General features: G+C 46.8%; 17 protein-coding genes, 6 long non-coding RNA genes and 1 pseudogene across 41 annotated transcripts; 10 read left to right on the top strand and 14 right to left on the bottom strand.

The window, feature by feature from the left end:
• Nucleotides 1–7,887: 7,887 nt before the first annotated feature.
• C21H1orf174 (chromosome 21 C1orf174 homolog) lies at nucleotides 7,888–11,082 on the top strand. Its single transcript, XM_054849646.1, has 3 exons — nucleotides 7,888–8,160; nucleotides 8,757–9,233; nucleotides 9,953–11,082. Exons 1-3 carry the CDS (start codon nucleotides 7,927–7,929, stop codon nucleotides 10,070–10,072), a joined length of 831 nt encoding a protein of 276 aa, XP_054705621.1. The 5' UTR covers nucleotides 7,888–7,926; the 3' UTR covers nucleotides 10,073–11,082.
• Nucleotides 11,083–11,235: 153 nt separating this feature from the next.
• On the bottom strand, nucleotides 11,236–14,959 carry DFFB (DNA fragmentation factor subunit beta). Of its 3 annotated transcripts, XM_054849645.1 has the most exons (7): nucleotides 14,754–14,949; nucleotides 14,556–14,682; nucleotides 14,254–14,442; nucleotides 13,473–13,552; nucleotides 13,136–13,306; nucleotides 12,818–12,918; nucleotides 11,236–12,365 (listed from the first exon to the last, which is right to left on the bottom strand). In XM_054849645.1, exons 1-7 carry the CDS (start codon nucleotides 14,865–14,867, stop codon nucleotides 12,149–12,151), a joined length of 999 nt encoding a protein of 332 aa, XP_054705620.1. In that variant the 5' UTR covers nucleotides 14,868–14,949; the 3' UTR covers nucleotides 11,236–12,148. The 3 variants fall into 3 exon arrangements, 2 of the variants coding, with proteins under 2 accessions (XP_054705620.1, XP_054705619.1); XM_054849644.1 differs by having other exon boundaries at nucleotides 14,556–14,950; XR_008580099.1 differs by having other exon boundaries at nucleotides 12,328–12,365; nucleotides 13,007–13,306; nucleotides 14,556–14,959.
• Nucleotides 14,960–15,604: 645 nt separating this feature from the next.
• Nucleotides 15,605–32,887, top strand: CEP104 (centrosomal protein 104). 4 transcript variants are annotated; one of them, XM_054849628.1, is made up of 22 exons: nucleotides 15,605–15,856; nucleotides 16,379–16,552; nucleotides 16,869–17,007; nucleotides 17,678–17,743; nucleotides 18,139–18,215; nucleotides 18,384–18,552; nucleotides 18,768–18,926; nucleotides 19,552–19,800; nucleotides 20,652–20,855; nucleotides 21,409–21,576; nucleotides 22,268–22,441; nucleotides 24,001–24,177; nucleotides 24,468–24,674; nucleotides 25,090–25,206; nucleotides 25,823–25,859; nucleotides 26,336–26,417; nucleotides 26,989–27,097; nucleotides 27,409–27,547; nucleotides 27,983–28,050; nucleotides 28,911–29,001; nucleotides 30,225–30,369; nucleotides 31,905–32,887. In XM_054849628.1, the coding sequence occupies exons 1-21, from the start codon at nucleotides 15,744–15,746 to the stop codon at nucleotides 30,359–30,361; spliced, it is 2,856 nt and encodes a 951-aa protein (XP_054705603.1). In that variant the 5' UTR covers nucleotides 15,605–15,743; the 3' UTR covers nucleotides 30,362–30,369; nucleotides 31,905–32,887. The 4 variants fall into 4 exon arrangements, 3 of the variants coding, with proteins under 3 accessions (XP_054705603.1, XP_054705604.1, XP_054705605.1); XR_008580097.1 differs by having other exon boundaries at nucleotides 15,606–15,856; nucleotides 30,225–32,593; nucleotides 32,703–32,887; XM_054849629.1 differs by having other exon boundaries at nucleotides 15,606–15,856; nucleotides 32,432–32,887.
• A 235-nt stretch (nucleotides 32,888–33,122) lies between these two features.
• LRRC47 (leucine rich repeat containing 47) lies at nucleotides 33,123–38,883 on the top strand. Its single transcript, XM_054849635.1, has 7 exons — nucleotides 33,123–33,900; nucleotides 33,976–34,422; nucleotides 35,148–35,264; nucleotides 36,150–36,265; nucleotides 36,658–36,760; nucleotides 37,167–37,256; nucleotides 37,561–38,883. The coding sequence occupies exons 1-7, from the start codon at nucleotides 33,262–33,264 to the stop codon at nucleotides 37,798–37,800; spliced, it is 1,752 nt and encodes a 583-aa protein (XP_054705610.1). The 5' UTR covers nucleotides 33,123–33,261; the 3' UTR covers nucleotides 37,801–38,883.
• CCDC27 (coiled-coil domain containing 27) lies at nucleotides 36,751–41,697 on the bottom strand. Of its 3 annotated transcripts, none has more exons than XM_054849639.1 (6): nucleotides 41,410–41,697; nucleotides 40,797–40,927; nucleotides 40,578–40,655; nucleotides 40,234–40,446; nucleotides 39,501–39,605; nucleotides 36,751–37,032 (listed from the first exon to the last, which is right to left on the bottom strand). In XM_054849639.1, exons 1-6 carry the CDS (start codon nucleotides 41,582–41,584, stop codon nucleotides 36,883–36,885), a joined length of 852 nt encoding a protein of 283 aa, XP_054705614.1. In that variant the 5' UTR covers nucleotides 41,585–41,697; the 3' UTR covers nucleotides 36,751–36,882. The 3 variants fall into 3 exon arrangements, with proteins under 3 accessions (XP_054705614.1, XP_054705616.1, XP_054705617.1); XM_054849641.1 differs by lacking the exon at nucleotides 36,751–37,032 and adding an exon at nucleotides 39,115–39,378; XM_054849642.1 differs by lacking the exon at nucleotides 36,751–37,032 and adding an exon at nucleotides 39,115–39,274.
• LOC129215801 (myo-inositol 2-dehydrogenase-like) lies at nucleotides 41,645–50,664 on the top strand. Of its 3 annotated transcripts, XM_054849636.1 has the most exons (9): nucleotides 41,646–41,999; nucleotides 42,170–42,703; nucleotides 43,614–43,684; nucleotides 44,171–44,279; nucleotides 45,830–45,960; nucleotides 46,239–46,346; nucleotides 47,356–47,474; nucleotides 48,190–48,346; nucleotides 49,132–50,664. In XM_054849636.1, exons 1-9 carry the CDS (start codon nucleotides 41,755–41,757, stop codon nucleotides 49,278–49,280), a joined length of 1,623 nt encoding a protein of 540 aa, XP_054705611.1. In that variant the 5' UTR covers nucleotides 41,646–41,754; the 3' UTR covers nucleotides 49,281–50,664. The 3 variants fall into 3 exon arrangements, 2 of the variants coding, with proteins under 2 accessions (XP_054705611.1, XP_054705612.1); XR_008580098.1 differs by lacking the exon at nucleotides 47,356–47,474 and having other exon boundaries at nucleotides 41,645–41,999; nucleotides 49,132–49,270; XM_054849637.1 differs by lacking the exon at nucleotides 46,239–46,346 and having other exon boundaries at nucleotides 41,647–41,999.
• Nucleotides 50,665–51,720: 1,056 nt separating this feature from the next.
• TP73 (tumor protein p73) lies at nucleotides 51,721–85,114 on the bottom strand. 2 transcript variants are annotated; one of them, XM_054849634.1, is made up of 14 exons: nucleotides 85,065–85,114; nucleotides 79,792–79,887; nucleotides 78,344–78,467; nucleotides 71,905–72,150; nucleotides 59,033–59,219; nucleotides 58,786–58,901; nucleotides 58,170–58,279; nucleotides 57,601–57,743; nucleotides 57,115–57,203; nucleotides 56,666–56,790; nucleotides 56,228–56,382; nucleotides 55,951–56,083; nucleotides 54,867–54,960; nucleotides 51,721–53,216 (listed from the first exon to the last, which is right to left on the bottom strand). In XM_054849634.1, the coding sequence occupies exons 2-14, from the start codon at nucleotides 79,848–79,850 to the stop codon at nucleotides 52,896–52,898; spliced, it is 1,902 nt and encodes a 633-aa protein (XP_054705609.1). In that variant the 5' UTR covers nucleotides 79,851–79,887; nucleotides 85,065–85,114; the 3' UTR covers nucleotides 51,721–52,895. The 2 variants fall into 2 exon arrangements, with proteins under 2 accessions (XP_054705609.1, XP_054705608.1); XM_054849633.1 differs by lacking the exon at nucleotides 85,065–85,114 and adding an exon at nucleotides 82,128–82,222.
• Nucleotides 85,115–87,014: 1,900 nt separating this feature from the next.
• On the top strand, nucleotides 87,015–103,235 carry WRAP73 (WD repeat containing, antisense to TP73). The gene is made up of 12 exons (XM_054849638.1): nucleotides 87,015–87,167; nucleotides 87,672–87,824; nucleotides 88,415–88,531; nucleotides 95,551–95,623; nucleotides 96,487–96,590; nucleotides 97,454–97,540; nucleotides 98,377–98,511; nucleotides 98,601–98,678; nucleotides 100,050–100,155; nucleotides 101,160–101,285; nucleotides 102,040–102,231; nucleotides 102,774–103,235. The coding sequence occupies exons 1-12, from the start codon at nucleotides 87,099–87,101 to the stop codon at nucleotides 102,881–102,883; spliced, it is 1,350 nt and encodes a 449-aa protein (XP_054705613.1). The 5' UTR covers nucleotides 87,015–87,098; the 3' UTR covers nucleotides 102,884–103,235.
• On the bottom strand, nucleotides 102,438–108,673 carry TPRG1L (tumor protein p63 regulated 1 like). Its single transcript, XM_054849643.1, has 5 exons — nucleotides 108,423–108,673; nucleotides 108,249–108,340; nucleotides 106,436–106,612; nucleotides 105,677–105,830; nucleotides 102,438–105,225 (listed from the first exon to the last, which is right to left on the bottom strand). The coding sequence occupies exons 1-5, from the start codon at nucleotides 108,636–108,638 to the stop codon at nucleotides 105,031–105,033; spliced, it is 834 nt and encodes a 277-aa protein (XP_054705618.1). The 5' UTR covers nucleotides 108,639–108,673; the 3' UTR covers nucleotides 102,438–105,030.
• Nucleotides 108,674–108,759: 86 nt separating this feature from the next.
• On the top strand, nucleotides 108,760–211,025 carry MEGF6 (multiple EGF like domains 6). 3 transcript variants are annotated; one of them, XM_054849625.1, is made up of 40 exons: nucleotides 108,760–109,316; nucleotides 109,409–111,994; nucleotides 114,571–114,705; nucleotides 118,499–118,608; nucleotides 126,616–126,720; nucleotides 152,690–152,812; nucleotides 172,244–172,366; nucleotides 182,002–182,127; nucleotides 183,022–183,144; nucleotides 183,549–183,671; nucleotides 185,525–185,662; nucleotides 187,271–187,393; nucleotides 187,888–188,010; nucleotides 189,148–189,315; nucleotides 189,583–189,714; nucleotides 189,844–189,972; nucleotides 191,731–191,859; nucleotides 192,026–192,160; nucleotides 192,362–192,496; nucleotides 195,010–195,135; nucleotides 196,112–196,243; nucleotides 196,664–196,792; nucleotides 197,220–197,351; nucleotides 197,766–197,894; nucleotides 198,490–198,618; nucleotides 199,035–199,163; nucleotides 199,907–200,035; nucleotides 200,217–200,345; nucleotides 202,539–202,667; nucleotides 202,798–202,926; nucleotides 203,576–203,707; nucleotides 204,732–204,860; nucleotides 205,765–205,893; nucleotides 206,072–206,200; nucleotides 206,403–206,531; nucleotides 207,062–207,190; nucleotides 207,284–207,412; nucleotides 207,932–208,063; nucleotides 208,570–208,617; nucleotides 208,840–211,025. In XM_054849625.1, the coding sequence occupies exons 2-40, from the start codon at nucleotides 111,909–111,911 to the stop codon at nucleotides 208,905–208,907; spliced, it is 4,842 nt and encodes a 1,613-aa protein (XP_054705600.1). In that variant the 5' UTR covers nucleotides 108,760–109,316; nucleotides 109,409–111,908; the 3' UTR covers nucleotides 208,908–211,025. The 3 variants fall into 3 exon arrangements, with proteins under 3 accessions (XP_054705600.1, XP_054705601.1, XP_054705602.1); XM_054849626.1 differs by lacking the exons at nucleotides 126,616–126,720; nucleotides 152,690–152,812 and having other exon boundaries at nucleotides 108,796–111,994; XM_054849627.1 differs by lacking the exons at nucleotides 108,760–109,316; nucleotides 109,409–111,994; nucleotides 114,571–114,705; ... (1 more) ...; nucleotides 126,616–126,720; nucleotides 152,690–152,812 and adding an exon at nucleotides 163,024–163,328 and having other exon boundaries at nucleotides 208,840–211,024.
• Nucleotides 211,026–211,045: 20 nt separating this feature from the next.
• Nucleotides 211,046–224,422, bottom strand: ARHGEF16 (Rho guanine nucleotide exchange factor 16). Its single transcript, XM_054849631.1, has 15 exons — nucleotides 224,194–224,422; nucleotides 222,162–222,741; nucleotides 221,419–221,470; nucleotides 220,758–220,927; nucleotides 220,199–220,255; nucleotides 219,560–219,720; nucleotides 218,310–218,462; nucleotides 217,553–217,682; nucleotides 216,782–216,856; nucleotides 215,573–215,665; nucleotides 214,689–214,843; nucleotides 214,144–214,353; nucleotides 213,682–213,755; nucleotides 213,167–213,268; nucleotides 211,046–212,735 (listed from the first exon to the last, which is right to left on the bottom strand). The coding sequence occupies exons 2-15, from the start codon at nucleotides 222,714–222,716 to the stop codon at nucleotides 212,596–212,598; spliced, it is 2,127 nt and encodes a 708-aa protein (XP_054705606.1). The 5' UTR covers nucleotides 222,717–222,741; nucleotides 224,194–224,422; the 3' UTR covers nucleotides 211,046–212,595.
• Nucleotides 224,423–226,127: 1,705 nt separating this feature from the next.
• PRDM16 (PR/SET domain 16) lies at nucleotides 226,128–572,919 on the bottom strand. Of its 3 annotated transcripts, none has more exons than XM_054801016.1 (17): nucleotides 571,092–572,919; nucleotides 443,746–444,095; nucleotides 394,768–394,818; nucleotides 282,285–282,419; nucleotides 273,364–273,466; nucleotides 266,192–266,390; nucleotides 261,337–261,484; nucleotides 260,693–260,846; nucleotides 255,066–256,467; nucleotides 251,211–251,298; nucleotides 247,101–247,270; nucleotides 245,088–245,165; nucleotides 238,944–239,113; nucleotides 237,973–238,147; nucleotides 236,571–236,801; nucleotides 235,414–235,588; nucleotides 226,128–232,838 (listed from the first exon to the last, which is right to left on the bottom strand). In XM_054801016.1, exons 1-17 carry the CDS (start codon nucleotides 571,126–571,128, stop codon nucleotides 232,704–232,706), a joined length of 3,801 nt encoding a protein of 1,266 aa, XP_054656991.1. In that variant the 5' UTR covers nucleotides 571,129–572,919; the 3' UTR covers nucleotides 226,128–232,703. The 3 variants fall into 3 exon arrangements, with proteins under 3 accessions (XP_054656991.1, XP_054656992.1, XP_054656993.1); XM_054801017.1 differs by having other exon boundaries at nucleotides 251,211–251,295; XM_054801018.1 differs by lacking the exon at nucleotides 235,414–235,588.
• Nucleotides 572,920–598,569: 25,650 nt separating this feature from the next.
• LOC129195191 (actin, aortic smooth muscle-like) lies at nucleotides 598,570–599,262 on the bottom strand (annotated as a pseudogene).
• Nucleotides 599,263–599,768: 506 nt separating this feature from the next.
• ACTRT2 (actin related protein T2) lies at nucleotides 599,769–601,054 on the bottom strand. The gene has a single exon (XM_054801019.1). The coding sequence runs from the start codon at nucleotides 601,052–601,054 to the stop codon at nucleotides 599,921–599,923; it is 1,134 nt and encodes a 377-aa protein (XP_054656994.1). The 3' UTR covers nucleotides 599,769–599,920.
• A 16,491-nt stretch (nucleotides 601,055–617,545) lies between these two features.
• Nucleotides 617,546–621,021, bottom strand: LOC129195182 (uncharacterized). The gene is made up of 3 exons (XR_008573886.1): nucleotides 620,777–621,021; nucleotides 620,496–620,560; nucleotides 617,546–618,691 (listed from the first exon to the last, which is right to left on the bottom strand). It is a non-coding gene; the product is annotated as an uncharacterized LOC129195182 (long non-coding RNA).
• Nucleotides 621,022–621,379: 358 nt separating this feature from the next.
• On the top strand, nucleotides 621,380–624,470 carry LOC129195181 (uncharacterized). Of its 3 annotated transcripts, none has more exons than XR_008573885.1 (4): nucleotides 621,380–621,702; nucleotides 622,165–622,435; nucleotides 623,493–623,630; nucleotides 623,938–624,470. It is a non-coding gene; the product is annotated as an uncharacterized LOC129195181 (long non-coding RNA). The 3 variants fall into 3 exon arrangements; XR_008573884.1 differs by having other exon boundaries at nucleotides 621,380–622,042; XR_008573883.1 differs by having other exon boundaries at nucleotides 621,385–622,435.
• A 46,272-nt stretch (nucleotides 624,471–670,742) lies between these two features.
• LOC129215977 (uncharacterized) lies at nucleotides 670,743–674,493 on the bottom strand. Of its 2 annotated transcripts, none has more exons than XR_008580152.1 (4): nucleotides 674,427–674,493; nucleotides 673,388–673,589; nucleotides 673,057–673,212; nucleotides 670,743–670,969 (listed from the first exon to the last, which is right to left on the bottom strand). It is a non-coding gene; the product is annotated as an uncharacterized LOC129215977 (long non-coding RNA). The 2 variants fall into 2 exon arrangements; XR_008580151.1 differs by having other exon boundaries at nucleotides 673,388–673,634; nucleotides 674,427–674,490.
• Nucleotides 674,494–675,524: 1,031 nt separating this feature from the next.
• Nucleotides 675,525–685,046, bottom strand: LOC129215976 (uncharacterized). Its single transcript, XR_008580150.1, has 3 exons — nucleotides 682,884–685,046; nucleotides 677,435–677,578; nucleotides 675,525–677,024 (listed from the first exon to the last, which is right to left on the bottom strand). It is a non-coding gene; the product is annotated as an uncharacterized LOC129215976 (long non-coding RNA).
• A 3,574-nt stretch (nucleotides 685,047–688,620) lies between these two features.
• Nucleotides 688,621–693,693, bottom strand: LOC129215978 (uncharacterized). The gene is made up of 3 exons (XR_008580153.1): nucleotides 693,570–693,693; nucleotides 690,151–690,351; nucleotides 688,621–688,643 (listed from the first exon to the last, which is right to left on the bottom strand). It is a non-coding gene; the product is annotated as an uncharacterized LOC129215978 (long non-coding RNA).
• A 49,519-nt stretch (nucleotides 693,694–743,212) lies between these two features.
• On the top strand, nucleotides 743,213–760,360 carry TTC34 (tetratricopeptide repeat domain 34). The gene is made up of 7 exons (XM_054801029.1): nucleotides 743,213–744,744; nucleotides 745,829–746,054; nucleotides 747,914–748,106; nucleotides 752,797–752,963; nucleotides 753,817–754,084; nucleotides 754,350–754,564; nucleotides 759,842–760,360. Exons 1-7 carry the CDS (start codon nucleotides 743,213–743,215, stop codon nucleotides 760,358–760,360), a joined length of 3,120 nt encoding a protein of 1,039 aa, XP_054657004.1.
• Nucleotides 760,361–778,103: 17,743 nt separating this feature from the next.
• MMEL1 (membrane metalloendopeptidase like 1) lies at nucleotides 778,104–807,528 on the top strand. Of its 2 annotated transcripts, none has more exons than XM_054850099.1 (23): nucleotides 778,104–778,712; nucleotides 778,887–779,050; nucleotides 787,092–787,151; nucleotides 788,056–788,217; nucleotides 788,634–788,714; nucleotides 789,186–789,281; nucleotides 789,894–790,012; nucleotides 790,695–790,760; nucleotides 793,057–793,191; nucleotides 793,800–793,889; nucleotides 794,156–794,292; nucleotides 794,779–794,872; nucleotides 795,101–795,229; nucleotides 795,512–795,610; nucleotides 796,244–796,327; nucleotides 796,596–796,699; nucleotides 799,618–799,676; nucleotides 801,826–801,945; nucleotides 802,293–802,426; nucleotides 802,983–803,048; nucleotides 805,321–805,416; nucleotides 806,108–806,184; nucleotides 806,599–807,528. In XM_054850099.1, the coding sequence occupies exons 1-23, from the start codon at nucleotides 778,708–778,710 to the stop codon at nucleotides 806,696–806,698; spliced, it is 2,277 nt and encodes a 758-aa protein (XP_054706074.1). In that variant the 5' UTR covers nucleotides 778,104–778,707; the 3' UTR covers nucleotides 806,699–807,528. The 2 variants fall into 2 exon arrangements, with proteins under 2 accessions (XP_054706074.1, XP_054706073.1); XM_054850098.1 differs by having other exon boundaries at nucleotides 778,104–778,750.
• A 4,642-nt stretch (nucleotides 807,529–812,170) lies between these two features.
• Nucleotides 812,171–814,763, bottom strand: LOC129215980 (uncharacterized). Its single transcript, XR_008580154.1, has 5 exons — nucleotides 814,504–814,763; nucleotides 814,288–814,378; nucleotides 813,667–813,774; nucleotides 813,257–813,354; nucleotides 812,171–812,724 (listed from the first exon to the last, which is right to left on the bottom strand). It is a non-coding gene; the product is annotated as an uncharacterized LOC129215980 (long non-coding RNA).
• A 2,016-nt stretch (nucleotides 814,764–816,779) lies between these two features.
• Nucleotides 816,780–824,268, top strand: LOC129195189 (uncharacterized). The gene is made up of 3 exons (XM_054801028.1): nucleotides 816,780–816,785; nucleotides 818,484–818,901; nucleotides 821,944–824,268. Exons 1-3 carry the CDS (start codon nucleotides 816,780–816,782, stop codon nucleotides 822,393–822,395), a joined length of 876 nt encoding a protein of 291 aa, XP_054657003.1. The 3' UTR covers nucleotides 822,396–824,268.
• On the bottom strand, nucleotides 819,015–821,820 carry LOC129215979 (transcription factor HES-5-like). The gene is made up of 3 exons (XM_054850101.1): nucleotides 820,785–821,820; nucleotides 820,427–820,607; nucleotides 819,015–820,298 (listed from the first exon to the last, which is right to left on the bottom strand). The coding sequence occupies exons 1-3, from the start codon at nucleotides 820,845–820,847 to the stop codon at nucleotides 820,057–820,059; spliced, it is 486 nt and encodes a 161-aa protein (XP_054706076.1). The 5' UTR covers nucleotides 820,848–821,820; the 3' UTR covers nucleotides 819,015–820,056.
• Nucleotides 824,269–831,500: the final 7,232 nt, after the last annotated feature.

Here is an 831,500-nt window from a genome sequence, read left to right as displayed (position 1 = left end):
GGGATAACGGATGTTAGATAACTTGCCTGTTTCACAGACTGAGCTTCAATATTGAAAGAGCAGCATCCCTGCATCAGAGGGGCTTAAAACTATCTCACATCTAGGGAATGTTTTCCCCTCTGCGCGCTGGGATTTGCCTGGGGACCTCACTTCAGCGGTAATGGGATTTGTGAGTTTGGAACATGTCTTAATGCACCGCGTCCCTCATATCTCTTGTTGAAGTAAAATGAGTTTTAATTTTTCATCTCAATTGCAGACTTGTGATCTGGAATAGACGTTCTTGTACTGAAAAGCATCCACTTTTAGATCCATTCCTTGGGGTATACAACAACAAAGGCGTGCGCCCGGCCTCTGCTGCCCGTACGCTGGATGCGGCAAGCACAGCTGTATCCCAGCGGTGGTTTGCATTTCAGGAGGCACTCCAGGCAGCCAGCAAACCTCAGAAATGCCTTGTGGCTCCTGAAAGACTCCCCTTCTATGGGCAGGTGAAGCCAAGCAAGCCATTTTGTGCTGCTATTCACTACGTAGCTTGGAACAGTGTTTTCAGTCTGTGGCGTGGGTATGTAAAGAGGTCCCTGCTCCGAGCAACCCTGGTTGGGAGCGGGTTTCCCTAGCCTTAACGTCAAGCTAACGGGTTTGGCTATTGCTGCTACCCTGCAACTGCAGGAGCACTCTTGAAAGTTCCTGCTGTAGAGGAATAAAAAGTTATCTCTAACCCTCTAGGGATTTGGCAAAGACACTAGCACGAAAATAGTTTGTAATGAGCTTTAAGACATATTAATGAAGAGAAGTATAATTATTATTCCTGAGTTCAATTACAGCCCTCGGATTACAAATAGTCTCCCACAATCCCTCAAGAAAGAAATGCATCTTGTCCCTGCAATTCGATAAACTGCATATCAAGGGGAGGGAAGAGGATTAAACTAGGAAAGAATTGCTTCGACTTGACTGTGGTGGCCCCTCTCCTCCTCCTGACTGGCTACCTGTGCTTCGAGGAGCAGGATCCCTGCTCAGCACAGTGCAGTGGCAATAAAAATAGTCCTTGGGAAACCAGTGGTTGGCTTCCTTCCAAAGTCTTAGGCATCTGTAATGCAGCAGTTGCCATGTTAGTAGAATCTAATAAACTCCTTTCTGAAATATTTATGGAGGTGCACACCTGTACATTTCTCTTTCCCGAAGATGCAACCTAGGCACTTCTTCAGGGTTTTTTCCTTCCCTGGTTACTGAGCGTAGAGACAAAATTGAGGAATTCTCATGTTTCCCGCAAAGGAGCGTGACCGAAACTGCAAAGTGGTAAGAAATGTGTAGCTGCAAATGCAGAGCGCTGCCATGGGTTGAGTGCTGGGGAAGCTGCACGCCGAGGGCAGAGAGCTTGACCTTGACTATGCAGCAAGATGTCGGACAGTGGTGAAAACAACACACTCCCTGGAGAACAGTGAGATCCAGAGGCTGGAGGAGCTACTGATGTTCCTTTGGGCTTCCTGGCCAGAGAAGCTTGCCTCTGGAGAGCTTTGAGGGAAGGAGAAGCCAGTGCTGAGCAATGAGGGGCACTGCATTCCTTTCCCTTGCAGTAAGGAAATCCTTTACCGAGAGGATCACCCTGACATGGATGCTGAGTGGCGAAGGACCAGGCTCCCACCCAGGGTCAGAGCAGCTCCGCTGGCTTGGGCGCTAGCAGAGAAGGTCTGCCTGTGTCCAGGAGATGGTACAGGCGATCCCCAGAACAGCGCTGCTACCTTGGAAGGTGGCATTGCTCCCTCCTGCATCCCAGCACGGGATGCTCCAGAGCGGGGGGTTCAGCATAGCTCTAAAACCCTAAAATCTACCCTGAAACACTTCTGACATCAGAGTGCACTGAGTTAAGCAGGAGAGCAGAAGTCCTTGGTGACGTTGTGGCTGTCCTTCTGCAGGACATGAAGAAGGAATGGCCAGACTTGGTGAGTGTATGAACATGCACGGAGATTGATGGCAGCAGTATGGGGAGGGTACCAGCTGCCTTTGAGCACTGCCGAGGAACTTGGCTTCTGTTCCTATGAAGCAGGATGACAAAATCAGCACCACGCGTATTGTAGAAGCTTCTCCTTAAACATCGCTATTGTCTGCAGACAGAGTGGTTTGTCTGCCTGCGCTACTCGTCTCTGGAAATGACAGAGCTGACGCTCGTTTAAATTCTCTCAGAACCTGCTATCTGAATAAATTTCTTGTGCAGCCTGATCGCTGTTATATCTTTCCTACCTAGCCTGGTTTACACACTGTTTCAGGGCTCGCTTTTGATCACGCTGGCTGTAGGACGCCTGTTCGTACTGTGAACCCTACTTCTTTGTTCCTGCAAGTGTGCTACCCATGGGGAAACCTTTGTCCAAATAATTTCAGATTCCCCAAAGAGAAAGAGCTGCCGGCTTTGCTTTCTAGTTGAAGTGACAGCAAGGAATATATAGATTTATTGTTCTATTCAATAGTGGTTTTCTATTCGTGTATCCTCACAGCAAATCAAAGTGTCAAAATAACATCTGTGGTATGCCAGCCACAGCTTCCGGTCACTGGACGGACATCTGAAGAACAGGTATTTTTAGTTGAAAAGGATAACCAGCAAGGGTTATTTAGTGAAGACGACTCAGGACACATAGTAAGAAGAAACTGTAACGCAGAAACTTTTCCTAGAATCCAAGAGGACTGGAATTAGAACTGCTGCACCTCTGCCATGTGCCGGGCAGCCCCGGGCCTTGCTGGCATCCCCAAAGCAGAGCCACGGTGAGCACTAAACGCCTGGCCGTAGATGCTCCTTCCAGCGATGGCTCGGGGCTCCTGGCCGGGCAGTTGGCGCAGCGCGCTCAGACAGCCCATGTCTGAGTGGAGAGAGCGGTCTGCACGGCCACGCACCCGGCTGCAGAAAGAGGCAAGGAGAGGGACAGAAGGATGCGGCAGTCGGGCTTCTAGCTATAGGACAGCGTTCGTGTTACTAGAGTGCTTTTAAGCTCTAAGCCTTCTTCCAAGGTTTATTTAATTCTGACTCTGTTTGAGTATTAAGCACCATCGGTGCACGCAGAAACTATCAGAGCCCTAGAAACTCACTGCCTGTGAAGGAGTTCTCAGCTGAAGTCTTTGTCCACTTAGCTGATTAATCTGTCTCTGTCTGAAGTGCAGCCATCGCGCACCAGACAGTCACACTGCATTTTCTTCACAGCATGCACGCGGTGTGGGTGGCAAGGCCCACGGCCAACCCCGCAAAGAGGCGGGAGATGGCTCCAATGCTGCTAACTTCTGGAAAAAAACCTGCTTCAAAAGAGTCAGTACGCAGGAGATCCACCAGTGATTTCTTGATGGAGGCAGGCTTGCATGTAGAAAATACTTAAACAGATTGTAATGAAGATCTGGCTTCATTACTGGAGCCTCGTAGGGCTGATAACTGAATTGCTCCTGTTGCACTGAAGTCCCCAGTTGGAATGAATGTGCAAACGCACGGCACTCTAGGACGCTGGAGCAGTTGTCTTAGCATGAATCCTGCCAATGGTACAATATTGCTTGCTGTTGCATGAACAGAACATGTCTCCTCTGATTGTTTTTTCCTGCTCTTTTGAGATAGATGCTGTCTGAGGATCCCCACTGGTAGAAGGTCCTCTCTGAGGTACAGTTACAGCTCTTCACATGTAACCTCTGGCATCGGTAATGGAGGGTAAAAAAAAATAAATCAAAGTGCTTTTCGGATGAAGCTTGCTGCTTTTCTGGAAGGAGTTTGTGAGACTTGACAAAGACTGACCTCAGTGGCCTGTTCCACAGTCCTGCTCTAGGGCCTTCCAACTGTAATTATCCTTTTTGAATTTGTGGAGCTATTGATCTGTGACAACATTCCTGGAGCGGCTTAACCTCCCGCTCCTGTACGATACCAGGGAAAAAGCTGCCTCTTGGGGAAGACGCTGATGGCTTTTTGGTCTCCTAGGAAGGTGCTACCTGGCCAGCCACCTTCTCCATCTCAGACTGGTGATCACCAGTGGGTCCGCACTCTGTGTGGGCCGGCCCTGCCCTCGGAGGTGTCATTCGTCTGCCCAGCAACTGGGGAGTCTCAGGAGCCAAGAATTAAACTGTAGAGGCTTTATAAACTTCATATAATGAATTTTCACAAGATAAGTGACAGAAAGTGAGCAAGAGTTAATTATGTGACAGAGTGCCACTGCGTAGCGATCATTTCAAAGGCAAACAGAAATATTTATAGACTCAGGACTGTAAAACTGGCCATTGTGCTCTGACAGGAGATGTGCTAGGGATTCACAGAGCAACACTTCAGGATGGGGCTTTGACGGTCATGTGGGCCACAGCTCCGCTAAAAGGCAAGTCTCCTCTCAAGCCAGGTTCAAAGGCATGTGATAAACCCAGGTAAAATTTTGTAATACATTTAAAATATCCTCGCCATCTTCTATTTTCAGTCCCTCTGTAGAATCCTCTATCTGTGTCACTCGGGGAAGACCGGCACAACCAGAATGGGTGCGAGCGGGGGCCTATGTGGGTGCGAGGGCTCACAGAGCCGCCCCCCTCCTGAGGCACCCCGCTGCTGCGGGTGTCCCTTGGCGGGAGGGCTGCGCACAGCTCCACGTGTCGGGCTCGGTCACCCTCAGGCAGCACTCGCTGCTGCCTTCTGAGCCCGGATTTCGGGTGCGTGCACAGTTTGTGCAGGCGTTCGCTTCTCGGGTCTTCCCATTGTGCGGCATCCCGTGACGTTTCCGCTCCGTTCTGCGGTCAGAGCAAAGCGCTGCAAAGGGAAGAAGCTGGGGAGAGGAGACGAACACAATCCTGAGAGGCAGAGAGACCTCAAGAGCAGTAAGCATCTGAGAGCGGCTACCCTGAAGTCACCCTCCCGCAGGCTGCTCCCCTACTTCCCCACTGCTCCCTAGGATTAGTCTGGGCTTGGGAGCAGTCGTGAAGCAGAACAGATCCTTGGTGGGGATAACTCAGCGACGGAGCGGCATGCTTTCCCAACGGCTGCAGACTTGGCCCATGCTACTTTTGCAGTGTTAGCGGGCACTGACTAATTCTGATGGGAGCAGAAAGAATTTGCTGTTACCTGCAGACAACAGAGGGAAGAAGATAATTTGTTCCCATCCCCAGAACAATCTCTGCAGGCGGGTTTTAAGACAGGTTTCTGACCATCTCCCTTTGGAGACCACCAAGCAGGCTTTAAAGAATCCTTTATATTTTTAGCAGCAACATAATAGTGGTAGAAATTTAATAAACTTCACCATCAAATATTTATCCTGTTACACTGGCTCAAGTAATTTAAGCTGCTGAAATCAACATTGTGGTTTTATTTTTAATGAGCCTTGTGTAAAACAGCCTCCTCTATCATTGTCAGGTGTGTATGGAAGAGACTTGCGTTTACTCAAAGCGGTTTTAATCTCCCCGAAGGAACAGTGTTATGTACGCCGTTCACCACAACGTTCCCTGTCGCCAGCAGAAACCCTGGCCGTGGCTCGGCAAGCCGGGAGCCGTGTGGCCAGCAGCCGCTTCGCCCACGGGTGGCTCTGGGTGCCGCGTTGCCGGTGGAACACTGACCCCCAGTGTCAAGCGAGCTGCCACCCCAGCTTGGCTCCTGGAAGCAGCCGAACAGGGAACACGTTAAAGCGACTCTTGGGTTGGATGGGAATTGAACCAGAACCCTGAAGCAAAAGGATACGAAAAAGAAGAAGGTGGTGCGATGAGGCTCCCTGTACTGGGAGAGATCTACTCGCGTTCATGAAACGCTTTCAAAATCAACCCTGCTCAAAGCAATGAAGGTCTTTGGGAGGGCAGGAAACCTTGGGCAGACCAGGTGCCCTGAATTCAGTGGCGGGTGTTTGCAGGGCACTTTGGAAAGGATTTGCCTTATAAATGCAGTGGTGAGGAGGATGCGACTGCCAGTGGTGAGGCTCCCTATGCCACTGGTCTGGCAGTGGATCCTCCTCCTGTGTCCTCCCCAGGGGCTGCCCCTGCAGGAAAATTCAGCCACCTTCTCTAAAAATAACATTCCCATAGCAGGAAAAGACCAGTCCATGCTCCTGCTGGGTGACTCTGTAGTTTGACAGACCTCTCACTCAACAGTTAGCAGCCAGCATGTTTACAGGCAGCGTGTTTTTTTTTGGCTGCTGTCCCTAGCATGTCACTACTGTTTAGCCAAATGAACTGGGAGGATTATAACAGACAGGGACGCTGCTGCAAGTGACAGGCACAGAGACGAGCGCTGCAAGAAGCTGATTTACACATCGCGTTTCGCAGCCCAAACCTCCCTTCCTGCTCAAGCAGCTCATCGGCTGCCGCTCTGTACCCGCCGGCCAGCTTTCCTAAAAGGAAATGCGGTTACGGGGCAGAACGCGATGACCGTAGTACCAAAGCTCTGCAGGGGAGCCCTGGCAGCCCGGCTCTGTCCCTTGGAAGCATCCGAGGCTGCCCCGCAAGGTCCGAGGAGGTTGCGGTTGTGGATGTGCCCATGTCCGTGCCAGGTCACCGGAACACGTGAGGCTGCTTAGGGCTTAGCCACCCCTGCCCTCATCACTCCAATACACACGTCAATTTTACAAAGCGGCATAAAGAATGAGAAACATACAGTGTTGGGAAAAGGATTTATTAAAATTCTCAAAATTTTCTTACTATTTTCTGTTCGTTGGGGACATTAAAACAACCACCAAGCTTTCCAGCTGCAGAAATGCTGTTCTTCAGCCAGTTCTAGTCCTCGTCTGTTTACGAGACAGTGTAAGTTTTCCCCGCAATCATCTGGATTCCCTGGCTGTGAGCAACAGCACTGTGAGAGAGCAGAGCAAGTCGTGAAGCTTTTGGAGGAGAATATGAATTATCTCAGCCAGGGAACAAAGTGCAGAAAGACCCCTGAGCACCGAGAGAAATTGCAGAATGTGTCGGGCACGTCCCTGAACCTCTGCTGTTTAACTGGGGGACTTTGTGCTTTTGAGAAAAAATGTCTCACTTGAATATCCCCACAGGAACATTCTTGCCACTTACTTCTGCGATTTAAATTGTTGCTTGTGTTTTTTAAGGCCGGGATGAACGGACAAGCATTTTATCAGCTAACTTGGATTGAGGAGTGCTCGGTGAAACCACTGAGACTTGCAGTACATTAAAGGCTGCTGTAACGAAACACGGTCCTCTGGCCTCAGCCGGACAGAATTATAAAAATCCCCACAGCGTCCCCCAAGCCCCGAATTAAGTGAAGAGCGAGCTGTGGTTTAGTGTAATGGATGGAGCCCCTGGGCTCCATTGCGGCGGACGCTGCCGTCCCTCCTCTGGCAGGGACCGGCAGGGCACATTGTACCCACAATTTCTTGCAATGGGCACACGTGCTACTTCACCTCCCCCAATAAAACAAGTGAAGATAATTACATACTTAAATCTAGGTGTCGGGCTGCTTTGCTAGCCAGAAATTCATCTGCTATCGTCAGAGGCCTTGAAGTTAAAGAGGGATTTGAGTTACTGACATAATTTGCTCCCCGAGGGCTGTGGCGATGAACTGAGAGGCATAACTGAATAATAACTCCCCGACCGCCCATCTTCTAACAGGAGCAAGCACTGCTCCAGAAGGAAGACACAACGGGAAGCAAAAGATCTGCAACATTTATAACCGATGCAGCCACCAGGCAGAATTTGTTAGTTTTTTTCCCCAGACAGCAGCCTACCGGGGAGATCTGGAGGCAAGTTCCCCTTTGCTAAAGCTCATTTTAACGTAATGCAACGCTGCCTGTGGGCCAAGTCCGGGGTCTGGGCCTGCGTGATGGGCCCGGGCTGGCCGCCCTGCTTGCAGCAGGCCCTGAGGTGGGCTCTCCGCCCAGGCCCCGTCTCGCCCCACCACCGCTCCCGCCGTTTCGGCCGGAGGAGCCACCTGCCCGCCCGGTACCCCGGCAGAGAGGCGAGGGCGCGGCCCGGTGCCACTAAGGCGAGCGGCTCCACAAGATGGCGAGCGCGGGCTCTTGGGCCCTCCCCAAGATGGCGGCGGGCGGAGCGCGGGGCCGGAGCCGCACGGAGCCCCGCGGCCCGGCTCTCCCGGGGCGGCGGCGGCGGCGGCCTCCCGGGCGCTGTGCGAAGGGCTCCCCGGAGGGCGGGCGCCCGGCATCCGCCTCCGCTCAGCCCGCGGGGGGAACGCCGGCCCGCCGCCAGCAGCGGGGCGGCCCCCGGACGCCGAGCCTGGTAGGAGGGACGGGGCCCGGGGCGGCCGTGGGGCCGGCAGGACGGCATTGGGGTGCAGATAGTGACAGCCACAAACTGAGCTTCACCCTGAGGGAATCACCCGGAGAGCTTAGGGAAATTCGCCGCCTTTGCTATCTCCCCGCCACTTCGCTAGAGGCCTGGGTGGAGGTGTGCGGCGCAGGGTTGTATTCGGGTGCAGGGGGCCAGATTTGGGTTCCTGCCGGTTCAAGGGGGTGGCTGGCTGTTAGCGCTGTGCGGTGCTGCTAGCAAGGGGCGGTAGTCCCTTTGGCTGTGGTAATTGCCATCTACAGCTTCCCTAGGGAAATTCGGAAGCGGTGATTAGCCCTGCACGGTGCTAGTTCATGCTTTGAGGAGTAGCTTTCTGCTGGTGCTGGACTGCACGTTATGGGTAGTGTAAGTTATGTGCTGCCCTTTTCTTCTTTTCACATATGCTTTCTACTAATTGTTTTTCTTAGTGATGCAGCTTTGGATCAAGGTGCTGCTCGCCTCGTTCCATATCCAGCCTTGCAACTAAAGAGATCTGGTGATTTCATTTCTTTCAAGTGAGCTTTAGGATCTTATCTTTTTTCTTACAGCCTTCTTCACACAAAGCAGCTGAGAGACGACCTTCAAAGAGATTAAAATGTGAAAAACCCAGTCTAGGAAAATCAGAACGAGGACTTATCTGTGGAAGTGGAAACCTTGCTGCACTGGGGGAAACGCCTAAAACAGCTGATGGGGATCCACGTTCAGAGGATCCAGGAGACTGCAATATCATTAAACAGAAAAAAGGTGAAAGCATTCCAGAGACTAATGAAGACAACCAGGAAAAGGAGCTTAATGTCACCAAGCCAGGTACAGCGAAATCAAGCAGTGCTTCATCAGAAATGGACAGTGATGACAATCTGCACAATCATGTCTGCAGTGAAGAGGAGAGCAGCTGTGAGAGCGTACTGTCAGACAGAGATCTCCCAAAGAGGCCGATACAACCGGACAATAGTGCTTTCTTGGATGAAGACAGCAACCAGCCAATGCCAGTGGACCGGTTCTTTGGAGATGGCGAGTTTATCCAGGTGAGATGGTGACAGTCTGTTCACGCTGCAGAGCCTCAGCTCTCTTCCACTTCACTCTCACATCTTCAAACAAAATCATAGGCAGACTTGACCAGTATTGGGAGACATCTGGAGTCATATCCCTGTTCCCTAGATAGAATTGTCTCAATCAGAGATTAAATTAATTGCCCAGCTAAGTTAATCTCAGATATAAAATCTTATTTCGGTTGTTTAATCCAGTACCATAAGGTAGCTATTTTTACTCATCAGTAGCTGGATTATGGAGATGCAGTCTTATTCTGTCAAAACAGTTTTTCCTTGGTCATTGGTTCTTTATTGTAATTCTTTGGAATGGAAACTGGTTTCTGGCCAGTTCTGCTTTTGGGCTGATTGGGGGCCAGAACTTTAAATTCACATTCCAGGTCTGCCGTTAACATTGTATAACTTTGGGCAAACAACACCGCCTTCTTTGGGGCGTTTCATGAGGAATAGCAAGGATTTGTTTGTGGAGCACTTCACCCTGTCTGAATCCTTCTCAAGCCTGCAGAAGGAACGCCGTGAGCTGGGCCTGGTTCAGGCAAGCTCCCACAAAGCTGCTCTGCTTTAGCTATGGGTTTGTGCCACTGCTTCTTAGTGAAGAGGTGTGCGTTGGTGCCGCACGTCGGATGTGGAAGCGTGTGAACTGATGGCAAGGTTTGCCACAACAGACTTCCCATAATGATTTTATCTTTTTCTTAAAGGATCTTCCAGCAGTGGTACTCCCAAGCACGACGATGAGCAGGCGAGAATTCAGGAGGCTCCATTTCATTGCAAAGGAAGAGGAGGAGGAGGATGAAGAGGATGCTAACAACAAACTGTAAACAAACGAAATCTTTATTCTTTTCCTTTGCAGCCACATAATGATGGCTGGCTGCATTGCTAACATAAGGTGTCTGTTTGCCTTTTCTCAGACAGAGAACTGGTAGAGTTTGTTTTTCTGGAATTGGCAGATGCAGTATGCTCCCACAGTTATCTGGGGCAAAGATTGAATGTCCAGTGATTTGGAAATAAAAGTGTAAGTTATCACTTTATCACTAATATTTAGGAAAAAACCCAGGGAAAACAGAAGTTCTTACTGCTTTTTCAGAAATTTGAGCCCTTATCTAGGGTGAAGATTTGGTCTTGCCCATTTTTTAAAAATAGCCAAGAAAACCATGTTAGAGGAAGGTCCTTTTTCTTTTCATTCTGCGCCGTCTGCCATTGCAGCAGCCGGCTGACTGCCAGCACAGAGGGACACCGGCCTCTGTGCATGTTGTGTTGCATCGCTTGCATCGAAACCAGAACCAACTCACCCTCCCAAATGTGGCCTGCATTTTTAGAAAATAATGAGCCACCTCAGGTGATTTTAGGAACTGTTAGCTCACCTGATGTTTATGATAAGACTTCTTTGAAAGTTGGATTATGCAATAAGTTTCCAGATCTTTACGGTTATAAATAGTTTCTTCTACGTTTCTAAAACTATACAGAAAATGTTATCAGCAGATGGTTTAAATAAATATTAATTTCTACAGCTATAGCCTGTTAAACATTCAAAAGTTGTAAGCCAAACAAATTGTATATGCATGACATGATAATTTATTCACATTTCCACTCCAGCTGATGCATTGTTTCCATCAACGACATTTCTGGGCTCCTTTTAACTCTAATTCTGTAACAGAAAAATCTAATTTTTTAATGGCATTATTCACAGCTTTCAGCACAACTCCATCTTGAAGTAGCTCTCCCAGCTTCCCTTCAATGCTGTATTTGCTATTGTCTCTCTCTAGCAAAGGTGTCTTCACACACAGATACTTGGTTTAGTTTCAGCACTGTGCACAATGGCGATTTTTGGTTTGTGGGAAGCGTACTATGCAAATGACATCATGTCTGTCATCAGAATCTTAGCTGTGATGTCAAAACAGTGTAGTGTGTTTTTCTAGCCTGGCCATGTTACACCTGATTAACTGCTTGTGCACCTCTGCCTCCACATACACACAGAGACAGATGGTGGTAGGTTTTTTATTTAGAAAAAATTCACATTGTTTACACTGACAGTCCCTGAAAGTTCAGTTGCTATCAGCTGATACTTAAAAAAAATCAAGTAAGAATTGATCTTATTTGTATTTGTTACCTGAGGTAGGAAGTGTTCTACAAAAGCAATAATCTCTAAAGCAGCAGGTAAACATGATTATCATACAGTAACGTTGCTTGTCTTGCCTGAAGCAAACACAAGCTGGAAAGGCAGAAATTGTTTGAAAGGGGAGGGAAATCTCTGGCAAAGATGACAAAGAACAGAGGTGGGAAGAGCAAAGATTTGCCACAGCCTTGCTCTTCCTTCTAGGAGACACACGTCTAAAACCTCAGCAAACAGAGCAGCCGTGGATGAGTTCAGGTCTTTTGGTATGAAGAGCTGGCAGCTCTCTCACTGCTTGCCCTTTGGCGTACCTGAAATACCGCAGTTGTCTGCCTGGAAAAGGCACAGAGCAAACTCATTCTTCTCAGGTATCCTTTGTTTGGCTTAACAGTCAGAGAAAAGGGAATCCACAGGTCTTCTCAGGTCAGTTTTTAAGAAAGGTTTTGCCCAAGTTTCACTTCTGAGCTGTGGGCCTATGTTTGTCGTGGCAAGAGATCGTGGGGCCGGCATCGGCCTCTGGCCCCATTGCCGTACGCTGACTCGGCTGTATTAAGTGCACTTACACAGCGTGATCGAAGGCAGGCGTGCAGTGAGAGAGAAAGCGGGAGAGCAGAATTAGGCACAATACGAATGGCTGTGTGGTGAGACTGTGGTTGAATTACTTAGCAAGTCCCTTTTGCCAGGGACTCCTGAATAAGTTTTTGTGTAAGAAACCAGAGCTATTTAAGAATGATACCGCGTGACATGATTTTGAAAAGAGCAGAAGTCACTTCCAGAGACAGCACTATGAAATCTTGTGGTTTTGCTTCCTTTTTCTGTAAATTTTAGCTTTGTCGCAGCTGAGATTATGATTGGTTTTCTTATGGCAAGCAATATGTACGAGCTTTAAATTATCCACAGTAAACAGCAGCTGATAGAAGTATTCCCAGTTCACTTCTCTTCCATCTCGTGTTTTGACAGCTTCTGCCAGTTCTGGGACAACGGCACGTTTCTTCTCTATTCTGCAGTACACAAAAGAGAAAACAATATTGCCATCAAAACTTTTGTCATAATAATCAAGTCTCCAGCTTCCTTTCAGAGCGAGGCAGAACTTAAAATTGTAAACCTAGTGATGGTGAAAGAATTCATTTTTTTTCATAGGAAATGAGCTTAGCAAATCCTGTTTGCTTCCCGAGCGCACAATGCCTGAAATGGGTCTGAGGGTTTCTGCCAGAGGAGCCTTCACAAAGGGTAACGTGGTGAGAAGGGGTACATTTCCATACAAAGGGAATCAGACCGGAAGCCAAGCAGCTAACGAGACAGCGTTATAATCCATCTTTAGGATTTTACGTTACAGAAACAGAATCCAAGCATCTTGTATCACAACACACTATTCACAGCGGAGCCAACTGCGCAGTGGGGGGGTAACTTGGGGCATGAAACAGGTAAGTTGGGGTTAGTGCGTTGTACGTACATGTGATCGAGATTCCAGGTACTGAAGAGGATTCTGCTTTCCCTGTTACTGTAGGGGTTGATAGAATGCTTGCATGGGCACTCATCTCTGTCGAAAGGTCCCTGTAAAACAGGAGGGCTGCCATGAGAGGTGCTGCTCACCACCCAGTGCTGTAAGGAACCACAGATAGATCACGCACGCTGTGCTGACCTCACACCGCCAAACCAGACACTGCACTACACGAGGCTCTGCGTAGCAGCTGCTTTCCTCCGGTGTCGCTGTGAGTCGGGCCGCTGCTGGCTAGAACTGAGACTCCACTTCAGGAAGGGCTGAACTCACCTGGCAAGAGAACCAGCCCTCCGCAGTGCACAGGCGGGCTGCCGCCTCCTCTCTTCTGTCAAAGTAGCAGCCGTTGTATTTCACAGATCTCAGTTTGTCGGACATCAGGTCGATTATCCCTTTATATGCATCTCTTGCCGTAGGATGAACGTTTGAAATAAAACTACTAACCTAGAAGGGGGGGGGAACCCAACAGTCATTCCGTGGTGCCTGTAGCAGCCCAAGGCTTTTTTCTACCATCAGTATGTCACACTGTAAAAGCATTTTAAATATAGGTGGTGACAGAATTACGTTTACTAGCAGCTTAAAAATAAGTTACTTCAACAGAAACTTTTACCTCTTTCATGTAGCTTCGTATTCTGCTTTCACAACTGTATCGCATGTAGCTTGACTTGTTCTTAAAACGAGACTCTACACCTAAAGGGAGTTAGATGGTGGTGTAACTTTGTACTTCCAGGGCTGCGCTTCTGCCGAGCTGGGAACGTATCCCTTCTTTTCACAAACTCACTATGCATGTATGTGTTTTCTTTCCCTTTTTCATTTTACTGGTTCAAGACTACCCTGCTCTTAGCACTAAAAAGGACCAAGCAGAGCATCTCCTAGGAGAGCAGTAGCTGATATTATAGTTGCTAAGCATTTCTCGTTAATGTGCATATACAGAAGACTAAGAGATTGTGAAAAGAAAATGGAATTGTTTAGGAAGAACTGCAACAATGACTTGGGAACAGGAGGGGGAACTTGCAAAAAAAGCATAAAGAAAACATCAAGAATGGTTAGCTGGCCGATACGCGCGCATTACCAATGTACTGTTAGCAAATTGTTAAAAGAGTGTAAATGCAGACCTACGTTAACGGAGAAAAACGTATTCCAGAGCGATCTTGGATAGAATAGGGAACCTTGCTTTTTTACCATTTTCTGATTGGAAATATGCCTATATTTGAATGAAACTTAAAACTGCACGTTGACATCAGCAGTAACAACTGCCCTGACCAGGTACCTGGTGACAGCAGCCAGGACTCCCCGCGTGTTACACTACTTGCACAACAGCGAGAGCGGCAGCGGAGCGGGGCCTGGTGCCCCTGTGCAGCTCCCTGCGAGCGACAGACAGACAGACGGACCTTCAAACCATTTCTCGTCGTCCTTCTTGTCCTCGGCCGGGATGTTTCCGTGCAGGTTGTGGATGAGATCCGCCAGCAGCTTCTGCCTCCGCGGGGCCCGCTCGTCCGAGAGCAGCTTCCGAGCAGCCTCCACCACGGCGTCTCCCTGGTCGCAGAAGGCAGCCAGGAACCGCCCGATGTCGCTGGCACCTGCGACGGGCGAGGGGCGCCGGCTTGAAGGGCCGCGTCCGGGCCCGGCCGCTGCTCCACCGCCGGTTGTTCCCCCCGCTCCCGCTCCCCCCGCCCGGCCCCGGCGCACTCACAGCCCCGCCAGGTCTCTCCGGGGCCCAGCAGCACCAGCTCCGTCTGCGGCGGCAGGGCGCGGAAGTAGCTCTCGGTCAGCTCCGTCCCGTCCTCGTAGAGGCAGAGGCGGCTGCCTGGCAAGGGAACCTGCCCCCCGGGCGGGTGAGACGGGCGGACGGGCGAGCCCGCGGCCCCGCGCCGCAGCCCCCGGCCCGCACCTGCAGCAGCCGGCAGCCCTTCCGCAGCAGCCCGCGCAGGCTCCCGGCCGCCACGCCGAACTTCTGCGGGCTGCCGCACCCGCGCAGCCGGAAAGCCCGCAGCGCCTCCGACATGCTGCCGCCCCGCTCCCGCCGCCACTGCGCGCATGCGCCGCGAGGGTCAGCTCGGGCGGGCGCGCATGCGCGAAGGCCGGCGCGGCGTTGCCATGAGACCCGGCAATGGGGCCGCAGCCAGGCAAGTGGGGCCCGGTCGCTTCCCCTCTCCTCCCTTCCTCCCGTCTCCCCTCCGGCCCGGCGAGCCTCTCCCGAGGTACCCGCCAGGCCGCCGCCGTGTAGGGCAGCTTTGTCCGCCGCCCCGCCGTTCCCCCAGCAGCGCCGTGACCCCTCCGGGGCCTGCGGGGCCCGCCTCGACCTGCCGCCCCTCCTACGGCGAAGCGGCTGGGGCTGGGGAAAGGAGGGAGGAGGGCGAAACGAGTACCTTAATATCACTACGGGCCGGGGGGTAGCGGTGGCCTTTGGCGCTTGTCCTGCCTGTCGTTGCTTCCCTGCCGCCGTCCCTGTCAGCGGCCTCGGGGTGTGCGTCGCTGTGAAACGGCGCTAGCGGGTTTTGGGAAACTTCACCCTGTTCTTGGTTGTTTGGTTTTTTTGCCTTCGGCTCAAGCATACAGGATGGTACGGGTCGCACGTTTGGAACTCGAGTTTTAAGCTCCATCTTGGATTAGCAGATTTAATTGAGTTAATTGGCAAAGTGCTATGCACGTTAGCTAATCTGTCATTTCACTAAGTACCAATAAAACACTCAGCATAAGAATATGGTGCAGTTTATGGTTTATTAATGAAAGGAAATTTAGATTGCAGTCATCGTCTCCTGACTTGATGGGCCACAGGATTTAATTCTTTGTCTGTAGTGTTTCAGTGTTCTTTTATTGTCCTTCCAGGGATTAGCTTAAGCCTGAAACATCATTGCTTTGACTAGCTCGCTCCTGCAGGATGCCACACAAGATCGGGTTTATAGTTGTTAGTTCATCGGGACACGAAGATGGCTTCAGCGCGAAAGAGCTGATGGTGCATGCACCGACAGTGAACGGCTGGCGATCGCCCAGGTACTGCGAGCGGGGGGCGGGCATAGTTCTGCAACGCTGAGTTTAAAGTGAGTGGGAGATCTACCATGTGTGGTCAGAGTAGTTTACAGCATCCCAGACTAAACTGATTATAAATCCCAAAAAGTTATGGTAGTCCCATGGAATGCTTATCCTGGGGAAAAGAAGCACCTTGTTGCCACCTAAAGGCATAGCGTTGCATTTAAATAAAGTCCTTTAAAAGAAAAAAGGGAACTATTTTTGTTCTTGTCAGTTATCTTGGAGTTTGCAACTACTTTGGCTTAGTGTTAAAAATTCTCAGCACACCTTCTGGATAGGTGTGGGGCACTTTAACATCCACATGCATGCGGTAAAGCGAAGAGTGTTTCTACTCTACTCCTCGGTTTCTTTTTACAATATTTGCAATGCTAATTAAGCTGTATGAATTAAGCTATAACAGCTTTGGAAAGTTTCATAATTAAATGTTACTCAAGTTGGAAGTGCTTCACTTTAAAAAGTCGATTCCAAAATCGTTTGTGTTTTCAGACTCTGTCAGTATCCCCAGGAAATTGTTCTGCAGTTGGTGGAGAGATGTCGAATACGAAAGCTGCAGTTGCTTGCTCACCAGTACATGATTTCAAGCAAAATTGAGTTCTACATCAGCGAAAGCTTGCCTGAATACTTTGCTCCTTATCAGTCAGAGAGGTTTCACCGACTAGGGTAAGTAAAAAATGGTTTTATTACCTGAATCAGAAAGGCCTCAGGAGGAAATAATATTCATTATGCTTTGCATGCAGCATCGCTACGCTGTGCTGCAGGCAGTAAAGAGGTTCCACGCTTGCTTAGATCTGTAACAAAAGCTGAAGACGTAGGCGTGAGAGGCGTGATGCAGATGAACACTCTTGTCAGATGACAGCACACGTTGTTTCGGTTATGAAGGAGTTTTAAACCTTATTCAAGTTCTAACCCGAGGAGCAAAAATACAGCTGCGTAGTTGTAAATTTCTCCTGCTTACTTGTTACATTTTCCTTCTCAGTTATGTCCCTCTCTCGGACAATGAAAAGACGGATTTCAAAGCGCGAGAGTTAAAATCTGTGTATATGGATGCAGTTGGCCAGTATCTGAAGCTGATTTTCCATAAAAATTATGTCAATAAATACAACTTATACAGTCAGGTAAGTTGGGAGTCCGTACTCAATAAGCTAGGTGAAGTTTCAGTAGTGCAGAAGAGGCATAGAAATCTGCTCCCTTGATTTGTAGAAGCTAAAAATGTTGCTTGAAAGCTCCTGGATTTATTTTTGGTTTCTTTTAAAACTGAAAATACAAATAAGAGGTTTTAAGTGACTTGGAGTCATGACCAAGCGCACACAACGTATCCAGAACAAATGAGTCAAGCGCACATTCCATCACTGCCTTCCATTCTGAGTTTTAGACTACGCAGCAGGCTCTGTGCCAAAGACCAAGTACTTCCTCTGGGAACAGTGTTGCGGTTGCTCCAAAGCCGCTCTTAGTCTCTAGGATCTGATGCAGCATGAAGTGGAGGGCTCGTATAGCCATCCTGACAGAGAAAACGATGATACCTGCCTCAGTTCTGCAGCGGCTCTTTTCACTTCCATCCCAGAAAAGGGAACAACTGATGACTCTAAATGTGGTCTGTAGATACGGTAACACATTTTTAAGGAAGCGTGAAGTACATTTAGCACTTAGTACTTTGCTTTGCTTCCATGCCACCCTGGAGACCACAGGTCTTTTTTTTCTGTTGTTCATTTATTTTGTTTCAGCTTTCATAAGATACAGAAAAAGTAATGACCTTACACATTTATGTTTTCTTTAAATCTATCCCAGGTTGCCCTAGTAGCTATAAACATTATTGGAGACCCAGCAGACTACAGTAATGACAGCAGTAACACTGTAAGTGCGAAGCATCCCTGTCTTTTTACTGTTGCTATGCGTGTTCAGTTACAGGGTTCTTAGGGTAATGGAATGCATCTTTCTTCTGCTACAGTTTTGTGCTGTAGCAAAGCTGCCACAAATTGATTTGTTATTTTTTAATGTTATCTCAAAGCAAGGAAGCTCTCAAAAGTTGACCGTAATTTGTGGGTACAAAAATAAGACATTATCAATTGGAACGTTTGCATTTTCAGCCTCTCCAAGTCCTCTTGTTTCAATATGCTCCAAAACATAAGGACTATAAGTTGCATAGCTTCTGTTGATTGTGGCCAGACAGGATTTCTGTCCCGAATGCATGCTTGATGTTGATGAATGTGCATTAAGATACCTTTTTTCTTTCCCCCCCCCCTACAAAGCCTTCGAGAGAGAAGCTGATAGACCACTACTTAGGAATTAAATCAGATGATCCTGCCTTAGATGGAACTTACCATGGGTAAGGATGTTCTTTTGCACATACCTTGGCAAAATGTCTACTCAGTCTAAAGTAGTTCTCAGCTTCTAGATTTTGCTAGCTCCCTGCTAGTGAAAAGAGAAGAGGTATGCTCAGCCTCATCCATTTTGGGTTACCTGAAAGTTTGTTTTATTCATTTTGTATCTTCAGGAAACCTGACTCCATTTCACCTCTGGATGATTTGGCTTTTGACATGTACCAGGATCCAGAAGTTGCTCAGATAATACGTAGGCTGGATGAGATGAAGCGTGAAGCTGTCCGTCATGAACGCTACGATTACGCCAAGAAACTCAAACAAGCTATTGCAGACTTGCAAAAGGTATCATTGAAAGACTGTTTCTTAAGCCGAACAATGTTCCAGTGGTCCACCAGGGACCTTCGTGTTCATATGGAATCATGATGATTTCCAGTGTATTTTCAAAATAGTAATTTTAAAATCTGAGAGCTCGATTTAACAACTTGGCTGGAAAGACTGAAACATAGGCATGTGCACAGTAATGTGATTCCAAGCTAGCTTGTTATACTGTCTTCTAGGTAGGAGAGCGGCTTGGACGGTATGAGGTGGAGAAGCGCTATGCTGTAGAGAGAGAGGATTATGATCTTGCTAAGAAGAAGAAACAGCAAATGGAAGCATACCGCCTGAAGGTATATCAGCAGCTGGAGCTCCACGACCTTCTGGATGCAGAGCTGATGGTGGGTGCTCTTATTCCCATTCAGGAGGCTTTATCGTGTCATAAGTAGAACTGGCAGAGCAGCCACAGTAAGTTCAGGGAGTAGGAGTTGTCACACAGGTATTTTGTGACAATTACATAAGGATTTGAAGTTTTCTGTTTGGATTGTGGATTTCCCTAACTGAAGGCTTGCATGTGGCATGTTACGAACATGCTTAGTTTTCCATAAATTACATGAAAGTGCTGTGGTCTCAAGCAAGTGACATTAGAATCCTGAATGTTTTGCATAATTTCAGGGCTACCCAATGTAGATTCATAGGGTACTTTCTCATATTTTGAAGGGGTATAAGAAGCTTTTGCTGTTAAACCTCATGGCTAAACATACAGAATTCACATGAGAAAATACAGTTTTATGTTGTTCTCAGAACAGGAAGCTATAATCTCTCCACACACACACACATCCACGTAGAATTATTATCCAGTTGTTTCATAAAGCTGCACCCAGTGGAAATGGTTACATGTCTGTGAGCGAGGTCCGGTATTTACTTGAAGGCAGCAGAATCTTGACTGTCAGGGTTGCAGCTGTATTAACTGTGATTTTAGTACATTGTTGGCCTTGCTTTACAAACTCTCTTTCCCTTGCTCAGATTCGAAAACCACCTGAATTGCCTGTGGAGTCTCTGATTTATACTGACAATCCTCAGCACACAAAAGCTGCAAATTCACCTCCTTGTGAGCACAGAGAACGGCAAAAAAGAGCGCCGTGGAGAGCACAGCCTTCACTGGAAGAGAAGTCCGTGGATCTCACTTGTGCTGAGCCTATTGTTCCCCATCGATCCCCTCCTCCTTCCGTGACTCATCCCACAACCTCTGGGGAAGTGTTTCTCAGAGGAAACGTGAGTACAGTACCTCTGCTACTGCAGAAATCTGTGGGAGAAAATGATCTTGTATTCAGCCTTCCAAAACAAAAAGGTCTCTTGTGGTTATTCTCATGGCTTGTATGCTATCTGAAATCAGCTGTGTTACTGAGCAGTGCCTATTGTATCATTGGCATTGGTCTTTCTCTTTCCTGAATTTCTTTGGAAGCTTTCACAAATGTTTATTGCAATTGAGGCAGAAAGGGATTATACCTGCTTTACAAACAGGTGAACAGAAGGAAATAGATACTCAATGACTAATCAGGGGGCACGCAGCCAGTAGAATGGAAGCTGAATTCTGCTTGCTCCACTGATGGCCACAGCAGCAAGCAAATTTGCTGGAATGTGGTTGTAGGGTAAGAGTCTCACTGTCACCCTACAGTGAGAGCGGAAGAAAACCATGGTTTCTAGTTAGCCTGATCTTTAGGTTTTGCTGCTCCAGCTTTTGGCAATGTTAGGGAAGACTTGCATCGCCTCTAGTAGCAGTAGTGTTCTCTCTTAACAGGATGTTGACTTAAACTAATTTAACAAATAAGGCTTTATGACTTGCTGGCTTCCTATCAACAAGTGACTTCTTCTGTGGATGCATGTGCTTCCACAAAAGGCGTTTTGTGTGTGTCTTATTCTATAGTCAAGAATAAGTTTTATTCAGAGGCACTGATTCCATTTCTTCATGCTGTTGTTAGGGGAACTGCAACACCTGTACTTAATTGTCAGGCGATACTGCTTTGACAGGGGGGAAAAAAATGCATTGAGAGGAATCCAGTTAGTGGTGAAACAACTTCCCATTGAAGTCATTTCTAGAATGGCAAATTTGTCTTCTCTGTTAGGTTGAATTTTTACCTTATGATGAGAGACCTCTTCCAGCTGCCTGTAAACAGTCTGATGAAGCAATTCCGTACCTTGAGCCGGAGAGGACTGAAGAGGAGATCAACGATACTCCAAGCGGTGGCATTACTGGGGAACCAGAGCCGTTGACTGAGAAGGCACTGAGGGAGGCCAGCCCTGCTATTGAAGTTTTTGGAGAAGCTTTGGTAAAGAGCAGCGAAATAAATGCATAGATTATTGTGATCTGTGTTGAGTTGATTTGATATGCGCTCTGTCAGCAAAGACCTACTGATACGGCTTTTATGTGTTCAGAGCTGTTACTTCAAAATCTGAGATGGAAATTTGGCCTTGGATACATGGGTGCCTGTTTTCAACATTGAGGTGATGCTGTAGCTGTTATGATTGATTACTTGACGAGCTGTTAAGCAGATAGTGTCCATTAGACTGCTTTAGGCTACGGACCTGAGCAGAATACCTGTAACTTGCCACTGTGAGTGGTCTTTTGTAGGGAGGGAAACCATTACTGTGTCTGAAATGGTTCTGTGAGTCTGACCATTGATGATTGATCCATTTTACTCATTGTTTTTCCAAAATATGTGCAGAAGCACCTCTTAGTAAAGGCCACATTCCTGTAGCAATCATCTGGGGATTTCACGCTTAAGTTCATATGTGCTTTTGAGGCTGTTTCTGTATGTACATGTTGAATAAATGTTGAATTCAGCATTGACCTTTTAAGAGAGAAACTTGTTCTGCGTTCAGGTTTCAGGAGCATATTCCAAAACGTGGTCGTATCGCGAAGATGCATTACTGGCTGTATATAAGAAGCTGATGGAGACATCAGTAAACACTCCGAAGGACGATTTAAAGAACATGCTGAGGGCTGCCATTTTTCTTGTAAGGAGAGCCATCAAAGACATAGTGTCTTCAGTAAGTTGTGATATGTTTGATAAGAAATGCTCAGTGAAGAACAAATAGCAAAAATTGTAGAACCACGTGGTTGACACGCTTTAAATAATTTAAACAAATAGTTTGTAAAACTACTTTTGACTAAGTTTTAAAAAAACCCCACAAAACCAAATGCAAACCGCAAACCCAGTGAAATGTCAGCTCTTAGTCAGGTTGAAGGGCTGGGCGCTATCAGGCATTCAGCAGCATGGGAAATCCTGCCCTGGGCTGAGTGATGTGCTTGAGAAACAACTACTGACGCAGTATCTGCGTAGTGTGGTTCAGCCTTTTTTTTTTTGCCTTTTTTTTTTTTTTTGCCTTTTTTTTAAGTTGAAATACAGCAATGAAGTTACTTTTGGTTTCCATCTTGAGAGATTACAGTTAGCCTAAGGAGACATAGGCTTTAAATAAGCCTTAAACAACAAGAAAAGAAAAAAATCAAGAGCTGTGTTACTCTTTATAAAACAAATCCTGAAGCCTCTCACCTAAGCCCTAGCGATACGCTTTCTGGAAGAGGGCTACCCGAAGTGGCTCCCCTTAAGAGTGTTACTGTATTTTGAGTTTCCTGTTGCTGTTGTTCTTTCAAACTACAGACAAGATTTTACCATCTTGTCTGACAACAAGGATCTGTGTGGTAGTTTTGTTAAGTATTTCCTTTTTCTTTTTGACCTAGGTTTTTCAAGCTTCCCTGAAACTTTTAAAAATGATCATTAGCCAATATATACCAAAGCATAAACTAGGAAAACTAGAAACTTCTCATTGTGTGGAAAAAACACTTCCAAATCTGCTTTCTAGAACAGGAGACTCTTCATCCCGTCTTCGCCTTGTGGCTTCTAACTTTATTCAGGTAGGTGCTTTTCCTCAAATTACAGTTTGATTTGCATTAAGAGTGGAGATTTGCATTTGCAAGTGGAGAACATCTAGTCAGACTTGACTTCATGTCCAGAGTTTGCTGCCATAAAGGGTTCCGCCTTATAGGGAAGGCAAAGTAGCACCAACTTAGTATCTTTGCAGTGTGTTTTCTAGCAGGGTATCGTCACCTTTGTTGGGGGGACAGTGTAGGGAGATGCCTGCTGCTGCAGATGCAAGAATGGTGTCACTCTTGTGTTTTTCTTGGTTGGAAGTGGTCTACAGGGATGCGAGCAAGAAAGCGCAGCGTAATGCTCAGACTGTTGCAATTTGATTGCATTTTTGACAGTCATCTTTTGACAGTCAGCTACGCCAAAGCATAAAAAAGATGCCCCTTTAAAAGGACACACTCCATTCCTTGGTCAGCATTGACAAAGAGCAGCTGTGAACTGCTGCTAGAGGATTACAGGCTCTATTTTCCAGTAGAATTTGGAGGAAAGAATGGTGATTCTGTGTGAAAATGTGTTAATTCAGTCCCAGGAGTGGAGTGGAGTGAGTCACTGGCTCTGAGTTACTTATTCTTGCTTACATCCACACGTGGAGGGAAAAGACTTTTCTTTCACTGTAGTCGTACTTAGAATGTTAACTGGGTTATTGTGTGAAGCGTTCTGGTGTGTCGCTACAACCCCAAAGGTGACGGATTACTTTACTACTACTGCTTGGCATGTTTATAATAGATTTTGTGATTGAATGAGAAAGGAAATGAGACATGGTTACAAATGTATTTTCATAGACAGGACATGGCCTGGAGAGAAGGAAAACATGTTTATTTTGTATCGCTGCTAATAGATGATACCCTGTCTGAAAAAGCAGTTCTCTAGGGAAGGTGCCACGTGTTTCTAGAAAGCAGCACGTCCAAAACGGACAGGCTGACCCAGCGACAACTGCATCTAGCCCTCAGGACGAGGGGCTGCAGGCCCCCATCCTCTGCTGGAGTGTCCACCAGTGGACAGCAACTGGGCAGAGGGCTGCTTTGGGCTAGTAAATGTTCTGCTGCCCATCAAGAAATAAGCAGTGAGCTTTGAATAACAGCAGAATTCAGCCCTTAAAGTTATTTGTGAGATAGAATGAGAAATAAGATGGCGTACGTCTTCTGAACCACTCTTGAAATCCATCTTGATGCAACGTCAAGACTTTGCAGCCTTTGTGGCACTTCTTATCTAGCTTCTCCTCAGGTAGTTCAGTGTAGGATGGAATTCTTGAAATCCTCCTTACAAGCCAGTTCTGTAAGGCTTGCTCATCTGAGACTGTCTAAGATTTTATCAATTTCTCTCTGATGCCAAAAGCAAGACCAAACATCTGTATAATCTTCTTTTTAAAACCTTGCAAGTAACTTCTGGCTGCTGAAGGAAGAAATATGCAGCTACTTCTTGTGGGAGGCCTATTTCATTTTACTGAACTTGTTCTAAGTAACTTAGCATAACCCTACTTTGCAAAGATGTTAATTTTCCTCATGTAGCATTCCTACGCACACACGGACTCTCTGTATGTTTACAGGAAATGGCACTGTGTAGTGAAGTTAAACCTCTTCAGATTGTTCCAGTTCATTTGGTTCAACCATTAAAACCAAACTCCCCAACACATCTGGCAATGAGTCAAGTGGAATTAGTGGAAAGCCTCTTGAAAGAGATGGGAACCGAAAACTCTGGGTTTACCATCGGCAACATCATGAAGGTAGGAGTCTGAGTTCACAGCACCTGAAGCTTTTTCTGTTGTTGTTTTAATAGGGCTTGTCTGTCTGTTTTGGAGTGCTTGAGCATCTTGGAGGTGACAGCACACCTTATGAGGGAGCAAGATGCCAATAGGGGGGAAAAAGAATCACTAGGTCAAAAAGTGTTTGCAAAAACCTGTCTACGTGAAGATTTCTCCCACTGCAGTGAAAGGATTGTCTTAGACTAATGAACAAGTCTTTAGAACCCATGTGGGAAAAGAGGCATAGGGTTTTTTATTATTATTATTTCCAGTTTGCAGTGGGCGCTTTGGAACACAGAGTTTGTGAAGTTCGTGATGTAGCGCTGCGGATTATCTTCAATATGTACAGGAAGCACAAGGCTGCTATACTGGAATATCTTCCTCCAGATGATGCAAGCATTCGCAAGACTGTTCTCTATAAAACACTCTTTGATGGATTTACTAAAATAGATGGTAAACTTTCTGAAGCTGAAATTAGGGTACGTAATAAGATTGTAGAACATACTTTAAACATTGCATTCAACCGAGCAATGTCCTGATTTCATACCTAGATTAGATGCTGAATGACACACGTCGCAGAGCATCTTAAGGTGTGATGTTAACATGAGGTGTAAAAAGCTGATGTTCAGTTTATTACGTAGACTCACAAATACTGCCTACAATGAATACAGAGATAATCCACAATTCTGAAATAATACACAATCCTTTTGGAAAAGACACGTGTACTATTTCATGCTGCCTGGCCCTGGAAACAGCGTGCCCAGAGGAAATGCTCTGTGTGTCTCCCAGGTTCGTACAGAGGAATCTGTACGCATCAGCTGATGTGTTTTGCAGTCTCTTCTATATGACAGATGGTTCAAAAACTTTTGTGATTGAAAGAGTCTTTCTTGACAGGCACAGAGAAAGGCAGCAACAGAAGAAGCAGAGAAACAGAAGAAGGAGGAAATAAAAGTTCTGCAAGGTCAGCTGGCAGCTCTAAAGGAGATGCAAGCAGAAGTTCAAGCAGGAAAGGTTAGGGTGGTTTGGGTTTGACTTTTTTTTTTTAATACTTTTTTCCTCAGGTATTGCACGCCTAGATAATGAACATTGCTGTTGTCTTGTTATAAACTAAAAAAAAAAAAAAAAAAAAAAGAGAGACTCCATGACATATACTACCTGACTTTCACTCTCAGCAGTCCAGCTTAAAATTTGGGGGTTTATTTTTCCTAACATAGTATAAAATTTGGATTCTTTTCTATAGCAGCTTTGTCTGTTGTATGGTAATTTTGAGTGTTTCCACAGTCTAAGTGTTTCTGTACCGTCTAGTGTATGGGAACTGCACTGAGTGCGTCAGGGCCCTCTGGAAGCATGCTGTGCTGTGCTCCCAGTCAGTCTTAGATGCGAAAGGTAGTGAGCTAACCCAAAGCCAGGGAGTTCTCCATCCAGGCTGTTCTCCATCTGCAGAAGGTTGCTGCCTCAAGGCCTGAGAGATTGCTGTAGGACCAGAGGCAGGAACGTTGTAATGCATCAGCTCTGCTTCTAAGCTTTTAATTCCAGAGACAAATCAGGATATAATCTGCTCACTTTCTCCCTGGCAAGCATCGCAGTCCTTAAGGACATTTCTGACTTCAATTTCTTTATTCGATAGGAGAAAGAATCTGGTTTTCAGAAGCCAAAGAATCAAGGTAGGTAGTTTCAAATAGTATTAAGAAGCGTAGAGGTATTTCAGGATGTCTTTGAAACACTGTAGATGCTTAACAGATTATTGAATTATCTCAGTGAAAAACATGCCAGAGCGCTTCGGATTGGCTGAGTCTCAGCCTGCTGTAAGTTCATGAAAGGGATCATCAGCTAACTGGTTAATTTCTCACAAGAAATTAGTAAGCCTTGGCTTGGAACTGCTTTAGATTTCTCCCCAGCCTGAGGCAGATCCTCTACTACATGTAAAAATAATCACTAAAATATGTTGGTTGTGGATCACTAAAGCACTAGTTTCCTAACTGCCTTCGGGTCTGTTGTCTTTCAGTCCTTGGTTACCGATATGGCAGCAGTGTTCTCCTGTTAGGTTCTTTGCCGTTAAGGTCTGGAGAAGCAGTATTTCTAGGCCTGCACAAAAACTAATTAAAATGTGATCTTGGATTTAATTGTTCTCTTTTTTCAGGTTACCAGATAAAAGAAAGCCCCCAGCCTGCAGCAGCAGAGATTCCAGATGACCATTCTTCTGTTGCAGATTACTTGGATAAGTAAGTTAGATGAGCAGCTTGATATAACCTGCAGGCTGATAATGATAATATTTCTCCAGTGGATCGCAGCTAATACCTTCAGCATTTAAACAATGAAAAAGAAAATCTAACAGATTTGGAAATCTCAGCAGGCAATCCTAGATGTTGAAGTTTTAAGTTCTCAGCGTGACCTTGAACTTGTTTTCTGAGTAGTTGCTCGTGGGGTATGAAATTGCCACAGTTTCATGTTCAACTGCCAGTATAAAATAAGGCAAAGCTTTCATGCGTACTGCAGGATAAGAGCATAGAGAAACGCATTTGAAAATTCTGGGGCCATGAAAGTCGTTTTCAGTGAGCTGTTCTCAGAGCTTTGTGGAATTATCTCGTTCTAGGTGAACAAGTGCTTTCTAGGTGCATTTACCATGAATTACATCATAGCGTCTGTTTGTGCCCTATCCTAAGGTCAGTGCTATATAGGGAAAATCAGCTGCGCCAAAATGTTAGCTATTTTTCAGAACAGTTTCTAACAGGAGAAACGAGGATCATCCATTTCATTCTGCAATGTTACTGATGCTTGTATTTTTTTCCCTAGCTTATGTATTTTTTGTGGTGAACGGGACAAATCCTTCACAGAGGAAGGATTGGATCTCCATTACTGGAAACACTGTCCTATGTTAACCAGATGTCAGCACTGCAAACAGGTGAGACGTAAACTTTCTAGAGCTACTACAAGACATTAACTGCTGTTACTCTGGTTTTAGGGCGCTATAAGATATTCAGCGTGAAGGTAGATGAATTCTGAACGCAACCGTGTGATCTCGGGTAGTGCCTCTTGAAAAGAGCAGCATTATATTATAGCAGCAGTATTAATAACTGGACTAGAATTTCATTTGCCTTTTGTCACTTTGGAAAGTGAGATTTCACTTCCATAACCCACAGAAGCGTGTTTTTCAGTACTGTCCTTACTCAGTTACAGTGCAGATCTTCAGGGCTGCCTCTTGCTGTGTTGCAGGTGGTGGAAATAGCGAGCCTGACAGAGCACTTGTTGACTGACTGTGATAAGAAGGACAGCTTTGGGAAATGTCAACGATGCAGCGAGGCCATTCCAAAAGAAGACTTGCCCACACATATTAAGAGCAAGACTTGCAATCGTGAGTAGTTTTGAACAGGAAGGTTGAACTTCAAAAGTCAAGTCAGTCAGACTTGCAGATCCTGTGTCTTTTGGGCAAGTCAGACCACTGCTGTTTAGGTACTGCGCTGTGGAGTAAGTAAACTCTCAGGAAGGAACACTTCTGGAATAAGTGCCTGAGTCTCCCAGTGCTTGAAGTGCTTCGCTTCTATGAATGCCTGCAGGGAGGACAAGTGAGGAGAACAGACAGGCTCTAACGCATCCTTGTGGATTAAACCCTGTCGTTCCTTTTGATCCTGTCTCTATGTAGATGATTAAACGCGGGACTTCTTTGAGAGCAGTTAGTGATAATAGGGTGGGAGCTGGTTTAGCCACAGGGTTGTTGTGCAACTTCTCGTCTTGGATTTGAACTCAGCCTTTCTTTGCCATTCTTACATTCTTTTTCTAATCATTTCAGCTGCCAAACCAGAAAACGTGGCAAACCATTGTCCATTGTGCCATGACAACTTTTCCCCGGGAGAGGAGGTAAGACTGCCTGCTAGGCTGGTCTGATTTTGTTATGTCACTGGACCGAATTTGTGTCCTCTTCCAATGCTGGCTTACACCCAGTGACTTAAGAAATTACCTGGATTCTTGCCAGGGTCTGTAACCGCTGTCCCACACTCCAGGGACCATGCTGAAACCTGGGTCGTTTATCCTCAAAGGTGTATATGGGAACCACAGGGCTGCGGGCTATTGGGTGTCAGTCTTTCTCCTCCTGCATATTGTAACCGAGTCTGAAACGCTTGCTGAGAAATGTATGTGGTGTCTGGATTTGGGGATCTTTAGGTTTTTTTCTTGCTTCTGCCCAGATGATTCTTACGAGTGAGAGACTTCACATAGCGTCTAGTTTGAAGAGGCTCTCATGTTTTCTTGTAATGGCAGCTCCTGCTCCTTCAGGTTGCTCAGCACTTTTAACTATTATCATAGCCTTGTAGTGATGCCCATGCTTTTTCAGTTTAAAATACGTATAGATAAAAAGATTTTTCCATGTTATTTCTATATTGTTTTTTTCCTGATTTGAACTCAGTTGTTAATGAAGAAAGTTTAAAAAACAAATGGAACGTCACTCATTTTTAATTTCTAGCATCTGACTGGGATTGTTTTTCTTGCGATCTACCTTGTAAGTTACATTTAAGAAATGGATATATTAATTTCTATTCCACTTACTAAGTCATAAGATGTTTGTGCTTTTACGAGCAAGCAGATTAAAATGGTATGCCATGAAGCATATACAGCTGTCATTTTCCCCATCTTTTAAAAAGTGTGTGCATACTTAGTGACGAGATAAAAACTGGGCTAATTTTGCCACTTTTGTAATATCGCTTCTTTTTAATTGACTGTAGGCCTGGAAGTCTCACCTAATAGGCAACGATGGCTGTAAAATGAACCAACGGAGGTTATCCACCATAAATAAAACTCTTCTGGTGCAGCCTGGTAAGATGCTATTTTACAATAACGATGATTATGGGTTTTACTATGTTGCCTTTACTTAAGTATTTCATCCTGGAGAGCAAGCTGGCTCTTCCTTATGTGTTCATCAGGTCTTTTGCATTTGTGTAACCACAGTGATATTTCTGGTGCTGCCGTAGACTGCAGTCTAGTATACTGAGGGAGCAAATTCTCAAACCTGTTCAATAACAGCAATTTGGAAATGAGGGCATTAGCGCGGTTCATCAGGGAAACTGCCATCTTTGATCGGTTCAGAGGTTTTGCTGCATTATGGTATGACCGTGACTGGCACAGTCAGCGCTGATACTAAACAGTTAACTTTCTGGAAAGGTCCTGAACGCTGATGCAGAGAACCGAGAGCCTGATTTAGCTTTTGATGTCCAATCAGAGGATGCTAATCTAATCCTAATTAGAAGATGAATTGAATAGTTAGTGCTGTGTAGTGCTTTTCCTTTTCAATTCCGACCAGGAGCTAGGCAGAATTTATGATTCTGCAGCTTCTTTACCAGCAAAGAGAAATTGATGCTGATGTCAGGTGGTTTTTTTAACAGTTGTCTTTTTTTATGAAGCACATGCAAAATCCTTCTCTTTCCTGAACACAGAAGTTAAACAAACAAGCTCTTTTCACCACCTGCAGCACCAGAACTGTTTTGGCCGGTAACATCCAAAACCTTTCCTCCTTCAGACTGTTTTCAGAGTTCTTTAGTCTGTGGCACGTTCAGGTCGCTGCCAGAGTTGACCTCCTCTGCCTGATACCTGCATTTCACATCTACTTCTGGAAAGTTCTGTTCAGTTGTCTCTTTCAGCTGTCGTAAGGGAAGGCCGTTACACTCCACACTTTCCAGTCTTGAACTGGACCTACAATCACATCTGTCTGTATGTCTGTCTTCAGCTTTGCTGCTTCTGCTTGCTAAGGAGAATGCTAGTTAGTTTGCTGCTGCTTAGACTTTGGAAACATAGAAGGAACTTAAATCCTGCCTGGATACAGCTAAAGCTCCAGAGCAATTTCCTAGGGATGGGGAAGGAACCCTGACCACGTAGTCCTACCACTCCTGGTGAGAGACGCGCCTCAGACTGGTGCCTGCCAACTTTGAGTTGCTCGTATCAGTCATTCAGACTTAATATATCTTGAGAATCAAAATGGGAGAAAAAATACAAGAGTGGGACTAGAGGTGCTTGCAATAATGATCTGTATTTTCTCTTCACAGGCAAAATAGGTGGCCAGCGTTTAAGGAAGCCAGGTCCTTCAGGAGCAAAAGCCCGACCTCCCTCTATAGGAAGCAAGATCCCAACCCCAAGAGGGGGCCCAAATAAAAGCCCTGGCAAAACATACTCAAAGCAATGACAGGACAAGTATTCTTTCCTTTGCCTTAATAACTGGGCATAGAGTTGATAATAGCTACTTAAAAATCTTGGGCAACTCATATCATCTTTCTCGTTTGACTGCTTGGGGCTGTTTATCAGCCTTGAGCAGTACTCGCCTGGCCTGATAACTTGTGCTAGCTGTCTGTGCGGCGCTGTGGCTTTCTCCTAGAAATGTGCATGTTAGAGGTACGCGTGTGTTCTGGGGCCGATCCAGCCTGCTGTGTTCCCTGCATGGCACCAGGATGGCCGGGCACTGGGCTTTGGCCAGTGCCTCATATTAAAAAAACTCCTCCATGAGTGTGGAGCTGACGTGGCCACACAGCGTAGCTGCTCTCGCAGTCGGCGCAAAGGCTCTGCCCTGTTAGGGGATTACTCCGGGGCTGTGGTTCCAACACTCTGGGTTTGAGATCCAGATCCAAAAGCCACGGTCAGTTGTGTTTTGCCTTTCTTTTTGGGAAGAGCAAGAAACCTGCCAAGCAGAAGTTGTACTGCACTTTCTGGACGGACAGAGCAGACAGGCATTTGTTCTTGTGTGACGCTTGTTTGCAATGAGACGTTCTGAAAGCTTGGGAAGTCATACCTGTGTTTGCTGATGTCATCACCTGACCAATGTAATAATCGCAGAATATATTGCTGATAGTTTTCTGCCAAAATTGACTTTAGAACTTGCTGAAAGTAATAGCGGATGTACAGTGAGCAAAAGAGGCATGTTGTAGTCGCGCAGGTTCATGTGATGTGACGATGATGTTGGTATGTTGGCAATAAGTGCCTTATCAGTCCACCTGACAGGAGGGTTAAGCAAAACTGCAAGTGTTTGGTACGTAATAAGAGTGTGTATCGATGGAGCTACTGTAAAAATTCAAGTTTTGCTTTAAAATCTCAGAGGAAATTCTGAAATACATCCCCAAGAAATGCCCCCTTAAAGAAAATGAGAACAGCTTAGCGGGGCTCTGAAAAGCTCAAATTCATAAATTTAGACCTTTTTTTACTGCTTCAGCGTACTTTCAGCTTGCTTCTAAATCCAGCTCTGATACTGAGTTTCTCTAGTTAGATCTTGATTAAAATAAACATCCATAGACTACAGCATGGGAGCATTTCATAGCTTCAAAGAGAACAAATTCTGTGAGGACCCAATGGATGAAGCTTTGTACCTAAAGCAATAATCCTGACACTTCCACTTGTACCACGGGGGCCGTTGTTTCCCAGGATAGAATTAACTGGTCCCTCGTTGACGTACCCACGGGTACAAGAATGTTTGTGGTAACAGAAGTTTTAGTTTTTTGCTCCCACGGAGCCAATTTGCAGTCCAGTTTTGCATATACAGCACTGGTTTTCTCATAGGTGGGTTTTATAGTTTTTGTGCAGCCTGTCTACAAGCTCGTGAATTTTGCAGGTAGATTGGCATGCTTGTATTTTGAAAGTTTTTATATAAATGGTTTCTTTACCTCTTCCAAATATATATATCAATAAATATACATACATTAGGAATATATATATTAACATATATATTTTTTTTTTTCTAGTTTAGCGACACATGTTCCTATTCGAGAACGGGAACTGTACCGTAACCCTCTGCAGCTTTTTCACTGCAGAATCTCGGGCTGGAGATTCCTGCCTCTTCCCTGCCCTTCCCACCCACCGTCCCTACCTAAGGAGCAGGAGAAGCACATCATGGAGCCTTTGTCCAGTGGCTTTTAGAAGACAAACGCATAGGCAAGGGCACCCCACTTTGCATCTCAGGGCTTTGTAATTTTTGTTCAAATCCAGAACAGCTCTTTAGCGACATTTTAAAGAAATCATTTAAATATTGTAGAGTGCAAAATGTTCACTGAGATTGCTGGATATCCTTAGACTTCTCGAGTGAGGTATAAAGGTAATATTAATTACTCGATGGTATGGATTGCAAATACCTTAGAAGTGAGAAAATGGGAATTTTTTTGAATGTGAAAGGACCGTCTTTGAGCATAGTAGTACCACCAATGTAATTTTTAAAGAGTGATTTCACTGGGCTGCTTCATTTCACTTAATAAACAACCTGTGTTTTCTGCAGTGGCAAAACAAACACTGGTGTGAAAAACAGCCAAGTTTGTTCCTGTGCGATGAAGTCTCGAGCGAAATGTTCCAGAGCAAACATGTCATGCCGGTGCAGTTCTGGCTAACGGAAAGGAGTTCTCCAAAGCGTTGGCCTGGAAAACCTCAATCGGCAACAGTGGTACACCATTATTAAAGAAAGAGCAGACTGTGTGGTGCCCAGCTCATGGGCTTTTATCCATCCCATCTCTGTACCCGAATGTCAACCATGTTGTTTTCATCCATCCTAGCTGCAGAGACGACTTGAGCAGCTGGTGTCCCTGCGAGCAGGAGTTCACCGAACCTCCAGCGACTGCTTGGATCCCGCTGCCCTGCGAGAGCTTTTATATAGATTTTGGAGAGGCAGATAAGGTGTTTAAATCCTAGAGATTTTATCGCTGTCATTTAAAGAGAAAAAGGCACTATGTTAAACACTTAAGTTACTTTTGTTGCGCTTATTTAATAAATTTGTTGAGCGAGTGCGGACGGTAGCTCTGCCTTTTCCAGCCGCTAGAACAGAGCTGAGCAGCGGGGGGGGCGGCAGCGTGGCTGCAGAGCGATGCCGCGGCTGCACCTCGGAGTACCCGTACGGCTGCTCTGCACCGCTGCCAGCCCGTGCATCAACGGGCCGCGGCGGCTCCTTCCCCGGGCCTCGCCCGAGCGCCGCGCTCCCGCAGGGCGTTGCGGGGGGGGGGGGGGCCGGGGCGCTGCGCGGCTCTCCGCGGGGCAGGCGGGGGGTTTGTTGCGCGGGCGTTCCCGGGCAGCGCGGCGGCGGGGCGGGCCTTCCCGCGGAGGAGGGAGCGCGGCGCCATGGCGGCGGCCTGGCCGGAGCTGGAGGCGGCGGCGCGGGGGCGGCGGCGGGAGCTGGCGCTGCCCGGCGCGGCGGTGGCGGAGCGGGTGGCGGCGGGCGGCGGGCGGCTGCCGGCGGCGTTGCTGGCGCTGCCGCTGCTGCAGTCGCTGGAGCTGAGCGGCTGCGCGGCGCTGCGGGAGCTGGGCCCGGGGCTGGCAGCCGCCTTGCCCGCCCTGCACACGCTGGTGCTGCGCGGTAACGCGCTGGGCCCCGCCGGGCTGGGCGCGGGGCTGGGCGGGCCGCTGCCGGCCCTCCGCCTCCTCGACCTCTCCGGCAACGGCCTGGAGGCGCTGCCCGCCGCGCTGGGCGGGGCGGCGGAGCCGGCGGGAGCCCCGGAGGGAGCCCCGGCCTTCCCGCAGCTGCGCAGCCTCAACCTGAGCGGCAACCGGCTGCGGGAGCTGGGCCCGGGGCTGGCCCGCTCCGCGCCGCAGCTCCAGGCGCTGCTGCTCTCCGGTAACCGCCTGCGGGCGCTGCCCGGCGGGCTCCTGCCCCCCGCCGCCGGCCCCGGCGGGCCCTTCCCGCTCCTCAGCCGCCTGGAGGCGGCCGACAACGAGCTGGCGGAGCTGGGCGCCGACATCGCCGCGCTGCCGGCCCTCAAGGTGGGAGCAGCAGCCGCCCCGGGTTCCCACACCGCCGCCCAGCCCGTCTCAGTCTCTTGTCTCTGTCTCCTCTAGAGCCTGGATGTGGCCAACAACCGGCTGCAGGAGCTGCCCGCCGCGCTGGCTGACTGCCCCCGGCTGAAGGAGGCCAACTTCAGGGGCAACCAGCTGAAGGACAAGCGGCTGGAGAAGATGGTCAATGGTTGCCAGACGAAGGCCATTCTGGAGTACCTGCGGGCCGGGGGCCGCGGGAAGGGCAAGGCCGAGGGCGCCCGAGAGGAGGCCAGGAAGAAGAAGAGGGAGAAGCAGCAGCAGAAGGATGGTGGGGACAGGGAGCAGGATGAGCTGGAGGAGGCAAGCAAACTGCTGGTGAAGGTCCTGCATGTCTCCGAAAATGCGGCGCCCTTGGTGGTCAAAGCAAGCCCAGGCGTCAAAGATGTTCGACCCTTCATTGTGTGTTGCGTGCTGAAGGGAGTGAACTTACAGCCGGGAAACGCTCTGAAGAGGTTCCTGTCCACACAGGTAAATGCCGTGGCCTCGCATTACTCGTTTGCATTGGGAACGTTGCTAGCGGTGTTGGGAATGGACCATTCCAGACTTCTTCCAGCAGAGAAATTTCTCAAACTCGGTGCAAACCCTTCAGCTAGCAGGTGGGGGGTACGGCAGGACGGCGTGCTGCCTACTCAGTCCGCAGTGGGCAAAGCTGCTGTTCACGAAGAGCCTGAGAGGAGCTCAGGTATTGCCATGAGAGGGCGATGAACGCACGCCTGTTTGCCTTGCCTCTGTAACAGGCTTGTTAGCGTTGAGAACTGGTACTGAACCCACGTTCGCGTTAGAAGTACCTGGGTTTGGCTCCAAGTCCCCTAATCTCTGCTAAAACTCTTGCGCACCTAACCTTCTGGCAGAGGTATCATAAGCACAGGCTTTTGCTGGGTGTGCTGCTCGCCTGTCTGTCTAGACGGCAGGTGTTAGCTTCTTTCAGATTACCAGACTCACGTCTTGATGATTGTGTTCTGAGTTAAAAGTGTTTACCTCCCGGTCAAGAAATATGTCACGTGCTGTGCTTCAGTATCTTTACATTTGGGTTCTAATTCAGATAATGTTATTTTGCAGGTGAAGAGCTGAGTTCCGTTTAAATGCAAAAGGGTTAATGCCTCAAACATTCAATATAGAAGAATCTGAACCCTCAGAGGGATAAATCACTTTGATATTTTTGGTATATTTTGATGGCTTTCATTATGTTTTAGACTAAACTGCATGAGGACATCTGTGAAAAGCGGACAGCAGCCACAATTGCCACCCACGACTTGCAGTCGATCAAGGGTCCCCTGACATACGACGTTCAGCCTCCTGACGAACTGAAGGTAGGGCCAGTGGCACGGTGCGCCTTTCCGCTTCTCCTGTGTTGTGGTGTTACCACCGTAACGTTCCTGGAGGTCTGTGTACATCAGGATGTGCCCGGAGCACCGTAGGGCAGAGCAGGTGCTCATTGCTCTGAGAGTGCCGGGGCTGGCAGCAGCCTTCAGGGTAACCTAACCAAAGTCGCTGCAGGGGCTGTGGGCTTCTGTGGCTGCTGTCAAAGAAGGGAAAGAAAATCAGAAGCTTGCAGTACATCTGTACGACGAGCGCTTAGGCTGTACTTCAACCCAGAATACAAAAATCTATTTCAGATTCAGCATCCGTACTTACATAGGCCTGTTTCAGTGTGCCTGTCGCTGTCCTGCCTCCAGGACCCATCGCGCTGAAGGGCTGAACAGTTGGGGCACTCTGACCCTTTGGGGCTGACCCAAAGTTTTTGTTGCGTTCTGCTCTCCAGGTGCCTTGTGTCTGTGTTTGTTCTGTGCACGTGGCCTGAGCCTCAGGAATGAATTCTTCAGTTTCCTGATGGCTTGCAGAGCCTTTCATACATGGCTTCTGTTACGAGATAGCAGGTTTCCCATTATGCAGCAAGCAATGACAGTGACCAACCTGGTCAGAGGACCGGATGGAGGGAAACTGTCCACGCCTGGTTTAGGACTAGCCAACAAGCCTGGCTTTCAAGTGGGCATTGTAGCTCACGCGAAGGTTTAAACTCAATGTGATCATAGCACTCCACGTGAAATAGAAAACGTATTTTCACAATGAACTAGGACTTGGGAATGACGGCATGCACAAGTAGGGTTTTAATTACTGACTCACAGGAGAGTTTTAATAATCCCAGTGTTTGAGGCGCTCTAAAACTGAAATGTTTCTTTTCTGGTATGGCATAGATAGTGCCCCTGGGTCGAAAGGAGATCAAGGCAAAGGATCTTCTCCGCCAGCTGCAACTGGAAGCTGAGGAGCAGAGGAAACAGAAGAAGCGTCAGAATGTTTCTGGATTGCACAAGTCAGTATACCGATCTCTTCTGGGTTTCTTTGTGTGAATTTTGGTAACTTGTTGTATGGAGAAACAGCGCTGAGGAAAATGTGCTCGATGGTGTTCTGCAGCATGTTCTGTAGCGGTGGCGGGGCTAACAAAGGCAGTGCGAGTGTTCAGGAGTCAAGATGAAAAACGCCAAGCTGAATTTATGCATAGAGAGTAATCTGGAGTGAAAGAAGGATGATGAGTGCCTTCTGTTATTTCTAGCTGCGTCAAGAGTTGCTGAATTTTAGTGCTCCAACTCCAGTTTTTGTTCCGTGGTAGATCAGGAATGTGCTAATTACCTTTTGTTGCTATTTTCTGCCATTGTGTGCAGCTGCCGTTTCAGTTACTTTTTGCTCCTTGTTTTTTCTTGGCAGGTATCTCCAGCTGCTGGATGGCAAAGATAACTACCCATGTCTTGTGGATGCCGAAGGCATCGTGATTTCTTTCCCGCCAATAACCAACAGTGAGAAAACAAAGGTACTCTCTGTTAGTGGAAATACATTAATCAGAATTCAACAGTGTTTCTTTCTGCTGAGAGGTATTTAACTCCCAATTCAAAGATAGGCGCAGTTCTGTGAAACTTGTCATTGCGTTCCAAATTAAATATTCAAAGCCTGACTCTTCTCTGCCAGACTGTCAGATAGAGGAGTTCGGTTTTTACCCTTGTAAATCTGGCAAGCTGTTCCAGAGGCACAGGTCTGCCTTCGCAGAGGTGGCTTTGTTGGAGGGCGAGAATAGAGGGGCCTGACCTGCGAAGAAAGGCAGTGCTTTGCCTCTGGCTGAATTGAGTGCGAGTTTTGCGGTCAGTTTGTGTATTGAACTGTCACCAGGTGCCTGTGGGTGCTCCGATTCCTTACTTGCCTTACCTGTGTTATTCTGACAGATTAGAAAAGACACCCGTGACCTGTTTCTGGAAGTGACAAGCGATACCAGTTTACAGATCTGCAAAGATGTCATGGACACACTAATTCTGGTAAGAAGTTCAGTAAAATACCCTATCTGTTCTCGGTGTGCTTCTCGGTCAAATGTGTAATTGCTCCCATGTATTGAGAAGAATACAGAAGTTGATTGTTATTTTAGTAGTAGTAGTATTCTCTCTCCTTTGCTTACTTTTCCATTCTTGCTGTACTGCAAAAGGTTGTTACCTTTTTGTATCCTGACTAACTGGCTAACGTCAAAGCTCAGCAGGATAACTAATGTTGTGTTACCACAATTGGAAATTTGTGGTTTGACTTTCAACAGAATACGTCTTGTTTTCTCTATTTTGCTTGTAACAGAAAATTGCGGAACTGAACAGATTTACCATGGAAAGTAAGGAAGACTTGGGCTCAGATAACGAATCTGATGCTCTTTGTGGGCCAGTGAATTTGAACCCCGGCCAAAGCATACAGCCAACGAATTTTCCGTTGGTAGTGGAGCAGGTTCGAGTGGTGGACACAGACGGAAACTTGAAAGTACTTTATCCCTCAAAAACCGACCTAACCACAGTTTCCTCTCTTCTGACTGTAATACGTTAGCAGCTATCGAAGCTAAGAAAATTATTCCGTTTTCTTTTTTTTTCCCCCCATTTTCAACCATGCAGCTTGTACCCAGCAAGGTGGTTTGATTTTTTTTAAAGAATGGAAGCAGAGCATCCTGCCTGGGTATGTGAAAACTAGAAAGTGTGATCAGGCTACAACAAGGAGTGTTGCATTCTTTCAGCCTTATAGAAAGCCATCGCGTTGTGACTAGGTAGATAACTTAAATGTGAACTTAAGGGCAGAGCAGGTATTGGAAGTTAGGATGCGTTACCTTGTAGAGAAAAGCACTGCGACACCTTGGCATTTACAAAATGAGTGCAGTCATATGTTTCTGCAGGATCACTGCTTCTTCCTGGTGTGTTTCAGCTGGATTATTACATTGGTAGCTCAACTGAGAAATGCAGTAGGTGACAGCAGTGGAACCCAGTCACGTGCGACAGCCTGGTACTGAGGGCAGACGGCAAAGTCGCCTCACTGGCATCTCATTCTGCATGGTTTTATTTGTATGTCTGGAGCCATTGTGAAAATGTAATTGCTGTCAGAACTCCAGAGTGAGTTTTAAAGTGACGGTTGCTGTGTTCTGACATTAACGCAGCTTCCCTTTTTAAGTGACGTCAGTTGAACTGACTGCAGGGCTTTGCCTGTCCCAGTATGTTTTAGAGCCCTCACCCACCCTTGCGGAAACAGCAGCTGTGACCTCGTTGTGCACCCGTTGAGTTACTGGTGCTCAAGCACTGAATCTGTTCTGGCTCAGGAGGGCTAATGCTGCCTTACGTCGACACTCCTGAAGCTCCCCTCTCCCCAGAACAGAAGCGCTGTTGCCCAGCGTGACCCCCCGAAATACACCTTCCAAAATACAGGTAGTTTGAGCAGTTCTAATTTTTGCGGTCTGTGGGTGACTTTTACATGTGGGCTGCTACCTTTATGAATGCAAACCTCTCCATGGGCTAGGGTGACCCACAGCTTGCCTTTTTTCGGTTAAAAATGATAGCTCTAACTGAACTTCCAGATACCGTGTCAAATACGTTCATGTGTTGGGAGTTGCATATTGAATGGAAAAATAATAAACCAGTTCTTGCAGTCATGTGTCCCTGTGACTTGTTTTGGCGTTGGTGAATTCTCCAATCACGTAACTATACAAACTCGCCAAAGCAGCTATTGTGTACTGCAAAAATGGTGACATAATCTTTCCTAGCTACTTGTAGTGCTTCAAGCTGCCCTGCAAAGTCAAAGGTTTCTACTGACCAGTGATTTACAGTGAATTGTGCTCCGAGTCAGTTGAAACAACTGAATTAGATATTCCTGCAGAACTTGATTTTAGTACAAGGAGTTTAATTTGTTAGTAAGTCACCATCTGAAAACCAAGGAAGAGGAGCCTGAAGTGGGGGCCACGTTCTGGTGCAGCCGTTCGGGCTGTTTTTCAGCTGCTGAAAGGTGCTACCTCGCGGGACTCTTCCTCCTTCCCTTAGCGCTGGTGGGTGACAAAGTTGCTGTGTCAGTGCTGTGGAGCAATGGGACCTTGATGCCTTTCTGTTTCAGCATCTGATGGAACTCCATCCGTTCGTTAATTATTTTCTGGAAGTTAAGGATGTGTAAAAGGGGCAGGAAAGCATTAGGCGGAGAGCGGTACCACAGTGTTCCCTATCTCCTTGGTTCTTTGCCTACTGCTGGAAGCAGAGCTCAAAAGAGCCACATACCTGCATTGCCTCCAGCAGCTCCTCGTCGGTGACCTCTGCCTGGGGAGGCTTGCTGCCCGCCGTACTGAACGTTGCCTGAATTATTTTGCTTCGATATCTTTCAAACTGGTGATAAAAGAGGAAAGAAGTATGGGTGTTTAGTCTGTATACAATTCTTTGGCATTTGCATGGATTTACAGAGACTATGCGGTCAGGCTCGGGCAAAGTACCAGTGAGGGATGAAGTGGCAAGTGTGCATATGTGAGATTACAGGCAGTTTGACCAGGCTTCACTGCAAGCAGCATGATAAAGATGTGTTTCTGGGTGGACCGAGTCCCTTACCCAGGTGTTGGACTCTGTGCTCACTACGGCAACCTTCAGCCAGGGCCCAGCTGTGCAAACAGGGTTTTAAGGTGATATCTGGTACTTTGGTCAGGAAGGATATTAGAGACCCAGTGATGTAACTGTTCTGAACTCTCATTTCTCAAGGGCTTCTGCTATTTGAGGTCTGTTTTCTTTGTAAGTGATGTAACAGCCACATGCTAACAAGCTGGGAAGCAAAAGGACCAAGCTTCCTGCTGCTCTGGCCCCGTGCCTGCAAAGGGAAGCCAGGCTCTGAGAGCCAAGGACTGCGAAGCCCTTGGTGCATCTCCCGCTGTGCTTCTGCCCAAGAATGTCTCTCAGCTTTTAGACTCTGGTTGAGGCACCTCCCGAGAGGGGGGCAGGAGTCTGAGGCGATGGCAGCTACGCTTACCCTGCTGGTGATGCACTCCAGGGCCACTCTAGTCTGCAGCTCCCTGTGCTCCAGTGTCTCGGCTTGGCTCTGGATCGCCGCTTGCGCCCGCTGCTGCTTACGGATGTGGTGTTGGCTACTCAGGACCTCTGCCTGTAGCTTGCTGACCGTCCCCTGTAACTCACTGATCAGCTTGTTCTGCTCAGCCAGTCTGCATTCCTGTTCTGTAACAGCCTGAGGACATCAATAAATCCAGACGTTATTGTGAGGAAGAAAGCGAGCAGGCAAACTCCCCCAAGACTAAACCAAGCACAACTAAGCAGCTAGTACAAGAATTTTCTATAGCGGCTTTGCACTGAATTTACCTGTCGAAGGCTGCAGTTCTCCTTCTCTATTGTCACCATCATTTCTTCATGTTTCCGTTCTTCTCTCAGACTGCAAAACTTAAGAAAAAACATTTTATGCCTCAGTTTTGTGGTTCAGAGGGGCACCTCCTGTCTCTGAGAAAGGGAGGTGTTGCGGAAAGCCCGGATTCCCCGCTGCAGGCTCTCCTAACGACAGCCGCTGCGCTCTCGGGGCGGTACCTTGGTAGACATGGCTTGTAGCTGATTTTCTCGCTCTCTCAGCTTCTTTTGGAGCATTTCCTTTTCAGATTTGATTCTCCGGAGCTGGGATTCTTGGATCTCCAGTTGTCTTTGCAAGGAAGAGATGGCACCTGTAAAATTGGAGTGCTGCTGTTAAGCAAAGCGAATCCCTGCCAAAAGCTTCGCAGCCCCTTTTTTCAGGTAAGCACGGGCAGAACTGCTGCTATGACCGGGGGTGAAGTTAATGCTGCAGTGACAGCGGTGGGTAAGGCGTTCCGTTGTACGGTGCCGTGATACACGTTGGAACCGCCTGCACTGGCGAGGCCGGAGCTGCTCGGAGCCCCGGCAGGGTGGGTAACACCAGCACAGGTTGCCAGAGCGCTGAAACGCTGGCGGCTGCCCCGGGATACTGCTGGGGCTCCAGTCTAAGGGGGCAGAGAAAGTGGTTGGAAGAGAAGCGGCGGTTCAGCTCGCTGTAGGCGACGGCGGAAAGCAGGGGCTGCGCTCCCGACACCCTGCCCTGCGGTTTGTTCTGGGCAGGAGCGGCGGGACGGGCCGCAGATGAACCTGGCGGCTGGGATAACGGCGTGTTTGCTGGGGCCCTCCCAGGTACCCGTGGCCATGCTGTAGTCGTCCTTTGCCTTCTGCAGTTGCTCCCGGAGCTCTTGGTCGCCTGTCTGGGTTCCGGTGAGCTCTGCCACCCGCGCCTGCTCCCGCAAGGCCCCGCCAGCATCGGCGTCGCCGACGGCTTCACGGCGGGCTGCTTCGCCCGAGCTCCTTCCCTCCATCTCCTGCGGGGTGAGAACCGGGGCCGAGCTCAGGGCTCCGAGCGGCTCCGGCCTGCCGGAGGAGGGGACGGGCCCAGCCTCCGCCGGGGCGCCGCGCCCGGCTGCCAGGCAACGGCGGCGGGACCGCGCCTTCCGCTTCCGGGGCGGCCGGGCCGGGCCGCGCCGCCGCCATGGGGCGGAAGAAGAAGACGCTGCACGACTACGCGGCCGAGTTCTCGGAGCTGGCGGTGAAGCGGCACCTCCTGGAGCGCGGCGCCGCCGGGGAGGCGGCGGTGGTGGAGACGCTGTACTGCACCTCCTGCCAGCTGCCCATGCGGGTGCGCCGCGACCGCATCCTGGAGCACCTCTCCTCCGGCCGCCACTACCGCAACCGCCGCCTCCTCCGCCAGCACGGCCTGCGCGCCCCGCTGCTCCTGTGAGTGCAGCCCCCCCGGCCCGGCCGAGGCCGCCGGGCAGCAGAGCGGGGGCTGGGAGCCGGTCGGGGCGCGGGGCCGCTGCCCCTCGCTCGGGGAGGGAGAGCAGAGGTTCGCCCCAGCCCTCCCCGTCCCGTCTCGCCCCCAGCCCTCCCCTGTCTGTCTCGCCCAGCTCTGCAGGTCCAGACGTCGGCACCGGCCTGCCCCTGCAGCTCGACGCGCCCTCCCTGCTCTCCCAGCCGTCCTTCATCCTCGCCGCTGGCACCGGCACTGGCTACGGCATGGTCCCCTCTCCGCCCTCCTGCCACAAGCCGCTGGTTCCCCTCCACCCTGCCAGCGCGGCCGCCCCCCGGGAAGACCCGACGCCCTCCACCTCCGCCAGCCGCCCCTCGGCGCTTGCCGCCTTCCACGTGAGGATCGCGCCTGCCCCCTCGAAGCAGGCCGGCCAGCGGGAACCCGTGCCCGAGGCCCACGACAGCCCGGTGCCCACCACACGGCACAGCAGCGGCATCGGCCTCGCCCTCTTCGGTGTAGGGCTCCTCAATAAAGCCTTGTTTCAAAGCCTGCTGGAGGAAACGGGCTGCTGCTTGCTTTATGTTGTGGAGGATCAGCTGGAGGAGGTGGAGCGTGCCTTCAACGCCGAGTTCCTGGCCGGCACCAGGGTGCTGCGGCAGCAGGACGCCGACATCGCGCTCAACGATCAGCGGTACTGCCCGCCGCTAGCTCCCGTGCGTGCTGCTTCCCCGCCACGAGGCTTGGGGCGAGTGTCTCTGTGTGACACTTGCTTCCCCTCTCTGGAAAAGGCCCTGTGCTGTAGCGGACCCAGACCTGAGCAGCTTAGCTTGACTCATGCCCAGAAGCGATGGAAACTCCAAGGAGTTTAGTTGCAGGCAGTTTTGTTAAGAGAAAACCCCCCTTATTTTCCTTCGTTCCCATAGAGCAATAAACAACACGCTTCCCTGCTGCCTGCCAGTTTTTCAGCCTTGGAGCGGCTGGCTGTCTTTGGAGGCTCTTTTGAAACAGTTTGAGATCAGCAAGGATTGCTGCAAACGGGAAAGGTTGTGGAGTTTTGCTTTACAGTTCAGCTGAATGAGTAACATTTAGTGATGTGGCTACGGGCAATTCTCAAATTGGTGTTTTAAACATCCTTGCAAACGGGAAAGGCAGAGCTTTTAAGAAGGAGGGATCTGATACTAGAAACTAGGGAATGGTAATCTCAGATGTACCGATGGCTTGTCAGCAGCCCTACTGCACAAATACTTCCAATTTCAGTGCATGTGTTAGCTAACAGGATTGAAGCTGTTGTCAAAGGACGCCTTTAAAAGACTTTCTTAAGATGCAGGTGAAGCAGTGCAGTTTCATTGTGCCACCTGTAATTTTAACCTGTATAGGTGATCCCATGTTTCATCCTTGCAAGCAGGCACTGAGTTCCTTTTATAACGTAATTGATGCTTCCAGAGTTCTATGCCTTGGGGTTTTATGTCTTTTTTTTAACTCTTCCACAAAGTTTGAGGCGGCTGTCATAAAAATAACTGTAACTGAAAGGAGCTCTTGAGCGCTGTTCATTCTAGTAAGAACCTTGTCTTCACTGAGGATCTTTCTTTTGACTTCTGCAGAGTCTCCGGAGCCATTATTTGTTCACCACCTGAAGAAGCCTCCGAGATCGTAATCGACGCTTTACGAGCAGGTAAGAGGAGCGGCTGCAAATTCAGCTTTTATCTGTAGTCGGTAGCACGCGCTGAGGCAGACCCTGTACGCTTGCAGAACGCTTGAAGTGTGAATGCTTTCTTGTTTCGGCAGTGTGCCTTGAGTTGTGCAGACTCTGATCGCTTCATTACAGAGAAATTAGTCTACTGATGACACTGAGGTTAATGGCTTAACACCAGTGGAGTTGGTACCATGCTGGTCCCAGTATGGAGTGTCTGGTCCTGGAATTGCCAGTGGGACTGAAGGGAAAGCCGTCTTTCAGAACAGTCGCGCTTCTTGGGACCAGTAAAACCAGAGGTGGGGGCCCAAAGGGAGTTGGTAGCATCAATACATAAAAAGCCGTGCTTGGGTTTCATCAGATGTACTTTCTCAAATGTAATGATGCGTGTACGTTATTGCCAGATAAAAACGTCTTGTGCAGACTGCATCTTGCCTTCAGTCCCGTGTTCTGTACCTTTTTGCACAGGAAAAGGTGTATTTTGCGAGAGGCTGCCCAGTTTTGACAGGCAGACAGCAGAAGCTTGTTTTGATGAAGCTGACAGATGTGGAAGGCCATTGGTGTGTGGATTCTACAAGTAAGACCAACATTTTTCTTCCGAATTATACTTGATAAGAAGCGCGTGTCTGAACGTAGCATTGATTCCTCGGGCTTTCCCAAATTTGTCCTCAAATAAACTTAGTTTCACTGCTGCTTGTTAACATTGTTCATCTGGGAGTTAATTAGATTGGCTTAATTTTTCATGCGTAACGGAGATAAAAATCTAGCTGTCATGAGGTTAAAATAAATGTTCGCTTGAACGGATGCTAGTGGAACTCAATCGGGCTTTTTAGATCGGTTGGGGTCCACATCTCCGCAGTCCTTTGGAGGTTTTGTGATGCTGCAGCTAGTTGGAGCTTCAGAGGAGGAAATATTCCGACGGCGCCGAGCCATCCGCCGAGGCAGTTTCTCCTTAGTTTGCAACCCTGCTCAGTCTGGTAGTGCCCTCTGGCATTGACCTTGGCTCGTGCACTGGGCTTCCCGATGAACCTTCTGTCTCTGCATATTGTACTTTTTCTGGGTCTCAGGGTAGCTGTCCTTCTTGCCCTGTTTGACACCTTTGTGGCAGTAACTAGAAATTGGAAGAAGGCAGTGAATTGTCTCTTTAAAACAGCGGAGAAAAAGGCTGCTCTTTGAATAGATTTTCATAATATTGAAATCTCTTCCTGTCTTGTAACTTTTTTGTATTTTCACTGATTTGCTAATTAAGCCTGTAGAGGGGACGGTGCTTGAGGATTATTAACCTCGAGGACTGCAAAGTACGTGGCCGTGGAAATTCCACCTGTTGTTAGAATTACTGGTCTGTGTGATGGGAATAGGTTTATTAATCTTTATAAAGTGATATTTCCACTTGTGACCTTATATCTGGACCCTTAAGATTAAATCACTGAAACGGAAGGAAAGTAGATTAATTTTCATTTGCTTCTGCTCTGTTAAACGTGCGGGGGTTCAGGGAGCTCTGCCAAAAGCCCAGAATGCCACTTTAAGCTTGCGCTCAGCTTTTAACAGCGTTCGCTGAGTGGATGTGGTTGTCCGTAAAGACACGCGGTTGCTTTGTGCTCCTCTGTGGGGAAGAGTTAATTTCATTGCAAATAACAGTTATTTGGACAAACATATACATGTTTTGCACACAGCGATAGGTAACGACACAAAACACCCACCCTAACATTGGTCTTTTCCGTTGGAGAGCTCGCGGCGCGGGTCTGATGCCAGCCGTGGGGCTGAACCCCAGCTGGGGTTTTGGTTGACGCTCCACTGAACAGAATCTTGTAGGCAGGGCTCTGAGACGAGCTGTAGGCGATTTACTGGGCCTTCGCGTGCTCCTAGCCCCCATAGTTTAATGTCTTCATTGAGGTTGTTAAAGTCTTCACAAAGGCAGCTCTTAGGCTTGTCTGCCAGACAGAAAATTCATGCATAATAAGCGGCTGAACTTAGAAAGCTGTGTCAAACCCCATCCGCCCGGTGAGGTTCGCGTCGTGTCACGCGCTTGCTGCCACCGAGCTGGCCTCGTGCACCGCGGCAGTAACGGCGGCCCAGGTGACCTCCTCCAAACGCTGGACTGCATTCGTTCCTTGTCTCTCTTTGAAGGCGCTTTGACCCAGCGCTGCAGTTCTTGTACAAGAAAGTCCGCGACAGCCAGGCGCTGGGGAGGATCCACCGGATTTCCACGATTAGCAGCATATATCCTGCGGCATCTCTGAGCTTCCTAAAAACATCAGGTACTGAGCGGCGTGCTTCGGAAGGGTTCCTTCTCACAGGGCTGGACATGTATCTTGCCTGTGTTCTGGTGGAGAGTCCCCTCTGTTTGCGTAGCCATAAGGTTTGAGGAGTGTTTTCTTTCCCGATCTTTATTTTTGTTGCATTTCTCTGTTTGCTTTTAGTATTAGTTTCTTCGATGATGGGGGCTTTTTATATCTGCCTTGGGGCAGTTCAGAAATGTACGCTGGCTGTGCGTTTTAAACGTGGAGACCTTAATGCCCAGTTTTGCTTCTTCCAGGTGGAATTTTTTATAATGCTGCTGTGCACGATATAGATATTATCAGTTTGTTGTTGGGAGAGAGTGCACCAGATACAGTATTTTCACTGGGGCATGCATTCTGTGCAGGTAAGACTAAATTTCTTGATAGTTTATCGTGTACTTCTGGACTTCAGTATTAAATTTGGGAAGGAAGAGCGTATGGGAGCACGGTTGCCATGACGTAACGCTTCCATCACGGAACAGTTGAGAAAACAGTCTAGTGGCGTAGAAGGCGAGTCTCTCAGGCGTTGTTGTAGGCAGGGTGTTTAGCGATGGTTTCTGAGCTGTGTCGGTTCCCCGCTGATGCCAGGCGGTTGCTGTAGAGCTGTCGCTGAACTCCGCTCTGTACGGCATTGAGGGATATCGAGTTTGCCGTGCGAAAACCAGAGTGCAGGAAGTAACAAGCAGAGCTCTGTGCTTCCAAGAATGTCAGCCCAGTCTGTTCCAGTTCTTTGCCTGCTCCGATTTCTCCGGCGCTTTCCCGTTGATCTCAGCACAAAGATGGGAATTTACTCTGGATTGCGTCAAGCTGATGGGCACGCTCTGGGTTACCAGTCTAATTCCAACTAACCATAAAACTGGAAGCTGCCATTTTTTAAACAGTTTTAATTAAGGTAATTGCAGCTGCCGCCGACCTTGCCTGGCTGCTGTTGGAAGGTGTAGTACGCAATGTTACAATCTATGGTAAAGCGTTGAAATGCAACAAACAAAACGCCCCAGGGTGGACTTTGTACCATCCACCTCGTTCTAGCTACGAGCTGGAAGTTGCCCCGTCTCGGCTGTAATAAGCTGCGAAGGGAAATGTGCTTGGAAGAAGAAGTGGAAGCCTTCTTTAGGGCGAGCCACGGGCTGGGAAGGTGGAGGTCAGACCTGGGGGCTGTGCGCTTCTGCAGAGCTGCTTGTTCTCTGTCGGAAGCGCCGCTCAAGGTAAACCAGCTGGTGCACGTTGCAGAAAGCGCTTTGCTGTCGCCCTCGCTTCCTCTTGAAGGTATTGTGGAGCCGGCGTCACCTCTTAAAGGAAGAGCAGCACTTTGTAGTCGTAGTACTTGCGGGTTTGCTGTTCCTGGTGTGAGCGAGTGCCTTTTTTGTCACTCAGATATGGCCTGCTTGAAGGATGCAGACACTGTAGCGGTCAGCATGAAATTTCCTAGTGGAGCAATTGTTACTTTGGACGTCAGTCAGCACTGCACTAAAAGCTGTGATCAGAGACTAGAGGTGCGTTCTTACTTTTCAGTCCATCCTGTGGCCACGCTGCAGGCTAGCACAGGTTTTACCCTCTGTGTGTGCCCCGTGCGTGTGCCCGCAAGCGCGTCTCGCAAAACACCTCGGCAGCAGCGGGTTGCCTGTGTGCGTTAACCTACAATCCGCTCCCTCTCTCGCTACCCAAACTTTGCCTCTGTTTACGTGTCTTCTGGTGGGGTTGTGAGCTGCGTGCAATCGAACTAGAGCAGGAACTGGTGTCAGCTCTCCCGAGGCTGAAATGGTGGCGTACAGTTCCTTCGCTGCCTGTCTGGGTGTTTCTAGGTGCGCAGCAAGCCAAGAGCTCAGGATATTAAAGGGGAAGAAAGGCGGAAACTCGGAGGCAAATTGTCCGTAGATTCCTAAAGTCACGAATTATAAACAGGCGCATGGGCTGGATTTGGGGAGTGATATCTGTTAAATACTTACGAAGGAGCTTGGCTCAGGTGGAAGGAAAAAAAAAAAGGAGGTATCACATAAGCAGAAGCTGCTGCGCTACAACACCTACCTGGTATTTTCTGTCATGTCCGATCCGTGCGAGGGGGTGTGTCAGTTGTAACTCCTAATTGTAGAAGCTACTTCTTTTGTGGTCGTACAAGCCAGGGCTTCTGTAGACTAGCCGGCTGTTTCAGATCGAAAGCGTGATAACTGGAAAACTTTGTTCTTTTTCCTGTTTGCTGCCTCCCTGCAGGTTCACGGTTCTCAAGGAACGTTACGGGTAGATAATCAGAATCCCCTGGGGATTACGGAGCATGGGACTTCGGTATCCATATATTCACAGACCCAAGCTGATCGCTACAGAGATGCACACAGGGAGCTCTTTCGACACTTTCTGAGAACCCTGAAAGGTGAGGCTGAAGCCTGCATTAATGGCCAGCGTTGCTTTGGATTCACTTTCAGCAAAAACTTCCCTTGGAAGCTGTTCCAACAGCAGTTGCAATTTGGTGTTTGTGTCTGAAAAGGAGGAGTGAGTAGGTGTGAAAACTAGGAATGACGTTTGTCACGGTTAAGTTGAAGCCAGGGTTGTGCAGGTGAGGAGTGAGCTCCCCGTAACCGAATGTGGGGTTTCACGGGCTGAGCTGCGGCCCCAACAAGCGCCGGGGTTCTCGGCAGATGGTAAAAACACGCGTGGAGCGGTCAGCCTCCGAAGGAGCCGATGGCTCGACAGAGGTGCAAACAGCTGACCTTGTTTCAGTAAATGAAAACGAATCACTTGGCTTTGTTGGGGGGTGCGCTGCTTTTCTCATTTCAAAGTCAGTGAGACGAGTGAGGGACGGAGTGTTGATCTGAAACTCTGTGTTCTGGGAAGAAATGGAAATCGGGAGGGAAAATTCCGACAGACCTTACTGTCATTTGTGGAGGAAGCAGCCATTTGGAACAGCAAGGAGAGCCTCCTCTAGAGTCCTGGCTGCCCAGAAGGAATAAAATATTTCTGTTCTGCTGGCCGCATTGACAAAACTCCAGGATTTTAGTTGCAGGGCAGGAAGGAAAGGGAAAAGAAAGTTTCTTTTTGAAATCTGAGGCCCCAGCTCTGGTAGCTGAGGAGGGATACCACGGTGGGCAGCGATGTGCCGAAAGGCAGAGCGGGTCGATAACGTGGGTTTCATCCAGCGCTTCGTTCCTGTCCCTGCAGGCAAGGAACCCCCTGCGATAACCAAAGAGCAGTTTCTCTGGACGATTCAGGTCGCTGCAGCTGCTGAACAGTCCTGGAGAAACGGATCCGCTGTTGACTTGCGTAGTGCGGCAATAGATTCGTCTGTAATCAAGACTGAGATAATGTGATAGGTGCCGAAGGATAACCGTCAAGCTGCGCTGCAGCGAGGCCGTGCCGCGCAGTGAGGTCTCCACTGGAACCTTCAAATAAGACTTGCAGTTTTGACATTTCCGCCGGGAATGCCTGGAAGACAAAGGCACTTTTGAAGCAGAAGCACTCGGCACTGACATTGCGGATGTTTCTTAGCGCATCAGCCAGAGCCCCCGAGAAATCCGGGCAGTTCCGTGCAGGCAGCTTTTCCTTCTGCAGAGCTCTGCTGGCCAAGGAGCTCTGTTTTCCTGGGAGAGGACCGATGCTCCTGGGGCCGTGGCAAGGTGGCGTGGAGCACCAGCAGCCACGATGGGACCGGCGCACGTGGACAGCTCTCCTGGCAGCTTCGCAAGCAAAATGGCACAATGCTCCGAAACGACACGGGAGCATCCGTCTGGTCTCTGCTCCTTCCCCTTCAGCATATGCGGGAACACGACTTCTGTGCTGAACTCACCTCTGGGCCTCCTATTTATTGTTTGGTTTGCTGGTCTTACAGGGTTTTCTAAATCTTTTTGGAAAGAAGAAGTTAGAATCTGATCTTCTTGGGTGGTGGGGAGAAGAACTGAAGAAGCAGGGAGGGAGACCGCTGACCGACCCGACGTTAGGGATGGGAGACTTCCTAGTAAGACCAGGAATTGAGGCTGTTCCTTAGAGGAGCTCAGGCATTTCAGTGATAAACGCTGCGTTATTACAGGGTTTTTCCGGAACGTGACCTGTGAATTTGCACAGGGGCCCTGCACAAGATCCATTGCTGAGCCCGCGGCTGCTGGGCGCTGTCTGGATTCCAGACACGGCAGCTGTCTGCAGACCGTTGTTCTTCCTTAAAAGCAAATGTTGTATCTTAACATTTTGGTAGCAAAATTGAACTAATAATCATGTCCTTTGAGTCTAGGAAAGGCATCTGATTACCTATTTTGAAGGTGGTTTTTTTTACAGTCCAGCAGGTTTGGAATATACGCCAGAGAGGAAGATAGTGCCTTCAGCAACAGGCCAGTCTGCTTTTAAACCAGGTTCTTTGTACCTTTTTCTTCTTGCGTTGAGCTTATCGCAGCTGTAGAGATTTTACTAATCTTGTCTACTTCTCACATGCCGGTTTTCAAGATCTTTTGAAAGCTTTTTTTATTGTATCAAAATAATGTTCTTGCTTTGAGTGTTATTTTATGAACGACACTTCTCGCAAGATTCCTTAGTTCAATCAATTTCCCATTCCTACGTATGGAATATATATTACTAAAACTAGGAATAGCAGTGACGTTTATAATGAAAGAGAATTCTCTCATGGAAATACTGTTTTTAACGGTGTAATCTTTCAAACTGAGAAAAGGTACGTCTTAATGATAAAGATTGCTATTGATTTAATTGTCTATCTTCTAGTCATTTATTGGGGGGGGGGGGGGGAGTTTTACCTATGAAGCAGTAGACATTTGCCTCTCTGTAAGCAATTCCTTACTAGCAAGCGAGTTTCCTTTCATTTTGGGGGGCCTGGCTCTGTGCCAGCGTGACTTCTGCGGGGTCTGGGGCGTCGGGAGCGGACGGAGGGAGCACCAAGAGCTTTTGGTGTCTCACACTTTAGAGCTTGCGCTGGTATAGGAGGATGCTTCCCGTACAATAGAAGCAAGACTTTAGTTGCCAGATGTTGTAATTCCCACGTGTGCTTTTATTGTGTTACAAAAAAAAAAAAAAAAAGAGAAACCACAGCTATAAAAATAACACATTTTCCAAAGATAACATTACAAAAAATACCATTCATACCATGGTTGGAGTGGATCAGTTAATACTGCTGGAAGAAGCCTTAGTTAACATTGAAAACGTGAATGATTGTTTCAAACCCTTTAAAGCATTAAAGTGCTTTAATTAGCCACGATCTTAGGACACAGGTTCACATTTCAGCAATGCCAATGGCGGTGGGTTCCTAATCGGTGTGGCGGGCGCGATGGCCTCGGACGGTGCCTCGCCCCAGGAGGCAGAGCAGAGCCCGTCGCCGAGGGAGAGGAGGCGACCTCCTGCGTGCCGAAGGCTCGGAGCTGCCCTCGGACACCAAGATGAAGGCAACGGAGGGAGGACCTGGGGCACGTGCCGAGTTCACGCTTGTTTTTCGTGTGATCCTCCTGTCGACCCTGGCCTGCAAGGAGGTAAGGCGCATCTCGGGCGAACCCCAAGCATCGCGGGTGGGACTCCAGCTCTTCTTGCGCTCCACCGGTGAGAAGCTCCAGGGCTTTGCCAAGGGTCCCCCAGCTCCTTCCCCAGCCCAGGGAGACGGGAAATCACTGTAGGTCTGGGGGGCTCCATTGCAGAGGCGACGCGGGGAGGAGATGCAGCGGTGGGAGCGTGCCGGGCAGCATCGCTTCTGCGTGGGTTCCCTCTGGCTGCCCGGAATCGTGAGTGACCCACGGTGAGGGGGCGGATGAAGCAGCTCCCTCCCTCCCTCCCGTGCCGAGCCTTTCAGTGGGGGATGTCGCCTTTCAAACCCGCGGTCGCTAGTAGGGGAGGGAGGGAACCGACCCGCTTGTGTCCTTGCCGCTCCTTTTTTTTCCCAGCCTGAATCAACAGACAAATTGCGCCCAGAAAAAATGACCAGCAACAGAAAACAGAAGTGGAGAGATGGCGCACGCTCACCTAGTCCGTCTCCGCGCTCCAAAGCGGGATCAAATTTACAGCTCCCGCGCTGCCGCTCGCCAGGTCTCGCCTGTCTGCAAAGCTCCCCGATGCAGCAGGGAGGGATTGTCCAGACCCCGGGCTGCCCGGGAGCATTCACACCCCCCAAGAGCGTGAAAGGTGTTCCGAGGAGGAAAACAAAAGCATTTTGAATAGATAAGGCTGGAGCCATGACTTTCCGCGTGTTTACATGCTGGAACATGAAATTAATTTCCTTGACACTACAGTGTCTCAGGAGTAAGTATCAATTTTTATAGCTTACATGAAAATAAATCTTTGTTCTCCTTACAGCACAATGAGTAGCATACCGTATGTACATTTGCTTCTGTTTATATACACAAATATTTAAGTACATGAACACACCGGGAACTGACAAACAGGTTCTCTTCTGCTCTACAAAGAACGGAGGGGAAGGGAAGGGGGACTTTGTGGCAGTCCGTCGGGAAAGCGGGTTGTGGCGCTGCGCGTCTCGCTGGCAGATACCCGTACGGATGGAACGGGGAAGGGCAAAGTCCCTTTCAGAGGGCTGGGACACCACGGCGAGCGCGGAGCAGGGGTCAGTAGCCGTCAGGAAGGCCGGTCTCGTGAAGAGAAAAACGTGCCGCCGTTTTACGCCGCGTCTGTCGGATGCATCTGTCGAGCCTCCGTTAAAACGCGGCACAGCGTAAAGCACCAGCGGGTGCCTTCGCTGCCGCGGGCAGGCAGAACATCCGTGCCCCGTTCGGTGAGCCGGCTCAGCCGCCCTCCCCGTCCCCTCGGTGCTGCCGAAACCGCCGCGGTTTCCTCTCCGGGGAAGCTCGGGGCCGTGCTTTCTCACGCGGCTTGCAGTTCCCCTCCAGACAACAAAATTACGCTTTTCCAGACACCCAAGGCTGAAAATATTTTTCATGGGGGTTTCGCTTCCCCCCCGGTCTCTTGCTGCCGCCTTCTGCAGAGCCTCAGTTGATCTCTCCCTCCGTGAATTCTTCCTTTATGGACTGTTTGCGAGATTTGCAGTCCGGGAGGTCGAACCCAAAGTCTGCCCACTCGTCGGCCCCGCCGCGGTTGGGGATGGTGATGGTGTGGCGCACGCGGAAGTGCACGGCCTCCATCACGCGCTGCCGCTGCAGCTCGCCCGAGCTGCCGATGGAGATGGTGGAGGCGTTGCTGCTGGAGCGGATGAGCTGCTGGGCCCCGTAGTCGTGGCTCTGTTTGAGCTCCTGCAGACCCCTCCAGATGATCATCCTGTACTGCTCCGGGATCTTCAGTGCTCCGAGATCCTGGAAGAACAACACCGCTGAGGCATGGCTGGCAGAGGCGCGGAGCGAGCCCCGGACCCCCCAGCTCGTGTTTCGGGGAGCACGTGGGCGCGATGCCCGAGCACCCAGCGGTGGCGGGGCTGGACCTCCCCTGGGTCACGACACCAAGCCCACGGGTGCATCGTCCCCGGGGGGTTTCTCATTTGTAACCAACGGCCAGGTGACCGGTCGCTTGAACACAGCTCTGCAGGTTAAAAAACCTTTTTTTTTCTTTTTTTTTTTTTTTGGGGGTGGGCTCACATCAAGGTGATGTGAAGGTGGGAGAGAGGGGACCTTTCCCCTTTGGACGCAGGATGCAGAGCAGCAGTGAAGCGTCCTCGTGCCCGTTTGCCCGGGCGAGGAGCCACCAGCCAGGCTGGCCTCTCCCGCGGTCCTGGGCCAGGAGCCCGGAGCAGCACCTGCCCCGAGGCGGGCGATAGCAGGCTGCTGCGATGCTGAGGGCTCTGGTCGGGAAGGCAAACGAGGTCCAAAGCCTCAGGGCTGGGGGTCCCTGCACCAGAGCAAACACCGTCGTAGCGGAGAGCTGCCAGAGATCCATGTTAATGCCAAACACAGAGACTCACGTGAGCGTTAACTAGAGAAGACAGCGAGTATGCAATTAGTAATTACAAATGCCGACTCGGACACACAGCTCAGCGATCTGGTACAAGTTTGGGCTGTACCAAACGTTGCCTTTGACAGCTCACAGACGGTCACGGAGTTAGTTCAGAAAACGGTCCAAAACCAGGCTAAGGTTACGCAACTGGCCCCAGCTACCACTGAAAAATCATCGTGTCTCCAACGGTGGCATCGCCAAAGCGTGGCCACGCGTTTCGTTGTAGCTGCCGGGTGGACGACAGCTACTGCAAACTGCCTGGGGGCGAAACGGGATGGGGGCAGGAGCTTTGCCTCGGCCAGAACACCAACTCCGGGATTTACAGGGCTTGCTAGGGGTCAAAGGGTTTACGATGATTTTTTTCCCCCTTCTTCTCCTTACCCCCATGGGCCGGGGAAGCCCCTGCTCGGTGCCGTCCCCAAGAGACTGCGCTCCAAGCGAGACCGGCAGCGGCCGAGGGCTGACGCTCCCTGCAAGCTCGGGCACTTGGAGCGTCCCCTCCACCGCTTTTTGTGCCAGCTTTTGCCTGACCTGGGCTATTTCATTCCTGAATCCAAGTGCCCCGGGCTTGGCTCCCTTATTTCAGCCTCTTTTGTCTTAAAGATTAACAGGGGAAGAGGAAAGATCAGATTTAAAACTCGCTGCAGGGCAGGGGAGGTGTTCCCGCTGGCTCAGTGGGCTCTGGGTTATTTCACTGAGCACCTCAGCCGGTTTTTCGGCATTAGGTGGAAAATCTCCCCACGGTCTGGTCTGGGGATCTTTTAGCGCTTTTGTTTCCGGCAGCCTGGAAGCGCCAGTTGAGACTATCGTGGCTGCTACCGATGGCTGAGCTACCGCTAAATCCGAAGGACCAGGAAGGATGCAGAAAGGGACGGCATAAACCCTGGGGAGCACATGTTCGGTGTGACGGGTCGGTGCCCGCTTTTCCCTTCCCTTTACAACACTTTTGTCCTTGCTTTTCAGATCAACAGCTGACAGAAACAAGTGGTAAGAACAGATCTTCCCAAAGCATTTACCTCTATGGATAGGTTCTGCAGGTGGTAAATATTCTGTAACCCTTGTGAGGTGAAATAGTCGATGCAGTTTGGACACCCCAATCCTGTTAAAAAACTGCAGAAAAAATTTGGAAAATAAAGCGGCGTTAACTTCTCACGAATAAAAGCTGCGCTCGCAACCATCGCTGTAGCGGCAAAGTGTGTTTGGGGTCACCGAGGAGGCGGGGGGCTGCCACGGGCTCCTGCTACCTCGGCCGCACTCCCGCACCCCGGCACCGCAGAAGGGCTGGGGGCGGCCCGAGGGTGGGAGGGAGCTCTGGGGTGCTCCCGCTGCTCCCCAGGCTTCTGTCTGTGCCTGCTGCCATCCCCAGTGTGCCCCCAGTTGCCACAACCTCAAAGTGAAGCGTGGGATTACGCTTGCTCCTAAAACTTCTTTTTTTTTTTTTTCTTTTTTAATCCTGATCGTCAGGGGTTTCAGCTCAGTAAATTACTCGGGAGGGAGCCGGAGCCACGGGGAGCGGGGGGGAGCCGGGGGCACGGCTCGGTCTGGGCAGCGGGGCCGGTCTCTGCGACGTGCGGAGCGGTGGCTCAGCGCGCTGGGCTGCAGCTACGCGCCTCTAGTTCAACCGCACGTCCAGCCTCCCTGACTTCGGTAGGGTGTCTGTCGGAACGTCTGCGGTCTGTTTAAAGACTGAAATGTTAAAATGTGGCTGCAGACCTTTAACGCATTCCTGATGGAAATAAGCCACGCGGACCGATTTCCAGACGTTGCTGGTAAGGAAGGGGAAGGGGGAAGCTCGCCAAGCTACGTGCCGGTTTGACGTGCAGGAAAAGACTCGTTTGGATGCTGCACTTCATTTTTAATCACTCGGGGATGGATTACCCAGATGGAGGTATATGAGGGCAATAGAGGTTCTATCTGGTGGGTAGCTGGGCTTTGCTTTCTGAGGTGAGAACGATCTATGTGATTTCGTGAGCAGTGATTTCTCAGTTGGGACCAGTGGCCAGTTGACCAGTTGCTAGACAGATCTGAAGGTTAGAGTGAGGGACGACAGCAAGAAACATCAGAGGACGAGACAGACAGGGCATCGGACGCCTTCCCTACCTGACGAGGCTGGGATCGGGGTTGTAGGGCGGAGGGGGGGTGCAGTGTGATCCGGAGACCATGGACTGGGACGAGTGGCCCCCGTTCATCTCTCCGTTGGGTTGCATGGGGTGACTGTTCAGCATTCCGGGTCCTGGGCAGCGGCCGCGTCAATGCAACAAACAGATCAATTAGCCACCACCCCGACCGCGACAACCAGCCGCTCCCTCGGCGGGAAGAGCCCCCGCGAGCACGGACTGCCGCCCGCCCGCGGTCGCCGGCGAGGTGGGCACCTTACCCATCGGCCCCAGGCTGGGCGCGGAGCTGGAGCTGTGCTGCGCTGGCTGCCCCACCAGCTGGTTGACAGAGGGCAGCTTGTTGATTCCTCCGCCGTGAACTTTATTCATGGGTGAAAGGACGGGGCCGTAGGAGGAAGGCGTCTGCAGCTGGCTCCTGCTCGGGGATAGCCGAGCGGCCGGTCAGCCTCAGCGGGGGCGATGGAGCTGCCCGGCCCCGGCCCAGAGCTGCCCCCGGCCCATCGGACTGCCCCGCTGATGCTTCAGGCAGCCACGCCGACGCGGACCGCGGCACAGCAAAGGTGCTTTGTGCCGATAGCGGCTCTATGGCCGTTGTCAGCCCTTGCTAAGTACCAGGCGTTCGGCAGACGTGCTGCGAGCCAGTGGACCAGCCCTGGCCGCTCCCCGCCGCAGGCTCTCGGGGTCTCGGTGGTACTTACTGTCTCTGCAGGAGCTGCTGCTGCTGCTGCCGGTAGGAGTCGACCAGCTGCTGCGGGACCAGCTCCACCAGCTCCAGGCTCTCCTTTATCTTCATCAGGATCTCAAAGTTCTCCCGGCCTCGAACCTGGAGGAGGGAACAAGCCCAGGGCTTCGCTTTGCTCCCGTCCCACCTGGCCACCTTCCTCGTGGCCCCATTTTTCCACCCAGCCACGCAAGGTGCAGCGTCACTGTGGCCAGGGGTCCAGGACTCCCTCGGACACGTGCGCTCCCAGGTGCTTTTGCCTCTGTTCTCTAGGCGTCTGCTCAGCCCCCACGCCTGCCACGCTGCAGGAGACCATGCAACCCCGTCCTGCCCAACATCGCATCCCCAAGGCGTTTCTCGCAGAGGGGACGATGCCGCCGCCATCCCGAGCTGTGCTCTCAACCAGTGCAGCTGGCCAACACTTACAGGCACGTAGTACATCTCCTCCTCCCCGTGCCTCCGCTTCTTAATGCCGGCCCCCAGCGCTGGGATGCCCTGGGGACTCTGCTTGAACGCTGGAAAGGAGAGGAAAGCGTCAGCATGCTGTCCGCCGAGGGCAGGGCACAGCCCGCAGCACCGCGGCTCCCCGCAGGATTCAAGCTCAAGCCCTGCAGGATGCCAGCTGCTCACCCGGGCTCTGGCACTGACGATGTCCCCTTATTAGTAATAACAATGAAGAACGAACGTATCTGGACGGGAAAGCCCTGCACAAACAGCTTTGCACTCGGGAGGGAAAAGGGAGTGGGTCCTATTTATGGGACTTTACATTTAGTTGAGAAAGGTCAAAGCATCGTGCCTGGATGCAGATTTGAGCCCGAACTTTGGAAGCGCAGTGATTTTGGGTGCGATGGGAAAGGAGCTGAGGCTTTGAGCGGCAAGGGGGTGCGGGTGCAGGCCAGCAAGGGGACTCACTGCGTTTGTTGGCGTTGCCGTTTTTAGCTGCGCTCTCATTCAGGGCTTGTTGCTCTCGGTAATGGTCTTCATCAGCTTTCCGGTCTCTGCCGGGACAGGCACAGATCCGTCCCTCGAACGATCTCCTTCCTAGGACTTGCCCGCTGGGAGGAGAGAGAAATCGGTGACCCTATTTCTGCTTGGGAAGCGTGTCATGGCTCAGTCCAGCTCAGAACCCAGACCAGGAAAGCGTCCTCCCGTCCCTCCCTACGAATGGATCGCCCAGGAAGCAGTCGAGCCCCCAAGGCACCGAGCGCAGCAGTCTCCTGGGGGAAGAGGAGCTCCTGGGCAGAGGAAGGCTCCAGCTGTGCAGGGAGAAGCGGGTGCTGGGCTGGGTCCCTGGTCCCTCCGTGGCAGCCCTTCTCCCAGGCGGCAAAGAGCCTTTCCCCTGCCACGGGCTGGGGCTGCGGGGGGGCTGCCACGTCCCCTTCCCCTGGGGGTGCTCCCTGCAGGGGACTACTCCTTCCCGAAGGCCCCCAGCCCTCCCGCAGCGGGGAAGGACGCCCGTCCCTGCTCCCACAGCCACTCACTCTCTCGTCTCCAGGGTGATGATGATGAGGATGGGCCTCCTGTTCATTCCTCCCACGCAGCTGCTGTTGCACATGAAGTTGTACAGGATGGTGGTGAACTCGGTCCCCACCTGCCCGGGAGGGGAGAGCAGGCGCTGAGCGGGGCGTGAAGAGGGGGGGAGGCAGGCTGGGCCCCCCCTGGGGCGTGAAGAGGGGGGGAGGCAGGCTGGGCCCCCCCGGCCCCCAGTGCGGGGCTGGCACCTTGGCAGGGCAAGCAGGGGAGCACCAGGGAAGGGTGGTGAGGGGGTGGTCCCAGCTGGGAAGAGGGGACTGTACAGGGACTGGGGGGGCCCTGGGGTCCCTCAGGGCAGGACTGGGGGGGGGATCTCCCTTTGCACCGTGCTTCCCAGGAATGGGATGCTCCGGGATGCTTCACAGGGCTGGGAGCTGCAGATGCTCCCACGAGGGATGGAGCAGGCGGGGGGTGGCCTGAGCTGTGCCAGGGCAAGCGGGACGCTCCTGCCCTTCGTCTCCTACCAAGCAGCCCTGTCAGCAGCGGGTTCGCCCTCAGCGCAGGCAGAAGCCCGGCCAGAGGCAGGGGCTGGTCCTGCCCCCCACGCCGGGAGCAGCCGGGTACCTGCGGGGGCTCATAGGGCACCATCACGCTCTGCCTTCCCGTCACGGGGTCGTCCACGTACTGGGAGAGGTTGTTGCCTTCCACCCGGATGAGGTGGCTGGCCGGGGCCGACTGGCCTGCAAGGCAAACCTCCGCGTTAGAGGACGGGGCCGTCCAGGACGCTCGTCCCGTGCACGCGAGGGCTGCGGTGCGGGGCGGGACGCACGGCCCCCCCAGCCGACAGCGGCGAGGGGAGAGCGGCACTCACCGTCATTGAAGTCGCGGCCGAGCTCGTGGTTGGGGCAGCGTTTCACCACCTCGGTGACGTGCTCTGCCTTCTTGTAGACAGGCATGGCCCGGATGATGGTGCCTGGGGGCGGCGGGGTGGACACCTTGATCTGGATGGGACATGTTTTTGCGATCTGACAGTAGAGTTTCTTCAGCAGGGGGGAGTACTGGAAAAGAAGAGACGCCCATGGGGTGAATGTCCCTGGGCCTGACGGGATGGCGGATGCTCCCCTGCTTGTCCTCGGCTTCCTCCGCTGCTGCGGTGCAAGCGCGGGGCTCCCTTCCCTGCACGGGGGCTGGCGCTGGGCTCGGGCTGATGCTCCCGCGCGCGCCAAGACGGGCGCTCCTGCTCCCTCGGCTCCTCTCGCCCGCCCGCCTGCTGCTTTCGCACCACTCCAAGCGAAACGGGAAGACGGCAGTACGGCGGCAAATTAAAATAATGACTTGTTATAAAACCAATTACTGCCTACGGTCTCGCAGCCGCGCTGGAGAGACTGTGCCAGTGCAGAGCTGACCCGTGCACCGGCTCTGTGGGAGCTCCGTAACGGGTGGCGGCGTCGCAAAGTGCTATTGCACAGACCCAGGGCATCGTAGGGGAAAGCGACCAAAGGAAATTCAGCCTGTCTTTGCGGTAACGGTTTATTCTCTAGTCTCAATATTTGTTTTTCCCTGGAAGTATTTAAGTATGACCAAATTCGCCCACACTACATTGTATCCGCTTCCCACATAAACCAGGTACAACCACCTCCTGGGTCCAGGGCGCTGTAGGAAGGGTTTCCCGGCTAGCCTAAGTGCTGCAGCAAAGCGGGAGCACCCGCCGTACTCTGACTTAGAGGAAATCTTGCTGAAAATCAGCGTAAGCCCTCGTTCGTACATGGCTCAGCCCGTTTGGGAAACATCACCCTGCGTCTGCTGTCACACGCGGCTCCTGCCTGGGCCGAGGGCTGGGAGCACCGAGGGTGCTGATGAGCACAGCCTACGGAAATCGTGCTTAACGTCATTGACAGAATCACAGCTAATTATGCAAGACCTCAGAGTTTAATTCTGACCAGCGTGTGTGACACAGACAGGGTTGGTCCCGACCTCGACGTGGCGGGGACCAGGCTGGCCATGGGAGGAGGATGCTCTGCAGGCAGCTGGAGGCAGCGCCCCGAGTCGCTCGTTAAGAGAAAAGGGTTCACAGCCACCAAAACGCTCTGTGTGAGGGCACAACGGGATTTGCTCCGTCACGAGCAAAAGGCAAACTGCTCTTGCAAGGACCATGGACCTGCTCGGCACAGGGACAAGTCCTGCCAGTCCAGAGGGACCCTCCCAGCGGCCACCGAAAAATGGGAAGGGAGGGTCCCTCTGGAAAACGGAGCGTGGCACAGCCCCTCAGCCCCGGTGCCCGGGCAGCTCTGCTCGGGGCAGGGGGCAGCGCCGGTCCCGGGTCCGGTGCGACCACAAGCGGCCGTCTGCAGCGAGGCCGGGGCTGGCAGCGTGTGCCCGGGCGGGAGGAGGCTGCGTGGTGGGGGGACAGAGCCTGTCCTTCACCTTCCCGTGAACGCGCGTCTCGGCTCCCAGGTGCGGGGACGTGCGATTCCCTCCCACCTCTCCCGTGCCATGCTGTTTTCCATCTCACAAAGAATGTGTTTGCTATACAGGAGCCCACCCCTGCCACACAGAGAGAAGCCAGTCCCTGCATGGCAGGGCATGTTCCTGCTCAAAGTATTTTATCTCATCCCCACAACACCACGCCCGATGCCAAGAAAATACCACCATGCGGAGTATTCGTCAGGATGTTAAAGCTTGTCCCGAGCCGTCCAAATACAGGTGTGCAGAGGCCAGCGAGGCTCCCGCCGCCGTGCTGGAGCAGCCCGCTCCGCTCGCCCGACGGCCGGGGTGTTCCTGAGCCGGGGGGCAGCGGGGCTCGGCAGCAAGGCAGCCGCTGGCACGGGACTGCGGGCAGCGCATCGGGGGGCTGCAGGGAGGCTCAGCCCTCCTCTTCCCTCCCCATCCCACTTTCTGTAGGAGCGGATCCACCCGTGGGTTGAGCGAGCCTGCCCTGCCCGTGGAGGCTCCCGCTGAGCCTCGGACCAGCCTGGGAACTGCTAAAGAGGCAAACTAGATTAACCATCCTCAGGTGGTACCTCTAGGGAAGCTCAGAGAAGATGTAAAGGGGAGAGGCTTCTGCCAAGGCAAACTGCAGCAGCTCTCGCACTGGGAGGCTGTGGCGGACCGATGGCTGGCTGGCAGCAGGTACCAGCTCGCAGGGAGGCACGGAGCGGGCTGCAGGGGACGTGGCCGGGGGGTCAGAGCCTGCTCGGTGCTACAGACAGCAGGAGGGTGCTGTGGCTGTTGGGGGGGTGATCGGGAACACAAAGCTGAGTCTGGCAGCAAGAGTTAATCCTCAGTGTTGGCGGCATGTGGACTTACCCAGAGAGAGGAGGATGCTTAGAAACACCACCTTTCACTGAGGTCCCCAAATTTTGTGATGATGCCTGCCGCTGCAGTGACTCTATGGCCAGGTTCGCTTCCCAGGTGTGATGCTGTGTCTCCAGCAGGGATCGTGCCCGAGCTGGAAGCCGGGTCCTGCTCGGAAGGCAGTTACTTCCCTCTGCCCGGCTCTCGCGCTGCCGTGGCCCATGTAACCCGCTCGCCCGCAGCTTGACAGGGGTTTAACACCCTCGTTTTGAGGAGACAACATGGCAAAACAAGGGTTATTTGGAGGGGGGCTCTTCCTTGCCAGGTGTTAAAATACTGACAACTCCTGTCAAAGGAGCCTTTCATGTAGGCATTCCCGGGCAGTCCTCAACACGCCTGGGAAATAAAACTGCTCTGAAAGAGTAGAGGTACATTATGGCAAGCTCTTTGGTAACAAATTCTCTCATTATACCATGTTATGACATGGATAAATCTCTGTTAAATAGCAGAGCGATTGCCCCGCAGGGAGAAAGGCTGCTGCTCAACACAGGCATGCCTCCACTGATAACCTTATCATGTCTTAACAGCTCCAGGATTGCCTTCAAAGATCCTTCCGCAATAACAAACTGTTCTTTTAAGAAACTCCGTGCTGATAACTCTGGGCCAGAAAAGCCAAGGCTGTGCCCTGTGTGGCCACGGCCATGCTCCCCGCGGCGTGCGGCCGCCTCTCCAGCCGCACAGCGCTGCGGGGGCAAAGCGCTCCCGGCCTCGCAGACCCACCTTGCTCCCAGCCGCCGGGCGAATGAGCGCTGTGGGTTTGGGATCTCGGGAGACTCTGCGTCCCCAGCCGTGCTTTCAGCCAGGAAGAGCCCTTGGCAATGTACTCTCCACGGGGGACAGCAAAATGCACGTCTTGCTCCGACCGCAAGCAGCGTGCCAAGCAGAGTAGGTGCCCCAGCTCCTCCGCGGTTATCTGTATTCGCTAATCAGCTGCCACACGTGCGTCTCTGCAGGGCTGTGCTACGCGATCTGCTTGACCGGTACTTTACAAGCGGCAGCTGAAGTGCAGGCACCCAGCTTGCAGAGCACAAAGGCACCGTGCAAAGTGCAAGGCAAGACGGTTGCACAGTGGAACCTGGGAGATCGAAACGCCGGTATTTAATCAGATAGACTAGCGCGGCTGCCTGGTACTCTTTTTGCCACCTGTACGAGGGGCAGACCTCGGGCTGTTCACTTGTATCCTTTCTGTTCTGCAGCCTTCGGACACGCTGACCTCCAGAAACCAGCCACACGTGGCAGCTGGGTCACAGCCAACACTCGTGTCGCTCGTGCCGCCGCTCCTGGGCGCAGACAGGAGCATCTCGGGCATCTCAGGACACCTGAACGCTTTCCCAGTGCTGGTGCATCAGCACATCCAGACCTCGGCCCCAAGATTTCTTTCACACCTACAGAAGAGCTTGGTACGTTCTGCCCCCGGGCACCTCCTGCCTTCGTTTTCTGTGCCTGCTCTGCCCTTTGGACTGCTCGTGGCTGCCTCCCCAGTGATGTTATTCCAGGGCCATCGCTGCTCACAGAAAAAGTCAGAGTGTCTGTTACTGCTCGTTTGCAGAGCACAACAGGTTCACGTGTTGGCGTGGCTTGTGGGTGCTGGTAGGTATAAACAGCAAACAGCAGTAATGGCACTGAGCAATCTACGTGAAGCTTACATAAACTTGCAGAACGTATATTGCCCTGGGTTGTACCTGTGGCTGTCCGGCTTTCCATGTCAGCCCTCATCTGCTGGGCTGAAAGTATAAGGCCGGGTCTGTCGCTGTCCCTTCCCCGCTGCCATGATCCGTCCTGCAGTGCAAGTCCGGAGCACCAGGAATAACTGGAAAAGCCAAATTACTTAAGCACTAGCAGTATATCAGCGCTAACCTCTGTTTCTCCAGGGACTTGGTACCCCAAAGAATCTTTAGAGGGGATTTCTTTCACCTCCGCATTGAAATGCGGCTACTTTGGGCGAGACGGAGACCACGCTGCACCGGTGCTGAACGCAAGGGAAATAGGCACAGCGGAGCGGCAGAGCCCCGTGGTGCAATCGGCCCCTGCAGGCGTTTGCCAAGGTTCTCTGGGTACCGCTGCGTCCAAGGAGATGGTTTGCACATCCCAAGATCCAGCCGAGCTAACACCCGGCAGCGACTCACGGCGACTGATACAGCTGCAGCTGTGGAGCAGCGTTGAAATTTGGTCTCAGCATCCGCCGCTGCCCACCCTGAGCGAACGCCCAGGACCCGCTCTGGAAGAGGCCACCGCTCTGCTCAGACCCGTCGCTGCTACTTCTGCGCGGGAAGCAAGAGAGGGAGAGGGGTTTTTTTCCCCGTGGATGCGGACAGCCTCGCGCAAGAAATAACCCGAGTCTTCTGCGTGGAAAGACCTGCCGGCGAAGTCCATCGCCCCCCAGCCCTCCCTGGGCAGCAGAACCGCTAGGAGGATGTGTCCCAACAGATTCGGAGCTGATAAAATCTTATTTATCTTCAACTGTTGACACCGAAGCGTCTAGACTTGCCTGCTACGGGAGGGCTGCAGCCAAGTCCTCCTTTCTCTCTTGAAGGAAATGATTTGCTCAACAATTACTTTTTCCACAAATCCTCCCCCCCTCCTCCCTACCAGCCGCCTCCTCCTCCTCCTCTTCTACATTCCACTCTCCTCATTAGCTCTACTCAAGACGTGTCCAGGACTGCAGTCAATGGATCCCAATAAAGCCACTAGCCTGGCAAGGGAGAGAGAAGAAAAGTGCTGCCTCCGGCTGCTAATTTCCTTGCGCTCCCCAGCAAGCAGCTGCGGAGCTGCATCCTGGGACAGGTTCGGACAGATCGCAGCGGAGAGGTGATAATAATGTGTCTGTCATCTTACTCAGACATGTAGCATCTTGCAAACCGCAAATACCGTTAACCGGCTCGGACGAATCTGTTACGACAGATCCTGGAAGACATGCCGACTGCAGAGCTAATTTTTTCTTTCTAATTTTTTTAATAACCATTTTTTAATTACCGGCCTCTATAACTCCTCACTGAGCTGGAAATTCCTCCCAAAGCTACTTGCTTGCTCATTTACTATGAGCTGGGTTCGAATATGTCCAGGGCATCACTGATGCCCGAGAGGAGAGCATCCGCCGGTGCCCGAGCCAGACGGGCGAGCTGGGCGGCAGAGGCCGTAAGGGACCCCCCGACACCTCCGTCCCCGTGGCTGCAGTCCCTGCACCGTGGTGGTGATGCTCCGGGGCGATGGCCAGCCCTGCCCAGGGCAGGGGGGTCTCGGTGCCTGGCAGAGCCCCCCCCCCTGCACAGAGCCCCTCTGCTCCCCCCGGCCATCAGCATCTGCAGGGGACCCCCGTCACCCGCAGGTCCCCCAGCCCCGCTCCCACGAGCGCTGGACCACCGGCGACGTCTCGGGGCTGGGGCTGCCCCCACAGCAGACGCAGCACAGAGAGGCTGCGTGCTTCTACCTTTATTATCATGCCATTACTGTTAATTAAAATCCCTTGGTTCACCCCCAAAGGAGTCCTCTCCCTTCCTTCCCCGGTGTGCATGTCCTTAAAATAACTGCCAACCAGGATCACGGCCGGTCTTAGTCACAGCTCAACCAGCCAGCGCTGGCACGCTCGGGGGTTGTTTTAGTCTCTCCTAGTAAGTCTGACTCCTCCTGCGCGTCTGGACACTCGGTCCTCTGACCAAGCCGGCGCTGGGGTTCCCTCTCATCCAAGAAGGAAGCCGAAAACCCAGCAGAGCAGTTATTTCATGCTGCCTTATCAAGGCTGGATACGGGGAGCAAGCTGGGAGGGGAGGGAAGAAGCAGCTGAGCTGGACTTGGGAATCACTGCTGGAAACAAAATGCAAAGACCAGAGCAGCAAGACCTGGACGGGGGGAGATCACCGCAGCATCCCCGGCAGGCTGTGCCAAGCAGGGGGGAGCTGCTTCTCCTGCTTTCTTACGGCGCAGGCAGATAACGTGGTTTACCAGGGGCGCGCCCAGCCTCTGCCTCCCCCCCCTTCCTTTACGCGCCGGAGGTCAGGGCTCCCAGGACCGCTTCCAGCCGTGTTTCTCGTGGTGCAGGATGCAGCCCCGCGTGGTAGAACCCTCTGCTCCCAACAGTGCAGCAGCAGGCTCCGTGTCCGCTCTCGAAGGATCTGGCCGAGGCAGGGAGCGATGGTCATGCTCCCCCGAGGGCTCTGCCAAAGCCATCACCAGATCGCTGCCGGGCCAGAGCAGGGAGACGCGTTTCCTCCTGCAGCCTGTTTCCTGCCTGGGTTCCTCCAGCGGGTCCCTCAGGTCCCACCTCCCCTGCGTGTTGCAGACCCCGATGTAGAGGAGCTGGCCAGAGCGGCCTCAGGTCCCTGGCGCGTCCTGTCCCCCCTCCGCAGCGGTCCCTGCGGGGGAGCGTTGCCTTCCCGGGGGAGCGGCGGCTGCCAGTAAGTCGTTCCCTTGACCTGTGCATACCATACACGTTCGAGATAGTGGAGCTGATAGCGGGATCGTGTTGGAACATCGCACACCGAATTCCTTTGCCTTTTTTCTTAATTCCATTGTGTCTGGAGCTCCTGGAGCCTCATCCACGCCCTGCGAAAGCTGGTGGAAAGCCTCCAGTGGGCTGGCTTCAATGGGCTTTGGAGCAGGCTGGTGCTGAGGTTGCTTTCCTGCTTCTGGCACGCCAAAAGATCCACGCTCTTCTGCCCAGCTACTCAGATGAAAACAAAGGTGTTCATGGCTCAGGGGCAGAGTGTACCGAGCCGTGCCTGCCCCCTGCTCGTCTCCAGGCGGCTGCTGTTGGACAGGTGCCTCCCTGAAACGTGGTGAGGTGCCAGAGGGACTCTGAAGCGGGGGCTCGTTTTCTCTAGGTTCCCCCCAGAAGTTTTTCCCTTCTCTTTACAACCGCCTCTACCTCAACAACCTTCAGACAGCAAGGGAGAACCTGTCTCCGGCCACACCAATTATTTCCATCCTCCTCATTCAGTTAGCACCAGACAAACCACTCCAGCTCCCTGCTCCCCCAGTGCCCACAGTCCACCTGCAACATCTACGGAGCGACTGGAACCAGTTCCACGCGGCAGTCTCCCACCAGCTGAGCGCTGGGACGCAGACCGGTTTGCTGTGGGTAACTGCTGGACGGCCGTCCATCGTAGCAGGAGCATCTCGCCTCGGTTTTGAACCTCTCCAGCCCTTGCACTGCAGGCTGTTTGCTCCCCGCAGCAGCAGGCAAGACCCTGGATGTGGCCCGGACCCCCCCTGCACCCCTGCCCGGGTGAGGGGAGCCCCTGGCTGCTTAGCTCGGAGGTTTGTCCGTCTGCCCCAGCCGCAGGGGCTCTGTGCAAGCCCGGGCAGCCTCGAGCCCCTGCGTCCTTTTGCAGCCAGGCCACGGGAGGCCAAAGACCCTATTAACACTTCCGCTGGCTCTGGCGCACGCGATAGCGCTTTAGAGGGGAGGGAGCACCGATCCGCCGCAAACCCGACTTGAGAAAAGTACTAATTATCTATCAGTTACCAGCTGGCCGGCGTGGCGAGGGGCTGCCTGCGAGCAAACAGCCGAGATCGGCTCGCGGCTCTAGCGTGTACGGGCAGCTCCGGGGAACCGAGAGTCCTGATAGCTTCCAACAAACAGGCAGGCTGCCGGCATGCCCCGTCTTGCAGCGCCGCAGCTCCCGGTCCTCCTCCCAGCCCTGCTGAAGCAGCCTACCAGAGGGGGGCTTCGAACCTGCAGGGAAAACCTTATTTTCAGCATCTGGCCATTGCTCTCTGCTGATAAGAAGGCCATTAAAAATGAAAAGGGAGGCGGCGGCAGCCCAGAGGGCTTACCCGCAGCACAGACCGGCATGGCCGCTTCGGTTCAGAGCTTGTGGCAACGTGCGGTGCTCAGAGCCCAGACCGGGAGTCGGGACGTCCAGCGTCACCCACCCGCCGCCCAGCATCCCTCTGCAAGGACAGACCTGGTGCTGGTAACGAGGGCCCCAAACCCACGTCCCAAGTCTTCGCCCCTTCTCCATTCGCCCGTTTCCTAAATTTAGAAATTCAGCATTTTAAGGCAGAGAGGACAGGTGATGATGCTCTGGTTGGATTCCCTACACTGCTGGCCCAAGACCCCTGCCTACTCGTTCTGCGTTGTGCCAACAGTGTCTGCTTGAAGTACAGCTTATCTCTCGGGAGATATGCAGACTCTTCATTTGAATACTTCAGGAGTTGGAGAATCCACCGCATTCCTTGGTAAATTGTTCCTATGGTTAATTACCCTCACTGTTAAAAAATTTCCACCTTGTTTCTAGTCTGAATTTGCCTGCCTTCAGCTTCCAAGCACTGGATCTCATTATGTCTTCTTCTGTTAAAGAGCTGTCTGATAGCAGAAACCATCTCCTATGCAGGTTGCGATCAAGCCACCCTTGCTCTTCTCATGGAGACCTTTCATGCAGTACGTTTCTCTGGTATCGCCCTACAAGGCATCCGTTCCAAATCGTTCATCTTCTTTGGATCTCCCTCCCAAACCTTTTCTGTTTTGTCAACAGAGGGTGTGACGTGCGGACACCAGAACTGCCCGGGAGGGCAGTGGGCTCGGCGATCCCTCACTCCCCCTGCCCAGCCCCTGCAGAGCAAGCCAGCCCCCTGTGCAGGCAGCTCATCTCCAAACGGTCCTTGGCCATGAGCCCTGGGCTCCTTGGGAGTCTCCTTCCCTAAGCACGGGAGAACGGATAACGCCAAGGCGCCCAGAGGAATAGCCAGAGGGATTCAGTCGAAACCCTTCAAACCCAGGAATCTCTGGGGCTACATGCTTCTGTCAGCCAAAGCTTACGACTGTACCAAAAAACTACGTCAAATCGTTTGACAAGACGATTCGCATCGAACTACTTGGTTTGGCACTGCCTGTGCAGCCACTGTCCGTCCCTCCTTGGCCGGATTCTCCATGATCTGGCCCCAGATTGCAGGAGCCCTTCGGAGCTGCGGGTCTGGCAGAGCCTTCCTCCGGGCAGAGGGCTCCCCGCTGCTCCCAAACGCTGCCTGGCAAGGCGGCTCCGCCGAATCCGTGGTCCACGCTTGCAGCGGTCTCAGCATAAATTATTCGGTGCAGTTACAGTATTCACAAGCCATGAGGCTGCCCTAGCTAGGGATGAAACAGGCAGCGTTGTTTCTGTCAAAGTGCTGAATCAAACCACGCGTGTTGTTTTGCGCTGCGACGTGGTTAGTGCAGCTGCCCCCGGCCGGACCGTCACCGAGCTGCCGGGTGTCGCTGTCCCCGGTCGACTGACTGTACGTTTACCTTTCCTTCCCAAGGGCCGGCATTTCCTAACAGCTTTCCTAGTCTTACTTCTACGCTGCCACGTACGCGTTCACAGCTTATGTCGAGAATCGCGCTGTGCACACACATCATTATTTGTACGTTGACTGTCTGGCAACATATAAGGTACAGTTTTTTGCTGAATTGCTGTCCCCGTTTAACCAGGACAGACTTTCAAGCAGGGCAGTGGCAATGCAGAGCTCAAGGCGAGTGGGAGGAAGGCGGCAGCCCCATCTTCCAGCACCAAACATGCAGCTGCATGGCTGTGACAGCCACCAGCCGGGAGGACACGGAGCGAATCTGGCTGTCACTGCGGCAGGACCGTTCTTCATGTGGCAGCCTCAGCAAATCGGACAGTCTGCACCCACGGCGGCCGTCCTGCAGAAATGACTATTTCAAATGAAACATCCCCCGTGCTCTCCAGGGTGCAAGACGCTGCTGACCCACTTCTGTTCTCCACGAGGCTCAGCTCCGGAGCGGTGAAATGCGGGGCGGTTGGTGCCGGTCCTGACGCCAGCCTGCTTTTGGGGGACGCACAATCACCCCAGCATCACAGTTCAGAGGTCCGCACATCTCCCTGGCTGCCTCGCCAGGTACGAAAAGGCAGTTTAGGCATTTAACTCCTCCGCTCTGGACCACTTCCCAGGAGCCCCCCCTTGCAGCCGCACGCCCGGCAGCCTCAGGTCCCAGCCCTGGCTGGCGGGCGCATCCTCCGCAGGTGCTTACGGCTGCCCGCGGCGCGTTCGCCGGGCATCTCCCGAGTCCAGCTGCTCCCCCGAGGCCGGGAGGGCTCTCACGGCACTGAGGTGGCACCGCCTGCCCCGACGTACAAAGGAGACCTTAACGCAAAGGCTTGAGGGAAAAAAGCAATCCTGCCCTGATTAGCACGGCTCCCGGTAGGACACAACAGCGGCACGGTCAGCACGGGGTGATGCTGAGACGGTCTGGGCTCAGTTTTGTTAGTTGTGGGGAGATCCCAGGCGGCCGGGATGGCTCCAGCGAGGGAAGGGGGCCATCACGGGCTCCCTCCCCACGTGGGACTGCCCCGGGGAGCCTCCTGCCGCTGCCTCTGCTTTCTGGGGACAACAGCCCCAAAAGGCTTTAGTGGCTTTTTCAACTTACTCCCTGCAGCTGCAACATGCATCGTCTGGGATGAGGGGAGGGTATTTCCTGACTGCTAATTAAACAGCGTATCTTTAGTAGGTGCTCGCTCTGTCTTTTGACACACACGAGCGCTCCCTGCCCGCGTTGCTGTCCGAGGGTGTCCTGCAGCACCCAGCCTGGCCGTGCCCGCGGCTGCGTGCACCCCATCCCAAAGCCATCTCCCCGGCACTGCTAGCTGGGGACAGTGGCGAGCAAGCATCGGACATGTTCTGGTCCTCCTCCCTCCATGCTGAGACAGCTGGGACAAGACACCCTGCATCGCTGTGTGCTCGGTTTCCGTTTGGATGCTTTTGTGGCACAGAATGCTTCCTTTGCCTGTGCAGGTCCCATGCAGCTTTCCTTTTAACTGATGCGTGTTACCCCGCAATAGGGATAACGATTGGGCTGGAGCCACCTCCTACCCTGAGGACCTTCAGTTCACTCAATACCTAATGAAAAGCATCCTTAGCAACATCTTGCAAGGAAAGACAGTGGAAAAGAGCAAAGACTTAACCGCTCCTCTGAGAGCAAGTCGTATTTAATCACGGTGCTGGTCCCAAGCCCCCGTCACCGCGACTCAGCAGCAAAGCCATGCAGCTCCGGTGACCGGACACAGGGGAGCTGCTCCGCTGCCCCAGCCGTGAATTTGGCTGCATTCAGACACCACTTCGCTGCCGGCTTGCTGCTGGTTTGCCAGCTCCGCCTGCCCGTTGGTTTGCACAGGAGACGGCCCCAGCGCTGCGGCAGCAACCGTAGCCCGTCCCCTCCCGCGCCCTCTCACCACGGCACACCGGGAGCAGCCCGCCGTGCCGCGCCGGCAGCAGTGAGGGCAGCAGCACCCGCCGGGGTCTGCCTGCACTTAAGTGTCCGAAGATGCTTTCTGCCTACTGTGGGAAGGACCGTCTTGGCAATTAAACACATCAGCTGCCACAAATACAAGTCATTATCGCACCTCGGCTGATGTATTGCGCCTGGTCTGCTCTGCCCGTTTCATGACAATGTCAAACCGCGGCCCCGGAGGAAACCCCGCTGCTCCCTCGTTGTGTCAGTGGTCCCGTCCCAGCCTCTCTGCTCTGCTAACATTTCCTGGAGGAGAAAACCCGCCTGCCTCGAGCGTGCCGGTGTGCGGCTCTCCCAGGCGCTCAGGGAGGCATCCGCTGCAGAAATGCCTGCGACACCGGCCGCAAGTGCTGTTTTTCCTTAAAAATAGCGACAGCGCGACGCTAAGCCAGAAGCCAGGATGTGAATGTAGGACCTTTTCCCACGAAAAGCAAAGCAGCCCTCGTACGCTTTGCCCAGTTCCTGGCTCCCTGATCTGCAGAGGGCTCTTCTGCCGGGCTGCAGACATGTGGTCAGACCGGCAGCGGACCAAACCTGCATCTCTGCTCCCGAGGACCAGGCTGCTGCACCCGCATCGCAGACGGCACGATGCTGCGCAGCGATCCCTCTGGGATTAAAAACCTACTCTTATTTTGCCGTGACTTCTAGAGATTAAGTTACTCTTCTGATAGGAGGTGAAAAAAGATTGTAAGTGACAAGCAAGAATCTATGGCAAAGCTGAGAACGGCCCCAGTAGATGCGAGCAAAGGTCCATCTCGCCCACTGCCTTGCCTCTGACAGCGGTCGCTGGCAAATGTGTAGGGAAGCACCACGAGAACAAGGCAGGTACTTCCCCAGGACATTTCTCCAGCTTTATAATTTGCGGAGACGTTTACCCACAGTTTGGGAACTGCTGCGAGAGAACTTACACCCGAACCGCTGTGCTTAGCAGCCCTTTTGGAGAAAACCCCCGAAAAGCAAGCACTGACGTTTCCTGCACGTTTTGCTCTCCGGGGCCACCTGTGCAGGCGAAGTCCCCGTCGAGTGGTGGCCGCGTCCTGCAGCCGCCCCACGCGAGCGTGTCCTCTGCATCCTGCTGCAAAGCACCGTCCGCGGCCGGCCGGCCGAAAACACCGCCTGCAGCAGCAAGCACCTCTCTAGCGAAGGCAAGAAGACATGCAACTTACTGTCCAGGTGGCTGACTTGGCGGTGCTGGATTGCTGGAAGGTCACCTCAAAGTGGTGGGGACCGGGGTAGTCAGTGTTGGAGGGGATGACAGGAGCGGGGGACATGGCGTCGAAGGTAGAGCTGGGCTGCGAGTAGGGCGAGTGCGTTGGGACATTGGAGGTGTGCTCGGAGCTGTAGGGGCTGGTGGAGGCTGCTCTGCTGCCGATGCTCTGATCCATGCTGTTGTTCAGCAAATTGAACTGGGACTGGAGGAAGGGAAAAGGGGAGGAGGGAAAAAAGAAAACACCAGCCAGTTTAGAGACATGGAAACCTCAGGCACACTTCTGCAGGGCTCCAGGTGTCCTGTTACAGCCCCCTTAAAGGGCCAGCGTGCGGGAAAGCCAGCCAGAGGAGCCGCGCCGGGTCCCTCGGCTTTCCGAACAGGTCACCACTTGTGCAAGGGATAAACTCAATACGCTTAAATCGGCCCCTTCTCCCCGCTCCGTCCTCACTGGAGGCGGCGAGGTGCGAGATCCCGGGACTTGCAGAGCACCTGGCAGTGCAAAGCCACCCCGTCGCCAACCGGGCAGGGATTTTTCCGGGGTTTGCTCGGGTGCGGAGCGACGGCCCGTCCCGCGTACAGGGCTCTGCTCCACGGCAGCCCTTCTAGCAGGCAGAGCGTCCAGCCTGGGGGAGCTGCCCCGGCACCCAGCGCCAGCGCGAGGCCACCGCCAGCCCTCCGACGAAGGCATCGCTCCCGTTGCGACGGCGTCGCTGAACGGCCGACCTGTTTTCCAGACGTCTCCCGCGTGCATCCACTCGTGGCGAATGTACGCAGGCACAGCACCTCTGGAAGTGTTTCTCGGTGAAGAGCCAGCTCTGATGGTGGTTTGTGCAATTCGTTTCCTAGCCGGGATGTTTGCTTTCGGTGGCTTTCACTGATGCGGGTCTAATTTGGGAAAACCTCAAACCTACAAGGCGCGTAGCTGTGATGCAGCACGCTGCAGTAAGGTCACAGAGCAAACCTACCTATTTATGCATCTACTGGCTCTTATTCCAGACATGCTGGACCAAATCCTGGCTCTTTACAATTTTTTTTCTTATTCGGCTTTTGAACAATTACTGTCAGATATTTCCAGTAAGAGCCGGCAGCTCTTTTACCTGCAGGCACAGCCCAGGCAAAGCCACGTTCTCAAAAGCCACATGGCTAAAGCGGCCTTAATCTTTCATCTGAAAATCAGACAAAATAAATTGTTTTTTCAGTGGTAGAGAAATAAACTGATAATTAAAAAAAAAAACATATCCCAAAGGTAACTGTTTCTCAAAGCAAACGGGACGGTTTTTTCCCCAGCAATCTGCAGTCCCCCAATTCCTCAAGGGTTGCTCTCCCAGCCTTCGCAAGCCAGCAGCACGCTGGCAGTCCCAGCAGTGGGTGCTGCCGGCGGCCACCCGGCTCCGCCGATGATCACGCACAGCGGCCGTTGCGTCGGTGCTCATCGCCCCGGCTCCCCGCAGCACCCTGCGCCGGAGCAGGAACGGGGCCGCCTGCCTGTGCCCCCCCCCCTCCTTCGCCCAGCGTCAGCCCCCTCCCGCTCCCCATTCGCCCCGGCGGGGACTGTCCCTCCGGCCACCAGCACCAGCTGGGGCAGCTCGGGGAAACTGGGAGCTGCTGGAAGGCGGCCGTGGGGACTCCGGAGGGCTGCAATGCTCACGGCTTAGGAATCAAGAGACGTGTTTTAACTTGGGATCCCAACCTCACCCAAACGTCTATGATGTATAATGGTTTAAAGGCAATCATCCTTCTCCGGGAAAGTTCTCCTGTTGTCTGCATCTCTCGCAAGGTCGTTGGAGCCTGTGACTAACTGGAGGAATGCTGAACAAGATCCGGCTTGCTTTTACGCATACAGCCATTTTCTCCCCTAAAATATGTGCGGAAACCCCTCTATTCCTTCTGGCCGCTCTATAAACAGCCCTGCCAAAGACAAGCCACCCCCATCCAAGCTTTCCACAATCCCAGGCTTCACCTGGAGGAAAAGTTATGAGAAACTTCAGCAAAACGGGCGCGCAAACTGCACGTGGAAAGCCCTTGCTGTCCAGCCAGGAAACCGCCCGGCTGCAGGCAGCTGCAGGCAGCTGCAGGCAGGGACCGCAGGGCCAGGGCAGCCTGGGTGGCGGGTGCCAGCGGCTGGAAGGCGTGCAGCACAACTCACCCTGGAAAAGCAAAGCTCAGGCGTCGGGCAGGAGGAGAGCAGCAAGGGGAGAAGGGATCGCTGCCTGTCAGGGCTGGTCCGCAGCCCAAATAATCCGCGAGTGTCAGGGCTGAGCTGTTTTGTCCTCCTGGGACAACGAAGGGCCCCAGGGCAGAGGCTGCACGCACGCCCGGGGCTCAGCCACCGGCCTTTTTTAGGAAGGAACAAGAGCAAATGCTCTGCACTTGGTGAGCAAACACGGGAATCTCCAGCGCTGCCCTTGCACACGTACGTGCGTACTCAGGAAAAGCAGGCTACCTCCGGGCCGCCCGGCAGAGCAGGGCACGTGTGCTGCCGCCGTTGCTCATCTCCTGCCAGAATGGGAAATTACCGGGAAGCCTTTCGCCTCCCGGCAGTGTCTGCTGCTCCGGAGCCACGAGCTCGGGAGCTGCAGGGCAGGCTAGGGGTGAGGTGGCCCTTGGAAGCGGCCGGAAAATAACTCTGCAAAAGTCATGCCCGCCTGATTTTGTGCATTTGCGGTGCTTAGAGCCGGGGCTGCGAGCAGCTGAAGCCTGTGGCTGTAAAGCGTCACGGGTGGGTACAGCACGACCGGTCCCTGCAAAGAGCATCCCGACCTCCGCACAGGAGAGAGCCTTCCCCCAGGAACCACGGTCACCTCTTCGCACACGGAGGAGATACGAGCCCCAAAGCAAGCGGCAGCGCCCCGAGTCCCGGCGCTTTGCGGGTCCGCTGGCAGAGACGCCCAAAGTCAGGCGCAGGGGGAGGTGACCCACTTGGGCTTTAAAACTGAGTGAAGTTTGGAAACGTCCCCTGAACAGACACATCCCAGGCTGGAGTGTTTGTGTGTGTATGTGCCTCAACAAACCCAACCAGCGCTTGTGTGTGTGTATTTACGTATACATACACATATATGTTTATACGCACACATACATAAATATTCGCGTGACTGCAGCAACGACCTCCCACGGTACAGCACCAGGGTACAAAACGAAGCCGGTACCTATCTGCTTTCTACCAACCAACCCACCTAAGACAAAAAAGAGGAATGAAGTAATTTCTGGTCGGGAAGTGCAGCACCGCACCTTTCTGTCTGTGCTGCCTCCGTACCTAACTTTTCTGAACGCCAGCGAGCGGATGCGGAACCCTTGTGACTAAGAAAGCAACCTCAGCGCTCGAGGACAGGGCGGAAAACGGCTCGCCTGCAGCGCAGGTTCCATTTCATCCGCTCTGCCCTCCCAGAGACCGTGAACTGGGGAAGGAAAGCCTGCCTGGGGCGGTGGGTGCACGCCGTCAGCTCGGCCAAGGAGGTCCCCAGCGGACGATGAACTGGTGCTGGTGGTGCCCAGCACCACAGGGCATTCCTTGGAGGGATGCTCTGGCTAGCACCCCTCCCGTCTGCCCGTACGGGGGTGAGGGAGCCTGCTCCCCTTTGCACCAAGGGTTTAAATCGCACCTCGGCTCTGCGAGCACCGATCAGGCAAGGCAAGAGAGGAATGCCGACCGAGCCGCCAAGGCTGCAGCATCCCCGACACAGCTTATTGTTTGTGACCGGGGCTGGAGCAGCCGCAGTTCCTCCGTGCAGGCGCGGGATGGGGAAAGGCTTGCACCGTGGCAAGCCGCTGGCGCATCCCAGGCAGCGGCGGGTGCGACGGCTCAGCAGCGGAGCCGGAACAGGCACCCAGCTCCTGCCGTGGCGGTGGAGGATCACTGCAAATACAAGCAGCAAGGCAAGCTCCGTTAATAACGAGTAGCACCTACCGTGGTATAATGCTGCATCGGGTCGCTAATGTACAGCATTTTAGTCGTCTCGGGATTCACGGAGCACTGGGAAGCGTCCTGCCACGGGAGTCATGGGGTCGGGGCGGCGGCGGGGACGGCCGGGGTAGGAAGGCAGGTGGGATGCGGGAGCGCGGGAGCAGGGGCCGGCAGCGCCAGGGATGCTGCTCTGGCCACCCGTGTGCTGCCGTGCGTTGGCTTTTTTGCCTTTTTCATCTCCCTTAGTTCTGTCAACTAGCTGCATCCAACAACAAAACGGGGCCCACCCCTTTCTGTCCCTCATGACTATTCATCAAAGCACAGGGCAGGCCCCAGCTTGCCCAGTGATGGACTGGGCGATACCAACCATTCCCACCGCAGGGAGAGCGGGGGTCCAGCTCCATCATCCAACCCGGCCAGATTCCGCTCCGGAAAGCTGCTCGCAGCCGCTCTGGGCTGGAAACCCATTTGGCCGGCAGCCTTTACCAGCACACCGAGGCGGCTGCACCTGCATCGAGCAGACGATGCAGCGAGTCTGAGATAGCACCATAGCTCAGAGATACGCAGCTATCCCTTCCCAGGTGGGTAGATACGGATAGATGTGGATAGATGGATATCTAGATGGATCGACGCGGATAGATAGGGATAGATAGGGACAGATGGCTAGGCAGAGATCTCGATGGACAGATAGGGATAGATATCTAGATGGATTGATAGGGATAGATGGATCGATAGGGATAGATGGATCGATAGGGATAGATATCTGGAGCGACCAGGCAGATTTCCTTCTGGCTTGAGGCAGCTGGGTGAACGGTGTTTCCTACAGCCAGACCCCACCGTGGAAGGCTGCGTACTGAAGCACATAAGCGGTGCAAAGAGTGGCACGGCGTATTTTGGAAGGTGGAACCAGCGTGCATCGCCCACCTCCCAACACCGCTGTGCACGCACGGACCCACGCACAAGTAGGTCAGCAGCAGTGTCGTAGGTAAAGCCTAAAGCACTGCACAAACCACCAGTCCTGAAGTTGTCGTCTCCAAACAAAAAGGGCGACTGAGGAATTGTCCACATCTTTAACTACAGCAACTCCTCCCACGCGACCCTGAAACAGGTTTCTAGGAGCAATGCAGTGCCCGTGCAATGCCTAGAGGGAGCATCATGCCTGGCTGGAGGGCAGGTCACAGAGCGTTTGGGTGGCTTGCTCGCGGCCACCGAGCATCAGCACCGGTGCTGGGTGCCGCAGCACCCGCTGCTTCCCACACGTCCGCTCCAGCTCTGCTGAGCACCACGAGCAGCAGGCATCACGGCGCGCACTGAGCGGCCCCTCCGCCGCAGATCCCGTGTCTTGCCTTTCTTTCAGGCCGGTGGCATCCCGTTATCTGTGCATTTACTTTCATGCACGTCAGCCCGCCACGCGTTTCGGTGACGCCAGCCGGCGAGACCTGGCCGCGGCTCACTGGGAACTCAGCCGGGCAGCGCTGGGTTGCACAATCGGGCCAATGTCAATATTTACTACCGGCTCATTATCCCGCGCGAGGGCCGGCAGCCGGCTCTGCCTTCCTGTGCGCAGCCGCCGTGCTCAGAGCCCTGCAAGGCCAGTGCTCGCCTGGCCCTGGCAGCACCCACTCCCGCTGGGCTCGCCTTCGGTTACAGCGGGAAGAAGAAGAAAGGCGACGGCGAGCCCAGCGAGGGGCAGCTCCCCAATTAGCACCGCCGCCCCCGCCTGATCCCTCTGCCAGGCTCCTGCCCGCTGCAGACAAAGGCCGGGGAAGGGAGGGAAAGCAAGCGAAAAGCGAGGGAAAAAGGGGGTTGGGGGAGGGGATGCAAGCTGGCGAGGAGGGAAACGGCGGCTTTCTGGAGGGAGATGCTGCCAGCGCCGGCACTGCTTCAGGGATGCTCCCGGGAGGCCGCCCTGCTCGGGGCACTGAACGTGCACAAGTGACCCAGACGTCTCGCACGCCCAGTGCGCTTTGCAAACCCTTTGCCTTAGACGGAGATGCACCAGCTTCTTGGAAGGAAGCACCCGCAGCAATGCCGTGGACCGGGCCCCTGGGGACCACAGCAGGAGCAGAGCTGGGCGTTGGGAGCGCGACGTGCCCCTCCAGCAGCTCTGCCTTGCCGGCAGCTTACAAACAGCTTTGCACGGCGTGCTTATACCGGCACGAATTGTGCTCTCCTCCTGTCGAGGGACTCGAGCTCTGCCGCCGTTACAGCACAGACCCCTGCTGCCGCATGCAGCAATGTTATCTGTCAATAAGTAGCCACTGTTTTACGGAACACTGTACCGTCCGGCCGCAATCCTGCAGCGCACTCATCGGTTACAGGGTATCGGTTATCAGACCCTGCACAAACGGCAGCAGCGCCGCACCTGTAGCGGCTCGCTCGGGTTTAGGAATCACAAGCAGCCCACCGCCTACCCCAGAGCCCCCGACCCACTGCAGGGATGACGGGCTCGCACTTGATGCAGCTCCCGTTTGGGCAGCCTGAGCACACTCACCATGACCGAGTCGTTCATGCTTCTCATCTGGAAGACGTCCATCGTGACCTCCGTGCGGTTGGAGACCTCATTGCTGCCTGGATGGTTGGACGGAGGGAGGTCGAAGTAGGTGCTGTCGGGCTCCCTGTGGAAAAGGTGACGGCAGACAGTCAGCCTTCCATCTCCGCAGCGCAGCCTGCGCCACCACCACCCAGCAACTCGCGATTCCCTTGAACCTTGCTCCCTTCTCAACTTCTGCCTCCATCCTCTGCTTTTATTTTCACACGGCAGAGCAGGCTTTGCTCAGGCAAACTGTTGCCTGGTGGGTAAAGCAAGCAGAGTTTTTCTTTCACCCAGCTGCTCTGGTGTATATCTGTCACCTCAGGACGTCTTCAAGTGAGAGGATACCAAGGAAGAAAGAGGATGAAATGAAGCACAGTCCTTCTTCCTTGCTTGATTAGTGTGAGGCTCAAAGGCCAGGAGGCTTGCACAAGTCTTGGTGTGACTGGAAGATGTTTACTTTTAGAAAATACCCATTTTAATTAGGCGGCCACCAAGCCTCACGACCTCATGAGTGACAGCTCATCCTCCCAGGCTTGGTCCCAGCGTCCCCCGCCGCACCCCAGGCAAGGGTCCCAGCCGAAAGGGTACCTTTGCTCCGGCCATCTCCATGTGGCCCTGGAGCACCGCGTCGGCAAAAGGACCTGTGCACGAGACAGAGCGTGTCACGCACCAACGCCAGCTCTAAGGACCACGGCTCAGGAGAAGCGGCCGGCCGTGCGGGTACTCAGCCATGGCTGGCCGGGGCTGGCTCTGTGAGCAGCCCTGCTGTGCCCACGGGGACGTGGGCAGGGGCCCCAGCGCTGCCGCGGCCGGTGGGGTTCCTCAGCAGGCAGGGTGCGGGGGACGTGGCCCGGCTGCTCTCCTCTGCGTGAGGATGAGTCAGTGTCTCCCCTCCTGAGCTGCTGCTGCGGCATTTCTGCTCCCCGAACACCTTTGCTTCCTCGAGCGAGAGGAAGCGTGCCCCCACGCTGACCTCCGACGTGCACGAGGGCAGCCGTGCTGTGGGAACGCTGCGCCGCGCTTTGCAGCTCTCCTGCCTTTGCATGTACGGTGCACAGCGAAAACGCTGGCACCTGCACGACCCTTTTCAGAAACAGCGTCCAACACCTGGAAACAAGGTTTGCGGGGCTCTGCTTTCAGCACACACAAACTCCCCGGTCTTTGAAGCGCCTAGCATCACCGGGGCAAAGGGCTTTGGCAAATGGAATGGTCCGAGCAGAGAGATCGGAGTCTGGGAGCAAAATGCTGAATGTGGAAAAGGAATACGGGAAAGCTGGAGCATGCGAAAGACACTCGTCTCCCTTCGGGCCGCAGTAACGACGTGTGCTAACCCAGTTAGCTAACGGAGCAAAGGGCCGCTTCTGCCTCAGAATACACCTCACGGCAAACGATCGACCGCCACTTACAGCGTGCTCCAGAGGTGCTCAAACGTTGTGCCTTCATCAGCTGGAGATGACTGGGACATCTTCGCAGAGGGGGAGTCTGGCGAAGGATAAATCGCTCTAGGGACAAAGAGAATCAGCAAGGTTAGCATTGCTGCCGCGCCACCTCACGTCAGCAGCGCGCCCGGCCGGGGGCAGGAGTTTCCCACCCCGCTCCCAGCGGCACGGCAGGGACCGGAGCCCCGAAGGACCCATCACGGGGAGATGGTGCCCGCACCCCCGCAGCGGGCTGCAGGCAAGGGGCAGCGTGCCGGAGCGCGACCCGAGCTTATCCTGCCCTGGATGGAGCCTGCTGCGCCAGAAGACGGCTTGCACGGGGCAGGAGGCGACTGGAAACACCTCCACTGCAGACCCGGGCTACTGATAACAAAATAAACTGCCAGGTGGTGTTTGTGGTGAAGATGTCGCAGGCCAGCTTTCTTACAAATAGGTGGGTATTTTGGAAAGGGCCAAAGCGGCAGGGTGTTTGGGTGCCAGCCCATTTCTGCGAAGCACCGACCCTGTGACCGAGGCTCCCATCGAAGGCATTTAGGTGTGCTGCAGCACGGCGACGAGCGGCTCCCCCAGCCCCGGGGAGGCTTCGCACATCTGCTCTGAGTAATCGCTTTGGACCTGGTTCATTCAGCAAAGGGCTGAGGCTCGGGTTAGACACAGCGATATCAAACTCTTGAGTATCGGCTCTCTGAATCAAACCGAAACCCCAAGCTGGGTGGCAGAAAAAAAAGTCTTGCAGCAAGTGCCAGAGCCCAAGGCACCCTTGTTGCGGCCCCGAGCCGGGGCTGCTGGGCTGCACGGTGTGATCCCTGCTCTGCTCTGGGGTGGGGAAACCCTCTTCTGCGAGTCTGGGGAATACAGGAGAGACGTTCCTGTCTCTGGATCGCGGCAGTGCCGCAAACTCAGGCCGCGGGCTGTACCCCGTCAGCTGGTATATGCAATATCCTTGGCTGCCACCGGCTCCGAGCGAGGGGTGCCGGGAAAGTGGGACGGCAGAGCTCTGTGCTCTGCAGAGCTCAGCATCCCCCGTAGCCAGCGGCCGCTTAACTTCAAAAGAAGTCCGCCCGTGCTCTGTCTTGATCTAGCCTTTCCATCCTGGTTTGTCCGTTTGAGGCACGGGGCAGCTTTTATCCCAGGAACGTTGTTTGCCAACAGGCTACCGCATTTTTCTCAGGCAGCTCTAGCTGCAAATGCCCACAGATCTGTGCAGGCGTAAAGACAGGTAGGACACCCAGACGCATAGCGCAAGTTTATGGTGAAGCCATGATGCAGATATCCTAAATCTTGCTTGTCCCGACATTACAATGACCTTCCCACTTCTAAGCAGCTTGCAAATGTTATCGAATGGAATATTATGCCCCCCCGAGTAACGCGAGGCGGGAACGTGGCCTCTGCTCTGCGACAGGGAAGCGTTACTGGGAGAAAGCACACCGTCTACGCGGGAGCGCGTACGGGAAGTCTGTGAGAAAGCCGATTCTTCAGCCAAAGCCTTCTGAACCCGACTGCACAGGCATAACCACAGTCATCCTCAGCCCGGTCTGCTCCTCCTGCCCCTGGACAAGGTTTCCTGGCCTCTTCCAAGTGCCGAAGGAAGCACACAGCGTACCTCGGCTCTCCCTCTGCCCGGCACCTCTCTGAGCCCAGCAGCAGGAGCGGCAGATTTGGCGGAGCCATCTTGAGCTCCTCGCTGCCTTCCTCTGCTGGCAGCCCCGCCATGCGATCCTCCTCCTCCTCCTCTCTTACCCGCTCCCTGGAAGCAGCGGGACCGCTTCCCTGCCCTGGCTGACACGGTCGTTCCCCAGGCACCATCTGGCTATTCCTTTTACCCACGCCGGTGTCAGCATCTCGTTTCAACTCGGTACCGACACCTAATAGTGAAAGCCTGAAAACTTCCTGCTTTTGGGGCTCGAGCCGCCGAGCGCGAGGGCAGCCGCTCTCTGCGTGAGTGATGCTCTAGCTCGCCCGGGCCCCTCTGAGTCAGCTGGGGACCCGTGGCTGCAGGGGTCGGGAGTTAAAACGAAAGCAGGGCGGTGTCCCCCACGGCCGATCCCGCGGGCTTTCTGCTGCATCTGCGACTCATCTGCGAGGCACGGTACCCACAGATGCTCTGCCAGGAGCGCTGGCCACAGCAGAGGAGGGGTCCTTCCCACGGGTCTGATGGCAGAACGGCTAGCAGTGAGAATCTGGTGTCCTCCCATCCCTCCTCGTCCCACGTGTGACACAGAGAAACGAAAGGACCTACGCGGCAGCTTTGAGAAAAGGAAAAAAAACCTCGAGCTGATGCAAGTGACTGCTGATGGCCTTACCCTGCTTCCATGCTGCTTTCCCTGGCCCGGGGCAGTGGCAGGTTCAGGAAGGAGCCAGGCCTTTCCCTTCAGTGGAGAAAGCAGCTCCGCACCGCCCCGGCTGCGTGGTCATGATGGGTGACACCAGCTCTAACCACGTGGCTGCACTCGTTTTCGAAAGGAAAAAAATCTGAATATTTTAAGGGCGTTTTGGAAGTTCCCTTTCTCTTTCAAAGCACAATTGGCGCTTGCAAAGCCAGGCCAGCATCTTCTCCCATTTGAGCTCTAAACGCGGTGGTAGGAAGAGAAGCTCGGGCCGTCGGCGTTGTTCATGCACGTCCCTGCTGCAGGGATCACTGCGCGTCCTGGGAGAGCATCTCTGCAGCAAGAATGACAGCCTGACAGCTGGGCAGCTGAGGTGACAAGGAACCACAAAAGACTTTGCAAGGAGAGTTCCTCGGGGCTGGCAGGGTAATTTACTCTGAAAGGGGGTGCCACTGCCAGGCCCGGCACGCAATGAACGGAGGAGGCATTTGCAGTCAGGGAAGTCGGGGAAGTGCTCTGATGCTGAGGTCCAGCAGAAGGACCCCCCCCGTCCCCCAGAGCCGTGGAGGCCCTGTGGCACAGCAGCGTTACAGGTGAGCTGGGAAGAGCTTGTTCTGCATTGCTGGAGAAGCATCACCAGGTTTGGATGTAGTTACCTTCCCAGCGCCCACAGGCTACGTAAATGGCACGGGTGGGTGTGTGTGGGGGGTGTGTGTGTGTGTGTGTGTAACCTGGGGCTAAACACAGCAGCGGTGGCAGAGCTCCCACCAGCCACAGCCCAGGCTCCGCTTCTCCGCCACCTCCAGCCCCCCCCGCTCTGTTTGGAGGCTATTTCACCTCTGCCATACCTGTGTCAGCACCCTGAGGTCACCCGCGTCCCAGCCCCTGAGGTATCACCCCAACTTCTGCCAGAAACAGTTCCCTAGCCAGCCCCCCCATGCCCCCCCCGGGGGATTTAGCACCTCCAGAGACCCAAACCCGCTAATTAAACTGACGATCTCTGCCTAGGGAGCAGTGCAGCAAGGGATCCTCCGTCCCTCTGCCCCGACGCCGCAGGGAGGTGATGGGGGATGCTCGGCATGGCCGGCACAGGGGCTGCCGCCCGCGGGCACACGCTCGCAGCTGGGGCGGCCCGCGGCAGGATGTACGCCGGGTTTATGGCAGGCTTCCAGGGGAAGAAAGAGCGAAAGAGGCAGAGCAGAGGGGTTGGCGCTGGGTGCCAAGGCTGCCGGCGTGATTTCCCTGTTTTCGCTTGGGAGAGCTGCTCTCCGCTTGCTTCCCCATCCCACCCTTCGCTGGATTGCTGCTTCCCTCTGTTGCTAGTCAGGGCATTGCAGGGAGAGCGCACATGGGAAAAAAAGGCCAGGAATACGGAGACAAAGCCTGCGAAGAGGCAATGCCCCACCTGCACTTGCCGTGGGACTTAGTGCCGAGATGGGGGCTGCCACCCCCCCCCGGGCTGTGGGAGCGGGCTGGGTCACTCCCGGGCCGGTTCCTTCTATCCAGGTACCTTTCCCGCAGATTGTCACGGAGTGATTTCCAAAGGGTTCGTGGGGAAATGCTCAGTGTCCTCTGTCTTTTCCCCACTGCTGTGATTCTGGGTCCAAAATGCCAAGTCAGCCCCAGCTCAGCTGAACCAGCCGTTTCTCCCCCCGACCCAGGGGCACAAGGAGAACGAAAAGCACACGCCAAGTCCCCTACAGCCATCCCACGACAGGAGAACAACTCTGGAGAAGCAGAGCAGATGACCTTGCATATATTCAACCATGCTTTGTTCAGTCCCTGGTTTGTGTTTTGACCACAGAATCTGAATATATTCTAGGAATTATAAATTCAGCTTCCTTCTTTCATCAGTACATGGAAGGTAAAGGGTACCGCGGGCGTAACGAGGGGCTGAAGCCTTGCTGAGAGGGATGCCTGGCAGCTGACTTTCTGCAGTCTCTAGACGGAGCATCTTTGACCTCACCATAACTTTAAGCTTCAGTTTTAGGCACCTGGAAACGTCCATCGCTATTTCACTGAGTAATAACATATTCCCCCTTCTCCTGCTGCTCTAACAGCCCAGAATGAAATGGAGATAAATGCACAAAACCTGTATAACAGGGCTATTCCTAGTTCCTAAAGACTCTTGGCCCATCCTGAGAGGGGAAGATTTTTGAGAGCCATTTCCAACCCTCACACCAAGCTGCTGAGTATTGCTTGATGGCTTGTGAACCGGCCCCTGGACCTTCTCTCCTCCTCTGCACAATGAGAACCATCAGGCTCATCCAGCCTGCCGCAAATAACGTTTGCAAAATGTTGACATGTCCCAAGGTGCCACCACTGCCCCGTGCTATTGCTCATTTTTCCCAGATTATTAAATTCACACCTGCAAAATGAGGCTTGTAAAAGCGACCAAGAGCAAGTGAGCTTTCCTGCAGCACACTCAAATCTCAGGAGCCCTCCTCAGGGTCCAGCAGCTTATCAACAATTTTCTTTCCAAGGAGCGGGCAGGTTCGACAGCAATCCTGTCCGATGGATAGAGTCGTCGACAGGCAGCTGGTGCTGGGGCGGGAGGCTAACCCAGCCAAGCCTCCCTCCCTCCCTGGCAGCCGAGCGCCAGCCCTGCCTGGGGACCCGGCGGCAGGCAGCCAGCCTCAGCATCCTGCCGGTACCCAGCCCCACCGCTGCTTTTCCCATCCCGGGCTTGGCTGGCTTTCCCTCCGCAAGCGCATTAACTCCAGATCTAAGGCGCTTGGGAGCAAACTTTCCGAGACGCTTTAATATCGTGTAACCAGCCTACAAAGCAAAGCGGCCGCAAATCATCTTCCAGCGGCGTTATCGAGCACTCGAGAGAGGGTCGTGCTGAGTAACTCTCACACACAAACAGCAAGGGGTTTCCTTTTGTCGGGGTTTTTTTTTTTTTCCTCCTACCTGCTCTGGCTCCCCAAGCGTTTCGAGTTCCCCCGGAGGTCTCCCGCGGACAGGAGCGGCCTGGGATTGAGGATCTATGTTATTTACTGCACTACAATCAAGTAGCGTCCCGGTCGCCTAGGCAATGACATTGGAGCTGTTGAAAGCTATGTGAAAAGTGAGGCAAAGGCTTGTGCGCTCCTTCCTGGAATAGGAGGCAGTTGCAAGGGGGTGGGGAATGCTCAGCCAAGCGTGCCGGGGAATTAAGCTGGTCACCAGCGCCAAAGTGACTCCGGGGCGAGCTGGCTCCCGGGGCTCCGGCAGCGGCAGCCACCCAGCAGCATCGCACCCGAGGCGGCTGCTGGCGGTGAATGGCGATGGAGCGGGGAAGGAGGCTCGACGCAGACCGCCGCACCGAAGGAGGCTCTTCCCCTCACCAGATTGATGGACCGAGTGGGTTTTGTGCTCGCGTTGGTCAGGGTGACCAGCTCGTCTCCCCTAGGGCATCAGGACCGGGGCAGCCTGCCTGGGGGAGCAGCAAGGGCCCCGCGTTTCACCACGCTGCTTCCCCCCGCCCCCGGGGCAAAAATGGTTTGCCACGGCGCACGTACAGTGGCGGTGGATGAAGATTGAGTATTCCTGATTAAAACTCATCAGCCGTGAGACTCCAGTTCTCTGTGTTGTATGGACTCGCTGATACGCCTTCTCGCTGCCACCCCTTTGCAAAAGCTACCGTTTTGGGGGGCACCTGCCCTTGAGCCCGCGCTCGGTCACTTGAGGAATCGTTACTCCGAAAACATCGACCGTGCGTTAAGTCACCCACCTCCGTGCAGAGATCTACGAGCCAGCTCTGCCTGCGGGCACTCGCACTTCGCTTTCGGGGCAGATGGTGACTGCGGAGCAGCTGCCACGCTCTGCCCCTCCGTCACGGGCAGGGCCAGAACGCAGACGCGTTTACCAGCCCCTAAACACGTCGGGGTCGCTGTAACAAGGTTTGGGGGTCTAAATGCTTAATCCGTAATGAAAACAAGACTCCAATGTTTGCTCTGATCCCGAGGTTTATTTTCTAAAAGACGAACAAGGAGGTGGGGTCCCACCCAGACCGCCGCTCTCGCTGGGCACGGGAGCCGGGCAGCTGCCTGCGAGGGGCTGGCTGCCCACCCTCACACGCAGGGGGTGCGGGCTGGCAGGACCGAACGAGGAAGACCTGCGTACCCCCCACCCCGGGGAGAAGGGACGCAGAGGCCTCCTCAGCACTTGTGCTCGTGGCCCGAAGCACCAGCCCACTTGCAGGACACAGGCGTCCCGGTCCCCGTCCTCGGTTCCTGCCGTTGGCTCCGAAAAACCGTGTGCCCAGGCTGGCTGCACCGGGGGGGGGGGGGGCCGTTCCCAAGGGAATATGTACCCTGGGAGGGATTATCCGGGCTTCTCCCCCTCAGCTGGCCATCCTGGGCTCATTGTCCCCCCCCAGCTCTATTTATTGCTCTATTTATTCTAATCCATTAGCATCCTGTTTACTGGTGTATTTCTACTGCAATTTGCAGATCCTCTGTCCTAGCTGGGGAACCTTGCAGGACATCCGGGCTGTTCTCCCGTTGCTGTCAGTAATTAGCCAGGAGGAGTAATTAGCCGGCAGGTGTAATTAGCCGGAGCACCCGGGCGCGGGATGCTGCCCGCGGAAAAGCGCTGAATTAGGCGGAGCTCTCTAAGGACGGGGAGGCTTGGCCGACCCCGGCGGGCGGCAGGGGAGGCAGACTGCGAGAGGAGGAAGGGGCGGACGGGGCTCTGCCCGCACCGCGTCTCATTAAACGGCTCATTTGCATAATAATTCCTTCCCGCCCGCTTCCCGCCGCCGCCGCCGCTCGGCACAGCCCCGCCCCGGGACTACAGCTCCCGGCGTGCCGCGGGGCGGCGTCCCCCGCTCCGATTGGCCGTCCGGCCAACGCGCTCCCGCCCCTTCCGCCCGCTTCCGCCCCGGGGCGAGGGCCGGGGCGGTGGCGGCGGGCGGAGCGGGCGGGTTTGAATCGCGGCGCGGCCGCTCGCCTCCTCCCCGCCATGAACTTCTCGGAGCCGTTCAAGCTCTCCGGCCTGCTCGGCAGGTTCTCCCCTGACGGCAAGTGCCTGGTGAGTAGAGGCCGCCGCCTGCGGGGGGGGTGTGTCGCGGGTAACCGGGCCCGCTCCCGCCCGCCCGCGGTGGCGCCGCAGCCTGAGGAGACCGTTGGGTCCGGGCCGGGCGGCCGCCAGGCAGCGGCTTCTCCCCGCCGTGCGTGCGGGACAGCGGCTCCTGGCCGCCTCCGTGCCGGGCCCCGGGGCAGGCCCCGTCCGCGGCGGGCAGCAGCCCGGCCTCAGGCCTCCGGAGCGGGGCACTGGCACGTAGCGATCGTGTTGGTGACCCCGCCAAAGTGCTTAAACCGGCAGTGACAGAACGAGTGGGCTTCTTTTCATTAAGCTAACCCCCTTCCCTCCCGCCTTAACCGTTGTTGCCGTAGTTCGCACGGCGAGCCTTTCTGAGATTAAAGATCCGAATTGTGCCTGAGCGTGCCGAGGCGGAGCGGCACCGCAGCCGTCCGGCGGTTCTCCAGCCCGGCCTTGCTGCGCCAGCTCGGCTTTGGTTTTGTTCTCGTTCAGGCTTCGTGCGTGCAGTACCGTTTGGTGGTCCGGGATGTGAATACCCTCCAGATCCTCCAGCTCTACACTTGCCTGGATCAGATCCAGTACATAGAGTGGTCGTCTGATTCCCTGTTCATACTGTGCGCCATGTACAAGCGCGGCGTTGTTCAGGTAAGGACGAAAGCGGCACGGAAGCGGCAGGGAATATGTTTCCTGTTGGGGCTTGGCGCGTGCCGTGAGTGAGGGCTTTGTAACGGCGGGTGCCAGTTCGTTGCCTTTGCTGCAGTAACCGATGTTGTTATTGATCGTGCGTGGTTTGAGGATAACCTGGCATGCCGTTATTTTTAAAATCATGACAAACATCTTAGTTTGAAAAAAAGCCGCGAATTTAGAATAAAAATATTTCTCAAAACAAATGAAAGTTGGAGATTATCTGGCCAGTTTCTTAGTTCAGTACAAAATAAATACATGCAAACTTGTTAAATGGACTAAACCTCTTTTTTTTTTTAAAGTGTTGGATGTTCAGAACATTTATCACAGGAGAAAAAAAAAAGCTACCTTGCTTTGTAATTTGTATTAACACGCGGAGGTGTGGGGCTTACTTTTGTAGTGGGATCCAGCGCCAGTCCTTCATGGCCACGGGCTTGCAGAAGTTTCCTGACCTCTCTGGCATGCAATGCAGGAACCTTTTTTCAGCTGTAGTGTGTTATGGTAAGCAGAGGGTTTGTCGCGCTGCCTGTTTGGTTTCCTCTCCGACCTAGGTCTGGTCCTTGGAGCAGCCAGACTGGCACTGTAAGATAGACGAGGGGTCAGCGGGATTGGTGGCTTCATGCTGGAGTCCGGATGGTCGTCACATTCTCAATACAACTGAGTTCCATGTAAGTGTGAAGTCATGATTACTTTCTGCAGTATCAGATGTTGCTGTCTGCCCTTTGCCTCTTAAAATAACCCAAAGCTCTTAAAGCTGTAGTGGTGGTAAAGAACGCGGATATAGTTCTCCTATATTCGTCTATGTAATCTAGGCTAATTCCAGTTTCGATGTTAGCTACTCAGTTAACGTTTGTCCTCTTGCTTCTGCTAAGATGGAAAATGGACACTCAGCTTTGGGGGTAAAATTATGTGTTTGAGAAAAGTGTAGGGATAACTGGTGCAATTGAAGGAATTTTAGAAATCACATGTGTTGCTTGTAGCTCAGGGTTTCTAGCAAAAAAAAAAAAAAAACCCCAAACCATAAACATTTGAGTGGCTATGGAATTAAAAAAATATGGTCTTAGGTTTAATGACCTGTGAGATTTAGATGCAAGTCCTGGAAATACTTTCGTAGTTGTTTGATTTGACACGTAGGAGTCAGGCTGCTGTTGATAGAACCACTTGCAAAATTAAAATGAAGACACCTGTAAGTGCTTATCGACTAAGAGCCATATTCTGGAATCCACACTGAGGTAGAATCCAAATCGGTTTGTGGATGTTGGACATGGGGCTTGTTGGAAGGCATGTGGAAGTCTGACTCCACCTTTGTAGTCTTGGGGTCAGAGCTGATGATTCATGTTATTCAGTGCGGTGATGAATGGTCAGAAAATGGCTGAGAACTACACGCAAGACACTTCTCTCTTTGCTGTATTTGCTCTTACCAAAACCGTAGATGGATTTTGAGATGAGGGGTTATTGTGTCATAACCCTCGCTACCACTGAGTTCAAATGTTACACTGCCAGATTTTTCCTTTTTTCATGCAAATCCCGATGTCAGTGGAATATAGATGGGGGACTTGGTCATCTGTGGGCGCAGACTGGGCTCAGTGCAAACGCTGATGCTCTCAAGGGAACCTGTGAGAAACTTGCATACAGCCACGGTGTAGTTCCTCGTGCACGCATGGTGGAATTCCCTGGCAAGGATGTCTGGTCCTGGCAAGGCTTTTTAGTGCTGACTGGGGTAGAGACTTTCTGGCTGTAAAGCAGTCTCTTTCCACCCCCCACCCCTTTAGATAGCAGGTCATGAGGAGTGATGAATGTAGGCCTTAGTTTTCCCAGGAATGAATCACCCTGATGGTGATTAAAATAAAAAATGTCTCCAGAATTTCAACCTAAAGTCAGAAAAGATGTGCCCACTAGTCAGGCAGAAGTGGTGCAGTTGGTAACCCAAACTGAAGGCTGGTGCTATGTGCTACAAGTGAGGATCTCGTGGCACGTGTGTGTGGGGGTGGACTAGCAAGTATTTATTGCCTCCCAACAGAACTTGGTTTGACCTCAGAGGATTTCATTAAGCCTTTGCCAAGTTGGCATCTGTGTTGGGATAGGTTTTCTTTCCAGCTGTAAACAGGTTGCTAAATTAGCTTTTGTCAGACAGCTGCCTGGGTTATGCCGATGTCTGAGTTGTGTTTACTCTCTCTCTGCGAAATCCATAGTCTGGTGGGACAGACGTGAGTAGTGCTTGAGACAGAAGCTGTGAGGATACTTAATATGGCATATTATGGACGTTATCAAATTCAGCGGTTGCTTGGAGGGCTTAGGGGTTCCCTGTTGACCAGTGCAGCGTGGCTTTTGTAGCCTGACGCTTTCAAACAGCACCAGCTAATTACTCATACTTGTAATTCTTCAGGTCAACATGTGAGCTCCACTCTAAGCTCACAAATAACTTTCTTACTCCTAGAAATTTTTTTAAGGATATGGTTGTGCTAATTTATTTCCAGCAATCCATACTTACTAGTGCCTCAGAAAAATTATTCCTCGGTAACTTGCAGTCAAGTTCTTTTTGTGGTCAGCATTATAGTGAGTAATGTTGTGGGTTTTCTGACGTGACTCGAGATGAGCGCAGCAGAACTCTGACACACGTTTCCAAAATCCATTTTGACTCTGTTCAGTCTTTTGAGACGGGCAGCAATAAGCAGCATGGTATACAAGGTACAGTCTTATTGGAGGAAGTATATGGAGACTCTGTCCTTTCTCTTCATAGTGGATTGTTTTTCACAGTAAAGGATTTCTGGCAGATGCAGAGGAATTTGCTGTGCTTAATTACAAAAGCATGTGTAGTACCTAGTTATTTCCCCAAAACTTTTGAAAGTATCTTTGTGCTGTATGTTAGTTTGTGTTATGTGTGGAGGGGGCATTCTGTCAGCATCTAGGATGGAAGTCCTGCTGCGATGTAGAAAAGACGTAGGCTTGGTTCTTCAACTCTTGCTCTGGAGGATTTCCTTCTGTGGGGACTGTCAGCACTGCCATCCAGACTGGCAAACTGCAAGGTGAGATACGGACTTGCTAGGTTTTGCCAGACAAAAACTAGTTTTACTGGGCAGCTGGATATATTCAACGGTACTTCCAAACTTGGAAGGCTTTTTTTTTAATTGTCTGCTTATATCTTACAGGCATACGTGAGAAGTGGTCAGAATAGTTGTGACCTGATTTTTTCACCACCTTGTTGTTTATACCAGGCTAGAGTACAGTTCTGTTAGGAAAAGCATTTTATTTGGGGGGAAAAAAAATTGAGATACTTTTTTCTTGTTTAACTAATCAAAAGCAAATGTGAATTAGTTGGAAAAACATGTTCTGAAAGCCTGCTATGCAAATTCTATCTGGAATCTGAAAAAGTTGGGACACCATGTTAATTATATTGAGCCATGCAGCGCACTGGAAAGCGACTTGTTGTCCCATAGCTATCGTTTGCAACTTATTTTGTAGTGGGTGCTTCCTCCTGCTGAAATCCACTGTCTGCGAGGCAGTTCTGCGTGCCTGCAGTGTGTAACACAGCAAGCTGATCACTGGAAGATGCCACGCTATCACTTTGTCCTGTGGAAGTTGTGGTACCAAGTATCTCCCCGCTCATGGTGCTGCTGTTCCACCTGAATTCATAGGCTGACGTAGAGCTTAAACAAGAACTGCAGATAAAAGACAATGGAGACGGCAAACGGATCCTCTGCTCCCTGGTGACTCTCGTGCTTTGTGACAAACAGCGTGAAGATCAGCAGCATTGGTTTTGAGTGTTACTTTTACTTATAAACTACATACATTGTACTTTCCTAGTTCCACGTTAGGTCCTGAAGCACTGAGGAGCTTCTTTCGAACTACCGCAGCAGGGGACAAAAGCGTGTGTTTCTGTGTATATTGGAGCTAATCCTTAGTAACTGTAAATGGCTAACATTGGTTGAAAAATGCTTTCTGGCGAGGAATGTGCTCTGAATAATCTTCTGAAATCCGGTGTTGACAGACACTGCTATGTAAGGAGGCCTTGTGACCCAGTCAAGTCTGGGACAAAAGTTGACAGTCATTTGAGATGCAAGGTTGTTTAAAAGTGTGTTTTTATCTGTTGAAAATCACTAGTCTTACACCTGCCTGTAGCTGTCAACATTGGGATGTAGTCCTGAACCCAGTGCTGGAGACTGTTTATCACGTTACCATCTAAATACTTTTTATTTCTCAGCTGTTTTTAGGCTATTTTAAAAATGCTTCTGCTTTTGGTTTGTTTTTCCACTGCAAAACAACAGCTGAAAACTTCTCAGACACCATTATCATTAGGATTTGAGTTTGACACCTCCACTAAATTGAGTCAGCTACTCTAAGGAGTAAGTACCCCTCCGAACGATCAGTGAAGCAGTGCTTGCTGCAGGCATAACTGAATTTTTGAAGTGTTTGACTTTCTTTTTTCACCCTCTGTGCATTTTACGTTTGTCTCTCCTAATCATATCCGCTAATAATCTTTCTCGGGCTAGTTTACGTTGGCAGCTTGGGCAAGATCGTGGAATAATGTTTCGGTTCCAGTTGGGAATATGAAGGTTCTCCCTTTTTGTCACAATTTAATTGTAAACACCTTGTTCATCCACGTAGGATAGATGTGAAGTCTATGCCTTAAGCACATAATGTAACTTTCTTGGTTTATAAACACATTTGAGTGTATACAAATAGAACAAGGAAAAAGAATCCTGATTTCAGGAATCGCAATGCTTTGCTTTTCTGTGTTTCTAACCCCAGGCCAAAGCCTTCAGATTATGTCCTGTGTGACTTGGGCAAGAGGTTGCAATGAAGTTACGGCAGAGTGTGTGCATGGTCTGTGGGCAGTTGTGTGCTTCCCTTATGAACTTGCAGCCTTCTCGGGAGAGATCCTGAAGTCAAACAGGGGGTCGTCTTAGCTGTTGGGGATGTGTTGTGACTGATTAGATCAAGTCTGAAGATGAAGCGCTTTGGTTACCAAAGGCTTGTAGGCACCCAGTGTAATAATAGGCCTTTGTTTTCAAAGGTGTATTTTTGTGGGTTTTTTGTAGACTGGGTGTAACTATCCCAGGAGTGTGTGTTGGTTGTGCCCTGTAGTTTCTCCCCAGCATTGCAAGGGCAGTATTGCAATTCATGCTGTACACGCTAGAAATGGTGTAGGGGGAGGTACACGGGGCAATACAGTGCTGCTCCACCAATATCGGTGTTAACGTTACCAAAACCTCCGGTGTCGGTGAAGTGCTTGCTCAGCAGTTAAGTGCAATGTGACAAGAACAAACAGGGAAACTGTGATTAGTGTCTGCTCCGGGGAGTTACAAAAGGTGACCCTTTTGGAGAAGGCTCTGTCTGAAGAGCAGAGGACTGCTCCCACAGATGGAGCGGAGATGGATGCAGAGACACCTTCAAAACGAAGGTGTCCTTGCCTTTTCTCTTCTGTGGCAGAGTCTTGGGCAAGGCAGAGCTGACAGTAGGAGCTCTGCACGTGATGTGCTGTTTCTCACCTCCAGAGATTTTTCTTCTTCCCGTGTCCTCGAGCTTGATGGGAGCAGTAAGGTTTTGCCTTGCTCAGAGCCAGCCTGCGTGGTCCAGGAGAGAGGAGCGTCTGATGCGTGGCAGGCCAGGTGAGTCACTTGTGAGGCCAAGTAGCAGCACAATGTAAACTTGGATGCCTTTGTCAGGAAAAATGACGATCCAGGCCTCAGCATTCGAAGCTTGCAGCTGCTAAGCTTGTATTAAGTGGCTGTAGAATGTGTGTTGTGTATGCTGCGTGTTTTGGTCAAGGGAGGAATGGCAACGAGTACATTTAACGCTGCAATTAATAGGAGCAAGCAGTATATATCACTATTGCAGTTGCTATAGAAGAATGTGGGTAGGCATTGTGTTGGTATTTTTAAAGTAAATCTTGCATGAAGAGCAGACTAACAATGCTGTATTTTTGTGTGTCCGGAAGTGAGCGGTTGCGGTGATAAAACTTGATTAATGTTGTTCATCTAGTGGATTCCTCTAGGACCTGCTAAACTTGAAGCTGGTACTTCAGATGTCTAGCTGTAACTTCATACCTGCAAAACAGAGGAAGGGGAATAATAAAGGCTGCATTAAATAGTGGTCCAGTATCTTTTTTAATTTAGGATAGAAACAGACTGAAATACGATCTGGTTGTGCTCTTTCCTGTAATAAATTTAAAAAAAATAAATTATTTCTGTGTTGTTTCTTCCAATCTCACAAGTTTCTTTTGTATATAAAAAGCAGTAGGGAGAACAGCTAATGCCACTCTTCTCCTTTGGGGCTCTGCGTATCTCTGGAGGGAGCATTTCTCAGGATTCTGTAACCTGGTTTGAACACCATGCTAACTACCTGAATCGTGCTCTCTAGCAAAAATGTGTCAGCAATGAAAAAAAACCTCTGTCGCAATGCACAGGCTGTAGCGTTACCAGGTAGAACAGACATGGGATGCTACCTTGGAGTCTGTCACTGTTGACTAGGACCCGTTACTTCAGAGAAGGAAAATGTGCCTTGAGGACAAACACAAAAAGAGCATGGCAGCAACTTCCTCCAAAGGCTGCTGGTGACTGGCCTGCATCTCAGGCAGGAGCATGGTGAAATGGTAGACAGTGCCGAAGTTTTACTTGTATAATGAATCAGGACTCATTTTGTTGCTCAGTAGTTCTGGGGAAGCTTTCTGAGCGTGGTGCTTTATTGCAAAAATAGTATTACCTGCATCTCTCCTAAATTCTCTTCCCTTGGTGCAATAAAATGTAGGAAAATGCAAGAAAAAAATGACACTGGAAACATTCCTTGCTCTAGATACAAATGTGAAGGTTCACATGACATACTGATTAATGCACATGTCTGGTGTGGCTGCCGTTGCTAAGGGAGAGTAAGTATTTGTTTTTAATTGAATAATCTGCAGATGGCAACGCAGAGCTTCCAGAATGCGGGCTGTGACCTTGAAGAGCTGCGGAGAGGTTTGTTTTGCAGCTGACTGCCTTCTCTGCAGCTCTTGTGGTTTATGGATGCAGAAGCTTCCAGAAATACCCAAAACGTGATATTAATGCCTTACTTGGCATAGCATATCTTGGTTCTCTTCAAATTCCTTCGGTAATGAAGATATGTTGTCTTCTTGTGGGTGCCTGAGGAGGGAAGTGCAAAATGCAGATTAGCTGTCAAAGCTGCATGTGTCTAAAAGTTGAAAAATACAGCTGAATTTTCTTACTTAGTAGCCTTGTCCCTAGAGATACGATGTTCTTAAGCTGCTGTGAGGTCTCATCCATTCATAAATGCAAGAAACTTCTCAGCTCTGGTCAGGATTCTGTGATGAACCTGTTTTTCCAACTGAAAAGTGTGTACCTTGGCAATCGTGTAGCTAGATCCCTGCTAATATCAGTAACTTTAATGGTAAGGAAGAGCTTTTCTGCCTGTTAGTGTTCTGAATCTCATAGATCCCTGTAGAGTATTCGATGTACTGTAATGTTAATTTGGAATGAGTAATCTTGTGAACTGAAGGGAGTTGGGAGAGAATTCCTCGCCATTACTTCTTAGGGCTTTATGTTTGAGCCACACAGAATAGCCACAGAGTTTAATCAGCCACGGAAGGTATGTTGATCTACTTTGTGCTGCTGAATTAGGTTTATGGGTTTCTATGTACTTAATTTTTTTATCTACAAAAATAAATACTTCCTTGTCTCTTTCTCTTTGACAGCTGCGGATAACTGTCTGGTCCTTGTGTACAAAATCTGTATCTTACATCAAGTATCCCAAAGCTTGTCAGCAGGGTAAGTGTTTCAGATCTAATGCAAGAATGGTGTTTCTTCATATGGCGGAAAGGGGAAAATGAATGCGATGGGTAATGAGGAAACACGTGTCTTGGAACAGGCTCTGGCACCCTCCCTGCTGAGAGGTTACTGGCCCTCAGGGGTGCAGGGCTCTGGGGTGGGTGCTGTGCAGGTGCACCAAGATGTGGTCTCTCTAATGAAGGATTGCATTTCATCTATGGGACTCTTCTTCAAGTGTGCAGCTCTTCGTGTTTGCCCCAGAAGGATCCTTCAAGATGTTTAATTAAGCTGGATGCACTGGTGATGAAAGACACTAATCCAAAGTGGCTTTTGTCATCTTTTACATGGGAAAAGATTTAAAGGGAAGCTTGTGGCAAGACTGTCTGGCCACGTGGCTGTGGTTAGCAGTTTCCTGCTCAGGGCCTGTATATAGTAATATCCCATATATGACAAAGGCAGTTCTGCATTACATATGAGTGGATGGGGACCAATGCCTGAAGTTGGTGGAGTACCAGGGGTTGCATAACTAATTCACTTGGCTAGGCTAAATGAGGGGTTTTTTTTAGTTTGAAGTCTGTGTTTTTTAATATAACTGTCAGTAATAAAACGTGGGTTTTGAAGCATGCTGAAGTTCTGCTGTGAAGCTACAGCCTTAGAAATGGTAATTCAAAGTTTAAGAATTGCCAACATAAGTAAATTAGTAAAACTATGCATTGCCTTGATTAACGTGATCTTCTGTGAAGATTGTTCCTTCTCTTTTTACTTTTCCTTTGAATTGGGAGTAACTTCTCGTCACTGAAGACTCGTCAGCTATTCTGTCTTGTTCTGTCTCTTTTTTTTAATTAACTTTGTCTCATTGGCAGGAGTAGCTTTCACTAAGGATGGCCGCTACATGGCAGTAGCAGAAAGACGTGACTGCAAGGACTTCATTAGCATCTTTGTATGCAGTGACTGGCAGCTACTGAGAGTAAGATGTGTCCTTGCCTTCCATTGCTTCTGCATAGACTCCAAGCATGTGTTACACGCTGCTTCAGACTCGGTCGCTTTGATAGTCTGGTTTTTTTGACTTGCCAGTGCAGCATCTGGCTCCTTTGTCGCCCTGCAGGCATACTTCCATAGCAGTATTCTGTTTGGGAGGCCAATATATTCCATATGTGCATAAAGAATTTCTGATGGAATGTGAAAGTTTGCCTTTAAATTCCTGCATGAGCTTATTTACAATAAACTATGCTACTTTAATAATAATGAAAGTATCAAATGCTTGATAAAGTGATCATTTGGAATGTATAATAGAAATTGTCATATTTTCTGTTGAACAATGAGACTAGTCTTTGAAGGATGCCCACTAGCATGTCTGAGAGGACCAGATGGATCTGAGAAGTTAAAACCTGTTGAGGACTAGTCCGTACGTAATGTCACCTCCGGTTCAGGAATTCCGAGTCTCATTACAAGCTGACAGCAAGAGTTGGGAAATACCACCAAATGCTTCCCATGTTCCCAAGCTCTTCCTAACGATCCTGTACTGGTCCTTCTGAAGCAAAGAATTAGGCAGCTGAGCTTCTTGACTGATTCAGTGTAACTATTATTTTCTTATGAAATGCTGTTCATTTTAAGGTATGGCAACTCTTTGCCGTTTCTGTAACAGCAAACCAAAGAAACGGTGAATGCAGCGTTCTGCTAAAACAGAAAATGTTTTTGTTTCTGCGCTAGCATACAAAAGGCTCTTTTGGTAACACTTGAAAGGGTAAAACTGAGTACTGTGGGTCAGATGCAGCAGTATTTGTTAGTACAATATTTGAAATGGGTTTGTTTTTTCTCTTTTGGGGGCAGCATTTTGACACTGAAACACAAGATCTGTTTGGGATTGAATGGGCTCCTAACGGCTGTGTTCTGGCGGTGTGGGATACGTGTCTGGAGGTATGAGGAAGAAGCAGATGATGTTTTTGGGGAGTTCAAGTTGGTTTGTAGCTGTCATGCATGAAGCAGTAATTAAAATAACTATTGTCACAATTTTTTTCTTTTAAACATAACAAAAGCTGTACTCAAACCACTTTAAATATTCTACCTGTATTGGTAATGTCTTTACAAGTGTATGTCAAACTGTTATGTAAATCTTTAATGACAGCAAATTATCTTATTGGCTTGCTTTCTAATTTATCTTGGGGGAAAAAAAAAAGTGATTGTAGACATTGCAGAAGCCACTATTGAAATAATGAAAGAATTCTTCTGTAAGACTTCTCCCATTGTACTTTACACTTCATTGCCCAGTAATTCTACAGCTCAGTAGAAGTACTCATCCAGAAAGTTAGCAAGGAATATGTAAATTGCTGTCCTTTCTGCTCTGAGTAGGCAAACTTTTAGGTGTAGAAAAGCATCCTCCTGTGGCCATGAAGTTATGGGCAGCAAGACCGAAGCAAATACCCCTGGGAGTGGGCAGGGTTGTCACATCTCTGGTCAGATGCACAAGAGTCTGCCATGATGGCACCTGCTGCTGCTGAAGAGCGTTGGGCTGGCCGGGCCGTGGTTCAGGCCCCGTGGGGTGCTTGTGCTCTTGGGGACGGGGTGGGCACGCTTGGTGAGTGCCAGGAGAGCCAAACTGGGAGCCCAGAGCCTCTCGTCTCAAGTCGCAGATAAGAGACCAGGCCCTTTGTGCCTAACTTGTTGTGTTTTAAGCAGGGAGAGTTTGGAAGGAATGGTTTTGCCAGTCTATGGCTTTTAACAATATCATTAGAATTCATCTATTTCCGTTTCAGTATAAGATATTGCTGTACTCCCTTGATGGCAGACTGCTATCCACGTATCGGGCTTATGAATGGTCGCTAGGCATAAAATCAATCGCCTGGAGTCCCAGCAGCCAATTTTTGGCAATTGGCAGTTATGATGAAAAGGTAAGAAATGGGTTTATTTTCTCTCTTACCTAAACCCTGTGTAGAACTTTGTCATAACAGTTTTGTCTTGCAATGCTTTCTTGAATTAGGTGCGTATCTTGAACCATGTAACTTGGAAGAAGATCACAGAGTTTGAGCATCCAGCAACCATCGCTAACACCAAGACGGTAAGTATGGATCCAAAATCCACTGAATCATTAGCAGTGCTTTGATGCTGCTATTTGCATCTGAGAGATGCCTGTAAATACATTTCATTCTGGAGACCTTGCTGCTTCCCACCTAATGTGTAAATAGGGCTTGGGAAATTGCGTGAAACTTTGGCGATGAAAGAAAAAGAGACATCCTTTCAAGTTCACTGGAATACACACATATGATGCTCTCAGCTTTAGCACTAATAGATTCTCAGATAACTTCTGTCACATGCCCGTGTATTTTGACATATATGGCAGAGCTGGGCATGCAGATGATGGCAAACTGGGAAACTCACCAGGCGAGATTTGTCTCAGCTTTATACAACTTGTGACTTTAAACAGCGTTGGAACTGGATTATGATCGGATTTACACCTTGTATGTACACGCTCACCCAGCCCACCTAATGAGCGTTTCCTGTAAACATCTGTCGGCATTTATTTTTATCCTTGCCTACATGTATGTGCAAGGCCTAACAGATTCTGGGTGGCTGGCAGCAGGCGGAGAGCTGTAGCTTTTGTTCCTGAAATCACAAGCCGTTCTAGCCGTCCTCATCCGTCAGGGTGAAAAGAACACACAGTGCAGTAGTGCTGCATGCCACTGCAGGGGGAGAACTGCTGTTGTGTCTGGACAGACACCCTATAAGAATTTACATGTGTAGACTGTAAGTTTGCAATATTGGCATGACTGTGGTGATGCCTCTTAACCGGAAGCAAGGCATGAGCCATTAAATCCACCTCAGCAAAACTTCTCACGACTGAAAAATGCCCTTGCTCCCAGTTAGGCGTAAAATATGTAACAGGAAACAAGTGGAAATAGCTCCATCAATCTCTACTACACAGACAGGAATTGCAGTTGGTGCATTTTATCCTGGTGTTTGGGTTTGGGAATACTATGTTGCAGGCACACTATTAAAATATTTTTGCTACTTCCTTCTGCAGTGTTGCACTTTGTTTGCATTTATTTGTGCTAGTATCTGATTACAGATTCTTTGTTGCAAAAATTAAATCTATGTTCCCATTGTAATGGAGATGATTTATTGTACTACCTGATTTAGCTCTCGGGAATAATGAATGAGGTGTACTCTGGCACTCTCGTTCTTCCTAGACTTCGGGGTTGGTTTATTTGTCACAGGAGCGTTTTCCTAGTCACGGTTCCAAATAGCAACTGATTCACTGAGAATGCTGGATTCGGTACGTGCCTGCGAAGCCCTTTCCCCCATTGATGAACCAGGGGAAGCAGAGATGATACAGACTCAAAAAAGTTAGTGGGATGTGGATGGATTGGTAATAGCCCGTGTTCAAAATCTCCAAGGCCCTTCTGTAGAACTCTCACTTGTTTCTTTGTAGATTGTGTATAAAGAAGTGGAGAAATCCCCATCTGTTGAAACAGAGAGACTTTCTTTCCCTCCACCAAGAGCATTGGCTAGTTCTCTCTTCAGCACGCAAAGTAAATGTAAGCCAAAGTTTACTCAAATGAGACGCCTGAGTTGGCCACGTGAAGTCTTTCTATAAATAACGGTTATAGGCGAACCCTGCCTCTCTGGTGTGGGAATGCATCCTCTGGATGCCCTGCTGCCAGCTGAGGAGCTCTGAGGGCAGCGCGCGCCCTGCTAGAGGGGATATTCTCTGCGCGGTGGTTTGAGGGCAGGTTAAAGACTAGTGGGATCTTGTAGGAAAGAACTGTAATTGCTTGGGTGTAGAAATAGCGGCTTGATCTCAGTCTTGGAGCTGCCTGTGAAAGTGCTTAACGTTGTGTGCATTTGTTCTGATGTGTTCAATCTATGCAATGTAATTTCATGACATAGTTTAACTGTTGCAGGTAATTGCAATAGTTCATCTGATTCTAGCAATTAAGAATCTTATCATAGTGTGTGGCAGTTCCAATTATTTAAAAAAATAAAATCAGAAGGTCTGACAGTCCTGCTGTCTGTTTTAGGATAGTAATTAATCCCTTAATGTTTATGTAAAAAAGCAGATCATGAAAAAGGCCTCTTGTCTAAGGACCTGTAGTCATAGCAAGGCTTTACACTTGCCTCCAGACAACAGGCTTTGAAATATTAAAGAGATGGCAGACAATGTATGGTTAGTATGTTTTCTTTTTTTACTGTCTCGTTGTTTGTGGTACTGCAAATCACCTTTGTCTGGCACTGGCGTGCGTTTGAAGTACTAATTAAAAGGTAGTGGAAAACTTGATCTTGCCTTTTTTTTTTTTTTCATAATGTTATCTCAGCCTTGCCTGGATTTCCAGCCCTCCTTTTTTGTAGAAGGGCAAGAATAGTAAGCTGTTTATATGAAGATGCAATATCTTAAAACAATTTAAGTTTTTGATTGGAACTTCTTTGAGAAGAGTAAAATACAGTCCTATTGCTTCAGAGATGAGGGGTTTTTAACAGTTGGAAGTTAAATCTCTTGTCTGTTCAGGCTTACTTAGTAAAGTACTTTTATTTCAAATTCCAGATGATGTCTCCCAGGTGCCAGTTTCTCTACAGTATATCAAACCAGCTGCTGACAGGGCAAATCCCAAAATGGGAATCGGGATGTTGGCATTCAGTCCAGATAACTGTTTCCTGGCAACCAAAAACGGTAAGTTCCTATGGCCCTAAATTCAAGGGGAAACCTACTTGGTGTATGCAGTGTGTTGTCATAAAAGAAACGAGAACAGTAATTGGTCAGTTGTTCTGCACTATGAGAAGACTCACAGCACTGTTTAAAATCAGCTCTCCGTTGTGTGTAACTACGGAGGAAATTCAGCCTGTGTCTTCTAGCGTACGTTCAGTATTGTGAGCTGCCAGAAGTGCTTATCGGTGCTTTTGCTCGGTCTTGGCTTTGTGTTTAATGCTAACAGTATGCTTTTTACATTTCGTCAAATGTATATGAGCTCACTCTATTAGAAAATTAAATACACAAGTCTTCCCTCCTCCGTTGGCAGCACGTGAAAGGCAGAATTCTGCACAACCTGTGGCGGGGGCTTTGGATTCCCTCAAATAGTGAAAGTTGTGGAATTGCCATTTAATCTTTCCCCAGAAGGGCTGATGGTCCTGAAGGGCTGCTGAGTTCTGGATGCAGCAGCTGTGCTTCATTTGCAAACCACATCAACAGCAGCATAATTGTGAATAATCTGATAAAAGCCAGTGAAGGACCGGAGGACAAACTGAGTCACTTCTTTTATCCTTTTTGCAATAGCGCCAAGGCAAAACTCTATCAGTGTTACACCTGTGGTGCACCTCCATGGTTTGGGTTGCGTTAGACCTCAACTAATGCCTGTTTCTTTAAAAACCCAAGTGGGATCTTTTTATCCTTCAGCTATTTATATGATTGCCTCTTCCTCTTCTGACAGATAACATTCCTAATGCTGTCTGGATCTGGGACATTCAAAAGCTGAAACTGTTTGTAGTCTTGGAGCAGCTGTGTGCCATCCAGTCTTTCCAGTGGGATCCACGACAACCTCGACTTGCTGTCTGCACAGGAAATAGCAAAGTCTACTTCTGGTCCCCAGCGGGCTGTGTGTCAGTGCAGGTTCCCGGAGAAGGTAAGGCTGCCTGCAGGAACTTCTACAAGCCATCAGCAGCTTCTTTCTTACAAAATAATTACCAATCAGTCTGAGCGTTATCATGTAAATGGCTCAGATGTATTGGCGCTTTTTAAAAGCAGGTATTTCTATCAAGAAAGAGGAGTTCATAATGAGACATAGCAAACATGACGAAATATATCAAGGACAGAGCACAGGGGCTAACAGCAGTTTAATTGCTGCTTTAATCGTATGGTACGTTGAATCCTTTCTCAAGATTTCCATCCATATCACTTCTTTTACATAGAAACTGTAGTTGTGCAGAATGCCAAGTGTCGAAATAAAGACTGAGACGCCTATGGTGGTTTTGGGTGTTCTGAAAACAACTGCCACAACGCTCTATCAGGGAAAAGTGTGCGTGTTAAGTCTGATGTGGAAAGGTAGAACATATGCGATCCTGAACTCTAGGTCACCGATGGTGGGACTTACTCCAGCTACCTTTTCCCAGAGTAAGAGGATGGACCATCAGCTTCTTGCTGAGAAACTCTGATCTGTTTCTGCAGGTGACTTCCAGATCGTGTCTCTCTCCTGGCATGCTAGTGGGGACTCCATGGTGCTTCTGAGCAAGGAGAACTTTTGTGTGTGCTACTTAGAAAGAGAAGAGGTAAAATAACTATTGTTTGCATTAAACATGCCAACAAGTTTGAGGAAGCACGAGGAAAGGGGTCAAACCCTGTTGCCCAGTCAGAAGTGTCTGTATTTATAAATAATAATTTATTTGAAGGAGCGTAACCAAACTGCAATGTGTGAAGTGCTGCAACTGTATCTGAATGAAGTGATGTAGCAACTGCAGTGTAGAGAACAAAGTCTGGATTTCAAGAAAACTTAGTATCGATGTAGTTGAACTTTCTCTTGAACTTTGTCAACTATGAACCTTATTTTCTAAAACATGTAGCTGTGTGTATATAATGTATAGCTATTATTTAAGTTTTATAATTTCCAATAAATATTTTGATAGTTACAAACTTGGTATGACTCTAAGCCTGCTTTTCTTACTCTGTCAGCAGAAGGGAACAGTTGTTTGTACACAACAAGGTACAGCTTGTGTCTAGCCTTGTAAGATAACAGAGTTTTCTGGTGCATTAGCATTAAATACGGTAGCAGAGGCAGATAACATCAGTAAGAGACTTTCTAGCAACCCCATTGCTGCTAAAGCAGAACGCAAATTAAGTTGTCTGCAGTAATAATTTTGCTTTTCCAGACTAAGATGCTACCAGGTGACAGTAGTTGTGCCTGGTCTACCATGGATTTATTACATTGAATCTTCCCAAGAAGGATCATAACTGGTATGGTAGAATGATTTATTATAGGAAACTGAAATGGGAGCTTTTGACCCAATGACCGAGAGCCAAACTGGAGTGGGTGGTTGGACTATCCTTTAACCTGAGGTCACCAGAATCCTTCAAAGGAAGGGAGCCTATCGTCTAGGAATTTATTGGATGTGTTTTCTTTTGCTGCTTAACTTCATAGCCTCGGTCTCCACAAAATGAAGAACGAAGAACAAATAGAGTTGAAATCTGACTTTACTGCAAGATTAATGGAAATTAGATATCTTAGAAGATGCACCAAGAGGGACATGCAACTCACTGCATTCTGTCGTGACTTCAGCTTTACATAAGCTTCATAAACACACATCTACTGAAGTTCGAAAATACACCACCGCAGCACAGCGTTTATTCAGCATTGCAGTTACGCAGATAAATGCTCTGATAAAACGGCATGTCTAGGAGGTTGTACACAATGAAAAGCTTGTTAGAGCAGATGCGTGAGCTCTTATGCTGCTTCTAATTTCATTATTGGACACTTGTACGAGGTTAAGTTTAAAACGTATAAATCATGATTGACGTACAGCGCTTAAAGTTTTATCTGTCTCCGTTAAAGTCCTGCACTGCTGCTGTCCCAGACTAGAGTAGGCTTAAGAAAAATTGCAAAGAATATAAATCTAATCAAAATAGAATTCCTTTTCAGCTTTATAAGTAATTGCTTTGAAGGCAAATGTATTTGTGAATCTTTTGGTAATATTATCTCAAAAGAGTCTTTATTCTGTGGCTGCAGCCAGAAAGCATGCACAAGAAACTAGGAAGTTTGGTTGGGGGGGGGGGGGGGTATTCTTACAAAAAGCTAATCAAGGCATATTCAGCCACGTACTGCGTTCACAACGTAATAGCTGACATACGCTGCTTCCGAGCGGCCGCAGCAGTGCAGCTTTAACAAAAACTGCTGACTCCGTTTCACTTAAGAACGACTGGCACAGCTTTCAGAATTCCTAACAGGCATTAACCCAAAGGCAAAGGCTGCTGCAGTTGTGAACGCTAACACCTCTTAAACAATGCCAGTCCAGCCCAGGAAGGCTCCGTGATTTGACAGCACACGCAGGGATACAACTGTCATATGGCCCCAGCGTTCTGCTGCGTCGGGGGTATTTGTGCAGAGCGGCTGTAGCAGAGCCCGCTCCCCCTTAATTAACAGGGAAGCACATGTAGTTAGAAATGGGAAACACGGCTGCTCACTAGCCCTGTGTAAGACCTGTAAATTAGATACAAAATACAAGAATGACACTACCCTGTGTCTGCTTCAGGTTAATCTGGCCTGTGCATTCTCTGGAGCACCCAGGGCCTCCATGAACCCTTCATTCTATCACACCGCTTTGTTCCCCCAACTTCTTCCCTTTGCTTATCGAGTATTCTGCCACACAGCGAGTTCTCCCCAGGAGAGCGATGCCCAATCGCCTTCCCTTGAAAAGATTAAATGCAATGAATTTTAAAATCCAATTTTGCCTCTTGTCATGGAGTAGCCAAGTTTGGCCTCGTTGTTGATGAAGGACATCAATCCCAGGTAGGTCTCGATCAGAAGAGGACGCTCCAGCACTAGCACCCCATTAGCCCTTCCTGGCAAGGGACACTCCTTATGGGCTTTCTTCACAGCTTGAATTAGCTGAGTTTTAAAGTTTTCCAACTGAAAGAAAAAAAAAATCACCTTGATGTTTTTCCATTCTTTTAAAAACTGTTAGGCAAACAGCCACCCATGCTGAATTGCAAGGATTAACGGTAAAGCTGTAGCTGTCATGGATCCTGTGTGCCATGAGAAACTTTACATTCTGATGGTTAAGCTTAATGATACTGTTAATGTCACGCCAGCACACTATTTCAGCAAAACTTAAACACCGGGGCTAGATGGGCTTCCTTCTCACGTAAACCGCTTGTGGGCAGCTGGCAAAACCCGGCGGTTGTGCTGCCCTGCCAGCCAAAATTTGGAGAGCGGGGAAAGGTAGCTTACAGCTCTATGCTCCATCTCTTGGATTTAACTGCTTCTGTTTGACTAACTGCTCTAGCTTGTCCAAATAATCTCGGTGGTGTCCAGCCTGTGAGGTCACGAGGTCTCACAGAGCAGGAGGTGACGTCCTTACCAGGCAAAGGGACGCAATCTTCTCGTCGGCGCCTGCCATCGGATGTTCGGTGAAGGTGACGTATGGGATGTTGGTGGACCAGGGGTTCCACCTGTTGATGAAGGAGGCGCGGCTTTGCTTGTCCCACTGAATTCGAATACCGATACCTTCTCGCCTGATATTGAAGACAGCAGAATTAATAAGGTAAGACTTGGGGGTCTGAGGCAAGTTTAATTAGAACTCTGCTCTCTGAAAAAGGCCTGCTTAAACCGGAAGCTCAAATCTAAGTTTAAGTTTTCCCTCCAGAAGAATAAAAGAATTCGGCCCCTGAAATACGCAGAGGTGGGCGCTGCTAGCGGCGTGCAAACGGGGTAAGGTCGTCAGACACCTCGGCCTCACCGCCTGAGCTGCACTGCCCGCCGCAGCCTGCCCTTACCACGGACCTGACGCTTAACGCGGCTTTCTAGTGACGCTAAGGTGGTGGTACCACTGCTGCTACTTTACTGCGTTACGAAACGGCGATCAACAACGGCTCCCAAAGCCGTTCATCTTATCTCGAAAGTCCCTGAGCAACTCCCTTTTCACGTAACTACTAAGTGTCCCAGCACAGCAGCGGCTACTCTGAGGTGGTCTGATGAGGCTCCGGTAATCGTTTACAAAGTCACGCAAGCAAAGGGAAGAAATCTCAGACTTGCCCAACGGTGCCTGACAAACAGCTCACGCTATTTCCGTAACAACCCAACAATTAAAATACCACCCTCGTTTGCCGGGTCAGCTTACTTGTTCAGAGATTTCGGTGGGAACTCAAACTCTCCCACAGAGACGGTGTCAACTGCCCCGAGCGCGATCCTCGTCACGTGCTGGCACTGCAGGCTGATGAAGTTGTATTTGCAGATCAGGAGGGACCGATCCGTGATAAGAACGAGACGCTCCTTCTCGTTGTTCCAGTGATCAATTCTGGTAAGATAACAGGACTGAGCTTTGGCAGTTTTGATTAATGCCTAGAAACACTTCACAGCTTGACAGACAGAAAAGTCGCTAAGGAGAACAAATCCAAAGTCTTTGTCGTGCTGTGTTTTCCATTTCGGCCTTTGCCTTCAATCGGCAAGCCTGATAAGAGGTTAAACGCCCCAACACAGAGATGTTAAAACATAGGAAAATATTAAGAAAATCAGAATGAGTCTGAGGATCTTGAGAGCTCCAGTGCTCTCCCCTGTTATTTGAGACTAAATGCTACTTAACGGGGTAGAGAAGCCTCCAAAACCTCTGCCCATCAGTGTTTAGTACCGTGCTGTAGCCTGTTGTACATTTACTAAATTCTTAACTGTATTTGTGCGTGTTCAGGGGAGAGAAATGGTTTTCTTTACCTGTGTGGTCTGAGTGAGTATTTTCCTCCCTAAGAACGGTCTGTTCCTTCAAAAACTTGTCGGCTGCTTCAAATGTCACAAATGAAAGGTCCCACCTTTCCCCGAGTGTTTTGTCACACTACGTTGTTGAACCATCACAGCTACAATACTACTTCATCCTCAGGGCAACCTAAGAGTAGGTCGTATTTTCATTCTAAGGGTAATGAGCTCAGCTTTTAAACCACCACCTTTGAAATGTGCTACGGCTTATTTTTAGTGTAACTGACTTAGTTGTCTTTCCTTACAAAATTAAGACTCGTCTATTGTTCTAACAGGAGCACCGACGTAAAGCTGACGAGACCAAAGCCATCTGCGTTGCGTAAAGGTAAGTGCAAATAGCGGGGCCGGGCGGCATTTCCTCCTGCGTGACCCCTTCTCTCTGCCTCTCCCTGCCGCTTCCACTTGTGCCACGGTGAAAGGGCGGAAGCGGCCGCTGCCCTCTGCTTGCCCCGACAAGCGCTCGGAGCTGCAAATCCGGCCAGGCGTCATTCCAAAGGAGGAGGCATATTCCCGGCTTGTGTTTTGCTCCTGTCCCCTACTCCGGACATGTTGCAAATGGTCAGCTTCCCTTTTGTTCAGCGGTGAACTGTAGGGCTAGCGGTCTGTAACTTGGTGCGCGGGCATGGATTTGATGAAGTGCTTTACTACAGGACGTTAGTGGGGTTAGTGTATGAGCGGATTCTGTACTGTAAGGCATCTGGTAATGAGTTAACTTACAGTCTTTCGTCCGAGTCATAGAATCCCAGGATCCCAGCCTGGTTTGGGTGGGCAGGGACCCCACAGCCCACCCAGTGCCACCCCTGCCATGGGCAGGGACACCCTCCACTAGCCCAGCTTGCCCAAAGCCCCATCCAACCTGGCCTTGAACCCTGCCAGGGAGCCAGGGGCAGCCACAGCTTCTCTGGGCACCCTGTGCCAGGGCCTCAGCACCCTCACGGGGAAGGATTTCCTCCTCAGATCCCAACCTGCCCTCCTGCGGCTTCAGGCCGCTCAGGGGCTGGCTGACACAGCGCTACCCCCGCCAAACAGCGCCCGAGGCCCCTTCGCGGCGCCTGCGTCCATTTTGCAAACCTCGAGTGCAAGACGGGACCGCGAACGCGTGGCCGGGGGGCGATGCGCGGCCCAACGTGGCCCCGCGTGTCTCGATCCGCCCGTGGCCGCGGCCGGGCCCCCGCAGCCGTACTCACTCGGTGAGCAGCCAGACGCTCTGCACGTCCCCGTCCTCGCCGGGCGTCACGACCACGCGGATCTCGCTGACCGCTTGCTCTATCGTGCCGGGCTAAGGGGGAAAAGGAAGAGGTTACGGGGGCGGGGGGGGGGGGGGGGGAGCCGCCCGTCCCGGTGCGGCGGCGGGGCCGTACCCGGAACACGAAGTACTCCCGGAGGCGGCCGGCGCGGGGGGCGGTGCGCACGCTGAGCGGCCGCAGCGTCTGCCGGGGGGGCGCCGGGGCGGCGGGGGAGCCGCAGGCGGCCGGCTGGAAGGGCGGCCCGGCCTCCCCCGGCACCAGCGTTGCCGCCCCGGGGCTGCCGGGGCTGCCGGCCGGGCCTCCCTCCGCCGCGTCCCGGAGCTGCAGCATCGCGGCCGGGCCGGGCTCTGGCCGCCTTCCGGGGCGGGACGGGGCGGGCGGTAACCGCGGCCGCCGAGCCCGCCTTCTCCTCGCTCTGCTCCGCTCGGCGCCGGGAGGCGGCACTGCAGCTCAGCGCCCGGGCTCCCGCCTGCCGCGGGGACACGCGTGGCGAACCCACACGGCGCGGAGACGGTAGCTGTGCAAAACGCGGGGGGGGGGGGGGTCAGGCCACGCGTGACCTCGGCAAGGGCCGGCTGCGCCCCGGCAAGGAGCCGCGGGGGTGGCGGAGCTGCGGAGCGCCGGCCGCGGTCGTATCGCCCTCCCGGGGCCCCTCGTGTTCCCCCCCCGGGGCCGGGGAAGGCGTGTGCGCCCGTGTGTCGCACAGCGGGTGTGCGGGAAGCCTGGGCTCGGCCAAACCCGTGCTCAGGGCTCTGGAGTCTGAAGTAGCCGTGAAGCAATGAGACCGGCGCACCGCCATCCGCTGCGAAGCAAACCTCGGTCAGATTGTGCCAATCCCTAAGTACCATCTGGGCAAAATTTCCGGGCGCGATGTGGCAGATGAAGCACGGGAAGGTGACGGAGCGATGCAGAACTGGGGACAGAACTGGGATTTCAGAGCCCGAAGCCCGTGCCACATTCAGTGTGCTTGATAGCAAAGATTAACTAACGCTAGGCAACGAATGGCAAGTTAGTATTTATGTTTCTGCGGTCTCTGGCATTGTTGCAGATATTATCATCGCTATTTATGGCACCGTGTTGTATCTTTGACCACTTTCCAGGGCTGTTTCACCCCGAGCCAGAGGATGACATCTTCAATAGGCAGTTGTGCTGGGAAGTGGTACAAAACTGAAAACACATTGAATTGACTTCGCAGACAGCGTTGGGTCTCGGATCTCCTTCCTTCACGTGCGTTTCACGAATCCTCTGCTGTAGTCTGCAGCCCTTGCCCTCACGGGCCTGGTTCAAGGGGCAGCCTCGTTGCTGGCCGTAAAGTGACCAAGACAAGTCCATGTCCCTGCGCCGAGCCGTGTCCTGGAGAGGGAGCCCCACTCCAGGCTCTGCCCGCTCCCTGCCTGCCGGCCGGCTCCCCTTCCCCTGCCCACTCAGGCCTGGGAGCGACGGGGCCCTGGGACTGCGCAGCCGGCGCTGCGCCTGCCAAAGCTGGACCCAAACAGGGGACCGGCTAAGCCTGAGGAAAGCTTTTGGGTAGCAGGAGTAAGTTAGCACTGGAAGACAACTGAGAGCAGTCTTACGGTTTCCTGCTGTAGGAAAAGTCCCAACTTTTACAGTCCTGACAAGAAAACAGAGGCCTGAATGTATCCCTCCATCATTACAAAACATCTTTGTGTAGTTGCCTTTCTTCTCTAGGAACAAGGAAAGGTGTCCTCTTCCCTGGTGATCTGTCAAGCTTGGCAGTTACTTTACTCCAAAGTGGAAACATTAGCCCCTCTTACCGGCTCTTTTCTCTGACCTAAACGATTTATGCAACTGCTGTGACTTGGGAAGGGTCAAGGTGTAAAAACCAGCTGCCTCTGTTTCTTCCAGGAGCTGCCAGCTTTTGGGCATGGCTCCTTGGGGACTTCGGTCTTTCAGTGGCACAATATGTGCATGGCACAGGCACTGAAACTCCCCAGACCTTCTCACCCTACTTCTCTGGCAGAAATCAGTTGTTGTGAAGGTCAGGTCTGCCCAGGGCCGCCCCGGGTGGGGAGCAGTGCCTCGCTGCTGCTTTGGTTCCTCCTCGCCCTTGGTGAGAGAGTTTGCCAGCAGGTTCTTGAGGCGGGAGAGTTTTAGTGCAGCATCCCTGCTCCGTTCTCTCCATCCCCATCCTACTGGGACGGCTGCTGTGCGCCCATCCTTCAGGGGAGGAATGCAGGAGACAGCTCCTCGGTCCTCACCGTTGCTGCCGAGATTGGCAATAACAACCGGTGATGCTTGGGGCAGTTTCTTGGGACAGGAGACTCAGCGGTGAACCCTCTCAGAATTGGGCTTGGGCACTTCTCAGTTTTCTGCTTTCACAGGGGCCAGCGGGCTGTCACCCAGCTTCAGCAAAATCCTTATCAGCGCCTCTCTGCGCTGTTTCCCCACGCAGTGGGGAGTTGGGTGGGAAAAGGCAGATAGCAATTTAATCTCGTTCCCCAACTGCCTCTTTGCCCAGGGTGTTCCCCCGCCGCCCCGGGAACTGGCCGTTTAACAGCGCTCCAGCGGCCGAGTGCGGGTCGGATGTGCCCCGTCCGCTTCGCCTGCACCGCAGAATTTCCTCGGGAAGCTCAGTTTTGTTACCTGTTCGAGTGCGCAGGAAAGATTAAATCTCTGTGGGGTATTTTTAGAGCTGCCAGGAAGGGGGGTTTGGGTGGCGTGTACAGCGTCGGCCTTGGGTAGTGCAAAAGAGCTGTCTTTCGAGAAGCAAACCCGAATTGTTTCTGCTACTGTTCTGCTGGGTTTCCCCCCTCCTCTCGCTGGGGTTGGACTCAGCTGGTGGGAGGGATTTCTGCCTGTCAGCAAGAAAAGAAACAAGGGAGCATGTGAGGGAAAGGAGCTAGACCTGGGAAAGGCAGGAGGAAAGTTTTAGTACTCCCTCGAAATGCAGGGAAGCTGCTCTTAGCGTGCGTGCGCAGGAGTTACTCGATCCCGACTCCGGAGGAAGGTGGGGAGCTGGAGCAGGACTGCGCGGATGGGGTAAGCCGGCGCTCTGCGGGCTTTGGAAAAGCCCTCCGGGAGGTGGACTGCTCGGTGCGCGGGAGAGCACCCCTCCTTTTGCCTTTCCCTTGCCGAGCGCTGGTTTTTATATTGCCCTGCGAAGTGGGTTGCGACTCCAAATCGCCTAAACCCACATGGGGCTTCGCTGCTGGACAGAACCCAGGTCTTGTGAGCTCCCGGGCCGCTGGGCTTTGTCAAGAAGCAAATGCCAGAAGGAAAAGTCACTTCAGTACGTTGCGCTGCAAGCAGATGAGCGTAAGAAGCCAGGTTTGGCTTGGGGAAGACCCAGCGGCGATCTGCACTATAATAATTTCCCACGGACTGAGGGAACCCGCTGAACTGCACCCCCACGGGAGGAAGCACCCAGGAGCGATAACTCTGCTCTCCCTGTGCCAGAATTCCCATCTGCTCCCGTAGCAGTGTCCTTTGCAAGAAAGAGAGACACCGGCAAGTCGGGAAGAGGCGGTAGCCAGGAGTGTTCTCCTTGAGGGACAGCACCCGCAAGCCGTGCGGGAGAAGGCTGGGAGGTTTTCTAGGCGCCTGCTGGAAGCACCTCGCCGGGGGAGAGGAGCTGTTGCAATGGAGGTTCGTGCGGTGGCACTGTCAGTCATCCTTGCCCTGTGGATATCTTCTCTTGCCTCTGGGAGCAAACTTCAGCCCCATATGTAAGTAGCCAGAAGAGAGAACCGGAGTGGTTTCATAGGGCAGGGACCTGTAAAGCAGAAGCTAAATGCGGCATTTTAAAATCGAGGGTGAAGGGAGGAGCGGAGGGAGTGAAGGGGAGGGAGGGCTGCTCTGTGTTCCTTTATCTGGGACCAGGTGTACGTAAAGGTGAGGAGAAATTTGAAAATCCGGATGGTCTTTGCTTGCAGGAGGTAATTCGCTGTTTTTAGCTGAAATGTCACTATTGTGTGAGCGCGGGAGGTGGTCGGTGTGTAAATAGTTTGACCTTTCTTCCCAGATGGCTATTTTTATTGCACTTCATGTCTGTCTCTCTTATTGCATGTTTCTTCCCCCTTCTGCTGTTACTCCAGCAGCACGTAGTCCGTTCTCTTTAATAAAATTTTACAGTTACAGTTCGGTGTTAATCATTTGGCTTCTTTGGAAAACTTCCTTGCAGATTTGGTCTCCTGCCAGAAGATGATCTCTCCAGGCAGGGGGATTGCTCTAATTCTTTTTGTAAAGGAACCCAGCGTTGCATGGTGCGCTCACTCTGAGCTGCCCCTGATGTTCTTGACTTTTGGATGGAAAAGGGGCCCTTTTCAGCAGATAAAGGTTTTGCAAGAAGATGCCTTTTCTCCCCGTGTCAGAGATTTTGTGCTCCTGCCTTGGCAAGTGCTTGTAGGACTTCTTGGATGAGACACTAGCAAAGAGATGTGTGCCAAAGTGTCAGAGAAAAGAAAATGCCAGCGCCGGGGAAGCGCTGTCACTTCCCACAGGGCATCGCTGGCGATGCGCGTTACACCCCCCCGCTCTTCAGGGCACACAAGGACCTTTCTTCGCTGTGATAAATGCCACCAAAACCGTGCTGCTGCCAACCTTGCTCCTGCGGCTCCGTTCAGTTCCTTTCGTCGGAGGCGCAGGCAGCGCGGAGGTGAGGCAGGCGAAGCGCGGAGGAGGTCCGGGGGTAGGCACGTACCGCTCCTCGCGTCAGCTCGCAGCGCTGCGGGTGGAGATGCTCAGGAAATAAAACGGCTTCTGTGCAGCCCCCGTTAGCGCTGGGGACCGTTGCACCGGGGCAGCGATGCGCGCGGAGCTTTGCAAGCCAAACGGCTCGGCAGTGGCCGCGTCCGGGGTGGCGAGAGGAGAGTTTTGAGCAAAGCGAGAGGGGGAAGGAGACGTGCCGCTAATCCCAAAGGCGTTGCCAGGCTTGCTGAAACGGCGGCGTAATCGACCATCCCGGAGCAGCCTGGTGCCAGCTGCAGTCTCTGTGCTTCGCCACGTCCAAATTGTTCAGTGTAACTTCTTTTATAGACGGCGTTTTTGTGAAAACTCTCGGTCCCTTCTGAAGAATTGGAAGCAACAGGAGCGCTCCCAAATAACGAACAGCTCGTAACTTCTCGAGTCAGGGACAAATGTTTCCCTCTTCATTCTTAGTTAAAACTACTGACTCGTGTTTGGTGAAGAGAGTTGGGATTAGAAAAGTACAAATGGTATTTTCCTTATTTTCTGATGCACCGAATTGGTTATATTCACTTTATTGACTGGAATTAGTCTTGCAGCCCTTAGCTCTGAATGAGTGAGAAAGCATCTAAGACAGCAAACTGAATTTCTGATTTAAAGCGGTATTAATAAGATGATGTATCATTTCTAGGGGCAGAATACTTTTTATTTCCCCCCCACGCTGTCAGGAGATGCAGATATCATTGGTGTTTGCAATGACAATAGTCAGGAAAATAATCCCTGAGGTGCAAAGAAAGCATACACGTTCTTCGTTAACCGAGAGCGGACAGAAGGGACAGACGTAGAAATCACTGTGCTACCACACGGCGTAGGCTGCTGCCCCTTCTGAGCCATCCTCTCTGTTTTAAGGCTAGAAATTAGCCTGAAGGTATTGGTGGAAAAGTAATCGCTGCATTTTTGAAGCGGGCTGTGGAGCATCCCGGGACCCGGAGGTACGAAATGTCAGCAGCTTCCCGATCGCGCTGCAGTTTGCTAGGCTGCGATGCTCTAGAGCCGTATCGCTTGGGATTCCTGTCGCTGTGTCTGAGCCTCAGCGCGGGCTGCAGGTCCGGAGGCTCGAGGAGGGAGTTCGGGACGGAGCAGACTTCCCGTGCCTGCCACCGGCTCGCAGCGCGGGATTGCCCAACGCGTGGGGCGATTTTCCATCCGTAAATACGGGTTTGCCATGTTCACCGTGCGGCTCTCCAATGTTTAACTGATTCACGCAGGCCTGACGGTGCGCTTCTGAGAAATGCAGGTGATGTTATTGTACCGTTTGGTTTGTCGGTGCCGGTGCCAGGCAGTTAACGCGGAGCGTTAAATCCAAGAGTTTTGGGGGAGGTGGATAGGCTGCTCTTGACAACCGCTTGTGGCCGGCCAGCCGACCTGGCAGATTTCTTTTCCCTGCACTGATTTAATTAACTGCGGAGGCAAATACCGTACGTCGCATAAGATCTTCCTGCTCTTTCAGCAAGGAAATGAAGTTGCCCGTAGCTGGCGGGTGTTTAAGCGGCGGAAGCACCGCGCTCTTCTCTCAGCAGCGTGCAGACCCCCGCACACCTCTGTTTCTCTGTGCCAGGCCAAACGTCTGCGCGGAGCAGGAGCTGGCGATCGTGGGGCACCGGCAGCCGTGCGTCCAGGCCTTTACCCGCACCGTCCAAGTGTGGAAGCAGGACTGTGGAGGACGGCGGTGGTGCACGGGCTACGAGCGGAGGTACGTGTTCTTCCTTCGAGCCCGGTTTGCTCCTCGCGTGGTGAGAATTGGTTCCTTTCGCCAGCGGGGGAGCGGGCTTATCGCTCGTTTTGCATCTGCAAAGGGGAGAGCCCATCGCGCCAGCAGCGGCTGCTCTGACCCTGGGAACAGCCTCCACAACCGGTCTTAGCGAGCAGACGGCGTGGCCGGGGCTCTCCCCCGTCCCCTGCAGCTCTCCCGGCACTTGGTACCTGGCCCGCAGCGGGTCTGGCGGTGGGGTAACAAAGGGGTTCGTTTAGGGGCCGATGTAGCCGCAGAGCCTCGTGCAGAGATGTGGCTCTGAACCCACAAATTCGCTGAGAAGAGTAGAGCTATCTTATTAGATACTTTTCTTGGCCAAACCCAGGAGACTAAGGGAGATTTGTGAACCCACAGTGCGTCTGGCTGGAGGGGGTTCTGGCCCCACCTGCCATCTTTGTGACCGCTAAGAGTTTTTAAGCTCTTAAGGAATTCCCAAAGAGAAGATCCATCGCTTTTGTGCTAAAGATGCTTTGTTGTTGTGGTTCGCTGTTTCCAGTCCTCTGACGATGTACTACATCTGTTTCCTACGATCACGCCGTGTTAATGAAATGACTCGATCGCATCACGTGCATTATTCCTGTTTCTTTAGAAGTCTCGGCTTCAAGGCAGGGGCATCTCAATGCCGCTGCAGTTTTACAGAGCTGGAGGCAGTAGCTGGGTCCAGGTGAGGTTTATCCTGCCATCGTGCAGGTGCTGCTCCGTGAGGACGGGGGACTGCCGTGGTGGTGCTCAGCAGGCTTTGCTGCAGGGTCCCCGGCTTCCTTTCGCACCGTCAGCAGGACCGCGCTCCGGCCCACGACAGAAGAGTGAACGGCCCAGCTGAGTTAGGCTTGCACGGGCAAGGAAAGAGTTCGAATGTACTGAGCGGAAAAGCGACGCGGCCGTTCAGCTAATCGTAGCGTCCCTTGAGTCTCCCGCTGGCCGGTACTGGGAGCTGGGAAGCCAAGCAAGGAGGAGTTGTCGAGGGAGAGCTGTGAACACAGGCACCGGTGCAAATAATGCACTTTTCTTACCGGCACGGCAGCCACGCTGCAATGGGGGGGGTTGGAACTAGATGATCCTTACGGCCCCTTCCAACCCAAACCATTCCGGGATTCTGTGATTCTTCTGTGCTCCGCCTGCTTTTCCGGCCTCGGCAGGCAGTTACAATAATGATAGTGCTAGTTTCAAAGGGGCATCTGGGACTGGAGACAGCTTTTAAGTCTTGACTTTAGGAATTCCTCCTAAGCTGTAATTGCCAATAATTATCTCGGTGATGATATCTGTGTAGTGGTGATACAGGAGCAAACAGAGTCCGTCTTTTGACCGTGTTCTAAGAGGGGACTTTGAAATGGTAGGTGCCCTGTCTGCTTCTACTTCAAAGGCTGGGAACTCTTCAGACCCAGCTGGCCCTTTAGTTCTCCCATGGATGTTTCTGACACTGTAAATCAAGGAACTGAACTGAAAAACCTCTCTGTCATGCTTCATTACAAATATCAGAACAGCTTAGTGCTACAGCTCTGTTCCTGAAGTAAATACAGAGGTGAAGCCTAGAGGTGCTGGGAGGGATTTGCCCCAGGGAATTTGAAAAGCAAGCACAGCAAGAGGACTATCGGCAAAACTTTCCTCAGGCAAGGTTTTGTCCCCACATCCCCTCGCTCTAAACTTCTTTTGGGAGTTCCCATCGCAGCAAGCTTATTCCGAGAGCCGGCAGATCTCCTGCCAAGCTCCCTTGTGCCGAGCAATCGAGGGCAGCGGAGCGCGCGGTTTCGGCGTTCGCAGGGATGCTGCGCAGCCTCTGTCTCACCCGCTGGAGCTGCTCCAGTTGGACCCGGCTCCGGCAGCGCGGGGCTGGGGAAGCGTATGAACGGCCTCAGGATCTGACACGCACGGGGCTGGCCTGAAATTGGCCTCGGTGCCTTTGAGTTGATAGGAAAATCCAGCAGCTGCTCTTCGTCTGCCCGGTGCACCGCTCTGCCTTGCCCCCCTGCCTGGCGAGGAGCAGCGGTCTGCAGGGGCAGACAAAAAAATGTGGGCATTCCAAACCCAGCAGCATTTGGTTTTAGAATACCTAGAGTACCAGATCGCAACATTTCCTAAAAAATCAGAACAACCCTTGCTCCGCACCGCCAGGACGCGGGCCCTGCCCGCTCGGAGCCGATGTCTGCTCTTCATCCTCGGGGCTGCGCTTCTCGTTGCTCCTGCTAAAGTGAGGGTTTTGCTGCTGGCTGTGTGACTTGCCCGCGTTAGGTAACACCAGAAGGTAGCTTTGCTCAGCCCTCAGTAATGAAACTTGAAGGAATGACGGCGCTGTCCCGGAGGGGCTGGAAGTGGATTTTCCAGCAGCAGGACGCAGCAGGATTTTTAAGCCTGGGTTCCATTAGTTCTGGCTCATTCAACGTTTTCTGTGCCAGGGACTCCTTAAAACACAAAAGAAAACAGAAACATTGAAGATAAAGTATCTCTGCGCAGTTCTTTCCAGTCTGCGGCATCCAGATAGCCGCAGGCAACTGAGGCCGTCAAAATATTTGCATCTCCTTGAGAACCTGCTTGGGCTGACGTCGGGACGTGAAGAGTCCGACAGAGCCCACCAAGGCTCGTGGCGACGAGGTGGTTCAGGGTGCTGTTGGGGGCAGAAAGGGGCCCGGGATTAGTCCTGAGCTCTCCTACATCGCTATTTCTTGGAATGCCTTTTCCTCCTCGTTTCTGAGCTTACGCATGGCAGACGGCGGAGGCTGCGTGCGGCCAGGCAGTCCTTCTCCCTCTGGATGAGGAGGTCAGTGTTTCCCGGCCCGTGCACCCAGCGCTTGTTGCGTTTGCACCACCCCACCTCCGCCGTGTCCTCCGGGGCTTCCTGGGGTGCGTTGGAGCCTGGGCTGGGCTGGCAGGCAGCTCGGATCCTGAGGGCATCCCGGTGGATCTGCGCCCGATTGCTGGCGCTTCTGCTGCCTGAGTGACTGCAAATTGCTTTCTCAGCTGCCTCTGGAACACGAGGATTTCCTTCGTAATTTGTTAACAGCTCGTACAGAAAAACTGGTCTCTGCTTTTATTTTTCTCAGCTGCGCTTCCACGTGCAGGTTGGCACGGGAGAGCAGCCCAAGGTTTCCTTCGCGGGAATTCGTGGTTCACCGTTGTTTGGGGGCTTTTGTGGAAACATTCAGACGGAATCAAACAACTAGACTGAGTTAGAATAAATATTTTCAGTGGCCACGTACAACACACGTGCTGTGCCAAATATTTGTTGTTTGTCTGATTTGCTGGTGGAGTAGTTTCAAGTTCTGCCAAAGGAGCTTTTAAAAAATCGCCTTCAAAAGTTTTATCTGCGTTTCAATTTTCGCATGTACACAACATCAAATTTCCAGGAAAGAAGTGTCGCTTTTATTTATTTATGCTTCAGATCAGTCCCTGCTTTACTGCCCCAACTCCCACCCGGGAGCAGGAGTCGTTACAGGGACCTTCAGCTCGTACCTGAGCACAGCTGTGAAATGCTTTGGGAAGGGAGAAAAGAGCCCGGGCATGATGAGGACCCGGACGCTCCAGTCTCTCGTGGTCCCGATTAAAGTAAATTCAGAAGTATTCTCTGTGCATCAGCGATCGTTGCTAGGCCAGGTGGAAAAAAATGTCAGCACGTTTGAAACCAAATTCCTCATTGTATTTACGCCCACAGTTAGGGCTGCAGCTTCTGTTCGCTCCAGTCGCCTCGTTCTGCAGGAATTAACGCTGTCGGGGTGGCACCTTGTTTCTTGCCTTTCAGAACCGCGTATTACACGGGCTACAGACCGGTGTACAAGGTGAAGTACCAGACCGTGTACAGGTGCTGCCCAGGATGGTCCCAGCTCGGAGGGGATGCCGGCTGCCTCTACCGTAAGTGTCGCGCTGTCGGAATGCGATTCTTCATTTGCTCCTGCCAGTACTGGATTTTGGCTGTGGGTGCTCATTTCGAGTCCCGTGCCTGCAGTAAACGCTATAAAAATGTCTTCAAAAAGAACTGGGGGGCGTCGTTGTTTGCTTCTGGGTTTTTATTTTTATTTATTTTAAGTGTGTGTCAGAAGGATTTATCTCTGGCTTCCCAGGAAGCGCTGTGTGTTGCTTTCCGTTTTTGGAGAATTTCCTCGTCGCAGCGTGGAAGGCTTTTCAGAGGCACGTTCATTTACCCCGTTGCCAAGTGCTACTAAACATTGAAAATCGAGCCCAAACTGGTGTTTCAAATGGTGCCATTGGCAGAAGCTCTGGAAAGCTGTAATCCAAGCCCTGAGCGGACTTTTCGTTACAAAAGCCAGTAATTGCTGTCTGTGCGATGGAAGGTGCTGGTGATGGCTAATTTGCCGGCTAGTTGGTCAGTCCGGAGAGCCGCTTCCTTGGAGGAGGCGACCTTTGACGGATTGCGCACAGGCTGAGCAACTGGGCTCCAGTGCTGTGCCCCGGAAGGCACGGAATTTTGCCGGGCGCTGAAATTTGCCGGGCACTGAATTATTTTGGCTGGCAGCGCACGGTCACTCGGCCGTGTTCCTGGCCGTTCCCCGCTCCTCACCCCGAGCTGCGGCTCGGAGCGGGATTCATTCATCAACGTGCTTGTAAAGGGATGCGACTCCTCGACTGCTGTGGAAAGGTGTGTGTGCCAGGCACTAGAGCTGCTGGTTTTAAGCCTCGCTGAGCCTGAGATACCCCTGCCAGAGGTTGGAGATCTCTGCAGCCCTCCCCTTCGGCTGCTCCCCCGTTAGCCGAAGGGTGAGCGTTCTTGTTCGGGGCTGGTGGGCTCCAGCAAGGGATGTGGCAGCGTCAGCCTCAGAGGAGAAAGCGAACTGCAGCATGGGTGAAGTGACGGCACGCATAAGGTTTGAAGCGGAGACCCAGAACGCGAGACTTTGGGATTCTGTGGTCTGCTTTCCTCCGCTTTTGTGTTTGCTCTGGTGTAATCCTCTGCAAAACAGGCACGGAAGGCTCTGCTCCCCGGCCGTGCGGGGAAGCTGCAATATCTATTCAGATTTGCACGTGAGTCAGGCCAGGGATGTGCAAATATTAGTATAGAAGATGATTTTATGCCATTATTGCGGAAGACGGAGGCAGTGTTATCCTCGTGGGGCCCATGTTCTGCCTCCCCCTCCAGGCTGCACCGCTTGACGTGGGAGGCAGATGCTGCGTAGCTCCCGACTCCTTCCCCTAAACGCTGCGGCCGCATCCAGCTGGGGAAATATTTAACTTTAAACTTTGCTTTTGAGACATTGAGAGCAAAGTAAAATCTTCGCTCGAATCAAACAAAGGTTTATCTGAGCGTATGTGTAGAAATAAATGTCACCATCAGGGCAGAATCACGCGCGCTCCCTGTGATACGTTATTAATTCTCTGCCTCGTCGCGTAATGGAGCTCTGATCTTTTCCGAACTGGACTTTGGAGGTGCGCTCCTGCCCTCGCCGTAGAGAAACCGCTTGTCTTTTAAGTCACAGGCAGGCAAACCAACAAAGCACTTGGGATCTGACCTGCCTGGCCATGGAGGGAATGAAAGCTAGCCGTGTCCAGCTCCATTGTAAAGGCGATTTTGATTGCGATTGACCTACAATAGAGGAAAATGTCTCCCACAGCTGGTCATCTTTTGTTCGGCGAAGAGGCTGCGTATACCTTCCGTGCGCTTTGGTGCCTGAAGGAAAGGTTTAAAAAAAAAAAAAAGGAAAAGAAAAAAAGGTGTGTCTAGCAAGCAATCTTTTTATCTCCTTATTCCAAAGCCTGCAACACCAGTGAGCAACCCCGCTGTGCCAGAGGAAACTCCCTGGGTGCCTAATAACCCACTGCCAGCGAGCGGATAATAACCGCGGATGAACTCGGAAGAGTGCGTTCTGTAATGATTTTTCCTGCCGAGGAAGTGAGTAATTCCATCCAGGAAGGAAGCAGAGAAAAGGAAAGCAAGCCGCTCAGGGCACGCTCTTATCTCCCCATCCCGGTCGTCGGGGCCAGCTCTGGAGCGGGTGGGCAGTGGTCTTCACTGGGCTGCTCACCGCAGAGGCGCTCGGGCAGGAAAAAGAGAGGGAGGCCTGGCTTTTTTGGAGACAAAATGCTTTGACTCTCTCTAGTACTTTCAAACATGCTGCCGATGTGACAGCGAGCCGTTGGTGGTTATTGCCTTGTCACACATCCACCCTCTGTCTTGGAGCATTCACCCACTCCGTCCCATTCGGGAAGGAGAAAGGTCAGAAGTCACCCTTTGCATTTTTAGCGTGGCACCGGGTTCCTTCCCTGCCTGATTACGGGTGGATTGACTTTCAGACTAAGCTTCTCGGCTTCAAGTGGCCTCTGAGATGCTACTTAAATTCCACATGGGCTCAATAACAGAGTTAAAGCCCTTGCTGATTAGGATGAGGGGCCTGCATGTCTGGTGATCCCCGTGATCTCTACTTTCAGCTCGAGATGTTGAAAAGCCGACTCCCACCAAGTCTATAGCTCTTGGTCTGCGTGGAGGAGCGGGGCTTCAGCCGCAGGCGTCGTGTCTGTGTTCTCGGGCCAGCCCCTGCCACCTTCAGAAACGACGGGGTGAGGCAGGAAGGCACCGAGGAGAGCAATGAGCACGGAAGAGGCTGAAGAGGAGACCATTACTAGGAGATTTCGCGCCGGTGACCTTGTCGCGGTTGCAATGTCGCCTGTGAGCTGTGCAGGAGGTGCCGGCTCTGCCCTGACGGCACGCTCCTGCAGAAAAGCTGGGCTCTCTGCGCCAGCTGGGACCCGACTGCGGCTGGGGACAGAGCCCGGCTCTGCTGTGCGCTGGGATGGAAACACCCCGGTCCGTTCCTAATGAGCTGGCTCCAGGAGATGGAACAGCCTCGGTGAGCAGAGCCTGGCCAGGACAGCTGCCCGGCACCCTGCACCGCAGCGCGATTTGCTGTCCGGGCACCTCCGCGGAGCTCTGGAGCTGCCGGTCTAAAGCTGCCGTCAGCGGCCCTACTCGTAACTTGAGTTTTTATCCAGCCCTCGTTCGGATCATGCTTTGTTCTGATTTTTAGCTCTGGTAGAGGTTGAGCCTGGCCCTAGGTGAAGAGGGAGAGTTAACGTTCCTTTGGTGAGGAGGTGGGAGGAAATGTCGGAGTCAGAGATGCGATGAAAATCCCTCCGAGCATCCCCAAAGGCCGAGTAGAAAGCAGTTGAATTTTAATCGCCTCATTAAAAGAGAAACTTTTATTAGTCACAAATGGCCTATTAAAAGGCTCCAGGGTGAGTTACCCCGCGCTGAACCGCGGGTCTTACTGCCAACTCTGCTTAGCTTTAGCACATCATCCGTCGAGCCGGGAAGGAGCGCTCGGCAGGGCTCGCCGCAGTAGCCGCATTCGCTCCGCAGGCACGGCCGAGCCCGGCTCGCTGCACAGCCCCGGGAGCTGGGGCACGCAGGGGCAGCTCCGTTATTTGTGATACAGGTCGGGAGGCTCGGCAGGAAATGTGTTCGGTTAACAATTTAATTTCGCTATTAGGCTGACTTTCCTTGGTACGTCCCCTCTTGGCTCCCGGAGGCTCATTGTTTTGTCAGCTGAAGGGCTTTGAACTTTTCGCCCAGGATCAAGCCTAGCACTGGTTAAACTTCTAACATACGCTCCCCTGGGAGACCGTCCTCGTCCCCGCAGGGGACACCGTGTTGTACTGCGGTGAGCCCGTACGTTGGAGGAGAAACGCTGTTCTCCATCGCTCTTCCTTTTAAATCAGTCTCTTGTCTCCGACTTCCCAAGAATCCTGCCTCGCTAAATCCTCGCAAGAGCTGTCGTCCAGCCTTTCAAACAGAAGACGACGATGCTTTCTGCAACTTATCCTTTCTTCCCCGTTCCCCAGAACAGTGCCGCTACCCTTTTCCCAAATTTCCATTGCATGAAGTTATGTCGCTCTGCATTAGGAGGTAGTTTGCAGAAGGCTTGGCAAGCGCAGGGGAGGGAGACCCGCAGGCCCCTCTGGGCTGGGAAGTAGGTTATTCCGGTTTCCACTCGCTATGTGCCAGCCCGAAGCACAGAGCAGGGAATTGTCCGGGTCATTCAGGAAATCTGGGGCGCAGCCAAGAATAACACCCGTATCGTCTAATCCCTGATTCGTGTCGCTGCGATTGCTTCTAATATTTTCCATTGTTGTGCCTTGGATCTTAACTGAACCGAGGGCAAACAGGGCATCGTGCAGCCAGGCTCAGCCTTACTGGGACCCTGTCTAAAGTCCGGACTTTAGGTGAGTAAGGAGAAGGATTCGGGGAGAACCAAAGCACCTTATTAGGCAATTTGCCCACTCGGTCAATTCTGTCTAATAGGGTTGAGGCCTGAAGGAAAGGGAGGAAGCAGAATACAGCCCTTCTCGCGAGACTGGAGCTGGCAATAGCTTAAGGCTGCAGCCCGAGAAAATCTTGTCGCGTACCCGGAGATGGGAATGGCAATGAATCGCTCGCTGCCAGGAGCTCCTGTGGCCTTGCCAGCCGGGAGGATGCGCACGGGGAAGTGTTACGATGGCAGGCGACGCACGGCTTGGCTGAGCGGGGTGCTGGGCAAAGAGTTTCCCAGCTTCCAGCGTTCTGCACCAGCCGGCCGGCACAGGATTGATACGGGATCGCTATGGTCCCCAAGGATACGCGGCTCTGAAAAGTGACTAAAACATTGGATGAGAAGATAACTGGCTTTCTGAAACAACATTTCATCACTGTTTCATTAGTGTGGGTAGATGAGTGTTTGGGCTTCAATGCTGCCTTTGTATTACTAAATCTTTTTTTTTTGTTTTTGGGGAAGGGGGATTTGAAAAATCATTGGGTCCTTAGAAGAGCCAACACTGAGGCTTAAGCATTTCGGCTCCAGCGCATGTAAGGCGCACGGTTTGGGGAGTTCGGATGTCAGCGAGGACAAGACTTGGAACGAGCTGAAATTATCGCTCCGGCCGGCCGGGTCAGCAGCGAGTACCACCGAAACGCGAGTGCCATTTGTGCGACTGCCAGCAGAGCTGTCATCGGGAGGGAAGGGCTTTTTCAGGCGTGGCAAGCTGAGACCCGCAGGCTTTGGGTTTCTTTTGTGCAGGTGGTACCTGCTCTTTCCCACCTCGGATTGTGTGGGTATGTCTTAACGTTTCAAGTTATCTTTGAAAAAGCCTTGGTAGCGTTGCAAACGTATCTTCTTGCGTGCGCAAAACGTCCTGTCAGTGTGCCCAACAATGCGAACGCTTCCTCGCGCTGTTTCCGTCCGTGATTCCTTTTTCTTCTGAACGCACAGTTGGTGTTTTGGAGTCGGCACAGAATATTTTCTGCCAAGCGTGTTGGAGCCATTTTTGAAGCCTGTGCGGGATGCCTTTCCCCCCAGTTATAAGGACACAAAATGAAATGTGTAATCACAGAGCTGCTCTTTCTGTTACTAATTAGTTACAGCTTTGGCTGGAATGGGAAGAGAAACCAGGGGGGCTCCCAGCTGGCAGGTGGGAGGGAGAAGTTACGGACAGAGTGCGTGTGGAGCCCTTAGTCCGGTGAGCGCCGATACAGTCGTTTTCTGGTGGTCCTGTATCGCACGGAGCTTTCCGAGTTAACCACAGGCTTCGTGCCTTCGGTCGGCAGCTGCAAAGGTGCCATTTCGTCCCTGGCCTGGGGCAGGGTCCAGAGCTTTCTGGCCAGGGACTTGCCCACCGGCCGGTGCCCAGGACCACGCGTGCCCTCCTCGCCGGGCAGCGTCACCGCTGTCTCGTGGGGCCTCGCCGAACGCAGGTGACGGTCGGTTCCCAGGCTGAACCTGCTGGAGATGTGCTTCATTCTCCAGCTTTTTCCTTAAGGCAGTCAGGACGTGGCAGCCTTGCAGCGTTAGAGAAGAAAAAAACGGCTTTTCCAGGAGTTTTCATTGATTCGTTTGGTCAGTCAGTCTGCCTGCACTCCTGCGCCCAGGCAGCGTTAGGGCAGGAGATACTGGCGTGAATTTAGCGTGAGGAGTTGCAGACACGTCGTGAGAGCGGCCAGGAGCACGTGGGACTCTGCGGTCGGTCTGAAACGTCTCGGGCTTTTTCTTTGCAAAGTGAAATCCTCGAAAACGTTCTTCACCCTGACTTTTACACAGCCCGATTGTTTAAAAGAAAGCGTGCCTGCTGAAGTCTGGAGGAGAGGCCAGTCCCGATGTTCTGCAAGGTGCTTTTCTCGAGCACGAGGAGTTGCTGCGTGGACGTGTGCTGCATGGCAAAGCCAGCCGCACGTCTGACCGTGGCTCTGGAGTGGGGTCACAACTGCTTGTGCTCGACTGGCACTAACCAGCACCTCCACCACCCCCGGGTGTGCCTTGGGATTGGGATAACCCCTCCCTCTCCTAGCAGGAGAAAAACATTGCACTCTTTTTTTTTTTTCTCCCCCCCCCCCCCTCCTTGCTTCCGCTAAAGCCAAAGACAGATCTCATCTTTGCTTCAGCAGAGGAGGCTTTCCTCCGGACGCGGTCTCTGTTTGCAGGTTGATGGTTCGCTTGGCGTGTTGGCGAGTCGCTTGAGCCGGCACCCGTGCGGGGCAGCAGCCTGTTTCAGCCGGCACCCGATCCGCGGTGAATCGCAGCGTGAGCTGCACTTGGCTCCGCCGGCCTTTGCTCGCCTGCGTTCTGTGCTCTTTCTAGCAAACCTGCGTTTCTGAGCCAACGGGTTTGGGGTTGCCAGGTCTGTCTTTTGTCACTGCAGCTACTCGGAATAATGACGTTCTCTGGAGCCGTCAGCTGGACCGGTGGGACAGGAGGGTCCCTAACGCAGGTGACCGTGACGCAGTTGGCAGTTGCAGCCCGTTCCTTCCCGGGATGCCCAACGTTAATGGCTCGGTCCCCGTTGCTGCTCTTGGCCCAGGGCTGTCCGCAGTCCAGCCCCGGCTGAGCAGGGCTCTCGGGGCAGTTTTCCTCCCCAGCCCCCTTGGCCTTGGATTTGGTTACGGTTTGTCCAATGGAAGTGAAACGGGAAAGAAAAAGAGGGCGTGCAGGAGAAGGAAAGAAAAGAGAAGTTGGCCGGCAACACAGCTACGTCCAGATCAGTGAATAGAGAGAAGATTTCATTGTCCGAATCTTTAAATGGCCTTAAAAAGGAAGATAGGCACTTGTTCTGCGTCCTTACGCTTTGACAAAGCACGGCACACGTGACGGCACCACTCGTTAACAACATTTCTCCTTTTGAGATGAGCATCTTCTAGCGGGCAATATAAAATATTGGCTGCTTTTCGCGAGTTACGAGAAATGGACGTTTCACTGGAAAAACGTATCCTTGTTCGTGGTTTTATTTAGACGATTTGAAAAGGTGGATTTCAGAAGCCTAATTGAGCATTCTCTGTCTCCGTGTACATTTTACACTTCACTTGGTGAGGACAGAGAAATGGGGCTGCTCAGGCTTACTTACAGCTTAGCTCGATTTCACCCTCCCGCCCGTCCCGAAGGCGACGCCGCGTTTGGGTAGCCGCTCTCCAGGAAAGCTCGGCAGAGGGGCGGGAAGCAGCCGCTAGCGGCGTGCTCCTGAAAGATGCCTCCGATTTCAAAATCGGTACGTCGTCTGCGCTGCCACGAGGTCCGGCGTGATTCCGCGTGAGGCGTTTTCTGAGCGCGTTACCCGCTTGTCGGCAGGAGCAGCACGATTTCGCCCACGGCCCCGCAGCTCTGCCGAGGTTTTCCTGCGAATTCGCGCTTAGCCGCACTTTAAGAGAAGCGCTTAGACGTTGCCTGAGGTATTTTAGTTCCTGTCCCCAATTCCGAGAGGCTTTGCGTACTGCTTGAGTGTCGCATTGCCGCCCAAGAAAGAGTCGCCTTGCAAAAACGGCTCAACGGTATTTTTGTAACTGTTTTGAGTTTGCCAGAGGGCTGCAGGACCTCAGTGAACGGGTGTTTCTTAGTGCAGGAACACTTCTGCTCGTGATCTCAGGAATTCTTCTCTCCCTTCTCCTTGCAGCCGTCTGCAGTTACGGGGTTTGTTTCAACGGTGGGAATTGCGTAGAGGGATCTTCGCAGCTCTGCCACTGCCCCTCTGGGTTCCAAGGACCTCGCTGTCAGCACGGTAAGCAGTCGTGTCAAATTCTTCCCTGGCCTTTGAGTCGGAAGTGGAGAGGATAAAGAGCGAGGGATGCCCCGGTATTTTTATTTTATCCGAGCCATTGTTTTATCTGCCAAACTCCAGTAATCTGCTCTCTGCTTTTCTTGGCCACTGTTTGTAACGTTTGGGGAACTTGGATGTTTGGAAAGGAAACGCTTATCATGACTTGCTGTGAAACACAGCTCCGTACTGTACAATAGCCTTTATTCCCGGCTGCCATCGGCGGAGGGATTTGCTGGAATCGGAGAAGGAACCTGATTAAAGTTGGGTCAAAGAAGCCCTGGGGTCATGGCCTGCGGAGTGAAGCTCAGCCCGGGGAAGCGTGGCGATGGGCTGCCACATCAGAAGGGAAAACAGTTACGCTCTGACCAGCCGGATCAGTTATGTCTTTGGCCAGGCTTTATTCTGGGGCTGCTGAGCTGTATTCAATTCACCTCCGTGCCATATACAAACTCTCTCTTGAAGGTTATTGAGTTTCCTAAGTTTGCTGATTGGGAGATGTTCTGCTTTGGTAACGTGACGGTCTATAGCAAACAACTGCGAAAGGCTGGAAGGGTTCTCGGTGCCGCGTATACGGCGAGAGACAATGTGCCTCGTGCTGTCGTGGAGAGGATCGGTGTCCTGTCTTCCCTCCAGCTGCTAAGTCTGCAAGGGCAGTAACAATTACTCAAATTCTCTTCAGACGATACTGATTTTTAACAGCAAATGAACTAATAAGACTTTTTTTTTTTTTTTTTAACCGTCCGTAAGCGTGTATCTCTCCCTTCAGAAGCGCGTGGTTCCGTGGTCTTCCAGAAACAGAGGCAGGCGCGGGGAGGGAGGGGAGCTGGCACCGGGATGCTCCTCGGCAGGAGCTGGTCTCTTCCCACCGAGAAGGGCTGGAGAGGAGCGTGTTCTGCAGCGCCCCGAACCCTCCAACCCCAGAGCAGCGGGAGCAGAGGGCAGAAGGGTGACGCCGTGGTTAATCAGTCCAGGGACAGCGTGTGTCTTAACGCTGCGTTTTAGGAGGGCAGGCAGCAGCTCTTGCCGCTCCGGCTTGCGAGGAGACACGAGCACCGGCTCCGCGGCGGACGGGGCTGCGGCGGCTGAGCCAGCCTGCTCTGGCGCGTTTTTATGGTGCGTCTGTTTTAAGGAACTTTAATTGTTGTTACGACGTCAGTTTAGAAGTGCTTAAAAGGCCCTTAAGTCACGTTTAGATAATACCCTTAAAGAAAGAGGATTCTCTCTGTCAGACACAAGCTGTAGCTCAGCCAAACCCTCGCCCTGGACTTCAGGCTCGGTTCGTTCCTCGCGCCTTTGCTGTCTGTTGTTACCTGGGTCAGAGCTGTGTTTGTTACAGTCGGAGGCTTTCCCCGGCCTCAGCCGCGGCAGGGCTTCGTGCGTGGTGGTCGTGAGTGCCCTGCCCCGCGTTCCAGTGGCGGCACAACTTCCCAATTAGGCGACGAAGCCATTTCCTTGGTAATAATAAGAGAAACGAGTCGCCCCGAGCCCAGGCGTTCAGCCCACAAGCCTGGCTGCTGCTCTCTTGCTGCAGCGCATCCCAGCCCGAGCTCCCTCCAGAAACGCAGGCTCCGCTTGGCAACCAGCAGCCCCTCGGCCAGGCCGGTGGGATTTCGGTGGAGCCTGGGCATTGTTAACAGGGAGGTGGCACGGACCCGTCCGACGCGAGGCAGAAACCCCTCCTGGAGCACGCCTGAGATGGTTCTGTCGGGGCCACGGGTCTGCATCTCTGCCCGAGCCTCCCGTTACCAGCACGCTGGCAGCTCCGAAACAGAAACACGGGGTGCTCTGTCCCGTGCGCGCGAAAGGGACCGGTGTCGGGGCACGGCACGACCTGCTGCGTGGCAGAAGCAGAGGCAGCTGGCAGCCCTCCGTGGGGGACTGCGGTGCCCCACGGGGACGCCGGGGCGGGGGTGCGGGTTTCCCCGGGCTGAGCTTTGTGCGGCTGCGCTCGGGTCTAGCGCTGCAGGAAACAGGGCGATGCCCGGGAAATGGAGCGAGCCGGCTTTAACCCGCTGGTCACTCGGAGCTCTGTGGCTGGTTTAATGCTAACAGTTCAAATTCTGCCTTTTAAGTAGGAAGAAGAGGATGCTGCTTAGTATGAAAACAATTTGCAGTTTGTTTTGCTTTTTTTGCTTTATGTTTCTAAAATAGTCACGCTGCAGACACAATAGTAACCCGAGCCCAAAATATTTACTCCCCAGCAGCAGTTTAAACACACTAAAAATACCGCTTCCCTCGCATCCTTTGAGCCCCGAAGGATCAGAGCGTGGCTCCTTCTCGGAGATGTACACACCGCTGCTTAGGTTCGCGTTTGCACATGTTACAGGGGTGCCAGGAAATAAACAGTCCTTTAATTGTCCCTGCAATTCTTTTTACCATAGCTTCTCTCATACAAATTAATAAAATAAACATTGGGTGTTTTCCTGTACAGAACCTGAGAGGTAAAAAACATTTTCACATTTGGCAATGTTTAGCAATTCCCGCAGTTATAATTGGTTGCAGCTTTGAAAATAAAGCACGTGTTTCTGAGACCCCCAAATACTTTTTTAAAAGGGAAATGACTGGCTTATGTTGGAGAGGAAGAGAATACAGAATACATCTGTAGTTCCACTGACGTTACCCCCCTTGGACGAGGGACCTGAAGTTGCTGCTTTGGGTCTCAGAAGGTCAGCCTGGGGACGGCTGAAGATTCGCTTTTATTTTCCCGTCCTGCAGACCCCGCTGCAGGATAGCGGCTGGAGGCAGCAGCGTGCGTGCCCTCGGGGTGGTGTGCCCGCTTCGCCTGCCTACGGCGGGAGGGGAACGCTCTGACGCTGCTGCGGGTCACAGCCCGCTCCCCCCGATTAACGGGTCCTTGGTGCAAGAAGCCTTTGCCCTTGTCTGGGGAAGAGGATGCTCTGATCAGAAATCTCTGGGCCTGATCTTAATGGTATCACTTTTTCTCCTCTGGAAAGAAATACAGACACGTTTGTTTTAAAGGCAGGCCGTTCTCTATCCTGGCCAGACTCTTATCATACCTTTCAGCATGGGATATTTTTACTGGCCAGCCTAGAGCAGCCGCAATCCTGTGTTTGCCCTGGCAGGAAAACAGGCGGTACCCAATCAGCCTGGCTTCCAGGGGTGAGATGCTGTCCTTCCTGCTCTCCTGAGCTGTTGAAAGCGATAATATTTGGGCACTCTCCGTCTGCGTTAAATCATCTCGCTTTGAAGGCAGAGCTCTCGGTAGGGCTGCACGAGCTCTTTCAGGAAGGTCTGCAGTACGTCTTGTTTACCCCTCTGGGTTTCAACACCTTTTCTGTTGCCTCTTGCATCTCGGTGGCTTTTTGATGCTGGTAAGTGCTGTCAGCGTAGAGATTTGTCTTCTTTTTTTCCCCTGTGCAACGTGGCATCTCCTACCTGGGGTAAGCGGGGCTTTGCTAGGGCAGCAAACCAGAGGAGGAGGTTGAGCCGAGGAACGTTACGGCGCCTGCGGAGGCTGTTTCTGACTGGGGAAGCAGCTGGCTTGTCCTGAGCTCCTTCGTTCTCTTCCACGACTGGTAGATGAAAGGGTTGTGAATGGAGTGTTTGAGGTTTGGTTCGGGCTGAGACTCTCTTTAGGAGCTCCCTTCTTTGAGCTTGGGCGTAAATGACCTTTCTGTGCAGGGCCCGTTGCTGGGAGGGAGGGGGTGTCAGAAAACCTGGGCTCTGCTCCAAGCCTGCCCTGCCTTCCCAGGGATCCTCGGACCATCCGACGCTTCGGGGTCCGGTTTTGGTGAACTCGGTGTAGCCGCGTGAATGCAGTGGAGCGGCTCCCCGCACAGCTCCGGCAGCGCCCGACACCTCTGCACGCCGAGGGGTTGCGCGTTCGTGGCGGGGACCGTCCGTCCACGGGACGGGGAGCATAAAGGCTGTTGTTGTTTGCGTCTCGTACTGTAAATCAGCCGCTCGGCTCCAGCGTTTGCCGACTGAAAACTTCACGTCGGAGTGGATCGTTTCAGCAACACTCAGGCTCTGGGGCTCTGGTGTGGGAACTTTGCTGTGCTGGAGGGACGGGACCCTTCCTAATTAGCCCGGCCGCGTTTTGAAGGATCGGCCAAACCAAATCTTCTTTAGCTTTGCACAAAGGAGAGGTCAACTGTAAGCAAGCAGGGCCCATGATTAGTGTCTGCTTTTGCAAGGCCAGCTGAAACGGCTTTGTCGCGGCTTCAGGAGACCATTATTGCCTCTTTCTTCTACAGCACTGCCCTCATTTACACAAGCATTTGACATGCCCTCGGTGTTGTTTGATTGACTAATGACCCTATTTCTCCTGCTAATCTCTTCGGGCTGTTCAGTTGGAAGCCTTTGCGCTGTGTTAGGGCACGGGAGGGGTGGGAGAGAGGGGTTTGGTGCAGCAGCGGGGCTGGAGGGGCGTTGCAGAGAAACCCAGGACCGCAAAGCCCGTGAAGGTGCTGAAGGCAAAACAGGAAGGGTTTTGTCTTTGGAAGCAAAGGAAAACACCTCGTAGGCTCTTCTTGGATCCAGGGGCCAGGTGCTTCTTTCCGAGACGGAAGCACACCACCGGCGAGTGTGCACGTGCGATAACGCTTGTTTGGGCGCGGGTGACTTCCCTGGTCCAGGGGACCCCGGTGCTGATTTCAGAAGCACAGCAGACAGATATTGTGTTCGACGTTTCATGGCTTTACAGTTCACAAGGCCGATTTAAAGTCCGTTTGTGGGACTAAATAGCGGCAATTGTTCTTCGGCTGTCAGTTTATTGGAGAGAATCCACTGGTAATAATACCAGGGCTAAATTAAGCAGAGCACTTCTCCAACAGCCAAGAAGTCCGAATACTTTTATTTATAAACAGCCTCCTGATTCCAAGGGTGAGCCTTCTGCTGGGGAGGGGGGAAGAGCCCCAGCCCAGAGGAGGTTGCTGCCAGCCCGCAGCGCCGCCGTGCAGCTCTGCCTGCCGGGATTTTCTCTCTTTTTGGCTCAGGAAGGCAGCGGAACAAGGGCGGCTTGTGCAGAGCTCTGCTCCGTCCCGCGCTATCGGCTTGTCCATCAGCCAACCGTTAGGTATTTAATAGCTGGCAAACAGGTAGCGCTGAACTCTTTGAAAAAGTTCGGGAGAGGAAACAAGCCAAGGCTATGTAGGGGTTTGTTCAGTTAAAAAAAATAAAAAAAAATCTTTTGTGAAGTGAGTTTGGAAGAAAAGGGAAAATGTGCTGAGGCTGGGGAGCAGCTGGGGTTGTACCTGTGGAACAAGTTTCCTCACACTTCCAGCTGTAGGGCATTCTGGCGTCCAGCGTCCTTGGCCGAGACGCACGGCACGCTGTTCATCACGGGCTCCCCGGCGCGACCTTGGTCTTGCAAATCTGGATGTAAGCGCAGGGCAGTTACTCTGTGAATAACTTCAGAGTTCATATGATTTGAGTTTCTAAAGGTTAACTGGAGTACAGCAAACAGCCTTTTGCACGTACGCTATCGCCTTTAAAGTCGTCCAGCTTCATCGATGAGTGATGGAGCATAGGCGTGGGCGAAAATCTTACTGACACGTTTGTTTAAAGGACCGTGGTAGTGGGTGAAAAAGAGCTGCTAGTTTAAGAGAATAAAATCTTTAAAGGCCTTAGTGAATTCGAAATATGGCTTGCTTTGTTCTTTTCAAGCTTTCCTTGGGTTGAACTCAAGAATTAAGGATTTCATTATCATTTATAGAAGCGATTGTATTGGGTGACAGAAAACGCGTGTCTCAGACCTTTAGATGAGTTGCAGCCCTCTGCTTGGATTTTGGCAGATAAATGAGAGAGGAATCCTATCGCCGACATTGCACTGGTTTGAAATTTTCATATCGATCTTTACTGCTCCTCGCATTAAGGTCTGTCAGGGGTAAGAAAAGCTTGGAAGGAAACTGCTTATCGTGCCGTCTGGAGAGGACCAAATCTACCCTTTGTTTCGAGGGATTTGTACCTTGGGCCAAGTCGCGTGAAGTACTTGATGCCGTCTTCCAAGCCACGCATGTTTTCCCTTTGGGGAGGATCGGAACTCCTCAGCACCTCCCGTGATCGCCTCCTCGGTTGCTACAGCACCAGCACCATGGTGAAACGTCCGGCCCCGCTCCAATCTCCCTTCACGGATTTCTGCACGCGTTCGCAGCCGGCCGTGACCAATTACAAAGGGGGTTGTGTTCGCAAAACCTCGGCGACTTGCAAAGTTGAGCTGGGGGTCCCAAGAGCTTTACATTTCTGAGAGCTATGTAGCCTACCCTAAGTATTTTCTTCTCGTAAACCATCTGTTGAAAGTCAGACTGTAAGCACGGCGGTGAGTCGAGGGATATTTATGTAGGAGAACAGAATATTTTCCAAGCCATGAAAAATACTCCAGCCTAAAAACAGACCGCTGGCATCCCATCGTGTAATTGGTAAAAAGAAGAATTTGATAGACGAGTGCCACGTAGACTGAATTAATGCCGAATCCTTGGACTGTTACTGGAGAGGACGAGAACCAGGTCAGGTAGCCAAGGGCCAGCCCAAGCCTGCAGTTGCTCGCCCAGCTGGCGGCTTTCTTGAAACGAGAGAGACCCATAACGACCTTCTGCGTTTGCCTGGTCTGACGTAGGGAAAAGACACGGCACGGGGCGGCTCAGCCCTGGGGACCTGGGGTCTTCCCTTTTTCCTGGGCATCTTGTGGAAGGTGGTGGTGCGGGGATCCACGCTGGCCGTAGGCTCGAGGGGACGGGTTCCAGCTAAAATAGGTTTGGTGAGTGAAATGAGGAGTGAAGGCCAAAGTAGAAAAGATAAGCATTGCTGCAAACCTTCCTGGCATTTTTAGAATTCATTTATGCTTAGATGCATAGTACGGGCTGTAATAAATCGCCAGTATGTTACGCTTTCAATTTCTGGGTTTGGAAAGGTTGGAGAAAACATGTTTTTATTCAGTCTGTGCTGCCTTCCCCAAGGCATCTTTTTAAAGCGGTGTTCTCTAGCAGGCGATAACATCTTTTAACAGCCTCTGAAACTCCTTATCTCCACCTCAGCCACGGGTTTTCCTTTAATTTTTGCTTTGTTTGTTGTGTTTCAGTCCATTTCCTCTCCTTTGCCGTATGGTCTCAGTGCTGCAGTATAATTTGCGTAACCATTCAAGAAACAAACTTCTGTTGAGGTTCCGGTCAGTACAAATACTCTTTTTTTTTTTCTGGGAAGATGCTCGGAGGATTCCCACTCCCAAGATTTAATTTATGAGAGTTATGTGGGAAAGGGAGGACACTTTCCATATATCCTCGATCCAAGTTCAAGTGCTTGTGCATTCCTGTTGTGCAATGCAGTTTTTTCACTTGGGCTGAAGCTTGCCGTTCCGCGCAGCCTTAACCCAAACGAAGCTGTTTGATAGCGGAGGAGGAGGAGGAGGAAAATGTCCCACTGAGAACCCCCACAAAGGAACCAAGGGTGGCACCAGCCAGCGAGGGAGTTTGTTGCAGTCACTTTCTGCTGCTAGCTACGTTGCGAAAGTTCAAACGAGAAATGGTGTCTGTGGAAGTGGGAATCCTCCACCAGGTTCAGAGAGCAAGCTGAGGGGCTTGGCGCCTCGTTTTATCCTCAGGTTTCCCGTGTGCTTAGCTTGTGCTCACCGATTACAGCTATGCTAGGGTTTTAAATTAATACTGTAGTGCATATATATGCGTATGCATGTGTATGAACAGTAGGCTATCGTAGTTCATACATGGTTTATGGTACATTAATACCACCTATAGCTAGTATTTAAAAATACGTATTGCATTTTAGCGGTCCCCTCACTGGAAACATGGAAATGATTTGCAGTGGAGTGACTATTCCCTGCCTGGGGAGCCTCTGTCTTTCTAGCCCTAGATAAGCACACGGACCCTTCAGGCACAGCCCGTGCCCCACGCGCCGTAGGAAGCCAAGTCCGGACCCTGCAGCTCTCCGAGTTGCCGCTGTGCCGGCCCGGCAGACGCCCTCTGCGTGCGGTGCTCTTACGGCGGCAATGGCGTTGGCACCAGGTTGGGGTTCGTAGGGCAGTGGTTGGGGAACAAGCTGTGCCGTGCAGGGGCTGGAGCCCTGCCGTCATCTTCAGGCTCCGTGGCCGGTCCCCGGCTGCCCGGGCGTGGGGCAGGAGTGCCAGCGGCTGGAAGCAGTCGCACGGCAAGCGTTCGGCAGCAGAAGCAGCTCTGGACGGAAAGGAGGATCCAGGCAACCCTTGCTATTCTGGCTGAGATCTCCCAGTCCCAGCGTGGTCGGTTTGCTCCCAGACATGCTTAATTTTACGGGACTTCAGTTTCTCGGGGTTTGTGTTACACACACGGACACATGTGCTGCGTATTTCTGTGCAGACGGGGTTTCTTTGCATAATTCAGTGTTCGTGGGGCCTCTGTACCCCCCTGAGGTTCCCGTTGGCTGCAGGGACACCTGTTAGACCCTCAGTCTCTATGTGCCAGCCAAGAAACTGGTTTGAAGGCCAACGGGTGTTTCTGGTTTGCCGTACAAGAATGCATATTGACTGTCTGTCTTCCCGCCTCCCCAAGCAAGGAAAACCACAGTTGAATCTGGAAATTCTCTGCTCAACACCAGAACAGCAGGCGGCCCTGCACGGAGGTGCCAAGAAGTCCAAACGGGCTCCCTTCTCCCCGGCGGGCCGTCTAGCACGCTCACGGGGTAGACGCCGGGGCTGCTGGCCTTCAGCTGCTCTCTGCAGTCAGGCGTTTGTGTTTTACTTTGCATTTTTCCTCCGCAACGTTAGCCGAAGAGCCTGGCATGCTGCGGCCTGTAGGACACCGTGGTCGCTGGTGGCTTTTGCCTTGCGTCCAGCCGCGCAGACGGCGGGGCGGGCCGGTCCAGCTCCGATCGCTCGCGGCCAGCGGCCGTCAGTGGTTTTGCAGCGGAAGCAGTTTGTGATGTTTTTCACCCTGCTGGGTGCATCTGCCTCTCTCGGATGCTTTCAGTCCACACTTCTCGAACAGGTCTTGCAGGCGGCAGAGACTTAACACTGACGTCGTGGATTTGAGGTGGGACTCTGCTGCGGATGGGCTAAGCCGACACAAATGAACGGTGACAGCAAAGCAGGAGAACAGCCCCCGTTTGCAGATTAAAATATTTTTTGGAGAGAGATTTAAGCAGCCTGCTTAAAGACTGGATAGACCATTACGGAGGTCCGCACCAGCTCTTGGCTCTTGCGGGCGGGAGCTGGTTTGAATCGTCGATAATGGAAGCCAGTTATGCCGGTTCACGGTCCTAATCTGATTGTCAGAGATCAAAGGGCCCAATAACGCAGTCCTGTGCAATAAATGCGAGCGGTCGTAGGGTGCTGGGTTCCTTTCACTGGTCTAACGGCGTAGCGTGCAGTGGAGAAAGGGGACGGGGGGGTCTTAAGCTGTTAAAGAGAATCCGGGGGATATTGTGCCTTTCCTCGGCATGCCATTGCGTTTTGTGAGGCGTGTTGGGTTTCAGCACAGCAGATGCTGAGCTAACGGCTGCCAGATGTATGTCATTAGAGGATACCTCTTTTACCAGCTGCAAATTGTCCATCACTTCCTCTACTGTACATTTTCATCAGCGGCAGCTCGAGTTCCCACAATTTACTGCTATCTCAGACGTTACCCAGCTTCTCTCTAACTGATAATAACGGGCTTGTGCAGCCCAAACCAATCACGTGTGGAAAAGTCAAATAATGTATTTCGGTTTGTGTCTGTTCAGGAGCTCAGTTCTGATTTGCCTTGATAAACTTGCCCGGAAAATTATATTCTGCATTTAACTTGTAAAATGAATTGCTAGAAAACTCCAAGCATTTAAGTGCAAGAGTGCCAGAGATGGTTTTGTACTTATGTGAGAGTAAGGCATGGCTTTTCACTTTATGGGCTCTGGCGTAACAGGATACGCTCCTTGAAAATGCACATGTTTAAACTGAAGAAATGGTTAAAATAGAGCATTAATCCACGCAGATGGTGCGAATACAGAGTGCATCATGGCACACTTGGGGGTAGATGCGTTATGAAAACATTTGCACTTTACACAGGCTTTTAATCAGAAGGAGTCTGAGGTTTCTGTGAGATTTCAGATGTGGTGATACGTCTCCACGGCACACTTCCTTAGTTCTGTGAAGGTGCCCTTTTCTACGTCTTTGGAAGTTCGTTCCTTCCTGCATGTATTTCCCAGGCAGAATGCTTCAGCAAATGATTTTCTTGAAATGGTTTGTAAGGTCTTTTTTATTTTATTTTTTTTCCCCCCAAACCTTGAAAAAAGGCTCATTGTAAGGAAAACAATGCCGCCGCCTTCCTTTCCCGAGAACTTTCTGCTACTGTTGACACCGTTCTCCTTTGCAGAGCGTCCGTTTGGGCTGTGTCTGGTGCAGGAGGAGGAAGGGGAGAGCTCAGCGCCGCGCAGCAAGATGCCTGGATGGGTGCACGGTGCTCCTACAGCCAGGCTGCAGGACATCAGGGAAAAAGGACTCTGGTCTCTGAAAAGGAAGGTGTTTGGAGGTGTTTGTGCCTCCGTTTTCCATTCTGCGGTACCGAAACCTTCCGTGGTTGGAAATGCAGCACCTTTCTCGTGCAGCGTATTGGCTTTGACCTTCTGGATGTAAGAGCAGAGAGCGGTGATACTTGAAATGCGTAGGAGAAACAGGTGTAGAGAATGGCTTTTGGGAAACAGCACATCGGGTAATTTTTCTGGTTTAAAACGATTTAGGCGTTATCCCCTTCCATTGCAGTCTGGGAAACTGCCCTGCGTTGCACAGCAGAGTACTTACTCCTAGCAAATAAATACATTATTTCTGCCTTTGTTTTTCCGGTTGCTCAGGATCTCACCTCATTAATAGGGAAGATTTTGGAATGTCAAATATTTGGAGTATCTGGGTATCAGAGCTATACAATAGATCTCTGTGGCAGGCGGTCACTGAACTCCATCTGTCTGCATGGAGGTGTTTGCTTTGCCTCTAATTCAGGTAGCCTGCGCGGTGCTCTGACTCTCTGTCGAGCAAACGCCTTTGAACTCAGACAACTGCTTCTTCAGGAAGGTGAATGTCGAGTTTAAAACTTTACATTTGCGCTTTTTTTTTTTTTTTTAAACTTGTGAATTTAACAAGAAGCAAGTAGCAATGACCCTTTCATTAGAGACAAAAGGAAGTGTGTATAAATGTCTTTTGTGGCTTGGCAGTAAACTTGCTGAGGACAACATAAAACGTGCTCATTAAATGTTCTTTAAACAGTATTGCTTTTTGTTTTCAGAAGCAATGTGATGTTTCGTCCCACCATTAATTGCCTAATACCAATTATGGCATAAACAAGCCATTTGCTATTGTAACTTTTTCAATTTATTTTTCAAGGTTCCTACTCTTAACACCTATTATGCATCTGGGAACACGAGTGGCTTTTGTAGTGAAAGATAAATAATGAGATCAGTAACCAATAGTTTTATATAGACCATCCTGTACTATAAACGTTACTGCAGCTCTTGAGAACCTTACAAAATGCTTCCCCCCTTGGATGCTTTGTAGTACTGACCTTAATTATATGGAGACAAAGAGACTGGGAGAAGATTATTTTTTTCCCAGGGACTTTCCAGTTCTTTAGAGTAAGACGTGTACTGCCCAGTGTGCGTCGGCAGCTGAGCGAGCAAGCCTCAGGAAAGAGGTACCCTGCGTTGGCGCTGCCTGCAATCACAGCTCTGCAAAGTGCCGAGGAAGACGGGGCAAAGACAGACTGTCACAGCTGGCCCTCTGGTTGTAACCTCCTACCTGAGATCGTCACCTTCCTGTTGGTACTGCAGCACTTCCGACTCTGTTCCAGCCCAGTCGGGGAGGTTTTCCTGAAATTCACTTGACAGCACTCCTTTTGCCACGCTGTGTTACACAACGCGGCCGTATTTCCCTGGTATCCAGCGGGGGGATGGAACTGTCACTGGTGGATGCAGTGGTAGATCAGGAATGGTTGGGTTAAAGTCAACGCTTTGTTCCTTTTTTAAATGAGAGGAGAACTTTGAATTCTTTATCCTGGTTAGTCTTCTGCTTAACTGCAGGTATCTTAACTGCAGGAGAAACAAGGGTTGGTGCTGATTTCGTGCTCCGCAGATGAGCGGTACTCTGCACCATGCGCGTAGCAACCGACAGTCACTGACAGACTCAGACGTGTTACGCGTCGGAGCTGGAGGGGCTCGTGAAGTAGGTATGTCTTCTGATGGTTTAGCTGGAGAAATCGGAGGGGCAGGTGATGCAGCTCGGCGATGCAGCTCGGCTGGGCTGTGTCTGGGGCCCGGCGCTCCTGCCTCCCGGTGCACGTGCGTCTGGCGCTCAGACCAGTTCACGCATCTTCAGTCCCGATCTGAGCCCTTTGCAGCTTTAGCCCGTTCAACAGCAGGTCCTTTGAACCCTCCACCTAGATTTTGGCGAGTTTTTCCTTGACTCCACGTGGCTCTCGCTGGCTTTGGATCAGGGCGATGTAACCGGTGAGAGCGAAGCTCCAGGCTTTCTCATGGCCCCGTCTCCTCCGATGCGTGGCAGTAAGTCCGGCTTAGCCTTGGCTTTGAGGGCAGGAGGGGTAACCCGCGTCCGTTCAGAGGCCACGGGCCGAGTGCCCTGGGGACACACAGCTGCAGATCACCAGAGCTTCACCCTGGCACGTGCTGTTCCGCAAGAAGCAATTAATATTGGGACAGAAGTGCCGCTGGCGTTCACACCTTCATACGCTCAGCCTTGGCAAACGCATCCGTGATCTCATGGAGCTGAGGTCGCTTCAAAGATTTGGAAACTTTGAAGGAAATCTCTTCAGCTTCTCCGTAAGAGGAATACAGGTTCTTTCCCAGGAGGGCCATCTTCCCATCCTTCTGTGAAATGCAGTTTTGGCCATACAGTGGAAAAAAAAATCATCAACTACCAGCCCCTCCGTTGAGCTCCCGCAGGGAAGCCTTGGAAAGCCTGCCAGGCGCAGTATATTTTTATATTGCATCCATTATATAATGTGTCAAAAACGAGTTTTCTCCACTATGGCGAGATATTTATAGTCCATAAGGTTTTATGGCAGAACTTGAGAGTCTAAGGTAACCTCTGTAAAGAAAGAGCCCGGCTGAATGGCGTTACCTGCCCCCCCACCCGTGTCCTGAGGACCCTCGGGAACACAAAGTGGAAACTTGCCGAAACTGGGAGTGAATCGGGCACAGCAGTAGGAACCGGCGCCAGATGGGAGTGGGCAGGAGGAAGCGAACGTCTCTGGTGATGTGGGCTGAAGGCTGGCTGAGGCTCGCAACGGGCAAGAAGCTAAGGAAACAGGGATCGTACGGCACCGATAGGAATAAATGTGTCCTGGGCGGAGTGAGGACATCGGATCAAAGTCCTTGTCTCGCCGCTTAACGGACGCCGCGCAGAAGATACCTGGCACAGCTGGTTATGTCTATGGAAGTGCTTTCAGATCCATGCAGCTCTTATCTCTTGTTCCTCCCTCCGGAACATCTGCACAGCCTGGAGAAGCGGCTGGTGCTGATCAGGCGGGTATTCGCACACGTTCCAGCGGGGAAGGAGCGGTCCCCACAAGCCCTTCGCTTCTGCGTTTCGATGCAGATGAAGAGGTGGCAGACATTGTTTTGAGCCTCTGTGAGGTCAGGGAGACTTCTGGGAAGCCCCGGGTCACGGTTTCACGGAAAAGATCATTACCTTCTCTCGGAGGAGGCCGTGCAGCTGGGAAAGGCGATGAGCAGAAATGCATCTCTGTCACGTGTTGACCCGAACTGAACCACTGAAATATTTGAGCTTAATTTTCCTCTTCTTTAAAAAAATAAATACCTCAGAGAGTAGATAAAATCCTTCGGAACTTTTCACGGCATATCCCGTCACGTCCAGGAGTCAAGTTAAAAAAAAAAACCTGCAAAGTTTATGGTCAGCGCAGGTCAACTCCCTGTCTTATGCAACTTTAAGTTCATAAGAATGTAAAGCCCTAACTATGATATTGAGTAAATGTAATTTGGCCATCTTACATATTTATATTTGTGAGAAGTTTAACAGAGCCAAAAATGATATCGCAATCACTCCGGAAAGGTCGGATAATACTAAAGAGGGGATTTAAGAGGCATGTACGCGGTTGGTACGTGTGGGAAGGGTACCGCTGGGACAGAGGGAACCTGTGGTCTCTAGCCCGTCTGTCCTGGAACGCTCCAAACCTCTGCTTAAAGCAGACAGCACACGTATATACACGTGTATGTGTATACGTGTGAATCTTTATACGCATGCTGGTGCATTTTCTACATCGACATGTCTTAACAAGCGTGGCAGCACGGACTCGCACGCTGCCCTCGCTATCAGCAGATACAGCCCGGTGCTGTGTAGCGTATGAGAAAAAGATTACGATAAGCAAAAAATTAGGAATGACCACATACATCAAAAGTGTTGGAAAAATTACGCTAAGTCAGCAGCAAAGTTAAGATGATGTCAGTTTGGATAGAAAATTATGGAAGAAATTTGGTGAACAAAGCCGCCAGTGAAAAGCTATGGGCATTGCACCGAGTAAGTTTTATCTGAGCTCTGCGGGAAGCAGCAGAGTTGTGAAAGATAATCGGCTCCCTGCAGCCACGGCACAGCGCATCAGGCATACGCTCTTGAAAGGCTGTGCTCTTTTTTTTTTTTTTTTTTTTTTTAAAAAAAGGCTGAGGTTGTCTGAGCATTTGATAGAGTCCTTGGCAAGACGTTGACTTTGTAGAGGGGAAAACACGTAACATGTCCTTACAATTTCTCTTTTTTACAAGCCTGGTTATACCTCTATATTTCACAACTTGTCTTTTCCACCGTCAGCACCCTTCTGCACCAGAAGCAGGGGCTCCGTTGCTGTTTTTTCTGCGGCAAGAGGTGAGCAGCGGGGGAAGAGCCCGGTCCCTGAGGTTCCCCGTCCCGGGGCCGAACAGCTCTCCGCTCGGTTTCAGCCTGGCGTTGCCCGGGTCTGCGTCCCCAACGTGCACGCTCTCTAGGCAGCAGCGTGGTCGCTGGCTGATCTCCTGGATACGCCGCAGGACAAAGGGGTTTTAAATGCTCGGATGCCAAATCCCAGAGTGTGTTGAGTTGTAAAAAAAGGGAAACAAAACAAAAATGAAAAAAAAAAATAATCCCAACAACAAAGAAACAGAAAAATCCCCACCAAGCATGGGTTTTGTATGTAATTTCTGGTTTGCTGACAAACTTTTCCAATGAGTTCGGGGGGGAAGCAGCAAAGCTGCAACACTGATGTGATTGTGCAGCAGCCTGCTCTTGGCTCATCGCTTTGGCAGGTTTTCAGAGAAACAATTGAAAATGTTTTCTTTCAACCCAAATTCAGCCACGCAGAAGCGTCTGTAGGACCCATGCGGTTCTGCTATTTCTACGCTTAACTGCTTACGTTTTAGTACTCGAGAAGGCATGTTCTCTTCTTTCCTTTAGGTTATTGGCGGTGCCTGTTACTGGGAGGCTACGATGTAAACTTTATTAACCGTCTGTGATATAACGGCTATAAAACAGAGTAGCTCAAACTCTCAGGCCACCCCGGCTTTTCTCCCACTACAGCTGTTTTAATGAAGGTACGCTACAGCAACTTGATTTTTAGCAAGCAATTATCCCAAGTTTCATCTCTGAAGTGAACGAGTTCAGTTCCGTGGTGCCAGTGGCCCTTCCCAGGGGCTATGAGTCTGTTAAATTTCTTTATGGCCAGAGGGAGGGGATAGAGCCTCTCTGCTTGCTCGGAGGTGATCCTTCGGAGCTGGGGCTCCCCTTCCAGCGCCTGCCTCGCCTTTGACTGTGCTGAGAATTCTCCCCGTTGAAGAGCTGCAGGGCTGTCCCTTTGGAATTAGACAAAAGGTATTTTATCCCAATATTAACCACTTTTAATCTACATAAACTCTAGCAGTTTGCTTTTTAAATTTTTTTGGTTAAACAAAATGCAGAAACTTTTGTCTATTTTTTTGTCTTATTAAAGGTCACTTCCCTACCAAAAAAAAAAAAAAAGGAGAAAAAGTTGCTTTTTTTTAAAGCTTATAGAGGTGGGGGTTTTGAAAAAAAAAACCAAACCAAAAACCAAAAAACCCAAACATTACAGATAGAAGTTATGTGTATGTGTTTGTATGCAATGCCATACATGTAAGTGCGGCTTCTGTTGGGAAACCAGATTTCACAGGTTTTATTTACTTTGGGAGAATCCTTTCTAGGAAATTAATCTGGAATTTGGAAAGGCAGCCACAAGCCTTCGTTGGCCTCCAGGTTGGATCTCGTGAGCTCTGGGGCCTGGACCATCCCATTCAGAAGGTATTTAAGAAACCCAAGTGTCCCGTCCGGGCAGGGATGCTGCCCTACCAGCAGTATATGACAAAAAGCTTCTAGTCTCAGAAATACTAAGCGTGAAGGTTCAGGCTTACACTCGTCTGACCTGGAGTTCACAACAAAGTTCTCTGCGCGGCCAGCTCGTGCTTGTTTGCAGTCGTACGTGCAGGTCTCAGGGTCCGAAATGCTCAGGAAATGGAAATTCTCCCTCTGCAATAATAAATAACTAGGCGGTTAAAAATTCTTTCAGTAAAAAGAGGAAAAAGGTGATGACGGGAAAAGGCAACGATGCTGTTTCTCACCAGATAGCAGCAGACGCCGGTGCAAGCGGCACAGCGAGTTCTGCAGCCCGGGCGCTCCTCGCGCTGATGGTCGCTCTCCCAGGCGTGGTCGCAGAGGTGTCGAGCAGGACAGATGGTTTCTGAAACGAGGAATCAAAATCATTCTTCTACCGACCTATTCAGTGCAATAAGCATCAGTATGAACGCTTGGTGTCGGACACCCGTTCTGTGTTTCTGAGGCCAAGGCCAGTGTTGGATCTCCCTTGTAGCCAGAGAGACTGTGCTGGCACGGGGTGCCAGGCAGCGAGAGCGTTCCCTGCACCATCATGGAGCAGAAATGTCCAGCAACCATTTACACAGCATCCTGCCAGATGATTTTCTGCATAGGCATCAGGTCAGTATCGCTGAGAGGTATTTGGGGCTGAGCCAGCTGAGGATGTGAGTTTTGCATCTTACTGATAAGAATTTCTGTTTTCCTGGGGGTGACGGTTCACCAGCGAGGAGCGTGGAAGCCGTACAGCTGCCTTGCTTGGAGCGCAGAGCTGATCTCAGAAATGTACTCCCCTGTATTTATAATAACGAATGTGTTTAAGGGAGGAGAGAGCTGCCAGTAATTAGCTGTTGGGGTGCAAGCAGCTGCGAGGTTCGTGAGTTGCTGAGAAATCCACCGCGGATGTCTCGGCTGAGCCACGGGAGGAGAGACGCCGCAGCAGCCTTTAGAGGATGTGCAAAAGGAAGAGTCCCGGCAGCAAGGGGGTTTTTGCCTGAATATTGGGAACAAACCCAATCTGCTTGCTCTATCCGAGGTGAGGAAATGGGCTGCCAAAAGCAGAAGGAATGAGAACGAAGACAGCAGCACGGAGCGGGCTGCTGGTACTTGAGGTTTTGCTTCTCGCTTGCTCCCTCTCGGGCAGCGCTGCAGCATCCCGGCCGCAGAGCACCGGCAGCGTCTGGGTCCCTCTCGCGGCTCGTGGGGAGAATCCCGGCAGCGCCAGGACCTCCTCAGACACCGAAATGGGGAAAGGCGAATGGAAGGGCCTGGAGAGAGCAAAGAGAGTCAAACCCACCCGCACGGCGGGAGCTTTTGGCTCCACAAACAGTGCCAGTGAGAACCGCAGAGGTCTGTCTGCTCGCGGCCAGGAACCCGGCAGCTCGCCTGCTCTCGGAGGGGAACGGGCCCTCGCGAGGTGCAGCCAAGCCGGGTGCTGCGGCTTGTTACCTGCAGCCTCACGCGATGTTCCCACCCGCGCTGTCCGGGCTGGCAGCCTCACGCGCCCAGTCCTCGCCTTCGAGACACATCGAGCAAGGTCATCCCTCCCCGAGTCCTGCTTCATCCCCTCTTTCCGCAGCCTAAACCGTCATCATTATTTTCTAATTCGGAGAGGGAATTTGGTGCCGGCAACGTCCCTGTTCGCAGCCCGAGTCCTGCTGTCCCGCTTTCGGCAAACGCTGGCACTCCGCTTGCCGACGTAGCCCGGCGGGGCGGGCTGCGGTGAGCGGTGCCCTCCCTGCCCTCGGCTCCTGGGAGAGCAGGTGATGCCGGTCAGGATTTGCCCTCCCGCAGCAGCAAGTCCCTCAGCACCCGGGCAGTGGTGTCCTGGGGACCCGGCCGCTGACGCCTGTGGGTTATCGCTCATTTGTAATGCACTAGCACATCGCCACCGCAGCACTTTCCAGGACTGCCGGCCTCGGCCGGGAAGAGCTGGCGGCGGAACACGAGAAAAATCTCCTGCCAGCTCCTCTTACCTGCCGCGCTGGGTGATTTTACTCAATTAAGGGAAATTAAGCCACGTAAAAATGTAACCTGCTGGGAAGGAGAAGAGGTTGGCGCGGTGGCACCAGCGTTTGGACCCTGGTCCTCCTTTCTAGGGCAGCGCGAACGTGCAAACAGCCGAGATGATTTCCGTGCTCTGGAGTGCACTTACCTCGTGTGGGTCATCAGAACAACGTGCGAGGACGTTCCCTTTTCTATCGAGGGTCACGTTCTCTGCCCTGGGTCCCCCAAACTTGGCTGACGCGTGTGCTTTCGAGCTGGGAAATGACCCTGTCACCTCCTGGTGTGTTTTCTGGGTACGCTGGAAAGGGGCAGCCGTTGTTCAAGGGAAAGCCAGATGCTGCAAAGCCGGGGCCTCTCCACATTTCAGCTTCCTCCAGGCCTTTTTACAAGAGGTTGTAAAGTCGCTTGACAATAGGCTGTGAATGTTAATGGTCTCTTAGCCCAAAGGCAGATGGAATAGTGGGGGTTTTTGTTATCAAAGTTGATGGTTTCTTTCATGTGGGAGTGTGTGACCTCCATAAATAAAATACCAGATGTGCTTGAATTCCATTTCCCTTAGAATGACTTGGGGATTCTCATAAAAAGTAGGAATACCTACTGTTATCAGTATTTTATTTCAAGCCTTTCCAAGCAAAAGGTGTCAAAGTGAGTTTGTGAATGCCGGCGCATAGTAGCCAGGTTGATGCAGAATGGGTACCACCACCATCGCGTTCCACCTCGGTCCTGAGGTGCTGAGCTCTTCAGCTCAAGCCAGGCTTACCTGTAATCCCAAATCCAGCCGAGCCTTTGGTCTGTCCTGTCCGTGCAACAGAACAGCACGTTGATGCATTTGAAAGGACATTTCTGAGCCACCACAGAGGGAAACTCCAGACGGATGATAAATACGGGCGAGCGGAGCTGTACGGCGCAGCGCAGAAGGAAAGGCACGCCGCAGAGACCGGAGTTAGTCGCTGCCCTTCCTGGGCGGGATTTGGACTCAGCTGGGGACTGAGAATGGATTTGAACCAACCCTTGCACAGGTGCAGAGCTAAAGTAGCGGTAGGAAATTCTTCCAGAGCAGAGGAATTCAGTTTTATGGGAAACGTGGTCATTAGTTGAGTGTGGCTGAGATCTGTAAAAAGTCTAAGGATTCCTCTGCAAAGCTGCTTAAAAATATGGATGGATTTTTTTTTTTTTTTTAAATTTAACTAAAACAGTCTCTTCCTTTTGGCATCGCAGCCCTGCCTCTTCAAATGCCCTGGGTTTCTTTGCATGTTTGAAGGTCAGGCTGTATCTTGGAAGGATTATACAATTCAGCGGTGCTTTTGTCACGGGACCCTTCCCCTTACGCTGGAGCAGCCGGGGCACTGCCTAGGCGGGCAGACAATCGCTAAAGATAATGAGCATGAATATAAACTGTTGCAATGCTTTAACACCCCTGGTGATCGCTGCCTAGAGGGAGCTCGGAGCTAGAAAAGCGAGGCGATAGCTGAAGTCTAAACTGAAGCGCATTGGAGCGCTGCGCGTGTTCTGGTCAGGACTGAGATGCACTAGCAGAGCTGCTGGGGAACTGGGGTGTGCTGCTTCACGCCGCACAAAGAGCGCTCGTTTCCGTGCGAGTCATTTGGGAAACGAGCAGAAACCAGAGCAGGTATTTCCCAGTCACATACGATATACGTCTTTCCTCTAAGCAACCTCTGATTCCTGCCTACCTTTCATTCAGCGGGTATGTGAATTCTCTGCAGATCGGTGTTTTAAAATGAGCACAGATCGTCTGAAAGAACTGAAGTCTTGTAAGAACTTTCATATTGAATTTCTTTGCAGTTACATGGCACTTCCGTAGTGTTCAAACACAACTAAGGACAGGAAGAAGCCTTTCGCAGGGAACAGGTTTCCGGGAGCTCCTTGACGTCGGCTGTGCGTGACCTTGGAAATCAAGTGTCGGTGGAGCCTGTGGGTGCGATTCGAGGCGACCCATACTTGGTTTCAGGGGTCTGCAGGGAATCTGCGGAGGGGACCGAGCAGAGCGCCGCGCACGCTCCAGCTGCTGTGCGTGTCCTCTGCCGTGAAAACGTGAGTGCACGAAAACCCGGCTGTCACTGCCGAGCTTCAGATTGACTCAGTAGTATTCTTGGACACTGACTTTTTTCCATTTGAAAAGTCTTGCGATGCAGGTGAAAAGTTACATTTCCCAGGTAATATGAACTATATTACCATGAGTAATCTGGACTCAGAAACTGCATCCGAACAACCCGCAGTCCCGCTCCGTTCACCTCTCCCCTCCACGGCTGAGTCGCTGAGCAAGCCGCAGCAGACTTGTGTCCGTAACCCCAAACGTTTACGGGTGATTGTGCACCTGCGATTGCCTTTCCAAGCCCTGCCAAGGCTCTTTGCGCTCACTTGGTATCTGGCTGTTGAGCCACGTGCAACCTTGCGCTCTTTTCTTCCCCAGGATTGTCCTGTGAGCAAAGGTTCAACGTTCAGGTCCAAGTGAGGATCACGGTCTCCCGGGTTGGATTTGAATTACGGAATTTGGACAGGCCTAAGGCTTTAGCCAAAAAAGTGATGTACTTTGACTGGATTCCCTGTGACACGTATGAAGGGTCTGCGAGTTTTGGGTGGCTTCAGTGGGAAATGGTAACTTGGCCCTTTTCGTGCTCAAACGTAGTCGTGATTGCCATGAAAGAATTTCAGACCTTTCAGTGAACTCAAACTGAGGTCGTCAGGAAATACAAGTCCAAGAAAGCTCTAGGCAGGATTGATGTTGTAGCAAAAAAAAGGTTGACGCGAGGCGGTGATTTCAGGAAAACGTGGTCCGTGGCCAGGTTTGGGTCTCGGCTGCACCAGCCGAGAGCGATGGCAGCGCAGGCGGCGAAGCAGCTCTGGGTCTAGGCTGGAGCATCAGCGGGGATGCCGTTCGTATCCCAGAGCCGCTTCTCTGTGGCAGGCGGCAGCGAACGCCCTTGGAGTGCAGCGGCACTTTCACCGGCTGAGGTGCTAGCCGGGGGGGGGGGGGGGCAGGAGCGTGCTCTGGCGTTCGGGCGATTCGGGTTTAGGAGAAGCCATGGGGAGGGAACACTGAGCCCCCCAGCCCCCAGCCCGGCCAGCCTAGGGCTTTCCTCTGTTGTGAGCTCTCTCGCTCTGCTCGATCGCCCTGCTGGGATTCCCTCCTTCGGAAGGTCGGGGCGTCTCGCTGGCAGCAGGGAATCAGCCCGGAGTTGGGGCAGATGTCAGCTCTGAGCTGCAGCGGCGCCGGGGCAGGAGCGAGAGGTCGGGATCAAAGCGTATGAGGTAGGCAGACAGCGGTGATGCTGGAGCGTGTGCTGAGCTGGGGGTGAGGAATGCTCTTCGTTTTATTTATGAATCGTGTGTTTCAGTGGCGGGGGAAGGAAGTTTCATAATGCTTTGATAAATACGAGCTCTAAGAAACTGCAAGTAGTGTTTGCAGTGGCTAACCACAGTGCTTATTTTTACAAAATGTGGAGGCAAGAATAACTCCTGCTCTCGCTGTATCCTTCTGGGGAAACTTACGGCTTACGGAAAAGCTGCTGAGACTGTGGCCATTTAAAAGATTAAAGGGAACTTTATACAAAAGCTGCTGTTAAAAAAAAAAAATAATAATAAAACAACCTTCAAATATGCTGGACTTCAGCTGTATCCAGCAGATACATGGCAAAGCTACAGAGCCCTTCAAGCTCGGTGGCAAACTCCTCTCCGTGACTTTGCGGAACCTGACGGCAAAGCCTTTCGAAAAGCCGGCGGCTGTTTTGCGGCTTTGCTCCGAGTTGGATGACATTGAGTCCTGGCGTGGGCCCAGGAAAAGGTCAGGCTTTCAGCTGCAGGCACCTTTGGGATTTCTGGCTGTCGTTGCTTGGGCATTGCATTCATTTGCCTCTGAAACGTAAGGCGCGAGACCCAACGTGCAAAGCACACCCTGAACAAAGAGCTGCTCGAATCCTTTCCAAGTGCAGCTGCTGTTTTCTGTAGACATTCATTCGAGGTAACCACGCTGCGTATCGCCCAAACGGGCTTTGTTCCTTGGTGTTCAAGGTGTCTTTCCCTCTCCCCTTACGGTTTCTGCCTAATCCTTCATAAGGTCATAACCTGGGTTTACGGCCTCAGAAAGCTCTCCTCCCTGGCAGCAGGCATGGCTTGAAGGCGTTGCTGCGTGAGCAGCTAAGAGCCTTATTGAACCATGAAACATTATGAGGACGAGCAGGTCTGAGACAAATTTTGGATCACAACCTTCTCCCTGAATGCTCCTAGCAGGCTACTTGTGTTGTGGAGCGACCTTCAAGCCGCTAAGCCTTTCTTACTCCTCTTTCCTTGCCTAACTCAGCACGACAGATGCTTCATGGCCTCCAGCTGCCCTTTTAACTTCTAAAACATCAGGTTTTCAAATTCTTAAGCCTTCTCTCAGTTTTACAAAATCCCACAGGGTCGCATTTCCTAATTCCCCCTCTGCTCTCCATAGCAAGTCAGTAAGTATTTCTTTGAAATGCTGCATTGCCCAGTCAACGTGTCTCACCACTGACACCGTCTGTGGAAACAGGAACCGTGGGACAGTGGCTGTAGGAGCCACAGACAGAGCAGGAACGAGACTTTTCTATTTGTGAGCGTCACTCACAGCGCTTGGAATTGCTTTTGTTATAACACGTAGAACAGGGTCCGTCGTGTCACCGGCCGGTGTAGCTGCTGGCGCTGGCGTCTCTCTTCAAAGCGGTTCACGGCAGGACAATACGTGTAGGTCCTGCCAGATCTTTGGTGAAAATAGGAAAGCCTTTAACTGATGAACAGTTACTTTCCGGACCTGGTTTAAAAACCTCTTCTTCTTACAGTTGTGACAGTAACATACCTTTCTTCAAACAGGTAGTGCATTTAGGCAGTCCCTGAAAATATACCTAAAATTTATGGAGTTCCTGAATTCATGCTTTTAACACGTGCTGTGTGAAAATCCAGTGTCCGTGAGAAGGCGAGGGACGCGCCGGGTAGCCCTCCTGCTCACCCAGGTAGCCCTCCTGCTCACCCAGGTACCCCTCCTGCTCACCCCGGTAGCCCTCCTGCTCACCCCGGTACCCCTCCTGCTCACCCCGGGTACCCCTCCTGCTCACCCCGAGTAGCCCTCCTGCTCACCCCGGGTAGCCTGTCCCTCTCGCACAAAGCGTCTGCAATGAGCTGGGGTCTCCTACCACTGGCACGTTGCAGCACTGGGAGGATTAAGCAGCTATAAACCCTGGGGGATTTCGTTAAGCTCTAGCAGGCCTTGGGATTTCTGAAAAGTCAAACAAAACTTGCACGGTCTGGTGTGTCAGAAGTAGTTAGGGAACTCCAAGCCCGGACAGGACTGAATTAGAAGAGGCTGAGGGAATTCAACGGTGAGTCTCTTTGATCACATCAGCCTTGTTTTGATCACTGTCCTTCTCTAACTCTGTCCTTGGCTGGTAATACATTTAATTCTTTATGGCTTGACAGGTTTGTGTGCTACCCGCAGACACCTTTTATTTATTATCGTTAGGCAAGGAGTGATCCAGGGCCTGTTTCATACTGAACAGAGCATCACTGCACGGATGCCTCTGCAAAGAGATTTTTCTGTGGGCAGGGGAAGCACTGCCGGCAGAGCGCGGTGGATGCCCGGGGCACGGCGGTGGCTCTGCCTGTCCCCGTCCCCATCCCTGCCCCGTCCTCATCCCCATCCCCGTGCCTGCCCCGTCCAGCGGGCGAGAGCAGCCTGAGCAGCACCGTTTTCACGTGGCCGTCGGGACGGTACCCAGGCAGTCTGCACCTCTTTGCAGTCCCCGGGTTGTGAACCACCAATTTAAAATGTAATGCAACAGCTCACCTCCACACCATTTATTTTTTCCTTTCAGTGGGACCTGCTAATAACGCGTGCAAAGGTCCGGGGTTGTCCAGCTGCCTTCAGGCTACCTCTCCGTAGCATCCGGACATAAACCCGGGGGGCTGTGTGCGCTCTCCCGCTGTCTGCCTGCCCGAGCCTGGTTGCCCACGGCTTGTCGAAGGATTCTGCCTGCGCCTGGCCTCGGAGGCAGCAGGGCTCGAGTCGGGCTCAGCGCTAGGGGCAGATGGAAGTGGGGCTGGGTCCCGACAGACAGCGAGCTCCATCGGCTCTGGGCGAGCAAAAGAAAACCCAAGATTTATCTGCAGTAGCAGGAGGAAACGTCCAGAGTACAGTATGGCTGGAGCATGCGTTTTTTGGCAAAGCTACAGCTCATTATTCTTCCATCCAGAACAAATGCCTTAAAACAGTATTTGTCTCCTTTTTTCTACTTTCTTTTAATAAGGAAACACTTCTTTGCAGAGCAAAAAAAGTAGCTCCTTAAGCACAAATACATTTTTAGAATGCCTCGCTTAGCGCCAAATGTCAAGAATTTGCCAACAACTGATAAATCTTTTTGCAACCTCCCCATATATTTCACATGTCTAACTGAAACTTGGCATTTCCTAATCTGGGGTTGATTTTGATCTAAAACGACCTAACGTTGATGCGGCACAAGGTCTCCTCTCTGTTCCCTCTGCCGTTCTGTAGGCAGAAGGTGTTTCAGGGGCTGTGGCAGGGACCGATGTTCCTCGCTCATTATTTCTCCCGGGATTTGCTGCCCGGCAGTGGGAGATGCTCCCTGTCCCAGCCAGGTCCCGCTGCCCGTACCTACCCGAAAATCCCGGGCAGCTGGTGCTTGTGGGCTGTTGTCTGCACGTTTTGGAGATTTCACTCTGTTTGGAGTCACGTAGGCAGGCGATACGCTGTACACTGGGAACCTTGGCAATGTCCGCAGCCTATTTTTTCAGGCTAATTAAAGTAGCTATCATGTATTTCGGTGAGGTGTGAAGATACTTGAATGGAAAGCGTCTCCAGCGCTTATCGATAGTTTCCAGATGGACTTCTGGGAGGATGCTGCTTCCCGGCTAGGGGGGGAAGTGCAGGTTTCAGCTCGTTGGGGTCCCCAGTTGTTAAATCCCTTGGAGGGAGCCTGTGTTTAGGTAAGAAGGAAAACAAGGGGGTTTTCACCTGGTGGTTACTCATTTGCTCTATTTAAAAGGTAATTTGAGAAAGCTGCTCCCTGTTCCTTAAAGGTCTGGCCCGTGCCCCCCTGAGGGCAAGGGAAATCTCTGGTTTCGGTAGGGTAATGTGATTTATTCTGGGCTTGAGTTACAAAAAAAATCTGTAGAAAACGTGTACCATGTGGATGTTTTAATGTTTTCAACCTTTTAGTTTAGTGTTCTCTGGATTAATACTCTTCAGGCAACTTGTGCAGGTTTCTTTGAAGGCATTTTAGTGGAAAGGTATACTAGTCCTACCACTCTGATTGAAGACAAGAAAGTAAAACTCCTGAAACAGGTTTTTAATGTAAAACCCCCTTGTCATCTCATTTTCATGAGCAAGATGGCCATTGCAGAACAAGAATACGCTCTTACCTGTGTGAGTGCCAGCGTTCGTCCAGGACAGGGATCTTTTGGGTAGTGACATCTTCAGCTGTTTGAGCAGGTGACGAGGGGATCGTTGTGTAGTGGTTAGCATTCCTTCTTCTTACCGGGACTGGGAAGTCAATAACAGGGAAAGCAGCTGTACTAAAAGCAGTTGGGTTTGCCCTCACGCGGCAGCAGCAGCAGCTCACCCACGCTGCCCCTTCTCCTCTCTTCCAGACGTGAACGAGTGCGAGGTGGGGAACGGTGGCTGCAAGTCCCGGTGCTGCAACACCATCGGCAGCTTCTACTGCAAGTGCCCGGCGGGGCTGAGGCTGGAGCAGGACGGGAAGGCGTGCGCAGGTAGGGCCGGGGGCCGCAGCCGCCTCGCACAGCCGAGCCCCGGCGGCTGCACCGGGGACCCGCGCGGTGGTCGTGGCCGCGTTGCTGAAGGAGAGGCTTTCAAAGGAGAGGCTTTCGGGTTTTCCCTCTCCTCTGGCGTACCGTGCGTGCTTCTGACGTCGTTTAGCCATCCGGAGGAAGCGCGCTCTTTCTGCTGCACGCGTAGAGGTATCAACGACAGTCGTAGAAGGAAAGCCTGACCTGGATAGGAGTGAAGTTTTTCAGGGTGCGATCTTGGCCCTGTTGAAGTTGATGGTGTGCATTTTATTGCTTCAAAGGAGATGAGATTTCTCCTTCGGGGTGTGCATCATCACATTGTTCCCTGTGTTCCGCTTTAAATCGCCTGCTTTCGAACCAAAGTGGAAAAGTAGACTCAATTTTGTGTTTGTCAGATAAAAATACTAGATGGAATTAGTAATAGCATAGTACCCAGAGCAAGTCCCGCATCGTGCGGCCGTTTCAGCTCCTACAGCTTGATTCCGTACTGTTGTGCACCGAGTAGATTCCCCATCCCTTTCTCCCCGGGCATTATCGTCTGTGCAAGTGCTGCGTGTTCGAGTCGGCTGGAGCTGAGAGTCAGAAAAATGCAAAAAGCTATTTGCTTATCAGAGCCAAGAACAAGATACATTTTTCTGGAGAATATTGCAGTTCCAGGATGCACTGGCAGTATCAGAGAAAACCACCTTTACCGGGCTCCTGCAGAGCAGAAGCGTGGAGCTCCCGTATTCTCTAGGGCAATGCCCGCTGCAGGGTACTCTATTGCTTAGGACGGTCGTGGGTTTGTGGTGGAGTTCTCGCGTATTTTCGGCACTGGTTTGCTTAGCAGAAGTCCAAAAGTATTCAAAATAATTAACAAAGATTGCTGACAAACTGGGAAAGAGTCATTTCTGTGGATATCGTTTTGGACATTAAAGAATTCTGCAGAAAAATGTCACTTTCTTGCCAATTTGGTACATTTGTCTTGTTTTGTTGAAAATAACTGAAAAGTATTTCCTGGCTCTGTACCACTGTAGAGATGTGTGAAATAAACAGCTCTGCCCTTATCTTAGCCAAGCAAAAATATTTTCAGTTTCCCCAGAATTCCCCTGATGAGGATTAGCTTCTCAGATGATTAAGAGGTTTGGGATTTTGGTGGAAACAAACAATCCTTTTTTTTGGTTTTGGTTTTTGTTTTGTTTGGGGTTTTTTTTCAGGGAGACAATGTGAATCCCTTTGCATATATTCTCGGAATTATTTGTAACCGGTTGTGGCCACGGAGCCCACACGTGCCCCCTCTCCCCCCCTCGTTGCAGCGGAGATGGCAACCCGCCCCGGTCCCTCGCCTTTGCCCGACTCGTGTCGAGGGGCTGTGGGGGACAGTAAGTGCCATCGTCCTCCTGGAGCTCCCCGTTCCCTCTGCGTGTGTTTGCTCTGTCTGCAGGTTTCATCATGCAAAAAAAAAAAAAAAAAGAGCACAGGAAAGATTAAGCCCTAAATTAACTGAGACCAGAACTTGCATTGGGCCACATCGCTCACATACTCCCGTTTTGCTAAATCCCTGCACAGCGGGTGTTAGTTATCCTCCCCGTGGCTTGCACATCTCCATCAGTCTTACTACTGTGATAGCGGGTGGACCCTGCTGTGCACACCACTTTTTACATTAATTTTTATTTTTACATCGGATAAGGAACTCTTTCCAAGTACCCTGAATGCTAATGCACCTCTGAAGAAGAGCGGATGGGATTAGATCCGTGTGTGTACAGACAGGGGAGTTTAGAAAAGACGAAGGGCGCTGATTAACGTTTACAGTTTGCAAAATATTCAGCTTTTCTTGATTGAAGTCGTGATGGAGCCTGAATAAAGCAGCCTGGGCTTCAAAACACGAGGTTAGATATTTGGAGCCCTTTCTCGGCTCCGTGATGGACAGAAGGGTTTCGCTTCTAAGTCTTTGCTTCTAAGGTAGGAAATTTTTTCAGGGAGAAAATCTAATCTCAGGTCTGTGAGGACTTCCCAACTGTGTTGGGTTTTGTGTGGCAAGGTTTTGGTAGCGGGAGGGGCTACAGGGGTGGCTTCTGTGAGAAGTTGCTAGAAGCTTCCCCTGTGTCTGATAGAGCCAATGCCAGCCGGCTCCAAGATGGATCCGCCCCTGGCCAAGGCCAAGCCAATCAGCGCCTCTGTGATAACATATTTAAGAAGGAAAACAAAAGAGTTAAAGGAAGTTTTTGCAACCAGAGAGAGGAGCGAGAAGATGTAAGAAACTCTGCAGACACTAAGGTCAGTGAGGAAGGAGGGGGAGGAGGTGCTCCAGACACCAGAGCAAAGATCCCCCTGCAGCCCGTGGTGAAAACCATGGTGAGGCAGGCTGTCCCCTGCAGCCCATGGAGGAAGGATGAGGGGGTGTAGAGATTCCACCTGCAGCCCGTGGAGGACCCCACGCTGGAGCAGGTGGAGGCACCTGAAGGAGGCTGTGGCCCGTGGGAAGCCCACGCTGGAGCAAGTCCGGGCCGGACCGGTAGACCCGCGAAGAGGGGAGCCCACGCCAGGGCAGGTTTGCTGGCAGGACTTGTGACCCTGTGGGAGGGACCCCACGCTGGAGCAGTCTGCTCCTGAAGGTCTGCACCCTGTGGGAGAGACCCCACGCTGGAGCAGTCTGCTCCTGAAGGTCTGCACCCTGTGGGAGAGACTACGCTGGAGCAGTTCGTGAAGGACTGTAGCCCGTGGGAGAGACTCCATGTTGGAGCAGGGGAACGTTGAGAGGAGTCCTCCCCCTGAGGACAAAGAAGCGGCAGAGACAATGTGTGCTGAACTGACCGCAACCCCCATTCCCTGCCCCCTTGTGCCGCTGAGGGGGGAGGAGGTTGAAGCCGGGAGTGAAGTTGAGCCCGAGAAGATGGGAGGGGTGGGGGGAGGTGTTTTAAGACTTGATTGTATTTTCTCATTGCTCTACTCTGTTTTGCCTAGTAATAAATTAGATGAATCTCCTCTCTACATTCAGTCTGTTTTGCTCCTGACGGTAATTAGTGAGTGATCTCCCCCTGTCCTTATCTCGACCCAAGCCTTTTGTTACACTTCTCCTCTCCCATCCCGCTGGGGGAGGGGTGAGTGAGCGGCCGCGTGGCACCCAGCTACCGGCTGGGCCTAAACCACGACAGTCCTTTTTGGCGCCCAACGTGGGGCTCGAGATAAGGATAGTAATTGGAAGAGGTAAGGAGCAAAACATGAACTGAATGTAGTTTGAGAATGAAATAGTGGTGAAGGGACGAGAGGTGGATTCCATGTTTTGATTTTGGTGTGGGGAATTTTTTTTTTTTTCTTTGTAATGTGATTAGTGTTTGTGAATTTTTTGTGTTGAATGTATATTTTAATGATAATTCTTAAATATGTGATTCACAGAGGCGAGGGGTGGAATGTGTTGGGTTTTGTGTGGCAAGGTTTTGGTAGCGGGAGGGGCTACAGGGGTGGCTTCTGTGAGAAGTTGCTAGAAGCTTCCCCTGTGTCTGATAGAGCCAATGCCAGCCGGCTCCAAGATGGATCCGCCCCTGGCCAAGGCCAAGCCAATCAGCGCCTCTGTGATAACATATTTAAGAAGGAAAACAAAAGAGTTAAAGGAAGTTTTTGCAACCAGAGAGAGGAGCGAGAAGATGTAAGAAACTCTGCAGACACTAAGGTCAGTGAGGAAGGAGGGGGAGGAGGTGCTCCAGACACCAGAGCAAAGATCCCCCTGCAGCCCGTGGTGAAAACCATGGTGAGGCAGGCTGTCCCCTGCAGCCCATGGAGGAAGGATGAGGGGGTGTAGAGATTCCACCTGCAGCCCGTGGAGGACCCCACGCTGGAGCAGGTGGAGGCACCTGAAGGAGGCTGTGGCCCGTGGGAAGCCCACGCTGGAGCAAGTCCGGGCCGGACCGGTAGACCCGCGAAGAGGGGAGCCCACGCCAGGGCAGGTTTGCTGGCAGGACTTGTGACCCTGTGGGAGGGACCCCACGCTGGAGCAGTCTGCTCCTGAAGGTCTGCACCCTGTGGGAGAGACCCCACGCTGGAGCAGTCTGCTCCTGAAGGTCTGCACCCTGTGGGAGAGACTACGCTGGAGCAGTTCGTGAAGGACTGTAGCCCGTGGGAGAGACTCCATGTTGGAGCAGGGGAACGTTGAGAGGAGTCCTCCCCCTGAGGACAAAGAAGCGGCAGAGACAATGTGTGCTGAACTGACCGCAACCCCCATTCCCTGCCCCCTTGTGCCGCTGAGGGGGGAGGAGGTTGAAGCCGGGAGTGAAGTTGAGCCCGAGAAGATGGGAGGGGTGGGGGGAGGTGTTTTAAGACTTGATTGTATTTTCTCATTGCTCTACTCTGTTTTGCCTAGTAATAAATTAGATGAATCTCCTCTCTACATTCAGTCTGTTTTGCTCCTGACGGTAATTAGTGAGTGATCTCCCCCTGTCCTTATCTCGACCCAAGCCTTTTGTTACACTTCTCCTCTCCCATCCCGCTGGGGGAGGGGTGAGTGAGCGGCCGCGTGGCACCCAGCTACCGGCTGGGCCTAAACCACGACACCAACCTAACCTCTGTTCAGAGCCAGAGGGGTGTTACAGCTCAGGGAGAGCTTGGCGCTTCTCCTGCCCAGAACTGGTTCACGTTGGTGCGTTCTCTCTCAGTAGAGGTGCGGGAGGTGGGGGATGCCAGTGCAGGAGCACGGGGCAGACCAGGCATTTCTTTCGTGCCGGGGCGTTGATGGGTTGGCTGGTGACTGGGAGCTTAAAACAAGCGTAAAGGTTCTCCCGCAGCACTGCAGAGAAATATAAGAAAATCTTGAAATGTTTGGCCCTCCAGAGCTTGGCACGCTTGTCAGACGCAATGACGAGTTGAGACGGTCGCGTGCGACATCATCTGAGCTACGGGACCCTCCAGTTACTTCCCGCTGTCTGTCGTTTCGCGCTGCCAGCAAGGCACACGGCGGGACGGGGTTGGGGTACGTGTGTGCGTATGTGCACGCGTGTGTGTGCACACTGCCGGCTCGGACCTTGCCTGGTACCTTCCAGAACGGCTCCTGGCTTGGTCTCGTCCGTGAAACGGGCAGACGGGCAGTAGCAGCAGTGGTGTTTGGCTCTCCAGTCTGTTTTCACTTCTGAGCTAAAGGGATTATAGTTAGAAAGAAAATCCCCCCTTGGATTTATTCAGTCCCGGGCTGCTTTGCTAACCAGGAAAGAAGCCAATTAGCTCTTGTACCCATCTGGGATCTGTCTGACAAGCTCACTTAATGGTGGTACCAGCTCTCATCTTTATTTACGTGGTTTGAATTTGAGCTAGTGGTCCAGAGTTGCAAGGAAATATATTTTATACGCTACTAATTCTCATATGATTTACCCTTATCGGTAATATACAGCTGACTTAGGTGCTTGTAGAGTGTTTCTGTTTTGTTGAATACAGGATGGCTATCCTTGTAACCGTGAGCCTCTCCAGTGTTTCTGTATTTCTAAATTTACCGTTAGTGGAAGAGCTGTCTGTAGTAGACTGGTTTGGGGACATTAGGTGGTTCGGGGGTTTGTGGGGTTTTTTTGTTTTGTTTTGTTTTTTAATGGGAAACAAACCAGTTTTCTTTTTACAACAATTTTTGAGATAGGGCAAATTCTAGGGAGGTCAGGTTGTGTTTGAACAACATCTCCTTGAGGTACCACTATGCAATTTTACATGACGATGTTAGGGACTTAAGGGATATGGCAGCCCCTTTTCTAGCTCCATCGGCCACCGTCAGTGCAGGTTAAGTTACATCCCGGGGAAAGGAGCCCATTTTTGCAGTGGAATTAAGTCAATTCTCATTGACGTGCTGCTCATCCTGGCCCGCGAGATTACTCCTGGCCTGAAATTTCACCTTCAGCTTCCTTGCTTTGTTGTAGGAGGTTTTGCAGAAAACCAGGACCCTTGCACGCACTTTTGGAAGCGTCGGCATGCGCGGGGTTCTGCACTAGCAATAGGCGTGATGGAGAGAGCCCAGCCAAGTATGCAGTGGAGAGAGCTCTTGGAAAGCATCAGAAACCAAGCCTCGAAAATATGATTCTCACAAACTGTTGTTTATTTTATCCTTATAAATGCCACTTCGCATAGAGAAGCATATTTGAACTTTTCATAGCTGTCTTAGGACAAGGGCATTAGCTCCAAAATTAAACGAAATTTTGTGTTTTAGGCGGATTGTGTGTAATAAACCTAATTCAGCACACGGGGGTCTCCGTTCATTTAATTACCAGCTAACGTTTTCCTTCCGCACACGTAGAGGGGTTCAAAAATCTGCCTGGAATACATTTCAGCGTGCAGCCCGTGACTGGTATGTGTTAGATTTCCTGCGCTGTTTGTTTATCTCGCTCTTCATCGGCCAACGTTACAGCACGGCACAGCGACAGAGCGCCCGAGCTGCCAGTGCACGGAGTCGAGATGTCCTGGCCGAAGGGATTGGAATCTGGAGCTCCTCTCCATGTAGACAGGTAGACCCAGGTGGCTGGTGCCAAACTTCAGCCGAAAGGCTATCGGGAGACAAAAGCGGGGAGGGAGCTCCCTAAGCCACAGCCTGTGTTCTGGGCTAGCCCTGAACTGCAGGTGGTGAGCCTTCCTCTCCCAGTTCCTGAAGCCGTTCGAGGAGATGATGACCTTGGAAGTCATGCCAGACAAGCCTTAGCTTGAGGAGGCGTTCAGGGACCTGGTGTGTACCGGTGCCACGGGCAGTTAATTACAGAATACCGTACTATGGGAATTTTCCCCTCTTTAAATTCCCTTTGAAGTGGATCAAGGAGGGCTCGATGGCTCCTTTGAAAGAAGCCAGCTCCTGACTGGAAGAGGGAGTTCAGACTCTGCAGCTGGACAAACTAAAAGCGTTTCCAGTTCATACTCATTCCCGTTCCTTCCTCTGAGCTAATCCTGTGGTATCTTCTTTGGTTAAAATTGAAGAGTTAGATGAAAACCTTGCTGCAGTACCCCAGGTAGCTGCGGGTGGAAAGCCAACCCTAAACAGGTAAGACGTCCCCCGTGGAAGGGTGAAGCAGGGAAAAGATGCTGAAACGGGAATCGTTTAGCACGCATCCACTGCTCGTCCCTCCGTTGTGCAGAGGTGTGCGTGCCAGCAGCTGTAAATCTTTTTGCACCGCTCCTGTTCCCAGCAGCCGTGCACCACGTGCTTTTTACACGCCGTGCGAGGTGATGGCTCACGCTGTGCTGGCCCACAAGGTCACGCGCCCCGTCCCACAGGCTGTTCCTCTCAGTTCCCCTTCTGGGGTTCACCTCTTGCCTTTTTCTGGACTGCTTTCATATTCTCTGTTTGGCCATTTCCTTTTAACAATAAAATCCTCTTTAAAATGTCAGAAGAAACTTGGTTCAGGGCCTGGGTAGTTTTTGGATGAAGACTCAAGCACTCATGTTTACCTAAGCTGGTTGACCTGTGTCTGTGCAGGGACGAATTGACTCCAGGACTTAACACGCCATTGAACTGCGAAGTACCACGTCGTCAGCTGTAATTTGTTTGGGTTCCTGGGAGAATTTATTAATGCTAGGTCTGAATCTGAATGAAGTTCCATGAGAGTTACGGTTCGGTCCAGCTCGGTCCGTGTGTAAAGAACCCCTCTGGATGTTAACGCTCTCCTAGCTAATTCCACAGGAAGCAGTAACGATTTGCTGCTGATTGTCGTGTGTTACCATACTCAAACCGACTCTTAGTACTTAATCAGCCGAAGCAGATTAGGTGACAAGGAAGCCCGAGCTGGCTCAAACCTGGCCAAGCATAACTTATTACATAAGCAGGATTCAGTCTATGTTCGAGCCCGATATGCTTTTGATACGTCTGCTAAACCACAGAGCCGTTTGGAAAAGTCCGAGCCTCTCATCTTTTCGTTTGGTTGGTTGGTTTTAGCAGTCTAAGAAAATGTGAGATTGAACGAGTTTGTCACGTAATCTGTTGAGCATCGGCGGCTGCGCTAGCATCCGTTTCTGCAGGGCAAGGAGCGAGCGCTCTGTATCGGGAGCTGCCTGTGCCTGGGTAGGAGGAGTTGTGGAGCCAGGGGAAAGGTCCCTTTGGTTGGTGCTTGCAGAGTCAAGGAGTCACTTGGAGAGCTGCGCTCGCTGTGATTCATCTGCATTCCAGGCAAGGATAATTTAATATAGACAATGTCTTAATAACATTACTGAACTGAGGAAGTCGGTCTAAACCATTATTCATAGCTCTGTGGCAACATTCATTTTTGCTTGTCAACACTACTGGAAATATTTACAGGAAAAGTGTCAACGCTAGCCATTGTAAAGGCTGAAATGTCGCTGCTCCGAGGGAGTATTCCCAAGGAACTGAGCCGGGCCAGCAATGACAGTTCATAATGTCTGGCAATGCGTTATTTTCAACTGGGTGAGGTATTTGGTAGATCTAGAAGTGGCTGCTAGCAGGATGGCAGCGTATGACTGCACCACGGAGGCGGGTTGCCAAGCAATGGAACGGGGCAGTGGGTTCGTCGCAGGACTTGGGGAGTGCCGGTGGAATTTCTGGTGCCTCTCTGGTGCCTGCAGCATTTCCCTCCTCCCGTCCCCCTCTGCCCCGCATCCTCTCTCCCCCCTGGTGCCGAGCATCTCTTTGGGGGACCCTGAAGAGGCAGCGAGAGGAAGGTGCGTGTTAAACAGCTGGCGGGCTGCGGCATGTCAGCAGCATGCATTGATTTTACTTCTGCAGACCGTGTCTAAAAATTTGCAGCGCCTTTTAGAAAGGTTACATTTTTTCCGCAAAGTAACCGACAAATTTTTGGGTCGGATATTTTTGTTAAACTCAAAATATTAATGAGAAGCATGTGGACTGTTGCCACGGGGGAATATTAAGATGAGCTGAAGCGGTCCATGAAATGTCAGGAAGCTGCTCTTGCTCGTGACTAGAGTCCACCTTCCTTTGGAAACCGCTGCGGCAATAGCCTTAGATTGTTATTTTCTTCCTGGATCCAGCTTCTCTCTGTGTTTCAGAATTTTTCATGGAATGCTATTCATTGCAGTCTAAACCACAACTTTTAATTTGGAATTTTACTACAGCCAAATAATACTGCTAAAATGTCTCAATGTAGCAGGCCCTGCTCTCCCCGGCTCAACCCTGCAAGCACATTGTTTCAAAACATTCCAGAAAAGTTAAATGAGGCTTTTGAGCTTGCCTCTGGAAAATCCAATAAGCTATTCTTGCTTCTTGTTTAATGAAAAAGGTAAAATAAAATTCTAGGCTCCGTCTTACAGGAAATGGTAATATGATGGTTTTCTTTGGAGTAGTCACAGTGGCTGCTCCTCATTTGAGCTTAAATTTGTTGATGAGGATTTCTTTTATTCATTATTTTCAGAACAGCCTGGTGAAGGTTTTCCGTTTGTTGCAGTTTCATCAGTTGTGTGCGTGGTTTGGTTGTTTCGGGGAGGTGCGATGGTAACGGGGCACTTGCCTAGCATCGGGCACCTGGGAGAAAAAACTTCTTCCTTTGATGTAAAACAGGGGAAAAGGTGGCTCGTTATGGGCTGCCGTGGGAGAGCCCGGCCACCGATGACCGCTTTCGGTCACTCGTCAGGTGTATTCTGGGCAAATGCGCGGCTTTATTTTACGGTGAAGGTTCTGCTCGAGTTTCGGCTGCGTCCCCAGGGGCTGAGCAGGTCGATGCCGCAGCAGGTCCCTCGCCTCTCGAGGGTCACGGCGTTCCACGCGTGTGTCCCGGGGACAGCACCAGGCTCACGCTGCCCGGCTGCACCGGCGTTGTGCTGCCTCCGAAGCCGGCCGGGCGTCTCGCTCCGCGGTGCCCGGGCCCGGGAGAGCCCCCCCCACCCCCGCCATAGCCCGGCTCTGCCGCTCCCTCCCCTCCCCGAGGGCGGCGGTCGCCAAAGCCGAGCCCCGGCCCCGCGGCGCTGCCCCGGGCTGCCCGCCAGCAGCCCCCCCCCCCCCGCCCCGGCTTCGCTCCGGCCCCGCGGCTTCTCCCGAGGGATGCGCCGCGGCGGGCGGTTCTGGCCCGGCCGGGGGGGGGGGCAGGAGGAGCCCGAGCGGAGCCAGGGGCGCTCCCGGGCCGGGCTCTACCTGCGGGGGCGGCGCGGAGCGGGGGCGGTGCGGAGCGGAGCGGGACGGGACGGAACCGCCCGCCCGCAGGCAGAGCCGCTCGTCCGCGCCGCTCCGCGCATCACTGCTGCGCTCGCCGGGCTTCGCTTCGCTTTTGGGGTAGTTTGTCTTTTTTTTTTTTTTTTTTTTTGGTTTAATTTCTTGCAGCTCGGCACCGTGTCGTCGCCAACTTGCTGCGGGACTCCGCGTTTTGTGGGGTCGTGGGTTTTTTGTTTGCCTTCTGTCTGAATGCCTGTTAGCTTGCCATCATGGGACGGGAGCAGAGGCAGTTCTGGATGCTGCTGTGGTGCCTCGGCTTTTTGGGTGGCATCCCAGGCACCGCTGGCAATCACTACCACTACCTCTGGAGAAACTGCTACCCCTGTTACTTGGGGCGTGCGGGATACGGAGTTGGCCACGCCGAGCTGAGGCCAGGTACGTAGCCGGGCTGGGTGTCTTTGCAGGGGCTCTCATCCTGCGCTGCCAGCCGCACGGTGAGCCCCAGAGGTTTTGCTGCTGCCGTGGAGGCAGATAACTGAGCTGCCGGGTGGGAGTCCCGGGCTGGTGGCAACTGAAGTCACAAACCGGTGGCCTCGCTGTACATCTGCCTGCATTTGTATCGTTGCTTTGCATTATTATAGGCACGGCTTGCCTTTGGCAGATTTGTTACTCTGAAAAGTCCCTTCTGGCAGAGGGGGAAAGAAACTCTTTCTTTCCATCAGTTGCTGTGCAGCTGCGTGGCTTGGTTAAAGATAGCTACTGTGTGATATGCCTTCAAAAAACAAACGTATGCCTTTTGTTAGGGTATGCTGATTAGTTTTTTCCTCCGTTCCAAAGGATCTCACCCCAGGGCAGGGCAATAAATGAAACCCGATACTGTTTTTTCATGAAGAAAATCTGGCTTTCTCTCTGCGAGACTATCTGAATTTATCTGGGTTGCATGAGTACTGGACAGTGGAGTCTCGCAAAGGATAGAGCTCAGCATTACTCAGTGTCGTTGTATGCGTAAGGGGAATCCTCTGGCAGCAGTGACCAGAGCTGGGAGCTGGGGACTATATGGGCTACAGCTGGTAGATGCAGTCCAACAAGCTGCGTCTCACAGATCACCTCTCTGCACTGGAGCATTCGCGCTTACCAGTGCCTGTTAGACGGACGTTCCCAACAGAGGCGTCCCAAGCCTCTCGCTGTGTGGATGGTGCTTGGCCAGCCCGAGCTTCCCGCCGAGCAGGTGGAGGGGATGGAGTTGCTCTGCACTCCCGTTGCACACGTGCAGTGCCTTCTGTCGATGGTACCCCAGGATTTTATCGTCCCTTCAGAAAGTCAGAAGCATGAACAGACGGTGGCTGCTAATAGTAGATGGGGATTCCAGCGTACCGGAAGGTAAACTTGCATGTTTCCATTTCCCAGTCAATAATGAGCAAAATACGCAGTTCTTCCCTGACACCGATAGGTTTACTGTTTTGGGGTTTTTTCTGTTGCACTGGGTCAGGCACTGCAACAAGACAATAAATGCCTTTTTGGTCACTTTTGTTGAACATTCACCTGCACTGGCTTATGTGTGATGGTAGGTGGGGACGTTGAGCGAGGTGTCAGTTCTGCGAGTATACGCACACACACCTGCTTCTTCCTCTTTGCGTCTGCAGCTGACTTAGCAGCAGATAAAGTTTGAGGTTGCCTGAAGATTTAGGAAATAATGGAGAATATGTGAAGTCCACTAAAAACTTTGGATGTTTGTGAATAGTGTAGACATCAAGGAATGCATTATCTCATCATGAGATAATCCTAACAAATAAATGCCCCAAGCAGTGGATTGTAAAAGTGATATCAGTATATTTGTGAGATGTGCCAGACCTTTGGAAATGGGGTGAGTTGCTGTTTTGTTATTTATAGATCAGATGTTTGTCTCAAACTCAGATCGCTTTTGCTGTCTCCATCCAACTACGTTAGCTCATACGACTTCTCCAGGACAAGCTCGTGAGATCCAGCTCTGTGTCTGGAACAGAAACCTCCAGCCTTCCCTTCCCCACCGCACAGTTCCCCCGATCCCGATTCTCCTTATCTCAGCTCCGTGGACAGGTAGCTCCATGCACGCTCGTGGCTTTATCCTGACTTCCGTGTGAAGTACCTTTTGGTCTGCAAGGCTGAGGTATTCTTCTCAAGTTCAGGAAGAAGGTAGTTTGAAGCTTCAACTGGAAAAGCAAAGCGCCTTCACCCAGGCCTTTTGGCTGCTCTTCCCCATGCTCTGACCCTGGGGAAAAAGCAACGCATCTCCCGAAACGTGTGTGTGGCCTCGGTGGCCCCTTTTCCAGGAGCCTGCGTTTTTCCATCTTCAAAAAAGGATGAATATCCAGACACTTGCAAGCCAAAATCTGTCACATAAGCTAAATGTGTCTTTTTCTTCCAAGAAGTTATGTCTAATATTCCTACCTGGTTTATAAAGAAGTAGGTGCAGATTACAAAATAAACCAAACCCAATCCAACCCACCACAGCCTTCAGGCCCACCCAACTGAGAATGACAAAAAAAACCCAAGAAAAAATATCCTTCTTTCTTTCCCTCTCTGAGAACGACTTTATTTTTGACATGTTGCAGCATGAAATACCTTTCCTCTGAACGGTACCTTTGACAGAAGCAGCAGACGGAGGGGCGAGGGCTGACTCGGGTAAACACCCTGGTTCTCTCCTCCGGCAGGACGAGCCTTCTCCGGGCAAGGTGCTGCCATGCTGTAGCAGCGTGCTGGGGTTCTGGCCTCCAGTCTTGCAGGAGCGCTCGGGGCTGCACTGCCACAGGTGCTGGTGCTGTCTGGACCTTGTTCTGTGGGTGTCCATACAAGAAACAAGGTAATTTTTCAGGGAACTGAATTTTTGGCTTTCAGTGCAGTTAGGTGCTCAGGAGACATGACCTGAGATGAGGCGTGGGGGGGAAGTTCCCTGGAGACGTGGTCCTTGTCCTGCAGCCCCTCACCCACCATGCAGGTAGATGCCCCAAGGTACGCGGCAGCGGCGGGACGGCAGGAGTGGGATGCCGGGAAGCTGGTGTCCTGCCTGCTGGTGGCAAGGCAGAGGAGACAATCGCAGACACGTTGCTCATCCTAAACTTGATATTACTGTGGGTTTGGTTAGATGATTTTTTTCCTTTGCTGCTTGAGCTTCTCTTTGACAGGTAGTAGCAGACGCTCTCTTGATCGTATGATTTTTTCGGTACTGTGCACATGTTTACTTGAATCGCATTCCCATTTGCCGGTCCAGGCAGCGCACGCTTCTGCACACACGTGTTTCTTCCGTCAGCGAGCTGCAACAGCAAAGCAGGCAGAACGAACGGCAGCGTATGCGTTTCATCGGCAGTCGCCTTGTATTAATGGAGAACGAAGAGTTGTTTTGTGTAATAGCAGTGTACGTTTCATCGAGGTCTCGAATGCCTTAAAATGCCTTCTGTGTACAAACAGTGCTCTGCTGGATCCTTGTGTTAGTGTAGAGCGACTAATTGCAAGGCTCTGGCTTATGTCCTTACACAGCTAACCGTTGTGCTCTGCTGGGGACGTGCATTAAATCATCACAGGGAAGCAGACCTGCTACCTTGATACTCTCTGTGATTCTCCAAAGTATGTCAGAAAACAGCGCAGAGCATAGCTGGTTGCTTTTGTTTGATTACGCGGTTTCCATTAGCCTGTGAGCTCCTTCAACAGCGACCTGCATTTCCGTCAGTCGGTGCTGTTGCCAGGTACGCGTCTGTGTTTGCCTCTGTGCGGTTAGCTTCCAGAGCACGGCGCAGGGGCCAAGCCGGCGTGCCTCCGCACAGGTACGTCTTCTGTCCCGAATGACATCCTGCACCGAGAAGTGGGGTGAAACAAACCTACGAACGAAGGCGTGAGAGGGCGAGCGTAGCAGCAAGTCCAGAGCAGGCTGCCTGCTTGTTGTTACGTGCACCTCTGCTCCACTCTGAGTAACACCTAATTATCAGCACCATCCAGAGACAGAAGCGTGAGCACAAACGAGAGCTGGGCGACTCTCCCAGCTGCTGCGCTCGAAGGCAAAAAAAGGTGAGCTGAGGACAAAGCAAGTGACTGTGGCAAAGCAGGCCCCTGATGCAATCATCTGATGAAGTGAAAATGTAAACCCAGCGCATCGGTTCCTGAAGCGCCTTTGGAAACTGCTGCAGTTGAGGATGGCACAGGTAGCGTGGGAAAGCTACGGGCATCTCCCGTCTGTCTAGGAGAGTTGGCAGCGGAAGGAATGCCAGCCCAGATAACTCTGTGGAGCTCTTTAAGAGCCCTCAAGGCTTTCCCAAATGTCTGCTTTACAACCAGATGAAAATCGAGGGTGTGGAGGCATTTTGACTGCCCAAAATGACCTTTCTTCTTTCCTCTCGTGAGCCACTCGGATTCCAAGCCAGGACCAGCCTGAGGCAGGGACCGGTCGTCCTCGTCCTGGAGGAGGGGAGGGCTTCCGAGTTAGCAGAGAGGGGGAACAAGGCACCGTCCTCTCCCGTCTCTTCCTTGCCCTGTTGGACCTTGCTGTTGCTGAGTCCTGTCTGCACGGGCTACGAGGGGAGCGTGGAATAACGGGGCCTCCGACGTCTCCAGGTTATTCGTGCCAGGGGCTGTGCAATACAGGCAAGAGAGGAAGCAATGCATTGGGGTTTTCCTTCTAACACGTCCCGGCCCCGTTCTGCGCCCCGAGTTTCTAATCCGTGTCTGTAGAGCGGGGCAGCAGCGGTAACGCTGTGCTGCTCTACCCGGGAGCGGTCGGCTTTGGCCATCCAGCGTGCCTCTCTGTTGGTTCATCTCCTTCCAGTCTCTTAATTTCTTAAAATTGCTGAATTAGCTTCAACAAACTGGTACTGGAAAGATAAAGTCACTAAATCCCACACATGCTCATCTTGATGGATTTTAATTAACCTTTTCCCTGCAGCCCTGCTCTGTAATCCAGGCTAATTGCCGCAGGGATTAAAGCCTGGCACTGCTGTTTAGCCAGATAGAGCGAACCTTAGCAGCGTAGCTAGTGCCTGTGCTTCCAGCTGGGATCCATCTTCTCCTCCTCAGCCCTTCAGCGGAGATAAACTGCCTCTGTACCAAATATTTAGTAATTTGCAGAGCTGCCGTTGCCACTTTTTTTTCCTCTGACATGGAGCTCTTGTTTGAGATAAATCATAGTATTTCTTCACGAAGGACCTGTGCACGGTCAGGGAGCGCATTTAACCGCAGCCATCTCCTCGCACCCTTCTCTTTTTTTGGGTCTCGTGTTCGTCTTCCCTACGGCCGATTACAGCATTTCCCCTGTTGGTCCACGTGGCCAGTACGTGAGGTGCGATGGATGTTTCTGTTCGGGGAAGAGGCTGACGAGAGCATCAGCTGTTTCTCGGGTGAGCCCCGTGTCCTTGCTGATGAGGACCTGAGCTCCGGTTTCCTTACACAGCAGAGGAGTTTCTCTACCCAACAAGCCAAGTCGCGCTCCCAGGCTCTCGCTGCGTTTGGTTTTCGTGTCTGCCTCGGTGGGCTTCGGCCGGTATCCACTGCCCTCTCCGTGCCGGCACAGCAGAGCCCCCAGGCACGTGGGCTCAGAGCGTTCCGTCCTGGCGTGGCTCTGGACTGCTTGGTGTCAGCTACCCTCCTCGGAAAAGAAGCCTGTATGCTGCTAATTTTTTTCTTTGGCATGTTAATTTTAACCAGATTTTGTCAACTCTCCAATAGGAAAATAACCTCGGCGTGCCACAAACCGCATCTCGCAAAGCATCACGTAGATTTTCAGGTCTTTGTACTGCCAAGACGCGCACCGAGGGCAACGTGACCCTTCGCGGGGCTGTTCTGTCCTGGCCCCGCCGCCGCACGGTTTATATTCCTGGGCGAATCACTCGCTGGCAAGCCCTGCGCACGCCTGGGCAGGTCAGAGCTGCTGCCACCGCTGCTGGTGCCCGCCAGAAAAATGCAAACTCTCCATCGGAGAGCCAGGCAGCGGGTCGAGCGTCCGCCCGGGAGGTGCCTCCTCTCTCTGTGCGCACGTGCCAGGGTTTGAATTTGTTTGGGCAAATTGCACAGTTGCGTTATTTCCAAAGACACAAACCTAAGATTTCTTGGGGGGGGCAGCACCGCTGCTGCCCTCCCGTCAGGGGTGCAAAGGATGGGAGGTTTTATTTTGGTCGCATGGTTGTGTAGTACACATCCAAAAAGCTCTCTGTTACTGCAGGAGGAGATAAATGAGGCTCCAGAAGGAAAAACGGGACGTGGCGGGTTCCGTGGGAAGCGTGCACGGTGAAGGTGACGGGCTCCTCTACAGCCGGGGCGCGAGGAAAGCCTGGCCGCTGTCCCAGGCCACGGTGGGACGGGGCGGGGGGGGCTCTGGGCTGGGGACAGCCCTCTGCAATCGCAGGGATTTAGAGGGTGAAAAATACCAAGAGAGAAGAGGAGACATTTAGAGAGGAGATGGATAATTACTGAGTATGAGTAATGGGGTGAAAGAAAGAAGTTTATTCCACACATCGCTAACTTTTGTGGACAGAAAATTCTCTATGGTTTCAGATTAGAGTTGAAGGCAGCAGTGGAATAGTCATTTAAATTCAGACCAAAAAACTTTATTATTCTATGTAAAATCTTCCCCAGCCCCAGTTTTCCTGTTCTTGAGCAAATTCAAAATAGAAAATGCCGGTCCTGATCAAAATGAAAGCTTAATATTTCCTGCAGAATAGAAATTCCAGTGTTGCTTTTAGAAAAAAGAACAGTGATTGTTTTTCACCAGCATTTTCCAGTGGAAAAATTGGTCTGCCAGAAAATTACAGCGCAGCTTTAGTCAAGGCACGCTTTTGTGATTTCTGGGAGTAATAATAATAATTCATGATAACTGTTTATTCATTCGTCAAACAGTCTTTTCTTTAGTTTTGTACTATTTTCCTTGTTCTCCTTTACTGTTCAGCGCTTCCTAGAGACACGGTACATCAGAGTCTCACCGAAACGCATTTCTACGTGCTTATGCTTTTGCAGAAACCGAGCAATTTATTGTGTGCTGTGCCCACACTCGCGGGCTCAGGAGGGCGGACAGATTTCACGGCGTGTTTAAGTCTGGTAGACCTTTGGCTGGATCAAGCCAATTCTGTGCATTAATAGCTAATTCTGCCCAGAGCTGTTGCACGGCCGCTGCAGAAGTCACGACTGCGGGTTCACTGGACATCGCTAGGACAGAAAGGGCAGAGGGCCGTTGTCGTGTGCTCTGATCCTTAGGTTTGAACTTTTAAGCAGTGAGAAGCCTTCTAATGAAAAGTATTCTGAGAAAACAGACATTTTTTATTAATAATGTGTAGCTCAGAAACGCTGAGTCAAACGAGCATCACCTTTGGCTTCCCATTTCTTCCCTGACCCGGTCCATTTGCTTGCTGCTAGCCGATTTTGTTGGCAATTAATCCAATTAATGTAAAATTAATTCATGTAAAATTTTAGCACCGGTCAAGGCTGCGTTTCTCCTTTTCCTGTGGTTTTTCGATGCACTTTGCCTCCCCAGTGAGAGCTGTAGCTGCAGCCGGGTGAGAGCAAGCGGAGCAAAGGGGGAGCTGGGCGATGCTTCGGGCAGGGGAGCGGGTTGCAGGCGCTGAGCAAGGGTGAGGCTTGAGCAGGTTTTTGCACCGCCGGCTTGCAAAGACACAGTCCGGGGTGACGCCCTGCCGTGATTCATTGAGGAAATGTTTCTTTGTCTTATTAGTAACAGTCATCGACGAAACGGTGCTGGTTCACTGCTCGGCTTGGCTCCGTGTCGTCCTGCTGCTTGCGTGACCCGCTTCGCTGTGCCAGCGGGAAATAGTTGCGCGTGCTGAAGACATCTTCACAAAATGCAGAAAGTGCGCAGAAACGCTAATAGACTCAAAGCTAGCGATGTTTTCTCTCCGTGGAAAAAGGAATTGCTGGTTGGCTTTTCTGCTGTTAGTGGGAACGTGATCTGGTTCCTCCGTCTGCCTCGAGATCTTTGGTCCTTCCCGGTGTGAAAGGCGGTGTACGGGTGCAGGTGAACACACACACGAATGGCAGGAATTAAGGAACTGTGCACCTATATCCACAAACATCTCCGTTATTCCTAATTATAGAAAACGAATGAGTCTTATGTCTCAGAAAGTTGAAATTGCCTTTGACAAGCTTCTGATGTGCATCTTGGTTTGCACCGTGTAGCTAGGCGCTCCAAATGTTTTTACTGGAAGTTATTCCCAGCACTCAAAGGCAGTTTAAGGTCTGTGGAAAGGGATTACTCTCCCTTTCTGTAACACACTGCTGTCTACCTCCCTGGTTTTGAACCTTTGATAATAATATGTACCAGGATTTTTCTACCAAGAACTCATGGGCTAGTTCCCATTTTAGGTCTTGAAAGATTGCTCAGCACTTGGCAGAAGATTTTTCTGGCTCAGCGACTGCCTTTTGTTCGAGGGCCTGTAGTTTTACCGGTAGACACGGACACGCACAGCGTTATTGGCCAAGTGGATTTCTTGTTGCAGGAACGGCTGCCTCGGTTCTCCCGGGCTTGCTGTGCTCGGGGAGCTGGGAAGAGAGGGCTGGGGACCTGCGATCGGTTGTGGTCTGCCTTTTGTATTTTGGGGTCAAGCTGGACTTCATCCTGTTCCTAAGTATGGCGTAATGATGAACAAATCCTTGCTAATCATACAGCTGATCCGCTGCGATAACTTTCTCCAGGTGTTAACGCGTTTTTCTCTCTCGTCTCCAGCGCTGCGTGGCAATGCTGAGCATCGCTTATCAGCAGGTACCCCAGATCTTGCTGCGTTTCCGCAGCAGGTCAAGCGTGAAACGTGTCAAATGCTGTGCACGGTGCTGAGATGAGACGCGTGACGGTAAAGCGCCTTTGGCACGTGGCTGAGCTCGGTGGAAGCCAGCTTCTGTGCCGCAAGAGGACGAGGTTGACTCGGCAGGATGAGAACATCCGCCGCTGCGGCACCGAGGCCTTGAACTTCGCTGCTTCGTATCGCTCCCCTCGCTTGGGTCTGTGACGTTAGGTGTTTGCTCCCACCATCCACGGAAGTAACAAATGGGCTAGCCCAGCCTGTTTTCCACACGTAAAGAGTAAGGAAGTGTAAAATTTTAATGAATCCATAATCTTAGAGCAAATGGGAAAAGTGACCGTTGCGAGGTGAACAAGATGAAGGATGGTTTATGCCGATTGACAAATAAGATGCCTTTTTTTTTTTTGTCCTTGAAATTTCTTAAATAGCTTGAGTGATTAAACATAATGAAATGGCAGTCTCGTTCCTTCTGCATTCGTTCCTCAACTCTGGAGCTAGGCAGCAGAGGATAAATAATCCTGGCTTCAGATACCATCATGCCCACTTCTCTGAACCTTTTTTCCCCTCTTCCCTTTTCTTTTGCAGATGTCGACGAGTGCCAGGTCCTCAACGGGGGCTGCCAGCACAGATGTGTGAACACCCTTGGATCTTATTATTGTGAATGCAAGCCAGGCTTTCGCCTGCACACAGATGGCAGGACCTGCATTGGTAAGTCATAGTTTTAAATTTCTTGAGAATGTCTTAATTCTTCATAGCTCTTTTCCCACCTGTAAATGCGTGGCTTTGTACACAAAATGCGTACATCGGCTTACCCGCTCACATCCGTGCTCTGTGCAGGGAATTGGAGATGACGGTGATGGGTGGCCTGTTCCTTTGTTTCTCAGGATCCTGGTAGTCTTCCCTAACGGTTTCTATTGCTGGGTTCGTAACGTTTGCCTTTCCTCAGCGTGGACACGTACAATTGTGACTTCTTCTGCAGTTCCTTAGTTTATTCTGGTTCAGAAGTTACTCACAGTACTTTGGTGTTTCTGCTTTTGATACAGGGCGTATCAGATACGGCGTTTTCGGAACTGATACGTGAACTAGGTTATGAAAAGGTTCAAGTCAGTCTCTGGTTTTAGCTCAGTTATTTCCCTAGTCCTGCGGTAGGCACTCAGTGTGACAAACAAGTGGAAATAGGCACGGCCTCGTGTGGAACCGTGGCCATAATAATCTCGAAACCCTCTTCCCTGGGATGCTGGTCATGCGTCCACTTGGATGGTGCGTGCCCAGACGTTACAATTCAGATGCCAGGTCTGGCTTGCAGTTGATTTCTGGGCCAATTTCTTGAAAAATTGTTGTTTGCCTGCCCCAAACTAGCGGATCGGAGCCCCCGGGGTGGAGCTTGGAGTCTGCCTTCCAGCATCTGCTGCTGCTGCTGTTTTTATTAAACCACTTCTCCCTCACAGCTTTATTTGACACATTTTTCCATTTTTTGAGGGATAGTTTCATACAAGTGGAAAGAATTCCTGGGTGATGGTATTACAAAGGCCATTTGCTGGTTTTTCTCAGAACACAGTCACGTTCCAAAGTTTCCTAAAAATGACTGTGGGAGCCTGTGTGTTCTAGCTGGGAATGGTGATGTGAGCAGAACAAAAGCCATCTAAGGAGGTGGTACCCACCATGCCCAGAGCAGCACAGACCGCACATCTTCCCACAACTGCCCCCGCTATGTAACGGTACTCTGACAAGAGCAGGGAGACATACGCTTGAGGTGCAAGTTCCCTGAGCGCCCTGTATTTTGCTGGAAAAATCCAGAAGCAAAAGGATTGCAAGTTAAGAAAAAAGCCAGCCGTTCCCAGCCCGCTGCGCTAGCACTGAACACGCGAACTTGTGTCCGTGGGTATGCATCGCTGCTGTTGGCATGTAAGTGCGCGTGTGGTCGTCATCTAATAACTGTCTTTGTAATATGCAGTTCTCTTTTTTTGTGGTATAGAGTGGTTGTGCCGCCTCTGCCTTGTAGAACAAAACATGAGCCAGCCATTGGGGAGCTCTGCTGTTCTCGGCAGGGTCAGCCCCAGAAGGTGAAACAATTTCCAGGAAAAGTATAAAAGGGCTCACTGCAGGGAGGAATTGCGTGTGTCAAAGCACTTCCCACCCTTTGCTTTCGTTCTTCAGGCTTACCTGCTGGCGCGGCTGTGACGTGCGGGGAGCGCGTTGCTGCGGGGATGCGGGCAGGCAGGGCTCCCCCACTCTGTGCTGCTTGCGCCGAGCGCTGCAAACCTGCTTTGCATTAAACTTCCGAGCAAGTATTTGCCGTAGTGCGCGCAGCGTTGGAATTCATCTGCCGGAATTAAGGGGACTCTATTCCTGAAACCTGATCTACTCCGGGAGCAGCTCGGGCAGTTTCTGGGCGCTCTGGGGAGGGGAGCTGACGGGATCCGCTGTTAGTTCAGCGGTGCCTGTACCCCCGTGACCCACAAAGTACACGGGAAAGTAGGCGCAGAGCAGGCAGGGCGAGTAAAAACTCTCGCTACATGATTGCCCAGTGCTGTTTCTAAACTCACAGCAGAGCAGACCTAAAAAATCTGCCTTTCTCACCTCAGGACTGGTGGCTTTTGTTCTTTACACTTTTGTGACAGAAGTGCGCATATATGTGTATATACATCACACCTTCCGAACAGCTCCTTACTAACCTACTAAGCCAGTTGTGCGGAGGGGTGGAAGTAAACTTATTTTTCTTGTAAAAGCTCAGAACAGAGCACAGCCTCAGAGGTCACTCCTCTGCGGGGTTTATGGCTGCCCTCCGTGCACCCGCAGACGTAAGGTTGCCTCACGCCGCGGCTGCCCCCTCCGATGCTTGTTCCCTGGTGAACAGCTTTCTGCCCCTATGGATTCTGTAGGGTGGTTCTCGGTGCCGGAGCCCAGCAGCTGTCCCGCCTGCATCTGCTGGCTGCACGGCAGCAGTCACGCACAGCAGCCCAGCGTGACGCGGCTGGAGTTCGCACAACTCCGATTTGTGGAAATACAAGCTAGTTGTGCCCTCGGCACAAGCCCACCCCACAGCAGAGCCCAGGCAAGTGACAACGGGGAGGCCACCGAGGGGATGCTCTCGCCCCGGGTTTGCTCGTTGCAGCGGGATGCGCTCTCCCGTTCGTTGTCTTCGGCGATGCTCGGACGGCGAGCCCGTGGGCCTGGCAGGGGCGTGCGGTCCGGCCGGGCGGCTCTCCGTGGGTCACTTCGTAGTAATCCCGGGCCCTTGAGCGTGCGCTCGCTTTCTGTGCTGTTTTCGCAAGTACATGCAAGTGGTTCTTTCCTTTAGTGCTCGGTCTACGTAAATATTTACACTGCAAAGTCAGAGGCTTTGCTCCGACTTGATCTTGGAAATCGCACGGTTTTTATTAAGCCAGCATTCTGGACGAGAGTTACCAGGCAGCGATCGCGGGGCAGGCAGCGTGCAGGCAGCAGCAGCAAAGGCAGGAGGCCTCACTCAACACGCCCTCCCTTCACACTTCAATTTTCGCGTTTCAGGAGTGCTTTCCCAGCACCGCTGCGGAAGAAGAAAGGATTTTTTCCTCTCTAAGTACCGAGCTTGAGGCCAGCTGTACCAGGAGGGGAGAGCAACACGACCGCGTGGTGGAACGCGGTACGAGCATCCGTCAAACCGTGGGCGTGTCGGGGTACCCCTAGCAGGGTCTCCCCAGGAGCGGAGCAGCTCTTTGGTCCTCGGAGGCCGAGTGCTGCATAGAAAGGGGGCACGGCAGCCTCTCTTTGTGGGTACAATTAGACGGTTGAGTTTCTACCCGGTGATGAACTCCTGTATAGCTGTTGCGTTGGTCGGTGCCTGCGAAGAGATCGGTTGTGGCGTTACGGCAAAGCTAGAGCCGTAGCACGGTGCCGAGCAGGTCGGAGGAGGTGTGTTTGGGCAAGTGACCTCCGTGGCAAGGGAGCCGAGGCGTTGCAGTGCCTGGCAGCTGCTCTCTCGGGCTGAAGGTGGCAAGAGGCGGTGGGGTTTGCTGGGGAAGACCGCAGCCACGTTTCTTCACTCCTGGGAAGTTTCAGGCTCTGACTTGACTGCAACCAAGATTTTTTTTCCCTGCGCGGTTCTGAGGGATTAGGTACACTGACAAAGGCTGTGTTTCTCTTCAAGTTGGGATATTGCTCTAATATTGCTGGACAGGTAAGATTCAGCGCTGCTGAAACAGAAAAAAATTGCCACGAAATAACAGGAATCGGATAGGAATAAAGAGAACTGGAGACAGCGAGACTCTCCCATCCGTTCCGCGCTGCTCCAGAGCTGCCCAGCCCTTGGAGGCAGGGAAGTGACTGCCGGAGAGCTGAGCCAGGGCTGCGGGGGGGGTTGCAGCTTCGAACTGGGCCAGGCGTGGAGATCGGCTTCAGGATGCTGCTGGCAGCCCCAGAGAGCAGCAGTGCAGGCCAGAAGGCATTCTGCAGACAGAATTGCTGTGAAGTTTCTAGTTAAGGTCTGTAAAACCACAGATCTAATTCCTTAGATGTTTTCCGATCACCACAAAACCCACAAAGGCTTCAGTTCATCAGCAGCACTGCCTGAAGCGGGGAGCTCCAGAATTCCCCTGCGGAGGCTGGTGGCTGTTAACCCCGGGAGTGCAGGCCGGGGGTCAGGGTGGACGCAGGGGGGATCCTCCTTTTCCACCCTCTGGCTGAGCCGTTGTCGCAGGCTTGTGATGGAAAGTCAAAGACTTTGTTTCTGAAGGTGTCAAAGAACTGGAAAGCTGATAAAATCTTTTGCTACTTTCTTTCGATGGCTTCGCACCCTTGGTAGCTGTTCGCACCTTTGTACTTAATATTGCAGGTGCTAAAGCGAGGGGCAATGCAGAGATAAATCAGCAAAAGTTTTCAGAAGTTACTTAGCACCTTTAAAAGCAACTCTTCATGAAGCGTACTGCAGTTCCATATAAATAGCTGGTTAGACGAGCACTTGCGTGTTGTAGGATTGGAAGAAACATTTTGCCTTTAAAAGCATTTTTCCTTCAAGGGCGTTGATACCTTTTACAGCGTAACCAGAGCCTGGCTATGTGCACAGTCCAACGGGGGATTCTTAAATCCCATCTTTGACGTTGCCTGGAGAATTGAGGGCAGTCAGTGACAGCAGACCCGGTGTCCCCTCGCACTCGCCCCTTGGGATCCCTTCCTTGGCTAGCGCTATGTTTGCCCCCATCAATTGTCACGGGAGCAAGGGGCTCCCAAAGCCTCGCGGTGGTGCAGGAGTGGAATAAAAGCTTACGGCCGAGGCCAAGCGCTTGCCTTGAGGCTGTGAGAAAGCCGGGCTGGCAGGAACCTGCCGTGGGGCTGCATCCCAGGGACGCTCCTGGGCGACCCAAGAGGCCGAGGCAGCTCTCCAGGGTTAACTTGTACCTGGAACCGCTCTGGTGGCTGCGGCTCGGAAGAGCACAAAAAATGGCTGAAAGCCACCTTCCTGCGTCCCGCTCCGTGTCTCTGAACCACCGTTGATGCTTTGGGTAACCTGCAGCTCAGAGGTGCGAGATTCTTTTATTGCGCCTTCGTTGTTCAAATATAGCAAGTCCCCGAGGATTTTCATACGGAAGGGAGGGGGAAGAGAGCAGACATTTCTACTGAAAGTGAAACAGAACAAAAAGCGCCATTGGGCGTCCTGAAATTACCTCTTTCTTTATCAGAACCACATGGGCAGGAGGCAGGAAGCTGACATCTTCAGGTCCTTCTCCGCTGCTTCAGCCGAGGGATGAACTCCAGTCCAAGGCGAGGAATTTAATCTGAGCCAATTGCTTTTGTTGGCCTGCAGAGGAGAGAGATGGTCTGTATTAACACACAACATGTTTCTGGAAATTGTCTGAGGTTGGAATAAATCAGTTTGGGATTACATGATGTATCCCTATTTATATTAAGAGTACTTCAAATGAAGAAATCTCAAATGTAGCAGCTATTTATATAGAGAACAGAACCGTAAAGGTTTGTGTGGGCTTGAACTACGTGCACAGGGGGCAATCGCCCATCTGTTCTTCGTAGAGGTTTTTTTAATTTGCCTGCATTGCACAGACGACTCGCACATTTTAGAAAATTTGCCCTTTTCTTGAGGCAAATGCTGGGGCATTTCTCGGCTATTTCTTAGACTCAGGGGTTTTGTGTGATGCTGGAAAAGGGAATATCGTGCTCAATTCTCATCGCAGCTGCTTACGGTTACTTTTAAAGTATTAGCTCGCTGCCTCTGATGGCACGTTACTTGGATCTGAAGGAAAGGTGACATCTTCATAGACCCTCTTCCCACGTACAACCAGTAGTAACAATATCCTTCTCATCCCTTTTTATCCTTTTCCTGGGCCCAAGAGGGTCAGATTGTAGGAGCTGGCATCTTTTAGCAGCACTGCACTCCCTTCAGACAGAGGGGATGGAAGTCAAGTCCCTCTTGCAGACGATGAAATATCATCTGTGGAAAATCTGTCTGAGCTTTAATTACAAAAATCTGTGTGATGTACAAGACAACACTGGATTTGGCAACGTTGTCACAGAAATGTTAAGCTAGGAAAAGCATCTGGGAATGGAAATATTTTTAGAGTGGTTCTGTAAACAGAAAAAAAAAGAGCAGTAATTAAAACAAGGCCAGCAGTGAGCTCCACTGGCTGTTACTCTGCGAGAAGCCAGCTAAGGAGACCTGGAATTAGAAGGCCCTCGCTTTGATGAAAAGACACCCAAAACAATTGTAACATGTTTCATTTGCTTTGTCTTATTATTCCTGAATCTTACGTTGAATTAGCTCGTATCTTAGCAAAACCGCGGTCCTGCACGAGCACCCCAGCCAGTCAGCGCACCGCGGGGGGCTCTGCGGGACGCCATCGCGTTGCTCTTTTCGTTGTGCCACGAGTGCCGTGCGGCTCACGAACGCCGCGTAGCCCGTGATGCCAGCTACTTCTTCCCCGTGCTTCAGTCTCTTGGCAGCGAAGGGCTTCTGGTTCCCATTACCCGTAGTGGGCTGGAACGTACCCGCGGTGGCTGAGACAACAGTGTGCGCCGGCCCCTTCGTCATCATCGCGGACCGGGGAGGCTCGGATGGGGTTATTAGGCTGGAAGAGTACAGTAGAGCAAGTAAGCTACACTAAAAGAAACACAGGAGGAAAGAAAAACGCTCTGCGTTCTCGCTGCTTCACCTTTACGTTCTCGTAGCGGTCTGCAAACGGCGTCGGTTAAGGTCCGGGGTGAGCGGTGCTGGCACTCGGCTGCACCAAGGAGGACTCGCTGGAGCAGAACGTGTGGCCGTACCCTGCCCAAGCTGCTCGCGGTGCCCGGGCGTTGCCGTGCGTGTAGAGTGCCTGGAGGTTCCTCAGCCTTTCGAGGAACAGGTTTGCCGTTGCAAAACTCCATCCTTACACGCCTGCCGCGGGGTATCGGGGGGGTATCGTGCCTCAGCGCAACCCAGGGAGAGACACCTCGATCTTCTTCTAGGTAGAAATACTCTTTTTGGAAAGTCTGCTGTATCCAACCTTACGGGATTTCTGCCTGCTTGAATTCTGTAGGATAAAAAAAGAACCTGGACTTCCGTTTTTTTCCACTCTGAAAAATTGTCTTTTAGAGATATGCAAGGAGGGCAGTTATTTAGACTGCAAATTCGTACGAATAACTGCATCCTGGGAGGTTATTGTAGACGTAAGATGCATTGGCTTGTTACACATTGGCCCAGTACTTTTCCCATATGAAGGAATGTTTTGGCAGGCAGTAGCATGGTTTGACTTTTTTTTTTTTTTTTTAAAAAACCCACTCCAAGAAGAACAAGCACATTATTTATGGGTACTTTTGAATGTATGTTATTAAACACTTTAATATAGCAGAATATTTTAAAATGACCACCCATCTCTGCTAAAGCTTGAGTACTGTAACTCTGACCCGTAACTTTTCAGGAACGTTGAGTATTTCTGTTGTTTCCTTCCAAATGGATTAAAGGAAACAATGTCAGCACAACTAACATAAACTGATAGTTCTTGCTCCAGCCATATGTTGCATATGGCAATGCTTCGACCCTATTAAGTCACTTTTATTCCCCCAAGTGTTGTTTAGTTAATTAGAGGCATACAACGGGAAGTTAGTTTTTAAGTTTGAAATCAGAGCGCTCCTCAGCTGAGTCACAGCATATTTTTTGCAGAGAAACTGTTTGCAGGAAAAAAAAAAAAAGAATATACAGTTTTGCCTTTTATTTTCCTCCTGTGCCAAATATTTGTTTTTCACTAATGTACACGAGAGGCTTAACGAAACGACTTTCAGTACTTCGTCTATAGAAAATGCCCTTTTGAACACTGGGATGCGGTGCTGCACGCCCACCTATTGCAAACGTGTTCGGAGCGGGCAGGAGCGAGCTGCCTGCAGCCTGCCCGCTCCTCCGCACCCTGGGCACGCGTCTTGGACGGACCCAACTTCCCTGGGATTCAGAGGCCTCGTTAAAAGCGGGGACTTTTACTAGCATATGCTTTCCAGGCTCGCCTGCTTAGCAAAACCGTCGAGGTTGTTGAAGGCGTTGTGATTACCTGAAGCGTTAGTTTGTGGAGAGATGGTTTTCATTAGAGATATTTTTAGCTTTCTTACAAGATTCCTCAGCGTCAGCACGTCAGTTTGTTCTGCAGTTTGAAAAATAGGTCAGAAACGCGTGAGACCGCAACTCACGGTACCATTCTGCTTATGGAAACCAGGTCTGGCTTTCCATCCCAGACCACGGCCGGGCTTTAGCCGTGTCGCACCCACACAGCTTTGATGTGCAGCGCGTTGTGCGTGCCACGCGCACTCGTGTCTCGTAAGAGGAAGAACGGACTCAAAAGGGCCGTGTTCCCGTAAGGGATGCTGCTCCTTGAGCAGTCTCTGTTTGAGATGCTCACCAGTTAAGGAGTAGGTAGGCTAACTCAGGAGACATGCAATGCTCTAAGAGGAGACCTCCATCGCCTTGGAGGCACGCGATTACCCCAGGATGGCTTATCTCCCAGAGTCTGTGAATCCCTCTCCAGAAAGTCCTTCCCCGCTTTGTTTCTCAGCTCAGATTTCTCCTGGATAGAACAAGGTCAGTGGTCCCGGGTAGCTGCAGCCCAGTGACGATAAGCAGGCAAACCCTGCCCGCTTGCTGGTGTCAAGGTGACAGGTCCCCAGTTAAACATCGCGCTTCTGCTGCTCACCCTGCAGAGAAGTCCCAGATCCTAAGACCAGAGAGGGGGGAGGAAAAAACCAGTGACTGTTTTGAGGCTGGTTAATGATAGTAAGCTTGCAAAGAGAAAATAGTCCACATGTTCGGTCATAAGATCTGTTTGCTGCCGTAGCCTAGGCAAAAAAACCTTCTGTTTTTCTGACTGTTTGACATCCTTTGGGCAGGAAAGCGCCTTGCGCAAGGCCACACAGAAACTCTGTGGCACGGCCAGGAACACCAGTCAGGGATCTCAATTCCCGGTCCCGCCTGCACGGCGGATGAAATCCCAGTTCCCGCCAGCACATCTCCGCGCGCACAACTCTGCCGGTTACAGCGTCGCTTACTCGCAGTGCGGACGAGCGCACGCGTCCCGACTTTCACGCAGAAATCTCCCAGTCAGAGCACTGAACTGGGGGTCGTTACGCCCGATCGGAGCGTGGACATCCAGGATGCATCCTAAAGCACTTTTCGTGTTCCCAGAGCTGATGGTACCTGCGGGACCTTGCCCGGTGATAATTGCTGTCCTTTGCGTGGCATGGAGCCAGAAACTTAGCTTTCCGTATCGTTTTGTTACAAGAAAACCTGAATGCACCCGAGCGGTAATTAAGCTGAACTAGCTGCGGCACTGCACTTGCGGTGACCGTCTTGGAACAAGGTTACGAGAATTTCAGCCGTAACGCAGCACAAGAAGCCGGCCGGCTGAGCCGGGCACCCCCGGGCAGGACCGACGCGTGCTGGGAAGCGTGCTGGCTGTCGCCTTCCCTCCCGGGATGTTCTGCGGGACCTCGCCCAGACCCCCGCGTCCTGCTCTCGCCGCCCAAGAGAGCTGCTGGGAGCTCTTATTGTAGGAAAGAGCGATTTTAAGCTGCTCCCTGACACCGTTGAGCCAATCTCACCCTTAAAGAAAGGGTCCCCATCTCGAGGGGGGCTGCCCAAGGTCCCTCTCTGGCACCGCGGTGGGTGGGCGGGCGGCCCCCCCTCGTGTGCTGCATACAGAACAGAGTTTTGTAGCAACGGCTCCCGCTTAGCACACTTCAAAAACCTGCCGTGAACTCCTCGCTTCGGCACAGGTCGAACGTGCCCCAGTTTTAAATTCTGTAAGCGTGCGTGATCTGCCCTGGTCCCGTGCAAGAGACTCGTCCGGGTGCCGTTATTTTTGTGGTGAACGTTCCGTCCCTTTGCCTCGTAGCTGTGAACACGTGTGCCCTGAACAACGGCGGCTGTGAACACGACTGCGTGCAGGTGACGCTGACGCAGCACCAGTGCCAGTGCCGGCGCAATTACCAGCTGCGGGAGGACGGCAAACGCTGCGTCTGTGAGTCCCCTCGAGCGTGCACGGGAAGCTGGGGAGCAGAGCTTCGCTTCGGCCTTTTATTCAGGGGCAGCTGGGAGTTGGGGGGAAGAGGGAGCGTGCGCTTGCACGCTCAGGTGTCACATAGATCAGACTGGGGAATTCCTCTCCAGTAAAAACTCCGCACGCTATGTTGTCGTGGACGTATTCTGCAGCTTATTCTGAAAGGCAAGGAAGAGCTGAAGGAGCGTGGCCAACACAAATGAAATCGTATGAAGGCACACGCTTCTGAGAAAGCGAAGGAACAGCAGCGTGTCGCAGCGGGACAGGATCTTCTCCCTCTGCTTGCAGACAGCTTTCTGGCTGACCTGCTCCGGGCTGCAGGAGGGAGAGAAGCTGAAGGGGATATAGAGCAGAAGTAGTTTAATCTTCTCATTTGTAGCAGCTGGCATTCAAGAAATAGGAGGAGGGAAGTCTTTAGCTGTGAAGTTGCCAAGGGAAAAGGAACCGGGGTATTACAAATGCAGCAGTCCGTAGGGTTTTGTAGCATCTGTCCAGGTCCTGGAGCAGGTCAGGGACTGGCAGGCCTCTGGACAGGAGCACTTGAAACAAATTTGCCTAGTACGTACTTGCTCTGTCATCGCTGTGGAGGGACATGCCCATGCCAGGCTTCTGCTGGAAAGCTTTTCCTCAGCTTAGTGCCTGCCGTTTGCGGGATCTCGCGCCGTGTCAGTCCTCCTGCCTGGATGGAGCAGTAAACAGTAGCAGAGATTTTCTGTCTGGTGAAGAGTGGTCTTTCAGATTGCAAACTTTTTCACTGGGCATGACTGCTCGATGGTCTGGTTTCCCCAAAGTGTAACGCCAATAAGAGCTGGGACTGGTATGAAATAAGCCTGCCTCCTCTGCTCTGACCTGCAGTGAGGAACCCCTGCACCGACAGGAACGGGGGCTGCATGCACCGGTGCCACAACCACCGTGGGACAGCCCGCTGCGAGTGCCACCCCGGCTACCGGCTGGCGCCTGACAGTAAGACCTGCGAAGGTAAGCTCCCTGCAACAAACGGCTTTCACGGAGCAAACACAGCTGCGTCTCACAGGGTGAGGTAGTGCTCCATCCTGGTAAGTGCCAGCGTCTGGGAATTTAACGGAGTGATGCACAAGCCTTCCAGAGGGGTGGCATGAAAGTGCTCAGTTGAGCAGTTGACATCTGTCCAAGAGCCCTGCTCGAGCCGTCTGGAACACCACTCGAGTTTCATGTGATCCTATTTCCTAGGAAGCTTTACAGTAATTCTGAACGCTTAGCCCCGTTTCTTGGTTAGTCTGGACCCCAGCGAAGAATCTAGGGTGCAAGAAAACGTGAAAAACTTGAAGATAGTAACGATTGGCCCTTTGCAGGAATGTTTATGGCACAACCTGCTTTGCTTATTGCTCGCTCATCTCTTGCAGATGTGGATGAATGTCTGACTGGGCAAGCCATGTGTGCGCACCAGTGCCTGAACACCCGCGGCTCCTTTAAGTGTACCTGTAACCCGGGCTACGAGCTGGGGGCAGATGGCAAGCAATGCTATCGTGAGTACCGCGTGCGGCCCTCACGCTCAGGCGGGCACGGTGGGCAGGTTTGTGTCTGCAGGTTAGCAAAGGGCAGCGGAGATCCCTGCAGCTGGGCGGTGTTTGTGCACTGTCCGCTGGGAGTTGGTGGGGCCGAGTTATAGCAATCTTTTTTGAAGCATTTCACAAGCAGATTTGGGGCTGTTTACTCTCCCACCAAGATAAGAACTTTGATCTTTAAAGTTACCATGAAGCTACTTTTGCTCATTTAGGCAATTTATTTGGAGCCATTTGGCTCCGAAATAGTCCAAGTTCTGCTCTTGGGGACTTGGTTGGATGAGTTCAGTCAGCTGCAGATGTGTAACTGAAGCAGGAATTGAGCTAGTGTAGTGATCACATCTGCTCCCATCGAGAAAAGAAATAAACACTATTGTGCAAGAATGAGCCAGACTGTCCGTACATCTTTGGTCAGCTGATAGACATCAGCAGGAATAGTCCAGAGCACGTACACACCTTTCTTCCTAGGAACGTGGTTTATCTCACACTGCACATTCTGTAAAAAAGCAGCCCATAGCCCAGTTTTGTGTGCAACTGCACATTTACCTTCAGCTGCTGGCGTGAAGATGCACAACAACCTGCACGGCTTACAGAGGATTGGATTAGAAAGCCAGGACTATGGCTAATTCACCTTGGCTACCTTCTCACCTAGCACTGTGCTGATGCAGCAGGGAAGGTTCCCCTTTGTGGTTTCAGCTAGGTGGCCCACAGGTGACCAAAAGCTTAGTTTTATTGCTGCTCAAGTCTTGGTTTTCCGGGTAAGCCCCTGGAAAGAGATGCCAGCCCTGGAGGGTCACTTTTGACCGCAGAAGCACAAGCCCCACTCATGTCCCGACACGGCTCCTCCAGTTGTGACTCATTGCCGTAACCGCTGGCAATACCTCTACTTCAGTGCCAGCTATAGGATGAAGTAGCCTTCCTGTATGAAAAGTGTTCCTCCCTGCCCCTTCTAGCACTTTTGTGCAAAGCCCTGGTTGTTCTTGCATTCATAAGAAAAGGGAAGACAGAGGGACTATATTCATGTTGTGAAATCTGGAAGACAGTCTTCCACCATGGCACAGCTTTTGGTTTTGACCCACACAGATCCATTGGGAAGCATCCAGCTCCCCTTTTTCATCCTTCTCCACTAAAAACTCAAAAATGTTCTCGAAGGCAGAAATTGTTTTCCTGCAGTTCAGGACTGAGTCAAAGCTCCATGGTACAAGTTCCTTTCAGTTTAAGAAAGCTTAATTAACTAGACTTCAGTTTACATAAAGTTTGCCAAGCTAAGAAGATATATGGCTGCTATTGATGTTTGCGCCTACCATTTCTGACATGTCAGTAACTAACGTTTCTAGCTGTAGGCATCTGGATGTTTCCGGAGTTAGCTGTATTCTGCTGCTCCCATTTCTAGCTGGCATCAGAACAGCCCTGCACTTAGGAGGACTGAGCCAACTTTTGGTTGGCAGCACATACTGCAGCTTGTCAGGAATGGGAGCAGTTTTGTCTGCAGTCTGGTTCATCTCGGAGATTGTCCAGAGCCTGCTCCACAAGTCTGTCCCAAAGAGGCTACACGGGGCGTTGCCTAGGATCCATTGGTTTATTTTTGTACATCACTTCCCGGCCCAGCAGTGGCCTCCGCGCAAAACTATTTTCATCCTTTCCCCAGCCCTGTTTGTACAAGGCTGTGTGCACAAACGCGCACGTGCGAGGAGCTCGGCTGGAAACTGCCTGCACGGGCGCCCGCTCGAGCGCGGCACCGAGGGGAGGCACGGGCCAGCCGCTGTGCACAGATGTGCAGCCCGCACTGCAGGACCCTAACAGTCTGCCTTTTCCAGGGATAGAGATGGAGATCGTGAACAGCTGTGAAGCCAACAATGGAGGCTGCTCCCATACGTGCCACCACACCAGCTCTGGCCCAGCCTGTGCCTGTAACTTTGGCTATCGGCTTGAAGAGGACCAGAAGACGTGCACTGGTAAGGCAGGGGGAAAGGCACGTTTCCTGGGTTTACAAACACACCTCAAGTAATGATGAGGATCTCCGTACGCTAGCTACGGCGTGTATACACACTGCAAACAGGTTAACAGGGCTAGAAACAGATGCAAAGTAGGAGATGAGGGATTGCGCTACCTGAAGAGATCCTCAAACCTCTGCTCAAGACCTACCTGGACAGTGAACGCTGACTTCAGAACTAGTTAGTTTTTCCCTGCTGGAACTGGTCTAAGGCAGCATTGGCGAATACAGAGCCTCACACCTCAGATACCTATGAGCCTACGTCTAGAAGGGATGATACTCGAAGTGTACCATCTTGCCTGTTATCTCAAAGGAAGCAGCAGTGTAATTGGAATAGATGAGTGATGTGGGTGAGTCACTAGCTGCAAGCCAAGTGTAGTTCAGCCCCATCCGGCTCCATAAAGTATGTATTAACGGGGAGATAAGGGTGAAATGCCCCTTGAGCTCTGTAAATGCTAGGAAGTCGAGGCATGCACTTTATATCGCGTTGCTCTGAGCCCCTTGCAGTAAATAACCTGTCGGAAACTCGCTGCAGCGCTCACTAGCCAGACGTTTCCTGCGCCAGGGTCGGGCTGCGGTTTACTCCCGTGCTCACGCTGGGAGCTGTGGCTCAGACTTGCAGAGCAAGGCTGGGTGGGTGTTTCCATCCCTCAGGCAGTCCAAAGCTGCAAGAAATCCTGGTGCCCTTCCTGCAGGTCAGTTGGAGGTCTGTGCCTCCGAGTGCAGTGAGGCACTTACACCTAGAGACTTCTCTTCCTATAAAACCAGCAAACAGGAGGGTGCCAGCACAGAGTAACGGTGTTTAGTGATTCAAAACAGTACTTAAGTATTTCTGTGCAGCTTAGAGTTGCAGTTCAGATTGCTCAGGAAATAATTCCTGAATGCGTTGTTTCTTTGTTCAGTACCACCTTCTTCCCGCAGCTCCCCAGGAGCGTGTCTGTCCAGGACAGCCGTCAGGAGCAGACACCCTCCTGAGCAGGCTGCCACGGGCACCCACCCTTGCTAGTGCAAAGGGGGGTGATTCCTCTGCCAGAGGAGAACAACCCAAAAGCCCCAGGACGTTTGCTTTCCTCTGTGCCGCTGAGGAAGCAGTAGGAGATGTCTGCATGCATCACAACATGGGAGCAAAAAAGCCAGGACCTGAAGTCTACTCTGAAAGAACATTATTCCCTCGCATGCTACAAAGCCCAGTGCACTTCCTGTAGCCCAGCAGCGTTATTTGTTTTCCTACCAGATACCTCCTTGTTCCAGCCTCCTCTGGAGGTAGGGAATGCTTCACAAACCCCACTGCTACATGGGACCACGGTAATTCCACTGCAGAGTGGACAAATGGAGTCCCATAAGTACAAGGGGCTTGAAGTTCAAAGCCCTAGGAGCTTTGCTTTCTCCAGGCTATCTGTAAACATAAAGCTCACTTATTTCAAGAGGAAAGCAAGAATAGTAGCTCGACACGTGGCGGGCAGATCAGTGAAAGCTTACCACAACTAGTCACAGAGCAATTTTAATGAGTACTGTCCCCACTGCAAAGCTACATGTGTATTAACATCCAGTGCCCTTGGGTTTTATTTAGATATCAATGAATGTGACGATGGTTCTCACTGTTGTCAGCAAGACTGTTACAATTATCCTGGAGGCTACGAGTGTGCCTGCTACGCGGGATACAGGCTCAGCACAGACGGCTGCGGGTGTGATGGTAAGCAGAAACATCTAGCTGGACGCCCAAAGCGAGCCAGCAACGCCGCAGTCCTCAGCCTTGCAGCGCGGCAAGAGACACACACGGCACGGGTTCCCCTAATTCTGGTTTTCTGTATTTTGCCAGCCCCCTCAGTTTCTTACTGTTAAGGCGACTCGGCTATTCTAACCCATGCACCAGTCCAGCACAACTGAAAGAAGCGCTGGGGCTTTTGAACACACCGACTTCAGTCAGGATCTCTCACATTGAGTCAGTCCAGGTCTGACTCCACTAATTCACAGAAACCATTTTGTATTCAACCCCAGAGGCCAACATTGCCCATCATTTTCACCCAAGAGATAGAGGCAAATAAAGTGTCTGTATAAAATACAGCTCAGACAGTGACTAACACGAGCCCTTAATAAAGGGAACAAGACATTGTCCTGCCTGGTTGCCAGCAGCCAGGCATTCCTTCCCGTTTCTCCCAGCTCCAAGCAGGTGTTTTGGTTTTTCAGATGTGGATGAGTGCTCTTCGGATAACAGCGGATGTGAACACACGTGCCAGAACCAGCTAGGGTCTTTCCAGTGTGGCTGCGAGATTGGATACAAACTGGATGACGACCGAAGGAGCTGCATCTGTAAGTGCAACGTCTGTGCACCGCTCGGGTGAGCGGCATAGCCCGGCGTAGCCTCTCCCGCACAGAACCCGGCCGAGCCGGGGCCGGCGCAGCCTGCAGCTCATTAGCCCTGCACAACACTTTTTCCAGCTTTTTCACGGCACTTACTGCTGTTAGCAGCGGCAGGGACTCACACCACCAGAGGCAAGCTTTCAGTCCTATCTCAGCCACGTTACACAGCGCTTGCCAAAGAAGCGTAGGGGATTTTGGCACAGCCACACGTGTGACAGTCTGCAGCAATGACTCCGTATTCGCCAAAGAACCAGAGCCCTTTCCACAGTCACCAGCCCCTACAGTTTTTCCGTGCAACAAATAACGCATTTATCTTTTTTAAGTGGCAGTGCCTTTATCCCACCACCAAAGACACCATTACCCAACTTACTCGCTTAGTAGGGCGGCCAACACCCCACTCTTCATCCTGTGACCCCCAGCAGCATCACCCAGGTCCCTGGAAAGGCTTTGTGAGGTCCGGACCCCAAAGAGCAGCACTTGGCTCCACTCTGGCAAAATGCCTGAGCCTCTTCTGGCCCCTGGCTTTTATAGGCTCTGCAGCCCCGGCCCCCACGGGTGCCCCTGCTTAGCTTGATTGCCTCGCGTGTAACCCTGCCCTGCCAGGCAAGGACACCTGTGGCTGGTAAATACTCTTTCCAAAAGAACCACCAAGCTGAAACGCATTGCTTAATTTTGTTAGATGGGCAATCTTGTTTAATTTTCCAGAAAAAAAATTAGCTGAAAGCTGGAGGAAGCCGAGTGGCTCAGGGCAAAGGCGATGGCGTGAGCGCGAGCTCAGCAACCGGAGGAGCCAGAGCTGCCCGTCAGGGTTAACATCAAAGCTTCTCCCATACGTTTGGCAGTCACTTAGCTGGCCAGTGCCCATTCTAGCCAAAACAAACAAGCAAACAAGTTGCAAAAATTGTAGAGGTTTCAATATAGCGAGAGATCAGTGGTGCAAACCATGCCAAGTCAGATGCACCAACCCTGTACAGATATTTCTGGTTTCCCTTTCCAATTACAGAGGTTCTGCCCTACTAGTCACCTCTTAGAGACCTTGTCTGTCTTCCCACACTGACGTTGTCATCTCCATGACTGCTTCCCTAGCTATAGAGGACCCTGTGGAAGCTCTGGATGGTCGGCACCCCGTTATCCGCCCAATCCCTCATGTCGCAATCCTGCGAGATGAATTTACCCAGCTCTTTAATGACGATTATGAAGAAGAGGAGGAAGAGATGGAAGCAAGAGGAGAGCACACGCTTTCAGAAAAATTTGGTGGGCATTTTTCAGCAGTGGTAAATGGCATACTTTGCTTGGAAGTCTTCAGAATAAATCGTGTGTGCTGGCTTTATTTGTGTTTGGTGAGTGCCCCACCAGACTTGTGCAGCGCCTTTTCTACGCACACAGAACCTGTGTCACAGCGCGGATGCGTTTAGCTTTGCCGCAGCCTGCACGGGGCGGGGGGGGGGGGTTGCCCAAACTCTCCGAGATGCTGAGGCAGCCTTGGGGCAGGCTTTTCACGCGCGGTGCCTCTCGTTGCAGTCTGCCTGGAGCACACGTTCGGCCCCGACTGCAGCCTGACCTGTGAGGACTGCCAAAACGGAGCCATGTGCAACGCCGAGGAGTCCGGCTGCGACTGCCCGGCAGGCTGGACCGGTGTCCTCTGTAACCAGAGTGAGTGATGCTGGAGGGCAGCGGGCGAGAAAGCTCCTCTCGTCCCGGCCCCGGGATGCGCGGGGGCAGCGGCCGCGCACGGGCCTGCGGCAGCCGGCTCAGCCTCGGCTCTCTCTCTCTCTCCCCCAGCCTGCCCGGCCGGCACCTTCGGGAGGAACTGCAGCCTGGCCTGCCGCTGCCAGAACGGCGGCACCTGCGACCCCGCCACGGGCGCCTGCCACTGCCCGCCCGGGGTGGCCGGCGAGCTCTGCCAAGATGGTAAGCCCACGGCTCTCCGGCATTGCCCGCTCCGCGCGGCAGCGAGGGCCGTCCCCTTCCTTCTCGCCGCAGCCCTCGGCAAGGCGCGGGGACCGGGCGTGCAGGATGTCTCGCCTCACGGGGCCTCTGCAGGGCCCTGAAACCGAGCACACTGCACCGGGGCCTCCCTCGCGGTTTCCTTTTCTCCCTAAAACGTTCTCCTGTGAGGAAATAGCAATGGTGATTTGCGAGGGACGCTCCCCAGCCTGCGGAGGTAGCTCCTTTCTGTTTCTCTTCACGTGTTAGTAGAGCATTTGCCCTAATTTGATAAATGGCAATTAATTACAGCCATCTCTGATGCCACTCTGATGTTCCACTTGTGCTCCTCTGAAGCCTTAAAGTGTTTTGCACAGCACACCTTACGCTGCTCCCTTTGTAGCTGGCCACACAAACCATCTTGCAACTCTTTTATCGAACCGTGCCAGAGTGATGGCTCTGACACATCCCTGCACCTCTGACTCAGTCTCGCGTGGAAAAATGTCGTTTTAATAAAGAAGAGGTGGTAAAGGGGATTCCTCACCCACAAAACAGTGCTCCAGGTAGCACGTCTTGCCTTTGCACGGAAGGGCTTTGCAGTCCCTGCCTGCTACTCGGCAATGTCATGGGCAGCCATCTGTATTTCCCTGGACGCTCAGTGACGGACACAGAAAAGCATGTCAAAAACGGATGTTCAACGGTAAATTTACAGAACTGCGGAGGTATTTTCCGCTGAAGGAAAACTAAAGCGCTGAAAAGTTGTGACAAGAGGACCCACAGTGGTGCAAAAGGAGGGGTCACTTGCTGTTGGTAGGTATTTGTTCTCCCAAAGAGTTAAGATCTGAGGGACATAGGTCTGAAGCACAGAAAGAGTGAGACAATAAGAGATTGAGACAAAATGACTTCAGACAAATGGTTAGGAGCATCTGGGAACTATTATGGAAGGAGGAGACCGAAGCAGAATGTAAATGAATGCAAGAGATACCCCGACCTCTTCTTTCTGTAGGAAGGAGGTGATTGAGGGTTACAGAGAAAAAACAGGAAGGTAAGATTAAAATAAACAATGAAGAACTGATCTGTTGTCCCAGGGTGGCATTTCCTCTGCTTCAGCCGTCTGCTGGCCTTATCACAGGGGAGAAGGCATGTGCCGCCCGGGCAGACGCTGGCCGGAGCGCTCTGCTGACACAGTCTGTCTGCCATGTGCTTCTAATATTAACATCTTTAGCATAACAGAGAAAGAACAATAATTTTATTCCCTTAATAGTGCAAATATCGCTGTTGTTTATCAATCGGAACGGCCTCATGGATTACTTTCTCACATATGGAAAAACCTGCCTTCTCGCAGCCCTGCAGGGTAGATTTCTAGCTCACCCGGCGTTACCATCTCAGGCGAGGTGCAGAGCTGATGGATCCCCTCGAGGCAGCTCGTGTGGCTGGCGAGTGGCAGGGAGTGACATGCTGGGTGACACTGTGCACAGACAGCAGTGCCGAAGCAACCTGGGTGCGAGCTGACGCACGGCGTCGGATCGCTCTCATCATTACCTTATTGCATTGAGACACGAGCACGTTCCTGGTCGGAAAAGAAGCCAGCCTTCTTTTCAGCACTCACTGCACCCTTTGCCGAGGTTCATTTCTGATGCTATGCAGCTTTGATTTTGGTACATTTTTCCTGTGGTCTGCTGGAAATAAAATGACAGGCCAAAACTGGCTCATCTGCCCAGAAAAATCTCTCTCTATTACTAGGATGCCCTAAAGGATTTTTTGGGAAACAATGCAGGAAGAAGTGCAACTGTGCCAACCGGGGTCGTTGCCATCGGATTTACGGAGCCTGTCTGTGTGATCCTGGCTTATATGGCCGGTACTGCCATTTAGGTATGCTCGTCCTCATCTATTTTACGCGATGTGTATTATTCTCAGATTACAGCCTTTCTAGATAGCGTCCCTGGGAAGGGCGAGCGCCGGGTGGCAAAGTTTCTGTCCCTTGCCCTGTGTCTTTGGCCTCACAGGTCACTGACCAGCTCTCTCCCTCTGCACCCAGTGTGCCCAAAGTGGGCGTTCGGCCCCGGGTGCTCCGAGGAGTGCCGCTGTGTGCAGCAGAACACGCAGGACTGCGACAAGAGGGATGGCTCCTGCCGATGCAAACCCGGCTACCGCGGCAAGCGCTGCGAGACGAGTGAGTTGCCAAGAAGTAGTCACTAAGCATCCCCTTTTCTCCTCCCGCAGCCTTTTTTCACCTAGCTAATTTTCGGTGCCCAGCTACCGGCCTGGGAGGGTGCTGGTCAGTGCCCGTCGCTGCGAGCTGGGGCTGCCCACTCTTCCAGGGTCAACCGAGTAATGCCAGATGTTCTTCCTTTTTAATGATGATTGTTAACAGACTGTGACCCTGGCTCTTACGGGGATGGCTGCAGGAAGAAATGTAACTGCCCTCCAGAAGTGTCTTGTGACCATGTCACCGGCGAGTGCTGGAAGGAGTGTCCCCAAGGCTTCCACGGGGACAACTGCGACCGAGGTAAGGCAGGGCCGCTGCGAGGCGACTCCAGGTGTGCTGTAAGCTCACGGTTCCTCATGCACGCGAACTTTCTGTTCCCAAAACGAAGGGGAAAGGACTTGCGGAATTCCTCCTGTGCTCTCGCAGACCCCCTGGCCCGCCCCAGTTGATCGGATGAGTGAAAAGTCGAATGGCTTTAGAGGAGACAAGAGCTGCCATTTGCAGGTCTTTGTAAAGCGAGGAAGCAGGATTTCTCATGCATAACGAGTCTTATTCAGACAAGAACAAGCTCTCACTTTATCCTGCCACTTGGGCACCTCTGCTGGGTAGATAAGGTGACATCGCTGGTTAGCCCCCCCCCACGTCTTTCTGCTTCCAGGCAATCGGTGCCCAGCAGAACGGTATCATATTTTCTGCTCCATTCTCTATTCCATATTGAAACTCTGTTTGATCTGCAAGTGGAAAAGAAAATTTTATATTTCATTTACAGTAGGATTTAAACTTCTGCCTCTGTATGAACCTCCTGGAGCAGTTTTCTGCTCTTCACATAAAGGGCCAGCTGACAGCATGGTAACGAAACTGCACAGCTCTGTGCCTGCAGTGTCGCGCTCAAGCTCTGAGGGCGCAGCTTTCCAAGATCCTGGGAGATAGCTGGGGTTTCAGAGAGCTTGACTTTCTTCGAATAAAGGTGTTTTGAGTGAATCTAAAGGCAGTGAGTCGTTGGCACAAGGTGACGATTACAAAACATGAACACAGTTCTTGGAAAATAATACCTTGTGCCAGCCTCAGAGCTGATCAACGATTGACCAGCCAACCTCCCGCTCTTGTGAGGTTGTCTCCTTCTGAATCACACTTCAACCGGCAGGATCCAACAGAAAATGCAAAAAAATTGGACTCTCGAAGTCCACATCTGAAGACACGCTGCGTTAAGAGGCTTGCGGTGGTCAGCATCTGAGTTTTGATTCAAGCATCCTGGGAATTTCTGCACTAACTTATGTATAACCCAGCATTCCTTCCGCACCCAACCAAAGGTTATGGCTATTAAGCTAATTAAGCTGCTAGCACATGAGTGTCTTGCATAATGCCACAACTGGTAGAACATAGCTGGTCTGTTGGTCAGAACAAAAGCTGCAGATGGTCACAGAAAGTTCCAATGCAAGCAAGCACTAACAGAGCTAAACGGCGTTGGGAGGAGAGATGCGAGCAGCTTTTGCAGGGCTTGCGTCCCCTCGCAGGGGTCCCGGCAGCCCCGGAGCCCCCCCGACGCGGCGGGACGCTGCTGCCTCCAGAGCCACGCGGCGCCTCGGCGGGCTGGGCGCTTTCGGTCGGGGTATTTTTAAAAAGAATCAGAAAGGAGCTAAAGCCTGTAGGGGGGAGTCACAGGAAATAACACAAATATTTGTATAGAAATAGTAGGCTCTTGGCTGTTGTTCGGATCTGGAAATTATTAAAGGGTGAAGACAAACATCTGCCATCAATTAGCAAAGAGGAGGAATAACAAAAACTCCACTGTGTCACTTGAAATCTACACGCTGGTGTGCTTTTCCTCCGTGATTTGTGAATGCTGGTGTGTTTGCATCTGCCGAAGCCTTACGAAACATTGGCTTCAGTGAACAAAAAGGTCTGCGAGCACGGAGCTCTTCTGGGAGACTCAAAGAGGATTTAAGGATCTTTGGGTCTGAGGCCCTCAGCCTGCACGTAATTAGCTGGCTGGTAAATTGTGCAACGGGGTACAAAGAGCAAACCGAGCTTTCTGGTGTCCGCAGTACCACTGGCATTTGGAGCAGAGGGAAGGAAAAGCACTCACTGCTCCTGTGGCTGAGGATGCTCCTTCTTTGTTGCTTTACATCAGCATACTGGCTGCAAACCTTGCTGCTTCTTAAAAGCCTGGCTTCCAGATTCCAGAGGCATGCAGCCAGGGCAGTAAAAGGCCCTCCCAGCATCTTATAAAAGTCAAGGGATAGTACAGGTTTGGGGGCTGTGAACGCGGAGTTCTGCACCCCAGCACAGAGCGAGCAGGGTGGCTGGGTCAGCGCCCCTGGGGTGAGCGCCCGTGGCTCGGAGGCAGAGCGAAAGCGCATCTTTCCTGACCCATTTGCCACGCTGTCGGTGCCTGCAGCGGTACGGCAGTACGGCCGGCCGCGGCTGCTGCCCAGGGCACGGCCTCGCAGGGCTGCAAGCGGCCAGCGAGCTGGTTATTTTGCAGAATCGTGTCCACAGGTTGGAGACCCGTTTGGCCTCAGCCGTTGGGCACGCGAGCGGTCGCTCTTGTATGAAGAAATACTTGTCAAAAGGACAAGCAACAGCAGAGGAGCGATCCTCAGCCAGACAAATGGAGGTTGCAGCGTGGATAGCAGAGCGGCCACATCCAGGCTCATGAGCACGGTCTTCCTCTGCAGCACGGGAACCTTTCCCAGCTGGGCTGTTCCTCACGGAGCCTGAGGCTCCTGTGGTGCGCGGGGTCCGATGGGCAGCGTGCTCCTGGGAAAGGCACCTCCGGAGCGGCAGTTTTCTCACTGCTGTTTTCCCCGCAGAGTGTCCGGAGGGGAAGTTCGGGGCGGGCTGCCGGCAGTCCTGCTCCTGCGGCGGAGCACCCTGCGACCGGACCACAGGGCAGTGCCTCTGCCTGCCGGGCTGGACTGGACACGACTGCGGCCAAGGTGAGGAGGCAACAGCAGCAAATGCGCGGAGGTAGGGATTTAGGCCTTTAGCTGTTACTTTTCTTTTGCTAAAATGAGTTTTCAAAGCACCTAGTGCAATTAGAATCAGCTTCATGGAAAATTAGAAAAAATGCAGCTTTCGATGGTAAGTCTTAAACAATAACCTCAGCTCCATGGCTCTGCGGTGGAAGCTGAGTGAAGTCCAAGGAAGTAAACAACATAAACAATAAGGCGATGAAGATATTTTTGGCTGTTGCAGTCCTTAACATAGGAAAGGAGTCTGTCTTTACTGATGTGTACTTTTAATTACCTTCACCATATTACTCTTCGACTGCTGGAAAACTAGAGAATCCTAAATTGAAAGCTTTTACATGATTATAGAGCATTACAGCAGCTGGAAGATATTAGTCATGTATAGATGTCCTGCTCCTAACAGTTGGACTGAGCAATAAACCCACACATGCACAGTGCTTACCGTACATTTTGAACTGACTTTTTTCCAGGCCCTGGAGCAGCTTAGCAGCAGTTAAACAAGGATTCCTGCCCCAGTTTTATCAGTTCGTAGCCTTTTGCTTCTCCTTCGCAACTAAAAGCAGCTCTGGGCGCTGCCGAGTAACGTGCTGCCCAGCGGTGGGACCGCAGCTGCCAAGACCCTTTGCCAGCACCACCATTGCCTAGCGAGGAGCCCTTGTAGGTCCCCGCAAGTCGATGCGAATCCAAAACCGACATGAAAGCACTGGAGCGAGATCAGAATAGCACTTACCCAGGGCTCACGCGCTGTTTATAAAACAAACAAAGCAACGTTGTCCCTGTTAGTAGCCATGTATTGCCAAACAAAAGTCTATGCTTTGCACGAAGCACGGACACGAACGAGGAAGGGGACCCGTTGCCCTGCACCAGAAAATAGACATTTCCCCCTAACGCCTGGGCTGTGATCCCGATGCTTGTGTGTCCTCTCTCTCTGCCTGTGCTCCAGCTTGCCCTGACGGTCGCTGGGGACTGGGCTGCCAGGAGATATGTCCTGAGTGTGCGAACAACGCCAGCTGCGATCCCGCCACGGGAACCTGCCTCTGTCCCCCCGGCTACACCGGCCGGCGCTGCCAGGACGGTGAGTGCTGTCTGCCGCCGGGTCCCTGACCGGCTGTCTCCAGCTGGCACGGGCGTTAGTTAGGTTGACCTGGAGTACCTGCTCCAGTGAGCAGAGCATCCCGCTATCGACCAGGCGCCGCTGCGCTCGTCAGAGCCGGGCTTAGCACCGTGCACGCCTCCGTTGCCTCTCGCTCTGGGGCACGGGCTGGGTTCTTCCCTTGAACTCCCTCTAGTCCTGTCTTCACACTGGTGACATTTGCATCAGGAGGAAGGGAGGTAAAACCCTAAGCCCCTCATCCCGCTCAGCCCGGAGCTCGGCCAAGGGGCGTCCATGCTCACGGCGGCTCTGCAGAAGCCCCACGCCGGGTCTGTCCGGAGGGAAGCCCTTGCCGCGGTGTTACAGCAGCCGTTTGCAGGGAGTTCCTGTCTGTGTTGGCAGCGTGTCCGCCCGGCTGGTTCGGCCCAGACTGCCAGCTGAGCTGCAGCTGTGGGAACGATGGACATTGCCATCCTGTGACGGGGACGTGCAGCTGCGCACCTGGCTGGACGGGCTATAACTGCCAGAGAGGTACTGTACCCGCTGTTTGGTATCCATCGCTCCTAGAAGACACTGACCTGTGCAAAGCTACGCTGTCATTTGCTTCTCGGCCATCTTCGTGCTGTGCCTCTGCCAGAAAATTCTCTCTCTGACATCCTTTAGGTTTCTCCGCTCTGTCCTGCCGGTGCCGCCAGGTGCCACTTGCCTTTCCGTAGCGGGCTTGCTTGCAGAATGAATTCACATCAAATACGTGCTAATGTAGCACCTGCTCTCACTGTCCCACTGGGTTTTCTGAGGACCTACAGCCGTGTTTGTCCTTGTGCCCAAGTGAGCGGTTGTAATCGATGGAAACAACACCCCAAGGAGAAGGCAGTGCTGTGCCCACCCCTTTGCTCGCCAGAGAAGCAGAGCAAGTGGAGCGCACGCCGTTAAGGACCGGTTCCCTCCTGTGTTTCAGCCTGCGATGCAGGTCGCTGGGGCCCCGACTGTGTTCACACCTGCAACTGCAGCAACAGCGATGGGAGCTGCAGCGCGGAGACAGGGCAGTGCGTCTGCGAAGCTGGCTACACGGGCGGCCGCTGCGAGAAGAGTGAGTGCTGCCAGCGGGCTGCCCTGCTCGCCTTCGAGCCGAGCCAAACGACACAGATCCGTTTTCCAGGGAAGGGCACCAGACAGGCAGTGCAGGAGGCTTCTGCCTTCCCCCTGGAAAGGCAGCGGGGGAAGCCGCAGAGCAGATTTCTCCAGCAGCGCTTCTCGGTTCAGTCACAGAAGTTCAGTCCCCGCACCCTGTCCGTGATCTGGCCAGTCCGGTCCTGTCCTGGGGGTGGTTGGTGACGTGGGTACACGTCTGCAGGGGGTAGGGCAGAGCCCACTAGCCGCGATAAAAAAGCAGCTGCCGGATACTGCGATTTCCACTGAGGGCCTGAGCTCCTGCCTTAGCGTGGCTTCCCGGGGACGCCAGGAAAGGACAGACCCCTCAGTCTCGTTTGCTTCTGCTTGCTAGAGTGCCCGGAAGGGTGGTTCGGGCTGAGCTGTCGGCACCAATGTCAGTGTGAGAACGGGGCTGCCTGTGACCACGTCAGCGGAGCCTGTACCTGCAGCCCGGGCTGGCGAGGAACCTTCTGTGAGCACGGTAGGTACCTTTGCTGGGGACCCAGCGCTGTCAGCGGCTCCCACGGACCACGGTCCCCTTGCCGGCAGGGTCTGCAAATGGGACTTTGCTACCCCGTTACAGCAAAGAGAATCCCTCGGGATGGTGGTGGGGAAAAACCGCATGTCTGCAAGCTGCTAAGACTCTGGTTCTAATTCTGAAGGGAAAAAAAACCAAAAGACTAACAAAATGTAAACAAGGAGTAAATGCACAGCCACCTTGGTCGCCGTGTGTGTACACACCTTGCACATGAGGTCTTGGAGCAGCCTCTCCAAGGGGTCCCTGGGTGCAGGGTTCTGGCTCCCGCACCAACCTGCTCGGTCGCTCGGTGGACAGAAACCCAGTGCCGCTGCTCTCCTGCTGCACCACAGCTTGGTCCTGTACCTCGAGTGTCCATAACGGACAGGCATCCAATATTCTGCTGCCCTGCCGGGGGAAGAGCCGTTACCAGGTGGCTGCCACACTGCTGCGGCATTATATCGGCAAACAGGCCACCAAGGGACATCTCTTCTCTGCTGGGAGATTTCCAGCTCTCTGTATAGGCGTTTTGTGGGGATTTATCTTTGGTTTTCTGCAGCCTGTCCTGATGGATTTTACGGACTGGAGTGCCGGGAAGCCTGCGACTGCCTGAACGGTGCCCACTGCGACCATGCAACGGGCCAGTGCCACTGCCCCCCCGGCTGGGACGGTCCCCGCTGCGGCCAGGGTAGGTGTCCTGCGGCCTCTGCGGCTGGCGATGGGATGGAGCGAGGCCAGAGCAGCCCTCCTTAATCCTGTGCGGCAGAGAAGTATTTGGTTTCGGAGAGGGACCGGGGCGGGGGGGGCTCTGGCTGAGCACGTTGTTGTTGAATGTCATGAGGGCTTGGGCATCCAGCAAAACAGTTTCCAAATAGATAAATGATGTACGTTAATGATAACAACAGTGCCCGTGTTTGGATGTCAGCCGCCTGTAGAATGCAGCTGTCATTTCCCCCAGCACCATAAAACCCAACTCACGCAGCCGTCCGAGCAGCCACGCAGCAGTGCTGGTTCCTCTCCCAGCCGAGGGTGGTTAGTGGGAGCCTGGCTGATGCGATCCATACCTCCTGCCTAACGGTTATGCCTGCTTCTGCTCCCACGAAGCGTGCCAGGAGAACAGGTACGGCGAGAACTGCAGCCAGACGTGCAACTGTTTCAACAACGCTACCTGCAACCACGTCAGTGGCCGATGTGTCTGTGCCGCCGGGTGGACGGGACCCACGTGCCAGCAAGGTAACGCACCGTACGGTCGCTTCCTAACCCAGGCTGTCTGCTTCCTCTGCCAGGCATGAAAAATGCCATTTCTCAGGGCGGGGGGGGGGGAGTTTGCAATGGAGTAGCAACTACACAAGGCTGAGACAGTACGATAGCAAGGGCGGACTGCAACTAAGATCGTAATTAGCTGTGCAGCACGTCCTGATTCATTCACAAAGAGAGAAGCCAGGAGTTTGCCTTCCCCACGAGCACCAGGAACTGCACTGACTCGGGGTTCCGTGGCAGCACAGAGTGAGAGCTTGATCGTCCACCGCGCTGAGCATTCAGACACCAAGGCAGCGATGCCTTTAGGCACAGCTCTAGGCACAGGGCGAAACTCTGCGCATGAGGACAATTATCCCTGTGGTTAAATGGCTTTTTTTCTCTGCCAAACACTGGCACTATCTGGGTCTAGGAGAGGAGGATGCTCTGCAGCTCAGGACCGAAGGTGCTGACTACCAACTGAGCGTCTCTCCTGGCTGCTGAACTCGCCCAATCTTTTTTCTTTTGTGTATTTGCCACCACCGGAGCTAAGAAGGCTCTAGAGAGATCAGGCACCCAGCCCCCGTGTCATCACTGCCTTACCTGAGCAGGTTAAAACACCAAATGTGGGCAGCTCAGCAGCCTCAGGGCTGCCTGTCGCTCCGGCAGGATACCAGAGGCGTGGTGTTTGCCTTCGGGCCTGCGTCCTGACTTGGATGGTTGCTCTGGTTTTCCCTCAGCGTGCCCGGTGGGTTTCTACGGGAGGAACTGCCACCAGCGCTGCCTCTGCCAGAACGGTGGCACGTGTGACCCCGGCACAGGGCTCTGCGCTTGCCCCGAGGGGTGGACGGGGCTGGCCTGCGAGCTGGGTGAGTAACGCCGCGTCGGCAGCGCCGAGACACGGGCTCCGGCACAAACTTGTCCCGTTTTGGACTTGTTTTCCTCTGAAGGCTGGGGGTGATGTGCACGGTGCTGGGGGTGCGGTCCTTCCCCGCGCGCGTTCGGGGCGGTGGGTGCCGGCGCGGCATCTCACCGTGTGCCTCCTCCCAGAGTGCGCGCAGGGACAGCACGGGGCGGGCTGCCGGCAGCGCTGCGAGTGCCGTCACGGGGGGCTCTGCGACCGCCAGAAGGGCCACTGCGTCTGCCAGCCCGGGTGGATGGGCGAGAAGTGCGAGAGCCGTAAGTGGGGCACGGGGGGTTCTAACCACGGGTACCACGTGCTGCATCAGTGCCCTGGTGCTGCACACGGGGAGTGCAGGGGCTCAGGGGATTCTCAAGCAAAGACATAAAATTGGGATTTCAGCACGGCAGAAAGAGCTCACGGGTGCCGTGATTCCGGCTGGGTGCCCTGGTTTTGCCCACCGCTGTGCTTTCTGCTCTCCTTTGAGGGCTGTCCGAAAGCGATGGTGCCACCGAGGCCACATGGCAGCCTGCGACCGTGCCAGTGGGAGAGGGATGGGGTCCCCGAAGGGACGGGCCCCCAGGCATCAGGGCAGGGATGCAACGCAGGGCAGCAGTTCCCCCTGCCCACACCCCACACAGGGGAAGCAAAATGCCAAGTGAAGATCTTCTCCTGTTCCATTTATTTGAAGAGTAACAGACGATCATCTCCTTTCCATTCGTTCTTCTCCTCTTCCCTGTATCCGGCCCAATTACACTGACCCTAAACGCCTGGCTCCAGCCCTGCGCCCCAGCCAGTAATGACATCTGTCATGGGGCGGGCTCCTGCGTCACCCTGTCGGTAAATTAACGCCCACCCCAGCAAGCCCTTGACTATGCGGGAGCATTGAAAAGGCAATTGGCCGGACTAAGAGCAGCAACAGGGATTGCACGGAGCGTCAGCACACCAGAAAGACATCCACAAGCTCCTTCCCCTTTCAGGGGTCATGACTCCTCAGCCTGGCATATTCCTTATGTTACGGTGTAAAAGGCACGTCTCGGGCCAGTGACATTACTTGTCAGCGGAACTCTGGCGTAAGGGAGCTGCCCGCGGCGGCTGTGTCTGCCATCAGCCACACCAAAGTGCTCTCGGGGTCCCTGCCCGGCACGTCTCCGGTCACAGAGGCTGTGAACAGTTTGGCCCAGAACCTACAGCTCGCCTCGCCGGCCAAGGGCAGGCAGCGGGATGCTGCCGCATCCTCAGGCACGTCATCCCCTCGCAGCGTTGTGGCACGCGCTTCCGAAGCCCCACACCCTGGCAGCCCCGGCAGCAAAGTCCCCCATCCCGAGGCAGCGTTAGGCTGCCGGGGTGGAGGTTACAAAGGAGGGGCGTTCGGGGGGCTTGGGCTTCCCGGTGCCCCTCTGGCTGTGGCCATCGGAGCAGTTTGCCGTGACGCTGCGCTGCACGGGGACTTCTCCTGCCTCACCCTGCCTGCAGTTGCTTGCGCTGAGCTCACTCCCAGATTCGCTTTTATAATTTGATAGAAGTTAATTAAAACCCCCACCTGTAAATGCAGAAATGGTATGATTTTTTTTTTTTTTTAAAGAAAAGCTAGACTCCTCTCCTTGCCTTCCCACAGAGCTGCATTTCAAACTGCATGTACGTGCAAATACCTGCCTAGCTGCGTGCACACTGCAGCCACGCTCTCACCACAGCTGCGTGCACAAACTTGGCCCTTGTGTGGCCCAGCAACCTGTTTGGACAGTTGTACGGGGACTTACTGATTTTTTTGCATCGTTCACAAGGCAGAAGTGAAAATTAGTTTCATAGATTTTTTGCACCTGCAGCGCTAAAGTCTGCATAATCCTGGTACCGCACGCATTTTGTTTCGCAGCGGCTTTAGAAACCAGGTGCTTCTGTGACAACAGAGGAAGCAGCAAAACTAAACGATCGCTGCCGTGACTAAAATATACTGTGCTGGCACCCAGCTCTCATTAAACAGTGCCAGGAATAACACTTCCGAAAACACGTGGCACAGCTAAAAGAGACTTTCATGCTGAATGAGGTGACTGCCAGCGGTACGCTTCACGCTCTTGTACCCTGAGCAGATTTGACCGGTGATGCTGCTGAGACACTGGTGTTCCTGCGAGCAGAGGGCACGTGGTCAGGTCTGGGCCGTGCAGCGATGTCCCACGCCACATGTGCCGTGAGGACGTGGGTGCAGTCCCCATGCTGCCGGGCTGGTGCTGCCCATCGCCGCCGGAGCAAAGGCAAGAGGGGGCTGGTTGCTCCAGCCGCGCTGCGTGCCGGAGCGATAACGCCTTCGCGGGCTGGCAGATGGCACTGGGCTTGTCACAGCACCGCTCTGACCCGGCAGGAATGAAAGGGACGTAAATAAAGTGGTGTGCCTACAGAACCTGCAGTGAAAAAGACCCACATCACCTTTTTTTTTTGTGTAACTTGTCGTCTCTCCTGTGGTTGCATCTCGGAAGCTTGTCCAGAGGGGCTGTTCGGAGCACGCTGTGAAGAGCCCTGCGACTGTGGGGACAACGCGTCGTGCCACCACGTTACTGGCGCTTGCGATTGCCCCCGTGGCTGGCGGGGCTGGCGCTGTGAGAAGGGTGAGCCAGCACCCCGGCAGCCGGGCGCTGAGGGCGGGAGCTGGCCCCCGCTCTCTCATGCCTTTCAGGCATTCGCAATAGCTGGAAAGCCAGAGAGGAGCCTTACATCTCCTTCCTTGTCTTCCCACAGCCTGCCTGCCGGGTTCGTTCGGGAAGAACTGCGCCGGCCGCTGCGCCTGTCCCCTGGGAGTGCCTTGCGATCACGTCACCGGCCGGTGCGGCTGCCCGCCGGGCTTTGCAGGCTCTGGATGTGAAAAACGTACGAGGAGGGCAGCGATCCTCTGACAGTTCTGCTGACAGGCTCTGGGAACATGACGGGTCAAGCAATTGCTACATAAAATGGGGGGGGGGGGGGGGGGGGAAAACAAGAAAAAAAAAGCCCCAGCAGCGAGCTGTGCCAAGGAGCAACTCACGTTTTGGCAGCTGGGTGCGTGCCCGCAGAATGTTAGCGAAGCACAGGGAGCCAAGTGGGAAATCAGAGCTATGTATTTATCCAGAGGATTAGCAATAAATCAGTATTAAAATGAGCTCCTGTGGGTATGAGCAAGTCTGGAAGAGACAGAGGCATGTGAGCACATTCCTCACCCAGGGGACGGGTGTATTAGTGATGTCTGTGTGTGGGGATGGACGCTTGCGGGAATGTGAGGGGAGGTAGGGCTAGCATTGCGAAAGGCATCTAATGCCTTTAAGTACTCAGTTCTCGTTTCAATCCAAGTCTTTCCTGGAGTCAAGGAAACATTTGTGTGCGGCTCCCTTTGCTTTTTGGGTGGCAGAGAACTTTCACTGTCATAAAAGGCTTCCTTAATCCTGGCTTAAAATAAAAAGATTGAAAAAAAGTCTTGCACAGAGGGCTGGGATAGTTCCCGCTAAGTGAATCTGAGTGTCCTTGGTGCCCTCTCTCCTGACAGCCTGCCTGCCAGGGACCTTCGGCGAGGGCTGCGGTCAGATCTGCCAGTGTGCCGGAGCCACCCAGGAGTGCCACCCGGTCACCGGGGTGTGCGTCTGCGCCCCCGGCTTCCATGGCCCCACCTGCCAGCTGGGTGAGTCCACGCTCGGTTCCTCTTCTCCTTCACGGCCTGTGCAGGTTGCTGCCCGAGGCTGCGCTTCGCCCTGAAAGCACCGTGCCAGCGCCGGCGGTGCCGGTGCAGAGCCATCGTCCCCGGCGCTGGGCTGACTGCAGGGCAAGCCTCCGCTCGGGGGGCAGCCAGCTCGCTGGAGTGGCTTCAAAGCACAGGTTCCGACGGGTTGTCTCGCCTGGTTTCGTGCCCTGGTCGCCTTTGTCCTCGCTGGCCTGGCCAAGGTCTGGGTCGGTCTGTCCTTAGCCCAGCTCTTGCGGCCCAGCACCTGAGGCTGTCCAGGCAAGTGTGTTCCTGCTCCCTTGGCCAAGCCTGGCCCTGCACACACACAGGCGGCTCTGACCTCTGCGGTGTCTCTCGCTGACTAATTTGCAAGTAGGAGTTCATGTAAACAAAACATCATTCTCCTGTGCTCTCAGACGGGTTCTTTTGCCGTTTTTCTTTTGAATTGTGGGATATTTACCAGCTGTATCTTCAGCAGAGAGGTTCTGAGCAGTCCGAAGCTCCCTGGCATTGTTGCTTGTTTGCCATGAGATGATTGCTAAAAAAGTGCTTTCTGGGTTTTTCTTTGGCTCCTGCTGAGCAGTCGGCACCTCGGAGCAGCTGCTGCGTTCCTGCGCTTCAGCGTGCGCTGCAGGGAGGGCAGAGGCACCCGAGCACGGCTTGCAAGAGCTTGGGTCGTCTGTGATATTTGGGTGACAGCTGACACGACCGGCTCGTGCCAAGGGATGTGTGTAGGTGACTTGCACGCCCTTGGCGCGTTGCTGTAGCTGGCTGACCCGCGAGCGCTTTGGAGCAGCTCCGTGCTGCAAAGCGGATCAGAAGCCCATGGACTGTGCCAGCCTGGCACAAACCCGCTTCCAGCAGAGCCGTCGGCTTCCTCGCTGATGAAACGGCTGTCTGAATCCTCGTGGTTGGTTTTTCCAGAGAATTTGGTCCTTGTTCTCGTCTTTTTAGGCACTGAGGCCATTGTCTCTTCTTCCTGCAGAGTGCTCTCCTGGGTGGTACGGCCGTAACTGCGAAAGGCCGTGCAGGTGCAAGAACGGGGGCACGTGTGACATTGCCACAGGGATGTGCCACTGCCCGGCTGGCTACATCGGCGCTGACTGCAGTATCGGTGAGTGCCCAGGTCAGCCGGGGCGGACATGAGCTCGCAGGACTTTCCTCAGCAGGAGGTGAATGGTGGTAGGTGCAAATCCTGCACCTGATGAGAAGAGTTACAGTGACTGACCCCTGCATTGGCCCGTCAGCACAAAAAAAAAAACCCCAAAACGCTCCTTGTGTCGCTTTGCAGCCCCACACAGGCAGCAGTGCGCTCCCCGCTGCAGCGCAGACGGAGTGCCTGCCTTGCTGTGGCAGCGCAGTCGCAGCTGATCGCGTTTGCTGTCTGTGTTAACCACAGAAACATTTTCACACTTCCATTTGTTTTATGCCAAAACAATTTCTCCACTGTGAAGGGCCTGACACATCAGCCTTTGCATCACGCCATCACTGTATTGCTGTCTCTCTGCTAAAAATGCTCCGCTCCTCCAGCAGAAGGAAACCCAGAAGCTCTTTTCCTGCTCTGCCAGTCACCAGGGCTGCAGACTCCCCTGCCTCCCCTCGTGCCCCGTTGCTTTGCTCACGTGCCGTTGCCCAGCCTTTCCTCCCCAGCCTTTCTCCTCCCCAGCCTTTCTCCTCCGCAGCCTTTCTCCTCCCCAGCCTTTCTCCTCCCCAGCCTTTCTCCTCCGCAGCCTTTCTCCTCCGCAGCCTTTCTCCTCCCCAGCCTTTCTCCTCCGCAGCCTTTCTCCTCCGCAGCCTTTCTCCTCCCCAGCCTTTCTCCTCCCCAGCCTTTCTCCTCCGCAGCCTTTCTCCTCCGCAGCCTTTCTCCTCCCCAGCCTTTCTCCTCCCCAGCCTTTCTCCTCCGCAGCCTTTCTCCTCCGCAGCCTTTCTCCTCCCCAGCCTTTTTCCTCCCCAGCCGTCAGACGTAGCCAGCTGTGCTTTGGCACGACCAAGGCAGCTCAAGGTTTTCCTCCCACCAGGATGTCCCGCTGGTCACTACGGCAAGGACTGCGCACGGGTGTGCTCCTGCGGGGACGGCGCTACCTGTCACCACGTCACCGGAGACTGCGTTTGCCCACCAGGAAGAGCTGGTCCCACCTGTGAGCAAGGTAAATACTAGCTGCGGGGCGGTGTGTCAGGACGAGCAGGCGTTTCAGGCAATGGGTAGGAAAAGGTCCTGAGCAAGAACCGATTTCCTTGCCCTGAGTCCTCTGCCTGCCTTTGGGTGCTCCTGCCCGAACCGTGCCACGGTCCATGTGCCCACTGCCACCACCTCTTGTCCCGCAGGCTGCGAGAAGCACCGCTACGGGGTGGGCTGCCAGCAGACCTGCTCCTGCCGCAACGGGGGGCTGTGTGATGCAGCCAACGGCTCCTGTTCGTGTGCACTTGGGTGGATGGGGAAATCCTGCGAATTAGGTAAACCTGACTTGGTTGCATTGTCTTGCACCAGCCCAGTAACGGTGCAGCTCACTCAGTTTGGTTCATACTGGGTCCAGTTTCTGTTACCCCACCTGTGCCTGTTATACCTTATCATGTCACGGCCCTCTAAGAGCGCAGAACAGGGCCAGGGCCGGCTCTCCGGCTGCTGAGCAGCTCCACCGCCGCGTCTCCCCTGCAGAATGCCCGCCGGGAAGGTACGGAGCCAACTGCCAGCTCCGCTGCGCCTGCCTGCACAACGCCGCCTGCGACCCGGGAACGGGAGCCTGCCGCTGCTCCGCGGGCTACTACGGGCCCCTGTGCGAACACAGTGAGTTGTGGCAGCGGAAGAACCTTTGGCTTTGCAAGGGGGGGATGTTTTCTAAAGCTCATCCAAAGAGCAGGACCATAGGACAAAGGTGTGACCCGCTGCAGTCGCACACATGGCTGTGTGCACCGACGGGCTCTTCCTCTCTGGTGTTCACAGCGAACCCTTCCCAGGTGGCAGAAGTAGTCGCAGAGAAGGTCATTTCTAGTCTCTGCATGAGAGCACCGGATACAGAGGTGCCGGTCCGAGGCAGCTGGACACGCATGTCACTGCCGCGCGGCTTGGCGTTGGGTAGCTGAGCAAACGCTTCGGAGTGGCTACTCTGTGCTCTGCACCCGAGGCTCGCTGCAGGCTGCTGGTAGCCCTGCGTGGGCCACTGAGAGCAGCTGCCTTCATTTGGGCACTTCTGCGAGAGCAAGGCTCGCTGCTTCTCTCTGCTGGGCTGGCGGAGGCTTTGCTGCAGAGGCCGTCTACAGCTGAGCCTGCGCTCGGCCCAGCCACGCTCTGATGAGCTCTCCTCGGCACCGTCCCAGGTTGTCCCCCGGGCTTCCATGGAGCTGGCTGCCGGGAGCGCTGCGACTGTGAGCACGGAGCGGGCTGTGACCCGGCCACCGGTCGCTGTCAGTGTCCCGCTGGGCTCCGCGGCGAGCGCTGTCAGACAGGTACCCCGTCCTCCTCCTGCTTCCCTACAAAACAGGCAGGACCCCGAGGCGCGATCTCGTGGCGCGTGTGCTGTATCTCACCTCTCGAAACAGGCTGCGAGGAAGGAACGTACGGCGAGGGATGCCAGCAGCTCTGCGACTGCGTCGGCAATGCGCCCTGCGACCCAGCCACGGGGCGCTGCCTGTGTCCCCCGGGGAAAACCGGCCTCAAGTGCGGCGCAGGTGAGTTGAGCCACAGCTTGGGAAGGTGAGAAAGGGGCCCGTGCAAGTGGGCATTGACAGTAGGCGAGAAGCCCAGTCCTAAAATGGATGCAAACCCCTCTTGTTGGAGCTGGATTCTCATGGAAGAGGGCTCTGTGTGTGTGTGTGTGTGTGTGTGTCCCCTCAAAGAGTGAGAACACCTGAACAGAGGTACTCACCTCTCCAGCCTTGACTTGTAGTCAGATCTGAGCGCAAATGCTCCCCCAGCCTCCAGTGCCCTTGTACTCAGATCCCCGGAGCCAACAGGCTGAGGCCCGGATGCAGAAGGAAGACCCTGATGGCCCTGGGATGCTCTGATGCCCTGGACCACCCGCGCTCAGGAGCAGGCTGGGGAGGGGGGAGGCAAAAAGCTCTCTGCCTGGCACTCAGCCTGCACTGCAAGCTCTGCCTGGTGCACAGCGGGAAACGCCTGCGCATCTCTGCTCTGCCGCAGCAGCGGGCTGACCTGCAGAGACTAAGCGCCTCTCTGCCCCTCCCCAGACTGCCGGCCGACCAGGTACGGCCCCGACTGCAGCCTGGCCTGCCAGTGTGCCCCCAGCAACTCCTACTGTGACGCTCAGAACGGCCAGTGCCTCTGTCTGAACGGGTACATGGGACCGACGTGTCGGGAAGGTAACGTATAGGCGCAGCGCCACAGTGAGTACCACTGGATGCACAGGGCGGGGGAAGCCTCACGCAAAAGCGACTGCTGCGGGGGGATGCTGTGGTACCCGCGCTCGGGTCGTGGCTTATGCCCTGGTGGGTCGGTTTTGGTAGCGACGCTATCAACTCAACCCAGTATCATAGTGTGGCTCCTGCCCCTTCCCAAGGCCCTCCACTGTCACCCCAGCCATGGTTTTGTGAGAACGCAGGCTGCGTGCTGCCAGCGCAGTGAAAACAAAGCTGTTCAGCACTCTAACCCCAAACGCGCCCGTGGTAAAGCCAGGACGCAAAGCCCACTCTTTTCTGGGCACACTGGAGCAAACTGATCCCACGCACCGACCATGGTGGAAGAAGCACGCGCACCTTATTGCTGCCCAAACCGTGATTGTCCCTGTTGGCTCAGAGCGACTCCCCCGTGGGTGCTGCGCAGCATCGCTGCGGGGATGGGCGGCAGGACGATCTGCCTTGCTTTGCAGGTGGTGCACCTCGTCTGCCGTGGGCTGAGCACCCCTCCGTGGTCCCAGGTCAGTAACAGACCCCAACAAGTGGCTCTTGCCCACCACGGCCACAGGCAGCCCCCGAACACGGTGCTCCAGTGTGAAGCGCAGAGCCAGGCTGCGGGTGCAGCACGGGGGGGGGCAGCGGGGCCAGTCCTGTGGCATCTCCCCCCCGCCCCGAGCCGCGGACTGGGCACGGCCACCATGGTGCACGCAGCGAGGACTGACCTGTCCCGGCTTCCCTTCCAGCTGTGCAGCCCCCGGCGCCCACCCAGTCACCTCCACCCCAGGGGGGGCTCCGGCCGGCCGGGCACTAGGTCCTACTGCTGCCCCGAGCGCTCCCTCGGTGCGAGCCAGCAGCCACCTGAAGAAGCCAACGACCTGGTTAACGAACTCGTTTACAAGCCACATGAGCGGTTATCGTTTGCTGACAGACTAAGCTGCTGCTTTTGGAGTTGTCTGAGCGAGGCTGATGTGCTGAGCGTGACCAGTTCTGGCACGGGCTGGCCTCCGGGCACACCGCGAGGGCACGCACACCCACACCAGTGCACGCCTGCGGCCAGACACCAGAAGGAACAGTTCAGAAGCGATCGGTGGACTTTGATGGCTTGTGACAAATTGCTGGCCTTCATCTTTTGGGTGCTGGGCTTGGGGAGGGAGCTGAAATTATGGTCAAAACCAGGTATTTATGGAACAATATTTATGGGAAGCCGTACACCAGTGTTGTCAGAACTGACGGCTGAACGTGGCCAGCTCTCCTGAGATCATGCCTCCTGTAGAAGTACCGCCTCACTTGAATTAATTTTTTTTAATCAGAATTTACAATGGACTTTTACTGTAAATTATCATGTGCCGTGGGGCCAAGACGTCGGGCTGTAGCGGTCACCACGCCACCTCCGCAGAGCCGGTGCCCGCAGCCTGACCCTCTTCTGTCAGCACGACCAAGCGCCCCGGTTGACATTCCCAGCGCTGGGCGATGCCTTCCTTGCTGGCAGCGCAGCCTGCGCTCGATGAGCTTTACAGGGGGTCAGGAGGTGGATTTTTCACACCAGGAGTATGTCAGCCCGCTTGAGCCGCCCACGGTGCTTGCTCCACCAAAAAAGCAAGCCTAAATTAGGTGTAATAATCAGAGATACTGTATGGATAGACACGAAGCTCTCGCATGGGCCAGTAAGTGCAAATCCCTGGTTCAGTGGTCTCGCCCCACCCCGGGACCCTGCATGATTTTTCCCTCCCCGTTGAACGCGGGAGCTGGGACGGAGGCAGGAGGAACAGCCGGGAGGCTGCACAGCCGCAGTCAGCTCCCGGCTCGGCAGCGAGGGCGCAGTCACGGCAAAGCCTCGGCTGCCACCTGCAGCAACGGGGAACGCCATCGGCCCAGCAAGGGCCACCGGCCAGGCCCCGACATCTCTTTGCACAAAGCTCTTGGGTAAACGGAGCCCAGGAACTGACGCCGTCAAAAGAAACCAGGCTCTGCGAAGGAGATGGGACGGTCCCGTCCCAGCACATCTGCCTCTGCTGCTGCTGCAGTACAGCCCTGCCCAGGCGCTTGGCCTTTAAATTATTCCCACAGGGGCCAACTGAAAATAATAAAAGAATTGTTTCTTTTCCTGATGGAATTTATTTTAATCTGTATATAACTTGTAATTTTTTGCTAATTCTTTTCTTATTTTATTTCTTCCTTAACAGTATTTTTTGCATTAGATATCATTATTGTGAAGAAATAATGTTAATATAAGTATGTAGTGAAGGACCAAAATTGTGTAATTAAGGTTGTATGTTGTACGATTGATAACCAGGGAGTAGGAAGATTTTGTCCATGTGCCAAACGACCCTGATCAATCCTGCTAGTCTCGCTGCCGATTCTCCAGACAATCATAGGTTTTGTTCCATTTGCCTTGAAGCGACCGTTGCAGTAGACGAGGGTTTCTATTTATTTCCTTGGAAATGCCGCTCGGAAAGCAAACGCCGCCTCCACCAGAAGCGCGCAGCCCTTCCCACGCGCCCTTCCGCCCAGCACGGCGAGCCGGGCTCTGCAGGGCCAGCAAGGTGCCGGCTAAAGACCCGGGAGCCCTCGGGTGCAGCCGGGGGGGCCGGCAAGCGATGCCACCGCGCCGGCAAGCGATGCCACCATGCTGTGTGACCGGTGCGAAGAAATGCTCTGCCGCAGTGACCCTGTCCCGTTACGGCACGACAGCCTGAGCTGCAGCTCCGTAGCTCCTGGCAGCTGCCTGGAGTAAATCATACATCTGAGCGTGGGACCACAGCAACTCTGTACTTAGATTTTTTTTTTTAATGTAATGATTTTTTTTTAACCTGTTCATATTTCCTAATACAGTTTGTTTGCTTCCTGTTGTCATGTAGCTACTGTCTCTCTTTTTGGATCCCATCTCTTTCGTTTAGCACTGATAAAAAAGTTTATAATTCTCCCACATTTAAGAGAAATAAACAGACAGCCTCGCTGTATTTCTGTTTATCTGGTCTCTCTCAGTCCCTGACGCTCGGAATGTGCTGCAACTGGCAGCAGTTTGTCAGCTCCTCTGAAGGGGTGTTCCCGAGATGCGCGTGTGTCGAGAAGGAGCAGAGGCCAGAATGATGGTGTAAGCAGAAGGACGCTTGCTTTCTGGAGCTCGTAATGGGGAAATTTGGCTCCTTGGTGTCGGCACGGCGCTGTCGTGTTCAGGGACACCCGTCACCTCTGACAGGGGAAACACAGGAACCCATGGGTGCTGCTGACGTTGCATGGGGTTCCACTTTGGGCAAGGAGAACATGTGTTTCATCGGGATCCATTAATTTATTGTTAATCCAATTAATCCTTTAACAGTTGGATCAGAACAGACACATTACAACACGCTGCCCCTGTGAATCCAACACCAGGGAGCGTTCCTCACCCAGAAATCACAGCTGCCGGTTCCCCCCAGCAAGGTGCAGCCGGCTGAGCATCACAGCCCAGCGGGCAGAGCCGCCCGGCCCCCGCTCCTGCCCCTGCCCCAAGGGCCCTACGGCGTTCAACATCGGGCTCCTGCAAACCCCAGACGCAAAGCGCTCAGCTACGGCGAGAGAACTACCCTGCCGCGGCCCTCCTGGGTCATCGCTTCTCGGTGCCAGTTCTGGGGGAGAGGGGAGCGCCCTGCCTCGGGGAGGCTGAGGTTCCGACCTCGGTGCCTCTGTCCCCCTCCAGCTGTGCCTGGGCACGTCCAGCTGCCCACCTCAGCGCTCGGGAAAGGCAGCCCGGAGCTGCGGCACTGCTGCTCTTCTTCCTGCTCCTGGCTTGCTTGTCTGGTGGGCCTTGCAAATCACTTCCCCTGGCTGGAGCGTCCCCTTTCTGGCCCTAAGCTGACTCCGTGAGAATCACCTCCGGCATCTGCTGGTTTAGCAAGTGACCGAAAGTCAGTGGGCACCACCTCACCCTGCCGAGGTCACAGTTGTGTTCAAGAGAGCCAAGAATAATGGGGGGTGGGAGGGTGGAGGGGGAGAAGAAAGAAAAAAAAAGAAAAAAAAGAAAAAAGAAGAGGGAAAAATTGGGTCAAGGAATAAGCCTAGCATATAGATTTCAGTTCCTAAAAATTCTCGATTCAGGTATGCTCTCCCCCAGCCCCGGGACTTCCCACGCAAGGCGTGCAGCCGCCGCCACCAGGCAACAGCCCAGACCTCAGCAGGGAGAGAGCTGGCAGCACGAGCCGCTTCACAGAGCCCAGAACAGCAGCCGCAGCCTTTTCACCTTACGCCAGCACCGTGGCTGCCTCTTGAAGCCTGTTCCAGGTCATTAATATCAGCGCTGGCCAGAAGCGCTCGGATGCCAGGTCTCACATTAATTAGCTGCTGTCATGGCCGCTACAAAGACCGGTCCCAAACAATACGATCTGCCACCTGTGACTGCTCAAGACAAGTGAAATGCAAGAAGAAAAGGTCTCCCACTCCCTTCTTGCCATGGGCTCAGTCTGCAGAGGTTTGAAGACCCCCGAAATAAGTCACGACAGAGGCGTCGTTCCTTGGCTGTAAGCCTACACGTCGGTCTCTATCCGCAGCCGCTCCATCCGGCGGACGTTGCACTCCACTGCTGCGCGGCTGGTGATCTGCCGAGTGCAGGACTGGGGAAACCAGCCCCGTTCACCGTCCCTCAGCCTCTCACCCCAGTACCAGCCTAGGGGCAGAACAGAGCTGGTCACACACGGCTGCACTGCTCCCCTTCCCACAGAGGTGCCAGCTAGAGGCGTCCAGGGAAAGAAAGCGTCGCAGGGGAGGAGGTTTCTGATTTCCTGCCTGTTCTGGGGTTGCTGCTCTCACTCTGAGGTCTCTGCTGCTGGCTGCCAGCCGCAGCATCACTGGTGAGTAATGCAGCAGCCGCCCACGGCGGTGCCACCTCCATCAGCCCCTGGGGACCCGCTGTCATCTGCTGGGTCACTGCACCAGCCAGGGACATGCACCCCACCCACCCGCCCCGGTGCCTAGGGCTTCCCAGAAGCTTCTGAAAATTGCTAAAATCCCAGTTCAGTGGGATCACTGAAGCTTCCCCCCCCAGCTCCGCCTAAGGGAAGCCTTCCCCGGCCGCAGCTCCCACTCGCTGGCACTTACCGTCCTCTCCGTCCAGCACCAGCACGACGTCAGCCTGCTGCAGGGAAATCTCATCCGCCTCTTTAGCCAGGTAGGCATGGGTTATCTCCACTTGGCTCAGATCTGCAGAGGACAGCAGACAGCAGGGACCGAGTGAGAAGGCACGGCCGGGAGCCGCAGCCCGGCACGCACGGCTGGCACCCCCAGGGCTCCTCAGCAGGTCATGCTCCATTCCCCTCCTGCTGCCCCCCCAAGCCAAGTCTCTTCTTACGCCCAGCCTGAGGCATTCCTGGAATTCCACTGTGCCTCCTAAGCAAGGTATTTAAGGTTTAATGTGACTGATAACTTAATGGGAGGCAAATCCTAACGAGCAAGGCATGGTACCCCAAGTTCTCCTCTCCATCCACACACATCCTCAGCCCCTTCTCCAGCACGGGCAGACAAGAACAGGGTAAAACCCCGTGCCTGCTAACGCTCAGGCTCCGGCACAACCGGTAACCCCGCACAGCCAGGCCTGACCTCCCGCATGCCGGTACCTCCTTTAGGAGTGGTGTCAGGCTTTTCCCTCTCTCTGTGCATCAGCGCGGTGATCCACCGGGCCCGGTCGCTCCTGGCAGAGGGAAAGCCCGCGTTACAAAGCAACCCTTAGCGACAGCATCCCTGCTGCCGGCAGTAGCTGGGAAATTCCCAGCAGGAGAGATGAAGGCTTTCCAGGGAAGTCAGACTGAACAAACATCACACTGAGAGCATTCAACGTAAAGATGCTTCACAGGGGTACACATCGCCCAGCTGCTTTGCTTCATTTGCACAGGGGAAGGATTATATGGGAATTAAAAGGGAAATCTAAGAGAGAGAGAGAGAGACAGTGCAAAGGGACAAGCCCGCACAGATCCCCCTTTCTGGGAGGGGGCGTGGGGGTGCTTCACAGAAGCCTCAGGGCACCAGTTTATCCCACCAGCAAGAACGTGCACCCTGTGAAACCCCACCGGGCTACTCACAGCGTCTCTGCCGACAGCACGATCTCCTCCCGCCTGCCCTCGCTGTCCTTCTCCATCACCACCCGGAGCAGGTGCCCCCCAGCCGCGCCGCGAGCCGTGCCGCTGCTCCCGGTCTTGCTGGGAGGAGGGGAAGGTGGGTCCCCGCTCTCGATCTTCTCCACCGTGATCTGGTCCAGCGTGGCATAGTTCATGACGGCGTAGCTCTCCTCACTGCGGCAAAGACAGGATGGACACCTCAGCCGCGTGCGGCCGCAGAGCGGATGCCGCCGGCGGGACCGAGCTGCCTCCCGGCGCCGGCTCAGAGCCTCAGCGGGTGAAGGTCAGTGGGCATCACCGAGGTGAGCGTCACAGCGAGGACATGAGCTGATGCAAGGGCAAGGGCTGTGGAGCTGGGCACTGCCCTTCTGCCTCACAAGGGACACTCCAATAAAGGTGAAAACAGGGAAATCTCGAGAATTTCTTAGGCTACGTGCTGCTTGGGAAATTGAGATTTTTAATCCCCGTAGCTGTTATGTAGGGAAAGGGAGGGCCCCCCCCAGCCTTACCTCTTCTTCTTGGTTACGATCAGGACGTCGTTGAACAAGAAGACATAGCAGAGCCTGCCGGTGCCTCGGCGGAAGATGCCCGCCTCCTCCGACAGCAGCAGGTACAGCTCCCCCCGCTTCAGCAGCCACCGGGAAGCAGAAATCAGGGGTAAAGGCTGAAATGGAAAGTCTGACTTAGTGCCTGTCTCACAAGCAACAGGCAAAATCACATCAAGACGCTGCACCTGGACTCGCAGCAGACCCTAGGGTCAGTCGGGATGGACACATCACACGCTTTGAAACACCTTCTCTGGGAGAGTTTCCAGGAGGCAGGCGGGAAGCGGAGCAGCCGTACGCCCCGCTCCAGCACGCCCGGAGACGCAGCCCCCCCAAACCGCAGCAGTGGGGCACGGTGTCAAGGCTTCACTGCTACAGCCCTGCAGAGAGCTGCCCACATCCGACAGCGCGTACAGCCAGACGAAGCCCCGTGTCCGTCCGTCTGGAACACGACAGCAAGGGCAGACAGTGCTGTCAACTGATCCACCCATGTAAAACCTCCTCTCGTCAGGGGCAAGGCCAGCTTTCACCACCCACGTGCAGGAGACGAAAGCACAGAGGAAGGCAGAGGAGAAAGCGGAGGGTCAAGAGGGAGAGTGGATTATCCAGGACTACTCAGCTGAACTCTCCAAGCTGGCAGGGCAAGTGCCCAGAAACTTGTATTTAAGTCAGAACAGCAGGAAAAATGGTCACCCTGGGCATGAAGTGGCGATGCTCGTGGCAGCAGCGATACTCCGGCTGGTCAGGGATTCCTGGAAGGATTCCCAGGACAGGTCTGACACACCTGGGATGGGCGACTAACAGCACAGCCCAGAAGATTTCCCTCCCCCACTTTCACAAGTCCTCACCTTCTTCTTTCCAAATTCCAGCTGCTGCTGCAGGGTGTACATCTGCTCCATCCTCTCCATAGTACGAGCTCCCTCATTGCAGTTCTTAACCAGCTAAAGAAAAAAAACCCACAAGGGAAGTGGAGAACGGCAGGATGCCGAGACCATCCGCCCTCCGCCCCAACACGAGTGCTGCTGGCGAAGGCTCAGGCGGCTGCTCCGCTTCCCTCAACAGGGGAAACAGCCGAGTCCCAGCACAGGTTTCCAGCCAGGTTTGGGCAGAGGCAGCTGCAGGTTCTCCTGCCACGAGAGCGCTCCAGGAGAGAGACGGCACGTTTGCTCTGCCTGCAGAAGGACCAAAGCGAAACCGCACCAAACCCAAGCTTCACCGAAGAGGAAGAATTCATCATCTGAAGAGAGGAGGTTAAGACAGGAGGACGAACGATCGAACAGTTAGAGGGGAGGACAGAAGCTTTCTGCTTTCCGCAGGCAGGTGAAGCAGCGCCACGTTTCGCACTGCCGGGAGGGGTGCTGCGTGGCACCCCGGTCCCTCGCGTTGTCCCTCCAGAGCAGATGCGCCCCTGCCAGCCACCCCTCCAACCCGGGGGGGAGGGTGGTCCGGCGTGGCCAGGCCGGGGGTCGTGCATTTTGTTCCCCCACTGGGTGAACAAGCGGGACAGACCACGAGCAGCAGGAGCATCTTGCCAAGAGCCGGTCTTTAGGGGAATAAAAGGAAGAGCCACCACCACCCATTTGGTGGCTGTAATCTCCGTGGTGCACCGCCTTGCGTGCATGACCACCAGATGGGAAAGCAGATGGAGATGAGACACGGGAGCACGAACAGCGCACAGCTCACGAGTGCCACCGCTCCCGCTGCTCCTTCGCTCCCCTACACTTTGCTCTTTGCCTAACTCTCCAAAAACCAAGGCAAGTAAGTGTCACAGTTTGCCATCACCAGGTTCTGAGAAGGGAGAGCGCTACTGGAGAAGACCGAAGGGAAGGACAAAAGATGGGCCGAAGAGGAAAGAAGAAAAGATGACAAGAAAAATGAAAAAGAAGATCAAGGTGAGCAAGGGAGAAGACGTGTACATCCAACAGCTATTTGGAGCAGAGCAATCTCAAGTGAATTGGGGAAGAAAAATGAGAGGCCAGAACGGCAGGCTCGGGGCCAGAGCGACGGACCGGTGTGCTGGAAGGAGGAAAGGTGGAGAGCTGGCAGCCGGGCCTCACCTTGCTGATGGCTTTCAGAGCTCTGGTGGCAGCTCCGTACGCTGCAGTGCATGCTTTTGTTTTTTGACAGACAGTCTAGAATTTCAAGATAAGACACTTTAGTGATATTGCAAGACAGAGAACTGCACATCAACCGCTTCCCTGGGGTTTCGGGATGCGACACACGCTCGAGCCGTTCCCAACAGTCAGGCTGCAGCGGCACAGCACTCAAAGCAAAGTTTACCAGTGCTGGTAGCTGTGAATCTGGAGTCTCTGGGGCTTTCACATCGGGTGTGTGCTGAGCATCACTGTCACCCCGCGCACCGGGCATCCCCCTGGCCCTCTCTGCTGCAGCCCGTTACGGACTGGGAGCAGTTACTAGAAATCCCACGTCCAGCAGCTTTGCTGTTTAGAGCTGCTGGGTCCAGAAGCCACCGATTTCAGTGAAGCTTGTGCAAGACCTGCTTTCTCTTCCTGGGCCACTTGACCATCAATGAAACAGGACGCTCATGCCACCCCACCCTTGGGTGTCCAGATGGGGCACGGAAGAGCCTCATGTCACTCAGGTGGATGGTGCCGAGACGTGAAGCGTTATTCACACAGCTTTAAGCTGCACGCCTGACACCCACAAGAAGCAGATCGCTCTGGATCTAAATCCTGAATAAGGCTTGGGCATCCCAGCCTCGGCTCCCGGAGGGATGGAAGTCCAAGCAGAAGGCTGTCCCAGGCTCAGGGTATAATGCAGTCACCTCTTCAGAGGTGCCAAGCAATGCCACCGTGTGACTTACTTACATCTAAGAGCAGAGGAAGCCGTGTTACTCTCTGCATAGGGAGAATGAGAAATGATATCACTGGCAGGCCTCCACATTCTGGTTTTCTTTCAATTTGTTTCAAGGTCTCTTTAAATAAGGGGTTTGTGGCTCTGGAACAGGACAAGAAAGCTCCATTAACTCTGTTCTTCACTTATCAAGTTTTTCCAGCAGCTTTCCATGCACGAGAAACTCAGTGCAGCGATGGCACTGCCTCTGGTGCTCAACGGCAGCCAGCTGGCGCAGAAAAAGGACTGATCCGTTAGGAGGTGATGGAAAAGCACTGAGAGATGTTGAGTCCCCCAAAAGGTGGGTGAAGCCACAGATGCACCACCAGCAGACACAAACGTACCTGTACCACCAGAACGATCTGGAGATGAACAGCCTCCGTACGTGTCCCTAACACACCCCATACGTGTTAATGACCTTGGCATGACCCACCTGACTCCAGTCCGTGGTAGCATTACCCCCACTTCTCCCTGTCCCTCACCCTTCTCACAGTACGACACAACTCACGTCCTCATCACCCGACACAGACACGCTGAGGTCTAGAAGTTGAGCTCTACTCAGAAAGGAGACAGCCTTCCTTTGGGAAAAGGGTGCAACCACCGGCTGAGAGAGCTGCCTGCAAGTCGTGGTCCTGCCTGCCCTGCCCGCAGCCAGCTAGCATCCCTGGAGCCCGCACCCCTCGAAGGTAACTCCTTTGCAAGCCCAAGGCCTGAGCGCACAGCAGTACTCACAGCAGCTTCTGAAGTGTCCTCTGCTGGTAGACTTCATTGGAGCAGTAGCTGATATAAGGGCTGAAGTGGTTCGAGGCGTGTTCTTCCACTATGTCGCTGATGTCAGGAATTAGGAGGTTTTCCTGGTGCCGCTTCTCTAAGTCTTCAAAGAAGCTAAGGAGAGAATTTCAAATAACTTCACTATGTGACTTGTTAGGGCCAGACAAACCGAACAGATAATGTTCCCACTGCAACTCTTCCCAGTTTTCCCAGAGGGGAAAAGGCCCCGGATCCCTTCTGCACGGGGTCAGCTCTGCGCAGCCGAGACACCGACGTGTCCAGCGCGGCTCCCAGCAGCTCCGCTGCAGAGATGGGGAACGCAGCTCTCGAGCTCCCCCGCCCCAGGTGCACAGGCTTCCTCCACTCCCGCACCAGGTCCCTCCTCCAGCTCTCCGGGAAGACTCCTTTCTGCCCCATCAGGGCCGCTCCTGCCCCGCTGCGGGAAGCCACAAGCCCTCAACGCCCCCGCAGCAGTTCCCAGGCCTGCCGCAGCCCTGCCTGCGCTCTCCTCCTGCTGCTTTCCCACACGGACAGGGCTGGCCGGCCGCCCCGAGCACCAGCTCCCAAGGCGTTTGCTCCCCACCTCCCAGGGAGCAAAGGCCACGCTTAGGCTGGCTCTTTGAAGGCGCAGTTTCAGTTTTGGCACCTGAGCGATCCCCGCCCACGGTTAGGAACCGGCAGCCGCTCGCTGCGGTGGCTTGGCCGCCCCTGTGTCCCGCTTTCGGCCGCGCCGCAGCCAGGCTGGAGCCGGGTGGCCGAGCCGCAGCGCTACCGGCTCCACCTGCCCGTCTCAGCAGCCCAGAGGCAAAGGCAAAGGGAGGCACCGCCTTCGCGGCAGCGCCAGGACACCCGCGGAGGAGTTCCCAGGCAAAGAGGAGTGTCCCAGGTGTGGGGACGGCGGCTCAGCCAGCTTTTGGTGCCCGACACCAGCCGCACGACTGAGCGCAACCGTTATAACCCATTAAAAACCTGGGTGTCACGGTAACAGACCCTTCCACTAGACATTCGGGTCCCGAGCACATAACAGCGGGGAGCTGGTGCCGCATGCTGCGGGGGGTAAGTGCCGCAACACGAGGCACGAGAGGTGGGATGACTCGGTACCTTCGACAAATCTAAGGAAGGGTTCTTTTTACACGGCAAATAAACGGAGCTCCAGAGTCACTCCTCTGGGCCTGCCTGGTCCCAACCCCACGCCGACGGCCCCCACTTGCCTCGTGCTGACCGTCAGGATGTCGTTGATGTTGGAGAAGAGGTGGTGGTGCTCTGTCTGAGTCATGGTCTCCTTCAGCTCCTCCGACCTCATGAAGCGGTGTACCAGGATGCTCAGGCTGTGCATGTAGGAGTACTCAGACGTGATGATCTCAAACATCGCCTGAAAAAGCGGGGCAGTGAGGATGTAACAACACGCACTGGATTACTGCTGACCAAACGAGGCCGGGAATCAAAGCTTGCTCTATCTTATCTACATGTGGCTGGCCACTGGAAATGACTTTGCCCCTACAGTAAGGCACTCCCTCACCCGCCGCACTGCCTGGCCCATGCCATACCTTCAGCAAGTTTCAGGACTTTCACCCATTAAGAAGCTGCAGCCCCGCGGTGTTTTCCCTTCCAGCGGCTACTTCCCACCAGCGTCCACAGGAGCTGCCCGCTTCCCCGCCACGACGCGCGGGCGAGCCCTCCCGCCGCCGCCCGGTCCCAGAAACAACCGGCAGCACCCCGAGCCCCGCACACGGGACCCCAACCCGAGGCTGCACCCAGCCCCGCTCCGAGCCGACCCCGGCCCCAGAGGGCTCGGACGCAGCCACGCGTGTCCCCGCCGCAGTCCCGGGCGCACCGAAGGCTCCTCTCACCTCCTGCCGCTTGCGCTCCTCGGGGCTGATCTTCTGCAGCAGCCCGGCCTCCAGCACCTGCGGACGAGCCGCCGCCATCAGCCGCCGCCCGACGGCCCTCGCACGCCCTCTAGTGCGGGCTGCGGCCCGGCCCCGCAGAACCCGCCCGCCGCCCCGCAGAACCCGCCCGCCGCCCCACGCACCCAGCACATTCCGCAGGAGGAGAGAGTTCTCCCAAGGGCCAGCAGGGAAAGGCCAGGTACCCCGCAGGGAAAGGCCAGGTACCCCGCAGGAACTCCTGCCTGCCCCCCCGTCTGCGGGCGAACCTCTCGCAAGCGCAACCGCAGCAGCTCCGCCGGCGTCCCGACGAGCCCGGACAGGAACCCGCGTGTCCCGGCCCAGGGCTGGACAGCCCCAGAACATCCCATTGCAAAGACCAATGCTAGGGAATTAGCCGCTCAGAGTTTGTTCTGCAGCTCAGAGAGCTTTTAAAATACACGCAGCTGTGGCTGCAACGCATCAGGAGCGCAGGAGCAGCCCGCAGCGAGGGCAAGCGCCGGGGCTGGGCTGCTGCCCCTACCTCTGGGAGCTGGCTCCAGGTCACCTGCGCCGGGCGATACCTCTGCACCACGATAGTGGCACCCAGAGGGGACGGCTCTTCTGGGATGGATTCATCCAGCAAATCCTCATCTGACTCATGGCTGACAGAGTTCAGACCTCTCTCACGGATTTCCTGATACAGCCGGGGCTCTGCAGAGGAAAAGGCAAGAGGTCAGCGAAGCCTTTCCCAGCTGCGGCCCATGGCTTCTCTTCCCATCACCGCCGCCTCATCCCGTCAGCCAAGAGCCCTGCCCCAAGTGCCGACAAGCCGGGGCCAGCACCTCCCTGCCAAGGTCGGACTTTGCACAGCACCAATTAAGCAGCAGCTCCTGCTCCCGACGGCTTCGTGCAGCTCTCCCGTGTTTGCCCAGAGCAAGCAAAGCTGGGAGCACTCCAACTGCGAGCACGGCAGCAGCCTGAGCTTCAGCACGCCCCAGGGAGTGGGAAAACAGGGCTGCAACACCCCTCTTGCAGGTGGGGAAACAGAGGCAAAAGCAATTGCCCCAGGCCAGGGACAAGCAGCAGCACACTTGGCAAAGGGGCATCTAGGGATTCGCTTTGCTGAGAAGTGCCCCGGTGCCCAGCAAGGCAGAGGGGAAGCTGGAGCTGGCGCTCTCAGCAAGACGGGAGGCAGCACTCACGGTCCTTGAAGGAGCCACCACGCTTCTGCACCCGCTTCCGCCCAAAGGTTCTCTGCAAGAGGAAGAAGAGGAGAACATGCTGCAGTTAATTTCTGTGGCCCTGGGAAGCATTTAGCTCCTCCAGGAAAGGGGTGAAGTTACCTGCACGGCCAGTCAGCAAATACCACCCTGTTCTTTCAGCCTTCAGTTCTTCAGCTCAGTCTGAGCTTTTGTTTGCCTTACCAAAGTGACTCAGCTTTCACCTTGTGTTATCGGGGTCACGATCTAAACCATTTTGTAGTTCCTTGCTTCCTTCCATATCTCTGTCTCACACCTGGACTTTGCCCGCACTGGAGTCTCCTTTTCCCCAGACCTGCTTCACCCATGTTTGTGTACAACCAACCGCCACCTCGGAGCCACACACCCGGCCAGCCCCACCCTGCAAACATGTCCACAGCTGCCTGCCAACAAGCGGGAGGCCCGGAGCAGCCAGTTACACTCCCCACGAAAGCCATGTCAGCTATTTCCGGGCTCTCCGGGGACCTACAGCATCTGCTGGTGACATGCAGGCTTCCCAAAGCACAAATCACGTCACCGGACTCAGCAAGCCCTGCCAGCTCCATGCTGGGCTCACGCAGCTCTGCAACCGACAGGAGTTGCAGGAAAAAGGCTCTGCAGATGCCCCACGGCAGTTCATCACCAGGGAAAGCGGGGGCTCCATCCCTGCCCGAGAGCGACCGGGTGACAGCAGATGCAAAACCCACCTTGTTCCTGACAGGGCTGCGAGTAGGCAGGGCGCTGCCCTCCTCCGACGCGGGTTTCAGCAAGGGGACGGTGTTCACTGGCTCCGGCTCCGCATCCAGGCCCTTCATGGCCGCGCGGTAGGACGAGTTCCTCAGGTTGCGCTTGATGGCCCCCACATCGTCATCCTCCTCCTCCACCTCCAGGGAGAAGCTGGGGATGGACGCCCGCTTCGGGTTGGGACTCAGGGGCTCCCGGCTCGAGCCAGCTGCCCCAAAGCTCTGGGGCCGGGAGGGGCTGTTCTTGGTCTTGGTGGAAACAGCCAAGCTTTTGGGGATCAACTGCTGGGTTCCCATCTTCAGGGCAGCCGGGCTGTCCGTGCTGAGGATGATGCGGCGGGGCTCGGCCGAGGTGGGAGAGCCCAGTGCCGACAGCGAGGCAGCATCGGGCACTGTGGCGGAGCTGCGCTTCCCAGGGAGGTCGGTCGGGCTGAGGGGCTCTGGCCGCACTGGGTGGCATCGGTACTCCAGGAGAAAGGTCTTGTCATCCACAGAGCTGCCAGGGGGGCTCCGAGACATGATGGTGCCACAGCGAACCAGGAAGCTGTGCAAGACAGACGGGCAGACGGCTGAACACCTTCTCCCAGTAAGGCAGAGGACGTTTATGCTTAGCTGTGCCAGTGTACCGTCTCGCACAGGGAACCTCGGGACGGCGCAGGACCCAGCTTCCCCTTCCCCCGGGCGCTGTACGCAGGCAGAGCCCACGCAGACATGCTTGGGATGCTCTCGCTGCCCGCACACCTCTCTCGGGGCTGCCTGGTGCCCAGGGGCCGGGCTGGCGGCTCCAGAAGCCAACACCCAGCTCTAGGCAGAGCCATGCAGGATGTGGCCAGGCACCGGGGAGCAGCCAGGCACCAGGCGGCCTCACACCTGAGCGAGCAGCGTGGGCCTGGAGCACCACCGAGCCTCGCTTCTCCTCTGCCGCACCTCCGCGTCCCCTCTTAATCCCCTTTGGGGACACGGGGTGCCGCCAGCCTGAGCCACCAGGGCCAGCCTTTACCTTCCTGGCTTCCGCTCTCTCCACACCGCCTCCCGCGGGCTGACGTGCTGCGAAAACCCCGGCACATGCCTCACCGCAAGCCCTGTGCTTCTCAAAGCTTGTACCTGTCCCCAAACCCTCTGAGGAGCGGCTTCACACTGCGTGCAAAAACGCCTGCCCGAGTCCCTAAAGCTCCTCGTTTGGGTCTGAGCTTACTCATCTCCTCCTGTGCCAGCCCACGTCCTGGGCACCTACAGAACAAACACCTCACAGAGCTTTTTACACCCACCACCTACCCCATTACATATTTTGAGGAAAAAACTATGGTTTCATTTCTCTCAACTGAGATCTCATTATACACCATCTCCAAGCTGTCTCTTTTTCCAAAGGCCACGGACCAGGAAACAGAAACCAAGACTTGAACTTATTTCCTTGCATCAATCACTGGCAGAGGGACAAAACAGACCCATCAACAAAAGCTCATTTGATCGAGATGCTGCTTATTTTCCTGTGCTTGGATGAGGGACATGTGCCTCTTGGCCAGAGGTCTGCCAAACGTCCTGAGGATGAGCGAAGCAGTACATTCTACTCTTAACCCCATCTCGGCTGAGGATGAAGCCTATCCTAAGCACTAGCCCCAGTACCAAGAAACGCACGTGCCCGATTTCAGAGGCACCAGGTGCTACAACATCCCCCGGGTCTCCGGTGCCACTGAAGGGGGGCTGGACCACCACACAGGGCTCCGAACCCGCATCTCTGGCGCTTCGCGGTCCCAGATGCACGGGGGACACACGATGCTGAGACCCACGGTAACTCCACCGCTTCCACCCCGCGTCCTCAGAGTTTGCGTGCAGGGAGGGACCGCGCGCCCGGCGGGCTCATCCCTGGGGACACGCACCCGAACCCACCGCCGGCACCTCCGCCGCTGCCCCGAGCGCGCCCGGCCCCTGCACAAAGACCCCCGGGGTCACCGCCGCAGCCGGGACAGCGAGAGCACCGACGCCTCCGGCTACTCACCAGCGCGGCCCGCTCCCCGCCGCGGAAGAGGCGCTCAGCGGCGCCGGGACCCGCCTCCTCCCGGGGCAGCCGGGCAGGGCAGGGCTCGGGGAGGAGCCGGAGGAGCCGGGCCCTGCTCGGGGCTCTGCCGGGGCTGTGCCGCCCCCTCCTCCGGAGGACGCCCGGCAGCCGCTCGCCCTGGTGCGGCCGGTCCCGCCCGGCCCGGCCCGGCCCCGCACCTACCCGCGCCCCTCGGAGCTCAGCGCGGCGGCGGGGGCGGGCGCGGAGCCGCCCCGGGGAGGGACTGGACCGGGCCGGCCCCCCTCGCCCGGGCGCCGGGGTGTGGGTTTAGGGCCGGGCCGGGCGGGTGTCCCGGGGGCCTCGGCTCCCGTCGTGTTCGTGGGTGACAAACCGCCGTTCTCAGGGGCCGACCGGCAGCGTCGCTCATTTCCAGCAGAGCGGGGACCGTTTCTTGCTACAGGCCCGCGTACGGCCCGTGTGCCGTGGCAGCTCAACGCCTTCAGCGGTTAAAAGCAAACCCAGGCTGCCCCCCGGGTGCATCAAACACGGGGGTCGGATGCTCCGGTCCCACGCGGGGAAAGAGGCTCCGAGGGTCGGGCTGCCGACAGCCGCCCTGTAACCCCGCTGCCCAGCGAGGCCAGCGCAGCAGTGCTCTGTGTATTTACTGGGAACAGATTTTTCCTTGACCTTCTCTTGCCCCCCCCCCCCGCTCTAATTCCCCCCCCCCCCCCAAATGGAGCCTTTTTCTCGCTGGTTTATGGTGAAGCTCAAGTGCTTTCTGGATGACAAAGTCCACTTGTCAGCAATATTCTTTTAAAAGACTGTTCTCTTCTCTCCAAGGCCTGCCTGACAATCGCTCTATTATCAGAGCTTTCTTATCCGATAGATTTTTTCCTTTCCCTCCGGGGCTAATAAGGAGAAAGGCTGCCAGCCGTCACAGAGAGGCAGAGGGTTTCTACTCAAGAGTTCAGCGGAGACTGAAACCCTCACACGGCAAACTCCAGGGAAGGGCTATTATGCTGTATGTAGGATACCATCATTTGATCACCATGAATGACTTTTTGAAGCGGAGACCATTCATCAGTTTTGTAATGCGTGTTGTTAGTTCAAAGACCCTGCTTTCAAGGCATTTTTGCTCCCAGGGCCCCCGCTGAAACATCTGACCGCTATCACTAGATAGTTCGCTGACTCTCAGCTCGGAGTCGTGAAAGGAAATATTCTTGACATTTTTAGATAGCTCGCTCGTTCTTTGTCCTAACCCGTTCCCTCACCCCAGAACGTTCTCGCTCTTCCCCACGGAAACTTCCCAGCGAGAACGACGCGTCCCTCCAGCAGGATGCAGGCCTGGCTCAGTAGCGCTGCCCGGTCCTCCGGGACCTCGGCAGCAAGGAGAGATGTCCATCGTCAAATTTTTCGAAGCCCTCAGACGAGACCGTGATGGTGCTGCCACACCAACCAGGGCTGCTGGCTCCCCCCCCGCACCTGCCCTGGAAATCAGCAGCCGAGAAAATCAAAGAACTCGCTGGGCAGCAGGAGGGTGGGACGAGCCGCGGGGCCCCTCCTGGCTCTCCGGGAGGACGCGCTGCGTCGCGAGCGGCACGGATGGCGCAGGACCAGCTGCCTGCTGTACCTGAACGGGCCGTTTGGGACGGGGAGGAATAAAAGCCGTTATTTTTGCAGACTATAACAATCCTGAAATGCAGTTTCTCATCAGACTGTTTTTTCCTGTCAAACACCCTCAAACCGCTCCTGTACGAGTTCCTATTCTATTGCGTGCCCCCCAATTCCTGGGCTTGCTCGTCCGAACTACGCCTTGACAACTTACCTTCCAGCAAAGACAGAAACCCGTCCCAACACCCCGGTACTGCGCGTGATGTTGTGTCTCTACTGTTCTTCCAGTAAAAAAGCTCACAGGACCATTGCTTATAAAAGCACACAGGTTTATTGCATATCAATCTCATGTATAAATTCATTGTAGCATTGGAAAGATTACATTTGGTATACATTCCTATTCTACAGCATTAACCTCAAAATCAGCTTTTTCTATTCATTATTTTAAAGGAATTTCTCTACACAAGTACATTTGTCTTTTATCACAAGCATCAAAATGAAATTTGTAAAATCGCTTTTTAATTATTTTCTACACTTCATATCTTTTATTTCATTATGCTCCCAACAAAGCGATTTCATATTAATTAATAACTGCCAACACTTTTTTTTTTTTTCCTCTTCCTTGGCAGTTCAAGGCTTCTAGCCTCAGACGCAAAATCTAATCACATATACAATAAGTGCATCTACGGAATTTTTTTCTTTTTAATAAAAATTTCACAAACAGACACAATAATGACTGCTAAACACAAGTCATGCACAGTTTACTTATAAACATAACAGAAGCAATATACAATCAAGAATGATATGGAACAAGCACCATCCTCTTTCTCAATGTTTTTTAAACATTATATGAAAACCAGACATTTACAATTGATTTAAAAAAACACTATACAGTTCTAAAGAAAAAAAACCCAAACTAAATCATATCTGTATTGTAACAATGGGAAAAGGAATGACATAGGATGCACAGATTTATGATTCTTGCAAGCACAATATATATATGTTTTAAATTACATCTTCTGCAGGCTGGAAATGACATCAGGGCAAAACATCTCTTGCTTTGAAGAGAGCAACGAGAATGTAAAATACATTGAGAATTACTTTCAGAATTACTTTGTTCACATGTGAATTGCACATTTGGAAATCAAAGCTGCCTTTTTTTTCTTTTTCATTCTTTTTCCAAAGTGGTAATAAGAATTAACGACAGAAGAAAGAGAAAAAATAATCTTGGAATCATTCAATAACATTTTAATCACAGTATCACTCAACACTACAAAGGAAAAGTTTCATGGCTTTGTGAACACACTACTGACCATCGTCTAGGAGCAGAGGTTTTTGCCCTTATGTTACCAGCGCTGATGCGAGCGGACCGCGTCGCTCCCTGCCCGTCTGCCAGCGGGCAGGAACGGGCAGGTTCCTACACCGTGATGCTCCCCCCTTCCCCCGCCACACACACACACACAAAATACAGCACGTAAAAATCGAATGTCAGTCAGTAGATTGAAATCGGCTGAGGGGAGGGGGGCTCACAATCCAGTGCTTTGATGCTTAGAGTCTAAACACGTTCACGTCATTGTGCAAGTGCTTTTCGAAATGCTTCGTATGAAGTGAAACAGAAGCCGTTTTCAAGAACGCCTATTGAAAGTCTAAGTGCTGATTAGGGAGAGATCGAAAGCTTCCACTAGTCTGTTTTAAGCAAGGCAGAAGCCGAGCTTTGCGTTCTGGCCTGGAACGCAGGTGAGCGACCGCGGCTCGCGTTTAGCTGTCGAGCCCTGCTCGGTTTGGCTTTGCTGCCGGCACTCGGCTGCTCCCGCGCAGCCCCGCGCATCTCCTCGCTCCCGCGGCGACCCGCGAAGCACAGGACCCGGCCGGCACGGGCTCCGTTTCCAAGGCCCGCGCCCGGAGCAGCCAGCTGCCCAGCACAACACCCCCGCGCACCGAACAGCAAACCAGGCGCTGCCGACCCGCGGGACAACCCGGCGCACCCCGCGCTCAGCACCTTCAGCTTCCTGCACGGGAGATTCGCAGCGGGACCGCCTGCCGGTCTCTGAGCAGGCGAGAGAGAGGGAAAGCACACGCATCAGACCTACGTTCTCCTCCGTAACCAGCTCGCTCTGTGGTCAAAGTCGCATTCGGGAGAAGCAAGGGCCCTTCTCGGTGCAGCTTCGCGTCAGCAGCGCCGAACAGGCGGGAACGGCCGGGGCTGCCAACCGGCTGCTGCCAACGTTATCCCGTTATACCGAACACCCACAGGGCTTCTCCCCTTCTCTCCTCCTTGCTGTTGTGGCAATATGGCTACGAGATGTGAAAACACTTTTAATAAATAGATCCTACACAAATATTCTCGGTTTAAATCCCACCTCGAGCGGTGCCCTGGCTTTCGAACACACAGCAGGCCACGTTCCCATCCCTCGCCGCACCCGGGGCACGGCTCCCGAGCACATCGCGTGGCATCGCACGCCCTCGAGCACGGCAGCTCCGCGGCCCACAGAAGCCCAGGGGCCCCCGACGTTTCCCACCGCCAACGCTGGGGAGCAAGCTGCGCCCTGACGGCAGCACCTTCCCCGCCACGCGCGCCTCTCGGGACAGAAACAGCCTTCAAAATACGGGATTGCTTTTGCCAACAACCGCAAATCCAAACCTCGGCATCTGCTAGGAGTTGCAACACATTTCAAGTGCAATTGAATGAAAGCTACGGGATAAATATTCAGCGAGGCTTTCTGTTTATTTAACGGTGGAAAAATTAAAACTTGTCATCAGTGCTAAATTAGAGGAGTCGGGAGATCCTACAACAAACAGAGACACTAGCTAGAGAAAACGGGGAGAAAAGTGAATTAGAAAAGAAAAAAAGAAAATCATTTCATGATTTCAAAAACTCTATTTTTAACGTCCTTAATCCCTGGCTGGATTGTACCTCCCCGTCCCCGCCAGCACCACGCCGCGCGAGGAGCCCTCGCTCCCGCAGAGCCAGGGGAGCACGAACAGCCCCGCGAGGGAGACAGCGGCCGCGCAGGCTCAGAGTCAGGAGCTGTGGACAAACTGCTCCTGAAGAAACAACGCAACGGACAGGAGGGCTGAGATACCGAAGGGAAGACCATATATACCCCAAATAAATCCCCACAGGAACATCTGCATTTCTCAGTACTCGGCCCACATTTTGGAGACCAGCTCACTGCTGCGCCCTCGGCTGCCGTCACCTCCTCGCGCCGAGGAGCGTGATGTCGACCTCGTCAAAGATTGCTTCAACGGTGAACAAAGCATCGGGTCAGAGCACGCCAACACTTACTGTTACCCACAGACCTTGTTCCGACAAGGCAGACGGTGCTGCAGTCCCTATCGGAAAGATGCTCAGACGGTTTCCCCCAAGCAGACACCGGGAGCCACGGAGCTGCCGCTCAGGCTTCCGTGCTGTAACGGGACAGGACCGATCTGTGCCCGTGCTTCAGGCCAGGTTACGTCTCCGTGCTCTCCTGGAGCAGGACCAGGGAACCTGCAGGACTGGACAGTCCCACGGGGGCCAAGTGCTTCCCCGGGCCGTGCTGACGGGGACAGGCCACCGGCCCCCGAGCGCTCGCTGGACGAGTCTCTCTGCGTGCGCCGAGGAGCGAGGCCGGCAGCCGGTTGCAGGTCAGGGCTGCTGAGCCGGAGGCTTTCCCGGGGCAGGGCACGGACGCGCATCCCTGCTGCGGCAAAGAGCGAGTCTGCCAAGGACCAGCACTGCCGCCAGCTCGGCCGCGCCGCATCCCCTCGGCAGAGTCGCCCGCTGGCCCCCGGCTCTGTCGGCTGCTCCCTCCCAGGGCTGCGGTGCCCGGAGGAGGCACCGTGTCCCTCAGCTCCCGGGTCTGCACCTCAGGGCCGGCGGGGGCTGCCGGTGGGACATGCGGCATGGTGGCATCGCTTGCCGGTGTGGTGGCATCGCTTGCCGGCCCCCCCGGCTGCACCCGAGGGCTCCCGGGTCTTTAGCCGGCACCTTGCTGGCCCTGCAGAGCCCGGCTCGCCGTGCTGGGCGGAAGGGCGCGTGGGAAGGGCTGCGCGCTTCTGGTGGAGGCGGCGTTTGCTTTCCGAGCGGCATTTCCAAGGAAATAAATAGAAACCCTCGTCTACTGCAACGGTCGCTTCAAGGCAAATGGAACAAAACCTATGATTGTCTGGAGAATCGGCAGCGAGACTAGCAGGATTGATCAGGGTCGTTTGGCACATGGACAAAATCTTCCTACTCCCTGGTTATCAATCGTACAACATACAACCTTAATTACACAATTTTGGTCCTTCACTACATACTTATATTAACATTATTTCTTCACAATAATGATATCTAATGCAAAAAATACTGTTAAGGAAGAAATAAAATAAGAAAAGAATTAGCAAAAAATTACAAGTTATATACAGATTAAAATAAATTCCATCAGGAAAAGAAACAATTCTTTTATTATTTTCAGTTGGCCCCTGTGGGAATAATTTAAAGGCCAAGCGCCTGGGCAGGGCTGTACTGCAGCAGCAGCAGAGGCAGATGTGCTGGGACGGGACCGTCCCATCTCCTTCGCAGAGCCTGGTTTCTTTTGACGGCGTCAGTTCCTGGGCTCCGTTTACCCAAGAGCTTTGTGCAAATATATGAAGCAGTTCGGGTTACACTGACTGTTGGTCTCAGAGCCTTGGGCACTTTCACAGGGTGTTGCGGAAAACCAAAAAGAAGGGTAAATTTTCTGGGAAAATATGCTAATGCTGCTGATTTACGTTGAGTTCCTTCCATACCAAAGCTACCCTAGATGCTTTCCTCCTTGGACAGTCTGAGGCTCCTGGCTAGCTGAAAACAGCCTCGCGCGTGCTCTTGGGTGCAAAGAGTGAATTGCAAAGGTATCATTCCTACCACAACCTCCGCTTTATTTGAGTAGCTGTTTCCTTGTTTTAGCATGCTGGAACGAGGCTTTGCCGATGTTTCTCCACACTGGACTGGCACAGAAGCCTCCGTCTGTCCTTTCCCACGCCACGCGGGCGGAGGGGCTACGCGTGTCAAGTATTTACAGGCAGATACACTGACCACTGTGTGCTGTTTCTCTGAAATCGGCCATTAACCCAGTTCTGCACGCAGTCATTACCCGACACAACACTTACTAGAAGCACACCCGGCACTAAAATATGCTGGAATTAATGGGAAAAGTTCCTCTCGACTTCGCGGGCTTTGGGTGCAATCTTTACGCAGCCAGCCTGCCGGGGCACCTCGGGAACCCCAGCAGGTTGCCGATGCAGAACGGCAATGGGCGAGATGCAGAGGCACGTCTTCTCACTCAGTGGCAGGAGTCCAGTCCTCGGCATGGCTAATTTTTAGATGCTGTAATTCGAAAATTCACAGGACACACATTCTAAACTTTATCTGTGTAGCCAATGTCATCCTTTGCAAGGTCTAACTATTGTCCTGACTATTCTGTAATTCAGCTTTGCCTGCAAAATCACTGCTACAGATTGTAATTGCAATGTAGAACAGCGTAAACGTCACGGTATTTCTGGAGGCCGATTTGCATCAGTAAAAGAAGATGAGACTTTGAAGCGATTTAAAATCACTGATAAAATATCTGCGAGCAATTTTAGAGTCAGAGAGACAATTTGATTCTTAGCTATGTGCTTGAATAGAGGCTGTACCCCTGAGGTCGCTGCAGCAAGGAAATTCTAATCTTTCTACTTAAATTCTAGGCCAAATAGCAGTGTGCGATGCATCAGCAACCATCCAGCATACCAAAACAACTGCACGAGTCAGAAAGTTCTGCCACAGTTCCCAGACACTATCACCACTGACAGGATGTCACTCTAACAAAACCCCGGGAGACAGATCACAAGATGTGGCTGAATTGCCCCTGTAAAGGCGAGGCTCGCCCGCCATGCCCGCTTTCGCACACAGCTACGCCCCTCCAGGTAAGGGCTGACCCCGGACCTCTCTGCCTGGGAAGTCCGAGCACTTTCAGCAGCTCGGCGGCAGGGCACGCAGGCCAGCGTGGGTCCGTGCCACCGGTCCTCCCCGGCAGACTTGCTGAGCGTGGCTTTTTCTGGAACGCTCCGCGTGCTTCAAGCTCAAGCAGCAGCTTGGGCTCGCGGGCAGCGGCAGAGATGGAAAGCCCTCTTAACCTTGCAGCGTAGGCACAGACAGAAGGGCAGTCAGGTCACAGCCGAGGACCGTGAATCACGTACTTGCAAGATACAACCGTAGCCCCGACCTCAGCAAAGCTCCAGGCTGAAGGTCTCTCCACCGGGACGCTGCACATGGTGTACCATGGCTGCAGGCAACGTGGCCTCGCGTTCGAGAGGCTTTGCCCTCTGCCACTACGTTTTGTTGGGAACGAAGGATAGGACGGTATTTCTGTGGGAGCACATAATTTCAAATTCTTTTGGGGGTCAGTTAAACGGGCTGAATTTACCCTTCCCTGGTATAACTCCAGTGACCGTGTCAGAATTGCACCAGGGATAGGTCACGCCTGGCTCTTTCCTTATTACTTCACTACTCAGCGGAATTGAAAGGATATGCTACCGAACGGTTTCAAGCTTTCATTTATACGCAGGCTGTACTGGCTCAGTGATACTGTTTTGTACTGTGAGAGGGGCCAATATTTGATTGCACTGTTGCAATTCGTGTCTTGCTCATGCTATTCCTATAGACTGTGAAATCCTAGGGCTGCGTCAGGGTTATCCAGTTTTGGAGAGGCTCATTCTGATAAATTAGAAATGCGAACTCTGGATAGATAGAAATGCAGGACTTGTAGGTCGGATGCAACAGGTTTCCTTCTCAGCCAAAAGTCCAGACGACTCCCTGAGGCCCTCTCATCCATCTTCTGCTTGCTAGGATTTTTGCTAGGATAATTGCAGCACCACCGCCTCCTCGCTTGGACTCTGGCCAGTGCCTTGTTGACCTCTCAGAGGTGGTTGATGGGGTTAAAGGTCCCCGACTCTGAAGCTGCTCCTGCCATGTCCAACCAAGCACCCAGAGAGTTCTGGGAGGACGTGTGGAGGGGAGCGTTCTCAGACAGGGACAGCATCATTGCATAAGCCTGGAGGAGAAAAGAGTAATGCAGAGGACACGTGTGAATACACACGCAGGACAGGCTGTAATAAACCGTGTGAAGCACAGCACCACCTAACCATAGAGGACACGTAGCACAGCCAGCATCCTTTGGCCTGGGCTAAGAACCTTGCCAGCAGGTCTAAATTTACATCCACACACTAGGACAACACCCATCACTCCAACCACTCCAACCTGCCGCAGTTTATAGGCAGCTGTCGGTCAATCAGGAGAGGCCACCGTTCCCGTTGGCTTTTACAGGGCCAAATCCAGTCCATGCCAGCCCTGCACTTGGTCACAAAGCCACACGCCTGATCCTAGGCTCTGCTCTCAGGGGAAAGCAGCTCCATGCACAATGCCAATTACTTTGTTTTGCTCTTAAAAACAGTACGCCCAGAGACAAGCAAGTGGCTGAGCGAGACTAGGGCCCGGTCACACGCCGCAGAAATGGCGCGGCAGCACCCACGCTAGCTGTAACGCGACAGGCAGTGATGGGCAGCAGGCGAACCGTCTTGCCCCACTGCTTGGCATGAGCTCGCCGGTGCCTGTAGAAACCCACACGTAGGTATTTGGGAACGTAGGCACGAAAGGCTCATTGGCATTACCAGCGTGTTCACGTGTTCTTGTCGGGGTAGATTTACTGCTGCGGTGAAATGGTTGAAAGTGTCTGCTGAGAAAAACGCATCGAGACTTCTATTTTCTCCGTAACCATCAGCTTGCCTCTTTGTAACCTACACGCTCTCCCTGTTCCAAGACTACTCGTCTCATACACTTTTGTGTCCTTTCACAGCCCACACAGGTGAGGTGAAGACTTAGGTAGATGATGACCTCACACACTGGAGGTGAAAGCCAATGTAATTGCCACCCATGATCTGAAACAGAGGAGAACGTGGTCCCCACCCTCCCCGGTCTACGTTAGCTGGTGGAATGGATGCTCCTACTCTGCAACGCAGTTGTGGCCATCAAGCCCTCTCCTTCACCCTGAGGGTGCACCCGCCCACACACAATCCTTTGCAGGGCAGCAAAGACCCCACATTATCCGGGACATCAGTGCCATGCTCAGTACAGTAGCACCCTTAGTAATGCAACTGTAACGGTGGCAATACGAACCAGTTATCCAGCTTCAGCCTCTCCTCTTAAAAGCTGAGAGTCAGATCTACTTGTCAAGCCAACACACTCATGTACTGTGGGTGCGTGCTGGAAGAGGTACAGCTCTGTAGTGTTACGGAGTGCACGCTTCTGAATTTGCTTAAGAGGAGGACAGCCACAAAGGAGTGCTGTGCTGCTCACACAAATGCTCTTTTACTATTACATTTCCTGCACAAGCGTTGGTTCAAATTATTTCAGTTACTTACTGTAATTCAAGCGTAACCAGTCCTGCATCTCGTACGCTACAAAATTGCTTCATAATGCAAAAATATCCCCCCATCCAAGCATAGGCTAGACCAAACGATGTAGTACAAACTTTAAAAGAGCAAGCTGCTCCTAAATAGTTAGTACATTGGGCATATTAGTAACAGGACACATGTAAGCATCAGGCAAGCGGCTTGTGTTTGAAGTAGTTTCACCCAGAGAAAAGCTGTGTCCTATCTTCAAGCAGACCCTCCCCAGCTTCAGTACTACCATCTACTACGAAGGAGGACAATAATTTCACAAGTTTTGGGTGATGACAAATCAAAAATCATGTTCTGCTTGGCAACGGCATTAAGCTACTGCTTTGCTGGACACTTAAAATACATTTAATGACAAATTCTGTTGCTTGAAGGGCAACAAGCTGTACTCATCCCCCGTGAAGGGTCGAGTATGCTGTCTCCTGTCCAGTCCGGTGATGTCACTTCATTCAACAGTTCTTTTGTGAGAATCCTTTTGCAGGGATCAAGATATGAACTTCATAAAACCAGACTGAGTATTTTGGTTTAACGAAAAAGCAGCAAGCACAAAGGGATCTGCCCCATACCTCCAGATTTTCCTCAAAGCTCCAATACGTGCCGAGATGCCGTTCTGAGGTTTCTTGGCGGGTCTGAACGGGTCTTGCTCAGAAGGCAGAGTTCCATTTTATGGTTTGCTTTTAGAAATCAGGGAGGTAAATGAGGAAGTCCTCCAGACTTGCTGGACTGCAAGTCCTGGAAATACTATTGTCTACTACACCTTTTATAATCAAACCCAAGGATATTTTATTAGTGTTTCTGCAGACCAAACCTTGAGTTTCTTAGTATATGCCAACTGCAGACCCATCCCAAAGTATAAATAAATAATAGTTATAAAAACATTTATACAGACAGATAAAAACAGACAGATGCCTCTACCTTTCTATATAAGCATGTTCTCAGCACAGGCTAAACGATAAATTGAGCTGGTGGCCTAAAACTGATGCCCGCTCCGTTTCCCCTCTATTTCAGTATAGTTGCAACAAGACACGGTTTACGTATGATTCATGTGCTACAGTTAGAATTCCTGCTCACTGGAAGGGGAAAAGAAACCTTAGCTAAAGGAGGCCAGCTGCTTGCTAATCCTATTGTACGTGCTGGCGCCAAGCTAGATGAAATGTTCTGTCATATACCTACCTGGTTTTTAGCCTGCCTGTACAGAGTCTGTTTTATTGTCTCAGAGTCTAAGGTGGAATTAAACACATCTTTAACTTCAAATGCTTCCTCGGCTGCTTTGCGAAGATCCAGCCCCTTCCCAAAATTCGGCATCTGCTCCAAATCTAACAAGCCGGCTTCGTCCTCCTCAATACACCTGTACCAATGACCAGGGGAAGGGGTTGACCTGTTGTTAGCTCATCTCACCGTTCACATCTAGCCAAAGTGAGTGTTGCTAACCCAGTGCCTGCATGCACATACCATGGGGGTCTCACAAGCCACATGCGTGAACTGGCAGACGACAAACACGAAAATGACACAAAATGCAAGGAGCAAAGAAAAAGTGGAGAGCATGACTATGCACAAATGAGCATTAGTGCTATAGATATTCGTGATTCAGCGTGGGTACGATTCACTTTGGTCTTCTGTGTGCAGATGTCCAATTGCTGTCCGCTCCTTGACATGCTGGACACTGGACCAATGTCTGAAGAACACTGCTGCATTTTCTTTGAGTTGCAGTGAAAATAGTGATGCACTGAAATCAAGTCAGATACTACTTTGCATCAGGGGACATTTGTTACGAATACCGGTAACTGGGAATCTGAGGTAAACTGAGGCAAAAAGAAAGCTAAGCCTATACTGTGTGCAACAAACTTTAATTTTAAAGGTGTCTAGACATGGCCTGACCTGGGAAAAAAAAAACTTCACTTTTTCCCAGAGCTCCAAGAACTCTACTTGAAGCCAACAACATTTTGCTACCACTAAAATGGGTCGAGCAGCACAAACCAGATTGTATTACATATGGCTTCTTCCTTTGCCCTGACCAGTGTTTTAGAGAAAGACATTATCCACTGAACCGCGTGTACCCTGAAAATGCTGCTGTCTGTGTTGGACTAACTGTTCTGATAGGAACTTCTCAAATCTTGGCTATACACCTTGTCACAGATTCTCCTTGCAGTCCACTTGTTTCGTGTCCCCCACCGTGGTGAAAATGGAATCTCTCAAGTGAATGCTTAAATCAAACTGGAGGTATGACACATGGCTTGAAAAATAAAACAAGAGCACTCACAATCTACCACCGACACGGGGTCAGAAGTCTGAGCCCCGTTGGACTTCTCAAAGGGCATGGCCCACCTCACCTTCGGGTGTGGTCAAAGCTCATGGTGAGAGATGTGGGCTCTTCATCTTCTTCATCTTCAAATGCTCCTCGGGGCTCTGCGGTGGGTGATACCGTTTCATCCTGTGACTTCCCTGTCAGGCTGTCATCATCCTCCTCTTCCAGTTCTTCATCTTCGTCATCCACATCTTCTGTTTTCTCATTTGCTAATCCATGACACTGGGAATTGCCATCAATATCCTGGAGTTCTGGCCTGAAATATTTGGTCAAAGTGGGGAAGAAGAAAGAAAAGAAAAAAAGAAAAAAAGCCAAATGCGTAAGTCATGCATTTTCACTGTAATGCAAGACTTTGAGAATTTTATACATATGTATGAATGCAGAGACATATTTACATACATATACCTATCATTAAAACTTCAAGGAAAAGGAAAACCAATACATTTTGGGCATTTGAAAATCAGCCTTCACAGAGTCTTAAGGGCTAATAAGCGTGTCGAGTATATACCAACCCCAGTGCTTTTTAAACTAGAATTTTGTCTAGTCTGGATTTAAACGATGGTTTTCCATTTCTTAAAGTATAACATCCATGGGACAAGCAGCCTTCCTCTTTCTCTGTGCTACTGTATTCTAACAATGTCCCTTTGAGCAACCAGAAGGAAGACGCCTCCTCACGGTGTAATCTAACAGCCAGCCTGAACTCTCTCTCGTGTTACTTTTGCTATCCATGCCCATATGGACCTAGTGACTCCACAGAACTGGCAGCTTTAAATTACGTTGAGAGAATGAGAGCGGGATCACCAGTGCTATGGACTTGGAACCCAACAGGATGCCACCAAGTGACATAAAAGAAGATTAGCATCTTCACCAGAAATTTTACATCAGCACTTTCCACACTTCTTGCTGTCCTTGACGTGGATCACATCATCATGTGGATTTCTTGTACTTACGTTTTGGACCTAAACCTTAGTATTGGCATTAAATGGCTATTTGTGAAAACAGACAGCAGCAGGTGAAATCAGGCTTGTGATGTGGGTAGATCGGAAACAAATAGACTAGAAAAGAGGTGCCTCCGGTTTCCTTAATCAGAACTCTCTGACTGGCGACGGAACAGGCACTGGAGCCAACTGCAGCAGTCAGCGTGCCCGCCTTCTCTTAGCACAACTTCTCTTGAGATGTGCTCCACCGCCTGCTCCCACCGGCCTCCAACCGTTAGCGGTTCTCTCTGTCAGCCCTCCTGACTTAAGTCAATCTCTGAAAAGACTTAACGCTGGGCTTAGAGCTTGAAGTCGAACACATGTTCCTTCCAAACTCTGACATTTCTCTCTTTTGAGCGTTTTAAATCAAGTGCTGCAGGACAGAGGCTGACTGGTCTTTCAAGCATGTTAACAATACATGTCATCACGTAATTTTATTTGCTTGTCTACCTTTTATCTGCTAAAGTTGATGCTTGATTCATCTCACTATTTGCAATAAAATTTCTGATTTCAGAGAAATACGAATCCTCTTTTTCATCTAAAAGTGCATGGTTGTCTGATTCTGAGTTTGGGGAAGAGGCACTGGTCCCAAGGTGGTTTGTAATGACTCCAGAGTGCTGGCTCACTGGGAGAGAGAAACAAGGAAAGAGAACAGGAGAAACAATCAGATATTGGCAAAGCTATTATTAAGAGGAAACATAAAGGAGGAACGTCGCGCAACAATCCTCTCACTAGGTATTAATGATTTAACGTTTAAGAGACATCTCATGGACCAAAGCTGCCAAAGGAAGCTCATGTTTTCCAGACTTAACTACAGAGAAACGTAGGTGAAATTTAGCGTTTACGGATGGTATATGCAATTTAAGAAGCACTATACGTCGCATAGCTGTTTGCCTGTAACTTTTCCACACATTTTTGTTCCTAGGCTGGGAAATCACTTAGTTGGCTCCAGCACAGGAATTTCTTCCTTCAGTTTTTATCTTAAGGCAAAGTCTATTTATCTTCTGGAACTTCACACACACCTACAAATGCACTGCAGGTTGAAAACCCTCGGTAGAGCTTGCCCTGGCCACATCAGCGCTGGACCAGGAGGTCTCGCAAGGTGAGGCTACGCTCCCTGGACAGAGGCCTCAGGAAGTCAGCATCACGATCGCTGTTTTATGGATGGGAGCAGGGCATGTAGAAGTAACACCTGGCCAAGTACTGTGCCTGAGCGCGTGTGTGTGTTATAATTATGCACAGTGCGTAAAAGCGTCTCTGGCCGTGTGAGGAGCTGACGTTTGTTTTTTGCTACCTGATGATATTCAGCCTTAAGAACCAGTGCTTTCCATAAGGGCTTCCCCAGGTGACCAGAGAGACCAGACCACGGTGTCTTCTCCCGCCCGTGCCCCACGGAACCGCACAGCTGTGCCCGTTCCTACCTGGAACATTCTCGTGTTCGTGTTTCTTCAGATGTCGGTCCAAGTTGGTCTGCTGCCCAAAGCATCGGTTACACAGGTGACATTTGAATGGCTTCTCCTTGTTATGGATGTTTCGAACGTGCCGCTGGAGGTTGGAGGAAATGCTGAATGACCTGTCACAGTATTTACACCTGAAAAATAGAAGCAAATGCCAAAGAGTGCAACGTGAGGGGGAAAAAAAAGAAAAAGAAAAATCTGACTATCAGAAAACCAGAAAATGTTGGTCTATAAATCTTTACACAGCTGAGGACCTGGGAAGCACAAGGCATTAATCATTCCAGACAAATCTGATATTATTGTTATTCAAGGAGCACAAAGAAAGGATTACGATTAATTAAGAAGTGAGCCGTCCAAACAAATAAGAATGTTAAACAAAATAATTACTTTTCCACACACGAATGTAAAAATAAGAAAGGTGAATTTATTTCTTCCGCCCTTCTCATTTTGTAGGGGAAGTAGGTGAAATATGGCTGTAGAGGGAGGAAAAAGAAGACAGAAGGAAAAGAAAGAAGGGAGCTTCAATGTACAAAATAGGCACTAGCTAGCATATCCCTATGTGACACAGTTATCTGGACATACAGAAAACTCCAGATTTAGTTGTGAGATTCCTTGTGGTACTCAAGATGTAGGCAGGACAGCATGCCTTTAAAGGTAATTATGGTGATTATTATAGTACAATAGCTCCCAAGAAATACACCGTAGTTTCCAAACAGGGTAAGATTTATTCCTATGTAGTGAATATCTGGTTTACGATGAAAAAATGTGGAACGGACGGAGCCAAGCCAGAACGCTTAGGGAAACTGCTGAGTGAAGAAATGTTCCCTCTTTGAAACCAGCCTCTGCAGGACCCATGGCAGATGTGCTGGAAGCCTGTTGGAAGCTGCCACCCCCCCGGACTCAGACTCCCTCCAAATACAAACAAGGCTTCGCTAAACCGTGGCGCTTTGTGAACTCCGTCCTCCACTTCTCTCCCAGCGCAGGAGGCGGCAGCCGATGGACTGAAGAGGGCAGCTTTGAGCCACGGTTTCGGTACTAGAGCTACAGAAAATCTAATTCCTCTCGGAATCCGCCTGAATCCCTCATTAGATCTCCCTTTAAATACGTCATTTGTACCTCCACAAAGCTGCTTTCCTCACGGCTCTACTTCCAAAACCCCGGAGAAGTAGAATCCTTTCTCCGCTACAGACCTTTGCAAATCCTGTACACTTACGGGACAAAACCCAAACTGTTCCTAAGCCCTCCTAAGTCCAGAACAAACCCGCTTGCTTTAGCAGAACTGCTCCTCTAACCGACAGCAAAATTTGCCCCGCTGAGCTGAGCTGCAGCCTGGTAAGGCATGAAGACGGTGGTCCGTTTGTGCACATTTTAGGAATGTCGTTAGCTCGGTCTGTGACGAGGGCACACAGAACTTACCTTGTGCCTGTGTCGTTCGCGTATGAAACGGGATTTGCCTTGACGCTAAGGACATAGTATTGTTTTCTACAAATACAACAGGTTCAAACGCGGGAAGGAGGTGCGAGCGTAAAAAATCTATGCTGTGAAACACAGACACAATTTCCAGATGTGCTACAGCTGTGATTTTTATTTGGTCTCTAAAAATAAATTGGTATTATTTTTGGAAATAGCAGAGATGCATTTATGAAACACTCTCTCCCTGAATGTTTATGGATTCCATGTCCGTCTCTGAATTTCCTACTGTTAAATCACCAAAAAGAATAAAGATACTTCAAATAATGAACCTTTATTATGATTAACCTAGGAAGAAAGCAAAGATCTCTTTTTAAAGCCCAGTCTTCTCAGCCTTCAAAACTTTTTCATTTTTTCAAAAAACATGTATTGAACAACTAAAGAAAACAAGACGGTATTTGACCATCAGCAAGCAGCAGCACAGCCTATGTACCGAGAGTTAAACGCACAGATTTCCAGCTCTGATTCTCCTCCTGTCTGCTACCAACCAAGGAATCTGATTTCAGGAGCTGCCAGGCTTCGGCAGCTTCTGCTGTTCGGCACTTCAGAAAACTGAAACGTCCAAAGGAGCCAACGCCCCGACACCCCTGTTGTTCCAGAGGACTTTCAGAAGCAGTTTTGCCTGTATCGTATCACCAGCCCCCTCCTCGTCTCTGCCGATGCCCAGGGGTTTCACTCCCTGCCTGTCCCCACCAGCTCCGTGCCCTTCTAAGCCGAACTCTCCTTTCTCTTTCTCGGTGTTTGCCTGGCACAACTGGGGCATCGGGGCTCGGGGTGCCGCTGCGCTTATGGCTGCTCCGGGCACCCACGCCGGGTCTCGCCTCCATTACTCACACGAGCAGCTCAGGGGAGTTCAAAGGCGGCGCTTGCATGCGTACGGCAAGAACGACCTGGCCTCCTGTATGCCAATTTATTTAGATGTTCAGGAAGTCTTTGAAAAGTTTCCTCTGACAGGTCCTCGCTCTAACCATGAGCTATGGGGATGCAGGTTAGGGTACGGAGAAAGGACAAAGAGCTTGTTAAAAAAATAGAAAACAGAGGGGCATTCGAGAGGAGCAATAGCTGATGTCTGAAAGCAAAGGGATGAGGGAGACGTACTGTATTATTTGTGGTCCCAGAGGGGCCGGTACTTGGATCTCTGCTGGTTTTAATCTAAATAAATGACCCAGACAGAGGAACCAGCTTAAATTCAGGGAAGAGGTGAACGCAGAGGCAGGAGAAGAATAAAACTCAAAAGCAGCGGTATTTGCTTTGTAAACACACTGACAAAACGCTAGTAAAGTTTCTTCCTTATGAGTTTAAAGTAACACACCAATGGGCTAAAAAAATAAAAATCGGGAGTGAAGGATAGCTAAGAACGAGCCCAAGCTGGAACTCGGGAGCTCCGAGGAACGGCAGGCGATCCTCAGAGCTCGAGGGAACTCAGATACCTGGTGTAACACAGCCCGAAAATCGACAGCAAAACCCGGTCAGGTAAGAACGAGTAACTGAGCTAATCGCTGTATGACGACGAGAGTTTGGTGACCCTTCCAATGTGACAGCAAGGGATTTGATAACGAGCTTTGTGAAGTCTCAACAGCATGGCGGCACTTGCAAAATTTTACACTTATTTGATATCAACGTGAGCTGTAAAGAGAGAACTGCAGAAACAAAGTATAAACCACACAGACAGCTGCTCTTCCTCTGAGTAACTCCTTAATCTCAAGTGCATTTATACCAGGGATGAAGGTAGGCTGCATTTTAAAAAAAAGAAAACGAGAAAGGAGAGACTTTTATTGAACTATGTGCACTCTTAAACGACACGGTAGACGTCAGCTTTAGTGGTTAGTTTCAGCTTAATGCAGATAACAGGACACGGGGGCCTAAAAGGAAATTAAAGAAAAACAAATTCAAAACAGACGCCAGGAAGCACATCTTTATAGGAGGAATCACAGCCTAACAGGCAATGCTTCAGGATTGGGTGTAATTCAAGAATCAATTAGATGGCATCCTGGAGGGAATGGACATTTGAAAGAAGAAAATAAAGTCTTGCTGAATCCAATAGCTTTTAGTTGTTCGCAGCCCAGGTTTTACGTAGTTTATGTGATTCTGGGATTCCGGAGAATGAAAACAGAGCTAAGAAGCAAACCCACAACTACAACACAGCCATGTGCTCCATGCACAAGAGCTTCACTAAAAATTGCCTCTTCTGGGTTTTGCTTTGTAATCTCGGAACGACAACAAAGTCCTATTTTTTATGACCTGAGTTCCCAGGTAAGTCCGACACGATTTTACAAGCCCAACTTATTTTGCATTTCTCTGAAAGGAGCAGTTAAGTTTGATGGTCCTTTCTACCACTGGCTTTTGAAATACGCACTACTGAATTTTAGATTTGGTGTGGAAAAGAAGAGGGGAAAGCAGCATGTCGAATTTCACTGTACAGCATGCTGTCTTTGACTCTTTTCAAATCAGTGGATTTTTAGGAAGTGCATTACCAGGTATTTCTTACTCTTCAAAAAAGATGTAGCACTTCCCCTTCACAAAAAGAAATAATTTGCCTCCTTGCTGCTCATGTGCTATTAATTCCTATGTAATTAGATGCCTAGGAAGTTTAAGTGACTTGGTACAAACCACATCACTTATTGATGACAATCAGGAATCAAACCCAAGGCACCTTATTTTCTGGCCGGCCTGTTTTTTGATTCACACTTGGACATTTGGTCAGTTAATGGCAGCTTTAAGAACATCTTAATTCATATCTGGATGAATATATAACACTGACAGACTCAAAAGAAAAAATATTAAACTATCAAAAGAAAAGTTATCGAAAGACAGGCACAGGTAAAACACTGAAAAGGCAGCAACCTCCTTTTACCTGCGTAAAGCTGGCACTTAAAAACAAGCTTTCAAAGCAGTTATTGCTGCAAAAGTTGGAAATCTCAGTTCTCTGAGAGCAAAAGAAAATCAATGATAATTAAGCTCTTCTGTAAACGTAGCACTAACTCTCAGGAGTGCTATTATAATGCAACATTGTCCAGAAGTCAAACCTCTATTACAAAAAAAACACGCAGGCCATTTTCTGGGAGAAGACCAGATCAAATAAATCTTTATTTTCCTAACCTTTGTTAAGTTGCAAGTCTCCTTTTTTGGAAGAAAACTGAACTAACAACCTCTGAATAATCGGGAGCAAGCATTTTAGTCAGACAGGGGTGTATAGTGAATACACAGTATTCATTCAAGGCATATCAAATAACGCAACTGAAAAAATCAGAAGAAGGGGGAATGGTTCCAAAATATATGTCTGCTCTGGAGAGGATTTTTTATTTTTTTTTTATTTTTAATTTACCTAATGTCTACACTCAAAATTCTGCATGACTCTGTATGGAAAAAACAATTTACTCTGTACGTACTAGGGATTACAATGTGGGAGAGAGTAGGTTCTTAAGTTAAACTAAGCATAAAAATGTGATGTATTTGACCACATGGCCTTTCACTGCTCATAGATTTGTTTGCATTTCTCTTTACATAACAACTATTATATTAGCTTTGTTGTGAACTTATGACTGGGTATGGAAATACCATAATATTAGCTACCAAAAATGAAACCGTTTGAATTGTTACTATTGTTTGACAATGCGCAAAACACTTACATTATGGAAAACACAACGCTTGATTGTCAGTGAGCTCTCCGTTCACCATTCCCTCCGTTTTGCTCATGCATGTACCTAGTCTAACAACGAAGCAACCAAAGCGCAGGTTTTGCTGAAGTTTTTGGAAACTGGCCGCAAAACACCGGAAGAAAATACTGGGGGGAAAAATTCCCGCTTGGCCTTCCGTGAGCAATGTTCCTTTATACACCTAAACACCCCCCCCATAGTTACATATATTTCCCTATGAGTTTTATTCACATTTGAAACACTCGCTGAAAGAGGCGTCCCTTTCTGAGCGCCAGCGCACGCCGAAGCCATGCCTGCCTGCAGGCTGCTCTCCGCAGAAGAGACGGGCAGTTTTGCCACGTGCCCTTCTGCACAGACACAACGCGAACCGAAGTACCAAAAGCAGAGCACCTCGTCCCCAGCCAGCAGGAAACGGGGGTTCAGCCTTCTACCTTCGACACCCAACTGGACACGTGAAACAGCGTCTGAATTTTCCCCCTCTGATCACTCTTTTTGAACTTTGCGATTTCCCTAACTTTTAAAGCAGATACGCTACGGGGCTTTTCTTTTCTTTTTTTTTTTTCTTGATCCACTACTCGAGGCACCTCTGATATGCATTAGGAAAAGAAAAAACAAAACCCCGTAGCTAGACCCAGCAGTTAACTCACTGGCAAGCCCTTCAAAACAGCCCGATTTTCAGAGACATTCAGCACCTTCAGCTGTCCTTGAGATGAATGGTTAATGTGAGTGTGAAACAACACTGCAAACCAGACCGCTCATTTGCCAGCATACATCTAAATATAAGTTAAGTGTCTATCTTCAAGCTGCCAAGCCTGATTATTTTTGGCTGGTACACATAATATACAATCCTATGAATCACTGTATGTAATGCTACAGGACTGCGGTATTATGTTGGCACAGCTTTATAGAAAGGAGAAAAAATAACACAGTGGTGAATGAGGAGTGTGTTGGGAAAGGGGTGGTATCTGGGGGACAACATCACCTGTAGGGCTGTTCTCCAGTGTGTGTCCGCAGATGCCTTGTCAGATTTGCTGAGCGAGGGAAGATCTTACCACAGTACCTAGACGGAGAAAGCCAAAGTCACCATCAGTCACGGAAGTCCTGACACACCGGATCGTTTCCAAGCCCTGTATCACCAGCTACCATCGCACTCACTCATCTTGATACCGCTCCCAACATCTGAAAATCCCTTTACGCACTACGAGCTCTCAGCACCTACGGACTGAGGGAGGAAGACGCGGAGCTAAGAACTAACAGAGCGACACCCACCCCGGAGTAACAGGACGCACAGCGGCGAGACACCGCTGGAACCCATTTCCATCAGAGGCGCAGAACGGCAGGCGATTCTGCTGCAGCATCGGGAAGGGCAGGAAAACCAAAACCCCCGTGACAGCACCCAGTTCAGACCCGAACGCTGGCTGCCTTAGTAGCTTATCTCGGAGGCCTGGGCGAGTAGAGAGGAACGCAGTAAGGATGTTGTCGCCCCTCCCCAATATATTCTCCCAGCTTCCACCTGACGTGGAAGGTTCTCCTGCGCCTCCGGTTGAACAGTTGTGTTCAATGCCCTTTTGCTGAGTTTCTTCCATCTATTTTCCAACATTTTTGAATGCACGTAAGCTTTTGACATCCACAGCCTCCTACGGCTGTGAGTTCCTCTGCTGAACTGCGTGGTGTTTAAAAGAACCTCCTCTTGTTCGAACCTGTCGCTCAGTACCTGCATTCGATACCACCTCGTTCCTGCATTAGGATCAAGAGTATTTAATCACTGCCTACTCATATTGTCTGTCGCCTGAGATTTTTACAGATCTCTTTTATAGCCCTCTTTAGTCGCTTATCGTACAGAATCTACTTGACCATCCTTCTCGGAATTCACAGATTTTTTTTCTAGATAAATGCTGCAGCATTGCGTTACTGTTATCGGGATGTACTGCTGTGAGTCTGACAGTCTGCTTAGAATAAGGAAACGCAGCAATGGGAAGTGAAATAAGAGAAGGAACAGTGTTCCACAATAAATCTGATTCACAGTAAACTCAAAAGGAAGGGATGTATAAATAAAAACATTAATTGGGAAATAAAATACTAAGGATGAAAGGTTATGTTCTGTGACTATGAAACCTGATGCTTAACGTTGTGGAAGGAACATCATATGAATAGACTTTCTTAATTTAAGAGACATTCAGCACCTTCAGATGTCCTGAAGATGAATGGTTAATGTACATGTTAATCAGCAATGAAAATCCAAATGTTGACTTGCTGGTGTATATCTAAATGTAAGTTTAGTCCCTATTGTAGGTAGAAACCTCAAATTTCTAAATACTCGACTGAAATTTGAGCCCATAGCTTTTGTGGCAAAGTCAAACGCTAGAGATACATCAAACAAAATATATGCCCGCTTACTGCACCCAAGAAAAATGCAGTGGGACCCACCACAGAACCTCTAGTAGTTGAAAGTAAAACTGCACGAGCAGATACGGGGTTTTATTGTCTGGTGATCTGCTCCGATACGAGCTTTTAGAGCCGCAACGGATACAAAAGTATTTCTGTGGATACAGCTGCGTTTGAAAAAGTCGTTTACTGTATGCCATTTTTTTAAATTGCATTACTTTGCGTAACTGAGATTGGACATAGCTGAGATCGCACTCGGCATTGGAAACTGTGGCATTTGCTAGCACACACGAGAGACTTGGCTTGGAGAATTCTGTTTGCTTGAGAATCTCCAGATCTGCTCTCAAGGTTATTAAAAATTACAAAGAAAATAGAAGATGCTGATTTTCTACCAGACAAAACAAGCTATTTCAGAGCGAATTAGTCATGAGAATGCTCTGTTCTAATTCTGCTGCTTCTTGTTTTCCTTTTCCACCCCTGCCAAGACAGTAAAGATGTCCGTGTGAAGTTGCTCTGTTGCGTGCTGGTGCCTGATGCAGCTTCCCAGCGCGGGTGGCATTCGACAAGCTGGGGGTACCGTCTCGCTTCCGCGGGGTGCCCAGGCCCTTACCTGCAGGTGTAACGCTCCTTGCCCTTGCGCAGGATGGGATCGGATAGCGTGGGTGGTGGCGATCGGAAGTTGAACGGGTGGTGTGGAAGGGGCTGCAGGGAAGTGCCAGTGTCTGCCTTCATGGCTGCAAAACTCTCCAGTTTCTCTGTCATGGTTTCTATGGCTGACATCTACAAGTACAAGGCAAGACCTCATGTCATAAAAAATCCACAGGAAGAACAATATCTGATGCATAAAACATGTCTTTTAGCACTAATACGTTGGTCAAAGCCTGTTGCTGATATTTGCTCTGCTCTCAGAAGCTGGCTGCACAGCGGGAAACGGAGCCACTGAATCCAGGCAGGAGAGAGAGAAATCAGAGAAGATACAATTGGCAAAGCCACGCAGTAAGCACTAGATCTCAGAAATCAGGCACTCGTTTACCTTCCACAATGTGCATGTGCTTACTTTCAGCATTTCAGAATAAAAATTATCTCAGAATATGCTCGGCTTCCCTTTTTCCAGGGATGACACTGAAATCAGACACCGTGGTCAACTGCTGGATGTCGAACTCACCACCCAAACCCTCCTCTCAAAGTCTTGGAAAGCAAGGAGGTGTGATTTCCCATGCAGCACCCGACCCAGGTTAGAGAGGACGGAGAAGTTCTGGGCAGGAGGCAGAAGGACCCCGGCCAAAGCGGAGTGGGAGGGGGCACAGGGGAACGTGTGACCGTGGTCAGGGAGCTCAGACGGGGCAGAGGCTGAGGCTGGGGGGGTGAAGAGGAGGAATTAAGATCACACTCAGGATGGAGTGGGTCCACTGAGAGCTTGCCTAGCAAAAAGGCCAACATTTTAATTGTACGTAAGAAGGGTTCAGAAGCCAGTAAAGGTGATGGAAGGATGGGTGGGAGATGGCTGAGCTTCCTGGAGCGAAAGGGAATTCCAGCCAAAACGCTCTGCGCGAGCTGTGGCTGGATGAGTTACGGCTGGGAGGACCACGACTGAAAGCCCGTTCGGATGGGAGCGGCAGGCGTACAGGTCTAGGGATGGGACGCCGCACGGGAGGCTTCTGGGTGCCTTTGTCAGCTTTCGCTTGCGTGGCTCGGCAATGGCCACGTTCTCACGTACACACTGGATCAAAAACCACACCAGAAAGTGGGAGAAAGGGAAAAACCTGGAGACAGAGGACAAGGGGAAAGCAAAAATGGAAAGAAAGAAGTCGGCCTGTGTGCAAAAAAAAAGGATATGCATAAAAAATCCCACCTGAAGGAAACCACTTTTACTTTCATTAGAGCAAAACAGGAAATCCAAATCCAAGAGAGAAACACGACTCGGAGAACTGCGCTGACATCTCCAACGTTCAATTTTATGCACTCCGGAGAGCACTTTCAAGATAGCGAGCAGAAAACAGGGATAAACCAAACAAGGCAGCAATAAAGCTGCCTCCTCACTGCAGATGACATCACCGGGAAAGAAGGGAGCGCTGGGGGGAGCGGGAGCCTGAATGGAGAGTCAGCCCGAGAGCCGGGGGGACAGCGAGCGAGCGGAAGGCAGTAGGAAGCCATATATCAAAACTAGATGCTCTATTGTACAGGAAGGGCTGACCTTTTGCACGTTTACACTTTATTAAACTGGGCTCAGGGGAGGGAAGAGAGCCAAGATATTGTTTAAAATGTATGACTATAAAAAAAAGTTGTCTTAATCACCAAAGAATACATTGTGGAAGGCTGACAACCATTCATAAGCTGTAAAAAAGAGGAGTAGTAAAACCCATTTCTCGATAATAGATCCACGGCCCCTTAGTTGGAGGCTCCCAGCCCATGATAAATAGTAAGTAATACTTAGCACCAGCCACTTGAAAAGGTTACTTGATCATTTACAGCAAAAGCTCTGCCCCAGCTGCCAGTCATGTAACAAAACCATCATGTTAAAATGCTATCCGGATCTTTCAGAGCTATGCCACTCAGCCCTTTGCTGGAGTACCTGGAGATATCTTTTGTTGTGCCCTGTTCTTTAGGCACTTAGTCAGAGATGTTTGCTGGCTTGATAGCCGTAGGCTTATTTTAAAATTCTAAACACCGGCCATAGCCTCTCCAGTGGTAAAGGCACTTTGCTATTTAGGGAACAACCGCCTGGTTATAATAAAAAAGAAGGGGAGAAGAAAAGAAACTTAACAGGTGAGGAAAGGTTTTCCATTAAGTTATCAAAAAGTTACACCATTTATTTATGTTGTCCAGAGTTTCACTTTAAATAGACAACGTAAGAATAACTCCCATCACAGCAGAGAAACTACTGTCAACAACTGGCTAAGAAATAAAAGTTGCCTGAAATTCATTTTGCGAGAGAAAGCATCTCAGCCTTTATCACATCTTTTGGCTTAATCACATCCCACCCGGGGCCCTCTGTGCGAGCTGGGGAATTATTCGCAGAAGGAAAGGCTAAGACCAGACTTGTGCTTAGAGTGAGAGAAAGGGAACACACAGAGCGTGCCTCTAATTGATCCAGTACAGGAACGCTGGTCCTAACGAAGAAGACAGAAGCAGGAGCCCCTGAAAATAGGATTTCTTAGGAAAAGATCCAGGATCCTATCGGGTGGGGATCCAGTAGTAAAAATCTCACATGTTCAACAACTGACCTGTCTTCTTGCACCGTATCTGAAATACCCGATTGATTACATAGCATGGGAACGGCGACTCTCTAGATCAAGCGATCTTTACACAGCAACCCGCTTTATTACAAACTAGTTATCAGGAAGTTTCGGGCTCGGGCGATTGTAAATTTTAGGCTATTCTATGTGATAAGCTATTAGAGATAACCAGACCTTCCACATCTTTTCATTGCCATGGGAAGAGGACGTGGTCAGGATTTCAGGAACAATGTTAATAACCTTCCACCCAATGCTTGCTCCCACTCAGGGTCTGTACGTTTCTCATCGTCTTGTTGGGTTGCTTTGCCACACTAGCTCCTCCCTGCTATCAGATTCTTTACAGGCAGATATCCCCACTATTCTAACTCACACAAACACAGGATGTTCCTGGCCAGCCTGTCACCATTATCCAGCCTGTATGAAGGAAAAATCGGGGGAAGTTATTAACCAAACTCTGAGGCTGATGCGAAACAATGAGGGAACTAAGTTTAGCTGTGAAAGCAACCAGGATCCAGCTTTCACAAACCTGCAAGTTATTTATCTAAGGTGGGAAACATTATCAGAGGAGAACAATGCATGTGAATATGAAGGAGAGCACAATAACGACCGCAGGGCTCAGCTCCCAGCCCGTGCTCGCAGCAGGGGAGATGGAGGATAGCCGGCGACCGTCACACTGGAGAGGATGTCAGGCAGCGTGCGGCAGAACTCGCTGCATCATCATTCTGGAGCAAGGAATCCTAAGGGCAAGGAGTGACATCACTTTTTGCGGAGTTTAGCTATGGCTTTTAAGATAAGGGGGTTTGTAAGCTGGGGTTGATGCTCGTGAATAGTCTTGGTAGCGCTGGACCTAGCTGTGCCTTTCAAATACTCTGGGGTAAGAGCCCGACGGGCTGGCATTCCCGCTCCCCTGCCAAATGGGAAAGCTGTCCGGCAGCGTTTCCCATCGCTCTGCAGTGACTCAGACCCGAAGGAGATGCAGAGGGAGCAAGTGTCCGCGAGTTGTCAGAAGAGACTCGAGCAGCTGTGCAGGAAGGAGAGAACACAAGTTCTCCACCAAGCGACCCATCACCTTTCGGGGCAGGCAGAACTGAACTGTGACCCTCCGTTGCTCTGCACTTCCACGCTTTCTAGTTGGCATAAGGAAACAGCAGGCAGGTATAAAACGCTGCTGCTTGGATGCTGAACAATCCTTCTCCGCTTTGCACTACTGCCAACGACTGCACCCGGTGTGCCCAAAGGAAGAATGATGTAGGTATTCTGGCCTGCGAAAGGGGAGTTGGTCAGACCACACGAGGTGTCCAGACCTCCTCCCTGCTCTCCTGTTAACGCGAAAGGAACAGCAAGGCAGAACGACCACCGTCCTCCGACCGGGAACGAAATGAGAAGTATTTGAAAGTAACTGGTGGAAAACGGTGGAGTCTCCAGCTCCATCTCAAACTCCTTGGCATTCAATCAACACTGCATTAGAACTTCCCTGCGTTTACCTGGGGGTGAAAAAGCAGCGGGGAGGGTCGCAGGTACTTCTCCTTTAGGGCACCCACAGGGTCTGTCACCTTCCGCTTCTCCACCCTGCTGGACAACAACACAGAGGGTTACATACCTTACAGGGCTACAGGCAGCAAAGAAACAGCCAAACCATTCGCAGAGGCGTTTACATTCTATATGTCAGGCTTTGCTCCTATTGACACAAACGTCTGACTTCCCCTTCTACTGGATACCACAAATTATGACCCACAAGTTACCCTGCAAAAGGCACTGGAAGCGATATGAAAACAGAGCCCCTCCTTTGGGCAATATTTTTTTAGCCATCAGACTGACGACTAAGAAAACATTTTGATCTTTCTATGTGAGAACTAATGCCTCTGCTATAGTGGTTTGTAAATCTCTGCTGTCGTGAAGTGTCACCAAAAAAATTACATTTACAGCAAAAGCAACGTTTAAGTGGGAGAAGCTCTAGAGTCCGCAGCAGGCAGCCACTGCATGGAAAAAACCTGTCTTTATCTTAAGAGTTAACACTGCGCCAGACTTTGCAGCCCCAAGTGTGCTGAAATCCTTAGGTGTTCCATATTTATTTCCTCCCTTGCAGCTGAGGTATAATTTGCATTGAGTTTATATGCGGACAACAATTTACAAAATTAGGAACCGGTGGGAGATTTCTGAAGTGACTTAGGAACACGAATTCTTCTGACGTCACTTTGGTCCCTTCGAATATTCCCCACTTAGGCACTTCACTAGGCAGAAACGATCCTGAAGTTAGGCTCCTGTTTTCTGAAAATATCGGCTTTGCTTTCACACAATATTCTACTAGCAGGGAAACCGTGGCGTGGAATCACCCAAAAAGAGAAACGGAAATGTCCTCTATGGGAAAAAAGTGTTACGAAATTAGCTCCAATAAACGCAGCTGCATCTTTAAATTACCGGAATCGAGTCCATCTCAGCTAAACCAGCAGAAATCCAATAGTAAGAGTAATTTTAACTACATTAGTCCAGCATAAATGAGAGCAAATTATTTTGCTGCATTTCAGCTGATTGGTGTGTGGATCAAATTACCAAAGAGTTTAAAAGAAGAGTCATGCAGAGTGCTATTTAGCGAACTGTATTTAATCTGCATTTAATTTTTCTTAGGTAGGAGAAAAGAGAAGAGCTGGGTTTGAAATGCAGTCGTAATTACTGTGCTTTGGAAGGTACGTGTTTTTACGGGCAAACAGCAATCTGTAAAACAACACGTAAAAAGTTTCGCCCCGACACAGGTAAAGCCGTAAACCGCAGCAAGGAACACGCCGACCAGCGAAGCTTTACCCTCTGTGACGTGCCGAAACCAGGCGCGATGCCCAGGGGGACCCCCCGGACCTCGGCAGCCGGCGTCTCGGGGGACAGCCCCACCTGCATCAGACACCCGAAGCCTTAGCGAAGCGACAGCGTTTCACGCGGCTTTACCATCGCCCAGCGTCGGGCAACGAGAACGCAACGAGCGTGTACAGGCTTCCTCGTCAGAGCTGAACTCCGCGGTGACCAGAGGATTAAGCTGATCTTTTCAGCCCAGTGCCTGAGAACGTTACCTTAACGAGGCTGAGCTAAAAACTGCACTGATTTCAGGCTGTCTGGCTGCATTAAATTATATCACCAGGAGAAAATGTCAAGGATTTAAGTGGCCTTTGGGAGAAAAATGAAGGAGCCAAATGATGTGAGAGAGTCTGATAAAGAGAAGTTTAGAAACAAAATATTTCCATATTTTTTAAGCTGGGACTTGGAAGCTCTGCTGTTTAGCTCATTACATCAGAAGTCTGATTCGCAAGCAACTCCGCCACTGCCTTTCTATTTTAATATATTACTAAAACTATATGCATCCCGTGGAATGCAACAAACGATGCCCCCATCATTCACTTCCATCTGTCTTCTGGACCTTTACGGTTTTCCCGAGGCTGCTATTTTAATTGGCAGCGGCTTTTTCAACCCGTATTATTTTAACATTCCTACTGAGAACGCCCAGAGGTGGCAGGATCCTAAGCTAAGCCGAAGCTTTTGCCTTTCTATCCCATTTATTTATTTTTTTCCAGAAGTGCTTTTTACAAAAATAAATGCCGGACTATTTACATCATTACTTATTTTTCCAGGAGGAGATGACCACGGTGGGTCCCAGACAGAATACATTACACGTCCCGGGTTGTGATGTAGCCGTTTCCATCACAGATGGTAAGCATGTAAGCAAGCAACACGGCATCAACCCTGAGAGTGCTGGCAAAGCGAGAGACGCTTTCTTAACAGCAAGCAACGAGGGCTCACTAATCCTCATCTCAGCTGACAGTTCTTTGGCCGGGCTAGACATTGACATCATTTTTTCCCACAGTTATCAACCGTACAATAGCAGCAAGGCAGTGACATGGGTGCTGTTCTCCTGGCCTGCTTTTCCAGCCGGCAGCGAAGGCCACACCACCCGTTGCTGTTCGCAGTCCTTTGAACCCTCAAGCGAACCATCCCAGCGCTGACATAATCGCTCTGCGGTGACGCTGAGTCTTTCCAGCGCTAAGCAAACACCGGCTTCTGCAGCATATCCGTTAACTTTCCGGCAGGCCGGACCGCAGCCAGGCTCGCTACGCGACCCTGCAGCACAGGACCCGCATCCGGCTCGGGTAACGCAAGAACAAACCACTCGCTTCCAGGAACGGGCCGTTCAATTAGGGACCGAATCCAGGAGCCCTCTGGGCCAAACCCGCGTACCGAAAGGGACGGTGAAGCAGCATCCTGTCCTAAGGGAGAATCAATTGCCTTGTTAATGTCTAAATCAAACCAGTTCGGGATCCCTCTTTTCACCGCACTTCGCTAAAAACAAGCAAATAGTATTTGCTACGGGACAAACGCATCTCATCCGCGGCAGGAAGGGAACGAAGGCAGTGCCAGTGCCCGGATGGGTAATATGCAAACTCACTGGCACCCTCACCTTAAAGCTTAAAATAAGTTTCCTTTAGAAACAGGTTTTATAAAAATCTCTCCCCCAACAAGAGACTCAAGTCTGCCCTTTATATCGTCTTCTGAATTAATTCTTTCTGGAAGTTTAACTGGCATTTGGGTAACTTCATCCAGTCTGCTTCACACACGCCTAACGCGTTCAGCTTGTTCTAGGCATGACATAACAAATCGGGCCTTCCTCAAAACCCATCCATTTCAAGTGAAACCAGAAAACCCTCGTTATCTTCTCAGACAGATCGCTCTGCAAGACGTGTATCTGGCAGCGAAGTCGATAACAGCACGCTACCACGTATTTACACCGTCCTTGCTACCCAGACTTAAAAACGTTTCAAAAGGCTGGGTCCACAACAGCAGTTCCTACAAACTGAAAAACTCTAAGAAAAGGAATTAGAAAGAAAGAGGGGGTAGGAGGAAGAAAGGTGAAGTGGCTCACAAAAGGCCAGCAAGTAAGTCAGTGGGAGAGCTGCATTTCCAGGCTCCCAGGGCTCCTGACTCATTCCCAAGCCATGAGAGCCCGGGCTCCGAGGCATCTGAACTCTGCATTCTTATCGAATCAAACCTCTGGAATTTCCCCAGCAGAAGTGCCATCTTAGTGTTGGCTCGTGGGAGAGTCCTTAAATAGGTCAAGTTGCTTCTTTATCAAAATAAGGGTGTGTTCTTTATACATATTGATTATGAGTACTCCTTTCAAATATTCGCTTTCGATTCGGGAAATTCAGCGTGCTGTGACAAAGGAGAGAGAAGCACAGACGACAGCAGCAGACTTTCACTGCCCTTTCTAAACACCCTACATCCCGATCTGCCTCAAGCTGCGATGTCAGCTACCAAATTAGCTCGTAGGAGGAAACGCTTAAGGCAGGGTATGTTAATACCTGTATATGGGGTCCATGAAAAAGGGTGATGGCTTAGCGTAATGCAGGGATGGCTGCTGAGGCAGTTGAGACTGGGAAATCTTGGGTAAGACTTCACTTGCCATTAGCTTCCTTTCCCCATAAATGTGGTTTTTCCGTGGCTCTCTCCCTCCGTTCTGACTGGCTCGGATGCGGTTGCCAATGCTCAGATCCAGTGGCTGTTCTTCCCCTGAGGATGGGGCTGGCAGGACCTTGGGTGGCGGCAAGATTGGCTTAATCTCTTTTGGCTTTGTGGTGAGATCGAAGGGCGACTCTGAGCTGGTGCTGCCTACTTTGTGGAGGTCCCTGGGTGACTTTGGTTCTGCCTTGACCAGCAAGTTGTGATTGAGGGTCCGCTCCGTAAAAGGGTAGAGTGAATGGGGGAAATTGGGGAGGAACTGAAAAGGGAACATGGAATGATAGGGGAGCGAACCCATCTTTTTCTCCTGCATCCCCATAAAGCCAGGCCCAAAATATTTCTCTGCAATGGAGGCGATGGCTTTAATAGAGTCATTAGCTGCTCCCGTGGCAGGCAGCAGGTGCTCTTCGGGGGGAGGAAAGAAGGAATGCTGAGAATAGAAGAGAGGGATCTCGCTCGTGTTGTTGGTGGAACTTGCAGACACAGAGCTGCTGACGAAATCTGGCTTGCTCTCAATTTGTTTGCTCTTATCTTTTGTTTTGTCCCTGTCGCTCTCTGCATCACTGTCCAGATCAGAACCGGTGCCAGTAGTGGTGTCCAGATCCGTGCCTGTGGTTGTATTGACATCCTCAAAGTCACTGCCATCGGACATGTCACTGTTCCTGGCTTTGAGCTTCTCCAGGTAGGAGTTTTCCAGGCTGCTTTCACATTTCTCCTCTCCTGCCGTGGCCTGGTTGCTGTTGCTCACCGCAGAGATCAGAGGAAGTGCTGGGTTCCCAAGGGGGCTTGGAAGCTTTGCGTCTTGAGTGTGGTTGAGGGGACTTTTGAGCAGTTGCGTGGGTGGTAACAAGGGGGGCCTGGGGTATAGAGAGGGCGGGAAAATCCCTGGGAATCCTGGAGTGAGGGCGGGAAACGCTGGGGGGGCAGGTGAGAACGGAAGACCCCCCGGGTGCGGGCGGGATGGAAAATAATCGTTAAACCCCAGGCTGGCATGATTGAGGTTGGGAGAGGGCTTGGATTTGTCCATCATGGACGTGGGCGTCAGGGGGAGGCCAGGGGCAAAAATGCCCCCCGGGTTGTAATGGTTCTTGCCCTCGCAGAAGCGCCGGTGTTTGTTGAGAGAGGAGGTAGTGCTGAACATCTGGCCGCAGTCCTTGCATTTGATCTGGGTGCGACAGTCCGCGTGCATCCGCTTGTGACGGCAGAGGTTGGAGAACTGCGTGTAGGATTTGTGACAGACCTCACCTAAAGCATCAACAGAAACCAACAACAAAAGCGATATGAAATTAACAGGAAGCGGCAGGGAATTCCTCCGGAGCTTCACCACCGTCCCCACCCCTCCGCCCTGCCCGGCCATCCCCGCTCCCCGGGGACACAGGAGATAAAACGCAGCCATGGCTACGTTCCGGCCTGGATCTCCAGAAACCCGGCCCCGCGTTTCTCCTGCCAAGGCCTCCCCCCATACTTTCGGCACGCCGTGTAGTTCCCCTGTGTGTCAGCTCCCCCCGTATGAAATCAGGCTCCCCCCGTATGAAATCAGGCTAACGAGGCCAGCCGGTCTCCTTGGTTTGCAAGCACGTGGGAACAGCCATCTCCATCCTGAAACGTTTATACAGGACTCGGCCTCGCCGGGCTGCGATCCTGGCTACGTTTCGCAAAGGAAGAGGCAGCCCTGGGAATCCTGGCCGAGGATGCGGGAAGAGCGGCGAGGGGGAGCAGGGGGGCAGCAAGCAACGCTCCGCCTGCATCCCGGCCATCGCACGGGCCGGACTCACAGCGGCCACCAGCCCACCGGTGACACCACCTTTCCCTTTCAATAACCCCCTTCCTCGAGAATCTCTCAACAAGCGACTCTACAGAAATCTGAGGGGATGTGCTACTCCTGCTCAAACTTTTTTCTTTTAATTTTGAATGAAGATAATCATGCGTTGTAATTATTATATCTATTTATATTAGCTGGTCCGCTTCCCCTGTAGTTCTGGCGTGGCAGGGAGCACTGAAAGCTGAAGGGAGAAAGACATTGCCTCATTTAATCAAACCTACCCTTTCTTTAATGCCATTAATAGTAAGTAACCACTCCATAGGGATGTTCTATAAATACTTTGCCAGCCAGGCCTCAGTTCAGCTAGAAGCGGGGAGAGATCTTGTATTCGTTAAATTAGTAAGAGACACCCTAGCAATGCTATAAGTCAATGCTACGTCAGCATTTTCTTTAACGACCTGTAAATACCAAGCTTTCAAAATGTGAATTTTTATGACCTCTTTCACCTACAGACTTTGCTGGTGTGGAAGGAACAGGGCAAAGTAAGAAAAAAATCCCACCCAAACTTTGCTGTATATCAAAACACTGTAACTTTTTATTATCTGATGCCTCTTTCAACATAGGAATAAATCCTAATTCTTAGTGAATTAACACACTTCTTTCACCGGAGGACTGCTGTTATCACCATTTCATAAACATGGGAACTGAGACAAAGAGAGGGAAAGTACATTGTTCGGAGCTGGGCAGGCAAGGACCCGAATCCAAATTCTCCTGACATCCAGTCCTCCACCTCAGCGTCCGTCCTTCCTCCCTCCCTCCCAACTTCAACTGACAGGTACACGCAAGCGTGACTTTCCCTGTATTTTTTTCTAAATCCCTAGGATTTACATCAGTGCTTGAATATCAAATGAGTGCCAGGAGAATATTTGACCGGCAGCTCTGAAAACGTAAGGGGAAGCCCTTTCTACTGAAATTCAAAGCAAAGATGACTGAAGTTTAACAAATTTGACATCGCAGTTCACACAAGCACCCCAAAACTCGGTGGCCTGTCACGGATGGGTCTGCTGTGCCTAGTTTCTGACTGCACTAGATATTTAATATGAACCATCTTTCCTCAGAGTATTTCAGCCTTTCTGCTTTGGACCCAGCTACAGCAAGGAGCTGCAAAGGAAGCGCAAACAGAAGGAGAAGAGTTGCACTGTTTGAGTAACAGCTTTTTGAGTATGCTAGAGCAATCCCTTAAAAACTTGTGTCAGTTCTTCTGAACTACTATTACTGTATACATAGAGTTTTATGGCTGTTGCATGTATTATTTTAGCTACCTTAGACTTTCAAAGAAAGGGTTTATTCTTTTTTTTTTTTTTACTTGAAATGTTTTCTTAAAAAATACCTAAACAGAGTCCTTAAAGGAAACACTACTCGATTCATTTTCCATAAAGCTAACAGACACAACAATCTCCGTTTCTATAGAAATTTAAGCAGAGGGATGTGTCAGCATCCGCACAACACACAAGTCCCACAAACTAGTTCTGCGTCTCCGGGCTGTTCCCTGCTTCGCTGTTGCCAGCGACGTGCCGTCCCCGCCAAGCTGAAGGCAGGACAGCCACCTCGCTGCTGCCTCTCTCGGACGCGATGCTCCGTTAACTGCGCGGCCCTCGGTCTAGAGTGGGAGAGCATTTTTCTTGTCCTGCTTCTCTATGCAAAGCCAGCGTCTTTAGGGTTGCGGGAGCAACTCTGCGTGTCCAAATCAGCAGGCAGGTGCAAATACTTCCATGTGCAAGGATACCATGAGTAAGCTCCCTCTCAAATTACTAACAATATCTGAAGAAATGTCACATTTGGGTGAATTTCTTTAAAAGATGTTTGTATATCTTTCTTTCCAGAACAAAATGACCTCTTTCTGATTTTAAACCACCTCCCTTGCCATGTGCCAAGGGATGCTGTATTGTGGTTTAGAAGATACAAGTTTGTAATAAATGGCTTATCTGCTTAAGCAGATCGTGTCACAACAGAGTGCACCTTCTGTCAGTTTTCACTGGCTCAACACGCGTTCGAGGGTTTGCGTTATTTCCATTGTACGCATTCACAGTATTAGAAAAAAGAAGTTCTAGTGTTCCCATGCGGCAAAACTTTATGAGAAGACTAAGGATAACAAAGGCAAAGTCTTCCAAGGGAATCAGGTTCCTTTCTTCTATTTTCCACCCCAGGAAGAGTTGCTAGATACATACGATGCTGCACGAAATTCCCTAAAGAAAAGCGCGACAGGTATGAGAGCTCACATCATCATTCTAAAATAAGGACAACTGGAAAATTTTTGTTTAAGTCTCCAGTTATGCAATAATTTAGTAACTCTGCCTGTACTGTCCTCTCTTGCTGTTCTGTGTTCTGCAACTATAAAGTTACAGTCTAGGGGTTCTTTTAAAGCCAAGTATAATAATGTAAAAAACAAACCACCCCCCAACACGCACACAAACCCTTTTCTTCCCTTGAACAGGAAAGAAAAACCTCCCGGTGAATCCTGCCTCGCGGCTCCCCCGAAGTTGCTAATGGATTCCACATTCGCGCAGGTGACTCCACCTGGCACATCTGAACCAGGCAGAATCAGTCCCGAGTTGTTTTACACACTGATTTAGACTGACAACTCCCTAATTCTTATGAGGTGAGAGTGAGGAGATTATGAGAAGAAATCATTCATCTCAGTGCAGCAATACTACCAGATTCAAATTATCTCTTTCATGTGCCCGTCATCAAATGAAAGATTGCATCAAAATGAGCAATAAGAGTATTTTTTCTTCCTCCACCAACACCCATCTGATTATCTCAGAACACATTAATGAAACGAGTCTCCCAGGATACTCTTGCATACTGTTCCCATTATACCAATTGGGGAAAAAAAGGCAGAAGTGGGTTCAGTGGCTTCCCTACCGTAACATCAAAGCCTGGAATCAAACACAGATCCCGTTCTGTGCTTGAACTGCGCCGTCTGAGCAGTGTCAGGAAGTAGTCCCTAAAGCTTCTATAGCTTTGTAGTGACACAGTCCACTTTTCCGCACAGTTATCAAAATCCAATAGGTGCCGTGTCAATTAAAAAAATATACAACGCTGAGAATGACAAGGGATGAGATGAATGGCTCTCAAGGGAAAATGCCCTTTTGGAAATACTCCACTAAAGAGAGCGCTAAGGACACGGGTAATCTGCTATTTATTTGGCTTCCAAGCATTGTCTAGATGAAACATGCAGTAAATAAAGAAGGAAAAAACTCTTTTTAAAAATCACCTTTTTCTCCTTTGACTCCTGAGACTATTCCAAATTCTTTACAATGGCTACGGGATGTTAGGCACCCCAAAAACATTTCGATCAGGCTGTGCCAGCTATTTATTTATGTCACCAAAATGAACATTCAAAAATTATTAAGGAAAAAAAGGAGAAAGAAAAGATATGAGAAAATGGCATCGCCAGGACTGCTGAGAGTCTCAGCTTTTAACTTGTCAAGAAAGTCAAAAACTGCCATGAATGTTTACTGAAAAAACAGGGAGCATGCAAAAAAAAAAAAAAAAAAAAAAAATTGCTGCGGAATTTCATCTTGTGCTCTGACCTATAAAATTACAGCGGCGGCTCACAGAGGGACAGCTAGTACTGGGGGGCCCCCGCAGGATACGTGCAATTATAGCAAAAGCCAGAGCTCTGTGATGGCCGTGACAACTTACATATGAAAGGTTTGACAGTGCTGTGAATGTGCTTGTGTTGTTTGAGGCCAGACGAGGTGGCAAAGGTTTTGCCGCAGTCCGGGCAGGCATGGGCCCGCGCGCCAACGTGCTGGGAACGGATGTGCCGCTGGAGGTTGCTGGGGTCGGTAAACACCTGAAAGAGAGAACGCGTTGAGGGAGGGGAAACAAAGCAGTAGGGAGAAGAGCGTATATACGTGACAAGCTTGGCTATTTTTTTTTGGTTTGTTGACACTGCAGCTCCTGGGATGAGGAGTGCAGGACGTTCACCTACCGCTGCAAACGGGTAACGACCCGAGCCGGGCTGAGCCGCTCTCCCACGCGTGCGGTGCTCGCAGTTTACCAGCTGTTTGCTTACCCACATCTGCCCCGCAGAGTGCTCCCCCCACCCCGGCAGGCTCTCCCATACCCGGGGAAAGGCCGAAGGCGAGCTGCTCGGGGCAAGGCTGAGCTCCACACCCAAGCTGACGTGCTGGGGCCAGCTGAGCGCACCACTCTGCTTGTGTTACCACACCACAGCCGGGCCACCGAACCGTGCTGGCGCAGGTCACCCGTCCTCCGGACCCCTTCCCCCGGGTCCCAGCGCCCTCTCCCAGGCAAAGCTGCCACCGTGTCCTGCACCGTACCTTAACACAGTTTTCACATTCAAACCGTTTCCCACTGTCGTGAGACATTTGATGACGAATCAGGTTGGATTTCCAGTTGAAAGCCTTGGGACACTGGTCGCACTTGTACTCCCTCTCCTCGGTGTGGATTACCATGTGCTGCTCCAGGCTGGGGAAGAGAGACAGGCTGACCGGGCATGGCCAGCGGCAGCCCACCGCCCGCGCCGGCAGCCAACGGAGCCCAACTCCGAGCGCCCACCTGAACCGGGCACTGCCTGCCTGGGCGTATACTGTTACAGCACTCCTGCCCCGTGTCAGGGAGGTTTGAAACCGAGAGAGGTGATCGGAGATGGCGATAGAGAGGCTGCGAGTCCGGGGGTCTGGGGGGGTTCCAGAACTAACTGCTGCCGCAGAGCGCGACTGCAAAAGCCTTTGGGAAAAGGAGGTGAGCAGCGCATCGACCGTGAGAGGTGCAGCGACACGCTCGTACCATTTTTTTTCTGGCATTTATTTCACAGATGGAAGCTGCCCTATTCTGCCTCAAAACGTCGCTGCGTTTTATGATACTTCTTATTAAATACCTGAGTCTGTTTATAAGGGGGAAAAGGAAGGTAAAACCAGACCTGGCCCTGCAGGTTCCTGACGGGAAAAATGAGCACTTTGTGATCAAGACTTCTATGGCATCCCCACAGGGAAAGACAAGATATTAGCTGCTGCTGCTGAGACTATCACGTTGCCGTTTTGGTGGGCACAAAGCCCGCAGCTTCCCAGAACACAGCAACTTAACATTGGAAAGAAACACGATAAGGTGCAAACACGTTTCACTTCTAAATGTCAGACATCTTTTATTACTTAACTCGGCAATTTCAACTTCTGCCAACTGGCAGCCTCTCCCAAACCAGGAGGATGATGGCAAACCAAAGTGGCTGCTGGAACGGGGCCACGGCAGGGACGGCTTCTCAGAGGAACGCACGGGGTGCTCTCTTTCCCCTTGCCCAAGTACCATCCCCAAGCATCAACACTGCTGGGCCACCGACCCGGGTGTGACGGCCGGGGAAGGCACTGCCGGCGGCAGCGGGGCAGGCGCGGAGCCTGGGGAACCCTTCTGTTGAAGACCGAGTGCTGTAAAACGTTCTCAGCCAGCTGGAAATCCTGCACCTCTCGGGCCAGTCCTCAGAAACAAAGGGAGAAAATCTGTGTCCTTTGCTGCCTGCAGTGTGGTTTAACAGGAGTTACAAATACTCCTCACTGTGAATTCTGATGAAGGACAAACTTATGTGAAATCTACTACAGCCTGAAATCCCCTACAGATTGACATTAAACCGTTCCTATGGAACTTTAAAGCACGGCTATATTTTTTATAGGAACATTAAAACTAAACACTACTGGAAAATCCTGCCACTCTTCATTAAACGCTACAGGACAACTTCAAGCAGATAACCCCTGGGCAGTTCCACGGAGCCCGAGGGCGTCAGAGACCTAGGAATCGACTCAGCCTCACACACTGTTCTGCTCTCTTCAGATGCCTACGGGGACCCGCATCGCCCGGGGGCTGCATGCCACAGGCACCCTGGCACCAGCAGGCACCCGCCTGCTCAGCGCCACAGCAGGACGGACCCAGCACTGGGGTCCTTTAAATTCCCAGTAGAAGGGCTAATTGCACTGACGATTCACCGGCACTGAAATCTTCGTGCCCTGAGGGCACTTGCTGGCACAGAAGAAGGGCCAGAAGAAGGTGGCTCCATCACAAGCGGGCTTGGTGGGACTGCAACCCGCCTGGCAGCTCCGCACAGGAATCTAAGCTGCCACCAGCCTGCTACTCCCTTGAAGAACCTCCTCTTCCTTCAAGTCGGATAGTTAATATTCATGAACGTGCCCCTTATAAACTGCCAATCCACTGATTTTAAAGAAGCGATATTCATTTTGCTAAAGAAATGGTGTTCTTAACACTACAAAATTTTTTACACGTACAAAGAAATATATACCTTTCATATACATATACAAAAATACGTTCCTGTTAACTGTGATTTATGAGTTTATTTAGAGCAAATATGGACAAACTAATATGCTGTTTAGAGGGAAGTACCTACTGGGATTAGCAAAACATTTATTTATTTAGTCAGCTGCTAAATGCTCAATTTCAGTTCCCCAGTGGCACTCTTGATTTGATCTGTATTAACTTCTGAAAAATTGTAAGACCGTCTAGGTACGCTGACTGGATAATATTCTGTGTTTTGTGGCTTTCGCAGTACACAAAATGCAGCAGATTGGTGGGGGAGGGATAGATGCGGACATTCTCTCCCAGCCCTGCTAAACCCGTCAGTGTGCGGTACACTGAATGGTGATGTTGCTGACTATCTTTCCCCTGTCAAAAAAAATGATTTCCTATTATTTGCTTAAAAAAAACCCCAACCCAAATATTTGGAATCAATGGTCTAAAAGGCAATGCAGCCACTGAGCCCAGGAGCCCCATTACAACTCCGTTTTCTGAGCAGATAGGTCTGTGGCTGGCAACCTGGAGTATCTCCATTGGAGTTCAGTTGGAAATTCCTTGAAAAGCACCGAGGGGTGCTGAAAATTGGAAATCCAGGCTAGCACACACATGGACTTCTGCCTCGAGCTTGAGATGTGAGCACACTGGTAACAGGTAAATGTTCTGCCATGTTTCCTTCTTAATTACAAGGTCTGTAGAGTGACAGTTAGGAGTGATGATTTTGAAGAATCTCCTCTACTGCAGAAAATACATCAGGGCTTGTGAAACTGGTGTTCTGTCCTTGGCCCTTCCAGAGGTTTTTGATCTGACTTTGAACTTGTTCATCCCTTGGACCTGCCCACGCTTTAGAGCAGAGCTTGCGCCAGCAATGCTTGCCATGGAGATGTGCCCCAAAGCGAGTCAAGCCCAGCACGGAGTCAAGGTCCGTCTGACCCACTTCTCCCACGAAGTCACAGGAAACTGGGACCTTAACTCAGCCACATCATTTCAATACCTGGAACTGGCTTCACCAGATGACTCTGAACATCTTACCCACAGGGATAAGTAATCGCTAAAGGGAAAAAGGGACTTAAACTCTTTCTGCTGCTCTTATCCCCTCCAAAACAGACACGGTGCCACCCTGGGTACCCAAGGGGAGCCGGGAAATACGCAGATGTTACCAAGAGGAGACGACATGTGCATTTCAAAAGCGTATTTCCTAAATCAAGACAAAACCTACTGAGTGCTGGCAGCTAAAGAGGAGAAAGTTTCTAACGCAGCTAGAGAGATAAAAGAACTGGAATTTCTACTAAAAATCATAAATATTTAAAACATTTAAAAGAAGTTCTCCTTTTCTTGTCAGGTAAAAAAATAAGAAAATTGCAGCCTCCTAGTATCTAATCAAAAGTAGCCAACGTAGAAACACAAGGTGAGGAATAAAGACATCAAACTGTGCTAAGAGAACCACTATACAGATATCGCTGTATCACAGTATCTATTACCAGCTTCTCAAACGCCCACAGCACAGCCAAGAGCCAAGCTCTTTTCAATACAGATAAACTAGTGGAATGTTCTTTACGTTTCACCTTTCTCTACATTTTTTAAAATAGGTTTTTTTCTTCACTTCCCCACGTAGATAAAAGATCTGAAAGTAACACTATAATTAAGTTCAAAATGACTAATGCTGGTGAACATCATCTTTTTAGATTTTTAACTGAAATGAAACAGACCTTATATTGGCACTAAGCTCAACATTTTTGCTGCACTTACACAGTACATGACAGGATTGCCAGTTCTCATAGTTTTATAACAAATCTTGCTGTGTGTGGTGCTTGTTGATCTAAGAAGTCAACTGAAATGAGTACGTGAAAACCTCAGCCCCCACTAAACAGGTAAGACTCTAGTTCTTATGCTGTGGAGAAAACCTTGAAAATGCAGCCCAGGAGCTAAAGGCTCAGGATGCAAATAAAGACAATCTTAAAATGATTAAAAAAAACCCTCAACTTTTTAAAACTGGCTCCTGATATTTAACCCTTTGAGTTTCATGTTGGAAGTGAATCAGAAATCTCAGAGATCTCTGCTTTAAAGCTGCATTTGATTACTATCACATTCTGGTTGAAAGACAGAAATTTTCAGTTAAAATTTATTGGGAGAAAGAATTTTTCTTTTTAAAACAAAGTTCAATTCTTATTTAGAGTTGCCTTATAATAATCATTGAATAATTACTGCAAATAAAAATATGAGATGGAGAATATTCCATCTTTTTTTCCTTTTCACATTTCTATTACAGAAGTGCTTGGTGAACACAAAATGTTTTCATGAGCATTAAAAAAAATAAAATGTGATTGGAATAGAATTTTTTTAATCGCTTCTGCAAGATCAAATAGGTGCTCAGGACCATGTTAAGAGTTCTTAGTATAACAATGTCTTTTTATACCCACTGATCTCAAATGACCAAGAATGACATGTAAAAGAAGTCTTCGTGCAAATACTGGCAGAACGCAACGCCACTGTTCTCCCTCCGAACCAGATCACCTGGGAGCAGTGACTGCAGAGAGACTACCCAGGTCTATCACAGCCCTGAAAAAGTCCCAGGGTACTCAGAAAACAACAACTTAAACTCTATATTGCCAATAATCTGTGGCTGCTTCTACCAACAGGTAATGAAAAGCATCGCAGTCTATGAAATCAAGGTGAAATAAAATGCTGCCCAATAGCTAACGACATTGAAGGATCCTAAAAACGACCCTCGTGAACCCTATGGAGAAAGGAAAGGTCTATCCCCGGAGCCGTCCTGAGCTGCCCAGCTCCCACCTCGGTCCCACGTTTCCCACCATCGGACAGGGCTGTGCGGGAGGAACGGTGAGGGGCAGACCAGAGGAGGGTCTGGCAGTTCTCCGGTACCTGTATTTATTGGGGAACATCCTCTCACAGTCTTTGCACTCATAGACCTGTCCATCTCCAAGGCCTTCTTGCTTGATCTCGTCATTCAGGGTCTCGTACAGGGAGCTGACAGCGTTGCAGGCGTACTTCTTGTGTCGCCGCAGGTCGAGCTTCGACTGAAAAAGTTCATCACAGTCCTCGCAGCGAAACGTGTGCTCTTCTGCAACAGACAGAAAGGGTGATTTTGGCTTGTGGATCAGGACGCTCAAACAAGTAAATGATTTTACCCAACACTGGGCTGGTAAAGAAAATGTAAAGTTCTGTGAGGATCTATCAGACAAACAAACGAACCAAGAGGAAATTTGCAAGCGAGAGGAGAGAGAAACCAAGGCAGGCTGTGCTGGCAGGCTGCTTTCACTTTAAGCATTAAGAAAAAAAAAATAAATCACACAACCAGGAGAGATCTTGTTTTCTTTGTGTCCTGGCCTCTGCTGAGACGTCAAGACCGACAAGAATTAGCAGATACACAAAATACCAGGGCTACTTCTGGACTATTGTGCTTCTTTGCAATGAGGTTTTTTAAAAATACGAAGGAGCTTTTCCTCAAAAAGGGCTGCCAGGGAAAAAAGGAACAAACCATAGTTGTAAAGACAGACACCAGAAAAAGCAAATTGCCACAGCACAAACCTGGAGAAGCTCCTTTCTAAGAAAGTGTCTCTCTAATGTTATCCTCTTAACTTGTCCCGCACAACTGCAGAAGCACAGTGCGCCATCAAACCCGAGGAGTTCAAAACCAGAGTACCATGGAAGAAAGAAAAGGGAGCCAAATTCTTTGTTGTTGTGCCGGTTTGTTTTTTTCTTTTAAAAGAAAAAAAAAGATCTAATGCACATAATAAATTATTGTAGTCAAGGTCAAACAAATTAAAAAGAGGGCAGCTATTATTAAGTTTACAAGGCAGCATCCTGACCACAGTGCCAAGCCAAACAATCAGCTCAGAGCTGTAAATTTTCCAGGAGAATGACCTCTGCGAGGGAGTCGGGATAGCTCCGGGTTTCTCCACCCAGCAGCCAGCTCGAAACAGAAGCTTTCCAGCCACCACTTAGTCACTGGTGCCGCATTTCCCTGTCCTCCTCTACCCTCTTCCTCTGGACTCCGGGGCTCTGTTTCGGATTAGGTTTTGTTCTCTTTTCCTGATAACTTTACTTGCAAAAGGAAAGCTTGTGGTAAAACGCATTAGCTCAGAGGGAAGAGCGGAAATATCCTTTCTAGGAGATGCAGCCAAAAGCCAGCGTTGTGATGGAGCCAATCCATCCCCCAGCGCTGCTGCTCCAGGGAAGGGGGACCACGGGGTATGGGGCGGGCGGCACGCGCGGCTTCGTGGCGCTTCTCTGCCTGCCGCCGTTTGCAAAACCCTTGGTTTAAAGTACCCCACGGACTTGTCTGCCCAAAGTTTTGCACAATTACAACCACTTAGGCTGTGCTTTCAGGCCTGAAATTGTGTTTTATATAGATGAGGGTTCATTTTGTTAAAAGTGTGACACGAGTACAAACGCAGGCAGTGTCACACCCGGAGACCACCGCTTCCCCGCTTGCACTCGGGCAATAATCTCCTTTCTCCGTTTCTCTCAATACAGCCTATTTAAACTCAGGCTGTGGTTTTCGACCCGTGCCCCTGCACGCCGGGGAGCCTGCGACTTGCTTCTGTGGTGACTATGAAAGACAAGATCCCATAAGCTGCTACGGCAAGCTATGTAGGCAGATGAAACCCAAAGTGGTCCACACCTATACGGAAAGTATCGACATGCCCACAAACTGGAAAAAGTCAAACACAGCTAAAACCAGAAAGTATCACTAAGACACAATCAGCAAAGCCTTGCTGTTCATCCAGGCAGCACGTCTAGTGGTACTGTATACCATTTGCACAAGGAATGAGTAAAACACAGAGATGCTATAGGATTTCCTGAACTGCAGGAGAGAGGGATGTGAAAAGAAATAAAATCCAGCGGGTCAGCATTTTGCTTTGGGGGAAAAAGGGCATTTTGACTAAAAAAGGAGACCTAAGGGAAGAAAATACCCGTTATCTTTCCCATTTCAACAAGTTTTGACAGATCTTATACTCTGAAATTGCTATCAGCAGCCTCACAATGAAGTGGATCAGGCCCTGCTCTACTCCTTAGAGCAATTCTGCTCGCCAGCATTTTGTAGAACAGTGCCAGTACGTATCTCGTGCGTTTTATGTCCCTGGGGAGGGAAACCTGACAATCGGGATATAAAAAACTACCTAGCAGTATCGAGAGACCGTGTACAACCTACCATTACAATATTCCAAACTACTTTTTATGAGGGAAAAAACCCAACAATTGTAGTACCACGGTATGTCTCGTTGCTGTGTTTTACTTGTAACACCAGCACGGAGCATGCAATGTTACCCAGCGAAATTTAAGCTTTCATCTACACGTGCTTATGGACCGAAAACATTCTTAGCGTGGAAGCAGCCAGTAAGGGGGGGCAAGGGCTGCGATTAGGTGTGTTTAGGTGCCTTTTCACTCTCCACACACACATCGGTAACTCGGGTGAGAAGAGACGAGCCTGACAGCATCGAGTGTCCCGAACACACGTGCTGAGGCGATAATCTCATCGTGCATCTCTCCTCATTATTAACGAATTCACGTTAGCTCTCGCGCACTGAAACGAGTGTTTATCTGCTACAGCGGTCAGTTTTCAGAGTCTCAGATGTCAAGCCATCCTCAAAAGTGTCACTGGCACTAATAAACGTGACCTTACGTTTGTTCTCTTTCTGGCTCCTACAGAGGTACGTCGGTTTGAGTCATGCAGCCCCCGGACCCGCGCGGTAAATCCCTCAGTAACTCCAGATAACTGCTCTGGCAAGGTGTTCGCCTACCTCCGAATTCACCCCACAAATCAAATGTTTCCCCTCTTCGCCCTGTTGTAAATAGTGTTGGCTCAACACAAGAGGCTGTTTTGTAGAAGCGAGTGAGCACCTTCCAGACCAGGACCTCCCACTCTTAAGAATCTCCTACGAAACTCCCAGCATCTCTCAAGCTCAAACTGGGAATTCCCCAGACCTGAAAACTTGGAATGGAGGAAACAGATTTTATTTTTTTTTTTTACTTCAGAGAAAATGCATCAAAAGATCTTCTGCAAATCCATACTAAATTCTTCCTACTTCAGTTTCAGATTTACAGATTAACTGCATCTTATTTCACCCAAACTATCCTCTAGAAACCAGAAATCCACTTTGAGATTGGAAAACGAGCCATGCAGAATAATTTATTACACACCTGGCTAAAGGTGGACAACTCGCAAGCAACCTCTCCCACAGTATACAGCCCGATATAGCACTACCTGTTGTTAGCAATGAGAATAACGGTACTTTTGTCCTTTCTATGAGATTACAGAGTAGACAGACGGATGAAATACATTAATAGCCTCAGTAATAACTGCTAAAGAAGAGATTTTGCTTCTTATTCCCCTCGTCCTTTGTCAGCAGAATTACCGATCTCACACAAGTTACACACAATATAACACCATCCTCAGTCGGTAGAAGCTGGCGTAGCCACGTTTACACAAGCTGCGGAGCTGCCCCGTCAGACTTTTATTAAGAAATACGAGAAACACGACAGCTCAGCTGAGACGTGCATGTTTTGCTTTTGCATCTGCATCCTTTCAGAGCTACAGATTTTACAGATCAAGCCCTTGCACATCACTGAATTGGAAAAAACCGTTATCTCTATTTTGTACAGGCTCGCGCTTCAGTAGCAACAACATTTCTCTTCTATCACCAAACACAACAGCTTTTTCATAGGCAGAAAAGACGGATGATAAGAAAAGAAATGCACATGCTTCAGAATAGTTGGGTTTGGAAAAAGATATTTTCATTGAAAAGAAGAATTACAGAACTGACAAAAAACCCGATTAAAAGCCTTGTAGTCACATGTTACAGATGTTGCCACTGGTTGCAAATATTATTTTAATGCTCAGACAGGTTGAACAGAAGAAGAACTGACTGGCTGGTAAAGTAGCTGATTATAGCCCATCAATATCCAACAGCCGTTCCTCCGGCATTCCCGTTTCTGAACCTCAGAAGATTACAGACCCGACTCCTCAAGAAAAACCGCTGCAGGGAGAGGAACCGACCCGCAGACCAAGGGCCAGACCATCACCCCGCAAAAATGAGACCCAAGCAACGAAGGAGGCTCAGGACTGAGCTGAGAAGACCTGGCATCTATTTTCTGTCTTTATATCAGACACCCAGTTTGCAGACTTCAGGTTCATTAAAGGTTTGGGGGGGTTTTGTCCTCCTTTAAGCACCAAAAATAAAAATACTGCCCTACAAAACAAGTTCTCATTGAAGTTTTCTGCTTTCTGTAAGCACCACAAATGAAAATACTGCCCTTCAGGAAAGGTTACTACTTCAGTACCTTACAGGGGAGAAGGGGATAAAAAGAAAAGAAAAATCCAGTTACAAAAAAAATTGCTGCCTGTTCTCCGTGTCTTGTTTGTCAAATCTATGGTTATACGTGTCTATCTTAAGTTCCATCAGTAACACTCAGGACAAAGCAGGAATGTAACAGAAAAATAAATCAGTGCCTAATAGCTTTCAGAGAAACCAAGGGGAACACAATTATGTGGCATCTACATGCTAATCTACCAGACTTGAATCTCAAAGGAGTTCAAGTGCCCTACTCAAAATTCCTGCAGTGATAAGGGGTCTGCTGTGTTTGGCTGGGGTTTGGATAAAAGATTTTTATGATAATTATCTTTGTGTGGAACAATTTTGCATTTTCTTTCTTGTTAATTCAGAAACGAAATGGGGGTGCGAGGCAGCAGGAAGATAGCATTACTGAAAGTAAAAAGTATTAAGAAGTCAAATATTTAATGTTGCCCTATTATAATTTGAAAGCAATTATGTGGCAAAAGCACTAGACATTACCAGGAAGATACAGATAAATGTTACATAATGACAAAGATGGAAAACAAGGAGCACTTTTTGCTTGTTCAAATAAAAGCCTATCAGAAACAGAAATGCAAAACGGGTGAGTGTTCTTTCTGATTTCTTCCTGACATCAAAAAAAAAAAAAAAAAAAAAGTATGTGCTGCTCCTTCATTGCGAATACAGAAATTATTCATCTCTGTGTGTTAGTCTTGAGAAAATTAATAACTTTTTTGGGGGGAGAACACTGAAAAAAATAATCCCAAACCTGACACCTCAGTGAGAGCAGCTACCGCACTGCCTGTTCATTCACTTCACCCGCGGACCTTCAGCAAACAGCTCTCGGCAGCACTAATCCTCAAAGTATCCCTTTTCTCAGAGGTATTTCCAACTAACTGTGCATATGGTATGCACACTCTTCAAGAGTTTCACTGCAAATTTGCATCTGAAAATTATATTCCTATACAGGTAAAAGCAAATAAAAGCATTGTAGGACGTCCAGGTGAGACAACTCAAATTTCAGCCATTAATTACATAGAACAGTATTTCCAACGAATAGTTTAAAAAAGACTGGCGGATGAGAATGTATTTATAGAAATTAGTCATCAAATAACAATGCGAAACCTGCAACAGGCTCTACATTCAATGAATGAACAGAAAAAGACATAAGTAATATGCCCTAATAATGTCTTCACTTGAGAAAATGCATGTACCTTTTACGTTGTTCTCTAAATTTAACTGTCACTGAATGTCAAGGGAACCAAGAACCCCATAAAGCAGAGCAGAACTTTGCAAGCCCAGCCTGATTTTCACTTCATCTTGCTCCGTTCCTGGACGACAGCGTACTTCACGTGTGGCTTCTGCAGTGCTCTGTTACGATCGGGTTTTGTACTCATCTCGGGAAAAGATCTGGACTTGCAAACAACCAGTTAAAAAGAAGAATCTGTTCAATTTTTGATTGCTCTAGGTATGTCTGCACGGTTGCCTTGTTTTTAAAATATTTGTGGGAATGGTGTAGCACCTCTGTCCCAGTTTTCCTAAGAGATGCTTGTACTGACAGGCTCTGTCCCTTGCAGTGGAAGGGGTGGGACACCAAACATCGCTCAGAGTCTCAGATGAACGTTGAGAAAAGTGCTCTAACAAAGGAAAAAAAAAAAAGCCCTGGCGACCCTCTCGCATTGCCAGCGTATTTCAGGCCATGCGTCCTGCTGACCTGCTCTCCTGGCACTGCCAAGAGCCAGCGACAGCCGCTGCAGAGAAGGGTGCAAGGACCCTGCAAAGAGCAGGCGAGCAGCAACCTGTCCCCAGGGCACCAGGAAACAGGAAGGAGGACTCAAAGTCTTCTCTTTTCCCATCCCTCTCCACACGGCCTTTGGAATTTCACATAGCACTGTTCTGGAGTAGGAAGAGAGTCCAAAAATCTCAGCGCGTTGCTCCTTGCCCTGGCTTACTAGAAAACACTCACTTCACCTGGAAAGCATCACGGTCTTTTAGATAGTCTGTGTGATGATTGAACTTCAGTAATTAACAGCGGGCTATTTAGAGGAAAATGGTTATACTAATATAGGAAGAAGTGAGTAAGACACGGGCTGTCAGGCTGCTCCACACGCAATACGCGGTTAAGGAAAGTTCTCCCTCGGGGAGCCTGTTTGAGCGATGCCCCGTGTCCAGCAACACCAACTCGCTGCAAGGCAGGAGAGACATCGCAGTATTAAAAATGTGACCTTTCCTTTAAAAACAATCATTCTTTTGGCCTTCACTGCATCATTTCAGGGTTTCAGAGGCATCTATATACTAGCAATAATAAATCTAGCGAGGACTCTTCCATCCTCTGCCCAGATCCCCCTTTTCCATGTGATCTGAAGCTCTAAAGACCAGTGTTTCGCGAGCATTGGAGTGGTTTGGCCCATTTTTATTGCTCTCAAAGAAACACGGTAACCCTGGGAATTAAAAGGCACCTCCAGTCATATTCAAACCCACAACGTTCCTCAGAGCGAAGCAGCAAATCAACCTGTTGCATGCCTGGAGGTTAATAAAACTTTGCTTGCTATCATTGACTGAGACAGCTACTCTCAGCAGAGAAAAGAGTGAAAACAAGCATAAAATATTAACAGGTACAGAAGGGGCAGGTAACGGGGCAGGTTTTTGTCCCAGTTCAGCGCTAACGGAGGTTCTCAACATTCCTAGTTTGCTGGGGAGAGGTGCAAAAAGGTCCTGTCTAACAAACCGAGGCCTTACCTTCCATGCTGGGCGCCATGTTCCCAAGTGAATAACCACCTTCCTTCAAATACACCAAGAGCTCTTCTCCTGGCTCAATTTCTTTAATAACTTTATAATAGATCTGGGAATCAGAAACAAAAATTGAGAGACACGTTAAATATGCAAAGACTTGCATTTTACATTTTAACCAATAACTCAAATTATTCCAGCTAATAGGGGAGGCTGTCACTTGATTTGTGTGATAATTGCTACTGAGAGCTTTTTTTTCCTGCCTTTATTTTACTCTATGTGTGTCAGCGTTTCATGCAGCTTGGACAATAAAGCAGTATTTACGGTAACAGCCTCTCTCGTTCAAGTTACACAAAATCTTCCCATTGTTTTCCCTACCTCCTATAAGCTCTTATAGCAAAGGGAAGATTAAACTGATGGAATCGATGCATTTCAGTCTCTGCTTCTCTAAGCCAAGATTGGCCTGATAATTAGAGATCCGAATTAGCATATCTTCACAGAATTATTCTGTAGATGACTCTCACCTAGAGCCGGAGGACCTGACCCTGAAGACAAGATCTGAACCGGTCCAGGTGAACAGTTTATCCCCATTTGGAGTCCCCGTGTCCCCACAGAACCTGGACCTTCCGAAATGCACTGAGTACGGTGCTGGTCCCCTACCGCATCTCTGTCAGTGCACTGGGGAACAGACCCAGGAATGGAAACGGCCTTCAGGCCACAGCAGAGACCACATACCAGCTGTATGCCCCGCTCACGTTGCCATTTAATGTGGGTAGAACGTGATTTAAAGGATACCTGGCCTTACACAGCTTTCCTGAACCAAAATTAATTTTCCCACTCCAAGGATGCATTTCTTAGAAAATATTACAACAAGAAAGAAATCCCCTTTATCCGAGGTGCAACGAAGGGTAACGTTGCACGGCCTCGACACAGCGGCTAGCCTGTCACCACACACTCATCTGCACTGTTCTACCCCCAGAGCAAACAGAAACCAGGGCAGTACACCCAGCCACGACTGGGTTACGTGCGAGCGGACCCCAACGGCCTCATTCCCTCTCTGCAAAATGGCAGAGTTCGTGGGGAGGAAGAGTGTGCTGGTAGTGGCTCATTCATACTGGCAGGCAGAGAGCTCACCGCCGGTTCTCTGTAACGATGGGTGACTAAACCTGCCTTCGTATTCGCAGGCTGCTCACGGGTGCTACACAGCACGGTGGGGCAGTTCTGGGCCTGGAGAGCCAGCTCGGTAACGTCACTGGGAGGGCATCTCAGAAAAACCTCCGCAAGGAAACCCGCCAAAAAGAGCGGCAGAAGGAAATCAACAGCGGGATGCAACTTTGCATGCCCAACAAAGAGCATCAGAACTACACAAAATCGAAGAGACTCAGTGTCTTCCATATGTTTTCCAAATTTTTGCAGTATGCTGGACCCTGTCCTCTTCTAACAATAATACTGTGAAAATTCAAGAGGTAGTAGTTATTAACTGCAAAGTTTTATTAGCGCTGCCTTTAATAGCAATGCATGAAATTCTTTTTCAGGGTATCAACTACAATTTACCCAGAATTTATAATTCTCTGAAGCAGCTGCGACTTGGTCTCTGCCAATCTACCGTTTATGGGGAACGAAGACACAAAACTGTTAAATGCCTGCGTGGGCTGCAGTAATAGTGTCACGATGATGCATTTGTCTTCCCAGAGCCTCCTTCCTTCCTTCACACGGAAGCGTGAGGCCTCGGAAGCCGCATGCCTCCCAGCCCCGGCAGCAGGTGCCCGGGCTCCTCCCTGACCTGCCCGCTCCGTCCCAAGAGCCGAAGCTGCCAAGGTTTGCACGGCGAAGCGGCATCGCTCCCCGGAGCAGCCTCGCTCCGTTCGGCGGGTACAGAAGGATCCAGTTACTGCTCAGAACTTTTCCTCCAGACTGAGTTCAACAAAACTCCCAACAGACTAATAACCTGCGTTGCAAGCAAACATAAAAATAGCCATTTACTACCAGCCAGTAAACTGTCCCGGACGCTCTGTTGCTAAAGCGTACGCACCCGCACGTCTATAAGAAGTGCTGCTATGTCCCCCGTGCCCGCAGCGGTCCCGCTCCGGGAGAACGAGCTCCCGACGCCTCACCCGGGGGGCGGGCAGGCGCTGCGCAGCCCCGACCCGAGCGCTGCCCGGTGCCCGCCCCGCTCCGCTCCGGCAGGGAAGGGCGAGGGCTCTTCCGAAGGCGCCCAGCCCCGGCAGCGCCCGCCGGCCGCACGGGCACTCCCGCCTTTCCCCGGCAACGACCGAGCAAAACGTGCCCGCGGCGCGCACTCCCGCAGCTGCCGGCGCGACGCCACTCGCAGGCGGCCCGGGCAGCCGCGGAGAAGGCGGCGGCGGCGGCGGGGGGGTGGGGTGGGGGGGGGTGTCCCGCTGCCCGCGGCGGGAGCGGGGCCGTCGCGGCGGGAGCCCGGCCCGGCCCCGGGAGCGCGGCCCTCTCCGCCCCAGCAGGGGGCAGGCTCCGCCCGCCCACGGCTCCGCGCCCGCCGCCCGCCCGCCCGCGGGGTCCCCGCCGGCCCGGCCCGGCCGCGGCAGCCCGACACCCGCAGCCCGACACCCGCGGGGCCGCCGGGGCCGGGCGGAGCGGGCCGGGCCAGCCAGGGATGCGGGCCGGCACGGAGCGAGCGGGCCGGGCCGGAGCGCGGGTCGCAGCCCGGGGAAGGACGGGGACGCCTGACCTCTTCGCTCCGGGCGAGGCCCTCGCTGCACCTCCGGGGCGCGGCCAGCGCCGTCCCGCGGGCCGCTCCGGCGGCAGAAGCCTTCCCCCGCGGGCGGCCCGGCGGCGCGGACCCCCCCCCGCCCCGATCCGCGGAAAGGGAAGTTGGGGCTGGAGCCGGCGGCCCCGGGCCGGGTGTGCTGCTGCTGCCTGCGCGGCGGTGCCCGGGAGGCGGGAAGGGCTGGCCGGAGCGGTGATCGCCATCGCAAACCCGAGGCACCACAGCCCCCGCTTTTCGCAGGGCGGCCTTTGAAAAATCCTTTTGGCAAAGTAAGATCGGCGCCGTGCGTTTGATTTCGCCAGTTGCCTCCGTTTGTCCTCTCCTAAGCGTGCTCCAAACCTCCCTGCAACTTCATCTGCAAATTAGCTGAAATACTTACTATCTTGTGTGCAAACAGATTAATGTCGCCCAACAGAAAAGGCCGTGAGATCTCTTTCTGAAAGTTTCAAACCGGCAGCAGTGACGTGGTCACGGACCCAAACGTTCAAGAAGAGAAAAGAAATCTAACTGCTTGTGATTTACAAGGTGTCCCAAACTGCACAGAAACCCACCCTTGCACTTGCCGGAATCCTTAGCATAATTTTCATTACAGTTTTCCACTAGTTAGTAACCCACCCTTCCACTGAAGATGCATCCATCCTCATCCCGCATGTCATCCAGCCCACAGACAATCAGAAAAAAGCAACTGGTGCAGCTGGAAGGATCCCAGGATCTCGCTGCGCAGTGCGTTGGGATCCTCTGCTGAAAAATCCTGAGCAGCGCAAAACAGACAGCAAGATACGTGCTTTCCGAAAGACTGCACTTAACTGTTTTACACGAATCGGAGAGTTAATTTCTATGGATTCCACTGCAAACTACAAGTGGTATAAAATTCTGCTTTTTGTCATTATTTTTTCCACTTGCACTTCAACTCTCTTGCCTGCCTGCTTGTTCAACAAGAAAAGCCTTTCCCAGGACCAAACCACACTGAGTTTAATGACAAACCTGCCTGAAAAAAAAAAATAATAAAAAAAAGATAGACTAAGAATAAACCCAGATCTTAGGGCTTGACTCGGTAAAACAGAACTCGGAATATGCAGTCACTTGCAGCTAGCTAAGAGAAAAAAGACAGGAACACAAAATAGCTATTAACAGACATTTCTCTTTCAGCCAGTAACCCAAAACCCAATCAGCACTAAAATACAAACCACGATCTAAAAGGTGCACTTACTTCATAGACAGATTCACAGATTTTACACTGGAAAAATCCTTCAGAATTACACCACTAAATGGCCAGCACTGCCACTCTAGCACAACCTTCAACTCCTGTACTCCTCCTGTTTGTTCTCAGAACAAAGTAGCTTCTTGTATATAAAACCAGGTCTCTTGCAGTCTTTCAAGAAATATCGTACAAGCTTCATTAACGATTAGGGAAAAGCTGGATTCTGCTGGAGTCACATTAATTTCATCAAACATTTCATTATAATAATTACCTTCATCTTGCAATCATGCTACTGATGCTCTGAATTAATTAAAACTACTGCTGTGTTTCCCTTCCTTTTTTATTTGTTGTGCACCGAAAAAGATCAGATTTACTAATCCGTCAGAATGTTTACATTCACAAATCATTTATGTTCATAATTTATATCGAAATTCCACACACTATCACTTCTTATTTCTCACAACACAAATGTGCATCTCCTAATTACCAGCCAGTTCTATTTAACACAAAAGAGTTAACAATACAACCAGGTTTTGGGTAACACTCTCACAGACGATTGAAAATACTGCATTTCTTGATTTTTATCAAAATTATTCTAGGTGTGGGGCACTAAAGGGAGAAGAAAAAAAAGGGAAGTAAAAAAACCCAGAGGAATCCTTTCCCAGTCCGGGCTCGACATACAGATCTGCTCTGTGACTGCTTCTGTGGACGTAAACTCGGCGTAATAGAAAGCTGGCCCTGGCTATAACATTTTGCACCGTATAACCAAGCAATTTGGTCCGATTACTGGAAGTATCGATAATGCAGAACCACGGCGCACAATCACATTCTGAGGCCGATCTCACTCGGAGCGGAGCACAAAGTAATCAAAGCTGTACATCTTTGCTCTGAGAAAAAGTGTTCTCGAGACAGACACAGCTCAGAAACAATGTGGTCATTGTGGGAGTGTTTCCAGTATCAAGGCAATAGATGGAGATGAAACACGTCGAGTGAGAAAAGCACGTCCAAGCGTTACCTCGGTATTTAAGTACCTTTCCTAAGACACAGCACTGTTTACCTGCTGTAGGAGTTCTGCCTACTATTTATCCTCGCTTCGTTGCAGCAACACGTTTGTACGTTAGGGAAAAAGGAGCACTAGAGAACCGAGACAGCTGCAGCGTTTACCTAAAGATCAAAACACACACCCACTAATTGCATCAGTGTGCAGCGGAAGTGATGGACAAAGACAATTCAAAATGAGCTAAAAAGCGGTTGCTTTACGTTCTCGTCTTGCAAATAGTTAACTGTTCTGGAAATCCAATGGAACAACAAGGCAAATATTTCTGCCTACCGTTCGTCTAGGACAACTATCAGACCTATACACACAGCTAGCTGGCTCGAGGAGGGGCGAGCACGGCGAAGTTTGGCCTCCTCTATTTCTGGCCAGAACGGGGCTGCACATTTTGCTTTTGTTCAGATGTTTTCCTCCTCTGGAGTAGCCTTCCCTTTGTTTCAGCTAAGCCACATTGCTTTTTGTTTCCTCTTTTTAAGGCATTGTAAAACATACCTAGGAATCCTGAACAGAGTCGCAGAATATGTATGTAAAATACATATAAAATATCTCTATTATACACACACACATAATACTGGCTTATTAAGCAGAGATCAGATTTTTTTCCTGTTAGTCCTTTTTTCACATATACATACACACACACATATATACCCACACACAAACAAAAGCAGCGAGCCCATGGCTATTATATTTATTACATATACTCTGTTTAACATTACAGCCTCCTGAGTAAGAACAGCTAAACTGCTGAAGTGTTTGCCCCATGAAGGCAGCAGTAGCAACATGAACAAATAAAACAGAAGTCAAGTACCATTTTCCAGATGCATTTAGCAAATCATATCATTTTTCTACCATTCTTTTCCAGTCCTGCTTTAGAAACACAATTATCTCAGTCAATCAAGGATCTTCTATTCTTTTCAAATACCTATCAAGTAAGAATAAATACAAAGAAAACTGGCTAACATTATTTTATATTTGAAAATTGGTTTCACAATTGAAAAATAGTTAATGAAATGTCTCAACTAATCTCTTTCTAAATAGCAGCATTCTAATCTGTAAATTGGAAAAAACCCCAACATGCAGAGGTCCAGATTCTGCTGTCAATTACTTCACTAAACATCCAGGAAAATTCTCTGTACATTCCTGGGAATGTTCCCAAGTTACAGGAGTGTAAAGAAGAACAGAATGTGGCTGGGGGGGAGGCGCACAGGACCATCTCCCCATGTAAACATGTTTCTTTTTTTCCTGAAAATCAAATGGGTTTGGTTAAAAGCTTGTTCTGTCTCTTATCATCACAATGCTGCTTAGTTATTTTGTGGGTAATCTTTTATTGCAAAAGCTTTGCTTTTCATTAGGTACTGACAAACACAACCCAAATTCTGCATGCCTACTGAACAGGAATGACAAAGCCTTTCTCCTATTTTTTGAGTCCCTCTTATGGAAAAAAATATACCCTGCTAGCAACACGAAACTAAATAAAGTTAAAGCCAGCAGCGTTAAGAGATAGCACTACGCAGAAATCAGCAATGCTTAGTCACTCTGAAAATTTATAATGTGTTTCCGGCTTTAGGAGTCACTCGTAAGGGCCTGAGATCTCTCCCTTTCTCACCCGCAGGGTGCTCAGCGCACCAGCACCCGGCAGAATCTCCCCTTGAACGAACCGTGCGTGGGGTTTTGTGCACAAGAAACAAAGTCTGAACTCGACACAAATTTAATTTTCTAAATACATCCCACAGGGAAAATGCGGGGATTCATTTTTAAAGCATACAACGGCCCTGGCCACCACCGCACGCTTCGGTGAGGGATCCAGCCCAATGCCCTTGACTTCAGGGAAGCAATCACATGAACAACACTGCTCACACTCAGACGATCTGTAACACGCACCCCACCCCCTCCCTTTTATTAATATGGAACTCACACTGACATCAGCTAAAAAAAAAAGTAATGAAGTGTAAAAACATTTTGTACCCTCCCACGAGGTCTAACTACAGTATCTTTGAAAATGCACACCGCTTGGGCTTTGGTATTTAGTAGCCCAGTGCTTCCTAGGACCAGGATGAAGAACTTGGATTTTGCAATCTAGTAATTTCATTTTGAGTGCCTAAGAGTTCAAACACAGGGGCTCCTTACTTTGACTTTACTCCTCCCCGCCAAAGCATCCAGTGCCTCTAGTTATCAATCACCATCATCTGCTCCTTTTTCACAGGACTTTTGCCTTCCCACCAGCTGGCCTGGCCTAAGACTCTTCAGTCTTTCAGGAAAGAAGGCTGAGGGGGAGAAAACATTTTGCTTTGCTACTGTTTCATTATATTCAGCACCTTTTTGTTTTCTTCCTCCTGAAGAAGAAGGTGCTACCCACCCCTTTTATGTGACTTTTAGTAACTATATTTATTAAGCAGGTGTTAAAGAGTGGTCATCACAGAGAAAAAATAAAGAAAAGAAGACGACTGTGTATGATAAACAGCTGTTCTTTCCAATCAGATTGCTGCATGTGCTAAAACTACGCAAACCAAAAATCTCCAGATGAGGGACAAGGACAGAAGGACATGCAGTGGACTAGGCTTAGAATAAAAGGTGATACAGCCTTCAGGTTTCCGGCAGATTTTGTGTGTGTGTGTGTGTACATATATATATATATATATATATATGTGGTCCTTAATCTAAGCATTTATAAGAACCTGGGAAAGGCCAGCAGCCTACAAGTAACATTTTAAAAAAAAGAAATGTGTATTCATGTAAAAAAATCCTGTATCTACTCAGTTTCTTTCCCAAGTCTATGATTTTTTAAAGAAACCCAAATTCAAAAGATTTGGTTTTTCTCTTCTTTTAATATTTGTGCTTTTCTACTGCTGCTGGTAAAAACTGTCGGTAAAAGCTTCACCGCCCTTTTGCAAGGATGAATGCTGGGCCAAGAGTCATCTGTGCAGGCCGTTGAGCAGAACTGCACCGGTAAGAAGTGAACATATCTAGCTGGGCAAAGCTGTAGTTACACGCCAAGCGCTGGGAAGTTTTAGATAGCGTATGCAGTCGCATCGGTCCTGTTCCATCTTCCGTGAGTCCCAAAAGGTATCCCTCAGTCTAACGGTTTGTGCTCGGAGCAGCTGCAGGATGCACAGAAGGGAACGGGGTCAGTCGCAGACTCCTGCAAACGAGTATTTTCTGTGCAGAATGGAGGTCGGTAAAGACCTAAGTAACATGTGAGGGAAACCGTAATGGCCCCTAAGATATTTATCCTGTCATTCTGTGAAACTGAGACGCGGGAGCAGCCCTGTGTGTGTCGCAGAAAGCACCGAGCAGCTCGCGGTGTAAGACAAGGAGTTGATGATAAATGTTGGCTCTTGGTTAGAAGGCTCCTTGTTGTAAGAGCACTTGTGAGTAGTGGTGAGTGGGCACTGAAGCAATCAGCAGCTCATTTTAACTGAGCAGGCTGAAATTTAGAGCTTTGTGCCTCAAACTCTTCTAGATTGCTTAAATCATGAACATTTGTGATATTTTTGTATATTTTTTCCTGCATCCAAAGTTAAGTTATTTAACAGCATTTTAAAACAGGAACTAAGTTCACGAAGTGGGCTGACAGTGAGCTACTCTCATCTTACATGAACTGGCTTACTTCAGATTGACTCTAGCCGCCCGTCGGCTACAGATTTCTACATGTTTTTGTTAGAAGTGTCTTCTTCCACCCTCAGCTCATTTTTGTGTGCATCAAAATATGCCTCCTGTTTGCTAACTGGTAATAATAGCGTCCTCCCCACCACACGAGGAGTCAGGGCCTGGCGTAAGTTTTAGATCATTTTAGGGGCACCGCGGCACGGATGAATCCCTCAGTCGCTTCCGTTCAGTGCTGCCGCGATAGAGTGTCCTCTGGCCAGCCCACCCCAGGATCTGTTGAAGCGGTGAGGTGAGCACAGCAACCTAGTAATTGCCGAAGTCATTACCTGGTCGTTAACGTGACACACGGCGAGATTCTGTTCGTCGCAGGAACAGGCCACGCGGATGTACTTCAGCCAGTTCCCAGCTCCGCTCTGGCTAGCATCAATACAGAATTTCTCATTTCCCAGGTCATCGGCAATCTGTAGAAGAACAGAAGAAGAAATACATGGGTCGTCTGATATCAAAGGATAGCTACGGAAAGAGGAAAGAAAGGAGAATTATTTGCAACGCAGGATTCCAAACAAGAAATAGCAAGGACAAAGCTGCACGGTATATACAACTAATAGAGACACGTATGACAAGATTAAATCAGCTCTTGGGCACAATCCGGTTCCCGGTTAGCAGAACCTCTGAGGACATACATCAGCGTTGTCCATGAGTAACAGGCTGAGAATTAGAACCGTTACGGAGACAAACACACGGGTCTAGTACTCGCACCAGCTTAAGCAATCAAAGCAGGTAACTTCTCCAAACTGTCTTGATTTTAATGACAAGGCCCTTAAACTGCTCATCTTCACATTATCTATTTTATCCTTTCATGCAAGATCATTATAAATAAAAAAATACATTATTTTTTTTTGAGTAAACTTGCAAAACAGGTCACTTTCCACAGGGCTGTGAAATCATATTTTTAAAAATGCTATAGCAAATGATGCTTCCGTTTATATAACTACAGCACTAGAAATTCACTGACGCTAGAGGGTCTGCGTGGCTGAAGGTGAGACAAGATTTATCTAGCGTGTAAAAGAGGAATCCTTCCAAATAAAAACCCTCAGAAGTCCGGGTGTGAAAAAAAGGGTTAATTAAAGGGTTGTGGTCTGAAGAAAACTGCTGTTTTACCAGGAAGAGACTTCGCACTTTCTCTTTCTTAAGACACTAAAGTTGATGACATAGAAACAGAAAAGATGCTCAGCATTCCGCACCAACATTGGGGGTGATCCATTTTGCAACCCACTCAAACAAGTATATTTTAAAAATTACACAGGACACCACCAAAATAAGGAAAAGCCCTTTGAGTCCAAAGCACGGCAAGACTATATTCTGCCCATAAGTGGGCCTCCTTATTACAGAAATTCCTTTTTTCCTTAGACTTAGATTTCCCTCTACCCCTACTAGACCCTGTGTCATTGCAAATTACTTCAGTCATCAAAAGCTCTTAACATGCTTTTACTAGCAATTAATTCTCTCAGAATCTCATGGGATACGATAATACTTTCCCATCTATTTCAAGACAGAGAAAGAAGAAAAGGTAGGAACAAAGGAAATGAAAAATTAAACCACAGCAAAGACAGCAACAAATCAAGTGTCAGGTCAGGCTGAGAAAGCCCGGAGCGACGCTGTCGGCCGAGACTCTCGCTCCACAGCTCCAAACACCCGCGGAGCGGCAGGACCATGCAGCATCGGCTCTGTGACCCTCCCGCACCAGCCCAGGCTGGCCATGGCCCTGCAGCATCGCCGGGAAAGCTCCCACCTCCGCACCGGTCCCAGTAGCCATACCCTGGCCCCTCGCTTCCAGCACTAACCCTTTTTTGTCAAGCTGCATGTATTAAAATGGGCGAAGGGAAAATCATGCCGTTAGCATTTGGCTTCTTCCTTCCTAATCAAAAGATAGCACTGAAGCTTCTGTGAAATACTGCATTTTCTCCCAGAACAGGCGGTTGGTTGGGACAGAACTGGTGAGAAACAACCCTCCCTGTGTCCAGTTTCTTAATCCCCTGCTTGGGAATACTCTAGCAGTTGCTTACCCATTAGAGTTCAGTGGATTTAGCTAAACGGATAGGCTCTGCCTCTAATAACAGTAAAGTGCAGAAGATCAACGGGCTGCATTAGAATAACGCACAAAAGTATTTTAAACAAAAATTATGCATGGCATCACCATGCACCCAAACTGTCCTTTAGTTTTATAACACACTTGTGAGGGATTCTTAATAAACTCACTTCAGAGCTCAAGAAATAAGACAGAGATGGACCCTCGACACCTGGAGTATTCTTGCATGTTCCTGCGTTTTCAGGTTGGGGGTCCCATCCGGTTCCCGGAGCAGAGCCCCACCTGACGCGGGCGGTGTTGTCCCAAAAGTGGGCTCGTTTCCCCGGTGTGCAGCACGCCAATACACACCCAGAGCAGAGGTATTTGATTTATTTCATGTCTGCGCAGAGATGGGCGCTAGGTGGTAATTCCACAAAGCTGGCACACCACACGCAGAATCTACCACATATTTATCTCGTTACAGGATTAGAAAAACTGACTAAATTTATGCTAATTGGTTATTAATTACCGCATCATCTACTATTGGTCAAGTGTCTTTAAATGAACACGCGTGCTCCTTGAGGGGGTGTGGGGGTGTGATTTGCATAGTCCTTTAATTGGGTGGGTGGTCGCGAACTCCTCCAGCCGCCTTTCCCTTCCCCAGTTCCTGCCGATTTTTGTGGACTGGGGGCCTCTCTGGCCATCCTCCAGCTCTGGGCCCTTCTGGGGCAGGATGTTTCCTTTTTATCAGTTCTTCAGCTCTTCTTCAAGGATACTCTTTAGCAAAGCATGCTTTTTATCAGTGCTTGGGCTCTTCTTCAAAGGTACAGTCGTTAGCAAAGCAAGTAGTGTGCATTTAACCCTAAATTAAACAGTGTCTAAGCACTAACCCAAACACATTCCTGTCCCTGTAAAGTGGAAAATTCTGCTTTATAGATATCAGCACAGCTCTGCAGATCAGACTCCCAGGTCTCAAGCTGGGCATTCAGACCAAGATAATGAGGAACATGCAATTAGTGGCCACTTCAGGCAAGTTTGGCTTCAATGACTTCCTCACAGGAGAAGCAGTGACAGAGTTTAGTTTTCAATTCAACTGTCTTGGCCAAGAAACATCATCCTTCCTCTTGGATTAAAACCCTGCCTTGTTCATGCCTCGCATTCCAGTGTCCCACGTAAATAAAAGAGGAGCTGCACAGGCAGCGTCCTTTGCCACGCTGCCCCAGGTCATTTCCAGAGGTTCAGTAAACGACAGGGAGCTTCCCCGTCCAAACCAACACGTAATTCACAAGTCAAAAACTGCATTGCAAGACCTTTTCTGCTGGCGATCCTGTTAAAATCACATTAGCAAACTTGGCTTGATGTGAGCTAATTCTCAGTCATTCGTTTCATTTTTGGCCTGTTCGGTTTGTTTTTAAAGCAAACTCTAACAGCAGCAATCTCTCCTCGTGTTTCTACACGTCGTGCACGTGGCTCAGCGCTGCAGCAGGTTTCATGCTGCACCACAGCAAGCCCGGCAGCCGTGCGGGCACGACGGCAGCAGCGAGTCCCCGTCCCCTCAGCAGCTCCCGGGGTCTCTGCCCTCGAGTCTCAGACGCTTGTGGAGGAGAAGGTAAATGACGTACATTCAGGCACTCAAGAGGACTGCAGGGCAGCAAACACAGATCTTTTGCCCATTTCCACAAATTTCACCTCATGCCGCCTAGTTAATCCCAAATTATCCAGCCCAACCTCTGAACTTCAGTCCCAAGCATTTTGCCAGGCAGCCGTTAACTTTCAGGACTCAGATTTTGTCTCCAAATCCCCGGTTCCTTGCCCAGCAACCCAAGAATCTTTTCCCCGTCTTGCCCCAATACACATTCCCGAGCTTGCAAACCTCCGCTCTCACATCCTCAATGCCTGTCCCCTTGCCAGGATAAGCCTCGGTCCCTGCTCCTCCGGCAGTGCGTCTCTCTCCTCCCTGCTTCCCACCTCCGCTGTACCCAGCACCGGGTCTCCCCACCTGCAAAGCCCTGGCCTGCTCCCCACGCACTCCTCCGTCCCCACAGCCCCGCGGAGTCAGTGGTGCTCAATCCCATCACTTCTCATCACTCACCGGTTCAACAATTCCACCCCAGCCCGCGGTGAACGTGGAAAACTGTACGCTTGCAGTTAACCCTCCATCTGCCAGAACACGCCAGGACTGCCACGGTTAGGTCTCGTGCCACGGTTAGGTCTCGTGCCACGGCTAGGTCTCGTGCCACGGCTAGGTCTTGTGCCACGGTTAGGTCTCGTGCCACGGTTAGGTCTCGTGCCACGGTTAGGTTGATGTGAAACCCCAGTCGGGAACCATCAATTTATGTCAAATATTAAATACACATATGAATCAAATCGAAGATGTATCACACGCAAATGATTTTGGGAGCGTGTTTGACCGCGTGTTTTAACTGTAGATACTCCCCTCAAAATTGGTTGCATTTATTCAGGGACCTGAAGTTTTTAAAAGAACCACCTGGAGCTGCTGAATTTACTCTTCAGGCATTGGGAGGGGGAGTGAGACCCCAGCAAAACCCGGCTCTTCCCTAGCTAGACTCTTTCTCAATAGTTGGTACTTTCTAGATGCCCTTGTTCACCTCCCCTTGAGCTCTACTCGTAATAGCAATGGCCTGATACAGGGCAGCAACGTCACACAAAGCCAATTTAAGGTAGTTTGGACTCTGCAAGAAAAAAACCAACCAAAAATGCGTTCTTAATGTGGGTTGAAAAACTCTACTGAGTTTACTCAAGCTAAAATAACAATAACTTCTGGTTTATCTCAGGGAACCTCTCGGAACATGGAGGCTGACTAAAGCTGTTGACTGTTGAGATGAAAGCACTTGTCTTGGCCTCACTGACCACAAATGAGCTAACGAAGAGGACTAGCCAAGCCAGCACCTTGTGGGGCAGGCAGAGGGACACACCTAGACAGAAAGTGATAACAGGTCCCATGGAAATTGTTTGGAAAACAAAACTGAGATGAATTGTCAATGTTTAGCCGTTGACTTCAAGCCACTGAACAGTTTGGGTATACTGCATATAGCTGTATGGTTTGAACAAGAAGCAGCCCACTAATCTCCCACTACCATTAATTTATACAGCAGCAATCAGTGAAATTAAATCACCCTGGGAACACAAGGCAGCAAACACAAATAGTCTATTTTATTTCATAGCTGTATCTTACAGATACCCTCTTTCATATTCTAGAATTGTTTGGTTGAAGACACTCCGATAGCTCTGGGAAAACCCAGAATTCAGCTCAAATTCAACAACTGTTTTGCAGAGCCCCTGCACAAGGCTCGACACCTCTGCTTCAGAACAAGGTCCTGGCTTAGCTAGAAATCACCTGAAACTCTATGGTTTTATCTGAGCGGAGCTTTCAAACCCAAACAGGGGGGTGTGAAATCTCACAGATCAAAATGAGAAAAAAATAGGTTGTATGAAACCCTGAGAACTGAAGCCCCCGTCTTTCACACACATTCATTCTGCTCCATAAATAGAACAAGGCATCACGAAGCAAGGCTCAGCAGCGCCACTGAGCACTATTTTGCATATTACTATCCCTTATCGAACGGTACGATTCTGCTGTTATCAATAAGGAACCTTTGAAATCAGAACAGCTGGAAAACAAATGTTATGGAGGTAGAAGAGAGTGGACCGAGTGTTACCAGCAATACAGCTGTTAAACAGCAATAAGTTATCACTTGCCAGCTGAACCACAGTGAAGCAATTATACCAGTTCTCCTATCCATTACATACATTAGCAAAAGGCATTCCTTTTAACTGGGGAATTTCCTAAGATTTTTGCTAACACATTTTTCCTTTGCAATTGCAGTGGGCTGGAAGCAGGCGGGCAGCACGCTGATGGGAGGCTGCAGTTCAAGCGGCAGCGCTGTCATTGCATGCGAGCAGATGGACAGACCCTAGGACAGTAATTGTGGCAGCGCAGTACCTGCACGTGGAGCTGGCCGGTTCTGGGAAGAACTGCACAACGTGCGAGCAACCGAAACACGCCAGACAAGGAGGAGTACCACTCAGTCGTCACGTCCCTGAACCACGGAAGCATCGCTATCCGGCGGCACATCAAGGCAGGAAACACTGAGCCTGTAATTAAGCCACTGAAGAGGGAGTCAAGACACGCAGGACCGAGTTCTCGACCTCTCTAAGTGTCTTCCTTGAGTGACGTCCCTTCCTTCGCGTGCGGATGGCACCTGCCACCAAGGGCCAGAGAGCTGCCCTTCCGCTGCCGCCCGCGCTGTAGGCACAGAAACAGAAACGCGTTCCAAACTGCACGGTTTAGGTGTGCGACGTTGCACGCACACCAGAGACACCTGACTCTGACTCGCACTTCTGCCACGTGCTGCACTTCACTCGCTCACTGATCCTGAGGAAGGAACATTCATCAGGAATGAGTAAAAAGCAATCACAATAGGACGTAATGATGTGAACAGATTACTAGCAAAGTTGTTTAGAATGGCTGGTCTACAGTTTTAGTTGGTGTAAACCCTTGTAAGTCTAGATTTATCTAGCGCTCTGATTCTCAAGGAACATTAGCTGCCTGATTCATAATAGCTTTTTTTTTTCTGTGTGCCCACGATCCAGGAGTAAACGAAGGTAAGTATTGGTTAAACTATTAGTTATTTAGTCCCTGGCAGTTAGGTATTCATTAGATACTTGCAATTTATCACAGGTACAAAAATAAAAGCAAGACACTATCTACAAGAACACAGGCTAGTCTTATTAATCCCGCCTTTGAATGACAATTTCTCCATAAAAATCTCAGCATTTGCAAACACATAGTATATGCCTTTCCTGTACAGCTGAAATAAGAAATACAGGCAATATCTCCAAGGCTGGCAAACACCTTCAATGTTAATTTACTAGGATGCTTCAATATTTGTCTAACAACGTGTCAAACTGTCTGGAAAGGATGATTTTTCTCAGACTCGGTGAGAAGCCGTACGTGCAATCACCTGATGATACAAAGGGCTGCAGGACCGCTTACAGAGTAGGGGCATTCTTGAGGGAGTCCAGCTCTTTGTGGTTGACACCTCTAAATAAAGATCAGGTTCACACACTCACGCTCTTTTTTGATGTTCTATATGAAAGCTATATCACAAATTTAAAAATACTGAGAAATCCAATAGTAAACACAAATTACTATATGCAGTAGGTATTTTTTCCTCTGTCAAATGTGCACACACAGAATAATAGTCTCTCTTCCCACCACCTTAAAAAACTGTGGAAAAACAAACTGGAAGCTTTTACATCTTCTTCCAGTTTAGATCAGAAGGAAATCAGAAGTTTCTTCTGCTGAAATTCTTCAAACCAACTTACAAGTCATTGTCAGTAAAAAAAAGATTTTCTGTTTGAAGGCTTGCTTTTGGAATGCACATAAATCATTTGGTTTTATATGTTTTTTAGGAGAAGCATGACCAGCACTAAGAGATAACTGATGCTCTGAAGAAGACCAAATAGAGAAAGAAAAGGGAGGCAAACAGTATTATTTACAGGTAAATTAAAGATAGCAAATGGAAGCACAGCGGGATTCATCCCGCAGCGGACTGTTGGAAGGCTCAATTCACCACAGCCACCTGACTTGGGATGTACTCATCAAAACAGTCATATCTAGCTCTATTAAAGCAACTGGTTATTCACAGTTAAGACCAGAACTAAGTTCATCTCTATCAAGGACTAATCAGTAACTTGAATCATAAGACCATTCATCCAGAGATATCCCTGTTTTCCTGGACAGGTGAAGGCTGACATCAGATAAAACGGCAAAAAAAAAGATGCCACAGGAAGAGAAAATCCAACAGAAAATCCCATGTTATTAGCAAGAATATGACTTAGTGGAATTGAAATTTGATAGTTGTACTTCTGCTTGCTCTTCGTGCTCAGGCTAGCTCTGAAATCAGTGAGGTAGCAGAGAGGTCTCTGATGGGTAATTCAGCTTAGACATTAAAAAAAGTTATTAGAGGAAAAGAAGAGGGGGAAAGGAGGAAAAAAGAAAAGAAATTTATAATTAGCACCTGGCAATATTTTTGCAAGTCTAAAACCATTACTGCATCCAGCTCTGGGGGCCCCAGTACAAGAGAGACATCGAGCTGTTGGAGAGAGTCCAGAGGAGGGCCACGAAGCTGATCGGAGGGCTGGAGCACCTCTGCTACAAGGACAGGCTGAGAGAGTTGGGGTTGTTCAGCCTGGAGAAAAGAAGGCTCCAGGGGGACCTAATTGTGGCCTTCAGGTACCTGAAGGGGCCTACAGGAAAGCTGGAGAGGGACTGTTTATCAGGGAGTGTAGTGACAGGACAAGGGGGAATGGGTTCAAGCTGAAGGAGGGTCGATTTAGATTAGACGTTAGAAAGAAATTCTTTGCTGTTAGAGCGGTGAGGCAGTGGAACAGGTTGCCCAGAGAGGTTGCGGAGGCCCCATCCCTGGAAGTGTTTAAGACCAGGTTGGATGAGGCTTTGGGCAACGTGGTCTAGTGGAGGGTGTCCCTGCCCATGGCAGGGGGTTGGAACTAGATGATCTTTGAGGTCCCTTCCAACCCTAACCATGCTATGATTCTATGACATTCCAGTCGTTTCAGGACAACGCACTTTACCTTCTTGATTATCTAAGGTCTGACCTGCGGCATCGCTGCCCCACAAAGCTGCGTTCAGTGCAGGAACGCATTCTCTCTGCCTTAGCTTTTTCCCAAGTTGAACTACAGGCGGTCAGGGACAGCCATGTGCACTTGTAGATCTGTTGGAAAAGTAAGCTTTCATCTGGATTGCAGCCTGTGGGCATTCCCATAAAGTTAATTATTGTGGGAGCACTTCCTTTGCCTCATCTCCCTCTGATCAGTCTTCCATCGTATCCCACCCACCCCATCGTGGATTTCTCACTGCTTTTTTATTCATTGAACATGCCAAAAACTAACTTCACCTTTTTTCCCTCTGCTGCAGATGGTGAGTTCAGCACATACTTTTATTTCTTAACCCAAGGCACCTCCCATCATTTTGTCTTCAAATCCAACAGTTCATCAAGTATTCTCAACTCCACTCCCCTTCCTTGCCCGTAACAGTGCCGTGATTTTGTCTCGCAGAGATGTTTGCTGTCTTTTCCCAGAACACTATCTTTCCCCCACGCCAAAGTCCCCATCCTTCTCCCCTTCAGTCTACCCGGATAAAACAAATGTACCTTCATGTTCACTTGGATTGCAGGGGTTTAAACTGGCCCGTTGCAGAGACACGACTTCTGGATCCAGACCCAGAACGCTGGCTGTGGTTGTGGTTCAGACTCATCTCTATCCAGCCAAAAGGAAATTGTTGTCATGTTCCAGGACTCACTTTGCAGCTTCATCTGCTGTCTGCTGAACAGCATTCAGGATTTGAATCCAAAAGGCTCATTGATCTTGCAAAGGCTCTGTTTCATAATTTATTAACATCAGAAATGCTGAGTTATGAAGCAAAAGTTATGGAAAAATTCTCTTGAACGTTTACAATTTTTTTTGCACATCATTTGAGGTTTCCTGCTTCTCTAATTTGTGGGCTCTCTGTTGGGTTGTTTCTTTCACGTTTTAATGGGCAGCGTCCAACATTTGGCCTCCGCAGAGGTGTGCTGTAGGACTGGAATGCCTGGGGATCTGTCGTCAGTTAGCTTAATGGATTCCTAGTGTGCATGAAGAAACGAAGCAACCATGAGTTTGCCATCAGTGACCCAGCGTCCTGTTGCTATAACATCTCTCCCCAGAAGCCGAAAGTGTAATAAACCTTCTCATCCCATAGTTGCAGGATCTGCCTTTGACAGTTTGGCTGATGTACGCATTTTATTTGGCAGGAGTTAGAGGGAGATTTTTTCCTTTTTTTTCCTTTTTGCTTTAATGACCCACAAGCTGATTTAGAGCAATAAACTGTTGCCATGAAGTTTTGTTGTGTTTCTTTTAAATAAAGGGGAGGGAGGGACTGCTACAATTTACGACTTTCAGAAGTAACTGAAACAGAAAGTCCATTCTTGCCACAAAATGAAGAGAGAAGGACCTCATCCAGAGAAACACCTCTGTCAATGTGCAGACATGAAGCCTAGATGAACTCATAAATTCAGCACTCTGCCTGCAATTAAGCAGGCTTCCTGGTGATTTGACAAAGAGTTAATGAGAAACGTGTCAGACAAGAACAGGTCACAGCACTGAAAACCGATGGGAAGAGCAGCTGAGCCAAACCCAACTTGTTTGCTGCCCCCAGCTCAGGCCACAGGAAAAGCTCTAAGTACCGTCAGCGAGAACAACTTTGCTCTGCGCAAATTCCTCGTCCAAACATAAGGCTGTCCAGCACAGCCTGGAGTCAGCTCCCCATCCCACAAACGTCAGATGATAAGGAGAGAGAATGCCATTCCCTGAAAGCCTCAACCTGTGCTTCAACCTTGGTGGGTGCAGTAGAGCTACTCAGGCCCTCGTCTTCCAAACGCTCGTGCATGCCCACGGGTCGTGTGGACACGTGTGGTCCTGGGGACTCCAGGGTCCAGTTCTAAGTGCTATTAAATGAATGCAGGATCAGAGAAGTTAATTCATCTGCGACTGACTTTCCAGCTCCATGGATTGTCTGTGTGGCTGTCCTCAGGAGCGTCCTCAGCATCCACATTCGCTGCTGTTTGCGAGCAGACTCAGCTTTTCAGCAGGACGGCTGGGCGCACAGAAACCATGGGCTCTGTGACAAAAGCCCAGCGTATCCAAACGTTGGGAAAGCTCAGAGGAGAGGAAAAGAAATCCTTACAGATCTCCTCCTGTCAAACGAGCATGTTGCTGTCTCGCCAGTACTGAGACAGAGCCGGGAGAACCACGGGCGTGAGGCAACCCAGTTGGATTGCACCGGGGCCGGCGGGATCTGCGATGCTGGGCTGGGGCAGGAGCGGCCGGTGCTGAGCCCGGTGCCGAGCCCAGTGCTGCTGCTGGCTCATGGGAGGCGGCTGCACCACTGCAGCCGATGGGAGAGAGACCGATTCGGATTTTTAAAAGAATGAATGTTTTTGAACTTTCACTCCCACTCAAGCCACACGTCTGGAGTGGAAATTTTCCACTGGTGTATGCGTTTCTGAGTCTGCTGTTGTGCTACTGTATTATCTGGTTTCATGAAGGATCTGAAGGAAAAATATCAGCAAGCTCTAGGGAAGGCTGTTACTGAGACATACTTTTGTCACGGAAAAATAACCTTCTCATTCTTTTTTCCACCACATCTAAAGAACACGAGAAATCACATGAAACAAGGCTGTTTTCTACCAAAACGTTCTGTTCACTTTCCAAAGCAGAGGAGTCTGGATAGCTCACACAAGCTTTGTAAGCGAGGCTGAATTTCTTGGGCATATTTGAATCCAACTGAGCCTTTTGAAGGTCTGCCCATTATTAACTGCTATTCTCTTATGTACCAGCAGAAAACAGTCAGTGAATATTTCCTATGTCACTTAGCTTTGCATGAGGATAAAAAGTCTGCAAAACTGCAGTATCATCGATGTGTCTTTCAAGCACAAGATTCATTCCAGCTGAACGTACATCAGACCTGACTGCAAATACAAAGCCTCGCAGGAGAAACCAACAGCAGCAATAATTATATAGCACACCATTTACAGAGCTCCACGAAAGCATCTCCTGCTCTACAGAGCAGCTTGATGCAACAGGCATGGCAGTGTTTCAGACGCCGTACTGATTACACAGCAGAGCAAGTTCTGTGCAAAGAGGAGAAGCTGAGAATTCTTGAGAAAAATCAACACCGGTGCTGCTTTCCCCCTCCTGTACATATCACTCCTTATATTCTTGCTTCGGAGCTGTAGTTTTGCTACCCTAAAGGCAACCCTGAATAACACAGGATGTCAAAGAAGGTGCTGGCAACGCCAACTCCTGTTGATGCATGAAACCAATTCCACCCCCTTGTATTTCTCTCCCACCCTAATTCTCTTTGAGGGCATTCAGCTAAGCTTGCACAGCAACATCTAATCACCACGCAGAAAAACACAGAGTAAAAATGTCAAAACAGAAGACGACTTTCGAGATGATGGCAGGCATTTATCTCAACAAAAGCTCATTTTTCACTAGTAACGTAATTCATACCACACTGATTTAAACAGTAAACCATAAAAAATTATGCTTGAATCAAATCACAGGGTTGCCTCAGATATTGTACACACAAATCAAGAAAGGGATTTCCAGTTCTTTGTAATGTACGCACACACAAACTTTGAAGTCTTCCTCCCCCTGAACGAGTTCAAGCCATCACACTTTTGTATTCTGCTTCATTTTGCCTCATTTTAAAAAAACAGTAATTATTAGACTTCTAAAAGCTTAATAGACGAAAAATAAATGGGAACTGGATATGATAAGCAAAAGACAGAGACTACTTGCGGGCAGATGAGGCTTTAGAGATTCAGGACGTTTCATTTCACTCAGGAAGAGGGAGCAGAAATGAAGTACAGCAGTGCTGAACTTCCAGCGCTGTTCCAAGGGATTAAACCAGACGCGATTCACTAGCGTCTTACAGCTTCTGCGGAGATACAAAATGCTTTAGGGTACGATTAGCCTGGTACTATTTCAAAAGGAAGATGTTGTGCTAAAGTGGCGCTCTCGAATGACAGAGTGCCAATTAGCCAAGGGGAAGGAAGACCAGAGCAGCGCTCCTGGCAAAAGGGAGCAAACGCAGGCACAGAAGTGAACAGAACCTTATTGTAGTGAGAGGGGAACGATTTCTGGTGGTGATTTCTCCAGGAGTCCTCTTACCACTTGAGACACAGCTCCCCAAACAGCTCTCCTCAGCCTGTTTCCTCAGCACTCCGGCTGAATGAGCTTTGCTGTTTTTCAAAAGCGAACAAGTCCCATAATCCAGCCGAAGGCATTGCAGAGCCGGACGCGTAGGGCTTCTTCCTAAATTTCCCTAAATGGTACACCGGTCTGTACAGGGCAAAAATCTGAGCAGCCCCCAGCCCTGGTGCAGTGTGGAGGTTTACGATTCCAGTGTGCTCACTAAGCAAAACATCTGGCTCAACATGACTTTGAATTGATTTGTAAGACTTCAAACCTTGGCCTCACTGCTCTACAAGTTCACTACAGGCATCTCAACGATGCTCAGCCTTGGGGAATTTCGGCACTTTTAGCAGCCATGCATGCCTTTTGGAAATGGTAGATGTTGTCTACAAACCTCTGATTCCTCGTGCAAAAGTGCCAAAGACACAGGAAGGTGCCCAAGGAGGTCCAACCGCTCTCCTCCTGATCGCTTCTCCTCATCGCCTGCCCAGTGTTTGCGGTCCCTCAGCAGGCTGAGTGGCACGGTGGCGATGCCAGTTCCACCCAGGTCTTTGGTTAGAAATACTCACGTACGTGCTGCTGAGGACCAAAAATGAACGATTCTCTGCAGAAGTTACGATGAGCCACTTCTGACTGAGCTAAGTGACCACTACAACGCCCTCAGGTACAGGGCGACGTGTGCTGTACAAAGCAGCTAATTTTTGCAAACTCTGCACATCAGGGCCCCAAAATCACACGGTTGTCTTTAAAATTCGTGAGATGATAAAAACGCTGACAGATTCCTTGTGCTTTCTTTTCGGTTTCTGGGTCTGTTGTCTGTAATTGATTCACCTTGGGGTTCCCCCGTGCCCAGCAATTAAGAAACCTGTGGCCTGTACTAATCGCTTGTTTCCAGAAACTGGGGCTTTACACTGAACATTAAAAGTGGCAATGTTACGATGAAACCCAAGAAATTGGCTCCTTCTCCTTATTCATACTCAAAAGGTGCTACTGCTCTAACAAAAACGCAGCCGACCTTAAAAATAAATTCTGATCAGCTTCTTTAGGTGCGCTTTGGGTGTTTCGCTAGATCAGTACGTACGGACATTACTGCTGCTTGTTTTAAATCATTTCTTATTACTGCAACTTTATTTTAATAACGTTTTGGGAATGGACTTGTGGAACACCACTAACATGTAGACCTCTTCAGAGTGATTTATTGAAAGCACTGAGTGCCAAAACCATTTGCCGCATTTTACACTCTGGCCAAAAAAGTAGCAGAGACTTCAAATGCGCATTCATACTGCTAATATCAATTACAAATACCAGCCTTTTCACAGTGTTAGCAAAGTCCACCAAAGCATCTAGCATGAGAAGATCCACGTGAAATAACATTGTCTTACGGCCTCCGGCGAGCCTCTTCCTCGGGAAGAATTCGGACGGTCATCTGACAGTCCTGGCAGCTCCACTCCTCCTGCGACCCCCTTGCTCTCAGATTATCCTTGATCGTTAATAATATACGAAACAAATTATAACATTAATTATCCAGATACCCCAGGGAAGGGTGAATGAGTTCAGAGAGCTGAGGTTCTTGAAATAGCAGTATTTTCCATTTAATTAATAGATTTGGGGATATACAGCCCAAGTTCAAGTAACGGGAAGATGCAGATAAGTGATGTCCAGATAATTAAGCCCATGTCCTGTGGTATATTTGATGGACACGACCTCTGTGTCTCACTCCCTAAAACTGAGAGAATTATTCTTAAAGCTCAATATCTGGAGTCATTCCACCACTTGGTTTTGGTGGTTGGGCCACATTTTGAACACCTCAGCGTATCATAAATCAAAGTTTTTGTCAGGGAATTAAAATTACCAGGAATCTAAAGTACAGAGAATCAAAATTACTGGCAGGGTAGGCTATAAGCAACGCACCAAGACCGAGCTGTCGAATATCTGGAGAGGTAGGAAAGGACATGAGGTTTTATTCTGTATGCGACTGGAGCCAGTTGCATCCATGCAGCGATAAATACCGTGTTGGCCTCACTTCTATCTTTGCCCATAGCTTCTGTCTCACGAGCAGAAGTATCTGTGCATGAGCTCCCTGCCTTAGGTACCACTTAAACAAGGCTCGGGTTGGTCATGACCAACACGTCCTACCACACGGTAGCTAGATACAGCTGTGGAAAGAGGGGCAGTACATCCCAAGAGCTGCCAAAGGCACGGTTCAGAGTCGCAAAGCAAGCAAGGGAAGGCAAGTCCTAAGTAAGACGGGTATCATGCTCTTCCAGCACAAAATTTATCAGCAATGCTATGCGTAATACTGAGGATTATTATCCCTCCTAACTTTTCATGTCAGCATATAAAATGGCAATCAAGCTGTCTAGGAATATTCATCTGGAAGTGTATACTTTTCCACATATTAGCTTTAAATGCCCTGAATTTACAGGCCCAAAGGGTGCACGTTACCGTAACTTTAACCATGACCTTACACTTTCAGAACAGAGATTTTAGAAAAGGAAAAAAAAAAAAGAAAGAAGAAACCCTCAAGCAAAGCAAGGCACTACCCTCCCCCCGAGCTGACAGCACTGTGAGCCCAGCTGCACCAAGGTTTCATTTACACAGGAAACCCCCCCAAAGGTGCCACAATCGTACAAGGAAGCACGGTCCCTGCAACCTTTCTTATCAGAAATGAGTAAGGCAGCTGCTTTGCAGGCTATTCTCATGCTCTTTAGAAGGTGTGAAATAGATGAGTTTGTGAACCAGGTTGGCACTGAGAAAAAGAATGAAAGGATATTAGAGGTTTCCCTCCTGACCAACGCAGCTGATCAAAACAGGAACAGCAGACCCCTGTTTAAAGAGCTTTGAAAACAAAGAGCCATCTCACACCAAGCCAAAGAGAAATTTTCTCTTGATGTAGTAACAACATACTGCTCACATCTCATAAAGCTGAAATGTGTGATTTCTTTATAGTTGATATTTACCAAAAACATTACCAAAAGGAGGTGCAAAACTGAGATGCTGAAGCCTGTGCACCCGTTCCACAGCAGCACCGGAGGCTCCCACCCTGCTGAGCTACATCCTGCATCAAAGCTGCCTATTGATTTATTTTAAAAATATATACCAACAAAATGGCAAGAGACCTTCCCAGCACAAAGGCAGAACCGATTCCTCCTGTGAGGTCCGGTTCTTGACTTGCTCCCCCGGGATGCTCAGGTAGCGTGGGCAGGACAGGAGCGGCAGGTCCCAGGGGCTCTGACGGCAGAGCCAGCCGGCCACAGCACGACACGCTGCCCGTCGGCACAAACCTCTGGGGGCCCGGGGGGGCTCAGGGACGGGCTGGGAAGGAGAGCCGACAATCGGTTGCTCACCGTGCCTTGGGCTGCTAGAGGGACAAGGAGGACAGCTACCCAGTTCGGGAGACCAGGGGTTAGGGAGGCAGTTCCTCGGTTAAAGCCTCCTTTCTGCTTTGGGCTTAGAGAAGCATCCAGGCGCATTCCGTCCCTTTGCCTTGCAGCACAGGGATATTTGCTGAATAATGAGAGTGAGGTAAGGAAAGCAGGTCCTCAGAGCACTTCCAGCTTCTAGAGAATCTGCTCCTGGGCTAGTTTGCCTCCCGAGGGAGATGAGGAGTGCTCGTATGCTCTACATCTTGAAGGAGAACTTCCTCAATTTGTAATTCTTATGCACGATTCATCTTCAATCCAAGCATCACTAAAATGAGAACTGGGGACACCAGGGGGGACATCTTTGCCTCAAGTGGTTTGTTTCTGCACCAGAAAAAAAGTTTTTGGAGTCGCTTCTTATCTGAAGATATAAATGTTTTTACAGCAGGGGAGCCACCCCCTGACAGCTACCCACAAGTTAGCATCATTCTTACTCAACGGATACACAGAAACAAAATGAGCAAAGTAATTTTCCTTCAAATTTACACAGTGAATATAGTCACTCTGCCCTCTAACACAATTACTCAAACTGCAAAGGAATTCTGGGGTGCTCATTTTGCACCAAAATCTCAGAACCAATAATATTCCTGCTAGTTGAACAATCTGACCTCCAGAGGAGGGTCATAAACCTGTTCAGATATACTGCAGGTGCAGGACATCTGAAGGTGAGAGGTGTCAGGGTCAACACCAGGTGACCCACAAGCTATTTGCCAGCCCAGCGGCAGCAGCACACACGTCCTGCAGGAAGAGTGCCCTAGTAATGAAGGTGTGCAAGGCGGGAGGCTGGGCTGGCACTACCCACACGCTGCCTCTCTCACACGTTTGAGACACCGTGACATCCCCGAGCTGATGGTGTTTCTGTTTCTGAAGTGCTCCGAGTGGTGCTATAGAACCCCGGTACTGCGATACGCTGGATCGTCTGGTCCATGCCCTGCCAGAAGAGGATTATTCCCTGCAATACAGTCGCCAGTCCTTTTTCCAAGAGCCTCTTAAATGGCTCCAGCCCGGGAGGCTCCACCGCTCCAGGGGATGCAAAGGAACCACAGCCCAGCTCCACTGCCCGGTTCTACCCCATTACTACTGCTTGTTAGGTCTTGCACCAGGCACAGGGAACCTTGGTACGAGCCCACGTTTTGTTCCACCATTTGCTAGAAGGAGAAGTGACATGCACAGTTCTTGGCTCAGGGAGCCTCTTATCTACAGACCTTTTACTTCCACACACCATCCTAGAACAATTACCTTCCTTTTCTGGCATTTGTATCCTCCGCAGAAATTTGACTATTACCCTTTCTCACTCAAATATGCGGAAATCTCCTTTTTTTTAAAGCAAGCTCTAGAATTCTTCAAGCCAAAACTTGTTTCTCTTTTCAAAATTATGACCAATGAAGGTCTGATTCAATTATTTCCCTCTAAAGCTTGGTGATTTGACCTCTCTGCAGCTGAAACTAAACAAGTGTCTTGTCAGACATCGCAAACTGAAATCTTAGTTATAAGGAAGTACAAGGGTAAATTGCACAGTCCCAAGTGCCGCCTGGATGAACTTTACCCCAAGCCAATTCACCTACTTATGAAATGATACGTTCCAGGGAATTGATTCTAATGATAAATCTGCCCTTTGAATACGCTGAGAAACAATATTTCAAAATCTCCAACTCAGATCTTATACCATCTCTGGGTCAAAAGCCAGCTCAGCAGAATGCTGCAGTTAAGGTAACGCTCAGATGGAAAGGCACAGCAAAGTGTCGAATGAGAGCTCCGCAGATGCCTCCGCTTGGCTTATTTTACTGAGGCAATTCCAACACATCTGGTTCTCTGACAGCAGGTCTCAAAACAATACATGAGCTGCCATACCGTGTATCTTGCAATGCCTGAGCAAGTCAGGTTTGAGTTAAGGAGATTCTGATCACCTCCACGCAGAATTTATCTTCTGTGGACACCCGCCTCCAGGCTTCAGTATCACAACCATTCTTGCAGCAAGCGAGCATCTACCGCCACGTGCGCACCTTCCCCCAGAGCAGCTGCCAAACCCCACTTGTGTCAAACACGAGACGGGGCATAAAGCAAAGTACCCGGAAAAAGAGGCTTGAGGGGTTTTTAACTTTATGAGCAGCATGGAAAACAATATTACTTTCTCAAGTCAATTCGCAGTCATGCTAAATGTGCGGATGGTCGTATCTATCCAAACTGAACGCTCTTCCACCACTGAAATACTATTCGAAAAAAATTCAAAAGCTTCAGGTATTTAGAAGGTTCCCCTGATAATAATCTGAAAGTCTTCTACACTAACAGATGGAGACGCTTTTTTGGCAACAGCTTTCTTCTTATTTTGAAGTTAAAAACATAGATTATAGAACACAGGACTTCACAAATTCCTTTCAACTGTAATAATAACAGTAATTAATTTAAGGCTAAGTAGGAAGCACCATATCACATTTTTAGCAGCACTTTAGCATGCAAAGTAAGTGAACCATGCAGTGAAAACAACAGTATTGTCTTCATTCCCTTTGCAAATACCCACACAGTAAGTTGAAGCAACCGTACAAGCCTTGAAATGCTGTTGAAACAGTTTATTGAGACCTAATCCTACAGCCTTTAAAAAAATCTAATAGCACAGTATTTCCACGGTATAAATGATTCCTGTCTGTATCTGGCAGCCCCACGAGTTCTCTAAGGATGACCATAAATTCAATTATACCAAATGAAATTTGAACATGCATAAGCCACATAACATTTTAATTGGGGCAATTCTTAACTTTTTTTGGAAGAATGATACAATAGTAGAGTCAACAAAGATGATACGACACATATGCTTTCTCCCTTGAGCTGCCTGCTTTTATTAATTACTCTGGCAGAGATATATTTATATTGATGTTGTCAGTGTGTGAACAAAACCTCATGGACAAAAATGGTTTAATTAAGGCAGAAAAACGTGGTTTATGGGTGGTTAGCAAATCTGTTCTTTAAAGTCAGTAAAACTTTCATAAGCGATTAGATAAAAATAAATCTTAGGAAAACATTTGCACCAAATATGTCTTTTACATTTTACACTGAAGCATATCATAAAAAAAAGACCCATGCAGGCGCATGGACTCAATAATCTGCTGGCTGCACCTCCGTGGGTGATTTCACACGGCTTCAGCTATCTCTCTCTCTTTTTCCCTCTGCTTTGATGAACAAACCTGCCTCTTCTGTCCAAAACCTGCTACCTCCCTGCATCCCGTTCTCTGCTGTGTCATCGTTAACTCCAGAAAATCAGCCAAGAGAGGACGAAGCTGCAGCCTGCCCCGCTCCGCCTCGTGACGGGAACGCAGCTACGGCTGGACGGGGGACAGAGGTAACGGGCAGCAGGGGCTCTGCCAGCTCCGTCTCCCAAGAGCGAAAAGGAAGAGTCTGTCCGTAAACAACCGGGTAAATGTTGGTAAACTGCTCTGGGGATGGAAAGAATGTCTGGAAAACAAAGCTACGCTGACAGGCAGGCGTGTACAGAATGCTCTGTTACATACCTGCGCTATACACCTGAGCCTGGCATGCGCTACCCCGGGCCTCGCTCGAAGGTTTGACGGCGGATACGGTAAATTGTGCCAAACTGAAGCATTTCATGCTGGGGCACTGTCCCTGTCCCTTGGAATCAGGTAGCCAGAAAATAAACAAGCTGGGGAAACCAGAGGCGCATGGAGGGGCGCATGCGGAGGATGGCACGGCAGAGCTGCAGCCCCCCCTTGGCACAACGACTCTTTGTTGACGGACAATATTCCTAAGAGAGACGTTGCTCCAGACCAAAGCTAGGCCAGAGATGTAGATCTCACATTCTAATAAATAAAAACAAATATCTGACCTCAAGTATAAGATCCTTCGTTTGACACTCCTAATCGTTTTTTATACTTCAAGTGCAGTTTTTACTGGACCGGATCCAGTCATCCTATGGTAATGTAACAGTCTTTTTCTTCACATGAACAAAAGTCCTTTTCTAGTCCTGAGGGCCGGCAAGTTTATCCAAATATTCTCAGTTTACTACTAGCCCGTTTTGGAACCGATACGTTCAAGACAAGCGCACTTTGTATCTCCGGCACTGTGCCGGAGTGGAGCGGCACAGCTCGCCGGGGCTCAGGCCGGCGCTGGGGACGAAGCCGCCTGGCTGGAAAGAACCGTGCACGTGCCCGGTCGAGATGCCTGCCCTCCCCGTCCTCCTCCTCGACACAGAGCTGCTCACGTCTGATAGAGCCGCAGAAAGAAAATACATACATAGAGCAGCTCCTCCTCCCCCTCCTGCCATCTCCCCAGGAAGAATGTTTGGAAATGCTAAATAGTCTTTTCCATGTTTCTACATCAGTTCTTATTTTGGCTAAGCTTGTCCAGTCTGTTAGCAGCTGCCAAATGCATGAAGTAATGAGAAAGCATAGGGAGAGAAAGCTGACTTCATTCCAGCAGCGCTGGAGCTAACACACCCAGTATGTTCTGTGGCTGTCAGCACGTCGCTGAAGTGGACCTCATTAGCAAATTTGACTTTAACAACCAGAGGAGATGCATTCCTTGGTGCCACCTTCCTTCTGCTGCGAGCTGGGTCTGACCTGCTCATCCTTCACTCGGCTCATACAGCCAGAAAGCAGCTGTAACGTTCAAATCCAAGCGCCGTTTCCCCCGCTGCCCCCAGACGGGACCTGCAGCCCGTGATGCTGAGATCACATCGGCCTCAGAGTCTGCCAGGGATGCGGAAGACGAGTGAAAAGGCAGGATGCAAACGGCTCACCTGAAGCGCACAACTTTTGCTCGGCAGCTGGGGGACGCAGCTCTGGACACCGGGCGCCTGGTGCAAAAAACGCTGCATCAGGTTAGGTCTATCACCAGCCCCCCTAATGTAAACAAAACGCTTTCTCTGTTGGTTAGATTTAAATTCCCGTGTGGAGTAACATCGTATTGGGGCACACGAAGGGCCCGTAGCCCTCAGGAGACACGAAGCAGACTTTCATCCTGCGCAGCGCTGGCACGGCTGCTGACGGGGCAGCAGTCTCCAAGAAAGAGCAACTGGAGACAGTCCAGGGCAGAGGAGGGGAAGGAGCAGAGGTCTAGAAACAGCACCGTGAGGAAAGCTGGGAAGAACTGGAGTTGTTCAGCCTTCAGGAGACCGAGTGGTGGGACACAATGCCAATCTTTGGTTCAGACACTGGGACGCTGCCTGACAGCCGAGAGAGGGATGCGGGAAAGGACGATCACCTGAGGAGACTGCGGGGCCTCTGTCTGCAAACAACAGGTTGGACCAATACCTGCCCCAAACGCCCTGGAGATCCTGTGCTGGTCAGGGAGCGGGACGAGGTGGCTTCTACAGCCGCTGTATGGTTAAACATGTTGCGGCAGAATAAAACAATCGGACCACCTGCTTTGAATAAACACGAACTGATTAAACTGGGCCTTTCACAGAAACCGAATCATTATCAATGGGGGGAAATCTTCAGCAATTAAGTTTGTTGCACATCTGTTGGTCCTTCTGGGACCCGAGCTGACAGGAGAGGACAGCGGGAGCGAGGTGTCAGTCCGGACCCCCAGCCCAGAGCCAGAAAGGAGAGAGGAGGCGTGAGCCTGCTTCCCCCAGGCTGGATCTGCGCTCCGGAGGCTTGGCTGCCGAACCCAGCACCCCTCCCCTGCACCCCAGGGCCCCCCCAGCAGCAAAGGCGAGTTTGCGGAGAAGCGCACGGCAAAGTGCAGCACTGCCCATCAGAATGACTTGACCTGGAAGCGGAGGTCGTGTGGCGAGCGGTGAGCAGATGCACAACACCACGCTGTCACCTGGCCGTCTCTGGAAAGCGCTGCAGACTACTGCCAAGCACTGTCTCGGCCAGTGCTCCTATTTGAGGGGGAAAGCATTCAACGGGCGTTCCTTCTGTCACTGAATTAGCACGGGAACACAACGCATCCAACCCCTTCGAATAAGCATACTGCCCTGTGATAAATTTTACAAACGCTTGTATTATGAAGGGTCATTTTATTTATACAAGCCTCATGCACGCAACGAAACAAAACTTTCAGCAGATAAAGGTCCATAAATCTCTTCACCTTATTACAATGACTGCTAGCTAACGAAAACGAACCCAGCTTATCCCTGGAACATGTGCCGCGTTTTTGACAAGGGGTTTGTAATAACATGCAAGAGAACATAGCTGAGACCAGCGCTGTAATTTCCATGGGGCCGAGTGCCACAGGTGCACTAATATAGGCATTAGTGAATGATTAGGCCTCGTAAAATATATGAATGCTGTTTCTTTAAGAAGCCATAAAATTTTATTGAGGAAAAAATCCATGTGTAAGGCTTTTGGTTCGTTTCATGCGGTCATTCAGAATTTCACTCATTTCTGACAGGACTATGATAATTAAAACTGTGGCCTGGGTCTGGTTTCTATAAAGTCCATCTGGCCTTCCGCGATGGAGAGTTTTGGAAGTATGTAATTGCCTGGGCAGCAAATAACTATTTTGCCATCCGCAGTAGTTTAATTTTGTCCCTGCAGCAGGGGAGCTAAGTCAGAGGGGCAAAAGATCATTAACGTCTGCAGCTAGAAAGAGGGGCTCCCAGAGCAGTCGGCTGGCCCATATTTGTTGAAATGCTTGACACCAATGGGCCCCATTAATGCACGGGTTAGATACAATCTGTGGAAAAGGGTCTATTATAAAGGGATTATTTGGAAGTGTTCTGTAGTTGGGGGTGGGTGTGATTGAAGGACTTAAAACTGTTACATTAACCCTTAGGGCACTCCAAGCAGTAACAAACCTGGCATTAAAGAGCTGGTGTTTGTCACAATTTCTTCACTTCCCTCTTTCTCTGCCACAAGGTCAAAGAGATTAAAAACATCCATAATGCACTCTTCTGGGTTACAAAGATGAAGCTTGTTTTCTGACCACTTTATGGCTGCAGCCAGCTCCCCCGCCCCTCTGCTCTCACCCCAAACAGAATCATTAAACGAGAAAACAAATCGCAAAAGACGGACAACAGCAATTATTTTTTTTTTATATATATATATATATATATATATATGTGCACCTTTACTTATATATCGACGAAAGCCAACACAGCTGGAGCGGTGACAGAAGAAGCTCTAGAGCTCTGCTTAAACATCCCAAAAATGGCTGTTCATACTCTGCTTGACTAAAAACCGAGCTGGAAGATTCAGGCGTTTGAGCCGGTGCCTTTGCTGGCAAGCTGCAGGATTCTGCCGTTTCGAGAACGACACCCTGCTTTTCCCTTCCTTTCTGGTCGATACCAGGGAAGGCGTAGATGAACAAAACTACTTAGAAACTTGATAGACTTTAAAATATGTCACAGAAGTCCATTTAAATACAGATTGTTTCATTTACATTTTAAACAGCACTTTGTGCAATTTCTTTGTCTTGTCAGTAGGATGCATATGTCTTCCACAGGAGACAAAAAACCGTATCGGGCATATGGGGCTGAAGCTAATGAAGTGTTCAAAATCCACATCACCAAAGGTAGGCATGTTTACCATCATCCAGAATTGCCCACAGGTTCGTATTTTTTTAAAACGTGTGCAGGCATTACCTAGTCTCACTTTCCACCCAGCGTTTAGTCTTCTATTTGTGCCCAGTACGTAGCAGCTCATACTGCTTTTTTTGAGACGAAGGATACCTGTATAGTATTTCTAACGACGCAGATGGTATTTCTGTTATCAAACCACAGTGCACTGACCATCCTGTGAGCAACCTGTCTGCTCTGTGTTTGGAACCCCACCACTCTCATGTCAAATTTTTGGAAAGCTCTTATCTCTGCAAATAGCTCCGCACACACTGTTGAGCTCAGCTATGTGCTATTTACCCAGTGACTTCTTTAATAACGTGGTCTTCTGCTTCATTCTGCTTCTATTAAATAGCAAGTCCAACAAAAATATGTTTCTATTTGGTCTGAGGATGAGGTACTGCTATGCCAACCATCCAAAAAGATGAGGAGATTCAGGATCAGCTGAATTCAGACATTCTGAGTGCTTAGAAACTTGATTTGTGGGATAAAGAGGCAGAAAGCGTCACAAAAAATAATGAAAAGACCAAACGCAGCAATGCACGAGAAAATAAAATACATCTCAAGGTGGAAAACACACTGCTTCTGTGACAGGTTGGATGAAATCCTGAACCACTTGCATATCACCTCGAGATTCACATGTTCTTTGCGTTGCAGTAGTAAGAGATGAAGGAGGAAAAGACCAGAAAGAGGGCACTAGCTCCAGACCCCAGGCAGACCCAGTTTATGAGGAGCCAGAACATGGTCCTCTTCCTTTGGCTGCAACTTGTCAATGTGACAAATGACTTACACAAGCGTGTATCATCATAATCTCAATGACTGTGATCATCAGCTCTTTCAAGTGCAATTTTCTCTAGAATAAAGTGACTTTCGTTTTGCTCTCTTTCCAAGGGTTCATTCATTTAATACAATCTTACATGATCCTCAAATCAATCACTTGATTCACAGTGTGTTTACAATCCTACTGAGAACACGGTAAAAACCCCAACGGTTGTAAGAGCGTCTTGTTTCCCTCAAGATTGTACCATGCTTTGATACAGGAAAGTTAGTTCCCGGCTTTACTTCACCGGGCAGCTCTGGAAACTCTGAGAGAAAACATGTGTGTATTAACTGTTCCCTAGACCCCACTTGAAACAACAACAGCAGATATCAGTGGAAAACACACTTTATAGACAATTATTGAAACTGCAACTCTTCCAACACAGTAGAATGTCTGTTTTCTTTGGCATGCCCATCTTTGCTCACCACAACAATCCAACAGCATAAACTACAGTCGGAAATGATCAACATTCAAAAATAGCTCTGCTTGGAAGACCACTGAGGTTGATTAAAACCCATAAATTAGGAAAAAAAGGGTTTAAAACCCTTCTCTTACAGCACATGAGCCCAATCCACAAAAGTTTGTATATACCGAGCAGCTATGAAAACAGGCCTCCTAATTAACACCATGTTCAAGTTGCTAATGCCAGTTGGTTTGTGTGTGTGAGGTTTGAGTGCTCTGCCCCTTTTGATGTGGCATGCCTGACAAAGCACATCTTCGCCTGCGAGGTGCAGGCAGTGTCTAGCCATAGAGAAGATGGAGCAAAGGAAGTGACGAGCAGCCTCCCTTTTCTCAAGCAAGACACTAAAATCAAAGCACCGGAGCCACTGCTTGCTTTTAAACAACGCATCTTCAGTATTTTCCAGGAAGCCAACACCGGCGAGATTACTGTGCCGTATAGGAAACCCAGCTAGATAAAACCTTCTGTAAGATGGTCTTACCGCAAATTAACCCAAACTCAAACTCAGTCAATAGCATCAATAAAAAGGCAGGACTTCTGAATCACTATGGATACTGACACAGTAATAAAGTGTAAATGCGTTAAAAACAGCCCGTGTCTCAAAGAGGGCACACGAATCGTAGGTCTGTGGTGCCTGCGACTCACTGCAGAGCACGGCCGTGTGCCTTCGGGCTCACAGCCGCATCTCACCGCGGAGAGGCTGCTGGTGCGTCTCCCTGCAGTGCTGTCTAGCAGACACTACGCTGATTGTCAAATAAGCGTCTTTACTAACTCAAACATAGATGGTTTTGCTGGAAAAAACTGAAAGCTTACTGGAATTTCAGACAGGCTACGCAGCCACAGCAGAGCAGCCACCTCTCAGTCACGCCCTTGCCAGTGCGGTGTCACTTCCCCATTCTCTTTTCAAAGTCAAATGACGTGCAAGTTTAAGGAGGTTTTTTTAAAGAACACGAGTCTTTCAGGATGAACAAAGTTAGGCAGCTCCAGCTGTATGTATCTGATGTACAGCGGTGTACGTGTTGTCTGCCCTTGTGCAAGATACAGACTGAAGAGGTCTGAGCAAACAAAGTGCTTTCTAGGAGGTTCAAAACACAAACACCACGTTTAATAAGGCTTTTCCTGTAATAATGTTTCCTAGACAATGCCAAGTAAAGATTTTTTAAATAGTACTCTGAAATACATGCTGCATACTTAATTGATAATGCTCTTAATTAGATTTGCCACTACCTTTTGTTAGACAATACCAAAACCAACTGGCTATAATCTTAATCAGCAAACCAAACAGATCTGAACGAACCCACCTTTGCAATTTGTTAGAATCCCCTTTACACAGCTCTTCAGAGCCTGAGCAGAGTTATTTACCCACATGAAAACAAAAACATGCTTCTGCTGTAACAGTTTGCAGACAACTCCCCTGAAGACTTTATTTTCCTATGCCACAGAAATCACAGGTAGCGACAGTGCTATTTTTTCTTAGAAATCATATAAAAATATTCTATTCTCCTAAAGAGATTATAGATGGATTAAACCCGCACCTTTTCTAAATCAAGGAGAGTGAAATTTTGCTAGGCAAAGTAAGCGCAAGATTGCCAAAAATCCTGAAAAGGTCTCCCAGAAGGGAAAAAAAAAAAGAGACAGAATAAAAGAAGCTGTGAAAGTTTATGAGGATAAACACTGATGACAGGTGGAGTAGAAGCTGAAATTTGAACTCCAAAGTAACTACAAATAAAGATTTGTTACAGATGGTTTTAATATGACCTAACACTGGGATGCCAGCTACAGTATCACTTTTTCCTGTAGGCTGCACAAAACTAATAATACAGTTATGGAAACATGCTACACCAGGACAGACACCTACGGAATAAATGGCCTTTCATACATGTGTGTTATCCTCTTCAGAGAGCACGACAGGGTCAATAAAACGTTGATGAAGAGACACAGAACTGGAACCAGCAACAACGCGTATTTTAAATACATAAAATCAAGCAAGTCCTTCATACACAGGCACGGCTATAAATGTATCTCGCTTCACATAAGCGCATGTACATGCATGTGCACGTGGGTGTGCGCGTGGTGGAAATGTTCAGTCTTGGCACGCGTTTCGTTTGTGCCACTGATCTTTTGATCTCAGAGAATAATAATTCTCTATTTTTCTAAAGATTGCATTTGGCAAATGTGGGTTTTTTCCCTCCTTCACCTTTGCTAAAAGAAAGCATAAGCCGACAATATTAGCGCTAGTGGTTATAATTGTTTCACAACGACTTTTCAGACGGGAACATTTGGCCATTTTTCAGCTATTAACAATTTTCTATTTTATTCAGGGCACTGAGAGTCCATTTCTTTCAAAATGGTTTAGAATTGCGCAATATCCTCGCCACTCTCTTGGTATGAATCATTGCACATATTGTAGAGAGTTTGTAGAGGAAAGAAAGAAGATAAAAATCATATATAAACCCCTTTTGTACAAACCCCTTTTGTTGTCAAATTATCTCCAGTAACTACTCGTACAATTAAGTACGGCAAGGTTTGCTTCGCGTGAACGCAGCCTGGTTCCCTTCGTTAGGAGCATCGTTTGCCCTTCTTAAAACGCTGGCGATGTTTGAAGGGGCAGCGGGGCGGGGGGGAGCAGCCGCCCGGTTCAGGGGGCTGGGGGCATCGGGAGCTGCCTCCCTGCCCCAGCAGCCCGCTCCGCGCAGGCGAGCCGGTGCGAGAGATGGGGCAGAGACAGCCCGTCCTTAACGGATCAGCGCTGATCTGAACCACGGAGGGGGAAAGCGTGGTCCCGACCGCAATCAAACCTTTCCCTTCCTTACCTGCCCCAGCACAGCTGCCGAAGAAAAGCAAGCGGGCCAGGTCTGTCTCTGCTGGAGCCTGGACACGTGCGAAGCCTTTGCCAAGGGCTCTTGAGAGCAGCCCAATCCAATGCGACCGTGCTTCTGCTAGAGAGCAACGCAAACCTTCAGAAAGGTCTGGAGAGGGATGAAAGCAAAGCACAGATGCTGCCTTGGAGGGCAGAAACAGATTCGAGAGTTGGAGAGACGCGTGGCACGGGGAGCGCGGGTTTATTGCGATGCAGCGGGGTTACAGAGAGGCTCCGCTCGGGTGGCTCGGCCGCGCAGCCCAGACACCTCGGAGCAGCGGAGCCCACGTGGCAGCACCTGAGGCCACTGGAGAGGGGCAGAGCACCGACATCAAACCAATGAGCCCCAGTGCTGACGGGTGAAAACAAAACACAGACTGGGAAAAGGTAACGGGGAGTGGAGCCTGACAGACAGTAGCCACGGTGGCAGCGCAGACGGGGGAGAGCACTGTCCATAAAAACGGTGATGCCGGGATCAGGAAAACACACTGGCTGCGAGCGTGGGGTGGAAGTGCTTTGCCCTAGCAATCTTCTTCCTACATGAAGTTTTAATTCCTCCTCAATCAATCTGCAGCCACTGAGACTTATTTGACAGCACTGGTCCCTTCTTCATGCTGTTTTTTTCTCTGGCAAATTTTAGCAAAAAAGCATCCAAGAACGTGCCAGGGAAGAATACACCGATACGTGCTGACATTCAACACTCCTGGCTCCCAGTGCTCTAGAGCCAGTGAACTTGGGCATGCAATCTTTCCTGACCTGCTCCAAAACATCTCTGTGCGCTCCTACATCTCCCTACACTTCAGGTGCTGGGGAAGCATGGTCACACACAGAAATTTAGCTGCGCACTGCTGAGTTTGCTCAGAGTACCTCCTTTTTTGTATCCTGTTGTATTCCAGCACCCACACACGGGGAACTGAAAGATGACTGCCATTACTAGTAGTTATACCTGAATTGTACCAGCGGTCACTTAAATCCCACAGTCCCATGCTGCTGAAACCTGCAGCGACTTCTCTGGAAGCCGCAGCTCTCCAAAGATCTCGTCATCAGAGAGCGGGGACTGCTCGACCTGCCCAAGCACCTCCTGAGTCCTGAGATCTTGGCTGATGTCGCCGTGACAGTATAAATAGCTCCTTCCTTCCTCCAGTGGTATCACTCGGAGACGACGGAGGAAGGGAAAGAAGACTCTTCTCATTTCCACCAAAATTCATTATTTCAGCAGCTGGACCCTCTCAGATAAGGAAACAAACCGGGTCTTCTTAGGGAGAGTTGTGAAGTTCTGGTTTCTGAGCACTGACCTCCACCCCGATTTCTGGAATCTCTACTTAATTTCAAAAACAAAATCCAGCTGAAACATGCTTGGTTGCTACATCTTTGTCTAGACTTCAAGCATGTAACACAGTTGGCAGGTTTAAGCAGTCTTGCCGAGATCAATGACAACTAACCTACTGCACCACAATTCTAGGAGGATTTGGGGTTTTTTTCACAGCATGGTAAATATGAAATGCAAGTCAGGGTAGGAAATGCTGCATTGTTACTGCTCTTTCCAGTATCAGCTGGCTTATTTATTTGTCATTGTTGCTTCAACCGGCTTTTAGAGGAACAAATGCAAAAGCTATTAAAGACAGAAGAACTTAGCAAGATTTTCAGAAGTGCCAAATACCCTGACATTTTAAGCCGTATTTATCAAAGACACAACCTAATGGAAAAAAAGAACATTAAATCAGTATTATATGAACTAAATGCATATAAGAAACCACTAACGATCACATTATCATATTAGCCACTCAAATTAATATAGCTAATGAGAGACATAAAAGGAAGCTAACTTTCTCAGTTTGCACACAGCGACATATACAGACGTTTCATTTTATTTTTACTGGGTTTATATATTCTTCTGATAGGCACAGAGTGAAGCAAGGGAAAGATTAGTGAAGACCTAAGCACGCTGCGTGAGAAGCAAGTAAAACCACCACGCCGAGAAGCAGGAACCTTTTGCCTGTTGCCAAAGTGCTGAAGCAGGACCGGGTACTCTCACCTCATCCCTCTCTCTTAGCTTGTGCAAAGGGCTAGTTGTTTACGTAGGTTGGCTTGGAAGAAGTCTGCGTGGAGGGGGGAGAACCTCCTGACAGTGGTAGCTGCCTACTCAGGCTAGCCTGTAGGGATAACAGCTGGCAGGCTCCTCGCCAGCCGTCTTCCCTCACTGATGCTGTCAGTCGAAACACTCGTGGAGCGCTGGCCTTACCGGAATAAATAGTAGCTCCTCTCAACTGCCAGTAAAAATTCCTGCGTTCACCTAAGAATACTGTAGTTGGTAGTTGGAGAGCTTTCCCTACGAATTCCTAGGGCCATGGCAGGCACATCTGAGAGCTTCCGCGTGGAACAACGAACCCATCGTCCACGTGGACACCGCCGAAGGGCGTCTGCCGGGTGCAGCCTTCCGAACGGACTGGCAGGAAAGTACAGTGGGGTTGGTGGTATGCCATAGCTCATAACACCGAATGGAGTCATCAATAAATCCAACATCAGTAATAATAAAATTTTACCACTCACCTTATGTAACTTTTATTTTACACTCGATTAACTTTTATTACCAACTCCAAAGAATAAAGGCATTCTTACTGTAGAGAATTAGAAACAGCCTTTTGGAGAAAGAAAAAAAAAAAGACGCATTCTAATATTAGGGGCTGCAATCCCTGGCAGCTTAGAAATATCAAGAACAAATACAGTTTAAAACATGCATGTCTAATTCACGGCTAACAGAGAAACAGCCTTACCTTTCTTGAGGCTTGTCAAGTAACCCCATGCCTTGCTAACACGCTGTGCTCTGCACTTCCCGGGATCAAATTCAAGTGATACACTGAAGCAAGAAATCCCCAAGCTCTGTATGTACAATAACTCAGTATGACAGCAACTGATTTAGCAATTATTGTTTTCTAATTGCAGCAAAAGAAGACCCAACTGCACAAAATATTTATTACGATCACCAAGGTAGATGCATCTGAACTACGTACACAAGCAAAGTATTTCCCAGGAATTTGTGTTAGTAAATGGCAGAGGAAGCCACGCCTTTCTGTATTTCCTTTAACTCATTATGCTTATTTTCTGAAACTTTTATGAACGTCAATCACAAACAGACCATTCCGAATAAGCTATTGTTTGCCAAACTGGACAGTGCCCTCGGCCATCATGCCTGGGAAGTCGGGGACTGCCTAATGTCTGTTTTTAATATGGGCCAAGTCCTTTTCCCCCTCCTGTTTAGTATAATTTTATACTGGGTGGACATATTTAGGGCCTGAATGGCTTGACAGTAATGATTAATACCCTGCATTAGGAGATTCCAGTGAAAGTATTCAGGAGCACGCTGTGCAGTTTGGTTCTCATCAGATGGTCAGGTCTACAGGCCTATTAAAAACAGCAGGAGAGCTGCAGACTTAATCACAGAGGCTGGGCCCATGGAGGGAGGAAGAGCGAGATACAAAAAAAGGAGAGAATGAATACAATGATAGAGCAGAGGTACACGAGAGCACAGTTTAACTCACGCTCAAACCAGCAATGAAACCAGGTGAGGTTTTCTTTTTTCAAATCTGAGCCCAAAACCAAGTCAAATGTAAAATCTCTTCTCAAAGCCAAAGCAGGTAAGGTTAGAAAACTGTACGAGATGGTAACAAAGAGCTGAAGGTGAGAATTACATACGGTCTAATAGCAAACATTTTAGAAAGACGAAATAAGACTAAAAGTGGAACAGGTAACACTAGTGCTCGATATGGGAGTCGGCCCTGGAAAAATGTGTCAAAACAGTTTTAGGAGAGAAATCGGAGAAAATAAACCACTGAGAGAAAGGTATCGTAAGTCATTACTGTTGTTTGGTGCCTTGCTATTAGTTCATGGAGTCAGAGTCGTCTCTGGATGGCTGGAAAGCTCATTACAAAACACAGGTCCAACTGAGTCCCCAGTAACTCAGCAGGAACGTTGAGAGCTTCAAGTGTAGCAGAGCCAGACCCTGCGCAGCCTCCTGACCTGTGGCACAGCAGCACAGCATCTTTCTATGTGTGCAAGCAATGACTCATGGTAAAGAACTGTAGATGATCTCCCAGGTGAGGCCACTATCATAATCTGTGTAATTAAATATTCAGCATCTTCCATTCGAACTAATCAGTGGGGGAGACGCACACGAGGATGTTGAGCTTGGAAGTCCTTAGTGCAGGGACAAATTTGTGTCCGAAGAACTCAGGACAACGTGCTTAGCAAAAAGAGTGGGTGGGGTTTTTGCCACTTCTCAGAATAAGAGCGCAGAGGAAACCACAGAGACAGCGAGGTAAGCAGAAGAGCTCACCTGCAAGAAGGTGTGTGCTCCACGAGTGGGCAAGGAGGAGAAACTGCCACAGCATCTGCCTGGCTTAACTCCAGGGAGCAGGGCTAAGACCTAGCTTTGTTCAAACGGCATTCTCCAGAAGGTGAGGAAGCACTAAGGCTGGTCAACAGTTTTTGGAGATGTTCACCCTACTGAAGAGCCTGGAACTTCAGCAAGGGCTAGGTATTTATTCCACTATCCAAAAAATAATCTTAGAGACTATTAAGTAGCAGGTTACATGCCTGTCTCATGAGAAACGTACTGTTTCTGACAAAATAAAGCCATCACCGCCAATTAACATCCCAGGACGGTCCCTACAGCCTAGTCCCGACAGCAAGCCCAGCACTCACTCCCCGCCTCTCAGAACAGGGAGAAGCACCGCAGCCAAAGGTGCCCATGCAGGGCGGACATGGCATTTCAGAGTCGGGCATCTGCCCCGCTTTGAGGAGCACCTCGCCTGTTGCTGCAGCGCTCCGTGTCCTCCAGACGAAGACAAGTCAGACGGACGAGAGGGGCAGTAGCTGGAGGACGGGCAGGAGCCAGCTCCGAGCCCCGGGCTCGCGTTTCAGGCCTGGCTTCATAATTGCCAGAGTGCTGTGGGAAACCTAGCCGGTGTACTGTGAAGAAAAGCTATAAAATATCTGCATGCCAAATATAAAGGTTCGATGCTGTCACTCCTTGAGACCAACTACACCAGGGAAATAGATTAATGGATTGTGACACCTTTTATGGGACCAGTCGGGCCATTAAAACGTTACACGTTACTCACCTGGACTGCTATAAAGTACAAAGGCATGCTAGCAAGAAGGGTGCAATGCCAGCAAAATGCTGTTCGATAGCAAACGGAGTAAAGATTCCTCCCTCTTTGAAGAAAATGGCTAAAATCCAGAAACATGGGCAGGTGAAGTTCTGTTCCTAAAACCATTAAGACTCCGCAATAAATTGGCTTGTTTTCAGCAGTGCTGAGCACTTAGCAGCTCCCACCGAAGGCAAAGGCAGATGTTCTGTACTTAGCGCTTTCGAAAATGAAGCCTTTTAAAAACATGGCTTTTCACAGGTTGTGTAGACTCAGGGCCACACGGTGAACGTCCAGGATGTGAGGTTTTGAGCTACTCTTACAGGCAGGAAAGCTTTATGCTCTCCTAAATCTGCAGAGCCGAAATACCCCTACCAGGAGCAGCAGCAGCTGCAGCGACCCGAGATGAACTGCCCGGCGGAGGGGAGCACCAGCATCCTCTGCCCCCACACCCCAGCGCATCCCCTCTGTCGTGGGACACAGTGCCAGCAACATACTCTGCCTGCTCTTCTATCTCCCATTTGGTAATTTTGGCAGAGAAGTTTCAGGTTTATTTTCTTCCACAGGTACAAACTGAAATAAAAAAAAAAAAGATCAAGACTTCATCCTTTCTAAGTATTCCTGCCACTAAGATGAGCCATGGATTGCAAGAAAGCGGCCAATTAAAAAAAAAAAAAAAGCCTTAACAACATGCTCACTACACAACTAATCTTTCAAAGAATTTAAAGGCAAGAACTGGAGCAAGGCATGTATTTTCTGGAATAAATTGTACATTGACTGAGGTGAGCATGGAGTTAGGACTTTATTATCATTATTTTTACGTTACTTCTATCTTGACCTCAAAGGGAACCATCGTCTCCTCTGCTGAAAAGCGATAAACTGTAACTACTAAATGGGCACCTCCCATGGCACACCGAGCAAAGAGGCCGAGCATTGCACCAGTTCTTGTGAACTTCTTGTGAACTTCCAGAGCCTGGCTATGAACAAGCAGACAAAAGTTCAACTATTTGCCTGAAACCTCTCCAGATTTACCTAACATCTGGATTCTTCCTTCTGTTCTTGGAAGCGTATAAAGATGCACTTGCTATTCAGCGTTCAGGTACGTATATGAAATAAAATAAAAAATTTCAACTTGGTGAACGCTGTAGATATTTTTTCTTTACATTTCCAGTCATTTTTAATGAATTCTTCCAAAGCATTTTTGTACCCCATCCATCTCCAATTTCCACAAATTTTTACAAAGTCAATATTTGTTTGCAAGAACTTTGCACAAAGCTGCATTCAAATGCTGGAAGAAGCACGCTGCGTTCCCATGCGTGATGGGCAACCGGGGCATTTTTTCTACAATCACCTCAGTGTGAAACAAAATAATTCATTTTGTTGTCAAATGAACACAGCTGAGATCACATAGACGTCTTATCAATTACTTCCACGAATCCGTATGGTTTAGAACAGCCACCACAAGTATTATCAGAAGATTTGATCAAAGAAATCGATAGCATGTTGATCAACTGGTAAATACTCTATTTAGGAATGCCAGAGGCATGGAAAAACAGCTTAATGGAATCGCTATCTTTTGTTTATCAAAAAAAGGGGGGGCTTCAGCTACTTTTGTAGTGTTTGGTGAAAGTTAGCTCTTAAACCGAGCTTCTTTCCCCCCCTCAATGGAGAGGGCGTACTCCTCCCACGTTCCGAGCTGGTCGGCATGCACCAGCCCTCGGGCAGATCGCTGGGGCCTCGTGGGGAAGACCGGGCTGCTACGGAGGTTACAATTGTTATGTGGGTAACCGAGGGCTTTATTCGGTAGGGCTGTCACCTTTCAACCGTACTGAATTTACATTAAAAACCACATCATCATTAAAACCCCAACAACATACAAACGGCATATAACAAAGCCCCTGAGGTGTTCAAAGTCTGCAAATCTCCCCTTTTTTGAACGTATGAATAACAACAAACCCAAAACAATAATTAATTCTTCTCCAATGCACAGACCCAGTTCAGTAACAAGCACTAAAAATACATCTGAACCTTAGAAACAAAAGAGCACTTTGAAAGTTTGCTCCAATGATTAAATAAATTAGACCTGAGCTGCTAAGAAGGGAAGGACAGAAAGTTCACTACCAGCACGACACGACGTTGCCAGGTCTTGACTTGTTTACGAAGAGAAATGGGGAAAACCAGCACATTTTAACAGATTTCCAAATCCCGGACATTTTTTATTATTAAGTGACAATACGATTTTCCAATCTGTGAGATCACATGTGATTTTTGAATAAATTGAATACAATGTCCTCTTTCCCTTACTGCGGAGGGAAAAGGGACCAGCCAAGTATCTCCATGCGGAGGAGAGACGAACAACTAAAATCACAACAGAGCTCTTGTTTTGATGTGTGCCAAGAAGCTGCTTTTCTCCCTCCCTCCCAGGCCTGCCGCACGCTCTCCTGCTGACCAGGATGCTGTCAGTACAGCTCCGAGGCCGCAGCTCCCACCCCATCGTTCCCGGCGCAGCAGCGCGTCACCCGTGCTGCACCACGCCAGCTCCGTGCCCGGTCCGTCCCGGCCTCCGCGAGGAGCTGCAGAGAGAGTCCGTCTGCTCCCTACTAAAAATATTGTTATTGAAATCCAACGCTTATTTTGTGAGACACGAGGAATGTTCCCTTCACATATTTAGAATCATCAGTGAAAAAGATCATTGTCTGAGGATAGTAACTCTTTTGATACGCGTTTAGCGGGGAAAAGGATTTCGCTAAGCCTTAGTATATTTAAACCGAACTCACCACCCTCCACAACCTACAGACGAAGCTAACTGAAGCCCCGCTTTTTCAAGTACGTTCAGAACTATTAATCCAGTATAACAATTCTCTTCCTAGACACAAAAAAGCACGCAGGACTCTCTACGACAGCACTCTACCCAGCCTGGGCAGAAATTTCTTGTATCCCACTGCTTTCCCATAGCTCAGACCAGCTCTGGGAGCTGGGAAAAGAATGAGCGTTACCCTTCTGGAAGCATCGTCATTTTTGTTTGATTGGGTGCTTGAATGTGATGGACAGCAAGAGAATACGGGGACAGGACTTCTAAACACCCTACTGCTATCTTCACATTATTTGGATTTGCAGGTTATCAGTGGGGCAGCAACTTCAGCTATGACCTCATTAACTAATGTGGCCACATCAGCACCTCTCCACAGCCTTTATCACTCATCATGTGTCATAAAGCAGCCCGTTGACACCTCATAGTGAATACCGGTTGTATCTTATCTCCTGCAGGGATAGGACCCTCGCTGGGAGACAGAGAGCATGTCTAGGAATGCAGCTAGGAGACAAGTTCACCAGCAGCAGCTGACAGGGGATGATTTCTCAAACAAACACTGAATGGGAAATTAATGGGCTTTGGTTTGCCACTGACAATACTGAGCAGAAATACATTAACTTCTGACTGCTATAATTTAAGAATTATTACTGTAATTTCAGACCAAAGCTACTGGGACACTTCCATCACTCTGCATCCAGAATACAGCTGCTTTACTCTCCTATCATCACCGTTATGTGAGCAAGGTCCAGTGTCTTTCATTTACAGAAATACAGACTTACCCCTAGGGCCTGGGCGGTGGAATTCTCTTCCTGTATCTGAAAATCACAACAGTAATTTCTCCTGATTTCTTCAAATAAAAATCCTTCTTTTGCATCTCACAAATTGGATCCTGGGAGGAAAAGCAGCACGCCCAAAATACAGCAGCTCCCAGGCAGCTGGAGTGGAGATTAAAATGATGCCAGAATGTCTTACCTTGTTTTACTTAGTATTACTCCTTTAAAGGTGGTTTTTAAAAGGTGTATTTTGCCAGGAAAATGGCACATTTAGATGGCAGAAGCTGTGTATTCCTCTTGAGGCACAAGGAGTGCTCAGCACGGCGGGGAGTGAAGCGCAGGGACAGGGGGTTCGAGCCCCCAGCGTACACATTTTCAGAGAGTCACGGGGAACCCCCTGCACACTGTGCTGCTGCTGCTGTTAAAACAAAATACAGTGGGCATGTGTATTTTAAAGTAACTCAGATGGGCCTGTTAAATGGTATTTTGAATAAAAAACCAGCCAACCCAGATGGCATGGAAAAATTCCTCGGACTTAAATCGAAGTAAACATAACATCATACGCACTGGGAGCGTGTTGGTCACTACTGCCTAAATCAGGAGGGCTTAGTAGACCAAAATAGGCAATGGCCACAGAAAAGATCACGCATCCTGTCAAACCTAGATAGGAACAATACCCCGCGTTCTTCGCTATCTGGGCTTGCAGCTGGCAAGCCCGCTCTATTTAGAGCAATGAATAGGAAAGATGATCTGCTGCTCAAGGCATTGGACTGGGATGACAAAAGCTCGGGCACGTGCCCTTGTGTGTCACTGGCGCTCTGTGCAACTTCGGGAAAGTTCTCTGATTTTTTTCTTAATCTATAAAATTGTGTTAATAATATTTTCTCTGACTTGATTTAGACCTCTGGCCATTAGAAGCAGTCATTCTGGAATAATTACAGGAGGCGGGTAAAACCCGAAATTCCCATTCTACAGATTGAAAATTAAACATACAGTTCCAGCGCGTAACAATTGTGTAACCTCTCATCCCATACATCCCTCTTACACCCAGAACAACTATAGTCAATACAAGCCCCAGACCACAAAATCGCTTTGCACCAGACAAACGCCAAGTTTTGCTAAATGAATTTACGGCTTAGAATTAAAAACAAACAAACAAGCGAGCAAAACCACCCCCTGAGATCTGGCATCACTTTGCAAACTGTCCGTCTCACGTTGCCTGTTTTCTGTCCAGCGCTGGAGATGAGCTAAATAGTTCATCAAACCTGGTCGTTGCATTGGGCAGCTGAAATCCCCCTCGGGAGCGTACTCCATCTGTGGCATTCCCGGTAAAATAGTGTTTATCTTAATGACCAGGACTGCTTTTCTTGCCACTTTAAGATCTGCGGAGTATTAAAATGTAGTTTGCATACCAAGAGTGTTCTCTTTTTTCTAATTTTCTTTTATTCTCTGCTTTTTAAAAGAGCATCTTGTTCTCAGTTGCATTTTTTTCTTTTGTAAGTGATCTAACAGCATAACTAGGAAAGACCAACTCGTGGGATCTAATGGCTGGAAAATTCACAAGCCTGACAATTTGATTCCCAACAGCTAAGCTACGAAAAATCACTAGATCTTGCATTATTATTTTCTCATATCCAAAAACTTGTTACTGAGTCTGGAAACTGAAAGATCCCTTACAATCAACACTGGGATAAAGACTCTTCTCTATGCCTTTTCCAGACTCAAAACCAGATCTTTTATTAAACCACATTAACCTAAACATCCTCCCTTTATTTCTCCCCTGCTGGGTAACACCATGTCAGAACATGAGCTGCCAGAAAAACTCAGTGTCCTGCTGAAAGCTGTAAAAGAGGCTGACTAAATGCACAGAACAGAAAACATAAACACATCGGGCTGACATAGTTTGCATGGATTAAACTGACCAGGAACATCATAATGACTTTCCTCAAACGATATAAACAAAAGCAAAACCTGATAAAGATTTTCCATGCCCAACATGCCAGGAAAAGTCATTTTTTGAAAAATTAGGTCAAATCACGCTGCTGTAAGAAGGTTCCACTTCAGCAGAACTAGCTAAGTGCATCACAAAGCCCGGATTGTTTAAAATCCGCACGCAGTCACTGCACCCCTGTGTACTCTAGAGGCAGCATTGTCCAACGGATGGACCGCAGCGGCCAGGACCACTGGCCCAGCGTCCCCAGCACCTCCGGGCGGTTCGCCCAGCCCTCCCGCAGTTCAGCTTTCTGGTTTGTGAAAGTGGCCCCTAATCATCGTCCGTCTCCTTTGGATGGTGCCATCGTTAACTGCTCTTATTCAGGAAGGGCTCTGGAACCTCGAGGTGACGATAGCGACGCACGTGAGGGTCTCGGACAGCTCTCCAACGTGCCCTGGCGTGGCACATCCAGCATATGCTGATGTCACACACTCGTCACGCCGAGCCAGGACAGACTTGTGAATTTATCTGTTGGCAGACCCAGCCCACCTTTGACAGTGACTCTGCCAAGGAGAAATCAGTACGAAAGGCAACATTTTTTTTTGCCACATCTCCATTATGAAAACCCCAAATGACATTTTACTTCCTTGGAAAGACAATTTTTTGTTCCAATTCCTTCTTCTTTAAGCTTTTCTTCCCAGAAAGAAAAACAAAAGACCAAAAAAGAATATCTGATCATCATTTTTGTATGGCCAGAGAATTTAAAGTGTTATGGAAGTACTACCTCAACGTGGAAGCGTTTTTTCTTTTTCTTGTCACCTACATTACTACCGAAGGTACGTGGGCTTTCTGGCATTAGAACAGTTGGGCAATTTTTTTATGTCGTATTTTTCAAATGATGTCAAATGTCTCCAGGGCCTAATATAGCCTTTATTAGAAGTCAAAATACATACTTAATTACCTGATAGCCAAGTCTTATGAGTCAGAGCAACAGGAGAGCTCAGCAGGTCCTCGGCTGGTTGTACCACAAGGCTTTGCTCTCACCCAGAGCTCAGCACGCGGAGCCGCTGCCCACTTTTGCTCCCGGCCCACAAGAACAAGTCCGACGGCGCGCACACCCCTGCCCTTCCAACCCACGCGCGTGTGTGCACGCGCATACGTCAACATACATCATATGACATCACTCTTGAGCATGGAAACGTTTAAACGTGGGAAGTGCAGCGTGGCAAGGAGGCCTGCTGAACTCATCTGCACACAAACAGTGCCATACGCACTCGCAGACTATATACGGTTTTGTCCACATAGTCTCTTCCTTTCCTGTACAATTACCTTAAATTCAAATACATATTCCAATTTGTTTTCATGGTAGGAGTTCTTTTCACTAGCTGATGATATTCTTTTGTCTATTAAACATAAAGGATCATTTTGTTTTTCTAAAGACCATCCAAAAGAACACGTCCCCTGTGAATGATGACGTTTAGTTAATAATTTAGCACCGTGCTGCCTGCTGAATTTTCTGAATCAAAATATGATCAATGGGAAAACAGTTGGTTTATTGAGTTTTCTGTCAGTTTTATTTCCTGAAGACATGGAAGAGAGTGCAAAGGATACCTGCTGTGCAGAGCACACTGCTGGAAAGTTAGACTGGATCGATGCAAGTTTGCCAAAAATAATTATTCTCTCAGGGAATGTTCAAGACACTCTCTGATACACGGCCTCTTAAAGCTGAAGCTTGGGAAGTGCAAAGATTTTTGCCTGCATTGGTGTTTTCTTAGTAACTTAGGAGACTTTGCAAATAAATATCTATGCTGCAGTAGCCTACTTTTAATTTTTCTATTATCTCTATGAAAAGGATGTGGCTGGAAGGTAGAATATGAAAAAAATCAGTTAGCAAACATACTGCTGGTGGAGGCAGATAGCTGCAGAACCTCTCCTTCTCTCTCTGAACTAAATTCAAAGTACTTTGTCTGCCATATCTGCCTGCAAGCACTAAACTTTGCAACAAGAAGATGCCCCCTTTGCACTGAGCGTCTTCCAGCACCAAGCAAGGAACACCGATGTACTCGGCTGTCCAAAGCAGAAGGCATTCCGACAAATACAAAGGGGAGAATGATCTTCAGCACAGAGGTGAGTTCAGCACCGCAGCAACTCGACTGGAAAGCACCGGGGGTGTATTGCTACAAATGGGTGCGCTGCCGATGATGAGCAGGAATTCTAGAACACGAACACCCGAAGATCAGACACCTTTCCCCCTTTCTTTCCTAAGGGCTCCAACATGACAACATGTAGGTCTCACCGTGATGCTGCTTCTGAATCCCGTCACTGCCTTAACGCTGAACTGAACAACCCGGCCATCAGCGTCACCGAAGGGGGTAAGAGTCACCCAAAAGCGCCCTCCAGTAACGACGAGAAAGAGCAGTGCAGGAAATGGATCCGAAAACGTGAATTGGATTGTTTTCTCTCAAATACCCAGAGCCGTGGCTAGAATGTTCAGAAAGCGCCTAGTGTTTGCATAAATGGGATCTTACTTTCTCCGTTCCTTTCAAGTTCCCCGTAACCTTGCAGGTGTGGGTTGATTCATTTTTTCTCTTTTTCTTTTTTTCCATAAAGATTGATTACCTGCTAAGCAGGGTTTCTTTAGCGAGCACTCACATCTCTAATTATTAGCACTGCCAACTTTTCCAACACAATGCTCAGTGTCAGATAAACGAAATCTGTTCCTGTCTGTTCTGTAACTGATATCAGCTCCATAGTGACAGTCCCTGACCTAAGGACCCCAGGCTTTGTTTAGTGCTACATCTTTACTCTGCTGAGAATGGAGTCCGTACACATCAAAAAATCACCAGTATTAATTAAATCACAGATACTGTTATCACTTTACTGAATAATGGCCTTTTTCAAGCCACACTGAGTAGCCTCAGCAACGCTTTGCTACTGACAACATTCAAAAATATTATACTTCCTTTCACTTACCAACAACCTATTGGAATTAGTGATTATTACATTATGACAGTCAGAAACCTGTTAAAAATCTATCTATACACAGCACAACGCTCTGCAGACATATGTTTAGATTCTACACGATTTTTTTCTAATGGAAAAAATAGTTAAGCTAATTATTAAATATGTAAATATCAGCAGTCCACCTGCAAAATGGATGTTCTGGCAACGTGACATATTCGGGCAACATGGATATTCTGGCAATGCCTGGCACACCCGCCTTAGAGTAACAGAATTTGGGGTTTTGAAGTGCATATAATGGGAATAACAGTATTACCTGGGATCAGCATCACGTGGTTTTTTAGGGACACCTCAGCATACCGTAAACTTTCAGTCCTGACACTTAGTAAAGCTCTGTTACAGATGACAAAACAGGGTATCCATCGAGGTAAGCAACTCATACGGGCGCTGCACAGCAGTACAGAATCCAGGAGAGAATCGGGGAATCCTGCTTTATTCCTGAGTGACTTTTTAAGGCATTGGATCAGAATTAGACAGGCACCTGCAAGAGCTGTTTGTGGCACACGTAAGCCACCACAGCTAAGGGAGAACACCTTTACAAAGGAATTTTTTTAAACATGATGTATGAACACCTCTTTTGTTTAGTTCTTCAGTGCTGTCCAAATCTAGAGAGTATATTCAGAATGCAGACATTTTCTTCGAAAACTTCACAGCCAAGTCTAGCTGTCACAACAGCGAGAGCTATCTGGCTTGCTTTCCACTGATGACTGCAATGGGAAATTATGTCATTATTCATAACAGGACTGGCCGATGCCAGCCAACTCCATCCGCTTCTTTCCGACAATGAGAGAGACTTGGAGACAGAAAACAACTGCAAATGGGTAAATAATAACAACAACAACAACAACAACAACAACAAAGAAATGTAGCTTCCTTTCCAACCTCAGCTCTAAAAGCAAAACCAGTGAAAAACAAGTTTTCAATCCTGCAGAATTTCTAAGGTCTAACCAACTTCAGAGAGAATCCGGTCTGAGTTTGCCCTTTCTTAAACATATCCCAAACATGGAAATTACCTGACTTTGAAGAAACTTTAAACATTCCCCTCTGCAGTCATTTGAACATTGCTAGTTATGTAAACCATAATCCCCCTTTAGCAGCGGCTACTCATACGTGCAATCCCACTATTTTCTTCTACGGCAGTAATGCACACAGAACGAATGCTCTGCACAGAGACCAGCACTCTAAGAGCTCTCTACGAACGTTTGCAAGCAGAAGCTGCTACTGTAGTTCAGAGTCGATTTTTAAAAATTTGTAACAAAACCACAACTCCAATCAATATGAAAATATCTATTACAATTTCAATATTTCTCCTGTTAATTATTTCATTAGCTTTATCGGTTTGATAAATCTCTGATTTTTCAGTCCTTCAGATTCCTGTATGGCTCAGAGGCGGGGGCAAAGCTGAGAGAAGTTTGCCATCTGGGGCAGGGAACTGTCTAGGCAGGTGCCTTATTGTGCCCAGGTACGATCTGGAAGAATTGGAGTCCAATAAATTGAGTTATATTGCAAAAGATACAGAGTGAGATTAGACCCTAATTTAAAGGTTGCTGAGGCAGGTGTTTAAGAATATTAACTTTTTTTTTAATCTTTAAAACTGGACTGCATTTCCCTTTTCTAAGAAGCACCTACTGTAAATAAGCACTGAAATAACCTAACACAACACATTCAGCAATGTGCACGGTTTTCCACTGGAATTTCCTTTTAGATTAATACGTCCACAGATTCCTGAAGTCAAAACTTAAAGGATAAATGCCACAGGTCTGCAGAGTTGCCTGGCTCCTGTGAAACAGCATGTATTTGCTTTTGTTGCTGAATAATTTTTAAGTAGTTTGCTCATGAATGGTGGCACGACTAAGAAACCACCTTTCTCACAGACCAGTACTCACTCGGTCATTTTACGTATTCAAAGGACTTGGCACAAACATAAGAATAATTTAAGGTAAGAAAGTTAATACAACCTTTAGACCCACTGTCCCTGCTGAGGGGACCAGGCAGGGCCAGAACCAGTCCTTGGGAGGACACGGAGCCTTTCGAGCTCCAGCTTGGTGCCCCGGAGCAGGGCAGCACAGGGCACGGACACTCGGTTCAAGACCACCCCCAAATGCCACGGAGTCTGCGGGCTGCCATGCCTGTGATGCCACTGAGGCAAACGGATTTCAAACAAAAAGATCACAGAATTTTATGCCAAGCTGATGCCATTTGAAGGAGAAACCCTATTTTCGAATGGCACACCACTGCCTGAGAAGTGTTTTCCCTATTACAAAGGGCCCCACAGACGGCAAAAGTACTGGTAGCAAGTGTTACTGCCTTGTCATTAGGAGAGTTTAGCAAAAATATTTCCTACCCTCTCCAGTTACATCGACGGGCGATGCGAGCCCTCAGACTCGGCGTGCTCAGCAGCAGGAACCCGTTCTCCCGCCGTGAGTCCCGCGGTGGCCACGAACCGTTTCGTTAGAGAAGCTGCACAATAAATCCCGTTTTGCTCATTGCCAGCATCGCCAGGCAGGCCAGCATTAAAATGCCTGTAAAACGAAACCTCGCAGCTTATGGAGTCTCAGGCACACATCAGGCAGCAGCATCCTTCGGAGACCCCCAGCCTGGGACTGCTGCACAAAAGACTAAAGCTTTTGTCCAGTTGTACACAGCGGTGGTGGTTTTGTTCACAGGCTGCAATATTTGCTGTGAAACAGGTATGGAATGAACTGGTTTGTGGTGAGCAGGTGAATTTCTGTGAACGCACTGAACCCATTTACAACAGAAAACTGGAAGGGACAGACCACGCTAAAAGCCGTTGGATAAAAACGTCTTTAGAAACATTATCCATTCAAATAGGTTTGTGCTTTAACTATTTAACTTACTGGAAGGTCTGCAAACCTGGCATTTGCTTATTTTTACATCTCCGATAGATCACTGTGACTCGTATGATAGGCCACAGTACAGGGAAACACAACACTTTCAGACACGTTTGAAACCCCGGCCCCTGTGCTCCTCCTGCAAACCCGAGTTCCTTTATAGAAAATACATATAATCGCCCTTCACGGATGATGAGATAATGTATTGTATGCTAATTACTAGTAAGCCAGTTTGTTTTCCAGCCTTAACCACTTCCATTATTTGTGGAATAACAGGGATGTGGCGGTGCCCTCCCTTAGCCCACGTTCCAAATCCTTTGCCCACTAACGACGTCTGACTCGTACAGTTCGGTGATTTTTCTGTCTCTAGAAATCACTGCAGCTGAACAATAAATCAGGGGAATAGACACTTTTTGACATCCAGAATGTTGCCCTTCCTCCCTAAACTCTTTTTCACAACCTCTTTTCATGACAGTTATTAAAGGCATGTTGATTACTTGTATAATTGAGTAGTACTGCTGGTAACAACACAGCAGACTAATTGAAACGTATGAGAAACAATTACGAGTAATTGGAATCAATTAATTGATGATTTTCTGGGGAACTGCTGCTTGATGCAGGCAAATTCTAATTACATTTACACAGTCCAGGAAAAAAAATGAAATCACATTATAGATTTTGAAGCAACATCGTGTTATTCTCATTGGACCGGTCCCCGTTTAAGCGCAGGTTTGCATCCAGAGGAGGGGAAGGGAAGCTGCCCCGGCACCGTCTCTCCTTACCCACCGGGCAGTGCTGAGCAGACCACAGCCCAGCCCAGAGGGCTCTCCCCGGGGGCTCGTCCTGGCGCAGCCGGCATCCGCAGAGTGAGTTTGGACACGGGGGTGGCTCTGGGCCACCGCCAGCACTGAGCCCTCTGCCACCCTGCAGCCCTGGCACCCATCGCTGCCTTCCCCCAGACAGGATGGTCTTCATGCTTAGAGCAATATGTATTTATATATATGGCTCTTCCTGAGGCACGCTGACATTCACAGCTTGTTCAGCAGGGATAACTTACGGACTGATTTTGGAAACATCCCTCTCAAACTTCTGCTTATGGCACCAGAAGTTTTGTCCTCCTTCAGACACAAAACGTTACTAGAAAGGGAAAAAAGGCCTGAGGTGGAGAGAGGGAGAGTGGGGAACTATCACACCTAGCTGGTGGCCTGTGGTAACGCCTGGGTCCCCCTGACGCAGGGACCCCAGCGTGCTCCGGAGCATCGCCCTGCGGCAAGGCCAGCGGCCAACAGAGAGGGAGTGCGAGAGGAGCGGGGGTCAGCGTTATCCGTGCTGACGAACGCGAAAGGATATTATTGCTTGGACTGCAAATACACAGAACAAACTGCGGCAGGCCGGTGGCTGCCTTTCTCCTTCGCCTCCGAGCAGAGTCGCCCTGTCAGTGTTAAGTTTAGTGTCTCTTTCTTATCAGATGAGAGCGGGCTGGAGTTTCACCATCCTGACTCCTGCCATTCTCCCCGCATTCATTCCCACTTCCTGCTCTCTGAAAGTCAAGCTCCCATTCACAAAAGACCGGCCTTATCTCCTTACCTCTTGACCCTGAATCAGGGCTGCAAATACAGGGTTTTATTTCTGCCGGGCAGCTAACAGGTGACAAAGTCCTTTGGCTCCGTGTCTTCAAAAAATAAAAGAAACACCATCTTCCAATCTATTTTTGTTGCATTGAATATGGTAAATCTAGATCTGCAAAACTCCTTGAAAACAATCTACCCTTTATAAACAGATGCCAGAAATTAGGAGGAGATTTGCATTAAAATCAGAATCACCTCAAATTCTGAGAATTTTCAGCAATACAAATGGTCGGTTTCAGTGAATTTTCTCTTTCACTGAAGCCCAAAATTCAAAGGGCCTGTCAGACAACTAGCTTCTTCGCTGAAGACGCACTACGTAACAGCCCTTATCATAACTTACTTTCATACTTAGCCTGGCTTTGAAAGAGGTTTATCACGTCTCACAGCCATACCACTTGAGCTGAGAAGCTTTGGTGGGGAAAGGACACGAGACAATTAAGGTAACTACAACATGAGTGCCCAGGAAAATTTAAAGTGGTAGAAATAGATGTGTTATGTTAATGATTCGGGAGAAAAACCACTTACTTGTGAGACAACATTTAAACTTCTACCCTTCAAAACTATTAGCCTTCAGAAGCCTAAGGATTATTTTTTTTTTTTTTACAAGCCCATGTTTAAAGAACACATCATCCCTACGGGCATACACTCTGCCCTCAATCCCTGGTTAGCAGCAGTGCACTGTCCTTACGTGTGAACGGACTTTCATAATCCAGCCTGCAACTCTACTTAGTATTTTGCAAATGAAAAACATATAAAACCTCCAAACATAGTAGTAAAATTGCTTTTCACATTTATGGCCACTAAAACTTTTGCTACGGTGTCTCAGTGTTAAAGTGAAACCCTGCCCTAAGTGGGCTCGGTGGAAGAGGCTGGGGACGAGGGAGCTTGCCAACGGCAAGCGGCAAACGCAGCGCAGGAGGGAGAGGTCACAGAGGAGACACCCCAACATTCAGCAAAACCGAGGACTTCCAGCGGGTGAAGACAGGCCGTCTGGGCCACGTGCAGGTAGCCAGCCTGGCAATGAAGGTCCCTGGGAGCTCCCGGGACCGAGTGCCCCTCGCCACCCAAGGTCCCTGCCCGTTGCTGCCGACACGCCGGCTCTGCAGCCAGCAGCAGCCACGGCACCTTCCACCAGCTGTGCTGAGACCTGCCCGCGGGAGGCACAAAGGTTCCCTGAAAAGGGATGCAGCAGCCGAGCGGTGCCACCGCCCGCCGTCGTTCTTTTGCTTTTGCGATGGCTGCGGCCGTCTTTGATTTTGCAGCTTAGATCCCTAAGAGAAGGAACGCCTCGGTGAGGTAACCGTTCCTCCGGCAATTCCAGGAGCGAAAAGCTGACCACCGATACCTCTGCTGCCACAGCAAAGCAGAGAGCATCTGCTGCAGCCAGCGACTAAGGGCGGTACAGCAAGTTCCCCGTCCTGCCTTACCCAGAGTCACCCGGATAACGGGAGGAAACAGTTCCTTGGGGGAATCATCCCTCAGGCTGGATGGTCTTACAGGATGGCGTGGTCCTTGCTCAGATGAGTGACCCGGTGAAACAGGACAGTACATATGCGCCCGAGGAAAGCCGTGCAGGATCCCACCACTGTTTATTAAAAAGAATTCAGTGCTACCTCTGCAAACTTGTCTCAGGCGTCCAGTGTCAGATAAAAGTGACATGAAAGCATTTCTCCTTACTGCATGCAGAGCTGCCCCGTGTCCCATGGCGGGACAGTGATAGCTGACAGTGCACAGTAGTCACCAAATTGTTCAGCAAACTATGTCATGTACAAGATAGCACAAAGAGCCTGCATTTAACAAAGTGTCTGTGGTCCTTTGAACTCGTGATGAGCTTTGTGTGTTTTCTCCTCTTTATTTTTGTAACTGCTCCAGACCCTGAGGCAGGTGGTGCAAAAAGATCAAGACAGGGTTGCAAGGAGCAACAGACGCTTGGGGTCTGAGGGGCAAGAGACACGAACAGACATTTGCTACTGCAACTGATACAAGTATGATCCCATGACACAAGGATTTCAGATCGGTCCTTTCAGATGCACGGCAGAAGAAAGGAACTTCTTTGCCTGCACAGCTATTTCCTTTACTTCGATACGAAGACAGAAAAGCATAAATACTACCTCAAAACCATCTCCCCTTCCCTGAGATTCCTGTAGCAATTTGTACATATCAATAGAGAATAAAGAGAAGTGACTCGCATAAAATCACAGAACAAAAGAGAGAGCAACGCACATGATGCTGAAGTCCTGACTGCCAGCTAGAGGCCCATCTCTTCAGCAGGAAATTGAGTTTCAACTCGTGAAGCATCACTCGTTACACTGACAAAACCTTCCTGCACTCCTTGCAAAACCCAGGCTCCTCTTTTCAAAGGTTCACTGAAGTACACGTAGATGAGTTGTGAGTGGACATCTCTTTCACATTAAATGTTTGGGAAGGATCAGAGCCTTTGAGGGATGAGTTTGGAAGGATGATTAATACAGCAAACATTTTTCAAAATGTTGCTGTAATTAAAGCATCCCTTTACGAATGTTCAACTGCTTCTACAAGTGATTAGCAGAAGCTTTCAGCTTCACTTTTATCCCCTCTGAATTGGTTTATCACCTTTCCAGGCACCCTGAACGAACAGCTAGTATGGTTAAACTGGAATGAATTATTCAGAAGACCTTTCTCCCGAGCCAGGAGAAAGAAAAATGTCCTAATTTCAAGACATTTTTACTAGAGGATGTAAAAGCGTGAGGCTAAGGTGAGCTATTCTTCCTTGATGCTCCTCCTCTGCCTCTAAACACAGCCCAACTGCAGCATCCCAGATGTCAATGCAACAGATTTCACATTATCAGCAGGTAAGTCAGTGAGCTGATATGTTCCGTATCAGAAACATGATCAGCCTGAAGGTCAAATAACTTATTGTCAGCATAAACAGAATTACTATAATAGGCCCATCTAACTTTGTTGGCCCTAATTGTAGATGGCCTCAATGAAAAATGATTCCCAGTGCACAAAAGGGTGTGTGGGTAAGGGCTCAGTGAAACAGGGGCAGCAGCTGATTCCTTTCATACCAGATGCAAAGACACATGGATTAAAGAAAATGCTTGGATGGAGACTAGTGCAAATTCAGGAAAAGCTGGCCTGAAGCTATGCAGGTATTGCTGCATTCGCCATTGATCTTGCAGAGGCCACAGTGAGTTCTGCTTTCTGTGTGTCGGTTTTGGTTTGGTTTTCTTCAGAGTGCCTGGATATTTTGGATGCCTGAGATGAAACATGGAAGGCTGCGGTTATCAGTGGGGCTGCATGCCCCACATCTAAGAAACACGGAGGAGATGCCCCTGTGCAATGCCTCAGCATTAAGATACGTCTGAAAGGGTGTCCTTCCCTTCTCCCTATCTCTGCTTACCCAAGCAGCTATACTTATTTCAGAAGAGCGCTGCAAGGGCTACCTCATTGATTTTTAGAGAACACTGAGTCACTGAGACTCTTGATGTCATAGTCAGAAAAATTTCAAAGTCCAAATATCAGCCTCATACTCCGTACAAGCTCATTCCAACGCAGTGTTGCCTGTTACAATAAACTGAATATGTACATGATCAGCTTTTCTGTCTTAAACACATCCAAATGGCATATTAAAACAAGCAGAGGCACACGCAGGCTCTGACGGTCTGTTCACCCACTGAGGAGCAATGCCTTCCTTCAACTTCCATTTTTTCAACTTTGACAAATTTTCCTCAGGATAATATTTTACCTTTTTTCCCCGAAACCTGCAGAAACAGCAGCGCGAGGCAATTTAACTCCGCATTCAATCTTCTACGATAACAGGTTATCTACATAGCAGCCTGCAGGTCGGGCCTCCCATAATGAGAGATGCCTGGCAGTTGACTGAAAGCTGATTCCTGTCAGAAGCTATTTTCTCTCCGAGACAGAGGAGACATTGTGCCCCTTGGTGCTTGAGTGTGGCCTTGGCTACTGCCAAAAGACCACCTTTTTTTTTTTTTCTTCACTGAGACAAAACAGAATCCCCCTGCTGTCAGCTCTATCTGGAGCTGCTGAAAGGAGATGTATAAGCCCAGTAATGCTGCTGAGGAGATAACTGTCAAACAGCATGAAAAACGCTGCCTATCTACCGAGCGGAGGAACTGAAGCACCATGGAGGCTACAACTCAATGCTCAACAGTTCTTGGCATCTGTGAGGTCTCTTTCTTAGTTGCTTTTTAATACCCTGGTGAAAGAAAATACTGTATGCCCCAGTGGGATTCAGAACCTGCTTCTACTCACCAAACGCTCCGGGAGCTGGTCAACTGGGTGGCTCCTGGAGATGTGGAAACAGGCATTGTTCTTCACGAAAGGGGAGGGAAAACAGGCAGATTCTGCACTGTACAGCCTGAATGTGAACTAGATTTTCAACCTGGTGTACAGCGCTGGCCTCACCGGGACAGAAAAACAGACCCAGAGAGCGCTACAAATGTGCACCAGGGTCACAGGAACAACGCTCTGCATCACTGAGAAGTTGCGCTCGTTACCGAAGGCTTTTGCCACTGTAGTTACACACAACACCGCATGCAAAGCGGTTTGCCCTGACTTCAGAATAGAAGCTGTAAGTGAAGCAGATACAAAAATTATAGAAGTACTTTTAAAAAGATCAAATACGGTATGAATGAACATAAGAAAACAGTATACTGATATTTGCAATTATACACTAGAAACAGGTAAACTGATGCCTTCCTCCCTGGTGTAAGCTGAAAGCCACAGCTGTAAGGAACCAAATCCCACATTCTTCTGCCTAATAGCACCTTCTGGGCAGGGGTTTGTTAGGGTGGGCTCCAGAACAGTCTTCAACCACCATCAGGAGCTAAGTACCCTTACACGATCCATGTCTCTGGTGCAGAGATTGCAGCTGGGCAATCAAGGTGTTTATTCAATACCACATCTAACAAACCCCCTGCATTTCAATTACTTTGGAAGACATAAAACAGTACGCTGCACTAACAAGGAGGTTAGCAACAGTAGGTAATAGAAAACAAGCAAAAAACCACCCCCGTTCCAATAAAAAAAGTTAAACTCCCTTTCACAGCACTGAAAGCATGAAGGTAATTAAGTAACATAAAATATATGGAGAACGCTCCTCCTTTTTTATAAAGTATTTGAGAATGAAGAAAAATCAAATTCCATCAGCATAAGAAAAGGACGGTAATGTCCACTCCCTTAAACTACTGAAATAAAGGAAAGGTGGATTAGTCCAGATTTGATCATGTTACCCTCCTACAAATCTCTATGCAAAATCAATGCCATTAGGGTAATGCAAAGTTAGGTGCAAAATTATTAGTTGGCAGACAGTTTTTGCTCCCAAAAGCCCTTTTTGCTCCCAAAAGCTTTTGGCAGGCTTTCTTATGCAGCTTATGAGAGGGAGCTCACCACTGGTATGGGTGCTCGTCTGTCTTATGAAAGACAGTCTTCTTTTCAGAACGGGGGCATTTGCACAGACTCCAGAGTCTCAAATTACTCCTGGAAGTTTACTCTAACTTTTTACTCTCCGCTGGGAATGTTTCGTTCTCAGCTTCTCATGAAGCTCTCACTACAAGCTCATGAAGCATCTTACCACATCATCGCCACTGTCTCCCGGTTTGGGTGGTACTGCCTTTTGTGTTTCCTGTTCTCAACACAATGCCACTGAACAACTGAGAGAGGTATGTACGCTGAATTCCAGAGCACCAAATTGTAGCAGGCGAGTATTTCCTTAGAAAAGGTTTACAGAAAAATCAGTTTTATATTGTGAATTCTCTGGGGTAAATTGTGGATCCCTTACATCAAAGAGTATTAATTGATTAAACTGGAATGTATTTAAAATGGATGATGTGCAGGTAAAACATGGAAGAAAGACACACAAATCAAGAGTAATATCTGCAGTAATCCCTACCACTCTCTTAGGGCTTGAATCCCTGTATTACAAAATGACTTGGCTATTCACAGTCAGCCCAATGCATCCTTGTGGCTGTTTCCTGAGTGAGAGCTTGGACAAAATATTAATTAAACATTTAAGTGTGACACAGGCATTGCAAGCACAGTTACAGTCATAAGCACAACACAGTCTTCACTATAAAAAATGAAATATTTCTGTGACATTCTACTAAAATACAGTGAGGACTGGAGAAGCAATTAACACCACGTGAAGCCTTAAGATTGCATTGCGGCTGACAATTTTTTACCTCCTGAACTGACCAGTGACCAGCTGCACGGACGAGCCCTAGGCTGGAGCCAAGAGGCAGAACGCTGGACGCAGCGGCACCGGCCCTGACTCCCGCACAGCACATTCCCGGAGGTGACAATGTGCACGACTCCTGGCGCAGGGCTGGCATTTGGATATGGTCCTCTGCGCACGTTTTCCTGCGGCACACGCTTGACTTCCAAATTCAGCTGCAACTCCAAGCTAGGAGAATCTGTTCCGAGGCCAGCGGACTATAGTCCTGTCAGTCCAACAAGCGATGCCAAGTCTTGCAATCGCTGGTATTCGACACCCACACCCAGAACAACACCCTTATGCAACACTGTCACTCTGAGCCCCGCAGTAATTTTCATCTTATTTGAATGCAAGAACCGCCGACCCTTCGTCTGGTGCTGCTCCATCCCGCACCTACACCTCGCTACACGCCCCAAAGTACCTGAAGTAACTTGTCTTCCACATACATATTTTTTAATAACATGGGAAAAGATAAGTGTTTTTCCCCTTTTTATTTCAGTACAAGGTAGAGGCAGCACACTACACAAATGGAAAACTCTGAAGTCTCAAATGTCTTTCACTGCAATGAGGCTCCCTAATGAAGGGAAGCTGAGATTCTTGCTGAGGAGCAATCATCAGTCATGGCCTCATCATCTTCTACCTCGAGAAATGACTGGGTTTCTGGGGTAAGGAATCTTTGAGTAGTATCATGTCCATAATATTGTTAGGAATACAAATGAGATTTTTACTCTGAGATAAAGCATGCTACATACCTTCACATAAATACTTAATAATTGTTCCAGCTCCATGATACAATCTTGATGGAGGCCAGAGTGAAATTACACAGAGACCGCTCGTCTACCAACCCACATTTCCTTGCTCATATTCCTCCTCACACTTTCCACCTGGTTTGGCACATTTTCTATTAGTGGGGGCCCTGTATTGTGTTCTCCAGTGGCAGCAACTTCCACAACCTGTATGTATATATCCCTGTAAATATAAATATATATGTGTGTGTGTGTATATAAACTTTAACTTAAACTCAGGTCTATATAGGCATGTATGTCTCAATGTCTAGAGCCATCCTTTTTCACTACCACAGCTTCATCAAGCTAAAAGGTTTGGGGAGGAAAGCGTCCACCAGATATTTTAACCCAGCCAGTGAGTCCTTTGGAAACTTCTCCAAAAAAAGTGCAAACTGGAATCGGAATGTGGTAGGGACACAGCAGACGATAAACTGCTGCTTAAACCATTGCAATGTAGACCTCAATCCATAAAGTGATTAATCAGATACCTTCTTTTTGTTTTCATAAATGATAAGTAAATCCACTCAGTTTATATGAATTATGCCTGCAGGGATTCCTTCTTCCTCACCCCTGTGCTAACTCTGGGATGGCAGCAAGCCAGAACCTAACAAATACTAGCATTTTCAAATTATGTCAACTTGTATGTTTATTTCTTTTCTCAGGGAAAAAAAAAATCAGTCTAGAAGGAATTGCTGGTTTCATTATTTACTTCTGCTTTTCCTGCACTTAACCACAATATTATTATCAAAGCATCCCCTGATAAGCAAAACACAAACTCTTCCATCTCTAAGTTTAGCCAGTAACAGCACGGCCAAGTGTAGTAACCATTACTCTCCCCTTTACTGAACGAAAAGAACAATCTTTGCTCACGGCGTACGTCTAAGAAAGTATTTTAAATTACAGATTTTTATATGTTTACATACATAAGAGAAGCCACTTTAGAGCTTATCAGCTACAATAAAGACAGCAGAACTTCAGGGCTTTGGTGTTAAGACTTGGATGTTAGCCATTAGAAAGCTTGGATCGGGCTAAGAACTGCCTCCTTTGACATCATTACAGAAGATATCACATTGTTACACACGGTGGCGAAAGGCTGCGAATAGACTGAGAAAAGCCCCTTATGTTTCCTCAAGGTTCCTGGAGACTTCTGAACCAGAGCTTTTACTGCTGCAGATTAAGGAACGAGGACCCACTCAGCTTTACTAACTCCAGTCCTTCATAAACTGCAGGTCCCCCTGTAACAATTACAAAAATTATCATCGAGACTTGGCTTCTATCATCAAGGTAGATGAAATGCCAGCTCTTCTCGGCTACCATCTACCTCACAGGTGAGAAATCACCGCTCACCTGCAGCACCACAACGTCACCATATGCATTGTTCCACTCAGGTCCCTTTTTCACCCTCCAGAACAGCAATAACCATCCAAGAGATTAACCCAGCTGTGGAAAGAGCTGCAGCCCATTGTATCGCATTAGCAATGAAAAAATAATAAACCACAAATCCCTGCTGGATTAAAAAATTTCTTCAGATGTGAGATCGAAGGCAAAACTAATGAGCGCTGCAGCAAGCTCAACCATTGAGCGTGTTTCTTAAAATGCAAACCCTTAGAGCGAAGAGGCCATAAATTGTACAAAAATCAGAAGAATCCGCTTTTTAACAGAGGCACCTCTGCCAGCCTGGGTGTCTTTGATCAGAAATATTCTTGAAGAGAGGAGAAACCTGAACGTGTGAATTAACGACTCTCCGAGCTTCGTGGCCAAGTCGGGAAGCCTGCTATTTAGCTAAAGCCCCGTGATATGTATGGGGAGAGTGTTATCTAAACCACTAGGACGACTATAAAATATCTTAACAGCTTCTGCTGCTTAGCTGGAAGCAGGGCTCCCCTAGTATCTAATATGAAACAAGTGGTCCAGCCTGTGAAAGGCAGCTCTATATTCAGAGGCCACAGCGGCTGGAAGCTATGGGGTCGTCTCAGAAGCTCTCAATTGTTTTTAAATTCTGTTTTTACAAGGAGCGTGAGATTTATAGGCTCTTGAGGGGAAGAAAATGATGTAACTTGAGTAAATCAACAGGCCATTTATTCCTGGCCCTGTTTCCTCTCTGTCACTGAGCTCTGGAACTAGCCCCCAAGCACTCCCTCTTCAAAACAAGAGGCAGCCCAGACTGCAGACATCTTGCAGGGACAGTTAAAGGCACCGCTCCCTTTTCCTTCGCTCCAGGGGCTGGCCGTGGGGGCCAGCCCTCGCCCCGTGGCCCCACACCGGCACCCATTGCAGGCGACCAGCACCCGCTGCGTGCCAGCAGCCCGACGCGGCTGCGCTCCCCCAGCCGTCAGGGAATCGCAGCGACCTGTTGCACTCGCAAGTTTGAGGTTGCCCGCGGAGAGTCAGCGCTGCGGGTTCGCTCCATCCTGGGACAAAGGCACGCGCATTCACAACTGTTAGGGGGTAACCCCCAACGCTTCGAGTTGTCTGATGAGAGCACTTCCCAAAGCAGAGTGCTGCCAACAGGCGTGAGCTCGGGGACAGAGGGGCAGGTCTGGAGAGGGGAGGTGGATTTTTTCACCCCTGGTTTTCCCTCTCACATTCTGGTTCTCTAATGATAACGGATTAGTTCATTTTAAACAATTTCCAAACTGCTCCTAAGCCTCCAGCTTAGTTTAATTGCTGCTCAGTGACCACAGGCTCATGAAGTGATGTCTACTAACAGCAACACAACTTTGGAAGCAGGGCAAAGAGGGACGATTTTCCTTCTGAGCCACTGTCATGTGGAAAACATTGCTTTTTGTCTAGAGTCAGCAAACGACCTTCGACCACAGGGACGAGCTGGGCACGGGCACCAAGTGCCACCACACTGCTCCGTCACGGGAGGGACACCTGAGTCCATCCTCTGCTGCTTAGCTGATGCACCTCTCCCTGTACCTGGCTGCAGACGTGCAGCCTTCCTTCCAGGACACGCTCCCTTCCAAGAAGCGATGGCGCAATTCAAAGAGGCGACTCCCACCCAAGGGCCTGCTGTGATTTCCCTAGGACGCTTCTCAGATGAAAAAAGGCTCTTGACAAGGGAGCAGCGTGGGCACGAGGCAGGTACCCACTGCAAGCAGCTCCCCAGCGAGCGTCAGCCACTGCTGAGCGAAAGCTTGCTGAGCTCGGTTCCTAGGAGGCACGGGGTGTCTAAGCGTGCTCACTACAACAAAGACCCTGGGGGAGGGTGTAGTGCGGACGCATGTGTTTGATAATGACATTTCACAGAACAAAACCTGAATGGCTGAAAAGCCTGCTCTAAACCCAGGTATGCCTACAGGCTCCAAATTAGAAGAACACTTCAACCTTTGCACTCTTCAAATTTCAAGCCTTGTTACCATCCCCTAATCTGCTCCCTTAACCTTGACCAGAGAAGGAAATTTTTTTTATAAGCGCCATTTGATGGATATACACTGTAAATAGAAGACCTTTACTCTCCCATCTCTTCTTTTTCAATGCTCTGCCTATTCAACGGAGCAAAAACTTTTGTTTCCTGACACACAGCTGCCTTCAAGTTGCTGCTACAGCAAGCAGGGCAATTTTACCTCTTAGGTCAGCTAGCCAGGTTGACCCCTCACCTTTGACAGTGATCTTTATCTAGACTCCATCTTAATTATTTATCTCAGGAAGGTCAGGAAGAAAATGCCTCTCTCAGGACCCCTACTGCTTCAGCCTGTGTAACTTGTTAAAATGCAAGTTCTTTGAGGACGGTAATTCAACCAAGCCAGCTAAGAAACTGATGCATCGCTTTTATAGCAATTAGGAAATGCTGATGTTTAGAAAATTGCTTTCAGCTCACAATTGTCACTCTTAAACCTAGCAATTGAGAAACTTTTCTCATAAAATCACAAGACTCAGAAGGGCCAGTAGATCTTTGTTAATAAGAATGTAAAAGATTTTACATCGTTTTGAAAGCCATTAACATATTCTTGGCCCAAAGTTCAAAAGTTTAGCACAGGCAAAAACCTCAGATACAATAAGATTTAAAAACTCTTGGAAAATACAGGTAACATTTATGTAAAGAATTCTTCAGAAACTTTAGGAGTATTACAGCTGAAAGAGTTGTAAGCAAAGTTTTAATAAAGTTATTAAAAATGTAATACTCTGTCTTCCTTGCAATAGTATTTCACAGCATAATTTAAGAAAAGCCACACACACAATAAAAGGAAGAAAAAGGAAAAAAAAAAAGCTTGTAGTAAAAAACTGGGGTATAATTTTCTTCAATCAACTCCAGCTCATGACTGCAATTACCCCAAATCTTTCCGAACCTTGCTGTGATACACCAGGGACAGGTCTTGGAGCCTCTGTGGGTGGCAACCTTTCATCTGCCTCTCAAACTGTTCTTTATTGTAAGGTTTCAAATTAGTGCTAGCAGCAATGAGCAAATTTGATAATTCGATCTCAAATTAGTTAATGTAATGTGCCAGGAACCACTAACTAAGGCATTGCAAAGATGAAAATTTATCTTTCCAGACTCAGGATGCAAGGTTAACCAGCCTGACATTTTATATTTGAAAAGTTGCTTTTTATTTTAATTAAAATGAAATTTTGCTTGAAATGCCCCCCCTTCCTTTCCCCACAGTGTATTTTTCTCATTCTGCATGGAAAAACATACTATAAATACAGGAGGCACACATTCTTTTGTGATACTACATAAATTGTGTCTGCCCCAGATAGCTGTGAATTGGGTGGAAATCATTAGGATCATATGTACTGATTGAGCCTTTGTAGATAGTGAAGTTAACTGGGGATATGTTTCCATGGCAGCTTTCAATGAAATGAGCCAGTGCTTCACATTTCAGATCCTTATCTCCAGTTTACCCAAACTCATTTGTTCTGGAAATCAAGATGAAATATTTAAACAAAAAAACAGAACAGCGTTTTCCAGTGATTCTTGGGTTTGACAGGTTGGTACTGTGAGGGCATTTCATTACACCTTGGTGGTTTTGCTTCTCTTTAAAGACGAAGCCAGAGAGAGCAGGTTTGATCTTTATGTATTTTTGTTCCTCTTGGAAGAACTTCTCTTCCACCTCGACGCTCGCTTTTTCTTTTCAGGGCAATGAAATGAGCTACAAAGCTCAGGCCAGTCCCTGTGCACTCGCCCCAGTCTGCGCACCCACTCATGCACCAGCAGGACAGGTTTCCCAGCCTGAGGCCCACGCAGCAGATGCAGCAGCAGGCCAGTCTGCTGAACGATCAGCTCACCAGGAGCAGCCACCCCGCAGGACCACGGAGCCGAGGTGTCCACCGAACCTCACCTTGAGACATGCCATCCATTGGGGTACAGGCTCAGAGGACTTTTCTTGAGGAAAAGGCGACCTGAACACCAGTCTCCACCGTCCCTACCCCTCAAAGGGGAAGTTAAAAGGTGCGGGAGGTAAAAGGTTCTGGCTTCTCCTCCTTTCCACGTACGCTGCCTACATCCCCTTCTCCTCCACAGACAGGCAGGCATTTCCATTCTACCGTGTAAAAGCTGTTATCCCTCCTTCACCCAAATAAAAATGTCATTATTTAGACAGACAGATACCAAACCAGGGAGTCAGAAAGCCCCAAGTGGGAGTGTCCACCGGGAAGGAAAGTATATGGGGAGCATCGTGTTCAAGACCCTTCTCTGAAGCCATCTGTGGATTTCTGACATTTTAAAATTCATCTTTCTTTCGATTAAGAATATTCATTAAAATTCACCAAATCTGTGATTACTTTCAGCCTCCTGAAACACAACTTGCTGGCAAATAAACAGTTTTTAACATTAAAGAAAAGTTGTCATAGTCTGGAGTACCAGCAGATCTGTCTGGACTAGATAAGCACAAGGGGTGTAATAAAACCTGTAAAACTTTCCAAAAACATATCTCAGACACTCGTAGTTAGGCTAACATAAGAAACTTTGGTTCTTCCCTAGTCATTATTCTACATTAAGAGTACAGGTCACTGTCTACACTGGATTTGTATTAACTGGCAGATTTACTCTAATACATTTATTCCAACAGTACGACTTACATTTGCATCTAGATAAAACTCGAGACAACGCAGACGAGTTGAGGATCCACCCAGGAACACTCACCGCTTCATTTGTTGTGTGGTTTATTTCCTTTTGGTTTTGGCTAGGGTGGAAAGATACTTCCTGGAGGGAAAACAGTGAAGAGACACAAATTCATAGAACAGCAGTTCTGGAAGACACCTGGGAGCAAACGCCTGCCGGGCACAGCCCAGCCTACCCTTTCCCCGGGGAATGCCTGCGGGTGCTGGGATTGCCTGCAGCGTTCGAGTGCTGGGCAGTTTGGTTTAAACTATGAGAAGATGCGAAGCGAATTCTGGAAGTTCCAATGGAATGAAGGACTGGAAAGAGTTTGAAAAGCGTCACTGTTGTGCCGGACTCTGCACCTCAGTCGGAGCTGAAAGGCCTCCAGCCCGGAGCCGAGTGACAGATGATTCTCCCCTGAAATGTTTTAAAACGGAACAGAAGACGCTCTTTATCTGTGTGGTCTGAGCTCATTTACTCCAGGAGAAATCTCCAGCTCCTGCCAGACTGAAAGCCAGGTCTTGTTCTCCCATCTGATGGATGAATGGAATTTAGAAGTTTGATACTGTCCCCTGAGATGTCATTTAAATCCACAGATACATTCAGCAGGCAGGTAAAGTTATAAAGTCATTCCACAGGCTCATCTCTCCAGCTCCCCACCCCCTTTCTCCGCATGTGAGCCTGTCTTCGCTTTTTCTTCTTCTTATAAATCACAGCACCTCTAAAGGAATTGTCACGTTTTCTCTTTGGAGATGTCTGTCTGGTTATGATTTGCTGTGAAACGATCAAACAGAAAAGCAAGCTCACACACACAGAGCTCCGATCACCTGTCTACTAAAACTAGCTTTGAAAATCTGGTTGCTTTGTTATTTTTAAGCTATATAAACAAAGAAGGGAAAGTAAGAGTTACTGCCACTCTCATTGCGAAGCTGTACTGATGCAAGCTGCAGAGTGTCAGCCTTCCCCATTACTTCTGCAAGGTGGGAAAAATGCAACTCAGTCAATACGCAAGATTGGCAGAAACAGCATTTCTTTATGACAAACTTACCCATCTTCTTGAAATTCAAACATAAATGCCAAGCTCTACCCTAATCTTTTCAAAGTATTTATGGCAGTTTGATTTATTTTGCCTGTTCCACTGCTGATGTAGATTCAAAACTTTGAAAGCAAAAGAATGCAGCAAAGCAGCAGCAGAACAGAAGCAAGTCCTTTTTTTTGGAGCCAATGACTCATTTTCTGTATTGACATCCACATAGATTCTTCTCCAGAACAGACTGTGCTCTAGGGTAACTGCTGCTGAACTTACATAAAAGAAATTCTTCCCAGTATAGCAACATATAGAACATGAGGGGCTATTGCATCTGATTACCCACCAAAGATGTGTGCTCATTCAGCCCATCCCAAATCAGATAGCACTAGCCTACACATTTCTCTGCGTCTGTGAGGTTACCTTCGCTTTATCACAAAAAGGGCTCCAAGACAGTTGGAGCTGCTACTGTTGTAATCCATCCAAGATGAATAGTAGAAAAGCCTGAAATAAAACCCCAGCTTCCTGTCCCATGTGTCTGCCAGACTGCTGGTAAAAGGTCAGGGGCATCCTCACTCCAGACTGGTAATTGCAAAAAATGAAGGAGGTGAACCCTAACCAGCAGATCAAAGGGGCAGAGGAAAGGAGAGGATTTTACAGGGAACAGACTGACTACGGGGGCAAAACATTAGGGGAAAAAAAGTATCTTGGAATAGAAAAAAGTCAGTATAATTAGCATTGCCTCCATGAATCAGTCAGATATCAAGTAAAACTTAGCAGATAACTAAATATAACGAATGCTGGCCAACCATTTATTCCTACTAAAGCAGAACATGGTGATGTCTTATTTAAGTCAATTTTCTCTGTAAGTCCTAATAGCCAGTCACATACCAGCGCTGGAAAACTTGTTTTTCATTTACTGGGGAAAAAACAAACTGCAGCAAGATCAGAATCTTCACAATCCTCAGAATATTTAGCGTGCACCGGATTTGAGAGACCAACAATTAGCCTGGGGCACCACATTTGAGAGACCAACGATTTGCCAGGATGCCCCAGGCTACTGTCGCAGCATCGCCCCTAACCCCGCACCGCCTGAGCCCAGCCTCATCAGCCAGATACTCCAGCCGGGGAGTTACTTGGGGCCAGGGAAGGGATGAGATACCCAGTTTCATCCGCAACACGCACAGATCCAAAAACCAGAATCTGAACTGAAGAGACCGCGCTGAACGTGGCCCACTCCTCCCAGTCCCTGCCTGCCTCCCGCCCAGACCCACAGCTCCCGTGGTGCCTGGTCCTTCCCACGCCACTCCGACGGTGCACGCCTACAGCATCCCCACGCAGCACGGCCAGCAGACTCTGCGCCTACCACCTTCAGTCCAAACTCTCTTCTACTTTCGGTCCTTTTAAAAAGCTCAGAAATTTCTTCTAAGCGGAAAAATGAATGCTTTCTCTCTCTCAAAGCAGGTACGGTCTGGCTGTGAATGCTAACAGCGCAGAGACAGTGCAAAGTGCCTCCTGCCCAGGCTGTATGCTGAAAGGAATCCCCTCGCTCTCAGGTCTGGGTATTTAATAAACTAATCCATTTACGACATTTCCTCTTTAAATGAACGAGATCATGCAACTAAACAATATTCTGCAACCAAAATGGATAATAAATCATGCCTTTGGAAGTGCTAATGGTGCTCACATTTATTCCTATTAATACTTCCTGGTTTTGAAAGCTGGGCCTAGTCCAGAGATAATGTATTACAAACTTTCCCGCTGAAGGATTTGGGTTCCTCTAGGCTTGATTCCAGTTATAACTGGCAGCTAATACTTTCACACATTCACAAATCCCTAACTCCTCCCCAAGAGCAGAAGAGAGTGGAGAGGTTTTGGCTTGGGTCAGCAGATTTCAGAGTGTTACAGAAATGAATGGGAAGTGATGCAGTCCTCTTTAAACATTAGGCTCTAACAGTGAGAGTTCTTCATAAACGTATGTTCGTTACGCAACACGTTCAGATATATAGGCATATACACCGGCACACCTATGTAATGCCCTGCAAAAAAACCCCCTAAAATTAACATACAGAAATGCAGCATTACAAATTTTCTTTCAGTCCTATAGAAGTACCACTATATGACTCTAAATAATACGCTTCTGTAAAAAACTAACCAAGCTGTTCACAAAAATCACAACTGCAGAGCATTCAAGAAATGTTTGCAACGGACACAAGTGTGACTTTGAGATGAACATAGACCGGAATTTTGTTTGTCCTGAGCCCAAGGTTCCAGGCAAGCCCAACTAGAGAAACCCCCAGACGCTGGGTGGCTGGGTGGGAAGGCAAGGGGAAAGGAATCCCTTGGGAAGCAAAATCCAAAAAACCAAGTCCAGCTTCTGTTTTTGGAGAACAGAGCCAGAGTCTGGCATTGGGTGAAGTCAGTAGTTTTGCTGTCTTCTAACTGAACCCAGATCACACAAAGAAGGGTCCAGGAGAATGCAAGACACCATGAAGAATCACCTGAATGCTTGAACAGCTTGCTGTGTGTTCACACACAACCATTGCAGTTCATCCCTCACCTTTTACTCAGTAAATGGGAGAAGCAGGATTACCTAACAGGAGACTGCAACCCAGGAGCACCTCGGAACAACACAACTTGGGGGTTTACCACTGACTTCCCACACTGGCCTTCAGCCAGTCACTTAATCTCTCCGAGTTTCAGTTTACTACCTGTAAGAGGCGATGCTAATACTTGGGAGTTTTGATAGGGGTAACATGGGAATTAGCTGACGTCTACACAGTCCCTTGAAAATGGAAAGAGCCAAATATGCCATTAGGTTGAGGACAGAAAAGAATTTGTTGATTCCTATATTGCTAGTCCATTAAGTATCACACAATACCTTCAATCTAAGCCCAAAAGCAAGCTTCACAGATGGCATCCTAATCACGGCATGTACACTACCAAGTATATTGAGAAGAAACTCCAAACTCTGAGCATCAGTCAGTGATCGTCAGATGCACCGAGTAAACTCTGACATAGTCAATTTATGGAACAACAAGCCTGTGGCGCATGGGAAAGGATATTGTTTCATAATGACTCACACGGATTTTCTTGAAAACTCTAATTCAGTTTCCCAAATGTACTCCTTACTTTTCAAAACACATGTTGGTATACATTGTGCGTTGTAAATTTCCTCTCCGCTGTATCTGACAACACCCATATCCAAGACTCTCAAGCACCTTTCAGAAGTTATTTCTGGAAATGTTGAATCTCGTAACAGCAATAAGAGGAAAATATTGTTGTAGCCAAAATAAATGTCTATTTGGAGCATGTTTAAAAAGCACTGGAATATTTGTGTAAGTTTGAAATACTAGCCTTCACAGAAGAACAGATTGACTGTTGAGAGATATCAAGGAGCAGGACAAATTTATAAAGACCTCATAGTTGATTTGTCTGCGTAAAGGAAATGCTCAGTAGGAGAAAAGTCTGAATTCTGATTCTTTTGCAGTCAAATCAGAATCCCTTTTCTATCCTCTACCAAATCAGTTACAAAGCATGAAATCTAAACCAACAGCTAAAAAAAGCCTCAGCACTGCATATTTTGATCAGGTTGCTAAAGACCGAGTTTAGGTTGCTCGCAAGGTCAGTGAGCTGAAAGCACACAAAAGCCTTCACGTGTCATCTAAGAAACACAGGCGCAGTGGATGCGAGATCCCAACAAGGACCTGCAAAAACAGTCACAATTCAAGCAAAAGTGTGTGAGAGAACTGTATTTTCAAGGTTCCGCTAAAAACTAGACTGGGTTTAAACTTGGGTTTTTTCTAAGAAAAAAAAAGAACATCTCTGTCACAGTTGTTGTCACTTTACATCTGCCTAATGAGATCAGAAACAAGTGGTTTGGTCCGTGGAAGGGCCAAGGAGATCCAGTCCAGAAAAACCCTAATCTTTCCTCCTAAATCTGACAGTCCGACTGCGCACTGTGACGTAAATATTTCTTAGGTCAAGCCTCCCTTTTGGTGCGCGGTCTGTGTGTAAGTGAAGCTCATCGGCAGAAGGAACAGGGCAGATAGAGGAGAATAACGTTTGCTTAACAAAGTGAAACACACGCCCTCTGGAAACAGCCCTTATACCTGTTCCTCCCACCAAAAAAAGGGGTTGTGAGACACGTGTTTAAGACTCTACCTAGTGTAATCTCTGTTATTTTGTCTGAAGTAATTACACTAGGGCCTGGACCAACAGCACTGCAGACTCCCTCCCTTTTTCTTTTGCTTTGAGACTCAGCACTCAGACCTGGCAAACCTTTTTACTTTATTTTTCCCTTTTCCAGAAAGAAAACCAGACAATAAAATAGATCAACTCTAGAAATATAATGTATGGGTTCAGGGATATTTTGAACAGAAACAACAATAATGCTTCTCTCGAGCTAGGAGCGGTATCTAGGAACAGGGGAATGATTGTTGTAGGAGTGAATCTGGTTTTCATTAGAGGGAAGTGATGGGTCCAATTTCTGCTGGGGACTGTTTGCTTGCATCTCTTGTTTGTGTTCTGCGTTGGCAGTTAACCCTTTAATTGATGAGAGCAGAGTCTGCCATCCCGGTCCTGCCCACTCCGGGCACTGCACGCGCAGGGATAACGGGCTTACGTCGGGCCCTAAAGTCTACGCAGAACAGTATGAAGTTACTCCAGGTAACGTCTGTAGCCAAGCTCAGCGGATAGAGAAGCTTTTGTCTTTGGCCTCAAGTTGGAAGGAATTCAGAAATTGATTATGGGCTGGAGAGACTGTTTTACACAAAAAAAAAAAAAAAAATCTATGCTTACATATATAGAGAGAGGCACATCTATAAACTGTCTGAAGCTGCGTGCACACAAATTACGACCAGGCTGACTTCTGCACGACTAGGCACCCTCCAGGTGAATGTGGCACGTGGGAAAGCTGCCACGAAGGGATTCACGGCGCAGGTCGAGAACCATCGCAGCCACACACAACCTCCACGCTCTGCCACCCCAGCCAGGCCAGGCCAGAGGGATGTCCTTCTCTGCGCTGCCTCCGTACCCCAAGAAACATTACACAGTAATGAACTAATTATTAGGCAGACGCCAACTCAAAGCCAGCAGCAAAAACTTCTGAATTGCTAACTGCTATTTTAATACACTAATTTAAATTATATATTTACTAATTTCATACCAGCGTATTAGTATATTAGCATATTAGTACACTCATTTCAGCCATAAACTGTTATTCTGTATTCAGTCCAAGTTTCACATTCTCCAGATATAGTAAAATCCCACAGTTACACAATGGTAATGAATTACTGGATTAATTCCACTTTTTTATTCACAAGTTTCTATGAAATAACTGTCAAACTTTGTAATGTATTCATCACTCAGAGTTACTGGCTTTGCGCATGTTTGTGACTACTTCTTGATTTACAGATGCTTTGCAAGCAGTTCATCTCAAATTCAGTTCTTATTCCTTATACTGATAAAATCCCCACAGCAAGCACTGCCCCAACACACACAACCAAAGGGGATGCCAAAGGTAGAAAGACATTTCTAGGCGTGCTCAGGGTGGCTTTGCAAGACGTGGCCTGAAGTATTCTGCTGCTTTTTAATGCGTTAAAAGCGAGTCAGCCTGGGGACCACACACAGCAGGGCCTGGAAAATTCATACTGAATAGGCCAAAGAGGTGTAGTACACATCAGGCCCTGAAGGGAGGTACACAATCTCATTAAAAAATGGTAATTGGCTACTAGCACACTTTCAACCAAAGGATTTTTCAAAATGCATCCATTTTGCAGTAACTGGCCCAAATTAATGTGGTTATGTGTGGCAAAGTTTTTGTATGGTTTTCAGATTTCAGGGTCATGTAAGCAAATCAGATCATCTGCAGCTGGCTACAAAGCCCTAAAACTCTCCTTGTGGTAGTTTTATAAATAATATCCTACCTTCACATAACACTGTTCACACCATACCCTCCCAGGCAGACTGGTGCAAAATTTGTGTTTTGAAACATGAAACTCGTGGTTCGATTTCCTTTACAGACCTGGAATCCAGTGCAAATGGGCTGAAAAGTTTGCACGCTCCAGCCGGGCACTAACGAAGGCTGCGGGGCTGATCTCAGAGTTAATTCTTACGGCTTATCATTTGTCTCATCACTGCTTGGAAAGCTCTGAGCCAGAGAGTTCCATTGTTCTGGGTGCTCTTCACGGCCGCAAGCAAGCACTGTCTCTGCCAAGAGGAATCCATAGTCAAAGCCTCTTATTCTGCAGTAAATTCATCGTACACCCACGCAGCATCCCACTGCAACGCTGAAGGATTTTCAAGATGAGAAAAAACGTGGGTGAGATACATGGAGCAAATAAGGAAAGAGGGCAAGACTGCCAATGACAGACTGGTCTGATACTACAGACTTTATGTTCATAATACGAGAGACCCAAAAGGAAACTGCAGTCAGTGTCTGCCCTAAATATCACAATTAGATGCAACATGTACATAACGTCCAAGCTTTATTGACTAGGTTTGATTCACCTCCAGATTACACGGGACAGAAACTCTAAGCAGAACGCACTTGGATAAAACATTTGCTTGAAATGAGAGTTACCTTCCCTACCAATCCCAACTCTGAAATGGAAAGGCATCATTCACGAAACTACTCACAGGCTAGATTTTAGACACAAAATTACAATCTCACCCATTCAACAACCACCTCCATTAGTCTGTAATCTGAACAGATTTGCCCTGTTGCGTTGCCCTTCGCTCTGTTCCCGCCTGTGAAATACAGAGGAATCTCCCCAATGTCATTGAACCCTCCAATGTCACCACCATCACATCCTCAGAGCACAAATCTTACTAAATAAATAAGGGGAAAAAATTACTCTATCAAAAGGCTTCTTGGATAGATAAATCCAAAGATACTGTTAGCCACTAAACTAATACATGCAGAACGTACCGAAGATGAAAAGAAACTGTCACCACCTATTGCTAAGATTGTTTTCCACCCTCCTGTTTCAGCCAGGCTGCATTTCACTGGTTCTTTGGAGGAAGTTATCTTGGAAGGAAAATCCTGCTCTTCCTTTCATTGCAGGGAAAACCTCTTCAACCCCCCCTTTATATCGAACAGATTCCTGTAGACAAACGCCACAAAAGAGCATCACGACGGTGACAGCAAGAGAGGCTTTCCTTCGTGCTCTTGCCCTTAGCCCAAGCCCCCGGTAATGTTTAGCATAACCACGGTGCGCCAGGTCGTAAAGCACTTCTGGTAGCACGCATAAGGTAGCATTTCCCCCTCTCTGCCCAATGCCAACACATTTCAGACTCTGCAAAGCAATGTATTGTACGCCTTTTCTGTTCAGATAATTCCTTGAATTACTCCAAAGATCTTTTGCTGCACTCCATACATTTATTATAAACTAGGTGTCTTAAGCCAAAACATTAATTGCATCTTCTAGAAAGGAAAAAACCAACTACATTTAGTAATGTATTCATTAAGTGGCTGATTGACACAGCCAGAAACAGGGTTTTAAATTCAAACTGTAGAGGAGGACAGAGCGCTGGGAGTTTCTAGTATTCAGCTTCAGTAATCTCACCTCTCTGTGGTTTATCTCTGCAAGTCGGATAATTTATCCTCCTCATGGCAAGACAAAAAGGGAACTTGGCAGAGGGGGCAAGACAAAAGTAGACATTTTGTAACTGCTAAGTGCTAACATTTCTGAAGATAATTTTTGCAAAAGGTTTCTAAACAGCCCCTGTCAGCCAAGTTGTATTTTGTTATTTCAAAGTGACTGTGGGAGTCTAATCCAGTTCAAACCCTTTGTAAATTTTAATGGAAATGTTCATACACAAAGGACAAAAAAATGCCTAGCTGCTGTTAGATATTCAGGAAATCTAAATCTAATTTGCACTCCTAATCAGTGCTACAATCTCAGCAATGCCTGTTGTTTCTCTGTTTTCTTATTGCGATTTCAACTGCAGTATCTATTTTTTATCAAAATACAGTTCTGTATACAGCCACATATACAATTCTATATACAGATCAAAGTACAGCTTTAATCAATCATGGGGGGAAAAGTGGGATTTTTTTAAAAAACAAGGGTATATTGCTCTAACTTACAAGTGTGTGGAAGCGTGGAGTAAAAAAAAAATAAATAAAAAAATTACATCCATCAAAGATGAAGTGGGCTTTTTTTTAAAACCTGGGAAGAGGAGAAACATCCTCACGCATACAAAGCCAGGGATTCCCTGAAGCAGGTGTGCGCAGTACCTCTTTTCAGTCGAAAAGGAGGACCAATTCTGCCCAGGAAAGAAAAGGACACAGGCCCTGTGGCAGAGCTCCCTGGCACTGAGCCACCCACCCAGAGTGGACAGGACATCGCGTTGCTCTGGCCCACGCTGTCCCACCAATGGAAGGTCACGCTTCCAACAGCGGCTAATAGAGACCAGCAGAAATCCTCGGAGAGAATGTGAATGCTCAGTGCTTAAACGGATTCGAATGCTTAGAGCCACAAATTAAACGTGATTCTGCTGCTGAAAGACGGGCAGAAAGCTCCAGGACCCGGTGTGCAGGTAGCGAGCTGAGGTGCAGAGAAGGACCGCAGCCCATCAGCGTCAGGAAACCCAACAGTCTTGACCTACGATACTTTGCTCTAACTGCCTAATTTGAGTCTTCAGAAATTTTGGGCCTCACTAATTATGGATAATCCTACAAAAAATGAAGTTCATCAGGAACAAACAGAGGACCTCCTTCATCGCCCAGCTAGGAAGGGGAAGCAGACCGCAGTACGTATTAGAAGACCACGTACTAAGGCATTCCTTTCCTATTCAGTGTTGTAATACATTACTAGCTTGACATTACCATAGTTATGGGCTAAAGTTTGCTACATTTTTGCCAGCAACAGAGCAAACTTAAGTAGTAGCTGTAGGATCATTAAAACTGCAATTTATTAAAATAATCCCACAGTAGGAAAGCAATCTCATGAATAAGGCCCGAATGTGGTTGGTCAAATTCAAGCAGCTGTTCAGAGACCCCAAAGTTAGAACTAAACTTGGACAACATCTCTGCTTGATCCATGAAGCCCTCTAATATTTCCTCCCTTCTTCATTTTGTTCTAGGGCTCAGAGCCCTAGAAAACAGTGCTCTGTTATGCACAGTAAGAAATTCCTCCTTATATTGAACAGCTGAAGCATGCTTTATAGATTTCCACTGACTTGAGCTGGAGATGATATAAAGTAAAATTAATCTTTGTATTAAAATGTTGGCTTGCATTTTGGAACAAAAATACGTTTTAAAGCAAATTTATTTTTTCATTATGAACAGGGTAAATGTAAATGTGTCAATTCTGCAACCTTAAAAACACTTGTAAAGTGAGAAATCCATTCACATCATCTCCCCCAGGAATTTATTTTAACAAATTCCTAACAAAACAATGTAAGTTGTTTAAGCGTCCCAGGCTGGTTCCCATCTTAGACACCCTCCTACGGAGAGTTACGAAGCACAATTCGAAAGAGCTTGCTGAGCACTTTGGAGCAAAGGCATATTCTGCAAAACCCCACTCCGCAAAGACATATGTACATAGAGATGCTTAAAATGAAGGTATCATTTGCAGCACTGAGACTGAAGTGTTATGGTATGAAAACGAAGGTATATTTTAAATAAATATTTATATAAAAGCCTATGCACAAAATAGACTTATTCTGCAGAGTCCGTGCAACAGACAGAAACGTTTCAGGACTTTGTCCTGCTGCATTTTGGGAAAAGGGCCACATTTCTTAGGGCTATCTGAAAAATGTAACGCGTAGGGGGAGTTTAAGGTTAAATTATTGTACGTGAATGCTTTAAGAGATATATTAACACCTGCTTGCAAGCTGATGGGACAACCGCTCTGGATGCCGCAGCAGGCAGCCCAGGGCAGGCGGTGACAACCTCCCTGCGGAAAAACGGGAACTTTGCCACGAAGGGATTTATTGAGTCACTGTTGGCTCCTCTCGTACTCTCTTCTGCCTACAGAGCTCGAGAGGAAAAAGAAAGCCTGAAAACCAAACACAGTCCAGACTAAACAAAAGGAAGAGGGGGAAAGTCCCAGTACATTTCTCTAGGAAGCAGGACAATTGTATTTGCTGGAAGGAAAGGCTACACAGTTCCTCCCATTTTAGGGAAACCTTTTCCCCATGAAAATTAAGATCCAAACACTCCAGAAAATAAATATGGAGCATATGTTGCGTTTTGCTCTAATGTACGTATGTACCTAATCTTTCCAGAAACGTTAATCTATTAGCTGCACACCTTGTTTTGGGATCCCACAGGGATGTGGTGAACAGAAAACCTGCTCAAGAGCAGCTCTGCATCCAGCAATGTTAGTTTACAAATACCAGGATCTAACATCCACCAATGTTAGTTTACAAATACCCAAGAGGTGTTAAGAGTAAGTGGGGAACTAAATTTACTGTCAGGTGAAACTAGAAGACAACAGAATCCCTAATGGAAAGGGAAGAGGACCGTATTTTTGTCTTCACAAACTAGAGAGGACAAAATACTAAAAACCAGTCACCTAGGAACATAACAAAATGGAGCAGAGGAGATCAAGTCACTCCTTTCCACCCCTCGGCGCAACGATACTGCCCTAAAATTCCTTAAAGAAAATATAGCTGAGCAAAGTTGATACAGCACCGATACATTTACATGTCTGGAAAAGTTCTCTGCTGATTGAGTGGCAAGCCAGGAAGCTACCTTGGTAGAAAGTGTATCTGCGTGTGCTTTCACAAGTACTTGTGCATATTATGGATATGCATTACACCCATTTGAGTAGAGCAAATAGTGAAGGAGTAAACGTTTGGGAATTCTCTCCACTGTGGGAACAGATTTTATTATTCAAGCAACCACAAGTTAGAAACCACAGCTGAAAATGGGATTGCCTTCGGTTGAGTTTTAGTTTGTGTTAATAGTTACGATTTCACAGTAAAAAAAGGCCCATGAGAAATAATCACGACTCTTATGGAAACAGATGAGGAAGATGGAGAATCTACAGCAATTGGTGCTCTGTGTTGCCAAGCTCCATGCGCACAGAACTGCTCAAAAACCTATTCGCCAAACTCTTGGAAAACAAGTCCATAGTATCACTTGAAACAAAGAGTTCCCCAAACCAAGTACTATTCATGAATCTACCTAAACTGTATTCCCACATAATCACCAGCTCATGGCCTACATACCTTCATCTCTTTATTTATGAAGTAATAATGGAATTATATTTACAGCGCAGAACCAAAGTTCAGCGCCTTTGATAAGTTTGCGCTCTAACTTTGCCCCTGGCAATGCTATGCCTCTTATTAATACCTTGTCCCAGTTCATAGATGGATGAATCGCTACACCCATATCAATAGAGTTTTAGCCAGATACTATTATCAGAACCAGCGGCCATGGCGAGTCTGGAAGGTTTCATTATAATACCACACGTAGGTGTGGGGCTGGGATGCAAATGTTTATGCTGATTATCATCTCCAACATCCCTGAACGTGTTCAGCTGTAACTGTTCTAATATGGACAACAAATTATTTGCAGAGAATCTCGGGGTCCACCTGGTGCTGGGCTGTACCTGCCCCACAGCTGAGCTCCGGCAGTGGGCACCCACGGCACGCACCGCAGTGTGCAGACAGATGGGAAAGGAACCTCAAATTGTCCTCAGGAGCTCCCCTGACCACCTCTGGCCTTCTTCATTAAAAACTCTGTCAAGCGTGTGATGTTATTGGTGTTTTTCTAATGCAGATTTTTGCAATTCTCTAAATATCATCCTTTAAAAAGCCATTTTTAAAAATCCTAAAAAAGCATTTATAAAAATCTTAAAAATTCCCTAAAATGTTCTGCAACAGGAATACATAGAAAGAAAACACCCTAAGCTTACTGGCGGCATAAGTACAACCATATGCTGTGGATTGCTGTCATTTAAACAAAAATGTTTAGAACAGTGAAAAATCTTGAGAAATGCTTTTGAATGCATCTATAAAAGGATTATGAAATTGCTTCTAAGAATATATAACTGATGAATTTAACAACTATCTTCAAACCGTTTGTGTTCATTTAAAACTATTTCGGTATACGAGTGTGTAGTATCTTCCTTAAGGGGGACACTGAAATTCTAGATTATACATTTACCCGCAACAGAACAGGCTTAATTTTAAAAATTACAAACACTTTCTTTGAAAATATGACTCTTCTAAGCTGCCCCATGACAAGAAAACTCCCCTCCGCCCCCCGTGGAGGGCACCAGATGACTACAGCAGATCATTTCAATACGGAGGCTGCGATTTCCAAAGGGCTCGGAGGAACTGGGCACTTCCCACCGGCTCGCCCCTTGACTGGGCACAGATTGGAAACCTCCACCTGAGTGCCACACAGAGGGCAGCCCAAACCAACCTTCCTGGGACTACCGGAATGAAACCCACGGTGGTACCCAGAAATACTTCTGTTGTGCAAACACTTAGGACTTTTTACTACTCAACACCATTGTGCCATCAGATCGCGAATTCCTTTCCTCGGGTGCTTCACTTCTGCTTCAGGAAGGGCTGGGGCTGCCCCCAGCTACGGGTACATTCGCACGTAACACGACTAAACTCAGGAACGAGCCCGATCACACCGCACGCGGCTTTGCTCCACGCTGCAGCACAGAAAGAAAAACCCGCGCAGGCAACTCGCCACGGCGCAGCAAAAGCACCAGACTATAAATCTGATTGTTTGACGAAACAATCTCAGGACAAGTGCGATGGGAATACTCATTCATTTCTCCATCCCCTGTTATCATGAGAAAATGTCATATAAAGTAACTCTTGTTCATGTCCTTTATCCTCAGATTTATAACTGTCTCAGACAGTGCAGTCAAGGGTGAAGGTTATTTGTGTCATACTTGCCAAGAAAGTGCCCCTTTCAACACTTAAGGAACACAGTCAAACCACAGATAAAGAAGCAGACAAAAAAGATTCTGTCTTTTTCAAGTCTTATTTATCTCCTCTACGCTCTTTGTTTCCCTTATGGTAGAGATACTAGCTAGAGTAAGATTCACAGACTTAAATCCTTGAACCCAAGTGTGTAATTTAATTTTCTTTCATTTGAAAGGAACATCAGATGGGAACAGCAAGGGTCAAACTTGAAACTCACCCTTCTGAAACACTAAGGCGTTCTTTTTCCTAAGAAATAGGTCTCAGGTTGATACTCAAAAAGTGGTTTGACAAAACTAAGGGCAAAGCTTAATGCAAAATTCTCTCTGGGAAGCTCAGCTGGGCCAATTATTACCAGTTTTTTCCTAGTTAGGTGAAGTTTGTCAATAAGTAAAGAGACGTTACGATAACTCCCGGGGTATTAAACACAGTATTTACAGACAGGGCCCACAGTTAAGGGCACCTGCCCATCTACAGACACCACTACTCAGAGGAAGCTCCGGCCTGGCAAAGCTACAGGCACCAGGCACTACAAGGGTTTCAGCCAGCCAGTGTGCCTACCAGAGCCCTCTCGAGTTGTCACCCGTTAAGTTAGTCCTGCTCCAGCCCTCTCTGGACGGAAGGACGGACGGACAGAGGCCTCGAGTGCTCACGGAGGAGCAGAAGGAGCTCATCCTCAGGATTAGGTCTCACCTCCTTTGCTCTGTGTCAGATTCTTGGGCACAACAGGGCGTCGCTTAAGTTTATGTGACGATTAGATCGCTTTCCCCTCAAGCCACGGTCATCTACAGAACGATTCCCACTGCGAGCAAGAGGCCGAGATGCAGGAGGGAAGCCGGCGGTGCCGGTTCGGGAGAGGCAGCCTTCTGCCCCGCTGCTCCGCTCGGGGGCCAGGCCCTCTCCTAATAACACTGGTAAGACAGTTAATAAGACTCCCGATGAATGATTAGGATGGATTTCTGCACTGCTAATTTCCGTAACTATCACTCTCTGAAAGACAGCTCCAGGGATTTTGGGTCCGGGGTGCCTCTGTCTCTCCAAACACAGAGCTGCATTATACGGCACAGTTCAAATTGGCGTATCCCGTTTCACTGATCTGATGTGCGCTGCACTTTAAAATAATACAATATTTTGAAACATGCAACTACTTTACTGATACTGTCTGTGCCTAAAAGCCTCAGTGCAGCTCCAATCATGGCTCGTATCTTATTCTTTTGAAAGTAATACAAAGCCTTGGCATGTGCTTGATACTTTTTTATCCGTGGCTTTGAGACTCCATATGGAGATCCGCTTCCAGAAGGGGAGCGGGCCCTTCCTCCGGTCCATCGGTCGTCGCTGCATCGCTATTACGGCAGGTCGTGTTCAACTGTCACGCTGCTGAAAACACCAGTTTCTACCTACTCTTTGCAAAAGGAAATCTGTGGATTCTGAGACAGGCACACAGGAGCACACATGGGTTTTGAGTTGTTCCACGCATATGCCCCAACGAGGAGGAAAACACCTGGAACTTTTTGTTAACGACATCTTTCTCCACGATGCAGAGGGATGTGGGATGACGAACTCCATGAGAGTCGGCAAAGCAGGGAACAGAAACTCTGTGTTAATGCAAAGCAAGAGAGAGAGGCCCCGTGTTCTTTCACATGCACGTACTCGTGCCAGGTCCCCCGCCCCTCCTCATTAAAAAGGCCATATTTAGGCCAAAGTAGACATTTTGACACAATTCAATTTTGCAAACAACTTCCTGGACAGGTTTCTCATTCATTCTGTTGTAGAACAGAGGAAAATTTGAATGAAGTTTTCTCCATCATAGTCATGCGTACAGACACCCTCAGTCAACTTTGATTTCAGAAGAAGCAAAGCTGAACCGGTCCCGTAAGTCTTCCTTTCTGCAGAAGATCTTTCGTATGCTAGTGACCTCTTTGAAGCAGAATTTCCTGTAGTGGTCATCAACCCCAGAATTATTATTAGGAATTTAACCTGGGATTCTGGAGGCAAACATACAAAAAACAAACCCCAAAGCCAATAAATGTATTAATTCTTCAAAACTGCTGCTGCTGGGTTTACTAACCCTCCTCAATCTTAGTAAGAATTCGAGATTAAAGCATGAAGTCAAACTTGAAGGGGTATTTATGCAGATAGATTAGACTACATGCAAATACTTATGTATTATATTAATCAAAGTGTATTTTCATAAATCAGTTATTGCCATTTTGGTACTCAGCCTCAAGACTACTCTGTATTGGACCGTGGCCGTGAAAATACCTGAAAGCTTGAGACAATGTCCAAGTTCCTGTCAGAATGGAATGTAATTAGTGCAAATTAAGCAGCATCCTGAAAAGGAGGAGGTCAGAGAGAACTGGCAGGGTCGAACTGGGTCATTACCAAGCATTTTTATAGCAAGGCAAGCAGGAGGGATACTGAGTTACCTATTGCCACTACAGTCTGAACTCTGGCTCTGCGTCCCAGACCTGCTTTTCCACACAGAACGGGGCTGGGATCCATCAATTGTCTCAGCAGCAGCCAAAGAGCCACCGATTAAAACTGGAAAAAATCAATGCAGTTGTTCTTTTCTTCTCCTTTTAGATTTTGCTTTTAAAATTGGAGAACGCAAAGTGGACTCTTCAAAGCCCTGTGGACTGTTACGTTTTTGTGCTTGGTTTTGTGACATTAGATGGTTTGGGAGGGAAAGACTTAAAGCCTATTTATGCAGAAAGGGGTACGTTCAAGTAAGGTACCGCAAATCCAGACTTAAACACCCACCATTTGCCATGTTGGCAGGCTTGAATAAGATGTTCTTCGTAGGCCATTTTAGTCTCGTGGGTAGTCCTTGATCTGTCTTGAAAGATTTCCAAAACTTTTCTTCACAGATGACATCAGATTAGACTAGAATTAACTGATTTTATAGATATGCATGCATATGCATAGACACATAGACTCAGGTACATGTACATATATACCTAGGGAGATCTGTACATCAGCACTGACTACTGGGGGTTAATCTTGCAGGTACGTATCAGTTGTTGACCATCCCGGTCTTCTGGTTTCGAAATCCTATGAGAAGGGGCTCTGTCCTGCTGTGTTTGTGTAAGGGGGATTCTTCACAACATCCTTTGCAGCCAAGCGCTCGAACTGGAAGGCGTTCTGAACAACGTTTCTGTACAATAACTCAGTCTGTAATGAGTTATAACCACAAAGTGGTAGGTGTTGTAAGATTATCCTCGTGAGCGTTTACTACCAATTTTAAGTCATTTGCTCTGATGAAACTGTTCCAAATTTCTGTTAGCGCAGTAAAACTCAGAGTTTTGTCTGTTCGGGGAACACGGAGCTTCTCACCTGCAGAAAGGTACTTCCTCAGCCTCAGAGCCTGTGGGCGAGACTGTGGTGGACCTTCTACACAACAAATGTCCCAGAAGAAAACCTGTGCTGTGCAGAGATTTCAAAAAGCTACGCGCGGCGTTAGGCACCCACCTCTGACCAAAAGGCAATGGGATACAGAGCACGTCATTCTCCTGAGCCAAGGTGAAATTTCTGTCTAAGTTGCCTCAACTGATAGCTGTACTGGCTGATCTGGTGGCTCTATGTGTTTTGAATGCAACCGAAACAATTTTGACGTGTAATGCTGAAAAGGGACTTCATGGTGGATAATCTCCCTGGCTGTTTTCTGTGTAAGAAGCATGAACACCAGTCTCTTCTCACAGACCAAGGACAGCTTCTGTACATTATTTCTTTCTGGCATACTGGAATTTTTCGTGTCAGAAAAAGCTGCGGGGTGAGAAAGATAACTCCGAGCAGGTCACACACTGGTTTAGGTGAGCTTTTCATGCATTTCTACCCAGTAGCTGCATAGACCAAGATCTCAATGGTATAGACTTTTCCTTGTGTCTGACAAAACACTAAAAAACCCCTCCAGCATGACAACAAAAAATAAATATCAAAAGAACATTTGAAGAGCTCAATAAATTGATCATATTCTGCTGAACCTTCACCCTTGTAACGATAGTACCATTTAAATGCTAATGTCATTTTTAAAAAAGTCAATTACAGGAGTTTTAAAGTAATGGAGTCAGCAGTCTTGATGTAAATCTGCTATATTAATCTGCTCTGTACACTGTATCCATGGGCACTGATGCATTCACCCCCTTTTCCCTGGAGGTAATGTTCCCTTGCAGTGGTACCAGTAATTGAATCAAGTTGATACAGACACCAAAAATATTGTAAGTCTTGTAGGTAATGAAAAGCATATGTTGATAAAGTCAGTTGCTGTATTTTTGGATGGAAGAGCACTGACATTTGGGAAGTTCAAAATTAGAATTAACCCTTTGATGATTGAGTGACCTGAAATTGTCTTTACAAACTCTGCTAATTTCACTGAGAAAAACTGCTTGAAATCTGCCATGGGGCTGCTGAGATCCTTTGCCTCCCATTTTCCCTCCTTATTTCCAATTAATTTACTTTCTCAAAGCATGATTTTTTCAATTGTTTTTCAAGTTGGTTCAGACGAAATGTAAGAGGATCAGAAAATAAACATTGCTCAGGTTCAAATTAATTCCTGCGCCTTTTCTTCAGGTGTGCCCGAAGCTGGAAAGTCACACGAAAAGGGATGTTTGGATTGTGCTTTTCATGTGCAAGTAAAACAGATGCAGCAGAAATCTCCCTGAATACACTCAGATAAATCAGGCGTCTGCAACTGGAGGTTTATCACCTCTCAAACCAACTGTTACAGGTGTATTAAAATAAAAATAGCCTAAGACTGTCTCATAAATTCATGGAAAGCAAGCTGAAAATGCAAGAAAATGAGAACGTATTCCTTGCGTTGTGCTCTATTGCAATACACTGTCTTGTGTTCGCATTGAACTCAATGCGGTCTCTGACGCTGGGAGCCTGTCATCTGTAACTGTCTGCAAAGCATGGTATACACAAATGGTGTTTAGAATAATCAAATAAACCCAAACCAGAACAAACATATATTTAACATTTGAAGAGGGACTTTTAGTTGGGAACAAACTTGGACAAAGCCCAACATTTTGCAATTCCTCAGTCCATGTTGGCCCATAATGAACCATTCAAGTTATTTAGATTAAAAAGAAGTGGCTCTTTTGCACACAATGTACAGTAACTAAGGGGTTTTATAACCAAGGTTTCCCAGACACGTTCAGAATCCCTGCGCTCACAGAAGTGGTTGGTGATGATGCCCACACCCCTGCTGAACTATCCCAGGGTTTACCGACGTTGCCAAGTCACAAATCGCTGTTCTAGGAACATGTACTGGTAACGAATACGAGCCATTAACAACTTTTAAACCAGTCGCATCAATGTGAAGACTAAAGGGTTAACAGTCAGCAGCGGCAGCAGATTGCCACTTTGCGATCTGCCATCTTCCGCTTCAGCAGGAATACGGGGCCCGATTCATCTGGTAAGCCAGCGTGTTGTGCAAACATACCCATTCCTCTGCCAGTTTGGCGAACCGGGGCCAGAAGAGCCAAGTGCAGAAAGTGGGCGGTGCTCAGGCGCCTGCCCAGAAGCTTGCAGCGGGCTTCAAGTGGATGCAGAGACATGTGGCTTTCTCCGCTCCCGCAACTCGCCAAAGCTGACATGTCCCTCACGTGAAAGAAGACCAATTTTGGTTCATGCAAACAGGAGATTTCGAACATTAGGAGAGAGGCTGAACTCCCTGACTTACGTCTTGGAAATATCATAAACACCTACACAGACCTCTGCGTTTGCACAGATACGTGCATTCGTGTATAAAGAAGTATTATCATTTACCAAAAAAGAAAAGAGAATGCCTTCTGAGTATTTCTGGACAGAAAGAGTTATAAAAAATAAAAGACTAAACAGACATATTTTTGTTAGCGGCAATAATAAGCATTCACCATAATAACTGCATTCACCATTACTCTGAAACAGAGAGAGCACTTCCAGATAAAGAAAACTGTCATTGAATACATTCAACTTGTTATATAAACATGTGGCTGGTTTTGCTGTTAAGAAGGGGTTGGTTAACGGTTCATCAAAATTCTCCTGCTTCTGCCCTTTGTGAATTAATTTTCAAGTGTAGGTCTAATAAAATTTTAGCGAATGTCACACACACATGCCATAGAAATATTTCCAGTGCCATTATAAATCTGAACAATTTGGAACAGGGTACTCCTCACAGTTATTTTGTTAGCTGAGGGCCTTACTCTGCCATGGTTCAGGGGTTAAAGGGATCCACGCAGTATTAAAACAAGGTTCAGGCAGCTCCAAGTTAACCACAAATTCAGAACATGTCTAACAACATTTCAACATTCTCAAAACCTGGAACTATTCCCAAAATACTGCAGGCTCTAATATCTCGAGAAATCAATCTAGAATTTCAGAAAACTTTTGTTACTACCAAAGCCACTTGATATCTGTATCACAGCCTTTGCCCTCCGCAGCCCCGGTCCGCCCGGGGCGGAGGAGCAGGGGGCTGGCATCCTCCGGCCTGGCTCCCGCAGCGGGGCAGGCTAACCTCACCGTGCCACCCCTCCTCTCGGGAGACACCCCCAAATACAATAAGGAATACATAATCACACAACAAAGTAAAAAATTCCACGTTAGCGAGGCTGCCAAATTCTTTGCGTTGGTATGCATAAAGTGGTATTTTTTCAACAGTGTTTGGAATAATTTAATAAACTGACTTACAAGGCAACATTTAGCTACTTCCAGAGAAATCTTCTAGTTAAATCTTTTGCTGTTTTGGCAAAATTGAAAATTGCCGCTCTGGCACAAAACAGAAGTATTTTAGTACTAAAAGCATCCCAGGGCTTTTTTGGGTTTTGTTTGCGCGTTTGTTTTAGCGTTTCTTTTTAAACGTGGATAAATGAACTTCTAAGCCGTACCTCATTTCTACCAAATCTTCCCACACAGCTCTACTCTCAATGCCCTGGAAGTCGCGTATCCAGGAACAGTTCATTTTACTGCAATAACATCATCCAGAAAAGCGCTGTCATTTTTGATGTAGCGTTCACAGATCCAATATTAGGAACAGAACCACAATCCTTAAGGACTTGATAGAGCCATAAACTACTACATGGCTCCTTTGAAACCAAACCCTCCTACAAGTTGACACTTTGAAACACAAGAGCGTATTTGTTGAAGCAAATTCTCCTCCCGCTTACACCAATGTGAAAGGGAACGACTCTTCCAATAAAACGAATACTGGCATTATCAAGACCAGAATTTAGTCACATCACCCGTTAATAACGGTGTCTCAGACCAGACCTGCAAAAGTTAAGTAAAACACACGGGACTTTCTCTTTTCCGAAGGACTCTGGAACCCGGCTCCACCGACCAGGACGTTGGGGGCTTTAGCGCGGGCGTTCGTCCAGAGGCCGGGCTACCTCTCAGCAGGCTTTCGCTGAAAGCCAAAGGCTGGCAGTTAAAACAAGAAGTTACCTCCGAGTTCACAGCTGGAACAAAGCGTATTTGGGGTGACCGGAGGCCGGTGCAGCAGTTACGTGAGGCTCGGGGCCTCCCCCCGGCCTGTTCCCCGCCGCTCGGCCCGGCCCGGGGCAGGTCTGTGGGAGCTGCCAGCAGCGCGCGGCCGCAGGGCCCGCCGCCCGCCGACAGGGGGCGCCCGCCCCTCGCTCAGCCCGGCCGGGGCGGGGAGGGGGGGGGGGAGAAGGGGGCGGGGGGGGCCGGGGCTCCTCGTGCCCCGCGCTGAACGGCCGCGAAAGGGACCGGGACGGGACGGGGACGGGACGGGGACGGGACGGGGACGGGACGGGGATGGGGACGGGACGGGGAGCGATCCCGGCAGCGCCCCCCCCGCGGCAGCCCTCTGCGTGACACTCCATGGCGTGCCATTTCCACGGGAGCGCCGGGCGGGAGCGGGGCACCGAGCCGGTGCGGCGCCGTTCGTGCAGCGTACAACTTTAATGAGGCTCGCGCTGATTGCCTCCAGGAACGGTTTAGCCTAATCCGAGCCGGAAGCTACCGCAGCCTGAGGCACGGCTCCGCCACCGCCGAAGCCCGGAGCAGAGCCCACCCAAGCCCGGGCAGCACCCACGCCGCCGGGCCGAGGGCGCTCCGGGCCGCGGAGCTCTGCGGGAGGGAGCGCACGGCCCCGGGCACGGCCCACGGCACTCGCCCACGCTGCCCGGCCCACGCTCCCGCCCTCCCGCTTATTTCCCAGAACCGTTTTTTACCGGGGGTGAAAGGAGCTACATCTTCTAGAAGGAATCCTTCGCACGGGCAGTACAGACCAAACAAAACCATTTTCGAACAGCGTTAAGAGACAATGAAACCTAAACCGTTTCAGAAGAAGAAACGAAGTGAAACGGCCCGGAGGGATTACATCCTCCCCCGGCTCATTGCCCGCGGGCTGACAGCGACGCTTCCCGGGATGCACCCAGACACTAAGCACGACCGATGCACCAGCTGCGGAAAGCGTGAAAATAACTGCCCGAGACCAGAAACACGCAAACAAACTGGAAGCAAAGACTCTCTGTTTGTTTATAAATTTTTTTTCTTCCTTTGAAACTTGTTTGCAAAGCAACAAGTAAAAACAAGCGCAGACCGTGCCCTCTCCGACCTGCCCTTCCCCTCTCCTGCCCCAGGCCTGCGCTGGCACAGAATGGCTTTCCAACCATTGCAAGTGTTTTCCCTGGCAGAGCGACGTTCGTCTGTCGTCAGCAGAAACTACTTTTAAACGGGGGTTTAAGAAATTCTGAAACTGGACCTGGGAAAATGGGGAACGACTTAAATCTTTCCGACTCAAACAAAAACAAAAAGCAGAAAAGGCGGCGTCCTGAATTTCTAGCACGGCCCCAGCCCAAATCAACTTGTTAACATTTAAAAAGAAGTTACCGTCTTGTGTTTTGATTTGATTTTCCCACCTTTTATCTTCCTGTTTTGCTATGAAATCAAGGCCACAAAAATATTCCTGAAATACCTGCGTAGATCAGGGCAGAGAAAAGCCACGAAGCAGGACGGACCGACCCGTGCCAGCACAAGCCCTTCCACACGCAGACACAGCCTTCCTGGCCGAGAGCTCGTACCTGCGCGGCGTTTGACTTACTGATGGTCAGCTTCCTTACGCTGGTACAATGCTTTGCTGATTGCAAACCCAACTGCAATTACTTTGCTGTAAATTAGTATTTCTAGTGTTTTTCAATGGCTCCACAGGCAAACCCAGCCAAAGGAACGCGGTAAGAAAACCCAGTCCTGCGGTATTCTGGTCAGCATCGCACCGTGTACGAGGCTCTCGCGAACGTGCTTCCTCTCGACACGGATGCGCAGCCCTTCCGGACACGTGGCAGTAGCTAACCGTACCGAAACCCCAACCCCACTGGAATCCGTGTGAAAACTCCTCCTTGCAGCTCTTGGGCCACAATTTTGCATCTGAATTTTTGGATCCAAGTACAACTAGCCCTTTAGCCCTTCGTGTCGCTAACGCAGGTGCGGCAACAGGGTGAGGGTGGTTATTTTAAACTGAAATGCTTTGCTAGCCTACTTCCAGTGGACCGATTGCTCCGAGGTTCCTTGCAAACGTGAGGATTTTTTAACTGCTCTCATCAAAAAATAGAGTTCTCTTCCAACTGAAACTTGGACATATTTGCTCATAGGAGCACATTTTACAGTTAGAAAATTTAAGAAACAAATGGTTCAGACATTTTTATAGGCATAAAAATGAAAGCCAAGTTGGTTAGTGGTTTCAGATGCTTTTTATTTGCAAATCAAAACGGGCTTCATTTATAAATTGGAATTGTACTGGCTGCTAATCCTGAAGGCAGACTAAGGCCTTTGGCTCTACTTGAAGAAGTACAAAAATGCATTTTAAAGACAAATTATTTCATTTGGAAAAATGAGTGCTGTGGTTGGACAGTACATTTATTTTTTCACAAAACTCATATAAAGTCTTTCAGATTACAGTTATATAGCTTTAACGACATTGCCTTGCAGGGACACTACCGCTTCACTGCGAATCCGCGGTGCCTCGTGCCGTGCAATCTCTCTACTGAAGCAGGCGTTCTGCGGCACACTCCAACTCCTTTACCACGACCTTGCTCACAAACGTAACTTGGGGACTTCAGGGACAACCCCTACGTTTGGTATTGCAACAGAACTCTGCGAGCGCCAGGGCTCTTCACTCAAGGTGCTGTACCGCCGCGTTGCTGGGGAAGTTTCTGGTCCTCCACCCCCCAAAGACAAAGTCTGCTTTCCCCCGTTTCGCGAACAGGAGCTGATGAACTGAGACGACGAGGCGAGTTGCTGAAGCGGCCACGGCCCGTCTGTGCTAGGGTGAGAAACGGACCCAAATCCCTCAGACTACAGGGTACCTCTCTCTTACGCGCTAACTACCCAAACTTAAGAAGCTCTCCCCTCTCTGAAGCACCGGTAATAACTTTGTTATTAGGCAAAATGATTTTTCATGGAGTAACACGCTAAGGTACCTTGCTTAAGATTGGGTGCTAGCATTATTAACTGTTAGTCTGCCCTGCCATTTAATACTGGAACTTCTCTCTAAGTGGTGCATGTCTTCATACGGTAAGGATTATGTTTCTGGATAAGATGTACAAAATTGTTTTAAAGAGCAAGTTCAGAAGGCAGAGATAAATGGAATAGGACTGAGTTACCTTGCTACACCCAAGGGAAGGCTGGACACTAGTCTCTCCATCTCTTCCTTACTTAATTTCCCTCGTCCTGATGCGCTCACTGCAAGATAACTCTGCTACCTGCTGAGCTCGCTTCACGCATTCATCACCCTGCAGAGTAAGAAAACTAGCCGACGCAACGCAAGCTCTGCACCCAGCTCTGCACACAACTGTAAATGCTTTGCAATAAGCAGTGTAACCACTCCGCAGACCCAGAACATCTTGTTTCTGTCTTCAGCACTTCACGCTTGCCTCACAAAAAATAACTGTATTTCCAGTGAGAAGCTCCTTCAGCATTCCTCAGTATGCTGTCACAGCACCCAGGAAACTCAAGTCCAGGATTGGCACCTTGTAGTAAATGCCAAGTAGTCAAGTGACAAAGCAAATAAGTCCTATTTCAAGGAATTAGTAAGTCAAGAATGAAGCAAGACGTGGCAGGAGATGAACCAGCCCTTCCAGGTCGTCGTGGTTTGCTGTTTCGCTCCTGAGCTCATCGTGGACAGTTCCACGAGAGGCGATCCCTCGCGGGAGATGCCCAGGGATCAAGGCAAACTCACCGACTGAAAAGTTGATCAGAAAAAACGCCAACGGGTGGGTGCAAGGACAAACGTGGTGCAAAACTAACACCAGTTTGAGATGATGGGCGAAACTTAAACCTGGCTCTAGTGAACGGTTCCAGAGACGGATACATGGAACACGCGCAGATACTTCCCACAAAACACAGAATGTATTCGTCCGAGCACCAATTCTATGGTTTTAATTCTCTCAAACAATTACCGGGTCTCTCTCTGGTTTTACGGCTTCTAGTATCCAATCTCATCCTCCTTTGCATTCTGTTGAAATTTTTCTCTCTCTGATGGCAAAGAAAATCCCTGGTGGTGGTGGACTGTCTCCCCCTCAGCTTCCCTCACTGAGATCATGGCTTGTTATCGCACTAGGGCAGCACTCTTAGCTGTCTCCTGGAATTGTTTTTGCTCAAGTCAGACTTTTCTTTTTTTTTGAGGGGGGGAGATGGTGTTTTGTAATTTATAGCAAAATAAGAATGATTTCTTATAACGGAAACCATTCTGTTATTACACAGAATTCTTATCCAGCTGCATTTAAAAAGCTGAGGAAAAGCTGTTTACTTACGGTGGACAGCAGATCGAACCATACAGCTTTCTTTTCCTTAACGCCTTCCATATGCCACATATCAATCCTAACTTCCTATAAATGATAAGTAACGCTCATTTTGATCACTCACCGTTGCTTTGGGAGTTCATACGCGATAGGCTTCTCTCTCAGTCTCTCACCTCCTCCCCCAAACCACGGCTGCCCCGTACCACCCCTGGAGCGGGACCCGGGCGTTTCTCAGTTCGGCGCAGACGGTGCCTTTACACGCCATAGAGCACAAACGTAAAGCCGGCGTGTTCCAAGTGCTCACCACAGCGGTTACCACAATCGGATATTACATTCGGTTCTCTGCCAGGCTCGTTACAGACCAGGTCTAGCGTTTGGAAGCGGCAGCTACGCCAGGCAGGCCACCGGGCAGCTGCGAGCGTCCTGTGCGCCAGCTGAAAGCACTACGGAGGCTGGCTTGGCTTTTCAGTACCAAAAAACCGCGTCCCGTTCGCAAGAGAGTCTCTTCCCTACTCCAGTCCCTCCCGGGAAGAGATGAGATTTCAGCCATGCTCCTTAAGCATCACTGCTCGCTCCCAGCAAAAGGATGATGGTTTTTCCTTCTTTTCTCCTCCCCGCTGGGAAAAATCCCCGTTTGGGCCTGACTCCTCCTGGACAACGCACCCCACGAACACCATCCTCGGAGCAGCGTCCTCCAGGAGAGGATGGAGCTGGGCAGCCCGTGCGCTGAAAGCACAGAGCGTCTCAATGTTTCCCTCTCGCTGTGAGGCCGGCGCGGCTCCCCGCGCTCGCAGGCAGGGCTCGCTCCCCGCTGGTGAGAGCTACCTTCAGAGCTGCCGGCAGCTAACCACAGCTGCGGGCCAAACACTATCGCCCCTTATTCTCCAACGTGTCCATGACCTCCTGTCATCTGAATGTCTTGTTCTTTTGGAACGCTTTGATCTGACCACATTTACCCAAAAAAACAACTGCTTCTCGGGGGCCCTGACCTCAGACTGCGTCAGTATCACAAAACAACGTTTTATTCGCCTCCATCTCCTATAAACGTATGGGAGATCAGCAGCTGTCTCCACCGTTCAAGGAGAAGTGCTTTACACAACGAAGTACAATCACCACCGACCCGGTTCGCTCAGCCACTGTCTGTGCGCCTATGCGGAAAACCCCCCGTTATCCTTGATCTTATAATAAAGGAACCAAGCATAAAATTCCCAGGGTGGCTTATTTGTTTTTAAAGCACTTCAAGAGCCTGCTAGTCCATGAGTAGCCTCACTCAGAACTGTATTTTCAGGAAAAAAACCCTGCATTTTGGTAAGTTTTTAAAAATGGGCCCAGACGAAATTTAGAATATTGATCTGCTGAGATGGCACGGACATAAAGAACTTGCGCTCCATCACCTTCTGCCTCAGGAGCTAGGGGAATGAAACAGAGCTCTAGCACCCAGCTGCACGTTTCCCTGCACAAGGCCAGACCTGAAAAGCGAGCAGAAGCGGACCAGGGTTTAAAGCAGCTGGTCTGAGAATTTGCCAACTTACAGCCATCTCCAAGGATGTCTTAAAAAATTCCAGTAAAGTAAGGGACCAAAGCAAAACTCCTGATTAGACAGAAAAAACCTAACCTTTTAATTCTCAAAGACCTGAATATTTTTTAAATCGTTAAAAGTGCATTAACGTGGGCTTCATGGTTTATTGACGGTTTTGCTGTTACGCTATTTTCTTATAACCATACATACCTTTTGTACAGCTACGGAAGTGCTGAGAAAACCTAAGGAAAGGGCCATAAGGTACTTCTCGTTCACTTCTAACTATGAAGGATTAGTAATCTAAGGAGTTTGGAGCGCTTGCAACCTCTTTGGTGTTTCACAGCCCCCTCAGAGCCCTCAGCACTTCACCGGAGCAGGGGCTGGGGCTAAAAGCTGATGGCACACCAGTTACATCCCCATCTCTGAAGACATTTCAGAGGTAGCCGAGTTGTGAACAGTGCCTTGTTAGAAGCCGCCGCCGCCCCGTCAATTTAACAAGAGAGCCGTATGCATTTCGTGCTAAAATACAAAACCTATCAATTCATCAATATCCGGGCAATGCTTTAGTCTGGGCTCTTTACAATAACTGCAGGGTTTTTTCACTCACAGTCGAGTGTCCGAAGCCACAGAACAAACCATGAATCTCGCAGGATTCTTGTAATGGCTTTTAAACCTCACATTGTGGGCTGTTTATGGCGCAGTTGCATTTGCTTTAGAGATTTGTTTTAATGCTGTTGGTGTTATTTAGAGAGATATTAAATTCAGCTTTATGGTTGCTAATAAACATCTATTACCATTACAGACGTTCTGATATAAAAGCCTCATACAGGTGCTTTCTCTAAACTATGCAGATTTGATTGATTAGGCCACAGTAGTTTATTTTACACTTCAGTGGTCACTAAATCTATCGTTAAGATTAAAAATTGCAGTTTGTGCAGTCTGGGAATAACTTCACACTCAAGCTGTGAAATAAAAGTCACTTTACCAAAATTCTGTGGGGAAAAAAATGCAACACACAGAGCAGGTTAAAAGAGGAAAAGTTTTGTAACACCTTATTCAGTCCTATTCAGACGACAGATTTCTTCCTCTCCCGTGCATCATGCGTACTTCGAGCCAAACATGTTCAGAAAAATCAAGATACGTGGAAAGACCTTCCTAAAGCACTGGGAAACCCCACGTACGGGAGGGCTCTGCGATGCAAGCGTCACCAACGCAAGCATGACATACACCACAACAAAACCTCAGGTTCCGAACCAGCAGAGAACTTACGTGTGTGTTACCTCTAAGGGTGTAAGCGGTTCCTCTGGAGTCAAATTAAGCAGGTGATTAAACACCTTTCTACATCAAGAAAGATCTCATAAAACACGTATTTTAGTGCAAAGTCAGCTTCCCACCATTTTTATTCCTACAATGCAGACATTCTCTTGCCAGACACAGGAATTTCTAGTTAATTAGGAACATCGTTTGGTCTGTGCATTGCAGAGTAAGGCAATAAATGAGGAATCTCTAAGATTTTAATATATCCACATTTTTTTGCAATTAAAAAAAATACTATTCAAGATTGCAGCAAGGCCTGCTGCAAGGAGATTAAGTCAAGTGTGCTTAACAGAATGTACTGAGCAGCTATCAGAAAAACTTTTCCCAAATATTTATGCTGAGGGTGTTACTTTGATATATTTTATTTCTAGTTTATTCTAGCTTTATTTCCATTTAACAGGGAACAAACCAGAACTGGGTAGGATTTGAGAGACCCAGCCACTGAACTTCCACAGTTGCACCGCAGGGAAGAGCTTCCACTCATCCTCTTTGTGCACAACAGTAAATATCGGATGTGCTGGTACGTCATGGTCCCATGGCTAACCTGGGTAACGTGGCATCTGTAGCACGGACATAACGAAACCTCTTCAGGGACGGAGCAGAGAAACTGGATGGGTTTGGCCTTAACAGGGCAGGTGTAGGAGCAGCTGCTAAAGGGAACTGCAGATTTCTCCGGCCATGTTTCATTCTGAAGTTCTAACTAAAGCGATTCTTCAACTCCTGCATCAAATTTAATCAAAGGTCTAATTAAAATATCGGCAATACAGGATCGCAGCTTGGGACCCACATCCTGAAGTCATGGAACTGAATTCTTGTTCTTTTTCCCGCTCCCTCTCTAAGCTTGCTGCTGAGAGTGGGATGGCTGGTTTCCTTCACAATTCTTCATTTACGACAGACCTGCCCAGATCATGGCTCGGTACGAAGCTACTTTGAATTGCACTAACAGAAGAAAGGAAAAAGTCCTGGTGCCAACTGCCTGAAGTTGGGTGAGGCTGGTTCCTGAGGCTCCACAGCACCTGCAGTACCAGCCCACGAGTTCTTACAACCCTCAGGCTCCCTGGGACCCCAGCTGGCACAGCAGAGGTGGCAAGGTGTCAGCCATACGAGCGCAAAGATCCCGCTCTCCCAGCGCCCGGCGATGAAGAGGAGGCCTGCTGCTCTTCCCCAGGCTGGGATCTGCTGCTGCTTTCTAAGCAACAGAGCAAGGATGAGATCCGTGACCGTACTTAGTGCACTGGAGGCCCCGCACCACCTTCTGCCACCCCTGGATTTTAAGCAAATAAAAACCTTAAGTGCAGAGTATCTGCAGAACAGTTTTAAGGCAGTATGTGGCTTCTTTTTTTTTTTTTTCTACGCACACACAGAGTCTATAAAATCCCGAGGCACGCAAAGCTTTAACTAAGATGAGTTTACTCCAGTCGGTGTTCTGGAGAGCGCAGAGTACCGTCACCCCGCGGTACGGGAAAGGCATCTCATCATTCCTCGTGAAGCGGCTCTTTCCTTGCGCTGATGGCTTTGACCCGTTCCCATTTGAAGCAGGACCACTCAGCTGAGGAAACGGCACAATCCGACACGTGCATCTGAAGGAGCCGCTTTTAGAAAAGGAAGTCGGTAGACTTTAAGCATGACATTTGCACTAACAATTTTGATTCAAATACAGTGTCATTTATTACTGTCTCTTGCATTAGCTGCACCGCAGTGCCCACTGGCTCCGATTCTATCCCCCCCGCAGCACCGCCGAAGCCTAGCTCGCCTGCCTGCCTAACAGTGTTCAGACAGTGACCACCAGGGAGAAGGTTGATAAATGGCCAGTTTATAATGCTGTCATGCCAATTTTGTCCTATGGGAAATGTGTGTCTCTCTCAAAACAGCTTATTACCAACCTGTGGCTGGGGCAATGATCAATCAAACTGATCAGATATGGCAAACATGGTAACTGATATAAAGAAGATTTCTTACTACACAGTTTGAGGTTAACATGACAAATGATAGAGTGAGAAAGAATAACTTAGAGGGAAAAAACCAACCCATTAAACGCTGAACTTAAAAGTAGCTTTGGGAAGCAGAGTTAACAACAATTCCTTTTAACACACACTCGTATTCCCTGTTCATTAAGGTGCCCCTGAATGCATTCCCTTGCAAACTCCTTCTATAATCCAGAAGGAATGTTTTTTAAACATACAGTCTGACTGTAAAGAGAAATTTAAACCACCTATGCACATCTTCAGCACTCAGATACGATGGCTCACAACGCAGGCAATGCACCGTTTCACGTCTCATTTTCTGTCGCGCGTGGCAGCCAGTGTATCGGGTGAGACGGCGATTCAGTAGTCTAAAACGTGAAGAGTGGCCCATGTACAGCTTTGCGTCAAAGTTCTGTAGAAACCATTATATACAATGGCAAAATCTGTATTAAGACAGGTGCTCAGGTGCCAGGACAGACAGAAAACTGTTGTGTCCTAGGGGACTGAGTTGTACCATGCCCTGAGGTTTGGAGCCTTACGTGCTTCTCGCCGGCACAGTACTCCACACACGCCTTCGAATTTGTCTTTTCTTAACTTGGCAGGGGGGAAGCAGCACGACGGAGCATTGGGCTGGAACCCAGGAAAAGAAACCCCGCGTTTTACTCCCCGCTCAGCCGTTACCCGATCGGTTCAGTCTCGATCAGTCTTTCCAGACCTTGCACTTGAGTTTCTCCGCTGGCCAGATGGAGATGCAGGACCTCGTCTTGTACCGTGGGGTCTGTCCCTTCCCCTGAGCGCGCCTGGCCCCAGGCCTGCGGGGCACGCCGCACAGCACACTCATCCCAAATGCCACCTCTACCTGACCTTAGGCGACCATCTCCCGCAAATTATCTCGGGTACTTACGTTGTAAGGGGTTTGGACTGTTACTTATGAAGAATACATAGAGCGCCTAACATGATAAGGCCTCGATCCTGGGTGCGTATTGCGCTGCAGCTTAAATAATAAAGGTCAATACGCAAGCAGCTTGTCTAAATTAGCTGCTCTGCCGCCGCTGACAGCAATGAAAAGATTTCAGAGGAAAAGCCTAGAGCAGAGAGACGTCGCATCTTGTCAAAATCCCAAACTATGTTGAGATATTCTACTGTCAATCAGAGCAGAGCTACCTGAGAATGATATTCGTCCCAGAACTTCAACTATTTGCCTTCAAACCGTGGAGAAGGAGTGGTGAAAACTAACCATAACGCAACGGCTTTTCTAAAACGTGCACACAGAAATATACTTTGTACAACCAGACCTAACTAGGGCTCGGTTTGGTCCTTTTTTCGTTAGCAGGCTGTCTCTGAATGGTCAGGTCATTAAATGCCCTTTTAGCTTCACTGGTGTCACGGTTCTGAGATCAAGTCTGGCAGAACTGGGCACAGAATTTGACCCGTTACCTTTTTGGGTCTGGAAGGGGGAGCATCCCTTGCAATACCAGCACACGTATCTAGTTCTGACTCTTGGAGAGTTGTTAGTGGCTGTCGAGCCTCTGGCGAACATCTGATATTATTCACTTGACTGAGTTTGTGAAAACGAAGCCTTATTTGCTAGCAAAATTAATGAGAAAGGAGTCTTCAATGAGACAGTAATTTATGGCTTCCGCAGCAGCTAACACATACAGTGAAATTCATCTGACTGTATTCTTCACAGTAGAGGCGAATATTAGGGAAAACAGGTGTGGATTTATTTTATTTCAAAATCGAGTTCTTAGCTGGGTGTTTTATTTTATGAAACCCTTCCAAATTTGATGAAGGCTGAAATAAATTGGCCTTTGTCCCCCTCCCCGTACCACTGCATTTAATGACAGCGAAATAAAATTCTACTCTGTGGCTACACGCCAGAGATCAGATGATACGAACAACTGACAACATATCTTAAATTTTATGTTATACTGAAGATTGAGAGGCATTCAAATACGTTTCGAAATGTATACGTTCAGCGTTATCTATCGTTACTTCACACAAAAGCGGGGGCTGCAAAAACACAGCCTTTTCCTTGAAACTCAGCTCCCTAATCTGGTCATAAACACCAACTCTTTGCCTTTCAAACGCAGAAAACTGCAAACAGAAAAGCCAGAAATGCATCAGACAATAAAAAGACGTATAATGGCTACCAAACTCAGTTCTTCTCCCCCCCTCTTTTTTTAACAGATAGGTTTTAGACTCTATAATAATCACGCAGCTAAGATACAAGGTCTCTTGTTGGCAATAACCTACATGACATGACTTAGAAGGCAGGTGTTACTGTAATTAGCTATTGTTTGACTATCAAAAGTCAGAGCTGATTAAAGCCACTAAGTACAAGTGCACTATTTTATTTCAAAGAATATTATGAACTGCATGCTGGGACTCTTTCACTGCGGACCTACCTTCCGGAGTCTGCTAAGAGCCCATGCCAGCAGTAATCAAAACTAAAATCTGCATAAACCTTCAGGGTTTTAATTCAAGCAGAGCCCTTTCATTAGAAATATGTTACTTTATGAAATCTGGTCGCCAGCAAGGGGAGAAAAATGTGACTTCTTAAGAAAAGTGAATGGCATCTCTTTAGTGATTAACCCAAGATTAATGGAGGCTCCTACTGCTAGGCCTAAGTCCATTTTATTGCTAATTCATTTAGGTACTATTTCAGATGTACTTGATGAAAGTCACCTGCTAAGAAGTCATGTTTTGGCAAGCAAGGATAGCCATTATGGTCAAATCCCAAATAGAATTTTTATTAAAGAAGCTTTGAAAAGTGTCTCGTATTAGTCTTTCAGAGACATACTATTTAATGTACTCAATTAGTTAAAAATTTGGGGCCCAAGTCACTAATCAAACATTCATAAAGCTTTTCTTTATTATTATTTTTTGTCTACATGCATCTTTAATGTTCCAGGTAGGATGAACACTGTACTGAACAGGGACATTTATACACAGACAAAAGCAGCAATACTAAGACTTACCAAGAAGTGGGTGGGATTTGGGATAAGTGCACGGCTGGATACGTGAAATGTTGGCTTGGCAGAGCATCTCTTTGTTCCCCGTGATACTAAGAGGAGTGGGGACTTATGCAAATCACATGTTCTTCAACTGTACATAATCATTCGGCTTTGGCTCGTGCACGCGTTTGTACCGGGAGGTGTGATCTCCTAACACAAATAATGTTATTTTTAAGGCTCTTCTGCAGTTTGCTCTTTTCATAAATTAGAGTTTAGGAGATTTCATGAGTAGAGAGCACAGAAAACTGCTTTGTCGTGTGTACTATGTATACGAGAGACATTCTACACAGACAAACCACCTCCTTATCCCATCCAAAGTTCAGACCCTGTTTGCGGGCTGGCTGCAGTTTGCGCAAGTTTTACCTCGATTCCTGGCCAATTCTACGTGCTGTCCTCGCAGATTTGTCACGTTTTCGTACTCCTCCCGAGACACTGGCTACCGGTCGCTGTGAAACACAGGATGCTCCATCAGACAGCCCTTAGCTCTGACGGCGCGAGCTCTCCCTCCCCACGCTGCTCAGGTGGGAACATCCTGGCAGCCGGTCCCGACGCGCGCACATTCTCCAGCGGTAGTTCTGATGCCCACGGACACTTTGATCTTTACATGTAACTGTGCCCTTCTTTTTAAAAAAATGGATGTAAGTCCAAAGGAGGGGGGAAATAACAACGGGTGAGAAAGACGCACGCTCGTCTTGCTCAGCTCCCCACTTGCCAGGCACGTCCAGTGGTACAGCGTTTCCTAAAAACTAGTTACTGAATTAGTGATAACCATTACTGATAACCATCACGTATCTAAGCTCTTCCCACCGTTTTGGGTGCAAGTTACTTGCTCACGTGTAAAGACACAGGCCTGAGAAATCCCACTGGACAGCCTGCGCGGACCCCTTTGTAACGGTGAAGAATGAGACCATTTTAGCGGCAGAAAGTGGCAAATCAATCCGACAACGTCTGGTGTGGGCATTTCAGCTTGCTTGGGCTGAGCTAGTTCCACGCTGCGGGTGATGACTTACTTTGTAATCAGGTGCTGGGACCCAACAGCACGCACACGACCCAAACTCTACAAATCACACTTTGCTTTGTCACGAGAAGTTTGCAAATCCCTGAACTTTGGTTGCAATCACCGTGCAAAGCAGGGAAACGCTGCGCTGCTTTCCTCGAGCCACCCGGAGCCGCAAAAGGAAAGCAGATTGTTTATTGCTCGTCTGTCATTCCGAGGGGTCAGCTTTAACCGCCGATGAGTGAGGGATCCCAGCAATCACACGGGATGACAGCTACGGACCAACTCCTGCTCTGTTCGTTACACTCATGGCTTCTCCTGGGGGATGCAAATTAGCGGGTATCTGGCACAGCCAAATCCCCTCTCCGCAGAGGGTCCTGCTTTGGGTAACTGGGGCAGGGACAAGGGTCAATCAGATCCACTAACGCAGTGGTAAAGTGGGACCGTGCTCAGTTTGGGACGTGAGAAAAAGGTGGCTTCCAGTTACTTTCGGCAGAACCCAGTAACGGACTAATTTTACCGAGGGCAGGGAAACAGTCTCTCATTTCCCTTCAGAAGGCGGCTATCATTTTAAGGAAGATCTCCCAAAACCCCTCTCGCAGCAGATTGCTTCTTCACAATCTGTTTTATCGGGTTCGTTAGCAATATGCTAACTTTTATCCTCACCATCTTCCACGCTTTCCTAAGTGCTTACTCCAGCCCAGAACAGCATCATCTGCTTCCTTCCAGTGACCAGCCTGAGGATATTTGGGAGTACCAGAAACGCGTGAAATCCCCACTCTGGCTGAGCGGAGTCCCTCCGTGCCCCAGGGGCGGCATCGGGGAGGTCTGTGGCAGCCTGGGTCCCACGAGCAGCCTTCTCCGGCCGTATACAAACGGTACACACCTACATAGGTGCACAGGAAAAACGCAGACGGATTTTTTTTAAAGTCTATATTTTCTTCAGAAATTTATTGGAAGTTTCAATTTAAATAGATGTCTCAGCATGGAGAAGAAGGGAGAGCAAAATATACGCGTGCCTGTGATGTTACGCAGTTCAAGATCCCTTAAAGCACAGAAAGTTTGAGGCGACGTAAGATTTCTTCTCTCTCCTGCAAATACAGAACACTTCTAAATGCACCAATCTGGTTCCTAAACCTTTTTTTAGTCACTGATACAGTTTCCAAATATTTACTGGAATTGTTAGAATTAGCTCAAGCAACAAAACCAGAGAGAGGTGTGCAAGACGCCGCAACGCAGCCTTGCTCGGTCCTTACTGTGACCCCCCCGGCCCTTCTCACTGTCGTACGTTCTGCACCCCTGATGCCGACGGGTGGCTGCCGACATACCTATCGGGAGAGCGAGGAGGTTTCCAACACTCTCTTAGCAATATTCGGAATTACTGGAAACGGCAACGCACTCTGTGGCAGAATTCTCCTCTGTGGAGACTACGAAAATCAGCACGGACTTTTAAACCACTTCACTGAAGGGAACGGAGTAGTAAAAGAGCCGCCCAGATGTGATAACAAAGTTAACCTAATCTGTTCCCTCTTGTGTGCTGGGGCACTCATACATGCAAATCTTGTCTTGTTCGACTGTGTTTGTTCACCTCCATAGTCCTTGGGTGATTCAAATCTGTGCCTTACTATCCTATAATACCCTTGTCTAACAGTTCTTTTTAAATGCATGTGTTAATTATCTTGCCACTGCTGTAATTTCTCCCTGTAGTCCATTAATTAAGAGGTCACAATCTAAGAGCATGTTTACCCAATAAGCTTTCTTTTTTAATTATCCTAATTGCTTGGATACTGACAAAGACTCTATCCCTCCCCTTTCTCTGAGTGGATTAGAAAACAACATTTCAAAGCCCCACACAATGATGGGTTTGTAAAACACACACACGCACATATATATCTACACACACACACGTGTTTTTATAACTCCGCAATGTTCAAACATCAAAGGTCAACAAGACGAAAGATATTGTATTTGTATAGCTATATAAAACGTAGATACAAATTGCTCTTCATTAATTTATCTATTAGTCTAGAATGTTACATTGGTCAGGAAAAATATAAGCAAAACCTTTTAAACCTTCAGTATTAGAAGCGAGAACAGCTAGGTGTATACAACTCGTTCTGGTCTGGAGACCATCAGAGTCAGAAGTGCATCGCTCGCTGCACCAACGTGGATGCATTTGGATAAAAGCAAGAGAGGAAAAAAGCAAGAAAGGAAAAAAAGGAAAAAAAAAACACGTTAAAAGCAGAAAAGGAAAAATGGGAAGGAAAGAAATGAAAAGAGAAAAGAAAAGGCAATAAGCTTTTACTGCAGCAAAGATCAATTATTATTTCCCCACCCCCAAAATATTGCCTTCCCACAGCTCACATCTTGGGCAAGCTGGTCCAAGTACTTCTTTTACTGACGTAGCAAAATTCAACAAACAAAATCTTCGCCACTTAAAAATCTTAAACTCCTCCTTTTGTCAAGGTTTAAAAGGGAAAAGTAGCTATTCGAATTCCAGATAGGATTTTAACACAACAATTAGTAGAGGTTATGTCCAGAAAAATTACTACTTTGTCAGAATGTGAAAGGACATTTGATATGTCAACTAAAGTAAGTTTTTTTGTTGCAATAAAGCAAATGTCTCATTCAGACTAGTCATCTCAGGCACTATATAACAGAAGTATAATTACTTAGAAATTGCTTAGGTAAGCGTGATTGATGCATGGTAAATAGATGTTTCCAGCACTTATTGTTTCTTCCTGATGGATTAGGAAGAGTTGTTTAACAGTTCATTTGACCAGTCTCTCCTGGTGTTTCTTGAGTCTGGCTGTGCCAGTCAGCACCAGCAGTTCCTGGTAGTTTAAGTCTCTTTAATAAAGATTAAGATGTCAGAGGTCCTGCATTGCACAAAATCCCAATTTTATTAACTTCTCATTATCAGCTGAAATATGAAGTGCATTTCTTTTCATCTAAAGTAAGGCACTTTCTCAAGGGAAAGGACAGATATATAATATACGTTTACGACGACTAAGGGTGGGTTTGCTCCAACCTTGACTGACGTTGCTGAACATTTTCTCACATGATGGGTGCCACATACATTGATATTTCTCCCCCGGAAAGCGTTCAGGTATTTCACAACTGCAGACCGTCACAACGTATTAGTGAGTCGGCAGTGGTGAACCACGGACTCACACTACAGCACTTAAGTCAGTAGAGTTTGCATTAAAGAGCAGCACCACGCCATGTCCTGGGCAGAAATACTGAACCGGGAAAGTCACTCAGCCAGGACAAGTAAAACGTTGCACTGGGCACATTCTGCCGAAGGGCCCCTCTTCATACTCCGCAGATCGAGGAAGACGACAGAGCGATAGCTCAAAGACTACGTGATGCTCACTCAAACAGATCGCAGAAGCATTCAAAGTCCGCTCTCTGACCAGAAACGCAGATAAGTTCTAATACCATCACCCACGTGAGCTTAGGCAGCGACTGATAAAGTTAACCTGCTGGAGGCAGCAGCCCTGCACAGCACCCGAATACCGTCGCTTTTGAGAAACTTCTTTTTAATCCCGGACGTATTATAATGCCACCAAATAGCTACAGGGCAAGGACACACGAACAGACGCTTCAGCAGGTCCCTTCCCTGCGTGATCCTCAGAGCCATGCTTTTGAGGGGTTTCCGAAAGCTGACAACTGTATCTGTTTTGCATGTTTTAAGGAAAGCCTTTGACGTACTTCTTGTTTTCCGCCCCGTCTATTGCAGGAAGGAAGGAGCTGGCACTGCGCGTGCTTTCCCAGAACAGGATGACTCTGGCTGGAAGTTACGCCACAGAAAGGGTTAAGAGGTAAAAACGGTTCCGCCGGTATAATGCGTGTCCTGCGCCGAGGGATCAGAACTACACGCGGCTTTACAGTGCGGCTCTTGTCAGGGTTAAGCTCTATTACTTCTGGTCTCTGACACTGCTAATGGCGCTCTCAAACTAATTGCATTTCTATACCTATACATACGTCTAGACAACAAATAAGCCCTTTAATCAAACAGCTTCATCAACTGCTAATTAATTCCATTTCTATGCCTTTTGAAGAGTACAGGAACATACAAAGATGCAGATGATGGGGCACATTCTGTTGCCAGTTGACAACTTCCACTCCGCTCGAGCCTCCCTCACGACCAAGGCCAGTTCTGCGTGCCGCTGTCTCGTGCCTTCGGTATTTCTGCTGCTCGAGACTCGGCGGATTCATGCCAAAGACCAAAGGTAACGCACGGTGGCCGTGTGGAAGTAGTTACAGTTACCTCAGTGAATTGCTTTTGCACGTGCTTCCAGGCTGAGATCACTTTTTGTTTTCATCAGAAACCGTATTCATCTTGTCTTTGCGTGCGTGCGTCCAACGGCGCAGCGCGAGAAGCCTACGGCATCAGCTGAGCAAACAAGATGGCAGTTGTTTGCACATCCCGCCCGAACGGAACGTCTGCAATTTGAGGGCCGCCAACTTTGAAGAAAATGCTGATTCTTCTTCTACGTTTATTTCTTTGATAAAATAGGTCAGTGTATCAGGAAAAAAAATCACCCCATCAGTAGTTAGGAAAGAGAAATACATATGCCGTAAGCTGCCTTTTCAAAGGTATGTATGTACAAAAGGCACGATAAGTGGGTGCTGAATAGTTAGGAGTGGCAATTATCAGTTACACATATCATTATGGTCTCTCAACTTTTCAATAGCACGGGGTTCCTAATACCATGTTTACTAGATCAGGTAAAAGGGGACTCTTAATGCTGTGCAAATATGACTTACCGAAGGACTTTGCTTTCTCACCTATTCTTGGGCTTTTCAAATCAACATTATTAATTGGCTGGCTTATCGGTAAGTGCTGTCTGGCAGTTAAAGGATGTTTCCACCCATTGCGAGGATACATAGAAACTAAGCAATGTCAGCCGCAAGGACAAATGACTTCCATGTTGAAACAGAAAAATATTTTGACAGCTTAAATCTTCTTTATAAAAGCACAATGCATTTCAGCATTAATTTGCTATCCTTTATTGCATCTGTCATTCCATCTTCTATCATCCTTGGTTTCCTTATTATATTAATTCAGAACTCTGCCTTACAGTGGGGTTTTTTCCTTTTTTTTTCTTCTTTCTTTTCTCCTTCTCTGGGTTTCTATTATTCAGGTGTGTATAAATACATGTTTTAGAATCTGGATCTACTAGTTTCCACACTAGGAAACTCAACTACAAAGGAGTTTAGGAGGTAACTTTCAGCCCTTCGATCAACTTTCTCTTAACCTGCCAGCTCTCCCGAGCACCAAATCCACTTGAAAATGGAAAAAAAAGTTTGGCTGATAAGGAATACTGAAAACAAAGAGCACAAAACTTACCAGGCACCATTAAAAAAAAAGCAAAAGAAGTCTAAAATAAGGAGAAGAGCATTCGGTGCCCGCACTCAGGCTTTTCAGCATGCTTTCAGCCCACAGGTGCAGCCTAGCTAGAGAACGAACGGACAGGTTCGGTCTCCCGGCCTCGTTCCCCCCACGGCTTGCTTTCACGCTGATTAACAAGATAAACTTAGAAGCACCATAAAAAACCGTAAGGCTAGAAAGGATCTGGGGAAGTCATCTAGGCTCTCCCTTATTCTAATGCAGGATTGTGTATATCTAGTCCAGCCTGGCAGTATTTGTCTAAACCTCTTAAGAGCCTACAGCAGCAGATATTTTATCTCCTCCCTAGAGAGTCCGCTCAGGTACTAAACTATGCTAGTATTTTATTTTTCTTAACGTCTAACCCAAATCTTTCTTGCTACAAGGCTGGCTTCTTCTCATCTGATTCTGATGGATGTGTGATAGAGATGATCGCCCTTTAGGTTAATGCAGAATATGAATTTTAGCTTCAGCTGTTTATTTTACAGCATGACATCTGCTTATCTTAAAGAAATTTTCCAGTAGAAGCATGATCAGACCGAATTTATTTATTTAAAGCATTTCTGTTTCTTTTAAAGAGGGTTTCCCTCTGCCACCATATTGGCTTTGCAGTTGTGACGCGTGAATTAAGATGCTCAGCAGCTTTTTTTTTTTTTCTTTTTTAAAAAAGGAAATGGTTATTCATTTCGGTAGATATTTAAAGAAAAATCAAACAAATATTTGATGTGCTGTGCTAGCATGAAAAGGGGGAGCGCTGTGTAAGCACTGGAAATGCAGGTGAACTCTTTTACGTGAGTGAAAACAAACTGGGGGAAGAAGGGCTGCTACCAAAGGTAAATCACGGCTATGCAAACACAAAGAGCGAGGTATGGCCAGTCACAAACGGAAAGATAGTGACCAAACACACGGCCGTTACAGTTCAGTGTTGCTTATTCAAGCATCACAGAAAGAGAGTCCAAAAAGCACAAGAGTGAAAGAACAAGCAGAGCTACGGGATGACACGCCGAATGACAGCAACAGAATTTTTTTTCCTGCTCGAAGAAAGTCCAGCGCATTTTCTGACTGACACTAAATATTAATTTAACCGCATATCTGAAAAATACACTGTCCCTCTTCAAAGCCTAAAAACGTTAGGAGTTTTCCTCTGGCATATATTACCGCAGTAAAAGCAATTGTTTCCAGTCATTCGAATAGACCTGCGCAGGGCTGCAGCCATCTGAAGGCAGCTTGAGGCAGCGGCCAAATCTACCGGAGTTGCAATCGGGCATTCTTTGGTTATCCATCCCGGTTTGGAATAAATCACTGGCATATGAGTTTGTTATTCATAATATTTACCATTCATTTACTATCTAGTCCTCTGCTAAAATCTGCTCGTTATGCCAACCCTATCTACGTTTGTGGTTCTGCTTTGTTAGGGAGCAATCCATTTAGATACACTAAAAGAAAAAGTCCTTGCTCTTTAAGTCTACTAAACCTCTGCAAGAAGGAAAACACAAACTCAAAGCCCTGTCCAGCTCTAAGGCATTTCTGAACTTTCAGAGAAAAGAAAAAAATCCATTAGCTTCTTTTCTCATTATTTATGTACATAAGCTGCTAACACTTTAAGACTTTGGCTGGCATTACGAACAGAACAGAGAAAATACAACAAGGAAACCTATTTCTTGGGTATTTCCAGCCCAGTTAGGGTGAGGAATTAGAAGAAATTAATTTTTTAAAAAGCGTCATGTGCACGGTTTTCACCAATGTTTTTCAGACCAAAGGGGTTCTGATGAATTTCAGAGATGCATCCAAACTTCTGAGCAAGTTTCCAAACCAAACAAGACCGCAAACTCCAACATTCATCAGCGACTTGTTTGCCAACCTTCCTATCATACAGCAAAAAGGGCCATTTAAAATCATCTCAGAATAATCCGCTTTCACGGTCATGGTCATTTTACCAGCCTCCGTCTGTGCAACACTTTTAAGTCACAAGAATGCAAACATTCATATAGCAAATGGCTAAAGCCTTGGTCTAGGTTCAGAAATAACATAGACATATACCAGGATTAAATCATAAACCTTAGTTTTCTGACTTCATTACTCTGAGAAAATCTTGTTATCGGGATAATAATAGTTAAAATGTCTACTTCTTAATAGTACGACTTCTTTTCTTGCACCTAAATAACTTTAAAAAGCAGAATTCATCATACAGCTGTGTGAATAGCAATCTGGGCGCAAAGAAGTGAAGTGCTCTGCCTGAAGTCATCCCAGCCGCGGGACGAGGATGGGATTTTGCTGGATGCCACTCCTGTAGCCATTAGACACCTACCGATACAGCAATGCCTTGGAAAAATGAGGATGCTCTTAAAGCCTAATGTTTCCGTACACCAGGGTTGTCCAGTTTTTACCAAGGGCAGTACAGATCAACTGAGCTTTGCTTAGCAGGAGGTACGATGCTGTCTGCAGTAAGCCCACCAAAGCAAACAACAAATAAGCATATGGTGAGCATCAGAACTGGAATGGAAGACGGGATACCATTCAAATTAGAAGTTTTTATTGGCAAAAGGACCAGCAAATATAAACTGCCAGGAATAAATTTACGTTGGAACTTAGAAGACGCGTTCTAGTCATGAGAAGACAAAAAGCCTGAAAGAAATTATCTTTCTTAATGGGGGGGGCCCACAATCTACTTATGAAATATTGTACCTCCTTACAGCATGCGATTGCAGGAAACGGGGCAAAATAACCCAACAGGATTGCTCCAGACCTCTGTTCCTAACAGGAATTAAGGTGAAAAAGAAACCACCACCCGTATTCAGCATATGAGCTAACAGAAAAGGAATGATGTCAGAATAATGAGCGTTGTAACTCGAGACAGACTGAAGTAGAGCCGAGCATCTCAGAAGATTGACAGTGTTTTTCTTAGTCCACAGATTTACATGGCAACCTTGCCCTCATCATGTCTCAACACCTTCCACAAGTTTTTCAGGATTCACCTTTTTAAGATTCCCGTGGCAAAGAAAACTATTAATCTTAAGGATACCAGCGGTAGCTGGGTATGAGTCTGCTTGAATTTGCCAACATAACTCAGCAGGTAGCCCCAAGCTATTTCTGGGTGTAACTGCAGAAAGATTAAAAAAGTTAACCAGATATCAAGGAAATGAATGAACAATGAAAGTCAATATTTTTCTGGGTTTATATATAAATATATCTAATTGCAGGGGAAATGCAAAACCTGACAATTCCTCTTGATTAATTTTTAAATTTAATTCTTAAGGAAAGCAGCATTATACCTCTTTAGCACTATCACAAAAACTACCTTGATGCAATAGCAGTTTTGTAAAGTTCCAGGGTTTCCACCAGACCGCATATAAGGAAGAACTAGTCGTCTTCTGGGTGACACAAGCTGAAGCTTAAGACTGAATTTCCAGTGGAAATGAGGAGAAACAATTCCTTTAGGACTTGTGATTTATTCTTCTGGAGCAGAAGGAATTATTGCACCAACCAGGGTCTAAAATGTTCTGACAGCAGATATGCATAACTATCTCTACAGTAATTATTAATGATCTGGAAAAACACTCAGTAGCAAGCTAAACTCACTCTTCTCTGAGGCCAGGATTCTTTGCAACAAGCCCCTAAAACCATCAGCTAACTTATGAAGGTTAGGAGATAGGAAGCATGAGGAAAACTACTCTGAAGTTTATGAACTAGTTAATAATCTATTCCACAGCTTTCTGTATTTCTTTTCTATACCTCTGTATTGCATTTTAAAATAAGGAAGAAAAAAAAAAAAGAAGAAAAAAAATCAATCACTTGGGTAGCCAAGTAAGGATTTAAGCACTTAATTTAGGTTCCTCTACTACTATTATTACTGTTACTATTGTTAGGGTAGATTTAGATGAGATGTGAGGCAGAAATCCTTCCCTGTGAGGGTGCTGAGGCCCTGGCACAGGGTGCCCAGAGAAGCTGTGGCTGCCCCTGGCTCCCTGGCAGTGTTCAAGGCCAGGTTGGATGGGGCTTTGGGCAAGCTGGGCTAGTGGAGGGTGTCCCTGCCCATGGCAGGGGTGGCACTGGGTGGGCTGGGAGGTCCCTGCCCGCCCAAACCTATGATTTGGGTGACCAATTCTCAGATTATATTATTTTTTTACATGCAGCCTTTCTGTGGGCATTAACAGCTGCTCAAGTAGTTAATGCAGAAGTGCAAATTTCAGAAAAGGTAACCGGACTTCAAACCCCTACAGCTGCCCAGCTGAACAGAAACTGTCAGAAACCCCCCTCTGCAGTGTTAAGAGAGAGATAATGTTCGTTCTTCTCGGCTCAGGAATTTAATCAGGGGGTTTTCAACACTTAACATCAAGCTACAGCTGGAAATTCAGTGAAAACTACTCAAGCCATAACTGAAGATGGAAGGACAAAGTTCCCGTTTCACGCCACTTTTCCATTATCTTATATTTAGGGTTACGTGTCTGTCAGAAAGAAGTTACTGCCAATTCAGTAAAGGTAAAAGCGAAGGCAACAAGATAGAGAATTATAAACCGCAGAGCACTGCTAACAGTCGAAAGGACAGTCTGCGGGGCTGCGAAGGTCTGAAGCGATGGCGTGCCCCTCGTCTGCGAGCGAGCAAAGCCCTGCGGGACTCGGCGAGGTTCTGGGGTTATCCCCAGCTGGGAGCTGCTCAGCCTCCGCGCAGGGTCTCACGTCGGACGCGCTCCTTTCTAACTCACCACAAATTCTGTAGTGAGCTGCTCAATTCAGAAACTGCTGATCAGCTAGCAGGGAGAAGAAAAATAAAATACTTCGCTGACTTCCAGGTTGCAAGCAAATAAATAACTCATAGGTCATCTTGAACGACTTTAAGGTCATTATAAATAGCATTAGTTCTTTTTCAGACTTTGTACCTCTTCTCACTATTACTCTGAGAAATACCCATGCACGAAAGAATACTGAGATCTGAGTTTTAGCAGGACCAAAGCCATAGGTCCCTTGAATCTTACACTGAACCTGCTGAACAGAAAATCAGAAGTGGATCCATGCAAGGAGAAGCTAAAGCTAAGACTAGAATTGACTGTACATTTCCCAACCCAAAACTACTGTGCTGAAAAGTTACAATTGGATTAAATCAAAGTATTCACAGAAATTAACATTGAGCAGAAGTTAAAGGAAGTAATCTGAAACTATAACTCAATTAGGTTTAAGTGAAGTATTTTTTGGCCCAACTCAACATGAAATCAAGTTTTGAAAACTTGTGATGTTGTGAGAAGAAACATCCCTATTGAGCAAAGAAAAATTTGAGGACAATTATTAAGAAGTGGAGCCAAAATTTTTGCATTACCCTCAAGTAAGTCTGGTTTTATCTCGCTGGTTTTAGCATAGAGCACTCATGCAACTACTGTATCTACTACAAAGAGCAAAGGGAATGAACTTAATTTGCTTACGATGTGCTGCTATTGCATGCTGAAATTTCCAGGGGTAAAGACAGAAGGTTCTACTGAACATCACTGAATATAGTTGACTTCTAGTAATTATTTTTCTCTCAAAACTGCCTTGTGAAAAATAAATTTGGGCTTTTTTTCAGAATACATATTTTATAATCTCATAAAAACCTAATCTATTCTAAACCCCCATGTAACTGGCATCATCAAAATATACTGCACTCCTGGAACGTGCGTAGGACAACAGTCACCTCTACTGCTTTGTAAAGCCTTGATATATTGCTAGAGCAAAATATGGAGGGGGAAAAAAAAAACCAACAAAAGCATTTTTTGGTTTTGCCATGATACATATATTTAATTATAGGTCACTGGCACCCAGTTCCCTGCTTTTGGGCTTTTCTTTTTCTCTTTTTAAAGCAGCACCACAGGTGCTAGGAGCCAACTTCAGGTCACTCTCCCTGCCATCCCCCCCCTTCCTTTTTCTTTCCTCCCCAATTACTGTCCAGGTTTTTCTTTTTAGCTAGCGAGCTCTAATAGGCCTCCTACCTGATATATATTCTCTTTAATAGCTGCGCAACGTGATTAACCGAATACTGCACACACCTCGAGATCACAGATTATATTAATAGAACCATCTGGCTTCTCTAATGTATGTAATGTATACAATAAATCCTGATTCCAACTTTCACTCTGGAACAGAAACCTGTCCCACCCAGCGCAATCTGTTCTTACAACACTGATGTATATTCCCAGTACCGTGTAAATAACTGGTGGCAACACACACGCAGGCATGCTTGCAGCTCCCTCCTCGGCTGCCGTATGGGTTACAGCCTCCTCGCGCTCCCAGCCCGTCCCACGGGCGGTTCTGAATCCAGCCGTAATTCCAGGAATACCTCCTGGCACGCTCGCCCTCTGCATCCAGGGAGGAACTGCAGAGCGCACCGAGGTGGGGGTTACCTTCGAAGCTAACGTACAGTTTTGAAATCCCAGAGGCTACCATTCCAAAATTTGTGATGTTTTGTCTACTCCGGTGATTTAAGGTTTGTCAGAAAATGTCAGAAAGGCCACGAGGCCAAGGGCTTCCTGATGACTGAGGATTTTCTTTCACATGACCTTCCTGCAGTTGATTTTGGGCTCCAGACAGTGCTGCCTTCAGCTCTGACAGGGGCCGGCTGGCAGCAGATTCATGGGGATCTCTGGGGCATTCTGGCATTTTTAAACTGAGTAGAGGCTGTAATACCTCCTAATCATCCAGAATATTATTTCACTAGTAATCGTCTTACAGGCGGTAGGTAAATGCCAGCCTTTCAGTTCGTTTCGTTAGCAGAAAAAAGAGTATGTGCTCAAAGGCATGCGAACAATTAAAAACATATCTTGCCTCAAATGAATAAACACCTATGTATTTTTAATGTCAAATATGACATTGCATGTGTTTTTTCAACAAGGAATCATTAATTATGTACACAGAGAGAAGCAGGATTGTGAGAGAAGTGTGAAAACTGTTAGTGCGTGTTTGTGATCGTTTTCACAAACACAAAGGAAGGAGCTCACTCACTGGGATCTGTGGCTTTCACACTATTCAGGTAGCTCTTAGCTATAAAAAAGTTTATAAATCTTAAATTTGCGTACACCTTTAGCATGACCGATTACTGAGCCACAACGGCTTCACAAGTCTCCTTTATCGGCATCGCTGTGCAGACGCGCCTGACCTCGCCGGCCGCGCAGACACCTTCGGAAAACGCAGTTTGGTCTCCAGGTGAGTGGGCCGACCGCGCAGCACCACCGAGAAGGGGAAAGGACGCCAGGCTGGAAGATAGCTGACCGTGCTATTCCACAAACACTCATCACACAACAGAAGATATTTTGAACCACTTACAAAAAGAGGAACAGAATGAACTACTTGACCTGCTAGCTAATGAATTACCATCTCTGCCCTAATGATGCTGAAATCTGGCTCTGACACTTATTATAAATCACTAGCGGAGTGGTTTGGGCTTTTTTCCCCCCCTCAAGCAGACCACTGGTCGGGCACGGGGGTTCGACAAGACAGCGGTTTGGACCTGACTCTTCTACGCACGCTTCCTATTCAGAGATGCAGCAGACGACCGACTCAAAGCGATGTGAGCGGGTTGGTTTTGTCAAGGGAACAGCCTCCTGCCCTCTCACGTCCAAAAAGCGTGGCTGGTTTTGTTAATAACTTGAGGCCACCATAAAGTCTGTGCGTTTATGTTTGAGATGCATTACAGGAAGACAAGGTGACCTCTCGTAACTGTCTATGCCTGAAGTTAAACGGACACTTTTATCTTGTGAGATATTGTTCAACAGAGATGCATGTCATTTGGAACAACGTGTATAAATAGCGCAGTGATACACTTCGGACACTTTCCTCTCAGCTACAGCAATTCACTTATTCAAGAAAATAAGGCAGCGGGTTATAAATGAGCGCTAAAAGAAGAAACCAACGTCACGGCTCTTTGGTTTACACTGATTTAACTATGAACTTGCCTGGAGTGGAAGGGAGGAAGAGAAGCAACTTAATTTACAAAACAGTCTTATTTCAAATTGAATGAGGGGTCGACACCATATCCATACTTTGCATTACCTTGCAAACAGAGAACACGGTAAATCGCCCTTAACCACCCCAATCCCCCGTACCACTGAAGCTACTGGAAACAGAGCCCTGTGCTGAGGCACGCTGTTTACATCTTGCTGCGATGCATGGGGCTGTGGTTGACTCCAATCTACTGGAGATACGGAGAGAGCAAACTTAACCACTGCTAGTCTTCTTAACTTGGCCTGATTTATGGGTTCAAAACCCCCAGAGACCCCTTGATGGAACCATTTGTCATACACACGCACTATACAATCAAGCCCAAACATACGCATGACAGAAATTAAATGTACAATGTTCTTCCTGCAAAATAATTTAACCATCGCTTTCTTTGCTGACTTTTCTGTGCTAGCCTTACACCTTTTTTTTACTTTACGTGCTTCATTTCAGCAAAATCAAGGATGCAAACTTCTAAGAAGTACTTAGTTTCCATGGAAACCTAAGCTGACCGCAACATTATTGTTCTCAAGAGAGAACTGACTTTACTATATGTTCATTCACTGAATTAATGGACTCCTGGTTCTTTTATTAGCAGCTCTCTAACAATGGAAAGAGAGAAATGTTATAAAAAAGACTCTCAGACAACTGTCCACTCTTTTGTCCAGGGCTTATTGGAATGACGCAAGTCTATTCAAGAAAAGATTATAAAAATCAACTCAAAGCGGCCCCTGTTTGTGGCAGCTAAACATACCTTTATTTCAGAAAGATACAACCTATAAAACAAGCAAATTAGAGCTGTTTCTGAAACAGTAACTGTAAGGCAGTGATCATGTTGAAACTGGACTTTAGCTACGATAACTGGGTACTGTTACACCATCTCGGCGGGTTTTGTGAAGCATCATGAACCTCTGGTTTTGGGCACTGCGCAGCACCGTCCTCCAGCTCCCAGGAGCCTGGTACATTTTATAAGAACAATATGCTCTCCTCTTTTAACCTAAATCTAAGCACACAAAAGCAGGTGATATTATTTAAAAATAATTCCGTCTGGCTAATAGTGTAAATTCTCAGTGAGTATGAAGACTGTTTTAAAACCACTAAAATTGGGGGGTTGATTCTTCAATATACAGAAGTGAAAGATGAAGAAACATCACAGAAATTTGGATTTTTATATCTTTGCTAACAGTTTCAGAACACCTTTCGTTAGCTGTAGATAATAAATGTATTCATAATATATATTAAATGCAGAAAAGCAAACATGTTTTGTGCAAAGCGCTGCAAATCCAGGAACTTTAAAGAGCTCAAGCGAAAACCTCTCGGTCAATCTCTCTGCGTGTCTAATATTGCGACAGACTGTGCCCAGGCCTGAGGGTGTATGGCCCAGCTAGTAATTGCTCCACAAAAGACAGTTAACAGTTCCCTTGCTCTTCTCTAACTACCTTCCTGACTGCTTATTGAAGTCTGATTTCTTACTCCTCTGGGTCATCATTCATCAGTCCTACAGATCCCGCTGGGAGAGACCCACCAGACCTTTCCATATCCCTCGTTGCCAGAGGCCATTTCTGACGGCCCATGATATAGAAAATGTCTTCACAGCAATCCAGTGGGACAAACTATGGTTATAATACCCAAATAATCATTTTGCAAATTATCATAATTATCAATCAATCATCTTGTGTGAACAATGTGTTTCTGAAGTATCAGATGGTTCCTGTGACCTGTAGCATTTTGTGTATAATAACAAACCTAGAGAGATTTATGGCCCTATCCCGCTTTGTATCTGCAGGAACAAAACATTAGTTGGTTTTTACTTTCGTTTCAGGAATAAAAGCTGTCCACCTACCTCGCTTCCTTGTTTACTACTTGATGCTTTCTAAGAGGTCAAGATTTCTAATCTCACCCAGTTTCTAACAGTAACTTTATTTTTTAAAAAGCTACGTGATTTGGGAGCAGAGAATAAATTACTGTGCTGAACGCCTTACTTCTACTTTATAGTGTCATCAGCATTCTATTGCCAGCTTCTAATATTTTGCAACGTGAGGATGAAATCAGCCAAAGTAGGCGAAAAAATCGGTTTTGTCTTCAGTTTTTGTCGTCGTGTTTTGTGCAATACCAGATTGAATCCAACCCTTTTGAAGCTGATAGCATCTCCCGCTCCCTGTGTAGTACATTCTTGTTAATGGATAAATTCAAGCTCTCGAGAAAGTCAAAGAATAAATTTAAAGCCTTTTGCCAAATGCCTATCCTATTGGATTTTGATAAGACGGCTATTGAGCTTTAATAATGTCTTCTATCCTTTTTCAGCTGGCCCTTAACATGTCTCTTTATTTGTCCCTAAAGCCTCTTCAGCGATGCCTTTTTATTACAAGTCTCTCAGCTTGCTCTCAAGGGAGACAGGGTCGACAAGAGTGATAGATAGATAACTCTATAGATTATCTCCCACAGATGTTTTCTCTCCAGTAGCCCCTCAGGCTATTCCCTCTAAGTAAACAGAAACTAAATAGAGAGTCTACTGAAGAGAGAAGTCCCTGAGGTCTCTTGTCACCACAGCCAGAAAAACAGCCCATCCAGAGGAGGCTGGCTAGGAGCTCTGCACACAGGGACTCCTTCAATACGATTCTCAAACCACCGTCCAAAGTGACTTTCAGAGGAGAGAGAAATACACCTAGCGCTGCTCCTTGGGAAAAAAGGTGTCTTGTAATGGACGCTGGCCTTGTTTCCTGCCGGAGGAAGTCTAAATCTTTCCGCTCCCTCTCAAAGTTAAATCAAAATGACAATGAAGATAATGATAACAAGCCTTTTTTTTCCCAATGAATTAAATGCAGCGGGGAAGCTCGGAAAATTCAGGGCAATAGAATATGTGAGCTGCTCTCTAAGCAAAATAAACAGACCGCAGGAAGATGGCTTGGAAAAAAAGGCTTGGAAAAACAGACGTTTGGGAGTACGGGACAATATACCCACAGGTATAGCTTACATATTTGTGCACATCTCTGAATGTACACATTCATTCACTAAAAAAGGGAATCTCCTATTTTAGCATTACTTTCACAATTGATTATTTAAAATTAAACAAACAGGATGAGGAGCTGTGGTATATTCGTGCAAGTTAAACTAAATATCAGCAAGCAAAGCAGGTAAGAGGAAAACTTGGTAGGAGTACATCACGTTTTAGTCTACGGCACAGCACAGTTCCAGATACAGAAAAATGATCCTGGATATAGGTCCTTTAATAATATTGCTAGAAATCTTAATTCTTGTGAGACAACCGCTAACAAACACATCAGCTTTCTGGTGTTAGTGGTCCCAGCAGAAATAACAGTAATACAAACTGAAAAATACTGGACACTGTGGGAAAACACTTCTTTCTTTGCTCCAAGCCAAAAAAGGGCCTGCTTTATTATATAATATAATAGTGTCTGCTGTGCTGCGTCGTCAGACTTTTCACTCCTTTGAGTTTATGAAAAGTTACATAATACAGCATTTCTCTTCTGGCAGCTTAACAGCAGCAATAATACTGGGGTCGATTTTTAAGCAGAGATTGCTTCCTGTGCATCCTTCTGTACCTCTCACTGCTACCACGCTTCCCTTCCCTGCTCTATTTTTTTACTGGTGTTACGGATTTTCTCTTCGTTCTAGAGATTTTCTCCTCTTTCCAGTCCTTGTTGCTACCCAGTTCTGAGCCTGCGATACAGCAGCCAGCCAAACGAGCCACTGGAAATTACGGTACCTCTGTTTGGCTCTGGCTTCTCTTCCCCTAGTTTAAATTAGCCCACCCACGACAGTTACATTTGTCTTCAGTCACCTCCTCACCACCAACTTCTCTCTGAAGGAATAGGAAGAAATTGAAGTCAAATCCCAACTCTTGTGTCTTCGGGGATATGACAGCTGAATGATTTAGACAGAGAGGGGAGAAAAGGAAATCTTCTCCCAAGAGGGTTTTGTACGGCTGGAGCAAAATGCTGGAGTACTACTTACAAACAATTTTCAGATACTGCAAAAAGTGTAGAGAATGATTTTTCATTCTTTATTTTTCATTTTCTTCTGACTGAAAAGCTGTCTAGCAGTAGTCTTTTCACAAGCCATAAAGTTTAGACTTGAACTCTTTACCTTACTGCTTTGACCTTTTTCACCCTAGCTGTAAAACCCTACTGCCCATCCTTCAATAAATTTATCACCTCATAAACTCCCACTAGTGCTTCTCTACAATGCATTTAAAAGACAGAAGTGGAAGGCCAGTCCTTCCCCTCTTGTCAAATATCATAATTGTCCAGTTTTATACCTGCTGTACAGGAAAATACTTAAGTACACAGTATTTTTCAAAGACCTCTAGTTTTTTGCAACATTCTCCTCTGAAATAAAAGTAACGAAGTTTAAATACAAACCCACGTACTGAACATATAAAGCTGCCAGCTTAACATTTCCTTCCACCCTTGCTTCACACAAAGCCTGCTCCCTTTGGGGCACCGCAGATTCCGCGAGGTAGGGAGGTAGAATTTATTTGTGATATTGTAATTAAAGACTGAGAGAGAAATAGCCGAGCAGTCCTGAGCCACGGAGAATTTACTTCATCCTTGTGATAAGTGCGTTGTGATAATAAGAACCTGCCACCTTGTCACCATGTCTGTTCAGACAAAAGGATCCCACAGAGGCAGAGACAAACGCCAAATGAGTTATGGAGACGAACAAGGTAAAAAGTTCAGCAGTATTGCGATAGGTCCCTCGCAAGGTCATTGGATGGTCAAAGGACGGTTCATATTGGTAGCCTGGCTTTCTAAAATAAAAGCTTGTTTTTCTCGACGCGGGAAGAACAGAATGGTCCATACCGAACACGTGTCTAAGTATCTGTTCCCAAACTAACTTCGGAGCCTGACAAGCATTAGATTTCACTTTGTTTGGCAGACTGAAACAAGTGTTTCCCTTTAGCTTTCAGAGTAAAGAAACAGTACTGAAGCTCGCCTAAATGGATGAATAAAAATGGCAGATGTTGCAAGTTCCAATTTAAAATATTTTCCACTTTCAAAAACTCATATTTTCTGAATAGGACTGCGGAGACCCATCGTAAGACAATTGCATATGCAAAGAATTACAGCTAGCTCATTATTTCAGCAGGGACGCGCCACCTCTAGATGTCGAGAGAGGCTATAATCAAACCCGACTTGCAACACTTTACTTTCGTAAAGCCGTTAACCAGAAGAGAGCCATGGAAAGAATGTCACTTCGGTGTTACTGAGATCAACCCCAACCAAAATAGCAGACTGGCTACTGAACTATGTACCGCTGAGCCTGCCTCACAGCTACTACGAAGACATTTATACAGCTGGGCTGTATTTGGAACACTTTTTTCTCTGGTCAGTATTACAGTTTAAGCATCACAATGTGATGAATAGCACCTGTAATACATCACAGGAGTTAAATTTTATCCTTTCATATATCTGTTCCTTTTCCCTTGGACTTCACATAAGCCACATTTACATGGTGAAGTGACCTCTAAAAATTTAGCACTTTTAACGATGGGCCAACATTTTCTTTTACTGGAAAAGAGGTAAATGAGGTTTTTCGATTTGGACTGGTAGCTGTTCATACTGTAGCTGAATCAAGGAACGCTTCAAACTACTATTTTCTTTTTCATAAATATTGGAATCACAAAAAGACAGAAAAATATGCCAATAGATCCACAACACTTAATCCGAAAAAGCAACAGCAAATATTGGAAAACTTTTACGACGCTATTGCGATACGCACTTTTGTTCAGAAGTAAGAAGAGAAAAAAGTGTTTAGGTGTATTTCAAAGCCAGACAGTAAAACAACGTGCGTAAGATTGAGGCGTATCCTACCTTTTTGATATTGCCCTCTTGGGAGGTCACCTCGGGATCAGTCAGTATTTGCTACGAAAAAACAAAATGGAAAAAAAATTAAGTTGAACTGCAACTAAGAATGTTATAAAATGATAAAGATGATGATGATGATTATAATCAAAGGCCAAAACTTTCAACTGCAACAGAGCAATGCAGACGTTCAGGAAGTTAGATGGAAGGCTTACACCAGAACTACTATTATATTCTCCCACACATTTTAAGGTTTACTGTAGCTTCTATAAATAATTTCTTTAGATTTGGCTGATGAGAACACGTTTCTTTTCCAAATGGCAGGTGATGTAGAGTACGGGCACTACGAGGATGGGGACGGGGGCTCTCCATACGCGAGTCCCCCCGGAGCGGGCGACCAAAGCCGTTCGCCCGCGCCACGCTCGCCCTGCCCCATGGGAGGAGCGGTGACAGGGCCAGGCCTGGTGACAACTGCGCTCCAGCATCCCCGTGCCGCGCCGGAGGCATCTGCCGCCTCGCTAACAGGAACGCCCTCGCCTCCCGTCGCGCGGTGCTCAGCCAAGAGCCTCACAGCACCGGCAGCTGCATCCCAGCGGCGGGGACCGACGTGGGGTCGGGGTGTGGGATGCTTCGGTACCTCAGCGCTCCCGGCAGCTGCGCAGGAAGCTCTTTAACTCCTCCTCCACCAGAGGTGTGGGGATCCAAGTCATTAAAACGCTGCTGTGTTCTACCTCAGATTAGATCTAGGTCAGCGGGCATTCAGGGAGGTCAAGTACCTAAACTTCATATCGCACGGGCTAGCCCCATCAGTATAAACATACTCTACAAGGATGTGATCGAGCAGCCGGACTCCAAGTATTTAAGTAGTTTCACTGACCTCAGTGGGGGTCTCAGGTGTCTGGGGTTAAACACACGCTCAAGTGTGGACTCCCAGGCCCAGGCAACGTATTTTGGCTACCAAAGAAGAGCGGAAAAAAGCTCCAACAGAGATCGAAATGCAAGGAAACCCAAGGTAAAATGAGAATGCTTGTAGAGTGCAAAGGAACCTTACTAAAAAAAATAAAAAATAAAAAAGGGCCAAGGAGGCTCAGTTGCGTTTCAGCAGCTGAGGCTTTGGCACAAAGTTCTGGGACCCCTTTGGCCATCCCCAGGTGAGAGTGACCAATTACAAATCTGAAAAATGTTGGCAGGTATCTCCAAGCTCAGCTGTAACAACAACGTGTCATGTTTTCAACAGCAAGAATCCTAAACCGCTCTGGATTTTACAACAGCCCTAATAGATACTGAAACTGCGGTTTGGAAAGTAGCTGAAGGCAAACAGGACCAAGAGGTGAATACCGGAGCAATAAACCCCCGTGTGTTCCTGCACCTACACATGCCGAAACCTCACCCCGAATTACTGGAAGTTAGATATCTATCACGCCCAGCGTGTGTCCCCGAGTCGCTGGGGAACTGCGGGCTTCTCTCAAGCGCAGCGCACTCGCAGCTCCCGCTGCTGTCACTGGGAACCAGCGACCCTCAAAACCTTCTCAGAATTAGGCCATGAAACTTTCAGAGCTGTAATATAAATATGCCTTTGCTAAATGACTTAAAAGCCTTCATGGAACACTGCTGCTTCCAAAGGAAGACACTTAACTATAATTATTATATGCAAAAAAAAATCTTTAAATACAATTGGTTAAGTATGTGCATTCAGAGTGCATAATCCACCCGTTCAACATAACCATAAATGTAGAGGGGAAAAAAAAATCAAAATGAAGTGCAAATTGGGCTGTGGTATAGTCCTATATAAACAGGCTTAAGAGTCAGGAATTCCTGAGTCTGAACCTAAATGCCAACACAAGCTTCCTTTTGTTGGTTTGGATAGATCTGCGCTCAAGGGGCAAGTTCTGTTTCTCAAACCATATTTATTTTTTTTTTCCCTTCAATTCATAGCAGATCCCAAATTTCAAAATTCTGTACAAAGTATTTAATACATATTCAAAAATGGCAGTTCTACAGAAAAGCGTCACTGGCTGTTTATCTGACTGTTCATTCAGAATATTCCAAAATGGCCGATTTTTTACAAGGTCAAAATTGACCATTTTTTGAACAATATTTTCTCAGTTCCCTTCTATTACAGAACTTCTGGGGAAACAAACCCCTATTTCACAAAGAATTTTCGTTTTCATGGAACCATCTCCACACTCAGACTATCGGAACATTTACGTGTGGGAAAAGGCATTTTAGCAGTAGTGGGAGATCAGGAACTCCTGTTAGACGGTATTTTCCATCCTTCCTTTACAGTGGACTTTAAAAAAGAAAGATGATAACGTCCAAAATGCAAGTCTGGGACTAAGCTCCGCCACCGAATTTCTGCAGTAGGTCGGACACGGCCCGAGACCTGGATGTGCCTAAATTTCCTATTTGCCCGCGTCCGTAGAACAGGTTGAGAGTTTGACGTCGCAATGGCTTTGGTATTTGCCGGGGTGTGAGTATCGCAGGCGCGTAGGGGCAGAGGACCGAAACCAAAACCTCCGGCTGCCGAACCAGTGCCAGGGCTCTGGCAGAGCCTGCAGAAACCTTCCCTGGCCGCGGAGGAAATGTCCGAATTCCCTGCAGAATGACAACTGCCCGACACCAGCCCGCGAGCCGGACGGAAGCTCGGCGGCCCCATCGGGTACGCTGGCACGCAGACCGCCCCGCGAGATCGCCCTCTGCGACTGCAGGAGAGCTTGGTGACTGCGCCACCGCGGTGTAAATAGCACCTCCGAATTAAATGAGAAAGGGAGAAAGAGGGGAAAGTAAGTACCAGATGCGGTGTTTATTAATAAGAATAACAAAAGATACTTTGAAAATCTACTCATTGGGTAATTTTAGCTCAGGCTGGACTTCATCTTATGCGAATGCCATAAGACTAAATACAGCGCTTGACGTGTACAGTGGGCTGCACTTTTGCAGTTAACACAGATGTTCTTAAATGTACTCAAAATTTACACCATATGCTTTTTCTATCAACTGATATGTTGATTTTAGCCAAAAGAAAGACAACATGTCAGCAGCAGTCACGTCAGAAAAACTTGTGTTTGGGGATCTGCTCGGAGGTGTATCTCCTCCAACTGCTGATGAACTTCACTGCATTTAATTTCCTGGATTCAGCGAGCTGGTGGCAACACAATCCTGCCTTACTTACACTAGTTAGGGATGTGCTATAATTTTTGCAAAGCCTCCTGAATGTATACTAAACATGTCAAGTAACACCATGTGATTCTTTTTGAAAAACAGTTTACAAGCTGGCATTCTCCAGCTGCAGTTAACCCTAATTTGATTACATTACCGAGACAGATCACAATGAGCTTATGTAAATAGTAACGTTATCCAGTCATTCCGTGAGCTCAGATAAACTGTCATTTTAAAAAAAAAACCACCACACAAAACCAAAACTTAAATAGGCATGGCTTGACGCATTCGGCAAACGCTAACGGCAAAGATGACAGACTAGAACCTGCCCTGCTGTATCACTGTGAATCTTGATTTTTAAGAAGTATTTCCACGTCTGCTCCAAGTTGGAGACAGAAGAGAACGCCCGGGAATTCCACAGTAGTCGATATGCAGATGACAGCACTTTTTTCAATAACTCGTTCTTCATTATCATCTGATTCTTTAGTGAGACCTCAGTACGCCACCGCTGAAGTCAGTCAGACACCGCCCAGCAAGCGCTGCAGCGTTTCAGTCGGTGCCCAGGTATCTGCTCTTGAAGCCCGCGTGCCCCACACTATCCTGCTCCGTGCCCACGCTGCAGAGCCCCCTGCACCCCCATCCCCGGCATCACGGGGACATCCCATCCCTTCCAACTCTGGGACCCAGGCTGTGCTGCCCGCACCATCTTAACCCTGCCTCTTCCACAGGAGACACCATGCAGCCAGATCATTAAAAAAACCTGTCCTGAAAACACTTATTTTGCCTTAAATTAGCCGAGAGCCTCAGATTCTTACGTTAATACTTCAGATGAAATCCCAGGCTATGTCCCTGCCGTGCCTAATTTGCTGCTGTTAATAGGTGGGTTACCCTGCCTGACGGAGACGCGACGACTACGCTGCACGATCACCCGGTGCCCGTGCGAACACTATGACGTGCAGAGCATTTTCTTCCAGCCAGCTCGTTATGGGCTTTAAAAAACATCTCGGCTGTGCCACTGAGAAACGCTGAGACCAGCACAGCAACCAAGCCGATACCGTGCATCCCAGCCCCGGCCGGCATCTGCCACCCCCAGCACAGGGTCTCTCCAAGCAGGTGAAACCGTTTGCCCCGGTAAAGCACAACTCAGCATCTCCGGGGAGCTGCCTCTCCTGTCCGACACACAAACAGCAGCTCAAGTACTCGCACGCTTCCCCTACTTTCTGCACCTTTATTCCAATTCGGCTCAGAAAAGAACACTGTTATTAAGCTACAAACCTTGTTCTTTATAGTTTCTATTAATTATTCCTTTAAAAGTTTTATCCTGCAAAGTCCTGAGAGCGCTGGCCCTGGCCCGACTCCGAAGCGAGCAGTACCAGTGAAATTCGTCGAAACACGACTGTTGGCGTAGAGAAGCGCTGTTCTGGAGGGAGGCCGGGAGCACAAAGCACCGGTGGGCTGCAGCCCTCCAGCGCAGAGTACGGATGCTCCTCTCGGGTATTCCCACACCTTCCCACCTCCAGGCGCTTTGCACCGTGCTGCAGCACCTCGGTGTGCGCAGGAGAGCTGGCCTTGCAGCGCATCAGCAGAGGTTACAGCTGGGATACGAGGGGTTCGGTATGAAAAAATGAATCTTCTTTTCAACTGTCTGCTAGGACGCGTTGGCTACAGATTCTTTACAACTTTATGCCTGTCTCTATCTGGCTTTAGCAAATATCACAATAACATTCGCGCTCCCTGGTGCCCAAGGACAATTTTACACACACACACACAAAAAAAAAGCACGTGAAGTATTTTTCATCGTTGCTACTTGCCCGAGATGTGAAAAGCCATTACTCATTACATTGACAAATGCTGTTGCTGCAGCAGTAAAGAGCTAATCACCTCTGCCATTAACAGCTCTGGAGCCTGCAAACAGCAAACGCACAAGCAGGAAAGGGTCGGTTTCTTTATTAACTATTTGCCAATTTTGACGTGAAAGCAAAAATCTGATTTGTGCAAAATGTAACACTGTCCCAACAGCTGCTGCTCTTCCAGTTCTGCCATGAAGTTTGGCATTATATATAAAAGTCTTCTGTAGTATATAACCAGGTTATCAAAAGCTCACTGCTACTTTGCAGCAACTCCCTCTACCACAGTTTAGATCCATCGGTAACCAAATCCGAACTCTACCCTGGATACCACAGAACTTCAAAACAGCACACAGAACCAATACAACATCTGTTGAACTAATTGGCAAACGATCATTGCATAAATATCAAAAATTAAACAGTGAATTTTGTAAACTCTGCAGTCTCTGTGGAAGAAAAGTATCTACTTGAAAAGCCTATAAATTGAGGTCCAAGGACTGAGTCGCCTGAAGTTATAAGGCAAATCAGTGGCAAAATTCTCAACCTTTTGCCCTCCCTAACAGCCTGTGGAGCCTCCCAGTTGAATAAACTGGAATAATTAATAAACTGATCCATTGTCACCACAGCTATCAAGTCCCGAAATACAAACGGAACTATCCGTTCTCTTCTGTGCATGAATGACATATGGACAGTAAACAGCGCCTCGTGAGCTACGAGAGCTTGTGCAAAAAGCATTGAGGGTGTTAATCCGGTTCGTGATATACTTTGAGTATTGGCAGGGAACGAGTTGGCTTAATATTAATTTTAATCCAGATGCTCTCCATGTAAACGTTTTCACCTATAGTTTGCATAGCTGCTTTACGTTCCAGCACAGAGAGACACTCTTCATCTGAGCTTCCTGAAGTTCCTTAAACACTGGAATGATTAATGCCCATTTTTGATACTAGGTGCTTTTGTCTTTTTATAAAGATAACATCACTCAGCTAGGAAATCTTGCCTAGGATTGCCTTTAAAACACGATCGTCCCAAGACCCCCCAAGGTGGAGCTATGGAAAAGGTCGGAAATTATATACGCTGATGGAGGCCAAGTGAGTTAATTCAGAAGCACTCTGACGCTATTTGTGCGTACCAGATTAACTCTGCTGGTAACAGACCTCGAAGGAATGTGGGTTCACGAGGACGGAAGAACCATATGAGAGCACGGTATTAAAGAAAATACATATAAAATACACATCAGCCTCGTCTGGGATTGCCAGCTTTACATTGTGTTTCTTTACTGTCATTTGGTTTTCCACTGGGAAGCTGTCCCACCACCGCACAAACTGCTGAAGAACAGACCTATTCAAACCCTCCAGCCTCCTCCGCAGCTCGGAGCAAGGAGGACGAGCGAGACAAGCTTTTGCAAACTGCAGACAGCATGGCATGGCTCACCCTGGGGATGGCTGCTGTTAAACTTTGCATTCAGGAGCTGGAACAGCCCTTTAAAAGCCATCAGCGGACAACCCTACAATAGCTAAGTCACAGAGATGATGTTCTTTCATAGTAAAGCCAGAGGGAGAAGGAACCCACAGAAAACCATTTCAGCACTTAAGAATTGATTCTGTTAGCCGTATTTTTAAAAAACAGGGATTTTATAGCGCTTTCTGGCCAACAATTTGCCAAAATTTTACATTTTCTATAGTAAGTAAATGCGTGAAGCCCTATTAACTTGAGGAAATTTTCAATATCCTGCCTTGGGAATTTGAAACGAATGTGCCTGGAATTAAGAGGAAAGGGAGGAAAGCTCTTGTCTGAGAGGAAGAATTTCCTTTCCTGGCTGGTGAGCGAAGGAGGATGAACAGCCCTACTCTGACTGGCGAGGAACAAGCCAAGGGCTGAAAGGAGTATAAAGAATAAACCAACCATTCACTGCTAAGGGCAACCCCAGCACAATTGCGAACACTGTAGAGCAGCCAAACTGTGGTTTGTGGACCAGTAACAGTCTGCAAAGCCATGGTATGCACTCCACAGACCATTTTATAACCATTTATTTTTCAGTTGAAAGTCTGAACAAAAAGGTGGTCCAGCGCTGCGTGAAAGAAGTTCAAAATTAGGAGGGATCTGTGGCCCAGAATGTCTGGGAATCTGCTGCAGGGAACACCTCTGCACTTGCTCATCCCTCCTGTCCTGTATGGCTTGGCAGAGGAATTCTCCCTGTTTGCCACCTTTCAGGAGAACAAAATGCAGTTTACAGAGGTGAAGCATTACAGGTTATTCCAAAGGATGTTCAAAAGAAAGGAACAGCTTAAGCCACCTTTCAGTAAGAAACAGCACCTTCTTATCGCACTCAACAAACTTCTATGCATCCAGAAAGGTGCCGGAAAATGTCAGGGGCAGTCGCTGTTAAGAAGAATGAATGTCAAACATTAAGAATATGTGTAAGAACAAGGACTGCAAGAAAGAAAATAAACAAGCGATTTGCATCCATGGTATCACAACTTCTGTATCACTTTTTAAAGACGTAACTCCTCCATGACATTGTGATCAAGTTCAACTGCAAATACCAGGAAGTTAAACAGAATCTAATGGAGAGCATTTGTAATAACTTCAATAAGCTGAGGACTCGAGACCTTCAGCCAAGACAAATAAGAGAGGGTACTGATTAGTAAATCTCACTGTTTCTCTTGCCAAGCACTCAGGGACTGGTGATAGGAGAGTATTAAATATAATCTCACAGTCTTTAGGGGCTCTTTGATTTTATATTGCGTTCTTATCGGGTTCTTGAAGTCCAGTGTTAATGAGCATGAGAAATGCACTTGATAGTTTGGCAGTTTTGCTAAAAGAAAACGTATTTCATTCATTACACGTGTTCCTTGGATCCAAGTTAGAGATGCATTTCCCTTTCATATGGCGCCACATCTAACCTCCCTCTATTTGTTTTCTCCATTTCAGCAATCCAACATCACCTTTAGCAATTATCTATTTACTATTACTACTCGAAGAAAAGAGGTTTTACCAACTACGGAGAATGAGAAGGACCCTGGAGCAGAGATGAAACATTTACACAGTAAGAGCACACCCACTGCATCCCCCTTTTGCAACACACAGTGATTCCTGAAAGAAGAGTAAGTCCCACTGGAGCCTTCCGTCGAGTATTTTGCCCACTTCTTGAAACACGTCCCAGAAGAGAAATGGGTAACAGTACACATGAGGAAATAAAAGTTCAAATTAATTATGATTTTCTTTTCAAAGTACCCTTACAAATATTATCGTGACCTCCCTTTTTCCTGAAGGGAAATTCCATTATAAAACTGAATTCTGAAAAGATGAAGGGGACATTTCTCTCTCTAGTGCCGAGCAGTGTGTAGAGCCTGAGGATTAAAACAGAAGTTGTAAGTACTGAATTGTATCTGTATTTACACAGTTTGTTCATCTTCAAACCTGGGAACAAGCCTAGCAGACTTTTATGCTAAATAAGATATGAGATCCTCTGACACAATGTGCTTCTGAACTGCAAACCAGTCGCATCTTCACTCTAACCACAGAGAAAACAGTAGTAGAATGGAAGCGTAGGGTCATCAACTCTAAATTCTGTCTGCCACAGAACTACATAACACAATCTCTTAATGTATCTAGAGCTATTTATTATCTGAGCAAAAAATCACCTTGAAGAGTGAAGTGTAATGTTTTGGTTAACAGATAAAGCTCTGCTGTTTGCAGCAATGTAAATGGATTGGACGGTTAGCTTTAGTCATATATGATCCATCTATCTTTTGTTCTCGACCCTTTTTAGTTATAAAAATGACCTCGGTATTGACAGAATAATATACATTAACTTCCTCTGTACTTCATATATTGATAACCTGTTTGTTAAGATGATCAGTAATAATCATAAGTAAATAAAGAGAGATCGTACATCTTCCTGTAATGGCAATGCTGACGTGCACTTGATCTGAGGCATGGGGACCTCTGGGCCTCGGCTGAAGACCTCATACCTCACATTAAATTGCAGCCATTCCACCCAGGACACACGTTGACACAGAAATCTATACAGGGCAATGCACTCAAATCTTAGTATGGGATCATAGCTGTTATGACTAGGGTATCTTAGAAAATACCCTCAAAGGGGAGAAGCGTATTGAAACATTCAACAAATCTACCATCTCGTCCCTAGAATGATTCATTATTCAAATGCCAGTCATTTAGGGCTCCCTTTGGGTGAGGTTCATATGCAGCTGATTTGCCTCATTCTTGGTATCGCTGGGGTGGCATTCATTTCCAATTCCGCTGGCAAGACTTTCAGAAAGTCCCTGCCCTTCTCCCTTCGGTGGCAGAGGTTAAGTACCTGCAAACCTGTACGGCCACATCAACGCTATTTCTTTTTTCTTACAAAATCCTCTTCATCACAAAGTCTTGCCATTGATGCTGAAACTGATTGGCACCAATGTTGTAGGAAACGGGAAAGTCTCAGCACTCCGATCTCTCCATGCATACAGTTGCCAAAGAGAAGGACTAGGACTAGATGTACCAAGGTAAAAGATTTTCTTCTTCTTCGGGCCTCAACATACGGCGCAGGGCCAGCTGGCTTTGGCTTCTCCCATCACCCATGCTGAATGATACAGCCTCCATCCTTATTTGAATGTAATAATTACACAGTTAGGAATTTGAGAAAGAACAGAGAAAAATTACTTCATTTAATTCTCCTCCTCACAGCCTAAAAAGACACTGATAAGAATTACGAACTGTTTTACCACATTGAAAGAGTACTTAACGAATACTTTTTTTCATAGGCATGCTTGCCTGTCTTGGTTCGAAAGCCGAGCCTTTTCTCTGCCCAAGTAACTCAACTTTGCTGAGCTCACTGAAAGCGTTCTAGTTCCCCACATGCAAGCATGTCAAATCACAAGCACAAACATAAAAGCCAACTTGCAATTCACTGCATACAGAATTTGCCAAAAATCCAGCTCAATAAACTGCAGCTATATCTAGAGCTTATCCTCAGTTCCATCAAAATAATGGCCTTCAATGTAACCATAGTAGTGCACCAGAGCTAAATAGCTAAGCTGTGACATGTAGATTTTTGATCATTAATCACACTTGAAGGAAAATAAAGCCAATATGCAACGTTCCCACCAATTTCAAAAGTCTGAAGTGGGAAATGCACTGTCTCGTTTAGCAGCTTAGTTTTGCTGCTCACCCTGTGAAAGGAACGAGTGAAAACAGCAGCGTTCCTAATAGCTGGTACCGTCCAGGGGGAGCGTAGGCTGTCTGGGAACGTATCCCTGCCTGCCTGGCACTCGGACAGAAAGGATGGGATATGTCAATTTGATACCCATCAGCAGGATAACCTCGCTGTCACTTTAACATGACGAGGTCGTCGTCAGGCAGCGTGATGCAGTAAGAAAAATGGCCCATTAAAGCCTGAGAAGAACTGGAAAAGAAACATAAGGCTGATTATGAGATGCTCAAGTCCTATTTTTTTTGTGGAAGACGCAGTTATTCGGCACCCCTGCGTAGGGCCATCTCCCTGAGATAGCTTCTGAAAGGGAAGCAAGAAAACGGTGACTGGCACGGCCAGCACGGGGGCCGGCCGCAGAGAGCTTGAAGGAACTTTTCGTCACTTAACTCCTATTTCATTTAGCAAAATAAGTCTTCGATAAACTGAAGTTATGAGGACCTTGCACAGTCCCTAAACAGGAGGGGCATTTTCTATAGCAGCCTGTTTCTTTCGCGGTATGCTCTGCGTTAACCACAAGGAAGAGTTTCTGCTCTTGCACGTGCCACTCTCCTGCCACTGGTCCTCAAGACGCGCTGCCGCTCGAACACGGAACAGGTACTCAGTCTGCGTTGGTAGGTTACCTTGGCGAGGAATTCCCTGCAGTAATGTTCTGTGCACGGGAAGAGAACAATAGAGGGCCAGAAAAGGGCACTTTGTCTTCCTTTATTTGGAAGTAATATTAAGGAAATGATACTCTCCATAAAGAAAAGTTAACACGGAATTATTCTGTGGACTAACTTCAGACATCGGCACAATCAGTTTCTTATTTAAAAAGCATACAGCGTTGTTTTATCTGAATTGATAGGGGGTGCCAGGTGAGTTCCCTTTTAAGAGCTGCAGAAACAATCTCTGACAGCACTGGATAATATTATGCTTGGAATGATAATATTGTGTTTGGAAAAGGTCAATATTTTATTTAATCAGCCAGACAGAGAGTGGGTGGCAATTTCAATGCATTTTCTAGAGACAGGAATTCAGGGAGTCCAAACGGAAATCAGTTTCTGGTTTTTTCTTGGGCTGCTGATGTCTCCCACAGGTAGGAATTTGTGTCGGGAGCGTTCAAGGGCACGATATAATAGGGCTGGGGATAGCCCCAGTGCTCCTCTGGCGGGAACGCCATCCTGAGTGCCTACAGCTTCACTGGGCGTCCGGAGCGGAAACCGGCCACGCTTCGGGAACTGACAAATCAGAAATTACAACTGCAAGCTAAAAAAAATTAAACTTAAGGTAATCTTTAGAGCATCTGTGCAAACAATAAACACGAATCACTTCTCAAAACAAATCTAAGACGGCGTATCATGTGCTATGCTGTGTATCGTGAGCCTAGCAGGAAGCACGCAGCTTTCGCTTTCTCAAGTATACAAAACGGTTCCTGAGACATAATGCTTCATGGCTACAAGACTGTTTGTTGGGTTGGTCCAAAACTTCCTAAAACAAAGGTAGTAAAAAAAATTCAAGAGCAAGAGAGAGAACTATCTATGCAGATATCTGGCATTTGTCCCACGTAAGCTTCTAGAAAGGAGGGAACCTTAAGAGTAAATCCCTCAAAAGCCGCTCAAAGGCTTTTTAAGTAATTCCTGGGAGAGAAGACTAAAACCTCCTGGTTAGAAGTGGAAGGATGCACTGAGCCTCTCAAGAACTTCAGAGATATAGGAATGTGAAAATTTTAGCTCATTATGATCCCTTACACTACGGATGCCACAAGCACCTCTTCCACCGAGTTCCAGGCAGCGTACTCTGGCCACACAGGCTTCTGCACTCTGCACAAGGTGGGAGACATCCATCTCGGAAGGTCAAATCTGCTGCTTTCCTCTTCCAGTAGAGCATCAGAGAAAGACTAACCCCAGCTGAGAATCCCCCTCACCTGATGCCAGACGTAGCTCAATACCCCTCTGTACCACACACTGTACCGGAGACAAATTCTGGCCCTGGAGGAGCCGTCTTGAGATGTGGCATTACGAGTCAGACACAGAAGCTTTTACTTATGCTTCTGTCCCACGCTGAATCCCATCGGAAAAGCACTGAGGATCTTTTTCGTTCCCTTGCCTTTGTCAGACACGGTACCAGGTACAGCTTGGCCCCAGCTTTGCCTTTTCCAGGCGGTGGAAGAGAAGGAAGGAGGCCTGAAGACTAGAGCCGGCAACTGACTGTCGGCACAAGCGCTGCAGCGAATGAGAGATTCAGCGCCGTGCTGCGCTGAGGGCTTTGTGCTCTAGTCCGACAGTAAATGGCAATCGGGTATCTTTAGTGTCCATCTTCCCCAACATATATTTTGCTTTTCTCCAAAGTGCGCTCTTTGCACAGCGTAACTCATTCTTCTGCTCTGCCCTTGAACCTCCTTCTGCCAAAGCGTAATTTGGGGCACCACTCAGACGGTTTTCCGGGGCAATGGCATCCTCCCATCTGTTTATATAACAATTCCCTTTTCAATGTGTATTTAAAGAATGTGTTCTTTACACATTCTCACATTCTATCTGCTTTTCCAGACAGCTGTTGAACGCACAGCAGAGAGTTTGGGCATTGGCGGGCGGTGAGGGGGTGTCGTTTTGCTTTAAAAGTGCATACGATAATAAAGCAATAGGATATGTGAAAACTGAGGTGGACAGCAATACAACAGAACACAGCTTCAAAGTCTCAAAAAACCACAAAGAACACCATACATTCTGTTCTCTACAGTGCTTCGATGCACCTCTGATTATCAAAAAGCTTCTTCTGAACGTGAGGCTACAATTCTTCCATTTTCTTTGCTGCATTCTTTTTTCCAGCTTTTCCAGTTGAGCTGCCAGAGGTTTCAGGGTAACATAACCTGAATAGCAAGATCACAGTGCGAATGTGACAGAGAATCACGAATCATGACCGATCACTGGTAACACCACCAGTTACAACAGGCTCCATTGCAAGAGAAAGCCTACTACACACCGAGCCTCCGGGAAACGTACAGGCTTTTAAACCCGGACCTCTCCTTTAAGCACCCTGCTATCAGTTCCCACGTGAATTCTGGATTCGGGGCGATTGCAAGCGACAGGATCCAGGCAGTTAAGATCCATCTCTGCAACTGTACCAGGAGATCCTGCTGCACTGCTGCAGAGATATAAGGTCACCTGGCACGCAACTGGGATCCATCTCTCCGGTACAGGCGTACGCGTACTGGAGCAATTCTGCTCATTCTTTGAGGCGGCCAGAAGCGCCCACCCTCTCCACCAGGACCGGCTTCTGGCCTCCAAGACAGAAATGGGGCTTTATTCCCCCAGAGAGAGGCAAGCCCTAATCTAGACAGAACAGTGATTAAAAGAGCCAATGAATAACTAGAGAAATGAGCTTATAAATACAGCAAGCACTTCATTTCTTGAGGTCGGAGAACTTGACCATTATCTGTCTGCTCGTGTTTTCTTGATTAGAGATCTTCTCAGCAGAAAGACCTCGCAGCCAGCCACTTCAAAAAGACACCTGACAAAACACTTCCCCCCACTTTGACCACAAGCTTCGAGCAATGGTCTTAGCTGTCAGACTGTTTGCTCAGAAAATTCTGAAATCTCTGCCGAAGACTCTCCTGAAGTAAACCAAAATGGCTAAGAGATTTTTTTTAAAATTCCATATGTTATCCTTAGTAACTCCAGTTGTTTGCTATTAGAATTAAAACGGACTCTACATTCGGTGCTTCTTTCAGAAAAGTACCAGGAAAAAAAAAAGGCATTTTTTTCACTAAAAGTTTTAAAAAGCACAGACAGCCCTTATTGTTATTGAACACTCCAAGTAAAGTTCTGAAGAAAATCTTGGAAGATCCAGCTCGGAGTATTGATTACAAGGAGTTTTTTAATCTTGTGCCAAAAGGAACATTGAGGTTGAAAGATGGCTCCATACACGATCTTGCCAAATAGCGTTTCTGTTTACGTCTTAAAAACTACCACCAATAGATCATAGACAAAGAAATGTCCATAATGTATCCAGATGCTGGAAATGAAACGTATTTAAGCCGTTGAAGAGGGTTTAATGAAGTAAAGCATGTTTTTAACTGCCAGCCCAAAGTAAATAATGACAGATTTGAGTATGGTTAAGAGATCCTATCTTACTCACCAAATAATCTGAACGTGCCATCAAGGAAACTGTTGCTTTGTGGGAATAACATAACAGCAGTTCAACATTCTCGTAAACTTGGTTCTTGTCTTCCTCAACACCCTAAACCTCTCAGGATTGAGCAAGTGTAAAGCAAGCACTGCAAAGGCAACAAAACTCCCTAGAGCTTGTCAGCCTGTACTGCTGGGTCACCAGGGTCACTTGGGCCTCTTTTGTCTTAAGGATGGGAAGGACGAACTCATTAGTGAAAGGCTGCGGTGATTTCCCCCGTTTGCCCAGGGCACCTGTTCGGCCCAAGTTGGAAACGGACCAAAATCTGGCAAGTCCGACAGCCCCGGCTGCTCTTCCTCCCAGCACAGACAGATGAACAGCTGTAAAACGAATATTGTGGCTTTTACACAGAAAAACATGATCATCCTCAATTGCACGTTCATATGTTTCCTGTTGAAGGCTATTTTACTGCTCTGAATATTTGGCTTTGTCCTGTAGCTTGTGCAAACGTGTAGACAGTTCCATAAGGGACTTTGAGGCTTGGGATGAGTTTGTGGTGTCTTCGATTTCTCAAAAGACGCCTCCTCACCACATCCTTCCATTCCAAGCTTCCTAAATATCACCACTGTATTTGAGATGTGCTTTTTCATAATGCAGAAGCAATTTTCTTTTTTTTTTAAAAAAACAATGAAATGATGATTTCTGTTATTAGGACACGCAATGGAATAAAGCAGAGAAGCAAGAAAAAACCCCATACCACGTTATACAATTACCTATTTTGCTACAGCCAAGGCTGTCGATTTGACTGTAAATTTATAATTCACAATTGTACATCCTCCTTCCCTAATTCAGGCGTTCGGCCTTTTGGTTAGAAGAACATTAAAATTATATCCAAAAGCAATAATCTGGCTGACGTTTAGCTGGGACAGTAGCTCAACTCGATTAACCCCTCACCTTCAAAAGACTTACTTTTGTACTGCCCCTTTTGCCAGGAGTGCAATGACAGTGGCATTATCTGCCAGTCTATACGGCTTCTAAATTGTGTTTTGGTTCAAATAATAGTAAGAACACAACGTAACCAGGCTGTGCTAGGTGGTCAAAGTACTGAGAGTTTAATCCACTCTTCTGAAAGTAAAAGCTACTTAAGCAAGAGTCCTCAAAAACAACAAAAAAAAGGTAAAATATCTATTTCAAGTGATGCATAATAAGCACATGATTCAAACTAATATAGACAATTTAGTTTTTTGGAATAACTCATTCCACTACTCTAAGTTGTAAAAGTTTGGGATTTTCACATTCTTGAAAGCCTTCCAGGCTCTGTCAGGAACAGCTGTACGCAACGCAACCCTGGCAGTCCTGGGGGCTTTCCCAACAAGCTCAGCGATCTACTCCGTTCCTTTATTCAGAGAGTGCTTTGGATGGTGTTCTGCAGGCATTCTACACGGAAACAATTCTTCAGGTGAAGAGGAACATTCCTCCTTTATTGGAAAATAAGCACAAGAGAACATTTCGATCTCTTTTTTGCTCTCAGAGCCTTCTGTCGATACCACTAGTGCAAATTGTAGACTGTTTTTCACCTTTGAGGATGCACAATGAAATGACCGGGTGAGCACAAACAATAAAATGTAGCCAAAGAAGGAACAATCCAGCCTTACTTTTTGTCTTCTCTTATGCATGTATGAAAAAAGATGGTGTTCTGTACAGGGCGATTTTGCCCTGTAGAACTGCTGTCCTAGGTCACTTAAATACACAACGCAGCATTTGCAACATTATCTCACGAGCCGCAACACCAGAATTCAAGTTATATGCATTTGAGTTATATGCATTTATTTATCACAGATTTTGTGCAATCTGGTTCAATTATGAATTTGACTGCTTTTTTTTTTTTTTGCAGAATATACAATCCTTTTCCTTGCACCATATAATTGCGTTCCATGGCAGAACTGGTATTCATCATTGCCCCGCTGTCCCCTAGCCTAAAAGATAAAACATCCACAGGGTAATAAATGTCAAACTATGATTATTGATGCTTTCAATTAAATTGATTATCTATTTGAGGTGCATAGTATGGTGATTTATTGCTGTCTCTTTACGTTGCACTTGGCAAAATGGCTTCCCTGAAAGGTGAGCATTTTGATTGTTTCAATAGATTTTCTATTAAATCTGATTTTTCAAAAGTGGCTCACAACCACCCCAGTGCTTGGTTAACGGAAATGGCACCTGATCAAGTCTGAAATACACTACCCGTTTTCTGCTGTCTTCTGGAGCATGGAGGTTAGGAAGAAATGTGTGAAAATAGACAAGGAAAACTTTTCCTTAAGTGTTCATGGAAGGACAAAATAAATTTTTGACTTACATTCCTCATTCACTTTATTTACAGACCATATTAGACAAAAAGTGTGTGTAATCTTGAGCTTTGTTGAGTACTACCCACCTCAACAGAGAGATGAGATGACCTTCGACTCGTCACTGGCATTGTATGTTTATTAGTTTCAGATAACAGGAGCTATAAAATTCAAAGACATTTGCTCACCAATGGTAATCAGCAGCTGCTTCACAAACAACGCTTTTGTTAGCTGCGTCATGGTTAAGGTGACACACGTTGACCTTTATCTGATAATTTACTTGAATAAATGCTTTATGTGGCCGGACAATCCAGTACCAGCTTCCACTGCTGTTGTTTCTCCAAAGCACAGTACAGTTTGTTTCAGTCTGTTTCAAAAAGCAAATTTGGCTTAAAACCACGTTTAGCCTACTCAGTAAGCTATGCATGTTTTGTGAAATGCGGAAAACTAGCATGAGAAAATCGTAATTCTCTTAATGTGCTGTTCTTGCTAGCTATGAAGAAAAATATGTAAAACTTATCCTCAAGCAGGTAGACTTTGAGAATCTCAGTATCAAACCGAAGCATTTTCATGGGGAAAACATTCAGTGCTGATAAGCCACTGACTTTAAGTTTGAGACAGGGACAATTTTGTCTCCATTATTCACCATACCTGATATTCCCAAGTACTGGGCAAGCACCATGTCAGATAACCTTGGGACTGAACTTCCCGGTGCGACACTATGCCTGACCGAGTTTCCCACCACTTATTGTCAGGAGCACCCAGGAAAAAAGACCGAAGCCCAACTGTGCTAGCTGATACATAAAATACAAAGATGAGTCTGCCTAAAAGACCTCGAGATACAAGTAAACGCAATAGATAAACGGTGAGAACAGAAGAAGAGAAGGATTACTATCCCAATTTACCAGACTGAGACAAGAAATTAGGTGATGTGCCCAAATCATACAGTCTCTGGCATTTAGAAATTGAGTTTCAAGCTCCTTAGACCTAATCTTAACAATAAGGCTGTCATTCCTCCTCAGATGCAAACACCTTTGACCCCAGTAAGCTCAGAATTATACACACATCAATTCAGACTTTGAAGCCTGGCTTATCTCTCAGTAGTGTAACTGTCCCCTCCACTATAACTAACAGAGCTATCTGAGTAAAAAACAAACAATCAAGGAAGAAAAAAGAAAACCAAAATCCCTACAGGTCAGGTCAGAATTAACTGTTTCACATTTGCTGCGTTCTGCCTCCATCCTGGCAAAGCCCAAAGTGCTTTATGGTTCCTGCATGCGTTAGGAATCTATCAAACACCAAGTGAGGAACCACAGCGAGTATCTCGCAACCCAAAGCAAACCCGCAGAAAAGGTAAGGATAAATATTAAAGTAGCATTTCCACTTTATAAGCGTTGGCTGCACTTGAGAATGCAGAATGTAATAATCCAGGCTTAAATCTGGTCATCAAACCAGGGTGAATGCCAGTCACAAGTTTCTGCCCATACCCCTATTTGAAAAGTCAACGCTAATAGCTCGGGTTCATCAGAACATCATCCTGTGGCACCCGCTCAGAAGAACAAGTGACACGATCCCTGCAGCCCCCTGGGTTTTTATTAAACATCCACCTTCAGAGTATTAGACCCACCCCTGGCTGACCTGTTCGAGCAGGTAAAGAAAAGTAGCACCCACATCGGCCTCCGAAAAGTCGCCTGGAGATCCCTGCTGCTGGAACGTGTTTCCAGCACTGGACACGTGGGTCCCCACAGCTACCAGCCCTGCATCAGGGCAGCCAGCGCTGCCTTACCGAACTGTGAGGCTCGCTGAGAAAAAAAAGAGTACGAGAAAGACCACAAGCAACAGGGAATTAGGACAAATTCTTCTTAAAAGTACAGATCAAGGCCAATTTGCTTAGCTGTTTCTGAACATCAAGGCTATTTCCACAAAAAGATAAATATATGTACTGTAAAGTTTATGTGGCCAGCCGCTACGCCTGCAGCAGAGGTTAGAAAATGTGACATCTGGTTTCCAAAGGATCTCTGTGTGGCCACGCACAGTTGTAATTATAGCAACAATTTGTAGAGAACACAAATGTATTTTTTTGGCTTGAAGGATGACACTAACGGCCTGGAAGAAAAAAAAAAAAAAAAAAGACTACAAACAAAAAGCCGGAAACCCCATATGATACAGGCACCGATTCCCGTCCTTAGCACATCACAAGTTCCCAGATGCATGGAAACAAATTCAAAGTAACCCTCTGCGGCGAGGGTTACTGCATGGCTCCAGGGACGCGCACTGATTGACAGAATGCGCCCGTTGTGAAGGGAGCAGCAGCTCGGAGGTGAAGGTGTTTGCATATGTAAAGTCCCTGGACTGCTTCCAGTCCTACGGAACCCAGAAAAAAGCGCGTGCGCTAGGACGCAGGAGGAACACGGCGTTCAGGCTAATTCTGCCGCCGCGTCTGGCTTCTGGCGTGGGGCGTACGTCCACGTCTGCACACGCAGTGAGGAAGCACACCCCGTATCACTCTGGGCTCGTGCTCTGAGCACTCTCTTTTCGCTGGCTGACAAAAACAAAAAATGACTGAGTGGCTCAAGGGGAATTGGTGCTTTTTATTTCATCTGACTTGAGAAATAAGCAAATTCCTTCGCCCTGAAAAATCTCTGAACGATGAGCACCACTCCCTTCAGCACTGATTGTCCACAAATGCTCTCCTCACTGAAGCAACGCAGACACGAGGTCGCGGCAAGCTACCCGAGCAGCCCGAGGAACTCTGTCCACCACTATTCACTCTCTGCATTCTTGGGATAGCACGATAACGATTTAAAAAAAAAAAAAAAAAAAAAAAGGAAGAACTTTTTGAGCATTTATTGCTGCTTCCCATACAAGTTTCTTCTTAAAATTATTTTTCAAATTGTATGGGGCAAAGTTCTGTCCCAGAAAAGGCAAAGAAAATGCAAACCGCAAGAGAGGTAACTGCGGTTACTCACTCGTTCAAGCACAGACTGTGGCTCACAGATCTTTCCACCCAGCCTCAACAAAAACTTCCTAAATCCTCCCAGAAGTTTGAATCGCTCTCTCCTTTCCTTTCCTTCCCGTACGAGATGCTAGAATGTGCCTCTTCAAAGGAAACTAATTCCTGGATGCACTGATGGGCTTGATTTCACACAAAAAGTGCCGGAGCTCCCTGTCCCGGCAGTAAGCGTTGTGAAAGGCCTGTCTCAGAAAGGAAACACGTATTTGGCCTTCCATTTGGTAACGTTCAAACCTGGAACCCAAAATAAACTGCTTTTTCTCTCTCCCTTTCTTCAGATCAACTAAGTAGTTCTGTTTTCATATCAGATCATAAATAACTGCCTGCTGAGATTCACATGAAGGGAGGAGCTGTAAACCGACTCTTAAGAACAGCATCTTCATTCCTGACAAAAAGAAACCATCACATTTGTACTTCACAGTTACCTGACTAAAGGCAAGGTCCTTTTTTTTTTTTTTTTTTTAATAGGGACACATTGAAAATGTTACTGTCTTATCATGGCAGCTGTACACAGCTATCAGGACTAACTGTGACGGCTGGACTGGGCTATGCCACAGAGGAACCGCGTAGGCATCTGCTCTGTTTAACGCACAGGAAGCATGGGGCAGGTTTTAAGAAGTATGCAGAGGATGTAATGGAGCCTCTAATGTGTTTAGGTTTCTCCAGCGGAATCTAGCTTTATCAGAAAACAAAGGTCCTGAAGGGATTATCAGTAGAAAGAAACCCAGAACCTGTCTAGTTGGGAAAGGGGCTGTGGAGATTGTTATGTCAAGGTGCAATAGCTTCCTTCCAGGCTAAACTAAAAGCTCCTTCTGTAAATTAGTCTCCTCCACCAAATTAACTGGAATCTGTGCCCACATGAAAGATTTTTAGCAGAAATAAATTGGCGCTTGCCTCATGCTGACGCCTTGTAGAAAGGACAGAGAAATTAAGCTGTGTCTCTGGCACACCGAAGTTGCTCGACAAGAGGTACCAGTATCTCAGCAAAATAAAATGCTACTTTCAAGCGGCTTATTAAGAAGTGCGCAAAGTCCATCCAGTTACACATCCCAGTGTTGCAACGCACTGCCCATCGTGAGGAATCAAATGACTAAAGCTTACGAGCACTTCACACCTTCAATGCCACTGTTCCATCTGCAGGTAATTAGTCCCCACAATACACAGAATTAGGGCAAAAGGTGGGGTGGGAGCAGCAAGGGGGAAATCGGAACTTTTTCACAAGCAGATAATAAGATTGCCATTTAGAAAGTAGTAATGATTTGTGAACTTGATCCTTGTCTTGGTGTTGGTTTTTTTTGTTACATGATTAATAAAACAATTCTAATAATTATTTAAATTCAAATACCAGCCTGTATAACATAAAAACGAGCCATGTCAATCTGTTAGTCTCAGCTCTGCTCAATGCAGCTGTGTAACAGGAAAATACCAAGGCGAAGCCACAAAAATCAAAGCTGGTGCCTCGGGAAGCTCTCAGAAGAGATTCAGTGATCACTCTTTAGTCAGTCTGGATGATTCAGATCACTGAAGAGTTTCATAAAATCCAGATTTACATCCTGGTTAAGGTATTACAACACACTCAAAATAGCATTTGGACTCAAGGGCTCTTGATGGGTCTGTGAAATAAACACAACAGGTATTTTAAACAGAGAACCACAACGGTGCTGAAAACCCCAGATTTTACTATTTGCCTTGCGTGTCCCTGCAGACCTGCACTGTTCCCTCCCCACTCCTTCCTCTCTCGCCCCTTTGTCACGTCGCTGGCATCCTCCAGCAGTTCTCAAGGATTACGCTCTTCGCATGGTAAGACATATCCTCCAAATCTTGCACAAGCAATACGCAGGAATACTACTACTATCTTTAAAAACCAACTACCGCTGCTGCCGGGTGACACTTTGTTTTGTTAAGGATGAGGAGGGGCTGGTCATCCACAGCCTGAGCCTTTATCTCCGGCACAACACTAACCTTCGTCCATCTAGTGTCGGTGCTGTAACAAAGGGGTGCCTGCTTTTACCGACTGGGTCCCAAAACAGCTCTGGCTGGGCCAGCGCGGAATTTCGCCTCCCCACAGCTGCCTGGGGTCCCTGTCTTCGGGCAGAAGCAGAGGATGAGACCGTACAGTTCGTTGCGCTGAACACAGCCCTCCTCCCTCTTCTCTCCCGTGCCCCCTCCTGCTGCACCCTGCCATCCCCTCACCTCCCCCACAAGCACCAACTAAAAAAGGGAAAGAATGAGAAAGTGAGTACTCTGTAGCTGGCACTGCAGACAATGTATGTCTTGTGTGAGTAATTTAGCACTATGGCCAGTCAATCTGGTTTCTGGGCCCAATGCCCTGACCCTCTTTAGAGCTGCTCTCTCTCTCCAGCACAGTGTGAAACATTTCCTTTCACAGCACTGACACTTTGCAGATTGAGACGTCAGGCCTGTCCAACTGCAGCAAATTAGCAATTTTTCTTTTACTAATTGGAAATAAAAATGTTTGCTAAGGGAATAATTTGTAGGAATGCAGTGTTAGGTTTCCGGCTTTTTATAAGGATGCTTTAAACTTTATACATGTGCACTTTTCTTCTGTTTTGATGCCTCGCACTGTAAATTTTAATAGGTTACTCGACTGTGAACTTTACGGTCTCAGCCTTCCAAAGGATTAAATGAAGTTTTTAATTTATCTTCCTCTCCACGGCAGCAGGGTCTTCTTAAAGTAGCGCCCAGCACAGTTTGCCCACTTCTCAGTACGCAAAGAAAAGGAACGCAGCTTCAAAGGGTTAAAAACATACATGGCTACGTGGCATCTGGATGAACCTTGGGCAGGCGATTTGTTTGCAAAGCCTTCAGTTCACAGCTCTCCAAAGTTCCCTACAAGCATGGTGGAGAGAGATGGGTAGCAGATTCAGGAATGCTTTTCAGCGTTAACCTGCCACAAACAGGCAATTTCATAATTCTGAACCCGCGTATTAGCGCAGCAGTCGCACTCCGAACAAACGCAAAGCGTAACGACTGGCTCACGTCTCTGCTGCTAAGGAAGAGGAGCAAGGAGGCTCTTCTCTTCTCTTCCATCTTTTCAGCTTATTTGCACTAAGGCAGCTTCGCCCATTCAATGAGGAAACATTAATACTTTGGGCAGGGTCTGGTGGTGACCGTGTCTGGATTTTTAAAGTCCTTTCACGTGCAAAAGTAGACTGGGGACAGTTCGATCTGTTCGATCCTAAAAATCACTGCAGTTAAGAAATGGCATGCAAATGGCAGTCAATAAAGACTTCTTCAAATACAAAAAAGTTCTTCAAGAAAGCAGGAGCAGGAGAGTGTCTCCTATAATCTAGAAAAACTGCTAAAAAAACTAGAAACGAAAACAAAACGCCCTTTTGCTGAAATACAATATTTTAGTTTAACATGTCTGTAATTCTTAAGGCATGTAATGTCTTCCTGCAAACCGCGCTCAGGCAGTAGTACATTAGCTCCTATAACAATGCCAGCACATAAAGAGTTACTGTTCTTTTCCCCTACACACCACCCCCCCCCCCAAAGCATTTGACAGCCATGCCTAATAATTCTTTCTGGTGTGGTTTTTCTTTTTCTTGATGTCTTTATGTGAATATGAAGCCAGAGTGAAAGGCTTTGGGTGACCCCCGTGAGAGAGAAAAAGTATGAACTACAGAGAAAAAGAGTGAGATATAGACTCCCTGCCGAGACATAGGCATCTTCTCTGGCAGCTCACAACTTGGCTTCAGAGGGCCTTTGTAAAGGAAAAAGGACTCTTCTTCACTCAGGCTGTGACAATAGGTGTTTTGTCAGAGAGGGACAGGATAAAAAGCAGGGGGTGGGAGGCGAGATCATCATCGGCAAGGGGCTAGCCTTTGGGGCCTGCAGATGTTGGAAGGAGGATGATTTATTGCTCCAGTGTCCTCAGTGGCATTTGGCTACCTTCCCAGACCCCAGTATTGGTGGCTGGGTGGGAGGAGGGAGCGCTGCGGAGCCAGGCATCTCCGTACCTTCTATGGGCAAAGCGTGCGGGGGGCGGCGGGGGGGCAGCCACCGCAGGCTGCCGCGGAGAGGAGCCGGGACCGAGCGGCACTTGCGGCACCGAGCCTTGCCCTCCAACAGCCACGGAGGGAACGGATTAGGCAGGCGATATTTCTAAACCACGCTCACGTGAGGAACTGAAAAACGTATTTTTAATTCCTCAGCCTAGAAAGGCCGAGCAGAAAAAAGAGGTGCAATGGTTACCTATAAATTACAGGCACTGGCGATCAAGTAAGAGGACAACTACGTGCTTAGAATAACCAGACCCAATTAAGCCATCTTCATCCAAAACTAAACACTGAGAAGCTCGGGGGTGTTTCTGTGGGTGTGAATGCACAGGACATTACCCTTCTCACAGCTCCTAATACCAACTCGTACAACTTGGGCTCTTTGCGCATGGCCAGATCTTTGCCGGCTCCTTAACGAAGGCGTGAGCAGAGCCGAGGTGCAAAGCTCTCTACTGCGGGACCAGTGGGCTCTGCATCCGGCCGACTGATCCCAGAGACGGTTGGGTTTGGTGTGCGAATGGGAGGGAGGGATCCGACGCCTGGTTCTCGCTCAGGAACTACGGCAAGGCTTGGAAGCGGCGAAGGAGGATTTATGCAAATCAGCTGAGAAAAGGAACCGAGATTTTGGATGTCGCTCCACACCCTAAAAAAATCTCAGAACCGTTTGAAGCTTGCCCACTGCTCCATATATCCAGTATATTGAAAAGTATCCCAGATCACTGAGCCAGGAAGTTCTGGCTAATTTCCAAGAAAAAGGAATCGCAGCCTAGCAAGAAATACACACCAAGACAGTATATTGCCAGGAGTTTGATTTAGGACTCTTGCTCCAGCTCCTTTCCTCTTTTAATATACAGTTTTCCACCACACTTTCTATACAAATACTGTATCCTATGGCTGACAGCCTCTCCTAGTAGATTTATCCGTTAGTGAATTTACTAAAAATGTTTTCTGTTGAAACAAGGGCACATGCTTCACCTCAGCAAAAGACAAATCCAGAGACAGCATTAAAATACAAACCCAGTAAATCCCAGACAAGATAGATGCAATGAAAAACTTTTAGGGTCATTTCGTACGGAAATTGCTAGGTAGAACAACTAAAAAACTAGCAGACAAAATGCAAAAATGGAAAGTGACTGAAAAAGGCATGAAAGAAAATCTACAAAGTTCCCGAGATGAGTGCCACAATAATAACGCTTAACAAAACCCCACTACTGAAGAGCGCTATTAGTTTCAATTGCCAAGACCCAATAGCACCTATTATGAGGGAAATCTCAAAATGCTTTACTGAGTTCCAGACACACTTTTCTACATGTACTCAAAACTGTTATATCCATTTACAGAAGGAAGTGAAGCATTCAGAGTATAAGTGACATGTCCAAGGTCACACACAGAGTCAACTGCAGAGTCAACAGAAGAGTAACTAGATCTTTGCTTAAAATCCCTTGGCTTTGACTGCTAGACAATGGCTCCCCCTCCCACATAATCAACCAGTTATGGAAAGGCATAAATGCATATTTGCAGGACTAAATATGTTCACTTGAGAATAAAAATGTTTGGATGATTATCTATAAATTATATGACATTATCCAGACCTCTCTGGTTTGGAAGTTGCATAGAAATTTGATGAATTACAAGCAAAACACAAATGCTAGAAGAGAAGCTTTGCTTTGACTATTTCTCTTGGTCTCTGTGAAAAAGTAAGAATTGCAGAGATATACCAAAAGAACGCACCCCCCACCGCCCCCCCAGCTCTGAGTTTTCAAAACCTCCCAAGTTGTTATTGTTATTCCTGATACTAGTTTGTTCATTGCTATTGGCATTTACTATTCTACTACTCACCTTGCCACAAACTGAGGTTTTCTAAAGCAAAGCGGCGACCGCAAAGTCTGAGCAAAAAAGCCTAACTCAAAGCAAAAGAAAAGTCGCCTGGACTTTCACTGACTGTCAGGTCTCAAATGTCTCACATTTTCTGACGCAATTCTTAATGCTACTCTGAGAATAAGTCTTACATAGTTCGCACATCTTAGGAGCTGTGATTCAAATAACTGAGCTGATTTTTTCTTCATTTCCATTTTTTGAGACTGTGTTTGCTCATATATAGATACAGATTCTCCTAATTCAAGCGCAGCAAACCCTGCACACTGCGTGGTGTCAAGCTCTCTGGCTCCTGAAGGACGTCATGGTACTGGAAGTAGAATATATGTCAAACTACGCTGGAAGGGAACACGCTGTTAAAAGGTGGCTTTGTCTATTTTTTTATTTTTTTTTAACAGGCAGCGTTTGCACTGCAGACATGGATAATACTGCATCTTTAATGCTTTGCAACAAATTGCCACATCAGCACTAAATACCTCCACTTAATTTTTCATTTGGATACGATGAAACATTTTTTCCCATGGAAGGAAAAGTCTGGTCTTTGTGATCGTGGCACTGCCAGCCCAAGTTACAGTAAAGGTTAATCACAAACAAGAGACAAGTAAAGTAGACAAAGAGCATCATACACTTCACTTTTCAATGGATGTTTTCATAAATGTATGAATAATTTAAATTATCATTGCCGAGTATTTATTCGAGTGTTTCAGGGGAAAAAAATGCCTCCTCTTTTTTTTTCCCCTCCTTGATTCTTTTCATTTCTGTCTCATCTCTTTTATGTGCTGCATCGGCTGTTTTCTTGCCATCTGAATCAGTTTTTTGGAACAATGGGATGTATGAGGGCTGAGGGGGCAGTTGAAGAATACAGCCCTTGTTGTACACTCTGTGACTTGACATTGATTAATGAGGGTGCGGACATGGGCAGAATTTGATAGAGAGAGAAGGGGAAATTGGAGGACCTGAGGGCACCAGAAGGAGGAGGGCAAGGAGATGACAGAGAGAAGACTAGAAGGATGCCAGTGGCTCCGCGCAGTATGTGGAAAGAGCGAGCGGCGGAAGTCACACCACCCAGGGCCACCTACCCTGAGAGATCCCACAGAGCCCGAGGGACTTCCAGCATCAGGAGGAAGACCCGACACTGAGAGCGGGGCGTTTCAGAGGGGATCGCACCTCTCCCAGGTTTATCCTGCACGTCAAGACTCGCTGTGTCAACCCAACCCTTTCCGTCGTGTGAGCGTTTGCCCCCAAAGACTTCGGTAGAAAAAGCTTTGCTGCTGCTTCTATTCTTTAACGCATACCTCGGTCTCCACCCTGTTGGTTTACTTTCAAAACCTAAATACACTGAGGTTTGTAACCTCTTCCTGCAGGAGTCCAACGCATGTACGACTGCCCTTCAAAGGAACGTTCGGATCAAGGCTTTCTGGAAGTTAGGGGTTAGGGGTTAGGCTGGTACCACTTTGGAGAGAGAAGAGTTTTCCAAATCCTACTATTTCATTAGGATGTCTTTGATTTTCTCATGCGAATAAATCAGAAGTACTGATGCTGGTCAGAAAAGAGTAACGTTCACACACTGAAAAGCCAGAGATGTTTCTGGTTGGCTGAATATTTGGGAGATGTGGTGTGGCTTTTTTTTAATTTTATTTTTTTAAGAAACTCACCTTCCCCCTTCCTTCAGAAGTATAGGCCTACAATGTGCTTAAGCACTTGGTGAAGTTGCGGGAGAACAACATGATGTTCCTTGAGTCTTGCCGAGTGGTTTGGCTTTAATGAAGCCTGAAGCACACAGCCACCAGGTTTTTTTTAGTTGTATTAAATTGGGAAAAAATTAAGTGTATAATAGAAAAATTCAAAAAAGCAGAACACACAATGAAAAATGACTGCAACCCCTTAAGATCCCTTTTTTTTTTTGCATACAGAAATCTTCAGATTTCTTTTGATAACGTAGCAGACAAAAGCCTTAAATATGATTAAACAGAACTTGAAATTTGTTGCTTCAAACTTAGTATCATTCTTAACTGTTTTTTCACTGAGGTGCATGTATACTTGTTCTTATGATGTATGTTCTACACTAACAAAAAGCTTAAGTCTAAGTAACAAAAATCTTACTTCTAAGATACATCGGGTTTAACAGTTCTGTAAGTTATACATAACATTTCTAGAAGGAGGGAGATATGAAAGACCGTGTTGACCACGTGGAAACATTCTCATATAGTCTCAAAATACAAGAATGCAAAATAACTGTTTTCCTTAGGTGGCACAAATGAGCGTACTAGTTGGAGAACAAAGTTTACACGTCTATTTAGCACTTCAGACGGCGGGGAGTGATTCCCCACACAAGGCATAGTATTGCCTAAAGGAATGGGCTGGGTCTCCATTTTGTGGAGCTGCAATTGCAGATGAATTGAAAATAACATCCTAAGTAAAATCAAGGAATTCCTTACAGTGTTAAATAACCTGATACAAATTATAAGGCGGGGAATAACGAATGCCAGGCATGCCATCTGGCCTAGGATTACAGATAGATGGTGAAGACGCGGAAGCGCTGAGGTGGCATTCCAGTTAGCCCATAGTCACTTCTCTGCAAAAGAGCTTGCGGCTGCTCAGACCAGCGTCCCCAAAGAGGCCGGTCAAGGAGCCCGAGGCAGAAGGATCGACAGACACAACCACGGGTCCTCCCTGCTCCCAGCGTGCTGAGCTGCGCACCGCTGACCTGGGAACTGCACATGGTTAGACTCAGGATAAACAGGATGAGTGCATCAACTCAGCACAAGATATAAGCACACAGCTGTCACGAGTCTCATTCTAGTACGTGGAAGATAGATTAAGTGTTTGCTTACTCTGCTGTTTCAAGGTGCAACTGAATAGCATTCGTGGGAAGCTGTAACTCTCACCCTTGTCTTGTTGGATCCTGCCCTCGGCAAAGAAAGATGGAGCCTGCTGGCTCAGACAGAACTGAAACCGTCACCAAAATGCTCAAAAGCCATCTGAAAGCTTTACCCTGATCTGAGTGACGTTCGGTTAGCTTCCTCGAAAGGGCTGTTTTATGAAACAAGGCGATGTATCCAGAGCGCCGTAGCCACCAAGTGAAAACCTGCCGCTTTGGGAGTGAAATAATACAGCACGGTTTGTACAGACAGACAGGACCTACAGTACATCTTGCAATTATTACAATTAAAAACATCAATAGCCATATCTTAATAGTCAAAAATCTTCACAGAAACCACTCCTGATGAAACCTGGAAACAAAGCTGCAGTTTCAGTAATTTCAGTCAGAGAGAGAATCCACCCCAAACCAGCAACAGCCCAGTTCTCAGACTCACATTCAAACTGTTTTGCCTTTCTCCACCGCCCCAGATAAATTCGGTATCTGCCAGACTACTGACTGTTCATGTGCTAATCTGACTCAGACTCTCATTCATGGCTGTTCTCTTTTGCATAAAACATTAAATGTTCATTTAAGGGGACAGTTGTCCCTACACCCTACGCGAGAGCTCTCGCTACGGCCCGCTGGCCACTCTAACTGTGTCCCATTTTCCCTTTGCGTGGGGGAGAGCGAAAGATCCTGGGTTTGCTGGCGTGTATATACAAGGGCCGTAGAAAAGTTTCACAGATGAGTACAGAATTCCCTCCTGTCTCTATGTGCCGTGACCATCACCAGCCAGCCACCAGCTTTAGTGCCTCACCCAAAGAGCAGCACGAAAGCACGACGTGTGGGGATCAGTTGCCTCCTGGTTGTCAGATGCACACAACCTGTTTGAGCACCAGGGATTTCCATGTGCAAAGACAAAAGCAGCCTCCTGTCCCTGAACATCTGGCTGAGCGCGAGGTCTTAGACTTTTTCACTGCGGCAGAGTCTTCCAGCGTTTCTCTCCCTTTCTCTCTCTCCTCTCTGCATCCAAGACAAGCAGTCCAGTGATCACCTGCAATGGCAGCCACAGAGGGTGACCTGAGCCCTAGAGCTACTGCTGGAACAAATGAGAGAGCTTAACTAGAGCAAGACTGGCATAAAAAGGAAAGAGAAAAAAAGAGAGGAACAAAGATTCCGTCCAATTTGCTCTTTTCGGCATTGTAAAAACTGGCCTGTTTCCCAGTATATCACTCTGCCATTGAATAAGGTCAATTGCAGAGCAGTTCTTCAGTCATCCTGATGGGTTTTCATGAGAAAGTGAATGGAGTGCAAATTAGCCAAAGTCGTCACAAGCTTTTTTACTGTCACTCTAAGCCTGACAGTCCAAAGGAAAATGAGGATTAATAAATCTAACGAACTTTCTCTATTATCCGAGCCAGGTTAGGAAACTATTTATTGTCTCTCTTTTTCTATGTTTCATCCATTTTGCCTACTGTGGTGAAGCATTTCAAGAAGAAAGAAACAACAGACGCATGCACACACACGCTTGCACGCACACACAGAGCTTAACCTCTCCAAATCTGCTAGACAGAGCCATAGACATACCAGAAAATAAAGGCACTGGCATCATGCAAGCAAATCAGGATTTAAAATAATTCCACCTTGTACATACTGTAGAGTTGTACATGAATCCTTACAGCTGCTGATTTCCATTAACTAATGTGTCCAATGTGCTAAACATACATATTTTACGAGAGAAAGAATAATGACCGCTAGCAAGTCTCAAAAATTACCTTTTTTTAAGAGCCAAAAACTTGATTCCAAGTTAAGGGGAAATTTTTTTAACAATTATATCCACATGTTTGAAGTAGATGCTGGTGTAGTTTCAAAATTTTTTTTTTTAAATAGAATAAGGCATTTCAGTAGCTACCAGTCGAGAATGAAAATCTTTACTATTTATTAAAATAATTTGTACTTGGGTAGCTTTTGGAAAACTAGCTTAACTAAGAGACAATTGCCTGAAACACTCTCAGAGACCAGGAGGTCACACCAAGCCTATCACAAAAGCGACGCAAAAGACCTCTAGCAACCATTCAGCATTTTTTGTTTGGGAGGTTTAAGTATGTCTGTATGTATATACATATATAGATATAGATACACACATAGGTATTTAAGTCCAGCATAATGCAAATCTGTCCAGCTTCAGAGCTGGACAAAATGTTCTCCCATGTACTTTGTAATACATTGCAATTAGTACAGTAGTTTTCATTCAAGAATCTCACAGTCCTTAAAAACTTCCATGAAGCAGGCCTCGTGCTGTCTGAAAATAGAGGTATATGTTTTCAGAATGCATGTTTTAAGCACCAATTAAGACATTTCACATCTGCAGTAAAACAGGTGGGGAAAGGGAGACAAAGAGGTCAGTCGCTTGCCAATGTCCTTGGAAATAAATGCCTGGAGACCAGCAGGAACTTCAGGTCAACCGGCTCCTACTGTAATCTTAACAAGTGATCAAACTCCAGATTTCTGAGGATTAGAAGTACATTAACGGTGGAAGCACGCAAAATACACTGTAAACAAAAGTTTGGCGCCCGGATCCTAATAAAAACACCCCCCGCATTATGAATAAGGACAAAGATGATAAGGGAACACGAATTAGTCACACACAGAACCAACACTTTTTTTTTTTTTTTTTAGACTAAAATGCCGAACATCAACACTAGCTACAGTCTAAAATGATGCAATTTTTCATCCTTCTTCTGGTAACCATGAAAACTGTTTTTCCAAGTCTTGCTCCTTGCCTTTGTGTTGGTACTGACGATAAGTGTATTCCTCTCCCATCCTTCATTATTAAGAAGGAAAAAAGTCAAAGTAGAAAACACAAGGTTTCATTCTGGAAGCTACTAAAATAAAAATTGCTTTAATTTCTTCCATATTTATTTGAGATAATCAAAATTGTAGCAAAAAAAAATATCTTTATACATAGTTGGACATATTCGTGGCTGCAGTGGATAACAAACCAGTTTAAAGTCAAGTCAGTTTGTTCCAACACTTTGTTTTCACCTTTTATGTGGAGACACTTAACAGAATAAATTCCCCCTGAGGAAGCTCATGCTACAATCTGACTAACCAAAGAAAAATTGTTTAGCATTCAAAGCAATCTGGGCTTTGTTGAGATTTCCCTTCTCCTGCTTTTACAGTCACTTGTCATTCCATTTAATAAGAGAGAAAACTTTCCTGACCATCTAAATTATGCCATTCAAGATATTAAGGAAAACACACATACCCCAAAGTAAAGGTAAAATTATGCTGCAATCATCAAATCAGCCTTCTCTTCTTTATCCCATCTGTATATTCTCCTCGTAAATGCTCAAGTATTGGTTAGAAAGCTACACGAGCAGCATAGTCCTACCTGCTTGCCACTTAAATTGCTGGTATTTTAATCTCATCAAAGAATCGGAGTTTTTCTCCCTGCTGTTTTGACTTTGCTGTCTCTTAGTCTTGTCACATTCACTAGTTTTGAATAAGTGCAGAACTTGCATTTACAGAATTTGCAATCTGCGAGATTGTTTAAGTGATTTATCAAATACTTTGATTGAACACTTATTGCTGTTCCAGTTCTGAATCTCATTTAAATTGACTGGGCTTGACATAAGCCTTTAGAGTGAACGCAGAAATGAGTCCGGGCTGTGTCAGGTACGGTACGGGGGGAAAAAATTTCCACCTCCAGCCACAGCACTTCTGGAACCGCACGCTGATAAAACCAGCCATGTAGTATATTCCTTATTAAGCATTTTATGTCTCGATAAAACCAGAATACCAACAGTCAGACAGGCTTTATCTTATTAATGATCCAGCACCATGTCTTTGCAGGTAGGTTCATAATACATCTAGCATCACCCAAGCTTCTAAACCAGAAACTTAGGATTGTCTGTCCGTGGAGCCCAAGGGTCGGTAACCTCGGCGTGTTCTGCACAGCCACAAAGACCACATCACTTAAATAGGAGCTACCATCACAGACAACATATGCATCAGAGTAACGCTGATCTCTGAGGAGCTTTGGAATATCTGCAAAGCTGACAAATGGTCAATTTTTGTCATCAAACAGCTGATGTACTTCTGGGGGATACTAAGCAAATTGAGGGCAAATGAGTTTGAAGGTCTACACAGAAACCTCATGTCACAACACCAGAAGGGATGCAGCAAAACTCTTCCCATCAAGTTAGAAAGCAATGAGCCACAGACAAATATCATTGAAGGGTATCCTTTTTAACGTGAAAAAGAAAAAACATCTGTAACCAGAAACTTGTACCAAGTGTGCGCCCTGCATAAACTTTTTAGGGTGCTGCTTGTATTTACCCCTACTCCAAAGATATTCACTAGATGAATTAACTGAAGCCATCAGAGGTGACTCAAGTGAGCGTGTACCTGATTATTCCGCACTTCTGGTCCGCAAAAGCGTGGGCCAGCTCTGACAAGGGGAAGAAGGTTCTTTTAGCAGGCTGCCCTGAGAAACCCTCACCCTGGAAATGTTTTTACCACTTTATACGAAATAGTCAGCATTTGTTGATCTCCAAGGATGCTGCAAATCCAGTCCTTCCTTCAGGATTTCGGTGAAGAAAATGGATGCTGAAATGGGTATGTTGAGTGTGAGTGGCTGCAAATGTAGCAACGGCGCTGGCAGCCAACTGCTCGAGTCTGGCAGCTCCCATTCACCACAGCCTTCTCTGGTTGTGGTGAGGCCACAAGGTAGCTCTACAGGTTTGTATCAATAAATCTCACGGAGGCTTTTAGACTTGTCATTTCCTAATAACAAATAAATAGATGTTTATTGCCTTTGTTCCTAATTTTGCTTAAGTTCATGAGATTTTACAGAGCTTTACCAAATCACCTAGCAGTTCCCCTTGCGCGTTCAATGCCTTATGCTTCCCTGAGGTACCATGTGAAATTAGCTGTTAGTATATTAAATTCATGTAAGAGAGGGGCTTCCTTACTGTGTCAAAATTTAAGGTAGAACAAATACACTGTCCAAGAACAAGTGCTGTCTGCCACATCACTTTCAATGGTATCACCATTTAGAAACAAAACTAAGAAATTAATAAAAGTACACAGATATAATAAATGTCTTCAAAAGTAACAAGCAGAGATGGGCCAAAACCAGAGCGGATTTCAAGCACCCGGGATTCAGAGGTGATCAGATACAGAGTTTTCATCTCTAATGGCAAGAAAGCAAAGACAGAGTAAGTGAAGAGAATTTGTTTCCGTTCATAAGAGATTAAAATTACATGCTTCTGCAGCATAACGGTTTTGAGTCTTTCTTACTAAATCTGTTGTCTTTCAGGCTCATGGCATTTTCAATGCTTCCTCCAAACTCATGTGGGATAATGCACTTCCAAAAAGTAGGCTCTAGGTATGCACATTCTTAAAATCAACCACTCAACACGCATCCAAATAAAAGTGAGCTTTCCTACCCATTTTCCCCAAGAAAGGAAGCTCAGAGCCCTTTTATGCATTGTGAATGGCCCACCTAATTTAGACTGAATTATACCCTAACCTTCATTTCCCCTTTACTTCTTTGCTCCATTCAGCAGTTTCTGACTTCAGCTAATTCACTAACAATCCCAGCTGGTCCTTCCCAGCTCCCAGTTCTTTAGCACATTGTCCAAGGAAACTATGTGCTCCCATCTACACTGGTATTCCACTCTCCAATTAACCTACTGCTGAGAGGCTTTACCCCTTTCCACCATCCATTCCTCCACACATACATTTTTTTTTAACCTTTTACTTCTTGAATTAAAGTTTCTAAGATCTCTTCCAGGTGAGAAGGTGTTAAATTTATTCGCTAAATGTGGTGCTGGTTACACAGGAAGACATAACACACGGTCAGGCGATAGCTATGAAAAAATAATCTGGTTGATCTACAATGCATTTCAAAGCCAAGTATTAAGGCGCAAATGTTTAAGATACAAGTAAACAAATAACAAAAGAATTTCAACACTTGCTGTATGACAGGCATATGCTTGTTCTTATTACTGAAACCATGCAGAGTAACTAAGGTCAGCCAGAGGTATGGCTGGTATTTGATCTACGCAGCCCTGCAGTAGCACCGCTTAAGACACGTAGATGGATTTTCTATTCTCACCATTGAAAAACAATCGATCACTTTTTTATCATACAGTTATAACTTTGATGACATTAAAATGAATGCCTGTACCCACACAATCACGAGTTTTTACCGTGAAAGTTTTACCATGTCTGCAAGAGAGAAGACTCTTAAACATCTCCATATTTCAGATCTATTTTACCGACTACGTTAGCGTACTGTTTTGTCGGATCAGGGACATAGATGACCACAGTTATTGGGTGCCTGATCACCACTCATCTACTTGTACAAACAGAATAAACCAGGCTAGAAACAGTTCTGCTATCGTGGGATGAAAGCCAAGACTTCAACATCTTGAAGTCCCCTATCCAACGCCTATGTAATCATATACAGAAAATTCCCACAGCAAATATTAATAAACCTCACTTGATTCAGACTAGAGACTAGTCTCACCTCTCTTATGGGGAGTGTCTGCACATAGCCCGTGCTGATAAAAAAGTGTCCTCCTTTTTACTTAAGCTGTTGCAGTTATTCCAAAAACTCTTTTCTAGTGTAGATTAAGATCACATTTTAAAAGACCTAAACTTCAATGTATGCTTCCTGAGAGCCATTTAACATTTCACTTTCTGACACAATGCCAAGTGTCCTCTCTCTAGGTAAATGGCACAGATCTCATTGTTGACAAGATCCTAGATAAAACAAAGATAGTGCAAATGTGAATGATTGCTATTAAACACCTACCTCCCCCAGTTCCTTCCTTCTTGTACATTTGCTTAGAACCAAGCGAGCGTAATAGCAGCACGGTGCTCAGAAAGTGGTTTTCAGAATCAGGCAGTGAGAAAGTCAATATGGAGCAGTGTGTCCATTTGTTTTGATTTATCTCACTAACTTCAATTGACAGTTAATTCATCAGAGTAGGAAAACGCCAGTCTAGTGAAAACACAACTCATGAAGGAGAGAGAACAGAGTGGAAAACGTAGAGTGTGGATAATACAGGTAATAAATTAAAGGATACAGTATCAGTATTTTGTCATTCACATTCTGAATTTGCTATATTCCTACTCTTGCCAATTACAGTTTATAGTAAGCAGTAAATTTACACATGCATTTACTGACATATATCACACACACACACAAGCCCTTTACAAAACGAAGCAACTTTGAAAAACAAGAAAAGACAGGAAAATTGGCTCAAATTTCTAAATCCGAAAATTCCAGCAGATTCCTACAAACTCTTGTCATAAACTACAGGCAAGATGAGAATTTACTCTGAGAATGTTGGCTTGGATCTAAAATCCACTAAAGTAATAGTGAGCTGCAAATGAGATTCGCAGTAGAAATACAGGTGCACCGCTAACCCAAGCAGGGCACGGAACGGACAACTTACGTCTCCGTAAGATCCTCAGAAATGCCCCGAGCAGATCCATGGTGTGCCCAGCCCAGAAGCCTTGGCGGGGCAGCAGCCCCCCCTCTGATGGGGGCACTATTTGCTGTGCTCCCTGGTTTAGTTCCTTCACCCCACAACTTCTCCCTTTACATTATCACCCAGAAACATTTCATTTCTCCCTGGGGTTGGGGGGGGGGGGGTTTGTTGCCCTTAACGCCCCCTTCTCCCAAAGGATAGCTTCAAGGACGTTTTTAGGGTTGCCTGACCTTATGACAACATCAGTGATGCCAATGAAAGCTGGAGAGGGTATTTAAGGAGCACACGTCAGCCTGGCCAATGTCCACTGCACTCGCCTCGCAGTCCTCCAGTATCCAGAGCTGTTGTGTAAGAGACAGGAGAGAGAATACTCGTGCCTGGCCCTGCTGATACCTCCACTCGTGGACTGGACCCACACCACCCCAGTCCTCTCTGAACCTTCTGACCTACCTGTCTCTGCAGGTAGCGTGTTCTGGAATTCACTTCTCACTGCATAAACTAGTACTTGCTTGTAGTTAATTTAAACACTTTTTCTAGTAGTTTCATCAAAGGCTCCTATGACATTATTTCTTGATAGCAATTCCAAATTCCTTTATCCACTGCTTTCAGGATTTTGTAAACTTCAACAGTACCTACTCTACTCTACATCACCTCCTCTCCAAACTCAGCAAATCCAGATTTTCTAGTTCTTCCTCCTAGAACAGTTGCTCAATCCTCCTGGAAATATTAGTTGCCCTCCCCTGTTCTTTCTCCGACTCTGCTCTACCTCTCCTCACACCAGAGCTGCAAGACCAAGGCACAGCAAGGTCTACATAGCAGCATAACGATGTCCCATCTTATTCTCAACATCCTTTCTGGTAAGCCCACCGTCTTGCCATCTTTTTTTTTGGCTGCCACTGCACGCTGAGCCGATTTCAGAGATGTGTCAGCAGAGACCACAAGCTCTCCTCCCTGCGCTCTGTCTGCCAGCTTGAAGTTCAGTGCTGCACAGACACGGCTCAGATTATTCTTCCCTGGATACACTGCATTATGTGGCCTTGCATTTATCTAAGTGGAAGTTAACCTGCGATCGTTTTTGCCCATTCACTAAGTTTTGCAGGGTTTGTGACATTTCGGTCAGCACCAGCCTTGACGCTTAACTTCTGTCTGTGGAGTACTGCTAGTAAAACCCAATTTCTGCTCCAAAGAACATAGAGAACTTGACAAGAATCTGAACTTCCTGGTGTTTTTGGTTTTTTGTTGTTTTTTTTTTTAATCAAGCTTGTATGCTTATTAAAACCTAAGCACAGCTGCAGTGGACTATAAGAAATTAAGCTTCTTTCTGTCCATTTCCCAGGAAACTGGACAAGAGCCAAAAATAATCGGTCCTGTTTAAAGTAAGTATCTGCATTTTGCCTCAACAACTCTCCAGAAAGGCAGCCTGTTTATCTCCCTTCCACACTGCTGAAATTCATTTTGGAGATGATACAACCACTTATGCACGGCAAAAGCGACCTAACTTCTGAGAGTGGAAGTGTCTGTGAATCAGTACTTAGAACAACAGTTTAGTTAGTATTTAAGAGAGGAGATGCACACACCTTTTGTTTGAACGCAATATAGAACAAGCTGTAACTTTCATAATAGTGCGGTACTTTTGCATTATTAAGCTCTCTCAATAAGAGATTAAACACAACCACTGCTGAGAGCAAAAAGTTTGCATCAGCTCTAAAAATCCTGTGACTTCCGTATCACCAGCTAAAAGACTGCAAAGGCACAACTACGTTATGGGTTAGCAACACAGAAGACAAAGAAATCACAGCCTGAACTTCCCCTCAAATACCTCAATTAAACCAGAAGTCTTCCAAAGGTTTAGAAAAGTCTAGATTTCCTTTGTTATAAAGTCATTGCGTTTTGAGGGCTTTTATTGCTCAGAAAGGAAAATATCAATTATTGCAGTCACAGGAAGATATGAAATTCTTGTAGTCAAAATGCCTGACTTGTGCAGTGCATAGGCTAAACTCCTCATAACCTTAACATAATTTCAAAACATTGCTCTTTTATCTGCATCCAGTTTCTAAACATCTTACAGTTGATGTTCGCCATCACTTGACACTGCAGTACAAATTCCACAAGCTGGTTCTTTCTTCAGTACGTTTTTGCCTGGCTGCTCACTTGACTGCTTCCGCACTCCCCCCGCACCTGCGACTCCATCCCTTGCCTCTTCCTTCTTTTTCACTGGAAGTTCAAATATACCAAAAGTTCAAATAACCTACTGAAGGTGTAAAACCTGCTTGCATTAGATTTTTACACGTGGACATTTCTGCGACTTGGCTGGACCGGCAGCCCCGTTCCACGTGCACATCAGCACTTCTGCACGGCGAGGGCAGACGGAAGCGCGGCGGGGCAGGTTCCCAGCCTGCCTTTGAGCTTCAGCCGTGCTCCTCGACCGATGGTAGATACACATGAGATAATGCAGCACTAGTAATAACCACCACTACCAATATCAAAGGCTAAGTCACTGGAGCTGTATTTAATTCTTCCCTTGCAAAAGCTTTCAAGTCAACTCAATTAAAGTAATCCACCACAACGATTCAAGTTTTACAGACAAGGATTTTCCCCCCCTCAACCGAGCAGCTTGTGATTTAACAGTAATGTTTCAAAGTTGTTCAACAACCCTTTCTTTCATTACATAAAAGATGAAGAAAGCTAAAAGGTATAAGCACTAAAAAGATATCTGATGTCTTACAGTATTAGGGCTGGAATGATCCAATTCCACCAAAGCTAACAACAGCTGCCTATGTGGTGCGGACAGGATATTCACCCAAACTGCAGTCAACAACTCTCCCCTCCTAGAAGAGACAAATATTTGTTCCCCTCCTCACGGCAAGTCATTTGGACTATGGCTGTTGTCAGCTAAAAGTGGATCTTTTACTTCATATCGGGCTTTTTGACACTTGTCGAGTTCACTTTAAAAACATTTCAGCTCTTGCAGCAGTAAAATCATGCTCCCAATAAAATTCTTTTGCTGGACTGCTGTACAAAAATACTTTTAGTACATATATATGTACTCCAGCTTTTAAAATTTGCTTTAAATCAATACATTGCATTTAAGCTTGCAGGAACCCCTCTCGTTAACAGTTCTGAAAAAGCGGGGGCCCGTCTCGCTGTGGGGCAGCTTTCTGCACAGCCTGACCCCCCTCCCCGCACCTCTCGGGGATGGACTGGCCTTCCAACACGGAGCCCTCCGTGCTTCGGCCAGCAGAGCCAGGCAACTCGGTTCCTGCTCAGACCTGCCGCTTTCTGCCTTCAAGACGGGAGGTTTATCCAGTTCCCCGCATCACTCTTCTTTCCCAAACATTTGGCTTTGGTGATTTCCCCCCGCCCCTTCCCTTTCCCTTACTCCAAGTTTAAGGCAGTTCACCACTTACGGTCATTTACAGCTTACATCTCAGTAAATCCAGAAGGTGTCTGATGAAAAAGAGGGACTAGCCAAGCATCTTAATCCCCCTGTTCATTCATGCTCTCTGTAATGTTCTTTCAGGCCTCTGCTGAGAGACTAGGCTGAAATGAAGGCTGATAAATTAGTCTGGAGGGAAACAAGGCAGATTCTGCTTGTAAAAGGTCATTCCAACTTTGTTCTGGGTGAGGGTTTATCTTGACTGCAGCTGCGACAGACAATGGCCGGGGCCTAAACGGCAGAAATCCTAGCTCTGCTCATGAAATTACTGTGCTGATAAGGTAGAATGGACTTCAGCGAGATCTAAATGGGAAAAGGGAGGTGGGGGACAAGGGTGAAATGTAGGTATTTTTGAACGTGGTTGAACAGGGATGACACAATAAGATGTACAATTAAAGCAATGACTTGCCCAGGCATTATCGGAAAGCGAAGAAACATACTGCTCGCTAATCAGATCAAAAGGAAGAAAATAACCCAGGTCTGTGTGCTGAACTGCCTCTGTACGAATGCAGGCACGAGGGGGCTGAATGCTGCGCTTTCTATACCAGGAAGGCTATGAAATACATGAAGGACAAAGGTGATTCTTAAAGATCAGGGCTTCTGAACGACTGCATCATTTTCTAGACCTTGCATTGCTTCCAGGACGCACTGGAGATTTACTGCACTAGCAACACGTTGCCAAGAGCTGCCTAAATAAGCCCCAGTAAAGAGCATGCACGAGCAGGACAGCCAGGTGAGAATTCTCCTCACTGAAAAGCACTTTAATTTTTTTAAACACATTTTGTGCATTTCTGGGACAAAGACAGTAAGTGATGGCAAGTTCTGACGAACCGCTCTCGAGTCTGTGCTTCCTGATGTGTACACAGATTGACTTTCCTCGTGAGAGAGATGCCTCTCCTTTATTTACACATCCCACTTGAATGTGCATGTCTCTGATCAATGCAAACACGTTAAATGGTCACAGCGTCCTGTTACCAGTCTGGAACCCGACTACGCTAACCAGCTTCCACTCAGGGCTGTGCCTCAGATGATCTTGTTATCTGTTTGCTTTCAGAGAGGACAGAGAGAACCAGGAAATAAGAGAGATGCACAAATGAGTCGAGGTGGGTACTTTACAGGGACGCGTCACAAAGCAGCTGGCCTTCCTCACAACTTGAGAAACAAAGCACACGATTAGTAATGAAATTTCCAAAGACACCCAAATGCATGGAAATGCTCCTTCCGCTCCGACCGGCCAATTCACCACCTTGTTTGACCACTGGACCTCCTCCTGCAGACGTGCTTCTTCCATTAGTGTTTCTAAATGTGACTCAAACTTGGCTTCACACCTTCCCATGAAAAACAGCCCTTGTCTTTCAAAACTGTAAACTTTCAGTACAAGGACTGTCTCATTTTGTACAGGTCCCAGTACTTGCTGTGGTGAGACACACAAAGAGAGGAAAGGATGAATAATTAAATGAGATGTTAACAAGCGAAGAACAAAGACCCACCTACATCCCACTACTTCAGAAAGAGCGATAGACCCAACTTTTCATTTTCACCTCTATGTACAACAACATAGCTCCCTTGCATTTCCAGAGCCAAATAAGAAGCAATCAAAGTGCCAAAATGTGTGAAGTGCTAAATCCCACAAAGTAAGAGTTGCTACATCTGCGGTGCTGCTCCATATTTGCTATGGGAAGAGGAGGACGGTGCCAAATTATGCAGAGAATGCGATTTCCCCTTTCTCTAGAAGTAATTAACATAACATTTTACTCTGGAAAATTCACTCTTGTTACTTTTTGCATGGTACAGATTGAGGTAAAGAAATATAACTTAAAACCTTCAGACTTGATGACTAACCAGGAACTCAAATGAGGTTCACTGAAAGGTTTGCTAATGTCACAAACCTTTGCTAATGTCACAAACCTTTGGAGTCTCAACCCAGCTCTGAGTATTTAAGCCTTGACTCAAAGTTGAGTAATGACTTTCTCTAACGTCTTAGCACAAGGTTACTGAACTCAGGGGCTAGGGATAAGCTACACAGAAAAAGGACCCCTGGAAAATAACTGGGTGAACACCTAAAGCATTCAACCGGTCAGGGTCCCTCACACAGCAAGGCACAGTCCAAGCAAGGTGTGGGTAGCCTACCGGTAAGTAGGAAAGGTGCAACAGCTCGGACCTCGGCACACAGTTCCTGAGTTCACTACAGAACCTGCGTACGCTCCTGTGTCGCTAGATGATGCTGGAGTCCTCGATGCCATACTATCACACGTACTTTACCTACTAGTAAGTAGCACAAGGACTGCCCTCTCAAACAGCAAACACATCCCCGATTACCATGTAGAAGTAGCCTAAGAACTGCAAAGCAACTTACTTTGCATTGCTTCCACCTTCTGAAATTGAGACTGAAAGGGTCCGCAGAGTGATGCCTCCTTTAAAGTCCCATGTATATTTATAGTTTAACTTATCGATCATTTCCTTTACAAAAGCCTACTGTGCTCCAGTGCTCCATCAGCCAGGCTTTTCTGAGAATGGACAAAATAAAGGTTGGATTTCTATGAAAGTGAACACTCCAGAGGAAGAAGTACTGCCCTGTGTTCTGCGAGGCTTTTGACAACGAGAAGAGCTATTTTTCAAATCCTGTGGTCACCACTGAGCTATTCGTGGGATTTTCTTTTCCTCCTTTTTTTTCTTTTTCTTTTTTTCTTTTTTAAGTGTGGATGATAAAATACTGTTTCAGAAGCTGGTATTCATGGATGTCTCTTGAAGACGAAAAGAAAATATTTATTTCCTTTTTCTGCTTGTGAATCAGAATGTTCTATTTAAAGAAAGTGCCCTCTGCCGGATTGCTCATGAGTTATTACCCCTTATGGAAATAAAGGAGAAAAATCAGGAGGTATTCTTAGTCATTCCCTTCCCCTGTCTCTTCTTTTTTTTTTTTCTTAATTCCTTATATACCCATGTTTTAGAGAAGTGCCTAAGATAGAGCAAGATATCTTGGCATTCTTGGGCCTAAAAAAGACTTACTCTTTTAACCCTGACATTGAAGCATCTGGTGAAACATCGATAAATGGTACAAATTTCAGTCATTTCACTTGGATGTCACAAGGTGCATTTTTCATTTTTATCCAGGGTTAAAATTAACAAATTAACCCCCTCAGCAGATTTAGTTGTAGAGAATGGGGTTTTGCCTTTGATACAACAAGCAGTTCCCCACACCCCTCCCCGCTTTTTTTTTTTTTAATTGCTTCTTTTTCTTGACTCAAAAGCCAGTAGCATGTGCCTCCTGGCATGTCTGTAACACCAGGCGTAGGAAACAGCCTAACAACTGACAGCACCTGGAAGCTGACTCTTCCCCTTCCTCATGATGCTCTCCTAACACCGGAACAAAGGCCACGTACTGTGGAGAAAATGAAAGTGCTGATGTTCTCACCACAGCTGTTCTCTGGAAAGGGGACGGTATCTAGCACGTACAAAGTTGAGCAACTTTACTGGCCCAAAATCGTACAGTATTTAGAATATTTAGAGTTCAGCAAGTTCTTTTTCCTCCTTGAGATTTTCTTTTTCATTTAAGCACCAGGTTTTACTCCAAAGCACAAGTTTATCTGCAGTTTTATCATGCACTTATATATCCACTCTAATTAGGGATGCCTGTTAGCAACTCCCAGTGGCTAGGGGGATATCTGCGAAGGCCCAGAGTGCTCTTACGTTCTGTTTACCTTATGAACCCACAGATTCTTTCTTTTTCAGAATTATTCTAGCCAAACAAAACTTGAAGAAATGGTGAAGTAACCTTGCATGGGAAACGTTTTCTGCGTAGATAACACGCTCCATCTAGGGAACGCGTGCGCACCGTTCTTCAGCACTTTCCAAGACTGCTCATTCCCTGCAAGGGCATTAGATGTGGTTTTGAAAACAGCAATTCATAAGCTCTTTTTCCCTGAGCAATAGAGGCTGTTATAGTAACATTATTCAGAAGCCAAAGGGAAAGGCAGAGGCCAGAGAACATGAATGAATCAGAAGACACATGAAGAAAAACTACAAGGAAATGTCATCACATCCTTTCAGCCTAAAAGTTGAAAGAACGTTAGCAAGAGATGAGTGCAAACAGGTTTGGGGATTTCTTTGCTCATTTAAAGGACTCGTACTCCTTTTAGCATCTTGCTAAGAAACAAGACAGACAAGAGCATGCTTCTTTAACCAACTGTATCAGCTTTTTAAAGTGAAATGAGGGAATTTGTGCTGTATGTTCTTTTAACTGGGAAGCATGACAAACCCATCACAGTTAAAAGAATGTTTAGAGACTCTTTCCTATTTTAATATTTTTAAGACTGAAGGAAATACAATATAATTCTCCTCTCAGCAATCAAGGCCAGTCACGTGAAGTAAATTTTCCTTGGCGCTTATGAGTATTTCTAAAAAACAAATACACAAAATAAACAAAAAAGACCCCTACACCAAAATTTAAATATTCTATTTTGTGGGAACAAGGAGGTTGAGCTGCTATGAATCACTGACACTATAAAGCCTGTTCAAAAAGCAGCAGAGTTTTCCACTGGCACAGATGTGAAGCCAAGAATGCTTGCTGCATCCTTAGCTGCCGGCTTTTATTTTTTCCATAGTTATTTGTCTTTCATGGGACAGCTTCTATCTTCAACCTAAAGTACTAGAGGAAAGCACTTATGTTTTGATATGTAAAGCCACCGCCTGCCTCTTACACTTCAGCGTAAGAGAAGTCTCTTCTGTTTCAGCAAATAATCTCTCTTCAAATATAAATTAAAACAAAGGAACTAATAACCATATTTTATTAATGGTATTTACCCTGTGAAGCAAACTGATCTAAAAGCATACCTGCTTCCAAATTCCCTAGCATTCAGTTGCTAAATTTCCCTCCAGGATGTGATTCCCATTCTTCTCTCCATTAGCAAAATAAACAGTGCTATGATAAATATCATTATTTACTCAACAAAGTGATCAAAATCATTACGCAATTTTTTATTTTTTTTTTAAGGTCCCAGAGGCAATAAAGTGAAAACACGCTGTGATTTATTTGGGGTACTCTGAATGGTATGTTCTGTGTCAGCAGGCAAGGAAGTAATAGGATCGGGAGAGCAGAGCAGAAATGCAATCACGTCACACTAAATAATCACAAGGCTTTCAGTTTGGGTGGTGTCTTTTAAGGAAAAAAAGGTAGATAAACATGATCAGCACAGTAGTGTCAGGGAATGAGGCACAGAGGGAAAACAGGGCACACCATCCTAAACAAGCACTTACTGAATCATCTCTATGAGGGGGTGGGGGCCGGAAGAGCGACACATCTCATTTATTTTTATGAAATGAGCATGAATCACTCACTGCCATCCATGTTAAAAAAAAAAAAAAAACCAAAAACCAAAACACAAACCTTGAATAATAGGTATGAATTAATTTAAAGAATTTTTTTTTAAAACATATTCCACAAAGGAAATATTGGAGGAAAAACATATAAAGAAACAAGATAGCAAAGACTTGCTGCAGATAAAGCAGGATGTGTATTCACCCAGTGTTAAACTAGTCCCTCCTGTCTGGCTAAAAGGAAAAGCATCTATAATAAAAAAAATTACATCTCTTTTCTTCAAGATATGGCAAGTAAGACATGGTATTCTGTATTCCCTACGATGTTTTAGGCTATTAGGGGAAATAATGAGTAAAGGTGAAAGTTTCAGCAAATAGCATTCTTCTTTTACCTCCTGGAGCTAGATGTTTTACATCAGAGCCAGGTCTGGATCAAACAGTTTAGATGAAAAAAGACCTGGCCTCTACCTCCGAACAGGAGCCTGTGTTTCTCGAGGACTTTGAAGAAATACAGTTAACTGTTTTGTTTCATTTCAATTTTCACAAATCTGGTATGATTGAAGTGTGAAAAGAGAAAGCCATTTCTGCAGTGTTAATGCCTTGGATAAGAGAGATCCATTTTCAAATCAAAACCCTTAATAGCACATTTTCCAGCCCCCCAAAATGTTTTTTTTTTTTTTAATTCCAGAAATCAGATCTTAATTGTGAAGTACAAACTGAAGAATTTTTAAATTTGTATTGTATTTTAATATTCTGAATTAGCATGCTTAAGCTTTACCTAAAAAAAAAAATCCACAGAACAGCAATGAAACCATGCCTTCCTACACACCTACCCTTAAAGAGCCTACTTCAACACGCTCTCTGCAGCGACTGGGGCCCATCACAGATGTGCACAAGTCCCCAGGTACTAAGAAACTTGCCTACTGACTGTGTTCAGAAGCCACATACACATCTGTAAGCACAAAGACGCGCCCTATACAACACCATAAACAACGGTTCCTAGCAAAACTGGGATGTTGCTAATGAACGCTCACTTCAAAGTGTGGCGTAAAGCATTCTTAGGTATTGCCACTTCTAGTGGCACTCTTGGTTCAGTCAAAGTCTGACAACAAATCTCCTGCAATGAAGGGAAAGAACTTTTTGTGCAAAAGGCAAAAACTCAATTAAAATTAAGGAACAGATGCCTACTAAAAAAAAAAAAAACCCAAACACCAGATTTTCAGGATTTGGATGAGGAGGTGGGGTGGGTGTCCACAGAAGTGGCATTATCAAGACTATGAACTATAGGAAATGACCTGAGAAATATGTAATATGAATAAAGAAGATTGGGTGTGAAGAGCAGTTATCTTTCCTGAAGTAAAAATACTAATGTAACTAGTAGAATAGGCAATTCAAGTATCATAGCAGTATCTCAACCAGCCAGCAATAAGGAGTTACCTGTAAGAAGTCTTACAGCAGCCTTCAACCTTCAAGTCACTGCAAGTCAAAACTACAAGTTAGAGAAAAGTACGGTCAAAAATAATGCCAAACGGCATAAGGAACACTTCTCACGGTACATGACAAAAACTGGATCTGTAAGAAACAACACAGAGGCAAAAGTCTAGCGAACAAGTTATAGGGTGACAAAAAACTCCTCCTCTTTTCTTTTTTCCTGTTGCTGCCATTGTCTGCCTACTCAATTCTATCAACAGAGGATGGAAACATATCCCAGGTTATAATTTTCTAGCACAAGTCACATCATGTAAAGCCACCTAGAACATCTCTTTAAGGCTTTTCCAAAGTTACGCTCAAAGGAAACAGCTCAGAAACCAACACACAGGCAGAGATAGTATTTATTACAAGAATTCCCGTTTAGCACATGAAGGTATTTGTGGACACTGTTCCCAAGTGAAACGATGGAGGTACTGAGTGACTAAAACCGGATTTCTGAACTTTCTTTAAACATCCTGGGAAGTGGAAAACTTCAAGAGGTATCTGCAAATATAAGCAAGGTCAAAAGAGATAGTGTCAGGGTGGGTCTCAGACAGTGTTTGAGGACATCTGATGGAGGACAAATAGTCCTTCCTTTCAGGTATGAAGCATACCTGCCAAATCAGAGAACAAAAGAATGCCGCTGAAATGTGAGAAGTATCACAGAGGAAGAAAGTTTGTTCAATTACACTACAAAAATAAACAGTATCGCAAAGTCAACGTAGACTGAAGTTAATAGATACGGCTTATATCAGGCCTGGCATTCAGTGCAGAATGGATATAGGGAAAATTTCTTAAAAACATGAATGTAAACACAAACTTTTATCAGAAATATAAAACACAAGGACAAAGTGTTGCCAAGGTCATAGAAAAAAAAAAATCTCCATTACTCAAATTCGGTCTGACTTCTAGCAGCCGAGGAGGATAGCACTTTGTTCCAAAAAAAATCAGTGCCTTTAAAAAAACCCAAACCAACCAAATGCCACCTATAAATACTAGGTTCAGAAAAAGAGAATTCACCTTTCTGTAGTAGCCACTTCAACACTGCAGCCTACAAATAATCAATATCGCGTATTCCTAGAGGAAAATTGTGCTTTCTTTCAGAGACCTTAATGTGACCAGTACATTAGGTAATCTCAAGCTGCCTCATAGCTACGGCCTCCCTGAAACAGAAAAGGATTTCCAGTATATTAACAGGGATTTTTTTTCCCAAAAAAACCCACGTTTTGAAGCTAATACAGAATACTAATCAAATATTCTGTAATGATATTCACATGGAGAGCAGCTAACACAAAGATGAACTTCTGAGGAATGCCTTTGGCGGGGGGGGGGAATCAAACCTCTCAGCTGAATTTCCCTTCTTTCCCTGCATTAGGAGAGAGAGAAAAGGAAACTCTTGACTCATTCAACTGAACTCCAGTTTTAGCTCTTCAGACATTTCCTACTGCAGAACGACAAAACAAGATTGAGTTTTGTTTTTATAGCAAGTGTTTTTTGCTTTTTCCTGCACTTTCGACACATTAAAAAAGTAAACAAAAACATCTGGACATACTTCTTTGGGCTTCACAGAATCTAACTGCTCACTGATTTTTCAGACTTCACAATCAAGAGTGTAAATATAATCAGACACAATTTAAAATGTTAATGCTTAAGTTTGGCCTTTTTGACCTCGTTTTCTAGGAAAACAAGGCTTCTGTGTTTGCACTGTTGGCTTGCCCACTTGGTAAGTCTTACTGTTGTGTCCCTTAGTTGCTTCCCACCTCTGTACTCCAATAGTTTTTAAACCACAGCTTCACATCAGTAGTGGCTGATGGAGAAAACAGGCCAAGTTCCTGCTTCATCCAGAGGAAAAGGGAGCTAAAATTCAGCTTCCAGATTTTTTTGAGGGTCAGGGCAAGCCTATCAAAGAGCATGTGAGTCCTGGCCAGCCAAAGCCCTCTGAACCAGCTGCCCCAGATACAGCCTGTTCCTCAAGACCAAAGACAGCAGATCCGATCGATGTGCAGCAGGGGTACCGTAGTGTTGGGGTGCACATTAGGGCTACCATAGAGGAGCAATTATATGTCATATAACGGACACTGGATGCACTGGGATAGGACTGTGGACACAGAGTATAAATCCTAGGCTACATTTCACTGTTCACAGAATCTGCTATAATTTATGATAACACTTAGGGGTATGGATATTTTCAAATCAAGACTAGAGGAGCAGAAGAGACTAAGATGATTTCTGGGACAGTCCCAGAAAAGCAGGGAGAAAGATATGAGTTCTGGGATAGCGGTGGTTTTCCTATTGAAGATTGGTTTTTGTTTAGCTCTTAGGGAAAAATGACTTTCACATTTCTTTATCTTTGCTGCAGAACAAGAACTCAAGAACACCTAGGGTGTTAATGGGTACATGCTATTTTTCTATGACCAGTTAATAACACCTGCACAGCTAACATGGACTGGAAGTCAAAGGTAACACACCCAACTACAAAACATGATGCGACTAATCACATTTCTTCCATTGTGACAAGTTCTGAACACAATTTGAAAATGACAAGCACTTTAAGAAGTGACCCAACATCATTTAAAACCAACCTTCTAAAATGGTGCTAGAGCAGTATTCGTAGCCCAAGAAGCTATCTCAAAAAGGATTTCTGCCGCTTTTTAAATACTGTGTGTAATCAGGGACGCAAAATAACGCAGGGAAATACGGCATTAGCAAAGTCACGACTTCTGTCCCCAGGCCGGTCAGGACTCAGTCTAGCTTTATGAACAGTTTGCACAGAAGACAAATGAATGTGATTATCACATTCCACACGCTTACCTCCCATCCAAAGTTTGTTTCCTTTAATGTGCTCCTCTGTACTGTCATATAGGGTCCAAATCTTTCCCCAACTTCAATCTTCTTTTTGGCCCAAATCCCTAGCCCTGCCCCTGGAATCGAAGATTCTCTGAGTTCAAAATCTGGTGGGATTGGAATGTCATCAGGAATGTAGACGGGAGCTTCATAAGGTGAGCCCTCCTTGGGAGTGAAGTCCTCACTGGTGGGAAAGGGTGATGGAGGTCCGACAGGAATGGGGGACATAATACTGTCCTCTGTTTCCTCCTCTGCACTTTCGCCAGCAAGGAGATCAGGGTCGGTCTCGTACATATTATTTACAATCTCGCTGTCACCTAAAAGGGGAAACAGCAGAACAAAACACACTGAAATACTCACGTGAACATTAGTTAATCTCTTCTTGGGTCAAAGTTTCATAAAGCCTAGGTCACATGCTTTAAGGATAGAAGTAGTGGCAGAAAAAAAGGTAATCCTCACCTACAGAACTCAGGTAGAAGTGAGGTAAAGATACTCATACTGCTTGCACAATAGTCAGTGCTATCGAAGGATGAGATGGAAGCTAACTGCAGGCCTGTCATGTTATACTGGGTCAGGGTTACTGTAGCGGTTGTCTTTCAATAACGGAACGAGGGAAGAAAACACAGAAGAGGTGTTCCTGTTCCCTGTAACCATTTATTGTTTTAACTGGCTCAGTATATTTTGTAGAGGAAATGAAAGAGAAATTAAGGTAAAATCCGACTTAAGCTTGGCAAGAACTCTTTGCCTGGTATTTGGGTTTCTTGGGTTCAACGCATCACACAACAGAAGCCGCGGCTGATGTGGCCTTCCAGCTACATCTCAGCAATGTACCTTTTCAGGCATAACAAAAGCATCACCAGTTTGCAATACTACTTTAAGACTAACGTGTCCTACATGCTTACACAGAGAGCATTTTAAGCTATGCTCTCCACCACAGTGTAGATATTGTTTCACTGAACTCCCCAGGACGGGGATCTGGTTTGCAATAGTGTGACAACGGTCAAAGAGAAAGCCAGGGAAAAGCTGGACGCTGTCTTCTAGTCCACGCAACATCTCATAAACTAGACAGAAAGACATTAATGCAAGAAGTATTATAACATCATTCTTTAAAAAGAAACCCAAGCACTTAAAAATGCAGTCCTAAAATGCTTCTTTAATTTCATACTATTCAGGTTGTAAGAAATTCGGAGGGTAGTCACTATTTATTTTTCCTTTTTTTTTTTTTTTTTAAATAATGATTTGTGTGGTTCTTCCACAAAAGCATTAGCAGAACTGCCGCTGGTTTTCCTATGCCTCAACTTCTTCAGTTGTATAAGGTAGGAGAAAAAACCCAAACACACGTATAAGAAGATTTGAACGGTATGTACATAGAATAAAGGCAAAATTTTTAAGTTGAAGGAGTTAACATTACTAGCCAGAATTGATGACTGCATCCAGTTAAAAATATCACATCAAATGTTTCATGCTTAGCACCTTCAGTGTAATTGCAGCACTGTTGAGCTCAGTGCCTACAAAAGACTGGGAATCAAATTAGTCCAGAGGATAGGAAGGGAGCGTTTGTGTTTGGGACAAACAAACAATCCCCCCTCCCCGAAGTAAATATCCTTAATCCTGTAAGGATTTTTAAGCTTCATTTTCCAGCAACAAATTATTACACTTCTGAGGATTACAAGTCAATTCCATTATTAAACCTGTAACAACATGCATCCATTTTCAGGTTTGATATTGGCTTGCACAAGCTAAAAATATTCTTCAAACATCCCTTCCTCTTCCATCACTTGCCAAAACAAAATAATTTGAGACATGTTTACCAGAATGCACTGAAAGAAAACTAAATAAGAAAAAAGTCTGTGAGCACAGGAGTAGCCTAAAAAGTTTTCAGAAAAACACTTTTAACCGGAAAATGATCGTCTGCTGAATCCAAAATGCTTCATTCAGACACGCATTTCAGTGATTTCACGGCAGAATTCTGCTTGCCGGGTGCAGTTCTGCTAAGAAACTGCCACATTTCCTCCAACTTCATTTACGGATCAGCCAGAGAGGCCAATCTTCCAAGGGAGCCTCGCCGTAAGGACTCTTAGGGCTTCCTCCAGCTATTCCCTGCTGTACAGATGGGATTCTACAAGCCCCCCCCTCTAACAGAGCCTCGGCCACGTTTCCACCTCAGGACCAGGTCAGCACAGCTGGAGCTCCACTTTGACTCTTCCCTCTCTGTCACAGGGCCAGTAAATGCGGGGGATCGGAGCTGAGCGGATGTCAGATCTCAGAAACCAAGAATATGTTTCATTTTTCTATTTTCAGAACCAAACACTCCACTCATTTCAATATTAATTGTCCCTTTTCCTCCTTCGCTTTCCTGGCCATAAAAAATTTTGAAATTTAAGTCTTTTGATGACAAAATTAATGGTATTTTTATATTTATTATTATTTTTTACAAAATTCCCCAAAGTCAGAAAACTGGGTTTTGACCAGCTTTCCCTTGGGCTTGTATACAGTGAAATTCCCACAGTCAAACCGCATTCTGATGTACTTGTGTTTGCAACACGCTTATTCTTATGAAATGCAGTTGTTATCATTATTGCGATACTAGTGCTGAAAGCTCCTATTCAATCTGATCAACCAGCTCTGCTTAGAAGAGAGCTCCTTCTTCAAAGAATTTACAAAGAGATCGCAGGGGAAATGGCTTATAGAGCCTTACAGACGAGACACACGGCCATAGAGAGAATAAAGAGGTTGCTAAGAGAGCTGGAAAATGAACCCTGGGTCTTAGCTGATCACCTTCATGAGGAAAGCTGCCTCCTCCTCCTCCTCTTCCTCACTCCAAAGGCAGAACAGAGAGGAAAGAGACTCCCATCTGCAATATTGCCATTACAGTTCCTGTCTGAAGAAAGGACCTTCACCAGAACTTCTAACCTCACAAACACCGATATTAACTATGAATGGGGATTTTTTCCCCCCATTAAATGGACAAACCCAGAGCAGGGTAATTTGTAGAAGCACCGCCATAGTTTGCACTCCAAACACAGGCACTGCTAACCAGGTTCAGTTATGACTGACGTCTTTCCAATCGGTCTCTCCTCGCTTGCTGCAAAGTCAAGAACTTGAGTTCTTTTTGAGACTCAAAAAATATGCTACACAATAGTATATTATTTACATTTACAAAATCTTTAAATTCTTGGTTTTTTTAAGGTTTGATGTTATAGCTTTATAATTGTAGTGATTATTCTGAAACATTCTTTGGGCGGCCAAGAGAAGTAACTCAGGGGTGAACAGAAAAAAATATGCAAGCTGCTCTCTTAAACAAAACCAAAACCCACATACGTCACTAGTTTCTCTTATCCACTGCAGCATCTGCCTTCTGACTGTAAAACCTCGACGACTGATTTCCTGAGCCAAGCTGGTCTGCTGCACTAGGGAGCTCCTACACAGCCACACAGAGATGTATCGTAAACAAAGCAGCAGATTTGCAAATAGATACGTCACTGATAGATTTTAAGGACAGAAAAGAGGATTTGCGCTAATTCCATATGACCTCCTGCCTTACTCAGACCACAGGACTCCTCTGAATTACTTCCATCTTCAAGATCAAAAGGTGGTACATAGCTTATCTTTTAGGCTGAAAAACCCCCTATTTTCAGATTTTCCAGCAGTGGCCAGCAACCCTTGGTACGCGGTTACACTGCACTACTGCGCTTCTGCCCGGCAGCGATTTCTGTTAAGGGAACAGGGCTTGTACAACCCCCCTACTCACACGCACGCACAAAGCCCAGAGTTCCACAGCAAGTGCTAATGGGGGAATTATAAACCCCTTTGTCTCCTCTCTCCCTGGCAAGCCTCTGCCTCCTTTTTACCTTCCGCATTCAACATCTCTCCCTTTTCAATTTTTGAGGATGTCACCTCTTAACCTCTTGAATGAGCTACATAGGATAGAATATCTTTCACTCAAATGTGTGTTTTCAACCCTTTAAAGACTCCTGACTGAACCATCTGTGGGTTTTCAACAACTTTTTTTAACTATCTATATTAGAACTGGCTAGAGGATTCCAGGATCATCCAAGTGAGTGCTAAATCCAGAGAGACATTTTCACACGGAACTCCACTGAAGACAACAGACTCGGTCTTTGGGATGCACTTACCTCTTCAGATTGTTACTGCTAAACGGGGCCCTTCACAGATTTTACAGTCTTTATCATACACAGTATAATACTTTAACATCATACGCTGGACTTCAGTGAACATTATTATTCAGGCATCATAAACCATTTAAACAGAGAGTGATCAGAACTGGGCTCTTAGATCTTGTATTTCCTGTATCTGGAACGTGAAATACGTATATATTTAGTTCCAACTTCCCAGTGCACTAAGACCATTAATGAAATTTCCCTCTAACTAAAAAAGAGCATTTTCACTCTTAGGGTTTGAGATGAAGAGGAAAGTAAGTTTCAGTAAGTTTTCTTCCCTGAAAGCTACTAGGAAACAAACGTATCTTCAAAGTTTTTGCCACATTAATTGGGGTGCTCATTAGCATATTAGAATACCCTATTTGAATTGAATGTGATGAACTGATATTCACATGCTTCACGGCGAACTGAAGCAGAATTGATATTGCTTCCAAATATAGGGGGTTTAGTTGCCAAGAAAACTCTATTTTTAACAGAAAGTTGGGTAAAACGTTAAAGTAATATTCCAAAATACCAGTCAGTAAGAAAATTATGATTCATTATGTAAAGCAAAAATGGTTTGCATGAAATTACATTTAAAGTTAGTTGTAGCCACACCACAATAAATCCATAGTTATTAATCACAAATTAATCCTGAATTAACAAAAATACAAGCATTCCCATCAGCTAGCGCATCAGCTTTGTAGCATACAATTTCAGCCATTAATTGAAACTCAGCATGGATTATTATTTCCTTCCAATTCTGTAGTTCACAGGGAAAAAAAAAAAAAAAGGCATGTTTGTTAGTACCCAACTTTTTCAACACTAAACAAAAGATACCCTATCTGTTGAAAGGGACAGCACCTCAAGGAACTGCAAACAGTGCTTACTTATGCACCAAAATATTATTCTAACAGGGAAGTCTCAGAGTAGCACCTCTAAAAGAGGTGCACTGAAATGCAGAATCAGATTTAATAGAGGGAACGAGGCAAAAGAAGTGGCAAGCAACCGAGATGGGTGAATAAACGGGCTTGGAAAACAGCAAGCTTTGAGCAGGTGACCAGCACTGACCAAAAACTCCGCTGAGCTTTCCAGTTCCAATTCTGGAAATTCTACCTGATAGGAGTAAAACTAGTATAGAGATGGTCTAATTTATTAATTTAATGTTAAAAAATTTCTACCAATCTGAAAATTATGCATGGACTGAACAACTACTCCTGATGAAAAAATGAGCAATACCCAAAGTAATTCTGAAGCACTCCCATCAGACAAGCGGTGATGATCTGGAAGCACCTTTCAGTAGGCTCCAGCATTTCATAACATGAACTCTTACTATGAAGAGCCAACAGAGCTGTGGTAGGTAAAGAAAGATTCCGGGTAAATAAGCTGAGAACCAGGCCTTATATATACAGGATACAGTTATATCCAGACGTATAAAGTATTTGAGGGCAATTCTCCAGTGGTGGCCTGTCTCACCTTCCAGAGGCGTAAAGGCATCCCTGCTGACCAGGTGCTACCAGAACACGCCTATGACGATGCCAAACATCCCCATGAACACGAAATCAGCTTGAGGAGCAACTTGTAACTTACACAACCAGTTCTGAACACGCTAAAGGAAAAAAAAAAAAAGAAAAAAAAAGAAAAAAGAAGCCAGTCCCAGGGAGCCTGAAATACATAAGAGATAGGAAGCTCAAGAGTGAAAAACTGTAGGCTCAGAGGGTAATAACGTGCGGGGATTTTTCCAAAGGAGTCAATTGCTAAGCTGCAACATTCATATGTAAGGAGCACGGAGCTTTTTTTCATCCAAAAAGGAAAAAAGGGAGGAGGGAAACAGATGAAGGGGAAAAGAAAAACACATTTGTCATACAATACAAGTAGTTGAAGTATTTTGGGAACAGATTTGCCATCTCTCAATTAAACATGAGGCAGCATGACTGTGCTTTCATTGCACAGTAGTTTCCACTATGATAACAAGTCCAACAACCGCCTCATTGTGGACCATGCAGAAATGAGAGGGACTCCCACAGTGCATATTAATGACTGACCTCTGATGTAATCGGGGGGGAAACAGCACCCAACAAAAATTACAGTTTTCACTGCAGCATGGAAGACAGTTCTTGCTGCCAAATAGAAACCATCAGGGAAGAATAGCTGAAAAAGCAAGGCTCAACTTAAGGTATACATACTACATCTCTTCTATATCCTCAGAATACACCTTCTGTGTGAAAGACACATCTCCTCCTCTTTTTTTTTTTTTTTTTTTTATGCCTAATAAAGATTTTCCTGAGTTCATGCCTAAGAAACCTGGTGGCAGACTTTACTGAAGAAGAGGATTTTGATTCCTTTGCCAACATTTTTTTGCTCCAGCTTTTGAAAAATACAGAGAACTGCCTGCTACAGCTTACAAATGTTTCCTCTGCTAAAAAGTGCAACCCTCCTTACTCAAACATGTCGCCAGAAACTAGCTTTCATAAGTATGATATACTCCATAATCCTGAAAATACTTGTGGTTGCTGTAAATGTTTTCTCTCCTAGTATTAGCAAGTCAAATTATTTTCTACTCTATGATTAGCCTCTTTTGCACTTAAGAAACAGGAATTCCAACTGAGTTGAAAAGCAAAACTAGGTCTTTTGGAGCACGACCTATGAAAATTTTCAAATGATACAAGTAAAGCGTAAAGACACTTTGCCACTGAACACTGTTAATTTAATTTCTTCTATGGGACAATAAGGCCAGTTCTGGTTAAATTTTAATTTACTTTGAAGTTGAACCCACATCTGACTGACCTCATATTCCAAAAGAAATCATAAAAACACAGGTAATCTTTTCCTTCTGCCTTTTCAGTTGCTAAACTCAGTTACCAGGGACTGGCAACAGGCATGAAACGCCAATGAAACAGAACATTTTCAGGTCGCGATAGTTCTGATACAAGAAATACCATACGGCATCCGTGCGAGCAGAATCACCAACTAGGTACACGTATGCACGTTCCACAGTCTAATATTCCGATCAATAGTTTTTACATGGCATTGATTAACGGCCAGGGCTGTCAGAGAAAATCAGAGCCGTTCCTGTACGCGTCGCTGCCTTTGCGCGCTGCCAAACGGAGCCCTTCGGGCACGGGCGCCGGGCCTCCCTCTGCCCAGGACCACAGGAGGCTGCGGGCGGTGGGACAGCACAGCTCCATCTCTGCCCTGCCTTCAGCTGAACCCGCCTTGGCCAGACATCATCTGGGCAAACCTCCAGGCAGCCTGCCTTCTGAGTCCAGCTCGGAAGGGTAAGTCCTGCTGTGGAAGAGTTTCCAGGGATATTGGCTAGATGTCACTAAAACGCACAGATGTGCTAGATCTTCGCCACAGGCCATGTTTATTCCAGGGATTTTGGGCAAATTCAGCAGCTGGGGTTTAGTTTTGATTAGAGCTGAAGCATCTGCAATGAGGCCATCTACTCACCCTACTTCTTCAGTATTGACTAAGCCTCCTTAATTTCTGGTTATCGCATTGCTGATAGGCAAATAATCGTTGCACTGCAGAATCCTCTAGATTGCCCTAACTGCACACTGCACCGCTTATCAACCTCAGTGCTCCTCTCGGCATTACTCTAGATGTAATGCAACTGGTTAAAAAGAAAAAAGCAGAGACCATCTTATTGTTTAGGAACAACCTTCAGTTCCACTGAGTTTCATCACCAATCAGCTGGCTGTACGGGGGATGTGGCCATTCACTGATGACAACCATGCTGTCCTACATCTGCCCGTCTTCTAACGGTGAGTATTTCAATGCCCTGGAATGTCTGGTGATGTGAAAAGCAGTACAGAAATACAACTTGACCTTACTGTTATTGTCATGAAACTAAAATTAGTCCTTCAAAGCTCACGAGCAAAATTACTCAATAAAAAGACCCACTGAAAGGTTGTTTCTACAGATAATCAGATATGGGTATAGGCTTAAAATCTGTGTGACACCAATGAGGTTCTTGCAACAATGAGAGTGATGCTTCGGTATTGGTGACAGACCTCATGAATAATCTATTTAGCAGCTGTAATGAAAGAAAAAGTCTGATGTCAAAGGAAATGGTGGTAGAAGAAACAATGTGTTAGATTTTGGGTGGGGGTTTTGTAGGTTTTACATTTGGTTTTTAACACATTTATTAATAGTATTATTACACAATATAAAATTCTGCTAAGGAAATACATACTTATCTGAAATGACTAAGCATCTTCTACACTCACAGACATTGCAAAGAACATCTCCGACTCCTTCACTAGGGACGCTTACAGGACACACCAAGACTTAATTAATATCGGGCAACCAATATCCGATCAGTAAGCACAACCTGCCTTGAATTTCACCGACCCTGAAATAAATACAAAACTGGGCCCAATCCTACATTCCTGCCAGCGAGAGCAATGGGAATATTCAGAGCAGAGACCACAGGACTGAGCCCGTAACACTTTTGTCACGCTCCGCGGCATTGTGCTGGGGGCTGACAGGGATGACTTTCCAAGCTCAAATTTGGCAGACAGCTCCAGAATGGGATGTTCGCAGAAAGCGGCTCATTTTCACTAGCGCAGAAACCAACACCAGGCTCAAGTCCACTGTGCTGCCAGGTCACAGGACGCTCTTGTCCAATTGGTCTGTATTAATACAACATACGTGTAAAACCAGGTATTTTTATTTTCTAAACAACAAGGAGAATTACAGGCACCCACTGAACTCAGAAGCCAACCTGGAATCCCAGGCCCAAGAAAAGAATTTGAGCAAAAGAGTAGAAAATACAATTATGCACGCAGAATTGTGACTTCGTACAGAAGACTGAAACAACGCAGCAATAGATTCAGACTCTTTTTCCTTAGGGATTAATTGGCTGTTGAAAGCTGGGGGGGCTTACTTAATTATTCAAACTTTGCAAGTCATTCCTAGCTGTAAGTTTACAAATGCACACAGGCGTTAAACCGTAGTGTTGTCTAGAACTGTCACTGGGCTACTGTAGCATAAAAGGGAACATCAGCAAAATACTCACTAGGCCAGGACTTCCCTGGGATTCATTTCCATTTTTCCGACTCTAGAGGAAGAGCAGTGGGTGACCTCAAACATCTTTTCCAACCTAGAGGGATGTCACCACTGCCTCTACAACTCCACGAGGCTCCTGCACTATGGATTTTCCTTTAGAAACATTCCCCAGGGAAGAAAATAAAACAATCAAAGAAAAAAAAAATCCAGATGTAGCGCTACGTTAGAAAGAAGGCATGATGGAGTATTTCACACCTCCAGCAAACAAGACCGCCTACATTTTTAACTCTGGGGCAACAGAATTCTGTCTCTATTTGCTGTACACTCAGTATGTTTCATCAGCAAAAATAAAGTCATTTTTATGACCAATTTGTAGACCAGCAGAGCTGGAACGAATCATCAACATTACAGTCTAATTCAGCCAAGAGTGCAAATACTTACATCAAGCAAGTATGTGTTTAACTACTGCCAACAACTGACAGGGTTCATTACCTCTGAATATTGTGCTGCCCATCTATAATTTGCTCCAGGTAAATTATAACAAGTCCCTCTCCTGTACCTTGCTTCACTCCATTCGGAATTCTGCATGAGCCCCACCGCCCACTCTCACTTTGTCCCGACCCAGGCGGAAAGCTGACAGCCAGGTGCAACCCAAAACTTAGAAGACACATCTATAAATCACAAAGGACACTCAAAAGCACCAAACAGCACCCACCCAAACAGTGACTTCAGAACAGCGAATGATCTTAGTGATCAGATTGCCACCTGATGGCCACAGCTGAAATACAATAGAAAATCAGAAACCTAGTCCCTCCTTGGACTGAATCTGTCTGGCCTTGGTTACAAAGCCTGACTTCCTCAAATTTCAAGCACTTTGCAGCACCAGGAACTGCCATCCGTCTCACACAGGCTCACGCTTTTTAAGATGCAGGTCCTCTGCAGCATGCTTCGCAAACGGCAGCATCAAAACAAAAATCCAAGGTGTCCAACCCAATCCTCTAGACGACTCCATTATTCAGTTCACCTAGGAATGGTTTCCCAGGCACCCTGCTGGTGAAGGTAACCCCCTCCCAACCGCTGGCAAGAGAGCTCACCTACAACGGCACACCTCCCTCAACACACAAGGAGTCTTCAGACTAAAGAAAAGAACCGCTGGTATTACTAACACTTCAGAGTTTGCATACACGAGCCAAAGAGCTAAAATTCAGTGCAAGGCCATCTCTGGGAGCTAGTCTGAAATATTTAGGTTTCCTTCTGCCAGAGAGGATGCAAATTAGTGCCAAAACTGTGGCAACAAGAATTATTCCTCTTCATTAAGGATGGGACTAAGCATTCAATGCTTCATGGCCATACAAAAATGGCTTTTCCTCCATCCACAGACAATACTCATTTAATTTTAATGGCTGTAAAGAAAGAATAAAGAATAAGTTATTTCAGATTCTTGAGCCTGTCACACAATTTCTTCCTCCCATTCATTGCAAGACCCTTTCTCCTCCATCGAAGTTGTACTGGTATGTAGCTACAGCATTTGCTAGCAGATGCTGGTCAGAAAGCAACACGTTCAGCAACCAGAACAGAAGCTGCCCAAGAGCCACCTCCTGCACGCACGTGGCGACCAGTGGTCTGCGCCAGTCTCAGACTGCGGAGCAATGCTCAGAAAGGTCTTCCATACAACTCTAACTGCCGTCAGAGGAAAAGCAAATTCCGTTTTTAATGAACATTTACAAATGTCTTTTTTCTCTTTCATTCATTCGTGAAAACCCTTCATTTTCACAAGTTTTACACTTGAAAAAAGACTTGGACGATGAAGGTACCGGACGGGAAGCAGTCACAAGTGAGATGTGGTTTTGCCAACACACCAGTGTGCCCAAGGAGTCCCACACGATCCGCTCCCACCTTTGAGAAATTCTATTGCTAACACAATTCTCTATTTAATTTTTTAGTTTAATGGTCCCTTCTGCTACAATTTGCTGTGATTTTGCCTGTTTTATCCTCCATATATCCTGAACATATCTAGAAATATCCGGCTTGAAATTCTATTTTTCCTCCCTTTGGTTATCTCTGATTTTTCTTCCCGCCCCTAAATCCTGGGCCTTGAATAACAGATGACACTAGCACATAAAGCACATTAGATACATTTCTCAGTGAAATAAGCCTGTTTCTCCTTTAGAACAAACCCATAGGTTTTCACAGGCTCTCTGACTTTATTATCTGAAAGCGCCCAAAATGCTACAATTAAAAGGAACTAGGGACAATCAAAATGGTTGTAGGTGAAGATCTGGTATTTCACATTCCCTGCTCAAGATGGAACAGCCGCACGGTTGCGATAGGCCAAGTCACGAGTTACGGGCTTTGTTCCAACTGACAAACCAACCAGCTAAATTCCGCTGAATAGGTGTGCATGTAAGACCCAGATCCTGCTAACCTCAAATCATTTGGGATCGGAGCTGATACCAACCCTTCCTACCCAGCTCCAGCAGACACCCAAACTCCAGCTCTCTTAGCTTGCTGTCTGTATTTTCCCTTCAAACACTGTAATTATATTTTGCTTGCGCACTACGAAGCATAGTATTTCAGGAATGCTCAAGAAGGAGGAAGATGCTGATTTTGTATTAGGGATCCTGGAAATCAGTGGTAGCACAGTCCTGACAGACCCAGCTGTTCAACAATCTGATTGCCAAGCTCCCTGTAACTCAGTCTGACCAACCCTTGCAAATTATGCCACCCCAAAACTCTTGCATTTGCAGGACTATTCATGGAAATTTTTATTTATGCATGTCATTGAAATTAAGTTCAAAGGAGACGCAAGTTTTAACACATCTCCTGTGTAAAACTTCAGAAAAGAGCAAGCTCTGCGCACTTTTCTCAACAGGAAACTTTCACAGTTACTGCTGGATTTGAGCGTCCTAGTCCGTCATTCCAATTACTCCGTCTTTGCAATTGGTGTTTAAGGACATAACACATGAAACTTCCCCGAACCTCTGCCCAATGTAGAACTGCTGCAGAATACATTAAAAACAATTTAGTCCTGGAGAATACTAAGAACTGCAGAGTTATTCAGAGATGGAGACAGTGAGGGATGAGGCAGGAGGAGACAGGACGAACTAAAAGAACTATGATAAAAACTGAACATTTGCAAACATAACACCTTTTCCATGTTTAATTTATATATTCATTTTTCAAGTTTCACATTTATGGTCTGCTTTGTCTTGATTGTAATTCTGCCTTTCAAAGCAGATTCCAATCCTTTCATGAAAAAGGAACAGAAAACACCGTACATCAGAAGTGAGCTGTAAGAACAAATAGTGACTGAGTACAGAGCAGAAGAGTCAATAGGATGTACTTTTCGATAAATGTTCTAAAAAAATAGTTGGCTGTAAGAAGAACAGACAATAAGGATTTAAAGTGCCTTTGGTTTTAAGTAAAAAATTAAGTGTTTTCTCTTATTAAGGGATTTCTGCTGGCAGAAATGAAGAATAAAGCTTGAAACAGTATTTCAGTGTGTTCCTTAATACGCATTTTCCTCCAGTAAAACCAGCAGGGAAAGTGTCCAAATTACTCTCCACTAAATGCCAGTATTATATTTCCAGTAAAAGTCTAGCTCAACCAGGCATCAACAATATTTCCACATACGATCCTTTTAGAATCAAACTCTTAAGAGGATGTTGTTGTCTGTAACTACGCTTCACCTGATCTCTGTGTTCAGTATTCTGTTTTACATTTGAACTCAAGATGACATTTCTACAAATTGTGCTATGTTAAAAAATTAATTCAGTGCATATTTGGATGCAGCAGACGAAGTAGGTTCTTTTAAGGAAAAAAAGCTCTATCATCTTCTTATTAAAGCCACTGGAAAAAATATTAGCCTTTGGGATTTCTGTCTCTCAACTATTTACAACATAATAGCTCCAATGAAGCATCACAAGAAATGTACAGTGCATTACACATACAGTTGTAACAAACAGTCGTGAAGAATCTATAGAAGTAATACAACGGAAAGAAAATCTGGAAAGGAAGAGAAGAAAGCCTGAAGAAAATGCTCCACTTTGTAAAGAAAAATCATCACTGCTTTTCAGTGGTTTGCTTATTTTTGCGACAAAATACCTCCCCTTTAAAAATCCATAAAACTATAGAAATGCTCCAATTCTACAGAAATTTCTTTGCTGGAAATGCAGTAAAGTGGAACTTTAAAAATGACTGCGAGATAAATTCTCCACTAAGAGAAATGTTACCTATTTAGAATAAATAAATAAACGCAGTTAGACTAGCTCTCCAAAAACTAACAAATGATGCTGGATATTTCTCTCAGTCCTGGATGTCAAACCACAGAACAAGAATAAAGCATTTGTAAGTCTCCAAAAGGAGACCTTGCAATTGGAATTCACATCTTTGCCAAGTGAAAGCTTTTCGGCTGTTGTCACCGTCTCATTGTCATTCTACTCACTGTGGGTTCCCCAGGGTCCAGAACAGGAGTCCTGGCATTATTAACATAGCAGATTAATAGCAGTGGGAAAAGACATTTTCACAAACATGCTAAATATTAATATTAATCGATAACAATTTATATTTCCTAACGTGAGCCAGACAAACATACCCCAGGCACGGAGGAGAGGAGGGAGGGCAGAGCAAGGAAAGGGACAGTGTCAACAGACTATACAGAATAAAAGGGAATCAGTGAATCAATGCAGGACAGAGGACTGAGCCGTGAGGTGGGTGTCAAAAGCAGAGCTCTATTTTCAGAGGCACAGAGGCACACATTTTAATGCCACAATATAAGTTGGATTTTCCATCCCCGGCCAAAAAATTCCAGTGAAGCTCACCAATTTTATATCGCATAATAAACAGCAGAGCTCTGCAAAAACAGTGAAAAATTGCTTCATACTATTTTTACCATCCTGAGTAACGCTGTACTCTGCAAACCGTATTTTCCTCAACATTCCTAAGACTATAGATATTTTTTCAATTCAGATATGCACAAATTTAACAAATTTCTAGATTTGTATTTCAAGCCTGCCTTGTACTCATGTTATTTTCTACCACCTACCCCTTTTATTTTAAAGCCAAGAAGTCCGTAAAACTTGTTGCATTTTTTTCCCCATGAATTAGCCCAGTCAAGTTTTTAAAATTCAGTCTTTGAAATTCTTTATAATTATCTCTCATACTTTTTAATTATGAGCAGAAGTCAAATGTACATTCAGTCCTATTGCTAAAGAGGTTCCCAAATTATCCACTGCACAATGCCTGTGTTGGTTAAACCAAATCAAACCGTTCCAGCTCACGACCTCTTAGCAGAACATAAATCCCCCTCGGTCCTCCTAGAGCTGCGTAGGACCAATGGAGTTATTATTTGCAAAATTCAAGGACACATTTTCACAGCAGCCTCAAACTTCAGTTTGACCCAAGAATCATGTTTTTTCCAGATCTGAAAGTCAAGAGAAAATCTGTGCGAAAACTCCTCTTTGTACAGAAGAGGCTGCCCGAGTTCCTCCCCAAACAGGATACACCAAGGGCTGTCAAACCTTCAGCTGAAGCTTTTATCTCGGGAGATTTTATACAACCGCATTAACTGGCACGCTGGAAGAACACGCACTCTCTGTGCGCAGATGACAGCAAACCTTACGGTCACCAGAACGGAGGACAGGCGAGGATACGGCACCGCACCACGTCGGTGCCCGGTTCCTCTCAGCTGGTTCTGCCTCGACGTACGCCGAGAGGCTCTGAGCTGGGCTGCTCCGCGGCGTGCGGGCAGGGCCTGAACCGCGGGTGCGGACCTGGGGCTGCGGCGTTACTCCCCGACGCGCTGCCTGCTTGCCTGGGGCGAGCAGCAGATCCGACTGCTGCTGACTCCAGATGCACACGTCCCACCCAGCTAATTCCTGGGCTTGGGGGGGCACAGGGGCACGGGCTTGCTCTACCTGTTACGGGAAAGTACCCCGGGCCTTGGCTGCTGCTCTGGAGTTTCTCCTCGTAACCCTCAACTTCTCTCCATTAGAAGGAGCGGCTTGGCCACAATCCTGTGTCACTGTCCCAAGCCTACGATTAAGAATAGACAGGGCTCTGTAGAGAGGGATGCCTGGTGAGACCGGGACGAGCTCCCTCCTAGAGAGGCATTAACCACAGAGACGAGTCTCTCAGATTAGACGCGGGCTGGGAACACAGGCTTCTGTTCAAAAATCAATGGGAAATGGCTTTCCCACTTTCTACGGCTTCGCTTCCGAAGCCCAGGGAATGCTGTGGAGTTTTACAGCCAGCCCCTGACTGGTTTGAGTTTTATTTCAGTGCTCCCACACATCCTCAACCTGCCTCTAGAGCCCACCAAGCCACGCGGTGGCCTTGAAACCACAATGAGAGTCACAAGCAACCGTTTTCTCTGTGTCCTGGGCATCTTCTGGACACCTGGAGAGCCTTGTGGCCCTACTGGCAGTCGTTTTTCCATAACCATTAAAAGCAGGAATTACCAACTGATTTTTTTTTTAACAGTAACTGCCCACAAATTGATGATGCAGCTTTATGGAAGGAAAAACATTGCAACAGTCAAGCACTACGACGGCAACTGAACCTCAAATTTGCATCTGACCTTCGTGGCTGAGACGCACCTCTAACTAAACGCATTCAGTCAACTTCCAGCTCACATCTAACCTGTCAGATTTCAAACATGCAAATAAGGAAAATTCAGCAAAGGCTGACTTAGAGGACTACCAACTTTTTCCCACCGTTAGGCTGAGGAGTCACATTACTGGGACAAATGGGAACAAATCTGAGCTGCTTTCCTGGGCCAAGCACCTTTTCTCCAGCCACCAGTGTTCTGATGGATTACAGAAATGTTTAACTACAATGAAAAAATGGAATTTTAATGGGGCAAGTGATGACAGTAAGAAACACAACTGTTTTTTTAAATCCTGTTCTCTGCAGAGATCTCTCTATTTCTCCCAAAAACGTTTCATATCCTAGTTTCGATAAACGTTTGCATTGTGAGCACCTCTGCAGAGACTACTGTTTGGGGAATTTTCTTCCTGATCTCTCAAGTGCTCTTTAAAGACAGGCTTTCCTCTCTATAAGAAAAATAGAAGTACCTGACAAAGAACTAAGCGTATGTTTAATCCTTGGGCTTTTTTCCACTGAAGTCTATTTACAAGTCACTTCTGACTGAGAAAGCGCTCCTAGACTTTCTGCAAAATGTAGGACAGGAATGACGGCAAGTTCAACAAACGATGGAGGGACATATCACAACATGAAATCCTTCTCTAACACTTTGTGAACAAATGCTGATAAACAGGCAGGTCTCCTGAGCGTTTTGCAGGTGGGTTACAAGACTTGCCCAAGGAGCTGTGAATAAATGTCAAGCAACAGCGGATACATCCGTAGGAATCTCATGATCTCCAATGGAAATTCGCCCCGTGTCAGGGAACTCTGCGGTAGTTTCAGACTCGTTCAATTCACAGTCACACCACAGTATTCCTATGGCTTAGCCTGACAGATCCAGTAATATTATTTTTAAGCTGATTCTGTTTTAAGTCAGAATATGGGAAGATGTGGAAGCATGAGGAAGATAGGTGTTCGCAGGGCACATACCGACATCCAGACGGAGGTACGCTACCCTACTTCCCTCCGCTCTTTTCCAAAGCAATCTTGGGTGTTGCACCCACCACCTGGCCCTATTTAAAGCCACCACATTATTCTAAAAAGGATTATTTATACTAAAAACGCTCCCGGGACTACTGTATTGGTATTTCAGGGCTGCTGCATCCCCTATTTCCTCACTGCTTTAATATAGCCTGAGGCAGAGCGGGTGAAATGACTTGCGATGCCACTGTAATTTTTATCAAGGCTTGTTCCTGGTAAAAAGCCTCTTTGTTTCAAAGAAATGTGATTTGGCCTTTTTCCTCCTCTGCTCTATTCCTTGGTTAATATACCACTTCCACTTGCCCTGGGGCTAAGAAAGGTATTCCATGGAATTGGTCAAATCTCACTGTTTTTCTTCTAAATCACAACTGGCTTTTTTTCCTCGACCCTTGCTAAGCACTATCTAAGCTGACAGTCTGAACTTGAGATTTTATTTGTGCCTTAACTCTTCAGCTCCTGGATTTTAACAGTCACATGGCCACGTTAAAGAGATGCATGTCAGGACTGGTCAATCTGCCATGGCAAAGGAGACCGCAGCGATTAAGAGCAGGACAGGAAGGAGAAGCTCTGGCTAATGTTATTTACTATTCGAGGCAAAGTCAGCCATCTCCAGGAGAGGCATATTCGGCCATGTGCTCGTTTACTATAAATTTGAAAATAATTATCTTCTGCCCAGCTGACAACTTTCAATCTCATTCAGGTAGATTAAAAAACATTTTACAAAGATAAGTGCAGAAGAATATATTAGAATACAATATAAATGGGAGAAACACATAATGAAGTGTACAAGAATGGAGATGTGGCATTGTGGAAGCTCCAATTCCACACAGAAAACAATTCTCTGAGATATGTATCACAACAGCTTGATGTAAGTCAAAAACAGCCTGGATGCTTAAAAAAAAACAAAACAAAACAAAACATTGTTCTCTTCAAATAAAAAGTCCTGGTTAACAAAAATATACAAAAGAAAAAAAGGGAAAAAAAAAAAAAAAAAAAGAGTGGTACAGATAGCTAACGGGCTCAAATACATTGGACATGCAGACTTTGGCTGCCAGAGGCTCGTAATCCTAAGTAAAGAGAATAGGGCTCCCTCAAGTAAATGATTAAAATTACAATTAAAACAAAAAAACCACAAGACAACAGAGAAAAGAAACCTGAGTCTTGACACCTTCACCATTCTTTTGCTAGACTGGTTCTTCTAAGGAGATCCACCATAACGGCATTTACTTTAGGAAAGCTTAAACCTCTTCCCAAGTGACGTGACACTTCCAGCCTCCTCTTCTGGAAAGAAGACGATAAGCAAACCCTGCCGTGCGCCCTGCTCGTCAATCCTGGACCTCTCAGGGCTCCAACCGACACAACAAACCGCAGCAATGCGGAACACCGAGTTACACAGCACAAGGTAACTAAAGCAATGAGCCTCCATACCAGGCAAGGCAGCCAAGCTCTGTGAAACAGTTTGGAAACGGGATCCAAAGCTTAACTTACACGACTTAAAGGTTCATACCTAGACGAACCAGTGAAATCTGGCTGTGCAGCTAGGGCTTCTCCCATCTGCATCGCTATCTACAGAACAAGGAACCGGTACGGAAGTGGTTGGAGAAATATTATTCTTTCAAAATTCCTCATGGCAATCCCCTAAAAAATGATACAGCTTTGAAATTTTATTTAATTGGAAGAAAGGTATAAGTTCATATTATTTTTTTTAATAACACGCTCCAAAATATTTCAGTTCAACATTGCCAAATCACTTCAAGATATTTCAGCATAACTTCACAGAACAACCAACATTTCAGCGTTGTTAAAAAAATTCCCTTTCTTGTTGGAAGTTAAATAATACTGATAAACTCCCACACAGCAATTATAATTTATTCAACAAATATTGTCCAGCTCCATCAGAAAACTTTCACAATTGAATACTCATGGTTCTTGGCCTAATTTCCTAGCACCACATATCTGTGTATAAGCTCACACATATGTTATTAAAAATACGAATGCACCTATAGTGTCCTAGACAAGGTCAAAACAACGTGTATGTTATTTAAAACAGTATTGTTTTATGTAAGTACTAGTGGACTTTTACATAAGTTACTAAGTTTAAATTTATATTTTCAAAGTCTTTTCAAAAGACAGGCTCTTTGTTTCTTATGTACTACAAAGAAATTTTTTTTAAACACAGTTAACGCTTAACCCAGATTTGGGATTGCTTAATCAAGTTCTAATTTATTCTGTGTCTCTCACTGACAAATAGGGTGGATTTTTTCCTATGAAATATATGCCAAACCCCGTGTCCAAGCACACCAATAAAATATACTTCGAAAGCAGAAGCTGCAGCAAGATGTTGTTTGCTGTTCTCCTGCATTTATACAATCCCCACGGTCTCTAATACAATGTATAAATTATAAATGAGGTGTTCCAATATTTTTTTAGACCTCTCTAAACTGGTCATGTTTGGAATCAAATTCCTCCTTTACCAGCACTCAGCAGCACTGCACACAGTTGAAAGCAGAAAGGAAGAACACTTCACCTCGAAGAAAAACCTGAAACCTGGACAATACATCATTATCCAATATACTACTGCATTTTCACACAGGAAACGAGTCAAGATCCTAATGGGATCTTTAACAGCCAAAACCAATCAAGACTTTGCTTGGTGCTCAGTCTGAAAGAGAGCATCTCCATCCTGAATTACGTGACAATTAATAATCCCTGGTGCAGGAAGTTTTTGCTACTGTTCAGCGATTTAAACACATTTCTAAACTTTGCCACCCATAAAATTCTATCCACATAAAGTGGATTAAAATCACAAAAACAGCATTCCGCTTTCTTGTGGTTCTTTTTTTGAGATCCTTTTCCCACATGCAGCAAACATGTTTACATTAAAATTAAATTCAGACAGGAAAAAGAGTTCATTAAGGGAAACACAACCCAGAAGTATACAAAGCCTCTACTTCTCCCAAGATAGCATCTACACCTTGTTGTGAAAAGCAATGGATTTTTAAGTAGTATAAATATTTCTCTTGTGTTCACCCAAATAGTCTCTGTCAGAGCACAGAAAAGAGAAGAACTGTAGCATGCCAGATTGCCTTTCCTACAGCACACCCCCACTCCCCCACACCCCCCCCCAAAAGAAAAAAAAGCTGTGGGCTTGCTGCTGTGCCCGGGTCTGTGAAGTGAACCTGGTCACTTAACGTTCATTCCAGCATAACACTGAGGTCTTTTGTTTGTTTGTTTGTTTTGAAGCTTCCCCATGTTTTCCTTCCCTAATCCTTTCATTTTTCTGCTCCCTAAAAAGCCAAATATAGGATAACTTGGAAAATGTTAAAGATCTCTGGCAGGTCAAGTGGTGTTTTTCTTCATACACATGAATTTAGAATGGTGGAATTGCTTGAAGAATATATCCCATACATACTTGATAAAACAACCCTGCTATAAGGCCTGATTTATTTGACACTTGTTTTCTGCCTAATACTAGGATTTTCAAATGGTCCTTCATCGGCCACCTTGGCAAAAGTATAAAAACAGCGGCTAATGCAGGCAAAAAGGAGTTGATGAAAGCTCCCTGATCATTTCCATAAGGGTGCCTCTATCTACAGCGGTTCCGAACACCGACACCGCAAGGACTCCAGCGCTGTTCAAGAGTCCTCATGAAACTAAGTCAAACTCTTTTCTAATGACCTATGAGATGTAGCTCACCAGTTAACACGTAATCAAGTACCGGTTCCTGCTGCAGTGTCAAAAAGTTCTGCTGACTTCTTCAAGGATGCTGCCTTCGCCACGTCGTTTCTTGTGCTCCCAGCCCCCTCTCCAGCCTAGTCTCGAAAGCCACCAGAGACAAGAACAACCTCTCCCAGAGGACCACTCCATCCATGCCTAGGCTTGGGAGCAAGTGTCAACAGTTATTTGAACACTAGTGTAATTGGAGGCTTGATTGGGCAAAGAACCGATAGGAAGAAGGAGCCAGCAGCGCCCAGCAAGCACAGAGGTGGCTTTACCAAAGCTCTGCACCAAGAGTGGCCGGGTCACGCTGGATACATCCTTGAAAGAACAGAAGGATCCACTGCTTACTAATATTAAACATTCATCCCCATTATACCAGATCAAACATCTTTTGTGTTCTCTCTCTCCTCCCTCCCAATGCAAACACAGACACAAACTTTCAAAAAGCCTGCATCTGAACAAACCTCTCTGGAACACAAACAAAATCCCCAACAACACTTGCCACATCCTATCACAACCGTAATAAAGATGTTTATGGTTTTAACCATCAAATAAAGTGCTTAATTCCACCGAGCTTGTCCCCTCCACTCAGTCACTCCACAGCTTCATTTAGCAGGCCAGTGGTAAAAAAAATTCATTAATTTTTATTAACAGGGAGAGCCATTTGTTCCCTGTGACAATATTTGACTTGTCGAAATGATTTTCACCTCTGCCATGAGGTGCGCGCTCCCCACATACATCACCCGATTACTCCAGGAGCGGCCAGAGTTGCAGTCATTAGCCAGTGAATTAACGACAATCCACAGCGCTATTAATCACGCTGACAAAAGCGTTAGCTTGCTGCTGACCCGAGCACGGCTCTGGGACACGAGCAGAGGAAAGGAGAGCACAGCCACAGGGCTAGGAAAGAAAGGATTTTTTTTTTATTTTTTTTTAAGCTGCTGAGGCAGGGAAAAAAGGGATAGAGAAAGAGAAAATAGATAGTAACAGTGGAGCAGAAGCAAGCTACACATGAACACTGAGGAAGGCACAAAGGTGCTAAGAGGAGGAGGAAAGAAGGAGAAACATCGAGTGACCTACTGTAATTCAAAAGCACTTCCATTAAGCACCATGTATTAATTTCTTTTTAATTGTCTAGGTGGTTCAGGGACCCATTCCACTGACTTCCTCTAGGGTATAGCGAGCCCCCAAAGGAGCTGTGGTGACTTGCAGCAGTCCAACTCAAGCTTCCACTTCCAGCTGCCCGCTGTCCGCACCAGTCGTTACTTCTCAGGCAGTCTGCCGCCTCGGGCAGCAGCAGAAACTCAAAGCGGTGGTGGTGAATACGGTAATGCTTTGGATGGGAAGGACGCCCATCACCCATCCTGCCATCCCTCCTGTAACTTCCGAGAGAGAGAGGAGGCAGGAACGGCAACCTCTGAAACCAGCAGCACTTTCAGGGGCCAATTTTGGAAATCCCTGGCAACACAGTTGGTTTGATCAAAGCTTTTTCCCAAAGCCCTCTCTCCTCTCCCCTCAAAGATTTCAGGTACCCACATTTCATAGGGAATTGAATGAATCCTCCTATCCTACTTCCAAATAATGCTCTCTGAAAGCTGTTGGCTTCCAGATCATACAGCACTAGCCACTTGTGCCTGGAAACACTTTGCAAGAGACTGTCAGCGTAACACACGGCGCTTTCTGGCACGTAGCCCCAATTTTTTTGCTTTAACGCAGCTTCTAATTTCAATTTTCTGAACACTGTGCAAAATATTTAGAAAAGATACACAAACCCAGTCACTAAAATTCTTTGAAAATTTGATATTTTTTTAATGGCACAGTCTTTGTGCTCTTTATGACAGTGCTGCAGTAATCAAAAACAATACATGTATTTGACTGCAATTTTTAAATTGAAAAACAGTGTCAGCAGAAAGGGAAATCTGAAGAAATGCAGTTCCCGTACGAATGCATGAGGAAGGAGACTTACACATGCTCTGCGGTAGGGGAAGAACAGGGAAAAGAATGAATCTTTGCAATAGTTTTGAATGTTCCTGCTGTATTGTATGAGCAGTGGCAAAGAAACGGCATTCTTTCAGCCTTGCCCTGTACCATCAGTTCGTAACTCCCACTAAAGCAGTTCCAACAGTAAGACCATTCAAAGTTATGAAGATAATAAAACCATGGTGAGAATTCCAAAAATCTCTTTCGAAAGTTTTTACTGCTTTTTTTCCATTCATGACCTAATAAGGGATTTAACAGAGAATTTTGAGAAGTGCCCCCCCCCCCGTTATGAAAGCATAGACAGCAAAACGCTGTAACGAGGCCTGCTGTAACCCAGACCGCGAGGACCGGTGCTAGAGAGCGGCTGCAGGGGTGTTCGCAGTGTATTACCACCTCTAATAGACATTATGCCTCCATTGCAACCCACCATCTACTAATCAATTCTCCGCACTCTCAATTCCCTCAGTCACAGTTTATCTTTCTCTAAACCCCTTTTTTAAAAGCAGTGGAACTGTTCCTACGCAGGTTGATGATGTTTCACTTTTACCATATAGAATAATTTTCGAACCTGTTTCTTGTTACTCACTTTCACTGGTTTAATTCTCCTTTTGCAGCGAGGAATGTCGTAAGGAAAGCTGGGTTCGGAAATCCATGATTTCCTGTCAGTTAATTCATTTCAGCAAAACAGAAGGCAAGGTGATATTCCCGTTTAATGTTGCAACTCAGATACAGTAATAACCAGGGGCTGTAAGGGATTCCATCTGCTGCCATTTTCTCTGCACCGCTGACAGCACCAAGTACCCACCTTGTGCCAATTTATACTCTTCCACCCTGAAGCCATTTTGTCCCATTTACAACCTCTACGAATTTAAACATCAAAGCAGGAACAAGAACCGGTCTAGGTGCAAACCACTAACCCTGGTTCTACAGCAGAGCGTGCACCCATTTGGATTAGCAGAGGTCCCTACGGCCGTACGCACAGCACGATCGACTACCTTGCCTTTTTTAAGAACTCGGGTTTGGTGCACAAAGAGCATTAATGCTAATAAGCGGCATTCTACTTAAAATTTGTGCTGCATGGAACACCTGTCTGGAGTCATTTATTTCAGGACAATCATCAGGACGTGTGTGTCACCCAATCCAGCTGGGTTTTAAAGATGATCGCAAAATCAGGGCAGCCTCCAGCATCCATCTCCCTCGGGCAGGAGTCCCTCCTCGCTCCCCGTCCGATTCCTCAACTCAGGTAGAGAGCACGACTGCTAGAGGACATGAAGGAAAGAGATGGGGAAAGAAACAGCCTTACTACACCCTTGCCTACACATCTTCCCCGTGAGTCTCTCCAGGTCCCTCGGTGATACTACATTCGGCATTGTATCTCCTCACTCACAGACAGCAGATCGGGGGTCTGAGTAATGAAATTAAGTTAACCATCCCGTTTAACAACTGGTGGTTGGCTCTCTGTTCCACCACGTTTTCAGCCCGTCGGCACCCAGGCTACTTACGTTCTCCACTATTGATTATGAAGATTTTCACTGAGATTTCCAGAGCTAAATCTGGAAGGATTTACTGTGCAACTTGATACAACTCTTTTAGTCCTGGAGAGATCTCTACGCGTAGATCTACACAATGCATTTCTCCCTCCCGTGTTACTCCTGCTAGAAATACTTGTGTTTGGCCATATACCACAGCAAAATGATTCACATTCCAGGCTGCCCAATAACACCACCAAAATTCAAGGTCTTCCCTTCCCTACAGCTTGGACTTCACCAGGCCACAGCATACAACAGTCAACTGCAGTTGAACAAGCCATTTTTCTGCCTTTGAAGCTATTATTAAGAAAAATATTTAAGATAAAAATATTTTTACATTTTGCTTCTGACTGGCCAGCAATAGTCCCACAGTGTTTGAAATACTGTTACCAAAGGGAACTTAAAAGCTTTCTCTTTAAGAGGAAAAAGTCTTATGCTCTGAACCAGGTGTCTAAATGACTGCTATTTTTCACTGTTTATTTTTCAGGAAAAAATGTAGATGCACTTAAAATATACCAATCAAAATTAGCATTTTATTTTTATTTAGAACTAAATACAGCTACTGTCTTCTAAAATTGCTTATTAATAACATCATCTGCCCAGAACAACAAAACCAAAAAAACCTCTTCCCAGATGCACAAGAAAGCTCTATATCCGGTAAAGAATACTTTTTAAAAATAAATAACTAAATAAATTTCAGGTTTCGTATCTTCTGTATGTTTTCGGTCTTTAAACTTAGGTTGTGCAGCACCACGCTTCACCAAACTCCACCTCTGCACCGAGGCTGGTGCTAAGCCTTTCCCTTGATTTTCCTTTCGTGGCCATTCCCATTCTATCTCCCTTTCAAGAGGTCATTTTGCATCTCATCTGAAAGTCTGTTTTCATACCCGTCTTTGCATTCAGCGCCCTCCTGCCTATGTTACCTATTGTTTAATTCTGCAGTCAATTTAGAATACTATATGCATGGAAGGTATTACAGAAGGGTCTCTTTTTGAAACAACATTTTTAAAAATCACTTTCCTTAAATCAGTGATAGGTTCTTTATCTCTGTTTTGATTTTTAAGAGATTTTTCTTCGAGAAAACCGATGTCCAGCTTTGAAAGAGACAAAGACCATCTTTGACTTGCCTGGGGCAAGGCGTAGATCCAGAGTCCCTGGCTTTACTGTTCGTGTTATAACCAGTAAGAAGACAGAAAGCAAAGTTACTTTAAAACAAAACCCCAAACAAACCAAGAAACCCACCACCAAAAGCCCCGTAACCTCTTTCGGCTGACCAAATGCTAGGTATGATGCACGACTGGCAGCCAGTACAGCTCAGCCAGGGAACAATGAAATGAGCTTCTCGGTGTTTATTTTTGTGAGCTCTTAGCCATTCCTGACAGCTCTTCCGACTGAACTCAGCTCACTATTTCCATTGCAGCACCTCCGTGTTTCTGAGGTCTGTGCTCTGGACCCTACTGATCTAAAAAAGGGAGGAATAAAAATTAGGATGTTCATGTACAGTAAACGGTCAGAGCTGTGAAAGCATGCTGCTGCTGGCCGCAGGGTCCGTTAGGGAACCTTTTCTGACCAGTTCCTGGGTATGATCCTCACTACCCCGGATCACAATTTTTTTAGTTCTATCTCAAAGCAAAAACGCATTTCAAGAGCTCAATACAAATTAAGTGACAGCAGATTTTTTCACGGTTTTCAATTAACTGAAAAAATTTTTTAAAAAAATTACTAGATCAACTCCATTCACAGTGGAATCTGTTTTTCTAAATCTTGAACATCTTAGTCCTTTCATGCTTTCTCTTTTCCTTTTTTAAATCTAGGTCATTTCAGGTCAGAGCTAAATTTTTTAGCTTTTCTGAAATAAAAAAATATAAATAATGCACTATAAAAACACACGCTAAAAGGCAAAAAATAAATAAAACACTATAAAAGAATATTCAAGTCTTTGTTTGGACATTTTTGTGATTTTCTATTTTTCTTATTGAAGCTGCTTTCCAAATTCTACCTCCAAGACTTTTTTCTTCTTTTATAAATCAATTCTCTGTTAAAACACTACTTAAATCTGGACAGATACCCTACACAGAGATGGCAATTTATCACTCATGTCATCTTTTCTGGAATTCTAAGATTCATCAGCGCATTTACGTAAATATGGGAAACCTGAGTAAACGAATCTGAACTTGATCATCTCCACAGTTGTCCACGCTAGCATCCGTGTCAAGTTTGCCCTGCTTTTGTAAACACAGATTCAGAGATCCAGAGATCACAAAAAGGAAAATCTGGCGCTTAATGTTTTTTCCGTACCACTTTCTGGCTGCTTTATATCTTCTTCTGAAATGCATGGTGAATGAAAACATTAAATGTTTCACAGACTTTTTAACTTAGGGTCTTCATCCCCACATATTTTTCATATTACTCATATTCCCCTGCTTGAGTTAAACTCAAACAGGCCTGGAACAACTTCATTAACATAAAACCACATGATAATAGGAAACAGAGCCTTTTAATGGTTTATTTTCTTATTATCTTGTGATATATTTCATCTTCTCCCCCTTTTCAGAGTGCTACTACATTCTGTTTTCACTCTGCTGGCTGGTTCTAAGGGAGCCCCGGCTTGGCAGCAGGGAGCAATCACACGTGGAGCAGCAGATCCCATTAAGTCCAGGCACTTTTAACCTCACAAAGCACAATGTCACTACCTCGGTATATATATTAGGCCCAAACTTTTCACGCCCCGAAACATCTTCCACTGCTATACACCACTTGCAGCGTTGCTGCCGTATAATCATCCGATAAAGTCAGTAAAAACACAGACTGGACTTGGCTGAGGCAGACCAGAGCGGCAACAACGCTCCTCGCTATCTGCTGCTGATAGGAAACCCCCTCCTACAAACCCAGCCTATTCTTTCAGTTCCTTTGCTTTCAGTCACTTCCTTTGCAGCTCACCCGTCTGGATGTTCAACGCTGCTGAAGCCGATTTGGGTCCGATCAAACTCTCCAGTTTGGTACCAGGGCAATCATAAAGGCTCCAGGAAAAGGTATAAAATGGCCTGTGTTTAGTTTTAACTTAACGTATAAACATACTCTGCGATATCCTGACATTACCCAGATAACCCCATGTAATGCCACACATCATCCGGGGGGGGGGGGAAGAGTCTTTACCCTCTAAATTTTGTAATAATTCATAGGCTTAGATGGTCAGGGAATAGGACAAGGGAAGCTCTTTCGCAATAACACATTTTCTTTTGTCCCAAGACCACAATTTCAAAATTCTGTAGTTGCAACATTTTTTATGAAGGTTAAAGGAATCTGAACTTCATGAGAAATTGCATCTGTTTCAGGATGGCTCTTCTAACTTATTTCAGTCATTCTTACTTTTAATAATGAATAAAAAAATCTTCACAGGGTTTCTACTTCAACACATCTGCTTTGTTTTTCTTGCCTTTTTAAACTTGTCTTAAAAAGCTTTCACAACAGCTTAAATGCTAGAGAACTGCTACAACTTCCTTACTATTTTGTATACAATAACTTAAACCCTAATTAATCAAAAAACGCAAGGTAAGTGTATTATGTCTGACTATAAAGTACATTAACTTAGTATTCATTGACCATATTTAATCTGTTGCTTGAGAGGCTCAGTAGCAGCCTTAGACTCGTCTTTAAAAAGGAACGGCAATTTCTAGGATTCACATTCTATCATAGCTCAAAGTAGGTTCTCTGAATAAAGGGGAGATGGAAATCAGTGAGATATATTAGCACCGGTACATATTTTTCATTTCCCTCTGTCTCTGCTTCCAAAAGAATATTGGTGATGAATTTGCAAATGGTTCTGGATTATGACAGCGTTTTTTACCCTTCATTATTTATCCCCCCACTGAACACCTCTATTAGAGATTACAGTGACAAATGCATGAATAAAAGGCAAAGACAATATTTTAGCACTGCGGTGTAAATCTCCTTTTACGCATTATTAATTTAAAGAAATCCATTATACCGTACAGCTCTGAGGGGAAGACAAGGTTACATAAGAACTGTTATAGGCAGCTGGGGGTCAGCTGAAGACAGAGCCCGCTGCCATCCCCCTGCGATGCTCAGTCTCCCAGGCGCCTTTCTGGGAAATCTTGCTTTTCTTTCATATTCTTCTCCTCTTCAGTTCTTTCTTCGTTTTTATTTAACACAGGCAAGAGCCGGCTGACAGCCTGGCTATCTCAGACTGGACCCAGCACAGACGACCAGCGTCCCTCAGACATGGACTGTTGCCCAAGTCCCACAGAGGGGCACGGAAGGAACCACGGATCAAGGGTGGGAGAAGAATAAACGCTCCTCCTTTGCCAAGTCTGCACGTTCGGCCATCGGCTGGATTTGCAAAGAGAAGCGTGTGCGGTGATGGGAGAGGAAGGAAGGAGAAACTAGCACTGCTGAAGAAGGTTTTTTCTGCTGTGGACCCTTAATTCACCATGACCTGGATGAGGGCCTGAACTTGTATTGCGTGGGCCACCCACAAGCTATTAGGTACCAAACCTGGTGATTCTACTCTATCTTGGCTCCCTTTTTGTAAAGCCTTCCATAAAGCTTTCTCCAAAAGCCTTTGAAACAAACAAACAGAAATCATTCCTTCTCCCCTCTTTCCCCTCTTCCTTTCCCAAAGACGGGGCTTAAATCTTGGGCAATATCCTACAACAGAGCTAAGCAAGGCTTTGCACAGAATCTCCCTCTCCACCCCTCCAACAGAGTAAGAAGGGGAGGAAATGCTGCTCCTATCAGGAGGAAGGAAATAGGAAAACAGATGGAAAGTACTCAGAATTGGAACAAGTGCGTTTTAAACAATACAACAGGTCCCTTTCACTCCAAAATAACAGAACACTTCTGTGGAAATCTATATACAATCATGCCATCGACAACAAAGATAACAGGGAAATAATTCTGTGAACCTGAACTGAGAGTACTTTTTGTGAGAGATGCTAATCACCAGACACAATCTCCATATAGCTCCCATCATGCAAACCCAAGCCTTTGATTTCACTTGATTTATTTTTTTTAAAATCTTGCAACAAAAGACTTAGGACTAAAATACCCATAGCTTACACCTACCACTGGCTTAAAAAATACCCACCCATTTACCACCAGTTCGTTTCTTATGCTTCAATTGACTGAATTATATGTAGTTCATCTACTCAGCAAATCTAGTCTTGGTTTGCGCTCTTTCACTGACAGTCTTCTAAGAGGTTATATGTTGCTCTGATGAAGCTCAATCCTACAAACACTTACTGATGAAACACAGGATCGCACAGATTTCACTGGGTTCTCTCTCCATGTGCTTACAGGAAAGCATGAGCCCCTCAGCAGACACTAAGGATGAACAGAACTGGAGCTAACACACAACTGGAACATTTAAAAATGAGAGCTTTCTGTTCTATTTTCTGCATCACCGTGGGTTTAGGCACTTGAGACTCTGTGTTTGAAAATGGAGGGTTTAAACATACAGCTATTTAAGCATCACAACAATATAGACTGAGCACCTACTCCTGCTCCCATTAACAAAAAAGTTCATCTCTCAGTTATAGAGGGATTAACAACAAACTCATAAACTCAAAGTTCTCGCACTTGAGGCCTTTGTCCTTCAGAAGAGGAATGCTTTTATCACAGTGTTTGTACCACATGTTGTCACCTGAGCCCCATTTCGATTTCTCTACCCAGTGTTTCTTACAATATGCCAGGGTGTTCCACCGAGGTTCTACATCATAAATTCAGGCTTTCTAATGCCAATAATAAAAGGGACTAAAGAAGGACCAGCATGGCGAAAAGCAGACCCCAGAACAGTGGAAATTCTGTTCTGAAAGGTCAGATGAGGTTTGCATGGTAATTTGTGGAAGTCTTTGATTTTATGCACAGGACATACTGAATATACCCCATCTGAGCATACAATAGTTCTGCTTCTGCTCCTGATGACACAGCTCAGAGTCAAAAGAATCCAAATAAACACAAAGGAGGAGGAAAAAGATCAAATACTAAGCTTCTCAAAAGCTAAATTCTGACTTGACCTACTTGTTCACTCAGCAGTGTTGGTAACTTCTCCCAATCATCAACTCTTAAAATAAATTTTGGGGAAATAGTTAGATTTAGAATTTTTTTAGCTTATACATTATGAAGTACAAAAAATTCCATCCCTTCATTGCTGAAAGGGACATTGGGAAACAAATGCTTATCAAACATATTGTTTTAAGATTTCAAGACTGATTTTAGATGTCCCAGCATTTGCTACCCCATTAGAAACGTCAGAAAGGAAACGTCTGCGTAGAATGCAAGTACGTACAGCTTTCTGAAAAATGGGGTTTCTTTAAGATGTTTAATATTGGAAACTTAAGCTCACTAGTTCTCTTTCAAAATGTAGACTATGGTTCATTGATTTCTTTCCTTCTGAACTGAGGATCTCAGTCAAGGGGGTTGAAAATAAGATACTTAATAGTAATTTTAAACCCCTAATTTGTTTACCCTCCCCCATGCTCCCTATACCTTCACAATAAATCCTTTGAAAAACTGGAAATGCTTTCCTGAAAAGACTGATGGGAAATGTTAAAAAATATCATGCAAGCAACATCAAGTTATCTCTGTTATTTTAGGCAAAACATATTTCCTGCTTTTTTCCCTTCAGACTTACTTAAAGTCTGCTGTAGAGCTCCGGCTTCAGACTATTCTGTCAATCAACGGTTAGAGAGGTCACTCATATTGGGGTTTTACCGGTGTACAAACCTCCTTCTGTGGCAGCACCGCCACCTGTACAAAGCCCTGGTGTCGGCACAGGACCCACAGCAAGCGGCTCCAGCGCAACGTACAGCTTACGCTGGTGCAGCAGGTCTACGCGGGACGAGTTTAACCCAATTCAGCAACACACACAGAACCAGCTGCGAATTCCATTGCTGCTGACAAGGCCACGGCGCTGCAAAGAGGCTCTCACCAGGTTTGTGGCACCAGCGTACGTAGGAGGAAGGGCCGCGGAAGTCGCTTGTGTGATTTTCTTATTTCTGGGACAGGGGATACCTTGTATGAAGACTTGTCCTCTATAGGGACTTCAGCTTTTAAAACATTAACATTTTATAAAATACAACACCTGAAAGCCCACAGCATCACTCTGCATCACAAATGTCTAAAAAGCTGCCATGGGAACTATTGCAATATAGTAAAGTTTATGTAAAAATCACAGAAATACTTCCATAACCCCTCACTGAAGCTGATGAAAAGGGTCATTATTGCACCTCAGTGATCCTGTCCTAATAAAAAAGAAATTAGTCTGTTTAATAACAGTGCATAATGAAGACCGTAGAATAAAGCAGTGGATAATTTGTCAGTGATTAGAAGGTCAATGGGTCAACTTATGAACAACTGAGTTGCTCCACCTGAGGGTAGCCACTTATGTAAGATGAGAAAGCCCCTCCTTTGTCTCGGTTATCTCACCACCGGTCCATTATCAAAATAAAGCTGTAACTTATCAGTCACGAGGGAGACACAGCCAGGTAACTACAGTGTCTATCAACAGAACTTGGAATTCTCACGGTTTGTTTGAAATGCTTTTAAAAACCAAGACTTATTTTTCCAAATGCAAATACTTTCCCCCTTCTTTTTTGAAAAGGAAAATTGCACTTTCATCACAAACTTATTATGGGATTACATCACTACTGCAGAAATATTTTTTTACCGTATTCATCTCAAATGGGAAAGTCTGCAGAAATAACAAAGTTTTTGCTCGATTTGGTTTGTAATCCCTGCACCATTTACCTCTGATCCTATTCTGGATAATTCAACATCTATTAAACACAATGCCACACTGGTCTCATTGCTGAACGATCCACTGCAAAAACTGCTTCTTGAGAAATCTATAAAGGTGAATTATTACCCACTGACCCTCAAATTCTAAATTCTGTATTTTTCCAGAAACAGTTGCTGGTATCACTTGCAGCCAGAACAGAAGAGGAAGCCACGTTCCTCACACTGCGCGACGTTTGGTGACATTGCCAGCTGTAGCCAGGGAGGAAATGCAGAACCACGAACTGCAGGCTCACGAGATTTTCCAGGTATCCTGCACGTATTTGCATACACATTTGCAGGGCCAGGCTTTGTCCTCAAATGCCTGCACCTAGCCCCAATTCAAATTACAGCTTGTCTGTGAAGTAACATCATTTACACAGGCTACAGCTGAGGTTAAGACCATCTTGTGCTAGATGCCATAGAGACAAAAACTACACAAGATCTGTGCCCAAAAAACTTTAGACCTGAACAAACAGAAAACCACAGAATTTTTATCCCAGTGGTATAGATGAGAAACTAAACCCCAGAGATATGAAGTGCCTTGGCCAGGGTGATAGAGTGAGGGCTGGGAAACTATCTTTGCTTTAACTAAATCCCATTTTAATGCCTTTGCCACAAAATCATCTTTCCTTTCACTGTTGGGGCTCGCGCTGGGCTACAAGACAGCTGAACCCTACAGCCAGGGATCTCTGCAGCAGGCACTCGGCTCATCTTTAATATGAGCAGGAACCAGTCCTGTCCTGATTCCTGCAGTGCTCTGCAGCAGAAGAGGAACGATCCTGCAGCGTGCTGAGCGCGTTTCCTGGAAGCATCCCATCCAGCCAGGGAGTTCAGCAAAAGTTCCCCATCTCTAAGCACTGAGCTTCAAAGTTCCTTAAAGATTACGGGTATCATCTTGGCAAAGGTTTTCACTAATAGCGTCCTTAAGTATGTGGCACAGTGTGACCCAACAGTCGTGTGTTCCCTTTGAAAATTTAATTCACGCGTAGACAACAAAGAACATTTCTCATCTTTGAAAAGGCTGAAAGTTCACTCCAAACCTATATAAATGTAAATAGTTTTTATTTTCATGTAAAATAATAAAAAAATGAATGCAGATTATTCCATTTATTTCTAACAAAGATTAAAGAAGGCTAAAAATATTAGCAACAATTTTCAGTGAACATATGTGTGCACACACATACACAGAATCAGGTAAAGCATCTCTGTTTCCTAAGATCAGGTTCCATTCAGAGTCAAGGGACAGAAAAGCTCACTGAATTTGAATTGATAATAACATTGTGACTTGAGCTCCAAGGAATTCACCCTCCCCGCAACTACCTTTTTATTTTTTTTTTCTTTTGCTTAAAATAATTAAATTGGATGAGGCAAGATACCTGATCAGTTAACTTTTCCATTCCTCCATTTCCAATGAAATAAAATCTAGCAACAACTTTTTGCAAAAGATTGTGTTCTACGCCAGTGGGTCAGTGGCCAATTTAACCATAACAAATAATAGTCTAGTCTTTCAAAGTTTCGACTATTTTTTTTTAAGGGGAAAAAAAAAGAATCTGAGTGCTAGAAGACAGTTTGGATTTCCTCTGCATTTTTACACTGCCAAGTCACCAGCACATTTTCCCTCTAGCTGGCTAACGTATCTCCCTGGTGAACACGTGCAAACTGCAGCCTCAGACAATCCCACTGCAGCGCAGTCGCTGACATTAACTACAGGCATATTTGCTCTGAAATTATCTAATTGCTTAACAGCACAAAATTCAGGTAACGTCCAGATTCAGTGCAACTTTCTTGGCTTCGCTGTTTGCATTCTGCAACTTAAATGGCTCTGGTTGCAGAGGAGTTAAAATATTTCAGTTCTGAGTTAAGGAACACTAAAAGTTCTAGTCCAGAGACACTTTTTTCCTGCTTTCCGATGGTGATTGGCTTCCCCTGCACCTCTTTTGTTTTGAGAATTTTGGAGTATGCAGACTTGTGTAATGCAGAGATTGCTTCCAATTTAATTTAGTTGTTTTGTCTTTTATCGTAATGGAAATGAGCACAGGATCCTTCTCAGGCTTTTTGCCATATAAAAGGATGCAGACTTTACTCTTGTTCCTCAGAACGATGGGGGAGGGAGAGCAGGGGGAGAAGGATTAAATAAGATGCTAACTGAGAGTAATTCAGCAACTTCTACACGGCTAGGCAAGACCCAAAAATCTACTCTTGGACTCTATGAATTAACATTTAGCTAAGAATTACGCATAATCTGATAAATGTTGCCCCCCAATAATCTAAGAGCCCTTGCTACAGTTCATGGAGACAAGCACGCCAATGAGTGACCCCGCGAGTAGGTCCCTCTGCTTTTGGATCCGAAATCCACTGTGGATTCAGATGGGTAGAGATTATGTGCATTATAAACTTAGCCCCTAACTATGCTAAGAGATTGCGTTTTCTCAGAATGCGTTTGATTTTTTAAGTATCTGCTAAATGGTGGGAGTAATCACACTCAGTTCATGGGTTTCTCAAGTAGTTCACTTTAGCTTTTTGCTGCTGAGGTTTCTTCCTGCAAGTCAAAGGCAAAAGCGTCGCCAAATACAAGGCTGTGTGAGCGGACCCTCAGAAATTACCTGCACGAACTGGGGGGCCGGTCACTGCAGACACCAGTGCAGAACGGTGCCCCAGCTGGACAGCCAACCTTTTTCAACAAGAGAATAGCAAACAATGACTGTTGTCTTTTCACAGTATAAATATTTGAACTAATAATCATTCACGAGAAATATGCGAAGCTTTCAGGATTTACAAACATTTTTCCAAATCCCTGGCATTCAGCCAAGCACTTACAGAACATTATGCTACAAAGCACAAATCAAACCACAGGTGCAAAAATGTCAACCGTTTCATTTTTTCATTTCAGGTACACTCCAATACTCACACTCTCAACAATTTTTCGGACGGCACTGTTTCCAGGACGGCTGGAAGTGACAAACCTATGTGAAATGGTACGTTAGACAGTAGGGCACCTAATTTAGGTGGCAAAGGGACTTCTGTCTGTGAGAAGAGACTTGGACCTCATCCAATTCACAGAAGACAAGTAGCCATCCTCCCCTTTAGCCAGATGAAAAGTTCCAAGAAATGTCACACTGAAGGGATGAAAGGATGAAGCAAATGCCAAGTAGAGGATGCATGACTACTTGTGACTAGTAAGCCTGCTTCTACTCGAACACACACTGGGCAAATTCATGATCTCTGGCACCAACTGCAAGGGATTATGAACCCAACAAGAAGGTTTTATTCTGCTGGACAAAATGTGTGTCAGGATCAAATCACCTAACCCCATTCTTCATATGTTAATAAAAATCTCTTAGTTAATATTACTGGATTGATTTCCACAGTGGTGCTTTGTCTTGCCTTTAATTCTCTACATTTTACAGTAAACTAACTGGTATTTCTCTTAGAAAAGATGAATCTGTACAGGAACTTTAAGACACACAACATCCTTCCCAGCTCGTGGAAAGAATGCAACTGAATTGTTAATAGCAGCTGTTAGTAGCAATGATGTTCAGAGGAGACTAGGCAGACAACTCATCATCTGGGCCTGCTGGAGCGTTCCCACAATGACTAGGAGATACTGGGCACATCGCATTCAATCTGCAATCACATCACCAGTCACTCCTTCACTGGGCACATTGGGCGTAACAGCAACTAGCATTCTCTGTATTAAAAAAACCACACGGATGGAAACCTGTTTCAGATATGAGGTCAGAAGTAGAAGAGGAAGCTCTGTCCTCTTACTTGACCCTTGGAGACACATCCTAAGCAGAAAAGCACACACACACCCCCAAGGTCTAAGAAATAGCCAAAAATGTTCTAAGTAAGAATCAAGATGTATTTGCAAAACCTATGGATGCACATGCTGCTTGTTCCACAGAAAGCAATATCCTCTTGATTGGCATTTTGAAAAAGGCCATGTTTCAAGAGAGAATTTGCTATTTTTTTTTTTTAAGAGATAACAAAGTAGATCTTAATTTTAAAACTACTTCACATAGTCACGAAACCCTCATTTATTAACTAACCTGACAACAGACTTTTGAGAGAGAAATAGCAAGTAAACATGACACAAATCTATTTTTAGCCATGAACAACTATTTAAAGAAAGCTCAAAATAGTAATTCAAGAAAGAACAGTACTTTCAATCTTACGACCCAGGATTTACACACAAGAGTAAGAAAATAAAGTCACGAACATATTGAATGCAATATAATTCTGCACACTTAACAACTGGCATTAAGCTTTATTAATAGCTTCCAGGAAACCTGAAGCATAGGCTCTGCTGAGCCCCAAATATTAGCGGCACACAGAAGCTGAAATTTGCCACTGTCACCCTTTATGCAGAAGAATATGGAAGATGACCTATTACCATGCAGCATATTTTGACAGGGCCAACAGATGGGACTGGCTTTTTTGGAGCTGACTACGCCTTTGAGAAGAGCTGTTAGCTATCACATCAGTATTGCCCCATGCAGGTGAAACAATGCAGCATCTCCATCTTCATTTTAATCAAGAACTACAAGAATGAACCTTGAAAAGCAGCAAAGGAAATCATATGGTGTATATACAGAGTTTCTGTTAACACTGGCAAGGGGACAATCAGCTATGGACCTGTGCTTCAGTCTCTAAACTTCTATCTAGAAGCCTGGGAGACACAGAAATTGGAGGGACAGATCTTGATATGTATTTAGTAATGGAATCAGTTTCAGGAATCACATCTTTAAAAAAATACATTATTGTCACACTGTCAGGCACTGGAGAGGCAACACACGATGAGATGGCAACAGTACAGGGCTTTAAATACAATCATCTTAATATTTGCATAAACACAGGTCAGACGTAGCTCTCCATGCCAGCATAATGGAAGCACCTAGGTGATTTGCCCTTTATGGATGAAATAGGTTATCAGTGCATTAGAATCATTATTTTAACAATATGCCAAATACGTAAGTATTTGAGAATACAGAACACAGAATCAGCACATTCAGAAACTTTTCAAAAGCTGTTTCCCAACAAGTTGTATAAACCACGTGACCTGATAATCCCTGTTAAACAGAAGATTACATGAAATCATACCATACAATTACGCTGAATTATAACACACTACAAACATGGCACGAGATACTCATTTGTGGAGGTATCAGATAAATTCAAATAGTCCTTTCCTCGATCCTTTGGCTCATTTGTCAGCCACAGTGTTCAATGATTTGCTGGAAACACATGCAGAGTGCCAAGTTTCTGATTACACTGTTAAACTCTTCTCTAAACATGATTCAGCAAGACAAAACACGCACACCTGGAAGTGCAAGAGTGCTTCTGCTACAGGGTTACAGGGGTGGAGAGGCGAGAGGAAGAAACCCACACACAACACAACACAAACAAAGCCAAACCCTCCTTAGGTATTTGTCCACCTGCTTGGACTGCACAGGACTGTAGCAAAGCAAACAAAATCGCCATGCTATCAGCAGATAGCACAGTTCATGGTTAACTTCAAGTAGCACAGAACACACCTCTTCAGAAATAGCAGCAGCTCAAACAACTTCAGAAAAAAACAGAAAACCCACACACCCACAGCCTTAGGAAGGGTGGATGTCCCTGGCTTCCAAAAATCAAAAAACAATGTAAACGAGATCATTGCTGCTATACTTACAGGTCAACATCACAACAGGGAGAACCTGAAATACTCTCCAATCCCCACGAAGCAGAATTTTCACTACGTTAAGCCCAGAAGCCTGTGTTTCTACTACAAATCTCTGAGGCTGTTATTATCTCTGATAAATGTTTGCAGCGTATCTAGCACAACATTTATGGGTGGGCCTTTCAAAGAGGACTGAACCACAAATAGCAACAGGCACAATAGCAACTGCACTGTATCAGACAAGTAGAAGGGCACGGTGTTGTTACGCCTACTGTTGTTATGTCTTTCATACTGCAAACGTGAATTAAGTCACGAAACAAGATGGACCCCCCATTTCGAAAGGTAGCTTTCCCTCGCAGGCTCTCTCCCTCTCCTCTCTAAAGCACTTATTACCATTCAGCAGAGGATACAGATTAGCTGAGCCACCGGTCTGATCCGTAACATCAATTCCCAAGCACCAACACCAGTTTGCCAGGTAGGTAAACCAAGGACATCATTACCACTCGTAGAGGAGTCAGAACACACGTGCCTCTAAAACATTATATCACTTGAATAAGTGCCTAAACATGGAACCCAGTGTCCAAAGCCAGAAAAACAATCACGACTCCGTAAAAATAAAAAAAGGAAACAAAACCCATGAGTCCAGACCTCAGTGTCTTGCACCAACCACATTAAGTTTACTAAACACGCGTCTAGGAACAAGATCCCTGAACCTGTGAATTGAACACTGCAAACGAGAAAGCTCTGGGTAAAACGACAGAGCAACAAGGAATCCAAAAGAACAGACCTTCAAAAGCAGCCTTCTGGCAGTTAGCTGCTAATTCGTACAGCTTCAGAAGACTGAAGGCAACGGCTGTTCATTTGAAATTATTCCTCTGCTTCAGAGCTATCTCCAGAAGTGCATTTGGCAGCAGTGATAACCACAGTAAAGACAGTATTTACAAACCCAACGTTCATTAAAGCATGTTAATAACAGTGATATAGAGGTATTAATAATTTCTCTGTTGGATATTAATTTTGTGGGTTTGACCCTTTGCTGTGGAACATCCACACTGACAAATCTTTCTCCCCACACACGAACCTTTTTTTCAAGCCATCTTTAGTTCTAAATGGAAGACTATAAAATATCTTTATTAAAGTTTGGTCTTAGATTAGCAAGAGGGCAATAGCACTGTGCCTCTCAATCTAGTGCACACATTTCCCCCCTAATGATAAAGTAAGGGAAAGTGATGTGATGGCTCTTTCTACCTTCCTGATTTATAACTGTCTATGACTATAGGTCAAATGAATGAAAAGCACCTGGGGAGCACGCTGCAGGAACAAGTCCTTAGTGCGATAGCAACCCCAGAGAGCAGAGGAGATAGCTAGTCCGACTCGGTCAGACAAATTAGATAATTAAATGGAAACAGGCTAGATAAATTGCACTTTCTTAATTGGGTTATCAAGAAACAATAGTGACTATGAATGACCTCACTGTCTGTGTAGTCTAACACTTCTCTGTAGGAACTAGGAGGGAGTTATTCGTCTAGGCTAGGGTTATTGTTGGCCTAGAAAATGAATGCTTAAGAACAACTTTTTTTTTTTTTCCCTTTCTCTCACCAGAAGCCATTACAGATAAAAATCTAGCTCTGCTGATTTGGAGGTGGGAGTGTGCATGGGATGCAAAGAAAAGGATTGCACGAACTTCACATTAAAAATTAATAGCGCTCTCATCAAAGTTAACTGATGTGCAGCAGATCATTGGTGCTAAAGTCTGGGCTTGCTCACACCCACAAGTCTGTCATCACTTGAATCGTTCCAACAATATGTGGGTGTGTGCTAGAGAGGAAGAAAATGCTGCAAGTGCTTCTAAAGATGCTACAGAGAACACAAAGGTCAGAAGGCAAGAGACTGGGAATTAGTCACCCCCACCCAGTCAGGCCAAAAAAGAACCCACGATAGCAATTTTATAGCTCAAATCTTCACTGCTCCACAAAATCGTAAGTGTACATCTTCATGGAAGTCAGCACTGGGAGAGGGGAGGACAGGAAAGAGAGGGGGAAAAGTTCTTAGCTCCCCAGTCTACAAAGCATCTGTACCCCTCTACCAAGAGTGGTGGGTATGACAGAAACAAACAGGTTCAAAACCATGAGATCTAAATGTCTCTCCTGCTGGCAGATCAGTATATTCTGATACAGAGGACGGCTAAAGACTCCTGACGTATGGCCAGTGTCAGTTTAATAAACTTGCCCTTCTCACTCACTGTTTGCCCTTAAGTATGTATAACAACTTGGTTCCTGGTTGACCTGCACAGCTAAAAAGACTATCAAAAGCCATAATGCCAAATAAAAGCTCTTCTATTCCTTCCTTATGGGACCATGCACCACATTAGCTTGGCACTTACTAACTACTTTTGCGTCACCAAGCGTAAGTGCTGAGCAGTTTAAGGATTCCCAGACTGTGTTCTCAGGTCCACAGCAGTCACCTAACACAGGCTCGCACAGAGGCCTAGAGGCATCACCGTGTTAAACCCCCGACAGACCCCTCTCGGACACCTTGCAGAGCGAGGAGCTCTACTTCTTGTCTGTCTGTCCGGGCACTGCTATGAACATTTGCCTCTTTTCCAGGGCAGGTATGCACTGTCTGCACTGCAATCCCCCGTTGTCTCTCTAGCTCCCCAATAACACAAAGACTCTTCACTTTCACCAACTAGTAAATTTTAACGGGAAAGAATTATACCAAAAAAACCGCTTCACATTTGCCTGCAGTGCCAGACAAGGCAGCCACTTATTTTTCTTCCGCAGCACTGGTCTGAAAACAGACCTAGGGAAATGTAGCTCTAAAAATGAGCATATGTTGCAACTGAGCCAACCAAATATTTAGGTATGTCACCTCTTAAGCAAAAAATGAATTACATCCACTTCTTATGACGTTGCTACAGAATAGAGTCTAAAGCTATCTGAATTCAGTATTTTAAAACATTTTTAATAACATCAAGGTCTTGGTATTATCTATTGAGCTATCACTCCATCATGCCCCCATCCTGTTATAATTAAAAAAAAAAAAAAAAAAAATCATATCCAGAACTACTTTGGAGAAAACCACACTAAACAATTCACATACTCACTGTGCATAACATAGAATGACCAAGTGCAGGGGTGGAAAACTGAACATATACTTTAAAAGAACATTTGGAAGAAAGAACAAGCATATGGCTTATGTTTAGAAACGTCTCTTGACTCAACAACCCCGAGGCTATAGGCTGCACTGAAGCCCAGGCTTAACTTGGTCTTAGTTGTCTGTCTGCCGTATTTTGTTAAAATAGCCCCTTTACCCTTCATTGAGTTAATGAATATTATGATCTTACTTGTGCTCAGTTATTAACATCCTGAAATTGATTCTAATTCCACACACACTTCCATTTACTTCTGTTCCCTATTTACAATGCAGAAAGTAGCTGTACCCGACAAACTAACAGTAAAAATGCATTATAGGATGTTTGCAGCTTGTTAGCTTAAATTTTAAGCACTTCCTCAAGGACGGTGCTACCTAAAGCTACTTTTACTCAAGGTTCCTATTTGAGATACCACATTCTCTATCCCTATTTTTATTCAAAATGACAGGAAACCAAAAACATCAAGTGTAGACCTTCTATTTAAGCTTCCAAGAGATCTAATGAAAAACATAACTAGGCGCTGCATCCAAGAACATGTTTAAGATTCTCTAACTACGAAAAGGCTACTGACATTCTTCAGCTAGTTACCCAGCATGAGACTCTGGCACATTTGGGTATTTTGAGACCCAAAGAATAACTTCAAGAAAAAGAAAGGAAGACTCTTCCATTTCTTCTGCACCTTTTGTTCAAAAATCTCAAGCACTTAGGCAACGTCTGCAATCTCAGTGAAGCAGTGACATTCTCATTTTTAGCGATAAGCAACCTGAGGCACAGAGAAAACAGATCCAAGATAGCATCCTATCGCTTCTCGACAATGGGTACTTGGGGAAAAAAATGAACACAGACAAACAAGTTGTATACTGCTTGACCAGTTGAAGGGAGTCATACGTTCTTTTGTGAGTGGTTCTGTGCACAGCTCTGCAATCTTCCTGTGTCCCTACCCATTAAATATTAACAGGCTGGCTGAAAATTGAATGCTTTCAGAAAGAAAGGATGACAAGACTTTCCACCTTGAGAACTATCAGAAATTTTCTCCATCAGATACAAGTTTCCTCAAAGCCCCTCAGGATACTGGCTGCCTAGTTGGATCTACTGCAATGAACAGGCAACTGGAGAACACCCCCATAACTGTTCCACTTACTCCCACAGGCAGAGAAACACGCACGCGCACACACACGCACGTTTTACTTTTCGGGAAAATCTTAAATGAGAAATTGTTCTCAACATTTTTTTTGTAAAAGGATTTTTCTCTATCAGTGGATGCAATTCACACACACACAAGACCTGAAAAGAGCTATATGAAACATCTCTATAGGATGAAGTTTAACAAAGCAACTCTAGAAGCGTCAGTTTTAGCATGGCAAAGTCTTCTGATTTTATCTTGTTAAAATCAGGCATCCAAATAAATCTTTAATTATTTACAAATTTGGATTTCCTGTGACTGACCATTTGCACTGAATTCAAGCAGAGTAATAATTACATTCAATTTTAGCTAAAGTTAGATCATTGTTCTCCTACATTTTTTTTTAATAATTAAACAATCCCACAGCTGCTGCCAGAGGACTAAAATTTGCTTTTGAATTCACTCAGCCCCTCCTAAAAGGCACGAAGGCATGAATGTTACCTCAAAAGCAGTATCAGTGATGGATAATTTGCCTTTAGGTATTAGACCAATGCGTATAGGTTCAACATAAAAATATCAGTTACCATTTGGGAGATTTACATGAACCTTCCACAGTCCTGCTTTATAGTCAAGTAGGGGAGAGTTAATTATTTCTCCAGAATTTATCTTCTGAATGGATATTCACTCGGTACGTTATTCACCCTACTTTGCAATGAACTCTGCACTTCCCTACTTTTCTCCCAGGAAGTCACAATCGAAGACAAAAGCCTGCAAATGATAGACAAGGGCAGAGGCCACGTCCAACTTTGATATCTTGTTGATAACGTATTGTACAATTAGATCAATTTGACAATTTCCATTATGGCTGATAAAATATTTATTGAGCCTTGGAGATGATGTCTGATCCCTGTGCCATTTGTTTTACTAATGGGGGAGATATTTACCAAATCAGTAAAAAGCATTCAAATTTCAGATCCTCATAGCCTCCCCAACATTAGATTTGCAAATTACTGGCTGAAGCCATAAATTACAGCACAGCACAGCCAGACTGATGCCAAGCTGACAAGGTAGGTAGATGGCTTGCGATGACATTGTTTCATAGAAGCATTAATCATAGCGGGAAAGAAAATACTCTCAAATTGGTCCATAAGTCTAAATATTAAGGAATGAGAAGCAGGTTGCCAGGAGATAGCTTTAGCTGCAGCTGGAAAATTAGGAAATGAAAAACCCTTTCTATTATTTAACAAATCATCTTAATAATGTTTTACACTGTAGTGCCAGCAAGCAAACGAAATTCCTATTCTTTCCCATTTGCTCTTTATCCTCATTGCTCTTTAATAGGAATATTAATAACCTGAGGATTGGTGCAGATGTAGCCCAAGCTGTATTTTTCTTTTGCCATAGGTAAACTAAAAAAAGGATAAATACTGAAAGAAAATAAAATTTTCATTTCCATGTTTAAACTGTTTGCTTTGTCAGCAACACCAACGGGGGCTGTAGCTGCTCTTCTACTATTATGTTCAAGGTCAAGTGTATGTTTACTCACATGCAGGCCAAACTTATTAAAATCCCACAAATCAGATAAACTGCAGAATCCAGCTTATCATGAAACACTGAGACAGAAGTCTGTAATCTTAGGAAAAAATATACATGTATCATTGTTGATTAAATACAAGCCCTGCTGATTAATTTAGAGAAAAACACCACCTTACAGGGATGATTATACAATGAACAGCTTAAAACGATTCCCTGCTAATAGCGTTGTCAAAACCCAGAACCTCACAGTACAGTGGCCAAGGGAGATTCATAGCATGCCATGACTAAAGTAAGTTGAAGGTGACATATTTGTCTAGCAGACATAATTAAAGGTATAATATTGGTGCTAGAGGTCAGAGTTGTAGAGTCCTAAGGCAAAAGCACTTTGAAAGAAAAAGCTCTGAAATGAGGGAATGAAGAATGATGTTGGTCAAGAGTCTGACACCCCTCTAACTAAAATTGCAAAGGTTTGTCTCAGCAGGCCTGATGCTCACATTTTCCTACCTTTCACCAGCAAAAAAGCAGGTCACCCAGGGTTCAGAAGGCCCAACAGGAGCCCGACCACCAAAGCGCTGTGCCTCGGTACTTCCCATTGTGGCACAGCAATGGCGAGACTTCCAACAGAGCTCAGCACCCAATGCATACCCAAATCCTCAGAAAACTTAAGCTGTTACTCAGTGCCTAAATGGAATTTGGGCATCACGACACATCACAACGCCCAGCTTTTAGACACACTACCGGTATTAGGCATCCAGTCTCCCTTTAGAAAATGATGGGGAAGCTAGACGAGGATTTGAAAAGAACCATGATACTGAGCAGGGAAGCGCTTGTATAGCCACTTACAGTTTGTCACAATAAAATGCTAGAGAATGGGTTTGCCTTAAGCTCTGTCAAAAGCTTAAGCACGATCTCTGTCAGCTGGATTTGTGGGTTCCATCAAAATGAGCGGCAGAAGATGACCATAATGGTCTTCTGTTGTGTAACTCCTCCTCCCATTCCCAAGGGAAGACGTAATTTCCTTTTTTCACAGGGGAAAAATGTCTTAATCACTAGGGCCTGCTTACTGTCAACCTTTCCTGCTGAAGCGGTTCCTCCTGCAGAAAGCGAAACAAAAAGAAAATGTCCCAATCAGCTAAACTATTGCCTAAGGGCTTAAAGATGCTCTTCCCATTAATAGACTTTGTGCAAGTAAAATAACTGCATCTTCTCAAGTAATTTTCTGAAATCCAAAGAACCTTTATTCAGCATCGTCAAAACAACCAAGGAAAGCAAGATGCCCCATGTCTTAGGTGAGTACCTAATACGGATAATGTATAGAGGAGTTATGCAAGAAGCGCATCTCAAAACAGTAACTTTTGTTACGACAGACATTCTGGGGAGGCACATCACTAGGTGCACGCCCGAAACACTGAGCTGGATGATACATCTTAATCTCCATAGCTCCCACTTTCTCTTCTTTCCACTACTCCACATACTTCACACCTGAGCAGTTTTCTTTGTTTTATACTTCACTTAGGCTTGTGAACTGTCTTTCTGAGCACAGTACGCATTTCACGTGACCTCTCCTATATGAGTATTCAAACAGCATGCATTTTAGCATTTTGACAAGTGATGACACAGGGAGGGGAGAAAATTAACCTCCGAGCTCTCAGGAAAGCCCTTGTTACCCTTGTAGATTTGTTGCAGGAAGAAAACAATCTGGTGTGTGTAAAACAAGAACTGATGGAACCTTCTCTCAGGATGCTCTGGGGTTCAGAATAAAGTTGAACTCTTTATTGCTTCTGACTTCTTAAAATCTCATGCAGCTTTGCAAAGGCACCTTCATGCTTATGCGGTCCCTTATACATTTTGCCAGACCACCACAGATTCGAAACAGCTATAAATCCCTCTTCATTCCGCTCCCACTCCTCACTTAGTAATTCACAATGGTCGAGGGAGAAGGTTACTACACCTTTAAGAGTGAAATCTCAAAGCAGCGCTGTCTGTTTTGTTTGAGATAGCAAAGTTATTGTCCTTTGCGCTGTCTGGCAACCCCTTATGTCCCTTGGATTTATCTCACACACATGATGCAGCTTTGTGGAAGGGATCGGGAGAGACTTTGCATTCCTCTGGTAGGATGATATGAGTTTGTATCTAAATCTGTTCCATATGACCCACCTCACATGGTTAGTGTCTTGCCGATTCACTTGTAAAGGTCAAGATGTATTTCAGCTGGGGCTTCAAAGTCAAGGGTTTCTTAATTAAAAAAAAAAAAAATCCTACTGATAGAATCAGGACGTCATAAAGATACTGTGAACATTCCTTATTCTTTTGTATAGATATATTTAAGGACCACAAGTGGCACAGGTGCAAGGGTGAGGCTTTACTTGTGGGAATGCGGGTGCAGTGTTAAGGGTCCCACAACCTTTCCACCTTAGATGTCTGAGCCTTAAAACAATCTGGGATAACTAAAATCCTTCCAAGTCCAACAAAATTTGCTAAGTCAATAGAAGAGGGTTTCTCACCAGATTTTTTAACAAGTAACAATACTTTTTGAACTGAGACACTTTCAATTTGCTTCTGGCCCGTCAGAACCTGGAAGTGCAAAGCTGTGCAGAAAAGCTATTTAAACCACTCCAAAGCCTACAAATTGTAAAGATTAAACAAGTTCAAAACCATATCCAAAAGCCTCCCAGATCATCTGTCTCAATAATGAGCTACTGGAAACCAGTCGAAGTGAAAGGGGCCAATACTGATCCCAATTTTGTTAACCATATTGCCCTCACCATGTCATAACCTTGACGGAGGGATTCTGTTCAAATCAACACTTCCAAACAAGCAAAACTTTGCAGTGAGTTTATCTTAGGGAAACCAGTTCTCCTTTCTCAAGACAGCACAGCCTCACAGAACATCGAGTGTCACAACTCCACTCCTTTATATATTTTTTGGGAGACTGTGACAGATGTCATATCCCAGACTATCAGAATCAGTATAGCAGAAAGTAAGCAGTCGATATTTTTGTAAGGAGAGAACATGAGGAACAAGTGTAAAGTATACCTGACATGTTCTATTGTATGCAATGATTTTTAGAATTTTGATCTAACTATTTGAAGTTTTGAGTCATGAAAGTCAGAGCAGGGACTGTTTACAAGGGCATGGAGTGATAGGACAAGGGGTAACGGGTTTAAGCTGCAGGAGGGGAGATGGAGATGAGATGTGAGGCAGAAATTCTTCCCCGTGAGGGTGCTGAGGCCCTGGCACAGGGTGCCCAGAGAAGCTGTGGCTGCCCCTGGCTCCCTGGCAGTGTTCAAGGCCAGGTTGGATGGGGCTTTGGGCAACCTGGGCTAGTGGAGGGTGTCCCTGCCCATGGCAGGGGTGGCACTGGGTGGGCTGTGAGGTCCCTTCCCACCCAAACCAGGCTGGGATTTGAAAGGAATGAACAGAGAGAACTAATTTTTGTAGCCAGGTCTGCTGCACTTTCTGATTCCCGAGAGGCTGGATTTGTGTCAGGGAACAGCCATGTGAATAAGACTCTCCTGGGCCATCAACTGAGTATAAAAATTTACAGTGCATCAGTAACTCCACGGAGGCTGCCAGTGTCCACCATTACTTTGAAACATACGCCATATAACGTACCACTCTGGTTACCTGTCCAACACAGCCTCTCACCAGATCTCATTCACGTAGTCAGCCAGCTGTATCAGCATTCCCTGGCAAAGCTGAAGTCCAAGTCAGCTTGAAAAACTCTATCAAAGTTTTATTTAGTTACTTTAAGAAAAGCATCACAGAACTCCACAGCAACTCAGAAGCACTTTACAAATTCTCATTATGTACCAAGCTCAACCAGACCACAGCCAGCCACATCTGGAATAGGCTGGAGGTAGATAATCAGATCACTAATAAACTACCAAAAAGGCAGATAAAAACATTTTGTTTTCCTGTACTCTTCCACGTGCTTTAGAAAAATTGCAACTAAAATATCTACACGCAACTAACACTAACTGCTTTGTCTGAAAGCGGCACTCCCAGGGTCTTACTATTTTGCTTGTCTCCCATGGAAAGCAGAGCTGGTCCCTCTGTGCTTGAATCTACAATTCCAAGGCTTACAGCCATCCAGAAACCTGTTGTTTTGACTTACACCATTTTACAGAAAGAAATTTCCATAGCATTTACAGCTTGAGCACATCTTTACTGCTAATGTTACTCCATTTAGAATCATTTGGGACAATTCTGCTCCAGAGTTATACAAAACCCCCACCAGTAATCTGTCCATTTAAAATTAAAAAAAAAAAAAAAAAAAAATTAGGGAGAGACAAGTGCAAATTGAGATTAGAATGTCAGGTAGCTAAGCCAAGAAACAGGAGTTTGTACTGCAGTACAAGCAGTGCTGTTGCACGCCCTGGCACTAGCAGAGACAATCTCCTGGATAGGAGACTGGAGCTGCACGCTACAATACCAGGTTTCAGCAGGTCAAGAACTCTGCAATACTGGTCAGGAACTGAAGAAAAGTGCTGTACTTCCCTAGAGTGCATTACAGAGCTGGTGGAGAACTAATCCCATCCACATTTTCATTATCTGTTGCTCCAGAGATTTTTTTTTTTCTAGGTTCAAGTATTAGGAAATTTGGGTGCCCAAAATGATCTATTATCCAGCAAGTAAGCACACTTCGAACAAATAAGCAAGCTCATGAGAAAACAGCAGAGGTATAACAGTCTTTAGACAACCCCAACTATCGTTAGAGAGGTCGGAAGATCCTCAGCAGAGACAGAACAGTGAATGGCACCACAGGAAGGTAAAATGCTTAGAAATATTTCTCTAAGGTTCTGATCTTGGGGGAAAGAAAATCAAGCTTATTTTTAATCAACAGGTAAAAGGAAGATTTAGGTAGCTATTTTCCATCTTAATATTTCTGCTGAATTTTGACAGCAAAACAGCTGTCCTGCAGTTGTGTGCGCCACTGCTTTGAGGGATTTGTAGATAGTATGGAAATACCTGTTTCTCATCAGGCAATATTACCCCTATAATTACCAGTGATTCTCAGGCAGTGATGCTGTTTAATGCCAACTATTAAAAACCAAAACCATACCTTATGCCATACTTAAAAAAAAAAAATCCATATTGGCATTGGCTGAGATGATTTGAGGGTCTAATGGTTTATCACAGGCACGCAATGTAAGAATTTGTTCAGGAACAGTATTAGAAAATCTGATTGTTGCTACCAGTTTAAACGGTAAAATCCACCATCCGCTTTAAATCAGGTTTGACTGCATCCTGCTTCATTCTTGGTCCACAGGACTCGGCTTGCCCTTGGTCAATTTATGACCAAAATACCCCCATGCTCAATCTTACATCATAATTTTGAAGAAGTCCTTTTTAACTCTAGGCATTTGTAGTTTCTCAGAAATCGGGAGTTTACCACTAGACATGAGATGTACACGTACGTATATGCAACAGGCTAGACTGACCCTGATTAAGTACTGCCCTTATCTGAAAGTCCATTAGACTATGAACAGTAGGTCTTGCAATATCCTTACCAAAAGAAAGGCGGAAAATGAAAGGCAAGATCAAATGACAATACAATTTATCCTTCATGGCCAGTGCAATCGCTAGAATACGGAAGCCGATTACCGCACATCAAGTTGATGGGTCTGTAATATACAGTTATGTTTATCAAGAAGTAGTTTAAAGTCACAAACTCATTTCACGTAGACCACCAGCCAAGGACAGGAGAAAAAGTTTTGGGACAATGCCCTGTATATAACCTACATGGACTAAAGAACTACAATTGTCATTTGAAATCCCCACAGTATTGCATATTCATAAGCAGCTTTTATCCCCTTAAATGAAACATTAAAAAATTAACAACTGACCATCTGAGTAAGACCTGATTACATACTAGGCAGCAGACAGCTAGTACCTCATGCAAAATCAGTGCCTTAACTTCCTTCCCGACGTAGCTGCTTAAAACATTTACCATCTGCGTATCACAAAGGTCTCAAACGTACCTAAGGGTAAGATTTAGGAACCTGTATTCATTTTCAGATGTCACATGAACGTGCAGAAGCCTAAGTGTTAAAGTCAGTGGCATCTGTTATCCATACCTTAACACCAGGTCAGTATTAATATAATGAATCCAAGGCTCATTTACATTAGCACCGGGAAGATCATTGCCCCAATTTTTCCTCTCATTTAGAGAAAGCTTTTACAAACTTGTCCCTCCAACAGACCTTGTGGGTGGCCAGTGTTTTCACTGCTGCACTAGCAACTTCGACTTTTAATCCCCCTGCTAATACCCCAGCCTGATTCGCTTTACTGGCGATAGATAAGTCATGTTTCTGGGTCCCGCACACAGTGACCGGACACCACCTCTCAGTGGCTTGCAAGCAAGCTCCATCGCTAAACAAAAGGCAGTCTGTTTGGTCACCCTTCCTTCAGAGAGGCTTAAGAACATTTTTGTCATTTTTGAACAGCTAAAATCTTGCAGAGGGAAAAAAAAAGTTGTCTAATCTCTTCAAATTTAATCTTTACTTTTTGAAAAATCTGAGCACAGATGCTTAGTGCTGGACTATGTTCCATTAGACTAATTAGGTCAAGATTACCTAAAACGGTATGACTCCACCAACTCAATTTAAATTCCCTCCCTCTTGTCCCTGAAGTTGCACTGTTTGGAATTTTATTCCCTTTTTCTCTCTACTCCCCCAGAGAGCACAAAGTGTGGGGGGTGGCTAGTATTAAAAAACAACAAACCAACCCAAACTAAATGTGAATGGATACAGCAGTGAAATCTAAGGGATTCTTCTCTTGGACTTCAGCATCAGTCCAAACCGGACAAAACTGCACTAACATTTCCCAACTTCAGGACAACCATGCTCAATGGCACTGGTAAAAAATACTCTGCTTATATTCTTTATATTTTGCTTCATTTACAACATGGATCCAACTTCAGCAATTTTATTAGTCAACAGTTTCCTGCTGATGAAGAGACAGATGGTATTTTTATTTCTTTTCTCAGTTTTTGAGGCTTTCACAAAGTTTTAAATATTTTATACCCATTAAAACAAATAATAATGAATTAAAAACATCACAAAATGTAAAACAGTTTGTGGATTTAAAAACAAACTTTTCAGAGATTTGCTTGCACTGCTTATCTATCAGAACACCCACCGTTATCTGGCACATCAGTTCCTCCACCTGCCCCTCAGACCAGCCTGTGTGGATGGGTTTCAGTTTCTGTATTTTTCCAATACAGATTTCTCATACTCTTTACAGCCCGGACAACAGTAGGCTGTTTGGTTCATGGGTTCAAGATTAACACAAATACCTAAGAAAACAAAGGATACACACGCACCCCTCTCCCCCCAAAAAAGGGGGTTCCCAACTCACCTCAGAATCTAAATCTCACTGAAAGCAAATACCTCCTGAAAGGCACCTTCAGACAACTATGGAAATAGCCCCTCAAATTTCACGTTACCTGAACCTTCTAACCAATTCCTCAAAGCGATCAAACAAAACAAATATTTTTTGGGGGGATCCTTCAGAACATGAATAAACAATCTAAAGCATCATTATTTTTTTCCATGTGCTTATATAATTCTTCACGGACTGCTGGATTCTGCTTTGAATTCCTTCTATACTTGCTTTACTATTAAAGTCTTAAAGGAAAAGAATCCTGACCAAGGCTGTAAATCTCCTACACAGCAGCTGAAGAGCTACGAGTAGAAACTCGGCTCCTAAACATCTTCACTTGAGCTGACCAACTGAAGCCAGAGCAAAATTGTAAAACCAGTGGGATGTACAACCGGCAAGCTTTTAAAACGTGTACAGTTCCTGGGAGAGGGCAGATAAGTTGCTTAGCACATACAACCTTGCGAGAGAGCAGAACAAGCCAGCGCTTTAGCTGCAGAAGAGGAGTTGTGTGAAAAGAATGTCCACTAAGCAAAAATAGGCTGAGAGCTCTTGCCTAAGCTGTAGAATTTTCCAGTGAGTGTTAACGAGCGCTACTTGAACCTCAAGGTGTTTGAATTGGTCTGCACTTCATGAAAGCATCAGACCAGTCTAGTGCTTGTCTCTAGCAATCCCAGCATCGCAAAGCTGCATAAAGCATACTGGAAATCTCAGGACAGGGCACTCCCATGATATTGCTTGCACGGTCAAGGTTTAGGTCCAGGCAAAACCAACCAATCATGCTGATATGAAACAAGGAGAAAATTAAACGGAAAGCAATGACCCACCTTTAATCTTTGCAAAACTGGTTCAAACCTTGTACGTCTCCCATTAATCCACCCTCCGATAAAGTGAGTGGGGATTTTTAATTTTAGATCAGGAAGAAAGCAATGTGGGTGAAGTACAAGTCTTGCAGGTCCTTTATTTCCAAAGGATGTACAAGTTTTCATCCCTGTTCTTTATGGCAGCTTTCCATTCCTTCCACTGTCATCCAACGAGGTCATTCTTGAGAGGACCTTCTTCCCCTTCCACTTCTAAGCTTACTCATTTTTCACCTAGATACTTCATCTGAATTAGGTTCTAGGAATTTGGAACTGAGATTGGCTTATTATAGAACATTAAAAGCTTTATAAATACAGTCATAATTTTCGAAGTACCTAAATACATTTTGTCTTCCACCTCTGCCCTTGAACATGACTGAGATAATTCTAAACTGTTAAGTTACAGTATTATCTAGGGAGCTCAGATATTAGAACATCTCGATCTCATTTCATCCTTACGAAGAACACAGAAATTTCAGCAGTGTTGCCTTTCGTCTGCAGAACTCCTTCAGGTCACAGCCTGAGACAGGAATATTGCCTGCGGCCGCCATCCAGAAGCCAAGAGATCATCTGTGGATCCTGAGCACAGCTGCACATCAGCATGCTACTTCCATCTCAGCCACTAAATTGCTCTAGCCTCATTCCATACTCATACAAACATCTTGTCACTTTAGATCTGGAAGAGTGCTGCACTTCAGGCTTATGTATAGAACTCTGGAAGGATAGAGACACTCTGGGGTAACCTGAAAGAACATGAAAGAATTGGGGCTCTGATCCTCAGAGGAAACCAGACCGCTAGGCTAGAGATTTCTAAGTTAGGGAAGTGAGGAGCCTGTTGTGCACTTCACCTCAACATATGCAACGTTAAAGAAGCTATTAAACGCAGCTTGGTGGAAATCCGAAGAGGAGTTTTGCTAAAGGTTATGAGTGAAAGTATTTGTATTTTACTAGCATTTGAGGCCTTGAATATGTTTAACTGGCATTCTGTCAAATGTACTGTAATAGATTAAACCAGCTGAACAGCACAGAAACAGGATTTCATAGGGATATCTAAGCAGGGTTTCCCCTTGAGAAGAGGAGTTTGTGTGCATGCACACACACATATTTTCTCACTCTCATCATTTTTCTTGTGACTATCAAGCAGGTTTTAGTCAGATACCACCTTCCTGTCTGCATCATACAGCATCTTTTACGTCCTCAGAATGAGGATACGGACAGTTTCATCACTGAGCCAGATTGTATCAGAGTAATCTGGACATAATAAACAGGAAAACTGATACACACTCATTATTACTACATGTTTAAAGCAGACAAGGCACTAAGAATTATATTGCAAGAGACCATCCCGCACTGTCATAACTGAACTATATAAATCTTTTCCACAATGCTAGCGAAATTAAAAAGCGCTGCAGATTGGGCACACTTTCAGAGAAGCCTGTCTTTTAGCCACACCTTCTATTATCAAATCATCCTTCAACAAGGAGTTGAAATTTTAGTGAATCATATCTATCAAAACAAAGGATCAGAAGCACAGCAGATAATTCTAGCTTCAGTCATATCTCAGCTTCTGAAATTCTCCATACAGTAGACTCAGTCTCTGAAATGGAGTCAAACTACAAACATAATCATACTCACTAAATTCTACTATTTTGGAAAGAACTGGCATCACATTATACTACTAAAACTGGAATTATGAAGTGGTACAAGAAACTAAACAGAATGAAAATGGCATTTGCTGTTGCATGGACTAAGCAAAATGTCACTGACATTAACTGCTAAGCTTAAATCAATGAACTGGTATTACTTAAAAACATGTAAAATTTATTCACGTCAGCAATTCCATCATCGTTACTGGCCATAGAACGAAACAGAAGAAAAAACGTGTTTATGCACACAAGTGACTGAAAGATTTAGTTGCAAATTAAATTGTTTACAAAGATGTGCCATCATCATCAAGATGCGACAAGCAGTTCTCAACAGAATACACTAAAATCAGTTCCTATAAACCTATACTTTCCTATTGGTTTAAGCACTTTGGATTACAAAATATAAATCAATGTTAAAATCAGAGAGATTTCCCCTACACACAGATTCTTATTTTCATTATTTGGATAGTTTTGCCCACTTGCATTTTGCCTGGCTTGGATAAAGAACAAATCTGGTGAGCTTCACATGTAGCTTACGGTCAGCAGATTTTCTAGTTTCTTATAAACTAAGTGCCATCATGGTTTTGTTTCCATCTCTGAAGAAGCTTGGCTATATTTTTTTAAGTATTTATTTTACCCATTGTTCATGCTAACAGTTTAATCTGCATTTGATTCTCCCAAAAGTTACATCTATTTTTATTGATTCAGGGTTCAAATAGTTGAAAAACTGTCCCATTTTCAAGCTGCTGGTTGGGGGTTTGCTTTGCTTTGTTTTTTTTAAATGTACTATAATACAGATCAACTTTAAAAATAAAATATGAGGAAGGAATAATTGAAGGCTGTAAGAACGGGAACATAGTGACAGACCACGAAACAGTTAAGACGCTACGTTAGCGCACAGGAGTTCCCAGCTCTGCCACAGACTTCTCTTGTGACCTTTGTTAATTCACCAGTAAGACCAACTGACCCAAGTGCCGCTGAACCTGATCAAGTGTTAACACCAACTGCTCTCCGTTGCCTCTCCATCGAGCACGCTGCCCCGTTAGCTGTCGCTTTTACTGGTTCTATCAAATTATCTGCATAAAAATAACCTATTCAGTTAAAAGCACTCGCTTGTAATGTTACAGACTCTGATCGCAAAGAGGTAAGATGAACAGTTAAATTGTCAGATACGAAGGGTCAGCCGCATCTGGCAGGGAGCACGGCCGGGCTGGGCGCTGTAGCCAGAGCAGCAGCTGGGTTAGTTCTGCTGACCGGCTGCCCTTACAGTTTTGACGGATGAGCACGGAGGGCTGACAAGGTTACTGCCCCACAACCATCGGCCCTGCCCCTGCAGCACACATGTCTAAGATGTTGTGCATCAGCTCCTGAACTGTCTGCGGCGGTTTAAAGGGAATTAGAAGCTGCAATGGCATACTTCAAAAGTTTCATAATGGAATTCCGTCTCCCCTCTGTAAAATGGGGAAGGCAGCGCAGTGCTACCTCCGAGAGGCAATGCAACACCCATTCAATTACGTATGCTGACGTTTATACTAAGATCAAAAGCATCCGCTCACTGAATGAGCAGTGCAAAATGAAGTAGAATCAGGATGAAGGTGATTTACCCATCCTGCTATTATTTTCAAATTTTCTTTCCTCTAGATACAAATTTTAATATTTTGAACCTTTTTACGTTCTATTAAAATCATTGAGCCAACCCAGAATAACTCCATGACAAACAGTCACGGGAGAAAAAGGTGTGAGTCTCTGCTTTGAGTCAGATATCATGCGCTGGGCGTTTGTTTCTGCCTCTCACAATCAACTCGATCCTGACGACTAGAAACATCCTTTAGGAAGGCTTTAGCAAAATTTCTAGTTAGCCTCAGGGCAAAGGCTTTGAGAAAGTCAAAAGCTCCACAGAATTTTAGCAAAGTAGGCCTAAAGCAATTCATTTTTCATCCTACAAACATTTAAACACAAGCATAAATTTACACACTTACTTACCCAGTGATGCATATCAAATGTGGGTTTGTTGTCATTTCCTTTTTTAAAAAATATGTTTTATCCAACTTAATATGGAATTTAAGACACAGGATCAGTTATTAATATGTTCTTTCAGTTTTTTGGAAGATATGAATATCTTCTTTGGCTGAACAGCACAATAGTCCATTTATCAGTGAGGAAAGCCTCCAGAGGAATGAGATTTTTATTTCAAATAGACTTTCACAGTTATTGGAAAAGATTCAGCATTTTTCTTGGAGAAATATGTCATTAAAGGAGAAAGATGAGGGAAATTCTTGTATGCAACATAGGCTTTTCTCTGATAGCAGACTGGTGCCCGTCTGGACAGATCCCTGAAGACATAAGCAATCCCAATTAAATCATGAGCATAGAGCTCTGCCTACATAGAGCTGATGTCTAGATCAAGACCTTGGAATGTCAGCTTCGAAATTTCCCTGGCAATTGCATCACACAGCCTACTGATATGAAAAGCTATAGTACAGGCAGGCATCTTCCTCCTCTTGCTATTTTAGGGACTTGTACCTCTAAGGGGAAAAAACCCCACAAAAAACCCCCAACTGTATAAACCGTAAACACTGCATTCAGTATAGGAAAGTGTGAAAGGAGTGAATTTGAGATGTACTGTCAATGAGCTAAGGGTTAGCTGATTAAGCTCAGTCTGGTAATATTCTATAATATTTCAGTGAATTCTATAGTATGAAATATAATACACATTTGATCTCTCTCACATGAACTCATAGCAAAGTAATAAATATTTCCCTACAGAATAATTTTCCTGTAAGGAGAGATTTACTGTAACCCAAATTGCAATTTACTCATTCAGAGCATTAAAAACTAATCAGACCCTCACCAGAACTCACATCACTGGAGGAAGATTCCACAGTACAATTACACTCCCAAACAGTATCCACAGTAAGAAAACTGTTATAGATGGTTTTCATTCACTAAGTTGGGGGAGGGGTGTGCTGGTAGTTGTTGCTATTTTCTCTTTTTCTAGCCATCAAGAAGACAGGAAAAAAATAAGATTATTGGAAGGAAAACAATACATAATGGTGGCAATTATGACTGAGTGGTTTTGTTTAGAACTAACATTTCCAAAATAAAACTGACAGGAACTAAACACAATCAAGCCGGGGTCAAACAAAACTTTTACAAGTAAAACAATGAAAACTACACTGGGTACAGCAGATTCCCCTGCTTTATAAAGGTTAATTCTCTTTCCTCATTCTCACAAATCCAGAAAAAAATGATGTGTTTGCTGCACCAAGAAATGTTAAATACTATCTTCCCAATAAGCCAAAATTACATGTAGCAAAGAGGAGAATAATACTCAAGAAAAACTGCGTAAAAAAATTTGTGGAAGGTGGGCTTCTGGCAAGTACAAACACAACCGTTAATGGATTTTTTAATAACTCTGTGCCACACAGTAATAGGGAACCACCTGCCAAAAGCACAGCAAGGTCAAGCGAGTGTCACATGCGTGTTACAGCCAAGGAAATTCTGTGATCCTCGTCTACGCTGACCTTCCGCAGCAACCACTGCTGAAACCATCTCACGAGCAGCACGCTAAGTTTCTAGCTTGCTTTTTTGTCTGGTCTGGTTTTGTTTTCTTTACTTCAACACAGTTATTTTGTTGCAAATCCCACCTAAATAAACACGAGCACTTTAGGATGCCCACACTTCTCCCCTTCCGCAACAGCACTCTCTGCTCCCACCCCAACTGCGATTCCACAATTATTTGATGAGGGAGAGTGTCATAACACACTTGGAGTGAATCAAACCCAAAGCCAGGCAGAACAAACAATGCAGTGTGTGTGCGCGTGTTTGTGTAAAAATCAATCACTCCGGGTTTCTCTGGTTTGCGGCTGCCAGCAGCTGAGTGGAGACGCTGAGAGCGTGTGTCTGCACAGGGGGGTCAGCCAGCACCGCTGGGGCCTCCATCCCCACCCGCGGCTTCTCCGGGCTCAGCTGCTCTAAGGAAACTCGCTTTGGCCGACTGGTTCCCCGTGCGGCCTGCACACCGCCGTGGCCAGAGATCGGGCACGGCATCCTCTCTGGGCCGTGCCCCATGACAGCCCCCTTTGCCCACCAAAAGGCCTTGGGTGCCCCCAGGCAGCCGGCGTGGCCCGCTGGCTGCGCAGACCATGTAGGCCCTGGACCACGGGTCAACGTGAGCGACCAGCAGGCATCGGCCGGCCGGCCACGAATGTGGCTCGGCAACTGCCCGGGCACAAGGCCCAAGGTGGCCCGAGGCCTGGCCTGGCCTGGGGGCCGTGACAATGGCCCCCGGCTGGGCCACGGCCCCCAGGCCAGGCCAGGCCTCGGCCCTGCGGGCACAGCTCCCCTCTGGTTTCTTGGGGCAGGTCAGAATATTTAAACAGTTGTATATTCAAAGACCACAATGGAGGGAAGAGAATTACCTAAGGACAGGGTTAGCCTGTTTGATCAATGCATAATCAGATAACTGCTCCAGCTTTTTTACAAGTCTTTAAGCAAAGATCAGCCACTCAAATTCTAATTCCTTTTGCTAATTAAGCAGCCTGTTAATTGCTCTCGGGGTCTCTAATGCCATGTCATTATGCTTTTTAACAGCCTGCTTGACATCAATAGGGCTGCAAGCTCCACACAAACAAAGCGGGCATCTAGCACTTACTGAATTAGGCTAATGCCGGCATTGGAGCCGGGCACTGGCACGTCGCCTCCAGCGGGCGGCATTTCATTATCATTTCATCATCCCTCACGATTAAAAAAAAAAAAAAAAAGCAAGTTACAAATGTTCAACACTTACCAGAGCGGGCAGCAAAAAGTGCTGAACTGGAGGAGAAAGGCGGCAGCACTCCCCGGTCCCCCGGCCCCCTCGCCTCGTCCTGCCCGCTCACCTGCGCACCCGCCCGGCACGGCCCCGGGCCCGGCTCGGTCCCCCCGCCGCTGCGGGGTCAGCAGGGCCGGCCCACGGCGGGGGCCAGCCCGGGCTCGGCTCCGGCTCCGGGCAGGGCCCCATCCCCCGGCCGGGGGCTAAGCATAACATGTGGCTCCAGCTGAGGGACTCCGGCTTCCGCACTCCATTAGTCCGGGAGAAATTCCACCGGTGAACCGCTGAGTGAGGGGCCTTGTCTGCCTGTCACAGATTAGTCTCCAGGAGGGCAGTGGCAGGGAGCGAGTGCTGCTTGCACCCCAGAGGGGTTTAACCAGGACTTTTATTTCAACAGGCATGCACGCACGCACAAAAAGATACGAAGCTGCATGATTTTTCAAGGCTCCCGGGGAGGAAAAGCTGCATCTAGCAGCGCAAAACACACAGGGCCCCTTCCTAGCAGAGGCCGGAGGAGGAAACGGTGTGCGAGGACTTGTCCCTGGGGTGCCACGGGTGACCGCCAGCCCCCGCCGCGGCCAGGGGGCTGCAGGGCCTGGGGGTGCCCGGGTGCCCCAGCACATGCCGCTGGCGGCCACGCAGGCCGCTGGCTCAGGCAAGGCACGCCATGGCCGGTGGGTCCTGCCCGCTCGGGATGAAGGGCTGAAGGCAGAGGGAGGCCTGGCCCGCAGCGACCGAGCGTTCGTGGTGTGTAAGCACACGAGGGCTCTGAGGTGCGCTGAGCTTTACACCAAGACACGCCTCTGCCGAAACCCCGAAGCGTCACCTTACTCCCAGCCTCAGCCATCAGGCACTGCAGCCCCTGACCCTGGGAGACTTCAACTATACGCCTCTACCTCAGCCTGTCTTCTCATGAGCCGCTTTTATCATTGTTTTCAAAGTAAAGAGACGACTCCGACGGAATGCATGCCTTCTTACCGTTACCGCCGGATCTTTGCAACAAACGGACAGAGCTGCACAGCTCTAGGTGCAGGTACCAGCCCGGGGGATCACTCTGCAAAGCAGCTGCTCTATTTAGCCCTGAGAGCAAAGCACGATCATTAACTATGAGAGGTCAAGTTAAAACTCTGCTTTACAAGAACTTCCAGACCCAGAGATCTGCAGTTAGGAATCTCACTCTTAATGTGAGATCACCTAAAAATGCACCGATCTTCCCTGTTACTGACCAGCCATCATTCACGTCAACAAACAAGACAGGAAGCAAAGCTAGAAAAAATAGCCTTGATTTCTCTGCCTCTCAGGAATAATGTTTACAGACAGCACAGAGACCTTGGCATCCTTAACATGTTAGTATCTGAATGACCCATACTGTAGTTGAAGAGTCACTGTTATAACACATGGAAAATATTTTCAGTTATACTAAGAATACATAAATTGTATTATGCTGCTGAACAGGACAAGTTTGGATAAAGTAAATATCATGAACAAGTTGCAAGACCAGACCCAGCTCTCCACTGAAGCAGAGTCAAAACAAAGTAATGAAACCAAAGTGCGAGTTGTACTGCATATGCCCAAACTCAACTGTTCTTATTTCAGTCTTTATTTTGACATCATTTAAAGAAATTGCCGGTAACTGGAGTGAAGAATTCTGCATACAAAGATGTATCAAAAAAAAAAAAAATCCAGTAGCACAATAAAAATAACTCATATCCTAAAAAGAATGGGTGTAAGTACAAACCATCTCTTGTCGTTCTTAAGAAACCATTGTTTCTTAAGAAAACTGAGGTCCCAATCTGGAAAATGCTTATGCGCATTCCTAATTTTTCACCAGTTTGTAACCCCAGAGATATGATTTATGGGGAACTCCTCCTATGGACAAAGCTAAGCACGTTCTTAAACCACAGGTACAGCAACTCATTCTTAAAGTGCAAAGATTAAAGAACACAACGTAAGAAATTAAAACTCTTGTAAACAAATCATTAAAGCATATTTTTCTATTTTGCAGCAGAAATATAAAACGCTGACATGCTTTAGCAGTTTGCAAAATATTCATTTGTCAGGTATCTTAAATCATGAGATGGAATAGGGAGAGGATTTTACAAAATGCTGAGCATCAATTAACAGAATAAGAAATAATTATTATTAAGAGCTAAATTAGGGATGACTCCTCTTTTCTCTTGAGGACCATATGTTTGTTTTCCACTCTCAGGCCATTTACTGGCTCTTGATGCAGAAATTTGGTGTTTGGACAAAACAAATTCTAAGTCTGGGCTGATAACGGTCCGAGTGCTTCAGCTCCCATCAAAAAGCATCCGCAGCCCTACTTCACCCGTAGTGCTTTTAGCACAGATTCACGCTCCTTCGAGTTGCGTTTTAAAGCAATTGGTCTCCCACACTCTCTTGTATCTTAAGTAACGTTTGAGAGTGTCCAAGAGATGCATCTTTGGTAGAAACACTGAGCTTCATCCCTGACTGCAAAGTTCAGAAACTAGGGAGGCGCGCCCCGCGCTGTCAGGATAACTGCACAAACGCGTCAGGAGCCCGCTCGGGGCGTTGCAGCATCCGCGCTGTTAGTAGGATCTATGGAGCTGAGAGCAGAGCGACAGGACCCATCTTTCTGCACAAAATAACAGCACTTGGGCAACTCTCACAGGCAGTGAGCGGGCAAACGAATTGGACTTTGAGATCTGAATTCAGTCTTGACTAGGAAGTGACCTGAGTCCCTTCGGTTGCTGTCGTCGTCCTCCTCCCTAAGTGAGGATCACTTAACAGAGGAAGCATTGCTGGTTTTGACAAACTGTCTTGGCTTAGTAGGTGCCTGCTCTTCATTTCTGAGCTCCAAGAATAAAGAGAAAGCCTTGGGTACACCTAGCAGGACCTTTTGTCTAAAATTTCTCAGTTTCTCATCCAAACCGCAGCTCCACCTCAAAATAGCTAAAAACGTGATAGGTAGGGAACCTTGCCTGGTAGAGAACGGGAATTTTAACCTACGTCCCTCTCATTGCAGGTAAATGCTGTACTGTCAGGCTGGGAAATAAGTTGCTCTCCCCAGTGCCCTCCCTCCGCCAGGGAACTGGTGTTTGTTGCCCCAGAGGCATTACATCTGCCTACCTGGGGCTGTTTTCGGGCAGGTGCCAGGCTGAGGGAGACCCAGGTTTACATTCCAGCTCCAGAGTAAGCAGATAGCCCAACCTGGAACCTGCCCCTTCGTCCCAAGCAATTGCCCTATTTACTAAGTATTTTGGAGACCAAATCTGTCTGGATTTTAATGCAGATGCTGAAAGATCTCCATTTTGTCCCTGGGTAAATTTAAAACAAATTTTTAAACGCAGTTGGTTTTGCAGTAACAAAATTCTTGTTTGTTAGCGCACTGTGGAGCCAGGCATCTCTAACCCAGATCTATTCCTGCACCACTTCCCCACTTCTTTTTCGTTATCTCCTCTTCTGCTCTTCAGCGTAATCCATCTTTCACTCAGCCTCTTCCCCCTCTCTTTTCCTTCATTCCTTACTCTGTCCATTTTCAAACAGCAGTAGCACTATCCTCACTCTTACTGACAGTTTCCATCTGGTTGCTATCTCCCTATGCTAGCTGTAGTCTGGGAAACTCTCCATGTTGTCCTCTTCCCCTCACCATTTCCTTTGTGGCTCTGGCAGGAATGGCTAGTGCTCTTCAAACGACTGGCGAAATAATGAGACGGGACGAGCGTGGTCTGCCCAGATATCTACACTGATCTGTACCCACAGCCTTAAATATTGCTGTTCCGCTGTCACCAGCAGAACTCAGTTTAGACTGCTTCCCTTTCAGCTTTGCCTTGTTTTATTTGCTCGAATCAATCTCTAGTTCAGCAGACTGCAGCTCGTATCAGAGGTGCCTAGTTAACAGCTAAGTAAAAGACCCATTTCAGCTTCGTTTCCACTTCTTTTTCAAGTAAATTTTGGCACGTCAGAATGATAGACAGAAATATTTAGTATGTGACCTTCTGCGTTGTGGGGTTGTCTAAGGAACTGCTATTGCTGATATCATACCGAATTAACCCTTTGGCTGCTGACTTCATCTTTAATTTAGAAATGAGAAAAGCAATCCAAAGACATTCATCTGTGGTATCCCAAATACACTGTTGTTCCTCGGTGGAATTCATCTGAGGTCTCTATGTATGCTCATTTCGGTACAGATATTTATGTGCAGGCATGTGACAGGTAAAAATGCAGGCGCACACAGAGAATAATTTTATGCATCTCCTATGTCTGCTGCAGGATAGTAACACATTTAAGTCACCATGACTGAGACAATTATCCGTACAGTAAGTAAAATGAGATGTCCACAGTATGCTGCGGAGTTTTTAAACATGTGGGAATAAAGTACAGAAACTCTGTAGAGTCATGCAGCTAATGAGCAATAAATACACACTGGCACACCCTCATCAATTTTAAAGTCCTGGTATGAAAAGAATGTAATTAATTAAGAGATGTTGATTTATAAGAGGTGACATAACAAGATGGATAGAGAAATCTTTTCCCTCCAATCTGTCATGGTTTCTTTCTAGAAGACGGCCCAACATGTGACAATGCCCTCCTTGGACAGCCGTAAAGAAATCAGCTTGAGTTTTATTTTGTTTTTCCCCACTATCGTAAGGCGTATAAACTTCCTTTTCGACCCTTATTTGCATCCGGCACAGCTATATTTAAAGTGTAACAGTTCTAAAGACGTAAAAGGGAAAAAAAAGAGCTGAAAAAAACCTGTATTTAGAAAAATCCTTTCCACTTTTTTACTGTATTATGTTTCTGCACATCGAAACATAAACCCTGTTTCCCTTTCTCCCCCCGCTGAAGTCAGATGACTTTTTTGTAACTTGGCATACAGAGAGTCTGGTATAAGACAGGACTGTAGCATTTGTTGAGTCAAGATGTTTAATTTTTTTTCACTCGCATAATGATCCTTTTTTCCCTCCAGCCACTTGAGTTTTGTTTATGTTGCTTGAGCCCTAAACTAATACATGAATTCGCTTCACTGCCAAGATGACGACTTCGGCACCAGGCTGGATGAGCCAAAGAGGGCTACATTCATTTTAAGGATAGAGGTATTTTAAAAGACTTTTTTCCAGTTGTGACAAATGAAATGCATTAAAGGAAACAACTGCTGTTGCGAGAGCTACTGAACTTCAAGGAGGAACTCGGAGAGTTTTATTTTCTTTGCAAGCACTTGACTTTTGCTAGGGGGCACTTTGCTCCTGTGCCAACTCTGGCTTATATTTTATTATTCTTAGAACAAAAGGTTGCAGTAATTAGAATTGGGGAAGTTGTGCTCAGAGAAACTGAGTCATCAGATAAATTTGATACCATTAAGTGGTTATAAAAGGTGGGATTTTTAAAAAGAACTGCTTCAATATATTGGTTTTATCCTGTCAAGAAAAGATGAATGAGAAGTACAGCTACTTTCACTCAGGCTAGACATGTAAACCTTGTACTTAATGACTGATGAGCAAAATTTTTTCTCTTCCAAGTGCAGATGGGCAAATCCCTTGTAATTACAAAACACCAGAAAATCTAATTTTACCAACAGAAAGCAGCGCACTGTCCAAATGTTTCCCAAGCAAGAGCTTTAGGTGCTTGTCAAAGAAAAAAAAAAACCAAACAACATTTCTTATAATGTGATCCATATTCTACCACATGCACATTTAATATAAAAGTTATGTTTGATATATACCGCCTTAGCGTTTTTCTATTTTAACTGAAAGCCTTTTGTTCTGTCAAGATTATAGTAGGATTTGCTTTCATTTTTCATGATGTTTCACTCAATACATCACTAACATTAGCAGGACTTAATAAGCGCCCACCTTCTCCTTCCCCCCACCCTGCCCGAGGTCTTTTGATGCGTATTCCTCAAGAATCCTCAGATGTTCGACACTGGTGGAAAAGCGACCTCTCTATACCCTAGCGTCAGAGATAATGAAGAGGACGAGTCTGTAAAATACTGCGTGGTGCTAGCAACACAGTAAGCAAAATGTTTTGCAGCTTTAAATTCTGCCCTTGGTATGGTCCCTGTAATGGGCTTCCCTTCCTCCTTTGCTCTGTTGCAGATTCACATCTGTTTCTCTGCATTTTGAAACTGTGTTCATTTTTCACTGCTGCCCTTTGTCCCACACTTACTAGCTCTCGCCAAGGGCTTCATTTCACTTATTCAATAAGCGAGAGGCACTGCAGACTAGAGAGAGCTTTAGGACAAAGCTCAAACTTCCATTAGGCCTCAACAAAAATGTTTTTGTTCCCTATCAAGGAACTTTTTCCTCTTGCTGGTCGTTGGTTTGTTTTGGTTTTAATTAACGTTTGTCGTTTGTAATTGCCCAAACAGCTTGCAATTTCAAACAAATAAAAAAATAGATGCAAAAATCTACGTTATCTGTTACCAGAAAAACTTTGTGCTATTAAATCCCATTCGTCCTTCATCCTTCTACGTCCGCGCTACGTGGCTGCATCGGCAAACCCAGTGCATTTGCACTTCTGACAGCCTGGTTTCTTTCTACGTCCACGCTTGTGTAAGCGCTCCATTAACATACATTTTCACGTCTCGCTGGCTTCGTACACATCACATAGGAAAGCAGGCGGGACTTGTGGCGGTGCCTCGCCAAGTCGGCCCTGGCTACGTCCGCGTTGTTCCTCCAGCCTCCCCTCCGCTCGCAGCACCGACTGCTGCGGTTTGCTGCACAGCAAAACCGAAGAGGAGACCAGCCAACGCAGGTTTTCCCGACGCAAGATTTTTGACACGTTAACGAGTTTATTATATCCTCTTGCTAATCTAAATGCCAAAGAGCTCCTCTTCAGAGAAGAAATAGCAAGGATGAAACTTCTAACGCTTAACTATTGTACTAACAGCTTAGTGTCTGCATGTGAAATTATTTAACTCTTGTGGCTATGTTCATTATGCCACAAGCACGTGAGCCAAATACGGTGTTTTTCTTACTAAATCATCATCCCACTATGGTGCCAGTATGATAAACCCTGTTGTAAAACTAGGAGGTTCAGGAAATATTTCTAAGTGTGTGCTGCTCAGCCCAAGATTATCGCTGGTCTCTATGTGCAACCCACGTTTATCCCTTGCTGTATTTCTTTAAAAGCGCTCAGCCTCCTCCTCTTTGAAGCTCATCTGATGCTGCAGTCTGGAGTGCCCCTGTTGCTTGCATGTGTTTCATTAGTAATTACGTCCTCTTTTACAGCTTGAAGCTTTAAAAGGCACAGAACATAAAAGTCAACAACACGCGATGACACTTTTATAACTACTGCATCTAAGGAGACAGTAAAGAACGACCGCGAGTTGGGGGGGGGTTTAGTGCATCTCCCCAGCACCTAAGTAGATATTCTTTGGCCCAATCGACAACCCCCCGTGAGAAACCAGCGGTGCTGCACCCTCACCCTTGGGTGGGCTCTAACCGTGCTTTCTCTGCTGGGGGAAACAACTTCGGAAAGCGGCGCTGAGGGCTGTCTCTCATCCCTCACCATTCCCATTCGATCCGTGATTTTTTTCTGTCATTAACCCAAACCTCACATCCTAGCTGCCCTGTTAACTTGGGCCACGAATGTGTGTGTAACTGCGAGCAGACACCTGTGTTCCCCGTCAGCAGCAGCAGTCCTTGTGCTGCCAACGCGAGCGAGGAATGAAGAGTCACCGTTACCCATCTACCTTGCTTTCGCTTGGGTATTTAGCGTTGTATTTCTTCTGCATCCAGTACCCGTGCAGCTTCTGGGCTTGCTATGTTATCGCAACTGGCACCGTCGCAGTTTGGTTTAGGTTCTGTCTACTCTCCCGAGGAGATTCTGAGGGAGTTATCTTTATACCCCAACCACATTTGTAGCCTCCTGACTTTCTCAGCTCTGGTTTACTGCAGAATTTTTAAGTGTGGATGGGCTGTTCGAGGGCAGCCCAACTATATTTACGCTTGTTCCAGTCTCTGGTAATTTAAGCTCATAAGTCAAAGCGAACAACTGGTGACATTAATGAGGCTTCAGAAGAATGAAATCGGTGGTAACTTGCATCCCACGGGAGGGGTGCCGATGATGGAAAAGGGAAACTTAATATTTGCGAAATTAACTAATACTGAATAAACAAGAGGTCTAAAACAGACTGTATCCATCTTTTTAATTATTTAGGGTTTGGTGGTTTGGATTTTTTTTTAAACTAGAACCTAACTGTTAAAAGTATTTCTATTTTCCCCAGCCTCTATGGGACTCGGAAAGCACGATATTAAAAGCCTTTAAATTGCTCTTAGAGGGTTGGGAGGGGTTCGATTGCACAAAGCATCTTTCTCTAGAGGGCCAAATTCAAATTAATGCCTTGGTCTTCAGACCAGGCACAAACTCGCCAAGTTACCGTCACAAGGGAGTTTAGCATCTATCAGCAGCATCTGTTGGAGGGAAGGCCACAACGCAGAGTGCCCACAGGGCTACCATAGGTCCGCGCTTGACGAGGACCACCCAGTTTCACGCAGGAGACGGGTAAACGGGGAGAGAGAAGAGAAAGGGTTAAGCAGAATTTAAGAGGCAAAACCTGCAGCCTTGTTCAAGTATCTCCATTCGGTCACCAAAACTAGAATTCCCAAAGCAATTTTGAAGACCTTAGGGACTCACGGATCAGGTTCTTCAACACAGTGTGTAAAATATTCGGATCTACATTGGAAGATGGGAAGGAAAGGGTGTGGGGAGAGGAAAAAAAGGGGAAAAATGGAGCAGCTAATTTTTGTTCACAAGACAGCTTATCATTTGGCTGCCTTCCCCAACAGCACAACAGATCTTTGCAGCCCTTGCACTTGTTGAATTTGGTCAAAGAATAGTTGCACTTCGCCTTATGTTGCTTAAAAATAGTTTGAAGGAAGGAAAGAAAAACAACGACCCTAAAACACATCTTTGAAAGTAGGTGGCTTTCAGTTCTAGTTCTACTCCAAGGTCTTAATGTTTACACTTAAAATTGTCAGATTCTTCCCACTTCTTCCTATCCCCGCTGCCGACCCCCACTCCCCATCTGAACAAATCAGCACATGAATATTTACAAAGACGCGGAAGAAGGTAATTGTCCCCCGAGTTCTTTTCAATTGAAATATCATTTCAAGCTGGAATCACGTTAAAGATAATTAAAAAGGATTCCAAAGGGACAAACCCATCCCCAGCTCACCCGTATGGCAGCACAATGGGCTACCACTGTGCAAGCGAGCAGGCCTGATGGCACTTTATTTAACACGTCTATCTTGCCTTGACGAGCAGCTCGTATTGTGAATCCCAAGGAAGACGTACTACAGGACAAGCAATGCTGCCAGACACAGTCTGTGACTGTTCATAAAAGGGAAACAGCGAGAGCTCGCTGCAGAGCAGGGCACTGTCCCACTCTGTCGCAGCATGGAATCGATATGTTTCTCGATGAATTCACAAGGGAAGTTCGGAGGGGGCGGGGGGAACAGGCAGCATTATGCATTGAGAAAAACTGCGGCAGGAACCAGCGTCGCCGCGCTAGCAAACTTTGCCAGGAGCAAAGATAAACCAGGCTATTAAATCGTACCACAAGTTTCTCCCTCTGCAAAATATTTATGCCAATGTGCAGAGTTTTCTTAAACCGTGTCCTCTATTAGCACTCGCTTTCATTCAAATTAGGGCTACAATAAAGACAAATGACTGTGGCAGATTCAATGCATTTTTACTTGTCAAATACAACGCACATACTTTCCTTCATGTGCAGCTGGCTGTTAAGGTAACTAGCTGCAGCAGCCTGAGACGCCACAGATACCTCATAACGTGCACCCAGGCTCTTTTCAGAGTTCCTGCTTTAGACAAAATGCTTCTGAAAGTGCAAAGCGTCCTTATTTCGGGCAATACACCTACGGGCATGCAAATCCCTTGTGCTGCACAGGTGAGGAGTCCTCTGGCCACCAGCTTTGGTCGCAGACACGTCCAAGCTGTCTGATTTTCTTCAAGGAAACAAAATTAGTAGATTCCTTTGAGATACTTGAGTGGGGAATTAGCTTTAATTTATTATATACATCGACCGATTCCAATTAATGCCTCAGCGCAGCAATGCATTTTTTTATCAAAGCTAAGCAGAAAAGAGGGGTAAGCGTTTCTTGGGATTCTCAAAGCTTGCCCCCACCCCACCACCCATATCACGTGCAATTTCTCTGGCCCAAGCAACTGTGTTACAAGGGAAGACAAGCCAAAATAAATGCAAAACACTCCTTTTTCCTCTAGCTTCTCTGAGCACACGTTATGCATAAATTACAGAAAAAAAAGAGAAAAGATAATAAGAGAGGGGTTTTCTGCTTGTTAGTTGGCTTACATTGCTGGACTTCAAGAAAATCCAGAAAAAGAGGCAACATTGGAAATATATGTAAAATGGCTTCAACGTTCTCATTCTCAGCATATCATTTCTATTATTTTAGTACTGTCTGACAACCAGAAGCAGTGAGATCATGTCAGTAACCAAGCCAGCCAGACAATACTGAGACTAAACTTCTCTCTGCCTGCCCCCCCTCCCCCAGTACACCCTCCCCAATCTGATTTTGAGCCAGGTCAGCTCCCACGGAGCAGAGATCCTTCACTGGCAACTCTCTCTCCTCTAACCTCCTTGCCTCCAGCAATAAAAGCAAGGTACGCGAGCGTTCCCTCTTCCCCAGTAGTCTTGGAAAGAGGAGAAAGGATGTCAGTCAAAAAAAGTATTTAAGAAGCAAATTTCGGCTTCATAGCGGCTCCTACGCCTTAGCAATTCCCTTGCCGCTTCTTTCTTGCCCTCGGAGCGCGTTACCGGTATGAAAACGAGAGGGGCCCCCACCCTCGCAAGGCGAGCAGGCAGGCTGGGCAGCGGGGGCACAGGTTTGCGGCAGGCTCTGCCTTTGCGGCGTGGTTCAGGTAGGAAGAAAACCTCGGCCTTCCCGATCCCCCGTTTCACCCTCACACGTTGCGCAAGACGGAACTCCGGAATTGCACGCGTGGCAAGAACTGCGGCGGGATGCCTCGGAGGTGCAGGCATCGCAGGCAGCGGAGGTGAACGCTGGTATTTAGCCCCTCCTGAAGAATTTAATCAAATCTTTCACATTTAGGAAGGACGCACGTGCACGGCACGTATCTCAGAGGGTTTTTTCTGCGCGGTCCGGCAGTGCCGTGTTTCTGTTTAAGCTTCATCAATTGCATCAAGTCTGAATTTGCATTGCACCGGCGTTTATGGGACAAGGAAGGCAGGGGGAACACGCACAGCCTTCCAGAGGCCAAAATGCATTTCTTTTTGAATTCTCTTATTTTACAAAGCGTCCGTATAGGTTATTGCAACTCACGTGCATTCTAGTACCTCTACGCGAACTGAGCATACTTGATTTTAGTTAAATGCTACACCATTAAAAATGTTTACGTTGTTCATGGCTAAATTTCTCCACAATTCATTTCTATATATTTTGCTTGGAATTTAATTTGCTGTTTTTATCAAATGGCCTTCATATAAACCTCACTTTTCTATAGCATAGTTACATATATAATTTCTAAAATAGCAGCTTGTTAGACTCTAATAAAAAAAATACTTGCTGCCTTCTAAAGAGTTCCTTCAGATGAGATAATGCCTATTTATCTAAAATATCAAATGGGTAGAGAGAAATATCAACAGAGAAACTGATAGGCACACAAGAGGCTTTCTTTCCTTCTCTTTCTGAAGAGACTTTAAAGCTGAATAAACACCTTGGAAAAGCACAAGCAATATACGGATCTCCTGGGTTCTGAACCTGACCTTCCAAAGTTAAAAATACACATTTTCAAGGCCGATCCTACAAACCCTTGCTCACGAGAGCAGTCCTACTGATTTCATTCCTGCGAGCCCTTCAATGCGGTCTCTAGGATGGGATATATAAGGTCATACCAAAGTCTGTTAATTCTTTCTGTTTCTTGATCAAGCCAAAAGCGTTCCTGCAATGCCTCCTTAGCATTAATTTCATGCTCGTGATGATTAGCATATAAATCTAAAAGCATGTGTTGGTCTGTCCAAGGGATTTTTTTTTTTTTCTCCATATTCAATACGACATTAATCTTATTAGCTCAGGTAAACAACTAATAGCTATTAAAGAGGGTGCAATTTATCAGAAAATAGTTAACCCTTTCGAGCATGCCAGATGAAAGGGGAAAACTCTCAGCACAGCAGGAATACACGTGTTTAATAAAACACCCTGGCGCACAGCAGGGTAGGTGTGTTACAGGAAGGTGCCTGGGGCCCGTTTCAGCCCGTAGCTGGGGGGAGCACCGGCCCCTGGGCAGGGTGCAGCTCAGCACCCTCCTTCCTCCCTCCCCTTGCTGCTGGGTACCCCCGTCCAGCCCAGCGCTCCCCGGGCAGTCGCCTCCCTCGCTCTTCCCAAAGCTGTTGGAGGCTTTTGACACGTGAAAAGACGAGGGACGGGACTGAGTCTGAACACTCAAACGCCAAAGAGGCCCATCAGGAAAATTCCAGCTCCGCGAAGCCTTTGGATTAAATCTCCCGGCCGCTGGCGCGATATATAAAATGGCCAGAGTAAGGCTTCAGCATCCCTCTGCCGTGGGGGCTGCCCTGCGCCGCGAGAGCCCCCCCGCGCCGTGGGTCCGGCCGCACGCTCTTTATCAGGCGCAGGGGAAGGGGCTGTCTCGCCGTCCCTGGCAAAGGAAGGGAAGGAAGGGTGCAGCCCGGTGGCGATGGCAGCAGGACTCTGGACTTGCTGATGGGCGGGAGGAGCCGCAAGAGCAAACTGAAAAAAACCAAACTGGCCCTAGAAAAGCTCTGTCAGCTGGGGGTGGTGGCGGGCAGCAAACTGAAAAGCTCGATGGAGTTGCACCAAAGGCGTTTGAGCACCAGCAACTGATACACCCAGGTGCAGGTTGCTCCTCAGAGAGGGAGCCTGAGCTTTCCTGCCTGCTCTGGGAAGAGACGCAGATGTGCATGCCCTGCTCGGAGGCATGGCTGGCTTCCGTGTTCCTCACTTCTCAAGGCATTTTTTAGGCTCTTCCCTTCCTTTTATTACAGTGGCATTTCAGTGTTGCACATAAACACGCACACATTCTTACTTCTCTTCCTCCGCTGCCAAAATAAAAAGTCCTGAAGTGCCTTCCCTGCTCCCAGAGGAGGGAGGGAAGAGACGACCACATCCACCTTTGTCCAGGCCCGCAAGAGCTATCGAGACTCCCGAAGGGTTCCCTTCTGCATCGCCTCATCTCCTGGAAACTCCCCTCTTCGTTTGTGAGGACCGTTCCCTACTGACAGCCCGCAGACCACGTCCCTGCCTCCTGTCACTCCTGGGAGACGAAGAGGAAATCAACGCAACGCTTAACGCCAATTTTAAGTCCTCAGCAGTGGAAAAGAACACGGCTATTGGAAGCAAACCTTTAGCCTCGCACCTCTAGTGGCCCCCGCTAGTGGAAATGTTCCTTTAGGTGAAAATTAGAGCAGGGCCAGGTACTGGAGAAATCCTGCTGGACACGGAGATGGTGCTTGGGGAACAGCAGCAGGGCTCCTGAGACCGGGACACCCCGCTTGCCGGCAGCCTGGCATTACACCCGCTGGCTGGGAGTCACACAGGCAGGATCTGCCTATCCCAAACGACTGCCAGCTCATTTTTTTTCCCATACATATGTAAATGCATATTTATATTAAAGAAGGGGCGTATTTCTGCAGCTAAATACTGTAGAAAAATCACATCCCATCGGTTTTTCTGAGTTCCGTGTAGAGCAAACCCAGTTTATACCAACCAGAGGTTTTGGGAACAGAAGCGGACAAAGACAGGAAAGAGAATGTGTTCTTTTTATGTGCACAGCCTCCCCTAAAGTCCAAGAAATAACCCCCCTTTTTTTCTTTCTCTTCATAAGCGCTCGATTTCACGTCTCTGCCCCCAAGAAAAATCAAACAAACCAACCCCCAACAAACAAATCAAGAGGGGGTTTGAAAGGAAGAGGCGAAGTGAGCCCGAAGCCCAGCAGCCCCAGCGCAGCGTCAGAACTTGGCAGGACGCAGCCTTTGCCACATCTCTCTTTCCAGCGTTGAAGGAAGGGCCCCAGAAGAAAAGGGTCCCCTCAGCCTGCAGAAACCCTGCTGCACAGATTTCCCCTTGCAGGCTTACAGTCAAGTTTTACCGGGCACCCGAGACCGCGCCGTGCGAGCAGCAAACGCGCGCGCTATCAGCAAATATCTTTCCTCTGTCCGTACAAACGCTATTCACAAGGTCTGGAGCTCTCTTGCCTGATAGAGTATTGATCCCCTGGAGTGCAAAGTCCAGCATGCCATTAGTCCAATCTGTTTTCAAGCTGACACAATCCCATCATTTGTCATCTTCTCCTGTCCTGCTGTGTTTGCTTAGGAGCAGGATATTTGCTTTATCTGTCACTTTCCGATCCTCGCTGTATTCTTTACCTGACACGGAGTTTATTGGGTCCACAGTTTTCTCAGAGTCATTAACAAGGGAGATTTTGACACGCTGATGAGATCACTGGAAAACGATGATGTCGATAGCTTGGAAAGCATTCATGGATTAAACTCAAAAGTATGTTTTCAACGAGGATGGGGTTTGTATTTGAAACTAGATTTCAGTGGAGACGCTTCTAAAGAACTTTTCTTTTTCTACAGCAAACATATGAGAAAGGCCCGCAAAGACTGGCGATTTGATTCAGTAAGAAAGCTTGGGAAAAACAGTCGGCTCAATAACTACCTTCAAAATGTCCTTAAAGGAAGAATGGAAACACCTGCGCTGCCATCCGTTAGGAAAAGCGGAGCAGACAGCTCAAGAAAACGTTCAGGTACATAAACCACAGAGGCACGGTGCCTGTCTGTCGCGTTACAGACTCGCAGTTGGGTTTTTTTGGGTTACACGTTTAAGAGATGTTTGCATCTCATAACCCAGTTCGCAAACATCTCCCCAAAATCTGATGAAAGTTCCATTTAATCATTTTCATTTACCTTATCACTCGCCGCTAGCTGTATGGATGGTTGTTAGCATGCACAGAAATTTTCGTTATCGTAACCATTGGTATTTCTACACTTAGAGGCAGGAAAAGCACCACAAACCCAGCACCTGTCTATCATCCGAGAGCCCACATCTGTAGCCATTTTATGATTATTTTTTTTTTAACACAGATAACCCTTTTTGGAGCAGCAGAGTGTCCTGTGGCCCAGGTGACCAGCGACACCCTGATGGCCAGTGGCACCCAGCCAGTTCCCCGAGGCAGGCATTTCTTTTACTGAAACACTAAACGCTAAACTTTGGCTCATACTTGTAAACAGTGGCTACACACGTAGAAATTTGCATTGGTGCACAGGGAGTTTACAAACGGAAAGAAAAGACTTAATTTTTCAGCTCTTGCTCCTACAAAATAATTCAATGTTTTTGTTGAGTGGAATATGCAGTTTTTAAATTTGCAGTTTCCATCGGAACTTCACGAGTTTTGTTATTGCAGGATCTTAAAGTAAATGCAGACAAGACAACTCTCCCCAGGCTAAGAAAGCAGCAACGCAGTCGCACGCTTAAGTAAGTGTTTAATTACAAAGAAAGCTGCAGGCGCCGAGGAGTTGAAGCTGCAGTTAAGGCACCTTCCAGCCGCCGTACCTAGTAACGCCGGGCGGCTCTCGTCAAAGCCTCGCAATGCCGGGGATCCTTCTCCTTTCCCAAGGCCGGGCAGAGCGCTTTCCCCTGCCTTCTGTGCAACGGGACGGGGTCCCCCGTCCCGCTCCCGCAGCTGGGTTTCGCCCGCCGGAGCACGGCACCTCACTGACCTCTGCGCACACAGAGGGATTCATCTGCGTTGAAGACCAGCTTCAACTGAGCTCTGAAAATGTCTTATTTTCTGTGGAAATGTCCCCGTCACACCAAAGCTTCCTTCAGGATGCAGCTGCTGGGCCGAGCGCACAATAACAGCACTTTGCCGCTGCAGGCTCCGCTTTTGTCCTTCACTTCTGTGTAATAATTTACTCAATATCAGAGTCTTTCTGAAAGACGTACCGCTTGTTACGACTCGCTCTTCTTGCCTTTTCCCGTTTGTTTTTGGAACAGCAGGAAGAGTACTTTGAGATACGAGGGGATTAGAGACACGCCAATATCTTTTTCTATCTCCCAAATTCTCCAAACTTGACGTGCTCAAGCCTGGGCAGTAACAGAGCGCCTCTGCTCTTCACATCTCCTGTGTGCCCTTATCTGCTCTTGTTCACAATACTTTTTTTTTTTTTTTTTTTAAAGTGCATTACCCAGCTGCTTCATATTGAAATATGTTCTATATGCTGGGGAAAGTAGTAAAAAGATAGGGAGGAAGTAAATAAGAAGCCTGGGTAGTTTAGGAGGTGGCATTTCAAGGGTTCTGGAAACCTCTAGCAGTTCAATATCCCTTAGAGATTTGGATTAGGTAGGTTATAGATCACAGGATACACTCTTCAATAAAATTTTAAACATTCTCATTAGCTAACAGAAGTCTGTACACAGAAAACAGCTGTACAGCTGTTACGGATTGTCTGTGCTCACTCCGCATTGTAAAGGCGGTGCACGCAGTACTACCAGCCAAGTACCTGGCGGAGAGGAGGGGAGGGCTCCCCGCCTCCGCGGTGACAGGGAATTCACACTGCGCTCTGGATCCCTGTCACTGCGTCTCGCAGATGTTCACCGAGTTTACTGCCGCTTTCTGCTCGTTGCTTGCAGGTTGCTGGAGTAATTGGCTGAACCAAAAAAAAAAAAAAAAGGCAAACTACTGCTAATAATATAATAAAAGCAAATGCTAGCCAGTACAATAAAAATAGGAGGCAGTTTATGCCTTCTGAGTGAACAGTATGTGAATTTATGGACAAACAGGCCTCTGCGTTCTCTCCCTTACACTTATTGGGGATAGGGTTACATTTTATTTGTAGGGAATTTTATGGCAGTAAAGGCCATTCATTAAAGAAAGAAAAAGAGAAGAGAAAAAACAGATGATTGTTACCCAGAAATCCTCATCAGCTCTCCCCCAGTTGTTTATCCTTTAACTTTTTAAAGGAATTTTTAGACAAAGATGCTTTCTTTCTCCTCTGGGAAAGAAAAAGGAGCGGGGGGAAGACGTACAGTTTCACCCAGGCGCTTTTCAAATCGCTTTAGGCAGCACCCTGAAAACAACTTTCCCTTTAATGAAGACCTTTCTGGTGCTCTCTTCAATATTCACTTAAAAAAAATTAAAACTTCACAAGTTCATAAGGACGGATCCCTGGGTAGGACTTTTATTAAGTCTTTTCTATTTACTTCCTACCTAGATAAGATCTTAATCACAGCCCCCAAATTATCCGCAATGACATTTATCAACTCTAGTCATCTTTTCTTTAGCATGCTCCGCCTGACCAGTCGGCTTTTCTTCCACCCCTTCCTTTCAATGGAAGTTAATTTCGAGTACATGATTTATCTTGCTGGGCTAACAGCGCTGAGGCAGCCCACCTTTTCAAAGGGCTGGCCAGGGAGTGAATTATAGCGGAGTTGTCCAGTGATTGCGTTCCATGGGGAAGGAGAATAGGCAGCCAGTATGTTGCCCCGATGTGGCGCTGGGACCTTTTCAGCAACTGAAGAAAAAAAGATTGGGCCTCTGACCGTGGGGCTGACAGGCAAGCGTTATATCAGCAGACAAAGGCTCGAATACCTGAAAGGATCAGAACTCCATGTACTCCGAGATGTGATGTTGTTTACAACACCGTACGCTGACCCTCTCCTGAATTTACATGATATCAGTGCAGTGGTCTTTTAACCTTTCCTCATTCTTCTTCCTGCATCTTCACGCAGCTATTAGCATACAGAGAATTAGTGCCGACCACATTAAATCCACCAACACTTTGAAATCCTTTGCACGCATTCTGCAGCAAGCATTGCTGAAATGTATAATTTCCCTGCATGCCCTGTATATATCCAGGGGCTCTGTTTGGTTTGGCAATGGGTTTCATTCAGTATCTATTAACATTCAACTTCTATTTGTAAAGGGCATGTACAACCCACTCAAGTACATATTTGGCACAAGGCACAGTCATTTAGTATTGGTCCAGGAGTACAGCTGGTGCCATCTGGGGCAGGATAATAAGAATCTTTCAGAGAGATCTCAGAAGCTGTGTTTTCGTATTCCTTGTTCCTTCTCTGCGTTACACAAACGGGGGTGGTTTGTGAATATGCTCCAGTTCAGAGTTAGCGGCTCGTCCAGAACCACAAGCTCCGGCGGTATTAGGAGGGGATAGCTCCGGTGGCTTTGGAGGTGCTGTTCAAACAAGCCCCCCAAATCTGCAGGGTCCTGCCTGCCGACAGCTAAACAACCTGAAACCCCACCAGTTTTCAGGCAGCGAGGGAGATTTCCAGCGCTTTCTGGTTTACTCCTGGAAAACTAGGTACCTCCTTGCTAATGATTCCACTTTCCCTACCAACAGGGTTGGGAAATTCAGAAGGTACGGCTTGTCTGAGGGAGAGGGAGTGAATTTCTCCAGCGTAACGGGAGATTCTGTGGGGTTTAGTGCAAAAGTTTCAGCTGGCTCTTAACACATATCACTGCTCAAGTCAGCGGTGAAAGGAAACTTCTTAGATACAAAAATCACTTGACACTGTTGAAAAACCTGGGGCCAGATGACTTGAAGTCTTCTGCATCCACTTAGCTGTTTATTTTCCTATTCACCAAGTTATTCTAGATGCGTACACCGCACAATTTAACACTTCGCATTGACTTGGAAGAAGTAAAAGCCCTTCACGTTCCAGTCGCTGCATCCACTTTGACCCTCCCCTTCACAAGGAGCCCACGCCAGTGGGTCTGCAGAGCAAAGGACAGCCCGTGCCAGACCTGCCCGCGCCGGGGACCATCGGCTTGGGATGCCAACGCGCGGCGCTGCACAACCCAGGCCAGCCCGCGTGCCATGTGCGTGGAGGTCAATGTCACGTCTAAGGGACAGAGGAGCAACTGTAGCCACAAGAAAGTCACTCGTCAACTAAGGAAACGGAGCTTAGCATCAAATTATGTGCCCCCACGGGGTGGGAAACTGAGAAATCATTATGTTTCTGGTTGCTACCAGAACATGGATCCTTTCTCAGAAGAGATTCTCGTGCCATATCGCTGTACTACACATAATTAAGATGACAATAGATGTAGCCTTCGATATGAGGATAATCAATCTGGTCAAGCCAGGCACTTTGTTTGCTCCTCTCTTTTAACCAGGTAGAACTTGGTTTCTCAGTACGTGCTACCTTTTACTGCTTTTATGGCTCTGAGGAAAGATGCACATTTCTTTTAGGTTTGGTTTTGTTTTTTTTTTTTTTTTTTACTGGGAGGGAAGGGTGATACTGCTTTGAAGAGACCAGTGACATTTTGGATGGTCCACTGCAAATTTGACATGCATGCAACACTCAGAATTACTTCCGTACAAACCTGCTCAGTTTTCCGAAAAGCAAATGCTGTCACCTGCCCTACTTGTTACCAACGCAAAATGCAAGCAGCCTGTCCTGGTTTCGGCTGGGATGGAGTTAATTTTCTTCCTGGCAGGTGGTGTAGTGCTGCGGTTTGGATTTAGGATGAGAATAATGTTGGTAACACACTGATACTTTAGTTGTTGCCAAGCAGTCAAGGACTTCTCAGCTTCTCATCCTGCCCTGCCAACGAGAAGGCGGGGGGCACCCAAGAAGCTGGGAGGGAACACGGCCAGGACAGCTGACCCAAACTGCCCAAAGGGATATTCCATACCTTATGATGTCATGCTCCGTATAGAACCGGGGGGTTGGCCGGGAGGTGGTGCGGCTCAGGAAGTAGCTGAGCATCCGCTCCAGGTGGTGAGCAGTTGAGCTGTGCATCACTTGTTTTGTATATTCTATTATTATCATTATTATCCTCTTCCTTTTCTGTCCCATCAAACTGTCTTTATCTCAACCCCTGAGTTTTACTTTTTTCTTTTCAATTCTCTCCCTCCTCCCACTGGGGGCGGGGGGTTAGCGAACGGCTGCGTTAAACCACGACACAGCCCCCTCCCAAACATTTAAGAAAGCTTATATTTCCCCGCATGATTTTTAAAATACTTTTCTCCACTGACCACATTACTTGAGCTTTTGTTACGTTCCAGCGGAAAGAAGGGAATTCAGCAAGCTGCATTCCACTGACAAGCCACTGTCAAAGTTGTGACTGACCGATGGGGATTCTTTACACAGCGGAAACCTTTGGTTATTTCTCATTCCATTTGCAATGGTTAAAATCATATTCACCGTTCAGCGCAGAACTTGGGTAAAAATATTGTGCTTTATACCCCAATAATCAGGCTTTTCTCCCCTTCGTACCACGGTGCGTAGCTGGAGCTGTTAAAGCTGACCCGCTCACTCATAGCAGTCACTCGCAATAACAATTCTACATGTGAGTTGGCCTGAAAGCAAAGTCTAATTTTCTCGAATCGTTTTACTAGCCTAGCTCTCAACTTGCAGCAATAAGCAGCTTCCGAACAAGAGCTGAAACATGAGCTCCGTTATTCTCTTTTGGTTGGACGCGTCATTCACATGATACCGTTTCTATTCTGCAATTGGTGAATATACAGGAACTCAGACGCGAATTCTTGGGGATTTTTTTTTTTATGTTCAAATCGAAATTTAAGTTCTGTTACCAGAGACACGCTATTCCCAAACACTGCTCCACCTGCAGGGAACGCCAGCTCGTAGGAGAGTCATTAACAATGGAAACCAAAGGGCTAATCGTGGTCAGAATCCAAGCAGACATTTGTGAAAATTATCACTAGTGAACGTTTCTCATCCAGCCAAGATAAAGACACATGTGGCACAATACATATAATTAAGTATTACACTGGAGAAAAATCAGCTGATAACCAAAATAGGTATTCATCCCTCAACCGTTCTTTGTCCAGCCGTCTGGCACCATCCCGGTACTGATATTTTCTGGTTCGTGAATAGCCATTGCTTATGGGAACAGTAAAAACCCTGAGCACCTACAGGCTTATTAAAAGACATCTGACGTCTTGAAACTTTGCAAGTCCTCATCCTTTTAACATCTGCCCAGAGAGCTGTACACACCTCTTCTCCAACCTCATCTTTACAAAGAAGGGCATGAATTCACCATTGAAAAAATCAACACATGTACACATGGGGACAGAAACCATTTCCAGGTTTTACTGACGTTTTATGAAGAGGAAGAGAAAGAACAACATCATTTGTTTTAAGACACGTGCATTTCTGTTCTACTGATAAACACAATTAGACAAAGATGAAGACAGTCACTGTTGTTCATAAGAGAAATAAATATTTTTAGAAGTTAAAACTGCATGTACCTATACTTGAGCATAAAACTGCCTCTCGTTCAACTTCAGACCATCTCGTGACGGTCAAATGCATTACACAAATTGTAAACACAGCTACTTTTTTTACTGGGATTTTGTACGCTGTGGTTCTCTGTAAGCATATACGAGAAGGAAATTGTATTCTGTTGGAGACAGCGTGCTTAGCTTTGTTTCATTATTCATATGGTTAGGTTTCAACAATGTAAGAATAAACTGCAGAGGTGAAGAGGGGAAAAATAATTAGGAGTGCAACAAAATGCAAGAGCACATTAAGGCGTTAAAAGGGTTGGAAGTGTGAAACCCAGAAATAAACATTCTGCTTAATATATTAAGGTAATGTTTTGATGTATGCTAACCAAATCAATATTTGAAATGATGGTAAGAGAGCTTGCATTTCCAGCTGGTGTAAGGACATAAAAAGCGAACAGATTGTATTTAGAGCAAACCTTACCGTTGCAGTGTTCTGCAATATCACAAGTTTGCATTTAGTGGCATATAAATCGTGTTATTCTTTGTTTACATTAGGATTAACTTTGTGGATTGACACTGAAGAACTGTAAAAAGAGTTTTAAAACCCCTCACTTTTGTGATCTTTTCTTAACCACATTAGCTACCGTAAGCTAACCTGACTAGCAATTAAGACGACTGGATTTTGGGTACGTTCTGAAGCGGGAGCCTCCCCAACGCACTCCTGTTGGGAAACTGCCTTTGCGAGGGCTGTTGCAATGGAACCAGGTGGGACCTTCCCCCATCTCAGGTGTTAACATTAAAAAAAAAACCAAACCTCCAAAAACAAACACGTCTCCCAAAGAAGCGATGAAAATACTATTCTCCTTATTCTCCATATGTTGAAAGTATATTACCACAGCGGACCAGCAGGAAATTAAACATTTTGTGAGAAAACAATCAAAGCAAACAAAGCAAACACAGCTGATGAAACACAAGGTGAGCTTCAGATTAGCTTCTTTCTGACTAGAGAGACTATCCCAAGAGCGACAGGAAAGATGCACGATGGCGTGCCTATTTCAGTAGCTGCTGAGCCCATCCCACCCTGCTTAAATCTGGAGGCAGTGGATGATATCAAAACCCATAGGAAATTCTTTCATCCCCAAAGAAGAAAGGCCACAACTACAGAACGGAGGAGCTGGATGGAGTAGGGCTGTCGGGAGCCAACGACAGCATCCAGGGAAAGACCCTGAACAGATCACCCCATGCTAAACTGAACAAAATCAAGCCAGGCCTGGATTAATCTGAAGTAGCAATGTCCATGAAATACTTCAGTTTAAGTGGCTCCTCAGAAAAAACCACTTTGATTAGACCGCTCAGTACGAAACGAACCCCGAGAAAATGGTTTCTCTACACGTTAGTATCAGAAATGCACTCAATCAGATAACATCCTTCAGGCAGCAAGACGATCTCCAGAGATCCCCTCCAACCAACACTTTTACCATCCAGCGAGCACAGCCTTAGTCTGCGCCACAGATCTGGATGATGAAGTTTGCCTCGGTCCTGTTTGAGACAGCTTTGCTTCGTTGAACCCCGCAGGGCGCTGGGTTCCAGCCTCAGAGAAAGGTGGGCATTTTCCAGGGGTAAGTACTAAGGAACTGGCACGCACAAACGCCCGCGTTCACCAGTTATCGCACAACTCGCCTGCATTTCCTAGGTGCGGAGGTGGAGAGCGCCCAGCTAAGGCAGCAAGGGCCAGCTACGTTTGGGGTGCAAGCATCAAGCCAGCTCTGGAGCAAGATAATTGCTCGTTCACAAGCGTGTCTAGCAAACTTGGGACAGTCCCTGATGACCCTCTCGTAGCTGACCGCGAAGACCCGCAGATGCCAACCTAAAGCGCACGCAGCCCAGGAAGCGTTCAGCGGGAGCTGAAGCACGCTGCTGAGGGGATGCTGGTTTGCCAAAAGGCCAACCCACACACAAAGAGAGTCCTGCCATTGTGGAGGAGGTCCATCTTCATGGCAAATCTGACAAATGTCTTATTATTACTATTATTTTTTTTAAGTGGGCTTGTTCTCTCTGGGTCACTTTACTCAAGCCTGCCCAACCTTGGTAATAATGAGCTGAGGCTGGTTAAGCAGCTAATTAGCATGCCGTTTGTTAGACGAGTTAAGAATGTAATTATTGTGAGTAGGCAGAGCCTGCCGATGGAATGCATTTTGAAGGTTACCATAGGAATCTTTCCTCGGTCTATTCATTCTGAGTGTAATACTAATCACTATCATAAGGAAAGGATTGCTTGGATATAGACTGTAGGTTAACATCTGATTAGATTTCCAGTGAACAAAGCAATTCAGGCAGTTTGTTTGTTAACCCTTCTGGGTCCCGCCAAAGTGTCCTGACCTGCGCGGAGAACTCCGCGCTGTTGGGTCCCCCTCCCCTGCCCTGGGTTTGAAGTCACAGCATCCTGCTGCAGAGCTCAGGGCTCTAATTGCGGAGGGCAGGCTGAATGCTGTCCTCCAAACGTGCTGAAATTACTGAGGTATTCACCAAAACTGGCATGGCAAGCCATCTATTACCGCTTTTTTCACTTGTAGATCGCTTGTGTTCAAATTGCGCTGGATAATTCAAAGATTTGATTAAAACGGTAACTGGGAAAAACCGCAGAGCAGAACCACAGCAGTATTCTTTCACTCATTTAACGTACGCGGCTCCTCAAGCGTTCCCTGTGGAATCCTGCAAACAAACATCCTGGGCGCAAGTCCATCCAAGCGTTAGGACAACTCCACCCCAGGGCACTTACAGGAGGTCAGCTTGCTCTTCAAGTGAGAAGCTAAGTACCGGCCTTCGTTACATCATCTCCGAAAACAGGGCTACGGTACCCCACCACGGGGAGCACCAGGACAAACGCTCCCCCTAGCCTGTGCCGGTGCCAATGCCACCGTTTGCGAACTCTCTGGTGCCTGGGGGAACAGGAGCTGCCAGCTCTGGGGTCCGGGTCTCTCGGGGCGTCCCTTTTCCCTTAATCCTATCGGCAGAAGAGCCGCAAAGTGCCTGAAAACCAACCCCGGCTCCCTCCTCCCGAAGCGGGTGCTCTGGTGGAGCAGCCCTAAGCAGTGCCGAATCCTGCTGCGGGTGAAGAGCAGCTCTCTGTTTAAAGAGCACAAATGTGCTACCTTTTGTCAGAAAGGAAATTCATGTAAATTTGCCCTTTGTTCCCCTGCCCCCAAAAGTCACATTCAGCAGAGATCACATCTACGCCAGCACAGCGTTAAAGAACCGTGGATGTTCATTAAATCGCCTCTGCATATTTTGCTCTTTTTCTCCCCCGGAGGCTGCCTACCAAAATCTCCCAGTGGTGTTCCTTAGCTCTTACCCTAAAAATATTATAAGAACCGAAGCAGTGAATACCACAATCTGAACGCATTCTGGGTCCAGCATCATGCTGTTAGCAGCTCACTCGCGAGGCCCAAGTCTCGGTGGGAATTTACAATTCATCGGCGACCAAACTATTTTAATGTTATCAACACATCTTTACCCTGGCATATGAGTGTGTGACTTATGAAGAGAGAAGCAATTTGTTTCATGAATTTCATCCTTTGTTATTGAAAGCTGCTGGATTTGGATGTATAAAGACCTGTGCCATTAAGCCACAGGGCAGAAGCATCCTATGGGCTAACAAGTTTGTTTGCTTGTTATTATTATTTTTTAAATACAAATTACTTTAAAAGTAGCATTATGTAGGACTCTGAAGGTGCTTTACTTAAATCTTGTGCTTCTTCCAAAAGATTGTAGAATATGAAGAAAAATGCACGGAACAGTCCGTGATCTCAATTCAATAGGAAAATACCAGCTGATTTCTAACCAAATTAATGTATATAATTCAGTGGGCTTACAATTGTCCAAGCCAGTGCACCTCTAAATAACCGTATTTATTAGAAAATGTAGATTTATTAAAACAGGAATTTGGTGTCTTTTGAAGAAAATTTAAAAAGATAAAGGAGGGTCAGTGTGAAAAAACAATTTAACATTTACTCTACAGCTCCCTTTTTGCTTCAAAATGCTGTCTGCTTAAGATGAAAGGTCGGCTTTGTAAAGAAGAGAGTCTTAAAACTAAGGGTGAAGTTGAAATAAATACTTGAGGCTACCAAAATAAAATGTTTCTATTGACAAAACCCATTTTTTCAAATAATTAACAACTTACATTTTAAAAAAAAAAAAAAAAATGCTCAAACTCAAGTCGGACGGCTTGAAACAGCGGCAGTTCTCACAGACCGAAACTCGCCTGGCGGTGGCAAGGCGCAGCACGAGCCGATTGCCACCAGGCAGGCGCTGGGCTACGGGGTGGATGGGGCAGCTTGCCCCAGCACTCGCTTCCCCTCGGTCGACATTGGTCAACATTGCTGGCGCGTGCGGCGGGCACAAAATGACGCCCCGATAGAGATCACGGCTCCAGCAATTTCATTACAAACCTTTTTGCATTAATGCAGGCTTCTTGAAATAACACGGGCTTCGTGAGAGATCAACTCTAGGTTTTCCTTGAGCAAAACTTTAGAACTGAGATGATTTCAGATAGCAAATAAATGGGATTTCTGGAAATAGCAAAGGACTAGATCGGCTCTTTCATACGGAGGCTGGAAAAAAGTAGAAAAAGTTTTTTGTATTATTTCAAATACAAAACCCTCAAAACATTAGTTGGATCAGTTTATTTTTTCAAGTTAGGATATAAAACAAGAAGCCAGGAAACTAAGAGGAGTAATATTTCAATCCAGCTTCCCCTAGATTACCAGATTCAACAAGAAATACAAAAAAAGTATTCTTTGCAAACTATTGTTCTCAAGCCAGTTCTTTCACTCTATTTTTGGCTAATTAAATTAATCTGGTAAGCAGGTGTAAACCCACTTGTTTAAGCAGTAGTTTGGGTTGCTAAAAGGAGAGATTGGAGGTATTTGCACAGTAAGAGATTTGTACAAGGGAGCATTAAACCCTATCAACAAGAGGAAACTCCACTCAGGATGCAGAAAATCCTGTTTAGCACTTACCAAATCGCACCAAATGCGAAACGCAGTCTGCTTCTAATCCAATACACTAACACGAAGGTGAAGTATAATCATCTATTAAACTGCAAAGTCTGATCGCTACGTTGAGTATGTTTTGCATAGTTAATATTTTACCTGGCAAATAGAAACATATAAATGTTGCTGTCCTTGGACGTTTGCGTTGTGTATGCAATCAGTAGCACGCTCAGTTTTGATTGAAGAACAGCTACTATCCAGCCTTTAATTGCAACGGAGAACTTGTTCCAGGTGCACTTTATTTTGCAGAAATATAAACTGACCAGGCTACCAATAAAGATTGCGGACAAGCACAACATCAAGCACCCTAATCATCACCAAAGGCAAAGTAATAGTTCATAAAAATAAATAAATTCCAATCGGGGAGGGGGGGGGATCAGAGTCAGAATTCAGTCTCACCTACACAGAGTTATAATGGATCACCCTCAATTTGCAAATATTAAAAATTGGTTTAGTGCAATTATTATCATCTGGCACTGAGGAAAAAAGGCTAGCATGAAAAACGCTTGATTTCTGTTTAAAAGTTCAATTGTCCTTTCTCTGGGTTATAACCATGCTGGAGAAGAACGACAGCTCACCACCTCGAGCGCAAAGGGAGCCGTACCAAACCTTCAGCCTCGAGGATCCCGCAAACGACAGACCCCCCCCGCAACGCCGCCTTTTCGAACACGCCAAGCTCATTATCTAACACGTGGTCCACCAACCAAGCATCATGTCCCTGTTTGCTGCATTTCAAAAGTACTTCTTTGAACCGCCAGAAGTAACGGGACAACGTCCATTCCCATCGAGGCATCCACAGGTGGGATGCCACAGCACGCCAGGATTCCGTGAGGAATGCTGTAAGGGTGAGCGTACGGGGAGGAGGAGGAGGAGGAGGAGGAGAGGATCACAGCGATACAAGCAGTGACTGTGTGTGTCCCGTGTCCTCACAGTGCTGGGCCCTTGCCAAAGACCGGAGGAAGCATTTAGAGAAAAGCGGTGGTGGTGTTGCTGTGGGCTCCTTGAGACATGACATCTGCTGGAAATATTCCTCCTTTCTCCAGCTCCCACCAGAGCCCAGCCCCTCGGCTGCGAAGGGGAAGCCAGCTCCAGCAGCTGAGCAAACGTGTTACAAAACCCATGCAAAACATTTGCTTGGAGTCCACCGCAGCCATCCCTCCCTCCCCAAGACAACCTGGGTGGCAGAGGGGCTCTTGGCAGTGGACCTAGAGCCCCCACCCCGGCATCACCAAAAGGCCGGTTCCTCCCGTAGAGACTCCGCGAGAGGATCACGCTGTCGTTCTGGGACTCCCTGGACTACGCAAGGACATCCCTTTGCCCGAACCACCCTTGCACTGAACTCACGACGCTCATTCCTAATGCTCCACCTTGTATTTATTTCAATGGCGAGGAAGCCGGAGAGTCAAGCAAAATGGCCATTTCATTTACCTCGCTCAGTAATAACGACCTGCAACAACAATTAACATCCTCTTTTCCCCAGTCCAAAGCACTTTTGCTCTTCCCCCTCCCACCCGCCCCTTCCAGATTTGCTCCTGTTTTTCGTCTATTTGTGAAGGTGCCCAAGACAGGAGCTCACTTAATACGTTCCCTTACGCTTGTGGCGCAACAGCCTATTCAGTACAGATAAGCCCCTTTAGAAATGAAGGGGAATTTAATTCAGTGCTTGAGTGACAGCAGGAAGATTTATCCCCTCAGTAGACAATACGGCTTTTGGGGCTTTAATCTTGCCCAGACAATGGGCTGTTTCTCGGCCCTCATCTTGTGCTTTTCCCACGATGTTCGGTGATTAACCGGGGCTCCATTGGATGGAAGCCACTATCTCTCATTTAAGAGTGTTTGCGCCTCTGTCAAGGACCAGGGAGGGAGGGAGGGAGGGAGGTGGGAAGAAGAGAAAGGAAGGGGAGGGGGGAAGAGTTGAACTCATCTAGGAGAAATGCTGCAAGGCTGTAGGCTGGGCCCAGGCAGATGCCAGGGCTATCTGCAGTAGGCAGGGCGGGTTGACGGAGCAGATGGATACTGGCATTGTCACCTCTGGGAGAGCGGTGGGCAGGGCCCTGTTGATTTATTTCAACAAACAGAAGCTCCTCAGTTATTTCATTATGGTCTTCATTTAGAAAAGCACTTGTCGCAGACAGAAATCCACCGGTCCTTAGATACGTGCTGCCTAAATTTAAGCGTAAGTGCTTTTTCTGAAAAGGAAGGAGTCAAAGTGCGCTCTAAAGCTGCTCTTAAATCAGCCGCTGTGCTCACAGTTTAGAGTCAGAAGCTGAAGTTCTGCACTTTCCTAGCAAAGACACTCAGATGCCATGGCGAGGGACAACTGCACAGAGAGCTGGTACAGCAGAAACACCTGCAAAATACAGCAGGTACTCCCGACACCTTGCGATAGAGGCATTTGTCACCATACCTGCATTGCACAAAGTGGTATGGATTATTTCACTTTATTGATGAAGACTATTTCATCGTTAGAAAAAGCAGCACCAGTAAGTTTTCACAGCCCTAGAGAGGGGCAACCATTACTGTTACTCTAATTTCTACATTAGTCTTTGTAGCAAAGAAACGCTTTACATCCTTCTTACTGAAAGAAAATATGGTGGACTCCAATGCTCCACAGTTTGGTAATGAGCAGAAATACAGATTTAGCCTCAAAATAATATTACACTAATCTGAGTGGATGTTTATTACAGTAACTCTAATGCCAATTCCATCGTAATGGTCAATATTAAGGCGTTGCAACGTCCAGATCTTTTTTACACGGAAAAAGTTCCTGCCAAACTAATGTAATTGTTCATTTTGTTGGAATTTTATTGTCAGTTTGTATTTAAGAGTTCTGTTTGTTATAAAAATTAGATTGCTGTAAGCACCTTCCGTCACAGAGTTTCTTAACTCCCACAGAAGATGACGGTAGCCCGCTTGACAGAGCGGGGAGACGGGACTGAAAAGTTCCTCTGCAGGGCTCGAGGGCTGCAAGGGAAGTAAATACCCAGCCCTTCATCTTTCTCAGAGCACGCTGGATCGGACCAGCGGGACTTCTGCGGGCTCATGCAGTTGCGGTTGATAAAGATTTCAGCAATCCTAATTTGGTGCCTACTACCTGAACCACTAAACAAGGCAGCAAGTGGAACAGAACCACTGCACACAAATGGCTGTAATATTAAAAAAAAAAAAAAAACCCACACCCCACAAGAAGTTTACTTTTGAGAGCAGAATTGTTTTCGTCACTCTTGAAACCTGCCCACTGGGGATATCTTGCAACAATCAAGGAAAATAAGTTCTATAAGGATAGAGGGCTCTTCTATAGGTTTCCTACTCCCAACCGGCAACGGGGCAGAGTCTCATCAGATCACGTCGTCTCAGTACCTGTGGGCATCAGCTATGGCCGCAGCACAACAGCGTCAGGTGCTGCACTTACACGGCCAAAACAGTCTGAGCTCTAACGCGTCAGCTGGCATTGAACGCTCCCGCCAGACGCATCAACACGGAGCTTCTTTCCTACGGCCAGCGCATGGGCTCAAAGATGTTTTGTTTTAGCGATCACGCATCTTTCATTCTCCGATCCTACAACTGCATATTTGGATGACTCAATCAGCTGGGGGGGGGGGAAGTTGCAGTGTTCTCTTGTTGATGTGAATGTTTGGGAGCAGCTGAGCCAAAAAGCAAAAGCACGTGTTTCTCCCTGCGCTGAGCCTGGGGTGCGTAATCCGATAGACACAGCCGAGTCAGGGCCACCAACGGACTGATGTGCCCACTGCAGAGCCGGCACACGTTCAGCTCACGGGGTGCCCAAAGGATGGCACAAATTCCTCCCCGAGAGGATACTCTCTCAGTCCGCTGAGAGAAAGGGGGCTGCGATTTCAGTTCATCTGGAACTGCTGAGGGTGTTCATCACTTTGGGTGGGGTGTGGGGAGATCACTAGATGGTGCTGTTTCATGCCAGCGCTCCCCTGCCCATCGCTGGCTTCCCAGCGGTGGTCGCTTTTGGGGGGCTTTTGCAAAACAGCAAGGAGAAATGTTCTGCATCGTATTCTCTCCAGTTGGAATAATTTTTGCCAGAAAACTGTGGAAACCAAACGACCCACGTGAGCTGCCATCGATGAAAGGGCAGGAGCGCCTGCCAGTTCCCGGAACGGGGATCCCGTAGGCTCTGACCAACGGCCCAAGTAGGCAGAGATGCTCAGCCCCCTCTGCGGAGTCTCATATAATCTACTACCTAACACCGCCTCAACTATCATGATTAATTTGCCTCCTTTTTTTCCATCTTTTGAATCTCCAGATTTCTAAATTTCCAGGTTTCAGTCACCAACAAAAACCCAAAGAAATCTACAACATTGTTCAGGCAGCAGATGAACAGTCCGAGAGGTCTGAGAGCAATACGAATGACCGGAGCTTGCACATTAATTACACATGATGACACCTTTCATCGCTATCAAATGTACCTTCACGGTAGATTTTTTTTCTTACTACTCTGTTTTTATTTCTGCACTAAGAAAATTAACATGGAAAACAGTCAGAGCCTTTAAGCTTCAAAACACATTAATATGGGGCTGTTAGAGGGAATAGTTTAAGATTTCCTTAACATCATATTTGGGACTTCTCAGTTCCTTCAACCACAAGTTCAAGTCCCTGAGGAGTCACTGAAGTTCTTCAGTCTCTTTAATGAGATCAGCTGAGTGAATGGGGGTTTTTTGAGTGGCCTTTCAATGTAAATGGGTTGAAAAGAAAAGGCTTTCTAGAATATTTTAAGGCTTGGGGTTTGGGGTTTTTTTTCCTGGGTGGGTTTTTTTTTTGTTTGGTTGGTTGTTGTTGCCTTTTTTTTTTTTATTATTTGACCACAATCAGACTGCATTGTGGGACACGCTGGGGACTACCAGCCCACCACCGCTCACCTGCCAGCGTTTCTGTGAACGCATCTCCGGGAACCTTCAGGACAGGAATTACGAATTTGTGGAATAAAAAAAAAAATAGTCTATAAAGCAAATGCCATCAAGAGGTGTTTAAACAGCTCACGCAGTCCAGTATCTCGGACCAGGGACTCCCTGTCTGCACTCCCTGCCCTCTTCCTTTTGCCTTTGACTCCTGCGAACTCCTTGCGGACTCCTTTGAGGGCTCACTGTAGTTCCTGGGAACCTTTTCGACACCTTTATACTGAGCTGCAATGGGCCTTTAACGTGCTGAGCAGCAGCCTGTACATCCCCTAAACGCAGAAGGGCTTTGGTTCGCTTTTCCTGCGCCTCTGTCTTAACAGATAAAGGCCCTGTCTTCCACGTCACTTAACGTAAATTAGGCACGTAGGAGACCAGCGTCTTCCAGCAAGTGACTAATGCTGCCTACAGCTGGGCAAGCCGCGGCCCCTTCTCTTCCCCCGCCAAGCACCAGGGCCCACCAGCGACTCCGCGCCCGCTGCGCATCGGCGACTGGGGCTACCCGAGCATCCTGGAATGCTTTCTCTATCTTGCCTTCCAAGCTACTTCAAACAGTGTTTTTTTGCTGTTCTATTTTAAATGGTGAATGCAGGGAGGAGGGAGGAAGGAAAGAACACGAGAGGAACAAAAATAAGATTAAAATAGAAGACCATATAGGGAGCCCACAGAAAAACAAATGTCAAGGCCCAATTCCCGTGTCGTCTCAACCACTGCGAGCCCAGAGTCACTCCATTTAACTTTGAGAGATCAAACTGTGGCTTATAATTTTTACAGCACCTTTGTCTGGCCCAGCATTTAGAGGAAGTGGGGAAAGTAGAAGGAAAATTATTCTGTACAGGCTTCCTGAAAACTATGAGGGACTTTTGTGGTAGCAGCAGTAGGGTAAAACAGATCTGCATTTAGAAGAAATACACCATAAAAATCAAATTCATTTTGCAACGCCCCCGACCTCTCTGGTCCCCGTACCCAGGCCGGCACCAGCCGTACCCGTCGCCGTACCCCTTCCACTGCGCGCGGGGGACGTAGCAGGGGCCGACAAAGGCCACGGGAGCTCCTTTGCCCTGCAGAGCACCCGCTTTTTGTTTCAGGGATATCTTTGCAGCAAGTCCTGGAACCAAACACAAGGGCTTTTGCATCCTTTACTTGAAGCTACGCTTTCCCTCCTCTCTCGTGCATTTACAGCACGACCGCCGAAGCAAGCAACAAGGTCCCCGCACGACGGGGCCGGGGACCAAGGAAATGCTCTGCGGCAGCAGAGGGGCTGCAAGCGGAACAGGCTGTGCAGGACCTTCTTTTGGATAAGCCAGCGGGAAAACCTCCCACAGGCAGCAGCAGCACCAGGACCGAGTGGTCAGTGTGCATGGACACAGGCTGACACCCTTCCAAACGTGAAGTCATTCCTGTAGCAATCGTACCGGGCTCTTGCACAGGGCACAGGAGTCCCCTGCTTCAAGATGGGTAATCTCGGGCCAAATCTATGCTGGAAACCTAATGAGTTAGACATTGCAATACCTTTGACCGACCCCCAAATAGGAGTCAAACATGTAACGACATTGCAGGTTGCAGAGAGGCTGCTGATCGTTACCATGTCTTTTGATTGCCAGTTCAGCACCACGTTCGCCATATCCTGGTGCTCCCTTCACTGCGTCTGCTCCCCGAGAGCCCGAGGGATGGTTACCGCTCACCAGGGTCGAACTCCAGCCGAACCCTCGGAGGCCAAGGTTGGTGAACAGTAGCAAGTGGCACTGTACAAGTACTGAGCCAAGCTGGCAAGAAACGTGCTTCTGGTTACTGCCTCCGAGCTGGGCAACTCAGAGGGTTTTCCACTTGTACGTGTCAAAATATCCTGTGATAATGGTACACGCAAATACCAGCTCACCGCTGCTTCAGAGGAGCCCTCTGGAGCTAAGGTGCTCCTCCAAGGAAGAAAGCAACACTCATCTGCAATAACCAGTGTCCCTTCACCCTCTTGACTTGAAAAAAAGTATTTCTAATGGCTGCTTTCAGCTCATTCGCGCTGGCTGCGTTATGAGAAGCTGCTGAGAGAGGAGATGGGGAACGCATCAGACCCACTTTTCCAGCAACTGCTCGCACTTTACGGAGATCTCCTCTCTCCAGGCTCTGCACACCCTCTGCAGTTCCCGAGACAAATCTGTGGGACTCACTCAACACTGCGTGACACCACATTTCTATGTGGTCTCCAGTTTATTATTAGCACGCGTACACGGAGCGGTTCCAGAGCTACAAAGTCAAAAGCAAGCCAGATATCCAGGTGACCCAGAGGGGATACAAGACCCGAAGGGAAAAACAAAACCACCTTGTGCTGCTTGCAGGTATTTTTGGTTTGGATTTCTGATCGAGTGGAGCACTGCCCACAAGCCAGTTAACACATACCGTTCGACCAAGCTGACGTTGCCTTAACTCGTCTAAGGTTATTGTTCGTGCCGCAGTAATCCCCAGAGGCCTCGAGCTGACACTGGACATGGTACCGCTTGTTAGTAACAGCGAGTCCTTTTCCCGAAGAACTAACAAATCCTTGTGTCGCTTGTTAAGGGTGCAAAGAGAAGAAGTGACCATGCAACGGGTAGCGGCAGAGCCAGAAATTTTGCTTTCCTGAATCTGAGTCCTGTATCCACAAAGCTAGCCTAGCTAAGAACGGATTAGTCCAAACCATGCACGTCTGCCCCGAGCGCAAACAAAAAGGTGTTAAATAGAATTAAATACAATCTCAGCATCCACTGCTTGCATTATAGGTTACGTTTAATATTAAACTGGTTTAGCAGTTTGTTTGCTGCCTTGGAGTTTAGCAGCGCAAAGCACTTCACCAAGAAGTATAAACCCCTTTGCCCTTCACCAGTCTTTGCCCAAAGCCACTAAGCGACACGATAGCTATTATACATAGAAGCTCACCTTGTTTTTCTAATAGGTTTTTGTTTCAAGCATCCTTAACTTCCCGAGCCCCAGGTCAGGCTAACATAAGAGTACAAGTATTCAGGACGCTTCTTTGCTTTAAAATTGCTGCATTTTGGCAGCAGCACTAACTCTTCGTGAAAGTACTCCTTTGCCTCAAATAATTCACTTAAAAACATATGGAAAAAACTTGTCTATATTAGCTGCAGTCACTGCAATAACACAACTCCTAATCAAGATAGTGTCAGGTGTTCTATTTATAGGGCCTTGCAGTTAAACATGCAGGTGCGTGCATTTGCTTCTAAATATCCACAGAGTCTCTAAATAGAGATTGTTTCCCATTGTCAGCTGTTTGACCATTCATATTATCCTGGTGAGCGTTAGATGTTATGAATCGGTTGGTACACAGAGGATTTTCCCCAGATAAATCTCTCAGAACGTAATCATGCCAACTCACTACTAATTGTTCTACAGATGCAATACTTTAGAGGCACCATAATCCATTTAGAAAGGGAAATATACTTAGACTTTTGTCCTGACCCGGCACATGAGGTACAACTGACGGGCCAAGGGATCAAAGTCTCCCCTTTATCAACACGCACTTGGCAGAAATGTAAACTTCCCCATATATGGCTTCATAAATTTGTTTGAACTTACTGAAAAACCAACTAAAGACGTCTCAAGGAGTGAAAACTCACTGGCCCCTTCAGCCTCAGATTCTGAATAAGAAAGGCAACCCGGGTACAGTATAAACTGTAGAAGTAAATTTTTTTCTTCCATCTACTGTTTTTAAGTTTTCAGGGGAGAACGACTGTGTTGAGATTAGCACGCTGGGTATCTTTCGGTAACAACAGAGAGAAAAAAGCAAAAGAAAGTATCAAAACATGTTTTCGTATAAACGTAATTGGTTTGATAGTGAACTGCTTATTTCTTTACAGAAATAACCATTTGGTGCAAATCCAAATCAAAAGATTATGCGGTATCTAATCGACCTCCCATCACTGACTGCCCCGGTTGCAGAAGGTAGCTGAGGGAAGAGCAGATAAGACAGGTAAGAAACAAATGAGCACCCTTATCAGAAGGAATGATTAACAGTAAGACAGACAACCAGCAGTGCCAGACATTTCTAAGTGTAGATGACCAAGAGCTAACCAGGCTCTGGAGAGGAAAACTCCTGGCCTCACACAGCTCTGCAATTTCTGCAGCTCTTTACAAGATGTTTTCTAAAGGAGAACCGTTCAAAAAAATTTTATTTTGATGTTTTCTTGTAACATAAAAAAATCTTGGGTTCTGGTGAAAGAAAGCATGTCAATTCTTTCATGATATATTTTGCCTATTCCTTTCTTCTCTATTTCTGCAGCCATCCTTGCCCTAGAGAAAATGAGACCACTGTAGTACAGCAGAGCAACTGCTGAAGGGGCTGGAAACTATTCAGTGGGCAACGGTGATCACTTGGAAAAGGATGACTGAAGTGAAACTCCGTGGCTGCCAGGCTGGTGTCCCATCTGGAAAGCACAATAGCCAAATTCAGAAGATCGGATCCAAAAGCCAAAATGGGTTGTCACAGGTTGGAATTCTAATTGAGACTAAAGACAAAATGAAGGATGGCCAACGGCTGTAAAACACCAAAGCCAACAACAACAAATTAGGCATGCATTTAGAAAGCTGGAGAGGGACTGTTTACAAGGGCATGGAGTGATAGGACAAGGGGGAATGGCTTTAAACTGAAGGAAAGGAGATTTAGATGAGATGCGAGGCAGAAATCCTTCCCCGTGAGGGTGCTGAGGCCCTGGCACAGGTTGCCCAGAGAAGCTGTGGCTGCCCCTGGCTCCCTGGCAGTGTTCAAGGCCAGGTTGGATGGGGCTTTGGGCAACCTGGGCTAGTGGAGGGTGTCCCTGCCCATGGCAGGGGTGGCTCTGGGTGGGCTGGGAGGTCCCTTCCCACCCAAACTGTTCTAGGATTCCATGATTTCATACCTGCAGTGAAGCGGTTTTTATTTGACAAGAGAAATACCTGGAGCAGTAGGATATTAAAGGCTATCAAGCAGATACGCTCAAAGACAAATAAGCCAGTACTGATCAGAACACTAGAAATGAAAGGAAACTGTAAGAAATCTTAACAATGCAGCTTGTAACACCACAGTGATGTGATACATTCAGGAAAAAGTTTTGGATAATCTGAAGCACACTCACGTGCAAACACACCTACATTTTTTTTCTGAATAAAGGGACTTTTAAAACAAAGTCATCGGTAAAGCAAATAGAAACACATACCAGAAGTCTGCTAGCAGCCAGTCTGATCCAGTGCTCTTCACGTTTTACTGCCCTGGAAATCTTGTATGTATGGGTCTGATGCAGTAGAGAAACCTAGACTGCTCCTCAGAAGTCAGATCCACATCCCTTGGGTAAAGAAAATACCCCAGACTCTTCCTAAGGGACTAATAAAATTGCTTTACCTGCCCAGCCATGGGCTTCGAAGAGGAGGAATTTGAGATGTGGGTTTTGTCTGCAGAAAAGGCAAGACAACAGCTAGAGACAGAAAGAGGAAGGAAAGAGGGGGAAGAACTAAGAAGGAAGTACCAGTTCTTTGACACCTTTTTGATGGAGTTAGATTTGCAAAGCAGAACAGACCCCCTTCCCTTTCACTAGCCTACCCTGTCTAATCTGATTTTAAAAGAACTCCTTGAAATGAATCATCACTCCCCACCACATGTGCTGCTGTAGTTTTGCCTTTGAGGGGTTCCGCACGTTCGCCTTCGCACTCTAGATACACCTCCCCAGCGCTGCGCAGGGCTTAGCCCCAGCAGTTGTGGCCATAAAGCCCAGCCAAGCCCGGGACGGAGGTGCTTAAAGTGCCATCGCAAGGATGGACACGAATGGCAGCTGCCCCTCAGCACAGCGTTCGCAGGATACGGTGAGATGGCCCCTGGAGACCAATGATTTCAAAGCAGGCCAGAGTCCAGGTTTGAAATCCCCCTCTAATGGGTATGTAAATGCCTCGGGTTTTGCTTTCACTGCTACTAACAATTCGCCAGCAAACTTATCTTATTCATTGAGCCCAGTTTCTCTCTCATTTATCCCCAAAAAAACCCACAGGGGCTTGATTTTTATGAGGTGCTGAGCGACCACAGCTCCTGTTCACTTACAGTGCGGTTGGAGGTGGGAGGGCAGGGATGCTCAGCTCAGCACCTCCGAGAAGCAGACCCCGAGGAAGGACGCTGCGCACGTTCTTAAGGAATACACAAGCTGGGTGAGCAACTGGGGACCTATAGCCGGGACCCCCAGGTTCACACAACCCGAGAAGTAGGTGGCGCGTTTGAGTTGCCACCTGGCTCTTGACCAATGAAAGAGGGAAGGAACAAGCTTCAGAGAAAGGTTTCTCTTGGCATAGAGCTCTCCCATACTTTATACGAACAGTCGGGTTGCCTGCTCTGAACTCTGTGTGGTAATACAGCTTCACTCAAGGGCTACGTACATTCTCCAACGGTAATGCCGGCAGTCGGACTCGGTAAACCGAACCTCTCTTACTTGCTCTGACAGCACGATGCTGTCAAGACAGCGCAGAAGATGTCCAGTTCCTGTGTCTCCCTGTGTTTGAAATGACAGTAAGGAGTATCTCCCTTTTTGTTGGATGAGCAGTTGTCCACGCGTTCGTAACCTGCTGATCTGGGGAGCGCAGTGACCGGATGAGCAGGGAAGGAGAGCGTGTGAGCTGGCACCTTCGCTCCGGCCGTGCTCTCCAGGATGCTGCACGGCAGGGCGAGTCACTCAGCGTCCACGAGAGCCAGCGCTCGCTGTACATCTCTTGCACCTTTCGAGGTCCCAGAACGTCTCCCGGGTGGAATCCAAGGGGAATGCTTTTATAGGCACCTCAGGAACAAAAAAATCATCTCAAAGCAAGAACGATCTGTCTGTGGTGCGTTGTATTATAATTGCTGTTTGTGAGACCCACTATAATTGAGGCAGTGCTGCGCATACGTGGCACGTACCATATAATACAGCCCGTGTCAAGAGAGAAAGATGAAGAGACTTGCCCAAGGTCACACGGGGCGTTCATAACAAGACCAAGAACAGATCCCAGCTCTCCTGCGTCCGGTCCACCTTGTCAGACGCGATAGCCTCATTTTCTTCCCTAGTAACTCCTGTACACGATTACGTTTCACAAACGTGTAACGGTGTCACCGGCCGGTACGGATGCGCTCCTTGCCAGTCGACAGCCTGATATTCGTAAGGCAGATGATGGAAGTAGCAGACGTTTCCGTGTTCCAAATGACAAGGAAAACAGGGTTTGACAGCTAAATCTAACAAGTCTCCTGTTTGCTGCACTGCGCTGTCGGTGCGGACGGAGTAACAACCGCTCCTTGGAGAGCGCAGGGCACATTTAACAATTTTTCCAACGCTGTCCTGAGCTTTCCGATAAAGAAATTAAATAAGCCGCTTACATTTTGATCTACCAGTGCATAAGCAACCGCAGCTGAATAACGCTGGCAGCCTTACCTTTGCTAGTACTAGGCTATTCTCTAGGTTGCTAATCATTCGCTTTTCCTCACTCTTAGTACTGTTCAGAAGAACAACTGCACTTCTGCTACCAGCGGAGCGAGGGAGAAGGTGTGATTTAGTGAGCAGGGCACTAACTGAGACACGCTCCTTATCTGAACCGCAGCCCAGCGTATGACCACAGGCAAGCTGCTTCTCTCTTCACCACCGTTTCTTTTCTCACCTTTTTCTTCTTAGGTTAGGCTGACGATGGCATCTTTGACCGCCTGATTTGACAGATCTTACACATCTAAGCTCCTTTTAAAGCGGACCAAAGCCTGCTTTACAGCAGCATTTGTTTCACTGTGCATCTATCTATACAGCACCTTGTACGCTGGGGCAGCGATTTTAGCTGAGACTGGCACAAGACCGAAGATGTAAATTGGTAATTCATATAATTAGGAAATCCCATTCAAATAGTTATTTCCCTTCATTTCTGTGTCATCATTAAAAAAGTAACGTGGTAAACTGATTTAAGATGTCGATTACAAAACCAAACCAGAAGTGTTTGGTAACACCAGCGAGGAAAAAAAAAAATCCGCTGTGCCAAAATTTACATTAAAAAAAGTGTTTACCCCAGCAACGCTACAACTTTTCTCTCTGAACTTTGTAAAACTTCATCCCCAAATGGATTGACTTCTACATTATCTGACATTTCCTCATTAGCTTCTTTCCTTTCTCTCTTTTCTTTGCAAAAAGACTCTTGAGTCTAACAATGTCAGAAGTCTCTGAAATTTGACAGATCTTACGTTTCCAGCTCATTTTCTAATGAGTTTGTACATCAGGACTGATTAGTGTAATAAAGAATTCATGAAGCAAATAAATGTAACATGAAGACACCTTGAAGAGAGGAAAGAAAGAGCAAGTCAAATATGTTGAGAAAAGGTCTGGCCTTTTTAACCTTCATTTAATCGTTCTGACAAAGACACTTCATCAAAGAGACTTGGCAGGTATTTGGACTTTGTGCACAGAAATACCAGGCTTTGAACTTTTTCTCCCCTGCATTACCCAGGAGAACCCATCATTAGCCTAATTTAGGCAACTTCTTATCAGACCAAGCTTTTCCTAGCCATCTACTGACCTGCTAAACACGAGCGAAGTACTGCAGAGGATGGAACGCGTCCTTGGTGACCAGCTGGCACGGGCGCCCGCCGTACTGCGGGGATTAGATTTCTCAGCCGTTTCAGTGTACACGCTCACTCTATTTGCACATCAACGGGCAAGCTTCCTGAAGGACAGCAACCATCTCACAATCTAAAATCATCAGCAAATTCGTGGTGTCTCATTAACGTAAGTCTCACGTAGCCCTGCCAAGCAGAAGTACTGCAGTTTTTTCCACAATAGGTACACTGCTTCCCCACGTAAAAAAAAAAAAAAAAACCAACCCAAAAACGGAAGAACAGCTTGTTCACTTAGAAGACTCACTTGAATTTTATTTTCACCATATTCAATATCACTCTTCTGTCGCCTTTTACTTAGCTTTCAATAGAGTTTTGCTCCCCAAAGTAATCTGAGCTAAATAAGTTTGCACAAAGACAATTTCCTCCTGGATACAAACTTTTTCAGGAGAGAACTGGCAAAGAACAACCACCCAGATGTTCAGGTCCTATGGGAAGGAAATACCACTATGGTTTATTTTTATTTATTTTTATCTACAGAATTAAAAATAGGCTTTTTTTTTTTTTTTAATAGGAGCAGATTTAATCTCTTTACTAAAGAAACTATAAATTTGAGATGACTGCATGGAAAACGTGCCAGAGGTTTTTTGACCAGCTTTAGTTTGGAATCTCTTCCACTCTGGACATGGCTCTTGGCATCAGAGGCCTCAGACTCAGCAGGAAGCTGCACACGCTGTTATAACGGAAAGCATAACATTAACTAATACTAACGAAGAATGATTCTGTTACATGTGTTCAGAGGAGTAAACTAAAATTCATGAGAATATCAGGATTCAGATCTATTTCACCGCTGGACGACAGCGAATAAGGCTCTACGAAACACGGCAAAGCATACTTGCCGCTTTTACTCAGGAATCCCTTCGGTGTTATTCGGTCAGCGGTAATCACAGAGGGTCGCTGTCTTTACCCAAACGTAATATTGTCAGGGCTCCTTAGGAAGCTGCAAGAAGATTCTGTTGAATAGGGACTGTATGTAAAATAGTTCAAAAGAGTCCTTGTCCTGTACAGACTAGATCTGCATGGGAAGATTACTTTTTTGTTCTTCGGAAGAAAGCAAAAACCCACAAGGAAAGAAAAAAAAAAAAAAAGGAGCAAAAGAAAGAAACCAAAGAAACCTCAAACAGTTCAAAGAGCGTTTCATCAGCATCTCAGTCCTGAAGAGTAAGGACGCCTTTGTCATCTTTGGGTGACTGACTCCTCTCACGAACTGGATACGCACAGAGCATCTGATGGGTAGCTACAGCAAAATCATTTTTCCTGAGCCACCCCGAAGATCTGCTATCCTTTGCAAAAATCTCTGGCTGTTTTCTGCACCCGCGCTGATCGCTGCTGTTGACAAAGGATCCTGCGCACAGAAGCACGGAGTGTGCAACAGAGCTGTGTAGTCCAGGAGAGACACCCGACCGAAACGCAGCACTCCAGGCACTCGAACAGTCCGGAGACTCTTGTGACCACGCATCATCTGCGTCTGCAAGGAGAATCACCTCGTTTCCTATTAAAGCTTTCAAGCTGAAAAGCTTCACTAAAGAAAAAAATAATTCAATCTACATCTGATTGTCCTTGGAATTACAAAATTTAATCACTTTTGAGGTTGTTCTTGCTAATGTTTTAAGCTGATGTCTATTTTAGAAAATCTCGTGAAAAACTGTAGCGCAGAAATGTTCCCTCCGCTCCACTTCTTATTTTCTGTGCCCTTTTGACCCCATTTGTCCTAGCCACCTCTTTTTCCTTTATTCTCCTTTTGCATCTGATCATATTCTGCATCCTCTTTATTCTTATCTTCCATCGCTTCAGCTCTTCTCTCTCCAAGTTCTGCAATGCTCTGGCCCAAACCCCACCGCCCCTCTGCCTTCCACTTTCAAAGACATTTATCTACCTCTTTACTGAGTATTACAACAGAAAAGCTATTTCCTTCATCGCACAGCTGCTCTAGCTTTAACGCTACTCTTCGCAAAATTTCCATGGACAGCAAAGCTCGTATTATTTCCAAAAGGAGAAATACGTACTACAGGTTCATCCAGTCAGCGCGTACGCCACAGACCGATACGCTGCAGGGTGTGTTTGTCTCATGATGCACTTCAACCTTTCCCCCCCCCCCCCCCATTCTTACACACTTTTAGAGAACTCAAATAAGCAGCATTGCTATGGTAGCAGGTAACAAACAGGACCGTTTTCCAGAAAACTACGGGAAAAATCAATACAAGTGAGAAGATGGGCAGAAACCTAAACTAGTAATAGGGTACTGGGGAAAAAGTGTCCAGCCATCTTGGCATAATTAATTATTTATAATATATATGATAAAAACAAGATACAATATAATTAGCACAGACTTGGCAGACTTCCAGCATGCTGAACTAAATAAATGATTCTATATTTGCTTTATAGCATAGAGAACTATTTATATTGTCATCACAGCGCCTGAGGGATGACCCTTTCCTGGAGTAACTCTCCATGCCACAGTAGCGCAACATCAGCCCTTCGTTTTTAACTCAGACCTTCCAAACCGCGGCTCGAATCCCCCTCGTTTCTCGGCTTTTGCACTCCTCTCTTTTGCAAAATCACAGAAACGCTGCAGAAGCGTCTGGGCGAGACGGGGCGCTCCCGGTCCCAGCTCCCGCAGAGCTGGGGCTCGGTCACGGCGGAGCTGGACGGAGGCTTTCAGCAAGAACTTTTATGGGACGAGACGCTTCCCAGTTTTTTTGACCAAATTGGCCAGCAAACAAACTGAATCTTTTTCCATCTTTCCCCCTCCCCACATTTCCAGTAGCCAAACGGAAAAGGGAAACTCCGTAACGTTTCTTAAACCAAAAGTTTCCATGTGCTTTTCTGAATAGCGTCCAACTGCTCACGCTCCCTAAAGACACGAAAACTCCTTTTCAAGACCTTGGCTTTGAAACCTTCGAAGTTGCTTGGGTTTCAGGGACACATGTTTCACGGCTCACACCAAACACACACCGAGCACACACACACACACCCCCCGGCGCTGCTCCTGCCCCGCGGGTCTCCTGGTCTCTATAAAGCTGTGTGACACTACCCAAGGTAAAACTTCCAGGTAATTCCACCACCTCACCACTTCTGTTAATAGACTTCTTGATTTGGACTAACCACATTAAACAGTTTTACCGCAGCAGCAGAAACATTCATTATCACACAGGAGAGCGGCTGGTTTTTTCCCATGGAGGGGTGAGGGTTTCTGCACAACCCCCCCGGCCATCTCTGGTTCAGAGTTACCCGAGAGGAGACAGCGATGGTTACAAATTCGTCTGAAAGCCGTTGGGGGCAAAGGCCAAAAGTGATGAAGAGAGAGGACCCTCATCATCCACCCGGTTCTCGCTCTGACCTCGGCTGTGGTAATTAATCCCCAGTTAAAAGCACCCCGCAAACTCCAGCGGACACAGGCACTCTTTTGGGGTTGACCAAACCCAGAAGTTTTGTGTTTAAGTACAGCTTTTGGAACAATCATTTCTGAGCTTTTTGGGACAGCGTGTTGCAATGAGGTGGAAGATAGAAATAGATGCAACTGCCCTCTCTCAGGTCTAGCTTTTTTTTATTTTGTTCTGATTTTAGCAAGAGCAAAAGGACACTTTTACTCTTTAAAACATGAAATATCTATGAAAGCTGATAATACAAAATTAGAGCTTGAAGATAGAAGCTGACGGCCCAAAGTAACAGCGACACTAACCTCATAAAAGGCAAGGTCAAAAGGGGCTGTGTTGTGGCTTTCCAGGCTGACCTCCCGTACAACAAAACTTCCTCAAATCGGTTCCTGTTTGGTGCACACAGACCTTTTAGGAGGCATCAAACCTCAGTGTTTAAATTGTCAGCAATAAAGTCACTGGCAAATTGTCCGAGCGCGGAAACGCTGTCCTGGGCAGTTTTTAAGAACACGCTCAGCAAACATCTGGCAGGGACAGGTAGAGTTTGTCTTGCCGTGGCCCAGGAGGACGTACAAGGTGATCTTTCACAGCACTCCTCCAATCCTGTTTTCTTTTTCCTACTTTTTTTTTTTTTTTTTTTTTTTATAAAGGCTTGTATTAAATTGGGTGTCATCACCCCTTTAGTCTATTCAATCAGATTTTGTTGTCAGGTAAGTACTTTAAGATGGTGTTCACGTCACCTTTTCACTTTCTCTTCATTAAACTAAACAGATTAATCCTCTGGAATAACAGGCAAACTGTTTATTTCTAGGTTTATAGCTGCACGTTTTTGTTAGAAATTATGCACAAAGGTTTGTGTTACAAAGCAGTGAAATGTGTTTTGCGTTGTTGTTCTTTTAAAAACCCATTTCACAATGAAATCCAGGCCCTGATCATCAACGGAGACTAGCAAAACAAGATGTATTATAATCCTCTTTATTTAAATGTTTTAATGAAATTAAATTTGAAGATACTACAGTAGGGTCTTGCCCACTGCTCTCAGCTGAAAGAGGGAAGAAATGAACTGGCTCTAAAATGAAACAGGTTTCTCTTCTGACTGACTGAAAGTTACAGGATGTTGGTAGTGAACCAATTAAAACACATCTTAAAACGATAAATACAAACCAAATGTACATTATCAGCATGTTCAGCCTTTTGTTTCTTGGTTCTATTTTGTATCTGCTTATTGCAATCATATGTGTTTTGAAGGAGGGGGAAAATCAAATCATTTTAGGAAATAATAAATAAAGAATTCAGCAGAGGAAACAAAGGAGGACTGCATTTATTCGAACATAAAATAAACCATGCCTTCAGAGAGCATGTTAGAAGCCACAACGATCATGGATCAGCGGAGCTCAGAAATATCTAGAAAATATTAAAACATCTGTCTCCATTGAAGACAGTGACATGGCAGCTCTAGAATATTCTGCAGAGAGGAAGGAACGTGCTGCGTGTGCTGCCTGCCTCCAGCGTCAGGGAAAGATGTCCCGACACGGCCAGCGAGGGATCGTCATCTCGCCTGCTCTACCTTCGGCCTCTCATTTTGCAGGGAAAGAGCACAGTGAATAGGTGCAGATAAGCAACGGGCTTCCTCTTCTCCTTCCACAGCCGAGTTACCTCCTGGCTTTCTGTTCTCCGCTGCTTTACCTCCTCTGAGATATATTGGGTCCCGTCCTACCCCGGTGCTGGGCTTACCAGAACCAGCTGGGCAATTTTAGGATGTTCACCTGCTTTTCTTCTTCACTGGCTTCTTTAGAGTCACCTTGTCATTCCCTACTGTTTATTCTGTCATCTGAAACACCAGCAGCATACCTTCTGGCACGTATGGTATCTGTATTTAACCCAGCATTAATCCTCTCGCGTGAAATCTCCAGCCTGAACCTCACCGCTCTTTCCACAAGAACACCGACATTTTCACAAACACTCACAGGTTAGCGCTAGAAGAAAACTGTCATTTCTCTCATGCAGCAGAGTTTTCTGCAGTTGCAATGAGTGGAATTAAGTATCTGAGTGTATAAATATAAAAAAATAGCACCAACTATAGACATTCACCATTTCCACAATAAAACATACACAGATTTTAGAAGTGAAAGTGTTTCACTTTTTACAAGTCCCAGAAAAACAGATGGTTTTGCTACATTTTGCCTCCCCTTGTTTTTGCTTTCCCAAGGCGTGATTTTTTTCTTCTTATTGATTCGTCCCCAATCCCATACCCCAAGTGGATTCTTCTTAATGAAAAACTGTAGAAAGTTTGCACCATTTTTTCATTATTTGAGGCTGCAGGTAAGTAGCTGCATAGTCCTGTGCTTAGTGGAAGGAAGTATTGAAAATCTCCTTTGCTATTCCTCGTTTCACGGTTTATAACGTGATACTTATAAATACTTTGGTAGCAGATTAAGCTCCAGAGAAATGAAAACATTTAAAAAAGAGCACAAAGCCTGCAAGTGTCCAAATGAGGGACCAGAAACTCTGCTTTAAGCTCCAGGAGGGGGTTTATGAGATGTAGTGCCATGTGCCATACAATACAAGATAAACATCTGTTGTTATTTCAGTAAACTTAAATCAGATGTTAAGCTTTTTCTTCAGGGGGATAGTGGCACAAAGAAAGATTTTCATTTTTTTTTTTTTTTTTCCTCTCTCCTTACCAAGGTGGCCATATCCTATGCCAGGAAGGCTGAAGAAGATTCCGGAGGGGACTTAAACACCATTAAAGCAATACGGTGGTGATAAAGTGACCTTTTGCAACCTTTATTGTACCCTAGACCTTCAACCTTGGATTTCTGCCCAGAAAGACATTTATTAATAAGGAGGCCGATGCTGCAAGTACCGAGGATGAGTTATTACATTCACATACTGAAGAACAAATCCCAAACTGGAGGACTCCAAAGGAAAGATCTTGATAGTTTTTGGTGGGCTTTGGATTAAGCCTTCCCAAGCTGCCACGATGACCATGCTGTGCTGGTCAGCTGCCCTGCAGCGCCCTGAATACACGAAGAGAAACGCTCAGAACCCGTGGTCATCTGAAGACACCATGGGCTTGCTAGGTTGCTGCTCAAGGAAGGGTGCTTTGCTTGGCTCCAGGCTGTTTCCATCAGTTCAGTGAGAAGTCTTCCTTCTGAGTTTCCAAAGGAAAGATGCCCAGTTCCTAAAGTGGAGGGTACCCCCTCGACACCCGTCTATGCCCTGTGCCGAGTACTTGTTCTTGCAAAGGTTCGGAGTTCAGCGCCAGGGAGGCGCACCGAGCACGCTGGGTGCGTGACAGGCGCGTGCTCCATCCCGGAGAGGATGGACCACCATCTCTAGAGACCTGGAGCACCTGCTGCAGCTCTGGAGGGGACAGGTCCCCCTCCACCCCACCCACCTGCTTTGGCCATTGGGCAGCAAAGGGTGCAAGGATGAAACGCGTGTCCCGCACTGGTTCCAAAAAGTCTAAGGGATGTCACGCGCTTGCTCACACAGAAGATAAAGTAAGTTAGTGCTGATTTGCCATCGTAAGCCCACGCTGGTTTCCCCATCAGTAACGTGCTTTGATTAAACAACATCAAATAGTTCCGGTTTATATGTGATATTCCACATTTTAAACTGTAAAGGATCAGTCCTAATTGCTAAGTTTGACAGCTTGTCTACTGTTCTCATTACACACGGTAAGCTGTAAGGTACAGCTAAGTTAATATTCCAAGCTGTTTCTGGTTTGCCCGTATTAAAAGGGACCTTATATCCAAAGCACCAGCCAGCATATGGAGTTCAGCTCTCCAAGCCTTAGGGTAAAACTGCTAGGGGTTACGCTGGACCACTGGAGATGTTGTAAAAAGGAAATCTTGCAAGGTACGGTTCCAGGGGCGGCGCTCGCTTGTGTTTCTCTGCACAGTGGTTACCGGCAGCGCAAATGAACCATAGACCAAATGCAGAACTCCGGATAAAGTAACAGTAATCTGCTTTTGTGTCCAATTCCAGATGTATTTCTGTTCAGCTTTTAATTCGGAAATTTTGTGGCATAAAGTGATTTAACAATGCACTTTTAATGACCCTATATATATATATATATATCTTTTGTTTCATTTTTATTTACCTTAGCAGCATACTAAAATGTGACCAGCATACTTCAGTTTTTTACATTATATTTTAATTAGTGTTTTTATATATGAAAGACAAAGACACTAGTCAGTACAAACACACATCTACTGTGCTGCATTTCCCAAGGCGTATAATTTAATACCCAGAACACTAAGTCTCTCTCCATCAAAATTAATATTCCCTTGCTGTGTACAGGCTTGGTCCATCTGGTAGCTGAGGTTTGGGATCTGTGCGAGAAGAGAACAGTGTTTGTTGTTCTTTTAGAAGTACTTGATGTTTTATAAACGCGTGAAACTTCACAGAAGAATTGGTATCACTGTGAAAGTAACTCAGGGCAGGCAGATGTGCCCCACAATTAATTAACTCTAGGTGGGGTTTGTCTTTTCTTTGTAATAGTCATATATTCAGTAGGGACAACGTAAGAGAAAAGACCAGGACTTTTCCCAAAATGAGAGCTGAACGTAGCCCTGCTTGGCGTTGCGCGTTACCTCGTGCAGCTCTGCCTGTATGTCTCGCTGTGTGTTTCCACGATGGAAACCCTTCCAACATCAGCAGACAATCCCAGCAGCAGAGTGAAGATGACCATTTTACCGCGGCACAGAGGATGCTCAGAACCATTGGGGGGGGGGGGGGCATCAGCAAAGCTGCCAGAGCTACGGGGAAGAGTTCAACGTGAAAGCAACCGAGATGAAAACTCCCGTGTCCACCTGAACTAACCCACTGACGCTTCGCCCGCTTCTCTCCTCGCGATCCCTGCACGGTCTCTGTCTTCACCATCCTCCCTTAACTCCGACAGAACCATTCTGCGCTAAATTTGGAGCAGGAACGCCTTGAGGCGGCAAGCACAGATCTCCCCACAAAGGAAAACTGTGCTTCGTAGTTCCTCGGGGCTGCAGGTTCAGGCTTTCAGTCTCCATCCGTGACGGTTTGGCCATCTACGGTTTTAATCCTGTGCAACATTTATGGAACATTCCTTTCCTCCTCCTCTGAAGCAAGTGCAAATACTATTTGGCAAAGAGGAACTACCCACAAGGAAAGAGTTCCTCAGAGCAGTTGCACTAGAACTTGAACTAACCATAACATAACACGTCTGAATAATACTGTGAAAAATATATAAAATATGTTATGGCATTAAAAGTTTAAACATCATAAATCTTCAGCGTGCTATTTACTAGGCTGAGAAGGTGATAGAAACAACATTCTGAAGTGGAATGAGAAAAGAAAATGTAGCACAGAGGCCAGAGTGCAGCGAAATCCCCGGGGACCTGCCTAAAAACGCGGCTTTAAAAGAAACGATAGCCTGAGCTTTGCACAGCCATGGCTAGTGGAATTTCTCTCAGCACTATAAACACACACCTTCCCAGCAAACTACTTAGTTAATACTCTGGAAAAAAAGATTTTAAAGAAACTTATCGAAAGAGATAACAATTTAGAAGGAAAAAAAAATCAGGTCGGAATTAGCAGCAAAGGAAAGGAACGTCACAAATAAAACAAGGTCTCGGAACGTGCCGCCGTAGAGGCCCTGTTCCCTTTGTGCTGCTGAAGGACTCCGGCGCAAACCAGCAGTTGGGAGGGGGGAGATTATACAGAAAACGGAGATTAACATTGCCAGCTACGAGATTCGCTCCAACATTGCCAAATTTCAATATAAATTCAGAGTTCGAGTTTAAATCCAAGAAACTATTTTGCCAATTTTCTTGTTGGAACCTTGCTAAAGTCTCAGATTGGTTCGAGCTTCTTTCTACGTACGTTTACTGATTTATGGCTCTCGGGCTCTGCGTTACATTTCAGCAAATAGAATATTTAAGTAGCTACTGCGAAAAATATTTAAACAAGCAATTGCAAGTTTTGCGAACTGTCAGTCCGAGCCATGGATGAGTTATCTGGGGGCTGTGACTGCAGAGGAATGGGGTTTCTGTCTTTTGCTTTCTGGAGGGGGGGCTTTTTTGTTTTTTAGTGGATGGTTGCTTACGCAAACTTTCAACAAGAAATCAATGAGACCCCGACTTGTTCGCTCCTTGGGCCGGGTAATTTCTAGGAAGCCCTGTAAAACTGTAAAATCGCTTTCTTCACAGAACTCCTGTTCCCTTAACTCTCTCAGCAAACGCTGTTCACCAGTTGAGCGAATCGTAATTTGTATAACAACGCTGGTACGGATCAGAGCTGCCATGCCTAGAGACGGTCCTCACCAGTTTCGCTACCCCGGCGTTTCCTTGACATATTGTACACGCGGACAGAGCTTGGACTGGGACCGCGGACTGTTCCTCACACAAACCAACTTTAGTTCAGTTGTAATTCAGAACAAATTCAATTCTCATCTGTAACTGTGAACTTTTCTAGCTTTTCTAGCTTCAAGTCAGCTCATTAACATTACTTAGACATCGTTTTTATAGTTGAATTATACTATGTTTATACTGTGGAATTCCATTACTTAATTGCTTCACTACTGGAAATTTCAGTGGGGTTCTCATTTTTCGCATAAATCTTGAGAATAAACATGTTTCTGTATTTCTCTTAATTAAGTGCATATTTCATAAAAATAGCCAACACAGACAAATTAAGCAAAGCATCATTTGTTTAATCAAATGGGAAACTCATGCTGCATGTAAATGGGGAAACCTCAAAAGCTTTGGCATTTGCTGCCGGAGAGACTACGGATTCCTCCGAACTATCCAAACCTGTCGGCCTACAAAAAAACCCGCTCTGGGAATCACTCGCCCGACGTCCTCACAGGAAAGCCGGCCCCAAAGCACATAAAACCGTGAACCAGGTCCCTGCAGAACGATACGGCTGCTCTGAACCCGGGGAAGTGCGCGCGGATGTGACACCCGTAGCGGCCGCGGGGGACGGAGGCACAGGGAAGCGGCTGCGCGTGGCCGGTCCGCCTGCCTCACGCCAAGGGCGACGCTGTCAGCGCGTTCCATCGCACCGGGCAATCCCGGCGTGGAACGCGGCTGTGGTTCCTCGCCTCCTGTCTCCCAGGAAATCTGCTCTGGATTCAGCTTGGGTTTAGTTTTCTCAAGGCTTTTATCTAAATGAAGTGTAGAAGATCCGTTTGGTTCACCGCAGCGGTGGGGTTTTGGGCTTGGGGTTTTCTTTTTTGCTAGTTTTTTTTTTCCTGTACGTAGCAAAATCAGTATGTAGCCAAGTGAGTCTGGGTGATGGAGCTTTACTAAAAATCAATCAGTAGCACACAGGGACAACATTACAGCACTTTCCCTCTCCTAGTGTGGAAACAGCGAACAGAAGACAGACGTTCTTGCGATGAAGGAGAGAAGCAAGAAATGAAACCAAGAAATAACAGGAATAAATGTCTGGCTTTTAGGTCAATGGTGGGACTATTTTTCTGTTTCAACAATTTGTTCCCTCGTCTGTACAGAAGCATTCGCAACTAAGTAATGTTTGGTTTGAAGTTTAACAAGAGATAAAATAATGCCTTAAAATTAATAATTACTAAAATTTTAACAGCTATTTTGGATGACACGAGCGAAGGAAAAGAGCAATACACTTTAAAATAACAAAAAAAAAAAAGACGATGACAGATTTGTTCCCACCAAAATGAGAAGGATCTCATCTCATTTTAGCCATGCATTCATCTTAATTCTAACTTCTCTTCTTCTTACATATCTTTATGATGTGCAGGTCAAGGTATAGGGGTGGAATTTGGGCTTTTTCTGCAACTGCAAAATAACTCACAGAATTCATTTCCCTTGCAGACAAAGAGTTTTCCCTTTTAAAGCTGGCATCTCTTGTCATTCCAGGCGTCCCCCCCTCCACTAAGCCAGTTAGCTCTTGTCTATTAATTGCATAGTGCAAATCAGCTCCGGAGCAGCACGAGAGACTGTTTCTAAAATTCCAGTACTTGGCTCACAAGAACAACTTTTGCCAGAAACTGCTCCTACAATAATTGCGTGGGCAGAATTCATTCAGAAGTAACCTTTAAAATAAAGGTGCTTTCCTTGCGCGAGTAGCGAGCACAGAACTGGGAGGCCTTTACAGCTCGTTATCCTAGAGGTGGTGTCGTCGCCGATACAGCTGCCCCGTATCCTTACGGGAATTACACCTCGGGAGCCAGCGCGGTGCGGTTAAGACTCACAAATATGTTTACTGAAAGATCCTATTTTGAGCAACCTTTTAGTCAAACATCAAAACCGTTTAGAAATTATCACCTGCCTCGGCGGAGAAGCAGCAACTCAACAACACGAGCATCTGGATTCTGCGTTTGTGTCAGCCTTGGTAGTTGGTATCGAACATCAGCCTCACTCATCGCTTTCTGAAACACAGCCAGATTTTTACTTCCTAAATGAAACCTGCCCGCACAGTGACATTCCGTCTCACCGGAGTCCTGGAGGAATCGGGTGATTTATGGAAGCCAGTTACTCACGCTTGAAGCCTGGGCTAAATAACAATCAATAATTTATCAATATTTTTAATATGACATTATGGACTCTGATTTTTCTTCCACTGAGACATCTGTAGCACTATAAATAACCTCCCTACTACACCGGAGGAAGATCTGTCCGCAGCACTGACCTCTGAAATAAAGGTCTGCTCAGGGCTGGCGCGTGCCGCACGGCTCCCGGGCACCGCGGCTCATGCGTGTGTCCGCAGCACAGCAGGAAAACACCAAGCGCAAAGGCTGGGCCAAGGAAGACACTTTCGTGGACAGTATCAGGTATCAGGCAACACAGCACGGAAAAAACCAGGAGCATATTTTTGACCTTCCTCTGACAATAGGAGCTTCCTGGAGCACGCACGTTTCGAGATACGCCTTGCTTCTCGTTAGCTCTGCGATTTCCGTGCAACGCCGGTGTCAGTAATGCAGATAACTTGCCTGAATAGATGGAGGAACGCCTCATGCTGACGACAGCTTACGCTGTTGGGCTGTGTAAGCTACCCACGGATGGCTTCATTCCAGAACTGCCTTCTCCAGACACCACCGCTTGGCAGGAAAAAAAATACCCTGTTTTAACTAGAATGGCATCAGAAAGGACTTGATCCTACGGACAGGTGCCTCCAACAGCAATTGTTCCAGTCTTTTAATATTTCAAGTGCTACAAAGCTCATAGCAAAGGATCTAAGCATCTCTATTTCACCACAGGAGAGAAAGATGAAGAGGAATAATAATATTCTTGAAGCGTTTGTCTTAACAAGTACCAGTTCTTGGTTCCAGGGGACAAAGCTAAAAGAAAGTTTGACCCGCTGAAGTGAAGGCTGCAGTCTGAAGGGAATCCAAAGCCTAATACTTCTCTCATACAGACACACAGAATTCGGTCGATTTTTTCCTTTGCGGAATGCAAGCAGAGAAGTGCCTCCCATGGCCCGGTGCAGCACAAACTACGAGATCAGCACTTTTACCACGCGTTTCCACGTGCAAACATGGGTACGACAACCAAAATTATTGCAATTTTTAAGGGAATAGAAATGAAAATAGCAATTCTAGAGGACAGAAGAAATAGTTTCACTTTGATCAGCGTGACCTAGCTTACACATTTCAAAAATCGTTTGGTTTTTAGACATATATTTGTTTAGTTTTAAGACTGCAGCCAGCAGTGAGAACAAACGATCCTGAATCTCCCAGGCCTGGTTTTGGAGGGTCTAAGGTCACAACAATTTCAGTAGCATTTAAAAACGCCCAATGCTTCCGAACACAACTTTACACTGTTTAAAACATAAACCAGCAACGCATTTTGGAAGACGGATAAGAAAGGGTAGCGAGAAAGATTTGGCAAAAAAGAGCCTATGTAACAGAGAAAAATGTAGCCATAAAACCAGCTATTTTGGGAGCAGTGCCTTTTCCTCCATTCCCTCCCTTATCTTTATTCTACCGACTCTCTTGAGAGTGAGAAGTAGGCAGGTGGGAAAACAGAGGACCGTAAGCTTGGGCTCCATTACACAAATGTTTCACTACCAGCCTAACTTTACCCTTGCAAATAGTGCCGCTTGCTCCGACGTACACGTTTGCTGAAGAGTTCGGGACCAAAGTTTAGACTGCAGACATCAAAACATTCTTCCTAGCTCAGCCAGTGTGGGTATTTCATTGTAGACATTGTCCCAGCAACTCCCATCCCACGGGAGAACGGGGATTCCTCATTTTAAACTCAAGTCCATTTATTGACAACACCCCACATTTACCATCATTAAACTCCCTGCAAGACACTGAAGGCAGAAAACCTTACCTGAAACGCCTCGTTATCTATTTCTGACACTAAAATCTTTTCCTTTGGCTCTGCCACCTTGCATTAAAAATTTTACTCTTCATCAGCTGTAGTCATAAAATCTAATACACTAATTAATCTAGCAGCATCGGGAATTTTTGGCCTACAGTACTGAAAATAACAAAAGGTGATACAAGGAACCAGCAGATGGGAACTTTTCCCTTTCTTGACAAAATAGAAGCTAGACAAAATTAAATCCGGACAGTTCCCAGACATGTAAACCCACAGGAGGAGAGGACCGTGTTGCCTCTCGACTCTTCTGCGGTCCACTAAAGCCCCGACGGGAGCACGTGGCTCAGCAAGGTAGCATCTGCTGTTTACATCGGATCTCGGCTTGACCCACCATCTCTCCTCATTAGCTCTCGGTATCTAATCGCCTTTGTGCTAGCACCTTTCCAAATGGGAAAGGAAACACCAGGGAGTACGGTATTTCCAGCTGGGTGCTAAGGTGCCAACTCCAGTATCGTACTCCCGTTAACGGAGTTTCGCTCCTTGCTGCAATGGCGTATTCTACTTCTAACATATATTTCATCTCCCTGCGATATGGCTTAAAACGGACTTAAAGACATTAGAAACTGTGACATGAAAAAGCCCAACGCCCTCATGTTTAGCTCACGTGTTCTTACTGATATCTACAGTATGAAGCCTTTTCTTCCGTGCAACAGCACGGGGGACTACATCGCTCAAGTGCTTTTCCGCAGTTGGTAGGGTTTTTACGGCAGGCTACCTCAAAGATACAGGGACGCCAGTTAGCTACACAGAAGTGGCTCGTTTCTAAGAGTACTGTAACATCTGAAGTAGTCCCTAACCTACCTTTACCAAAAGAACATTACTACATGGTGCATTTTAAAGGGAACATGACATATAAAACTTTTATTTCCAGCAGGCTAGGTTCTTCCTACACATCTGTGCGGCGAGTGGTGCCGTGCAGCAGTGCAGGGGGGTTATTCCTGACTGGCACATGACTGCAATGAAATGTTGATACTCCCTATAAACCCCAAAACGTTTAATGTGTTGGCACAGAGATGCCTTTAATCTCATTTCACGTGTAAAGTCCTCTCCCCCTGAAAAAAAGCTCTTCCTCACACGGAAACCATCCGCAGTGTGTAAAGTAGCCAGTGGCTGTGGCTTTCAAAGCAAACCCAGAAGTATTATTCCATTTTCCGCTGAATAAAAGTATTGAGGTTTCTTTGTCGGAGAAAGGCGAGGCGGGATTCCTTTATCCCCTGCCCTTTCTGCTCACAATGCCATACTCTGTTTGGTGGGCCAAGGAGGGGTGTCTCCCAAGAGATCCCAACAGGATTCAAGGCCTCTGGTAATGGACTCCTAATACTTACTAGAACCATCAACCTCCTCCACGTTTCTCTTTGAACGAGGGTAGTCTGTCAGGAGTGGAAAGCAATTTAAAACCAGTGGTAAAGAGAGAGCTTAGGTAGAGAAGAAAGAATGATTTCTTATCAAAGCTGCCAATAGAGAAGACCCAGGTGGTATGGCAGAGGGGGATCCCAACACCTACCTCCAGCCCAGAATTAGCAGAGGAGATTCAGTAACAAACAGCGGCTTTTAGCAGCTCGACACAACCTTCAGAGGGTGACGATTAACGCCTCTGCTGGGGGCAGAGGGGAGCAAAAAAAGAGCCTAACGTCCTGGGAGGTTCGCAATGCTGAAATTTCCTTCTATGAAACAGGAGAGCCACAGGTTAGCGGGGCGATCGGCACCCGACGTTTCAGAAGGGGTGTCAGCTTCAAGGGTCTGCCGAGAGACCTTCCATAAAACATTTTATATACCTACATGTGCGCGTGAGAAGCCCCAGACAGCGGGAAGCCACAAGAACACGTGGCACGCTTAGTCTTTAGACGTGGTCATTAATGGAGCTCCATAAGCCCTGCTGGGGCTGATTTCTAGACACAGAGAGGGTGGGCACAGCAGAGTGGCTCTTGGAATGGTTTTTCAATTTGGGTCTTTGTTGTTGGGCCGTATCAGAGAGGTGGGTCAAATGATACCCTCCGAGAGCTGCCCCGTTATATTTCATTTCTCATCTTGAGTGAAACCGAATTCTCATTTCCCTGTTTTTCTGTGAAGAACGAAAGCAGTTTGTCAGAAACAAGCAAAGTTTTAGAAATAAAGCGTGCTCTCAGGCAAAGAAGTGAAAGGGTCTGCTTTCACCAAACAATTGTGATTTTAAAAGCATCTACACGCAGAGATGCATTTTTAAGCACTATCTTTGGACAGGAAACACCCCAGACTTTAGTACATACAATTTAGAGTTCTTCTAATACCTTTAAGTGCGGGGGGGGGCGGAAACGTAATCTGTTTTGATAACTCTTGACATTAAACAGTGATAAATAATTAAATATGTTTAACTGTTTCATTAACTAAAGATACATAGATTGAGAGAGCTCCATAGATAGAATATAGATCAAAAAGATTGAGACTGGCTGTAAATTCCCCTGATGTTTTATGACACCATTTGTATTCTGTCACTCACTAGCTTTATGTATAGTCCAAGCTGTGAACTGAATACCCCATTCAGAAAGCCACTCACTCTGCATGTTATTGCAATTTAATATTTTCACACACAGACACATCATTATCTTGGAACCTGACACTGCAAGGAGAATTCAGTAATTTTTCAAGAGTGGGTTGGTTTTTTTTTTGTTCTAATGTGAGCATTGAGGCACAAGATTGATCTAAATGACCACTCTTCCAATATTTAGTCTCTAGATACATAGATCAGCAGGTAGATGTTTGTCTGTGTTTTCAGGGATTCGTCTCATTTCAAACGCGTATGATGGAATTTCACTGAAAGAACTAGAAAGAAAGATTAAGAATCTGTCATTATCAGCAAGAAGAGTATCCTTTACAGTTACGGCTTGTCACTGTGAAGTCGATATACATATATATATATATATATATATATAGACAGGGATGTCCTCAAAGCTGTCTCCTCAGTCTTCAGCGACTGAAACGTGACTACGGAATGGGATTCCTCCACGGAGCTAGGATTCTGAAGGGGCAGTAAATACACGTTCCTCTACGCTCTTTGAGATGAATCACGCGTATAGCTCTTCACATTACAGGTAAAAAAAACCCCATTTGTTTATCAATATTTTAAAAGCCAGGTCACATCAGAAAAAGGACTTTAGAAGTAGAGACAAAGGCACAGCTGATTTCATCCGGGGAAATAGCTATATCTTATACCGGACCCTTAGTAGCTAATCATTAACGAGCAGTACATCCAAACTCAGATATAAGAAAAATCTTTACATGCAAATAGCACTGATGTCCCAAAGAGCTCAGTGCCTTGAGGGCCTGCTCCAAAGTCCAGCGAAGCCCATGGAAAGACTACCATGAACTTCAGCAGGCGCCAGGTTCTGAGCAGCGAGGTTGCGGTGCTGCTTTTTGAGAGTAAACGTCCGGCTGCGGGGAAGGTTCCCTTAAGACGACGGCGATCAGCTCAACAAGGTTACAGGCAAACTTCCACCACGGAATTCATATTTCCTGGTCTTGAGTTAGGAGCCTCAGTTTGCCCTAAGTTACGCCCCCGGTATTTTCATTCGGAAAGAAAGCGTCCCCAGACGAGCCAAGCAGGTACGTACTTCCACCACCGTGCGGAGAAGCAAAATTCACCAACGTAACGCGAGTCGCCCAAAAAGCACGGCCATAGGCGTACAGAAGAGACGCTTAACAGAATTAATTCTGAGGCAGGACGTTTCTCTGGTTAACACCTCAAGACTTATTTCACAAACTGCTAAACAACGATACTTTGATAAAACCAGTTACTGTCCATTGGGTAAAAATAGATTTATAGATAGGTGTTAAGTGCGGCTCCTTTTTCTGATCTACTGGAGCAGACAGCGCTATTACGTAAATCAATATTTAGCTAGGGTATTGACTCCTGGATCATACACGAAACTTTTGCATTATGGCTGAAGGCTACGCGTGTGATTATTTGCACCAGGCTCTGTGTTCTTTCAGGATACAGAGATCTACACGTTAACTGAAGAACCGCACAAAAATGCTGTTTTATCTGAAATGGCAGTTCACAAGTTATACCTAAGTTTAAAGAGGAAGTGAAATACGTACTTTGAAACACGTAGGCCTTTAACACCTGTATCATCCACCTCTCTGAACAGCTACAGAGAAGCCAGAAGCGAGCTTTGAGACATGTTTACAGGTTGATATCCATGTCGCTTCACAGGTGCGTGCTTTTTAGATATATCAAAAAATAATCAGAAACCCCCCACAATAAACAATTTGAGGAATCACTAGAATTTACCTACAGGGCCTTAAACGCACAGATATTCTGCGTGTCTGGAAAGCACGCATCTCCTGCAGCCTGCGGAAGCATCAGCAGCTCTTCAGGCATTTCCTGAAGGACGCATCCATGAGATCCGCTCGGATTCCCGGAAGGCTCACCTTCAGCCACCGGTACCGAGCGGCCGCTGAAATCGCTCCTGAATAGACACTGGCACGAGCAGATGACGAACTAAATTCTGTTCTGAACGTTAGCTAGATAAATACTTGAAGAGTATTCTAGCAGCAAGAATTTAAGAACTCCCAGAGTAGCAAAGATCTGGTTTTTATTCGTGATATATGGGATATATGAGCAGAACTGTTTCTGAGCAGAGGGCTTTTCAAAGTTCTCCATGAGGTATCAACTGCTTTTTAAACAAGACTATTGTGCCATGTAGGGATTTAAATTTATTTTATTCCTATGTGATAATTCTAAAATAAAATATATGATCACTTGCAAGTTGTGCATGTTCTTTATTTCACATTTATGTGATAAAATATAAAATGAAACCAGTCCTTTTCTATAAACAGAAAAAAAAAGGTAAAGCAATTTTATACTACATGAACTTCAAGCACAGCCATTTAAAAATTAATTTACATGATTGAGCCCAAAAGGTCCATTCACTGTGAAATAAAAAACACTAAATACTATCCTGAAAGGAAAGAAAATACCAGACTACGTGTAAACAAAAGCGCTTTTTTTTTATAAGCATCTAAGAAAAAAAGATTTTTAGCCGAACCTGAAACTTGCAAAAGAAAAAAGAAAAAAACATCTGATCCAGTAAATTCAGCAAAAATGTTCCAGCTCCCACCGAGGTGGTTGGAACAAACACAAAGATCATTAATGACACATTTATCCAGAAGTCACGCAGGTATGCGTATCCCTCCCATTTTACAGATGAAGTAGCTGCGGGTAAATTATTGGCTTAAGCTGGTAAAGTTAGTTCATCAGCCTAGGAAAAATCATACGTTGTGCTTTTTCTGCACCTCAGCCCCGTCTCTGATCAGGTAATCTTGTTTCGATATGCTCAAAGCTCGGTGGGGTTTTTTTTGTTTTAACAATAGCGGCGCAGCACCCCGCCCCCCGTTCCATCGCCGCACAGTTCCGCAACTTTTCCACGTTCTGAGCAAAACTTCGCATCCAACTTTCCGTATTTTCTTACGGCCAAAGAGTCGTACGCTGCGAGCACAATAACCCTGGGCCGAGGGGATAAATACGCGCGCTAAATATAGCCCTTATGCTGCGGGCCCGTTCTGGGCACAGAGTCCCATGCCTAAAACTCAGGTAAAGCTGCTCTGCGAGGAAGGTTTATGCAGCGCTGAGGGAAAAGTCTCTTCCCCCTCTCTGCGGCTTCCCCTCGCATCCCGCCGAGCCCAGGAGCGGGGCAGGGGAACCACCACGCAGTCCCGGTCCCGTCCCCACCCGCGCTGCGTGGTTCTCCGGCACTACCCCAGCCTTCCTCCGGAGCCGGCTTCTTCCTCAGCCTCACGAGGGAAACTGCGTTTGGCTCCTTTAGTCCCCCTGAAGTGATTCTATATCAAGTAGGAAATAAAGCTGATTTTTTTTTTTCCCCCCGTAATATCAATAAAACAATAACTTGATATCACTTCTACCAAAACACTGCTGCTATAAAGTTAAAGATATGGAAAAGAAAATTAACTACTGTTTATGACAGCAGTGGAAGGGAAAAAAAAAAAAAATAAGAGCACAGTGCATGCAAGGGAACAGATGGCTTATGTCCAATGTGGCCCATCTTCCGTGTGTTACTTCTCTGGAAAGGAAGGAAGTCCATGGCACTTCAGAAAATAGCAATCTGTCTAAAATACGCTGAGGTTATATAATTGATCATTCCATAAGTTAAGGAAAAAAACCCCAAGCTACATTTCTACATCAGATATTGATCTGCAGATGCTAAAAGTGAATCCCCTTAAACCAGCTATATACCAATATTTGTATATTTTATGCACACACACACAAAATCTCCTGGGTCATGTCCTCAGCTGGTGAAAATTAGTTTCATTGATGTTGATACTGATTTACATGAGTTAAGGATCTGGCCTCCCATTTAAAAAAAAAAAAAAATCCTGAATTTTGTCAGCTTAACCTCAGTTTTCACAGAAGAGAATTAAGCACATGTGTTGTGCTCGACGTTATTCACTGATTATACGTGCGTCTTAAACCAACGCTGCGTGCGCTGACGTCTGAGACACATACGTATTAACAAAACCAGTAGAGAAGGGTTTGTGGCTAAATCATGGTATTTGAAAAGTACCTCATCCAGGGAAGTGCAGGAAATGTAGTTGTGAAGTAGATAAAGTGCCAAGTCCTGCCCCCACCCCACCCCCCCCATGGGGCCAAAGTCCCGCTGAGCCTTGGGGGCTCTGCACCCCCGAATTGGGCTGTATGTGGCCCTTGCTATAACCTCACGGAATCACCGCAGACATCTGTTTGCAGGCGCGTACCAGGAGAGGGATGCACGCACCCTCCCACCCTCAAAGAAATACTCAGAACTACTTTAAGACGTCGCACGCCGGGTGGCGCGTAAAGAAAAGCTACTAGAAGAGGGAGGGGGTATTTGAAATGATGCTGAATTTCAAAATGTTCGTATCTGCACTGCGAGGAAAAACCGTTCCTTGCGCTTGCCTTGCAAAAGCCAGGCTTTGCAAACCGCTTACAAGCAAATTGGGTTGAAAAAACGCCCAGGGAAGCGTGCTAACTCGGTGCTAACAGTCCATCTTCAAACTGGGGAGCTTCGGGCAGACAGGCGTGGATTTTCAACAGGGGAAGCAACCTATGAATCATTCAATAAAACGTACATGCGATAATGAATAGCCAGCCTTCTTTGGTGGTGATAAGATATTTTAACTAAAAACATCAGGGCATGTTTAAAAAATGATTACAAATTATTTTAACAGTGTATTTGCAGAGGGTTATAAAAACAGCTATAATATTTTTGTCTTGGATTCTAGAATTACCAGTGTGACAGCTAATGCAGTAATGATTTGTTTCAAATGCCAGTGTTTAAGCTGTATAAAGCTGATTTTATACATTTTTCCAGTAGGCCGCATTGTAGTTAATGAAATTAAACACACCAATCGCATTTGTCCCCAGGGGATGAGGAACTGAACACGCCACTGGTTTATTTTTTTATTAAAATAAATTGCAGCCAGCAAGATGGACTAATTGCATACAGAATTGAAAAAGAAACATTCCATTGATATAATTAAGCCAATTTTCATGGACAAAAATAGTTATAGTGGATATAAAATAAGCAGAGCATTCACTACAGTTTGACTTCTCCCCACCCTCTGTATTTTGTACAGAACATTAACTATTAAACAAATATGTATCTCAAACGGGCTGACAGCGTTATCTAGCAATGATGGCTAAATTGATCCCAATAACTGACGCCGGGGCATTGTGTCTCATAGCTTTGGTGAGAGAGTTCCTAAGCCAAAAAAAACAGGCCGGCAAAAAACCTACCACCTCAAAATATTACCTTAAAGCAAAACACCTGAAAGATGTAAAAAATAAATCACCCCCCGGGTTATTCTGGTCTGACATTGCACCCCCAAGGCTTGTGCAGCCACTTCTTGGAGAGCTGTGGTCCAGCCTCCGCCGATTTTGTCCGTAATATTACAAAAAGCGAATGGTTGAGAGAAGGTGAAGTCTTTCCAGACCAGCTCAACAGAGACCGAGATTTACCGTGATAGCAGCATTATTCTGTGGCCTACTGGAAATAATTTGGCTGTCTCAGTCCATTTTCAGCTGGAAAACGTCTCCCCAAGAGAACCAGTGGCCTTGTTTGCAGTACAAAAGTGGGTTCAGTGGTACAAAAAAAGGCCTTGCTAGCTTCCTGTGATAAATTTGGGTGAAGCATATCTTTGGGGCTACGTGATGAAAGCTCGTCCACCCTCCAAACAGAAACTTTCCGGTCTCCCACTGTCCTGCACACCGAGCGCTGCTGAGCAGAGCAACTGAGAATGGGTACCTGGGCACAGAGAAGCACTTTACTCCACGGAAAAGGAGTTCAGATTCTAGCCCTACCCACCAATGTTAAACACACATCATGACCCTTACCGCAGGGAAATTTCTTTTCCAATGACAAAAAAATAAATAAAAAATAAAAAATGAAAAAATAAGCAAAGCAAGCTGCTTATTCAGGGTATGAGCATTCAGAAGCACGGAGAAGTACACTTATTCCAGGGAGGAAAGTCATATTTCATTTTCATTAGCAAAGAGGGTCACATCATTCACTGAATGAAGAGAAGGAAAAAAAACCTCTTCAGGACAGGGACACTCTGTTACAGGTTTGGACGCTACATAACACACAACCTACTGCAATAAAAATAAAAATAAACAGCCCGTGAGTAGGTAGCGGTGATGCATGAAAATCCATTAAGAAAATAAAAGAAATAATAAGGTCATAGATCTTTTCCACTACGACATCCCTGACCTGAAATTCCTCCAGAAAAAAAAAAAAAAAGCCATATTTAAGATCAGAAAACACAGCAGTAATTTTGGTGTGGAACACTGTGGAGTACTGACATATCAACAGGCTGTTATCCAGCGAGTGGAAACAAATGTGTTTGCACATATCCTTCACATGTCTTCATTCTCAACTGCAGATGGACACTGTATGTATATTTTTTATGATATGCTGATTACTTACCCCTACAGGATTAAAAAATATCTTTGGGGAAATAGGCATGAGAAAAATCATTATTCAGCTAAGATTTTGATCCTTTCAGTTTGCATTCAGAATTGCATGAGTTTATCATTTAAATAATCTTTAACTGGAAAAAAATAATCATATCCAGTAACAGCAGGAGAGCCAGCAAGTTGCAGAAACAAAGCATGAGCTTGCCCTGGCCCATAGAGAGCACGGGCAGTCATCAGCCTTGCTCTCCAGAAAAGGCCTAGATTGTAAACGGAGATTTTTTCTTCCAATAAACAATTTCTCACACCATAAGTTTACTGCAACAGGAAAAAAAAAATATAAGAAACAGAGAGAATGCAAATTTTACAGTGAGAAGGGCAAAAGCAAGTCTGAAAAATGTGGGTTCTTTTCCTGACCCCATCCCCAGGAGCGGACGGGGATCCTCCCCAAGTCATCACGCACGCTGCCTCCACTTCCCCAGCTACGCCCTAGAGCTAACAATACCTTCCCCACCATCGAGGTGGCTACTGAGCCTTGCCTCGTTAACGTTTGCAAACTTTTTCAGGCCTTTGTCTTTGAAGCACTGTATTAAATAGTACAGAGCTTTTATAAAATGTACAAGCCATAATAATCATAGCCATAACAACAATAATAACGCTTTTCACTCAATAGGGCCTTTCCTTCTGAGAATCTCAGGGTGCTTTACAAACATTAATGAACGCAGCCACGCCACAGAAGGATATTTCCCTCTCAAACAGAAGATTCCCTTGTCATTCAGTTCAGGTATTTCAGTTCACAATTGAGCCTGTTTGTGCAGCCAGCAGCGCAGCCCGTGCGGGCAGGTGTAACCCCTGTGCAGCAGGCAGGCTGGAGCATTCCTTTAGCACCGGTCATGGAACGGTTACATCCGACTAAGGAGCTGGGGTATTATTACAGTGAGCAACAGCGATGAATTACACCGCTCCTGTGTTGTGAAATCCTAGCTCCTGCATTGCATTCTGCCTAGAAGCGAGTGGAGATTTTGTGCGTTTCAGGTACGCTTGGCTTTCTCCCGGTTGATAGTTCAGAATCCTGCCCATTTCCAAGTCGTATTACGCTAGTAATGTATGACTGAACATTGGACGGTGTCTGCCTGCCTGGGGAACAGAAGAGCAATTCTTTGCTCTTTCTGACCTCGGTGGCTTCATCAGGTATTTTTAATAGCAACCTTTAGAAATATGCTTGTTTTCATTTCCCCCCCCTAGCTCATTAAAGACCTAATCTGCTATTGCTGAACTTGGACTTGCACTGCAGTTCCAATACGAAGTCTAAGAATAAGGCAGCTTTATTTGTTGCTAAACAAAGTTTTAAAAATACAAGTCACCATTTCTGCACATAACATACTGGTTCGCGATCACAGAGTACCTGTGGTTTTACTATGTGTTACAAGACCTCTGTACACACATTATCAGTTCGACAGACAAATGCATCTGCATTTTGCATCGGCACAGTGTTTTTATAGGGCACGGGAATTTAGTGAAATTGGAATAACGTACCGTTCTTTGATGAGCTTTAGAAACTTACTTTTATGTACGCACACGCAAATGCCCCGTGATGTAAACACACGTGGATAAACATCACACGCATTTCACACACAAACTACAGGAACGTCTACAAGCATTGACTTTATTGCAGGCCAAAATTCAGTCCCTGATTTTTGTGTCGTCTTCGTCTTGAGCTCCTTAAACCTGCTGCGGGCAAGTTCAAACAGTCCCCCACGTCAAGTGACCAATTCATTCCTCCCGTTTGCCGAGTTTCTCCCCGGGACGAGGAGAGGGAAGCGCTTTGCAGTTGTCCCCTCTGCACTTTCTCAAATAAACCAAGCGAGGAGGGCAGCTGAATCGATAAGTTGTATTTGTAGAATTTGGCTTTATTTTTTTTTTTTTAAAGACCAAACTGATCTTAAATCCGCGGTAATTTTGGTTGAAGCACTAATTACACATCACCTTAATTAGCGGATCAACCCCCCCCCCCCCTTTCCCTGCCCGGCATCCCTAATTGCCTAATTGAACAGATCCGGGGCAGGGCGGGGGAGGGCGAAGCAGCCGAGGCTGCCGCGGCGGCGGGGACCCAGAGCCGGCGGCCTCCGCACCTGCGCCGGCCCCGCGGAGCTGCGCGCAGACAGGCGCGGCGTTCCCAGCCCCGGGCCGGGCTCCGCGTGTCCCCGCGCAGCGGTGCGCAGCCCCACGGGAGAGCACGGAGAGCGCCCGGCCATCGAGGAAACGACCCGGGGAAGGGGGGGGACGGGGGGACGGGGGACGGGACAGGCAGGGGGGAGCGCCGGGACCCCCGCACCGCCGGCACCCCCCGCCGCCGCCCCGCACAGCCCCTCTGCCGGGGAGCGCCGGCGGGCCGGGCCGGAGCAGCAGCGCGGCTTCTCGCTGCCTTTCCCCGGCTTCCCGGGATGCGTTTGTGTGTTCGCAAGCGAGCTGTTGGCAGAGCTCGGGGCCTGGGAGCCCGTGTCCAGCTCGGGTCCGGGGATCGGGGTACAGACAAGGCAGAGGCGGCGGCAGACTTCAAGATGTAAAAAAAAAAAAAAAAAAAAACCTCAAAAAAACCCAAACCAAAAAAACCCCACACAAAACCCGGCAAACCAAAAAAAACCCCACCATCCCTAAACGCCCGAAACCGCCATAAATTTTCGTCCTCCGTGTGTTCCAATGTTGGAACCGTCTGTTCAAGCACAAATACAGTCGCACGCCGAGAAGTGGTACTTGGACTCCAGCCTCTGCGTTCGCTGCTCTCCCGCTCCCTTTTCCCTCCACCATCTCACCAGCCTTAATTTAAAAAAAAAAAAAAAAAAAAAAAAAAAAGCAGTAAAAGGGAAGCCTGTCCTCTTCGAAGGCGAAGTCTTAAACCGAGGAGCAGGTACCGGGGACCACGCTCGGGCGGTCGGGGAGGGCACGGCTGGATTCGCAACCATTTTCCTGTCAATCCAGCCTGCCCGGGAGGATGCAACAGCTCTGTCTAAAATCTCAGGCTTGAAACTTTGACTTTGTCGTATTCCTAATAACGAAAAGCAAGCGGGACTGCAGAAGTACTGGCCACCGTTTTCCAGCACAAACATTTTATTTAGAACCCGAAATCCATCAAATGCCCATCCGTGTGTGGCTTGGAATTCTGTTTCTACTATGCAAACGTAATTCAGGGATTTCGAAAGGGAACGCATTTGCTTTAAACGTGCAGCGCCCAACTCATTTCTTTGCCACCTCTCCACTTTCTCTTTAGCAGAGGAGAGACCGTCAGCTATCGTGGGAGCTTCTCCCTCGTCACCAGCATTTTCTTTGCTCGCTGAAGGACGGGGCCCGCTGGCCGCGGGGGCACGGCCCGGCCTGCTCCAGCAGAACCCCTTCGGGGCTACCGGCTCGCCAAGCTCCCCAGAAGCGCCGGGCACCAGGCACGGTCCTTCGGGGCCCCTAACGAGACGAAAAGCCCCAGGGCGGGGGGTGCGGGGGCCGCCGGGTGCCCGCCCGCCGGCAGCGCTCACCTGGAGCGCCGGCACCCCCGGGGCTGCTGCGCCTCCTCGCACCCTGCCCAAGCCCCAGCTTTTGATTTACAACCGTCACATCCGAAAGGCTCCCACCCCCAGAGGTGAGCGATAAAGTGAGCAAAAACAATTCCCGTCTCTGGTTCAGCTCCGCCGCCTCCGATACCTGCCTTTCTCCTGCTGAGTCGGATTAAAATTGCCGAGAATTTCACTGTAACCCCCACCCCAGCGCGCACACACACGTTCATCCCCTTTCCGAGTCAGGTAATAGAGTCGAATTCCCAGAGGAGCCTCACATCTGCTTAAAATATTGTCCAATGAAATGAAATTCTACAACATATTGTGTTTTTAATATACTGTATACTGCTGCCTCGCATGCCTCGTCGGCCGACCGTGTGCGTATCGCTTTACCCCGGGATATATGCAGGCATTAATAAATACAAGCACACTCTAATGGAGGCTGGAGCACCTAGAAGTGCGGGCGGAGAGGTGTGCTTGGGAAGGGACGCGCGGGATTTCGCGCAGGAACTGAAGTTCTCGCTACCTTGCCGGCGTAAATACAGCAAGATCCAGACACTCGTGTCCGTGTTTAATCTGTTTTGCAAATAAATACTCCTGGGATATTGAAACCTTAGCTTTGGACTACTGTTTTGAACTGTGATCCCTAAAAAATCCTCAGCTGAAACCCCATAAACCGTTGGGCCTTGTATTGTATTAAACACCTGATTTTAATCAGAGCTCAGCCCTCCAAATAGACACTTCCAGTTTGTATTAGCAGCGCTCACTCACAGACCGGAGGTTTCTGAACTGCAGCTCCTTCTGCTGAAGGGAAGTAGTTGCTTCCAGGCGCAGAAGTCCCAACTCATCTCTCTAGCACTTAAGATATCCAGGCACTGAAAACCTCTCACTCCTTAAGCCGCAGCAGCTTGCTTACCGCTAGCAGAGCTCACGGGGGAGGCCGGGCGGTGTGCGCGGCTCCCACCCGCGCTCAAACGCGGCCGGACCCTGCCTTGCACACACGGGCACACATCTGCAAAAACCCGGACCCTGCCTTGCACACACGGGCACACATCTGCAAAAAACCGGGTGCCTTTTGCAGAAGCAAAAAGAAAGAGGAGGGAGGAAAAAAAGAAAATAAAAAAGGGGGAAAAAATTATTCCACTCTATTCAACCTCGCTTTCACAGCCAAGACAGCTCTGAAAATTACTCTTCTCCTTAACAACCTAAAACAATAAGTGGGGGTTTTTTTAAAAAAAAGTTATTATTTGAACGGGGCGTTTAAAGAATGTTTATTGAAAAAAAAATTAAAATCTCAGGATTACTTGAAAGACAACTTCCCAAATAGCATCGCAGCGCGGACCATGTTGAGCACGCTAAGTGTAAAACCTCCCCGGCTCTGAGCGGCATTTCTGCGCACAGAGCTGCGTTTGTGAGAGCGAGGAAGGTGTACGGATGTCACACACACAGAGGCACGGGGCTGTTTGGGGAGCTGGGGAGCCTTAATGGAGCGCATTGGAAAATGGAGCCGCATAAAGGCAAATTGTTGGGCCTTGGGGTTACCTGCCTGTTGTGTCGGTTTGAAAATAAAAGCGCGGAGCGGCGGTCGGTGCTCGGGCACCGCGGGACTTGCCGCGACCGCCGGCAAACTCGGTAACAAAGCGATTTTTTTCAAAGCAAGCCGGACTGGGGACCGCACTGGTCTGTCGGGCAGGATTTGCGAGATGTCCTCTCCGGGCAGGGAGGGGGGGAAGCTGCAGCTTATACCAGGGAGCCGGGACCAGACCTGCAGCAAGAAATGCCCGCTGACCTTGAGGAGTTGAAAAGGCTCCCGAATAACGAACTTGAATTACAAAATAAACCTTTGAGCCCACGTGTGAGAGCGCTGCGTACGCTCCTGGTGCCTGTGACCCTTCGCCAGCCCGGGTTTGAAACTACGCCCAGTATTTAACCCAAAACGGGATTTGTCACCGCAGGGCCGGGGCTCCGGCTGCCCGCCTCACCTGGGGAGCTCTGCCCCCCCCCCCCCCCCCGAGCTGCCCCGAATCGCGACAGAGCGATTTACGTGCCAGGGGGGCTGCCGGGGAGCCCCGCACGACCTCATCGTCCAGCTCTTAATGCGTCAAAGTCCTCCCGAAAGACTCCCTGTGAAAACGCCCGCGATTTAACCAAAGCCGGCGCCGCTACTCTCCGAATCTTCCTCCAGGCACTACAAGCAGAGTTTCTAGCAAGGCGCAGACTACGCTGGAACTTCTGCAGCCTTCAGATATTTCGCACAGAACCAGAGCGAAACAGAAACTAAATTAATAATAATTAATAATAATAGTACAGATAGGCTGCCCGGGCACCGGGATCCTCTGCTGCACCGAGCCTAACAGTTAATCGGCGAGGAAACAGACCGAGCGTTTACAGCTGGACTCTACGGGAGCGGGGGCAAAAAAAAAAAAAAGCCCCACTCTGCCCTACAAAAGCCACAGTCTCCTCTGAAAATCCAGGCTAAAAACGGTTCGAAAGAAAGAAAGGAAAAGGGTCCGGTGGAAGACGGAGGAAAAAGCTGCGCGAGACTTACGAGCTGCAATTCCACCCCCAAGTAAATTTTAAAAAATTAAAAATTAAAGACACTCCCCCACACTCCCCTCCCCCAGACCTTCTTAACCCCCAGCTGGGACACCCGAGCTGCGTTCAGGATCTTCCCTCTGGACCTGCGAATCCAAAGCCCCTCACTGAGAGCGGATCCATTTTTGCTACAAATTCTCTTCCTTCCCTCTCCTCGATAATTGTTCCCGAGACTAGAAGGGTTTCTTTTCCCCCCCGTCTGCCTCTGCCTGTCTCTCTCTCTCTCCCCCCCTCTCTCTCCAGCGTTAAGTCTCTCCGGCTCTCGCAGGCAGATGCCAAACGCAGACCTCTAGCGCCCACTATTTCAAAAGCCAGGAATATTATTTCACAAGACTTGGAACGACTCAATAAAAAAAAAAAAAAAAGTTGCTATCCCCTTTCGTCAACTTCCAGCTAACTTTCGCTTTTCTCCCCCGGCCCCGCGCAGCTCGCCGTTCGCCCGCGGCGCCCCGCTATAGCGCGCCCGGGCGCGGCACAGGGCAGCGCGGAACGGCGCGGAGCGGCGCGGAGCAGCGCGGGACGCCCGGTCTCCGCGCACACGGGGCGGGCGGCGCGGCTGGCCGCCGCCGCGGGGAGGGAGAGGGGCTGCAGCCCCGCACAGCCCCCGGCCCGGCTCCGCGCCCTCCTGCCCCGGCCGCCGGGGAGCTGGTACGCGGAAGAAGGCAGAGAAAGGACCTACTTTTGGGCAGTTTTCTCGCCCGCGCCTTGGATCTCATCGTGTCGGCTTGTGGATTCCTCTCCTCCTCCTTGAGCCCAGAAGCAGCTACACACTATCTTCATCTCCCAAGCATTGTCAGTTTGGACACCTTCGCACATGCGCACAGAGCATTCAATCTGACACCCTCACCAGGGCCAAAAAAACTTTCCAATGTATTCATCATCATCAGGGGTTTTTTTTTTTGGTTTTGTTTTTTTTCTTTTTTCTTTTTTCCTTATCCTCTTCTTCAGACCACTTATCTCTCCCCCCTCCTCTCTCCCAGCACCATCGCAGCCTTCCCCTGATCTGCCCCTTTAAGAAAAATCAGCCCTCTCCGCTCCTAACCCTCTGCACACTGACCTTACACACTGGACAATATTTAAGGATCAAGGTGCCATCCTATAAAGAGGTGATTATCATTATATTCTTATTCTTATTATTACTACTACTAAATAGCAATGCTGTAGAGAGAGTTTGTTAATGGATGTCATCTTGTAATCGTACCTATTTTAGACATGCTTTTATTTTTGATCTGAAAAATATTTATTTACAGTAACTTTTCAATCAGTGTCTGTCTGTATTTTCTTCCTTTTTACCCTTTTCCCTTTCTTGTGCCCTTCGGCTCGGGAGCTTGCCTAACTTTTAAAATAACATAATTTGTGCTTTGTGTGTTCTGCCGTCATTTCTCGCGTTTCTACCAGAATATTTCTGCTCAACACCGGCGCTGGAAAGCCTGTGCTCTTTCTCCCCCGGTCGATTTGCCCGCGTTTGTGAACGTTTGGACCCAGAACGCGAACCCCACGCCCTCGCTCCCCTTCCCGGGGGGCCAGGCGGTGCCCCCTGCGCGGGGTGCGGACCGGCCGCCGCCGCTCTCGGGGCAGCTCAGCCCCGCTCCGCGCTTCCCGAGCGGCCCCCGCTGCCGCTCGCCGGGGAGGGCCGGGATGCGGCTCGGAGGAGCGGCGGGCCCCGGGCCCTGCGCCCTCGCCTCCCCGCCGGGCAGCGGCCGTCGGGCGGCGCGGATCTCCCGCGGGAGCGGCGGGGACGGGAGCGCGGCCGCGGACAGCGGGTGCCGTGCCGCTTTCTTCTGCGTTTCAGGTGGAAGGCAGCGCGCTGGGGAAGCGCTCCCGAGGGACGGGGGAAGCCGGGAGAGGCGCGGACACCCGAGAAAAGGGGGGAGAGGAAGGGGGGAAAAAAACCCACCCCACCCCACGGAGCGATGCCGGCGAGCCCCGCAGGACCTGCCCGTCACCCCCGGGAGCGAAGGTAGAGAGAGCCCGGGCAGAGCCGCTTTGAAGAAAGAAGCGAAGTGTAAATAGCCCGATGATTGATGTGCTGTCTTTGACTGCGGAGAAAGCACTATTTTAATTCAAGTGGCCAGGTCAGATGGTCACGGAAGAAGGTTGAAAGGTAGGATTTAATGAGATTAATATGGAGAGAGAGAGAGAGAGAGAGAAAGCGCGCGCCTTCATAAACATTCAATAAAATAATGGGGTTCGGGAGAGCGCTCTGTTTTGCGCTTAGGTGCTAACCCATACCGGGGCTCGGCGAGCAGAAAAATCAGGAGCCCCCTCACCGAAGGGCATTGCAAAAACAAAGCAAAACTTCTGTGGGTGCGTCAGGTCTCTGCTGGAAGCCATTCTGCCAGCTGCACTTTTGCCCTGCAGGTGGAACTGGGGAGGGGGGAATATTCTTGCTAATTACCGGTTTTCCCCTCCTCAATAAACTCTTTAATTGCAAATGGGAGCAGGGCCCTTTCAGATGCTACCTAGGAGCCAGCGTTAAAGGGAAGGGTGGTGGAGAAGGAGTCCAAATAAAATAAATACATTTGAAGGGAACTTGTAGCCACGTGTCGCCTAAAATGTTGAAATGGTGCCTGTGAATTCCTTCCTCGAGGACGCGTTAGTGCACAGGTAGCCGTTTCACTGCATGGCGGGCACCCCGAGGTTGGAAAAACAAGCTCTTCTGAGCTGCACCGGTGAAACAGGAGCTCTAATGTTTCCAATTCATTGAAATATTTCTTCCAACGCTCTTGGACGCTAGCTGTCTCCCGCATCCCCCCAGCTGAGCTGCTCATGGGACAGAGGGGTTTCAGTTCGAAAATGTCGTCCCGGGTTATTTCTCCCTATTATTCCAGCGGTCTTCTGGCAGAAGACGCTGGCTGCGCACGGGACGTGCTCAGCCCCGACCCGAAGCGAAGCCGGGAAACCCGCGGCTACCGAGGAGAGGATGTCCCGGTGACCGCGTCCCCCTTCCCGAGCCGGGAAAACAAAGGGCACGGAGGGCCCGAGCGACCGGCCGCCGGGCTGGGACGGCGGGCAGGGCTGCCCGGAGCCGCGGCCGGTGCTCTCCCGCAGCCCTCCTCCGGCACAAGCCTGGCTTTTGTTTCCTTGCCAAAATCTCCTGCATCCCCAGCATTCAGATTCCCCCTAGGAAATAGTTCCTACGGTAAATAAGCATGCACTAGCGGACCCGCTCGCAGATACTTTGGGAGACGCAAAACGCTTTTGGGGGTGCACGGGGAGGGGGGGAAGTTTCCTCCGCGCTTTAGCCGATGCTTCTGCAAACGAAGCCATAGAGAAGCGATCGAAAAGTCATCGTGCGACTCGGCGGCAGCCCGGCCGAGCCGAGGGTTGGGGTTGCCCTCGGCAATCAGTTTTCTTTTCTTGCATTTCTCCCTCGCTCCGGCCGCGTTAACTCACGGGCCAACGGGAAAGGCTCCCCGGGCTGGAGCGAAGCTCCCGCCGCCGGCGGGCACGGCAGCGCCTCGGGCTTGCGCTGCGCTTTTGTCGGGCCGGGAGGCAGCGTTGGAAAGGGGGGAGAAGGAAAGAAAAAAAAAAGAAAAGAGGAACGAATTTTTAACTGAAGGTGTCGGGGGGTGCTGACGGCGGACTGTAAGGCGTGCGGGAAGCACACGCTGCCATTCCCGACACCGGCACGGTCCCTTCCAGCACCCGGCACGGCCAGGCGGTTGCGGTTCGGCAGCCGCCCGCCCCCGGGAACGGGCCCCGCTTCACAAGCTCGTTTTAAGCCAAAAACGCTCTTAGAGGCGGCACGGTTGGTAGCGAGGGCAGGAGCCGGCGAGGCTCTGGGGACAGCGTGCCCGCTCGGAGAGCAGCCGCCCGACCCGCCGCGCTCAGGACACGCTCTTCCCTGCAGAGATTGATTCATGGCTGCCAAGGGGGCCTCGCCGCATTTCGGACGTGAATGCCCAGGGGAAGGAGCAGGACTCCCCAGGGCTGCGGCACAGCAAGCCCCCACCCCCCCAAGCAAAGTGTGCAGCTCGGGGCCGGGAGGAACCCCGCAGCCCTCCCCCCGAGCCCGCAGCCGCCCCCGGGGCTCCCGCCAGCACAGCCCGCCTGGCCGGGCGAGCATCCTGCGGCTGCCACCGACTTTTACAGCTTGCACCTGTTTGAGTGCGTGTCGCTTCCACGGAGAATGGCAAATTAATTAGCGTGGGGGAAGGGAGAGGGGCCAAGAAGCTTCTCGGCTCCCCCAGGTCAGCCCAGGTGGCTGCCAAGGACCTGGCACAGGGAGCTGGCGGCTCCCGCCCGGCCGCGGTGCCCACGCAGGCGGCCCCGCACGCCTAGGGACACGAGTGCTCCGCCACTTCGCGCGAATTTGCGAGGAGCTCTCCCCAAAGCGAGCTTGGGGCACCCCTGGAGCCAGCTGTAAGGGGCAAACGACTCCCCCGGAGGCGGCCGCTTTTCCACCGAGCCTTAATAATTGTCTCCTCCAGGGAAACGAGCAGCCTTTGCAGTGTCCACCACACGCGTGCCAGGGGAGAGGGACCCGTCGAGCTCCCAGTGTCGGGCAGGGCACAGCCGAGCCGGGGTGGCCGGCCGGGTCTGGGGGTACAGGCAAGCCGACGGTAGGGAAATCCGCCTGTTAAGAGCTTATATCATCCGCCCTTGCTCCTGTTTGCACCTTCATCCCTGCTTCCTCGCCCAGCGAATATACATTTCAACACACGAGCCCCGCAGCGTGCCACATGCACTTCAACGGGGATTCACGGCAGCTCTTTAGAGGGGGGCGCTGGAGCGGCTGTAATTTACGGGTGGGTTGCCCGGCATTTTCACTGCAAAACCCCGTGTTCCCAGGTATTTTATGAAGCCAGCTTTGAAAATGCGCTCCAGGTGAAACTTTGCGTGCGAGCCTCCCCGATCGAGTTTGTTCCAAACCAGATGTAATGCCGCTCCGGCCCCCCTCCCGCGAGTCTGGGCTGGCAGGCGGTCGGGGGCGAGGGCTGGGCACTCGGGGGGTGCCACCGTTTCGGCAGTCGGGGACGGGGGAGGGGAAAGGCGTTTTGCAAGTTGTTATGCACAAGTATTTTTAAGCAGAAAAGAAGATTAAAATGGTTGAGATAGTCCGGCTTGTCCAGGAGCTGCCGCACATACAGAGTAACCCCTTTCCCTTCCCAAGGATTTTCGCATAAATTACTTATTGTTTCTGCGCAACATTGCGGGGAGATTAGACCAAGAATTAATATTTTAAACTACGCAAGATCCCCGTGGCATACGACGGGGTTGCTCTCCGTTAGGGTCAGCGAGCCCCGGACAGATTAGGCGGTAAGAATGTCACACGCTTCCCTAGAGATTTTTCCTTTCTAATCTGCCATTAATAAGCGGAGGAAGCACACAGCCGCCACATTGTAATTAGGCTCTGCCTTAAATCCACGCAATCAAAGAGCAGTTTGCCTTTCATCCCCGCCGGTGCCAAGGAATTTCAACACCTTTCGGACGCGGTTTAAAGCCCCGCTTCCCTGCGTGATGCAGGCGCAAGGGGGCAGTTAAGGACAGCCTGGAAGCCCGGGCCGCCGCTCGGGTGGCTGCGGGGTCAGCAGCGGCGGGAGCGGGGCCGGGTGCCCCGCCGGGGCGGGCGGGCTGCACCCCCGCCGCGGAGCCTTCGCCTCTCCGCCGCTCCGGCCGGCGGGCAGAAAGTTTGTTTGCTTTCACAGCAGCAGCTCTGCTGCCTGCCCTCAGCGGCCAAGCGGCCGGGGGGAGGGCGGAGGGAGGAATAAAAAATAGTAAGAAATAATAAAAATCAAAGGCTGGCTGCAGCCTGCCCGCCGTTACGAGCCGGAGACAGCCCGCGGGGTCAGGCAGAGCCGGGCTGGCGAGCCCCCGAGTGAGCGAACCGAGCCGGGCTCACGCCCCGGCCTCGCCGGGGTCCGCAGCCGGCCGGTGCCGGTGCCCGCCCGGGGCGGGGAGCCCACAGCCGGGCTGGAGGGGCCGGTGGCGGCACCTCCGGAAGGAGCAGTTGGGGCACAGGGCTCAAACGCTCTTTGCACGCAGGTAAAGAATGATTTAGGCTAGGTCCGGGGAGGCTTATCATCTACCCGATAGACCCGAGTAGCTCCTTTCCTGAAAAAACCTATTTGCACACTCATTGGTTTAAAATAAATTTTTTTTTACCCGAAAACCTTTGAGAAGCTCCAGAATAAACACCACTCTGAGAAAGACAGAAATGTCTGCATTGTGTACGGGGGAAAAAAAGCCACACTTACTGGTCCTCCTAGCAATGAAATACATGGGGGTGGTGGTGTTAGTATCACTGCAAAACCTGTGCGTGCATGTTCCTGTCCTGCAGCTCTCTTTCCTGATACTTAAGCTGCACTGAAATCGGTCTTTGCATCAAAGTGCGTTTATCAGACTTTTTTTTCTTATTTCTAGAAGAAAACACTGGCTCCTCTGGCCATGAAAAAATACCGTGTAAATTGCCATTTAAGATTTTTCAAAAAACATGTTCAGCTATAAGAATTCCTTCGAATTCGTTACACTCCAGTATGCAAGGCTACGCCTTGCTGGTCCAGGGTAAGGTAAAAATGCATGTCCTAAAATAAGAAGTCGTAAAAAGAAAAGCAACATTTACATTTGAATATCTAACTTGAACAGTATTATAATTACAATCGTAAAAGATCGTGCACTGTTGTCTTTAAAACGCCAGCCTATGAACAGACAGTTTTCCGAGGATGTAAACACAGCAGTTTTAATCATGACGGTCTCTTGGAATGAAGGGAAATTAAGGAGTTATAGCAATTTTTTTAGACGTTCGATCAAAATATTTTTGCCCGGAGAATGCTTGCCAAATGAAAGCAAAATGGAAATGATGGGCGCTGTAATTCGGCGAACAGTTTAGTAATGGAAAGAGCCCAAGTCCCTAGTCTCTCGGGGCAGAAGGTTCTCGTTCCCCCGGGGGTTTTTGGAATGGTCCTCTCCCGCGGGGGGGTGGCACTGGGAAACAGGTATTGGGCAAGTAATGCTCGGTCAAGCATTTTTCAACCGAAATCCAGTATTCTGAAGACACTAAAACGATCTATATCGCCTTTCTTCTCGAAATTAACAGTACTCCCCCCTACTTAAAGGCTAAAGCGAGCCATAGCATCCAGCGAGACGCGGAGATTTGGCACGTTAACTCTTTCGCGATGCCGCCTGGAAGGGAGCGGGCAGAGCAGCATCGGCGCAAACCCCCCCTTCGCCGGGGAGAGGAACACGGTGCTGCCTTCAGCTAGTCCGGAGTCACCGGGGGCTCGCAGCCCAGGAAGAGAGTTTCTTTAATTAAAGTGTTATGGGGGGAGGCGAGTGAACCGAAACCCCTCCAAATTGCATTTGCTACCCTGCCAAAGCTCAGTGCCTTCCCAGCTCGTCCCTGCCTCGCAACAGTTACCAGCGGGACCACAGCGGGCTCCGGAGGTGATGAAACCCCCCCCCGCCCAAGCTCCGACGGGAGCCCCGGAGGAGCCCGCTCAGAGCCGAGGGGCGTCCGGGGGGTGCCCCCTTGCTCCCCACTTTGTCTGTGCGGGGGGCCGTGTGTCAGCGCCCGCAGCGCGATGCCGCCCTGACCAGCCCGGGGCGGGGGGGGGCCCAAGGCCGCCCCGGTTCGCCCCCCACCTTCACACGGGGCCGCGGCCGGAGGTGCGGAGCCCCCGCGGGTTACGCGCCTGCTTTGCTTGCGCTTCCCCCGCTACCGATGGCTGCAGCGGAGCTGGCTGTATAATTATTAGCTATTAATTGAGTTCAAGACCTTTTATGGCTATGGGAAATGAGGAGTCCGACCACTAATCCCAAGAAGGGTCTGCGCACAGCCAAGAGCTATGAAAAAGCCATCCAGGGCTGGCTGGGCCCGGCCTGACACAATGCCCCTGGGGGCGGGGAAAGCATTAACGAAAAAAATTCATTAGGTGAAAATTATAGAAACTTTAAACCGATGGATTTATTTACGAGATCCCTTTGGGGGCTGCCACTCGAGAGCGGGGGGGGGGGGAGAAGGGGGCAGAGGTGCAAGAGCCCCGCGGCGGTGCCCGGCTCGGGCAGGGGGGGGGACAGGGGCTGCCCCCGGGCTTCCCCGCTCGCCCCATCAAGCCGGTGCCCGGCAAAGGTGAGGAGCGGCGGGCAGGGCCGCGCCCGGCGGCTCCCGGGGCTCCCGAGCCTTCCCCCCCCGGCTCCCCATCGAGCAGAGGGGTTCGTCTTACCGATTCAGTTTCCATATAGCCTTATCTTTACACGCTTCCACCTTCCAATTAAACTTCCCCAAATTGCCAAAAGCCTTATTTGCATGCAAGGGACTCCGTTCAAAGATGCTAACTTATTGTCTCCTCTCAGAACTTAACATTTCTCTCTTCAGTTCCCACTTGAAAGAAGTTTTAGAACAGTATTCAAAGACTGTCCAAACGAACAAAACCTTCCCCTTTGCTCGGGAGAGAAATCCGGTGTATTCAATAAGAGGGCATATTCTCAGAAGTTTGCAGATTTGGTTTTAAAGGGTGTATTGTTCGTGCCTTTTTCCTGAAACTTTTTTTTTTTCAGAGAACGGCTCACATGCCTGCAAAGGATTATTAAAATAAAACATCATAGAACTTTTTTTTTCCCTCCCTCTTTTTTTCACTGTTTAGAATTACTTTTCTGGAAGAGCTTTCGAAGCATCCCCTCCCGCCCCCCAAGTCATAATTAAGAACACTTTTTTTTTTTCCTAACAAACAGGAAAAGTAAAGAATCAAACCTTTTTCCAAAGGCTCCTTTTTTCTTTACACACTAACAGAGTTCTGCACTTTGGAAATACTTATTTGTTACAAATACACCTGAAAATATTCTTGGTGCTGGATAGATGTTGTTCATCTACAGCAGAACAAATTAAAGCAGCGAGGCTTTCATACTAGGCAAAGCTAGAAGCATCTCTGCAAGCATAAAATAAACGCAGGCTACAATTCTTACTAGGCTTTCGAAAGCTGTTTAAAAGGTGACAGGATCTCTGTCTTCAAATCCCCCCCCCCATCCCCGCATTTTTCTTTTTAAGATTAAAAGAAGATGATCCAATGAGCTGAGGATGTAGGACTCCCTTTGGGAATGCGATAAACTGCAAAAAGCCAGTGGCAACCCATTTATGATTAACTCCTTTTTATAAAGGTGCATAATGGAAGCAAACAGGGACCCGACGGGACATGAACATATTTTATTCATTTAATACAAAGCAGCTTTAAAAAAAAAACTTTAAAAAACGCGGTTCAGAGCATAACTCAAGGGCCGGCGGAGAGGAAAAAAAAAACTTATGGGGTGTGATGTGATTTTGCTGTGATCCTGCGCTCACCAGCGAGGGTGCGTAATACCCCGAGGAGCGCGAGAGGAACGCGCACCCCAGGCGCCGGCAGAGCAGCGTGGGCAGGGGGCGACCGCCCCGGCCCCCCCGGGCAGCCCCACGCGTGCACCGGCCCCACGCGTCTCGGGAGCGTGGCGCAGGCGGGGTGGGGGTAGCCCCGGCCAGCCCCTTGGCTCGGGGGGATCCCCCCGGGCCGGGCAGTGCCCCCCGGGCCCCCGCAGGCACCGTCGGGGCCGGCCCCCCGGCAGAGGCGGTTCTCCCGGCTCCAGAGGCCCCGGCTGCCTCAGCAGAGCCCTGGCAGCACCGAGCCTTTTCCCGCTAACCTTAGCGGCGGTAGAAATGCTCCCATGAAATAATACAAGCGTGCACAAAGAGCTCCTGTCCTCGGGTTCGTAGATCATAACCAGAGATGGGAAAGTATTTAATAGCGCCCTTTAAGTGACTGGTGTCACCTCCATATATCCCTGTCCGAGGGAAAGCCATCACTACCAAAAATAATTCTCTTTAACCGTATGGAGCCAAGAGTTCATTTAGATTTACAAATTAATGAAGACTTACTGTAGAAAGTAACTGTAAGAACATGTGTTAAAACGCAACAGAAAATTTCATCGATTTCCATCAGAGGTGGATTGTATCCAGGAAGAATGAGTCAACTTCATTCCTTGAGTAAAACTCACTGAACTGAAGAGAATTACACCAGGCATGAATCTGGATCATCTCGTTCCCCCCCCCCCATTTCATGTACTGCTGTCCAGCTAATTATCTCTTCAGTGTTGTTAGGGGTTAGAGCTAGGTGGGAATTCTTTTTAAAAATGCTTTTCATCACTGGAAAATAATGATCTGACAAATTTCCCCCCCCCCCCCAAAAAAAATCACATCAGTTACAAGTAATTATTCAGCCATGCAGAGTCACACACACAAGACGACACGATCCAGCGCAGGAAAGAACAGCTTAGTGGGTAGGGCACAGGGAGGAAGAAACAGGAGGTCTTCTGCATGTCACAAACGCCTGTGTTCCTAGCTGTTTGTCCTGCTGCTGATTCTTGTTCCTCCTTTGCCCACATATTTAGTGTTAAATTTTGCAAGGTTTTGGTTTAATTTCCATGGAGGAGATGAAAATTCTTGAAGCCACCAAAATGTTTCCTAACCAGCTGTATTCTTACACTAGAGAGGGATGCAATTCATTTCAGAGGAAAAAAGCAGCATATGTTTAAGTAACCGATCGAGAAATCTTTCTCCAATCACACACGTACATTCACTGTGGCAACAGTGTTTTATTTTACAGGTGGAAGAATGAATGACTTATTACTTTACAAGATTTGTGTCAAATCTCAGAATACAGCGATGGGAGCAGTGGAGAGAAATACTGATGCACTGTCAGAGTTTTGGTCTTTGCATTCAGAAACCCAAAGTTTCACACAGACCCTCCCATACTTCTGTTAACACACAAAGAGCAGATCAAACATCTAGAAGCAGGATCACCAGGCTTTTCAACCTCCTTGTTAGGTTTTTAGCCCACAAATTGGCTACATGAGAACTTGTGGCAATCCCCCAGAGGCCAGCAGTTTTGTTGTTAGAACAGCGAGGCGTAGCTAGCGATAAGCTAATTGATTAACAGTTAAAACACAAGCTCCATTTTTAAAAAGTGGTTAGAAAATTAAATGCAAATATATACAAAATATCCAATGGTTTCTATGAATATAAATGTCTGTCTACCTTATGACTGCTATTTTCCAGCCAGCTTTCCAACCAGTGCAGTCTTTGCGCTTCTGTATCTACAATTGTACCATTTATAAGCCAGGAGCCCACCTTGCCCATATGCTTGTTCCTACAGTGACTCATATTCCATTGGGTTTATTCCTGTGAAGACTTGTGTTAAAACAGAGGAAAGAGCAGAACCTTTGGGGAGGGAGCACTACATTTTGGAAAGCACCAGACATACTCACTATTCCCTGTCAAAAACCGAAAGCACTGATTTACACTCTGTGTCGGAGAAAGGCTTTTACAACTGGTATAGCATTAAAAGTAAAAAAATTAATTTGATACCTGGGTCAAACAAAAGTATTGCTGAATAGTAGTGTTTACTCAATACCTAAAAAATAGTTTTCCTAGAGGAATACACTCAGGGAGGAAAAACTCAAATTATCCAGCTAAGACATGGCAGATTATCCTTACTTTGATTCTGCTGAAGCCTCCCACAACCAAACTTCCCCGAAAAAAGCTTACGACCACTGCTCACTGGTAGCATCAGCTGAATTCAAGAATAAATTAAGTACCTATCACCTTATCTCCAAGTGGTAGCTCCCAACCAACACACTGCAAGCAAAACTGTACCTAGTCTGACTGCCACAGGTTCCTAGGTTCTGCAGAGGAATTTTCCCCCACCTTTGTAATCAAGCAGCAGCTCACAAGAGCTGCCCGGGAGCTCAAACCACCACAGCTCCGCACAGCGGCTCTGCCATTTGGGGTGTGCAAGGGATGTGTATTCGAGCCCGTCACTTTGTAGACACCGTCTGTGCGATGTCAGCTCTAGCACGTAGCACTTAACAGCTACAAAGGTGTCTGTGTTGGCGGAGTCCTGCAGGTACAACTCTACCCGAATTATAAAGCCCTTCAGAAATCAGTCATCTCCAGCACTGTCTGCAAGCATTAAGGTTAGTGTTCAGTTACTCTCTTTATATTAAGGGGAAAAAAACTAAGACAGAGGGCTTTCCAGGTAATAGATGGTCTGAGAAGTTGCAACTCGGGGATCCAGAAGGGCACAGTTCTCAGCACTACTTCTGCTTCTACCTCATCATTTCTATAGCCCAAAAGGCAAAAACCAAATGGTGACGCTTCCCATTAAAAATAAGCAAAGTACCTTCCAGCCAGAGCACGTGTTTCTAAACAACTGACCAGAGCAACCGCCTTGTGAGGCATCATCTGCCACGATTCCTGTCCCTAATTCCTATCCTCCTCGGTTTCCTCATGTCACCTGCTGTATCAGGCATTTCACAGGGGGCAACCCCAAAAGGGGCAAAGCTGCTCCCGAGGCCTGGTGTGGGAAGGATGTTCCGCAGGGCGAGTACTGCAACACCAAACCTGAACGTGGCATTTCCACGTTCCCAAGGCAGGAAGAATCCTGGCTGTTCCCTTTTGTGCAGCACTAAGGCCCATTGCCTTGACCCATCTACTAAGGGAGTCCCATGTCCTACTTCTGCCTAGCAGGTTGGCAGGTTAAGCCTTTGAGTGAAGGCAGAGCTCTCATGAGGTTGTCACCACTAAAAGAAGAAAAAAAACTCGCATCACAAAGTTCCCAGAAAAGGATGATTCTTAGAATCTTGTATCACTCACTTACTGTACTGAAGTTGCCCGCTCTAGTGCTGGAAGAGTAGCTTCCAGACTCACTGAGGAAAGAATACAGGAGCAAAACAGTATTATGGTAAGATACGTATATCCTCTGTGCAACAGCAGAGCTGTGCAGGACACCCAGAGCTCCGCTCTTCAGAACAAATCATCTTTGAAGTTGCCATGTAAACAACAGCAAAGAGCCAGCAGAGCAGGCAAGCGCATTGCTCCAAAACAAATTCAGCAGCAATGCAAATATTCCGGCTCTTAAGTCCTGCAGTCAGACCACGCTGTCCGACGTTACGCAGGGCATTCTCAAAAATCAGAGTCCCTGCAGAGCAGCTTTGCACAACGCTGTTGTACGCCGCCGTGAGCTTGAGAAAAAACCGGTGTACTACTTGTGTCCTTCTCGGCAGGTCGCCGCGATCTCACGCCAGTGCCAACAGTACTGTTTCCTGACACATACACCTCAAGACCTTCTCGTATTTTCACTCCAGATTCTTTTAGCACCCTGAAACAGATACATCATGAGTTGCTTGACTACCATTCAGCTGCAGTTTTGTTCCTTCACTATAAATGAGATGGGGAAATAGTTTCATTTCTCTGAAGTATAAAGTTAAATAGAGTGAACCGAGATGTTTCTTTAAAAATAATGGAGTGAGATCACCCATACAGTGATTTTAAATGGCTCAAATAAGAGCAGTACTTGCATTTAGCAAGTACATCCTGAGGAACAGGAGGCTTTCTCAGTTTCAGCCACTTGGGTGCATTGCGAGGGGGACGGCTGATTCATATGGGGAACATATTTTCTATAAAATTATTACTAACAGCTTTTTAACTCCACTTTTAAGCAACCCAGAATGTGAATCAATTAAAGATCACAAGAGGACTTGACGTTTTCAAGGGAATTTAAGTCTTAATAATTTATTTTGTCACAGAGCTCAGCTGAATGAGCCATCTAGGCAGTGAAACGCTTTATTCCCGTGTATACTGACCACTAAATCTGGGCTGGCAGGGCACCACAAGGGCGTAAAGAATGACTGTGAAATAGTAAAACCCAGTGAAGTGACCAGTGTCCCCCCACTTCTTTTCAATAGTTAAGAGTTGCTGCTCTTTGAGGCTAACCCTCAGTTTTGGAAAGCTCTGGTAACAAAGCAGCTCAGCATTTCTGCATTGTAATCACCTCAGCCTTTATTTTTTTTTTTTTTTTTTACAGCTGGACCTGTTTATCACAGCCTCACTTTCCTTAGAAAGGGAAAAACTATCACTTTAAACAAAGCCATTCAAAACTTTGCATTTTACTATAAATAATAGAAAACAAGATTTATGTTCTCAGTGTTTTCACCTAGACACTGCCGGTTTTCCAAGCACTCCACATTTTAGTATTTTTTCCCTTATTAAACGCACCTGAACCAATACTAAGATTGTTTATTTCTCATCACCCAGGTTGTTGGAAAGTCATATTTCTGACCATTTAGCCATTTTCTCACTGTTCATACAAGCATATATTGCACAAAGAAATTCTGAATGTTTCTGCATTAATAACATCCCCAAATTTATCCTACATATGGTCCAGATCTGAAAGATACTCAGACAACTTTCAGCATATAAACTGTCACAAACTCACAGAAGCGAGAGATGATCTCAAGTAACCAAACCCCAGAACACACCATCCAAGAATAGAATCACAACTTGCAGAACCACCTATTCAAAGGGTGAACCCAGTATTTTTGTCAGTCAAGTGGCTGCATTTTAGAAAAAAAAAAAATCACAAGAATTTTATTCTGGAAGGATGAGAAAAAATGTTAAACATGTTTTTATGGGAGAAACAGAGATACAGAGCTAGCTTGAAAACTGAAAATCTCTCATGCCCTGATCTATAAATAACACTAGTTGGGATTTTCTTTTGTACTAAATTTAAAGGAAAGTCTTTTCCATGGAGAGTTTTCTTTAAAACAAACTATGCCCCAGAAGGACTTTAACGATGGTGTTTCCAACAAGCAGCATGAATGAATTAAACAATAAATGCAGTAAGAAAGCAGCTGTATTTTTCTTTAATAGAAGCAGATGACTGTAGTTCAGACATGGCTGTGTTCTCAGAGAGAAAAGGACGATTCCCAACAGTTCTCACCCCGATCACAACAGTTTTCCTTCACCCCGTACTCCAGGACCTTGGCTCAGGTGCCGTTTACCCTCCAGCATCACAAAAAGCTTCGAGGTTAGCCCCAGTGACCATCAGGCAGAAATTCCAAGTTTTGTTGCACACATAGTACCAAATTATTCAGCACGTTATCCACAGGCTACGGCAGGGAAGGGGGAGGAAAGATGCTTGGCTGTCCTCAGTAGAGTCAGGTCTATCCCCACCATATAGCGACCAGAGCCTAACTGCTCGTCTTTATTCAACTGCTTCCCTCTGGAGGGAAACCTCGAGGTCTTCTGTAATTACTCAGTCTAGAAATCACCAAGGTCTCTCTCTTCTCCTCACAAAAAAAAAAAAAAACTATCTCACAACATCCTACGAGGAGCCAGAAGTTCCAAAATAACCAATTCAGAGGGACACTAAAAAACTCTCCAGCAACTCATTTGCACGCACACAATACCGTGCTTGAAGCACGCTCAGGCGATACGGTGGCACTCCAGGAGAGCCCGCTGTACTTCTCTAGAGCAGCAGCGCTTGCTTGTCAGCCTAGCAACAGCCACTAATTCCTTTCATTTGATGTTTCAAATAGATAACTATCACTTTAACTTCCCGACCAAAGCTGTTACTCAGAACCACTGGATACGCACCATGTTCCACCCCAGACACAACAGCAATTCAATCGGAGCAGAGGGTAGAGGCCCTTGCAGTAATTTACATTTCCCAAATCACTTTCTATCTTAGCTTTTAAGTTCCACTTTAGTTTGCTTTCAGCCTTGAAGCTTTCTGTCCTTTAGGTTTTCTAGAAAGGAAACCAATTTTCTACTTACGAGGTCTGCATCCGCTGTTTTCTTCTTCTTCTGCAGTGAAGAAATTTCTCTTGACACGTAGGAATTGGGCATCCATACTGATAACATCAGAACCCATCACATCTGTAAGAAAAGTTGCGCTAGTAAGTCAAAGCAAACAGATTATTTCCCTGTAGCAGAGTAGCTTGCCCCCAAATCCCCTTGCAGCCCGACCCCTGTGGTAGCAGGGCAGGGACTCTAAGGCTCACGAGGCAGCAGAGTTTTCCTTTCACCCCATAAACAGGCTACAAACATCGCAAAGGGTCCTGCAGGTCCTCCCATCCTTTGCTCACACACATCGCCCACAAGCAGGTTTTTCAGCACAGACTTTACTGATACACACACAATACAGGTGCACAAAACAAGACTACAAAGCAGCTCGTATTTTGCTCTTGCAGCTCTGATCCCCCTTCCTCTCGCTGTGAGCCAGCCTTCAGCTCACTACCACAAAGCATCTGAAGAACATACAGACCTCAAAGAAGCTGCAGAACCTCCCGGCTCAGAGCGAGCTCCACATGCAGCAAGCCCTTCTCCAACAGAAAATTGACCCTTCTAGGAAGTAGCTCAGAGATGCCTATATAGGACTAATTGGCTTGATGAAGGTACTCTAATTAAGGTGAGTGTGGCCAGCTGGATTCAGTTTAGCTCAGCAGGTCTTGGGCTGGGTCTGGGTGGGATCATCAGGGCTCTCAGCTGGCGATGGGGAGCACCGTGCGGAGCAACCCGACTGCTCCTCTCTGCTCCCTGGTGAGCTGCGCTCCGAGGGCAGCGGAGAACACGGGTGGCTGTTGCACCTGAGATGGCACCTTTGCACCTGAAGTGAATTTCTTCACGGCTGTGCCCGCGGCTGAGAAGCACGAGGTAACGTTGCTGCTGCGGATGTGTTCTCCAGGCATTCTAACTGGATAGATTCCTACTGCGTGTTCTAAGAAACGGAGATTTGTTACATTTAAAGAGCGATAAAACACACGTGTTGAAACAACTCAGCTCACCAAGTCTAAAGCCAGACAATTACTGAACTTTAGGTGGGCCGTCAATAATTCCCAGTGATACGTAAAGCTCACCTTGTGGCATTCAAGTGACACCCCGTCCCCCCCATATGCTTATGGCTACTTGGAGAAGGCACCTGTGGCAGCACTGGTGAGCGTGGGACAGATCTTGTCTCACGGATGAGTTCCCTGTTAGGCATCCCAAAGGGTCTGCATTTAATACACATGACATGCCCAACACTTACATTCTTTTATTTGGAGTAACTGTATGTTTCATAAGCCTAAAGACTGAACTTCCTCGTACATACTGTGGAAATACATAAACCATAACTCGATGTCATTCGACCTGCTGATATTTCTATTTCCAGAAGAGAGCAGAAACACTGAAAAAAAAAAAAAAAACCCCAAACACCCAAGTCTTTCCCAGCAAATTCTGATGTATGGGATGTGACATAATGGTGCAAAAACTTCTGGCAAAACCAGGGATTTTAAATTGCTCTGCTCTGTTTTGCTGTGGTGGGAGTTTTAATGCAGTGCACTTTGCCTAGAACTGACACAAAAGAACAGACAATCACCTCAAGTGTGTTGCGGGGAAGAACAAAACAATTTTCTGGACAAAAATACATTGAGTTCAGTATGCTGTTTCTAGGTTACAGTACACAGAGGCGTTTGATGTAAGGGATGCTATCGGGCTACTAGGGAACCTTTCAAGGGCCCCCACGCAGGAGGGAGGTGGCAGCGATGCGGTGGCAGGTACGTGCTACGGAGAGGTGAAAGGGGACGGAACTTTATTTCCCTTTTTACAAAACAATTTCCCGGGCTCCGTGTATTTCTGAGGGCCCTGTCAGAGTGCGGCAGATAACAGCGTGCTGCAACACGAGCGCGGCGGTGTCCCCCCCCCCCACACTTCTGTGGCTCCGTGGGGCGAACGGGTCCAGGTGCCGGCACCCCCGGTGCAGATGGGGTTTCTGCCGGGGCAGCTCCCGTGGCACTGACTCGCTGGCCACGCGGCGGCTGTGGGCTAGCAAGGGGCCAGCGCAAGGACGATGCCCTCTTGCAGACCCCTTAAATAACGCAGAGTCTTGTGGGGGGCTGCCCCACCAGCTAGGCGCTCTTCGGGCTAGGGCAGAAGGCGTTTCTCCATCAGAACAAATTATTTTCTCAGATGGCCACGGTGCCAGCAGCATGACTTTGTTTTATTCCCCACGTGCTGGCGCGAAGAGGAGATGCTCGTGTGATGGTTTGCATTTAAAGCACCTCACCTGCGCGCCTTCGCCTCCGCACAGTCCCCAGCAAACTGGCCTCAGCGGAACTGTTTCAAAAGCCGCTCGCCATACGTGACAGTGCTCGGGGTTTATTAGCTTACTCAGGAGTGCAGTTCTTAATGCAGGGGCTGTTGCCTGCAATGGCAGAAGTGCGCTGCAAAAGCCCTGTCCGTGGGTCTGAGCAGCGAGGGCATCCTGCGCACGCTGATGCTAACACTGCCTCCTTGTACCTTCTTTCTTTTTCTCTTCCCTCTCTCTTTTTCTAATGAAATCTTTCCATATTATTAATGGCTAGGGTGGATCTAGAGAGTGTGTTCCTTCCAGGATTTTCTTGTTTGCTGTAGTCTTCAAATTTTCCAGTTCATTTCCTATTTTCCTGCTCTAAAACCTCTGCCAAAAAAATCCCTGAAGCACACTTTGGTACTTGAACAGAAAAACCCGAACTTTTGAGAACAGACATTTGATCCAGACTCTTGTAACTCAGTAGCAATTTTCCCCTCAAATATGAGTCATTGTCATCAGTGGCTGACAGTTCCTCAAGGTGAGTTTTTATCTAATCAACTGTGTAGATACATTTCAATCCTTAAAATGGAGAACACTGTCATATAATTTATGTGAAATTAGTTGTCCGAGCACACTCAGCCAAAATACAAAGACTGGACTTGTGAGAGGGTATTTAATCAGGTTCCTTTAGGAACTGAATGATTAGGAAAGAAATTAATGCAATGGATTTATGCCTAGATATTCTAAACAACACTACCTCTCATAGTTGGAGAAGAAACAGGTACCCAGGAAAAAGTTCCTCGCTCATGGACTGGAATATTAGAAACAAAAGTGGCTATGTAATCCCCCATGGAAAGAATTATTTCGGTTTCATGTAATCCCTCACCAGAAAAATTGGAAACATTACAAACTGCGCTGATATTAGAGCTCAAGTGCACAATGGTGCCAGTTGGAACAGGTTAGGAGCTGGGGAATTCCTTAGGACATTCGAGGAGAAAAAAACTCTGAAGTAATTTCATGGATTATTGTTGCTTTTAATCCCTTCTGTGGCTTCTGGAAGAAAATCCTCACGCATTTGGTTGCTCGTGACATGGACACTTCCCTGTAAACATAAACTGAAAATAAAAGCAGCTGGACATCAGTCAAACTGGTGGAACTGCTATTAAATGACTCAGGCAGCCTGACGTGTGAGACCGGTGATTTGAGTGCATGACACGGGTAATTTGGGGCTGAGCTAATTCTGTCGATGGGCGTGCTGCACTGCTCTTTGCTCGAGGATAAAATAGCAGGTGATCCTGTGCTCTGAACACCCCCCCACCTTCATTGCTCTGCAGGGACAGACTCGCATCCTGGGACCCCGGGGTGCCAAGAGAGCTCCGTGCAGGTTGGAAAGGTACATCTCCTGCTGCGGCAGCTCACGGCATCCCTTCCCTGGAGACTGTGCGAGATCCAAGCCAAACCAGAGGAGAACGATGTACGCTGGTACCTTGGCTAGGGGTTTTTTTTCCTTCAAACACGCTCGGGCGCGTCCGTGTTTTTTCAGTCTTTGCCCCCATCTCTGATGGTGACACCACCCCTGAGTGTTTGACCAGGCAAAAAAGTTAGCATGTATTCCCCGCTGGGTAAATCTGCCTGAAGCAGGACACAGCACAGCCCTACGACATCACCACCTCAAATAGGAACTACTCTGACTTCATCTATTTTGGCTTTTAAACATCCTAGGTAACTTTCTTGTTTGTTCATTTCTTCCAGCCTTCAGACACAACTTTCAAACAACAAAAAAAATCTCTCTCTGAAAATGCTTGCTCTAAATATCTTTAATCTTTTCCACAGTATTTAAATATCACGCAACTGGACCTGATGTTCAGGAAGACAAAGGCCCAGATTCGGTTTCATTGATATGCATAAAGCAGACAATTAAATTAGGAACCCAGTCCCAAAAGATTTTCTCTTCAGTAAATGGAGAATGATAAAAGCCTAGCAGCTCGTAGGTAGGTGAAGTCTCTCTCCCCCTTGTTCATCTTAACTGGAGTTTAAAGTTATTTGCTTTAGTTGAAAAAGGTTAGACGGGATGAATCCAGACCTTAGTGACTTGCCCTAGAAAGCCTGTGACAGATCTGGAAATAAAACCTCCAAGAGGGCAAGCTGGAGATTATCCAGGTGCGCTGGATGCGTAGGGATCCATTCCTCTCCTCATAAAGCAATAATGATCTCACATCAGTAAAAAACCCCAGTTTCGAAGTAAATGTGCTGAATACCGTGGGTTTAAAACAGTGTAGCTGAAATCAGCATCTGGACTATTGTCTTGGATACCTTAAAAGCCCATGATTTCTTCCTCTAGGGGCATGCGCTTCTAGGAAATACATATTATTTTGGCCGAAAGACAGTACTTCAGAGAATGTCATCAGACCACCAGCACCGTTTAATAGTTCTGCTGCGTTGTTCTGAGAAATACTGTTTTCTGTAGGAATTCGGGAATGACCCGTAGAAACAACTTTGGCAGCGCGTGTATTTCCCTTTGGATTTGCCAGGGTAGCGAAGGATCTGAAGAGCTGAGTCTTTCCAAATCTTCTCAGCTCATCTGCATTACAAGGGCTAAGTGGCTCACCAGTGGTTCCTCGCTTAGTCTGAGGCTCTGACATGAGCAGGGTTACATTTGATCCAAGATGTCTTGAGAACCGCAGGGAGAGTAATGTTTTCTAACGCCATCAAATTCCCCTCTCTATTCTTGGTGAGAGAGATTCATTGCAAAAACAAGCAGTAAATTCTCAAAGGCTGCAAGAGCACAGCGCTGAGGGCCAGACAAATTAAGACAGATGTTCTGAACTTTGGGATAGCGAGGATGTGGTTTCATGCGGCCAGCCATGTGAAGGCTCTCAGAACATCCTCCCTTCTCAGACACAAGAATGAAGCAGATGATAGAATAATGAGACACAATAAATCGGATCCAAGATGACTGGGGCGGGTGGGGTTGCAAACCTGCAGCCATTCTTGGGGCCTGCAAACAGAGCCCACTGCTCGGCTGACTTTCCCTGCTAGATTCATGCTGCTCGGCACGTTCCCGTTGCACGGTCCTGAAAAATATAAAGGAGGAAAGCGTGGGCAAGTGTTTGGGAGACAGGAAAACGATTTGTCAGGAAGTCTTGCAAAAGAGAGAGATTTCTTATCACGTTATTCTTTGTCTCTGCACAAAGAATAAGGAAAAAAACACCGAGGTGCTTTCTGGAGGGAAGCAGAGCTCTCCAGAATGCCCAGCGAGCAGTGACAAGCCAACTCAACAGTCGGCGTCCTCAGGCGATCCTGTTGCTCCCCCCACCGAAGCCGGCGCTCCTGGCTGCTCAGCAGAAGCTCTCTTAGCCGGCGTTATCAACAGCCAGCCTTTTGGAAGCCATCAAGCAATGGCCTCCTCTTCCCAGCTCTGGGCACTCCTGTTGCCCTTCGTGCAGGAGGCATCTCCCTCGCGTTCCCTGCCCTCTGGAGCCGCCTGGTGAGCCTCTCCCTGCGGCCCATCCGTCTTCTCCCCAGGGTGACCACTGAGAGACGCCTTGCAAGGTGCAGGATTGGGGGGCCTGCAGCGTAGAATGCCCCAAGGGATTGCCTTCCCGCGTAGCGCAGCCGTACCAGCTCTTCTGCCTTCGTGCCAGTGTGCCCCAGCAGTAGGACTCAGGCCTGCTTTAGGTTGTATGATGCAGCTCTTACAGCCATGGTGAGTTCTTCCCTCTCCTTGTATATAAATAGCAGACTGCAGACACAGAACAAATCACCTTGGTGGGAATGGTCATTAAAGACATGGGTGATATACATGCTTATTGTCTCACATGCTTTTCCATTTAAAATATTTGGCCTGAGAATGTGGGAGGTAAAGAACTTATATTTTGAGGTCTTTGTAAAGCACAGCTTACATTCCCTGATTTATGCTCCTTGGGACTTGTTCTATGTAAAACATTTAACTAGCTCTACTTTAGATAAAGGAAACATCTGAAGCATTGGTTGTTTTGGAGTTTCTCATTCTTTTCTCCCATATATCTTCATAAAATTTAAGTTCCAGGCACCATATTTTAAGTTCAGAACCTTCTTCTTGTTTTTGAGTTCTCTTTTCTGTAACAACATCTACAATAGCACTTTAATATTCTATTCTCCCCTACTGCTGAGCTCTCAGGACCAGCATAGCCCCTACTTACACAAAGCAGCTCAGTGCACCTATCGAAGCAGGGGATCGGTGGTTTAGTTCCACCTTTTCCACTAAGGACACGAGACAAAGTGTGCAAAATGCAATTAATGCAAAACGAACGCATGAACTGGCAGCTTCCACTGGCACCAGCGTCGGGAGGAACACAGTGCTATAACCCAGCGTGAGACCCTTTCCCACTGGTGCTTCAGAATCACCCGGGCAAAGTAGAGCGGCGCAGTGTGTCGACGATCTAAAACCAGCCGAGCGGCTACGCTGAAAACAGCAGCATCTCCTCCTTGCTTGGGTCAGAGGTCTGGTGCCGCGTCTCTCCAGCAGACCCACTGCCTGCCGCCGTGCTCCTGAGCGGGAACAAATAGATGTACTGGTGCGTCCTCCCACTGCAGGGTCTGGTCTCCCTTGTCCCGTCCTTCTGCCTGCATCGCTGTTTGGGACGCACATGCGCATACTGGGGCAGTTTGGCCTTGCAGCTATGACACTAGAGGGGGATGCAGAAAAATCCAAATTAAATTCCTGGCTCCGCTACATATTTTGGTCAGGATCTGAGCCAAGTGGGTATTTCCACCTGTCTCTGTTTCCCTTTGGTAGAGCAGTGACGAGATTCTTTCTTTTCTTCTGCCCTGCGTGCAAAGCTCCGCAGGAGGTTCTGCAGGGCGTGGGGCAATGCTGTACGGAGACGCCTCAGCCTGTTCAAAACGTGCTCCCTCTTCTATGGAAACCTGCTTGGCCACGTTAACATTTGGCTAATTTGCTCATTCAAGAAACAGGGGTGCCGAGGTGGTCCGAGCACCGTGCTGGAAGAGCTCCCCTGCTTGGTCAGAGCGGGCTCGGGTGTCCATGCCCGGCACGGCGTTGCGATGCGCAGATGGCGTCAGCATCGGGGCAGCCTTGCCGTAAATCCTGCTGGGCCTGTGTGGTGGATGCTTTGAACAGGCACAGCTTCCACCAGCTATTACTGTAGTCATAGATACGCCGCCCTTGGAGAAATCGGAATCAATTTAGGCACCTAATACTGGGATGTCTGTGAGTGAATTGGTTTTGAATTAATCGAGTAAAACAAGGCAGTGAAAACCCATGTAACATGTTGGTCTGGAAACGGCTGCAGCCCTGGGGATGGAACGACAATGCATATTTTACGCTGTGAATTTTTTATTAAGAGCAGTTTTTTTATTATTGAATATGAATATTTTACACGTCCGAGTTCAGAACAATGCTTTTTTTGGCTGCCTCTGCACTTTTCATGGTTGTGTACCCTTGCATTGCATAACTGAGAGAGATCCATTTACACACAGGGGGAAAGGGGACTAATGAATCTCAGCAAAGCTAACTTTACTGTGTGTGAAAAAAAGCACTCTGAAGTTTTCCAAATAAAAAAACCCCAACATATATAAAATACTTGCATGGAATGGTTTAATAAAATCAGTATGTGTGTGTGTGCACGTGCGTACGTGTGGGTGCACGTGCTCACGTGGGTATGTGCATAATGACTGCAGAGCCTCTCTCAGCCAGAGGTGCATCTTACTCCGTGGCGTGACACCTCCACTGGGAAAAACCTCTGGAACGTTCTTACCTCTTTCACATCAAATCCCTCATATCCAGGTACTCACCTGGATGTTTCCAAAGGTGGAGAAGTGGAGGTGGGCTTGCCAGTTGCTCGGTGAATGAAGCGGTGGAGCTGCAGGGCTGGTGCTTACCTGCCTTTGGTAACGCCGTTAGCCTTTCTGGCCACTTCGGAATGTCCGCGGGGCTTGTTGTCACACCCGGCTCTGCAGGACAGCCCGGCAAAGCCTGCCTGCTGCAGACCCTTAGCCTCCCCGCTCCTTCGTCGGCATTCCTGGCCGCGCTGGGTCTCCGCTGGTCTCCCAGACAGCTACTGCTCTGTACGGCCACGCCGCCGAGCATCTCTCACGACCGCCACGCTCCCGCGAGCAGCTGGTGTTTCTGTCGGTGGTAGGCTGCACGCGCTGGGCTGCTGGCGTCGCTTCATTCTCACCACGGGTGGGGAAGAAATGCCTCATGTACCCGGACAATTTGGATCCGACCTTGCTAAGCCTGGCCGCTGGCCCTCGCGCGGTGAGACTGCGAGCGCAGCAGTGCCAAACTTCTGCAGGTTCAGGCCGCTCGGTGCTGTGCCCTAAGCGTCGCCGTGTCTGGGGAAACGGGGGGGGCTCATTTCCCCCCCCCCCCTTCCTCCGTGCCCCTTCTGAAGAGATGGACTTGGCACTCTCCATGCAGCTCTTTCAGCACCAGCTCTCCATCACCATCCTCCCTGCGACCTGCAGGGCTGAGGGCACCTTTCCAGCAGCGTGCTCACACGGCTCAGCGTGGCCGAGGGCAGGGGACAGGGGATTTGGGAAATAAAGATAATAATTATTTGTCTGGTGTGTATTTGAACCCAGGCTTTTTATTGTGCATATGATAACAGGGAGGAGAGGGGGAAAGCGAGAGCTCTCATACATTTCTCGAGAGCTTGCAACTGGAAACGGGCAGGGTGACAAAACCCACGTTGTTTTGGGTAATCAGTGTGCATTGTCCCACGCTGACAATACTGCATACCAATAAAACCTTTAAATTCGCAGGGAATGGGGAAAGTGCAAAATGATGAATTGTTTGACATTTAGAAGAAAATAAAGAGCTGCTGCTGGATTGAAACTGAAATGAGACTTGGGGAGGGAGGCAAAAAATTACCAGGAACAGGTTGAGATTTTTATGTAATTCCAGTGCAAACTTCACAAATGATTTTCTGTTTCCGATCTTGTGGCCCCAAAGTCCCAGGTCTTTGCACTGATGCGTGCTCTTAAAGCAAGAGACAGCACTTACCCTGAATGTCCTGCAGGACGCGGAGAGGATGCAACAAAAGATGGGTGTTTGTAAGTGGGAACCGATGCCTGGGGTGCCCAAGATGAAACTTTTCATTCCACAACAAATCACTGGTAAATCTAGGAGTTAACCCAGGCCTCTCTAATCCCTGCGACCGGTCCCATATTCAGTGTGGCTTTCCTGAGGCTAGAAAGATCCCAGGCATTTACAATTTAAATCCTTTATGTATCCGCAGGACAGGCAGGGCGTAGGTGGAAACACATCCGAGGAAGGACTCCTGCAATTCCTGCCAAGGGAATAAGGTCCCAAATGATTAATACCTTAGACCTCTTCAAAACAAGAACGAAATATAAACGAAGCAATGAATTTCCAGTGCCCTGCGCAGTGATGGAAGCACAAGGTGACCAAGAGGCTGATATCGAGAGCCATGGAACACGTGCCAACTTCTGCTGTCTTCTCGTGCGTCCTTGAGCAAAGTCATGCCTAGGAGGTCGATGGAAACAGCCAGGCCAAGCCCGTGCTGTGGGTGCTGCATCCCCGTAATAAGGGTTTGCTGAGTGATTTTTGAGCTGGGAGGAGCTGAACCAGGTCCCTTGATGTAAAACAAGTTTGGTATCAATTAATCCATCCTGGATTACATCCGGCGATATCTTGTTCTGCAAGGGTGTAATCTCATTGAAAGCACACACGGAGCTCTGCTAGGTGTCACTCTCCAAACACGGTTCGTGTCTGCATCTGCGTTTGCAGAATTATCGTGCTTTTTCCTTTTCTTTTCTCCTTCCCGACAGCTACCTCGGGTTGCACTGCTCGCTCAGGTTCCCTCTGCTTGCCAGAACGCTGTTTTTTGCATTTTTATTTGCATTAGATTATTGGAGCAGGAGTCTAAACACTTAAGTTGCTGCAAATCCCTCCTCATATGGAAGTCAGTGAGCTGTAAAATATTTAAACTGTCTACAGTTGTACCTCGTTTGTTTACACATTTCCAGTGGGCTGCTAAAAGGTAACGTACTGTAATAGAAGTAAGGTCCAAGATTGCAGATTCTGATTTCCTAACAGCTCTAAAAGTGCTCTGAATACTTGCATTAACTTGATGGGGTAATATACCTCAACCTCCTGAAGCCTTAGGGCCCAAGCGGAGCAGGAGAGAGCTACGTGCTTTACTCCAGGCCCTCTGCTTTATGCTTTCACTCTGATCATTGAGGAAAATGCGGTTAGGTGGCTCTTGCTGTGGTTACTGCTGGAGTCATCCACAAATCGTCCTCCTCTCCCCTGCCCACGTCCTCCGCAGCCGGGTCCTTCAGCCCTTTTTATTTTTCCCCTTGCTCTGCTGAGGAAGCGCTCCAGGGCTCGGTGGACAACTGAGCACGGAGTTAGGTGTGCCTCCCTTCAGAGCACTTGTAAGTGTCTTGCAGAAAAGGAAAAGAGTGTTGTGATTCTTCAAAGGGCAGCCAGAGGTGATAGATGACTAATCAGTCCCGAGGCAGCAGAGGGCATCAATGAGTTTGAAGATTCATCTCCAGAGCTGAAGGAAAATAGCCAGACACTGTATTCAATAATTAACAAGACACATTTCAGCTCCTTTCATGTTAGTCCCGAACAAACTCAAGAAGTTCTCAGGTATATCTTCTGGATTTTTTCCAAATAACTTTTGAACAATATATAAATCACAGTGCTAATTAGTTTCACAAATTATGACGAGATTTCTATTGCCTGACCGGACGCAATGCATGTATTTGTAGGTGTGGATAATGATGAGCACTGTAAATGCACCATTTTCAAGTTATTTGAACGCAAATTCCCTTGCTGAAAATTCACACCTTTGTTATGAATTTCATTGTTCACTTTGGAAATCCAATCAGGTAGCCATGGCATTTATGCTGGGTAAGCTTATTTGGGGGAATGATTTGCAGAAACTGAGCTTGGCAAGGCAGATTTGCTTAGTGATTCCAGCAAACAGTTGCAGGAGTCTTTTGTCACTTTCCCTAGCTCCGGGTGGTGAGGTGGAGGAAGAACACCTTCTCCTAACATACTCAGCTTTTCCCAAAAGAGCATCAGTGTCAGCCAGGGACCAATGCCTCCACCTTCTCCTAGATGCCTGACATCAAAACATTTGCTCAGGAGCCCTCTAAGAATAAGCCCAAACTAGATACCGTTCACTTTGTGCTCTCCGATTAGTTTACTAATTTTAATTAACATTATCTAAACGTAGTCTCATATAGTCCTGACGCTAGAATAGTAGTGAAATCCCACAGATGGACAAACGGAGGCAATGCTTTCCGTGATGTGACATAGCAAACCACGCGGCAAGGCTGCTAATGGCACAGAGATATCCCAGGTTTGAGAGCTCTGCTTTAACGGACCGATTGACTTTTAGTTCCATTTTGTGAGCAAAACCAAATTTAGACGTTCATTCCCCTGTGGCCGTCTCCAGGGCTGCTAGAGGAGATCCCCAGTGCTGTGCTGAAGGGTCAGCAATACCCCTGAGCCCTCTATTTCTCCATCAGAGGTCTCTTTCCACTCTTTGGAGGTTTATGGTGAGTGGCAAGGAGCCAGCCCCCACGGGCATGGGATGGAGGTGGCTTGTTCTCAAGTGTTTAAAAGTCTGACAAACTGTTTGCAGTTCTAGCAGGGATCAACACATTTCTAGAATTAAAACCAACATCTTGGATAGCAAAAATGCTCTGAACAAGGACTCTTTCTTCAACCTAATGCACAAGGGACCTTTCTTTAGTAAGCTATAAAATCACTTACTATAAATCAATTATTTTTGTACTGATTTATTAACTGCTCTCCAGCTGTTCAGATTGGCACTTAAAAAAAAAAAAATTCCTGGATGGTCCTACTAAAGTTTTCAAAAGCATTTTCTCTGGAGTACTGTTGGTCCAACCTCATTATAATGTTCCCTGGTAACCCACATATTCCTAAATGCACTTAAGCTGGCAAGGATGGAAGCCCCAGTCCACACAGAGTACCTCTGATCTTGTGGCGAGATGATCTTGACATGAATTGTGCTGGGAACTCCTGTCTGGAGCTCCTTCAGTAGCCTCTTCTGGAAACCTTGGAGTCAACCAACCCAATTACAGCACGTTCCTTAGGATGTTGGACTGGATATGCTCACGATGCTTGGCGATGCACTGGAGGACCACCCCTCCAACCCCTGGCCCTGGGATTTCTGCCTCTGCAGGCACAAAAAGCACTTCAGGAGCTCAAAGTAGCTGGTCTCCTGCCTTGACAGCCCTTCCATCAGGGAGAATGTACTCACATACAAGTTTTTCAGGCTTTTCCTGTGTATTTTAGCTAGGATCTAAAGCAACGTAGCGCAGCTTCTCCTTCACATCCCCGACAATTTCTCTCTCTGATGTGCTTACGAAGGAGTGCCTGGTCTCTGAGAGGAGCCTAGCAAGGTATTTGGTTACACCTTTGCCTGCAAAATCCAGCCTGGAAATGCCGTGGAGCAGGTAATCAATAGCCATTGTAGACGGGGACCTTGCGGGTGACACCATCGCCACCGTCCAGCACTAGCCCGGTTGTGTGGGCACGGGCATACAGGGCTGTCAGCGCCTGCGGAGCCACGAGAAGGGCAGCACCTGGAAGCTCTCGAGCATCGTCTCAGCCATTTTTTCTTGATGCGACGAAGGATTGAGAGGGGTCTCGGTCAGCAGTGCTGGCCTCTCACTTGGTTTCATTTTGAGTTCTTGCTCATGTAGGTATCTCCAAATCTTCTCCATGCCGTCCCAGGATGGAACTAGCCCATTTTCCATTGGGTAAGTAAAAGACAAAATGCTCCTTTTGGACTGCGCTTCTTCCCCGATCTAGCAACGGCTCACCCCAAACACGACGAGCTTGACTTTGGGGTATCCCACAACAGCAGAAAGAACCGAACAGGGTGCCTGTTCCCCCGACAGACCAGCCTTACACTGTCCAGAGCTGATGTCAAAAATCACTGCTGCGGAGTCAGACATCCTGCGCAGGACAGTGCTGCCCCTGGCAGAACAACGTTCTAGATCTCCCAGTGGCAAACAGGCACCGTTCCGCCGAGCTCACAATGCTCTGCAGCTGCACTGGCAACGCTGCTTCCTCCAGGGAGCCGGCAGCGCGGAGCATTTTGATTCAGGGCTAGTACTTGGAAGTGAAACTGGGTGTTCTTACTTCCCAGATAAATTGCAGCAGAGAATCAATGGATTTTTTCAGACGCTCAGGCACAGAGGAGCGTCGGTTACAGTAATTGCATTTGCATTGATTTATATCTGGATTCTGTTTGGGGTTTTGCTGGGTTTCTAAAGGAGACATTTTTAATGAGGTCAAAAATAACGTGAGAGCTAGTTTTAGAATACGGCCCCCAGATAGCTCAAAGATCTTAGAGGGAAGAATCTCCCAGCAGAGGAGGTATGCTGCTCCCCGTATGACTCGGAGTCAGTGAAGGAGTTACTGCATCCCTGTGATATGTGCACACCTGTGAACTCTGCGAAGGGGAGGGGAGATGATAGGAAGATCCTCGTCACCGATGTTTTTAATGTTTTATTTTCATACAGGTTTTGTCAGCCACACAAAGAGCTGTAGCACCTTTTAGGTCAGTCAGCTCTCAGCAGGGTTTCTTGCTCAGGCGTTGTTGTGGCGAGCCATTCACTTGGTCTGACCTTCTCCTTAAAAGCATTTCCGGTGAATGACCGCTGCCCCAAAATCCCTGTAATCGTTCACGGTGACCCACATTTGTTTGAAAGATGTCAGGCAGGTGAGGATGGAGGCCCCAATCCACACACAGTATTTTCTCTCGGGGGGTGCGATGATCCTCACAAACATGCCAGCTGGAACTTGCAGCTTCATCTCCTTGAGGATCCGCTCCTCCAGGCCAGGGAAGAGCGTGGACCCACCCGAGAGCAGGATGTTGCCACAAAGATTCCTGCGCACGTCGATGTCACACTTCATGATGCTGTTGAAGATCATTTTGTGCACACCGGGAGCTTCAACTCCGATGTTTGCAGGCACAAAAAGGGTCTCTGGTGCACGAAAGAGCTGGTTGCCTATCTGGATGATATTGTTGTCAGGCAATTTGTATTCTCTCATGATGTCTCCTGGCTTTGCTTTCATTTCTCGGGTGGGGTCTAAAGCTATGTAGCACAACTTCTCTTTGATATCTCTCACAATTTCCCTTTCAGCCGTGCTAACGAAAGTGTGCCCACTCTCCAAAAGAAGCTTCATAAAATATTCGGTGATGTCCCGGCCAGCAATATCCAGCCTGGAGACGGCGTGAGGTAAGCAGTATCCTTCATACATGGGGACAGTGTGGGTAACACCATCCCCGCTGTCCATGACTATGCCAGTAATGCGGGCCGACGCATAGAGAGCCAGCGTTGCCTGGACTGCAACGTACATAGCCGGTACCATGAAGCCTTCGAACATGATCTCCGTCATTTTTTCCCGGTTCTGCAGAGGGTTGAGGGGGGCTTCAGTCAGCAGCACCGGCCTTTCACTGGCTTTGATTCTCAGCTCATACTCATAGACATATCTCCAGATCCTTTCCATATCATCCCAGCATGTGACTATGCCATGGTCAATTGGATAATTCAAAGACAGGATGCCTCTTTTGGCCTGAGCTTCTTCTCCAATGTAACATTCCTTCTGTCCAGCTCCCAGCATTGTAGCTTTGACTTTTGAGCGACCAACGATTGCTGTAAAAACAGACCTTGGGCCACTGTCACCTGCGATACCCGCTTTGAATAACCCGGACCCATTGTCAAAGATTACAGCTGGGACATCCAAAACGTTGGGGTCAAACATTCTTCACGGAGTTGATGGCTCCCCGGCACTGTTTGCCCGTTCCCCTTTTACAGGCTGGTCACCATGGCTAGGGAAGTCTTCTCGGGGACGTACAGCTTGCCGTTTCCAACATGTCTGTCCCCAACTACCTCACAATGGCCAGTGATACAATAATACATTTTCCCAGACGCTTCCGTGGATATGGCCAGAGTAGCTTTACCACGTCTCCAGCCAGAGGACTATCCATTTACCGAGGCTGATCCACAGATCACGGACCGTGAATGTATCCCGGTACTGAGCCTGAGAATACTTTTTTCCTCAGAATTGAAAAGCGTATATTGCAAAATACACGCATGACAATAATTAAATTTTTCACACGTGCCTCTGGTTTAGCTAAGACTCTAGAAAGATTTCCAAGAGTTGGTGAAGATTAGGACAATTTTGCCTCCCTGTAAGTATTAACTGAATTACCAGTTTGCTTTTCTGAATAATGTCTGTACTGGAAGCAGACCTTTTTCAGCTGAATCCTTTCTGTTCCTTTATAGGAAACTCTGAAAAATATTTTTACATAGTTAGAACTATGTTTGGCACTGATTATGGCATTCTGGAATATTTTTTCCCGTTCTTGTTACTTAAAGACTATTTTTTGGTAAAATCACAAAAGCGAAATAGTAATTTCTGTGTCTTGCTGGTTTGAAAAACCCTGACAGCTTTAAACAATGCTTATAATACCTTCTAATGCAAAAAAAAATTCCTTCCCGTAATGAGTCTATATCCTAGGCTGCTGACAAGCTGACCTGCCTGCAAATAAACAGACATGCAGATGTCTTCCTTCCATGCTTCTCTTTTCCATTCAGCACTTTGCTGAGAAGAACAAACTCTTTTTTTGGAAGTCTGTTTAACAGGATTAAAAAAAAATCCTAGATCTTCACAACTGATCCCCATTTCACATCTAATTGTTGGGGTTTTTTTAAAAATTTTGCTTCAAGAGAAGATTTCCCAAAGAAGGAAATTTCTATAGCTTTGAATCCAATCAGATCTGACAATCCAAATCCATTTACAGAGAAAATTTCCTTTAAAAAAAAAATAAATCACTATATAACTTCAGTTTGAATCCTTGGCTGCCAGAGTTTAATTGCTTCTCCTTGTGGCTCTAAATCCAGGGCAGCTTCAAAGCAAGGGTGGCTTCTATTAAATTTAATTACTTTTTCCTGCAGCTCGCATGGCAAAGGTGCCAGCTACTAAATGAAGGTGGTTATGAATCGGAGGCAGATTCCAAACAAAGATATATATTAAACAGAAATTTCAAGTGTAAGCAAATGACCTCCTTGTACAGAGACGTTTATGCCCCAGATCAACTACTGAAAGGAAAAAAAAAAACCAACCATCTAACAAGGGATCAGCTCTGTGTATGTTATTTCCATCCCGCTTAGATTCCAGACATGTCTGTGTTAAATGCCACTGTATCCATTTTAGCAATGTCTCCAATCCTCTTCGTATTTGTGTGCATATATTTCAGCGTGGGGCACGCTTGTTTTCATGCATGCTTCTGTATTAGTGTCAACAGGTGTCCCAAGCATTGAAGAGGTTGGTACACGCATCGCACCAGAAGCCCCATTTAATCCTGCGACGCTCTGCGCGCAGCTTGGAGCGAAGCACTCCGTTTTGAGCGCGATGTTGAGTGTTAGAACAGGGGAATATTGGCTGTGATTATTAAATGGCAGTTGAACCTAGACGCAGGAATGTTCGTCCGTTCCCTCGTATTGGTTATATATCACCTTAAAAAGGGCATGTGTGAATTAATTTACTATAGGGTTTGTAATAAGTGAAATCACTGTTGGCGTTTAGCTGTACTGTAAATCGAACCCGTAGAGGAGACAATCATCGGAGACATCAAAAGCTTCCTGTGCTCACCCGGTGGTATAGCTGACACGACCAGATCTCATCCAGGAACGGGAAGACAGCTCGTGTTCTGAGCGCCCGTCCGTCTTTGGCGTTTGCCAGAGGCTGCCAGCTGTGGGCAGCTGCAGGAGGAACCGGGCTGGGGCGAGCAAACCCATTGCACGCGCGCTGCTAACGGCTCGGCTAGATGGTGTCCGCTGTTTGTCACCTCTTAAGGGGACGGAATACGAACTGGAAGCCTGAGACACACGTTGGAAACGCAGTCATAATGTAATTCCCACGACACAGCACACGTAAACGAGCTCTGTCCCACAGACACTGGATCATCAAAAATCGTAGATAGTTAAAGGTGGTGTTCACGGGCCAGTCCTGCTCGCTTCGCATTTTCACTTACCGGCTTACGCGTGTCTTTTTTGCTTTATTGACCGTGTCGCCTGCACAGAACTGATCCCCCAGGCAAGCCAGGACTTGTCCTTTCTCCATAGCCATCCTCTGTCCAAATATTTCTGGAGACAAACACGTAACTCCGGGCAGATTCTGACTCGGGCCAGGCTGGAAATCACCTCAAAAAGGGTGATGAGCTTTGGAAAGTCTGAGTTCACCTGGGGTAAAACCAGAGGGAAAAGGATGGGCTGAATGCCCACGTAAACCCCAAGGGCCTGACCGACGCGTGACAGTGGTAGCAGCACGGATAAATGTCTGTCCGCATCTAGAAAGCGTGACCAAAAAGAGAAAGTCGGACCAGAGGCTGGGGGAGAGGTGCTTCTCCCCGTGCCTTTCCACACCAGACTATTCTGATGTCGGCCCTGTTCTTCCTTTGCATTTGTGTGGGTCTTGGCATCCTCAGCTGGCCTTTCTGGATGTGATTACAGTACACTGAATACAGGTGAAACCCCAGAAATAATCACGCTTCATCAGAGAATCCCTTAATGAACTCCAGGCAAGCACGATTCTTTCTGTTTCACAGAAACAGGGGACAATTGCAAGGACACGGTGCATTCCCCAAACTCACTCCGCTCCGAGTCTTTCCCAGTTTCCTACAGGCAACTCATTTTGCTAACACAATTACGAGGAAACCTCAGACACACAGCTCCGAGGAACACCTGCCTTATCCTTCCCAAACTTGACGGGGACTTGACGAATTGGCATTAATTTCTCCATAAAACAGCTTAGCGCTCTCAGTCAAGATATATCCGCCACCTTAGTGGGGCACATCTCTCCCCCATCTTTGTTTACACCCCCCCTAAAATGTGGATTATCTTCCTGGCTTACAGTTTCGCCATTGCCGCCTTTGGGCGGGCAGGACAGATGTGGGGCTGTTGGCCGAGAGCTCTGCGACAGCGGCTCTGTCAACGGGATCACCGATGCGGCTTTCCAAGCGGATTTTAAGCTGGAACTTTTTGTTGCTGTGAAGCAATGCGTTAAATACATCAAAAAGGTGAAAAATAAAAAAAATAAAAAAAAAAAACCCAACAAGAGACTGGCATGCGGTGGACACGAGTCTCAAGGCAGAGAGTCGTGTAAACAGAAGCGTACTGCCTTTTTACGTACAGTAGTAATTCAGCACTTTCTGGGATATCCCAGAAACAGCCAGAGGATTTATTAAAGCGCTAAAGCTTAAGTGTTGGAAGTCTGCGCTTTTACAGCTGAAAGATCACAGTTACAGAACCATCTCCCCCGAGCACGCGTATGATTTGTGTAACAAACAGGAGTGCAGCGATGGGGTGAATCCAAAGGCATCAGAAATAAACGTTACAAGAGAAAAAGTGAGGAAAAGAGGGCATTTCAGCCCAGTGGAAGTTTGAATGAGGAGGGACAAAATACCTCTGTTCAGAATACTGCCATTGAAACCGTATGTGGGGAAGACAGAACGGTGGTGGTTCACCCTTCTCCGTACCCCAAAAACCTGGAGCAGTTCACAGCGCAGGGAAGAACCAAAGCGCATCAACTGCTGCGGCGATGACGGACGCCTTTAGCCAGCCGGCCTGTCGGCACGCGAGGAGGACACTCGCTCCGTGCCACAAGTCATTCTGGTACATACACAAACCGGATCTGTTATTTATACCGCGATAGTGCCTGGAAATCCGGCGGGCTTTCCCGGGGACAGTAGAACCAAACAGCAAGCCCCGCTCTAAAGAATTCAGCCTGAGAAGCGAGATCCAACGGGTGGGTGAGACAAACAAGCAGGTCAGGGTGGAAGGCGAGGAAGGGAGACAGCGTGAAAGAAATCAAGGGCTGAGAGCAGTTCTTAGCCAGTAAGAAGCAATAATCACCATCACAGATGCTTAGCTCTAACAACTTGACAAGATCCCCTTCTTCACATAGGAGCTGTGTTTGATTGCTCCCATACTTGTTTCCATCTCAAATCCCCATTTTGCAACGTCTTCGTGACACTCCAGACATCCACAGAGCTCTCTGAAGTTGAATTTTAATGTGTTTATTGACACCAGTTATGATATTTCAAAACACATGGGCTACAAATTGTTACCATGCACTCCTAGTGTTTACAGTAATCCCCATATTAAAACAAATTCGGCCTTTCCTGATGATTTTATATCTTCTTGCTGACTCACTTGCCTGTGTTTATTTAAACTCCTGTTGAGGGGCTTGGGTTTGGTTTTTTTTTTTTTTAATATTCAACACTTTTGAAACATAAAAACCCCCTATCTGCAGATTTCATATACTTTTAAAACATTTTGCATTCATTTTTATGGGTACCACATGGCCAAAATCCCCCTTTTTCAGTTTTCCTTGTGGATCTGCGATGCGCAGTACGGGCTTCCCACGCTGCAGCCCAGCAGCAAACCCTGCACGCGCAGCTCAGCCCTGAGGCAGCGGCTTGGCCTGGGGGAGGTTTCCCTCTCATCTCCACGTCCTAGAGGTGGGCTTAAGCTGCAGCAAGAGAAGATTTTAGGAGTCCACACCGTTGCCCATGAGAAAGGATTAGGGTAGCTCTTCCTTCCGTTGGGCAGGGCTGGACTGCTGAACTTGTGAGGAGTCTCCCATCCTCAAGCTGAAGGAGGGTCGATTCAGATGAGATGTTACAAAGAAATTCTTTACTCTTAGAGTGGTGAGGCACTGGCACAGGTTGCCCAGAGAGGTTGTGGATGCCCCATCCCTGGAAGTGTTCAAGACCAGGTTGGATGAGGCTTTGGGCAACGTGGTCTAGTGGAGGGTGTCCCTGCCCTTGGCAGGGGGTTGGAACTAGATGACCTTTGAGATCCCTTCCAACCCAAACCATGCTATGATTCTATGATCCTGTGAGGACACCTTGGCTGCCTGGTCCAGCTGCGGTTCCTGAGGAACATGAAGCTTCAAGTTCAGGACCGTGAGAGGGCTTTGCCACCCTCGGGGGTCAACGCACAGCCAAGCCGAAGGAGCTGCCTCTCCAGCTACTGGAAGCAGCAGGCTAGCAGGCACTTGGAAGTGGATGCCACCAAGTCCCTTGGGACCACGCGTCTCGCCAACGTCTGCGGCTCCGGGCCATGAAAGGTTTCAGTAAACAACTCAGAGCCAGGAAGGTTGGGCCCTCCACCATGTGGCATGAAACAAAAACATTTTAAAGCTCTATGTTTTAGTGTCTGCTCTGTTTTAGTGTCTACAAGCAAACAGTCCAATAAAAGTCCCTATAAAGCATGAGACAGGCCTGGACTCCTCCAAGACCCTTTCAGCACCAAACCTCCTCGGTGGCGTCGTGGGCAGCTGCCAGGGAGGAGGCAGCAGGACCCAGCCCCGTACCAGGATCCGCTCCTGCCGACGTCCCCAGACAGACCCTCTGGAAAGCAAAGCCCTGTTAATTTTGGCAGCGAACAAAAGCACTGGGGAAGGGAGTAAAATCAATGTTTGCTAAATAGAAAAAAAAGGATCTCAGCTGGGGGAAAATGCATTTATTTTGTAATTCCTAAAAGGTATTGGAGGGAGGGAAATTGAAATTGTAAACAAATTATAAAATATAAAGAAAAGTTACAACGCGTCGTCCTTTTAAAGGAAACTTAAATTACTGCATTGCTAAATCTGAACAGCTCTGGGGGCTCATTCATGGTCTCCTACTCTTTAGGCTCACAAAGTCTAACCAGTATCTCTAGGGGTGGCTGGATTTAATAGTATCATCTAAAATGTAATAAACCCTGCAAGTGATGAACTACTGGGAAGGTGCAGAACCCACTGGGATTCAAATTTAATTTAGACAATTTGGAATTCAGCATCTGAGAACTACTCGGAGTTCACATGTTATTTTCCATGTTGGAGAAAAGAAAATATGATCTATACCTAGGAAATTATATAAATGATGCATAAATAAAAGATGTGGTTGAAAATCTCTATATTTAAAATAATACGCTTGATTATTTGAAAATGAAGGGAAGTCCAGGAAAAGACTTCTATTTCTTATTGTCTGAACGCTCTGAATCAGGTAAAACCATTTCACGAAGCTGAGCTCCAATCACCCATCCACAAATGAACCTTTCCTGGGGAAATGGCAGAACCGAGGCCTCGTGGCTCCGCTCTCTGAAATAACTCCATCCCCTACAAGCTGCCCTGGAATGCTAATAGCAAGAAGGCAGGTTTTAGGAAGAAGGCAGGTTTCAGGAAGAAGGCAGAGGAAGAGCAGCTGACAGCCGCGCAGCCCATTGCTCGCTGTCCCAGCTCCTGCCTGACCACCACCCTGTCTCTCCAGCTCCGTGCTGCTGTGACCCCCTGCAAAACCACCGCAGCCATCTCCCCCACCATCCCCTGCATCTCAGCAGACGGCCGGTTCCAGACCGCCCCGATGCCTTCCAGCACGAGCCCCGTACTAATACTAACATCCGACCTGAAAACGACGGCAAAGCAACACGTCTCACAACCCTGCAAGAGCACCGCTCGCTCAGACCTCTCCAGGGCGAGCGGACGGTCCCAAGACATGGTCCACAGCCACCCCTCTGACATCTGCTTCCAGCTCCTGTGTGCCGCTCCCTGCTACCCGTACGGCTCCATGTCTGCTCAGGTAAGAGCCTTTGTAAAAGAAATCAGAGTTCTTGGGAGTTTGGAGACTGTACGATGGAAAAAAAAGGAAAGCAGGGCTCTCTTGCCCTTGGAGAACTGTTAATTCAGCATTAAACACAGAGCGCGCTGTTCCGGAATCTCGTTGTTACTTTATTTAGCCAAGCACCGTTACCTCTAACCATATTCCAATGGCCGTTGGGCTTGGGTTTACGAGCAAATTGTTAAAAGCTGTGCCTGAGGTCTGAAAGCGACAAGTGGAAAGCATTCCCATGAAGTATGCAGGACGACTGGAACCGGGCCAGTGGTTCAGGTCAAAACTCAGTCATGTGTCCTGCTAGCTGGTCCGGAACATCCTTCAAATCCAGCTAAGCAAACAGCTCGGAGAGCCCTGCGCCAAGTGCCAACTCCAGCTGGCATCCTGGTACATTTTATTCTACAGTTGTTGCAGTTTTGGAGGTTATGAAAAGTTTACTAACGAGAAACGTTTCGGGACACTGTGCCAACGGTTTGGGCTGAAGGAAGAGCTGTAATGGCATGAGCATATATAACTTTGGTGGAAAGTCTGAAACATCGGTTCCACGCCCTGAGAACTGCCTCTCTGTTTATGAATCCCAATAATTCTGAACATCAGGAGAAATCTGTCTGCTTGCTCTTAAGGTGTTTACATTGTGCTTTCTAAATATTTAAAGCCATTGATGAAATTAAAGACAACTTTCACGATGTTGTGTTCCTCAGTCATTTGGTTCATTTTGGTTTGCAGGGCCAGTTCTTCTTTTGTAAACAGGAATTAGATGTAGCAAAAGGCGTGTGAGAGCACTGAGCGGACAGGGATTCTCAGCAAACAATTTTGGTAACCAAGAAAACCCTCTCTAAATGATATTTCCCAACAGAAATTTGATAAGAACGTATCATTTTGATTTCTAAGGCGGAAGCACTTGCAAGCAACATTGTTTTTTCACCAGCACAGACAGGCAATCAGACTTTCAAGCGATCATTTGAACTTCAAACATCCACTTTGATGCAGAAGTCCACCACCAAACCTTATTTGCCAGAAGAAAAAACAGCAAATCCCAAGACAAGGTTCCTCTTCCTGATGGTTTGACGAGAGCGATTCCAGCCAGCGCTGCCAGAACTGCCCCCACTCGAGCAGCGTGCGGTACGCCCAGAGAGCTTCGCCTGCTCTTCGATGGCTACAGATACTCGGGTGCTCTGACACGCGGGGGATGGATTTCCACCAGCTGATGAAGTAGTACCTATAAAGGCAAAATGCTGGAAACGTGCTTCTCCCTGAACCTGGGCTTGGGAAAAAAAAGTCCTGTTTTAGAACTGGGCATCAGCAACGCAAATGGCAGAAAAACCAGACACACACGATGCAGAAGACGGGATGGGTATGTGGATGGAGAAGCTGCCTCTCAGGATTCTGCTATCAACTGTAGATGCAGAGCCCATTTCAGTGCCAGAGAAGAGGAAAGGTAAGGGATCGTTACACTGGATTCTCACAACAAAACAATTTAAAGAACTTTCGCAGCCGCTGTGTTTCTCTCTCTCTCAAAGTCCTCCTTTGGCTGGTGCTCCAGCTGGCATTCAGCTGACAGAAAAAGAAAATAAACCCATGGCTCCCAGAGGATTTCTAGCAGAATATTCACCATATTAGAAGTGAAAGAAGAAATACTGAAAGTGCAAGCAAAACCTCCGTTCCCATCTTCGCCCTAAGACAGTATCTGGGTGCGGTAGGAGTGCAGAGCAGTGTTTGTCTATCTACCGGTGCTATTCATCACTGCGTTTACCATATTTTCCTTTTCTTTCCATAACTCCTGGCTTCGCTCATGTCTGGGTGTTTTCTAACCAGCCTTAAGGCAATAAATCAAAGCTGTCAGCAGTGGAAGAAAATTAATGTGAGAAATTGTTCCAAAGGCCACCAGCCTTTTCCCTACTCGGTGTGCTGTGCTAATCCAGGATTCCTCAATGGCTTTCAATGTTTTCCTATTTTCACAAGGTTTTGAGGCTACAGATGCATTTTTTTGAAGGGTGGCTCTGAATTGTACCCTATAAGATACCAAATTCCTGGCGTTTCTTCAGATTTCAAAGAGAAGCGAGGGTGCTCAGCACAGGCCTGAATCTGACCCTAGGCCATCTCCGGCCAAGCCACAAGCAAAACCCAGATCCGGAGTTGGAACGCACCAGGGTCTGAATCTGGGTTGAACTTTTCATGAAGAAAAAGGCCAAATGATTCAAAAACAATCCTGTTCCTCTGCCCCGTAGTGATGACGCTGGTTGAATTATTCATAGCGAGTAATTTATCCAAAGAATGCAGCTGGCATTTACGCTGAATACATTACTTGCAAGTTTTGATTTCTTGTTTCATTACTCACGCTGTTCCGTACCTCTCAGAAACTCCAACTTCTTCATTTCTGAAAGTCTCTTTTTTGAGTCTGAGAAAAAGAACACTTGGGAAACAACCTTCGGCCGGTGCTGATCTGATACAGCAAGTACGTCCCTGGGAAAGGACAGCCTGGCAGCTGAGGCGTTTGCCTGGAACTCAGCAAAATGTTCTCACCCTGTCCAGCTGCAGGTGAACCCCGGGCGAATCACTTCGGGCCCTGTACCCCTGGCTGCACGTTTGTAAACTGGACACAGCGTTTCTCTCCGTAAGATACTGTAAGGTTAGGGGCATTAAAGATGATGGATCGCCCCGTTACTATGGAAACCAGAGAAGCACCTAATGCAGATGGGTGAGTGTAGAAATAGTTCCGCCTGACCGAAAAATCATGAGCAATTGGGAACTTCATTAGGTAAAATTCCTCATGTTGTAATCAGAAGTACTGTGGGAGCCGCTCAAAACTTCCCTTAATAGAAAGTACCGGTTTATTAAATTTGTCTCTGGACAGACACTGAAGGTTTTCCCTTGCATATTTTCAAACTCGCAGGTTTAACGTATCTGTTTAGATTTGTTTGCCTCCAATGGCTTGGGATGTTTAGGTAGCAACTAAAATTCTTATCCTACCAAACAAAGATCATTAAAACCAGAACAGTGATTGCAGAAATCAGCCCAGAAATCTAAAGACTGGGACATACTGAGGAAGAAGTTTAATTCCAAAACTAAAATCTCAGGAGCCATTTAAAGGGAACGCACCCAGCAATTGCTGAATGCATCTGTGGCAGTTTTTCCTCCGTGGGGAGGCTACAGTTTGAATTCCATCCTCACAGAGCACTGCTGCGCTCTGCTTTTGGACCAGACATCCTCTGCCAGCTGCTCCACCAGACATCTAGAGGCAGCTCACAGAGTTTTCTCCAAGAACAAGTTGAGCAAGGACTTCAAAACCCGGGCCAGCGTTTGCGTGCTAATCCCTATTGCAGAACCGATGGCGAGAACCCACTCGTCATTTCTTTTGCCCAGGTCCTAAATAAACAGGGGGTTTGCTTTCTTAGTTCTCAGAATCTGACTGATGAATTTGTTTTTAAAATGTATTTAAAATTTGGAGGTCCCCTCCCTCCCTGCAACACATCCAATTATAATAATTTTGAGGTATTTCGAACTTCAGACCTCGAACTACTCCTCTTTGTCCTATGAAATTATCCAGGTCTTCGACACAACGAGTCGAAGTATTTGCAAAGGCTCCTGGTAGCAGCACTTACTGAATTGGGGCTGTTCACGTTTGGGAGTTTAAAAACGGGTTTGCCGTTGCAAATGGCTCGTCGAGTTGCAGTTGCGTCTCGGTAGGGTGAAGCACTCAAGGCTTTCAATTGCAGCGGGCCCTGCTGACTCAGGGGATGGAAGCTACGGAACTGCTGGCAAAGGAAATGCTAATAATTAAAGCAGTAATCGTGGCTCTGGGGCAAGAAATAAATGCCTACAGGGCGACGAGAGATTGAATAAACAAAGCAAATAAGAGCCTCACGCTGCACAACGCCACGGAGCAGTGATTACAGCGGGCAGCGTAACCCCCCGGCACGGCAGGTACCGCTGGGTACAGCGCACGGAAACCACGTTGGGTGGGAGATGCTTGGTCAGCACGCGGCTCCGTGCACGTCGCCTGCTCCCTGCTTTGCGCCGAGGAAGGGCTGTCCCCCAAATGCTGGGAAAGCAGTGCCACGCGCTGGGCACCCCAAAGGGTCGCGCTCCTCCTGCGGCAGAAAGCCCTCGCACTGCAGGGAAAGGGGGGGGACGTTCCCCCGGGCGATGGGTGTGACGAGTCCGCGCTGATGTTAAAATCAAGAGCACTAACAGTGGTAGTTTTTTTGGCTAAAGATGGCCTCATTTTGGGACCGCCTGTGCCATAAATTATTTTGGAGGCATTATTATTGAAACAGAAATATTGATCGTGGAATGGCGACAGCAGCAGCAGGAAGCAACGACGATGACTTTGACCTAGCACTGCACATTACAACCAAGATCCTCAGAACGGATTCCAAACTACCACCTCCTCCTCCCAGTACTCTTCTGAGAGGATTGTCAGCTGCTTAATTATGGTGGAAAACAACGAATAATACAAATACTTTACTGATAAAAAAAAATTCTGTACGAGTTACTAGTGTCCCCGTAGTGCTAGCAGATCGTAAGCTTAAATAAAATGCTACGTGTAACGGTGAATGAGAACAGACGGGCCACGTCCCATTTGGAACGGAGGAGAACTGTCTATCTGTTTAATTTCAGATTGCACCAAGAGACCCGAAACCATCAGTTTTTTATGAAGTATGAAGTAGTTCACAGAGCAAACCTGTGTAGTCCCTGGCAGGTGAAGTGCTAGGCGCCTCAAAGGAAGTACAAGCTCTCTGCAGAGCAGGGCGACCAGCGACCAGCTCGGATCTCTCCCTGAAGCACTACGCATAGGACGTGCCTCGGAGTAAAGTCCAGCACATGTAACCTGGCCCCTTGCGAGCAGCGAGTAACTTCATTTACTGTCACTCAGGCATCAGGTTCCACTTCCCTGTTTACTGAATGTAATAATACCCCGCAGTACCTGAGTGAAGTAATTTGACAGCAAAAACAAACCAATGAAAGGAGTCTTCAAACACTTCAAAGCGTGCTACTATCCGTGGGACCATCGTCACAAGCGGTACCGCTGGATCCTGGCTCCGAAGCAGAGGTGAACTTCCCATCACTGCCTCCACGGCCACAGGTCAAGAAATGCTTTGCTCCTGCTCCTCACGCTGCACATGTACTTGCTGTTTGTCATACTGGATTGGGGACAATTAGAATTCGTATGGGTTTTCCCTTCCCATTCTGGAGATTGTCCTTCCCAAGGAATAAGTTTTACACTTTACCCTAAGATTGCAGGTATGAAGCTACTAAATTTGGCCCAGGAAATCCTTGTCGGGAAGGCACTTAATTTCAGGAATAAAGACAACTGGGAAGGAAATCTGGTCCAGGATATTAGGAGTGGAAAGTAAAAATTTGCTGTTACACCATCTGCAAAATACAGTGTTGCAAAGAAGACTTCTTACAAAGAGGATTGGGAGTCCTTCATCAAATGCAGCTAAGAAAAAACTCAGTTGGGGTTTTTTTTTTTCATTTGTGGGTGTTTTTTTCTAACAAAACTGGCCTAATAATGGGAGGAATTAAATTATAATGCCTAGACTATTGTTTGAATAAGGCAAACTCCCTCACATGCCATTAATGTTCTACTGCCAACAGCAGCCAGGGAACAGCCTCAACAATAGAGAGGATTTTCCAGCTCACTGTGTGATTTGATCTCTATAAACCTCCCATAACATATACTGTACGGCAGTAAATCATTTATAACATTATTATCCGCCCATCTGGGATCAGAGTGCAACCACTAAGACAACGCAAGAAATCTGGGCTCTTTCAGCACTCTGTGAAGTGAACCTCGTTGGTAAGATTTCATTAATTCAGCAATTCAACAACTAGATCACGCTCCCTACAGGAGGGACCGTACTTTCCATTGGCTACCTTCCTAGCATTTCCCATGGCGCTGGTATTTCTATTCTCTATACTTTCACTTGCATTTCACAATGGTTACTGCCTGAGTGCGGTTGGTTGGTTGCAGTCCAGGTCCTAGCGAAAGGAGGAAGTGGTTTTTTGGAGAAAAAAGACCACGGTTTCCAAGTTAGCATCAGACTTTGTTCCCGGCTTAGCTTTGGTGAAAAGCCTTCTGAAGTCTCCTTGTGCAAAAGCCCTTCTGAATTCCCTAGCTCAGAATCGGAGTAGGAAAAAACCACCAGCGAGAGTCAAAGATGCCCCCGGGGCTGGGACGCGCGTGCGGGGGACATCGGTGGCTGCTCGGTGCCCCCCTGAGGCACCAGCTCCGTCTGCTCCCCGCCCGGCACGTTGGTAGAGCTTCACGTGAGGTGGTGAGGAGCCAGCAGAGAGGACCTTCCTACCGCAGGTTGTCACCAGCTACGGACACCGGCAAGAAAGGGTCGGAACGCCTTCGTGTGGAGCTGTGCTTTCCCTGCCACGGGCTCTGTCTCGCAGCAACATTCCTCCTGCAGGACCATCAGCCCAGCTGAGAACTCAGGGGTGACACAAAAAAACCTCACAGAAAGCCTGCGCGCTCGTATCAGAGCCCATAAAACACGACAGCTGCCAGTTTCGCCCCACGGATGAAATTTCAAGCCGAAATCTCAAAGTGAAATTCAGGCCGTAGGACGTCGCCTACAGCTTGACCAAAGGAAAAGTTTGCGCGACCTTCTGGGAACAATCTCTGCCAAATTCCACGCAGATCAAATGCACGGGCGTCCAAACATTAAAAACTATTAATTAAAACAAAAGTCCGCCACTTGTTACCCACAGCGTGACTCAAAGCCTGCTGAACGCTGGCTTTCACCCGGCCCACGAGCAGCACGTTTACACCTCGGAGAAGACTCTTACGCAAGAGCAGTACGTCTTCAGGAAAGAGGAACAAACCTGAGGGAGTAGGGGAAAAACTGAGTCGCTGGCCATGGTATGAAGAAATCAAAACCGTGGTAGAACGCAATTTGCTGTGTGATTTCTCAGCATAAGAATCGGTAAATGGAAAGCTAAGGCAGCGTCAGCGCAACCATCGGCAAGCTGCTCATGATCAGACTCGGATCAGTATTGAACCTGCAATCTTTTCTACGCGCGCCTACAACAAGATTAGCATTAAATAGAAATAACAGAGCTCACCAAATCTATTTGAAGCATCATTTATGTCAGGACATCTGAATAATAATTCCTATAAACATACACTGATTTATCTAACCTGGTTACCTAAAACCAAGCCAGTTCTTTGCCTACAAGCCTATAGTTTTTCACACGTTCTTTGGAATAAAACGAGAAGTTCGCTGCTTTTGTGCTGAGCTGCTTTTAATCCAAAAGAAGCGTACCAAGAAAGAGACCGACTTTCAAACAGCTACCCACTGCCCCTTGGTTATTTGCCACAATTAACGTTTTTGTATCACCCCTTTTAGAGAAGATTCTTTTTTTTTAACTTATCAAGCCACAAGACCAAACTTTCTTTAGGCAAACATTAAAAGACAGTATCAGAAAAGCCCTCCTACAAAACCTACAGCCCTCTGCCCGTTGAGTAACAACAGCTAACGCAACCCATGCTGTCCGCGTCTCTGGGGGAATAATCCCACCGGCCGCAGCGGACAGGGACAGAACTGTCCAGCCCACCCCGACGGCTGCTTGAATCGCAAACGCCTCTGCCTGCCCGGGGCTCGGCGTCCCCGCGCCTTCGGCTGGCCAAGCACAATACCTTTCATGCCTTTATGAAGCTGGGGATGACTGACAGGCTCTCCTTTTCCTAAGGAGGCCAAATTCAATCCGGCTGCCTTTTGGGCCACCCCTCCTGAAACCCGTCCAAATCTCGTCTCTCCAGTCCTGCTTCTGAGCTGTCCGTGCTGCGGTAGGTAGCGAGCAAAGCCTTTTTTTCATCAAGTCAATCCCCAGCCCTCCTCAGATGTCCTATCTTTTCAACATACCCGACGGGGTAGAACACACCTCGGCTCTGTCTCTGCCGAGGCGGAGCGCTCGGGCGGCTTTGCTGGAAGCTCAACGACAGCCGAGCGAGGCGGCGGGTTTGCTCTGTTTGGAAGACCCCAAAGGGACGAGTTTTCCTCTGTTCGCCGCATCAGCAGCCGGGGCTCACGACGCTCTGCGTAGCGTCGTCGTGATTACGGTAGATGACTGGAGCAGCCTCCTGGCAGGTCAGCGAGCGTGGCCCCCAGCCCCACCGCCCAAAGCCCCTTTGCTCCAGCCAAGAGCCGCTCTCCTGGCCCAGCCTCGCCAGCTGCCTCCCGCTCTGCCTGTGCCGCGCTGCTGTGTGCCAACACCTCTGCCTGCACTGTGCCGATGCCTCTGTCTGCACCGCGCATGGGAGCTCTGCCTGCACCGTGCTGCTGCGTGCCAACACCTCTGCCTGCACCGCGCTGCTGTGTGCCAACACCTCTGCCTGCACCGTGCGCGGGAGCTCTGCCTGCACCACGCTGCTGCGTGCCGACGCCTCTGCCTGCACCGTGCACGGGAGCGCATCCGCGCCGGAGTATCTGCACAGGCCTAAGGGATGCTGGCTGCGGTGAAGAGGGGAGGGACGTACATCATCTATGGATTTCTCTGGGATCTCTAATTACATCGCCTGCTTTGCTAGCCGTGGTCCGAATAAGCTGCGGCTGTGGCTATCTCGTAGTGTCGCAGGTCCCCTTTCCACCTCGCTCTCCCCGTGTCATACCCACATCCTCGGCCGTACCCCCCGAAGGCCCCAGGGACCAGGCACCTCTGTCTAATAAGCCTCTGAGAGACGTTCACTTCCAAAGCTAAATGACACAAAGTTCTCAAAGTAAAAACCAATTCAAAAATACAGATTTCAAAAAGAGGGACCAGAGCCATCTTCTCTTCTTTTCTTGCTTGCAACTTCCCTTTTCATTTTGACGGAAACAGCCTCTTACCCTTGCAGCCAGTTTCCAAGATACGTGTGTATACGCATACATATATACGTATAAATATATTCCAATTCTAAGCAGTGGCTACTGAGGTAACTGGAGATATTTGTACAGACAAACACACCAGTAAGGTACTCGTAAGTGCCAGGTCTACCGTAATAAATTTCTCTCTACTCTGAGTGGCTTTTGATATTCTTGCTACTACCAAATAGCTCGCACATCCTAAAGGCAAAGCCAATTTGTTCTAGAAAAATCACAGACCATTTTCATTCTTAGCATAAAAATCATTGTATTCTTAACATTTCAGATTCCCCAGGCCCAGCACTGCCACAACAAAAAGTTCATGCCCTGGGAACGCGTGCTGCCTTCCGCTAACGCATGTACCAAAAGCAAGCAGACCACAATCTGCTGTGGATTTATTTAGCCTAATCAAACCTGAATGCCTGTTTGTAATGTAAGTGAATATCTAAACAGATTATTAAATGTAACGGCAATAGCCTTTTACGAAAATCACTGGGATGATTCGAATTCTAGAAGAGAGGAAAGCAGAGAAGAGTGTTTCAGTAACGTGATCTGCCAAAAGAGGACGGAAACTCTTTAATAGCACCTTGCCAGAAACAATGCACGGCAGAGTCTGTTTTAAACAAGATGATTTTCCAGAATATTGTTACTGACTTTTTGTATAGTGTTAGTGAGTTTTGTGTACGCTAATAAAAAATGAAAGCTGCTATTAAAAACAAATCAATGGACTGTACCTGGTTTTGATCACACGAGAGCTGGCCATTTGCATCGGTATTTGCAGCATCTGTTCCAATTAAGACTTGTTTTCTAGTTTAAAGATATTAGCCCAATCACTAGTGTTCTGTTGAAAACATGAGTAGAGCATTGTTCTGGCAGAACGCAGTTAAACAGACTCCACAGACTCTATTAAACAGCTTTGCTACCCAATTAGAATGGGAAGGAGCCGGGCAGACACGCCTGTACTGTGTACCCTCTGTTCCACGTGTATTTTTATGGATTCATAGTCAATGAAAACAGTTAACGTGGAACATGTGTTAAGAAAACACAGGCTGCACGCTCTCTTAGAACACGACAAACGGCGCATCGAGCAATTTATCAAGATTTAACGGACACCAAATTTAATGATTATAACGACTGCGTGCAAAACAACGCCCAGGAACGGTGACCCGTGCTACTTGCACAGATGAAAATAGTTGTTTGAAGCTTGGCAACACAGAATCCTCAAAGCCTGACAGCACACGAGGACCATGTTCACCTTTGTTTGGGCATTGCGTTGGGTAGCTTTAGACCTCAGGCTGGTGAGCACAGCAGGTAGCGGGACTTTTCCAGGGTGTTCTGTGCTTGACAAAGCGGATATTTATTGCAAAGAGCTTGAAGGCTGATGCGGGTATATGAGAACACTCAGCAGAGGTGACTTGGTGTCAAATGGACCACAGTGCGTACGATCTGAGAGCGGAGAGTAAGAAGCAGTACGTGCTTACTCTGTTTAATTGAACAGGGATAGGGAAAGGCTGCAGGAGTGAGAAAGATTTATAAGCCATCCCGCTAAGAAATAACAGTGAGAGCGTGATGTTTATTTATGGATCACATGAAAACAAGGTTGACCTTTTTTTAAGAACTGCCCTGCTTTTGGCATGTATTACCAAGGCCTGAGATACTGCTAGCGCATTATTTCCTGATTTTTATCAGGAAAAAAATTTACATATCTGGCCCATCCTGGCACCAGAAGACACGTACAGATTTTCTGGGGTTTGCTGGTCCTTGCTTTTGGATCTGCACAGAAGCGCCTCGTTCGCTTCATCCAGACCACCTCTACAGATCTGTCCGAGATGTTGCGTTTCTGCTGAGTCAGCTGTCCCCACGTTTTTGCCTTGCTGTCCACTGCTGGGTAATAAAAAAAAGAAAGCTTGCATACAAACGACGCTGTGAAACACCCAAGGGAAACAATTCTACCTCATGCGCAGACTATTCTCCTCGTGGTATTCAGCCTCGTGCCTCTGTGCCTTCAGTGGATTTTTTTTTTTTTTTTTTTTGGTAGTTGTATATCATCTACAGTCAGTTAAAAACGGGTTACTGCAACAGCAGCGCTGTGGAAATTCCCTACAGCACCCAGGGCAGAAATCAGGGCTTTGCACAAAAGAAGCCTCAATCCCAAGAAATGAACCACGCGTCAAACAACAGAGCACGCTGGCGATATTCCTTCTCAACACGCCGCCGGGCTGCGCTCCAAGCCAGGGGAGCGGGAACGCTGCCGGCACTGCCCGCACCGCTTTGGGCTCAGTCTCCAACCCTGCCAGCTCCCTTTCCTTCACCAGAAGTTTTCGTCCACCTCGGCCTCTGCCCGACGCGCCTGCTCTCTGCTGGTGGGGGCACAGGGACCCGCGTGGATCCCGGGGACCCGCGTGGATCCCGGGGACCCGCATGGATCACCTCCGGGCGCAGCGGAACGGCTCCGCTCGCCAGCTGCTCATTGCTGGATGGAGGACCGGGCAGGCAGGTGAGGCTGCGGGGAGCAGGTCCTCGAGCGACTGCGCGACTCCTCTGACGTCATAGCGAAGCCGGCGCTTGCGGGCGCGGCGGGGATTGGATGCCTGGGCCTCGTGGGCAGCTTTAAGGCACGCGCAGGGCAACGTACCTTGTATCCCCTGCTGCCGTTTTATACGGTACCGCATACCCTGCTGCGTGTCAGAGCTCTTGCTGCTTTGACTCCAGCTAATTAGCTTTTGGAGCTTTGATGGATGGATTGATTCAGCAGTTAAACAGAGATAAATTAACTGTCTATCTAAACAGAGTTTAAGTGAGGAGGGAATTCTGATTAGAGTGTTATTTCATGCAGTACTGCTGCTCTTTCCAGCACATACCGAAACCCACGAGCGTCCCTTGCAGAGGAAGCGCACGGAGCTGAGTCCCGTGCAGACCTGCAGAGCTGGCCGGGATTTACCAAGGCTCTGCAGCACTTGGGTCGGGCTGCGCACCGTGCGCTTGGTACCACCCAACGATGCTGCGAGGATTTCTACAAGTTGAAGAACTGGTCTATGCAATTTAATTTCCTAGGACTTTCAGGAGCATCTGAAATGTATTTTATTCTGACACCCATTAAAACACCCAAAATCCAGCAAAAAGTTTGCATTTTCTATTCACTCTAAAGGACTTTTATGTTAAAATGCTTTTTTTTTTTTTTGTCCTGAAGTGAGAAATACCTATAAATTTTTTTAAAAGGTGTAATTACAGAACTAATATAAAAATCCTTAACAAGTGTGATAAAGGCTTAGAGAAAGATAGGTTTTGTTAATATTGCATGCATCATGGAAGTACCTTAATGTGCAAGTACTTTAAAAAAATAAATACACCCATCACCTAAATATGTTAAACAAATATCCATCAAGCTAGAAGAATTTCAGATTATTTGATGTAAACATTAACTTTTAAAGCTTTCCAACTGACAAAATGAAGGCAACAGAGACTGCCACTTTACTTGCATCCTCATACACTCAACAGTCCTGGAACAGAACCAATAGGGGGGAAAAAAAATCAAAACCAAGCAAATGCAATGTAAAAAATAGCGCTTAACGTTTCTGTAGATGTGGCCAATGAAAGCTGGCACAAGGATGAACTTCCCTGGATGCCTCACCTCCTCAGGAAGAGTAAGGTGCTAGCACTGGAAGGGCTGGCCAACTCCTCGACTTACCCCCAGCCAACTTTGTTGTCTCTCCACGTGGGTGCTGGAACACGGACACCCAATATTCAGGTCACCTAGCATAAAAAAGTGCCTAGTTTTACATTAAAAATGTAAAAAAGACCGATGCAGAGAGTAATCAAGCAGCCTCTAGGCAGAACAAAATAATGTTTTTTTCTGCTCTCTTCCTAAAACACTCTGACTTTTGTGAGCCATCCCATCTGTGATTCATACCCTATTGCTCAGAGGAAGCATCTCTCTCAGGCTGCATTTACTCATCTCTTTCTATTCACCTGCCTCCGGTCCAGCACAAAAGCCGCTTTCTCCAAGGGCCAGAGCGTGCCGACCTGTCTGGTTTAGTCCGCCGAGTCCTGGGTGCTGCAGTCCAGTTCCACCAAATGCTGACGGCACCTTCCCTCCCGCTCCCTGCGCCTTTCTACCCTCGCCCAGCGGAAGGCTGACGCTTGTTTGCCGTTCCGGTGATGCATCTGCTCTGTACACGACACCCGCGGCTCCGTCCTTACCACTGGTGTTCTGAAGGGAGGATGCTCAGAGGGACGAACACGCCCCCAAAAGAGAGAAACAGGTAAAAGTAAACCAGAAAGGGACATCCCTCTCTCACACAAAGGACATTTCTTTTTGTATGGGTTTTTTAACTTCAAGAACCTTAACGAAGCTCAGTCACACCAAGGAGAGCCAAGGGTACGAGATTTTTCTTTCCTGTTGAGGAGGCTGCAGATACATTAAAACTAATTACTCCTTGTTTTATGCTCCAGTAGGATGAGAAATTCCGTTTAAGTTAGGAAAGGAATTAATGCCTGCGGACAACTCCTTTTCCCGTGCGAAAAGAACGAAGCAGGCAGCATTCGGTGGCAGGGCTCTGGGGAGCGATCCCATTGCCCCGGCATCGCCGCAACATCTTACCGCGCATCGTCAGATCTCGTCGTGGCGAGGGGGCCGTGCCCCCACCGCCCACAGCAGCAGCTATTAGGCTTTTAATAAAAAGCCGAGGGCCCAGCCAGCTTGCTGGAGACAGTGGGGGATCGCAGCGTCTCTGGACGGTTCTGCAGAGCACCTGGCTAGATGAGCACAGTACCTAAAAATGCAAATCTAACAGGCTTTTAATAATAGACTCAATATTCTTTCTCTACAGGACAGAAACTACCGATGACCGGCCTTTACTGCAGAAATGCAGTATTCCAGCAATGTGCTGAAACAGGTAAAATTCAGGCAAGTAAATTCTCAGTTCGGACACAATTCCTGTCCCCGGCGTAGTCCTACAGATTTTGTATCCTGAAAAAAACCCAGGCAAACTTTGTGTACTTTCTGCACCTCGCCTACGCAGCAAGGACAGTCCTGGTTTCTGATAAAGAAAAGTGACAGAATCTTATCCCAAGGTCCTTGCGAAACAAGGAGAAAGATGGATTGGGAATCAATACGGCGACAAGACGCCGTGCCCAGTGGGCGGCTGATGCTGTAGAAGCAGTGCCCCGTTCTGGCGACGGGCAGCACGGCATCCAACGCGGCGACCTGCGTGGCACCTCCTCGGCTGGCTTTCGGTGGGGTTTTCCACGCGCCTGGAGCTTGCAAAACATCACAGAATTTCCCGCAAAGCACGCTTTAAAAGAGAAAAAACCGAGTTGTGTCACTTGCTCTTTTTTTTTGTTTGCTCTTGCAATAGAAACCAGCACAGCGTTAATCATTTCAGTAGCCGCCTCAGCCGCAGCACTTGGACAAAGATTGTCTGTTACCAGTTGACTGGGATTCGCGTGGAAATGCTAGAGAGGACTTGCGTTACCTCTGTCTCCTGCCACTGCACCACACGCGCGTGCACGTGCAAGGCGCGGCGCCCAGTGACTGCAATCACATCCTGCGGCTCCATAAACCTCCTCGCCAGCACGGGCAGGTCTGCGCATCGGGTCCAGCGCTGCCAAATGGAATCACTTTCATTGGTAAGGAGATTTGAAAGAGATGGTTTGAGTTTGCAAAGTACTTCCAAACTCCGAGTGAGAATTACTGTTATTATTAATGGGATATTTTAGCCCATCTGGGTAAACTGTGCAAACAGCAGCAATACTACCCGGGGCTTCTCATGTTTATGCACTTCAAGCAGATCGCTTTACTCTCTGTAAGCAAGTAAGTTTGTCTTTATATCACATTTGACTTTTTTTTTGTCTTTCCAAAGCTGTTTAGCCTTTTGTTATTATTTAACTGTTTATTTCTTTAACAGCTCGTTATTTTCAGTGGGCTCCTGTGTCTCATTACGCACGGTTCAGTCTGAAGAGGAAATTTGTCCTTTAATACAGGTTTATTCCGCCTAAAAACATACTCATAAGTGTTTCCCACTCTGCTGATGGTCATCTATATAAAGTCTATTCTGTGCTTTACGTTAGAATCCTTTTGTATGAAATGTTTTACTTGCTTGAAGCGAACTGGAGAAAGTCACAAATATCTCCACAAAATACTCTTGATCTGTTCTAATTTAACCTGTGTGCAAGAATTTTCATTCAATAAGACTAGCTTGGGGAAAAAACATTCTTTCATCGCTTATATTGCTAGTGTTATTCCTACAGAACAGAGGAACTCTATCTGCATCACAAAATTTAATCACCTTCCCAGGTCTCAAGAGACTCCAAGACAAATGGTCATAGAATAAAAAGCAGAGGAGGTTAGTACAGACGGACAGCACGCAGATAGATCTGAAATTTCAGCTGCACATGTGCACCACAGAAATCTTCTGGCATTCGCAAAATGATGCAAAAAAGCTTATGGAAACAGACTTTTCTTGTGGCAGCTTCATTACTGCATCGTCCAGTCTGAGCAGAAATCAGCTGGAACATATATTATTTGGGTTCTTTCTGCTTTTTCTTTGGCCTAGAGACAGGCACCGCACAGATGCTCTCTGATGTCTCCTCCCATATCCCCGGGTTTGACTCTGGGGTCATTTAACTCAGGAAGGAAAGTTTGGCGGGACCAGTTTTTCAGAACGTGCTGATCTCTTTCCTGCAGGTTCTTGCACTTCCAACATGCTTGAATCAGAGCTGCTCTTTGGTTACGTGTGGCACGAGGGACGTGAATCACCTCTGTGCTCAGCCACAGGCAGCGTGGTGCTACAGAGATTAATTCTCAATCCGGTCCGTGAGAGAGGTACGTCCTGTGATCCATCCCTGCCTCAGTTTCTCTATAAAACGGTGAGTGAAGCTGCAAAGACGGTAACTGTATTCAAGGAACAGCCTTCCGACGAGACACTTACAGGAAGGGATGCGATTTCATCAGTTCGGTAAACGCAGGTGAGGTAGCACGCCGTGAACCTGTGCCGACGCACAGCGCCTCCGGCACAACACAGTTCAGAGGGCACTTAAAAAAAAAAAAAGGCAGAAAAACTGGAGAAGATGCAACTAAAGCTGTGAGAGGGGAATCCTCGCTTCTGCCTGACACTCTGCTTCCCTTCCAGGTACCCAAAGACTGACGTCCCGCCTGCCTGGCCCCGGGGGACAGACACCTGCCCAACACGTCGTCCCAAGAGCAGGGCAGCTCCGCTCCTAGCGCGCTCCACCAGCCAGGAACGAAGCTCCGGTGTAGAATTTAAATAACCTTCCGGCCCGGAGGTGAGAGTGCTGCCAGCAGAGCCCAGGTACCGCCGCACCAGAACTCACGTTTCTTGAGACAGACACCATGGACGTGACGCATCGCAGGGTGCAGCGGGCGAGGCCAATACCGACCTGTACAGCAGCGTGCAAAGGAATCCATCACCCTGCCCGTCTCTTGCGTGTAAAGGCGTAACGTTCATCCTCGTCTTCGGCAGCCTGACGACTTCACTACGCACAGAACCGTTCACGAGCACGAGCATAACGAGTGTGTTAACTTATTCAGCGCCGATATCATCTGGTTTAAGTTAGGAATAAAGACACGCACCTAAAGCAAAGCGGAAGCATCTGACAAATTTATGTATCGCATCACGGGTGTTTCTTTTCAGAACAAGTTATTAAAAAACTAAAATTCACAGGCCCTTTTTTCTTTGCCTCCCTGTAACAAACCCCAAGACCTTCAGGTTTAGTTTGCTCCTGGAGTCACTCAGATTAACGCGTTGGCGTAGGGCTCCAACGTTCGGGCTCTCCGAGGCAGAGGCGCAACAGCGCGCGCCTTTTTCAACGAACACTGAAGTTACCTACGCGCGCAGTAATCCCCGCACTTTTAGGAAGCTGAGACTTTGAGGGACCGAGAGACGATAGCTCCGTGCGGGGCTCTTGCTGGCAGAAATCGATATTCAGTAGGAAGCGACGCTTTTTTCTACGGCCGTGCCACTACAGCCACAGCCAACGTCCCGCCGCGTCGGTGGCGATGCGCGCTTTGCTTTTACCCAACCTCTCTCCTTTCGCGAAGGGTTCCCACAGGTGCGGGGCGTTTGGTACACGCCGCTGATTAAAATAACAGCTCAGCCAAGACGTTCTTTTCAAAAGAAAACTGGTTAAAAAAGAAAAAAACAGTACTCAAAGGGTTTGGGAAGCTGATTTTCAGCCCAAACAAATTAGAGAGAGAAAGGGGGCCTGGGGAGGGCAAGAGGGAGGGGGAAAAAAAAAAGCCAAGCTCTGGAACCACTGAATTACCCTTAATTCTAGGAGCCTGGCCAATACAGCGTACGAATGATTGCACAGACAGTTCCAAAAATGACACATACGCTCTCTGCCTGGCTCGCTTGTGGCAAACCCGCAGCAATGAGTTCTTTTTTTTTTTTAATGCCCCGGAATTCCCATGAAAGCAGCGAAAGGAGCCAAAGCAAGAGGAGCTAAGATGGTCAAACATTGCAGTAGCGCCCTATATTTAAACACTTCTGCAAGCCCTTCAGTTACCAACTGTGCTTTCGGCCAGACGCAGCCCTTTGCCCAATACCTTCTTTCAAAATAGCAGCCCAGAAAAGGCTATGACCTGTCAGTCCCACTAACCCCCTTTTTTTTTCTTTAAAAAAAAAAAAAAAAAAAATCCTAACATATCTTTCCAGATATTCAGCCTCTTACAAAGGAGGTAAGTCTCTCTCTGGTGTTTTTTTTGAAGAAAAATGTGGCATGCACCTATTTTGTTTCATTCTGTGCCAGGACCTATAAAGTTACTGTGGGCTGCAACTCCTGCCAAGTTCTAAAGGTGACAGGGCAATGGGCACCCAAAGGACGCTTCTATCAATGCCCTTTTATTTTCCTCTCTTTCCCCTTCCACCGAACTTTTTTTTTCTAATAGAATTACTCTTATCTGCAAGTGATTTAAACTCTAAGGTTTACAGAAGATTTAAAGAGTGCGAACACAGTTGGAATGTTTTAAACTAACAGTACAAGTTGCATTTTAAGAAAATAATTAACTCCCAGGGGAGGTGCGGTTCTTGGAGTAATGACAGATTCAAGGCTGGCTTTCCCTATATGGAGTTTCCAAATAATAAAATATCTTCGGTTCCCTACTGGTGTCAGATGAGAACCTGTTAGTGTGCTAGTTGCTAGTGGACTGTCATAGGTTTGGGGGTTTTTTTGTTGGGTTTTTTTTTTTTTTTTCAGTGGGCCCATTAGCATTTTAAAGACACAGCACACAGTAGGTAATCTTGCATGCAAAGCTTTAGCACAAAACAGCGTAATTGCACTGAGTTTATGTGCTTGCAACCTTTCCCCATCCTTTCTTCTTGCGGAAAAAAAGAAGAAAAAAACCCCAAACCCCTTCTTTTTTTGCAGTCCTGGGTTCTTAATGTCTCTGTTCTTGCTGAGGACTGCTCGCAGCCGCAGAGGAGACCGGCGCACGGCACCCAGCTCGGTCTGACGCGCAACCTCGGGTGCCCAGCGGCAGCGCAGCCACCTGACGCGCTGCGGGAACGGGCGCAAACCCTCCAGCTAAGGCGGGGGTTACAGCCAGGGCCTGGGTGGGCAGCACCGGGCTGTCAGCATTAGACCCTTTGGCCAGAATATTGTTGCTTGACCAGTCACTAGACGTCTTTGGGGCCCAACCCCAACGCTTTTGCTCTGGCATCGTACAAACCCCCCAAACTTTCGGCCTTTAAGGTGAAATACAAGTATTACTCTGTGAATACCTAATAATATCCTATACTGAAACCTAATAATATGCTTTAATCCTTTGACCACGCAAACCCTGGCACTTTGATTGGATGAACGTTCACCTGAGCTTTGGGGGTTGGACGAAGGGGATGGACCAGCCAGCTCATGGAAACAGAACGTACCGGGGGGCTGTAACGCACCCAGCAGGTTCGGGGGACAGAGGAATGCTTTTGACCTTTGTTCTGTTTTCAATTAGTAGTTGTGTTACAAGTATCTGTCAAGTAGCTTGTCTAAAGAAGGGTCAGAAGATGGATCTGAATGATGGACCCTGTGATGCAAACCACATTTAGCAAGATATTCTCAGAAAAAGGGGCAAAATGGAAAGGCAGGCAGCACTGCTGTTCTTCGTCTCGTATGAGGTCCAGTATTGCATATTAAAACTTTTTTTTAAAAGGTGACAGCTCATTATTGGAGGAAAGCGGGATTCAAGCTGAATATACTGTCTTTTGCTGATGTGGACAGCAGAAATCATGTGGATGTAATCTCAAATTCTCTTCCATCCAGGAGATAGGGCTGTCACCTCTTTCACTGCTTGGGAATTATCCCCATAACTTAGAACAGCTCCTCGGGCCTCATCCCGTGAAAGAGGTCTGAATCCTCATACATGTTACTGGAAAGCCCACATGGCTGATGAGCTACAGTCCTTCACAGGCTGAGTAGTATCTACACAAACTTTATATATATATATTATACACATGAGATTCTCAACTGGAATGCATTGAACCTTTTTCTATGATATATACAAGTTATATCTCATGTCATGTATGCTCATGTCATTTATTTTGCCCAACAAAAAAATATCAGATGGTCATATTCTATGATTCAAATGTGCATTTCGTAGTTTCATAGTATTTTGTTACTACATTCATAAAATACAACAGCAGTAGTATGTCTAACTCACGACTTAGGTTAAGAGAGCCACCTGGATTGATGAGTACCAGCTCCATGCAAGTTCTGCACAGCTAGCCTACTAAAGTTTAAGGCTCCAGCAACACACAGACGCATGCCTGTTCTCAAATACACTCTTCAGCCTCTCAGGGATAGCGCTTTCCGCAGATTTAATTACTTGCAAAACCTTTGGTCATTAACACCCAACCTAAATTCTATTGCAGGTCACAGGCTATTAAAAAAATAAAGTGTCCATGCTCCCTAAACAATGATTTGTTTAACTGTATCTTTGATTACATCTGAAGCCACAACAACATGGGAATCCTATTGCTAACACTCTATCATTCTATCTGCTAGACACAGCGACGAGGTAATTATTTCTTCCCAAGTTTTTGCATGGCACTTCATGATACAGTTGTTAGCCATCCCTCAGGCCGCCGAATTTCAGCGTCTGTGTATATACGGGCCAAAACATCCAGCCACCACAATGAAATGTATCCCCCTGATTTGCTAAGGCCAGCACACCACTGAAGCCCCGCTCAAAGACGGTGAGGATTACTTTCAGAGAAGGTTTCATATTGGTCTGCTGTACGAGGCAGGACTTCAGCCGGCCAGAACTAACTCCTGCTGAATACCAAGCCATCGGAGAAAAGACAACGCGAGCCACGTTCACCCTTATTAAGTATCAGCACCGCAGACCTTAACGAGGCACCCGTGCTCTCTGCAAGTCTGTCTGAAAGCTTTTGCATCAGCCTGTTATGGGAGTCCCTGTTGGTGGCGTGGCTACAGGTGCACAGCACAAACTCCATGGGTGGAGGAAGTCCTTCGTTACCTTCCTTTTGTCTTGGTCTGGAACGGGCTCCGCTGGGGACACCGCGCAGCTGCTGCTCCTATATTGTCTACAGCTCCTTTGCGTAGCCTGGCTCAAGGCAACATAAGACCCAGGTCTGGCTCTCCTGGAACAGAGCTGGCTGGAGAATGACACATAACTAAATCTGAACGCATGTACTCACAAGGGGAGAGCCCTCTCGGGCTGCCTGCAGTAGGGATATTTTATTGCTTTCATAATATTTTCCGGGCTTTGAAACACAAACCACATGTTTAATATTTTTTCAAAATTTACACATTGCACTTGCTGGGTAGTGTTCATTCTAGCACCCACAGCCCCAGACCTTTCTCAAAAACAAAGAGAGGGAGGAGAAAGAAACCTTCCCAAACCCGCTGTCGTAGCTCTTGGGCAGCCCTGCTGCTGAAGTCCAGGATCACTGGGTGCGCTCCTCGCCTACTTTGATTTTACAGGGCAATAAAAAGTTAATTTGGATGATCTTGTCATCAAGGAAATCATTAACATCCAAACAAAGGATAGAAGCTTGACAGCTTGCTGACTGGGGAAGGGGAGAAAGTAAACAGTTAGAAACGCTCTAAGCCAAGTTCACCTGGGGTGTAAAACCGTTAAAATCAGCTCAGTTCCACCACAGTTCGGTTTGGCCAGATGCAGAAGGGACTGTGAAGCTCCAGGAGCAAGGACGGCCTGTTGCCTAGCTGTACCGCTTCTGGTGCGGCAGGGCCCTGACACTTGCCGCCAGAACGCAAGAGTCCTTCTCCTGTATTCGGAAGAAGGGATTTAGAGTCAATAAGTAATTACTCACTCCTGGTGACGTAGCAAGAATTGTTCTACTCCACTCTTCACGTCCTATAGAAACCATATTACGTGCATACGTATTGCGTAATACATCATATTGCACGTGGCCATTGTGACTGACCTGCAGGTGGATCACTGTAGTATTCGACTCCAGCTCATCTTCAGCTTCTTCAAGCTAATAATGAGTTAGTTCATTCGCTTTTATTCTCAGCTTTCTCGATCTCTGGGCCAGTTACTCCATTGCTTTTAAACTATAATTACTACGTCTCCTTCAGGACTTTCGATTCACTGGCACGTCCTATTTTGTCACAACGCTGCCCTGCAAATCATCTCATCGCTTGTATTTGGGAGACAGAAAAAAAAAGTTATTTGGGGTTTGCTTTTTTTGCATACATATCCACTGTGAACAGTTAAGGTCTTACCTGCTTTGCTCCGGTTACTAAGCTGTTAATTATGCTGCGATGTCATGGTTTTAAGTTTCCAATCAGATTAGCCTAAGTGAGAGAGCTCGATACTTTTCAGATTCATTGCTAGCTCTTGCATTTGCAGCATTTATTACTTTGGGGGGAGAGAAACCACGTTCTAGCTGGCAGTGAGGGGCGAGGGCAGCCTTGGCCCCAGAGCAGACATCTCTCTTGCTCCCCCCCCCGAAGATATTCCAAGCTGCTGGAATGCAAGCCGGAGAATTCACAAAATAGTTGCGTTTGCTAGGTGTTGGGCTGGTGAATTCCTAGCTGCCATGACCACACAAAGCTACGCTTGGCAGGCAGCTTACCCCATAAAAATCTTTAAAAGGGACGTTTTCACAAAGGTGGAATAACGGTGAAGGTGGGTTATTTTCAGTTAACATGGCATTTCAGAGAAATACTGTAAGCTCTAAGCTTCTGGCCACCTAAGCTACCTGGGAGGACTGAACGGGGCAGGGGTCAGCGAACGTGAAGATGTTTAGATGATTATTAGCTGCAGTCCACAGCTGTCTCCCACGTACGGTGCTCTGAGCCTTCTTTGAAGAACCTCTAGCAGATATTTGAGAAGTTACGATCGCATGCATCCTTTTCTCCTGCAAACTCAAGCTATTGATCACTCCAAAATTAAGCGGAGGCTAAAGGTAAATATGCAAAACACGCATCAGCACAGAAAGTTTTCTGTTCTGCTTTTGAGGGCTGCAGATAAGCTGGAATCTACAGCTGCCATGTATGCTTATGTCATACAAAGCATGGGTTTCATCACAGTGAGGATATTCACTGAAATACAGTCACTCGTCTTTTGCAAAGAATGCATTCTTAACTAAAAATTGGGAAGTCGATGAAAAATATGTTTTTTACTTATTTACAAGTTTAAGTGTGGGTTTTTTTAGCAGCAGATAGAATCTGGAATTTATTAGACAAATCCTCTGTTTCCTATCCTCAGAGGAGAGAATTCTCTGAAACCAAACCTTCCTCTACACCACTACCAGCTCCTCTTAGTGACTGAGGCGTTGAGGCAAGCCTCTAAACTTTTGAATATTGCTCCAGAAGATAATGGGAAGATTCTCAAATTTTTAAAGCTATTCATTTAAAACTAAATGCGAGGATTTTCAAAAGCAACCAGGAGCCTAGCTCTCCTTGGAACCCCTTGTATCATCCCTTCAGGAAAATTGTGTTTACTGGATGTTATGGGTGTTGCAAAAACAAAGAAATTATCCTGTGCCTTGGGGACAATCACAGCCAATTGTGCTCATATTCACATTCAATTTGCTGCCAAGCAATTTACAGATCAGTTGGATCTACACATGGAAGAAGGTCTGTTTGTAAATCATGTCCTATAAGTGAAGACCAATTCCCTCATGTGAAATCAATGGGAATTAGACACCCAAGTGCTTTTGAAAATCCTGTTAAGTAGCTATTGCATCTGTAGGTTCCCTTTAAAATCTATCGCTCTCCACTTGAGTCTAATGGGTGTTGAATCAAGCCCTTGATGCTTTCTGACTTTTCCCTCACTTCTTCCATCTTGTCAGTACCCACACGTCAGGATCCAGGATTCACAGTCCAAAGAAAATACAGATCCTTGCCGTAACAGTCGCGGTGCTTTTCTGCGGAGGCACGGTGGGAACGCTCCCGAAACTTTGCACCTAGTCCAAGAAGGGCAGCGAGTCACCTAGCCCCTCCTTGCCACTTTTTTACTGATGCTGAATAAGAATGCCACGTTTTTATTGTAGAAATGCTGATATTAGATATTTAATGATCACACAAAATGTTATTGGGGAGTTATGTCTGTCATTACACATTTTAACAAGCTTATTCTCCGTGAAGGAGCTCCGTGTCCCCCAGGCAAGATACAGCCCACACTGCGCTGTGTGTTGCTTTGATTAGGACTAATTTTAATGGAATGGCAGGTTAAAAATGCACATAAAACTCACACAAACGGCCTACATTTGTGTATCAGGGCTACTCTAACACAGCGCTTTTGCAGCCACCTCTCTTCATTCTCATTTCCTTGCAAGAAAAACAGAGGAGCTGGCACATTCGTTCCAAGTCCTGTCGTGTTGCAGCATCACCAAAATACTGCAATTGTTGTCAAAGGCGTACTTAGATCTCTGCAACAGTGAGACCTTTCCCTGACAGATGAACAGCATCATCTAGGGGCCAGAGATCAGCACTAGGAATCACACATACGTGACCAAAGAGGCTTGTGGAGATCTATAAAGAGCTGCTCCTGACCATGACAGTCCGTCACGCCAGAGGCCCGCTGCTTTATCCTTACTCGAAGCAACACACCGTGTGATACCTTACGTCAAGAAAACAAAATGCAATTAGGCTGGTTCATTATTACAAGTCATCTTTACTTTGGTGATTTTCCAGCAGGGTGCTGGACACCCGTCTACAAGAAGGCCAGAAGGAGGATCTGGGCAACTACAGCAAAGCCTTTGACACCACGGCATTGTCCTGGGGAAACCGGCTGCTCGCGGCTTGGACGGGTGTACTCCTTGCTGGGTGATACTGGCTGGATGGCTGGGCCCAAAGAGTCGTGGTGAATGGAGTTAACTCCAGTTGGCGGCCAGTCACAAGTGGTGTTCCCCAGGGCTCAGTACTGGGGCCAACAGCATCCTGGCTGGTATCAGAAATGGTGTGGCCAGCAGGACCAGGGCAGCGATCAACCCCATCTGCTTGGCACTGGTGAGGCTGCACCTCGAGTACTGTGCTCAGTTTGGGGCCCTTCACTACAAGACAGACATTGAGGTGCTGGAGCGTGTCCAAAGCAGCTGGTGAAGGGTCTAGAGGACAAATCTTATGAGGAGCAGCTGAGGAAACTGGAGTTCTTTAGCCTGGAGAAAGGGAGACCTTATCACTCTCTACAACTACCTCAAAGGAGGTTGTAGTGAGGTGGGTGTTGGTCTCTTCTCCCAAGTAGCAAGCGATAGGACAAGAGGAAACGGCCTCAAGTTGCACTGGGGAGGTTTAGATTGGAGATTAGGAAAAATTTCTTCACCAAAAGGGTTGTCAAGCACTGGAACAAGGAAGTTGTTGAGTCACCATCCCTAGAGGTATTTAAAAGATGCGTAGATGTGGTGCTTAGGGCCATGTTTTAGTGGTGGACTTGGCAGTGCTGGGTTAACAGTTGAACTTGATGATCCTAAATGTCTTTGCCAGCCTAAACGATTCTGCCTCAGACCAGAGAAAGCAACCCAGAGTGCCTTTGCCCTCTGAGCTGGCGGGATGCACAACAGCCTTGTTCAGAGGTTACACAGTCACAATAACCTCATTACAGAACTTGCTTAAAAAGCCTCCAGAGAGCTGCTTAATATGACTACAAGACGTTCAACGGGAGCTGGCTTACCCCACGCCTGCCCAGCCCGCGTGCCACTAGCCCTTCTGCTGCAAGGTTCCCATCTAAATCACCAAGCAAGGCACAGTCGGGGAGAAAAGGTCTTCACAGTAGTAAATATAATCCACACACACAGAGAAATCAGTAGAAAAAATTCCCCCACCGATGTCAGTAGCGTCAAATCTGGCTCAGTACACGAGGCAGAGCACGTTATGGCCACCGGCTCTCCCAGCAGTAGACCCACTGCTAGTTTGCATATTTAAATTGCTGCCTCCTGCAAGCTACGGTTTGACTCTTAAATCAACAGATTTCCGTAAGGATGTAAAACATCTTTATAACAATGATGATTCTAAACCACATTATGTCCAGAGGGAAGTGATATTCACTGGGTGAATGAAAATTGTAAAAACAAATAAATAAATGATCCCATCCCCAGGGGACAATTACAGTCAATTGCTCTTGTACTCGCATCCAATTTGCTGCCAAGAAATTTAGACTATCGGGATTTACACATGGAAGAATCCCTGTGAGGCAAGAATGTCCTAAATGACGGCCAATTTTCTTATATGAAATTATGATTTGTAACTGAAATTCTCTGACCCTGGCTGTGCAGCAGAGATCAGTCTGAGACCGAGAACTCGATGCAAACTTCTAATTACAAACATCCTATTGTCACAGCCACGTAACAGCGCTAGCTATTTTTTTTGCCGTCATCAATTTAAGATACTACGTTAGTGCTTTTATCACAAGAATATAACGAACAATGATTTCTTGTCTTGTAAGAGTAGGGACAAAGGAGCTATTTGCATTTTGCTGGGTAGGTGAACGTTCACACTTTTGGAGAACAAAAGCCTAAAAGGAACTTGGCACTCATTACTTCGGATACAGCTTTAAGTGGCAGGGGTAAAGACTGGAGCATGTTTAACATTTAGCAGATGAAGCAGATGCACATCCCACGTGGGATGCAGGACTCAAACGAGCCCGGTTAATTGATGCGTCTTGTACTGCGCCTTCCGAACAATACACAAACTGAGCCTCCAGCCAAACCAGCCTATTCCAATAGTTACTCTCAGGGACGTAAAAATAAGCACATTCTGCAAGACGCTCTCAGCTGGAAGCCAAAAGGCAAGAAATCACACGGAGAAGGGCCCTAGACTCATGCTTAAAGCCAAGCCTAAGCGTAAATGCTTTGTTGAACTGGGGGCCAGCAGAAAAGCTGCTGTGAGGTAAATGTCGGTCAGGTTCTGCCTCACGGATTTCCAACTTGCATCGCTTGGCCGCTCAGCGGCTCAGGTCGGCGCTTCAGCTACTCCGGGAGGGCAACTCCAGACTGGAAAGACGTACTGGCACAAAGGAAAAAGAAACAGAAGAGTGTTCGACATACGTAAACCCACTCCGATAGAAAACAAATGACTGATGAAATAACGGGGGTCCCGACAGTCCACGTTCTCAAATGGGGAGTTTGGGGCAATCCCTGGTTATTATTTTCACAATACCTTGCATTCATTACTTTATTTAAAAATGGTGTACTGTGTCTGGAAAACAGGAAGTAAGCCATAAATCTCTAGTTTAAAAGCCATCTGAAGCCTGTGGACCAGATATGTTCTCAATCAGTAGTCAGGCAGTAAATAAACATTTATATACAGCAACTGCTCTCAACCAGCCTGACCTCCGGCTATTACAGGGCACATAAAGAGGAAATTTGTTTAGTCCCGTAAAAGCCCAGGCAATATATCAATAGATTATTAAAAATGGAAACAATGTAGGCTAATGGATTATATTGATTTTAATAAACATAAGTATATGGGATTCAAAGATAAGAGTCAGATACGACATCCTTCCAAGCTCACCTTTAGGGATATCTCCTAAAATTAGCAAAACGAGATCTGTCAAGAATATCAGTGACTACAATTTTTTGCTTTGCAAATTGACGTGTTTTTGGCTGAAGGACTTACATCGGAGGGTTTGCATTTTTATTTCTGCCTGTGAACCATGAACGCAGCCAAAAAATAAACCTTGTCCATCTCTTAATGTTGCAGCACAGAAAAACAAACTTGAGGCAACTGCAGGCTGTCCTCAGGCACGCTAGATGAAAGTACGCAGATGCTACCGGGCTAGGATTTTTTTTTTTTTTTAGGAGGATTGCTTACTCTTACTGCAGCTACCATTGGTGGTGGCAGATTCTGAATCCTAAATCTCTTCTGCTTCGGAAGCCTGGCGGGATGCTCAGGTCCTCCAGCGACTCCCAAGCCTGAAACCAGCCAAGGACATTTGGGCGCCAAAGCCCACCATCCTGCCGGTCAGTCCGATTCTATAACACGTCTATCTTTGAAATAGGTGGCCCATGCCCTGAGCACGGGGATGACCGTCAGAATCCTCTGATATTTGTCCACTGCTAGAGAGTGTGTTTTCCCCCTGCTGAGCTCCCTCCAGTTTGCCCACCAGGGCTGCTCCCCTCGGATTTGACCTGGGGGTTCAGCAGTCGGCGTTGTTTTGAGAAACGACGCTTGTTTTTAGCTTTAGGTGAATGTTTGGGGAAGAATTAAATTCGCCAGCCAGGCGTTCTCGGGGATAAGGGACCAGAGAGGCTTGCCACAAAAACAGGCAGAGACAGCCCTGCAGATCAAATCGCATTAGTAACTGTGACATAACTGGTTCTGGGATGAAGGGAGCTATGAAATCTATTAACATACTCCAAATGTCAGGGTAGGGAAACCGTGTGTTCTGTACGACAATTGGGTCAATGTGATTACAAGTTTAATCTACCTCAGCAATTGTAACCCGACTAAATTAAAGCAGCCCTAAAAAGAATGCTAAAGAATGGAACCATGGACAAAAACCTAAGCTGTTTTTCCATGCGGAAGAAAAATTTTCCATCAGCAAGGCATAAGCATGTACACCCGAATTATTTAACAGTTCGGAAGCCCTACATTCACGCTTCCCTTAAAGATCGTACAAAGCAAATTCAAGTCCCTAATTATGAACATCCTTAAAACTTGGAGTAACTCAGCTGTAACCTTTGTGGAAGGTTAGGGCACCTTCCTAATTTATAGTAACACGTGTCATGCATTTTATCATACCAATCAAGTGCCACTTGAAAGCAAATAAATGCAGGGCTAACCTCAAACACTTTAGAGTTTGGATGCATAACCAGAAGTTGAATACGTATGAGAGCGCCATCCGAACTGCCCAAGTTTGTTGGCATCACAAAGAATAGTTATAAGAAATAATTCATCTTGCTGCCTACAACTAAAAAAAAAAAAAAAAAAAGAAAAGAAAGGAGCAAGCCAAAATGAGTTCCTTTCATTAAACTGCTAGAGATGATCAGAAAGCTGTCCAGAGGACAGATGAGAACTGCTGGCTGCCTCCGTGCGTCACTGGCTTTCCACTCCTTCCCTTGCAAAAGGGGGGATTAAAAGCGGGTGAGCATAGGTGAGCACCCATTTACTCAAAAGCTCTGGGTTGCCCCCACAAACAAAATTCTGTTGTTTTGGGTTTTTTTTCCTGATTACAAACCAAAGGCTGAAGTCTTTATTTAGTGTCAATTGTTTTCTAAAGAATAAAAGACTAAACTTACAGTAAATTTCTACCAGTGCTCATTAGCTCCCAACAGTAGAAATAACACCCTTGCAAAATCCTGAATACCTCACAAATTACAGTAATCTGCAATTATAAACTACAGTGTTAATGAGGTTTGATTGCCTGTTATTTGTGATGCCACCTATAAATGCCACTTACATTTTACAGCATATTGAAGTTAACAATCTGTTTTGAGAAGATCACTAATAGTCAAATGGACTTTTATGAACACTTTTTGTGATTTCAATTTGTTACCTAGAAACCAAACGTGGCCACAAAGCATTTATCCTCACCCCAGACCCGCATCCATTTGATTCTTCCCGTCACTATGATTTCCCTTCAGTACTGATACTGATCTTTATGCAGGAGGGCCGGTTTTCTTAATTAAAGAGAGTAGCATCTGAATTTTTATGCTTGACCTTTAATCAACTGTATTTTGGTAAGTCTCTAAGAGGACTAATTGTGTCATTCATATACTTAAGGGATAATGTGCCTTGCAGAGCGGTGCAGAAGGCAATAAACAGCTTTTACAAGAGATTAAACGCCCAAGCACAGCTAAAGCATTTAGATAACTGCAAAAGCCATTTATTGACACTGCTCTGATGCCAAAAAAACCCACTTGTCTTATACAGTTCTACCCATAAAAAAGCAGCAAAACCCAGTCATACCCATTGCTTTTTTCCCTTCCTAAGAGTTCTCTGGGCTGTTGTCCCAGAGATATTTCTTCAGAAGGTCTAAGTAACTTTTGGGGTAGCTTGCTTAAGAAAGAGAACAAAAGACAAGCTCTACGGACGACTGAAAGATGTGTTATTTTCAGAGAGCGGATTCAATTTCCGTAACAGGGGAAACCTTGGGCCGATTGACTTGAATTTAACCTGGATTTGTGCTTTTTTTTTCTCAGTAGTAGCACTGATACAATCAATCGGAACAGACCTGGAATGTACACACCAACAAGTGAAAGCAATATTTGGGGTGCTTGGGGAACCAATGAACCAAACTGTACGGGCTTCTTCGGAGACATGTAGTATTCAAAAATACAGTCGGCAAAATATGATGATGAGCTGCTGTAGAAAGGAGGACATGAAATACTAGAAAAAATAAAAGTTGAATTAAACATATATTTCACCATGTTTGACTCTCAGCAGTTGACGGCAATTAGAATCCGATGGCTAAACGCAGCTCACTAACTGGTGTCATCTCTTCCGGAGTTATTCTCTAAATCAAAGGGAACCTTTCCTAGTTGGAAGCAGGAGAGCTAAGGCAGAAAAGGATGTTTGAAGTTAAGAGCAGAGAAAGAAAAATAAACCATTTGTGCCAGCGTGACTTTGTCTGTCTCGTGACAGATAATTCCCAACAGCCAGTCCAAACCAAGCGCTACCTCTAGGTACGTCCAGCACCGAGATAATTGCTGCAGATGTCCAAAGCAGACTGAGAGAAGTCAGGAACCAGGTTGCTCGGTTTTTACCCCCTTAGCTCAGCCTGCCCCGAGCCTGCTTCCGGCTTCCCGCGAGGCTCTCGCAAGCGTGAGCGCCGCACGCGCGTGTGTCACGCTCTCACAACGCACGATGCCCCTCTGGTTACCCACGTACACAGAGGGGGAAAACCCATCACATTGCCGATTTCTGTAGGAGAAAACATCTCCCACAGCTCGGGGACGGTTGCTGGTTTGCGATAACGAAGGCGGTTACTTTGGCATTCGCTGGCGTAAGGCTGTGGCAGGCACAGACTGCGTGCGTTCGCCCGCTCTGCGGAGCCAAGAGCTCGTGCTTTCTGCGCCCTCTTCCCCCACAGTGATCTCAGGCCCACCACTGGTTGCCTCCACTCCTGAACGCAGCAGGGGAAATATTTGTGAGACGCTCAAGTAAACGGCTTGCTTAATTTTTCTCCCTCAAAACGTATCCATGTTTACGTTTCAGACCTCTGGGAAATCTTTGTATCTTTAACAGGTTCCTGCTAGTATGCCACATCCAGGAGAAGAGAATTAATGCATCCCCTGCACAAGTTAAGTACATAAACTGTCACAAAATATGAGCACAGATATGAAGCTATTAGAATAAACCCCACTCCATAAACAGACTTTAAATATGGGTAACCAAGATAACAGCAAAATAAAAGGACACATTAAAGTTATATCCCTTTAAAAAATTAAACAAATCAGTTTTATAGTGATAGGCACTTCAGAGAGCTTATGTTTGAAAGTCTAAGGGCAAGTCAATAAGGCATAGCTAATTGGAGAACAAATTGACATTCATAAGCTGGCATTTAACACGACCACGGTAAACAAGGTAATAGACAGTTAATGCAGTGGACAAGGGTGGTGAACAGAAGCAATCCAGGTCGAATAATGGAAAAGGACCAATTGAGCAAATTCAGAGTGCAAACATTCTGATTTCAGCCTGCTTAGCAGGGATCGCTGACAAGCTCACAGCTATAATAGGCTTATTTGGGTTGTTGTCTTTAAAGAACGAGTGTGTCAACCAAAAAAAGAAAAGAAATCTACATAATGGCAAATGAATCCGGGTTACTAAGTGCATGTAGTGATAAGGTTCAGGTGGGTAAATACTAATGGCTGCTTAGCACTGATAGATGTCTGAAATAACAGCAAGCAATCAGCATGGGATTGGCCAGTGCCTTACTTAATGGTGCATTATCTTAATATAAAAATTACAAGGAGTCAAAACCCAAAGGACTCACTGGAGTTAAGCTCTTCCTTACAGAGGCCTCTTGCTCTTAAGAGGCGTGCTGCTTTCTATGGCACGGAGACAAAGTAAATCTGGGAGGATCTGAGACCACTTTCTCACAAGCCACAGATACTAACGCCGAAAGGCTCATTAGGATTGTATAGTTTAATGTTTTGCACGTCCTGAACTCTTCTAAAGCTTCCTGCGTACGTCATTCCCCCTAGACGAATCAATGCGTAAGTCTCAGCATCGCATCCACGCTGATGGAAAGATTTTTCCTAGATCACGGACTCACCACAGGCCTTAAGTTATTGTAATACCACCGTTACACAGACTGAAATGGCACACGATGAGTTCTTCAGGGCCTTTTTGAAGCTGATGGGAGGGTTTGAGAATGGTTAAGGGAACAAGCAGAGAAGTGATCTTTTCTTGCCTTCACCTGACCAGTGTCACAGCTTTAGCTCTAGGAAGGGAGAAGCAAGGAGGACGGGAGATACAAGATAGGGAGGGCCAAGGCTGGACCCACAGAGCTGAGTTTAATTCTCTCACTCCAGGCCTTCAAATATAGAGACTACATTCATTCTAAGCAGTTATGAGTAAAAAAATAAATAAATTTGGTAACCAGAAAGTTTTTGATTTCTCAACAAGAATCATCTCTACCACGTCTCACCAGAACTTGCTCAGAAAGTCAAGGTCTGATATCAAAAGTATGAGCGAAATTTTTTTGTTAACATTTCAGTCAAGTTTGATGTTCAAGAATACTTGACCAGCTTTTGGATTTTGTGCTTTCTTTCCCAGTACAGTCATACAAGGGGCTCTTTATTTATAGCCGCTTCTGCGCAACTTGCATTCTAATCGCGTGCCTATTAAACAGCTTTCTTTCCAGCATTATTCAGATAATAGCCAGGAATCCCCCCCCAGAGGTGCTAGGATGTGTCTAAGGTCTTCACACAGCCCAGCCGGAAGAACCGAGAGCAGACTCCCGCCCCATGCAGGATGTCCATGATTTTTATCGTCTAACATCTAATATCAGGTTACGCCTCAGCCAGACTTCCTTATCCTATGCCCTTAAGTAAAGCAACCACCACTGCAACAGTTAATACTAACAATTTACATGGCGTCTCAGGCATTTTGTCTAAAATTAATGAAGCCCAGCCATTACCAATTAAGATCTTGCTCTTTACTCCACTCCTCTGAAATCGATTACTGTTACCCCAGCACTTAAAGGCTTCCATTCGCCTGCGAACAAGTCCGTTTGCCATCCTATAGTCTGGATCAAAAAGACGGCTAATGCTTGCTGTACAACTTCAAACTTCTTTCCGGGTTTACTGTGTGCTTGCAGAGAGAAGACCACTTTACCAAGGGTTGGTAATGAGCCCCACGTGCCACCTGACGAGGCCATGATCTCTGCTTCAATTCCCTTCGATCTGTCAGCTCCTCTCAACGCCCTTGGCCAAGAGACTCTTGGAGCACTCGAGGAGCGACTTCTTTTGTTAGAGTCCTTGGCTTTGTCTCATTCATTGATTAATCTACAGCTGCCAATTTAGGGCTGCACATGATTTTCTGCAGACAGTTATCTGCTGTTACCTTGTCCCACAGAGACATCTTTTGGAGTCTCTCTTGATTAACACATTTCCTCTCAGCTCTGAATTCTAGACCTAGAATTCAAGGCAACTATAACACAGATGGCAAGGAACAATGCTGCTGAATGTAAACCATTTTTATGTACCTTTCTATGGTTCAGATGTTAATCCCGTTACTCTGATTTCAATTACTTTTCCATCTTCAGTAGAGTTTTCCCAGTTTCCACCAGAATAGGGGTATTTTTTTTGTTTTGTTAGGTTTTTTTTAAACCTGACAAATTTCCTTGTCACCCTCCCTGCTACAGACTGTATAAAACTGTCTTCCCTTGTGCCTTTGCTCTTCAGAATCTTGGATCCCTTCCAATCCCAGTTTAGCCCTTGAAGACTCTTAAATATACCAACAAGACACTTTTTGTCATCAAAGAAATATTTTTGTGTTCAGACAGTCCTGAAAATAGATCTGGGAAGACTTTTTAGATATGTCCATATTAGGAGTGACTAAACCAGAACGGATATAACAAACAGCAGCTTTTTGCAACTGAACAGGCAGCTTTTTATACCCCAAGCAATTCATAGCCAGGTTTGGGATACGTGAAGAGCAGCATGGAAGCCACATCGCTAACAAAAAGAAAGGCTTTTGCCGTGCTGGAGACCGTTCGATGCATTTCCTCTATGCGTACACATGAAAGAGCGTGTGCGAGGAAGGATCTCCAGTACGGTATGCTTTCTAACAGACTCCACTGTATATTAACGATAACCTCATTTATTTTTGCTGGTATACAACGTGCTTATAAGGCTAATATTGATAGTTGTCTGAGTCTCTTAAAGCCTGCAAATTAACTAACTACACACAACTAAATTACGGAAGCACAGTTGTGAAGGATGCTTTCTCTAAAGCATTGACTCATGTAATTGATGACAATAGTTTCCTTTTCAACTGTTGCTGCTACATATAGTGGGAGGCAGCATGAATTGCATATCCTCTATTGCTAAGTGACAGCTAAGATTAAGCAGATGCTCACTGGGGTATTATCTCTTATGCAAACAAATGATAATTTCCTTTATAAGCGACCTGACTCATAAGGAATTATGTATGTGTGGGCTGTGCCATCTAGTCTGAATTTCTTCCCCAGTGGGCAGGACACCCAGGGACTCACCCCTGTGCAACTCAAGAAGGACCTGGCTGAAGTTAATGAGATTGTACCTGGGTAGAGGTGACAAATGATGTGGTCCTGGCATGGGAAAGGCTAAAACCTGCAGCTAGAATATCTAAATGGAAAGTCACAATCTCGTGGAAGGGTGGTAGTGACCGCTCAACTTTTGCACGCTGAATAAGCAATTCTTTCTCCACTAAGAGGAGGCAAACCGGCCTAGAATAAGGACATAACGAAGGACTTGACAGAAAGTCATGACAAGCATAAACCTGCATCTCTGAAGACCACAGTCCTAATCTGTTCCCACACCACAGCCTTCTTGAGCATCATTTGGCGAATTCCCCAGCCTGCTTGTCACACGCATTTAATCATCTGACTGCACATGCACATACCACGATTTGTGGCAGATTTCTCACCCATTCAGCTTCCACCTCTGTGGTTCCTACCGAGCTGAATGCTTCTGAGGATTCAGACCTCAACTGTAGTTGGTAAAGTGGAGGTAACAGCACTCCTCTGTTGAACAGCTTGTGACAGGAGTCAGTGCCTGTAGGACTTTCGCATGCTGATGCGCCATTGACACTGGGTTGCCGTAAACGTTAGCCGGAAAGATGAATGGCCCCAGTAAGGTAGTGGGACCTCTGAGAACTTTGGCATGGTAGCGTCTCAGAAGGCACCTAAGAACTACATAAACAAGTTTGGAAAACTTCAGGAGAAGGACCAGCACAGGCCATGTGGGAGCCCTCAGAACGATTAGGCTCATTAAAAACTAATATTAGAAACGCTTGGCCAGACAAAGAGCAGCACATCCATTAAGCTGCTGTTTACGTGTTTTATAAGAGTCGCTCCCACAACCACAGCATTTTCAGTATGAGCAGCAAATATTTAAAGCTGAATAAAATACCCAGATCACAGAGTGCAGTTACAGGCCAGGCGGTACTTGGACAAACTCATCTTTGAGGGATAATACATGGGTGTGAATGAACTTAAATCAAGGAAAACTTAGGTTTAATGATTTAAAGTTACAGAGAGTCTTCCTCATAGGCTGTGTATTTCCAGAACATTAGGAGATTATTCCTGTTTTACCCTTTCAAATGCTGTTTTTGAAGACCTTCTGCCACAGCCAGCCCAGCCCTCCCCTCCAGCATTGGCAAAGCAAGTTCAGGGTGCCCACAGAAGTTGGCACAACCGCCTTCCGGTGGCTCCCCTACCTGTTGACATACCAGCCTGCACGAAGACGACGCACCCTTGAGATGAGAGCTATTTCCATTAGAATCAGCTGCTACGACTGGACTACACTCCATAGGGGAGCACCAGAGAAACAGCAGTTTGTTACTGGAGATGATGGGCACCAGCTTTCCACGGGACCCCTCTCTCATCCAAGCCCCCAGGCCAGACCACGCGTGTTGTTTTCAGCACGCGATTAACCCCGTTGGTTTCCCTGCACCCTGGCGTTCTCTCCCAGATCAAGTCCCAGCTCATTACACGGCACTAACGGAGAAGGGGCAACCACGTTTGCCTCACCAAGAGCTCTCTGGAGGAACACCGCTTTCGTTGCCGCTGCAGAGACGTGAGCTGCTGCAGACGAACCCCAAGCTGAGGGTGCCGTCCTTTGCCCGCGCTTCGGTACGAAATCCAGGCTTGGTTCGCCCGACCACGCCGCCCGCCCCCATGCCAACAGATGGGAAGCCCCCAGCAGCATCGACTGTGAGAAAAGGCCTTTTCCCCAAATAATTTCCAATTTAGAAAAACCTCCAGACGGGCTTCTGTCTCAATGCAGACACGCTAGCCCTGCTCCAGGCATTAACAAGTTTATAAAGACAGTTGCAGCACAACAGACATCACACTTAATGAGAGACTGTTTGCTTAGGGGGTAAGAAGCAGAAAGGCAACCGTTAGCAAAGGAGTAAGTGTACTGGGATATAAAAGATCTTGAAGTTTATTTTACCCAGAGTTAAAGTAAGGACTGCACAGGGGTAGTTCATTGTTCTGTTTTCATAAAGTCATTTAAGTAGCAAATGGCCCCTGAAACTGATACTATGATTTGAGTCATGTTGGAAGACATATTGAATTAATGATGCAGGTGTGGGTTGTTGTTCCAAAAAACTTTTTTATAGCAACAGTGGGAGAGGAGAAGGGGGCGGGGGGGGGAAGTTAAATGAAAAGATTTGGTCTATGTTATGTTTTTCTAATATTTGAATTTTAGCTAAGATTACTCTTTCTCCTCTCTTTAATATATTGTTTTAAATAAAAAATGCTAATAAATCTTGAGAGAAATATGTCATAGTGGAGTTTAAAAACTGTAGTGCAATATATAACAGTTCATAAAATATTCTATTCAAATAGCCAAAATTGTAGTGCATTTGGACCAGAAGTAGTTAACTGCAGGAACAGCATTTTATTAGCTACTAAAATTAAGAAAGAGTACTGCTGTTTCACAGCCAGATAATTAAGTACCGTTTTCTCTTTTTTAATACTATAAAATTAAACTTCCTGTTTAAATGGCCTGGTGGGGACTGTAGGCAAAGGGTCGTCTGATGAGCCCTCCGGGCAAATCCAGAAACACAACATAGCACTTATTCACACAAGACTTTAACAGGGTGGAAAACACTGATTGAGGAAAAAAAATATGCTGCAGTAAGCGAAAAATTGCAGGTAATAAATCAGAGATCCATTTTTTCACATCATTTTGGCTAATCCATTAAATCTCAGTGCAAAGGAATCTATCAGAAACAGAAGCCACTGCCTTCACTTCTCCGTCTCCAAATGTTATTAAAACTGTATAAGCAGTGAAAGAACTCAATTAAAGCCAGAGCATTGATGAGATGTTCCAGTCACGCCTGGCCCACCAACTTCTCCTGGCTCCTCTCTTGCTAGTGACAGTTTTGCTAAGTCTGTTCTTTAGCGGGGATCACGCTCCGCCGCTTCCTTAGGGCGAACGTTTTCTCCGTGTTTTACAATGCATTTTTCCCACTCCGTCTACCCAAAATGAATTGTCAGTAGCAGAATAACGCCTAGGTTAACAACCCATAGTAGGTGCGCTTCTTCCACCCATCCCTTTTATCCTGCTACGAGTCTGCGTGCTGTGAGAGAAAGTTATTCCTGTTTTGACTGAGAAGCACAAACACCGCAAAGAGAATTATCCCAACTTTGCAAATACGAACATGAACTCCGACAGTCTATGACTAAACACGGAATTTACGCTATGTAGCACGCTAGTAAACGAAAGACTGCTGTAAAAAGCAGGCAAGAGTCTCACCATTAACTACCCTGCCTCCGTTTCTGTATATTATGGGCTGTTTTTATTGGTTCACGTCTAGCGCGCAGCCTGCAGATGCCGCAGTGCGCGTTACCGCTGGCGTTCCGCGGGCAGCGTCCCCCCAGGAGCAGAGCCCGTCAGTACCGGGTCGTGGCACGCGGGTGTCCTGCCCCTCACACCAGGAACCTGCACGCCCGGCCTCTCCGTGCACAGCGGAAGAGCCAACCTACCGTCAAATTCACTCTTCAAGTTGCACTTTCTATTAAAAGCTGGAGAGGTTAAAGTCACCCATGAAGGCTAAGCGATAAAATATTGTCTTCAGTTTTACCAAACGCTACAAGTGCAACTGCTGCTGGTCTGCTCAAATATTTCACGTTTTGTCCAAAGCCACATACTAATAAAATGTTTCCATATACCACAGAATTACCAAAAGAAATAATAATGTTATGGTTAAGGCACTTTATTAGGATTTGGGAGACCCAAGACCATTCCTCCCTTTGCAGATGATGTCCTTTGGACCCTATGCAAACCACTTTGTGGGAATTCATCCCCGCCACACATTCGCATCCAGATAACTAGGTGCCTGGTCTAAACTGAACTACTCAAATCACCCCCCAGCCTATGGCAAGATAGATGGGATGATTCACCTCATCTTAAAAGAGATAGTCAAGATTTGGGGTCGATTGCCCCTCGGTATGTGTCTGCTTACACACATTAGTACTATTTCCTTCGCTCTAGAGCACGCAGATCCTTGGAGCCACTACTCCACCCACAGACTGCTGCCGTCTAGGACCATCTTCCACAAGGAGCCTACAAGCACGAGCTTACGGTAGTTTTGTACGAACCACACGTTGCCCCTGGGAGAAAGGCTTTTGCACCACCCCATAGGAGGGGGAGATGGGGTCTACGCAGAAGGAGGAGTTTCAATTCATAAAGAACTCTGGGATTTTAAAATTCATGGATTTTTAGATAGAGCAAAACTCCATAATACCAAAATTGATAATTTAAAGCCCGGATTGATTGAAATATTTTATTACCTCAAAACAGCCAAGTATCTAACAGTATATGTTCATTCTGTACTACAGAAAACACAAAAAATTCAGAAGAAATCACTGAAAATCCATAGTGACACCTGATAATAGTATGAACATGGTCCACTTCATTCTGCTACAGCTTTTTGCTTACATTTTTTCTTCTGAAACAGAAATTCAGGAAAATTTGACTTGGCTTTATGAAGCATTTTGATGTAATGTGGTTTGGGCAACATTTCTGTCTAGCACCAGAGCATCACATTTTGTTCGCAAAAAAATCTCAGAAGAATGTTGGATTTGCTTTGCTCAGCTTTCATCATTGATTGTGCTTCCCCTGCAGAAATCTTGCAAGCCTAAAGGAGTGGGCTGGTGAGGTTTTGTTGTGTGGCTGTTGGTTGGTTGGTTGGGGGGGGGGGGGGTTGGGTGAACTTTTTTGTTTGTTTTGTCTTTTTTTTCCCCCCTCTCCCAAGAATACACACAGAAAAGAACAGGAGATAGTTTGTGTCAATATTTTTTGTTATATTTCCTCATGGCTTCCTGAAATCAGGGTAAAACTCAGCTTAGTTAAGCATGCCTTAATTCCCTCATGGGATCCAACAGACAATTTTTATGTCATCTCGCTTTCAAGCGCAAATGAAAAGAGCCGCCAGCATCCTGTCCATTCCACCACCACTTCTCACTCAGCAAAACAGCGACATTTCAACACACCCAGCATGTCCCGTTGGCAACCTGCAGTTCCTACTGGAAGGACTCCATTTCCAGTTTCACAAACACAGCAAAGAGAAAGCAAATAAACATTCTTCCACTGGAAAAGACAGTGTGAGCTCAATGGTGAGGACACCTCTCCTGTTTGGCCCAGAAAGAGCTGGCTAGCTCTGCCAAGTGTCATTAGCAGGGAATATTTACCAGCATCCAAACTTATTTTCCTGCTTTAACTTTAGGTGTGGGGTTTTTTTGGCCGTTCAAGCGTCCCGCTTTACCAGCCCCAAGTGTCCGTAGGATACAGTAGCTGCGAAGCTTTATTGAAGGCTTCGCTTGCAAAATCCTTTTGTGCATTATGGTAACGTAACACCACATTTTCATTGCGAAATACATTTCAAACCTTAAAAGAGAAAATAAAGTCTTTTATGTTGCTATTAAGTTTGAGTAAAGCCTGGTTATCAAATTTCATCCCTCTGTTCTTCTGGGGCCGTTGCATCAGATTGCTCTCCAGATAAGCCACTGAACTGCGGGATCCCCTTCATGCATCCCGGGCGCAGCACTAAGGGAGCTCTCGGGGAGAGACTAAACACTCGAACCACATTGCAGCGAAGAAGTGCTTTGCATTATAGCAATAATAAACTACTCCTAGAAGTAAAATCACACTATGTAATGTTTAGTCTCATTTAATCTAATATTGGTTGCTAATGGGCTCTGATCTTGCTTGTATATGTAAGGAATTCATTCCAATTGGTCAAGTGTTGAGATTAGCTTTTGCATTTCATTTGGAGAGCTCAACACTTGATACCCGAGTAGGTCACTGAGCAGCTACTTTTAAAATCAAATATCATGATCTGAAAATACAAGAGTTATAAACTAATACTCTAATATTTTTTTCTATTTATTTCCTATTAACTTTAAGAATGGTAGAAAGCATATAAAAAGATGGACAAGGGCACTCAGTAGAAGGGATAAATGCTTAGAAAAAGGCCTGTTTAGGTTGTTCTGGATTTTTTTTATTTATTTGCAGAAAGCAATTATTAATCCTACATTTAAAAGGTCTGTGACAGAAAGTAAGTAGCAGAATACCTTTCAGATTTTGTTTTGCTGAATTGCAGAGCTTTAGACAAGATTAAACCCCACTGCATTACGGTAAAATAAATCATTTAGGTTTGTTGCTTGGGCTGAAATGAACACAATTGCTTTTATCCAAAGGAGCATCCTACTGCTACAGGTGCTAGTGATACCAATGAAAAAGACTCTCTTAGATTTTATTCTTCCACAATTTTTTATACATTCATTTCACTCTACACTCTGATAATCTTTTCCCCAATTTGATTCACGTGGTTCTCAGCTGTATTTAACTTTGTCAAACTGCAACGCCACACACAACATTGAAAATAAGTTGGTGGTATTTGTCAAATTCTTAAATAGAGAACAGCTTTTTGATGCAATAGCTCACGTGGCAATAGGCATCGCACTGGGAAGGCAGCATTATGAAGTTATTGTTGGAATCGCAACAATAGATCATAGGCCAAAAATGCAACAGAAGTAGGATAAAGGGATTAAAAGCAATCGTGTTTTATCAGATTGATTTTGAATTAGAGGATCTAGAATTATGCCCAGTTTGATTTAAACAATGCATTAACAGCAGAAGAAAACATTTATCTTGAGACCGGTACATACTTCACAAACATTTTCAGTATATTATCTCTTCTCCCCTTTTCCATAGTGGTAAGGAATGCTATTTTCATAGAAGAGTTCCCTGAAAACTGTTTTCTCTCGCCATGACACATGCAGCAGGTAGCACAGCTTTAGAACCAAAACGCACGGCTCAGGATTGTTCCCCGTGCCGGTGGGCTGAGACGAGGTCTGTCAGCTATTGACAGCTCGGGCCGGCTTCACTGAAAGTTGCTTTTAAGTAGAGGAACAGTTCAGAGAGACTCCCAGTGAACCTGAGATAAATTTCGAGCCCCCAAACCACACAGGAACACACGCATGGGCTGGGTGGGTTTCAGTGGGGAATTTTAGGGTTCATTAGCCCAGTGAAAGACCTAAGAAATGGCAACTCCTATGAAGTGCCCAAAATCTGGCCCAGCCTCCTCCTCCTCCCGCCAAATGCTGCTCCAGCCGCTACCTGCCTAGGTGAAACCTATTTTTCATCTTTTTAAAATTCGTTTTTATTGCACAGACCCACTCCCTTCAGCCATGTTCCCTTCTGAGTGCCAGGCAAACAGCACAGTAATCGCTGCATGAGGCTCCCTAATTGGCAGCAGAGCACTGGCCCAGCCGACATCTGCAGCTGGTTTCAGCGATAATAAATCAGGGGTGGGGGGTTTCGGCATAGCAAGCAGCCAAGGAGCTTTCCTTTTCCCATTTAGCCAAGAAACGGGAAGACAACAGGGAGGACTGGGGCAGCTCCGCAGCGCAGAGGTGGTTACAGAGAGAAAAACCCAATCGGATACTTCTACGACCAGCCATCCGTCTCCACTTAGACTCGCAGCTTTCCAAGACACAAGCTGGACCGTGTCACACGGGCCAGACGGCAAATGCTTTTCTTCCACCACCGAGCAATAAGGAAGCCTCAAAAAATGTCAAACATGAAAACGAGGGCACAAACGCAGGAGCAATCACTTCCCAGAAGTGAAGGGTTCCTACCCCCGTCCTAAGAGCATTTCAGAGCTGCCCGAGTCCGTGGTTGTTCTGTGATCACCCAACACTCACGGAAAACACTTCCGCAGATAAGTTTACAATCATCAGATTGGATGCTCAGACCCAAACGCTGCATTTCTCCAGATGCCTGTAGTACTGACAGCTCGATGCACTCCCTTGCTCAAAAATCCTGGGGAAACAGAAGCCGTGGATGTGAGGTAATCCTGGTTCTGAACGGGGAAGTTCAGACAAGGGGGGGGGGGGGGGGGAAATCAAAGGCTGAAACAGCTAGGAAACTGAAATTTGTAGCTGACAGAACAGAACTGTTAATTTAAATGGTGCTGAGTCTTTCCCGCTGATCCCTCCAGCACAGTTTTATACTAAGTTTTGGGGCAAGTTTTTTAATATCAGATTGCTCAGTTCTTGAGCAGTGCAGAAGAGGCCGGCTGCAAAGGCCAAGGCAGAGCTCCACTTACTGCACATTCGTGTCCACACCCCAGCTATACTCTTGCAGGGAGAAAAAACACTTCAGAGAACACATTTTTAATTAACACAGAGATGCCAAATAACGAGCTACACCTCCCATTTATCACAGACCTAAGTCCCCAGGCTGGTACCCCCATTCTTTTTGCAGAAGCAGCCCTCCACATACTGCCAGGTTCAGAAAGAAGGTGTACGCGGTCCTCCCCACGCAGACAAGCCAGCACAGATGACATCCTGCCCTTGCTGTTCCCAGCGAGAGAACTTTACTCTCTCAGCCCCCCAACAAGAAGTGAAACTGGAAAAGAAGCACCGAGTGATTTGCGCCCTCCCCGGGAGCGGGTGAAGCTGGGAGGTATGTATCTGTGGTTGGGTAAAACCAACTCAATCTCAACCAAGCCTTTCTGAATCGCAACGAGTAGCTGCTTGTGTCGCACTGGAGATGAGAAGAGTGGTTTGAGCTGCGAGTGAAAGACCTCAGTTCACCGCACAGTGAAGACAACCCTCCCATTTTAGAAGTCCTCTCCATTCAGAGAGCAGAAACTGTAGACTCTACCTTTCAAGGTGACTGGTGCCACATCAATTCATCTTGGCAAAGTATTTCTACCGATAGTCTTCATACCAATATTTCCATCCCCAGAGCAAGCCAATCACCTGACTCTCAAGGCTGCCTTTACACCAACCCTATATTTACACTAGAATGCCTTCTGCAGCCGCGGGTATTTCAGGCATTTTGCAATCTTCATTCACAGCTCTGCCCATCTCATCTAGCTTGGTCACAGTCCTTCCTTTGACCTTAGCACCTTGCCACCTCATACTGCCATCTCCTGTTGTTGAAGGTTCCCCACCACCTCCTGCTCCCTACCTCAGTCTGTAAGAGTTGTCCTCCACAGCAAGTGTCAACCTCATTTACAAGTCAGACTAACAGTTATTGTTAGTCTGAATCCAGTTATGGAAGCAAGAAACTACACCTCTGTAGTGCAAAGTCACTAAAGAACGTTGAGGAGCAATTCAGTTATGGAAGAATTTAGTCCTTTAAAAAGAGCAATTATAATTAGCACAATTAAGAATGCATCTGCCACTTGCTGCAACGCCACCTTTGACAGCAGTAAACAACGAGGTATTACGCTACTTGGAAGTAGTGATTCACATTTGCTAAAATAGTATCTGCCAGGAAGTATTTCTTGAGCTTATTTAAGCTCTAAAAATCTATGGAGGGAGCTGTGCACAATATCCTGTTTGAAGGCATTTCTAATTTAAATTAACGACCCGAAGGATATCTCAAGGCAATAATGATCTTATTGTACTAAATCCTGCAATAGCTGAAATGAATTATAAATTCCTCTAACTGATTTAGTGGTTAACATTCTGAATCATAGCTAACCCATGCAATGCTTTCTGAGTTCCAGCATCAGATTAGATGAAACTATATAGGCTGTCTTCAACCTCCCTGGCTGGTTTGGAACAGTCAGTGAAAAATGTTCTCCTCCTGAGTCAGTGGAAAGCAGAGCAGCCCTGGAGGTGATAAGCCCAGACTTCTGGGAAGGCAACCACATTTCAGCCGGGCACCTCATTTCCAACACTTCGCTTGACAGAGATGCTGGAGTGTCCAAGCAGCAGAGGAACTGATCTGCGGACGCCAAGTAGGAAGGCGAGCTCGCCAACGAGATGAGACCTGCTCCTCCCAAAGACAACTGGAGATTTGTCACTGACTTAATAAAAAGTATTATTTGACTCAACAAGGAACTCCTGAAAATTTACATCGCACACACCGTTTCCTAATGGTAAGGATCATTCTTGCTCTGGTGGTGATTTGCGCATTTGTAAGTCCATATGTCACATGGATACAGAACATAGTAAAAACCAGGATGGATAACGTTTCCCTTTGAAAAGGCTTAGAACCAAATTGCCCCTGAAAATAGTGCTTTCAGCAGCTGAGAAAAGTAGCCCGTTCTTTTACTTGCGGGCCAAACTGCACATGAAGCAATTGGTCAGGACCTGCATTTCGTACTTCTTTCACAGGCATTATGATGAGTATACAGGTCTTCCTCACTGTATAGTCCAAGGGATTTATGTATAGCTCGGAACAGCCTGTTGTATACATCATCTGCATTTTCTCAAATTTTGCCATTTCTTATTCTGCTCAAGATGCAGTAAACAAAGCATTTACTCCACAGACAGCTTTATTTTAAGCTCTAAAGATATTTTAGTATGAGGTTTGTGCTCCGTTATGAGCTTAAAGGACACACGCAGCTGTAAAACGTGACTTACTAAAAGTATTAGCAAATCCACAATCCATTTCCAAGTGAAATCTCAACAGGTTTATTGTTGTGATACCTGACTGGGAGGAAGTCAGTGTTTTCAACTCTGCTTCCTTTTGAGCTGAGCAGATTTGTTTGAACCCCTAATTCAAAACACAGCTTTAACTTTCCCAGCCCACATGGCGAAAAAAAACACACTGGTGTGAGTAAATCACCAGTACTTAATAATTAATTATTAACAAGAACCTTGGAGAAGTGGAACTACTGAGCTGCATATCTCTCTGGCTACGGTCATCCTTATGAGACATTTCAACAGTGAGTAATGACCTCCCCGCACACCTCCGCGTCCCAACGCCAGCAGCGAGCACGGAACGCGGTTGCTGCAATTGTCATTGTTCTTTTCGCTATTTTCCCTACTTGCGCCTGACAGCACACTGCGGTATGGAATCGAGTCGATACTTAGAGACACCGGGATGCCACGTAGCAGCCGCACAACATAAAAATCTTCCCATCTTGTAAATGGCTAATTTATTTTCCTTGTTCCTCTCCTTCCCAGTGTATACTTTATTATTTTAAGTCACTTTTCCTCAGGGACAAACTCTGCCTCCCATTATTTCTAGCTTGTACCCAGTGTTGAAAGCCTGAAAAAAAAATGATGAATTAAATGAGAAGGAAATGTTTAAGGGTTCCTATTCATAACAAAAATACTTAAGGCAGCTTGGGCCATGAATCTTCCACCAGCAAGTCGAGATATACATAAAGAACCTGATTCAGAAAAGAAGTGTGGAGGACTTTCACGGATGCCTGCTGTTCGGTGGATTTATGGGGGTAGGAGCTGGTATGTGGGTAGAGTCCAGGCAGGTAATTAGTTCCTTGCAGAACTCAGATACGGAGTTAGCTTTTCCCAATTGTTCAAAGGCTTTTTACCCAAACGGTGGGTTAGCAATAAGCAGGTCTGCTTTCACATTGTCCAGTGTCTGCTCGCTCTGTGGCTGAACACCGCACAGAACCAGTTGCCCCTTGTGCGTGAAGATTAATGAATGATCAAGTCCTGGTTTTTTGTCAGCGGAGACACGTGCATCTAATTAAAAGATTCAGAAATCTGGCAGAAAAGTCCCACAGTGTGTTTCAAAGCCACCCAAAGTTTTTGTTTGGTTTAATTTTCCAGTTATGCCCAGTTAATAGGGATTAGCTTGCAAACCTCATTTACCTTTTTCTGCATATGTCGGCTCTCGAGTTAACATGGTGGGGAAACTGCTAGATCCATAAATCCTGTGGATTTAAATCATGTGTTTACCCAGGGAACAGGAACGGGCCTGGACTATGGCAGAGAGGTGTCCCTGTCATCATGTCTCACTCTGACACAGAGGACCACCTTTTGGGTTAGGGCCCCATCATCTGTCCTTTCAACTCTGATGATTTTCAGCAAATGTTGACTCCTGCCAACAGACCAAGGTTCTGGGGTTTTTTTTAAGTCCAGGAGCCCACAAACTGAACCAGGACCACCCATTTCCCATGAACAGACAAAACCAAGCAGAAGTTCTGCAAGAACTGGTCGGATGCGAACAGAAACGTTTAAAACTTCCTTTTACAGGCTGGTGAAGATAGAGCACCTTCTTTCTACAGGTAGACTTCCACTTACCGGAAAGGTCCTGCTCAAAGCCCTGCCACAAAGGGAAGCTCCCTTCCCTTGGCACGTTTCCCTACCCGGTAAGGGAATACTGCAGTATTGCGTTATTGCGGATAGCTCGCTCTGAACTGCTGCAAAATAAGCCTGAGAAGTCATACTTCTGGGCACGAGCGAGCAGCCGGAGAGCTGCGGGTGACAGCCTGGGCGTGCTGGATAACCAGACCTGGAAATAAACTAAGCACACGCTAATCAGCCTGCGTCTGGACTGCTGCTGCTGGGGAATAAAACAATCTTTAAGCCTGCATAAAATGGTGAAACGTATTCATCCTTAATTTGAACCACCTCAACGTTCAGCTGTGCTGAGCACCAAGACCTTCACATGTAATATCTCCTAACATCCAAATTTGCCTGGACTTTCAATTATCCAGACAATAATGAAAACATGTTGGTGAGGCAAGCATCAGGTTACAATCACAAATTCTTACTTCAATAACAGCCATAAACCAGAGACCTAAAGCATGTTTTTTGCTTTTTTTCCAAACATTAGCAACTCATCTGATACTTAGTCCAAGGATCCAGTTTCCTGCAAGCTGATGACATGTGAGACCACAACCCTGAGGCTGATATTAAATTATACATATATACATATAAAAATATACAGAAAGAAAACCTGTGAAATTACAGACACAGATGTGTTATTGGTGTCATAATTTTTTTCCATTAAACACCATATTAGGTTTATCCCCTTTCTATACTTGAAAATCTTCACATATAAAAGATGAATAGCAACTTCTCAAGGGGATCCTTGTGGTTTAACCTTGTTACAGGAGGTCAAACGCAACATACAAACTATATTGGTACAAAGATGACTGTAAAATGGAATTAGCCTTTTGCTCTCTCTTCAAATGGAAAGGAAGCAAACTTTCACATTTCTGAACCACTCCTGCTTCAGAACCCCAAAAGGGACTTGTGCACACTGGCCTCAGAGAAGCTTGAAGAGCACATTTTGTAGACGAAGAACTAACAACATGACACCCACATCCTGACCGGCATTGCACTTACACTTTTGAAATACCGAACCATAATAATTTAGGTTTGAAGTAATCCAGATGCCCACACCTTCTCACTGCTGATCCCCCAACTTCAATAACTCGCTTCTCCACTCACACGACTAACCTGCTTGGCCAATATGGGTGTAAGCTTCTCTGACAGCACTCCAATCCTCTGTGTGGCAGGAAGATGAGACTCCTTTAAATTAAAAAAAATAAATAAAAAATGACCATAAGAAACAGAGGTGGTGAAAACGGGTGTTGGAAAGAAAACTTGACTTTCTGTCCTTTCTTGGCCACTCTACCAGCCCTGTGTTCTCCTCACACATAGCCCAAGAAAGGGAATCTTTATTTGTACCCATTCCATTTTTCCAAAACAAGCTCATGTCCCGAGCCTGCGTTCCAGTACTGCCAGCTCCTACATGTCTACGATGATACCATGATTTCATAAAAGTGGAATTGAAGAACACAAAATAATAATTCCTCCAACATCTGAGGTAGCTTTTTCTTGACCTCGTGGGAATACACTTCCATTTACCTCACCAGAAGGGTTAGTTGCTGCCTGCTCACGGAGAGGAGCCCGGGCCCCAGAACTGCCTGTTTTCCAGTATGAGAACTGTCTCATTTTCAAGCTCTCTTCTTGAAGTAGCTAGGTTAGGAGCTTGGGATGAGCAACAACAACTGTGCTACTGAAGTAAGGGTGAGACATGGTGCAGCAATGCTAGCATCAGTTTGTGAGAGAGTCAGGTGGTGTACTAAGTCCTGACACACCATTTTTCATGACACTCTTATGTCTAGTCTAGAAGGGCACATCCAAATGTTCACTCTCACTTTCCTATGACCCACTTCAAACCTCACACAACCACAACTTCCTCCATCTTCCCAAGACGTCCCACACAACAGGCTGAGAGAACATTGCACTGCAAAGGCAAGAAGTAAACTTCCCAGCCCAAACCACAAAGCTCCAGCTCATGAAAGTTCCTCCCCGTACAAACCACCAGACACAGAAGCAAACCTCCCAAAACATCTCTCACTGCAGGGGCAGGCAGTTAACAGAGTCAAGGAATCTCTTAGGGTTCCTAGAGGAAAGACCTAGACGTACCAGCCAAAGCTCCAGCAGGATGGAGCCCCCATGGCAAGAGGAGCATCAGCAGAGAGGAGGAGGTGGACCCACAGCCTGCTTTATCAGAGCTTCCTGGCACACCACTCAACCCACAGCTGGCTTCCCCTGGCTTTCACAGCCAGTAAACAACCTGCAGCTCACCTGGGCCTCTCCTTATTAGTTAATTAGCAGAGAAGGTTAATTCTTCGTCTGCTAGATTAAACTACAATGTAAAGTGCAGAACAATTAAGCCCATGTTGAATTTATAATTTTTTTTCCTTGGGTCTATTAAAACAACGTTGATAATACTGTAACTAGGAAGGAGGCACTGCTATGTAATTTGGGATATTGCTGATACGCTAAAAACCTGGGACCTCTTATCCAAGCACACTGCAGGGATTCAGTGCAATTAGGGCTGAGAGCCCGTGCCCCAGGTTTTGATCACAATTTCACGGTAGTTTGTTGGCTGCTGAGAGATGCTGCGAATAAGGAGCATGCCCTATAGGACAGGCATCTCACAAGTAGCCAAGCACAGAAAGTAATTCCCACAACAATAATTAATACCTCCAGATAATTACGATAGAGACCCTATCAAGTGGCATCCAAAGAGAAATGTCAAATCATTATGTTCTCATAATGCCCTCGGTAGTGTATCCATTGGGATTTCATAACGAAAACCTTCCTTCTCCTCCAGATGCTGAGCAGGCAAGACATCTGCAGGCCTTATGAATTTTACAGTCATATGAACAGAAACACAAAGTATAAGAACTTCCAAAGGAAGACACCAGCAGCAACACAATAAAGATCTTCATTATTTTTCCTTGACATTTTCATGACAGAATTCATGTAGAACATAAAAAAAGCATGAGGCATGTTTACTAGATGTTTTATAGTTCAATAAAACATAAATAAACAGCTTTTTAGATCAAAGCTACATAAATAAGGAAGCACTGTGGCTTCTGAGACCAAACTAATATATCACATAATCTGAAGTTGAAAGAAGTACTCCTGGCACTCCGGCTTTACTCTGGAGGAATCCCACCTTAAAGGCATAGTGCCTAACGTACATCTGACTTCTTATTTTATAAGTATTGTAACAAACAAGTACAATTGAGGTATTTTGGGTTTTACAGTACCACCATCTGTCTTGCGAAGCCTTTTGTGACGAGATTTTTAGGTTCTATAAATAAACTAATAAAAAAAAAAAAAAGGAGCAAACAGCAGCATTTCCCAGAGAGCTCGGGGTTGATTTTCCATGTGCACCATACCGCTGCCTGAGCACTGAGTTATCGCGGCGGTCAGCACCAGTCATAAAGATCCAGCTTTCCTTAAAGTGCGTGGAGAGACTGCTATCGATATCAGTCAGCTTTGGATCAAGTCCTGGCTGTTCTGAGCAGCGCGAGTCACTCTAAATACCACATGTGAAGAAAAGTTCACTCTAAACTTTTGCCCTGCTCGTGGGTCTGTGCCTTCCTGCTCACCCTCTTCTTGCTGTTGGATGCAAATCTGAACCTGCCAACGGAACAACCACCGGACTCACAAGGTGATCTCAGTGGTTGTACTCACGCGGGTCTCGTTACGTACCTGTGCGTATTTGTAGGGCTGTGATTGCATGTGATGCCATCAGCCACTGAAAACATGTGTGCAGACCAATGTCTGGCTTAGGCATCAACAAATCCAAAGCCTTAGTGCGGTTCGGTGGCCATCCCGATAAACCTTTTCTATGGCAGTTCAAAAGAACGGCACACGATGTCAGACATGTGGACTTTTTATTAGGGCCACATTTTGGTTTGCGCCAGAATAAACTCAGTGCATACCTGCACACATACTCCACGATCTTGTGTGGTTTGCTTTTCCATTCCTGCCAGAAACTGGGTGGATTATGACTTTTAAGCATTATTGATGATCATGCCTCAGTCTGTTTCCTGGTCTGCATTTTATATTGTGTTCTTTGCATAGGCTTTTGCAGTTATTTTGGTCCCGTGTCTCCTCATACGGGGTAGCGGGAACTGAAAATACCGCACAGAGTTCATCTCGGTATGCATTTATTAACGTAGGGCCAGGGCACTGCCGGCCACTCCTACAAACAGGCATACACCCAGCAAGACTAGGGCGACCCTTAACCAGAACAAAACCAAAGCAAAACCTTCCACGTAGGCACCTTCACACAGGTGCACACACACACACACACACATGCACACACACCCCCAGACACGCACAAATGAGACGTGCGTGGCCCTGACGCGGCGACACTGACGGGTCCCTCCTGCAGCAGCAGCAAAGCCTCCTGCACGCCCCGGAGCTATCGCGGGACCGAGGGCACGCTGCGCGTATTGGAGGTGCGCGGGGGGCACAGGAGAGGCCCCGGGGGAAAACTGCAGGGGAAAACCCTTTTTGCTCGTCCTTGCAGCAGAAAGGCGTCTGCAGAGGCCTTGTGTCCGCCTCTTCCACCAGAGCCCAGGGTTTGCTGCGGGAGCTGTCCTGCTGCCCTCCGCGCCGCGGGAAGCGGCGTATTCCAGGGCAGGCGACAGAACCACAAAAGTCTGGTCAAGCCCCACGTCTCTCTCAGCTGAAAGGCATCAGGGCAGCCCCACCGCTGGCCGTGGGGGTCAGAGCGGTGCCCCTCAGGAGCCGGGGCTCTCGGGTACAGGCTCCCTGTCGTACCGAGCTGCGGGAAGTCTCTCTGTGCTGAGGAGTCTCACCCCGGGCCTGAGGTGCCATCCTGGTGTCGGCACAGCCCACAGTGACACGAACCCACTCCCGTGGCAGTCCCTCAGTAATTCGAATGCATCTGTGGCCGAGCGGTAAACCTCGCTGAGGGCCGGGATCTGTTCCAGCCTCCAGGATTCCCAGGTCATGCTCGCTCAAGTGTACAAATGGAAACAGCGTTTTTCCTGACTGCCTTTGTGGTGACTGTGCCCAGCACCTGAAGGCCAGGCTGTGCTTTTTCTGCCTCACACATCATCACCCTCCGCCTGAATTAACTGGCAAGACTGGTGATGATGCGTGAGGCCAAACAGAATCCAGCCCGAGCTGCCAGGGATGCCTTGGCTCTGCAGTGCTGACAGGGCTGGAAAAAAACTACAAGCGGATCTTAGAAAGTTGGATCCCGAATCACTCAAACGAGTCTGAGCCGCAGGACCAGGCCCCAGAGACGCACGGGGGTCGTCGGCTGGGACAGACGATGGCTGCGCCCCAAAGGAGCTGGCGGGGGGGGGGGGGGGGGCGAGGGCTGTCCTCTGCCCGCACCGCTCCTTGGCGTGCGGAGACGGGGGGGGGGGGTTCCTCGCCTGCCTGCACGGCCCCGTTCCCCGGCCCCTTTCACTGTCGCGGTTATGTCAGGGCTGGAGAGCGGGAGAGGCGGTGGGGCGGTCCTGCTGCGCGCAGGCACCTGCCCGGTCGCGGTCCTGCTTTTTCTACAGAGCGAGCTCTGCGCCGGGACAGTCGCGCATCCCCGCAGCAGCTCTGCCCTGAGCCTGGCCCGGGGAACACGCACGGCCTCTCGGAGAAAACACAGCGGGTCGGATAATGCAGGAGAAGGGAAGGACTCCCACCCTCACCCCCTGCGGTCCTGAGCCCGAGCGCTGTGCGGTAGCAGAGGTGTGTCTGGTCGGAGCAGGGACACCCGTCTGCATCGATGTCCCCTGGTGCTGCGGACAGACCAGGTTGTCCCTGTGCACGCCGGAGTGGGTAATTTTATACCAAAATGTGCTTGTCTAAAAATATCTCACTTCTGTGTTTTTTGACCATATGCCCAGGATCATGAAAATTTTTCCGTAGGAAAAAAAGCTGAAAAAAACCCTTAAACCCATAACATCTTGGAATGATTTGACCACTTTCTTCTTAGGACATTCTCTCCTTTTTATAACATGATGGGGTTTCTCCTGAATTTAAAACATCGATTTGGCCTAACATGAGGAGAGCGTTCATTCTTCCAAACCATAAAGATCAGAGACTATAAACTGTTGTTTCTTAAATGTTTCACGGCAAAAGGCATTCAAAGCATAACATTAACACAAAGTTTTTCTGTAAAACAATCTGGGAAGTGTAATCTCTGTAAGAGGTTTTTTATGCACCATGGCTAATTGTTCCTGACAGTATGATTTTACGTCAGGCATTTTTTGTAAATTCAACACCATTCATACTTTATGGCAGGTAATATTCCTTACAACTGCTGAAATCTTGACCATGTCTAAATTACTGTTGCAGAACGATGTGGGGTTTGGTGGGGTTTTTAACTACAAACTACTGGGAGCAAATTCTCTCCTGTCTTGCAGCTTGTACGACTACAGACAACTTTCCAAAATCCTTCCAGAGCTGAGCTCCACACTGAGTCAGAAGAGGCTTTTTACACGTTTTGTACACAGCGAAGACCAAAGTGCGTTGCGGTGGGCCAACGTCCTGCGCTCTGCCCGGTGCTGCTGGAGTCACGCAGTCGCCACAGGCTTGGGGCCATCTTCGTGGCAGAAGGGACGGAGGAGGGTGGAGACGTTTCTAGCTTTTGAGGCTGAGCATATGACTCCTTAAAAATTCAAATTTCAAAACTGTTTTAAATGGCTATGTTTGAAACATCATGATTGTACCGAGCCTGATCCAGCGTGACCTCACGCTCGCGGTCACCTACGCTAAGCTGAGGGTGTCCGTGTGAAGCAGATGGTGGTTTTTCCAAGTGCTTACCAGTAGGCACTTGTCCTACAAGAAAAATCTGTATTTTATAAGAGAACCTGGAAGATGGAGCAGAGAGCTGAGAACATGTGCCCAGACCGATGAGTTTCTGCAGAGCTTTGCTCAAGCCCAGACTGTGCTAAGAGCATCGTGTGGTTCAGCCTCTTCTCCCCAGATATAACCTCCAACTGCACCACTGATAATCGTGGAGGAATTTCGCTCCCTTGCTGACCACAGGGGAGGATTCTCCTCCTGAGCTAGGTGCCACAAAGCAGGCAGAGCGACACACGGCCTCGGCCTTACGCTCCAGGTTTCCTGGGCCTGGCTCTCATGGCTGTGTTTAACAGCTGAAACCACAGGCCAGGTCTCACAGTCCAAAACCAATTAAACCAAAAGAATCACAAAAACAGTTTTACTTGCTTCAAAAATCCCTGCCCATGGTTTAAATCAGTGCCACAACTACCAGGCAGGCTGCTCTGAACAGTAAATCCATGATTCATTTCTCTACTTACAGTGTGCAGGCATTTCTAATCCACACATTTGATTGGAAAAAACTGCCAAATAAAAGTTAACCATCTGAAATCCACGCCGTGGACCCCATGAGATAAAATGATGCTTAAATGTTTTGTGTGCCCAGCGTTCGATACAGGGACTTCAGCATTCAGAGATGCACCAAGTTACAAAAGTTCTGGGTTTTACCGGAGTAAATGTTCATTTTGGAGAACAGGAGAAGCAGTCCCCCATGTTGTGTTCTCTTTCCTGCCCCCACAGCAGGAGTGCATTGATTTACCTGCACCGTCCTTCATAATTAAAGTAGGCTTTAAAAACCTGATACGTAAGGAACAGTCACTTTCTGAGTATTTCTTACAAGAAATTCTTCAAACCCACAAAATATGATCTGGAGCAGGCTGGTCCTTCCCTGGCAAATCCTCATACCGCATCACTCGGGGACACGGTGGTCTACTACAAGGAGAGTTCTTTCTCCTGCTATGAAAAGGACAGGGTTTATGATGTGTCTCTAACCATTGCCGTACTATTCCCCAGAGACTTTACTCTCATCCACATCCTAGGGGTCAGCTTAGAAATTGGGGCTGCGGTCCGACCTGCTTTGCCAGGCTGAATTACTTGTGTATTAGCTCTGATTCATACGCACGCACATACACATGAAAAAAAAACCCCTTTCGTCCAACTCACTATACCTTATAAAATATGGGTTATAAAAACTTTATGGAGCCTGTTCCTCCGAGGGGCTCATTCCAAAGTGCAGTACGCAAAACCCAGCTCTTTTATAGCATGGCAGAAAAAGGGCTCAGTCTATGCGGAGCGCCTCATACCAATCAGAAACAGGGCTGGGCTTCCAAACGGACCACACAGCCTTGACCGGGTTGCTGCAAGGGCAGCAAATGAATTTGTGTCTGAAGCAAATTGACAAGTGAGAAAACACTAGCCCTTTCTACTAGAAATTCCTCCTCACCCCAGCTATGTGCAGTTCCACCATAAAGGTCAAGAAGAAGGTGACTGCGTAGAGCGTGGGCCGCATACAGCGAGCGCCGCGGGGGCAGGTCATTTCCAGAACGTCAGGGGCGACCTGAGGCAGCCTTTGGTACACGCACCCGTCTTCACCTGACGTGACTTCGCTCAGATCCGACTCGCTCACTAAGGAGGAAGCTCCCGAGAGTTATTAGGAGTAAACGGACCCATCTCCTCCTAAAAGGGAGAATTCGGCTCCTGGCAATTCATACACCTGAGCATGGGAAGAGCAGTAATAAATGACCAGAGTGTGATATTTATGAAAATTAGAGAGTAAACCGGGCTCAATACTGTGAACATATAAAACATTTTATGTGGAGGCTCGGACCAAATGAAAATAGTTTCCACTTTTTCTCTCCATCCATCTATCCATCCATCCATCCGTCCATCCCTTGAACGCTTTAACTCGGGTTTCACCTTCTGCTACACTCCATCTGTACCTTCTCTTTGCTCTGTCTGAAACTCACCCGCCGTGTCCGCTGTGAGCACTTGCCGAGGACGACCTCGATCGGTTAGAGACATCGTGCTGCCCTCCCTACTTTCGAGCTTTGGTGTCAGCTTTGCTTCGGCCAGCGAACCACACTTCTTTTTTTGAAGAGGTAACAAATAGGGCACAGCAGGTGTTTCTGCAGATGTCGTACATCTGCATTTTGATACCAAAGTTCTTCTAAAATCGACAGTATTGTCTGTACGCTGTACTAGAGACTCATTACTGCTTTATGTCTGGGGTTATTTTGGGATAACTAAGGCGTTTATTTCTCAAGAGAACAAATTTGAGTCCTATTCTACAGGCAAACCGGCTCTAACTAGCAAAGCTCTCCTAGCATGTGATTTAATCTCACCACTTTTCGTGGCACTTCAGCTGACGCTTGGCTTTGCTGAGGAAGGCTGCACGTAGGAACTAAGTATTTCAAACTGTGAACTGTGACAAAAATAAGGGACTGTCAGCCACCTTCTTCAAGATCACCTCTCGATGGCATCTATAAACGTTAGGCAATCTTATGGTAAATCCTTCAGGATAATAGTACGGACAAGTTACACAGAGTCACAAATATCTAGCTTTACTCTCATCGTTCCTGAACCAGAGTCTTAATTTAGGTGGTCTGGACTAGTTCACCCTCAGATTTATTTTACACTTGTTCAGCAAATCGGTTTCCTTGGTGCATAGTTGAATTATTCATCATACTTTTTTCTAGGATGGAGAAGTTACTAAAAGGTTCCTTTCTTGTATAAAGCATTTTCATGTTGGAGTATTAATTTTTAAAATCGCCTGTAAATCCACAGTACTTTACAGTTGTTTGCCTAGCCTTCTTCAAATTTATCATTAAAGCTTGCGAGTATGCATACACACGCATATATATATATAAACTTACACAAATAGATGCTCACATATTTAGTCCCGATCCTTCTGTTCTGATACCTGCTCCCCAGGCACAGCGCGTCGACCTTCCAACATTCGCTTAGATCTGTCCTTGTCGAGCAACGCAACCGCGAGGCTGCCGAGCTGAGGCTGGACGGGCGGTCTCTGTCGTTGCAGGACTGAACACAACGACCAGCAACGTCTGCACAGACAAGCACAAGTGCTGCGCAAACTTCTGAGAACTGGTGCAGCTCATCCACTGATCTCACCGCCCCGAGCTTCCCCGGCACCTCGCCTGTAAAGCCGCTAGCGTGATTTTTTTGGGTGTTGTAATAACAAGTACTGTAAAATATAACATTACCATTGTGTGCAATATGAAGCCAATACCGGCTTCTTGCTCAGGGACGGGACGGGCTGTACGGCAGCATGCGAATCTCCTGTTTCTTCTATCTGCTCATTCTGCTTTGTGTGCCCACCTCAGCTGGGAAACGGAGTATTTTAAAAGTTTCAGCAGCTCCATGAGGTCAGTGTAGCTACAGAAAGCTGTAAAAACTGCCTGGGTTGATGGTTCAAGCAGCCACAGGTCTTTTTCATTACAGAACAGATATAACCCTATGAAATTATTATAATAATAACATCATTTATTTCAACAGGACTGAAGCAAAAAAGCTTTATGATGGTGTTTTATATGCAACATGTGCACTATAAATATTTCCATAAAAACATGCATTAAAATATAAAGTTGGCAAAAAGAAATCAAAAGTCAGGAGGAAAAAAAAAAAAAAATCCAGTTAAACAAGCATTAAACCATAAGCCATGGAATAGTGAATAATGAGCCCCTGCCAGTCATGGCAACAGGCCTTTCTTTCTCTGGTTTCAGCCACTTCCAAACACAAAGGTATGAGCCAAGCTAGCCATGGAGAAAGTCCCCGATAAACTCACGCGCCACACTTCCCTGCTCTGTCACCCTCCTTATTACCGTGAAAATACTCTTTTCTTTCCTCAGCCGTCAGTGCGGGCATTCACCTCCGCCCGTAGGAAAGTCCCCCGCCAGCATCACGGCTTCACCGCGGTCGGTGCTGCGAACACCGGCAGGAAGGAACCGGTCTTCACGAAACGCGCTCACGCTGGGAGCGGGGAGGGGACAGGACGGGAAGGGAGCGACCGGCCCGAGGTCGCTGAGCCCAGACCCGCTGGGATCCACCAGAGCCGCCGAGGGCTGCCCTTGGCCTCCAGCCCGCAGAGCAGCCTCCATCCGTGAGCGGGTTGCTGAGCCCTGCAAAGGGCGCTTTGCGACGGTGCGGCAGCACCGGTTCTGATGCCGACCGATACGCTCTGCCTTTACGGTCCGTATCAGGGGAAAAAAAAAAAAAAATCCCTCGTAGCTCTCTCTTGTTCTCGCTCCCCTCTTAAAAACAGTTTAAGGGGTCACAGTTATTGGTCCCTTCTGGCTTCAAATAGAAAAAGGTGTGAAAAGAAGCTGTGTCTCTTTTCCTGGCTACACGGGACGAGGACCGCTCGGGTACCAGAACCCGGGGCTGAGCCATTCCACGGTAGCTGGAAGACTCGACAGCTCGGCTGCCAAAACCCAGCAGGCATTGTTTACACCAACCAACACCCTCACAACACAATTCCGCTTCCCAGGCCAATTCTGCTGTAATACATCATCCCCAAGCTAACTTGTCAGATTGGTTTGTCTACAAATATGTTCACACTTGGAAATATCTCCCTTCTGTGAACCGCAATCCATTAAACATGCATCTCTCTGTTTTCTCCCTCTTGCTCTCTGTACATAAAATAAGTTCTCTTCTTTTGTCCTCAGTAAATGCCTATTCCACATTTTTGCATGTTTCAAGTATTCACGCGTACGAAAGAAGCTGTAAAAACATTGCCTGGCTTATTTATTATTTAGCGTACACACTTTTTCCTGCAGAATACCAAAATAAAAAAACATTTTAGTCTTTTTTTTTTTTCTTCATTTCCTTTGTATTTTATTTCCATTACTCTGCTCGTTAAAGTTTAAAAACTGCTTCGCTTCTTGACGGTTGGGATTTATACATCTGTCTGTCAGGGAACATATTTGTACCTGACGACACGGTGGCAGAGGTGGGGGTGAGATGCTGCGGGAACTTTTGGCTTCTCATATGAGGGTCCAGCGTGCATCTAGAAATCTCAAGTCACGCGAGCGTGGTTGCTGGAGGGGCTCGGAGACTTCAGGTAAGAGCACTAACACGTACTAACCCCGGCCTTTAAAAGAGCTCTGAGTTCAGACACGAAGCCCGCAGCCCGCAGCAGGGCATTTTGCTGCTGACGACAGAATCTCTGCAGTAAATATTGCCACGCGTCAATCTTTCCACGAGAGGCACCTCATTCGTAGATTTTTTAAGGCCAGCTCACAAAGATGACTCGGGATGATCGCTTAGACCACACAAACCAGAGAAGGTCACGCCGTAATTTCTCCATCAAAGCCTTAACAACTCTTTGGGTTGCAGCATCTCTTCTGGAACGAGACAGCGATCTCGATCCAAAGGCTGCAAGAGCTGGAGAGTTCACCGCATCCCTCGGGAGGCGATTCCAATGGGAAATTATTGTCATCCTCAGATACGTGCGCTCTATTTTCTGTTGTTTTTCACACTCTACAACTACCTCGCTCGCTCCAGGAATCACCTGTGCAGAAAAGCCCTGTATGGTTGGAGCCGAATCTGGCATCAGAGAGTGGACTTCACTTTTTCAGGTGGCCGCTCTCTGGCAGCAACCTTGCGTCACCATCACCGGTGCGTCTCAGCCTTGACCTGGGAAGACCACCCGTGGGAGAGCGGCGTGGGCTCTGGCTCCACAGCACTTTCGCAGCTCACGCTGTTGCTAATTCTGCTGCCAGCACCGCCAGCTGGTACGGCCATTCCAGCCTGGGCATCTTTCCACCGGGAACTGGACCGAGCCCAAGAACTCCGTTCGTGCAGGTCACTCGACAGACGTAACTACCAACCTGGTCTGGATTCAAATGACTGGCCCGGTGTGAAGGGAGCTGGATCTTGTAACTGGTGCCATAAAAAAGTGACTAGTTTGTTTAAAAAAGTTCCTCGCTCCTGGAATCAGATGGTTGTGTGCATGTTCGTAACTGACTTCACGGACTAGAGGAACGCTGTTATTAAATCCACCGAGCTGAGCCCGAAACGAAGGAGAATTTTCCTTACGGCCACATCCTGTGTCCAGAGAACAACAGGCATTTTCTGGGAGATATTCCTCACTTTTGACTTTCTAATGTACCTCGAGCTGTTGACCAGAGAAATTTTCAGGAGTCTTCACACTAACACATTGTTCCCAACCCGTGGCAGAATGCTTTGCGCTGTTAAGTGTTAATGGGAATCACGTCACTGATTACCTAGGGACAGCGTAATTACACATTTAATTAATGCGCAGGACTATTTAGAAGGTGGGATGCCAGGTACTCCGGGCACCGTTGCCGCTGCTGCCAGGGAGCTCCCGTGTGTTCCTCAGGGGCAGACACCCCCCGTGCTCCTCCGCGCTCCCGTCCGCCGGCGGAAAGGTGACCCTCCTCTCAGCAGCCTTGCACCCGAAGCATTGCGTTGCAGCTACCTAGATCAAAGTGCGTGTAAGTGAGCGTGGCCCCAACCCAGGAACTCCCCGTGGGTCCCAGCGTTGCTGACCAAGCAGCACAGGCGGGAGCCCGTCACCCTGCTACGGGCTTGTAAACCCGGGCACTGTAAGCCAGGGCTTGGGTCTCGTCACGGGTTTGCGGTGGTCAAGTCAGTACGTGTCGTAATAATGAGGCGCTTCCCAGTTCTCAATGGAAAAAAAAAAATGCCAAAAGGTTGTTCTGTGTGCGCACGAGTGTGCACGAGCGTGTGTGTGTGAGCGTGCTTTGAGCATTCAGCACTGTAAAGGGGAAGAGGCGTAGGGTACTACTGGGAGACAGAAAGACCAGAAAAACACAGAGAACAGGATTCTGGAACAGTTCAGCGTGCTGTTGGCTCACGAGATTGGAGCAGACAGGTACAGCCCAAAGACAGCAGGATCTAGCCGTGGGCCGAGCTCTAACGCACAGCAGGAATGTCTAATTTTAGTCTGTCCAGTTTTGGCAATGTCACCTCTAATTGCATGGCTCATTTGAATTGTAAAACACCTTTAAAAGCTAACTAGTAAAAGGAAATAGGCCACATTTTCTAGACTAACAGTCGTATTCAATTTTAACTGCAACGAGATTGGTTTTAAACAGTTAACGCACGTTAGGATTTGCGTTACCAGAGAGGAAACTCGGCCTGCAGACAAACACGCAGATGTCCCGGGCCTTTAATGGCGACTGCATTCAGATGACCGGGCGGCAGTGCTTCTGCAAACTGTTTTCTGGGACCCACCATTTACTGGTCTGGATTCATCCCAGCCAACAAGGCGCAGACTTCTACCTTGCGTGGGCTGCAGCGAGCCGCGTTTCGGATTTTCGCGCGCAGGACTTGGTGATGCTCTAACCCCTCGGAGAACCGGAGCGCCAGACCTGTTGCACCCGCGCCAGCACCCGCAAGCGGGGCCGGGCTCCCAGGGCACGTGAAACGGCCGCGTTGCGGCGAGCGGTGTCCTTTACGAGTCAAATGTTCCCAAAAAGGCAGGCCTCGATAGGTACGCAAATACGTTGTGCTGTCAAAGATCTGGATACTAAGTAAAGTCTATTTGGTGACTAGATTGTCGTGCCAGTTTAGGACTTGAAAAAACACAGAACTGTCTTAGCGGAAGAGAAGATTTTCTGAAAACCTGGGCTGAAGCTAACGAGCAGGTTTTCATCAGCTTCAGTGAGGCAGGATTTTCTCTCGCGTTGAGTACAGGCTGCAATTTTCAAAATTTGTGATTTTTGTGAATGAAGCCCAAGTAAGCGCCTGGTGGGATCACTGAATACGCATGAGAAGCCGTTCGTAGCAAACGGCTCGTGGTCAGCAGAGGAAGGAAAAATATTGGGAAGTGCATTTAAATAATGCTCACATTTGTGAAATAATTAGCCGCCATCCTGGAAGCGCAGATGCGAGGACTGGACTACTTTGTTGTGACTTCTAGTCTTGATTAGACAGAACCCAATTCAGAGCCAGTTTCCTCAAAGCACCCTCCGGTTCTGCGCTAGAAGGGCTGCAACGGGAGAGCTGCAATTGCAGGAAAAGTGCTATATGGCTTTTGCAAGAGCAAAATCCTGCTGCGCCAGTGATGGAGGTGAATATTTAAGGACTTTGCCACTAGCATAACCTGTGCTGCCACCTGAAACATACTTGACAAAGAGTGCTTTTTTGTTGCTGCTGATTGTGCTGCACACATAAACTATCGAATCTTCCCGGAGAAATGGCTCTCTGCCTCCCTCTAGAGAGATTTGTATGGTATTCACCAGCGTAAAACTTGCTTTTCTGCTTTTGTTAGCGTGTGGTCAACGGGCTTTTAACTTGCTCCTTAGGTCTTCCCTAAAGATTGGTAAGCCGCTAGCGCTACGGGCTGATGCCCCAGCAGCTGAGCTCCTCCGTCGTATTTGGTGCCACGTAGCGCACGCACGCCACGAGAAGGGTCTCTGGGCACCGCGGACAAACTCCGTGTTCCAGCGCAGCCAAGACCCTGTTGCAATCATGAAATAAATAACGACCGTCTCGCGATAGTACGGATTTGAACCCTGCATCTGCCCATCACCAGATTTCCCACTTTAAGTACGTTCCGTTATTCTGCACTCTTCTCGTGTTTTTCACAGTTTTGGTTATTCGTTGCCTTGCCACTTGGAATGCGATAAGGCACCAAACTCCCCGCGGGGCCCTCTCCTGCACCACTGAAAAGGCTTTAAATGGGAGAGCCTGGGGCAGCACTGCTGCGCTGGGAAAACGGGAAAGTCAGACGCCCCCCCCCCGAAACACCCAAGACAAACAGTAACGGGGAGCGTTCCGCAGGCTGGGCAGAGCCCTCGCCGTAAACAAGCCGAGGAGGACGATGAGGCAATTGGAAAGGGGCTCACCCAGACCTCCTAAACCCTCCTCTTGCTTCTACGGCGCAGTTGTGCCAACCCGGTAAGCGCAGCGAAGAGGCGTGCTGAGCGCGCGGGCCAAGGGTTTCGCTCTGCCCAAAGCCGGCTTGCTAACGACTTTGTGTCAAAACCGAAACGCTCTAACAAAAAATAATTCAATAACCGATGCCAATGATGGCCCGTAAAAATCTGTGACCAATTTAAGAACTCTGTCAAGGCAAAGAAAGAAAAAAAGCGAGTTTCCCAGGTCAACATCCTGCCAAAATTTAAGCAGAAGCTCGCGCAACTGCTTTGCACACGGGCGTTGTGGGGGTGCGCGCAGGAGCGTGAGATGGGTGCGCGCTGCCAGCCAGGAAAGCGTACCACGGCAGGCAGGAACCGTGCCGAGATCTCTAGGAGCACCTAGAAGAAACTGCTTCACGCGGCTTGGACCGGGGGCTACTATTCCACTTGGGGTCACATCCATCTCTCCGAGACCTCAACCACGGCAAGGCTGGTATCCCCGTGGGCGAGGTGCGGGTGTTCACATTCAGAACGGTAACCCGGTCCTGCAGTTGCATCTGAAAAGGCATTTTTATGGGCCGGGTCGCTTACCCAGGTACCAGGGTGGGTATCTCGCAGCCTGGCTGTGATAGCGGGAGGCGGCGCTGGAACGGGCAGTGCCTTTAGCAAACTCACCCTGGGTAGCGTTTCCTTTTGCTCGGGAACAGAGAGCCGGGAGGTGCCCCGTAGCTGCGGCTGCCTGTCCGCCCTCACCTGCACGCACCGGACAGCAACGCACGAAGCTCACAAAAGAGTTCGTAACCAAAAACGTCACCTCTTACTCTCTTCGGTCCTGCTTTCACAAGTTTATTAAGGACGCGTCTAAATTTAATCTTCACAACTCTGAAATGATCCCAGCAGACCTAGTTACACATTAAAGGCATATATCTCTATCTTGCAGAAATCACGTACATCTTGACTGCGTTTCTTATTAGAAATAATTGCTCAAATAATTTTAATAAACAATGCCTGGTCTGGGGCTTTCTTAAGAATTTTTATTTTGTTTTGCTTTGAATATCCTTAATATTTGAAATCCGAAGTCTTCTCGCGAGCCACACAAGTCACATTTTTCCTCCCCGTCATGCCTCGCTTCCCTTCTCAGGTGTCCAAACTTGATGCAAGCTCTCAGGTGGACTAAATTCTATTCTTTCCCCTTAAGCCTAACGAGTCATTAAAAAAGGCAAGTGGGAAATAGCATGGCAATTAAAAACAGAATATGGAGGAAAAATTAAAGTAATGCATCCTTGGACTGTAATTTAGAGAATTTATTAGTCGTAAAACCTTGATGAGTTATTCTTATGACAAAACCTGTAATAAGAAGAAAAAAAATGATAAAAATAATGAACACATTTGTACGACAGCAACTGTAACAAGTATAGGGAATGACAGAACCCTCCTTTGGAAGGATTTAGCTACGTAATTACAATCACATGGATATCTTTTAATGCCATTGTTTGGGTAACGTATTGTTAATTTTATCTTGGAAACCTTTCCACTGAAACTACTTGTATTTTATCTTTCAAAAATAAACACATCTCTTGCCTTCTGTGAAGCAAACCGCTGGGACTCGTGCAAAAAAGTTCCAGAGGAAAACCAGAGTGACGCCACGAGCCTGCTGGTAGGTTCCGGAGCGATCCCTGGCTGCGGATGGGGTTTGCAGAGGTCTACAAACGTGATTTATATATTTGGGTGGGACTGCAAAATTAAGCAGTTTCATAGACGTGGGAAGGCCACTGCAAGGGTGTCTAAACAAAAGCAGGCAGATGGCTGATGTGAGTCACTAAGAAAATAAATAACTGGGGTTCATCCAGCACATGAAAACTCTCCTGTTCGATTACGGTCCCACAGGGAGCAGCAAGGGCTGCAGGATCAGACCTTTAAGTGCTGAAGACAGATTTACACATCGGCAACAAAGTCAGGCCTTCAGAACTCCAACCGCTATCTCGCTCCCCCAGCGCAGGAGCGAGCTGTCGGCACCGCGCGGGCAGACCGCTGGGGCTGCAAACACTGATGCCGTGTTCGCAGAAACGCAGCCGGGCAAATTCCAAGCTTTATTTCAGTGTCGTGGTGGTACCCGCCTAGGCTTAGGTGTTGTGTTTCAAGCCCGCACAAGAGAGGACGGAGCCTGGCTGAGCCTAGGGGAGGAGCGGGACTACCCTTCGGAAGGGCTTGCAGTCCCTTTGTACGGTATCTGCGGCTACTTCATTTGAAATACCGCAGGAAGCAGGAAAAGAAAGATTTGAATTAGACCCTGCAGATTGAATTTCAGAATTAGAAACTGGATCCTCCTGAAATCCCACCTGCAAACAAACTCAAAGCACAGCCGGTTCTGGGACTAAGATTTACTGTACCGCTTCTACCTAAACCACCACCCCTCCTGCACTTCCTCCCCGTTACAGTTCTTTATGCACCTCCCCAGGAGACAGACTCAGTGTCTGATCCATGTTTCAACAGCCCCCAGTCCACAAGCAGACAAAAAATAACGAGCAATAAAGAGAGGGACCTGCAGCAGTCTGTAGTCAATAATACATGCTGCTGCTTCGCCCAGCTAAGTGACAGCGTTTCTCCATCGCGTGTGTCAAGGCTCGTTTCGTTTCCCGAGCAGCTAGTGTCCTGACAGGCGGGTGAGTAACACCTATGTGGTACTTGATGTATTTAATGGGGGTCTCTGAGCTGGTGGGAAGCTGGGGTCCTCCCAGAACCGTATGATCTCTGCCAGAAATAAACATCAGTTGGAATGGAAGGGCTCTGATAGGCACAATCTGTTAGCAGCAAATTGAACTGTCACCCTTGTATGTCATGTTCATTTGGCTGATTAAGGAGATATTAATCTACTGTCATTGTTACAGTATCTGTCATCCTGGGGGAAAAAACCCAAGGATATGCAGGCAGCTTTTCTGGACATATATACACAGAGAGCGAGGGAAAGCAGAGGTGTGCAGAATACAAATGAAAGCCTGACCTGCTACAGACATTGAACCCACTGGAATTGATTACAGATGCACACACAGAGCAAACAACGGGTCCCGCCTCAGGTAACGCCGAAGCTGGTTTTTGGCTAGCTTTGACTACCCCTCGAAGGCAGTAAGGCAAATTCTGTGCAATCATGCTTTGCCTCCTCCAAACACAAACGTGTTTAGCCATCTGTATAATGGGCGCAATAAGGTGTTACAATGAGGAGTTTCTGATACCATGTTTCAGAGGCAACATCAAACGCCGTCATTGCTATCTTTGGTGAGGGAGCACAGAGACACCGTTTTTGCTGAGTGGCTTCAAGGTAGGAAGCTCCTGAGATGGTGAACAAGCCTTGCTTTAAAGCCTCTTCTGTTCCCACATACCAGGACCTGAAGTACGTGGCACTGAACGCGTACTGACCATACCCAGAGCAAACTTACTAGTGGTTCAGCCACGCTGCAAAGACCACTCTCGGCGTGTCTCCCGACAATCTCTTCTCTTCTTCTACCCCTTTGTGCCTGTCTTGCCTGTTGTATTTCCCCCGCTGAAGCGACTCCTACGTCCTGTTCTCAGCACCATCCTTTCCACCATTTTACCTGAAAAGAGATAACACTGAGCTAGAATATTATTATTGTTTTGAAAGTTAGGGTCGGACTGTACAAAATTTGAAGATGCCACCTTTGCTATGGAATAACAGTGCACTGAATGTGGGCTGAGGGCTGAGCACAAAATGCCTCCGATTTAGGGTAATTAAGAACAGTGTTGACTTACAGCAGCTCGTCGTTAGTAAGAGTGAACGTTGACTGTGGATCTCCTCAGAGAAAGTGATAAAGGAACGACTCCAGGTCTAGCGTATGTAGATACAACTCCCACTGTCTTCCACTTGAAAACTCGGGTAAATGAATTTAAACTTCTGGGCAGCTTCAGCTGGAGATAGTTCAGGATATCAGCATCAATGCCGGTTAGCAGAATCCTTTAACGAGAGGCAGGCAGCCACAGCTTTTATTTAAAAGCACAGCTGCCATTAAAACAGGACTTTAATGAATATGCACACACAAACTCTTGTCTGCATAGGTTCTTACTCATTTTTGTAGTGGGAACATTAATACAACCTGAAAAGCTGAAGAATACATCATTAAAAATAAGCTGCTAGTTCCAATTTTCTTGGATGAGAAAATGTATGCTAACCCCCTCCCCCTCCCCTTACTTTTGCAACAGTCTTCATAGTTTATGTTTGAATCGATAACTATTTTAATATGGGGAGTTTAGAAAAGTTTGATTCAAATTCCTTTGACACAGTTCCATCAACATCCAGTTATAGAGCCATTCTGCATATGACTCATTAAATATTTAAAAGATTCCTATTATTGAATTAACTATTTATTGATCTATAATTTAAAAGATTTATGCTTGGCCATTAAAAAAAATTCCAAGCTGACTTTCACTTAGAGAGATGTCAGGTGCCATTTGCTGCTAGTGAATGTCTAATGTACCCTTTTCACCCCTAGAGTGAAGAAAGGACAATTACTCAAGGACCTCTGGTTCAATATTCATACTGTTTAGATGCTGAGGTCTGTGCTTGCTTTTTTTTCCTGCGGCATTAGGTCATGCTCAGCAGCGTCTATCCATCCCACAAAATCTCAGCCTCCATGGAAATGCACAGCTTGTAGTTTCTCTCCTGTTACATTTATTGATTTGCATCCCGGATGAATTTTGCAAGCCTTATGAGACTTCCCGATTATATTCTTGTGGCAATGATGTTCTCGCTGAGGTCACAAATGCAAGAGGATAAACGCACATAGATACATACGTGCACCGTTGATTCTTCTCTTCTGTCGCTGCTCTTACAGGGCTGATCCAAAAGGCTTTTCAGATTGGGAGCCTCACCTGTGGGAAATAATGGGTCTTTCTAAAATTAAGAGTGGATTTAGGAGCTCTGCTGAATTGGGACCACAGAAATTAAAATATACTCCGAGCACTGTAACATTTAAATCCAACACTTATCAGGCTATTGCTTTGCTGTTTCTATAAGGAGCTGGAGTAAAAAAAAAATATTAATATATTGCCTTTATTTAGCACCTTTAATCTGAGGCTCACAAACTGCTTTACCAACATTAATTATTTAAATCTGGAAGAGCCCCTGAGGGGTGTCTATTATTATAATACTCCTTTTACAAATGAATAAACTGATGCACAGGAAGGTTAAGTGACTTGCTGAAGGCCACACAAAGAGTCCACGCCAGAGCCAGCTATAGGCTTTCAAAGAGAAGAAAAAGGGGATAGAGCAGAATAAATGCACCGTCTGCCCTAACCGTACAAACTCAAGATATTTCCAACTACAGACAGAAATACTACTCGGATCTGAAGGAAAAAAAGAAACACAAAACACAGGAATGACTTTTTCTTCCTCCACACTGCTAGTAAGGGTCTGCTTCAGATAATGATCTCTCACTGTTTGTTTTACTTTTGACTTTGGGGACCTAAGTTTTAGTGATACACATTTTTCTACAACCCATTCTTGGCTCTATATCAAAACCGCACAGAGTAATTAGCACAGGTCTGTCAGACAAAACTAGAGCAGAGTAATGCGTTATACCGTAGAAATTGTTACTCCAGTTTCTCCAATCCCTGAATTATAAATAAAGGTCTCTATGACTTGAAAAGGCTGCTTACTCTAAGTAGTAACTATTTTAAGTCTGCCACGTAGCTTTCCTAATGGTATTGCTGGGGGTTAGGGATTAACCCTAGAAAAATAATTTTTGGAATATCAGACACAAAACTGTAATAAACTGAGTTAAAATTTATATAAGGAAAAAAGGGTAGTATGGAGCCAGAGAAAAGGAAGCTTACTCCAGTGCGATACAGGAGAATACTTAAACAAATATATACACACACAGAGATACACGTTTGTCTTGTCTTTATTCCTCGTAAACGGGCATTGGAAAGTAACACTTGGACTCTGGCAAAGACACAGAAGGTCAGTCCAAATTAGAAAGAAAAAAGGGGAGGCTCAGAGTAGCGAGCGGCTTGCTTATTCATTAGCAATGAAACCTAGATACGTTATTTCAGTTATAGCTGTTCAGATCAATGCTTTGGGATGCAAACCCCCACACTCCACCCCCGTTCTGCTGCAGAATCCCTGCTGGCCATGGACCAGTCACTGGCGGCACCGACTTTGCCACTCAGATCCCCTTGGTGTAGCCTGCAAGGTCCCCGTTGAAGGAAGACAAATTCTGTGCAGATCTACCCTTTTCCTTCTCTGCTGCAGAACGGGAATAGCAGTTCCCACCGAGAAGTGCGGTATGACCTTGATTGGTTTATAGAGGTGCACTTTCTGTAAATGAAAGGAGCTATACATCCCCAATATGTGACTGCACAAAATAATTCATGACTGGCCACAGCTGTCAGATTTTTGCTTCCTTTTTTCTTTCATGGGTGATGGATCCAGAGCAATGCTGTCTGCTCTGGCATTTCTTTCCCAAGCAGTGGGTTAGAGCTGTTCACAACGCAGGCTTACAAGTCTTCTTCTGACCCACTCAGAAAACGATAGGCAGTGATTTATTTTAAGCACCGACATCCCCACTTGGGAAGAAGTTTCTTCCAGAGCTGCCATTGCCTATGAAGTGCTAGGAGGGGTGCGTGGGACAGGACTTGGCAGGGCTGGGAAGCTGTGATCGGCTCCCAGCAGAGTTCCCCCTCACCTGGTGCCCAGCGTGATCTGACACAGCACAAGCAGACAGTTCTGGTACGAGTACAGGAAGGGATGAAGATTCGCCCCTCCAGAGACAACGCAGCCTGACAGACAGGCTCTTTATCGGCTATGTCACTTGTAATGGACTGGAAACTGAAAAGCCCCCGACAAGGAGTCAAAACGAGTGTCCGCCTCTCTCTGCAGAGCAAGAACTCTCAGGGAAAGAGAAACCATCTGTCCTGCCAGCCCTCATTAGGAGCTGCATGCTCGCAACTTGTTGACTGCTCAAGGCAGGAGAACGCACAGCAAATGGATTCCCACCGGAATTTCCAGAGACCCTTGGCCATTCAGTCAGTTCCACTGGCTGTCACAGCACCTTGTCCTCTGGAGCCATACATCAAGCATCCACCCACACTGAGCAACAGTTTTTGCATGTGAATGATACGTATTCCAGAGCCAGACCAGGGGTACGTGCTGTGCAGATTTCAGATGCTTCTCAGATGCTTATCAGAACTTCTCTGACAAATCTGATCAGGAAATAGCCTCCTTCCCTCTGCTTTTCAGATGAGCCTGTTACAAATGTTCTCGAGCTGCAGGCACGTTATCAGTGCTGCTCGGGCAATTTCGGTGCTGTCCATACCCCTCAGGGAATGCCATCCCTAAGGCAAGTGTCTCCTCCCGCTCATAGGCTTTGCTTGACTTAGGATCCAGAAGTCACTGCCAAAATAAAGGTAAGGTAAAGTTGTGAGCAGGTAATCTGATCTTTAGCAATATACATCATTGCAGAAAACCTGCATCTGAACACTGAACAGCCCAAAATACTTGTTCTGTAATTTATAGCCAGGCCAAAATGATTTGCCCTCATTTGCAAGTTTTTTAATATTAATCCTAGATAGCCATCACAGCAGCAAATACAATGTGTCATGTTTCATCTGAAAATCAAAATCTTGAATTTTATGGTACAGTACACAATGCTTACTTGTACATATGCAATCACACAGAATAGTCAGGAACATGTGCTGGGAGTAGTAGCTATATTGCTTTGATATTTAAGTACCTGCGAATTACAACATTGCTATGTAAATACATGCATGCACAGAGACAGGCAGACTGGAAAGGATACATACGTGAATAGGCTAATTCAAAATGAGTGGAGGCAAAATGAATTATTCACTGAAGGTTTTTTATCTGCATTATTCACAGGATGCATTGGAACACAATTATCCACTTGGTCAGTAGACCTCTGCCCAAAGTTTGCTATGTTGGACTTGCTGAAGAGACAAAAAAGGTTATTTCGCAAATTGAGGTTCAACCCAGCTCTGCATTTAACAGTAATCACTGCACACCAAGATTAATAGAACATCATTCAGTGACTGAGAAAGCAAGTTATGATGAAGAAGCTGTTGAAACAGGAAACAGTTGATTTCCCAGGAGTCCCGTAAATCCACCCCTGATGTCCTTTCAAATTCTCTGTTATTGCTGCAAAAATTTTAAACACCGGTAAGAGGGTGAAACGGCTGACATAGTCATTTACCACCAGAAGAATCGTGTTCTGGGCCTGCCTTCGCAAACTGGTTCAATGTGCTTAGCAGATACATCAAAAAACGAGAGACCTCCTCGGAGGGGCCTTGGAATGCGTGATGGCACCCTGGGATCAGCCGCAGTTCAGCACCTCCCTGCCGTGGTTTTGTCTCACCGTTACCACTTAGCACGCTCTTGCTCTCCCACAGCGTCCTTCCCCTTCAGCATCTTACTTTGGGGTCTCCAAACTTTCACGGTGTGAGCCGGGAGGACCCTGGTAAAGAGCTCGCAGGGTACTTCTGCACTGTACGTTCCCTTCTAACGTTCTAACGACAGCATGCCATAAATCTTTGCTAGGCACGCAGCAATCCAGCCAAGAGAACTCTAATACCATAGGATTTATTTTATTTTATTCTGTTTATTTTAAGTCGACTAATTTTATACTAAATTAGGTCTGATGCTGTTCTGGGTGTTTTGCCAACTTTTAAATTGAGCCACCCAAGAAGAGAAGGCCAGGTACCATCTCGCAGTGAGATGCCAGCTTCATTTAGCTGAAAATCAGTGAAAGGCAGGTCCAGAAACAGGAGATAATACTATGTAGAGTTAATTTTCTGTTTAAAAATCTTCTCCACACATTTTGTGATCCATAATTAAGAGCCACCGCAGCTGTCATCAGCACAGTAGCCCATCAAAACACTCAAGAAAATATGATTTTCACAATTCAGACCCTACATTCCCTCAGTGCAGGGAATCTGGGTTCAATTTTCAGCTCTGTTACAGACGCATCACCTTTCCGTAGACAAGTCACTCTTTCTGTGACTTAGTTCACCACTTGCCAATGATGTGCGCACAGCTTTCGTCGTTGGCCACGTAACCTTTTTAGACTGCAAGGTAACACCACAGCAACTATTTTCCACAATAAGGGTCTCTTGACATAAATGCCTCACCATGACGTTAAAAATGACAGTGTTGAGAAACTGATAACCAGCATGTGATTCCTGAAGAGTCACAGAAAGCGGAGGTTACAGTGTCCACACATGGACTTTGTTTGCTATTGTGCTGAGAAACTAATTTTTCAATATCAAAAATTGCCTTTTCTTCATGTGTGTTGAAGCATGATTAATTTTTACTGCATTCTTTTTTTTTTTCACTAAACAATAAGGAACAAAACAGATTTAAATCCAATTGTCTCAACATTTTTGTTTACGTGCTTTCCTCCCTACATGTCACTTCTATTGAAATATTTTTGTGCATAAAAAAAAGAGTGCACTGTGCTGCTTTCCATAACAGTATCGGCACTACTCATCAAGGAATAAACTCCCTTTCCATGCGTCAGACTGATACTCTTCCCGAGAGGATGACAAGCACCTACTGTATTTCTGTGCTTGGGAAAGAGATGCTTTTAAAACCAGCTTTCACAGCCGATGCTTTGGATTCGGTAAATCCGAGCGAACAAGAGAAATGCTTTTTGCCCTTTCCATTTTGTTGTCGTTTGACGGAGATGCCATCGGTTCTCCGCACTCAGTGGTCCTTGAGCGCGGCATGAATTCTGGTCCTGGAGCCAGCTGCTTCTGCCATTAAACACAGCCAGTCTCCATCCTCGTTGCTGGAGTTTAAGAACGCAAAACACATTTTAACCAACAGGTCACATTTACCAAATCCTAGCCATGCATGACTTTACTATGTGAACAGCCGATTCTTATGTTTCTTCATCAAGGAGTTTTTCTTCCTGCTTTCTCAGCTGTACAGTGTCTCTGAATTTTTTTTTGGCTTGAGGTCTCTGCCTAATTATCCTGTAACCTTCTGTTCGAAGATCGCTGTCCTGGCCTGATAAAAACCAGTAACTTTGAAAACAAACTGGGTCTTAATTTTCCTTGACAGCCCTTCTTTAAACATGTGGGCAAAGCCCTGGCTTAATTAAATGCACATTCGTATTCCAAACAAATTAAGTACAATTAAGGACTCTGAGTTATGGGTATCTATCACTCGGTGATGTTTTTGTAAAAATTACCACATTTAGATCAAACACAGAGGACCCTTTGCTTAATTGCTTCATTAGGGCCCGATGCAATAGGCTTCATAAATACAGGGTCTGATGTCTCTTTGGGAATTGCCCAAAAGACGGCTCTTAAAGTAATTGCTTCCACATTTCTCCCCGTGCAATGTTCATGTGCTCACTGAGGAAAATGGGATGGCTCTCAGACATGTAAGTGAACGTGGGTCCCGTCTTGTCTTCCAGCGTCGGGACTCTTGCAGAGCTCCAAGGCGAATAGGTTTGGGCCCCTGGTTATTACCTGTTCAGATTCTGTGAGGAGTTTGGCAATTCCGACACAATAAGGCTCCCTGCAGTACGCCGGTAGCACAGCGCTTTTCTCAGGTGTCACCCATAGATCCCATAGACAGAGGTAAACAGGATGCTTTGGGATTTATTTTTCCAGAAGTTGCTCTGAAACAATAATGAACTCATAGAAAACATTAGCTAGATATGCCTTCAGGTCTTTTACTAGTTTTATTCCTGTAGCTCTTACAAACGGAGCTGTTGTGACCCTTTAAAAAGAGAGTCTATTTACAGTGATTGCTTTAGCTGCACACAACTTACTTTTAATTAAATCTTCCTTCAAACACATCGAGAGCGAAGAATCCAGTCAGAGGGAGTCCAGATTTCACCCTTGCTCAGACTAATGCCACTCAGTGCACATGTCTAATGCAGATGCAGAAAGGGACCGGGCCACAGGTTTTTTCTGATGAGATGTACAAAGAGCAGCAAAAGAAGAGTTGCCATTCTGCCCCTTTCCAGCTTACTTGACAGACTCAAGAGTTCTGCATTTTCACTGTGGAAGCCAAAATAACCGGTGTGCACCCAGAAGCAACAATAATGATTGCAGCAGAGCTAAGAGGTGGTGGCAGCTACCTTGACAGAACAACGAGAAATGGCATGTCATTCTGAAATGAAGTGTTTGCAGCATTTTTGTATTTTTGTTCAAATATTCCTTTCTTTTTTTTTCTTTTACCAAGAAAAAAGTGTAACTAAAAGGTTTTCCCCTCCAATTCTCCCTCTTCCAGCTCCCTTTGTATCTAAACTCTTTTTTTTCCTCTCCCCATTTGCTCTTGAAAAAAGATGGGGAACAGAAAAATAGAAAGAAGTAAATGGGAAAAGGAAATCCATCTTCCCCAAAGAAAATGCTCCCAAGTTTTTACCTCTTGCTAAAAACACACAGAAAGACATTGTTTCTGCAGAAATATTTTAGTTTCTAGAAAACTGCAGTTTTTTCACTGAGATCATCACTAGTCGCACAGAACTGCTAGCAATTTAAATCCATGCTGGTGAAAACAGTTGTGCAGGGGTTGAGCTGTTTTACTTATGAATCATATTATTTCAGTAGGTTAATGCAATTTCATCATGGCCACACCAACAAGATTAGCGTTGACAAAACTGGAGACAGACGCAGCAGAAAAAGTAGAAAACAGGCAAGAAAAATACTAGCACTGCTGCCGTGGTGATAGGAGTTCTCCAAACATCAAGAGAAGATCAGGTACACCTCCCATGTTGCCCTGCTGAACGTAAGAGATACCCCTCGCCCCCCCAAGAGGGCAGACACCCTTCCCCTGACATTTCGTTAGGCATCCAGAGGTTGGTAGCTCAGCTGTCCTACACCGCTGCTCCGCCAACATTGACCCAACCATAACACAGTGTCTGACCGTCAATCCTCTGAGCCACCTAAGCCTCTAGATCTCCAGATTTGCAGATTTATCCTGCAGATAACAGCAGGATAAAGAACTTCGCAGTCATGCGGAATGCGCTAACAGCTCTTCTGTAAAACAAGGCAGCCCGATTTCCACAAGCCGTAAAAGTCCATCAACCTCCAGTGGCCAGAGAAACATAGCTGCTTATTTTCTGACCGCTTTATTCTCCAGATCAATTTTCCTCAATGCCAAAGCAAAAAAAATGAACGGCAGATTGTCCAGTTCATGACTGGATGGCTGGCAACAGAAATCCTATTTCCAAACTGACCCCTGCTTTCCAGCATGGCATTCATTAATTCCACAGTCTCACATTTCTAGGAAGATGTCAGTCATGTATGTGATTTTTCTATCAGCTATTAATGGCAGATCACAAGGTGAGAAAGCAGGGGTTTTAATCTCAAGACCCTCAGGAGATGGAGCTGCATACATTTGGTGTGAGCCATGTGTCTGGAAATGTCAAGGACAAATATTTTTAAAGTAAGGAGTGTTCATATCCATGTGTAATCTTAAGTACTACAGGAGTGATCCAAAACATGGCCCTTTTCTCCTTCTTACGACGGTTTGGCTGTAGCACGGATACAGCTGCTACTTCCCAGGAATTAAGTTTAGATCGTCTAACTAGGCACCTATGCGTTTAGGAATTTGCATATTTATACTGAGTGACATTTTAAGGCTCTCCTAAAGGCTTTGCCCATGGCAGAGTGTTTAGCTTTCTGTTTGTAGAAAGGAAAAGTTTTACTGTAGGAACAGTAAGGTTCCCTATCTGTCTCCAAAAATCATTTGTTCCTTCATTCCAAATATGAGATTAGTTCCTCATCTCTGTATTAGTTGTCACTCCCCATGAGGTTACGTTACCAGGGTCTGAAAAATTTATTACAAAGTCCCTGATTTTAGACCTAATTAGAGATCCCACCTTCCTAAGAAATGCACAAAATCCCCTTTTCTTGCCATCCCTAGCTCAATTAAATGATAACTTTGAGTCCCATTATAATCCAGATGTCTGACAGCATATAAATACGCTCCTACTACTGGAACAGAACTAAATTACTAGGAAATATACAGAAACCCTATAAAATGCCATTTATGTACAAATATTTCTAACATAACATACAAAAAACTAGCACTGTGCTTTACCTTTTTCTCCTAGAAGTTCCACTGAAAATCTAATAGTGTGAAACGTTCCCTCAAAACTGCGATGCCAAAAAAGTAAGAGACAAAATTTCTCCTTTTTTTTTTTTTTTTTGTAAATTATGGACTTGCTGGTTACCAGTTCAAGAAATGCCACAGCTGAGGGCGGGAACAGAACCTTACCCCCGTGGATGAACTCTTGCCGGTAGGGCGTAGCGATGCCTGCCATAGGATGGCTATGATGGCAGGCTGCAGCGCTGCCACCCCTGCGAATCTTAACGGGAACGCAAGCGAGCTGGGAGAAACAACAGTTTCTCAGTCCAACAACAGAAAACTCTCTGCCTCACCAGCCCATAGCGTCATCAACAGCTGAAGAAAACATTCGCATGACACCTATTTCACACGCCATTGCCCATTGCTGCAACTAAGGAATGTTATTTAACTAACAAAGAGTGTTGCAAATAGTTACTCGTTTGCCCTTCACATGCTGTCACCAATTTCCTTTCTACGGGCCTACTTACTTATAATCATTCAAGTTCAAGACTAAAGGGTGTAAAAATTGTCAGCCTTCCTACTGATGTGAACCAGGTGCGTGCATTTGGGCGTTACGATGTAGAAAGGGAGAAAGAAAGAGAAATCTCTGCAGAAACCCTGATGGTGTGCGCCCTTTTGAAATCTTTTCCTAGATAGCTGCTCTACTGCTTGAAATACAGATCTGAGCCTGCTTTTCGCTGCTAACTGCCATATAACATATTATCCTACTTATTGCATACAGTTACAAACATCTTGTATCTGGAAGCAACAAGGGAGAAGGCTCCTTTATCAAGTCAATCTCCAATCCCATTATGTTCCTCTACAACAGTTTCCGTAAACATTCAGCAATTTTCAGTGTCTGGGTTGCGCAGCTGAAGAGGTGCATAAACAGGCTCCACTGAAATGTGAAGATGACTGATAATGTACTAACATTGAGACCCCTTGCTGTGATTATTACCCCCCGAGTGCTCCTTACAGAATGTGCCTCTTATCTCACACTGACAACGCTAATAGAATATGCATAGCCCTATTAGCATACAAGATAATAGCACCCTGGAGGGGACAGAGCCATAAAACTTTAAGTAGAAATCAAAACAGAAGGAGGAAGAAAAAGGGAACATTGTCACAAGCCAAAAAGAAAAAAAAAAAGGGAGCCTGAGGGCAAATTTTGCTGCAGAAAGCACACATAGTCATAATTCTTGTGCTAGTCACCATGCAAATGGTAATAGTCTTTAGTCCCATGAATACTATCAGTGCCACGTTTGCTGTGAAACATTAATTGAGATAATGTGCCCCTTTCGGATGCAGCAGGGAGTCGTACGTCAAATTGTACCACAACAAAATTATGGCAACATCTGCAAGAAACGTACAACAGCAATTGTGGTACCTTGCGTTGGATAAGTCCAACTGGGTCTTCGCCTTCGCAGATGGAGTCTGTGGACGAGCCAGAGCCTGCAAGGGGAGGCAAGCAGCTGGTACTCCAGACGACACGTGTGTCTACCTGTAGCCGACTACTTTTCAGCTGCTGCACAGTTAAAAGCTTTGCAGGTTAGACGTGTTATCTCTTGACCCTACTTCAGTCACTGGATTAAACCTCAAGCAGTTCTTTGAATGCCAAAGCCTTTCTTTAGTCACGTCTGCCCGCTGCATTCACATTTGTTCCATGTAACCGTCCATTGTAGCAGACCTTTCACTGCTCACCCATAGCTGGCAGACAGCCACGCATTCATATGCTTTCCATCTTACAGCAATAGCCAAAGTAAATCTTTCAGTGCTTGGCACAAGAGTGTGAATTCAATAAAAAAGGCTTCAAACAAGTTTGAGATGGCCTGTCTCTAAACAAACGAAGAACAGTGAGCTTTTTTAATGCTCATTGTGGTTCAGTTCCTGCCTACAGCTAAATCCAGATAACCCCCAGCAGCACTGACAACCCTGTCTGGTAAAACAGTCACCTGTCAAGTGGGCATGAAAATGTCCACACATCTAGGCTCCGAGGGGCTGGAGGGAAGTGACCTGCTTCTTACCAGGAGCTTCAACAGGGGCAATCAAAGGTCCTTGTTGTCTTCTTTGTGAGATCTGAAACTTCCCAATATTAGTGCTGAATGCGTAGGACCCCAGGGTAATCGCTCCACAGAGCGCTGTATGCTTTTTCCTTTACAGAAAGATGGTGTCAGGAGGTAACAAGCACGGGATCCCTGTGGTGCATTTTGAAGCATCATGCAAAGTTTTCTGGGATTCCTCCTAGCATTCACTGGGGTTTCTATAGAGCTAAACTCTTTGTAAAGTGGCTTTGTGTTGCAAAGTTTTGCAGCTTGTGAGAGTCTGCCTCACTTCATTTTGGTTGATGGTACTTTATGCTGACGGTTTCAGCAATTAGAACACAGTTGGAAAGGACTCTGGTAAAGAAAACCCAGCCATTTTGGAAAAGGAAAGTAGAGTGAAGATTAGAGGAATGATTCCCGAATGTACCTCCCTATGTGTGTGTCTTTATGCATGCATACATCCTCTGCATCTACGTTATCACAGGCAAAACAGCTCATCTCAAAACCACACAGATTTTAGAGACTGCTGAAGTGTTATGTTTAATGTTGTTCTGTGGCCGATACAAACTCTGGAATAATTTCTCCTTTCTCCCTGGAACGATAACAGAACACCAGTATATGTAGCATAGGAACTAACGTTACCTCATGTGAATCACAGACGTACAATTCTCATAGGTTATCTCTGTCCTAATTTTTCAGACCCTGACTAGTCTTATTATCAGGAATTAAACAAGGAAATGCTACTTCCACGAAAAGGCATTCCGGCACTGGCTAAGGCTAATGAAATGCCTGGGTACCTCCCACCTGAAGAAACAGCACTTTGTGAACAGCTTCTAAATCTGGGTGCAAACGGGATCTCTGAGGCACGGCTCCAGGAAACCGAGTGATGGCTCCTATCACTCAAGCACAGCTGGGAAATCTCGCTGAACGTTGGTCAATGCTTGGCGTCTGTGGGAGGAATATTTTGTACATTGCACGATTAGCAATTACCTGGTTTAAATTGCTTTCAGTATTCAAAAAAAAATTTGAAGATGCTAAAAATTTGGCAAAAAACTTCAGAAATGGTAGACGATGACAATGAGAATAGAGAAAAATTTGTGCACTTTAGGTTGAAGTGAGCTACCTCCATCGCAGCTTCTATCTGTAACTTTTTGCTCTACCCCCTTTCATATCTTTCTTTAGCGAGGCCCAGCCCCTGTATTTGCATCTTGCTGCACTCACTTACTGAATCACGCCTCAGTTCAGCAGGGCACCGAAAACCACATCACCTTCTAAAAGTTTAGCCTACAAATAGCAAGGTTCTGCTTGTGAACATTTCCTGGCTAGAATGGCAGACAGCCTCCTAGTAGAGAAACTGTTAGTTACGTCTTACATATTCATCCCGAGAAGCATAGGTGCTCCAACACAGCAAGGTTCTGGGTATAAGAGAAACGCAGCACGCGTGTGCGCTTCAGAAAGACAAACAGGGAGAGACAGGGTTATCAACCAGCTCATTTCAAAAGCAGCAACAGCAGTCATTTAATGCACAAGCAATTATTCCAGAATAAATAAGTATCTATTTTCCCTATAATAAGGCATAACTTTTATTTAGCAAACATTATCTCCAAGGATCCTCAGCAGCCCAGGACACAGTGAAGTAATACAGTGCAGTCTGGATGTTGTTATGTATTTATTAAGTTATATCAGGGCCCATTTAGTAGCAGCTCTGCAGTTTATCACATAAATATCGAATGCCAAATACAAAAAAGAAAATAGCAACATAAAAAATTTATCTTTGGGGGGAGGAGAGGGAGAAAGGGAGAGAGAATGGTGCTGATAATGTGATTGTGCCTTCAGCAATAGTGGCTAATATCCTTTTGCAAGGGACACGGTGTAAAAATATTCCAGAGCTGGGGGAGGAGAAGTGAAGAGAGGAGAGCCTAGCTGTTGTTTGTTTGTTTTAAAGTGTATTCTGGTTGCAGGCTAGGTCAGCGGGTGGCCAGACTGAGAAAATGAGTCCCCCGGGCTGTAATAATTGTAACTGTCAGGGGAAAAAAAGTCAAGGTCTTAGATAGCAGTGGTCTGCTCTGACTTCTGACCATGGAGAAATATATATGAAAACTATCGCCTGGGGCACTATGGGAAGAAACCAAGAGATTTTAACTCATGGTGGCTTGTGCTTATGAATTGGAAAACTCATTTTGCACCTTGGTGGTTTGTATCTTTATGACTATTTTCATTTGCTGTATAAATGAAGCTAGAGGTATTCCTTTCTCTTATGCCCAAATTTGTGATGCAATGAACACCTACTACTAGACTAGCTTTGCATTTCTGAGTCCCGAACAGCATGGAGGCTTATAACATATCTTTTAACAGTGGATATTCACAAGGAGAGTCTGAATTTGATTATCTCTGGCAGTGCACTCATTATTTACCTGAGCGGTCCATAGCTGCCCTCAATGGATTAGTCCAGAATTACACAGAGGTAACTTCACTGACTTCACCAGAAATATTCCTAGTATAAAAGCAGTGCAAGAAAGAGATAAGACACTGAAGAATTTAAACCACACAAGATTAAACCCTGCAAACGGGGGGTGGGGGTGCGTGCAGAATGAAAAGAACAGAACCCATAAATCTAATCTGATTTCTTTTTTCTTTTTCTTCATTATACAGCCATGGACTAACTAGGTAACTGGTCAGGCTTTTTGTGAATCATCAATTTGCCCCTTTATTTCAGGAAGTATGGGAGCTCTCATGAAAAGTTTGCCCACAAACCCGAGCCCAAAGGGTAACGTTTTGGTTGTCTACTACGCACTATCAGGCTGGGGGTCTGGATACATCCTTCTCTCATTTCGCATCTTTGTGCCCCAAACCAAAGGGAGGGGAGACAAAGCTGTGGACACAGATCTGCTGTGACAGACGTGCATTTGTGTGAATGACATGCATTTCTTCGAATATTCTCTCCCCACCTTGCTCTCAGACTCCCATGCACCTTTGTTGCGCTGGCCCTAACTTTATATCATCCACGGGGGCTGAGCAGGAGAGCAGTAGTCGAAAGCAAACGTGAGGCAGTCACCCAGCTCATTTGGCAGGTACGTGCAGAGAGCAGAGGGCCATTCCTGAAAAGCATCTTTGCCTGCACATCTCCTCGACATTCCTGAATGTGTTTCTTACATACCATAAAGGAAAGACAACTGTCCAAAGTGGAAAAAAATATGCAGAAGCAATGGTATTCACTACTTAAGCTCTGAGGTAGGTAAGAATGTAGCCCAGACACTTCCCTTCTTTTGACAGGGGTCATCCGAGCCCAAGAACAGCTGGAAAGCAATACTGTGACACAGCATTGCAAGGTTTCCAGATCTTGGACATTGCTTCTATTTGCAAGGGGTGAAAACAAACCCATCTGAACAGTTGCAAAATTCAATTGTGTCAGGTCATCTGTTCGGGAGCTTTCGGTGTGTCCCTTTGGCTGGAGAACACACTCCGATGCCGAGAAGCTTTCTCATCAAAATCCATGTCCCTCTACAAAATGTTCTGGCTTCAATTAAATGTTATTTCTTTCACTGTAAAATATTTTGATCAAACATCCCAGCTTCTCCGATAGCCTCCTAATATGAGTTCATTAGTAAATATAATTCCTTTAATAAGAATTAATAAGGGGAATTGAAAATATTTTTATACCTAGTGAGACCCAAATAAACTACATAAACCTCAAGCAGCAATTAATCCCGGTTTGAGGGTGACAACAGCATGTAAGGTTTTGCTGGTAAAAGAGGATAATTATTGCCAGAATGCGATTTACTTGCTGAAAGTCCCTGTAATAGTGAGCTGGATAACTTTTATGGGCCCCATCTGTACTTTACTCACCTTCCTTGCAGCCTGCCTGTGTCTTGTGAGGAAAGTACAGCACGTGTAATGGAGAAAGAGAGAGCAGTAATGTTAGTAGGAAGGAACGAAGTCCAGCGGAGCAAACAGGCATACATATGAGGAAAGACTCTAACAAGGGTACTCATGTGTTTCAGCATTACATAAATAGCTCCCCTGCTTTGTCTCCCAGTAGCCCCAAATCTCAGTAATTCACATTTCATTGTTCATTGCACTTTACAGAGAGGCAGCAGAAATAAGAGACGCGGCTTGTGAAAAGAGGGACACTAATTTGGGACCTTCTTTAAAGTTCCTTCTCCTCTGTAACAAGGCAGTGCCGAGAAGAGCGTGGCAGAAGCAGAGACTGAAATAACAAAAAGAAACATCAGTTCCTCTGGCCTGACCAGAATAACAGAGCCCAGACACCTTCCCTCTCTTAGCCTGCACTAAACCTACTAAGTTATGCTTGGAAAAAGCATATTTTCCGAAGTGGCATCCAGTCTCGATTTAAAGATTTCAGGCACAGAAAACCTACCACTTCCATGTGATAGTTGTTCCAGCAGCTAAGGACTTCCAGTGATAAGAATAATTTACCTTCTTTGAATTTGTCTTCTCAACAGTGCTATTTTTCTGCTAACGTGAGGACTTCTTCAGGACTTTGTCCTCTCTACACGTGAGGATACTGATACACGATAACCATATTGCCCCGGATCTTCATTTTAGCAATAAATACTGGTTCATACGGGCCCATCCCAAGCCCTGGAACGAGGAATGTGGTCACTGGGTAAGCAAAATGCACTAGTGCAACTGAAACACCTGCAACACCTAAAGCTTCCTGCTTTGAAGACAGGAGCAGGAAGCCAGCGTGGAAATCTCAGCTCAGAAGAGACTTTTGTGGTTTTGAATCTTGCTGAGCCTTCGCTCCCTGACGAGCTCACCCTGAAGACAGGCACAGGAATTCACGGGGCTCCCCTCTCCTGAGCTTTTCAGAAATGCCGGCTGGCTGCACTGTTACATTTGCAGGAAGGAGACAAAGGTCCAGCTGTACGACCTGCGCGGCGAGCTCCCTCCACGCTCGGGCGAGGCACAGCGCCGTGCTGCAGCAGAGGGGTTACAGCGGCTCTACCTGTAGCTTGCTAATGCAGCTTGTGCCCGGACAAGCAAATGATTGTTCAAGCGATTTTCTATTTTAAGGTGAAGGTGGTACATGCAGAAGATCTCAATGTCACTACAAAGCAGGGAGGGAGGCTGTAAGGAGGAGGAAGGCAGAAACCTTCAACAACTAATGTCAATTTTCTGCATCAAATATTTTGATAATTAAACAAAGCTGATCAAGAGAGGAAAACAGCATGTCTCCAGAGCTCCGGAAGCAGAGGCCCATTAAATAGAAGAGTCAGAAAGTGCCAGAGGCGGCAGCCTCAGATTAATGGCACTCCAGTAATAGATTTTCCCAGGCACAGTCACACAGGAGACAACTACTGTGTAGCCAGAGCAGCGATGAGGCCGTTAAAGCAACAGTAACATTAAATCACCTGGTACCACGGGGTGAGGGGATGGATGGGCGTGCATCGGCACTGCAGAAGGTGTAAAGCTCAATCTGCTTGCAGGCAAAGGGACTGGATCCCAGCAGTCCTTTACAGCAGGGAAGGCAGGCGGCTCAGATGTAGGACGCATATAAAAACAGATAAACAGTAGTTCCAGAAGGATGGCGAGCCGAGCACAAATACCTCTTCCTGAAATGGAGAAGCAGGCATTAAACGTAAACATCATAGTGTTTGGTTTTGCCAAGACTGACCGTGTCTGGTTTGGTTCAGTTCCTCTTCTTTTCTTAATCAAGTACTGGTTTTATCGCTAGCGTTTCTCCACTGACTTTCAGAGTGTTAAAACACCATTTTGAATTTGTTTAAATGCAGCTAAACTTCAGGAAGGGACTGGGAGGGATGGATGGCAGCAGGGTGGGAAAGCAGCCCTGCTTTCTTATTATCAAGTCAGTTTTATCTCAGCAGCGTTTGAACTGATCCTCCTTGAAATGTCCATCTTGTCTAAAGCATTTCTTTCCATTTTTATAATACAATAACAACAGAAACGAGGGCTTCTTCCAGGCCAGGCTGGCATGGATTAGAGTCCACCGCAGAGTACTTCACTCCCAGCTGGGATGTATGGAAACCAGATGAAGTGGCTGAAAATCGGAAACAACTTTGAGACGTACTTGAATCCTGATACGATCACATCACAGGGATGGGTTAGATTTATGATCTTATCTAGGATTTTTGTTTGTAATCAATCCCAGACCTACTGGCTATCACTCACTATAAGCTTATGATTTCCTGGTGCTAACAAGGAAAAAGTTGGGACATCAAACTATGAGGGAGTGAAGCCAAGCTGTATTACAGATAGAATCAGAAATGGAATGCAACAACAACAACAAACCCCACCTAAAACCCACACTACAAAACAAAAGAAAAATGATAGCCTTCCGCAGCCTGTAAATTTCAGCCTTTGTCTCTTTTGGCCCATGCTTCATACATAAACTACGGTGTGTGCATAAATCCCCCGTTTCCACGCAGAAAGATTTGGAGATAAAAGCTAACAAAACAGAAATTAAAATGGAATAACCTGAGATCAAAGCACAGCTTCAGCGTGGAATACAGTTGCTATCCTTAATCACGCACATGCAGTGGGCCATGCAGCAAAATGCACCGATTCGCTGGTCTTCTCCCTCTGAGGTTACTATAATCTCATCATACAGTGCTACTTATTTTGCTGGATTGCCTACCACATTTATCATGGCAAAGCCTGAGCCTTTTGCAGGTGACTTGGACAGAAGATGGCTAAGAGCATCTATTGAGCAGATTTGACCCTCTTTGCTTACTTGAGTGAAATTAAAGAGAAGAACTGCAAACCAGGGATGGAGCCCATGGCACTAGGATCTAGCCAATTCTAGACAATATTAGGCAGTTTTCACAATTCCAATGCCAGTATATGAATAGGGAAACAGCATATATTTGTGCATGATATTTCTTTGTATCTTCTCCCATTATTATTAAGACAGACACAAGATTTACAAAGGCAGGGAGTGACAGGCCAAGGGGAATGGCCTGAAGCTGCAGGAGGGGAGATGGAGATGAGATGCGAGGCAGAAATCCTTCCCTGTGAGGGTGCTGAGGCCCTGGCACAGGGTGCCCAGAGAAGCTGTGGCTGCCCCTGGCTCCCTGGCAGGGTTCAAGGCCAGGTTGGATGGGGCTTTGGGCAACCTGGGCTAGTGGAGGGTGTCCCTGCCCATGGCAGGGGTGGCACTGGGTGGGCTTTGGGGTTCCTTCCAACCCAAACCATTCTAGGATTCTATGATATTCAGCTGTGACAAAGCCACGCTGGAATCTGGACAGCATTTCAGTCTAATTATGTCATTAAGACTTGTTTGAATATGACCATTCAGATGATAGGAATGGCAGGGTACCAGGAATGAATACCCAAGTGCAAGTACATTATTTCGACTGTGTCCCTTTCTCAGGTTGCCAGATGCATTTCTTTGCACGCCTTTTCCTGGGGATCCTGGCATCAGTGGCACATTCTGGTACCCTCTTTATCTGTGACGGGTTGAAGAGAAACAGACTTAAAGGCCAGATACCCCTCACAGATCAAACGCAGAAGTTAAAATGCATCCTCTACAACAGTTGTCTTATAATAAGTGGATACAGCAAATTTCCCTGACGGGTGACCGTTGAGCTGCAAATAAGCCTCAGACAGGTTAGAAGGCATTAGGAACATCCCTGCTCAGCATTCTGAACTGCGCTTCACACAGCGAGGAGCTTCCAAATCCACACGGAGTTGCTTTCTTCTCAACTTTGCATGGATTAGCTCTGAGACTAACACTGTGACAAATCTGTTAATGTTTTAACAGGCAAGTATTAATTTTGTACATACCCTTCAGTCATTTTCCATATGGAAATGGAAACCTTTTTTTCACAAACAGTCTGTTAATATTTTCAATATAAGCAGAAAAAGATTGTTCAAAATGAAAAAGTTTCAACTGGAGGCACTCAGATTGTTTCAAAAATTAGAATTCTTGTGCAGTACCTATGGGTTCTGTGAAAAAAACATTATGTCTGCTGTATAAATGGAATAGATAGGTTTAGAGCAGGAGACATTTAGCAGCTTGCCTAGGATCACTCCAGGTTGGAATGTAGCCTATGAATCCCAAACCCAATCCAAAGGGGCTTTCTCGTCAATACTGGAGCATACTACTCAAATCTGCATTTGGTTCATGAGCTCACAGTCAACCCTGTGCAAGCAGCAGCCTACAGCATAATTAGTCCCCCAAAGCAAACAGAACTAACAGGGAAATAGTTAGGGCCAGGCTCTTTTATTGTGTATAAATCAGATCTATAAATCAAGAGTGACTCAGCTGAAGTTACTGGTGTTGCTCTCCTCTGGAATGAATGGATCAGAATCTGGTCCACACATTTCTCAGAATCAACATTTGTAACTGTATCAGTAGCCTGGAATGTCTCCTAATTGGCACCAAATGTGAAACAGCTCATTACCTGGGCAAGGCAAATAGCACGAAAGAGATGTCAGAAACTGAATGTAAAGTACAAATAGAAACATAAAGAGCAAACAAGTTCCACACACAGATAGGAACTGAGGTGTAACAAGCATTAAATAATAGCTATAAAATTTTATGCGTGTACATGAATTACAATATTATTTCTTGCAAGCTGATGCTCACAGTAAAGGTGTGCAATGTTTTCCTCTCTGTGATGTAAAAATGACTCATAAAATTAGTATGTAACAGTATTTGTGTTGTGTAAATATCTTGCAGATTTGTACTAGTGTATCTTGGTGACACTGAGATTTATGTGCGTGTAGAATCTTTTGAACCTACTTGACTGCAAACGGCTTACAAACCAGCTGTAGAAATATTGTGTTACCCGTGAGCTTAGTAACTCACCAATACAGGTGTACGCTGCAGGGTCGATGTCCTTTGTGCTACCTAATAAAAGATAGAGGTTGGCATCTGTAAAGGAACTTGAGGAGAAAGACAGCCATAACATGCTGAAATCACAGCGTCAGGCAACCAGGTCGGCTGTTAATCTTCAAAAAAGAAAGTGCTCGAGGATCCTGATGTTTATTCAAGCAAACAAACTTAATAAATCCTGTTAAAATGTTACTAAGAGTTTTGCTGCTCTGCTTGAGATTTGTACCCTCAAGTCTGAATGCTGACTGAGGGAAGGAAGTACTATTAACTAATGCAGAAAATAAATCCTGCTTTATTTGCAACCAATGTAACTTCTTGACAACAACAAACCGTAAGTTTGAAAGATGCCATAACAACAAGGCCAGCACAGAGATGTTCGCTTTCTACTGGGAGAATGCTTTGGATCAAGTTCAATATTAAAAGCAGCAATTAAATGGTAATCACTACCTGTCTACATCTTCCTTTCTGAAGCAACCTAGTCCCTAGAGGCATTTCGAAAAGCACATCCGGAGATTAATTGCACACGTCCAATAACTGGTGATCAAATCACGGTGCTTCCTCCAGTGGATGTCCTGGATTCCACCCTTTCCTCCAAGAGACCTCCTCCTCTCGCTCCTGCCTTCTCTAAACTGAAGAGTGGAAGCTGACACACTTTCTGGAAAGCGAAGATGCCCTCGCCTCAGAAATCGGTCTCACGGAGGCAGCAAGAACTGCAGCGCGGCCAGGAACCCGAAAAGCTTCCCCCCACCCCAGCCTTTGGGACGGTGAAGTCGGTCGCAGGCGCAGCAGGGAAAGATACGATTTGGGGGTTTGCTCCCCGCGAGCAGGTAAGCCCAGCCAGCGCGCAACGCAACGACGTCTACTTAAACCACAGACAAGGTCAAACGCCGACCTTTCCAAACTGGTCAGCCATGTTGCCTCGCAATGAGCATTAGTACCACATCATTATGTTCTGATAAAAGTCAGTCACTCTTCAGCAAACACCCATAAATCACAAGGCTTCACCCAATCAGGGTTCTGTCACTGTAACTAAAGAGTGACTCAGAAAACACTATATTTCTATTGGCTGTGACAGGGGGATATAAATCTGCCCCCGGCCAATCCGCTGCCGGCAGCGGGGCATGTCAGGAAGGCTGACAGCCAATCGAGGATTCCGCACAGCCCAGAGCGGAATCGCCCCTCCTGTTCGCTAAGGGGCAACTCACACCACTTGTAGGAGTTGCTGAAGTGTCTCTAATTTTACACTATGGTGAAATGTTATTTCGGTTATCGCCACCGAGAAAGGTCAATTTGTGCTTTGAGAGGTGGTGCGTCACAGTGAGCGCACGCTGGGAAACAGATTTCCTCCTTGCCAGCCTCGCAGGTACCGAAATCCTGGGGGTTTGTTGGGTATTTTGTTGGGAAATCTGAAATCAGGCATCGTTCCTCGTGCGGCAGCCTCTGCACGTGGTCCCACCGGACGGTTTTAGGAGCGGCTGCGCACAGGACCCCCCCCGCCACCTCCCACCACGCTTCACGTGGCATCAGCCCTGTACGGAGAAACTGGGGCGTACCGGCTGGCGGCCCACGGGCCGGGCTGCAGCGGGGACCTTCGTCGGCTCTTGTGGGGCACAGCCTGGCCCTGCCCAGGGGAGGACACAGAGGAGCTGTGGCTATGGCATGAGGCTGGCAGTATGGCCACCTGAGGCCAAATTCCTGTGAAGGAAAGAGGCACTAAGGGCTGGATAAAGCTTTTTGAGCATAAGGTGTGACCTGGATTATATTTTTCCCCAGTTGCAGCAGTGTGGGAGAAACTCATTTCTTAAGATAATTCCTAGTCCACTGTCAAAAAATCACAACATAACCTGAGCTTGGAAATCTCCTCTGCTGAAAGATAACGGCACCACGGAGCAATCCTTCATAATGCACAAACACGCGCTCTTGCTTTCATCTAAAAACCTCTGAAATTGCCTCAGATGTATACCATGCCAGCGACTTGCTGTGCACACTGAAAATCGCCATCGTGCCTCAAAGGGTCACGCTCTTGTTTGCTCACCCATCAGTCAGAACTGAACCTGCCAGAAGATCATCTTTTATCCGCAGAGCGGTTCTCACACCATCCCCCAGCGAGCTCTACCCAGCTAGAGGGGCATTGCCTGGCCCCAGCTGTCCCCCGGCCTCCCCCGTTCCCCGTGCCCTTTCAGGAATTTGAACCGCCACACGAAATCACAGGCTTTCTCTTCCCCTTTCATGCCTTTTTGAGCCTCTGTTCCCGCATCGGTGGAAGAGACCTGCCTTTCCCTGCCCATGCATGGGAGCTGCTATCTGCAGCTCCCACCTGAACAGTTTCATCAAGTCACCTCCCCTTCTTCTCAGGAGGGGAACTACTGGAACTCCAGCTACTGAGCTTCTCTCTCCTCCTCCCCTCCAGCTTGTCATCCATAACCCAACGTTGCACCTTCATCACAGCTTATAGGAATTGGTTACGACAGCCTGACTTCACATTGCTAAGACAGCATTCAGCCTCCTGAGCTTTTGTAGACAGGCAAACTGAGGTGAGAGGAGAAGAGAGGAGGAAAAGAAGAGGGTCCTTTTTCCTGAGGTAATTAAAAAGGAGAGCGGAGAGAGAGCTCCTGAGATGTCAATTCACAATACCCGGTTTGTTCTTCTCAGGCAAATGGCTGTCTCAGGGTTTCTTTTCCAAAAGCTCCCACGGAGAGGCCAATGCTTGAGAGGGAGTCTCTGAGACAAGCTGCACCCATTGAGAGTCACTACTCACCAAGGGAGGCAAATGCTCTAGCTAGGTATTTTGCCTTTGGAGATAGGCAGCTCTGCTATCAAGAGGAAAACTACTGTGCGAATTGGACCTAAAATTTAATTTGGCCTTTAAAAAAAAAAAATCCCTGCATTGGCATTTTAAGCAGGACCTTAGTGATTTACAACATGGAGTGACATTTCCAAAAAGATAATGTGGGTAATGAATTATTTGCTGATCCAAACGAACAATTGGACATACCTACTTTTCGTGGATTTAATCTTTGCCGAGGCGTTAGCTAGCAAGCATGAAATATCACTTTTCGGAGGCATTCTGTTGCATTTATGCAGTGTACAATTACATTAGGCAGCTTTATGACACATTGACTCGGTCGAGTGTGATGCAATGTAATACAACCAAAGTAATACGAGCTTTTAAATGCAACATGATGGCAAAAATCCATCTCAGATCTGATCTTTGTTTCATTTCAGATGCCAACTGTCATAATTCACAGAGAGTCAAATCCTTCTGGTTTTGCTTACACGAGCAGCTCTACCAAAGCCAGGGGGATGTACCCGTATCAGCAAGGAAGCAGCGTTCGATCAAATGGGGTGAAAGCATGTGAATGAATTAGTTGCATTAGGTAGTACACATCCTTTAAACTGGAACCCGAAGAGCTACAGATCAGCTGCAATTCACACAGGGTTAAAAACCGGCACATTCAGAACCAGCACAAAAGGGTACAGGATTTCTGAATTCTATTTTGCTAGACACTATCTTTTGCCTGTGTAGAGAAGGCAGTTGTGAGTACACTGGCTTTTGCAAGGAACCCAGCTGGCGTTCCCTGATCTACTGCGGCTCAAGAAGCTCCTAAGAGAAGATTTTATCCAAATCTTGATAACAAACAACACGTGATAATACATTTCAGTGATTTCCTATAAGCAATGCCCCGTACTTGAACGGAAATGGTCGAAGCAAACACAGATACAGGGATAGGATATGAGCTTATTTCTTTATCCTGTCTCTCCACATTTGTTTTTCCTCTTGTGAGGTATTTCAGCTCTGCACTTCTACATGACTGGACCACGTTGTCAGGATCGGACAGTAGACAGAAATGTGTCCATTTCAATTTTGATTCTGATCCTAGGATATTTCTAACTCTCTCCATATCCTTGATAGATAATGGTTTAATAAGCGATCTGTTTTTTATTTAAAGGGTCGGTAGTAAAACCCAGATCACATTTCTCACTTGGTGGGTTAAAAAACCGCTTACGCTCATTTCTGCAATGTAAAACGACACTATATCAAATCAAACATTTCCAGATGTGGCCAGCTTGTGTATGTAAGTGCAAGAGCAGTGAGCATTTATAGAGGTTTCCCCAGGTTTTTTTTAACAGGATTGGAACCCCACCTACTGGCAAAGATTGTTATAGTAATGTCAAGAAACTATGTGCCTGCAATGAGGTTCCTAAATATGTAGTCTGATGTCCATACAGGCTGCGTATCACTGAAGTCAATATAAGCACCTCAGCTTATAAACCCACATCCTTAAGAGTCTCTAAATGTCACCTGCACAAATATCACTCACCTGTGTTTCCAGCACATAGGGTACTTTAGAAAATTTCAGCTTTAGTCAAGTAGTTTTGCTCCTAATTTTGATAATCTAGGTCAAATCAGCCTCACGCAGCCCTCATTTAGATAATGACCCCAAAAGTCTGAAGTATTATATTCTAGTAATGCACAATGATGAAATAAGTGATATCCCTCTATGTTATGCCACTTACGGCAGATAAAAAAAAATTAAGACAGGTAGAAGTTAGGATGGAAAAAATCTCAATCTAAATGCCTGCACCTGATTTGGACAGCTTTGAAAGGAAGAGTTCTTATATTTCACTTAGAATTCACTAAAAAACACCCCATCTCTTCCTGTGATACAGCTTTCCCATAAAAACAAGCGTGAAGAAACCCATCTTAGAGATCATTTATGCAACCTTAGGTCTCATTAAAATAGTCCAATTAGCTATATAAAAATTTGAATTTTAGCATGTTTCAAAGCCAGATAAGTTTAAAAAAAAAAGAAGAAATTCACAGAAAGCAATATCCAGCACTAGAAAACAATGTTTTAACATTCCCAAATGAGATACTTTCTGCTTGCAGCCGGAACAGCAGAAACCATTCCAAAGACAGAACACCTATACCTCGTATTGCTCCATCACTGTCATTTTATTAACATCAAGCCAGAAGTCCCAGGTTTGATTTCACCACGGAACAAAGCGTTGCAACTTGTTCTCTCAAGAAATCATAAGCAAAGAGTGAGGAAAGAGCAAGAAGAGGGTGCTACAGAAAATACAGAAAAACTTTCAGCCTATTTCCAGAGGGACTCATAGCTTCCGGGAAACCACACTCAATCTCCAGCAGCTGCTGTGCGTAATCAGACTATTCCACATTTTTTTGAATGCAGCACAGTAGAAAGCTTTTAAGAGCTACAGGCATCCTTGGAGATGTGCACAGATCTGTGCAGAGACCAATAAAATTTGTGACAATGAAGTGACAATCCCCTGAAGAAAGGTCCTGGGGACAGAAGCAACTGGAGATGGGGGCACACCTGACCTGAATCTATTTAGAAATGCAAGCTCATGGTGAGGAACTGTCCTGGTTCAATACAGGAATCTGCTGTTAGGGGGAAAAAATTCCCTCTGCTTCTGAAAAATATCACCTCCTCTACTGCTCATATCCTTGGTATTGGCTTAAGTCTCGAGAGAAACAGTTCCTGTAATGTTTGCCCTTAAATCCCCACTGCAAAACATAAGGAGGTACCGAGTTCTGAAACAAGCTATGAAGTAGGACCAGCTCCCTGGCAATTCGTTCTTTTGCTCTTACCCCTTATGGAGCAGAAAATCCAGAAGTCTATCACTGTAATGACACGAAAGGAAAAAGTCCAGATGCTGCCTGATGAAAAGAGATTGGGCTATTTGTGGTATCTGGCATATGCACCAGGCATGTCCAAATATGAAGAAAAAAAAAGTCTCTATCCTGGGCCAAAGGACTGAGAAGAAAAAGAGGTTTCCAGGACATGAGTCAGAAAGTCCTGGAAGGACTTTCCTTGATGAACTAATGATAACAGAAGAATAAGTTAAAGCGTCAAGCTAGCTGGTTAGATAAGGCTGAGGTAGACACATACACTTCCCGTCTATGAGAAAGGAAACAAGACACACAAACTGGGAATAAAGCATGCTAGCTTCCAAAAGTTTCTTCTGCATATGGAGAAAATAACTGTTAAAAAGTTGCATTTCTTGCACAGCTGGCCACTGGCATGAAATGGCAAACAGAGGAATGGCTATACCTGGCCAGAAAGAAGGCTCAGCAGGTACCATCTGCCACAGGGACACTGTACATATGGATTGCCAGCCCTCCCCTGGCTCCTGACCCCGCTCCCTGCCACCTTCTGGGAGTCCCAGCACCTGCACTGACCTGATACAGAGGGGGTTTTGAACAATAACAACAACAACAACAAAAAAAGGTTGCATCAGCAATGGGTTTAATTGTTCTGCTATCTTCTGTGATCAAAGAATTGAAACAGCTGCATGTCTGAGCTCACGGGCAATAAAACCTGAAGTTGATCGGCTTTGTCCTAACCCCACAGCTATAGGGAAAGTGCAACCACAGATTGAAAGAGGGGGGGGGAAAAAGCGAACACCCAAGCTGCATTTAGTCACACTCTGCATCCTTCTAACCTGCAATCTCTTAAGTGCCACTTACTCAATTAATCCGAGCTCTTCTACTTTAAAAGCAAAGCTGTAACATATTTAAACAGCTTAGAAACTCTACCCAACAAGCCATGCTCCCTATCTTATTCATCAGCTGCAGGAGTGACTGTGCATTAACTAAGAAAGCATACGATTTGATTAACACTTCCACTGCCACTTTGCTGCTGCTGCTAATTTCTGCTGAAATTCTGCTAAGGCTGAAATTTCTCAGCTTTTTTTAGTAGGGTGGATCTCATCTCAGTAGGGACTGTCTTTTGGACCAGCTCCTAGAACATCCTTGCAGCAGCTATAGTAACTATTTTTATAGGCAAGTTTTATTAGGAAAGTATTTTAAATGGCCTTTGAATGCAATTTAGCAGCTGGAAATAAGGCAGTATGCCAGCATCATGTGATCAGACAATCTGTGGAGCACCAACAAGTGCTACCAGAGATCATCAGCTGTGCATGAAAACCCATGATAGAATACGCTGGGGACATTCAACAAGCCAGAAGGTGCCCTTAAACTGCAAGTGCCGGAAAGGCCAGGCTATGCTATTCCTGGATCCCTTACTAGAAAAGGCCCTACTTTCAGAGACCCAAAGGACATGTTTCGAGCTAAAATAGGTATGGAAATGGTGTTTTGTGTTACATAGTGGATGTTACCTTATCATAAATACCTGTAGGGACATAAGTAGTACAACTTGCATTTCTGTGAGTGTGTGAAGAGTGCGAGTTAGATGCTTAAGGGCTTGGTCCTGGACAAATGATCCAGGGTATAAAATGAAGTAGCCCAAACACACAGGGCCCAACATATTCATCTTCCGCCACATAGCCAAATGAAGCAAGAAAAGATCTGCTTGCTTATCCATTTTGACTGGGGCTGAGCTTGATTCTGGACAAAAGCCTTTTTATTCTCCTCCTCCACTCAAGCGTTCCTCTGACTGTGCACAGGACCCTGTGTTGTCAGACCTAATGAGACCTCTCTTTCCAAATGCTTTTCATGCTTTCTGTACAGCAAACATCTCCCCCAAGAACTAACACAGCACTCTGCAGTAATGCTTAATGTAAGTAATGAAAGCCTGATGGACAGACTGGGAACCTGTCCCAGGAAGGCAGAAGATGAAAGCTGAGTGCTCGCTGGTACAGCCGGTAGGCTTCAGCCCTGTGACACAGGAGAAGCGACTCTCCGTTGCCTCTGTATTGAAGATGGGCTCCATTATCTGAAGAGCTAAGCAGATGCCTCCACTAGATGGTTAGAAAACCCCTGACAGATAAAGTTACCCATAGCAAAGAGCTGTCACGAGCTCCTCGCATCACAGCGCTTATTGTTTTTTAAAGGGTGCATATATCTGCTGTTCCCACCAGCGCACAGCATGCAACAGTTAGCAACACTGATCTGGATTTTGAAAAGCGCTGAGCACACACTAGGTCCTGTTGCTGCAGACTCTTCTGCGTGGCTATGGCAAGTAACCAGATTGGCATCGCTATGATCAATCAGATGACTAAGAAAGTAAAAACAAAGCTTGAAATAGCTGAAGACCCAATACTAATCTCAAGCCATACTGGCACAGTCTCAAGTGGAGTTACTGTGGTTTAAACTCATGCAAATGAGAGTGGAAACTGGCCTCCAGTACAAGTGCATGCTGAGGGAAAAGACAGCTTGCCTTTTAGACATGACTCCAATTGTACAGTCTGAGATTCAATTAAGTTTTGCTTTCCTGACATCTCCTTCCAAATAAAGGCTCAATCTTTGTGCTAGGCATTTTTAAAAATAAAATAAAACAAAATCATACGTTTGGCAGGACCTGGGCATTCCTGCTACTAAATTGTTCTGTGCTTTATGCAAAATTTCAATGTATTAAAGAGAAGGGGAGTAGCCTCTTTGACCAGTGTCCAACGGTTCAGAACTGTTAAATGTGAGTTTTTGCCCATGTTTACATGTGGAATGGAACACAGCCATTCAACCACAAAATGTTCCCAAAGCAAACATCCAAAACCTGGTTGCTGGCAAGGGACATTGACAAAATCGCCTGAAACCAGCCATTCACAGAATGCCAAAACAACAGATCACCATTGGTAAAAAGTACGCAAGGTTATTTTCTTACCTCCTGGGAAGAGGCCATTGCAAGTGACAGGAAACAGCGACTGGCAAAACAGAATGCAGGCTCAGGTTTTTTTCATTTGGAGGGAGAAAGAAGATTGGTGTTATTTCAGATGTGCAGAAAAGCATGCCATTAACACAATAAAGCTAGCACATGTTGCCAATAGCATCTACGAACCACCTGAATTAGAGTATACATGTTCTGCTAAATCAAGACTAGCTAAGCAATACAGAAATAAAGTAAGAGAGGTAAAGGCAAACAGAGACAAAGTAACTTGAGCAGGACACAGCAGCTCCAGACATCTGTCAGAGGGGAAGGTGAGATCAGGAGGTGACCTGTGTTCCTTCAAACAAAGGCCTACGCTTTTGTGACAGTCCATATTTTTCTAATTCTGGATCATGTCACTGTAGCTGTATGCCTGCTCAGATAAATGAAAATACATACTTGAAGTTGGCACGCAATAGAAAGAACATAACAACATGCTGGTATCGCCCGTCAGGATGTTGTGAGAAGGGAGAAATCTATGAAATAAGGCAAGAAATTACATCCCTGCAAAAAAATGTAAGTAATAGCTCAGCACACAGCTGGGAAGGATGCTTCCTAAGGAGCATAAGTTTTAGAGCGACTTCTAAAGAGTCCACTCCGTTTTGCACAGTGCTAAGAGATTTACCCCTCTTGCATTTTCCAAACCTTTTCCGGTGGTGACTGTTCTTTGTTCTGCTTCTGTTCTTTGGCAGACACACATGCCCATTCCCATCTCCTTTGCCGTATCCTGTGAAAGCCAAGCCAGTGGCCGTAGAATGGATCCGTGTTCCAGCATTTGCCACAGTGTAATTTGTACTTGTCAAAACACTGTGTCCCAGAGGAGCCAGGGCCTTGGTACACTTCCCTGTGGCAGCCACGCGTTGGCTCTGCAGAGGAACTTGGGCAGTGAAAAGCTGGGCGTTAGGCACTGCCCACCCCAAGGGTCAGCATGGGAGAGGCAGGCTTAGTTCCCAGGGAAAGCCTCAGCAAGGGAACGCATTTGGAGAACAAGCCGAATCAGGAGCTCTGTCCTAGCTCTGCCCTACCACAGCAGAGCACACTCGTGTTCAAAGCGGAGTCCCTGCAATGACAGGTTTCCTTGAACCGTGTTAGCCACCACGTAATGCTTCCAAGGGCTGGGCAGCAGGCCACCTGAGCTTTCCAAGGAGAAGGAGCCTGGCACTCAGGTTGTCTCACCAACCTTTGGATTGGGTCTCAACTGTAATGCCCCTTTAAAGAGGGCTTGCATTTAAACCACTTTTTGCCACCGTCAACTTTACCTCTTACTCCAGCTAGCAGCAGAAGCCATAGGTGTACCATACCTTACCCACCGTGCCGCATTTAATCTCTCGCCCTGCTTCTTTCATGTCTCTGAGAATTATGTGGTTGCTAACTAACCAGCAAATAGCAATGTTTCACCATAATGTCTCCTTTTCTCCCGCATGTTAACACCTCCCCACCAGCTGAGTGATCCCTGCACACACCAAATTCTTGTTACTATTCTGCCTGCGCATTGACACCTTGTTGTATGAGCCGTGTTGATCGATTGCAGGTGCCCCTCACTATGAAACTGGCCAACAACCCACTCACAAATTCGCTCCACTTGTTAATATTAAAATCAGATGGCCAATGCCTTCCCTAAATTGGTTCAGGCTTGAGGTACTGCTGCTTCACAGTAGGAAGAGCGTTGCAACAGGCTTTCTGCAGGCCCTGCTATTTATGGTAAACACTCCACTTTGTTGAAATAACATAAAATTTTGAGATAAACCTATTTCTAGCAAAGGAACATTAAAGTGCCACCATCTCTGCTTTACAGCATTAAAATAAGTTGCCTTGCAGCTGCCTCGCATGGTACATAGTTAAACGCACAGGGCTGCTGGAGAGCTGAGGACCATGCGTCCCCTGCTATGATGAAAATTGTTAGGAAGAGATTTGAAGTGCTCCTACTGGTTTGACTATCTTTTGTGAGTACATAGTAGAGTTAGAATACAAGGAAATTTCTCTTTTTTTGGTAGCTTTATCTGGTTACGAAGTTGTCTAGACAGTGTCAGGCAGGGTTCTGTCTCTGAGGTTTGTGGCAATGTGAACTCCACCGATTCGAGACAGCAAAGAGGAGTAGAAATTTTGCAAGGTAAAGACCAGCTTAGGTGCTCAAGATTCACTGCTTACCAAACCTGGAAGGGAACATGAGAATATTTTCTGGTGCTCTTTCATTTATTATGCAGAAGAGAGGGAAACTCTTTAAACTCTCAGTCACAAAATTTTGGGCTGATTTTTTTCTATGGATTGACTAAAGAAAGAGCGAAGCTGGTTTCCACCTTCCCGCACAATTCATTTCATTCTGCGGCATTTGTTCGCAGGTCCCAATATGATCTCTTGGGAGTTCAGCCACCATCAAAATAAATTCAAAGCACCTTAAAAGCCTTCAAACATAACACATTATCCCAAATATCTATGATGTGCATGTACTCCTTTCATACTTTGTCTGAAAAATATTTCAACAGGTGGACTGACAGCAATGCCTAACCGCGATTTGAACCTACAACTTTATTGGCCTTTCTAGAGATAAGCACCAAGCTGCGTTTCTTTTGCCTGCAGAGACAGAGAGGACGGGAGCTGTTACAGGAACGAACCCACTTGCCAGAGAACCGGGCAGGAAACACGGTTACTGCCTGGTGCCAGAGCGTGCAGCCAGACCCGAGGAATTTGCCTTTTTCTGCCAGCTCCTCTCATGGAACAGAAAAACAACATAGCATGAAACATGTCCCGCGGCGCTGGCACAGCCCTAGCAAGAATCCCTCGCCAGCCAAGGCTGTTTCCTTCCTTTAAGAAGGTGCCCACCCTACTCTTTATCACTGAAATACATAGCTTTATTTTATAGACTGATTAGCAGATTCTTAGCTATTCCAGTTGTGCTCAGATGATGCAGTGACAAAGGTATTAAAGAGCCCATACAGAGCGAGAGCATTTTTTTCTGACATCTATAATGCATTACCGAGCAAAGCAGATTGGCTATTCATAAATGATCTCATCTTGCACCGATGAGAAGTTTTTCACTAACTTTACACTAACTGCTTAGTGTAAGAAAGTTCGAGTTGAACTGTGGGACTGCAAATAGGAATGGTGGAAATACCATTGTTCTAAGACACTAACAACTCAAATGAGCAAAGGTCCAGGCAAATAACATATGGAGTAGTGTTCAGCTGGCCAGAGCGCACCGTTTATGATCTGCCATAGCTACTATAAACCCAGTTGGAGTAACTTTATGTTTGCGAATGTCAGTGAAAGACATCAGAAATCTACGCGCTTTTCCTGGAAATCCTAGCTACATGTCAAAAATAAGAAAAACTAGGAAGAGTCTGTGATTCAGCAACTATTAGTTACTTTACAAAGAGAAGTTTACGTGCCACCATTATATGTTTATTATTAAAAAAATTCCAAGGAATGTGTTTGAAAGCATGAGTGATACTGCATGCTCCAGGATACCCAGTTAACCCTTCACAGATACGTACTTCAAAGCTTTGACTGAGATTGCTTCCATCGACTTTTAAGATATTCAAGTTATGACCACAGACACGTAAGTGTTCTGAATTTACTCTTTGCAGGAGCCAGAGTTAGGTATCTCATATTTAGGACACATCCAGACCTGGATTCAGATAGTTATTTTAACTCTAGATACCAGAGAGAAAAGCAAAGGGAGAATTTGAAGAGGCACGCAGACACGGAATCACTACCAGAACAAATCAGTTGAATGCTGAGAGCTGCTAACAACATCATAAAACAAGTGCATGCATCTTCCAGGGGGATTTTCCCAGAATAATTGCATGCTCTTGCCCAGTATTGCTCGGGAAGGCCACCCCAGAAGTTGATGGTTTACGGTAGTTGAAGTGGGATTAGCTTTCATGAAAGACTCAGGAATACTTTTTCTCAGTGAAAGTTTACAATAATATTTTAAAGACTCTCAACCAACACCCATACTTAAGCTTTGAAAACAGATAATGCATTTTTAATGGGATTGCACATCTGACAAGGAATTTGACTAATTCCTCTGATAGCAGACAGCTTCCTCCCCATAATTCATCTCAAAAGGATCAAAAATCAAAACACTCCCTACCATCTTTGGAACGGCCCCCCCCCCCCCCCCAGCCGCCTGGAAAGGATCAGATCAATTCCAACAATTCAATGGCAAGAGAGTAGAGCAACAGATACCTGACCTCCCCACGGCCTGTTCTACCAAAATAAGGGCTTGAGTCAAGGACAGAAGCAGGCAAAAGCCTTCAGGACAAGGGCCCACTGGGCTGCTGACACCGGGTCCGTTGTTTCACAGACACATTTGGCAACCAGGGTTTTAGCTATCCAAGTGTTGAGTGCAGCTGCCAAAATCTTCTAAGTTGCTTGAGCCAGGCAGTGTCTTCGCTCTGGTGAACTAAGAGTTGTGAAGCGTTGGGAGGTGGCTGAATTCAAGGTGGTTTAAAAGGAAAAGCATGAGTTTCCATTAGCTTTTTTATGATTTGCCCTAATGAGGATTTCCTACTCATACCTGTATGTTTTGCCATACACTAAAGCCCTTCTCCAAAGGGGGAGATAAGTCCGCACTCTCCATAACCACATGGCTGTGCCTTTAATGCCACTCGCAGCATAATCCTTTGTAGATGATCCACAGCACAAAACCTAGCAAGGTCTGTCAAGGCATTTTTAGCATTTGTTCTGTTAAAAAACAAGAAAAAAAACCCTGAGGTATTAGGGTGCACTAATCTTTAGAAAGGTTAATTTATTCATAGAGATTTTGACAGAGATGTATGGCTAGGCTGGAGTCCCAGGCACTTCTTCCCAAGGGGAACTGCTAGTGCCGAGACGGCTTTCCTGACATGAGAGAGGCTTCAGAAAGAGACCCAAACTGCATTAACTTGGGGGCTCCCATGCATTTAGAGCACTTCTACTTTCTGTGCCCAGCAACCGAAGCTTCCCCTGCTCTAACCAAACTTTAGCTGCCTGTTGACAAAGCAGGGAGGAGCCCCGTCATCCTAGAGCCCATGGTCCCTTATGAACGGCAGACAGCAAAAGCATTGCTGCCTCTTACAAAAATAATAGGTAATGAACCTCCTTCCTCTTTTCCAGCAGGCATCTCCCCTGAAAGGAAATTGAGAGCATGCTTCAGTGCTGTAAGCTGATGTTAACGTGGGATGGACAGCACACGAGAGATCTGTTCTTTCAGATAGGTCTATTCAGGCAGATCCTGCTTCTGTTTGATTCTTAAGAATAATGTTTTGGATTTCTAGACAACACCTTGGATGCTTGTTCTGAGACCAGCTTTAGTGCAAATAAATGGAATTTATTTTTCTGGATATTTTGGGACCTCTTTTTCAAAATGCCAGAAAATAAATCCATGGATGCTCCAACCAGAGACATCACGCTAAAAGAAATTGTATCCTTGAAATAAAACACATCAGAAAGGAAAGGGGGTGTAATTTTAAGATATCTGATCATGTTCTTTTTTTTCCACTGGGAACAGTCTGCTCCATAACTGCACAAAAATCACTCACAGATTAGAATTTTTTTTACCTTTTTAAACTTAGGCAGAGAGGATGTGGCAGAAGCCAGCCAAATCTCTTCTCTGCAGAGGCCTCTGTGACCTGTCAGGACACTGTAGAAAGCCAGCCTGATAACGGATTTGGTTACTTTTTAATTTACTTGCTGTCTGTGCAATTAAAACGAAAGTTTCCACTGGCTGTAAAAGGATAGAGCTAATTTGGGACTGCCCTCCAATTTCTGCAGCAATTCTTCAATGTCAGGAATACCTGCACTGTTTCTTTCAAGCTCTTGACCCACAAAGCAACTTAATGCTGCTGATGGTCAGGTGAACCATATCCCAGGCTGTACTAGTAAGAGCACAGCCAGCAGGTCCAGGAAAATGATCATTTCCCTCTGTTCCTATTGCATCTTGAGCACTGTGTCCAGTTTGGGGCTCACCAGCGTAGGAAACACGTTGATGGACTGGAGCAATGCCAGCCACAAGCCACCAAGATGATAGGGCTGGAGCACATGGCTTGCAGGGAGAACCTGAGAGAGGTGAGTCTGTTCAGCATAAAGAGAAAGCCAAGGGGAGACCTCATTGCTGATTACAACTCCCTGATCAGAGGATAGAGAAGATGTGGCCAGGCTCTTTTTGGAGGCGCACGGCAATAGGATGGGCACAACAGACAAGTTGGAAGATGGAAAATTCCGAATAGATAAAGGAAACCTTTCTTTACCATGAGGGTAGTCAAATACTAGAATAGGTTGCCCAGAGAGGTTCTGGAGTCTCTAGTTCTGAAACTAGACCAGGTTAGAACAGACAACCTCCAGAGATCCATTCCAACCAGTGTTCTGTAATTCTATGATTTCTTTCAGTGGATGTCCAGTTAAGAGAGGCTCCGACATGCTGAACACCTGCTATGAGAAATGACTCTCTGCATAGCATTGCGAGTCAAGCACAGCTGGGAGTTCGGCTTATTTGTCTCCTGCTGCAAAGAAGTGAATGTTTGTTCCCACAATGAAAGAGAGGGTTTTGCCCGAGCTGTTTGTGCGCACCCTTGGCTGGACAAGCATCTCAAACTACCAGAGCACAAACTGCACCTGAATGAAGAGCTCACCTACTCGTAGAGAATCCACCTCCTCTTACAGTCACACACGTGCAGACTAGTTTTTCCGTCAGTATCTAATTTCCACTCATAACATCTCCCCCGGTGCTAAAATTAGAAATGGGTCATCTGCAGCTAGCCTTGTTCGGTCTCCTTGTTTTCACCTGCATCTCTAGCACTGCAAAGGACAAGGGACCAGCTTAGCTAGCGAGAGCCAAAAGCAATAAGGCTCTGCTGACCATAGCTAGTTAACTGCTAGTTTAGATTATTAACCTCTTGCACTTAATGAGAGTCCTGAGGCTGCTTAAGCCACAAGACTAAATTTCTCCTAACCACAAACATGGAATCCTCATTAATATGAATCTGAGACACTTTCCCAGGAATAAATAATTTGCAGAATGTAGAATCTACCCAGAAGCAAACGATGCTGGATTTAGAAGTATGTTTGAAACTTCTGCAGTTCCGTTTAATTTGTCCCCAAGGAGAGAGAGGAAGGTCTGGATCAAGAAATGGATTTTTATTTTTAATTGCCAGGTGTCACCAGACCTTAACAAGAAAGTTTTCTGATGTGTTCCCCAACACCCCCAAATACTTGTAATTATTTTCTGGGGAATTTTACTTGAAAAATGATCTATTTCTAACTGAATTTAAGCCTGTGTTATGCAAACAGTAAACCAGCTTGTTTGAAAGTAATCTGTACCCAAGGGCTAGCAGAGGAATAAAAATAAATAAAGTATGAGAGGTTTTACAAAACCACAGACACCACCAGGTTTTCCAGGTCTGAAGGAAGAAAATCTCATTCCGCAGACTCCCTTTTATATTTTTGTAAGTTAAATTTTTTAAGATGTGTTACAATTGATACATAGATCAAGTTTCCCAACAATCAGCACCTGCTACCTCCGAAGTGGAATGTGGCAGTGTCTAGCAGCACACAGCAAACTAGTTGAGGACAGGAAGCAAAATTTATTGCATTAATTTGAAACTACAGAAGGTAAGGGTTTAGCAACACATGACTACTCATTTTCAGCTCAATTGTTGATCTTGCCACTTACTCAGCGCAAAGCCAATGTTCCAGGATTTCCTTGCTGGCCACAAGTGATCAAAGGCCCCTATATTTCCAGTGGATCCCCAAAATGCCACGGCTGGTAACGCAGCTCTGGGTATGCCCTCTCATCTCGGGATCATCCGCCCCATCACCTGGTACCTGAGCTTCAGCAGTGGTTCCCCAGCCAAACCCTGGCCAGAGCCCTCGCGACTGAGCCTGTCAAGCAGTGCAAAGCTTTTGCCAGCAAAGCAGCCGGCGATCTGAGCAGGGATTGAGAGGTGGCACATCGCCCTCTCAGCAGGGTGTTCTAACATGCCATGGCTTTGAAGTAACAGGGGGGCCTTTCTCCCAGGTGGGATTACGCTGTAACAGAAACGGGGGGTTGCTTGCCCAATTGTTCCGTCCATTGTCTGAAATACAAATCCCCTGCCTCCAACCTCAAAACGCAGCGGTGCTAGGTGAAACGTGAAGACTGCAGGAAGGTGGAGGCATTTCTCTGAAGCAAGACTGGAAGGATCTTAACCTTGTACTGCCAAGATAACACCCCGTGGGAAACTGCGGTTCAGAAACTCGCATCCTCTGATAGAAACAACCCACCACAACCGCCTTAGAATCAACGTCCTGGAAAGCATCAGTGTGTAATGCATTATCCCCTGGTGTCTCGGCTACCGTGCTGGCAAAAGCTTTTCATAATGACAATCACATACCCCCCCTCCCCACGCACACACTGGTTTGCATTACAGAAAACATGGTACAACAGAGAGCCAATTTCTCTGTGCTGCAATTGGGTTTGGACTTATTCCAAGCAGACGCTATCTAACAATCTCCTTCCAAGAGTTCCCGCTCACTTCTCCTGTATCAATCTATTTTTATGTTGGTATCTTGTTTTAATCTTTTCTTTCACATGGATGCGAGTGCAATACCAAGAGCAGATGTGGCTCATTTATGGGTGTAGCAAGTCTCAGTCATAATACATTTAAGGAGCTTTCTCAGGTATGTTTGCTTGGCTTCTATAACGTGTACACAGTGTGTTTCATTAGATTTATTTCTGGCAGGTTTGGCTGAAATTTGAAGGATCAGTGGGGTAATTTTTCCTCTAACATCCTTTTTTGCAGTTTTAGTAGCAAAGGTATATTTGTCAAATATAGAACATTCACGTGAAAATTTTTTCCTGTAAGAAATGTTTTTTTGATCAAAATAGGTATTTTAGTTTTGATTTACAAAATAATTATTTCATTATTGCTTGGCTTGGGGATGTGTTGGAATTCCACAAAATATAGGAACACAAAATTCCTGCCCGGTCTACCCACAGGGTCTGTTCTCAGGTACAGCAGAAATTGCCCCACCAGGTCAAATCAGAGCCAAGAAAGGCAGAGAGAGGTAGCGTGGGCTACTGCCATCCACACTGTACTACCTGTCTGTGCACATGCAGAAACCGTTATTCTGCAGTCTGCCGATAAGGACCATTCCGCCAGCACGAAGTTCACTTCAAAGCACGCATCGTGCAGCAGTGAATTTAGCCAAGAACCCACAACACAACAGCAAGTAGTAACGGTCTACACAGGTTTCATTCCTAATGGTCATCACTAGCTCAAGTGACAAATAAATTCCACAGGCTTCCACCTCTTCCTGAAATACAAGAGCTTTCAGGGATCAGCAAGGATCAAGACAAGCCACCGAACACTGCCAAAGCATCTCAGCAATGGGAGCTGCTCAGCTTTCCTCCACTTCTGTGGACCAAAGCATCCGTCACCCTTACAGGCAGCTCTCTCATTTAAACTACTGCTGTATTTTTAAATGTCCTGCTGCAATTGTCATTGTAGTTTAAGTTAACCTCTTATAACGGAACTCTATCGGACTTTCCCTCATTTATCGGATGGCAAAAGCTGGTTTATATCGTCATTTAAAATAAGCAGTTTTCACCAGGAAGGCGTGAAATCCCCTTAGTGCAGTTCAGAATTTATGACTAGCTTAAAATGCAAACAATCACAAGCATGGCGCAAACCCCCTTCTGACCATTCAGATATTAGAGGGCCCAAAGACTGAATTTCACAGCGTTTTTCCTTCCTTTAACCTTCTCTTGCTGAAGTATCCGATCAGTTACATTGGGAAAAGACTGTCTCCTATTGCCTCATTAACAATTCACTTTTACAAGCATGAAACAACCATTTCTTCCACAGGTTCCCTCCTACCTGTGCACAGTATTGATTTTGAGGTCACCTGTCAGAGTTCCATTTTGTGTAGGAGACAAGTTGATGATATTTTTATTACTTTTGAAAATATACATAAAACCTACAAAGAAAGAGAGAAAGACAAAAGGTACGGCCTACTGCAAGACGCTTGGCAATTTTACATCTCACCATCAGTCTACCACTTCCTGCCAGAGGTTACAGAGTAGGAACCACCACTACTCGCAGCATTTAACAAATTCCGCTGAGCATAGCATGGCCTGACTCCCAGCTGACACAGGCTCTGACACCACAGCTCTGATGCCTCCTTTTTTCTTCTCTGAACAGCATAGACAATGATATCGGAAGCTCATTTTGGCATGCGTGTCTGAATAACAATTCCGATACCTCTGATTTTTGCTAGGTTGTTTGGGTTTTGGGGGGGGGGGGTTGACATTTTACACAGGACAGATGTTGTCACCAAGGCTGCTCTTGTAAACAAGATATGGAGATGGTCTGGATTGGGTTACCTTGGTAAAATAGTTTAAAATAAATAAAAGGATGGTTGGTCTCTCTCGGATGAATTAGCTTGATTGGAACTGTCAGATTAAAAAGGCCTAAATAAACAAAGTTGTGCATCTACCCTTAATGGAGTTAAAGGGCCCAGGACAAGTAGTAAAGATACACAAAATGAAAGCCTAGATGACAGAATTCATCCCTGTGCAGACACGGCTGATATGTGTGTAAGCATCTCCTAAACCCCAGTCTAAAGAGGGTCTTGGATTTACAGAGACCACGGGTTTAGTTCACAACACCCACTAAAAGCTGTGCTGATTCTTTTTCCCTGCTAATAAATCATTTCATAGAAACATAAAAACATGAGTCAAGGACATCTAGAGATGAGAGAGACCATCACTGTTTCCTGTAATGTCAGAGCTCCTTGTCCAGATTAGGATGGGACATTGCTCCACTAAATTAACCAATCCAAAGCACAGTTACGTCCTTCAAAATCAAAGCTATTACGCTACTCTGTCTCCTTCCACAGGATTACCTACGTTCTACTCTATTTACAGAGCTCTTGCACAGGCTCTCCCTTCCGCTTCTGTGCCGTAACAAATTCTTCGCTGGCTGCTCTGAACTGCCGAGCCATTTTTGATAGCGTGTAGCAGACAAGTCCTGCCATGGAGGTGTATGAATGTCGGTGATGGATGAGTCCTCCTGCATAAAACGTCCGCACAACGTTGCATAGCCGTTTCAGGATGAAAGATACTGGGTGTAGGTGTTTATAGCTTTTCAGAAGGAAACGTAAAATTCAACAGAGCATTATCCTCCAACTCCTACTGGTACATTTAAAAGACCCATAGTAACTGTTACTGTGGTGCAACAGCAAAACACTGATAATTAAAGGCTCTGACTCTTTTTACTTTTTTGCATTTACCACCTTGAACTGTTTAGACTGAAATTTTCAGTCTGTCTTAGACCGAGTTTCTCCCCAAAAAAGTAATCTAAAATAGCTCACGTGTGGGTTTGTTTGTACACAAATAAAATGTAAAGAAAAGCTTATTGTTCTGCCATGGCAAATATGATCTATAAATGGCATAGTCGAAAACATCTAGGAGGTTTAGATTTCAAGCTATTAGAAATTACTGGATGCTGTGACTCTCTCCCAGTTAACAGCTATGAATACAGCACAGAAACAGAGGTACCTCCACAAAGAATTTGGCCCACAGCAAACATATATTATTGTAAAGTTGTCTAGAAAATAGATGCTGTTCAGACCAGAAATTACCTTAAATGACTGTTGAGTTGACTGGGTTACAATATTTTAAGGATCATAAAAATAAATATAGTTGTCCAAACAGTGAGATGCAGTGTATTGCCAAGTAAAACACCACCGCATGAAGGGGTGCTTACCCTGCGTAGCACTGGGCTGCCTGTAAACTACAAGAACCAGGATGAAGTGGCTCTTTGTTCAGTCTGTGTGTTTAAAAATTGACGAGTGCTCCGTGGTATCAATCATGCCTGTCAGACAGCACAAGTGCAGATCTGTTACACTTAAAGGGTTGTCAAATGAGACATGATTTAATTTGTCATTTTTTTCTCTCTCTTAGTGCAGCATGCACGTGCTCTTCATTACTCTTCATCATCAGGAAAATGAATACATTTTTTGTATAATTTTTTTTCTCCAAGAGGGTGGAGGGATGGTTGTTTACCAATGACCCAGCACTTGTGAAGAGATCATAAGCAGCTGTTCCCTACATGCCCTCACGATCCGAGAATTTAGCTGAAGCCGTGGGAGGAGTGGGATAGGAGAAGGGGCTATTTGGTCCATTTTTTTCAATAGACAAAGGCCCCAGTCCCACACGGCTCTGCAAAGAGGCTGCAGGAACAGAGTCTTTGGAGCTTGTCCTGCATTCTTTCTTCATTAAATTTTCCTCTTCAAATTTCTCTAAAGAAAATTTTAACATGGTTTCTTCACGTCATGTTTCTGGGACCACAACTGTCAGGAGTTTTGCTCACTTCAGGACTGCAAGACTTAATTAAAAAACTTTGTTATTTCTATAACTCTGTGAGCATGGTTTATTTTATTCTTGGGAGAAGCTTTACCTGTTGTCAGAATCCAGGAAGAAGTAAAGCAGATATACAAAATATCTGAATGTTGTGGAAAAAGATTAACTCATTTGTTTCACAGCTAATGTGGGATTTTTTCCATTTAAAATAGAAGAATTAATGGTAAAGGAGAAAAGAAGCAATTCAAGAGAAATATATTACAACAGGAGAAAGAACTATTACCTATTGATAAATACACTTTTCAAATTGGTGGGAAACCTGAAGCTACATTCCCAAAAGAGCTAAAAGCTCTAAAAGATACCTGTGGGTGCAGTTATACTTTTTCCCTTCAAAAACAAGTCTAAACTAATAAAAATGTTCTTAACTCTGGGCAGAATTCCAAATACTTCTTGAGGCAGGTAAATCCCCGCTGCTCTCAGCGGGAGCTGGTGTCCCAGAATTGTCCAAGGATGCCATGGTTTGGCCTAATTCGTAATAATGCTTTCGGAGTACAAAGCTTTATTTTACCTGAAGTTGAGAACCTTCTAAAAAGCACTCAGCAGAGCCAAGGCTGTGTTTGCCTTCAGGCACTTTAGAGATAGGCGCTTCCCCTGTTTAGAGATGAGAAAACTAGAACATCTCTAGAAGTGAACCTCACAGGTCACCTGTCCAATCTGTAAAATGGACTAAAACTCTGGATCAACACTGCCAGAGTAAATAAATCTACTTCAAATGAGAGCAGAACACCCTGATCCCAGGTCATAAGCCATTGCCTAAGCTTGGGACTGCAGGAATTCAGGTGAGATCCAGCTGCATCTTTCAATTAGCATTTCATTCATCGCAAGACGTTGGATAGGAAAGTCTAAAAAACATGTCTTTTTACTTTTAATGACACCTCTCTTTCTCTGCCATAAACAATCTGTCTGCCTTCTGCAAACACCTTTCTCGTGCAGCCAGGACTAGACCAGCTCAAAAGCAGATGTCATGAGAAACTCCTTCCAAACACAACAATGACAGTCCTGTCTCACATGAAGGAGAGCCCAAACTGAAGTCTTACTTATTCTAGCATTTCCTATGGAAAGATTTTACAGGTCCCCAATGAAAGTGAGCTTGAATTAAGTACAGTGCTAAACTGGTAAATCTCTGCCATGTTCCATCATGGTATATCAGCAAGGTCATTTTCTGAAACGCTTTTAACATATGAACCTAGCAACACAGCACTGGAAATTATAAAGTTGCAACTGTCAACAAGTTCCTTCATATTTTACCTGGTGCTTCTTAGGTAGCACTTAGGTCCACAAAGCAGTAGATGCCACCTGTGATTTAATGCAGGACAGGGGGACAGAAATTACATAGCGAGCAGCAGAGTGAGCCATCTAAACTTTACAGAATGTCCGTGCACTGATGCCCGCTTTGAGTACCTGGAGGTTTTAAAGGACAGTCTTGGTTCAATGCCAGTCTTGGTAGCAACAAGTACTGTTAGGACAGAAACATTTGCAAGGATTAGCAGAGCTTTCAAGGTGCAAAGGTACCTTCCACAAACCTGAGAAGAAAAGGTATCCAAGTGGAGGGGCCTGGGCAGAATATGATATGTAGTTTGGCTAAAGCAAAAAAGCGGAGTAGAAGGAGGTAATACATAAGCAGAACTAAAACATACATGCCACATCAGAATGCAACACCACAAATATTGAGCTTCACTGTAGCTTTTCAAACCTAGAACTAAAAACCAAAACCAAACAAAACAACCCCAACAAAACACCAAACCAGAGCTTGAAATTTAGCATCTTGAAACATGTTTTCAATTTGTTTAAAAAGAACAATTAAAACGTGAAGAAAACAGAAACTGTAGGGAATACTTTTTTTTTTTAACACATAAGGACATTTTCTGCATAGAAAACAAATGTAAGATTTAAAAAAAAAAAAAACAAAGGAAGTTGAAGGAAGATGCTTTCAAGACTTCCTTGCAGACCTCTGCTCATTTTTGTCCTAACAACAATTGAAACACAAGGGAAAAAAAAAACATTCTTCAAAAATACTAGAAAGCACTTCAGAATATTAAAGGGTTTCTCTCCCATTCATTTAAAGAAAACAGCAAGGTTTGACAGATTTCCCACTCTGGCACAAGATGAGCAATTGTTCCTTTAAAATGTATTTAAGTTACTCTCTACTTCTCTTGAACATATCGCAAAGTGAATGCAAATCTCAAAGACAGACACCTAAATAATTGCAATGAAACATAAATTCCCAGTTCTGATCCTCCTATGATCCACAGCGATCTGAAGTGATGCTTGTGCACTGTGCGAAAGGAATCCTTTCTGTAGGGCACACAATTAACTTGCAGATTTTTTTCCTCTCCAAATAACTTTTGTGTCAGAGACATCGGTAGATTTAGTCAAGGATTAGGCATGTTCTGTAAGTGTTACCTAATGAGACTGTATTAGCAGTGCATTAAAAGTCTCAAATTCCTAATAACTAAGAAAGCCAGAGAGGGTACTTTTGTACCTGCATGATTTTGAAATGTTCAAAGAACTCTTTAAGACTGTAGGACGGCCAAAATGCTTTCACACAAATATCCCACTTGGAAACCCAGTCAGAATCCTGGACCTTGAAGGATGGGAACAGGAGCGAGAGATGACGAGTTGCCTTATTGGATAGTAATGTTGCTTTTCTTTTTTTCACCCTGTCTTACTTGAGGCATAGATTTTTTTTTTCCTGCTACAGCGCTCTGAGCATCTATCACAATGCCATCTCAGATTGTTTTTCCTGACTGTATTTTAATACTGAAAAGTGTAACCAGGATGTGAGGGGACCAACTATGACAACTGTAGCCCTCACTGCAAAGGAACATATATTAAGCTTACGTAAGTCAAATAACAGCAATCCCAAGTCTCTTCCTATGCCACAAGCCACAGAGCAGCCCCCCATGTCCAAAAACTAACTTGTCCTTCTAAAGGACTAGTACTAAAAGAGAAAGCAGGAAAACCCAAGCACACTGCTAACATCTGCAAACCCCACAAATAGCAGGGAATTCGTCTGATGACTGTTACCAGTGAAGCGTCACCAATCCACAGAGGAAGACAAAAACCGAGTACAAGGGCGAATCACTCAGCTGTAGCCTTACATTTGGCCTGAACACCCTTTCCAAGCCCCCCATCTGCAGGAGACCAGATATGCGACTCCACTAACCAACAACCTAAGGGAGCGTTTGAGAATTGATATTCCTCAAGAAGCCAACAACAGCAGTGGGGAACCAAAGGACGGCAGGCCTTAAGCACATGCTCGATGGTTTTTCTGAACCGAGTCCCAACCCCTGCTTTACCTATTAATGTGAATAGCCCTATTGAATTCAATTGGGCTGCTTATGGGAATATGGACAGAAAACTTTGGCTCTGCTTTGGTAAACTAAACTTCAGGAACAGTCTGAGTATGCCATAACAAAGACCCTAAAGCCAGCGAGCATCATGAAAGGAGCTTATTTCATTACTAAATCAATTTATAAGTATAAACATAAAGTTATCTGACTAAAATATGGATGTTGCCTATTTGAAATACTGCACCTCAAACTTACTAAATGTCACCAATAGGCATCCCTGAAGGAAGCAGGCAGCATGCTGCCTTTGGATGCCCCAACTATAAATCAAGAGATTTCCTGAAGCCTGCCTGGAATAGTGGAGAGTAGCCAAAATTACATGAAGTGCTATTTGTGTGCTATTAGTTGTGGGGTGGGAGGGGGAGGAGTGTGGGAAGGAAAAAGGGGAAGAAGGAAAACCACTTTCTTAATAGTTCCTACAATGCTTGGAAAACATTCATTCATAGTATCCATTTATCAGGCTTCCATGTAATAACTCTAGGCCAAAAAAAGAAAAGAAACAAGCCTGAAGAGGAGGTAGGTAGGGAGAGGAAATCAGGGATGCTAGGTTTTAACGGGGAAAAATTGGAATGTTGTCAATGTTTCCATTTAAAAGAAATCCCGTAATTACAAAGTAAGGTTTGTGTCTAGGTGCCATTCAGAGGTAGCAGATGATGTCAATTTGTTCTGCTCAGAGGTTTTATATCCGAACAATAGTCCAGTCTTAGACAGAACTTTTAAGATTTTATATTCAGTCAACTGCAGCCTCCCACACCCCAGATACAGGAGTATTCCCTTAAAAAGTGTCCCCGGAGCCATTCCGATAGCTGGCAAACCCCGGCGGACACGAAGGCCAGGTCCCACGGCAGCTGCGGCACAGCCAAGCACGGGATCCTCGGAGACACCTCCCGGCCGCGGCTGCAGCCATCCCAGGTTCTGCGCTCAGCAAAAGCGCTCTAAGAACAGGATGCCATGACATGTTGATATGACGCACGTGTTAAACAAGGGATATTTATGAAAGAAAACAGTCACCACTGCAAACAGAGCGTTCCACGCAGCCCGAGTTCCAGCTTTGTCGCTTGTTCTCACTCGTGACTGAAACGCAGCGCAGTCATCCAGTGGCCGGGCGAGATCCTACGGGGGAGTGTTTCCACTTTCCAACAGGAAAAATGGAAAGGTACTGAGCAATTAGCCCCCAGTATCTAATGTCATCGTGAATTTGAAAAATGCAGCAGGAACCAGGAAACTGAAATGAAACAATGTGCATATGTGAAGCCGAAGACAGAGGATGGTAGCAAGCCATTATTAGAGCATTAGAGCTGTCATGAGTGACCTCCCCTGCCGAGTATCGATATTAGCTTAAATGCAAAAATTTTGCATCAACTGTCATCTGCAAGAAAGGCAGATCTCAATGCAGCTAGAGCAAAAATTCTTTTTCTCGTATTTTAGCAGATCACGTTCATGGTTGTCTTTTGATGTTTCTAGCTGAGAGAACATTCTCATAAAACAAAACAAAAAAAATCTCTTTGGGAATCCCTGTTGGTGCGATGTTTTTGATTAGTGCTAATGTTTTTCTGGCCGGCTGTGAAAATGCATTTAACTATAATTGACTAGGCATTGTAATTCTAAAGCTTTATGAAACAAAAATCCACAGAGTGACAATCCGATACAGAAATCTGGCAAAAGATGATGTATCTTGCCCCTCAGAGACAAGTTTAATGGAATAAAAATATTGATCTAATATAGAAAGATTGGATATACATTTTCCTATAGCTTTCAGTATTATCAAGGGGGTAGGGGAGAAAATTCTTAACACGGAAACCTATTCATATTTGGAATAGTTTCCTCTTAAAGGAAATGGTGTAATTGTAATTTCAGCGCTCACTGCACTGAAAACCAGACAAAGCACTGAAGACTGTACCATAGAGAGGAACTCTGCACTGGCTGACGACATGAGCCCATCTTCCCCAATTCTAATTTCTATGATTCCATTACTTCCTTTTCCACTGAAGCTGGAAGCAGGGGAGAGGGAGGCAGAGGAGGAGAAAAGCAACAGAGTTCCTCCCTAGGATCACAACTGCACTACTGCTGCATTCAGCCAGAGATGGACTAAAAGACTGTTTGCCATTTCCTGACGAGCTCCTTTTTATGGTAGCCGTAAGAAAACCATGTGTTTTCTCTACTCAACCTCAAAACTGGAAAATACAAGCCTGGTTGCTTCTCATACTATACACTTCAGAGAATACTTTTAAATAGTGCTCTAAATTGGATCTTCTTGTGGGAAAAACAAATCAAGAGAACAGACTTTTTAATTTGTGAAGCAAGGAGCTCCGCTGTACGGTAGTAACAATGACACCATCAATTTGGTTCTAACAGCTGATACCAAACTGAAAGGGGACCATGGAGATGGGACGTGCACTGACTAGATGGCACCAGGCGACTGTCCGCTGCTCTCCCTTCTGGTTCATTTTAACCACAGCAAAAGTTGTGCATAATTTCTCCCTCTCTATTTTCTGAAAGGGAAATTAAAGGGAAAAAAAAACAAACCCCAGAACAACCCAAAAGAACACTGCGGATAAAGAAAAAAAAAATTGCAGCATCGAATCAATTAATGCAAGTTCTTCCTAACTTCCATGCAAGCTTTGCCTTCAATTAGCATGATCTCACTGAACCCTCTTGTGTAGGCCTGGAGCAAAAGCAATGGAAACTTTCTCCCTTCTTGTTTTAATCTTTCACCAAGTCCTGACTTTCGCCTCCAGCCCGTCTAATTGAAACTAATCTTCGCGGGCGAGGCCTGTCTCTTTCCCTTAATCCCTCTCTAAGGAAGCTCACATGGTCCCAATTACAGCCACACCGGCCCCTTTTATTCCCCTCCTCGTCTCCTTCTGCCAGTTTCATTTTTTGAAAGTTTGCATTATTAACTCCATGCTTGCGAGTTCCTGTCTGTCACGGGGGCCTAGAGATGTTATCACTGGTTGCCGATGTATAAGGTTACCATGAAAGCATTTTATGGATTACATTTTGCAAAAAGGCGATAGAGGGCATGATAGCTAGCACAGTGGCGAGCTTTATAGGAGTTTATATCTGCAATAAATGAGAGGCCAAGGAAGTGTTTATCTTGGACTTAAGCATATACCTGCTCAGCTATCTGGAGGCAGAGACAATAACAGCTAAGAAGGGATCGCTAACGTTTACTACAAGGGTTTCACAGAGATGCTTATGAGATGGGCTGCTACCCTGGGAGGAAAGCAGGCCACAGAGAGACAACCGAGGAGCCCAGCTGAAGAATGTGTTTAACATTACAGAGTTAATGAGGTTATATGAAGGCAAAGATAGCACTCGCTGGTTCCCAAGCTGGCTCCTAATCCCAAGTCAAAGCCTAGCCCACTAATACTGAAACTCAAACAATTTATTAAAAATAGACAATTTTCTTTCTCTTCCTTTTTTTTTTTTATACTTCCTTCTCATAACTTGCTGAGTCCCAGGCAATAACTTCTGTGTTCCTCCAGTGCCATGATTTATTGCTTGCTTATACAGTTTCAGGTTCAAAGCTAGGTGCATAAATCAATCGCGGTGGTTGCTCCCCTGAATACATTCATTCGAAGTTCTCTGTTGTAGCCCTGAGAAAGGCTGCTCAGCACCACCACAGCGACCTCCCTCTTCTCCATCCCCAAAGTTCACTCGGGATTTCTTTGAGGACTAGCATACGCATCTCAAAATGACCCTCTCATCCTCATCTTCCTTAAGCAGGACAGCAGGCACACAAGAGAAGAGTCTTCCTCCATTGCACGGGCAGTGCAGATGGCAGCAGTACTGGGCCAGCTGATGACAGCCAAAGAAGGGAAGACAGGTGCAATCACATTAACCAGTACCCACGGTCTTAAGAATCACCAGTGGTTCTACAACTTAGGCTATAAGCAACCAAAACCACCAACCGCTGCCAGAAGCTGGAGCAGATATTCATGTCACCAAAATATAGCTCATCTCTGGAACCAAAGCCCTGCCCATTTCTCACGATATTTATTCACTTCCCTAAATAAAGTAGTATTTCCTCATACTGTCTCCTTTCCCTTCAGAGAGGAAGGAAAAGCAAGGGGAAGAATCACACGTGGCAGATGTGAATGACACCTCTTCACAGGTTTAGGTACCAGCCCAGCTGGTTTAGCCCATACACCCCCCCTAGGATTCTTCTACTGCTCGTAGAAGAGAAGGGCTCCTTTTCCACCTGGAAAGTTAAGCTCCAGCTCTGAATGCTCTTATTTATTGCCTGGCTGGGAAGCCCTGTTGTTCTCAGCCATCCGAGTTAGGGTACCTACATTGCAAGGTACTTTATGTGGTCCCACAAAAGGCGAACGCTGCAAGAGTTCTGGGGTTTAGCTTTATAGATGAGGTTTGTTTGGTTTTTTCCAAGAAAATCTCAAAATATGGAAAACACTGATCCAGCTAAATGTGCTAAAATCTAGAAATAAGAAATTCCTGAAGTAAACACTTGAAAAAAACCCACCTTATCACTTCTGTCAACCAAAATGTCTTTTCTATACTTCAAAGCACTTCAGTTTTGATCATTTTTAAAGTATCTTTACCTCAGTTCACTAAAGTTTGAAAATAAAAAGTCATTTAAAGCAGAAAGATGACAATTGCATTTTTTAAAATGTCAGAATAACATATTTTGACAAACAGAAAGCATTTTTCCAAAACACAATCCAAGCCAAGAATTTGTCAGAAACCTTTCCCACAAGGAAAACTGGCATTTTTAGGAAGAAATAATAACTTGTGCACCTGGATAATGAATTCTTGGCCAACACTACCTCATGAACTGTGGTCTAGTTAGCAGCAGTTCCACCTGTAGAACTGTAGCAGACTTATAGTTAGATCCTCAAGGAATCAGCCACAGAGTGGACACTAGAGCTATTACAGTTACTCTTGCGTGAAGCCGGCTCACGCTTTGGCTTTACGTGCTCCTAATCTTTATAATGGACATACAATATGTCCTTTTCTCCAGTGGTTTTTTCACTATGGAAATCTTCATGACTCATTTGTCATTATTTCAGTGTCTTTCTTAAGACGCTTTTAATAAATGCCTGAAAATCTCACCCTTCATCAACAAAAATGTTTCTACCTTCTACAATTGAGAGTCAAGCTTGAAAATCCCTCCCTCCCTCCAAGTTTAGAATGGTAAATTGATAAAATAATGAAATAATTGAGCTTGTTTTAAGTCTAGCTGCTAGAGGTGCTCAGGTAGTCTGGTGCAGTATTTTTAAAGTTTCTCCTACTAATACACATTTTATAAGGAGAAAATATATCAATGCACACTTACATGTGTACGCACACATGTGATCCTTGCTGTCTCTTTTTTTTTCTCCTGGGAGATAATATTGGTTTTGAATGCATTTATGCCCACCTCCTTTTTGGCCTAGAAAGCATAGTCAGCAAGAAACTTCATACTGCAACCTCTGGTTTGCTGCTAAATTTTTTCACATGGGAGCTGAGAAGTAAAAACTCATAGCACATCATCATACATTTTATGGCACAGCAAAAATAGGTCATTCTTTTCCTTTGCCTGTGATATTTATGAGGACTTAGAGAATGATTAACTGAGGGGGATGGTGGAAATGAATCCTTCTAAACAGTGAAGCTTTGGATTCTCCAACCAAATGAATGGGTTTTATTCCAGATTTATGATCTTTTCGCAGCCTGGCTGTGATGAGTAATGACCTATCTTCACACTATTAAAGAATTTATTATGACTATTTATCACCAAAGTAACGTAAAAAGATTTGAAGAGGTACAGAATAATGGTAGGAGAGCAGCCAACATTGTCTTAGCTGTTAACTTGCCCAAATACTGTATGGCTAAAGTGGGGCTAGCAAAGCAGGGTGTCTGCTTCTGAGCACATGCTCACAGGGGGAAGTATTATGGGCAAGCGTGCGGCTGGGTAGGAGAAAGTCCAGAGAATATCTCCAAGGGAAAGAGGGACAGAGAATATAATTGTGTGCACATATACATTTGTTTTTCCCTCTTTTTTCCAGGCTTAATGATGGAGAAGAAAATCGATCTATAAGATGATATCCAAGTATGTAGGCTAATGAGGCTATTTCTAATGGAGAATGAACCCCTCTAACAGCTGACTAAAGACCCTAGAGACATTGCCCACAGCAGAAAGAACTTTTATAAAGCAGAAACAGTGATGCTGAGTGAATAGTGAGTACTCTGGATCTGAAGGATGCTCTCTGAGGATGTCCTAGGAGCCACACAACATCCTTCATACCATTGAATTCATACTAATAACTGAACTCTCCATTTTTCTGTTGTAAAACTATCAGAATTACCAGCCTGAAAAGTCTTGAATGTAGCCTAAGCCCAGCATATAAGATAAAACCCCACAGCTTTTCTGCCCCTTTGTTAGCTCTGAAGTAGGCACTAACACCCTAGCTGACCTCAGGGCCAGCTACCAGAAGGTCTCACAGGGGAGTTTCAAAATTCGCTCCACCATATGAGCTAACTGCTGAAAATATCACTCCTGAAAGAACCGTAGTCCGGCAGAGCAAGTCCTCTACTTACAAGAGACTACAGCCCCTCCTGTTAGATGAGCTTTCCTCTTTGCAGTGGGTTACATTCTGATGGCAGCTGTACCCATGGAATCAGGAGCAATAATGGATTGCCTCCAGAGTCTCGGCATGTAAGTGAGATCAGGCCGTTCCACTTTTGAAGCAGGCTGTCAGTAAATGTCATACTTTATTTTGCTTCCGAAAGACAAATATGGCAACACACACTTTGTTAGCAGGCCAAAAGAATTATAACTGTATTTTGCTGAAAGCAATGTTGATTTGGATTTAGCCTAATGCTGCTTGTAAAACTGAATTACATTGAATTTGTTCTAAACAGCTGTGACATTAGGATCTTTACACACACCCCCCCCCACTCTGCTGGCTATAGTAAAACTGCAATTGATGCTTGGGGAAAGGCAGATCTTCTCAAAAGCACAGGAAGTCTCTATCCACTCTATCCAGGCCTCAGGAGCCAGTGAAGTAAGGGAGAGAACTCATAGGAGAGTCTGGCTTCTAGATAGCCGTAAATGATCCAACACCAGGTCAATCACGGAGACGGAGCAGAACCTACTACATGGGTTCCTGGAATCCAGTCAGTCTCTGGCCAACAGACCTCAGAACCAAACCAAAACATTTCATAACACTTGCATTCCCCTGACACAAGAACTTAGTACTAATGGCCCACATGCTTAGATTGCCATACAAATTCTAGGCAATAAGCTTGTCTGAGGGTGTAAAGCCCAAAGACAGTGGGCAGCACTAAATTTCAGCTACCATATTTGCTTCAAAGAGGAAGTCAGCAGGGTTGGGCTAGACTCAAATATCTGATGCCGCTGGACAGGCTTCCACGTGCTGAAGGCTTATACATCTTTCCAGTGAAGTGTGACAGAGCAGAATTGCAAGAGGCAGATGCAAGATGTTTGCAAGATGCAAGACAATGCAGAAGTGTTTGCATGGCACCCTTCTGCATACTATCACAGTGCACCAGGGACACATGTTACAGACAATTCTGGATTTACTTACTGGTAGGGAACTCCCCCTGACCCATCTCTTATATGGATGCTCGGGTACTTCTAACAATACAAAAGACCTCATGTATAATTAAAGAGTAACAAAATAGACAGCCACAGAAGAGGAAAAGATGTGTGCGTGCCTATGCCTGTCCTCCAGAAAGTAAAGACCTCATAGTGCTCACTTTCTGCTATAAATATCAGTGTCACTATTTTAATCCATTTTCTTCAATGAAAATAGAGCAATGTGTGCATATACCTAGCAAAACGGTTCCAAAATCATAATGCTATTTCATACATTGTCTTTCCTAGAAAAAAAACAAAACAAAAAACAGACTACAGCCCCCAAATTCCAGGGAGATGAGCAGAGAAGCCCACAGAGCAGAGCCCTACCTACTTATTCCTCCGACTTATGTCTAAGATTACTATAACACCAGTGACAGAAACCACCTGATCTGTTCTGCTCTTCCTGGGTTTTCTAATGATCTGCAGAGACTGGACAACTGGCAGAAAAGGAACGGGAGGCTTCCTCGAGCAACGGGGAAGGCTGTTCCCTTCCTCAATGGCAGGACAGCTATGAGAAATAGACCCTTGTCTTTCCTAGTACTCCAGGTTCCGACTGCTTCCTCTCTCCACAGGGAGTCTGTTGCAGAGGCAAGGACAGTTTATGCTTTAACGGCTCAGCTCAAAGACTGTTGATAGCTCTTTACATTCTGATGGAGTTTACAGCAGGTCTAACATCCAAGGCAGTGGTTCTTCTCTTTCCACAATGTATTTTTGTTCCATAATCCAAAGAGTTCCAGGAAACTTCACAGGGTCAAGCCCCCAGTCTGAGCCAGAGTCTACTTTCAGGCTAGGATCCCAAGTCTGCCAGCTTTAGACTTCCTTGGTCACAGTGTCTCAGCTGTTCTCACTAAGCTGCTGTGTTGACTTCTGATACTTTTTTCTTTTTCTTCAGGCAAATAGGCCCAGTTACTAGGCAGAGCCTAGTTGTGGCAGCTAGTTCTAGTTTAACCATGTAGGTGGATGAGAGGGGTCACTAATAAAGAAATGATGGTTTCTGTGTTCCCAAAACAGAATCTCAAACCCAATATACCAATGCCAGGCTCCGAGTTCCCAAACCCCATCTGTAGCAATCATTAAATAAACTCTTAACGGTGTCTTCTGTAGCTTTTAATAGACTAGAGTACTTATACTGTCAGCTTTTACTGGGCAAGATGTAATTTTCCAATAAACACGACCTCTTCCAAAAAGCAGCACTTTCTGAACTTTTTCCAGAATCCAAAGGTTTTGGCTGCAGCTGCAGCAATGGGAATCAAATTATAAAAACAAAATCCCTCCTTTCACTCCATGCTTTCAAATGTTTTTCCAGGGCTGAAATGAGAGGCGCACTCACTATTTGTTTCTGCTTCTGTTGGCTTTTAAAAGCACAAGAGGGTAAAGGAGCTGGATGGCTGTAACTTTCACAGCTTGCTTATGTACACAGTGCCATAACCTTTGTGTCTTGCTGTGAGCAGCTGCACTGCAATTGTATTAGTCTGACTGACTGTAAACTGTGTGGTAATATGTAAAACATATTGTGAGTGATGATGACTAATTGGAGAACATCTTGCGAGACACTCTAAACGTGTGTAAAATGTCATCCAGCTGTAAGCTGCATTCTGTCTCGATTGGCTCTGTATTACTTATCAGGGCTTCAGGGCTCACCAGCAACTTTACAGATGAATGGCGTAAGAAGAAGTATCCCTTGTTTCAGCCTCCTCCACCTTTAGTAACCAATAATTGATCCACAAAATTTAGGTATCAGCTTCTGGTTTCCTAGTAGTCAATTAGAGCACCCTGACTAGAGGAGCCTGTTTGTCAGTGGGGAACTTGGATAAATCGGCTGCTCTTTAAAAACAAAGACAAACCCAACAACCACAAAAACAACTAACCACCAAAAAAATTCTTAAAAAGCCTCATCATACTCTACAGTCTTCTCCCTGTTTCTCTCTCTCACAGAGGGACTGACCTCTACCAGCAAACTGTCACACTCCTGGCACTGGCATCACTGCAAATGCCAGAGATACAGGGTAATAGCATCTGCTTTGCAAAGCCAGCAGATCCTACGTTCAGAAGACAGAAGTTACCTATTGGAAGGAGTGTGTTAGCTGCCTGTTGCGGGAACCAAGACCGGCACCAGATGACGTACTAGGTTCGCTCAATTATCAGACCACTGGCCAGTCATGCTGGTCTACCTCAAACATTCTCTTCCAGTTCACATGGCAAGGAAGGTATTCCCCATCTCAGAAAGTAATTCAATATTTATCTGTAAGAGCCATTCTCTGCAGGTGATAAAGCCAAATAAATTTTGCAGGGGATTTCAAATGATAGCTTTAAGATTTCTTTAAAATTACAGGTCTCACACATGAAGAACTAAATAGCATACAGCAGTGAAATGGTATCTTTTAATGGACGTAGAACATGGATCAGCTCTTTTCTTAAACACCATTATGCAACACACTTTGGAAGCAAAGAAGATCTTACTTAACGAATAAGAGCTTAGCTAGACCAGCCCAAAACAACTATGCCAGCTTTAATAAGAAGTATGCTTTATAAAAGCATAGCTGTGCTATTGTGCTAATATTGCTTGCCTACGGGAAGTTGTGAACAGCAATTGCCATGCAATACATCCATGACTGGAGTACATAGTAGACAAAGTATAACAGATTAATGATCATTAAGTGTTACAGCTTTTGTCTAGAGAAGCCCCTAAACTCATAGTTAATGAAAGCTGAAATCATGTAGGATTCCATAGGGAATGGGAAGTCTTCATTAAAACAGAGTGATTCATGTGTAAAGGAGACTCCTTGAGACTGTACAGTAATGTCTCCAGACAGTTACACTGCAGATGCCCTGTGCCTTCACAGCGTAACATGCATTTAAAAACCTTCAGCAACAGATCTCCAACAATGTCTCCCATTGTTCGCTTTAACTCACGCTGGACCAAAACAATAGGTTGGTTGTAGTCCCAATAAGCTGGAACATATCTGCTATCTAGTGTGCAGGCAACAGGGAGGTTAGCTAAGGGTAAAAATAATTCTGTCCTCCTTGGTGCTGAAAACCCTTTCATTTGTACTGATATTCAAGGCCGTAATTTAAACAGGGACCATCTCTTTCTGAACACATCTGACTGGCAGCGCGGGATAGAATTTCAGCTGTATGGTCTAGCTTGTCCATTATGCATTTAAACACTGTCAAGGTGATGCTAATAAACCTTACCATGACCACTGCTCCCTAGGGATCAGAACGAGCTACCCTGAAAGCCAAGAAGTTTTTGGAGATGACCAATAACTAGCAGTGAGGTTTGGTTTCCTGTACCAGACCACGGGCACAGGCAGGACCCAAGGGAGCCTTTGCAAGAGCTTCAGAGGTTGCTGGCTCGCCCCTCTGCATGCACAGTGTGCCTCACTCAGGTGGAGCACACAGACACTGAACACAGCAGCCTGCCAGTGACCTGCTATTCACCTCCACCACTGGTGCTTTAACAGAGCGGTTTTGTTCCTCCCCGTAGTGGAGGGCGTCCAAACAGCAAATGTTCAGTGAGGGCAGGAAGAGCGTTTGAAGCAAATTCTTGCAGAAATAAATGTGAATTTACTTAACTTACCATGTCTCCTGCTTTTCCCCTCAGCCCCCCTTTTCCTTCCTACTGCTGTTCCTCAATAGCATCCCTCTACTTTCCAAGTCATCCTTCACACTCACCACTGTGTACCTCTCTCCCTTTTGCCACCCACTGTCTGTTTCTTTATTTTCTTTTTCTAATTTCTTTCCCCTCCGTCCATCTCAGCACAGACTTCTTTCCAGGTGAGAATATTTTACTTTGTGCTTCTATAAAAAAAAAAATTGTAAAAGAACTAACTCTTGCTGCTTTTAGCTCCTCAGAACACACTCACGTAAACCAGTCAGGCAAAAGGGCTGGGGCATCTGCAGAATCAAACCTGCATGGAAATATTTGTTTCCTGTGTTCTTTCCTCTAAGTGGATCTGAGGTTTTATGGCTTTGTCAGTCACACAGATTTTTGTCATGAGTTTCAGCATTTTGCATTAAGTTGCAGTATTTGCATATCTGTGTTTACATGCTAATTGAGTTTTCCATTATAACAAGTTTCTACTTCTCCTGTTGAACACAGCTTGAACGCTATAAACAAAGTTTCAAAATCTAAAATTTAAAACAATAGCTTTCAATTATAATCTTCTGCTTTTAAGCCAACCTCATCATTTTGGGGCTCGGTCCATGTTGTAAGACTGCTTGGTGGGTAATTATACTAATGTTTGACACTAATACTACAGAATACCAAATTCTAAAAGCCAGATATCCACATTTCCTAGGCACAGCAAGTGAAACTCCATGGGTCAGTTCCTGCTCTAAAGGCTTAGGATAGAAAGGGGAGAAGTCAGTCAGCAAGCAGCCAGGTGAAGGAGCATTTTGGTCCTTGTGTTGAGCACAGCTGAGGGCAGGAGCTTTCTGTGCAGCTAGGGGCTGCAGAGTCTCCAGGAACAGCAAAGCACAAGATCTTGAATACCTACTCTCCAGAGAAGTGCAGGGAGATGCAGCACACAAGAAGAAAGGTGGCAAAGTGCTTTTCTGTACTTCAGAGTCCTGCATGCAGCATCCACACTCACACACAGAGACACAACCCAGGTGGCAGTCAGGCTAAAAAAAAAAAAAAAAAAACAGTTAACCACCATGCTGCTGTGTAGGCCAAGAAAACAAGTTCCCTTTCCTGTTCCTCCAGTTATCTTTTTGGAATGGTCTAACCTTCACTTGTTCATCCTCCACCCTGCCATGATTTAAACACATACATCTAAGTAACAGCCCTCCCTTCGTAACAGTTCCACCCTCCCATTCATCTTGCCAGTCTGAATTTCCCCACTAGAATGGGCTCAGAAGAAACATCTTAGAAAACAGAAGCGATCCCAGCAGACAAATGATAAGGATATTGTGCTGGCTTTGGTTCCTTGCTTGGAAGCTGCCAACCCAATTCCCAGCACTGAAGTTTGCTCCATGTAGGAGCAACTAAGACCACGTGCCTTTGCTACCCACTGAGTGCCTGGGAAGAGTTAAATGCTCTCCTGTTCAAGCTCACAGAGCTCTTTTGCAGGGCAGCTACGTTCAGAATAATATGCAGGTTGCCATTAAGTATGTTATATTAATACTTGGCATTAAATTTTAATATAGTGATTATAGACAAGAAAAATTGTACTTCAGATTAGGAAGGTATTAAAGAGTTCAGAAAAAAAATCTTTATTTTGAAAGCAGCATTTATCAGGTAGTTCATATAACATTGTTTATTCTTCATAGCACTTAGGCAGGATGTTCAGAATGGGGGGAAGCCTCCCCATTAATAAGAATAGGAAATTCAGCAATATCTTCTCTTCATTTTTGTTCATCTCAACAAATTAGACTGGAAGTATGTTTTCCAAATCTAAAAATTCAAAGGGCCTGGTCATCCATTCCTCCTTGTATATTAGCTGTCAGTAAAAACCAGTGAGTCTATTGACCAGGAATTCTCTTTAACTAAACCCATCAATTCAGATACTGATGAAAAATAAGACAAAAAATCCCAACAACCATTTTTTGGCAAATCCTTTGCAAACCCAACACAAGCCAGGGTTCAACTGGATCCCGGAGTCACAGCTTGCTTGCCTCCATGGGGATTTTTATGGTGTCCAGTTCTCCTCCAGACTACTTGGAAGGCTTCATATTTTCCAACGGGAGGAGGTGATATGGTTGTGCTGGGACAGCATTGGAACCATTGATCCCAGAGGCCCAGGTTCTGCTGCTGAAGAAGGAAACAAAGCAGCTAGTGTTTTCTGGGAATGAGATGGAAGAAAAATAATTTTGGCTGAACCAGCACTCTCCAGTGAAAACCCTTTTTGTTAGAAAATACCCAAATACATCTACTGATGGGAAAAATATAAATATCTTGTCCCATTGCTCTGAATCATCCTGACTGCCCTGCTCTGACCCAACACACAGCTGATCAAAGAGTATTACAGGGAAGTTCTTTCCCTTGAATGTCTCATGGCAGCAGCAGCAGAACAGTTTGTAAGAAGCAGCTCTTTTCGAGTAGAGCTAGTTACAAAAATAAAGAAGTAATTCCAAAAGAAAATTGGAATCTTCTTAGAAATATTTCAGTAGAAGCAGAACAGTAATGTTTCTTGTATTACACAACATTAAGAAATAAAGATGAACCTGGAATGAAACAGATTTTTAGTGTAACATGATCACAGGAGCACAGGCATCTATAGATGGAGTCAAAATAGGTTTTGCTTCATGGAAAGTTTTCACTGCCTTTTTCTTTACCCTGTTTTCAAACAGAAAAGACAGAGCATTTCCTGAAGTGACAAGTCCAAGCCCTGCTCTGGCTTCCTTACATACACAGGCATTTGTAAAAGGCAGAAAATAATGTTTAGTGTTAATTGCCAATAGCCGCCTTAACTCCTTGTTTCCTTCAGGTGCACCTTGAAGACATATCAAACAAACACAGAGCCAGCAGAGAGCCTGAATAAGCTAGTGTCTCTGGACTTTCATTAGCAGAAAAGCCACAGTTAATTTCCTAAAGAAAAAAGGAAATTGAAGGGTTGGTTTTAATCTTGTCCCGGACTGAGTGAATCCAAGAGTTGGAGCAAATGGTATCCCCGTAAATCTAACGGCAGCCACAGTGAAACATTATCCCGTGCCTTTTTTAGGAAGTACTTAGTGTAAGAAGTAGCAGAAACGGTTAGTGGAAACAGACCCTTGCCTCAGTGCTGCAGCCATTCCTTGATGCTGTGACCCTACCAGATGTGTCCGTTTCAGAGGCAGCACCAGGGCCAGATAAGGACCCTCGCCATGGAATTAATCAGTTCCCATTTTCTTAACCCCTCGTGTGCCTGTGCAGGGGGACTGTGCAGTCCCTAAAGATTTCTGGGGCCGTCCAGGGCTGAGAAAGAGCCAAACCTTACCCGCTCTCTGCAGCCTTAGTAAGAGAAGAGCAATCCAACCAACCCACGAGATGTTGACAACTCTGTAAGGCACCCTTGGAGCCAGAGCCCAGAAGGGCGCACCCGTGAGCTGAAGGATCCCTGTAATCCCCATGCCTGAATCAGTCGGGAATCATTCCGGATACAGAGGAGCACTGATATCCAGCTGCTGTCATTCATGGAGGGAGAGGGGAAGTAATAGTCCAGCCCTGCAGGAAGAGTCAAGCTCACATGGTTAATGTGGGGGATGACTAAACTGGAAAACAAAGGGATGTCCTTGAAGTGACAGAGGGAAGCTGAAATGAAAGCTTGGGAAGGGCCCTGAGAGTGGAGAAACGCACCTTTTGGGCAGTAAGAGAAAGCTCTAGTGTCTGAACTCACTATTAACTAGCAGGAAAACTACTGTGCTCTCTCTGCCCACCTGTGCCTGAGCAACATTATTTCAAGCTTCCTCATGTTGTGTTTTTTATTTAATTTTCCAGCGAACACACTCTTTTATCATCCAGAACCGTGAAAGTAAATTAAGAAGAAATGGTTTTCTTTCAATTAGACTCACAGTTGCTTTGAGTAACTGCCTATAATTCTATTTAATGAAAAAATAAAATCATTATTCCAGTTCTCCCTGTGCCCTGTGACAAGCACACAGACGGGCCCCATTAGCAAGCACTGTAGATTTACTTAATTAGAAAAATATTTTGTTTTCTCCAATTCTTAAAAAAGGAGAGAGAAAAAAAAGCAGCAAAAAGAAACCTCCAGGCACAATATTAATCTAACCTGTTACCTGGTGCTTAATAACTTATAAACTAAAGGCATCTATCAATCTATAATTTAGTTTTCCCTTTGATCTGTTATAGCATTTGGTTCACAGTCTAGTCAGCAGGCTGGTGCTGTCTTATCCTTTCTGCTTCGCTTCTAAGCACGAGGTCCTATACCCCCGCCTAAGCATTAATGGTCTTTTGGGAGACAAGACCCTGAGGCTGGTGGGTGTAGTGGAGCAGAGCTTACACCTTGAGCTAGAGGAAGCCATAGATCAACAGAAGGGAGCCAGCCACCAAACCTGGATCCCAGCTCAAGCCCCTCGTGTTGAACTTGAGGCCTGGCCCGTCTGCAGCGGCAAAGGCTGTTCAGCGCACATGGCTCCAGTTTGAGACACCACTGCCAGCGCAAGCAGGTTAGAGTCTGCGGTCAGACAGGTCCCACCGAACGGCCAGGTCACCTCAGGGAAATCAGTGAGGGTCTTCTACCAATTCCTATCCATTCTACCTCTGACCCTAAGTATCCCAACCAGCTGTCTCCTTCCTTTAGCTCCATCTGATGTTCCTCTATCCCACTCGTGACTAACGGACAGGAGACTTTAAGGACATGATCTGCAGTTGTGACTGCCTTGACAGCGAGTGTTTTCAGGATCCAGATTTAACAGTTTGAGAACAAATATCCTGCTCTTCAGTTCTCCTGTTGACCTCAGCAGCATCTCCAGAGCAGAACGTCAATGGGGCAATTAAATAGCCTTGACCAGAAACAATAGCCCCATTGTGCCAAGCACTGTGTACACTTCATGCAATGACAGTTCAAACAAGGACACTCTCTGGCAAGGAAGACTGAACACCACATTTCTGACAAGGACAGATCTCCTTATGGAACTTCTACTGGACTGCTGGTAAAAGCAAGCAGAAAGTCCAGTGGAGATCCTTCAGCACAACTGCATGCTCGGCACTAGGTGTCAGAGTCTTCCTGGCATTTATGGGTTACCTGAAACAATGCACTTTCATTTTATCTGCCTCTTGCTTTTTTATGATGATTATTATTCCACTGTAGCATGAATGCCTCCAAGAAGAGGAAGTTTCAATTAGGATGCCGAAACCCTAAGCTGCAGTTTTATGGCTTTAAATTAACATATAGAGATTCGCTCCAGGTACCGTAACAAAATCAACATCCAGCCATGCTATCTGATTACATGAGCTGATAAAGAATTTATGGAACATAGCACAGGAAGCTTGCTCTTTACTGGCTGCCATTCCACAGGGCAGTGCCCCGCTCGAGGAAGCGATGAAACGCACTAGGCTGGATTCTCATCTGGCGTAAATCAGCCATGCTTCACTGACTGGGCCATTGCTTGAGCCATGCCGGGCTGTGGAGCTGTCTGGAGCACTCTAGACATGCTTGCCACTCTTGGCTTATGCAACAATTCAGTCCCCTTTTGGCATTTACTGCCTTTTCTTTGGTAAAATTACACGCTAACCTACAGCTGTACCCTCCCACCATCATCATCTCAGTTGGTAAACTACCTGAACAGATGTCTTCTGTGTGTGCATTTGTAAAGTATGTGACAATTCTTTTCCAGGTATCTGAGGAAAAGGGACAAATTGCCAGCATCTGATCTCATCTGTCTATTAAGAGATCAGATAAATCAACAAATACTTTATGCAAGCTTCCTTCCTTTTCAGATGAGCCCTGAACTATGAGGACTACTTCTAGCAGTAAGCAGCTAGTTCTGTCTCCAAATGCACTCAGCTCTGGGCTTTTGCAGACTGAAAGACACAACAGGACTGTCTAAATCCAAAACTGGATTATCTTCTCAGGTCACACAATGACTTCAGAAGGTGGATAGTGTCTTTGGGCTGTCGTTCATTTGGGAACTGAGCACCATGTCTTATTAAGGTATGGCCACAGTTTACTGTGGTTAGTGACAGGACTACCCTTGCTAAGCACAGCTCGCTTTGGCTGGGTTAAAAGCTACACGACAAACTTTCAGAACCATAAAGATGGTTATACTGTAGTCAGTGGCCAAACTGACTTGAACATGGTTGGAATAGAGTGTTCAGCACAGATAGCTATTCTGGGTTGCGCTCCATTTTTGGGAGGTAGGACAGTTGCAAACACAAAACCTGAAGCATTTGGAAGGCATTCCTCAGAGATGTTCTGCATTATTTTAAGTTACACCGGCTCTTAAGAAAAATGTTTGGATAAATTACTAGTCCTAGTTTGAAAGGAAGCTGCTCCTGCAGTGTAAGATCTCACTCAGCTATGCTCCAGAGCCAGAAACACAACTCTCCTTAGCTCCACATAGGTCACCAAACTTCACCTCCAGTATAGCAACTCAAAGCCTGCCTGAACTGGGAAACTTTCAGATTTTCACCCATCCTTACAAACTATCTTGAATTAATAAGGACCAGTGATGTGCCAGCAGATAAATTCAAAAGTCCAAAATAAAAAAAAATCTTCTCCTTCATTCTGCTATAACAGTCAGGATTTTGCAAGCAGCCACTCAGGGCAAATTCTGTGTGCTGAACTCAAGCCTCACTAGGTAGCAGCTTCCTGCTTTTGTGTCAGCCCCAGTTAATCATACAAAATAAAAATAAAAAAATAATTAAAAGATTTCCAAAGATGACAATTTCTATCCTTGCAAACAGTACACTGGTACCCTCTACTGGTAATGGTTTGTCATGGCAGATGGATGGGCATTGTATCACCAATAATATGAGTTGCATCAAGGTTATAACACCTTCTAAGTTTAATTTTATGCAAGCATATATTTCTTTACACATCATAACAATGAGTATCTTTGTCATGATGGAGAGAACACCTAGATTCCCATGGAATAAGGAAGCCAGCCTGATTTTGGATCAGACCTGCAGTGAAACGAGTTTTGTCAGATGCCAAATCTCCCAACCAAGCATCACGGATGTTCTGCAGCCACATCACAGGTCTACCCTGCTAGCCTGGAGCAGGATTAACAATACCCAAACCATCCCTTACAGATGTTTATCTAACCCATTCCTAAAATCTCTGGTGACAGACATTCTACAACCTCCTTGGACAACGCTTTCTTATGTTATGACAAAATTCCTATTGCCTTTCATCAAATGATTGATTCTTGATCAAATGAGAAGTGCTCTTGGCAAACTAACATGGAATAATTCCCAGACTGACATTTTATCCATTGTCTAAGCAACAGGGTGAGCCTCATCTGGATAGCTTACCCACCAAGGATCTCAGTACTTGCACAGAAATCCAAACTCCACACAGATCAGCACCCGTTTACACCGCATGCCTGCCGTCAGACATACTGGACAACAACAGCTATAAGCCACAGTTAGCAGTTCTCCTTCTTAAGATTTTCCTTCCTTTAATCATTATGTCCTTTGTAGTAATAAGGCCCTATTCGAGCTCTCCATTTAACTTCTGAATGTAATAAAAAAGTCTTGGAAAAAAACCTTCAGAAATGCATGTGAGCTAGCTATTATTTATTGTAATGTGTATCAGGGAATAGAAGTATGATAACCTACAAAAAAAATATCTTAAATTGTACCTAAATTTTCAGTTAAATCATCAGAAAGTTTCTGCCAAAAAGGAAACAAAGAAAAGAAAAAAAGAGAGAAAGCAAATTCTTTTTTCTTATAAACATCAGAGCTACTTAAGACAGTCACAGTTAACACTATTCAAGAAGACAAGCTCAGCCCTTGACTGTGAGCCTAGCCTAAAACGCAGAAGCCCTACCTAGAGTGAGACCACCACCAGTGAGCCTGAGCATCTGCTCTTAAACACGCCCAGGTGCGGTGGAAGCAGCACACGCAGCACTGCCCACCGAGGCACAGCGGTGGCACCCCCAGAGCCTCGGCTGCCCTGGCCAGGGCCGCACCGAGCAGGGTATCGCTGGTGGTCGAAGCGGTGCCAATGGAGCGCTGCTTGAAGCAGGGACTACAAGTGGAATCAAACCAAACCACAGCAAAGAGAGCCTAGAAACAACAGGATTAAATGAGGATTGTTATCAAAACTAGCCTCGTGGTGTTTTGCTTGATCATGCTGGAATTTCAGCTTTCCTGGCGTCTATGTAGCATATCTACTTGCTATTAGACACAGAAGAGCAGGGCAGCTCCTCTCAGAAGGCTGACAGTGCCTTCTGCAGAAACGCTTGTAAAATGAAGCACAGACACCTGAAGCACGAGTGGGTGCGCACACGTGTGTGTGTGTACACGTGGGCACGTCTGTTATCCACGTTGCCCTAGTACAAGCACAGTGCTGCAGCAGGGAATAGCACTGAAAAAACATGCTCATCTGACTTCATTAATCTAACTCTTGCTCATGTATCAAAGTGCAGCACGTTTTCTTGTAAAAATGATTAAGCTGCTAATTAAGCTGTTTATAACTTGTTTCCCTGGTTGCTAATGATAATTAACATGCAAATTAGCTGAGGGAAGAGAGGCACAGGGGTCCTCAGTTCATTACCAAGTTAATTACTGTTTGCATACTTAAACATAACAGTTATAAATGGTGGCATTTAATGTAATGGCCGAGATGATAATTATACCAACGACATTTTGAAAAGTCATTTCACTGTGTGCTATTTTTCTGGGTGATTAATGTTTCCATGGCTGGTTGATAAACTTAGTTCAAACCAATACGAGTTGGAAATTTAGTGTAACCAAATAAGTTATCCCTTAATGTTTTCTTATCCCTGTTTGTTTGTAAAGTAGGGGAGGAATGAGAGGAAATAAAAGCAGTAAGTTTCAATATTAACAGAAGAGGAATAAAGCAGGCTGGTTAACATTGTCTAATCTGAGCTGGCAGCATATCTATTGAGATGTTGCAAGAGCTTCCTTTTATTATAACTCACAGTTTGTTATTCTTCATGTCACAGCAGTGCTGGGAGATCCCTTCTGAGATTGAGCCCATCGTACTCATCACACCAGGCACTATCCTTGGCCTCAAAAGCTTATATCCTAAATAAACACAGCAAACATATCACAAAAACGGAACTTGATAATGGCCATTTGGCACTGGGAAGAATGGAAGCAGAGAGCATGATTTTTTATTTTTTTTTTTTGTCCACCACTTGCTTGGCATATTGAGAACAAGCAAACCAGTTCTGATGACTTCCTCACTGGACACTAAGGTGCTGAGCTAGTTGAAAAATCGGCCTGGCTGGCTGACTATCAGGGCACAAGAGATGTGAAGTCTAGTATGTTCAAATGTTTTACTATTCAGAGGCCAGTCTTGCTCCCCAATTATGTGTGGCACAACTGCTATTGATTTCAGCAGTCTCCATCTAGAAAATCTTGTACTTGCAAAGTGAGGCTGGGAAATGCCAGTGAATTAACTCTGAGCAGGAAATTTCAGCTAGAAATTTCTACCCTTCAGCCTTTGTATCAGATGATGTGGCATCAGAGGGGAAGACGGGTGTTGACTCCTGAATGTCAGCGGAACACAGATGATACTTCATTAAGGGGTACACTTGCTACGCACACTCTGGAAGCGGACCACTGGGCATGATCTAACTGCTTTAAGGGGGACTTTTCCTTCTCAGGTCTCAGACAATGCAACATTTGGCTTGTCCTCTTCAGTTAAGACAATTGTTTTTCAATTGAACACAAGCTTATTAGAGGTAATTACTGCTGATGGTCATACACGTCATACCTACAGGAGTAGACAAGGAAAAACAAACCTTGCAGAAGACTGAACTCCTCACAGATATTCAAGAGCCACATGCAGTTTCAGCAACTAAGAAAGGCCATTACTTTAAAGTTACTATTACTCCTTGGAAACACTTCACTCACATCATGAACCTTTTGTTCAAAATCAAGCACACCTATTTGTCTGCAGAGAAAGCAGATCACTTTACTACCTCATACAGAGAGCTGCTTCAGGACTCCCAGCAGAAGGAGAACTGATTAAATTATGCTATTACATAATCCCATAGTTAAATTATAGACAATAACTGAGACAGCAAAGTATGTGTGTGGTGACCTTTGGGGGTTTTCTGCTGTTGCTGCTTTAACCTCTAGAATATAAACAAAGGGATTATTACTTTCTCTAATGGAATGACAGCCTTTTTCTTGTAATCTTGCTCAAGTGCATCTTAATCCTGCTCTTTATCAAGAAGACCTGCAATCCTTTGCATTGTCATTCTCGTTGGGGTGAACATAGGTGAAAATAGTCCAGTGCATAAAGAGAACATTTTGGCTTTCTGTGACTATCTACCTTTATGCACTCAGAGACCTCTGGGATGTTTAATGTATTAACACATTTATATTTAAAGTCGGCAAAGCGAAGTGAAAAGTTAAGACAGTCACTTCCTCAAGGCTTTAGTAAGAAGCTTGAGCAGAGGGGTAAATTTTGTAATACTCAACCAGATCGAGAGTAATTGGGTCAGACTATAAAATGACAAGGCTAAAACTTCTCCTCTGGCCTATGCCAGCTTTCACCCACATGTTTCAGAGCTCTTTACAAACACCAATTTAATCACCTTACAGTCTTCCTAGGATGTGTTATACTTCTGTGATTATCTGGGGTGCTGATAAGTTTATACAATGTTATAGACTGCTGTTTGGTCAAAGAAGAGCATATAAAAGGCTGGCTGAGAACCTGAACATCCCAAAATGTTCCATGCATGCTTTCCTACGAGACAATGTTAGGAAGTAGATCTGTCAATAACAAAGCTTAGAGGTCTCCATTTGAAGTCTGCTGCTCTAACCCAAAGGAATAGCAGCAGCTGTGGCCATGGGTGCACATTTCCTTCACGAGAGAAGAATATCCTACCTCAGTTCGACAACAGTTACCAGCAGTCTAACTGCTGGTCCTGGCAGACTACGGGTGTGGAACTAAATACACCTAGGGATGAAATTTCATCGTGTGGCTTAGTACATCACCAGAGCTTCTTTACTTCAGCATTGTGGGCATCCAGTCACCCAGCCTGTATAATTCAGCACAAGCCATCTTTGTTCCCTGCATGCTTACACCAGCCTAAACAAGAGCTGAATTTGGTATCTGCTCTCTAACCCAGGTACAGCTCAGAGTGAAGAATGTTTGTCAAATAAATCAAAGTTTACTTTTTTTAGGTTATAATGCCCCACTCCATTACACTCCTTTCTAACAAAGAAAGTTCATTCTCTAATTTTCTGTACCAAATGCACGTATTACTGGTTTCTCATCCTCAGTCCTAGCTACACCTAGCATTTACAAGCCCTGAGGGGAGGGACTTGTTACATGCACTGCAGGCACTGAGAGCCTTTAGAAGAAATAAGTGCAAGATTTCTCAGCCACGTACATCTCTGAAAAGGGTTATTGCAGATGTGTTAGTGCATCTCCTGCTTTGCAAAGCCCTCCACTTGTTGTGCTGTGCTTACTCCCTCCCCACCTCCCTTTAAAATTTTATCAGCAGAGACATCATGAGGCGCTATTGTAGTACACTTAATATTTAATGAGTGTGTAGCATACTTAATATTTAATGTTTAGATAAACATCTCTACATTTCCCCCCCCCCCCCATTTTTGTGATCATAGAAACAGGCCTTGCCACATGTGTCCCACAGGACAAACAGCAAATTGTCCGGTGACTTGAGAAAAACATCAGGAGCCAGGGCCTCTACGTTACATTGCTGGTTCTGCCACTTATAACAACGGGTTTTCACGCTGGGCTCTATTCATACATCTCAGGTATCATACCAAGCCGCAGTCCCTTCCACCAGGAAGATACTTTTTCCATCAGCATCGAGCTCTTGTAGATGCTGTTCCTCTTACTCCTTTAAGGAACAAAGTTAGGAACCTAAATTAATCTAAGCTTAAGTTTGATGCACAACTTAAAATTGGCTGTATTCATACCACCTGCTATATAACCATAAGTCAACAAAATAATTTCTTCATGTTGCTGCTAACACCTTCCTGGCCAGCCTTGTTCATATGGGTTGTAACAACATCCCTTAAACCATCCATGTAGCGCAGTCAGCACACTGGATTCTTAACTAAACTGGGACTCTTTATGCTAGAAATGATAAATGGAGGATACTGGCATCCTCCATGTTCTTTGTATCTACAAGGCAAAATGTGGCTGGGAGCAACTTCCACACCACTCAGTCATGCAGCAAAGTCAAATTATGGGTAATGATTTTTGCAGCCTGGACCACAATCCATTGAAGGCACCAGTCTCGGTTTTATTCCCACAAGCTGTGCTTGAACCTCAGCGGAGGGGCAAAGAGGCACAGGCGTTTGATCAACCCAGCTCCTTTTGATGTGATTTCTATTTCAGAACTGTTTCTTTTTATGCCCTCAAGTCTTTCTTGGTAATATCACCTGTGGCCTAATGTGACAGCAATGCTAAATTATATCTTGATGGCTAATTAGGGTAATTAAAGTAATCAAATCAAAGTAATGGGCAAACTCTTAATAAAATGTCAAAAAATCTCTATTCATCATAGAGGGTTTTTTCTCTTTTGAATGTCAAAGAACACAGATAGGAAAAAAGCCGGACTTCAGAAACGGCCCTGGCTTAAAGGAACATCATTGGTCTAAACACTCCTAGAAACATAATTGATTTAACGCTAGAAACAGTTCTTATTGTTAAAAAATAAGATCAAAACCGTAGGCTGCACCACAGACAGAGTTTGCTGCTTTCGGTACCTCATTCACTTTACGCAGTCCCGCCAAGGGTCAAGGGCCCTGGTGCCCTTTCCGAAGGTACCAGCTGCTTCCCCCGGCCGCGCCGTTCCAGCGCCGGGCTCTCTCAGGAGAGGCGCAAGCCAACTCGACGCGGCCCGTCCCGAACCGCCAAGCCTCGCCGCCGCCATGGGAAGCGCCTGCCCGCCAGGCCGGAGGGGCCTCGGAGGGGCCGGGGCCTCCGTTGCGCCACTGGCCGGGAGCGGCAACCGCGGGGCAGAAACGCGCGGTACGGACCCGCGTGGGTACGAGCGGCCGCAGGCCCCGCTTCCTCACAGGCCGCCCCCGCAGGGGAGGCCACGGGCGGCTGCCCGCGCCCCTGCCCGCCCGCCGGCAGCGGAGCCGGGGCAGTGTTTGCGGTCTCCAGGCAACGGGGCGCTTGACTGCCCGGCCCTGCTCTCCGTCCCGTCCGCGGCTGCCGTGCCTCGCCTCGCCTCGCCTCGCCTCACCTCACCTCAGCTCAGCTCAGCTCAGCTCGCCTCACGTCGCGTCGCGTCGCCTCAGGAGCTCCCGGCGGGAGCAGGCCGCCCCGGAAGCCATCGCAGGGCCGCAGCGGCCCCGGGCCCCCTCGGCGGCGGGCAGCAGCTCCTGTGGCCGCCCGCTCTCAGGTATTTGTGCTCTCCGCCCCGCCGTGGTGGTGGCCGGCGCGCAGCCGCGCCCACCGGGCATCAGGCAGGGCTAGACCCCAGGTGTGTGAGGCCGAGGGCCAGGCTCTGGAGCTCGGGTCCTTGCACTGAACCGCATCTTTCCCACTGACTCCTGGGTTAGAAACAGGGACAAGGTGCAAATTTTCTTCTGCCTTTCCTGCCTGTCCAAGGCAAAGGAGGAAAGGCAAGTGGTGGGCAAAGTATCAAGGTGCTATTCTGTCTTCTCCTTGTCCGCGACCGCCTGCACTGACGTACCATCTGATGACTAAAAATGTATCAAAGTGACATCCCAGCCAGGGAGGACAGAGCCCAGTAGGGCCCCCAGCCCTGTGTCTGGCCTCTCGGTGGGGTAGGGAACACTGACAAGGTTGTCTGGCTGCTTTCTGGCCGATGTTACGTGCCTGTGGACTAAGAACCTCTGTAGAGTTTTTTCCTGTGGCTTTGCTCCCGGGTAAGCCTGTCAGTGACAAAGCGCTGGCTTTTCATGGGACCTAGGCTTGCTTCTCTCTGTCAGTTGGAAAGCTGCTCCCCAAGCAAAAAACCCTGTGCTCCCCAGCCCCTCATGTTGCTGATTTTCTGTTTTACAGGCACTAGCTACAGTACATGTGTGATGCTGCTTGGTGAAGATACAAGTGCAGAAAATGTCACCTCAGGAACTTGCTGTATGGCTCTGCAGAGAAGGGGACCACCATCTCGCCCAGCAGGAGTTACCAATAGCCACTGCGTTCTACACGGCTGCCTTCAGCTGCAGTGCCCCCACAGCAGTACAGAAAGTGAACTCCTTAGACAAAGGGCTCTGGGAGAAGGTGATAGCCACCCTGGAGATGTGGTGCAAAGGCAAGAATCAGATTCCCAAGATCCACAGCAAGAACTTGGCCGTTGTCTCCCTCAGTGTGGGAACAGCTGCCATCTTTCTGTCCACCCTCAGTCCTGACAATGTGGTATCCTCAGTATATAAACTGGAGACCCTGCTCAGGCAAGGATGCTCAGAGGAGGTGGTGAGTAAATGCAATACCCTGCTCAAGGCTAACCCAAAATATTCAATGGAACTGCTGTTGCTGAGGGCGTTGGCCTGGGTGCTCTCAGGGACACAAGTTAGGAAGGGAGTTGCAGACTATATCCAAGCCTTTGTGATGGATCGGGCTGAGGCCGTGGCCTATGTGTGTACGAGGCAAAGGGAACACCTGCCACAGGTCATCCAGGCCTTCTCTAATTATCTCTCAACATATCAGAAAGAAAGCCCAGACTGCAATTCCTTGGACCAGTGGCTGGGCAACTGCTATGACTTCCTGTCTGCAGTGGCACCGAATGATATCTGGGTTTGCAGGGTGCAGGCAGCTTACCTCTTTAAGAAACGCAAATTTGAGGACTGTGTGGCATTTTGTAGCAAGGCCCTCGAGGGCTTCTCAGCTGATAATAATCTCAGAGATGAGAAAGCTTTGGGTCTGCTCTTGGAACGGGCTGCCGCGTATTTCTTCTTGGGTGGACGGATGCAGGAAATGATGCAGGATTTAACAGAAGCCTTTGCAGCAACCCCTGCCCAGGCAATGAAACACTTTGAAGAGCTTTTCTCACCACATGACACTGAGAAGATAGAAGAACAGGCTAGAACTGTCCTGGAGGTGAAGTTTGCAGCGTACAGGGAGGCTGTGCGTACTCGGGCTGAACTCAGAGGCAATCATGGTGCTGAACTGCTCCCTTCTGTCATCCAGACAGTCCAGTTCCTCCTTCAGATCTCCCCAGGGTCCAAACGTGAGCTCAGCGTTCGGCTAGCAGACTGCCATCTCCTGCATGGACACATCAGAACTGCCCTGGACATCTGTGACCACCTCTTGGCAGCAGAGCAGAAAACTTACTACAATACTCTCTTAGCATTGCGAGGTTTCTGCTCCCTCCATGCTCATGAGCATCAGCAAGCCCTGCAGGACTTTCAAAGGGTCATTGAGCATGATTCCCCACATCCTAACAGCTGTATTAAAGCCTTATGTGGGCGTGGGCTTATCCGGATTTCTGGTGGCAGCCGTTACTTGACAGCCCTGGATTATATCACAGCTTGCCAGTTAAAAGTGGAAGAAACCATCTTCACAGTCAAGTCCTATGTGCCGTGGAACCAAAGAGGACTGCTGGTAAAGGTTCTCCAAGAAGAAGGACAGAAGATGCTCCAGAAGAAGAGGTAACCAGGAGGCAGTTCAGCCTGTGCGCAGAAAAAGAAACAGGGTTGTGCAGATTCCTAACAGAAAGAGAGCAGCTTGAGTAGTATAGAGAGTACTTGCTTCAGATAACTGAGAATAGGATATAGACCCTTTTAAAGTTCCTAATTAAGATAACAGGTTGAAATAAAACTGCATAGGTGTGGCTGTTTCAGCCAAATATTGTTTTGCTGGTATGTCAGAATGCAATAGGATCCATGCAGCCAAATAGCTCAATCTTTCTATGGAAGTTAATCCATGATACACCAACTGGCCTAAGCATGGAGCGAGCAAGATGCTAGAGGGAATACGACAGTGATTTCTCCTCTAAAGGAGTAGATACACCCATAATAAAATGGATTCATTGGTGCTAGCTGGCTCCTTTCACTCTCAGCTCTGAACTGAAGGATTTGGTGGGCCACGAAGTACCACGCCCCAAGTAAGTGTCCTTCCAAGACAGAGCTGAGGTGTTACTACACATGTACTTGGTGCTGGCAATCCAAATCCTTTTTTCAATGCTGACTGTATTAATGTCATATTTAAGGCTGGGAGATCTGAGACAGGAACACCAAACACCAGCTAAATCCATTAAAACCTGAGTTTAAAAGTAGAAGAAGGTGTAACAGAGGGACTCTGAGGTTTTAATACTTAAAATCATCTTTCTAAAGGTCAGAAAAGAGTGCCTATCAAAGTAGTGTCTTTATTAGTTTTCATTTCTTCCAACACAAAACAAGCTACCATTTAAATGTAAACATTTCAGTGTTTCATTTTCAAAGTTTTATCTGATACCACCACAGGTAAAGTCTTCCATTTTCTCCAAAACTGAATTTTTTATGTTAGAAATGGCGATCTTTTTTTTTTGTTTCACTTTGTTTGTTTTTGTTTCATTTTTTCCTTTTCCATTGTGGTATCAGCTGCAGCCACAGATATGAATCATGTTTTGTTAACCTTTCTTTAGAGCCACAACTGCTTAAGAACATGTTTTTATAAAGAGGGATTATGATTATGGAATTATGGAATTCCTTGAAGGTGATCTTTCCCTTTTTCTTTATTTTTTTTTTCCTCCAGAGATGCCCCTGGGGTCTACCAGCTGGCTTCTCTCTTGGTGGAGCTGGATGCTTCTGATGAAGCATCACAGATCCTTTGTGCTGATGCCATGTACCAGACGGGCTGCGTAGAAGAAGCTCACAAGCTCCTCTTACTAGCACTCTCCAGAAATCCACAAAGTTCTCCCATCCTGGCTAGACTCGCACTGCTGCAATTGAAGAAAGGTTTCACATATGACGGCAACCAGGTAAGGAGGACCTGGGTAGCAGAGGGAATGAGAGTCATCAGTGATGGTATGGTGTGGAGGGTTAACAGCCCTTTGGCTGATACAGAAGATGCATGGTAGAACTTAAGAGGGACCACTTTAGAGACATAGGCTTGCCAAGAGGGTGTTCCAAGGGCTTTCAGTTTCACAGCACAGCGCTCTGCTTGTCTCCCGCTTCTCAGCATTACATGACAGCTGTAAGGCTCTGGCACTGTGAGGCCACCTCATCACATGGTGCAAAGTTGGAATCCACCCCGTCGCACAACCTGTGATGGGTTTTCCAGTGGGGCTGCACCTGCCCCAGCCTGTGCTTCCAGACATTTCTCAGGAATGGTGGTAAACTGGTAAATACTGGCCTTATGAGTAGGACTTTCTGTCTGTAGTACAGGCTGTGCAAGGACTCCTAGCTAAATGCAGCCCATTCATCACATGCTATCTAATGGCACTTCATCAGAGACTTTAACTAGGCAGAGTGTGACTGAGCATCCTGCCCCTGGTGACAATATTGATGGGATTGGTAATTTTCCCTGAGAGAAAAGAAGGCAGAACTACTACCTAACTGATTATCCTAATGAAACATTGTAGGGGGGGGGGGGGGAAGAAGCAAAATCAGAAGCTCAAATATCAGTCTGCAGTTTTCTTTCTTCGGTGGCTAATGGCTTGTGCTTGAAACCATGAAAGATTCCAATGTGCTGATTCTCCTACCAGGGATTACAAAGCTGAATTACCAGGTTCTGCCATTAGAGGGAACTATTGCATTTTTTAAAATCCCATATAAATTCTACTAGCCATGAAGAGAAAGGTTTCATTGTCACCACTTCACTACTCTCTATGAAAAATAAAAGTTTTGTATAATTTGCTGCCTTTTGAGAGGCTATTAATGAATGACATGACTTTATTAGAGTTCATATATTGCCCTTGGAAGTTGGATTCCTATCTGCAGCTTCTGCTGTAAGTTCTAGAGGGAACATACGTGTCACCGAAAATTTATCTTCAAAATGTTTTTCTCCCACCTGCCTGTCAGCACCCAGACACTTGTATTTATTAATAAAAACAGAGAAGGTAATAAGTTCAATGGATGAACTTATTCAGAGTTATCAATCAAGATAACTTTGTTCTTGTCCTGGCTTCTCTGGTTCTGATTTGAATGTTGAGTACCTGCTAAGCACATTTGCTTTACTGAAGGAAACACCTTTTGATTCTTTTCCTTAGGACATGTAGTAAAAAAGTGTTTGGTGATTTTCACTGTAGTGAATGGAGGCAAAGATACCATATGTCAGGCAAGATTTTTTTCCAGGAGGACAGTAGTTTGTGGATTTGAATCCATACTTCTCCCGGATTCCCAATAGCAATACTAAAAGAAAGGCATAGCACTTCACTGATTTTCCATTAATTCACTGGTTTCCATTTTACAGTAAAAGGGGTCATTGGAATCCTTCTGTTCCACAGAAACTTTCTCTCTTTGGGGCAATCAGCCTGTGATTCAACTGTATTTATGAAAACAGTTAACTGCCAGTCTGGAGCAGATGCTGCCCAAAGTAAGCAAAGCAGCATTAGTATTTCCCCAGAATGATTTCCACAGCTGTGGTGGTGGTGAAAAAAGATAAGAAGCAATGTTTTCTCCAACATGCATTTACACTAGTGCCAGCTGAGGAGTTGATTAAAAGAGATTCATGGTCCTTGGCTGGACCGTGGCTGGCTGAAGCCCCACTGAAATGTGGGGAAGCACTGGGTAAGAGCATACTTGTTTCACCAGACATGGTATTTCCAGCTTTATCATGACTTCATTTATCTTTTCATGCCAATCTTTCTCTTCTGCCTTTTTCCCTCACATTGTTAAGCTGCTAAAGAAAGTGATCAGAATTGGAGATACCTCCTGTCTCCTGCCAATCATGGACATTTTCAAAGATGAAGACAGGAAGTTGATGCAAACTCACTGCCATTTCAGAGCGCTGACCATCTTGAAGGACAAGCAGGAGGATGCTGACATCAAAGAGGCCATTGCCTACCTTTCCTTTGCCATCATTGCTGCAGGTAGGGTTATCAAGATACTGATAGGAGATTTACTTCTATATGGGAAGTCAAATCAGTGGGTAGGCAAGCATATCCAACCAATTCTCATCTGTCATTTCCCCAATGAGAAGATTGAAACAGCAGACTTACAAAGGCAGGTGAAGAGCAGGATAAAATTAGTTTAAAGTAGCAACTCATCTGGACCATGAAATAGTGCATTAAACAGTTACTGCAGTCCTTACTGCTGTGTAAGTAGCTTGTGAACTTGAAGTGGGTGGAAGGGTTCGGTTCTGTTCTACAGGAACATCAGCCCCTTTTCTTCACCTGTCCAGAAGACCCATCATGTGATTGTGTTCTGTTGTTTAGCACATGAAATCCTCCTGGAGCACAGCTGAGGATTATTTTCAATTACATTGTTCACATGCTATAAGTTAAGTTCAGGCATAAACCACCCTTACTGGGCCATATCAACACAGAGAACCCACAATTCCTTCATAACTTGGAAAAGATCTTTAACATCCTGAACGCATCTATTTGCAATCTAATAATTTCCCTGTTTTTCCTGCTCCAGAAATGTAATGTGTAGAGTGTACAGAACACACATTGTATATCTTCTTTACATTTTACAGTCTTTTGTTATGGTAGACCTGCTACCAAGCATCAGACTGCAATTACTGTTTGGTTGCTCTAAGTTGCTTCTGAGTAACTGGTCTGGACAAATTGATCTGTAACCATAATTTTTTCATAGGTACGGTCACAGATTTTCTCACAAGTACAGCTGTGCTGTTGAACAAACTACATGTTTTAACATTAGCAGTGCTACCTTCTCAGAGACATCAGATTATTTTCCTTTTTATGTGCCATGCTTTCCTTCTTTACTGTGGTTTAAAAAAAGACTCTTTTTGGATAAGCAGTGTAATGCTGTTCTTCCATTGGTAAAGGAAAAGCGGAATGGCAGGGGGATTCTTCTGTACTTAATGTAGGGAGGCTGTTTTATCACAGCAATACATACATGCTCAAAATACAGGGAAAAGTCTCAAGAAAATCCTACAGAGTTACTTTTCCTTCTATAAAATGTGACTTTTCAGTAAGTAACTCTGCACACAGGTGACTGAGGTAAGCCTGAAGCCTGGTAATGTCAAGAGAAGCCAGGGCTTTTTGATGCTGTTGTCCAACTGCTAGGTTGGATGACTATATTTTTGGAAATGTTTCCCCAGAAAATTAAATTTGATCTAGGAAGAGATGCAACCTTCTTTGAAAATACAATGTAATTGTTTCTTAAAGAGATCAAAGCCAAACTTGTGATAAATGAGAAGGGAATTTGGTCCCTGTGAGCAGTTAGTCCTCGAAAGAGTGTGAATGAGGGGACACTTCACAAAATCATCTCCATGAAGGAAGTCCCCCTTTCAGAAGAAAGAAGCAGCCTTCATCTTATTTGTTTTGTGTAACTTTTAGAGGAGATGCTAGCTGGTGAGTAATTTGGAAAAGCTACTCAAACAGACCCAGCTTCAGCCCATTTTAGACAAGCCGTGTAGTAGTAGAAGACTCCTCTGTTTCAGCCTTAGTTTGTTACATCAATTAGTACCCTGAAAACCAATGAAATTTATTTGCTACCTCCTGTGTCAATAGAACGAATGCGCCATAAATACAGTAATTGCAGCAAACAACCTGCCGCCTTGTTCCAACACACCAATGAACGTGTAGTTCCAGTGCAAAAGAGTGAATGCACCCACTTACATGCATCGTTATCCTAGCTTTTCCTAAGGAGAGAGATCAGGCTAACATGGAAATGCTTCTGGCATGTTCCAAGTAAAACCATGTTTGTATGGAAATCTGCCTTTCACTCTGAGCAAATGTTATGACGGCAGCATTGAGAAGAAGAGAGATTGGTTTATGAAAATGGAAAAAAAACCTGTTAATTGCTTTGAGAAGGTTCCATTTCACAGCCCATGCATTCCAGCTTATCAACTCCCCACCTGCTAGAACAGATGCTTGTTAAGAAATAGATATTGTCTTTATAGGAGCCAATTGGTAGAGCTCCAGAGCAATAATAACCTTTAGTACAGAAGTTTTGGAGCATATCGGGAAGGAGAAAAAGCCTCATTACTGTAAAAGAATTGCTAGGAGCCTGTCTGCTAGCTCATCTCTGCAGGCAGCTGTGCACGGTGCTGCATTTCCTGACCTCTCTATGAAAAAATATTTACAGCGACACTGATGATTTATCATCCAGTATTGGGATGCCACAGTTATTGATTGCAACTCTGAGCACATTAAGATCCTTATCAAAATTGCCTTGAAAGGAAAGGGCATGTGGATGGCAGAAAGATATATGCTCTGCAACCAGTGACTGAATGGACTATGATTTTCATTGTCAACTGTATGTGTTTATTTGGGCAGCACTTCAGTGAAAGCAGAGAAAAAAGAATCTTAGTATCACAAATTCCAGTGCACATGAAGTATGGCAATAAATTAGTCAGTCCCATCTGGAATACTGTTTTATCTGAAACAATGTGTACCTTCTGACTCCGCTTTATGAAAACAGCCAAATGGCCTTGTGCCTCCATCCTCACATATCTTGCTCTGAGAGCTTTCTTCTCATTTGTGCCGCTCCTATTCCATCATACTAAAAACTCCAAGGATTCCTTCTGATGAATTGGATCCTAATCCAGCGCAGATCCTGAGATAATGGTCACGTCATTGGTAGGTTGCCTCCATTTGTTGCACATAAATGTCTTTGGAGAAAGGTGTGGTGGAGGGGTAGATGTGGAGATATGAAGACATTCCCTTTTACAATAGCCTCATCTTCCTTTTGCTGCTTTCCAGAGCAGCATCACAATGCTGTCTTTTTAGAGGTGCCTGTGAAAATGCATGGAAGACCATAGGGTGGAATAACAAAGGGCAAAGCTTTCCAGACCTCAAGGTTTGATAGAAGTCATTTCATGACAACTGGAAAACATGGAATTTCCCTATACTGTCAGCTGGCTGAGTCTAGGTATCCCAGAGAAGGTAGGAAAAAAATCGCCTGCGTGGGAGGGTTGAGTGCTTAATAATTGCAGGCCATTCCTTCTGTTTCCTTTGGCCGTTCCTGAGGAGAGCCACTCTTGCTGAGACCTTGAGGCAATCAGAAAAGCAGTTGTGGATATTTAAGGAGAGACAGTTTTGATCAACATGTGTATTTGTTTCTATTAGAAACCAGGAAGCTTTTGAGCTAGTTGAGCAATGTGATTTTATGATTTTCATTCTGTTACCTTTTCCACTCACTCAGATTTTTTATTACAATGTTCTTTTGGCATGTTTAACTAGACTGAAGACTCTTTGAAGTGGGGCCTGTGTTTTTGGTGTGCCTGGCACAGTATGGTTCCTGTCCCTGTCTGGAAAGTTAGAGTTGAGTCACAGTAGAACAGTTACAGTTATAAATCAAATTGCAGCCGTACAACTACTCTCAGCAAAGTGCCCTTTCTTTCTGTAAATTACTGTTAATTTTTTTTTTTTCTGAGAATATATATACATCTTTTTAGCTATTTCCAGAACTGGTTCTTCTGTTTATAACATGTAGAATCTTTCTTTTTTTGAAAAATTCATCTTAGTAGCAAAATATATGCCCTGAAAAAGTTTTTTTGCACACACTGCAGCCCAGTCTTTTTTATTGGTCCAGGCTTGCCTGTTCCTTGGTGGCCTACAGAGCAAGTAGGAAGATGCACTGGTTTCTGCTGTCAGCCATCTGTAAGTGAGAAACATGGCTAGCTTTATTTCACAAAGACCAGGTTCACATTCACATTAGTGGGGAGGCTTGCTGGTCGCGTGGGAAAGCTTTAGGCTGACATTGCAATTAGGCTAGCATAACACCCAAACTGCTTTGTCTCTCTGTCCCATTAATGTTTCTGTGGCTTGTGTCGAACATATTGAAATTATCCCAACCAGCCATGACAGATGCGTCTCCCAAGTTAGATGATGACAGACAGAGAAATTGAGTGAATTTTCTGTGGTAAGATAGGAATTTGAAGCAAAGCTAAAGGTCGAACTTCAGTCCTGAGCAGCAACACTGAACCACAACTCACCGTTTCGCTGCAGAATGACACGTACACCACGAGACCTAGAACATCAGAGTAGCCTGGTCTTTGTAATACACACCAGAAAACACTTTCAAGACTTCCCCAGTGAAAATTCATTCTTTGACAGAATTCTACTAGCCTCAGTAGGACGCTTAACCGATTCAGTGTTTTGGAAACCAACCCAACATCGGTTCTTTTTTTCCTTTCAACTCAGAACTGATAGCATGCGATAGGAATTCCACTGGCAACAAAAATAAAGGAAACTACCACTTAAGTACTCTCATTGTACTTCCTCAGGCAAAGTGGAATTTTTCTGTAGCTTCGTATGGATATCCTTGGATGTCTTCTACAGCACCCTCCTTATTCCTCTTCCAGTCACATCTGTGGATTGCAGTTCCTTACCATAGCACATTTGCCTCCCTCCAGCACGCCCCTCTTATTCCACCCATGCCACAGCTCTGAATAAAGTGCTCCTTTTCATTCCTGCAGTCACCGTAACACAACATGTAGATCTACCGCATCATTTTCACTTAGCCACTTACTTTGAAGCCCTTCGATGGGGCTTAGTGCTTGGCACACACTGGGATTTACTGCACCCTGGTTTAGGGCAGTAGACTTGAGACATTTCAAGTAAGCATGGCTGCATTTCTCTCCTCCAGGTGGTTATGCTGAAGATTGCCTTCTCACCAGAGCTCGATGTTATGGGCGCCTTGGTCAGAAGAAAACTGCTATTTTTGATTTTAATGCCATCCTAAAAGAGGACCCTAGGAACGTGCAAGCTCTGAGTGGACGAGGATTCATCTACCTTGCTCTGAAGCAGCAGAAGGTATTATCACTATATTAATTGCTGGTGATTTTTCTGACAGTATTAAGCAATATTAGTGTAAGGTACCACAGACTTTGCCATGGACTCACTGAAATCAAGAGAGTTTCTCACAGAATGTGGGCAGTGAAAGGCTCTTGTTTTGGCTGGGTGTATAAGTAGTCCACTTGACATTAGTGATTTGCTTTCCCAACTCTAGAGAGAGGAAGACTAAACCTTAATCATAGATCTTATTCACTGTCACTACCATGCATTGATTTGCAATGCTGCAAACTCACCCTTATATTTGATCTCACGTTTTCCTGACATGATGTTGTGTTAGATGAAATGTAGAAAGAGAAAAAAGAAAGAACTGTTTCAAGGTTTAGTGCGTCCCTCTCCATCTATGAAAAGCTCGGGCGCAATTAGCATTACAGTGCACTTTGGAGATTGCAGGATAGCATTGCCTGCAAATCATGTCACATATCTGCATGGTTTATCTGCTTCTAATATGGTCAGTAGCCTTACACTTTACCTGCATGTCACAACTGGGTGTGTGGATTTGTGCTGGTTTAGCCTGGCTGAGCCAAATCCTGCTTGCACTTACTCATTCACAGCATCTCTTTCTTGTTGCTCTAAGAATTTTTTTCAATGATAATCTGAGGAGTTCAAAACACTTTGCAAATAGTCGTTCAAACCTGTCTTTATGCTCTTATATCAGCTTTGCAAATGGAAAAGAGGCAGCACAAGGACAGGGAAGAGCAAAGAGCTTCCAAAGATGTGCAGATGGCCTGTGGGACAGCAGAGAACTGAAAGCACAAGTTATCAATACACACTTATTGCTACCATTTCATTTTTGGGGCTTGTTTTTACATAGGAGGCAGTGCAAGATTTGATCTCGGCACTGAAGGTGGAGGCAGGAGTAGTGATCCCAGCAATCCTGTCTTTAAAGCACGAAGCCCAAGGGTTGATCACTCAATGGCTCCTTCAGCATGGCAGGACTGCGTTAACTGAGCTTGTTGCTACTAAAGACTTTTCAAAAGAAGAAACCCTCAGGGATCTTCTTGTGATTGCAAAAGCACTAATTAAAATTTGCAAGGATGCACAACATCACATCTTCTACACAGATGTTTTGATAGCAAATGGTAAGTTCCCATTCTTTGTATAGCTGATCCAACTAAGTGAATGAGCAGTAAATCAAAAGAAAGTGAATGTTAAATGGCAAGCGTGTTGTTGTATAGTACTTTTCCAGAGAAGTTTGCAAATGTTTTGGGAAACGGTATAAAGTAATTAATACCCTTAGATGTGGACTGCAGACAGGCTACCTAAATCCCGTTTCCATAAGTTTTCTTGATGTCTCTTTCTCCACATGGAATGGGTTAAATAGCTTGTACTGGTGTTAACCAACAGGAATGTATGAAGAGGCCCTTGATCACCTTCAGGAAGCATTTGGCCACTTTCTTGCTGATGACTTTGCTAGTGCAAGACTAGCTCTGCTGCAGCTGAAGAGGAGGAACATGGCAGCGGCAGCTCACTCGTTCAGCATCCTAGCTAAGAGAGATGAAAGGGAGCTGGGGTTTCTCCTGAACTTCGTAGACGCTAAGCAACAGCAGCACCTCACTCAGGTACAATCCTTTTTTGATGCAGCATTTGAGGATACAGTGGGGAAAGAAATGGGAAGCAAAATTAGGCTGCAGAGATTTTCTCTGCCTTGTCTTGAACAGAAGTGTGTGGGAAGACCATTTATCAGATGAACGAGGAACAAATTGACTTATTCCTGCAGCCTTCACTTCAGCCAGATTAGGGAGTTGAATCCAAACTTCTTTCATTGCAGTGACCTTGCTTCAGTCTCTAATAATTCATCATTACCACTTCTTACCACTTGGGTGAATTTCTGGTTGGTCTCCCTAGCATGAGACCTGTTTAATCCCAACACTAAAATGCAGGGGATGTGAGGGGCAGCAGCTGGAGATGTAACAAGATCGCTGCTAGTATTGTACTCTGTATGAGTTACATGGTGCTCATAGCTGGCTTCTGGGGAAGAGGCATTCATGTTTTCTTCATTTTCTTCATGAAATGAAACTGAAGGTTCTGATTCAGTCACATTAAATGTGTCAATCTTTTTTGCTCTTTTGGGTAACATTTGGAAATTTAAATATATTCACATTTTTATAAAATGGCTAGCCTTTGAGATTGGAATTGGTTTTCTTAGCTAAAACTGTTTGACACAAAAATGGCACATTGCTCTAGTCCATTCAAGTATGTATTTTTCAGTATTTTTTTCAAGTTTCTCCCCTAAAGTACACCCTCTGAGAAAGCATCTCCAATAATAAGACAGGACAAGGTCAGATTGATGGTGAGGAGTTTTAACATTCACTCAAGCATCTGCAATTCTGATTACCCAGAAGCTCCGTGTTCTGAGAATGTTTGCTTCCTTTTATTCAATTTGTAGATTGTGCGCGCCCTGGTGAGAAGCTATATTGTTATGCTTTCTCCCAGGTTATAAAACAAACAACACGCTGATAGACTTAATGCATCTTGAGAGGAGTACTTTGTATGTGTTTTAGCAAAACAGCAGGAGAATATAAGTAAACAAGTATTAATTTACCGGTCCCTAGATATACCCCATTACAGAGAAAAGAGCCCCTCACTTCTGAATAATGGAAAAAGTTCAGTCTTATGGGGAAGAGTTTGAAGATTTTAGAGCCAATTTGCAATCTTTCACTATATAAAGTTAATAAAGGTACAATCAAGAATGCGTCTAAGGAATCAGGAATGTGTCTAAGGCCCTAAAGAGGTGTCTATAAATTTTACAGCTGAATTTTTTTCCCTTGTTGCCACATCAGTCGCTCTGTATGGAAGTCTCTCAGCTAAGTCCATCCGTGCTGCTTTCCGAGAAAACACAGGAGGGATTTTTTTATGCTATCATTAAGAAAAAAAAAAAAAAGAGAATAAAAAAAAAATTGTACAGCTTAAACTGCACCAATGTATTAGGAATTCACTGGTGCCAAAGATTAGTGAAACCTTTAAAATGGGAGAGGCACTTTATTTCTGTCTTTTTTTGGCAGCTGTTGAACAGAGTCTGGAATAAAACCCCTTACTGGTGGCTTATTTATCATGGAAGATTTCTCTGCCACTTGAGAGAATAGGCGTGGCCAGACTGATTTCAAGACTGGAACTCAATACCAGTGTTGGAAGTAAAATAGAGTAGTTTTATTATTTTTTTAAAATCTTTAATCTTGTGCTTTTCTTCAACTGAGCAAACATTTGGACTCAAACACCTGGGAGTATTTATTCTCTAATCTTCCAAGATTTATTGAGTGTGATTACTTTTATTACTGATTAGCCCAGAATCACTTTTTTTTTTTTTTTAATATGTATTTTGTGACAAGGGCTAAGTATGTACTTTGCTGGGGTCAGGAAAGAATTGGTTAATCCACCTGCCCGGTGTCTCAAAGGATTTTCCAGTAACGCTTCCTTTTGCCTGCAAGGTTATTCTAGTTTGTGCGCGAAAGGAAGATCTCAGTAAAAGCAAAAAAGCTTACAGATAGAATTAGTGCCAAAAAGCCCAATGATGGCCTTACTTTGCCATGGCTCCTAACTACACTCTCGGGGAGGGTGCTCTGTTACCTCCGTTTCACAAATAAGGAGACTGAAGCAAAGAAGAGTTTAGCAGTTTACGTTCAGCCCTTAGTCTCAGCACTCCATGTGCAAAAGTATTACTGCCAGATTGGTTTAGAGTGTTTGGAGATTACAGGCATTATAGAAATGTGTCATCATTATCCTGGAGTCTGGTCTGAAAAGCTAAAAATAATTCTACATAAGCTGAATAGGAAAGGGTGGAGGAAGGAGATCTCCTTGATGTACTGATTTTTTTCATGAAAAACAAAGCAATAAAATTCTTCCATTATTTATAGTCTAAGGGGTCCCATGCTAAGAAATTTGTAAACAACTGGGACAGCCACATGGGAATAGGAATCTGAAAGATTTATTAAACTGCAAAAGGTCAGAGGAAGGGAGTTTGCTTGCCGCTAGTGCAGCTTCAACCCTTCAGTTTCCTACGTCAAAGGTTAAATGCATGACTGCTTGCTCCTTGCCCAGATCCTCAGAGCTGTGCTTTTGTGTTGGCGCCATAGGATATCCAGAGCTGACTCCTACAAAAATGGTCTCAACACCTATATGGTCTGTGTCAGAGTTCGGCCCTCAGCCCAAGGCAGAAGTTGCCATTCCACATGCCTTCATGGCATGTGGACCTCAACTAGCATCTGCAGGTATAGAAGGAAAGACTTGCTCCAAACTGTTCTGCAAACATCCAACACTCTTCCAAAGCTCAATGCTTATCAGTGCATCTTCTGGTATTCACTGCTCAGAGACTAACCCTTGGCCGTAATTCCATGTCTGTTAAACTCCTCACTCCTTTTCTTTCTAAGGAATTGAACCTTCATCAATTTCAACATAACATTAGCCACTAGGGACTGGAACCAAAAATGCAGCGAAAGTATGTGTATTTTCAGTCCTTTATCACACAGTGAGATAACTAAATGGCAGAAGGGGACACAGAGACTTAATCCAGGAAGCAGTCCAACCAGCAGTCACTTATGGCCTGCTAGCCTTTTCCAGATGGCACTAGACTTATTTCAGTCTGGAAGTCATAATTGAATCTTTAGTGACAAGTTGGAAGATGGACTACAGTACATTGGTGAATGGACTACATAGCCTGCTCTTGGCCTTCCAAAGTCACCTGCAATGAGGCTGGTGGCAAGCAAGTGCTTCTCAAAAGCCACATGCAGCAGCTGAACTCAGTTGTGCAATATCCTTCTGGCTTTCTATGCACTTCCTGCATCTTCTTTCCATAAGTCTTCTTTTCACATTTATCTTTGTTCAGAAGATGATGTGCAAGTAAGCCACTAATTAATCCGTCTGTGTTATACACCAAAAACAGGTCCCAGGTCGGTTCCTTTAACTCAGGCAGAGCCAAAAGAGAATCCAGCTGCCTAACACCCATGTGTTTACTCCATTGGTGAAGATGAGAGAGAATAATTTGTTCTCAGATGTGCCTTTTTCCTCCAAGTACAGCAGGAAATCCAGAATCTTGTGGCTTGCTTACTTTGGGGACCGTCAGTGAAATGTGAAGAAGTCAAAGCAGTGGCTCAGTTAATAAATGGCAATATTGTATGTGGTGCAGTAAACCAAAGTGATCCTGGTTAGCACACTGGCAGGTTCAGCGTTAGATTAGTCATTCAGCTGAACAACAAAAATTGTATTTTTCTTCTGCCACTGAGACAACAAATGCACTTTAAAGGCTGAAAATTACAATTTAACTATATGAATGCAAGGCATTTTGAGGGACTGCACTGTGCTTTTTAGAGCAATGCGATCTAGAACTTTAGAATTTCTAGGAAATAAAATCTCTTGTCAGGATGCTCCTCACATGCAGATGCAATTCCACCTTGATCCCTTGTTAAAATTCTGCCACTGAGAAAGCATTTGCATTTCCTAGTTGCCTAAAAAACACTTGAAAGAACAAAGTAAATTATCTTCTCTCTAAATGTATACACAGACACTTGAGATGGTTTTGGACAGGCTACCTTACAATTTATGGCCAGAACTACTAAAGCCAGTGATCGACACTATTTGAGGAGAGGTCCTATCTCTATTTCTATGTATGGAAGCTGAGAGACTCTCTAATAAATATAACTACATATAGGATTTTACATTCCTTTATGGCAAACTGGGGTAGAATTCTTCATAAACTGTTAGGAACGGTGAAATTATTTCATGCACTGGTCTCAGATGAGGTGCTTGGACTTGACCTGCAATATTGATCCATTTTATCCAGAACCTGTTTTCCTTAGTTCGGTTCAACAGCAATCAATTCTAATCTAAGTCAATCAAAATAAAAAGACAAAGCACACAGAGAGACTGGAAGACCCAGCCAGCTACTGAGACAGTGGCTGGGCTAACTGAATTTAGGGAGCCACCAGTGTCCAAAGGCAATGTGTGATATCCCATGGAAACAGACTGATGAAAACATTCATCTTGTGGTTGAAGTCTCAGCTTGCTTGGCTCAGCCTTCTGTAAGACTTAAGCTGCTGGTGGCAGCCTTGTTTGTAACTTAAATATTCGCTCTGCTGCAGCATGTTAAAAGCTTTGTTTATTACCAATAAAGGGAAATAATGAGAAATCCATCTGAGGCAAATAGTTCTAATGGAGTTCTCTTTATTGACCTTTATGAACCTAAAAATTATGTGGCTCTTTCTGCCTTCTCTATCTTCTTCTTGTTGTTTTTCCCTTCAGATAAGGGCAGATAGTTCACTTGCAATTGAGAGTAATGATTAGTAAAGCCAGCAGCTGGCCATTGTTTCCTATAGCTTAGGGAAGCATCAGTACAGACCAACCTTCATTATTAGCACATGCAAATATTTGTGGGGCAGTACCTGGGGGTATCTACTGACCAGAAGGCGCAATGTCCATATAGTCACCTGTTAGAGCAGACAACGGCAGAAATTTGGTTTCATGAAAAGAATACTGGCTACTTTTAGGGTTTGGTCCATTCAGTTTTCAATTCATATATCATTCCTAAGGAATCTAAACAACTTCAGAAGAAGCGTTCTGAGAAAAGTTTTAGCAATATATGCAGAAACAAAGAAGAGTTCGTAAGAGATTCATAAACTCTTGAGATAACAGCAAGTGCCCATTGTTCAGACATTTTTGTATCTGCATGCAAAAAATATGCCAATTATATGTTCTCCAACTCAATGCAATTTTAACATTTGAAAAAGTATCCAAAATTTCTTAGTATCTGTGTCTACCTGTGGCCAGTCCAGACTAGATATTTAACTCTTTTTTTTTTTTTCTCCCCCCCTTTTAATAACTAATATTAAGTAACTTTCTGTCCACAGGTAGCAGCCCAGGAAGGAAATGTGCTGATTAAAGGATATCGCTATGAGAAGGCTCTTGGTTATTATACCCTGGCTGTCTTGACAAGCAAAGATAATCCAAGGTATCTCAGACAGAGGGCTGCTTGCCTTAGGCACCTGAAAAAATACGACAAAGCTTTAAAAGACATGGAGAAAGTGATCCAGAAGCACGGCTGTAACAGCCTTAAAACACGTGTTGAGGACCACTGCTCGAAAGGACACCTGCTGTTGTCAATGGCTGAGGAAGAAGCAGCAGTTAAGCAGTATATTGAGGCACTGCAGTTGGATGAATCTATGGCATTATGCAGCATCATGAATGGCCCTGGCAGTGAAATTTTAACCAAAACATTTCATAAGATTGCACAACGTAATTTCGAAATGCAGCTTTATGAAGAGGCCTGGAAAATTACAGATTACGGTCTTAAAATTGATAAAAATACAGAACTTAAAAAGCTGAAAACAAGACTTAAACGAGAGGCATCAAACTGTAGCATACATTAATTTATCTATTTGGGGATTTTCCAGCATCTGATTGCTTTCTAATTTGTTCACGAGGCTTGAAGAATAAGGGAAAGATGAGAAGCTCATGCTAAATATGCAACGGACATGGCACTGAACATGGTACAGCAAGATTAGAAGTAGAAAGTTTCAGATAGTGAAACAAAACTGACCAAGAGAGCTATGAGCAAAAAGCAAATTGCACTATTTGGTATTCTTTAAAATTATTGTGGATGTATGTAAACTTGTCCTTGTGAAGAAAGTGTTTTGTCTGGCTAAACTGAACTAATTCTTCACTACGATTGGAAGCCACAGGTTAGGAAAATATTCAAATAGCTTGCAGTTTATGAATAACAATCACATATTTCCTTGCTATTTATTTGATTAGCTTTAACACATACTGTTCAATTAAGTAGCCTTATTTTTATGGGCCAGTCAAAAAGATCAGTCAAAAGTAACATTTCTAATGTGTTTGTGAAGGACCATGTGTGTTACACCACTCAGATGAGCCACTCCTGAATGGAAGGAACTGCCCTTGTCAGAATCTAGTGGATTTGCAATGATCAGCACCAACATAGGGGAGCGGAGCAGTACAAATGCAAAGTACACTGTTTTTCTGTCGCAGGGAACATAGATAACATGAAGGATGAGACTCAACAGAGATGAAACATCCAATCTAGTGACTAATAGCCTGTTATCTAGGACCCACAGGCAGCTGTACTCCAGACTTCACCTTGGACTTCCAGATCCCTGTGTCTCTGTTTGCCAGTGCAAACTGGAGATAATCTCTCAGTAGGGGCGTCTACAAGAGCCTGCTAAGTATCATCTTTCACACTCCTGGATATTTGTGTGCAAAAGACAGCACTGGAGCATGAACTAATCAAGAAGCGATCAATGTACAAGCAGGAGGTCGGGGTTGGAGGCTACAGCCAAGATGGTAATGTGATTGCTCTGCAGTGATTCAGCTCTCATTCCTCATCATCCATGCTGGACAGGATGGGAATCAACATCTCACGTGCTCCAAAGGGTTCTGCCTGCTGTTGCGTATAAAGCTAGCTTCACCACCTATAAGGACAGCTAGACTGAGGGGCCAGCACAGAGATAGTGCCGATATACCCAATTTCTGCATGGTTTGTGGTTTCATCTATGCAGTGGGAGACTATAGCTTAATTTGGAAGCAGCGTGCCTATGCTGTGCAAAAAGGAAACAACGAGGTGGGGCCCCAAACAACAGACTTGTATATTTGTTTTGACTGCTCTGAGTGAATTCATCCCACTGTTTTTGGAGTGGGATAATACAACCATGGAGAAAAATAGAAACTACTATTGAAAACAAAGATTAAAGCAATACTGAGAACTGCTTTCCTGCTTTGATTAGGATGAAAGGGAAATGGAACAGTTTCTTTTTTGTTACATTGTTTTCTGAAAGGCAGCATTCCAGAGTGACACTTCATTCACCAGCCGTGCAGTCAACCCATAGGCAATGATACCATCTGTACCCTTGCATCTGTTTTTTTTCTTCTCTGCATGCTCCTTTCTTTTCCTCCCTAAGAGCACAGGTAAGAGTGGGCTTCTTTCCTTTCAAAAGCAAGAAAAGTTATTCTGATTTTAATCCTAGTGACACTGATGAGTACTTTTTGCTCCTAATTAGTATCAAGATGCTATGGGATAGTTTCTTTCCAAGCATGAAACTATATCCTTAAACAACTGTTGGCTACATTTACAAGCTTAAAGAAAGAACTTTGCTGATTTTTCTTCAAATAGTGATCAATTTCTCTGTGTCTTATGCTGAAATTTTTGAGAAGCAGTTGTTCAGAGCTTTGGAATTGTTTTTTTTCCCCCTTGATTTTTGTTTTGTGTTTTTGATTGACTGGAATAATAAATCTCTTCACAGCTTCAGATTGCTATTCTGTTGGCATTGCCTCTTTTAGTTGCACGTTTGCTCAGTGTCACTCAGCCAATAGTTTATCTCTTTAGCAGTTTGATCCTTCTGTGGCTTTTAGAATAGAATAGTTCTGGTTGGAAAGGACATACAATGATCATCCAGTCCAACTGCCTGACCACTTCAGGGCTGACCAAAAGTTAAAGCATGTTAAGCGCATTGTCCAATTGCCTCTTAAACACTGACAGGCTTGGGGCATTGACCACCTCTAGGAAGCCTCTTCCAGTGTTTGACCACCCTCTTGGTAAAGAAACTTTCATAGAATCCTAGAATGGTTTCTGTTGGAAGGAACCCCAAAGCCCATCCAGTTCCACCCCCCTGCCATGGGCAGGGACACCCTCCACTAGCCCAGGTTGCCCAAAGCCCCATCCAGCCTGGCCCTGAACACTTCCAGGGATGGGGCAGCCACAGCTTCTCTGGACAACCTCTTCCAGTGCCTCACCACCCTCACAGGGAAGAATTTCTTCCTCAGATCTGATCTAAATCTCCCCTCCTTCACCTTAAGGCCATTCTCCCTTGTCCTGTCACTCCATGCCCTTGCAAACAGTCCCTCCCCATCTTTCCTGTAGCCCCTTTAGGTACTGGAAGGTACTATAAGGTCTCCCTGGAGCTTTCTCTTCTCCAGGCTGAACAACCCCAACTCTCTCAGCCTGTCTTCAAAGGAGAGGTGCTCCAGCCCTTGGATCATCTTTATGGCCTCCTCTGAACTCACCCCAACAGGTCCATGTCCTTCTTTTACTGGGGACCCCAGAGTTGGATGCAGTACTCTAGGTGAGGTCTCACGAGAGCAGAGGGGCAGAATCCCCTCTGTCAACCTGCTGGTCACGCTGCTTTTGATGCGGCCCAGGATATGGTTGACTTTCTGGGCTGCAAGCGCATATTGCCGGGTCACGTTGAGCTTTTCATCAACTAACACCCCCAAGTCCTCCTCCTCAGGGCTGTTCTCAGTCCATTCTCCGTCCAGGCTGCAGTTGTGCTTGGGATTGTGCCGACCCGCGTGCAAGACCTTGCATTTGGCTTTGTTGAACTTCCTAATATCTAATCCAAGATGTCTATGGCTATACAATATGCTCACATTGTGTAGACGATGGAGGCAATGTATAGACTCTTTTGCCACAATTGATACTGCTGAAGATGTTATATAACCATGGAAATCTAGACATGCAAAGAACAGACACACAGATGCTTAGCTGCACTCAAGTGAAATAACTTCATTACAGAGAGACCACGAATCTGGTTCTCCTCTCATTTATTCATGCTGACAGATAAGAACAATATCAGTGCAAAAACTGTATGAAGAAAGAATCAGGGTTTAAATCAGAAGGAGAAGAAAACAGTCCACATAGCCTACTGGATTAGCAGCCTCTCTGCTGAGAGCAGCAGTACTAACTTTCTGATTTTTACTATGTAATTTCTAGCGAACTGAGATTTTCTTAAAGCCCCATGTCTTTCCATTACATAAAAACAGGATGCTCAACTTTTCTCAGACCACCAGATAGTCATGGACAGTACTGGGAAGACAATCTAGTTGTCCTGTCTCCCATACTAATATTCCATCCATTGGCTTTGGGCTGCCTCTTAGGAAGTTTGGGGAGTTTTGGAATGTTGTGTTTTGTTAAGCAATATATTTTTCTTTGCTGCTCTGAATAGAGTGCATTTATTACCCCTAAAGAATTTTTTCTTTGATAAGAGGGACCACATGCATCCCTGCAAGATTGCTATTGAGTTATGCTGAGGACAAATTTGTTTTCAGGTTCCTATAGCTGCTGTTTCTTTAAGCATCAGATAACTTCTTATCTGTTGCTCATGGTCTAGATTAATGGCTGCTTCTCTCAGCAGATGCTAACTGTTGTCATCAGTATTTTTATTTGTTTCTTTTATCTTCTCTGCCTTCTTTCTGTGCCCACTGAACTACTGTGATCAAAGTCCTTATCTCTGCCTGTGCCTAAGCTTCTGATTTGTTCTTTATTTCTCCATTACGTACTCGATCTTCCAACTAATTTTGCGGAATATCAAATAGATCTTTCTGATTAGTCACAGTGAGAGGGGTTTGATTAGCAGCGTCACTGCATTATGCACGCCTGGCACAATTTCACACTCACCACAACCCATTCTGACACTCATTTCCTGGAGTCCTCGGGAGCAGACAGGATTAAACGTGACCCATCTCTCTCAACTACTGCCCAGCCCACGCACCTAATGGCCAAAAGCATCCCTACACCCGCACATTCACATACCTCCACCGCTCTATCACGCTAAGCTTTGCCAGAAGATGGTATGTTTCAAAAAACCAACCCAACGTGCTGCAGTTTGCAGGGAAGGACTCTGTTCTGAGTACCCAGACTTTTAACAGACAGTCACCATCACTGGCTTTGGTTATAACTCAGGCTAATTGTGATCTTTCACTCAGTGCTAGTGAGGCCGTGAAGACCATTTCAGATGCCTTAATAGGATCACTGCGCTTGAGTCTGGCTCTCGCCAGACTGCTGCTATGTTAAACAAGCTATCAGCAATCAGCAGAGAGGGCATTGTTCTTGCTAGGAGCTAGCGTTGGCTGCTTTCCTTTCAGCCCAGTCTCCTCTGCCAGCAATAGTTACGCACCAGAAATCTATCAGTATTTATCAACAAACATCTCCTTCCCCTCCAGGCTGATAAATCTCAATTCTTATCTGTTGCCATACCCATACCAGAGTCTGGGACTACTCAGCTGAATCACCTACTTCATTATATACATACCATTTTCTAACAGGATATTGTTTCCACTCCTTCCAGATTGAAGAATCTGGACAGAAAACCTGCAGTGGTCATTTCTCTATGTTTCTTTAACGTTAAGCTGCAATTCATCAAGATTGTGGAGCTGTTTCCAACTGCTTTGAGACACATCACTCTGTGCACACAGCCGATGGTTGGAGTTATTTAGAAAAGGAACTCTATTGTAACACTCGCTCCTTGAAAGTCTCTTGTGCAGCATGTTTTAGGACATGTCCTTATGACATGCTGCTTTAAATGTTAGAAAACTGTGAAGAATTCAAGTATATTTATATGAATCAACACTAATGTGATCAAGAAGAGAATACGGCCTGATAACCTATGTAAGTAGTGGAACTGGATACTGTTTATTTGTAAACCAGCTTGAAACTGCATTCACCCCAAGCAAAGATTAAATATTTGTAGTTTATTCAACTCTGAGCTGTAGTTTATTCAACTCTTTGCTCCCTATGATTTTTGTTCCTTCAAAGTATTCTGCAACCTTAGTAACACACCGGCCAGGCTGTAATAATTGCAGAGACTACCTCGTTGCACATTGTCACCAGGTAGTGAATAATGAAAGAAAACTTTAAAATCTTGATTGAGAATGTTTCTCCACAAACAATTGCCTACCAGTCTTGCCTCTATGACGTATTCAACATTCCTTACAAGAATATAAAAGGAAAATCAAAAGTGAGAATATTTGCATCACAAATACAGGTACACAAGTAAAGTTTCCGGGCCTTATGCTCTCCAGTCCAGCAGCAAAGAGCAGTTTAGAAATGATGGCAAATTGTTTGGAATTAATTATTCAGCTGGAAACTTTTCCTCAGAGTTCAGACAGAGCTAAACTTTGAACTTTTGTGATCTCAAAAGGTTTTTATTTCCTTTAAAATCATATGATTCCCATTTATTTTCTCTATTTCAGTTAGTTATGTGCTCCCAGGTATTAAGAGAATCTACACACATCAGCCAATTTCAACAACTGATCAAATGCATTTTTGAAGCAGACATATTGCCTGGGAAATCATCTTCCTGAATTTCAGCCTAATTCATTGTGCTTCCCAGATTTAGATCATGGTGGAAATTCAGCTCTGGCTTGCAGCCATGCAAACCCAGTAACTTTAATGAGTTTCCGTGTGCATAAGTGAGGACATTCCACTTGACTTGCAGGGGCAGATGTTTCACTTTAATGACAGCTAATCTAAAAGCCATTTCTTTTACTGTCATTTCCCTGCGGAAGATTAACTGTGTTATCTTTGTACTGCTTCTGCATCAAGCAATTTCCAATTTGCCAGGGCTCTGAGGAGTCACTGTCGCCATTAATTTAATGTGTTACATGAAATTATCCCTGGCATTATAGTCTGCCTTTAGAGTCTTGGCTATTTCAATCATATTTCAGCTAAACTGGTCTATGTTGGAATCTGTTGGTTCAGTCAGCCATTACTCAATAACACCTTAAGGAAAGCAACTCATTACTTCAAAGACACAGTACTCCAAAGTCTGTGGGATTCAGAAGGCTCTTTCTCCTCCTACTCCTGCCGTGGGTTCCAGGAATGACTTTTACATATTCATTTGTTCTGTAGGTTGCCAAAGAATACTGCAAACCCGCACCTGCCTCGCAGATGTGTGCAACTCTGACACCCCAAGCACAGGACCAGTGGTTTATTTGGTCACAAGAGTGCTTGGAGGGTAGAAGACGAACACAGGATGATATCGCTGTTTGTAGCATTCAGCAGTTGAGAAAGTATGAGGACAGCTGGGGGACAAATTGCCATCCCAAATAACAAGGTCAGAGAACATGAGCCCATCCCAAAGATATGTCAGCAGACAGTGGAAAACAATTGTGATTATAGTGGTGTTAGTTTCTCACCGATGGACTGGCAATAGGTGTGCAAGTGAAAAAATACAGCTTCCGTTCTGGTCAGCTGCCATTGCCCAGTCTTGGCCTTTCCTTTTGTCATAGCACAGTGTCACTGACCCTCAGGTTCCACACCTCAATACAGATGTATAACCTACACATCTGAGACCCATGCAACTATTTAATTTTCAATTCACTTCATTTCCAAAGTTTAATTTGGGCGTATGATGTGTAGCCAAAACCTCCTTAAGACTTTGGCAGGTCTACTCTGTGTTCCTGAGAACCACCGAGTACTTGTTCTGCGTGCAATGCAAGACTGAGTTTAGCCTGCCCAATTAGCTGTGGCTTCAGGTGCCTTACCGTCCAGCTCCATCATTTTTTGTATCTGTATGTTCCCTACATGATTCCAAAAAGTCAAGAGCTACAGAGAATAAACTAGCATAAGGATTTCCCCACAGACTGTAAAGGAAATTAAGAACAGTATCTGATAATGAGTTTGCATGTCTCATTCTTGAACTGCGTCACAGTGAATGAGAAAATTTAGCTGTAAAGCCAGAGGGGGAGTGTAGGAGGGAGCAGGAAACACAGGAGGATGTTAATGATTCCATTCCATTCCTGTTTCACATTTTGTTATCCCCCTCAGTTGTACTTTCATCTCCAAGTCAGTGCTACGTATGCCTAATGCAACCTAGCAAATATGCTTCACAGGTGTCACATAGCATGATGTATAGGGGTCTGAAGTCACAAGGGGGCCACGTTTTTAGATGCAGATCAGTAGTGGATGAAATGAAGAAACTGACAGTGATTAGTATATTCCCACTTAAAATGACCATCTCATGGAGCATCTTGATTGCTTAGAAACCTCAGATGTCATATTATGAGACATTCAAACACTGGTAATGTATTCAATATGTTCTCTAAAAGTCACAGTAAAATCTTACAATATTAGGAGTACTTCTAAGTGCTGCTAATGGTGTAGGGTTTGTTCTTTTAGTATAGTGTTTTAAAGTAGAAACATTTACACCTTGCCATTTTCTCTGTTTTGGTGGGTTTTTTTTTTTTTTTGCAACCTGACCAACAGTATTTTTGCAATGCTGTTTCTTTTCTTCTCATGCATCATTTGTCCATTCTTGGGCAATAAAATCTTCTTACTGGAGAAAACAGGTAATTAGCCATCTACATAAATTGCCCTGTGTCTACATCATTAATGTGTTTGGATGTTTTAATTGATTGCATTCTCAACTGTTTTGGATAGCTTAAATGCCAGCTAATGCAATCCAATTAAGCCTCCTAATAAACCTGACTGATGAACTGCAATATAATCACACATCAAGTAGAGATGTAGAGGGAAATGCCACAGAACTGACAGTTTAGAATAGACTATGTCATTTCAAAAGACCCAAATCATTTCTCAACAAGGAAACTTCTAATTGACTGTAACTGGTGGTAGATTTGGTATCTAACACCTGATTCAACACACCTTTTAAGCACACACTTAAACTAATTCCTATCCACAAAACATTTTTCATAGAATCATTGAATAGCCCAGGTTGGAAGAGACCTCAAAGGATGATCTGAGCCAACCTCTCATGGGAAAGGTAGCCTAGACAAGATTGTCTAACACCCTGTCCAATCGCATCTTGAAAGCCTCCAGTGACGAGGACTCTACCACGTTCCTGGAGAGGCTTTTTGTTCCAGGGACTGATTGTTCTTACTGTAAAAATAAATAAATAAAAATATTTCTTGTATCAAGAGGAAATCTTTCCCAGTGCAACTTGCACCCGTTGCCCCTTGTCTTCTTTATGTGGCTCCTTGTGAAGCGAGAGCCTCCATCCTCTTTGTAGCCAGCCTTTCTTTAAGTACTGGAAAACTGTGATGAGGTGCCCCGAGCTTTCCCTTCTACGGAGAGAAAAAGGCCTAACTCCTCCAGTCTTTCCTCACAGGGCAGGTTCTCCAGCCCTTTGATCATCGTGGCCCTCCACTGGACCTTCTCCAGTCTATCTGCATAAGTCTATTACTGACTGAGGTTTCTCCCAAAAGCTTCCCCTATAATTGTCCTCTTCATTCTGTAACATTTGCTAAAATTTATTGCCATTTCTGAAATTATTTATATTCCAGACTTTTCAGTCTCATAGGGACATCAATTTATTCAATTCACTGACACCAATTTATTCAATGCACTGACATCTAAAAAGTTTATTCAACAAATATGTTAAGTGATAACAGTCCTAGAGATAAGATTAGGAGTTTTACTTTAAGCTAAGCTAAGTAGTAATTTCACCAGTAAACTGCCTTTTAATAGACTGTGGTCAGGCACCCGAGCACCAACTGTAGAGTTAAGATTTCTCAAGTTGATTGTATTACTATTATTTTTGTTATATTACACACAAATACCAATGCACATAAGACCTTATTAATGAAGGCTCTAATTTTACAAACACTGGACCACTCATATTTCCAAAGATTCTCACACAATAGACATTGCAATAGGGGCCAATTTTTTTTTTTTTAAATTGCAGCAGAGAAATAAAACAGACAAGGTGGGAAAGAAGAAATTATCTGTAAATATTATGGATACTTTCTAAACATCATCTAGTATTTTTTGACATTTTTGAAAGCCTAAGTCCTGTTACCTAAAAGAATGAGTTAAACACATGCGCAGACTAAAGGAATGAAGAAACTCAGTGTTGTCAACTTATCCTGGAGAAGGTAGCAACTTGATAATAATTATCTCTGGGTAGCAGAAACACAAAGGAGATTTTAGGCAATATGAGGGCCTCTTGAAACAAAATATTCAAACAAAACTATACGAGGCGGCTAGAAGTTAAATAAACTTCTAGCAATATGATGCAAACTTCCAATAGTGCCCTGCAAGCAACTTAAAGATGATGTAGTATCTTTACGTCAGGTCTGGAGATCTTTTAAGCCCAAACAGAGGATACAGATGTAACGGAGTAATCTGTGTGAAACTCTCTGCTCTGTTCTGCCAGATGCCAAGCAAGACATAACAGCTCCTCTGGCATCAATGTCTATTAATCTAACCTTGACTTTGATTCTCTGTGTGACTTACTTTCATCTGTAGAAGGGGGATAATACTCTGTTTCAGGTGCTTGTCAGTATCTCTTAGTTCTGGGTACAAAATGTTTTGAAGACTACATTATTTTTACATTTCATGTTACTGTAAAAGAGCTACAGATTGTCATCACATCCTTTCCCCAGTCAGCGATGCTGGTAAAGGTCACCCCTCTGTTCTGTGTCTGAGACCCACTCGTTTGTTTGTACAACTGTTTCTGGCACACGTAAAGGCAGAGCCTCAGCCCTCGGTGGGAACAAGAACGCATCCTGGGCATCCCACAGCATGCAGCCTGCTGCTACAGATTTTGGGTTTACTTTGTTGACTACGGCAAGGGTTAGGAAACAATGAAAACAGTTAGGTACCTTCCTATAGGCATGCCACTGCCTAAGATTTAGCCCCAGAGTCTTTGCTGTCCATTGGAAGCCACATGCCGCCGTGGCACCCTGTACTGCACGCAGAATTGGCTGCATCTGCGAGTGAAGCGTGTGCCAACCGGCTCGTACCTAATGGGAAACTCTAACCACAGAGGTGCATCTAGAATCCCAATCCGTTTCTAGTGGGCAGTCAGGCACCTCTCCACGCCTCCAGAGCAGAGGCCCACTCCTGCTGGAAGTGCACCGCCAGCAGTTACTACGTGAAAGAACTGACCAGACCTCTCTGCCTTCTTTCATCCTGCAGTTCCTGATACTGCCGCCACAGCCGCTTTCCACGCCACCACCAACTGTCCACTCAGGATGCAAGTTCAATACCTCTTCAGTCCAAATGATGCAAACCTAGCTTCCTCAACAGTGTCCTGATTGCCAGTGAGCATGCAAGAAAGAGGTAAGGAATGGGTGAAAAGGGGAAGTTTTCCAGAAGTTAAGCATATTTATAAGCACTTTGATAATTCAGGACTTCGCACCATGGACAGTCTTGCCAAAGCCAAGTGTACCAGTTTATTGAAGAGGATTTTATGGTTTGGTCTTCTGTGTTCAATTAAATGATATGTGCATGGTGTTTAAATGCATAGGACTATGGTTATATACTCTAAATTTTTCCACTGGTCTGAATATCTTTCCTTGGAAATGGAACTATCTTCTATCATTTGTAAGATATAAACAGTACATTTTAATGGATGTTACAGCTGAAATTTGTATGTGCTCCTTAGTTGAAAATAATTACAAGTAAAATATTTTAAATTCCTTTTGTTTGTAATCCATTTTCCGATACAGCAAAATAATGCAAAAAAATACCTTTTAAGTCATGCACATGTAATTTTAAAACATTGTGTCATTAAAAATGGAATTGCAATATTCATCACTGTACTGAAGTTAAGTGTATGGGAAATGAGACACTGCCTTCCAGAAGAAGTCTTCCTGCCATAGATACTTGAAAAGTCTCTTGGGAAAGAGGTAAAGCATGTCATGTAAAATGAGAACTTTCCTAAGAATGAATTAGGAAATGCTAACAAGCTAGGAAATCATCTTGTCCACTTAAGGACAGCATTGCTCGTGCCTGCTGCACAATCTATTTTCCAGTCCAGATATAGAATCAACTGATTTCAAATATGGTGGAAAGGGTTAATTCTCCCTGATAAGTCTCTGAGCAGAGCATTTAATTCAGCGGGCATTCTAAGCCACCTGTGTGCGAGAGTGAATGTACACAGGCAAGAGAGAGGGAGATTTAAGCACAGTACTTTGCAAGACCATTATTGGGGAGAGCCCATTAAGAGAGATCAATGCTGATAATACAAATAAGCATTTGCTTCCAACTGCCAGAAAACTAAATATTTCAATTACATCCCAGAAACTGCACAAGCCACCTGACTTCTGCGGCTGGAAAACATTCTCTACAAGACAGAGGTAAGACAATTTCATCTTTTTATCTGCTTTTCTGTGCAAAGTGCATGCATTTAGAAATTCATTGCGGAAATCATTGCATACCTTTTACACATAATACAACTAATGCCTAATATTTTTTTCTTCTGATGATGTTCAAAAGATCATTATCTCTAAAGGGAAGATGAGTGAAGAGTTTTGAAACAGCATCTAAGCTTCAAGGTTTTCCCAATTCTAATCAGTTTTGGATGTGCATCTACTAGGACTTATGTACACTACACACATCTGGTAGCCAGCCAGCTATGAGAAGATATTTGAGTGCCAATTTTTGTATTTTATTTTTTTATGCTAGTTGACAGATGACAGGGTTACACTGGCTCTCAAAGACAAACCCATTATTTTTGAGCACAATGAGTTATCCTCTGTAGTGGCATTCATGCTACAATAAATCAAAGGGTAGCATCCAGCCGTTGTCCTGGAGTCATTCATTGTGCTGACTTACTGGGGGCTAGGCTGTTTGGGTTTTTAATGTCACCCTATAGCTTCAGATGGTCTTCTATATTTAAGGTAAATGCATATACTAGACTCATTTCTATCACAGTTTCTTAAATACTCCTTTCACACTCTTAAGAAAGCAACTGCTTAGACTGAGGTTAATGAAAACATTTAATAATATTCAACAGTACTGGAACAGTGCATACTGTTTTGGATACTAAACAAAACTAGTGATGTTGATAGTAAGTCTGAAAATTTTAGGCATGCATTATAAATCTGGGTTCAGGTGAGTTTTCCTATTTAGATTAATTCATATACACAAAAGAAATTTATCTTTGTATTCATGTAACCTGAACATTGAAACCCGGGTCACAACAGAGATGAGTTATCTTTCCAGACTCGTGGTTCTTTATTGTACTAAAGTCAGAGATAAGCAACAAAAGAGTTTTTAAGCAGTCTTTGAAGAGTTTTGAAGGTACTCTTTATACCCTTGCCTCACACACACACAGAGGAGGTAGAAATTTGTGATCTGCACTAAAGAAGAAATGTGAAACATTTCACATGCAAGTGATTTCACTTTTACCAGGATATGGGAATAGATACGGTTGCTGGATTGTACGTGGTGACTAAAACTGACTGAAAGGAAAAAAAGATTTCACACATTTAAAATCCACTCTTAACTGACCCATCTGTTCTGAGTGTGAAATATTTGTTATCCATCAGTAGCAGAATCCAAAGCAACAGAATCAAAGTGAAACGCAAAGCTGCAATGCAAGGGAGCATATACGTGTGCTTTGCCTATTACCACATGTCTTTACATTCCTTATTGTGTCCCCACTAGAATTAAGGTGTAACCCAGTCCTAAAACTCCCATAAGTTAAATAGAACACAATATCCCATATTGCTGTGTTTTCCTCTATTGAAAGAGGAAAGGGCTCAGAAAGAAATCAGAAGGGAAAAAAGCAGACATGTAGGACAAAAAAAAGTGCGAGATTCATTGGTAAACTATTTGTTTTCTCATGTACAGATCACTTGTCAAAACAAGCTGCTTTTGCCGTTTGTATCAGAGACAAGGACGATACCTTTCCACAGAGCAGTTCTTGTTGAATTACTATTGGAAGAAAACTGTTCATCAAACACACATTACAGAATTTTTGCTTGCCAGAATTTGCAGCATCCTTCTTTTTGCGCGCGCGTGTCAGAAAAATCCCTGTCTACGTATGGTGTTTGTACCTGCGCATACGTTATAGACTTGGGAAATGAAACAGTGAGAGAAGTTTACCAGCTAATCAGTTCTCATTTCTAAAGCCAGAGTCAAAACATACAATCAACAAGTACTAAAGCAACGCCCTTTCTGCAAGATTTGTGCTGAATTTTCAGACACATTATTGCATGAAGCAGCGCAGGGTCCTTTCCAGTCCTTCCTTGGAAGCTGCATCTGCATTATGCCAGTTTGACAATAGTGCTGCTGCATCAAAACAGAGATAGCTCTTCACGCTTTGATGTGCTAGGAATACCCAGAACAGCTGGTTTGCCCATTCCAGGGGAATGAATTTATAGAAAAGTTACACATCATAGGAGTAGCACTGAATTCTTGTGGAATGCCACATTGTGAGTAGCTGCCATGGCCAGCACACCCGTGCCCTTCGAAAGCCTCTGCATTAGCCACCTTGTACAGAAGTGATGTCATGACAGAAATTGCATGCCCACGTCACTCTAAAGGCTTTGGATGGCAGCCTCAAATCACGATTTACATGTGACTTTTTGCATGGGCAAAGTACACGTACCTCTGGATGCTGGGGTTTTGATGTTCTCTCACATCTTAGTACGGATCAGTTTATAAGGAGCTACAAAGTGCAACAGATAGAGGTTATACCTTGTTTCCATGGTAGCAATACTTAAGACACATCATACTAAAGATGATGTCAGCACCACGTCCTCCTTGGTTTTGATTGCTTTAGGACACCGAGTTGTTTATATATTTGATGCAGCTGTTTAATACCTGCAGGAGAACCCCAGAGCACTGGCTGGGGAATAACTACCCTATTGTTCATGCAGTTCTTGATTTTCTCGACGTATACAGAGAGCAGCAACCATTAGAATATCTGTTCAGGTGACCCAGCACATTCAATTACATCAATACTAAACACGACAAATTGTCTTAGTGCAACCTGAGTAAGTTGGGAGAAGGTCATAGTCAGCACTGAGGAAAGACTCTGCAAGACCTCAGGATGGCAGGGAACTAGATTAGGTCATATATTCTCTCAATCCTAGGACAGGGTTTTTGAGGTACACATCACTGATGGTAAAGCAAACGTATGCAGAGAAAAAAATCCACAACTCTCTACAATTTTTATCTTTAGAATCAATTCCTCCTAAATGAGGAGTTGAAGGTCAATTTGACATTGTAGGCAATTAAGACATAACAACCAGACTTCTGAGAAAGGTAGTAGTACCCTCGAATACCATCTTTTCCCAGCGCAGTGTCCCAGGCGTAGCCATGCTTACTCCAGATTCTCCAAGGGAAATATGAAAGCAAAAATATTCACAGCCCTGAATCAGGCACAGTCTTCCAGGCAAGTGAGGCAGTGGCTCTGACTGTTTGCTGTTCAGGGCTGGAGCTCTCTGACCATAAATTCCTCCTGGACTTGAGAAACCTTCCCAAAAAGAAAAGCATTTCACACTCCAGACCAGCTCCCTCTCTCTATACCGGAACCGCAGCAGTTCTGTGTGGTTTGGGATGCCTTATGCCTGAGGAAGCACCTCTTTAGTAAACAGTCATACGTGGGGGCTTCAAGTTCACACTAAAAACATCCTAAAAGGAGGCAGTCATCCAGATTGGCTACTTCAGCTCCACCCCTCCCGGATCCAAGTGTAAAAATCTATGATTTGAGGCTTTTTTTTTTTTTTTAAATTGCAACCCTGCCATTGCAAGCTCTTTACAAATCCGAATTCCAGTAACAGAAGAACCTCCTTTAGTTACAAAGCAAGCAAAGAGGGAAAGATCCCTTCAAAGTAGCCCAATGCAAACAGCAAACACCTCACTGCTTTTTTTTTTTTTCATCTACGTTGCTTTGGGGAAAGAGCATGTTTTCTAATAACTGAAAACACCTACTGTTCCTCAATTTCTGGAAAAGGAATCCCCAGATCAGTGTTCACCTTCACGTTATTGTAAATAGAGATTATACTTTTTAAGCTAATTTGTAAAATAAGGGTCTAACAGATTGTGAACTACACCAGCAGATCAAAGATTAATACATGAAAATTTCTGCAGGCAGTGGCTGCCGTTGTAACTTTGACAAGTCACAATACTTTCCTGTGCCTCAGTTTCTGCATTAGGGTATAAAGGAACTGAACTACTTTTAGCAATTTCTGGTTGAAATGCACTACAGAAAGAAAAAAACATCATGTATCATTTAGTCAAATGTGAGATTTAAGAAAAAAAAAAAACCAACAAAAACCCACTTCCACTTTGCATCATCAGATCTCCTTTGCTGTAAAGGCTACAAAGGTGATACTGAGATGTGTCAGAAACCAAAATAGGTCTTTCCCCTTCAAAGCAATGAACAGAATGGGGACCTCACTGCACTAGCAGAGAGCTGTCAAAATGACAGATTACCCTATTTCAGTGACCACACAAAGTTGCTCAAGACAATCAGAATTAATGATTCTGCAAATATGTCCTTTACAGTTGCTGGTGCTTCTCCTCATACAGGAGAGGAGCACTTTTTTTTTTTAAAAAAAACTGCAAACTTCTGGATGAGTGCTTTGGGTTGTGCACTGCTATTGTTCATGGAGATGCTGACTTAGTGTAGAAAAAGCAGGTAAAGAAATACTTTAAAATAGGACGTGAAGGAACATTATAAACTTACTAATCCCTTTTCTGACATTCTCTAACCCAAAACAGGCTCAGTACTACCTAAACCATTTGTCACTGATACCTGCCCAAGAACTGACAATGGAAGTATTTTCGTTGCAAATACTAAGCAGTGCATTTCAGAGCTAAACTGCAAGAGTAAAAAGAAATACAAAATATTTGTCACTACTGACTTTCCAATCTAATGTTCAGATCAGTCTAACATAACTTTTAGAAAATGCAAGCTGATGCCATTGCTACACCCAAAGTTCCTTGTGCTTCCTATTGGAAACAGCACACCTTTTCCTCCGCTCTACAAGGAAGTGAAGCCATTAGAGATACAGGAAAAAATTCTTGATATAGTTCCCACTTCCTCCCAAAATTAAAGAAAAGGACAAAGTATTTTCTGCATGATTACGTTAATGCTTTTTGAGGCAATCTAGGAATTTTCTGGGGACATAAGAGAGATCTACATTCTTGGTGCTCATGTGTGACCTCACTTAAGTTGCTTTGGGCCATGTTGAAATAATTTATTACAGATGTTACTTAGGACTTGAAGTCCTCTATCTCTTGATTACACAGGCGGCTGGGGTCTGCACCCTGAGTAGCAGGCGGTCTGGTCACTCATAGCATTCCCAGCCTTGGAGACCGTGTTAGGCACCATGGCTACCAGAGGCACACATGGAAAGCGGCAGGAATAAAGCCCTTGGATTCCTGGCATCTTGATTCTCCACCTGTGAAACCAGCAAAATAAGGCCCTCCAGTATCGTGCAGCCATGTTACAACAATAACTACATTAAAGCCTGTGAGGCGCTTGCCTGTTGCAATATTACGGACCTTAACTAGGTTGGCCTATCTCAGAGCCAGCTAATTGCGAGGTAACAATAAAACTGTTCAGCAATAGGGAAGATTCACATACATAGGAAAGTAGTCTTTTGTTAGATGTAGAGCTTCCTGCAAACAGAAATAAGAGATCACTTAGCTCATCATTAAATGTATAGCTTTGTCCTTATAAGCAACCTTGCCTTCTGTAGCTAGTTTTCACATATGGACACCCAGGATCTGCAAGTGCATCGATTTCTTTCGGATCTTTGTGTTCCTATACTCCTCTTCAGATGGTGGGATGAGAATAGCTGCCTTCACACTTGACAGAAGCCTAAGATAACGTGACTCTGGAAAAAAAAAAAAAAAGGCAAATTCTCACAGGAGTTCGGAGGCAGAGTACTGACCAGAAGAGGAGGCTTAGACTCCTGGCAGAAGACACTGGCGTTCATTGTGTCCTGCCCCATTCATGGAAACAGGTCTGCCTTCACATTCTGGGAACATTCTGCGGGTACGTTCCCAGTAAACGGAACGGCCGCAAAGAAATCCCTGCTCTGCCCTCAGCACTTCTTCCTGAATGCACACAAAACTTGGAGCGCTGGCGATGCACTCGGGTCAAGAGGTACCAACCTTAAAATTTATATAGTGTGAACTTTGGCAGCAAGTTACACTAGCTCAATAAACCAGCCTGCGGGGGGGGGGGGGGGGGGAGAAAAACCCCAAAACCACCACCAAAAGAAAAAAAAAAACCAAACCAAAACAACCACAACACCAACCTGCTTCTCCTTATTCCAATGTCAGTTCTGGAAGAGAATAAAATAAAACTTGAGGGGAAATCACATGCTTATCCTGCCCTTGCCTTTACTGTCTTTCCCAGTTGTTACCAGCTAGATTTCTAAGCAGTGGCATAAAAGAATTCTGTGCATAGCCTGCAACAATCTATAAATCAGCGTGTTTTCAAACAAGAAGCTGTTCCCATGTATTACACCCAAAAGCTGCCAGCACACTCAGAGCCGGAGGGTTTCAGAAGGCTGACACCTCTGACTTCACTCCTTCTGTGAGCACAGCAGCCAAATAACCTGGCGGCGGCTTTCAGGAAAGCTAGAGGAAACTTAGGAGAAGCTGCAGCAGAGCGGAGCTCGTGCTGCTCGCAGGCTCGGAGTGCCCAGCCCTGTCTGCTGCTGTCATGCAATCCCTCCTCCCCCTGCTGCTCAGGAGCATTTGCCTGGAGCTGGGAACCGCGCTCGCCTGAGCTCCGAAGTTTGAGCATGGCTCTGAGAAGACCAAGAACCTGGAGGTCACAAACTCCTGCGGAGCTGGAAGCTGACACGTGTTCTAGGAGCTGTCTACTTTCCAAACCCTTCACCTCTGCTAAGGACAGGGCAGACGCTCAAAGGCACGCACACCTGGAAGGATCTCTTTTTGGATTCTACTGCTGTTAACAGAGCTCTGCAGACCTACTCATATCCACAGAGGGGAAAAAAAGAGGAAAATTCTTCAAAACAGCAAGACGCTTTTGAAGTGGGGAGTGGAAGGAGGCAGTTTTTCCCCTCCTTCCCCGTTTGCAAGAAAGGAGTTGCCCAACCTGGTCATGAGACTTTTCCATACTTCCCCAAAGCAGGCTCCTGAAGTTATGCCACTGCACCACTGAGAGCCTAGGGTAGCCTAGTCCGGAACAGCCCCCCAGCAGCACACCCCGAGTGCAGACAACCTGGTGGGCACAGGAGATGGAGAATGAGGTTGGCAAATCTGTGGACAATCAAATGGATAAATACATGTAATAATTTGGAAGTTTTCTTTATCTGCCTTTGCTATCATTCTACTTCCTTTTTCTCCCTGATTTGTCATGCATTTATCCTATATTGATTTAGCTGTGCTGTTAATTCTTTCTTACCCTCCCCTCCTCAATTTAGAGTTACAATAATGGGGAAATCAGAAAGTCAAATGGATATTGTGGAAAAATCAACAAAATCTGGGAAGAAACCCTGGAACTTTGTGGCAATCGGTCTGGCTGTCTTGCTGCTCCTCATGACTTGTGCAGTGGTCGCCCTGGTGATCCTGTATGCCAGCAGCAGAGGTAAGGAACCTGTGAATAATTCTCCCCTTCCTTCTGCAAACAACATATAAGTCTTTTTGCAGAGCTGAAGGAAAACAAAAATACAGGGAGACAGCGAGGTTGCCTCTGTGAGGGACTTGGCTATCTCTGCCTTGTTCCAAGCTCATGCAGAGAGGATTATGTTGGATTTCATTTTTAAATTATGTGATGTAAGATTCTATGTTTTTAATTACTTCCATGCATTTTATTGAATTCAGCATTGTTTTGAAAAAGGTAAAAAAAAAAATGCACTATTTTAGAGGGGAAGGTGTGCATCTGCGTAAGGCTTGACATGTCCTTATTTTATAGGAGCCTGAGTCAAGATTCATTATTGCCAGGAGTTCTAAAGCAACAGCTGTTTAGCAGATCTAAAGGAGTGATTGCTTATTACAATGTGAAAGCTTTTTTTTTTTAAAAAAAAAAAAACAACAAAAACCCAACACACTACAGTGTGCTGCTGAGGAAAGGGAGACTGGTTTTAATATTACATCAGGCAATTTGATCTCTAGGTGAGATTTGGTTCAGTGACTTTCATGCAAATGTGCCAGGAACTTGACAGTGAGGCATATCTTTGAGGTGCTTTGCCTCAATATATAACTGCACAGCATGCCTATTCTCAAAGCCAAGTTTTTTCCAGTAACACACCAAATGCAGAGTCCTATTTAAAAATTCTGTGAAGCAATCGACATGATTGGTGGCAGCACCTGCCTCGTGTGTGTCATGTCCATGACTGCCTCCTGGATACAGAGCTTTGGTAAAACCCTAGGGAATAAAACTAAGGAATCTGAATAGCAAAACTGAAGCAAGGCATTAGTTTTCTCCTTACATTGTCTCTGCATCCCCTGCCTGCAGTGAATTGCTTTCTTCAGCACTTGCGAGTACAACACTGCACAATTCTGAGTAATAATTCGTAAGAAAAGCCTTTCTATTGTTTACTCCTTTTGCTACCAGCAACTGAATGTTACCAGCATTTGTTGCAGTGTTAGATGAAATCTCTGAGTACTTGCTATTCATAATACTCATCAGAAAGTTGCTTATATTTCTTCTATTAGCTCAGGAGACAGGAGGAAAAAAAAAATTCCCCAGAGCTAGGTCCTAGGGGAGGAGTTTCTGGATCAAAATACTGAGCTATGCAGAATTTTGTTGCTTGCATGGATAAAGGATTTGAGGAATTCACTCTACACCTTGCTTCTTGGGTTCAGGCAAATCAGAATTCGGGTGTTAATAATATTTGCCCAAATGTTGATGTCTCATCCAAATCCACGGGAAGAGTCTGTGCATGTAAAACAAGCACTAACCATTAGTTATTTTTGACAAAAACCTTATCTGTGAGCAAGCAGATCCAAAAATCTAAATATTTTGCAGGCTTGTATCAGCAATTAAGCTTTCACTGGAAATGTTTCCCAGATTCAGACATTCCTGAGCAAAATACGAGTACAAAGTGATTGCGGAGCTGATACGCTGCTTGTCCTGTACAGCACGCAGCTCCTCCCGGCTGTTTTCTCGTGCCTTAAAGGAGTGGTTTCAGCACTGCCCTAGAGTCAAGTTCTCCCTCTCTCACTTTGCAGTAGTTCAACTATGTACACTTAAATGTAATAGGAGACACCAGGATGTACTCATACCCTAGAGTAGCCACAAGCTGTAGGTAATTCACAGGTAGGAACTGAGCAGCAGGAGCTTCAGTCTACACCATCTTTTAGATGCATGCCTATATGTGCTATTTGGGTCTAACACTGAGAAAGCAAGAGCTCTTCAGTGCAACCAGTGGGTGTTCCTGCAGAACAGGAACGTTTTTTTGTCTTGAGAAGTGTTGTCCAAATACTCCACTTGGTTCTTTTTCAATGTTACATCTAGGCCCATACCCAGTGCTCAGTCAAAAGGCTGAAGTCTTAGACGTAACCACGTGAAAAGCCCGTATTGCTCAGAGCTGCGTAACACACAAATCCTATACAGCAGCAGGAAAAAACCCGTAGCTGAGCAGCATTATTGTGATAGAACCAAAAATGTTATCCTTGGGGTTCTTCTATTTGTAATTTCACTCAAATATTAATTTTGAGATGTGTAAAGGATGCTGGATTGTTTACTAAAAGCAGATTCAGATTTTCCACTTCAGCTTTGTACATCCTTCATCAGAAGGACACTACCCAGACAGGCTTCTAAACAATAATTATGTTTAACTAATGGAAAATTAAAAGGATTACCTGGACTTTTTTTTTTATATATATATATGAAGGTATATGCAGACTTTGTGGTTCAGGGAGTTTATTTTTGTTCTCTCTTGTATGTAGCTTGCAGAAGAGAATTGTGGTGCATGAAACAGGCCTCTGGTTATAGCAATAACGATGCAGTACATGTTAATCGTGACTGATTTTTATCTATATACCCAGATAACAAAACCACTGAAGCTCTCACAGCAATGCAGTTTATATACCTCTAGAAGCAGTTTGGGGATTGTTGACATCTAAAGAAGTTTTTGTACCCGTAAAACCTTGTCTAGATAAGCTAAAAGAAAATATAGTAAGAATAACAGTAATATTTGGGTGATCATAGAAAGAGAGGCAGACAGAACTGAAATCATTCATTTTTGAATCTGAATACACCATGCTCTCAATCTTTCCATCACACCCACATCTTTGCAGCCTTTTCACAGCTCTCAGGAATGTTCTACAAATATTTACTAAACTCCAAGCCTCATCACTTGTTGGAAAGGTTACAGCCTGAAGAACATTTCAACACGTATTGTCGCTGACACATCAAGTCACAGTCAGTGACTCCTCCAGGCAACTTAGAGTTACAAACAACTTACATTCTCACCTAACTGCTTGGCCTGACTACTCAAAAGTCATGTTATTAGTTTAACTGATATTTTATTCACTTTCTGGCTCCCAAGTTTGTAGGATTTCACACGAGTAAGATTTGCAGGTTTTTGTGTGCGCGTGTCTGCATCCCCGCAGGTTGCCACTATTCACATCTGTTATACAGGCTGTGAGAAAGCCAGAGGGCAAGGCTCCTGCACCCGCGCTCTAGCCAGTTAGGCAAGCTACAAACAGATAAAAGAAATACAACCCTTGGACTAAGAAGCACCTTGTTCTGGGAGTGGATTTCAGAGAGACATATTCTGCTCCTGCATTCCCAGTGCTGCGAGTGCGATTAATGTGCACTTGAATAATAGAGTCGCAAGAACCTGCTGACTAGGGGCAATATCTAAACTAGTCACCGGCACGCTAAGCAAAGGTTGTGGCCGAGATCTGGCTCGTCTCCTAGACCGATGCCTGGTCAGTCTTTGACTTTGTGACTGTTCATTAGTGAGGCATCTATTCAAAGGAGATTGAGAGTTTAAAGAAGCGGCAGCTAACACAAAAGTCACGATGAAATGACATTTGGATGGCAAGACTCTTCTCAATTCTACTCAGATGGAGCTGCATGAGCTTAAAGCGTGGACGTGTGGTTACAGGCCATACAGGGCTGCAGAAGTGGGCAAATAGTTTACTGATTCTCACATAAAATCCTGTCTCAGCCATGCTTATAGATAGACAATAGGTAAGAATCATAAGAAAGGTGGAATAAAAACCAAACTCTTGTGTTACGGAGTCCATCTGAAGATGGTGACATCTGGTATAGACAGCCCTCTCAGAGGAAGAAAAAAAAAAAGGCTAAATTTGGCAATTACATTATTTGTTGCAAACAATTCACTGTTATAATAGCAACAAAGGCAGTCTGTAGTGCTGACAGCACTTCTGCAGATGAGATCTGTATCAGAAATAGCTAAGGTGCCGAAAGGTAAAGCTCACACTTGACTGCCTGATGACAACTGTGGCTCTAATTGTTTCAGTGCATGCCATCCCCAGCCATCTGTGGTCCTCAAAGCGCACAGTGGGAAGACACTAAACACAAACTGTGCTTCAGGACTGTACAGAACGATTTGCATCGCTTTTGTTGTCTAAAAAGGAACTTCAATAAGGCTGTGAAAAGCAACTTGTATTTTAAAAACTTGTCATTCAAAAGCTGAACAGGACTACAGTGCTCTGCAGTTCTCAAAAGGTATTCTTACATCCTGCTGCGGTCCAGTGAATGTAGTGCTGTTCAGTGGCTTCTTGTAAAGGCAAATTAAGGCAATGGAATTCTCTACAGTGAATCCAGTGGGGTCTGAAACACGTCCCAGCTCTGCCGTTTTTCAGGTGAGCTGTTGACCTCTGAAGCAGAGTCTAGAGTATTATTTTCCCTCATTTTCTTCCTTCTGGAGTAGTCCCACAGCTGAGGTAATTTTATTTAGCTCCATTAAAGCTTACCTTCCCTTACCAATTCTCTGATGGGTCTTTGTCAGACTGGAAGTGAGGAAAGCCTTCAGTCTGCAGAGGGTTCATTGGTTCTTTTCTACATACAAGACTATCAACAGAGCAAGAATATGCTTTTCTTAATGAAGTAAACGCAAGCATAACACTACAGAGGTCCTGGATTTTGAGAGCCATAAAGGAACTTAGTACTGCACAAAGTAGTTCCAGTGATGAAATCTTTCTGGCCCACTTCTGTTCTTTTGACATCCATCTTTGATAGTTTTAAAAGGTATACTCAAGGAAGGGTATCTCAGAAGAAAAAAGGTGGGAAAATGGAGTAATTAATTTTAAAAGAGAAAAAGTGTTTAAGAAGCTAGATCCTAGGTGAACTTGGCTGTGGGAGAAGACAAGGGGGAGGTAAAGTTTGATAGGAGAAGAGATGAGTCTTGATTCCCCACAAACCCTTCCACTGATGTGTTTACTCTCTATGCAGCAGGAGGAACGCAGGATTCAGAGCTGAACAATCTGTACCAGTTTTCCTCTGCCACAAGTCACCCTCTTCATGCCTTACATTATTGTCAAACGTGAGCCCATGTCCCACTTATAATTTTACATTCAGAAATTTCCTGTCACATCCATCTAAATCCTGCTAGACATCTGTTTTGATTCAACTTTTAGGCTTTGTAGAACATTAACCCGAGTTGTCCTTCCCATGTTGGTACTTTAAGCAGTCTTTGTCTGTGGATGTCAGAGCAGGAGTCTGTGCCATTATAGCTCAACCTCCGCAGCATTTAAGCAGCGCAGAAAAAATTAATATGTAGAGAAATACCTATATTTATACTGAAAACTTGAGCAGTTGTTTTTAGCAAAGTAGTTTGAGCAAATGAAGTGCAGAGAGTTTCTAGCTCAGACTTTAGAAGATGCATTTTACATTTGTTTCTAGTTATTTGAAGTTCAAGAGGTGCAGTAGACAGAGCCTCAGTCGAGTCAGCAAGGACCCAACAAATACATTGTGAAGTAAAAGAGGGCAGTGTTGGTCATATCTCATACAGAGTCAGGTTGGCTTGGTTCTTTGTCAGGAGCGGTACTGAGGCATAAAAGAGATAATTGATAGAAAAACAAAGGAGCCACTTTTAGAAGTAAACCGAGAGCCCCTCACAAGCCATTTCTAATTATCTGGGTTTTGTGGCAGAGTTTCAGAGCCCTGAGTGCACAACCAAGGTTTCAAAACAGATCTGGCTTCCCTGCTTATACAGCTCAATTACATTATCACAATCACGAGGGCTTTTTGAATGTGGGGAGTTAGAAGCTTGTTGAAAGCAGTTTGGTTTCAGAAGCTGAAGTTAGACATTGTCAGGTTATATTAAAGAGAGAAGCTTTAATTAGAGAAAAAAAAAAAAAAGAAAAGCTTCATCTGAGTCCTGCCTGGTCCCTGAGGGATGACGAGAAAAATACAGCATACTTGTAGTACAGTTAGGTCTTTCTCACCTTGCCCATTACTGTTTCTCCTTTGTGGAAGTTTTCCACATACCTTTGGACTACTAGGGGTTTTCCCCCCCCCCCCAAAAGGATTTTTTTTTTCCCTTGGAAATACCCTGAGCTTTTAGGGTTTATTTTAAAATTACTAGAGAGTTTAGGAAACTCCAAAAATTTGGCTTGCTTCATCTGGCACAAAAAAAAAAGAAAAGAAAAAAAGAAAGCTAAACCCCTCTATGTGAAGCTTCACATTGTTCCACGTATTTTGCTCATCCCATGTTCAGATTGCTAGACACTAAACTATAATAAGGCATGCAGTTATTCTAATGCAGATCTACTCCCACACAGCACGACAGCACTCGGCTGAACCCTGAATGTTACATTCCCAATCACAGTGGGGGCTTTTTATGTTGCTTCCACTGATGAACTTCAAAGCCCTCTTTTCTTCCCTACTGTTTTATTTCTATCTGAATTACTGTAATCTTGTTTGCTCTCATGTAATACACTTGTTTTCATTGGAAGGAATTTTTTCAGTGACTCTTTTCTGCAAACATCCTAGTGTAAGGGTAAAAAAAAGAAATTAAAGACGTGGCTAATCCTGTTGGAAAGTAAGGATATCAAGTTTTTGTTTTCTAGTGTGGAATCAAGTAGTTGTCTATTTAACATAAATGGATACTAAGCTAGTTCAGTTTCACAAATGGAAAATTAAAACAGCAAAATGAATTTTCTTATGCCCAGGGCCAAGGTTCAGGGTAGGCTTCGGGCTGGGGTGCTTAGGTACCTGCCGTGCCAGTTCTGTCACGAACAGCACACAAGAGAGTGACATGACCAGCATCACAAACACAGTCACTTTAGTACTCAGCGTAAAAAATTACACGTTCATGTACAAAAGCTTCAGTGCAGAACTTATGGCTCTGAATTCACATCAAGACCCTCTGTAATTACTGCCATCAGACTCTTAGTGGTACATTTAGTGTAGAGCACCAAGCAATAGGAGCTAGGGACCGTTCCAGTTTCTGCTCACCACTGATGCATTAGGAGCACATAGGCTTTTTGTGGGTCTTCTGCACTGGAAGAATTTCACAAACCAAGACTAAGTGGTCAAAAATTAATAGCCAAGAGTAACGTTTTCTGGCTTCTGCTGGAATGAGCATACAGACCCATTTCCCCACAGAGGCACACATCATTTTCTTCTGCTTTAGAAGTCACAGCAAAATGCTTCTGCTAAGGTTTCATTGCGTGTGCTCCCTCTCAGATTCCTTGTCGCATCACTCCTCTGTGGGCTGAAACCAGCAAGTCATGAAGGTCCCCAGAGTACCTGAGATTGCTTTCAGGCTACTGAGGAAAGCGATCAACAGGACTGAGCCAAGGTCTTAACAGAAGACAATTCTTATTTTACTAGAGGTGTGTTGTGTCACAACTGAGACAGCGGATACTAGTATACCCGTTAGCTCTTAGTACACTTACTCTGATCTGCTCTTAGTACACTTACTCTGATCTGCTACTCTGAGTACGGAGGTGCATCGAGATGACTGATAATGACTTTACTGGACTTTTCCAGGCTCATCTCAAAGGCAGAATGCAGACTTGAGCATATGTCCACAGTCACCTTCATTATACGTTATTTCATCAGCCCTACACATTACTGATTAGGGAGCAATCTCTCTGCTGAACAGCAAGGGGTAACCTTAAAGGGCATGTCTGAAATTTTGACCATACACAGGTCTGTTACCTGCTCCCCACCCCCTCCTTAGACAAGTAAAAATCATTTATTTTCTTAAATTTGATCTTTGTGACTCAGAACAGCGTGAAAGCAGTAATCCAGCTATGGGCTTTTTGCCCCCTGTTTAAGCCGCTTGGCCACGGTGACTTTGAAGATCATGAAAGAGCTCAGATGCTAAAAGAATCTCAGTAGATTTTCTAGAAAGGGATATCATAGACTGTGGAGACAGTTACCAGGTTAAAAAAAACCCCACAACACAAAACCACACATACACAACCAAACCCTGGTCTTATTCTCCTTCCAGGAGAGTTAAAACTCACTGTCAAGACTGTTGTAATACTGTTTCCACATACGTTTTCCTCGTAAATCTGCAGATAAGAGATTTCTTCCCGGTTGTCATTTGTTATCTTGTACTGGCACTAATACTCACTCGCTTGCTCTAAAACTAAACGGAGCTGTCACTGAGGTTGGGCTGCTGGCGAGTGACATTGGCAGCAGTTTCTTTCCAAAACAACTAATTCTGTCTGCTTTCTTATTCCTCTCCCTGCAGGCACTCACTATGGCACCAATTCAGGCAACATGTGTACCACGCCTGGGTGTGTTACAGCAGGTAATGATTGTTACTAGGAATGATTATTGCAGAGGTGATGTTTTATGTGCTGTTAGTTCTACCAAACCTGAATAAACAATAGTTCAGGCTTTAAGACTGAAGTTGAAAAAGGAATGACATTTCCCATTGGGCAATACACATGTTGTTGTTTTCAGAGGCAGCAAGTACAGCTTGTCCTCAAATACAGTTCCATGTGGAAACACTGAGGAAAAAAAGCCCACCAAAAGACCCCACACACACAAACAAACCACCCCTATTCTTACTTCTCCTTTGTATACTTCCTTGGTCACCAGGAATATCATTCATAAGGAATTAGTACAGGAAAATTGCCAGTGAGGTCCACAGTTCTCTGGCTTTGGCCGGAGCCACAAGGATGTGGTTTGACCGACGCAGTCTATGAAGTTTAGTAAAAATTCCCTTAAACCCAGTTCTCCCTCAAACAGAATGCATTCTACACATGGGGCTATTCACCTTCTTATTTTGGCACTTACTTATACACCTCCATTATATGCAGTCAAGAGAGAGAATACTCCAGCACTGATGTTCTCAGTTGCCCCTGGACACACCGACTTCATGGGGAGGTGCGTAAGGGAGAGCCCCGGGCAGAGCACCGCGCAGCACGCTCAGGCTGTAAGGCACCGTGCTCTGGGAGGATTATTCTGCCATTCAGAGGCTCCCTCTCAAGCAGTACAGTTGCAGTGCAGATGTCTGCTGTCAGATGCTCCCTTGCATTTTTAAGCTGGAAATAGGATCCTTGGAGTCGTAATACATGAGAATGAGTCTTAGCAGCTATAAGCAGCATAAGCAAGGTGCCTTCTAGCCAAGGAGCTTTTTGACAGTCTTTGTTAGTCCCAGAAATTACTGGGCAGTCTGTGGAATTCAACTCTCCAATTTTGCTACCTAGCTGCTAGAATAATTCAGAATATGGACCCAACAGCTGACCCTTGCAAGGATTTCTACCAGTATGCCTGTGGGGGCTGGCTGAACCGGCACGTTATCCCAGAAACTAGCTCCAGATACAGCATTTTTGACATCCTGAGAGATGAGCTGGAGATCATCCTAAAAGGTAGGAATGCAGCTACTCCGTCCTTGGTTATGCACTTGTGTTTAGCTTCAGATGTTATTTACTGCACATTATACAGAGACATAAACTTCCAGAGAAGCATTGATTGTGATTTTTCTCTCTAGTCCTTTAATCTCTACATATCTTACTACACCCATTTTGTGGGAACATCCTGTTCCCACTAAAAACTAGCCATAGGTGATTGGATACTAACTTCAAAAGGAGCAGGACAAGCTGTATGCATGTTCTTCTTCCTGACACTTTTTCCATTAATAGCTCCTTTAAAGAGCACTCTAGTTTCATGGTAATTGAAGCTTACAATAACAAGTATTTATCATAGCCCTGAATTCTCAGTGGTTTGTATGAAAAGATCAAAGCTCTGCAGGGCAAAAATCTCACTGCAATGGTTCCTTCCCCAGGTGTGCTGGAGACTTCAGATCAAGGGGACAGAGAAGCATTTCAGAAAGCTAAAATACTTTACAAGTCATGCATGAATGAGAGTGAGTCTCTTCTTGTTCCATTGATTCTCTTGTTCAATACCAAACGTACAAAAGTACCAGTGTCTTTTTAAGCCAGAGTCCAGTCAATATTTGTCTAATCTGCCTGGCCTTGCCTGGAAAGCTAATCTACAAATGAGTGAAGATGCCTTGGTACATCATTAAGGCTTAATATACACAGTCTGGGATGTAGAAAGGACAGATTTTGCTTACCTACCTCTGGTATCAATGCAAAGCCTTCTCTTCTGAATGCAGAAACATGTCCCATTTCATCCTTTCCAAACCCATTCAGTCAAAATCAGTACTGAAGTCAACAGAAGTATTTTTGTTACTTTTCAGAAAACTCACATAGGAGACAGATGATTTCATGGTATCTCTTATTTTCTGCAATTCAGTTTCAGATTTAAACTGTTAGGCCCATTACCTCCCCCCCCCCCCATGAAAAAAATACAGTATTTTTTTTTCCTCTCTCAGGTCTTATAGAGCAACGAGGTTCATTACCTCTGCTAGAGGCCTTAGCGATGGTTGGAGATTGGCCAGTGGCTTCTGCAGACTGGAATAAGACCAAAGGTAATGCAGTGTCTGAAGGAGTTCGGTAAAGTTAAGTCAGAATTAGTTACCGCGCTAAGGAGACCACTGTCATTGAATTAGATCCTCCATTTTAACTTTTTCTTCATATATATGATACCCTGACTCTTGCATATTTAGCACACAGTGATCTCTATAAGATAGTATACATTTAATACCTGTATTATGAGATCTCATTCATGAGAAGTGCACATTTTAAGACAGTTAGGAAACCTAAAGGACCAACATGAATAATGGAACCAAAAGCATATAACCAATATAGCTGTGTTCTAATGCTCCAAACTTCAATTAATATGCAAGCATAAGTGCCTAACTGGGCAAGGTCACGGTGATTTATACTATGCATAGGCAATTGCATATATATATATATATATGCACTAATCATTTACTGGTTACTTTATATCACTGGACAGATAAGGCCAGTAAGAATAGTCCAGCAATTTCTAGCCACCATAGGAATGTCCTGTACAAATATTCTCACATCATGTCCGGTCTGGTTCTAAACCATTTCAGCAATAAGCTTGCAAGCTATACAGCTTAATCAGTCCTGATACATCATTTATCAATATGTATGTTTTTTCTTTTATCTCACAGAGCCAAATTGGAGCATGGAAGAAAAACTCTCCATAATGAACTCCAGATTTAACAAACGTGTCCTCATTGACATGTTTGTATGGAATGATGACCGGGATTCCAGCAGGCACATCATTTATGTAAGAAAAAAATTGCAGGGAATTATTTATGTGCCAGCATCATAATGGATAGTTATTTACACAGCATACAGCTTAGCTTTCCATAAGTCAGTGGGCATGCATAATACAGGCAAAATGTATGCAGCAGCTCTGTACCCCAAGTGGCAGATCTGTCTCAAAGTCATATTGGGAGACATTTTATGGTAGCATAATTTCTGTTTCAGTTAAAGAAATAAAAGTCAATGGACCTTTGCTGATTTACAGCATTTAAGGATTGTAAATTCTTGTGACGCACAAAACTATGCTGAGGTTTAATATATAGCAGGAAACCACGTAAATAATATTTCAGAGTCTCTTCATGTATGCTTATGCATGAAGTCTAGCCCTCAAGTCAAGCAGCTTCTTTTCTGAGCTGTTTAAATTTATTCTTAGACCTCAATGCTAACTGAAAGCTATTGCTTAATAACCCATGCTAAATATCCATCGTGTCCTTATCCAGAAATCCAGAGACAAAAAGTTGTACCTTCTACCTCACCCAATTCCTAGAAAGCTAAAGTTTTTATTGTTTGGGAAGAGAGTACTATTGTCATTTCAACACTGAGAGGATGGCACATGCAGCATTTTGTGTTGCCTTTCAAGGATACCTTTGGACAGCACCAGTTCCTGTTCATCACTAACTTAAGAACTGTGTGATTTCCTTCAGATTGACCAGCCAAGTTTAGGAATGCCATCCAGGGATTACTACTTTAATGGGGGCAACTATCAAAGAGTAAGTATTCCTTGTGATTTATTTACTACGTGCTGCTAAAACAACTTTATTACTTATCCCTGTGTCTTCCAAAATTCAAGTATATGAATCTTTGTAGCAACGAATGTCAGAGTCTAATTCTGATTGTTACATAACACATTTTTTCCTCATTAAGCTAAAATTTTGTAGCGTTTATGAGAGGACTGAACAACTGTCTAAATATGAAGTCCCCCCAGAATTGGCCAGTTCTTTCAGATGAGGTTACTGGAAAATAAGTTCATCATGTTTTATAGCTTAAAACATGAAGGACAGGTTCACCTTTTGAGTGCAGATTATCTTGGATTTACTTATATCTTCTAAACCACTGGTTCTGGCTGCTATTTTACAAGGTACTTTAAAAGGTACCATGGAAAAAGAATTGTCATACCGGATCATATTTGATCATACAATACCCCAAAATAAGTTTTGCTGAACACCAAAATATTCAGAATTTTTCACATGTTCATTCAGAGGAAAAGAGTTAAAAAAAATAAGTGGTTTGCATACAGCAGCAAAAGCTATATTAATGGAACAGATATTCAGCTAGTACAAATCTGCTGCCACTTACTCCCCCCTTTCCCCAAGGTTACATGAAAATTGTGAGAGATTATTTTCTAGCTGCTTTTCTCTGCCAATGCTCAGAGCAAAAGAGTGGGGGTTTCTGTAAATGCATAGAAAGCTGTTGGAAACATAGCCAGACAGTTTATCAGTTTCCAAGATGAAAATACTGCTTTAGTACATTTTATTTCCCTCAATTATGTCACACTAACAAGAGTATTTGCAGCCTAACATCAAACTAATTTTCCTAACGCAAATGGAAGGGAATACAGAGACACAACAATCAGCATTTTAGACTCTTTTGTCTAGTGGTTGTACTAGAGGAAAACAGTGAGACTAGTTTTCTTTTTACTTCAGTTTATTTGACTATGTTCTCATATATAGTATAGTTCAAAATACAGTCCTGTGAGGTTTTTGTGAGATTGTTTCCACACCTTCCGGACACCTTCATAAACTGCCAGCTTCTGTTAATCTGCCTGATGATACAAAACAATCTCCATGTAGTCGTGCTGGGAATTGCAGATAGCTGCTGGAACTAGGATTCTGTTCTGCAAGTTTCACCTATACAGTGGCAGTTACAGTAGAATAGAGATATTTATGCAATGTTGCATGAAAGTCAGACTTAAATTGACTTGTAGGAGATAGAAAAATCAGGTACAGTACATAGATGATCCTAAATTAGGAAAAGAAAACCACTACTGCTTAATACAGTTTTAATTTGAAGCTATAAAGAAGAAGGACTAAGGCTGTGGTTTTAATCTTAATGAACAAGGAGGAGACACATTTATTTGCTATTTAACAGCTCGCTTCCCACAGACAATGAACCAAACTCTGATGACCCAAACTCCCCCTGTGCTTAGTCCAGCATCTTTTGGCAAAACTCCTACTGAGGCTTGTGGGAGTCTGGCCTGATTAAGGCCTCAGCATTCAACTTAAAACCACAAATCATCATCATGTAAGTGCCCAGACTCAATTTCACAACAGTTACTGTATTTATCTGGTTTCCAAGGTCTATGGAGGAAGACAAGTACGCAAGAAGAATAGGTAGTATCAAGCTTTCCTGTATCAGAGATCAGTACTCTCTCAGCAGCCAAATATCTTTTCGGGGTCCATTCTGAGGCATAAATCACAGCCATACCCTCCTATTAGAAATAAAGCAAAGGTATCACTGGGAACCATCTGAGAGATCTTTTCTTTCAGACAGTAAAAAACAGAGTTTAGAAGACTTATGGTATTAATTTCAGAGAACTTAAACCTTCCATGTTTACCCTGGTATTTCTGGCTAGCAGGAATCACCATTCCCATAATATAACTCAAAGCACAGAGCTTTCTCTTTGCTCAAGTAGTAATGCTAACTCAGATGAGTTAGCCAGAGAGTTGGATTGCACAGGGAAGCAGAAAGTGTTGCTTTCACTATGTATTTTGAGACTGTCAGCTGCACTGTAAGGTATTCCAGGATGAACAGAGGTCCTAGGTATCACAGTAGTATCTGTTATTGTAGGAAAAAAACCCCAAGCACCACCACCAAAACACCTGAGAAAATGGAGTGGGGGGGATTGCATTGGAGACAAAGGCAGAGGCTGTGACCCCTGGGCCCAACTTTTTCGCAGCACACCGTAGAGCTAAAATAACAAAAAGAATGTTTTCCTGAATGAGAAGTGAATGGACAACCAACCTTTTCTTCACAATGCTACACGTGTGTTGTGTTTCTTGTGGGCAGGTGAGAGAAGCTTATCTGCAGTTCATGATCACTGTTGCCAAAATAATCCGGGAAGACAAGAATATGTCTAAAGATGATTCCTTTGTCCAGGAAGAAATGGCAAAGGTTATGGAGCTTGAAACAGAGATTGCAAACGTGAGTACAGAAAAATCAAGAACTTCTCAGGCTGTTGGGGAGGGCAGGCAAGGGGGAGAGTCTCTTGCACAGCAGTTTTCAACACAGCAGAAAACCCAGGAAAGCAGGAGGAAGATGACTTCTTGTGCCATGAGCAGCCCAGAAATCAGAGCCCCTGTGTGTATAATTATGTCTACTGTATGTACTGCTACTATGTCTGCTCTAGTCGTAGCCATATTTATTTTTGGAAGTCTTCTAACATAGGATAATCTATCTTCAGCTAAACATACACTATGATAACACCAGGGCTACCTCCCATGCATTCTCAGAAGTCTACAGCACCCTAAAAAAATCTCTAAGAACTTAGTCTTCCATTCTAAAGAGGATAGAGAGAACTGCTTGGCTAAACATGTTACCGAAACATCATTGACTAGCAGGGCCAGGGGGGTGGGCCACCAAGTTCCTGAAATTTAGAAAGCAGCACTGGACACCATCAAATGATTTCTTCTCCAAAAGAAACTGTTTTATTTGCATATTGAGTATGTATATGTGCACATGCATGCATTGCAATTTCAGCCATTGACACTTGTGTCAGTTGATTCTAGTAATAACCTTGTGAATGTCTTCAGGCAACTACCCCAGCAGAAGAAAGGCATGATGTAACCTTGTTGTACAACAAAATGACCTTAAAAGAGCTACAGGAAAAGTTTGCATTGAATGTAAGTGTTTAATGAGCAGTCTAATACTTTCAATCTCCTCTTATTACCATGCCAATTGGAAATGGCTTTGTGAGTTTATTGGTGATGCAACAGAGAGAGGTATAAAATCATTCCCGTTCTTAATCTTGTGTTCAGAGTTTCTTAAAAAGCATTTTTCTACTGAACAACACTACAACTATGTTCAGTCCCATAGACTATAGAAAGTCCAGGCAGTTACTAAGGCACTTCAACACCTGGCATTGGTATATGTCTTTCTGTCTGCCTAGGAATTTAACTGGACATTCTTCATCCAAGGTGTCATGTCTTCAGTAAGTATTCAAGTTGACCCAGAAGAAGAGGTTGTTGTATATGGCATGCCCTATCTGCAAGAGCTGAAAGCAATTATCTCAAAGTACTCAGCAAGGTAAAGAAACTGGAGAACATCCAAAACAAGTCACAGAAGTGTTGTGGAAATGTAGATTATTGGGCCCACTTCCTAGTTCTGCCAGAGCTTCTCTGAGAAGTGACACCACTTCACTGTAACTACGGGTAACGTCTTCTAAGGTCCTAGGGTCCCAAAGTACTGTGGTACTAGATGTCTTATCTGCTCACATGCTTAGAAAAGGTTAGATGGGAAGAAGAGAAATACATTACAGGCTTGGCTCTTGTTACACTTGAGAAAGAAAAAAATTAATCCCTGAACAGGCATGGTAGTACAGTCCTCAGTCTGGGTGCCACTACAGTCAGTCAGCCTGTTAAATAAGAAGTCACCTGTAAGTGCTATGAAACCAATGGCTGGCAGCAATAATTTGCTTTCTTACGTCCATTTAAAATTAAGATCCCCCTCTGACTGTCCGCACTAGTGTTGCTTTATACAGGGGATTAAACTCAGCTTTGCTTTCCCACACAGCACCATCCAGAACTACCTCATTTGGCGATTGGTAATTGATCGAGTCAGCAGCTTGAGTCGGCGTTTCAAGGATGCTCGGGCCAGCTACAGGAAGGTATTTCCTCTCTTCCTAAAGACACTGTAGAGCATAATACTGGAAGAGAGTCCCACAGTCACCAAAGCAAGTCTTTGTCAATACAAAGACATTGTTATGTCATGTAGTCCCCAAACAAATCTAAGAACAGCAATGGAAACTTATGTCTTAGGTTAACCTCTTCTTTAGGCAATGATTTATAGAAGAGATGCGTAGGCATCGTTAATCCTGAGCTGGTTTGCATTGCAGACACTTTATGGGACAACACTGGAAGAAGCCCGATGGAGGGAGTGTGTGAGTTATGTCAACAACAACATGGAGAACGCACTGGGAGCGATGTACGTCAGGGAGACATTTGCTGGTGAGAGCAAGAGGATGGTATGTAGTTTACCCTTTGTACTATCGTACCTCCAAAATGTCTACAGTGCCTGTTCCCCTCCATCTGATCTCCCAACCTGTTTTGTCTGTTAAAGGTTAAATCAGCCAAGAGCCAGAAGGCATAAGAACTCATTTATGATGCTCTTTTAAAAGCAGAGTACCATGTTTTAAAGCATAGAATTTGGGGACATCATCTTTCAGTAGGAAGCTTTGCATGCCTCCTTAGTGGTGCCTGGGAAAAATAGCATGTAAGTGATTAATTTCCTACTGCCTCTCTTTCAGGTCCGAGATTTAATAGATAAGATTCGGGAAGTGTTCATCGAAACATTAGATGAGTTACAGTGGATGGATGAGGCATCTAAAGTGAAAGCTCGTGAGAAGGTCAGAGATAATAAAACTTCAGTATTCCATCATGAATATGAAGTCTTTGGAATTTTGTAGCATCGCTATTCCCAGCTCCTTTACAAATGAGGGGAAAAAGCTTTGACGTTCGCTATCCTATTATCCATTATTCTATTACATTGTCCTTTTTAATCCTTTTTCAGCTCACATACATTTTTATTTCCTTTAATGAGTCTTATGTACCATGTTATAAGTGAGGAAAGAAGATGGTACCCAATGCATCAACTAGAATGACAACTGAATACAATGCAATCCCCTAAAGAAAACTTTTCAAATTTTTCATTGACTTGAGGACCATCAGCACTGTTTCAATAGCAAGGAAAAAAAAAAAAAAAGGCATTAACAAGTTACTGTTGGATGGTGCTGAAAGGTCTGCAAGTCTACCAGAGTGGCTAGACACCAGGAGATGAGGGGAAGACTGTATGTTCCATGTCAAAAAAGTCTCACTAGGCAATAGAGTGCATTTGAACAAGATCTTAAAATATTTTCATCCAGTTTTTCACAAAAAAGTGGACAGTAACAGTAAAGCATTTAAACTATTATATGTATTGAAACTTATAACACCACCACCAAAACACAATTAAGAGGAAACATTAAACTCTTTTCTTCTAGGCAATGGCAATTAAAGAACAAATCGGCTATCCAGATTATATTTTGGAAGATCAGAATGAAAAACTAGATCAGGAATATGCCAATGTAAGTATGCTGTGCATGCCTCAATATAAAAGCCTACACTTATTTCCTTGCCAGTTGGAATACTTACCTGTGCAACTGTAATTTCCAAGTGACAGGCCAGCATACAAACATGATTGCGTTTGCATATTTTATAAATAAATGCATGCAAAGAGCTAACTGTTAAATGATACCTTGCAATCAAAACATTTTTAACAAGATACATTCAGTGGCATGAGGAATTCCTCTTTCTGCACAGCTTACTGATATACTTGGATATCTGTTTCTTTAGTTAAACTTCAGTGAACACAATTACTTCGAAAACATTCTGGAAAACCTGAGAGCTGGAGCCCAAAAGAGCTTGAAAAAGCTTCGAGAGAGAGTTGACCAAGATATGTAAGTTTCCAGACTGCATGCTACGGACACAATCTAAACTCTGAAATAATGGTTATCATGTTTAAGTCATATGCTATGGATAGCCGAGAATGCTTATGTCTGAGATCTTATAAGTTATTTCCTGGAATTAAACAAGTAGTTCATTGCCTCTTGTGGTAGGAATTCATCCGGTTCCCTTGGAATCTCTCTAATCCTTCATCAAGTTGCTTCGCATTCAGACATTACATTGAAGCTACTTAACACGAAAGCAGTGACAGATCTTTCCGACAACTCAGCAAGGAGGAGAGGAGATAAGCAGTATCACAAAACTTCTAAAAAAAACAGTCAGGGGAAAAAAAGCTTACAATATTCTGGCCATAATTCTGTTGGAAGTGTGCCCAATCTCGGGCAAGTTGAACACCAGCTCTATTTTATGTCTGTTTCCAACCAGTTACTTCATACTGCACCTAGTAAAGTATAAATCTATTTTTCAGGAAGTTCTGTCATAGGTGCAGTTTGGCTGCATCACGATCCCTTCTTTGACTCCGTGAACGCGTGCCGAGCAAGTCTCAGGGCTTAGCCTGCATTGCCCTAGCTGTTACCTCACAGTTCTCCACTCTTCGGCAAATCCTCAGCTAGCACTAGTCTTAAAACAACCAAATAAAAGTAGCATGTTCATAAACTGTTACTAATGGCTCCAAAGCGAGCAGTTGGCATCACTAACCAGTAAGAAGCATTACTACACAACATCACCAGGACGACCCCTCCGGCCCTTCAAGTGCAGTTGAGCTCCTGCCAAGCCCACGACATGGATATGTCCCAGAAGCCCTGGCTTGCACGTTCAGAAACAAATGCCTTGGAATATGACCTGATTTCTAGACCTATGAGCTAGCCAATCTGAACTTTTAATAGTCCAGTTAGCTTCCTGAGCCGGACACCTCCACCGCAGCTATCTGGCAAAACTAATGCTGAATACATTAGCGACAGATACGCTATAGTGGAAGGCAGAAGCAAGGAAGCTAATACCAACTTGATGTGTTGTTCACTAGTAGGATTCCATGCTGGAAGAGAATGTCTTGAGACAAAGGAAAGTAGATTCCAGTAAGAATTTCAAACACCTCTTCACAAGATGTAGAATAACACCGAGTTATTAATAAGCAAGTAAATGAAAACTCTCCAAAGGGAAGCATTAGTCAAGTTAATTGTTGCAAAGCCTGTTTATTTTTTCTATCTCTTTTCCTGCAAAATGTTTGTAACTCTAAACGTGAGCATGCAATGCAGACACTTAAAAACCTCCAGTGAATTACTGATGAATAATTCACCAAGGGAGTTCTCACCAGTCTGCTAAAAAACAGCGTTTTTGTCTGCTTCCTCATTTCTTGAGGACTCAGTCATGGTGTTCCTCATAGGAAAAAAGTTTTTGCGCAGCATTGGTTTTCTTAATGCACAAACTGTGTTATAGATCACTGCTGCCTTTTACAGTCTGTCTACAGAGATGGATGTTAGCCCTTTAGCCAAAATTCCCAACACCTCTGCTCATTCCAGGTGTGGTTTAAAGCACATTTGTGGGAACACTTTCATGGATTCCTGAATTAGGCCTTCTTTGCCTGGTAGTTTGATGGTATATGAAATACCAATAATTTGCACTTTTTCCGTGTAATGAACCATATCTTTCTAGTGATGTCTATCCAGCAGCTTGAAGGGTTTCTCCAAGGAGACATAAAACCACTTATCACTCCAGACCACTGTTTAATCAAACTGAAGGAGAGTACATAGCTAATAGTATCAGCAACATTAGCTCATCTTGGGGGGGGGGGGGGGGGGGTGTCTAGTTATTACAAGCTACCTGACCAGCTGCAAACATTTCATGTCAGACATGCCAAGGAAAGGCTTACGAACCAAGAATGTGTTTTCACAACAGTCTGGCCTTCAGAACAAAACTGTGTTTTGAAAAATTCTCAAGTGCTCCTTCAAATTCAGAGCCAGATTCATACTCCTCCTCTATGCATGTGTTACACACAGGCTAGTAGCTATATCAGCACAGCCTGTTTCTACTACTTATTCCTGGTCCCAGGCTGTGATGAGCAGTCCTCTCTATTCTGTTAGTCCAGAATAACCAACTTTTCTATATCTTTCAGTTTTTGATATGTGCTGTATTTCTTAAGCAGGAAGTTTGACTCCATTCCAGAGCAGCCCACAAGCAGTTATGTCGAAATAATAGCAGATACAGCAACTAGGGCATCACAAGGTACCATAAGGACAAGAGATGTGGGAAGCTGGTGCTGCTGAATACTTATGATAAGTTCATGGCTTCAGATTGTTATTGCATGGTTCATTAGAGCAGGCTGACTAGAAGTGTACATCAGAGGTAGAAGGGAAGGAGAAAGACAAATACAAAGAATAAAGAGTTATCTAGCTATTGGAGAGAGTTTTGGAGGAAGCCTACTTAAAAATTACTTCTCAAAGTTACAGTCATCGTCTATGAGATATTGGACTCCAAATACAGACATATCCAACTGCGATTATTCAGTTTTGATTTTTCAACAGACAAGTTTGGTCTTAACTTCCAGTTGGAATAACCACCCTCTACTGCTCAAAATGTCCTCTAAATGCTAATTTTCCTTTGAATGTAAACTATTCATTTCTTCTCAAGCTCAGATAGTGTTAAACAGCTACCACATTCCACCCTGATGTAGCTGTTCAACATTCAAGAGCAAAAGCATTTTCACTTTAACATGGCATTGTTTTGGATGAAAGTTGCCCATAAATGAGACACCAGTTGGTATTAATATTTCTTTACAGCTGTGTTCAATAGCACCCTTCTTCCCTAGCTCAATCCTTTCCTTATATGTAGTCTGCATTTTTTAACAATAATAATGCAATAAAAAGAACATCTAAGAAAACCCCCATGTCTAACCATGCGCAACATTTATTTTTAGATGGATAATTGGAGCTGCGGTGGTCAATGCATTCTATTCCCCCAATCGGAACCAGATAGGTAGGTTTACAACAATTTTAAACAGCTGCATGGGACTAATTAATCACTTTTTGCACCACAAGGGAGCAAGCCTGCTATCCAGAGGCAAACCTGCCTTACGCAAACTCTGGGCAAGGTAGACAGGCTGTTCTTTTCAAGCAGTCGCTTTGTTGATGACTATTCAGCTTACTCCCACCCGCCACCCCCCCATACACACACACACTTGGCAGGCAAACTTTATATACTGTAATTGGAACAGCCTTATGTTTGAAAGCCTGAGACCATAACTGCTACTACACAAGTGCCAGCTTCAGACACCAGAGAATGCTCAGTGTGTTCTGGGCTGTTTGTACTCGTGTTTCCACATTCCTGATAAACATACGGGCAGCTCTCCAGTTTGCTATCTGTACAGATGGTACTGAAATTGTACTGAAAAGAGGCATACAAGACTAAAGACACCTGCCTTTGCTTACAGAATGTCAGATCTATGAGATTTTGCAGAGTTGCTGGGCTGACCTTTCTTGTTCTTAACAGAGAAGATCTTCAGACTTAAGACATAGTGAACCTGTCTGGCTCCTCATGTTCCCTGATCTCTGAGCTGGTGCAGGTGGCCAGAGGTTCAGGTTAAGCCTGCAGATGCTGTAGGGTCCTCACTGAATTCTGAGCTCCCCAAACAGGAGAGGAACCAAATCATTTCTACTAAGTGGCACTTACTCAAATTCCCAGACTGCCAAGTAGATCTATTATTCAAGTACTGCCAAATACCACAAGAGGAAAAATCCATGCTTTTTTTAGGCCAGACAGCAACTGCACCCTGTGCACAAGGCAAAGGGCAGAAGTGGAAAACAACACAACCAACCAACAGTCACAAGGGAAAACACAGATAATTGCTAAAAGCAGAAGCATCCAAAGGGCTCAGAATTTAGCCCTCTAGTCTCATCAGAAAGAGCTGCTTTCCATTTGCGTAGCTTCCACTTACCTTTGTATTGTGTGTACAGTAAAAGCTGTGGTGGGTCCTTCAGCCATAGCAGGGCACTCCTCTAGCTTGCTAGTGCACATCTTCCTGGAGCTGTGCTTGTAGGCAAGCTCAGGCTCCCTATTTATCCACAGTGGTTCTATGCTGATTGTAATCAGCTGTGAGCCAGCTTTCCTGGCAGGGAACTCAGTTCTTAAAGATGAATGGTACCTCTACAACTTTGCCCTTGTAAGTAATATGGAAGTAACTGGTTTAAGCAACTTGAAGATGAATATACAAGCCAAAGATCCAAGCACAGCTACCCACAATAGTGTAGATGTCAGTTAAATCCCGTTTCTTCCTGTCTCTAGTTTGAGGAAAGTAATTTTCCACACTACTTTCAATTTCCTGCTTCTGCCTTACTGCAGTCAGCCTTACATATTTCTCCCCAAAATTGTATGGATAAAACCTTCTATATAGTAAAAAAAGTTTTTGTCTCTAAAGGAAATATTTGCTATATAATTTCAATATCTCACTTCTTACAAAGTATCTTATTAGAATGAATTGCTTGTAGTCTTAATTCCTCTAGAAGCATATGTGCTTTTCATCTTATGTACATGGGATGAAAACTAAATCCCATTAATTCTATATAAGGCTTTTGCCAGTAGACTGAAGGAGAATAAGACTTCGTCCTGCCCCTTCCACCCCAGACTGGCATCCAAGTGCAGTTGGTCGTCTGTGGGAATTACTGCAGTGCACGTTCTACACACCAAGTATTGTTGGTAATCAGCATATGGTTGCTAACGTTTCTTTAACAGAAATAAAGCAATAAAACATCCATTAGTTCCCCTATAAAATGGCTCTAAACCACAAACTGTACCTTTCTCCAAAAGACAGTTACTAAACATTTTGTTCTTGACTTACTGCACCGTACATCATAGACCAAATTAGGCTAAGTTGAAATGTAAGGGATGCTTGGTTCTCAAACAAGGAGATACCGTAGTTGCAGATGTGCTAAATTAAACCTTTATTACCTTGTCGCTTCCCACTTATCAAGAGAGAAACAATTTCACATGAGGAGGCATGATGTTTTTTCTAATAATTTTATATTTTATGTCCCTTCCTGATACTTAAACCAAGCAAACAATCTGTCTGCAAAGTATGCAAAAATAAAGCTACCTTACAGTATCTCCCTCTCTCTTCCCCTCTTTGCAGTTTTTCCTGCTGGGATTCTACAGCCCCCCTTCTTCAGCAAACACCAACCACAAGCCCTGAACTTCGGAGGGATCGGAATGGTTATTGGGCATGAAATTACTCATGGGTTTGATGACAATGGTGAGAAGATAACTGAGAAGATATTATTCTTTCTGTTGCACTCATTACACTGTAAGAAATCAAAGTTACACATTGCTGTGACTGAAGTATCTGTGCACACACAACCACATACGTGCTACGTCGCTATCTGGAAGCAGTACAGGCACACTATTAACATTCTGTCGAACATTTTGCAGTGAATGTTTCATGAACTAAGCAGGTCAGACAAGAAGTAATCATCTAAATCAAAGGAGAAAAGAGGGGAAGAAGTGCAGCTCTAACGTTAATAACCCGTGCTACACTGGAAGAACAGTTGCTCAACATAATCTCACTCAAAACTTTCCTTTTTTTCTTGGATTTTCATACAGGTAGGAATTTTGATAAAGATGGAAATATGTTTGACTGGTGGAGCAATTTCTCAGCGATGCATTTCAAGGAGCAGTCTCGTTGCATGGTTTATCAGTATGGGAACTACACATGGGAGCTGGCTGGAGGACAAAATGTAAGTAAAAATGACCATTTCCACACCACTGTTTTTTTTATACAGAAAAATAATGAATGTAAGTGGACAATAAGCATAAACCCCCACATACTCAGGCTAATTGTTCTGGAAATAAGATACAAGGGTTGGTTGTTGTAAATTAGGGATACTAGCGTAGCCTAGAAAACCAGCAATATCCCCGTGCAGTTGGGTTAATGGTGAACTGGGCCACATGTGCTTTTGCTGCCAGACCCTATGAGGTGTTTTTTGCAAGGGGGAGGGAAAGCTGGTGTTTGCTCCTGTACTTTGCCAGTCCTGCTAGCGTATGTTCTGCCCAGCAGCCCATATTCTGTTCATTCTATACTCATATATATTCTCTCTGTTCTAATCTACAGCTGTTACCCTATTAATTTTTTATTTTCATTCTCTCCTTTCTTTGCCCCAGCACAAAGTCACTGCTTCCTTCTGTTCCAGACGTGACTGTCTATCTCTGATGTATGACTGTGCTTCAGCTTGTGCTTCTTAGGGTTGCTGATGTTACTGACTCTAGAGTAAGTGAATGATGATTGTTTTACAGGTCAGTGGAATAAGCACATTAGGAGAAAATATTGCAGATAATGGAGGAGTCCGACAGGCTTATAAGGTAATGTTCAAATATACTGAGAGTGAACTTTACCCCTGGGATTCAGCAATGGGGTTACCTGTTCTGTCACAAAAAAGTTGAGAATTAACATGTTGTTACCATATTCAAACGCTTAAAGCCTCAATTATCTGTCTAGAAGCTATTGTCCCCATAGATCCAATCCCTGTGTAGGATTGCTGGCATTCTCGCACCCAGGAGAAGACCACCTAATTCTCCTGGCTACAGTCTGATACACTGCAATGCTTGATGCTGCATATCTCTGTCTCAGGTAAATAAGGGCAATGCTCATAAATAGGCACAGTATTAGCTAGGAAAAAGGTAAAACCCCCTCCATTTTCTAAAGCCCTTAATTCTGAAAATGGCAGCTACAACTTTAAACAGCTTGTCACATGGCAACAGAGCACTAATTTCTTGGCAACACAGTTTGGTGATATTATGAAGCAGTGCAACGTTTTTTTCCAAGTTTATTTCTCTCACACTTTTCATCTTTGATCTCAAAAGCGACACGTCAGGTAGGACATGAAAAGAATAGATGGAAATACCATCTCTTTCCCAAGAGGGATACAGATCATATCTACCAAAATACCCGTCTCCAAAAGCCTAGCTCTTTTGTTGCTTTCTTTACACGGTTTATAAGCTTTGGGAAAATAACACAGAGAAGTCCCTTCTACCTTGCTGCTGTTTATTTTTCACGCAGCTAGGAAGCAGAATAAAAATACAAGGATTGATAATCTCAGAACTGCCTGCCTCTTTCAAGGTAAAAGGGTGCTTCAACCAGTCAGTTATTTTCAAAACAAGAGAAATGCAACTGGTACTTCAGAGCACTGCCTCTGTGCTGCTCTTGGAAAACGATGTTGTTCAGCATGGTTTTATCTGTTACAAACACTATTGCATATCGCCATATTTCTCCTGCTGTACCAGGGGAAGTCAGCTTCCAGGCTCAGGCAAGTCCAGTATCTCTAATCGTCCAGGTTTGCAAACCATCGTTAGGAATAGGAACACGGTATTTATCAGCACAAAGGCTCCTTCCGTATGGAGCTCAGGTGTGAGCATGGAATGTTCTTTGCTACAAATAATCCTAACAGACATCATGGTAAAACTTTTTATCTCTGGTGTTTTGAATATGGCAACAGTTAAGGGTGTTTATAGAAGAACATCCTGAATTTTCAGAAATCTAAACTGACAATTCTGACTCTGAGGGATACCATTAAAATTAATTACTTCATTAAAGTGAATATGTACTTCGTTCTAAAAGCTATTAGAAATGTGGAAGAGTAGTGTGGTATGACATAAAGTGCCTGCATACAGAATCCTCTGATGTTCTGCGGTGCTGAATGTATTTTTACCCTCGGCTCTACCTTTTATGTTTTGTGTGCTTTGGGACTAGCTCAGCAACTAAGAGGACAGGTAATAGAACGTTTGAAATTAAGCAGCGTGAGGACACATTAACTTGTCTCCATTATGTCAATATACCTAAAAAAAGAAAATTGGCCAATTAATGTGTAACAATAACAGGTAATGGATTTAACATTGAGCAAGGTTATTATCTGCTATTTTATGAGCAGTTACCTGAAGAGACAAAAATCATCACCAAAGATCTGTGGAGAAGACTTAACACTTCATTTCCAGATAGAAATTCCTATAGAAAAAGTCATGGGAAAGCTGATGATTTTACTTCAAACTGGAGTCATGGGAATTCAGTCTCTGTAGCATTACGGATTTACCGTATATCACCAGCTCAAACATGAGAGTAGCAGTCACACTCTGTCATGCTTGCTTGCTGACACGCAATAGCAAACTAACGCTCCTTTCGCTAAAACGGTGCGTGCCACCTTCCTGAAGGAATTCAGAACAGGTCTCCAAGTGACTCCATAAGGAACACGCATAGCTTCTTGCAGGGGAGGTCAGCTGGCCAACAATAGCTACTCCTCTAAAACTCTACTTCCATGTAAGAGTTTGGTGGGTTTTCCTGGTTTAATACAGTTTTCAGTTCAGCGATTACTGTATTAAGAAGCCGAATGCAAGTTATCTTTGTGTTTCATTCTTTACTAGAAAAGTCAACGGAGTACTTATGATGCTAGCTCTTTCGTAAAATTAGCTGTACCATTTGTATTAGAAAGATAAAAACTAGAGAAATACAGAAGGGAAGACACATTGCGTTCATACACGTTGTGACTAAAATCTCTCATCCCAAAACAACATTCAAAATATGCATCGTGCCTGAATAGGCCGTCCTGCTGCTTCTCTGAATCGAATCTGTGATCATTTCTAGGCCTACTTAAAGTGGCTGGAACGGGAAGGGAAGGAGCCAAAGTTGCCCGGACTGAATCTGTCCCACAAACAGCTTTTCTTCCTCAACTTTGCCCAGGTAAAAACACTTGGATGCAGCCGCTACATGCTGCATGAAAGTACAAATTAGCTTGCCATTTCCTGTAAATATTGGGTCCACTAACACTTATGAGAAGACTCCTTTTGCTTTCAATACAGACAGGGTTTCATCCGTTTTTTAACATGTGCTGGAGAAACCTGAATGCTTGAGAAATACCGAGCCAGCTGCCCTGCAACAGGAATACGTACTCAGGTCACAGATGTTGCTACAGATTCCACTTACTCTCCTCTATGCCACTTTATTACAATGCAGAATCAAGAGGTTTGCTGAAGTGAATTTCACCCTTCAGCCTGGATGAGAAAATCCCATGTGTTTACGCTCTTAGAGTAACAGATATTTAACAGTAGGTCAAACATTTGACAGTAGGCCAAAGCACTTAGTGCCGTGCCTCAGACTCTCCGACTTCAGCTCATCTGTTTGAGGAAACACGGGTGAAATCAAGAGCCAATGTGTCTATCCCAAAGCATCAGATCTTGATCCAAGAACTTGATAAAACAAAAACTAATTAGTAAATAATTGTATCTATTCTGCCTCCTCTATAAAACGTACTCCAAATGTATTGTAACAAATTGGGATGGCTCTTAGGAAAAACTTTGAAAAACAGTGAGAAGACCCCAGAAGTGAATTCCCTTCAATCCTGACCCACTAATGATTAATCCTCCTTGTCTAGGTTTGGTGTGGTTCCTACAGACCAGAATATGCTAGCCAGGCAATAAAGACAGATGTTCACAGCCCTCTGAAATACAGGTGGGTTTTACACACTGGTTTCCTAATCGATAACTTGGTTCAGCCAATACAGTGCAGAGGAGACAGTGGCTCACTGCTAGCAGCTATATTCTAACAGACAAGATAAATCTAGAGGAACTGTCAGAATTTCTCCCATAGCTTGTAGGACACGGCTGAAGAGTACATTCCTTTGCTTGGCCTGGTAAATTTGCCAGTCTATAGAGAATGGCCCAGAAGCCACTTACTGTGTGCTCTGCTCCTTCTAGCATTTCATGAGTCATATTAGCTGTATTTTTCTTGCATAAAGTATCCCATATTCTGAGACTGTAGTTGAGTTATGAGACTAAATCACTTTATGGACATGGCTTTCTGCTTTCCAGAGCAATAATCTCCATGCACTGCATCAATGTAAATAAGTTCCTTCTCTTTGTTTAGGGTGATGGGATCTTTGCAGAACTTTGAAGCGTTCTCAGAGGCGTTCCACTGTAAAAAAGGCACAGCCATGCATCCTGCAGAGAAATGCAGAGTGTGGTAACCAAAAAGAACGCTGGCAAGAATGACACATACTCTGGTCACACAACAAACAGTTCTTGCCAACGATGTGCCTGATGTTCTCCCATTCAGTCCCAGCCAAGGCTAATGGTGCAGCTACTGTAGTGAGAACCAAGGAAGCTACGGCACTCGCGCTCTTACAGTTCCACTGGGAAGCACGCAGGTATCGCGGTGACTGACGGGCTGTGCTGAAAGCCACAGCGTGCGCCAGGACAGAAATGACTGTTTCAGATTACATCCTGACTGTTATTAAGATACTGCATCAGGGTTACAAAGACTAATTCTTAAATAAAAAGCAAAACCAACAAACAACTACATTTCTATTTTTCAGCAAGGAACAATGATTTTAATATGTCTTACAACTATGCCTTTTGAGACTCAGCACACCCATTTCAGATGTTTCACTGAACTGTTTTCCAGTATTCTGATCCAGTTTCTGGTGCATTCTTCCCAAATTCAGGTTAGAGCTAGTTTAAACTCTCACGCTGTCTGTATACTTGCACTTTGATTACTGCTTTGTTGTAAGAGATTGCTATTTGTCTCGATCCGTTACCAAGTGAGCTGCGTGTTAAGATGCCTTTGGGCTGCTAACTTAACGCAAAGCTGCACTCTCCTTCTGCACTTGAGTTCCTCTGCTCCAAAGAACAACTGTAACGTGACATTAAAGTGAGGTATTACTAGATAGAAAGATTACATTTTTAGGAGTACAAATTCTGTTGTTATGGTTAAAATGACAGGGTCCCTCCCTTCAGAGATATATTCAAAATTATGCTTATTCTTGTAGAAAGTGTATAAAATACTTTTTGCCAAATAGCAAACGTGTATCCATGGAAACAATTAAGCTGTTTTTAATCCTGTGCCTTTTCATTTTGCCGTAGGCTATTTTTCAGTATTTACACTTGAAAATGTAACGAGTATTAATTTTTGATTAAAAAAACCAAAATCACAGTAGCCAATTCAGCAAGCATTTTACTATAGAGAGTTTTGGGTGGCTTTCCCCAGTAAGCATTCTAATATAATGATAATATTTTAAACTGCCAACACTTAATAGTGAACTTTAAATACTCTTTCAGCAAATGCTTTTCTTTCTAGCACAGAAATCACTGGAAAGCAAGACAGTAACTACTAGTGCTTAGCTTACAAAGTGCCAAATCCCACTCTTCATTTGCTTCGCAGGTTTCGTTAGCTCACCGCTAGCAAAAGCTTTGATTATCAAAAACAGGGAAGGAAATGAAAATCACTTAACAGAAGCTTTGCCATGAGAGATGACCCACTGAACTGCTCTGGCCATTTGGCAGTAAGAGCTGGCTAAATCACCAAATGAACCCCCCCCGATTTTTTGCATGAATTTTACCTGCTAAAGTGAAATTAGTCTACAGATAAATTGCTGCTTTTACTGTAGCTGAGAATACAGTTCAATTACATTTTGTCTCTATCTTAAAAGTAATCTTGGCAGATAACTTCCTCAGAGAATCAGTGCTACCTCAGGGATTAACCACTCTTCTATGCCCTTCAGAGTCTGAGAGTTAAATACAGAAGGGAGAATAAGTAGTAAGAGGGTTTAGTCGCAAGTTTATTTATTTAATCTCTCTTCAAAAGACTAAGAACAGACTGTTGAGCACCCGCCAGTAGAGTTGCCTACTGCAAACAAATATTACACAAAGCATAGAATTTGGCTCTCAACGCAGTTAATAGTAATCGAAAAAGTGGTTCACATCTAATTCTTTTCTGTGCTGCACCTCAGATGACTATATATACATACAGACCTCTTCAAGGGAATGCAGCCTGAATTACAGTGTGGTTTTGTGTTTATTTCAGCTAAGCCTATTACCTGAGGCGAACTGCGCTTGACCACATGTATTCTAACAAAGATCCTGATTCAAGGCAGATTAATTGGGAGGAAAGGATATTTTTGCAGATGGGAATTGTTGGATTCACATATATAAGTGCCTGAAAACCTTGGGATTGACCCACGCTAAAAAAACAACCACCAAAAAATGGCGAATAGGAGAGTGCACTATCAAGCTCTGAGAGCTCTTTAAAAAAAAAAAAAAAAAGTTACAAGATTCTACACCAGGATTAAGCTCCTCTTTAAGTGACATAAAAGCTCCTAAAGGAAACCCAGAGGTACAGAACCTGGCACGTATGTGTCTTGCTCACGCCTCCATACAGTTTGAAGTGCTTCAGGTGTTAAAGCTTTTGGTTCTGGCGAGACACGTAATGTTTATTTCCTGTTAGATAGTGGATAAGGTACGGTGTGGTCCTGGTACTTTACCTCAGAGCTGAATTAGTTTAGAAAACAAAACCCCCCAAATTCACAGCAGTGTTACTACACCTAATGCTTGTCCAGTTTGGTAAGTTCCAGGTCTCTCTGCTACTGACCACCACGACCTTTTAAAGTCAGACTTAGTAACGCTACTAAAACACAACAGAAGCAATTTCATATAGTATAGTAAATCAGCCATACGACTTAAAGATTAACAAAGAGGATGCAAGTTAAAGCCAGTTAGGAGATAACACAGACTCTGCACACCCAGACAGACAGTAACTAATTTAGACATTAATCAAGGTTCAATTCAAACTGTGACTAAGCACGAGCTTTTGGCTCCATCCAGGACTAGAACCAAGTAGTTAGATTACAGATGTAGCAGCGGATTGGTGAGATTCTGATGTCTTAAAAGGCTTCATGCCGATGATGATATTTTCTGCCTACCATCTGTAGAGAGGTAAAAGGCCAATATATCAGTGAGAATTAGGAACCCTAAGTTCTGCATAACAAGAGTGCTTTAAGATGTTTGCAACTGGATGTTGAAGACAAGCCTAATTATGTTCCATTCTACTTCTTACTCATTTTAAAAGAGTTTTTGGTCTTGAATTAACCAAATGCTCAGGTCCCATGCCTTGTTAAAACTGACTGTGATACAGACTAGGCTTGTATTTGCTCCTGGATTATACACGTAATAGGCTAGGGACTTTATTTTTCTAAATTGCTCTTTATCTGTATAAAAACTGACATAACTACAACCCTCTTGGGTTGTATGAAATGCTGTCCAAGCTTTGTTCTGGCCATTAAGTGAGGTTCACCTTTCTCATCACATCTAAAACTGATGTTCATAGAAAGATCATTTCCCTACTGTTTCCTGTTGAAAGGATTTTAATTTGTTTTAACATTCAATGACTGGTTACAAGACAGTTAAGTGCTCTGATAAAGCAGCTTTTGTTATTCGAGTATTTGTGTATGGTGGCAGGCAAAATAAACTGTATTTAACACCATTTTGTCCATCTTCACTTACTCAGATTTTCCATGCCAGATTGCATGCATACAGTAATGCTAAAATTCATAGTCAGGTAATAAAAACTTTTTCCCTTGTGTAGCAGATATTTATTTTCACGTGGCACTTCCAGTAAGCTAAGCTGGCCAAAGTGCTTTTCTTTCCTCTGTCCTCACATGCCTTTAAACCCAGGTGTTTACAGCGCACCGGACTCTGCCAGAAAAGCGTCCTGGCCTGAGATGCCTTTAATATTTGCCTCCTACATAGTAATAGACACCGATTTTCTCCGCTTGTTCTGAGAAGAAGGAGTTATCCTTGGACTCCTCAGCAGAGCCCTGCTCTGAACGTACAATTCCCCTGCCAGCTGCCGCTCAGAGATTCATTCAGTTAGGTCTAGATTAGCCCGACAATTGCACATTTCATAATAAGTTCAGGTAGTTTGCCTGCCATCATGAAAATGTTTTTATTCTAGGGGTATTAATAGAGTGATATTTTAAATACTACACCGTTCAATAGTTTGTCAGTTAAGTCACCATTAACAGTACCTCAGGATAAACTACAATTGAAATTCTTCTTTAGGGACACAAAAACTAGGTAGCCTACATCTTTTAGCAGCAGAATATTAAAAAAAAAAAAAGGCAAATTTGAGGAGGAACTTTTTAATGTAAAATTCGAGAGACCATATATGAAGGGGAAAAAAAGAAATAACACAAACTGTTGATTGCCAGTATGAACAATATTGCAAAGTCAAGGATAGAATCTGGCACAGTATCTTTCACACATAACACTTATTCATAGTTGCAGTGGTCCAGCTGCAAATACGAATTTAGCATGCAAAGCTATTAGTGCAAAAAGATACGTTTACCACAAATAGGAAGTAATAGAACAAAGACAGTCCTCGCCAGCTTCATTTTTGCTTAGATACTTCATGCGCCTGGTTTTTGCTGATGCTGTAGACCTCCTCGTTGCGCTGTCAGAAACGCAGCGGTAGTGCTGGCCGGGGAGCGGGGCAGAGAGCCCCGTACGTTCCCCACGTGCCGGAGAGGTCCCTTGCTCACGAGATAGGTCACGGAGTTACGCGCAAGAGCAAAAGCGTGAGGTTATGGAAGAAGAGTCGACCAAAGTTGTGGCCAGTAATACAATGCTATTAACTGTTTTAATTGGACGATAACAGCTACAAGTATACTACAAATATTACAGTAATATTAACTTAGCGTGTACTCTACAGATAACAGACATGGCCCGAGGGCTCGTCAGATTTGCATACAATCCTTCTCTCTAAAAGTACAAGTTACTGTTCTTTGTTACTGTATTCATAGGACAGTTTTGGCCTTGCGAATTGCATTCTTTTATATTTGTTCGCTTAAGTCTTAGCAGAAGGACTGTGAAACTCTCTGCTACGAGATTGCTAGGCAGCCACTGCCTACCGTGAGGGAACTCGGGAAGTGGCAACAGTGTATATATATATATATATATATGTATGTATATATGCCAGGCAAGGGAAACAGCACACAACCGTGCAGAGGTCAGGTGGAGGAGGTTCACACGGCTGACAATTTAATTGCTCTGCAAAATCATTAAGCTCTGGAGATGTGCCATTAGAAGTTCTGGCACTTGCAACTGCTAAAGGGATAATTAAAATGTGCCTGGGAGGTTTTATTCCAAGTTATTATTACAGCACATGGAAGTTACTGCATTTTTTCATGTAGGTTTATTACGCCTCCCACCTGCAGAAGACTCTTTCCATCTGCCGCTTTGTGTCTGAGCCAGTACAACTCAAGTGCATCAGCTACAACCTCCCTTTACAGCCCCACACGCGTCCGTCTACGTTACCCCTACTGCATTCACACCTCCCCTCTCCCACTACAGCCCCTACCTCACACTGGCTACCAATGACCTTGAGCAAACAAGAGCAGAGATAAGAGGTAGGCTCAAAACAACTAGGAAACGCACTCCCTACTGACCCCCATGTTACTTTTCCATAAAGGTCACAAAAGAGGAGGAGATGTGCTACCGTGAGAAACAGCTCAAGTTGAGGACAGGGGCAGCAGCGGATTTTCACTGACCTTAACTTATCAGTGAGTGACCATTTGCAAAGCGATCAATGCAGAGGGCTTTCAGATTCAGATGGTGGCTTGCTAAGCAGGGTCCGTTACCGTGCACGTAGTTCACCACATGGCATTAGGCCTCCATCTGACACCCGTGCCATCTGTAAACTTCCCGTCCATCTTATTTTAACGCAACCGCCAATTCAAAGGTCAGAGCAGAGCTGATAATACCTTTCCAGGAAGATCCAGGTCCATGACCAGACTGAGCTTCAAAAACCTCCAGTCTGTCAAGGAAAATTTCCCAGCAGAGTTTCTCAGTGTCACGCGGTACGACCAATCATCCGAGCATTACGGTGCACGTTGCTGGTGGCAGCAGCTACACGCTCAGTTTGTGATCGCCGGCAGCAGCGACGGAGCACACCTTTACAAGCACTCTACGTTTGAGAGCCAGTGTTGGTAGCAGAGGGACCACTTGCTGCGCTCCTAAGCCGCTCGTTATCATTTATCCCACGATCGGGTGAGGTTTAAGCTACAACCAGTTTCCCCATTTCAAGTCAGGATAGCGCTTGCAGCAACACCCACTCCCCCTGAGGTTTCATACTTTCTTCAGCAGCTGCGGTGACTTTTCAGCTGTTTTCAGAGGGACGGAGCCACCCGGGAGCCCCGTACAGCACCATCTTTTTCTCCGCCTGCACAAGCAAATAATGTATTTACTGTTAGGTAAGAATGAAACAGTTTGTCCCCAAAACAAGGTCTGTAATATTTTTTAAAGGACTTCCCAATAATCCAGAGCTTTCACTGCTGAAACAGGACTTACGCACTCCAGGAAGGAACAAGATGCATGTTCATAATCTTTCAGGCATGTTCTCCACACCCCCCCCCGCCCTACCCAAACTGATTCCATCGGACACGTGCACGGTGCTACTGCTGTCATTTACAGTTGCTTCCAGGCGAAGTTACGTATAACATACGTTCGTATGTCTCAGTCGGACACGCTGGTGAACAGGCTCCCTGTTAGCCCCCTCTCACACCCCCACCCACAGCACCTTAACCGGTAACTACGGCAGCGGACAAATACACAGAACCGGACAGAAATCAGCGGATCCTGCAGAGAATACTTTAGCCAAGTGGAAAATTCTGTACCCAGAGGTGTTTTGCTGCAAGTCTGATTCCATTTCAGACTCGCAGGCAATTTAGCATCAGAGCAGCTTTATTACGTACTTGGGAAGCGAAGAACGTTTCAGCTGTTTCCAGACTGAGGAAAATGAAGTCTTCCCTTCTCCCATGCTGCCACCTGGTGACAAATCAGGCTCCAACTGCTAGAGCAGACCAAAAAAACGCATCTAAACATTAGCAAGCTTTGTCAGACTCCGTCAAACACACACTTGCTGTAGACACTAAACACACCGCTGCTATGGCAGGCACCCCCAGAAAATGGGGGTTCAGTTGGCAGATTGCCGATCCTGGTCCGAGGCTGCAGCCCGTCTCTGTAGCTGTCGGTGCAAAGCCCCCAGTTACCTCCGCCTCTTCTTCCAACTGCGACTGCAGTCCCAGAAACCAAGAGTCCCTGCCCAGGCCAGCTGCCTGCCGGTCACTTGTAAAGGACATTTCCACCGGTTAGCGGGACAAACCTGGTTTCTCAAGTCGGCAGGAAATACAAGCTGAAATGTTCTTTGTGGTGCGGCCCCAGAGTTCCAATCAGGGGTCACCTCTTCCTACGAGTCTTGCCTCTTCGGTCTCTGGAGTAACAAAACAGCAAAGTTTCTGTGCTGTTTTAGACATGCATCTCTAGCTTCTGATCATCTAGTAATTACAGGGCTGGAGGACAGATATTTCTTTGCAAAAACATCTTTGGAGCAATTGCTGCCTAAACACTACAATAAATCCCTCCTCCAAACAACAACCCTGAACAACAGTGATAGTTAACTCCTCTCCCTGCCTAAGATCTCCACCTGCTTTCACAGCTATGGAATTCAAAGTTGATCTCAGTAAAAAATGAATACTGAATAACTTAAGATCCAGACTATGCCAACATAATAATTTCAAAATCACACAGACTTTAAGGCCACCAGCCAGCGGGTGCTGCAGCCTGTCAGCGCACTTGCGGCACCTGTAAAAGGTTTACGTGTGTCTAGCACCCGCCTGCTGAGGCTTACAACGGGCTTTACAAATGCTAATTAACCCCAGGTGAGAATTAACAGAGCTGGATTATGCAGAGACAAACAGCAATGACATCTTCAAAACTTGGGTACCCCCACGATGAGAGCGAGCTCTGTGCTCTCCAGAGCCGGGCACCCTGTCGCACGCGGTACTGCCAGGTAAGGAACCGCACACTTTGCGTTTCTGGAAGAAACCAATGGACACGTCAGCCAGCAAGGTGCTGAGTAACACCTGCTACCTGGAAGCCGAAGGGAGTACTGAGAGCTGCAAAGCTGTAAGATTTGAAGTCTGTTCAAAGCCACACGTACCAGCCGGGCGGGTGCAAGAGCAGGATGCTACCACGGCCAAAGCCGGTCCTCAGCAATGGGGTGGCGTCCTCAGAAGGAAAGGCACAGGCAGAACTGACCCTCCCAGACAGTCCCAGTATCCACAGGCTGCTCCAGTACGGACTTGAGCCCATCAAACACAAAGCACATACAGACACTAAACAAAAAACCCACTTCAGATTTCAACGTTCCACACATCAAAAAAAAAAAAAAAGAGATACTCACCCCTGATTCCTGCACCGCTGCAAAGCAAACAAAACAGTCCCATCAAAATGCAGCAAGGTGAACTTCATACCAATGCATTTTTCTAATCGTGTTACCTTGTCCTTACACGCACGTAGGAGCGGTTCGGCACCGAGCCTGCCCAGGACCCATCATCACACCAGGCTGCGTGTGGCACACGAACACAGAAATCTCCTCACAGCTCACCTCTAATAACCCGTCAAGGTTTCAGCTCAACATCCAGCAAACGAAGACCACTCTTCAGAACACTGTCACAAACTACCGCTTTATACACGCGCTATTCGTACTTACGTGCCACGTAACTTTTCCTTTTCCTCCCTTGCCAGATACGCGGGAGGCCAGCCGCAACAGCCGAACCAAGGACTGCAGCAGCAGAGGACTCTGAGGAAGGAGTCCCGTCCTCTCCTCGTACCTGGCCGTTCTCCCTAAGCCTGGTGTGAGAAAGAAAGAACTCTGTTCTTAGAACCCGTCAGCAGACCTCGCAGCGGAACGGCTGTACTGATTTAACATCAGCCCTCCGTATCCAGGGGCATTCACGAAGGTCTTTCTGACTCGGTGGGTAATCCAAGGAGCAGCTGACTTTTACCTCTTTCGGGTAGTCACCTATTTCAGGTGATTATGCTAACTTTTCTGGCTATTTGGGATGGACAAAATAAGCCGGAAGAAAGTGAAAGCTCCTTTAGGCATGAAAGGTAGAGAAGTACAATTTTGAAATATGAACGTTGGGCTTCCTTTTTTCCGTAACGACAGAGCTTGGGGGTTTCTAGATTTGAAGGCTGGGGCATGGAGTTATTTACTTTTCTCCCCTGTAAAATGGCCGCAGGTAGTCTCTTGACGTGAACCGATTTTCCCGTTCGGCGGCTGCCTCGGTTTCCTGCACATCGCCGCTTTTCCACTGCTTCAGGTGTCACTTGACGCGCCGGATCACGCATCTCGGACAAAAGACCGCGGCTGCTCACGTGCCGGGAAGGTCTGAGCTTGCCTGGCCTTGCCCTGGAATGGGTTTGACAAGTCAAAATTCATTGGTATTGTCGCATTTGCAACAGGATTGTCGCTGTTGCAAACTTCTCAGGCTGCGATCAGCGTTCAGGGCTAATGCAGCACCAACTTTTTAGGCGAGCGATCAGCGGTGCTGCCTGCCACAGCGACCTAGGAGCCGCGGGGAAAACCGAGGGGCCGTCCTACTCAAAGGGCAGTTCGTGGCTGGGTGGGAAGTACGTGTTCGGCTCAGCAGCGCCCCTGTAATCAGGTCATTCCTGACTTGTCCCCCTAACTGTGGGCCAAGTTTTTTTCCCCATGTCCCCATCACCGTGTCAGAATAGAGAAAACCCGAGCCTGGTGTAGATTCCTACCAGCTTCCATCAGACTCCAACAACCAACAGATCGGTTGCGCCTGGTTCTTCGCAAGCAAAAGGACTTTCCCGGGTGTTAAGGTACAGAAACGCTGCTGTGGCCAGCTGGAGGACAGTAGCTATTGCCTTCGACTGATTTAATACTGATTTACAGCGCGTAAGAAAAAACAGGTCCCGAGGGAAGCCTTTTAGGACTATGAGGAGGGCGAAGACCTTTCCCCTGCGTCACGTCGCTGCTCCTTCCTTCACACACGCGCACACACCAGCAGCCTTAGTCCAGGCTTTACCTCTGCAGGTGCCGCGCACGCAGATGATGTTCAGAGGTATCCCAGAGCCGCGTGCCCTCGATCGCTTCTCGGAAGGCTGGAAACCACCAGTCTGATTCTTCCGGTTTGTTGCCGTTGGTAGGAGACAAAGGGAGCCTGGAAGCGAAGATCACAGCAGTCTTCTCATGTTTTCAGGTTATTTTAACAGCTTATAATTTGATCAGTCTGTTTACTTTTTTTGGACTGAAATATAACAGCCGTGCTCTTTAAGTGCAAATATCTCTCCTGGGGAAAAAAAAAAAAACCCCAAACCCAAACAACCCCACCCCAAACCCCAATAGACTTAACGCAGCCTGTTGGAGAATGAGAAGAGAGACCTTTCCTATTGTGATCAAACATGCCTGTGAGCAGTGGAACCTACAAGGACAGGTTTCCCATAGCTTTATGTCTCTCACTCGAAATATTTTGTGCCTGATAGGGTACAAGCTCTGATCAAAGCTTGTCTTGTGGAGGAAAAAGTTGTAACATCTCTCTCATCTGAATTCTCCAGTATGCAGCAATAAGGGTGAGTTCCTGTTGCTGTCTTTCCCTTACGGGACTGGCAAATTTGAATCTCCTTCTCTACCTCATCACCTGTTTTCCCCAAATTCACGTCAACATAATATTCCCAAGACCTCCAACCGGCTTTCGGGTTTGGTTGACGTTGCCAGTCGGTCTCAGTGGGTTTTTCGCTCCTGTTTCGGTAGCGGCACCCGCACAGCGATGTGAGACTGAGACGTAGAAGACATCTCTATTAGATACACCAGAGACAAACGAGCTCTGTGGCATCCTGGAGCGACCAGACAATCAGTTCCAAATTGGTCATGGTTTTCCTGCTCTGGTGGATTTTTCAGGGAGCATCTGAATCAAACTCGTGCGAGTTGTTTCCGCAGTTCTCCACTTCCTCCTTGCCCCAGGACGGCTGCACAGTCGGGACCTACAAGCCTACTTGATGTACCCCGACATCTTAATTCCTACCGGCCAACACGCGTGCCGTTTCCGCATACAATTGGGCAAAACGCAGAACAATTTTTTTATTTGAAAAAATAAACTATGCAGTTCACATGATACTGCAGTCAACAGACCCTGTGCCAGGAGGAGTCGATTTACGAGGCAGGACAACAGCAGTCCTGTAACTAGAGATTCCAGCATCAGGAACGTCATCTGTCCACGTACAAAAAATACAATGTCACAGACAGAAACTGGGAGGTGGAAAAGATTTTTATAAAGTCTCCGCCACTGGCTGACACCTGATATCTGATCCCTGACATGAAGCAAACAAAATTACATGAAGCATACACCTGAAAACCCCCTAAAATTCTGCTTAACGGACCTCTTTATTCATCCAAGGGGAAAGTGTTTTTACAGCATCTGTGACCCCTGGTGGCTAAAAATAATAATAAAAAAGTTAAAATATAATTTATAAACTTCGCAAGGGCTTTAGCTTCATAAAATTGTATCCATAGTGCAACATTAAAAAGCTGTATATATCTACCGAATGTTTTGCAGTAAGGACTTTCTAGTGTTCCAAGTACTCTGACAATTGTTTTGCAGAATTACAGACGTTTATATAGCAAGTTCTCTGTATCGCAAGCCAATTCACTTGCTGGATGACGACACCACCACGTTGTTATTACCGTTACTGTTTACATTATAGTGACATCTCAGATCCCCAAAGGAAATTAAGCTATCGCTTTGCAAAGTTACTGCCAAGAACTCCAGAGTGAGAGGCTGTACAGGGACTCTCACTCAATGGCATCTCCTACCAGAGACCCCAAATTCCCTATTGCAATAAAAAGCAGATATCTGACAAATCAGTGATAAAACACGGCAGGACAAATCATTTCCTGTCATAACAAACGGCAAACAAAAACCTGCGTAAGCAAGCAACACGTGATTTCTGGCTGACGTAACCGGACGATGTATTTCTAGCCAAAACATTCCGTAAGTTCTTACGTAAATTGCAGAACTATCACATTTCTTTATCAAAAAGTAATGTTTTTCACTTAAGTTTGTGCTCGCGCAAACTTAGTTTATTATCACGATTAGTTTATTGCCATAGGGAGGGAATTTGCACTGCGCTGGAGGTAATTTCCCCGGTCTGGGGACGCATCCGAGGGATGGAGCTCACTGCCGGCTCAGGCACACGTCCCACCGACTCCTGGTAACTCAGGAAGGCACACGAGCAACCCAAGGCCTTACCCAGGTCTGCGGGTCCCTGCCAGGGCAGCACCGACCCACCTCCGCGGCTGCACCCGCCCAGGTCCGCGCTGCGGCCCCGCTCTCCCCCGGGGCTTGGTGGGACAGCGCATTCACCCCTCCGAGAGGAAACTCTGGGAAGGCATCGGAGGAGACGCAGCGCTGCAGCGATCCAGCCTGCTGCCTTTCGTCATCAGGTGAAAAAAACCGCGTGAAAGGAGGACTCGGATTCCAAGCGCTGCTGCCCGCAGGGTGGCCAGGTCTGAGGCTTTATTACTCAGGTGAGAAGGTTTTGTGTGGGTGGGAGGGGCAGTGACTGAGGAAATGCTCAATACGGTTCAGCTGAGAGAACCTGCGTGACTGCAGCGCTTGCTTACTTCCCGGGGGTAAGGTACTCGCGCGATGGGAGTCGTGAGAGTACACGGAGCACATGAGAATACGAGCTCCTTTCGCTCCGCAAACCTCCCGCTGCTTCGGAGGACTCACCCACCGGTCTTTTTGAGGGGCGCACGTGGCTGCGTACCCCTCGGAGGGAGAGGACCCAGACAGCAGTTGCACACAAATGCATTTTATTGCTCTCTACAAACACAGAGACGCATACGCAGTATGCAGGTAAGCCGCGGGGCTGTCCCAGTAGTGGGAGAAACACTATCCACCATGAATTAAACCAGTCCATACAGACAAAAATCATTATTATAATGAAAATGCTAGAAAAAGCATAGCTTACACCCAAAATGTATAACATTGACCATTTAAGCCTCTTACCTACTACCTTTTCTTTAACGTAAAGCAGGAACACACTCTTTTTCTAAACTGAAAAAAGCAGCACAATAGTAGAAATATTCCACATAGTTTCCTAGCTTCTGCTCATCCGCCACACTTTATATACTAAGACTACGAAAGGGTCACTGGGGAAAAATCCAACCCAACCCAACCCCATCTTTGATGCCGTACAGTTTATAAGCAAACAGAGGGGAACGCATTTTAATCAAGTGTGCATGAACCAAAGGGCAGTAAATTTATCCTCCAGGCTGACTGAGCAAACAAGCGTCACTAGTCAAGCCAGAGCAAAGCCGATGGCTCTTACAGCGATTAGAGAAATCTCTCCTACAGCAATTCTTGTCCGTCACAACTGTAACAGTTACAAAAATACCCTCCTTCATTTTGAAGACACTCGCCCCCGGACCGGGCAGCGTGCTGTGTACTGTGACCACCAGCGTCTACACAGCTTCGATACCGCTCAGCAGAATGCCCGACCTTTCGCCAAAGGATCCCGTAAAAGTCAAAAGCATGCCGTTCTTTTTGCACATAAACAGAGTACACGGGGAAATAAAATTCCCTACAGAAGAGAGGATCGGAGCTGGACTATCGGATGCAGTCGGATCCCTCCTCTGGACTCTGCACGGCGAAGGGCGGTGAGGTACGGACTCCCCTGGCTACCAGGGCCTCCAGAGAGCGCTGGCATCTTTCGGAGACGCTGGCTTCAGGGGGCTGGGGTTCCCAGGGGAAAAGGCGACCTCCGCAGCCGCCGACTGGCTCTTCTGGAAGTGGCTTAAAAGTTTGGTCTGCGTTTCAGTTCGGACTTTGTGGAGGGAGAGGAAATGGAAAGCTTCTTGCAAACACCGAGAATAGCCCTCTCTGAAGTCAAAGTGAGAGCTTTTATGGAAGGATCCTGGAGCTAGAGAAGGGAAGAGAAGAGGGAGGGGGAAGAAAGAATAGTTTAGAGCAATTGTTCGTGGCTAGAGCTCCATAAAACTGTCAGAGATTTGCAGTAAGCTAGAGACCGAAACAAAATTCAGTACTCACCTTTCATCTGCAGCTGGCTCTGCTGCTTCAGGTAGCTGACGGTCATCTCCAGGATGTCGGCTTTCTCCAGCTTGGAGTTGGGCTGGTGTCTCTGAAACTCCTTCTCCAGGAGCAGTTTCAGCTGCTCAATGCTGCTGTTAATCCGGTCACGGCGCATTTTCTCCACCACCGGCTTCCTCAGCTGTAAAAAGCAAAGGAAAAGAGACCTACGATTAGAAGGATCTCCCCTCTGCCTTCTCACAGGACTGTTGGTTGCCACTGCTCCCAAACAACGCGGAGCAGTTTCTCAGCTGGCGTAAACCGCTACGAGGACAGCTGAGAGCGTGGCTCCAAGCTGCCTTGCTGCGCCCGGACTTACTTTGTTTTTCTCCTTTGGTGTCAGCAGGTTGTCGGGCTCCATGCAAACAGCGCTGGGAGCCATCCGTGCTGAGAAGGCAGGGGGGTCTCAGCGGGCAAGTCCGGGAGAAACGTGTGGCTGGAAGCCGCCCCTGCCCGATATTTATACCGTGCAACCTCGCTGAGAGTCTGTGGGTCTCCGGCTCGGTGGAGTTTCCCACAGTCCCCGGCCAATCCGGGAGATAGGCAGCACAATGGGAGAAGCATCTATTCTTGCACGCTCCGTTGCCGGTGAATAGCCTGGGGATAATGACCTTCTCCCAGATGAGCAGGTGGGGAGTGCGCGCTACGTGAAAGCCTGGGATCAGAATTACGCGTCAGAAGCTGGGAAAGAGCTGGCCTTCAATGGGGAAAGGCTGCTGACTAATGCCGCGGATCAAGAGCATTCCAGGCGCAGCCCGGGGTCCTCTCGCGGAGGAAGGAGGAGGTCCGCTGCCCGTGGCGGGAAGCAAACTGCCGCGGGCTGGCTGCTGCACGGGGGCACGCGCTTGAGCGTGCACAAACGCACATGCGGACACGAGCATTTTCTGGCTTTCTGAGAGAAAGAGCAGAATTTCTTTAAATCCACTCGCCTTGTTTTTTTCTCAGTAAGCCAGCGCCGGTTGTTCGCCCTCGGGTGACTGTGACACCAGTTTTGCCCACGTGCAACAGAAAACAGCTCTTCCAGTTTGCCTTACTGCAAATAAATACCTTAAATTGTAAGCACACACAGTTATTGAAAACGTTTTCTGTTTCGATCTGTGTTCTCTTCCCTTGATATCTCATGCACCTCTTTAGAACACTCTCCAGCCATGTCACAAGCACTTTATGTTCCTGTTTTTAAATACCTGCAAGACGAACCCGCGAGGAGAAGGATCTCAGAGTGTTTTGGGATCAGTTCAGTCTCACATGCTGCGTTCTCACTTCCTCCCCAAAACATGTTTGACTATTTATTTGCATTTAATCTATGCACAATGGGAAATGGAGTGCAGAAGAAATTCGCGTAGCCCATAAAATTATTAGAAATTGACTTTCCGATTCCTCACTCTCCGCTGGGGCAGTTTCTCTACTGAGATGCGCAGTCTGTGCTCAGTAGGTGCCCGCAGCTGGAGGAGGTAACGGTCTCGCTGTTCCTATCCTAGGGACACGCAGCCAGAGATTCCTCTTGGAGAACTGGAACCAGCTCTGCCCGCGTTTACCCTGCCTTCTGCCCACACCGGCACCGCTGCCTTTAACAAGCTCCAAGCTCACACGAAGAGCTGAAGAAGGAAACGGCAGCAGAGCGTTTTCTGCAGCCTCTGGACGCGCACCCCGAAGTGCGGGGAACAGGCTGACGGCGACGCTGCCCTGTTCTGCCCCAAGACGGGGGAAGCGGGCAGGCGGCAGCATTAACCACACGACTAGAACCGCGCGTTCTGGCCCCAGATTTACTCCGAGTGTGCTATGTCACCTAAGCCGTTCAACGCACTGCGCTGAGAGCATCGGTATCTCCCTCTGTGACAATCAATACAGGGATAATAACAATCAGATAAATTACTGCCGGGTAATGTTAGGGCTCGTGTTTGGGGATCTCTTACTGAGAAAGAAAGGGTAGTAAGTAAATACTGTTTGTGTTTACATTCATGTCTGTGTATGTGTGTTCATGTATATGTTAATATATACGTGTGTGGTCACGCGTGTCTTACAATGTGAATACACATACACACGGACACATTGCTCTCTCTCTGCAACTCATGATTCGAAAGACCAGGTAAGGTTTAAATGACCTCTTCCAGGATCTGCCTGCCCATCCCTATTGTACTGCTCTTGAATAGGCTCCCTTCTTTTCGTACAGAGCAGCAGCTGTCGAGCTCCGAGTCTTTTATGGCGAGTTGTGGGAAAGCTTTTGTGACCCCATTTCACATGTTCTCCTCAAAGCTTGTGGATTATCTCTGAGCCCACGTAATGCCACCTCTGAAACCAATCTTCCGCTCCGTGTATCCCTCTTGGGGAGATTCTCTGAAACAGAAACTCCTGAGTAGTAACTAATTTCCTGAGCTCATTAATCAAGCGCACGAAGAAGAAATGTGCCAGTCCCGTGATCAGCAGAGCCCACTAGCAGTTTTGCTAGAGACAGTTTCTGATTAACTCCCTAACAGGCGGCTCTAAGAACAGCAATAATTTCCCCTTCCAGCACAAGCCATAGAAACAGGCACTCCAGATTTGGTCCAAGAAAGCTGTTCAGAGCGTCAGGTGCCTTCCCTGCAATCACCCACAGTACACGTCACGAAACTAAGCCTGCTTCTCCGGAATCTGTGCACTATTGCATTCCTGCATCATAGGACTTCTGTTTTGGGGGAGGACAAATTAACTTTCCATGATAAAACTGTAGTAGAGCAGGTGTGGGACTTGGTCTGCCTTTGGCTTTCTTTGGGCACATTCGCGGGCTCTGGCTGTTTCTGGGATTTGCCGGGTGGTTCTGGAGATGTGAGGGGCAGAGGTAAGAGCCCGGAGGGGCTGTCGCTGCCTGTGCTGGGGCAGCCAGCTGCAGCCCCTCAGCCGATCCACATCGGGCCGAATGCATTGCCACCCACTGCTGACTCCACCTGGGATCTCTACAGCAGGATTTTACACATCAACCTCTTATCTCGCCGCTCAGTACCCAGGGGATTATGAAGTTAACTCCATGGGAACAGCCATGCTAGCCTGAACCGCCTTACGCTCCTCCTCTTGGTAGAAATGTCGCTTAATTCACTATTACAACATTTAGTTCAAGTCAAAAGAGAATGAAAACCTCTATGTCCTTTCTCGCTCCAAGCAAGTAACTTCCACATACCTTCTTCAAGGAATGAGTTGTACAGGCTAAAAATCCCTACTTGATTTTTTCCAGGATCCCAAGCACCCAGTCCTGTTCCGTGTCTGTTTACTGTGTGCGCGTGAGATGCGAGGGACCTTTTTTCTCTCCTCCTGTTCAGCAATTACACGGTGAGGCATCGTCGCCGTAACCCAAGCCTTCAGACTTCCTGCCTTGAACTCTGCCCCGACTCAGCGGAGCGCGGGTCGGAGAGCAGGCGAAGCACACCGTGCTCCGTGCCCCACGCCGCGTGGATGTGGCGAGACCCGTGATGCCTGTAACCTCAGCTTAGCACCTGCGTGCTGGTCTGAGAGCAACGTGAGCTCCGGTCCCTTGTGAAAAACCCCATAGTCCAGCAAAGGCAGCTAGAGAGGTGCTGGCAGGGACTCCAGGAGAGCTCCGCTGCCCAACATTCGGCCAGCCCAAAGCCAAACGGGAAGGAGCAGGAGAGAGTTGTGCCAACGCTTTGCCCGACTGCACTGCGGTAGTGGTCGGGCACTTGGCACAGTCAAGGGGCCAGCGCTCAAAACTTCTTCTCCATTAGGATCCAACCTGACCTAAAGCTCGGTGCTGAGCAGGCTGAACGCTAAATATTATTCTGTGGCCTGAGAAATTCACTTAACTGTAGAGGCTGGAGGCCCCACGTAGTTAGAACGTGCGTGGTAATGAAAATTACAGTATTCAATGTATTACTGTGAGGTGAATGTAGCAAAATCTCCCCCAGATGGTTAAGCCGCTGAGGTTCCTACTTCCTCACTCTGTCACACATGAATTTTAAAGCGTCTGAAATAAAAACATGTATTTAAAATAGCTTTTTATTTTCTCTTCGGTGTCACATTCTGCAAGGGGAAAAATTAGCCAATTACTGACCATCTTGGAAGAGTTACTCAAATTAGATGCTCAGTTACCAAAGAAGTTGCTCTGCTTCTGCTTTGGTTGGAAATCCTAAAGAAAAGAGATAACAAAAATTCCTCCCTATTATAAAGTTAGCAGAGGATAATGAATTCTGAATTACACACCTTCTAATACGGTTCCAAACATACACAATACTCCAGAGAAAACTTACTAGGACCCCAAGATACTGGATCTGGATAACACGTTTGAAATATGGCGTCAGCAACAGCCTCCCCCCGCAGAATCTCCGCCAGATGTTAGCTCTTTAGGACGACTTAAAGATGCTGCTGCTTTCCCAAGTCTTGAGAGATGCTCGTTGCCCCCAGTGCTTCTCTCCCGATACATGCTGCCCAGATGGCCTTTTGGGAGCAGGGCTTCCCACTGAACACAATGCAGAGGCAAGCACCGTTGCTAATGTGGTTTGTAGTCAGGCACACTTCCTTTGTGACAGGAATGAATATAGTTAAGAAACGGTGTGGGAAACTCAGAGGTACACAAACTTCCATAGCCTTATGTTGGTAAGTCCTTTAGAAAGCTAAAAACGCTTGGAAGCAGGGACAGAGCAATGCTGCTGGATGGAGAACAGGAAAGACAGCAAAATGTAGGAGACTTGATCAGCGCCGAGTCCTACAGACCATCCCGAGGCAAAAAATAAAATGGGTCCAACCCTAAGGACCTCACCTGGATCCTCACCGAAGTCAACAGAAACTTTGGACTCCATGAAGAGCGAAGAGGACTGCTAGATTTGGCCTGCAGCCTTTGTACCTCCAGAGCTGTTTCCTGATCGCCAGTAAACTGGCGTAAATAGAAATTACCTCTACGCCTACAGCTGGAATTCATCAAAATCCTCATCAGCAAAACTGAGGCCTGAATTTTCACCTGCCAAATACCAATACCAGAATCTGGTCTGTTGTTTCCCGTTTCCTTCATCCAAGCAACACAGAACAGTTTAGCAGTATTAATGAAGGTAAAAACTTCCCCGTAGCATTACTGGTATAAAATTTGAGCTAATTTTCTTAAAAGCCAAGCCCAGCTCGTATAGCTGTACGGGTCGTACAAAAGTATCGTGATACCCTCACGGTCCGTCGGAGACAACTTTTTCCCTTAGCACCGTGCAGCAGAGAGGCGCAAAAATCCCATTGCACAACTGAATTCACTGCAGTGAACGGGACCCGCATGGGTTGCGGTCCAGAGCTTGGTATTTCCAGCTTTGCTCGAGGAAAGCACAGCAACCGGCACATGGAGGCGGGGAATGGGTGCCCTGCCGTACCACTACGGGGGACGTGCTGCGGTGGTTGCCATCATATTTGGGCAGGCCAGCCTTTGATAAAAGGAGCAGCGAGGCAGAGGTACCGAGCGACCCGGGGTACGGGCAGCCTGACCGGCAAGTGACACCTGGCAGCAGAGTCTCTTGGTAGCCGTCAGTGGCTCCAAGGACAGTCCTAGCAAAACCCTGCATCGGTCTTCTGGGCAAAGCCGAGCTGAGGCAACGCCTCACCTGCAGCGGGGGATCTGCAAGCCGGCAGGAGGAAATCGGGCCTGTGTTTAAACCCCGTACTGCAAGGACAGCAAACAGCAATTCGGATTAACGTGCCAGGGCAATTAAGGATTGCAGGAGCTTCTGTATCTGCAACGGTTTGCATGAGCTTATGAGCAGCTTGACTAAAATCGGGGTCTGTGTTTCCCAGGACATATTAAACGAAGCTGGGGAATTAAAGAGGCAAACAGAATATGTGGCTCAGAAGTCAGTGTGGGCTCAAACCACCTCTGCCAGCTTCAGTGGGACAATCTTCCTTGGCCTCACTGGTGGGTGAGCACAATCCTGCTCCTGCAGCCCCTCTCCCTGTCACTTCCTCCGAGCGCTGCCTCGCTCTGCTGCCTGGCAGTCCCCCGTTTCAGTCTCGCACAATTTCTGCGTGTCTGCATAGCTTCCTTCGCTTTTTGCCTTTTACTCAGGGTTTATTTTCCCTTCCTGAAGTTTTTATAATCTGATTTTTCGTTCCGTCACTCTTTTTCCCTCTGCCCGTCACAGGCAGATGTGGTCTGAGGACAGGAGTGCCTTACAGACCCGCAGACTGTGTGAGTTTGGAGGTCCTTCCAGTTTCCCACACTGCTCTCCTATTCACCGCATTCAGGCGGAGGATAAAGGAAGTGTGCCATGCTACAAGCTGAATTAGAAATGGTGTTTGACTTCCCTTTGTACTTCACAGAAACCTTGCTCGGGGTAGACCATCTGCATAGCACTCGCTGTGGAGAAAACCATTGATCAAGGGCTGTCAGCCCAGCTGGGGGAACTTGGGAAAGTAATTCCTTGTGCCACTTCAGTTCTTTAGGGCTTAACATCTGGCTGGAGGGGGAGGCGACAAGTTGATGGTTTAACAGTCTTGCTTCCTTTCAAGTTTGGGATGCTGTTTTGATCCCCGATAAGCCTTTCTGAAATCCTGATTTTAATAACATGGAAAGCATCCAGAAGACTAGGAATAATGCACTGGCTTTGCATTTTCAAAGTGCTTTACAAATACCGGCTAATGAATTCTCAGCAACCTCCTCTGTGCGATAAGGACGTATTATTAGCAATGATTTACAAAGGAAGAAAAATGAGGCAGGCGGGAGAAACCCAAAATTTCAGTATTTCAAATAGCCTACTGCTTGCGGTGCCTCTGTTGCCAAGTGGCTATTTGAGACATCTGCTTTGCAAAGATGCTCAGCACCCACTTTTGTTTTAATTGGCTTTGGCATCTCTGAAAAGAAGCCAACTCCCTAGCTTGTGGGAGAATTTGGATTACCGGCCTGGACCACACTCGCAGTCATGCACCACCTAGATAAGCAGATGCAGAAGTTCTCCTTTGTACTCAAGTCCAGTAGTGGTTTTTGAAAATGTTATTTAGTACAATTTGCTCAAGCCCATGAAATGCCTGAGAAGGAAGATGCACTCAAATCCTTGATCGGGAAATAATTAATGATTTATTCAACAGAAATTAACTTGATCTCTGTAGAAAGTAAACTGAGTTTTAATTTGTTTATTCATGCTCCTGAAGACCTACCAAAACCTCAGTCTTAAGCTGCAGCTGTCCTTAGTCCTTGTGCAGATCTGTCTGTCCGCACCATCCGATTCTGATCGGCTGTCTCCGAGCGCTTACAGTTACCCTGGGTCTGGAGCTCCTTGGAGGAGAAGATGCAGCATGCCCTGAATTACACGACCTCTCTGGGAATTTCAGGCCCTAAACCCCTGGCCTGGATAAAAACCCCGGTGACTTAGCAATGCGGAAGGAGCCATACCGCTTTAGTTCACAAGTCCGGTGCCGTCCGCAGCTCCGGCGGCGCGTGCTGATCTTTGGCCGTTTGTAAAAGGCGTCCGCACAGCCTCCTGATGGCAGCTCCTGAGGACTTCAGGCCAGATTCCCAGTGCCTGGTGCTGCAGGGGATTGTAGGGCATGGTTTCCACTACCAGCTACGCTGGAGATGCTCTGGGGCTCCCGGTCCTATTCTTAACCCTCTCTAGACTGTTTTCTTTAGAGTCTCTGTTTATTCCGCTAGATTGCCCTGATCCTGACACCCCACAACGTGTCTCGCCCTGTGGCGTGGTGATGAGGGCATCCAGCTCTGCCTGGTGTGACTTGTGAGGACCAAGGTCTGTCAGTTCTCGCATGTGCCCCTCTGCTAGTCCTTCGCCTGGCTCAGAACTAGGTTACCTAGCTTTTGAAAAACTCTTCTTGCCAGCAAGGCAACTGCCTGCTCTTCTCAGACACGATCTCTTCATCCTACTGCCAGCTGAACACAGCAAAGACGTTCCTCGGTCCTCCAAAATCCACCCGCCTGGCAGGGCAGGACCTGACACTGACCCCCAAGAGGCTTTCACCACGTCCATTTGTGCTCCGCAGCGTGGTGACTGACAGCCGCCAAGCAAGGGAAAGCAGATTGCAGTAGGGGCTTACGCCCCAAACCTCAGGCTGAGCTGGAGCGAAGGGGAGGAACTCACTGCGGCACCCGGGGGAATCGGCTCCAGGTCTCGGACTTGCTCCCACGGTGGGAACAATCACCTGAGGCTCAGGGAACGCCAGCGAAGCCTGTGACTATTATCTCCCCTCTCCACTGCTGCCCTAGCTAGAGCTGAGTGATTAAATACCTGACACACGCAGATAGGATTAATTGCCGCTCTTGTAAGGGGAGAGGGGACTGCCCCCCTGTCCGGCACGAACGCACCGTTCCCATCTTGTCAGTGACAGCAAGTGGCTGTCGGGGCCAGACCTCACGAACCACGCTCCCAATTCTCAGCCTGCTCCTCTGAAATATTCTCTCTGCAGGATACCTTCTCCTTGCCAAAATGCTTGGCAGCAGTATTTGGTAAATTCTGTGATTTTTATTATGAGCCTCATAATACTTATAGCCTTCAGTAAAATTTCATGTCTCTAAAAAGAGAGAAAATTAATGATATCAATCCAAAGTCCAAATGCTCAATAATCAAAAAGTTTGTTTTTTTAAAAAAACCCATCAAAACACTTTTATTTTTCTTAGAAACAGCAAAATGTTTTTGTTAAATCCTTATGACTCTCAGCCCATTTCTTGAAGCCCAAACTTGGACATTTGAAAGGCTGGCAGTAACGCCAGCTCCTCAGAGATGCCGAGCCCACTGTAAGAACCAAATAGCCCCGTCTTCCAAAAAAACCCACCCAAAACGACGAAGGAAGCGCATGAACTCAGCAGCTTCTGTGTTCCCTCCCTGCGCTCCATTGTTAGCGACAGGCTGTTCTCCTTCCCCGGCCAGAGCTGAGCGGGTGACGGACTGACGGGGTCCGCGTATTTCAGAGGGCTTTTGGGGAGCGCGCGCTCCCGCTGAAGTCAGCAGTATCAGGGGTGCTTTAGAGCAAAACTCAGACCCGTCTGGTAGCACGTGCGAGAGAACTGCTGGGTCTGAGCGCTCTTGCTGAGACGGGGCACGCTGACGTCACTGAGCTCACAACTGACGTAGCACTGACCGGCGTGACTGGAGAGCAAGGCGGAGTGCCCTGGTACAGAAGGGTAGGACGCATTCTGCGGTTGGTTTATACGGGGTTCTGGAGGAGGAGGGTGGTAAACACATAACATGGTGGCTCCTGCAAAGCCTGCTCCCAGGGCAATGTGTTCCTTTGAGACATAATTGATTCCTGCCATCAGGCACCAGCCTGCTCTCCCCCAGGGTCAGCGCTTTCCCACATCCAACCCCATTATCCCACAGACCATGCCTTTTGTACAACACACTCCAGCTATTCATGTGCAAAGCAGCTGTAATCCCCAGACCTTTCAGAGTCAATATACCAGGAAATAATAAATCCCTCTTGTGCGCTCCTGAATATGCCGAGAGGTGACTTGCGGGAATTTCAGCTGGGCAGAAAAATAATAAATTCTCCTTAATTTTTAATTATTTGGAATACTCTCTGCAGAAAGACTATGTCATTGGTGCACGCCTGTTTCAGGGTCACCCCCACAAGCAGCTATAGAAATTGCTTTTGCCTCCAACAACCCTGAAAATGCAGATCGAATTGTCTCATATGTTTCTTAATGATCAAAGTCCACTTTCCTTCGCTTATGCACCTGGGAATGGCAGTATATTAAGCATTCTGGATCTAAAGAAAAAATAATTAAAAAAGGTTAAACCTGTGAAGAATGTACTTTACAGTAGTAAAAGACCCCTTTTTGCCAGGGTTCTAATGCCTAAAGGAGGCGAGATAATGCCACGCTATTGACATTTAATGGAATATTTTATACAGTACGTCTAACGCCAGCATAACCTTTTCCCCCCGAGAGAGACATTTCACTACGCTTCCACTCCGTTGGTTCAGACGGCAGAACTACGAGTGGCTTGTGAGAGCAGAAGCAGCCAATCCTGAATAGCAAGTCTGGCAGGATAATTTCTTTATATGTTGCCTCCCATGCCAAACCATTTTTAAACTATTTCCTGCGTAGCACGCAGTATCACTGAAAGCCCCTGAGCAGAACACGGTAGGCAGGGTTATGTGCACCGGGGGTCTGGGAGAAGGGATCTTCATCCCTGACACCAAAGTAAGGGGTGCTTCATAAGTTAAAAACTGGCAAAGGATCATTAGGGTTCACCTCAAACAGGCACTACCCTGTCTTTTCAAACCTTGTCCAAGAAACCTCCACAGAGTGAGTCATAAGAGTATGAGGATGGCGGAGGGATGTGGTAACACTGCAGGGATTTGTGGTGCTAAAAGCCAGGAGTATTAAACATTAGGACACGTCCATGCAGCAGTAGTAAGGTGTGAGTGTGGCACAACATACGTTTCATCAAGCATCCAGAGATGATAATTTCCACGCAGATGTGTCAGCACAGGCCTACTTGGGCATTGCTACTGCCTTCCTCAGTGATGCCGCCACTAGCACATAACTTGTGAAAGTGAGGTCAGAGCCAGCTTGGTCCTAAAAAGCCTTCCATTTTACGGGTGGCAGTGAGCCTTTCCAGCAACGCTCACCACGGGCTGGCCTCAGCAAGAGGCAAAAGCCCACCTGAGACCAGATTGTGCACAGGACAGATCCTGCAAGGCCCTGCTCCCCAGACAGCCGTGGTGACAAAGGGCTGTCCCAGGGAAGTACCACCTCTGCCAGGCTCCCAGCCGATGGGGAGGAAAGAAACTCCTCCGCAAGGCAGCGAGAAGAGCCCACCCTTAGCGCTTCTGCTGCAGAGGAGCACTGTCCCCAGAGATGCTCCTTCTCCACTTTGTTCTCGCAGGGGTCCAGCAGTATCCCCACGCGGTGCCAGAAAAACACGGGGGGCCACTTCAGCCCTGGCCCTACTTCCCACCACAGACGCGGGCTCGGCTCCTGATTCCAAGCAGGTTCTGTGAAAGAGTTTAGCAGCACCACTCCCATTTCGCAGAAGAGCAAACTGAGGCACGGTGAAGCAAACCAGCAGCCCCCAGGACAGCCAGCGCTGCAGCCGAGCTCGGCGTTCCTGCTGGCCACCCCCGCGTGTGA

The sequence above is a fragment of the Grus americana genome, chromosome 21 (genome assembly GCF_028858705.1).
Source record: "Grus americana isolate bGruAme1 chromosome 21, bGruAme1.mat, whole genome shotgun sequence".
NCBI lineage: Eukaryota > Metazoa > Chordata > Aves > Gruiformes > Gruidae > Grus > Grus americana.
The sequence above is the reverse complement of the archived record's forward strand: the minus strand, read 5'-3'. Positions and strand labels throughout refer to the sequence as shown.

Bases quoted from the DNA above. Each gene is read 5' to 3' on its own strand.
- C21H1orf174 (XM_054849646.1), top strand. From the start codon at position 7,927: ATGGCGAGCGCGGGCTCTTGGGCCCTCCCCAAGATGGCGGCGGGCGGA. The intron at 8,161-8,756 runs GTAGGAGGGACG...TTTTTCTTACAG, and splicing joins GCCCCCGGACGCCGAGCCTG to CCTTCTTCACACAAAGCAGC. The intron at 9,234-9,952 runs GTGAGATGGTGA...TTTTTCTTAAAG, and splicing joins GAGATGGCGAGTTTATCCAG to GATCTTCCAGCAGTGGTACT.
- DFFB (XM_054849644.1), bottom strand. From the start codon at position 14,901: ATGCGCGCAGTGGCGGCGGGAGCGGGGCGGCAGCATGTCGGAGGCGCT. The intron at 14,443-14,555 runs GTGAGTGCGCCG...CGCCCGTCGCAG, and splicing joins CGGAGAGACCTGGCGGGGCT to GTGCCAGCGACATCGGGCGG. The intron at 13,307-13,472 runs GTAAAAGTTTCT...CCCCCCTTCTAG, and splicing joins TACGAAGCTACATGAAAGAG to GTTAGTAGTTTTATTTCAAA.
- CEP104 (XM_054849628.1), top strand. From the start codon at position 15,744: ATGCCACACAAGATCGGGTTTATAGTTGTTAGTTCATCGGGACACGAA. The intron at 15,857-16,378 runs GTACTGCGAGCG...TTGTGTTTTCAG, and splicing joins AACGGCTGGCGATCGCCCAG to ACTCTGTCAGTATCCCCAGG. The intron at 18,553-18,767 runs GTATCATTGAAA...ACTGTCTTCTAG, and splicing joins CTATTGCAGACTTGCAAAAG to GTAGGAGAGCGGCTTGGACG.
- LRRC47 (XM_054849635.1), top strand. From the start codon at position 33,262: ATGGCGGCGGCCTGGCCGGAGCTGGAGGCGGCGGCGCGGGGGCGGCGG. The intron at 36,761-37,166 runs GTACTCTCTGTT...TTATTCTGACAG, and splicing joins CCAACAGTGAGAAAACAAAG to ATTAGAAAAGACACCCGTGA. The intron at 37,257-37,560 runs GTAAGAAGTTCA...TGCTTGTAACAG, and splicing joins TCATGGACACACTAATTCTG to AAAATTGCGGAACTGAACAG.
- CCDC27 (XM_054849639.1), bottom strand. From the start codon at position 41,584: ATGGAGGGAAGGAGCTCGGGCGAAGCAGCCCGCCGTGAAGCCGTCGGC. The intron at 40,928-41,409 runs GTACCTGGGAGG...CCAATTTTACAG, and splicing joins CGACTACAGCATGGCCACGG to GTGCCATCTCTTCCTTGCAA. The intron at 40,447-40,577 runs GTAAATTCAGTG...TGATGTCCTCAG, and splicing joins AGAACTGCAGCCTTCGACAG to GCTGTTACAGAACAGGAATG.
- LOC129215801 (XM_054849636.1), top strand. From the start codon at position 41,755: ATGGGGCGGAAGAAGAAGACGCTGCACGACTACGCGGCCGAGTTCTCG. The intron at 42,000-42,169 runs GTGAGTGCAGCC...TGTCTCGCCCAG, and splicing joins CTGCGCGCCCCGCTGCTCCT to CTCTGCAGGTCCAGACGTCG. The intron at 46,347-47,355 runs GTAAGACTAAAT...TTTGTCACTCAG, and splicing joins GGGGCATGCATTCTGTGCAG to ATATGGCCTGCTTGAAGGAT.
- TP73 (XM_054849633.1), bottom strand. The intron at 58,280-58,785 runs GTACCCGGCTGC...CCTCCCGGGCAG, and splicing joins TGCCCTATGAGCCCCCGCAG to GTGGGGACCGAGTTCACCAC. The intron at 56,383-56,665 runs GTAAGTACCACC...ATCCCCGAGCAG, and splicing joins CAGCAGCTCCTGCAGAGACA to GAGCCAGCTGCAGACGCCTT.
- WRAP73 (XM_054849638.1), top strand. From the start codon at position 87,099: ATGAACTTCTCGGAGCCGTTCAAGCTCTCCGGCCTGCTCGGCAGGTTC. The intron at 87,168-87,671 runs GTGAGTAGAGGC...GTTCTCGTTCAG, and splicing joins CCCCTGACGGCAAGTGCCTG to GCTTCGTGCGTGCAGTACCG. The intron at 98,679-100,049 runs GTAAGTATGGAT...GTTTCTTTGTAG, and splicing joins CCATCGCTAACACCAAGACG to ATTGTGTATAAAGAAGTGGA.
- TPRG1L (XM_054849643.1), bottom strand. From the start codon at position 108,638: ATGCTGCAGCTCCGGGACGCGGCGGAGGGAGGCCCGGCCGGCAGCCCC. The intron at 108,341-108,422 runs GTACGGCCCCGC...TTTCCCCCTTAG, and splicing joins GGGAGTACTTCGTGTTCCGG to CCCGGCACGATAGAGCAAGC. The intron at 105,831-106,435 runs GTAAGCTGACCC...CTTCAATATCAG, and splicing joins CCACCGAAATCTCTGAACAA to GCGAGAAGGTATCGGTATTC.
- MEGF6 (XM_054849625.1), top strand. From the start codon at position 111,909: ATGGAGGTTCGTGCGGTGGCACTGTCAGTCATCCTTGCCCTGTGGATA. The intron at 197,352-197,765 runs GTGAGTGCTGCC...TCTGCTTGCTAG, and splicing joins GGGCGGCCGCTGCGAGAAGA to AGTGCCCGGAAGGGTGGTTC. The intron at 198,619-199,034 runs GTAGGTGTCCTG...GCTCCCACGAAG, and splicing joins CGGTCCCCGCTGCGGCCAGG to CGTGCCAGGAGAACAGGTAC.
- ARHGEF16 (XM_054849631.1), bottom strand. From the start codon at position 222,716: ATGTCTCGGAGCCCCCCTGGCAGCTCTGTGGATGACAAGACCTTTCTC. The intron at 213,269-213,681 runs GTACCGGCATGC...TGTCCTCTGCAG, and splicing joins TGACACCACTCCTAAAGGAG to ATCTGAGCCAAGTGGAGATA. The intron at 212,736-213,166 runs GTAAGTGCCAGC...TTCTGCCCCTAG, and splicing joins GGTGCTGGACGGAGAGGACG to GCTGGTACTGGGGTGAGAGG.
- PRDM16 (XM_054801016.1), bottom strand. From the start codon at position 571,128: ATGAGATCCAAGGCGCGGGCGAGAAAACTGCCCAAAA. The intron at 282,420-394,767 runs GTAGGATACGCC...GTTCTTCTACAG, and splicing joins AAGAGGGCAATATCAAAAAG to ATTGCCGATGACCTGGGAAA. The intron at 235,589-236,570 runs GTGAGGTGGGCC...TCATTGGTACAG, and splicing joins AGCTTTGACCACACCCGAAG to GTGTATTGAGGAGGACGAAG.
- ACTRT2 (XM_054801019.1), bottom strand. From the start codon at position 601,054: ATGTTTGACCCCAACGTTTTGGATGTCCCAGCTGTAATCTTTGACAAT.
- TTC34 (XM_054801029.1), top strand. From the start codon at position 743,213: ATGTCACCTCAGGAACTTGCTGTATGGCTCTGCAGAGAAGGGGACCAC. The intron at 744,745-745,828 runs GTAACCAGGAGG...TTTTTCCTCCAG, and splicing joins AAGATGCTCCAGAAGAAGAG to AGATGCCCCTGGGGTCTACC. The intron at 752,964-753,816 runs GTATTATCACTA...GTTTTTACATAG, and splicing joins TTGCTCTGAAGCAGCAGAAG to GAGGCAGTGCAAGATTTGAT.
- MMEL1 (XM_054850098.1), top strand. From the start codon at position 778,701: ATGGAGAATGAGGTTGGCAAATCTGTGGACAATCAAATGGATAAATAC. The intron at 794,293-794,778 runs GTAAAGAAACTG...TTTCCCACACAG, and splicing joins ATCTCAAAGTACTCAGCAAG to CACCATCCAGAACTACCTCA. The intron at 799,677-801,825 runs GTAGGTTTACAA...CCCTCTTTGCAG, and splicing joins CCCCAATCGGAACCAGATAG to TTTTTCCTGCTGGGATTCTA.
- LOC129195189 (XM_054801028.1), top strand. The intron at 818,902-821,943 runs GTGAGAAGGTTT...TTCCTATCCTAG, and splicing joins TCTGAGGCTTTATTACTCAG to GGACACGCAGCCAGAGATTC.
- LOC129215979 (XM_054850101.1), bottom strand. From the start codon at position 820,847: ATGGCTCCCAGCGCTGTTTGCATGGAGCCCGACAACCTGCTGACACCA. The intron at 820,608-820,784 runs GTAAGTCCGGGC...TGCTTTTTACAG, and splicing joins CACCAAAGGAGAAAAACAAA to CTGAGGAAGCCGGTGGTGGA. The intron at 820,299-820,426 runs GTGAGTACTGAA...TCCCTTCTCTAG, and splicing joins GAGCCAGCTGCAGATGAAAG to CTCCAGGATCCTTCCATAAA.